Source organism: Prenolepis imparis, unplaced genomic scaffold (genome assembly GCF_030444845.1).
Source record: "Prenolepis imparis isolate NDT839.2.m4 unplaced genomic scaffold, iyPreImpa1.0 SCAF_8, whole genome shotgun sequence".
NCBI lineage: Eukaryota > Metazoa > Arthropoda > Insecta > Hymenoptera > Formicidae > Prenolepis > Prenolepis imparis.
The window spans coordinates 14,277,657-15,250,326 of NW_028141166.1; the positions used below are offsets into that span (position 1 = coordinate 14,277,657).

The 972,670-nt window shown below is 35.3% G+C and overlaps 60 protein-coding genes and 5 long non-coding RNA genes across 99 annotated transcripts; 24 read left to right on the forward strand and 41 right to left on the reverse strand.

Annotated features, from left to right (window-relative positions):
• The first annotated feature begins 1,031 nt into the window (after positions 1–1,031).
• LOC145939569 (sodium-coupled monocarboxylate transporter 1) lies at positions 1,032–33,983 on the forward strand. 2 transcript variants are annotated; one of them, XM_083043989.1, is made up of 6 exons: positions 1,032–1,547; positions 24,631–25,036; positions 25,647–25,821; positions 26,721–26,875; positions 27,310–27,450; positions 31,206–33,983. In XM_083043989.1, exons 2-6 carry the CDS (start codon positions 24,681–24,683, stop codon positions 32,365–32,367), a joined length of 1,989 nt encoding a protein of 662 aa, XP_082900115.1. In that variant the 5' UTR covers positions 1,032–1,547; positions 24,631–24,680; the 3' UTR covers positions 32,368–33,983. The 2 variants fall into 2 exon arrangements, with proteins under 2 accessions (XP_082900115.1, XP_082900116.1); XM_083043990.1 differs by lacking the exon at positions 1,032–1,547 and adding an exon at positions 23,657–24,429.
• A 1,485-nt stretch (positions 33,984–35,468) lies between these two features.
• On the forward strand, positions 35,469–57,940 carry Dip-b (Dipeptidase B). Of its 2 annotated transcripts, none has more exons than XM_083043991.1 (9): positions 35,469–35,578; positions 35,714–36,015; positions 42,137–42,418; positions 45,928–46,036; positions 53,402–53,549; positions 55,665–56,011; positions 56,409–56,687; positions 57,179–57,418; positions 57,501–57,940. In XM_083043991.1, exons 2-9 carry the CDS (start codon positions 35,999–36,001, stop codon positions 57,660–57,662), a joined length of 1,584 nt encoding a protein of 527 aa, XP_082900117.1. In that variant the 5' UTR covers positions 35,469–35,578; positions 35,714–35,998; the 3' UTR covers positions 57,663–57,940. The 2 variants fall into 2 exon arrangements, with proteins under 2 accessions (XP_082900117.1, XP_082900118.1); XM_083043992.1 differs by having other exon boundaries at positions 35,486–35,578; positions 35,734–36,015.
• Positions 57,941–58,019: 79 nt separating this feature from the next.
• On the forward strand, positions 58,020–59,122 carry LOC145939571 (uncharacterized). The gene is given in 2 exon segments (XM_083043993.1): positions 58,020–58,732; positions 58,734–59,122. Coding segments are annotated over 2 exon segments (594 nt in total). The 5' UTR covers positions 58,020–58,333; the 3' UTR covers positions 58,929–59,122.
• Positions 59,123–75,437: 16,315 nt separating this feature from the next.
• LOC145939572 (uncharacterized) lies at positions 75,438–123,148 on the forward strand. The gene is made up of 5 exons (XR_014425847.1): positions 75,438–76,315; positions 87,218–87,487; positions 87,617–87,909; positions 88,045–88,086; positions 122,992–123,148. It is a non-coding gene; the product is annotated as an uncharacterized LOC145939572 (long non-coding RNA).
• Positions 123,149–130,176: 7,028 nt separating this feature from the next.
• Positions 130,177–132,310, reverse strand: Osi20 (DUF1676 domain-containing protein Osi20). The gene is made up of 2 exons (XM_083043816.1): positions 131,597–132,310; positions 130,177–130,815 (listed from the first exon to the last, which is right to left on the reverse strand). The coding sequence occupies exons 1-2, from the start codon at positions 132,150–132,152 to the stop codon at positions 130,580–130,582; spliced, it is 792 nt and encodes a 263-aa protein (XP_082899942.1). The 5' UTR covers positions 132,153–132,310; the 3' UTR covers positions 130,177–130,579.
• A 2,084-nt stretch (positions 132,311–134,394) lies between these two features.
• On the reverse strand, positions 134,395–135,528 carry Osi19 (DUF1676 domain-containing protein Osi19). Its single transcript, XM_083043818.1, has 2 exons — positions 135,210–135,528; positions 134,395–135,028 (listed from the first exon to the last, which is right to left on the reverse strand). The coding sequence occupies exons 1-2, from the start codon at positions 135,405–135,407 to the stop codon at positions 134,480–134,482; spliced, it is 747 nt and encodes a 248-aa protein (XP_082899944.1). The 5' UTR covers positions 135,408–135,528; the 3' UTR covers positions 134,395–134,479.
• A 1,767-nt stretch (positions 135,529–137,295) lies between these two features.
• On the reverse strand, positions 137,296–138,693 carry Osi18 (DUF1676 domain-containing protein Osi18). The gene is made up of 3 exons (XM_083043817.1): positions 138,565–138,693; positions 138,049–138,413; positions 137,296–137,851 (listed from the first exon to the last, which is right to left on the reverse strand). Exons 1-3 carry the CDS (start codon positions 138,663–138,665, stop codon positions 137,568–137,570), a joined length of 750 nt encoding a protein of 249 aa, XP_082899943.1. The 5' UTR covers positions 138,666–138,693; the 3' UTR covers positions 137,296–137,567.
• Positions 138,694–140,256: 1,563 nt separating this feature from the next.
• Osi17 (DUF1676 domain-containing protein Osi17) lies at positions 140,257–144,114 on the reverse strand. Of its 3 annotated transcripts, none has more exons than XM_083044292.1 (5): positions 142,867–144,114; positions 142,439–142,671; positions 142,112–142,352; positions 141,640–142,036; positions 140,257–141,064 (listed from the first exon to the last, which is right to left on the reverse strand). In XM_083044292.1, exons 1-5 carry the CDS (start codon positions 143,510–143,512, stop codon positions 140,929–140,931), a joined length of 1,653 nt encoding a protein of 550 aa, XP_082900418.1. In that variant the 5' UTR covers positions 143,513–144,114; the 3' UTR covers positions 140,257–140,928. The 3 variants fall into 3 exon arrangements, with proteins under 3 accessions (XP_082900418.1, XP_082900417.1, XP_082900416.1); XM_083044291.1 differs by having other exon boundaries at positions 141,640–142,051; XM_083044290.1 differs by having other exon boundaries at positions 141,640–142,352.
• Positions 144,115–153,893: 9,779 nt separating this feature from the next.
• Positions 153,894–155,369, reverse strand: Osi16 (DUF1676 domain-containing protein Osi16). Its single transcript, XM_083043715.1, is given in 4 exon segments — positions 153,894–154,419; positions 154,625–155,138; positions 155,141–155,326; positions 155,328–155,369. Coding segments are annotated over 4 exon segments (1,125 nt in total). The 3' UTR covers positions 153,894–154,036.
• Positions 155,370–160,712: 5,343 nt separating this feature from the next.
• Positions 160,713–163,556, reverse strand: Osi15 (DUF1676 domain-containing protein Osi15). Its single transcript, XM_083044396.1, has 2 exons — positions 163,125–163,556; positions 160,713–161,149 (listed from the first exon to the last, which is right to left on the reverse strand). Exons 1-2 carry the CDS (start codon positions 163,495–163,497, stop codon positions 160,821–160,823), a joined length of 702 nt encoding a protein of 233 aa, XP_082900522.1. The 5' UTR covers positions 163,498–163,556; the 3' UTR covers positions 160,713–160,820.
• A 1,782-nt stretch (positions 163,557–165,338) lies between these two features.
• On the reverse strand, positions 165,339–167,658 carry Osi14 (DUF1676 domain-containing protein Osi14). Its single transcript, XM_083044019.1, has 3 exons — positions 167,359–167,658; positions 166,583–166,768; positions 165,339–165,918 (listed from the first exon to the last, which is right to left on the reverse strand). Exons 1-3 carry the CDS (start codon positions 167,573–167,575, stop codon positions 165,530–165,532), a joined length of 792 nt encoding a protein of 263 aa, XP_082900145.1. The 5' UTR covers positions 167,576–167,658; the 3' UTR covers positions 165,339–165,529.
• Positions 167,659–170,778: 3,120 nt separating this feature from the next.
• Osi13 (Protein) lies at positions 170,779–172,567 on the reverse strand. Its single transcript, XM_083043759.1, has 2 exons — positions 172,375–172,567; positions 170,779–171,095 (listed from the first exon to the last, which is right to left on the reverse strand). The coding sequence occupies exons 1-2, from the start codon at positions 172,565–172,567 to the stop codon at positions 170,779–170,781; spliced, it is 510 nt and encodes a 169-aa protein (XP_082899885.1).
• Positions 172,568–177,994: 5,427 nt separating this feature from the next.
• Positions 177,995–179,615, forward strand: LOC145939745 (uncharacterized). Its single transcript, XM_083044317.1, has 2 exons — positions 177,995–178,492; positions 179,069–179,615. The coding sequence occupies exons 1-2, from the start codon at positions 178,216–178,218 to the stop codon at positions 179,260–179,262; spliced, it is 471 nt and encodes a 156-aa protein (XP_082900443.1). The 5' UTR covers positions 177,995–178,215; the 3' UTR covers positions 179,263–179,615.
• Positions 179,616–180,776: 1,161 nt separating this feature from the next.
• Osi12 (DUF1676 domain-containing protein Osi12) lies at positions 180,777–181,562 on the reverse strand. The gene has a single exon (XM_083044273.1). The coding sequence runs from the start codon at positions 181,560–181,562 to the stop codon at positions 180,777–180,779; it is 786 nt and encodes a 261-aa protein (XP_082900399.1).
• Positions 181,563–186,020: 4,458 nt separating this feature from the next.
• Positions 186,021–188,137, forward strand: LOC145939319 (uncharacterized). Its single transcript, XM_083043550.1, has 3 exons — positions 186,021–186,303; positions 187,240–187,416; positions 187,983–188,137. Exons 1-3 carry the CDS (start codon positions 186,021–186,023, stop codon positions 188,135–188,137), a joined length of 615 nt encoding a protein of 204 aa, XP_082899676.1.
• A 1,064-nt stretch (positions 188,138–189,201) lies between these two features.
• On the reverse strand, positions 189,202–190,573 carry LOC145939333 (uncharacterized). Its single transcript, XM_083043577.1, has 3 exons — positions 190,207–190,573; positions 189,828–189,884; positions 189,202–189,434 (listed from the first exon to the last, which is right to left on the reverse strand). The coding sequence occupies exons 1-3, from the start codon at positions 190,571–190,573 to the stop codon at positions 189,202–189,204; spliced, it is 657 nt and encodes a 218-aa protein (XP_082899703.1).
• A 36,449-nt stretch (positions 190,574–227,022) lies between these two features.
• On the reverse strand, positions 227,023–228,769 carry LOC145939789 (uncharacterized). Its single transcript, XM_083044391.1, has 2 exons — positions 228,194–228,769; positions 227,023–227,610 (listed from the first exon to the last, which is right to left on the reverse strand). The coding sequence occupies exons 1-2, from the start codon at positions 228,675–228,677 to the stop codon at positions 227,186–227,188; spliced, it is 909 nt and encodes a 302-aa protein (XP_082900517.1). The 5' UTR covers positions 228,678–228,769; the 3' UTR covers positions 227,023–227,185.
• A 948-nt stretch (positions 228,770–229,717) lies between these two features.
• Osi9 (DUF1676 domain-containing protein Osi9) lies at positions 229,718–232,091 on the reverse strand. Its single transcript, XM_083044271.1, has 3 exons — positions 231,664–232,091; positions 230,953–231,125; positions 229,718–230,677 (listed from the first exon to the last, which is right to left on the reverse strand). The coding sequence occupies exons 1-3, from the start codon at positions 231,921–231,923 to the stop codon at positions 230,355–230,357; spliced, it is 756 nt and encodes a 251-aa protein (XP_082900397.1). The 5' UTR covers positions 231,924–232,091; the 3' UTR covers positions 229,718–230,354.
• A 5,223-nt stretch (positions 232,092–237,314) lies between these two features.
• On the reverse strand, positions 237,315–239,621 carry LOC145939624 (uncharacterized). Its single transcript, XM_083044075.1, has 3 exons — positions 239,236–239,621; positions 238,237–238,737; positions 237,315–237,897 (listed from the first exon to the last, which is right to left on the reverse strand). The coding sequence occupies exons 2-3, from the start codon at positions 238,718–238,720 to the stop codon at positions 237,608–237,610; spliced, it is 774 nt and encodes a 257-aa protein (XP_082900201.1). The 5' UTR covers positions 238,721–238,737; positions 239,236–239,621; the 3' UTR covers positions 237,315–237,607.
• Positions 239,622–242,614: 2,993 nt separating this feature from the next.
• Positions 242,615–246,252, reverse strand: LOC145939512 (uncharacterized). The gene is made up of 3 exons (XM_083043854.1): positions 245,856–246,252; positions 245,560–245,735; positions 242,615–243,518 (listed from the first exon to the last, which is right to left on the reverse strand). Exons 1-3 carry the CDS (start codon positions 246,122–246,124, stop codon positions 243,130–243,132), a joined length of 834 nt encoding a protein of 277 aa, XP_082899980.1. The 5' UTR covers positions 246,125–246,252; the 3' UTR covers positions 242,615–243,129.
• Positions 246,253–251,314: 5,062 nt separating this feature from the next.
• Positions 251,315–253,123, reverse strand: Osi6 (DUF1676 domain-containing protein Osi6). The gene is made up of 3 exons (XM_083043717.1): positions 252,667–253,123; positions 252,441–252,543; positions 251,315–252,255 (listed from the first exon to the last, which is right to left on the reverse strand). The coding sequence occupies exons 1-3, from the start codon at positions 252,997–252,999 to the stop codon at positions 251,873–251,875; spliced, it is 819 nt and encodes a 272-aa protein (XP_082899843.1). The 5' UTR covers positions 253,000–253,123; the 3' UTR covers positions 251,315–251,872.
• A 5,721-nt stretch (positions 253,124–258,844) lies between these two features.
• LOC145939795 (uncharacterized) lies at positions 258,845–260,767 on the reverse strand. Its single transcript, XM_083044397.1, has 3 exons — positions 260,317–260,767; positions 260,123–260,236; positions 258,845–259,637 (listed from the first exon to the last, which is right to left on the reverse strand). The coding sequence occupies exons 1-3, from the start codon at positions 260,762–260,764 to the stop codon at positions 259,372–259,374; spliced, it is 828 nt and encodes a 275-aa protein (XP_082900523.1). The 5' UTR covers positions 260,765–260,767; the 3' UTR covers positions 258,845–259,371.
• A 5,383-nt stretch (positions 260,768–266,150) lies between these two features.
• LOC145939640 (uncharacterized) lies at positions 266,151–268,209 on the reverse strand. The gene is made up of 3 exons (XM_083044092.1): positions 268,065–268,209; positions 267,146–267,656; positions 266,151–266,521 (listed from the first exon to the last, which is right to left on the reverse strand). The coding sequence occupies exons 2-3, from the start codon at positions 267,645–267,647 to the stop codon at positions 266,187–266,189; spliced, it is 837 nt and encodes a 278-aa protein (XP_082900218.1). The 5' UTR covers positions 267,648–267,656; positions 268,065–268,209; the 3' UTR covers positions 266,151–266,186.
• A 6,768-nt stretch (positions 268,210–274,977) lies between these two features.
• Positions 274,978–277,914, reverse strand: Osi2 (DUF1676 domain-containing protein Osi2). The gene is made up of 5 exons (XM_083044060.1): positions 277,836–277,914; positions 277,303–277,453; positions 276,499–276,802; positions 276,069–276,262; positions 274,978–275,378 (listed from the first exon to the last, which is right to left on the reverse strand). Exons 2-5 carry the CDS (start codon positions 277,427–277,429, stop codon positions 275,047–275,049), a joined length of 957 nt encoding a protein of 318 aa, XP_082900186.1. The 5' UTR covers positions 277,430–277,453; positions 277,836–277,914; the 3' UTR covers positions 274,978–275,046.
• A 1,544-nt stretch (positions 277,915–279,458) lies between these two features.
• Positions 279,459–286,674, reverse strand: Osi24 (Protein). Of its 2 annotated transcripts, none has more exons than XM_083043698.1 (5): positions 286,374–286,674; positions 284,504–285,226; positions 283,528–283,701; positions 282,701–282,996; positions 279,459–281,783 (listed from the first exon to the last, which is right to left on the reverse strand). In XM_083043698.1, exons 2-5 carry the CDS (start codon positions 285,129–285,131, stop codon positions 281,361–281,363), a joined length of 1,521 nt encoding a protein of 506 aa, XP_082899824.1. In that variant the 5' UTR covers positions 285,132–285,226; positions 286,374–286,674; the 3' UTR covers positions 279,459–281,360. The 2 variants fall into 2 exon arrangements, with proteins under 2 accessions (XP_082899824.1, XP_082899825.1); XM_083043699.1 differs by having other exon boundaries at positions 279,460–281,783; positions 283,528–283,647.
• Positions 286,675–290,927: 4,253 nt separating this feature from the next.
• LOC145939741 (uncharacterized) lies at positions 290,928–294,258 on the reverse strand. The gene is made up of 4 exons (XM_083044298.1): positions 293,484–294,258; positions 292,719–292,986; positions 291,869–292,135; positions 290,928–291,176 (listed from the first exon to the last, which is right to left on the reverse strand). The coding sequence occupies exons 1-4, from the start codon at positions 293,730–293,732 to the stop codon at positions 291,088–291,090; spliced, it is 873 nt and encodes a 290-aa protein (XP_082900424.1). The 5' UTR covers positions 293,733–294,258; the 3' UTR covers positions 290,928–291,087.
• Positions 294,259–304,138: 9,880 nt separating this feature from the next.
• Positions 304,139–307,318, forward strand: Sfxn1-3 (Sideroflexin-1-3). The gene is made up of 4 exons (XM_083044883.1): positions 304,139–304,595; positions 305,064–305,240; positions 305,613–306,001; positions 306,366–307,318. Exons 1-4 carry the CDS (start codon positions 304,408–304,410, stop codon positions 306,608–306,610), a joined length of 999 nt encoding a protein of 332 aa, XP_082901009.1. The 5' UTR covers positions 304,139–304,407; the 3' UTR covers positions 306,611–307,318.
• Positions 307,282–309,278, reverse strand: Mrpl2 (mitochondrial ribosomal protein L2). The gene is made up of 2 exons (XM_083044884.1): positions 309,019–309,278; positions 307,282–308,033 (listed from the first exon to the last, which is right to left on the reverse strand). The coding sequence occupies exons 1-2, from the start codon at positions 309,245–309,247 to the stop codon at positions 307,354–307,356; spliced, it is 909 nt and encodes a 302-aa protein (XP_082901010.1). The 5' UTR covers positions 309,248–309,278; the 3' UTR covers positions 307,282–307,353.
• Positions 309,279–336,030: 26,752 nt separating this feature from the next.
• On the forward strand, positions 336,031–344,904 carry LOC145940062 (uncharacterized). The gene is made up of 2 exons (XM_083044881.1): positions 336,031–337,453; positions 342,390–344,904. Exons 1-2 carry the CDS (start codon positions 336,577–336,579, stop codon positions 343,265–343,267), a joined length of 1,755 nt encoding a protein of 584 aa, XP_082901007.1. The 5' UTR covers positions 336,031–336,576; the 3' UTR covers positions 343,268–344,904.
• A 34,322-nt stretch (positions 344,905–379,226) lies between these two features.
• On the forward strand, positions 379,227–396,880 carry Hmx (H6 family homeobox). Its single transcript, XM_083044880.1, has 3 exons — positions 379,227–381,115; positions 390,757–391,091; positions 393,533–396,880. The coding sequence occupies exons 1-3, from the start codon at positions 380,520–380,522 to the stop codon at positions 394,378–394,380; spliced, it is 1,779 nt and encodes a 592-aa protein (XP_082901006.1). The 5' UTR covers positions 379,227–380,519; the 3' UTR covers positions 394,381–396,880.
• On the reverse strand, positions 390,874–416,588 carry Tpx-3 (thioredoxin peroxidase 3). Of its 2 annotated transcripts, XR_014425953.1 has the most exons (10): positions 416,456–416,588; positions 415,798–416,021; positions 415,252–415,716; positions 409,150–409,425; positions 408,735–409,039; positions 408,558–408,630; positions 408,205–408,461; positions 408,007–408,052; positions 403,992–404,313; positions 390,874–391,127 (listed from the first exon to the last, which is right to left on the reverse strand). XR_014425953.1 is itself a non-coding variant. In XM_083044885.1 (3 exons), the coding sequence occupies exons 1-3, from the start codon at positions 416,498–416,500 to the stop codon at positions 415,257–415,259; spliced, it is 729 nt and encodes a 242-aa protein (XP_082901011.1). In that variant the 5' UTR covers positions 416,501–416,588; the 3' UTR covers positions 414,897–415,256. The 2 variants fall into 2 exon arrangements, 1 of the variants encoding a protein (XP_082901011.1); XM_083044885.1 differs by lacking the exons at positions 390,874–391,127; positions 403,992–404,313; positions 408,007–408,052; ... (2 more) ...; positions 408,735–409,039; positions 409,150–409,425 and having other exon boundaries at positions 414,897–415,716.
• Positions 416,589–417,593: 1,005 nt separating this feature from the next.
• Positions 417,594–420,444, reverse strand: Nelf-a (Negative elongation factor A). The gene is made up of 6 exons (XM_083044248.1): positions 420,125–420,444; positions 419,101–419,533; positions 418,596–419,015; positions 418,318–418,511; positions 418,102–418,201; positions 417,594–418,019 (listed from the first exon to the last, which is right to left on the reverse strand). Exons 1-6 carry the CDS (start codon positions 420,386–420,388, stop codon positions 417,787–417,789), a joined length of 1,644 nt encoding a protein of 547 aa, XP_082900374.1. The 5' UTR covers positions 420,389–420,444; the 3' UTR covers positions 417,594–417,786.
• An 852-nt stretch (positions 420,445–421,296) lies between these two features.
• On the forward strand, positions 421,297–425,831 carry P53 (transcription factor p53). 2 transcript variants are annotated; one of them, XM_083043774.1, is made up of 4 exons: positions 421,297–421,527; positions 421,688–421,949; positions 422,678–422,759; positions 425,629–425,831. In XM_083043774.1, exons 1-4 carry the CDS (start codon positions 421,445–421,447, stop codon positions 425,634–425,636), a joined length of 435 nt encoding a protein of 144 aa, XP_082899900.1. In that variant the 5' UTR covers positions 421,297–421,444; the 3' UTR covers positions 425,637–425,831. The 2 variants fall into 2 exon arrangements, with proteins under 2 accessions (XP_082899900.1, XP_082899899.1); XM_083043773.1 differs by lacking the exon at positions 425,629–425,831 and having other exon boundaries at positions 422,678–423,833.
• On the reverse strand, positions 424,488–427,565 carry LOC145939454 (uncharacterized). The gene is made up of 4 exons (XM_083043772.1): positions 427,321–427,565; positions 426,889–427,105; positions 425,816–426,667; positions 424,488–424,994 (listed from the first exon to the last, which is right to left on the reverse strand). The coding sequence occupies exons 1-4, from the start codon at positions 427,563–427,565 to the stop codon at positions 424,740–424,742; spliced, it is 1,569 nt and encodes a 522-aa protein (XP_082899898.1). The 3' UTR covers positions 424,488–424,739.
• A 637-nt stretch (positions 427,566–428,202) lies between these two features.
• Positions 428,203–429,945, reverse strand: LOC145939457 (oxysterol-binding protein-related protein 11). The gene is made up of 2 exons (XM_083043775.1): positions 429,506–429,945; positions 428,203–429,388 (listed from the first exon to the last, which is right to left on the reverse strand). The coding sequence occupies exons 1-2, from the start codon at positions 429,735–429,737 to the stop codon at positions 429,036–429,038; spliced, it is 585 nt and encodes a 194-aa protein (XP_082899901.1). The 5' UTR covers positions 429,738–429,945; the 3' UTR covers positions 428,203–429,035.
• A 289-nt stretch (positions 429,946–430,234) lies between these two features.
• Vret (vreteno) lies at positions 430,235–438,235 on the reverse strand. 3 transcript variants are annotated; one of them, XM_083044025.1, is made up of 17 exons: positions 437,834–438,233; positions 437,226–437,315; positions 436,850–436,904; positions 436,351–436,643; positions 435,872–436,051; positions 435,648–435,780; positions 435,271–435,431; positions 434,745–434,980; positions 433,538–434,672; positions 432,995–433,205; positions 432,589–432,777; positions 432,199–432,313; positions 431,925–432,112; positions 431,585–431,819; positions 431,157–431,326; positions 430,843–431,083; positions 430,238–430,756 (listed from the first exon to the last, which is right to left on the reverse strand). In XM_083044025.1, exons 2-17 carry the CDS (start codon positions 437,267–437,269, stop codon positions 430,557–430,559), a joined length of 3,786 nt encoding a protein of 1,261 aa, XP_082900151.1. In that variant the 5' UTR covers positions 437,270–437,315; positions 437,834–438,233; the 3' UTR covers positions 430,238–430,556. The 3 variants fall into 3 exon arrangements, with proteins under 3 accessions (XP_082900150.1, XP_082900149.1, XP_082900151.1); XM_083044024.1 differs by having other exon boundaries at positions 430,235–430,756; positions 431,970–432,112; positions 433,538–434,980; positions 437,834–438,235; XM_083044023.1 differs by having other exon boundaries at positions 430,237–430,756; positions 433,538–434,980.
• Positions 438,236–438,942: 707 nt separating this feature from the next.
• Reptor (repressed by TOR) lies at positions 438,943–445,475 on the forward strand. 2 transcript variants are annotated; one of them, XM_083044351.1, is made up of 6 exons: positions 438,943–439,696; positions 440,155–440,843; positions 441,042–441,452; positions 441,664–442,155; positions 442,251–442,373; positions 442,468–445,475. In XM_083044351.1, exons 2-6 carry the CDS (start codon positions 440,222–440,224, stop codon positions 442,560–442,562), a joined length of 1,743 nt encoding a protein of 580 aa, XP_082900477.1. In that variant the 5' UTR covers positions 438,943–439,696; positions 440,155–440,221; the 3' UTR covers positions 442,563–445,475. The 2 variants fall into 2 exon arrangements, with proteins under 2 accessions (XP_082900477.1, XP_082900476.1); XM_083044350.1 differs by lacking the exon at positions 438,943–439,696 and having other exon boundaries at positions 440,007–440,843.
• Positions 445,476–445,676: 201 nt separating this feature from the next.
• LOC145939763 (uncharacterized) lies at positions 445,677–454,151 on the forward strand. The gene is made up of 11 exons (XM_083044345.1): positions 445,677–445,814; positions 445,872–446,282; positions 446,709–446,784; positions 446,943–447,343; positions 447,522–449,690; positions 449,966–450,277; positions 450,506–450,851; positions 450,930–451,096; positions 451,221–451,501; positions 451,587–451,695; positions 451,871–454,151. Exons 2-11 carry the CDS (start codon positions 446,089–446,091, stop codon positions 451,977–451,979), a joined length of 4,164 nt encoding a protein of 1,387 aa, XP_082900471.1. The 5' UTR covers positions 445,677–445,814; positions 445,872–446,088; the 3' UTR covers positions 451,980–454,151.
• On the reverse strand, positions 452,074–454,859 carry LOC145939768 (SET domain-containing protein SmydA-8). 2 transcript variants are annotated; one of them, XM_083044353.1, is made up of 7 exons: positions 454,383–454,859; positions 453,769–454,137; positions 453,565–453,699; positions 453,147–453,333; positions 452,927–453,022; positions 452,715–452,800; positions 452,074–452,622 (listed from the first exon to the last, which is right to left on the reverse strand). In XM_083044353.1, exons 1-7 carry the CDS (start codon positions 454,857–454,859, stop codon positions 452,563–452,565), a joined length of 1,410 nt encoding a protein of 469 aa, XP_082900479.1. In that variant the 3' UTR covers positions 452,074–452,562. The 2 variants fall into 2 exon arrangements, with proteins under 2 accessions (XP_082900479.1, XP_082900478.1); XM_083044352.1 differs by having other exon boundaries at positions 452,074–452,652.
• A 175-nt stretch (positions 454,860–455,034) lies between these two features.
• On the forward strand, positions 455,035–463,250 carry Eys (eyes shut). Its single transcript, XM_083044349.1, has 15 exons — positions 455,035–457,417; positions 457,807–457,955; positions 458,041–458,151; positions 458,236–458,343; positions 458,455–458,568; positions 458,817–459,636; positions 459,814–460,216; positions 460,358–460,668; positions 460,828–461,041; positions 461,168–461,319; positions 461,559–461,695; positions 461,816–462,061; positions 462,281–462,478; positions 462,719–462,947; positions 463,112–463,250. Exons 1-15 carry the CDS (start codon positions 457,329–457,331, stop codon positions 463,161–463,163), a joined length of 3,333 nt encoding a protein of 1,110 aa, XP_082900475.1. The 5' UTR covers positions 455,035–457,328; the 3' UTR covers positions 463,164–463,250.
• Positions 463,251–463,345: 95 nt separating this feature from the next.
• Positions 463,346–465,081, reverse strand: L(2)k14505 (ATP synthase mitochondrial F1 complex assembly factor 2 homolog l(2)k14505). Its single transcript, XM_083044354.1, has 6 exons — positions 464,923–465,081; positions 464,568–464,761; positions 464,072–464,182; positions 463,801–463,981; positions 463,608–463,723; positions 463,346–463,492 (listed from the first exon to the last, which is right to left on the reverse strand). Exons 1-6 carry the CDS (start codon positions 465,020–465,022, stop codon positions 463,346–463,348), a joined length of 849 nt encoding a protein of 282 aa, XP_082900480.1. The 5' UTR covers positions 465,023–465,081.
• Positions 465,082–465,753: 672 nt separating this feature from the next.
• LOC145939764 (rho GTPase-activating protein 20) lies at positions 465,754–690,726 on the reverse strand. 3 transcript variants are annotated; one of them, XM_083044346.1, is made up of 12 exons: positions 689,700–690,726; positions 648,130–648,319; positions 647,595–647,779; positions 632,651–632,696; positions 631,181–631,353; positions 474,482–474,664; positions 470,983–471,138; positions 470,559–470,776; positions 470,307–470,433; positions 469,234–469,898; positions 468,838–469,139; positions 465,754–468,585 (listed from the first exon to the last, which is right to left on the reverse strand). In XM_083044346.1, the coding sequence occupies exons 1-12, from the start codon at positions 689,889–689,891 to the stop codon at positions 467,351–467,353; spliced, it is 3,672 nt and encodes a 1,223-aa protein (XP_082900472.1). In that variant the 5' UTR covers positions 689,892–690,726; the 3' UTR covers positions 465,754–467,350. The 3 variants fall into 3 exon arrangements, with proteins under 3 accessions (XP_082900472.1, XP_082900473.1, XP_082900474.1); XM_083044347.1 differs by lacking the exons at positions 631,181–631,353; positions 632,651–632,696; positions 647,595–647,779; positions 648,130–648,319; positions 689,700–690,726 and adding an exon at positions 584,448–585,589; XM_083044348.1 differs by lacking the exons at positions 631,181–631,353; positions 632,651–632,696; positions 647,595–647,779; positions 648,130–648,319; positions 689,700–690,726 and adding an exon at positions 513,071–513,252.
• Positions 690,727–691,286: 560 nt separating this feature from the next.
• On the forward strand, positions 691,287–692,717 carry LOC145939770 (uncharacterized). Its single transcript, XR_014425894.1, has 3 exons — positions 691,287–691,375; positions 691,815–692,115; positions 692,281–692,717. It is a non-coding gene; the product is annotated as an uncharacterized LOC145939770 (long non-coding RNA).
• Positions 692,718–693,007: 290 nt separating this feature from the next.
• Positions 693,008–695,268, forward strand: LOC145940096 (uncharacterized). Its single transcript, XM_083044960.1, has 3 exons — positions 693,008–693,753; positions 693,844–694,379; positions 694,478–695,268. The coding sequence occupies exons 1-3, from the start codon at positions 693,469–693,471 to the stop codon at positions 694,842–694,844; spliced, it is 1,188 nt and encodes a 395-aa protein (XP_082901086.1). The 5' UTR covers positions 693,008–693,468; the 3' UTR covers positions 694,845–695,268.
• Positions 695,269–695,626: 358 nt separating this feature from the next.
• Positions 695,627–699,894, reverse strand: Coq9 (ubiquinone biosynthesis protein COQ9, mitochondrial). 2 transcript variants are annotated; one of them, XM_083044959.1, is made up of 5 exons: positions 699,706–699,894; positions 696,879–697,076; positions 696,259–696,602; positions 695,951–696,169; positions 695,627–695,802 (listed from the first exon to the last, which is right to left on the reverse strand). In XM_083044959.1, exons 1-5 carry the CDS (start codon positions 699,758–699,760, stop codon positions 695,767–695,769), a joined length of 852 nt encoding a protein of 283 aa, XP_082901085.1. In that variant the 5' UTR covers positions 699,761–699,894; the 3' UTR covers positions 695,627–695,766. The 2 variants fall into 2 exon arrangements, 1 of the variants encoding a protein (XP_082901085.1); XR_014425960.1 differs by lacking the exons at positions 695,627–695,802; positions 695,951–696,169; positions 696,259–696,602; positions 699,706–699,894 and adding an exon at positions 697,309–699,113 and having other exon boundaries at positions 696,940–697,076.
• LOC145940094 (G patch domain-containing protein 1 homolog) lies at positions 699,262–704,433 on the forward strand. Its single transcript, XM_083044958.1, has 5 exons — positions 699,262–699,394; positions 699,500–699,763; positions 700,471–700,640; positions 700,728–701,106; positions 701,299–704,433. Exons 3-5 carry the CDS (start codon positions 700,577–700,579, stop codon positions 703,679–703,681), a joined length of 2,826 nt encoding a protein of 941 aa, XP_082901084.1. The 5' UTR covers positions 699,262–699,394; positions 699,500–699,763; positions 700,471–700,576; the 3' UTR covers positions 703,682–704,433.
• A 124-nt stretch (positions 704,434–704,557) lies between these two features.
• LOC145940092 (uncharacterized) lies at positions 704,558–715,798 on the reverse strand. 2 transcript variants are annotated; one of them, XM_083044956.1, is made up of 29 exons: positions 715,441–715,798; positions 714,162–714,260; positions 713,999–714,085; positions 713,671–713,831; positions 713,459–713,550; positions 713,167–713,253; positions 712,444–712,609; positions 712,084–712,309; positions 710,785–710,938; positions 710,479–710,608; positions 710,161–710,391; positions 709,917–710,090; positions 709,572–709,732; positions 709,138–709,420; positions 708,908–709,022; positions 708,686–708,800; positions 708,478–708,600; positions 707,983–708,330; positions 707,602–707,772; positions 707,369–707,524; positions 707,180–707,287; positions 706,758–707,033; positions 706,269–706,323; positions 706,016–706,157; positions 705,820–705,931; positions 705,409–705,518; positions 705,149–705,290; positions 704,960–705,063; positions 704,558–704,863 (listed from the first exon to the last, which is right to left on the reverse strand). In XM_083044956.1, the coding sequence occupies exons 2-29, from the start codon at positions 714,257–714,259 to the stop codon at positions 704,794–704,796; spliced, it is 4,197 nt and encodes a 1,398-aa protein (XP_082901082.1). In that variant the 5' UTR covers position 714,260; positions 715,441–715,798; the 3' UTR covers positions 704,558–704,793. The 2 variants fall into 2 exon arrangements, with proteins under 2 accessions (XP_082901082.1, XP_082901083.1); XM_083044957.1 differs by lacking the exon at positions 713,167–713,253.
• Positions 715,799–716,509: 711 nt separating this feature from the next.
• Scpx (Sterol carrier protein X-related thiolase) lies at positions 716,510–720,352 on the reverse strand. Its single transcript, XM_083044743.1, has 3 exons — positions 719,601–720,352; positions 719,137–719,512; positions 716,510–719,037 (listed from the first exon to the last, which is right to left on the reverse strand). The coding sequence occupies exons 1-3, from the start codon at positions 720,028–720,030 to the stop codon at positions 718,221–718,223; spliced, it is 1,623 nt and encodes a 540-aa protein (XP_082900869.1). The 5' UTR covers positions 720,031–720,352; the 3' UTR covers positions 716,510–718,220.
• Positions 720,353–720,559: 207 nt separating this feature from the next.
• On the forward strand, positions 720,560–727,904 carry LOC145939999 (uncharacterized). Of its 2 annotated transcripts, none has more exons than XM_083044735.1 (8): positions 720,560–722,023; positions 722,244–722,836; positions 722,921–723,253; positions 723,362–723,430; positions 723,509–724,082; positions 724,162–724,432; positions 724,544–724,729; positions 725,085–727,904. In XM_083044735.1, exons 1-8 carry the CDS (start codon positions 721,867–721,869, stop codon positions 726,844–726,846), a joined length of 3,945 nt encoding a protein of 1,314 aa, XP_082900861.1. In that variant the 5' UTR covers positions 720,560–721,866; the 3' UTR covers positions 726,847–727,904. The 2 variants fall into 2 exon arrangements, with proteins under 2 accessions (XP_082900861.1, XP_082900862.1); XM_083044736.1 differs by having other exon boundaries at positions 724,183–724,432.
• A 3,788-nt stretch (positions 727,905–731,692) lies between these two features.
• Acxd (Adenylyl cyclase X D) lies at positions 731,693–748,088 on the reverse strand. 6 transcript variants are annotated; one of them, XM_083044737.1, is made up of 21 exons: positions 747,948–748,088; positions 744,265–744,920; positions 739,671–739,805; positions 739,112–739,332; positions 738,095–738,251; positions 737,840–737,989; positions 737,114–737,235; positions 736,792–737,039; positions 736,200–736,551; positions 735,602–735,880; positions 735,243–735,419; positions 734,978–735,158; positions 734,774–734,857; positions 734,522–734,608; positions 734,275–734,418; positions 734,090–734,185; positions 733,884–734,007; positions 733,512–733,721; positions 732,956–733,136; positions 732,648–732,783; positions 731,693–732,572 (listed from the first exon to the last, which is right to left on the reverse strand). In XM_083044737.1, the coding sequence occupies exons 2-21, from the start codon at positions 744,370–744,372 to the stop codon at positions 732,402–732,404; spliced, it is 3,363 nt and encodes a 1,120-aa protein (XP_082900863.1). In that variant the 5' UTR covers positions 744,373–744,920; positions 747,948–748,088; the 3' UTR covers positions 731,693–732,401. The 6 variants fall into 6 exon arrangements, with proteins under 6 accessions (XP_082900863.1, XP_082900864.1, XP_082900868.1 ...); XM_083044738.1 differs by lacking the exon at positions 747,948–748,088 and having other exon boundaries at positions 744,265–744,925; XM_083044742.1 differs by lacking the exons at positions 744,265–744,920; positions 747,948–748,088 and adding an exon at positions 742,461–742,479.
• A 2,102-nt stretch (positions 748,089–750,190) lies between these two features.
• LOC145939595 (importin-4) lies at positions 750,191–756,810 on the reverse strand. Of its 2 annotated transcripts, XM_083044030.1 has the most exons (15): positions 756,656–756,810; positions 756,216–756,302; positions 756,030–756,137; positions 755,522–755,674; positions 755,187–755,372; positions 754,814–755,111; positions 754,570–754,724; positions 753,790–754,387; positions 753,472–753,707; positions 753,196–753,395; positions 752,722–753,062; positions 752,472–752,644; positions 752,181–752,392; positions 751,525–751,835; positions 750,191–751,285 (listed from the first exon to the last, which is right to left on the reverse strand). In XM_083044030.1, the coding sequence occupies exons 1-15, from the start codon at positions 756,707–756,709 to the stop codon at positions 751,161–751,163; spliced, it is 3,237 nt and encodes a 1,078-aa protein (XP_082900156.1). In that variant the 5' UTR covers positions 756,710–756,810; the 3' UTR covers positions 750,191–751,160. The 2 variants fall into 2 exon arrangements, with proteins under 2 accessions (XP_082900156.1, XP_082900157.1); XM_083044031.1 differs by lacking the exons at positions 756,030–756,137; positions 756,216–756,302; positions 756,656–756,810 and having other exon boundaries at positions 755,187–755,368; positions 755,522–755,659.
• A 5,202-nt stretch (positions 756,811–762,012) lies between these two features.
• LOC145939630 (uncharacterized) lies at positions 762,013–768,125 on the reverse strand. Its single transcript, XM_083044085.1, has 2 exons — positions 766,449–768,125; positions 762,013–763,017 (listed from the first exon to the last, which is right to left on the reverse strand). The coding sequence occupies exons 1-2, from the start codon at positions 767,674–767,676 to the stop codon at positions 762,758–762,760; spliced, it is 1,488 nt and encodes a 495-aa protein (XP_082900211.1). The 5' UTR covers positions 767,677–768,125; the 3' UTR covers positions 762,013–762,757.
• LOC145939632 (uncharacterized) lies at positions 762,714–825,402 on the forward strand. The gene is made up of 3 exons (XR_014425855.1): positions 762,714–762,843; positions 797,207–797,246; positions 825,227–825,402. It is a non-coding gene; the product is annotated as an uncharacterized LOC145939632 (long non-coding RNA).
• Croc (forkhead box protein crocodile) lies at positions 812,131–819,578 on the reverse strand. Of its 2 annotated transcripts, none has more exons than XM_083044078.1 (2): positions 816,252–819,578; positions 812,131–814,693 (listed from the first exon to the last, which is right to left on the reverse strand). In XM_083044078.1, exons 1-2 carry the CDS (start codon positions 817,601–817,603, stop codon positions 814,627–814,629), a joined length of 1,419 nt encoding a protein of 472 aa, XP_082900204.1. In that variant the 5' UTR covers positions 817,604–819,578; the 3' UTR covers positions 812,131–814,626. The 2 variants fall into 2 exon arrangements, with proteins under 2 accessions (XP_082900204.1, XP_082900203.1); XM_083044077.1 differs by having other exon boundaries at positions 812,131–814,753.
• Positions 825,403–829,017: 3,615 nt separating the features above from the next.
• On the reverse strand, positions 829,018–842,563 carry LOC145939631 (uncharacterized). Its single transcript, XR_014425854.1, has 3 exons — positions 842,361–842,563; positions 841,740–842,231; positions 829,018–829,472 (listed from the first exon to the last, which is right to left on the reverse strand). It is a non-coding gene; the product is annotated as an uncharacterized LOC145939631 (long non-coding RNA).
• A 243-nt stretch (positions 842,564–842,806) lies between these two features.
• Positions 842,807–853,935, forward strand: Nsl1 (non-specific lethal 1). 8 transcript variants are annotated; one of them, XM_083043483.1, is made up of 13 exons: positions 843,893–844,845; positions 845,931–845,981; positions 846,637–846,963; positions 847,365–849,156; positions 850,231–850,733; positions 850,954–851,145; positions 851,266–851,497; positions 851,736–851,843; positions 851,964–852,039; positions 852,256–852,412; positions 852,681–852,904; positions 852,974–853,129; positions 853,624–853,935. In XM_083043483.1, the coding sequence occupies exons 4-13, from the start codon at positions 847,619–847,621 to the stop codon at positions 853,768–853,770; spliced, it is 3,333 nt and encodes a 1,110-aa protein (XP_082899609.1). In that variant the 5' UTR covers positions 843,893–844,845; positions 845,931–845,981; positions 846,637–846,963; positions 847,365–847,618; the 3' UTR covers positions 853,771–853,935. The 8 variants fall into 8 exon arrangements, 7 of the variants coding, with proteins under 7 accessions (XP_082899611.1, XP_082899606.1, XP_082899612.1 ...); XR_014425803.1 differs by lacking the exons at positions 843,893–844,845; positions 845,931–845,981 and adding an exon at positions 842,807–843,505 and having other exon boundaries at positions 852,974–853,279; positions 853,624–853,762; XM_083043485.1 differs by lacking the exons at positions 843,893–844,845; positions 845,931–845,981 and adding an exon at positions 842,808–843,505 and having other exon boundaries at positions 847,350–849,156.
• Positions 853,936–854,381: 446 nt separating this feature from the next.
• On the reverse strand, positions 854,382–858,693 carry LOC145939243 (DNA polymerase delta subunit 2). Of its 2 annotated transcripts, XM_083043487.1 has the most exons (8): positions 858,638–858,693; positions 858,237–858,284; positions 857,447–857,676; positions 857,010–857,311; positions 856,718–856,928; positions 856,415–856,649; positions 855,685–855,977; positions 854,383–855,465 (listed from the first exon to the last, which is right to left on the reverse strand). In XM_083043487.1, exons 3-8 carry the CDS (start codon positions 857,661–857,663, stop codon positions 855,344–855,346), a joined length of 1,380 nt encoding a protein of 459 aa, XP_082899613.1. In that variant the 5' UTR covers positions 857,664–857,676; positions 858,237–858,284; positions 858,638–858,693; the 3' UTR covers positions 854,383–855,343. The 2 variants fall into 2 exon arrangements, with proteins under 2 accessions (XP_082899614.1, XP_082899613.1); XM_083043488.1 differs by lacking the exons at positions 858,237–858,284; positions 858,638–858,693 and adding an exon at positions 858,082–858,199 and having other exon boundaries at positions 854,382–855,465.
• Positions 858,694–858,787: 94 nt separating this feature from the next.
• Positions 858,788–868,700, forward strand: LOC145939909 (transcription elongation regulator 1). 2 transcript variants are annotated; one of them, XM_083044543.1, is made up of 18 exons: positions 858,788–859,140; positions 859,681–859,942; positions 860,055–860,144; positions 860,418–860,609; positions 860,918–861,161; positions 861,328–861,546; positions 861,628–861,831; positions 862,012–862,285; positions 862,365–862,597; positions 862,679–862,839; positions 862,911–863,119; positions 863,205–863,355; positions 866,830–867,276; positions 867,390–867,599; positions 867,681–867,947; positions 868,043–868,120; positions 868,228–868,451; positions 868,554–868,700. In XM_083044543.1, exons 1-18 carry the CDS (start codon positions 858,980–858,982, stop codon positions 868,555–868,557), a joined length of 3,630 nt encoding a protein of 1,209 aa, XP_082900669.1. In that variant the 5' UTR covers positions 858,788–858,979; the 3' UTR covers positions 868,558–868,700. The 2 variants fall into 2 exon arrangements, with proteins under 2 accessions (XP_082900669.1, XP_082900670.1); XM_083044544.1 differs by having other exon boundaries at positions 859,693–859,942.
• Positions 868,701–869,499: 799 nt separating this feature from the next.
• LOC145939910 (uncharacterized) lies at positions 869,500–888,110 on the forward strand. Its single transcript, XM_083044545.1, has 12 exons — positions 869,500–869,646; positions 870,027–870,154; positions 870,852–871,152; positions 871,424–872,071; positions 882,346–882,822; positions 883,030–884,641; positions 884,809–885,127; positions 885,219–885,289; positions 885,491–885,684; positions 885,783–885,910; positions 885,982–886,161; positions 886,282–888,110. The coding sequence occupies exons 4-12, from the start codon at positions 871,969–871,971 to the stop codon at positions 886,450–886,452; spliced, it is 3,255 nt and encodes a 1,084-aa protein (XP_082900671.1). The 5' UTR covers positions 869,500–869,646; positions 870,027–870,154; positions 870,852–871,152; positions 871,424–871,968; the 3' UTR covers positions 886,453–888,110.
• LOC145939911 (protein SERAC1) lies at positions 878,534–891,261 on the reverse strand. 2 transcript variants are annotated; one of them, XM_083044546.1, is made up of 16 exons: positions 890,898–891,259; positions 890,680–890,807; positions 890,371–890,571; positions 890,112–890,239; positions 889,900–890,010; positions 889,513–889,651; positions 889,296–889,439; positions 888,961–889,218; positions 888,653–888,851; positions 888,373–888,534; positions 888,111–888,238; positions 887,839–887,991; positions 887,615–887,761; positions 887,409–887,475; positions 887,057–887,171; positions 881,096–881,816 (listed from the first exon to the last, which is right to left on the reverse strand). In XM_083044546.1, exons 1-15 carry the CDS (start codon positions 890,966–890,968, stop codon positions 887,057–887,059), a joined length of 2,151 nt encoding a protein of 716 aa, XP_082900672.1. In that variant the 5' UTR covers positions 890,969–891,259; the 3' UTR covers positions 881,096–881,816. The 2 variants fall into 2 exon arrangements, with proteins under 2 accessions (XP_082900674.1, XP_082900672.1); XM_083044548.1 differs by lacking the exon at positions 887,057–887,171 and having other exon boundaries at positions 878,534–881,816; positions 890,898–891,261.
• Positions 891,262–892,106: 845 nt separating this feature from the next.
• On the forward strand, positions 892,107–893,473 carry Rabx6 (RAS oncogene family member RabX6). Its single transcript, XM_083044552.1, has 3 exons — positions 892,107–892,286; positions 892,694–892,938; positions 893,022–893,473. Exons 1-3 carry the CDS (start codon positions 892,107–892,109, stop codon positions 893,218–893,220), a joined length of 624 nt encoding a protein of 207 aa, XP_082900678.1. The 3' UTR covers positions 893,221–893,473.
• Positions 892,201–896,252, reverse strand: Nfs1 (Nfs1 cysteine desulfurase). Of its 2 annotated transcripts, XM_083044551.1 has the most exons (11): positions 895,996–896,113; positions 895,832–895,911; positions 895,640–895,756; positions 895,419–895,556; positions 895,144–895,349; positions 894,944–895,065; positions 894,573–894,730; positions 894,224–894,495; positions 893,961–894,050; positions 893,569–893,676; positions 892,201–892,332 (listed from the first exon to the last, which is right to left on the reverse strand). In XM_083044551.1, the coding sequence occupies exons 1-10, from the start codon at positions 896,096–896,098 to the stop codon at positions 893,613–893,615; spliced, it is 1,350 nt and encodes a 449-aa protein (XP_082900677.1). In that variant the 5' UTR covers positions 896,099–896,113; the 3' UTR covers positions 892,201–892,332; positions 893,569–893,612. The 2 variants fall into 2 exon arrangements, with proteins under 2 accessions (XP_082900677.1, XP_082900676.1); XM_083044550.1 differs by lacking the exon at positions 892,201–892,332 and having other exon boundaries at positions 893,526–893,676; positions 895,996–896,252.
• Positions 896,253–896,919: 667 nt separating this feature from the next.
• LOC145939912 (uncharacterized) lies at positions 896,920–900,083 on the reverse strand. Its single transcript, XM_083044549.1, has 6 exons — positions 899,684–900,083; positions 899,427–899,596; positions 899,073–899,321; positions 898,844–899,004; positions 898,594–898,683; positions 896,920–898,384 (listed from the first exon to the last, which is right to left on the reverse strand). The coding sequence occupies exons 1-6, from the start codon at positions 899,806–899,808 to the stop codon at positions 897,308–897,310; spliced, it is 1,872 nt and encodes a 623-aa protein (XP_082900675.1). The 5' UTR covers positions 899,809–900,083; the 3' UTR covers positions 896,920–897,307.
• Positions 898,915–899,425, forward strand: LOC145939915 (uncharacterized). The gene is made up of 2 exons (XR_014425916.1): positions 898,915–899,039; positions 899,115–899,425. It is a non-coding gene; the product is annotated as an uncharacterized LOC145939915 (long non-coding RNA).
• Positions 900,084–912,781: 12,698 nt separating the features above from the next.
• On the forward strand, positions 912,782–942,565 carry LOC145939682 (uncharacterized). Its single transcript, XM_083044176.1, has 2 exons — positions 912,782–913,849; positions 939,151–942,565. The coding sequence occupies exon 2, from the start codon at positions 939,158–939,160 to the stop codon at positions 940,349–940,351; it is 1,194 nt and encodes a 397-aa protein (XP_082900302.1). The 5' UTR covers positions 912,782–913,849; positions 939,151–939,157; the 3' UTR covers positions 940,352–942,565.
• Positions 942,566–972,670: the final 30,105 nt, after the last annotated feature.

Sequence of the window (972,670 nt, forward strand, 5' to 3'; positions counted from 1 at the left end):
CAAATACAGGTCTGCTCAATAATTTTCCTCGAAAACAAAATTAAGCCTTCCTTAGGGGAGTAGCTAATTGGATAGTATGACAAGGGCGCTTACAGGCTTAGAAGCGCTGAGAGCAAATGAAATGAAATGGACTTGCTTGACATATGAGTTTCTAAAATTAGTAATTAATCAAAAATTAAAATGAGTTATTTTTAAGCAATGTGCTTAATCAACATACAAAAAAGCTTTGATTAAATTTTGTGTTAAAAATAAGAGTGGAATTTATTTTTAAAATCGCGGAACAAACAAAATTGGCTAAAGGCACTGCAACTTTTTGAACCAGCCCTGGATAGAATATATATATATATATATATATATATATATATATATATGTAGGTGTATGTGTGTGTATGCAACCTGCTTGAAGATGCGTTGGCCGATCTGACGCAAAAACTAAAGTTCCGTCATTCATTTCATAAACAAGTGAAACATAAAGAAGCAGTTATACGTGGCTAGGAGAAATTACTATTTTAATCCTACATATTTATAGTTTTTAATTTCATCACTGATAATTTACTGAATGAAAATTGTTTGTCGAACAATTTCTGTATAATTTTCGCTCTCTACTCGATGAATTATGAGAATATATTCACCTTAGAAATACAGATTGATTATTATACATATCATGCTTTTCACACGATTTTATCGCACTTGCGCGATAATTAATTTATATGTCAACAGTTGAATAAATTTCGTAAATTAAAACAGTGTTATAATACCTACTATAGTTATTATTATAGTACCTTAATAAAAATAGGTTATCGATCACTCTAAGATTGATCATTATAGATACATGGTCTGTAAAAATTACAACATGTGACCGATAAGTACCCCTTGATGCAATAGTTACTGAAAGCAAAATTATCTCCCTTTCTGTTATATAGAGATATTCTCCGATAATCGATATTGATAATCTGTCAATCAGCCTTTCTGCATCGTCGCGAATGACGAACGCGCGCTAGCATGATAGGCCACTGTTACTTTTTAAATGTAGTAGCTGTAGTGTGTGGACTTGCCAGTGTTACGTCGGCGGCTGACCACGTCGCATGGTCCGTAATTCACTCGGAATCCGATTCAAACGTCGTGCTGCGAAACGGAAACGAATGGAGCTCCTCGAATGCTGTGAATGAAATCGTGAACGTCGTATGGTGATTGACTGACGACCGTAGATTTTCTTCAACATCTTATCCTCCATCTCGATCGGGAAACTGATCGGATTCACTTATTCGGAAACGTGGAAACCCTTCGTAATTTCACGAAGGCCGACGGACAGACAGCCGCGAAGCTGACATCTGCGTATCGATATAAGTGCTGCTGAATCACCCGAAATATATCATCGTCGTGACAAAATAATAAAAACGTTGTACGAAATAATGCTTACGTAATAGCGGTATTATTATCAGACGGTGTGAAAGGAGCGCGTACCGGCCTTGACGGACTTAGCATACATTGTCCAGAATGTGGATAACGCGGATGTGCTGTTCGATATCACTGGACATGTGACACAGGTAATGCAGCATTTCGATAAATATAAAATGGATTTTTCTTATTCTTAATAAATGAAAAAAAATCTGTAACATCCCGCGTTATTATAAAAATTTTAAAGAAATTTATGTTAAAGCGAGGATTTAACGATTTAATCTAAATGAGTAACAAGTTACGAAATAGCATCTGAGTTTAAAAATATTTTGACGAGAAGTTTTCGCATAAAAAGATAAAACTTGTAATTTTACACTTGTGGAAAAATTTCAGTATTTCATTATAATATTAGACAGACATTTTTTTACGCTAGAGAACCTATTTATCTTATATATATAATAATGGAAATTGAATTTATTCCTTCTTCAAACCATTTCTGCCATCTTTTTCCAATTGGTTTATTGAACAAGTCTCACGGCAAGCTTCAATAGTGGTACTCAGCGCAATATAATAACTTTAGTAGTAGGATTTATAGTCTTTACAATATCCTTCACCTTTTCATGACAAAATAAGCAGGAAGAATATTCATTCACCTCTCTCCTTTTGATTCATAAATAAATGTTAGAAATAAAACATTGAAAATTATTTTATCTCTCGGTTAGCAAAATTTTAAATATTGGAGAGAATTTACTATCTTTCATAATTATAATTCTTCAGAATAATTAAGAATAATTTTATATTGTTACCTATACAATAATATATAATCAGATCATCCCACTTCTATTTCAGAGTATATTCGTCCTTACTTAATAAGGTTAGCAGATTAGTTCCTTACGCAACTGCTGTAAATAGTATTTAATGTGCTGCTATTATTTTGCAACAACTTTTTGCGCAAATCCGAGATCATGATGTCCGCATTCTAATAGCAACTAGATATATTATGCTAGCTTACTTTATAAAAAAATCACAAGTGACAACAGTTGACAATACATCTTGATCTGATAATTTTGAAATTATTTTTGCAAATAGAAAAGCATTTGATCGAAATATATTTTATATATTTCCAAATTTATTTAAAAATAAATTTTCTTATGTATCTTTATTTTATTTTTTTCCCGATAACTGATAGACATGCATAAGAATTGCAGTGTATTTATATATTCTAATATTCTGATTATTATGTCGATGCATTATATTTTATGTTATAATTCTGGCTGAACCAAAATGTATGAGTTTCATACATTATAATTGCAAATTCGTTCGATCGCTGGATATGAATTCATTCAAGGAAACGCTCGGATATTACCCATTAGCATCAGAAACGCGATCAGACTACGTCCATATTTGAAGACGCTGTGATTATTCATATCATGATCCTGCACTTTTCTCCGAGATATACCTGAGCAGCATCAAGACACTTCGTGCAACGTGTTCAATATATCTATTGATTTGAACTATGTTGGATAATGTATAAGAATTAATTAAATAAGAATTATATAAATCGCTGTAATATATAAAAACATCAGATCAGAATATCGAACGATCTTCTTCCTAAAACTATTTTCGTAAGTTTGATCGCATTATATCTCGAGGTCCTATTTTATATAAACATTACACATCATGCAATCAACTCCCAACATATACGGCAGCATGGTAGAACAAATACAAAAGTATTAACTAAAGATTATTCGTTGACGGAATGGTTTTATTCCTGCTGACGTAAATTTACGTATATAAACGTGTAATAATCATTAGGCAAATAGATAAAATCAAAGATTCGTTAAAAAGTAACGAGAACACGAGACAAAGTCAAACTTCGATAAATACGCCGACCTCGCCTCCAAGCAGTGATTCAGTCGCGGTTTACGTCATTTAAGGTAGATATGTTTTACTTGTTTTCGCGCTGCGAGATTGGTTCGCTAGATGATAAATATAGTCTCCCAGTCGCCAGAGCGAGGTCCAAATTCGAATAAAGACTTACGTGTGTTCTCGCACACAGCAAACTAGCTTTTAATAACCGCGTCTGCCTAGCTTTGTTTTTTTTTTTCTGGCCTCGACTGCATATGTTCGGGTTGAGGATAGGAGGAGAAGAGAGAAAGAAGGACAGCTGGTCTCTTCGCAAAACTTTCCACAATAATCTGGCGGAAAAAAGAAGCAGCATCCTGATGCTGTCAAAAAGTCCCTAATAGAAATCTGCACAAGGAGAGGGAGGGAAAGGGGGCTTGTAATATGACAGACGCGACCCGTGCCGCTCAGGTTTTTTGCTACAGCAACGGTTCCACCGCCGTCATCAGCAACTACTGCCACGAGCGACACGGAGAACAGTCCAGGTCGTGGCAGCTGGATTTGCATTGTAAAGTTTCCCGTCTCTCGCGCGTCCTACGTGCGCAATTTCGCTCAATTGCGCCGTCGCTGCTGCCAGCTCTTCGGAACGGGTAAAGCTAGTTACAAAAGCTCCTTCGCTTCTTCCCACCCTCGTCTTCCATCGTCTTCCGCGATCTGATAAAGGTTCATGCATTCCACTCCCAAAGGGCCTCTGCCCCGATTCAGAGGAACGCGCACGAGAATTTTGGTACCGTTACAACGGAGAAACGTAATGTCGACTTTAGTTACCGAAAAGACACTTCGGACACTTTATTTTCATTATAAATTCTCTGGTGAATTTCGAGCCCTAATTTCTCATCGGCGAAAATTTCATAAGATATCTTTCCTCATAATATCTTGATTTTCAACATTAACAATATTCTCTCTACCGCTCTTATCAAAAGTTGATTATAAAATTATAATGAAATTAAGATATAATTTAAAATTCGATAAAGGGATAAGATATACTTGTGAAAAAATTGACTATACATCGATAACAAAATCCATAGTTGAATCAACGATGCAACAATCTTGGAATACATTAACAGCCGTGATCAGTCACGAAAAATTTTACTTTATCTTGCACTAGAACGAAAGTTATTAAATGGACTCAATTTAAGTGATGAGATTTAAGGGAGCAACAAGATAAATCCAGATTAAAATCTTGCGTTAGAAACAACTTCCATGTTAATTAAATGTTTCCATTTAAATTATTAATCGATATATCAAGTAAGGGTGACGGTTACATCGTTCATTATTATTAATTTCATTTATCAATATTACAAGTAAGATAAATGGCTCAAAAGGTTTTTTATCGATCAGAGAATTAAAATTTATTAAGAATTTTGCTTCTACTGTGTCATATATATAAGAACAAATAAATGACATTCATTTGTTGTAACAGTTACGTATAACATGTGTTAACTTTTCCCTTCTTTCTTGAATTGCATCAACTAAAAAGTCCTACAGTTCAGTTGTCATATTATTGTTTATTGTTTTAAACTAATACGATAAAATATACTCTTTTGTGGACATTATATATAAAATATATTTAAAATATAATTCTTCTCAACTTAATTAATCTAATTAACTGAAGTAACGATTTGCATTTTTGTATTGCGCACTTGATAATAAAAAAATGACTTTAACTAATTCTTATCTTTTTACATAATACTTTTTACATAGTGTGTTTTTATACACATCTTTAATTAATATAAAATTCTCTTTAATTTAAATAAAAAAGAATTAATACAAATATATTAAAACATCATTTATCATTGTCTATCGTTAGTTTAAATAATAAAATCATTGATATATCGCTTTATCATGTTTAATTAAATAATATAAAAATAAATCAAAATCATTTTGTCTTTCTGAAATAAAAATTTGATAAATATAAATATAATAATGTCTATTAAATATAATATTGCAGTAGATAATTAACGAATAATTGTCCTACTGACGTATGCGATGACGTAATATATAAGTAGTATAATTGAGTAATGTTAAAATGTATACTTAAATAACAATATAAACTTCGTGGTAAATATTTTTATCTTACCAATTATTTCTTATGATCATCCAATTTTTGCAGAATTGTGAACGGATATACGAACAGGAAGAAGCAATGCGATTAGGTCAATTATCTCATGCCTGACGAAACACATATACATCGCACAATGTGACACAATGCGATATGCCAAAATACACGAATACGCGCATATATTTATAGCTAATTTGTGCAAATCGGTAATTAAAGGAAATTGTATTTATGTCGAATGCACAGAAAGGAATACCGCAACTACATTTGCATTGTGGAATTGCATCCCTGGTACCATGCAGCAGTAAATTGTACTATTATGCTCTCCGCAACAATTCGGATTATTAAAATTGTTGTTCGTTGTCCTGTTTTTATCCATTTCTCTTTTTATCTCTCTATCTCTCTTTCTCTCTTTCTTTCGTGTGAACCCTTTCTTACATTTAGTTAAGTAAGACTCGACTCCGTAATACAATAATGAAAACTATAAAATTTTTTGCAAAAGAATAATTTATCCATTTAATTAATTTTAAAAAAAAAAATATATATATCGATAAAATAACAAAAGAAATGAAAATTTCTTAAAACGTATAAATCATTATTCTTATTAATTCGATATTTGTAAAATCGTGCAATTTAAAAAATTCGCAAAAGAATATATTAATAAATTATAAAATTTAAAGTTTGTTCAATCTTCTGCAATTTCCTCCTTAATGATAAAGATGACGTTTTTTAATTCAAAATATTTGAAAATCTATAGAGTGACAGATCAAATTCAGGACTGATATGAATATAAAATATGAAAATAAAACAATATCGAAATAACTGATAACTAACACAAGATAATAAAAAGCTGTCAAAGCTTATTCACTTCTTTATTAATACTGTCATCTTATTCTTCGCATAGATTACAAAGAGTAGAGCTTTTTTGTATGGGCTAAAAAGGGCGTGGAGGTCCCGGCAAGTTGTTTTTGCGAGTTACTTCATTGATCGAAACGTGATGTTAGAAACTTTGTTAATTCCGAAACTTTACAATTAAACCACTGACAGACTGTCTTTGTGCAGTATTAGTGTGAAAAATATGCTAAAATGTGGCGTCGGACATCCTGACAATATCATTTGAATTGACAATCAAAAGACAAAGCGTATATAGATAGATTATAATAAATTTAGATTAATTTACAAGATAATTAAAGATAATTTTTTTTTATGCAGAAAGTGGCAAATAATCTGTTCATTTGTCACAAATATTTACAATTTTACTCAACATTACAAACGTGTAGCAAATATCTGACAAGTCTTACTGCATATCATGACATTACATATATAGAATCACATATATTTATGTATAATGGTATATTTCTCATACGTATACATACAATGAGATATTTGTATCGGCTTGACAAATATCTGTCGAGTATATTTGGAACTGTCATGATGGTCAGTTAACACGAACCCGGAGGCGAGTCAAGTGGACAAATTACTTGCTGCAAACTACCTGTCGTGTGCAAAACATCTGCCTGCCCAAAATTAACGACGGGACAAGTAGGGTTGCAAGTCAAACCAAATAGATAGGTCTTTATTTGCGCAGTGAATATAGAAAGGCCTCTTCTATTTTCGGACATATAATACATAAATTCTTCCGCCACGCCATATTTCAAATGTCAGTAGAAATCTGTCTCATTTGTTTTCTGTTTTTTGTTAATAAAAGTAAAAAAAATTTATGCGCCATGGTTAATATTTTGTATATCAAATATAAAACCAAAATAATTATAATTCAAAATTTAATAATCATATATAAATAAAAAAAAATTAATCTTTTTTCTAGATATATAATATTATTTTCATTTATCCAAATTTTCTTTAATATTAAATAAAAATTGTTTTTACAATTTTCTCTTGAATTTATGAATAAATCTAAATTAAAAAAGAACAATAATATGGAAATCTATGTGAATTCGTAATAGAGATAATGACGATTATCTCGCTGCTATGAAGGACATGCATAAATGTTTCCATTTCAGTATAGATTACAAAATGTTTCAATATCTATAGGAAAAGTCACGCGAATATATGAGATATTTCAAAGGGCATGCTCACGCGTAGAATCCATCAATGAGTTTGAATATTCTCTAACAGTATTTTTTTTTGGTCACGAAATCAATCTATGTGGACCGATGGAGCGTGCACGTCAGCGGACCAAAATGGCAATCGATTCTCAGAACGAAATGTAAATCGTCAGATACCCCGTCGAACAGAGAACACTCTTCGTGTCGGTTGAAAGTCTGGCACAATACTTCTCTCGTGTTCCGTTATTCAGCGATATACAATGTGTTCGCCATACGCTGCGCGAATACTATATACGACCGATTGACTTTCATGAACACGTCAATCAATGGTGTGTGACTCATGTAACATCGCGGCGCGGAAACTCACGCGGGATCACTGCAATAAAACTATCAACGGAAAATTGTGGTTATTGTATTTAATTGTATATTTTTCTGAGAAACCCAAGCATCAGTCGCGTTAATTAATAACCTGGCATATATTATCGGCGACATAAACAAGGAAAATAAATTTATATAACTCGGATTATAAATATTTTTGCGACAATTTATCCTCTTATCCTCGAACGATCTCTTTGCAAATATGTAATTTGGAAAAACCAGAGTTAACCTGATGATTCTTCGTGGAAATACGTACACATAAAGTGTTATAAAAACATCCGGTTTTTTATTTTAATTAATAATTATGCTTGTCAAAAAAACTAACTTATCTTGCTAATAAATGTCGTGCTGATTCGTTAGTTACGCGATTTATTTTTTATACGTATAATTTAAAATAATGAATGCGGTTATGTAAACTTATGTATCACACAAGATTACATATGTTGTAGATACATTATTACAATTAAAATAAATTTTAAAGTATATAAATAACATCTCGAAACTCTATACGGTATATCCCCCATTATAATTTGAGATTCTTAAATTGATATCGTATTTATAATAAATTATTTAATAACCATAATTATATAACAATTAAATATATGCATTACATACTTATATAATTATATTCACTAATTATTATTACATTTAATTTATTATTTATGCTTTTTTTAATTCTCGAAAATTATTTATTCATATCTATAATAATAGAAAAAAATTATTATTTAAAATATTTATATAATATTCCTTTTTTCTTTCATAATATGCATATAATTTGACAGAAAATGTGACGATAATCATTTCGTGGATAATGCAAATTAGAATATAAATGTTTCATAGTTAAGTCGAGAACTTATCTGTTCCGCTAAAAAATTGTTAATTTACGTTACAATGTCGCACGTGCGTTCAAAACCATTTGCTGTAAATTATCGAAACGCGTGTTTTAATGAAAGCATGTATAAAAATATACTAAACATTAAAACCTTGGATTTTTATCTTTTTTAGTTAAGTTTACATTCTTCTTTTGCAACTAAAAAGCTATTATACTTAACTTTTTAATCATACAAAATGTGACCCAATAAAGCCTCAGACTGAAATATTAAAAGCAAATATTATCAAAGAAATGACTATCCTCGAAAAAAAAGTAATAGAAGTACAAAAAGAAGTAATTATTAAAACAAGAATATTCTTGAAAAAAAAAAAAATGAAAAATATCCATTAGAGGCCTTTGAGATTAAAGAAACTCAAATCTGTCACCGCTAATATTAAAAAAAAATAAATAATGTATTATATAGAAACATGCAACCATATTTATGTTGGCATCGTGACAATCTTTGGCTATTTAAATTTATTTATACGGTAAGGAAAAACAAATATATGAAAGTATAGACTAGGATATAAAACTTATAGTCGATATAAGACTTATAGTCTCTACTTTCTAAGCATTAAAATCTCGTTCTCAAAAGGATTTATTTATGGATGCAAATTCGCATAAAATTATATAAATTTGCATAAATAAACACGTTTCTGTCATTGAATAAAATTTTGCATAACGAATACAACGAACGACTGAGAATCTTAAAGACCGGAACTACATCGACAGCAATTTATTTGACACCGCATCGTTCGTTTACAAATACTAAGAAAACTTACAGTGGAAAATTACGGTTGAAAAATTATGATGTAAACTATACAGAATACGCGATCGCAAGAATGAAATGAAGCCGGCACTAAATTGAAAGATTTATTATCTAGACGTATAAAAAAAAATGAATTTACACACACACACACACACACATACATTGTAAAATTTTTCATCTAGAAATCAAAACAGTATCTATCTTCTTAAAAACGCTTCTTGGAACACTTAAATAACTCAACGGGGATCAAATTAACATACTAATCGAAAGAGTAAAGCTTCAAGGACGACCCGTGCGGATTTTGAATAATCTCAGATCATGAGAGAAAAGGTCAAATGGACGGCTATTCGGTATAGTTAGGTTTCATAACGCGTCTCTTCTACTATATTACAAGGTAAATTATCTCAATTTAAGAAAAGTGGTATATGAGAGAGGAACGAGCTATATCATGATTACATCGCGACTTGCTAGGCCGTTGAAATCCCGATACGAGTCTCGCGAAAGAGTAAAATGACACATTGCACAGCGGTATATCTCATACGTTTTCTCATATCGACGTAATCATTGTTAGTGGCAGAAACGTATCACATCCGTAATTTCATTCTACTTCCTTATATATACGCTATATATTCCCTTTTACATTCGCAAATAGTGTGCGAGAAAAGAGAGCGGCCATTATATACGCTCCATTTTTATCAATCCAAGCGATTTACCACTGAAAGAACTATAATGTGGAAAAATGCCCGAAGCGAAATTTTCAACGATTTCAACGAGCCATACTGAAACTGCAACGACTGAGAACGCGATCGTTCTCTCTTTTTTATTTTTATTTTTTTTTTTAAATTAAACAACGTCGTCCTTTTCTAGATAGGTGAGATCTCGGAATTGTTACAATCCGGGATATCTACATCGAACCGGTGATTCGATCATGGATTACCAAGTTTAGCGGTAGTCTAGTCTAGTCAACTCTAGTCAAGTTGAGTTTATATTCGATGAAGTGCGGGGAAACTTGCTTTGCAAACCGGTTACTAATGCTAAATTTACTTGGCCAACTGTGCAAACTCGCTGCTGGAACATCAGCACGGTCCACCAATCCCATTCATTCGATAATTTTAGGAGATCCGTAATTAAACTAATATCTGTGTAAGTAGGCAAATATTCCAATTATCGATTAACACCAATTATTATCTATAAATGTATGTTATTTGTTCCTATATTATTTCTTATATAATTTTTGTTTATATATTCAACATTACAATAATAAAATAAAAATAAGTCGATTATTGCTATCTTCCCGTACGATGAAAAACGATAAAAAAGTCAATCACAACAATTAACGCCATATGCTATCTAAAAGCTAGAGCCAAAAAATTCATGATTATTTATAATATAATTTATAATATAATAAGTAGATTAAAAATAGGTATCGTAATGTGTAAAAACAAATATGTAAGAGGTAAATAAAAATTAATGAGACGAGCATCCATTTGTAACAAAAGTAATCAACAAGACATATCATAAATTTCATCTGATACATTGAAGTTGTATTTTATATTACAGCTCGTAACTTTAATTAATTAAAATTAACCAATTTAACTTTTGACTTATTTTTAAAAAATTTTTTAAAATTACACGTATACGAAAAATGTTCGTCTTAGGAATATATTACATAGATAAATATTTCACCTGACATTGTTCGTTAATATAGATATATTGCCTCCAAACTACTACTATTTATTTTGTTTATCGTTTTTCATTTTCCTGAAAGTTTCTTTATTTAATCATCATAAGCATATATCAATTTATTGACTCAAATATTATCAGTACCAACAGATATTATTCGTTGACAGGCATTTTCATTATCAAACTTGTTATCTAATTAGTCAAATATTCTTATTCATTATCCGATGCAATTCATCAAACATACGCATTATGTTAGAATGTAGAAGAGATTTCTAGAGAGAACTGTAATTTTCCACATTCAAATATTTACATTTCTAATAGGACGAAATAATGAAATTAAAAAACGGAGCATTATATGTCTACTAAGCAGATCAAACCATTACGAATCACTATAATATGATAAAGTATGCGTATAAACACATATAACAACTATGAACATCAAAAGGTAAAAAAGTAATCAAAAGTAATCTACATATTATAAATATTAATTCATATTACATTTTTTAGATGAATCGATCAAAGTGCATTTTCTGAGAAAAACGTATCGCACTGACTTATTAGCATTTTATCGTCATTTTTTTGTTATATCTTATTGTTAGTTTAAAATACTTTATTAATATAAACTTTATTAATTTACTTTAGTAATTTAAATTCCATTTGATAAAAGATATACATTTTAATACATAATATATGACATAATATTGAAATAAGAAAATCATTATTATCTAATTATCTAATATCGAATAGAAACAGCAATATTGAAAATTATGATAAAATTCTTTGTCAAACATATATAGTTGCCATAGCTTTCAGGGAGATTTCAATTAAATGCATCGGAGCAAAATTACGCTATTGAGTCATGCTAATTTATGTATGAGTCTATATATATATATATATATATATATATATATATATATATATATATATTTAGCAACTCATCAAAAATGTAACATGTGAAAATCGCGTTAGATATTCAAGAGCGGCGTTTAATATCGACTCGACCTATAAAGATTAGTCGCGTAATAATTACGAGTAACGATATATTAATATAGAGACATTCGTGTTGCCTTGGGGCGACGACTGATCATTATCGGCAACGAACGTGATGATACGCACGAGAGAACGCATCAAAAGCGCAATCATGACCAGCGGCCAGCCTTCCGATATTACGTTGTATAATCCACCAAGAACGAGAGAGCCGCGAATATTCTCAGTGAAGTGCAATGCACCGAGAGTACGCCAAGTTGTTGCGTCATTTCGATAATTACTATACGATGCCTCGTCGTCCTTCGCGAATTGTAAAATTAACACACGATAGAGCCTTCGATGTTTTGTAATCAAGACTGGACAATAAGAAGGATGTGACGCATCGAGTGATTATCGTTGACCTTTAAACAGGATCTAAGAATTAACGGTAATTTATAGTCTTTCAATTGAAGAGTTTGGTGCGCGTGAAATAAATATTTTGTGTATTTTAAGAGAATTTTAAAAAAATTTAATTAACATCCTTAATTATAATTTAATAAGCTTAAGTTTTTTTCTTAAAAGAAAGAATTGAGTTGACACAATTTTGTGTGCATGTATACACAAGTGTGTGCGCGCGCATTGAACCTTTTAATTAATACAATAAATTAATATTCTTTTTTGCATAATATAGATTAACGAATGAAATTATTACGTCACACACGTATATTTGTTTTGGAAAGTAAAAGCACACAGGAGAGATTTCAGAGAGAGAAACGTTTCGAGTTAAACACTTTCTGTTTATGAATTAGATATCGTTGAATGACGCCTTCGAAGTCGGCGCCGCGATTCATTATCAATCATGTGATTACAGAGAGAATTGCAACGTGAGCAGAATCACGAAACCACACCTGTTATACCGCTATTAGATGATATCGTGATATTCGTCATGCATAACGTTTCGAATCACGCTGCGACTTTACACGATGAAATAGCATCTTCATTGCAGACGCCGCGGAGATTTGCATACATCGATATGATAAACGCAGCCAAGAATCATTTGTTAATGAACGATTATCGCTGCGCACGTGACGTTCATCGTGACGATCACAATTTATGTTCAGTTTTTACATCATTATTATTGTTATATGTCGAACATGAACATTAACATACGATGTTTTTTTCAATACAACGAGCTAAGCTTCCGGGTATCATCTTTACGCGAATCATGTCTGCAGTTTGGCGTCGACGAGACCACAAAGAAGAACGTAACATAATTAACTAAATTGTGTGTCATGTTGTCAACCGCAAAAAGCCTATCTAATAGGTTCCATTACGAACAAATTGCGAATAATAGTTTGCGGAAAAAATATCAATTGAATAAAGAACATTGCAATTCTTATTTTTAGTGCCACGAATTTTTGTATTAATTTTAGCAATATTATATTAGGCACAGAAAGAAGAATATTTCATCATATTTTTATATATGATTTTCCTTTCCTACAAAAGACAAAAAGTAAAATCGATATTCGCATATATCGAAGTTTATTGTTGTCGCTTTTCCGCGATGCTCATTGGCATCTCGATTCGCGTTGTGCGTTATATTCGTAGCATCGAGATACTGTCATCGCGAGAGTCAGCAGTTTGACAGTTTGTTCAAAATAAAATTAAATAAAATATTATGTGTTTTAAATATGTTATAATACTTTAAACTCGATTAATATTTTTGACAGTTATCAGCTGATTTCTGTTAAAAAATATTAATCGCGGATAAAGTATTATAACATATTATTTACAATATATTATTATTTTAATATTTTTAACATATTATTATTTTAAAATTTAATTAGCAAATTAACGCTTTATTAATATTTTTTGGCAGAAATCAGCTGATTAAAGCGTTAATTTGCTAATTAAATTTTAAAATAATAATATGTTAAAATATATAAAAATAGTAATATGTTGTAACTAATGTTATAATATACCTTATCCGCGATTAATATTTTTTGACAGAAAACAGCTGATAACTGTCAGAAATATTAATCGCGTTTAAAGTATTATAACATATTATTTTATTTTATTTTATTTTGAACAAACTGTTAAACTACTAATCCTCGCGATGAAAGCCTCTCGATGCTACGAATATAACGCACAATGCGAAATCGAAACAGTCAATCAACATCGCGGAAAAGATGCAACAATACTTGCGAGAATCGACTTAACATGCCTTTTTTAGAAAGATATGTTATAATATTTTAAATTCGACTAATATTTTTGACAATTATCAGCTGATTTTTGTCAAAAAATATTAATCGCGGATAAGATATTATAAGATATTATATAATTATAAAACATATATTAATATTTTCATACATATTATATGTATACATCCCCATTACCGCTATATAAATGTTATAAAACAAACATTTCTCACTCACCAATACGTGCAATAGCTGAGTTGTAGTACAGCACCCATTGATCTGAAAACAAAATATTCAAATTATGTTATGTGTGTGTCGAATATCTCATAATGCAGTTTAAAAAAATGTTTTATTTTGCATACCTCACAGTTGCCCCGATGTCGCCCGATGCCTCCCCGGGCCTCCTCCTCCTCTCTTGGTCCATGGTAGCACTCACGACATTCACGAAAACACGAATAATTACGATTGCCCGATACTTTACCACGGCACTCCCGACACGCGAAACTTTACACGGCACTCCCGACACGACGCGTGTATCGCACCTGTAACAAATAAAATACATACATATTAGGATAATCTTATTATTTCGCATTATAACATACACAATATAAATATGTAAACTAGAATTAACGATAAATATATCCACGGATCGCAACACATTCGCGCGCGCGACAACAGATTAAGTTGGGTTATGTTGGCAAGAGATTTTGAATCGAATTTTTCGCGAAATATGCGTTTCGAACAATTACGCCTACATATTAACGTTAACATTATAATATGCGATTGATAAATATTACAATACAAAGGTTAGAAATCGTTTCTAACGATTATGCTTACTAATTAATCACAGCGGGAACGCAGCTTGAACTGCCTGATACTCGCGGCGTTTCGGTAATGGCCGAGAACAACAAACATCGGCAACTTCATTCTAATAGCGCGCGCGATACCAGCATATACATGACTTAATATTAATAATGAATTAAAACTCGAAGGAGATTCGTTCGAAAAGATATAAGCTTTAGAAAGAAAAAATATTAATCAAGAATAAGGTATTATAACATATTATTTACATCATATTACTATTTTATAACTTTTACCATATTATTATTTTAAAATTTAATTAGCAAATTATAACATACACAATATAAATATAAATATGTAAGCTAGAATATTTAATTAGTAAATTTTCGCTTTATTAATATTTTTTGACAGAAATCAGCTGATTAAAGCGTTAATTTGCTAATTAATTTTTAAAATAATACTATGTTATAAAAATTAAAATAATAATATGTTTTAAATAATATGTTATAATACTTTACTCGATTAATATTTTTTGACAGTTATCAGCTGATTTCTGTCAAAAAATATTAATCAAGAATAAGATATTATAATATATTATTTACAACATATTACTATTTTAATTTTTTAACATATTATTATTTTAAAATTTAATTAGCAAATTAACGCTTTAATCAGCTAATTTCTGTGAAAAAATATCAATCGAGTTTAAACAAACTTTATATATATATATATTTTTTTTTAAATATTATTTCTTTTAACGTAAAACCGAAGAATAGCGCGCGCGTAGCTCGCGTTTGTGTTGTTCTAGTATGAATAAAATATATGTTAACAATATGTGCTTTTTGACACGCAATCTTTTGATAAAAATACGATAATTTTACATAGAATCGTAGATTATCGTTTCATAAGTATCACACGAGATTGCATGTAAGTACATATTTATCAGTAACACTCAACAATCACGTTTTACTAATAATAAATATCACGTGAGAATATTTTATCTAAACGAAAATTAAATATATATTCTTATCTGCCATTACAAAAGTATGCGTGAATGGATGCATTGATGCACATTAGTGCGTCTAATTCAATTATTTTGTCTTAAAGAGATAAAAAATATCGAGATAAAAAATACATTTTTATTGAAAAAATAATTAATTAAATTAAAAAATAAGTAATTGATTAAATTGTTGCTCCACACAATACTATTGAAAAAATAGAATCTTTTTGTCGTACTATATATAAAAACACATTTTTCATTTCTTAAAACAAGAATCGGTGAGTCACAAGATAAATTTTATCGCTTTTCTAACTTGCAGCAACAATCAATTAGATTCTAAAATAAACAGTGATGATTATAAGAACGTAACAACGATTATCGGCATATATTTCCGTGAATTTAATGATCAAGGTACTATCGTAAAATACGTATTGCACATGTTGCAATTGGCAATTTACAGACATAATATTTTTAGAAATATTACTTTTCTCAGAAGAAAAGGATGATCTTCACATGTGATGCGATTATAAATCTAAATGTATTTTATTCTTCCAGGTAAAACAACCAAATTATACTATTACAAAAAAAATTACTTTGTGTAGTGGTATAATAAATTATATTACCAATAAACATGATATCATTATCAATGATTTCATATAGGGTAAAGGTGCCTATTATGAGATAGGTTCCCAATATGAGATAGCGTCTTAGTAAGGACCCCGTGCATTTGAAATGTGTGGTGCTTGCGTCGCTTACTTCCTCGGATAAACAGGTCCAATTGTGTATCAATGTGCGCCGGCCAGCGACAGCGAACAGGCGAGGACACGCTGATTTGTCGCGAAAGCAAAATCACAAATTTTTCCGCACTAGATTCAAGGTACGTTAAATTTTATAAAATTTGTTTTGAATGTTGTAAAATATTAATAAATTCGTCGCTAATGTAGTCTATTTTATGATACTAGTGCACATTATAGTGTTTTATAAGTAAAACAAAATGTTTTTTGTTGAATCTCGGTCAAATGGTAAGTTCTTAATAAGAGATACCGAAGGTCTCGTAATATGAGATTATTTTTCTTTTCTAAGGATAGTTTTTTGTTTGATTTAAGGTATAAGTACCTACCTTCATATTTTTTGACATTTTTATACAAGAGTTTATAAATATAAGTCTAATAAATAATATAATTAAACCTATATTTTTAAATTTTATTATTGGTTCTGAAGATATAACATAAAGTAAAAGGTTTAAAATTAAGACTGGTAATAATAAAAATATTTATTTTTATCCATATGTCTTTTATTTTTGGTGTTAATAAAAATGAAACTAAGTTTACCTAATATGAGACAGTATCTCATATTAGGATCAGCTAGTATCTCTTATTAGGAGACATTTTGGTTTTGATACAAAAACTGACTTACTTTAAACAAACCTATGTATATTAAAATTCGAACGAGATATAACTTATTGAAGTAGGATTACTAAAACTACATGAAATGACGATTAAAAACAGTATATAAATACTTTCCTAATTGCATATATTTTGGAAATAATTAAGAAAATGTAAATGGTATCTCATAATAGGCACCTTTACCCTATCTATTTAAGAAAAAAAAAAAGAGAAAGAGAGAATGAAAGTGAGTGGAGATCTTTTCGATGTGTGACACAAGAATTGACACAATGATAAAGGTGACAATTCGTTGGTTTGTATCTAACGAGTTTTAGTAGCAGAAAACTAAAACGATAGCACGAGCCACGTGACGAGACGCCGTAATCTCGAGCACGTTTGTGCTCGATAAGACGACTCTTCACTCTTTCGTGTACCATTGCCTCGTAAATAACAAGAAGCTAAAGTCGTTCCGCTAAATAATTTTATTTTATTGACGCGTCGCATTGGTTCGTCGCATTGATTATCTCAATTAGATTAAAACAACTTGTTCATTCTACTTAGAATTTCGTTAGAATATCAGCTTCTCACTTGTTAGACTTTTGTAATACATTGACTTTTATAATGTATTAGAATGTCGAAGAAAAAAACACCTACACACCCATTTTTTCTTTTTTTTTCCTCTCTCTTCATATAAGGTACGGAAAAATAAAAAAAAAAGAAAGAAAACGGAAAATATTGAATAATTATTTGAATAATTATTTTAAGAATAAAGAAATTTTTTTATATGATTATATTATATAATCAAAAACTGATAACTAACGCCAGTATAATTATGAGTATAACATTAGTTAATACACATTATAGTAATATTAAAAAAAAGAAACATTAAAGAGAAAGAGCCAAAGCATATATTACTATACTATAAAAAAATTAAATACAAGCTTTTACATTAATTGGATCATTGCAAACACAAATGCGAATCGATCGTAAATAGTGATACGATAAAAATTACTTCTCTAAACTCTGATAAGCTACGATTATTTGCAATAGCAGTTGAGAACAGCTGTACGATTTCAGAGAATATGTACGTAAATATAGCGATAAATCTGAAGGAAACGGAAATGAGAATATATATATGCGGAAGCGCAGTATGATTTAAATCCACAGAAGCCAAGTGAATTAGACTAATGGCGCTAGTTTTATATTCTTCTCTCTTTTCCTCTCTCTCTTTCTGTCTCTTCGCTCTTCCGTATTATAATAAACTCGATAAAATCAATAAAAGCTACGCTAGCGTAAAACGAATTTCCTTCGGAAGAACGGAGATGATGTAATATACGAAAAATTGCTCATTGCACATAACTTAGCGAACATTGCGTTAAAATGCCATTACAGATGTACCAACTATTGGCGGTGTAAGAAAAAATTCTTGGCACGCGCGCGCTTCGTGCTGTAGCTAATGTTCGTTGCAACGGTAACCGGATTTTCGGTTGTAAAGAATCCATTTCGTACTCGCCCCACGGATCCGGAACAACCGTGTAATCCGGACGTACAATCGGCGCAAGCAATTATCACCCATTCAATCCATCTCCGTACATATATTTTCTCAGCAATTAGAATGAGTAAATTTACAGAAGCTTTATAACCGAAGCGAAGCTCAATGAACGATCCGACCGACATTTCAAACTCGATCATTCTTTCTATCCTTTCTTCTCTCTTTTTTTCTATTTATTTTATATTCTTTAATACTACACTTCAAATTTGTCTGATTCTATCGTATGCACTGTACGTTTGAATTCTATCTCCTATAGTGGTATTAAAAATATAAAAAAAGAAAAAATTTAACGAAGATATCTTACAATTAGATTTGTTCACATTTATTCCATCTCCCCTATCTTTCTTTCTCTCTTTTCTATCTACGAAATCCGGCTATACTTTGAGACTTGAAACTACGGTTTATTTCATCAATTAATACCCATAGCTCTGGCAATAAATCCCACAATTTAAATGGTTTCATTGTAAAATGATAACGAATAGATTAAATTTGTGTAAACCGACCGAGTATTTACCGAATGGTTCTCGCGCTTTCGCACAGCCGGGTTGTAACACATTCATAAAAGTCCGTTGTAATTTATATTCTGATGTTGATAGCAATAATTCAGATAAACGATACATCCAATAGATGAATAAGTGCTACTTTGTGCTACAACAACGTTAACGCTATATAATATTACCTTGCTTCAAAATATAAAAATTAACGTGCTAATTAACGTGACAGCTCTGTGAAATTTCACCGAGAACAATAGCAACTAAAGAAAGTATGAAATCTATCCGGCATTCGTAATTAATTTTTTGAAAATTTTGTCTCTGTACGCTAGAATTGCTGCAAAATGAATTATGTCAAGATTTATTGCCGGCGTTTTCTTACAAGTAAACAAGCGTTTGGTTTTGCTGACAGTTCAAAATACATCTGGTCTGTGACAACAGTACGTTAAGCTGAGACTTGCCTTGAGTCCCAACACTTGCGTGATAAGTTGATGGAAAATTTGATGTCATTTGGAGTATTCATGATCACTGTTAAATTAAACTCGGTCAAGGTCATACATATTTGAGTTTGGAAATGTTAAATACTATATTATCGTGACATTTAAATTCTTAAATACAAGACTTAAAGGTGAATGTTAAATCTAAGATAGAGTTGGCCAATGATAAATCATCAAATGAGTTTATCAAAATCGACAAACAAAAAGGTCAGAAGTTTATCAAAGCTACGAAAAACCAACAAAATAAAGTGTAATGTAAAATATGTGTACTTAAAAATTATTTTGCCTCATTTTTTCGACAAATTTCTTTTTTTCATCTTCATCGATATTTTTCTTTAAATCACATATAAAGTACATATTTTAATATCAAGATTTTTTCTCTCTCTCTTTCTCTTTCTTTTTCTCCTTTCCTTTTTCGTTAAAAAACTTATATCGCTCGCTCTATTAGACAATATAAAGCGATAATTAAAATGATCTATTTTTCTTTACGCGACGTGATCATGAATGACATATATGAAAGCATATAAAGAGAGCAAAAGAATTTAAGTTTTATCATCAAAGCATTATGAACAACTGAAAGGCATTCCATGTTTTTGCATAGCATAACTTGATTTATAACATACGTGATTTATTATACTTTCCGTCGCGATGTGACGAGAAAATCATATTCTATCGTTGAACAATATAAAATCTGTAAGTATATGTAGTAAGTATATGTGCATATTGCACATTCGACGATGTTATTATGCAGCATTGATGCATCGTTCCTACGCGCATTTGCGAATAAATAATACGCGGAAAAAATAATATTTTACCGGCGCCAATACATGCCCTAACGTGTTTTATCGTTTGTCCTATCGATGGAATATTAAGTGGCAACGTAAATTTTATGTGAGAATCTTATTTCTTTTCGTAATTTATATGAAAGATGTCAAACGAGTTCCTTGTATGAGTCATAAAATAATTACAACGCCGGAAGCTATTCCACTTATGTTAGTTTCGACATTACGACATAACATTAACATAGATAAAGTCGAGTTTATTATTTTAAACCATTGATTTGTTGTCGACAATGTTGAAAAGGCTAACGTCATTAACACTCATTTATGTGTACGTAAAGCGCTTAATTTTAAAATCTCACATAAAAATCAATAAAAATTAAAATCTCATATATTAAAAGAATTAGTCAGTATCAATAATTGTTAAAAAATAATTATTAAATATTTTTTATAGTATTAAGGTTAAACGCACCGCGTTAAGTAACGTCGCTATTCGGAATAATAATCCAAGTTGCATCTCTCATGAACTGTGATCTGAAAGTCGTGAAATAATGGTACATCCCCGGAACTCGTTTCGCTCGAGTTGGCCATAATCTCGTCGGGTGCACCGTTTACAGAACATTTAGCTGCGATTTTCGCACTTGACTAACTTGCGATTCCTCCCTCGTGCACACGTGCTTTCGTACATTGGCGAGACACAAACATTTTTACTGTTTTTTTACTGCACGCCAAATGCGCCCTGTCGTTTTCATATCGATGACAACGATAAATGTCAAAAATAATTTTCGATTCCGTAAGAAACGCGAAAATTCAAAAGAAAAAAAAAGGGAATGAATGCCACAAAACCGGAAGTCAACGCGAGAAAGGAGATCAGACACGAAATGAAAATAGACGTCGGGTAAGAGCAGCAAAAGCGAGGTCTGCCAAGAGCGCGGACAAATATATGGAAGGAACTGTCACATTCCCGGAGAAAACCAGAGAGGGAAAACGAGCTAAAAGCGAAATGGGAAATGGAACCGGAGTAGAAGGGAAGCGAACGGTGAAGAAGAGAGCTTGAGAGAAAGAGAGAGTGAGAGGAGGAAGAATCGCATACCATTGTCTCCAAGTGCGATACAATGGATTCTCGGTTGTGTTAGCTCTACCAAGGCTGGTACCTCATTGGCCACTCGCGTTAACGCGTACACCATCCGGCCGAGTCCTCGTTGTCGTTTTGCACACCAAACGCATATCGCGTAAATGTGCATTGTGTACCCAGCATTGTTCCATGTTGAGCGGACCATGGCATTGCACGGGATAAGAAACGAGGTTGAATGGTGGAAAATGGAAAGTGGTATGGACGACTCCGCGGAGGAGTTATACTACGAAGGAGTGCCGAGCACAATTCGCTGCTTTCGCCGTCTTAATTTTGCGAATCTTTGTGGTAGCTCGAGAATGAGGGAAGAGCATTGTTCGTCGGGCAAGTTAAAGACGGTGGGACCATAAGACTTAATTGTGATTTCCATTTCCTAAGGATTTACATATAACACATCCATTTACGATTAGAATAACGGATAATTGCAAATCTATGGTACAAAAATAACTATCTGCCTAATAAATTAATTAATTAAACAATTATTTATAAAAATAAACATTTTACGATGGAGGAAAAACAAGTTCTTTTTGAGGTCAAGCTAACTGCTCAACCGTTTTAGTGTTAAGAGACCCAAGGTTTCAGAAATGATTAGATAGCGATGATGTACACGTTCACAGATCTGCAATGTAATTGCGTAATTGCTAACGTCTGAAGGAAATCGTAGCACCAGTGATTAAGCATTATAAAGTCCTTATGCATTATCTATATAAGAAGCTAATTAACATTTTTTTTTGTAAACAGTTTTATCACAATGTCGGGGAAATACCGCAGAATATTACCGTAGCGAATAAAAAGTATTACATATATCTCGTTTCTCTGCTGTCTGTATAGCACGTACCAGAAAGAATGTAGATTCGTCATGAAAAGCACTTACTATGTACAATCCAATTATGCTTTAAAAGAGTATCTTTTGTTCAAAGAAATTTTCAGATTAACCATTCTTCATAAAAATTATGAGATTTTATGGTTCCTCTGTAATAAGAGTTGAATCGATGTAATAAAAAGTTTAAAGCATATTAAAATAACCGTGCTTATAAACGATTATCTTAAAACTTTTCTTGTGAGATATATAATCGCAATTTTAAAAAACCTTTATCCTTTTTAAAAGTTTACGAATTACATGTTAGCATACCTATACAAATTGTTTACAATAATGAGTTTACAATAATGAATTTTATAAATTTTATTATAAATTATATATATATAAATTGAATAAATATCAATTTTTTCCTTTGCATCATTTGTATGTTTGTATCATTCGTATATCATTTCACAATATTTCATCGAACGAGAATAACAAATTCTCTTTCTTTCTCCAATTGACAAATGTGCCAACAGATATTTTGATATCTTTTTTTTAAAACCTTCGTATCACAATATAATAGTGTCATGATGTTATTATACACATACACATACATATACATATATATAAAATATATGTGTATAATAATATCGCATTATTTTTCCACTCGTATTTTAAAATGCGAAATTGTCCGAAACATTAATTTCATTCAGCTATTCAGTAAAAACGTACAATGACAAAATGCAAATTGTAAATAAGCTTCAACGCAATTAATTCAAATTGCATCAATAATTAAGTTTCGTAAAAAGGTTATGTAATTACTTATGTAAAAATTTCTTTCTCTCCGGTACACACAAAACAAGTCCAAAATATGTACAATAGAATCGTTTTACTAATTTAAATACATACTTGTTAAAATATTTTTTCGCAAATTAAGTTCATGTTGTGTGCAAACAATAGCTTTAATGGTTTTAATAGCTTTTGCGAAGCGTGAATGTACAGAGTGTATATTTTTTTAGAGATAAATATGTCTATGAAAAGATGCGAGAATTGACGTAAACTGTCATGTAAATTATATTAAAATTCGTAAACATCATTAGCAGCCTGTTACATAAATTCGTTCGACAATAGATCACTTATAAACAATTACGCTCTCTAGAGAATCAGATGACGTCCTCTCTCACGAGAGACTCAGGCGGGATATAAATTCAATGAAAGAAGCTGCTGGCACGACGCCGATAAACAATAGCGGCAGAAGATAAGACCACGTTCTTCCGGACTCCCACTCCTTTCGTCAACTTCACCATCCCACCAATGCTATTCCTTCGTATGTCTCTTTTCCGTGTGGAGCGATATCGTCACTCTTTCCTGCCAGGTCGTTAGCATAATAGCGTCAAGTACTTCACTTCGTTGGTAGTCAATACGTGCCGTCGCTCCGATCGCGTCACATTGATCGTATTTGAGTCATATTAGTGTCTCTCGTGAAATTGCGTAACGAGACTTAATACCATCGCACACACGGCCGCGAATATAAGGGTACGTTAGAGACGAGCGCCTCTTATTTTACCTCTCACCGAAACTTATCGTGGATATACATTCCACCTCCGTAGTGGAAGCGAGCATCTCTCTTCGTGGCACTTGTTCTTTCCAACTGGAACCGATCGGACAAGAAAGTCAGACAAGAATCGCGTTTAAAGGTAACATCGTCCGCGCGCGCCGACACTTCTCAATAGAAACAATCGTCGCGGTGGTGGTACTCGACAAGCACTCGAGAGTCTCTCAAAAGCCACTTCTCGCCCCTAGTAATCGAGAATCTCGTCTCGTATATCGAGCGACACGCTCTCCCGATACGAATCGCCGTTTAAACTCAGAGCAACCCTCGTAATCTCGGTACACAGACAAACCTCGATCACGGAAGGACGTTACAAAACGGCCGTGTGGATACGGAATGACGGCCCACGTCACATCGATGGTGGTGGATTATCTGGTTTTCATCGGGTTCATCGTGATTTCCTTCGTGATACCGCTATGGGGCAACTTCAGGACGAAGAAAAAGGAGACCAAGGCGAATTATGTGTTCGCCACCGGCAGCGTGTCGATGGGCGCGATGATGCTGTCAATCGCGCGGGGGACTCTTGGCGTCCGATCCTTCCTGGGTTATCCCTCGGAACTGTATTATCGAGGTAGCGCCATGTGGGAGACCCTGTATGGGATGTTGCTCGCCTACCCCATCGTCTGCTATATCTTTGTGCCTGTTTACTACAGTCTCGGTATCACGTCGGTCTACCAATATCTGGACATGAGGTAATTTCACGGTTCTTGTTTCTTCTCGAAAACATGACATGCGATATATCATTTCTCGAACTTTGTATGACAATAACTCGTTGCTTATACACGAATTATATATCAACATGACATGCAAAATAAACTGTGTGACAACCGGACCAAGTCGATAAATAATATACGAAATCAATTTAAAATGCTATATTGATATTCCGTCAATAACAATCGCGATAGATCAATCTTAAAGTTAAAAATCCAAAGAAAAAGAGAAAAAAATTATGAAAGTTTTTAATTAGCATATAGCGGTCAAGAATTTTAAATAAATAGATAAATTTATTTTAAATGAACACATTGCATCGTATATGTAGATGTGTTTACTCATCACGTGTAGCGGCAAAAAATAATGATATCATAGGATACGAAAACATAACAGAATTCTAAGAAAAAGAAAAAGTTGTTCCTATATGTGTTATAATGTGATTAGTACTTGGTAACGAACTTTGGATTTTAACAATTTTAGCTATGACGTAGAGAGAGAGTGAATCCTCATACATAACGGTCCGGTTAGCACGAAGGTAATTCTCCGAATCTTTCATCTTTTTAGTTTCTCTTAATTATGTAAATTTCTCAGGTTCAAGTCGAAACTAGTCAGATGTCTGGCGAGCTTCTCGTACATCATACGGAGCCTCTTAAATTTGGCAGTCACTGTGTTTACTCCTTGCGTCGCATTGAAAGCAGTAATAGGGCTTCCATATTGGGCCAGTATCGTAGGAATAACAAGTATTTCTGTGGCTTTCACAATCATGGTAAGAGCAATACGTGTATTATATTATATATCCGTTCGTTTCATAAATGTCAATATTACTCTCATTAAATAAATATTGAATACGAAATAATGCAAGTTGTTGAATATTTCGTTTAGAATCAAGTAATGAGCGCTTTTCATGCAAACTATATAGATTAAAATTACGAAGAATTCTCGATGCAATGCAATGCGCACAAAATATTTATGCGAAAATATTTTTTATATTCATCCATTATAATAACAAATAATTTCGTTTTTTAAGGCGTTAATTCGTCTAATTTACTATAGTAATGAGTTAATTTCATTAAGTGTAATTTTGTTAAGTAAAAATTTTCCTATTTGTAGCATACAATGGCATAAAAGCAAGAGAGAGAGAGAGAGAGAGAGAGAGAGAGAGAGAGAGAAAGATTTGTTCAAAATTAAAATTATATCAGTTTCAATCTCTGCGAAAAAATAACTTATAACGATTCGTAGAAGAGCAGTAGAATATTTTTGGAAAACCTGATATTTCAGGTTAAAAGTTAAAATTATAATTTAATTTTGGTAAATGTGTGAAATTACATTCCATTGGCAAATTACTTACTATATTTGTTCTATAGAAAATTGAATCAATTAAGCATGCAAATAGGACGTATTGAACGGCGAATAATGACGACAAACATGAAAAATAAGAAAAAAATAAGAAAAATAACTCTTAAATAATAAATATAACTCTTAAGCCTTTGAAATAATAAAGATATTTAAACATGTCTTTTTACAGAACAAATCATACAAAGCGTTAAAATTACTTTATCCAATAATTTTATCGATTATAAATTACTTAATCGATTACTCATCAATATCGTCTTATTTTATGATTCACGAGTATATACTGATATTTATATACGTTTATTTCTTTAGGGAGGTCTAAGAGCTGCCATTTTATCGGATGTTATACAAGGCTTGACGATGATCGGTGTATCCGTAGTAATCATCATACAGGGAACTATTTCCGTCCACGGGCCAGCTAATGTCTTAAATGTGACTGTCGAACGCGGGCGTTTGAATTTTTTTAAGTATGTCTACTGATAATAATTTGTCAAACACGCGTATATAATTTTCATTTCAATATAAATTTACCGATAATCATATGCGGAATTCTTGTTGCGCATTTTCGCATCTCATTTTTGAACTTTAGAATTATCAATTACGGTGAAAATATACAATTCCAACCAACTGTCAGTAAATTGAATAATGTTAAAATGTGATTTTATATTAAAATTCTTCACTACGCATTTCACAATCTAAAATTATTAAATTCCACAGCAGCGCAAAATTATTTCACGTGCTGTGCATTTTCTGCATCCTTGAAAAATTTTGTAGAGATAATAAAATGATCGCTCATTTTTTTAGATTACAAAATAATTTAGAGGTAATTTAATATTCCTAGATCTTACGATATATAAAAATGCGACACTCGTTTGATAATTCATTCATCTTTTTTTTTCAGCTTTGATATGGATCCTACTCTTCGAGTGACGACAGTATCAGCGACACTAGGTCAGCTCTTTATGAGTTTATCCATTTTCGGATGTCAACAGAATTTTGTCCAGAGGTATTGCAGTATGTCCAGCCAAAGAAAAGTTGTTCAGTAAGTAAACTTTTTATCTGAGCACACACACACAGAATTTCAAACAATTCCCCTAACCGTTCGTCTGTCGTGCAACGGCAAACGACTTGTATGAGACATTATGCATAACTCGAACGATCTAAAGGATAATGTGATTTATGCAAAGTGTTTCGTGAATTATCACTTTATACGTGCAAGATGTAAATGAAAATTACGAACACGAACGCGTACACGTAGTGCGTAAAGTAGTCAATAAAGGAAAAGTAGGGTCAATAATGATCCGTAATTGTACAAAATTGTACTTTAAAAATTGAGTCGTAAAGAATTTGATATAGTTGATAATACTAAATGGAAATTTTATATAAAAATTGGTACAAATTTCTATCATCCAACTGACAAAATTTCTATAGAGATATTACGATAAGTATTTCCCTATAAAATATACCTTATTTTATAATTAAACGCATGCCTATCCGATTATTATAGATAAACCATGAATCGCGCGTCGATAATGTTAATGCATTATGCATTTCTCTTAAATTATGCATTTCTTGATATCTAATAAAACAACGTGAGATTATTTGACAATTTTAAGTTTAAATTTTGCAAGAAAGAGTATATCAATACAAATATACAAATATATAATATGTATAACATTTTTCAAATATAAGATATAAGATATTCTATTTCTTCACAATCTTTTACAACAATAATAGTCTTTAATTAATTCCGAATTAATTTTTACACTAATTAATTTTTACTCGATCACATCAAAATTCTACAGAAAAAGTGTGTCCGGATATATATTTGCATACACAGTTTTCATTCTTTTGAAAAATAAGATTTTGTCTTAAGATCTGCACATGTATGTCAATTATAATTCGCTGATATTGTACACACATGTATTTACTCGTGACTTGTTGAAATTCTATCTGCAGTCGTGGGTTTGAGTTTGACTAATGATTCATAAATGAGAATCACGTGAATTATGATTCACATTAAATCATGTAAATAATTCTTATCTTAACGTAAAGATTTACAGATTAAAATGACGTTAACGAGAAAAAAAGCAAAAGTATAAGAGGAATAATCATGGAATGAATTTAGAATTTAGAATTATAAAAAACACATATTTTGTGACTAAAAAATTGTAGGAAATATATTACAATAAATACTAGTGTTGTACACATCTTACAGCCAATCTTTTTCTATATATTTTGGAAAATTTTTTGTAAAATTTTCATAAATCAATTTTCATTAATTAACTTTCCATTAACTTAATGACAATTGAATAAATGTAACCTATCATACACATGCTTTAGTCATTTTTGAAATTATAAAATTATAATATGAATGCATCATTTTAATAGCTATTTAAATAGCTATTTTAATAATTATTATTACTGTACTTGGTATTTTCTCGGTCTTAATGTACTTTCCACGTACCATATAATTTCAACACATTAAATTATCCTCTTGTGATATCAGAAAAATGAAGTATTAAAAATCAGAACAAATATAATATAATTACAAATATTATAGAAAACAGAAATTAGAGAGTAGCAAATCTAATTGATTTAATAAAGCGTGATTCTTGAAAATCTTTAGGAAAAGCTATATTAAGAAATATCAATTTTTTTGCCAAAAGATTTAAAAGCATGTTTCTTTGTGAAATGTCTTATCGCTTGAATGAGATACGCGAGCACATCTTCCATCGCAAAATTAAATTTAGAAATTTTCGCTCTTGTGTAAGTTATATTTAGTTTTAAAAAAAAACACCTATTTTATATTGACGAAACAATTTCATTTGTAATTTTTTACTATTTGAAATATTTATTCTCTCTGCAACGTATAAATGTCGTTTGCACAATTGAGGAGCACATATACATACGCATATGGAATTGTAACCGTGACGAAATTTTACGAAATATTGACACACATTGCAATTGTCATATATATGTAACAGTCAACGAAAAACCGAGCATTTTTCAGTCAGTTGTCCGGCGGTAATCAAAATCGTATAAAAACGCTCACATGTGTGCGACCACAAATTTATTGCGTTACCAAGTTGAAACATCACGTAGAACATACGCATCACGTTGGTTCGTAAAATTTTACTGCTCGCAAATGTATCGTCGGAGAAATTCAAGTAGATACTTTCGTAAGAAAAATAAAGTTACACATCTGACCTAGAGATATGCTCATGAAATAAAGTTACACATCTGACCTAGAGATATGCTCTCAGGATCTCAGCAGAAATGTATCGTTAGAATTTCTGTCAAAATTTCTTCATTGCTCGCAAATTCTTCTGTTACCGCGTATTATACTATAATATAATAAACTCCGAAATATAGTTTATAAAATTGTTCATATAAAAATAATCTTCATATACATATATGATAAATGCATAAAAATAATATAAATTTTCACTTCCATTTTTTGTATTAAATAATCTATCAAATACTGTAAATTCAATTTTAATACGTGATGACAGACTAATGATTTTACGAAAACGATTTCTCGCGACAAAAAGTTTTCGGAAGTGGTTCGGATCGAGCCGATTTAGCAAATTGTACCACATAATCAATGAAAGCCCCGTAGGGAGCCGAATGGCGCCGCGCCAAACTTTTAGTATAGTAGTCCTCGTCGTTCAGTAAGGTTTACAATATCAATTCAAACAAAGAGACAATGATATATGTTTCTAGAATGAGTTTGCGTCCCTACATGCACTCATATTGTTTGACATGACTGACAATGAGTAAATGTCTTGCAAAGAATGAGGAGAAAAGTAAAGTTATTCAAAATAATGAAAAATTAAAGCCGCTTAAAACATCTTACATTTCTTATTGTAATCTGTGTGCAAGATATACCTAGAGACATCACAAAATTATAATAAACGACTTCGTCGTTCTGGCTAATTAAAAATTTATGCTTTCACGAGGTTTATTCACACTAATATATATTAATGTCACGCATTTAACGTAAGCGGTTATACTCCATATTTTTTCAAATTTTCGCGACGAACGTTTAAATTAACATCGAGATGAATTAAAATAGTTTTTTTTATTTGTTCTGTTTGTGCATTAATGCGAATTATAGATATGTACGAAGATTCAAAAAGCTGTTTATTTCTTAGAACGTTTCTTCTTTTTTTTATGATATTTAAATATATTAAATATATTATATTTATATTATATATTTAATATATTTATAAATATATAAATATTTAAATATATTAAATATTTTTATCTTTTGTTTTTATTTCATATTTCTTTACTATCTTTTGTACTTTTCTTTTTAGTGTTCAACTTTTTTATATTCTTAAGTTGCAATGGCATTCCCTTCATTATCTTGAGAAAGTTTAAAAAATAATTAGAAAAATAAATATATAATTGTTATCTGTATATTGTCAAAGTTGTTTCCAAAATTATTTTCTTTTTTATCTTTCCTTATGTAATATACATCTTTCCCATGTACATACAAGAAATTGATGTTAAATTTTGTGTAGAATATGAAAGAGAGAGAGAGAGAAAACTTATTTAAAAAATAAAAAATCTTTCTTGCAAAATAAATGTACAAGCAAATAATAATTATATGTATAACATTGATTCTTTGAAAGAATTGTGTCATATATTTACGTAATTATAAAACATTTTCGTATTTATTACTCCCCGGATTTAACACTGTTATATAAATTTTTCTTAAATCGTTATATAAGGTTAATATTTCAAGTGATTTCCAATTTTTTCGTAATGAAAAAATATTTTTGTTTTCAGGACAATGATGGCCAACATGCCTATAATATTAATCTTGTTCTCGCTATCCTGGATCGTCGGAATGGTTATCTTCGCTAATTATGCCGACTGCGATCCACTCTCTCTGGGATATATAAATAAGATCGACGAAATCGTGCCGTTTTACGTTGAAGATAAATTCCTTAATCTACCCGGTATGCTCGGCCTGGTGATGGCAACTCTATTTAACAGCGCCTTGACTTTGGCGGTATCGAATCTTAATTCTCTCGCGACGGTGACATTCGAGGATTTTCTGAGCCACATACCGGCATTGAAAGATCTTAAGGATACGCAGCAGCTCAGCGCGATCAAAATCATCGGTGTTATTTATGGTCTGTTAATAATCGGTATTAGTTTCCTAGTAGCCATGCTATCAGGCGTAATAGAATCGTCTATGCTGATGACGTCGGCGACGTCCGGACCTCTTCTTGGCGTATTTCTCCTCGCCATGTTGGTACCTTGCGCCAATTGGAAAGGTGCCGCCGCTGGTATAATCTTCAGCCACATAACGACGTTGTGGATCACCTTCGGTCATCTCAATCTGGGTATCGTAAAGGAGATGCTGCCATTGTCGACGGAGAACTGCCACAACGAAACGTTCTCGTCGTGGATAACACAACCAATTAGTTTAGATTATTCCACACCAAACGTCTCCAGATGGACAAACATTCGTGAGAATATCACGCTGGCATCCGTCAACGAATCTGATAATTCGTCCAATCCTCTAAATGTTCTTTACAGGATCACGTACATGTATTACGCTCTTATCGGCAGCATATCGACAGTCGTCATCGGTATCCTCGTGAGCTTGATTACGGCCGATGCCGAATCAGACAAGTACGAGGAGCATTTGCTGCATCCTATGGCGCGGAAAATAGCGAGTCTATTTCCCGGGAAACAAAGACTTTATGCCACTAGCACCCGACTCGGGAATAAAAACGATGCCACGAACGCCACTGTTTCCTCAGTGGCATCCATCGCCGGCAGTACCGAGAAAGGAATGGAGAGAATCCCTTCCCTTCAAGGATTTGTGGATGACAAAGGCAAGTTGCAGCTAGACAACAACTACGTGGAAAAACTCAACGCGCTGAAGACTGTTTCTATCGACGTGACCAATGAGATTGGCAAACACACCAGATTATGATTCGATCCTAGTCGAGATGTTCCTCGTGTATTACTCGCAACAATATCGTCGAAAATTTTGACATATTTCAAGAATGACGGCATACCGTGATAAACTCTATGAACGAGAGAAATTGCATGTGTTAGTACCAAATTTTATTATTCCAACATAGTATATATTAGTGGTGGATTTGTGATACGTGCGCGTAGAACGTAATTACACGTAAGCAAAGTTTTCTTCCATTACAGCAGCTCGAGCTGCACTCACATTCAGCTCAAAATATCGCTCAAATGAAGGCAATTCAGAGGTGCAATTCGCTAGGAAAACTTCTAACTTGCCTGTGCCAATTAAAGTTAACTACGATACATGAGTGTGACGCGTATTTTGTAAACTGTATTTAGACATGAACGTGATTTACTGGCAAAAGATTGTCAAACACGCATATATTGAATAGAATTCGCCAACGAATGAATTCTCTACATCAAAGCGAAGAGAATTCGGAAGGAGAAAACGGTCGCAAAATCACGTTTAGTTAAGAATAATCGCAAATTAGTTCTATAACGACGTAAAATTAATGGTTTAGTTATCAATCGACAAGGCGAATCTTTTCGTCTGTATAGCTATGCGATATTTCAATCAAATAGGCGAAACATGTATCCTCATTATACTCCAATAAGAAGAATCAATTTTTTAATCTCTATTTACATTCCTAATTAATCTTAAGATATGTCTTTAAGGATATATCTTAAGAATAAAGATATAGATGTGCAAGATGCTCAAAAATACATGATATAATCTAAAAAAAGTTTTATAAGAAATATATATAAAATATATAAAAAAATTATTATTAAAAATATATTTAAAAAATAATAATTATAGAATAATATTAAAAATTCGAAATTATAGAATAATATTAAAAAATATGTTCTCGTGCGTATATTGTGTGATTCACTTTCGTATAGAATCATTCGATTTCTTCAATTAATATGTATTATTATTGTGTTTTGAAATGCTTAATATGTATACATGTGTACATATGTGTATATATATATATATATATATATATACATATATTGTGTGTGTGTGTGTGTGTGTGCGTGTGTGCGTGCGTGTATATATAATATACGTAATTGTTAGTATAGTAAATTGTACTCAATTACTGGAATTCGATGCTATGCAATATACATATATATTTTTTCGTATATATATATATATATATATTTTTTGTGGCTTTGATGAAATAATGATCAAAATATGTAAGAGTTCTTCTAGCAAAATATAGTATTTAAATCTTAAACGGATTTCTCGAATTTTACGCAATAATGTGTAAATAGTATTATATTTTAACACAAAAGATATATATCGAATACATATTATATATCGCGTTTTTTCGATCCTGTATATGTATTATACGTGTGCATTTTATTTTTAAATCATGTCGCGCATCAACTTTAATATTAAAATTTATTTTTATACTTTAGAAAATGTAAATTATTTTATAAATAAAAAATGTCTTAAAATATATATATACGTAATGAAGATAAAAATGTCAATCCAGCGACTGTGATCGTGATTTTATTTGTATCACATTGTGCGCTTATTATATTTATTGCTTCAATAATAAGTCATTATTTTTTATCTGTCTCGTAATTACTTGTCCTTTATACAATCTCTTCCTCATATAAATACTAATAAGTATTTTGGACATGATATACTTCCAATACTATATAAATTTACTTTGAATAAACGATAAATTTTAATCAGTAAATATTTAAAAGTGTTAACCTTATAGAATAAGATAATTTAATAGCGCTTTTGAAATGACTGTTAGCTATATATCTACGCAGTTTTATTTTCTATATTTATATCTTTCGATCATTTTCAATGTTTTTTCTATGTATATATTTTTTAGAAATTACTTTTATTATTATATATTTTTCATTTATTCTATATTTTATTTAAATATAATTTTTAGTTTCTTGTATTAATTTATTAATTTATTGTTATCATGTATCTCTTAAATTGTTTATATAAAGATAATTATTTAAAATTTATTTAGTATTATCCATAAATATAGTATAAATAAATCATGTATTTTTGTATAACGTAGTCTAAAGAATAGATAAGATATAATTATATACAATTCATCTCTCTCTGAAAAAGTGGAAAAAAGTGGAAGTAGCTAGACACAGGAAGCGCGCACATATATATAAAATGCAAACACATGCGCACACGCAAATAAGCGCAAAGAAGAGAGAAAATATTATTAGATATATTTCATTTTTTATTTATATTAAAATATTGCGGACATAGAAAATGCCGGGTTTATTTATACTATGCTTATAGTAATATTTATATATTAGGCAAATAGATATAAAACTAATAAAAATATTTAATTTTATCTTGAACAAATATATACTGAGACTATTGATGTTCAGTTCGCGTATGTCCACGTATCTTATTGTCAGAGATCACTCGATTTTTCCATTGTCCAATATCAAATATGCGATATCTAAACTGCAGATGTTGTTTTAAATGACGCCTACTCGCGAAATATAATCTACTCAGCACAAATAAGTATCATCTGTCTCATTCGATTATAATCTAATTAAATAATTATATAAATATGAGTAACCGTTGTTTTTCTTTTATTGTTGCTCCATTATTGTTATATATAAATACTAGTAAGTGTGTCTTGAACATAATATACCTACTTCCAATACTATATATAAATTTACTTTGAATAAACAAATTTTAATCAGTAAATATTTAAAAGTGTTAACCTTAGAATAGATAATTTAATCGCACAATATATAAACTGATCGTTGTGTTTGTGTGTATAACAAAAATTAGACGAATATAATAAATATTAAGAAAGAAAACGCTATAGAGATATATGTGTAGTCTACACATTTGATCATCGACCATCGACCATTGACCATCGACGCTATTTCTCTCTTCGGAACTGGAAATTCAAGGCCTCTGGGTTCGAGGTGCAGACTGCACAAACACTGGCAACGTTGCAGTGATTTAACGGTAGTAGTATCACTAGTGTACAGTGTACACCCTACTCTGACAAAATGACTCTGTAGTAGTGAAGTAGCAGAGCAAGGTCGGTTATATTTGAGAAAACACCGGCCGCTCTTTAGTACTACGCGCCTTCCCGAGCTAGCCACTCGCAAATCTCTTTGCACAAGAAATGATAATATCGTTGGCACGTAAAGCGATAACAGTACGAATTTCCGCTCTTATCTATACCTTTCTCTCTTTTTTTCTATTTATTTTTTTTCTCTCTCTCTTTCTTTCTTCATTAATTTTCATTTTTTCTTTTTTTTTAATTTCTCAATTATTTCCGCTGCTGTTACAGTAAACATCACCGGCTTTCAGGTTTGAAGCGTGCCGCGAGTACGGTTTCGATCCTGCGCTCTTCGCTTTTTCGAGGCGTTCGATCAAGCTACGAGAGCACTTCCATTTTGACAGTACGTCAGCAAGATCGCGTGGAACACGCGGAACAACTGCGTGCCTATTTCTGTTGGCTATACGGAAGACGTACTGTTCTCGTGTTAGGACGAGCGTGCAGAAGATAATACGTGTCTGTGCGGTATTTTACACGTGAAGTTCTCTTACGAATACAACGTGAGTGCAACGCATCATGGCGATGGAATTAAGGTAAATGCGCGGAGAATCCGCACACACGTGCTCCGATGTGTGCGGTAAACACTCTTCACAAAACGTTCCTCTCTTTTGTGCATTTTACCATAATCATTCATGAGGACCAGAACATCCACGTAGATGATTCGGATTCAATCATCTCAACCGTCCAAATCTTTTTCAATTAGTTTACACCGAACACTTGATATCAACTATTATATCCGTATTAAATCGTTTGATATTGGCACTATAAATGCCCGTGTATTAGAATGGTACTCGAGAACAGCGTCTATCAAACCAAGCTGATACCCGTATCAAGAGTTTCTACGGTGTAAACTAACAATAAGTCATATAATGATAACATAATAGGCAAAAATAGATGCATTATTTTATCACGCGTTCTCTGCAAGCTTGCACAATATGTACTTAATCAGAAGCATGTATTCTAATTTTGAGTATGTTTAACAAATCTCAATAGAAAAAAAATTAATGTATCTAACAAATGTCTATGTACAAACATTTTTAAAATATAATTTTAGTGGTAGAAAAATATAAAATTATAGATTCAAAATTTTTACATGTCTTTCTCCTCATTCCCCCCTTCAAAAAAAAAAGAAATCAAAGTTATACATCTCGGTGCTTTCGGTTTAGTTTGAAACCGTGAATAACCAATTTCATTTTTTGGTTTGTAATATTTATAAGTTGTCGTACATACTGAATAATATTTAAATATTAAAATGTTAAATATTAAAAAATCGTTGCACAAAGTGCGTTGTTAAAATTGCATATTATAATTACCGAGTAATTCGGAATTCCATTGCAAATTGTAAGTTCTCGGTGAACAGTAGGCAATTTATGTCGAAAATTCGACGTAAACATATTCGCTTGTGGATTCGCGCGAGCTCAAGAGAAATACGAGTTTCTCCAATCCAATGCCGGTTCTGTTACACGAGACAGTGGTGCCCAACTGTTTCGAAGCTGCAAAGTTCCCGGCATCATTAGCTCGCAACTTAAAACATGCCCCTGATTGATTGCACATTGTGCATGTTTGCAGAGAGCGCGTGATAGAAGTTGTTTCATTCATCAGAAGGAAACTGACATCGAACTCTAATATAATGTAGTTTCCGTGATATTATTTTTTTAATTTTCTCGCAAACTCTTGGCAGAATCACTTTAAAGCTTATCAAATAGATATCCGTTGTTTTGTAAATCATATTCGATATATTCCATAATGTAAGATATTGATAAAAAGCAATCTATAAAAGTTGCGTTATTGCAGATAATAATTTTACAAATCTAGAAAGAAAGAGAGAATATTTTTTCCCCTCTTTTCCTCTTTATAAACACATATTTAAATGTCTCAATTTATATATTAGAAATTTTGTTCAAGCAACACATTGATCAAATCTTATACTCGCGTTTCTATTTTAATTAAAAGAAATATTAGTTATTAATAAAATCAGTTATCAACTTAGCATATCAATATATTGCTACAATTTTTGTCAATATATATCTACATTACATCTAGATTATCAATATTTAAATATCTATTAAACACATATCTAGATTTACATCTTTAATTTGATAACACTGAGATAATTTGATAAAATTGAGACAAACAATACTTTTAATCCTATTAAAAATACTTTAATATTATATTTTATGAGATATGTATATATTATGGATCATAAAAACACACATATATGTCTTGTCGACTTCGAATCGATTTCATCGTGTGTAGCTCCGAAAGTTGGTTGTTCGGACATGATGCTACGCTGATTAACATGTAGTTAAACTGTAGTTAACCTGTTAAATACTTGTTAAACTTGTTATCCATCTCATTGAAATTAATTATTGTAGCAATATATATCAATACTATTAATGTTAGAGAATAGAAAGTACACTTCATCACTTGGCTGCAGTTTGTCAAAAAATATTTCGAAATATTTTGATTGTACGAAAACTGTAAAACGAATTTAAGAAGATTTCAGATAAGATGTTTAGAAATATATCAAAAATATATTTGGGTAAAAATTTCAAAGACAAAATATATGTTGTTAAAAGTAAAGCGCGCAAGCTCTTCTAAAATATCTTTTATATAAATAGACTAAAATATCTTTTTTATAAATAGACGAGAGAAGTAATTTTCTTTTTAATTACATTTCCAGTGTATAATGAATGAAAGCATTATGACAATTTAAATCTAGACTTCATTACAGAAAATTTATAAAAAGGAATCAGATGATTCCGATAGACAATTCAAAAGGATATGACAGAATTGTGTAAGCGCGATATCTCATTGTCAGTAACAAGAATGTCATCCGAATTCTTATGTATTTCAACGATAACAAGGGTGTTATTACGCGACGCTTTGCGCGAGACCGGTCATATTTTATACATCTTTAAGAACTCAGACTTATGACTTATACATATATATATATATATACAAGTGCAGAAATATAGGTAATAACATTGTGTCACGATAAAGGCTTGCGTTACATTATTCATCGAGATGTCTTGTGCCGCACGAAACAGCAGTCATAATTTCTAAAGATTGCTCGTGCACCTTTCCTTCTTCGCTCTTTAAAGCCATTGTCAGATTCGATGTGTGCCAGACATAGATATAGATAGCAGTAAATTATTAGCGCATCATGCATAAACCGCACGAAGCGATCCTGTGGAAACACCTGATGCAGCAATGGCCGTAGATCTACAAAGACTTCATTATCATCGCGTGATATATATACACGCGCCCTCGAGATCGCGCGGAAAGCATTATTGTCTGCTGGATTATGTTCGCGATCGATCGACGTTCGATTTATCACGGTCGCGCGCGCGATATCATGTGTACTCTTGAGATTTATTATCTTCCATAGAATTCAACGTTATTGTGCCCGAATTGTGACTAGTCAGCGTTGACTGGGTTGATTTCGCGAGAGGAAAAATCTGTTAACGCCCGCGTTAAAAGGAAATGTATAGGAGTATAGAGAAACTATCGTACGCGATTAAAACCAGATTTGCGTCAATTGCTAGCATTGAAAAAAAAGAAATAGTCGAGTTTGATATAGAATTTTCTAATTAAGTCGCACGTCTTCCGATTGCGATATTAAATCTCGCGTAAATCTAATCGCTGATTTCAATCAACAAAACACTTCACAATCATGAAAATCGTTAGAGATATATACCACAGCTCAGGATAAACATAAACATTACTGACATGACCGAGTCTAATTGATTGACCTTGCTAATTTTATATCAAATCGATATACAAGATTTTGAAGAACATTTTGAAAGCAGTTACAACTGACTGATTCTATACTATTCTGGGAATTACTCTCTACAAAATATACTTTTATTCATTTTTGCATTCAGCATATTTTCTACACATTTGTAATATTTTTTTCTGTTATATAAAAAGAATTGTTGTGGTATTACGATTATGTAGTCTTTTTATATAATTATATAATTATTTTGTATAGTTTATATATAATTATATAGAATATTAATTTAATTTAATTATATAGTATACCTATATAGTATGTTTTACATAGCTATATAATTTCTTGCACGAAATATGGACGCTTGCAATATTGACAAATCCTCATTTTTACACATGTATATATATATATACATACATTCATACATTATTCAAAAATATATTTACATAGACACACTAGTAATGAAACAACAGCATAAAACATATCATTTTTTATCGCATTGTATGGATATTATTTATGTAAATGCTATTTTAATATTTTGAACAGCAGTTTTCGAATATTTACTTTCTAGTAATTTAGCAATGACGACTGCTGTGTGATAAGCCATACTATATAGATACGTATTGTAAAGTTAAGATAATGCAAATATATTCCACGTAGAAGGTACCGCCGACGGTCTTATCTAATGGTTATGCGCTGCCCGACTGAGAAATATTCTGTTTTCCAAGACCCACATTTAACGATTCACTTTTAATTTAGCGCTAAAAGCTGAAGATAACTCCCGCTATTTATGAGTGTCGTTGACGATAAGGATGCCATATTTTTTATGAAATAATTATATAATTACAGTATGATATACACATGTATAAATTTATTTTCTAATAAAATATTGCGATATCTAAATGTAAAATCAAATAAAGTATAATTGGGAGCAACTTGAAAAATAATTAAATGTTTTTGCTTATGTTTAATTTAACACATTATTTTTTTATATACAATAATAAAGTAGAACAAAAACAAAATAAAAATGATAGTTTCTAGCCTTGAAATTATTGAAATTATTGAAATTATTGAAATTATTGAAATAAAAATGATAATTATAGCGCAAACAACATTTCGATTAATTTATATTTTTTAATCTAATTTTTTAACCAATTAAATATGTCTTATTTTTATTTAAATATTCGTCATTAAAATAAACTATAAAAAAATAAGTATTGATATGACTACTCGTGTCTTTTAAACATAATAAAGTTATTTTTCTGCGTTTTCTTGTAAAGTTCTGTTGTGTATTGCGTAAAAAAGAAATTCGAGGAAATCTTATCGTAAAAGAGAAAAGATTCTCCAAGTTGCTGATGCCAGAGCTATTGAAATCCTATTGTGCCATACTATACAGATGATAGTATCGATCGTTCGAAAATAACATAGTATAATCAGCAAAGATTATCTATACCTGCATGCATGAAACAAGTCATAATCGTTTCTTTAGTTATCGATTTGAGTTTATTGGTCAAATAATGATTTTACACAAAAATGAAATATTCAACGTCCGTCTAATACGAAATATATGCAAAAGAATCTCAGTTTTATCTTAAATTTAATGTACGCTTTTATTCACTAATTCGTTATAAAACATATGTTACGTTGCGTGTGACTTAATTTTTTTAAATAAGCGAATACACTGTCTATTTTCCTATTCGATTTTACTGCGAAATTAATGCAAAATTGCAATATGCAAAGAGCAAAGAGAGAGATGAACTTATACATAAATATTCCTACAGCAAGAATCAAACTCTATGCAAGTATTCGTTCCATAGATATATGTTGCAGGATATATCAAAATAAAAATATAGAAACTTTATGCTTTCCTCTGTTTGCGATTTATAGAAATTTTACAGATAATTTTGCTAAATGAAAAGTATGCAAAATATAAAAATAACGCTTGATTATTTAATCATTTTTTATATCAACAATTCAAAACATATTTCGTTTGTATTTTTTTATAAAAATTCAATATTTAAATCTTTAACAGAAAATGCGAACAAAAAAAATAGAATATTCTACAAGAATCTTTCGATCAAAATACCTGCGCTTCCATTAGACTCGCGCGTCTCCATAATAAAGACTCTGCGTGGTGTTGCCACCTGACGGCGAAACTCAACTTCATAGGCAAAATGAATCGAGCCTGGCGAGGCGCCTCGCCACATCTCTCTCTTTCTACCCTTTCCATTAGACTCGAGCGTCCCATGCATTCACCACGCTGCATGTCTCGCGTGAGACTGATCCCTACCACTGATCGCAATACTCTGCGCAGCGGTGTCGCTAACTGATGGCAAAATCTAACTTCACATCTAAGAATGAAGGCAAGCGTCGAGAGTGCCAAGTGCCGAGCTACAGACCACAGTATGTGGCCGAGCCCGGCGAAGACCACTTCGTCTGACTAGACCCAAAATCTCTTTCTTTTCTTTTTAAGAGAGTACCAAATGCTAGAATATATATATATATATATATATATATATATATAGTCTATACTCTTCGAGTGTACAATTTCAATTAGACATTTATTAAACAATAAAATTAAAGTATTTGAAGTATTTTTCATTTCATACAAACATATATTCATCATTATTCAAATCATATCAGTGCGCCGTCATTTTAGCAGATTTTAGCTTATAATGAATTATGATTATTAAATCAATATCATATCATTTTTTTCATATCATATCATCTTTTTTTTTTATATTTTTTAACAAGGATCTTTATTTGAATTTATTTGAATTCTGTTGTAATTATGTTAATTTGAATGGGTATATACGTAATGTTTTTGTTAATGAATTAATTATTTTGCTCTCGGATTTAATCGGATTTATCAATAATAATTAGCGGCGTGTCCAGATAACAAGCATAATGATTCATTTCAGATGGATGCCGTGTCAGCTGAAAGTTGAAACGAATTTGTGCAGCGGCGATTATGATGGCATTATTCTGGTGTCAGGAAATGCTCCTGGAACCGACGAGCCGGAACCCTTCAAAACCGTCCTTTACGCTGCTGCCCAGATCGATGCCGCACTGGGCGTGATCGGCGCGGTTTTGCCCATCAATTTGCTCGCAAAAAGGCTCATTTACAGTCCAACGGGTCCGCTTAACATGGATTATCACGATGTGCGGAGCTTCGCAGAGGCTGCCACGAAGGGAATAAAGCGGTAATTCCTTTGTGTGATCTCCCACACGCTTTTCTTTCTCTTTATTCTTCCTTTTTAATGCGATCAGTAACAAAAGCGTCGCAGTCGTAGGAAAGTACTTTATGTATATGTTATCGGCATATCGTTTCAAATATGGCTTCGTGATATATCAAATGGAAATAAGCAATAAACGGTGAGATTTTCTGAATATATATACAGAAAAAAAGAATATATAATGTCGTAGCAAAAATCATTATCATATTATTTTGCATATTTGAAATAAAAGTAATTAAATTTTGTTATCGTAAATAAAATTATTTGATATTAGAGAAAAAAATCTTATGTTATACTAAATTAATAATAAAATAGAAAATTTTTACATATATGTATATTTGGTAGAAATGTACTTTATTGTGAAGTATACTTTGTAGTAAATTTAATTTAATTTGTTGCAAAATAGTTTATTTATAATCAAATGCATTTTGTTTTTGCAGCGAAACAGTTAGCTTTGATTGGAATAAATATAATTTCGTTATTGTAGCGAAATAATATACATATATATAACAAAACTATTCTTTCAACAAGTAAAATTATTTATATTTTTAAAACAAATTTTTTTCGTATATAAAAATTGACAATATTGCTACGACAGCATAAAATATGTTATGCCAGAAAATAAAAGAAAATTCGTCGAGTTTCTCTATAAAGGAGTAATTCTTTTATTAATCACTTTTATTTAAAATATATGCAATAATAATGATTTTTTACTATGACATTAAACTCTTTTGTGTCTATATTCAGAAAGTCTCACAGTTTATTACTTATTTTTATATTCAATATATATTTTTACTTTATAAAAAATTCTATTATATAAACATTGACGATAAATGCAAGATTAAGCTTGGTGCTTGCATTTATTATTTATGCGAAGTATTGTGTTATTATGAATAACCTAAACTTCAGACTTTATAAGTCTCTAGCGGTTCTTGGTAATCGCCATTACCAGACTGGGAATTGCCTCTTAATTCAACGCTTTATATGCTGTCGGCGAATTAAATCGTGGTTACCGACGCCGCTGGATAAGTCCCGGTTATCTGTCGTTTCGTAGGAAGATGGTAATATTATACAAGCGACGGACAAAGGAAACGACAATATAATGACACGATGCTATTAAACTAATGCCGCGCAATATAGCAATAATGATTGTTTTTTATCTCGACGATTTCAACGAAATTTCTATCTCCATATCAATTTTTCGTGATATAGGCACGTTTTAATATTTATTGACTACAAAAAAATAGCCGCGTCAAGTTATTGAATATTTTTATTAAAGATCAATAAAATATACTCGTTGATTTTCGGTAAAATCTTGTAAGTGAAAATGTTATTGCTTTAATCAGTGAATTTTTTATTTACAGTGTAAGAGAGAGAATATTCTAACAATAATTTTTAATATCTGTGATATTTCTAATAAGCATTCTTCAGCTCAGAAACATTTTGCGAAATTCGCAGCAATATCGCAACGCGTAGATTCCAATGTTTTTCGCGTATATTTGAACTCAGCGAGCACGTGCAGGAAATGATGTTATATCTACGTTTTCGATCATTTACAGAGATCTGAAAAATGCCAAATTTTTTCCCCCGAATTCGTTTTAATTAATCGTAATCAATAGTAATTAATCAAAGGCCCTTGATTGCATGTTTACAATTTTGAACATCTTCGTACCCGCATACCGTTGCATTCGCGCATTCGAGTTTTCACTGTCACGATATGATGGTCTTGCAACGAAACGAGTCGCGAACTGACAGTGTTTTGTGTACTCGAATAGCTGCATAGAGGAAACGCAATGATGCGCGAACGAAATTCCGCGCGAGCCATATGCCTGTTCGTTCTCTGAAATTCGATTGAAAAATGAAATTCCCGTCTGTTTGCCGCAACTGCTTTTTTTCGCGCGAAACAGTAGCAACGTCAACGAGAGATTGGCGTGGAGAACGTTCCATTTTAGATGAGAAAAATCGGAGATCGTACCTCGTAATGCTTTGCAATGTTGAAATATATTTCGCTTTAGTAATAAAAAGTGTTCTATCTAGATCGATGAATGTATTGCATTCAACGCGGGTAATAAAAATGGCATTAGAAATATCTGATGATCGATAACGTTTAAAGTATATATAATTGATAATAATATAATATAAATAATAAAATTTGTATACATATATATGATTAAAAATAAATAAGAGAAAATGTATTTAAAAAATTATAAAAATAGATTCTATTAAAAGATTAATTCAATATATAAAGATTCGGCATCTATTTTTTTTCTATTACTACATATTTGAATCTAGTGCAATAGAATTTCTAATAGAGTGCATAAAGTAACTGTTCGAGTCTATATCATTATTTAAAAGTACAATTTGCTTGCTTTTTATGAGAGTTATTTTTCTCCCTCTTTGTGTGAGATGCTTATTAATATTCTACAGACGAAGACAGCCACGGTCTACGATTTGTATCGTCTGTATCTTAATTGTTACCAATGTTTCTTGCAAAATTGTTATCACACTCCGTTACACACCTGAGCAATAATGCGGTATTTGTAATCCTTTTGAAATCCCGGAATAATAATGACTCACGATTCTACGCGACATTAATATCAAACTCAGAAGTGCTCTGTTAAATCGAGAACAGAACGAGAGATTCGAGAACCGCTTTCGAGAAACGACAGTTTCTCGAAATTCTAAAGTACGAGCAACGCGCGCATCGAGAATATAACGAAGTTTAAATATGATAAAGCGATGCTTTAAAGATAGATTAATAGTTCGTGATACTCCGAAGCGAGAGATTCTCAATTACGCGGCTGCGTTTGTGTTACAAGCAGACAAGACGAAAATTGGACACGAAGTGAGCGAAAATGGCTATTCGTATCTCGAGGATACTCAATGAGAGAACCGCACCTTTCCCCAGAGAAAACCCATTTCTTTTTTCCCTTTTTGCATGGACGTTCGTTCCCCGGGTAGTTCCCACCCTCCCCTGCCGGTTTTATGATATCAATATTATTGCGTAGATCCACGATAGCCGCTGACGATCGCTGAACATTGACGATATATCCACATCATAATTACGGTCAGATTCCTCTCAAGTGTATGAATGCCTTTCAACCCCTAAATTCCGTCTCTAGGGTATCTCTCGATCCTTCACTGGATTCTTAGATTGGCATCCTTCCGTTTATCTGTCTGTCAGCAGAAAGAGGCTCTTGACCGTTTGATTCTTCCGTCGACATTCCCTTAATTCTTTTAATGAATGATAGATAGATCTATCGACTCATGACAAATAGAAAATAATTCTTATGTCACAGAGTTCCATCTTATATCCGTATAATAATAATAATTTTGGATTATTGAGTCAGATTAAAATTAATAACTTTAATTCAAATTCTATTTTTTTATATGATCAAATATTTTTATGATACGACGGTATAATTTATATTAATATCAGTTTGATTGGTTTCATAATTTTTTTTTGCATTTATCAGAACTTTGCAAGCTGGTGTGAAGCGTCCTTTATTAGTGCTGCTGCCGGATGACCGTTTTGAGAACGTTGAGCTGGTCACGCTTCTTGGCGCTCTCGAGGCTCTCTACGTGGTAAGTTCCATACCGCGAATTATTAATCATAATACTAACGCGTTGAAATAATATTATAACGAATAAATCATATCACATTTCAAGATCTTTTTATATCCATGAACTAATTCAAATAATTTCAATTTCGATAGATGGGATAAGATCACAATCGCACGCAAATGCGTGTAAAAATCTATGATAAAGTCGATAAATAAATTTAATTTTATTGAAACATTATTGCACCTAGAGAGATATATTTATACAAAAGATCATAATTATTTCATTTGATTTAATTTAGCTAAAAATAATAGCCACAGATTTCTACAAGAGTAGTTGAATAAATGGCAAAGCGTGAGTCGGAAAATTTCTAATTGTCATATATAAATTATTACAGAAAAGAGAATCAGATATGAAAAAAAGAGAAATCAGTAAATCACTGGTCAAAGTCGAGAGAATCGATAAGCGAATGTTACTCGATTGTGCCAATATATATCCGCTTAAGGCATTTCGCAGATAGTTGGTACAGTTGTGGTTACACAAGAGCCGTTTAAACCAATCAAACGGATACAGTACAGCTTTGTGCGCACTTACGTCGACGGAATAGGAAGCCTGTTGTAGTTGTATTTGGAAGGAATTCACCTCCGTGTTTTAGCCGAGTTTGGTGCGCTGTGGTCTGATTGGTTTTGAGGGGGAAGGGAAGAGTTGCTCACCATATTCTAACTCTACTAAATCCATCCACCTTGTCTCTATAAACTAAATTGCTGCTGTGATCTCAATCCATAACTAATGACGTAATTGCGCGGGCCGCGTGACGCAGTTCAACTAAATCCGCGATATTTTGCGGAAACGCGAATTAATTCTACCCCATTAATGTCCGATCATTCCAATAAGATCTTCGTTCGCAAATGGCCGCGTCATTATCCTGAACCTTTGCCCGGATATTCATTATTTAACGATTACGAGAAACCGGGATATATATCCCGCAGTAATTAGCAAACGTGCCGCAATAAGGATTAGTACAAGTATCCGTGCATCATAATCTGCGCATCGAACGCAATTATTACGATCGAACGAGCGTTCAATCTCCGGCTGATTAAGCGAATAGAGAATCACTCGGCGAATTCTCGATTGGAGGAATTCGAGCTCTCGATAGAGCTCATTTTTCTCGGATAAGAACGTATGTACGTGACGGCGACAAAGAGCCATCACGACAATACGCGCCAAACAACAACGGCGTCTACAGCACCGACCGAAAATAAGACTATAGACCCCTAGCCTCCGATCCTAAACGGGGTCTCGTTCAACGACATCTTGAATAAACGATCGCCCGATGATAGATACCGACGGCGAAGAGCGCGGTCAACACGGTCATCAAACAACACCTGCCACCGACAGCCATCGGGCGCAAGCTGTGCTTGATGGATAAGTGTGCGGCGTGTCTTACGGAGGATATCAGGTTGCCCAACTCGATTGCAAGCTCCATTTGTTCATTAACCTCAGCGCCGCCATGGTTAATTACAATCGGGCGATAGTATCCGCGTTATTATGCGAACTTCCAAGTCGGAAGTTATCCAGTACGGGTATATACGCGGCGCAATCGATTTGCGGATCCTATTAGTAATCGCTTTACCAGCGCGAGCCGTCCGATCGATCGCCTCGCATGCGTATGCTCGGTGACTGAGCATACTTAATTGGATACAACCATTGAAAGAGTCCTTCCATTGAAAACATTGCAAATGTCAAATGTCATACATGACGGCAAAGAGAAACTTTTTCTGCCAAATGCAGACAAATAGTCATTAATAATTAGAGAATTTTTATGTAATGCAGTTTTTTTGCAGCAAAAATATATTATTATTATCATATTAATCGTGTTTTTTACATTTGCAGTATTATTCCAAAAAATTATTTTCTTTTCGCGCCGTTGTAATTTTACGAAGTAGAATAATAGAATATTAGACTAACAGTGCAAGAAATAGTGTGTTGTTGACACTAGCAGATCCTGACGGCGATAATGGGGGGGGGAGGGGGGAGAAGGTTGCAAAATTATTTTATTTAATATTTTTGATTTCATGATTAGCTTTTATTCCAGGATCAATGACGTCGATAGCTCTTTAATGTTTGTTTTTCTTTATTTATATTTTTTAAACAAATTCAGCAAAACTGTTTCTTTTAATTTGCAGGGGGGGGGGTTAACCCCCCCCCCCCCCCAGGATCCGCCAGTGTATATATGTATATATATATTATATAGATATAAAGAATTTCTCGCCTAATTATTTTCATGCAACGAAATTATCTCATCATTTCGTCCTATGTCTGACTTAATCTACACTTAATTCCTTGAATGCGTAATGAGTATAATTTCCAGTGTATCTTATACATACATATTGTATATATTATATAGATATAAAGAATTTCGCCTAATTATTTCCGTGCAACGAAATTATCTTATTATTTCGTCCTATGTCTGACTTAATCTAAACTTAACTCCTTGAATGCGTAATGAGTATAATTTCCAGTGTATCTTATACATGCATATTGTATATATTATATATGTAGATATAAAGAATTTCGCCTAATTATTTTCGTGCAACGAAATTATCTCATTATTTCGTCCTATGTCTGACTTAATCTAAACTTAACTCCTTGAATGCGTAATAAGTATAATTTCCAGTGTATCTTATACATGCATATTGTATATATTATATATGTAGATATAAAGAATTTCGCCTAATTATTTTCGTGCAATGAAATTATCTCATTATTTCGTCCTATGTCTGACTTAATCTAAACTTAACTCCTTGAATGCGTAATGAGTATAATTTACAGTGTATCTTATACTTTTATATATATATATATATATATATATATAAAATATACAATATGTATGTATAAGATACACTGTAAATTATACTCATTACTCATTCAAGGAGTTAAGTTTAGATTAAGTCAGACATAGGACAAAATGATGAGATAATTTTGTTGTACAAAAATAATTAGGCAAAATTCTTTATATATATATAATATATACAATATGTATGTATAAGATACACTGTAAATTATACTCATTACGCATTCAAGGAGTTAAGTTTAGATTAAGTCAGACATAGGACGAAATGATGAGATAATTTCGTTGCACGAAAATAATTAGGCGAAATTCTTTATATCTATATAATATATATACAATATGTATGTATAAGATAGACTGTAAATTATACTCATTACGTATTCAAGGAATTAAGTTTAGATTAAGTCAGACATAGGACGAAATGATGAGATAATTTTGTTGTACGAAAATAATTAGGCGAAATTCTTTGTATCTATATAATATATATTATATAGATATAATATATATTATATATATTATATAGATATATAAAGAATTTCACCTAATTATTTTCGTGCAATGAAATTATCTCATCATTTCGTTCTATGTCTGACTTAATCAAACTTAACTCCTTGAATGCGTAATGAGTATAATTTACAGTCTATCTTATACTTATATACATACACTAGCGGATCCTGACGTCGATAGCTCTTTAATGTTTGTTTTTCTTTATTTATATTTTTTAACCAAATTCAGCAAAACTGTTTCTTTTAATTTGCAGGGGGGGGGTTAAACCCCCCCCCAGGATCCGCGAGTGTATATATGTATATATATATTATATAGATATAAAGAATTTCTCGCCTAATTATTTTCATGCAACGAAATTATCTCATCATTTCGTCCTATGTCTGACTTAATCTACACTTAATTCCTTGAATGCGTAATGAGTATAATTTCCAGTGTATCTTATACATACATATTGTATATATTATATAGATATAAAGAATTTCGCCTAATTATTTTCGTGCAACGAAATTATCTCATCATTTCGTCCTATGTCTGACTTAATCTAAACTTAACTCCTTGAATGCGTAATGAGTATAATTTACAGTGTATCTTATACTTTTATATATATATATTTTATATATATATTATATCTTCTTTATATCTATATAATATATAGGTACAATATGTATGTATAAGATACACTGTAAATTATACTCATTACGCATTCAAGGAATTAAGTTTAGATTAAGTCAGACATAGGATGAAATGATGAGATAATTTCATGCACGAAAATAATTAGGCGAAATTCTTTATATATATATATATATATATATATATATATAATATATACAATATGTACGTATAAGATACACTGGAAATTATACTCATTATGCATTCAAGGAGTGAAGTTTAGATTAAGTCAGACATACGACGAAATGAGATAATTTCGTTGCACAAAAATAATTAGGCGAAATTCTTTCTATCTATATAATATATACAATATGTATGTATAAGATACACTGTAAATTATACTCATTACACATTCAAGGAATTAAGTATAGATTAAGTCAGACATAGGACGAAATGATGAGATAATTTTGTTGTACGAAAATAATTAGGCGAAATTCTTTGTATCTATATAATATATATTATATAAATATAATATATATTATATAAATATAATATATATTATATATATATATATATATATATATATATTATATAGATACAAAGAATTTCACCTAATTATTTTCGTGCAATGAAATTATCTCATTATTTCGTCCTATGTCTGACTTAATCTATACTTAACTCCTTGAATGCCTAATGAGTATAATTTACAGTGTATCTTATACTTATATATATACACTAGCGGATCCTGACGTCGATAGCTCTTTAATGTTTGTTTTTCTTTATTTATATTTTTTAAACAAATTCAGCAAAACTGTTTCTTTTAATTTGCAGGGGGGGGGGTTAAACCCCCCCCCCCCAGGATCGGCCAGTGGTTGTTGATATACAAATTTTTGTTTTGAACGAACCACTCTTTCGTTCAAACTATAATTTCCAATGGCACGCAATACATGTATAAGTAAACGTTAATATAATATTGATTTATTCGACATAAAACACAAAAATAGCTATATATCAGAATAAAGGCAATATCTCTAGTCACCCCTTTTTGTCGAAGATCAAAGATAACGAAGGAGCGATATCTTTGAACGGATATAGAAACGGTAGTCGGAAAAGAAAGATCTTGCTTGTGATGTTTAGATTATACGAAACACAAGAAATCTTTTATTTTATATTATGAAAAAGACAAATCTTTTTTAAAATTACACGAGAGAGAGAGAGAGAGAGAGAGAGAGAGAGAGAGAGAGAGAGAGAGAAAAGAGAAAAAAATATAAATTTAATTTATTTTATATTTAGTCATTTAAATGTGATTATTTCTTATGTATAATTAAATATTAAAATTATTTATTATAAATATATATTTTATACTTTCATAAATATTATTATATTTATGTACAGTATTTTTAACTTTTCATTAATTCCTTAGATAGAATGTATGACATAGAAATTATATATAATAGTTAATTAAAATTGAAAATTATTAGAATTATTTTGACGCGTGCTGCAATGTGCTTTAAAAAAATATATAATCCATGTGCAATATGTCTACGTATATTTCTTGAAGTTAAACTAATTTAATTTATTGATAATTTGATATTACGTCAGTCAAATTTTGAATAAAACATTTTACATATTGATATTTAAATATTGAAGTTTGATGCGATATTTATTGTTTCGAGAAATAATGACAACAATAATGTGCCAATAGTATTATCAATATTATTGCGTGTGACACATATCACTAATTAATTGGACAAATCACACAAACGATAATCACAAAATTACCGGTAATTTAATTTAATACTGTGTATGTACACTTTATTTCTATCTTCGGCTTAAAACTCGTTTCATTGATATCGAATCGATCTATGACGCCTCTATACCGTATCCACTCTATTATCCAGAATCGATTTCTTCCTAGGCATTAGTTAACGCGCGGTAAGCCTTATCTATTCTCGTAACTCGTTGTCCGTATATAATGGGCATTCTTGTCTCCTAAGTTCAAGGACCAAAACTTTAAGTTCGGACCACCGAGAGAGGAGCAATCGGTCGGTGGAGGACGAGGTTTGTTTGTGGGCGGTGGCGGATAGTAGCAAGGGGTTAGAAGGACGCGGCGGAGGTAAGCCGAGTACTCTGCCCTATCAAGAGTAGCAAATGCTTGGCGTTCCTGAATCCTGGCGGCCGGTGAGGCGACCTAATTAGCGAAATACTCGGGCCTTCCTTCTCTCCCTCTCCCTTTCCCTCCCTGTCTCCGTCGCCTCAGCTTCCGACCGCTCTCTCAGCCCGCGGCACAGTTACGTTGTCGGTACCGAGCTCCTACGCTTCTTTCCTGATAGTTTCCTATCCTCTCTGTATGACCCCCTTGCCTCGCTCGTTCCTGCCATCCGACACAAATACGGGGCATCGTTTTCCAAATACCGAAAGCATCCTCGGAATTTCTGTGCCGCGTAATCGGAACATCGCGCCGCGCCGTCGCGAACGCTGCATGGATCTCTTTCTCTCTCTTTTTCTCTTACTCGTAGTTTTTTTATTTTTTTTTATTTTTTCGATTCTTTCCGCTTGCTCGCAAGCCGCACGAACGCGCGTCAGAGACAACGAAAAAGGTCGCGATAAAACGGCAAGCACGTGTCAGGTCGCGGATTCTTTTTATTGGAAAAAAATTTTGGAAATAATCGTGTAAAAAGAATTAGCCTGGTATATTCCGTTTTTTATTACGTGAAAAAATTATAGGAATATTCTCTTGAATTTTCGGAATTATTATTTGTGAATTATAATTTACATAAATAATTAAACTGCGATTTTTCCACAATAATATATCAACACAAACTACATTTTAAATGCATATTTAAAAATTTTTTAAAAGAAAAAATGTTATATACTTTAAAATGTTGAGTTTTTAAAGCAAAGACGGCTACTTAGATCTTTGCTATTATAGACGTAAAAATCGGCTAGAAAATCTTTCATTCGGTTTATACGTAAGTCCATAAGAGCTATAAGCTTTATTATCTACAAAGTGCTTATCCGATAAGAAGATTATCGTACTTAACGTTTCATGCAGACGAATAAACTTCTCTTTCTTTATTATACTCTATCCAAAAAGAATTAATTAATGTGATATACGCGAATTGCAAATATTTCAAAGTTAAGTCGTATTAATGCATATTAAAAAAACCGATAAACATTATGTAGAACATACTTGATACAAAACATCGCGAGCACGAATTTTCTGTAAACCCTTAAAACTCTTCTAGTAATTTTAATTAAAATTTCAATATAAAAAATTTCTATTATTATTTTTAAAAATGCAACCCTGTTATTTTGTTGTTTGCCGTATCGTTCTTATTCATATTCGTATTTGTATTTATTGTATTGTATTTGTATTGTTTTTGTATGATAATTTTCAACTCGCAATGATATTTTTATAGCCTCTGGAGGTGCGAGAGATATGTCCGGATCGGTGTTACAAAGCGTGTCAACTCGGAGTGTGGAGTCCGATTTGCCCTAAGAAGCTTCAGGGTATCGTGAAACTCGCCTCAGCGCTCGAGAGTGGCAGATACGTCGCAAGGGACATTGGTAAGTTCTATCCTGTTCTGTTCCAGACACATACGTACATATACATATATGTATACGCACACACAATTCGCACAGTACTTTATCGAGTGAGCGGAGCAGGTTTTCCTGTCCGTATGAAGGAAGAGAAGGTGCGCGGGTTTCCGTCGCGAGTTTCCGCTTCTCATGGAAGAAAATAAGCTTAGGAGAAGAAAATCGCCCGCGGCTTTTCACTTGTCCGAGAGAGGTCTTTTGGCTCCCGATTAATCGAGCACAGCCCACCGCTCCTCGTGTTCCGGTGCTTTAAGTTCAGTTGAAATAGCCCCCGGGAATTATTGAGTTTAAAGTTTAAGTAGCCGACGATTTGGAGAACTTAAATGTTCATTTTTAACGTCGTTACGCCCCATGAACAAGGAAAATAGAAAGCTCTCCTTTCCGACAGACAGTTAATAATAATTGACGTTTCTACGATTGCCTTAGCATTTCATAAATGTATCTTATGCGTAACATTTTTGCGGGAATCAAGCATATGTGGTTACCATGAATTTTCATACATATTTCTGTTCAGTTATGTTGAATACAGAACGTATATTCGCTCGCTCTTGCAGTGAAACTAGAAAAGTGGATAATACAATTTCGTAAAGTAAACTCTGATGACCCGACCGTTTCCCGCAGGCTCAGTCGAGTCTGAATCATTCGCATGTACCAGAGTGAAAAATAAATTATACGCGAAACGCGAATTTTTTAACGTTATTGGCGTGAGAGATCGTATAAAGACATTCGCAATTATTAATTTGAAACACATAATACGTCTTTTATACGACTTTATAAATCCGTTAATCTCAGTTAATTTTTCAACAACCTATTGACATTTGCAATTGCGAAATCTATAACAATATTTTCATTCATTATATTTTTCTATCAAAAAACGATAACAAAGGACAAATAATTAAATAACAGTCTTGTGATCTCAATTTGTCAAAGAGTAAAAATAATTATGATACAGCTGATGAGAAATATTGTGTTTTTGTCTGAAAATAATTGGATGGAATGCATTCCTTGTAGAAAGAAAAAGAATTCAATGTTCCATGTTTCAACCCGCATGTGTGTGTGAAACCAGCATATTATTTCGTGGAAGATCATAAATAGTTGAGAATTTTGACTTTATTTTCAATAGTTCTAGAGTTCTTAATAGTTTAAACAAATAGTTCTGGCGATTTGTTTAAACTATCAAGAACTCTAGAACTATTAAAAATAAAACCAGAATTCATTATTTATGAGTCCACAAAATAAAACGCTTCACACACCCCTATTACCTAGAGATGTTATAAAATAAAATTTCTCACTCACCGATACGTGCAATAACGGAGTTGTAGTACACAGCTCATTGATCTGAAAACAAAATATTCAAATTATGTATATATATACATATGTGTGTGTGTGTGTGTATGTGTACTTTTTTTATTTTGCATACCTCGCAGTTGTCCTGCTGTCGCCCGATGCCTCCCTGGGCCTCCTCCTCCTCTCTTGGTCCTTCGTAGCACTCACGACATTCGCGAAAATACGAATAATTATCGCCCGACACTTTACACGACACTCCCGACACGCGAAATTTTACACGGCACTCCCGACGCGCGACACTTTACACGGCACTCCCGACGCAACGCGTGAATCACACTGTGTATCGCAATGCTATCTGTAACAAATAAAATACATACATAATTAGAATAATTTTATTATTTCGCATTATAACATACACAATATAAATATTGTATAAGCTAGAATTAACGATAGATATATATATATTCACGGATCGCAACACATTCGTGCGCGCGAAAACAGATTATTAAATTCCCCAATTTGAACTAAAGAATCAATTAAATAAATATATTAAATATATTATATAAATATTCCCCTGTTTTCATCGAAATAAATTCTATAAAATAACAAAGTATAAGAGTAAGAAATACAAACAGAATGCTTCCTTTGCAATTATTTTGTCAAATTCAAATACTTTATTCCTTTAATATTCAACGATTATATCTTATTTGTATAATATTTATTCATTTTTTATTAAATTTATATCCATTCGTATTCTATTAATATTTAGCGGTATGTTTATCCCCCGTATTAAATTAGGAGGCGCAGATCCCGAAAGAATGGCACCTCCTCGAGTGGAAGAGTATCTGGCAGAGCTGTTTTGCGGCTCAAATGTCACGATGCAAGTGATATCCGATCAAGACACCCTGCTTCAGGAATATCCATTGTTCGCCTGTGTAAATCGCGCTGCCTCGGTGATACCGCGTCACGCTGGTAGAATTATATTTTTGACTTACGAGCCGCCCGCCTGCGTCTTGGAGACGATCATGCTCGTAGGAAAGGGTGTCACTTACGATACCGGTGGTGCCGACATCAAGTGCCAGGGTATCATGGCAGGCATGTCAAGGGACAAATGCGGTGCGGCCGCTTGCCTCGGATTCATGCAGGTGCCGCGTAATATATCATCAAGTTTGTCGTAATACATCACGCCGGAAACGATCGCGTTTCACTTCGCTTCTATTAATAATTAGGTTTTAATAAGTTCTCTACGCGAGAGTTGGAAGATCTTGAAATAATCATCGTTAATTCCTTACGGTAACGTAAAATGCATTAATAGTCTGGTTGCACGCTCTCCCTCCTTTTTCCTCTTTCATATACATATATCACTTGTCATTCTGATATAAAAAAGAATCAAAAATTTTAAGAATAATAATTTTTGACAAATTTAATTATTGGCAAAGTCGCGAGTTAAAATCAAATAATAATGCATGGAAATTTAATTGCGCAAAGATAATTTCATATGTGTACGTATCGAAAAAATATAATTCTTGTTCAATATTGTAGATAGTGAATTTATTGCAACCACCGACAGTGAAAGTCGTCGCCGCTTTGTGTGTGGTAAGAAATAGCGTAGGCGAGAACTGTTATGTCGCCGATGAAGTGATAACGGCAAAATCCGGCGCGAGGGTACGCGTGAACAACACAGACGCCGAGGGCAGGATGGCTATGGCCGATGCTCTGTATCATCTCAAAGAAATGGCCTTGTGTTCAGTGAACCCGCATCTCTTCACAATAGCCACGTTAACAGGCCACGCAATGTTATCTGCGGGCCCAGGATATTCCGTAAGTTGCATTCTCGCTCGTTACATACCTTTAACCGAATTTCAGTAAATGTTAAGATAACACGCGCAGCTGCTCGAATTCCTATCGGTCGGATGACGTATAATATAACCTGCCATGAAATAACGAAGAGAGCGAATAATCTCATTGTGCTACCATCGCGCGCAGTAATAACAAAGCTAGATGTTCGATGCGCGAAGTGGCGGGAATGTATACAGACGGTTACGTATTTGTTGATTCATTGAGGAAAGCTTAATTGGACAGGGTTATAAATGACCTGGATGCAGTGCGCAATTTACCCACGCCTAGCGTTATATCGAATCCCGGACATGATATCAAATGACGTGTGATATGAAAGCATATGACTTCCGGCATAAAAATTATGTTCGTTGTATACGTTAACCATAATTCATCGGTTACTTTATTATCTCTAAAAAAGACACATTCCCCATCTATATTTTCCATATAATTCATACATATATTTATTATTATAGATTGCGATGGATAACGCTGTGGCACGACTGTCTAGTAATGCGGAAAAGCTTCAAGCTTCCGGCGAAACTATGGGCGATCCGTTTGAAATATCACGAATACGTAGAGAGGATTTTTGCACCCATGAAGGATACGCGGAAGGTGACGACATTCGTCAAGCGCTGAGTCAGCCTAGTTCCAAAGTTCCGCGAGGTCATCAAGGACCGGCCGCCTTCCTAATTAAGGCGTCTGGATTAGACAAGGTATCGAATTTTTTTTTTGTTTTTTCAGATTTTAACGTCTTCCTAAATATTATAACATTTCTTAACAATTTATGACTTTTAGCACGGTATTGGATCAGAAAAGCCTCTAAAATACTGTCATCTGGACGTAGCCGGCAGTGCCGGTTGTCTACCCGATCAACCAACCGGTTGCCCGGTTTTAGCATTAGCTAAAGCATTTCTTTTTGACAAAAATGATACTGCTGCGGGCACTAAAAATCCATGATACATTAATACCAATTGCCTTACATATATATTATAATATTTCAAGTAATTAATATTTGAAAGCTTGCGCGTAAAGATCATTAACCGGAGCAAATAACGATTAATCATCTCCGTAAATCCTTGATTCTCAGAGCTTCCATGAGCTGTACAGCATGAGTTTAATATACAAGCGTAAACGATTATACTAACAATAAGATCATTTGCAGTATCAGATTTATCAATAAATATTACAAGTATGTATTTAAGATGATAAAATTTTAGAAGTGGCAATTTTTTCTTCTTTGATAGATAATAATAAAGACAAATTATATTTCGGGAACAGAGTAAAATTGAATATTAATCATTTAATAACTTCTATTTTTTAAAACTTTTCTAGTAATATCGCGGCACTAATGTGCGATTATTTGATAGGTAAAATTTTTTCTCACGCGTTAAAAATATTACATGTAAAATAAGCTGTTATTGCGATAAGTAAAAAATGCGTTTAAAAATATTTTCACATCTCCTGTAAAAATATTTGCATTACGTTATATCGCACCTATTAGTCAAAAACGCCCGTTATTCGCTTGATTCTCCCGAATTAAGTTCAATGAATCTTTTATAAGCGATCGATTTATCGCAGGTACCATGAGCAGGCATTAATGGTAGATTAAGAAGCTTTTCTCCATTACAATGACGTTTAAAGACTCATTTATCCACTTTTGCTCTCCATCTGCCTTTTCCTTTTTCGTAATTTTCTCTTTCTTTCTCTCCCTTTTCCTCTTTCTCTATGTCTCGTTTCCTTTTTCATCCATTTCGTATCGATTTCAGCACGGAGTTTGTAGTTGTACCCCCTTAAAGTACACGCACATCGATTTATACGGACATCTACATCAGCCTGATCTCATCCCGTACAGCGGCAATCCTGTCCTAGCCCTGTCCTATTGTTACCTGATCCAAGGAAAATGTCTGACGCTACGAAACGAGTTTCCCTACGAGATGCAGTACGTCTGCGAGCTCGACTGTAAACCTGTCTGCAAATCGTCTTGCTCGCCCTGCGAAGTTTCATGCGACCCCAGTGGAACGCCCGCCTTCTCCACCGATCGCCAGGATTCTCATTTGCCCGGTCGCGAAACCACCCTGTGAACCGCATCAAGCGCAATCGTATTCACCCGCCCAATCTGCATCGTTGTGTCAAATCTGTCAACCATATAATTCAGAAACGATGTATCACGGAGCGATAAGTCAATCAAATGTCCAAAAAAATGAATTGAACCCTCGCGCTTGACAATACGTCAAGTTATGAGATATTCGTGCGATATGAGAATTTACGAGGATCATTCCTGTGACCTGTGTAACGAATCGTTAATCCCACCATCCATTTTAATTTCAATTTTTACCGCTGTTTTATTCATTTTATAGAATTATGTTATTTCGATGTACAACGTACATTTGTGCGAATAAAATATATATTGCGCATAAAAGTCCTTTTTCACATTCTCTTTGCCAAAAATATTTTACTCAACTAGGATTAATTATATTTTTTTTTTCTGGAAAAACATTAAAATTATTTAAAAGTTGTATTGCAATTATCGAGCGAGAAAAATTTAGTATATCCAAGTATAATCACATCTGCTATCTATAGCCAGTAAATTTGCTGACGTACTAGATATCTAGTATATATGAAGTCAAGAAGATGTATCTACAGTTGGTACACCTGACAGTATTATTAAAGAATGGTTATTAAGATCATATATAATATTAAACTTACTAGCAGTCAGTACATCAATTTAACATTTTCAAATTTTTCAAATTTAACTAATTTTTATATATAAATGTATATTAATTCCTGGAGAAAAATGTGCTATAATCATAGTACTTTTAATTATCTATAATCATAGTACATTTAATAAACAATTAGTTTTCAAATTACAGCTACAGAATTATAAGTAGAGTTAAATTTGATATAATTTTCATGCGTTATAATAAATTTCATCCAATAGCAGTATCTATAAATCTATATTATACTATAGATTTATAATATATCGATGCAAACATAAAAAAATTTATTGCGCATCGAATAATGTTTCTTAGAAATATACTTATATGCATGTTTCGTTATTTTAAGACTTATAAGATTCTCCCTTCGTAAAAAAAACTATTAAACTCTAACATTTAAAAAAATATATACACGCCCAAGATAATTTTTCTCCACGTTAATTGTGGCATTTTTTTTTTTTAATTAATCACGCGTTATACAATTATGAAAATATCGCTAAGAAAATAAAAGAATATTTTTGAAAATTAATAAATTTATGTTTTTCAAATTAAACTATTTTTTTTTTTTTAATTCTATCACTATACATATACATTCATCAATAAATTAAACCGCATTCAACAATTACCGAGTATATTTTATAAGCTTGACGCGAGTAAGCGAATGCCGTGGAAGGGAAACTTAATTACGCTACGTCCTTTCTTAATTAAGAGAAAATGTTTGGCGTATCTCGTAGAGATTACTGCGAGCAAGGCAAACTTCCGTTTGCGTTACCATCGCGTTGGCTTTCTCACGATCAAAAGCCCGATCCAAAACACTATAATGCTGGCATCATTTTGCAAGAAGCTGATGTTATGCCAATTGAATGGATTGATAAAATATAAGTATTTATATAATCTTCATTATCTTGTTAATTAAAGTTTCATCAATCTAACATTACAAACTCAAATTTATATTAATAATTTACATATTAATGCAAAAATTGCCTAATCAAAAAGGTCTTTAAAAAATCGTTATCAGCTCTTGTGATTTATAAAAACACTATATAAGCTGTATCAATTTAACGCTATTATTCCGTAATGTTGCATCTAATGTATAAGTTTGCGATGGAAAAATCGGAATTGTTTTTATTATTTAGTGTTTTCATGTCATTGATTTCAAGTATTGATCATTTAGCAAGTATACACATAAAGATGAGTATATTCATCCGTAAGCAATGTCGAAAACGCGTACCCTCGAGACGAATTGCGGGGGCAGAAGGGAAGAGGGACAGCGCCCAGCTCACAGACAGTAAACATATAGTTGCAGGGGGAGACAGCATTATCAGTGACGCGAGTTGACATTGTTTGAAGAACTTGAAGGCAACGCGACTCGCCGGTTGCAAGGAACGACGTGAAGTTCGCAAGGAGGTAACACATTGGACGGGGGGAATGAAGGGCATAGAGGGGTGAAGGAAGAGAATGAGAGAGGAGGGGGCGGTAGGGGGCAGTGTGGCGGGTTCGACGGCCGGCTGGTGGCCCAGTGACCGGGACCGGTTCCCTCCGCGGTTCCTCCTTCCGCCTTCCTTGCAAACGCACAACTGCATCATCTCGACTCACCTCGCTTCGTCGTCTCTTCCCGCTTTCCCCCGTCTTTCATCCTCTCTTTTTCTCTCTTTTTCCCTCTTTCTCTCTTTCTCTCTTACTCTTTCTCCTCCGTCTGCCAACTCTCCGCTCACCTCTCTTCATGATCCGACCTGATGTGCGCCTTCGCGCGCTTGCTTCTCTCTCGTCTTCTTGTCCGACCAGTCGACCGACCGCTTCTTTATCTCTCTCTTTCTTCTCTCCTTGCCGTCATCCACCTCGTCTTCTCTCTTCTTTCGCACGAAAGCGTTGCCACACGCGCGAAACGGCCCACCGCCTTCTTCGTTCCCCGCTGCTTCACTCCACGACGTCGATACGATGTGATGCTCTTTTCTCGCTCGCACCCCATTCTGCAACTCGCGTTCTCTCAGCAGCAGTTATCTCTTTCCCTCTCTCTCCTTCACTCCTTCTCATCTCGCGAAGCGAGAGGTCATGCCGCGGATTCGCTTCTTCATTCTTCTTCCACTGCCGACGTCTTGTTCTTTCTTCCCTTTTTCTTCATATCTTGTAGTTCGTTCAGTGATCGAGCCGGCAATATTTACAAAAGGACACGTAACTATGTATCCCGTACGAACTACGTGGGCAGTCCGCGGGTGAGAAGGACGGGGTACTCGAAGATGACCAGATATAAACGCCGGCTCCGAATGGAAGCTGCGATATGTATCATATACGTCGCGACACCAAGACAAATTTTTAAATTCAGAATGGGCCTGGTCGGACACCTTAGTCAAGTTGAAAGGAAAAGTAGTTCTATGCAGAAGAAAGAGAAGGAGGGAGAGAGACAGGGAGAAAGAGCCGGAGGGAGCGACCGCGAGGGAAAGAGGAAGAGACGGTGAAAGAGAAGGGAGGGATGGGAGGAAAGGAAGTGAAAGTACCACGAGGCCTGTGTTACCAGCGCATCCGAGATTTCGTGCTACCGTCTTTCTTCCGTCTTTCTCGTCTCTTTCCTTTTCGCCTCCCTCCTCCCCCAACCCCTCTCATCTAAGCAACGTCGTCGCCGTCGCCTGCTTCTCTTCCCTGTTTGCGTTCACACCTACGGTTTACGAGGAGGGACTCTTTGCCGATAGTTTGTAGGTTCGCACGTAACGAGCACGCATCCGTATGCGCGTACGGAAGGACGCGCCGTGAAATGGAGATAACTGGCTGTTACGCTAGCGGAAGGAAAGTGGTTTTCCCAAGGGCGCATTGATCTCCACCTATGGGACTGCGCCTTTTTTTCCGAAACATAATTCAGATCGGTTTTCAGAGATTACTCGCACGCGGCGTTACATAACGATCTGCATTTCTTCCGCAATCGCGAAAGCGTATATCGCAAAGCAGATCATAAGAACGTCTGAAGATAATATAAAAAAAAGTCTATCTAAAGATAATATAAAAAAAATTTTAATATATTATGGATATTATTAAATTTTAATTAGATTTATGCATTAATTAAGTATCATATCTAAATTTATATCAAAAACGTAATCGTAATCCTGATAGAAATAAAAAATGTTCCATTTAACGCATCATATACATATAAATAGATAATTCATTTATAATACACGCAAGCATGAAAGCATTTGCACGTTAATTTTGTCAGAGAGATATATACGTCACCGCTTATTATTAATTGCGGTAGATAATACTACTGGCATATCGGTCGTCTTTTTGCCATCGATTAACCGTACCGATCGTGATCGTTCATTGCGCGTCTCTCGATCCCGTTCCTTTGGCCTGCTTCCTCGAATGAAAAAGGTAATCAACGACTACGAGCAACGCGGGTCCGTAAAGGAGGGCGCCCGTTAGAAGGAGGATGTCGAAAATCCGTTGGAAGCAGCCGGAGGACGAAGGACAAAGCCACGAAACGGAAGGTGAGGCCCGGGTGAGATGTAGGTGAGAGGGAGAGGCCGAAAAAGAAAGAAAATGGGCCGTGGTCATTCGCGCCAAACTATTCTTGGGCAACGTCGTAACGGTACATCCAATGAGACCCAACTCACGAATATACTTTGGGCATGAGGCCCTTGTCTCTGGACAACTCCATCCAGCGATTCGCCGAGGCTCACCTCTCCTCTCATATGGTGCGTCGGCTCATACTTCTTCCTCTCTCTTTCTCTCTCCCCCTTCGTAAAATCAACATATGGCGAATTGGGCTGCTTCTCAGGACAGTCACGAGACCTCTCAAACATTCCCGGGCCAAATGGAACGTGACGCGAATGGTACGCGTCTTCTGTCACGTATACATATATGTACATTGCGTTCGCGGAAATTTGCTTGCTGATAATTGAACGTCGCTATAGAGAAGTATATGTAAGCCGATAACGAGAATCGAGACGGGTGCCATTGATCTTGCACGAAGCTTTGATCGAAGTCTCGAATGAGTTGCTGTAGTTATTGACGCGGAAATTTATCAATGTTCCTTCAAAGTTTAAAAAAAAAAAAAAAAAAAACCAATTATACACACACCCAACAAATATTTGACATGTATGTTATTCCAACGATTATCGTTTCTCCGCTTGAAAAGAATCAGATTTTAAATGCATTCATAATTTACATAATATATTACCCGCCAAATAACGTTAAAAATCTCTAAATGTCTCTTTCAAATAAAAATACTACAACAGAAAAATTGACTTGTGTCTGACTTTCTTAAAACTATGTGCTATTGACCTTTACGCTTTAATGATTCGCCACAGGATTGCATGGGGCATCGGTTGTAAAATAAATAAAAATAAATTATTATGATTCAGTCCAGATACAATACAAATGATACAAATTGCGAGATTGTCTACGCCCATTTACATTATTTGCACTGTTAAACATCCATTTATACTATGTTTGCACGATATACGACAATGAATTATATATGTTAATAATGTTACGCAGCAAGTGATGGAAAAGCTGCTTTGATAAATCATAAAGCTTCGCCGGTAAATACATACAAAATATTATTTTATTATGGTTTGATCGATGATTACAAATATATAAGACTCATACTAAATTGTATACGTCACAGTTGCACGAAACGGATTCAGCATATGGCAGAATCTTCGTATGTGTGTGTGTGTGTGCATCAACTGGAAACGCACAGACGCGATATATCATCTTTCTCCGATTTATCCAGATAAAGTCATGCTCATCTGAATATCGAGAAAACCACATTATCTCATCGAAATGTTATATTATGGAGATAAAAATTTCTTAACGTACAATATATCAAATACGATAAAAATTACGCGATGAATTATATTATTAATTATTTTTGCAATGCAAGTTTATTGAATTCTAGATTTTATGCATTTTATATCGAAAAGACGACTATTTTCTCGAATTCTAAAGCGTCAGTATTAGACTCGTCGTCACTCTTTTTCTCGTGCGTCTTTTCAACGCAATGTAGATTTCAGAAAAACTTTTGCCGCCGTTTACTTACGCTTGTCTTGCCCTGTGATAAATGTTTGCTACCGATTTCTTTCGAGTTTTGGAATGACCTGACTTATCGCATAAATATATACGTTACACGAGAGGAGATATAAATCAAAAAGAGAAACGAGAAAGAGAAGAGAAGAAAAACAAACGATTAATTCATAAAAAAAATAAATAAGGCGGATGTAGCGTAATCTATTAGCCTCGGTTCAAGAGCCTCCGCATAAAACAAAGAATCATAATAATCTGCGAAACATTGTGAAATCGGTCTCGGGGTCGGAAATTAATTAATGAAAAGAAAGGGAAAATCCGCCCGGTCCTGACAATGAGAAAAATCGTGATTCGCGATGTTCGGAAAAAGCGAACATTATCAATCGGATCATCGAACTCGGGTCAAACGAATCGCAACGATGCGATTCTCTATCATCGTGCTAAACATATGGCGTTCTGTCACGGGCCAAAGCAGACAGATAAGCGATAAAACATCGCGGATCATCGCTATTCCGCAAATCGGCATTCTCAGAGAACAGTGGGAATTTCTCCGTAATCGTATAGAGAGGGGCTCCTTTGCATATATTTGCCAAATAAAAAAAAATTAATAGATAAATGTAGAAAAGTCACGCGGGAAACGAAGCTCTCTCGCGAATTCGCGTGCGCGAGAAAGGACAGGCTTTTCGCTCCGAGCACCTTAGCGTATATCGCGACGAGGAACTGAAGAACACGCTCTTCATCTCGTTTTCTCCCTTTCGGTGCCTCCTCGGTCCGTCTGCCTTCCACTGCGTTCCTATACTGTCCTCTCCTTCTCGCGCTTCTTCCCTCTCGCCATCCCCCCCTGCGCGTTTCGCTCTTCTGCTCGCTCTGTGCAAAGTAAGGGGAGCTGCCTTGGGTCGTTGGCCGCAACTTGCCGTGACCCAGTGCGAGCGCTAGGACATTGACTCTGCCATCGCCATCGCCATCCGCGATACCAACTTCCCCTCGTCTCTCTCACTCCTTCTCTTCTTCCTCCTGTCCCCGCCGACATACCACCACCTTCACCTCCCCCTCAACCCACCACTCGACCTCCCCCGCTCCCGTATCACCTACCGATTCCTCTATGCCTCGATCGGTTTACACCGACGACTCGCACCCTCTCCCCCTTTCTACAGTCATCTTCTTCCTCTTCTTCCATTTTCTTCTCGTCTCTTTCTCCTCTTCTGCTGCTCTTTTTGCCCTTTTTATTCATTCGCTTCCTTCTTTACTGTCCCATACCAGGACACCGCCACGATCGATTCGCACGATTCGCAGTCGAAAGAAGCGGGACGCCGATGGTAGCGTGGCACACCGGTTGCACCGGGCGACAATCACGTGTGCATCCGCATACAAGTTCCGCGTATATATACACCGGACCGCAGGACCGCGTCGAGCAGTCCCCCGTGTAAATTGGGCTCTATTTATGGCCGAAGGTTCGTCGACGGGGTCGATTCGCGGTTACGGTACTTGGACACGAGCAGGTGACGAAGACGTAAACTTCGTAGAAACCACGTGACGAGGATCATCGTTCCGATAAATTGATGTAAATTTCGACGATTATCCAATTTCAATTTTTATCAATGCGAATTTAATTTTTCCGAAAGCGATGCCATACGGAATTATTTTGTTTTTACAAGGCAGATGCTGGGACCAATAAGAAAAAATAATTTATTCTTAATAAAATTTTAATGAAATAATATTTAATTTGAAATAATATTTTTCAGTATGCAATATAAAGAATGAAATTGAATAAAACTCACGAGGAACCACTCGATTCGCAAGCTGCAAATATGCAACAAGTTATTTTACTTCTCGTAGCTCCATGAAAGAAGTTTCATTCGACACTCTAACTACCTTTAATTAGTTAAACGAGAATGGATAACAACCGCGCCGTAAAACGATTTCCAGTTGTTTCTCCCGTTCGGTTATGACGACGAAACGGTCGAAGTTTCGTCGGTGAAGCTTAACGTCGCTGAAATTTTCTCAAGGTGCTCGTGGCTCGACAATCCAGAAGTCGAAGCACGGGACGCGCGAGGAACGAGAGAGGTAGGAGCGGGCAAAGAGGAGGGATTGACCCCCGCAGTCGAGTACGACTTGCAGTCAGCTGACTCGGGCAATCTCTCAGCTGAGGCGGCATGTGTATGTGTGTATGCGTGTGTGTATCGAGGCCTTTCGTGAGATATTTATCAGACTCTGGCCTAACAGCGCGCTCGATCGCGATGACGCCTATACCAAAATATCCCTGTCATTGACCGGTAACTAATGCTCAAGCGACGAGTCCCTGACATTGGGCATTATCATAACCGGCAACCATCTAGTATGTTAAAGCATTAGATTATTACAGATTTAAGCGGTATAACTATAATCGTAAAAAGAACCGAATAAATATGTATTTGAAATTATCTTTTATAATGGACGCGTTTACAATTTAAAAATAGAAAATTAAAAATATAAATATATATTTTTTAAACGATAAAAAATGTACATTATAAAATTGTTGTTGATTTATTTATTCGTGCATATTCATTAGTAAGATTGTTCTTCAGTAATTATAACATCTTGAAATAAGATTATAAAACACAATTTTCTCTGTGAAAAAAATGCAGATTTGCATAATATAGTATTTCATAGTATATATAAAAGAAGATAAAATAAAATTTTTCCTATTGTAAGTAACACAGCAAATTAAATGCGCAATCGATTCACATCGCAACGATCTTTATCTGATCTCTACGTTCGATAAACGCGATAAAATTGTCGGCAAACATTTACAACAAAAGACAATAATCTCTATTCTCATTGCCTTCATCTTCATTCAGAGGGAGGTTCGAAGGCTCGTCTTCGAAACCTGATTTTCTCCGTTTCACTTTCACGGATGCGCAGTGAACGCAGGCCACGTCGAGCCAGCGCTAAACTTCCTCATCGGTGTGTCGGATGAAGGAAGACGAGAGGGAAGGTCGAGAAAGGGAAGAGAAACAAAGAGCGACACGACAAGAGAGCTGTTTTATTGCTTTTCATTGACAAGTATCCCTGCAAGAGTATTGATGTGAGAAAGGTAGGAAAAAAAGTGAGAACATAAAAATAAAGAAAGATGGTTTTTCTTATTTTTATCCTAAACGAGGAAAAAAGGACAGCAAAAAAAAAAGAGAAAGAAAGAGGCGGCTTCTCTCAATTTCTGCTTTTCAAACTAAATATATAGAGCTCAGAGCTTCTAACAATAAGAATGTAGCCGATCAGTATAATTTCCCGAACAAGTAGTAAATCACTTCAAACAATGTACGTATTTCTTTACGACGTGTCGAATATAATACTATGGAATTTTATGAATAAAATAAAAATGTTTCTATAAATAGATTTTTACATTCAATATATAATATATATTAAATATATAAAATTATTAAATATATTTTTTATATAGTATGTAAGGACTATAATTGATAATAATTAATTTCATCATATCGAAATTTAGTAATGAAATCTCCGGATGTAAGGATTTACGTAGACACCTAATCTGGCCTAATACGCGCGACCGCCTAGTTTAATTCATTCGAAGGAAATGGCTCGGTTGAATCGTACCAGGAAGCGAGGCATCCAATTAGGCACCCGCCAACAGGAAGCCCCCTACTTCCCGATCGTAAAATATATCCATCCCGATAAGCGGTTGGGTCCTGAGCCGGAGTGTCCTAATGAGATGCACGGAAAAGGTCTCTGCTTTCGCGTCACGTTTCTCCATCCCCGTGTAACAACGCGTGTTCTAACGCGATACTCGGCGATACTCGGCGATACTCCTGATATTGCCCTTTCTCCTTTCCCTTCCCTTTACCCCCCATATCGTTCTCGAGCAGAATCTAAATTGTGAATTCTCGACGATGGTATCCTCTGCTTATCGTCTTCTCTCGCTTCGGGGAGAGTTACGGAAGAAAACACCTATAAGTCTCGAGTCTCTCCTCTTCTCTCCCACGCCCAATATATATATTTTCGTCGAAATGCGGAGCGCGTGGACGACAAAAGTGCGATGAATCTCGGGGGCCGGCCTGATGCCACGCACGTTCCCTTCAGGGTCCGTTCCGCGGTCCACGTTCCATGGCGCACACCGTTATGCATTTTCGGTCGGAAAGGACGAAGAAAAAAAACACAAGGGTGAAATGGAGAGAAAGAAGCGTACGCGTCGCAAAAAATCGATGCATCCTGTGCTCTGACCCCTCGCGGTCCCTTTCGTGCGCAACGCGGTACCGTCCGGTCGAACGGTCGGTCGAGAGCGCCCCGTAAGCGCTCTATCCGATGGCTCGTTTCTTTTTTTTTTTTTTCTTTTTTTTAAGCGTCTCCTTTTTTTGCGCGTGCCATCGTGTGTGCGTTTCTGTCCCGCTCGCTCGCGTATTCGATTACGAGTGTCTCGTATTACGGCATCAGGCGCGTGCAACATTCGCGTCGCGACTGCCCTTCCGGACCGAGAGGATCGACAACTTCTTCGATGCTTTGCTAAAGCGTATCACGTTTCACACATCTTAATTCAGGAGATATCAATGCATATGATATGATGGATTTCATGTGAATCAAATTGTTGGTCACATATAAGATAATTCGTGTAGCTCTATGTGAAGAGCAAGATTAATGCAAAAAAAAGTCCACAATTCATAAAGTTCATTTTATAAATAAAATATATATATTTTATATATAAAATAAAATAATACTTTATATATAAAATAATTTTATAATAGGTATATATTTTATACATAAAATAAAAAAATTTATATTTTATATAAAATAAATATATTTTTTATATAAAATAAAATAATGATATTTCATTCTACAGTATAAGTAATCAATATACTATTTAAAAATTTCAACAATATAAATCACAATGAGAAAGACCATCGTTTTCAATTAAAACGAAGCGATGTAATCATGCTTTCTGAATCCCTTTAATTTCCTATGAATAATGTTGACGTCGCCTTCTGTGTATACTAATAAGCGGATGGTCATAAATTTTCGAGTATTTATTAGCTTTTTATTCCGGTAGCGATTATCGCGTGCGTTACAAATATGCAAAAAATTTCAGTTGCTCGATTCGATACATGTCCCTGATATACGATCTTTAATAATTTGTGTTAGCAATAATTTATGGAAATCGCGGTACATTTTCGACGTACGAGAGTAGAAGTCTATAGATACGCGTGTACACGCACATCGAGTGTCGAGATCTTTTACACGTCGGAAACGAGCCCGAGCATCGGTCGTCGTAAAAGACTTTTATGTGTTTGCGAACCGCCGAAAATAGCTACACAATCAGAACCGGTTTCGGTAGAATCTTTGCGATTTCCGTAGGACTCTCTACGCTTTGGCCACAAATGAGCCAACGTCCTGTCGTGTCATTATGTATATATATATATACATGTATGTACGGTACAATTAGACATCTGTAAGTCTTATCTTGATGGAATCGTTAATTTCTCATCTTACGTACAGATATAGTCTGTTAAGTTTGGATATTTATAATTTGAAAAATAACCCTTGTTTTTACGTAATACCTTTGATACGCGATTAAATTACATCACGAGACATTCGATTCGCCGAGAACCCTTTGAGCGGCACATGTATATAAAGTCTGTGTGCTTAATATGGGATTAATAAAATTCGATTGTGTAAGAGCGGTCAACTGACTCATTAAGTACCTCTTTCCAGAACGCATACTTGTAGAACGTAACGCATCTGCAGCAGTAAAACCCGCGCAGGGTTAACGACGTCGTTAAAACATGCGGCGGGTTTCGAGTAATCATTGCCTCTATTATCTCGCTTGCGACAGTGAACGTATATAATCTACATGTATTGAGATTTAAATATCACAGGCTTATCGCAAAATGTGAAAATTCTGTTGATAAATTAATGTTCTTTTAGTAAAATTAATTTTCAACTTTAATCCTGAATTTACTCTCGAAATAAAATTTGAAGACAAGCGATCCCTGAATCAAGAAGTCTTGAAATTTAAAATTATATTTCGTATTCTTCTTTAAATATTGTTAGCTTTCAAGATTAATTTATTTTTTAGAAATCCTATAAAAAATACTTGCTTAACAGTTGTACATTTTCGTGCGCTTATGAAAAAGTTTCATTAAAGGGAATAGGATAGATTAAGTTAATAACCATCGCTCTAGGCATAATAATTGTGTTATCACCTTGTCTACATGTATTGAGATTTAAATATCACAGGCTTATCGCAAAATGTTAAAATTCTGTTCATAAATAATGTTCTTTTAGTAAGATTAATTTTCAACTTTCATCCTAAAATTTTAATTTAATCAAGAAAAAAAATTTTAAGACAGAAAGATGTCTGAATGAAAAAGTCTTGAAATTTAAAATTATATTACTAATTCTTCTTTAAATATTGTTAGCTTTTAAGATTAATTTATAATTGAGAAAACCTATAAAAAATACTTGCTTAACAGTTGTACATTTTCGTGCGCTTATGAAAAAGATTCATTAAAGGGGATAGGTTAAGTTAATAACCATCGCTCTAGGCATAATAATTGTGTTATGATCTCGTCTACATGTATTGAGATTTAAATATTACAGGCTTATGGCAAAATGTGAAAATTCTGTTGATAAATTAATGTTCTTTTAGTAAAGGCAAAGGGACGTCTGAATCAAGAAGTCTTGAAATTTAAAATTATATTACGAATTCTTCTTTAAATATTGTTAGCTTTTAAGATTAATTTATCTTTAAGAAATCCTATAGAAAATACTAGCTTTATTTTCGTGCGCTTATGAAAAAGATTCATTAAAGGGGATAGGTTAAGTTAATAACCATCGCTCTAGGCATAATAATTGTGTTATGATCTCGTCTACATGTATTGAGATTTAAATATCACAGACTTATGGCAAAATGTGAAAATTCTGTTGATAAATTAATGTTCTTTTAGTAAAGGCAAAGGGACGACTGAATCAAGAAGTCTTGAAATTAAAAATTATATTACGAATTCTTCTTTAAATATTGTTAGCTTTTAAGATTAATTTATCTTTAAGAAATCCTATAGAAAATACTAGCTTCATTTTCGTGCGCTTATGAAAAAGATTCATTAAAGGGGATAGGTTATGTTAATAACCATCGCTCTAGGCATAATAATTGTGTTATGATCTCGTCTACATGTATTGAGATTTAAATATCACAGACTTATGGCAAAATGTGAAAATTCTGTTGATAAATTAATGTTCTTTTAGTAAAGGCAAAGGGACGACTGAATCAAGAAGTCTTGAAATTTAAAATTATATTACGAATTCTTCTTTAAATATTGTTAGCTTTTAAGATTAATTTATCTTTGAGAAATCCTATAAAAAATACTTGCTTAACAGTTGTACATTTTCGTGCGCTTATGAAAAAGATTCATTAAAGGGGATAGGTTAAGTTAATAACCATCGCTCTAGGCATAATAATTGTGTTATGATCTTGTCTACATGTATTGAGATTTAAATATCACAGACTTATGGCAAAATGTGAAAATTCTGTTGATAAATTAATGTTCTTTTAGTAAAGGCAAAGGGACGTCTGAATAATTTAAGTCTTGAAATTTAAAATTATATTACGAATTCTTCTTTAAATCAATAGTAAAAACAAGGGCAATGAGCCGCAGCAGGATTTTTGTGCCGTGTAATAATATTTATTAATTAATAGTAAGACGTTTCGGTCTATTTTAGACCATCTTCAGTGTACAAGTCTCTCTAGTTTATATTAATCGTAACATAATTGAAATTAAACGGAAATTATTTTAAATGTATGTCGTCGGTATAAAACATATATAAGGCATTAGAATGCGTCGAAAAACATCAAATGTTAGCTGTTCTTTATGTTCCATTGTCTCGACACTAAAACTGCATGGGTCGCGAGCATGCTGTAATAGCGGAATAAAATATGTTCAATAAAACGAATCAGTAAGTTCCCTCGGACGATACTCTGATTAATTGCAATATACAGGAAGCGCTGTTAAAATTACAGACCTGAGTTGAGCACATTCACGAGAAATCAGACTTATTTATATGATCCGCCCTAGTGTGGTCGTGACCATGACGTGTGTTGAACTATACTAATGTATGGTATCGCTTTCGGATCTCATTTATTTTGTGTTAGTATAGTTCAATACACGTCATGGTCACGACCACACTAGGGCAGATCATATAAATAAATCTGATTTCTCGTGAATGTGCTCAACTCAGGTCTGTAATTTTAACAGCGCTTCCTGTATATTGCAATTAATCAGAGTATCGTCCGAGGGAACTTACTGATTCGTTTTATTGAACATATTTTATTCCGCTATTACAGCATGCTCGCGACCCATGCAGTTTTACTGTCGAGACAATGGAACATAAAGAACAGCTAACATTTGATGTTTTTCGACGCATTCTAATGCCTTATATATGTTTTATACCGACGACATACATTTAAAATAATTTCCGTTTAATTTCAATTATGTTACGATTAATGTAAACTAGAGAGACTTGTACACTGAAGATGGTCTAAAATAGACCGAAACGTCTTACTATTAATTAATAAATATTATTACACGGCACAAAAATCCTGCTGCGGCCCTTGTTTTTACTATTGATTTAATTCGTTAGAGCCTTTTTACTCGTTATCTTCTTTAAATATTGTTAGCTTTTAAGATTAATTTATCTTTAAGAAATCCTATAGAAAATACTAGCTTCATTTTCGTGCGCTTATGAAAAAGATTCATTAAAGGGGATAGGTTAAGTTAATAACCATCGCTCTAGGCATAATAATTGTGTTATGATCTTGTCTACATGTATTGAGATTTAAATATCACAGGCTTATGGCAAAATGTGAAAATTCTGTTGATAAATTAATGGTTCTTTTAGTAAAGGCAAAGGGACGACTGAATCAAGAAGTCTTGAAATTTAAAATTATATTACGAATTCTTCTTTAAATATTGTTAGCTTTTAAGATTAATTTATAATTGAGAAAACCTATAAAAAACACTTGCTTAACAGTTGTACACTTTCGTGCGCTTATGAAAAAGATTCATTAAAGGGGATAGGTTAAGTTAATAACCATCGCTCTAGGCATAATAATTGTGTTATGATCTCGTCTATATGTATTGAGATTTAAATATCACAGACTTATGGCAAAATGTGAAAATTCTGTTGATAAATTAATGTTCTTTTAGTAAAGGCAAAGGGACGACTGAATCAAAAAGTCTTGAAATTAAAAATTATATTACGAATTCTTCTTTAAATATTGTTAGCTTTTAAGATTAATTTATCTTTAAGAAATCCTATAGAAAATACTAGCTTCATTTTCGTGCGCTTATGAAAAAGATTCATTAAAGGGGATAGGTTAAGTTAATAACCATCGTTCTAGGCATAATAATTGTGTTATGATCTCGTCTACATGTATTGAGATTTAAATATCACAGACTTATGGCAAAATGTGAAAATTCTGTTGATAAATTAATGTTCTTTTAGTAAAGGCAAAGGGACGTCTGAATCAAAGTCTTGAAATTTAAAATTATATTACGAATTCTTCTTTAAATATTGTTAGCTTTTAAGATTAATTTATCTTTGAGAAATCCTATAAAAAATACTTGCTTAACAGTTGTACATTTTCGTGCGCTTATGAAAAAGATTCATTAAAGGGGATAGGTTAAGTTAATAACCATCGCTCTAGGCATAATAATTGTGTTATGATCTTGTCTACATGTATTGAGATTTAAATATCACAGGCTTATGGCAAAATGTGAAAATTCTGTTGATAAATTAATGTTCTTTTAGTAAAGGCAAAGGGACGTCTGAATAATTTAAGTCTTGAAATTTAAAATTATATTACGAATTCTTCTTTAAATATTGTTAGCTTTTAAGATTAATTTATCTTTAAGAAATCCTATAGAAAATACTAGCTTTATTTTCGTGCGCTTATGAAAAAGATTCATTAAAGGGGATAGGTTAAGTTAATAACCATCGTTCTAGGCATAATAATTGTGTTATGATCTCGTCTACATGTATTGAGATTTAAATATCACAGACTTATGGCAAAATGTGAAAATTCTGTTGATAAATTAATGTTCTTTTAGTAAAGGCAAAGGGACGACTGAATCAAGAAGTCTTGAAATTTAAAATTATATTACGAATTCTTCTTTAAATATTGTTAGCTTTTAAGATTAATTTATAATTGAGAAAACCTATAAAAAATACTTGCTTAACAGTTGTACATTTTCGTGCGCTTATGAAAAAGATTCATTAAAGGGGATAGGTTAAGTTAATAACCATCGCTCTAGGCATAATAATTGTGTTATGATATAACGATTAAATCGCATGCAAATGTAGTAATCAATTACACTCACCGACCTGATGATTGACCATCGTTTTTCGCTGGCGACTGCATTGTTCTGGACCCTCATTCGAATGGATGCAAATCAATCGGTAGATGAGCAGTTGCAAGTGTCCATCAAATATTCACTAACACGATACAATAGTCCTTCACTTTGGTCTCTCTCAATGTCTCAATACTTATTGCAGCACAAATTTATCGCGATTTATGATAAATAACACCGCGACACACTGTGTTATACGACACCGCATTATACTTGTGCGACATCGATCCATGGATCGTCCTCTCCTCCCCCGCCTTCGCAGCCGGCGTCGTAAACTTTGCTGCGTAAGGTTAGGAACAAGACATATTTCGCCGACACGAACGAAAAACTCGAGCGGCTGAAAATTTCCCTCACATTTCGCGTCGTCTCGCGATATAAACTCGATCGCGAGACTTGAGAAACTATTACAACTCACGAAAGTCCGTTAATGTTCTCTATCATCCGCTTGAAGATGTTCCTACAATAGATACACTCGCACTTCACTTCAATGTTCATCGCGCATGATGACGCGCCCGACACGAGCGACTGTTTTTTGTAGCCGATGATTGTTTACTTTAGACACTCTCAATACTTACTGCAACGCAAATATATCGCGATTTACGCATTTATAATCAATAACTCCGCGCGACACATCGCGACCGCGATACCACGATACACTATGCGACAGCTGTTGATCGCTTTCTTCTCTCCCCTCTGCCCCCCCCCTCATGGTGACGTTTCTCCCACGTAAAGTTAGGCACGCGACGCATCTCGCCTTCTCGCCGACGCGGACCAAAAACTCGAGTGACTGACAATTTTCATCGCGTCGCGTCGTCTCGCGATATAAAAAACTAGCGATCGCGAGACTTAAGAAACTTATTATTGTACAACTCACGTAAGTCCGCCAATATTCTCCGTCATCCGCTTTAAGATGTTCTTAGATAGGCTGCGTATATACAATACATATACGGTTCACTTTAATGTTACTACTGCACATGACTACACGCGCGACATCAAGTGACTGTTTTTTGTAGCTTCGCGTAATTATCCTTCTGCAAAATAAAATAATATATATATTAAAGTATTGGAGAGAAAAAGAGTATAGAACGCATGTAGCTTTAAAAAGTAAATCTAACCTTCTGATTTATCAATCAAGCGCCGACTGATATTCGATTCGACATTTGCCGAGTTTGTTTTAAAAATGAAGAGGTAACACACGCATCAATTACGAATACACCGACGACGAGCTTCACGTTACTCGTTGTGTGCAACGTATGCGTCGTGTAACAAGTGTCGAGAATGTCGTAGGTCGTAGGTAAATTATAGTATAGTATATATATTGTGTTAATTAGTGCGCGTAATCGTAATCAACCGTGATCGAGCCTTATCCGTACGAATGATTGTCTGGAGCGGAATTGAAAACAGCTGACGAACAAGAGAAGTTGGTGACCTAACCTGTCTGCTCTGAATTTGATTGTTGGAGCGCAGTGAAGCAGCCTACAAGAAAGAGGTTAGTGACGAATCGTTCTCTCTCACTCTATTTCCCTGATTGATTGGAATTTAATTAGTATCATGTTATATGACTCTGTTCTCTCCTCTCTCTCTAATTATTAAATTTGATTGTTTGGAGCGCAATGAAGCGCTACAAGAAAGAGGTTAGTGACGAATCTTTCTCTCTCACTCTTTTTCCCTGATTGATTGGAATTTAATTAGTATCATGTTATATGACTCTGTTCTCTCCTCTGTTCTCTCCTCTCTCTCTAATTATTAAATTTGATTGTTTGGAGCGCAATAAAGCGCTACAAGAAAGAGGTTAGTGACGAATCTTTCTGTCTCACTCTTTTTCCCTGATTGATTGGAATTTAATTATCATGTTATATATGACTATGTTCTCTTCACTCTCTCTAATTATTTACTTGTGTTACTTGATGAATTTATTCATGTATCATAATGATGGCATTTTAATATTATATATTATTCTTACATTTTACTTCGAATAAAAACAATAGAAACAATTGGACGATATATTGCGCAAAATTGTGCTAATCTCTATTAAAATAATTTTAAATATAATATAAATCGTGTGCAAGAGAATTTTTTATAAGCTACTTATTCAATATTATATGTGTACAGAGAGAATTTTCTCTTAGAATTTACTCTGAAAATCATGGTAATCGTGGAACAATATGGTAAAGCAAGAATTTTATGAGAATTTCTTTGATTAATATTTATCACAATAAATATAATGATATAATATGTTTGATTAATTTTACTATGCAGTTTAGTAAAATTAATCAAACATATTTGATATTTTATTGAAATAGATATCATTATATTTATTGTGATAAATATTAATCAAAGAAATTCTCATAAAATTCTTGCTTTACCATATTGTCCCACGATTACCATGATTTTCAGGGTAAATCCTAAGAGAAAATTCTCTTACAATCAATGTACAATTTATTTTTCAAAGATTACATGCGATAATTTATATATTTGCATATCGTTGCACTTTATCATGTTTAACATAATGACTCCCGTAAGCAGAATTGTTCTGTATACTATGAAAGAATCGAATAACAAGTACGAGTACGAGAGAGTATAAAGAGACATTTTGTAAGAAAAAAATATGATAAAGAGAAAAAGCAAAGTCGCGATTGAGAATTTCCCGATACATTTTACTTCGAATAAAAACAAATTGGACGATATTGCGCAAAATTGTATTAATCTCCATTAAAATAATTTTAAACATAATATAAATTGTGTGCAAGAGAATTTTTTATAAGCTACTTATTCAATATTATATGTGTACAGAGAGAATTTTCTCTTAGAACTTATTCTGAAAATCATAGTAATCGTGGAACAATATGGTAAAGCAAGAATTTTATGAGAATTTCTTTGATTAATATTTATCACAATAAATATAATGATATAATATGTTTGATTAATTTTACTATGCAGTTTAGTAAAATTAATCAAACATATTTGATATTTTATTGAAATAGATATCATTATATTTATTGTGATAAATATTAATCAAAGAAATTCTCATAAAATTCTTGCTTTATCATATTGTCCCACGATTACCATGATTTTCAGGGTAAATCCTAAGAGAAAATTCTCTTACAATCAATGTACAATTTATTTTTCAAAGATTACATGCGATAATTTATATATTTGCATATCGTTGCACTTTATCATGTTTAACATAATGACTCCCATAAGCAAAATTGTTCTGTATACTATGAAAGAATCGAATAACAAGTACGAGTACGAGAGAGTATAAAGAGACATTTTGTAAGAAAAAAATATGATAAAGAGAAAAAGCAAAGTCGCGATTGAGAATTTCCCGATACATTTTACTTCGAATAAAAACAAATTGGACGATATTGCGCAAAATTGTATTAATCTCCATTAAAATAATTTTAAACATAATATAAATTGTGTGCAAGAGAATTTTTTATAAGCTACTTATTCAATATTATATGTGTACAGAGAGAATTTTCTCTTAGAACTTATTCTGAAAATCATAGTAATCGTGGAACAATATGGTAAAGCAAGAATTTCTTTGATTAATATTTATCACAATAAATATAATGATATAATATGTTTGATTAATTTTACTATGCAGTTTAGTAAAATTAATCAAACATATTTGATATTTTATTGAAATAGATATCATTATATTTATTGTGATAAATATTAATCAAAGAAATTCTCATAAAATTCTTGCTTTACCATATTGTCCCACGATTACCATGATTTTCAGGGTAAATCCTAAGAGAAAATTCTCTTACAATCAATGTACAATTTATTTTTCAAAGATTACATGCGATAATTTATATATTTGCATATCGTTGCACTTTATCATGTTTAACATAATGACTCCCATAAGCAAAATTGTTCTGTATACTATGAAAGAATCGAGTAAAGAGTATAAAGAGAAAACATTTCGTAAGAAAAAAATGTGGTATAGAGAAAAAGCAAAGTCGCGATTGAGAATTTCCTGTACGGTCACCGATAATTCGAAGAAGATAAATGGATATTCGTGATTGGCGGTTACGGTCAAGGATTTCTTGACGTCAATAGTATAACGGTCGTTAAAGTATTTAGGTCAAAAAGTCACTATTGCACGTTCGAGCGAGCGAGTGTTCGAGCTCGACACTTCCCGGCGTCTGATTTCGCGCGCTGACATACCGCCCTTCCACATACGCCTCGAGCGAGAACGTAAATTATCCCGCCACGATCTCATTAATATCTCGTTGTTGGTTGCTTTTCGCTGAACTCGCTAATTATTTGAATTGCAAATTCGTGACATCGAGAATGAAACATCATCCCGTTACTGGGGCATTAGGCTCCACGACTCGAAAATTATACATATATGCGAAATGAACAGGATATATGTTCGTGAAAAGAAAAATATCACTCTCTGTTTATGTCACTCTATAACTGACCGCGTATTATATTGCCTGGAAATGTAAATATTTAGCTAAATAATAGGGTAACATTATCGCTACAGCTCGTTGAATTCAATTAACCTTTATAGCCTGAGAGCTTAGCGTATACCGTATACCAGTCATACAAATGAATAGCACAATTATTTTTTGTACCTCTCTTTAGTTGTAAGATTCTTCCTTAGCATATGAATATATTTTAGTAGCACATCTTAAAAAAAAAGCATAATAATGTATTTATGAAATATTGAGCAATATGTATTGAATTTACAACCATACATTGTGATTATCTATTGTCCGGAACAATCAACAATATACAACGTATACAACAGATTAGAGATTTTCAAATTAGTATAGAAATCGCGTTTATTGTTTGCATAATGTCTTCTTTTAATGTACATATATGATGTTAAACATTTTTGAAAAGCTATCATCACACACTGTAAAAAAAAATGTAATTCATTACATAAAAAAAGTAAAATTACATAAATAATAAGTGTAATATGTTTACATTTTTATTATTTATCGTGTAATTTTACACTTATTATTTATGTAATTTTACATATTTTTATGTAATACATTATATTACATTTTTTTACAGTGTAGGCTATCATTACTATTACACAATCAAATATTAAATTTAAAATAAGTAATCAAATCATCGCGCATTTGTAAAGGAAAATGCTTATAATTTTATTTAATTATTCAATGATGATATAGAATGTAGGAATTATTATGGATAATCAACAGTAATATTCGAACAAAAGATATTTTACTCGAGTACGGAAGAACCTTCAAATCTTCGAGTCTTTTATTATGAAAAGATGAAATCAATTTTCCAGTATGACGTAAGATTGGAATATAATATCCTGTCTAACTACTTATATATACACAATTTATTGTAACCCCTCGACACGAATGGAATGCAATTTTTGTTAGTGACATTAATTTTGTAATTAGAAGTTTCCTCAACGTTTTCTCTAAATTAGCAGAAAATTTATGGAATTTGAGATTCGTAAGAATCTTTATATATTTTTTTATAAGAAAAATTTTTGCTCAAATTATTTTCTCATCTTTATTGCATTTCAATTATTATTATAATATATTCAAATAAGAAACAGTTCTTCGGGACAGTCTCTTCGGTTTCAATCTCCTCTCAATTTTTTTTCTTTTAGTACATTAAATTTGCATAAAAACAATAAACAATGCAAATAAACGACTATGTAAAAGAAATTGATTTTGTTCCTATAAATATAATTCTATTTATAGAAAAGAGAATGCGCACGTTCATGTGCCAAGGGTAAAGTAAATAAATTTGCATCGCGCTCGCGCTGCTGCTGCTGCCTTCCTCCATTGCAAGGGTCATCAGAACCGGCAGCCTTCTTCTTTTTTTCTCCTCTTTTTCTTCCTCTTCTTTCTTCTTCTTCTTCCAACCCTTGGTAGTCTTCGTGTCGTCACGGACGTTCGTGTCGGCCCGTAGCGCGCGAAGCGCAGGTTACATAATTATTCCGGCCGTGCCTCGTAAGCGTTTCTTGGCCAATGGGACTGTGGTTCTATGGGACAGTGTATGGTGTCCCCATAGAAGCCACGCCTCGTGACCCAGACTCCCACATAACTGTTCTCGAAACATCATCGGTAGTCGGAATGAATCGACACAACGCAAAAGGAAGAAAGTAGCATCGCGATAGTAAGGGAGAGGCAGGATAGAGAAAAAGATGCACCGTGTGGCGTCTCTACTTATATCGTGATTATGATGATAACGATACTAAATTGACGTATACGAATTCCATCATCATCGTACGGTATCAAAACGATATATTATTATCATAAATATCGGAATTTGCAATAATACACCGATACTGTAATGCAAACACAAGGAAGCTGGAATTTATACTATATACCTTATTAGACATTGCAACGGTAAATTGATATCGATATCGAACCAAGTACAAGTTACTATGCAAATCAGATTGTAGTTTTATGAGAGTTGCGGCAGAAACCTCTGTTTTTCTTGACCATTTACATCAGAGATGTATATCTATTTTGTAGTCAATAGTTATTTTTCTGCATTCTATTAAATCCTTTGTTTATATATGATGCAAATTTTTTTATATTATATTTTTTTCTAAGATTAATTCAAGTTGTTATAATATTATTTAATTAACTTACATTCTATAATTACGTGATTTGTTTATTTAATGATAATTATTTAAATATTTTGCTAATATTTAATCCACAAATTTAATGTATAATTCATAAGTATAAAAGTTGCAGAAATGAAAATCACATGTAATATTATAGACAAAAATATTTAATCATTATTTTAGTTTTATAATTTTATAATAAATTATTATATATTATGTCTTTGTAAAAATCTTGATGCACGATCGAAGATATATATGCTACAAATCTTGACAATAAGAAATATAATCCGGCCATCTATTTTTCGCTTGAAAAAGTGTTTCCTAAGTCATGCCAAGCATTTGAGTTCCATTGCCAAGTGGCCGATTTAATGGCACGAGGTGTGTCCATGGCAATTCAAGATTCGTGATATGCTGCCGCAATTCTGTTATCACTTCCTAAGCAACAGTTATTCCTATTGTTTGTTGTTTGGTGATACTTCTTCGACCGTGCACCTACGTGTGCAATAGAGATATCACCTTTCCGGGACAGCCGCGTCCTCTTTCTTCATTCGGCTATCGAATGATATCGCATCCGTGGGTAGCCGAAAAAATGAGAAAAATTACCGTGTAAATATAATTTTCTTTTTGCATTTTAAAAAGAAAAAAAATTAATCTTCTTATGAAAAAATTAATATGAATTATTTTGGCTATTATAATAATGACGTTTAAATATATTCTTTCTTTTACTCTAATATTAATTTAATATATTAACATGTTTAAAACATCATAAATATTCAGTGAAGAGTATTTTATCCTACCGATAATAAAAGGCACGTGGACGCCTCAGAAATGTCACAATCACGGACGAATCCTTCTGGCGCGCGCACGGCCATCCGTCAAATTAAGGGATGAAAAATTTATAAAGCCGGGAAGTTTCATCCTTCAACGTCCCATTTTCTGTCATCCACACGCGCCTTCCCTTTTCCCTTCTTCCTGTTCTCTTTGTCGCTCCTGGCTTCGCGCCGCCACGGGTCACTTCGCGTGGCTACTCAATGGAGAACGTATGGCCGGCCACTCGTGTCCAGAGGATTATCAAAGAATGCTCGGACACTGGCAGAACTTTTAGGGGGTTTTTAGTTCGCCGTCCTTTGAGCCCATTCACGACGTACTCGAGCGTGCCTACCGTAGCCTCCCGGCTCGCGCGATTCGCCCGCGGCTACATGACAGCTGGGAGAGGACATACGACGCGTCTAATTGCCAATTAAAAAGACATTTTTCGTCGCAGGCAAGCTGACCGCTTGAATGGACGGTCTCTCGTTTTCACTGTACTTTGACAACATACATCTGCATTTTGGTCAGCATAGAACCGTATTCGTAGAGTTAAATGTCCTGCTTTCATCGCGTTTGGTGTTTGCGGACCTCACTCGCTGCGGGTAGAAAAAGGATTGTGATGGAAAATTCAGAGAAAAATATACAGAAGAGATTTACTAGCATAAATCGAAATATAGTTTTACTATCGTAGATTAAAGAAAATAATTTTTTTTCACTTATGCATCGCTTTAATTTTCCTTTAATATGTAAAATAGCGATATTGTAAATCGTTAAATTAAATTATTAGTTGAAATATGCTTAATTATTACATATTTAATTAGTAAAATGGAGAGACGTGTAATGAGATAAAAATAGAATGGCGCTATACAGGGGGGAATCTCGACGTTGTCGTTGATCGAATATTACTCGTAATTATATTTTATCATGAGATACACAATCGAGAATCTTTCCACGCGATAGAATGGTCGACGTACGCGTTGCAAGCCACGTTGCATCGCGTGGGTCGTGAATTACGCGACAACTTCCGGATTCGATTCCAGTCGTCGATCTCGTGGATCAAATTCGACGGTTACCAGGAAGCGGATCGATTCGCTCCGGCGGAGATGCGTGCCGTCCTCGGCTCGAGTCGGCTCGATCGTCATCAGCGGGTCAGATAGGCGTGGATGGCGCGGCATATGGGCACAAAAGAAGCCGGAGCGGACTCTCTGCCCGAGAGAAGAATTTCTCTCTTCTCCACCCTCCTTCTCTATTCGCATCTTTTTTTTCTCATCACTTTTACCCGTCTCCTCCTACTCCCATTTTTTTCACCGGAAAACCAGTTCGAGACTAGATGCAATGCGAGATACGGGGCACCCGGAAGAAGGCCTCGCCGCTGTACAGGCTGCGGCCAAGAAGCCCGAAATTTCGTAAAAAGGGTTCGGGAAATAACAAAACGCGTGGGACCAGCTGCGCTCCTTTCCACTAGAAAGAAGACGGACCTGAGAAAGAAAGGGGTGAATGACGGACCGGCGAAAGGGGATACCTTTCGCTTTGGGAATACAAGAGAATCTTGCTCTCTCTTTTTCTTTCTTTTTTCCCGGATCGCTTCCCGATTCTCCTGTTTCTGTCAAGAGAATCGTGAGGATCCGGAGTCACGTGTCGCGTGCCATGGCACGCGAACGTCTGTAACTGCGACACGCTTCCCGTAGATGTTGTGCTTATGTCACGACGAACATCCTTGCGTATTGACAATCGATCGAATCGGTTAAAAAGAGAATTTTGGAACGGAAAACCTTACAGAGAGGATCGAGTTCTCTGATACTATATGCCCAACGGCGTCGCTTCTGCACTGCAAAGTCACGATTTACGCAGATTTACTTTTAATCTTTCCGAGTCTTCGCGTAAATCACTATTTATCGCGCCTTTCGCATAGAGCGACAACAAATCATTCGTCTTCTTACACAGATTGCAAAGTTATCAACCGTCTACCGCGTCGTAAATCTTTTCGACACACGCCGCTACGGTCCACCGGTGAAAACTCGTTTCCTCGTCCGTCAGCATTTTCGAATTAGCTGATGCGCGTAATTCCCGGGCGATAATTTTCTGGCGCACGCACGCGAACGGACCGCATCGGATAATTACGCGCACGACAGAATCTCACTGGTTAGACCTCATCGAGACGTCCAACGTCTCGTTTCCATCTGCATCTCCCGTGCGCTTAGAGCGAGCATGCGAACGTATGGTTCGTAATCGTTGTTCACGTGTCAAAGCAAAACATTCTACGTGAGCATGTGTATATCGTCATCTTTCGTCGAGGTCGAGATGCGAGAGAGATGCGCGAGTGACTGAGTTGATGCGACAAACATATTACATCATTCATAGAGGAACTTCGAGGGAACCATCTCTCCTAATAAAATTATTAAATAAAAAATAAAACAGAAAAGATAGGGAGAAGTATCTCTCATGAGAATATGTTAAGTACTTTTTTTAACGCCCGCTTAACATAGCTAATTAAACATCTTCACATGATTTATATGCGCGGAATATGGGTTAATTATCATGATTGCTTCGATGTTATATATACATGAACGCAAGAATGTTTCTCGCGTACGATTCGAGTTCGACTCTGTTCTCGCATTCGTTCGTGTGTTCGTTAGAACCCATTTGATGAAGCCTCGCATGCAGCACATTGCTGCGAAACGTGCATGCACGTCGTCGCGCGGCGAACGCGGAAGAGGAGAGGCCGCGATGCAAGTCGCTAGTCCCTTTCCAAGTAAGAGTGGGTTAAGGCCCAAGGTCCTGCTGTCGTCTCGAAGGCGATCCCCCGGATGCGAAGGATATACACGCTCGGGCTTGCACGTCCCGCGCCTCCGACCTACAGACTCGAGCCCCCGTGGGCACCTTCTACCTAACTGTACCTACATTCACGTTTGCAACGCGAACGAACGGACGTACACCGGACGCATACGATAAACCGCCACCAACAACTCTCTCTCTCTCTCTTTCTTTCTCTTTTAACCTTTCTCTCCTTCTCTCTCTTTCTTTCCTTCATTTCTCTCTTTTCCTTTTCCTTTCCCGTCCCTCTTTCTCTTTGAGTTGCGCATCTGCACACGCACGTTACCTATACCGCGACTGTTTGGTGATGCACACATATACGCCCATCAGCCATATAAAAGCCGTATATGCCGTGTGACGTATATACGTGAGAGCGCCTTTTATGTAGGTACCTACATGCGTAAAGGCCTGAACCGTGCCTTCGAGATATGGCCCGTTACTCCAGGGTGTCGCGCACTGGAGCCAGTTACCGTGTTACCGCAATTCAGGCCACAAAGTCAAAATACAGTTAGCCGTGGCCGCGTGCGAAGAGAACCGCTCGACTGCACGAAAAAATAAATCCGGCTACTTGTCTTCGTCGTCGTCATCGTCGTCGTTGATCGTTCTCTACTCGCTGTCGTGCACGAGCAACATCCGGCTGTAAACCTACTTGCATGCCGGAGATACATCCTCGTGTACGGGACGAGGATGGCTCGTCAAAACTGACCGGAGAGAGACCTGCAATCGCGACTCGAACGATCTCGCGACAAATAATCGGATGATCAAACGTACGGGATTTTCGACAATATACCGTTGCTTCGGTATATTACTCATGAGAAAATCTAGGTCTTGCCCGCAAGCTTTCTAGCACGCCTTTCGGTACTTCCTTCTTGAGAAGCGATTCTTAGGTCGAGGAGAATCTTTCTCGAGAAGTTGTTTCGAGCATCCGAATTTATCCGTTACATAAGTTACACCGTAATAGGTTGTATACGTTTGAGATGTGCATCATTTGATAGATTGAAATATATGCACCTTGCGCATTTATATACATATATATAAGAGTATTTTATTTATTAAAAATATTTAATATAAATATTATGAGAGGAAGAGAGAAAGCACGTGTTTTTACATCATATAAAATAACAAAGTATATTGACTTTCACATACATATGTAAAATAATTATTCTCATCAGTCTTACCAGTAATTTCATTACTGTTATTCAAATTATTATTTCTCATTAGGATGCAAAATGTTAATATTATAATATCTCTCGTTAGAGCACTTGTAGATATACATTAAAATAATAATACGCGATTCTGATGTTTCTTCTTCCTGCCTTTATCGCTCTCGTAACTAAGAAACTAGGTCGAGAAGTTCAATGTTTGCTTTGCAACCTTTAATAGAGCTATCAGTCTCAGCAGCCACGGATCTTGAGATCATAGATCAGTACCGTAAGTTAGAGTACGTTACCGCGAACAGTCGAGCTCGTTTCGCGTGATTCTACCATATAGTGCCGGTATTATACACACATAAATGCATTCGAAATGTATATATATATATTTAATATTCTCTGTAATAAACATACGAACAAACGAATCGTAACAGTAATTTTTATATTTATTTTTATATTTTTATATGTATTTTTATTCTATCTATCTAATCATGTATACCTAAACTGATACAAATCAAAGTAGATAATTAATCGACACGATTACCTTATATAGATTATTTGAAAGCTGCTTAATATCTGTTAATCATCTATTTCTTTAATTTAGACTAAAACAACACAAACGCGCGCTACGCGCCTGCTATTCCTCGATTTTATATAAAAAAGAATGATATTTTTATATAAAGTTTGTTTAAACTTGATTAATATTTTTTGACAGAAATCAGCTGATCAAAGCGTTAATTTGCTAATAAAATTTTCAAATAATAATATGTTATAAAAATTAAAATAATATGTTTTAAATAATATGTTACATTACATTAAATTCAATTAATAATTTTGACAGTTATCAGCTGATTTCTGTCAAAAAATATTATTTGCAGATAAGGCACTATAACATATTATTATTTTAAAATTAATTAGCAAATGAACGCTTTAATAAGTTGATTTCTGTCAAAAAATATTAATAAAGCGAAATTTGCTAATTAAATTTTTAAATAAAAGTAATATTTTATTTTATTTTATTTTATTTTATTTGTTACAGGTTGCATTGCTGATAAGCTGCGCGCGAGTTTGACTGCGAGATTTTCGAGTGTCGAACCGACGTTGATTCGTGGATTATAGTTTTCGCATCGTTCTCATTGCGCAATGTACGCGAAATACGCGTGCGATTCACGCGTCGCGTCGGGAGTGCCGTGTAAAGTGTCGGGCGATCGTAATTATTCGTGTTTTCGCGAGTCGCGAATGCTACCATGGACTAACAGAGGAGGAGGAGGCCCGGGGAGGCATCAGGCGACAGCGGGGCAACTATAAGGTATGCAAAATAAATATATAATAACATTTCTTTTAAGAAACATAATTTTTGTTATATTTGTTTAAGTATCTCTATATGTATATATATGTATATACATATATAAATTATATATTTTATTTGTTATTACAGGTAAGCTTTACATATAGGGGAGGAAGAAGAAGTCCGGGGAGGCATCAGACGACACTGGGGCAAGTTTGACTGCGAGATACTCGAGTGTCGAACGGACGTTGATTCGTGCGATTATTAGTTTTCGTATCGTTCTCATTGCGCAATGTACGCGAAATACGCGTGCGATTCACGCGTCGCGTCGGGAGTGCCGTGTAAAGTGTCGGGCGATCGTAATTATTCGCGAGTGCTACCATGGACCAAGAGAGGAGGAGGAGGCACGGGGAGGCATCGGGCGACAGCGGGGCAACTGTGAGGTATGCAAAAAAATTTTTTTTCTAAACTTTATTGAGATATTTGATCGTTTCCAGACTTTCAAAACACCCTATACACTCCCCCCCCCCACACACATACATGTATGTATATACATAATTTGAATATTTTGTTTTCAGAGCAATGTGCTGTGTACTACAACTCTGCTATTGCACGTATCGGTGAGTGAAAAATTGTTTATTTTCTAATATTTCTATAGCGATAATAGGGGTGTATGAAGCTGGCGTCACTTCGTGACTATAAAATGATTTTACATAGAAAAAAAGTTTAATATTTTTAAAAAATTTTGCATCTAATATCTCCGGTCTCTCGAAAAAAATATCTAATATATTTCTGGATTAAAAGAGAATATCCTATAAATCTGACAAAATAAAACATCCCATATATTTTTAGAACAAAGTTATTACAGTAAATGAAAAAAATGATGTCGTGCAATCTAAATAATTAAGCCCCGACACTCTCAATGCGCGAAGACAGTTGAGAAACGTCAAAGCGAGCATTCCTCGCTTCTTACTGTCTTGTCTTCTTCTCTACCGTGGAAAGTACACAAAAGCGTCTTCGGCGCCACAAAGAGCGCGAGATCCGAAGAAAGGAAGGAGGAGGGCGAGAACGGAAAGGTGCGGAAAGAGGTCTGCTGCAAGATTGCAACACACTACTCGATGCCGGGCCATCCACGTGGATCTTCGAATTTAACGAATACGAGCACGCGGTCTCGCGTGCCCTTTCCCTTCGCTCTTCACTTCATCGTTCTCGTCATCCTCTGCCGAAACCCTCCTTCCTTTCTTTCTTCCTCATTTTCTCACTCGCGGAGAACTCTGAAAACCGTTCACTCTGAGACGGTACTTTTTGTGATCGTAACGAGATGTTCTCCAAACGCGAATGGTCCCAACGTGGCATTCCAAGCGTTTCGTTCGAGACGGCGAGGAAACGGCGGAGAGCAACGCCCAATTCGCAACCTACGGGACACGCTAACCGCGTTAATATAGTCCTTAGGGAGTGGGCGTCCCGGACGACGTTCGCTATTCCTAGACCGGACAATTATTTTGCCGCTTCCGAATGAACTGCGCGAGAGGTTAATGACACTTGCGCGGCCTGTCGGAACATACGGCTGAATATCATTTTGTGGCCCCGCGGTAAAACCGCGAGTTTAACGAGAGTTCGAGTATCTACCGCTTCTCCCTTCCTCGAGGCTCTCGTCTTTTTGGGATCGTAATAAAACGATAGATCTTTTCCGCGCGATTTCTTCCCGCCCCGTTTCTTCCCGCCCCGTTTCTTCGGCCGAAATTCTCCCCGGTGAATCGGTCCGACATGCACCTGCATGCATCGAACTCATTGCTCGACGGCATCGCGATCGCTCGTTCATCGCGTGGTTCGCGGACGATAGAAGCCGGCTGGCTTTAGGAACGAGGAAGTGTCTCACACATATACATATACATACACATACATACACATACACACACATACACACACACATTTTCGCCCACGCGCGGTCGCACAACGTAAGCAGATGTTGCGCAACCGGTCAATACAATTCTTTCCGCGGTTGAAGTATAAATTCGTCGTCGGTGAATTCCGACTTGGTATTCTTCGTCTGTGACAGGAAGGAAGTGAAAACAAACGTCCCTGATGTCGAGTGATCTCACCGAGTGACATTCGATATATTGTACGTAACATACAAATAGCGATCTTGCATTTTTTATCTCATACAAAATTTATCTACTTTGTCAAATAATTTGCAATGAATTTATTTTTAGTAAAAATATCGAAGAGTTAGCAGTTTCTTTTTTTAGTTAAAAACAAGTTTTAAAAAACTTGTTTATTTTATTTTTTATGGAATATTAATTTAATGGCATCTTGAGATTTTAGCAGAAAGATATTTCGCGTTGAATGCATATTGAGAAAAAATTTCAGTTTAGAAAGAAATACATAATTTAGCCAACTAATGCATAATTTATCTCAAGATATCGTGAATGAAGATATATCGGAGAAATGGCGCGCAACTTTCATTTGCCCACAGGAAATTACAAATGTCACGACAGTCTTGTTGCGTTTTCTCTTCCGATAACATATACAGCCGCAAAGTATTGAGTATATTTGCGCACGTTATCTGCGCAAAAGAATTGCAAGAGAATTGCTGAAAAAGAAAGCCTTGTGAAAGTCGGGCGGCGTATCACGCTAAGTAATTGTTCTACTGACAGTTATATATAGAAGGGACTTTGTTTTCTTTCTTTCTTTTTTTCTTTTTGCAACCTTTTGTCGCCCGCATCTCGATCTTATGCTGGCGAGTGAGATACCTTGACACTGCACTAGTTTTTCTAAACCGAAAACGATTGCTTTCGTATCTCTGTTCAGTCCTTTTTGAAGTAACGCGTACGTTTAATTATAAAAGTCAATATACGTCTGAGGGAACGTAAAGAATAAATTCCTAAGCATAAGGATACAGCGGACCTTTTAACTTGGGTATATTCGCACCATGTGTGTGTTTCAAAAGTGACAGAAAAATACTATTTTCTTCTCTCATCGCATCTATTTGCCGTATTATTTAAATTACATCTTCCAAGCTTTTTGCCTGTAAGGCTCAAAGAGGCAGTTGTCCGGTAACTCTTGCATTCGACGTATCATTTCATGAGCCTAGTCGTTTCTGTTTCGTTACGTTTCCTAGGTCGAACCACAAACTTTCGTTTCTTTCACTCTCGCATAATCAGCATCTTTATTGCCCCGCGGATTGCAAACTACGTGACGACCCTCTTTCGCCGATGCTATGCACGCTTACGTATCCCATACCGCACGCGCACTCCTCGATCGAGATTCGACTCGCGTGTCGATCACGCGTTAGAGACGAACGTGTGCACCAATACATACATGAAAGTGATCCACGCGCTTCTATGCACGCGACTAAACATAGCAGTGAAAGCATACATGTTCGACTTATGCTGTTTAAGAACGTGTATAATGTTAAATGTCTATGTATTATATTTTTTTTTAAGGAGCATAAAGAATTTAAAATATTGAGAGAGAAGACATAAAATTTAGAGTTTGGAAAATTTGCTGAACCATATATAATACTTCGATGAAGTACATTTCTTACATTTTTCCATGGTCGTTTTTTATGATAAATTTGAGAGCATTACAACATTAAATATTCTACATATTTACAATTAAAAGCATATGAGAACTATAATTAATTTAACACAATTAAAATGTTAATATACTAATCTTTTTTTTCTTAACATAACAATATAAAAAGATATATCTCTAAAATATAGTTGTACATAGGTCCATATATAATTCTTCAGTTTTATTTTCTTTATTCCTTTCATCTCTATCTATCGAACTTTCGTAGATAAATTAACTCATTATTTTATTAATTACATTGGGTGATCGTTCCACCGATTTACGCGACTGGTAAGAGCAACCAACAAGATGAGCACGCGTACAGACGTGCAGGTGACTGATTTCACTTTCTCCGACGAGGAAGGTGGTTCTCTCTCTCTCTCTCTATTCATTTTTTTTTTTTGAACGGGGAAAGTAAGAGAGAACCGTGAGAGTGCACTAAAGGTGTTAAAAATGGCTCGAGCTCCGGATATGGTCAGAGTTTCTTTTATCATGACGCGCGATAACATGAATTTCTCCTTTCGTAAATGTCATTAGGCGCAGTTTGTTTGCGGAAATCTCTCTCCCTCTCCCCCCCCCCCTCTCTCTCTCTCTCTATTTTGTTTCTTTTTCACAACTTTAATAACTTAAAAAAATAATTTTAATAAATTAAAACATAATTATCTAAAATTGCATAGTTTTCTCTTTAATTAAAAATAATTTTGGAATACTCTTAAATTATTAATTAAATTTATATAGACATTATTTTATTATAAAAATTAATAATATTTCTAACCAAATACTGAATAAAAAATAATATAATTAATAATATTAATATTATTAATGCGTAATCAATTTATTCTTACACGTTCAAATATCTTATAGTAACGAGGAATTCTTAAAAGTACGATTTCTCTCGTGGGATTTCTATCTATGACTAATCGGATTACTTTTGTTTAGTGACCAATTACTTTCGTAAGCTTATATACGATGATTCAGAATCTATGAATAACCAGCTACTTAATCATATCTCGAAGAAAAAAAAAATGTTGATTGATTCGTTCCACAAAAGCATCAGAATCCCCTGCAGGCATGTTTTAATTTTCGATAGTACAATTATCTTCTGCTAAAACTTAATCTATTTAATTTGCTATCTTAACTTATTTTTGTGCGCATTATATATATTATATATATTCCAAATATATATACAATATATTAAATTTATTTGCATTCAAAAAATATGTATAATTAACTATTCAGAATCGTACAAAAAATTTATAATGAGATATTTTTGACAAAATTTCTCTCTATTTTCTCTATACAGATATACATAAGAAATAATCTTATCATCTAATGATTTGCGTACGATTCTACAGCCTCTCTCTCTCTCTCCTCTCGATCTCATAATATATTCTCTCGATAGATGTTCTCTCTTGATAGATAGGTCAAACATCCTAATCGCGAATAGTTCAATCCATTCAGAGGCTGAGTTCAATGATCTGTCGATTTTCGGTTGTACCTAAATGGTTTAAGAACTGTCGAAAAGATATGTGTATATGTATGTGTGCTTGTGCGTGCGAATTTGACATCTCATTGACCAACACTTCTTCCGCTCCTTCTATCTCTATTCGAGTATCGTTCTTTCTCTCGTTCTCTGCATCCCTTTTCTCTCTCCGTTTTCCTTCCGCTTTTTATCTCTCTTTCTTTCTCTCTTCCTCACTTGTGTTCCTCTCCTATCTCTCGGTGAACACGCCGAGAGGGTCAACGCACCTTTCTAGTGCAAACGAGCGAGTCGACCAACCTATCTATTCTGCCTACCTACCTACCTATCTACCTACTTATCGTCACTTATTCACCATCGCTCAAGGTGCTCGGATAGCACCTCGAATTGGTAAGCTTGTCTCTATGTGCTGCCGGATAGACACCACCCGCTTTAGATCAGGTAAGGTCTCGCGTGCCATGTCCTCCCCTTCCCCTCCTCGGGGAATACGTAGGCCTACGATAATTCGTACGAAGGAATGGTGTGGCGTACTGTCAGGTCAGTGATCTAGCTGGAATCGATCCGCAAGAAAACGGTAGGGGGAAAGCGGAGGGAGGGAATTCTCGAGCTATCATATATATATTGTATATGGGTGGTCTTTTTTCTACCTCTGAGATAAAAGAATTCATTATTATCAATCAATCCAATGGAATAGCTGTCAGTTATCATCGATTGAACATTATGAATTTCGGTATAGTTGGTTCATGCTGTTGGTTGAAGGATTTTTTGAATAAGATTAATCTCTATATTACTTTTTTTTTTAATCGATGAAAAGGACTCATAATTTGTTTTATGCTTTGTTTGTTGTGTTCGTGCCTAAAAACGATTGTGATTTCAGCCGAGATTCGCATGGGAACGTTGGAAATGAGTACTTGTATAAATTAGAATTGCACTATAAAACATTAAATTCATAGATTCATCTTCCGATAAAATTTCATTACAGATTTCAGTTTTCTTTTTATACACTCTATTGTAAAATGTTGTAAAATTTCTATTATTCATTTGATATACTTAGTACTTGATAGATATTAATATACATATTTTGTCAACTTTTTTTAGCCAATAATACATAATTTTGTAAAGCACGAGGCTTTATTAATATTATATATTATTGCTTATAAGATGAGGTATTGAGACATATATTTGCAATTTTATTTTGCAATTAATAATATATACAGTTGTAATTTTTACTAAAATAAAGTTATTAAAAAATAAAAGAAAATGGAGAGATCGCAATTGTACATATAGATATTATTTTATATATATATATATATATATATATATATATATATAGAAACTTATAAATAAAATTAAAAAATCTTACGCGATTTATTAATATTTTTCTTTTTATTCATATTTTTTCACGTGGTTCCTGTTTTAATTCTATTTAAAATCAAATTAGTTTACAAAATTGGTATCAAGAATTTTCTCCCAAAAGTAAACTGCGTATGTTATCAGAGAACGAAATTCGCGATCAAGATTCAGCATTCGCGAACGCGAGTCTTAGCTGCTCGTCTCGGGACAACAGGGTGAACGCCCGACCTAGAGGCTGCGCATTGCGTCGCGCTGAGAGCGGCTGCGAGTACTCTCGCAGGAGTTTTAACCGAGGCGGGAATGAAGCGGAGCAGAGCGTCGAGAAGGCGCGTCGCCGGTAATGCGAACCATGCGATACGTAAACACGCAACTGCTATAGGACATACCTTGGCGATGTCGCGACGTCCGGAAACGAAAGATTACGCATGATTTCACGCGTATACAAAAGAAGTAGATTTTATGAGAATCAGCGTAAAGAAGGTCAGATCTCTTTTAAGAATAGGGAATATCTCTCGAAATCCCACCCAGATCGTTCCTTTCGGCGGATTTGACCGAAATGAACCTTGAACTTTTACCTGCGATGACACATTCACGATTTACGATGCTAATGTTGTATACCATTGTACGGGATAATCTTTAGGAAATAATCGTCTAGTCGGACCATGTCAAACACAGCAAAGTCAAACTCGAGGCGGGAGAGACAGAGTGGTTAGGTCAGGGAGAGCTCGACGCAAAACTTTGCCACGCACATCGGCACAATCGCCTCGACAACTCGAGCGAACGTCTCTTTTCTTCCTCTCTCTTTTTCTCTCTCTCTCCGTCTCCAAGCTCTTCTCAATTGCTCGCTTGTACTCCGGTTCGTTCCTCATCTCTTTTCTGGTTCCTCTCTCCCTCTCTTCTCTCTTTATATATTCCCTGCCTTCTCCCTCTATATCCTCGGTTCTTCCTGTCCTCCCTCACCTTCGCACCTTTTCACCGTCACCCTCTTCGTGTCGTCTCTTCTTCCTCGTTTCCTCTCACTTCATCTCTCTTCTTTCATTTCTTAGCGTCCCTTACCTTCGATTCTTTGCCCTGTTTCTTTCGCATCCTCCTCTCATAATATCTTTCACTTTTACCAAACCGCCAATGGAGCAATCCGAAGCAGGACTTAACATGATAATGATATTACACGCGTCTGGATTTCTCCGTCCTTCGACGACCTAGGATTCATAGCAACGCTAGTGTGATTAAGATCGTCGTTTCTTAACTATGACAGTTGAGATGATTCTGTCGCTGCGCGTTGATAAGATGCCGCATTTTCTGATTAGGCTCATCAGGGACTGGTTTTCTTTATTAGAAAAAAATGACAGATATTACAAGCACGTGTTATTTTGAAATCACTCTCTCGTACTGGTAAACTGTAAATTAATTACCAATTTCTATTAATTTAAATTTTACTTTAACTGATGAAGAGATAATGAGTGAATAATTAAGCAATGTTGATGAAACCGGCAATAAATTATTTAAACTAATCAAATTAATTATTCCTTATTTTCATTGCAAATTTAGAAACATACTGTTATATTTATTACAAAGTTAAATTATCATAATTATTAAACATAAACTTTAATGAGCTGAAATCAGAACATTTTACTTAACTCATACGCGAACAAGATTAACGAAATATGCAGTATGTTATGATAGAGTTCGTTGAACTCTTAGCGATACGCAATGCAGAAAAAAACAATGCAGAAGTTAAAGATTTCGAAAAATAATTTGAATAATTTGAAAAGCAGTTAAAAATTGACTACTTGTAATTTTTTTTGTTCATGAAAATAGTTGCAAAGCTTTATTCAAAAAAATTCCAAAAAATTCAAAGCAGTTCTTCCGCGTCTCAGACCTTGAAATAGGTCGATAATCCGAAAAGTTATGAGTATAGTTACTGCGTTGAGAATCAACAGCAAGTTAATTAAAAGTTGATAAGACATAGAGAGCTGGCTAATGCGCGAGAATAGAAAAGAAAGAATATTTCAAACATTTGGTTACTATGCGCAAAAGGCCAGCTATATTTTACTAAGAACGATTTTAAAAAAATACTTCTAGCTAAATCATTAAGACTTCTTCTTCAGTAAGGTATCGATTGAATCGATTGAATTTAATACATTCAATTCATGGATGTTGCGTGGTTAGAAAAGAAGATCTACATCAAGACGGCATTTCGAAGTTGCTTGTTGCGCAAACCTCGATAGATACGTAGGTAGGATCGCATCTTGCATAATCGCCGTTATAGCATACAGAAGTATAAGACAGATGAAAAAAGGGGATCTAAATCATTGCAAGAATCGACTAAATCTTGCAATGATTTAGACCCCCTTTTCCGTAAATAATTATCCGTATTATAAATTTAAAATACAATAATTATTTTCAAGTATCTCTGTATGATGTTCGAGTAAATTTTGTATCAAAAAATTAAAAGATTAATAATATCAGATATTTTAGATATCATTACACATCTAATTACATATTTGATTATCTGAAATATTTAACGTGAAATCTACAGTTATAAACATAATCGTATGTATCGCTGCATCTTGAATAATTTTCACGTAAACATTATTTCGAGACGACGAAAGTCAATTTCGACAATCTATCGAAATGAAACATTGAAGCGCGTTCATTCGCAGCGCGTATATTGACGGTATGAGAAAGAACATGTTCTTAAGCTCCTCATTTATTAAATCCCAACGTATAATGTTAATTAATATTCGACCGCACGTTTCACATGCGGCCGATGCGAGAAACCAATGGAGGAAATGTACAAACGCTTCTGGATCTACATTTCCTCTCGAAAGTGGACTTAATGACGTCGCGGTGCAACGAAGAAGCGCACGCGGCCGGCAAATCGAACCTTGAGGATGATCAAGTAATTTATGATCGCTATATTGCCCTCTTACTCTCTTCCTTTCTCGATCTCCTTCTATCTGCCTCTTTCTCGCGGTGTCGCCTCTTCATCTCTCTTTCTCCCTTTCGTGCGTCTCGTGTATCTCTATCGCGTTCCGGCATAGCAGAAGGACGCGCTACCCCTCCAAACCAAGAGCGGGATGCTGCTGGTGGGATGAACATCAAGTAGCAACGAGTCATTCACCTTTTATCCCAGTAACACGAAGTCGTAGCCGCGAGCGACGACGGACGACAAACTATACAATCTGCACGAGCAGATACGCGCCGGCGTATCTATACGGTATCTATACGGATCAGGACCCGTGCCTTAATTTATATCGGCAGATCAGACGCGCGTTTTCTCTTATTCTATTAAAGTCGTCCCCCTTCATTCTAATGCAGCGTGCACGCGCGCGTCAACGAGTCAATGATTTTGCGACGCGCGAGCAATGATCGAGAGACCGGTTGATACGTATTAAATCAATGCCGCGGATGAACTTTTTCATCACTTTAGATTGCTTTTAGATTAAATTAAGTGCAAGCGTAGAAAAAGAACGCGTTGCCGATATCAGTGAAAAACAGAATTCTAATCTCTCACGCTTGTAAGATGTTGCGTTGCACTTTTGTGTTTTCATGCAAAATTCTCGTCGAGAAAATATCTCAGGGTATAATTTTGATTTTCTAAACAATTTTGTAACGCTAACAATTATATCTGGTAAATATATTTTTTAATTGCAATTATTTTGTTAATTCAGTACAATATTGGAATTATTTTTTTTAGCTTAACGATATTCTAGTACGCTGTAGAAAGTAAGTCAATATTTTAGTAACTATATAATAGAATTTATATTTTATTGCGCGCACATCCATAATCCACTAATGTGTTAAAATTTAATAATTACTTTTTAAGTAATTATCAATTCTGTTAATATAATTATTTTGCACGGACACCCACAAATTCACATTAACCCATCTAACAATAAGTTTTGCTTGAATAATATTTCAATAATGTTGGATATTTTTATAGTATTGTTATACTACTAAACTTTTAACTTACTCGAAATCGAATTCATATCATTAGAATATAATGGCAGAATGCAAACGACGAACAATGACGACGACCCAGCCTACCGGACAGTATCTCTGACACAAACGAGAAGACATATTGTAGTTGTTAGATCAATAGGGCTTAAGGAGAATAATATCTGTCTTAGATCGTGCTCTTAATCTGCTTGCGAATAATTTCAATGTGCAATAAAAGTCTTAACATTTGCAATTGTAGTGATTCACAAATCTGAACGAATTTTTTGTCGCACTATAATTTTATCGCGGCGATCGAAAAATCATGTTAACTTGATTGTAAGTATATACAAGAATTATTTATGAATACAAGTATGTGTAAAAAACAATTTAAAATTATTTTAAAAATTATTAAAAATATTAAAATATATTAAAATATTATTATTCAAACAATGAAAAACATAAAAAAATATTATATTGTATAAAATAAAATCATATTAAAGTAATTAAGTAAAAGTAACTAACATAAAATAAAAAATAAAAATATTATATGAATATACACAATTATATCTGCATATACGATCTTATTTGTCGCGCAGGATATTGATCCTGATGCAGAACTAATTGAAGATTGTTTATAAATTTGAATAAAGATTCAACTGATTAATATCAATTGAGTCATCACGCTTTTGAAGCTTACTAAAAAACCTATAAACTATTTCAAGAAACCGGTCCATTTTATTCAAGAATGAAAAAAGATAAATGCTTGCTGCGCAATCATGACGGGATATTTTTACCTGATTTTGAAATTTTTTCTATTTTAAGTCGAGTCTATGATAGTGCGTTGTCAATTAATAAGACTGAAATTTATTTTATACAATGATACTTTTTTGGATTGCATGTAAAAAAGAATCCTATTATAATGAAATTTTTATTATTGATTTTTTTATATTATAACGTTGTACATACATATATAGTTTAACTTTATCATCCTTAATTTTCATATATCTTGAATTTTATGACTTGAATCTTTTCTTATTTTAAAAAGCACGTGCTACTGTCTAAATTTGACAATTTTTTTCTTTTTTAATTATTTTCTCAGATTTCATTTATCGATTCTTGAATATCTAATATTTTTGGAGTATTCTACAAACTTAAACAGTACGATAAAAAAGACGATAATAAAGATAACATCTATCTAATGTAAGTTTTTTTATCGCAAAGAGTTTTAGGACTAACATAAGATGACTTGATATTTCTATATTAGAGAAATGATTTATATCGTTACTACTCTGTACCATGATTCATTACAGCATTATATAAATCTACTTACAAAATGATACTATTCAGAACTTTAAGCATGATCAACAATGCTGACATTAACAATTCTGTGTATAATTGTTACATAAATTTTAATTTCAAATACAACTTGCCTCGTGTGCTTTGCGTATAAAAAATCAATAACTAATATATGCAAGAGATATATTTCTGTCAAAAATAAAAGTTTTCTTTCTATGAAAAAATATATTTTTTGCTCAACAAAAGAATTTATTGGTCAATAAACTTACTTATTTCTAAGCGAAAAAATGGACAACGTATAAAAAATGGACATATATATTATACTATACATAAGTCATACAAATTGCATGAGAAAGTCATGTTGAAAATCATTAAGTTCATGGTATGCTGTAGTTTGCGCACATGGTTTCTAAAATGATAACTCCTCGATCGATTTCGCGTGAGGTCAATGAATCCATCCCACTACCTAACGCCATGCTAGAAATAGTATTAGAGGACGATGGAGATAGCAGTTCCGCCAACGCCTTCGATAATGGGGAACAGCTTTTGATATACACAACATCTTTAAATTTTTATGTTTTATAACATAAAATATTATATAACAAAATAATATATTTGCGAATAATATTGAGCTAAATTTTTTAGGCAGAAATTCAATAATTAAAGATTAAACATCATGTTAACGTCACTGTAACTCACAGACGGCTCTCGTAAGAGATCTTGTATCTGCGCTATGCATTCGGGTCGACCGACTGTAAAACACATGTTCCGTTTGTTCGAAACACGAAGGAATCTATCTCCCTTCCAATGCTTACACACGAATGACACGGGTCCAATTATTTTAATAGCCTCATATTCAACTAGATCATTGTAGACCATTGGTGACAAATTCAGACTCGTAAAAATTCCTTTGGGCCCTGCCTCCTTTCTTTCTCTCGAGAATTTGTTCCCTTTCTCCTTAATCCAGTGAATCTTAGTTTTCTACCTATCTAAGACGCTGTGCGAACCCGGGGGTTGGGCTTATGGACCAAACGATGAATTGGGGGAAATTTTCCAAAAGCTCGATCAAAGTGCCAATTGCCGCTGTAGCCGGCAGCAACGGCCAATCGGCGTTGCCCCTGGTTGGACAGGTGGGGGCCAGCCGAGACTTAAGCGAGGCCACTCGCCGTGGAGCTGTCAGAGCTCTGTGGGGCACGGTCACGCACACAGGAGCTGGTCCCTTCAGTTTTTCCGATAGTATTCACTTTATCGATCTATCGGCCCTTGCATCGTGCGAAATTCCTCGCGAGATACTCATCCATTCGTTTTCCGATCATTACTGGGACCGATCTCGCCTCGTGGCACATCGACGACCCTGCGCCGTTCGCGTACTGGCAAGTTACTCGGTGAAATTGTTCCGAAGATTTCCGATAATTCAAGGAGCTGTCCGCATTTCAGAAGCCGCTGCTTTAAGTGTCAGAAGTGTCTGCAACGCTCCGATAGCTTCCCGAAGGAGCCGAGTAAGAAGATATGGCTCGGCAGTTGGACCCCACTGGTCTTTATTGAAGACGTTTTTCTTCACTATCGAGCAACTACATACTTCCGCTTTCAGTGTTGCTGAAGATTATTATCGTCGACATGGCAGCAGGAGGATTGGACCCCACCGGTCTATACTGAAGTGCCGGCTACGTAACTGCGTTTCTTAAGAACTTATATTTCCGTATCTCTGAAGGTGTTTCATTGACTGACGATTTTAAATTGTGCACCATGGCTGGACTCGATCCGACCGGTCAGTATTAAGTAAGGAGGAAGATCGGGGAAGGATTTGCGGAAGAAACGAGGAAGTAGCGAAGATCTAAGAGATACCTCAAGGTCGCGACATGATTGCTATCAAGGGTCTCGATCCGACCGGGCAGTATTAAAATATTAAAACTTCCGGAACTCCGAAGCAAACATCCTTGAGATGGATCCGGTGATATCGATGATGGAAGAAGTAAGAGGAAGAGAGGAGATTTCATCCTCAAACCTGAGGAGACTGATATGGAGCATCCACATTCGTAAAGGACGACATCGGACGTTACTTATGTAAATGCGAAACGTCAACGAAAATGCCGAATCTGCCTACATACAGGGTAAGTTTTTAGCCTTGTCAATAATTAATTTAATAAGTAAATTATCGCGCGAAACAATTTTTATCAACTTTTAGTCGATAAATCTCTTTCTGTCGTAGCGGCATTATTTGAACTCTGCTTTAATTACATATAACAGCGTAGCTCGTCTATTCTCGCACGTGATTGCCACAGTTACGTAATCTATGGCAATGATTCGCTCGAGCTCGTGATCAGACCGCGACTACTCGCGAGCTTCTCTTTCGGCGGTCAACCCTCTCCCACCTCATCTTCCGCGCGAGTCTCGCTTCTTCTCACTCACGATTCTACCTTCTCTTCTTGCTTCTATCTTCAACGTAACCGTAGTCGCGCTGAGGTTGCAAAAGAATGGAGGAAGATCTCTTCAAAGATTCGCTGATCCACGTATAACCGATCCAAAAAGAGGAGAGAGGACGATTAAAAAAAGAAACACTAAGGAGAACGAGGCGAAAGATGGTACCGTCTTTAACGTTACGTTACATCATTTTATCGACACTTAACACCATGCTTGCGACTCATTGGTTATCACGATCCTACCAAGATCGATTAGATAGAAGGTCCGCGATAAAATCCCACGACTACCGGTTATCTAATTTTGACAGACATGTATAGTTTGACGTTAGAGAATATACGAGACGGTGATCTCGCGTAGATATACGTGCCTTATACTCCTCTCTATCCCGGTTTTTCTGTCGCGGTTACGAGCAGGTGCCCCTCTGAAAGTCAGTCTAGACCATTCACCTCGTCATTATCTCCGACACGTCCCCGAATATGTTCTAGCATGCAATTAGACGTGCTGCGGCATCTCACACTTTACTGATTGCGATCGCTTAACGACCAGATGTTTTCTTTATATATTGAGATAAATCCGATAACACATATTGTGTAACAAGAGACGTATCAATTTACTCTAGTATAAGTTGCGGGTAATAAATTTCCTAAAATCTCTATCCGTTTGCCGACGTCTAATAATAGTCTTATATACGATCTGTTTTATTCATTGAATATATATTTGCCGTAATAAATTTTTGTAATAAGACAGATTTTGCCGATAAATTTGCATGATTATGATATATAATCTTTCTGCCTCTCTTTCTCTCGTCCCTTCGTGTTTAATAATTACTCGCGCGCGGTATCTAATCAGATAATATCGCGCGTCGCGAATATCCGGTGCGTAGGCACGCGCGGCGCAAGTGACACGCTTCGTTCGCCAAATATAATCATATAGAGATACGCAAATCAGAGATCCCTCATCCACCCTCTTCGGGGGGGGGATTGAGAAAAATCGCTCTAGAAATCCACGCTCGACTTCGCGCTCTCGGCATTATCAGCTCGCGCGCGCGCCGCGTCGCTTTCGCAAAGTCACGAAATTAGTCTCGGTCCCATGGGAAAGACAAGACCCCGATATAGTGAGTATATAGCCGAGAAGGAGGCCCCGGCCCCGAGAGACTCCTCACATGGTCGAGTTCATTGACACCACCTGAGTTTTGGGCATTCACCGTCCCGCTCGCGCGCCCGCACCGTTGATCGTGCCCTCCTCGTCAGGAATAAGCGATCGTTCCTTCGCTCGTCCGTTCGCTCAGTCAAGTCCGCTCTCGGTCAGCCACCGTGCCTCTTCCTTCTCGACGAGGACGGTTTCGAGGGATCCCCTAGATTTCGCGGAAACGATCCACGATACCCTCGTCGTTCTCGCGAGTGAGCGAGCGATCGATCGATCCGATCGATCCCCGCGGGATTTCCGATCGCGTTAATTTTCGTGGAAGATAAAAATGAGACATCTCTTTCATAGAGTTCTCGAGCTGCAAACGGTGCCGGGAGCATTCCTCGAGAGTTTTCTTCTGCACGTTGGGTCGTGCGGCCCGCGCATACACGAATCTCTTCCGGGTGCATCCCAAACCGTTCGTTAGCTCTCGCGCGAGATGTACGCGAGAGAAGTGCGGCAATTTACCGTGATTACTCGACGAATATTTGTACATCGAGAGGTGGATCGCGACGTATTTCTAAAATTATTTCTGGAGTAACGTTACATATATGAATGAAATAATTTTTTACTCCAATTAAAACTATGAATTTTAATTTTATATAATTTTAGCATAAATCATACACAAAAAATCATATTAATATATAGCAAATAGGATGTTATTTCTATAAAGAAGAGAAGCGCGCGTCTTACTGTCAGATGCAGCTTGGTATCGGCACGAATGCTTTAAAGGCGCGCGCGAACTTGAGACAATCGGCGTTATACTCTCGTAGAACTTGTAGTATACAATAGCATTGCTCGCATCCCAAGAGGAAAAGAGAGGTAACTCCATTCCCTTACTTAATGCGACGTGCAACGAAGGCGCCGCGTCGCCGGTTGTAATTTCGAACCGCTTCCGTTTATCCGCCGCGTCGTAATGTTCGCCCCACGGTACGATCTTATTACCAGAATAATAGGCAAATAGAAATTGTGAAGATAGGATGTACAAATGCCGCTGTGTTGCTATTGCCGCTGCTGCGAACAGAAATACCGAGACGAGAGAAAGAGAGAGAGAGCAAAAGAGGAAGAATGAAAGGGGATAGAACGACAGGGGGGAGGATAAGGGGGAGGTGGGAGAAGAAGAGAGAGAGAGAGAGAGAGAGATCACGCGTGACCTAGGACAACATACCGCGCGACCTGCATGCCAATCGTCTCTCTCTTATTCTCGCACGTGCTCACACATTCTTTCATTTCTCTCTTACTCGAACGCGCGGTTTCTCTTCCCGTGTCGCGCACCGTCGTCGTTCTCTCCTTTCCCCTTCACGCCGTTCCCTTTCTCTCCCCCGGCCGTAATAGGCGTACCGAATCGAAACCCTTCGTTCCGCGATCGTGACGCATCGATGTCGTGGTTTTAGAAACGAGGCGCCGTTGATGCTATCGAACCCGAAGACGAGGCCCCGCGGATTTTGGCAGGCGGACAATACATCTGCGCGGCCGACGTGTCACGAATAACAATCGCGCTGCCGCATGTATTTGAATTTGGCGAACGTGGTCGGACACGCGAAGGTGGCACCCACGTACACGCGAGCTCGATGCTCTCAACGAAAAACTACGGACAGACTTTATTTGGTGAACGGCCAGGGTGAATCTCTTGCTCTTTTCTACCCTTTCCCAATATTAATTGATGTATTCCTTATATTTCCTTTTGAAAAGCCGCTTTCCATTAATTCTTCATCGAGCAATTGGAATTTAAGGCATTTTTTAAACTACATATATCGTTCAATTCATTATTTTTACGTTAATGAGACAAAGTAAAGCATATAGGCGTAAAATTATATATAAATTTAAAAAATTGTTCATATTTTTAATATTTCCTACAAGCTGCATATTTGCATGCAATTATTTTTTTCTAGCTATGACATTCCTTATCTTATATAATGTACGATGTCTGATTACAATCATTAATTCCTCGTTTGATGAACAATTAACTAGTGATTCTCTCCGGAACATTTCGGAGCGACACTTAGCCCGAGGACTGTCATCCCACATGTCTGACACGTGGTCGATGTCCGGTCCGGCAACGTTCATCATTATCATGTATGAAAAACGTCATTGTCACGGGCATATGATAGGCACTCGACGGCTGATATTATAAACTCGATAGCATAAACCGCCGCAATAATAGAATAGAGCTGACTCGATTACAATTAACGTCCGAACGGGATCGTTAAGTCACGATATTCTCGAACGAGCGCGCGTTATTACATCGATTTAGCAGAACATTTCTCAGGCTATATATACGCGCGGATAATATATAAAGATGCGTTTCTATATGACGCACACGCCGCGCTTAAGAGAAGAGATCGCGTAGCATTACAACGTCGGCTGCCCTCATCTCGCCTGTTTCCAACCCATCTCTCTCTATAGCGAGTATCCACGATCATTCTTCTCCTCCACCACTTCATTTTCCTCCTTCTTCTCCTCCATCTCTCCCCTTCCTCTCCCCCTTTATTTCCTACTCATCCGTTCTCTCTCAGTCTGTGGTCACCTCTTTTTTCGATGGTTCTCCTTTTTTTTCTTCCTCGTGTCCAGAAGATTCGGAGGTTCGTTCACCTCATATCTACTACTCTACGGACTTGTCTACTCCTATGGGAGCTGGGGAGTACAGCCGGAGTGGCCGTTTATAGTCGTATATAGCTAGAATAACACGCGATCGCACATATACACGTATACACGCATAGGCTGTCCTATCCAAGATCACGCTCGGTGAACCGCACCGGATTGGGGCCGAGATTTAATTCGACATTCCACGGATTCTCCTCAGTTTTCTTCGCAGTTCGCCGCGTCTGATCAATCCTCGAAAATTCTACGCGTTTCTTCGATCGTGTTCCCTCCTCGCGTTGGTCTCGTGCCTCGCGCACGATATTCAACCTTGCGCTATCGTAATCGCTGGCTGAGCCGATGCAACGATCGACGATCCGTGACAGAGATTGAGGAAAAATTGTATTACCAGCGTGACGCGCGACGACGTCGGATTTATCTCATAGACCCGAGCCTGTCGTTGGCCTGTTTGTCCTCTCCCCATCCTCGCATCGTCGATCTCTCTCGAGTATATTCGCGGCCATCCTCGTTCGGCTATTCACGCGATAAAGGAAATCTTCCCGTTCGATAACCGCCGATCTTTCTCGCGTGAGCGCAAAAAAAATTTTTTTCGAAAGGCCAATATCATCTGCATCTGCCGGAGCGATGCGACTCGCGAGCTTTAGAGCCCAAGGGTAAATGGGCCAGGGCCATCGTCGTGGCTCGTGCAACACGAAATTCCCTCGAAGCGTCCGAGAGTATCCTCTCGATAGCCGTTCCTACGAAAGAACGATATCACGATTATACTAAGCAGTCATCATCGGGCGGCATCTTAGGATGTGTTCGATGTGCATCGAAGGTCTGACCAGGCAAGCGGCATAATGCCAACCAGTGGCATTTACGGCGGTAAGACCACCTCTTTGCCTCGACTTCTTCTCTCTCTGCCTACATCTCCATCTCTCTTTCTCTTTCTCTCTTTTTTTTTATTATCTCTTTCTTTCATACACTCGCGCACCGTCTTTATCTTCGTCTCCTTCTATCTTTTTTTTCTCCTCCTCCTCTCTCTCTCTTTCTATCTCTTTCTCTTTAGCTTGTTCTCGCGGCGCACAGGTCTCGAGCACAGCAGCTTCTTTAGCGTTCCATTACCGGCGCTCTATGGAATGCATCGGTCTCTCGCAACACCTACGAAGTCCGCGGAATCGGCCTTAAACTCGTGGAGATAAACGGCGAAACGTCGCCGATGAAACTCTCACTTCGTTAGCCGACGCACGTGCGACCATTGACGCTTCAATCGTAGTCATTTTGATATTTTGGCAATCAAAAGATTGGTTGATTAGAATTTTTGAAATACAACCTAAACTCCCTTAAACTGAATCAATGCAAATGTCATTGATTAAAGTGATACAAGATTTCGCGAAAAATCAATGAATATTTCACTTATCTTCAGTGAAAACACTTTGCTTCTCCGTATTATGTCATAGTAGCAATAAGATTTAATTGAAAAATTAATAATAATAATCATACATATTTGCAAGGTGTAATTAAAAAAATTTTTTCTATTTATTTTGTGCTATTTTTGACAGAAGCAGCCATATATCCATATTTGGAACGAAACATGTATAACTAGTATTTAAATTCAAAATTATAGATAGATATTACATCTTTTTATTCTTAACTATTTTTTTGTTTATTTTTTTACTTATTTCTTCTTGCGAAACCACCAAAAAATGAACAAGACTCTTGGTCAAACTCAGATATTTCTTTAACAAAGTATGTAATATTACTGATTGAAACAGCCATTACTAATTGATTTTTTGTCAGTGAGATTTCATTGATTTTATGCTATATTTATAATTGAAATCATCAGTAACTATTCACTGCTTTTCAATGATACATTGATTGCATTTAAGAGAGAAGTATATTAATTTTTGTATAATAAATAAGCGATAAACTTGTTAAAGATAGATTGTGTGAGTAGTCCCTTTCAGAAATCTAACTAACGGAGTCACACATTTTATTATCTTATATTAAACAAACACAAGATTTAATATTATCATTAAACAAGTTAAATTGCGAGTATATATTTATTTTTAGCAGCATATTTATTAGACAATTACAAAGTTGCGATCGCTACTTGGTACCGTTTTAACATCCGTTAATTAGCGAATAATTTTTTGTTTGTTTGATAAATCGAGCATGATTTGCATCATTTGTATAAATAATTTTTTGCTTCATGTGACTTGAAATTAAAATAAATCTTCGGTTTTATTATGCATTGCTAACACTAAATTTAATCTATTTTTCTTCTCGCGATTAAAAATTTTCTCCGTAATATGCATACACTTGTAATATTTATTTTAAGTATTGAGAAAGATATTTCACCAATTAATATCTATAAAATTACCGATGACATATTATTATAAATGACCAAGGGTGTTAATGCTATACGAAAATGAGCAGTCATTGCGTACTTCCTCAACGATTACAGTAATCCTTGGTGCGATAATTGACATATGTATATCTATGGTCAATAACTGCTGCCCATGGATGAAAATGGGCCAATCACGACGATATCTCACGTGTGGGCATCCCAGCCAAGGCGGAATGTATAGAGGTCCCCTAAGCAATTGTATTCGTGTGCGTGGTATAGCATACCTAACCCGTAGTCTATGGTGGTACAAGTGCCGTCGGCGTTGGTGATGGTGAGCGGATCGCCTTGACGAGAAAATCACGTGGCCGCGGGAAATGACTCGTTATATAAACTAATGATTATCTCGGCATTACTCTCGCGCATTGCCAACTCGTCTAATCCGACGAGTCTGACACGGCCGTCTCGGCGATAGACGATGACGTACGTTTCACATCCGTGTCCTGAGTGTCGCATTTATCACGATCGCGCAAGGATAACGCGTCAGGAGATAAACGGATAACGGCCCCGTGGAAAGTCCACGCACCAATCATACTGCGATCCACGTAATAATGCTCATTCTCGTCTCGCGATTCCTTCCCGATCGGGAAACGCTACGTAGGAGCGACGATCAAGGATAAACTAAAGATATTATTGCGAGGTCTCGGCAGATTTATCGTCTACGAGAGGTGCTCAGTGTTTTCTAGCAAACATGATAAAATCACGCGGAGACATAGAATCGGCTTCGTGGATTGTCGGGGGGGTATAAACGCGCGTAAACCGATCGGCGTATCTGGAGCAGCGAAATGCAATCGGCGTGTCTAGGCCGCGGTGCGAGAAAATCCGTGTGGTTGGAACGTTCGCCGGTATCGGTGGGTGTAGTACGACGGGTAGAGGTAAAGCCATGAAAGTGGGTCAACGTCGAGCGGGCGAGTCGGAGAACCAAGTTCAGGGGCAAACTGCAGCACCATGCCCGGAGCCACGGGCTCCTCTGGTGCCTTAGGTTAAGTTATTTCTTTCTCTTTCTCTCTTTCCTTCTTTCCCTCGTGCACACGCATATATATATATATATATATATATATATACATATACACGGGCACCTACCTCGTGTACCTCGTGTACCTACCGACCGCGGTCTATCTCTTGCTCTCACCCCGGGAGGAGAGAGCGCAAAAGGAGAAAGAGAGAGTACGGTAGGCGGTCTAACGGACTGGTCTCCGTTCTCCAGACTCCGCTCTGGTCTGCCTAGTTTTATTTTTTCCGACAGAGAAAGCCTGGCCATTCGTTCCGTTCCTCTCTTGCCCGCCTTGGACCCTCCCTCGCACGCGTGCGCGTGTTAGTATATTATACTCGTAGAAGGAAGAAAGAGAATGATCTCTTATATACCTGCGCTTCCCCTTATTTTCTCTTTCTCCGCGTTAGCCGATCTTGGCCTAGGTCTTGCCGCCGACGCCGCTTTGAAAGTGCTTTCTCTTGAGTAAACTGACGTTTCATGACACATTTTCGGGTGAACTTGGCCCAGTAACGACCGAGCTGGAAAGCGTAAGTGAAACCCTTCGCTCTCGAATAACCGTTTGTAGCCTCGACGATGGTGCGACGTGTCTACTTTAGACAACTGACGTTCTCCTTCGAGCCGGAGGCAGACGGTGACTCGGTCGAAGTCTCAAGATATTTTTCTGAGACTTTCAGTAGGAAAGCAAGTAACTTGTGGAGGGAATCTTACTTGCGTGCTCTCTTACTTCAAATAACATATCATTTAAAAGGCAATTAGATCAAATTAATTAATTAAATTTTTCGAAAGAAGGAGCGCTTTATTAGTTTCATTAATTTCTATTATAATCTTTCCTTGAAATATTTCAAGAGTCCATGTATCGAGATATATTTTGCTCTTTCATTTGCACGCAAAACGCCTGATGACTTTCTTCAGGAAATCTATTCTTTCTCAGAAACCTGCGTAAATTATCCGAGATGCGAATAATACGAATTATTGATCGAAATTACATCGGATGTCACGTCTCCGCACGCAATTATGTTTCCTGGATCTGTCGAACGTAACTACAGCCGCGATATATCCGTATCGAGATTACTCATGACAGTTCTCGACTCTCCTCTCCCCCATTATTCGAATTCTCTTTCGCTCCTCTGCAGCAACGCGCGGTAAAAAAAAAAAAAGAAAAAAGGAACGAGCGAGTAAAGTGACCTCGGTGAAATCGTCACGAAGGCCGTTCCTTCGGCGCGCGCGTTATTCTCTCGCTGTACATAACTATTAGCCGGAGGATATATTATATCGATTAACGATAAAGCGCGTCTATATCCACCTATCGAACCTACACCGAGGCGTAGACAGGTAGGCCGATGGTGGGAAGGTGGTCGGCCTCAAGTAGGCAGGATATATAGGTAGCCAGCGCGGATCACTCGTTCATTTATACGTATACGCGTGTCTGTTTTACGTACAACACATGTGTGTATATGCGATGGTGCGTTCTCGCACTTCAATCCACTTATCAGGAGCGAGCTAAATCGCGTGCTGTTACACACGCTTTACCTCCGTTCGAGCACGTGCTATCAAACACGAATCCATATAGACGAGGTGAGCAGACACACGCGAGAATGAATGGGAAGCGCGAGTGATTCTCGAGATATTAGAGACGTCGTCGATGCAACCCTGAGGGATACGCGATCGGTCTGTCAGGGCGTGGTTTCCTATGCAGTTTTTGCCCGTTTAGAATGCACACCAGACGGCCTTCGCTGAGATCAGGATATCCCGTCGCTCGTTTCCCTTCCCCTCCGTGCACCCACTCGTGTCTTTTGCCGTCAGTTCTGTTACATTTCGAGTCTTTCCTACTTGTCTGTGACGTAAGCAAGATACTGTACTTCGTAATTTACCGCACGAATAACTGGTGTGTTTTGCATTAGCATCGACCGAATACATTGTGAATGATAAAAATCTAAAAATAGATACTCTGTTACTACGTTACACGGTTATTACAAGGATACTACGTAAATGCATGGGCGATGATAAGCGCGGATCGCACTGACATAATAGATGCTAAACGCGATGCTAGTGATGTTTTTATGTACGATATGTATACCGTGTAAATCTATTTTATTTCGTTATTAATGCGCTTTTGAATTAATGGATCTTAAATTAATCGTCTCTTATTTGCTTGTTTTAGGAATCGACCAGCAACGACATCACTGCCATTGAGTAGCTTCATCGTTTCTCGCTTCGATGACAAATCGAGCGAGGACGATGGAGTCTCCTCCACGAGAATGATAAGACCAGGGACCAATCGAAACTTTGCACTGCCATGGAAGTTCACCACCTAGTCGCTTTTTCTCTTCCTTCGTCTCGCTAATTCGTCTCTCGCGGTCTATACTCCTTGAGAACGAAATGCGGACATCCGGAAGAAATCGTTTTCGTTTCACGCGCGATGCGGTAACGCGACGAGATACTTCTCTTTTATTTTTAATTTTTTCTAATTTTTTTCTTTTCTTTTTTTTCTTTATTTTTTTATTTTTATGTCATGTGCATCGAGACATTATCACGCGGAAACGCGGATAACCGTGGCGGAGGAGAGCAACGCTTCGGACTCGATGTAACGTTGAAGGAACAGTCCCTTCATTCAATGCTACTTTTGTCATTGCTGCTCTCGCTCTATTATTAGCCACTGCTTATACTATCCGCCACCGATCGAGAGACATTTGCGCGCGCGAACATCGGCGTCATTACCGTTATCGCTACATTATCACCGCTGTCACGACTAATACGACCACCGTTACAGTATCTCTCCTCTGTTGCTTTTCAAGTGTCGATGATGCTTACTATCGAGTATCTCACACGGATCGAAGAAACAGTAGCTGATCATTTGGAAATACCCCGTTTCTTTACGTTTTCAACATAGCTCTTTTAATATTCCTGTTATATAAACTGCCAAGAATTATGCGATTGACGCGATTGACGCGGATTTTATACGAGACGTTAAATTATGTAAAATCAATCGAGATCAGTTTCGATTATACATTCAATGTAGTTTTTGTATATTCAACTACTTATATCGCATCGAGAATGAAGAGAAAAAATTCAACATAATGATTAACGTAAAAAATTAATTTGATAAATTTCGAAAAAAAAATTTTTTTTTCAGGATTTAGTTCTTTAAATACTTATTATTTTTTAGCGATCTAATTTAGACATAATTGACATTCATTGGTTGAATCACGAGAATTTCGTGATTCATTAGCTTTTTCTTGAATGTACTGCGGACTCGATATAATGCACGTAATATTAAAAATTAAGAACCTGTGACCAAGAAAATTGCCATTTTCAATAAATCAAGTGGACATTAAATATTGAATCAAATTAATAAACAAAGCTATAAAAACATTAATATATGTATGTTGAAAAACGGCTATTAAGAACGGTCGAGGCGTAAAAACAAAAACAAATATTTCTCTTTAAACCAATAGACAATATATATTGCTTCAAATTCTTCAATTAAATTTTTGAAGAATTTAAAGCAATAAAAGTATTGTCTATTGGTTCAAACAGAAATATTTGTTTTTGTTTTTGCACCTTGATCTGCCCCTGCTCTTAATAGTCGTTTTTCAATATACATATACATCAAATCATCGATTTTCTAATAGTCATCGGATAAAATAGATATATACTTTTTATAATTTTTTATAATTTTAATGCATTTTCATATTCTCAACATATTCTCTGTCAATAGAAATTAAAATCGTCTTTCATGGACGTCGAACTTGAAAATGGCAGTTCTTTTTTTCCGAAACACCGGCAGATATCTAGCGATTTTTCGGAAAGCGCTGTTTACACGGAAGATAGACGCATAGATTAACAAGAGAGTGAATTAAGATCCGACGAAACGTTCGCGCACTTGTGTGCTGCGCACGGCGATGCGCTCCGGGAGTACGCGTGAAATCCAGACACCTCTCCGTAATATTATCAGGAAGCGATCGCCGCGCATGTACATCGGTTGCGCATTGTTACACATAACTTCTTTCCATCCGCTGTGTTGTAATACGCGATCCGCGCGTTTCGAACTACGACGACCGCGTACTTTGCATTCCTCACATACATCGACTCGCTTGGTGCACGAGCTCATTGCAACTCGCTGTCACACACGAGCACACACACAAACTTACAAACATACACACATACACACATACCTACATACACACGAACCATACACGGACCGAAACGTTAACGTGCTCCACTGCGAGCTGGAGCGCGTGTTGTTCATCTACGTATATGTGTACGAGTTACCGTATTTTCTTAATTACCACATGATCGAATAGCACATAGGTAAACGTTCGTTCTGTCTTTATTCTTTACTTCTTATTATTACTTTAATTATTATTATCTTCTCTTTTCTACCAATCTTATTATTTTCATCATTATTATTGTATTATTATTATCATTTTATTATTCTCTTATTATTATTATTCTTTTGTTTTCTATTGTTAAGTGTTTCGGGACTCTTTCTCTCGCAGCTCTTGATCGTTACATCGAATTCCGTAATAGGGATAGTGAGCATAAAAAAGCGAAAATCATTGAGCGGGAGGAAGTAGTCGGAGATACGTCATTTTTTTTTATTAGCGAGTAAAGAGGTGAACGCGTGCACGGGGAAGGATGATATTTTTTTTTAGTACAAATATGCGTGTGCGAGAGACAAGCGGGACTGAAGGAGAAGCGAAGAAAGAGATATATGTATATAAGAGATATATATACACATACATATAATACAAATAAATATATATTTTTGTACCCTTTATTCCTCGACGGTTCGATAATCAGGAGAAACTCGCGTGAGCTCATCTCTACGTCATATATATCTCTCTCTCTTTCTCTCCTTGTCATGATCCTCATGACCTTTCTCTATTGGAACGCAACGATCCGTAGACCGATAAGAGTTCGTTACTTGAGGTCACGTTTGGAAAAGCGCGTCAATAATTTTCTATTGTTAAAATCGTGAATCGCCGCGATTGTCGCCGTACCCGTCTGAACGTTACCCCGACTAAGATCTAGGATGTTAGTCTCAGCTTTCTAATTCCGAAAAAGCTCTTAAATTAATTTTTCCTTCCGCTCCCGTGCGAGTCGTAGGTAAAGCGTAGCTGTTTGTTTTTCTTTTTTTTTGTAATAAAAATGGCAAGTGCAAAAAAAAAATAAAAAAAATATATAAAACTGCTGTTGAGCTATATCCTTTTTGTGTCCTGTCACCTTCTTTACTTTCGCTTTTTTTATATTAGCCTTCAAGAACGTAATATATGTAAATATTTCGCCATCCGTGAACGACTTTCTGTATAATTGAGTCATTTCTAAATGCTTTTTCTGCTCTCTTTCCTTTTGTCCTGCTGTTCCCTTGAGGTTTTTCCAAAAAGAGCGAGAAAGAGCCTCTTTTATTTTCTTGTTCTTTTATTTTCGATGTATGTATTACACCCAATAAAATGATCCTTTTCATCTTTGCACAGTTTGTATAGATAATGTAACAATGTGTGGCGCAAGCAGAGTTGTATCAGACATATTCCTCGCTCTTTCCACGCGATATAAGTATAGCAGAATCTTTTTCAAGATGCAGACTGTCTATCTATAGAAACGAAGATATTTCCATAGGTCAGGAACGTATTTACAGACTTATTCGAGTTACTCGTAATTATTAGTTACACAAAGTTAGATAAAAAGAGAGAGAGGAGAGAAAGACGACGATTAGCCTTAACCTTTAATAGAAAATTATAAGCTCTAAGATGATGCCTCGACTGTGATGGCGTTCTAGCATCTTGCAATTCATTGCTTCATCGTTCTTTTAATTACCACGACGATTATTAAGATTCTCGTGTGTCGCGGTTCAACCCTCTCTTCTCGAGGCAGCAACAGCTACGAGAAGCGCTGTCGCTGCGAGCACCAACATCCAACACCGGCACTAATCGCGAGATATCGAGAGGATCGGCGGCACGTGGCACGCACATCTCTTTTGTTTTTGCAGACCTCCAGGCGACTCGGCACTAGGTTACTGGATTCTCTTCTCAGGTTGCCTGCTCTTCCCCTTCTGCCTTCTTGTCCCCACCATTGCTATCCAATGCAGAACCGCTGGCTCTCTTCCCTTCGATTCCTCTCCCGCATGTGGACGTAGGCAATCTAAGGTATCCCAGATACGAGATGATGCAGTTTCGTCTGCATCAAGTCGACACGCGGTGTCGAGATATTGAGATTAATATACATCATGCGTTTTTGAGCTGCTTTTTTTACCTCTGTCTCTGTTAATTTTTTTTCTCGGCTGCGATGTGATCGAGAATTAATAACAAGAGTTAATAACGTGGAAATGAGCTTTTCTAATATTCGCATAACAAACTGAGACGTTCATATAATTACGTTTGCGTTCGCTAAAGAAGTGATTGACGTATACAGAACCTTTGATCTTGATTCGAATAACAAACTCTCGGAAGACTTCTGCTTCTGTTGCGGTCTTTTAACATTTAACATCAAAGTTGACCTAAACTTGAATTTTATTGAAATTATAAATACAGTTTCGTTATATAATTTTATTCTTGAAATTTAGTTTGCAGACATTCTTTCATTTTTAATCATTCATAATTGAAAATACGAAAACTAGCCGATTCTATCGACCCTCGGATTCTAAATTGGTCTAAAAAATTTCTTTTACTAAAATTAAGGCTGCAGAAGTTTTGGGATAATACACATATTTATCGTGTTAGACAATACTTGCATCCCGAAATATTGAACAACAGAGTGATAGGAAAACAGCGGACATAAAATTGCAATTGTTTGTAATATATTTTACAGCATTATTTAGAAGCAGATCTCTTCAAATAGCTAGTATAAAATTAGTCATAATCGTCGTACAGAATGCAGTAATGCACGATTGTTGAGCAGCCAAAGTCGAGGTCACTTGCAGTACTTTTTACAAAGAAACTATGATTACAGGATAATAAAGTTTTTTCTCAATCGCGATGAGAAACGATTACTTCGCTCAGATATATTTGTATTTTATTAATGGATCTCTCTATACACTGCATAATTGCATGTTTATGTAAATTGTTTTTATTGTAATCTTAAGCAGCAAGTATAAAATTTATCACAATTATATTCTAACTTATAAAAGTTTCTATAAAGTCTTAATGTACGTGCACTAACAATAAGCTAAGAAAATTAATAGTTAAGAATTTATTAATTTTATAGAAGAATTAAAGACAAATATATTCACAGATAAATCTCAATATATTATACGAGAGTTATTACAAATTCAATTAGTCACAGTATGTCTTGACCTTAAGTGAATCAATATCCTAGCTAGAATCGTTTTTTCGTTTGTGGTCATGCTGTGTTTCTATATAATTCACGTTCACGGTCATGCTCCATTTCTTTACACATATTTCACGTTCGGTCTCGTTTTTTCTCATGATATAATATATGATCTACTTTTAAGCCGCATCAGTTAAACTTGATTTTTTCATGATACCATTATAAGATCCCATAAAGAAAAAATCTTAGACGATCTCATGACCTCGAAAAACAGCGAGAAGTATCGTAAACGCATAAATTATTATAAAGAGAAAAAATATTCTAAAGCAACAAAATTTGCAAAATTATTAAATTACGGTTCAACCTTGTACATTTTTGAGCGACCATTGCGTCGCTCTCTTTTTTCTCAAAGAAAATTCTGCATGAACGAATAGTTTATAAGATAAATGAACTTTTTGTTCTAGTTGATTTGTTGCCTCACACACAGTGTCATTTATAGCTATAGTAATAAAGAAAGATATATGGGGAGCAACTACATAAAAATATATAAGTACCCAAACACTGATCAATCATTGTAAATTTCTATCTTTTGTAAATTTTTTAATTTTAGTTCTAGAGGATTAATCATATGAAGCTTACATATTAGATATATGATATTTATATAGAAAATAATGTAATCTCAGTTATAAAACATTAAGAATTTCATTAAAAAGATAGCTATAAATTGATCACTAAATTAATTTCAAAGAATTCAAAAGTTTTCAAAGTCGTCAAAACGAATACATTATAAAATTATCAGTATTATGGATAAGTTTGACCGCCGTTTTGAAATGCATGAAAATGGATTGCACGTTTGTCGAAGAAAAATAATTTATATAAATAAATTTCAATCTTTTTCAAAAAACTAATTTTACAACTTTTTAGAATATCGTAAAATTTGTAGCTTTTGCGAAAAGATTTTTTGAAATTTGTTCACTCCAGGAGATTAATTTGTCAAGACGAGAACAAAACAATAACCAATTGTCGCGCGCGCGCGCACACACACACACACACACATACGCAAGTATTTGTGGACAATGTGCTTGCATTGACGGCGGTCAAATACTTCCACAATATGATGATTTTATAGCATTTTCATTTTAACCTGAAAACTTTTGTGTTCCTTTGAATAGCGCATTGGGTGTTCCTTTCTTGCCTAGAACTTGCAGTTATTATAATGTCTATGTCTTCATTAGTATTATGCGCACAAACATTTTCATTCTTGTAAAATCTAGCATGACAATTTTATCTAGTTGTTTCAAGAAAAATTTAACAACATAGCACGTAACAACGAGCACGCGACTCACTTTTCCTAATTCTGTATAATACACTGATAAATGTATTATAGAAATGACGTTATTTGTATTATCTAAATAATAACATTAAACACATTTACAGAGCATTGTAAAATTCAAAAACCTAATGCAAAGCCTTTTCTACTTTAATCAAGACTTGAGGAACTGGAATCGAGATTCTTGTTGCCTAAATTAAAATTTTTCTTAAAGTAAGCATAAACAGGTATAACCCAAGAATGTTAATTAGAATCACTGGAAATTATTTTTTACATAATTGTACTAAACGCTCTAATGTCAACTTTACACTCTGTTCTCAAACGTAATATGAATAGATAGTCATAAAAAACATGATTTCCCAGACACATCGAAATACGAGTATCATCGAATACAATATAGTAAATTAGTTTCTCGTATATTAATTGTTTTTTGCATTTTTTTGTTCTTTATTAATGTCTTATTTGATGTTAACGTTATGCCGCAAGCGAGCAATCTTTGATTGAAACATATCAGTTCGTGTAATTGATATTATGGACTCGTTGAGAGAAACTGTTTCATTATGCATTTAGTAGATGTCTTTAAATTATTATTATTTATATATTTAAATTATTTATAAGTATAACAGAACTTATTGAAAATAATAGATTCTTTAATAGATAATTTTAAATAAAGATAATTTTACACCAAAGTTTAGAATGTAATTTAAATTTTAAAAGAGATTTTTAAAAATATGCATAATGACAAAAAACATTCTTTAAAAAATATTGCATATCTACAATTTGATATTATTGATAACTGTGGTATATCATAAGTATATTGCTATATCGAATCTCTTTGTATAGAAGAAGCGGTTCTCTCGTCATCGAAGACAACTGTGAGAACGATCGAGTCCTTGGAAACGATCCCCGTTTCCGAAACGCGGAAGCTGCGCGTAGATTACACGCGGAGACCACAGTTAGACGAGGGTTGTGAAGAGGTGGGAGAAAGAAAAAAACGGAACGCGCCGTCGTCGCTTAAGGGGCAGCTTGCCGACGAGCTGACCTAACGGGACTATCGTAACCGCCCCTCGCACCGTGGTAGAGGATTAAAAAACCGTGATGAAAAAGAAAAAAAAAAGATTCGGCGGTACCCTCAACCCTTCCGCATACCAGTTAATCGCGAGCCATTTGGAAAGCACCTTTCTCTGATCCAATTCCTGGCAACCTCTTTCTCTGCTTTCTCCGCTGGTCCACGCATCGCCCCTATCCCCAGATTCAAGGGGGGATCATCGATTTTTTTCAACTTCTTCCACCGCCGCCTCCTTACACAAACCGCTTCTTCCAGATCGCGGCCAGACCACTCGAGAAAGAGACTACTCTTCCTTCACCAGGTGCCTGAAATTTCGCCAGCTGTGTGCTCCTCGTCACTTCCTGCTCCAAGAATCAATCGTCTTGAAAATGTCTTAAACGCTGTGAAACTTTTTAGTTCTCTGCAGCGCTTCGCGTTGTCTAATCGATTTACTTTCATTCGATATAATTTAGATATACCTATAGAAATCAACAATCCATCATTAATAATGAAAGAATATAAAAACGTGGATATAATATATGGATATATGAAGTTTTTATAAAAAAAACGATTTTTATATAAATAAAAAATTTATGATTTGAATAATGAAACAGGATTAATTATATTTAACGCGACAACGAATATACTAAATTAGCGAAACGCAAACAAATAATGACAGCGTAATATTCTAAAGCGGTATATATGCGTCGATTACATTAATCCGAGGGTCTCAATCGACGCTCATGGCCACGAAGTTGCGAGATAGCTGACGTGAAGGATGTTGATCAATATTAAAACATCATCTTATGCGTCTCATCCAAATATGGCACGCGCCTTATGTTAATTCGTAATAATTACACGCGTGTGGTTAAAACCGGATTTCACAACTTGCACACTGTATTCATCAGTTTGATACATCAGTATTTTCTTTCGATTCGCATAAACGATGACATTATTTCACGAATGAAATATAAATAAAATTTTCATAATAAACACATCCTTATTTCTGAATATACATCTAAAGGAAATGAACACGTGTCGCTTGAAGAAGATTTATTCTCTCCGGTTTCTTCTATTACAATATATCACAATTATTAAATAGAGATGTTTATTATGGATTTATTGATGTCAAATTATTTTTATATGCAACACACAATTTTACGCTTTATGTGCAATTTATATTTAAATATTTTTTGAATAAAAATTTTATATTATCGCCATATCTTCAAATTGCTTTCTTCTGAAAATGCGGGATTAGAACGTATTTCATCTTTGATATATGATCTAAAATCTCTTCTAATTCCTTATTTTCTCTTTATTCACAATAAAACATTAATGTAACCGCAACTCATTTATCTTCCCTCGAACAACTAATGAGTGTCTTTCGTATCACTTTCGGTTTTAAGGAAGCCTCCTACCGCGTCCGAATGCAGGAATGTATAAAATCCGTGACGGCACCACGTAGGAATCCTCCTTTCGAATCCTCGAAGAGCGAGGACGACGAAGAAGGCTCAAAGGTTGCTGCTCGCATCTGCTGCCTCATAAGATGGCAATTCTATCACCGAATCAATTGATAGAAAGATAAAACTAATTGTTGCACGGATCTCTGTGTCTATCTTTCTCTCTCTTACGATATTCGCTCGTATTTTTATTCCCTCTCTTTCTCCACTGTCTAAACCGCAGATAATATGCGACGGATGCGCGCCGCGAGCGGGCTCACTGACCCTTGAAAATATGCGGATAAACGGAGGAATCCTCCAGTACCTCCTAAGCACCTCGACATTTCATGACGCACCGATGCACGAGCGCGATGCGCGTTTTAATCGTCAAGATACGAGCGATATTGTACAGTGATCTCATGCCGTTTAATATCCCTTACTAATTTGCGCGCGTCACAATTATAGAAAACGTGGCGAACAAAATAATCGGCCGTCCGAGTGCAACGTATTCTCGATCCCCATCATCTCGCAACGAGAGAGAACGATCTCAGATCTTCTTCCGGATCACAAATGAAGACGTCCGCGCGAGCGCCTTCTTTAAATAACAGTTCGCGATTTATTCGTCCGATTAATTTGCCCGACCAACTAGAGCGATGCATTCACGATGAAGATTCACTTACGATTCGTAATTTATCATCGGCGAACATGGGACCGGGGATCGACGCGCGTTCGTCAAAGTCGAGTTGAACTCGATGAACCGAGCCCATGGACTCCCGTATATTACCCTGGTGGTCCACGGAAGGAGGGAGGAGAGAATAAGAGATTACATGTAGCAAACACGAAGTCCATTGATCGGCCGGTGGCGCAAATACACGGTCATCCCTAATCGTGCGTATCGCCGCGTCTAGACATTCCCGATTAGCGGGAGGCATCGATGGTCATTCATTAATTCATTTCGGCGCCGATTCGTTCGCCCTTTGTGCGCTTGTTTGTTTAATGATATTTATAAACGAAATAATTCTTCTATGAAATTTGTACACACTACTTTAATTTTTCTTCTCCAGCGATTTTTATATTCTAGCTCTATGGTAATTAATTATTGGAAATAAATCAAACGATAAACATATTATAATTTCATTCGCAGATTTTTCGATCGCACCAATTTAATTACGTAAATCGAAGGTCATGATAGACCTTCGTGAAAAATTCCATCGACTCAATAACTCACGGCGCGTTCATTTGAAAGAAGGACCCGACAAAAGGCATAAGAGAATCGAATCTAGAGAAAGAATCGAGCAGCCTGCATCGCTGTTCTTTTTCGCGGCAAGGACGACGCCGACAAGGCGCTCCTTTTCACTGCGAGATAGAGTGCATTTAGGCGGTTTGCTCGTTTGCTCGTGTGCTAAGGTCGTTACTTATATCAAGGAGCAAGTAAATTTTGTGTCGACCGCTTTCGATACTAATCGCGCGCGGTCCTGATGAGGGAAGTCGTCCGAACAACAATGTACCGCTCATTTTGAATTCTCGCGCATCCATCGTCCATCTCCATTCAGATAGCGATCGTGACTTTGCTCGGGAAACCTTCGAGAAAATTGACACGCGTTTTCATCCCACCGTGCTATTTGTAAAAACACGAGAGAGCCTTTGGGGGAGAGAGATTGCACGCTCTTTATGACCAACCCTTCGGCCCAAAATTTATTGATGCACGAAGAGATGCATCGAAAGAGAATAGAATCGTTAGCGGCTGCCAAAATAAATAACTTAAATCGCTCTCGTCCACTTTTACCTGTCTCTTGAAAGATGTGCACCTTTCTTTCACAGATCCCACTATCCAGACACACTCGTCCTGTTTCAAGCTTTCTCTCTCTCTCTCTCTCTCTCTTCAGTTTGCTATCGGCGGTATTAGATCTAGCGGGCGAAATATTGGCCGTGAAGTCGACGGCCAATTTTGCTGCACCTGTTACGTGGCATGAAAGAAACACGTTCGAAAGTGTTTTTCTCTTAGAGAAAAATTCACTGTTGGACGCACGAAATGCCACGTCGTACCGGGATTAAATGTCGTTCTGTACTATGTAATTGCAATAATATTATCCGGAGAAACCGCATAATGTTTCTCTATACACACATATTATATCTACTTTGCTTTATTTGCAAGCTGACTTTCTAACGTTTCTTTTTACAATATAAAAATTATTTAAAATAAAATGTTATAAAACTTTAAAAGCGTTAATATCTGATATTTGATTATTTTGTTTTTTTAAGAGACATGAGATTCCACATTGTTGATAAAATATTATATATTAGTCCAATATTAGACACCTTAACTATTAAATAATAAAATTCAAAATCTAGATAATATAGGTTTAATGATAAAACCTTTCTCTCTATATAAGAAATAAAATATAATACAATCAAGTACACAAAAAATATCTGAATTTATAAATTCTTAAAAATGAATCTTTTAAATAAAATAAAGAAACACTTTTATATATATACGATTTATATAAAAGACTCTCTCTGAGTGTCTCTTGTTTTAATTATTTAAATAAAAGGAACAATAGAAACTACACCAACGTTATAATCGCGTGTGTGAGTAACTAAAAATGAATGAAATAAATGTACAAGTAATAAAAATGAATGAAATAAATAGATAACTCAATTGAGACATAAATCACGTATGCGCGATAAAAAAATCGATGACAGATAGACACTAGAACAACACAAGCGCGCACTTCTTCGGTTTTATGTTAAAAAAAATGATATAAAAAAATAATATAAAGTTTGTTTAAACTCGATTAAATTTTTTCACAGAAATTAGCTGATTAAAGCATTAATTTGCTAATTAAATTTTAAAATAATAATATGTTAAAAAATTAAAATAGTAATATGTTGTAAATAATATATTATAATATCTTATTCTCGATTAATATTTTTTGACAGAAATCAGCTGATAACTGTCAAAAATATTAATCGAGTTTCAAGTATCATAACATATTATTTAAAACATATTATTTTAATTTTTATAACATATTATTATTTTAAAAATTAATTTGCACAAATTAACGCTTTAATCAGCTGATTTCTGTCAAAAAATATTAATAAAGCGAAAATTTGCTAATTAAATATTTTAGCTTACATATTTATATTGTGTACGTTATAATGCGAAATAATAAGATTATTCTAATATGTGTATATATTTTATTTGTTACAGGTAGCATTGCGATACACAGTGCGATTTATGCGTCGTGTCGGGAGTGCAACTCCGCTATTGTACGTGTCGGTGAGTGAGAAATTGTTTATTTTATGACTAAAACTTTTTATAAAACGAAAGAATATGGTTTAAACTCTAGGAAAATTCTTCTATTTCTTTTCGAAAATCGAAGTTCTATATTTCTCACAATGCGAAATTATATTTAATTATGAAAAATATATAATGTATAATATAAGAATAAATATAAAAATGTGTATAAGAAAAAATACATAAAGAAATAAATATCGCTTGTAAATACATCGCAACGGAACGATAATTTATAATTCTCATACTTTATTCGATTAATATAGATTTAAATATGATATATATGATGAAAGTTCTAAAAAAATTCTAAAAAATTCTTCCTAAATGAAACAAAATACAAGAGTCAATATTCCTAATATATCATATATTTTGAAATAAAAATAGAAATTATAATTGTCACTAGAGTAAAGTAGAAAATATCTAGACAATGTTGCAGTCGATTACGATTTACTTGCTATGTCGAAGGTCATGTTAGATGTAACTGTTCCTGACTTATAGAACATTTCTGCGAAAGAATAACATTAAAAGGCGTCTATTAAGAAAAATTCGCGGCATTAATTCGCATATGTACTATTAAATGTCACATCACGCGATTAAATATTACCGTGTTGTACAAAAGAATAATATTATTTAAACTAGTTGTATAATTATGATAATTATAAAACCAGGCTTCTTTGATATGCAGCAGATACACGTGAAATTTACACGCCTAATTAAAATTCAATCAGTCACGCGCATTATAAACATATTTTCTATAAAAAACACATTGTTTAACGAACGAGCTAAACGAGCATGTACAAAATTGGAAAATTCACCGACAAACTACATAATGCTGCATACCTAATGCATTTGCCGAGTGTCGAGAGGCATCGAGTATCAATTTCGCGTTACATAATCAAGAGGAAAGAGAAGTGGGAGGCGCGAGAGAAAGAGAGAGACGAATATAATCGAAGTGCGGTCCCGTATACCCGAGCTAATCCACACAAACTTTCTTATTCCGCCCTGTAGTCTCGCTTCCGGTTGTGTAACAGGCGCCTACGCTGCACATTGCATCTATCGCGTGTGTGTATGTATCGTCCTCTTCTCTTCCGCACTCGACACCCTCGTTGCACGCTGTATATATACTTCTCACAAAAGATCGTCAGTTTTATATATATATACGAGCTTTTTTAATAGAAGCCATATAAAAAGGGAAACAGAGGGTATAGAAGGGGGAAAGAGAGAAAGAACCCACGCAGCTTGACGATGGTTCGACAAACGCAGGCAGTTTTTCAGTTGCTCGGCCCGACTGTCCATATACCAGAAACAGGGAATACGAATGCAGGAAGTAACATATCCTGTGAGAGTGATCGCTTAAGCGTCGTCTGCGATATGCAGACATGCTCGTCTAGATCAATCAGTTTGATCACCTGCATAACGTGTATGCGTCTCTTCCTAATGTTTTCAATCCTAGAACAATAGAACTCCCAAAGAAATCGGGAGAGAATTTAATTGTATAAATCTTGCAGAGGCTGCGCGCGAATACTTCATGCACAACGATGCATCGCGCAACGCGTATCGAAGTGAATGCCATCGTTAAGTATCTGCTGCGTTTCCCGCCGGTGTGGTTTTCTCGCGTGAGAAAAGCGCTCCCATAAATTGCAAATCGCCCGCGAAACTGGAGCGCGTTTCTTCTCTCTCGCTTCCTCTTCTCTCCTAATCTCCCTTTTTTTCAGCGGTGTAAAAAAATTTAGCAGCTGGAAAAATCAATCGTGCAAAAATCAGTCTTAATTGACGTAATCAGATCCCTCGCAAAACTATGCAATATGATTAGCCACGTTGTTATTCACAGATCTGCGTAATTCGGAATCGTAAATGAGTCGGGTATGAACCGAGAAAGATTGAGCGCGGTTCTGGCCGACCGTGAGAATGTGGTCACACAAAAGAATCTTGAGATCGCTTTCTTCGGAGAGTTTCGGGTCATAATAAGGGCGATTGCGCCGGGAACAGGATATTTTCTGGGAAGGGTTAAGGAAAATATGCCCTGCTGACAGGTATATAACGCATTTATCATGTACAAGTTTCAAGGCGGATAATCAATGGGCAAATTTATTTTATAGAAAAAAATAGAAAAAATTTATTTTATCGTACCTAAGAAGAAAGAAAGAATGTGCACGATATAAATTATTTATGTCAAATTAAATCAGTTATGACTTATTTCAATTAATTAATTAATTTTCTTTTCTTTACTTTATTATAAACTTAATTAATTTTATTTTTATATTAAATTGATTTTAATTATTTGAGTAAATAATTTGGCAAAAATATAATGCAACATATAGACAAGTATATGATTCGCAAGAAATGATTATCCGTTAATTAAGACCGATTTTTCTGGCTGCTTAATTTTTTCTACACTATATACACATACACACTACATACACACATTATCTAACGAGATGGAGAAAAATCGATTATGTTTTACGACACGGAAATGCAATCAAAGGTGTGTATTTGATAGAAAGTCGTAATCTAATGGTACCAATCTAATGGTACCAATCATTGCGCGTATGACTTGATCACTATGCGAGCAATTCTTTCTAATACGTAATCGTCGTATAGTTCGTATATGCGGGTACCCGGAAATACCATTCAACACCGTAGATCCATTCTATGCAATTATTAAAATAATATAAGTACTTTCAGCAACATTGTTAGCGTGTAATGGAAGGTTTCACATACAATCGTGCATGATCTTGTAGATGCGATAAACACACTTTCTAAAGAATATATGTGCCCTACTCGCCGCAGGATATTGGCGTGCGCGGAAGCAAATTACTTATGTAAAAAGGGATCGTAAGCAAAGTAGATGCGCATCCTGCTGTTTGAGTCTATAGATCTTTAAGCGTTTGCGAGCGAAGAGAAATCGCGCTTTTGATTAATCAGGCTGATACGAATTCTCTCCGCTTTCACTGATTGCTTTTACTTATTTTAAATGTGATACAACGATGACACGGCAAAAAATGCAGGACAGTTTTTTTCTTAAAAAAAAAATTAGGAAAGAAAAAAAATTCTCTGTACAATCGGCTATTATTTGTTTTACACATCCGTTCTAGTCTAAATTTAACGATTGTAAAATGAATAGTCGACAAATTTAAAGATAAAGAAAGAATTATCCCTTTTCTTATACTGTCCAAATATTTTTGACCTTTCAACAACTGCTCTAAATTCTTTCATTATATTACCTGTATTGCTTACAAAATATAAATTTTATTGTATACATTTTTTATTAGAGTGCAGTTTTTTCCTATTATACTGAAATAAGGAAAAAGTGAAAGGACATCGTTTTTGACGAAAAAAATGCTTAAAATGGGTGTTGTTAAAGACAGCCAAAAGAAACTTCTGTGTGAATAAAAAATATATTGATCGGATTAAATAATAGAGAATTGAAGTCTGCTTAAAACATAAAGATATATTTTGCAATACTGTGGAAAATAAATTATACATAATTAATTATGATAGTACGACAAAGATTATGTAAATACGCAACATGTTTGCTACTTTGAATATTCTAATTACTAATTAATTATTCAAAAAAAAAACCTATACCTTACAACCTTGTTAGATTAGCAGCATGAAATAATTTTTCTGTCTGTTATATCATGAAGATTTTTTTTTATAAAAATCGATTACGCGATATCATTTTTATCATGTTCAAAAAACCCAATAAACTTGAGATTATGCATAATTTAACAATTACATAAAATACAAATTATAACAGTATAATTCACATTTATAACATAATAATGTAACGTTTAATTAAAATTTTTAAGTTGTTTTTTTTACAAAGTACGCGTTAAATGATTTATAACAGGATTAAGTTATAACTATCGATAAAGAAGGTAGATCCATGGATCACTTGTGATTTCTTTAGATCTTAAGCGCCATCTCACACTGTTCTCTTCAGTTGTTCATAATATAACAGTACTATCAACTGAAGAACTTACAGTTTTAAACATAATTTTACAACAATAAATATATGTAATTCAATAAAATATCTATTGCAATAATCTATTCAATAAAATATCTATTGCAATTTAGTAATTCTTATCAGCACATATATTTATATCGTATTCATATCAGTTGATAACTGTCAAATATTAATCAAGTTTAGAGTATTATAACATATTTAAAACTTATTATTTTATTTTATTTTATTTTGGATTAATTATCAAACTGTTAACCCTCGCGACGACAACCTCTCGATGCTACGAATATAACGCACAATACGTATCAAGACAGTTTATCAGCATCGCGGAAAAGAGGCAATAATACTTGCGAGAATTGACTTAACATTTTAAAAAGCCTTTTTTAAAAAAAACTAGAACAACCCAAGCACGCGCTATTCTTCGATTTTGCATTAAATAAAATAATATTAAAAAAAAATAAAATATAAAGTTTATTTAACCTCGATTAATATTTTTTGACAAAACTCAGCTAATTAAATCGTTAATTTATGAATTAAATTTTAAAATAAAAACATCTTATAGAAATTAAAATAATAATGTTGTAAATAATGTTATAATACTTTAAACTCGATTAATATTTTTTGACAGAAATCAGCTGATAACTGTCAAAAATATTAATCGAGTTAAAAGAACTATAACATATTAAAGTAATATTTGTTACAAGTAAATTATATATATATATATATATAATTTACTTGTACAATTATTTGCTACAAATCAATTAACCACAATTAATTTATCGCAATAATGTATATAGTATCTAAGTATCTACATATAAGGAATCAAGAATAACTGGTTTTAATATGTTTATTACTAATAATAAATTTTAAATATTATGCCAATTAAGTACACAGAAATTATTTAATTGTATTCGGACACATCTCTTTCCTTTATTTAAGAGATAAGAAATTCTGACAGCCGCATCTGAAACACGTGAGAGGATGCGCGATCGCAAATTTTAAAGATTTTTGTCATTGTCATTGTCATTTGCGCATTGCTATGTCGATTTTTTGTGGGGTTATTGCCGGCCGTAAACCTATATCAATTCATTAAATCGCTCGATTTATGAATGAATGGCGCGACATCAATTGAGCCGGAGAATGGAATAGGTAGTAGTAGCGCGTACGCACAACTCATTCAGTCACATAGTCGCGATAACGCCGCGCGACCACGTGGTTGCGCGCGATGTCACAACTCACAACACCATATGACTGACAGTGAGCGTCGTCGTTTCGCGCGATTCGTATGGTGCTATATCGCGTGCCGCCGTTTGCAGATTATCGATACTTCGAAAAAGAAACGCAATGAGTTGAAACGGATCGCCAATGAAAGTCAAGAGTACAGCGCATTGATGACCTGTTTTATATTATTGTATAATGAAATATTCTAGATCTTATTTTGAAAAACTTCTTGTTTTTAGCACAAATAACAAAAATTTTGGGATTTTGATATTTTCGTGTTAGCTTTCTCGTTAATTATTTATCAAGATTGTATTTTTTTTTTTACTAGAACAACACAAACGCGCGCGCACAAAAAAATAGAATTTTCTATAAGAATCTTTCGATCAAAATATCTGTGCTTCGCGGTGGATGTTTACGGACGCGCGAATATAATGGAAGCGCAGATATTTTGAAATTTATCTGTATATTTTGAAAATTCACATCTCTTGTATATTTCGACAGTACATTGTTTGCAGAATATTTTAGTACCAAGCAGACGTCAGCGTACACATTCTTTTATTCAATATACATAATATAAAAATGCGCCACATAGGTTCCGCGGCGACATAGTGTCGCCTTTTAATATTTTAAGACGAGCCAAAAATTCATCTCTTGTATATTTTGACAGTACATTGTTTGCAGAATATTTTCGTACCACGCAGACACGAGCGTACAAATTCTTTTATTTAATATACGTAATATAAGAATGCGTCGCATAGGATTCGTGGCAACATAGGCCCATATTCCAGATTTTCTTTTATCGATAAAAGAAGATTCAGTATATGGGCCACAGTGTCGATATTAATATTTTAAGACGAGCCAAAAATCCATCGAAATATACGAGCAATGAATTTTTGGATAGTCTTTAAATATTAAAAATCGACACTGAGTCGCCGCGGACACTATGCAGCGCATGTTTATAATGTGGATATTAAATATAAGAAACTGTACGCTAGTGTCTGCTTGGTACCGAAATATTCTGCAAACAATGTACTATCTAAATATACACACGATAAATTTTTGGCTCGCCTTATAATATTAAAAATCGATACTTTGTTGCCGCGGACCCTATACTACGCACACATGAATTATGTATATTAAATAAAAGAATGTGTACGCTGGTGTTTGCTTGGTACCAAAATATTCTGCAAACAATGTACTATCTAAATATACACACGATAAATTTTTGGCTCGCCTTAAAATATTAAAAATCGATACTTTGTTGCCGCGGACCCTATACTACGCACACATGAATTATGTATATTAAATAAAAGAATTTGTACGCTGGTGTTTGCTTGGTACCAAAATATTCTGCAAACAATGTACTATCTAAATATACACACGATAAATTTTTGGCTCGCCTTAAAATATTAAAAATCGATACTTTGTTGCCGCGAACCTATACTGCGCACATATAAATTATGTATATTAAATAAAATAATTTGTAAGCTGGTCTCTTATAGATTAATTTAAAGTAATGAAAATAATTATTTTTTAATTATTTATGTTTAATCTTATATTATTTATCATATTTGTTTAGTATTTAAAGATATTAAAGAAATTTCACAGAAATATTAAAATTGAAAATATATAAATATATATATGTATATATACAAAGTTTTTAAATTTATTTTACAAGAGATTATTTTATTAACAATTACACATAAGTAATAATAAATAATCTTGTCACACACAAGAAAATGAAAAAAAGATTGCCGAAGAAATGATAATTTCGTGTTGTCTCGCAAATATATCCGGCGATATATTGAGGATTATCATAATCATCGCGAATATTTTTTCTTTCTTATGCATATAACAATAATAATAATTGCTAATTATCTTGTGGCGCATATACACTCAAAGAGAAACTGCAATTTTGTGAATAATTCTTTAAAAGAGTTTGATTTAATTTTTTCGCGTATTGCAAATATTGACAATGGACCAGAAGGAAAATATTTCAGATTCTTAAATTTTATTGAAAATTTACTTAGCGCAACTGATTTCTCGACGAATCAATCCGATATCGAGCTGAAGGGAGGTTTCGTTAAATCGACAAAATAATTCTATACGATTATAGCCGACGCAGAGTCGACAGTCTTTAAATGCATTATCTCAATAACAAAACTGACGTCTTGTCAGCATCGATCGCGATCTACTTCGTAATTATTTGGCGTTTCTTTGGTCGTGTCTTATTTGCCGACGTGATCGAGAATCCGTTCGAGGGCAATATCGGGCGATCGATGCGTCGCAACATCGAAGTCGGGTATTAGAACGATTTTAATAATTCGTTGAGCTGCTTGAAGAGGATGACGAAGGGGCACTTGCCGAGTTGTACGAACTCGAGCTGCCACCGGGTGAATAATAACTGTAAGCAAGATTTTGGGCTTCCACACCATTGGTCGGCATCCAAACACGGGAATACGGGCCGTTGCCGTCCCATGTATTGGCGGGATCGTAGCTCGACGTCGTCGAGGGTGGAGCACCATATGTTGATGCCGGTTCTACGGACATTCCTACGATCGGAAAAAAAATTCACTTTACATATTATATATATCGGGTGTTAAAAAAGTGGCGGATACGCTGTATAGGAATTCCTGAGGTTATTTGGAGACGATTTTTCCTCAACCAAAATGTCGAGAGAAGTCATCATTTTTTGCAAGCTTCCAATTTTTGCCATCATATATCTTGGTAACTAAGCCTTAAATTAAAATTCTATTAAATTAAAGTCGACTTGAAATTAATTGAAGAATGTAGTTTTGTTAATATTTTAATTCCACAATACTTAGTTTACGAAAAGCCCTTTATTTTCAATTACTTATAACTCGAAAATTATTGGTGCCTCGACATTTTCACTGAGGAAAAATCGTCTCCAAATAACCTCAGGAATTCACCTCTATACAGCGTATCCGCCACTTTTTTAACACCCTGTATATTGTATAGAAAGATAACAATACATATGTAAAATATTTTTGCATTTAACAGCTAAAATATGTATTCGTCTTTACAATTGAACAGAAATGGATTGGGATCATGGGGTTTTTCTTCAATATATTAAATATTGGAATTGTTCAAAAATTATTAAATATTTTTACGAGAAAACTAAACACGACTTTTATTAAATTAAATAGAGAAAGTGAAATTATTGCAAAAATTGTAGCGTGAAATAGTTGCTACTATTTGTAGCATACATAAATATAAAAAATTACACATTTATCTCGATATAAAGCATTAGAGATATTTTTAAAAATACACAATTATCTCGATATAAAGCATTAGTGATATAAGAGTACATACCCATCGGCATCATCATGCCGCCTTTCTTGAAAAGCTGAAAAGCGACAAATCCGATCACAATGAGAATAGCGAGCTTCGACAGGACAAGAGCTTTTAACGCCTTTATTCCAATAATGGCGACAAAAATGGGCATTAGAGCCTTCAACTTTAATTTCAGCAATAGCAAGAACGGTAGTAAAAGCTTTTTCTTCAAAAGTCCTCGAGCTTGACTGGTGGCTACGTCATTATTCTTGAATTCGACGTCAAGGTCGATCAAACTTCTGCTGGGTCTGTATTTTAAACTAGCATCGACAAGGGGTAAATCGACCCCATAATCGAAACTCTTCATGTACTTGACGGTTCTGGCAACAATCGCCTCGTCGACGGTTTCGAGCGATCTCGCTTCCGTGGTAGTTCCCAACTTGTCATCGAGATAACTTAAACATTGATGCTTCAGACAGGATATCCATGACTCCGCCTTTACACACTCATTCAAGGAGTTCGTTAACAAGTCTTGATTGGCCGCGCAACATCCAACCAACAGAACGATCGCGCCTATCGATGCTATCAATCGCATATCGGGATCCTTTTCCTTTCTTCGACGTTTTACAGAAAAAAAAATTTTTTCTCCTTTTCTATTTCTTGTAATTTCCACTCACCGTCCGCGTGTCAATAAAAAACGATCGATCGTCCACCCGTGCGAGCGACCGATGATCGAACTGCGACTGACAGAGGAGTGGCCTGCCCCTTTTATTTAATTTGTTCCCCTTGAAACTATGTTATGCGGCCACGCATGCCGGGAATCTATGATCGAAGGGAAATTATTCAAATTTTACTGGCATAGAGCGTCGTACCGTCACCCTCTCTGTCGAACCCCCTCGAACCTCCTCCTCGCGTCCATTCACTCAAGCACAGGTACGCACGCGTGTAAATACGTGTTGATTGTTGCACGACGCGTACGTCGTACACGATGGCATGCAGCGCATATGGGAAACGGAACTTGCGTCTCGCATCTCTTTTCGCCTGAGTTCTTACTTGGCTCGTCATAAACTGCCGTTCAGCGGCCTGTATGCCTTCTATGATTACGATTAACAGAATGAGTAACTGTCATTTCTATAACACTCTTGAAAACCGCAAGCACTGTATGGCAATTTAAAAGGATGCACATGCCTCTATATATTACGTTACGTATCTACATTGTTTTCTGATTACTATAATGATTTACGCGTTGCAATTATGGTGTTGCACATCTGGCATATAACGCCATAAATTACAACGTTTGTGAAAGAAATGAAATATGTGTAAATTTTATTATAATGTTAGGGAACTATAAAATCTTTTGTTTATGAAAAGATGGATCTAAGTTTATGTACTATTTTTATTTTCTTTCTTATAGAAATTTAGTCTAAATTTATAAATATATACGAAATTACATTATTTTATTTTTGTATGGCTGAATATAATATATATTCTTTCTTTAATGAAATGTTTACAATTTATTTTAATATTTTTTCTTTTTATATATTTGATTTTTATTTATCTGTTTCTTAAATGACAATATCTTATATATAATCTTAATAACAAATGTAGTATTGCGTTATTTGCTAAATATATTAAAAGTTAAGATTTTTCAATGAAGATAATAAATAATTAAAACAACTGTAAAAAAAACTTTAACTATTACATTTATTATATAATATAGTAAAAAATCTTTAGTTATAACTGTAAGTTAAATAGGATTGCAAATATGAAATTGAGATCTTATCCATTTTTATTTACATTTATATATATTAACTATCGTATTCTCCTTCTCTCTAAAATACTTACTGTTTTATCACATTTTCAGAGCTTAAATTTAATAATTTTTATAATTTTATTTTATAATTTGTATTTATAATTTATTAATACTTAGCCATGTGTGTAGCTTAAAATAACATTTTCTTATTTCCGTGGAAATTGCAAGTCACATATATGTTAAAACAGTGAAATGACTTTCAAAGTGGTGACTTCCAATTAACTTTCGTAAAAGACGAAAGTGATCACATTCGTATGTAGGTCTTCTATAAGTATCTTATGAGTCTTTCGCGATTGATTTGGATTGCAAAAAGCGTTCTTGTAGACTTAGAAAGAAATGCAAATTTAAGATAGTATCATAGGAAAGAAACAAGGTGTGCTACACAAATCTTAAACATACATATATGTATATTTAGAAGCTCTTACCTTTATTATCTCAGATCAGTTGCAATATAAATATATATTTTTTTATTTATATATAAAAATATATGTTTATTTATTTTTTATTTTTATGAATAAATAAAACATATACACACAAAATAACATAAATTATATGGAACTATTATTTAAAACTATAAGTTATATGCAACATTTTTCTGAAGAGTTGTCAAAGAAATTCATGTTTTATTAATAAAAAAGAGCACATTTTGTAGAATTTAAATATATCTTTTTTTATATAGATATGACTAAATTTTAATCTGTAATTTTATTTTAATTATTAAGATGTAATTTTTGAATATGGATAAAATGCATATTTTAAGATATATAATTTTTTACATATTTATTCTTTAATTTTCTATTTTTTTCGGATAAATTTTAATCTTGAATGACAAGTGACATCGAACAAGTTTTTAAATAAACCTAATACGAAAAGCATATATGCAATAATAATTGCAATAATAATTTATTAAATAGAGTAATTATTTTTTTCTTTTAAATAAATTTTATTACTAAATAGCAGTATTAAGGTAGGACTGGGAAAGCAGACATTTTTTAAATAAACATATTATAATATGTAAATGAAATGACTTGAAATAATAGTTTATTAAATAGACAGTACAAATAGGAAACTAAATATTTTACAAAAGCGTCATTAGGCCGATAGTAACATTAGGATTGTGCATGGGCGGAATATGCAAGATTCTGCGCAAACTGCGACGAAGAGGGTTGATCCTGATCTTGGAAAGACCTATATTGAGCTTGATACTCCCAAGGTCCATGAGCAATGGGCGCAGCATGGGAATCAGCAGCAATCTTTTTGCAAAGTTGGAAGATGGCCATACCGACGGACACGATAAAGCTGAAAAATGAGAGCTGCAAGGCATTCCAAGCCTTCAGGCCAAGTATACCGATGGCCAAGGGGATCAAAGTTATCGCCTTCAGAAGAACGAACACGAGAATAGGGATGATGACCTTCTTCAGCTTGGACCTGCGAGCCTCATCGACGGCACGGCCTTGGCCGAACTTGACGTCAAAGGTGAGCTGATCGTCCTCGATGTTGCGCGAGCTCACCTTCACTGTGGAGTCTAGCGGCAGTTTGAAGGTCACGTCGTGAGAGGTCAAGTAGGATTGTACAGTGTCGAGGAAAGAACCCTCGCTACGAGCGGATACCTCTTCTGCAGGGCGCGAGTTGCGTGTAATTTCCATCGTTTCGGACACCTGGATAAATCGAGACAGAAATGTGAAAATCAACGGATTTATTAAAGTAGAATATCTTATTAAAAATGGTAGCGGCAGTAAATCAATTTACAAAATTTTAATTTTGATAAACAGAATATAAAAGTGTGACGACCGCGAATTGTTTCGAAAAAGCGCTACCACCAACATCACTGATACCTACTTTGAAGTTATCCTTGCTGAAGATCTGGTCAAGCAGATTAAACACCTTGAATTTCATGCAAGCGATCTCGTCGTTCTTCTGCGAGCATTCGGATCTGGATCGATCGACTACGTCGTCCATGGCATTCTTCCAGTTCTCATTCTTGGCTGGTTGCGCGACGGCCAACGCGAATAGGGCGCACAGAACGAAGAACCTCATGGCGCTGGCGGTCAGTTTATATCCGTTTATGAAAACTTGTAAGGAAAGTTCTCGTTGTATACACGATTCGTGGATAATGTGTGAATAAGAACGATGGCGGCACGACGACTGATGGCAATGGGTTGGGCAGTACGGTATTTATACGAAGGCCTATCTCATCGAATCGTACAATGCACGTCGAAGAGTCGCGTAGCGGCCTTCTCGAACACTCCCCCACTTCCGTCCGGGTGTGGATTTTCTTTTCGTTCAGTATGGTCTTCGATTATTGAGGCCTCGCCATGGATCATGCCGCGACTACCTGATGAGGGAGGATAGACCGTGAGATCGCGCGACACGCTGCACGCGACGTCAAATCGGGGTAGCGCCAATATGTCATACTTTTGCCAATAGGTCGTACTTTTCGATCATGAAACGCGATGGAATCTATGATATTAATGAGCAGTAGTTTGCTTTCTATACGACGATATGAAAAGACCTACTTGCTGCGATAAAACGTTCGTGGAATATTTTTTGACGCATGGTCTGAAATTAAATTTTTTATAACGAACGCAACCGGATTTTATAATCGGATTTAGTTCGTCGTGACACAAAAACGAACAGAATTAAAAAGTCATTAAGAACATTAAGAGAGAAGAAACTAATCTATTAAAAATTTCGTGGCATACTATCAAGAATTGCATAAAATTAAAATTGTATCTATAATAAAGACAATTATCTATGAAATTCTTAATAAACTACTTCTTATTAAATTTTTAAAAAATAGGAAATTAATCAAATTATTCAATTACTTTCTATTTTGAATTGATAAGTGATAATTATGATAATTAATTCGTTGTCATAATCAATATTTACAACTTAGTAATAAATAACTAAATACCGACAATTGTACAACTTCAAAAAAAAAATTAAGTAAGAAAATTCAAGAACTATGTATGTATTTCATTTTAATTGTATTATATAATTCTATTTAGCAAGAGTAATCGGAAATCATACACGCACGTAAGAGTCCTTTATCCTTGACATCGAAGGCATCGTAACATTGGCATTGAATCGATCATTCATTCATACCACGATCATGACTTTCTCATTCCATTCTGTCTCTCTATGTTCTCTTTCCTTATGCCATTATCCTTTTTAGAGTTACTAATTTCACCCTGTCAGACCTTATTAAATTGTGACTCCCGATCGAAAAGGAAAATAGCACGACGGTACATCAGTGATGCACGTTGCGTGCGAGTTTCTCGCACGAAAATGCACATCGGAGACACTTTTGTCCTGCCCGACTTCTTCTCTATCGTAACAATAAAACAGCAACTAGAATTTTGGGTCGAGTTTGCATAAGCATTCAGGCCGTCTAGCCGACCAAATGTCGATCAATATCTTCCGTGCAATCAGTCAATTCCTTTTATGTGTTCTCAGTTTGCTTACTGTTGACAAGTCAAATTTATATGTGACAACAAGAATTTATTAAGCTACGAAACGAATGTTGTAAGTAATATATTGGGATATCTTATTTTCTCTTTAGAGATGTAGAGTAAATGAGAATACAAAATTATTTAATAGTACAGATCACATAAGCTAATAGACGTAATAGCTAATAGCTACGTAATACAATTTTTTTAGCGAAAGTTGAGCTTAACATTTTTATATTATAGAAATCTTTATACATGATCTTTTATTCTTTAATTTTTTATTTATATTTATATATAATCGCATATATTTTTATCTATTATAATTTTTGTTAATATTAACTTATTTTACATCGAGTTTATTGATAATTTATTCAAATATCTTACTGCATCTATTATGTGAAAATACAAGGTAGAGATAAAGAATTAACAAACGTATTATTTTCTTTATTTTAATGTATTTTTATAATCGTATTTTTTACTATTTTTTTTACAAAATGTATAATTTTTTAATATTAGAGCGATAGTATTCTTACAGCCGCATCTCCGAGAAAAAGAAGGTGAGTTACATTAAATCGGAGAAGATTATGATAAAAATAATCAATAAGATTCGATTGATAAAATAATTTATGAAAACTGAAAACTTTTATTATACATATTTAAGTAACGCAGACGTTACATACATACTAGTATAATCAATAAATATTAAATAAATCTATGCGGATGATGAAATGATGAATTTTGTTGATTTTTATTTTCTATAGGCTCTGTAAGGTCCGTGAGGTGCGGTGTCCCAGTGAGGTGGATGTTCGACAGGTGGATGACCGTAGTGAACAAGTTCGTAAGCGACTTTCGGTTTAGTCAACTTGAAGATTAACATCGCCCCGCTGAGGACCAACGATAGAAGACCCAGAGTTAGCGCTTTCCACGTCTTTAAGGCGATCAAAGCAAGACCAAGGGGTACCAAAGTGGTGGCTTTGAATTTGAGACCAAGTAAAAATGGTATCATCACCTTCTTGACGAAACCTGAACGACCTGCAAATGTATATAAAATTAATGTGCTTCTCAAGAAATATTAAATTCTAAAAGTATAATATTTTCACGATTATTTTTCTCTGTAAGCGAATTATATGTTAAATGAGAACCATAGATAAATATATATATATGTATTATCCATAATGTCGTATCCGTAATGACGTATCCATAACGTCTATTATTTATTGTTAAATTACCTTGTCCATTTGAAGAATCACTAAGAGGGACCGTAAGACTTTTTGGCATGCTGTCAGCTAAAGATCTAGGAACGATGTTCGATTCCGCTATTGTTTCCGGTAATTTAGCTTCAAGCTGATGGCTCGACAAGTACTCGTCCAATTTCTCGAGCATCAATGTTCGCAATTTCTTGGATGAATCAGTAGCATCATATTGCGAGGGATAGTAATCTTCCACACTATCTGCTACCACGGGATTCGCACTACGGGATTTAACTAACGCTAAATCCTCCGTAATTGCCAATCTGTCTTGTTTTACAGCATCAGTGAGGTAAGCCAACACCTTCGGTTTAACACAAGATAACATGGACTCGCTATCTGCGCATCTGCAATGTTTGAAATTTATATTTAATACGATACATTTAAATAATTCTGATCGTCGATTCAAATAATTTGTAAATTATGATAGTTTATACGGTGCAATTAATTCTAAATAATTAATAGATGCGAAAGTTATAATATATAACCATAACATACCTGTGATAAATTTTTTGCAAAACATCGACGGTGGTCTCTGTTTGTTGCGCACCAGTGAGGGTGGCTAGAACGGCTACTGACACAAAAGTTAAGAGCCTCATGGCGGTACCACCGATTGGTTAGAGGCTAAACACCGAATGCCAGTACGAACGAAGTCAACGGGGTTTTATAGGCGATGGCATTCGCGTACGGTTGATGAATTTTGATTAGAGACGTGTTGCCGGCTGGCCGAAAGAAAAGAAGAAAGCCTTATTATCTAGGGTGTCAATGGTTTCACAAACTATAAACGCCCTCTCGTCCCTCTGGAACGGTTTCGATTTCGACATCCATACCAAATATTATTTCCATTTTTGGAATATGTATACCACTTGGTAAATAATACTCAGATAAAGTATATTTTCATGAAAAAAAAAACTGTATTTACATAAAATAGGTAAATTTATTATTTTCTGGATATTTTCACAGCATGATATTCATTAATATGAGATACAAAATAATTATAAATTTATAAATAAATTTTAAATTCGAGATATCGAAATATTGAATCAGATCTTCATTTTTAGTCTTTAAAATTTTTGAACTCAAATGCAAATGTAATAATTAAACAAAAGAAGAATAAATATGTATTATCAACACTTTGATATCAAATTTGAAATAATTATATTTATATATTGTACGCGCGATTAAATTATTCTCTCTATTTAATAAAATGTAATTTTATTATGATACTGAAAATGTTATATATTTACTTTAATTCTCTCTTTATTATTTTTGCTTTAATTTTTAGCAATCTCTTATCAACCAACAAATAAAATAACGATATCACCATAGAATTAAATAGTGTGTGTGAATGTAATTATAATTCTTGAAACTAATATTATCCAAGATTAAAAAAGGAACTGATAATAAATTGAATAAAAATAACTGAAACAGACTGAAATAACACTGCGATTTACCTCTCATATATTTATTATTTTAAAGAGAAATTAATAATAATTAACATTAATATTCCTGAGAATATTCATGAAAGCACTTAAATTTTAGTAATTTATTTGATTTACCTAAAATTCTTTTAATATTAAAAATATAATGACAAGTGCAAATGTATATTCATTATAATTATAAGGATAATACACATAATAATATAAAAAAACATTGATTTAACATTTTATTGAACATAAATTACATATATGATTAGATTGTATAATTAATAAAAGTATTTATTTAATTTTTACATCATTATATATTTTTATATCTAAAAAGTTTATGATAAAGTTAAATAGAAAATAACAATTGTGTTGGGTATGGCACCCGAATATTTGATAATAATTAATTAGTTATCTCTCTAGCGGAATAAATAATTTTTATAAAATCATGCAACAGACACTATTTCCTAACTAATCTTTACATAACATCACATGCATATCTCTTTCTTGTAGAAAACACAACAGTTTTTTAAATTATTACAGAACATTATTTTAACATTTTTCTATGCGCCATTGTATATGTAATTATACAAAATGTGAAGCCACTATGATAATTATTTTTTTTTTTTTTTTTTTTTTACAAATGAACGGTAAAAATATTATACGTTACACATACTATATTGTATATACTATATTACACATACTATATTGTATATACAATATACTATATTGTATAAGAGAAAAATGTTCTTTTTCTTCAGCAAATATCTACTCTCAAAGCATAATCAAATTAATAGAATCCCTTATTTTTTGAAACACTACATTTTTAAATTACAACCAAAAGTTACTTAAAAATTATGAAGCATATTTAACCCATAAAATGCCACAAAATCCAATGTTGTATCAATCTTATTATATGATTATATAATAATGATATTATCCCTGGAGAGTGGATCTTGCTGACAACGTGTCAATAGATTTCAAAAACTTTGACACATCATCAGAAAATCCACTGATTATTAACTCTTCACTAAATTCGGTCGCTTAAATTTGAAAAATTAGCGCATAAATTATAATAAATATTACATTCAACGCGTGTCGATTAGCTTCTTAACTAAATTAATCGTTAAAACTTCTATGACGAGCGCATTTATCTGCGTAACAATTCCAACTTCATTTCTAATAGGAAAATCAGACATGAGTTCTCGCGCGCGCGTTTCATAAATTATATATTTATAAATTAATGCATGGCAGTACCGTCGGTCTATTTTTTTATACCGATATTATATTACGCAACTTTACAACATTGATCTATCTGATGCAGGTTCTACGAGCTTATTGAGCAAATATGTAGGTCTAACAGCATTTGCTAGATATAATGGATAACACCTGTCGTATTCTAATCGCATTAATACGAGCACGTTTATAAACGAAGCATTTATTCGGTATTGTTGCAAGGATATGTGTTGAGACAATCTCCACCATCTTGACCGTGTCTGGCTGCGTTTACGTATCTATAAAATCTTTCATTGTATATGCTCTCTGTTACGCTGTTCTTAAGTTCCTGTGGATCTCTGAAAATACATGTAATTGTTTTAATTAATTCAGCATTATCATAATAATAATAGTAATATTTTTGAAACATGTAAAAATTATGCATCTTAATTAACATGCATATTTTAAATCGTGTTTGACTCGAGTCACGTTACTTTTCTCGCTCATTACTGAAATAATTCGACGTAAGCACGTAAAAAAAAAACGCAACCTAAAAAAACGCTTAATTAAGAGAAAATTAATCTTCGAAAGGCTATAATATTTGTACGTAAGCCAGTTATCCAACAAACGTCCCGGATACAACAAGAACTTTCCGGTTTATCGCATAGCCGACTCGGTGAAAGCATCTTTTGTAGTTCACGCTTATTGTTAACGGAATGCGAAGCAAAACGCAATGCAAAACCAGATAAGCCTGAAGTACAACGCGCGAATTTACAAAAAGGAACGATGTAAAATGAAAAAAAAGAAAGAAGAGAGACGAGAAAGAGAGAGCCAAACATGACCCGATTAACATGATTCGGAGCACGCGAGCGATCTCCACCTTTCTCTTTGTGATTGCGCGGGGATTTAATCGATAAGCTACGTAGTTTCATACCTGGAAAGCTCGTTTGACACGAGATTACTGTGCGGCGAGTAGCTCTCCGGGTTCTTGTACATACTACAGACGAGCATCTCCCTGCACGTCTCTTCGTAGAATCTCAGTTGTCCGAAGATGTCGTCCAGCCGTGAGATTATCGGCCCGTAATACTCATCGTCCATTTCTTGCGAGATCAACGAGCTCTTGGCGGTTGCAACGGGTGTCAAGTGCCTCTGATGAGTCAATCGTACGTTTGGCGCGAACACGGTGTAAGGATTCTTCGCCGAAGTCTTCGTACCGGATACGAGATTTGCGGGATTTATCGAAAGTACAGCGGCGGTTGGCTGCGCCGCGGGTCGTCGATTGTATTTAATGTCGTTCAGATATCCGGAGTAGGCCAAGTTATGAGCGCCAGCTGTCATCGAATTATCTAAATAAGATGATGCAATCGGTTCTATGTTTGACATATATTGCGGCAATCCATACGAACCTGGATACGGGAGACCGGAAACTGGACTTGGAGCTGGTACCATGTGATTTAACTGCTGATTGGACTCTGCGTAGGGCTCGTCGTAAGGTTCGATGCCCCATTCTTTCAACTCTTCCATATCTTTCCGGTACTGAACATGAGGGTGGGTGTAATCGTAACCGTCGAAGTCATCGCGATGATGGTGGTTGTAAAAAGATGGAACAGGTACCGGAACCGGCACATGATGATGATGGTGCGCTATCTGAAAGAAAGATTGTCAATAAAATATATTGTACATTTAAAAAAATTGAGATGAGAGGTAGAAAGAGAAAAGAAACACGCGCATACCTGATGATGATGATGATGATACTTGGTGGCGTAAGACGCATAGTAGCTGGAGCAAAGCTTGAAAATGTGCGCGAACGCAGGAATGAAGAACAGCAACAATTTCAGGAAAAGTTTCTTCGCAGCGCCCACACCGAAGAGGAACGGAATGATAAACAGGAACTTCACTTTAATTAGCTTGATAATTAAGAGAAGCGCCAAAAAGCTGGTTAACAATTTATTCTGTACGAACTTTTCTGAAATGAAACAAAAAATATTATATTGCAAATTTTGCAATTTCAATTGCATTTTCTGTTTTTATAAAACAATTAATAAATAATATGAATAAATAATCAATAATATTTATTGTTTTTATAAACCAATAAATATTATTTTCTCAATATTCTCAATATTATAAATAGCACATGTGTTTATTAATTAAAGATGCTCACTGATTTTTTTAAAGAGGATTCGTCCTTCCTCCTGTCTAACTTCTTGATTTCCGAAATCTACTCTGAGAAGAGCTCCATTCTCGTCTATCTCGCGCGGGCTTATCTTTATAGTTGCGCCCTCGAAAAAGAACTGTGGAAGTTGAATTTGGTAATTTCGTGTCGATAAAAATTTCATTGTCTTCTGTCGTAAAGCGTTCGTGATTTCTTGGAGTGGTGATACCGGTTCATCCTTGAACTTCCGATTTTGCTCCTTTGCTCCTTCGGCCGTTTTTTGCTCGTAGTCGTTGGTATCGGCATCATCCACGAGATTCTCACGTACGTCATTGGGATTTTCCGTTTTAGGACACGTATCGTAAGTGACATTATTTCTCGTAAGTATGAGACCGTCGAAAACGGTGATGTTATCTCTCTCGATGAACGTATTGTCGAGATACGTGTACGCGTTCTTTTGTATGCAGGAAAACGTCACTCTCTTATCACAATCCTTGAAGAGTCCGTGCCAGAGTTCGTTTCCTGTCTCGTTGATGTTCAACGTATCGAGCTTCAGGACCTTCGCATATAATTTAAGTTTCTCGATACTGAACAGGCTCGAGTATGATAACGTTATCGAGAGACATAGCAGGAACAAGGTCGATCCCCAATGCATCTTCGATAGCACTTTTGAGAGATTAACTAACGTTTACAATTTAATTTATATATTTTATATTTGACTCGCTTTGTTTTACGTGTATATGACCAGAAATATGAGGTAGCGTACCGGAAGCACTGCACGCTCTGAATGTACACCACCGGCGGTACCACTGGCCAATTACTTATCTAGTAACTGAAACCGGCGCACTTTTCATTTTGCAAATGAGTCATCGTCACTTCGTCCATGTACACGTCCAATTCTTTGGTATCTACCCGTGGTCATCACATGCCCTTTCTACTTATTGGAGATCTCGCTCCTCAACGTCGACCCTCCCTCCTACTTCGTGGCCGAAAACCTGACCTTCTCCCACCCCTTATCGACAATCCTCTTCTCCGCGCGAGAGCCTCTTCGGCTTCTCCTTCGGCGCGACGTGCAATCGGCAGACTCTGCCGTTGCAATCACGTTGCATCGCAGACGTCGATCATCGCGTTACTAACGTGCTCGTGACTGTTGTCACATCTTTCGACCTGTCTCGTCTCTTTTTTACCTTTCTTTTTCTCTGTCTCACTCTCCTTCGTCGCAGACGCGCACCGTTCGATCTCTCGCTTTGCACTAACCACGGGCCTTTCCGTTCTCGCTTACAATTCACCTGAGCGTCAAGTATGTCAAACGCCCTCCTACTTCTTCTTCTTCGACGAGCTCCGTGGAAGGTCATTATCGTCTCCTCTCGGACTGCAACCGACCAGGTTTGCGGTTATACACGCGCGCGTTTAAGACCGTTGGGATCCTGGCCGAAAACCTGGTCAGATGCACAAATATGCACACAGCCAGTTGGCAGGACACGGGCTGCTACGATCGAGTATGGATGTCATGTCTATTCTTGTTTTTTTTTTTTTCAATGTTAAATTATTTCTAGAATATCTAATGACATTGAAATATATGACCAGTTCCGTGTGTATTTGTATTCTGTCATATTTTTAATCGAATGTGTAATATATATACTCGAATTTTACTAAAATTCACGAAATATGTACTTTTAACAAATGACTAGATACAATATGCTTGCATAGAGGTGAAACTTGAATAACTTTTGTTTAATTGTAGAAAGGCCTGCTTTATATTTTTATTACATCTTGCACAAGATTATATTCTCTGTAGAATATCTCATTAATTTTTCTACATCGCGATAAATACGCAAGATACAATTAAGCTCCAAATTACGTATATTATGCAGTGGCATGCAATGTCGCTTTTCATATAAAAAAAGTTAATTACGGTCGTTCACGAACTGTCGGTTGCAGTTCGTTTCTTCGAAAGATGATGATAGCAAGAAATTTCCTCGCAAGCATATAGTTGAATTGTCGTATGGTCGGCCATTTATACGGAATTATATGTACGTCTGCTACGTATTCCGGTGAAAATATAGTTCAACTTCCTTATCCATGTGCCGATATAATGAATAGGAATTTGTAACATTAAACTAGAATTAAAATATTATTATAGTTGTAAAAAATAAGATGTTAAAATGATTTAGATGTGCAATAACAATTAATGAAGCAAGATGAATTTAAATGCACATATCCAATGAAAATATGTAGGTAGACACATTTCATTTAGATATAAATATAAAATTATTTATTTGCGGTTATAAATAGATTAGTAAATATATTTTTTTAAATTGTAGTTTGCATGTAATCTATATGTATGTATGTCAAGTCAAAACGCAAAATAAGAAAGTATTTTTATCGAATTTTTGATAAAGAGATGTTCTTTAAGATTTTTTTCTCTGGCATATATTAGATACTATTTTTTTTTACATTAAAGCAATTAACAATAACAGCGGCTAAAAAATGTTTTTAAGATAAGATGATAGCGATAAATTGTCAGGTAATTAATATCTGTATTTAAATTAATAGTGGAATTTTTTAAAAATTTTATGTACGTGCTTATACATACATAATAGAAACACACGCTTACATACTTTCAGATCCGTGAAGATAGCGAGACATTCATGAATGAATAACTTTTTCCGCACGCGAATGCCACGCCATATGTATGTACGTACACTACGTTTTTTTATTGGTACGCTGAAACAACACTGTGTGTTGAAGCATAATAGTAAATTCCACATTTATGTATAAGTATATTATAATGAGCAATAAATAGTGTTGAAGCAAGTAGTGCTATATACAGGTAAACTCATTTATGATTCAACAATGTAATATACTTTTACTTTGTGAAATAACGTAATTCCTAAAGAAATGATGTTTTATAATCTTTGAAAGAAATATGAATTTACGATCTTTATCTATATACCATATATTAGGATATAAAATGAAAAATCCAAGCCAAGATAGATTATTTTTTACTGCTTTTTTAACTCGTCAATCGCGTTTCTCGAGGTTTTCACTAGGTAGATTTCTGGTGAAGGTGTTCTCATTATTTCAGCCAGCAACTACGATCCATTAAATCCATTAAATCCGTATTTAACCTCTACTTAAGTGACAGTTAGACATATCTTCTTCATCTTACTAATGATATTTTCGATAATTTTGATGCAATAATGTCAAAGATACTTGCATTATATATTACATCTATATAATGTATTTTTTATATAATATTTTTCCTAATTTTGCGAAAATAATTTTTTTTCGTGATAAAATTTTATTGAAAAATATTACAGTTCTTTCTCTTCTTGTATTATATTCCAAAATTTTAATATATTTTATATAGATCACACATAATTTTAATATAGGTCACATAATATTAACCTTTAATATTAAGTTTTTATTACCATATTTTTATTACGATGTTTTTTTGAATATAAATGGTTTTCCTCATATATAAACAAGTTTTAAAAGTAGGGCGTGGATCTGTCAAATCGATCGGAGTCCGAAAGCAGAGAGGTCGCATTAATAACGAAGAGCATTTCTGGGGGGATTATCTTGCAATATATGATCAAGTAGTTGATCGAGTGGGCCAAGCGAGTGGACCGGATGAATTCCATTGACCCACTAATGAAAGATGCTACAGAGTAGGTAGGTTGAGGCGCATGACCGGCTTACGCGTTCGCTGCCGAAAAGCCGATCGTATAAGCACACGCATAAGACGCATTCAAGGAAACAGGATTTCACGTTGAGAATTTCGTTCCGCCACGCGGAGATTTGTCTTGCCTCTCCGTTGACGAATGTAAAATATAACGTGCACGCGCGCACTCTTTTATTTTACCTCACTTCTTATTCTGAGCTCTCGATACCCATGGAGGAACAAGAGGTTCATTCAACATTTTAACGTAACCCAGTTACGTCTTGACCATCATATAATTCATCATATAATGATGCGGGCGACAAGAGGCTACTAACTATTTTTCCATCTCGTAAATAAATGCAACATTATTATACATATATATTAAAATTCGCACGCTTTTTTGGATTTAACTTTAAGTGAAAATATCAGTTTATAAAGTAATTAGTATATGTATGTGTAAGTTAATAAAAGAATATACAATACTAATTTTATTTTATTTATGATATGCTAAAGTTTCTCAGAAATGAGTGCATTAACCAATTAAGAAATTCATATTACAGGCATGAATAATTCGTTTTTAAGTATATCCTAATTTTTCCTTGAGGGTTATCATGTTATTATAATGCAAATCGTACCGTTGAAATATACATTTGATAGACTTAATTTGATGGACTTGCTTAGTAATTCTAGTAATGATTGCAAAGTATATTAGTGGTTTAACCAATCTCTCTTTTTTTGCTTAATTATTTCTTCACATATAATGATCTCGAAAAGAGGAAACAATCTGTGCCGGTCTGACTGTAACAGATTATTTGGGATATGTCAGTCACTCGTGGCAAGTGCGACTGTACATTAGAAAGTATTTCGGATGGTAGATAGTTAGAAATTGTCAGCGTCGTAAACCAGAAATGCAAACTTCAATAGCGATAAGAGCTTCAACGGAAAGTATTTGCGGTGCATCGAAACTGGTTTGTACGTGCACAAAGTGAACCAAGCAACTGGGACATGTCACGTATTGGATGAGCAATAAAATTTAAGCTTAACCTTATGGCCACTTTAAAAATTATGCATTGTATGGTAATCGAAACGATTCCATTGAAAATCATTCAATAATGAGAATATTAGAATATTAGAAAATGTATTTTTTTATTTTTAATACTTAAAATTTTTATTTCTCAATGGCATATGAATATTATTTGTCAAATTGTTTTTAAAGGTTGCTCTATTTATCAATACAAAAATCAGTTTAAAAATTTTAATTATAAATATTTTAGTTTATAATCTAAATTTATAATATACTCCCAATTTTAATTCTACATTAAATCTAAGTTTTATTTATAACAAAGATATTATAGCTTAGACTTAGATAAAATATATCATGAAAATTAACTGTCATCAAACCATCAAAGAATCAATCATAACTTTTCATCTTCTCATTTTTTGACAAAGAGTGATGACATTTACTCACCTACTTACCTATCTTCCTACACTTCTTCCTATGAATCAGGCAACATGCAAATACAATATTATGGCACCATCTCTGACGGAACAAATAGTATACTGCATTGCCTGATATTACGCAGCATAGACCGCCGTCCAATCTCGTTCGTTACGTCAACTGACAAAGTGAGGCGGTGAAATGGCTTTCGGCATTTGTGACAGATATTATATGTATATAAGAATAACTAAACGGAAACATCATATTAAATATGTGGATACACGGAGATAAATACTGGAAACAAACGACCATATTCTTGTAGCTGAGTTATTATTTGAGTTAATATTAGGAAGAGTAAATATAACGGAAAGTTACAATATCTTTTCTTTTTCTCTTAAGTAAATTCCATTAGAGCGTAGAAAAAATAAAAAATTATTTCTATGATTTTATTATTCCTTTTTATGACAAAATTATGCATATAAATTCTTATGTTTTTTCTTGTAATTCTTATAATTTTATTAATTGCATAAAAATCAATAATCATCGCCTAGATCTTTTAAATAGCTATTGATAGCTATCATGAGATGCAGTAACGTAGGAAAGTGAACCGACCGATCCTCAGACGCGACGCATTTACTTCCGGAACAGGAAACCCTTTTTTTGTCGAACGATACGAACACTTTCACCAATTTTCCCGATCGCGAAAGGGAACGGGATCCTGTTGATCAGTGGGCTATCTAACGGTAATCGACAAATGACCTCGTGGTTTAAGCAGGCGCTTCGTCACCAAAGCTAAAGGAGAGCATCCTTTGAGAAAATCAAATGCACGACCATAAAGGCACTCACTCGTGTCGCTGTCTAAGGAGACAGCTGAGGATAAATTCACCTGCCGTTATTTCTTTTCAAATCAGTTCACGTTGCTACCGAAAAGATTACGTGTCGAGAGTCTCAAGTAGATAGTCAATACACTAATGTAGGTCGATCACTGCGCGAGTAAAAAGTTTGGACGACTTAAGAATTTGGTCGTGTATAAAGTTCACCAAAGTGCAACCTGAGTTTATACTAGATAATTATATTAATTGAATGAAAATAATATCCATTATGTATATTTAAATAATAGTTAATTAATTACCTTTAAATAATATTTCATTAAATTTTTTATGGATTATTTAACAAAAATTTTATATATTTGTGAAAGATCTTTATTTTATTATTCTTCCGAACATTATATAATTTCTTTTCAAATTTTAGATTAGACAAATAAAGGTTAAATTTGAGGAATAATTAACAAAGCATTCTTTTTTAAATCTAACAAAATTCTCATTATCATTTTATAAAGAACAGATTTATTGGCTGAATAACAACTCAATAAATTCGATAATTCGTTGAATAGTGACAAAACGCTAACATTGGAAAGTCGATGTGAGAAATATCTCTTCAAATAAAAGATGACTACAAATAATTGCGGTCGATTTTAGCATGAAAAGTATACGTGTAATGCAGAAGAAATAAAAATTTACGGACCATGACGTAAGAAAAAAACCGTTATAGACCTCGAATATCATTTTATCTGTCTTTCTTTAAAATAATTTGTATATATATCTGCTAAATCGTGAATTTGATTGAATACACGAATTACCTTCGACACCTGGTGTCGATGTTTCTCACGCTCTTGGTGAAGGTTCTCAACCGGTATACCAAATGTATCAGATAAAATGGATTCCATACACTTCCGGCAACATTCAAGGTCGGTTACTTACTAGAAAGTAATGGAAAGAAGCTTGGAAGACTCTTCAGAAGATCGCGCTACTATCTTACAAACAAAATCGATAAACAACTTAAAAAATTGTTGAAACAAAAAGTTTATAACGATTATTATTAAACTAAAAATATATTATTAACGATATTTTCTTTTTTAAATATATCTATCTTTTAATTTTTAATTTGATTTTATTCAAAAACATTTCTTATAAAAAATGTGATCAATATATCAGTGAAATACATTTTTTATAATTGTATAACGATTGTAATATCTTTTATTTATAAACATGCATACAATAATTGTGCCATACAATTATAATTGATCTAAATTCCATGTAACATATTCTTAGAATGCGGCTCGATTTGCTGTAATTCAATTTTTACATTCGAATTTGACAATGGAATATTATTGGAATTTATTTTTTCAGCTGTAGCCTGCCATTCATCCATATATGTTATATCTGTTTTATGAGTAACATCAGGTTGATTTGTGCTTGTTATAGAATCAACATTTTTTCCGGTCACGTTAATGAGATTGATGGTAGATGGATTTCTGTTGAAGATGAAACTTTTTTCTTTTCCACTTACTGTTGTTTCCACCTTCGAATTATTTTTTACCGAATCAGCAGTTCTATTGATGCCTTCATATTCGTAGAAAGCCTTGTAATTTGCTACATTCCAATTAGAAGTCATGGAGTTTGAGCTTATTTCTGATGGTGATTTTTCATAGTCTTGATAGTCCGGATAATCGATACTCTCCGCGTTCGAGATAACTTCTCCTACATTCGGGGTGTGATTAGATCCATCATTTGTGGTCGTCTCCTCCTTAATCATTTTGTCGTAGGATAACATCATCGGTCGTTTGTGGAAGCTGCGACCCCATCCGCCTCCACCGCCTCCATAGCCGCCGCCTCCTCCTGAAGGGGGACCATAACTACTTGGTGGAGGTGCACCATAACTATCACTAGGTCCGCCGCCGCCACCACCACCACCCGAAGCTTTCGTAAGAAGTATTATTTCTTTGAGTTGTCCTGGAAAGTGTTACCAGATCAGAAACATAGGTGTTTTATGAAGATATTATTTAGTTTTGTTATTTATAGACTTTTTTGTTGAAAGATTGCTATTTTATATTAATTTTTTACATTGTTATGGACTATCAAAGTTTATGGTTATCAAAATTTTTTAATATAGCAATCAATGTAAATTAGTGCGAGCATTGAAAGATTATTCAGATTTCAATTAGATACAAAACATAGAAATATTTAAAAAAGATTCTTTCGATTTCAACAATTGGACACAAAACATAGAAATATTTCAGGAAGATTATTTAGATTTCAACAATTAGACACAAAACTTAGAAATAATTAAGGAAAATTATTTAGATTTCAATTAGACACAAAACGTAAAAATATTTAAGAAAGATTATTTAGAATTCAACAATTAAACACAAAACATAGAGATATTAAAATTTAAAAGGGAATAGTCGAACCTCCTCCACCACCTCCGCTCTGCCATGGGCCGCTGCCGCCGCCGCCTCCGCCCTTTCCAAATTTATTCATAAGCATCATCATGGAAAGCATCAGAGACATACCGCCCATCATCATACTTTTCATTGCTATCAATCCTATCATACCAAGTATTTAATATTATTTTATTATAACGAAATATTTCCATGTGTGTGTGTGTGGGGGGGGGGGGGTTAAAAATTATACAAAACAGAAATATAATATTTGAATAGTAAAAATATGTGTCCGGTGCAAAAAGAGATCATGGAAGAATATAAAAAAATAATATACCTATCAGCTTCATTTTAATCATCATTACCATGCCCATCATCATCATTTGGCATCCTTTGCCCTTACCACCTCCACCACCGCACTTGTCTCCGCCACCTTTCTTACCTCGTCCTGTAAGAAATTATACTTAACAATTTAACTGGTAAGAACAATAATTTCTCGAACAACGCACAAGTGTTCTAAAGATGTATTTAAAAATGTTTAAAGATTTCTAAGAGATATTTGAAGATTTAAGATTGTCCATTAAAAATTGCCATTTAAGATGTCTATATTGCGTGACTGCAATTTTGTTTTAATATCAAATCCTTTGCATTAGTTTCCTTCGCACTAACCTTCCACTACAGCAGTATCATCGTACATTACATTGATCTGATTTTTTTCACGCTTACTGTTCCATCTAGGCAACGTGATACGCAGAGTAAAGGAATTGAAAAAATCATCCAAACTGCGTTCGATGCTAATATCCGTATTATTCATCGCTCGACCATCAGATCTATGTATCGTTCTGATCTTCACCAATTTCATGTCTTGCCCGAGCAAAGTAATCTCATCGAGGCGAGTTATTGTTTCCAAGAAACGGACGAAACGTTTCTTGATGCAGCCGAGCGAAAATTCAATAACGCATTTGCCAATATCCTTTACGGGGAACTCCGGAAAATAATCGTCGTCCTTGTTTTTCATGGAATCATTTCTGGGCGCTGGAACTATCTTAACGTCGATCTTAAAACCATTCTTCTTGAGATTGAATATTCTACGTTCGACTGGCGTCTTGCGCAATCCCGTATCGAGGATGTAATCCTTGACGTTTCGGTTCTCATTCTTCTCGTACGCATTCGCATGGATCGCGCACGCAATCAGCAGACAGAGGACGAACATAGGTTCACGCACTTTTGCACCTTGAATAGTTAACGCTGGTCGATACCGATGACGATGATGAATGACGGAGATATAACTTTGGGGGGATTACACTGACTGACACTGACTGATCTCTGGATCATCGCAATCGTTTATATACAATGAAATTTATGTCATTCGCGGTATCCTCGCGAAGCTTTGTCACGATTGTCATTACAGCGAGAGACAAGTAGTCATCTAATAATATGATTGAAGAGACGAATCAAGAAAGAATCAAAATCATTCATCGGGTTTTAGCCACAATTAGATGGTACACGCAATAGTTAAAACAAACGTTTCCGGATACAGCATTACGAGCTATATTACGTTGACACGCTTATAAGAACATCTCAAAGATGAGACAGTTTGTGCCACTTACAAATTAATTACAGATTTAAAACTTATAATTTAAACTTATAATTTAAAAGATTTTCAATATCGAAATAAAAACAAGAATGACAACCAATAATTGATATACGTTTAATAATTGTCTGTTGACATATATCACTTAAGGGTGTTTGATTATCTTTTTTTTTTTATAATATATCAATACTTGGTATTTTCTTGTGTGAGATGTAATATTAAATTATTATTTGTTATCATGTTTAGAAAAATATTCCGTTTATTATTTGTCATATTCTATTAATGAATTAAAATTAACTCGTTGCTCTCTATGATTATATATACGATTATGATAATAATTATATTTTATTTCAGATACTTGGAGCACATCATGTATATGTGTATATGTGTATATATATGTGGATGTGTTATGTATGTATGTAATAATATATGTGATTATGCGCGCTTTGAGACTCGCAATACTTTATGATCTGGTGCAGGATTGTTAGCCTGATAGTTGTCTATGGTGAAGGTGCTGGCCTTATTACTTCTTAATTGGTCCGTACATTCACCTTCAGAGATATCTACGTTTAACCGTAGCAATTAAATTACTATAACAGTAAACATGTGCACTTTTCAGCGCGTGATGCGGTTATACGTTACGTTTACGCTGGCTAGTTAGAAAAGTTCAACGTAATTTTCTCATTTAAATTAACAAATTCCTGATGACTATCGCTAATCACTACGACAGGCACTCTTATTGCAGCGTATGTATTCCGCGATTCTTGATGATTGCTGCAATTAGTAACAATGACAACGCATTACATATGTGTCTTTACAAATGTTCTTTATTATTACAACTTTAACAGTAACAAAATAAATATTCAAAAATCATGTACATGATCTTGGGTAATCTGCGTGCACGACGCTTCCCCAATAGAAAATGCAACGGCGGCCGCAATAAATATACGTAGGTAACTATAAATAATAATAAGAATATGATAATTCATGAAGCGACAAATGAAGCCAGATGAGATCTTAGAGAGGCGGATAAGAAATGATAATGATGGCGAGACAGAGAAGAGAGAAGAGAGACGAAACGAGATAAGAAGACATAGAAGGATAGACATGAGGAGGAGACGCGATTGTGCGTTAGATGGTAAAAAGAAACAGCAAGGAAAAAAAGAAACTCAGTGAGGTAGAGATGTGCTAAAGATGGTTCTGTCGTGTACCGGCGAGTGCGGACGCTACTCGTCGGATTCATAGATCATTGAGTTGAGATTAATTCGGCAAGATTGATCTGCGATCGCGCGCGTTGCCGTATTTCAGCACGGCCTGTTGAACCGTATCGTGAACGGAATCGAGGGATCTTCCATATCCGGAATGTCCGAATCCTCCATGTCCTCCGTGATGCTCCTCCGTGCTATGCGTATGCGAGGTGCTGTACACCGGTTTGCTAACGATTTCGTACGTCGTCTTCTTGTCGCCGCCGCTAGACAAAGACTTGAGCCCGATGATGGCTGATAACATTAGCGCCATCAAACCGGTCATCAGGGCTTTTCCGGCGAGGAGCGCCAGCGCGCCGAATCCCATCGCGCCGAGAGTTCCCTTCATCATCATCAGACCGGCCATCAGACCGCCGTAATTTTTGTCCTTTTTACGTCCTGTGATAAAAATATAAAATAATAATTAATAATTAATCTTGAAACGTAAATAATCGAAATATAAAACACACTGATTCGAGCACATATTTTAATAAAATAAATTACCCGAGCTTAAACTGTTCGATTATCTAATAATTCTTATTTACTATTTTCTTGATAAATAATAAAAACTTAGATAAATAATAAAATTATAAAAAATTCTAACCTGTTTCAATATTTTCTTTGCCACCAAAGCCAAGTTGCGCGAGTGCATCTTCGTTAAAGCTCCTGGTAGCTTCAAAGGTTTTTGGATCGAAAAGCTTGATGGAGATTGAGTGGCTGTTAAGATAACTGCCGACCTTGTGAACCAAATAAGCATCCAGCCTCTTCTCAACGTCGTTCGGGAAGTCCCTCGCCAAATTGGCGACTACTTCCGATGCCGGAACATCGGTGGAACTGTTCTCCTTGATCACAGATACACCCGGCAAGATACCGATGTTCTCTTGCTCCGACAATTTATCCAGGAAAGACACCACGTCCAGCTTGAGGCATGTGGCACTGTATGACTTTCCGCAATCTTTGTTTAAATTAGACGCCAGATTTTCCGGCGCTTCTTCTATCATTTGCCTCGAGGTGCGTCTCTCGATCTCTGCGCTGACGCATCCCGAAAGACAAAGTACCAGAAGAAGGAGATGACAACGTGAAAATTCCTGCGTAATTCCTTTCATCGCGAATTTTTGGATGTTCCTTGAAGTTTGATTGGAGTAAGAAGAATTTGTGCAGAATTTTTTTTCCGCCCTAGGTCTACGGATCGCCAGCAGCGCGACGATATCCTTGAAGACGAAGGACCTTGAAGCTGACGGATGAAACGCGTTTCGTGCACTGGACATACCCTCGGATACTTGCAGTATATATAGAGCGAGTCAACAGGTAGTCCTTTTTCCTTTTTGCCTTTCGGTCGTTTCATACATTCTCCGTAGTTGAGAGTACGGCGACGGAACTCTCTTCTTTGTGGATGTTGAAGAGGAGGGCTTCTCGCAGCCGCCCAGCTACGGCGAGAGGGAGCGTCAAATAGAGCGGAGAATTCGAATCTGAGTCAAATTTACGTAAGAAAAAAACATTACCAATAAATGAGTACGATAAATGATGAATGAGAGCGAATGCTCATTTCCTCGATTCATTTATTTAATTGTATTATTGACAATATATTGATATGTATGTGCGATTAATTTTTTTTTAAATCATTTCTTATTATCTATTGATTAATGCTATAATCCGAGAATTTTTCTATATCTTTTTCATTTATAAATTTATAATTACTATATATAAATAACTATAAAATGACTTACAAATCTTAAAACTTTAAATCAAGCTTTTGCATAATTAAATATATTTTCTTCGTAATATATTATATTTATACATTTACATCAATACTATACACATATATACATATATATAATATACACGCACATATATATAAACTTTAATTTATAAAAATTTATAAGACTATAAAAAACGATATTAGATTAAGAAACGATTATAGAGATTTTTTTATCTATAATACTGTCACATAATATTATTTTATAAAATATAAGATTTTTCACTATAGAGAACATGTAGTATAAGAACATATAATATGATATAAAATATATAATATAAAATGTCTATATATTTGATCTAAATGATCTAGAAATTGTTCTTTCGTTATTATAAAAACATCATTTTAGAATAGAACAAAAGAATAAAACAAAAGAATAAAACAAAAGCTAATTTTTAATTAGAGATATAATAATATAATATAGGAATTTAATCAACTGAATTAATTATCCGAAACATACGTAAATTATTTGATTGTCGATCACTGGCACCATCGGCGCTCGATCGCCCAGAGCGCAAGGTCACTTTCGATTTCATGAATGAAACCAAGAGGCCAGCAAGAGACAAATTTTACAAAGTTTGCGAACCGGACGCAAGCAAGAATTGCAAATTGAAAAATTCGTCGATAAGTATATCGTGAAAATTATTATTGCGGCGAAACGAGACGAGAGTCCTACTTTAAATCAGTCCAGTTTAGCTAGCTCGTAGGAGATCCGATTTTCGCGCGCCACGCTCGAGCAACGGCGCTTCAGACGGATCTGCTGATGTGAAAGTACGCAGTCGATTTTCACGAACAACTCGACAGGATCTTATCGTGGTATGCACATACATAGGTATTTGTATGCGGTGCACTTCTTGATATGACGCGCTTGCATGCCATACGGCAGGTGTGTCGACTTAGAACGGACTAGCCTTTTTCTTGAGGCATCTATTTCGCCATTTATTGCTTCTTTTTTCATGCGGTGCCTTCCTTTCGTTAATAATCGCGCGATCTCGAATGCGTCACGCTGTTCCTGTTCTCGCCCAGCTATGCGCGACAGATCGAGCCAATAGTGGGCGTAAACATCGACGAGAGGGATAAATGGGAAAGAAATTTTTTGCATTTATCTCCATCGCTAATTAAATTGAAAATTTTGTAGCAAAGTTTAAATACTTTATATTTATCTTCTTTATATTATATCTATATTCTTCCAGTTTATTGTCACTTGAAAAGGATCACACCACATGGTCGAAACGTCGTGATTTTCAAATAAATACATTTCTTGCTAGTTTGGTCGACTAATTTTCTTACCTTATATTATTTCTTCGACTAGCGACTCAAAAGTATTTTAATTATTATATTTTATATTTATCTTTATCGCTAATTAAATCCAAAATTTTGTAAAGTAAAAGGAGATATCAAAAATATTTGACGTAGATTCGATTTACTCACGTTCGTTCATGCACTCATTCTGACATTGTAATTTTATTGTCTTTTTTTTTATTTTGTCAAGCTTTAACCAGAACTATCCGCAGTATAATCTATACTTCCTGGTTTTTAGAAGGTACCAAGGCATTAACTAAAACCGCAATATTGTGCTGTATTTGGGACATCCGGTAAAAAATAATGCCACTTAATCTCACGATTTACTATCAAACAGCCTGTGATAGATAAAGAAAGATAAAAAGAAGGAAAAAAAGTTAATACGTTTATATCTATTTAAATTTATTTTACAGGCATCACATATTTTTATAATTTAAAACGAATAAAACACATTAGAATAAATAATAAGCTCTCAAAATAAACTTTAAAATTTTTTTAATAAAAATAAAAAATCTTTTAAATCGAACTTTTATTATTGTGATAATAATATAAAATAAAATATGTAAAATCCATGACAAAGAATAAAATTTTTTCAATTATAGAGTATTTCAAAAATAATAGGCTATAGTATACATTTACAAGTGCGAATATAATGTTACAACGGGTGAATTCGTATGAAGATCATGATTGTGCGCTTCGCAATGCCGTAGTTACCCTATTTTCAGTCGAAATTGAGATAGGCGTTGTTTCAAGAAAGTCGCTCGCATTTACCTAACAATTTGCCACAATTCAGAAAACGTTCACGCAGAATCAGCGAAAAAAACAATATCATCATGTCAATAATATCTTTTTGACAGTTATAACAGCAAATCATATTCTTATATTATTGAAATAATAATAGATAATGTATTCGAAATTTGGAAAAAATATACATAGCGTGGAGAAATTGATTGTACTGGAAAATAAAAAATATTACCAAGATAAAAAAAAAAAAATTACCAAACGTCTAGAACGTTGTTTATCACATTATTAAAAAACGGTATTTGTAATTTATTTTTACAGACGATTTCTTCTAGGAAAGTAATCTTTGTCGGTCTTTATACTTTGACGTATACATATATGTACAAGCATATAAATTGCTGTTTTATTTTATAAATGATATGATAGTGCCATTATTCCCTGCCAGGAAAAATAAGATTGCAGTGGTTTAACGGGAAAATCTGATTCTTTTCTTTGAGTCTAAATATTTCTACATTTGTACAAAAAACGGGGCTGTTGTATTTATTTTCCTCTAAAATTCTTATAAATAAATCTTACAGTAATATGTTCTCTTCGCTTTTTCATTGATACATACAATTAGATAATGGATTTACATATGTAGTAAAAAGTATGCTGGATAAATAAATTTAAAAAGATTGTATGTCTACACAATCAGTTGTAAAATATGTCCAGCTGGTTACCTATAAAAGTTATACATATATAGAATATATATATCTATTTGTTATCCAAAATATCTTAATTTTCAAATTTAATTTTAGAGAATGCACAAATTTCTTTTAGAGAAATGTATAATATGAGCATATGCATGTAGTGCATATATGATTTATGCGTCAAGGTGTCAAACAAAAAGAAAAGAAGAAAGGTGAAATTACTGCTTCTGATATACTTGGTGCTGCCCGAGTGATTGCATAGACCTCGTTAATTCGAGAACGCACATCCGTTATGTACTAAAAATGCATCGCGTGTGTTTATACTTTTGCATTTTTCTCGCGGCGAAGTGAATGTTAAAAGCAACAAATTTCTTCTATACGGCGATTTGTAAGAGTAGAGTATCTAGCCATTGCGATTACGTTACAGTTTTCTCAATGAGTTACATTTCAAACCCGGTCGCTGTTGGCCCAATCGTGTCAAGGTGAGAAATAATTGATTGCCGCAATTATAGTCTTTAATATTAAGAAATTCGAATAATCTTTAGAAAAACTGAACTAAAATTCATAGAGATATCTAAATCTACTTTCTAATAAAAAACGATTGTTTCTGTCCAACTATATTTCGGTACTACAAAAATTTAATATATTAAAAATAATGCACGTATAAATTTTACAATATTTGTGATAATTTTTATAAAATAATAATAATATATTATGTATGATTATATTTCGAGCTGTATATCTGTGAAATATTTCTTTCAACTTTTTGTATTTCCGTAATAAATGCGTGAGCTAATATATTAATTTATCTATTTTATTTATTTAACACAAAAAACGCAAAAGTTAAATGTTATGAAATATTATTACATTAATGTCTGTTTTATCTGTGTATATTATATATATATATATATATATATATATATATATATAATACGTAAAAAAATATTATTTTTGAAAGTACATGTTCGTTGTTTAAAAAGTTTATGTTACATATATAATTTTTTATTATTTATATTTATAGAATTATATAATAATTAGAAAATCAATGAACAGTAATATTGTAAAAATGAAAAATACGTGTAAAGAAAGTTTTAGAAACTATACTTATATACAAAGTGCATTTACAAAAATTTGACACTTTCAGGCTTACGTAATGAAATGTTTGTAACTTAATATTATATAAAAGAAGAACAAGTTTATATAGAATAATATTTGTAAGTCTAATTACATAGATATTTTGTTGCATATTTTTATTATAATCAGACGTACATTAAAATTAGTTATCAATATCTCAAACAAATAATTTTGTTAATATTATTTAAATTCAATACTTTATTAAAATAAAGAATTTCTAAGTATATAGAATATATATATATATGAAGAATTTCCACGACTTCTCTCTTTTGTGACGTAAAAATATAAACTTGCGACGTCTTAGAAACAATAATGTACATTAAAAAAAAAATATGCCTTTCAGCATAAAAGTCGGAACCTGCGTTCTTCATCGTGTTCGCTGCTTCTCGACGGTGCTGTCCTCTCAAACAGCTCATATATACCCGTATTTGCCGTCCCACTCCTCTTGAACAACTCAACTAATCACAACCGATGCCGTTATTCCAGCTCCCACCAGGAAGGCCACGATCATACCTTGCCAGTGGAAGTGGAGAACCACGTGGAGGCAATGACCCACTGACCTTGATAAGAACGCAACATCGAGGGGGAACTCGGTGGACCAATCGTAGCTACGATCCGCTTTCCTACCTTGCTTGACACAGTGACCTCATTTCCTTCCTCTTCCTAGTTCCCCACCTTGATCCGGTCTTTCTCCACTATCTCTCCCACCCTCGCAACAGCATTCTATCTTCTCTCCGTCCGTAAACCTCCATCTAGGTCATTAGCCTTCTCGTCTGACCGACTGAATAACCTGCTTATGTCTATACATATATATTTATACATATATATCTTTTCTTCGATATTTATATATATAATTAATAATTATTTATTTAAAATTTTCTCATTACAAAAATAATCCCTTAATTATTGATCTCGTGGACGTTTAGGTCAAGTATTAGTAAGATATGACATACCTATCTAAGCTTAGTAATTTGCTAAAATGTTAATGTGACATTTTTGACAATTCGCCGATGTCACGATGATACGACGTCTTTGATAATTTAGCCGATAATACAATGATCAAGACAAAATTGTATAAAAAAGATGATTTATTTTATTTTACATACATAAAACAAGTATGTGCCAGAGACACGCAATAAATAAATAAATAAATGAACAAGTGGCAAGGACATTGCATTTTATGGAATATCATGATAAGGATATTGTTCGTCATTGTATTCCGGTGTCCAGCCTCTATAGGGTTGATTAATTTCTTGTTCCGACCTATGCCAGTGATCATGATGAATTTCATGCGGCCTTACACCATAGCTGACTCTTGACACAGACGGTGGTGTAATAAGGGCCTTCAAGGCTACCGCGCCGGAAAGAATCATCGACATAAGACCTGCGCCTATACCCTTAATGCTTACCAAAGCAATTACGGAGACTATGATGGGCAAAATAATTATTGCCTTTAAACCCAACACAAGCAAGAGTGGTATAACCAGCTTCTTCAATCTTGTACGAGCTGTAAGGAACATTTATCATGTATATATATTTTTGTGAATAAAATTATATTACTTATTAATTATATATTATTAATATTAATACATTATTAATACATTTTTAATGAATTACACAGTATAGTCATAGTGTATTTAATTTTTAAAAAGTATTTAATAATGATAAAAGGAAAACATGAAAAGAGAAAAAGGTTGATGTGTAAAATTATGGCAAATTATATTTAAAAAAAGCTCGTAATATTGACATATGTAAGATTTGTGTTAAATATAATAGAAATGTAGAGCACACACAATTAATACACAAATATTAATAATCATAGGATGTTTGAGTATGATCGAGGTGCATTTCTAAAATATTATAATTAACATTCATCATCCAATCTACTTTCTTCGACACGCGACACTCTCGTTCAAGGTCTTTCTTAGACATCTCACAGTAGCCGTCCCAGAAACCCGGAATCCCACCAAACCTACCAAACAGTAACCCACTTTGGTCCACTCCCACCTCCGGTATCTGTTTTCGCGGATATGATAGAAGTGGAACACATCGTTACAGCTTTCTATGTATGTATTTTCTCGTTTCGGTCCCTCTCATCTCTCTTTCTCAGCACAAATATCAATGAACCTTAATGATACATATCCAAATTTTTGAGTATTTTTAGAATTGCACGACATATATATTTCACGTATTGTGAATATGTGAGTGAAAGAATTTATAGAAAGTTTATAAATACGATAAAAAAGATGAAACTATGCTAGAGAGATAAGGAAAATGAGTGAATGGTATTTCGGCCGCGACCGAATCGAAAAGGAAGATGCTGCAAGTTACACTTTCCAACCAATGAATACCGAGATTCGTGGACTACTTAAACCCCATTGGTAAGACTTTAGAAAGGTGAGGCGCTATAAGTTTGCGCCCATGATGTCGAATGATGTATTCATACCAGATCGAGACGTTAGGCAACAACAAGAAACGTTTGTGTTAGATCCAAGGTCTAACATAAAATCTTTAATTTAATGCTATTACTAATAACTTAGTTGTATATAGAAATATATATTAATATATTAATATTGCGGGAACATCATATTTTATATAAGAGAAATGGAGCGTTAGATCAGATAAGTTAATCAAGTATAAAAGAGATAAATTATATATTAACTATATGATAAATAGAAAAATAAAAATAGAATGAGAAATATTATTTAACACAATTACAAAGATGTAATGTGGAACAATACAATGTTATTAAAGCACTAAATAAAATTAGATTTGTAGATTTAATTAAATTAATACATATTTATAATTATTATCATAAAAATGTATAAAATTAATAATTTTAAATATTTTAAAATATTTTGTGATACCTAAAAATACGTGTATATCTATTATATATATATATATATATATATATATATATATATATATATATATATTTTCTAGAAACACACACAAATATTACTTATTATAATAGTCTAGAATGAAAATCATATTATTCTTATTATAATAGTCTAGAATGAAAATCATATTATTCTTTCTTTTTCATTTTCTATATTATCATTTTTTTTATTTATGTTCAAACTTTTAACAATCTTTCTGACTTATCAGAAAATATATATTTTAAATTTATTAATATAATTTAAAAAATGAGATTTATAGTATATATATTAATAAATTTTTATTGATATTAAAGTTGTTGAATTTAAGTATTTTGGGTTACACCATCGAAACAAAATCACGTTTCTGAAATCGGTTCAATAATTCCGAAAGATAATATTCACGACATTATCGTATTTTCTCCGATTCTAATTATAATCATATTATACAAATTTACAAATTAAGAGATAAATACTCCAATTGCTTCTAATTTACAAATTGATAACATTTGCTCTATCCATTAAACATAAAATGATACTAATATTCAGGTTCGTTTTTTTTTTATGTTTAAGCATTAAAGTACTTTTCTCTAATGCATAATTTACCTTCGGACGCTCCGTTTGTTAGACTTCTAAGTTCTATGTCGATGTTCTTTTGGCCGAGGGCGCGTCCGAATAAACCGGCGGTTGAAGCATCATCAGGGAGATTAATATGTATTTTTCGAGTTTGTAGGAATTTCTCGATTCTGCTCACGAGCGGATCTGCACTCTGTTGTGACAAATTTCCGTCTTCCGGGACCTTCCTCAGGGTAACCATGTCACCATAAATGTCGATAGTGTCCTTTCTATTGAATTCGTCCATCGCCCTCGTGAGCTTTCCTTCTAAATGTTCCAAACTATTTCCATCTTCCTGGTTTGAATCAGTTACCACCAATGTCACGAGTTGCAGCGTCAGGAGAATGATTACTTTGGTCTTCATTATCGCGAAGTGCTATATAGCGCAACTTCGAAGATACGTTTTTGACTGTTTGCCCCCAGGACAATTTTTCTTTTATATGACTCGCGATCGATGGGTGGTGGGGCCATACTGAACCATTTGGCAAGCAACGTACAAGGGCAGCAGTGTCAAGAATTTTAATTCTGCCAACTCTCTGACGAACAAACATGAGCATGCATCGCACAAGAATCGCGTGACGTAGAGTACAAGTAAATTTTCCTTTTACTCGTGATCACTTTCGAACTATCGAATCTATGAGATTCTTCGTTTTTTTAGACTCAAACAAATTTTCCAGTTAAAAGTGGATTCTTCGTACGATCTATTTTTACTAGAAATATACATGCATATATTAATTTTTATCTTACGTTTTCTTTGCCACTATTTACAATTTTTATTAATTATATGTGCAAAATTAGCTATATGTAATTAAGAAAATGCATCTTTATAAAACTTATATAAATATGTGAAAACATACCTATGTATTTTAAATTGAAAAAAGTTTTTCTTCACGATGGCAAAAATTAAATATATAGAATCTAATTTTTTACTTAATTTGTTTGAGATAAATTAATCTTATTTTTATACAGGGTGTATTAGAACTGGCGGAAAAGTTTTTAATGACAGATTTCTGGTATCATTTGGAGACGATTTTTCCTCAGCGAAAATGTCGAGGCACTAATAATTTTCGAGTTATAAGCGGTTGAAAATAAAGGCTTTTTTGCAAACTAAGCCTTGTGGAAATCAAATATTAACAAAACCACATTCTTCAGTTAATTTCAGATAGAGTTTACTTTAATAGAATTTTAATTTAAGGTTTAGTTACAAAGATACATGATGGCAAAAATTGAGCATGCAAAAATGATGGCCTCTCTCGACATTTTCGCTGAGGAAAAATCATCTCCAAATGATACCAGGAATCTGTCATTAAAAACTTTTCTGCCAGTTCTGATACATCCTGTATAAATCAAAATATATATGGGCATCAAATTATAAAATTTAATTTTTGATTAAAGATCAAAATTTTGTAATTAAGAAATTAGATTTTATAAATATAATCACATTTTATCGCTCAATTATTCTTTTCATATTCTACGTTTTTGCATAAATTTATTAACAAAAATCTGTTTAGTTAAGCAATTTCTTGTTCAGAAATTTCACATTTATATATCTAGAATTTATTTGTTCTACATATGCATACAATAGTCTAGGATATATGTAATTGGCTTTGAGCAATGATTATCCTCAATGTTTATAATTACATACGTCATCATCGCTGCATTTCACGCACTTTCTGGTGAAAATTAGATTTCCGTGTCTCTTGGTGACACGGTATGGTATGTAAAACTTGTGTCCCGAATCATGCAGTCGGAAGTCACTCGAACAAGAGAAATGGAACGAGCGACAAAGGTGACAGCCGAAGAGAAAGAAAGAACAAGACAGGAGTGGGAGTGTAAATGACCTGTAGGTATGCCCATATCCAATTGGAATCGCATATGAGCTTGGGACGACTTCGATTGCACGGCGAATTGTCAACATTTCGCACTAGAAGAAACTAATCACGTACGACATTTTCTATGCATCGTACTGCGTCGAATACTTGCGACGATAATTTCTCTAAATTAAAATTTTAATTCTTATATGCATTCTAAAAAGGAGCGAACTTCTTGCGTTATGCGATAAATTTTTATGCCTACAGATAAAAAAGAGAAGCAGCATAATCTTATAAATATATATTATAAATATATATATTATAGATATCTTTTTATGAATAATTTATTTAGTATACAAACAATCTAATTATTTTAATATATACGATTGTTCAATAATTTATATTTTATATAATCGATAAATTACATTATGACATACATATAAATACTAATCTAGCAGTCGTAGGTGGGTCCAATGGCTTCGAGGAGATGTTTCGGCTCCGCGGGATATGGCTTTCGATAATTTCCAAATTTCTTCAAATTTCTCCATACCAGGTAACATCGAACTCTCGAGTAAAAAGTCTCGTTTAATCTGTGTCGTTGGCGACAGGTGCGTGAGCAGAATATGCCAAATTGTGGGCGTCGACCTTCGCGTCAGCAACGTCGAAGCTTCTGTATCCTTGGTGCTGTTGTAATCCTGCGGAACTAGCAGCGGGCCAGTTTCCTGGGGCGCCTGTGTCATACCAGAGAGGTGCTGGATTTTTGCCGAAGAAACTGCCTGCCACGTTGCTAGAAGAGCCACCAAAGAGCCTCTGGAATGCTATGATGCCGGCGACTAGCAGGGCAATTTTACCGAAGAACAAAGCTTTCAAAGCCAGCAGACCTAAACCGCCAAACAAAATCGGCAGCAACGCGAAGATCTTGAGACCCGCAGCAGCAACCAGCGGCAAAACCATTTTCTTGATCTTGCCACGTCCTAATTACGAGAAATTAATTATTATTTAATTATGAGATTTTATTTTATAGTCTAAATCTAAGAATACAATCAATGCAAAAAGATAGAATCAATTATTATTTCAATCATTGATTGTTATCATTAGTTCTTTAATATGCAACAAATACTTTAATATGCAACAAGATAAAATTTACAATAACTTATTGTAACTTATTAAGTATTTGCTAAATAAAGAAAGAGATATCACGAGTTTAATATTAGATTTCTTAGCATATTTACTGTTAAAATTTTTTAATGTCTAAAAAAGAGGACTTAAATTAATGAGACAAGTAATTATCAATACATGTTCGGAAGAAATTTAGAAATTAAAAAATTAAATACATTTAAAGAAAATACTATCAATCAGGATATTACACTTTAATTCAAAGCAACACAACACAATAATCTTTTCAAACATTTTCAAATACATTTGAGAAAGAAAGTGAATCTCACTCTTCCTCGAAGAGAACGAGTTTATACGAAACAGGTTTGACGCCGTACATATAGATATCACGAAGGTGAAAGGTATGTTTATTCGTTTATACTCATGACATCGCGAATCCGTGACGTTCATCGTCTAGACATAATTACGGAAACATGGACGGTTGCGTAATCGAGATATACTTGATGAAGACGAAGGACTTACCTTCAACCAGAGCGCGGGAGATCGATCCCTCGGGCATCCTAAATTTCAAACTATGACTCTTCAGAACAGAGACAGCTGAATCATACAGCATGCTGAAAAGTTTTATCGTCCTGTCGGAGCTATCGCGTGGTAGTTCATTCATGATCTCCATTTCGGATTTCTCTAAACTCTTGCCAGTGCGCTCCACTATAACAATCAAATTTTTTTATTGATAGAATGAATAATTATTAATTATCTATAAAAACTGCTATCTTCTCTACAGTATTTCACAAATAAAGTTCAACATATATTCATACTTAATACTGTACATGTGCAATACAGTTTCGCTTAATTTTATTTTTCGAATAATTTTTTGTGGTTGTACACTCTCTATATATTTTTTTATATCTTTTATATCCTATATTTATATTTTTTGATATCTAGTTATCTATATTTAGATTTATAAAGTTTTGTATATAAATTTATAATAATTTATATATGTATGTATTGTGTGATATTGAATTTGTTATATCATATTAATAATTTTACAGTGATAAAGTTAATGTTGTTCAAAATTAATGTTGTGCGACATTAACAGAATATGCATAACGTTATAATTTTAATTTTAAAAAGAGATCGAAATTAAATGTTCCTGAAAATGTACAACATTCTGCTTTTTTATCCAGTCATTCCTGCATTCTTTAAAATACCACATATCTAGTTTAGACATAAAAACTTAAAGAAAAAAATAAAATAAAATAAAATAAAATAAAAAATAAAAAAAAATAAAAACTTACTCGGTACATCTCGTACAAAAGTTACACCGTCGACGATCTCGATGTCGCTCGATCGAGCCGCCCTATCGAGAGCGCTGACCGTCTTGACGAAAATGCAGGTGACGAGTTCATTGTCGTGATCCAAACAATCCAGATTCTGGGACGACTGCACGGAAACGTTCGTAGGTCCAGCTACGACACACGCAGCGAGAACTACCAGTGCCAGTAATTTGTTCATCTTCTTTGTCTAGTCACACGTCGAGTCGTCGCGGAACGGAGTACCGAGAGGCAGCGGCCGGAGACACGAAGCAAACTCCCCGGAAAATTTTCGGAACAAAGTGTGACCTGGCCCTGCGTCGCCTCAATCTTTATAGGTGTGCACCATGTAGAGAATCCTCCTCGATATCCCCCACTCTTTGACCGACGACAACGCGTATGACGACGAGACGAACGACTCATCATTATAGATGTCGGCGGTGGCCACCTCCCCAGAAAACTTTCTTCGATAATTTTTTAAACAAACGCACGGCTACGACGAGAGACGTGTCACCGTTTGGGCGGACCTAGAAGTCGTTCCTTCTAACATCACTGGGAGACATCACGGTAACCACTCAGTATTTAGGTCAGGGGAGATAATATCCATTGGGGGATTTACAGAGATTTATTTTATATGGGGAAGGGGGACGAATTTATAAGGGGAGAATTTAAGTAAAAATTCAATAATATCTTGATTAATTGGAAAAAGCATAATTTGAAACTTAATTTTATAATTGCGCTTTTTATTTTAAAAGATGTAAAACTTTCTTCCCCTCTCCTCTTTTGAAATTATCGCATTAATAACACTTTGACAAACGACACTTTCTAATTTTTCTAATACATTCAACAGATTGTTTAGAGAACCGACAACAATAGAGGCGAAAGGTTTGCATACATTGTTCACCGTCATTCACGATTGCAGATATATGGTTTTCTTACAAATAGCGTGTGCGCGTGCATTTAGGTGACACTTAATGTCGACAATTCCTGGTAATAATTTATCTTGAAATTATAAATAAAATAAATACATATATTGCAGGATATTTAGCTTCACATTTTAATGAAAATATTTAAAATTATATTTAATAATCTGTTTGATTGTAATTATATTTAATAAACTGTTTGTAATATAATACAGTATTGATAATAAATCGATTTAATTAAAAAAATTTTTTTTAAAGCGACATATATAAAATTTCTTTTAGACATCAGTTTTGCCTCCTTTGTATTGTAGAACGGCTCGATGCATTCCCGTAGAACCACGTGCATCAAGCTGTTTACCTTGACCCAGACATACGGTCATCAGTAATATGTGAACTACAGATTACGTCTTCAACGGGTTTTCTGATATAATCCGAGTTAAAAAAATTTTTTACTCGTTGACTTTTTCGTCCACTCGTCATTATTATATTATGTCACTATTAAATATCGTAAAATATATAATTGAAATTCAAAGAAAGAAAGTAATCATATCCGAATTTTTTTAACTTAAATTGTTACATAAGTAAGCGACGCTTGTGACATACTTTCACTGTAAACAAAAAATTAATAATTGAGTCTCATGATGATCGCATACTTTCTTCTTCAAATTTGTCATCTATCGATTTCATTAAAATTTATGCTACAAATAAATATATGCCGAATTAACAGAAATTGGTGTCACATGACGAAACAATAATCCACAGTAAAGCCATCATCGACGTTGCTTTTCAAGTGGCAACCACTTAGAAAGGTAACAGATAACTTATTCGCAGGAGGTATTCCATTGTGCTCCACGTGAATCTTTTTAAATATTTAACAGGTATGAGGGATTTCGTCATCTTCGTATAACGGTATCTGACTTGGAAGGAGCGGAGACAATTTTGCGATTAATTTTCTGGGTTACAAGCACCGTCGGTGCCGCCGTTTACTTCCTCTACTAGAATAAATATGGTACTTTAGAGTAATTTATACGACGATCTCCAATTATAGCGAATTTGTGTAGACATTTTAAAAATATATTTTTTTTTTTAATAAAAATATTTTAGTAATTTTACTTATCCGCCGCATAATATTAACAAAGTTATAAATAAACATAATAATTAAAGACACATTTTTATTTTCGTAATCGTATTTAATTAATATAAACTGTTATCGATACATATATATAATTTTTTTTTAAAAATATTTTTCACATATTTTCCTTATTTATATTGCAAACATGATACGGAAAAGTTTGATTACACAATAGATAAAAATCTTTTAAGGGCGTTTTCAACTGCGTAGGGCTTAGAGAATTAAAGGTCGACAACCTACATCCGGGTCAGAAGAGAGTTCCAACCTTATCTTTATTTTTTCCCGTCTTATTCTTCACGTGAATGGAGCTGATGGTTCCTTTTCTCGCTTTCTCTTAATCCTTTGTCGTACAATTGTATATGTATTGTTTAATCTATATTTGAAGAATATAAGTCAAGAAGAACAATTATAGCGTTTATCATATACGATAATAAATAAATAAATATTTTTCTTATGTAATAGTTACAATTATTTATTTCTTTATAATTAATATAGTTTAATAATATTTGTACTTTAATTATATATATATATATATATATTAATTCACATACGTCATAATTATAGCGCTCAAGTTTATGTTGAAAGCAAGTTTATTTTTATAGTTGAATAATTTAACTTTGATGGTTGCACTAGGAAATGGACACGCTGCTTACAAACTAGTTCCTTACGGAGAATCATGGAACTTTCTCTCTTTCTTACATCATATGCTAGTGAAATGAGTCTCGGAATACATTCGGATAACTCATCTTAAAATTTTTCTACACAACTATCATATCAATACATAGTAAATGAATAAGTGCATTGCGTATTTATATATATTTCTGTTTTATTTCCATTGTCTTTTGCAACTTTCACAAATGTATGCCTTCGATTATCATATGTTGCAGTTAACGCAATTAGCACGGACAAGTAACACATTTCCGTCGTGAAATTCTCTTTCAGTGATGTCAATTCGAATGAAAGAGACTTTTACAACTTGATATATTCGATAACGTATATCGTATATTATGCTTTTTCTCAATTTTTCTGTATATTTACTTCTGTATGTTATTCTGTATATTATATTTACAATATCTGCTTTTTAATTTTGTTATACTAGGATACAAAAATAAATCAATAAAATAATGATTAAGTCTATTAAAAAAATACTATGTTAAGATTAGAAAGAAGAATAAATAAATCTTACTTTAATTTTCTATATAAAATTGATTTTTTCCAATTTTTTCCAATTTTAATTAAAATATCAAAGTGTAATTGATATTATCAAGTACGACAAATATTAATATAAAAATAAGAATGAGGAATCATAAAAAAAAAATGGAAAAAATTTTATACTGTTATTATTTTTTCTTACTTCTTTTTACGTCGGTCTTTGTAAATAACTCTATAAGGCTCAAACTCTTGTACATTATCAAAATCATATGTACCCTTTCGCCTGTACTTGTTTAGATCGTAAGATTCATGGACATGAGCGGATTCGTGGGCGGCTTTTTTCAATCCGACTATGGCTGCCAGTATCAAACTCATCAAACTCAGCACGACAGCTTTTCCACTTAAGATAGCCAATGTCTTCAATATCAGAGGCAGCAGAAGCGCTTTTATTAGTATAATTCCAATGATCAAAGGTATAAGATATCTAATCAGCCTCCTCGTTCCTCTTCTACCTACTGCAATTAATAAAACAATATTTAGTAAACAAAAATATGGATATAACAAAAAAACTGTATGTAAACGTATTATAATTTCTTTAAATTTTCATCTTTTATACTATATATAAAAAAGTACGTAAAATATAAATATATAAATATATAACAAATTTTAAGGAAAATATATTATATGTATGTATCATATGTCTTCCCCCTCGACGTATTATACTACTTGTATAGAACGTTCTATAATACGTTTCTATTAATATATATGTATATATATATAAAATATATTGCGTTGGTTTAAAATATAATGTTAAATATCATAAAAAAACCTCTTGTTTTTTTGCAAACATCGGGATATATATGACGAGCTTTATTGAAGTATACTTTTTCCTTATTAAGAACGATCATCATGGAAGTTAATAAAATGAAGTAGAGTAGAAAGAGAGTACTTATGTTTTTGTACCAGGAGCCTTCGCGCCGTAAATCAAAAAGCATCATATATAATGAACAGGTGCAATTACACGCTTCTTTAACGGCATTTGATTAATATGCGGTGTCTTATAATTTTTTTTCATACCAAATTATTCAGTTCTTTGATGATTAAATTTAAAATATCGCATTGTATTAGCCGTCTCGTTATCTCGCAGTATTTTTTATAAATATTTACTATAAAATTTATTGCAGAAAGCTCATTGTTGCTAATGCAAAAAATTGTATTTAATAATGTATATCGAAATGCAATTAATAATTTTGCAAACACACCACTTTGATACTAAACTGCATATGAAATAGTTATTTTAATTTTTCCATATGTTTTTTAAATCCCAAATTTTGTATTGTTTTAATCTTTTTTCTATCTAATATTAATACAGTTATTAAAAATAAAAAATTTGTAACAATGTATAATAGCTATAAACATAAGCTACAGATAAGTTACAAAGATAAGTTACAAAGTAATGTTTAAAATAATATATTTTGATTATATCAACTTAATATTTCTTTTAGATGCTTAATATGAAGAATATAAGTTAAAGTGTCAATTTTTGAGAATTAGGTAAAAGATATAAATTTTCACTTTTAAAAATAAGTATTAAACGCTGAAATTAACAATAATAATTATCAGTATATTAATAGTTGTTATTTTTTACAGAAAATTACTTCATTATTTTATCATCTGCTCATATGTACTGCTACATTATTTAGAGTAAAACAAAATCTGAGTATCAAGCTTCAAACATACACACATTTAAAAAAAAGATTATCCAACCACAAATATTTATTATTATCAATGTACCTTCTACACTACCATACAATTTCGAACCAGGAAAAAAGGCGTCAACGACATTTAGAAAGCTTTCACCAATCCAATCTAAAGCGTCTTTAGGATCATCGTTTCGTAGGATCTCTCGGTCCAGAGTGTTCATTGATTGTGATTCCTGCGCCGCGACGAAAATAGGTAGTAGAAGCAGCACGTACGACAGTAACATCTTTCTAGCATCTGGAGTTCTTTTCTTTCCTTTTTATTTTTTTTTGCAACACACCTTCACGTTTTATAAAAAAAACTGCGCGTATCTCACGATCCCAACCGACTTGTTGGCCAATAATATTTTAACTGACATTCATGCCAGACCGGGCCATTAGTTTATATATGTACTAGGACCGTGAAAAGCTCAGAGGAGGAGACGCTCATCTAACCTGGTACTGATGCGTAACGAAGGATCCAACGTCCACTCCCGTACTACCTGAGCTATAGTCTACCTCGATCATTGGATCGCTGTTTGTGTCGACCATTCAAGAAGGATCTTCCTTGGAATATTTCGACCGAAGTAAATGGATCGTTCTCCCCATCGAACGTCGTCATCGTCATTATTCTCTATTGTGAGAGTATATGGCATCTATTATCAATTGAATTTGTTTCACACTCGAATAGTTACAGCAAAGGAGACGTGCTTGCAGTCCTCGCAACTTACGGCTTGCTAAAAAGTAAACCAAAAGTAATGCAACTTACTCCATTTCATTTTGAATGCCTATAACACTGGGCAACAAGGATTTTTTGTCGGGCCAATAGCAACTGATTCTGATAGGTTTTTTTCCGTAGAATCTGAATCTGAAAACGAAAATAATGAATTGGCTCTAGTTTTTAAGCAAAACGGGTTTAAAGGTGCAAAAAAACGTGTTTTTGGTCATTTTTGAACACCTGTAGAAAAACAACGGGAGCTCGTAGAACCTTCTGCTTGGGATGAAATAAAAGCTTAAATCTTGCCCTTTTAGGCTACGGATCGAAATATTAAGTGCCACATAGTACGTGGTACGCGAGTAGCGCGTACTTCAAGTTAATGGCACCTAATATTTCGATTTGTATTTACAGTATATCACACATTCTAGTAGTTATAGTGAATATGAGGGGAACTTATTTTAACATCGCGTATAAGCATCGATTATTTATAAATACGATTTAATTTAGTTTGTATAAATATGAGTAGCGCGTAGTTCAAGTTAATGGCACTTAATATTTCGATTCGTAGCCTAAAAGGGCAAGATTTAAGCTTTTATTTCATCCCAAGCAGAAGGTTCTACGAGCTCCCGTTGTTTTTCTACAAGTGTTCAAAAATGACCAAAAACACATTTTTTTGTACCTTTAAACCCGTTTTGCTTAAAAACTAGAGCCAATTTAGTATTTTCAAGGCCAGATTCTTGTTCAGCGCAACCAAATTTAGTAAAAAATACTCATTCCTTAAAAACAAATTGAAATTGATCATATTTTGTTGACCAGTGTAATTGAAGGCAAGTAGTTAAATAACATCGATTATTGTGCTAGTAATCAATAGATGATCAATAAATAATGTTATGTTTATATACAAGAATTATATTGTCGTCTAAATCTTACTTTACGATCTATAATTTGCGACAAATATTAGAGGAAATAAAAATATATGTTAAGATATACATATATAGATATTATTATAGAATACATATAATTTTACGTATATAATTTTACGTATAATTTTATATACATATAAAATTATAAATAGATTTCTGTCTCAAGTCTTGTCGCGAATTACAATCATCTAAAGTAGGTTTTAACTACGTAGCTACAGGAAGTTAAAATAATGTAAAATAATTTAAAGATTTTAACAAATGATATTATTGATTGATAACATTATCTTTATTGCAATTTGTAAACTTAAGCATTAATTATTAATCACAAAAAACAGTTTGTTTTTTAAGAAGCACTCATTAATAAAACCGTAAAAACTGCGAAGATATCTATTTTCATATTCATTAATCAATTTATTATATGAGAAAAATGATACTTAAGCATGATAACTGACAATGAATGTAAATATACATATATAGAAATCTTCTCATATATGTTGCTAAATTATTTTATTGTAAATCTTTTATATAATAATATATTCTAATTAAATTGTATTATATTATTTAGATTTATTATTATCATCGATTATTTAGATCTATTATTATTATCAATTTATTAATAAATTAAAAATAATCAATATTTTTAAAAATATTATTGATCACATACATAAAAAATATCATTATTAATAAGCTGATTGACGAGAAGCTGATAAACTTATCTGCAATTTATATAAACATTTCTTTCCAGAAAATCAGAAAGAATCCAGAAAATAAGAAGCAAAAAAATTTACGAGAGCTACTATGTCGCTAATGACGGACTCATTCTTTGTGAGCATCTGCTATTTACCAAAATTAGAACCATGCCAGCAGTAAGAATAACAGTTTTAAGTTTAGCAAATAATATCCATTATGTTCATAAAAAAATTTACAGTAATTTTGCGATATTATTTACTAGCATAACACAATTCTTTTATTCACTATAAAATCAATTAACTTTTTTTATGTTTAAGATAATAACAATTACTTAATAACTGATTAAAAGTAATAAATAATTGATATATTCTCTAAAATTTTATAATTTCAGAAGTAGTTATAATAACAACACGAAAAAAAAATTAACTACCATAGCTAAATTTAGCTGTCTCTATATTGCAACCTGAAATTTAATTATTATGCCTAAATTTTAGCTATGATAACTAATATTTTTTAGCTTTAGTTTAACAGAGAATTCTATTAGCTATCATAGCTAAAATTTAGGCATGATAATTACATTTTATGTGTAATATAGGGACAGCTAAAATTTAGTTATGGTAGCTAATTTTTTTTCCGTGAATATATGTATTAGCATAATTATATTTTATTAATCACAAAATGTGTAATAATAATTATTATATAAATCTATATATCATAAATTCTCTAAAAAAATATAACGGCAATATGACAATGGCAATTTAATAGGCGTAATCAACAACGTATTCGTATTCTTTATTTCATCTTCCGGTGTCCCTTTTATTCGTCGCGACTAATGTCATTTGGAATTCAAGTTCGTGAAACAATCAAATTATGCCTTACTCTTTTTCCAAGAATTTAATACACCTAGGTGGCACATGAATAAAATTATGTGGGTTCCCGATTTCATACACGAGAGATTCTAATGCACTAGTATATGATTTGTCTTCAAATAACTAGTATGACAGTTTCAAGAACGATAAATGCATTGTAATTAATACAAATATGATTAAAATAATGTAAAAGTAGCACTGTGTGTATATCTCCGACAATTAATAGGAGTTATTCTTTATTAATAATGCGAATTAGAAATGTTGCAAAAAAAATTCTCCAAAAAAAAAAGACAATTTCGATACCAGCAGTAATCAGTGCGTGCAGATTCCCTACTATATTGTAAATATTTAGGCTTATTACTGGTGAAATTGACTGAACGCGATATCCGAGAATGAAGAAAGTCGCGGAGAGAGTATATACGTGATAATGACTGTTAAACATCAGTTTGAGTCGACGTGGAGCGTATGACTCGTGATTTTCAGAGCAGATAAGAAGGTGATAATTGCTGGAAAACGCTACGCCGCCAAGTTATTAATCACGCGATAAAATAGGAATATTTCACGCTGCGCAACACTACTATTTCATCTTATGCGCGAACATAACTCGAATGCTCCACCTAATTATACAAATTATACTTAATTATACAAAGTTGTTACATTGTTACCATTTTCTTGCAATTTGATATTCATGAAAGTCCATCTATCACTTACAATTACACTGCTGTGTAATTTGAATTAAATTTACGCGGAAATTTCGATATCGACTTGCTGCAGTTATAAACAAATTCAAATAATCGCATTGCTTTATCACTTGATGACGGATTTATAATTTTTATTTTATTTAAATCTTAATGTTGTATAATATTACAAAGCAACATTGTTAGACATTTTAAATTATGTCGTTCAGAAAGAAAATGGAAAATCAATTAAACTAATTAATCAATTAGTTAATCAATTTTCTTAATATGTCGATATATTGCAATTTTTTTGTACTACTTTGAAACATTGCAAATGGAAAGTGACTCGATGCACAAAATTTATAAATATTTTCGGACCCATATACCTAGATACGTAAACTGGTACATTAAACGCAACAAGAAGAGAATATGCTCAAGATTGCAAGGATCATTTAAAGCTGTTGTTGCTTATTAGCGACCTGCGTGTTTGTTGGACGTGATTTAAAAAATAGACCTCGTCAGAATTATAAACGATCGATCATTTGTAATCTCCGCATGTTAAACACGTAGAATTTTCTAGTTTCATATCCTGCAGAGATGAACAAAATGCTGCTTTATTGCTCGCTTTTACTTCAATATATAATATCCTAGTATGCACTGAAACGTGAACTACGTGCCTTAGTATTCAGATGGTTCGGATAAATATGTAGCAGAATATAGGTTGCAGTGCAGTCTACGATGCTCTGTGATAAGTGTAAGACGTTCTGACGAAACAAGCAATCGATGAGAGAGATTTAGAAAAGGTTTTTGTGGCGTAATGGAATTAAAAAGCGGGTGGAGTGAAGTGAAGCGAAATAATACAGTTTTTGCAAGGCCTATCGGATATGGTTTCGATCACAATTGCTTGAAATTAAATTAAACGAAGTACTGATTATTTTAAGTTAAAAACATAATTATTTATTTGTGAAAAATTATGACATTTTAACAAAATATAAATGTAATCTCTCAGCCTATTTCGAAATTATTTTATTGTATTTATATAAGCAACGTTAATTACTTGTTAAAATATTTTAAATTGTATTTTAAATTGTCCAATAATTAATTATATTAAAATTTAAGAATGTTCTAATTTATAAACGCAAGATTATATCAGTGTTTTATTAAAATCGAGAATTGTTTCTAATCAAAATGAATTAATTCTTCTCGAAATAGAAACACTCAGAAATAGAATCACGATAGTATCTAACGAAAGCCGCATTCGGCGCAAACGACGTGTTGTTATCATGTTCTACAAGGCTATTTTCGCCCCTGTAACGCACCCGGTTGCAGATATGCCTCAATTCCCTTTCTCTTGCGCGGCAGAAGCACCCGCAGAAATCTCCTTATCTATGACAGCCACCTCCATCGTGTACCGTTCTGCAGTATAGCCTGACATATATATCGGCACTGACAATTTGGATCATAGTGTTTACCACACGCGTATATATCGCTGGCTCACCGGTCGGAGCTCATTTTTCACGGACTGCCGATTTTCCCGGCAACTGAAGCGTGCCCGACGCGGCATCCACGGCGTCCGGTTGGTTTGTCGTCGAGGAATCAACGACGGATCGGTTAGTTCGCAGTTGTTCGTTGTACTGTTCATTCTATCATTCTACCCTGTACTTCGTACTTGGTGTGCCACCGCCTGCGTGTCTATCTATATATGTCAAAGTTGATTCGAAAATCTTATGCATGCATACGTATAGAATGCCCGTATAGAACGAGAAGAGACTACTAACAGAAGAGGTATGCTGTGACAAATCATAACGCTCATCTCTCGCGATTCATCGCATTATTGAACCAAAAAGAAGTGTTCGGATGATCGGAGAAAACAATCCTCGGATGCTGCCTAGTCTGGACAAACAGTGCGTGATGATGCCATGATGCTAAAATAAGATCTCCAAGGAGCGGGATCGTGGACGAAATCGCGAGTAGTCAGGATTTCCAGTCGTCGAGCCCGTTCTTCATGAATGAGGAAAGATGCTATCGAGAGTTAATCTGATGGTTGCGATTTTGCTGACCTTGACCTGTGTCAGCTGTACGATGGAATATTCGAAACCGCTGCAGGAGAAGCGACAGGAGGAAGAGGAGAGAGCTGTCACTTACGGCAGGAAGGTCCTCAGGTATACGGACAACAATGTCACGTCCGAAAGTCTTATTTCTCCAACTGGCAATCTCATCGCCAGAGACACGCTGTCCGAGATGCACGTCCAGGACGTCCATAGTGCGGAGCCCAGAAGCGGAGTCGAGGAACGAGGTAACTAAATCACAATCAGCGTCGTAAAACGTTTAACGGCAGAAACGCTTCTATCAAGCCGCTATAAAACGCAATAAACGACGCAATAAACGACGCAAAAAAATATACTAGCAAGCATTACGTTTGAATTGTGTCGTCTTTTGATGAAGCGTGATGAACAATACCGTTGTATAACGGTTTTTTGATATGATGCCTTCTATTACAACGATATGATATGTCTTTTATTAAACGTGATATAGCAAATGTTCGTATTTCGGTATATATTCTTCAGGATATATTCTTCCTTGCGCTAATAAGTGATATAAAACGACATTTACTATGACAAATTTTTTTATTTGATATATAAGTTCTAATTATTATAACGATATTGTGTAAAGAACTTTATTCAATAATCTTGTTAATAATCAATATTACATTTGCACACTTGATTATTTATGTAAACTTGTAATATACGTAAAATTATTATTTAATGCGGAATTTAATATTAAATAATAGTATTTAAGTATATATAATTCAATGTTTCTCTAATAAATTTAGATTGCGTGAGTATTCTCTAATAATATTGTTTGTGATAAGTTTTAGATCAAGCAAGACGTATTAGACGGAGAATGGACCGTACAATGATGGCGTTATTAATGGCATACAAACTCAAATTCGTTGCCCTGATACCAGCGATACTCGGTGGTCTGTTCCTTCTGAAAGGGACGACGCTTCTTGCTGGATTTTTCTTCGCTCTATTCGCCGCCGTTCTGGGATTGAAAGTACACTGACAACAAAGTCCGATATTTTTGGAGAATTTTTGGGAAGGGGTCAAGAAATGCATACATAAAGAAGTGAATGACATACGACTTTATTTCGTAATAATTTACAGTCAGGTAAAATTTACAGTCGTGTTATTAATCGATATTTTCTTTTGAGAAAGCAAATATTTAGCGCCTGTGTTCACAAAGTAACACTCAAGACCGAATTTATAATCGCTTCTCGGGGATCAAACGTATACATCTCGTATACATCTCGTAGAATGCGTCGCATCGTTAAGTGTGTACTTAAATAAATATATTATAAGCCAAAATTATTTTCCGACGTCCTAGAGACCGTAAGAGTGAAGCAACTACGCGAAACAATCTATTACGATCATTACGAAATATGTATGTTACGTCTCCTAATCCTAAAATGTTACATATATAAATATATATATATATAATTACGTTATTATATTATGTAATAAATATTGACAGAGGATTAAATTAGTACATTTTATTCGCTACATTTTAATATTCAAGTTTTAGTCATCGCACTTACTCTACTGAACACACGCTTTTAGTAACTTCGATATAAAGATATTCATGTAATTACTTGTCGCAAGCTACACATTCCAAAAAAAACTCTCTCTAAGGTTATTATTTTATAACTCCCTAAAATAAATACTTCCCTAAAATAAATACTTTGCCGCCTACACATGGTGGTACTATAAATAATAAATATAAATATCGTAGTAAGTGCTGAGAAACGACTGCAAATTCGGCTAATAAAATTCGGATAATATAATAACGATGAAGTCTATCATCTTTTTTGCTCGACTTCAAGACTGATCGCGTTCCGATTATATCAATACAAAAAAAAAAATTCTTGACCGACGCCGTTAAAAGCTCGCGTGCGTGAGAATTACTCTCTCACTATCATTTTGCTGGATTATTTGCCGAGGCAGTCGGTAGTGGAAATACAAACACCTGCCGTTTCAACTCCTTTTGCTTTATGTTTGCTCGACGCAGCTATTTATATTCCACCTGTGGTTTATGCATTTACAGAAGATTTTTCATATTATTCCATTGCACCAAATTATATCGTGACAGAACCGTTAATTTGAAAAGCGAAAAATTACGATATAATTATTATCATATCGACAATTGTCCGAAAAGCGATCAGACTTCTAAAATAAAGTTACACGAATGAGATAGTTCGCGCTGATTAAAATTTTCTTTTCTACTTTTAATATTTTTAAGATTTTCCAGCGTATTTTTCTTTACAATTTGTTACTTTGACATTACATGTCACATTACATTTTTACACTCTTTTTTTCCTCACAATATGCGGTTACGCCTGAATAAATGTAAAACGGATGAATTATGTATCATGCATATAAAATATATCTTCGCGAAAATAATTCTATTTCAATGTCTTAAACTGTCTCGAATATCGCGTATCATCTGCTCCTTTGAATACAGGCGTTGCTCTCTTTCCCAGATACCTGAAGATCTCCTCCTTTAGTTCAGCTGTTAATTGTTCAATGCTGCTGCCGCGCGCCTGCGTACGCTAAAGTCTGAGCGTACTTGCGATCTGCCTCCGTCATTAATGGAACGGGTGTGTTGTTTATGAGTCCCTTTAGACTCCTGTCCCAACCGCCGCCTCCTCCTTGCTGCCAGCCACCGTGATCGTGGCTCTGCTTTTGGCTCAGCAACTTCTTCAATCCGATAATCAACGACAGCACCAGGGCGATCTTGCTGATGATGAGCGCCTTGCCAGCTAGGAGGAAAAGTACGCCTATGGCGATGGGAACTAGCGCGGCGAGTTTCATCGCCATTCCCATCATCATCATGCCCATCATCTTCTTCATCTTCCCGCGACCCTCCTCGACGCTCCGTTTCAACTCGCCGGAGGTTGTCTTTGGTAAGCTGATCTGCACGTTGAAACTGTTAAATAGCGCGGCCACGCGTTCGAACAGAATGTCGTTGAGAATCTCGTCTGTGGCACCTCCGGTCCTGGCCAAGGTCTTCTCCAGATCAGAGACCGTGCTCTTCGAGCTATCATTCTCCACGGACGCGACTTTGATCAGCTCAAGATTGTCGCCGATCGGTAAGGTCTGTATACGACCGAGCCTCTCGAAGAAGGCGATCGCCTTCTTCTTCAAACACGGCGACACAGCCATATTGCGATGCTCGCACTCCTCGTAGACGCGATAAAGTGCACGGTATCCTCGCTCGAGGAATCCGCCGTCCTCGTCGGCTTGAATAGTTGCACTGCATACTAACAAGAGCAGCACGCACTTGGATAAATTCTTAATCGCCGACATCCTGGATGTCCCGAAACTCGCGGGCGCTCGACTGGGCAGATAAAAAAAGCTCGGAGAGACTAAATCACAGAGGCACCTCGTCGGGATCACACGAGACACGCGACTCGAAATTTCGCAGTGACTAGCCGGAGATACTACGAGAGGCTGCGCGCACCCACGTGCTGGATGATCCTCGACTAGAGAGAACTGGCGCCAGGACGAAGTCGTCGGACCGATATATACCAGTGAGGAGCCATCCACCTAGATGCCATCCTTCATGAAGGGGGTGAAGGTATCTCTCTCTCGTATAAACGAATGTATCGGTACATGTAACGACGCGACCTTACGTGTATGAGTGGATGATCCTCTTCTATCCTCTCCTCTTCGCGAGCTCTCGTCCTTTCATCTTCCTCTTACTCTTTCAGCACGCTAGACAGCTGCTATCTCGGCACGGGGACGGGGGATAAAAATTCTCATGATGTTAGTGCGCCAAGAGCATGTGACCCTTCCTGACACAGAGACCCACTCGCGCATCGAGATCGAGACATCGTTGTTGAATGGCCGCCACGCGATTCGTTCGTTAAATTTCGCCGTGGCTGCTACATGTATGTACACAAAAGATTAACTATGTATATGTGTTTCTCTCCCGCGCGACGTTTGTATGCAACCGCATCAAGATTCGTATCTCACGCGGGAGGAGATGCAGCATGTCGGGATGAGACCAGAGGGGAGCATCGTGGATTTCATTGGCAACGTACCTGGCACCGTGATCTCGCTGACCCCCGCATAATATGTAAGATGCTAGAAACTAGTTTTAGGTTGCGGACAACTCGTGACCTTCCTATCGTAGGTTTCCCTGCGCCGTGAAATGGGTGAAGAATTATCAACAAGGATGATCTACTTTCCCTGAATCTGTACAGCATTTCACATTATGCGGTATTTGTATTGTATAAACAACAACAATAATAAACCGATTACATATTTGTATTCATATTCCAAATGTTACGAATGGTTCCTCACCAATTGCATTTTCATCAGCTAACTCTCAATTATCACTCTGAACTTAGAGAAATAAATATATTGTACGAATAGATAAACACATATATTATTTTCGTCAAAGAGAAATATATTTTGTTCCAGATTTATTAACGATAAGATGAGATGAGCGTAAGCAGTAACACGCTCTATAATTATACAATTATCATACTATTATTACATTGCGTAACCGTAAATTTATGATTACACTACGTCTCACTTTTGGTCGAATTGCATTTTGATTACATATACTTTGCATGTATAATCGTCAGCATGTCTTACATAAATCAGCTCACCTTCATTTTCGGCGCAATAAATGAAAATTATTAATGCAAATAGAAATGCTATGAACTATATTACGAGTATATGGAAGCACGTCTTACGGCATGTAATTAGCTCATTTTCTCATTTGCTGCCAGTCTTAATGTAGATATGGACTCGTGTGTTGATCACGATTACATCAAGATGTTTACATTGGATGCTTTCATACAAATTTACGATTATTAGAAGATAAGTATAATTTTTAATCTATTAAGAAAATAAGATTTAAAAGTTTTACAAAAATTACTACATTATTATTATTATAAAATTACCTCAATATCTTTTATTATTATTAATCATCATAAACACAAACGCTTTATATTTTCTTCATTGATTTTGATTACATTAAGATATTATTCATTACATTAAATGGTTTCATACTGATTTATTAGAAGTTAAATATCATTTTTAATCAATTAAAAAAGTAAGATTTGGAAGTTTTACAAAAACTAATTTTTTTTTAAAACAATTATCTCAATATCTTTTATTAAAAATCATAATAGACACGAAAGATTTATATTTCTTCCCACAGGTCGATTGCATACAAAATCAATAAATGTAAATTACATACGAAAGATGAAAAATGCCTGTGCGCATCCGTCGAGTACAAAAATATACTGCTCGAAAAGATTAAAAATGTGTGTAAATTTGCAGCATAAGATCGTCGTACCCGGTGTATTCTATTTTCTTGTTGTATTACGCTTCGTTAGGAGCGTGAAGCTGAGCGCGCGATGCACTACCGACACACTCAATCGAGGTTAGCGCATCTCTAATGCGACAACAGCCAGCGATGCATCTTCCATGCTGTTACCTACTTTGCGATTATCCCATAGTCAGTACACCATAGGCCCGCACACAGACGGTGTTTAACTGTATTAAGGCCCGTGCCACATTCTCTGTGAGCGCGCAGTTATATTCTCACAAACGGCGCGAGAAATGAATTCCGCCGCAATTAGCCTACGCACGGTTGGGTCCCATTATTATTTCTAATTATCTGATTTACCGCTCAAATTTTAAGTCGCAAACCGCGTTGAACTTTCGATTGTTCACAAAAGTAGACAAGTAGGACATTTCGACTGAAATTTATTTTAATGACTTTTATCTTAATGACGGCGCGTCCATGATCCCGTTCGTTTCTCGGCGTCTAATTCGCGGAAGTTTGCCGAAAAAATACTTTCTTATAATCACTATTGTATTAACATAATATACTATATTTTTTTGAAAATTATTGAAGATTAAAATAAGCTTTATTTCATTGGATCTAATTTTACCAAACAAGAATATAAATATATAATCTAGTCAAGTACAAAAAAGACTCACGTAATAAAGATTTTATCTGTGCAGAAGCAGAAGCTATGACAGAACATAACTTAGAATAATAAAAGTGAGGCAATAGGTTATAGCGTCATGAGCGATTTTCTCGAGAGATATTTTAGACAAGAACAGGACGTTTCTGCCTGTTATTAGATTCAGGTCAACGATCAGCAACAGGTGGTTCTAGCGATTCACACGCGGAGGATTCTGACCTAGCTCATTACCAGATCATGCTTGTTCGCGAAAATCTACGTAAGTACGAATTAAGACTAAAATGAGGGAATTCATACCCCATACAATTCATAGCCTTGGAATTGGATTTAATTAAAGCGACACGCATATAACTGTAAAAAATTGTTCTAATGATCTCAGACATAATTACTTGACAGATATCACACAGAGCAAAAAAACAAAAAAGCAATACCAAAAAAATGAAATTTACGTAAAAAAAATTTTACAAACATATAAGTGAATCTATAAGATAGCAATGTCGAGAATGTTGAAAATTTATTTTAGAAAAACTGACAGCTTGAATTATATCTCGTATTAACACTGAAGCTATACGAAGAATTTCAGACGCTAGATACTAAAGTTCGGAAGTTGCATTCTTCATGTTAGGATGCGTGTAGCCAGTAACCTTTGGAGGCTGTAACCCTGCATATTCTGAGTAGTGAATCGAGGATGCTCGATTGGCCCAGTGGCATACAAAACACTCGTCGAAGAAAAAGATCATGCTTTTTAGACCTTATTCTCCACTTTCTGGCGCGCAAGAATTGTGGGAGCTGCAACAAGTGAAAAGCAAGCTTCTTCATTCACTTGGTGACAATCTACTTATCTGTTTAATTCAGCTCATGCGTGCGTTTAATATCAGTGAATAATAAAATCAAAGCAACTTTTTCATTACAATGTAATGATTTCTTCTGTCGCTTCCTGTTTGACGACATATAATTGAGAATAATGCATAAAAAAGAGGGATGGAAATCAAAATTACTTACTTACGATTTAAATATTATTGAAAAATCGCTGGCAAGTAACATCAGTATTGGACTCGACAGAATTGACTCTCATATTTTTTAATAACTAATATTAGATATCTTGAATCAACCAACTAACTTCTCCAAAACAATGGAGAAAATTGGCATGTAGAATGAATAAAGCACTAGTAACGATTTATAATTATAGATTTCATATTACTTTCTACTTTCTTTAATAACGTTTCTATTGACGGTCTATTTGATATAAGAATTAATTTACCTTTGTCGAGCATAGATTAGCTTCTAATATTTTATGTAAGCAGTGAATACAAACTGCAAATAGCTTGCATGGAAATAGGTACTTTAGCCAACATATTCGTTGATGCTTGTTATTCGATTTTGAAATGAATTTAAAATCTTTCATCTACTCAACATTCTCATTTGCTTATTTCTTTTTTTCTCTTTCTCTATTTGTCTCATTAAGCCTAATAAATTCGATCAAATGTTCAGAAGGCACAAACCAAGTCAAACTCTAATACATATATCACGAATCTCCACATATACATTATTCCATACTTTAGATATAGACACAATGCTGAAATTTATTCTTTCATCGCGCTTCATGCACTCCGTTTAACATTGTAATAATTGCGGTATGATGTATTGGATATGTACGCGGTCATCACATGCTTGTAGAAACATGCGGAATACCGGTTCTATAGCACCGGAATAATTTTACGCGCATGATGCATTTTACCATAGATGCATTCACGCTCTGTATGTCGTAACAACACTTTGCTCCGCCATTACTACTAATTGCTAGAGCCTATAAATGATGAAGATCTCCACAAACCGTCAGTTCTTGTCGAACATGCTTTGGCAGCTCTTTGGCTTTTTGATATTAGGCGGTTTCATCGCCATTTGTTCTTGCGAGCCCGTAAACAGAAAGCTTCTGCAGAAAGCTTCGGGGACAATCGAGTGTATCGACGATGAAAATAACACGTGTGGAACCAATGAGGCGGTTGAAACTTCCTCGTCCGATCGCAAAACTCAAATACGGACTAGCAGAGAACTTACATTTAGTCAAAATTTCCTAGATGACAATAACATAGCTGAAGGTAAGAGAGAAATTTGCTCTTATCTTTTAAATAAACTTGTAAATTTATGTACAACACAATTGGTAATTAAATTGATAATAAATTTTATACACAGAAGGAAAAGAAAAATATTATTGCAAAAAGAATTTCTAATTAGAATACATTGTACAAATATATTAAGTAGAAAAAAGGGAGAAACATTTCGAAGTAACATCTTTTTTCTTTGTACAAAATTATTGTAGAAAAAAAGATATAGATATGTGTGTGTATTTAATTTTATTTATTCACTGTGCACTGCACTATTTCAAAGACCTTGCACTTGATACATTCAGCTTCTAAAAATTATTAATTCAAAAAAAATTAAAGGTATAAATGATAATTTTTACTACTTTTGTCAATCAAGCATCGATAATTTTAAATCAAATCAATAACATTAAATAAAAGAATTAAATTGAGATTAACATATTAACAAGAATAGTAAATCATATGTTTGATAAATATATTTTTATTATTTTTTCAAAAAATAATACTATTTATCATAAATACTTATTTACAAATCTGTATTTATGTATATGTATGCGGAATGTTGGTTTATTATGTTGTTAATCTCAGTTTTGTCACAATATTACTAAAACAATTTAATAGCCTATAATTCTGTAGGGGGGTTAGAGGGTAATATGGGAATTAAAAATCTAGTATGGATTTATTCCCAAATAAAAGTCTTGGTGGTGTACCAAGCAAAATTCGTGTCCCGTGCACAGTTAATTTCAACGAAAAATTAATTTTCGTTGGAATCGACGCACCGACATCCGCGTATGGCTCGAATAGCCTTTCTATATTCTAATTTATATTTGATATATAGAGAGCCGTTATATTCTTAGTGTTCAATTTAATAGTGTTTAATTGCAATCTTGACGAAGATAATATGATTAATTGTCGCTTGATTTTTAATTTCAGTTTCTGCCCGGAAGAAAAATAAAAAAGACAACAGAGTATTATTATATTTCTTTGGAGCCATGAAAGCAGCATTGATTTACGGATTGTTAAATGGAGTTGCAGCTCTTGCAGGAAAAGCAGTATTGGTTGCCAAGATAGCTTTAGCAATTGCTATTGCTGCAATTCTGAAAAAGAATGGTACGTAGATATGGTACGTAAATTGAATTATAATTTGTAATCCTTTTTTCTAGGAGTTCGTTCTTACATTTATTTTATAAATACAAGTTTTTGTAATAAAAAATGTGCATACAAATATACACAATTTACTTTTATAACGATTTTCTAGCAAGTAATGATAATTATAATCAAAGTTTTGGAGAACGTATATGAGAAATATGAAAGAATATTAAAAATAAACATTACACAAAAGATGTGCAAATTTGTGAACTCATAAATCGATTCTTTTAAATAAAATTCTATTTTCTTCTATAATAATTATATTGAATAATCATTCTTATTTAGCATATATTTTTGACAAATAAGAATGATTATTCAATATAATTATTATTTAGCATATATTTTGCGAACTTTGCTGATTATATAAAAACTTGGAAACTTTTAAAATGTTTGTACTAATATATATAGATTGTAATAATATAGATATCATGATTTTATATATATATATATATATATATATATATATATATACAAAAAAATAGGCCATTAATTTAGTCATATGTTATATTTAATTGAACTTTTTTCAGATCATGAAAGTGTTTCTTATGAAGTAGTGAAACATCCACATATTAGCTCTATACAAACCCATAGCTCAAGCGTTGATTACGATCACCGTAATGATTACGGAGATGAACGTAGTGATTATGTCTATGAACATCGAAAGCGACGACGGGTTCATTGATGAAAATATATTTTATATATTTCATAACTGACAAAAATATTATATCAAATAAAGTAAATTATTTATTAAATTATTTACGCGAGACTATTTATAAAGCAAATTAATTATATATTTTAACATATTATACACTAAAAAAGTATTTGACATTAAAAAACAAAAGTTACCAAATTAAATGTATATTTAAATATATATTTGATGCATTTAGGAAATAATTATCTTGCAATAAGAAATTGTTCTGTACATCCAAAATTGTACACATCAATAGTTTATAAGTCTTTAAGAGTAAAAATATATAGATGTATTATAATAAAAAGAAATATGATATAATTATTCACAAATACTATTTAAATAAAAAATATTGTTTTATTATTCCTTTTTATGTATTTTGAATTTTTTAATGCAATGTACGTTAAATTTCCATAAAATTTAATAACTGTAAAATGTATTATTTTATATCTAATATTATATCTAATATTACTTAAATAATAACATTTTATTTTAAAATAATTTAAATATTTTATTTAAATATTTTAAAATAATTTTAAAATAATTAAAGTTATTAATTAAAATTAAATTAGAATAACAATAAATTATAAATTTAATATATAATATATAATATATAATAATTATAAATATATAATAATATATAATAATTAAAATATTTTTTATAATATATTATTTATATTTATTTTTAATAATATATAATAATTTACAAATATATGAACAAGAATATTACCCTTAATTTTACATTGTACTCTAATTAATACAGATTAATATTAATAGAATGTTGACAAAATATTAGATAAATAATAAAAAACACGTGTTTATCAATCAACGACATTACGTATTGTTTATTCTTCGTGAAATACGTTTGTGCCGAGTCAAAGTAGAATATAATATACATATGTGTGTATCAACTCTATTAAATACAAATACTATATAAATAATTAATAATTAATACTAATTTATATTTTTATACAATATTTTTTAAATACAAGGAAGACGTATTACATGCGGTGTCTATATCATTAAGTTTTGAGTTTGTGATATGTGTCGAACATAATTCAGGTTGGTGGAACAACTTCCATTGCTCTTTGCCAACCACCGTATCCACCGCCACCGCCACCGCCTCCATGATGTTCGGATGCTGTTGCATAGATTACTTCATGACCACCTCCGCTCGATACGAGCTTTTTCAAGCCAACTATCGCGCTTAAAACTAAGGCCATTTTCGCTGTTAGCAAAGCTGTACCGGCGAGGAAAGCTATTTTTCCATAAGCTAATTGCGCCATCATGCCTAAAAAATCATGTCAAATAATTAATGTTTCTACAAGACTGGAAAAGTTGATTTTGTTTTAATAATTTCAAAATTATATTGTAAGAATTATATTGCAAAAGTAATAAGAAATAAGAACTTTTAATTATTAAAGTGTTTATTTGTTTCAAATGTCAAGAGATAAAGAAAAAACAGATAAGATAAAAATCAATTTTGAAACTATCAGAAGAAGATATTTTTTACTCATTATATTTGTTCGACTTTGATCAGAAACAGATTAACAATATCGTTTAAAAATTTTATAAAATGAATTAAATTTTTCTCTCTTTATTATATTACTTTCTTATCAACTTTGATATCAGAGTTATTCCTTTTTTTTCTATGTATTTTAAATATTTTACGTGAAAAACTTACCTGCTAACACGGCACCTGCTATTAGTAGATATCCATTTTTATTCTTCTTCTTCCTGCCTAAAATATAAAATTTTATAATATTTATTTAAATTTTTATTTAAATATCCTGTTTATTTAATCTTGTCAATATATATTTTTTTTTTTTTTAATTTTCTGTCTATTGTATATTCATTACAACTCATTGCATCAGCGTGAAGCAATAATAATAAGATAACTTAAATTATGATACACACACACACACACACACACACACACACACACACACACACACATATATATATATATATATATATATATTGCAATAATTTAATTTGAAAAATTCAAAATTATTTAATATCACTTTATTACTAATAATTTTCGAATATGTAAGTATTGTTACCTTCAAAAGTATTGCCCGGTATTGTCAGCTTCACGCTTCTCGATGATATAAATTCGTAAAACTTGTCATCCAATTGCTCGTCAAGACTTAACTGTGTATCATTTTCAGATGTCATCGAGTTGTAATTTCTCGCAGTTGATGCATCTTTGGTGAGTGAAATGTAGTCGTTGATCTTATATACAGAGTTATCTTTGATCGCTGTGTCAAGGATCTCTAAGGCACGCCGTTTGAAGCAGTTGAAGATGTACTTCTCGTTCGTGCACCGTTCGAACAATTTTATATATTCACTTTTGGCGGTCACTAAATTAAAGAAAATCGCGAGATGAAGGAAACGTAAAATCCAAATTGTCGAACGTCGCTTTTCCATCCTCGTCGTCGATTTTTCTCTTCTAGGTGTCTTTCAGCTCTAACAGAATGACCATCGGTTTTTTTTCCGTTACGTCTTATCTTATTCTCTCTAACAGTCAGCTGGTCAGCTCAGTAAATCCCGACTACTTGAAGAATCTGGTTGCATTGTAACTTATATATCTACACCCCATTTAGTCTCTCTCCTACCAAACGCATTAAAATTCTTACTATACACGCCCGTACTTGATCCACGCGCTGTTTAACGCCACAACAACGGAAGAAGAGACCCTCTCAACCAAAACAATGTCGTACAGCCCCGTAAGTAAGTATCGCTTTGACCTGCTTGTCAAACGATCCTTAAAACTCCGCTGTGCTAACGTCATTAATAGTAATGTATCAGGATTACATTGGAATGCAGGTAAAACAAGCGATATTCTCTATCCGGGCGTAAGTGCAAAACCAAAGAAATGGTTGGAGATTATCCATTAATTTGCACGCACGAGTAACTTTGCTTACCGCGAAGTTATGTAGAATCATTTTTCCTTATTTCCGAAGTCAATTATTTGTTTTGATTACTGGCCAATTTTAATATTTCATGTAAAGTTTAATGTTTTCTATAAATAAAATAATTTAATAATTAATATTAATCTGTTTATTGCAATTTTATTGTAATAATAAATCTGTTTATTGTAATAAAAGCAACAAAATTTGATTGCTAAAGTTTTAATTATAAAGAGGCGATTGAATTAAATTTTAGTAATGGATTGTATAATAAAGCAAAATTACAACGATATTGACTATTAAAGATATTGTCGCATGTCATACAAATAAATAAGAATACGAACACACAACAATCATCTGTAATTCTAATTCATAAATATTTTCAAGAATTATTATTTGAATTGACTTTGTTGATTAATATATTGTGTTACACAACATATATTTCGACATAGAAAAAAAACAATTCACTATAAAAATATATTAATTTAGGTATTAAATACTAAGAATATAAAGGCTCGATATATATCAAATATAAATCGGTAATAGATAGGCTATTCGAGCCGTTTAGGTATTAAATAATTATTGAAATAAATAAATTAAAATTATTATATCAATGTAAGTCTTACATATATATTATACAACACGATAATTAATCAAGGCCAAGGAACTTAACGTAGCGCCTAAGATACTGTTAATTCGACACAGATTACACTCCGTGACGAGCTACATTCGAAAAGAAACTTGAGCAATTACAACAGTAATGGACTTGATTAGCGCTGTCCACTGTGTTCAATGCATTTAATTTCTCGCAATCTCTTCAAATGTGAGCTATTTATAGTAGCAGGCTATATTTCTACAGTTCTACATCATCTTGGTATATTCCAACATCGGCATCGATTATTATACGAGGCTAAGTATTCATTATCCACTTCACTCTCCACCATTCTAATGTCATAGTAGGAGTAATTATTAAAAAGAAAGCGTACGTACAAACGTAAGCTTTTGTCACGGTCTCTTTACCCAATAGTACTGTCTCAACAATAACATTCCTCCGTAAAGTATTATTCTTCCGTATAATCCACTTTTCCCACTTGTCAGAGAGAAGTTTGTATTTACCTACAATAACTACAGTTTTCATAAAAGGTTTCTTTATTAATATTATATATTTTTCAGAAATTATACATCTCGATTATACAAATAATTAAACAAACAGAAAACTTTTATAACGATTATTACAACATATGATGCATTCTCGCGCTTCAGATGTTATATTTAACAGCGGATGTTATATAAACATATGGGGATCGTACATGTATTCGCATGACCGTAAAGACACGGTATTTTTCTTTACGAGCAAATGCGTTTCCCGGATGTAACTATTACCGTTCCTGCGGATGGTGTGTAAGGTAAGAACGAAGGAGAAAAAGAGAATTGCTGATACAGTTAGACAACCGAAAGAAAGGACGATATAATAATGGACCGAGACTAATGGCATCACTAAGTGAAAACGTCAGGATCCCAGTGACAATCCTTGCTGGTAGACTGATACTTGAAATCGACAGTGAACTCGTAATAAAGATCATTGTAAATAAAAAATGATTGTGTAAGCGTTCTATTTAAATAACATAAATACATCTTTCTCACAATTTTTTTTTACTTTGGTACCAAGCAGAACATCAGCGTACAAATTTTTTTATTCAATATCTTTAAAATAAAAATTTGCCGCATAGAGTCAGCAGCAATAATTTCATGGTACCTAATATTTCAAAGCAAGCCAAAATTTTTTTATTTATATATTTTAATAGTATATTGACTGCAGAATATTTTGGTACTAAGCAGACATCAGCGTACACATTTCTTTATTCAATATCTTTATAATAAGAATTTGCCGCAAAGGGTTTGCAGCGATAATTTCATGGTACCTAATATTTTAAAGCATGCCAAAAATTTTTTATTTACATATTCTAATAGTATATTGTCTGCAGATTACTTTTGTACCAAAAATTTAACAGCCTACACACTTTTTAATTAATATACATAAATAAAAGTTTGGCCCCTACCGAGTCCGCAGCGATAATTTCATGGTACCTAATATTTTAAAGCAAGCCAAAAAATTTTTATTTACATATTTTAATAGTATATTGACTGGAGAATATTTTGGTACCAAGCAGACATCAGCGTACACATTTTTTTATTCAATATCTTTAAAATAAGAATTCGACGCAAAGAGTCCGCAGCGATAATTTCATTGTACCTAATATTTTAAAGCAAGCCAAAAATTTTTTATTTACATATTCTAATAGTATATTGTCTGCAGATTACTTTTGTATCAAAAATTTAACAGCCTACACACTTTTTAATTAATACTAGAACAACACACAAGTGCGCGCAATGCGCACACTATTCCTCGATTCCCCTTTCTAAAAAAGGCATGTTATTGACATTGTTGTCGTTTTTCCGCGATGCTGATTGGCTCTGTCGATTCGCATTGTGTGTTATATTCGTAGCATCGAAAGGCTGTCATCACGAGGGTTAGCAGTGACCAGTTTGACAGTTAGTCCAAAATAAAATAAAATAAAATAAAATAATAATATGTTTTAAATAATATGTTATAATACTTTAAACTTGATTAATATTTTTGACATTCGCGTTGTGTGTTATATTTGAAGCATGAAGAGGCTGTCATCGTGAGGGTTAGCAGTTAGCAGTTTGACAGTTAGTCCAAAATAAAATTAAATAAAATAATGACATGTTTTAAATAATAAGTTATAATACTTTAAATTTTGATTAATATTTTCGCGGACAAGAGGCAACAATACTTGCGAGAATCGACTTAATATGTCTTTTTTAGAAAAAGACTAGAATAACACAAGCGCGCGTTATGCCATTCCTCGATTTTATTAAAAAAAGTATGATGTATTTATATAAAGTTTGTTTAAACTTCATTAATATTTTTTTACAGAAATCAGATGATTAAAGCATTACATTGCCAATTAAATTTTAAAATAAAAATATGTTATAAAAATTAAAATAATATATAATTCCTTAAACACGATTAATATTTTTTGCCAGAAATCAGCTGATAGCTGTTATAAATATTAATCGAGTTTAAGGAATTATATATTACATTATTTAAAACATATTATTTTAAATGTTATAACATATTCTTATTTTAAAAATGAATTAGCAAATTAACGTTTTAATCAGCTGATTTCTGTAACAAAAATATTAATCGAGGATAAGATATTACAACATATTATTTACAATATATTGCTATTTTAATTTTTATAACATATTACTATTTTAAAATTTAATTACCTTACTATATTAATATTTTCTAATATATTTATTTAATTAAGAAGTAGTATATTTATTAAGTTAAGAATAGAAGTGAGACATGAATACAAATTTACAATTAAGGTTTCGTAGATATAATTTTTAAAACAAAATTTATTTTCGTAATTAGAGTCACAAATATAATTCGTCCGTCACTTTTCGATAATCTTGATATAATTCGAATTCCAAATGCGCAGTAGAAATGAGTTTCGACATATATTACCGCGATATATGCATGCAGTCACGCATAATTCGTAATAATGTGCAGACAATGTACTGTTAAAATGTATATAAGATTAATTTTTTGCACGTTTTGAAATATCGAAAATTAAAATTTTTAAGAGGCAAATCCCATACGGCGCAGATTTATATAACGTATATAATACCAAAAAGGTACGCTGGTATGGTTATGGTACAAAGATAATCTGCAAATAAGACACAATTGAAATATATATACGATGAATTTTTGGCTCGCCTTAAAATATTAGAAATCGATACTTTTTTACAGTTGACCCTATGCGACGCAATCTTATTCTATGTATATCAAGTTAAAACATTTGTACGCTGGTGTCTGTTTGGTACCAAATGATTCTGTAATCAATGTACTATTAAAATGTATAATCGATGAACTTTTGGCTCGTCTTAAAATATTAGAAATTCATACTTTTTTGACGCGGACCCTGTGCGACGCATAATTATTTTATGTTAATCGTATTAAAAAATTTGTACGCTGGTGTCTGCATGGTACCAAAAGATTCTGTAATCAATGTACTATTAAAATGTATAATCGATGAATTTTTGGCTCGTCTAAAAATATTGGAAATCGATACTTTTTACCGCTGACCCCATGCGACGCAACATTATTTTATGTATATAAAGTTAAAAAATTTGTACGCTGGTGTCTGTTTGGTACCAAATGATTCTGTAATCAATGTACTATTAAAATGTATAATCAATGAATTTTTGGCTCGTCTTAAAATATTAGAAATTGATATTTTTTTGACGCGGACCCTGTGCGACGAATCCTTATTTTATGTTTATCGTATTAAAAAATTTGTACGCTGGTGTTTGCATAGTACGAAAAAATTCTGTAATCAATGTACTATTAAAATGTATAATCGATGAATTTTTGGCTCGTCTTAAAATATTGGAAATCGATACTTTTTACCGCTGACCCTATGCGACGCAACCTTATTTTATGTATATCAAGTTAAAAAATTTGTACGCTGGTGTCTGTTTGGTACCAAATGATTCTATAATCAATGTACTATTAAAATGTATAATCGATGAATTTTTGGCTCGTCTTAAAATATTAGAAATCGATACTTTTTTACCGCTGACCCTATGCGACGCAACATTATTTTATGTATATCAAGTTAAAAAATTTGTACGCTGATGTCTGTTTGGTACCAAATGATTCTGTAATCAATGCGCTATTAAAATGTATAATCGATGAATTTTTGGCTCGTCTTAAAATATTGGAAATCGATACTTTTTACCGCTGACCCTTTGCGACGCAACTTTATTTTATGTATATCAAGTTAAAAAATTTGTACGCTGGTGTCTGTTTGGTACCAAATGATTCTATATACAATGTACTATTAAAATTTATAATCGATGAATTTTTGGCTCGTCTTAAAATATTAGAAATCGATACTTTTTTGACGCGGACCCTGTGCGACGCATCATTATTATATTTTTATCGTATTAAAAAATTTGTACGCTGGTGTCTGCATGGTACCCAAAGATTCTAAAATCAATGTACTATTAAAATGTATAATAGATGAATTTTTGGCTCGTCTTAAAATATTGGAAATCGATACTATTTACCGCTGACCCTATGCGACGCAACCTTATTTTATGTATATCAAGTTAAAAATTGGTACGCTGGTGTCTGTTTGGTACCAAATGATTCTATAATCAATGTACTATTAAAATGTATAATCGATGAATTTTTGGCTCGCCTTAAAATATTGGAAATCAATACTATTTACCGCTGACCCTATGCGACGCAACCTTATTTTATGTATATCAAGTTAAAAAATTTGTACGCTGGTGTCTGCATGGTACCCAAAGATTCTATAATCAATGTACTATTAAAATGTATAATCGATGAATTTTTGGCTCGTCATAAAATATTGGAAATCGATACTTTTTACCGCTGACCCTACGCGACGCAACATTATTTTATGTATATAAAGTTAAAAAATTTGTACGCTGGTGTCTGTTTGGTACCAAAAGATTCTGTAATCAATGTGCTATTAAAATGTATAATCGATGAATTTTTGGCTCGTCTTAAAATATTAGAAATCGATACTTTTTTACCGCTGACCCTACGCGACGCAACATTATTTTATATATATCAAGTTAAAAAATTTGTACGCTGGTGTCTGTTTGGTACCAAATGATTCTGTAATCAATTTGCTATTAAAATGTATAATCGATGAATTTTTGGCTCGTCTTAAAATATTAGAAATCGATACTTTTTTACCGCTGACCCTATGCGACGCATCCTTAATTTATGTATAGCAAATGAAAAAGTTTGTACGCTGTTGTCTGCTTGGTACCAAAAGATTCTGTAATCAATGTACTATTAAAATGTATAATCGATGAATTTTTGGCTCGTCTTAAAATATTAGAAATCGATACTTTTTTACCGCTGACCCTACGCGACGCAACATTATTTTATATATATCAAGTCAAAAAATTTGTACGCTGGTGTCTGTTTGGTACCAAATGATTCTGTAATCAATTTGCTATTAAAATGTATAATCGATGAATTTTTGGCTCGTCTTAAAATATTGGAAATCAATACTTTTTACCGCTGACCCTATGCGACGCAACCTTATTTTATGTATATCTAGTTAAAAAATTTGTACGCTGGTGTCTGCATGGTACCAAAAGATTCTGTAATCAATGTACTATTAAAATGTATAATCGATGAATTTTTGGCTCGTCTTAAAATATTGGAAATCGATACTTTTTACCGCTGACCCTATGCGACGCAACATTATTTTATGTATATCAAGTTAAAAAATTTGTACGCTGGTGTCTGTTTGGTACCGAATGATTCTGTAATCAATGTGCTATTAAAATGTATAATCGATGAATTTTTGGCTCTTCTTAAAATATTGGAAATTGATACTTTTTACCGCTGACCCTATGCGACGCAACCTTATTTTATGTATATCAAGTTAAAAAATTTGTACGCGGGTGTCTGTTTGGTACCAAATAATTCTGTAATCAATGTGCTATTAAAATGTATAATCGATGAATTTTTGGCTCGTCTTAAAATATTAGAAATCGATACTTTTTTGAAGCGGACCCTGTGCGACGCATCCTTATTTTATGTTTATCGTATTAAAAAATTTGTACGCTGGTGTCTGCATGGTACCAAAAGATTCTGTAATCAATGTACTATTAAAATGTATAATCGATGAATTTTTGGCTCGTCTTAAAATATTGGAAATCGATACTTTTTACCGCTGACCCTATGCGACGCAACATTATTTTATGTATATCAAGTTAAAAAATTTGTACGCTGGTGTCTGTTTGGTACCGAATGATTCTGTAATCAATGTGCTATTAAAATGTATAATCGATGAATTTTTGGCTCGTCTTAAAATATTAGAAATCGATACTTTTTTACCGCAGACCCTACGCGACGCAACATTATTTTATGTATATCAAGTTAAAAAATTTGTACGCTGGTGTCTGTTTGGTACCAAATTATTCTGTAATCAATTTGCTATTAAAATGTATAATCGATGAATTTTTGGCTCGTCTTAAAATATTAGAAATCGATACTTTTTTACCGCTGACCCTATGCGACGCATCCTTAATTTATGTATAGCAAATGAAAAAGTTTGTACGCTGGTGTCTGTTTGGTACCAAATGATTCTGTAATCAATGTGCTATTAAAATGTATAATCGATGAATTTTTGGCTCGTCTTAAAATATTAGAAATCGATACTTTTTTGACGCGGACCCTGTGCGACGCATACTTATTTTATGTTTATCGTATTAAAAAATTTGTACGCTGGTGTCTGCATGGTACCAAAAGATTCTGTAATCAATGTACTATTAAAATGTATAATCGATGAATTTTTGGCTCGTCTTAAAATATTGGAAATCGATACTTTTTACCGCTGATCCTATGCGACGCAACATTATTTTATGTTTATCGTATTAAAAAATTTGTACGCTGGTGTCTGCATGGTACGAAAATATTCTGTAATCAATGTACTATTAAAATGTATAATCGATGAATTTTTGGCTCGTCTTAAGATATTGGAAATCGATACTTTTTACCGCTGACCCTATGCGACGCAACCTTATTTTATGTATATCAAGTTAAAAAATTGGTACGCTGGTGTCTGTTTGGTACCAAAAGATTCTGTAACCAATGTGCTATTAAAATGTATAATCGATGAATTTTTGGCTCGTCTTAAAATATTGGAAATCGATACTTTTTACCGCTGACCCTATGCGACGCAACCTTATTTTATGTAAATGAAGTTAAAAAATTTGTACGCTGGTGTCTGTTTGGTACCAAATAATTCTGTAATCAATGTGCTATTAAAATGTATAATCGATGAATTTTTGGCTCGTCTTAAAATATTAGAAATCGATACTTTTTTGAAGCGGACCCTGTGCGACGCATCCTTATTTTATGTTTATCGTATTAAAAAATTTGTACGCTGGTGTCTGCATGGTACCAAAAGATTCTGTAATCAATGTACTATTAAAATGTATAATCGATGAATTTTTGGCTCGTCTTAAAATATTGGAAATCGATACTTTTTACCGCTGACCCTATGCGACGCAACATTATTTTATGTATATCAAGTTAAAAAATTTGTACGCTGGTGTCTGTTTGGTAACAAATGATTCTGTAATCAATGTGCTATTAAAATGTATAATCGATGAATTTTTGGCTCGTCTTAAAATATTAGAAATCGATACTTTTTTACCGCTGACCCTACGCGACGCAACATTATTTTATATATATCAAGTTAAAAAATTTGTACGCTGGTGTCTGTTTGGTACCAAATGATTCTGTAATCAATGTACTATTAAAATGTATAATCGATGAACTTTTGGCTCGTCTTAAAATATTAGAAATTGATACTTTTTTGACGCGGACCCTGTGCGACGCATAATTATTTTATGTTTATCGTATTAAAAAATTTGTACGCTGGTGTCTGCATGGTACCAAAAGATTCTGTAATCAATGTACTATTAAAATGTATAATCGATGAATTTTTGGCTCGTCTAAAAATATTGGAAATCGATACTTTCTACCGCTGACCCTATGCGACGCAACATTATTTTATGTATATAAAGTTAAAAAATTTGTACGCTGGTGTCTGTTTGGTACCAAATGATTCTGTAATCAATGTACTATTAAAATGTATAATCAATGAATTTTTGGCTCGTCTTAAAATATTAGAAATTGATATTTTTTTGACGCGGACCCTGTGCGACGCATCCTTATTTTATGTTTATCGTATTAAAAAATTTGTACGCTGGTGTTTGCATAGTACGAAAAAATTCTGTAATCAATGTACTATTAAAATGTATAATCGATGAATTTTTGGCTCGTCTTAAAATATTGGAAATCGATACTTTTTACCGCTGACCCTATGCGACGCAACCTTATTTTATGTATATCAAGTTAAAAAATTTGTACGCTGGTGTCTGTTTGGTACCAAATGATTCTATAATCAATGTACTATTAAAATGTATAATCGATGAATTTTTGGCTCGTCTTAAAATATTAGAAATCGATACTTTTTTACCGCTGACCCTATGCGACGTAACATTATTTTATGTATATCAAGTTAAAAAATTTGTACGCTGATGTCTGTTTGGTACCAAATGATTCTGTAATCAATGCGCTATTAAAATGTATAATCGATGAATTTTTGGCTCGTCTTAAAATATTGGAAATCGATACTTTTTACCGCTGACCTTATGCGACGCAACTTTATTTTATGTATATCAAGTTAAAAAATTTGTACGCTGGTGTCTGTTTGGTACCAAATGATTCTATATACAATGTACTATTAAAATGTATAATCGATGAATTTTTGGCTCGTCTTAAAATATTAGAAATCGATACTTTTTTGACGCGGACCCTGTGCGACGCATCATTATTATATTTTTATCGTATTAAAAAATTTGTACGCTGGTGTCTGCATGGTACCCAAAGATTCTAAAATCAATGTACTATTAAAATGTATAATAGATGAATTTTTGGCTCGTCTTAAAATATTGGAAATAGATACTATTTACCGCTGACCCTATGCGACGCAACCTTATTTTATGTATATCAAGTTAAAAATTGGTACGCTGGTGTCTGTTTGGTACCAAATGATTCTATAATCAATGTACTATTAAATGTATAATCGATGAATTTTTGGCTCGTCTTAAAATATTGGAAATCGATACTGTTTTACTGCTGACCCTATGCGACGCAACATTATTTTATGTATATCAAGTTAAAAAATTTGTACGCTGGTGTCTGTTTGGTACCAAATGATTCTATAATCAATGTACTATTAAAATGTATAATCGATGAATTTTTGGCTCGCCTTAAAATATTGGAAATCAATACTATTTACCGCTGACCCTATGCGACGCAACCTTATTTTATGTATATCAAGTTAAAAAATTTGTACGCTGGTGTCTGCATGGTACCCAAAGATTCTATAATCAATGTACTATTAAAATGTATAATCGATGAATTTTTGGCTCGTCTTAAAATATTGGAAATCGATACTTTTTACCGCTGACCCTACGCGACGCAACATTATTTTATGTATAAAAAGTTAAAAAATTTGTACGCTGGTGTCTGTTTGGTACCAAAAGATTCTGTAATCAATGTGCTATTAAAATGTATAATCGATGAATTTTTGGCTCGTCTTAAAATATTAGAAATCGATACTTTTTTACCGCTGACCCTACGCGACGCAACATTATTTTATATATATCAAGTTAAAAAATTTGTACGCTGGTGTCTGTTTGGTACCAAATGATTCTGTAATCAATTTGCTATTAAAATGTATAATCGATGAATTTTTGGCTCGTCTTAAAATATTAGAAATCGATACTTTTTTACCGCTGACCCTATGCGACGCATCCTTAATTTATGTATAGCAAATGAAAAAGTTTGTACGCTGTTGTCTGCTTGGTACCAAAAGATTCTGTAATCAATGTACTATTAAAATGTATAATCGATGAATTTTTGGCTCGTCTTAAAATATTAGAAATCGATACTTTTTTACCGCTGACCCTACGCGACGCAACATTATTTTATATATATCAAGTCAAAAAATTTGTACGCTGGTGTCTGTTTGGTACCAAATGATTCTGTAATCAATTTGCTATTAAAATGTATAATCGATGAATTTTTGGCTCGTCTTAAAATATTGGAAATCAATACTTTTTACCGCTGACCCTATGCGACGCAACCTTATTTTATGTATATCTAGTTAAAAAATTTGTACGCTGGTGTCTGCATGGTACCAAAAGATTCTGTAATCAATGTACTATTAAAATGTATAATCGATGAATTTTTGGCTCGTCTTAAAATATTGGAAATCGATACTTTTTACCGCTGACCCTATGCGACGCAACATTATTTTATGTATATCAAGTTAAAAAATTTGTACGCTGGTGTCTGTTTGGTACCGAATGATTCTGTAATCAATGTGCTATTAAAATGTATAATCGATGAATTTTTGGCTCTTCTTAAAATATTGGAAATTGATACTTTTTACCGCTGACCCTATGCGACGCAACCTTATTTTATGTATATCAAGTTAAAAAATTTGTACGCGGGTGTCTGTTTGGTACCAAATAATTCTGTAATCAATGTGCTATTAAAATGTATAATCGATGAATTTTTGGCTCGTCTTAAAATATTAGAAATCGATACTTTTTTACCGCTGACCCTACGCGACGCAACATTATTTTATGTATATCAAGTTAAAAAATTTGTACGCTGGTGTCTGTTTGGTACCAAATTATTCTGTAATCAATTTGCTATTAAAATGTATAATCGATGAATTTTTGGCTCGTCTTAAAATATTAGAAATTGATACTTTTTTGACGCGGACCCTGTGCGACGCATCCTTATTTTATGTTTATCGTATTAAAAAATTTGTACGCTGGTGTCTGCATGTTACGAAAAGATTCTGTAATCAATGTACTATTAAAATGTATAATCGATGAATTTTTGGCTCGTCTTAAAATATTGGAAATCGATACTTTTTACCGCTGATCCTATGCGACGCAACATTATTTTATGTTTATCGTATTAAAAAATTTGTACGCTGGTGTCTGCATGGTACGAAAATATTCTGTAATCAATGTACTATTAAAATGTATAATCGATGAATTTTTGGCTCGTCTTAAGATATTGGAAATCGATACTTTTTACCGCTGACCCTATGCGACGCAACCTTATTTTATGTATATCAAGTTAAAAAATTGGTACGCTGGTGTCTGTTTGGTACCAAAAGATTCTGTAACCAATGTGCTATTAAAATGTATAATCGATGAATTTTTGGCTCGTCTTAAAATATTGGAAATCGATACTTTTTACCGCTGACCCTATGCGACGCAACCTTATTTTATGTAAATGAAGTTAAAAAATTTGTACGCTGGTGTCTGTTTGGTACCAAATAATTCTGTAATCAATGTGCTATTAAAATGTATAATCGATGAATTTTTGGCTCGTCTTAAAATATTAGAAATCGATACTTTTTTACCGCTGACCCTACGCGACGCAACATTATTTTATATATATCAAGTTAAAAAATTTGTACGCTGGTGTCTGTTTGGTACCAAATGATTCTGTAATCAATGTGCTATTAAAATGTATAATCGATGAATTTTTGGCTCGTCTTAAAATATTGGAAATCGATACTTTTTACCGCTGACCCTATGCGACGCAACCTTATTTTATGTATATCAAGTTAAAAAATTGGTACGCTGGTGTCTGTTTGGTACCAAATGATTCTATAATCAATGTACTATTAAAATGTATAATCGATGAATTTTTGGCTCGTCTTAAAATATTAGAAATCGATACTTTTTTACCGCTGACCCTATGCGACGCATCCTTAATTTATGTATAGCAAATGAAAAAGTTTGTACGCTGGTGTCTGTTTGGTACCAAATGATTCTGTAATCAATGTGCTATTAAAATGTATAATCGATGAATTTTTGGCACGTCTTAAAATATTAGAAATCGAAACTTTTTACCGCTGACCCTATGCGACGCAACATTATTTTATGTATATCTGGTTAAAAAATTTGTACGCTGGTGTCTGTGTGGTACCAAATGATTCTGTAATCAATGTACTATTAAAATGTATAATCGATGAATTTTTGGCTCGTCTTAAAATATTGGAAATCGATACTTTTTACCGCTGACCCTATGCGACGCAACATTATTTTATGTTTATCGTATTAAAAAATTTGTACGCTGATGTCTGTTTGGTACCAAATGATTCTGTAATCAATGTGCTATTAAAATGTATAATCGATGAATTTTTGGCTCGTCTTAAAATATTGGAAATCGATACTTTTTACCGCTGACCCTATGCGACGCAACATTATTTTATGTTTATCGTATTAAAAAATTTGTACGCTGATGTCTGTTTGGTACCAAATGATTCTGTAATCAATGTGCTATTAAAATGTATAATCGATGAATTTTTGGCTCGTCTTAAAATATTAGAAATCGATACTTTTTTGAAGCGGACCCTGTGCGACGCATCCTTATTTTATGTTTATCGTATTAAAAAATTTGTACGCTGGTGTCTGCATGGTACCAAAAGATTCTGTAATCAATGTACTATTAAAATGTATAATCGATGAATTTTTGGCTCGTCTTAAAATATTGGAAATCGATACTTTTTACCGCTGACCCTATGCGACGCAACATTATTTTATGTTTATCGTATTAAAAAATTTGTACGCTGATGTCTGTTTGGTACCAAATGATTCTGTAATCAATGTGCTATTAAAATGTATAATCGATGAATTTTTGGCTCATCTTAAAATATTGGAAATCGATACTTTTTTACCGCTGACCCTATGCGACGCATCCTTAATTTATGTATAGCAAATGAAAAAGTTTGTACGCTGTTGTCTGCTTGGTACCAAAAGATTCTGTAATCAATGTACTATTAAAATGTATAATCGATGAATTTTTGGCTCGTCTTAAAATATTGGAAATCGATACTTTTTACCGCTGACACTATGCGACGCCACCTTATTTTATGTATATCGGGTTAAAAAATTTATACGCTGGTGTCTGTGTGGTACCAAATGATTCTGTAATCAATGTACTATTAAAATGTATAATCGATGAATTTTTGGCTCGTCTTAAAATATTGGAAATCGATACTTTTTACCGCTGACCCTATGCGACGCAACATTATTTTATGTTTATCGTATTAAAAAATTTGTACGCTGATGTCTGTTTGGTACCAAATGATTCTGTAATCAATGTGCTATTAAAATGTATAATCGATGAATTTTTGGCTCGTCTTAAAATATTGGAAATCGATACTTTTTTACCGCTGACCCTATGCGACGCATCCTTAATTTATGTATAGCAAATGAAAAAGTTTGTACGCTGTTGTCTGCTTGGTACCAAAAGATTCTGTAATCAATGTACTATTAAAATGTATAATCGATGAATTTTTGGCTCGTCTTAAAATATTGGAAATCGATACTTTTTACCGCTGACACTATGCGACGCCACCTTATTTTATGTATATCGGGTTAAAAAATTTGTACGCTGGTGTCTGTGTGGTACCAAATGATTCTGTAATCAATGTACTATTAAAATGTATAATCGATGAATTTTTGGCTCGTCTTAAAATATTGGAAATCGATACTTTTTACCGCTGACCCTATGCGACGCAACATTATTTTATGTTTATCGTATTAAAAAATTTGTACGCTGATGTCTGTTTGGTACCAAATGATTCTGTAATCAATGTGCTATTAAAATGTATAATCGATGAATTTTTGGCTCGTCTTAAAATATTGGAAATCGATACTTTTTTACCGCTGACCCTATGCGACGCATCCTTAATTTATGTATAGCAAATGAAAAAGTTTGTACGCTGTTGTCTGCTTGGTACCAAAAGATTCTGTAATCAATGTACTATTAAAATGTATAATCGATGAATTTTTGGCTCGTCTTAAAATATTGGAAATCGATACTTTTTACCGCTGACACTATGCGACGCCACCTTATTTTATGTATATCGGGTAAAAAATTTGTACGCTGGTGTCTGTGTGGTACCAAATGATTCTGTAATCAATGTACTATTAAAATGTATAATCGATGAATTTTTGGCTCGTCTTAAAATATTGGAAATCGATACTCTTTACCGCTGACCCTATGCGACGCAACATTATTTTATGTTTATCGTATTAAAAAATTTGTACGCTGGTGTCTGCATGGTACGAAAAGATTCTGTAATCAATGTACTATTAAAATGTATAATCGATGAATTTTTGGCTCGTCTTAAGATATTGGAAATCGATACTTTTTACCGCTGACCCTATGCGACGCAACCTTATTTTATGTATATCAAGTTAAAAAATTGGTACGCTGGTGTCTGTTTGGTACCAAAAGATTCTGTAATCAATGTGCTATTAAAATGTATAATCGATGAATTTTTGGCTCGTCTTAAAATATTGGAAATCGATACTTTTTACCGCTGACCCTATGCGACGCAACCTTATTTTATGTATATGAAGTTAAAAAATTTGTACGCTGGTGTCTGTTTGGTACCAAATAATTCTGTAATCAATGTGCTATTAAAATGTATAATCGATGAATTTTTGGCTCGTCTTAAAATATTAGAAATCGATACTTTTTTGAAGCGGACCCTGTGCGACGCATCCTTATTTTATGTTTATCGTATTAAAAAATTTGTACGCTGGTGTCTGCATGGTACCAAAAGATTCTGTAATCAATGTACTATTAAAATGTATAATCGATGAATTTTTGGCTCGTCTTAAAATATTGGAAATCGATACTTTTTACCGCTGACCCTATGCGACGCAACATTATTTTATGTATATCAAGTTAAAAAATTTGTACGCTGGTGTCTGTTTGGTACCAAATGATTCTGTAATCAATGTGCTATTAAAATGTATAATCGATGAATTTTTGGCTCGTCTTAAAATATTAGAAATCGATACTTTTTTACCGCTGACCCTACGCGACGCAACATTATTTTATATATATCAAGTTAAAAAATTTGTACGCTGGTGTCTGTTTGGTACCAAATGATTCTGTAATCAATGTGCTATTAAAATGTATAATCGATGAATTTTTGGCTCGTCTTAAAATATTGGAAATCGATACTTTTTACCGCTGACCCTATGCGACGCAACCTTATTTTATGTATATCAAGTTAAAAAATTGGTACGCTGGTGTCTGTTTGGTACCAAATGATTCTATAATCAATGTACTATTAAAATGTATAATCGATGAATTTTTGGCTCGTCTTAAAATATTAGAAATCGATACTTTTTTACCGCTGACCCTATGCGACGCATCCTTAATTTATGTATAGCAAATGAAAAAGTTTGTACGCTGGTGTCTGTTTGGTACCAAATGATTCTGTAATCAATGTGCTATTAAAATGTATAATCGATGAATTTTTGGCACGTCTTAAAATATTAGAAATCGAAACTTTTTACCGCTGACCCTATGCGACGCAACATTATTTTATGTTTATCGTATTAAAAAATTTGTACGCTGATGTCTGTTTGGTACCAAATGATTCTGTAATCAATGTGCTATTATAATGTATAATCGATGAATTTTTGGCTCGTCTTAAAATATTGGAAATCGATACTTTTTACCGCTGACCCTATGCGACGCAACCTTATTTTATGTATAGCAAATGAAAAAGTTTGTACGCTGTTGTCTGCTTGGTACCAAAAGATTCTGTAATCAATGTACTATTAAAATGTATAATCGATGAATTTTTGGCTCGTCTTAAAATATTGGAAATCGATACTTTTTACCGCTGACACTATGCGACGCCACCTTATTTTATGTATATCTGGTTAAAAAATTTGTACGCTGGTGTCTGTGTGGTACCAAATGATTCTGTAATCAATGTACTATTAAGATGTATAATCGATGAATTTTTGGCTCATCTTAAAATATTGGAAATCGATACTTTTTACCGCTGACCCTATGCGACGCAACATTATTTTATGTTTATCGTATTAAAAAATTTGTACGCTGATGTCTGTTTGGTACCAAATGATTCTGTAATCAATGTGCTATTAAAATGTATAATCGATGAATTTTTGGCTCGTCTTAAAATATTGGAAATCGATACTTTTTTACCGCTGACCCTATGCGACGCATCCTTAATTTATGTATAGCAAATGAAAAACTTTGTACGCTGTTGTCTGCTTGGTACCAAAAGATTCTGTAATCAATGTACTATTAAAATGTATAATCGATGAATTTTTGGCTCGTCTTAAAATATTGGAAATCGATACTTTTTACCGCTGACCCTATGCGACGCAACATTATTTTATGTTTATCGTATTAAAAAATTTGTACGCTGATGTCTGTTTGGTACCAAATGATTCTGTAATCAATGTGCTATTAAAATGTATAATCGATGAATTTTTGGCTCGTCTTAAAATATTAGAAATCGATACTTTTTTGAAGCGGACCCTGTGCGACGCATCCTTATTTTATGTTTATCGTATTAAAAAATTTGTACGCTGGTGTCTGCATGGTACCAAAAGATTCTGTAATCAATGTACTATTAAAATGTATAATCGATGAATTTTTGGCTCGTCTTAAAATATTGGAAATCGATACTTTTTACCGCTGACCCTATGCGACGCAACATTATTTTAGGTATATCAAGTTAAAAAATTTGTACGCTGGTGTCTGTTTGGTACCGAATGATTCTGTAATCAATGTGCTATTAAAATGTATAATCGATGAATTTTTGGCTCGTCTTAAAATATTAGAAATCGATACTTTTTTACCGCTGACCCTATGCGACGCAACCTTATTTTATATATATCAAGTTAAAAAATTTGTACGCTGGTGTCTGCTTGGTACCAAATGATTCCATAATCAATGTACTATTAAAATGTATAATCGATGAATTTTTGGCTCGTCTTAAAATATTGGAAATCGATACTTTTTACCGCTGACCCTATGCGACGCAACTTTATTTTATGTTTAACAAGTTAAAAAATTTGTACGCTGGCGTCTGTTTGTTACCAAATGATTCTGTAATCAATGTGCTATTAAAATGTATAATCGATGAATTTTTGGCTCGTCTTAAAATATTAGAAATCTATACTTTTTTACCGCTGACCCTACGCGACGCAACATTATTTTATATATATCAAGTTAAAAAATTTGTACGCTGGTGTCTGCTTGGTACCAAATGATTCTGTAATCAATGTGCTATTAAAATGTATAATCGATGAATTTTTGGCTCGTCTTAAAATATTGGAAATCGATACTTTTTACCGCTGACCCTATGCGACGCAACCTTATTTTATGTATATCAAGTTAAAAAAATGGTACGCTGGTGTCTGTTTGGTACCCAATGATTCTATAATCAATGTACTATTAAAATGTATAATCGATGAATTTTTGGCTCGTCTTAAAATATTAGAAATCGATACTTTTTTACCGCTGACCCTATGCGACGCATCCTTAATTTATGTATAGCAAATGAAAAAGTTTGTACGCTGTTGTCTGCTTGGTACCAAAAGATTCTGTAATCAATGTGCTATTAAAATGTATAATCGATGAATTTTTGGCTCGTCTTAAAATTTTAGAAATCGATACTTTTTTACCGCTGACCCTATGCGACGCAACCTTATTTTATGTATATCTAGTTAAAAAATTTGTACGCTGGTGTCTGCATGGTACCAAAAGATTCTGTAATCAATGTACTATTAAAATGTATAATCGATGAATTTTTGGCTCGTCTTAAAATATTGGAAATCGATACTTTTTACCGCTGACCCTATGCGACGCAACATTATTTTATGTTTATCGTATTAAAAAATTTGTACGCTGATGTCTGTTTGGTACCAAATGATTCTGTAATCAATGTGCTATTAAAATGTATAATCGATGAATTTTTGGCTCGTCTTAAAATATTGGAAATCGATACTTTTTTACCGCTGACCCTATGCGACGCATCCTTAATTTATGTATAGCAAATGAAAAAGTTTGTACGCTGTTGTCTGCTTGGTACCAAAAGATTCTGTAATCAATGTACTATTAAAATGTATAATCGATGAATTTTTGGCTCGTATTAAAATATTGGAAATCGATACTTTTTACCGCTGACCCTATGCGACGCAACATTATTTTATGTTTATCGTATTAAAAAATTTGTACGCTGATGTCTGTTTGGTACCAAATGATTCTGTAATCAATGTGCTATTAAAATGTATAATCGATGAATTTTTGGCTCGTCTTAAAATATTGGAAATCGATACTTTTTTACCGCTGACCCTATGCGACGCATCCTTAATTTATGTATAGCAAATGAAAAAGTTTGTACGCTGTTGTCTGCTTGGTACCAAAAGATTCTGTAATCAATGTACTATTAAAATGTATAATCGATGAATTTTTGGCTCGTCTTAAAATATTGGAAATCGATACTTTTTACCGCTGACACTATGCGACGCCACCTTATTTTATGTATATCGGGTTAAAAAATTTGTACGCTGGTGTCTGTGTGGTACCAAATGATTCTGTAATCAATGTACTATTAAAATGTATAATCGATGAATTTTTGGCTCGTCTTAAAATATTGGAAATCGATACTTTTTACCGCTGACCCTATGCGACGCAACATTATTTTATGTTTATCGTAATAAAAAATTTGTACGCTGATGTCTGTTTGGTACCAAATGATTCTGTAATCAATGTGCTATTAAAATGTATAATCGATGAATTTTTGGCTCGTCTTAAAATATTGGAAATCGATACTTTTTTACCGCTGACCCTATGCGACGCATCCTTAATTTATGTATAGCAAATGAAAAAGTTTGTACGCTGTTGTCTGCTTGGTACCAAAAGATTCTGTAATCAATGTACTATTAAAATGTATAATCGATGAATTTTTGGCTCGTCTTAAAATATTGGAAATCGATACTTTTTACCGCTGACCCTATGCGACGCAACATTATTTTATGTTTATCGTATTAAAAAATTTGTACGCTGATGTCTGTTTGGTACCAAATGATTCTGTAATCAATGTGCTATTAAAATGTATAATCGATGAATTTTTGGCTCGTCTTAAAATATTAGAAATCGATACTTTTTTGAAGCGGACCCTGTGCGACGCATCCTTATTTTATGTTTATCGTATTAAAAAATTTGTACGCTGGTGTCTGCATGGTACCAAAAGATTCTGTAATCAATGTACTATTAAAATGTATAATCGATGAATTTTTGGCTCGTCTTAAAATATTGGAAATCGATACTTTTTACCGCTGACCCTATGCGACGCAACATTATTTTAGGTATATCAAGTTAAAAAATTTGTACGCTGGTGTCTGTTTGGTACCGAATGATTCTGTAATCAATGTGCTATTAAAATGTATAATCGATGAATTTTTGGCTCGTCTTAAAATATTAGAAATCGATACTTTTTTACCGCTGACCCTATGCGACGCAACCTTATTTTATATATATCAAGTTAAAAAATTTGTACGCTGGTGTCTGCTTGGTACCAAATGATTCCATAATCAATGTACTATTAAAATGTATAATCGATGAATTTTTGGCTCGTCTTAAAATATTGGAAATCGATACTTTTTACCGCTGACCCTATGCGACGCAACTTTATTTTATGTTTAACAAGTTAAAAAATTTGTACGCTGGCGTCTGTTTGTTACCAAATGATTCTGTAATCAATGTGCTATTAAAATGTATAATCGATGAATTTTTGGCTCGTCTTAAAATATTAGAAATCTATACTTTTTTACCGCTGACCCTACGCGACGCAACATTATTTTATATATATCAAGTTAAAAAATTTGTACGCTGGTGTCTGCTTGGTACCAAATGATTCTGTAATCAATGTGCTATTAAAATGTATAATCGATGAATTTTTGGCTCGTCTTAAAATATTGGAAATCGATACTTTTTACCGCTGACCCTATGCGACGCAACCTTATTTTATGTATATCAAGTTAAAAAAATGGTACGCTGGTGTCTGTTTGGTACCAAATGATTCTATAATCAATGTACTATTAAAATGTATAATCGATGAATTTTTGGCTCGTCTTAAAATATTAGAAATCGATACTTTTTTACCGCTGACCCTATGCGACGCATCCTTAATTTATGTATAGCAAATGAAAAAGTTTGTACGCTGTTGTCTGCTTGGTACCAAAAGATTCTGTAATCAATGTGCTATTAAAATGTATAATCGATGAATTTTTGGCTCGTCTTAAAATTTTAGAAATCGATACTTTTTTACCGCTGACCCTATGCGACGCAACCTTATTTTATGTATATCTAGTTAAAAAATTTGTACGCTGGTGTCTGCATGGTACCAAAAGATTCTGTAATCAATGTACTATTAAAATGTATAATCGATGAATTTTTGGCTCGTCTTAAAATATTGGAAATCGATACTTTTTACCGCTGACCCTATGCGACGCAACATTATTTTATGTTTATCGTATTAAAAAATTTGTACGCTGATGTCTGTTTGGTACCAAATGATTCTGTAATCAATGTGCTATTAAAATGTATAATCGATGAATTTTTGGCTCGTCTTAAAATATTGGAAATCGATACTTTTTTACCGCTGACCCTATGCGACGCATCCTTAATTTATGTATAGCAAATGAAAAAGTTTGTACGCTGTTGTCTGCTTGGTACCAAAAGATTCTGTAATCAATGTACTATTAAAATGTATAATCGATGAATTTTTGGCTCGTCTTAAAATATTGGAAATCGATACTTTTTACCGCTGACCCTATGCGACGCAACATTATTTTATGTTTATCGTATTAAAAAATTTGTACGCTGATGTCTGTTTGGTACCAAATGATTCTGTAATCAATGTGCTATTAAAATGTATAATCGATGAATTTTTGGCTCGTCTTAAAATATTGGAAATCGATACTTTTTTACCGCTGACCCTATGCGACGCATCCTTAATTTATGTATAGCAAATGAAAAAGTTTGTACGCTGTTGTCTGCTTGGTACCAAAAGATTCTGTAATCAATGTACTATTAAAATGTATAATCGATGAATTTTTGGCTCGTCTTAAAATATTGGAAATCGATACTTTTTACCGCTGACACTATGCGACGCCACCTTATTTTATGTATATCGGGTTAAAAAATTTGTACGCTGGTGTCTGTGTGGTACCAAATGATTCTGTAATCAATGTACTATTAAAATGTATAATCGATGAATTTTTGGCTCGTCTTAAAATATTGGAAATCGATACTTTTTACCGCTGACCCTATGCGACGCAACATTATTTTATGTTTATCGTATTAAAAAATTTGTACGCTGATGTCTGTTTGGTACCAAATGATTCTGTAATCAATGTGCTATTATAATGTATATTCGATGAATTATTGGCTCGTCTTAAAATATTGGAAATCGATACTTTTTACCGCTGACCCTATGCGACGCAACCTTATTTTATGTATAGCAAATGAAAAAGTTTGTACGCTGTTGTCTGCTTGGTACCAAAAGATTCTGTAATCAATGTACTATTAAAATGTATAATCGATGAATTTTTGGCTCGTCTTAAAATATTGGAAATCGATACTTTTTACCGCTGACACTATGCGACGCCACCTTATTTTATGTATATCTGGTTAAAAAATTTGTACGCTGGTGTCTGTGTGGTACCAAATGATTCTGTAATCAATGTACTATTAAAATGTATAATCGATGAATTTTTGGCTCGTCTTAAAATATTGGAAATCGATACTTTTTACCGCTGACCCTATGCGACGCAACATTATTTTATGTTTATCGTATTAAAAAATTTGTACGCTGATGTCTGTTTGGTACCAAATGATTCTGTAATCAATGTGCTATTAAAATGTATAATCGATGAATTTTTGGCTCGTCTTAAAATATTGGAAATCGATACTTTTTTACCGCTGACCCTATGCGACGCATCCTTAATTTATGTATAGCAAATGAAAAAGTTTGTACGCTGTTGTCTGCTTGGTACCAAAAGATTCTGTAATCAATGTACTATTAAAATGTATAATCGATGAATTTTTGGCTCGTCTTAAAATATTGGAAATCGATACTTTTTACCGCTGACACTATGCGACGCCACCTTATTTTTTGTATATCGGGTTAAAAAATTTGTACGCTGGTGTCTGTGTGGTACCAAATGATTCTGTAATCAATGTACTATTAAAATGTATAATCGATGAATTTTTGGCTCGTCTTAAAATATTGGAAATCGATACTTTTTACCGCTGACCCTATGCGACGCAACATTATTTTATGTTTATCGTATTAAAAAATTTGTACGCTGATGTCTGTTTGGTACCAAATGATTCTGTAATCAATGTGCTATTAAAATGTATAATCGATGAATTTTTGGCTCGTCTTAAAATATTAGAAATCGATACTTTTTTGAAGCGGACCCTGTGCGACGCATCCTTATTTTATGTTTATCGTATTAAAAAATTTGTACGCTGGTGTCTGCATGGTACCAAAAGATTCTGTAATCAATGTACTATTAAAATGTATAATCGATGAATTTTTGGCTCGTCTTAAAATATTGGAAATCGATACTTTTTACCGCTGACCCTATGCGACGCAACATTATTTTATGTTTATCGTATTAAAAAATTTGTACGCTGATGTCTGTTTGGTACCAAATGATTCTGTAATCAATGTGCTATTAAAATGTATAATCGATGAATTTTTGGCTCATCTTAAAATATTGGAAATCGATACTTTTTTACCGCTGACCCTATGCGACGCATCCTTAATTTATGTATAGCAAATGAAAAAGTTTGTACGCTGTTGTCTGCTTGGTACCAAAAGATTCTGTAATCAATGTACTATTAAAATGTATAATCGATGAATTTTTGGCTCGTCTTAAAATATTGGAAATCGATACTTTTTACCGCTGACACTATGCGACGCCACCTTATTTTATGTATATCGGGTTAAAAAATTTATACGCTGGTGTCTGTGTGGTACCAAATGATTCTGTAATCAATGTACTATTAAAATGTATAATCGATGAATTTTTGGCTCGTCTTAAAATATTGGAAATCGATACTTTTTACCGCTGACCCTATGCGACGCAACATTATTTTATGTTTATCGTATTAAAAAATTTGTACGCTGATGTCTGTTTGGTACCAAATGATTCTGTAATCAATGTGCTATTAAAATGTATAATCGATGAATTTTTGGCTCGTCTTAAAATATTGGAAATCGATACTTTTTTACCGCTGACCCTATGCGACGCATCCTTAATTTATGTATAGCAAATGAAAAAGTTTGTACGCTGTTGTCTGCTTGGTACCAAAAGATTCTGTAATCAATGTACTATTAAAATGTATAATCGATGAATTTTTGGCTCGTCTTAAAATATTGGAAATCGATACTTTTTACCGCTGACACTATGCGACGCCACCTTATTTTATGTATATCGGGTTAAAAAATTTGTACGCTGGTGTCTGTGTGGTACCAAATGATTCTGTAATCAATGTACTATTAAAATGTATAATCGATGAATTTTTGGCTCGTCTTAAAATATTGGAAATCGATACTTTTTACCGCTGACCCTATGCGACGCAACATTATTTTATGTTTATCGTATTAAAAAATTTGTACGCTGATGTCTGTTTGGTACCAAATGATTCTGTAATCAATGTGCTATTAAAATGTATAATCGATGAATTTTTGGCTCGTCTTAAAATATTGGAAATCGATACTTTTTTACCGCTGACCCTATGCGACGCATCCTTAATTTATGTATAGCAAATGAAAAAGTTTGTACGCTGTTGTCTGCTTGGTACCAAAAGATTCTGTAATCAATGTACTATTAAAATGTATAATCGATGAATTTTTGGCTCGTCTTAAAATATTGGAAATCGATACTTTTTACCGCTGACACTATGCGACGCCACCTTATTTTATGTATATCGGGTAAAAAATTTGTACGCTGGTGTCTGTGTGGTACCAAATGATTCTGTAATCAATGTACTATTAAAATGTATAATCGATGAATTTTTGGCTCGTCTTAAAATATTGGAAATCGATACTCTTTACCGCTGACCCTATGCGACGCAACATTATTTTATGTTTATCGTATTAAAAAATTTGTACGCTGGTGTCTGCATGGTACGAAAAGATTCTGTAATCAATGTACTATTAAAATGTATAATCGATGAATTTTTGGCTCGTCTTAAGATATTGGAAATCGATACTTTTTACCGCTGACCCTATGCGACGCAACCTTATTTTATGTATATCAAGTTAAAAAATTGGTACGCTGGTGTCTGTTTGGTACCAAAAGATTCTGTAATCAATGTGCTATTAAAATGTATAATCGATGAATTTTTGGCTCGTCTTAAAATATTGGAAATCGATACTTTTTACCGCTGACCCTATGCGACGCAACCTTATTTTATGTATATGAAGTTAAAAAATTTGTACGCTGGTGTCTGTTTGGTACCAAATAATTCTGTAATCAATGTGCTATTAAAATGTATAATCGATGAATTTTTGGCTCGTCTTAAAATATTAGAAATCGATACTTTTTTGAAGCGGACCCTGTGCGACGCATCCTTATTTTATGTTTATCGTATTAAAAAATTTGTACGCTGGTGTCTGCATGGTACCAAAAGATTCTGTAATCAATGTACTATTAAAATGTATAATCGATGAATTTTTGGCTCGTCTTAAAATATTGGAAATCGATACTTTTTACCGCTGACCCTATGCGACGCAACATTATTTTATGTATATCAAGTTAAAAAATTTGTACGCTGGTGTCTGTTTGGTACCAAATGATTCTGTAATCAATGTGCTATTAAAATGTATAATCGATGAATTTTTGGCTCGTCTTAAAATATTAGAAATCGATACTTTTTTACCGCTGACCCTACGCGACGCAACATTATTTTATATATATCAAGTTAAAAAATTTGTACGCTGGTGTCTGTTTGGTACCAAATGATTCTGTAATCAATGTGCTATTAAAATGTATAATCGATGAATTTTTGGCTCGTCTTAAAATATTGGAAATCGATACTTTTTACCGCTGACCCTATGCGACGCAACCTTATTTTATGTATATCAAGTTAAAAAATTGGTACGCTGGTGTCTGTTTGGTACCAAATGATTCTATAATCAATGTACTATTAAAATGTATAATCGATGAATTTTTGGCTCGTCTTAAAATATTAGAAATCGATACTTTTTTACCGCTGACCCTATGCGACGCATCCTTAATTTATGTATAGCAAATGAAAAAGTTTGTACGCTGGTGTCTGTTTGGTACCAAATGATTCTGTAATCAATGTGCTATTAAAATGTATAATCGATGAATTTTTGGCACGTCTTAAAATATTAGAAATCGAAACTTTTTACCGCTGACCCTATGCGACGCAACATTATTTTATGTTTATCGTATTAAAAAATTTGTACGCTGATGTCTGTTTGGTACCAAATGATTCTGTAATCAATGTGCTATTATAATGTATAATCGATGAATTTTTGGCTCGTCTTAAAATATTGGAAATCGATACTTTTTACCGCTGACCCTATGCGACGCAACCTTATTTTATGTATAGCAAATGAAAAAGTTTGTACGCTGTTGTCTGCTTGGTACCAAAAGATTCTGTAATCAATGTACTATTAAAATGTATAATCGATGAATTTTTGGCTCGTCTTAAAATATTGGAAATCGATACTTTTTACCGCTGACACTATGCGACGCCACCTTATTTTATGTATATCTGGTTAAAAAATTTGTACGCTGGTGTCTGTGTGGTACCAAATGATTCTGTAATCAATGTACTATTAAGATGTATAATCGATGAATTTTTGGCTCGTCTTAAAATATTGGAAATCGATACTTTTTACCGCTGACCCTATGCGACGCAACATTATTTTATGTTTATCGTATTAAAAAATTTGTACGCTGATGTCTGTTTGGTACCAAATGATTCTGTAATCAATGTGCTATTAAAATGTATAATCGATGAATTTTTGGCTCGTCTTAAAATATTGGAAATCGATACTTTTTTACCGCTGACCCTATGCGACGCATCCTTAATTTATGTATAGCAAATGAAAAACTTTGTACGCTGTTGTCTGCTTGGTACCAAAAGATTCTGTAATCAATGTACTATTAAAATGTATAATCGATGAATTTTTGGCTCGTCTTAAAATATTGGAAATCGATACTTTTTACCGCTGACCCTATGCGACGCAACATTATTTTATGTTTATCGTATTAAAAAATTTGTACGCTGATGTCTGTTTGGTACCAAATGATTCTGTAATCAATGTGCTATTAAAATGTATAATCGATGAATTTTTGGCTCGTCTTAAAATATTAGAAATCGATACTTTTTTGAAGCGGACCCTGTGCGACGCATCCTTATTTTATGTTTATCGTATTAAAAAATTTGTACGCTGGTGTCTGCATGGTACCAAAAGATTCTGTAATCAATGTACTATTAAAATGTATAATCGATGAATTTTTGGCTCGTCTTAAAATATTGAAATCGATACTTTTTACCGCTGACCCTATGCGACGCAACATTATTTTAGGTATATCAAGTTAAAAAATTTGTACGCTGGTGTCTGTTTGGTACCGAATGATTCTGTAATCAATGTGCTATTAAAATGTATAATCGATGAATTTTTGGCTCGTCTTAAAATATTAGAAATCGATACTTTTTTACCGCTGACCCTATGCGACGCAACCTTATTTTATATATATCAAGTTAAAAAATTTGTACGCTGGTGTCTGCTTGGTACCAAATGATTCCATAATCAATGTACTATTAAAATGTATAATCGATGAATTTTTGGCTCGTCTTAAAATATTGGAAATCGATACTTTTTACCGCTGACCCTATGCGACGCAACATTATTTTATGTATATCAAGTTAAAAAATTTGTACGCTGGTGTCTGTTTGGTACCAAATGATTCTGTAATCAATGTGCTATTAAAATGTATAATCGATGAATTTTTGGCTCGTCTTAAAATATTGGAAATCGATACTTTTTACCGCTGACCCTATGCGACGCAACCTTATTTTATGTATATCAAGTTAAAAAATTGGTACGCTGGTGTCTGTTTGGTACCAAATGATTCTATAATCAATGTACTATTAAAATGTATAATCGATGAATTTTTGGCTCGTCTTAAAATATTAGAAATCGATACTTTTTTACCGCTGACCCTATGCGACGCATCCTTAATTTATGTATAGCAAATGAAAAAGTTTGTACGCTGGTGTCTGTTTGGTACCAAATGATTCTGTAATCAATGTGCTATTAAAATGTATAATCGATGAATTTTTGGCACGTCTTAAAATATTAGAAATCGAAACTTTTTACCGCTGACCCTATGCGACGCAACATTATTTTATGTTTATCGTATTAAAAAATTTGTACGCTGATGTCTGTTTGGTACCAAATGATTCTGTAATCAATGTGCTATTATAATGTATAATCGATGAATTTTTGGCTCGTCTTAAAATATTGGAAATCGATACTTTTTACCGCTGACCCTATGCGACGCAACCTTATTTTATGTATAGCAAATGAAAAAGTTTGTACGCTGTTGTCTGCTTGGTACCAAAAGATTCTGTAATCAATGTACTATTAAAATGTATAATCGATGAATTTTTGGCTCGTCTTAAAATATTGGAAATCGATACTTTTTACCGCTGACACTATGCGACGCCACCTTATTTTATGTATATCTGGTTAAAAAATTTGTACGCTGGTGTCTGTGTGGTACCAAATGATTCTGTAATCAATGTACTATTAAGATGTATAATCGATGAATTTTTGGCTCATCTTAAAATATTGGAAATCGATACTTTTTACCGCTGACCCTATGCGACGCAACATTATTTTATGTTTATCGTATTAAAAAATTTGTACGCTGATGTCTGTTTGGTACCAAATGATTCTGTAATCAATGTGCTATTAAAATGTATAATCGATGAATTTTTGGCTCGTCTTAAAATATTGGAAATCGATACTTTTTTACCGCTGACCCTATGCGACGCATCCTTAATTTATGTATAGCAAATGAAAAACTTTGTACGCTGTTGTCTGCTTGGTACCAAAAGATTCTGTAATCAATGTACTATTAAAATGTATAATCGATGAATTTTTGGCTCGTCTTAAAATATTGGAAATCGATACTTTTTACCGCTGACCCTATGCGACGCAACATTATTTTATGTTTATCGTATTAAAAAATTTGTACGCTGATGTCTGTTTGGTACCAAATGATTCTGTAATCAATGTGCTATTAAAATGTATAATCGATGAATTTTTGGCTCGTCTTAAAATATTAGAAATCGATACTTTTTTGAAGCGGACCCTGTGCGACGCATCCTTATTTTATGTTTATCGTATTAAAAAATTTGTACGCTGGTGTCTGCATGGTACCAAAAGATTCTGTAATCAATGTACTATTAAAATGTATAATCGATGAATTTTTGGCTCGTCTTAAAATATTGGAAATCGATACTTTTTACCGCTGACCCTATGCGACGCAACATTATTTTAGGTATATCAAGTTAAAAAATTTGTACGCTGGTGTCTGTTTGGTACCGAATGATTCTGTAATCAATGTGCTATTAAAATGTATAATCGATGAATTTTTGGCTCGTCTTAAAATATTAGAAATCGATACTTTTTTACCGCTGACCCTATGCGACGCAACCTTATTTTATATATATCAAGTTAAAAAATTTGTACGCTGGTGTCTGCTTGGTACCAAATGATTCCATAATCAATGTACTATTAAAATGTATAATCGATGAATTTTTGGCTCGTCTTAAAATATTGGAAATCGATACTTTTTACCGCTGACCCTATGCGACGCAACTTTATTTTATGTTTAACAAGTTAAAAAATTTGTACGCTGGCGTCTGTTTGTTACCAAATGATTCTGTAATCAATGTGCTATTAAAATGTATAATCGATGAATTTTTGGCTCGTCTTAAAATATTAGAAATCTATACTTTTTTACCGCTGACCCTACGCGACGCAACATTATTTTATATATATCAAGTTAAAAAATTTGTACGCTGGTGTCTGCTTGGTACCAAATGATTCTGTAATCAATGTGCTATTAAAATGTATAATCGATGAATTTTTGGCTCGTCTTAAAATATTGGAAATCGATACTTTTTACCGCTGACCCTATGCGACGCAACCTTATTTTATGTATATCAAGTTAAAAAAATGGTACGCTGGTGTCTGTTTGGTACCCAATGATTCTATAATCAATGTACTATTAAAATGTATAATCGATGAATTTTTGGCTCGTCTTAAAATATTAGAAATCGATACTTTTTTACCGCTGACCCTATGCGACGCATCCTTAATTTATGTATAGCAAATGAAAAAGTTTGTACGCTGTTGTCTGCTTGGTACCAAAAGATTCTGTAATCAATGTGCTATTAAAATGTATAATCGATGAATTTTTGGCTCGTCTTAAAATTTTAGAAATCGATACTTTTTTACCGCTGACCCTATGCGACGCAACCTTATTTTATGTATATCTAGTTAAAAAATTTGTACGCTGGTGTCTGCATGGTACCAAAAGATTCTGTAATCAATGTACTATTAAAATGTATAATCGATGAATTTTTGGCTCGTCTTAAAATATTGGAAATCGATACTTTTTACCGCTGACCCTATGCGACGCAACATTATTTTATGTTTATCGTATTAAAAAATTTGTACGCTGATGTCTGTTTGGTACCAAATGATTCTGTAATCAATGTGCTATTAAAATGTATAATCGATGAATTTTTGGCTCGTCTTAAAATATTGGAAATCGATACTTTTTTACCGCTGACCCTATGCGACGCATCCTTAATTTATGTATAGCAAATGAAAAAGTTTGTACGCTGTTGTCTGCTTGGTACCAAAAGATTCTGTAATCAATGTACTATTAAAATGTATAATCGATGAATTTTTGGCTCGTATTAAAATATTGGAAATCGATACTTTTTACCGCTGACCCTATGCGACGCAACATTATTTTATGTTTATCGTATTAAAAAATTTGTACGCTGATGTCTGTTTGGTACCAAATGATTCTGTAATCAATGTGCTATTAAAATGTATAATCGATGAATTTTTGGCTCGTCTTAAAATATTGGAAATCGATACTTTTTTACCGCTGACCCTATGCGACGCATCCTTAATTTATGTATAGCAAATGAAAAAGTTTGTACGCTGTTGTCTGCTTGGTACCAAAAGATTCTGTAATCAATGTACTATTAAAATGTATAATCGATGAATTTTTGGCTCGTCTTAAAATATTGGAAATCGATACTTTTTACCGCTGACACTATGCGACGCCACCTTATTTTATGTATATCGGGTTAAAAAATTTGTACGCTGGTGTCTGTGTGGTACCAAATGATTCTGTAATCAATGTACTATTAAAATGTATAATCGATGAATTTTTGGCTCGTCTTAAAATATTGGAAATCGATACTTTTTACCGCTGACCCTATGCGACGCAACATTATTTTATGTTTATCGTAATAAAAAATTTGTACGCTGATGTCTGTTTGGTACCAAATGATTCTGTAATCAATGTGCTATTAAAATGTATAATCGATGAATTTTTGGCTCGTCTTAAAATATTGGAAATCGATACTTTTTTACCGCTGACCCTATGCGACGCATCCTTAATTTATGTATAGCAAATGAAAAAGTTTGTACGCTGTTGTCTGCTTGGTACCAAAAGATTCTGTAATCAATGTACTATTAAAATGTATAATCGATGAATTTTTGGCTCGTCTTAAAATATTGGAAATCGATACTTTTTACCGCTGACCCTATGCGACGCAACATTATTTTATGTTTATCGTATTAAAAAATTTGTACGCTGATGTCTGTTTGGTACCAAATGATTCTGTAATCAATGTGCTATTAAAATGTATAATCGATGAATTTTTGGCTCGTCTTAAAATATTAGAAATCGATACTTTTTTGAAGCGGACCCTGTGCGACGCATCCTTATTTTATGTTTATCGTATTAAAAAATTTGTACGCTGGTGTCTGCATGGTACCAAAAGATTCTGTAATCAATGTACTATTAAAATGTATAATCGATGAATTTTTGGCTCGTCTTAAAATATTGGAAATCGATACTTTTTACCGCTGACCCTATGCGACGCAACATTATTTTAGGTATATCAAGTTAAAAAATTTGTACGCTGGTGTCTGTTTGGTACCGAATGATTCTGTAATCAATGTGCTATTAAAATGTATAATCGATGAATTTTTGGCTCGTCTTAAAATATTAGAAATCGATACTTTTTTACCGCTGACCCTATGCGACGCAACCTTATTTTATATATATCAAGTTAAAAAATTTGTACGCTGGTGTCTGCTTGGTACCAAATGATTCCATAATCAATGTACTATTAAAATGTATAATCGATGAATTTTTGGCTCGTCTTAAAATATTGGAAATCGATACTTTTTACCGCTGACCCTATGCGACGCAACTTTATTTTATGTTTAACAAGTTAAAAAATTTGTACGCTGGCGTCTGTTTGTTACCAAATGATTCTGTAATCAATGTGCTATTAAAATGTATAATCGATGAATTTTTGGCTCGTCTTAAAATATTAGAAATCTATACTTTTTTACCGCTGACCCTACGCGACGCAACATTATTTTATATATATCAAGTTAAAAAATTTGTACGCTGGTGTCTGCTTGGTACCAAATGATTCTGTAATCAATGTGCTATTAAAATGTATAATCGATGAATTTTTGGCTCGTCTTAAAATATTGGAAATCGATACTTTTTACCGCTGACCCTATGCGACGCAACCTTATTTTATGTATATCAAGTTAAAAAAATGGTACGCTGGTGTCTGTTTGGTACCAAATGATTCTATAATCAATGTACTATTAAAATGTATAATCGATGAATTTTTGGCTCGTCTTAAAATATTAGAAATCGATACTTTTTTACCGCTGACCCTATGCGACGCATCCTTAATTTATGTATAGCAAATGAAAAAGTTTGTACGCTGTTGTCTGCTTGGTACCAAAAGATTCTGTAATCAATGTGCTATTAAAATGTATAATCGATGAATTTTTGGCTCGTCTTAAAATTTTAGAAATCGATACTTTTTTACCGCTGACCCTATGCGACGCAACCTTATTTTATGTATATCTAGTTAAAAAATTTGTACGCTGGTGTCTGCATGGTACCAAAAGATTCTGTAATCAATGTACTATTAAAATGTATAATCGATGAATTTTTGGCTCGTCTTAAAATATTGGAAATCGATACTTTTTACCGCTGACCCTATGCGACGCAACATTATTTTATGTTTATCGTATTAAAAAATTTGTACGCTGATGTCTGTTTGGTACCAAATGATTCTGTAATCAATGTGCTATTAAAATGTATAATCGATGAATTTTTGGCTCGTCTTAAAATATTGGAAATCGATACTTTTTTACCGCTGACCCTATGCGACGCATCCTTAATTTATGTATAGCAAATGAAAAAGTTTGTACGCTGTTGTCTGCTTGGTACCAAAAGATTCTGTAATCAATGTACTATTAAAATGTATAATCGATGAATTTTTGGCTCGTCTTAAAATATTGGAAATCGATACTTTTTACCGCTGACCCTATGCGACGCAACATTATTTTATGTTTATCGTATTAAAAAATTTGTACGCTGATGTCTGTTTGGTACCAAATGATTCTGTAATCAATGTGCTATTAAAATGTATAATCGATGAATTTTTGGCTCGTCTTAAAATATTGGAAATCGATACTTTTTTACCGCTGACCCTATGCGACGCATCCTTAATTTATGTATAGCAAATGAAAAAGTTTGTACGCTGTTGTCTGCTTGGTACCAAAAGATTCTGTAATCAATGTACTATTAAAATGTATAATCGATGAATTTTTGGCTCGTCTTAAAATATTGGAAATCGATACTTTTTACCGCTGACACTATGCGACGCCACCTTATTTTATGTATATCGGGTTAAAAAATTTGTACGCTGGTGTCTGTGTGGTACCAAATGATTCTGTAATCAATGTACTATTAAAATGTATAATCGATGAATTTTTGGCTCGTCTTAAAATATTGGAAATCGATACTTTTTACCGCTGACCCTATGCGACGCAACATTATTTTATGTTTATCGTATTAAAAAATTTGTACGCTGATGTCTGTTTGGTACCAAATGATTCTGTAATCAATGTGCTATTAAAATGTATAATCGATGAATTTTTGGCTCGTCTTAAAATATTGGAAATCGATACTTTTTTACCGCTGACCCTATGCGACGCATCCTTAATTTATGTATAGCAAATGAAAAAGTTTGTACGCTGTTGTCTGCTTGGTACCAAAAGATTCTGTAATCAATGTACTATTAAAATGTATAATCGATGAATTTTTGGCTCGTCTTAAAATATTGGAAATCGATACTTTTTACCGCTGACACTATGCGACGCCACCTTATTTTATGTATATCGGGTTAAAAAATTTGTACGCTGGTGTCTGTGTGGTACCAAATGATTCTGTAATCAATGTACTATTAAAATGTATAATCGATGAATTTTTGGCTCGTCTTAAAATATTGGAAATCGATACTTTTTACCGCTGACCCTATGCGACGCAACATTATTTTATGTTTATCGTATTAAAAAATTTGTACGCTGATGTCTGTTTGGTACCAAATGATTCTATAATCAATGTACTATTAAAATGTATAATCGATGAATTTTTGGCTCGTCTTAAAATATTGGAAATCGATACTTTTTACCGCTGACCCTATGCGACGCAACCTTATTTTATGTTTAACAAGTTAAAAAATTTGTACGCTGGCGTCTGTTTGGTACCAAATGATTCTGTAATCAATGTGCTATTAAAATGTATAATCGATGAATTTTTGGCTCGTCTTAAAATATTAGAAATCGATACTTTTTTACCGCTGACCCTATGCGACGCATCCTTAATTTATGTATAGCAAATGAAAAAGTTTGTACGCTGGTGTCTGTTTGGTACCAAATGATTCTGTAATCAATGTGCTATTAAAATGTATAATCGATGAATTTTTGGCTCGTCTTAAAATATTAGAAATCGAAACTTTTTACCGCTGACCCTGTGCGACGCAACATTATTTTATGTTTATCGTATTAAAAAATTTGTACGCTGATGTCTGTTTGGTACCAAATGATTCTGTAATCAATGTGCTATTAAAATGTATAATCGATGAATTTTTGGCTCGTCTTAAAATATTAGAAATCGATACTTTTTTACCGCTGACCCTATGCGACGCAACATTATTTTATGTATATCAAGTTAAAAAATTTGTACGCTGGTGTCTGTTTGGTACCATATGATTCTGTAATCAATGTGCTATTAAAATATATAATCGATGAATTTTTGGCTCTTCTTAAAATATTAGAAATCGATACTTTTTTACCGCTGACCCTACGCGACGCAACATTATTTTATGTATATCAAGTTAAAAAATTTGTACGCTGGTGTCTGTTTGGTACCAAATGATTCTGTAATCAGTTTGCTATTAAAATGTATAATCGATGAATTTTTGGCTCGTCTTAAAATATTAGAAATCGATACTTTTTTACCGCTGACCCTATGCGACGCATCCTTAATTTATGTATAGCAAATGAAAAAGTTTGTACGCTGTTGTCTGCTTGGTACCAAAAGATTCTGTAATCAATGTACTATTAAAATGTATAATCGATGAATTTTTGGCTCCTCTTAAAATATTAGAAATTCATACTTTTTTGACGCGGACCCTGTGCGACGCATCCTTATTTTATGTTTATCGTATTAAAGAATTTGTACGCTGGTGTTTGCATGGTACCAAAAGATTCTGTAATCAATGTACTATTAAAATGTATAATCGATGAATTTTATATTATGCTCGTACTATGTAAATCTAAATTTAAGAGAAATAAAAGATGCTTTTTGATGTGCTTGAATCAGTTTTTATTAGGCACTATTTAATTATATAATTAATGCATATAATAAAATTTAGTAAATGTAATAGTATTTATTATAAAAATGTTCCAAAATTATTTAAATAAAAGTTATCATAATTTTTCGTTTTTTTATTGTTTAATATTGTTCAATCATTTTAAAAAATATTAGTTTTAAAACATTTAACTTTATATTCAATAAAATTATTAGTAATTTTTATTTACTCGCTTATAACATGTTGTGAATATTTAAATGGAAAGATGCTTAAATTAATCATATATATTGTCATAATATAAATTATGTTATAATAAGAAATTTAAATTCTCAATCTATTTCTACAAATACATTATAAAAGTTGATAGAACATTTCTTATATTTTAAAATAATTAAATGGGATATTAAAGACGATCTAAATCTGGAAAAGCTCTCTAATTATGATTTTTTTTAAATGTTGATACTTTATCCAAATTTGATTGTATCAGTACTTTTTAAAACACACAATTAATTAATTATTTTCAGTCCAAACGAAATTCTTTGCATTTTGTCTATTCTGACCCGAGTCATTGTTTCCTTCGTAAACATTGACGACTTCTCTAATTACATGATGATCATAAGGAGTATAGTCTTGTAGCGTTTTGTAAGGTCGTTGCGGATAATGATGCTCATAATGGGAGGAAACACCTGCCGGTATTCCATGTTCGTAAGCATGGAAGTCATTGAACGCGTTTGCCGGATAAGACGCTGGAGGTGTTCCGGAAAAGAGTGTATTCCATCCTAAAAGACCACTTATAAACAGCGCCACTTTCGTCAATAACAGGGCCTTCTTGGTCACAATCAGCAGGAAACCAAACATAAGCGGAATTAAAGATGCCAAATTGAATTTGAAACCCAAGAGAAATGGCAGTAATATGTGTCTGGTCAATTGTCTTCCTGAAATGATAGAAATTGTCCTTGAATTTACAACCAGTTATGCAGCCTTGGCCGTGCTGCCTACTGGAGGATGGTCTTGAAATCAGTTGGCAGACGTAATGTCTTATCCAAGACAAGAACCTGAGCGTATGGTTTGATTCTGTGCTAAGGTAACAAGAGAGATAATTCTGCATGTAACGAGCTACAATTTTTTAAAGCAAGCATTCTATTTTACGTAATCGTTCTTTTATTATAAAAGAATCTGTAATACTAATACGTAACTTTTTGATTACATTATTCATAGTTACTTTAGTATATCAGACTTACAAACATGAAAAATGTAGATGAAAAATATTGAAAGATTAAATTAAAAAAAAAATATTTATATTTTCAAAAATTTGCTACATTTGTCTCTATATATCTTACAAAAACTTTTAATATAAAGCAATGTATTTAGAACAAATTCTTTTCAAGTTAACAAACTTGAATCTTTTAATGTAGAATTTCGGAGCAATGTGAAAAAAGAATGGTCTGAAAAGAACTGAGCTGTTAAAATTATTTAAATTTATTTTAATTTAGTAATATATTTAATATTACAGTTTACCTGAACCGCTGCTCTGCCTGTCGTTATACGAAGCAGCTTTTTCGTTGAGAACAAATTCCAGCATTCCATCTCCGTTTAGCATTGGTCCGACGCGCATCTGTAATCCTGGGTATAAATTATCCAAATTCCACTTGATGTTTCGGCGTTCCATCAATCTGGCGGCTGCCTTCACGATATTTCCGAAATCTTTCGGATCGTAATCTAAATCCAAAAAATCTCTGCCATAGCCTTCCGCTCGATCTAATCGTACTTTTCCAAACTCCAAGGTATCTTTCTCGTGCCAGGATTGTAAAGCACTTAAAATACCACGATTTACGCATTCGAATGTGCCGTGTTCCTTCTTCGATAGACATATGCCGAAAGCTTCGTTGAAGCTATACGAATGTCCGTTCTCCAAAGTGATATGCTCCTTGGGCTCCATAATCACTGTAAAACTCGTTGACACGAGGATAAGCAGACATAGATAACGAAATTTGCTTTTCATCCTTGACCTACCGATCCCTCATATATAAAAGTATTATTCAGATTAAACAAGACATCAGGGAGAAAGTTGATAAAGAACTTGAAAATAAACTAAAAAAATTAAGCAGGTAGATAGAAGCTTTTGCACTGCAGTTATTCCGTTTCAAAATAACAGACACAAAATATCGTCGACACTATAAAATTTAAAAGCACCTAGAATGTTTCTCACATTTTTAAATTAGCATAACTCTTTACTTTTTTACTATTTTAGGATCAACCTTGTTTTTGTCGCACGGAGAAGACGTAAAGCAATGAAGTTCCCGTAAAATACTGTTCATTCTGTACCTGTGATCGCTCTCCTATATAGACGACAAGGGGGCGTTCACACAAGACAGAACAATTGGTTTCACTCTGAAGATTTTATAAGCAGCGAAAGTATACTCTTGGTTCGTATTTCGTGCACGCTTGGTCGATACACCGGATGCACCGAGGAGAGTAACTTCCGTCAGTCGAAGAATGGAGCGTCGAGAAGATCGTTATATCGTCAGATTGATGAGACAAGCTTGATGGCTGGGCAAGGAAAATTGAGAGAGCGTATGTAGCGCGAATATAATTATCGAATTTGTGTAGTGAATCTAGGGCACAAATGAAATCTAAAGATATCATTCAACATTTGGACAAGATATCGAATTAAGCATATTTTCGACGCAATATACATATGATCTCTGCTGAGATACAGACTGGAGATCTTAAATTTTATTTTAATTATTTTTTTAACTCTATTTTAAAATTATGTCTGCACATCGCTTATCTTTTTCGCTCTCTCTCCTCTCATTCTCTCTTACTCTCTCTCCTCTTTGTCTGATATTTTGTTCTAGATTTTTATATCATAAAAATACTGATGCTTAATTTATATATTTTTATTTTAATATTTTTATATTAAGATTTTATATTTTTTGAATAATCGTCTTATATATTATATAAAATTTATATATATATATTTTTTGTAATAGGGGATATTTGTTTGGAATGGAAGGTAAGGAAAAAATAAAGAAAAATCAATTTTTAATATTATACAAAAATTACAATTTATTTATAAATAACATGATAAGTTACATGATGATCGATATATAAATAATCATTGGATTAAATCTGGTGGTCCCGCGCGAGTACTGACTACGAGTTCGTTCCGCGTGCGATAGACGCGGATGACTCTGAAAGGATACCGCACGAGTGTATGATCGAGAGGGGGCGTGATTTCTGTCAGGTTCCACTATTTTAAGAATCATAAGATTCTCATAATCTCTGGATACCGTCTTTCGTCATGGTTGATAAAATGATGAGTTTCCATCGTAAAATCGTCGTAAGGTACGTCGAATACTTTCATCTATGGCGATCGATAGCATCTCTATCAATTGTCGGCTTTGACACTGTCGAGTCGTCGAGTCACGTACAGTTAAAAATCCGGTAATCGTCCTCGTTTAACAGTCGTAGTTTGCCTGTAAGTCCGCGTAGAATTGCGTTCGATCTGGTCGTTGTTGCATCAACAAGTGTCCGCGTTTGTCGAGCTGAGCTTGTCGAGCGGATCCCTGAGAAGTTGAGCCACGCCACCCTCAGGTGATCGCCAAGTTAAAGACGATCACTTTGGCGAAATGAAGGTAGAAAGTTAGAAGGAAGAGAAGTTGTACTTGACATTGGGCTATTCAGCGGGTTTGTACGCGTTATACGCGAGATCAGAGCCAGCTGCCGATCTCGCCCAACCGTGATGGTCGTGGTGCACCTCGTGTCCATAATCATGGACGGGATGAGAGACTACCTCGTAACTTTGGCTCTTGTAAGCGAGTAATTTCTGCAGGGCGATGATCAAGCTGATGACGAGGGCAATCTTGCCGATGATGAGAGCCTTAACAGCGATCAGAGCCAAAGCACCAAGGGCAATCGGAATAAGGGCAGCAGCCTTCAGTTTCAAAAGGAGAAGGATGGGCAACAGAGATTTAACAATCTTCTTCTTCTTTCCACGAGCTGAAACATGAACAACGTTCCGAAACATAAATCCTCCAATTTTTTTTAATAATTGCAATGTGCACGTTCAAATTTTCCCCATCTCGGATATTGAAATGTATCCCAGTGAATATATCTCAGTTTATCAAAAATATATATGATATGACGGAATTTTACGATTTAAAGTATAAAAATATTTTTATATATTTTATATATTTATATAGAATATCAGTTTAAATATATAATTAAAATATATAAATATATATATATTTTTTTTAAATTTAATTTAATTTTACCTTCATCGAAGGAGCGAGCAACGTCTTCCGGGAGGCTCAATTCGACAGTATGCGTAGATAAGAACTTGGCAGCTCTGTCGACGAGGGCCTGATCGATTGCAGCTTCTTTGGCTTCGGTCTCAGCTGGTAAGGTACTTTCAATGTCATTCAGAGACCTTGCATTGTCAGCCCGGCTGAAAAGAAAGAAAAGTGCGCATTTGCATAAGCGTATCCTCCGACGTTCATTAATCATTCGTACTATCTCCAACTTTCTATGCTAATTTTTTAATTGGACATTTAAATTTCTTTCAGAGTAAAGTAGCGTTACATCGTTCATTGATTAAAGTAATAAAGTGAGAATAAAGAGAATTAATACCCCCCAAACAGTTTCTCGTTTGAATGATAAATTTATGAATTATCTCTCATTGTAATTATACTTCAAGTGAATCAAAAAATCTGAAAATTATCAAATTTTATCGAAGGAATTAATTAATCCAAATCTAACCATACAATAATCTCTTTGTCTACGTTAATATACTATGTACAGATAATCTCATACACTTTGGCATAGTATAAAAAGTATAATGCGATACTTTAAATAGGATTTCACGCGTTCACCACACGAATCACCTCAATTTCACTCGGCGTCGACTTTATCGTCGTTTTTAATGCTCGATCACGGTGAAATGTAGCCGATCACTATCCCGAGCAAATCCTCGTCGTATCCCTTACCTGTTTTTAGCCTCCTCGGTCTGCACGATCTTGAATCCGTCGACGACTTCGATGTCGGCCGAGCGGACGACTCGGTCAACGTAGCGTAGGGCCTTCAGCTTGAGACACACCGCGACGTTGGATTCAGCGGAGCAAGAGGCATAAACGTCGAGGGCCTCTTCGAGGATCGACGGTGGCGGTGAGGCCGCCGCGTCCTGCGAAGCCGGTGCAGCGAGGGTGGATACCACGAAGAGTGCGCCGATTATTGCGAACTTGTACATCTTGACGTTGATTCTTTCAGAATTTCCCAACGACGAAAGAGAACCAAATTATTCCAACTCGTCGAGAAACTGATCTCTTCTTCACTTCCTCGCTCCTCGTCTCCCTTTTTCGTCTCTCGCACCTTAACGCTCGAACGAGTACGGCGATCGTATCGACACTGCCCGAAAGAATCACGATTGCTGCCTTTTATCCTCGTCGCGAAAGGGGCCCGCGTACGTTTTTGAAATTTTGATGGCCCCCACCGGGTGGCCCCCGCCGGGTTACAATCCATACGAGCTATTGGTTCTCCTTCAGGCGGTCATTCCGTTCGTGTCGTGTGCGTCTCTCGTTGACGCGCCTCCACACCACCGATCCTTCTCCTTCATCGGTTCTCTTTTCTTGTGTTTGTGTGTGCTTACTTACTTAGGTCGCTTGTGTACACAACGGGTGTGTTGGCTCCCGACAAACCCGCCCTGTGCGTATGCGTAGAACACACACACACATACAAACATGTGGTCGCGCGAGAACGCGAGAGGGAGAAAACGAGAAAGAAAGGAGAGAAAGAGAGAGCGAGAGAGAAAGAAAGAAAAAAACGAGAGAAAGATGATGTGTGCCTACGCACCACTGGCCTCTTCGGCCTCTCTGGGCGATCGGAGCAAGATCGGAGCACGATCGAATCGAGGGAGACGTTTCGACACGTGTCAAAGGCACCAAAAGTACCGATAGCAAACGGTAGAAGATGGGACATATCCCACTCATAAGTGTGCTTTGAAAATTCGGATCAAAGATGAAGATAGGAAGACGGATCTGGTACAATCCATGTGTTATCACACACATTTGATCTCGCAATTTTTATTGATTCAACGATTTCGCGCGCTATGTAAATAAATAATCGCGTGGAAATCTACGCGAAACTGCTCTCGTAAAAGGATTTAGATATATTATGTCTCCTTCTTACATGCTGAATATATCGGTGAAGATACAGCAGCTGCGACAGAAATTGCCTACTTGTCAGAACTTTCAAAGAGGGACACATGTGCAATGCTTATGCATTAAAGATGAATTATCTGCGGTAGCATATATTATTTGGCGTCTGTCCGGGTAATTCTTGAAATGACTTGTTCAATTGAGTCACTTGTCATAATTAGTTTCTAGGACAAGATGAGAGACCGTGCCTCGACATTTATTTTTATTATTGAATCGTGTTTCCCTCTTTCTCTCTTTCTCTTTTTCTGACATGATTATGCACTATAATGCATTGCGAGTTATAAGTAGTTTATCCTGGAAATCTTTAACTTGAAGTACACCTTAAAAAAATGTCGCGTCAACCAAGGATCTCATATCTGTATTGATAAACAGAAGCGACGCGTTTTATTTGGCCAAGCACTCGGGATAAGTTGGCTTATGATTTCGCTTTCAACAAGGTATATTACACCGGATACTTCTATACTACTATCACGTATAGACGATGCTTCGTTTATACGCCTCCACATAACTTTCTCAACGTGCTTATAATGTTATACGAGCCTGCGATGCTTTAAACGCTTACGCGATTCATTATTGATTTCATTACATGAAAAATCGCGACACTTCTGTCATTGCTCGACTGCTCATGAAACTTCCCTGGAGTCCTCGCGTTATCGGGGTCGCACATTATTTTAGTATAATTTTGAACCGCCATATATTCTCTAATAATACGTCCCGAATTCGACTAATAACAGTTACTTTTGGATTAAGTATCGCGTGACACTTTTTTCTTATCGATTCTTCGTTCCGCCTGTCCACCTCCAATTTTCTCATCGTTTTCTGTTCCATTCATTATATTAATTTTAAGAGCTAGAGACGTGAGTTAAGATCATCTTCTTTTTGTACGGCGCCGGTCGATACTAGTCAATGGTCTTTGAAATTAATGTATTCCAGTGGCTGTCGCGCGGAACGTTTAACGGTTTTTCACATGGAATGTGCGTGGACGCATCGCCGTGGTGTCCGATCATGTGTGTGAGTTGGGCCCAAGCCAGACTTCCTCCAGGAGGACGAGCCGCGCCTTGCCTCCGCGTCATCGTGACCCGAAGACTTCTCGCCTAGAAAAAGATGAAAAAATAAAACACATAGAGAAGACATACCGAAAAGTATTTTATTATACGCTCTGCCCGATGTATCCGTACGCGAGAAAAAAACGTGCGGCTGACTTTCTCCGCTTGTGCGGGCCCCCGAAGATGGTCAAACGAATCTCTGCACCTCGGTCCAGATTGCGTTCTCACGCGTCTTATTGAAGAATTTGCTAAAACGCACAACGGTATTTTAATACGCAACAAAGTATTCAAACGAATGGTATGTGACGTTAAAGCAATTTAATGAACACTAAACTTGAGACAAGTCTTAAAATTGTCTTGACATTTTTTTTAAAGATTTTTAAAACATTTTTAGACATTTTTGCTATCTGTGTGAATATAATTAAAAATATTGAGAGTTTTTCCTCTGTGTGTCTTAATATCTTAAATTTTAATATTCAATTCAATGTATATTTTTTTTTTATCACAAATTCTATCAAAAATGCAAATACAAAAATTTTAATTCGTGAATTATAGTAATATATAAAAAATAATGTAAACGTAAATTTGTGTGTCTGAAGATTTTGGAACTCTAAAGAATACTGTTGCTTTCCATTTCTCAATCATTTGCGATCTTCTTGCGACGTGATATTATATATATAAAATATACAGCGGATCTGAAGAAACTTTCACTTTGTTTCCACAATGATGTATTTTCTCAGCCTATCACGCATTTATTCTATCCGCGCGTCAGCAGATTCTATATTGCAGACGCGTCGGCGTTCTCAGTGTGCCTCACTTACGGGCAAGGAAACAGAAATCTGAAAGTTTTGCCGCACATTCCCCCTTCGCATATGTATTACATATATACAACGAATTGGTTCGTGTAAACGCCACAGCATCGCAAACTAGAGACGCTAATCCGGGGAGGTACATTGAGCCGGGTGGTAGCCATACGCGCTCTTGCTGATGGAACACTTTCCTCTCGTCGACGCCGGCGAGAGTGAACTCGTCCGAGGATCGAGGTCAGGTCAAGGCCCCCATGAAGTGAAGCCTTCGTACCTGAGAATTCTCGATCTCCTGCTCGTTCTGCTTCTCCCCTCGTTCTTTCTCCATCATCTCTTCACCTTTTATCTATGCATCGATCGCTTCGTTCATGCTTACGAAGCAATCGAATGATGAAAAAAGAAGGAGAACGATCTTGTTACGACTGACGAAACTCGTTTCTTTATATTCATCGATTATCTACATCATTAGAGCGTATCCTCTTTTTTTAGGTACAAAAAAATAAGTGAAACATTGATGCAGGTATATGATTTTGTGCAGCTATTATGTATAGTTATTATATATGTCGTTATGCGGGTTGGTAAAACCGTAATATCGATCTATTTTGCTTTTCTCTGTATCGTTGTAAGCAAGGAGTACAAGAGGAGTATGAGAAAAGAAAGAGAGAAAAGAAGTTTCGCGTCTTACGCACTGAAAGCACGCGTGAATGAACGAAACGAAAGTTCTCACCTTTCTTTCTGGCCTCTTGTTTTTTCGTCCACACACTCACGCGTGATTCTGTGGCTTTTTACCTAACAATTAGCTTCTCTCTGCACACGGCTCATTTAAGGAAGATGAGACGGGCCATTAATAAGAGCAATGAAGCTGCATGGATGAATGAAACCAGTCGTCGGAATGATACATTCGTCAGAATTCGCAAATAATAAGGAGCAAGTAGTTTAAATGGTTAATAATTACCACGTAATAATAATGAGCTAGATACCATAAATACGGGTATCGTCTACGCACCGTTCTAAATTGTTTACGCGCCACCGAAGAAAGTAGCGATATTAGTACTTTCACGTGAATAAATTTGTGCTTAATGTAAACTCAGTTAGTGCTAATTCCCGCGTGACGACCTACATATGAGGACACTCACGATCCGTTCTTCAGCCTATTTTACATTGCCGTACAATTACGACTGCAATTTCTATCACGGAATATCACGACACGAGTAATGAGATAAAGTGAAAATTGACGGTGAAATATACATATACTCTTGCTCCGAAAATGCGTCAACAGAATATCGAGATATCCGCCAATTTAATCACTTCGGGAAGATGAGGAAAAGAAGGCGAAGGATTCGGTATCTCGATTCATCGAGGTAACTTTCGGAACTTGAACGTAGAAGGGCCTTGCGCCGATGTATCAGAAAACGGTACCACCTGACCAGAAGAGATGCGTTCTTGAAGATCAACGAATTTTTGGATCTGGGTGCGACGGAGAGGATCGATTGGTGAGATCGAACGTAGGATGAGAGAGACAAAGAGAAAGAGAGGCATGGACCCGCGGGTACCAGGAAAGACGGGGGGAGGACCAGACATTGACTTTTTCTCCGGTACGGTAGAGAGTGTTAGGCGCACCTTGAAAAGGCTCAGCGCGGATGCTGACTGGCCCGATCGGTCTGCTCGGCCTGGTTTACTTCCCGAAGTGTGTGTCCACCGATTGGTCTCCGCGTGTACGTCCGTCCGTCCATCCTACGTACACGCAGAAACTCTCTCGCGCTCGCGCACGCTCGAATACGCATACGATCGTCGCGGATGGATCAAACAAGTGCGTAAGGTGCCCGCGCGAACACGTCAGATTTCATTCGTGCGTTTCTCGTATGTAGGTGATGTCGTTCCTTCTCTCTCTCTCTCTCTTTCTCTTGGTCCCTCTATGTATCTATACTGTCGCTCGCTGATGAGATCGATGGTCTCTCTCTCTCTCTCTCGTTATTTTTCTCGAAGAGATAACCGGACACTCGAAGACGTATGTCCATTCATGTCGTCTGCACCGGCACGTTAAATCGTAGTCCAAATAGACACGACTGGATCTCTATGTCTATATAAAAGCATTTCTCTGTCTCACATACTTGTCTCGCCTCTTTACCTCCGGTTTTCGCACACCCCTCCATCTTCCATCTCGCATCTCGTTGAGCCTTACTTTCGATCGAGTCCCGAATCAACGGGCCATCAGTCGGTCAGGCTCCAATTCTTTCGCACGCCTCATCCCCGCCGTCTTCTCTCGCATCCTTCTGCCGCTCTCTTTGTAGCTCTACGATTTTAGCGTATCGGTGACTTCCGTTAGTTTCACCCGAATTTTAAGCATCTCGCAACGAAAGATACGACGATGGAATTTCAGTGCTAAATTATACTCATACGCAATTAACACATGGCAAGCTATCGAAATAATTAACTATATGCATACGCACACGCGCCAAATGCAAATTTCATTCATAAAACGTAAGATTTATTAATGCGGAATAAGATAAGGAAATAATATCGAAATAATATGCGATCATTCAATAATTATAGTCTTAATTTATTTGCGTATTTATAAATATACATACATATTGTGTTCACACATGTGACGCGGTGAGCGTATCGCTACGCGTGCAACAATAAATACTGAGGATGATCCGTGTAGGAGCGTTCTCTCGTGTGTGCAATGATCATAAAGTGAACACAGCAGGAGAAGTGAGAAGAGATCGAATTATTCACAGGATGAAAATAAATAAGAGTTACGCGCGAAGAACAGAAAAGGAAATATTTCGCAAGGAGTTAGAGAGAGAGAGAGAAATGAGATTGAAGAGATGCCACGATGACATTCGTAAAATTTTTTCTTTCCTAAGTTGACGTTGGTTTGTACGCGGAGTAGGCCAGATCGTGTTCAGACCTTCCCCATCCGCTCGATCCTCCGTGTCCTCCGACTTGAACGACTTCGTGTCCGTGGTCGTGACCGCCTGACACAAGTTTCTTTAATCCGATGATAGCAGCAAGTACTAGCGCAAGTTTGCTCACTATCAGCGCTTTGCCAGCCAACAGTGCGAGAGCGCCTAGAGCTAAAGGTACTAATGTGCCGCCAATTAACAGAGGAATGGCGAGAAGACCACCCATTTTATTCTTCTTCTTGCGACCTAGAGAAGATAGAGTGATTATTTTAACTAAGAGTGTTTAATGAAATATAAAATAGCGAAATTTTATGATAGACAATTTATATTAAAAACTAAAATTTATATTTTAATCTATGTTAAATATTATTATTTATATTAATTATCATAATGAAAGAAGTTAAATTACAATTCTATTCAATATATGTGAATAGAGCAAGAATATAGAGCAAGAATATTTGATATAAATCAAAATAATTAAATTTCAAACAATTTATTAAACATCTAATTATTATTAATTCACATTTGTTAACATTATTAATGTTTATAAATAAAATGGTTTATTAATAATGCTGATCTTCTTACCTTCTTCTGAGAAGCTACGTTGAATTTCCTCCACGTTTGGCAATTTTAGCTTCAAGGTGTGACTTTGAAAGAATTTGATAATCCTATCGAAAATCATGTTATTAAGAGTATCGTCCTTGTCCTCTAACGATCGCGGTAAACTGGCTTCAATTTCCTGCAGAGATTTTTCTGGCTCGGACTCGTTGGCAGTTGATTCGTCGTGAACTAGAGTAACGCCATCGGCTACATTCAACTGCACATTCCGAGAGATCCTATCCATGGCCGATAAAAGCTTTAACTTGAGACAAGGACTCAATTCCGCGCCGGCACAATCTTTGTACACTTGATAGACGTAACGCAACTCTCCAAGTACGCCGATGCCACTTGACCTTGCGGTTTGTTGTTCGTTAATGGAATTGGATGTGGGATTAGTTTCGGCCGATCTCGCAGAGATCGCCGTCACTAATATAGCCAGACATACGTAATAATGTGCAAACCGTTTCATTTTTGTAAAATAAATATCTGTAAAAAATAATTAATTCGATAAAAAATATATTGAATAAAATCATTAACAATTTGATTCTACAATTCATTATCGTGCAAACGAAAGTATAACGCAATAATAGCGTAAATTAATTGATAAATTAATCAGTTAATAAATAGGCAAATGCTTAATTTTTTAATAAGCGCGAATAACGCGAAGAAGTTTTATCACAAATTATTAAAAAATTTATTTTAAACTTGAGAAACTTAAGAAAGATTTCATTTTTTTTTAAATTGCTCGAGTTGCTTATGCCACTTAATAATTTTTCAAAATATAACTTCTATCCAAGTATAATAATTCATAAAAAATTATGATACACTTCTTTATCATCTATTTACGAGCAACTTTAAAAAATATTCTTATATAAATTTTTTCATATATATATATTTTGATCACAAAACGCCTACAAAAATCCATCACTTAAGGCGACCACCGAAGATTCGAACTCAACGCAAGCCTCAATCAAGACACTGTACCTTCCACGCAACTTGATAATCAAACGTCTCGTCTTCTTCCTCGAGAAGGTCCTTGCACGCGACTGCCGGCTTCTGATTAATTTAACACGCTGCGTATTACCGCAAGATGCGTGTATAGCTGTGAGCACTCTAAGTAGACTGTACGTAACGGAAGCCCTGCCCTAGCTCTATATATCTGGCCAGCTATACCTCCGTACTAGGATATTTCCCCCACCTGGTTGGCGTCGGTGTACACCACTATTGCGACTATTTTCATACGGCATTGATTTGAGAGCGGTCGCTTTGCACCTAGACAACCACCCGAGGGACGAAAGTAGAGAGCAGAACTTACCTCCGCGGAACGCGTCATAATCACGGTACACTCCTCTCCTCCCGAGGATTTTATCTCCCACCAGCAGGCGCATCCGAGCGAGTTTTGCCACTCTTTGCACGGGCCTTTCGCGATAGAGCTGTCCTCGTCTTTCTATGCTAATGCTCATTCCTCATACGGATTTAATTCGACCGGTCTAACCGCATTTCGTCCGTATCGTGGTTCCGTTGCTCCTCTTTGCGCGTGAACGCGTAGGCCGACCACCTACGCATCGACCGACGCGGTTCGATGCTCCCATCGTTCGTTCGTTATTCAGCGGTTCTAATTTCTCGCCGGTTGTTCCGATTCGAATAAGATTGAAAATGAAAGGCGCGCCGGAAAACAATACGACGTTGGCGGAAACGCCTTGGGATTTTCACGAGCCAGAGAGCCACGCGAATCTGACGAAAAGTCTCGAAACGACACGTCGAATGTAGAAAGTACCAAGGATTGACCAACAGTTTACGGTTATTGATATATATTTGATAACAGGAAACGCAATAAAATATAAAGTGTGTTATTAGCACGAGCTTACACATACTCAGATTAGTCTATATTTATACGATATGATGTAAAATCGTTCATTCGTTAACTAGCGAGAGATTGCGAGCTGAGGATCCGTTGTTCCAGCTGTTACTTTCTAGGCTGCCTTAATTATTTACGTCAAATTTCGTGCGATTATATCGGAATACGTGATATTCAGAATAAATTTCGCATATGAGACCAGGCTTCTAAATATGGTTTCGGGACGTCAAAAAAATTCTTTTCGAATGTCAATCAAGATAGTTTAAAGTTACTGATACAGAATTATCATCATCACATATGTACGATTGGAGATATATAATTGCATTTCTCTCTTTCTCATTACTTATATCAAGCATTGGACACGCAGTTATACCGCTGGCATTAAATTTGTGATTCTTGAAACGTTTGCCTCAGCTATTATAATTAATGTGACAATGTACGTTCCACTTTTCTATGAAAGATCGAACAAACGTTTTCCTCTACTCGCCAACATAGTCATGTCATCGAAAAAGGAGAAACGATGAATCGGCAAATTAACGTATACCGTTACGCGCGTTAGGCACAATTTCTTTATCCAATTAATCATTTAATTCACCGATGCTTCTAATTCAATGATACTTCGTTCCTAGTATATCCCTTGTACCCTGGACTTTTCATCCTGTTCGATTCGATTATACGCGGACGTGGTTTTAACTGGGTCATACCAAGTGAAAACGCCGTTTGCGTGCAGGTACACTTAGACCATTTAACGAATTAAACGTGTTTCCAGGAGGAGAGAAACGAAACGGAGACTCTCACGCAAAGGAAAAAAAAAGCGAAATATCCTGTCGTCCTCTCATTCAGAGTTATCATTAAATCATAGTTTGCTTTATCATATATACTACCCCCTTCACCTTCGTTAAGGCCGCCTCGAGATTGCCGGTGCATGACGTTTTCATTGAGTTGCACGCGAATGTCCGAGAAAACATCGTGACCGGCTAACGGATGCAAAGGAAGGAGAGTCGGTCTTCTTCTCGCGGTCTTCTCGTCACACGTCTTCCCTCCTGCCTCTCTCCCCCTGTTCCCCCCTTTCCCCTTTTCCGCCCCGAGTGGATCCACACGACTGCGATGCTGCCGGAACTTACTTGCAGCATAATGTCGCGTTACCGATTTCTCGTACACGTACATGCCGTGAAAATGATCCCCCTCATGGAATGGCGAAAGCGACGGATCTCGCGAGATGGATCACCGCCATACGTCACGCGGCTAATAAACGTGTGCCTTGGAACTTCATCGTTTCCGGTTCGCGGAACCATCGGGCCTGAATTCCATTTTGTACGACCGGTGATTTTCTCGACGGCTCGATACGCGTGGCTACTCGGCCAATGAAACTATCGTTATTGTACCTCCTTTTTCTATTTTAAAAGCCGCTTCGATAGCAACGGAAGCCGCGGTATGCAGGTTACCAGTTGTATCTAGCTGCGCTTTCAGAGGGGAGAGCTAATCATTGGGTTAAAATGCATATTATCAAGTATTTAGATGGATTATGACATATTATCTCTCGCGAAAAAAATCTTATCCTGAATTTATACAAATGTTTTAGTTATTTGGTAAAATTAATAGTTAATTGTGTCAGTGACATTTGTGATGGATATTTTTCATTTGACATTAATACGATATGAATTAATATGATATTAGCCTGCTGTATAATTTTTAACGGTATTTCTATTTTTTTTATAAAAAACATGTAATTTTTTAAATTTTAAAGAGATTTTAAAAATTAAGTTGTATGTTAGTATTTAAATAAAATCCTGATTTTGAATATAAATCAAAATTTTCTCTCTTTTACATATACTTACCTAATATAATATAAAATAATAGATTTAATTTAAACTTAAAATATTAATTTCTCTTTGTTCCAGTTCTCGCACAAAGAAATTGCTTTGAAATTCTCTAAATATTTAATGATAATGATAATAAAAAGAAAGAGCAATGCGAGGAATGTGAAGAGAGCTCCACATAGAATATTTCCATATTTACCGTAAATCGTATAAATCACTCACCAATCTCGTATATATGTATCTCGTATGTATTATACACATAGTTCGCATTCCTGAGAAATAAAGCGGTCGTGCTGCGCGTTCATCCTCGACTAGTTTTCCTCATGAACTTTATTCTATTTCCATTACGTATCTATTTATGTATGGAAAATGCGGTGCATCGCTGCATCCGGTGCACGATCGCTGTTTCGAATTCAATAGAGCGTATTTCACAGTTCTTACGTTACGCTTTACGATTACGAGTGCAAGTGCAACGTTGTATAAATAAAAGTACTCGGTCACGGACGGCGGTCACTCTTACGAGAATCAAAGAAAACGTTGAAGTTCTCGTCGACAGAGACTGCAGGCATTGAAGTCTCTTTCATTGGGACAAGGCGGAGGCTGCAGGCATTGAAATCTCTTTCATTGGGACAAGACGGAGGCGTCTATTTGTCGTCTTTTTATTATAAAAGAAAAACAGGAGGTGTCACATAATGGAAGCACACAGTCAAACATCAAATAAATATTAATATAAGATGTAACGAATAAATAACGCGCGCGAGTTCGCGTAAATATACATACATAAAACAATGAGCATTTTCCAGAGGTACTGGTGACTGGCCGCTGGATCAATCGACCGGATAGAGTAAAGCAAGAGAAAGAAAAAAAAGGAGAGAATTTTAAAAAAATAGAAAATTACACGTAAACATAGGGAAAAAGGATAGAAAGATTCGGAGAGAAAGATTTCAAGCTGAATAAAATTTTACAGTTAAAATAGCGGAGATCGCAGGAGCTGCAGACAGGTATTGGTAATTTTTCTTCGAATAGATAGACTAGGTATTTTTTGTACATGACGGTAGCATAAGTAAGAGAGAGGAAGGAGATAATAAAGAAAATGAGAGAGAGTGAAGCGGACGCAAGTGGAACGAAAGGGAACATGGAATCGTTGCAAGAGAAATGCAAGAAACAAGATGGAGAAACTTTCTATGGTATGGATTAAGCTCATGCCTGGGGTTGGTGGGCGCGATAAGCGATTTCATGGGCATCCTGCGGCAAACTCCTGGCCCATCCGTGTCCGCTGCTGCCGTATCCACCGCCAGCACCACCATAGTCGCCACCACCGTAACCACCGCCACCATGGCCGCCGTCGTCGTGGCTGACCACGTGGCTACTGCTGTGATGCGGATGCGAGACCACTTCGTAGGTCACGTGCTTCTGACCGCTGAGGAGCTTCTTCAGCCCGATGATGGCCGAGATCACGAGAGCGATCTTGCCAATGAGCAGGGCCTTACCGGCTATCAGGGCGATCGCGCCAAGTGCTAGCGGCAATAAAGCGGCCGCTTTCAAGGCTATGGCCATCAACAGAGGTCCTAAGATCTTCTGCGCCTTTTCTGCAAAGTTTCAAACATTTATTTTTACATCAAAATCGGCAATGAACGCTCTTTATATTTTAAACAGCTTTTTCATAATATTTTTTTAAAATAGCTTTTTGACAGTTCTTTTTATAATCAAGATTTTTATTGCACACGTATATTTGTGTGATTTGAAATTGCATTTCGACTTTATCTTGCTTTAATTTCACGTTAATGAACATTTTTAAATGTGTGCTCAATATAAAAAAATAATTTCTTTATTTATGCTAATAGACTCTTTAATTATGATTTAATATTATGATTAATTATCATAAATATTAGGACGTTCGATTTAAGACGGTTGGTTTTGTGTGAAATAAAGCGTATATGTTCATATATTCATTTATCGCTAAATGTAGGATATGAATACGGGCCACGTAGGTTAATGCTATCATTATTCTCTCTTTACACTTCTGTGGAGAACGGGAATCTGACTACATCACGAGATGTAGTCAGAACATGTTTGAATATACGGTTTTGCTCCATGAAGCCCCTCAATTATCCTATTACGAGATGTACTATCAAGATATGTATTTTTTATCAAACAACGAATAAATTATAAATGATGTATAGTGATTTGTGTGAGCGAGAAATGCATACCCATTTCACGCACACTTCTTTTTAGGATTGTCTCTAATTATACATAATTTGATAAAGATACCAATTTAGAATTACAAGAAATCGTTGGCACAAATTGAGTTAGAAGACAATAACATCACGTCGTATGTAATATAGATAAATTAAAGATGATCTAAAAATCGATAAATTTGATATAATATAATATTGATAAAATTATTGTAAAAAATATTTCAAATTTTTTCTTAATTATAACATCATAATACAACAATTGTATCGAGATAAATTATGTGAGTTTGCATTTATAAATGATGTGATATATAATCTCCCGAATTAATTTGTATAAAATGTTAATTTTGCTTTATTTTCACGTGCCGGAATTAATCATCGAATAACAGTACGAGCAGCTCATGTAACTAACAACGCAGGTAAATCATTGTAAATTCGATAATAATAATGGTTCTCCGTAAATCACATCGCGCCAAATATGGTGATGCACAGTACTTTTAAAGTGGAATAACGCCGAAGGTCAAGGCGAAGTACCAGGATGGAAAGTATGTCAAAAATCTCGTTCGGTGGGATCTCTCTCTCTCTCTCTCGCTCTCTATCTCGGTCTTTCAATATCCCCGGTGCTTTCCTCCCGATCCTCTTCAATCGAGGAGGTTCAAGGAGAAGCGGAACCAGTTCTTCAGTGGGTCAACGTCTGCGACCGGTATTGACTTCCTCGTCATCATCGTCGCGTGTTCACACGACGACGATGGACGCCGAGAACTCTCGTACCGCAGCTGACGTTGGCCCGATAAACTCGTGTGATTACCTCTTTGGTATGCGAATAATTTAATCTTTTTCTTCTCTATTGTGTCTTTACATAACAATCTTTCTTAAAAGCAAAATGTACGTTAGTAACAGAGAGATTTATATAAAAAATTATTATTATTTATATATTTTAATACTTTAAATAATATTTAAATAATATTTTTAATTTTTATATTAATAAATTTTATATATATATGTATATATATACCTATATATAATATTATGTATATATATATATAATATTATTAATAATATAATTAAACAGAAATATGTATAAAATTATTAATTTTTTTTCTCATATTATAGAGCAGTCATGATGACCAAGATGATTTTGATATTCGCAAAAAGTGCAAGCGTTCTAAACAACATGATTATTCAATTGATTTACAACTTGATTAAGAATTACTCAATTATTGCGCTAGTCTCACTTTCAAAACGATCTTCTATTTAACAAGTGCGAGCAATCACTGTAACGAAAATCTTTCGCGAATAACAAAACATAATTAGAGACTAGAAATGCTACATCGTAACCGGTTCGATATCACATCCAAGCACATTTGTAAGTTGATATTCTTGCATCACTGTCTCAGAATGTATATAAATTTCAAATTATAATATGTATACTTACTCTTTTTTCCACGGCTCTCGACGGCGTTATCGCTGAAGTCCTCGAAGCTGCGCCCAGCAGACTCAATCGCTCCCAAAATGTCGCTGCCCTTGAGGTCAACTTTAACGGAGTGCGTCCTTAGGAACCTTCCAAGACGATCGAACAAGAGCGTATCGAAATCGCTGGATTCGATAGATCTGCCAAAAAACGTAAGCATAAGTATTTTCTAATAGTTATGAACGTAAGAGCTTCGAACGTTTAAGTTTTCTCCTAATCACGTAATTCTCGGAGTTCTTTCTCACAGAACGACAACCAACCTGGGCGCACCCTCGCCCTCGGCGCTGGACGTCTTGACGACGGTGATGCCCTCGGACAGGGTAATATCCTCCTTGTCGGCCAGAATCTTGTCGACGAAGGTGAATACTTTGTACTTGATGCAGTTGATGGACTCCTTTTTCAGACAGTCGGCATATATGTTCGTCATCAGGTCGTTCTCACTTCCGCTGACCTTGTCGCTGGTCGGCAATGCCAGGGTCGCGGTCAACGCCGCCAACAGCCACAGTAACGTCACGAAATGATTGGCCATGGTCACCGAGTGCGACTACACCGCGTTCTACGCGTCTCGTGCGAACGAAGCCGAGGATATTCTATAGTCGCGTGCCTCACGTGCGGTACGTTTTCTTGGCTCCTTCGTGCCCCAACAACGTGCAGCCGCGTTCGTACGTAGTCAGACACGCCAGGATGCGTCGATGCTGCCTCGTGTGTTACATCTAAAAGAGGTTGCTTTGCTTTTATACCGAAGTATCGCACGAGGGGAGCCTTCGAGGATTCGCGGGCCATCGGGGGTCCGCATTCGCATCATACGCTCTCTCACCTCCCTCCTTTTGCTGCTCCTCTTTCATCAGCCCCCACCCCTTTCTCTCTCTTGCTCTATCGAGTGTGTCGAGTACCGCAGGAGTTCCCCACGCTTCCTCCCCTTTCATCGACCTTTCCTCTCGTCAGCCCGTTTATTTTGGCAAGGTAAAAACTGCGGACCATGAAGGAGAAAAAAACAGAAGCTCGAGGAGAAGAAGAGGAAAGATATGAATATATAATACGAAAGAGAGTCTCACGATACATATATCCAGAATTCTTTAGACAGAATTAATATGAACTCTCGAATTCTCAGATTAATATGTATATTCTCATATTCTTCTCTTATCGCGTTTATCTTCTTCGTATTTCTCCGCCCTCTCTTCCTGCATCAACGTGTCCAGCATGTTCTCACGCTATGGACCTACTTTAAAACATATTAACTTGTGACAGAAGGCAGGGGAGCCCCTCCAATACAGTCCGAACCAGATTCGATGAGAGAAACTTACAACACGGTGGAAACCTATAGACATTCAGGACGCCAGAAAAAGTATACGTGGGTCCTATATGATTTGCTGCACCACTTCACCCGTCTATACCTGCCTATGATTACGAGAGTGTTGTACGACTCGAATGACCATCGCTCGTGCGGGAGTCCACGTATGTGTCGTGCATTGACGTTGATTCGAGACGGCTAATCAAGAAATTCTGGTCAACTGTGAGATTCCACGATGGTCATTTGCCGGTGTGCAATTCACGGAACGTGAATGTTTCTAGAGCTCATAAAGAGAATTACAACTATTCGATATTTCTCTTCATTTATTCAAATAATCGCAGAAGCGCCGCGGTCGCTCCAGATACTTTAGTTCAACGAGGTCGTACAGTTTCGACAGATACACGAAGCGCCGTTTATATTGATGATGAATCCGGCGGCGGATGCAATTACAACTTCCATTAGCAACGACTGGTGACTCATGTCTTGCTACTTCGGCTTGATTAATTCTTTGTATTAAAAGTGGCACAATGTAGCATGCGAAGAGTTTAGATGGTCAGTTACGGTAAAATTGCAATTTTTTCATTCCTTTAGGTACGTTATTTTTCTGATTACAATGAATTGTAGAAGTACAATGGAAATTATCTTGTCGCCTGATCGTTCAGTTTTATCTGGAAATTGCATTTTACGGCGATTATCTATCGTAACATGTAGAGATAAAACCACACACGTTTTCTACGAGAGTTCGTAGTGTATCAGCGACGATTAATTGTTGCAGGTGATATCTCTCTCGGTCCACCACCGAAAAATTCATCGACAGATGATGAAGACGAGATATTATCCCTGAAACGAGGTCACTCACCTATTTATAACTAGGTCGAGAGTTGGGCGATCGTTTTGGTCTCTCTCTCTCTCTCTCTCTCTCTCTCTCTCTTTTATATTATCTCCCTCTTCTTTATATCTGTCTCTCCTTCTCTTTTTCTTGCTCCTTTCCACAGTAACGACGTTCTCGATCCCGACTTCACTCGGGAAGAGATCAAGATCCCCCGGTACGCGAGAGCGAATGTCGCCTTGAGCGAAATCACACATCTGACGGTAACCCGGGTTCTTTAAAACTTCAAGCAAAATGAACAAGAAATTACACCTGCGCACTCTTAAACAAAAGCGAACGTCTCGCATAATTGAAAAAAATAAAAAATAAACGACGTATTTAGCCTCATATTTAGCATTGTAATTAATTCTAAAGATTACTGTCTAATTTAAAGCTTCATTTTTTTCTATTATAAAAATTATATAAATTGTAAACATGCATACAATGAAATAATTGATAGATCTATCTAAATATATTTAATATTTATCTCTTTCACAAGTAATACTGTCTTCATAAGCGAGCAATAATTCATTAGATACTTGTCAAATCTACAGGAATGACGGTAATATAAAATTAATTAATATATATCGGAATTAAAAGCAAAGCTTTAAATGGAACTGCATTAAAATTTATTAACATGTTTCTCATTTCTGAATTGGCGCACTAAACCGTCAAGAAAATTGTTGAAAGTGTTGGACCGCTTCCATAAAAGTTTCTTAGGAATCGTCAGAAAATGCCGCAGGGGAGACAGAAAGAGAGATCGCGATGCTGTTAAAGAGGATGTGGAGAACCAGGGAAACCGGACTCGAATGTCGCGATGCTCCTGTGATACCAATTAGTCAGCCGCGCCGGGAGCAATTAAGTACGAGAGCACCAATTAGATTTCATTGTAGCAGATATATCCATTCCGTACGACAATGTGACCCTGGCCGTGGAACGTTGAAAGTTATGGGAAAGATAACGGTTGCTCGGTGATTGTTTCGAAACTGCGGCACTCGGTTAAGTTCAAGGTATACCAGCTGGCATTTCAAACCAATCTGTAAGGTATTCGTGTATGTATGCACGTACTGTATGCACGTGCGATATCAAACGCCTTATAATGCATAGCCGGCATGTGCCATAACTCATCTCATCTATCAACTAGAAATGCATCTCATGAATGAAGTTTATCTCGGAGAATATTGCACGATTAGATGCGTAATGATGGAAGATTAGAAAGTAGATGAAGTGCGATGAATTCTCGCGAATTTTGAAACAAGTGCGACTTAACTTACTAAACAAACGGTATAAAAATAATATTTTTTAATAATTTTTTAAAAATATTTTTTAATAATTAAAAAAAATTTTTTTTTATTATTTTTAATATTATAAATAAATAAAGCACATTTGCGAAAATATAACTTGAAATTTTTATTTCCGCAGAGTTGCCGAAGGAAAATTATTTATTATATAGAAAATTGATTGTTATGCAAAATGGCACGAAGACCTCTTTGTGCCGATGCAATGATGCGACGATACGCGCGCCTAACAATGTTTTAGGAAGTCGACCCGTCACTAGGAAGTCTAGTAACCCAGTGACGCATGAGAAATTCTAAAAACTAATCATAACGTGAGAATCCCGTACCTAGATTTAGACGCGGGTAAAAGACGCGTTCGGCACGGAAATTTACGACTCTCTAATAATGAAACGACGGACAACTCGACACTGCAAACGCGGAGAAATTCCGCTTTTGTGAGCTCGAAGAATGGTTTTATTCATCCGCTTGTACATCCGTGATGATCAACAGTGCCAATTTTCACATTTAAAAAAATTTTTTTTATGTATAGTGTATTTTTTTATTTATTCTACATAGTGTATTTTTTTATTTATTCTGCATAGTGTATCTCTCAGAATCAAAAGGAAAACTATTTTCCTAGTTATAAAATGTTTCACAAATCTATGACAGTATAAAAAATAGAGGCAATTAAAATTGATTATTTAAAAGAAAAAAAATATTTTTGCAGCAAGGATCAACATTAAAAGTATCTCGTTATGCAAAAAAAAAGTCTAAATCTAAAAAAAAATATTTCTTATTGTAATGTGAAATGGAAAAGTTTATACAAAATAAATTGTAAAAATTAATTAAATAATAAAGAAAGGGAACTGTTTAAAATTTTTCTTAAGAATCAAAACATTCGTCATAATCTTCATAGTATTAATATTGTTATATTACATCGTGTGCTCGGCTTTACCGCAAACGAAAGTTATTCCTCTTCCTCTCGAAGCAATTTCGCATCTTTTTCTTCTTTTCGGGGCAATGTCATGATTATCGTTGTTACAGAGAAGCGAGTAACGGAGCGTAACAATTGACTTTTTGCACTGGCGCATCGTTTTTCTTTGCGAAGCTCTATCTCTATGCATTTATTTGCATCTCGTGCAAATAATTTGTTTTCCGGCGCCTTTTACATTTCTATTTCCACTTATATGCACATTTCATTAAATTATTCACAAATTATAATCATGCTGTCGGTCGAAGAAGGATAATAAAACAAAAATCATGGATTTTATATTTTATCCGACCTGTCAACTTGTCTCATTTTTTTTCTTGGTGTTCTAAAAAAATAGAACCGGTACACACATATATACTTACCTATTATCGAAATTAAAATTCCTTTTATTACATTCGGTGGAATTTTAGTACATTACGTGGAGAAGAAACTATCTTGCCTCAACCTCCATTTTAGCTATTTATTTTTCTTCTATGTGGGACTTAAGGGGATCTCGACATTTAGTGTATAGTAAGTCTATCTCCTTGACCCGATTAAGAGTGATATACGCGAATCGCGACCTCCTCTCGACCTCAGGCTTGAGGAAACAACTGACTACGACCGGATGCACCTGAGACATGCACTTTCCCCCGCAGCCGCATGAAGCGGCCGAGAGTCAGCCGACATTTCCATCTCGTCGGCTCGATTTCAAGCCGCCGCCGACCGGATGACTCGCGTCAAGAAGAGCACAACAACTCGCGATACATTAACGACTTCGAATTTATTCTATTTATGCAATGCGGCCGCCGCGAAGAGTTTCGCTCCTGGAAAAAAAAGGAAAAAAAATGTTTTGAATCTTCCTGGAAGATTGGAAAGTTGCGCCGTTACGATGATTTCTCTTTTTCGAAGCTTCTCGCTCGACTCATGAATGATTTGCGAATTCGACATCAAGAATGAAAACATATAGTGAATAATACGCGAGAAGCGCTCCTTTATTAAATTACTAACGGAATCAGTTATCAAATCATCCTGTATTAGGGATTGTAACTTTCACTGTTGATTAAATGAGAGAGAGTTCTCTCATTAGATTGATCACCAGGATTAATAGTTATCTTGTAGATATATTATATGTCATTTAACTTCGAAAATATATCGCTATATATGTATTAAGACATTTATTATAATCTGTGTGTTTGTGTGCATCAAAGTATGTTTATCACGTAAAATCAGCTGATATTTCACGATATGGGAAAAAATAGGGAAAGGATTTCAATAATTGACACATTAAAAACTTTTTTTTTATAAATAATATTAATGAACATGCATATTACGAAGCATACAGATTCGTAAGGATGTAACTGTCTTGCATATACATCGTATTGGACTAGATGTAACCATGATTCACCAACTGCGTCTCAAATTGAGTTCTGCTACAGAATCGTAATCAAGTCGAAGCTCGCGCTAAAGTTGCGATGGCAAAGTCATCATAATGTAACATGTATATCTCTCAACAAATAATATAAAGACATAATTCTTACAACTTTGCCGATCGAACGTATTGCAACGTAAGCTTCTCAGCTTAATTCGATTTTATACTTTATCCGCTCGATCTATTCGCAAACGCGTGTGCGAGCGAGAGATATTAATGTATAATTTTATGTACATTGCGGAAGGGCCAGACGCCCTATTTACTATTTAATGATATAAATAAGAATAAATATTTCCATAATATCGCGAACAATGAAGGATCGACGGTAAAGCTCAAGTCATTCGATTTTCATCGATATCTCATTCTTCCCGTCGTCCATTATTCGATGAAAAAAAAGAAGAGGAAGAAGAAAAGTTATAGAAGAAAACATCAGGGACCATCGTTAGTGATTGTGATATCCAGAGTACGCCTGGCTGTGCAAGTGAGCGTGAGGATCTTCCCAACCGGAAGAGCCGCCGTTGGACCATCCACTAGATACGGGAGGGGACCATCCACCACTGACGGGACCAGACCATCCGCCAGATGAAACGGGTCCGCTCCAGCCGCTATTGTATGCGGTAACATCGTGATAGCTGCCTTTCTTCGCCCAGAGAGCCTTCAAACCGATAAAGGCAGAAATGGCAAGAGAAATGAGGGACGCGAAGATCGCCTTTTTCGCGATGATAGAGATGGCAAAGTACGCGAGAGTCGCTAAAAGGCCGATCTTCAATTTCACGGCAATCAGAAGAGGTATAAGTGCCTTCAACCCTTTCTTTTTGCCTCGACCTAAAATGAGACAAGAGATTTATTTATTATCGTTAAATGATTTGTTGAAATAATTACGTAAGACATGTATAATAGCAAATTAATTTTATCATCGATACGCATTAATGAAGATTCGTGTGAAAATTTTATCAGCAATCGTATCTATCAATTATTTAAATATTTTTATTAAATAATTCTGACATTACCTTCGACAACATCGTCGACGGCCTGACGAATTTCTGGTGGCACAGACTCGCTGATGGCACGAGCCGAGTCACGGATTTTGTCGAAGGCGGGTGTAAGATTGATCTGAAAGAACAGAATTTAAATTTAACTACACCATATTTACGTTGATGTAATTATAAAATAATTGTCAAATTTTATTAATTATCGCAGACGTATTGTGTTTCATTATATATAACTCTTATTTACCCTGAGACTGCGACCAGTCAGGAACTGTCCAGCTTCATCGCCAATAAAGTTCTCGAGGGTGTTTTGTCTCTCCGTGATATCGTTAGCGGCGTCTATTTCTTGATCGTACACGAGTTCCTTACCGGATCTGGCACTCCTGTCATCGGAATTACTTTTCACAAGGCTCACTCCGTTCACAAGTTCAAGTTTATCCTTGGCGAAGAATTCCTTAGCGGTCCTGTACAGAGTTTTCTGCACGCAGGCTATGCTGTCTTGCTTGAGGCATTCGTCGATGCTCTGTCCAGTGATTAGGACGACGGACGCGATCGCCAAAATCAACAGTTTCTTCAACATCTCGATGACTCCGTGCGAAAAATTTCACGAAAAAAAAAATTAACACTAGATGTCACGGCGCAACGCGTTCGATAGATCTACGATGGATAGACCTCCCTTTTCCGAAAGCCGTTCCGTGCGTAGTGAAATTTCGTGTGGTCCATCGGACAATCTCTTTAGCTTATATTTGGCGGACCCCTCCTTTACACCGTCTCCACCGTTGTGACCGCCCCACTGCCTTTTTTTCTTTCCATTTGATGTGTGTGAACGCGTAAGCATTTGCGTGCGTCGCGCATCCGTTTAACCGGCACATCACCGATGTATAAATGTGTTGGTTCAATAGACGATAGGTGTACCTATGACGAGGTTCGACCACGCCGCCAACCGCGAGGCGACCTGCGACCTACCTACGGCAGAGCAAATAGAGGCCGGGTGTATAGGAGCTGCGAGGGACAACGCCTTGAACATCAGTAGTAAAAAGGCTTTCTTCCAACAATGTACTTCTTAAGCATACGGGAACAACTTTGCATTGTGACATGCATTACATATGCAATATCTTTCATCGAACACACTTTGAATATCCGGTCAAAAATGCGAGTACAACGCACAGAGTAATAAAATAGAAATACTTCTGGCTACCTCAAAGAAGCACTCTAATGCTACGCGGTTGGGTTGTAAAGGATAGAAAATAGCACGTATATTAAGTGTACGATATTTCTATTTTCGTATTTATGGTATGGAATGGCATGTGTCACTTAAATTTAGCACATTAACAGAACTTTATTTTTATAATATGAATTTTAATAACACTCTTATCGAATAAATTATATTTTAAAATTGCAACCGGTACGATCAGTTTTATATATTTTCAATAATACGCGTTTATCTCTTATTATAAAATAAAATAAATGATTTGCTCATGTGTTTCTTAAATCTTATGACATAATATACAGTATATATATGCATAATTGGTTTAATATATGAATACTCACATAAAAAAACCTATAAATTATTAAAGAGATAGACTTATCTTGGATCAAATTCGACGATATTTCCGCGTGTCCTGATTACTTTGCATACTTACGTATGCAAAATCGAAAAACGGATGGGACCCGAATTTCAAGAATGTGTTAAATCTCATGTAAATACACTCGCGAGAAATCGTCGTTTCAACGATTTTAAATTCCAGCCTTAATACTAACCGACTTTGAATACATGTCAACGTATATTTTTTCTCCATTTTGGTATTTATTATCATATTCAATGAAAGACAATAAAAGACTTGATGGGAAAAGATCGTTCAGCGTATCCATTTTAAGCGAATGTTTCTTCAACTGGATAGAAAGCGTAGATGAATTCATTTTAAAGAACCAGTTGCAAAGAACACGTGGCAATAATGCATTCACTATGGTTTCTACAAATAGCAATAAACTGTATTTAATTAACTCAGTGTTGCAGTCTTCGCATCATGTGTACGTAAAAAAAAAAAGAATAAGAACGATAGCGAACGAAATAGCCGTACATACATATTAAACGCGACCTCTGCGTCTGATTAGATCCTAAACTTTTACTACTGAAAACCTCATTCGGCAGGCAAATCGAGAATGCGTAGCTCGTATCGTAGCTACAAGCAAGTTGCAACGTAACGAGCGATAATTTAAGTAGCTCAAATTTAACTAGCTTCATCGTCAATTCGAGAGACGAGAATTGTCATTATACAGTTCAAGGGGAAAAGCCTCTTGAAATTATCGTACTCTCTCCTTGTAGGTGGATATATCCTTCGTAGCATGTCGATACGATGCGGATACGAGAGGCGCAATCCGGTATGAATGGAAGAAAACTGGTATAGATCACAAATTCAAACATCCCGGATCCAACCTTCATCGCGTCTCATCGCGGACACCACTTTCTACTCTGACCCTGCGACTCTCACGCGGACCACGCTGACGGATGACGTCTCTTGTCGTTTTCATTCCGTTCCTCCCAACCTACCGGGAAGGTGCAAAGCACGGACACGCAACAATCAAGCAAATCTTTTATATTCAGCGAGCATATACGTGTTGGGTTTAAATTTCAAGAAAGTGAAACCGCGTAGGTGGTCTGCGAGATATATAACAAAAATGTATACGTGTTTTATCTTATACACACATCGGGATGACTCATATTAAAATTAGAATTATAGACAGGTTTTTTTTTTATTTTGAGAGCATTATATCAGATGTTTTTTTACATATACATACTTTTCTTTTTATCCTATATTTTTTTCTATTTTTAAAAACTGTTAAAGATATGCGACTTAAAATCTTAAGATGTGAAACATTTTATATGCTTATAAAAAATATATTATAGCAAATGTAAGTAGGGAATCTAATTATAATTACACCTCTATAAAGAAAGATATAGATATGTGAAGATGTAAAGATGTAAATATGATTACAACTTTCCGTAAAACACTTTTCTAAGATTTGCTTTTTGTTCATTGTATATACACATTACGACCATTACTTTCCTTCATCATTTACATATTTGATAAAAAATGGGATTACTCGAGAAAAGAAAAAGTGAAAGAACTGCATACGCACTAAGCTTTATGTCCATTATTTGTTATTATTAAAAGTCACACGCGTTTCATCGTTAATTCACACGCATAATTATTACGGAGTAACGCAGAAGTGACTCTCGTCTTAAACTCGGTCGATGATTCCTCTCAGCTTAAGAAGGGATTCAATGAAAAGCAAGTTCAATAACACCATAGTTCCCATTCCCGAGTCAGTGCTCATTCATCTTTTCTCGGTCATTGGGTAGCGCAGAATCCTTTCGTCGATCCTTCACTCCCATCGGAAGAGCAAGCCTTAAAAAGTAAAACCAAAGTTTCTCCTTTACGCTCAACGATAGCAACGATCGTTAAGCCACGGATACGCCTATCGCGGTAAAATCACTATGCTTTGCACGTGGAGTGGCTACATCGTAGATCAAACGTATGATTTTGTTCAGTGAAACGCGAATTAAAAACAGATATTTCCCATTAAACGGATTACGCTAACTCTCGCTCTTGTCATATAGATTAATATTATTAACGCGTTACATAGATTAAAGCAATGTAGGATAACAAGCTAGAGAAGAGAGAAAAAACTTTTATTAAACTGTAGTTTTTCTTACAGACGTAGCATTTTATACATGTAAGATGTGTATGCATATATAAGACAGCTGTATTTATTCTATTTGGATAACTAATTTATTAAATAATTTATATTTAATAATTTATTCTATGTGATTTTTTATTTCTCTAAAAAATGTATAGTCTATCTATTCTCTCTCTATCAATTTTATTTTTATAATGAATAAATTAATATTCATATAATATTGAAATTATTATAGTTAATTATAGTAGAATAATTCTAAAATTATAGCTTCAATAACGTTTGAATATCGTCAATCTTAATTATATGTTAAAAATATTCGTCGACTTTCGAAGCTCACGGTATTTTTCCAGATAAATATGCTAATGGATTAAGATGTTCCCACAGTATGTAGAATTCGAACGGAAACAAAGCTGCTCAAAAAAGCGTATCCATTTAAGGCAAACGTTTATAAAAGTGCATCGATCCAACGATTATTTCTTGCCCTAAATCGCAAAGGACTACGTAGCGGTTTTCGATATTCTAGTCTTCAAACCCTTGTCAGAAACTAGTTTAATGTCAATCGATGGGCTGTGCTAGGAATTTCTGATGCAATGTTCGATTGATTCTACGATGCCCACAGGCCATCGACATGGCGTACGACCTGAAAAATCGACTGGTAGCCGGGCAACTCGAATTTGAATTTTAAATTTCCTTACGAGAGGTTTGTAATGAGCGTGGAATATAACGGGGCACTCTTCCGCGTCCAACTGGTTCTTCTCATCTATGGACCATAAACGTGATACGTATGTGCCAGAAAAGATGATATTAATCCTTACAATGCTAAACATACATTGTAACACAATATGCTATTTGTATAAATTATACATACATTTTATATTATTGATAAAGGAATCGCATTTATATTAATAATTAATGATATTATGATATTATAATATTATATATTAATAATAGCCAAAAGAGACTATAAATTATATTTCGTAAATATAACAATAATTAATAATCTATCAAAAAAGCACAGAACCGAAAGTATAACAAATGAGGCCCATTTATTCTTTGTACAGAGTGTCGTCAAAGTTATCAAACAGAACCAAAGGAAAAGAAATGAATCATTCTCTTGACTCTTTCATTAATCATCATGCTCAGAGCATCATGCTAATTACAATTCATCATTACTTCCATTGTTATTAGATATAATAAATTCGATAATTATTTCAATTATTTATGCGTGTAATACAGTACCTTCGATAAAAGTGGCATCATAGCGACGCGAAGGTAAAAAATAAAATGCTATGCGATAGAGACAATTACGTTTTTAGCAATAGAATATTTTGTAAAACGTTCGATTTGGATAATTTTACCAACGCGACGAGTTATAAAATCTCAATCGTATTTTACATAAACGGAGTTGCAGCAAGTCGCATGGCTAGGCTGCGCTAGCGACCGGCTTTGCTCGGGACTGCATCGCCGTCTGAGCTGCTTTCAATGCGGCTCTCCAGGTTTTATGATATTCGAAACGTAAAAAAGGAAACGATCGGTATGTATGCCAGTGGGTCTTATAGCCGGAGCTCTTTCCGTCCCCTTCTCTACGTGGAGAAAGAAGGAGCCAGGAGTTGCAGTGGGAGGAATTCAACGCGGAGAAGGCAGCCGGAGGAGATGCACAGTGAGAAAAGGAGGAACTGTTCCTCTTACATCTCTCGCTGTCTAGGCTGAGCCTTTTTCTCATCACACGATTCTCCTTTACTTCTTTCTTCTTTCTCGATGTCTTTTCTTCCATCAAGCTCATCGCAATCCAGCTCTGAACTGAAATTCACGTGCATGCGGGGAAAACGTCGCGGAAAAAATAGGTATCGATCTGAATCAGACGTATTTTCGCAATTCTTTTTTTTTGATCTTGACAAATTTTTCTCGTACAAATTGCTATATTTTAGAACACGAACAAATCTGGAGCTCGTAAAATATCTGAATAGATATATAAAACGCGTGATTTTTTTTAACATCAGCTGCGTATTATTAATAGGATTTTTTCGCAACATCCGTGATGTGTCTCTATATGTCATTAGGAGCTACATACTTAACTTTCGGCGTGCGCGCTCTCTGTCGCCGTCAATCCACTTAAGTGAGAACTACTATTAGCCTTACATCGTTGTAACAAGCGTTAGTTGGGTAAACGCGCATCCTCACGCAGGTGAATATGCAACATGCGACACGGCAGGTCGCTGGCACACTTTCCTCATTGGCTCGATTCGTTACCTCGTTCCTGCGATTTTCCAATGTTCCGTGTGCGAGCAAATGGGAAACATCGTGTCGACTCTTCGGGCTCGATCCAACGAACCATATCGTTTCATTCTTAAGCCTATTACTTTAAATGCCTTATTAATTTCTGGCAATAACGACACATTACGCAGAGGCTCGTCCGAAAATTATGCACTAAATGCTGCCTCCGTTTAAATCGATTTCGTGATTTATATCTTACGTCTTTGACCTATGTATTAAATTAAAATAACACTTCGTATGAGATAATATCATATGTAATAATATCATGTCATTAATATTATTATCGTGAGAAAAACATGAAATAATCGCAAACCTCGAAAATCGAGATGGTAATAAATGCAAACACGATATATTTCGTATATTTCAAACACGTATGCTTTTATTAACATGTGTCGCACACAACAATAAATACGTGTGTAAAAAAATAAATAAATAAAAAAATCCAACAACGTTACTTTGGTTTCTTCGGTACGTCTCTGTGCTATATTTCACTGAGAATTCCTGTCAAAGTGATAGACCAATAGAGATCGATTATCGCATTTCTCGCGAGCAAACATTTTGTTAAACATCACTTTCTAACCATAGCTGTCAATTAGTCTCTTCGTCATTGTCGTCTCGTCGATGTCAGTGTCACTAATCTCGTGTCACGTCGCGTCGTCGGTCAATTTCTAATATCTATTAACCCTCCTATCGCTATCGTTAACGTTTATACGTTTAGTTTTATAGTCAAGAAGATATAAAAGCCACGTTGAGAAAGGTGCACGTTGCACTAAATGAATGAGAAACGATAATGAAGAGATAATGAATATGATGTGATTGAAATGCAAATTACATGAACACACAATATCAATGCGCCTGTCAACGTGGTATATGTCTAGCCGTGTCTATCCGAATGAAGCTTTAATAGCGATAGGAGAGTTAAGAAGCTCGAAAATCAATTCAGTTTTGCGATTAAAGTGTTGCAATTGGCAAAGGTTCAAGATGTTCCCAAGTTAGCGTAAATATCGGCGTATCCTCTGTAAGGCAACAGCGTGGCGTCGTCGTCATCGATTGATCTCTTCTTGCGATGATGATGGCCAACATCTTGGGCGTAAACGACATGGTGACCATGTTCTTCGTGGCCACCCGCCAGTTTCTTCACGGCTATGATTAGTGACAACATCAAAGCCATGGCCGAAACCATCAACGCTTTCATGGCCAAAAGACCCAAAGCACCGAAGCCCATAGCGGCCATCATCTTACCTAAATAAATTAGGAACATATACCTTTTAGATTCATTGAAATTTAAATTACAATAGAACATATAAGATTATGTCGAAAACGTAACGATTGCATAACAATATGCATAATGATGATTATTAATGTGTTTTTAACAATGTGCTTAATTATGCGTTGGTCACATTAAATATAACTAAAAATTATTTCTTTTGAAAATATTTATTATTATTATTATTATTATTATTATTATTATTATTATTATAAATTCGTAAAAAAGCAATGTACATTTATATTAAATTTAATAAAAATATATAATGTATGTATAAAATAAAATATGATAATTAGATGCATATATCATCATTGCATCGCGCGCAATTTTTTAAGAAGATGTGCAAAATATTTATACAAAGTTAAACTTATTTAATACACAGACACATAAATGATATGTAACGATCGCTTTCGCATAACCATCTCTTTGCGTAATGCTAATCACATTCGTGAATGCTTACCCATCATAAGAGCCATTAACATGAGTCCGCCGCCGCCGCCTTTCTTATCACCTTTGCCGCCACCGAAACCACCACCGCCGCCGCCGCCGCCGCCGAAACCACCATCCTTCCTCGCTGCAAAATACAAATTTTCAGAAATCCTCGTGAAATTCTCACAACACGTTATTCATGTTGTTCTAACAAATTTTACCAACCTTCAAAATCGGAAGGCAAGCTCTCCTTCAACGCAGTCTCCATATTCGAGGGGAACAAGGACGGCAGCTTGACTCTGAGTTCTCTACCTTCCAGGAACTGAAGGAAGGGTCCAAGACTTCCGAAGCTCTTCAACACTCTGGCTTTCCGGACAGAGCCGGGTACCTCGACCAAGGATACGCCGTCGAACAGTTCGATGTTTCGTTCCTTCATGGTGTTCTCCAGTAACTGCTGTACGATCTTCCGAACGATTCGCACTCCGTGACAAGAGACCGACGCGTTCTTCGAATCGTCCGTCACGCACGACGTCGAGAATCCCGTCCACGCATCCTTGGCGGTTTCCGCAGTGGCGGCGTCGATAGTGTCGACGATCCACAACGCGCAAATCACCAATGTCAGACAGACGTGTAAACGCCGACGACCGATTCCCGGCATGCCTAACCGAAGCATGATTTGACGGTCCGGAAACGAGGGTCACGAAACGAAAATGTCTGGGCTCCGCCGTCGAAGACCACCGGGGTCCTATTCTTCCCTTCGTGTTTTTGGACGGAAAAAACCGTGAAGGGAATCCCGCGTATAAATAATACCGTGAAGCTGCGGAACCTACGGCGGAGGTTCGAATGCTGCAGTGTAAGAGCTTGTAATTCCCATTTATATAGATCTACTTGACGGTCGGTGATTGTACTAAGAAAAAAGCAAGGAGAGCAAGCATCGGGTACGGTGGCTGCCGTTCTCTGCTCTTGCTGTGCATTAGCCGGTAATTTTTCGTTCACCTAGACGTCGGTCTCTTCGACGATTCGTTTAATTCTTATTTCCGAAGCGTTTCAGAGCGTTACGGCGCGGTCGGCTTGCGAGAGCCAGGCTCTCCGCAATCATCATCGATACGGATGACGCCTTTTCACGTCTTTTCTCCCCTCCGTCGCTTGCCTCTGGCCTTCGGCCAGACGTAATTCTCACGAGTCTAGAGCGGGATGCTCTTTAATGCCATTCTAGATCACATACTATCAGCCTCCCGGATCATTCGATATCCATCGGCTCTCTTCCCTGGCTCCGGTTCGCCATCCTTTCTCTTCCTTCCGCGCTTTAGTGGAGCGGAAGAGAATCGTGCCGATTTCGAATCGTGATCGCGCACCATCCCCGCGTATACGCAAGGTGCGTCAAATAATAATACACGCGAGCATTCATGATACTCCGAAAAGCAACGTGGAATTTTGCGGGATCTACGTTGTCACGAACATGAGCAGCCGAGCAAATTATTGCCGATCTTTATTCCAATCGGTAGATCGTGTCAACGTACACGAGGACGACAAACGGACCGACCTCTTACGCGTTGGGGGATATAATGTGAGAGAAGTGCGAATATGTGTGGAAAAGGAAGGAGGCATGGTCTGGTGTGCGCGAAGAAAAGAATAAAGAGAGGCAGAAACGCCATTGTGGAAGAAAAAAGAAGAGATGACTTAATCCACAAATCTAGTTCATCTCTCTCATGCCTTTCTCTTCCGTTCCACTTCCCCTCGCTACTACTCGATACTGCGATATATACGTAGCAGAGGCTGGTAGGTATAACTACAGCCGATTCGAAATCATTCTTCCGTTCTTCGGGACAACTCGATCGCATGCGGACGATCGACTATATAAATCTGATCGTAGCTCGCGTAGCTCCAAAGGCCATTCGAGTTCTCATCGATTAGAACTAGTAGTCCTCAGCAGTCGCTCTATCGCATGTATACTTGCCAAGTCTGTATATACACATGCGGCATGTTATAGTTTTAATTGGTGCACACTATGCTCTGTTTATTTTAAAGCGCAAAAATTTACAACTATACGTTACGTATTTACATTGTATTTCGCTCCATTCATAAGAGATTGAGGTTTATTGCAAATTCATCGCCCGATAAACACTATCCGCATTAAAAACTTAAGAGGCCGTAACAAAGCCGTGTTACTGTGATACCCTCCATCGCATATTAAGAGATTTTTATATTTAAACGCGATCTCAATCCCGCTGCACATTTAGTGTTTAGTAAATACTTTTATTCGATTTATTACACTTAATTTTGTTTACGTTTGATAAAATGGCAATTGAATTAAAAAATTTGAAAACTCTTCCTTTTTTAAATAAATGTGATAAAATTCTAGATCATAGTGATAAAACATTTATAGATCAGATAAAAAATATTATCGATATTAATTGATGCAGTTGATTCAATTAAGAAAATTATATTTTGTAAAATTTTACCTCTTTAATAAATCAACATGAATTTAATATTATTTTTAAGATTATGAATTATAAAGCTATTTGTCATTTTAAAAGCAAAATTTATAAAATAAATTCTCATCGCAATAATCATGTAATAACAAATTTGTCACAATAAACCGATTTTCACCATTTTGTTCCGGTGTTAATTTCTCCAACGTGTAGGTAATTACGTTTCAAGTAAACAAGAATCCAGGTTACTGGCAATGATTGACCCACATATCAGAAATCAACGGTTAATTCCATATCCGTCATTTGCCTTCTTCTTTTTCCGATAACGATAGTTACCGAACATTAATTATTTAACTCACGACAGATAGTACTCGATTGGAATGTATATAAATAAAAAACAGTTAGTAATGATAGTAATTAAAAGAATAAATTTCGAAAACATATTTATTACCAAATACCAGAGCGGTATCCGTGTACGATCGAGGTTTCGGACACACCAAACTTTAATTTCTTTCTCCGCCACACATGTGTGCATGAACGCTTTTTGGAAATAAAATAAAGTAAAATAAAGAAATTGGGTCAAATCCGTATCCGCGATCCCCCCGTATGTTGAAAATCGAAAGTCGATTTCCTGAACGGTACAAGATGAACGATTTTCTCTTTCTGCCACACCGTGTCTCTTATCTCGCAGATATCTCCCTTCTGATCCTTACGAATCAGGATGGAGAAAGCGGACGTAGGAAAGGAGGCCGACTTGTTTGAATGAGAAATGTTTGGTGTATCACGTGGTCCAGACAATTTCCCTTGGATCCGGTAGACGCGCTCACCTCCTCTCCAAACAAAATTCCACGTTATTATTTTAATATATATATATATGTGTAAATTTAAAAATGAAATAGAAAAATAACATATAAAAATTAAACATTATATTGTATATACTATTAATCGCAGAAAAAAAATTTAAACGTACGACAACGTGTTATAAAAACTTGCAGTAATAATGACTTCAAAAGGTAGGCGCACATTATGCTATATACAATAAGCTGGTTAATATAATCACACGTCTGGTGTTAAAGTCCCGCTAAGATTCGTAAACCGTAACGTTGCGCTTGACATTTAATATTTTCAGTGATTTAATTGCCCAGAGAAATCTTTATGTAAGAATCTCACGTAACAAAAAATATGCTACTTTTCTTGTTAAACTGTGCACACACATACACACACAAAATAAGATTCAAATACTACACATTCAAATTGTAAGATAATTGATAAACGTATAAAATTAATTATTTACTAATCAAATTTTCTTTATCGGTCATTATATTTGTATAACTTTTATTAATTATTAATATCTTAATCACATCATTAAGTTAACAAGTTTTCTACACACTTGCAATTTTAGTTTACCGTTGCAAAACTACCGAAATGGATCGTCTGGATGTGAAATCGCGAAAACTTTTATTCTCGCGTCTATATGATGCTTTATCCTATCCGACCTACAAGCCGTCTTAAATAGACCACAACTAACGATCGTGACTAAAATGCTTACCGCACATATAGTAGTATCGTTCGCTGTTTATAGCTGTATTGTTCGTAAAATCTTATATTTAGTCAATGCGTAGTTGAGCGTATCCGTCTCTTACTCGAAAGTTGTTTCACCGGAAACATTGATTATTCGTGATTAAAAAGGAGGACAATCTCAAATTTAATGTCAAATATTAATTTTCATAATTTTAAAGATAGTAGAATTTATGGAATTGCAACGATAAATCACATCATTATTGCTACTATACTATGTGCATTAAAACTTAGCAGTTATGATCATATTTTGCTGTGACAAATAAAAAATGAAAGCGTATTATTTATAGGGTTGAACATGGAGATAAATGTGAATCACAGAAAGACGTCCTGAAAAAATTTATTAAAAAAGATAAATCTTATTAATTATTATAGATGCTTCAATGTCAAAATCTTGTTTCGCTAATTCTTTGAATACGATAAAAAATCTTATTTTCAATTTCTTTTTAAAAATATTTAAACATAATAATGTCATACAAAATTACCATATGCAACGAAGATTCAAAAATAAAATTATTTTATCTTCTTATAATATTTTTATAATAATAAATGTGATACACAAGTGCAATTCTATAAAAATAATAAATATATTTGTTTATATAAAAAATAATATAAAAAAATATTATATATATATATTATACATTTCGCAGTCTTGTTAATCAGACACAATAAATTAAATGTATATGATATAAAAATAAATAAAGCATAGTTATTCACGCGCTTAATATTGCTATCATTTTCATCATTTTGGCGTTATGTGCGTCTAAATTTTTTTTCTGTAAAGAACTATAATATCTACAAGATTGTATATACTCGTCCGTCCATTCCGTCAAAGCAGATCGCTACAAGACTCTCTGTTGAAGACATGTTCTATTTTAATTAATAATCTGCAAAGTGTAATCTTCAAATTATGAGATTTTTGTATAATTATATTTTATACAATATTACGGATTTACTAATTAGTTTACTATTTACTAATTATTTACTAATTATTTACTAATTATTTTTTATAAAAAATTTTAGAAACACACTTCACGAGAGATTTATCACAGTCTAAAATTGCGTAATCTTCAAAACAAATCCTTCAAAAATCCCATCAAAAAAGCTTAAACGATTTCTAAGCCTTTGGTTTCGTATTATTTAAAGTCGAATAACATTTAACATCAAAAGAGTGATTTGTTTAAAGAGTGATTGTTACTTTTAGTTTGAAAATATAAAATATCTAATCTCAAGAAATATTATCATACGAATGTGAATAAAAAATAAATAATTAAGAAATAATATAAAAGATTAAAGCGCACAATTGTTAGAAAAGACAAAGAGTAATATATATGTATATGTATGTGTGGTTGTGTACATATTCTCATGTTCATTTAACTTTACATTCAGTGCTAATTTATAAATCATCTGACGCTGAATATGATTTATCGAAAATTCTATTTAACAGTTGAGACAGTTAGTGCCAAATATGCAAACCAAAAGTAGGATAATCACATTTAATGTTTAATGCAAATGTAGATCTAAATTCTCGAGATATCACAGATTCAAGTACGGAGAGCGAGAAGAATATAACAGCGCTCGTGTTTAATCGGATGTCCTACTGACGAGAGTCTCGCAGTATCCGCGATTATCTATAAGTAGAGTCATGAAAGTAGGTAAAACTCTTGTAATGCGTATCCTTCCCACATCAGAGATGCTCTTGTCTACCATCTTAAGTATCCGTAATCCGAAATGTGACGTCCTGACGTCGCTGTCACCGTAAATATGTGCGTCGCTGTGTGTTATTGACGTAGTCATATGCGTCGTGCTGTTCGTCGTCCGGGAAATTCGAGCATGACAATAATAAAGGACCACGTCTGCTATTACTGTAGAGATAGAGTTAGAGGGTGCAACGAAACGATCGCGGAAAATGAGAGAGATGAAAAAGAGGAAAGAGAAGATTAAAAAACTAATAGTGCAAATAAATACTATAAGGGGTAAATTCTACGGGAAATTCTCAAGAATACGAATCCGAGGACGTCGCACTTCTCAATCGATCTCGAGCAATCCTTGGATCCTGGCTCCCTTCTGACAATTAGAAAGTATTCACTTTACGTGCGCCGAATAAGCCAGTTCGTGGGCGTCCGGCTGTCCGAAAGTCGGCGTTTTTTCATTGAAACTTCTTCCCCATCCGCTAGAATAGCTATCACCGTGACCATGCTCGTGATGAGGATGTGCCACCACCTCGTAGGTCACGTGTTTTCCTTGCGAGAAGAGTTTCTTCAGACCTATGATACCAGCTAGTAGAAGAGCGATCTTCGATAAAAGAAGAGCTTTGCCGACCAAAAGAGCGAGCGCTTTGAACGCGAGACCACCGATGAGGCCCATCTTCAAGACAGCCGCGGCAATCAACGGGCCCATGTTGTTTTTCTTTCCACGACCTGTACAAGGCGAAATAAAAATGTCATTGTCACTTTCGGCGGAGTTAACTAAGCAGTGGACGAAGAAGTGGCGCGACATGCATAATTGTACTTTCCACGCGGAAAGCAATAAAGTTCGGTGATAAGCAGATGAATGAGCGGATGAATGAACCAAAGGAGAAAGCTATTTGTTTATGCAGTCGATGACACAACTTTACGCGCGAACACAGCGAAAATTGAAACCAGTCTAAAACCTGACACGTCATTTAAATATATACAAGGTATACAAGGTGTTCGATGAATAGCATAATATTCTTTATTCAATACTGACATAATCTTTCCTTAACAAGAATGCCAAATCATTAATAATTTCTAAATAATTATAAAATAAAAGAAGTTTAGAAATTAAATTGAAAAAGTTTCTTTATCAATATGGATTTTGAATAAAATTTTACTTGAAAATTTGAAACATTTAGTTATGTCGAATTTTTAAAATCTATGAGGATATAAAAAAAATTAGTATGCATCAAATACGTTTACTGCAGCTTATTGAACACTTTGATTTTAATTATTGAACATCTTGATTTTTAAATCTGTGTATTCTATGAAAAAGTAATTCGTAAAAAAACTCGAAATTATAATTACCTTCTTGAATAGGTCTGTCAGAGCGCTCCATAGATAGGCCCAAATTTAACGAGCCAGTCTCATCCTCCGACGCGGACACAACAATATCATCCTCGGGTAAAATCCTCCATTTGATGCTTCTCGATTTGATGAAGGCGTAAAATTTATTCGCGACGAGATCGAGAAATTGACTCTCATCGTCCTTACTTCTACCGGCCTCGAACGTAATCACATCCTCCGACGTTTGGCTCGTCTTCCTGATCTCGATGTCGTCCGTGAGCTCGATCGAGGCCTTCTTCAGCAACTTGTTCATGTACGTCACCAACTTCAACATTACGCAACTGCTGATGTCGTTTTGGGAGCATTTCGAGTTGAGCTTACGAAGAAGTTCCTCTTCGTACTTAGCTCGATCCGTTAGCGTCACAGATTGCTGCTCAACGACGCTTATCTTTTCCTTATTCTCCATAGGATTTGCCAAACATACTCCCAGACAAAATAATGCCAATACTAGAGTTGTCTTCATGATGCTCTTCTGATAAAACATTGTGCAACATAAATTCATTTAAGCAAAGAGACAAAATATATTCTACGGATACATTTTGACATGTTTTTATACAGATTACAGTTCAACTATAAGCACAATTTAATATGCACAACAAAATAAAATATTTTATTTGTGTAAAATAAAATTTAATTATTTACAATAATTAAAATAATTATTATAAATAAATAATTATAATTTAATTATTAATTCATTTATTTTATAAATTGCAGAAAAGCATAATGATCGACGCACGACAAGATGCAATTGAAAAAAATAATCATACGTAAGGCAAGATGCAATTGTAGTTGCGCGTTCCTTCAAGCGGCGTATGAAGGAGCACGAATCGAGTTCAATATTCAGTGATCCACGAATAATGGAAATGATAAATTGACCCACCTGGACCCGAAGCCACGAAAAGCTACAGGGGCGCGAGGAGAGGGAAACGTAGTATGCGGCAAAAACTTGCGACCCTTCTGTCTCGATTAACTGGTCCGTACCCAGTAAAAGCCCTTCTGATGCACTATTCTCTCTTGTCAATCCCGATACGTAGATCGCGGAGTAGTACTAGGCTTCTGAACCCGCGTTTCGCCCCGACGACTTTATATACGTAGATCACCGGCTTATAGAGTAGACACCGAGGTGTACACGATGTTATTGCACGTCGACCCACCACCTTCCCGTGGGGAAGTATATAGGAGCCTCCTTGAGAGAGACGATGACGCGCGAATGTGGCGGGTGGCGACGGTCAGGGACGAGCGGTAGTGGTGCCCACTTTTGCCTTTGATACAGCTCTAGGAACGCGCGGTAGGCCCGACAGTGATGGTGGGATAGATCGTGCATGACTGCCTTGTATATACGCGCGATCTCGCTCGCGGAAGAGAGGATTGACCCCAGAATCCCATCGAAGGAAGTTAAGGCTGAATAGAGCGCTTTGCGCTGTCTTTTGCGCGCAAACTGGTTTTGCTCGTCGCGCAAATAAGTGGCTGGTGCAACACCAATATATATCTCCTCCCGTAAAAGGGGAAGAGAGGAGGAGAGCAGGAGAGAATCCATGCGTATCGTTCACCTGCGTGCACACACAAACTAGTTTCCTAGGGCGATACGCATCGTGCACGCGTCGTAAAACGCCGGTCGACGTAAGTAGCGGCTCATCGCGCTCACGTCCTTGTGTGGGTTCGAGAGACGTCGCATTGCATCGCATCGCGCGATTCATGAACACGCGAGCCGCTGTCGTTCTGATGGACCATTACCAACTTACCTGGCCGCGAGAACCGTGTCACGGATGTAGAGCACGCATGCCATCCATCCCCGGCACCTTATACGTGCGACTCTTGTTTGTGGCGGCACATTAATCGCGGCTCCTAAGCCCGCTCTTTTCACGAGTCTCTATACGCACTCGTGCGGACTTTTAGGGTAGAGAGACCAGACTTGATCATATAGGCTCGCGGCGGAAAGCCGATGTCGGGAAAGCGCTAAAATAAATGAGTTATTGTAAGGAAATTACTCGGAAATTACTGGAGCAGACTTGAGTGTCTGGCGAAATGCGCTTTAAATTGTCTCGGTCGATTTAATTAATTTTTGCGAAAACCGTGGCAAAAGCGTTAATAAGAGCGCGCCAGATGCGGTTGTCACGCCGAATTAACATACTTCAGTGGCGGCTGTTGATGACTGGATATACGTTTGTTCTAGAATTACTGGAGGATTCGAGGAGAAACTCTCATGTCCATCGGTTATTTTCGCGATATTTATATTAAGTATAGATAATATACTATATCTAATCGCATATTATACGCGGATTGCTCGAACGATCAGATCCTTATTGAGGCCTGAATACTATCGTATGTGTTTACTCGCCATTCATTACTATACATTCACAAATCTATCTACGTCACTTTTGATTGTAAAACAAAATCAAAGCGCGCGCATAGAAAGCGCATCGCAAAAAAGTCTCGAAGAAAGTAAAAAGAGACAAAGAGTCTCTTGAATGAGGCAAAAATATCGTCGACTGTGATTTATCACAGTTGCATGTCATATATGTTTGTAGTGGCATGCTAATTTCTGCTTAAACATCGTTCAGTGACAACTTCCAACGAGCAAGTGCCATTAATGTTTTATCGAATTTCTCTGTTTTATAGTGCTCGTTATTATCTAATTCACAATAAAAAAGATATATTACACGTACATATTGAAAGGGGGTACAACAAAAATATATTAAAGAAAATAATAATATAATCTATATACAAAAAATTTATGACTTTATTTACAAATTTAATTATTCTTGCGATGCAATTATTCTTTAATGCTTACTGATAATCTTGCTAAATAATCTCATTATTCTGACGATTATCAAAGTCGAACACACGATAGCGTTTAATTAAAGCTTAAACTTAATACACGTACATGCAAGAGAAATAGCTAAGTTGTTAGATTGAAAATGATTTCTCGTCAGACCTGTCTAGTAAAATCATCTTTCCGCAAAAAGCCGGTATAAAGAATATGATGCAACATTAATGATTGACTGATTTATGTCTACTATATAATGACTAACAGGTGATTTTATCTAATTAATTATAAATAACTCCACAGATTTGTATTTGCATAAAACATTCGTTGTAGTAATAAATGAATCATCAAGTTTCAACAGACTGACAGCACAAGCAATATACATATTCTGCTATCAAATCTGTCTTAATTTCAAAATGATTTAATATTTACATATAATATTAAATTTCGGAATAATCTCCACACACAATTTTCCTCATTGGCCTAGATTTACATCATATTTACTATAACTACAAAAAATATAATTACAAAATGGTACAAGAAAAAAATCAGAAATGAAAATTCAAGTGGCTATTTTCCTCTAAAGCGTCTTCGTGGAATAAATTTATGAAAAATACGTAGATTAAAGAAGATCACTTGAACAATTATAATACATTTACATTCATAGTCTAATGTACCTCTCAAATACATTGGATGCTTAACCGATGGATAATGAGGCGTGGGCGAAATCGAAGAAAATACACCATATCCGCCTCTCTCGTTCTTGAATCTAGAGCCCGGTTTCTCGTAAGAGCGACTTTCGCGGTGAATAGATAGGTAGATAGGTACAGAGGTTAACGTCACGACCTAGCCGCGAAAGCTCGCCCATATACACCGATCTTTCTCCACGCGAATCACACCATTACAAGGCGCTCGCGAGAAAGAGCGCGTTTTGGTGCACCGTTACGTCGAATTCCAGACAGGCATTTCGGAATTCGAATAAACGCTCTGCTCGTCGGAATAAAGTAACTATGATATAATATGCAAATGCATTTTATCTTCATTGGCCAAATCATTCAATATTGCTTTATAAAACTGTCATTTAAAACTGCTTATTTATTTTTAAATTCAAAACGCATATAATTTGTAAAAAATTTTAAATAATATATATTAAAAACACATAAATATATTGCAACAAGAATTTATAATAGATAATCTAGTACCTATATAGAATCTTGTAGAATATAGAGCTCACTGTGCAAATGTCTCAGAATTGTTTTCATTAATTTGCGTCCATAGCTTTTTAGCTAGCTGGATCCCACATTCATAATAAGGGATACTAACTTACTTAAAACCGTTGTGTGACGGAAAAAGATAAAGATAATACGATTTTAATTGAAAGACAGCATAGCGTTAACGATAGAATATATCATCACTATTATTTAGTGCGTATAACAGTACAATCGCATTATTTAATACACGAAACTGGAGTTGCATGTGTATATGTATATAAAATATATATTGTAAATATACACGTGTGTGTACATATAATACATATAATATTATATACATATATGTATGCATGTATATATGTGATATACATACATATATACATTTTTTTTATATATATGTAATATGTATATGTGTATATAAAACACGTAGTTAGAGCGAGTTTTGTAAAAGACAGAATCGGCAAAATATATAAAAAGAATATGTACTAGGAAAATTTCCAAGTTCATCGTTCGCAATTGGCTTCCGGCAATTTAATAGAAAGTATAGAAAAGCCGAAAAGTCGAACAGTTCATTTTTATGTAGACATCGCTTTCGCTGCGTTCGTAATTAGGATAAGCATCAGTGTTCTTAGTAATTTGAGATATAATATACTTACGCGCGTATCTTTAAGAAAATGTATGTAATTATAAGCGCACTAGTTTTCACATGCTATTGCGTTTTCTCTACATCAAAAGGATCAAATAATCGCATTGTTGTATTTCGTCATAGTTCGTATTTCCTTTCACTTTTCCGATCATCATTAAAAGGATTAATTATTTTTATAAAACATAAATTTTCTTATTTTGAAATACCGCACTTGTTAAATTCAAAAATTATATGAATATCATAAAAATATTTTTTAATATAGTATCATAGTAAAATAATATTCTCTTTTGCTTATCAACGACATCAAACTATTACGTAATTTAATTATTTTTATTGATATATTGCAATATCTTTTTTATATAAAAATAATAATAAATCTAGATAAAATATCACAGTGTATACATTGCCATCTTTGTATGCAATTATAAAAATCAATTCTTAACCACAGCGTGGAGGATTAGGACCAATGTGCATTTCTATCGATTTGCTTTCCGTATATCGTCGCGGGAGACGACAGTTTCCGGTCTTCTCGACAAAGGAGGCCACTTGGTCAGCGGGTCCGTTCTATCCGATTCCCTGGATCGCGAGTGAGAATCGTATCAGACCGGTTCGCGTATAAGCTAGTTCCCCATACTGCATCTGAAAGAGAACCGGTAGAATATCGCAGAATTTTTACGCGATTTAATGTGCGTTCGACAATAACCAAAACATCTCCGAGAGATGCATGAGAGATGCCGTATTTTTAAATAATAATATAGAAAAACAGTAAATTTACATTCCTTATAATATTATTATTATTACATATTAAATTGTGCACAAGAGGTATCGAGCGCGGGCGAAGCATCTCTCAAGTGAGTATTTATATATTAGTTATTTGATTTGCTTATTATATAAACAATATAAATAAGAAAAAACTATTTTTATATAAAAAAAAGTTTTGTAAAAGTTCCATTAAAAAAAAATTGTTTTATAGTTTATAAAATAAGTTTATTATATATCTGCTTATTATTGTATGCATCAAATAGAACATGTAATAATTTTTTTAAGTTTTAATTATTTTGGGCGCTGCTCTAATTTGAATTTTATATTTGTATGTTACAGATCAACTGGCTTTAATAATATCAACTTTGCTGCTACGCATTGGTCGATGACACTTTTATTTTATTTTGAGGTAACGGATTTATAGAGACTGTAGATGTAGATTATAGATATAGATCCGTTGCTTTAAAATGGATGAGCTAAAAAAATTAAATGGAATAACTTTTAATAGATTAAGTCGATTTAACAAATTAAATTTGAATGATTTTTAATAGCTTCTTTCAATATACAAGTATTGCATAAGAAAATTAGAGTATAAATTTTTAAAAAACTAAAAAAAAGCATTTCTTTTATTTATAAAATTTAACTTAATTTATATTTAATAAAAAACGTGTTAATAATAATTTGATTAATTGCAATAACTTATTCTTATAACGCGCGCCGATTCTATTCCAATTTTTTATAGCTCCTCTATGTTCGTCTATGTTCACAGAATCAAAAACTGTTATCAGAAAATTAATGTAAAGCTTTTGCTTTATTATCAAGCCGAATTATTCATTTATTGAATTACCTACATGTATAATGTAGGTAATTCAATATGTAAATGTAATAAATCACATAAACATTTATTCTATTATTAATATAATAAAATTAAAATTATTTTATTAATTTATATCGTTAAAATAATATAAATATTATATTTATATTATTATATATAAAATTAATATAAATTAATTTTATTTTATTATAAATTATATTTTATATTATTATAAAAATTTTTATCAATCAATTTTAGCTGGTAATCTGGTTCTTTATATATATATATATATATATATATATATATATATTGTGTGTGTGTGTGTATATATATATATAAATTAAAATAAATATCTAACAAACAATCGTAAAGGAACGCAAAACATTTATACTTACGTATCGATGATGATAACTAACCAGTTATAAGAGTTTCTCTTCTTTCTCGATTTCTAATAGAGACTAAATTTAATTAGATGAATACGACCACAGAATCAACAAAAAATAGATTTAATACTGGCCTGAAAAATCGAAGCTACGCAAAATAGTACCAATACTGATCAGAAAGATCAGTGTAACAGATGTAACAAAAGATATTTAAAGACTCCTAAAGCATAATTTTTTTCAAAAATTCTTAAATTATAATTTTTCGTATTTTTCATTTTATCTACGTGCAGTGGCAGGTCATTGAAAATTTTGCTGTATTCATAAATTGCAATTATGACACACTTCCCAATCTCAATGATCGCGAACAGACTTTCGAAATCTCGATGATCGCGACTTCCTGCTCGTTTAGCCAACAAGAAAAGTTGTTAGAAAATTAAGAAAGCAAATAGGGTTATTCAGAAGAATATTAAGAGAAAGCTAGAAACTGTAAACTTATAAAATAAAATATAAAATTAAAATATTTAAATTTATTTTTAGGAAAATTAAAGAAATTAAAAATTAAAATTAAAATTTAATTAAATTTAATTTAAAAAATTATTTTTAGGAGAAATAAAATTTAATTTGAAAAATTTAATTTAAATGTATAAAAATTATGAAAAATTAAAATTAAAATTTTGGAAATTATGAAAAATTAAAACTAAAATTAAAACTAAAATTATTTTTAGGAGAAATAAACTTAAATTTGTTTTTAGGGAAATTAAAAAATTAATAAAGCTTACAAACATAACAAATTAATTTTTCATCAACAATCTATAAGCATGTCAAAGTGACGGATATTAAAATAAATTTTCATTTTTCGAAAAAAATAAAATTATGACAGTTGCTCACAACGAAAGATTCAATTAACATCATGCAAAAGAAGCAGCAATAAACTTCGAGACTTTCAAAAGAATTTTGATACATTTGAGTATCGATTTAATATGTCTTTCTTAAAAATAGATCATTATTTTTTATTGGCAAAGACATATCTAAACTTGCACATTCACGCTTTAACTATATATACAACATATTTGATTCCATTCAAATACATATACAATATATATACGTAATAAAAATATAAAAAGTATGCTTATATAATAAGTAACTTAAATATGATAATGATCTTGAAGACATGATTAAAATCAACATCACATTTATAAATACTTTTTATATAACTGTATAAAATTTCTTGTAATTTGATTATTATGCTTTTCCATAATGTAATAAACAAATCAATTATTTATGATTTGTAATGCGGATATCCACGATATGCCAAATCCTGACCATAAGATTCTGCATTTCCATAATGGTCATGATAATCGATATCTGGATGTGCTCCGTAATGAGGATGACCAATGCCGTTTTTGGTATAAACTGGCGGGTAATAACTTTGGTATGGTTTGTAAAGTTTAAAGAAACCTATTAAACCGGGTATGGCGATTGCCAGGAATCCAAGGAACTTTTTGAACGAAGCTAATCCCAAAATCAATGGCAAGAAGAGTAGTATCTTTAATTTGAAAAGCTTCAAAATAAGCAAAACCGGTATTAAAAGTTTTCTGAATTGATGACGAGCTGAAACAAATATAAAATTCATCTTAATTAGTAATAAACTTGCATTAGAAATTATTTAGTTAGATTTAGTAAAACTAATTTAATATAATTAATTTTTCGAAAAAAATTCTGTCAAACTTTAAATAAAAACCATTTTTTAATACTTTCTAAAAATATGACTTTTTAAACAATAAAATATTGTATTACAATAATTTATAATTTTATTATTTAAGAGAATGTTCAAAGATAATAAGAATCCTTTATTTGATTATAAAATTATATATATATATATATATATATATATATATATTTAATTTTATAATTTTTCAACTAATTTTTTAAATATACATAAAAAAGAACACTATTCACATTAATTTAGTATAATAAAAAGAGAAAAAATTAATTAATTATGGTACACATTAGCATTTATTTGTAGCATATATATATATAGATATACCATAAGTATGTAATTAAAAATATCTAATTAAAAAGACTTGCATAATAACAAAATATATACAGTAATAATTTTCCTTTAGATATACTTTCTAACGAATCAAATTATACGAAAATAAAAATGTACTTACAAATATATTGCATAAACGTGTAATATATTTCTAATTTTTTAATCTTGTTTTAATATGGACTCTATAATTAAAAATGTTTAAAAAGCTTTCCTTTGTGTTATAATATGTATTTTAAATAAATACTTACAAAACAGTGTATCTTTCTTATTCTCAAGTGTATCGATCTCATCAGCAATTTCATCTAGAAATCTTGGTTCATATGAACCATTGCGGCCGATCTCCGTATCAGGTATAGTCAATTCGAAGGACATGGTCTTAACAAATCTTTCCGCTTTCCTTTTCATAAAGTTAACCATTTGATCCCATTCTGTTTCACCGGATCTGTGAAAAATATTTTATTTTTAATGAAAAATCTCGGTGTCTATATTTGTTCAAATAATTCAAGTAATATTCCGATGTAATCAAAATATTTAAGAAAATTATTTGCATAGTTTTTAATTGCATAAACCTATTTATATACCTACATACAATATGTACAATTATATATATATATATATTTTTTTTCCTTATCTCTCTCTCATTTACATTTCTCTACATTTATGAAAATAATAACATACCTAGGTTCGTTAGAATATTCGTACGGCTGACGCAATACTTCCGTTACTACTCGATCAGACATTCGTTTAACTTGGACATTATCACTTAAAGAATATTCTGCGTGATCGAAAAAGTTCGAAAAATAATTTAACGCTTGAGATTTGAAACATTCAGCTAAATCACCGGTTAAACAACGTTCATTGACTTTTGCCAAGTATGGATCAACATTACGTCCAGTTCCAAAACCGATATAATGGAATAGATCTTCTACATGTTGAGCAGGATTAAATCCTCTCTGTTCCGATGAAGTTTCTTCGAGATTTTCTAAAATTATAAACATATATTATTTAATAAAACTTTATTTTATAATTTTTTTATTATTTAAAATATTAAATGTCGCAATCTCGAATTGAATAATTAATTTAAAATAAATTAAATAAATTATAATCTTTTTATGACTTATTAATATTATAAAAATATGCAGCGTTTTATTTATTTGAATTACGTGATGTATAAAAAATGCTTACTTATAAAAACATCATTTGTATTGAACACATTATATGTAATTCTTAAATTATGTATAATCTTTTTATTAATTTTTAATAATTACATATATAATTCTTATGTAATTTTTAAGTATTATATATATCTATACATTTTTGATTGTGCATATAAAAATACATGTTTTTATAAGTAGATACATGTATTTAATTTCTCTATAACTAGATATATGTAACTTTGTTAAAAGAATTATTAAATAAAATAAAAGAATCACTAAGTAAACTTTATTTACACGCGCGCATATAAATTTGAAAATATCATACCTTGTTTTTTTTCTTGTTGTTCAGAAACGCCATCTTGAAATGTAATTTTGCTGGCAGACTGAGAGCATACCAACAAAGACAATCCTAAAAGAACTCCTAGAATTACCAACAATCGCTGCAGTTGCATTCTCTGCTCTTCTAATTATTTAACCTGTAATTCAATGCGTCTTTATCAGTTTGTTTTCAAAATATATACATTAAAAAATATATAATATCAGCATAATATCAATGTAATGATCAATATCTAATATTAATCATAGAATATTTACTTATCTGAAAAGTAACATATAAACTATATTAAACTACTAATTTTGTCATTTTTAAATTATTTTGTATTCTTTATTATTTTTCTAATAATAATGGTATTTAATTTTAATTTTATAATAAAACGAATATTAAAATACTTTAAACGTTCACATATAAAACAATCAATTATATTATCACTAAACACGAAATATAGTAACGATCACATACAATTCACACATATTTGTTTCTTTTAATAGAAAAGATTTAAATACGATTAAATTTCTCACCAAACTACCAAATAATCGACACTCGTTACGCGACATTCTTATCAAGAAAACATGCTCGTGGTGATCCTCGAACAGCACTCGAACGTCTGCGAGATCGACTGTTGGCAGTCGACGTGCTGGTTCACCAAGTGCCGTTAGATTAACGCACCAATCAGAGTTAAAGAATAAGAAGAGAGCCCGGTTCTCGATTGTAAATTCTGATCACGCGCGCATTCCACTTGAATAATAATAGTAATGTATACCTTATAATCATTTTTGTGATTTGTAAAATTGCAAATTAAATTTTTATTTTATAAAACTGTGAGAGACTGAAATGATATCAGTGTATTTCTTTTACATAAACCACACAAGACACAAGATGAGTAGACCAAGAGTTTATAAATGAATAATAAATGAGTGAATCAAATATTGAATAAAATACAAATTGATGACATAAATTAGAAAAAGCTGTGTAAATGAACAAAACAAATTAAAGAAAAATGTTTAATTATAAAATATAAGAAAATTTATTCGAAACGTATAGACTAAAAAAAGTATGTACAACTTACCTTTCTGTAACAAGTAGAGCGTAAATTTTATTTGAATTAGAGTACTGAGCGTTCTAAATAATTAATAAACTGTGAGCGTCAATACGTACTAGACACAGTCTTGTCCAAATGCTATGTGATGCCTTTACCCACGTATCATCTTTATATTTACATAAAACGGACCACCTTATTCTCCGAGAAGGGGAAGGATCCGCAAGTCGTTCCCAGAACGTCGGACAGGAACCATTTACAAAAATCGAAAGTGAAAGTGGTGCCCGGAATTAGAACCGGAACCAGGTAGTTTTAAAGAACAGAGACGGAAAGTACGTCACTGTAAGAGAGAGGAAGTCAACGTACTTTCATCTCCAGTTTACAACTATTATACTAACGTGCGTCATCGCCATATCAGGAAGTGTCATTCTTTTCTTATAATTCATCGCAACTCTTTCTTCTCTCATCTCATAATATGATTTTCACACCATAAATCTCTCACTTTGCTATACATATAATTTAACATTTATTATTTTTGTGATATGCCGCTTATTTGAGATGTTGTGCAATTTCATCTATTACAAAATATTTCATTAATTAATACATATATTGCTTTTATGAAACTAGCATATTAGAATTCATTATTTCTGATTGCTTATGAATCACAATAGCTGTTTTATTCGAGTAACATCTTAATTTAAAAAAACATTATTTTTAATACTTTTGTTTGAGTAATCTTTATGTTTCATCAATGGCGAAAAAACAACATATTGAGCGCATTCTTTAAAAAAGCTAAAATACAATATTTCCAAGATGATAGTCTTTCAATATTAAAATTGCATAATTGCATAATTGCAAATTTCAATATTAATTCAATATTAAAATATCAATATTAAAATATTATTGCAAAACCAATATTTTTCGTTCTTCTTCAATTAAAGCTGTCAAATTACAATATATAGATTTTTGCTCAACAACAAATTCTGATTGATATGAAATAACACATAACGCATATCGTAATAACTAATAAATATTATGGAAAAGAGATAATAATAAATTTCAATATTTTCACAAACAATGAACAATCAACTTTATACATCTTTTTTAACAGTAAAATTATTACAATTTGCATATTTAATAAAACAAAAAAATTCCTCTTGTTCTTACTGCTTGATATTTTAAACAGGATTTTAATTATAATAATAAATTTTAATATATAAACATGATTATATTGAAAATTGTAACGCATTGCGCAGTCTTATTACTTGACTGACACCAAACCTCTTTTTTGACGTACTTTATGTATTAATTTATTATACATATATAATCATATTTTATGAAAAAATAATGGTATAATATCGCGCAGTTTTTTGATAACATTAGATTACTCTAAATACATATGTGCGCTCTGTGCAACATATATGTATCTCGCTCGAATTGCATAAACTCCATACTTACGTCATACAAATAAATAATATCCAAAATCACTATCATTCATCGCAAAATTAAATCTCGTGTTTATTCGATATAGTAGTCAATAAATAAATAAAATTAAATATTATTTTAACGTTACGCGTGTTATATCTACACATTTGGGTTAATAATTTATTTACGTTATTCTTAATTATTTCTTCATTTTATGCAAATAACGTCTTAACAAAATATATATATTATACATAGTTCTTTTTTAGAGATTCAAGAATTTTATGCAAGATAAATTCATTGAAAATGAAAATAAATCTGTAATCCGAGTATCAATTCTCTGAAGAAATTCTTCTGTGAAAAAAGATACATTTCTCTCTAACTATATTCTCATATATTAAAAGTATAATCAGATAATACTTCAATTATCACGTTGCTTTATTACATGAGAAGTAGATTAACCCCTCTCGTAATCTAAAGCCAAACGTTACATAAATCGAAGTGCTCTCTCATTGTATCAACACAGTTTCCACTTTTAAAAATGCTTAGAAAATAATACTAATGTTAATTATTAATCGTTCACAATTATGCATGACCGGCTTTCTTATAGATACATATGTATATAGGACATCTTTTATTTAATGCGCTTTCTTTCACCGGATTTACGATAATTACTATTGTTTACTAAGCAATCTGTTGTATCCGTTATTAAACGTGTTTTAAAAACAGAATTTACAAATTAACATACAATAAGAAAGCAATATAGCAATAGGTAAAATAACAATTTCAGAAAAATTTTAACAAATTTTTATGCTAACGATTTATATAATATCTTAATCATTTCATCATTTTCTTCATTTTAATTATCATTGATTGAAGATAATCATTAATCATTAAAAGTTCTCAATCTTTAAAGATTTACGTGCGTCAGTTAATACCGATATCGAAAATCAAGCAAATACTTTGTACAAATAACATTTAGGAAACTGTGTATATACGATACATCAAGAGTTTGATTAGTTACAGAAATAAAAGATTTTAATAGTGTTGGATTAAGACTGCCTCAAGAGCCCCAAGCGCAAATCGATTTCAAGCCTTTTTATTATATCTAACAATAAAGACTTATCAAAATCTAAAACCCCGAGGAAGTTTTATAGAACGTTAAATACTACTCTTAATGTCTAAAATTAGTAAAATCAAAAATTAGTAAAATTAAATTAATAAAATTAGTAAAATTTCTTTGGAATGAAAATCGTATCTTTGCGTCTTGAGGCTTCGGATGAGTGCTTCGTTTATGTGTGATAATCCGTTACTAAGAAAAAGAATATTTATCAATTTTACATACGTACAAAATCTACGTACGAATTAAGAGCAGATGCTAAAGCAGCAGACGCTACATTTTTTAACAACTACTAGCTACTACTACTAGCTACTAGCAACTACTACTTTAGCAAGTACTAGTAAAATTTGATCAAAATTATGTAGGCGTCTGTTCTCTAAGTTGCTCCAAGTTCGGAGACGCATCTTCTTCCTTCATCGCATTCGTAATTGATAGCAACGATAACAGACAAAAATATATGTTTTCTTAAATCTTTCTGGCCTGAACGAGCTTGTTGATGTCCTGATACGTCGCCAGCATCGCTTGATTTTGCTTCGGAGTCTGATCCTCACGACCGTACGCGCAACCGGCGTAGATCTCTTCGCACTTGACGCCATCCTGGCCGTCCTTGGCGGCCTTCATGTACCTGAAGAAGCGCAGGACGTCGGGATTGTCGCTGCTGGGTTTCCTCAGCTCGTTCAACTCCCTGGACAGCTGGGCAGAGACCAGATTCGAATACGGTGCGTAACGCGCGGGACTTCGATACATCGCGCACACCGCATACTCCCTGCAGCTTTCCGTGTTGTGGCCGAGACGAGAGAACACGGCATCAAGCCGCGACAACAGAGGTGAGTAGAACGGATCGTAATTCGTCAGGAGCAAAGAGCTCGTCGGAATCTCGTGGAAGACCTGCCACCGTTAATTAATGCGCGGTCATTGTGTGGTCATTTAATGGCCCCCGTATCTATTACAAGCAACGGCTAGGCGCCACACTTGTCGAACGAGTTGAAATGAAGTCAGTAAGGAAGTGGGTCGCGAGAATCTCAATAGGCGAGAGTGTCAAAAGTGGAGGGCATATAGCATCGCGCTAATCGTTGATAATACGAAGAAGGTGGTCGAATAGAAGAAAAAAAAGACAAATGTATTGTTACGGCATACTTACCTAGTTCATTGTGCAAACATCGAACAAGAGCGTGAATGACTGATAATGCAATAGCAAATCATAATGTATTTGTATAAATCAAAATGTATTTTTTTCTATTGATTGGAATTTTTTAATAAGAGTTAAATTCTATCAAATATTAATTACAAAATCCTGATATTTATTTGTCCTTCATTTAAATTTCTGTATTATGCTTAAATATAGAATAATAAAAATATAGAAATAAAAAGAAGAAATAAAGACCAAGCTCGCGTATAAAGCAAAGCAATAGATATGATATAGTAGGCCAATAAATCGAGCAAGTTATAGGATGTTGATTTAAAATTAATATAATGTTCAATAAAAACTTTTTATTAAAAAGTGACTAAATGTTTTTTAATAAACGCTTTTTAATAAAGAGTTTTTATTGAACATTACATTAATTTTAAACTAACATCCTACAACTTGCTCGATTTATTCGCCTACTATCATATCATAGAAATATAGAATTAAATAATGAAGAATATATAATAAATATAAATGAAGAAAGAGATGCATTATTGTTATCAGAGGGAACTGCAATAGCATGCATTATTTATTCTGACAATATCTAAAATAGTGAGATTTGCAAGAGACAGAAAGAGAGAAAGAGAATAATTGCAAATTGCATATTCAAAAAGCTCACCTTAAAGTCCTGTTTTTTAGAAAGTCCGTGTGAGGCCACATGTCGCGTATAATAACGATCCGAAAGCGCATTTGCGTGAGATATTTTTGTGTCGACGTATGCATAGCGAGATGCAATATCCGGAGTTTTCTGCGTTTGCATCATGCTCTCGTCGTACATGGCGGATGCTGGTAACGTTCCTACGGGTTGTCGGGTCAGATAGTCATCGTTATACAGGTCGGTGTTATCCTTAAACTCGAAATTTTCTTCGGGTGGTACGGGCGCGGTATGCGAGGATTGCGCAAAGGAGGAAACACCTGTAATTTGAGCATAACACACATTTGTATAATACACTTAATTAATGATAAACACTTTCTAAATTAATATTAATATATGTTACTATGCGAATTCCATAGAGCAACATTCCTTAAAAAGAAAAGATAGAAAAACCGTTCTCTCTGAATAAGAAAGAGACAGATTTCATACCGTACATTATCTCGCTTTTGACCTTCTAACATTAACTTTTCTGGTCTAACAATTTTTAAATTAATAAATTCTACTGAGACAATTCAATTAAAATGAATACAAGAATAAACTATTGTATATGTTATAGATTTATATCTCTTTTCAAAATTTTAAAATTGCCAGAATCTATTAATTTTTCAATATTTTATAATCTCGTACGTAGATTTTGATGTTACTTGAGTTAGACTTACTGCATCTTGCAGGGACTTATAGCATATTTGAAATTAATGAAAGATAGCTATGATTGTCAATTATTACTAATTATTTCGAAATATCTATACCCTCTTACAATTTAATTTAAATTGAACGTACAAAATACGTACCTTTTCCAACAATATTACCAAGACTGCCGATGATACTCGGTAGGAAGAGGGCGAGTAACACGCTCTTAATTATCTGTACGCCGAAGAACAGGGGTAGCAATAGCTTCTTGAGACCGAACGCTAGAAAACCAAGTCCGAATCCTGTTAAAAAGGTACTCTTTCCCTGAAACATGGCTGAAAGCAAAAGTACCAGCTCGTTAAAGCCCTGCGGTTAGCCCTGAAAGCCATGCTGCGCAATCAGCATCATTTCATATTCTACCTCTGCAACTCCGCTGCTGAAACAACACTCTACGTGTGGATAAAAATATCCCCACGTTAATTATAATTAATTTCACCGCTCGCACAATGTTATACGCCTTGTTTTTTCCTCATACCCATTTTATCGTTGGTTTAGTTCGCGTTTCTGCCAATTAGCATTGACCCAGCCTTAATTTAGCTCCAAAAAAGCCAATTCATAAAATTAAAGCTCTCTGACACCCTGATTTTGTTTATGTTAAATTATGTCTACGAGCGTACTAGATTCGTCATCTGTCAAATAATTAAGAAAAAAATTAATTGATGAATTCATCCCCGAAAACTCTATATAGGCAGTAATCTTGAGAAAAAAAGAATTTATTTAAAAAAAAAAAAGAGCATGTATCTTGAGAATAAAATTGAAAGGTGGAAACTAAAGAAGATTCTGAGTTTACATATTTTATATGTAAAATTCTCATAAATCTAATAAATCTCATAAATCATTTAATTACTCTCACTTTGCACCAATTACATATTATGCAATTGCTTCGCGGCGAGCGCTACATGCGTAACATGCGGATAAAGATTAACGATAATGATTATGATTAATGATTACGTATGGCCCGGCTTGATGCAAGCGCCTCGCGATGCAATTTTAAAAAATCCACCTTTCGTGTCGGCAAAAGTAACGGCACTAGTACACACGCGACAAAAACCAGTAGCAAGCAACATAGAAACTCACAACCGAAGAACGTCCTGGCTGTCCTAGCAAGGCCCGTATCCTTGTTCAGTCGTATCTTCATGACGTGCGTCCTGGCGTAGCGATGAACCTTATCCAGAAGATTCGAATCCGAATCGTTGTTGTTCCTCTGGTCATTATACGTGACATTTGCTTCAGGATTTCTTATTATTTGCACGGATTCCGTTACGTTGTACGTGTCAACTCTTGACAATTGATCGAAAAAATCCCAGAAGTCTTTTCGGATGCAGGAGACCATGAGTTTCCCTCTGCATTTCGTGGAGTTCGATAGAGCCTGGCTGGTCGTTGAATTAATTACAATTGGATTAGCTGTGACATTAGCCATTCTCGACGGTTCAATCTGATAATCCATTTTGTCATCCGTATGAAACTCTATGTCAAATTTGGTTGGTTTCCCGGACATTTTGTGAGGATGATCGTACGAGAATTCATCAGTTTTGTTTTCAGATTCGTGAGAGAGTGGCACCACGTTCTCCTTAACAGTGTCGTCATCGCGACGCACGATCTCGTTCAAGGACGCAACCTCCGCGTGGACTCCCGTGATAGAGCGAAGGCATGCAACAGCCAGGATCACAATCGAAATTAACGTGGGTGCTCTCCCTCTTGCCATTGTCCGATCTATGAGAAAGGCCCCAAGTGTTTGACTAGTAGCTAGCTGTGATTCCTACGGAAAAAGAACTGCATCTCGACCTGCAACTTCGTTTCCTGAAATGAAATAAATATGAATCGGAATAAATAAGAGAATTGAAAATTTTGGGAATCAAGTACTATACAAAAAACACAAATGCAAAGCTAAATTTTTAATTGAGAAATCGGCAAAAAAAATCAGAAAAGTACAATAGATGAAAAAATAAGCTAAACATATATAAACATATGTCGAATTTTATATTGATTTTTCTATTTAAAAAATACATTCTTTTATCATTTTTCTTTTCTTTTGAAAACTACTCTATTTAATAATTAAATTAAATAAAAGTTATCTAGAAATTAAAGAGCTACTATTCTATTCATCTAAGACTTCAACTGTATTTTTTTCGTCTCTCAATTAATAAATACGTAACGGTATCATATGTACAAAATATAAGAAATATTATTATTAAAATGATTAAGTGAACCAGTTTATAATAATAGCGTAGTTCTGTCTATATATGTGGCAAAACTCGGTTATGCTAGATCACTCTTGCATATCCTTTCTTTTCCAAACGGTCAGCTGGTCCTCTCATCCATGTGAGTGAACTGTATGCAAAGATCCTGCTGAACACGTGTAGATTAACAAATAATTAAACTTTATTTTTAACAATCTGTTTATGTTTGTATAAATCATCATATATTTATATACATATTTATATATCATATATAGTTATGAATTAATATTATAGTTATTGTTATAACCACTATATATAGAGAACATTCAAAGTATTCTTTAATATGCATTCTATATTAATAATATAAATTTTTATATATATATTAATAGAATTGATTGAAGAAAGCTAAATCAAATAAGAACAATTTTCAATCTTATTGTTTTTAAATTTTGCTAAGATAATGTAACTGATATATCTACATGAAATGTAAATAATATAATACTATAAAAGCTCAAAATATATTAATATACTCCAAGTTGCAATTTATTTTTTAAAGATATAAACATGCATATACGTATGTGACTAATAAATTAATCAGCGTATGGCCCTTTTTATCAATCTATTTTAAATATAATCTCACACAAACCAGTTCTATTTTTTATTACACGCGTGTATATATTACAGATAATTTTATTCATCAATCAAATGTAATGATCCATGGAAAATTGTTAACCAATAACTCTTGTCGCGGATTGCCCTATACTCACTTTCACGGTGTATCGCAGACATCAACACCCTACTCGCATCTAGATTAAGAACGATCAGCGTTAATCTCAACAATCGAGTGACTTCTTTCACGATCGAGAAGTAGCCGGTTGATGGAGCGCGCTTGAATGATCAAGCGACCAGAAAGTCGGAATCGTGTACGACGTCCAATGCTGTACTGGCAGCCGGTCTCCGTAGGATCGGCTCGACTGACCCGATCTGGGTTACCCGGCCATCCGTCTCTTCGTCCCTCTATCCATTCCTTTCCACCTTTCTTGCTGACCACGTTCGTTCATTCGTCCATTTGTTCCCGCCATCGATTTAGAATCTACCCTTCTTGCTCTTTCCTAAGAAGATTCGTAGATACGATCGCTAACTTAGAGGGGAATCCTTCCCCATTCAGAACCGATCGATCGAATTCGTCGCGGGTTTAGCTACTGAAATCGCCTATTCCGTATGAGCAATTTCACTCGACAGTATTTTGGCGAACGTTCAGATCAGTCAATGAGCTTCACATCGCTCAATGAGAGATTGTTTCCCGCGATAATCGTTGTAAGATCTAGCAGATCTATAGCAATGGATCTTAATTTGCCTGAGAAAGATAGAAAGAAAGAGAAAATGAGAGAGAGAAAGAGAGAAAGAGAAAAGGAAAGATAACAGTAAAAGCAGGGAATAATAGGAAACAATCAAAAAGAATTCAAATGAATCTACCAGGATTCTGAAACTCACGTTTGGTCCATACTTCCCTTTGAAAAGACCTCTGGCCATGGAATTACTTTTTCGTTTTCTAAGATCTGGCCCTCTTTTTTCTAACGGTTATTTATATTCTAAAAAAATGTTCTTAAAATGAGAGTGTGCACATCCCAAAGACTTCTATTTTTATTCCTGTTATATTAATTTCTTTCATAACGGTAAACATTTAGTTAGCCTGGTTAATTAAATATATACTCTTATATATCTATTTGTACGCCATGTGAATAAGTGATTTATCATATTCGTATCATTTCTAATGTACTTGTTTATGACATTAATATATTTAATGTAAGACACTAATCGAGACACTATATTATCTTTGAAAGTCATGGTATTTCATAATTGAATACGAATAATATTTGTTAACGGAAGCGTAAAAAACGGGAATGTAAAAAAAGTAACGAGTTTTTTGATAACGAGTGTTTTTGTATGATCTACTTTTTATATGGAAAGTATATTCGGTTATGACGTCAGCGGGGATCACTCGTTCAAATTGAATCAAATTAGTGACGAGTTCAATCACGGTTGCATACTTTTACGAGCGATTTCTCTCTTATATTGTGTTTCTCGAGAACTTGCCGATATATCGGAGGTGAATACCTTCATGACATTTTCATGGAATAGCATCTGAGTTAGTCTCCGAAAAACTGGTTTAGGATTCATCGATCATCGACAGGTCGGTCATCCTTTCTTTCGTGGTGGATCTAACAACTGATTCTATTACTATATAGTAAATCCCATTCACACTTGACATCCCGGAATATAAGACCAATAATTCAAGATACTATTTGCAAATGGACATTTAATGTTAGAAGAAACCCGTTATAATGCCAAAAGAACTTACATAAGAATATCGTCGAATACTATTGACGCTTTCAAACAGAAACAGATTCTCGAGAGCTTCGCAAAAAGGCCAACAGAATTTACATCATAAATCGCGAAGTGCAAAAATATAGGATATATAAGTTTTATAAAAATAATATTTTTTTATGAAAACTGAGATACACATGATAGTAACGAGTCTTTTCTTATAATTTAAATGCAGACTTTATAAAAACATTTTAAGTTACAACAAAATAATTCTATAATGGGTAAATTTTTCTTAATTCCTAAGTTTCGTATATAATTATTATTCTTGATAGTAATATATTGTTTCATCGGTTCTATCTTATTTTTAACAATTTATAACTCGGCACTGTAAGTTAAAATCCCTACTCTGATTTCATTGCACAAAAATGTATTCCTTATAAAAACAGGGTCAAACCGGTATGTTCTTCTTTTGGTTCAAGTTTCACGTTCAAACCAGTGCGACACACCTATGGAATCGTTCGCTTATTTCACGAAAAACATAAATCATATAACATTTAGTTTCCTGGTATTTAATATTCTTACTATTCCTTTTGCAGATTCTTTTTGAGCTATTTTTTATATATTTTACTTATATTTACATTTAGCTTATCATGCATTCAAATTAAAAAGAAACATTAAGTAAAAAAAAGGCACGTTATCTTTAAACGCAAATATTTAATGAATAAAATAAGTAACATGAATCTTTCTACATTCTTATATTAACACATAAAATACGTCATACAAATATATTACAATTTTCGATCGATCGATATGTAACCATCTCAACACAAAGCAGAGCGTGAAATTCGTAAGTACAATATTATAGTATACATTTCTGAGGAAAAATAAGGAAAACACATTAATTTATTCTACAATTTTATTTTTCTCATATCTACAATCACAAAAGAAAAATATGAAACACGCAATTTGCTATCAAAAAAGATTGCCAAAAATATAGAAAAAAAAATAAATTTATGAGAGAATTAAAATACAAGACCGATCATCGACTAATATAGCATTCTTTTACTTACTCTGATTTTATTGAAATCTATTCACACAAAAAAACGCAATATCGTATTGGACTAATATCAATAAAAAATTAAATTTATAAAATTTAAATTAAATATCCATACACAAAACGTGTCAGATTCGTCGATCTTGCGATATTTTTTTTACATAGACAAGCAGAGAATCGGAACCTGAAAGCGCATTCGTATTTTCATACATTATGAAACGGTGTTAAGAGTTCACGTTTCATCTGAATATTCTTTCCCGGAGAGTCGTTCATTTACCACGACATAATCCTCTATTCGATTTCAAAAACGATTTCCTTTAAAAAAAAAAAAAAAAGATAGGCAGATCCATTCAAGCTGAACCTTCAATTAAATCGTTCAGGCCGACACGCCTTTCCTTTCCGTGAACTCCACTTACGACATCCTGAGGAACATCTCCGGTATTTAACGCATACCATTCAGGATCATCCGTCTACGTCATACGCGCATATATGAATCGTGCATATATATGAATTGTTCAATATACGGGCGATACATTCGACGTACATACGGATGCGTAAGTCGAGCGCCGTGACATGGACGATGGTCCGTTACGTTAATGCGACTTTTTCGCTCGCATATAACGTAAGAACGTAACGGTCGAGTTGCTGCGGGCGAGTGCACGTCGCGTATCGATCGGGTATCCGTAGCGATGCGCAATGTGTCGCTTCCGAATCGCGTTTCCTACCGCGTTTCACGAAGCTTGTGAACATCATTAACAATCTGTCGCTCGTGAAGCAGCAAGTTCACAAGTTCTCACATTTTTTTCATCGTCTTATAATAGGCCTTTATAACAGGCTTTATAACAGGCTCATAAATCTCTTCTTACAATTGAAAATAATGATAAATTCTAAAATCGAAAAGAGAAAATTATTTTTTTATAAAACACAAAGATCGGTCTCAGTCTGAGTGATTTTGAGGATGCGTGCTGGAAGATTTGATAAGAAAATAATAATGCAAAATTATAATCCTATCACTGAGCGGTGGGTGAAGGAGATGGCGTGAATCGAGAAAAGGAAAGGGTGAGAGCGCAAAAAATACATATCGTATATAACGTCATCAAAAGGCTAAAATCTGTGTCGACGACAGATACGACTGGCTTCTCGCCGTGCATCGTTCGCGAGTCGATAACGGTCTTCGATCAAACCGGGCACGGGTCATACACGCGTGTATATACATACACACGCTGATCGAAGTATATACGCACAGCAAGGCACGCACGAATCAGCTTGTGTGTTTAAGCCAGAAACCGGGCGTTCTTCCAAATCTGTCAGTAGGTCAGTCAGAGGAGCCATCGTACTCGAATATCCAGGCGACGCGTGACCTTGACCACGAATCATTCCTCTGTCTTTCATCTAAGTGCCTGGCGACCTATCGATCCTCATCTTGAAAAATCCTGCTTCCGTGTAGAAACACGCGTGTGGGACAAGCATGTCAAACGCAACGTTTCGTGTCAGGGGTCAACAGACACTTTGCACTTTGTAAATAATTACATATTGGCGCAAACCGTTGCTAATTTTTATAATTTAAGAGAGACAGGCGTTTTATCTCTCTATTTTATGTCTCTCTTTATCTCTCCTCTTTCACGCGTCCCCTATTAATGTGGGGTTTAAAGAAAAGACGGATGTGTCGTTAACACCGTGTCCTTTCTCAAAGTCAGCAAAGTCTCAAAGACTGGAAATATATCAATATGTGCCTCACAAATAACGGTAAGCTATGTGAAAGTCATTTCGCGAGTGTGTGATCTTCGGCTAGGATAGGCGACAAACGAACGGAGCCGAGATAAACATTGGCGACGTTAATTGGAATTCATTCACATACCAATTCACCCTGATCACCGCACAGACAATTTTACAGAAGATTACGCAATTATAGTGATTGGACAGATTAAAAAAAAATCAATCTAATCACACATTCGCACTATTTATTAAGGTATTAACAATCTCGCGTGTCTCAATATAATATCGATTCTTTCACTTCGCGAGCCATACTTCGGAAGATTATCCAAAATAAAGAATTATACGAATTTTTCGCTAGTGATCGGTGATAGTTTGCAACATTTTCACCCGTAAGGATTGCGAAATAACTGGTAATTCGTATAACCCAATTGGTAATCGTTTCTGTGCCAATTAACGTCGTCTTGTCCATATCCTGCAAAGAGAATGTTAGAATGCGTATTAAAAACTTATAGTACTTACTCTAAATAAATAGAGAGCTTTTCCTAACAATTTCGCGTGTAAAAGAAATTCAATGGCTAATACTGACATCGAGCATTTGTGCTGCGCTTTCTGAAGATTAGAAAAAAAATATGATATATATCTAATCGTGTCAAATGTACAGTTATCGGAACAAACTTCTCTAACAGATGTCATATCTATTTACAATATTGTTGCTATCGACTGACATTAAATAAATTGACGTTTCATATATATATATATATATATATATATATATATATATATATATATATTGTCTATGAAGCTACATTAGCGAACTTCTTGCACCATATGAACGATGCTGATCTTAACTTAGCCTACATAATAATTATGCAAAGCTACCATGCTGTACTAGTTGCTCTTGTTCGATAAAGAAATTTATTTCATATTAGCACATATGACTTAACAATATAAATCAAATGCATGGCGTATTATTATAAAAGGAATTCCAAATGCAATAACAATTTTTGTATAAATTGATGAAATAATAATTATAATATTTAAAAACAAAATTGAAATTCTATTATTTTTCGTACATTTTTTGTTTGGCCTGTTAAAAAATTTACCAAATAAAAAACACTTGCTTCGTATGTTTCAGGAAAAAATAAGTCTTTAAAATATTCTTACCCGTTGGATAATCACTTGATTCCACTGCAGTGGACCATAATTGAACAGGCTGCTGTTGAGGTTGAGGTTGAGATTGACTTTGTATTTTGCAAACTTTTAAATGCGCCAATATCGATGACAAAAGTATCGATCCAAATACGAGAATCTTTTTGATAAAGTGAACTCCTAAAATAATTGGTAATAGCAATAATTTTAATTTTATTAAATTTAATATTATAAGAATTGGAAAGATTATGGATTTCTTTTTCTTGAAAATTCGCCAATCACCTGAAAAATAAATAATTTATTAATTTTTGATCTTTCGAATACTATTACTACAGAACTATTGACATCAACTAAATATCGTTGCCGTTATAAGAAGTACAAGGTAGTAAACGTTGTCATTTTACCGTCGCATTCATCGCTTTTTTCAAATATACATTGAAGAACATTGTAACAGATTGCATAGTTTCTGCAGTGATAATACTTGTTTCGTGTAACGTTACCCGTTATCCGAAACAAAATGTAATAGAAGCTACGATTATGCTGTCGGATATTACAAATTTTAATGTCCCGTTGTATAGAATAGTGAGTACACTTTTTCTTTATTATTGCCAAGATATCAATATATTATCATAAAGACTGACAACTTCCAGAATCTCAAGAATAAAAAATATAAGTAATAATTATAGTATGATATATGTACATTTATCTAGTGCAGCTCATTATATATTTATAATCTAAATAAAAATATATTTTTATTAGATTATAAAAGCAAAAATAAGAACGTGCAGGAAAACACAATATTTTTATATATATTCTTACTGATATGAATATTTTATCATTCGATAGATCTGCTATCAAATCTTACCCTCCACTTCTTTCTTATCTTTCATCTGTGTGAGTTCATCTTCGTCCACTAACATCAAACTTGACGAAAAGCTTCTGGTAACTGCTGAATTGTCTATCGTATATACAATGGCACGTTTTGTCAATAAATCCTCTACGCTATCTCTAATAAAGTTCAGGGTTTCCGTTATGCCGCTCTTAAATGCTCGAGAACGTGGTAAATAGGGCAAAAATGATTGCTTGTGTATCGATGGTATCCTTATTATTCGAAACGATCCGTAATTAAATTCCTAAATTATATTTTTTCAGTTAGTTATAATTTTATAAATCATGAGTATATTTAATTTATAATATGTTTTATTATAATATTATATATATATATATGTATATATATATATATATATAATTTATAATAATAAATTGTATATCTATATATAATTGTTACTAATTATTATCTGATTTATATTGACCATTAATTTTTTTAATCAATATTTTATAAATTTTGTCATAATTTTGTTATTAAAATCATATTATGTATTTAATATATATAGCTAGATTCGAATTATATACTATATAACTATATAAATAAAAGTTAAATTAAATAAAATGTTAATAATTTTATTATTTTATTATAAAAGCAAAAATATATAAAATAATAGATTTATTTTAAACTGTTACTTACATTTGTTATACAATTAGCACTAGTAAGTCATTAATTTATGATTTTTTTAAATTAATTAATTTAATTAAACATTATTTACAGATATCGTTTGTCGCAAATACTTACTTTTTCTTTAACTATTGTATTCAACCACCTCACAACTTTGTATTTCCCACAAGTTGTAAAATCTTTGTGCAAACTGCATTCCATTTGACATTTTTGAACAAAAAGATTCGTTGTATTATCAAACGTTAACGAATGAGTCCGCCGTGAACAAATAATCAACAGAATTAATATCCAACACGATATTTGGCCCACTCTTGAAAATCCAGTTTTGCAAGACCACTCAATAACTTTGAAATTTCTGCACTTCATAATTTAAATAAACAATATTAATCTTGCACTATTAATTTTAATTCGTTTAAATTAACTGATATATATCTCATTGCGCAGAGGATGACAATCAGTTGACCTGTGCTGAACTTTCGTAGTCATTATTGAAAAAAAAGAAAAGAATACTGTAATTAATTGAACGAAATTATAAGTAACGTTATACAAAGTGTAAATAAACAAATTAACGCCACGAGACCGCGCACTATTATCACAGCACCGTGACGTACATTGCGGATAGACGAGATTAGATGCACTGCTTACTGACAGTGGTGAGAAGGTGTCCTGACCATTTATACGGCGTGCATTTAGGTCGGTGGGGGTAACGGTCCATGGCTTAGATAATACTGTACAGAGAGATTGCTGCACTCTATGCGATGCGACGTCTTGGTAGACACGTAAAGGATTCCCTGACGGTCGGCTGATTGCAGAATTTTCATGTAATGATAGTGAAACAAGCTCAGAATTCGTGACATTAGATATAATGACCGAAAAATGAGGGAAAAGTACCGGAAAAATTATTTCGAATAACATCTTACGAGAGAGAAGAGAACTCACTTCTTGATAGATTTATTAATATCCTTTGCTAATCATTATACGCATTTTTATATACGCACAGAAAATAAAAAGACACATTTATTTATTAAACTATAGAAAATTAGTCTATATAAAAAAAATGTAAAACTACTTTAAAAGTCCCAAGCTGAGTTCTTTTCTTGACCGATTTTCTTAACCGAAAGATCCTGGAAAGAATATAAATGTAATTTTATTTTTTATTAAACAATTAATTTTAACGGTACACCATACAATCGCTGCGTGATGAAGTTGTCAACCTAGCGACTTCCAGACAATCAAGATTTCTCACAAAGATTCTTACTTGAAGCAACAGCGGTGAACCGCACTGTAATTATTAAACGCTATATATTCCATTTTCATTCTGTAATACATGATTAGTAAGTAGATCCTATAATCGTACGTATATTTAGAGTGGGAAACGGCAAACGCACGTGCCGTAATAACAATGTCCTTCATTTATCCGTTTCACAGATCCAGGAAAGGTTCTCCTCCGTGACATTCTCTCCCATACAATGGTAAACGAACATCGACAAGTGGGAGCGTTATATTTTCCAAGGTACCCACCCGCAACGACCCTCAATTTTTTTATCGCGCATAATCACAGGTAACGTTATAATTCGTAAATTATCTCTGCCTAAAGCGGAAAGTAAACGCTACAAAATTAGGCTCGTAATTTGAAATATTTTCGTACCAAAAACTCTGACCCATATAATTTGTCTTAATGAATCTCGGAAGTTCATTTCTCTCTAGCAAAAAAATAATTGTAGTTTTCCGGTTCTTTTTCTGAATATCTTATTATTGAATATTTTATTATTCTCATAAATTTAAACTCAGAAATGTAATTTAAAATAGCCAGACATCGTGTAAAATCTAAGTTTTATTAACTTCTTTAATTAAATATTGATTTGAGATTTAATTGCGACAAATTTAATGTATGTTAAATATTAAGCAGTCAAGTTAAAAAATTATGTCTAAATATGTTCACTGTAAAAAAATCGTTCCTAAATCATCTAAAAAATCTAAAAACTGAAGTTACCTATACGCGACTTTAGAACATATTTAAACTAAAAGCGTTATATAATAGTCAGTAGTAAAACCAGTAGTGGTAAAAAATAAATAAAAGGATAAGAGGATGAGAGGCCATTGATCGACCTATTAACGCCGTTGCAGTCTTCAAGTGTAAAATCAGAATATATACATATTTGCTACGCAGCCTCTTTTCTGTAACCGGTTTATAACCTTCGTACGACAGTTGTGCGCCTTACTTTGGTTTCGAATCGTTTATTTGCCATTCGAGTGCAATTTTTACACACCACTCTCTTCCTTCACGGTCAATATCTGGTTTTCTTTGTATGCGCTTGACTTAAAGATATTGTAAGTAAGCTATCGTTGAAGAGTTACCGTAAACAAATAATTAAATAAATAGACTCGAATAATAAAGATCTAGCAGTATAACTTATCAAATCTAAATATCTATATTATCCTATATAATTTTACGATTTTTAACCCCCATTACATATATAGGGGTACATCCTATAATTTTATTTTTATATATCTTATTTTATATTTTATTTATGATGCATTTCTAGTAACTGCTTTTCATTTAAAATTTATCTAATGGTCAGATAATTGATTAATCACATTTACATGCATAAATCTGTAGCACTGTAAATCTTATAGCATCTTATTTACATAAAATTATCATATAGAAAAATACTCAAAAAAGAAAAATTATTTTATTCAAGATATAGAACCTGAAAAAAACCGCATCAAAAATGTGATCTGTAACGACTAATTTTTTTTTCTATTCATATAATTACTGATGTTTTAGCAATGTTTTGATGTGATTCTTTTAAAAGATTCATCGAGTCGCAAAAGAAACGCGATTTGTTATTAAAGCCATCGAATCCAGACAATATTTTCGCGGAACACAACCCGGAAGAGACGACCGTCTTACTCCACTGGCCTGGAAATACAGATCTATCACATCTCCATAGGCAACGCATCATCACCCAAAAGAACGTTTTCCCGTGATAAGTTATATCTATAGGGTTGTGTGATAATAAGGTACGAATAATAAACGTGTTGCACCGGAAGCATGACGAGCGCGTTCCAGCGCGCGCGAGCTTTCACTCGCGGCTACGAGCGCGACAAAAAAAGGATACGCGTTGTAGGCGACGTCATTAATCGATTTCTGAGCATCGTGAGGATCATGAAGTAAAGAAGAAGACGCGCGATGACGAGTCGGGTGGGATATTGACGAAGCACGCGCCGCTCGTCACGTAACCTGCTTATCCCTTTGTCCGGCTGACCCAGTACGGATCGACAGGATATGAAATGGTAATCTCGAATAATCGATTGCAACTGATTGCGCCGATCTCGACATTCTAGTTTGTTACACATTCCTGATTGGAAAATAAGTTCGCGAGATAGGCGCAAGAAATTATCTGCGGAAAGATCATTATCCTCCTTAAACTTTTATTGAACATCATTAGTCATTACAGATTTCAAAGCTTACAATCAAAGAGTCTACTGATTGAAAATGTATCAAAGTGTACGCACACAAGTGCAGAATGTAAATTTGAGTCGTTTATTTTGAAGAGATTAATTATTTTATAATTTATATTAATATTGAGATTAATCTTATATCGAAGAAGTGTGACAGAAAAAAAGAAATAAATGTACATATATTTGTAATATATAATTATTATATATATACAATTCTTTTGTTATGTACCTTGTTATATTAGCATATTAATATTAGATTGTAATCCTCTGAAAATAATTACATCATTCATCAACTTTATTAACAATTAAGAATTGGTATTTATGTCTTCCATAAAATGGAAATAGAAATTTGAGAAGCTTGTAAACATCGCGATATCTTGTGTACTTACATCTCATAAAATATCTTATTTATCTTGTTCAAGAGAACCGATGCATTTAATTTCTTTATTTGCAAATAGAGATTTTGTGTTGTTGGACATAGACATTTACTTATTTTAATGTTATCAGAAAATTAATTCGATAATTATAATATTCAAGATCCGTTATAAACCATGAGTAAATAAACACATGAAACTTTGTAACTATCAAGTCTTGAAATCCACGCATGCACAATGTTAGATGCAGTTTATTTTACACCGCGTTAAAAGGCGGAACTAATCGATAACACCCTGGAGCCGCGAGATTTATTTTAGTTACTTACAATTAGTTACGCTTATTTTATGCCATCTACGGCCTATTTCATGAAGAGTCCAGCTTACACTTAAACGATGACAGACGGATATCGCATGACATGGGAATGACATTACCATATTTATATATCCTCTGGAATAAAATGTATTGCATCAAATATCGTCTGAAAAATATTAAACAATGTAAAAAAAACCGCAAAACCACATAAAAATTGCATTAAAGCAAAATAATTTGTTTATCATTTCATATTATAACAGAATTTTCATATTATAACATTTTTTTTCTTTTTTAGAAAAAATTATTTTTGAATTGAATTATATATGTATAGTAAAAATTTCGTATTTTTTAAATCATTTTTTTATCATCAATTATATTTCAGATATAATTAACACTTATAATAAGTCACACGTATATCATCAATGAATATTACTGATTAAAACATTCAATGAATATTACTAATTAACATTCAGCAATTAGCATGAATTAAAGACCTATTTAGCGTCAATCACGCTATTCGATTCACTAGAGAAATGACTCAGAATCGGTCCGAAAGAGAACCTCGATTAAGGCCTTTGACTGTCACCATTGCGGGATCATAAATCATAGATTGTCTCGCAGCAATTGCATACATATTATGAACAGAAGATGCATGACTTTTTCTTTTTCTTTTTTTCTTTAATATCGAGAATGCAATTTTATGCAAGTAGTAAAAATCACAACAATATAATGAAATTACAAAGTAGAACAATATGTTAGAATGTAAAGATGAATATTTTTCATTTTTTATATTTTTGATATTTAATCTATTGGGCATTTCTAGCAAAACTGCGTTTGTAATCGATCACTTTCGAGGAGGCTGCTGTAACATCGTATCAATTTGTATATATGTGTACACACACTCACACGCACACACATATGTATGTATATATATTATGTGTATATATATATATATATATAATATATATATAACTGCATGTAAATGTATTTATTTTCTCATATATGTTGTTATTTAACACGTTTTGCGAAATCTTAATCACAATTGCAAAATGCAAGAATTGCACTCAAGTAGAGAACTTAATTTATAATAAAATTAAGCCTTATATAATTTCTAAAAATATTTTACGCTTATAATCTGAAAAGAAAACTCTCTTTATCATAAATCATGTCAACTGCTACATTTATCAATCATCAAAGTTTTATGAATCTAATTGTAAAAATAGAGTACATGCATCGATACTTTCCATTTGCGGGATAATCAAGTGCCGTTCCATGACTACCATTATATAAGAAATCAATTAATCGCTCAAGAAATTTTTATTTCAAAACACAATCTTGTATGAAACAGATAATTTTAAAGAACATAATATTCACAATAAAATAATCAGATTCAGCGAAGATTTATTGTTGAATTTTCGTATATATAGAAAAATATAGAGTGTAAATATTAATTTCTTAGTATCTAGGCAAGAGTTAGATTCTTATTTAAGCAGATATTGAAGCGAATCAATAATGGTAGCAAAAAGAATTGAGATCATTCACTTTTTAACATTTATTGTCGATAATGGCGCGCCTGTTCTGACGGAAAATATGTCACTGTTGGAAAAAAAAAACTTCTTCTAAATGCGCGAATGCATATAATCGCAACTACTGAAAAACTCATCCTCGCAAAAATGTGCGAAATATGTATCATATATTCACGGAACTAAAACCGTATGTGTAACATACAAGAACTGTTCATGCGCAAAGAGAAATAATTACTGTAATCATTTCTTCGAGAGAGAGTATAAAAGATATCGAGTATTATATTCTATTCTTCGGTAAATAAAACATAATATTATATCTACTTTAATTACTGATAGAATTGCGTGTTGATATGAATACTTATTTAGAAAGGGAAGGAAGAATATTACATATCTCGTACTTTCTGTCTGAAGAATATTACATATCTCGTACTTTCTATCTCTTATCGTTTCAAGATCATAAATCATTGAATGGACAGCGAACCGCTGTCAACGATCATAAAGATAACCGTGCAATGAATAATATAATTAGATGCAATAATAGACAAGATAATACGAGAAGTCAAACACAACATTGATGTTAATAATTTAAATACATACATAAAATAATAAAGTAAAATAAGAGTAAATAATGAAAAAAGATATGAAAAGATGACATATAGAAGTACATTTATCATACTAATATATTCAATGTATAAATAATTGATATTTAGAGACATATACTATCGACATAATATCGAATCATTTTCTAATAACTTATCAAAAGTTAAATTCAAAAGCTAAAATTTATTTATGCGTTCAAAAATTTTAACCGTAAATTATCATGACTTTGATTTCAAGTAATTTAGATATAATATGCCGGAAATATATATCCTTATGAGTATTTTAATGCAAGATTATATCTTCAATAGTGTATGCATGTAGAAAAACATGTTACGCATGAGATGAAATTCTTGCCTAAAGCTGAAGCGAATGCAACACACACACATGCATATATATATTGCAACATAGTGAGTATATTTCTACATAGTTTATTACAATCTCCATATAGTCATTCTATCTTCGTATCTTTCGTTTTCGGTCTCACCTTTATGTTAGATTGCTAGCAAGTAAGTAGGCTAGTGGAGTGCATCTCTGCTATTATCATTGTAGTATTAAATGTGGTACATAGAAAAAATAAACATCATTGGAAAGGTTGTGTCTAAAAACAATTTTACAAAACAATTTACTCAATGCACCAGCTAAATACTGGCTGCTTCGTATAATTACCACCTAAGTAAAAGCTACCATTTTAATATACGAACACTACTTCCTTCTTTCAAAGCAAGTAATCTTTCTAAATTTCCTTGAAAATGTAAATATAATTTTTGCTAAAATAAGCTATATATATATATATATATATATATATATATATTATTCTGCGATCGATTAAGTATCAATAAAATAAAAATATTAAATATTATATGTATTTTTTCAAGAAAAAATGTCATAATTTACATGAGACATTAATAAATATCAATGTATGATAATTGTTTGGTTTTAACTAATTTCGAGTGAATTTTTTCTATTTTATTTTATATTCCAAGTATATGCATTGACAGACAACTGTTTTATAATGTCTGTGAAACGCGTGTCAATCTTTTTATAACATTTATATTCTTATATAGAACACTTGTAAAATATTGATGCACACATCGTCCCGCATTCCACTCTAGTGAAAAGGCACGCATACTTTGAATTAATTAGAGTCCTACGGGCATTGGATCGTGTTTCCATTCTGAGAAAATTAGTGAACTCTTAGTCTCTCTCTTCTAGTTTGGAATGTCGGTCAGACATACTTGCAATAACATGACACATTTTGATCTTTCTTAATAGATATATATATTATATATATATATATATATATATATATATATAAATTGCGTTATAAAATAACTAATAGTTTAAATATATAAATGACAAAATTTTTATATTTTAAATACAAATAAATTTTGTCAAAAGATTTTTTAACATTTCGACTAAAAATCGCAAATTGATTGCGGTTACCGCGTTTAATTAGTGTTGATATAATTATACGAAACAATCTACTTCACTTTACTGATCGATTCGATAAAACATGAAACATCGCAATTATGCATGACCTACTTTTTTAAAATAAAAATTACTTTTTTAATTACAAGAGATGCTGCTAATAAAATATTAAAAATTGTTATTAATATATTATAAATTATATGTATATAAATTAAACTAAAAAATACATAGCATTGTTAATTAAAATTGTTGACTTTGTTTCATAGATATTATTTCCGCATGCAAATAATTTTATTACACTGTGAACTAAAATATAGTTATCAAACAATAGTGAAATTATATGATTAAACTAAAGATAAGATTACAGTTAGAGCAATAAACCTAAATTGTATCATTAAAATCAAGTCAAGTAGTATGGTACTTGACAAAGCGATTTAGAAAGTTTGGTGAACGCGATCGGGCATTTATTAGAATATATGTATATGGAGGCGCCAAAAAATATGTCGATCAGCTAATAATAAAAATTACATGATTTAGGTCGTTTCAGCGATTGACATAGTACCCTTGCTAATAAGAGAAAAGTCGTAATTAACGTACCAATTGGCAAATTTGCATGACAATAGTTGGAAACAATTTCATATAATCTACAAGGTTACAACCATTGTATATCTAACTCTCTTATGTTTTATTCATTTGAGTTACATTTGACATTTGACATAGAATCTTTTCCTTCTTATTCTCTATAATATAAAATCATAGTTTCTTGATCGCGGTGTTACATATTATACATATTATATATAACAATGTTTAATTTTCTAAGTTGCAATAGAAATATTTATTATATAAATGTTATTTATATAATTGCAATGAAAAAAGTATAGAAATAAAATAAAATATTATATTAGTATTGTACCTCTAAAATAAAGCTTTTATTATATCTCTTGACACATTTTTTATTATATCTTTGACACATTTTTTAAATTTTAATAGGCTTATATAAGCATATAGCATAATAGTAAAAATATTGATTTATTTTAAGAATTCTTTCTAATACAATTATGCAATTAATATAACACAAAGCAAAACTGATTAACATATTACATTTCATTCGATATTCAATAGATCACTATCTGCTAATTGAAGCATTATCTCTAAATCATTAAAACCAATATTGATGCACTGGTCTAATATATAAAATAATTTAGAAAAATAAAAAATTATTTATATTACTAATTCTTCATAATTATAAATAATTATACATTATACATACACATAAGGCATATAATAAGCTATTAAGCATTCTTGTTATCGATAGATTCAATTTGGAGAAAGTAACATTAATAATCTCGTAATACAAGAAATATTCATATGCTCGAGTATAAATGCAATTATTATATTATTCTAAGAAACGTTTATGGTAATAAAGAGTTTCTTCATTACCACGATCGCGATTAGTTAACAAGATTACTTAGCGATGTTATCACTTTGAAAGCGAGTTTCTTGTCCCAGAAAACTCTTTTGAGAGAATCAAATCTGCAATTTGAAAATTCAAATATAAAAAGTCATATGGTGATAACAATGCTCATCATTTGTTACAATACTCATAAATCATAAGATGTATTTTAAAAAAAATAATATTATATTATCGTTTTATTTTATCGATATTACATAATAAGATTATGAATAATATAAACAAGTTTATCTGGATTCGCGCATGTAGGAAAGGATATTTATAACAAGTGAAAAAATAAACTTGTGATTAAATATTTATATATATATATCAACTTTTAAACTTTTGTATTTAAAAATCTGAAAATGTTACATGAAACATACGTTGAGATGGTTGAATAATAATTAGACACTTTTGGCCATAAACTAGAACTAAAAATGCAAATGCAATTATAAATCTATTATTATTTCTCTGTTTGTAATACTATAGCATACCATTCAATAATGAATTCATAAATTAAATTAATAAATTAAGAACATGTAAAGTTTATAATTTCATATCTTGATTTTTAATTACGTTTTCCTTTTCGATTAATATTAAATTTAGATTATCACTTCCTTGAAAACGTATTATTAAAATAATAATACCCTAGGAGAAGAATGTCTGGAAAAAACAGATTACAAATCAAAAAGTGGTCAATTTTTACTGATTTTAAATTTACTGAACACATTAACTGTGTCTAACGACTAGGTACAAAATTCTATTAAGATAAAATTCTATTTAAATGGCTAGCTACTAATCAGTACGTAATTTAATTTTTTAATATATGGTGCTGTTAAAAAACATTTTCTAGACAAAAAGTAGTCAGAAATTAGTAAGGTCAAACGAATCGGTAAGTGATAAGTAGTATCAGTAAAGGATGCCTAGTCAAAACTCAGAATATATATTCTAGTTATTATATTTTCTGACCAATAAGCAATCAAGAATTAGACAAGATAAACTGATTAGTACATGATAGCTAATCTAATATGTTCAGCCAAAATTTACAATACTCTAGTTATTATTTCCTGATTAAAAATTAGCCAGGAACTAATCACATGAAACTAATATGATAACTGACCTTTTAATCGTTCTTCCATCTTGAATTAATATTATACTCGTACGTTTAGATTATCGTTTTGTTTAAAAATGCAATATCATAATAATGATATTGTAATGCTAATAAAATGACAAAATTAATAAAAAGAATTCTTTTAAGATTAATTTAAATTTGTTTTAGTTTGCTATTCTTCTTTATGATATTACATTAAATTTTTTAATGACCTATCATGTGTATCGCACATATCTCTTTCTTCTATAAAATTCATACTTTAACTTTAAATCAACAATCTCTTGAAATAATATACGTTCACAAATATATTCTTACCAATTTTGAGAATTTTTTTTTTAATTAAAATCCTGAGAAACATGTAAATTTCTTCGTGTACCACCATCTCGTGGAAAATCCATCAAACGCAGATACGTGGGTGGTTCTGCGCGCGCAGAACAGTCTTATCGATGAGTGTTGAACGCGGCAAGAGGCAAAGAGACATAGCTGATGGATCGAACAAGGGGAGTGAAGGGAAGAAACGAAATCCAGCATGTAGAAGAGAGAGGAGAGCCAGAGCGGCTGGACTTGGACTCTGGAGCGAGTCAGTCGGCTGAAAGCCTGTAGGCTGGATGAACAACCTGTTTCGTAGATAGAACGGCGTATGCCGTCTCCCTGGAGGTTGCTGGACTCTCAGCAGGTGCAAAGAAAGGGTGACGATTCTCTGACATCGTTGCGAGAGTGAGGTGGGGAGAAGGTGAATCTCCAGGTGGGAAAGAGAGGCAGCGGTTAAAAGAGATGTCGGAAAAAAAGGAGATAGTCGCGCAGGATAACGCGCCGGATGGGATAGATATCGAAAGACCCTACTGGGATCAGAGCACATATCAAGGAAGGGCATTGCACTTTCTGACGGTGACAAATCCGCTCAATGTCTTCGCTTCGAACCAGAGACTCGAGCACGCGCGTGATGTCGTCACGAAATACAGGTAGTCGTGCTCTAATTAGTTTTTTCTCCTTCTCTCTGTTTTGGAATGCGCGTAATCAGCAGACTGCCGTCATATGTCACACTTTACACGTGTGTAAAGCATGTGTTTGTGATATTATGTATTATGTAATGTTATAATGTCATTCTCTCTTTATGTTTTAAATTAGACTATCGATTACTTTACTAATTTGTGTAAATGTTTAAAGAAGAATCACAATAAATAATTGTTCAAGACAAGTTATCTATTTCCATTACTTCATGTTTTTATTTAAGTGTTTCTTTTTCTTATAAATTCTATTTTTTTCTATTTTTAATAAATATACGTTTTATTTAAAAATTTCCTTTTCTTATAAATTCTATTTTTTTTTCTTCCTATTATTTTTATGAATATCGCTTTCTCCGTTCTTTAATCGTTATATAATGTTATATAAATGTGAAATAATAATTCGCTTTAACTTTATCGTCACAGACAGGGTGAAAGCTTGAAAAAACAAGGAGTCAGCGTGAATGAATTATGGAATTGCAAATATCTTTACGACAGCGCTTACCATCCTGATACTGGGGAAAAAATGCTATTAATTGGGCGCATGAGCGCCCAAGTGCCCATGAATATGATGATAACAGGCTGTATGATGACGTTTTATAAGTATGTACTCAGAATTGTCGACACACATAAAATTATGATAAGAGCATCTGATACTTCGACCTTTAGTACTTTTTTTTTAACAAAATATCAAAACTGCAATCTTTAGCAATAGTAATGTACAGTAATTTTTCGATCCTGTATCCATCGATTTTTATATTTTTTGCAACAAAAATGATTGAATAAAGAGCTCCCGATAATTTCAAATACGATTACTTCACGAGATGAGCAACACAAAGTCCACAATCAAAACGTTCAAGAGACTGGAAAATTAGAATTATTACTTAGCGATTAAAAGATCGTTCGTTTAGATACCTTTACGATACTTATTAGCAGCCTATATTGTTGTTGAAAGAACGTTTACAATTCTCGTAGGTCAACGCCAGCTGTAATTTTCTGGCAATGGATCAACCAGTCGTTCAATGCTGTAGTTAATTACACGAACCGCAGTGGTTCGAGTCCGATTCCAACAGAAACGTTAGCACAAAGTTACGTCGGCGCTACGGGAGGCGCCGTGATAACAGCGTTGACCTTAAACCGTCTCGCTCAACGTGGACCACCGTTGGCAGGCCGGCTGGTACCATTAGCGGCGGTCGCGGCCGCTAATTGCGTCAACATCCCTCTGATGAGGATTACCGAACTCCAAAATGGTATCGAACTGCAAACCGAGGACGGCACAAAAGTCGGCAACAGCAAACGTGCGGCGAGAGAGGCAATTACGTCTGTAACGTTATCGCGAATTCTTATGGCCTCTCCGAGCATGGGTAAGTTTTGCTGCGTTTGCTTCATTAATCAGTCTACTTATTAACTATTTTTCACTCAATCTGGACTATTTTGATAAGCTTGCTCGAATTCTTTGTTTGTAAACTAAGATTAACATTATCATCAATTAACATTTGTTAACTTTGCAATTCTTATAATTTTTTTTTTTTTTTGGTATTTTTATATGATATATTACGTAAGCAAAAATTATTTACGAATAGTTATATTTATTATCACATACAATTATTTATATAAATCTAAATTTTTATGAATAGATTTTATTTTCTTCAAAGTAATCAACGAAATCGTTAAAAATGTCGTTTGTGTAAATTTACAGATGCAAAACATATTACTTGATTGTTGCAGTATTGGCGCCAATAGTAATGAATTACTTAGATCGAAGACAATTGTTGCGTAAGGCGAAATGGGCTGCCGGACCAATTCAAGTTCTAATCTGCGGAGTGTGTCTCACTTTCGCGACGCCACTCTGTTGCGCTCTTTTTGCACAACGCGTCTCTATCTCGGTAAATCGATTGGAATCCGACGTGCAAAAACAAATACATTCGCACGATTCCGGTCTGGAAACTGTTTACTACAATAAAGGTCTTTAAATAATATGGGGCAGGATCCCCCACGCGATACTCGGATACTTTCGAGTGTTATTGATTCAAGAACGCGATCTACTTGAAACCCAGGTATACACGAGACATTCCCAAACACAACATTCGAAAGCACAAATGCGCTATTATTATCAATGACTTTCAACGATTATGAAAACAGTTCGTTGTTGCTTATAACTTATATGTCCGTAAATAATCGATGTTCAACGATGATAATATGAAAATTTGCAGGGAGATACTATCGTATCAGAGTGTCTATTTAAATCTTTTAAAAAATTCTCTGATTTCCCAGACATTTTTATTCAAATTTTTACGTAACATTAATTTTTTTACATACATAAATTTAATATAAAATTTTAAGTTTTTAAATGTTTTTAGCTTATATACAATCATAAAGAAAGAATTACATGAAAATTCTCTGGATTTCGGAGATAAAATCTTTTTTTAATATTTTTTAAAGCAAAAAATTGTCCTGACAATTCTTTTCAGATTTTTATAGACACTCTATCTACGATTCGTAAATGAATTCTCTTAGCTGTATACGTCCAAACAAAGACATACATATCTTTCCTTCCATTTCTGTATACATACAATGAATCTTTTAAAGTACAAGAGATCCAGACTTAAGTGAGAAAGGGTAACGAAGACAATAAAATAAACAATTTAGTGTTCTGAATAAATTTTAATTGTGTATTTTAATCTGCAATTGTGAGTTGCTAATGTATGTGTGTAGCTTAAGCATTGTGTTGGCAATTAAAAACAAGGATTTCCGGAGGTGATTTGGTAGATATATTGATAAGTTTTGTTTTAGGAGGCCGTCTAATTTTGCGACCGAATCTACCTGTTTTACGTTGCCACAATCCACTCCTCGGTCGATTTCCCAATTCGCGATTTTTTTGCGCGCTGCCAACCGGTGTACTACTATGTTCGATATTCGATAATCGTCCGACCGTAGCCATACACGTCTCGGGCAAACTAAAAGTTTTTTTCTTAGGCATTTGTATTACCACACGATCCCCTTCTCGCCTTAATACTGTTGCAACGGAGCCAGCAGCGTGTATCAGGTACCCACCCAGTCCCGGATATTTCTCTATGCAATTAACCTGAGTCCCTATGGGTAAAGCACCGAGGGGATAGGCATCTCCATCCGAGGGCCTTACAGGATTACGCGGTATTCCTTGATGAGTACGTATTATGTCGCCCGGTTTCATGTTTTGCGTAGCTAAAATATATTTCAGTTCGCGCCCGGTACCGACCAACGCGACGAAACTCGTTCTACAACCGTCCTTGAAGACCTCTAGGACCTTTTCTTCCTTTGGCGGTTCATTAAGATCCTTAGGTCCATCCCTGATCCATTTGATCCAGTGATATTTGTGCTTTATACCACCCCCGATTCCCTTGACCACTACTCTACCTGTTTTAATAATATAAAGAAATCTATTTTCTTTATTTATAATTATATCTCGTTTCTTAAAAAGGTAGATGCTTTAACGCAAAATTTGCAATTTGCAAAAAATTTTTATAAAGGAAATATTGATCGCAAGCAAAATATTTGTTGTCTGACCTCGAATGCTAAAGATCAATTTTAATTAAAAATTTATTTTTTAAATATATTTTAATTATATATATTCGAAATATTATTATTATAAAAAAATACTCTGCATATGAAGTTGATATTATTAATAATGTATTTCTCTCTGTCTCGCTAATAATATAAACACGTATATTTCATAATATATCAGAGTATGCATCTCTGCAATATGCTAAATTAATTTTTACATTATATAATGAGATCGATAATTGTCATATGTACAAAAATCGATATTAAGAGAAGCCGATGTGTAAGTTAGCTATATTATCTTCCAGCAATTCTTCGTCAACAGAGGTCAGACTTACTTCTCATATGCTATTATCACAGCGATGCCAGAGACGAGTAGACCGAGCGTTTGCCTTATTTAAGGAGTGGGGATATACGTGCATGTGTGGAAAAAAACACACTCTCGTTCGAACGAGACAATACACTCGAACGCATGTAGCGTGAAAGAGACGCACGAACCACAAAGTCTTTTTCTATGTGCACCTTTACCTCCACTCCTTAAGGGCTTGAGCAGAATAGCTGACTTATAAGATTTGAGACAAAAGACAGTATTGTGCGTTACATAAGACAAAAACTTAAGGGCATAAAACATTGTCTTAAAGTTGTAAGTCAGCCATTCTGCTCAGGCCCTAACACTCGGTCTAGATCTATATTATGTCTATGGCTATATATTACTTTACAATGCATACATTCATACATTGATTTGTCTTATTCATTAATTTATGAATAATAAGAAACTCAAATATATCAATTTAAGATCTAAAAGAATGTAATGCTGCAGCAATGGCATTATTTCACGTACCTGTAACAGGATCTCTGCCTCCTAAATTTGTAACCTGCAAAGGCTCAACTGTGTATTTATCCTTGAAATGGACAGTTCGTCGAAAAGCTTTGCCATGACCAATTTCTGGTAACTTCACGAGTTTCCATCTGTATCTTCTTGGTACTTGAGAGAACGCCGAAATCGTCGAACCAATAAAATTAGATATTTGTTGGCCGAAAACACGACATGCCAACATGGTGGTAGACATCTTGAATTAAAGGGCACTGCATTGAAGCTGACTTTTCATGAAAAGTAAAATGCAGCAGCAATTTAGTAATTTCTAGTAATTTCTAGATACAATTTGGTGATTTCTTTGATTTAGCGCAAAAATCACTAAATTATAACTAGAAATTACTAAATTGCTGCTCGCTGCTGCTGCATTTCACTGCCCATGAAAAGTCAGCTTAATATAAATGATGCCATCTCCGAACACTGCCTAAATTTTAACGAAACTTACTTTATCGATAGAAAGTAAGAAAACTTACTTAATAAAATGGCTGAAGCAGGCTGAAGCATTAATTTATAACGCATAAATATATTTTTAAGAATTTTTAAAAGTTCAAAAAATTATAATATTTAATTTTCATAAACTTAGACAAATTAAAAATATATATCTTTACAATATCGTTGAATATACATATATCTTCATCTGAATTTTTACTGAGAAAAAAAGATAAATGTTAATTTTACAAACTACACAATTTATTTTTTAAATTTATCTTGAATCTTCTTGAGTTGATTTATTTTGAAAAGAGTTAGCATATCTTAAAAAAATGTTCAAAAATCTTCATACAAAACAAATAAACGAGAAAACGATCTATCGGAGATTTATGCATATTTTTTAAGCTCGTTATATTGTTTTTCTAACAAATCGATTCAACAACGCTCTCTCTATATAGTTATATATTAAAATTACACGATTTAATTTCATCAGAATTTGTCGCGTCTCACGTCAAACTACGCAAAGTCGCGTGATCAAGAATGTATCTCATTGCGGCACTCGTCATAATGAGGATAAAGTTTAGTCGCGGCGCATAAATGCGACGCGCCAATTAGCCGACGTTCCTTAAGATCTCGGCGCGTAAATCCCGCGAAGTGATAACGAATAAACGCTCGAATAACGGTACCGCGTTAATATCCCGCTCGTGGAAAATGCGCGCAGCGTCCCGCATAGAGAGGAGAAGCGAGCGAACATATAGCGTGGAGGGGAATGGCTTAATTGGTCCAGGGTAATTATTTTATTAAGTGAGAAGATGGCGGATGGAATGCTAAGAGAGAGCACGCTGGTGCGGTCTGCCGACTAGGGGCGCCGACGGAAACGTCGCGACAGGGATAGACAGAAAGAGGGGTAGCAGCGAAGGGACGACAGGGGTGAGAAGAGAAATAAGGGGGACAGACAGGGGTGACTCTCTGTGTGGAGAACGTTTAAATACCTACGTATCCACGGACGACTGTACTTCGAAACGGCGTACAGCTTTCTGTATAGGTGAACGCGGCCGCAAACTTTCGGTCGTGTATGTACGGTGTCTCTCACGTGCACGTGCAATTCTCACCGTCACGCACGTTCATGCGCCTGTCTCCCCCGATTTCCCTCCCGTTCTTCCTGTCTTGCCGCGAGAGAGAAAGGCGGCGGCGAGAGAAGAACAGGCACGAGATAAAGGAAGATGCTGTACGCTTTTGCGCGCGCGTTCAGCGTCTCCGCGTTGGTCGTGAAGGAGGAGAACATCTATTACCCGGTACATAGACCAGGGAAGGGGGATGGAGGAGATGGAGGTCGGAATCGTCCAGGGAGGGGTGCGGGCAAGAGTAGTCGAGCGGCAAATTGTCCGCCATCTTACCCACCTTATACCTTATCTCACACTCTCGCCCTAGTAACCACCCTTATCCACCCCTTCCTCCGCCACGCTTTTCTCCAACCAGACCCTCTCACCCTACGCCATCCACTTCCCCCCGTTACCCCCCGTTACCTAGCCCACCTCTTCATCGTCCTCCATCCTCCCCTTGGTGCCGCTCTCACTCTCTCCTCCCGTCCGCCCTTTCTCTCGGCAGCCACCGCCTCGAAAGCTTTAGATTACCTACCCCTTATAAGCGCTCGTGTTGCCCATTTATTACCACGACTCCCGCGACTACCACGACCGAAAGACCAACCGCCCCCGCTTTCACCCTCCCCCCAACGCTCTCTTTCATCCTTCGTTTTCCACCCTTCATCCCTATTTCCTCCCTGCTACCACCTTCGACGTGTACCGGCCGCCTTACCTTCGTTTCTTCGTTCTCTGTTCTCAAGCACCACCGCGATCCTTATTAACGCTTTAACGCTATCATTACATAACTACGCGTGCCCGCTTCTCGACTCGAATAACACGATTAGTTGAGTTTACAGAGAATTACTCGCCACTATATATTATCCGTCTGGATTTAATCTCTAGATTTAGATGATCGAAAGTTCGAAAACAATTGGCTAATAATCGCTCATACATTATTCACTTATTATTATTATCTGTAATTATGAAATTAATGATTAAAAAAATAATCCTTCTCTCTTTCTCTCTCTCAGATTTTTTCTTTCATTTTCCACCGTTTATTTCCGCGCTTTTGTTCTCCTATAAATGCCTAGCACCCGACATTTCCTTTGTTATTTACCTTTACTCTCGACAAAGAGAAAGAGAGGGAGAGAGTCTCGAGTATCTCACACGGTCCTTATTACCTTTAACGTTACCATTACATATCCAAGCTCGCGGTTTACGACGAGAGACTCGAATAACACGATTAAGCGAGTTTACGGCGAATTACGTATACTACGTCTATCCGAAGCTCACTACCGCTTCTATCTATTTAGAGGTGAGAACAATTTTCTTTAGAATGCGAAAACCACACCAAGTGGTTAACTACATCGAGAAGTTACGCACATATTATGCGTTTCTTGTTAATGATTCTAATTCCTCCTGAAAATTACAGTTCCCATCTCTTTCCACATTTAAGCATTAAATATCGTCGGATTTTCTGAATTTTGCCTATAATATATGAAAATCGCATACGATGTAAACAGATGAAATAGAACAACGTAATGAGAATTAGATGGCTACATTTAACACTAAATGTGCGTTGAAAATTCAAATGTGTTTAAATTTCTGGCGCAGCTGGAAAACTCGTATTTATTTATTTACGCGTATTTATTTTTCAACCGTGGGATAATTAGCTCGTATATGCTTGCAGCATCACCATAGTTCGCATCATGAGTAACACACTCACACGTGCTATTTTAAATTAAAATATTAAACTATATACATTTTGAAGGATTAAAAATAGCGAGAACTAAATTATAACGCGATATATATTTTGTGTAGAATTGTACGAAAAAAATTAATTTTTTATATAAATATTAATGAGATAAAATTTGGAATTATGCTAAAAACATATCATGCTCAAATTGTTACATTTAAATAATATGCGAAACTACGGCATTTTTAAGTACGACGCGACTTGTCCCTCTCTCCGCAATAAATGTCACGCAAGTTATCTTATATTGATCGTAAGCAAGGGATATTTAACGCGTACGGCTGGGTGATTTTCACGCGTGATTTTCGACCGTTGAAAAATAACCCTGATATTAGACACGCGAGGAAAGTTCGAGGAGGCGAGAAAAAGCCCGAAGGAAAAAAAGAAGCGAGAATGGCGGTCTCGGTCGATGAAACGTTTCCGCAGGGACGAGTTGGAATGAGCCGCGCGCGGAAAGCTGGGGAGGAGCAATGAGAGAAGGAGAAAGCGAGAACGAACGGAAAAAAGTGGACTCGCGCGCAACCACGAGAAAGATAAAGAGAAAAGTGATAAAAAACAGACAGAGAGAAAGAGAAAGAGAAAAAGAGAGACATACAGTGGTGCGACGCGGGGGATGGCATTTCGCATTGTAAAGTTTTCCAGGCAACCGCAATGAGAGAGGAAGAGAGCGATGGAGAACGACAGGAAGGACGACAGAAAAGACGACACGGATGCACGGACGAAAGACGAAAAGGGGGAAGAAGCGGGAGAAAGAGAGAAAGAGAGAGGAAAACGGTTTCGGTTGACAGGGTGGTCGCTTCGGCTCTGTGTTCTCGTTCGTTTCCTCTCAATTCGTCGGCTAGCGGCAGCGGAAAAAGATCTCTACACATGAAGAACGGGAGTGCGAGAGAATGAAGTCGCGCAGGATGATGCGAGAGAGCGACGGAGGGAGAGCAAGAGAGATTCGCGTAACGAGAAGGGAGGTGAAACAGGAGAGAACTGCAAAGCATTACGCAGGATGGCACGACTGTGGGGATGCTGCGCGAGAGAAATAGAGAAGAAGAGGGAAAAGGAGAGACGGATAAAACGATAGAGAGAGAGAGAAAGAGAGAAAACGGAGGCAGCCACTCCGGCAGGATGACGGGGCTGTTACGAAGAGGTGAGGAGTCAGGAGGATACGACCGAAGGAGGGTGCAAATAATAACAATAATCATATTTCCCGGCAACATGGCCGCTGAAAGAGGGTGGCCGCCTGGTGTACGCGTAGGAGGGAAGCGAGATGAAGAGCGAGAGAGAAGAAGGGAGGAAGCCGGGCGCAGGCAGGGAGGGTTATCATAATATTACAAACCACCGCCGCAGGGACGTATCTATACAATCCCTCACCCTCGCTCGCGTTCCAGCCCTCCCCGTGCTCATCTCCCTCTTGCCTGCATCCCCCTCGCGGAGATTCACGTACACGGTACCTAAGTTACCCCGCGCGCAATTCGTACGAACGGTCGCATCCGGCAATTGTCGCGTTATATACCTACCTCAACCCCTCGCATCCCTCTCACCCTCTTCCGTCTCTTCGTCGTCGCCGCTACCACCGCCTCCTCCTGCACCCTCCTGCCGTTCTCCCTTTCCTCGTCGTTCTCCATCCGCGATCCTACCGTTAGTGGCTCTTCCACGTCCTTCTCTCTGTCACGCTCTATCTCGGTGGGGTCTCCGCTGTTCTCCGTGGATACGATCCCGTAGAAAATGTACACCCGCATCCGCGACACGATCTGGCTTTAGTTTCCACGCCCAATGGCAGTCGCCGTTCGACGTGGATTCTCGCTTGACGAGGCTCATTCGCAGCCCCTATTACACCACCCTTCCTCCCGGCCGCGGTGACCTCCTCTCTCGCGCCTCCTCCCTCTCATCTCATCTTCGACGACGACAAACGGGCCGTACGTTCGGAAAAAATAATTACCTATAAATTCTATGCCGGCGAGGTCGACGCTTCCGCGCCTCTCTCCTCTTTCTTCTTCTTTTTTTTTTATTTATTTATTTTTTGCGCGTTTGCTCTCGCGCGCACGCAGCGCATTGTTCACCATTGATATAACACCCCAGACGCGAAACGACGAACTTTCCTCCCCGACGATTGTCTTCGGCCACGGCACCGTTAACGGTCCAGTTTTTTTTTTTTTTTTTTTTTACGAGCCACGAATATGTCGAAACGCCTCGAATGCTCGTCGTTATACCGCCGCGTTTTTCAGGCACCGAGAGTATTTGTCCGGCGCTCGAGCTCGCTTTTGTTTTAATTGTACGGCGCGCGGTCGAATCGCGGAAAAAAATCCCACTGGAAATGCCTGCGCGCCCGGCAAACGACCGGGAATATCAAAACTACGGATAACTCGATGGAATTTTAATGTCGCTTCGCCCGAGCTTACGTGGGAGCTGCGCGCGTGGGAAAAAAACCGCGTATTTGTAATCCCGATTTTATTAAGACATTACGAAATGATTTATTTTGATACGATTAATTTTCACGTGAATTAGCGAAGCAAATTGCGAATAACGATCTGCTACCGATGGGATTATCAATGTGGCGTAGATTATTATATTACGGTGCGATTATGAGAGAACGTCTATCTGTTTCGATGCTGGTACAAGTTCTTAATCGCAGAGACCAACGCTCCATTAATCTATCGCATTGAAATATAAAGACCGAATTTATATATTTAATTCTGAATTTTTCCTGTAATTTTATGTTTCTGTTAATATACATGCAGATTGAAATAATTTATGAAATATGATTAATCAAGTAAATATTATAAGAAAAATCGCTTTTGTTAAACGGTGACAAAGACTCCAGTATAATATTTCCATTAAATATTAAACTGCATTTTTCTTAAAAAAAAATAATTAGTATCAACAATACTGATTTTTCAGCTTCCATTCGGGAAACTATTAATATCCTATCAATGAATCGCACCCCTTTATGACACCCCTCGCTGTCTTTTCCGGTCGAAATGGGAAACCGACGCGGTTTTTTAAATAAATAGCGACGGGGACAAAGAAACTGTCGAAACGCGCACCGGAGACAGCGTGTCTGCGGAAAAGAGCCGCTCGACTTAATTTCATCCAGATGTTCGGGCATCTTTGAACGGTTCGTTGACTTTTCTGCGGCAGCGTCCCGGCATCACCCCTTTTAATGGCTTCCCGGGATGTCCTTGCCTTGACAAACTTGGCGCTATATCGGGTACACACGCGCGAACACAATTCCGGCATGTAAATGGGGGGTAAACTTGGAGGAATTATTTTGTTCATTGCGCGAGCGCGCGAAAACCGGGGGTCTCTGTCATATATAAGTACACATAGTAATTTTACTCGTTCGCGGGACTGCACGCCCTCGATCCGCGTGTACTCATTCAGGAATAATTATGTCATTTACCGCGAGCGCGCGCATAGTGAGCCGCGCCGCTGCGATTCCGACTAGTTGCGGAAGTTATGAGCCTCACGTGTGGTAATATCATTGCAATTATGAAACTCGGCGTTTCAAATTTGCGGTAGTAATGCTCTATTTATGATGCGACGCGCGCGCGATGCGGTGTGCAGGGATCGACAAATTAACGAAAACACCCTCGAATAGCAGGAAAATTCAAGCGGAAATCGAGTTGCGTCGAGTGTCGTTTATAGTGCTTAGATTCTTATATATTATTAAATTGTGACATGTAACTTGTATTATGTATTTATATTGATTAACATGTGCGTGTCTTTTTAATAGTAATTGCGAACAAAAGTATATTATAATCAGAAAATTAATAATCAAATATTAAAAATATTACAAACGCTTCATATTTATTAATCGTTGGAAAAAAAATCTGTAGGCCAAGAATAAAAGGAATCGTATAAAAATCATTTACAGAAGATTTATGATATACAAAATCAATGTAAAGAATATGATAGAAAATAAATATTATAATAAATGTTATTTAGTACGTCAAAGTTTTCTAAAATTGTTATTTTTTAATCTTTTATCTCTTTTCAAAATAACATCTCCAATCGTCCAATGTATTGTACATGGCATAATTCCTTCTTAATATCGAAGGATTTTACTCGCGCACTGTAACTCATTACAGTGCATTCAATCTGAAGCCACTTAACTTTCGCATCGCTAAGGAGATTAACGGCATTACGTTAAGGCACCTCTCTCTTTCTTTCTCACTGCCTCTTCTTCAATTTCTCTGCTTCTCCCTCGTAGAACTGGAGATTAGTAGGTGCATACGGAAAATTGCTAAAAGCTACCCGGCAGTATCCCAGCGCTGAGGATGACAAAGAAGAGAGGAAAAGAGAGCGAGTCGTATATAGATCCTGAAGTGGCACCGCGAGCACGTTGGTCTGATGGGTAGTCGGGGGTAGGTCGAGACCGAGGATCGGCCCCCGGGTAAGAGCGACGGAGTCGTGGGTGGCGGCGGCACGAGCGGGGAGGAAAGGAAGCACTTAAAGAATTATCTGAACTCGCAGGAGGGATGGGATTCCTCGCCAGCACGTGCAATCGTTCCCAGGCCAACACCTAATACCTACTAATACCGTGCCGTGTATCTATCTACCCTTTTACCGCTCTGACGCGAGTCCTACGAGGCCAGGACTACGGAAAGAGTAAGTAGGGTCGTGTTTATAAGTGGATACCTACGTAGTGGCTGGCTGCGGACGCGACCCCGACGACCGAAAGGTTGATCGGATCCTCGAATCTGGACCGCCGGAAAAAAGAAAGGAAGACGTCACGTACGGATCTACAATTCGTCAAACTAGCTAGGATATATTGCCATCTAATTATCTTCTTATCCGTCATCGCATTAAGTAAAGAATGGTAATAAGCATAGCTTAAGGTTCGTGTACTTTTCAAGTAGAGCAGTGTTTTGATATTAAGAAATATATATGCCGTGTACAATACATTGAACTCGAGATGTTATCTTGAAAAGAAATATAAGATCCACAAATAATTTTTGAAATTCTTGATGTACTAAATAATATTTATTATATACATATATATAACAAATAAATATCTTGAGCAAAAATTGTATATTTGCAACATTTTGCTTTCTAGTTTAATAAAAGAGAATCAATATTGTAATGCAAAATTAAAACAAAAAATATCATTTACAAAATTCTTATAAATTTTATTTTAAAAATTTCGAACTTGATCTTATCCATCTCTTTTGTGCTATAATAAAATGCTGTATTAATAATGACTGTGGATTGACAAACTAGAATAGTATATTGTAGTTTAATGATGCAAACAAACATCTGTAGTTCTCGGAGCATTAACAGATTCTGTCGATCTAAAATTCCGATCTATGTCAATCCGGATTTCTTCGTATGAGAGATGTATGGTGAGGCAAGCACAGCTCGCTGATTCGTAAAAAATATTTATCCATGTTTGTCTTTGATAACTAATATCGCAAATTTAAAATAAATCAAAGCAGAAAAAATTTGCACAATGTTTGATTAATGTATCTTGAAATTTAAAAAAATATGTAGAATGAAAAATATGCCTCTACAATATGTAATAATTTATGAAAAAAATACATGATAAAAAGTTACTCATATGATATAGTTAATCTTCAACATAAAAAAACAACACAATATGAGATAATGATTCAAAAATATCTGCGTGGATTTTTTTCTTTCCAAGTATTTTATTTTTATCTATATGCTTACAGGGGTTGTCTAATTTCCTGCTATGTGATGCATATGAGTGTCGTTCCTTAAAAAAAGAAAAAAAAAGAAAAAAATAGGAACATCGAAACAGATAGATCGTGGTTAAGATGAAAAGCTTCTACGAATTGAAGAATACTCGTCTTTCTCGCATTCATATCCCAAAGCAGATTGTGAGGCTAATCTGCTTCTTCGAGATTCTCCCGACTATTCCGGTTAATTATTCCTTCCTCGAAATAATATTTCTAGACTAAGATGTTTTTTATTCTTTCATGTATTATTAGAATTTGGATGCTAAATAAAAATTCATGAACAATATGTAAAGCCTAATCTTCTAATTAGAAAGAGTCCAATAAATTAACTTTTAATTTTGATTGCAATATTTAAAATAGAATAGTAACATGTATGTATGTATGTGTGTCAATGTTTTCTTTGACAAAATTCATATAAGAAAAAGATGAATAAAGTCCTTTTTTACACTTATTTCTCTTCATCAAAAGTGAAAAAAAGATAACTTTTATCGTCGTTTCGCCCAATCAGACTCATACTTATGTGTACATATCTCTTGAAAAAAGGTCAAAACGTCGAAAGAGGGACTGTCCACGGGTCACTTCACTCTACGAACGAAAGACGAGCCCTCTTTTCTCCACAGGAGACTGCGAGTCTGGTTCGATCGTTCTTCTCGTGTCGCCGGACGCTTAATTGCTTGCCTTTTTCATGGTGTGCTCCTCGATGGTCCTTCGCGTTGCGCCTAGATTTCGTGGGGTTTTTCGGCATACTCATCATGAGACATGCGAGAGGCAGAAAAGGACGAGGAGGGACGAGAGGGTCTTGCGAGTGCCACACGTGTTGCCAACGCATTCCCCGACAAATTGACTTCAGACCTCGACGCGCTCCACGGCCGAGCACCCGTCGTCTCTCCTTCTACCTTCTGCGTGAAAACGATCCTCTCCTCTTCTCTCCTCCACACACACTCTCTCTCCATCTCATTCTCTCTCTACCAGAGACACGATCCACCGTCAGGCGATGCTCAACGTACGACGACTCCTTTATTATTAGCCGCGGCGAAGCTAGTTAACCGAGTTAGTTAAGTGAGAATTATTATTTAGCTGCCACCCTCGACCCCTGACGTCCCCAGCCGACATCATCGTGTCACCATCTCAATTTCTCTCTCTCTCTTACATATGCACACACACATACACAGGCTCTGATTCGCTTATACTCATCTCTCTTGTTCTCCCGAGCTGAATAGAAGACGACCGAATCTCGGAGCGCTCGTCGACTCCGATATGTCGCGCGTCATTCCCGTCGTCGTCGCCTCATCCTCTTGCGCGCTCTCTTATTTGTCCAGGAGGACCGAGGTGTCGAGCACTTTACGATTTCCGACTACTTTTCCATGTCGTTTCGTTTCTTTCGCGCACCGCGAAGCGTTCGGTATACATCTTGCCCCTCCGCTCGCGCGAAAAGCAAAACAAACGAGAAGTAGGTCCTGATGGTCCCATCGATGACATCTCATATAAATATCAAATTCTATGTATGTGTACCTATTATTATACAAAACGTTTCCTAATAACAATTTTATAGCAAACGTCTTGAGCATACATCATTCTCTAAAGATAATTCTTAGCAAAGACTGAAATGCATTGAAGAAAATTTAAAGAAATATAATTTTTTTTAAATTTTTTGTAATATTAATATAGCTGTAATAATAATGTAATTTAAATATTTTAATAATTAAGTTTACGAGTAAATAGATTCTAGATTTTAGATTTTATTTTTCGTAAAAATATTTAGATCTTATCTCGTAAAGAAAAAAAAAACATGATAATACGTATATTTTCACGATGTATCTGTGTAGGTGATTAAATCAAGTAAAACTCCACGTACATCGGACGAATCGAGCTCCTTCGCTATCCAATAGGAAGATCCGCCGAATCCTGAACGGTCACGGTTCATCGAGGATCGTCCGCCACTTTAGGAATCTACTCTGGATATCTAAGTCGACTCCAGGGAATCCAGGAGGACTATACGCTCTTTGGAATCGCGGATAAGGGAACGAAGGGACACGACGGCGAGGAGAAAGAAGAGGGAATCGAGGCGGAAGCAGTCGGATACTCTTATCTGTCTACGGTACGTCGTAACGATTACTCGAGATTGGTCCTGGTCTATGTATGTATATATATTGTATATAGTATATAGTATATATATATATATATATATATATATATATATATATATAAGTATCGCGGAGAACACGACAGAGGGTTCGCCATCCTCGAGTCCTGGGGTCAGGGCACGTTACTAGGTCGGTGGAATTTTGTTTCCGCTAGAGTTGCTCCCCGACGAGAGTCACCGAATGGAACCATCTCTTAATTAGCTCTTAAGCGAAAGGTAATTCGTGCTTGGGTATAAGCCCAAGTGCAAACTTCTCGCTACGCTATTTTAAACGTTTACGCAAACTTTGAATCCTGGCCGCATCTCAATGAGAATATCACGAGCGAAGAAGAGACACCGTGCGCTCTCTCTCTCTCTCTCTTTCTCTTTTACTTCTGTTTGGAAGCGCAATCTCAAAATAACTACTTCTCGAACAATATTAACGGCAAGCAGACACTGCGCTGTGAAAGGAAAATTATAGCGTATAGCTATAATTAATAATCAATTGAACCAAATTGAACGGGAAAAATGAAAGAGAGGATCAATCATATTGAAGAGAAAATAAATCATTATACAATACTACAACGATGAAGTAATCTCTCTCTCTCTCATTTCACATTATAAAATATCGCAAAAAATCTAATCTCTTTATATCAGCTGTTATAATTAAATATTAAAAAAATAAAAAGAAATTTAAAACTAATAAAAATTATTGTAAAAAGATGATTTTTTTAACTCGTAGCTATTCGCAAGTAAGCAATTTACGCTACAGAATTTTCGCGAATTAAGCTTCGCGGCTCGAAGTGGATAACCTCTCGCCCTACTCGCGCAGCCGATTAATTAAGCGCGACACGATTCACGGCGGAGCCAATTTACGCAATTGCCACTTTTTGGAGCGCGGCGCGGTGCATCGAGGTGTGCGACGTGTTGTCTGTAATTTGATCCGTCGACAATACGGGGGCGAGCTATTTCGCCCCGTCACCCGTCACCCGGCCCGGAACTATCGCAAAATACTCGATTGCAATTTAAATGACGCGTACGCTTATAATTAACTGAACGCGACAGATATAGGTAGAAAGAGAGAGAGATTCATCGGCTGAACGCCGGCACGTTTCGCCTGTATATATAAATTAGCAGGAGAGAGAGCGAGCGAATAGCTAATTCACGTGGGTTACCGCTTCCTAGTTTAGGGTACAGACAAGCACACGCTGGGCGTCTTCAGTGTCGAAATCCCGCGGAGAAGCACGAGGACGAGACGATTCGTGCTCGTGGTTGGGAGCCGGCGAACACAAGGAGCCGGCGCGGAGAGAGAAATGTAGCAGAGACAACCGGATGGCGGCGGTGGCGGCGGTGGCAGGAGGTGGGAATAGGGATTCCATTATTTAACCGAGGTAGTTTAGGCGAGTATTAGGGGGTTGAGTTTATGACACCCCTCGGCTGTCCGGATTGCCTATTAATACGATATGAGCCCCGCGCTCTACGGCCTCCGCGCGCGCCATCGCGTTTCCCGGCCACGAGCTTATGTATTGCTCGATTTTTGAGCAGGTTTTTTTTTCAGGCATGTTATGTTTTTTCAAAGTATACGCGTACACGCAAAGTACACGCTTTTCGTATAAATCGCGAGAGAATTCATATATAGCTTCGCGCGCGTCAAACCGGGGCGGTGGGTGCCGGCTACGAAATCCTTGATGTTATTACCCGCGATTTCGCTTGAATATTGCCTCCTCGTCCCCCTTCATTATTCCGTATGCCGTAGAACAAAGCCTCGGCTCTCGATTAACCCGGCCTTTTGTGGTGAGTTTTAAACTTGCATCGAACCGCTGAATATCGCGCGCTATTATCCGCTGTAATCTCGTGGCTTGGCGATTACAGTGGTCTTGTGTATAGTACTCTATTACGTTATCACATCTTTATGTAGAATAAAAAATTCGATAGGTTATTTATAGAGGTGATTAAAGTGGCCTTTCTTTTTTACATTGCAAAACTAAAAAAATTACTTAGTAGAATTGGTCTTAGAAAATAGTAAGAAGGAGTTTATGGTAACAAACAACGTCAAAAATTAATCTGTGTATTCTGATAAAAAATTACGATCCTCTTAAATTTGTATCAAAAATATAAAATTGTAAGAATTTTAAAATAAATTTTATTTACAGACTAGAATAAAGAGGGATGCGTTGCATAATAAAATGCGTGCCAAGTTTAAAGGTAACTCTAACATTGCATTAACGAGAGACCATGTCGACGCCTGGCTTATACGTTTCGGCCAACGTATTCCCCCGTGTTATTTCAAGCAGAACAGTAGTCGGGACTGTCGACTGACTGCGACCACTTGCCACGAGACTCGAGCTCCAGCCTGCGCGCGTACACTCCCTTCGGCGGGTCGCTCGTCGATGGTTTTCTAATTTGGCGAGCAAACACACTCGCTTTATGGCGGGTATCGGTAGCGAATAGGTCGGCTGGGCGCAATCCGCAGCGGTCCCGCGACGGGGACCAGGTCGGGGCGTTCAAAGTATGTATATAAGTAGCGGCAAACGATCATCCTTTCCCTCGCCCACCCCCTCGTTGATTTACACACATTACACCGGACGCGTTACGGGAACCCCGCGTACCCCAGGGCACGTGCGCGTACATACGCGCGTAAACGATCGCAGTTATCCTTCGTGTGCGCGTGTATATGTGTGTACCGCTCTCCTTTCTCTCCCTTTGCCCTTTCGGGAGTTGCGCGCCCTACGCCGCCCGGGTTGCCGCGCTGCAACGGTAACCACGAATGACGGTAGCCTCTGTTGGCGCCGCGTTGGATCTCCTCGTCGGTGTGCGTCCTCGCGCGTGTGTCGAGCCACCCCCCCCGCTGTACGCCGGCTAACAGAAGGCAGATCTCTCCCGGGAGACTCGACGCTTGTTTGCGCTGCTTATCATCAGTTCCCATTAATATTAAACCGCATTCAGCGAACGAAGCCCGTTACCACCCCGACAACCCCACGGCGGCCGCCCGATGTGTACATAGGTATAGAGGCGCGCGGGCGAGCCGCATACCGGGTGTCCCGGGGTTTCCTTGCGCCTGTGGATCCCTGTCATCAACGTGGAATCGAGGTTCCCTTAACAAGAACATGATTGGATGCCAACGAAGCGTCTCTTTAGTAACGTCTCAACACACCTTGTCCATTTTTAAATACTTTTGTAATTAATCCTAAAATTTTGTTGAAGTAAAGCTTGCTCGAAATTAGGGGAAAATCTTATCAACATCGGTGAACGAATATTTTTGTTAAAGGACAAATTTACTCCCTACTGCGAGGTTCAGATTTATATATCAAAGAAAGTGCAGGCAGCTTAGGTACCCTGTATATGTGCATATATAAGAGGCCTTTCTCGTACACCACACTTGCTCCTATATACATTCAGTCACAAACACATACGCATTCGCACACGCTTTTCGTATACACACACAGCAGTTACTCGAGCGTGAGACCACCATGAGTTTCAGTGTGCAAAACCCCCCGTACACATACGTACGTATACGTATACGCAAATCGGCGTTTTACGCAGACACGGTCGATTGTGTTGCGCGGGATGCGTACTGAGGCATGCGAAATATACAGATGTGTGTGCGTTTATATCTATATATATACGTTTGTATGTACGTATGTTACATAGTACGATCCCCGAACTGTATGCGTGCCGCCCCGTTTGGGTGTTCACCGTCGGCACTGTGAATTTGCGGGGGAGGGTGCTCAATTTTCACCCTTTGTTTAATCGCCGGCTACGGAGTCGACTACATTAATTTAATACCCACGCGTGCGCGCCGGTTCGCTCGATTCTAAAAGGGGGAGATTTTAGAGAGATTGGCATCTTACGTCTATTGAACGTGAGCGATACGTGCGGAGGAACAAGCGAGAATATAAATACCTGATACTCTTTTATAAGAGGACTTCTTTCATGTGACACCTGCTCGGATCGAAAGTCTCTCTGATTAACCAGCCTGCAAATGAGAAAGCACCTGATTAACGCATAATTAGAACAAAGATGAGCTAAGGGGTTACGGTGAAATAAATATTACTATTTCAATATGCAGTTCAATCATTGAAGTATTTACAAATTTCTTTTCTCACAGGTACAGGAATGCATGCATTATGCGACATATGTGAAATTAATATTAATACTTGAGCGGCAAAAGTTTTAAAAAATGTTTACAATTTTATATTTACATTTCCCAAATGGATATTTCCATTCATTACAAGATTAAATAAAAACACAATTATTATGTCGTTGTTTTCAAGATTCATATTTTTTTCCAAATAAATACACATATAAAATAATTATATATATTTTTTATAGAAAATTTGCACGTTATTTGGTATACGTCCGTTTTAAAAACAAATGCTTGTTTCATTTGAATCGTATAAAATTTTTAAAAATCATAAAATATAAATGTTTAAAGAGTATATATTTGTCATAAATATATAATATATAGTATATATTAAAAGTATTTATCATAAATTTTAAGAGTGTTGAAAAGCATCAAAATAATTTTCAAATCAAAACGATTTCTTAGAAATATAAACCGCAATCTTAAACTGGCATTAAGCTCAGAATCTATTTCAAAATCTATGCGATTTGGTGCAGAATGACGCGACTGTTAATAACGCGATGTATCCTACGCGGAATATCCTACTTTTTTTCGTTACGGGGGAAAATCGAGTCGATTGCGTTTAAAATAAGACTAGTCATCTGCGCTCGGAGACCTCTAACCGGGTGCGCGTAATAGAAGAGCCTGGGAGGGTAAAACGTCTCGCTCGTCAGCAACAGCGGGACTGCGATCGCTTAGAGAGAGGCCAAAGGACGATTCAATTAGAATCAACCAGAGCAATCCTGTACCTGAACCAGTCCCATTGACCAGTCCTCTCGACCCACACTACTGCGCCCGATCAATCTTGTCGGAATCTCTCTTCCTCCGATTAAAGCATGTCCCAAAGTTTGTTTCTACGCGTATCCTCGAAAAGGCCGGTCCCGCAGAATACGGCATGTTCAATAAATTTTATTGAACGAAATTTTTAACGTCCGCGAAAATTACCACCGCGGTCTGCGTCCCCAATAATTACATGGCAATAACGGGAAATTGACCATCCACGGCCATAATGGCAGATAAAAAGCGCGACGTACGCAGACACCGTTCTTTTGTACGATAATAATGCTCGTCGACGTAAATTTTTCAACGGTATTTATATATTCATTCTCGCGAACAATTTGTACTCTTTCGTTCATTGCTCATTACTTGAATATTTTATAGACGGTTTATATTTTATACCGGCAAACACGTTTTGAAACGCGCAGTCATACTGATTAGAAAGTCAATACGGGGATTGTTTTACACATTATCCGCGTTATTGTGCTTTCATTATTTTTATTTTCTCGTATACATGGCTTTTCACTCTCATTGCGTCAAATTCTAATGGATGGATTTTCTAACGTGTGCTTGATTGAGATTGATCTCTTTACAAGTGCTTTCGTCTAGATGTCAATTAACTTTATATATAATCTTAATTAATCTTACTTAATTAGTCAAATCTTTCTCCCTTTATATTTTCGAAAACTTAATCTTTACACCTGATTTATAGAGTTCTACATTTGAGTGTCGTATTATCTTTACTTGAGAAAATCACTTTTATATCACTTGATCTCGCGCATAGAGAAAAATCTTACTCAAGAATGTTGCTCGGAACGTCACAAATATGTAGAAGCGGGTTTGAACTCTCAGGGGACATTTCTAAGTGTGATCCGTCAAAACGATAATAATATCCGCATATAGATTCCCGTAAAGAGGGTGCTCGGGAGAATGAGCGGAACAGGCAATTTCTGCTCGATCGGTTTCAGGGATGATCGTTCGCCTCCTTACTGGCCGCATCTCAACGCGTACAGACGGGGTGACATCTCATTAGGGAGACAAATTGCTTCACCTCTCGACTCTATGCGCGCTCTCCCCTCGCTTGCCCTTTCCCCACCATCTATATCGCGCGTGTGAGCAGTCTCTATAGAGATAGACGTCAACTGCAGCCCCTTCGTCTCTCTCCTCCGCTTCTTCATCGCGGTTGCACGTGTTCGTGGCGCGCGCCTTTGGCATATGCGTAACACGCGTAAACGCAAAGACGCAATTTGTGCGCGGCCGCAATCATCGTGATCGTCGTCGTCGTCGACGACGACGACGACACAAAGTCCTTTATACTATATCCAGATCACTATAACCGCCTAATATCGTCCAACGGTTGAGAAGCGACAGAACGAAGAGAGAGAGAAAGAAAAAAAAAAGACGGAAACGCAGTGATTGAACGAAAAAAGGATTAGAGCAAGAGAGCGAACAAACATCGAAAGGAAGGGGAGGAAGAGAAAGAGGATGTGGAGGGATAGAGAGAGGGTTGACAGGCGGACCGAGGGAGAAACGCCTGCGGCTGGTAGTCGCCGCCGGCGTGGAAATGTATTAGGGCTCGCATAGCTAAACTAATTGGTTAAATCTGTTGGGCCGCATAACTGGGAGGCTAATTGGGTGATTTCCTGACAAATTATATCCACCCCGACGACTACGCCTACTCGGTAGCGGGACCGTTTGTCACTTGACACTTTGAAGAGGCGAACGTCCAAGAAGCGCGAGAAAAAGGGGAGGACGCTGGCCGGGGGAAGGAAGAGAGAGAGAGAGAGAATAAAAGAGCGTTTGGGTTCCGAGACAGCGAAATAGAGAAAGATCTCTCTTGGCCGAGGGTATCTTGTGCCAGAAACGTCCGAGTTTATTCGCGCCGAGCAGAACCGACGCGGACTTATAGACTCGTTCGTTTACATTGCGCGCCGCGTCTTCTCCTCGTCTTCCTCGTCAAGACACGTCGCAACGAACGATCATATGAGTCGTGAGTGAACGCCCCGAAAAGATCCAGCCAGGGACAGATCTACACGAAAATTGATCGAGCTTCTGATTGCTCCATTATTATTTTCGCGAAATAATCTTGCGTAAAAAAAAACATATTTCAATTTTATAAAATTGCATATTGCATAAAATACAAACCCTATGATTTTTATTTCTGATGTCTTTAATATTCGCAAAAATTATTTGTCAAATTTTTTACCTTTTATCGAATTTTATAAACTATTATCAAATAAGATCTCCTTGTATCCTTATAATTCTCTTTGCAAGTTTCTTCGCAAAAAGATTAGCTTCTGCTCCAAAACTCAGCATCCGTCCCTGAATGCAACGAGTCATCTGTGTACGATCTCCCGGCCCCTCTATTCCTCTTCATCTCGCGACGTCGCGATGGAGGAAGAAAATTATTTTTACTAACGAGCCGCGATGAGACACGGCCGTAAGTTTCGCGCGAAACTGCGACCAACCGCGCCGTTTAATACACGCGCGGTCTTTAAGAATTCAAACGCCGAGCCATTCTCCGTTTCTCCGAGGCGGGAAGATGCGAACGAAATCGCGAGCGAATCGAAAATTATGAGGTACGAGATATGTCGCTTTGAGCGAACAAGAGTAGCTCCAGCAAAGACTCTTTCCGCGACGGCCAACGAAACTGCGCGACGCGACGGGATTTTTCCGACGAGTTGGCGGAGCGCCGTAAATGTGGGATAACGAAATCTTATTTTTCGGTCCATTTCAAGTGGGCCGTGCTCTAACAGAGGTTTAATCGCCCGGAGAGTTAAGACTGGAAATTTTAAAAAGCATGACCTATGACAGAGCTAATTTATTTTTCTACGGCAGATGTACGGAAAAGCAAACTTATCGAGAAAAGTGTCAAATGGAAAGTGTGCTTTCTTATTACCCTTATAGATTTAGCGTATAAAAGATTTTTTCGTTTCTTCTCTAGAGCATAATCTATCTTGACTTATATAAAGACGTATGTAAAGTTACTCTCAATAGAACAAAATAGTATAGCCAGATTACTCAAATGTTCAAAAGAGCATTAATAAAATATTCATAAATAAATTATAAAATATATTTGACACATCTTATACTCTTAACTCTTCAATGCCACTCGTTTTAGGAATCAGAATGATTATGTATACTACGCATAATTGACTTGTATCATTTAGCATCTTAATTTTCAATGTCAATTTTCTAAGAATATTCAACGATTATTCATATACATACATGTCAGAAGACTGGAAAGAGTTAACGCATTCCGGGATTCTCGCCAAAGTGTTAAGAGCATCATTATTTAGCTGCTGCAAAGATGTGGCGAATGTGAAGTATGAATTAGCATTATATACGTGTCTATTGAGCGTAACTCCTCTCTTCAACGAATTTCGCAATAGTTTCAACTATTAGTCGTCTATCTGTTGCCATAACGAGATGCCCCGCCCGACGTGTATTTCACAAGTCGAGCTTAGCCACTTTGTAGCGTTTCCGCCAGAAAGACACGTCTCTGGCACGATGTGCAACGTTTGGCAAAGCCGTATACATTTCACGTGCGAGTTCTTCGCGCAAGCCGCACACGATGTCGTTAAGTATGCGGACAACCGTGAATTTCAGTACTGCACTCGCATCTGTTATTAGACGTGTCATTAATCGCAAATTAAACTGCAAGTTATTCGCTCTCGTTAGACATCGCGGAGTTATTATACGAAACAACTTTTGTCTTACATATATATGCATACATACATTATATAGCAAGAGAGATAAATTAAATTATATCTTATGACACGATAAGTTAGACAGAAAATATGATGAAATTTGCAAATCTAGAATACACCATTAATTAAACAGAAAAATCGAATATTTCCTTCACGAAAAGATAAATTATTTTTTAAAAGCTTACCATTTAAAATTATGTCGAATCTAATGTAATGATTTAACAGTTTAAAAATTAGTCTGAAACGTCAAAAGTGTGTATGCTGACGACAAGCTAATTCTACAGTCAAACTTGTCTATTATATATTTATGAAAAAAATAGATGATTGTTCGATCAATTTGTCGTATAGCCTAGATTTCACGGTTGCCATTAAACGTGCCATTAGTCCTGAATTAAAGTCGCTCATCTCACGACATTACGGCATCGCGCATCTGCGTATTATAGGCGTTATGAGACACCAGCCGTGAAAGGCACGCGTGTACGCGCGTGCTAGAAATCTCTACGTAGGTGGTTCCATACGCGGGATACATATATACATGTCCCATCCAAGTGGATCAGATCGCAGTTAGGGAACGCAAAGGAGGGAATCTTTTAATTTGACGCACCATAAAGCACGCCTAGCCGGTTTCCATGGGATCCCCAGTGTTCGGCGATGGTGTGACAGTTGGTACCTACATTGTATATGATATCGCGCAGAGTCCCCATGGGAGGTCACGGTTGACACCATGGCGTGTCGTATCGCTGCAATAATAACGCGTAAGCGATACCCAGACTGCGATCCCCAAACCTAATGCGACATAATATATATATATGTATGTATTCGCGCCCCCTTTTACTCTTTTCGTGCGTCTGTATATAATACATATATATATATATATATATATATATATGTATATGGTTTAATGATGTGTATATGGTATATATGGCGAATTGGTTCAAGAAACCATATATAAAAAAGAATGCCTGATATATCTAAAAAATATTATATACATATATGCTCTTTTGTATATATATCGTGTATCGGAGCTCGATATAATCACCTCCTTTGGGCCCTATTCGCTCTTTCACACGCGACTCATCCCCGACATATTTCCACAGTTGTTTGGAAATTGTCCTTCCTCTCGACATTGGATTATCCGGAAAGAAACCCCTATTATCTTCATTATATATCGCGATATTAACGAAATAATTTCTTCGCTTTTCATCTATGCGACCCGATTCGTATAACAAAGACTTTTCTGACTGTATTTATATCGGGAGAACTCTCGTATTTTTTTTTTTTTAATATATGAACCGTACAATAAATACGATGGTTTGGTAACAACGCTGAGCAAACATCTTTTGTAGGCCGCGAATCGAATACATCGAATCGAATATATAATGCGATAATTTTTTTCCGAGCACGGCACGCATAATATATTTTTTTCCCATTGTACGTACAATTCGCAGGCGTTTGTTTCCATCACATGCCATGTAGAATGTAATGTACATTTAACATTTCCGCGCGCGAATAACACACAGCTTCCGCGTAAAAGTGCGAAATACACTCATTCGCACATTCGCCCCCTTTCCCCCGCCCCCCGGTGCGCTAACGTCGTTCGAAATATTCGACGTTTAAACACGAGAGAAATTGCACTTAATAATTTACATTAATCGATGCTCAATAGCCTATAGGAAATGCTAATTGCGGGCGGGTAATCGCTAACAATTAACGTTCACGCGATTACACAGTCGACGTCATTGTGTTGCTCCTATGCGTATATACTCGGCGGCGGCGCCAGGAGGAAAACTATAACTGTAAATGAGAGAATATATGCTCGCGCGAATAAATAAAAATACGCGTCGCGTAATGTGCGATACTTTCCCGAATCACGTAAATCGTAAAGGCGTATCTACGACTTTCTGGAAAAACCGCAAATTTATAGAAATAGACAGCAGCACGCCGGTTTTATCGTTGATCTTTCTACTGATCTCTCCCATCTGTCCTTTAATTTTAATGAGAATTTCTGCAATGAATTTCATCAGACAAAATTTGAAGAAAAACAACTTTTCACTGTTCAATATATTAAATGTTTTAATAATAAAAAATTTCAAGTTGATATTTAAAAACACTACAATCGACTTAAACGCAAGTGAAAAGTGACAATTTAATTATATAGGTACATTTAATTATGAAATTAAGTCTTAATAAACTTTTCAATTTCGACAGCTTATAATTAAAAATTGATATTTTAATAAAGTCGGCAATAATTATAAGATTGTCAAAATACTTGTCGTCACGAAATTAAATATTTGCGGGGCATCCCATATGTGTTCTCATTTAAATCCATTTAATGCCGCTAGGAGCTCGTTAGTGGCGCGGTTTCGCTGGGATGCTGTGCTTTTCACGATGAAATATAGATCGTAAGCGATAACGCGGCAATGCCAATTGCCGTCATAATTAGCGTTATTACTGCGAGATAGAGACATTAAGATTTTCTGAAATAGAGCTGTCACTGGATATAGTTAAACCGTTGTCGCTAACGTTACTAAAGTATAATGGCCATATATCATTCTGTTCTTCATAAACCTAATTTCCGCTCGTGTCACGCGTAATTTCCTCTACTTTTTTAGAAGCTCCCCGATCTCTAATTAGGGGTAAACGATCAATCATTCGGTCGCGAAGTAAATTAGAGGAGAAGTTCCTTAATGAGATGTGTATCATAAATTATTTTTCTATATGCTCAACTATTTATTGAATCAACTTTCGTGATATAATCGCGTTTTATTTTTTTATTACTTTTTTCATTTTAATAGTAATATATATATAAGAAACTTCTTAAACTTTTTCATATTCTTCAATATTAAATAAAACTTGGAGAATTTGATCACAAAATCAAGAAATCGCATCTTCGCGATATTATTAGCTTTTATATTTTTAGCTTTTAAAATTTTTGCAGTTTTAATTTAAAAATTATATTCATATCATTTTGACAATTATATATAATCGCAGCGAATGATACATCTCATTAGGCAGTTATTTTAATCTCTTATAAGACATATAATTTAACAATAATTTACAAGCGTTTTATTAATAATTGCAAGTAAAAATTTCCAAGACATTTTGAAATCTATAGCGTTAATATCTGCCATTGATACTCAAATTGGTCGGAGTATCTACCTCGTTAAATGTCGCGACTAAACGCGGCACTAAGAAGTGTTCCAGTCATGCGTCTCGGGGTTAAGGAAAGGGCGTGCTGTCCGCATTGATTTACGCGGAGGAGGATAGTAAGCGAGAGAACGAGAGGAGAGCCGCGTGGTCGCGCCGGGGATCGCTGCGAAAGACGAAGGGGGAGGAAAGGGAGGACGAGGGATGAGGGAGGAAAGACCAGGAGGACCACACCGTAGAATCCGAAGCCACGTGATCGGAATAGTCGATTCGGCCCTTCGGAGGAACCTTTCCTCCCGCATCCGTGCCGCGGATCCGACTCCCACCCCCGACGTACACCGACCGATTCTCCCTCCTGCCTTCTCTCTCCCTCTTCCATCGTCATTCGTCGTCGCCACCCACGCCCGGTCGCGTGGATACGTGGTCGAACCGCCGCGAGGACACCGTATAATTATCGGATGGCAGGTAACTCGAACGCTCTCGCTCGGTTTTAATTGGCCAATTATCGTGGCGCGAATAGATGGTGCCGCCGGTCCAGATAGGCGTGAAACTTTTGGGGTGGCCTGCTCACCGAGCGACACAACGCGACTTTCTGTGACGAATATCTCTTGGCAGTAGGGTGCCGACGTGCGCGCGGATCAGGGAGAAAGATAGAGAGACAAAGAGGGAGGGAGGGAGGGAGGCCATGCATGGGCATCGAGAAGAGAAGATCGAGGGGCTCGCGTGTCGATGTGTGCATGCTACAACGTACCCGTACGTGTGTATCCGTGTATCGGACGGGATAGAATCGGGATCAAAATCGGGAGCACGAACGGGCGCAAATTGGTCACGGCTGGTCTGTCCGATCTCCCCCTGCGCCCCCACCTTCGATGGATCCAACCCCCGGCCCCTTCCTTCCGTCTCTCATCCCCCGCTCGCCCGCTCGATCGCTCTATCAAACCCCCTCTCGTCGTCGCGCTCCACGTCTATCTCGCCAACTAGCTTAACCTCCCGACTCGCGTACCGTTTCGGAACTATTAGGGACCCCCCGCCTAAACCGACATCACTTTGGCAGGTAGAGTAATCCACCGGCACGAAGCTCACCTGCGCCATATAATGACACCGGAGAAACGCTTTCCGATGCTCGATGATCAACAATGGGATCTTCATTGAGGACGCTTAATCAATACGCGAGATTCACCCGTGGTGGTTTTCTATGTTACGTTTATCGCCTCGGACATAGAGACGCGTTTCGAGAGTACCTGGTGCGCGTTACATTAGCATCCTGAATTATTAATTAAGTTTCGGCGTACTACAAATCGAGTGGCAAACAGTGCATACGGAATGCACCGCAAATGACCTCGATTCATCGTACGTGATGCCAGCCAAGTATATTAATTTTTTATCTTCCACGGTAATTAAAATATTGATTTGCAGTTAATGTTCGCGCAGAACTAAAGTGCATCGAGTTCTTGTTAAAAAAGTTTCCCATTTCATTTCTTTATGAAAAATTATTCATTATAAAAATTAAGAAGCAATTTCTCTAATTAGCGTTAATTGCGGCAAATGTCTTGTCCGATGAAAATTTCGAGACATAACTTAGAGAGAAAAGACAAATAACGAACAAAGAGTTAATGATTGACCGACGTCGACTAAATCGGCCCTAAGTGACATGAGTAAAACCATGCTCATTTGTTCGCGGATAATTGACATTAAGTTTAAAATGACGTTTCCAAGAACGAGCACCGTGAAGGCGATATTTTTGTAGACGGGGGGGGAAGCTGTGAATTATTACGTTCGTCCATTCACGTGACAAGATGGAATGAGAAGCGCATACTTCTACGATTACCTTCTCCCGACTCGAGAGTGCAAAAGATGTTCCAAAATTGGCCCGAGCTTTTCAAGCTGCAAATTTGATTTGAAGTCATTGGTAAATTCTCGATTCAAAAATTATGAGTTAATTAGCTTGGATGAATTAATGCTTAAATTTGAACAGTAATTTTTTTTTAATTTTGCTTTAACACAATCCTCACTTTTGAGAATAACTTTTTCTCGAAATATTTCTAATATTAAAATATTGTGAGAAAGAAACGTTAATTTTTTTTTTTTTTTCTTGCAAAAGAAATTACTTCAAACCTAGTATCTCAAGAATACGTAAATGAGAAAAGAGTAATAGCTGTTCTGAAACACCCGTATGTGCACAGGACAAGCTGCGGTGCATTATATAATATACGCGGCTAACAAAACGGTTGGACTTGATGAATAAAAGGTCTATTATCGCATTAACTACGGCGCCCGCGATAATTAGTTTTCGCGAAACACGATAACACACTGCGATACCTTCTCGTGCGGCTCAGCTACCGCGCCGTTACCTCGCTCGAGCGCTAACCAAATAATGAGGTGGTACAATTGAGGATTAGTCGAGCCACGCTTAATCCAATTTGTCATCTAATGCGATCATCGTTACGGTTATAATTTCACAGAACGAAGTATTTCGCGTCTGTGCAAGTAAGTTCGCGCGCACGCAACATGTATTAATTCCTCATCATCTAGAAAACTATTTTGAACTTGATCTCATTTTTATTAATTATTCCAATAAAGTTTAGCCACATGCACTGGACGCGCTTACTGGAAGCTTAGTATATCATGTCAATCGGTCATTTAATCTCTAAATACAGCACCGGAACAATACGCAACGACAATCAAAATGGTCAAAACATTCCACCGTCATCACAATCTTTTGGCAAAAAGCGTATGTATCTTTCCAATATCTCGCCAATTTCCTGGAAAGAATCGATCACTGCTACACAATAGCGGTATCAGTTTCGCCAAACAATTGGTCCCGAGCTAAATCGATGATGATCGGAAAATCGGCGGGGAAACGTTGCGAGAAAATATGAAGAGGAAAGAGAAAGAGAGAGAGAGAGAGAGAGGGATGTCAGAGTCAAACTAGGAGAACCGAAGATTACGAGAATAATGGAGAAACTCATGTTGTTTATAAAGAGCGAGAGAGAGAGAGGACGGAAAAGAGGAAGAGAGAGAGAGAGAGAGATCAGTATTGCAGACGCATCAGCCGGTTACGTTCGATTGGCTGGCAGGGCGGTAGGCCAGCAATTACCTAAATGGTCGGGTAAACAATATCCGTGCGCCGAGTTAAGAGCGGAGCAGCAATATCAGAGCACCAGCATCAGCTCTCGTATCAGTCTGTCCGACCGTCCGTCGGTCGGTCGGTCGTCCGGTCGTTTGGCCGTTGTGTTGGTTCTGATTTGATCGCCAGTACCATCACCACCTCACTCCCGGTTCGCAAGAGAGAGAAAATACTTATGTGTGTGTGTATATATATATATACGCGCCTGTGTCGTGTATACCCATCACGATTATACCTCTCCATCCTCTATATACAGGGAGAGAGATCGCTATACACAAACACCCGTTGAAGAGGCCGCGATGCGCCGCCCTCACCGCCGACACCACCACCGACGATCATCGCCAAACCCACCGAGCGTTTTGCGATCGCGTATATACATGCGTCGAGCATGCAATTCCTCCACACGCGTTTTCCTTCCTTCCTACCTTGGAAACGAGCGCGACGAACGATATATCGCGCGGACGCGGACACGGAGGGAGAGATGTATTTCCTTCGTCGTCGTCGTCGTCGTCGCCGCTCGCTCTCTCTGTGGTGGTTAAATCAAAGACAACCACTTTAGCCGGTCCGATCGCGGAAAAGGGCGGGGAGTCGAAGGGGGGCCGGGGGAAGATAGCGGAGGGGTACGGAGCGGAAGTCGGCGTACTCGCGTGTACATATCCGAGTATCTGGCGAAAGCTCCGCACGCGGCACGTCCGCGTGTTCGTGCCTCGTCCATTCAGGCCGCGGCACCCTTGTGTACGTTAACCGTCTCGGGGGTGTGTGCGTGCGTGCGTGTATATATATATATATATATATACATGCGTACACATTTGCACGCGCGCGGCGATGCGCGCGGAACCAACACAGAGACGCGGTTCTCTCGCGATGCGGTTACGAAGCGTGTTTAAAGCACGTGTGTGCGCGCAACCCCCGATGGAGAGAGTCATCCGGTACGCCCATTGGTGGCTGAAGGCAGCTTCGAGCGGGGGTTAACCACGCCTAGCCGAGGCGGAACAAACCCCCTCGCTTTTGCCGTTCCACTCGGACTCACGGTGCCACCGCTCTCTTCCTCGGCGCGCTAATAATACGCCGATATACCACCAATTCTGCCACCATGGCTCTACGCGAGACTCCCGAGAGTAGCTGCCACGGTACGCGCGCCGCGACGGGTGACCAAAGACATTGCTAATCGCGCGCCCATGCCGCGAAGGATAATTCTAAATCCATTGTTCGACGCGAGGCCTCGACGGGGAGTTCGATCTTAGTCGTGAGAAAAATGCGGGTGCGAGTCCGATCGCATAGGTTTCGATAATTCGTTGATCGTTTCGTTATTCCGACGTAGTGTCAACATCGAGCGTGTCACGTCAAAACAGTGGCGATTCGAGAAAGGAAGGTGTAACGCGTATGATGGATCTGCATTGACATGAAACACCGACTACGGTCGGCTTGACAAAGCTCACTCGGTAGCCTTCGATCGGAAATAATATACAAGAGGATCGTGAAAACAATCGCCACAACTTCCGCGAGTGAGGATGAAGAGACTCGAGATCAGGTAAAGGAAGAGATCACCCTCTTACTAGCGGGTAATGTGGAGAATGCAGGAAGGCAGGACCGTGTCGCCTCTAGGACCGGTCGTCCTGTCGCGGGAAGAGGCCGACATGCGTGCGAGTCTATCACTGCCGCCGCAGCAGAGGAAGCCCGTGCTACTCGTACATACCGGCGAGTCCTTCCCGAGGTACGACGGCATGCGACAGCAACCGCAATCACCGCCGAGCTCACCGATCCTGCGATCCGTCATCGCCGTCGACAAGGATCAGTACCATGAGCTAGATCAAGGTAGGGAGAAGAGGCCGAACGATACCGAGGAGATGGAAGAACAGGAGGACGAAGAAGAAGACGATGCCGAGGACGAGCGAAACACGCCGGCCGGAAGAAACGTCATCGTGGACGACGAGGACGACGAGGAGCAGGATGACGAGGAGGAGGAAGAGGACGACCATCGATCCGAGAGACATCGAAACGGAAGCTACGACGAAGACGGCGACGTCGAGGTCGACGTGTGTCGGGAAGCCGTCGACGAGAGCAACCCTAGCAGCCCGGTGGATCTCACGGCGCCCTCGTCGAGAGGCGTCGCATCCGAGCAGTTTGTACATCCGTTCGCCAATCGCGGGGTGCATCCTTTCACTTGTGTGCAAAGTAGTGGGCCCGCCGGCCACGGAACGTCAGTGTATATATCCGGACACAGCGCTACCGGCTCGGCCGTCATGACGGCGCGCACCACCACCGGCACGTCGACAGGTAGCATCACCACGACCGCTACCAGCACGGTGCAGACCAACAACAAGCGGTGCCTCGCATTCTCCGTCGAGAATATCCTCGACCCGAACAAGTTTACCGGTGGCCGCGTCGTCCATAATCGCGTGCATCATCGCCGACACCGACGCGCCGGCAGCGTCCACGAAGGTGAATAAACAAATTCTCTCTCTCTCTCGTCTTTCACGCGGCTAATTGACGTTCTCACGATTAGAGAGATCAAACGCGTGGCCGATCTGTCGCATGGCCAAACGTCGCGATTATCTCGGCAAATGAACTAAGAATAACGCGTGACGTTTTATATAAACGGCGCACATTCCAGTCAGGATTTAATTGGTTGAACTAGAAAGAGAGCCGCGGACTCGAAATCGTTCCTTCGGTCTAAAAAATTCATCTCTTTGAATTTGAGTAGAAAAATTATTGCGAGATTATATATATTACGTACAGAGAGAACTGCCACGAGTATTTATATTTTTGCAAAATAAAAATATAAATTTGTATATATTTTTGTTATTTTGTTTTTTAAATAATTAAGAATTCTCTATTAATATAAGAAGTCTACTTATATAAATATATAGCTCCTTATCTTTCTCATTATAATCGACATGATCGCGAAAATTTATTACTTACACATAATATAGAAAAATAATTAAAAATATAAATATAGAGATAAAATTATATATAAAAGATATAAATTTTTATATTATTATTATTAAAAGAAATTTTGTTTATCCGAGCTCATTATACTTTCGATGTAATCGCGAATTAATCTTTGAAATTTAAGACAAATTTTTACAATACCTGACATTGAAGAGTGTTATCCATTTAGTTGTTTACAGCTGAGGAAAAGTCGATATATATTTCTCCCGCTGCTGTCTTCTTTAAAGTTCCATCGCTATATCTCGAGCGATATTTTTTCACGTCCGGCGTTCGTCCGACCGCATCTTAGTTCCCTTCATGCTTCGCTAGTCCTCTCTCTCTTCTTCCTCGTTCTAATTTTAGACGCTAGAAGGAGGACTTCTTCTCCGACGATCGTGCAATTTTGGGAACTGTCGGGCTATTTGTGTGTACGACGATACACGAGGATTCCTGCAAAAGACAACGAGGAATATTTTAACCACAACATGAGAATGAAACTCTTCCAACATCTCATTAACGTCATTTTGAATAATGCTAATACAATTACGAAATGATACGCACGAGCTATGGGATTGCGCGATGCATTCATTTGCGTATGAGAAAATTAAGTACTTATAATAGCTATAAAAGTAAATGCTATTTTTTTTTTTAAAGATATTATGTCAAAATTTATTTTTAGAAAATATTTTTAAATTTTATGTCATTAATATAGGAGAACGAATGTAAAATAATATTTTGCGAAGAATTCATATTTTGGAAAAAATGCACATTATGCCACAACTTTATCCTAGAAAATCACAGCAATCGATTAGCAAATCTTGGATTATACACATCTTTATACTTCATTCACATTTGCTTGCTGGATATATCAATCGCTTATGTCACCAAAGAGAAATAGAATAGTCCATCGTAAGAAATCATATACATTGAATTGCCGATATATATTAACAATTAAATCAATTCAAATATTCGATGTTACGAAGCAATTTTTTCATCTTTTTGAACGTACTTTCAAAACGATAACGATGAAGAAAATTTATCGGTGGTGAATTGCACGAGTTCGGTGACCGTTTGGTGATCGCGGAGGATCCCAATTTCACAGCTGACTTTCGAATTTAATGGAGTCTGGCGGACAGACGCGGGAGAAGTGGTCCTGCAGACCGATAAGGGACAGAAGAAGCATCCCGAAGAAGGGGTGAAGCGAGGCAGAAGCGGACGGTACGACGACGGTACAGGGGAAGGCGGGCAGGGGAAGCGACCAGGCGGCGGCCTGTCGGAGCGTGACAAATTGCTCCGCTAATCTGCGTTAACCAGTCCTTGAACCCCGTCATCGTCGTCCCTTTATCCCGGTACGGGACACCGAGTGCTTGCGAAATCAGCGGATGGTCCAGAGGCCGCCGGTCCTTTTCATCGGTGCAGGCCGAGGACATTTTTACCGTCGATCGTGAGGAACGAGCCGAGAAAAGGGAGAGAAGGGTGAGAAAGAGAGAGAGAAGGACGCAAGCTCGATGGATCGATCGCAGCCGTCGAAATCGAGATTACACGATTGTCGGCTCATCCATCTTACCAGGATGGTCGCCGCTTCCCATTAAAAGTGCATCAGGCCCGAGCCAATCCGTTTCGACTGCCGCCACCGGGATCACCCTACCCCCCTTTCCACCCCCGCCAGTTCGGATCCGTCGACGGAATAATATCGTCGGTTGTTATGATAATCGCGCAGCATCGCGCCGTATCGCACCGCATCGCGCCAAGCCGCCCAGAAAATTGGCTCTTCTGCATCACAATGACTTCTCTCTCTCCCTTCCTCCCCCCCTCATTCTCTGTCTGTCTGTCTGTCTATCTGTCTCTCTCTCTCTCTTTTTTCCTCGCTGTCGCAGTACCCACGAAAGTCACCCCACCGAGTGTTGCGTTCATGATTCGAAATCCAGGATCTTCCGCTAGATTTCGGCGAAATTTATAATTATCTTACATACGCCTCGGAAAACCTCGAGATATCGCAACTGCTACAGTTTCATTATCGAGAATGAAAAAATCTTTGTTCGACTATAACGAATTGTATGAGCGGGATTAATTCTCTGCTTCTTAATAATTTTAATTTTAATTGATAACTATTACTAATCTTGTGCGAGCATTTTATTTTGCACTTCACGCGCTTATTTTATGTTCCTATTATTGTATATATCGTTAGCTATAATTATATCCGTACAGTTCAAGTGTCAGCTTGAGGGGATTATAAATACTATCATTAAGAATTTCCGCTGAGATAAATCGCGAACTCGCGATTTATCGCCGTAAGGAATCCAGGAACGGTTAGGGACTTTGTTTATTGCGTATTTCCCGATTGTGTACCACTTGTCGTTAAACACTGTCATTGTGTTTAATGAGGAAAACCAAAACGAGATAAGTATTCCCGTGTCTGCTGCTTTGTCGCAGCACACTGCGATCGACTTTCCCCCCTGTGTACTCTTAACGTATCCCTCAGGGATACTCGACATATATCCCCGATCGCTTCTCTCGCACATAACCCGCCTGATCGCGGTTAATGAAGAAGATCTAAACGATATGAATGATCCTCCCGTCGCTATAAAAACGCAATGACAGAAACGCGATCTGGCAGTCGTTAATTTTCTGATGAGCTCAATTAATTTCACAGCTGTCATGCTAGGCGACGAAATAACATTGATAATGCTTCTCTTGAAAAAAGTGAGTCGATTAGTCTTTTGATAAACTTCAATTTGAGATTAAATATTTTGCAATTATAATAATACTTTTATATCAAAAATAATTTTGTAATAATTTCCATCTCTCATTTTTTAAATATACAAATATAATAATTTTTTAATTATATTTAAGTTACTTATATGGGCTTTCTCTTTCTCTCTCAGAGAAAAATTTAAACAATTGAAATTCTATATCTCACGTTGTGTAAAATATAAAATGTAAAATATATATTGACATTAAGAACAAAAGAGAAGAAGAAGAGAGAGAGAAAGAGAGAGACTTTACTTGGTAAAGTAACATTATTCAATACATCTGACTTCATTAAAGACTGCGACTGACGCAATCCTCTCTAAAGCGCTCGGATGAACGGCGATGAAGCGGGAAGAAGGAGGAACAATATAAATTACGCAATTCAATTAAACGCAATCAATCGGCATCGGCCAGGTATATCTCGATGCGGAGACCGCGGCGTTATATGAGAACGTATAGAAGAAGGCCAAACTGGGGGGAATGGGAAGGAGATAGAGAGATGGGAAAGGTAGCCGTTTGGCGGCCTGTACGACGGGGCAAGAACGATCGCGCGTTAACGAGATACAAATCCCATTACGGCGTAAACCTTCTCGATCCGTCGCCCCCTACGGACTTCCAACCCCCAAGCACTATGCTAGGCTGCAGGCTATGGGCCACGAGCCACGCCAATTCGGATAAAGTCCCACTGTCTCCCTCTCGCTTTCTCTATCTTGCCTGCTCCCTTTCCTCCCCCTTCAACCCCTTCTTTCTCTCTCACTCTTACTGCCTTCGGCGTCGACATATACGATCCTTGTCGCTTTTCGTCTATTCCGTCCTATATCTCTCTCTTTTTCTCTCTTCCTCCCTCTGGGTCTCTCTGGTTTTATTCGGCAAGCTATCCCCACTCGCGGTATCCCAGGGGCACCCCAACCCCCACGGACGAGAGCCAGGGAATATCTGTCCCCGGGACATCTGCGTGCTGATTGAATCTCCAATCTCCTCTCTCATTGAGCGAACGATTGGCCGTTCTTTCTCTCTTTCTCGGTCCCCGGTTCTCTCTGTCCCTCTCTGATTCACACCAGGATCGTTTCGTTCGCAGACACGATCGGTGGTGCGATCGCTCGATCGGCCGTTATGCAACTAGGCTCTCTCACGAGACGCGAGAAGCGATATCTCCTCGCGGTAAATCGTCTCCATCAAACGAAAATTTAGCTACATGTAGTTTGACAAATGAGTCATTAAACACGCGAATCTTAAACTCATTACTTAGCAATTAACATTTTTGGTCCGCATAATTAAAACATATTCGACAATACAATTATATAAAATTCTATTTATTAATAGAAGCTGTGAAAATATATCATGTGCTTTATTATCGTAATTTCTTCTTATAGCTACAGCCATTTGACGAGTTTGTGTGTAAAATCGATCTTTCGATTTTATCATATATTATAAATTAAATTCTAGAAAAATATATATAAATTAAAGAAATGATTCCCCGTGTGTATTATAAATGATATAAATATCCAGTAAATCTTAAAGTATACGATGAACGTTAAAATCGGCTCCGCGATGAGAAACGCGACATCCAAGCCGCAATTTTGTCCCTCGTATAATCAATCCGCGTCACCCGACACTGCGATCCCGTATCACCGCCTCTCCCTTTTGGTGGTTTTACCTTCCATCACAAAAGTGATCCCGTGATTATTATTTTCAGACGGCGACTCGCGGGGCGAATTCGCCTGCGGCAGCGGGCAAGAAGATGAGGAAGGTACACCTGACACCGTCATGGAAGAGATGGAGGAAGACATCGAGGAGGAGGACGAAGACGAGGACATTGAGATGCAGGTGGTGGATCAGGACTCCGAGAGCGTCGGACGGGAGAACGCGACCAGTGGTGGTACCAATACAACCACGACAAACTGCAAGAAGCGGCAATCCTCGTCGTCGTCCACGTCGTCGAGCGGCGTCCAGGTACAAAATTGTCAAAATCAGAATCAAAACAGTCAAAACGGCACCGGTGGCGGCGGGGGCGGCGGCGGAGGTAGCAGTAACGTCGGCGGTAAACCGAGAAGAGCGCGAACGGCCTTCACGTACGAGCAGCTGGTCAGGCTGGAGAACAAGTTCAAGACTACGAGATACCTGTCCGTGTGCGAGCGGTTGAATCTGGCGCTCGAGCTGCAGCTGACCGAGACCCAGGTGAAGATCTGGTTCCAGAATCGGCGGACCAAGTGGAAGAAACAGAACCCGGGCCTGGACGTCAACAGTCCCACGGTGCCTACGACGCCGCCGCATCCGTCGCCGTACGCGCCCGCCTTCCTCTTCGCCGCGCATCCGCATCAGCACCCGTTGCCGCACTCGCACACGCACCCGCACCCGCACGCCCACATACACCACCCGCCGGTGCCGCCGCCGCCACCCGGTTACTACCATCCGGCGGCCCCACCTTACCCGCCGACCGGACCGACCTTCTTCGGCCATCATCTGTCAGCGACTTCTGCTGCGACTGCGTCGGGACCGCCGACCTCTACGCCTTCCTCTACCGGTCTGACCCTCACGTCTCATCCGCATCCGCACACGCACCCGCACGCGTAGCGAACTCGCGGGCGACGATAGCTTGCGTCAGCGTCCTCGCCTTCGTAGTCCACGGCAAGGAAACGGCGGATTCGTGTGAGTACTTCCGGCCGCGGCGAAGAAAAGTACTTGGGAAGGAAGAAGGGTAGATTCCCGTGCGTTTTTACAACTTATCGACACTATCATTTGACTCCCCAGTTTCTTGTTCCTCGGAAATCGCAATTGTCTTTTTTTAATTAATAAGAAGTGTCATCGTTCCTATGCGTGATGCAACGAAACAATGGTCGGTTTAAAAATAACATAAGTCCATAATTTTTTGCAAATTGTGATGACTGATTGGATATGTTAATCATTAAATGCATAAATTTAGTGTGCACGCGAAAACAAGACAGAAAAATACGCTTATTTAGATTTTATATTCCTCTGGAAAACAATATTCATATAAAAACAAATTCGGAGAAATAACGTAGCGTTTATTATTACTTAAATAATTTTTAATTCAGGGGCTTGTGTTATTTTTCAGACACAAACAATATACTATGATAAACGCACTACGAAATATCGTGAACTAGCAATTTTTGTTCGATGTTTAAAAATGATGTTGAAAATTAATTAAGTATCGAATCGGATGATGGGTGTAATGTTTTCGTTTGTCGGATCGGCAGCGCGATGTTATATTTTGCCTTCCCGTTGCGCACGTGAAACGACTCGATAGCATAATCGGTTTACGTAGGGTGACGTTCAAAAAACGAGCGCGTATCATTCCGGCAGGATATATTGGCCAAACATTTAAATTCCGTGCGTATTTTTCTCTCAACGTCGATCTTCAGACAATAGCGAAGAAGGGAAGACGTTTTTAAAACAAACACGCACTTGACTCATCTGATAGATAACTCGGCACTTGACGTAAAGCGGAATTGTATTATAATAGAATAGAAGGGGTACATGCAGAGTTTCATTAAAAAGTTTCGATTGCTCCTCTAATTTGCGCTTTTGCTCCTCGTCGCGAGCTTTGAACGCGTCGTAAAAAAGATTGAACAGAGTCATAAACTATCGTAATACCTAGCCCGAAACCGGCGAGAAACGGTCCTTCGCCCAATAAAACGAGAATCTCGGTACTTTTCTCCATGTAAAAAGTGACACGAACACCCCGAGTCCTTGTCGTTTTCTCACCTTTGTAACATATTCCGTTCGTCGCCGCGTTTAAGCGACGGCGGAAACTCGTCTTAAAGGGAAGTAGATTTTATCAGAAAACACGCTCTTAGCAAGTAAGACGTATGTATGCGTCAGGATGGATGATGCGCGAGAATGCGTTGCGAGAAATTGTGGTGAAAAATTAGCGAGTAATGTTTCGTGTGCTGATCGCGCAAAAACGATGAGGCACACCCGGAACGTAGCGATCGTTCCTGTGTAAAATAAAAAATCATACGTTACGCTCGTAAAAAAAAAAACACCTCCATCCAGTGTATATAGATACAATTAATCCCCGCTACACGCACACGTGCGACAAGAATAAAGATCGATTTTGCTTACCACACTCGAACCCGTCGTGTTGACGATACAACAATATCTCGTATTGTCCCCCTTTCAGCGTTTGGTCGCGAGACAATTCGCTGCCAGGTGACATTACAAATTTCATTCCATCGGCTGTCTAATACTGTAATACCGTTACGAGAAGTATTATTTAGGTATTGAAACCGGTGCAATGATGTGAGTTTAATTTTGCTGTGTAAATACAAAAAATATACTTTACACGACACAGTTCTTACTTTCTAATCTTTCATTGCATTTCACACACAAAGAAAGCAAATGCAAAAATATATTTTATTTTCGTATATTTATATATATATATAGAATCAAAAATTAATCTCATCTCCGATTTCAGTTTCAAATATTTCCGACTTCAATGATACATTCATCAGTATATATATATCGAATCAAAATCGATCTCTCTATCAGTCGCACAATTTTTCATTTTGCAATAATTTTAATTCTTACAATTTTTTTTTAACTCAACGGGAAAAAAACCATAAGTTCAATCAAGTTCAACGCTGAAAGCCAATTGCCCCGTGTAACTCAGAAAATCTCGGAATCGGTGTCGTAATTGCTTTCTTTCCTACCTTCCCCTCAGCTCACGACGAGCTTACGTTTTTTCTTTATCAGGCTTTAATGAGCGGCGATCGCTCGTCTGTCGCCCTCGATAGTACGGCCCGTCTGATTTCGGGCACGAGAGAAAAATGACTGTCGTTTTTACGAGAAGATAAGGGGGAAAGGTCCACGAAGAAAAGAGAGCAAGAAGACGCGCTAAGTGAACTGAGCCATTAGACGGCAGCTCTGCGTTACCCGCTCTCTCTTTGAGAGACGCAGCCTTCGCAAAACCAGCACCTACAGTCTTCCACGCGTAATTCCGACCGCATAGTGCCGCCTTGTTCCCGACTTCCAAAGGCAGCCACGTTCAATTGATGGAAAATTGCTCGCGCCTTGCTTTGATGCTCAAATTAGAAACTATCCGGCACAAGCTGCGCGACACGCGTCGTCGGTCATCTGACCACGCATCTATGCGTGCCTTAATTATGAATTGAAGGTAAAAGTAACTCTTCACATTAACGGAACAAACGGCTTCTGAACTTGTTAAATGCTGTTTAAATGCTGAAGCTAATCGCTCGCCCGACCAAAGGATGACTGGGACAAGTCTTTTTACAGAAATAGTTTCTCGTCTCTCATTATAATCAAGAAGGTAAGTACGTGATCAAAAACATACATGTGCTCTTCATCATTGATGATCATTAAAAATTAAAAAAAAACATCTCGCGTTCGCTGATTATAAATAACGCTTGGTAATAAAAGCAACTATTCGTTCACACAAAAAAAATACTATTACAAGAAACGTTAACTGCTTAACAATAAAAGATAAGTCTTATCCAGAGGAACAAAAAGAAACTTGCTTGTTCTTTCGTTCCTCTTATCTTGACTCTTCTGACGGACCTTTCGTTGAAAACGACGGTGTTACCGAAGCCAGGAGTCAGGAGAAAGTTAAATCGACGCGAACGGGAATACGAAAGGAGAGCTATGAGAGAAAAAGGATCCGTGGGGAGAGAAGATGATCCGAGGGCGCTCGAAAAGGTAGGAGTGGCTGTCGGTCGGTCGCCGGACGATTCTCTCGAATTAATTCTTAGGGGTGGATTTGGGAAAGGGGCCGCTACCGCCGCCGCCGCCTCTGAGGGGTGTGAGTAGAACGAGTGGACCGTGAAATAACCAACCCCCGCGCGACACTCGCAACCCCCCACGTTTCGAGCATCGACAGTGGCGTAACTTCGTTATAAGCTTCTGCGTGCTGTTGCGAGAGAGATTCTTTTTCCGAGAAAACTCTCTCTTTCTCTCACTCTCCTTTCTTCCCCTTCTTCCTCGCCTACGCGGTCGCAGGTGACGTAAGAAGCGTTTAATTAATTATAAACACCGCGCTCGTTACGTCGCCGAGCGTTATGGCTTCTAAATAGCTACGTCTGGCAAATTTATTTCCACCGCTTGTACGTCGTCGCGAAAATTATCTTAATCGGTCCTAATCTAGCTATTAATTAACTCCGCTCTATGTTCAGTTTACAGAGATCTCTTAATTGTTGCTGCACAATTATTTTGAAATACTTGTAGAATGTCGCGCAGATAATCGCGCAGTCATATCTCGTACAACAGTGTTAACATCTGTATCAACTTGCATTTGCTATTTCGTGATTTTCTTGATACATTGATATTTTTCGCATAATATAAAATATTCCAAAATATTTTTCATACGTATAATAACGTGATATTTTTCTTATCAAAAATAATAACTTAAATATAAATTTAAAAATTTTGTTAAAAATAATTTGAAAAAAAATATGATAAAATGTTGTTATTCATATTTTCACATTTTATAAAATATTCTACAAAGAATATATTTTTAAAAATTACAGTAGTAAGTTAATTTACAAAATATTAGAATTCGATAAGTCGCACAAAATTATCGCGTCGCGTCGTAAAGAAATAACTTTGGTCCGAGCTGAGTAGTACGAACATTGACGGGTCAGACAGAGCTATACGCGCTATGTTCTCGGGTTCGTGTAGGGATTACCCGTTTGAGGTCATGACGCCGCACGCACCGAGAGCAGCAAGGCACGCCACTGCAGTCACTCCGTTCCGGTTAAGCGTGTAATAGTTCAATAGCTGTCGCAGCCGTGTCTGCGAATACGCCGAGACACACTACTGCCGTTTCCCGCGCCCCGTATAAGCACGTATTTATGTGAGCGTTTAATCGCGCATTACGCTCTGCGGATTTCTCTATACATCTCGTTTCCCCCTTGTCATCGTCAAAGCGAGGAATATCATCGCGCGAGATTAATTCCGATTTTTTTAGACGTCGGATTACGCTAACTGACACTCGCATAACATCGACAAATATTCAAGAGTATTTTCAATTTCAGCCGAATCTTAATTAGGTTTTCTCTCGTATTTTATCACATTTCTATTTCAATAATTCTTGATTTTAATAGCTCGTATTTTTATGTCATAAGAAATGTCAAGTTTGACGGCTATGTTTATATTTCATATATATTCTCTATATAATATAAAAATTTTTAATGTCCATATTTTTCACATAAAGTCCTGAAAATGCGAAATAATCCTTTTTCAAGGAAAATTGTTACAATCTTAAAATTGTTGCAATAATTTTTATATAATATTTATACACGCATCTAGCAAAGACACACACACACTTAAGATCACCCTCCCTCTCAATTTTCACGCGGCGTTCATGCACTTTAGCTTAACCGGGAGATAAAAGCCGCTTCTTACCGGAACGCCTCGATACGTCTCCTTCCACCAAGTATCCATAGTTAAATCGGATAGCGGGTCTCGTAAACGAACAAAAGCCTCGGCGGATCGATCGATCGGCCGTGAGCCGTTATCTTTCACGTCCGCGCTTCTCTCTTTCCTTGTTCAGTCTCTGTCAACTCTGTTTTCTGCCATCGCCACGTCGGAACGTCTCGATTGTTCTAGGTATTACGGTTACAATGTATGTATGCGCGCCAGGGGAGACCGACGATTATGAGCTCACCAACTCGCTTTTTCGCGCGCCGTTAGTTTCCCTCGATCGATGGATGTATCAATTCGCGATTCGATTTCGTCACGGTTAAATAGAGCACTATATTAAATAGAGCGTAGAGTTAAACAAAATTTAAACCTTATTTATAAAAAAAAATTTAATTGATACTGATAAATAAAATAATGTAAAAAAAATATCATAAATAAAAAAATTTTTGCTAAAGAAAAATCGGCTTTAAAGTTCTCAAAAAGAAAAAAAAGTATACATTAAAAAAAATATATATATATAACAAAATCGCGATATCTTGTATTTTCACGACAGCTATTGCTTTATTTAGGAAATTAATATTTGATACGAGAAGGAAAACTCTCTAAACATTCGGTCCTAAATCATCCAAGTTTGCACAAGAAATATTGGACTGACGACTCAATTGTATTTCTAGCTTATTTTAATTATTCTTTGTATTAATTATGCAATATCAATTAGCGCACGTCATTACTTGATTTTTTCCCTTCATTATGTTCACTGTATCTATAATATTGATACGTAAAGGAAAAAAGGAAGAGTCGCTACCTAAAATTGCTCGATCAGCTGTCAACATTACGAACGTTTCTAACGAGGGTCCAAGTCAATCCAATCCAACGAATAAAATACAATAAGTAATTATGATAATTAACGCGTACAAGTGCACATATATTAGTCGGCTTTATTTGGCCGAGAGTAGACGAGCGAGAATTGCGCGCATACTCTCGTCAGCACGTACGACGCCGATGCGTACGTGTATAGGTGCAGGCAGGAACGGAATTCGGTTCGACCTCAACAGTGCAAACAGAGGCATTGATTTCACCGCTTTCAAACACCCCCTAGCAAAGCGTCAGTCGCTCGGGGTGGTCCCTGCACGCATACATATGTGTCTGTGTCTGTGTATGCGTGTGTATGTGTGTGCATGAAAGACCTGCGCGTTCAGACGAACCTGCGGATGGCTGTGTGGACGAGAAGAACGACAAGGATAGCGACGAGGACGACGACGATGACGACGACGTCGACGACATCCAGCGTTCCTTGTCGACGATGCGGCCCTAATAATAATGCTAATTGAAATCAGCACTGCCACGAAAATCGCTAGCGCAACCCTCCGAGAGCTTCCACGCTCGAGTGGATTGCGCTCCAAATCGGATAGCGACCTTCGCGCGTCTCCACGAGCGATTAAATTTCAACGATTCCGCACGACGATTTAAAATATAAAATTATGTTTTCTCACTGTTTAATAATCGCGTCACGTTGCCGGATATATTCAATGCCGCTCATTTAAATTCGTAAAATGTATTAAATCTATAAATAAATAGATGCTTGGACAATTTGATCAAAATATGCGATTTAAATAAATGTGTAGATAAAGAAAAATTCTTATACATATATTTAACATAAGTCTAAAAAAAAATAGATGAAGTTTCTCACTTTTGCATTAAAAAATTAATTAATGCATACTTTAAGTCTTTAGATGGTTTTTTAATAAGTAAAAAAGAATTCTAGAAAGAATATTTATTAAAACTAATAATTCTTTAATATTCTTATTTCAGCTGATTTTAAGCCGATACTAAATATACTAAATAATGTTTCTCATGCAAAACGGACATCGTTAAAACTTAAATAAGCATGATCGATTATTGAATCTTACTACATCTATCTTATTCATCAGAATCGAATTTTAATCACATTATATATGCTGTACAACTAAAACATTGTCTTCTACTTCATACACGACCCGACAACGATTAATTGAGCGTCAATGATAATCTCGCATTTCGTAATGACCTACCCTTAACAGCGGAGGGGTAAACCAGCTTAGCATAGTCTCGAATATGCATCCCCGAGAGAGAAACATCGTCGACGATCTCGACGAAGCTCACGAAGCCCGTAGAACAATGGCGTGGATCGTACGATCGGTCAACCTCCTTTTCCTCCTCCGTACGCCAAGAAGAGAGCAGTCACAGGGTGGCAGCAACCCGGCCGTACCAGAGAGCGGGTTCGGGACATAGGATAGGTGGGTGGCACGCGGCGGAGAGTAGAACGGTGTCGGCAGGGGGATGGCATAGAACGAAGGAGGGCACGAAGGGGTGTAGGAAGGGGGGAAGAGAGAGGAAGAGAGACTCGCGCGGGGCGGAAGGGCGACGAAGCGAACGTTTAATAAAAGATGCGCAGAGATAGCGCCATTACCCCGGCCTGCATTATTTACCGGTGCGAGGCAACTCTCTGGCCGCGTTCCGCCGCAGTCGCCGCGTTATACGTAGGTGTGTTGCGTGCGCGTATATTGCGCACACGCGCTCCTATGTATATATGTATGTACGCGTATACACGTGCGGGCAACACTTTCGTGTGTAACCGCATCTTCTAACCCACCTACAGAGTCGAGCCTCTCGTCGTCTTGGACGGAGAACCGGATGAATCTTCGACCCTCCCTCTTTCTCTCTCTGCGCGAGAGAACGCGCGCCAAACAATAAGATCCTAAGACGCTCGCACTCTCGAGATCCGTGGATACTTTTGTCGCGATCGAGCTTTGGGAACTGAGCCCTCTGCGCGCGAGTAAATCTTTATCCACCAAGGCATACTTTAGATAAGGTACACTCGCAGACAAAAGAGCGCGGGACGCACCCTTACTTTATGGAAATAAGCTCTTTCTTTTTACTTTTTACTTAAATAACATGTGACTCTACTGACGTTTTGGAAAGCTAAACCCATTTTGCATTTTAGAGCTCTTAATCCTAGATGATTCAATATCTACGTTAGATTATTCACGTTTGTTTTTAAACAATATTAAAATCACATTAGAAACAATAGAATCACAGTTTAATTGCTAAAACATTTTTCCATATTTAAAAGTCTCTCTTATAATTTTCTTTTAATTATAAAAGAGAAGAACTTTAAATTAGATGATATTTTTACTTTCTTTCTGAATTTTTACTTTCTTTCATGCATAATATGGGAGCTATTTTAAATAAAAATCACTCTGTAAATATCTTATCGCTACACACGATTGAGAAACCTTTTACTGGTTGTGTGTTGTAAGAATAGATTCAGACATCGCTGCTGAATTCGTCGGGCGCAGTCGAAGAAAGTCCGTCTCCTTGCTCTGTAAAGTTCTCTCCTCTCTTTGACCGCCCTATGTGCTCTACGAGCGGGAACCGTCGTAACGAGGAACATTACTCCGGGGGATGGAAAACACCGTTAATTACCTCCCGCAGGGCCGTTCGTTATCCGCTGGACCTTCCCCCGGTCGGTGGTGTGCGGTTCGCCCAAATTGCCTTCTCACTTCCTGGGCGAAGATCGGCGCGATTACGCTCAGACCGGGGCGTTGTTTCTCCTCTTGTACTTCGTTTGTTATTTCGCACTGACGAGAGACAGGAAAGAGGAAGGAGAAAAGGTCAATAGGAAGAGGAGGACGTGGACAATAACATAAGAGAAAGAGAGAAATATTAAGGGGAGAACTTCAGAACGATAGAAATGGATATAGGTATGCTCGAAAGAGACCGAGAGGAGTCGAAATTTCGAGCCAGTAGAAAGATAGGGGAGGCGCTGGCTGGAAGAAGAGATCTGAAAATACGGGACAAAAGAGAGACGAGAGTCGCAAGAAAGGAACGAGTGGAGGAGAAGATACAGTCGCGTCGAGGGATAACGAAAGAGACAGTTTCTCCCTCGGTGACGAAAGACGAGAGGGGTGAAGAGAAAACTCGAGGAGAGGTGGAAAGCCGAAAGGCGAACTTGACATTTATATCGGGGATTCTCGGCTTTGCACCAAAAAGAACCCTTTCCAGAGGAGGATTGCGCGCACGCGACCGCGAACGAAGAGGGTGGTTGTGTCGACCGAGAGTGTACATAAACTTTTCCAAATTCTTCATTCGACAGTCTGAAACCCCCTTTCCCTCTTTCTTGGTTCAACTCGAAAATTTATGTTCAGACATCTCGTTCTCGAAGAACTTTCAATCAAACACCATACTAATTATATTGTTAATTATATTGTAACGTCATGTAATAATCCATTATCTATTTATGTAAGTTTAAAAAGCAATATTTTTTATTTTGTTTCATTACTATTTTCTCACAGTATCAATTAACATTTTAAATTTTATCTATTATTATAATTTTAATTTTAATTATATATATCTGTCTTATTAAACAACTATAAAAGAAAGATTAAATAAAATTCAAAATAAAATTAATTAACATTAACAAAACAACCATATTTCCTTACAAAATATCATCCAAAATGAATTATTTGTCATCTACTACATCTGAGCTTAGAATATTTTATTCTTTAGTCTGATAAATATATTTTTTATTAATGTATAAATTTAGTAATTGCATTTTAATAAATGGAATATGCAATTAATAATTTCAAAATTAGCAATTTCGAAATAAATAATATTTTATGATATTTAATATCGTGAAATTAAATTGAGATGTTTTATATAATATTAATTTAATATAATATTAAACCAATCGTTTAAAATAGCATCTATTTATACAATAAAACCAAAAATCGATAAATGCATCAAGCTAAAGATTTAAGTAGATACTGCTACTTATCGTATGATAATTTCTGTACAGGCTTTCTGTATTACTAGATAGCTCGATCGAGCAAAAACAATTTAGTAATTATCGCAAGTAGTATCGGTCTATGATAGACGAGACAGAAAATATATTTAGTTACAGATGGTTACACCGTTGAAGAAAACAATATTCGCAGTAAGCGGTAATTTTGCTCTCAAATTTACTGTGTAAAGTAAAATAACTTTACTTCATAACGGTAAAGCAAACTTTCAGAGTTACCAATTGTAGACATTCACTCTCCGAAGCGTAATGCTATGGTTGGTGCTGCCTCTACTGCAAGGGTATCATCCCTTACACTCTATTCACCCCCTAGGATATCTCCAATATATTCCATTAGTCGACAACTAAACTCGAATGGTAATGAAAATGTGCAATTATTTTTATAATTAATTGTTATAATATAGTACATGTCGTTATCGTTTCTCTAAATATTGCACAAAAGATTTTAATCTCTATTAATTATGCGTTTTCAATATTTATCTCATTGCCAATATTAATAATAAAACTTGATATAAAGTAACTCTTAAAATTGTATTAAAAATTATTTGTTTAATGAAAAATTACGCAAATAATACATACGTCTAAATATGTATTAAACATTTTTAATATGGAATATATAGAGCTTATCTTAAATGTGCACAAAAAAATTGTACACATTCTATAAATATTTTTTAACTTCTTTTCATTAACTGAGAATAAAAATCACTCGCGTACCAAAAAATTGTTAAAAAATATGACATCTATACAATCTATTGCTGTAAGAACAAAATACAAAATAGATTTTCGTTAATTAAATATCATTTTTAGCAGCTTTAATATTTTTAACTAGCATAGAGATAAAAATGAAACTGAACTTTAAGTTATATATATATATATATATATATATATATATATATATATATATATATATATGAATCCTGTTCATCTTTTTGTGCCATGTAGAATGTAGAACATATGTCATGTTCTCTCTCTCTCAATTCTGTTATTTAAACATTTTTATCACTAATTTAACATTATTCAAGAAATCATATGCCTTGAAGAAAATTGTGAAATCTATATTTTAATTCATTATTTTTTTTTTCATTAAAACATTTTACCTTTAATTTTTGAAGTTTTTAAAACTCTCAGAATATTTTTAACAATAGCGAATAATTGGCTTCGATATTATTACACCGTCCATTATGCAAAAGTTTAACATCTGTTACGTTAGGAGTCTTGAAAACGGTTATCTTTCACGATCAAAGAACAGCGGAGAGTTTCATAGGCGTAAGGGCTCAATAGCGCGAAAAATCGCGAATGAAGTAGCAAACGCATTTGCCGCGTCTCTCCTAATGAGGTCGTTTAGCACGGCTTCTCGCGAGTCTCTGGAGATCCGCGTTAATGAATCGGAGCTGAAATTGGTGCAACGTGGCGCTAATAGTGCATCACGGTAAAGCGCATTGTGCATTGTGGTTTCGATATTTGAACGTGCAATTAGCTGTTGTATCGATGACAAATTGATACAACGTACGAGAAAAGAGAAAACAATCTTTATCGCGTTCTTTCAATATCAGTTAATATAAAAAAAAGGATGTAACGTGCGTATTACTCCGATAAATATTGACACAAACTGTAATTTCCGATGTTTCCCCAAGAGTTTTAATTCGGGCGTTTCAAACACCGAAATATATTACTATCTTTATTCACTTATATCTACAATTACAAAAGCAATTTATAAAAAGTTTTTTTTTTTATTTATTGCATCCTACGTGTCAATTGCATCTTCGCAAAAAAATTATATTACATTAATTGCCGATTATTCAGAGAATCGTTTTTTGTCTGCTAAAAATTAAAAGTTATTGGAAAAGTTTTGTAACTGCAATGTTCATTTTTATCTTCATTCAATTTTTAATTTAGCAAGAAGAATATTATAGAATTACCATTAAAAGGGAGAAAGAGAGAGAAAAATATATCATTCGTCTTCATCCGAATAGAATATTTATGAATTATTATGAATATAACCAACGGGACGTCAGCAAGGATAATCCGACAACTATTTCCTACCGGGAATTCAATGTAAATGCTGATGTGCGCAAAGAGGGGGAGGAAGGGTCGCGTTATTTCGAAGTTCGATAAGAAGACTCAACGGTGGCGAGCGTGATCCCCGGCAAGATGGCGGGGACCCGGCGAAATTCATAAGAATCCCGGTAAGCCAGGGGATACACCCACGGAGCAGTAGACGAAACCTCGTCGCGCGACGATTTCTCCCTTCGTCTCCTTCCAACCGCCGCTATCCAACCAACCCTCTCCCCTACCATCCACCGAGCGGTAACGGGAATAGGAGTCCTTCTGAAGAGCGTATCTGTCGCGGGAGCCATATCGGCGGTAAACCGACAGATTGGAGCTTGCCGCCTTAATGCGCGCGTGGTGGGGGAGAGGGAGGGTGGAGGTTCGGGGTGGGTGACAGGGCAAACAAATTTATAGGTCTCTTATCCGAAAGATACACGGGATTATCCCTCGGGTCGCGCGCGCCGCGCAGGTCGCGAGGGACAGAAAAAGAGACGGAGTGAGAAAGAAGAGGAGGGGGAGGCGACTCTCGAGAGGCAGAGCTCGAAAAATCGTAAAAACTTTATATAACTCGGCTGAAGGAAGATATTCAGAGCACCTGGACGATGGGGAAAAGAAAGTGCGAGGCAGGGTGGAAATAGCAGAGAAAAGTATCGGCGAGGGGGGTTAACGTCGGCAAGATTCAATGAAGGGTGGTAAAACGCGGCCGCCCGAAAGAGGGAAGCGGAAGGAAGGAGCACAGTCTCGAAGGAGGCACGAGTGAGGGGGAGGTTTTGTGCATGGGCGATGGCGAAGCGTTTCAGCAACTACGAGGAAGGAAAAATCGAGAGGCATCCGTTGTGCAAGAAGAACATCCTGTAGAGAGAGAAGAAGGGAGAAGATAAATCTGCAAGCGAAAGAGGGAAAAGAGAAGAGAGCGAGAAGAGCGTCAAGAAAAGAGGTGGGTGGGAGGAAGAGGGAACACCAGCTCGAAAAGCGCGAGAAGGATGTAAACAAGGAGGCAGAATGGTGAAGGAAGATGCTGAAGAGAAGGACAAGGGCACAGGCGAGGGTCGATTCATTCTAATTCGGTTGTGAAGGCTACAGCTTGTCCAACAGCTCGGCGGTATCTGTGGGGTGGCTTCTGGGTTGCTAGTGTCGCTGCCAATGTGACTGCGAACCGCGTTCCTCCGCCTTCTCGTTGTCCTCTTTTTCTGCTCCACCTCCTTCTCCTCTCTGCGTAGATCAGTCCGGCTGATCCGACACTGTGATTTTACCTCCTCCGAGGAAAAGGACATTTTTCAAGCGGCTTCTCTTGGACACACGTTGTCAGGGCGACAAGTATAGAGTCTGCATAGGATGGGTGTGTAAACTCACGACGAAGATGACGCGATGAACCGTTGTTTTCAGCTTTATCAAGCTGACAGACTAACAACGAAATATTCGTATAAGCAAATTATTTCACACGTGTGGGTGTACGTGAAACTATTTTGCATTTTTTATTATCCATAGATGTCTTAGAGAGAAGCATGTATTTAAATTTTTTAATCAATCGTCTATTTTCAGTTTAAAAAAACTTCAATATAAATTGAATCTTTTAAGTAAAATATTAATGTCACTAAAATTATTCCAAATTTGTGCATCTTTAATAAAATTACATATTATCACATATGTACTTCTCTAAATGATTTATCTCAGATTTTCAAGATAATCATACGTAATGTAATATTCACAAGATTGAAAACTAATCCAATCGATTGCGATGAAATGTCGACACAAGTAGAGACAGCATGGAAATCATCATTATTGCAATTCCATATCAAGTTGCACAGAGACGTATAATATTTTTATCATCGCAATTTTCTCGACATCTCTTTATCTTCGCATCAATTTTTTTGCGTTTTCCTCTCCCGAAGATTTTCATGCCGAATGTGTAAACGAATATATGTTATCTCTTATTCTTCCAGCGACTTCTCGTTCCGCACGAAACCATAGCAGGCGAAATTTCACAGCGACGAAATCCACTGCGGTGACAAGTAGCGCCATAAATAGGCCCGATACGACGGATACGTCGCATTCTCGTTCGTTCTGCCACGCCACCTCGATACCTTCTCGTACTTTATTTCGATCCCGTTTCTCTCGGAGGAAGATCCGGAGCCATCAATGAGTAGATTCTACCATCCCCGTGCATGCTCGAATCAGGCAGTTGTATCGATGTAGTAGAAAAATAAAACGCGTTTCCTCATAGATTTTCCCGAATGCATTTCACAAACAAGATTTTGTCTTTACTGTTATCAATTTAACAATTCATGATTTTATTCTTCTCTTTCTTTCTTCTTCTCTCTCAAAAATTATTTGACATCTTATTGTTTCTCTGTATATAATCTTCTATTTCTATATTTATTCCAATATTAAAAATTAAAAGAATGTAAGAAACGTTCAAGAAATTGTACTTATAATAAGATATAATAAGATATGGTCGAAATTTTTTGTGCATTAATATAGGAAATGTAGAGAATTGTTCATCGTCTAAAGCTATATTCGCTTTTAAAAAATTTAAAGGTGATCATAGTTATTTTCAATGACAATTGTTTATAGTAAATTATATCTTATGCACGATTTATATATATATATATATATATATATATATATATATGTAAGTCAAATTATAATATAACGATTGTATAATCGACCTATATATTCATTCGTCAAATGGTTTGATGATACAATTCTCGAATGGTATTTTTTTTCCGTGAAATACTGTATGGCGATTTTATTATCGACGATTGGTTTCAGGCGTTAAACTGGCCAACGTCCAACAATTATTGTACAGCATTGCGTAGTGAAAAATCTCACACCAGTTACACGATAGACCGGCAATGCCATGCGTGTCCAAACACAAGATATATTTTATGCTTTTTATTATTGTTCGGCTTCTCATCGGTCGCTTATTTATTCATTTTACTAATTACTATATATTTCTATAAAATATTGGTTAAAGATACAAACCGAATTTTAATCACTCGAATGAAAAATCGGTATAAATTAAACGATTCACAAATACAATATACGTAATAACTAATTTAATATAACGAGTAAAAAACTAAATAAAATTTCGCACTATATAGTGCAAATATTCTGAAATACAGCATAACATGTCGACATTTAAAGTATTAAAACATAACATAAATTGCAGTTGTACGGAACAGTTTTAGAGTATAATAAAAAATGTATTTCGAAAATTTTGTAATTTAGCTGAGTAACTCTCTTACACTTTTGACCTGTATTGCAATATCATGTATTGAATAATCATACTGCTTTTACAATGGTTAAAAATAAATCTCGCTCTATAAATTCCCATTTCAAAGAAATGTTTTTATCGCATCCTACTCGCGCGCATATTATATAATAATCATATAAATTTAGCAGTGCTATATATATGCGCAATAATTAATAAATGTTATATTAAAAAAAAATCTCAGAATGATTTATCTTCCCGCCCGAGTTCGCGAGTAAGTTTCTACGCGCACAAATCAAGACATTCGGAACATTTACAAGTTAATTGATGATAAATGCCTTCGTCCCTCGCTCCCTTTGTCCCCGGCGAGAATCTATCCTAGCACCGGCGCTCTCTGCTATACCTATCAAAGCGATACATTTCTAGCGTTCGCCGGTCGATCGGGGCGCGAGTTCCCGCTTCCATTCTCGCCTCGCCGACGTTAACGACGACATGTGGGCTCACCGAAGCAAAACCACCGAAGAGTGCCGCGGGTGTCGTAGGTACGACAGCGTCCATCCATCTATCCCGCACGGCCGCGACCTATTCGGGAGAGCAAAGCCCGGGCGCGCGCACAATATCCCTTCTGGGACATCTTTCGCCCTTTTAATGGCCCGGCCCACCGAGAAGGGTGGATTCGCTGGAAGAAGAGATCTCTCTCGCGTCATCCGACCCCGACTGATTCGTCGCCGATCATCATCGACCGGTGATGCCTTCGCGCTGACATCTCATCGATCTTATCGATCATACCGACAAAACGATGCCCCTTTCACCCTCTTTCCCATATCCACCCCCCGGGACGTGTTTTGATTTTTTCGTGAATGAGTTGTCAAAATCGGAGCTCTTCGTGCAACGCGATGTGACGCGCCGAAATTAAAGAGCTCTTGCTCTCGCTCGCTTGTTTCACCTGCGCGATTGGTTTCGTGGCAATCATCGTATGGGATATATGGCGGGATCGATGCACCGGCGATTGCATTCTCTCGCAGTTGTAACGATATTACGCTCGATTTTAACCACTCGCGCACCCCGGAGTATGTATGTTCGCCCGAACATGTCGCATGTTTGCGACTCGCCGCAACTCGGGATTTGAGTTACAGCGAAATGATACACGGCGAGTTATAAAAGGGATTTTTTAATTCGGCTAAATCGCTATATCATCTTTGGTATTTGTGGGATTACTTAAATACACATTGCTTGCATTTCTATATATACAGGGTGTATGAGACCAGCCGTCCACCCCTTTTATTTTGGAAACGGCTCAAAATTATGAAAAATCGCGAAATACGTGTTTGATTATTTCGAGGGACTACTCTTTTAAGGGGGTTTCGATGGTTGTCCCCTCAAGAGAGTGCCCCAGGGAGACCCCAACTCAAAAATTTTAAATGGAATCACCCATATTGTAGTATATCGTTTGAAAGGGCATAGAAAAAGAAAATTTTTAGCGCAAACCGGAGGTTGATGCGTTGACCTGTTTAGAAGTTATTTAGAATTAAAGTTCAAAATAGGTCAATTTCAAAAAATTATTACTACCATTTGGAAAACCTTTAAAAAACGTTTGAGGTGTGAACGTGTTCGTCTCTTTAAGTCCTTTCCATAAAAAAATTCAGATTTGACCTTGATGTTTTTTCAATTCAAAAAAGAAATACAACTTGTTAAAGTCATGTCTTACTTAGATTTCTTTTTCAAATTGAAAAAAACCTTCAAGATCAAATCTGAATTTTTTATGGAAAGGACTTAAAAAGACGAATACATTTACACCTCAAACGTTTTTTTAGGATTTTCCAAATAGCAGTAATGATTTTTTTAAATTGACCTATTTTGAACTTTAATTCTAAATAACTTCTCAACGTATCAACCTCCGGTTTGCGCCAAAAATTTTCTTTTTCTATGCCCTTTCAAACGATATACTACAATATGGGTAATTCCATTTAAAATTTTTGAGTTGGGCTCCCCCTGGGGCACCTTCTTGGGGGGACAACTATCAAAACCCCCTTAAAAAGTAGCTTCTCGAAATAATCAAACACGTATTTCGCGATTTCTCATAATTTTGAGCCGTTTTTAAAATAAAAGGGATGGACGGGTGGTCTGATACACCCTGTATATATATATATATATATATATATATATCGCTCTTGACTGGAAATGATTGAATACCTCCACACTCACATCACAATTTCCATATCACTAATATTAATTAAAAATTGCGGAATGGTAAAAGGATATGTAATTGATGAAGAAAATACTCAGTGATTAAAATTATCGTTCTCTCGTGTTAAATTAAGATAAATTAAAATTAACGATCGCTGATAAAACCGATCTTAACTCTCATTAACGCGAGCGAGGAAAACAATCATCCAGAAATAAAAGATTTTCTGTTGTTACACCGATTTAAAAAATTCACAAAAAAAAACCAACTTCTACCACTTACAATGTATTCGCGATACACCGCCTCTTCGAAGAATCTTTAGTAAAAACATTCAGACAACGGTCAGACGAATATATCCGATCTGCAGTGGTGAAAGTCTGCAGGAAAATATACGCGCACGTTCCTCTCGAGAGTGCAAAAGGTTAAATTAACATTCGCGCGAGAGGCGAATGGATTCGGATCTTGTTTGTTGTTTCGAGAGGTAGACAGTTAAATTACCGTGGAAAGTCAACAAACCTATTAGACGAGATCGTCCGGCAAATTTTATGATAACGCCGCTAGTGGCTTACAAATTATCGGTTAAGTGATACTAACTGCAGCCCTCCCCGCGCGATAATGCGCGCGAGATCTGCTCTACAGATGTTTCATAATGACGTTAAATGTTTCAAGAGCTTACAGGATTTCGCTTCAATATCGTTTAAGCCGTCCTGCCCGTATTAAAGTGCAGTTTACCGCAGCAGTCTACTATGTATGTAGAGAGGTCAGTTTCACGCTAAAGCGAACTGCGTTCGCGCACACCATCGTACTTCTCTAATAGTCACCACGTATGTATATAACTTTAGAGGCAGCCCCGTGTTTTGTGCACTCTTGGCGGAATAAAGCAATGTTTTAGCATTCGATAAATGGCGTAAATTTTAACGTTCGTCTTTTTCGATGCGGAGAATATTCCAGAGGAAAACGTGCGTACGTTTGGTTCTCGAAACAGCCATTTGACTCAAAAATGCCAAAAATTGCCTCGAGAGGGGATAGAACTCGCAGCCAACGTTCACCAGCCACGAGGACTGGAGGACGCGAAATAAAACAACGTCGATGCGAAACGAGCCGCGTCTCTCGTCGACGAATTGCAAACGCGGAAACGCGAACCGAGAACCATATTTGCGGAACGTCGAGATATTTTACCGGTGGTCTCCACCGAATTATAAAAAAATTCATTTTACGAGCGCGCGAGTATGAAACAGAGTTAATTTAACGCGATTCCGCCCGACCGTTGTAAAAATTAATGCGGAATTCGAGGTTGTCCGTTATTACCTCGATTTATATGTAACGATATACGCATAATCCGGGGATAATATTAGCGTTGATAAAATTACCGTCTTCTCGTAAAAACGAGAATGGATACACCCGAGTACGGAGACACTATCTTGTTTTATATGTACATGTACATTTTATAGTATATGTACATTCATCCTGCCGAGGTGTAACACACAATGAGCTCTTTGAAAGGTCACAGAGTTTCTAATATCAATTACAAATAGTGAGAAGGGGAAAGAAACATTGAGAGGGGAAGAGAGAGATGATATAGGAATAGTGTGTTATGCATAAACGTAAACACAGTTATTGCCAAATTGACAATCAGGATGTTGTTGTTGCGTGTACAGAGGATAACGCGCTTATAATATAAAATATATCCGACATAAATAAATCTTTCCATTAAATGCATAAAAACATTTCGCTACCGTCTTCTTCGGATAATCGGCTTATAACCACTCGATGCTATTAGAGCTCTCTTCGGTTGCCTATTATATATACTTTTTTTTCCTTCATCATTGTATTCCGCCGCGGTAAAAGAATAACAATTGCTTCGACGTATATATTTCGCGTAGAGAATAGGTATATTATTGATAAAATCGCGCTTTTGTAATTAAATTTATATAATTTTAACGGATTAAGCGGAATATTTTTCTTCGGCTTAATTTTATAAATAAATTGTATATTAATATAATTTTACTTTGGGGGAGATTTTTTCATAATTTTTACTTTCAATTTATTATAGAAAAATTATTAAATATATTTGATCAAATTTTGTATTAAAAAATTAAGAAACATCAACGTAAGAAAATAACGTGTGAAAATAACATCGTAACAATAGCGAAATCTGTGCTCGATATTCGAGAAATTGGATAGGGAAAATTAAACTAGCCGCATCTCTTCCGCCCTAATTAAGAAAACTTTCATCTTCCCCGACGACCATTAGACCCCGGCGCACGCAAACGATCAAAGTCACGATTTTCAGAAAACGTGTCGTCGCGAGCGGATCTGCAAGATACAGACAATAAGCTCTATCGCGAAGCAAGCGTAATTCATTCATTCGTTAGCAAAAGGATTGTTCCGCCATTGGCATACCCGCCGGCGGTGGCAGTTCCTATCGAGGCGATCACGGGATGGTTTACGGGAATGGTTGAGAGCAATCTCTCTCTCTCGAGCGACGTACAAAGTAACGAACGAGGACGAAAATAGCTCGCGCAAGAGTAGGTACGTGTGTGTCTCTCTGATCTCCTGTCTCTACGTCCTTCAATTTCCCTTTCCTCGCGCCTTTCTCTTTCTCTCCCGCGTGTCTCGTGATGCGGAAACGCGGAAGGCGATGAGGAGAGAAGACGAGTGCTGCCGGCCCGGGGCGGTGGTCGTTTCCCGGGCAAGTAGCCGGAGTGGATGGATAACTTGGCCATTGTAACGAAGCGATGGCCTCCAGCAAGAGTAAATGATTGCCGGGGAAGCGGATACGAAGCGCTCGCGAAGGCTGGTCTTTGTTGTTTAGAATAACCGAAGGGTTCCTTGACGGGGCCCATCGAAACCATCCCTCCAACCACCCTCCCGCACCTCTTCCCCTCTTTCCCTCCAGCCCGATTCTAGGTCCGATCGTCCTTCCTCTCCCTGTTCCCGCACCTTTCCGCACCCTTTCCACGTGCCCACCCTCCGTCATCATCGTTCAGCTCTTCGCTCTCTCGCGAGCCCCCTCGCTTTCCGACTGTTATCGGTAATTAGAGGTACGCTCGTGGCCACGCGACCATTTTCGCTCGGTCGAGGGTGTCCGCTCCCGGGTAAAATGCGCGCACATCCCCGGGACACCGCCAGTAAGGTCGCTAATTCGTTCGCAACCCTCGATACAAATATTTATATACATCGGTAATCGTATAGCAGACGTGCAGAAAAACTTTTCTCGCTTAAAACAGATTGCACTAATATCTATTCAATTTTTGAATGCAATATCTTTTTCAAGAGAGCTATCTGTTAATTTGAAAAACGCACACATATATATAATGCTTTTTATAAAAGAGAAACACGATGTGTTAATACCTTTTTCAAAAGTATTCAATTTTTTAATGGAAATTTAAATCTATACTAGTATGATTGTCACCTACTTTAAATATATAATCCAATTATATAATCCAATTTTATATTATTGAAAAAGAACAAATCGCTTTCGACAGGAATAACAAATTATCTTTTCTAATAGAAAAAAAAATCGATTAAACAGAATATTAGTTTGAGCTCTAGAAAATTTTAAGATGCGATTTTCCTCTGTGTTTGTAATATGTACTTGAAATCCAGCAGCATTAAAAGTTTGACGCCCGAGGCGGCTGCATCATCGTTTCTCCCCTAGCTATGAGCCTGATTAGGATCAATTAACATCTGCACGCGGCAAGTTTCTGTGCAATAAAAGATTAACATCACCTTTTAATAAAAAAAATGAAATTAGGCTAAATGAAGAGAGAGACATAATCACTTAATCCTTTAACTTTGACAATACATCTCGTAAAATATATTCTTGTTTTTCACACGTATACTTTACTCCTTTCACACACACAATTTTCAATATTACATTTATATATCTTATCAAACTCTACACCCCATCGCTATAATATTTTCTTAAATTTTATCATAATTTTTTTTATATACATTTTTTATTTACTTATACTTTAAAAAAAAATTTTTATATTTTTGTTAAGATTATTGTCGTTAATTGCGTCAGAAATAAAAGACACAACCCACGGTATCTTTCTGTCAGATACTTTTAATTAACTAAGTGCGACGAATATCCGTTCCATCGCGAGAACTATTTCGCGCGTGCAAAAAATAGAAAGAGAGAGAGGGAGAGAGAGGGAGATACGCTCTCTCGTTCGACGGTCCAATATTCAGATATATCACAATCGCGTATTGAACATACCGAGAACAATATACTCGTCGCTACGCCGCATCGCACATACATATATACGCGCTCACGCATAATCACAGTAGAGAATTTCCACGTTTCATTGTAACGCTCGTCTACCCGCTGCGTTTTTCTGGCCGCATACGCCGCGCTCGATGAGTTATGTTATCTCTATTATCAGAGCAGAGTACCTGGCGCAAAGGCCAGATATACCTTCAGCCGCATTCGTCGGTCTTTGATCAGAATCTATTAAAAGGATCAGTTGCTCCATTGTGGGCCGCGTTCCCGCATCGATATTACCTTTTCCCCACTATATACGCTCTCTACCCGAAATATATCAGAGTCTCTGCCCCTGTTACGAATAATATCTCGCGCGAGAGAGAGAAAGATGCGCGTTCATTCGCCGCGATACACGACGGCCAATCTCTGTAATAGATCTTGGAAAAAGTTTTCATTCACATGGTCCATCGTTGTTAGCTTAACGATACACTGCCGATACGTATCCTTTTTGTATGGCAATATTCGGCGAAGAGGAATAATCCATGCGAGCAAATACTCAGCTTTTAACATATATACACACAGATATGTATATGTATACATATATCTCTCGCCGACCTTACTAATTAGAAACAAAAAATATTGCTCCGGACTCGTTTACCGCATCGTAAACTTCGCCATCGCGATGGATACGGGGATATTTCACCCTTGAGCGTAATTACGTTGCGATAGCAAAGTTTATGAGAATGCATTTATTCATAGGTTGGGGGATGAACGAGTAATATCGGTCATACATTGGTAAGGAGATGGAAGTGCAAATTTCATATCATACAACGTTGTTTTTTAAACCAGAGAGAGTGTATTCTTTAGCCGCGGAATTTCCCCTAGTAGGTAGATATTATTTCTAAAATTCTCTGTTGGCGAAAATAAATCTTAATTTCTGACATCGAACATTGGTTCAAATGTCCTTCTGATTAGAAAAGAAATGCTTTAAAAACAAATTTAAGATAAATTAGAGCAATTAAAATTATCTTTTACGTAAGAAAAAATGATTCAAGATGTATTTCACCAAAGACTTTTTCTTCTTCGTTTAGTACAATATATTTAAATATACTTAATGTTGCTTAAGTATATGTTCGACTGTAAATTCACGTCGATTCATTTAAACTATACACCTCGATGCGTTCAATCGTGTAGTTTCGTGACATTTTCTTTAAAAAAGACAACTTCGCCGAAGGTGACGAGAAATTGCAACCCGTAGACGAACAGCTAACCAAGCCTCGGCGCCGGTGGCAACCTCGGTACGCTTGTGCATATTTATCAAGCGTGCGGCCACGCGATATCAAACAAGATGCGTACTCGGGGGCAAAAGGTAAGCGAAGACGACGATGACGACGGCGACGGATAACGGCGTGCGGTGTCGGGCGTATCCGCCAGCGAGAGAACAAGCCCGCCCCCGGTCGCCTCGGATACATATCCTCCCCCGTTTATGTAAAAGCCGCGCGTACGGGTAACCCGCGGCTTAATAAAAGGACGGGGGAAACAGGGGGTGGATATGGAGGGAGAGTGAAGGGGGTGGAAAGCGAGAGACGGTGGTGGGCGACGAGAGGAGGTGTAGAGATGCGAACGTGCGGACGGAAATGCGGATCGCGCGACGGATGCTGCGAGGGAGGAAGGGAGGAAAGCGTGCAGAGAGAGAATGTGGTGTGCAAGAATCGAAACTCGGGGACTTTGAGTTCCAGTCGATAAAGCTATTAGCATTTAGACGAGCTGTCGTCGTTGTCGTCGTCGCCGTCGCCGTTGTCGCCGTCGCTTTTTCCCTCTCTTTCTCTCTCTGGCTCATTCTTTTTTCTCTCACCTTTGCCACATCCCCTTTCTCTCTCTTCCTCTCGACCTCCCACCCCCTCTCCATCCCTTTTTCCCATCCAGGCCATCCTCTTTTTCCCCCGCATCCTCTTTGCCACCCGCCACGAACGGCAGCTTTGCTGAAATACATACCAATGTATCTCCATCCCCCGCGTACTCTGCACCTCCGTCATCCTCCAACTTCCTCATCTCTCTCCCTCCCTCTGTCACCATCCCCTGTCTCTCTTATCCCTGCCCTTCTACCGCGATTCCTCTTGCGCACCACCCCACGAATATACACACGCATGCGAGCGCGAGCTTCAGCGGTGCACACGCTGAACGCAGAGCGCATCGTGACTCCACCACTTCTATTGCCGACAGACCGAGCGGGCAAATAGTAGAAAAGGAGAGAGATGGCCAGACGACGCGGTGAAAACATAGAGAGAAAGAGAGAGAAAGGGAGAGAAAGTTGCCGATATTGGAAAAGAGAACGCTTACGAGGGTGGACGCAACCACCTCTACCATTACTATTCTTTCCATCCCATAGAAAGGTGTACTCCTCGATACGTGGTGCGTTACGTCCGTTTACGAATCGCGCGTATAAGCGCGAAAGCGCGTATAGAATGGCACGTTAATAGCGGTGGTCTAAAGAGACTATCTACATGCTATCTCCATGTAATCTATTTAAAAATGTAACAGTAGCGATTTTGTGCATCGCTCCAACAACTCTGAGGACACAGAATGATCTTAAATAATTGGGAAGATCCTTTTATAAAAATAAAAGAAAATTTCTCCATACAAACTTCGTATTATAAGCTAAATAGTTTCGCTTACAAATTTAATCTTCTATTCTCTAATGAGTGACATATTCGAGCTCTAATCGAGAATTTATTTTATATAAATATTAAACTACAGACTACATTGTCAACATATTTAACTCGTAATTCACATGAAAGAAATTTAAATTTGTAATTTTTATGACTCCAAAATTGCCGACGACATTTATGTCGAAAAATCTGTAAGTGAAGAAGATCATTATTGTATGCGACAGGATATACACGTAGTTACCGCGAGTTATAGGGCGCGGGCGCACCGTCACAAACACGTATACGGCGAAACGTTTACGTGTAAGCTAGCGGGTCCATCTCCACCAAAGAGATACCTATTAAAGGCATCTCTCCCGCAAGCACTGCCGTTGCCGTGGTAACCGTGGCTCGGCCACACACGTGTGCACACGTGCGCGTCTCCTCGCACGTGTGTATTTCACGTATACAGGCGCGCTTACCGGCAGAAACCGCGCACTCCCTTCGTCGAATCGCGAATGCGCGCTCGTGTACGCGATCTCACACGTCGAGAAAGAGGAATAGAGTAGGTGGAGGAGCGAGGATGAGGACGACGACGACGACAACGACAACGACGACGAGGACGATGAGGCACACGTATACGTCTACGCTACTGCTGTACCATGCGGTGTTTCACCGACGAGGGGTGAAACAACCCTCTAATAGCCGGGGCGGCGCCTATAGCCAACCCTAATAGCCCTATCTCACCCTCGCCTCTCGCTGCGTCTCGCCTCAACTATGAGCAGCTTATCTCCTCTCTCTATCCCTTTCGTCTGTTTTCTCTTCCTCTCGCGCGAAACCGAGATCCCTTTCTCTCTTCTTCTCTCTATCTCTCTCTCTCTCGCTTTTCCTCGGTTTCGACATCTCTCAGCCGTTCTCTTGATCTCACCCCCTACCCCTTCTCTCACTCGCTCTATTTCTATCTTTCTTCTCGACTACCATCCAGGCTGACTTGTCTCGCACTCTATCTACTTTCGCTATCTCCCTTTGTCCCTATTCTCTTCTTTCTCGCTCTACTCCCACCCCCTCTTGCCGCTATCTTTTTCTCCGTTCATCCCTTTCGCTCCCTTTCCCTCCCGTTCACCCCTCGCGCCTTCCCGCCCCTCGATCCGCGCCACCCGGTGTTTGTTTATTTGATGCCTTTTCACTCTCTATTAGTCTCCCGCGCTCCTACATTTTCTGATTAGCCGGATGTCGCGCGTATACAAGCTTTACCTACCTACCTACCGCGCCCGTCCGATTCCGCGCGCCGGCTTTTCTTTGAACCGGAGGCAACGAGAACCACCCGATCGATCGTGCCATCCCACACCTTCCTCTCGTCCCTCGGACCTCATCCCTTCTCACCTCCTCGCCCCGTTTCCTCCCCGCTGCCACAATCCCGCCGTTCCCTGCACCACTCTCTTCGAGCGTGCGTGCGGACCCTGCCGCGTGTTTGTGTTCGTGCGTGTTTAACGATTCGAGTTTTCGTTTCCGCGATGAACGCTCTTTCACTGACGGTCAACCGCGCCGCGCGCTCCACAGAGAGGAAATAAGAGAATGGCCTCCTCTCTCGCGTGCCGTAAAAACGACGATTTTCGCCGAATTTCTTTATTTCCAACCACCATCGTTCGCTTGCCAACGCGATTTTTTTGCCATTTTCGAAGAAATCGTGTCAATTTGCCGCTACTGTTAATACAAATTTTTCCGATTCCAAATAGTACAAGAGATATTTTTTCTATATATGCAATATATTTTTATATTTGTGTAATTTTTTATATTATATATCTTTCAATTTTAAAATCCCTCTTTTTATATCCAATCGTCAAATTTTTTTGCTGTATCAAATTTTGTTGCATTACTTGAGTTACCAACATTTTATTACATATTTCAATATACATAGTTTCATATATCACATTTAAGATTTACCATCAAATTTGAGAAGAGAGAGAGGGTATCTAGAACTGCAACACAATGCACACGATTTTTGTCTGTAACAACGCGGAAAGTAATAATATATGAAAATGCTAAGATCCATTACACAGGTTCGGTTCGCAGTTCTGGAGTTAAACGCGGAGAATAGTAAAGCTCCTCGCGCTCTTTTCCAAATGTCGTCATCGAGAGAAACGAAACGTGGTGCATCACGATATTACTTTCCCAACGCGCTCGTAGCATTTTTCGAAATTAAATGGAAAACATCATTGAGCCGGCGTGTGGCTGGCGAGAAACAGAAAAAGAGAGAGAAAGAGAGGATCGATCGCGCGTAGGCGTCGAGACAGCGAGACTCGACGCGGATGAGAGGTGCCTCTTGCACCTCTTTCTCGTCAGTTTTTTCACGTGCGGTTTCATTTAGCCAGCCGACAATATCGTGCGGAGACCGAATCGCACCGCAGAATATCTCTTTCCTCCCATTCTTCCCTCCCGATTTTCCATTTTACCCTCTTAAAACGTACGCATATACCACGAAATCTTTCTGTCTTTTCTCCTCTTTCAGAGATCCTCGTCTTTGTTCGACTTTTTTATTTCTTTCGCACGTATAATCATCGCGAGCGCAAGGCTCACCATCTAGGTCCCCAAAAGAGATCACTTCCCCCGGTCCCTATCCAGCTATCTCTTCCTTTTGTTCCCTGTTTCTTGCGAGGTTCGACAAAAACGTGACAAAACGCGAATCCGACGTACGTCGATGAGAGAGAGAATTCGGGATGCTATTGCTTGTAAGCTCGATCTTCCGCGTCTCCGTTGCACGCAAAGTCGAAACTGCGACTTTGCATGGTCTCTCGTTGGCCCTGGTCTCTCGACAGAATTTTTTGGGTTTCCTTCACAGAGTTACCAGGGTACTCGGAATCCGAAACGCAAAAGGGAGGAGAGAAGAGAGCGGATGAAAGCGGGGTAAACGAAATATTCGCGCGGGGAAAATACGCCGGGTGAACGGAAAACCGCGAGAGAAGAATGGTAACCAAATTAACCGTGCATAATTCACGAGATACATTTAGCGGAGTGTAACATTAATGGCGATGGAAAGCGATAAAAATTATACGCCAAGCATCGCGCTTCCCTTTGCGACGAATGGATTCGAAATATACAGTGCATTATTTAGGGATATGATTAAAAAAACGTCCGATCGAATGCTTTCTATCAAACCCAAGTCATATATTTATATGGACGAATAATTGCGCACTACCAATCTGTCAGAAATCTCATCTACCGATTTTATTATTTCAATCGGAATTGATTTTTACTTGGTAAAAATATCATTGATTTGATAAATATTAATTATTTAGGAACTATAAGCTATTGAAAAAAAAAAGCTCACGCAAATCTTACGAGTTAATTTTTAAAAAATACAATCAAATCTGAGTGTATTTTATTTTAACAGAATTTTAATTAAAAACTTTTTTACAAAGACAAAAGCTAAAAAAATAAAATTCTGTTTGGAAAAGAAGCTTATAGTTTGGTATTTTTGATATATATAGAGATAAAAACATATATTTCTTTCATATAATATCGTACTAGTATCTTGTTAAGAAATCATACGATATCATCCAATGAAGTTTATATTTCAAAAGAGCAGTAAATTATGCAAATAAATTTTATATATAAAAAGTAATGAATGTGTCGTGAGATACCATATTTTACGATATATTTTAACTCGAGAAGAGAGTTAAAAATTTACTCATACGTAATATAATGCGATATACGCTCCTATATAGTTTATTGTTTAATTAATCATGCATTAAAATAAATGCGTACGTGTATTTTTAATTGTGCGCTTAATAATTCGATATCCGTCCGCATTTTACTCGTATTTACGAAAGTCATTATGGAATATTTTGTATTTTGCAGAAATAATGACGTATTAATTTTTCCATACAACTATTCGCATATCATTAAACATTAAATACATAATTAAAGTTGTGGATAATGTTTTATTAATATGCGAAAATAGCAATCGGCACAAATTTTTAATGCAAACTTTTATCAATCTCTTTTTAATTAAATAATTAAATCTCAACAATATAATTTTTATATTTCATGTTAAAGATATTTTATTAGCAATTCAAATAATAAAAATTTAAAAATTAATTTTAATTAAAGTTCGAGGATTATTAATTGATCGAACTTAGTAATCTCAAATAGAGATACAGTTCCGAGAAATTAAAAATTTGATTTTCGTGCTTGGCTCTATTGGCCAAATTTAAGAATCACATTTAGTTAATAAAAATTTAAGTTAAATAGTTGAAAATAATGTCAAATCTATATTAATTTTATTATTTATCTCCATAATAATTGGAAAATATGATCGTGTAGAAAATTATTATGTTATTGCAGTAACAAACGGTAAGTAATAAACGGATTATACATATTTTTTCAAGAGCATAAAATAACTATTACATATGATTTATTACGTGAATAGTATTTAAGGATAAATGTTAAATCTCTAATTATCTTTTTTTTTTATTTTAAAGGATTTTATTCTACGAATGAATGAGCGAGATGATTTCAGAAACGCCTTAACACTTCGTATTTCCTGCTCTGGGCAGAAAACCACACGGAGGCTATTCACGAAAGTTGCCTAATTTGACCGCTACGATTGTCCTTAGGGGATATACCCACCCTCGTCCATTAACACAACCCCCACTATACTTCACCTCAAAGTGTAGATCGTAGCCCTTCTCTGTTAGTCGAAACGTGAAAACGCCATTATTAAGCGCAATATCGCGTTATCTCCCGCCGCGATATTGTCATATGTGCGCAACTTATTCCCAACGACATCTCTTTTTACTGAAAGAGAGAAGTAACTTTTGTGATATCATCTATGCAAATGTATGAAAAGTTTAGCGTCAAAGCTTATACGTAAGCCACGTTGCAAAATAAAAGGTGAAATTTAAACGACGAGGCAACGAGGAAAAAAGAGGAAAAGTTTTCATTATTCTAATAATTTGACATATTTACAAAATTGCACTAAAAAAGCGCGTAGGCAACAACACGACAGAGAATATACTTTTATAACGGATAATTTTAATTAATAACATTATAAAAACATAATAAGGGTGGTAATTTTAATAATCTCGCAATTTATTTATCTTTGAGCGATTTTAACGTTTCGATTGTCTTAAGAAATGTCGCAATTATTGTAAAAGTGAAACATTTTTTCATATTTCAAAAAGAAGCATGTTCCTTTAACTTATTACAATTACAAATTCTCGGATATTTTTATTCGGATTTTATGCCGAGATAAAATTAAGAATTTATACGAAGAAAGATACAACACAAATCAAACTCGTGCGTTAATTTTAATATCTTTACTCATTACTTTTGATCGCATAGACATTTCATACCGTGGAAAGCATTTTGCGGCTTGGGGGCCCCTTGAAAATAAAGTTTACTTGAAAACAAACCCCGGTACAGCTCCTTTTAATTCGCGTTTACTGTGAACGGCGTCACGTAATTAGTCGCCCGTTCCCCAAGCTTAATGTAAGGTATTAAAGCCAGCACCGGAGTCAGCCAGCATGCCCACCTTTTCTCCTTGACGCCTCGTCCTACGACTTTCAGACTCCTCGTTTATCCTTTCCATCGCCATTGTGTCCTTCTCCTTTTTCCCTCTATCTCCTTCCTGCCTTTTAAACTGTAGCTGTCGTTAATCGCTCGTTATCTGTAAGTATATCGCGCGCGTATTCCGCTCCTTACACAATACTCTGCTCCCTCCCCCCTTCCTCCCTAGCATAAATAATTCAATTTTCTCATCCCCCTCACGACGAAAGTGATTTCGCTTCATCGTTACAAATTCGCGATATCAATGATGCTTTTGAAATGAGAAGCAACTGATAAATATGTGAATAACAACTATATGCTATCGACTAAAATATCCTAAAATAAATCTCATGTCGTGTAAATAATTTAATGATATTATTTGGCTAAAGATAAATTAATTATATGTACCAATGTAATGCATCACTTGGGACCATCTGCTTACAGAGATCACAATATATCGAATGTTTTAGACATGATACACTTTTTTTCGACTAGAAATCTTTTGATGAAATTTTAACAAAAATATCAGAACACTGCAACAGCTTTATGTGATTGAAATTGAAAAAATGTTTCACAAGAGAGAAGAGAAAAAAAGAGAAAGAGAATTAAATTTCAGATGTGAAAATAAATAACAAAATCTTATTTCTCGTTTAATTGTAAGTAAACTTAATATAAGAGATTTTTTGCAAATATTATTTACAAAAATATTCACTATTAAATAAAATAAAAACTTTCCAGACAAAGCTGTCATTGAATCGAATTTACGCTAAAAAAAAAGACTGAGATTAATACTAGCAAAAAATCTATAGTCGAGAAGAGAGGTATATGATATTCGGGACATCTTGTACCTATAATCTCTTTATATATAATAACGTGTGGGGAAAAGCACGGTCTAATTACTTCGCAAAATAAATTCTCGTGGCAGGATGAAAGAAATCCCGAACGATAACACAAATCGGGCGTGCTAAAGTGCGGAGGCTGCGATCATTGTTGCGGTGCACGGTAACAGTATAAATTTCACAGCAGGTCGACGGCTCCCGATTTGCCGACAACTGGTCGAGAGAGAACAGGATAGAGATAGGGAGGAAGAAAGAGAAAGAAAAGGGCACGAGACATAGGGAAAGCGGGACGAAGAAAACGAAGCGACAATATAAGGGGAAAGAGAGGGAAACGTCGAGTGGTTCGAGAAAAAAAAAAAGAAAAATACCGAACGCTTCGCAGTTACCGAAGGGAGATAACGAGAGAGAGAGAGAGAGAGAGAGACCATGAAGATACACAGAGAATCGAAGAGAGAGAAAGAGAGAGAGAGAAAGAGAGAGAGAGAAAAAGAAAGAAAGAGGGAAGGAGAGAGACGCAGAAAAGGTGCAGACGGAAGAAAAGTGAAAGGAGGGTAGTCTCTCTAACCAGTAGCAAGACTGGTCGCAATTCTACGTCGGGGCTCGCGCGGCTCGCGAGAGAGTAGTTCGGTCAGAAGTATAATGGGGACCCCCCGCGGTAGCTTACCTGCATCATCGACTAATCACATCGGATAATAGGGAACAAAGGCGCCCCTGTGAAAAGTGAAGCATACCCACCACTTACTTCCTCTCTTTCACCCCCTGTCCCTCAACCCCGCCACGCTTCGCCCTGTCACTCTCTCTTTCTCTCTCGCCATCGGATCTCGGCGTCCCGGGAGAGAAAAAAGAAAAAGAGAGATGGGACGAAGACAGCACCCCCTCCCCCTCTCGCGAGAGAAGAAAGGAGAGAGGATATAATCCTCTTACGCACCAAGCACAAAGTAAAATACAGGCGGCACTCGACCGTGGACCGTCCCTAGTATTACGCATCGGCACGAATGAGGAAGAGGAGAGAGAGATAAAAAAAAAAAGGAAACGAGAAAGACGAAACGTAGAAGTGAGGAAGGTGGAACGAAGAAGGGGGCTTCTCTATATAGGGGATGCATGCAGCAGGAGAGGTGCCGACGAGAAATCGGCGCGCCAGGAAACCTCCGGTCGCATTATGCACACAGCCTCTACACCCGCCCGTCCGCGAAATCTCTTAAGCGGCTGCCAATTTGAGCCGAATCTCGAAACTTCAATCACCAGCACCAACTCCCGAACACCCTCTGTCCCCAACCCTCCTCCCCTAGAAACCGCTTCTGAAATATGAGCTGCTCTTTGAGAAAGCTCTCGATATAACCTCGTTATAGCGACTCGTCGTTGCCTCGTCTTTTTATTCCATAGTCAATTCTCTATTTTTATATATATATATATATATATATATATATATATATATGTGTGTATATATTTAGCACTTTGTTGATGGCCGTCTTCTATTTGATATTAAATGGAAACATCCTCGTTATTCGAGAAAATAAGATACCTCGGATTCAAAAGACCGCATTTATATAATTAAATGAATGCCGCGAAGATTTAACTCTAATCTTATGTTAATTAACACAATACACTTTTCTCTATTTTTTAAATATAAATATTTAAAATATATAAATAATTAAAAATATAGTAAAATCTATATAACATCTTTAAAAAATCTTTTACTTTTAGCTTTTAACAGCATTTTCATGAAAATAAAATCTTAAGTGCTCAGCTCTCTTACACACCAAGAATGTCTAAATATTAATTTTAAACGCATAGAAGCAATTTTTATCAGTATAATTCTGAATCGTGTGCACTTGGTCGAAAAGAAAAACTATGCGAATTCACGCAGAATACGCGTATATAACGATATGCGTGATAATAGGATTTCGCTATTCGCAACGATTGCGACTCTATCGGCTACACGCATATTCCAAAACATTCGGGCGCCTCTGCATTTTCGATGCATTGAACAAGAGTCCGATTCTACAAAGCGCCAGTGCACTTTGGCCAGACGGTCTAATACTCTTCCTATAATGCATTTTTCTATTTCCGATAGGCTATTCGACTATTCGAGACGATACTAAAGATTACTTTGCTGCCCACGACTAAAATAAAAATTAAAAATACACAAACACGGCATACTGCTCACTTTTTGTTAATAGCCATATACTTTTTGCTAATGCAAAACCATAATGCAATGATTTTTATTCAAGATATTATATATAAAAAATTTATAAAGTTTTATATATATAAGTGTACAATTTTTTCAAGATACGAATATTATCGTTAAGCATTTATTTGGGATGATATTAATATCGTACTATATAATACGATCATTTTATATATTCGGTATAATTTATTTTTATGAATATATATAGAATTATAAAAAAATTATTACATCATTCTTATATACACACATACATATACGCGAAAGCGTATTGTAATCAATTAATTGTATTAAATTACTTTCGAATTATTTTACTTTTTTTATTTCGTTGATTGATCACACGCTGATAAGTTTCATAAAATATATATTTCATAAAATATATATATATATTGCGTGTAGTATTAAAATCTGTAAGTAATAATGATAAACACGTATATGCGGTGTACGCGATGTTTTTAAAAAAATTGCCATTACATGGAATCGTATCGTGACTTGAACGCGGTCGCAACTTGTACAGCACTATTCAAACGCATTAAAGGTTATTTAACCGAATCATGATCGTATTGTGAATGGAATATGACCATCCGTCATAACGTGAATCGAGTGTGCGCATAGAAATATATACCAATTTACGCGAAGCCCTACACACACACAGCGATATATACATTTACATCAAATTCTATTAGATATAACGTAAATGATCATACAATATCGACACGAAAATCGTACTTTATATTAATGTGTTAATATTTAATTTTTTTAATGAATTCACGAGAGACGTTTACCAACAATTTTCGTGAATTGCTTGTGCCAGTATATATTCACGTTAATATTAATATAAACTATTTTGAAAAATTAGTGTGTAAAAATATAAAATAACATAAATATTATAAAAATATTTTATTATTGTATACGGAGAATTTTTCAGTTTATCAAACACACTGTCTTTTTAAGATGCATGCATATTAATAGAGGAAAACGTACTGTATAAAGGTACAAGAAAAAGGAGTGCGCAGAGAACCACTCTATGCAGTTTATCGCATTTTGCAAAACAACGAGGCATCATCGCTGATGATCATTTTTTTATTTTCTCCCAGAGATATATGTGTAACAATTTTTTCCCCTCTTCCATCTTCTTGCCCGCAGGCAGAGACCAACTATTGGCTATTCGAACCTCGGACCGCGGTCAGGTTGCCGCTTTGCGGCTTTCCGTGCGAATCCCGCGAGAGCGCGGTCGCTTTCTCGCCGAGCGTTTTCCGCGCGAGGTGTGGCTATCTCTCGTGGCGTGCGTGCCGCTCGTTTGCATATCCGCCCGACTTGGAACGCTACCGCCGTTAACAGCGCTCTGCCTCTTTGCGCTTTTACAACGGTACATCTTGTTTATGCTCCACGTATTAATTATCTCCGGCCGCGGAGGAAAGGGGTAGTTTTTTTCAGACGCGGTTTTTATCGGCGGCATCGAACCGGTTGAACTTAAATGAGATTAAATAACGTTTCCTCTCTAATTAGCTTCGCGAATTGTAGAAGGAAGTTGATAAAATGGATTTAAGAGGTGTAACGCTACGACGTGATTGCGCGAGGAAAATATATCCTGTTTGAGAATTATCGCTTCTTGAAAAAAAATTGAAGTGTATTTGCGTTTTAATTATCTCCAACGTTCTGAGTTTTACTAATTGTCAAAAATATAGAGATTGATTTTTGGGGCAGATATCGATCTCTTCTTTAATGAGAAAGTTTTCAGAAAGACCTAATTATAATATTACAAGTTATTTTATATCAAAGATATATTTCTCCAATATACGTAAAATATCATAAAGAATATAAAAAATACATAAGTAAAGAAATTGATAAAAGACAGAAAAAGTATTTTTAATCCAAATTTATTTCGATATAACAACGATTATATCTTTAGTTTAGCTTCTCAAAGCAATATACTTTATTGGCAAATTATTATAATCATTATAATAATTGCGCGTCTTCAGATATTCAACATTATTTCGAATAACATATGATCAAACCAACGAAAGTAATAAATATTTAACGCGATTTTCACAAGCGGAATATGGTGACCGTGAATACCTGTTATTATTTCACAGATAGAGCTCGAGAGAGAGAGTCCGAGGAAGCATCCTCCAATCGATAAACCTGACGCGTAGCCCGCTAGGAAAGCAAGCGAGGAGAGGACGATTTCGCGTATCTCGCGGCCCGAATCGCCCGCGTGGTCCACTCTTAGTTTACATCGCCTTGACGCTTATTTAAGCCCCCGCGCGAATACTCTCAATCTACCTGGACGACATACATGCATCTTCCGGCACGTATGTGTTTAATGTCCCTGCACACGCGAATGCATCGCGCTGATACACCGATGCGCATAATGCATGTAGGTACATAACGAAAAGGCACAAAGGAGGGAGAAATAGAGATTCTCAGAAAGTGAGAGAGAAAGAGGGAGAGAGAAAGAGGGAGAGAGAACGAGCGAGGAGGATGAAGAGAGCCGGTAGATTAGGTGGGTATATCGTGCGGTTGTGGACGAGAACGTTGATATACGTATATAGGTACACCAACGACGGCTACCATCGCGCGCCACGAGTAGGAAGAGACCCGACGAGGCGAGCTAGAAAGGCGGCAAGGAGAAGGGTTGGCGGAAAGCGGGAGGGCGGAAGGGTAGGCTATAAAGGCTAATTGGTTAAAAGCTCACCACTGGCTGCAGGCTTAAATCAAGATCTTGGAGTGTTATAATGGATAAGTAACACGGCGTGGCACGGCCACCGCCACCGGGTTGTGTGTTACCCCCACGTACTACCTCTTTCTCTCTCTCTCTCCCCGTCGTCTCGCGTATAACCACCCCGTCGCCGTGGGTTCGCGTTTCGAGCGCGAAACGTCGAGGGCGAGTATCTTCCGAGTTAAGGACGGCGCGACCGACGCGATTGGTCCGCGGCGAGAGTTACCCCGGCGGGTAGTCGTGTGCGGCGCGAGTCATCGATCGCATCTCTGTCCTATGAGAAGTCCGCAAAACCAACCCCTGGCAAGCTGTAGGCTCCGCCCTGCCACCTACCTACCTAGCTACCTACCTATCTACCCCAACCGCACCGACACCCCTTCCGACAACTTGCAGCTTAGCCGTCCTCCGCGTCCCCTCGCTCTCGTCATCCCCCTCTGCCTTCTTCACCCCGGCGTACCCCCGCGCAAGCCAGCGTGTTTCCTTCGTTCCGTCTCCCTCTGACACCCTCTAATTTATCCACTCGCCCCGTTTCAGCGAACGAACGCTCATCCCCTCCCCTCCCTTCCTCTCGCTCGCACCCCACAGTCTAGCTATCGCGCGGCGCGCAATAACTACCCCGTGACTCTCGAAGCGTGACTCCGAAGCGCTCTTTCCTCTCTGTCTTACTCCCCGCCGCCGTCGCCGCTGTTCTCCCTCGCACTCTACCCCGTGTTCCTCCTACCCTCTCGTACAAACGAACACGCGAGTGTGTGTGAGTGTGTGTGTGTGTGTATATGTGCGAGAACGAGCCTCTCCTCATCCGTGTGACCTGCGGTTTCTCCGGCGTTTTCCTACCCTTAATAGCGCGAGCACACAGTGCGCCCATCCGCCGCGGCTCGTCACTCCGCGCCGCGAAGCGTATCGCAGGACACGAGGGTGCCCGCGCACTGCTCTCTTTCTAGCGCGGTTCGAACGCTGTCAGCGCGCGCCGACGCTCTAAACGTTACGTCGCGCGAGCCGAATTCCGACGCGAACGCGTCGTCGTGTCGCGCGTCGCTCGCCCGCGGATACCAGCGACTTTCTTCTACCACGCGAACTGAACGCCGTCCGAACGTATCCGACGTATACAAGCTCCTTCCGCTATTTCTCGACTTGGTCACGTCGTCGTCGTCGTTTCGGACCGACCGAATGGAGAACGGATGTGTCGCGACGATGACTCTCCCCGCGATGACGGGCCGATACAACGCCGCCGGTATGTGACAAGTGCCCGGCGAAAGTGGTAGTGACTCAAGGAAAGTGACGGCACCGATAGTGTATACCTTGGCCTCGGTGTTACACGCGCGAGAAACGCTTTGCGTGCCGCGGGTGAACGAAAGAGAACGGAAGGCGCAAAGGAGAGGAGAAGTTACGTATCAGGCTGGAGCCCGATAGGAGTGGTGGTGAAGAAGGAGAGAGCAAAAGAGAGAGAGAGAGAGAGGGTGGTGAAGATAGAGAGGAGGGGGTGTGATAGGTGGCGGAAGGACGATAGGGAGAGAGGACGAAGGGTGGGCCCTCCAAGTGTCTTGTCTCCTATCATCCTGTCGTCCAGGGTATCGCTTACGAATGTCGCGCGATCGAGCGATCCGTCTGCGATCCACGACGACGCGCGAGAACGTCCTGGCGACGGCCGCGCATCATCGACTACTAACGAGCGGCAGCCTCGTCATCTGAGCCACGATCAACGCGCTGTACGTACCTGTGTGTGTGTGCGTGTGTGTGTGTGTCGTCCTGATATGCGATCATCCGAGGGGGACAGCCGGGTCGCGTCGCGCGAGACGACGGATTCCGCTTAACCGTCGGCTGGTCGAGAAACGAGTATCGAGAAGTCGCGTAAACTGCGAGAACGACGTAGCGCGGCTACGAGCGGCAACCAAGTTGTTGGTTCGAACAATCGTACTATCGGGCTAGCTGGGCTAGCCCGCGGAAGAACTGCCGCAGCAGGAGATCCCCCCGAGTGGACAGATAGCACGCAGGATGTCCGGCGAGACAGAGATCGAAGTGTCGGTCGTTTCGGAGGAGGATCTAGAACTGGAAGGCTCCAGGAGCAGTTCCACGCCGGCGGAACTGCTGCTGCAGGAGAAGAACGGCAAGTCCGGTTGCGGCCTAAGCAATCATCACCACTCGTTTAGCTTCGATTCGGTCAGCAAGCCGGCACTCAGGCCCGCCTGCAATCCGCAGTACACGTCCTTTAGTATCTCCAGTATCCTCGGCAGACCGGAATCGCCGCCCGTCGATTCGACAACGTCCACGGGTTCCGGGGAGAGACAGTCGTCGGACGTCGACAGGACCTCGCCGTTGCCGCAAACGAACTCGCAGAGGATCCCGCCGTCCTGCGGCAGCCCCGGCAGGGTCTTGTCTTCGCCAACGTCTCTCAGGCTGTCCGGCGGCCAGCGCGGGATCCCCGCGACCGGTCACCCCGGCTTGGAGCCCAGGGTCAATTCCGCGGGTATCGGTATCGGATGTGCTACCAGTGCTACTAGTCCGGCCACGACCTTCTCGCCGCCCGGCGACGCTTCCGCCAATCCGCTGCTGGGACACCAAGCGTCGGCAGACCTCGCGATGCTATCAAGGTACGTGGCCTTGGACTCGATTTTCTATCTTTGTGAGTTCTCTTAGCGACAGCGTCAGTTCGTGTAACCGGTACGAGTTAATCTCGTCGCGCTAGCCACTCTTTTCATACATTAAGAAATCACATAAATGATATGTATCTCTGCTCTGGCTCTTTCAAGATTTGATAAGATGAATAGATCCATAGATAAACAAAAATTTTCAAATAATAAAGCCTCACTATCGTAAAATAAAAATTTCACATAAAAAACCTTTCTTAGGATTTCATTATTCAATTAATACGTTTTATTCACGTCGTTGCCTTACATCGAATTTCGTGAAAAATATCTTGCACAAATAGCTTTTTGTTACTTCAATGCATCGCGAACAAACGAAAACGATAGATAATGATATCGATATTATTATTAACGCGCGTGATTATATTTTCAAATATTGCTATAATTTCTGTAGATTATTAAACGTCAGCTCGAGTTGACGTTTAATAATCTACAGAAATGAGTGCAATCGCACTCAACTTCTATTATTCACAAATCTATAAGTTGGTCATCGCATAGATCTACTAGACATTATGTAACGTGTCTACGAAAGTATAAAGAACTGACACAATATAAATGCTGGCTCTACATTATTTACACATGACAAGAAAAGATTCTTAAACTGAATACAAGGGTTAGCCGATGCGTCAATGAATTTTACATGTCTCGTTTTGAAAAGTAAGATACGTAGCCACAGTATATAGAACCTAACTGATGTCATGCACTTTCACTCGAGAATGTAGCTTCTTTCAAAGTCTATTTTCCATAACAAAAAAAAAGATTGCATATTATTATCTCTCTCTTTCGCTTTAATTTTTAACATCGCTTAACTTGACATTTCTATCTCATTTAAATTGCCGAAGCAAAGTGCATTTCAAATGAGTCAAATAATAAACTCCTTTTTTCTATATTTGCGATCTTCTTAATTCTTTCCGATCCTTTTTAATTTTTAATCAATTACTGAAACACGAGAGAACCTATCTCGAAAACTCTATCGAAACGATCAGCTGTTCTTTCTATTATTTTGACTTCACATGTCTAATGCGAGGAAGGTCTACAAAATCTGTGACATTTCTAACAATAAGTAAGTAAGTGTGATATAATCACGCGATACAATCTCTCGACAAGGAAACCGTGAAAGTGAAGCTTCGCGTTTCTAAATTAAGTCTTAAAAACGATTAGTTGTATAGAAGCTTTATTCCTGGCGTTTTATTTCTACGGAAAACAAGCGTCGCGTATTACGAAAAAAATGAAACGGCATGCATAACAACGATTTTATAATAATGCTTTTTACCAACACTGGCGAGAGCACTTTGCGTCGCAAACACGTGTATCGCGCGCGCGTCGTTTATTTAGTGTATACAACGTACACAATACCTTTATATTAAACTCAGTTGATGCGGCAATGTGACCTTCGATTTTATTGGTTGATGGCGTCGAAATAACTGGCCGAAATTCGAACCTTTATACTGATTGGCGATCGTCATTCATTTCCCGTAGAACGATATGTCTGTCAGCGTCGAGTAAAATACGTAGAGCCAACGTCGATATTAGTTTATTATTTATAACGTGCAGCTTTCGCGCAAAACGTCTCTTTAAGAGGCTTTTTTTTAATAAAATAAAAATAAAAAAGAAAGAAATGCGTATTTCTGCATAATTCAATAATTAAACGCCATCGTTTAAAGGTTAATTCAATGGTCATCGCTATTTAATATTAATGCAAAAGTGTCGGCAAATGGAGTTGCTAATACTTACTAATGATTAATTAATTCGTAACAACGTCGTTATTCATATTCGCCGCTCGCGTAATTGGCAGAATTGTTGAATAAATTAAGACCGCACCCTCTCTCCCAGGCAATTAGAAACTCTGCCACGCGCTAATGTTTTAACGATAAAAATACGCATTCGCGAAACTTTGACACCCGAGAGATTCGACAATACCATTGCGACGGATTAATATCCGTTGCTTTACTAACGCTGTTGGCATAATTTTACACGCACACATGTACTGCAAATGCATAGACTGCATCTCTCTCTCTCTCTCTCTCTCTCTCTCTCTCTCTCCCTCTCTCTCTCTCTCTCGCATTAAGAATGCGCAAATTGCATTAACTGAATTATATCGAGCAATACTGCAACACTCGAAGAAATTTTAATTCTTGCGATATGTGTAACGTTATAATCGTTCTATTTCCGAAATAAATTGAAGAAGATATATCTATGTATGCTGTTTAGAAATTATCATTCTCTCTCTTTCAGTTTTGATTAATTTAAACTTGATTTTCTTTAATTATATAAAGCTATTTAATAAATACGCTAGTTAATTAGAAATAAAATTTCTTTTTTAAATGATTCCGTATCATTCTTGTCTTAAGAAGAACATTATTAAAGCTTGATTGCTTACAATTAGTTGCTTAAGAAGTTCAAAAATTAAAAATTATTGAGTAGCGATTAGTGATCCTTATTTTTTCAAAAGAAAGGAAATTTAACTTTCTAAATTCGTTGAAGAAGCCTGAAATATTTTGACTCGGTTGATGCGGTCGACATCCTGTTACCACGGCAATATCCGCGCACGTCAACCTGGATTACGGGTAGGAAGGAATATATATGGGGAACAGTTTTTCGCGCGAGCCGTTTGGAGACCAAAGATTTTCATAGGCGTGATCTCACTTCAGATCAAGATACACGACATATATTGGGGGGTGGCGAGACGTTAAGGGACAGCGGCAACGAGCGAGCGCGTGCGGTGAGGATTATATTATGTGGGAATGGACCGGCAAGAAGGGGTCCGTAATGGGCCTATTAGGCTGTCTCATTTAATAACAACCGTAGCAACAACCCACCCTCTTACATTACTTACGTTACTTAGGAGGGCCCCCGCGCCTGCTATCGGATATATCTACGAGGAATCCGAGCGCGGCACTGCGCGCCGCAAAGAGGCGGCAAGGGAGACTCGAGGGTTCGAGATGATTTTATCAGATTTACACCCCCTCCCGATTGACGGCCTGTCTTCTCCCCTTTCTCTCTCTCTCTCTCTCTCTCTCTCTTTCCCTCCACCCTCACCCTCGTCATCCCTTTCTCCACGGCCATGCTTGGTTACCGCCGCGACGGTGCTACGTTATTGCTTGTTTTCCACCCGTTTACCATTTGATTAAGTTCCACTCGTATGCACCGTTGGGGCACACTTCAGTCAACGAGAAAAGCTTCGTCGAATGGAACCCTTCGCGCAAACAAACTTACCGCGACTGATAAATGGTAACCATAAACAGATTTTCGCCAGAGGCGTATATAGCTAATTTTATTTTTATCGGAAAATGAGATTCTGCCACTCGCACCGGATTATAAACAGCATCTTTATGGTCAACGAAATTCTTCCTCGCAAAATTATTCACGAGAGTCTAAACATATTTGTCTTCATCACAGGTCTATAAAAATTTATAAATTATAAACTTTCAAGTATTAATTTTTTAACAAAATTAGTTGTAAAAGGGATGCTTATTATACATGGACGATGTAGTGCCTCGAGAAATATAATCGATTTCTTTCTTTTTTCCGATAACAGCGCCGAGAAAAGCGCATCGAGTCACTCGCAAATGCAACTTAACGTAAAATGAATATCGTGATCAACACGGATTTTCATTTCCGCGATTGCATAACAAAGAGCAAAAGAGGCGCGTTTCGCCTGTAACAACCGCGCCACACCATAAAATTACAAATTTTATATATATATTATATATACATATTCCATTCGGATCCATTTGCGCGTTTAAATACAATTCGACAAAAATTCGCTCAGCGGCATAGAATTACGCAATAATTGCGCGTTCACGCTGACAATATATACGCCTGTATATGTATGCGTTTCGAGCACATTTCGCAAGCACGCTAATTAACATTGCCAGCTACTGCCAACACAAAATTCCCTGTAATTCCCGTCGCGCGACCGAAACACGCGCGTCGAGATACCGATAGGAGATATCCCCCGCAAGAGAGGGAGGAGTAAAAAATCAATTAGGCATCGAGTGCATAATGGATGCGGATGAAACACCGTGCGCTGGTATAGTCCAAGGTTAAGGAGCCTAAGATTCCCTCGAGAAACGGGCACCTATCCCGCGGCCCATTTAGCCGAAAAGCCAGCAGCCCTTACGTCTCTCTCTTCCGGGAGGAAGCGCGCAAGTTCTAAACCCGATTTATTATTAAATCACCGCTCTACGCCAGCCTCTGAGATTCTCGCTCGCCAAGGTCGTGGAGAGAGGAATGAGGCGCCATGCGATCTCGGCAGCCTCCATCCTTCTACTTATGACTGATCAAATAATAATATTTCTCCGCAGGAATAAGTACGCACGCAAAGATTTACGCGCAGGAGAGAGATACGCCCGATATATACATATATATATATGTGCGCGCTTTATGAAATCGTAACAATCGCATCTCCGAGAATCTCCTTAAAGTGCGACTTGAGCCGGAAAAATGTGCTCCTCGTTGCTCGAGAGTTGATACGTATATAAATGATGTACTGAATACATATTTTATTAGAGATGCACATTTAGAGATTCCATCGCGACCCCGAGCTGATTCAAAAAAATTGTAAAAATTAAAAAGATTCGAGCTCTCTTTCGTATTTTAATGGAAATACCATATTAAGATTTCTGGAAAATTATTGAATTATTGAGAGAATCATATACTGAATTATACATTTTTAAAAATTTTAATAATTGTTCGCGTCTTATCGCGTTTTCAATTCCTACGCTTTCGGATTCGTTCATTTCGTTTCACAAGAGCCATTGATTCTCGGAGTATCGCGAAAATATTTTTTGCTCGTCGAGATTTTGCGAGAGCTTATATTCAGAAACGTTACCGCGGGCGCGATGGAGCGCCGAGAACGAAAGGATCCGTCTGATAATCCGCGACAGAGACTGCCTCGTTAATTACAGTGCTGATGAATGATTCGTTAATTAGGGTGGAATCGCGCTACAAGTTTCAAAGGAAGATACGATAAAGCCTATTGTGTATGATCGCCTATTCGCGAGCGATATGGATGTTTCGACGTTGGGAACAAATGCGGGATATGAGCGACGACGGCGGTCGTATGGACCGCGGATCGTAATTGCAGCGAGATACAATTCCCTCCGTTTCATCCGACACTGATTCGTCCACGCAAAATGGTTTCTCGATTAAAAAATTGTACAAGAAGACGCGACTAATGTATGATACGAGTCGAAATATAATTTCGTGTATATAATTTCGTGCCGGTTTATTCGATATATAAATCGGTTATCAACATAATTTGCATCATTATGATAACTAACGTTATTTCTCTGTGTAAACAATTTTTTGACAAAGAGAATTTGCATTAGCAGATAATTCTGCGATGATAAAGTTTTCTCTAGAATATGTATCAGATTAAAATAGTCTCTGACGTAAAGATGAAAGTAAATTCTCTGTTTCTTCTATTGCAAGTTAGAACGTAATGAAGCCAAATAGCAGATTTAGTCGAACGGCTTTGAAAGCCAATAAATAGTTGTTGGATCATCTCGATGGCGCTTCATAAGACACTGTGTAACGATAGATTGTGTCATATAACACAACATGCAATTATTAAAGAATAAAAGAAAGAAAATAATCAGATTAAAAATGAATACATAAATAAAATATAGTGATTCATAAACTATCATTTATCTAGTTCTTTTCTCTCTTTTTTTTTCTTTTTATTTTTTTCTCTTTATTTTTTCTCTTTATTTTTTTCTCTTTATTTGTTTCTCGTTAATATCCTAATAATCTACTTTTTCTGCCATTTCTTTGCTTTTATTCCTTTTCCTCCAAGGCATAGAGTGATGATTGCATGTTGAGCATACAGATTGCAAACCGCTTTGGGCGCACTTTCGCTAGTGAACGCGCGCGATCGACTTCTCTTTCTTCGCTACGCTCTTAACTACCCCTAGTGTAACGATACACGACGAAACGTATCGTGTTACGGGCGATCGTTAACGGCATAAAGAGTTTATATTTGAGAATGGCACTTACTCACTGAACGCAAGCAGAAACAGAATAATAATCAATACAAGCAAGCGGTATAACGCGTTATTTGAAGACACGGAGGGAAAACTTTAACGGAAATTTTCAATGAAAGCACATTGCGTATCAAAAATATACATAAATTTAAAAAAAATTAAGTGCCAATACTAAATTGTTAAAAAATTTCTTTAACATCGTGTTACATCAAGTTATAAATTAATTATATGTATCAAATTATAATATATATTTCTTTTTTCTCTTGATATACATATCTTTAAAATAAATTTTCCTCAGCAAAACATTTTAAAAATAAATATTTTAATTGTTAAATTTTAGAAAATAAAATTGGTTTCAAAGTCGTATAAAAAGTAGTATAAACAAATGAAAAATATATTCTTTAATTAATTCAAGTAACTTTTACTTTCATAGAAAGTAGTCTTTGTAGTTTTGTTACTAAAGTATTATATCTAACAAAAAAGATTTAAAAAATATGATATTTATAAAAAGGTTATTCTTATTTCTCTTTTGAGATTTCCCTCCAACTTGCAAATGGCAAAATCATTGTCATTAAATTTATTCAAGTAGAAAAAATTTACTAAAAGAGATTATTACAAAGCTAAGAGATTATATAAGGGAGAAATTAACATTATCAGCTAGGAATTAAACGCGCGAATGCAATCGTTACGAGATCATTGGCGAGAGAAGAGGAATAGAAATCAGAAGTGAGACGCGTGAGTCAAGTGCATGCTCGATGACCTGAATCGAGAGAGCTCATTCGAGAGAGGTATCGTTGAAGAGTACCTTAAGTACCTACATACGGAAAAAGAACTCGTAAACCGACCAGCCGCCGAGTGCTTCTGGCCGTCCAGAATGTAAGTCCTGTGAAATTAGACAGTAAAAGGTGGAGGATCTCTCCGCCGAGAGAGATCCGAGTGTTTGGTGTTTATACCTGCTCCTTCAGGGAAGGGTCCCTGAATGCTTACAAACAGGCGGTTGTCAGATTTCCTTTATCTTTTACGCGGCATTTGTGTGCCCCAGATCGTCGTCTCTCCTCTCCCGTTAGCCATGCGAAGCCCTCTCGAGGACCTCGATATCTCGTTCCGATGCCGAGGAAATCGGGAAGGGAATAAGAGGTGCGCCGAAGATCGCGTGTCGCTGAGGAATTCTCTTAGGGAGGGTCTCTCAATTCTTTCTCTACTTCGGTCCCAAGCAGTTATCGTAGTGTTGTTGTCATTGTATCGTATCTATCGCCCGGAATGACACCCTCATCTCAATGATAAACAATCGATGTGTGTTGAGCCTTATTGAAGAGGCATCAACTCATATACAAGCATATATGCATTGCTGATTCTTTAATACAAAGAAATAATTTCTTGAAAGAGAGATCAACTTATCGAATATAAAGAAAAATGCATTTTATTAACCTTATCTCTTAATAAAAAATAAACTGTCCGCAAATGCATTTGTATTGTAAATTTAATTGGCTCAAGAGTCTTTCGAGATAATAAAAAAATACGCTACAATATCTAAGAAAAGCAATAATACTATTTTTGGAATCTTTTTATATAAAAAAAGTTTTCGGATAACAAACCATAAGATTTTTTAATAATGCAACATTAAGTTGCAGATGTCATTAATATCATTTTATAAAAGTTAAGAAAAAATATTGCATCGTTTCAAGATAAGTGAAGAATAAATAAATCGCTGAGTAGACTCCAAAATCAATTTAATCAATGGCGAATAATTAAACTGGCACCGCTGTATTAGAATATTAAAGCAAACAAATTATTTAACCTATCTATTAGTGCAGGGACAGGACTTACATTGTTGGCTAAGCGACACTAGGTGCAAAGTGCTCACTAACAATGTCGTATACACTTTCGCAAGACGAGCACGTATCGAAACGAGATCAGATCGCTCGTCGCAGACAGACTGCCGGGGAAGCGAGGAAGGAATACGGGGAAGTACTAGGGCTTCCGAAGCCTCCTCGGCCCACATGCCCAACCAGCCGGCCCTGCCGGTTGCGATCCTCTGCCTGCCTACCTATATTTCTATCCGAATCGTCGCCGCAAATCGGTGTTACTCGCATTAAGTTTCTACGACGCGTACAGCTGCAACAATGGCGCTTAGCCGCGATCGGAAGTAACGATCGGGGAAAAACCAGAGTGTTCTTGTTGAGCGACCAAATCGTTAAGAGCCAGAGAACAACTGACCGTAAAGACCCAGTGACGGATTTGTCGACAAATGATCTAGGGAAACCCTGACTAGGCCAGGTCACGAATTTCACGAAACGTTTCAAACTTTATATTTGGTTATCGTGTCATATTATCGAGATGGAATGTATATTTTTCAAGACTAGTATGTGGAAATTGCTCATATAATTATCAAAGAATCATTTTAATTAAGATTTCCCCCCCGAATAAGGTATCTCTTTACTAGATTCGCTACTGGAAGGGCCCGTGATGCAGGTATAATACCCTTCGGTCAGGGCGACGATCTCTTCGAGAGCTTCTTGCTCTAAGCGGATTTTTGCTCTTAATAGCCAGTCGAGCGTTTATCCGTAGCACGTCTAGCTATTGTTGCGGCGCAAACACCGTATCCAAATATTCCGACAGTAGAGAATTTTGCTTTCTCCCGAGCGGTTGAGTAAATCCGAAGTAGTAATGGCCGTCGGCTACGAACGACGGTACTTATATACGTATATAACGAACGCGTATTCAAATTATCCCAATTTTGACAGACAGAGATTCTCTTCATATTTATAACGATAATTGTGTTCGTGTTTGTTCGGAAATAAATTTTCCGAAATTCGTGTATTCGATGTTCATGGCAATCAATTATTATTGTATATGATCACATGTTAAACGATCATATAAAGCTTAAAGTTCACGGACTTTGCGAGTTATCTAATATCAATTTACTCTTGTCATTTAATTACTTAACATTACTCTTGACGTAATGACACGTTATTCTCCGCGTTCGTGTCATGTTAAAATATAAATAATCTAATATAATAATGTAAATTTTATATTATATTAAATTAAACGTGACATTTAATTTTAAGTCTCTGCAATCGGTGATTACATTATAATCACAAAAAACTATCTGTAGACTGTGTATTTCAAAAATCCCGATCTAAATGTTAATAATCGATTTATTTCTGACTCAAAGAATTTCTAATATTCAACATTACGTTATTTCAATAGCAAAAAACTCTTTAAATTAAAATTCTGAGAAAATAAAGTCTTCTTGCATATTTAAACGAATAAGAATGTTTGTTTTGACATTTCGATATTCTTGACTTAATTCAAGAAATGCATTTAAAGACAAAGATCCTTAACTTTCAATTGTTTGTAGCGTCAAAGCTACGTATCAACATCTTAAACTAAACATCTCTTATTAGAGACAAAATCATTTCTCGGATTATCTCTATCCGAATAAGACAATTGACAATTAAACAAAATCACTCTTTATATTTTAAACCTTCACCTACCTTTACGAAGAAACTCGGCGTCCTGTTGACTCTTTCAGTCGCTGATAGATCTCTACGCTGTACCGTGTAGCAGTAAAACATCACATGCGTCATCTTGTCGTAGATTGATAGCGAGCCGATATCCGGTCGGCATCGGCGGCCTGTTCTATCCGTCGACGCTGCAGCATCTCCATCAGCACCAGCAACAGCAGCATCAGCATCATTCGCGGCTGGCTGCCGCGGCGTCGTCCGCTCTCAGCAACGCTGTGCAGGTCGCCGGCCAGTCACCGGACATTGTCGACGCCGACGGTATCCGCGGCGTCCTGCTCGGCGGTGCCAGCTGGCCGTTTCCGTGGAGGCCGACGCACAGCCTGCAAACGCTCGAGCATCCCTCACCGAGCGACGTGGTCGGCACCCTCAGCCGCGTTAGCCCCGCGTCCGCGTCTTTCCCGCAGCGAGGTAAGTTCAAGGTCCTTCTTATCCATCCCTTCGTACCTGTAAGCAGATCGAGACGACTTATTTAGGATAATCCAGAAGAAAGTACAATTCGAAAGATGTTAACATTGTTTCGCGCAAAATGTGGTGCTCCAAAGCATCAATGTGTGTATTATGAAACATATCTCTTCGCTCGAATCTCTTTGAGCGAAAGATATAAGCGATTAAGGGAAAGATATAAAAATATGAAAGAGAATTAAACTCTTGGTCTAACAATAAGTCTCTGTATAATCGGTGGTACTATTATAATCATTAAAAAAAAAACTATCTGCAAAAAATATTGAATATTAAATATTAAATGATATATTAAAAATTATATTTAATATTTTCTATGCATAAAATGTCTTTTAAATAAATTAATTATCGCATTTAAAAGAGGGATTAAAACATGCCCACGACTTGAAGTTTTCAAGATTATGTACCACAATTTATGGAGACGCGAAATCGCAAAGAGAAGATGAAAAGAAATAAAAGAAACGAGAGTTGAAGCGAGACCTCTCATAGATATACAGATCTATATTGTCTATATATGTTATAGAGACGTGCGCGCGTATATCTATCTGTATCTCTTCGCGTATACAAATACACGTAAGGCTTCCACGGCTTCCACCACGACAAACCAATGTCGATCGCCTTACCCACCAATCGTTTTGCTTCTGCCACCTTGCCTAAGTACTTAGATAGTTACTATCCGCATCTACAAATACATCTACGATGGTTTATTGAATTCTTTCTACTTGATAGCGCGTTTCCACATTATAACGTTAAATTCTTTAACGGTACAATGATAGTAATAATAATTGTGTGATTACTGTCGTGTATTATTTTTATCTTGAGATTCCTTAAAAATTACTAAATATCTAATTTCTTCAAAATAAATAGATTAATCTAAATATAAAATATAAAAATATAGGAAAATAGAAAAATTACTTCAAAATATATGTATCAAAGAAATCATGAGATTTTCTTAACGGATATTGTTTCAATAGTAATAGTAATGATGTTCACTCAACGAATAAGAAAAACTGGAAAACGTATTTTTAAAAATACGTTTTCCAGTTTCGCTCGATTATATATTTCTCCTAACAAATATCAAATTATTGATTATAAAAAAGAATCGTATCTAGTTTCGTTTCAGCCGACTTTTTTATCTACGCTACACAACGATTATTTGTGGAGAAAAAGAATCAAATCCATCCATATGCATTAATGACATTACACCACTAATAGAATAGAAAAATGATCATTTATCTCCGATCGCAATTTATTGCAAGTGTCGTTATATTTTATATTATTGTTACCGAAAATATATATTCCATTGACAGGATTATTACAATGTTTCAGAAAAATTTAATTACCGAGTAATTTCTGTGGCAGAAATTATCTGAGAAAGATTAAATTATTCGATTAATATTGTAAAATATTGCACGCCAATTTTAAAAAACATATGTATAAAAAAAAATATTTATAGAAGAAATGAATAAAATTGTTGTACATTCCTTTCGTCATATACTTTAAGAGGAGTCGCGACGGCGGTATTTTATACCCAAATATGCGTACGTCACACAAATAATGTGGTTGGACGATGTATATTCGTTTACATACGCAATTTAATACAGAGCAATTATGTCAAAATGGATTGATAGAATATTAATTAGCGTTCTATTAATTGATTAAATATTCAATACGGATAGAGAAATTATATAATGGCGATTTATCGGAGCGCGCGTGAGAGAATTTGTAAATCCAAGGCGCTCTCGCCGAATTGATTGATGCGGATGCATTTAAAAAGAAGGGCGATTAACGTGTTTACTTTTCTCTCGTTAACTATGATTTGATTATATACAATCAATACATGTATAATGTATGCCTTGCATATATTCAACTACTAAATATCTCATTATATGATACAACACAATTAAATATAATCCTTGCACTATTAATCAGACTATTAATCGGGCTGGTTTCGCTATTTCGTTAAGAACAATCCTAGTTAAAAAATATAAAAAAAAATTTTTATAAACAAAAGGGCATTTGTTTTAGAATATAACTGGTACAAAAAAATTTAACAGAAAAAACGTTACTCAATAAGTAACGATCTATTTCGGATAAAGTGTTTGATTGCAACTAAAAATATATTTAGATATATCGAAAAAGAGGAGAAATAATTATAAATATAATTTTCGATAAAATTAGACGAAAAATCAAAATAAATCGGAATTTCTGAAAGAAAATCCGTGTTTATCGATAAGCGTTCGATGCAATTTATTAATAGTTGAGCGAGAGATGGTTCTAGTAAGGACATGTGCACGCGAAATGCGAGATTAATACGCGCGAGACGCATTTTAAAAAAATAGGGAAAACAGTGATGGAATTTAAGATGCGTATATTTTTTTTATGCGCAGACGAGCTCGACGACGACAACGGCGACGATCGTCTGCACCGTGCGAGGAGTCCGTCGAGTGGCGACGAGGTTCACGACGACCTCGGTGAAGGGGACGATTGTGCGGACGCCGACGGCGAGGGCGAATCCACCTCGACGAGCCTTCACGGTACTTCGGCCGGCGGTGGTGGCGGTGGTGGTGGAGGTGGTGGCAATAATAACAATAATAGCAATCAGAACAACGTGCAAGTCGGCATGGACAGTCGCGAATCGAACAGCATAAAGCGCAAGAAGAAGACCAGGACGGTATTCTCCAGGTCGCAAGTGTTCCAATTGGAGAGCACGTTCGACATGAAACGCTACCTCTCGTCGTCGGAGCGAGCGGGCCTCGCCGCCTCGCTCAGGCTCACCGAGACCCAGGTGAAGATCTGGTTCCAAAATCGACGGAACAAGTGGAAGCGGCAGCTGGCCGCCGAGCTGGAGGCCGCGAATATGGCTCACGCCACTCAGAGGCTGGTGAGGGTGCCGATTCTGTATCACGACGCGTCAGCTGGCACCGCCACATCCGCCGGCGTCTCTGTATCGGTGTCGGCACCTGGACCACCATGTCCACCGGCGCCGTCGATCGGCGTCACCTCCGCCTTGTCGCATTCAGTCGGCGTCGGCGTGGGCGTCGGCGTCGGCACCTCCTGCGCGCCCACCACGGCGCAGCCCATCTTCTACTCCCATCACCATCAGCACCACCATCATCATCCGGCGGCGGCCCACGTACAGGCGCACAGTCTCCTGTCCCACCAGGTGCACCCTCAACCGCCACCCCCACCCCCGCCGCCGCCCAACGGCCAACCACCACGGACGTCCTCGCAATAACACCGTCCGACGACTTACGAGGGTAGCGTGCGTCTGCTGAGGGAGACGACGACGCTGAACGACGCGACGACGACGCTTTCTTGCCTGGGTCGCGCCATCAGGCTGATCGACGTAGACGAGTAGAAATGCAATCGTACGGGCCTCGCGATCGTCCCGCGACATCGCGGATCACACGGCGCAGCTGTCCCCTCGGCGGTAATCGAGAGCGACGGAACTCGAATGCTTTTCTAGTGCGGACTATTGGACGACTAATTGGCGTGAATAAATGTGAGTATAAGCGGGAAATGTAGAGTTTTTTGTATCGATTAGGTAAAATTAAATTATAGACAATCTAATGTTAAAATTGCATTCTCTATTTTGGGATAAAAGAAAAGAAAAACTTGATGATGATTTTATTCTCTTATTCCTGCAGCGCATCTCACGGTAAATAAAACATAATTTTGTCGGAATATAAACGCTGCAAGTTGAAACTCTACATTTTCTAAGCATAAGCTTATACTCACATATCTCTATTCATATTCTTTATCTTCTATTGTTACTTAGGAAAATATATAATCTTTTGCAAATTATTCAATAAAATTATTTTTGGTGCTTGATAAAGAGGCTTTAAGTCGCAAAACACAATATTATTTGTCTTGAAAAAAATAATAAAAAATGTACAAAATTGATAATACATTCCATTTTGATAATTATAATGTTTAATTAAGATTATTGGATAATATTTCGTTTTGTAAATAATTAAATTTTCTTTCGCCTGGCTCCAGAAAAACAAGACATTTCAAGACTTATGCCTTTTTCATATCAAGCGCCAGAGATATTATGCTAGTCCGCGCAATTATGCAGAGAATTGAACTGTGATTATAATGATTTTTTTTTAACTCCCTTCCTCGAACCACGGGCGACGAAAGTTGGCCGCGATCTCGTATGGTTTCTCTTCCGGTCTTTTATCGCCGATGTAATAATACCGCGCCGTATAAGTTGTCGCTTCCAGTTCGTTTGTGTACCTATGTCCTGTGCAGCACGGGATGCAAAATTTCACGACGATATACCGCGATCGGAAAGACGGGAATTAGATTTCACTTGCATTCGATTTCACTTGAATATATTTGGAATCTCTGTAGATAGAATAATAATTAGATCGCGATAGAGCGACTTGTGCCAGTACGCGTTGTGAGAGAAACAATTCGCGCGGATGCGAGGATGAAATTTTCGAACCGTCCCGCGCGCGATGATTGTACGACACTCGATATTTTAATTGTTGTCGAATCGTGCTCGTTTCTCTAATCGTTTCCCCCCTCCCCCCTCTGTAAATAGTCTTTGCGCAAAATGTATAATTCGCGTTTAATTGTAATTTTGAGCGCCGAGGGAGACCGAGCTACGAGAGCCCGTAATCGGGAGCTGCATTAATGTAATCCAGGAATTAGAATGTCGGTGCAACTTCGGTGAGTTCGATTTTCGATACGAAGGAAATATCAAGTAAAAAATGTTTGCGCGTTTCCATTGTCGCGCGTATATGTATAAACATGGGAGATTGTTTTCGCGTGTCTACAGAAATTTGAACTCGCTGAAATTACATTGGTTCCAATACCTGATGTATAAAACGGGATTCGCTGTGGTTGTAAAATTGGACATACGGACACATATTCACGTACACGCAAAACACACACACACATACATATAGACACACACACATGTTAAGACACAGGCAGGGTTCCTACGATATATTCCACATGTTGTGATAAGTATCTAAACGAATAATTTTATTAAACAGAACGGTAGAGCTACGAAATACCGCCTCTCTCACATTGTATATCACCTATCTATAGACGTCAATTAAGATGAAGGTTCGCCATACCGTGTTTTATACGGATATTTGTGATCCGGGATCTTAAATTATTGTACAGCCGATCGTTTCGTAATCGCTAAATAATGATCGTTGAACCATAACAATACACGTCATTCGTATTTCCTCTTCTCAGGATCAATATCGAGCTAGTCGCGATCTCGTTTGCGAAGTAATACTTTTCGTAAATTCGACATTTGCCTATAGGATCGACGAACAGGATCGAATAAAAAAAATACGAATATCGCTTAAATTGCACTTTTGCTGTGACGCTCGCAAAAGGATAATAATGAAATAATGGTATACGCGCCGATGGGGCGTTCACACAAAAATCCCGAGTCCAAATTAATCCCGAGTTAAAATTAATTGTGTTGCGCGCGGCTTTATAAGGGGTCGTGTCGTAACTAAACAAATTGACACAGAGCAAAATTACAACGTTCCGTTTTCAAAATAAAATCGACCGGCGATTCATTGATGGAGTCGCGAGCGTATCAAAAAGTGCATCGGTTAATCAAACCTATTGATCCATATTTGCATTGCTATCTATGCTGTCTGAATACGATCACGTAATATGGATAAACTCGTGAAACAAAAAAAAATTACTGAAAAAGGACTTTTACATTATATCGTGGAATTGCTAAACTTTTCACAGATAAATGTGAGGAGGAAAAATATAGTATAATCAATTCTCCCGAAATTTAAAATTAAAAATCTTTAAATCTTTTCTATCAGAATTTATATGAAACAATGATGTACTTCAAAGTTCTAATTATTCAATTCCTATAGAAGAATATGACGGTCATTAATTTATAATCAACTTGTAAAATGTCTTTTCTTTAAGCAGTCAGCAAAATTATAAATAATAATTATATTTGAGGAAAAATTTTAAACAACGCATAAATTAATTCCTATGAATTCGATTAATCGTATTTAAAAAAATTAATTTTAGAATTTTTATTATTAGTTAGAAATGCAATAATCAAAAATTAATATAACAACAAGATCTCGATGCATCTCGTAAAAGAATATGCATGGCACAGATTTCTGATGAATATATATTACTTGAATATTTATTATCCAATATCCAATTCTCTCGCAACACATAAGCGTTTCACGCATATAATACCTATTAATTTTATTCTTTTTGCCTTTTTATCACAAATAATGACAGATCTTTATTACAGACTTTTCTCGCGTACAGTGATTGTATATATTCAGAAATTTCGATATTGCAAAAAATTTGGATATCAGAAGAATGCAGACATATGTATTTGTTGGATATCTGTGACTTATGATTGCATAATCAAAAATGTAGCATAATAATTACGCGTGTGTATGTGCGATTTTTCACGCGCTCCACTCTTGGCAAGAGTGGAGCATCAAGCGTTCCAGAGCGCGACATCGCGCATTTGACGCACGCATTCACGCTCGTCGAAACGACGAAGCTGGCAACGCGACCACGAGGGAGGACCGACGACAATGCATCTGCATCGCCTACATTCCGCATCCGTTGCACATCCATATGATGCGGTGACAGCGTATCCGAGTAAGTACGCGCGCGTAAGTACGTGCACTTCAATCAACGCTCTCGCGCCATCGCATCTTCGTGTGTCTCTTTGCTGATGGCCTCTGATCTCTCTGATCTACCTTTATGAACCTTTCTCTCTCTCTCTCTTTTTCGCTCTATCTTTCTCTGTTCATCTCTGCCTTTTTGTATCTCGCACAATAACATTTACAGCTTTACCGACTTCTTGTAAATTTCCCGCTCGCAACACCCGCACGCAGTAATCCTTCATGGACCAGAGGGAATTGTTAGTATCGAGGATATTATCTAGCGTCTCGCGTTTACGTATCTGTTTCCGCATACGCGATTGTTTTACACGTGAGCTCTATACAATTGCGTTTACGTTGTACATACAATCACAGGAGATGAATATTTGGGAGATAAATTCATTGATATATCTCTTGGATATTGAATGATTAAATATACATATTGCGTGACATCTAGATATCCAATAAATATCCTAGATATTATAAAATATGTTGTACCCATAGAAATGTATTTATAGTATGCATTAAAAATGATAAATTCTCCCTAAAACAATAAAATATACAATTTTATTAAAAATTAATTTCTTTTTTATAAAAATTTTATTTTGATATACATATAATACTGTTTTTAGATGCAAGTAAAAGAAAATGTTATTATATCTTTATTATTTTTATACGTAAACAAAATATTTTATTTCCATATAAAAATCTATGATAATCTATTATATTAACTTGAAAAAGAGCAACGAAAATTCCTTTAAGTAACGAGATTTTCAAAGTTTGTTACATCGTGTAAGTCCGATCCATTTCCAAGAGTGCGTCAAATCTAATGGCTGCGCACGAAGACGACCGTACACAAAAATATATTTCGTCAGGGAGACTATCCGCAAACATTTTCGCAAGACCTTTTGTTGTTCGTAAAACGGAGAGCCGATAGCGAAAAACTATACTCACGCATCGTGTTGTAAAAACAAAAAAAGGGAAACAAACGTCTCGTTATAGAAACATATCGAAACTGCCTACATATACAGAGAGAAGGATATATGTATAAAATTCGGAGATCAATTATTATTTAATTTTTCAAAGTGCTCAGCATTAATTATGAAATTAGTAAGTAATTTTTACCACATTCAATCAGCAATATTGTTCAATAATTTATGAGCAGCGCGACTCATTTTTCAAATTAAATTAATCTAAAATGTTATGCCTGCAAAGCTATTACAGAGCATTTTTAATAACTGATATGAATTTTCATGTGTAAAATTGTAATATTAGAAATAAAATTAATATAAAAATAATATAAGCCAAAGAAAAGATAATGAAATAATAATAATGGATCGTTATCAATCTATCAAAAATATATTAAAATAAAATAATTGCTTAACAAGTATGTTGATAGATTTTATATATCTATATTATATATAAATAAGCAAGATAAAAGCAAATTAAAAAAATTAGAATATTAAAACACAAATCGAAATACTATTGATAGAAAAAAATAACAATTGTAACTTGTACATTTAAAAACAACTTGAAATAATTTAACAACGATTTAAAATGCAGAAAAAATGCTCCGATCTTTCTCAATTTATCTAAAGCTTATTATCTAAAGCTGCATTTTTGAAACGTGGCGTGTGTGCACCGATTAGCTTGACCCTCGTCGTATTACTCCCTTTTGAAGAGAAATTTTCCGGTTTTTAAAAGCATATCGAAATCGTGTTTGTCGAGGATCGAAAGTTTACCAGCTCATTGTCACCGGCAATCCGGAGTCGAGTTGCAGCCCTCTCGCGCCATCACGCCTTCCCTCTTCTATTTTCCTATCGTATCGCGTCCCAAAGTAATTTAACACGTAAGGGGATGACAACGGACTCAAAACTCGCGTCCTTTTAAGAGCCCGTAAGTGACGATCATATTACATTACTGAATTTACAAAATTTGCCGGAACCGATGAGTTTTTTCTTTTTTTTTCTATTCTTATATCGCGATTACCTCTGATTAATAGCAATAATAAAAACTTTTTTATAGAGATGAAATATATTACAGCATTACCATTCCAGATTTATTTTTATGATAATAATTGATATCAAAGTCTCTTTCAAATATAGACAGCTTTTTCATCTTAAAATCTGACAAAAATAAAGATATGTAAAACGTTGAAATTATTTCCAATTTATAATTTCAAAGAAATTAACTTTAATGAATTATACCTATGTCTAAAAGTCATTAAAATCGGTGAAAAATAATTCCTACGTCTCTTTATGTAAATCACCGATATTACAGAACCCTTACACTATCCTAAAGATGTCCATCTTCATGTCTAACTTGAATTACCCCAATGAGAGATGCGGATTGATAAGAAATTAATTGTCGCGCCTACCGCAGAGAGAGAAGGTCGTTTAATTTGCTCGCAACCTCGTCGATCGGCTAATCGAGTTAATTACCGTGAAGGGGGATAACGCGGCGATGACTTTGCGACAACAGCTGTAGCGACACGAAACAACGCGAATGACCACCGCAGATGACGTCTCTCGGAGCGAGAGGGTGAGCGTACGGTCGATTTATCGCGGCCCATTATCGCCCCCTGCGATCGTTCCGTGACCGTTATTACCCGTCCGTAAAGAAGACTCGAGGCCGGATAATTACTCTAATGGAATAATTTTTTGGAAAAATCTATCGTTGATGCCGCGGGTGTGCACGACAAAACGCACGGCAGCGCAAGCCACACCCCGAAGAACCGGCGTTCGCGATCCGGAGCTCGTTAACCGCACGCACGCACACACACGATCTTCCGTAAAAGGAAACGATAAACGTAGAAATGAATGAATAAATGCATCGAGCTCTCGATTAACATCGCATTACTAATCCCCGGAGAACGCGACGAAATTGCAGTCGAGAGATCTCGATAAGATATGTTTTGTTTCCTTACTATTGTATTTTATCATTATTTTTGAAGATTTGCAATTATTTTGATAGCTTCTTTTAAATATTTTTATATATGACAAAATTCTTCTATATTGGATATTTCAATTATATTAATTTATTATATATACATAAAAATATATAATATCTTTATGTATATATATAGTAACAGAGAGTATCATTCTGATAAGAAATTTGACAAAAATTATGTGTTTTGAGAAAATCGCAATTTGTTTTCACTGTTTCTACAGATCGTAAAATTTACGACGGTAATTTTTTTAGAGTAACATTTTTATACGCGTGCAGTAACAGAAGAACCAATGTCAAAGTACGTTTTGTACTCCATTGGGACTTCCTCCGAGGGTTATATTAATATTTATGATACTCCATAAAAATGTATTCATGTTGGAAAAGAAACTTTTGTCCGTGTATCCCTAATCGTCCCTCGCGATCTTATGTTTAACTTTTTTCACGGCATTCTTTATGCCAAATGTGTAATGTTTTGGCATTATATCTAACTTCTTGGAAACTTCAATATCTCATTAGAGATGCTAGAAATATTCCCCTTGTTTGTACGAGTTCAAATTGCGCTGCAAATATACAATGTGTAAAATACGAATGCACATCTCAATGCGGAGAAAAAAAATCAGCATATCTTTAAAAAATTATTGTACCGCTAACATCGATCGTTATCTTCACGTGTTCTAATTTCTAGCATCAAGTTAAACATACGCGTGGTTTTCAACGTCCACGTTCGGGGTTGAAGTAGTTCTCGAAGCGGACGATAGAATTCGTCTCGGGGTAGCGAATACGAGGTCTGACGCGGCGACAAAGAAAAGGGAGAAAGGGAGAGGAAGAGGGAAAGAGAGAGAAAGAGAGTCAATGGGTATAAGCACTAAGCACGTAACTATAAAAGGAGCCGGGGGTTGCGAATCGTCGCTAGATTAAAAAGAGGCTCCCTTTTTCGCTTGCTCTTTTATGCCGGTGCGCGCCGCGCCCTACACGCGCGGTTCGGTCTCCTCCTCGCCTATACAACATAACGTTAACGTTACGCTTGCATGTGTGCATATATATATATATATATATATATATATATATATATACGCATGTGTATAGGTAGGCAGTAGTACATACGAAGTATTCGTACATTCACGCGCATTCGATATCTCGCGACCGTCCGTCCGCTGGAAAAGCAATTCGATCTGGCAGCGCCAGGGTGGGATACGGCCACCCTCCTCTCTCTTGCCCCTTTTTATCTCTCTCCAGCCTGCTCAAGCGTCGGATTTCCCGATGCTGAATTCGACTTCGCCCACTCTTGCGCTTATCGGAAATGCAAATTGCGGCAAACGCAAGCGTGACTACTGATTCTCGTCGGTTATATCGTCAAAGACACCACTATACGTATCTTGAACGCGACTTAATTACGTAAATCGTATTAAAGCTAAAGATATTCTCTTAATCTGGACACATCCATTCATGATAATTAATAATTTACTTATTTCTATCTCTCTACTTATGCGTGACATGCATCTTGCACGATTTCGCAGTAAAATTTACTTTAAATAGATCTTTACAATAAACAATTTTCTTCAAACCTAGCTATTTTGTGTCATTTGCATCGCAGATTCCGGTAAAAAAAATTGTTAGTATAAATAAAAGTATTAATTGATTTAATGACTTAATATTTAAAAATAAAATATTAAATTATTTTAATTATATATTTTAAATTTTAAACGTTTAATTATTTTTACGAGATATGTTTAACTCATAAAAAACAGTAATTATTCCAAAACGTAAATTAATTCCAAGTTTAATCTATTCAATACACGTAAGTACTCGTATTTTTTTTTTGCGTGCACATGCAAATTACATTTAAATGTACTAATCCTGTATCATAGCACAAATACTTGAAAAACAGTAATTATCAAGCTAAATGCCTAACATCGTAACAAGCACAATACCTGCACATAATACCTGCAACGCACAATGCTTGTCTATCCGCTTCTATTGCATACGCAAGGCCTATAATGCTCATATTACAATAATTAAGTACTATGACTGATCATATTACCATTCACGATACAGAATACAAGGATAAAAATGAATAATCGGGCTGAATAACAAAATCAGCTGTTCGAATAAATTTTGTAATCCATAGAATTTTTAAATTAAACATGTTTAATTATTTTTACGAGATATATTACGAGTCGCTGATTATCTTCTTAAATGAGTATCATGTTATAAAAAATGTTTGCTAATACGTAATTAAAAACATTTTTTTGTTAATTTATAACTAAAATTTTCTGATGGATTATTTTTTCCTACAGAAAAAAAATAGGTTCAATCAGATTAAAAGAATGCAAAAAAATTATCTCGAAATAATTACTGTTGTATTCAGCCCGATTTTCACTTCATCTTTGTATCATCTCATTATGCTTGCCAAGCTTGAATCACATTATGATCGTTTAATTCTCGATTTCGGACATCTTTATCTCGAAAACGAGAGAGATATCCAGGGAAAGAATGAGAAAGAAAGTGTCTGTACACTCGCGGATACAGGCCCATCGGTAAATGGATGGATGAATCTGGGCGAAAAAGGGTGCCTTTGAGCTGCCGAGTCCGTTGCTGCCAGATTAATTAACGAAGCACTCGCCCGGGGACCGGAGGAGGATCAGGCAGCAACTCCGTTATCAGGGTGGAGAGCTAATAGACAGATACCCCTGCCTACTTATCTATCAGTCTACCTCTCGATCAACCGCCTTCTCATCGAATGGCGAATATCGTTTCCATTCGCGTCAATCATTAACTAATCGCTCATATTACGACAATTATCTCAATTCACAAACTATGCTTTTTTTTATTTAAATATTATTCTCTCGTTTTCCGCAATAAAAATTTACTCCGCGCTATTAATATAAACTTTAAAAAATGTGTTCTGCTAAATATTTAAGAAAATAGAATTAATATGCATATATGATAAGTATGAAAAAATAGTTTGTTAATTTTTGCCATCCAAATAATTAAATAGTTCATAAAAGCCGAATTAATAAGTTTTATTTTTTTTTTTTTATTTCTCCTCTTTCAGCACTAAATGTTATAAACTTATGATTAAAAAATAATTATGCGTTTGTCATAAGTTTTGTAAGATAACAAAGAATAAGGGGTCTAAATGGGTCGCGAGCACACACAATTTTACACATATGTATCTCAAACTGAGAGTCCATTTTTCTCATTAATATTTCAATTATTTTATAACAACTTTTCTGCGCATATATTCTGACAGCAATGATTCACTTACCTCTGAATGCTGCGAATTTAAAACTCTCGCGGGGTCAGATGGGGTCCCGTAGCGCCGAGGAAGAGTTTAAATATAATCGCCACGTCGGAATCGTCGGCCGTTTGTTTCGCGTTACAGATCCGCCAAAGATCTCGAAGCGTCCATCTAAGTAATTACTGAAGCTTAGGAGCGTCGTCGGGGTTGGGACCAGCCCGATGATGATTAAATGTGAGAGATAAGATACAACCGCTCCACCTCTACCGCGCGCGTGCGGTACTTTCTTTCGTGTTAAACCGAGTCCCTTAATTGAAGTAGCAGTCTTTTGAATATTCTGAACGACTATCTGAAACATAAGTATAACACAGAGCGGTCAATGATGATTCTCGAACACGCATTTATTTAAAACATAACTATTTTAATTTTTAAAACATATTATTTTAAAATTTAATTAGCAAATTAATGCTTTTTAAAAAAATAAAAATTATTAATAAAGCGTTAATTTGCTAATTAAATAATAATCATTTTAAAATAATAATATGTTAAAAATATTAAAATAGTAATATGTTTTAAAATAGTAATATATTCAAATAATATATTTTTTATAATACTTCAAACTTGATTAAAATTTTTGACAGTTATCAGCTGATTTCTGTAAAAAAATATTAATAAAACGAAAATTTGATAATTAAATTTTGAAATAATAATATGTTGTAAGAAATAAAATAGTAATATGTTGTAAATTATATGTTATAATACCTTATATACGATTAATATTTTCTGACAGAAATCAGCTGATAACTGTTAAAAATATTAATCGAGTTTAAGGAACTATAACATATTATTTAACACATATTATTATTTTATTTAATTTTATTTTGAACAAACTGTCAAACTGCTAATCCTCGCGATGACAGCTCCTCGATGCTACGAATATAACACACAACGCGAATCTTGACAGCCAATGAGCATCGCGGAAAAACGACAACAATAAACTTTGATATATGCGAGTATCGATTTTACATATCTTTTTTAGAAAAGGACTTTTTTAGAAAAAGAAAGGATTCAGCCTTTTTGTTGCGCAATTACTCTGCCATGAGCATAAAATAATAAATACGAGTCAAAAATAACACGCACTTTATATATCGTAATTTTATTATGCGCAAAGTGAGAATGTAGATAGATTAAGTAGTACGAGTCAACAATTTCTCACTACGGTTAGCCTTTTCGTCGCGTAATCACTTAATTAATTAGATAAAATCATTAATGCCAATCAAAAACAATAAAAATTTATACGCACTTTATATAATATATCGTAAATTTATTATGCGCAAAGTAAGAATTTAGATAGATTAAGTAGTACGAGTCAACAATTTCTTAGTATATTCAGTCTTTTCGTCGCGCAATTACTTAATTATTAACATAAAATCATTAATGCCAATCAAAAACAATAAAAAATTATACGAACTTTATAAATCGTAATTTTATTATGCGCAAAGTAAGAATTTAGATAGATTAAGTAGTACGAGTCAACAATTCTCACTACGTTTAGCCTTTTCGTCGCGCAATTATTTAATCATTAACATAAAATCATAAATGCGAGTTAAAAACAATAAAAAATAACACGCACTTTATATATCGTAATTTTATTATGCGTAAAGTAAGAATTTAGATAGATTAAGTAGTACGAGTCAACAATTCTCACTACGTTTAGCCTTTTCGTCGCGCAATTATTTAATCATTAACATAAAATCATAAATGCGAGTTAAAAACAATAAAAAATAACACGCACTTTATATATCGTAATTTTATTATGCGTAAAGTAAGAATTTAGATAGATTAAGTAGTACGAGTCAACAATTCTCACTACGTTTAGCCTTTTCGTCGCGCAATTATTTAATCATTAACATAAAATCATAAATGCGAGTTAAAAACAATAAAAAATAACACGCACTTTATATATCGTAATTTTATTATGCGCAAAGTAAGAATTTAGATAGATTAAGTAGTACGAGTCAACAATTTCGCACTACGTTTAGCCTTTTAGTCGCGCAATCATTTAATCATTAACATAAAATCATTTATTTACAACATTATTATTTTAATTTCTATAACATAATTTTATTTTAAAATGTAATTAGCAAATTAACGCTTTAAACTGCTAATTTCTGTCATAAAATATTAATAAAGCCTTAATTTGCTAACTAAATTTTAAAATAATAATAGGTTATAAAATTTAAAATAGTAATATATTGTAAATAATATGTTATAATGTTATAATGCCTTATCTGCAATTAATATTTTTTGACAGAAATCAGCTAAATAAAGAGTTAATTTGCTAATTAATTTTTTAAATAATATGCTATAAAATAATATGTAACAGCTGATAACTGTCAAATAAAATCAAATAAAAATAATATGATATAAAAATTAAAATAATAATGTTTTAAATGATATGTAATAATAATCCTTTAAACTCTCAATTTAAATTTTTAACAGTTGATTTCTGTTAAAAAATATTAATCGCAAATAAGGCATTATAACTTATTATTTACAACATATTACTATTTTACATTTTATAACATATTATTATTTTAAAATTTAATTAGCAAATTAATGGTTCATTAATATTTTTTGACAGAAATTAGATGATTAAAGCGTTAAATTGCTAATTATTTTTTAAAATATAAATATGTTATAAAAATTAAAATAATATGTTTTAAATAATATGTCATAATTCTTTAAACTCGATTAATATTCTTGACAGTTATCAGCTGATTTCTGTCAAAAAATATTAATCGCAGATAAGGCATTATAACATATTATTTACAACATATTACTATTTTACATTTTATAACATATTATTTTCATATTTAATTAGCAAATTAACTCTTTATATTTTTTATATTAACACTTAATTATTTTTGATAGAAATCAGCTGATTAAAGCATTAATTTGCTAATTAAATATTAAAATAATATATTATAAAATGTAAAATAGTTATTATTAAAAACATATTATTATTTTAATTTTTATAACATATTCTTATTTTAAAAATTATTTTAATTTTTATATCATATTATTTTTATTTGATATTATTTGACAGTTATCAGCTGTTTATATTATTTTATAGCATATTATTTAAAAAATTAATTAGTAAATTAACTCTTTATTTAGCTGATTTCTGTCAAAAAATATTAATCGCAGATAAGGCATTATAACATTATAACATATTATTTGCAATATATTATACTATTTTAAATTTTATAATCTATTATTATTTTAAAATTTAGTTAGCAAATTAAGGCTTTATTAATATTTTTTGATAGAAATCAGCTGATTAAAACTAAAAAATTTGCTAATTAATTTTTAAATTAAGAATAATTATAAAAATTAAAATAATAATATGTTTTAAATAATATGTTATAATTCCTTAAACTCGATTAATATATTTTACAGTTATCAGTTGATTTCTGTCAAAAAATATTATTCGAACTTAAAGTATTATAACATATTATTTACAACATATTACTATTTTAATATTTTTAAGATATTATTATTTTAAAATTTAATTAACACACAAATTAACGCTTTATTAATATTGTTTACAAAAATCAGCTGATTAAAGTGTTAATTTGCTAATTAAATTTTAAAATAATAATATATAAAGAATATTAAAATAGAAATATGTTGTAAATAATATATTATAATACCTTATCTCTACGATTAATATTTTTTGACAGAAATCAGCTGATAACTATCGAAAATATTAATCGAGTTTAAAGTATTATAACATATTATTTAAAACATATTATTTTATTTTATTTTATTTTGAATGAACTGTCAAACTACTAACTCTCGCAATGACAGCCTCTCGACTCTCGACTCTACGAATATAACGCGCAATAATGCGAATCGAGACAGTTAATAAGCATCGCGGAAAAGATGCAACAATACTTGAATGAACTTAATATGCCTTTTTTAGAAAGGGATGTTATAATACTTTCAACTCGATCGAAATAAACAATTTCTCACTCACCGATACGTGCAATAGCGGAGTTGTAGTACACAGCACACACATTGATCTGAAAACAAAATATTCAAATTATGTATATACATATGTGTGTGGAGGAGGAGGGGGGGATGTATGTGTGTGTACAGGGTGTTTTGAAAGTTTGGAAACAATCGAATATCTCAATGTAGTTTTAAAAAAAATGTTTTTAGGTAATTTGCATACCTCACAGTTGCTCCGTTGTCGCCCGATGCCTCCTCGGGCCTCCTCCTTCTCTCATGGTAGCACTCACGACACTCGCGAAAACACGAATAATTACGATCGCCCGATACTTTACACGGCACTCCCGACGCGACGCGTGAGACACACGCGTATTTCGCGTACATTGCACTTGCAATGAGAAAAAACGATGCGAAAACTATAAACGCACGAATCAACGTCCGTTCGACACTCGAGAATCTCGCGCGCAGCTTATCAGCAACCTGTAACAAATAAAATATACATATATATAGAGAGATACTTAAACAAAAATTATATGTTTCTCAAAAGAAATGTTATTATATAATTATTTTGCTTACCTTACAATTGCCCCAGTGTCGCCCGATGCCTCCCCAGGCCTCCTTCTCCTCTTCTCTTATTACTAATGCTTACCTGTAACAACAAATAAAATACATATATATATAAAGATACTTAAACAAATATACCAAAAATTATGTATTTCTTAAAAGAAATATTATATATTCATTTTGCAATACCTTACAGTTGCCCCGCTGTCGCCTGATGCCCCCCCGGGCCTCCTCCTCCTCTCTTGGTCCATGGTAGCACACACGACTCTCGCGAAAACACGAATAATTACGACACTTTACACGGCATTCCCGACGCGCCGCGTGAATCGCACGTGTATTTCGCGAACATTGCGCAATGAGAAATTACGATGCGAAAACTCTAATCGCACGAATCAACGTCCGTTCGACACTCGAAAATCTCGCAGTCAAACTTGCCCCAGTGTCGTCTGATGCCTTCCCGGGCTTCCTCTTCCTCTCCTATATGTAAATCTTACCTGTAATAACAAATAAAATATATACATATATGCATATAGAGATACTTAAACAAATATAACAAAAATTATGTTTCTTAAAAGAAATGTTATTATATATTTATTTTGCATACCTTATAGTTGCCCCGCTGTCGCCCGATGCCTCCCCGGGCCTCCTCCTCCTCTCTTGGTCCATGGTAGCACTCGCGACACTCGCAAAAACACGAATAATTACGATCGCCCGACACTTTACACGGCACTCCCGACGCGACGCGTGAGACACACGCGTATTTCGCGTACATTGCGCAATGAGAAGTAACAATGCGAAAACTACAATCGCACGAATCAACGTCCGTTCGACACTCGAAAATCTCGCAGTCAAACTCGACGCAGTTTGTCAGCAATGCTACCTGTAACAAATAAGATAAAATAAAATAAAATATTATTATTTTAATTTTTATAACATATTACTATTTTAAAATTTAATTAGCAAATTTTCGTTTTATTAATATTTTTTGACAGAAATCAGATTAAAGCGTTAATTTGTGCTAATTAATTTTTAAAATAATATGTTATAAAAATTAAAACAATATGTTTTAAATAATATGTCATAATTCTTTAAACTCGATTAATATATTTGACAGTTATCAGCTGATTTCTGTCAAAAAATATTAATCGCAGATAAGGCATTATAACATATTATTTACAACATATTTTAATTTTTGACCTACTATTATTTTAAAATTTAATTAGTAAATTTTCGCTTTATTAATATTTTTTGACAGAAATCAATTGATTAAAGCGTTAAAATTTGCTAATTTTTTAAATAATAATATGTTATAAAAATTAAAATATGTCATAATTCTTTAAACTCGATTAATATATTTGACAGTTATCAGCTGATTTCTGTCAAAAAATATTAATGAAGTTTAAAGAAATTTTATATAAAAATATTCTTTTTTATATCAAATCGAAGAAGCGCATGCTTGTGTTGTTTTAGTATATATTTAATTAATATATTATGTAAGATATACACGTTTATAAAAAGTGTCAAAAAACATATATCAAAAATACAAAAGCAAATGTGGAAAAGTTGGGGCAGCCTGTATATAATATATTTCTTCAATACTCAAATTTTAATTCTCCAAAGAACTGACGTACGCAAATGCACGTCCTTTCTTTGCGCTAATAGACTCGTCTACTCTCTTGCGCTTTCGCTTTCTAAAGCACAACGTTGACCCCGGCGTTCTGGGGATAATCGACTGAAAATAACCCCAAGAGACGAGCACCGGGACCCCCCCTGGATCCCTGATAGAGTCGTCTTTCAATACAGCCTGGTGCATCTGTTCCTTTTGAAGAGGACGAATGACTCCGACAATTAGAGAAGCAGCAGCAGCAGAAATCCTATCGAGACCGCGCGCTGCACGACCTGCGTCTTATTTCTCGCTTACAATGATCGGGATCGCCGAGATTACGCGATCGTACATCTGCAGGGATATTATCCGAGAATGTAATAGAGATCGCATCAATCTCAGTTAACCCTGAGGAGCACGAGCAAGTGAATAGAGTAAGCGCAATAGAGAGCCATAAATCTCTAAAAAAAAATAGATAAATAAAACAAATATGAAATATTTTGTAAGGAATATTTTATAAAAGAAATTAAATTTTATAAATTATTTCGAAATGTGATTATAAATATATTCGAAATATAAAATATTTCGAATATATTTATAATCACATTTCGAAATAATTTATAAATTCAAAATAAAAAAAGCTCTTCAAAATTTTAATAAACGTCATACAGTAAGCGAGAAATAAGTTAAACGATACTTCAAATAATATCAGAGATGAACTCCTATTTGACTCTCATTATAATACAGTTAATGGTTAACGTTAATGTACAATAAACAGTACACTAAGATAATTTTCTCTCAGAATTTATCCTGAAAATCATGGTAATCGTGGGATAATATGATATGGAAAAAATTTTATGAGAATTTCTCTGATTAATATTTATCACAATAAAAATAATATTTATCACAATAAAATATAAAACATGTTTAATTAATTTTACTAAACTGCATAGTAAAATTAATCCAATATGTTTTATATTTTATTGTGATAGATATTATTATTTTTATTGTGATAAATATTAATCAGAGAAATTCTCATAAAATTTTTTTCATATCATATTATCCCACGATTACCATGATTTTCAAGGTAAATTTTAAGAGAAAATTCTCTGTGTAAGATATAATTGACTTTTGTGCCTATAGAATTTCTTACAATTAAAGCATTTGCATAACACAATGGCGTGTCGGGAATATCTTTTCATCAAATTGATGAGCAACCAGCGCGGTGCCGTGTATTATATATACACAAGGTGATAGATTGTCGGGGACAGTCACGCTAGGGGTTTGTTCGTTTAATACTCATCTCCGACTATATATTCAACACAAACACGATGCAGGAGTGACTGCTTGTTTGTATTCAAATTACATATAAGAGCTAGTAAATGTATTTTTTCTTTCTTATCTTTTCAAACCGTTTCAAGTAAGTAAGTCTCTTAAATAGAGTGTGAATATAAAATGAGATAAATAAAAATGTTTACTTTGTCATAAATTAAATTTGCTTGTTTCACGCAAATTATTCTAAGTACATATTTTACATTTTTTTCTACAATGCAAATTCGAAAAATATATACATAGGTGTTACACGCGTTTAAGAATAAATCGAACGTAAAATCGTAGGACTGTAAAGCTGCACAAATTATCCTGAAAAAAATAACAAGTACTTTATCACTACCTATGTATCATGAGGGTTGGCTCGACTAAAAGACGCCTTACAAAAACGAAATGCCCGGCTTTAAATCCCAGCTGATTGCAAGTTGCTGAGCAGCGTTGTGATTACTAAAGCGCAGTCTGTGCGATTAGCGGTGGTTCGCGGTTGAACGAAAGTGCTAAACGACCAATAAGGAAGTAATAGCAATACACAAAAAGACAAAGAGAGAAAAAGAGAGAAAGAGAAAGGGGGGGAGGAGGAAAAGAGAAGCAAAACCCCGGCGGTGGACCGGCGAAGGGGTGGCTCCGCGCGCAATTACGGATTTTGAGTGACAGATGCTCGCCCAGTCGGCAGTCGGAAGATTAAAACAAGTAATCAAAGTCCCGGTAGCCACCCCGGGATGGATATGGATGGATGCACGCCTCCGACCCCCTCGCCCTTTCCCCGTTTCCCCCTGCTGTCATCCCGTGCATCCTCTTCTGATCCCCCCCCCTTCCCTACCCTTCCGTTTTCCCTTCCTTTCGTCGTGTCTTCTCGCTTCAAAACCCTCGTACCCCACGAGTTTTGCTCCTCCTTTACTCATCTTACTCCCTCCTGGAAGTAGCAAACCACCAAGAGGGTAAGCCCCGCTACTATAATATCCACCTATAGCCGTCATCAAGGCGCGCCTTGAATGCTCCTTTAAGAAAATGTTCCTTTCGCGAGCAGTCGCGTAGGAAGATTATTAGGCGTCTTGAAGAGACGGGTGAGAGAAGGAAGGGGACTGGATATGAGTTATATTCAAACGACGCGAACTCTCTATCCTGCTTAAAGCGCTAAAGATGTGCCCTATGCGTCAATAATAAAGATTCTTTGAAGGCAAAAGATCAATCATGAGAATCATTATCACTATAATGACAATTTACCATGTCTCGAATTTTGTCATAAATTTAACAGAGAACTCTGAAAATAATATATGTATATACAGGCTTTATCAGCAGTTAATCATTATTGAATATTAATCTAATCTAAATATTATGAGAATATCAATTTGTTGTGCGAAGTCTTAAGAGATCGTCGGATTTAAATAAATCTTCACCGTTGTGATTACAATTTTTGATAAAATAAAAATTAAAGAGCACTTGCCAAGATCGTAGGGGCGCAGGCACAATTAGGACCCGAAACCTTACTGTTACACGCTCGACTGTCCCACAATAGAAGGACCGTAAACCGAGGGCGGTGGACAAGAAATCCCTCGATTAGACTTTGCAATATAATACCGATATAATCTGACCACTTAATCGGCAAAATATAATAGTGAATCGGACAATTATGGTCGCAATTTCTCTTATCCCGTGGCTGTACAGAGTACAAAGCGAATTATTTCGGAAAACTACGGATAATATTGCCCTTGATTCGAAATGTATTTTCAATGTATATTGATATAAATATTAATGAAATCTATAAATCGAAAAGTTAACGGACCAATTTGCTTTCTACAAAACAAGCAAGTAATAAAAACAAAAAATTACACTCACACGCTTCTACGTTACTTCCCTATATCTCTGTCAAGAGATTGATATCGCTTTTATATGAAAATACATTTTCAAAAATGAAAGACAAATATGTACGCGCGAAAGTATAAAAAGAAATTCCATTTTCCATTTTACCCAAGGTAACCCCTGCATCTCTGTTTCAGCGGTAATTTCTCTTCCTCCTATTTTACGCTTTGCGACGATAATGAAGCCGCGTCGCTGCGACATACAACTTGTCGGCACACGGCGGTACCGCGAGACGCGAACACGCTACACGGTGACGCGAATGTGATTAGTCTCGAGATTTCCATGCTCACGCGGGGGTGGCGTACCAGGATTGGATTTGGCGCGGGCGCAAGGGATGGAGGATGAGCCGTTTATCTCAGGCGTCGCTTTTCAGCAGTTTTTCTCCCTCTCGCGATCTCCCGTTGTGCGATGCGCCCCGACTCTCTTTGCTTCCCGAGGCTCTCGTCTCTGGTTACTTCATCCCTTCCTCCCGGGGCGTTCCTTTCCGAGCCGCCGTGGTGCCTCGAGACGCGTGTATATCCTCTCTTCTTCTCGCGAAATAATAAGCTCGCTCTACTAAATTTATCATGAGCAGGTTTTAGAAGCGGCAGTCTGTGCCAACAACGCACCTGCCAGCTTACCTGCCTACTGACATTGTAACAGCTTTTAATTCCGTCATTTACCTTTCGCGCTGCGTTCTAATTATCTTATGGCATCCACGCATATACATCTCGCTCTCGTATTGCAATGTAATTTTAGCAACTACATATGCTAATTGATCGTATTCTACGCTATCATATTTTTACGTGAATTGAACAACCATCGCTGAGAAATAATTTATATAAAAATTAATACAAATGTTTAGTGAACATTTTATATTATAAAAATAAAATTATTTATATAAATTTAGTATATATAAATAAAGTAAATGTAGTATGTATTCTCTTCATGCAAGATTGAAACTGCAGGATGCCATATGATATTTTCAAATATACTTTATCTATTATCTGTGTCAATATGTATGTGGACACACATATATAAAAATTAAGTTATAAATTGGAATATTATATTTTGTAGTCTTGATTACAAAAAAATAATTTAACATTATGTTGAAATTTATAAGTTGTCTATATATCATGAAATTGAAGATTTAATCTATAAAATCTATACAGTTTTAAAGTGTATATACACACAAACACATTTCAGCATAATTTAAGCTTATTTCTTTTACTATCACAATCACACAAAGTATAATATTCCAATTATAACTCAAAATCTTTGTACTAAGTAAAAAAAATGAATTTATTATAATTCTAATAAAATTTAAATAAAATCATTTTCAGGTATAGAGAATTTTGTCTCGATTTACAATTTCGTTTAAAATGATTGTATGATAATTCTCCAAATAGATCAAATTGTTGTTAATCTAAATAAAGAATGTAAATGACGGTCTTCTAACAATAAGAATGTATATACAATTTACGCATTTATCAATTGTAATCACAAACGGGAAAAAGATCCGACGTAAATATTACAGAATCCACAAAAAATTAAATTAAATATATTAATTAACTAATTCAAGAGAATTGCTCTTTTTTTTTGCACTCGACATCTATTCTTTAAGTTACTGAATTACTGGAGCACAATTTCTCTTCTAGACTCTTAAGTCCTTATTCACACATAAGTTCACACAAAATGTATATGAAAGGAGCATATAGATATGGTATTAGATTGTTTTGATATATGTTTTTGGATTTTGTTCGTTGTATATAAGTAATTAAAATATTAATCTATTATACAGTTCATCATATATTAATAGATCATCATATATTAATAGATTATATTAAATTCAATATCATATAAATTTAATATAATCTATTATATTGTACAATGCCGAACCTTTAAAAAAAGAATTAAGAAATCATTAAATGTTACCTAAATTAATTAACTGACTCGAAGTACTCTTTGCTGTCTTTTGGATTTGGTTTGATAGTTTTGGAATCTGGTTGCCAATTTGCAGGACACACTTCTCCATGCTTCTCAACAAATTGGAAAGCTTTGATCAATCTCAATGTCTCCTCGACGCTCCTACCAACCGGAAGATCATTGATGCTAAATTGCCGAAGAATTCCCTCTTTATCTATGACGAAGAGACCTCTAAGCGCAATTCCAGCGTCTTGTAACAGAACGTTGTATTTACTTGATGTTTCTTTGTTAAAATCACTTAAAAGAGGATAACCCAAGTCTCCTCCAAGGCCACCTTGTTTTCTTGGAGTATTAATCCATGCCAAATGGCTAAAATGCGAATCTGTCGATACTCCAATTACTTGTGTATTTAACGCTTCAAATTCTGAGACTCTTTCACTAAATGCAATAATTTCCGTTGGACAAACAAATGTGCTGCAAATAAGATACAAAAAGATTACATGTTGTAGAAATATTATGGAAACAATAAATAGCAATTTAAACTGAATTACTTACAAGTCTAACGGATAGAAAAAGAGGACAACATATTTCCCCTTATAGTCGCTCAATTTAATTTCCTTAAAGTCGCCTTTAACTACTGCGGTACCAGAAAATTCTGGCGCAGGTCTCTGAATTTGTGGCCAATTGCTTAACAACTTTGAACTCACTGTGAAATTACGAATAGATTCTCTCATCAAGGAGTTATTTGTTTTTGCCAATGACCCAGTTGCAGCGACAAGCTGTAAATATATTAAAAAGACAAATATTAATCATATTAAAAAGACAAATATTAATCATATTAAAAAGACAAGAATTATAATTAAGTCCGCTTTAGACGATTCGCGATCAAATTCAATTCTATTTATAATTTTATGTTTTGCACATTCTAATGAATGTATACGTGTATATACTCTGATGTATATTTGATATATGTGTACATTTTTTTATTTCTTCAAATATTTCTTCTATTATATGACACATACAATTATAAATAAAGAATTCTGTCTTGAATATTGTTATGAATCAACACTTAGAACACCTAGAACGGACTTTGCACTTATATCGAGACATATTGCTTGTATTATAACCATATTTCCATGCAATGAATCGACAAAATGCATAAATATATATTAAATCAAAACTAATAGAATATATAATGGATTTAAACGTTTACCAATTTTCTGCCTTGTAAATACAGTGGTGCAAGTGATCGAAACATTGTAAAAACAGAAAATATAAAGTTTGTAAGATAACTATTTGTAGAACTTGTAGATTCGAAGAGAAATCTTGTATTGTAAATATGATCAGTTTAGCCAACCTTATCCTTTTCCTTTAGCGCGCGCATTGCGCAATCGATAGTTCCGCGTGAAGTAAAAAGGTTATGAAATATTTTGAGATATAAGAATATAAAGAAATTCCACAAATACATATATTATATCCATTAATATGTTAAATGTTAATATTCAAATATACGAAATATTTACGATTGTGAACATAGAATTAGAAGATTAGATAGGCAAAAGTTGGCAACACTTATTTAAGTAAAATAGAAATAACGTTTAAATTTAAAAATTTGGAAAACTAGAAAAACACAAGCGCGCGCTACGCGCTTCCTCGATTTTATATCAAAAAGAATGATATTTTTTTATAAAGTTAATATGTTTTAAATAAAATATGTTATAATTCCTTAAACTCTCTCGATTAATATTTTTGATAGAAATCAGCTGATATAACTATCAAAAATATTAATCAAGTTTAAAGAATTATGACATATTATTTAAAACATATTATTTTAAAAATTAATTAGCAAATTAACTCTTTAATCAGCTGATTTCTGTCAAAAAATATTAATAAGATGTTAATTTGTTAAAATTTAATTAACAATTTACACATTAATATTTTTTGACAGAATCAGCTGATTAAAAAGTTAATTTGCTAATTTTTAAAATAATGTTATGTTTTTTTATGCGCGTGTGTATACACATAATATATAATTAATATAATTATTATATATAATCAATATAATTATTATAATTAATTAATAAATATATATAATTAAGAATTATATATATATATATATATATATATAATTTTCAATTATATTAATTAATAAAAATAATTTATATATATATATATATATAAATATCTGCATCATAAATCTAACATATCATAAACGCCTTAAAAATTTTATTCAAGTGAAAGTAAGGAAAATTTTGAATAATTTTTGTTTAACTAATAAATGGGATATTTCAAAGTAAAAATTTAGGATATAAAAGAATGAAGGAATTTATGCCGTTTATGATATAGAGATAAAACAAATACAATCAAAAATTTTAATAACAATTTCGTGTTAGAATACCTTATGAAACATCAGCTCTTTAATTCAGCAACGTCTTTTAAGAAGACGAATGATCACAATGTGCGTTATTCAATAAACAATATCTTTATATAGCGCACAAAACAATATCTTTATAGCTCTCATATATCTTATATTTTGAACAAGTTTTAATTGGAAGCCGTGGCGGTCGCACTCGGTGTAGGAGTGGACGCTGCTGTGGATTCCTCCGTTACAATACGTCGATTTTTTTTTATCCTTTTCCATTCACCATTGGTATAATTCATTTGGAAGTGCGTTTCAACTAACATCGGAACGGTTGTTCCGTCTGATTGTGTCACTTCTTCTATATTTTCTGATAACATCACCGTAACTATGTTGCCCAATTTTGGACAAGGATTATCTAGAAATAAAATCAATAGTATTATTAGCATAATTTGTAAAAAAAAGATATATAGAATCTATACAGAAAAAAATAGACATACCTCTAGACCCGGCCATAAAACCTAAAATGAGAGCCTTTTCTGGACGCGTTACTTTGTTTGCAGTTCTGAACATTTCTTGTGCTTCCAGCATTTGCTCTCTCTGTAATTTAGTAATAAAAAAATCTCATTATTTCAAACAATATCAATAATTTAAACAATATATAGCTAAATAAAAAACACAAACTTAAGATTAAACAATGAAATTTACAAACTTACCGTAAGGGACAGATTTTTTCTCGTGTTAGCTGCCGCATTAGGTTGGGCAGTAGTCTGTATACGTATCTGCGTGACAGTTTGGGCTGGTCTAACTGTTTGCACAGCGACAGGTGTGCTTTCCACAGGTGCTGCTATCACGGATGAAACTACTGGTAATACAGTTGTGGATGTTGTAGAAGTAGTTAATGTGGTAGCTGTATAACATAAAATGCTCTATAAAAATCCAAACTAGCATAACAAACTAGCATAATCTCCAAAAATTGTGATGTTGGTCTTACGTGTTTGTGGTGCAGTCGTAACTGAAATGCTGCTTGGCGTACTAGGCGCTACATAGGATTGCGCTGTAACCACCGCTGGTGCAACCGGTGTAGCGGGTGGATTTATCGAGGCTAGTCCTTGCGCGTATTCCGGAGTCGCTGGAGTTTCCGCCACTGACGTGACCACTGAAGCCGCCGCCGCCGCAGCGGCCGCTTGCGCTTCCGCGACCTTCTTCTGCTGCTCTTCCAACTCCAGCATCCTCTTCCTCTTTTTCGCTTGTGCATATCCGAGAGGCTGCTCATTTATGTCGAGTAACTTGATACCACCATCTTTTCGAATTCTACTACTAATCGATGTTCTGTTGGACATAGAAGTACTCGTAAGTGAAGGAGATCGAAAACCACTCGTTGGCACTCTGCTTGGGATCCCTTTCAAAGGTGCTGAAAAAATTGAATACAATCATGTACATATACTGCAACGATATCGAACAACAATATAATATGCATGTATAACTTTAACACTTACTGGTATCAGTCATTTTTCTTGGCATTCCTCTGCTTCTTACTGGTACAGTGGGAGCTGTACTCTTTTTGAGGTTATTAGCAGCATCGGTGCTTTTTTGAACCAATTCTGCTCTCAAGGCTGCACTTTTGGGTTTTCGCTTGAGAGTGAAATGTTTGACCGGCGTAGGTTGTTGACCTACCACCGAGATCAATGCAGTCTTGTTAAGATAATGACATTCTAAGGGAAGCATAGCAGGATCATTTTGTTTCTTCAAAAGTTTCCGAAGGTCATTGACCAATTCGCCAAAGATAGGTCTATGTTCATCTAGATCAGTGATATCTGTGTTCAAAGAACCGGTTGATGGAAAAGTTTTCATCGCTTCGGATAACATTGATACCCATAGCTCACTGTCCAAAGACGCAACCTCAATAATTTCCTCCAGCTCCACACGCCACTGTTCGCCGCAAACATACAAACAATAACAATTTTAATAAAAGATTTTACACAGGAGAAGTAAAATAGAATCTTCGTTTGTTCATTATAAGTGACAGAAATGTTCAGAGAAATCAAATTACGTTACATATTTCATACAGCAATTACATTATTTATTCGACTTATCGAATTAAAGAACGATAGTTTATTGTAAATATTAACCTTACATAGATACTCTCTGTATGTACTAAATGTCCCAAAAACATCGTACCATTAAAAACAATCAAACAGATAGCGGGTAAATAATAAGGGCCGGTTTCACCATCTCCGATTAACTCAATCGACCGATTAAACTAAATCTTTGTCTCTTTTCAGCTACGTTCTTAAAAAGAGACAAAGATATAGTTTAATCGGCCGATTGAGTTAATCAGAGATGGTGAAACCGGCCCTAAACGAAATTTGAAAACTTGGTTGCATCATTAATTTTTCTGAATCTTATTGTTAGAAAGGAGTTTCCTTCGAGAGAGCGATATTTTTCGATAAAGAGAGAGAGAGAGAAGGAGAGGAAGAGAGACAGATAGAAAATATCAGATGAGAACAAACGCGCGCTTACCTCTTCCACATTGCGTCTGGGTATGTGGAAGAACGACAGGAGCAATTTGAGCTTGACTTGCGTTTGTAGGTCGGGAAAACAATCCTTGATGTTCCGCAGTACCTCGGCATTGAGCTGCGAGCAGATCGAGCTGCCGGTCCAGCTATCGTTTGATGTACCGAGCTTGTTATGTAGCCACAACGACGTATCACTATCCCTCACATTCGCCATATTGGAGTCGTTTACCTCCAGCGGGGGCCGTACCTCGTCGTGGGGTCGCCACATTCGGTTCCCGCCACAATACACGCGTATGCGCAAGAAATTATATCGAGCATGTATGTGTGTGTGTGTGTGTGTGTGTGTGTGTGTGTGTGTGTGTGTGTGTGTGTGTGTGTGTGTGTGTGTGTGTGTGTTTCGATATATGAACTGTAAATATTTTTAAAAAATCATTCATATGTACATGTTCATTTATATTAATTTTTAATTAGGCGTTCTGTTAATTGAAACAGAATATAACATCGCGCAAAATTGCAATCTCTACATAGTATTTATCGTATTGAACCGTACATATATATATATATAATATATATATACATCTTGATATACACTCTTCTTCTTCTTCTTTTATGGCTGCGCTTGAGTTTTAATTACTCATACACCACACATTAATTGACTGAAATGAATATTATACGGCTTTTGTGGTGAATTACTTGACCCGGTCTCAAAAATAAGCTTCACAAAGAAGACTGCGTAAAAAACATAATCTTGATACTCCAGAATATACCATAGAAATCTTTATGCTTTCCAAATTTTTGTTACGAAAGAATATCAAATTTTACTGTTTACACTTACATTGGAAACAATTTCGCTCCACGTAAAGTAGTTACAAATAATTGGTTTCGTTGAATCCTTTGATTCTTCAGTCGAGACAAAAAGAGCAAGAATTTGTTGTCCGATGTGGTCAAACGGTCAAACGTTTCGAAATAAATTAGCATAAAATAAATGCATATAGATTGCCAATGGACCGTGTATTCATAATTAACAAAATTGAGAGAAATATTCTTGTATGTCATTGGATATTACAAAATTTTGGAAAATTGATTGACCAATCAGAGGAAAGAAATATTTGCACCTTCCATCCCGATTGGTCGATCAAATATTTCACAGAGTTCATCCTCAAGTGAAATGAATCTTCTTGGGTTGTTGCGAACCTCGACAATACGAAACAAAGGATTTTAGTAGACGTTTCTAGATCTTCGAGTTGATACTTCGATTGTTTTTCAAATAGGAGGGAGAGGGGTTGAGGGATCTATTTACAAAATAAACATTTAAAGAAATAACATGATTAACGCAAATGTTATGTCAGACTCTCAAGAGTCTGCATTGATGGATGACGAAACATATAAGGTTATAGAGCAGCAATTGTAAGTATAATTTTTTTATTAAAATTTTTATTAAAATTATTTATCGGCTTTCGGCTATTGTGTATCATATTATCATAATCTTTCTCGATTTCATATTCGCGAACGTATTTTTAAAAGAGTACTATAATCTTAAATTTTTTTGTTCTCTTTGTTCTTGAAGTGGAGGTACCCTGCCCCTAGAAAGTATAAACGAGGAACTGCTTGCTGTCCCGGAAGAGAAGATTGAGACATACAATAAGGTTTTGCAATATACTGCACTACAACCTATAGAAAACATCAAAACATTAAAAGAAGAAGAGGACGAAGACATATATTATCCAGCACCAGAACTGTTCTCTACAATGCTCACTGACGAAGTTTTCACTGGACAATTGAATTTCCATTGCAGTTTAGGAACTGGTGGTTCTGGTCAGGATTGGTTGGTAAGTACTTTTGTATCTTTTGTATTATGTACAAACACATTAAATTATATACATTTGTCTCATAAAATTGTTATATAATTTGAGTGGAAAGATTTAATATTTAAATATTTTATATTAATTTTATATTAATTTTTTAATATTTAAATTTATATATTTCGTGAGTTAGACCAAAATCCATTAGGAAATAACATATACCTACTTGCAGATAAATTCTGCCTCTTGATGATAAATTGATTGATTAATTTTTAATCCTGGTTATATAATTTTTATATGGAATATTTCATGACCTATGAATATCCAAACTGCTTCTTGAGTATCATTTTACAACACTCTTGAAACTGTGAGAGGATATTGAAAGTAAGATATTTTGTTTGGAGATTTATGTTCTTTAGTATCTAGATTAATTGAATTATAAATTTGCTTAAACTTGATCATAATAATCAAACTTGTACAAAAAATTGATACACTATGCATTTATAATAAAATTGTATGTAAGTAGATTTTATTATATGCAAGTTTAAGAACTTTTTGTGTAGTAGACAGATTAATTATAAATGTGTTGAGTATGCATGATAACATTATTCTTAACAATAATATTTTATATTTGATATTTTGTAAACTAAAATTTTTATAATTTTTTTGCGTAATATATCTAATTTTTTATAGAGACTTTATAATAGTAACTATAAAATAACTATTTATATTGGTTATTTTTTTTTTGCATATAGTACTCTGAGACACTGGACAAAGTCTTTATCAAGATGGAGAAAGTTTTACCTATGCGGTTTACATGGGAACCACAAATGTCAGGTTTGTTCTTGCGCACTTCGATGGTTTTTATGTTGGAGCAATATAGAAGCGAGCCAGTAAAAAGATGCCACAATCATATGGCACCAACCAATTCCATTAATCAGAATATGGATCCACAAAGGATTAAACATGTGGTTCATTGTGTTAATCATGCTTCAACCATTTATCAGGAAAGAAATGAACATCTTTCTATCTTAACACCGCTTTGCACACCTGAGGCTGGGTCACAATACATGCCAGTATCTTTCAAGTTTCTTTGCAAAAATAGTTGTGCATCTGGCTTGAATCGTAGACCAACAGAGCTAGTGTTTACTTTAGAAAATCATGAAGGGAGAGTGTTAGGTCGTCGCAAATTATTAATTAGAGTCTGTAGTTGTCCCAAACGAGATAAAGTAAAAGAGGAGGAGGATCATTTATCACCAATGCCTTCTAAACGAAAGCATTGTAATGTACTACCGCCTAATAAAAAAATACCATCATCGTGCGATACACACGTTTATAAAGTCGATTTAAATATTGTTGGTAAAGAAAATTATTATACAGTTCTTAAGTTAGCGTTTGATATTATGGCCGGTCAAGCGGCGAGAACTGGTCAACATGAATTCTTTACACCATATATGGATGAGATAATGCGCAAAATGCCATATAATTAAAATTGCTATGTTTTTTTTTGTTTTATGGTATTTTTACATTTCGTAGAAAAAGATGTTTTATTGTTATAAGTTTTAAATTCATTTTTCTTTGTGTTTCATTTCTCATTTTATGTTTTAAAAATAATATCTACATTTGATTATGATTATGTGTGATTTTAGCTTATGATTGTGTGATTTTATCATATAATTGACAAATTGATATTCATGAAATATCATCAAAACTATTAATTTTTAAACAGCAGAAATTAAATAATGTATTATTGATGATAATTTTTCTTTGCAAGAGTTAATAACAGTTTAAATTTAAGGCTCCTGGCTCCTTGCCAACCATGTCGAAATCGTGACGTCAGAGGCGAGAAAACACACGCTAAAATTTCTTAGATGCCATTTCGAAATAAAAATATATTTCGATGAAACAGCACTTGAGATGGCTTTATCTTAAAAAATCCCGAAAACTATCCTTTTCCCTTTATAATCAATCAACAGCTGTAAAATATAATATTATGAAGCCCAGTCCGTCTGGTCTTTGCACATGCGCAGTCATTCCGCATGTCAAAGTCTGATATCTCGATCATTTTACAGATGTTGATTGATTATAAAGGGAAAAGGATAGTTTTCGGAGTTTTTTAAGAGTGTGCTAAAGCCATCTGAAGTGCTGTTTAATCGAAATATCTTTTCATTAAAAAATGACATCTAAGAATTTTCAGCGTGTGCTTTCTCACCTCTGACGTCACAATCCAATATGGCCGCGGTGAGCACCCAGGAGCCTTAACAAAAAAAAAACATTCTTGTGAGATAAAAGTGTATTAAACATTGTTATGGAGAGTATCAAAAATGCAAATATATATCATGAATATCAATGATTTTAATTAAGTCATTATTGCATGTTAAATATCATATCTGCAATATTGATGTTTTATTTTTCGATATATTACTCTTAATGCTCATGTGTTTATCTAAGACAATTTTACACTACACTTTAATAAGTGTAATTATTAGTGCATACATATATGATTTTAAGTTAATTATGCCATTATTGCATGTTAAATATCATATATATAATATTGATGTTTTCTTCTTCGATGTATTACTCCTAATGTGCTTATGTAAGACAATTTGACATTACACTATAATAAGTGTAATTTTAAAAGCTACTTATATTTTATTCAAAAAATATACCATTACGATGTGTTCTTCACTTGTTAAACTGGCACATCAATAAGAAATAAACGATTTTATTATCTTTTTCCAAAATTTTTGAAATATTCATTTTAATATTAATTGCTAATGGAGATAAATATGATCAAGAACACATGCTTTATTCTTTTCATACATATAATCTATCATGAACTCGATGCTCTAATATTTGTATATTAACAGTCTTCAACAATAATGCAGTTGGCAATGGTGCGATATGTTGTGAGGATAATGTTAAAGGATCCTCGAGGCTTGCGACGTGTCTTCGTAATTGCACCTCTGTACCATCATCACCCCAAGCGTGTAATGTCCATTCCCAAGTGGTGTTTATTGCGCATCCTACCATCTTAACAGGATATGTCATCCATGCTGTTTCTTCTCTGCACTACAAATCATAAAAAAATTATTATTTTTATATTAGTTGCACACATGGAGGTAGGAAAGATCTCCTATTTATATTTCCTACGTCCATGGTTGCACATAAACATTCTTATTGCATGCATTCTCCCTTATATCGACAACCATATAACAGTTTTCTGCAAAAGAAAATAGAACAGAAATTTTCAGAACAAGAAGATTTAATATATATAATATAAACAGTTTTTATTGAATTCTATTAGACTTTCTAAAAATATCACGGTATAATCAAAAATGATTAATCATCTTGAACGCAAAAAATTAATAATATTATATCATATATTCTATCATATATAATATTATATCATATCTCTTTTATATAACAAAATATTTGAATGTAAAAATATATCTCTTATGAAATTATTATTTTTGTCAAGTGAGAATGCATATATATAATCAGATTTCTTGGCTCATGTTCGATACGGTCTCTATTTTTTTTTTATTTCGCTTTTGCATACAATTTATTGTTAAATAAACGCGTACGAATATTTCAAAGAAAAGTTTTTCAGATAAATATTTAATTATTTATCTGATAAACAAAAAAACTAATATTATTTTTTACAATTCAAGAAACTAATAAATATCATTTTTTACACCAACAGGAACGTGAATCTGATTGTGAGTGGAATAATATGATCTTCGAAATTGTTTCTATCGTTTCCTATCGCCTTCTTTAAACAGAACATTTGATCACAAAGACTTAATGCAAAGAATCAAAATACTGTTCACACACAAACGCAGAGAGAAATTACTTGCTACATTGAAAGCAGAAGTATTACAAAAGTATACCTGAAAGAAGAATATATTACTTCCATGATGAAGTATATAAAAAGCATCGTGTCCAAAAGGAAGCGGCAGCGGGATCCTTGCACTTCCTGAATAGAAATGAATCTGCGGTAGCGCGTGTGTCCTGATGTGCTCCAGCAGCGAGTCGGCCGTCACTAGTTCTTTGCAAGATTGCAAAAGGGGACATGTCAATTGTACACAAGACATAGAATCTGTGGAGCCGCCCCAAATTGGCGTCTGTGGCAAACTCAACGACTGTCGACTGTCGGTGTTCGTTGTTGATAATTCCGCAATTCGGGAAGACGAATCATTGATGCGAACTTCGCTGTTCCTCGATAACTCGCCGGTACTGGCTGATTTAGTGCGATCGTTCAAGGACAATCGTAAGCTATTGGAGTCTGTCGTTTCATTGGAACTCGCCGTTGCTCCTTCCGAAATTTCAGATACTCTGGTAAGATTATCCGCGGAGACAGCTTTTTCCCTGCTTCCGAGTAACAATCTGGCCAACAAGAATTGCCTCGGTTTCAACATAGTACAATTATTTTTCGAGCGGCTTAGGCTCGGAGTTTCTCGCTTTTTACTATTTTTACCGAACAATTGCTCGCGTAAGTTACAATGCTCGGATGCGATAGATGTCTTGTTTAACGTCTCGTCATTATTCACGTTAAAAGCGTCGCGAAGCACTGTGTGCAATTTATCTGCAAGGAGACATCGGCCTTGGCCCAAACGGACTCTGCAAATCGGACAACGAGTCGTCTTCGGTCTGCAAATAACGCACAGGATGTGACCGTGGACACATTGCGAAACTGGAGGCGCAGCACTCTCCAAGCAAATTGGGCATTCTAAGGCACGAACCTAAAAAAGAAAAAAAAAGGGTGAATATTTGTTGTTTCGTGATTTAAATAATTGAAGTTTATTATCCTTTAATGAAAGAAAGAAGACCACATTTTTGTATAACTGTTTAGAACCTAACATTGGATTAATCTTCTAGACTAATAATTAATTGCAATATTAATCTAACAGATGAGTAATCTACAAATGAGAAAGAAAAATGGGGAAAAGTGAATAATATATACCGTTCCTGATAAGGCGTTTGCAAGATTTCTGGCCACATCCGGAAGTGGACCCTTCAAGGCTAATCCAATATCATGTTCCTCTTTTTGATGCGAGTATCGCCAGATGGAAAAATTTACATCCTGTACACCTTCCTCGCTACGAATTAAAGTAGCGATATCTTTGACTTTTAGTCCTAATAAATCGATGTCGTCAACGGCCAATAGACAATCGCCGGTTCTGATAAAATAGATAAAACATAGCAAATAAATTTGAAATTGAGCATATGAATCACAAATTATTTATACAATTTCTCAATATCAAATTTAATATTTACTATGTAATTATAAATTATATATAGTTTGGCCTTTCATTATTGTCAATGATATATCCAAATTCTTAAAGCAATTAATTATTTTTATCCTAATAGTTTTTAAAAAACAGATAAAACTCACCTCAATCCTGCTGAATCGGCGAGACTATTCTTTTCGACGTAACCGATCCACGGATAGGGATCCCATTTCGATTTGGTCAGATGGAATCCGCAAGATTTCCCATGCACGTCCGATGCTGCATTTATTTTTCGCATTTTAAGAACCATCCTTCCTGGTGGAAAAAAATCCGCATCTTCAGGCAGAGATGTTACGATCTTCACGCCTGCAGCTTCTGCCAAAACTTCAGGATAAGAGATGCGCGACATGCTCCAGAATTATTATCTGCACGGGCAGAAAATTACATTCTTTCTACAATATAAATTTTGTTTTAACAATCAATATTTTGAAATTCTTCTTAGCATACACAAGTCGCAAATTTAATACTAAAAAGATGTTAACTTTATCGCTCGATACGCGTAATGTATTAATTCACTTTGATTTTCAAAGTACCTTGAGCAAGATCGACTACTTTGGAACTGATCACGTCTGATCTCTCAACGAGAGTAAAGTCACTCGTTCACCTTCACCTATTTACACGCTCTTGACATTGGATCTTACATCATATACCATGATGTTGAATGCGCGCGTACTATTTTTCTCTTTTACTTTAATATTTTTTTTTTAATAAAATATTTTCAACGAAAACGATCAATTTCTTTATAGCTATTATATTATATTTATATAATGGTAGTTCTTTTATAATAATATACGAAGAAAGGAAAAAATTGAATAAGATTTTAATTAAACAAATTTTTTATTTCATAATAGAAAAAATTATATACTAATTTAGATAGAATTATATTTAAAAGAGAGCAGTTGCTTTTTTAAATATATCTTTTTAAGAAATAATTTTTAAAATTTATACATATTTTTTAAATAAATGTGATAATATATCTTATATCATATACATTTGACTTTCATCTCACTCTTGATATCCTCTATAACAAATCAAGTGTTATTAAAGTAAAGGAGAAAAGAATATGTTATAATTATTTTGCAGAATAAAATTAAATACGCGCGTACATGTGCTTTGTACAAAAATTCTTAACAGATTTATTATATTTTAGAACGATCTACTCTTAAATAATATCTTACATTTTTATTTGTACATTTTTAACTTGGAAGAACATACACCAAGATTGTCATTGACTGGACTGGATTCAAGCAATATAATTTTTGAATGCATTAATAAAAAAAAATATATAAAAACAAATTAAATCATATATAATAAAATTATAGGAAATAAAAAAATATATGTATATATATATTATGAGATGTGTGTGTGATATAATATATATACTAATATATAATCTTTTAAAGTCTACTATATTACAATTTAATAGAATAAATTAAAAATAACTTTAATACTTTCATACTTGTTAAATCGAATTGGTGTAACAGTTATTAATATGTAGCATTTTTCTCTATAAGATGTAAAAACATGTAAATCAGTTTTTTGTACAAATTGAATTAACTATTAATTACTAAAAATTATTTATAATATTGATATAATGATGATCATGAGATATTAATATTGCTTCTAATAAATTATGTAGGAAAAAAGTTGGCCATCAATATAATCATCAATGAGTAAATAATAGTAGTAAATCAGAATTTAAAATAAAATATATATGAACTTTGTAATGGGAAGATAATCTATCATGTATGTGTATTTCCATAGGTATAAAAAATTCTAATATTAATAAGTAAGCATAAAAAAATATATGATTAATTTGTTACTGGTATAATATATTCAGACATTGGCTCAGTGTATGCAAGGTAGTATGTGCCATAGCTTTGAGAACCAAGAGATCTGAATCTAGATGCAAATCCGAGTTCTCGATGGATTGTGCTAGAGCAAGATTATATTTCTCCACTTTTCTCAATTGCTCCTGACAGTTGGCGAAAGCGTCCAGCACTTCTAGCTTAACGACAGGATTCCTGCTCGAATTCCCAGAATGTTCTCGAGGTGGTAACGGAGGATGACTGCTGGCTATAGCCCTGGTATACATCTCTGTAACTGCTCGCAGCTTATCCACCCATTCCTGACGTGCTCTGGCATCGGTGGCTCGTAGTTTAATCATGTCACCTAGATAAGGACAGATATTTAATCGGAAATTTAAAGCTAAAATCTTCATGTCAACACATCTATCTTCGTGCAAAATTATATGAAAAACAACAATAGCGATAAATATTGGATATTTACCCGTAGCAGAATTGACAGTGAACGTGTTTGAATCCTCATCGCTGGGGGCTATTACAGCACCTGCTAAATATATCGAACACCGTGGCCTTTGATTCTTCTCAGATTCGCTGAGGAAGTAATGCAGTTCACCGGTCTCGGGACTCAGGATGAACCAACGATACTGCCAGCCCTTCATAGCATTCGTGTACTTGTGCAGTAGACCTTCATAGGGGTGCCTTGTTTGTGCGTTCATCGTTTCGCTTTCGTTGCTTTTATTTCTTGGAAGCCTCTATTCTGCAAACAGTGGGGTTTCTTCGGGAGATATGTCATCTGAACTGACGCGATCGCATTCAAGTGACACATTCACGAAGGTTAGGATAGAATTGCTGTAAGATAGGTTGGAAGAAATCGCGACATAATAAAGCTTTATCCAGACGGATTTACGTATCTATCTAAAGAAATCAATCGATTAAGCATCTAATATCAACTATATATATATATATATATATATATATATATATATATATATGCAGCCATATATTATCCTTGCAGATATATCATCATCAATTACTTTGTATAGTCTTTTTTTTTCTTATGTAAATCTTAATAATTAAATCCTAATAAGAAATTGAGAATATGTATAAAATATTACAGATAAAAGCAGGTCGTTAATAAAGAGAATATTGTAGAAAATATTATGAAAATTGTTTATTAATAAATTGCAAAATTCTTATTACTTAACTAGATAGCTCTACAGCTAAAAATACTGAGATAATTTTAATAAAAACAAAATACCATATTAAATGTAACATGATTAAATGTAGTACCAGGAAAATAAAACAATTTTTTGTTTAAAAACACAAAACACATCATGATAAACTGAAAATATAAAATAAAAATAGAGTAGCATATAATATGTAACATCAGTGTATATGAATGTGTCCAAAGTTTAAAATAGATAAGAAATGTCAATGGAATTGGATCAATATTACGATTTAAAATAAAAAAATAAAATCTTAATTCTCGCACAAGATGATATAGTCCTTACTAATGAAGGTAAAAATTAAAACTTTTATGAAGGCGGTATAAGACCTTCTTCTCTTAACTTATTTTTGATATCGACCAATTCTATATTATATTCTCCACATTCCTGAGAAATGACTTCCATAATTTTAATTTTCACAATCGATTCCTTATTTTTTGGTATTAACTCTGCTAGTCTTTGTTTTATAGCAGGTGAATAATTGCTTGCATTGTCGACAGGCGCCAAATCTGTAATAAATGATACATAAGAGTTTGAATAGTGGAAAAATTATATTATCTTTATTTAATATTTACTGATAATAATTAATACTCACTGACAACTGTACACATATTTGCCATTGCCGCGGGTTTGAGAAAGTCCTTAGGCATTAATCTCATATCCTTATGTTCCACTGACTCCATGTTACCATAATCAATGTAGAGAACTTCAGCTGTGGTATGTGATTTTTTTGGATCAAGGCATACTGCACGATACCACATATCCTGATATAGTGCTAAACACAATTCGAGTTTTCTAGGTATATAATATTCCGTTTTCTCGCAGTATTCTGTTATCTGCAACAAAATAAAATATTGTGTATTGTACAAAATACAAAAACGTCAAATATTTTTTAACGCAATTATTTACCAATTTGGGCATCACTTCATTAATATGCGCATACAGGTCGAAATCATAAGGACTCATAGAGTATTTCGTGCCACCTTCTTCCTGTACATGTAGCACCAGTGCATTTACTGTATCACCCACATGTCCTAAACTAGCGACTTCTATATTGTCTATCGTATAGCAAGTGTTATCTATATTTTTAAAAAAAAATTAATTTATAATTCTTATTTCGTAAAACAAGCAAATTTTTAAGTTTTATAGTTACATAAAAATCGTGTATGTATTTTTCTCGACCAATTTTGTTAAATAGTATTTTGCATAATGGAATTAAGAAAACCATATTGAAAGATAGTATTAGATAATAAAATGATATATTGAAGATCTTCATATAATTTTGAATTAAAAAAATGTTACTTTCTAGGCATGCCTCATAATTTATGATTAATTACCATCATGGTCGTCCCGCTTCCAAGTTGGTATCAATAACTTGTTTATCTCATCGTTGATACTTTGTCCTGTAGACATTGTCAAATAAACTCCGTTTTTGAGTGGATCACCCTCATATACACAAGTCAGGGGTACTTCCTCACCTACTAATTTGCGTAGGAAAAGGTCTACTTCTGCGTTCGAGGAAATATCGGAAGGAACACCTTTCAAACTTATCCTTGCCGAACAACTTCGTTGCTATAAAGAAATGTATACACAAAAAAAAATTAATCGATATATCCAACGAAATCACGACTCCTCTATCGCATGAATGTATCACAGTAATAAAAGAATGTCACTAACTAATGCCAAGTTTTCCGGTAAAACTTTAAGTTCTTCTATGTTAACCTTGTCAACGTTTCCAAAATCGGTGTACACAACTTGAGCTTTATCATCCTTCGTTCTTACAACCATTGCACGATAACTATTCCCATCAGAGTATGGCGCGATAACTGACTGCTTATTACTTGGAAACTCGTTTAGACGCGGTGCTGCGATATGAACAAAACAACTTGTCAACATAAAACATTTACATAATTATCATCATCCCATCATGTTATTTAATTAGTTATTTTACCCGTTCGTGCACATTGTGCAACACGTTGTATAATATTGTTATAATATTCTATTGCCTCTTCATCCAGAGAACGCACAAACACTTCATAATGACTTCGATAAGAGGTAATACATATCTAAAATAATAAAAATATAAGTAAAAATGATGGAATCAACTTCAATTTACTTGTATGGTATGCATAAACTAGAGTTGGGTAAGCAAACAGATTTCATCTCTCATTGTTCAAATATACATCTTTTTATTTCCGTGTACATAATAGAAATCTACATGATATTAGTTATTAAACAATTTATATTTCCTTTGATGTGTCTGTTTACTTTTACCATCCTACTACAACCTTTAAAGATTAATTATTTAAAAATTAAACATATTTTAAGTACAAAATCAAACCTTAGATCCACTCTTTATTTCGGAAAGTGCAGGAATTGGCGGCTTTGAGTTATCTGGTATAATAGATTTCCAGGATTTCACCACAGCTTGACATACAAATTTGGAATCTTTAGTTAAGTAGACTGTAAGGTTTTCTTGCTTGCGGCTTTGTTCATTCAAGACTACTGTGAGTTCATATATTTCTCCCATCTTGAAACAACATTTAATGATAAAAATTAAACTTTGACAACACAATAAAGTATACAATCTATTTTACAATTATAATATTCTTTAGAATTCTTTCTTAATTTTTTTATAATTTTTAGAAATTTAGCGTAATTTTTTTTCAAACAATCATAATCTATTCAAAACAAATTTCAGAATATTTTAACATGTATTATGATATATAAAGTACTTGAAGACTTACTTCCAATTTGTACGGATGGTTTACTTCGCATATTACTCCAAAAGCACAGACGTCTAGGAACATTTTAGGACATGGTACAATTTTGTCTACTGTCAAAATTCTAGCTTCATCTATTGCAACAATACGTAAATCGGATGATGTCGAAGATTGTATGTATCCTCTGCACCAGCTATCTTTCCCTTCACCGCAAATTAACTCGTTTACTCGTGATCTAAAAATATAAATTTCTGTTTATTCCAACTATCTATGCTTACGTAATATTTAAATATAATATATAATAAGTGTATTTAGAGATTTTTAATATTATTATAGCTTTAATATTAATTAATATAGAATATTTCAATATAGATTTATTCTCTAAGAATATAAAGGCTCGATATATATCAAATATAAATCGGTAATAGATAGGCTATTCGAGCCGTACGCGGATGCCGTGCACAAAAATTAATTTTCGTTGGAATCGATGCACCGACATCCGCGTACGGCTTGAATAGCCTATCTATTACCGATTTATATTTGATAGATTTATTTACATATGCTTACTTGTAATGAGCAGATTCTCGTGTTTTCATACATTCATCTTGCAAGTTTTTGTAAAGCATCTCTAATTGAGTCGTATAAGCGTATTGACACAAAGTTGCACTATATTTATTCTTTTGTGTAGATTCATAAACTTGAATGAAGCCCACAAGATCTTTGGGACCTACTTTCTGAGTCAACGAATTAAGCACAATATCTAAAATACTAGGTATCTCAATTGTGGAAGCCTCTATACTTTCATTTGATACTTTTGAATTTTCTTGTCGCACAAATTTTTCTTCCGCATTATTCATATTTGAAGAACTTTCCATATGTGGAGATAAATTTTTCGATTGTTCTTTTATATCTACTATTATCGTTCTGTCAGCATCTATGGACAACATTCTAACAAAGATTTTCTCGCCACATTTGAGATTCTTGTACTTTTCACTTGCAGCTGATGACAAGCGAATTTTTCTAGCAAAATTAGGAACTTCAATCAAATCTTTTGTTATATCTCTAATCTGGGCATCATTTGGTAATATTTCATCATTACCATAATCAATGAAATGAACCTTTACAGGATTCAAGGCTATTACCATAGCTCTTTGCCAAAGATTTTTGTAAAGTACAGCATAAATATTACCAACAATCGGCTGCACGTTACGTGACCTTTTTGCAACAACTTGTAACGGTATCATTAAATTTAAGCGCGTATCTGAATCATTTTTTTTATATATCCAATATTCATCATTGCTCAACGGTATTACAATTTCTACTTCTATGAATCCTCTTTCTGATAAATATGTATCATTCGATGCGTTACTTCCTTGTCTATTAGCATTTTCTCTGTCGCAAGCAGTAGATTTTCTGTTATTCTGCGATTCGTTTCTTTGGTAAGATGGACTTCTATCACTATTGTAATTTCTATCTTTTAAATTGCTATTATTATCGAATCTTTCTTGGTTCTTAGGACTAGTCTTCTTTATAGCACCATTTTGATGACGACTTTGATTTTTGTTCGTGAAATTAGACGTCGAAGAATCTTCATCATTTCTTCTTGACTTCTCAGTATCCTCTTTAGTATTATTATATCTGTATGACTGATTTTGTTCAGAAAAATCTTTGGTATTCGTCGGATTTAATACTGGTTGATCTGCTGTTTTAATGCAAGATATATTAGTATTATTATCATGTTGAATAGACAAATGTCTATCCTTATTATTAGTACCATTATCAGTAGAACAGTTTATATCCGCATTACTCATATGCATATTAATATTTGCATTTATACTGTTTGAATTCTCTGCTTGCATCGCATTAGATGCATTAGGTCGCCGTAATTTTACCTCATTAGATGCAATTGTTTTACTTGTTACATTTAACTTTGATGGCATCTTTATTTGGTTTTCATCTTTGCTAATTTGCAACAATGACACATCATTAACTGTTTCTTCCACTAATCTTCTGTAAAGAAAAAATCGTTTGCTATATAAGTAAAAAATTTGTAATACTACTAGAATGTAATGGACAAATGCAATATATTATGGCTAGTTTATATTATTTGATAATTGATATCACTGATAATAAAACAAAGACCTCATCCAAGTAATATTTTTGTTTCAGAATAAAAAGTTTATATAAATAATATGAGCAAGAATATATTTGCAGCTAAATATATAATTTTTAATTGTTACATGTCACAATTTGCTACATGTTAAACTTGTTTATTAATTAATGTATATAAATATAATTACGGTATGCACTCGACTTTATGTCGTGGCCAATCATTTCTTTGACAGGCTATGCTACAATAGTGTGTATTACATCTTTCACAATGTTTGGTTGTTTTAGTAGAACAGATAAAACACTTTTGTATTTCATTTTTAAGTTTGTCTTCTCCATATTCATATAATCCCTGTATAAAATAAAAAATATAATTAACTCTGTATTTCTATAAGACAAATTATAGCAATTAAATCACTAAGTATTAGAGCAATAAATAATGAACAATATTGTTTTAAATTATATAGCAAACGATTTTTTTTCAGTAATATGTTAATATATTTATAAAAATAATGTTTTAGATTTTTATATAGTTTTATGTATCTTCTTGTATGTAATTGCAACATACATTATGCCGTTTTTCATGTATTTTATTAATGTATTCTTCAATGTTAGGATTCGGCTCTGGAAATTCATATAGCGTATAACCACGTCCAAGTGCTACGTGTCTCCGTCCATCTGGTGTGACAGTTACCACACCTCTGAAATAAGATGTAAAATACAATAACTATATAAAATACAATAAATATATAATCGTTATATTGTATTTGTTTAATTAAAATATATAATAACCTTGACCATAATCTATTTGTATTCACAGATTCCTCCTCCATTTCATAAACATTAGATTCTTGTGAAGGCAAAGAAGCTGTTGAAGATTCATTCTCTGGACCCGTATCTGATATTGGGCTTTGTCGTGAAAGATATTTATTTATTTTGGCTAGTATTTGGCCACGACCCACACTCTTTTGACTACAATTATATATATATTATTATTATATATCATACTTTTGCATTAAAAATATAAAACAAAAATTGTTTGTCATATAGTTATATTAAAAATTGTATTCTAAATTTATATATTTTTTAGTCTCTTTTAACTTTAAATGCCTACATCTTAAATATTTCTACAATATTATAATCTATTTATATACATTTAAAAAATCAATACATGTAAGATATATAATATTATGATTTAAAAACTTCGAATTATAATTGTTTTGTAATAACATCTCAATAATAACTAATATAAAATATATAATTGAAAGTACTGTTTCATATCATTGCTAGCAGACACAGGTGGTTCTGCAATAGCATCTATTGTTTTTGGTTTTCCTTCAGAAGCTTCTGATATATTCTGATATATTGATTCCTCTTCCTTTATAACAGATCTTTCTTTCGCAAGTGCAACTTTTAAATATAATGGTTTTTTATCATTGAGTTCACGTATAGCATGTTCAGCTTCACGATATGATTTATATGTAATATAAGCCCATTTGGCGTTATGAGGATAGAACATTCCAGTAATTACACCATATTGATTAAAAACTTCTCTAATAGCAACCTTAAATGTTATAGCAATTTATATTATTGAATAATAAGATATCTCACAATCAGTCATATATAATGTATAAGTGGCAATATGTAATTAATTAAAAATTTTAAATAATTCTGAAAATCAAATCAATAAAAAGATATATATATATATATATATATGTATACAAAACTTTTCAATAATTACAATTTATAATTAAGATTAGTAAAATATACCTCGTTTAATTCTGGTGGCAATTTATTCACATATATTGTATACTCTGTCTCCTTCCTGTAAAAAGTGATATTTGTAAAAATTAATACAAAGTAAAATATGAATATAATATATATTTAATATACTATGCAAATGTTATATCAAAGTTACTATACACTATAAAAAGTACATAAATGTGACAAAAATCATATATAAAATTACATATGAAGCAAATTTAACATAATTTAATGTTACAAGATTTTTATAGTTGCACATAAATTGTATAAAAGAACCATATTTTTCATAAATATCTATAAAATAAAATTAAAAAAAAATTCTTTGCTTTACAACATAAAAATCTCAACAAGCAACATTTATTAAAAATTACTTTGTTCTCACCTATCAAAGCTCGGTTCAGCATCGGCAAAATATGGCATAGTCATATCGTCTGTTTTTTTTCTCTCGTATGAATGCAAAACCTTGTCTCACCTTTAAAAAAATCAAAATCATACCAAAGAAATTAGTTTTCTTTGTTTATTCAAAACGATACTGAACGATACCGGCGAGGGAGCAACACGTGGCCGCACGCATAAACACCAAAGGACATTAGTTGATTCGCGGAACGAAATTTTAGATAAGTACCATATCGTAGCACAGAAGAATGTAAACACACGAGGGGAAAAGAGCACATAATTCGTATAATTATATTCGTATAATTATATTTATGAAAGAGATGAAAGAAAGCGAAAAGTAATAATTTGTTTATCTTGGCTGCACTTTTCGCGCTTGAAATAAAGTAAATATATTTTAATTGTAAGCAGAAAAAATATAGACAAAGAAAATCCAATGAATCTGATACCTAACGGATTCTCTGTCTCTCTTTTTGCATCAGTATGTATCGAAATATATACTTTTTTTCATATTCTTTGTTAACTTTTCAGATTCTTTACTTATTCGTAAAATATATCGAGCGTAGTTTAACATAATATATTATCGTGAAAACTTACCTGTTCCCTGACGAATAAAATAATGTATTTTTGATCCTTCAGATGCTCTACAGATTTACTAGATCACTACGAACAAAGAACATTCTTCTGCCGCCGAAAGAACGATAAGAATGCGATGAACAAAGCTCAACGTTTCATGTTTCATGCACTTTTTTCTTCTCCTTCTGCGACCTGCTGTTCGTCTTTTTCAGGATAGCGCCACTCTGCTCCTGTACCTCTGTCTGTCTCTTTCCCTCTCAACTTTGATTTTCTTTATTTAAAATACAATGGCTCGAAAATAAGACATAAAAAGAAAATACATATGGAAAAAATCACAGAAATTATGTAAAAATGATGAAAGTTTATTCTCGTTCGGCTCGGAATGCGATTTTTTGTTCCATTCCTTTCAAATAGACTCCGCTATATATCTGTCTTTTTTCTTATTCTTCGTTTTTAAAGGCTCATTCAGACAGGACGCGTCAAGCGTCAAGCAGCGAGCAGCAACCATTCAACAACCAATAAGCGAGGTAATATTAGCAATGGCGTAAAAAATATTGCCTCGCTTATTGGTTGCTGCTCGCTGCTTGACGCTTGACGCGTCCTGTCTGAATGAGCCTTTACAGGGTGAAAGCCATATACTTGTGATTGGTGGATAAGATGCACCACGAATTTGATGGTACCCCCCCTTATCACAAATCCTCCTCATTACAGAATAAGCTTTTGTCTATTTATTTTATATATCTAAGGGCCGGTTTCACCATCTCTGATTAACTCAATCGGTCGATTAAACTATATCCTTGTCTCTTTTTAAGAACGTAGCTGAGACAAAGATATAGTTTAATCGGTCGATTGAGTTAATCGGAGATGGTGAAACCGGCTCTAATACAATTGGTATGCATTCACGTCTTTTTACATAAATTGTCAAATAATTATAAAAACGAAAGAAATAAAATTCGCAGTCTTTTCCCCATACGTGCATAAAATATCTACAGCACGACAATCTATATACAGAATAATTCATGGTACAATCGACCAATAGCATACGAAAATCCATTCGTCACTTTGTCCATTTGAAAACAGTCGTGCCAACTGAATAGAAGAAAAAATACCACTAGAAAGATTAACAAAATAGAAAAGAAAGAAAAAAATGCTAATCTAAAAAAGAAGACACGAAGATGTTCCATATGTTGTGTAAAGGTAAATAATTCGATAGAATCTCGAGTCTCATTTGCAAGTACGCGTCTGATGCAAGAAGAAGAAGAAGAAGAAGAAGAGGAGAAAACTTTCGCCATGGATCACGCGTGACATTTCATAAGAGGACCGATCGTCAGGTGATCGTGTCCTTGGGATCGGACGAGTCCTCGGCGAGGACTTTTACCCGCGCGAAAGTATGCGTGTGTACGAGAGGCAATAATATTAGAATGAAAATTCTCGCCAAGTTACGTCGGGCGTAAAAAAAAAGTGCGGGCCGCGCACAGCGGAATACCGGCCTACGATTGGCCGACGTAATTTCGCGACGATGTGTCATGTGACCCTTTCCTCTATTTATGCAAACATCACCGATCACTTGGCCTCGCAGTCTCGTGGCAAAACAATAACAAACAACACACGTCGTAGCTACTCGCATTTCTCGCGAATTTCTCCAACCCGTTCGCGCGATTGTTTCGTCATCCAAAGCCTCTGCGCCTGGGGCAGGCGCGATCGGTCCTAGAGTCCGGATCTACGCGGACCTCGTCCGGGAAAAGAGAGTCGGACTAGGCTGGAAAAAGTGAAATCCAATCTGGGCTACTCGTCGCTATGTTGTCAGCCGCGGAAATGGCCCGCTAACGAGAATCGTGATGCGTGCGTGCTGTGAACGCGCGTGGACCAATATGTGATTTCGAGGTGCGTGTGTTGCTGTTCGCTGCTATTTTTCCCCATTTTCAGATCAGCTCCGTTGGAATTTTGTTGCAAAAAGCAGAGAGCGAGCGAGAGAGAAAGAATAGAAGGAGAGAGAGAGAGAGAGAGAAAGAGAAAGAGAAAGAGAAAGAGAATTGTTCTCCAACTCTTCCTTCGTGCATCGCTAGGTTGCAGGATCGATCGAGTTCACGGACGAGTCAAAATCGAAGTGGGCCGCGTACATTTTTTCTCATTGTTCTTCAAGTTCTATTTTATTCGTCATTTTTCGAGCTTGCTGCTAAATCCAGCTGCTAAGGAATTTTAAGAACAATTTGTTATAGTCGCGTGCACATGCATATTTTCTCTCGACACATATCAACATTAAAAGTAGGATAGGTCGAGAGCCTTGATGATTTCTCTTATTTAGAGGTAATTTTTTTATGCACCAACTTGTGGATTTTTAGAGGATATACGTAGCAAGAAGCTCGCAGCGTTCATCCCCCACGTTTCTCGTCAAAGCACGTGTTGCTAATGGACGATTCTAACAAGTACAGCGACTTTTCTCTAGCCAACACGATGGACAACGCAGTGAAGCAGGAACCTGTCCAGGAGATGAACTCGGCGTCAGCATCTGTCCCGATACCCGGAGGACACAGGGGGACTACGCGAGGAGCGTACGATCAGTTCTCTCCGTCACCCTTGGCTTTCTCCTCTGGATGGGATATGAGGAGCGAACAAATGGAATATCCCTTTAAAATGGATCCGGATCAGCTGGACATCTCGCTTAAGATGGACGAGGATGATATATTCCAAGTAGACAAGGCTGAACTAATCCAGGGCCCGACTCTTGCCGAGTTAAACGCCAATGATGAGACCCTAGAGTTGGAAGATTTAAATTTCGATGATCTATTGTTGCCCGAAGAAAGGGCAACACAGCCGATGAAAATAGAGACTGCACCTTCATTGTCCGGCTCTCTATTTAGTAGTGGAATAGGATTCGCATCTAGTAGTTTTCCTCAATCTGGATTAACTTATCGAAGCTGTCCTACATATACAAATACATATGCTTTTAATAGAAATTCAACTATCACAGATAATGCAGAAGCTGTCAGTCCTACTGCATTTGCTAGTCCAGGCACTAGCAACATTGCAGGTATGCACACATCAATATAGTTTAGAAATAATAAAATAATATTAAATAAAAAATAAATAAATGATTAAATATATAAAAATAATCAGATTTTTTAATAATAATAGTAGTATAAAACATTTGTAATTGGTTTGTATATATAATCTATGATTTATTATTTTTGATAATAAAAATGAAAATGTGGTATTGTAATTCATACAGGTAGTTCCACAGCGAGTTCATCAACTTCACCACATCCTCCAGGACGACTTCTTGGATCATCTACTTTACATGAACTACTTCTGAGAAGAGGTGAAAATTCACTTAATAATCCAGTATCCAGTCAACCGGATAATATCTCTACAGTAGGTGGTAAACCTAAAGTTTCGAGACTCTCTATGTCTGCACCAACACAGGCAATGGGGCATCTAGATCAGATCTGGGCTCATAGAGAACCACGTCAACATCTGTTAAGTACTAGTAGTTTGGTAGAGGCAGAATCGACAAGTAGTCTGAGTACTGGAGGTGCACTGAGTCCAGATCCACTCTGTATTGATCCTCTTAGCCACGATGAAGGCTATGAAGACAGTGATGAAGATAGCGATCATGATGATGACTACAGTAGTGATAATGGTATTTATATATTATTATATTATACATAATAATAATATACAAAATATATAATAGTATAATTAATATTAAATATAATTTATTACAATATTATTTTAGGATCTCTTATAGAGGTTAATTTATTTTATATTTTTATAAAATTAAGTAAAATCTTAAATTAATTATAAATTAAGTAAAATTACAAAATATAACTAAATTACCGTTTATTTACTAGATACAGGTGGAAGTGATGGTGAAGACCAGAGTAACAACAGAATAGGAACAGGAACTACAGAATTGGGGAAAGAAAACAGACATAAGAAAGAAAGATTCTTCTGGCAATATAATGTTCAAGCAAAGGGACCAAAAGGACAACGATTGATCGCTCGAGCGCGCTTAGAAGACCCGCATGTTCTGAACGAAGCAACCGATCCAGTATTTAGTCCTCAGTGCGCTCTCAGAGGAATCAAACATAGCGGAAAAGCACGAAAAGGAGATGGAAACGATCTTACGCCGAATCCTCGTAAACTTCATAGTATTGGACGAGAATTAAACAATCTCAATCGTATTATAAATGATATGACACCTGTTTCGGAATTACCTTTCCCAGCAAGACCAAAGACACGTAAAGAAAAGAATAAATTAGCTTCGCGAGCATGTCGCTTGAAGAAAAAGGCTCAACATGAAGCTAATAAGATAAAGTTGCATGGACTCGAACAAGAACACAGTTGAGTATATGTCGAAATAGAAAAAAAATTTTTTTTTTATAAGATTATGTCAAATGTATAGCAGATTAAAAAACTAAAATAATTTCTTTTACAGGACGTCTTATACAAGGTATATCGCAAGCTAAATATACGCTTGCTAAAAAATTAGCTGAATCCAATCCTGAGAATCAAGAAGAGCTTACTCGACAAATGGAGAAATATTACAAAGTGGCTACCAGTGAGTAATATCTTAATGTTATTTTTTTTTTAAACATGTATAATAAACATAAATTATCAGTATTATTCTCATACGCGAATTTACTGTGTTACAGAAATGCGAATAGCAAATTATTCGACAGATTTTGTGAACAAGATATTGGAAAATATTAGAGCTGGTATACCTGATGGTGGCATCGATAACTTTTAATATAGAAAATTGTTCTCTTATAAATCTTGTGTCTACATATGTATATAATATTAGAAAAATTAGAATATGCTATATATATATATATATATATATATATATATATATATATATATATATATAGAATAACGCTTTCTGTCTAAACTTTATTGCTATTTCAAAAAATAGATTTATAGTCGATGCATAATTAACAGATTCCATATATATAAGTATTGTTTCAGAAAATATTTATCAATGTGATTGAGAAACGAAACCTTGATATATTGGTTTAACTTCTAAAAATTTATAAATCATGAATGTTTTTTTTTATGAAACTATATTTTTGCACATATATATTGTTAAACTGTACATACTATTTCTCGTGCTGTAGCTTCAGTATCGTATGTTTTTATATAAGAACACAAAATATTTTTTTTTTTTTACAATTATATATCTTTTCCCTTCTTGAGAAAATACGATTATATATCCTGATAAAAGTGCAAAGAAAAAAGTGCCGAATGTCACTTAAAAATTCTGATAGACCATTAGATATCATCAATGTCCATTATCGCTAAGTGTTGCAAATATTGTGGCTTTAATTTTAATTCTTAACTTGGTGTAAATGCATCAGCAAAGCGTTTTGCCCCATTTACGAACAATTACGAAAATAACAAATAAGATTAATAATTATATATATATATATATTTTATATATGTGTATATAATTAAATCTTATAATTTACATATGTTAAATTCAATCATATTAATTGCTAAGTTGTTGCCGAATTCAGAATACAATTCCGATGATTCTCATCGCACTCTGAATATAGTCAATTGTTGAGCAATTATTAATGATCAAGGTTTCGAAATTATTGTGGTTGTGTATAATGCAACAATAAGATAAAAATTGACATTGATGATTTTTTTTTAATATTCTGACAATGATGTAGTTTTAAACGTAATAGTAACAGATCAAGAATGTGCATATATAAGCACTTAGGAACGAGCTTTGAATTATATAGTTGTTTGCTGTTTGCTGACTCGATCTACCTCAGAACGAAACACTATACCTACATGTATGTATGTGTGTGTGTGTGTGTGTATATAGATATATATATATATATATTCAATATATGTATATAATATATATATGGGTTTAAGATGAAAGAACGATTTATGGAAAGATAGTAATCGTGGCGTGACGATATATTGTTGCTTTATGATTTTAGAAGAGAGGATGGATGTAGTGCTGATATATATATATATATACACACATCCCCTTTGTTCTCAATGTTATAACGATTGTACGCCGCGATTAATATTACAATTCTATTTTGCTAATTACTAATATACATACATATATTTTAAATATACGCAAGCTGTTAATCCATATTATATTCGTACTAATATTTTTTTAATCGATTTTTGTATGTAAAGTTGCGCAAATTATAGTGTTTATGAAAAAGTGTGGATATATAGTCATGTGATTATATACAGATATAAATACAGATGTTGTATAATCCTTATCAAATCGTTATGCAGTCTAATTTATTGTTATGCGAGTTACCGTAAGAGTTTTATTTGCTGTATGTTTAATGTCGGCAAGAGTTTAGTGTAAAACCAATGTAGCACGAAACGTCATTCCGAGATATCATCGTAGTCACAAAAAGTATGCAAGAATTGCGTGTAATAAAAATCTTTTTTCAGGGTGTGCAATATACGTTCTCGTACGAAATGTCATTTTGTTATTCAACGCGATTTCTTTTTTTTTTTTATGATAATGTACTTGCGTATGTTGTGTTTGTGCACTCGATGCTTTGATTGCGGTTGCATCAATGAATCGCTATGTTGATAGAATAGACGTGCAGTTTGTTTTTGTTATTAAGGATCGTTGATGTGAAATGTAAAATTGCATTTGGCGTGTAAACGTATTCCGGCATTAATCATGTTAATCGAGTTACTACGGCAAACGATCCGACGATAAATTTCATCAGAATGTAAAGGCAAAGTTGAATTGTCATTTTTATTCTAATAAAAAAACCATGTGGACAGCAAAAGCGAACTTTTCAATTAATAATTATTCATTAACATGTATAAGAAATAAAATTAATTCTGAGTCAAGCCTTTTCTTTTCGCGAGCTTCTATAAAAATAAGATGATACGGCACTGTTTATATCCATCATTAGTCATCCATCGGTCATCCGATCAGTCACGGTCATTAGACCTAACATGGTTTTTTCATTAAATCATCCGATTTCCACATATTTTCCACTGCGGATGCGTAAGAGTGCGATATATGTCATGCGTATGCTATATATGCCGAGGATTTTTCTTACTGTATGTGTGAATTACAAAAAAAGGAAGATACTGCGATTATAAATCAATGAAAATCAATGCAAGTAAAATAAACATGCAATAAAAAAACAAAGTGTATCAGAAATAAGTAGTTAAACTTTATAAACATATTCCATTGTCAAATTTGGCCATGTATTTCTGAGAAACATCCTCTGTATATAAATAAAATATATCCGATCGCGATCAGAAAACTATATTTTCTATATGATAAAATTATTAATGAGTAATACATATATATATATATATATATATATATATATATATATATATATGTATATCGCGATGATAGATCATCTCGAAACGCAATTGGACGCGATAAAGTATCGGACGAAATATATGTATTTTGTGACTCGTATAAATTATTATTATATAATTGTAAAAATTAATAACTCAATAATCATTTTATCATGAGAAATTATAGTTTTCTCATATCGATCACGATTGCGTGTAGAAATGCATTTTTCGCATAATATATTCATTTAATCGAAGTGACATAAATACAAATGAAAAATTAAGATTTCGTAACAATCTTTAAGGACAATAATTATTTCTTTATTTAATTTTAATTAGATGAGTCACAAATATATGTATATTATTCCGTCCAATGTTTTGTCCAATTAATTCGGATTAAAAATGTGTTTTTCGAGGATCTATCATCGCGATATATATACATAGTTACAAATAAATTGTAAAAGTTAATAACTCATTAGTGATTTTGTCGTAGAAAATAATTTCCATAGGTATATCGTTCGCGATTTTGAATAGAAAAAATGGAGGTCTCGTCGCATTGCGAATGCTCGTAAATACGCCTGAATTAAAACTTCTTCGCAATATATACTTTCCTAATGCATACTTCTTTGTACAACATGTTTTGCTATTAACTCAGGCGAGAGATGACACGGAGAACAAAGTCTGCGAAGAGGTATGTATTAGGAGAGTATATACGGCGAAGAGGTTTTAATTCAGGCCTATTTTGTAGGTACATTACAGCTAGAAAACTACATTATCGACCATAAATACGTGCGGTCCTGGCAGCGGCTGACAGAGATGGTTTACCCAACCTATTCCGCAATCCGCGTCGAGGTTGAGATCATCGCAACGTATGACGATTGACGATTCCGCACGGCACGTGAACACCTGCATGCTCGCAGTTATGTGCTTCCATTGTGAAAATACAAGTGCTTTATGGTGATAATATGTCAAAACCAAACATAAGGAAGATAACGGCTGACCCTACGAAATGTAATACAGACTCTTCTCGACGGCCGAGTGTGTTTGAGAGGTTGGGCACCAAACCAGCGATCGCCGCCACCACCACCGCTCAGAATACAACGGATTATTGCAGAAATTGGGCCCTCAACGGCAGTTGTTCCTACGGCAAGAATTGCAAGTGAGTGCTTATTTATTTTGCCAATATTTTTTGCCGACAAAAATATCTTCTCCACAACATGTATATATATATATGTATATCTTCGCGATTAATCAATTAGGAGATTCTACATTTGTATACAAAAGAGTGCTCAAATTGCATTTATTTAAGGCACGTAGACTAATAATGAAGAATAAAGAGAAATTCTTATAATATATGACTAATTACAACTCATTCTTGGAAGAGAAATTAGAGTAAAAAAAAATAAATTTAAATTCACTTAAATATTCCAAACAAATGTGTTTAATAATCAAACTGGTTTGCTCTTTTTATATCAGTAATTTATACTGAGACTGAATCAGATCTATTTTATAAAGTATTAGCGAAACTGAGACTTATTGTAGAGTATTAAGCTATATAAATTTTCTGTTTCTCTTTTTTAATTAGATACGCAAATACACATACATTGATAAGTCCATCCAAACGTGCTAAGAAAGATAATGCGATCGCAAGCACATCTGGGGTAAGTACATTATATTTTTATATTTATAATAATAATTTTATGTGATACGTGGCATTTTCAAAAACATGTAAAATACAATAGAATTAATCAGAGTTGAAATAAATAATTGACTGGTTGTAAGCTAAGGGTTTTTAATTTTAATTTTCTCAATATTATAGCTCATTGAAGATCCTTTCAAACGGCTTACGTCAAAAATCGTGAAAAAAGCGTCACACAGTCCAGATTTGAATATAGAAGAGTGGAATCAAACGGATCTCGAGTACGAGGACGAGAAGGTGTTGGAGAGACGGCGGCAATTGTTACAACGAGAACTGGAATTACAAATGAAGAAGGATAAAGAAGTACATGGCAAGGATAAAGTGAGACAGAAAAAAAAGGCTATGAGCTCCTCCTCTAGTTCACGCACTTCCAGTACATCTAGTAGTAGTAGCAGCTCCAGCAGCGAAGACTCATCTTCCACATCAACGTCAGATTTACGAAAGAAAGTCAAGAAGATCAAAACAAAGAGACATCATAGCGCTTCCACTGATTACGACGAAGATAAAGAGAAAAAAAGAAAGTGAGTATATATGTCTTTTAATACTTGTAATATTCTCAATATTTTAATACATAATATAAATCATTTAAAAAATTATTTAAATAAACTATTATATTATTTCAACAATAGAGTTATATAAAAACATGTTACCTTATTGTGTATAATCCATTAATCAAATTTGTTTTTATAAACTTTACAGATTGAAGCTTAAGAGGCTGGGAGCGAAAAACGACAAAGCCGTCAGCAAGAAGAAACGTAAGCTCGAGAGCAATTCCACGAAAAAAGATCTTACCACGAGATCAGTCAAGAAGCATGCTTCGTTATCCGCATCAAGAAAACATCCTAGCTTATTGCGCGCTAGATCACCTGCTGCAATACAACAAGGATCTACGAGTGGGATTACATCTACATCAGCCGTAGTATTGGGCTCGTCGGTTTCCGCGGCGCATCACGCGTCATCGTCTGGGAAAATACGGGAGAGAAACAGAAGCGAATCGCCGAAAGCGATGAAGGGCAACAGAGAAATTGACAAGGAAGACGGCAGGCATTACAAGAAAGTGCGTGACGTAGAGGAGTGTTTGTCCAAGGATACATCCAAATGCAAGCCGTTTGATAAGATCAAGGAACAACAGGATAAGGAGAAGAGTCGCGCGAGCGACGAGAAGATCAAGTCGGATGACCGGTTGAGATCCAAGTGCAAGGACAAGGACGTGCGTTCGCGTACACCACCGCCTCCTCTATCATCATCGGAACGATCGACAAAGCATCAGCACATCAAGGAAAGCACGTCCTCGAAGACACGACGTAGTCGAACGCCTGATAAAACACCGTCAAGAGCGAGGCGTGATCTCACCCCGGTGAAAAATCCGGAGAAACGAGCCAGCTCGTCGAGTCGCGCGAGAGACACGGAGAAGAAGGAGCGCGACTCGCACAAGAGGGACAAGAGCAAAGAGCGGGAGGACGCGAAAAAGAGCGAGCAGACCTCGAGTAATAAGGCGAAGCAGACGAGTCAGGACGAGAACTATCGCAGGAGTAACCCGAGCAAGGACAATTTCGACGAAAAGACCTACGGTGGCGACAAGACGCGACAGAAGAGTCGCGAACGTCAGCGCGAAAAGGACATGAGAGATGAGCGTCACTCCAGGTTGACTCGCGATCAACGTCAGGAACCTCCGCGCGACAAGGATAAGGATGAATCTCAGGAACGTTGCCGTAACGAGAGGCAGCGAGAGCGAGATCGCGAGAGGGAACGCGAACGCGACCGGGACAGGGATCGCGATCGAGAACGAGAGCGCGAGCGTGATCGCGAACGGGAGAGAGATCGAGAGACCCGAGAACGCGGGGATCGCGATCGAGATAGAGACAGAGAAAAATCTATGAAGTCGCGAGAGAGGGACGTATCCGCAGTGGTCTCGTCCACGACGTTAAATCTTCCCGCGGATAAGAGTTCGCGTTACAGCAGCAGCAGCAGACTCAAGGAACGACCCTTGAGCAAGGACGTGTCGTTCGAGAAGAACAGCGGCGTTCGCGAGCGAAGCAGAAGCGAACGCGAGCGGGAGAGATCCGAGACGAAGGCTCTCGCCGAGCGGGACCGGAATTCGACGCAATTGCGTCTGGATGCGAGGTACGAGAGAGGTGGCGCTGTCGAGAAGGACGCATCGTCCTTGAGTCGCGGCAAGTCGAACGTGAATTCACCGCGGGATCGCATGGATCGTTTCCGAGAGACGTCCTTGGATCGTGCGCCCTTACACGACAAGGGCGGGCATACTGTGACATCGTCGAGCATCCAGTCGACGGCGCCGTTACCGCTGGTGTCTACGACCTCATCTTCGGCGATCGCGATATCCGCTCCACCATCGTCCCGGGATCATCTGATGGACATGGACAGTCACTATGATAGGGATAGGCACGGCAGAAGATTCGGCATGAGATACGAAAGGGAACACAACAGCAGGAAGGATCAAGCGCGAATCGAGCCGAATCGTCTTCCGAACAAGATCGATCGGATAGCGGATCGTCGGGACATGACTAGTCCAAGACGCGCCGTGGAAGTGGACAGGAATTTCGGTAGGAATTACGGCAGAATGCCGGAGCATTGGGACGAGCAGGAAGAGTCGACTCTTCACGGGATGGAATATCGCGATCACGCTCATATTCACGATGATGGGAGGAAAACCATCGAGGGTAGACGGTACGACAGTCCCTTCGAGGAGAGACGCGTCGCTCGTGAAGAGAGATCCAAGGAGTCGAGATACATGATCCAGACTACAGAGCGAACGTCCTTCGATGATCACCGTCATCATCACCATCATCATCGACATCCTCTCTATACTGGCGATAAACTGAGAAATAGTGGAGCTGGAATTAGGTAATTGTAATATCAGAAGAGTGTTACACTTATCCTTTTATCGTTCTTGCATCAAAGAATATTGATATTAAATTACTTTTCTATATGTAGCCTTTTACTATAGCATTGAAGCAAAAATTGCAAATTGATCAATGATGTGTCAAAGAATTTTAGAAGTTCTCATTTTTTTAATGTTAATTTTACGTAATTTATATATATAAAGAAATTTTTAAAAATAGATATATATGTATAGCTAAGTATATATTATTCATTCTTCTCTCTTTTTTGTCAATTAGGGATGAGACTGTTTCAAACGACGATTGGGAAGGACATCATCGCGACGTGGAACACGGTCGAGATCGGAGTTATCCAACGGCAGAATGGGAGGAGAGAGAGTGGCGCACGAGAACATTATGGGAAGGCAGAGACAGTCTTCCTCGTTCGGAGATACACGATGACGAGTGGAACCCTTCCCGATATGACAGTTCAGTGGCTGACTGGAAGTCCAACGATGCGCGGAAGTGGGATAATCAGAACGTGCATGTTCGATCGCATTACAGGAACGAACGCTCGAAAGACTTGGAAGTCGGAGAATCTACGCAACATAAGTAAGCATGTAACATAGTCTCTCGTATACAAGAGAAGATTAAAGTATAAAATATTAGATAGATAGATTAAAATAATTATTATATTATAGATAGATTAAAATATTATATACATATATATATATATATTTATATATATATATATATATATATAATGGAGAATATTATGTATACATATACATACATACATACATATATCATAATATTCTCCATTAATCCAATTTTTTTTAGCAAAAGACGATCATATAATCCACCGGAAACGAGAGAGGAGCCAACGATTCAGACTTCTGCTAAACAGGCTGCTATTTATGGCAGCATGAAAGAAGAACCTATCAACAAAAAACTGATGGAACTTGCCGAAGGCAAATTGTGTACAACTACTACGAGGGAAAAATCCACGGACAGTTTCCAAAAGAAAAATTCACAAAAGGATAAGCCGGAAATCAAGGAACCCGTCACGACGGAACCGAAACGTCCCATAGCCGACGATTCTTTGCAAACTCTTCACACTGAGAGCGATTTGAGTGATATTAGCGACGATCCTGATGATATATTGAATATGGAGGAAGATACTACGGTATGCGTTGTATATTTTTGTATTTTTATTTTTTGTGCTGCAAAAAAATGCTTACGAATTTACGTAATATTTCGACAGGATATGGAAAATAATAAAACGCGGACAAACAAGAAAGTATCGGATGCTGCACATCGCGACGCACAATCAACCGCACAGGAGCCGGCTCAGTTATCTCCGAAAGAACCTGTAGAAGAAACTATTTTCAGTTCAAAATCTAAGGATAACGCCGATACAGTGTCATTGAAGTAAGATTGGATAATTATAAAATACTATAATCAGAATAAAAATGTTTTCTATTATAAAAATTATTTTCAATTTTATATAAAAAATTTTATATAATTATATAATTTTATATTCTTGTGTTAATAGGAACATAGAGGACGAAAATATGGAAACTATGGACTTTGAAGAAATTTCTGATGGCGAGTTGGAAGAAGATATCAAAACGAGCGGCAAAGGACTGGGCGATGCTTTAGGTGTCGATTGGGAATCTCTCGTGAAAGAAACGCAAGCGAGGAGAATCGTCTCGTCGAATCAAGATTCTACGGAGAATCGATGGCAGTGTAAAGCTATATTCTATAGAATCGGTATATCTAAGAAGTATATGAGCGAAGATTTCGTAAAATATCTACGAAAAAAATATGAGAATGGTGAGTATTTTTTGATATAACTTTGCTAAAGTCAGAAATGAGTTGGCGAAACATTTTTCAAATCTTCTTTTTATGAATCGTAAAGAATTCTTGCTTGCTGATATCGCGCTGATGCACACGGCGCTCGCGCGAAATCGATTGCTGCAGGATTTGGATAATGGTGCAATGCCCACTGTAGATGATTTTTTGTACAGGTGAATATTAAGTCGTATTAAATTTGCTAATTATGCTAATTAAGAACATACACAAATAGTGAAATTTTTTGCGCATTTTTTAAATGAAAATTAAAATAATTTGTAGAAAATTTTCTGTCATATATATATATTTTGTAATACTCTTGTGCTTATAATGTAATGAATTTTATTACAGAAATAACAATGCGAGTTATGACGAAGATGTGGATTACGATCTGGAAACACTAAAGTCAAGTGCTGCGTTGTATGAGGAAGCAAAATGCTTATTACAGCAAGTAGTATGAAAAAGTGATATCAAATTTACGTATAAAATAACTACTAATTTTTTTTTGTATTGATTGTACAAGATATATATGTACACTGCCTTGTGTGAATGTGTGTGTGTGTGTGTGTGTGTGTGTGTGTGTGTGTGTGTCTGCGTGTGTGAAGGGATCTATTTCACGCTATAACAGATCGTATCATAACTTTTAATTGACATGAAACTATGACTTAATTATCGGTTGAACATAATTTTTGCCTGAACATTTGCATCTTTGATGAAAGTCTCAATGAGTATTCGCATATTTTAAACGTAAATGTTTCAACTTTAATCTCTATCAAATACGTACTTTTGACTAGAATATAATAATCGCTTACACTTTTTTATCGTAATAACTATATTTGTATATATTTACAACCCTTTCTTGTCATAAGCTGTATGTCGCGTGCAAAAAAGTACGAAAACAGATGGTTAGATTGTAAAAATCGTAATATACATAGCAATATATGATGCATTATTTACTTCAAATATGCTCGTACACACATGTATATCCATCCTAGACATCGAATAGTTCAATAAATACAACTTCAGAACGATGTCTTTTCGCGTTAATCACTTTTACAAATACAGGCTGCGCCGACATCGTTTTGCAATATATCCATTGCCTGCTGTAATAAGCATTTATTATCCTCGTTATCCTAAAAAAATGATTTAAGACGATAATTGAGACATGTATAAACGAGAATTATATTTCTCATACCTTTATGCGTGGATATGATTGTTCTTCCGAAATCTTGCGCTTAGACAATTCAAGATTCGTACGATATAGTTCGTATAAAACAAGGCCTAGAAAATATATTACGAGAATATTAAAAATTATCTTTTTTTATTTCTTGAATGAAGCTATGAAATAATATAATTTGGAGAAAAATTTTTATTAATTTATACAAAAGAAAAGAGTGATTATGTTACCTTTTTTAATAGAATCTCCAGAGCCTAAAATATCCAAAGTATAAAGTATGTCGTTACAATACATTTTCTTGATTCTAAGTTCTGCATCCGTAAGATCTGCAATAACACAAATTACGTTTCGCTTAAATTATGTGTGTGATGTATAATATAAAAGTAATAGTTTGTAAAATATTCCGCGTGCGATGTCGGAATAAGCTAGAAAATATAACACACATCTTACTTTTCCATTTAAGATCCGGCACTCTGCCAAAGTAAGAGATTATACGATACTTGACATGTAACATAATGTAATTAGTGGCAGGAATCAATTTTGATAATATCGCTTCTATAAATTTGAGAATCTCTCGTGGAGTCTTGTACATTGCGTCAAAAACAAGCGCATTCAATGCCGAATGAATGCATTCAATCTGTAACAAGACAGGCTATCAAAGCAAGATGACTTTAATTAATTAGATAATTATATAAATACTGTAATCATATAAATATACGAACATACTATTAATACGCAAATAAATAACTTCTCGAAATCAATAATTGCAGAGAAGATATTTATTCTGAAAGAGTAGTTAAAAAGTAGAGAATAATTATTTATATCACGTGCAAAAATATAAAGCATTATTTCAACTTCTAGATATCACCTGTCTACGATTCACGCAGATCTGACACTTGTCGCAGATCCAGGGAGATTCAAGACTAAGAGGATTGCGTGGTAGCAAATGACCTGGACAATCATCCTTCGCGCAGAAAAGCGCTCCGAGTTGGGACCCGAATTCCTGAGGAAAGAAAAGGAACATCCCACGTAAGTTTGTCGTTTGCGACGAACTTTTTCTTTATCTACGTACCGAGGGATCGGAGCATCTACTGCAGTCGCAGGAGAAGTGTTTGGTGGCTCTCAGGAACTGTCTCCTGCTTGACGTATCCCACAGCAAGTCGGTGTAGGACATGGTGAGCTCTTTGCCAGCAGCGATCGGCATCGCTGCGCTCACGTAGAGTCGTTGCTGATCATCGAAGTGGTGCCTGGTGTTCGGCACGCAGCAATGATTCTGCATCGAACTTATGGAATAAAGACCGCGTAGACTCGTGGTGCATTCCTCGTTTTTCGCGACCACGACTTCGAAGGAATTTGTGTTGAAGATCTCGCAAATGTGTCTCATAAGTTCCATTTGCTCCTCGCTTGGAAGGTTGCTCACGCTTCTTTTGAGCAGATCGATCTTAAAGTTCACGGTATTTTATATAGACATATTTTTTATTTAATATATATTATTATACTGCATATTTTTTTCGTTCTTCTATATAAGTCTATCTAATATCGCTCAAAAGAATATTGTTCACATATAACTAAAATGATATAATTGCATAATAAATTTTAGCAAAATAATTTTTATAGAAAAAATTACATTAATTATAGGAAAAACTTATGGAATATCTACAAAAGAAAAGTAAATCGAATCAATACCTCGTGATTACGAGTAAGATTCGAATGGCACTCGAAGGCGTACAAGAGTTTGCGCTGCTCCTTCGACAACGTAAGACCGCGTATGGGTACCACTGCAAGCAGAAGATCCTTGGACCAGGTGGAACCGCAGGTCGGCATCCACTCTCTGAGTAATCGACACTCCTGAGAGTGCGACATCGAGTTCTCGCATTCCGTCGAACAGATCGGCAAACCGCAACCATGATCGCAGGGAAACAGAGGGCAATTGTTCTTGTAACAGACGACGCACATCGGCAGGTATTTGCTGTAACACCGCGGTCCTATTAACAGCGGGACATCCGTGAAGATCAGTTCGCCGACTCGAATGTCTCGTGTGGCGAACATTCCGCGACCTTTCGAAGGAGAGCGCTTGATGGTCCACGACTTGGGTTCATCTCGCGCAAAATTATTCTCTCGTAGATGAGACTCGAGCAATTCCATCGTCTCACGCGGTTCCATCTGTCACGAATTACAAATGCACTTTTGTATAATTTTCCCTTTCGATAGACTGCCTCTCCATGCTTTAATCATCCCCTTTTATACCGAACATTTAAAACGCGTTTTATATAGGCACCGAGCCAGTTTCGTAATAACTTCGGAGATTTTGTTTTTGTCTCTCTGCAAAATTTTCTCCACGGCACAAATAACAAATCTTACATTATTTGAAGCAGAGGTTCTCTACTCAAACTGTAATTTTCGATGAAATCTATTTATAATCGGTATATAGAGTGATTCGTGCTAGATTTTTTATAATCGTGTGAGATTTACAAGTTTAACAAACTCTTGGAAAGACTAAGGAAAAAACTATGAATTTGATGGCAAAGTTGTTGGAGAGGGATGTTATTATTATAACATGCAGATATTTATATACGTCGTTTGTCAGACGTGACATATTATAAGCCGCGATGCCAGAAGAGAGTTTCGGCTTTCGTAACAAATGCGGAGCTTGTAAAATGAAGGAATTAATTAGCATCGAAATTATATCGCGAAATCGAAAGACCGCAAAATACGCTCGTGATTAAAGACACGCGAATGACACTGCTCTACTTTCGCGTTTCTTGTTATAAATCTTAGCTTAAAATAGAATTATGACTTGGCAGCACATCGTCACCGAAAAGTAGCTAACTGACCTACCTGTTTACTGTTTGCACATTTTGCGAAACGTCAACAGATCGTAAATAAAATATATAACATTGATAACTCAAAGAAAACACAGGCGGTTTCTCTGATGAATCATATGAAATAAATTGCGTATTTTTAATTATGTTATTAATTAAATACTTATGTCAGTTAAACTCTTCTTCGTTAAACAAATCATTATATTCAGCTAGAATAAAAATGTTCCGCTCGTGTATCGATTTAAAGCTTGCTATAAGAGCGTAATATTGGTCTATAACTTTCTTTACTCGCCTGACTAAAAGTGCTCGCCATAATTTATTCTGTTCATTATAATTCATGAGGAAATACATTCCGCAAGCATTTGCAATAATAAAAAAAAACAAAATTGCTGCCGAAAAAATAGTAATATCAATTAAGGAAATTTATTGGTATTTAAACTCTTCAATTTACAAGCTGCGTTCTACGATCCTGCAAGCTAAGTAAGAGATCTGAGAAATACATCATGTATTTCAGCATCGACTTTTATTTAATAGTAAAATTAGAAGTTTTTTTTCTTATTAATATCGACAACTCTGTTTCACGCAAGCGTATCCGGCACGTATAACGACTATTTGTATGGTCGCGTGTTGCTAAGACTACGGTCGAATTGTCGTCGTCGACGGGATATCGTGAGCGGCATCGTCAAGAACAACGTGCCTACAACATATACACGATCTATGCCAAGCTAAAGCGATATATGAGGCATATCGTACTGTGTACAAATCGTCGAAAGTGCCGTGTTCCACGACGCGTCCTCCCTTTTTTTTTTCTTGCCCACCGTGAACACAGAAATGGGAAGGTAATGAAAAAAGAGCGATTCCCCAAAGAGCGATTCCTTCCGTTCGACGAGTCCTTTTCGTTGTTTTTTTAAAATCCTTTCAGGAATTACCGTACGGTATTCTCATCATATCGATCAATTGTGCAATTGACTCTCTTTAGCGTTTTACACCTGATATAATGCCGAAAAATTCGCGAGAAAGGTCACGTTTGGCTCAGTGATGACGTGACTCGCGCGAAGCTATATATTATTGCTCTAATTTAATTAAGTCTATTTTATATCGTTGAAAATTACACTAATCTTCAAAATCTAATTCTTTTGTTCAAACGTATATATTTTATATATTTATATTTTTATACATATATATTTTTTATTTTGAACACATATATAACACATATTTAAAAATTTTTTAATATATTTACATTTGATTTATTCTATCTATTAAGATTACAATTTTTTTTAAATAGTAATTTTTAATTTTTGTGATTTTTGTATTATTCTTCTCATTAATTACATACCCTATCTCGCGTACAGATTTTCTTCTGACTAATGAATTTAATGAAAATGTAAATAATATTGTTGATTATAAATATGATTGATACCTGAAATGTCATGAAATCATATGTTGAGTCTGCAAGATTATTTTATTATTCAATATGAGACGTGAATAGATTGCTATATCCTATATCCTATATTATTAGTTAAATCGTGTGGCGGCTTTATGTAAATTTTCCAATCGTGTGCACGTTATACGATATGTATAGCGATACATATACATAAAATACACACACGTATATAAACATATACATATGCGCACGTGCATACATATCACACCTACACATCACAAACTAATCGACATATGTATATATCATGCTGTAATCATGCTGTAAAGGTATGTAAGGCTACTTTATAGATTGGCTTATAAGTGGAGTTATTGCCTGCCATCCGCGAGGACCACCACGTGTCAAAGTATTCTTATTCTGATAGTATTGATGATGACTACGATAACAGTGTTTGCACTAGAATCGAATTGTAGCGAGGATCCTTGCATGTATGGGATCTGTTTGGACAATGAGAACAGGTACATACACACTTGCGCTTGCTAAGCACGCATCTTGATAATTTCATAAGAGTTTATAATTTAGTTTGATATCAAATACAGATACAGTCACACGGATATAAGTAAAGATAAATATAATATAATATATGTATAATTTGTTTGTAATATTTTAGATATATCTTACATGAAAAATATAATAGACAATAAGTTATTATAGAATATAATTAAAATTCAATTTTCTCAACTTAAATATTTTTTATTAAGATTTTAAAGAGAAATATATATCTGAAATGAAAGCGTATAAAGATTTAACTGTTATTATAATATCACTAATTAATTTAAAAAATGCAAATGAATGAAATATAGTGTCTTAATTATTTCTGTTTTGTAAATTTTTATGGACGATGCAGCACCTATTCTTGTTATTGCATCGACGGTTATACGGGGATTAATTGCGAGATTAATTGGGACGAATGCTGGTCGGATCCTTGTCTCAATGGTGGCACGTGCTACGACGGCGTTGCTGCATATAATTGCACTTGCGTCGATGGTTTTGTAGGTAATACGTCTTCCTTCACTTATTCGCCTATAAAATATAAGAAAGTTAATAAGAATATAAATGATATGTTTTAAATAACAATTAGGTGTGAATTGCGAGCAAAGATATAGCGAATGTTCGAATCATCCGTGCCTAAACAATGGCACCTGCATCGATTACGATGGCATCACTTGTCAGTGTCCGGAGGGATATTCAGGTTCGACATATTATGACAAATTTATCTGATATTTATCAGATCAATGTGGAAATTTTTCTATATTGTTATTTTGTTATCTTCTAGGAGATTATTGCGAGATAGACGTTTCTGTTTGCAACGAAACAATATGCAAAAATTCTGGCGAATGCGTCGAAGGACCCGGAATGTCATTCTATTGCCGTTGTCGCGAAGGTATCTTGTGTAAAATTATTATACATATATAAAGAATATTTTGGTTTTTTAAACATATTTTATCTTGATGGTATCTTCTTCTTTCTATGCGCGACTTTATGATCTGAAAAGGATGGACCGGTACTTTTTGCGACGTGGACATCGATGAGTGTTTGAAGTCACCATGCAGAAACGGTGGTCTCTGTATCAACGTTCCAGCTTCCTATACTTGCGCTTGTTTATTTGGTGAGCGGTTCACAGATCGCAGATATTCTATTCAGAAAAAGAAAAAAATTAATGAAGTCAAAGTTTCATTCATAAAATTAAAATCTTATCAAGATCTTACTATTTTGTTAATAATTAAAAAAAAGCACATATTCTTTATCTCTATATATTTTTATTTTCTAGTTCGAATTAATAATTAATAATAAATTATATTTTCGCGTAAGTTACACTGATTATTATTATACATTATATATCTATTTTTATAACAGGTTTCACCGGCAAGGATTGCGACAGGGCAATTGTACCATGTGATGAAAATCCTTGCCAAAACGGAGCAGTTTGTCTGCTGGAGGATGATCATCCAGTTTGTTACTGCGTGCCTGATTATCACGGCGCACTATGCGAATTAAAGTACGACGATTGCGAGTCAAAATTTGCACAGTGCGACAACGGTGGTACTTGCATCGATGGTATCAACAGCTTCACTTGTTCCTGTCTACCGAATTACAGTGGTCCTATGTGCGAGTATAGTTTTCCTTCGACAACTATTGCTATGGAAGTAGAGGATACGTCCGAGCAGGGAACAAGTTCGATTAAAACTACAACTGCCATTGTTTCACCTAGAGGATCAACTTCAATAGCGGATACGTCTGTGTCTTCATCATCAACGTCCGAGTTTGCAACGTATTCAACGTCTTCGAGAACAACTAGTTCGCTTTACACGAAGAGCTATACGATTATGGAGAAGACGACCATGACCTCGGAATACGAGGACGGAGCTTCTCCTAGTGTTAGCAGCGAGAGTGATATCTTTCTTACTGAAATTCCATCAACGGGTTTCACGACGACTAGTAAAGACACGACTCGAGATGATGTCGTGACATCGGAGGTCGCAACAATGTCATCCGCTGCTACCGAAGATTTCTCCCACGTAACTGAAGCAGAAGGTGTTGAAGCTTATTCTCCAACCGGAAGATCGATTCATGACGGTAAAGTTACCAAGGGTGTTGATCAGACAACATATTCGCCGGCTTCCGAAACAGTGGATGAAGACCTAACGCGTGTAACGGAGTACATGACGACTTTTAGGTAAATGGAGAAATAGTGTAATACTTGTTTAGATATTTGTTAGATTGATAACTTTTATTTATTATAATAAATTAATATGTATCTTGTTTTAATCTCTCATAAGAATATTTGATCTCTTTTTAATATAACTCTTTTTATAATAATTTTATAATAACGCTAGACTCCATCTCCATTTAGTCATCGACCAACAATGATAGATACGGATGAAGGTCGGATCGACGAAAAGACTACAGTAACGAGCGCTGTCATGGATCACGGTACCGATGCAACACTCCCCGTCAATACGACATTCCGATACACGACGGAATCGTTACAGAACAGAAGCTACGATGTCGGAACTACGGTCATGGAATCACCTGGAACTGTTTTACCTTTAACTACCTCGTCGACATTGCCATCAGTATTATCTTCGACTATGAGATTCGAGACTCCTACAGTATCTTCCCCGTTAACGTCCACCAGCGTATCTTCATTAAGTCACACTACTAGCATCGAAACCAGCACCACAGAAATTGGTGCTTGTCGTGGGAATCAATGTTCCACAAGTACTACCACGTTAACTTCGCGTAATGTTACCGAGGTAAGCAGTTGTAGCAATCATTAATAAACTTAATAATCATTAAAAACTTAATTATAGATTTTGAAAAAAATTTTTTTTTTATAAAAAGATGAAACTTCCGAATTACGATTTTAACACATCTATATTATAATTATTATTCAGTATGCTGACGGCTGCAAGACAGATTCGACCATTACGCAAGCGGCCTTTAATGGCAAATCTTTCGTCAGACAGCGCGTGGAAGTAATTATCTCTGATAATAAGAGTGCAACGCTCCGAATTTTTGTTAAACTTAAAACAGTATTTAAGAATGGAATAATATTGCACGTTTATTTCGACAACGAGAGATATTCTTTAGTGTACTTGGAACTTGGATCATTAAAGTTTCAATTTTCTTGCGGTCTGGAAACTATGTTACTCGGTGAAATCGATGCCATTATCGATAATGGATTCGAAGTGGGCATTGATATGAGGTAAGCTACTCGCAAATTATAGATAATGATTCTATTAATTTTAAATATAAATTATATTGAATCATTAAAAAATGTATTAGTTTATAAATATCGATTTTTTTACATCTAAAGTTTTTATATAGAAATTATATATAAAAATGAATTTTTTTTATCTTCTAGCTTTCAATATGTTGCCAATGATGAAATGGAGAAATGTTTTGCCAAATTGCTAGTCAACGGCACTATGGCCGTAACCGGCGAACAAATACTGCCACAACGAGGAAAATTGGTTCCAAAATATGCTAATTTATACATAGGAGGCATTCCATTAACGTTCTCGCATTATTTCCCTCACGTAGCTATGGGATTTATTGGTTGCATGGATTCCCTGAAAGTAAAATATTTTATTCAGAGTTAAATTCAATAAATTAAATTTGTGTTTTGTCGCAGAAACTTTGTTACTTTTTATACTGGATTGATTACACAGAGTTATCTATAAATAATAAAATTTATATTGCAGGTGAATGGTATTTCGCGACATTTTATTCACGACTCTACAGAAACGTTCCAGATTGAAGAATGCACGTCGTTCTTGTGCTTGTCAAATCCTTGTCAAAATTTCGGAGCGTGTGAAGAAAACGAGGGTCGAATTCGCTGTAAATGTATAGCTGGGTAAGTATTCATTATCTAATAATTAAAGAAATCAACAATTTTTTTGTTTCTCTAATATATACTATAATATTCAATATCTTTATGTATGTCTAATAAAAAGAAATGAGACATAAGAAAAAGAATAAAACAAAATTCTGATTCTTAATTTTTAACTTCCGAATCTTAGCTTTGATCTATACATGAATATTCGCAATAAGTTTTTAAAAGTACAATGATAAGCACCAAATTATTATTTACAGATACACCGGGCCTTTGTGCGAACATTCGGCGTGCAACGACAATCCTTGTTCGATGGGTGCGACGTGTGTAAGTTCGCCAGGAACTGGTTTCATTTGCGTTTGTCCGCTCGGCAGCCACGGGCTTTTTTGCGAAGAAGGTAAATTATACGAATAATAAACTAACGAAATGCTTATAATAAATATTCTATAGAACGGCGATGCAATAAAAAAAAAGATTGCAGTATCAAGTTATATAGGATACATTTGTTCTCTTCCAGATGCTATCCTAGTGCGGCCAGCCTTCTCGGTCCTCGTTCCTGGTTTCGCGTCGTACATCGCCTACGGCGTATCGACTTCGATAAAAGACACAATGGAGCTGAAGCTGCGACTCATCCCGCGCACATTCGATCAAATCTCCCTGATAGCCTACCTAGGACAGAGAGGATCGCGCCGCGATGTTTCGGATCACCTCTCAATAACATTCGTGCGCGGCTATATTATGCTCACGTGGGATTTGGGCTCCGGTGAGTCATGAATTCGTAAATTCCTATCTCCCACATATTCGAAGCTATCCATATTTTAAATATATGTACCTACATATAATAAATTTCATAAGTATAGATTGATTATAAAATATTTTTTTCTTAGAAAAATATACTGAAGAAATCAGTTACAATAAAATATTAGAGGTTCTGATATAGTTATCGCTTGAATTACATACTTGCGTTCTAATCTTTCAATAGGAGTACGAAGAATCTTCACCAGCGATTCGTTGAGCTCGCTAACCGTGGCAGGATCGGCTGGCAAAAGTAAAATGTATACTCTCAGGATTGGAAGGAGAGGCAAGGAAGCATGGCTTGCAGTAGAAGGTCTCAGCAACGTGACCGGTCAGGTGGTAGGATCGATGACACAACTTGACGTATCACCCGTTCTCTATATTGGTACGTTGTTGCGGAAAAGAGCAACTTGACATTTGGCATCGTGTCAGCAGAATTTCATCTTTCTCATCGTATATTTTATGTTACACATTATTATTAAATTTTCATCATTTATATCTGATATTGAAACGTTAAACGTAATCTTGACATCTAAGACAAGTAAAAGTCAAAATGAAGATGACATTTAGTGTTTTAAATGTGGCTAAATAGATAAAAATAAACAGAAAAGATACTTCTTCGTAGGTGGGTACAAGTCGAAAAACTTCGAGACGTTGCCGCATGATCTACCTCTCCACACCGGCTTTTCCGGATGTATATTCGATGTAGAATTGCGCACAGATACTTCAATTCTTCCGTTGACCGGCTCCAGTCCTGCCACCGGCCGCGGCGTGGGCGAATGCAATCGCAACGAATGCATTCGCCATTCGTGCAAGAACGGTGCGGTATGCTTGCATCATGGAGCATCGTATAGGTAATATACAAGAAATCAGTAATTCTATCTTTACGCGAAAAAAAAAGGAAGATTTAAAACATTCTATATAAAAACCATGTTATATGTTATGTAATATTTTATATATGTAATATTATATAACATATGTTATATAATATTTTATATATGTAATTGTTGATTTTCAGTTGTATTTGTACAAAAGAGTGGGTCGGACCTGATTGTTCTATTCCTATGTGATTCATCGTCATAGAAGTAATCCTTTGTGGATGCGTATAAAAGATTCCTCTCAGCTCTTATTATTTAGCACCAAGGAAGTAATCAATTGGTATCGATGTTACAATGTTATATTGCAGCAAACACGTTGTTCTTACAAATTTTATATCTATTGACGTAGCGATTCTTTAATAATCGAAATAGAATTAGCTTACATTAGGGGTGTCGTTTTTGAGTCGCGAAGTGGCGGAATGAGAGTTTAAGTATACAAATAACATTGCCGCCGATAGACGCGCTTGTAAATCATGTTTGCTGTACTCGTGATACCATTCCACATTACCCCAGTGAGAGATCTGTGCAAATATATAAGGATAACATATAACAAAAACATGCAATCATGATAAATAATAGAAGCGATTTCTATTGACATTTTTATCATAAATAAAATCAAAGTGTTCTTATCTATACCTGATATTCTTCTTCTAGTTGTGAAAGATTTACAGCTTCTGAGACGTTAATTATTCTTGCAACTGTCGCAAGGGTCAGGATAACTGACTTCAATCCGTCCACTGCATACACAAGACCTATATGCATAAATAATAATTAATATATAGATAAAAAAAGATACTCTCAGATTTCTTCATAAAATTACATCACATACCATAAATACTATTAAAATTATAGGACAATAAATGCTTCGTTAAAGCAGCTTTGGTTTCCACAGATACAGTAGGTGCTTCTATACTCTGAGTTCTTACAATATCCACATCGTAATGCTCACAAAACCAACGAAATATAGGCTCCCACTTTTCAACTTGTAACTGATATAATTCATCCACCTCCTAAAAAAAAATCACAAGTCATTATAATGGAAATGTCACATTGTGACATGGGAAAAAAGCATAAGATTTATACAACATACACTTTCTTACATTTGAATAAAATAAAATTGTATCTATTTCTAAACAGTTCACTATATGATTGACCAGATCTATCTTGGTATAATTATGTGGGTTGTCCAATACAGTATTGCACAAGGATGTCTGAAAATACATTAACATATGTAACATATTTAGAGTATGAATAAAATGTGAATAGATTGAATTAGCAGTGCATAAAGCGTTTGTGACTTGACAAACAAAGTTTTATATCATATATATATATATATATACACATATTAAATGCAGTTATGTAAATAACACAATGTTTTCATTTAGATTTAAAATTTTTTCAACATATATATTCTTTAAATCAATTGCACTTTTATTATTTTTTGGAATATTTTCTTTTCCACAAAATGTGTTCACAAAATCTTTTATCACGTTTACATTAGATGCTAAATACGAAATAACAATGCAAGCCAAAATGATTGAACAATAAATTAAACAGTTAAATTAATTTCTTACGCATATCGTACTGATTTCGTACCAAATGCATACTTCCTCTGTCGATGGTCTCCTTCTGTGCATCCCATTCAGCAGCCACTGCTAAAGCCAGGGGTTTACTGCTTACTTCGAATATCCTACCCTGGGGTGTTTTCAGCTTCCTTTGATCCAACGTAATCTCAAACTTGTCGCCACTTGAAAGTATATTTGTTCTTCTATAAAATCGTTTCGCCGTAGCTACAAGTATCAAATTATTTTACACACCCATGTAGTATGATTGATACTCAATCAATTTTATCATGTTTATTAAATTACATTTGTATGACAGCATAAAAACATAAAAAATCTAACCTATACAATAAGGTATTCTAAGTAAAATATCATAATATGATGATTACCCATATTTCTTACTACCGAGGAAGCTGGCACGAATTTATTGCATCTAAAGTAATATATTGTATTAATTAGTTTGTTCAATATTTGCGGCATATTGTTCATTATTACTATGAAGCATTCAAATACAGAAGTAGATCAAAACATTACATATATCGACGAAAAATCTCGTACGGTCGGTAAAAAAGGAATCTAGAAGCAGTAAATATTGAGTTTTTTAAAACCTCTTCGCACAATATGGTCTCCTAATGTATACTTCTTTGCCACATATGTTTTGCTATTAACTCAGGCGAGAGATGACGCGGAGAACATACTCTACGAAGAAGTGTGCATTAGGAGAGTATATATGGCGAAGAGGTTTTAATTCAGGCCTATTTTCTTGCTTCAGACCATATACATATATGTATAGTGAACCGTAGACTAGTGTATAGATACACATATATAGCGATGATAAATCTTGAAACGCGTTTTTCGCATATTATATTCATTTAATTAAGTAAGAATTAAAGTGATATAAATCCAAATTAACAATTAATTAAGGTTTCGTAGCGATCTTTAAGAACAATAGTTATTTCTTTAATTAGTCACAAATATATTTTGTCCGATACTCTTCGATGATTTAAATCTAGTACATAAAAATGTGATATATATTAACATATCATTACTCATTTCTTCCAGTAATTACTGTATCGATTCTCAGATATTTAATAAAGTAGAGAACATTTTTTGACACTAAATTTTTTTTATAAAATTGATTAAATATAATCCTCTTGAAAAAAATTACTTCTGAATAATGAAAGGAAAGGGGTTGTGTATTGAAAAAATTCGTAAGTGTATAAAATACGAAATATATATATATATTTGCTTTTTTTTATAGCATAACATATATAATTTAGATAAGTATACATACCTCACATGGATGTTATACATTATATCATAAGTTTAACGATATAAAAGAAAGATGACAGTTTTACAATTTAATATATACAAAAAACAAGAAGGCTGATCATGTAATAACACTTCAAAGTTTCTTGTAGTATTCTATATCCGCTAAGAACATAATCGCACTATACACGCACGCAGTGGCTTATATTTGCAAATCATATTATGATTGTCAAAAACGAAATATTGTTATTGTCGTTATTATTATTATTATTATTGCTTATGGAGAAGAGTCGTTTTTGCTCGAAATAAGCGAAATAATAGATTTTGTGAACACATGTGTGGAAAAGAACGTCTCAAAAGCTGATAATTCCATTAAAATAAGATTTTGTTAAAATACAGCTACGAACACATTACTTATAGAGCCGGTTTAAAAAAAAAAGAGAAAGAGAAATAGAGATAGAGCGCCGAAAAAGACGACTCTCGTAAATTTAAAGTTAGCTTCAAATTGATACCAGTTACACGAGTAAAACATTTAACAAATCTCTTTATAAATTTATTTTCTCGAGTTCTCACACGAAATTTATATCATTGTAACTGGTCCTCTAACATTTTATATAAACTTAAAATATATAACACGTCACATCGATAATATCGATAGAAAGTACATTTCGATTTGGAGAATACATCTGTTAAAATCCATTTACAAGAATAAAAGATTCTCCGCTAGTTAAGACGTTATAAAACATTATTACAGAAAATATTACATTTCTCGACTGTTGTATCTATTAATGTACTATTAATAGGCAACATCAGATTGTATTTCCACAAAACTTCCTCGATGCGTTTGCAGACAATCTTTTTACTGATATTTTTACAAGGATTATTTACGTAAGAAAAAAGAATTACTCATAATATCGTCTTGGCGCTAACATTGTCCGTTAATCTATTGCTTAGTTAGCTACCTAAATACGCAAATATTAAGTCTATTAATAGTATAAACTAACGCTCGTGGAAGCACCCTGAATCACTGAATAATAGGCCCGGATCCTCGATTTGACGCATTTAGCCTTGAATATGATCATTTAAACTAAAATAATTTTTTTGTCTGTTTATACAAAAAAATGATGTTAAAATAGAAATGAAATGAAAATCGAATAAAGATATTTGGTGCTGAAAGTGCGACGAGAATAGGGCCAAAATCTATTGTCGGCGGTCACAAGTAGACAGCGAATTCCACTTTACTGTCTCACGTATAGAATTTATTTCATTCGTCTCGTTATTTCTAAGTTTGATCGAAGGAGGACGAAGTTAAGTACTCGTCGCTCTTATAGAAAAATCGCGATGACGCGCTGTCAAACGCCACGGTTTCTTCATTGTTCTCGGTACTACGCATGTATGTGTTTCGGTTTTGGACTAGGTTCAGTCGTCGTAGAGCGAGTCCACGACTTAGACATTATACATGTTGAGTGATAAATGATAATGGAAAGGGGAGAGGGGGGGATCTTCGATGACGATCGCGAGGTAACACAGATCTGTCGTTTTCTGTACTCAAACGTAACTCTCATCGTCAACGACGGATCTACCGAATCCTAGATGCCTCGTGGTGATCGGGGCGCGAGGTTGCGGCGGCGGTCGATAGGGAGGTGGCGGCGGCAGAGACCTGGATCTACCGGCCGCTTTGTGCCTGTCCTCGAGGTTCATGTGCACCGGCGGCAAATGCCTGAGCCTCGGCGGCAAAGGCGGCGGTGTATCCGGCCACGACGTCCTTTCCTCCTGTTCGTCTTCACTGAGGTTGTCGATCATCACACCCTTGTACGAGTCGTTCGTTTCCGCGGTTACGTAAACCTCGCTCGATCGACTTCTGTCCTCGCAATAATTAATTTTGCCGTCCGACTCGCCGTTCGATTCTTTATTGTTGTGGTATTTCAGCGCTTTCATGTACATCGCCTTCACCCTCACGTAGTCGTCGTACAGTTCGCAATCACGGACTTGTCGACGACGTTCTTTCTCCATCATCGGTGATTCCAAACTTACGTACTGGACCTCGGAGGACTTGACTTTCTTAAACTCGCTGAAGCGCTCTTTCTTCTTGATTAATTCGTAGCGATCGTTGTCCGACCGGAGCGTATCGTTGCCATTTGTCAGATCCTGCTCCGAGTCGTGAATCGATATTAGTTCGGCGTTTCGAATATCCTGCTGCGAGCTCTTACTGTCATAATCTTCCGACAATATATCGTAGGTTACGTTCAACTGCCTCCGATAAGTCTTGCAATTTTCTACGTTCTCCTTTATCGCATCCTGTCTGAGGTATTCCCCGTCGTACATATCTTTATCACCGAATCTCTCTTTTCGGTGCTCATGCTCGTCCAGCTTGTTCGTTCTAGGTGTTCTTTTAAGTTGTGCCCGTAGCCAGTCCTGCCGCTGAAAATTGGACGATTGGGGTGGATTGGAGTAACACGCGTTAGCCTTTTCCTCTCGAAAGTTATGTTCCGCGCTATTCGTGACGTTATGGTTGCTGGACGCGTAGCCGTTGAGTCTCTCTTCCCATCCACATCTGTACACCGGAACGTAGGATTTACCATTGGACTTCTCCTCCTTCACAAGAGGTTTATCGTAATTATTGGATGATGGAGCGTTCGGAGCAGAGTCTTCAGAGCCTACAGGCGACTCCGGAATAAACAACTGGCAGTCTGATAAGGTTAAGCCTGAGTCTCTTGATAGGGACATGGGGTCCCTACGCGGTGCCTCCGTCAGATCTAGACTATCCAAGGATATTCCACCTGCTACACCATAAAAAAAATTTGTTAATAATACGAAGATATTTATTAGAATCCATTTTAATTAAATATATAAAAGTATAAATTTATATATATATATATAAAAGTATTAAATATATAAATATATAAAAAAATATATATAATTTAATATATAATTCGATTAATTCAATATAAAGTATTTGTAATATTCCAGCACATTTTAATGTTCTCTAATAATATAATATTCTGACGTTGTAATAATGATGTTATAATACTTACAATGAAGGCTATCGGTGCTTTCCTCGGCTCCGCTATCGCTACGTGTGTCTTCTCCGAGTAGTTGCGTGACGCCGGCACCGAATAAATCCTCGCAATGACGAATCAGCATTTCGGTGATTGTCGGAATCGCTCTGCTCTGATTCACTGACGGATTCGATGACCAAAGTAAACTCGGACCACAACAGACGCCAAGATTGCTGGCGCACATGAGATTACGTTTCGATCGTCTCGCCACATGATGTAGCACGCAGATTAAATGCGAGAGCAACGTATAGTTCGCCTTCGGGAGCCTGTCTAGAATGCTGCAAATTTTTTTATAGTTAGTTTTACTTTTCTATTTTTCAAAAAAATCGATATATTTAAATAAATTTTATTATAATAGCTTTATTATAATACCTTTTAATAGTTTGAACGGGACTCGGCGTGTCCAAACTGTCCATCCAGAGAGGAAACAGATGAGATGTCAAGAGAGGATCTGGTAGAGATCTTAAAAACTCCTTCAACAAAGCAGCTACAGCTATGATCGGCGCGTCTTCCAGACAGTTGAGATCTCCCGTGGATTCGATTTGATCTCGCAATTCTCGGACAATTCGAACGTTCGCGGACTTGCGGAATATTCCTTGCGTGAACGGGCCCTTCGCGAACAGCTGCTGCAGCATCACCAGAACGGGCTTGGGCAAGCCGTTTTCATCCAGCCGTGACAAATTTACGCCAAAGAGACTGGGATTCAACGACAGCGAGCGCCGTAACAGACCGGTTATTTTTGACCGGTTGTTCTTCTTCGCGGGCGTCTTCATCACGGGTCTGAGAATAAAATGACACAGATCGACGCCGCTGTTGTTGATGTGTTCCAGATCGAAACCCTCGTCCGCCGACAGCATGTGTCGTAGACGCGACATCTTCACGGCGAATGGTCGCTCATGTCCTATCAACGGATACGGCGTCTCATCCGGGAACGTTCGGGCCCACAACTGGAAGGGTCCTTGAAGATCCCACAACGGCACCGCCATGTTCACGCAAGTCTGCGCCGTCATCTCGGAGCCGACCATGATCGTCTTACACTGTAAAATGCAAAATAGTACGTACGTATGTATTCTTTTCTCGCCGACAGAGAGAAAGGTTATAAAGAGATGAATAATATGGCATATTATGGCCCGTAAAGCTTGTTTACCGCACGATAGACATGGTTTATCTAACGGAAATTCATTTGCGACCCTAGCGGCTTATATCTATACAATGTCAATGAATTATGAACGGTGACTGAAGCGATGCCGGTACCTACAATGCGTGGCCTGATAGTGGATAGTCGGCGACGGTGACTCAAACTCGACTCTGATGTCCGCGATAATAAAAGACAAAACTCTCTCGGAGAAAAATAGAGGTCGAACACAATTCATTCCCGCGGATTCGAGCTATGAAGCAAAGAACGGACCGCGCGAAGGCGAGTCTGAAAAGGCAGGCGTACTTACATATTCGCTGTTCGTGTCGTTGTCGTGATATACAATTTGAATATTTGTATGCGGCGGCTCCTTCATACTCTCCTCCCGCACGAGATCATTTAGACGTCCCCACCAAAGATCTCGCGCCGCAGCGGTCCTATAAATATAAATACAATCGTGATAAAACGATTGTCTGTATGTTCCAATTACTCGATGTCTTAATCTGTCACATTTGAATTATTGCGCACAGTTTTAGAAAGTAAAATGCAAGTGTTTGCTCACATAAAAGTAGCCACGACGTTTGTGGTAGGCCAGCCGAGAACGAAGCTAGTTTCCGCGGATTTGCTGGTTTCCGCCACGTCCTCTATGTGACCCGATGTGAGCCAGAGCTCGCTCATCCTCACGGTCTGCTTCAACTTGAAGTTTCCACCACTGCGTGCTTTCGCGATCAGTAGGAGATCGGTGAAGAGGAAGAGATGCCTCTCCTGCGACTGCATGCTCTAAAATTTAAAATAAATTTTAAGATTTATATCTTTTGACATTGAGAAAAATCTCTTTCTCGATATAAAAAGGACATTGTTTAAATTTGTTGAAGATTTTAATAAAAGAATTTTATTATTTTATTTTAATAATTTTTTGAAAAATTCACGAAAATCGATATCTTTTAATATATAAGTAATGAGAAGAGAAAATCTTTTTCACATACCGTGGTAAATTGGACCGGTGTTTCCAAGAGAAAAGTTCTAGTCGGCGATTTTGAAGTTGGAGAACCGTCCGGAGAATCCATAGATTTCTGAGAAAGTCCTCTCGTTAATCTAGCTGGAGTACCACTATTCCTCTTACGTAACATATTCTTCATTTTCTGAAAACAAAATAACAGAATTAGAAAAAATTTTCCATGATTAATAACATGATTAGCTACTTTCGGAAAAAATTGCAAAACTGCAAAATAATGTATTGATATTTAAATACATATTTTATCGTGAGAAAAAGAGATATATAATATAAAGGAAAATATAAAGGAAAATAGAAGACAGTCAAGAATGACTCGACTGGAGAATTTCGCTTAGACTAATTTTGCTGTCACATTTAATCGCGTCATGTATGTACATATGCCACACGTGCAGGGGATTAACAGTACGCCTAAAAAATGTCACTACCAAATTTGGTAGGCAAGCGGTGATTCTCTCTTTCTTTCTCGAATATGTGTTAAAGACGAGAGGACGAGTGCTCTTACGGTGGATAGAGCAAGCTGATTAACATATGCCGGCTTATTAAATTTTCTAACGTGTGTCTCAACATCCTCTATTCTTCGTTCAACTCTTTTCGATTACGAAATCATTTCTGGTGATCCCGCCGGCGATCACCCACCTTCTCTCATTGTATTGCGTTATTAAACGCGTCAAACCTGGACCAGACACACCGTGTCCTAACACATCCAATCCGTCAGATGGATTATCCGCTATTATTTATGGCATTTGGAAAGTGCATCGTCCAAGAGTTTTAAAAGTTTCGAGAGCGATACCAATATTTTAAACGAGAATAAAAATGCCTAGATACGATTGCGTGAATATAAAAATGCGTAAATACAATAAATAATTTTATACGGTAAATAATATTATTTTTACTGTACTAGAACAACACAAGCGCGCGTCATTCCATGATTTTATATAAAAAAGAATGATATTTTTATATAAAGTTTGTTTAAACTTGATTAATATTTTTTGACAGAAATCAGCTGATAACTGTCAAAAAATATTAATCGAGTTTAAAGTACCATAATATATTATTATTTAAAAATTTAATTAGCAAATTGTCGCTTTAATCAGCTGATTCTTTTAATAATAAAAGAATGCGCCGCATAGGGTCCGCGGCTACAAAGTATCGATATTTAATATTTAAAGACGAGCCAAAAATTCATCTCTTGTATATTTCGACAGTACATTGTTTGCAGAATATTTTGGTACCATGCAAACACCAGCATTCAAATTCTTTCATTTAATATACATAATATTAAGATGCGCCGCATAGTGTGTGCAGCGACCCAGTGTCGATATTTAATATTTAAAGGCTAGCCAAAAATTCATCGCTTGTATATTTCGATGGATTCTTGGCTCGTCTTAAAATATTATATGTCGACACTATGGCCCATATACTGGATCTTCTTTTATCGATAAAAGAAGAAGAAGATCTAGAATATATGGGCCTATGTTGCTTCGAACCCTATGCGACGCATTATTATATTATGTATATTAAATAAAAGAATTTGTACGCTCGAATCTGTGTTTGGTATAAAAGTATTCTGCATACAATATACTATTAAAAAAAAACAAGCGATTAATTTTTCGCTCTGTTTAAAATATTAAAAATCGATACTTTATAGCCGCGGACCCATTAAAACTCAAACTTATATTATTTGTATTAAACGAAATAATTTGTACGCTCGAATCTGTTTGGTATAAAAGTAATTTGCATATAATGTACTATTAAAAAGAACGTGCGATAAAATATTCTGCAAACAATTTACTGTCGAAATATACAAGAGGAATTTTTGGCTCGTCTTAAAATATTAAATATCGATACTTTGTAGCCGCGAACCCTATGCGGCGCATTCTTATATTATGTATATATATAATAAAAAAATCAGCTGATTAAAGCGTCAAATTGCTAATTAAATTTTTAAATAACATGTTTATTATTTTTTTTTAGAAATATCGTTCTTTTTAATATAAAACTGAAGAATGATGCGTAGCGCGCGCTTGTGTTGTTCTAGTATGTTTTAAATAATGTTACAATTCTTTAAACTCGATTAATATTTTTGACAGTTATCAGCTGACTTCTGCCAAAAAATATTAATCGCAGATAAAGCATTGTAACATATTATTTCCATATGTTACTATTTTACATTTTATAACATATTATTATTTTAAAATTTAATTATCAAATTAACGCTTTGTTAGTATTTTTTGATAAAAATCAGCTGATAAAGCGTTAATTTGCTAATTAATTTTTTAAATAATATGTTTTAAATAATATGTTATATTTCTTTAAACTTGATTAAAATTTTGGACAGTTATCAAAAAACATCTCTCTAATCCTACGATATCAACATATACAAGTAAAAAAATATTTCACGTATTCAGATAAGTAGAAAAAAAAAATTCATTTATTGATCAAAGTAAATCATCAGTTATTAATCAAATAATAAAATATTTTTTTTTTTCCCCCTATAAGAATCTTTTTATTTTTTTACAGTAAGTACTAACTTTTGTTGTGTCCCGTTATTATACGAAAAGAGCACGATGCGCTTTCTACATAATAATATAAATATCATCCTATTGTCGATCCAACCGGGGCTTCCAGCCTCTCTCGCGGTGACACAGTTTCTACGCTGCTTCTATTTTTTCGCATATGCATCAGAAAGCGAGCACTCTATTGAACGATCCGGGTGTCAATTTCACCGTTCGTAGCAGCCGGTTGAGTGAGAATAGCAGGGAGAAATTATCGGTATACTTGTGTATCCGGATGATATATACGCTAACAAACGTGGGAAGGAAGTGCGTACATACGCATTCTAACTGCCACGTTAGCGACACGCGAGACGATGCACTTTCCACGGACGCAGAAAAACTAGATGCATCTAAACGACCGTGAGAAAGGTTGAATCGCGACGTTATTGTGCCTAATACCGTTTGTTAGCAGTCCCTGTGTTGTTCATACATTTTCTACGAAGGAGAGTGGAATGTCTTGTAAATTATAGACCTCGTAGAGAGATGATAATTTTTATCATTATCGCGATTTGTGAAGAAACTTTGAATCGTCTTTTTTCGATAAATATTAAAAATTAGAATTTATGACATTTATATATTTGCGAATAAATTTTATATAGATATAAATAATATAAAATTTTCACGGAATATATGTCTCATTCAGACGATTGCTTTTGTTACATGAACTTGTAATTAAATAATTTTTTCTTCTTCTTCACAATTAAATAACATGTGGCTTAAATTCGAAAATTATTAAAACTGGATCTTGGCGACTCCTTTCAATTGATAAAAATAAAAATTTTATCACACAAACTTATTTGTGAATTTTGTATAGAAATATGCAATAATGATTGTTGCGTGATTAATGCGATCAAAATTAGGACAGATAACGAAAAAAATAAAAATTTTAGATTAATAAAAAAAATTATTTCATACCATAGTGACGACATCTCGCTCGTGCAACCGCAAATTATCGCCGGGGAACAGTTCCTGGATACGATGAAGATCACCTTCTAATTGACCACGGTGTAAAACTGTGCCACTGTCGATGCATTCGTTATCTATCAAACTCCTCGCTTCCTGTCCCAAGTACCTCTCGTAGTCGGCAAGCCTCTGCACCTGCGCAAATAAAATATGCATTTAGTAAAATTCATGATATTATAGACGAAAACGTGAACAAGAAAAAGTCGATGCGTTACATATCGATCTCTCTTGGGAAATCTGTTTACAGTGTAATGAAATACAAGGGGAAGAATCGGCCGTCTTTCCGCGATTACATCGTCGGCTTTTGCATAACTCTTCGATAATTTTCGATAAACCGCGCTTGAGACGAAGCATTTCCAAAGGCATTACGAAAGCAGGAAAAGGAAGAGTCGCGGCGAAGTCACGCGACTTTTCTTAATATCGATTTTACGCTAGACAGAGCATGCAATATATTTCAATGTGATCGCCGTCGAACACGGAAATAAAAAACGAAAAGTCAAGACCGGATCGAGCACGATTTCGGAAATGCATTCGAGCGCGGTAATCGTCATTCATATGCGTTATATAAATTGTCATTTGATGTACATACGATTGTATTCGTGTCTAGCCGATGATTGTATCTAGAACTTGATTCGTATCGCAACATATCTAATTGTTGCAATGTATACAGCTTTAGCAGATTTATACAACTCGTATAGCAATATAGTATATACATACATTTATTATATCAAACACTGTTGAATAAGAATAAAAATTAAAAGAGATATTTTCCAATATTTTAGTAATCGATATTTTAGTGCGATTCTGTTTACGTGATATTTTTTATTTGCTTTAATTTAAGAAGAATCAAAAAAATATTTTAAAAAAGTATATAAGTTTTAATATTTCTGACGTGAAAAAGTTTATATAAAGATATACAAAATAATATAATTTGTCGCGTATTTCTTTCAGAGAGAGCGTTTCTCCTGCAATAACTTAGATAATTCCCGGCATCATTGATCTCGACAATCAATCATATATGTATATGTATGTATGTATGTATGTATATTGATCTACAAAAAGAACTGTCGCTGTTATGCGGATTATTAATTTCATAAGATCGTTATTACTGCAAATATCTCTTGTACGTGGACAAATCCTGTAATTTTAATAACCAATCGCCGTGCATTCTGATATGACATTAGGTCTGTCAAAATTCGTCGGTGACACTCGATTATCCTGATTGATGGTCGCTCGCTATGAATGGTCGATTCGTTTCTTATAATTATCATAACGTGGCAGGTAGTTACTGCGCGCTCAAAGAAATGTGCACGAGTAGGCGGTCGTTGATGGCTCTTAAACATGTTCTGAATTAATTCGCAGTTACCGCAAAACATCGCCGCTGGCGAAATTCGAACGCGATCGCCACCACCGCCGTCTCTTGTAAAATCACGAGATGACGAGGATGCGCAGTTATATCCGCGATATTTTGCCTCGGTATATTATGAGCTATTTCAGTATATTAATTTAAGCAACTTGTGACGAAATCACATTTAGCACTAGAACGCGAAATTGGAGAAAGTTTCAGAGAAACCGTTTAAAAACAGATTATAGAAGAGAGTTTGAAAGACAAATTTGGGGTCGATAATTTTTTGACATATTAATCCAGATTAATGAAATTTCTAATATTAATAAGAAAATCGCGCGCTTTACTTTGCAGGCAATAAAAGGTTGAAAAAGATGATTGTCTTGATCTTCTCGAGAGAGAAATAGAATTTACCGAGTGTGTACGCCTCTTTTAAGGACACATATACTTAAAGTACTCGTACATGCATTATGAACACTCTTAGGCGTGATTTTATGATAAAACGCCACTACTACATTATTTATTATCGTCGCGGCGTTTTCTCTTTCACGTGTAATTTTCATAGTTCGACGTTTGGGTATGAGGTAGTTGTTATCGACGTTTTCTCTCGTGCATAACCGTGTGTAAATTCGCGAATGGAGAATTTTTGCGTATTTTTTCTCGCCTCTCTCGTTTCCTTTCGTTTCTTTTCCCATCGGCATTGTTTCGAATCCCGCCATACGTATACTTTTACACGCCGACACCGTTTCCCCTTTTCGCACACTTTCACCACATGTCGCGTCGAGATTATGTTGCTAGCGGAACATAGGCTCGGCATAGCTCTAGGCACACCGTAATCGATCATAAATGATCATAGACACCGATACATTTCGATCGAATTTTATAAGAAACTTGAATTAACTTACTTTTGAGAGAATTTATATCACTACTTTAATCGTTCAAAAAATTATCGAAATAAATCATTGTGCGTGATCACTTTTAACTATTCAAATTGCAGGAATCGTAAATTCTTTGTATAAGGAGAAATTCTATGAGAATTTTTTGAGGGGAAGAAGTGACTTCCACGAAAGGATCTTTATTAATGCCACAGGCGACGAGAGTCGAGATTCCGTTGCGCATATTAAAAGGCCGCACAAAAACATTGTATCACAAAATTACTCGAGACAAGGATATAGAAATGTAAGGAAGCCGAAACAGATGGGGAGGATAACTCATTCGTTCCGGAAGCCACGTAATTTCGGCGAATGCGATTCTGCCGGAAGCACGGATAAATTTTTTCTAATATCAGATGCTCCTCCTTCAAATTCAATGCTATCAATATTTACGAATATCAATATTTAGATAATTAAGCTAAAGAATGCGTTTTTTTCCATTCACTTTTATTATCGATTATTATAGGTTAATACTAAATATTCCGATTTTTTTTTCTCAAGAACTTATCTTATTTCGAAATATATAAATAGACATAAATAAATCTGAATGCCATTAAAATTATCTATTCAAAAAACAATGTAGAATACGATAACGCAATGCATTTTTTTTCACATGTAATCATATTAGCTATTGTTTAAAGTACTTTCTCTACTTGACCAAACAAATAAATGATCTCAGAGATATTCAACCTTTACGCACGTATTGAACTTTGAAAAAGCTTTCTATTTGAAAAATGCGTACGACTCGGATGTACATCCAAAGAGAAAGAAAGGTAAGAAGATTTCGTACGATGAGAATCTTTTTGCGTGAGAAGAAAGGAAATATTTACCATTCACGAATTAAGAGAACGTTACACACATCATACGTATCTCTATATATACATATACAGTTCTTTCAGAGTCTCCAAACTGCTATGATCAATTATATCATACTTCTTATTGAATCTCTTCCTCCTTTTTTTCCAAGCTCTCAAAGTCTTCTCATCTTTATGTATCATAGATCCGTCGATTTCTGCCTCTCCTCTCGACAGCAAACACGAAATATTAATTCGTCACGACTTATTATGCCGGCTCGCGGTCGATGGATCTGTCCGGCCGAGTGTATAATCGTTTCTCCGCCAACGATCAATCATTTAATCAGTCATCGAAGGAACGAGAAAGAGAGAAAGAGAGAGAGAGAGAGAGAGAGCGAGAAAGCGTATACCGAATGCGTTATATAATGACGAAGAGGATCTGAGGATACGCGACCGGCTGTCCGTCCTTTTTGCTCGCTTTATATGCGCGATGTCAATGAATGTGCACGCTCCATCGGACGATTTGAATATCGTCGCGGCGCGTATATCCGATTCTATAAATTGTGGCTGGTCATACCTGTATCCGCCTTTTTTTTTTACACATACAGGTATATACCTAAAAAATATATGTATACCGTTAACACTGACCTCGCGAGAGAAACGACTACCTCGGGCGCGTTATTTACCTCAGCAACGAGTATATGCTATATCTCACGTGTCTGGAATATCGCGCGAAATCTTTCAGAGCTTCCTCGCAGGATTCCCTTGACGCGTTATGCACGTGCAACGGTAAATGACGGAACAAAATTCCACTGTGACAGAAGCACGCTATTCTTCCGAACTTGAGAGCTACCACACGTGGAACGCACGTGGTGGAAACGGGAGAATGGTGACCTCACGTGGTCCTTAAGACCTTTGCACAATGCCAGGTAACAGACAATAGTTTTGTTCTTTTTAGCTGAACTAGCTGCGCTAGTTCAGAGTTTATCTTTGTTACTCCACATTAAAAGAAAAAAGATAAACTCTGAACTAGTACAGCCAGTTCAGCTAAAAAGAACAGACCTAATAGGAACAAGAAATAGAAAATATCCGCCAATAGAAAGGAAAATAGATATTATTCCCTATTGGAATATATCTATATCCCTATATGATAGATATTTTCTAATTCCTATTCCCCTATGGCCTGTTGCCTGGCATTGTGCAAGAGCCTTAAGGTTTCTATGTGTGATGAGTGGCAGAAATTTTGGGAAAAAATTTCAAGGAGACGTATTATACGAAAACTGCATCTTAAATGCGAATATTTTAAAACTTTAACCAATTTTTACAGCGGAAATTAAATTAATTTATTAATTAAATTAAATTAATTTCGAGATTCGAATCTCTAGTACACAAAATTTATTAAGACTTACAAATTTTTAATAAATTAAATTTAAAATACAGAAAATGATAGTATTTACATTCATTTATATTTAATTTGTACTAACAGTCTTTTAAAAAGAAATTTTTTATGGCGATAACTTAATTCGTATAGTTGAAGCCATAGAAAAATGCAGCATTTAAAAAAATAATTGTTATCTGATTTTAAGATTAAAATAAAGTCGTTGATGTATCTTAATGTAAAATCAGTATTTAAAGTCAAATGAGTCATTTTTACATTCAAAATGCTGTATTTTTTATATGGCTTTGATTACGAACTAAATTACTATTACTACAAACCGCAAACGAAATGCTATAACTTAGTTTATTAAAAGTAAGGTTCACATAGAGGTTGACGCAAGACTTGCAGAGCATGTGGAATTCAACTTTTCCATCGGCATCTCGCTATTACGAGAGCATGTGCATTGCCACGCCGATATAGGGTGTCCCGTAAAAATTTTTTAACGAAACATTATCTTATTCCATCGATTTGCAGTCTATTCTTTCGTAACGAAAATCGTATCCAAAGTTTGATTAGCAGAGCAATACCCGAAACCAAGAGAGTATTAAAGAACAACCGTAAAGAAATCGAAGGAGTAAATATGAAGTTTTTTTTTTTAAGAGCCACGTTTATTAGACATAATTCAGAAATGTTGATAAATAGGTGTCAGATTAAACGCTGCGCCGGGAAAAATAGACTCGTGCTGGTCACGAGACACCCTGTATATGTATATACGCAGGACAAATTGCTGCGGCGTGATGCAACGTCGAGAACACCTGTCTCGACGTTACAAAACCCGCTTCCTGGGGCAGCGTTTCACGCACGTACATGAACAGCGTGCCTAGACGTGGAGCCACGAGCAAAGGTTCGCCGCTCCGTGGATCGGAATATTGATACGCTCGTCCTGGGAGAAATTGATATATCGGTGCATGCAAATGAACCGAGGCTGAAATGAAGCGCGAGGTAGAAAAATCGATGAGCCGATGTCGAGAGGAAGCTCGCTGCCGCATAGGTATGCTCGGAAATTTCAGATTTTGGATACCTGATGTTTTTTTTTTTTTTTTTTTCTTTTTAACAAGAGTCTCGACTCTGGATTTATATGAATATAAATAGTCTGTTAGAAATATTAGATAACATTGCATCGTAATAAGTTCCAAGGAGATTAGTATATACATATCATGAAAGAATATATGCACGTAATACACAGAATTAATATCTCATTCTTTTTGTTGGAAAATTATGAAGTCAGATATACCGGTTAGAAAAATCACGTTTCGGAATTTTTTAATTGTTCAGTAGATATACGAATATTTTTAGGTTTTCACAAGTATTATTTTTTTGCAATACTTTCAGATATTTCAATTAGAAAAAGTTTACAAATAATATTCTAATTCAACTCGCTAAGCCTCGGATATTTAATTGCAAATTCAACAAGTTTCTAAACTATTTTAAATTTTTGGCTCGTCTTAAAATATTAGAAATCGATACTTTTTTGACGCGGACCCTGTGCGACGCATCCTTATTTTTTGTTTATCGTATTAAAAAATTTGTACGCTGGTGTCTGTTTGGTACCAAAAGATTCTGTAATCAATGTACTATTAAAATGTATAATCGATGAAATTTTGGCTCGTCTTTATATATTAGAAATCGATACTTTTTTACCGCTGACCCTATGCGACGCAACATTATTTTAAGTATATCAAGTTAAAAAATTTGTACGCTGGTGTCTGTTTGGTACCAAAAGATTCTGTAATCAATGTACTATTAAAATGTATAATCGATGAATTTTTGGCTCGTCTTAAAATATTAGAAATTGATACTTTTTTACCGCTGACCCTGTGCGACGCATACTTATTTTATGTTTATCGTATTAAAAAATTTGTACGCTGGTGTCTGCATGGTACCAAAAGATTCTGTAATCAATGTACTATTAAAGTGTACACTCGATGAATTTTTGGCTCGTCTTAAAATATTAGAAATCGATACTTTTTTGACGCGGACCCTGTGCGACGCATACTTATTTTATGTTTATCGTATTAAAAAATTTGTACGCTGGTGTCTGTTTGGTACCAAATGATTCTGTAATCAATGTACTATTAAAATGTATAATCGATGAATTTTTGGCTCGTCTTTAAATATTAGAAATCGATACTTTTTTACCGCTGATCCCATGCGACGCATCCTTAATTTATGTATAGCAAATGAAAAAGTTTGTACGCAGTTGTCTGCTTGGTACCAAATGATTCTGTAATAAATGTACTATTAAAATGTATAATCGATGAATTTTTGGCTCGTCTTAAAATATTAGAAATTGATACTTTTTTACCGCTGACCCTATGCGACGCAACATTATTTTATGTTTATCGTATTAAAAAATTTGTACGCTGGTGTCTGCATGGTACCAAAAGATTCTGTAATCAATGTACTATTAAAATGTATAATCGATGAAATTTTGGCTCGTCTTAAAATATTGGAAATCGATACTTTTTACCGCTGACCCTATGCGACGCAACATTATTTTATGTATATCAAGTTAAAAAATTTGTACGCTGGTGTCTGTTTGGTACCAAAAGATTCTGTAATCAATGTACTATTAAAATGTATAATCGATGAATTTTTGGCTCGTCTTAAAATATTAGAAATTGATACTTTTTTGACGCGGACCCTGTGCGACGCATCCTTAATTTATGTTTATCGTATTAAAAAATTTGTACGCTGGTGTCTGTTTGGTACCAAAAGATTCTGTACTCAATGTACTATTAAAATGTATAATCGATGAATTTTTGGCTCGTCTTAAAATATTAGAAATCGATACCTTTTTGACGCGGACCCTGTGCGACGAATCCTTATTTTTTGTTTATCGTATTAACAAATTTGTACGCTGGTGTCTGTTTGGTACCAAAAGATTCTGTAATCAATGTACTATTAAAATGTATAATCGATGAAATTTTGGCTCGTCTTTGTATATTAGAAATCGATACTTTTTTACCGCTGACCCTATGCGACGCAACATTATTTTAAGTATATCAAGTTAAAAAATTTGTACGCTGGTGTCTGTTTGGTACCAAAAGATTCTATAATCAATGTACTATTAAAATGTATAATCGATGAATTTTTGGCTCGTCTTAAAATATTGGAAATCGATACTTTTTACCGCGGACCCTGTGCGACGCATACTTATTTTATGTTTATCGTATTAAAAAATTTGTACGCTGGTGTCTGTTTGGTACCAAAAGATTCTGTAATCAATGTACTATTAAAATGTATAATCGATGAATTTTTGGCTCGTCTTTAAATATTAGAAAACGATACTTTTTTACCGCTGACCCCATGCGACGCAACCTTAATTTATGTATATCAAGTTAAAAAATTTGTACGCTGGTGTATGTTTGGTACCAAATGATTCTGTAATTAATGTACTATAAAAATGTATAATCGATGAATTTTTGGCTCGTCTTTAAATATTAGAAAACGATACTTTTTTACCGCTGACCCCATGCGACGCAACCTTAATTTATGTATATCAAGTTAAAAAATTTGTACGCTGGTGTCTGTTTGGTACCAAAAGATTCTGTAATCAATGTACTATTAAAATGTATAATCGATGAATTTTTGGCTAGTCTTAAAATATTAGAAATCGATACTTTTTTGACGCGGACCCTGTGCGACGCATCCTTATTTTATGTTTATCGTATTAAAAAATTTGTACGCTGGTGTCTGTTTGGTACCAAAAGATTCTGTAATCAATGTACTATTAAAATGTATAATCGATGAAATTTTGGCTCGTCTTTATATATTAGAAATCGATACTTTTTTACCGCTGACCCTATGCGACGCAACATTATTTTAAGTATATCAAGTTAAAAAATTTGTACGCTGGTGTCTGTTTGGTACCAAATGATTCTGTAATCAATGTACTATTAAAATGTATAATCGATGAATTTTTGGCTCGTCTTTAAATATTAGAAATCGATACTTTTTTACCGCTGATCCCATGCGACGCATCCTTAATTTATGTATAGCAAATGAAAAAGTTTGTACGCAGTTGTCTGCTTGGTACCAAATGATTCTGTATAAATGTACTATTAAAATGTATAATCGATGAATTTTTGGCTCGTCTTTAAATATTAGAAATCGATACTTTTTTACCGCTGATCCCATGCGACGCATCCTTAATTTATGTATAGCAAATGAAAAAGTTTGTACGCAGTTGTCTGCTTGGTACCAAATGATTCTGTAATAAATGTACTATTAAAATGTATAATCGATGAATTTTTGGCTCGTCTTAAAATATTGGAAATCGATACTTTTTACCGCGGACCCTGTGCGACGCATACTTATTTTATGTTTATCGTATTAAAAAATTTGTACGCTGGTGTCTGTTTGGTACCAAATGATTCTGTAATCAATGTACTATTAAAATGTATAATCGATGAATTTTTGGCTCGTCTTTAAATATTAGAAAACGATACTTTTTTACCGCTGACCCCATGCGACGCAACCTTAATTTATGTATATCAAGTTAAAAAATTTGTACGCTGGTGTATGTTTGGTACCAAATGATTCTGTAATTAATGTACTATTAAAATGTATACTCGATGAATTTTTGGCTCGTCTTTAAATATTAGAAAACGATACTTTTTTACCGCTGACCCCATGCGACGCAACCTTAATTTATGTATATCAAGTTAAAAAATTTGTACGCTGGTGTCTGTTTGGTACCAAAAGATTCTGTAATCAATGTACTATTAAAATGTATAATCGATGAATTTTTGGCTCGTCTTAAAATATTAGAAATCGATACTTTTTTGACGCGGACCCTGTGCGACGCATCCTTATTTTATGTTTATCGTATTAAAAAATTTGTACGCTGGTGTCTGTTTGGTACCAAAAGATTCTGTAATCAATGTACTATTAAAATGTATAATCGATGAATTTTTGGCTCGTCTTTAAATATTAGAAAACGATACTTTTTTACCGCTGACCCCATGCGACGCAACCTTAATTTATGTATATCAAGTTAAAAAATTTGTACGCTGGTGTCTGTTTGGTACCAAAAGATTCTGTAATCAATGTACTATTAAAATGTATAATCGATGAATTTTTGGCTCGTCTTAAAATATTAGAAATCGATACTTTTTTGACGCGGACCCTGTGCGACGCATCCTTATTTTATGTTTATCGTATTAAAAAATTTGTACGCTGGTGTCTGTTTGGTACCAAAAGATTCTGTAATCAATGTACTATTAAAATGTATAATCGATGAAATTTTGGCTCGTCTTTATATATTAGAAATCGATACTTTTTTACCGCTGACCCTATGCGACACAACATTATTTTAAGTATATCAAGTTAAAAAATTTGTACGCTGGTGTCTGTTTGGTACCAAAAGATTCTATAATCAATGTACTATTAAAATGTATAATCGATGAATTTTTGGCTCGTCTTAAAATATTAGAAATTGATACTTTTTTACCGCTGACCCTATGCGACGCAACATTATTTTATGTTTATCGTATTAAAAAATTTGTACGCTGGTGTCTGCATGGTACCAAAAGATTCTGTAATCAATGTACTATTAAAATGTATAATCGATGAATTTTTGGCTCGTCTTTAAAAATTAGAAATCGATACTTTTTTACCGCTGATCCCATGCGACGCATCCTTAATTTATGTATAGCAAATGAAAAAGTTTGTACGCAGTTGTCTGCTTGGTACCAAATGATTCTGTAATAAATGTACTATTAAAATGTATAATCGATGAATTTTTGGCTCGTCTTAAAATATTAGAAATTGATACTTTTTTACCGCTGACCCTATGCGACGCAACATTATTTTATGTTTATCGTATTAAAAAATTTGTACGCTGGTGTCTGCATGGTACCAAACGATTCTGTAATCAATGTACTATTAAAATGTATAATCGATGAATTTTTGGCTCGTCTTAAAATATTAGAAATCGATACTTTTTTGACGCGGACCCTGTGCGACGCATCCTTATTTTATGTTTATCGTATTAAAAAATTTGTACGCTGGTGTCTGCATGGTACCAAAAGATTCTGTAATCAATGTACTATTAAAATGTATAATCGATGAAATTTTGGCTCGTCTTAAAATATTGGAAATCGATACTTTTTACCGCTGACCCTATGCGACGCAACATTATTTTATGTATATCAAGTTAAAAAATTTGTACGCTGGTGTCTGTTTGGTACCAAAAGATTCTGTAATCAATGTACTATTAAAATGTATAATCGATGAATTTTTGGCTCGTCTTAAAATATTAGAAATTGATACTTGTTTGACGCGGACCCTGTGCGACGCATCCTTAATTTATGTTTATCGTATTAAAAAATTTGTACGCTGGTGTCTGTTTGGTACCAAAAGATTCTGTACTCAATGTACTATTAAAATGTATAATCGATGAATTTTTGGCTCGTCTTAAAATATTAGAAATCGATACTTTTTTGACGCGGACCCTGTGCGACGCATCCTTATTTTTTGTTTATCGTATTAAAAAATTTGTACGCTGGTGTCTGTTTGGTACCAAAAGATTCTGTAATCAATGTACTATTAAAATGTATAATCGATGAAATTTTGGCTCGTCTTTATATATTAGAAATCGATACTTTTTTACCACTGACCCTATGCGACGCAACATTATTTTAAGTATATCAAGTTAAAAAATTTGTACGCTGGTGTCTGTTTGGTACCAAAAGATTCTGTAATCAATGTACTATTAAAATGTATAATCGATGAATTTTTGGCTCGTCTTAAAATATTAGAAATTGATACTTTTTTACCGCTGACCCTGTGCGACGCATACTTATTTTATGTTTATCGTATTAAAAAATTTGTACGCTGGTGTCTGCATGGTACCAAAAGATTCTGTAATCAATGTACTATTAAAGTGTATACTCGATGAATTTTTGGCTCGTCTTAAAATATTAGAAATCGATACTTTTTTGACGCGGACCCTGTGCGACGCATCCTTATTTTTTGTTTATCGTATTAAAAAATTTGTACGCTGGTGTCTGTTTGGTACCAAAAGATTCTGTACTCAATGTACTATTAAAATGTATAATCGATGAATTTTTGGCTCGTCTTAAAATATTAGAAATCGATACTTTTTTGACGCGGACCCTGTGCGACGCATCCTTATTTTTTGTTTATCGTATTAACAAATTTGTACGCTGGTGTCTGTTTGGTACCAAAAGATTCTGTAATCAATGTACTATTAAAATGTATAATCGATGAAATTTTGGCTCGTCTTTATATATTAGAAATCGATACTTTTTTACCGCTGACCCTATGCGACGCAACATTATTTTAAGTATATCAAGTTAAAAAATTTGTACGCTGGTGTCTGTTTGGTACCAAATGATTCTGTAATCAATGTACTATTAAAATGTATAATCGATGAATTTTTGGCTCGTCTTTAAATATTAGAAATCGATACTTTTTTACCGCTGATCCCATGCGACGCATCCTTAATTTATGTATAGCAAATGAAAAAGTTTGTACGCAGTTGTCTGCTTGGTACCAAATGATTCTGTAATAAATGTACTATTAAAATGTATAATCGATGAATTTTTGGCTCGTCTTTAAATATTAGAAATCGATACTTTTTTACCGCTGATCCCATGCGACGCATCCTTAATTTATGTATAGCAAATGAAAAAGTTTGTACGCAGTTGTCTGCTTGGTACCAAATGATTCTGTAATAAATGTACTATTAAAATGTATAATCGATGAATTTTTGGCTCGTCTTAAAATATTGGAAATCGATACTTTTTACCGCGGACCCTGTGCGACGCATACTTATTTTATGTTTATCGTATTAAAAAATTTGTACGCTGGTGTCTGTTTGGTACCAAATGATTCTGTAATCAATGTACTATTAAAATGTATAATCGATGAATTTTTGGCTCGTCTTTAAATATTAGAAAACGATACTTTTTTACCGCTGACCCCATGCGACGCAACCTTAATTTATGTATATCAAGTTAAAAAATTTGTACGCTGGTGTATGTTTGGTACCAAATGATTCTGTAATTAATGTACTATTAAAATGTATAATCGATGAATTTTTGGCTCGTCTTTAAATATTAGAAAACGATACTTTTTTACCGCTGACCCCATGCGACGCAACCTTAATTTCTGTATATCAAGTTAAAAAATTTGTACGCTGGTGTCTGTTTGGTACCAAAAGATTCTGTAATCAATGTACTATTAAAATGTATAATCGATGAATTTTTGGCTCGTCTTAAAATATTAGAAATCGATACTTTTTTGACGCGGACCCTGTGCGACGCATCCTTATTTTATGTTTATCGTATTAAAAAATTTGTACGCTGGTGTCTGTTTGGTACCAAAAGATTCTGTAATCAATGTACTATTAAAATGTATTATCGATGAAATTTTGGCTCGTCTTTAAATATTAGAAATCGATACTTTTTTGACGCGGACCCTGTGCGACGCATCCTTATTTTTTGTTTATCGTATTAAAAAATTTGTACGCTGGTGTCTGTTTGGTACCAAAAGATTCTGTAATCAATGTACTATTAAAATGTATAATCGAAGAAATTTTGGCTCGTCTTTATATATTAGAAATCGATACTTTTTTACCGCTGACCCTATGCGACGCAACATTATTTTAAGTATATCAAGTTAAAAAATTTGTACGCTGGTGTCTGCATGGTACCAAAAGATTCTGTAATCAATGTACTATTAAAATGTATAATCGATGAATTTTTGGCTCGTCTTTAAAAATTAGAAATCGATACTTTTTTACCGCTGATCCCATGCGACGCATCCTTAATTTATGTATAGCAAATGAAAAAGTTTGTACGCAGTTGTCTGCTTGGTACCAAATGATTCTGTAATAAATGTACTATTAAAATGTATAATCGATGAATTTTTGGCTCGTCTTAAAATATTAGAAATTGATACTTTTTTACCGCTGACCCTATGCGACGCAACATTATTTTATGTTTATCGTATTAAAAAATTTGTACGCTGGTGTCTGCATGGTACCAAACGATTCTGTAATCAATGTACTATTAAAATGTATAATCGATGAATTTTTGGCTCGTCTTAAAATATTAGAAATCGATACTTTTTTGACGCGGACCCTGTGCGACGCATCCTTATTTTATGTTTATCGTATTAAAAAATTTGTACGCTGGTGTCTGCATGGTACCAAAAGATTCTGTAATCAATGTACTATTAAAATGTATAATCGATGAAATTTTGGCTCGTCTTAAAATATTGGAAATCGATACTTTTTACCGCTGACCCTATGCGACGCAACATTATTTTATGTATATCAAGTTAAAAAATTTGTACGCTGGTGTCTGTTTGGTACCAAAAGATTCTGTAATCAATGTACTATTAAAATGTATAATCGATGAATTTTTGGCTCGTCTTAAAATATTAGAAATTGATACTTGTTTGACGCGGACCCTGTGCGACGCATCCTTAATTTATGTTTATCGTATTAAAAAATTTGTACGCTGGTGTCTGTTTGGTACCAAAAGATTCTGTACTCAATGTACAATTAAAATGTATAATCGATGAATTTTTGGCTCGTCTTAAAATATTAGAAATCGATACTTTTTTGACGCGGACCCTGTGCGACGCATCCTTATTTTTTGTTTATCGTATTAACAAATTTGTACGCTGGTGTCTGTTTGGTACCAAAAGATTCTGTAATCAATGTACTATTAAAATGTATAATCGATGAAATTTTGGCTCGTCTTTATATATTAGAAATCGATACTTTTTTACCGCTGACCCTATGCGACGCAACATTATTTTAAGTATATCAAGTTAAAAAATTTGTACGCTGGTGTCTGTTTGGTACCAAATGATTCTGTAATCAATGTACTATTAAAATGTATAATCGATGAATTTTTGGCTCGTCTTTAAATATTAGAAATCGATACTTTTTTACCGCTGATCCCATGCGACGCATCCTTAATTTATGTATAGCAAATGAAAAAGTTTGTACGCAGTTGTCTGCTTGGTACCAAATGATTCTGTAATAAATGTACTATTAAAATGTATAATCGATGAATTTTTGGCTCGTCTTAAAATATTAGAAATTGATACTTTTTTACCGCTGACCCTATGCGACGCAACATTATTTTATGTTTATCGTATTAAAAAATTTGTACGCTGGTGTCTGCATGGTACCAAAAGATTCTGTAATCAATGTACTATTAAAATGTATAATCGATGAAATTTTGGCTCGTCTTAAAATATTGGAAATCGATACTTTTTACCGCGGACCCTGTGCGACGCATACTTATTTTATGTTTATCGTATTAAAAAATTTGTACGCTGGTGTCTGTTTGGTACCAAATGATTCTGTAATCAATGTACTATTAAAATGTATAATCGATGAATTTTTGGCTCGTCTTTAAATATTAGAAAACGATACTTTTTTACCGCTGACCCCATGCGACGCAACCTTAATTTATGTATATCAAGTTAAAAAATTTGTACGCTGGTGTATGTTTGGTACCAAATGATTCTGTAATTAATGTACTATTAAAATGTATAATCGATGAATTTTTGGCTCGTCTTAAAATATTGGAAATCGATACTTTTTACCGCGGACCCTGTGCGACGCATACTTATTTTATGTTTATCGTATTAAAAAATTTGTACGCTGGTGTCTGTTTGGTACCAAATGATTCTGTAATCAATGTACTATTAAAATGTATAATCGATGAATTTTTGGCTCGTCTTTAAATATTAGAAAACGATACTTTTTTACCGCTGACCCCATGCGACGCAACCTTAATTTATGTATATCAAGTTAAAAAATTTGTACGCTGGTGTATGTTTGGTACCAAATGATTCTGTAATTAATGTACTATTAAAATGTATAATCGATGAATTTTTGGCTCGTCTTTAAATATTAGAAAACGATACTTTTTTACCGCTGACCCCATGCGACGCAACCTTAATTTATGTATATCAAGTTAAAAAATTTGTACGCTGGTGTCTGTTTGGTACCAAAAGATTCTGTAATCAATGTACTATTAAAATGTATAATCGATGAATTTTTGGCTCGTCTTAAAATATTAGAAATCGATACTTTTTTGACGCGGACCCTGTGCGACGCATCCTTATTTTATGTTTATCGTATTAAAAAATTTGTACGCTGGTGTCTGTTTGGTACCAAAAGATTCTGTAATCAATGTACTATTAAAATGTATTATCGATGAAATTTTGGCTCGTCTTTAAATATTAGAAATCGATACTTTTTTGACGCGGACCCTGTGCGACGCATCCTTATTTTTTGTTTATCGTATTAAAAAATTTGTACGCTGGTGTCTGTTTGGTACCAAAAGATTCTGTAATCAATGTACTATTAAAATGTATAATCGAAGAAATTTTGGCTCGTCTTTATATATTAGAAATCGATACTTTTTTACCGCTGACCCTATGCGACGCAACATTATTTTAAGTATATCAAGTTAAAAAATTTGTACGCTGGTGTCTGTTTGGTACCAAAAGATTCTATAATCAATGTACTATTAAAATGTATAATCGATGAATTTTTGGCTCGTCTTAAAATATTAGAAATTGATACTTTTTTACCGCTGACCCTATGCGACGCAACATTATTTTATGTTTATCGTATTAAAAAATTTGTACGCTGGTGTCTGCATGGTACCAAAAGATTCTGTAATCAATGTACTATTAAAATGTATAATCGATGAATTTTTGGCTCGTCTTTAAAAATTAGAAATCGATACTTTTTTACCGCTGATCCCATGCGACGCATCCTTAATTTATGTATAGCAAATGAAAAAGTTTGTACGCAGTTGTCTGCTTGGTACCAAATGATTCTGTAATAAATGTACTATTAAAATGTATAATCGATGAATTTTTGGCTCGTCTTAAAATATTAGAAATTGATACTTTTTTACCGCTGACCCTATGCGACGCAACATTATTTTATGTTTATCGTATTAAAAAATTTGTACGCTGGTGTCTGCATGGTACCAAACGATTCTGTAATCAATGTACTATTAAAATGTATAATCGATGAATTTTTGGCTCGTCTTAAAATATTAGAAATTGATACTTGTTTGACGCGGACCCTGTGCGACGCATCCTTAATTTATGTTTATCGTATTAAAAAATTTGTACGCTGGTGTCTGTTTGGTACCAAAAGATTCTGTACTCAATGTACAATTAAAATGTATAATCGATGAATTTTTGGCTCGTCTTAAAATATTAGAAATCGATACTTTTTTGACGCGGACCCTGTGCGACGCATCCTTATTTTTTGTTTATCGTATTAACAAATTTGTACGCTGGTGTCTGTTTGGTACCAAAAGATTCTGTAATCAATGTACTATTAAAATGTATAATCGATGAAATTTTGGCTCGTCTTTATATATTAGAAATCGATACTTTTTTACCGCTGACCCTATGCGACGCAACATTATTTTAAGTATATCAAGTTAAAAAATTTGTACGCTGGTGTCTGTTTGGTACCAAATGATTCTGTAATCAATGTACTATTAAAATGTATAATCGATGAATTTTTGGCTCGTCTTTAAATATTAGAAATCGATACTTTTTTACCGCTGATCCCATGCGACGCATCCTTAATTTATGTATAGCAAATGAAAAAGTTTGTACGCAGTTGTCTGCTTGGTACCAAATGATTCTGTAATAAATGTACTATTAAAATGTATAATCGATGAATTTTTGGCTCGTCTTTAAATATTAGAAATCGATACTTTTTTACCGCTGATCCCATGCGACGCATCCTTAATTTATGTATAGCAAATGAAAAAGTTTGTACGCAGTTGTCTGCTTGGTACCAAATGATTCTGTAATAAATGTACTATTAAAATGTATAATCGATGAATTTTTGGCTCGTCTTAAAATATTGGAAATCGATACTTTTTACCGCGGACCCTGTGCGACGCATACTTATTTTATGTTTATCGTATTAAAAAATTTGTACGCTGGTGTCTGTTTGGTACCAAATGATTCTGTAATCAATGTACTATTAAAATGTATAATCGATGAATTTTTGGCTCGTCTTAAAATATTAGAAATCGATACTTTTTTGACGCGGACCCTGTGCGACGCATCCTTATTTTTTGTTTATCGTATTAAAAAATTTGTACGCTGGTGTCTGTTTGGTACCAAAAGATTCTGTAATCAATGTACTATTAAAATGTATAATCGATGAAATTTTGGCTCGTCTTTATATATTAGAAATCGATACTTTTTTACCACTGACCCTATGCGACGCAACATTATTTTAAGTATATCAAGTTAAAAAATTTGTACGCTGGTGTCTGTTTGGTACCAAAAGATTCTGTAATCAATGTACTATTAAAATGTATAATCGATGAATTTTTGGCTCGTCTTAAAATATTAGAAATTGATACTTTTTTACCGCTGACCCTGTGCGACGCATACTTATTTTATGTTTATCGTATTAAAAAATTTGTACGCTGGTGTCTGCATGGTACCAAAAGATTCTGTAATCAATGTACTATTAAAGTGTATACTCGATGAATTTTTGGCTCGTCTTAAAATATTAGAAATCGATACTTTTTTGACGCGGACCCTGTGCGACGCATACTTATTTTATGTTTATCGTATTAAAAAATTTGTACGCTGGTGTCTGTTTGGTACCAAATGATTCTGTAATCAATGTACTATTAAAATGTATAATCGATGAATTTTTGGCTCGTCTTTAAATATTAGAAATCGATACTTTTTTACCGCTGATCCCATGCGACGCATCCTTAATTTATGTATAGCAAATGAAAAAGTTTGTACGCAGTTGTCTGCTTGGTACCAAATGATTCTGTAATAAATGTACTATTAAAATGTATAATCGATGAATTTTTGGCTCGTCTTAAAATATTAGAAATTGATACTTTTTTACCGCTGACCCTATGCGACGCAACATTATTTTATGTTTATCGTATTAAAAAATTTGTACGCTGGTGTCTGCATGGTACCAAAAGATTCTGTAATCAATGTACTATTAAAATGTATAATCGATGAAATTTTGGCTCGTCTTAAAATATTGGAAATCGATACTTTTTACCGCTGACCCTATGCGACGCAACATTATTTTATGTATATCAAGTTAAAAAATTTGTACGCTGGTGTCTGTTTGGTACCAAAAGATTCTGTAATCAATGTACTATTAAAATGTATAATCGATGAATTTTTGGCTCGTCTTAAAATATTAGAAATTGATACTTTTTTGACGCGGACCCTGTGCGACGCATCCTTAATTTATGTTTATCGTATTAAAAAATTTGTACGCTGGTGTCTGCATGGTACCAAAAGATTCTGTAATCAATGTACTATTAAAATGTATAATCGATGAATTTTTGGCTCGTCTTTAAAAATTAGAAATCGATACTTTTTTACCGCTGATCCCATGCGACGCATCCTTAATTTATGTATAGCAAATGAAAAAGTTTGTACGCAGTTGTCTGCTTGGTACCAAATGATTCTGTAATAAATGTACTATTAAAATGTATAATCGATGAATTTTTGGCTCGTCTTAAAATATTAGAAATTGATACTTTTTTACCGCTGACCCTATGCGACGCAACATTATTTTATGTTTATCGTATTAAAAAATTTGTACGCTGGTGTCTGCATGGTACCAAACGATTCTGTAATCAATGTACTATTAAAATGTATAATCGATGAATTTTTGGCTCGTCTTAAAATATTAGAAATCGATACTTTTTTGACGCGGACCCTGTGCGACGCATCCTTATTTTATGTTTATCGTATTAAAAAATTTGTACGCTGGTGTCTGCATGGTACCAAAAGATTCTGTAATCAATGTACTATTAAAATGTATAATCGATGAAATTTTGGCTCGTCTTAAAATATTGGAAATCGATACTTTTTACCGCTGACCCTATGCGACGCAACATTATTTTATGTATATCAAGTTAAAAAATTTGTACGCTGGTGTCTGTTTGGTACCAAAAGATTCTGTAATCAATGTACTATTAAAATGTATAATCGATGAATTTTTGGCTCGTCTTAAAATATTAGAAATTGATACTTGTTTGACGCGGACCCTGTGCGACGCATCCTTAATTTATGTTTATCGTATTAAAAAATTTGTACGCTGGTGTCTGTTTGGTACCAAAAGATTCTGTACTCAATGTACAATTAAAATGTATAATCGATGAATTTTTGGCTCGTCTTAAAATATTAGAAATCGATACTTTTTTGACGCGGATCCTGTGCGACGCATCCTTATTTTTTGTTTATCGTATTAACAAATTTGTACGCTGGTGTCTGTTTGGTACCAAAAGATTCTGTAATCAATGTACTATTAAAATGTATAATCGATGAAATTTTGGCTCGTCTTTATATATTAGAAATCGATACTTTTTTACCGCTGACCCTATGCGACGCAACATTATTTTAAGTATATCAAGTTAAAAAATTTGTACGCTGGTGTCTGTTTGGTACCAAATGATTCTGTAATCAATGTACTATTAAAATGTATAATCGATGAATTTTTGGCTCGTCTTTAAATATTAGAAATCGATACTTTTTTACCGCTGATCCCATGCGACGCATCCTTAATTTATGTATAGCAAATGAAAAAGTTTGTACGCAGTTGTCTGCTTGGTACCAAATGATTCTGTAATAAATGTACTATTAAAATGTATAATCGATGAATTTTTGGCTCGTCTTTAAATATTAGAAATCGATACTTTTTTACCGCTGATCCCATGCGACGCATCCTTAATTTATGTATAGCAAATGAAAAAGTTTGTACGCAGTTGTCTGCTTGGTACCAAATGATTCTGTAATAAATGTACTATTAAAATGTATAATCGATGAATTTTTGGCTCGTCTTAAAATATTGGAAATCGATACTTTTTACCGCGGACCCTGTGCGACGCATACTTATTTTATGTTTATCGTATTAAAAAATTTGTACGCTGGTGTCTGTTTGGTACCAAATGATTCTGTAATCAATGTACTATTAAAATGTATAATCGATGAATTTTTGGCTCGTCTTAAAATATTAGAAATCGATACTTTTTTGACGCGGACCCTGTGCGACGCATCCTTATTTTTTGTTTATCGTATTAAAAAATTTGTACGCTGGTGTCTGTTTGGTACCAAAAGATTCTGTAATCAATGTACTATTAAAATGTATAATCGATGAAATTTTGGCTCGTCTTTATATATTAGAAATCGATACTTTTTTACCACTGACCCTATGCGACGCAACATTATTTTAAGTATATCAAGTTAAAAAATTTGTACGCTGGTGTCTGTTTGGTACCAAAAGATTCTGTAATCAATGTACTATTAAAATGTATAATCGATGAATTTTTGGCTCGTCTTAAAATATTAGAAATTGATACTTTTTTACCGCTGACCCTGTGCGACGCATACTTATTTTATGTTTATCGTATTAAAAAATTTGTACGCTGGTGTCTGCATGGTACCAAAAGATTCTGTAATCAATGTACTATTAAAGTGTATACTCGATGAATTTTTGGCTCGTCTTAAAATATTAGAAATCGATACTTTTTTGACGCGGACCCTGTGCGACGCATACTTATTTTATGTTTATCGTATTAAAAAATTTGTACGCTGGTGTCTGTTTGGTACCAAATGATTCTGTAATCAATGTACTATTAAAATGTATAATCGATGAATTTTTGGCTCGTCTTTAAATATTAGAAATCGATACTTTTTTACCGCTGATCCCATGCGACGCATCCTTAATTTATGTATAGCAAATGAAAAAGTTTGTACGCAGTTGTCTGCTTGGTACCAAATGATTCTGTAATAAATGTACTATTAAAATGTATAATCGATGAATTTTTGGCTCGTCTTAAAATATTAGAAATTGATACTTTTTTACCGCTGACCCTATGCGACGCAACATTATTTTATGTTTATCGTATTAAAAAATTTGTACGCTGGTGTCTGCATGGTACCAAAAGATTCTGTAATCAATGTACTATTAAAATGTATAATCGATGAAATTTTGGCTCGTCTTAAAATATTGGAAATCGATACTTTTTACCGCTGACCCTATGCGACGCAACATTATTTTATGTATATCAAGTTAAAAAATTTGTACGCTGGTGTCTGTTTGGTACCAAAAGATTCTGTAATCAATGTACTATTAAAATGTATAATCGATGAATTTTTGGCTCGTCTTAAAATATTAGAAATTGATACTTTTTTGACGCGGACCCTGTGCGACGCATCCTTAATTTATGTTTATCGTATTAAAAAATTTGTACGCTGGTGTCTGTTTGGTACCAAAAGATTCTGTACTCAATGTACTATTAAAATGTATAATCGATGAATTTTTGGCTCGTCTTAAAATATTAGAAATCGATACTTTTTTGACGCGGACCCTGTGCGACGCATCCTTATTTTTTGTTTATCGTATTAACAAATTTGTACGCTGGTGTCTGTTTGGTACCAAAAGATTCTGTAATCAATGTACTATTAAAATGTATAATCGATGAAATTTTGGCTCGTCTTTATATATTAGAAATCGATACTTTTTTACCGCTGACCCTATGCGACGCAACATTATTTTAAGTATATCAAGTTAAAAAATTTGTACGCTGGTGTCTGTTTGGTACCAAATGATTCTGTAATCAATGTACTATTAAAATGTATAATCGATGAATTTTTGGCTCGTCTTTAAATATTAGAAATCGATACTTTTTTACCGCTGATCCCATGCGACGCATCCTTAATTTATGTATAGCAAATGAAAAAGTTTGTACGCAGTTGTCTGCTTGGTACCAAATGATTCTGTAATAAATGTACTATTAAAATGTATAATCGATGAATTTTTGGCTCGTCTTTAAATATTAGAAATCGATACTTTTTTACCGCTGATCCCATGCGACGCATCCTTAATTTATGTATAGCAAATGAAAAAGTTTGTACGCAGTTGTCTGCTTGGTACCAAATGATTCTGTAATAAATGTACTATTAAAATGTATAATCGATGAATTTTTGGCTCGTCTTAAAATATTGGAAATCGATACTTTTTACCGCGGACCCTGTGCGACGCATACTTATTTTATGTTTATCGTATTAAAAAATTTGTACGCTGGTGTCTGTTTGGTACCAAATGATTCTGTAATCAATGTACTATTAAAATGTATAATCGATGAATTTTTGGCTCGTCTTTAAATATTAGAAAACGATACTTTTTTACCGCTGACCCCATGCGACGCAACCTTAATTTATGTATATCAAGTTAAAAAATTTGTACGCTGGTGTATGTTTGGTACCAAATGATTCTGTAATTAATGTACTATTAAAATGTATAATCGATGAATTTTTGGCTCGTCTTTAAATATTAGAAAACGATACTTTTTTACCGCTGACCCCATGCGACGCAACCTTAATTTATGTATATCAAGTTAAAAAATTTGTACGCTGGTGTCTGTTTGGTACCAAAAGATTCTGTAATCAATGTACTATTAAAATGTATAATCGATGAATTTTTGGCTCGTCTTAAAATATTAGAAATCGATACTTTTTTGACGCGGACCCTGTGCGACGCATCCTTATTTTATGTTTATCGTATTAAAAAATTTGTACGCTGGTGTCTGTTTGGTACCAAAAGATTCTGTAATCAATGTACTATTAAAATGTATTATCGATGAAATTTTGGCTCGTCTTTAAATATTAGAAATCGATACTTTTTTGACGCGGACCCTGTGCGACGCATCCTTATTTTTTGTTTATCGTATTAAAAAATTTGTACGCTGGTGTCTGTTTGGTACCAAAAGATTCTGTAATCAATGTACTATTAAAATGTATAATCGATGAAATTTTGGCTCGTCTTTATATATTAGAAATCGATACTTTTTTACCGCTGACCCTATGCGACGCAACATTATTTTAAGTATATCAAGTTAAAAAATTTGTACGCTGGTGTCTGTTTGGTACCAAAAGATTCTATAATCAATGTACTATTAAAATGTATAATCGATGAATTTTTGGCTCGTCTTAAAATATTAGAAATTGATACTTTTTTACCGCTGACCCTATGCGACGCAACATTATTTTATGTTTATCGTATTAAAAAATTTGTACGCTGGTGTCTGCATGGTACCAAAAGATTCTGTAATCAATGTACTATTAAAATGTATAATCGATGAATTTTTGGCTCGTCTTTAAAAATTAGAAATCGATACTTTTTTACCGCTGATCCCATGCGACGCATCCTTAATTTATGTATAGCAAATGAAAAAGTTTGTACGCAGTTGTCTGCTTGGTACCAAATGATTCTGTAATAAATGTACTATTAAAATGTATAATCGATGAATTTTTGGCTCGTCTTAAAATATTAGAAATTGATACTTTTTTACCGCTGACCCTATGCGACGCAACATTATTTTATGTTTATCGTATTAAAAAATTTGTACGCTGGTGTCTGCATGGTACCAAACGATTCTGTAATCAATGTACTATTAAAATGTATAATCGATGAATTTTTGGCTCGTCTTAAAATATTAGAAATCGATACTTTTTTGACGCGGACCCTGTGCGACGCATCCTTATTTTATGTTTATCGTATTAAAAAATTTGTACGCTGGTGTCTGCATGGTACCAAAAGATTCTGTAATCAATGTACTATTAAAATGTATAATCGATGAAATTTTGGCTCGTCTTAAAATATTGGAAATCGATACTTTTTACCGCTGACCCTATGCGACGCAACATTATTTTATGTATATCAAGTTAAAAAATTTGTACGCTGGTGTCTGTTTGGTACCAAAAGATTCTGTAATCAATGTACTATTAAAATGTATAATCGATGAATTTTTGGCTCGTCTTAAAATATTAGAAATTGATACTTTTTTGACGCGGACCCTGTGCGACGCATCCTTAATTTATGTTTATCGTTTTAAAAAATTTGTACGCTGGTGTCTGTTTGGTACCAAAAGATTCTGTAATCAATGTACTATTAAAATGTATTATCGATGAAATTTTGGCTCGTCTTTAAATATTAGAAATCGATACTTTTTTGACGCGGACCCTGTGCGACGCATCCTTATTTTTTGTTTATCGTATTAAAAAATTTGTACGCTGGTGTCTGTTTGGTACCAAAAGATTCTGTAATCAATGTACTATTAAAATGTATAATCGATGAAATTTTGGCTCGTCTTTATATATTAGAAATCGATACTTTTTTACCGCTGACCCTATGCGACGCAACATTATTTTAAGTATATCAAGTTAAAAAATTTGTACGCTGGTGTCTGTTTGGTACCAAAAGATTCTGTAATCAATGTACTATTAAAATGTATAATCGATGAATTTTTGGCTCGTCTTAAAATATTGGAAATCGATACTTTTTACCGCGGACCCTGTGCGACGCATACTTATTTTATGTTTATCGTATTAAAAAATTTGTACGCTGGTGTCTGTTTGGTACCAAAAGATTCTGTAATCAATGTACTATTAAAATGTATAATCGATGAATTTTTGGCTCGTCTTTAAATATTAGAAAACGATACTTTTTTACCGCTGAACCCATGCGAAAGTAGCTAATTTCTATGAAAAAATATTAATAAATACTTTCGTCTATAAAATCATATCTCGACGTTATGATTATCTCTATTCACAAAAGATTCTTATAGATAATTCTATTTTGTTCGCACTTCTGTTTTAGATTTAAATACTGAATTTTTATGTATTGCATAATTAATTAATATATATTTTTCTATGCCTTGATTGCAATACATGCCTGAGAATATGTCAATTAATTATGCAATGCATAAATATTTATTATTTATATCTTTAACAGAGAATTTAAAAAAATAGAATTTTCTACAAGAATCTTTCGATCAAAATATCTGCATTTCTATTAGATTCGTGCGTCTGTACATACACACACATCCCTCGCGCTGCACGTTTCGCGCGAAACTGACCGCAAGACTCTGTGCAGCGGTATCGCCAAACACAGCCTATACGTCTACCACGCTGCGCGCCTCGCGCGAGACTGACGATCAGTCTCGCAATCACATCGAGAATCAGTCTCGCGCGAGATGCGCAGCGTGGAGGATGTGTAGGGTGTCGGGTGCGCTTGGCGATACCGCTGCTCAGAGTCTTGCGGTCAGTCTCGCGCGAGACTGCAATGTGTTGGATGTGTGTGTACAGACGCATGAATCTGATAGAAGCATAGATATTTTGTTCGAAAGATTCTTGTATATAATTCTATTTTTTTGGTTTTCTGTTAAAGATTTAAGTAATGAATATTTATGCATTGCATAATTAATTCACATATTTTTATGCATGCATTGCAATCAATACATAAAGAAGTATATATTAATTAATTATGCAATGCATAAAAATTCAGTATTTAAATCTAAAACAAGTGCGAACAAAAAAAAATAGAATTTTCTGTAAGACTGTTTTGATAATCGAGATAATCACAACGTCGAGACTAATTACGATTTTATGGACGAGAAGATTTATTAATATTTTTTTATAGAAATTAGCTACTTTAAACTCGGTTATTATTTTTGACAGTTACCAGCTGATTTCTGTCAAAAAGTATTAATCGAGGATAAAGTATTATCAACATTACTACTTTAATTTTTATAACGTATTATTACTCTGAAATTTAATTAGCAAATGAATGCTTTAGTAATATTTTTTGACAGAAATCAGCTGATTTAAGCGCCAATTTGTTAATTAAGTTTTTAAATAATATATTTTAAAAATTAAAATAATAATTTGTTTAAAATAATATGTTATGGTATTTTAAACTCGATTAATATTTTTTGACAGTTATCAGTTGATTCTGTCAAAAAAATATTATTATTTTAATAATTATTTTTTAAAATATGAAATCAAAGAATGGCGCGCGCTTGTGTTGTTCTAGTCATGTCTAAATTTTAGCTATGATAGTTAATATTTTTTAGCTATAGAATTCTCCGTTAAACTAATAGTTAAAAAATATTAGTTACCATAGCTAAAATTTAGACATGATAACTAAATTTCAGGTTGCAATATAGGGACAGCTAAAATTTAGCTATGATAGCTAATTTTTTTCCATGTTTAGTTATAAATTATTAAAAAAATAAAATATAATTTTTGTTGACTTTTACGAGTCTCGTGGCATGTATGTATACGTTTCATTCGTAGTCAATCAGCATCGCGAACGAAGAGAGAAGAACGCGGTATGCGCAATAGCGAAACAGATTACGAAACGGACATTCACAGTATTCCGCGATCGATGATAATTCCACGTCTTGTCGTCTGCCCACATTCGCTTTTCGCCGTCTTCGCGTATCATTAGAAAAATTCCCTCCCTTCACGAATCCTATACGGAGCTTCCTTGATGAGGCTGAATGCCGATCGGCTATCGTTTCATCCCGCTGCTTATTGCCCGGAATTATCTCCGTAAATTGCCACGATTCGGCGTAATTGTACGCGCCGTAGGAGGGATATATCTCTCTTTTTATTTAGATTAGCGAACTTTCCTTTTTCGTGCCGTTGATGTCAATACGCGACGACAGCTGCGATGGCATTATCGGCAAACATGACAGTGATAAATTGGCTTTCTTTGCGCGATCATTGACAGTCGAAACGACTTCTCGTGCTCGTTGCCGAAAGGCGGAAGGCTTCATTATGCTAGAAGAAAGTAGCGTAAAGATAATAGCCGTGCCTTTGCAATTTTCGCGTCATTGTGACAGTTGTTATATAGGTAATATAATGCCGTGAGATTATTATCGATTCGAAATGCAAATAATCCATCTTGCTCTTGAAAGACAATTACTTGCTATATACAGGCTGCCCTTTTCCCTTCGCTGAAATTTTTATGAAAGATTTTTTGGGGAAGATAGAAGTAGATTTTTTCTGGCGGAAAATGACAGTTGATTAAAAAAAGTAAACAGGAAATTATTAATATTGAAAATTAAATGATTCTCGATTATATATTAAGATCTGTATAATAAAAAGATAATAAAATGCAATTTTATGTTAATTTACGCAAAGCATTTGTTAGAATATTTTTTAAAAATAATTTTGTCTGCACTTGTGTTATGTCGTTTCTATTTCTATCACTCGATACACGATATTTGAGAAATCCTCGAAGGATATGTGCATCGTGCGATACGATGGAAATATTCGAAGTAGCGGCTTTTTAGTGTCGAGCCTTGGCTTAGATTCCAGACTTGTCGCGTGCACAAACTTGTGTTCAGTGACGTAGAACGAAAAAGAGACTTGGACTCTACACGATCTCCTTAGTTCATAATATATTCCGATGACGAGATTCGCATACCTGCGCTAACTTGTATGACGGACACGAATAATTTCGCATTCGCGTGTTTAATGAGATACATGGAAATACCTTTACAATATTTTAGATAAAATTTCATAAATAAGAGTTTCTTATATGCATATAAACGATATCGCAAAATTGAACACTCCTATTGCAGATTTTTAATCTTTTTTTGAACATCCAGTTTGATCTAAACAATATAATTTACATTTTATATGTATTATAATTTATTATCATTTATTTTTCACGATTAGTTTTCTTTAATTATTGCCAATTTAATATAAACCTAAAGAACTCATGATACTTCAATGATGAAGTAAAAAGATATTCTTTAATTAACGTTCTATATTGAGACGTTTCTATTGGAACAATCTATATTGTTGTTTGTAAACATTGGATAAACAATTTTCAGAATTTCTATACTTAAACTTCGTGCCTTACGCGAGTATCGTGCAAAGAAAAAGCTGAACAAAATTAATGTTAAGTTCTATATTCGTTCGCTCGATTGCATACGTACAAATAGCACGTACGAATTATAATTCCAACTTATTCAGGTTATTCAAGCAAGCATTGTGAAATCGTTCTCTCTAAATCGCGCGAGGCAACGTTGCAGACAGGTATCTGCAAAGAGATTCGTCTCCGTAATCGGAATTCCGTCATCTAGGTGAGCGGAATTGCGATTTCTCGATCGTATACCTCTGTTGAGAATTGCTAAGAAACGCCGCTAAATATCAGAGATAGATGCGTAAGACCGGTCAACCGCAAAAGGCGGTTAGGCCATTTGTTTCTTTCAATAGTTTCGGAATGCATTGAGGTTTCGACAGCCTGTGCAGTTGAGCGGTCATTACGGCTGCTCGATTATGTATACGATGCGTACAAAGAAGTGAAATCTGAATAAAAGAATATTCAACAATTTACCGTTAGCATTTTACGAGATTGTAAAAGCAGGATTTAATTTTAGCGATCTGCAAGTTATTCTCATTACATTTAAAGAATATATCGAAAAAAATGATTGAAAATGATAAGATCTATAAGACATTTAATATTCTTTCGAGAGGAAATAGATGACAAAATAAAATTAATGATTATATACGGAATAAATAAGTCTCTTTTCTGACATTCAATATTTTTTTAACAAGTGAAAAATTGAATTGTGAATTATATAATTATGCGAATCTTTTATATACATCTTTTATATATCAAATTTTTTTCTGACAATTTCTTTTAATGACATTAAAGTAGCTGCTAAAGTAGTTGCTAAAGATCATCTTTGTCGAGAGGATTAACGAGACGAGAGAAGGATATAGGAACGCGCGGAGAAGCCGAGAGGAATCAACGTCGATGAAAGGAAGGAATTTGGTGAATGGGAGTGCCGTGCGACTCGTTTTTCCACTACAATGGCGCACATATGCGGCAATCACGCATATACGAGAGAACGAGAATTCCTGAGATCGTGGCCGATAGGCCAATCACGTTTCCAAGGTAATCGAAGGAGATGCATGCCGCGAGGATGCGGCGTTGGCAACTTCGCGTGATTTCGAAATCATTCAACCACGAAGAATTTAGACTTTTTAGTTGAAAAAATATCTAAGAAGTTGTTGCATGTCTGTCCGTATATCAAATTAAATTTTTATCCATATACGTACATTCACATAACAATCTACACATATCTCTCTTTATACTCTTTATAATCTTTTATTTATAGTATTTTTATTTTATTATTTTATTTGTATTTTATTTTTGGATAGCTTGTATGTAGTATTTGATATAAATACAATTTAAATAATTTTTTTTAATTACCGATATATTGAATTTTTGCGAAAACGTATATTTATGCATTTTCTTTTTTCTATCGAGTATTAAAAAAAAAAATTATTTATGTCTTGGGACATCTTTAAATATTTTGCGCACATCGAGATAAATCATTCCCATCGATCGTTGTCTAAAATTGATTTAGAATGGAATTAAGCATGCATCGCAGCCTCGTCATCGTATGCGTTATTGGGCGGATACACGCGGAGCGGAGGCGACAAACTTCTCCGACGACAAAACGATATCGTCGAATGCATAATGAGACTTGATGTCATTGTCCGGAAAGGTACAAGCCTCCCCGATGGGAAGCCAAATATGCCACCCACGGATTTTGATCGCGCACGACAGTTTTTCTCCCTTTGGTGCGTCTTGCTACCTCTGAATTATCATTTTTGTCGAACAATATACATACGATACATAAGAAAAATAATACTTGCTATACGGCTTAAGAATATCCAACGATATTTGTGTCAGTAATCATCAAATTCTTTCGAAATAAATATATGCAATTCACAATGAAATAATATCTTTAAAAAAAATTTTTTTATAAATCCAAATCATATATTCATGGAATGATAGTGAAGCAATACCATAACCAAGTTTATATAAAATGTAAAAATTTTTTTAATATTCCATTTATGCAGAATTATTTCTTCGTTTGGTCACATTTTGACGATTGGCTCATAACAATCATCATTTTCGAAAGATACGTTCGTGAAAGACGAAACCGAGATATCACACATAAACAGTATCTTTAATCGCCCATATACAGTCGAATGCGTAGCTTCGACTTTTTACGACGACGCCCAAGTCTGACTCTTTCTTCCGAGGACCAAAGAATCTCGCAATTAGCACAATCCAGCGAAGAGAAAAATTCGAGACGGAGAAAAAAAGAGGCTTTGGTTCGTAACAAAATTCGAAGTTATCCGGCGCGGATTCGCGATATGGGGAACAAACGCGGGGAGAAGAGAAGAGTGGATGTCCTTGAAACATGGTAGTTAGCCACACCATCAGCGAGAACGAAACATTACCTATCTCATCGAAGGTGAGGATGCGTACATGCATTTCCATCGATCGCGAACACGAAAAGAAATCGCGGTTGAATCAAATTCTTCATATGCATAATATATTAATCTTTTCTATGTATGTTTTTTTCCAAAAATTAAAACAGAATTACAAAATCTTCAAAATTTCTTTTTCTAAAGTTTCAATCCAAACATATATTTAGGATCTTCAAAATGTCTCATTAAAGTTTCAAGAATTTTTATTTCCGAGACGTTCAACATTTTTCGACACTACACAGAGAGAATTTTCTCTTAGAATTTACCCTGAAAATCATGATAATCGTGGGACAATATGATATGGAAAGAATTTAAAAAATATGATTGATTAATTTTACTTTTAGTAAATTTTATTATACTCTTTTAGTAAAATTAATCAAACATATTTTATATTTTATTGTGATAAATACTAATCAGAGAAATTCTCATAAAATTCTTTCCATACCATGTTGTCTCACGATTACCATGATTTTCAGGGTAAATTCCAAGAGAAAATTCTCTCTGTATACGAATCTATGAAATTTTCGATTTTATTTTTCTGCAAGTTATAAAATTAAATCGATTTTAAATATAGTTGAAGGGTATAGAAGTGTACGAAGAAAAAAAGAAAAATGAAAAGTAATTCAAAGGTCCCTCGGTACACCCACGGGCGAGGACACGCAATTACGGCGCAACATACGATTTAATTCGTCGTCGTTTTGCTCGGGATTGTTCGCGCGTGCAGGACCAAGTGGCCGAAAACTGGTTAGCGCGTCGGCCGGAGATGCTTTCGAGTCGAGGGGACCGGAATGCTGGAACTGGACCATGAACATTTAAAGGCTGCATACATCGGCGCGCCGAAAACACTTTATGCAAATCTTTTATGCGAGCGAACTGCGCCCGATATTGCGCTATATCGCGGCGATCATATTTCGGCCAAAATATCGCCGACCGTGCCACTTCAATTCTATGTTTATACTACTTGCGCGCAATTAAATGTCTCGCTTCGCGCGAGTCATCCCCTTTGTATTTCGCTCATAACTGCGCGATTGACGTTTAAAATATAAATTTCGCAACAAAATCTCTACTTTTTTTTGTAATGCCAATGAAATTTTAATACAGCATGAAGATTCTTTCGATAAATTTAATAAATTGTAATTTTTTCTTTCGACATATACAACTTTTCGATAAGTTTTCACGAAACGATGCGCCAGCTTCATGCCTCGTTACTTATTCGAATTTCTCTTTTGGTATCGGTTTGACACTTTGCAAAATTTTTTAGCCACTTACAAGTCGCGTATCCTGTGTAACATGTAACTATAAGGATAACCGAGGAAATTTACTCTCCCTCTTTTCCGCATCTTTCTTGTTCCTCGAGAGCAACAGAGCTCTCCTGATTCCTCAGCAAGGACTTTGAAGATCGCCAAGAGCCTTACCAGGAAACGCGTACGAGGATACCGAGAGAAGACAGCTCTTTTCCTTCTCTATCTTTTTGCTCTTGTCCCAGTGTTCTTCATACAAGCTTATCTCTCTCTATACTCTTATTTCTTCTTCTCTTCTTCCGTCTCGCGATTTTCTTCCCCTCCCTTCTTTGTCCTATCCCGCGTCTCCGGGAATGATTCCTCATTCGTCACGAACAGGTGCGGTTCTTGATATAAACGAAACGTGACTTCTTCGATTGCGGCTTTACGCGGAAATTAGCGTAGGCAAATAGAATCGCCGCGCTGCCGCCAGAGGAGTCGCGTGATACGCGATGCGCTTCTTAATCGCGTGCGTATCGAATCTAAGCGGCGAAATTACGACGGAGCGATAGCGTGTCGCCTCTCTCTCGAGGAGATGTGCCGCTCTCCCTTAGGCGCAAAATCATTCATCATTCTCGCTACCGCATGCGGAAACAATTTTCAGGATATGCAGGAAGGCACAACCATACATGTCCATACTTATTTCGTTCGCTCGCGCGAGGCTATTCTGTCTACCCCGATTATATATGTATGTGCAATAGCTTCCTCTCGGAAACACAATTATTCTATAAAATTTAATATCAAGTCGCGTACAATATCTTATGGTGAAAGCAATTCATGTTTTTTTTTTTAATTTACCTAAATCACAAAGTTCTTTACACAAATTCCTTCCCATTTTCCTTTATTATTTTGTTACTTATTAGCGCATATTTTTTCTTTGATTTATTCATTGAAAGTTTATTGATTTTCGCCATGCCTCGTTACACATCTACGAGCTTCATTTTCATTTGAGCCTGAATTGCCAATTATCACATTATATATTCCCGTAACAGTTCCGCTCGCAAACGCGCCGGTATATACTTAACGCAGCATTTCTTTCTCGCATGCTCATATTGACGAATAATACTCGAGCGAACCTTTATCGTGGATTATCGCGTTAAAGCGCGTTTTATGTGCACGACGACGCTGCCGGGTTTATATGTTCGCGCTCATAAACGCGCGATACAATCGCTGCTGAAAGCAACTGGCGCCTTTAACGAGCGTGCTTTTCACGTCCTTAAGAAGGGTCCTATGTAAAGCTTACGAAGGGTCGTGACAACGACCTTGCCGACGTCTGGCTACGCGGGACAGTCCTTAGTCATCGTTTAGGAATGCCGGTTGACGTATATTACGAATTTTCTATCATGTAAAAACAAATGAAAAAATTAATGCTCTTGCATTTTCAAACAATTTCCAAGTCATCGTTCTCTTAGAAAATTTTCTCTATTACATTTGCCATTGACATTTATTTCGTAATCGATTATTTTTTTTCTATAAGCACTTCATGGATACTACAGTATATAAAATCATCAGTTCTGACGAATGTCATATAATAAGTACGATGTAAATCACATGTCAAAGTCCGGCTTGAGAAATATATTTTTAATGGCATATGATGTATTTAATCTATTTTTATGCAGACTTTAATTATAAAGAATTAAATAAAAATTTTAATTTAAAACTCTAATCGCGCAATAAACGTATTCGAATGTCTCGGAAAAAATCACCGAGAGTTTTTTAAATCTATTCCAGATTGACTGATAGATTTCCGGAAGATAATCCAAAGATAGCCCGAGACTGGTATGGCTAGTAAACGATATGCTGAGGAGTATTGCGTTGCAGGTTAATGCACTACACAGTTTTCAAAATAACTTTACATATTATGACATACGCGGTTTTTGCCAACCTTCCCCCTTGTAGCCTGCACGGGATCCCCTCTATGTCATCCCTTCGCAGAATCGAGAATATTGTCGGACATTCGCAGACTGTCTTTTGACCAAGCGCCAAATCGCCCACTTTATATTTACGCACCGACATACGAGAATGCGCATAGGGCGATTCTATAAACGTAACATGCGCTCCTTAAATGCATCCGGTATAAATAAACGTCTCAAGATAAGAATCGGATGCACTTAGATCTGAGAATTCGGATGAAATTATAAATAGAAAGATTAAAAATATTGTTAAAGAATACTTTCAATGCTTTTGACAGTTTTCTATTCGAGTTATTCAATTATTTAATTATCCAGAATAATTAAATGGCGAAAGTGCAAAATCTTAAACACATATGAAACACTTACAAGAAAATTTACTTTAATATAAATTGTGTTATAACAATAAAAAGGATAAAAATAAGGATATGAATAAGGAATTCTTTTGTATTCTTTTCATATCGCTTTCTTAAAAATAGCAAATGTTTTATAAATATATATACACATATATATATATATATATATATATATATATATATATATATCTGTGTATATTTACTGCAATAAAAAAATGCATCAGCATCAATTAGCATTGAATTATTCCTATATTATTTATACATCGGTTACTGATATCTTGCGAACGCGAATTATAGAAATACCATGTAGAAGGGTTACGTGTCATAGGCGTAACCGATACGAGTCATTTGTCAGGATAGTATACAAATGCATTTCGCATTTCGCTTTTCGCTCGTGCCGCCGTCGTTCTTTGAAGTGCTTGACCAACTTCCGCGTCATAAACGTCATGCGAAGACTACCGACTAAATTTACTGCACATTCCGAAGAAAATTTCCACGTTGGGCGAGTTCGCGCACACGAGCTGCTACTACTTGACTTGAGGTACATCTAATAAACTCTTCTATAGCAAAGGATTCTCCGCAATCCTTTCTTAGTAATATACCATATGAAAAACAGAATGTCAAAAAGCAATATGAAAGACGCTTTAATCCGAGAGAAATTGTCGAGAGAATATTACAAGACACAAATTTTAGGATACCTTTATACGAATTTTAGTATTACATTATTTTTATTTTCTTTATTTTTTAAATATATTATTATTAATAGATTTAGTTATATTATTATAATTATTACATGTAACGCTCAAAATGTTATAATAATAACCGCAAATTTTTGCAATTAAAAAGACTAAATTAAATGAAGAGTAAGTTATATATAAATTAAAATTAATTGCTCACTTATCCACGTGGTTTATTTATTTTTATTTTAATTTGATGTAATAACAAAAATAATAAATTGACAAAATTTTAAATTGTTCACCTTATGACTGTTCCACCATCGCATAATGTCTCTTTGAACCTCTTCGTTTTGTCTTTGCTGTTTCTCTTCATGGCACTTACACAACATTCCTCGCAAAAACACGTTAATAATTATGATCGCACGCGTACTAATCGTCAGAATACAACGCGGTACTTTACATAGCATTCCCCATGTTAACCGCGCACTTTATTTCATATTCCGATGAAAACACACGAGGGAGAAGGAGAAAATCATGATTATGAAGCTACAATCTGCTCGGTATTGAAAAATCGCGTGATCGAATTCGCGCAATGCTATCTCTGTTAACGAATAATAATATCGCAGGTAATATTTTATGATAATAATGTTATTATCTCTCATTAAAATACAAATAAATATATATAAAAATTAAAATTAAAAATAGATATCCGCAGAATATTATTCACGAATATGTCGACTCGCGCGAGATTTCGATTTTTAAAAAATCACATAAAATACGCGTTTCAAGATTACATATCTCGACGATACAAGCACCGAATTTATGGCACGTGATACAAAGACCGCGATACTACCCGAATCAATGGCTAGTTAAGACACGAAAATGAATTGCACGTGAACTGATAATCTCTAATTGTTCGTTTGACATCTCTGATACTATACTACGACACAAGACGACTGCACATGTGTTTACAATAGCACGCTATATAGAAAGACCAGTGAAAAACGAAAGCCAAATACAGAATATGAATATCAATTTGTTGCCATCGCAAATTATTTGACGTATATATACACAAAATAAATACGGAATATTATAGTTTCTTGTGAAAATCAAAAGATATTATTACATGCTTTAATACAAAAATGAATGAAGTACATTTAAATCGGCGAAAAATACAAAACGCGATATAATAATTTGTATTTCGTTAAAAAAACAATTATATATATATTGGTATTAAAAATATCGTAATAAAATAATAAGTTGCAATTTCTATCTTCTGCCGTTTCGATTCCTTTTCGCTCGAAATATTTGCTTTAATAAATAATCGATGTTTTGATATGCGCTTATAAGTTATCGGGAGTTAATCGCGCGGAAATTAAAAATAAAATTACTGTAAAATGCGTGAGTTTATTATTCATTAGCAATAAACATAGCATTGTATGTATGTTGAATCGGCCGTGCGATTTTCCAGTGCGGAGCGAATCATAACTTCGTGATAATAACTAGATAATCGTGGTGTTCGCGTTCTCTCATTGCCATATAAAATAAAGTGCACGATTAACGTCAGGAATGCTATATAAAGTGTCGCGCGATCGTCGTATTCTAGTGATTAGCACGCGCGCAATCGTAATTAACTGTGTTTTCGCGAGTGAGTGCCATAAAGAGCAGCAACATGCAAATAAGAGAGGAGGTTTAAAGGAAACGACTGAAAATTTTATAATTTATAATTTTATTAATTTGTTATCGAATATTTATAAGAATATTTTTTAATTATTTTTATTATGTATTACTTACAATTTTCTCGATTACTCCAAGTAACAGTCCGGATAAACCAATCATATTTGAATTTAACAGCAAAGTCCGGATAAAGTTCTTTTTTTTTTTTAGTTTGACATAGACTCTCCGAGTGAGATGTGCCACGAAGACATCGAGCACGAAGTCACGCCAAAATAGAAGCGGGGCAAACGAAACGCGACGACGCCGACGAAGAAACAGAAGGAAATAAACGAAGAGTCGCATTAGTATAATATAACCGGTGCGAAGAAAGAAAGAAACAAGAACTTGTGGAGTGAAAGAAGTGCAAAATGAGAAAAACACTATCGTTATATCCGTTCGAGATGAACGAAAGAGCCTCCACGGTGAACGAAAACTAACTAAGCAGGTAAATAGGTTTACCGATCTATTTATGCCAGGGATGAGATAATTGTTGCTAAGGAAAAAGATTATCTTAAAAATTTGAATTTAACTTTCACTGTCAGAGATAGTAAACGATGAGATATCTGTATTTATCACTCACTTTAAAAATAGGAAATATGGAGCGGTCAAAATATTTTCGTGACTAAAAAGAAAATTATTTCCGCATGCATCTTATTTAAAAACAATTACGTGAAACAATTATTAAAATATATATTATTATTATTTAAAAACCAATCTATAACACAAATATAAAAAATAATTAAAAAATTATTAAATCTTCCAATTTAATATTAATATGTCTATTCAACACAAAACATAGACTTTCTAAGCGTTTGAATTTAATTATTTATTTATTTATAGGAGCAATCTGCCTATATAATGTAAGAAGCAAATTGCAAAAATTTCTCAATTTACTATTAACGTTTAATAATAACTGAAAATTTGTTACGATAGCATAGAGTATGTTGAATCAGCAAATTATTTTCTTTTTAATAAATTCACATAATACTATGATAAGATATATAGCTATAAATTGTTACGGAAATGTAAATTGATGTTCCATTGATGTGTTCCATGTGCACTAAACACTTTATCGTTTATAGAGAACATGATACACGTTATCCAGTAAGATTTTAAGATTAGCAACGCGATTCTTGGCTTCTCGAGAATTGAGGATATAGAAGCTCGAAAGATAGAGGTTCGCGGAATGAATGCAACGATGAGCTTGCGAGCCAGGAATTTTTAAAGTTCGATAAACGAGATAAAGTTTGATAAATGAGATGTCATGAGACGATAATGAAGAAGTTCACGGTGAAAAAGTCCAATCATATTAAAATATATATAATGATAAGGTGAATTACTATGAACACGCGATTCATGATCGCAAGGTGCAATATCGAACTTGATTTTCTTTCTAGCTTGCGAAATATTCGAAAATTTCTAATCAGAAAAATGATAAAAAGAAAAAGCATGCATTTAGACAAGAACAAGAACGAATTATCTCTAAACACAGAAATTCTTTCGTTTATTAGGCTTTACAGTAGACAATCATGAATTGTCCTCGACAGATTTTGGAAATCCTCTTAAAGACTGACTAGACATTACAATTTCATCTAACTGTAAAAAGCTTCGAATACCTTAGAATCGTAAAAATCTTTTAAATTAAATTATGTATATATACATATATGAAGCAAAAAATTCTCAAGTTTCTTCTCTGTAAAGAATACAATAATTTTTCAAATCTTATTATATTATGTATAAAAAGTCCACTATCCCCCATATATGAAAGGGAATCGATTCTCTCTAGACCATAAGATTGACTTGCAAAACGGGCAATAATCATAAAATAGTGACAGACTACGTTGACTACGATCGACATCGATCAAGCATCGCTTTCCTCGAAGTCGATGCGATGGCATGGAACACTCACCAGCTGCTCCAGCTCCAGCTTGCGCACATCGTAATATCCCTTGTAATACTTGAACCACATCTCTCACTGATCACTGCGCGCCTGGATGAGCATACGCATCGCGTATTACGTTCAAAAGGATGATAACCCTGGAGGGTTACTCTTTCTTTCTTTTTTCCCTTCCTCTCTCTCTCTCTCTCTCTCTCTGTCTCTCAAAGTCTTGCGAATAAATCGTTACTGTATAGCATCGAACGCGGTGGTACTTGGTACTCCGTTCCCCGGCGCTCTATGGAGAGCGAACTGCTAACTTCCGTGGCTTTCGCGATGCGATGAACGTCGCGCGTTACATCGCGGCCGATCCGATGAAAGAGTTCACTGTTCTGCTCGGCGATCCGCGTCCGTATCGAAGACGAAGATAAATATACGGAACGCGAGACGCGGATGGCGCGAGATGAACGGAGAGAAAGAAAGTGAAAGAGGAGAGGAGAGTGCGCTAGAGAGACAGGGAAGAGACCGGGCGTGTGGTACGATGCACTCGAGGACCTTTGAGAGACTGTACGCCTCGGCGCGACCAAGAGGCCAAGTATAGACGAGTATGCATGTCGTGTAGGTGCGCATTAATGTGTGCGCGTGCGAGTTTTCATGTCGTATATGTGAGTATGCGTGCGAGCTCACAGGCCACTAGACTTAATTAGCCATCTCATCGTCTAAGACCCACCTCCCTTCGTTTTTTCTTCCTAGCCACGTGCGATTTCGCGCCGCGGAGCGAGAACCGCCGGAGTTCTCTTTGTATATCGTGCGAGTCGAGAGTATCTTAAAAAAGCGCGATGAAACGCGCCAAAGAAACGACTTTCCAGACTTGTCACTTGGGAAATGGATCCCTTATGTGCATGCCTCTGCTTTACGAAGGATGCAATATGCGATGTGTGTGCGCTCATCGCGATATCTCTTAGGAAATATTCTGGAATTCCTGGGATAAAAGTATCATCTGTTTGAAACATATATGAAAACGTCACGTTGAATTTAAGAAATTGATTAAATTAATTTGCCAACATGTATTAATAATCTATAAAAAGTACACTGATAAATATGAAGACGAAACTTATTCGCTGATATAATCATCAATCTAGATAATTTCTTTATATTTTACGATGTTGCACTTGCACATTAAATAGCGATGCAATTGAAGATAAAAAGTGCTACATGAAAATGTAATAAATAATTCTGAAATAATGAAAATATAAAAGAATCAAATGTAAACGTACAAAAGAATATGAAATGATGCAAGTACATTAACGTTTCATAAGCCTAAGAAAAATTTAGTATGCATCGAATGACTTCATGGACACGCCAATAAAAATAGCACAGTCCTATTAGCACTATTAGCTTATCTATGTAAGCTAGATAGATAATCGAACTGTGTGTCGGTAAATACATACAGTGACGATGCTTTGTTAATCAACTTCTAGCGAGTGACACGAATGAACTTCAGCTATACAAGGCTATACGGAATCGTGTCGAGGTGAACGACATTCCAAGGCGATTTTACGAAACTGTGAGCTAAAAAATTTTTATGCACCGTGCTCATCGTAAAAACTGACAACGTTTCAGTCATGTCGCACCAAGATATATGATAGAGATAATCCTGTGGCATACAGGAGCAAGCGGTTCGGGAAGTTATATAATATGCATCGATGTTAATTTGCTATCCATATATAAGTATATATAACATCAAATGTAAATCTGATAATCTTATTCTTGAAAATATTACAGCTACATTATATGATGTATACATTACATATATGATAAAAAAGATAAATATTCATATTATTAAATAAATTTCGAATCATTCGCGCATATTCTAATTCTGTATATTTAATTTTTAAAATAGTCTCACATGTATGTATACGAACAAGTTTGATACGTCATTGACACGTGCTGATTTCATTGACACAAGTTTCTTGACAAAAAAAAATAACCTGGAATACATATTCGCATTGCTATTGTTATTGGTATAAACAAGGGCCTTTAATTTTTATCGGTGGAATTTTTTTCCACGAAGAGTTATATAAATAGCATGTTATAAACACTCTCGCGCGAATAAAAGTGCAACCCAATGCAACGAACGATAACCTTTGTCATTTCTTCGAGCAATATCGCTTTGCATGATTACTGAAGTATATATAAATAAAAAGAAATTCACTGATTTATTTCTGACTCACTTTTGTTGACTCACTATTAAAAATGAAATGTAGGAATTGTGGATGATGACGATCATAAAAAAGCAAGATATATATACAATTAAAGAATTTCTGCATTTTAAATAATAATATAAATAAGACACGATATGTGGAAAGCTTTCTATAATTTAAATAATTTAAATTAAATTACCAGAATATATTTATGGAACGAATTCTTTGGACAGAATTTTAAATGAGATATAAGACGCGCGTCGGGAGATACGCAAATAAATAAAACGAGAAGAATCTTGCTTCGCGGCCGTCATAAATGTGAAGTCAAGTTCATTGTCACGTACGAGTATGGAAGAGCCAGCTCCTCTCTCTCTCTCTCCTTCACGTCGCTTCTCGCTCAATCGGAATCAAATCGTCCGCATCCACCGACGATTCATTCATTTACCCCTCGTCTTGAAATTTATGAACGAATAGTCGCTACGCCATTAATCATCGCGCTCGCATTCGCGTTCGTTTATTCCAAAAAAGCCGCGCGCGTATTTCTACGGTCGTGCGTATTGATTTATGGGCCGTTCTCGTATCACTTTTAGAACTTGTTTGTCCTTTTCTACGCCGCGGTGTAGAGAGAGATTCCGCGATTGCATCCGTGCAATTATAGGACGCGGACTCGGTACGTTTCAGCACAGGCCGCATGAATATACTCGCGTTCCTCTCTCTTGACGCCCGAATCAATTTCAATGGTCCTCTTAATCGACCGTGTGGTCTCCGCATTCGCGAGGCACGCCCTCGTTAATCACTGCCGCTCTTAATTTAACAACGAGATCTATACGTGCTCGAAACATGTAAATTGATTTCTTCCATAAGGGCACGCTGGGAGAAGCGCAAGTATCAAGCTCGCGAGTGCAGAAACGATACCATCGACGAATCACGTTCTCCAATTTATTCCGAGAATCATTTTACGCTTAATATATTCAAAATCAACGATATGCATATTATTATCTCGTAATCCGCAAGTAGAGAAAAAAATTGATATATTTTAAAAATATTATTATACGTTACTCTGTCTTTATAGAGTATATCGTATTCTGTTATAATGATAATGTTAGAAAACTGGTCTCTGCTACAAGAATATTTTCATTTGAGTAAATACTATTTTATATGATCAATTATTGCACGAATATGCGCTCTGCTCGTCTAACACTTACAATTAATCTATGCGCGAATCGATTTAAAGTTAATTGCCTATTCGCGATGTAACTGCGCGCGATCGTCGCGCTCTCATTAATCAATAAATCTGGTTCTAAACGAAAAATCGGTAGATTCGTTTTATGTAAAAAAAAACGTGCTTATAATTAGACAAATACAGTTTCGTGTCTAACATCGCTCTCGTCGCGATCAGGCATTTTCTGATTTACGAGCAAGACGCTCTCGCGTGCAGTTTTAAGATTGTATCTATTTTTTTCTTTCAATGTTTTGCATCGCATTTGTGTGCAATCGCGATTGCCTCGTGCAAATATATACATATATATATATATATATATATATATATATATATATATATATATATACGCGCCCCGGCTTAAACAGCCGTATAGCAGCGATGATTGCGCGACGCCACGAATCATTCTGAATCAATGGCGAATATCTATATAGCGTTTTATAACTCGTCGCGAAATTTATGAAACCTGTTCTCATTAATCGATATTACGCTCCGATTGAAGAAATGTTACGCTCGCAAACAGATGCTCGCGACTGCACACGCGGTTGTAATTAACCGTGGCAAATTGCGAATTTACGACACGCATTCAAACACACTTTATGAATAGTCATCGCGAATTATTTTAATTACTCGATGCATCGTGCTAAGTCAACGTTTAAGCAACTCCTTAAGTGTTGTTCTTGTTCATTTCGCTCTTCTCTCTTTATATATATATTAAAATTAAATTTATAGAATCTTCCCCCCTTTCTTTCAAGAAATAAGTAGATACGTATTCCTATAATTATCGTATAATGTTTCTCCCTCTCTGTACACACAGTAGCAAATTAATGATACTATATTTACCGATGCGTTATCAATCGCTCCAACGCCCATCAACGGCCATCTTTTTCTTCAGCCTCATTCTAAGCGCGGACTATATCGACCATTGAAATCGCACTGACAACAAATCATCTCGAATCAATCCCCTCCTCGAGGAGCGATTTCATTATCCCCGAGTATTGATACCGTCTCTAGCGCGAAACGCAGCGTGCTCTCATTAATCAACAGCGGCTTATAAGCTAGCCGGATCGCGGGCGCGGGACTCCATATTCTTCGTTCAAAAGAAGCGTTGCGCTCGCATAATTGCCCGGCTCGAGTGCAGGCCGACACGGCATAATTTCGATTTCCATACGGGTGTGGTACGACGACGACGAGGACGATGAAAGAAGCGCGTCCTTGCGAGAGAGAGAGAGAGAGAGAGAGGAGAGAGGATTATCCCGCACGTCCGGCGATTCCTGATTTATGAGCCGAGCGCGCAGTTTTCAAAACTTATCTATCTCTCCCCCTTCTATCCTCTTTCCTTCATGGCTCTTCTTCTCTCGTATATACGTACGCAATTATTGCACCGAGGGACCCCTTTCTATCTCTCTCGCTCTCTGCGTGTTCAATTGCATCTTTCAACAGGCCGCGCGCATCCAAATGGCTCTCCCCCTAACTTCACTTTTCCCCGTCGTCTTTTTACCCGCAGTCAGAATGAGCCGGACTCAAGCTAGTTTCCCTTTATCGTTCTTCTAACATCGCTTGATACCAGGCTCAATACCCGTATAACAACAACGATTAGAGCAGTGACTTGCAAACTGACTAATAATATTTCAGTGAATCTTTATGTATGTAAAAAAATGTGCTGCGATATTAATTATTCCAATAAATCAAAACTATACAGATTATTTTTGCGTGTTAAATATCCAAATGATGAAAATTGCCTATTTACTGGATATTATGGAATATATTAGTTAATTAGGTTTATGTATATAAATCTTCATTATATATTATTATCATTTTAATTAATATATAATCTTGAATCGTAATATAAACTTGAAACTTGAAATTGTCCGATGCACGTGTAAGTGTATATGTATTTGTATATTATTATTTATCTTGCATCGCACACAGAAAATCGATGTATAACGAGAAATGTGCACGTACGTTGATGTTCGCCGATGTTCTCCAAGGAGCAGGAGCAATAAATCATTTAATTCCAAATAATGTTACAGAGATGTAACGAAGCGTGTGTGTGCAATACATACGATTAGCAATGCAAATCAGACTCGGATTTGTCGGGGGGGGGGGGGGGGATTTAATTAATATGAATGGTATAAAATGCGTCGCGACGCGCGCTGCTGGAAGCAACGGAATGACGTGGCATTGCTGCAACAGCCGCGCGTGCAGAAGAACCTGCTCCGAGGCGAGCGAGATCGAGGAGAGCGAACACGTTTGCAAAATTAATGGGACGCAAGAAGAGGCAACGAAGTCAATAGCATCGTTTAGAAAATAACCCCGGATAGGCGCACGATCGATCGTCAAGTGTATCAATTCCTGCGCGATATCAAAGAAATCGGATAATAGTCGATATCTTCCTATCCGCGTCACTTCGACCGATGCCTATTGCGTGAAACCGTCTCTCTCTCGTTGCGTAATGTGTATATAAGATCGCCTCTAGTCTTAAAATATCGATACGAACGAGATCTCGCGAAGATGTTGGAATGCGGCGCAATGCAGCATTCCCTAAAATATTCGAATCGGAATTAAAAGTCTCTCACAAAGTCGATTTAATGTGAGTTTATTCATCTCAGTTTGATTAATGCTGAACAATCTGCGAGTCTAAAAACTGGTTTCACTTATTCAAGATCAATAATTTTAATGAAAATTTTATCATTTTATAATATTTTAAGATAAGAAGTAGCATTAAATTAGTCGATCTGTTGGTAAAACAAGTCTTCGTGATCAAATAAAATGCAATTCTTTTTAATTGCCTGTCATTAGTAATATATGTAATTCAGCGATTAATCAAGAGATATAATGCACTTTCAAAGTGTGTAAAAATTATGAGATTAATTTCTCTTAATTAAATAGCAATTATATTGATATTAATTATTATAATCTCTTCAAGTTTTATAATATATAAAATAATTTTCTATATTATAATATTTTTTTCAATTCTATAAGTAATAATGCGAACCATTGAATAATAATTATTTTAGTTTAACTATTGCTTCAATGCTCAACTTGCACAAATTATTTTAAACTTTATCACGGCGTGATAATCAAAGAGAGAAAAATAAAAGGGCGATCTCGCGAATGGAGCAATTCGCTCTAGGAATCGTTTCAACGACGATCAATTTGCGATCACTCTCGATCGACTTCTTTTCTTAACTTCTATGTAATGCTCCATTAAAGCATGTGAGGTAACCGAGGGTAAGTGCGAGTGCCCGTTGATGCAACGGAACGCTTTGCAAAACGCTTTCGCGATCGAGACGAATACCGCAAAGTGCGTTCTCCTTCTCGTTTTCGATCGACGCGCGTTCTGCGATCGACCACGCTCGCGGTCGGAGACTAAATCGCAAATCGATGACTAGTCGAAACAGTTTGGATATATCCCCCCCGGCTGTGCTGTGTTTCTCATTTCCCCTTTCTTCGGCACTTCGATTTCGATTCGTTAAGCAGAGAGCCGCGTGAATGCATGACGATGCGACTCCGTCTGCATCTTCGTACCTCGAGATGAATCACGGGTCAATAAACTGCGAGAGCATTCGCCACAATATAGTTACGGATCGATTCTCGCGAATAGCTGACTTGACAAATAAATGCAAGATATTTTTTTTTGCTTACGTCAATTGTCAATCTTTCCCGGACGTAACGAATTTGCTTTTCACTGATAAAGTGAGGCAAGATCTTATTTGTATTATGTTCTCGGAATGTATAAGAGTTCTATATAGCGGAAAGATAACTTTTGAAAACGGAATTGATTATTTCTTGCATAACTGCGTGCAATTGCGAGCACGCTAAGTTTAGCTCAATTTTCCAGACACTAGCGATGTTACAAACATATCTTTCTGAATCTTTAATGAGTAAGTTTCTTTAAAAAATCGCATGAACATCTCTATAATAAGTAGAAAATTAAAGCTTAGCAGAATCAGTCTACGCCAAATGAAAGTCAAACGTTTTAACGCATTGATGAATTGTATATTTAAAAATCTATTTTTAGAATCTACAGTTAAAAAATGTAAATTTAGAAAAACAGGAAATGCTTATAATTCTTCGAAGAACTTTTACAAATCAAGAGCAATAATAATGTAAAAGACTTATAATTTACGAGAACATTTATGAATAAAACAAATGTAAAGGATATTTTTAAAATAAATAAATATTATTTATAGAAATGCGCGACGAACAACATGTTTTTCTCTTGAGAGTTTATCCTCTCTTTAACTGTTATTAATATGTCTGTATAAATTTTTATTTTTTTACTCACCACCATACGATCGTAATTAATAAAAGACCAAGAGACATACAGCAACAACTTACCTGTAACAATAAAAAAGAACTCACATTATTTATAATTCGATTGTTAATTAGCGAAATAAATATCTAATTTGGCTGTCTGCGTACAGAATTATTATCAAAATTTTTCGTAAAATCTGTCTTTAAGGTAAATAAGTGTGCGTAAAATTTAACGAGTTTCATGTGTTACTTAACATCGTAAAAGGACTAGCAAAATGCCGAGGCATCCTTTGTCTATCGTAAAACCAACAGCTGTGAAAAGAGAAGAATTCTGCACAATGGATCTTTAAAAGGATATTACTTCGTTCGATATCTAGACGCACGATTTCATGAATTTTTCTTGAGCGGTAAGATAAAAATCAGATATCATGCTATTATCACATCTTAAATTCTTTGTCGTATTATATTATAAGTAATAACACTACTACAATCGTACCATCTAATTTTTAAAAATGTTTAATTTAATTTTTCGAGACTTTTTCTCACATTCTGTTCTATTTTATTATTTTATTCGTTGGTATATTTATATAATTCTTTTGGATTATAAAAATTACTATAACTTTTAAACCGCCTGCGTTTATTTTATAATTTTTTGACAACAGTATTATTTGACATAATAAAACGAGTCCGATATGTTTGCGATTTTTCTTACAAACTTTACCATGCTGATACGAGTGATCATTTGCGTCGTGATTACATCTTTTGCATGCAAAACCAAATCTACGTACTAATACACCCATATAAAATTTCTCGAAAACTTCAAGATTCCTAAGGCTCTTGTAAGAGTACTTTAAAGTTGTCAGGATTGTTTAAATTCTTGAAATATCTCCGAGACTTCCTCGCTTTCAGCAGATCCGAGACTTTCGTCATATGTACGAAATGATCCGAAGCGCTCGTTAACTAGTCACTACTTCGTGGCCGACTCGATATATAGACGACCCCGCGCATCCTTTCGTTAAACGTTTACCCGCGCGAAAATCACTTCGCGGCGCGTGTAACACACGTCGGGGATTTCAATAAATAAGACCCGTAGGCATTCCCCGGTCCGACGTCGGCTGTAAAGAGCCGATAAGATCGGTAGCTAAATAATCACCTTGACTGTTACGGTCCTGATGCACATTTTCATGACGCGCGTGTGAGTAACACGCACGCACATGCACGTGTGTACGCATACGTACAAAACGAAGGGCGAGGAAGAGGAAGGGTTAACGAAAAATCGCGGTTTATATACGCTCTATGGCATCGGTTGAGATTTATCTGCCACTTATCGCGACGTACGCCAGAATCACACTGACTTTTTAGATGCCTGACTGTGCTTGCGACATCTAAAGAGGCGAGAGCTCGAGAAGGGATGAGCTCTTACTACTCGATTGGACCTTTCAAGACTTTTCTCGCCTCAGCCCTTCGTGGGTTCTCATCTCTAACCTCGACACATCGTATTTCCATCTTATTCATCCGATTGGAATTTTGGAAACACACATTATCGTGATCAAAAGTTATTTCTCGAAATTTTTAAGTTGCTCGCAAAATTTATTCGTGCATATTAACGTAACATTATATAAGTCAATAATTATGTATAATATTTCATATGTACAATATTTTAATTATAATAGATTTAATATTTTAATATTCTTATATTATTATATATTTCTATACTTTTCTCTCCAAGCGCATAATATTACAAGCACAATATACAGCAATGTAATATATATAATATATAATGAATAATGTGAGAAAACTGTGTATATGTAAATGATGTGAATCATAAATTTTACAAGCCGAAACAAATATAAATTAGTCGCCCATCAGCTGTGTCGATTTAAAGGCTATTCCGTATTTAATACATCGCGATGCTGGAGTAAATATTTGCTGGACTCGTGTGGGCAAACAGACCCAAATCACAGTGGTCGGTTTGTTCTTGAGTGCCCTTTCACGGTTCTCAATCACAACGGTTGGTGAATTCGCTCGCGGGCGCGATGTAGCCGCTCGCAAAATCCGTATTGCCCGTTTTTGTTGCATTCCGCGAGCGCATAACGGAACGTAACACCGCGCCAATCGACAGATCACCGTTAAAGCTTAAAGTACATACAATATACGTTTACGTATGCGCATGGCGTAATTAGCGATGTCTTTAATCGGGTCAGTTACACACGTCGTACGCGAACGCAATGGAATATGTGCAACGTAGCGTTACGCCAAAATGAAATTTACTGACGCAGAAATTATTTCACTTGATCGCGAATCACAATAAAAATAAATGACGGAATAATTTTGACACAATTTCTACACAATCGCGGCGATTAATAGAAATTTCTGCTTTAATTGTATACCAAATATATCTTCTCCTAGATTGTATAAATTCAGATTATGCAAAACATTGTATTTATATACCTATGTGATTAATAGTTTTTTGTATAATTATATTTAAAAACTTTCAATTATTATTTAAAAGAAATAAATTCTGTACTCTTTAAATTATGATTTGTAATAACAGTAATAAATCCTCAACTTCACAACTTTAAAATGCTTTATTTAAAAATCGACGAGAGAACCTCTGGAGAGCTGCTACTTTATATATGTAACCACCAAAGGTGAGTATCATACAAGTAGTAAAAATCGACAATTTTCCATCACTCTACTCACATGTGTGGAGTGTTTAAACAGTTGTTACTGACAGTCATTTATTTCACGTGGCTATTATCGATTTCTAAATGTGAATTAATTATCTCTCGACTTCCGCATATGCTCTTTATTTTATGCACTGCACAGTGAATCGTTTCATTCATATTATTTTTCTTATTTCTTAAATACTAGCATTGTTAAAATTATTGCTTATCATAGACTTAAGTGTTTAGACATACAATAGCATAGCTATACATACGTCATAGCTAACGAAGATCGTTAAGCGTAAAATGATAATGAATAAGTAAAATAGAAATAAAAATCGAAATAAAAAAATAGAAATAAAATAGAATATATAAACTCATTGATAAAAGTTGCATATGATAATTATTACGTCGTGTGAGTCAAATAATCTTTTTGTACTCGATAGATGCATCGCACGCCAGTCGGTTTATTAAAAAAATTAGAAAAACATTAACGAAATTGTCATTGCGTGAATTCCATTTTCAACAAAGATTAAATTTCTTTTCCATATGAAGGGCCCGGATTCTCGTGGCAGGACCGTCGAGTTCTCGGTTTCTATGGTCTAAAACCAACTCATGCGTGAAGGAGGAGCATAAAGTATACAACGGATTTTACGACAATTTTTATAGGCTCTTCTGGTGACATCAAGAGCGCGCATTTTGTTCTGCCTCTTCGACTCCCGTATATCCATAAGATACGTCTTGTAACGTTATTTCGGATAACGATAGAAAGAAAAAAAGAAAGAGAGAAAGGGAGGCGTCCCAGTTCGACAGAATGGAGTTTAAAAGCTTTTCTCTATCCTACCTTTTTTTCCCCTGTCTCAAGCTCGTAAAATGCAATACCATCGATTTATATCTGCGGCCGTGTTACCACCGAATTCTCGGAGCAACATCAATTCGATAGCGGAGAAGTCGTTTGTAAAGCGAGATGAAAACGTTCACATTTTAATAGCCGCGTTATAAATTCTTATACATGTTAAAAACGTTCTGCATTTGGCTTCTGTACTTTTAAACATATATAGAAATGAGTTACTTTGACATTTCACTACAAAGAAAATATCGCAAGAAACATGTCAAATTACAATTATGTATTAAAAATAATTTTATTTATTAGTTCCATATATCTTTTCTGCAAAAAATGCGCGTCACGAATTATCTATTTTATTTATGATTTATTTTTAGTTTAGGTTTAGGTTTAGGTTATTTCTCATCCTAATAGCATAATGTGTGCGAGTTTGATTTGTCAGTACTTTTTTTATACTTATTTTCTACGCGCACCGCTTTGAATAATAAATCAAAAGAAAACGTCGAATGTTACACACAAACTGCTTATGTGATCCCAGTCACGTCATCCCAAGCTTTAATACTCTACCCGAAAAAGAAATCCCTCTCGAGGCTCGATCTTCAGCTTGGAAATACGAGACATCGCAGTGAACCAGTCCATCGAACCCAATTCATCGTCGTACCAGTTTAGATCTCGATGGCAGCAACAAGCACTGATACTTTTAATCCCTCCTGGACCAAAGCGACCAGGCCGGACGAGCGATCGTCTTTCATTTCAAGATGATTTCTCTCGCGCTGTCATATGATTTGGAAAAAGATTGCGTTCGCGGGAAACTCGGATTTTATTCTCGTCACGAGAGCTACATTTGAGGAATCTGATCGATATAGAAACGCGGAAAAAAAAGACTAAACAAAACCCCGAGGATACGTTATTTCGATGACAGATCTGGCATCGATTCTTGTCAAAATTTTTTGTGGTAAATTTAAAAATCTTTTTTTTTAATATAAGAATAAAAGGCGGCAGATTACTACAAAGATAATTTGTAATTCTTCATTATTCAGAACAACATAAACAACATAATTAAATTACTGCTGACAAAAATTTACGTCATATTATAATATTGCAATATACGATTACTTTCTAAAAATATATCGTATATATAATGCAATTAGGAATGTAATTATGTAGCATATAATTTCTTTGTGCTGCGATAATTATCTACATGTAAATTAGGATCCGCGAGATAATTTGTTTAGATACCAAATAAAAAGATGCTCGTAATGTTAATATAGGGCCACTGTTGCATTCTCGCCGCCCATTTAAAGAGCGCGCGAGCAAAAAAGCGCGACAAGCGATAACGCATATCTCTCGCACACATATGCATACAAACGCATACAAGGAGAGTTTGCAATAGTTTAAATTCATTACTGCACGCCCGTCCCAAGTGGATTTCAGGCGGGGGGTGGCAAGAGGGGGACACGGAGAGGTATCCTATTATCACGGCACGTTATCGTTAAGCAAATTTATGATCCGAGCTTATAATCGTCCGGCTCCATCCGTGCGTCGATTTATCACCTTTAAGTCCGTAATTACAGCTCGATTGTTTCTCTCCCGGACACCCCTTTACCCTTCAATCGGGATGTCTAGCCTCATCTACGGCAACGAAGCCGCGTCGTGCCTTGCTGCAGCGCGATTATGCATCAGTTACAATGCAATAAAGGGAGAATGATGTGTACAAGAAATTTCGTTACTTTTTCCAAATGTTTCGACGATACTTCTCGTAATATTAATATCGCTTATATACGATACCTATATATAACAATTTTGCGATAATAAAATACAAATACTATTTTATTATAAAAATATTTATTTTTCCCGATTTAGCGACTTTCGGAGCAATATTTTTCTCGTTTATATTTCTTTAGGGGGGTCAGGGGGGATAATTGGAATTAAAAATCTCGAGTCGAGATTATTCCGGAAAAAGTCTTGGCAGTATACCAAGTAAAATTCGTGCCCCGTGCACAAGTATTTAATTCCAACGATATTTAATATTTCGTTGGAATCAACGCACCGAAATCCGCGTACCGCTCTTAAATGCCAGTTTAATTCTTAAATTTATATTTAAAAATATTTAGTTTTATAAAAGTATATTTTAAATTATGATATCCCTCGAGAAAAGAAATCATTAACATTGAAATGAATTTAAGCGGTGGCACGCATACTAATATTACGCCAAGGGATGGATGCCTTAAGCGGAGTAACGGATGGAGAGAAAGAAAAATGAGGCACAACGTTGCATAATGCGGGTGCAACGGCTGTGATAGATAAGCTATGCGGCATGGGTTAATTCGTGGATTCATCATGGAGGATCTGGCGGACAAGGTCCGCCACACCACGCCCGACTATGGTAGAGAGGATCATCGACGCAGGCACCCGAGGCGAGCCTCTCTCGTGCCGTGCCTCTAATCTTAATTATTGCGTGAGCCTTGAGCCGTCACGAATACCTCTATACCAAAGTCGTGTATACTACATCTCTTGAACTAATTTTCGTCAATATATTACCTTAGAACGATAATAACATATTCCGAAAGATCTTTATGAGAGAGAGAATATTTCTACATTATATCTGAAATATTCTATATAATTATGTCTATAAATATATACACTAATGTTCAAAAATTATACATATACATGTGCATTTTTATACACATTGTATGTAAAAATGTCTAAAAATACATAAAATAGACGGTGACCCTTTCATTATATTATTTTATAATTTCCTAGAACGTTTGTTAATGACGTATCTCAAGGACTATGCAAAGGGGAATGAGAAAAAAAGCAAAATTATAAATGAATAAGAATAGGCGTATAAGAAGCAATTTATATCACTCACTACGGTAAATTATGTTACTGCAATACTCTTGAATTAAAGTTCGTTGAATCCGTACATTAAATTGATAAAGTCGCGAAGAAGTAAGATACATACAGACGGTATGGGCATTTCGCAACGTATCCGAGGGAGAACGCACCATTCCCTCCCGAGGCAAAGCTGCAAGAGAGAATGGCTTTATTCTTAATTATTGTCTGAGCCTTGAGCCGTCACGACGATACATATGTATGCATCTGATTACCGCACTCTAGCATCCACTCGTGGCACATTATGATAATATAATTCAAAAAGGTAAACGACATGAAACATTTCGTATGGGTGAAAGAATTATTTATCCATTCATAATCGCGAGACTCACAATCTCTCGTCTCAGAACATATGTATATAGTAAAATATCTTAAATAAAATTTTATACGCGGAGCTTTGATGTTTTATTAACACACACTTTATTTATACTAATATTGAATAGTTTCTTATATCATTTTACATGTAAATTAAGAATACTCTACATTATTTCAATTTACGATCAAAATCTATATTAAAGTCTGTATAAATTTCGTATATCTCTATTCCGAATATGGAAAAATTACCATATTACTACGTCAAAAAAGTTGCACCTCGAATGTGAAAGACCGGATAAGATAGACGCCGAAAGCGTTTATCGTAATTTCCTTAATGCTTATTCGGAGATTTCCGAGCTCGTCACGTAACATGTAAACGAGCTGCGACTCATTCCTGTATCAAGCGAGCGAGCGAGCGTGATCTTTAAAAGGAGGATCATCGAAGGAGACACCCGAGGCGCAAGCTATCTCGTGCTGCAGCAGCAGCGAACCGTCTCCGTATACTCTTAATTATTATCCTCGAGCCCTCACGAAAGCACACGCGCGCCAGCGTGCACCCGACATTTAAATATAAATTTGCAACATAGAGTTTCGCCGCAGCCTCGCCACTATAGCCGTAATATCGTCGCGATAGTGCTCTTATTTGCACAAGTGCTCCATAAATGAGGAGAATAATTTTGCGATGTCAACACTATACTACTACTATAAGGCCCGAGCTCTTGCCAACTTTGCGGCATACTTTCGTATCGTGAAATTATTGATATCGCTTAGAAATAATCATCGCGATGTTCGACTTTAAATATACGAGCTTCTTCAAAAGGTGCGAAGAGATCGGTATAAAGAATAAAATAGAATAATAATTATATATATCAATCTGATTTCAATTAAATATTTTCATAAATGTAAGTTATATATGAAGAATTATAGATTGCTGTGGTATGTTTTATTTTATTATTATATTATATTGTTAAAATAAAAATCTGCCTAAAAGGAAAGTATCGCGTCATGCAAATGCAATTCTCGACGATATGCGGTAGCACAATTTTAGTTTGACGTCTCGATAGCTGGAACAGTTACAGCAGTATGTCGGGTAACTGACACAGCCACGAGCACATAAAGACTCGTTTTGTATGACTCCGTCGTCGTGTGAGTGCGTCTGCGCTTTCAATAGAGCGCACTGTGTTCCGATTCTCTTTCGGAATGCAGAAATCACTCTGACCCGCACACACTTGTTACGACGAAGAACTCATACCTATATAAATAAATACACGTGGCTTTTTTTTTTTTTTTTTTAAAGATCGTATCAAGATCCTTCACCCTCAACTGTAACAAGCACGTAGGCATGTGAGATCGAATCAGTATTTACATACAAGCAAGCAATTTTTAAATTAATTTATCCCGCGTTATCTCAATTTTACATGCATTTTTTATTCATCTTATTATGATTAATGAAAGGAAGAAAAATTCAGAAAACTTTTCTCTAATCTGCTAACATAAATTTGCCTACTCGTCAAGATAAAAGTAACGATCTGTCATTTTAACAAAAGTGAGATATAAGAAGTAGTAATTGAAATGCTTTTGTATTTCAACTATTTTTCTGGTAGAATCATGACGGGAGAGAAATAGAGGAAACTGTCTTCATTCTTTTACTCTGTCCGATCAATCACGAGCTTGATAGCTCTTCTAATCCGATCGGTCACTTTTCGATTTTAAAGCGTGCTTCCGTCTCCACGGTTGTTTCGCACGAGCGATTGAACGTTTTGCTCCCTCTCGCTTCGCTCGCAAAACACGAGCGAGCGCCTCTTTTCGCCCTTTTCTCCCGCGGCGAGATTTTCTCGTTACATGCCGGGCAAAAAACGATAACGTCTCTTGGAAACCTGTCTGTGACAGGTATCCATTGACGTACTAATATCACGCCGCTAATACAATGCTAGCGGAGCCGCTGAGCCGCGTCATGACGCGGCAATTATATGCATCCTATGCAGTTTTGCGAATGTATTAAATTAATAGAGACCGGCCGAATGCCGTTAGCCGGCATACTTTTGTTATGCTAAATTGTTAATCGTACGCGTCTACGCTTCGCGGTTTGTTAGACAACGCAATTAAGTAAACGCATTCAAGCTAGCCGGAATATTAGAAAATACCACGCTCGCCCGTTTTTATTATGATATCGTTAATTTAATGTAACAAAAGTTTCCGAAACAGAGAGAAATTAACTGCCTGAAACGTCTGAAAACATAATAGAGAAATAAATTAACAAAAATTAACTCTTCTTGTGAAATAGACAAATAAACGCTATAATTAGAAATTTGTCAGCGCGATATCGATATAATTAAAAAAAGTATATTTTCCTGTTGACGTCTAATAATAGTATAAAGAATAACAAATTTTTATACGTTCTACGAATAATGCTATAATTGATGTATATCTATTATGCATTAATGTCCGCAGTATATAAGTCGAATATTACATAATACGCAATGAAATATTTTCAAATCTCAATTAACTGATTATATAATAACGAGGGCAGTGCTGTGTGTATATTGAAAATTGAAAGAAGATTTGACACGGTAGGTCACGAATAATAGCAACAATTGGTTAAACTAGTTCTGCCGTGATGACAAACACGTTATATAACTTATTGAGTTAATTCGTAACGTTACATCACGAATGCGTCTCGCAACGAGATGGCCTAGTATAAATTGCGTGATTTTCTTATTGGCGACGGGGATGATTAACCTGTTTCACGAGTGCAGAAACTGGTTGTCGTAATCTTCAGTATGTTACAGATAGAAATATCTGGAAGTATAATTTCGAAATGTGTACGTATATTCCTCGATTTCCTCTTTCGACTGATTTCAAAATGAGTATAACAAAACTGATAACAAATTGGATAGATAATGTTATGCAGATAATAAATTATTCTAGAAATTTTAAAAATATAACACAATTTACTATCTAAAATCTAAATAAATCCGACCTGTGTATTATAAATATTTAATTTTTTATTTCAATCTCTGTTTCATTACTCGCGTTAAGTCACTGAAAGCAAAATAATGATATTGAATAATGATACAAAATTATTCTCTCTTTCTCTCCGCCGCTGAAACTGAAGTAAATATGGCACGCAAGAACGAGTTAGAAATCGCGAGTTAAAACGTTGAAATATGGAGCCCATATCTTCATGTTTCGCAGTTCTGCTAAGCTGCAAGCCTGGACAGGTAGCAGTGAGAGAGGAAGAAAAATGGTAAAAGTACTCGGCGCTGTCAAATAATTCTTCGCCGTTGATCGTTCCTCGCGCATCCTTACCGCGTGTGTACTTGTATAACGCGCTTTTGCTATACTCCGCCGCTTGTGTGCAATTTTGCCGTTACACCGCCCGTAGTACCGTTTCGCGAGAGCATCGCCCAGAATCGCGTAATTCGCAAGAAATTTACAAGAATATTACATCCTCGCGAAAAAATAAAATGCAAAGAATCGCAACAACATCGTAGAACATGGACGTAAATTTGTGTTATATTAAAACTCTAGATTCGATTTCTACCTTGTGGAATTTTTAAATATATCTATCCGGAAGTATATATATAATTTTTTTTTTTTTTTTAAGAAAAAATACGCGCAAATAAAATGACATCGTTATTAATTCTAGTTAATGTATTTTTTGTGGTACTGATATACTCTTGATTATAAAATGCGATTCGATTTGATCTTATGCGTCATAAATAATGCTGTAATCGAAAAAGTTAACTAGGAAGCGATAATGGTTGAAGTTCGTTTTACGATGAAACATTATTCAAGTGTTTAGCAATAGCAATTAATTAATCGGTATGGTATATGTATACGAGCCTGTTGGTGTTTTTATTAAGCTCGAAATCGTGTGCAGAACGGAATAAACACCAGAAAGACTGGCGTTTATAATCGATAGAAAACGAGCTCCACGCTACATAACATGTAATCGCCCTTGTATCGCGTTCAACGGTAATCGTAGTAATAGCAAATAAATTGTTACGATCGGTGATTACGTTGTCAATTGTCTAAATCTGATTCAAGATACGTGTGTGGATGCATGTGTACGTAATTTTATACTCGTAATCAATTAAATATTAATTCAATTTAACATTGAAAATTTTATATGTATTGATAACTTTAATAAAATTTTATGTAAATAAAGGGGGAAAAAATATTACGCAGCGTTCGCGACACATGCAAGTATAAAACGTGTTTCAACTTATTGAAATTCATTGGCATCGTTAGTGCATGAATTATGCATATGCACTTTTCTTCTCTCTACTCTCTCTACTTCAGTAAATCGATTCGCAGCTGAGAACCGCGACTCATTTCGCCTTTATTCACACATTTCCATCTTCGAGAGAGACTTTTCGCTCGTTGGTGAAGATTGGTTGGTCTCTTCCGAGTTCTCCATCTCTCCCCGTTTCTTCGTTCGGCCTGTTCTGAACGGCTTTCAGTTCTGCTGCATCGAGACCACGGCTTCTTTCTTCTACCGTCTCTTCGAATTCCTCCCATCCCTCCTCATCATTTCATCCTTCGGCAAATCTTCTCTTCCGCCTTCTTCTCTGCGCGTTGTCTCGCTCAACTTTGTTACTTCTTACATGCGCGGTGATACGGCACACGATCGCAAACTTCTTCCTGATCTCTTCGTATATATGTATATAATCTTTGTCGGTTCTTTTTTAAATTCTTGCGGCTTGGTATTAAGAGTTACACAAGGGAAAAGAGACGCGTGATTTGCGCATCGATTCGGAATGACTCGCGGAATTATACAGGGGGCGATATTTGGGTTGCGCTTCTTACTGCATTCAAAAGAATATGGTTTCGTGTAATTCTGCGAGTCATAATTCTTATATAACACAATGTTCGGTATAAACAACGTAATAGAATATCATTTGAAAAATTAGTACATCTCATTTATATTAATTTCCACTTTTATTTCTCTTCGGATTTATTTATTAACTGATATTGTATTGGCATAAAATAAATATATAACAAGAGAAAGAGAGAGAGAGAGAGAGAGAAAATATTAATTTTTTAAGCATCTTAAAATTATAATGCAACGAAGTGTGACTGGAGTTATTAAGTTTCTTCGATACGCGCATTATTATCACCGTTATAATTCCTAACGCATATATTATCTGCTTTCTCGGTATATTCTTATGCAAGCGTATCAGAAACTCGAAACGCAGCGATATCAGTCTTATCGAAAGAACTTTGAATCAAAGCGGGTGCTTAAAGTAGGTGGTCGAAGATAACGAAAGGAAAACCGGTGTAAAGTTGCCGAAATGGAAAAACTGAGAAGGCTTCGTGCTCGTTTGACAGACCACCCCGAGCATCTCCGTCATTATACCGAGAAGCGAACTATCGCTTCGTGTCACTCGACACTCGTTTGCACTTGATCTTCGAAGAAGACACCTATTGTCTCGGGTCACGAATGTTTGACAAATCCTCGCAGGGCAAATTAAGCCAAACAAAGCTTATATAACGGCGTTTTTATCTCCGATCACGTCCGAATAGAAAAAAACCGATGCGACTAAGGTCATGGAATTCTATGGAATTTTAATTTTCAAAAGCGAGTTAATATATTACAATAGCAAATCTCGTTGGATGTTTTCATAAATATAAAATTTAAGAATGTTCTTTTTTTAAAATTTGGTTAATAAAGTTTCTTCTTGTAAGTTGATAAGAATAAGTTCAATTGCGTCACTAAACTTTATCTTGCGATTTTCCTCTCGACCTCTAATCGCTCTAATACATGTATAGGATAATGACGACGAAACACAAATTGCCTCGGCGAAATGCGCACGCGACGAGATGATTTCCAGCTGCGCACGATAGAAAATTTACAATCCAATTATTCACTTACGCTTTCCGAAGAACGTGCGCACGCATAAATCGAACGCAGAACCTCCTGTACGTGACTGACCGACCGGTCCGATGGTTTCCCGATGGGATAACGACGGTGCGTAACCAATGTTGGAAGAATCCCGACGCACACGGAGAAGGATGCGCTTGCTGAGAAAATCAGTGCGGTTCCGGTTGCAACGATCGGCAAGTGCAAGTGCACGCCGCGCGTTTTCTACAGGAAGGAAGAAGAGAAAAGAATCCAGCCTCTCTTTCTCTCGTCCTTCCGGCAATCGTAAAATCCCTCCCGACCGAGTGCTTTATCCGCGTGGTCTCGCGAAAAATTTCATAAAATAGCACGCTCTTTCGCATCGCTACTCTGCTTCCAGCAACCTGAGATGCAAACGCGACTCGATCGCGACGAGAGCAATTCTCTGGGAATCGATCCAACTCGAACCCAGAATTAGTTGGGCGATTCTACGAAATCTAAGATTGTAAATCCGGTGGCTTTAGCAAATCAGTATTAATTTATGAATTTCATTCTCAACCAAGTATATACAAACAAACATTAATATAATTGTACAAGCAAAACCACATATGTGTAACATAAACATAATTCAATCACTCTGATTATTTTCATTCTAAAAAAAACTGTGTCTAAATTATTTATAAGTCAATTAATTTAATGAGCTGATTGAAAATAGAATTTGAATAAGAACAGATTTAAAATAAAAATATTTTGATTTTATTTACTGTTTCATTATGTTATTCATTGATTGACTGATTAAGCATATTTTTCGAAATTATTTAAATTATCTCTAATAATTAAAGGCTATATAAAATTTTAAGACTCTAGCAGTATTTTACGACAACATAACATACTTTCTGTTATAGTTTTTGGTTCCGCAACGAAATTACCTCAATTACCAGTCCAACCTAGTTAGCCAATTCTCGTATATACATCCAACTTTATCTCGGAAAAAAGAAAATAAAGAGAAATCACATCGACTCGCCGCTAACAACGGCGAACAAATGTCGGCAAAATGCCATTGTTACCATTTGTTCTCGTGCTCCGGAAAAAGAGAAGTTTCGTATATAAAATACACAAGCAGAAGAGAGAAGTGCCTACATCTTGCGTACCTATCTTCGAGACTTACGAATTAAGTAGCAAAATACGTAGCAAGAGATACATTAAATGCAAATAAAATAAATTCGCGAACGAGTTCGCTGCTGCGAGCAAGACGGAAAAAGGCGTAACCTCTTTCTCTCGCACGGATGTGATCTCAAATTCTTTCGTAAAATGCATCCATGCATGCGGCACGCCCGGCAGAGAATGTAAAATGCATCCATTCATACGCCACACCCATCTGAACTTATCATATTCTATTTTTATCATAAACTAAGTTCGCAATATAGAAAATAAATATTTAGAGTGTTGTTTGTAGTAATAATAATTTTGTTCACTGTTGTAAATAAAAAACTTATCAATTCTAAACATATTTCAAATCTGCTTACATAATTGCTTTTTCAGAATTAAAATAAAATTAAAAAATTAAAATAAAAAAAATACACAGCAAGAAATAAGATATAGAAAGAAAAAGTAATTTGATTCATTAGCTCAAAACTAATCCAAGTAAGAATGACAAGAAAGATGACTAGAAGTCTAAATAATTGTTTTAAATATTGTTATTTTTTGGTTTTAATTATAAACGAAATTATTTTTAATACAAACGAAATACTGTTATTTTTATATTGAAAACTATCAAAAATAGAGTGTGTAAGTTCATGTAACGTTCATATTCGCGCTGCTCTTCCTAATAACTCAAATTTCGATGCTCCGCTATACAGGTCTTACAACTCGTCGTTGTACGCAAAGAAATAAAGCTTTATTGATATGTGCATATTCTCTTTTGGTATGTTACTTGTTGCTCTCGTGTATGCAGCACGTGTTGTTACGACAGAGAGAGAAAGAGAAAGAGAGATCCATTGCTGCAGGGTCTCGACCTCGTGAAGATACAGGAGAAACGGTACAAAAGAATTGTAAAGCTCGCGCGGCGCTAACGATTACCATGTACAAGATTCTTTACGCTCGTATTCATTTAAGTGGCAAAAAAAACTTTATGTTCATTCAGAGGCTTTAAACGTTTCTTGAAAATTCTCTGCCAAAAATATTTTTTTTACAATTTAATTTGTGTAAAATATTTTAAAAATTAAAAACATTAAGACTAAAAAAATTTTTTTTTAGTAATTACTGTAATCTACGATTATGCCTTTTAATCAACGTTTTTTCTAATTGTGTAAATTCAGGTAAATGAGCATTCATTGTTTTTGGGGTGTGTGAAGTTGGCACCCCTATGTCATGCTATCATAGTTCTGTTAAGAGTTCTGAGTTATTTAGAACCATAGGAAGAGTTCTTGATAATTTTTAGAAACAGTTCCGGTCATTACGATAACGAAAATCAGTTTCAAAAAATAGGGCTGCCAACTTCACATTTTCTTACACATCGAGTTCCAATAGTTTTGAGCAGAGTTTTAAGGTTCTTTTAAATAGTTGTATAATTCCTGATTATTTTTTGAAAGAATTCTGCAATTTTTAGATAAAAAAACGTATCTTCGATATTGAAAGTATGTTTTTCTATCTCTATAAAAATAGCAAAACTCTCAAAAAATAATCAGCAACTATGTAACTATTAAACAATTTAAATTTACTCACCTCACGGTTGCTCCTTTGTTGCCCGATGTCTCCCCGGGCCTCCTTCTCGTACAAGTTTCGAAACACCTGCACTCGCGTTATTTTTTTTCGTTCGCAACGTGCGGCGACGCGAAAATGGAGCTTCGGTTTTATTCGCGCGCGAGTCTCGCGTTTTACCGAAACGCGTCGAAGATTGTGATAGCTAAAATCCGGCGCGTCGCGAATAAAAAAAAATAACGCGAGTGCAAGTGTTTCGAAACTTGTACGAGAAGGAGGCCCGGGGAGGCATCGGGCAACGAAGGAGCAACCGTGAGGTGAGTAAATTTAAATTGTTTAATAGTTACATAGTTGCTGATTATTTTTTGAGAGTTTTGCAATTTTTATAGAGATAAAAAAACGTACTTTCAATATCGAAGATACGTTTTTTTATCTAAAAATTGCAGAATTCTTTCAAAAAATAATAAGGAATTATTTAACTATTTAAAAGAACCTTAAAACTCTGCTGAAAACTATTGCAACTCGATGTGTAAAAAAATGTGAAGTTGGCACCCCTATTTTTTGAAACTGATTTTCGTTAGCGTAATAACCGCAACTGTTTCTAAAAATTATCAAGAACTCTTCTTATGGTTCTAAATAACTCAGAACTCTTAACAGAACTATGATAGCATAACATAGGGGTTCCAATTTCACACACTCTTGTTTTTGAAATTGAATCTCTCGATCGCTAATTATATATGCAATCGTACATATATTAATTTAAATAGTTAATATAAAAATTATTATCATACACACACACAGTCATGCCAATTATGAATTTTACTAACGCGATCATGAAATAACATGAATAATCTGAATTTCTTTCATTCCTGAGAATATTCTCGATTATTTTCCTGACACCGATATGTCGTTCGCGGAATTTATGCGATACTGTACACTTAATTAATCCTTACTATATTTATTTAATTTATTCGGGTGCAATCGATAGAAACGTCGGAGCTATGAAGTGGGCAGTCTCGATGAGTTATGATTAAATCTCGCGGTAATGGACCAGTCATTACGTCTCATTATCATTAACGATAATTATGTGCTCTACCATATATGTGTGTGTGCGTATGCGTATGTATTTCATAAAAGAATAAATTGTGATAAAAGGATCGCACGTGAAAATTAAATGTCCGGCTATCATCACGCGCTGTCACGAATGCGATCTACGTCATACATATCCCTAAGACGCATGCCGATACATCGTCTTCGGGGATCTTTCAGGATCATCCAGGAGCGTGCAACGGTCAGGATGCGTTCGCATAAGCTTGTAATAGCGTGCGTACCACGGCGTATACAGGGTGTCCTAAATATCGAAATCTTTTTTTCCACAAATTCTTCAATCAATCTATAATTGATTTTTCGCAAAGAAACCTTTATAACTTTTTAAAATAAAATTTTAAATATTGTAATGCAACTGTCTAAAGTAAAATTTGCTATATATTAAATATATAAAAAATGAGAGATTCTGTTGTTTAAATAACTTAACTCTAAATTTTAATCTATATAAAATCTATAGATGTTTTAATAATGTCACTATATTTAAATATCTTTGGAATCAAATATCGACAGGATTAAAATTATGATGAAGTCAAGTTCAGACAACTAAATAAAAAAATTCTATCTCGCTGATTCATCGATTTTTATTAAAATCGAGAAAGAAAATCGAGTCGGAATTGTTTAAAGAATTTATAGAACTAAACACCCTATACGTGAGAGTGCATCAATGTGCAGCTGCGCACGAGAAGTTTCACGTGTTCGTGTGCGTATATGAATATGTACACGCGTGAGTGTGCGTGTCGGGCGTGTATGGAGTGAGGTGGGGTACTGACCGCACATTCCACGAGAGAGGTGACCGCCTCGTCTCTGCAAGAACCTAATATATACTACATAGATATCGGTTTAGCCGACGTCTACCGAGGCGCGGTACGTGTGCATATTAGAATTTCCTGCAAAAAAATAGTATCGGCTTGCTCTTATGTGCTCTTATTAGGAAATTATGTCTTTTTTTTATCTATGCCTTTGGTCGGGTTTTGGTTCCTGCGGTTTCGAGAAAATCATTGTTCGTACTGGCGAAAGTATCGACGATGAAAAATGCGGAATAAAAGATAGCAGTAAGAATTATAATTTAAATCATCAGTGTACGCGCGTGTAATTAAATTATATATGAATTACATCAGCAGATAAATATATGACACAGTAATAAATCAATTTTCACTGGTGTAAAGAGATATAAGATGTACTATTTATATGTAGAGAAAAAAAATCGTCTTAATCGAGAATCATTTATGTGCATTAAGGTTGATTTAAACCTATTTAGTACCACCACTTTGGAACAAATTTCACGCTCGTTGATATTAACAAGCCGGATAATTTCGCATGCAATTCCGTGCCCCGACCGTGACTCGCGAAATCAGATAGATGTGCATGCGAATTGCATTGGGAAGAGGATACACGAAGCTTAGCTTAAAGACTGAGAAAGAGAGAGAGAGAGTTTAAGAAAATTTCGATTAATCCCGAGGGCGAGAAAAATCCTAGTGGCGAGAACGGATGGATCGTTGCGCGAAAAGAAGGCGAGTCATTTCGAGAATGGTTGCTTTTATCGCAACCGACGTCGTGTTCGCCCATAAGGGGCCATTAAACGATTACAAAGCGCGAGCGTGTGTGGATGACCGCGCGCGGCGCGGCTTTAAGCACCCAAGAGAGAAAGAGAGACTCATCACACGCGTGCACGAGCCGTGTATATGTGTATATTATAATGCGATATAATATGTATCCCGCGCAATGAGAATCAACGCGTGTACCACACGCCTTCCTCCATTGATTACAACGTCCGCGACGCTATAACGGCGGCTATACAGGCCGAGCTGCAAAGTGTTCCGAGTTACCGAGGGAAACCCCATCACGCGATCGCGCATGGATGTATTATTACGGCGAAGCTATATTCGCGCAGAGAGAAAATCTTCTCTCCTCCACACCCCTTCCCGACGAAATACTTAGTCGTATAATCGAGTTTTTGCGCGCTTTTTCGCGACTCGCGATGCTCCTTTTAATGGGATTAATACCAGAGAGGATGATTCGCCGCGCCACGTCGGCGCGGTTCGCGTCGGTCGATCAATCGCGCGGAAAACGCGTGCATCTCTCGCGCGTCTCTCGATAATGATACCCGGCAACGGATGAGATAGGAAGCGCTACCCTCTTCCGTTATAATTCTCGATAAGATCGATGGATTAAGTCCCGCGCGGAATCGATCTAAAATTTAAATGCTGCCGTATATCTATCGCTCGCGGAAGAGCCATCAAGAGTTGATAGCAGTCGGGAGTAAATACGACAATCTGCAAACGTTTTATTATATACGTTCCCAGAGAGTCTGACATTTTCATATTCGTTCCACAAGTCCTAATGTAAGATGTTGTAATTTTATACTCAATTTTCAGTACTCTAAAATATATTTTTCTGTTATTCTTCTTGCTTAAGAAATGCATTGATTAATTGTAAAATAAAATACGTAGAATAAAACGTATACATATAAGAAGTCTTTTGTGCCGATAAATAATCGAATTAAGGACGATATCGACGTAATGGAATTTAGCTGGAGAGAATAAGCTTTCGCTCTGCAGATACGATAGTGATTGAGCATTAGGTGCAATTACTTTGTATCGCGAAGCTTATTAAATTAAGAACGGGGGAGGAAGGAAGGGATGTTGGATCGATCTAGGAACCGAAGGAGCGCATAAAGGAAAATTAAAGCCGGCGCTCTCTAATCGATAATTCGATCGCGTCTTCGCGCACCATTATATACATACACGCGCGTAGCCGATATCGGCGTGAAAACACCGGTATACCAGACCGTATACGCTGGTAGCACCGGTGTCCGAACACGTGGTAGAGATATATACACACGTATACGTGCCGCGAGTAACGTAAAGCGAGCCAGAGTCCACCCACATTCTAACCTACATACGTATCCCATGTACCGTTCAAATAAGGTACGTCCGTCCTGTACTTATCTCGCTACATATATACAGACGCGTATAAACGTGTACTTGACTTTTCCCTTTCGCTTGTTTGTTATTCTTGAGATATACGTATAGAAGAAACGTTTATCTTTCGGCTGTTAAGAGAGAAAAAGATAAGGCTGAAGAAAATATAATCAGAACTCACGCATATATTCATCGACTTTGATATAATATAAAGTCTAAATATAAGATCAAAATGTAAAGTCTAAATATAAGATCTAAAAGAAAATATAAAGGCGAATTGTAAAATTAAGATTCAATAAAATTAATTTAAAATCTGTGGAATTGATGATCTATCGTCTATCGAACCACGAATTTTTGAACTTGCTCTGACGAGGATCTTTGGAATTAAAAATATTTAAAATCGAGAGCTTATAAAATCAATAATCTAAGGAAGAGAAAACAATAAACAAAATAAGATTTATAAAAGTAAGGCACAATATAAAAAAATGTTGCTGCATTTGTGAAAATAGACCGAAATTCTTGGATAATCAAAGATCGCCTTTAAAATATATGCAAGATAACAGAGGAGAAAAAACGACGAAAGTGCATTTATTTTTGGCGCGACAAGATTTGGATTAAGATAGAGAGGAAAGCAGAAGAAAGAAAAAGAAGCCTGGCTGTAGAGGTTCGCCCACACAATGCACTAGCGGAACATTGTGAATTATGTGATGGTAGATCCGAGAAAAAAACCGAGACGACGAGATAAGAGAGCTATCACTGGTCAAACGCATGATTATACGCAGCGATTTTATTAACAACTGACCTCGATATCCACAGACGGTATTTCTGTACCATAACATTATGCACAAGTACTTGAAGAAGTTGGAGCAACCATGCAGGCGCGGCCATTTCGTATAGATTAAGTTTCAGGAGCAATAAAAGTAAAATATAATACAAAGTAAGTTGATTGAAAAGGGCAAGAACATAGGATACAAAAAAGGAACGACGAGATATTGATAATATCAATCATCTTGAAAAGTTGAACTTGCCGAGATCGAGGTTTTAAAGGGGTGGCCAAGGGCAAGAAATGCTTCTTAATATATAAAATAATATGTTAGTACGATGAGAGTGACATCGAATAAACGCTATAAAAAATATAAAGCTCTCTCTTTCAGATTTTCAATCAAGAATCATTTTTTATATGACAGTTCACCAAAGAATCAAAAAACGCGAATAAATCAATAACTAAGAAAAGAACTTTCTCCATCTCTAATATACAAAATTTACTTTTAAAAACGGTGAGATTCTTCTTCTTAACATAACATAAAATTTAAAATATTACTTTATAAAAAAATAAAAATTTAGGAAACAATTAAAAATATACGCAAGATGTTTCTCGATTAAAAAATTCAGATGCTTTCACACGATGATTGCGTGCGTCGTGCGTGTATATGTGGGCGTGTGCATACTAAGATTCCTCCTAGCATCTTAAACAAAGCATGTCTTCTCGAACCCGCTTTGCCGCTCGCGTGATTTTACGCTACTTCGGTTAACTTTTATACGCGTTCGTCTTCGAAATAAGTAATAATTTCCGACGGTCGGTCGGGTGTATAATCGTACCAACTCTGAAGAGGAACGTGTAGAGTTATTTCTCGTGGATATCGGCAATAATTGGTAACGGTACGAGAGGTGGGCAGGTGAAGAAAAATGAGGGTTCGATAGACAGATTGAGAGAGAGAAAGATACGGTTTTCTTTGAAACGATGGAAATTTGAGAGTCCTTCCTCCCAAGGATACTGAGAAGTTTGAAATATAACGCGTATCAATCCAACATATTAAAAATATTAATTGATACTATTAATTGGTAAAAATAAAATATCTTTTAGAAGTGCAAAAGATCACGCATCAGATAGTTCGATACATCTGAAATTTTATACCAAGTTTCTATCCTTCGTTTTAAATTTCAGAAATCTGTTGTTTCACTTTTTATTTGTTTAGCGTTTTAAAAATGAGTTATAAGAAATTTACTTTTCGTTTCCTTTTCATAATCCGAGTTAAGAGATGTTAAATACCGTTGAACGTGAGGCTTTCTCAAATCTCGAAAATCAGTTTAGCACCTCGAAATATACTGAAATATACATGAAAGAGTAGGCAGAAAAGCAACGAGATTTTAATGACTAAAGAGAACCGCGAGGTATAACCGACACGCGTCTCATTAGCATCGTTCAACAGTTTTACATTATCCGGAAGACGCGTTAATGCCGAAAAAAAAAACGTGGTCCGACAATCCGGAGAAGAAAGTTCCTCGAGCGAAAATAATTCGCGTTTACTCCGGTTACACCTGCGGTGCGCCTACTTTCGACAACGTCCGAAATGCTCCTCTCTCGTTCCGCAAATTTATCCCTGTGCGACTGTGACTTTGCCTTTCACGCGACAAGCTCGTAAGAGGAAGCGAGATAAGGTGAGGCTGATGTAGAGAGAAATAGAGAAGAAAGAGAAGAGAGGAGGACGACGGCGAGGAGAATCAAACAGTTGACTCTCCGAGCCGTAATAAACTTTCTCTCCCCGAGGAGAGACTCTCGTCGTCTCTTGCCATTGTCGACCAATTGAAATAAACGACGCGACGAGGACGAATATATACGACGCCGCTGTAACGAGACTCACCGTGCGCTTCCTGGTGCCTCGTGACTTAACGAACACGGTAAACGATAGGAATGCGGACGAACCGTATGATCGTCGTTTCTCGCGGATTATCCGTTAAAGCCGACCGCGTGTTAGAACCGCGTTAAGCTCAGCAGTTCGTAATACAATAACTCGTCGCTTTACCTATGCCAACTCTTCGTAGACCTATGTCGATTCGAATTTGACACAATATTTCATATAACTAAATCTCTAAATATATTTTCTTGAATTAAACATTGAAAATATAACTATTACGTAAAGCATATGCTGAAGAAAACTCATACGTTAACTGATATTTAAATGATATATGTATAACATCTGTTCATTTTTTTATTATTGATAAAATTTTAAATGGCAAATCAAAATTCCCCATTATCTTGAAATTATATAATATAATAAAGAACTATATTTTATTTTAATCCTGCTTGTGTGCATATTCTCTAGAGAGTAATATAATATATTTCATTAATTTCTAAAAATAATTTTTCCTAAATACAGATTCTAAAAATAATTTTGTTTTATCAAGATTCCAATGCTTAACGGTAAATTGTTCGCGATAGCCGGCTAAATGATTCCTGTTATCAGGCTGACACACATGGATGATGGAGAAGCTATAAGAAGCAACTACTAGACACTGCCCACCTTCTTCTACTTTCCACGGATGTAGTTAGACTATAACTGGGCTATACCTATAACCGCGGCGACGGAAACCTTGGGAAGGTCGCCCCTGTCCTGGTTCGTTGTCCACATTGCTCGAATCGCTGGCTAATAGGGCGATTGTAACCGTGCGCGCTGCCCGGTGGTTTCTCTCCTGAGAAATGAGAGATTCCTGACCACAAAAGCGCCTACGGGGATGACGGGGATACCGACGCGGGCCGAAGGGATAGAAAATGACCTTCCCTCCCCTCTCTTCTCGTCATCGGTAATTACCGAGACCGAGAGAGCGTGGCTTAACGATGGACGAGCTCTTGCTCCGAACGGCGGCCCCAGCATTCTGGTATTCGAGTACCGCGCCCACGAAACTGGCGATGAAAAAGTTCCGCGAGATTACGAGCCGCGACGACTGATCATAGATCTCGCGGCGGGAATAAGTCGCGAATAGCTCTCTTTTCCTCCCGCGGATCGCGGCCGATCGTTTGCGGTGAAACTTGCTAATCGAATTTTCAAGCGAAATCTCTCTCGACCGCGTGACTCGACCGGATCGAGCGATTGCCTGCCTCTCCTTCTCGCCCGATGCGTCCGCGCTTTTGCTCTGCGATTATCCTACAAGAATGGATGTTGATTTATGAAACGTACTTAATTGCATCGCGCATGATTTAACACGAACCTAAAGTATAATTCGATGAATAGTTGCGATAATTGGATTGCTGATGTGTGAAGCGATCTAAAAGTAGTTTTAAAAGTCTTCTAAAATAGTTCGATCAACATGCGTGTTAATTTAAATTTTAAAACTTTTTAAATTAAAAGAAGTAATGCAGTATTACTTATTAAAATGTTAGAAATATTTATAAACGAAAAGAAAAAAATAAACACATTAAAATTTTCTCAACGTAATTTTTTTATTAAATTAGGTTGACAATGAAAATAATTTTAAAAAAAATAAAATTTTGAGATATTTATCCTAGATTAGTATATAAATTCTTTTAGTTTTTTCTACAAAAATATTTTGTATAACATAATACAAAAAAGGTTTACTGTATACTTTGACTCAAGTTCTGAAGATCTTGTGTCTAAATATTGTATATGTTACTGCATCAAATATCAGAATAATGAGAAATGATGATAAAATCGAAAAGAAGCCCTTGCCTTCATTCACGAAACAGCATGCTACATCAGTTTCGCTCGATTAGTCACGGATTTAGTAGAACAATGGCTCGAGGAAGAGGAAGCTCGCGTTACGGGTTTCACGGTAGCCGGCTTTCGACCGACCGGCTACGAAGTCGATATTAGCGCCGGCAAAGAAACGTTCGTTAAGAGGGATCGACGATCCGCCGGATGTTATTCCAGGCAGGAAAGCAAGAATCGTTTCGATTAGACGATCGCAGAAAAAGCGATGGCGTTTCACGAAACCACCCTTCCGCCAATCTTTTAAAAGACAATTCTATGGCAATCTCTATATAATTTCTCTTTATATTTATATAATATATATATTTCTCTTTATATTTATATTTCACGCTCAAATAAAAATCAAAAATTTCAAATATAAAATAGCATCGATATCTTATTATTATTATAATAATAAAAGAAACTAAAATAGGATCAATTTTCACGATTTTCACACCATACCGTCGCGACATCAAAGGCATTGATACTCTATTAAATTTAAATATGAGCATGTCGTGTATAGTACTCGTTGAATCTCGAATACAGTTATCGAGTGACCTCATTATTCGCAGAATGCACGACTAATAGATGCCACCGTAGAGAATCCATTAAGGGGGTTAATAAAGCGGTCAATCTCGAGTGAACCACAAGCACGTCGCTCGTTTCTTCCGTTGTGCATAATTATACGTATATACAGCGGATTCTCCTCTATCACGCTCGATTGGTTCGGCGGATTGACTTTTTTCGGGTGCTGTTCTAACCGGTGTGGCGCGACGAATCGTCGCTATACGGCGATTTTCGGTGACCGCGAACACATCCGCTCGATAAAAGTTCCATTAATTCATGTGGGTCAATTCGATTAACTCGCGTAGGACGTTCAGCCGAATAGCTCACGTTTTTTCTCAACGCGAACGATCCTCACAAGATTAGTTAATGGATCAACTCTCGACGAATCGGCACAGAAAAAAATAGAGATGATTAACACGCTTGACATAACGAATGATCAACATTTCTTCTTTATTTCAAATGTATTCATTCAAATTGTGCTAATGTTGTTAAATATAAAATCAACTTTTAATCGATAATAAAAGTAATGTCTTTTAATGTAATTATTAACAGTTTGAAAATCATACTTTTAACAAATAAAATATTAAATTTTAATTTTTTATACGAGTGTCAAAATGTCGATCCTCAATTTTTGTATAATATATCTTGCAAAAATCAAGCATTTTCTCTGGCACTATTTTTAGGTATACTTAGCAGTAAAAGGATTAAAATATTCTTCTTGTCCAAAAATCCTTTAAAAATATTTTCCTTCGAAATCCTATCAAAATATGATGCGTCAGCACGTGACAGTACAAAATGTGACAAAAGGCAAATTCGTGAAATTGTCGAGAGAATCAGGCCACCATTTAGAAATTTATTTTCGACAGACTTGATTAGAAAAGACGTCGGTAGAAATTAAAAAATTTTTTATACCCATCAGATCATCGGCTTGCTCATTGATGATACTACCGTATAATAGCAACAGCTATAGGATTCTCTCTTTCTTTCGTGAATGTTCTCTCTACCTTTCTCTCTCTTATTCTTACATTGTGTATACGGCATTCGACACGGTCGACAGACGGGCGACTGCCACGTACGCAGCGCGCTATGCAAGAACATAATCTCGACGACGGTAATATTGTGCATCTTAGTTTATCGCGCGAATAACGGTAGGGCGCAATCTTTGCGTCATGCACTCTGAGAATACAGATACGTTTATGTTGCGTCTTGCGTCGATATATTACGATGGTATCGATGTCATTATACACGTGAATGCATTGGAGATTTCTTCGGGAATTAAAATAAATAATTTTTCGGCTAGAGAAACAGACCAAAAGATTTAAAGAAAATATCTCTTTCTCTCTTTCTCTTCTATTGTATAATTTCAATAGAAAAATTTTTCTTTCCAAAAAAAATTGCTATTGAAAAATTATAATTATAAAGTAGGTTTTGAAGCGCCTAAAAGTCAAGTTTGATTAGAGTTCCTGTATGGAATCTATATGAGTATTAGATAAATGTCACTTTTATCTATTCACCGTTAAGATGACAGATAGTGGTGGAATAAATAGCGGAAGAATAATTGGCACCTACATGTGCTTTCTGTCGCGAACCAAATTACGACGTGTAAGTTAGATGTCACTTGTCAAAGACTCGTCGAGTTTCTAACTGTACTTATCAGATCGCGTGCAGATTATGGAACTAACGCCGTTCTATTATTCGTAATATGAGAGAAAAAATATCGTGAATGTCGCTAATTAGTTAATTAATGTATGTCAAACGGCGCGCGTCAAACTCCGATTTCTAATTCGTGGAATTGAAAGTAATTAAAAAAAATTCGAAAATTAATGTCTACAAAAATTTTCTTAAGCATTATAAAATTCAAACACACTGAATACTTTGAAGACTCTTCTTTAATTTTCAATTTGCATATATGTATATCCAGAATTGTTAACACACAAAAGTTTAATGAAAAATTAATCTATATATATATAATAATGTATATAGAATTTTAACATAAAACTTACGTAATTTCTCACTAAGTTTTCATACGATAGGTAGCAAGACCAATTCCAGTAAAAAGCTACGCTCTACAAAATCTGCATCCGCCGTCGCTGTTCTTTATGCGACTAATGTAATAAACAAGCGACGGTCATTAAACGTATACCTAAGGCACATCTGTGCGGACAACGTTACGACAAGAATTATATACACATTATCCGGCGATTCGCAAGATATATTTATCCTAATCTCGGAGTTTAAATCCCCAGAATCGTGTTTCTGGGTCGACCAGAACTTTAAAACTGCCGATTATGTGTAGTCTCGATGTTTACGGCACGCGTGTAACAAGGTGCAATTTTGCTTCTTTCCGAAAGAAATCGACGCGATTTAACAGGATGTTCTTGCTCTTTCGGATCGTTTCTAACAATCGCGGTTCCACGTGCGCTGCGAGGAGGCATGTGTCGATGCACGTGAGTGCATCGTATGTAGGAAGAAATACGTATAAGAACGACGGGCAGGCAGGTAGGTAGATAGTGACCTTGACCCAGCCAATCAGGCATCCCCGAGAGAGGCTGACCTAACTGCTAGCACACATTCTTCGGATCTATACCGCGCCGCTCCGCTCCTCCTTCACGATCTGCCACGACCTTCAATAGTGACTCGACCTATGACCCGATAGTCACGACGACGATAGAACGATTCTGATCGAGTGAAACCGCGACAATTTCTAAGCATTTACTATGATTTTGTACGAACACTCGTGATTTGTATTTAGAAAGTATGTAGTCTCTGACAATTGAAAAGAGCTGTTAAAAAACTTTCGATATTCGAAATTTTTGATTATATATTCGATTCTTGTCTAATATTATTCTTTAAGCGTTCATTTATTCATGTGTAAAATTATATAATTGTTATATGAAAATTGATTAAAGTTTTTGTTCGTCTATTAAATATCCATAATGTACATTATTCCACAAAAACTAAAAAAAAAATATTAATTCTAAAAATAAATAAATTTTATAAATGAATAATAATAAACGCATAAAACTTCAAGTTTAGATTTTGAGGTCCAGATTTCAAGTGTTCTGTATAATTTCTTTATTAACTACAATGAATCTTCGATCGAGCACCATTAATACTTGATCTATAAACGTGATTTCGCCTATTCATCGTGCGAGACTTCGTCACGCGCGGTAAATGTTCGAAGAGGAGGAGAGAAGGGAGTTGATCTCGATAGGTCGAGTAGAACGAATCTTTGGTAATTCGATCTGTTCTACCAGAACAGTATATTAGGGCCGCTTCGATGACGTTTTCGATATATCGCACAGGTGCGGTGTGCCATCTCAAATTCATCAAAGCCGCATTATTAAGGAGGGAGCTTGTGTCTCCATGAATAGGTCCATAATGTTCTCTGCATAAGAGCGTAAAGGAAGTGCCATAATCGCGGACTGAAGAGGGACGATCAACCGCGCGCGGTCGTCATTAAGAAGAGATTACGTACCGCGAGCATCGAAGTAATCCTTTATCGCAGAGATTCCCTCTCCCCGGAACGAGAATCTACTGTCATTCATTCAGACATAATCCTGCGCGTTATATTTAAATGCCAAGGTAAAACGAAAGGGAACACGAAACTCCGACATTTTTTCAAAGCTAAATATTTACGAATAAAAACATATCACGTAATCACACCTAACACGATTACAAAAAAAATATATTCATGTTCCTATTTTTTTATGATATTAATGTTTTCCTTATTTAAGATTTTTTTTATAAATTTTTCCGACATTGCAATTATGTGTACTAAACTATAATTCAAAAGTATGTGCTTGTTCGCAGTTTAATAATTTTATATAATTCGTTGATAAATTAAACTGTACTTACAGAGGATGTAAACCAGTTTGTATCAAGAGAACACTTACCTGAAACACAAAAAGGATAACGGTAAATTAGCTTGAGTCGTCGTGATGATAATATGTGGATACTAAAATTCCACGATGTAATATATATTCTCGCATTTAGAAAATAATATACGTTTCAATAAATTTATCAAATTTCTGAAGCAACAGAAATTTAATAAATCTATATTTTTCTACAACGATTTAAATTTTACTTAATTATACTTTAATATTATTTTCAGTTAACTAATTTCGGTGCTGATTCTCTCAAACGTAAATTTTACATTTATAATCCTTGAAAAGATAACATCCGTGCAAATTTTTTGTGTGCACTTGGCATATTTGCAAAACTCGGGGACGAAAAATATTTTCAGTCTATCAAGGTTTCGCTATTTAGAAACGCTCGAGGTGCTTCAAAAGCGCTGTTTGATTTAGCTGGAACCGAAGGGAAAACACGTAAAGATGTTTTTCCAGACTTCGCGACGGAAAACAAATCCCCATGTTTGCGCACGTGAGAAAACGCGAGCGGCGTTAATCGCCCATAATATTTCCCATAAGCATACAGTGTTGAATTCGAAGGCGCCCCTCTCGTACCTCCCATAACTACACAAAACTACCTACTATCATCTTATCTGTCCGTCTAGACGAATGGTCGTAAAACTGCAATGATTTTAAAATTCCACGTATTCTTAACAAAGTCTACAATCTTAGAACGCTGTTTTCAATCATTTAGAAGATTTAGGCCGGTATTCATAGTCCGTTCTTATTTCAAGACCGTCTTAAGTAATGTCTTAAGATGCAAATACGGCTCTGTGATTGGTTAATCACATCTTAAGATTGTACTTAAGACATTCTTAAATATAAGAACAGACTATGAATACCGGCCTTAATGACAGATAAAAGGTTTACAATCTAAATTACACTTCTTAATTTTCAATAAATTTTTGCGATAAGCATTACATCTTGTGATCACAATTGAATTGTTCAACAAGATTAGAAGAAATGTAATACGTTAAAATTATTAGAATAGAATATATGTATATTTCGTTTTATTTAAAAAGGTTTAATATTCACATTTACATAATATATATAATTTTAAACTTATTAGATATGAATAAATATAAATAAAAATTTTTCTAAATAAAACAATAAATATATTCTATAATAATATAACACTGTTGCGATATTACAAGAACCTATTATATTAAAATCAAAGATCGTTAAAGACAGAGAGATCTAATAAAAAAATAAAAAATCCAAAACGAGCCTATATGCATCTATCGATCATTTGAGAGCGCGAGAGAGTCGCTTCCTGACCAAGAGAATCGCATGCCATGGGACTTGGTCAGCATTGAGAAATGCAGACAAGATTCGCACAACGAAAGTAACAAAAGGAAAAGATAAACAGCGATGCCGGAGGGAGATGGTCCAAGAGAAATCCTCGGAAAGAACGAGCCACGAATTAGAAGAAAAAACAAAGACGGGGATAGGTAGTTGGAGAGGCTACCCTCTCGTTAGAGCGAATGCTCGATGAAACGAAAGGGACAATAAAGTGTTGCAAATCTCGCGCGTAACGACAAGCTTGACAAACCATTCTCAAGAAGATGAGATTAAAGTCGAGAAGCGAATAAATGTTAATGGGTGATAAAAAAAAGTGAATTTAAAATGGTTACATGTACTCTGAATAAATCTATAGTACAATAACTTTTTGCCAACACAAAAAATTAATTTCTTTAATCTTGTTACATTGAATTAATATAAAAAAAAATCAAGAGCTACTGTTTCTGCAGACGCCAAAATTACTTATATGCAAAAAATTAAAATAATTAATTGATCTTTTTGATTTGTATTATTATATATGTTTTGATTTATATTATTGTCGCAATTATTTTTCAAGATGTATATATAAATATGATCCGCTATGTCGAGCAGCGAGAATAGAAAGTAAAAAAATTTCGCACTTCCTGTAATTTGAATAGTCCTTATACACAACCATAAAAATTTTATTACTAGTTGTAGACATGCGAATTAAAGGGGATCGCCAGTTGAATGACATACTTTTCGTAGAACGAAAAATGTTATTTTCGTATCGGGACTTCGGGATTCTTTTGTTGCACTAAGAATGCAAAAAAGGATGCATCTGTTAGTGCACCTGGCTTTCAAACTGTGGTCTTACCTGAAGTCTTACTTTAAGGCAGTCCGAAAGACTACGTAAAAACGTCGAAATTTTACGTAAAGAATATATTTTCTGAATTTACGACGTTATAATTAATCAATTATTATAAAACCGATATAATATAATAAAGATTTATAACGCATGCATCAATTTGCAGATTAATCACAAAAATTACTGAATTAAAATAAAAATAAGAAATAAAATAATTAATTAAAATCTAATTAATTTAAATAAATCATAAAGCTAATCCACTTTCTTCTTTATATCAATACTTTCGCAAAGATATTAATATAATTTTTACACTTTAATTACATATTTTTTAACCTATGCTTAAAAGGCATAGTCATCATCAACTCAAAAAATATTAAAAATGTTAATTACTGCAAAGTAACGTTACGTTCGAAATCAAAATTATATGCTTCTCTTATCAATTTTCGCGATAATGATGTCCTGCTGCTACGTTTAAGTGCTGTTATTGTAGAAAAGGCCGTTACAACACAATCATGGAGTGTCGATGAAATATGTCGACAATAAAGAACGATCATCTGTGTTGATTTGTTACCAGTGATCAATCGATTTCTACATGTTCGCAGCATAAATTTTTACGCGCAGCAATGTAAAGCAGGCCAATCGTCGATCGTTAATTGTGCCGTTCAGATTATGCTAAATTTAAATTATGCTAAAATTTAAATTATGCTAAATTTCTTTTGCCACGCGCCGCGAAATATATATATAAAGTGGCCTACCGAAAACGAAACAGACATGTTTTTAGGGTGAAATTTTTAGGCTGAAATTAATCCCTTTTTTGGAGTTGAAATTAGGTGAACGAAAATAGCCAATTAATAAGTCCCCCTTGACAACAAAGTTGACCTGTCCGAGCCTTTTTTGACCAAATAGTTAAATGTCAAAAAATATGTCTGTTACGTTTTCGGTGGGCCAGTCTGTATACATATATGCACGTGTGCTTTCAAAGAAAAAAGTCTTGAAACGAAACATTCTTTCGCTTATATCGAGCGTAAAAATTTATTACGTTGCTTCTTATCGCGCGATTACAAGAGAGAAGTGAAGTCGTGATAACGCAGAAAATGGAACTTGCAACAGAACTTCTGAAGTAGAGAGGATATTTATGTTGCGCAATTATATAGCGCATTTTAATAAAATTTCTGTATCGAACCCATTTACGAGAGGATGGTTTCAGGGACTAGCAGGACGCAGAGAGAAAAGGAGGAAGAAAAGGAAGAAAATGGAAAAGAAGTAACCGCGGTCGTTTCATGCGAAATGGCGATTCCACTCGACCGGAATCACCCTTAATTTGCGCATCGGGAGAACCGAAGAAGGAGAGCAGAAAAGATAGAGAAAGAGAGAAGAGAGCGAACGGATAGAAAGAGAGAAATGCATTCGCGTTAGTATTATACCGTAGACAAATGCACCTGCATTCCGTCCTACTGCATCTCGTCCAATTATCTGCCGCGCTCTTATAACGACCGAGATAAAATCCGCCGAGAAGAATTTTATATAATATATATATAATATATATAAATGTGTATATATTACGGTAAAAAATTATTTTACTTTTAATCATACAATATTTATACGTAAGCAAAAGATGGGGGAGGGGGCAGAAGAGAGAAGATTCTGGAATGTCTTGCGATTCTCGCGACAAGAACCACGCGATTCGACGATTTTTCATAATGCATTCATCGATTTGTCAACGACGAGATTGTCGGAATGTTTATTCACTTGGCGATGGCAGATAATAAAAGCGAGAGAGCAATGCATCGATCGATCGATCAATTAACACACGAGAATATAATTGCGTACTTGTTTACACGAAAGTTTTCAAGGTAAAAAGATTACTAGAAGTTAGACGAACAAAAAGCAGCAAGAAGTTACATTAAAAATAGCAGTCGCGTAATTTCAGATACGAGTATCTTTTTCTTTCCTCATATTTCATAATCACCGACACTATATTCTCCTTCCTGTCTCATCATCTTGCGCTAAAAAAAAACTACCTATAACGATGACTTTTGCTTTTAACCTTTCCGCTTCCAGGTAAGAATTATGCGATTAAGCTGCAGGCAACATTAGTGCAGTGAATTTAAGTGTATTATCTTTTCATTACGCTTAAAACGTGTGTATTCATATTTTATATAATGCCACATGCATATAATGTTACCGAAACACAATATTAATAAATAATCTAGAGTATATCTAAAAATAATATAGATAGAAAAATAAATAAATACAAAATAAAATTGTTTAAAAGTTATTCCTCCTATACTATTCAAAAAATAAATTAAATATACAAATTTTGTAAGTATTTCATTTATTCATTTTAATGCTAAAATTTAATTTTAATTTCCGGCATGTCGACGTATCGTGAAATTTACGAGTTTAGAACCGGTATTGGAAGAGAACTCGAATAAGTAATAAATAAGAAGGTATGCATGAAGCCAGCGTATCAGTTTATGCAAATTCCTAAATTATTAAAAATTATTCTGGCTTTACTTTCAATAATTCTACAGATCTCGATTTTACAAGCATACAGATTTTTCATTTCGGTATACTTGTATAACAACATTTGCTGTTTTATTTTTATAATTAGTATGTTTTGCATAGAATCGTATCAGTTTGGCAATCTCCTGAGGCAATGTCTTTGATTTAATAGCCAAAACTATTTGTATACTTAAATTGTCAAAAATTGTAATATATATACAGGGTTTCTATAAAGTCTGTTGTCACCCTTATATTTCGCAAACGGCTCAAAATTATGAAAAATCGCGAAATACGCACCCCTTGAGGGGACGTCCCTTCCAACTTTCTTAAAAGAGCAGCCCCTCGAAACGTTCGTACAGGTCTGACGACAGACTTTATAGAACCCTGTATTATTAAAAATAATGATAAAATTCTCAATGATTAATGAGTTCCCGCAGAATGTGATACATCGGTTTCACACACTTATAAGGACGGATATTTAAATTCGCGCCTAGCAGGATTTGTCGGGCGGAGTCGTCGCGCGGAATCTCGACGCATCCCCGAGAGCGTCTCGTTACGACCGCATCGCGAAGAAGCGCTTCTCGTTCCTGTTCCGAACCAGTCCGGCAGTTCGCGGCGATGTGCGTACCGATCGTTCTCGGCGTGCACGGGGAACGAACTCTCTCGCGCGCGATGACGAGCGCGAGCGAGTCTCTCCTCTCCTCTCCAAGTTTGCGAGACCAGTTCGAGTTGAGATCGCAGAGAGGTAGAGGCGAAAGAAAGAAAGAGAGAGAGTGAGGAAGAAGGACGAAGAGAGGCGAAGTATAGCGACTGAAAAATCCCCTACATAATTATTCGCAGCGAAGGCCGTCCTGTGCGTTACGCGATGTGCGTGTGCGTGCGTGCGTGAGCTAAATGCGTGTCTGCTGAACACATGCGTCTCCTCTATCCTGGTGAGAGCAAGAGAGAAAGGAAAAAAGAGAGAGAAAGAGAGAGACAAGCGAGAGGAAGAGAAGAGTAAGGAAATGAGAGAGACGAAAGAAAGGAGGAGGAACTGGTGAGAACCTTGTACATGTACGTGTGTGTGTTCCCGATATACTGGTCTTTGCGAAATGCCGCGAGATTCCAGTGTCCCGCGATCTCGATTTTCGCTAGTCGATCCGCCGAGAGCAACATCAGGCGTATCGTTACGTATCTTAAGTTAAATCGCACCCAAGTCGATGCGATTTAGCGTTTAACCATTTAAATTAACTGTCGTGCGAATCAACTCGAGCATGACGTAAAATGATAACGTTTAAATATTACAGTGCTTGCGTAATTTATAGCGATCGATAGCGTTAAGAGGAACGCTAAGAAAAGTTTGATTATATTTTCGAGATTAAAGTCAGTAAATTGTCAGTAATTTTGAATAATATAAACATATAAAAATGTGCTATGCGCGTTGTTACATAATTACGCGTTTCTATCATCTCGATATAGATTTCATAAAAAATTATAGAGAATCTAATTTTTAAGTAACCCACGAAAAATTTGATTCCAAAGTTATTAAACAGTCTCTAAGATTGATTTTCTAAATATTTTATATATAATATATAAAATATTTTATATATTATACAATAAAGGAACTATAGCAAGGAAACTGCGAGTCACAAACACGAACAAAGCCGTAATAATTCGAGAACTAATCACATCTAGTAGTCTGACTGTGCAAATGTGACTGGACGTATCGCATGATTCATCGATTTATCGTGCCGCACAATTTGAAAAGTTCAATGAATAAGTGTATATGTCGATGCATTACATGTTACATCTAATTGCGACATGATGCGCGCAACCGTCGGCATTGATGCAGAACAAACATCATGTAATAGGCTTCATATAATATCGTCACGATATTAGATAATTATTCTTAAGTTACTTATCAAGCTACACTTTAGTTTTTATAGTATCGTTTATGAACAGTATATTTGTAATATTTTTCTAAGGAACAAAATGTCAAATAATGATTAATGATAATACGTTAAACATCTTCAAATATTCGCGGCTAAATATAATTTTTTTTTATTCATCACTTGCGCAAAATTTTTTAATTTTTTCTGCAATTTTTTTCCAGAATTTTTTTACGGTAATAATATCGACGAACGTTTCGATTTGACGAGAAAATGAGGGGAATTTTCGTCATCCCTTCATCGTTCGTACAAGTTACAGTTCAGTCACGAAAAGGGGAGATCGGCAACGGGTATAGGTAGGTCGTGAGACCAAGTGTATAGAGATTCTTGACGACAGTGGGAGTCCGAGGAGAGCCAAGGTTACCGAGAGCTGAGGTTTCTCCACATATACGCAAACTTGCATTCACGGATGCAGGGTCTCTCGCTTTTGCCGACGAGAATCTGCGTGTGTGCTCGCTCACGCGTTGTTCACATCGTCACACAGGTATACAGGTATACAGATATATATAGATATATATACAGAAGAGTCCGGTGCACTCAAACCGAAGGAGAGGCACGGTCATTCAGAGAACCAGCGGGCAGGACAGGCGAAGAAAAAGTCTTATCCTGAATGGTGCTAGGACGGATATAACGCGAGAACTGGAAATAGACGGAGGAAAGAAGAGGCGCGGAGGAAGTGAGAGAGAGAGAGAGCGAGATATATTGTGAAGAGCAGGGCGGTAGAAGAAATTTATCGTGATCCGATGTCGAGGATAGAACGTAGTACCGGCTTGTCCTGTTCGACAATTCTGGCAGAGAGAGAAAGAGAGAGAAAATAGAGTCGGAGACCAGAGTCCCTTCGAGTTCCCGGGTCCGTGCAAGAGACAGGAATGTATATATTCCGCATGCTCAATCGCAGAGGGGGATAATTTGTAGCATTGTAATTGCAATTCATCGATCTTTTAACGATTTCCGCGGCAAACGGCGAGAACTGGAAAGCGCGTGTTTCATAGAGAAGGACAATCGTAACCTACGTGTTGTACCTATAAATCCTCTGCTATAGGGCGCGTAGGTAGATCATGTGAGCAACGATGTTGTCTCTATGAGGCCGCGTCGTGTACTTTCACGGAACGCTCACGGCGCAGCTCTCGCACGAGAGATCGATGACGGATCGATTTACATATAGGCACGTCTAGGACGGGTATTCAGCATCTGATAAGGTCGGGTAAGTGGACTTGTGAAATATCGCCCGCGCGGTAAAAATCGCGCCTTTTCCATTCGGCGAGTGCTACCGAGGAGAGGCGTTAAACGTTCACGTTCGATCGGATCTTAAGCCTTTAAGGCGCGTTGCAATAAAAAACGTATCAATTTTTTAAGAACTCGCTCTGATCATTTAATCATCCGACTTGTTGCGTGAGATGTCAGGTCACTTACATACCGTATATCATATCATGAAAATTAAATTAATTAGAAAAATCGAGATTTTTGTATTTTGTTACAAGAAAGGATTCTGTTTATAATATTTATAAATGTGAAATATATATATATATATCTGCGTTTCGGAATATTAATTTTTCACATTTATATATATGTATACTATAAATTATATTAATATTATCGTAGATCTGTAAAATATCGTGATATCGTAGGTGGAGCAATCTCGATCAGCATCGTAACTAGTAAAATAAATAACGGAAGTCGTACTGTATCGCGTAACATGTAACTTGTGTAATATATGATAATTGAAATATGCGCGTAATTCTATCTTGAATATCTTAATATTCATTTCTCAATGCGCTCCTAGCCGCGATCTAGGAACGCTTGCATCTTACTACGATGAAAAACAAGATTATCGAATAATATCTTGACTAAGCCATTCTTAACATTGCTCGATCCGTTATTGGATACAAATAATTGACTGTTACACGCCTGATATGGACTAAGCATATACGATACATTCTTAGAGACAGAACAAGGAAAGATAAATTTTCTTCAAAAAAACATAATAATCACTTAAAAAATTCTGGAATAAAAAATATGGATTAAATATTGCTAAAGTTAATATTTTCCTGTTCATTGAATTGAATTAATACCGAGATATCTTAACACGCTATTAAGTTTGCATCTTTTTCCATCAAATCTTCATCGTTCCTGTGCGGCTGTCAAACCTTTCGTTAAAGATTAATTCTATCAGCATTTAATGGGGTGAGTTTTTTAAATTCTTGACCATAATATCAAGCGATCGGTAAAGCAATCACTCGTGCACGCGCGTTATGTTGTGTCGTGCACCTGCACAACTGTCGGACAGCTGGGCGCGATGGGATCACATAGCATATAACGGTGTCGCAGACTAGAAGAAACGAGAAAGGAAGAGAAAGAAAGAAAGAAAGAAAGAGAAATAGAAAGCCTTATAGGAGAGTGTACAAGGATCGATGCAACACAACAGGTAGAGAAATAGAGGCGTTCCAGCGAGTGCTGCGATCTTTATGACCGATGTTCCGTGTCTTTCATTTAACATTAAATGCGATCGTCTGACTCTCAGCCTTATTAGCCTGGCAAGCATTTTACTAAACGATCGGGAATTAATTATTTAGAAGAACAGTGTTAGAGAAAGCTTTAATTACAGATTAAACTTTAATAAATAATAGATTTAAAAAATGATCTGTTTAAAATAAATTCTGTAAAATAAACCATACATATAATTACTTTAAATTACTTTATTACTGTCCATTATATACTTTTGGAGATTTGATTTAAAAATGTGTCGACTAAAAATTTCACGTTGTAATAATTTATTTGTAAAATGCTGATTTCATGTAATTATCAAGATGGCAAATGGCGTGTATCTCGAGCACGAGAAACAATTACGTATCGTTAACGCAGCAGACAAACAGCAAATCGAGCAAAACGCAGAGAGCTGTGCGTAATCTGGATATAAATTATTGCATCGCGTGTCCTTACCGCACGTAATCCTCGCTCTCCTCCCGTGTCTCGTTTCATTCGCGTCCGTCTGTCTATCATTCATCCTTTGTTGCTTATTTTGTACCGCGGAGCATTTAACGCACCGGAAGGTCTTTATTCATGAGTCAAGATATTCTTCGTGACGAAGCGACGCATTAGTCACGCTTCCACGAGAGGTAGAAAACACGAAATAATTCGCGTTTAATGTTAAACGACGTTAAGCGTCCGATAACATCGACGACGACATTCCTATGTACAGAATTATTTGTCTCTCATGTTGATTCCAATTAATTCCTATTTTCATTCGAAATTATTGTGGTCTCACTTTATAGTTGCAAAAAGAAAAAATATTGTTAATATACCTATATATATATATATATATAGGTATATTAACAATATTTTTTCTTTTTGCAACTATAAAGTGAGACCACAAAATTTATTTTTGTAATAAACAAATTCCGTGTAAAATAATCAGTTATATATATATATATATAACTGATTATTTTACACGGAATTTGTTTATTACAAAAATAAATTTTGTTCGAATTTTAAGAAAGCAATCGAAAAACTATAGTTGTTAAGAGTTTTTAATTGATTATATCACATCATTGCCTATAATTTCATTCCTCTATAAGTGACTGTAAGTTTTTCTCGAAATACGATTTAACGAGTTTTACAACTGCAATCTTCGTATAAGAATTAGCTATATCTATTCATCAGAGGAATTTATTGCAAAAGCAATTATGATTAAAAGTTGTATCACTATAGATATAGAGCGATAAAAAATACTAATAACATATGTGCACGCAATGTATATTTCAGAGTGCATCATGTATCGCGAGCGCATGTAGACAATACAAAAAAGGAAAGAAAACGAAGGACGGAGAGAGAAAGCACACTACCGTCAAGAATGCAACAGGTGTATCGTCTTCTACCGTATGTGGGGGTGTGTACCGGTTGTGTGGGAAGGGGTGGTTCCGCGAGTGCGGGAGCGTGAACAACGCAAAGTGCGTGTGAGCGGAGGTCGCGCATCCGGAAAATCATAAATAAGATATAATTATATTTCTCGCAAAAGATGCGAAAAGAGAGAGGAAATAAAGCTAAACTTTAGAAAATTATATAAAGCGATCCGTTAAAATAGTATAGAAAAAAAAGGGATAGTATATATTTTAAATTGAAGAAGATTGACCTTAAGATTAATTAGTTTTAATTAAGATTAATTCATTAGTTTTTTGCACCAAAGTTTACGATTTATGACATATTTTTACAAATAACCCAGACAGACAAATCATGATGAGAAAATTATTTCTTAATCTTTTATAAAGCACTACGAATGAAGAAAGTTAATTTAATTATGTTAGATGCAATGATATATTGCAATAAATACAGAATGACATTACTTATTTTTGTAAAGTGCTCTGGACCACAAAAAATTAGAATTGCGTTACTCAAGTATATATATAATATAAAAGTCAAGTTAGTCAAGTTTATAAATGATAATAAGATACAATATATAAGATAGTATGCTTGATAGAGATTTAGCTATATCCAACAATCGCACGAATATCCTTTCGCTTGAATATTAATATGAATCGCTGTCGGGATACCCTTGGAAAAGGAATGCAAGGTCGTAAAAACTTAACAGTTCCATGATGATATTAATTTAAATCGGCATCGATGGTATCAATTTAAGAAACCAGATTTCGATAACAAAGATGCAAAATTGTTTCAGAGGCAAACATTTTTGTCAATCAAAAATACAAATCTCACATCATTATACTGAATATTATCACACCTTTATGCTTGTCATAAAATGAATTTCCCTAATGAATAATTTAATCATATAATAGAAAAAAATTTCAATCTATGCAATTAAAATTGTCGATATTATTCTTAGTTCGCGTGGAGGAAATAATGTGTGATATATAGATGGCCCGACCAATGCATGTATGTATGTACAATACGAATGTACGGCATGTAACTGTACGTTATGTAAATAGCACGCAGCGTTTTACACGTAGACGTGGGTGTATCAAGATTTCCGTGGGGTCTCGCGTTACTGACCGCGACGCGATCAAATGAGAGAGAAGGAGAAAGAAAGAAAGAGAGACGTCAGTAATTTCAGTCTTTTTTGCGGATTATTACGTCCGCAATGCGAGAGCCTCGAGATCCGCGATGCTCGCTGTCGCCCCGGAAATTAACGCGACTCTCTCGAAAATATCTCAAGCCGGGCTTCCTCTCGCAATTTCGAGTATTGCCGCGAGCACGTGATTCGCGTTCCACGAAATGTATGTAATGATGAGATAAACGATTAAATAAATCGCAAGGTAACATGCCAGGTACTTGTATACGAGATAGTCGGACACGCATATAGAGGTAAATTCCTGGCAGAGATTAAAATAACCCGCCAATGAATAATATTTTCCATAGTACGAGAAGAAAAATCTTCATTCTTGTTAAGTAAATTATTATAAAATGACACGATATTTATCTACATAATTAATTAATGTAATTAATAATCTTAATAATATATCAAAATATAAAAATTTTTAACTAATAAAATATTTGTTTCTCGAGAAAAAACTACAAAACCTCTATTTATTTTATATAATAAATTGCATATGTAAATTATAATATATTTATATATAAAGATATCATTTTTGTCTATATTTTTATTTTATTAATGTCACTTAATTATTGTAGAGTAATCTCTTCTTTTTTAATATCATTTAACATATTGTCAAGATATGATGCTATCTTACTGTTAGTATAACTGAATCAACTGCAAATAAATAATTGTAAGAATATACTAAAATCTTAATATATCTACTTTATATAAGTTTTAATATTTTGAGGAAATTGTGACCAAATCTATTCTTTCTAGAAGCTGTTTCTTCTCAAATCGGATGCAATGTCAAAATAGTGCTATCATTGTCACAAAGTTCGTACGATTATAAAGGTGGGCAACCGCGAGAGAGAGAGAGAGAGAGAAAGAGAGAACACACATAACGAAAGACATGTGTAAAGGCCCATCCTACCATAATCGGCGCAGACGAGTTATACGGCCTGGTTGTCTGTATCTGGAGCGGAAACCGCAGAAAAACGTCCGCTGGAAATCGCACGCGCGTATAATCTTGTATAATCTCGTCTCTTTTCGATATATACTTTTATGGGGGGGAAAAAAAATCTATATCTGTACAAAATAACTCGTATCTGCCGTGTGTTTCAACGGCATGTTAATTTCTTATCAGTTTGCTTAGGATGATACGAGTTAAAATAAACAAATTCATTTCCGCGAGTAAGTGCTTACGCGAAATATTTCTGTGAAAATATGAAAAGACCGTATAAATGAGTTTGTAGTTCAAAAGAATCTTCAAATATATTTTTTTTATTAATATTAAATTTCTCTATTCGACTAGCACTCAAACGGACACATTATCGCGCGAAACCTCAGAAGATCGCCGCGATCAATGACCGGTTCGTCTCTGCGATGATCGTGCACGATGTCCGAAGTTCAACCCGACCGACGATGACGAAATAATTGACCGTCCGCTCACGTTGGTAATAGGGTTCGGGAAGGGCGAGTAAGCGGTTGACTAATTAACGAGAGAGAAGCGAATACGTGCGCGGACTCCTTTCGGCTATGCGAGCGCGGCAAGAAAATGCACACAAACGAGTGTACAACATCTGCTTGCCGTTCGTTCGACGTCGTGACCTGAGCGCGAAATTTGCGACTTGGTGAAGAAACGAAATCCGCGAAAAATCGCCGATCGACGGGCGCCCTAAGCTAACGGTACTCTCTGACGCGAGCCTCCAAATATTTCTTCGGCCGAGAGTCCTCTTGGCGGCTCGTTACCGGTATGCGAGTTCTCTCGTTCGGTCGTCGAATTTAACGCGACTCCCGCATGCACGACGACGATCTCAAGAATGTTCTTTATAAAGCACGGCTGAATTTGGCGAATCATTTGGCGGAGAAATGCTGCTTAAAACTGATGTATGTGTGTAAGATAAATTTGTATACCTTAGTTTTTTAAATTCGCTCATAATTAATTATATGTAAATTAATTAAAATAATACCGTTTCTATAAATTGCTTTTCTCAGCACCAAGATTATACTTATTAAAAAAAATATTTTTTAATCGTTTATAAATTTATATAGATTTTTAAATAATGCTGTACGTTTTTCAAGAATTATTTAGAAATTATTACGTAATGTCAAGTATCCATATATGTCTATTTTGATATGGCACGAATTTACTAATTAGGAAACGAGAAAACACTCTTAATAGCGGATCTGTACTAATAAAATGTTATAATTCATCTTCTTCGAATTTGTTATTCTATCCGAAAAGTACTTAAGTGACTCACATCGTGAACTCAGAGTGCCATAAAAGCTGTACAACGGTATCGAGCGTTTCTAAAAGTACATTTGCGTATTTGCAAATAAAAAAAAAAGTGTGTCCCGACGATCGGGGACATCGGAAGCGAAAGGGTTAAATACGGAATAAATACGAAGCGAATGCACGTACGTCGAGCAAACAGAAGCGCGAGCGGGAAGACGCGTCTTCGAACTCGCCATGTCACGTCGCGGCCGCAAATCTTTTCCTTTTCTCTTTTTACGGCGAGTTCGTGTACGCCTTACCGGACGCATGCTGTACGAGAGACAATGAAGTTTTGATCAACATTGTACGTCCACTCCACGCGATCTCGCATAGAAATCGATAAACGTCGCGTACGTTAGTCACGTATCTAACCGGAGCGCTAGACTCTTTTGGAGTTAAGAAATCGCTGCGATTTCCAGCTCGATCTAGATCTCGAAATCAATAATCGTTCTATCTTTCTCTTTTTTTTTTTTTTTTTTTTTTCGTCGCTATTTCTCATCAACAGATTAGAGAGACGAAGCACTTCGAATATCTTTAAATCGACGAAAAAGAGTTATTATACAATTCAAAGCTCAAGTGATTTGTGTTAAAAACGAGATGTTTCAAACATCAATTCGTTACTGCAACCTCGATGCCTGGCTAAATAAATCTATGAGCATAAATTTCAAAATTTTGGGATTTAATTCAGGGCCACCGCACAGAAGTTGGGTCACGATAAATCAATTAATTACGAAATAGATTTTAGGCTCTTTAATTAATATATCTTTAGATATAGGATTATATCCAAACTATATATATGAGAATATAAATATTTTAAAATGATTTATGCTAAGCTAAAGTTTTACATTATATGATAAAAACTGAAACTGATAGATTTATAATAGCATTTTCGAAATAAATACTTCACTCGTCATTAATCTATCTAAAAATTATTTTACTTTATACGAAAATGTAAAAAAAAAGATTTATATTTTCATTTAAAAAAATGATAGTGTCTCGTCAATTTATAAATAATATTATATAACTATTATATAATTATTATATTGAACATATACATATGAGTTAGAATATCAACCAACGATATATGGTAAAAGGTTAAAAATTAACCGAATTATGTACTATGCGAAATCGTTTCACATGAGAGTTACCGATAACTCCCCATTGTAATTCTCGCACAATGGGCACCTTTTCGACCGTGTCGGTGCGAACGTCGAGATGTATCACGGCGAGTGAAAGTGGCTCGCCGATGGATTTCATCAGTCACTCGTTTTATTTCGCTGTCAACGCACTTAATTACTTCGAGTTAAAAAATCTTTTTAATGACCTTTCCGTCGCAGTTGTTCAAACATATTTTACGGATGCACAACGAGTATTCGCTTTAAGCATTTTCAAATACCTCTCGCAAATACTGGAAGAATCATAAAAGATTTGTCTTATTATCTTTGCCATTAAGGTAAGGCAATTATTTCCAAGTATCACATTCGTGAGACAATGCTGTCAGATTATCATATATTTTCATTTAAACACTATATATGTGTGTCTATGTGTGTGTTACTTGCGTGTATCTCTATTTATACAACAATACGTTTTACCAACAAAAGCGTAACTATGTAATTATCTATCTACATTGGAAAAGATGGTGCGAGTTGGAATTTCCTCCAGTCGCTCCAGTGGACTAATTAATCAGCATCCGCGACTTAGAGGGTTGAAAAACACTCGGCAATTTTCTCAAACTCTCGCGCGATGGGCGAATATTCATAAAACGGCGCTATACGTCGTCGAGCTCGGCGCGTTTCCAAGTGTGGAAGTTTTCCCACAGTTCCGGTGTACACACAATGCCGAAAGGACGTACGCGCACATCCTGTTGGATGCCTTCTTCCGGTCCCTCTCCCCCCTCACTTCCTCTCACTCTTTCCTGGTCTCTCACCTTTGCTTCCCTTTTGTTGGGACCTTCGCTCTACCAACGAAATAATCTCCTTGCCCGTTCTAGTTCGTAAATTTCGAAGAATCATGCTCTGTCGAGGAAGACACATTACCGTCTTGCAGACGCGAAATCGAAAGTGATCCAAAAGATTAAATGGAACGAGTCTTCGCCAACTTAACCACGGATGAAACTTAATTTTTCTAATGCTAACTTTTTATAATCCCAAAAATATAAGAATTTATTATGAGCTTATAAAAATCTGAGCTTATTAAAATTTATATAAGAATTTATACGAGCTCTTTTAATAATAGAGAATGCAGCTATTAAAAGAATGACAACTTAGCACTTCCATCACCAAAATATTTCAATCTTTTCTTTAAATATTATAAAGAAAGAGTATATCACGTATTTCGTGACACAAAAAATTATATCATCATCAAAACGATTACTCAAAATATAGTCCTTAATTTGTGCAATTAATTTTTAAATTTGCTGTAATTTTTGAAACCTATGTTATTTAAAGTTAAAATATAATATAGCTCGATGTAAAAACGTATTTACATCCGGCACACAGTTAAAGCCAACGATAGCACGTTACAATGGCATGCGACAGATATAATTCCGTTTCGTAACGGACTTACATCAGCAGGAACGTGACGATTCGTGCACGTTTCTCGCTTTCGAGTGAGAATCGGCGCCAACAATCACAATTTCCAATGAAAAATATGACACGTTAACAACACGTGGACAATGAGTGTAACGTCTTAATGGAAAAACGAGAGACTCGTTTGTAGCAGTGACGCCTTATTTGTCTTTTTCTCGACAGAATTTCAAGGGAGAAAGAAAGAAAGAAAGAAAAGGGAAAAGATCCCGTGAAATTGACTACGCTACGAGGTACATAGCTTGGAATTACGTCTCGTCAACGTACTCCTCGTACAATGGACCCCCATTTTTAACGTCCTTCGACCCACCTTGTCATGTCACGCCTTATATACAACAGGCGACAGCTGGTGCGGGTATATTCTGTTTGTAAAGATGGAAAAACGTACGCGTAGTATAGGCGAGATATACATATGTGAATAAATCTCATATAGGTATCTCTCAAGACACAAAAAATTAAATTTGATTTTTAGTTTACATTTACATCTAATGTATTTCCATTTCACATCAACTAGATGTTGGTAAAACTATTGTAACTCTCTAATACGAAATTCTTTACATCGCTCTCTTCGTATGACATAAATTGGAGCTGCATTTCGTGCGCTTGTGCGCTTTCTGAAATTTGTTGATTGCTGTGAGAAAAATAAATACAGAGTCGTGAGTCGTACAGGTGCACACGTCGACGTCCGAAGGGAAAAGAGAAGAGAATCGGCAAAGTCAGAGTTGCGCCGCGCCGTGAAATTCTCGTCCAAGGACAAGGCGTTTCCGAGACCGCCGATCAAGAAACGTTTAATGGGTCACGCAGCGAGTCTCGGGTTAGTTTCGTGCACATGGCGTGCTATGCCGATATATGACTATTTCTTACAGTCTCTGTCTTACAAAAGTACGTCGTTTAAAATAACGTGGAATCAGCGAAGATCCGTATTTTCGACACAAGGGAGAATCAAAAAATTGTAAAATTAATTTAATTAACTAATTAATTAAATTTAATTAAATCAAATATAATCTTTCGTATTCTTTAGCATTATATTACTTTCAACGTTGCAAATATTAATATAAATTATATACGTAAATAAACCAGTATCAGTTTTTCTTAACAAACAATTGTATATAATATATAAATATATAATATATAAAATTACACATATTGATCAAACAAATCTGTATTAAAAACAAATACAGAAAATGTGCAGATTTTATTGCAGAAATAAAAATAATCCCAATAATATCCGTGGAACACGATTTTTGCGACAATCTATACATTCTTTGTAAATTGTAAAAAAAAAACGTTTAAATTAGTAAGCTAGTCGATGAGGAAATTTCTCAAAAATCCTCGTTTGCTCCCTTCTCTCTCCTTCTCTTCCTAGCATCCTTTCCAAAACTTTTATATTTCTCCATATGACGCGAGCTTCACCCTGATGGGGAGTTGAATGAGGGTCGAAGGTCCTCTGGATCTCCCGAAGAGGAGCATAAATCATATTCCCATGTGAAAAAGCAGTCGAGATGAGGACAAAAAAAGAGGCGGGCTAAGGAAGAGAGGGAGCTGGGGAGAAGAAGATGGAAATACGCGTCGTTCGTGCGTGTAAGATTCATCGCGATCGCGTCGCCAAGCGAAGAAAGAGACTGCTAGGAGAGAAAGCAACCCCCTCGAGCACCATTCACGTAAATACCGGTATCGAACGTTACTTAAATGTATATATACTATATAGCTATACACTGCTCGCGCGCACGAGGAGCTCAGCCTCTTTCTCGGAGCATCCCAACGGACATTCTTTCCGGTCGCTATCCCCCTCGCTTGCTTGCTTGCTGTGATCTGCTCGACTTGATTCGGCATTGTCATGCAAATTCTGCGCGGATTCAAGCCGCGCGAGATTTCTCTAATGCGACATGCTCTGCGATCGCACGTGTGCACGTGTACGAGGATCTACGACACTTCGTTCTTTATCTTCCTTTCCTTGGTGTCGATTAAATTAATCTCGAATTATGTCGATCACTTTTGCGAGGACACCGACATCTGAGCAGTATCATTGCGTCGCCACAAAAATTATGCAATTTTACACTTTTTAGGTAAAAATGAGATAAAGTAATATATAAAAAAAGAGCAGCAATAAACAATATATAACATTATTAGTGTTTTTAGAATATCGATTTTAAGTACTGCAAGTTTTATCTTGTATAAACAGAACACACAAACGAAATGTAAAAAAGAAAAAGCAATGGTAAATAATAATAATTTTAGTAATTATTTAAACATAAATTGATACAAAATTGATGAAAATTGAATAAATCCTTTTAACTCTCTTTATCTACTTATCAATATTAAAACAATGTTAAAATCATTGCACAATTGCGGACTGCAAAATCCCCAATGTAATGCTCCTAAATTTTTTTCCTTTTTAGAAAGTGTATCTTTTTATGTCCTCTGAAAGAACGAGCGAGTGCAGAACACCCATATTTTCGACGCAATTAATAATTCTTGGTAGTGCATTCACTCCGTAATCTCATATGCAGCTCTATAATCGGAACGTCACATGTCGCGCGACGCACGTACACATCGGCCCAGCTTAATATTTGAATACGCATGTAGGTTTGTGACCCGGTCGAATCAACGGCATATCGGCGCGGCCATAATCAGACGACATTGTGCGACCGTAGATTATGGGGTAGAGAGAGAACTGCGCGAGCGAGACTCGGTTTGTGCCAGCTACACGAATGTATAAGTAATCGACTTAAAAGACGACGACCTCGTTCCCCCTGCGATGTAAAAAACATATTTTCGACTTGGCTTCGCACTGTTTTCGTGAGCGGCCACGAATCTGTTGGCCAAAAATCTAAATCGCGCGATAAGGAAAAATCATTGGAAAATAAATGAAAAATTCCTCGAGGAGTTATTTATAGACGTTCATGCATACAAATATTAATACGAGGCGAGTACTTGAAAAGAGCTATTCAGTAGCAAAAGGACAGAATTAATCGGATATTAAAATGAATTATGGCACCGGTTTGAACACACTCTGCGATACTATTTACGAGACTCGATCATAAATAAAAATAGAATAAATAAAATCACAAATAAAACTGAAATTTATGAAATTATATATATTCTGCAAACTTTTAATATTTAAATTTAAGTATCTCCGAAAAATTAAAGAGTAGCAAATTGTCGAACGAAAATTTTCGCAAAATAAAATCTACTTGCAAGAAACAAGATTCGTGAACCTAAACAAATATACGCGTAAAAATGTTTAGATTTTTAATTTAGTTTGTAAATTCAAAGTAGCAGTTGTAAATTCAGTTTGTAAATATTTATTTGTCGTATGGAAAAAATTATTTCAAATTGATCCGTAAAATCCGTGGAAAGGAAATAAAGAACTTCCTGAAATAGCCCGCAGAAATTTTACTCACGCGAGTTCTGTATTATATGCACGAGCCACAATATGTAAGTACAAGCGGGAGGAACGTGATCGTGCATACTGACCGCGACAGACATGTCGGAGATATATCTGGCGGCGATATTGCGCCGGGACTACCCGCGGCGCATCGTTCGCGCGATCGATGGATCATCGATCGGTGCACGGGAGGAGTCAGCGGGTGGGTGATGCACCGCGCTATGCAACAACGTTCGACGCGTGCAAATGCACGCGCGCACGTCCCACGTACGTACCCCGACAACGAGGATTGTCGGATGCGCGAGAGATGGGCGCGTGTCCGATGTAATAAAGGCGATAATGGTCATTATTATCGGCGGGTTACGTCCTTAGAAACTACCAATCGTTTTGCAGGATAGACGCACGATCTCAAAGAACGAAATATTGATTCAAAAAATCTTGATTAGTGTATCGTTTTTATATTTTACGCCTGTTACAAACAGAATTTGTATACGATTGTACGTGCCAATTTTTTATAAATGTTTATATTCTCTTTTAAATATTCAATTTAAATTCGGAAAAAAATACACAGAGATTTCTCTCTTAGAATTTACCCTGAAAATCAGGGTAATCGTGGGACAATATGGTATATGAAAAGAATTTTATGAGAATTTCTCTGAATAATATTTATCACAATAAAAATAATAATATCTATTACAATAAAATATAAAATATGTTTAATCAATTTTACTATGCAGTTTAGTAAAATTAATCAAATATGTTTTATATTTTATTGTGATAGATATTATTTTTATTGTGATAAATATTAATCAGAGAAATTCTCATAAAATTCTTTTCATATACCATATTATCCCATAATTATCATGATTTTCAGGGTAAATTCTAAGAGAAAATTCTCTCGCAGTGTACTTCTATTCTATTATAAATATGATTATAATAAAATTTAAATTAAAAAGAAAATTATTTCAACACAAACAATAAAAAATACATTGGTTATCGTAAAGTAGACTTCTATCTAAACATTGTGCATCGGAAATATTCAATTATCGTTGTAGCTAGACACTGCAGTTCCGTGATGTACGAACGAGCAATCCAGCTTACTAAACGAAGACCGACAATACTTAAAACATGAGCGTTCTTCTCTACCGCGACGAAGAGGAACGCGAAGAGGAAGAATAACTCTCGATCCCGTAGGTGTTTGCAAACAATGGCAAGGAATCATCCTCGGACGATTTCGACATATGCTTGGAACGACGCACGCTTGTAATATGACGCGCGCAGGGTGTGCCTCAAATGAGCGTACTTATCCGACAGGCGGCAGGGAAGGAAGCGGAGGCATTTTAACCGCGATTGAACAGACACGGCAACCTATACGAGAAAAGCGTGTCTAATTTTTCGTGTGAGAACGCGCTATCTTATATCTCACAATACATGTACCGACGTTCGTTGAAAAAAAAATTATTTTAAAAGAAAATAATAATAATATATACACCATTCGGTAACATTTCAAGAGCAAAAAAAATGCAATATAAATGTATATTATAGCAATTGTATAAGCATCTGTGTAGTGTATCTGTGGTGTATAATTAAAGAGAAATGTTAATAAAATTATTAGAACCGAGAACAGCTAAAGCAGCTAATTAGGCTCAATATTAAAATGGTAAAAGAGCACCTGTATATTTCTATTAATAACTCGGGGAATGGATCCTGAGATCGGATGTTTAATAGATATGACAATCAGACGTTTTTTGTGCCTCATCGATTAGCATCTGTGAAATTAAGTGTGTCGTTCAGCGTGATCGAAGATGTCGATTCGGCATTGAAATTAGAGACGAGAGAGAGAAAGAGAGCGAGAGTACAAGATCGACGCTAATACGATTCTTAAGCAACCGCACGAGATCGAGATATCGATCGGTTTTATCGGCAGACTCGTTCGCTCGCGGCTCTCACCCTGCAACACAGACACGTTCACTCTCACGCGCAGGCCAGAAAACCAATGGCATTCATTGCGTAACGAGGCACTTACCGCAAATCAAACTAATAGCCAATAAAACACTCGCTCTAAAATCGCATCGAGAGGCGCGCCTGGATTCATCCGGAATTCCTGCTCGGACATCGTGTTATTAACGTTTAAGTAGCGGCATGAGTTAGGTATTCGCGATGCTATTTATTTCACAGTAGTGCCATTAGTGATATGAACGATATATATATTGAGAGAAATTTCTACGCAAAGCGAACAGGACTTAAAATACGAAATGCTGCAAAGCGCCTAACTGTACCGAAATATATATATGGGAATATTATTTATGTATGCAATGCATTGTATTAAAGTCATAATTTTGTCACATATGCGAGATATTTTGCACTCTGATAAATTATACATATTTCTTATTATAAATTATTTATACATTCGCAATAATACTTATTACGTCTGTGTTTACATTCTACGCTCGCGACACGTTTAAAAGTAAAAGGCGAACGCGAATGGTGAAATGTGCAATGCATTCCGAGGTTAACGACCTCTATTTTAAACTGCAATGTCAGCCGTATAATTCGAAAGATTTATTCGCTAACTGTGCATGAAAGTATCCGCGGCTCATTATACGCGCGCGGAGACGGATAATTAAATATTGAAAATGAATGAACCGGTAAACGCAGCACGCCACATTGGAGAAGCACATCTCTACAAACGCGCGTGTGCGCCGGTTCTCACACATCGAAATGCATATTAGTAAGCAGATCGAAATCACATAATAGAAAGAGAGGAAGAGAGAAAGAGAGGAAGAGAGAGAGAGAAAGGAAGAGAAAAGGGAGAAAAAAAAACAACGCGAACCGCTATTTTTACGTTTCCTAGTAAGGTATAACAATGCCTCCTCGTATCGCGATTAGTTAACGAACGAGATATCGGTCTTCCATCGGATTTGCGGCTTGTTACCGCAAACACGTTTCGCTCCTCTCGTGCATTTCAATCTCAAGACTTTCTTCCATACGTACACGTACTCTGTATATTAACTCGAGATTTTATCCCAGAAATTTTTAAAACTGAGAATTACAGACAAGATTGATTAATAAACGAAAGGAAATACTTTTTACGCTATATCATTAATCAAACGTCGCAATGTTAATTGAACTATCAGCTGCTTGAGATGCCAGTATAAATTTAAAAACCACCACGTACGATTTGCCCGATCGCAAAACGATTAAGAAATCCTTACGTTCATAATCCACATTTAAATATAAAAAGAAAAAAAATTGAAATTTATTCCCAGCAGAGTTATATTAATCGACAATCAATGTATTAAATTAAGTAATAATTATGGTTAGATGCGCACATTATTCGAATCGACATACATCGACGTACTGATTAATTATCGTCAAGGTTGAGAAGAGAGAAAAAAAGTAAATCATCGATCCGAAACATTTATTCGGGACGGCCGGTGAAACGTTATCAATTAAGATCGTGTTTTACGAGAGAATCACGTACGCGACCGACTCTGACTGATCCGAGAGAATCTGACGATCGGGACGTATATAATTGTTAATTATCTCGACGATTGTTACGCGGCTCGAGACGAACCGGCAATTTCGCATTGACACGCTCGACACGCAAGGTGCGTGTATACACGCTGTCGATGCGAAATGTTGAACGGCGAATCCTTTGCGCCTTTTACTCTCGATGCATTCATTCCGAAGGCACTCGCAGAAAGAATGCTTAACACGCGATATCGAAAGAATATATAATTGAACTTGTTACTATTATCCTAATACATAAAAATAAAGTATCAAAAATTTGCGTACGACATTCACGCGTTGCACTATTTGTGTTAAAAAATTCTAGAATTTCCTATAAGATGGATTGTAAATATTTTTTTTTTTTAAATTATCCAATTACATTTTATATAATTTTATAATTTTCTAAGACGGGCAAGGAAGAGATAAGGTGTCGCGTGTCGTCTCGAGAGAAAGATGCGCGGATACGCTAGAAGATAATGGTGTCATCGAGATTTCTCTCGAGTCACTAGGCCACCTTATTTTCATCTACTTTTCCCTGTCAGTAATCATTTAGCCCGAACCTCGCATTTTCTCGGAGGATATCGAAGATCTTTGATATCGCCAGAATAAAACAAACGAAAGAGAAAGAGAAAAGAAACATGCGATAACTCAATGTCGACATCGTCAATTCCTCGTTCATTGCATTACACTGACGACGACAATTTGATAAACTCGTTTTTACTTTAAAAAAAAATGAACGGTTCATTATGTTACGAAATGTAATCATCGTTTGATGCTGACAATTCATCCGCTAATTAATGGAAGATTAATTAAAAACATCAACATGTCGACGTATACATTATTTCTGTCCCTTTACAGTTACCTTTACAGTTAGAAGTAGCATGTTCGTTGACTAGTCGTAATTATTAAAACCGCGAATAATTAACATACATGATTAACGAATATTCGTTAAGGCACACGTCGCAATTTCAGAACGCAATCGACGACGATCTTTATGATATGATGTTAACATTTCTAGTTTGTCTTATCATGCAGCTGTACGTAATTCTCGAACATAATGTTTGCATTTAGATTTGATTATGATAGAGGAATGAAATATGGAGCCGAGATAATAACGCGTTGTCTTTAAAGAAACATGCATAGTGCATTATTATTATTATCACTATTAATATACGAAATCATTTTGCAAATTTTATATTATTTTTATTTTTTGCACTAGCTTTCAGACAATTGGAAAGTAAGATATATATATACGAGACGATATCTTTCAAGACGTAATCTTTTATCGTAAAAAAAAGACAATTCTTTATCTAAACTTATACACGCGTGTGCGTGCTTATGACGTGAATCACAGTTACGAAGTTAATCCAGTTTCAACACATGCGAGCCAGGCTATTGCATGCTTATTCAATCCACGCATCGGTAACGCATCCGTAACTCGATCTGTGCACCGCGATCGATCTCCTTATCTCTCCTTGCCCTCCCCTTTCCTTCCCTCTCTGTCGATTGCACACCTATTACGCATTATAAAACGCATCGAAGAAAATGCGGCCCGATTACGACGCGCCGAGTTTCGCACGAAAGCTGTGGGAGTTTCGCGGAATTGAATTATGAGAGAAGAGCCCCGTAAGAGAAAAGAGATCGTATCTCTATCTTCTCCATATAACGAAAGAATGAAGCCCCGATGATATTGCATCTCCTAACGGAGCGTGCATCGCGCTAGCGAGAGATGAGGCACATTATCGTCGAATTGTTTCGCGTCAATAGAGTTTCCGCGTACAGTTTTCTCGGAGATACTGTTATATGTATACCGTGCGTCTATTACGAAAAACGTTCGCCTCTCGTCGCGGAAGAGAATGGATCTCTATCGCCCATGAAATGCGATTTCATTCATCAATGAAAAAATTATTACGTCACACATGTAAAAAATTCACAATCACTCTCTTTCGAAGAAAATAATTTTATATCATAACATAATCAAAATTAATTGTATTCGTTTAAAAGTTTTCGTACATTTAGAAAAAAATTTTACAAATATTTGTTATCACTATGATAAAATTAAATAAAACAAGAAAACGTAGAAGATTTTTATTTAATAAGCCTTTCATTTAACATCGCGGTTTATTATTGTTCCATATTCCCGTCAAAAACATACGTGAATACGAAGGATATAGCGTGACCGACAAATAAAAGTAAATATTTTAATGAGACTTAATTTGGGTCTTGGACGAGGCTTTAATTACACCAAAGTCACTCGACTCGGTAAACTGGATTAAACGGGCAAAAGTACGAGCTAAATGAGCGCGAACGAGGCAAAAAGCTTCATGTTAAATGATGCTTGAACCTTCCGAAAGGTCAAGTGACTAAAAGTCTAGAGAATCTCGTTTGGATAAAAAAAAAAAAAAAAATAGACGTGTGCTGTGTGTTAGCTTATTTAAACGTCCTACATATGAGCGTAATTGGGACACAAGCATTATCTGACGGATCTAAAACAAAGAGATGCATAATTTGTACATCAAACGAATGGCCTTTAAAAGTTAAAAGAAGGGGAACAATTTATATATTAATTTTTTATCTATCTTATAACTTAATTTTTTTTTATTTCTTAATAATTTAACTTTTGCTATCTTTGTCTAAAATTTTGCAATACGAGATTTACTTCGAACTACGTTTATATCAGAAATAAAGTGCTGATTTTCTCTAATTCTCCGAATCAGTTTCTCTTTGATCAAACAAAACGGCCTCCCTACAAGAGAAATCGAAGTGTTCATTTAAACAGTAAGGATAGGTGGTGACGGGAAGATTACGAAATCACGAACATGGCTATCTTGAAAAAAAAAATACGATGTTTGCCCCAAAGAAGTTTCTCTCACGCTTCTCGATAAAGTCTTCTCGCTTTAACAGGTGTGCGAGATGCAAGGTGCATCGAACGTAACCGAAACGAGAAAGTTCCATTATTAATGAATATAGAGGAGATACCTTGCGGCTAATATAGAAAGTTTGCGCGGTATCGATTTCTTGACCTTACAATTATCTGCTACAACGGTGTGTATTAAAACAAATTAAAAATCAAATTTACACGAGATTTAAATAAAAGTATACATAGAGCAAAATCATTATATTTAACCTTCTTGCTTGAGATGCGTTAAATTGCAATTATCGACAAAGAGGAAATGCGCTATATAGAGAGGAAATATTGCGTCCAGATAATTTTTATATAAATCAAGATAGCAATATTTTAAATATTCAATATTCCAAAAAATCTACAACATAAAATTTTACTTGCAAAAAGTTGACACATAAAGGAATTTTAACGAACAAGATCATGCAACACGCGAATCTCAAATATTAGCGTCGAAAGGAATTGTGAAGTTGCAGAATAAGAATTCTCTTTCTCTATCTCTCTCACCGCGAATTTAATTATCACAATTAACATGATCAAGACAGCGTAAGTCAGAATTTTCTCAACAGAGTTAACAGCTAGCCTTGAGGTAGGAAGTCAGACAAAATAGTAACGAAAAGTATACATATACATATATATTTTCTTCAGCGGAATATAATTCTTTAAACCTTACGACCTTGTCATTCGCATTTACGCTGAATAGATTTAAAAAAATCAATGCAATTAAGCATTGTCGAACGCAAAAGCGATCGAACTGCAAATTACTCGATCAATTTGACACGCTCGAGCGAACAGGTGCGTCCAGATAAGTCGTGTACACATTACGATAAGACTACGTGAATAAATGTCGTTCTGAATCGTATATCTATGACTCATGCGATTGGCACACGGCATATTGCATCGCGCATAGTAATGCAGAAATATTTGTTATCTGCGTAAGCATTAATCGCTCTAGACGATGCGGATATTAGAAATGAATGTCAGAACTGCTCGTTGGCTCTCGCATATATTTCTTAGCGTTCTTTTATCGTAGTATTGTAAAAAAATAGCCTCTATAATTTAATAATAAAAAAAGCTTTTGTGGAGATATTATACTTTTATCTATAAATTTGTCGAATTTTTTTTTAGATTTCTGCATCATTTTTACATGGTGAAAATTGAATTCTCTGCGTAAAACTAACATTTTCGAATGCTAAAAATTTTAGACATTAAATTCTAAATACAAAATTTTTTTCAATATTTAATTATTTTTAATTCACAATCTAAATATTCTAAATAATCTACATAAGTGATTATTGCGATGTGTGTGCGTAATTTCATTGATAAAATCCGAGTGTAATATGAATCACATATTACGATAAAATTGTGCTCCGTCGCGATATGTTTGTGTCACAAGAATGCGAGTTACACAATTATAAGTAATTATCTTTAGATTATTCTGATAGTCGATTGTAAACAATATATATCTACATACATAGACAATTGCATCGCATTCTGAAGGCGGACGCAATTAAAAGTAAACAAGCGACTTGAGAACCAAGTCGTACAATAATATCGGGCTGCAAATGCATCCCATGTGTGTCCAGATATATACTCTAAAATTATCCCATGAGATATATCGCGAATTGATCTGGTACTAAAGCGCGACGCTAATTGCAATTGTCGAGCAGTTTTGAGTGCCGCAATAACTAAGGATTGCGATCGAGTCGAGCCGAAACTTCCTGTTAACGCCGATTTATCGTCCCTTTCCTCCACATGCAATTCTATTGTCTTATTTTCCTCCTCCTCTCCGTTCTCGCGCCCGATTCGTGTTCTCTCGCCGTGTTCGGAGTTGTCTAGCATATTCTAGGAAGGATCAAGGACGTGCGCGAAGAATTCGCCGAACAAAGAGTTTAAAGAATGTCATGGCTAAAACGCTTTATGATAGATCGGTTTAGGATCTGCATACGGGACGCGAGAAATAAGATTTGATTCGCTGCTATTGTACACTTTAAATCGAACGAAGAAGATAAGCGTCTCGGAATTTTGACAGTTTCTATTCCTACGAAAAAACATTCAAAAAAAATCGCGGATCTCTGAATATTTTTAATTTTAGTTAAGTTAGTCGTTTTCGACGATAAATTTTAAATTTAAAGAATAAGAGTAAAAATATAATATAAACGTAGAAAAGTATAAATGATAATTGGCACATCTTTTCTTTTATCTTAAATACAATTTTTAGTAGTTCTACTTTTAATAATTTTAAAAATATATATATTTGTCTCGACACAATCTACTTGTCGTTCTGTTGAATTAAAAAATTATCATGTTTTTTTTTCTTTTTTTTTGCAAGCAGCGCGAATCGTTTCCTCCGAAATCTCGACGCGTCGCGAATGTCAAGGATAGCGAGCATCATAACTCCCTCGTTCCAAGGATTCAAAAGGGATCGTGAAAAAAAGCGACGAAAGCCTTTTGCGCATAGGACACGTCTCGTAAAGAATAAGAGCTTATATGCGGCAGACACCCCTGCCGTGATTTTCATATTCACAATTAGCATTTTTTTTCTGCCCTGTCCGTTCTTCTTTCAGTCGCGATGAACAATAGCTGGGAAGAGAGGAGGAGGAACTGACATATCTACGGGCACACGAATCGCCGAAATCCCGCGTGCGGATCTGTTCCACCGCGAAGATTCTCCGTTTTGACGTTAAATTATTACAATGAGCTATACAGACCTGTCTACCTGCCCCTCTCGTTAATGTGTGTGTGTGTGTGTGTGTGTGTGTGTGTGTGTGTGTGTGTGTGTGTGTGTGAGAATATATTATACTTTGAATCAAACCGTTCGCTAAGACTTCCAAAAACTTCCGCATTATGAAATATAAATTATTTAAAAATCGTAAAACATCATGGTCGATTAAATTAAATTTTATATTTTACATTAAAACTGCAAAATAAGATTTCAGAAATAAAATAAACTTAGATTGATACAAATTCTGTATCAAACTGATAAAAATAAAAATATATTTTTAAATAAACGACAATATAATTAGATTTCAAATATCAAGCAGAAAATGCAAAATGCCATGTCTCGTATATATGCGAAAAAAAAAACTGATGTAACGAATCGCATGAGAAGAATGAAACTGGCAGTTCATGATAGAGCGAGACTCTCACGACACAGAAAAGCGGAACGTTCTTCTTTAACGGATTCTTGGTAATCTCCGTGGTCGAATCTTCGAACGGGCGCGGGCAGTTTTTTTTTTTTACTACCATATTGGAGATGATGTCTCATATGATCGCGATCGGTGTCAGATCCACGTTCCTTAGGAACGTGGCCATAGAAACTGGACAAGCGTGGTTTGATTCAGAGTCTCGGAATGTCCGCAGACAGTTTGTAGGAAGCTTGCGAGCCAACGGAGCTCCCTTATAAGGTTGCTTTCCGACGGATATGGATTTTTTACTCCTCTATCGTAGTTCGCGTCCGCGAAACAAGACTAATCCCTCATGTACATAATGCGCATAGTAGAGAGATTTTATCCTTTCAGATATGCATCCTAGTTTCCGCATAATTTTAACTAATTTGTCCAAATGGAGGAGCACGGTATACGGTATAGTGTAAACAGATGGTTACGTTAATAAAAACTTTAATTCACACGTATATATTTATAATTTAATAATTTAAATAAATATAAACAACAAGAATATACATATATAAAAATATATATACAAGAATATAGATTGTGATCTTCAAAAATAAAAGACAAGAATTTTTCAATCTTGTCTTTTATAATAGTATTCCGATGCAAAAGCTGGTATAAGAATTTACGGTGGAGAATCTCGTTTTAGATGGATCGACCAAATAAAAAAAAATGATACAGATCGTCGAATAAATAAAAAGGAAAACAAAAAGGTAGCGATATTCGCCGGGCGATGTCCAGCGTTCAAGATTCGGCTACCGTGCTCCATCATTTGCGATCGTTGATCTTATCAAGGTAGAAACAAGGCAGCACGAGGCAACGCGCCGGGACTTCCTCGTGTCTCTCGCGCACGCTGCATCGCGATTTAACTAGCTGCACACCGACAGATTTCTATCTCGTATGCAGTTGCAAGCCTTGGACATAACGTTCTCTCGTCTCCCCCTCTCTCTTTCTCTTTCTAACTCTCTCGACTTATCCAAGAAGGGCGGATCGTTAATGGTGATTTTACACGAGGTAGCGAGATGAATCAAGTGGCAAGTTAGTCGTTACATCTTCTTTCACGTTTTCAAAAGTGATGCAATCTTTTTTAAGTATTTTTTAAATATTAAAACAAATATTGTTCGCGCTCTTACATAGATATAGATTGATGATAAAAAAAAGCCGAATATTATACATATAAAAGTAATATAAAAGTTCAATCTTTTCTGTTTATATGTTTCTTTTATATTCTTTATTCTTTAATTTTTTTTTATTGCTGAAGTTTCACATATTTTGTTTGTATATTTAATGCAATTAAAATCTGTTAAAAAATTATATATATTGCAATAATGCAATTAGAGCTACAATTAGCTATAACGGTACGTAAAAGAATACTGTTAATGGGAATATCGATAATGACCCGATTCAAACGGCGAATGCTTCATTACTCGCTCTTTATGAGAGTGAAATTGAGGTTAAATGGAACATTAATGTGATGGAGAAAAAACAAGTGTTATGCCCGAAAGTAGAAGACGTTTCTATTCACTTTTTTCAATACCCAATTTATTTAATTATTTCTCTGCACTTGATTCGATAAACAAGTATTTATGTCTTCCACAAGTACGTACAGTCACAAACATGTCATGTAAATTTCGGCAAAATCGTCCGCCAATTTTGAACAAATAAATTTACACAAATAAATGGCTTGCAAATAACGCACGTCCACTTGATTAGCCTCCCTATTAGCATCGCGTAAATCCGCCATAAAGGGCGAAGATTCGCCCCGACGACAGTGCTAACGCACTCGTCCAACACCCTGTTCCTTTTTTACGTTCGCGAGAAATTAATGGCGCCTCGCATGTATCCTTCCACAGGGAGAAAAAGGGAGACTCGCGAGGGAGGAGGATGTAACGAGGAAGGGGATCCGATGGAGTTGGTGATGGAGATTCGTAAATACACGCCAAGGTAGGGCAAAGGGGCAGTATCGTCGTTAAGAGTCGTTCGAATTACGAACATTTGGCAAAGTCCGCTTTTAGTGGTGGCCTTAATGCCCCCTTCGGCCGCGTATATGTACGCACAAAGGCACTTCTTGGTGGGTCGTCGTTCAAATACCGAGGTCGTTAAAGAGCCACGCAATCTCGTCGAATTACGAATTGCATCGCTCGCCGGCGCAGCTCGACGACGACACTTAATGACCCCTGAGAAGCCGCTATGCAAGTTTGTGCATGGTCACGAGTGCATCGTGGCACCCGGGCATTGTACCGGGGCGCAAAAAGTACGACGGACGTGATTTTCAAGCGAGGAGGAGCGATGTGTGCGATACGCTTCGAATTTTAAACTCGATTCTTGAATAAGAAATTTCTCTCTTTTACTCGTATATGCGTGACCCAACTTTTTAGACTCAACTAGAAAGCTTTATGTTACAAATCAATTTTTGTTATGATGCATTGATTATATTCATATAATAATGTTTTGAAAGGTTTAACATTAAACTTTAAGCCGCAAGAAAATACATTTTTTCTCTTAATTCTTTATCCAATGGATTAACGAAAAAAAACTGCAACTGTTCGGTAATGTCTCATTTAATAATCGAGATTGGTTTCTGAGATAAATTATTGCTGGGAGAAAATTACCACACAGATTATATTTTGCTACTATGAATATTTGAATAAAATTCTCTGGGATCTAATGGGTTAATGACAGCGATCCGCGTTTCACTTCCACGGCTTTGATAACTGGTCGTCAGTCGGATATCCAGTTTCTATAGCCTGACCATATGTGTACGCGTGTGTATGTGTGTGTGTTTGGGACGACGTAACGTGATTTCGCGTTCGTCGGGGAAGGCGCGGGCCGACTGTACACGCGCAATTTACACGAATTACGGACGCGTTTGGCGATTCGCGTCATATTACGGCTTGGTGAAAGCCGGTGATTTTACGGTGCGGTGGGTATTCGACGTTCGAGGCTTTGATCGCGAGCAAGGTTAGGAGGTAAAGGGTAGCAGTAACGTATCTGTGCGCTGCGTCGTGAAAGTCGACGAAGATAAAACGTGCGCCGCAGTGGGGAGACAGAACCACACGATTTTGTATCGCGCCGCGTAAATCGATTATCGAGCAAATTGCACTTCTCTCTAGTATATATTCGTCGAATAGAGAAAGCTTACCCGGGGTATCGGATGACGGATTTTCGGTCGTGATATTTACCCTTTCATTTAGCTAGCTAAAAAGAATAAGCGTTAAATTTTAAGTCGCGAAATAATGGAGCAGCACAAAAGTCAGTCCATGTTAGAAGAAAGTTATTCGACGGTTTGATATGTTGAGATTTCATAAATTAAATAAAAATATCTTTAATATAAAAATATTACAAACATACAGAAACAAGCATGCTAAGTATATCTACACTAAGAGAATTTTCTCTTAGAATTTACCCTGAAAATCATGGTAATCGTGAGACAATATGGTATGGGAGGAATTTTATGAAAATTTCTCTGATTAATATTTATCACAATCAAAATAATATGTATCTATCACAATAAAATATAAAACATGTCTGATTAATATTTTACTAAACTGCATAGTTGAATTAATCAAACATATTTTATATTATACCATGATTTTCAGGGTAAAGTCTAAGAGAAAATTCTCCCTGTGTACTTTTCTTACTTTTTATAAAAAGATTTTAAACTTAAAACTTTTACTTTTAGATATTCAATTGAATATATAAAAATTCTCTTGCATATATTATTGAATATTATTTTTAGATAAACGTGTAATAATATATATTCCCACTTTTTATAAAAAGATTCAAACTTAAAACTTTTACTTTTAGATATTCTAAATAAATTATATAGATACAAATTCTTTTAGATATATTGTATTAAATACTCTTATATAAATGCAATTGCATGTATTTAATGCCTATTCTCGTATGTGCAATAAAATGCGCTGTCAAGTTAGCGCAGCAGTGCAGATAACATAAATTAAAAATACACAATCGGACGTATGTATCCTACGTAATAAATGCGTGAAGATCGACGTGCTTCAGCGAGTGCTGGCAAGTATCAACATTTTGCTCGACGACCTCGTCCGATAGTAAACAATCGCAGGTGCCGAAGAAACGCGGCCAACTCTTTTTTTACTCGTATCCGTTCCGTTTACGCACCGATGCAAACACACGCGAAAGATATCAGTCGTTTATTCCGGTAAGTAGCGTAAATCATATTTTATAAATATTGTACGAATAAATGTTTTAACGGATCTCTTTGTATATTTATCTTCAAAGTTGTTCTAAACACATTCTATTTTTAAACAACACATCTCCTAGTCGAAATATCAAATAATTCTATATTTATGAAATACTTTTAAAGAACGGAAATATTAATGTATACATTAGATCACCGTGATGCAAATATAATTTCTGCGCATTTAATTTTTTTTCTCCAAATTATAATATCTAAAATATGCCGGCGTTCTGCTTTTGTTACTTAAAAAAAAAATCTGCTCACGCATTGCATACTGTTCTTTTTCAGTAGTTTTCAAAAATCGACCTGTGCTACTTTCAAGGTAAAAGATTCGTGGAACGTGTTATTTCCGAGGTAAACGATTCAGAAGTAACGTATATACGTAGGACACACAAAAAGAAAAAAAAAATACCGCAATGCCGCGCTACATAACCACGTATGCGAGTTACGTGAAACTCGCCAACTATGTACGCGATGTAAAAACCGACACATTACGTTACGGAGCAATTATATAATCAGGTTGCGATACGCACAAAATCGTAACTCGTCTAAACTCGTTTAATTAAAGGTGGAGAAAATAGCCAAACTGAACGATAAATGAGACGCCTAATTGCAACAGAATATTCTAAAATGTATAATGTGTGAAGTCTGAGAAAACGAGATTATTTGTTCTCAAAAAATGATTGTGTATTCTCTTCTTTGTTTCTATATTATTATTCTCAATTTTAACAGACAAGTGAAAAAAAAAAACTTGAGCAATAGTATATCACAAATATAATTAATCATTTATTAAAATTTTTACAAATGTATAAGTTCAAAAGAATTATAAATTTATTATATTTTTCCAACAAAGATATTGTTTAATCTCTCTTATTAAAGTGATTTTATCATTTACTGATTTCAAATAAGAATAAGATTTTAACCATTACTAATTATTATGAATTGTAAACTCTAATTTCCATTTTCCATTTATTTCTTCTAATCATGACATTATCCAGAAAAAAACTTTGTATACTTTAGTAATATCAACAAGAAGGCAAATATTTACAAAGCACAAGTTTTTATGTATTCGCGCGAAACTATCGCTTTTTATCCTCAAATTATTCCGTATAGAATATGATCAGTCACGAATGCTTGGTATCTACTCTATCAGAACAGTAAAAAAGATTGCCCAATCTATAAATTCGTATAATAATCGACGCGTAAGATATTTCCAGTCATTTTACAGTCATGCGTCACGATCCGATTCCAAACACTTTCGATAGCTGCGCAAGCTAAAGATCGTTAATATGAAACAGATCGTTGCTTTAAGTGAAATCGATTCATGTTACGGACATATAAACTTACAATTATTAGATATCAAGTGAGATTATATTAATTATATATATGAAAGTGCTTATAGCATTGATTACAAATTTAATTCGCCAATTACGCTTAAAAGAAAGATATCATTAATAAAATTTATTTAAGAAAAAATCAAGTTTTATTTCTCTCTCTACCTTTCTCTCTCACACGTGCAGAAAAATATTATATATTAATCTTAAAATAAATTATGATTATATATTATATATACGTAAGATATATATTTAAGACGGATACTCGTAAAATGCGAGTCGAATCCGTGACAATCTGATTATTCTCAGATCAGAGAGGACAAATTAGCAACATATAACCCTGGTCAGATAAAATATCAGTTATTTCGATGGTGCGAAAAAGTATGGGAATTGATCTCTTGCCTCGAAATTTCACATCGTCGAAATTATGCGAATATATTGGCGCTTCGAGAGACGCTATATAAGGGGCTCTCACCTCTTTCATGCCGTCGAGTCTGCCGAGGCTCTTGGTGCCCCGCAGTGGCGGAAAGGCGACGTCGTGCCAACCACCGCCGCCGTTGCACATCTGCAAGTGGTCCGACTGCGAAGAGTGGAGTCCACGGGCCCGACTCTTGCTCTTGCGCTTATCCAGCAGATGCTTGGCCCTGGACTTCCTGACAGGAACGGCGGAATCGTCCTCCGGGTCGCTCTGCACTTCCCATCGCGACGGCGACTTGAAGCGCCGTCGCGGACTCGTAGGCGAGGTCACCGGCGAGGTGAACCTCTGCACGAGGGTGCCGAACATGGTCATCATTAATCGGCCTCGATTCGCCGCGCCGCGAACACCACGAGCGTGCGAGTTTACAGCAAGGCTATACGCTATACGCGCGCCCTAATCGTCACGCATCGCCGGCATTCGTGGCCGACGTCACGTCGGCGTCGCGAATGGCCGACTTCACTCACTTACTGTCTCACTTGAATATCGTGCGAAACGCTTAGCCACAAGTGGTTTCGGGGAGAACACTTGAAACGGTTGCGCACGAAATATCGACGTTACACTCCGGAGAATCGAGAAACGTTTACAAAAATGTCGCGAAAATGGCAAGTTCCTCGCGGGGAGAAGGAACGGAAGGGGATCGATTCCGATCGCGCACTATAGAATCGAACGCGACTTGCGGTACGTGCGCCAAAGGACGCGCCGCGCCGTCTCGATCGGTGCCCGAAGATGCACCCGAAGAGCGGTAGCGAACAGCAAACGCGGCCTCCTCCTTCTCCTTCTGTGCTCGTCGACTCGGCTCGAAAGTCGGTGGCGGGCACACAGGTATTTGCCTTCGGGCGCCGTACAACCGCAGCTCTCTCGCAAACACCACACTCTGAAGTTATGCACGTACAGTCCTTCACGACGTTCCGTGCCGTTCCGTTTCTGCGTCGCGCTTCCGGAACCGGACGGTTAACCTACGAGCTAAACACGAATCGTCTTCCAACTCTTTTTCGCGTGCCGTTATAGACCCGAGAAGTCACGCGAACATGTCGACCCACGATGTACGATAACGCGATAGGTCGGGCACCGAACGCGAACGCGACGGTTGAACGCCGAAGGACCGATCGTCGCGAATACGTGTAACTTCGAAACTGGTCGCGCGGAGACTGCCAGCGCCGAGAGACCGGTTGGCCTCGCTCGTGCGCGAAGCCGCCCGAGCGCGCCCGAGTTCGCCCGAGTTCGCACGAAGGCGCACGATCCGAGAGCCCGACGATGGACCGAGAGCGAGCGCGATTCATGCGCCGGTTACCATAGCGATCGGGACTGATGACTCTTCTCCCTCGGGCCTCAACACACACGTATCACATATCGTTCATTGCTCGTCCGTCTCGCGAAAGGGATATGTGCACGTGTATTTTTTTATATGTTGTTTTTGGTCGTAGTATTTTTTTCTTATATATGACAAAATCGAACGCGGTAAATTTGAATATCGGAAATAGAGAGAACAAAAGGCAAAGAATCGCTCTTTTCAAGCATTTTGAGATAAATTCCCATATATAAATATATAATATTTATTTTAACATTAGAATATAATACAAGCACGCGCCATTCCTCAATTTTATATAAAAAAGAACGATTAAAGTTTGTTTAAACTTGATTAACATTTTTTGACAGAAATCAGCTAATTAAAACGTTAATTTGCTAATTAAATTTTAAAATAAAAATGTTACAAAAATTAAAATAATAATGTTATAAATAATGTTATAATACTTTAAACTGGAATATTTTTTGACAGAAATCAGCTGATAACTGTCAAAAATATTAATCAAGTTTAAGGAATTATAACATATTATTTAAAACATATTTTAATTTTTATAATATATTCTTAATTTAAAAATTAATTAGCCAATTAGCCAATTAGTTATCTGCTGATTTCTGTCAAAAATATTAATAAGGTGTTAATTTATTAATTGAATTTTAAAATAAAAATGTTATAATAATTAAAATAATATGTTTTAAATAATATGTTATAATTCCTTAAACTCGATCAATATTTTTGACAGTTATCAGCTGATTTCTGTCAAAAAATATTAATCGCAGATAAGGCATTATAACATATTATTTATAATATATATTACTATTTTAATATTTTTAACGTATTTACAACATATTACTATTTTAAATTTTATAATCTATTATTATTTTAAAATTTAATTAGCAAATTAACGCTTTATTAATATTTTTTGACATACATCAGCTGATTAAAGCGTTAATTTTTTGATTAAATTTTAAAATATTATGTTAAAAAATTAAAATCATATATTTTAAATAAAATGTTATAGTACCTACTTTAAACTTGATTAATATTTTTTGACAATTATCAGCTGATTTCTGTATCATTCTTTTTAACATAAAATCGAGGAATGGCGCGCGCTTGTGTTGTTCTAATCCCTTTCGAAAAAAAAGTATATTAAATCAATTCTCGCAAGTATTATTTTCTCTTTTTCGCAATGTTGATTAGCTGCCTCGATTTGCGTTGTGCGTTATATTCATAGCATCGAGAAGCTGTCATCGCGAGGGTTAGCAGTTTGACAGTTCGTCCAAAATTAAATAAAATAATAATATGTTTTAATACTTTAAATTCGATTAATATTTTTGACAGTTATCAGCTGATATCTGTCAAAAAATATTAATCGCGGACAAAGTATATTATAAGTATATATTATAATATATTATATTATTTACTTTACAACATATTATTATAATTAAAATAATAATATTTTGTAAGTAATATAATATGTTATACTTAATTTTTTTACTTTATCCGCTATTAATATTTTTTTGACAGAAATCAACAGATAACTGTCAAAAATATTAATCGAGTTTAAAGTATTATAACATATTATTTAAAACATTATATTATTTTATTTTATTTTATTTTGGACACACTGTCAAACTGCTAATCCTCGCGATGATAGCTGCTCGATGCTAATATGAATATAACGCACAACGCAAATTGAGACAGTCAATCAGTATTACGAAAAAGCGACAACATGTCAATAACATGCCTTTTTAGAAAGGGATATGATTTGTATGTGTGTATGAAAAAGAAAGAGAGAGATGTAATGAATATTAAATATAATATTAAATATAAATTAAATATAAATGTTGAAATATAAATTTTATCCAGCTTTATCAGTTTTATAGAAGAGTTGCGCTATCAATGAATTATTATAAATAATAGTAGATTAATATATAAATGTTTAACTTTTATAAAAAATATGGATTACACGTGTTACAATATACATTCGTATAATACATATATAGTTTATTAAAAATGTGGTAAAAATGGTCATAACTTTTGAAACATACGATCGCTGAAACATGCCCTATCATAACGGTCACGATCATGAAATAAAACTTGATACAGACTCTCAAGATTCCGGAATAAATTCCGGTTTCTAGGCGTCGACCAATTAATAGTACGGTTACTGGTTTGGTTGCTTCGCGGTTAATAATCTTACGTATGTCGAAGAAGGTAAATGAGGGTTAATCGTGCGGAGCCTGAGATAATAACTAATAATAATAGATTTTCTGATTTATCAAGTCATTTATGTTAATTCAAATGGCAGTCGTAGAAGCGGAAAACCCTTTTAAAGCGTTAACAAGAATAAGTAGGTGTAGGTGTACACTGAGAGAATTTTCTCTTAGAATTTACCCTGAAAATCATGATAATCGTGGGATAATATGGTATAGAAAGAATTTTATGAGAATTTCACTGATTTATATTTTTATCACAACAAAAATAATATTTATCACAATAAAATATAAAACATGTGATTTGATTAATTTGACTAAACTGCATAGTAAAATTAATCAAACATTTTATATTTTATTATAATAGATATTTTTATTTTTATTGTGATAAATATTAATTAGAAAAATTCTTTCCATACCATATTATCCCACGATTACCATGATTTTCAGGGTAAATTCTAAGAGAAAATTCTCTCTATGTAGTTTAACATATTGCAAGTGGATATCACAAATCTTTCGCATTGTCACATGGCGCAAAAGATTATTCGCTTGATGTACTTTCAATTAATTAGAGAATTAGAGCATACGAAAAATTTGATTTTCTTTGAAATCGACATCTTTGAATATCGTAATCAAAGAAAAGAGTTTATATTTTTTATTTTCTTTTATGCAAAGAAAATAAAAAAACCTCAACTGTGTATATAAATATTTTCCAATTTTCAGAATTAATCAATACTTGTAGTATTAAAAAAATCACAAAATTGTCAGAGCTGTAAAAAAATCGTGTGCGAAACTTTCTTTCGGAATAAAATCGCGCTGCAAACAACAATTTGCGTATATAACAATTTACTCCCGCTGGCATCTTCGCCAAGGCTTCCCGAGGTAATTAACGATCATCGATCCACGCGCCAATTCGCCCTTTCATCCTCAAGGACATCGGAGGTGGAGCAGGGCGTGAATCTGCGATGCCGCGAGTTTCTTATTACTCGAACGATATCATTAGAGTGGGAACTCGTCAAAACTTCAATTATTCCCGTGGCTATATACGGCGAAACGAGGGCCTTGATTAATCGTACGCGAGAGAGGCCCCGGTGTGTCGTGATTATTAAGCGAACACGTAATTAGCGCGAATCACCTGATACACGCATAGTATCTCTTCCCTCCCCTTTCTTTTCTCGGAGACAGTGCTTATGAGAAACTGTATTACGCGTTGGGAAGAATAAATAATTGTGACCAGCTATGATTCTCTCTCTCATCCCGCTGCTTATTCAAACATATAATATATTTCTCGTTCGCTTTCGTTCAAACATATTTTCCCTCATCCTTCATCCTCAGCTTACTTCCTCTTACTTGATTGCGATTAAGATAGTCGGCACGTAGAGCCGGAAAACTTTATGTAATTATGCAACACTCGCGGCACGTATATCTAAGACAACCATGTATAACGATGAGTTACATGTAGCCTTATTGACGTTCGCGAGAGATAATACATGTCCTATGCGATGTCCATTTTACACGTGCTGGCGCACGTGTAATGTAAAACTACTTTGTCGCGTGTCTGTGAAGTTGGCACGACATTTTATGAATTTAACAAAAATAGTAAGAGTTCTTATAGCACTTTTCATAGTTCTACAGTTCCTGATAAAAATTAAAAAGAGTTCCGCATTCTTTATATTAAAAAATCAAAATTGAAAAAATGTCGTGCTAACTTCGCGAATCTAGCACGAAACCTTCCCTCTAAAGTACTAAAACGCGTTGAATAATATCATTTTTGGAAAGAGTTCCCGATAGTTCTACGCAAGATTAGCATATATATGCAATTTCAAATCGATATTCATCAATTAACGATTTTTAATCGATTTTTAATATCCACGTTTAGATGTCGTGCTAACTTCGCCAATCTAGCACGACACCCTCCCCTCTAAAGTACTAAAACGCATTGAATAATATCATTTTCGGGAAGAGTTCCCGATAGTTCTGCACAAGTTCAGCATATATATGCAATTTCAGATCAATATTCATCAATTAATAATTTTTAATCGATTTTTAATATCTACGTCCAGCACGACATTTAGTGAAAATGTGTCGTGCTGATGATTTTCCGTAGTTTTAACGGTAGTTCTCTACAATTCTATAAGAGTTCTATACTTTAGAAACATGTTTTCATAAAGTTCCGACTGTTTACTATTTTTTAAACAATTTTTCACAATTACGTCCAGCACGACACTTAGTGAAAATATGTCGTGCTGATGATTTTCCGTAGTTTTAACAGTAGTTCTCTACAGTTCTATAACAGTTCTATACTTTAGAAACATTTTTTCATATAGAACTGTTTACTATTTTTTAAACAATTTTTCATAATTACGTTCAGCACGACACTTAACAAACATTTTCACTAAGTGTCGTGCTGAACGTAATTGTAAAAAGTTGTTTAAAAAATAGTAAACAGTCGGAACTTTTTGAAAAAATGTTTCTAAAGTATAGAACTCTTATAGAACTGTAGAGAATTACCATTAAAACTGTGGAAAATCATCAGCACGACACATTTTCACTAAGTGTCGTGCTGGACGTAGATATTAAAAATCGATTAAAAATTATTAATTGATGAATATCGATCTGAAATTGCATATATATGCTGAACTTGTGCAGAACTATCGGGAACTCTTCCCGAAAATGATATTATTCAACGCGTTTTAGTACTTTAGAGGGGAGGGTGTCGTGCTAGATTGGCGAAGTTAGCACGACATCTAAATGTGGATATTAAAACTCGATTAAAAATCGTTAATTGATGAATATCGATCTGAAATTGTATATATATGCTAATCTTGCGTAGAACTATCGGGAACTCTTTCCAAAAATGATATTATTCAACGCGTTTTAGTACTTTGGAGGGAAGGTGTCGTGCTAGATTCGCGAAGTTAGCACATTTTTTCAATTTTGATTTTTTAATATAAAAAATGCGGAACTCTTTTTAATTTTTATCAGGAACTGTAGAACTATGAAAAGTGCTATAAGAACTCTTACTGTTTTTTTTTAATTCGTAAAATGTCGTGCCAACTTCACAGACATCACGAACGCGAGGAGCAGATTACAAAAGTGATGAAAAAAGTAGTAGAGGAGGCGCTGCTGCAAGGGCGAATTGCAGCACACTCCCTCTCTTTCTCTCTGCCCGGCCAAACAATATGTTGTCTTTAAAAAAAATCGTCAAGTGGCGTTTTTCCGAAGACAACATATTGTTTACCCGGCTTGAAAACATCATATATCTTTATTGTAGACTAAAAAGAAGCTTCATGTTAATTTTGAAGTAAATCGGAGGTGATGACATTAATATAGAAATTTACCTTTCGAGTATATAAAAGCATTTACGATTCCAAAAATAATGATTTTCGCAGAGATTATCACTGTCGTCCAAATCTATCAAACATAAGTCGCAATAAAAACAATATACCTGTTCTAAATTTCCTGTGAAATAAAATCTCGCTTCCGCTAATTGCTTCTTAGGATAATATTTCGTTCGAGACTATGATACAAAACTTTGAAGATGAGCTTGATAAAAGCGATATTTTTAGGATGTTTACTATACGGAATGCAGTAACGTAACAATGTTAATATAACAATACTAAGGTCTCAAATGCTTTCATATTTCGTTTGTTTTTCGTAATTTGTAACATAAAAAAAATTCTGAGTAATTTATTCATTTGTTTTACTGTATATCAATATCTGCAGAATAAGAATTAATGTATAAAAATGTTTAAAATTTTATGCAAAAAAAGAGTAAAATTTCCCACAAAACATCAATGTACGACGCTGTATTAGTCTGCTGCATTATAGTAAATTCCTTCGCTTCTATTTGTTTTTCATTTCAGAATATACATATAAATTTCGGATATATATACATGAAGAAGAATATCTGCTGAAGTTTTGTCACAAAGCGACAAAATGTTTATGTTTCTTAATAGATGAATTTCGAGATTGCACATATTGAGTTATTTCTATAATTGCTTAATTGTTTAAATACTTTTTTGTCCGCATAATTAAAAAAATTAATGCGCAAGTATGATATAATGTGAACTACTTCTATATAATGCGATTAAATTTTCAATTAAGAATATCATATTTCACTTTTATTTTTTATCTTGTTTCTAAAATCAACTTTTTGTTAACTAACTGTGTGCGATCAAGCTATCGATAACAATTTCATATTGACATAGAAATTGATCGAATAATCATAATTTATAAAACATTCGTAATATAAAATCGTAAAAGTATGAATTAAAATAATGAATTGTATGTTCAATAGTTTCAATAGTTTAGTGACGAAAAATCGACAATACTCTTTTTTCGCTCCGAGATTGAGCAATTATGTTTATAAATTTAATATTATAAAAAAGAGTAACATTTTGGAGAGATGATTTAGTAAAAGATTTGATACATTAAAAGATGTGTATACATTTATTTCCTACACTCGTAGAAAATGCTCGAAACTACACCGACGATATATTGTGCATAAGTATACATGTACGAAAGAAATATGTACGAGTATTAAAAGATAAAAATCTCCGCGATAAGAAACTCGATGACAGCTCGACATGTAATTTCAAATTTCGAGATGCGATGTGCGACACTTAAAACCATTGAAAATTGTGAAAAAAGTAGTCGGCATATCTAGTTTCAGTTTTTTGTTTACCTATTGAAGAACCGAGGCCGAGCGTGCCATATAAGGAATAAGAGATAAGCTAAGCGCGAGAGAGACGGAAGAAAGGGAATAGAGAAAGAAAAAGTCGCTCGACGCTCGAGGCTCGAGTCCGCGTGGACTCGAATGAAAAAGAACGAGACACGGCGAGGAACGAAAAAGGATGCTAGAGGAAAATTCGAAACGCCAATAAGACGCGAGGTTCCGCCAATAAAACGAGATGTTTTGCGAGTGAAATAAATTTCGATTTTTCTATTGGATTGAGAATCGAACGACTTTGGATTATTGGTCATCGCTCGATGACTCCGCGCGGATTATTTAGGTCGCGATTCCGCGTGTATTATTTAGGATTTAAGTCGGAATATTCCGTCGATAAATCGTGAGATGCACGTGCCATGCGGATCACAATACATCTCCCAAACCACGATTTTTCAATTAAACTATTGATTATGATTATTGGCAAGCGATAATTTCTCAGATTTCATAAGCTTCATACATTACGATTATCAATACTTTGGCGCATATATTTTTCTATAATCAATAAATAATGATATAAATAATTCGACTCACCTTTCGCCGGCAGCAGTTTTCCTGTAGGAAACCAACCTCTGCGTCGAGAACTGTCCTCGTAGAAGCTCAGCTTCGACGACAACACTTTACACTCGCGTTACTTTATTTCGTTGGCGACGAGCGGCGACGCCCGGGTTTCAACTATCACAATCTTCGACGCGTTTCGATAAAACGCGAGAAACGCGAGAGCTTATTCGCGCACCACCGATGCTCCATTTTCTCGTCGCCGCTGTTTTCAAGGCCAACTTCTCGGAGGGCCTTATCGAACGACGATGGCGACTTCCTCGCGACGCACTCAAGAGTCGCCGATATTCCCGAATTTGCGCTATATTTTATATATACAATACTTGCGAACGCAATATAGAATGCTGCCTTCTACTGCACTTTTGAATTGTTCGTTATTAACGGTCGCGCGCTCCTCGCCGGGCCACGAAACGACGAGTATTAATTAGTGTCTTTACACCGTTAATTATCGTATAAATCCGATCGCGTCGCGTGTACCAACATCACGATCTCGATTGCGCACGCGAAATTGATCCCGTCGGCCGAGAATATCGCGTAACGGTTCGTTTATTACTGCTGGTCAGTGCCAGTTACGGAACGTGCCACACGTCGCGACAAAATGGCCGAGTTGGAATGGAAGGGGGATCGGCCGAGTACGTGCGAGCTCGGCGACCCCCACCACTCCAACTTGGCGATATTGTGGCGACGTGTTGCGCGTTTCGTAACTGCCACAGACTGGCACGAATAAACGTACGCGAGATTTATACGATAATTAACGACGTAAAGACACTAATTAATACGCGTACTTTCGTGGACCGGCGATGAGCGTGCGACCGTTGATCACGAACAATGCGGAAATGCATTAGAGGGCGTGCAGCATTCTAGATTGTGTTCGGAAATATATTCACCAAAATGCAGCATTTAACCGACCAATCAGAGACCGAGGATCTCTTTGTCCTGATTGATCAATCGAGCTCTCACTCTAGGTGAATATATTTCCGAACACAATCTAGAATGCCGACTCCTAGCGCACTTTTGAACTGTACATGATCAATGGTCGCGCGTTTCATCGCCGGGCCACGAAAGTACGAGTATTAATTAGTGCCTTCACGCCGTTAATTATCGTATAAATCCGAACGCGTCGGGTGTACCGACATCGCGACCACGATTGCACACGCGAAATTAATCTCGTCGGCCGGGTGTCTCGCGTAACGGTTCGTTTATTACTGACGCCGGTCGGTGCCAGTTCCGGGACGCGCAACCGCGCAACACGTCGCGAGAGGTGGCCAAGTTGTAGTGGAGGGGGTCGCCCGGGCCGCGACCCTCCCCCCACCCCTCCTCTTCCAGACTTCAACCTTGGCGTATTGCGCGTCCCGAAATTGCTACTAATAAACGAACACGTTACGCGAGATTTCCGGTCGACGAGATCAATTTCGCGCGTGCGATCGCGATCACGATACACGCGACGCGATCGGATTTATACGATAATTAACGTAAAGACACTAATTAATACCTGTACTTTCGTGGACCGGCGATGAGCGTGCGACCGTTGATCACAAACAATGAGGAAATGCATTAGAGGGCAGCATTCTAGATTGTGTTCGGAAATATATTCACAAAGAGTGAAGAGCTCGATTGACCAATCAGGACAAAGAGATCCTCGGTCTCTGATTGGTCGGTCAAATGCTGCATTTTGGCGAATAAATTTCCGAACACAATCTAGAATGCTGCCGCCCTCTAATGCATTTCCGCATTGTTTGTGATAAACGGTCGCGCGCTAATTGCCGGGCCACGAAAGTACGAGTATTAATTAGTGTCTTTACGCCGTTAATTATCGTACTCGATCGCGTCGCGTGTATCGACACCGTGATCGCGACCGCATTGATCCGCGCGAAATTGATCTCGTCGGCCGGAAATCTAATTTTAATTCGCTAATTCAGGAATATCGGCGACTTCTGAGTGCGTCGCGGGAAGGTCGCCATCTTCTCGTTCGATAAGGCCCTGCGATGAGTTGGCCTTGAAAAAAGCGGCGATGCGAAAATGGAGCATCGGTCGTGCGCGAATAAGCTCTCGCGTTTCTCGCGTTTTGCCGAAACGCGTCGAAGATTGTGATAGTTGAAACCCGGGCGTCGCTGCTCGTCGCCAACGAAATAAAGTAACGCGAGTGTAAAGTGTCTCGAAGCTGAGCTTCTACGAGGACAGTTCCCCCCGACGCAGAGGTTGGTTTCCTACAGCAAAAATGCTGCCGGCGAAATGTTAGTCGAATTATTTATATCATTATTTATTGATTATAGAAAAATATATGCGCCAAAGTATTGATAATCGTTATATATGAAGCTTATTATGAAATCTGTTTATACTTCTTTCACTCTTGCGATCGCAATAACTGAATATTTCACTAGCGAATTTTGGAATCGCTATGCAATCGAGAAAATATATAATGAGTCTTATTTTCATATATATATATATATATATATATATATATATATATATATATATATATATATACTTATTTTCCCTAGACAATATATATTTTCACCCAAATTCAATTTCAACATTAAAATAAAAAATAATTTAATACTCCTCGATACGACACGCAACAGAAAAGTTGTAGTACACAATATTTGATTTGTATAATAACAAATATACCAACACACATTAAAAGAGTTTTCAAAATAATGAATACTGCAAAAAATAATTTTTGCGTTCAACTACATTTTTTATTTATTCTTAAAAAACAGATATTTTATAAAAAATTTACGAAATAAGATATATTTCTTTCAAATATAAATTATTTTTTATTGTAATATATATGTATTATATGTATCTGTGAAGTTGGCACGACATTTTACGAATTAAAAAAAAATAGTAAGAGTTCTTATAGCACTTTTCATAGTTCTACAGTTCCTGATAAAAATTAAAAAGAGTTCCGCATTTTTTATATTAAAAAATCAAAATTGAAAAAATGTGCTAACTTCGCGAATCTAGCACGACACCTTCCCTCTAAAGTACTAAAACGCGTTGAATAATATCATTTTTGGAAAGAGTTCCCGATAGTTCTACGCAAGATTAGCATATATATGCAATTTCAGATCGATATTCATCAATTAACAATTTTTAATCGATTTTTAATATCTACGTCCAGCACGACATTTAGTGAAAATGTGTCGTGCTGATGATTTTCCGTAGTTTTAATGGTAGTTCTCTACAATTCTATAAAAGTTCTATACTTTAGAAACATTTTTTCAAAGAGTTCCGACTGTTTACTATTTTTAAACAATTTTTCGTAATTACGTTCAGCACGACACTTAGTGAAAATGTGTCGTGCTGATAATTTTCCACAATTTTAACGGTAGTTCTCTACAGTTCTATAAGAGTTCTATACTTTAGAAACATTTTTTCAAAGAGTTCCGACTGTTTACTATTTTTTAAACAATTTTTTACAATTACGTTCAGCACGACACTTAGTGAAAATGTTTGTTAAGTGTCGTGCTGAACGTAATTATGAAAAATTGTTTAAGAAATAGTAAACAGTCGGAACTCTATGAAAAAATGTTTCTAAAGTATAGAACTGTTATAGAACTGTAGAGAACTATCGTTAAAACTACGGAAAATCATCAGCACGACACATTTTCACTAAATGTCGTGCTGGACGTAGATATTAAAAATCGATTAAAAATTATTAATTGATGAATATCGATCTGAAATTGCATATATATGCTGAACTTGTGCAGAACTATCGGGAACTCTTCCCGAAAATGATATTATTCAACGCGTTTTAGAGGGGAGGGTGTCGTGCTAGATTGGCGAAGTTAGCACGACATTTTTTCAATTTTGATTTTTTAATATGAAAAATGCGGAACTCTTTTTAATTTTTATCAGGAACTGTAGAACTATGAAAAGTGCTATAAGAACTCTTACTATTTTTTTTTAATTCGTAAAATGTCGTGCCAACTTCACAGACACCTTTGTCACCTCTAGTGAATCATACAGCACGCACACAACATCATTTTTAAGTGTAAGATGTATACAATACATGTGTGTTAATCTTTTCTATTGAATATATAGCGAATGAATCGCACGCAATATAATTACGTGAGATGATTGGTAATATTCCGACGTATGTATTTGCGACTCGTATTAGCGAAGCATCGAGGAATGTATCCTCGAGAATTGTCTGTAATGGTATGCTACAACAATCGTAAGCCGAGAAGCTACAAAAGTATCGTTACTTGTTTCTAAGAAAATGACAAATATATGAGTTGAACTTGAATTACATATTTCTCGCACGTGATTTTGTATACCAAAAATTATTATAATAAACAATATTTCGATGTGTCACACAGTATTGACAGAAATTATGTACAAAAAAAATTGACACTATAATTTTTTAACCTGCTATCTATGAAATAGAAGTATCTTTCATAACAGTGGATTAGAAAAGAATTCTGCAAAAATTCGTTATGGCTTGAAGAAATATAATTCACGATATGTTATATCTCGGTGTCTTCTTGACAGATAGCACGCTTGCCTCGTGCGAGACTTAAATTTCAAACTCGCGACAGGTGCAAGAGCGGAATAAATTTCAACTATCGCGGAATCGCGTCACTCTTCGCGTTCCAGCCATATTTTTTCCCACGTTTTTGTCGCTTTAGGCAACGCTCGGCGATTCGCGTTCGCGATTACGACGAAATTCTTCACGACCGCTGCGAAATTTATCTTTCATAACGATGTAACGGGGAATAAATAAATAACTACAAAATGTGTTCTCTTCTCCCCCTACCCTATCTTTTCTGTTCCTGATTACTTGCCGCGCCATTACGATTATTGTCGATTATCAAGACGATTTTTCTTTTTTTTTTTTCGAATAATATTTTGCGGTGGTCCAGAGGTCACGGATGACCATCTTCGGAATTTTCTGCTCAAGTCGCGCGGACCAAGATACGCTCGCGCGATAAATAATAGTTATCGCGAAATCACGACGCAAGGCGGCTTGCGCGATGCCTTTTTAATTTCCTTGGCGCGACACAATTTACACCTGTTCTCGGATATGTATTGCGAAGAAGAAGCGTCTGCGAGATATTCTCTGAAAAGCGATGAATCTTCGCGCGGCTGCTCGTAAAGTTATGCTATTTATCTGAGAAAATAATCTGTAAATATCCTCTGCATATTTTTTAGCCACTTTCAATATAAAGTAAGCAAAGCGAGATTATTTTTTTATTCCTCAAATTTTTTGATTACCTCAAAAGTTTAATTAAGCATGTGTAATTTAATTACATATGCGTCTAGAAATTTTATATTTAAAATATGATTAATAAGGCTATTATCTCAATGATTAATAAGTTTCAAATTTTAAGTATATTTGACTTTTTTATCATCTTTTTAATGAACGTGTAATAAGGCATTACTCATCCATTATTTGTCCTATATAATGAAACGTAAACACTCCTTAAATGGATGATAACCATGTAGTTTCCTGTAATATGTACTCGCCATTATTTTCCGCTTTTGTATTATTGTACTTGAAAGACAAAAGTGCGCGACACCGACAGCTCCTTCTTGCTTCCTGCACGAATCACTATTATTTCTCTTTTGTCTATTATACTAGGCGAATAATGATTCACCGTTGCACGGAAATACGAGATTCGTGTACAAATATACAGAAAAAATAATAGAAGAAGTTGAATTCTGAAATCTTAATTACGATGACACTACGCGTCTTGTCAGTAACATAATTGCGATGACAGAAAAAGATTATTTATACATTTACCGACATGTGAATATATATTTATTAAGTTATCTAATCACATGTTTTCTTCTCTCAGTAGTATTTATACTTTATGCTAATAATTAATATTTCTAAATATTCTTATTGATAAAGAAAAGTAGAAGTATATAAGTGAGTATGTAAACGTGCTTTTGTCTATAAAGAATGATGAAAAGGAATGCACTCTCAGCATAGCACCGAGCTAGTTACTGTTCGCGGATATTTATATCCAAGGATGCTAAAATATTCAGTTTTCTATTGCGGCCGACGATGCCGGCGTCTATTTACCGAGGCGAGACTGCTAATGTAACGTCCGGAATCCTGTATCGCCGGCCTTGGGGAAGATTAGATCTGCACGGTAGCACAGTCGAAACATTCGCATATACGCGTTGGCAGCAACGCGAGAACGGAGACAGCGTGACAGGCTCGTGGACGATGAACGTCGAGACGTATCTCGACGATACGAGGAGCCCATTCACGAACCTTCCGAACGGAAACGTTCCCGCCGATGGCTAATTAACTCTCAATGTTCGCGTCACGAAACACGCGTTGATTTAAATTAAAGTGATAAGTAAACAAATTTATATACTTGTTAATCTCGATATCTGTACGCACATCGTTTTACAGAGTTTTTCTATGAGTTTCCCAACGACGTAGAGAGCTGAAATATGAAATACCCGTAGAAAGGAAACACCGTTCCAAGAGATAAAAAATGAAGAATTGCCTGTCGCGCGTATAAAGAGACAGATAGAAGGAAATGTAGTAAAATGCAGTGTACAAAATGACACACTCGGATCTTTGCCGAGGAGAATATTTATATTTTAAAGATGAAAAAAAATGTTTTATACGTCTGGCACATCATGTATAAAAAAATCTTCATATTTACTCTATCTGTGTATTCTCTGTCTATACGATAATAACGAAGACAAATAACGAGGATTTCTTTACAATATCAATATTTTTAGAAAGAAAAAAATCAGACTTTCTGGTCTCAACCTTCTCCGTAGGTTCCGAGAGTTTTTTGTTTTTTCCCATCTGATTCTAATATCACATTGTGTCTCGGCTTTGAGAAACGTGCGAGAGAAACCTCTCTCTCTTTCCTTCTTCCATGACAGGGCTCGGAGGCCCGCCTCGGAAGCGATTCGCACGTATTCCCATCCGATCGCGACGCGTTCTCTTCCGTTTCGCTCCGCATCGCGTTCGGATCTAAGCGGCGCGTTTTAGCGCGATGGGAAAGTGCCCGGAGGCTGAAACTCGACGGTGCTGGAGCCGAAGAAGTGTGCCGCACACCTCGACGCGGTCACCGATTTTCTCGCTGCGAAACGTACCCGTGTACAGTGTATGCACACAGTTCTACGGTAACAGGCGCGTGAACCTGTGGTCGGTGTGCATGTGCATAAAATGCGCGAGCATACATACGCGCGTACACACACACACACACACACGTATTCAGGCGAAACGTGTTGCGTGCCGATTATACTGTCAGTCGGTGTGAGAAATATTATCCTTTGATCTCCGAGCTCCGAGAGTGCGCGCGCGCGCGTTCCGCAGTTTCACTCCGGCAGGAAATTAACGACCGCGGCAAACTCGCCGCGCTTTCAATACGATCTGTCGAGATTATCAGTCATATAAAAGGCCGAGCTCCCGCCGAGAGACGGAAGTAAAGCGAAGGAAGTACCCGAGGACCGCGATTTCTCCTGATGCGTCGCGTTCGAACGGCGCGATACACATTATCGCCGAGGTCGCATAAATAAGCACAATTACGTTAATCGATGAACTATCTAATAAAGAATACAAGCACTAGAAAATTCTCTAAGCTACAGCATTCATTCGTCGTCGCAAACCTGCGAGCGATATACAAATAGAGAGAGATATTATTAATCTACAATTTTCTGATTTGTGTTACACATCACCGATAAATAATTTTAGAACAGATTAATACACTTGTATATTAGATTGCCGCATTATTCTATCCACATTATTATTTATATGTGTATAGAGAATACTAGAAAATTCTCCAAGTTGAAATATTCGTCCACAAACGTGCTTGAGTGAGAGAGAGAGAGAGAGAGAGAGTTGGAACGACCTATAAAGTTCAGATAATGCAGCTATAGAGTGACAATTTAAAAAAGGGAAGAGAGAAAGAAGTTAAATTTACAGCATCTGTGTGCACATAGCGTAACGTGTTCAACGGTCCTACTCGAATCGTCATGTCTAACAAGGTACATGATCGAGAGTTAAGGCCGCGAACGAAATCGTTTCTTCGTGAAAGTCGCGGTGCCCCGGCCCGGGAACTGTCCGGGAAATGCCCGGTTTCGATCGAACGACGATACATAATGATCTTGGCTTGCTCGAGAGTCAGAGCGATCTAATAATTCGCGCCGATACCCCCCGTGTCTCGTCGGTGCCCATCGCTTGCGTAAAACGGGTTAATGGAGAGGTCAATGATGGAGAGAGAAGATATTAATAAACGACTCGACAATGGGTGTGGAATGCTAGCTCGCGAGGCTTCGTTTTGCAATCCGGGGGATCGCGGCCGCCGACTCAATTTAACCTGCCCAAGTGCCGATTCATTATCTCCGTCAATTTCTCTCCTTACGTACACTTTCGTCTGATTGATAACGAACAATCTCATCGTGCGCCTTACCCTGTCTTTTCTAACTACGATATTAATTGCTGTTTTCGCGGCATGAGACACAAACTCCTCCTTTTGCGAGTATTTTATTCTACGATGTTTCTCGGAATTAATTTATAATAATCGACATTCTTTATGAAAATTTTTACCTATGATCTTGATTCCCGTGAAAATCGTGATCTAAAAATTAATCGCGATAATAAAGTTGTTATTCTCATAAGAGATTCTCGTTCTTGCAACCTTGAGCTTTTACGCAACATTTGACCTACAATTATTTTCTGGTTTGTTATGCATAACCGATAAATAATTGTAGAACAGCTTAATGCGTTTGCATTGCCGCATTATTATTCTATCCACATGGTTATTTATACAATTCAACGCAAAGATGAAGATAAGTACATACTCCATCTTTATAATCTACCTGCTATCTCTCGATTTACTAGTACATATAAGACAAATCGATTCTCTTGGTAAGATTTGACCTCGCACAATATATTTACGTGTGTTCGAATACAGCGATTGTCTTCTATCTTTGGTACCGTTGGATTTTACGAATTGAAGGAATAATTAAAGGAATAATCCTTGATTAATCACGTAGAAGATAAAATTGCTTAGATAGTAATTATCAGTGACATTTTTATCTTAAATAAAAAAAATTTTTATTAGTCTAATTGCTTTTAATTTTTTTTACTTATATAATCAAATCTAAGAAATCACCCATCTCTTCACGTCATTAGATAACATAAAATAATTTAACATTTGCACGTGTGTAATCTGTGCAATGTAGCTATCGTCCGCACATATACATAGACAGCGATAAATATTTCAATTATTACATTCATCGTTCGCAAACGAACGCACGTTCCTCCCACATATAGATTATAACTGATTAGATTCCAATCTCTGTTGCAGGATGTGTCGTTCAATAAATTCTTTATGGGAGAAAAATCCAGCGATCACGCCGCGATCTTCTTCATTCTCATCGCGCTGCCGTCCTCGAAGTCAATAGGGTTATTCGGTAAATTATTGTGTTGTACGATATCTCGTTGTGAAAATCTAACAAAGCGCAGACGCGCGCCGCGGAAACGCAACATCTCTATCTCCGCGTACCGACGTTAATTCCTTTTGCGATATTTTTTCACGCGCCCGGCCGTGTTAATTACGAGGCCGCGTAGTATTTCGATCGATAGAAGCTCGTGCGCACATTGAGAATATAAAGAGAGATAAAATCTTAATTTCCGCAGCAACACACGAAGCCGTGAAATCGCGCTTTGGCTAATTTTCCGCGCGAGGATGAAGTTTAGCCTTTCCTCTCTTCCTCCTCTTTCTTTCTTTCTCTCTCTTGTAATAAACCTTGACCTTACGCATTGCGTTTCCGCGTTCAAAGCAATATATTTCTCCTTTTTGATACCGTCGAATGTTCACATCACTATAAAAATAAATTTAAATATATTTAAACAATTTTCCTTATAGAGAATGTAATTTATATTAATTGCATAAAATTTTACGAGAATTCCTTTAATTTATTCCTTCAATTATAAATAATAGATATTTGTCCTTTAATTTAATATTTTGATCGTTCTTTTTTTTTACACATACAAATGTCAAAAAAATTATTTAACTGTAAAATTATTAAATTTTGATGTACAGTAAATTTTTAATTTTATTTCTTTTTTATTATATGTAAAGATATTTTTTACGTATTTTTTTCATTATTATTCTTTGGCGATATAAAGAGTAATACACAGAGAGAATTTTCTCTTAGAATTTACCCTGAAAATCATGGTAATCATGATTATGGTGGGACAATATAGTATGGAAAGAATTTTATGAGAATTTCTCTGATTAATATTTGTCACAATAAAAAATAATATCTATCACAATAAAATATAAAATATGTTTGATTAATTTTACTAAAAGTAAAATTAATCAAACATATTTTTAAAATTCTTTTCATACCATATTGTCCTACAATTACCATGATTTTCAGGGTAAATTCTACAAGAAAATTCTCTCTGTGTTTATATGGAGAACGCGCGGATCTTTAATTAATTCAGACATACTTTTGCAATAAAGTAACCGCAAGATGAGCAAACTTCACATTTTCTTCGCTCAATGAAGAAGAAAAACATGCCCCGAACAAAGGTCCCAGCGGGCCTGATTCTTCCTTTCTTTTCCTCGCGAATCTCGAGGGGTCGTGGCTCTTAACGGTCCGCGGCATATTGCATCGGTAGGTTTGCCATGTATATTTACTGTGTGAGGATTCAAATGGACATTAAAGCCCATGGTTTTGCGTGCACGCGCGGGCATCCGCATGCCACCGAACGGACAGGGAGTGAGCAGCGCGACAATGGGGCATAACGCGCGGGGTAACGAGCGCGAGTTATGTCACGTCATAATTTGCAATTTAGATTTCATTATCGTCCGATAATGCGTCGATGTGCCACGACGGTCGCATCGCTTACCATGTGCACGTATCGATAATCTGCGTTCGATAAAGTATCAATAATGAGAGAATTTTCCTGTCATCCCACCCTACGAATATATAGTCGCTGACAAGTAACGCAGAATCTTTTTTAGAATCTTCAAGTGCAGAACGTGTATCCAAGAAGTTTTCACATTTTTCAAAGCACTAAACATGAACCTCGCAATGCATTTGTCATTGTAATGTACATTTGACAGGTAGCAGGTCGGATGAATAAATAAGCAAACTGACTCTCTAAGTTATTCAAGGCTAGTAATTAAACGAGATTCTCGAATGGAAAAATTCTTCTTTGTTGCGCATCCCGCGGCGAGCGGCAAGCCGGATTCGTATAAATCAGTTGAGGATGAAAAGATTAACGCGTTCGAAACGATGGGAGGCGGTACGACAAGACAACATCTTCCGCAGATTTCAGATTACTCTCCGCGGCGAAATGGCGCCTCAAATGAAACCGACCGATGGGTGCGCAAAAGTGTGCTAACGACGTGTAAATCTCCTTCGAGCGTGCATTTCCGCATTGCGTGCGAGTCTTTAAAGCGCGGAAAAAGGCGCGACGTACGAAGCGCAGGCTCCGAGTAACGATCGCAGTTAACGGTACTGCAAATTGGTGTAGTAAAGGACCTGCGAAGGTCCTTTAAGGGGAATGTTCGTACGGTTGTTGGCGTAACTAAAGCAACGCCTCGGTCCGGAATCGGACGGGATGACGTATCTCTCGTTCATCGATGAAAAAAATCGTGACGCGACCGCAGAATCTCGATATAATCAGCTCTCTCTCCCTAATATTTTTGGTATACTATACTTTTAATAAAATTTATTTAAATTCATGTCAGATTTTACTGCAATATTCTATTTTGTTTGAATTACAAATTTAACAACAGAGAACCAAAAGCTAATTGCAAGATACAAGCGAAGGAACCACAGCTCGTTTAACTCGCGTCTTCTTACGTCGCCTTTCTAATCTCTCGCGTCATTATCTTCTTGCCAAGATCACACCGTACAAACACGGCTCTTTAAATATGAAATTATGCAACAGGAAATATTTACTGATTGTTTCATAAGAATCTTGTCACCGTTCTAACATCTAAATCTTGCGTAATATACTCATTGTCAGTGCAATTTTCTAATAGATGGAGAAAAAGTAATGTGCCACACACATTATTCTAAAATATTACTTTTCGATTTATATTTTACAGGAGATATTTGCAATTCATAAGCTATGTGTTTAAAAAAACTCAATATTTCACGCAACTCATCCTATTTCAAAATTTGAATTATTTTAACACACTTTGTTTTTGAACCGTGTATCTTTTTTTTTTTTAAACATGATCATATTTGTGTTTCTGCTGTGAGTGATTAAAATTCACGCTACTAAACTATACGCGGAACGCTGTCAGAGATATTCCTTAATGCTGCGACATAAAGAACACTAATTTGTAGGCTTGTTTGGCTAAACTTGATTTGAATATTTGGAGGGATGCGCTAAATCTTCGCAGCGACGTACCTCCAAATTTGGATGGTAAATCGAAGAATGTCTTTCTCGGTGTAATGTCCTGCCGAGGATTTCTCCTGCTGGCTAGCACTATACGCGAGGTTCTTTCGGTCTGACTCACGTACCGGTCATTCGAGCCTCTCTTCTTCCACATTCCCATTTCGTCCCTCAAAGACGAACAAGATTCGTCGTCTTTTGGACGCATATAAGCGAAAGGATATCCCGGAGAATCAGATCCTTTGTGACACATACTTTTCTCCCGCCCTTACATTCAATCTTATCAACTTTGAGATCTTATTATCAATTGCGTTAGTATTAAAATATACTATAAAAAATATTCTCATTCCCTTCTCTTATTATTTAAACAGATTTTTTATTAAAAAAGCACGTATTTCCATATTTTTTTCGTATTATTTTTTTCTCTTAAAAAAAAAAAAATATTTTCTTTTCTCTCATTTTCGCTTAAATATTTCAATAGGATGCCGCGATATCTCACGAAAAAATCTCTTACGATTAATTTCACTGACACCGGCTATCTTTAATCTTACAATTTAGTTCTAATTTTAATATTAGAAAGTTAAATATAATCATCGGAGTTAATCATCCGAGATTAAAATTATAATTGACATCCGGCGGAAATAGTTATTAACGGCACACAATTAAAACGAAAGTCTACACTTAAGAATTAATTATATTTATACAACGTAGAAAATCACGTGCAACGAGAAGAATCATTAATAACGCAGGACTAAACAAAGACAAACTTGGATATAAATTATTTTTATCCGATGAAGAAATCAAAGCACACATAAAGAATCCTCGTCATACCTATTTAATCCTTGTGTTCCCGTGCATAATGTCGCGGAAGTGTCTTTTCCTAAAATAGGAATAGACATCGTACGGTTTGCTGCCTTTTAACGCATTTATCTTGCACCTAGGCGATATTTATTGCACGAGCTTACGCGCGTCGTCGTTATCCTTATCGAGCACTCCTTAGATAGGAATTCAATCTTGGTTACGGCGGCGGCGGTGGCGAAAGAGCAAATAACCGCGCATATATAAATGTAAACGACGCGCACCAACGCCATAATCCGCGTGCGTCACACGCGCCTATGCGCGAAGCGTGAAACCGCGTCGGCACGCATTCGCTTAAAAGGGCTCGAAGGTGCGACGCAAACCCGCTTACGTATTTTCCTGTAACGTCACGGCAACGTAGATTTCGCGCGTATTTTATCACGCGTGTCTTCCTCGCGAGTCAGGTGAACGCTCGGCTGCGCGCTCGCAGGATGACACTTTTGCGCGAAGGTCAGCTAGACGGCCTTACTAAGGTCGCGCGTAGCGAATTCGGTACGTGACTCGTTCCTTTTCATTCTCGCGAGAATCCCAACAGATGTTCGTAACAAATTTCTTGTCATCAAAGTAGATAATAAGTAATTAAGTAATACGATTTCAAATTACGGCTAATAATGGCACTCTTCTTTGATCGATTTGTAGTTGATATTTCTAAGTTATTTTAGATTTTATAAACTTTCTTATTTTTTTTTCTATGACAATGTTAAATGAAATATTACTGACAATGAGCTTGAAACTCATTAGTATGATATTCTGACCAATTTATATCAATTTAATTTTTCTCTAATGAGAATATAAAAATGCACAGACAATTTTTGAGATATAAATGAGGAACTTTGTATTCAATAAGTATAATTTTTTTCAAACAGATTTGCTTATGTAATGTAGCTGTTATTAAAAAGAATTTTGTGATTTGTTACGGACACTTTATAACAATACTAAATATGCAGGTAATAATAAAATCGCGCATGTATAAGGGGAGACCCCCCTTCAAATTTGCATAGTAATTTCAAAGTTTCACATTCACTTTCTTGTTTGCATTTTGTTCGCGTACTATTACACCTATGTAATTATTCTCGCCTATATCTCTACCTAGCATCGGCAACTCGTGACGACAGCACATGTGTAACATACCTTGCATATCGTATTTTTTTTCTTATCCCGTCCCCCGTAAGTAAGCTCATAGATGTAGTAACATCACAGTGTTAATAACTTCCTAACAGTAATCACACGTTTCACCGCTTCTGTTACTTATCCGGTATTAGTACGACGAGGTGTATTAGAACTTTCACGTCGGGCGTCGTTTATCGTTCCGTCGTGAGAGCGAGAAAGAGAGAGAGAGAGATCGTGACAATGTATAATAAACGGCCCATCTGATTTTAGCCGCCTTCGCGAGAGAGGCGGAAGGGATTTTCGTCGCGATTCGAGACAATTGCTCGGATCATTTTCTCTATTACCGTAGTCAGTGCAGTATATACGATCGCACTCTCGGCGTCGCTCTCAGCCCACTTTCGACGAGGGGGCTACGACCTTAAAGGAAGTAAAAGCCCATTTAAAGACTGCACGAATTTTTGTGACCCACTGTATACAGGCTGCCGCCGTGGAACGGCCACCTTGGCCGTCGGCTAGCTTTCCATCGGTGAAAGCTCTCGCACAGGCTTTGTGAAACCAAGACGACTACACACGACATACGCGTACACTTGTGTGCGTTATTACGTATACGTACATACGAGGGTATAGTACCGAGAGAGACCGAGCGGACCTTCCTCAATATGTGCTCGATGATCGCGCGCTGTCTACATACATAGGTATATACATCGATGAAAAATTAACGCCGCGCGATTTATCGACCGACAACATTGTATTAAAGTGCATTTCTCATCGATCCATAGCCGGCCATTATAAGAAAAGTATACTGTTATACGTCGATATCGTCCGCCGGACCGGTTGCTCTTATTTACTTACGCGCATCGATAAATCTCTACAGGGTGTTCGGCAATGGATGTACTCTCTCTCGACAAAGACCTGATGATATTCTCTCCTTATTTATTGACTAAAATATCGAGGTACGAAAATATCTTCCGTATATACGCGCCGATTAGAAAAAGAGGCTCTTGGCTTTCCAGGATATAAATAAATAGAATGCTCTTTAATTAATTTCAGACGAGTTTTAACGGAATCTTGATTTACGGTATAGCCAGTTATATAAATATACTTGAGAGTCATGAAAAAAATATGGCACCTAATTAAATACTGGTGGAGAAGAGATTATTTTAATTTTCGACGAGAGAGAAATATATCGGATATGCGCTGACGAAACTTGAGCATCCTCATTACACGCGAACACCCTGTACACCGTGGCGCGGTTATCCAAAGCGCGTTATCGCGACTTTTCTCTTTTCTTCTGTATGACTTATACGCGATATGAAATTTATACGCGATCTGAATTGCAAATACGCACGCCGTGAGACCATCATCAACGGCCGCCTCCCCTATGATGTTCTGGAAAAGTCGTAAAACGGAAGGAGGGAGGAGGGAGAGAACACGCCTCGTTTTACAGCGTGCCTTCGTTCTTTCGCGATCTTCGTCGATAAAGGAGAAACTGGAAGGGAAATCTCATTAAGCGGTATGCCCGTAAACGATAACGGCGCCGTTAATGGTTCATCGACGATAATTAACGGCCTAGATCGACGGCGATCCTCTTTTTACCGCCAACAATGCTCCTTTCGCGCCGAGCCTTGACGGGATTTCAATGCCATTCATACTTCTCATATCCGTTCTTCGTTAATCGCGGGCAACGATGAACGAAGAAGAGACCACGGGGGGATGTGCATGCGTGATCGGTGAACAATTTACGCGAGACCTCAATTTTCGCATAATTAGAATCTTAATCGTTCCTTTCCTTGAATATTGGAAGCACTTTGCTTGTCACGGTTATTTGAATACATTTAGGCGAAAAGTGTGTGCTCGTAATCACAAATAAAGACACGTTACGCACTGATGTATACGCTGTACTTTGTAATATATTTCAACGAATATTCCCGCTTGTTAATATATGCCAATATATACGAAATGACAGATTGAAAATGCAAAACGCGTTTAGGCGCCACGCGCGAGTGCCATATTTTTCGTATTTACATATAGTGTTCACTCTTTTACAGAGTGCCATTATGCTAATGAATTCTGTATTTTACTTTCTTTCGTTAACTATTTCTCATTTTTTATTCCTATATTTATAATTGCAACATATCTATGACAGAGAGTATCAGGATTTTCTGAAATTAATTATCGCTTTTTCTCAACTCGCATCACTTTGCATTTCCTGTTCATATATCGAACGATCTTGTTTTTAACGTACCATTTATACGATAATATATCGCGGTATCTACTAACTGTCGTTTATATACCTAGTGTAAAGCGTCCATGGCACCGCTGGCAGATGATCAAAGCAAACAGACGATAAGCAGACAAGACGACGAGAACGAGAGAGCCAGATAAGAGGAAGATGGGAACGTGTGTGTACATACTTGAAAGGTAAGTCTTCTCCCTTACCACGGGGTGAGCAAGCGCCCGCTTCGAGTATAGAGTGATCACGCGACGCGTATAGCGTGAGATTTTCTGATATTTTTAATAACAATCGCGCGATCCTATCTACGAGACGAGCGAGATTCGAAAGAAATTGCGGTAACGGAGTTGGGTCGGGTACCGCTAGGAACAGTCGATGCCAATCTGGCAAATCTGCCGAGATGCGGTCAGCGCGGAAATCGTGGTTACGAGAGTAAGAGAGAGAGAGACGCCTGTATTGATTATTATTATTATAGAGTCGACGCTTTCACGTCTCCGTTGAAATAAATCTGTTTGGTCAGATATTCTTCGGAGTGTCGCGCGAGTGAAATCGATTATCATAATGAACAATTTTATGCGTTGGCAAACATATGCGCGCGTCATTTGCATCTAGAGTGTCGTGTTGTTTCCTCGTATTCGCCATTACGTCGTTCCGTTCCGTTCGTTCGTTTTTTTTTTTTTTTTGTTGAAAATTACAAGATTAGACAATCCCTGTTGAGGGAGAAAAACAGGATTCTAATAAAGTACATGATTTATCGCATGTCCAATAAAATTTTGTCCGGTCGACCCCGAGTGACCTATTCGATTCGTTTGAAGAACGTTTCAACATATTTGTATATGGTTATGAGGCATTCTACCAGGCCAGTTCGTTAGAGCTCTCGGATTAATGAGCGACCTGTTGAGGATAACCGGCTGTATAAAAAAATAGGTCGAGTTATATACGAAAACCTACGCGAAAGAAAACGATTGTCACGGAATTCAATATAAATGTAAGAGAAAAAATAAAGAGATAAAGAGAAAAATTAGATGACATATGTCATTGTGAAAAAATTGAATAAATATTAGAAATTTTTTTCAATAATTAATTTACTTTATCGTTACTTACTCTGTCAATATTTAATTTAATTTTTCATTAATTTAGATATCGCAAAAAATACACGTGATAATATCATATTACATAAGTATAAAAAGTATTACTATAATAATTAATTGAATAAAAAAAATTGATAACTACATACTAGAAGACAAATTATAAATTTTTATAATCAAAAAATTCCACATTTTTTTCTCTACAAGTTTATAAAATTCAGGGAAACTTACATGTACGTGCTTTGTTTTCTTTCGCATAAAATTAGTATGGCTCTCGATACTTATTTTATCGGCTTCGCGTTTTATGCATTCTCATCATGACATGCACCGTAACGCGGAGTTCGCCTCAACGCAGTATGATGTTTTGATGACTGTTTCAGTCGGCGTTTATAGGGCGCGCATTGAATTAGCCCCAACGGAGGAATAATTAAAAAAATCGCGCCGAGATTTCACTACGATGGTATCTCTCTTCCTCCTCATTCGTTCTCATCTCCTTTTCGACCCGTGGAATGCGTATGCGAGCGTTCGTAATGCCTAGTACGGTTATCTAGCACATTCATAGCGTGAATTACGTGATTAATCTCACTTATGAGGTATTTTTGCCGACGCCCCCAGTTAGGCGCTCCCTCGTAATCATACGCGCGCGAAGAATTGTGGTCTGAAAAATGACGGCTTCGTTTATTTCTAACGAGCCATTTATCTTCGCGACGACGCCTTTGCCATACTCTTTTTGCCGTACGCTTTCTATTTAATTACACGTTGTGTTTTCTATTTGATATGCTTTATACGCATCGCGAGAGAAAAAGTTGAAACCGCGGCGACTGTCCACTACTTGCGTTTCCACACGCCTATGCGTACCCTATATGCGTGTATGCGCTTCAAAGTACGCTCGGTTATATGACTGTATTTACGCGGCCACGTGCGTAACGTTTATAGCAGCGCATACCATAAAAGCGATTATGCTCGGCCGTCGTAAATGCCATGGCGAAACGATTTCTCTCTCTCTCTCTCTCTTTCCACAAGCGTTACAAGAGCCCAGAGGATCCAGGAAATTGGATTAAGCCTTAAATGCATCCTTACGCACCGCGCCCCTTGTACCCTTGCGTCCGCGGAAGATAACAGTCGCGCTTATCGTCCATTTGCCTTCTAACGTTATACTTCTAAGTTTGCTCAGAGAGATACATACTGCACATATGCAGTTACATTCTGTAAAAGGAAATAATCTAACGACGTCAATAAAGGTTCCTAGAGAGCGGTACAAAATTACCGACCTCCTAACTATATAAACGACACAACTGTAATGCGTTAAGATGCAACGGCATAGAATGCGAATGATGGTAATAATTTTCCCGAGAATGATGAATAGATTTTCTTCGAGTAAGAGCCTCGCAGAAAGAAGGGAACAAAGACGCGCTACATTGTTTTATTTGTTTTTGTCACTCATAAATATATACTTCTTCGTATCTTTTTTTATTCTCGCTTTAATCTTGTAGATTACTCGTTTGATTTTTATCTCTGATCTAACGCGAACCGCGATTTATTTGACGGCTATATCTCGACTTTTCCGCGGTCGCTGAGTCAAAAACACGAAGCAACGAAGATCTCGATCGACCCTGACATCCGGCCATCGAGAAGAATGCAATCGAAGGTCTCCGGCGCCGATAAGGATCGACTCGATCGACCCAGGCTAATCATTGAAATATCGGAACGTCTGAAGAGGTTCCACGTCGATTCTTAGCAACGTCATAACTTTCACGCGGTCGATTATTAATTTCGCGCCATCGCGATCCTGACAAGCCCACAATCGGCAATTAGCCCGGAAGCCTGTGGTGCGTGGACGACATTGAAAGATTAATTTAATCAAGTTCGCAAGAATGTACGAGCATTAATTGAAGCCACAATTAATTTCTTTTCATTTACAGCAACATAAAAGTAATTTTTGTATGAAAGTTTTTTCTTTCGTACCTTGATAGATAAAATATACATTTCTCATTATAAAGAAGATTAATTTTAACCATTAAATATTAAGTAATAGCTTCTCTAAGTCCATAACCAATAATTGTAACGATAAGGTTTTTTTCGCAATTTAATCACTCTTGGATTAAATTACAAAACGGTAATAATAAATTTTGCGTCGCGTGAGCCAAAGTTTATCGCAACACTTTAATAATATGCATCTTTAATAATGACCGGCCGCACATATATCCGCAAAAGAGAGAAATTTAAAAGAAATCACGGAATGTGTTAGAGAGGTGAGGTAGTTTATAAAGTGATGTTCCTCTGTTACGTAAAATATATGCAAATACTTCCATGAAATACGCGTTTGCCCGACGACTTCCGCGTATCGGTTAAGGATACAGTTTACCTTGAGTATCCTCGTAGAATTTCTCACATACATGGCGTATTTCGTAATTATTCTAAGGCGAGAACTACCCCGTACGATACATGCCGGAAGGAATATGGGAAACGGAGAGTTTTCATCGCGGTTGATTATGCTCGCTCATTATATAAAATTGCCGAAGAATTACATCGGTTCGTTTGAAAGTTTTAATGTCGAGAATTTATCGGCTATTCTTTAAACAGTATATGTAATAATCGTTTCCATTCGCGATCGTTATCGGAATTAGAAAGTATTAACTGTAATCGAAAAACGCCGACAATCAAACTTAGGAAATATTGACAATGTTTTAGATTGTAATAATTACGAAGAGAAAATTTGACTAACTGTTATAAAATGGCATTAATAATTTTAGATGGATTTTTACGTTCGTGCACAGACCATCTTATAATTGTAATTATTATTATTAAAAATCAAAGGCTTATAAAATTTCATAGAAATTATAAAAATTAAAAATTAATCTGACAGTTAACAAAAGAATGTTAGTTCAAATAAATACAATAATTACATCTAATATCTCGAATAAAAGTAATACGCAATCTTTCATATTCCGAGACATTTATCTTTCGATTTGATATCGTTAATATTAATTCGTTTCGAATACTAGTGAAATTTCGTAACATCGTCGCGTGTATCAGCGTACAACCTTTTCTCGCATGTTCGATCGCGATGCTCGGTCAAAGAAAAAAAATTGGAAATTAACGGTGGCAATAAAGTTTTTTCGTCAAACTTCATCGATCGAAAGACTCGACCCGGTCTCTCACGACCGGATACGAGCAACACGGTGGCGCAACCGCTCTCGGAAGGTATTTATCGAGGAGGCAATGCGAGGCGCGCAAGAGAATTCGCTGTTGCAACGGATCGATATCTCGATTCTCTCTGGACCGCGCGCGGATCAAACGACTTGGCCGCAGAGTTTAACGCCCTGCATGTAGGCTACTTTGCAGTTTCGCCGTGCACGGTGAAAGTGCACGCAGGCGTGTGCGTGCACGCATATATTTGAAGATCGGTCAGGCAGGTCGTTTCGCTCCATTCACCTCACGCGCCTCGCCGTGTCCTCACGCTCGTCTGTCCGCTTGCGCACACGGCTCGCATTGACATCAAGACAGAAAAATATTTCCCTTTGTAGGAAAAACAAGGAAAATACGACGAAAAAGAGTCTTCAGGAGATTTACATAACATTGGAAGAACGAGGACTAAAAAATCGCGGCTAGTTTATGTCATTTCCGAAGAATAGTGTAAACAGTTTATTAATTCTAAAAAATGTTAAGTATTTATGATATTAATCTTAGGAATAATTGTTCAATAGTGAACAGAATTGAATGCAGAAACATTACAACTTTAGCATTACAACTCGCAAAGAAATTAAATATTAATTTGCTAAAAAAATTCTATGATTGTCGATTTATTTCAGCGTAAAAAAGTTGTAAGAAAATCTCTTTCTTAAATAAAACTCAGCTATAGTATATAATATATATTTTATGTAATAAAAATAATGTAATATTATTTCAGTCGAAGTCTAAATTATGTATATATATTTTTTCTATATTTTTCACTTTCTCTCAGATTATATTGGCTTGATTTAGGTTACGTGCGCTTTCTCGCATTTTACAAACTGGTTCCAGCAGTCTAAAGAGACACGATCATAAGGTGCTATTAAATCTGATAAACCGTAACAAAATTTGGTTTTCCAGAGAAAGTTCAAAGGCCTTGAAGCCTCACTTCGGCGGTTTCGAGCAGGGCTCGTCGCGAGAGCGTCGCCTTTTCTCAATAATTCAGCGCGTGCCTGGAGTTACGAGGAGCGCGATGTATTATTCATGGAGGGTTCGCGCCGTCCTTTTGTAATTACACTAGCCTGAACGCGGTGCATAGGTGTCTCGATTTTTGATTAGAAATTCGATTCAATCGCGCGCGCGACGGACGAAATAGTATCCGCATCTAACATGTACATGCGAAGCAATAAAATATTGTGCGATAATAACAAATTGCTGCCACCGGAGCTATAGTTACTCCCTTTCTCTCTCTCTGTCCCTCTCTCTTTCCGTCTTTCTCCCGCCAGCTAGTAGGATTAATTAACGATAATTGCGGAGCTCACGAGCGTGAAGGTATTGCGTCGCTTGATTGAACGATTTATTGTTGATCGATTTTATTTAATCGAACGTTCAGTTACTTTCCGTTATTACACGGCGAAAGTTATCTCGAAACTTAAAGACGATTATTCGCATTCGCTACTTATCGGGCGATTTAACTTCAGATAAATTTTCACTTCTTTTTTATGCTCTTACGTCGGTTATGCCTGATCTAACAACGCGAAATTATTGATCTCGAAACAATTAAATTTCACAAAATTCTCGTATTTTTTAAAAACCAATAAGGCAAAAAGAAATTGAAAAAAATTAAAAGGTAGTCGTTTTACATTTTGCTTTTTTTTAGCAATATAAATTTTATTATTCATTATAGAAAATATAAAATATTTGATAGATAAAATATATATTAAACTTTTAGTATCATTTTTACAGGCAACATCCGATTAATTAATATAAAATTGCGCGTTCGTTCCCTCAAAGAATACGAAAGATATGACTTTTCACGAGCGCAAAGGATTGCACAGAAGTTGAATAGAGGCACGAACGTATCATTTTAACCTGATACATATATTGCAATAATTATTCATTCAATGTCCGCGCAGCGACACTTCTCGTTTCTTTTGCTATTCATCGGGGTATGGAATTGCCGATTATCTCTGATACAATTCGAAAAGGAAGCGAGTCGATTTCATAGCTATAGGGCGTAAACGACGGCGTCTCCCATTCTGTAAACGCGAAGTCTCACGCACGAGATATGAAAATGCGCGCACCCGTAGGCGAGGATTCTGCAGTTTCCCCATGTTGCCTTTCGGCCGATGTCCACATGGAGCATCTGTCTCCCTCCCGTCATTAAATTCACCTTTCGCAGCCGTCCTCTCTCGATAATAACTGACTTTCATTTCCTCCCCCGCAGGCGATTTGCGCAACGCGGGGCGAGTATGTTTTTTAAGCGGATAATCAACGGTAATGATTGAAATGTCGGAAAGTAGCGGCACTCTGTGTGTCTCTCAAGCGTTATTGCGCATCCGGATGCTCGCCAAGTAAATTCGCTTCCGGCATGAATCGACAAATTCATCTGTGTGTAACTCTTTGTAAAAAAAACGCCGCTTATATATTAATTCATTACTTCTGCTGAGACTTGAATAACGAAATAAGGTACTAGTTAAATAGACATTGATATTATATTCTATCGATCTATAAAAAGAGAGAATACATAGAAACATAAATATTACTTTCCCGAGAAGAAAGTTTGTATCTGTATATGCCTCAGCAGTCAGCACATTAATATATAAATATGCGTTAATAACTTTCCTTAATCTCAGTCTCTTTAATATTCCAAATATAATAAACATCGTATCATAAATGTATAACTTCTTGTATTAAATTGTATAAGAAAGCTTGGATTTTAGATATATAAATGAGAGGAAAATTAATTAAATAAATCTTAAATTCAGGTAAAAAAAAATCTCGTTGCATTCAAGATATTTTGCATCTTGATGGAAAGCAATCGTGCGAATTGCTCTCTCTTTCTCTTAGAAATCAAACGTTTAATATCAAAACACTGTCATCGGATGCCTTTCCAAAAACTCTCTCCTTGATCGCGCTTCTCTCGAAAGAGAAGAATCCCCTGACATAGACTCAAGATCGATTTATTATTCCAGAAGGTGCTCCGAGACCGCAGTCCCGTGCTTGCGATGCACGCAATGCATGCGTGACATCCGGCCCTTCCCTTTCCGTATATTCACACGCATCTTACATTAGAATTTTATTGTACTAAGGATATACCCCGCGGGACAAATGTCTAACGCGTTTCCTAGCGAATTAATTTCATAACATTACATAACATTCTCCGTTATGCTCCACATGTTATTTTGACATTAACGTGCTATTTTTTTCTTTGTTTTAGTATGCGACTAATATAGGGATTTGAAAAGGAACGATGCACATAATAAGATCTACCATATTTTTGCCGATTCTCATCACACAAGAATTTTGATAATTTTGTGGAAACTTATATTTATAAAATATAAGTTCCCACAAAATTGCCAAAATTCTTCTTCTGTGATAAAAATCGGCTGAAATGTATGAAATAAAATATGTATGAAATAAAATATGTAAGTCACCCTTTTTTTAAGAATATATAATAAAATTATCCAATAATATATAATAATGTAATATAATGTATTAATCAATCTCATTACATTATAATCGCTCCTCATCAGCAACTGTAAATACGGCTTTGTACACACTATGTGATACTGGCTCGAATATCATAATTTTTAAGCACGGGAACTATAATCAATAACACCGTCGGCATAAATTATCACCTTCGATGCTGCGAGCAATTCTTTCGTATATGTACAAAACGAAATATACGTCGCTTTACGTCTTTACACCGTAATTAATATGTACAAATCGCGGATAAAAGGATACTTCGCATAAATTCCAGGAATGATTATCACGATTTATACTTCTACGAAATTCCGGCGTACAATCTTTTTTTTTCTCTTTCTCTTTTTCTCTCTTGGGATGCATTAGGTCGTATACTTGAGAAAGGGTACGTATTTATATTCAAGAAAGGCGGCGGGAGCGTATAGGTCGATTCGCGCTCGTGCAAACGCGGCTTTACAAGTGTTACTTACGACGTGCCGCGAGATGTTATGAGCATGTATATAGAAGGAAGCCATTAAAGGGGCCCTCTCTTGATGGTGCACGTGCCCGACGATAGTGTGTACGGTGCTTTATGACGCTAACGCCTTAACGACGCCGGCCACGGTTATACTCTAGCTGCATATTAAATATTAAACGATATCGGTGGCTCTCTTGCCAACAAGCCGCACATAGTATAATCGAGCCCGCGAGAAAGAAGCTGCCGACTCGCGGCAACTGCTATAGTGAGTTCGGATCATTGGAATTTTCATCCCCTAAGCGTAATAGAATCTTCGCCATAATATGCTCAATGAGAGCTGAACCGATTAATTCTTCCAACATAATTGTCAGTGATTGTTTTTAATTTTTTACTTCTCGTAATTTTATATCTCTCATTCGAATCTCAAGGCACTGTTTCGCGATCATGATTTTGATATTTAAATAACATTCATATAAACGTTTTCACTTTGTCATTCTTAGAAGGAAATTACATGATTAATGCTCCTATAATTTATATTGCAAATAATAGTAACGAAATTATTAAGTATTAATAATATTATAAAATATTTAAACTGCTTTCTAATTGCATAATTACAATTGTATATATAATTGATAAAACATGACGCACATTAAGAAAAATCAATCGTCTAATTTTCTTAAAAAATTCAAAAATTCAAGAAAATAAAAACTTCAAATCTTTTACAATTAAAAAAATTTTCTTAATGTCGAAAAATCTATATATTAAAATATTAAATAGCACTTGAAATAAATCGTTATTTAAATTATATCATGTTGACTCGAGTTTCACATGACAGGGCAGCATATTGATGTTAAATTGCTGCTGTAATAATTTTTCACTGCATAAACGTTATTTATTTTCCGTGGCTACCGCGGCTTTTATATGCGCGTACTACAAATAAAAATAGCCAGATTTGATTAAGAGCCACGAGATTTCCGCAATGTGTAAAACGCGGTTGTACTTTATGGCTGAGAGCGTAATCAATCTGTCTGTCAGAATGCCATCGAGACGCGATATTCTATCGGACCGTTCGGTGTTTCACGACTTTTCGCCGAGGCATTAAATCTCGACGTGTGGTATATCAAATTGAACACATAATAAAAAATCATCCGGACCGTCGATAGCTCGATTTCACTGCGCGCGGTTCATGCCAAATTAACCGGTTAGAGCGGAAACGCTGCTGGCGAACAGGAAATAAAAGTCGAAAGCAAGTACGATGAATCCGATATCTTGTGTATAAACCCACTCGTGCATAATTAATTCTGATGACGAAATTAATAGTAGCGAAAATTCACATATATGTAGAGTAAAGATTGGAAATTTCTTTCTGGTTATTTATAATAAAGAAATGCCTAGTATCTCTAGATGAAACAAATATAAATAAAAATATTCGAGACAAAATACAAAGATATACAGATGCAACTCGTTTACGAATCTACGCACGAGTTTAGATATTTGAAAATTTATCTAGCTGTACAAAAAGATATCAAGATATTTTACGTCACTGATCGCTAATGGAGATCATTTTCGCGTGTCTAACGGTCCAGAAAATCCTCTAACTACCCCGACCAGTTTTTCAAATCCTACGCTTTAATGGAGAGTCGCAGGCGCACGCGTCGGTGGACTTGTGAGTTTCTCCGATTAGCGCATCGCCGTGGCTAATTAACGGTGAAGCGTTTCTGCTGCGCGCCCGAGGATGATCTAACTATCTAACTAGTTCACGAGACTGCTTCGTAAATTGTACCGCGCGCGGTCCCGTGTTTTCGTTCAGGCAAACGAACGGCGAACGGCACCGCGTAATTTCCATTTATTACGTACAGCGTCTTGTTCGATAAACTCGAGCGAGCGCGTGCAAATAAAACGATATCCGAGGAGCGTAAACAGCGCGTTGGCTGCGCAGGAATCATTTTTGCGCGACGCTAATGGGGGGACAAATAATGAGCATTCGCGATTGGCGGGGAGCACGCGTGCACATATATTTCATCGTGGAATATCGGCCTGTCCTTGCATCGCGGTGCTCGATGTCCAATAAATAAGCGATTGGTAGAGACAGTGTGTTAGACGTAGCAAATACTTTCGAATTCGATCTCTTAAGATTTGATGCGCGAACAGGGAAAGTTCAATCTTCAATCTGCGAGAATTGCTCTCGATGATTAATTTATTCGCGTATATCTTATCTAATCTTTATTTATAACAAAGTATTTAATTAAAATGTCCTCAAGTAATTTTTAATTCTATCTGTTTAATATAAAAATAAGGCTCAAATTAATTTATTAATTGAAAAAGCAATCGTCGATTGTCCGCGCAAAATTATTATTCCGCGACAAGGACTCGAATTCTCGTTTTAATATTCATTCCTGGTATGATGATTACTGATCATAATATTGATAAATGGGGTTCATTAAAATTCAATTAAAAATTTTATATAATTGATATGACGAATTCTAACGTAAATATATTGCGATATTCTTTCTAATATTACACCGTTAAATAACATGATAAATGTATAGTAATATTTGAAATATTATTAGAAAGAATATTGTAATATATTTACGTTAGAATTTGTATATCAATTATATAAAATTTTTTAATTTTAATGTTTATTGTGATATTTAATAATTAATATACATTTCTTCCTTTCCCCTACGCGTATCACTTGCTTTTAGCAGATTCGGTTTATTAAATGCACGAAAAAAGTATATAGATTTAAAGTTCTCAAAAATAGATCTTTCATCAGTCATTCTTAATTAAGAATTTAAACTTAAAATATAATCTTATATAATTCCAATATTTTTACGATTATTCTCATGTTAAAAATATACATGTTCAGTAATTAGTAGCATTGTAAGAAGCTGCAATCGCCTTTATATAAAATTTTTACGAAATTTTACGAAATAAATTTGTTCTTTTCGACACACTTGCAGTGTTTTTTAATTGTATATTTATCAAAAAATATAGAACTCTTATGAGAATGCGCATATTGTGTCATCTGTGTTGAAAGGTCCTGTTTATGCTATTATAACTAGAAAGCGTACTGCAAAGGCACAGCTTACGAAGGCACGGGAGTTATATTACGGTATATATATCGAAAAGTCCATTATTTCGCGGCAGGCGGATCGCACAGGTGCTTTTTTTCGCGGCTGTTTGTCGATTAGTGAACGTTGTCAGCGTAAACGTATGGACCTCGGCGGAGTAAATAGACGGTGGAAGATAAATGATCGCGGCGGCGAGGCGAAGTTAAATTGCATAAGAGCGTGATTAGCCTCGATTCCAGGTTGGTGAACGCCACGTCCGGTCGGGCGCGATCGGCGTAATAAAATATAAGCGACCGAAAAAATAAAAGATCCACAAGGTCCCCGCGATCCTATTGTTCGCTATAGCGGTGTCCTTATTCGCCGTCGTTCCTGGGGCGGTGCACCTCGTGTGATCCTGCCCGCTATACACAAAGGAGTCTCAAAGTATCTCGGCAACGTTATGCTTCGAACCGTCGAATTAGTAATAATTACTCGTCATCCACGTGGCAAAATGACAGTTAAATACGCGGCTTTCTCTTTCCCTTTTGGGCCCCCATCACGTCACAGGTGTCATGCAATAAATTAACATCGCGACGATAATTGTCAGTCTCGTTCGTTTTACTTTCGTTGTACCGGCAAGTAACGCTGAACAATTTCCACGAAAACATTCATTATTCGATCTCAAAATATTCGCCGATAAATTTTCATCGTGTCGCTGCTAAGTGTATCTTCGCGATTAAGTTCGACCAATCAAAACGGAGAAAACTTACTTAACTTACTTAACTCACTAATCGAATTTTGTCACTAATGATTAACGTGTATGCTGTCCAAACTAAATATTATATCTAAGATTTCTGATAGTTTATTAGTTGCATTTAAAATATTATATTTGTATTTGGAAAGAATACAACCCGAAAATTAACGTTTTTAATTTTTTAAAATTTTATTTTCTATTATAGAAACTGATCGAGAATTCCGCACATCTATCTCCATTAAATGATAATGGGTAAATATATTTTTGTTAGTTGTATGCTTTGAATTTATATGCTTATAAGTTGCTTATAATTTTATATTTTTATCGTTTTATGTGCTTTTTAAATTTATAGATATATAACTATAATGTGTGCAAAATATGTGCTCAAACAATATAAAAGATATCTATTATAATAAATGTACACATTATTATCATATATAGTCAAGAAAGTAATACAAATGAAAATTCAATTTTAATGACTATTAAAGAGCGACTAAAGTTTTTCAACATATACGACGTCTTTATGTATACGTTAGAGAGAGAGAGAGAGAGAGAGAGAGAGAGAGAGAGAGAGAAGCAAACATTTTATTTCATGTTTATATAAATCTGCGTAAAATTATTTTTTTCTCAAATATAATAAATGGGTAATCAAATAAATCATGCCTTCGGTGCAAGACATTACACGACGATTTGCTCGGCTCGGCAAGTGTTTTAGCAGGATCATAACGCGAATTTATGAATTTAGCATAGATACGTTCTGTCGGACGCAATTTGCGATTACGAAAATTTCCGTATCGCGCGTAAATAACTTATACGGTACATAGATAACGAATTTGATCTTCCGTTTCATTTACGCAGCTTTATTTATTATAATAGGAAATAGTTCCCGCGCGCACGCGGGGACATAGACGATTATTAGTCGAGCAGCCATGTAATTATGCGTGTATTAAAATTTATGAGGGACATCAGCTAGAAGATCGAGCGTTATCGTCAACATTTATCGAGAATTCATCTCATCCGAACCGAGGCTGAAATATTACACATCGAACGCTTAAATGCATCGGGGGAATACGATTTAACGACTTTGAATTATCAAAGGCGCATCGAGAGCGATCGTGTAATACACATCTTTTTATCGCCGGTAAAAATCTTTATTTCACTAGATATTTTACACTATGCGAATATGCCGGCGTTCTATTTGCGGCTGGTATATTGATATAAAACTGGCGTACACAGGATATATAAATAACATGAGCGCGACGCTTCTCAAGCATCTAATGAATAATAAATCGTGCTTCGTTCTGCTTCGTTTTTCCGGGGGACAATCGGTTTTGCAACGCGTGACAAAACGCACAGAGGGGGAATTTTATTAACATCGTTCCATTAAACACGCAATTACACGCGGGTGTATGAAAATTACTCAGATAGGAGGAGCCCGAGTATATAAAAAGACCGGCGTAATTATCGGCGATCATGTATCGGAAGAATGCAATGAGCAATGGGCTTGATTCGAGCGACCGAGCACCGCAAATAAGGACACTGGAATGCAAGCGCGCGATGTAATAATCGACATTTAACTACCACCTGCGCTACTATTATTTCCATAATTTGCGCGGTCAAGTCGCGGAGCGATTGTTCGTAACCTGTTCTTCCAGTTTGCATACCTAAGCCTAAACACACGCGCGTTCGGACGTTAAAATTAATTAACTGTGAGAATATTGTTAACACACGCCTTATGCATCATCAGCTTCTTTCCGAGTGACAATAGCTCGTTACGTATGTGACGGCGCATTTTTCGTGCCACTTTTCCGCGAATGCACCATCACGAGCTTCTGCGCGGAAAATCGGGTGATTATCATTATTACCGGACCGGCTGTCCGGGATAAGCGCTTGGTACTAATTACAGGGGTCTCAATAATTATTTTGTTATTCCTCGACATAGTCGTAGAGCGATCCCTTTTATGGTAATCGTTAGTATTAAACAACTCGTGTCTCAAAATGCACCCTCCGAGAAAGTGTCGAGAATACTCGCGCGCTCCTCATTACAGCTATCAGCTTAGCTTTATTATTATTGCAAATTAATACTTTAGCATAATTAGAAAATTACAGAGTAGTCTTTAACAATGTCTTATAACATTTTCGCGACGTTCTTCTTCCTTTCTATATTCGATAAAAAAAAGTTAAAAACATGAAATATATTTTTTTATATAACACATATTTTTTAAATGTAATATTTTATATATTATATTATCTATTCTGTCGTTTTTAATTTGATTAAACTTATAAAAAAATTAATATAATATAATAATTTTTTAATCAATCAATTATATAATTTACGTAATATTTTTCATTGTTCGAACAAGAATAAATCTTAAATTATGCAAATTTCTTGCGAATGTACACATCGATTCCGTTGACTCGTTAAGGATAAGAATCTCGAGACAAAAATTTCCTCATCCTCTCTCGTAAATTTATTTTTATTTTCGATATCAAAAAAAGAAGTAATCCAATGATCTTAACACGCGATAAGATTTTACGCGAGGATGCGGATCGATTAAGCCGCGTTCAGGTTGCAACCACTCGCGCGACCGCGAACTATGACTAATAGCTTTCGTTGCGTTATTTATGGCGAAGCGGCGATTACTTCCTATACGCCGGCATGATCGAGAAACGTCCGCGGCTTTCGCGATCGATCGATCGTGGCGAAACGACTTCTTTCCAGTCTTCAGCACCTGAGGAGGTCGTCCATCATCACCTTCGTGATGATAGAAGTCAATAGGTTAATAGACGTGTCACTAGACCCCACAAGTGGTGCATTTGTCTTGCATTTCGCGTTAATGTATAAGGGCTTGTTTTGATCCCCGCAAATTGTTAGTATCACAAAATTTAAGTGTCTTATTTTTAATTAAAAATTGTATAATGTGAAAGAGCAATTTAAAAAATTCAAAAAAGCGATTTAATCTTTTTAAAAATTTTTACATTAAACTTGGTTCAAATTTCATCGAAATTTTAATTTACTTCAGATTAATTATTTAATTCGATTATTCTGACTCATCAAATTTCTTTAAAGAGCGGATTAAAATTAATATCAAATATAAATTCTTATATTGAAATTTAATTTTACAAATTTTTCAATCAAAACATCAATCTTGAAATGATCTCTTCATTAGAATTCTAAAATTTATATTGTTGCATCTTCACAATAAATATTCGACTAGAGATAATATCGAGAATTTTTACAGCCAATTAAAAGTCAATTTAAAAGTATAATATACGAACAATATCCAGACAGAAATTGCCTGTGCGACAAATTTATATGCAAAATCACTTCACAAAGTAACTTCACAAATTGAATATATGTAACAAGCCCTTGACACGTTATTCCTCGGGGGACGCGATTAATCGCCGCGTTCCTCCAGGTCGCTGAGAGTCAGCAGCTTTTACAGCAACGACGTTGGACCACATCGCGCATCGCGTTGCGAGCTTAACTGGTTTATAAGATCCTCGACGATCAAGGCTAGACACGATCGCGAATCGAGCGCGAGATAGTAAACGTATCAGAAAACGAGAGAGGACATCGAGAAGAAGAGAAGACTTTGAAATAAACTACATCGTGTGGATCTTCTCTTCGGCTCGCTTCTTCTTCTTTCGTTTAAATCTTTTGTTCATCGTTGGGTGCGAGAGATTCACAATTCCTCGAATTCGAAAAACTGGTTCCGCGACTCTTCGCGATTCCACGAATAAAGCATAGATTGATGAAGTGACAAACCTTTGTTGCCGCTTCATCATTTGTTACGGATCAAATTGATGAAGATTAATTGGCGAGGATTGATTGTTTTCATGCATACGAACCGTAATGTGCTATAGAAGTAGTTATGATTGATAACTCGAATTGATATCTCGATTATCCATTTGATAGCAATCCAAAGTTTTAATTTAATTAAAAAGAAATATATATACATATATACACTATATCGCACGCGTATTCTCTCACATAAAAACAATCATATATTAATATAGTATTTTGTAATTGTAAAAAAAAATTATACTTCTTATTTCTCATTTTACAAGAATAAAGACTTGTAATAATGCAATTAAAAAGCCACAAGAATTTCTTATATACACGTTATGCTTTTATATCGCGATATACTTTAATCAGATTACTTGTCTGTGCGCAATTGAATAACGATTTTCCCATGAGACAGTATACATTATAAATTGCCACGTTTATTTTGCGATCTGCCAAACGGCTTCCTCAAGCGGGCGGACGAGATTGCATTTTAATTAGTTGCAAATACGAACAGTGGCGTATTCATTCGCGTTAATGCAGCTTCGTGTAATCGCAGCGGTTGCGAATTGCTGCGACAAACCAGATTTCTTCATGGTTAACTAGCAGATCGTACCGGCCGGTTTTCACTGTTGACATTATCACTATCGCGCTAACTGCGTCTCTCTTTTCACGAGAGCCTAAGTAGATATACATATGCATCTATTACATTATTGGGACTTATCGGATGTCAAATCGTCTTATCGATGACCGAGCGAATCGCCGCGATCCGAGACTCTCTTTCTCTTATAAGAAAATGTTGCCTACGCTATGTCAAATAGACGATTTTGTGTGCGTATCCTTCTCATGTATCTGCCAATTATACATTCGTGAAATTAATTAATAAAACGATCACATCGCTGTCTTATTGTCAATGTGAAATGGATATCAAGCCCTTATTTCTTTGCTTATTTTCAGTCTCGTTCTCAGCGTAGCACGCCGGTGTAAAAAGATGATGTTAATGATAATTAGTCGCTACAAGAAGAGATTTCTTTGAAATTCAATTTTACGTATTCATTTTACCTACGTGTTTTATACATATATAATACGTGACTGTGATATATTTCATGGTTATTCTATACGAACTCTGATAGAAGAGACTTAAGTCTCGGAATAATTTCTAATTAATTAGAATTAGAGAATATTACAGTAGAATAGCAGTATCAAGAATTTGTTTATCGAAAGTTCATATTTCAGCAAATAAATTTTTTTTGTCTTGATAGATTCTTTTGGAACTTTTTCGTTAATTTTGCGAATATATAAGAATTGATTTCTAGTGTAAAGATTATTTTTAGATTAGATCGAGTCTATATTATGCGCGGGAACAAATTATTAATTCTATAAAGTCTTTTATTTTCCAAACTATATTACTGAAATCTTTCCGTATAGATATTTTCTTATAAATAATTTCACACATTTTAAACGAAAAATAAAAAATATTTTCAGAATTATACTCTTGCACTGCAATGATAGACATATATTCGTAATAATTTGCATTTTAGCGTATTCGTTATTGCGCACGAGCCACGATTTAACTGCAAGGAAAGGGCAAAGTTCGACCTGTCGACTTACGTCAGATTGCCGTGGCCCGATGATCATCGATGACGACGCGAGGTCATTCATCATCCCCGTGACACGATGCACAGAATCACGGCCTGTTACGTACAAGCGAATATATTGCGCGAACGAAGGAAACCGTTACCGCTGCTTGGCACATTCAACCTTCGGATTTACTCGCAAACTTCTCGATACATAGTTTACGGTTAACTGCAATTTACATATGACTTCGTATCTCGCGCGACGAAATTAACGTTCATTTAAATTTCCGACGTCTTAAAATTTCGACTCGGATAAATCTCGGGAATTAATTGCAACGTTGGCTAATGATAAACTTTCACTTACGCATGTGACTCTTTAGATAAAAATATAAATTAAACACTCACCGATACAATGTGCAATGATGGAATTGTAGTTATTCTATAAAATACAAAAATATATCCAAATTTTATATAAAGCAACTTATAAAAAAAATATATAAATAATACTGCTTAAAGTTTAAAATTTTATATATATAAGAAAAAAATTAAATTTTTATTTATCTTTCTCTTTTATATTTTTTACATAAGCTGACACCTTAAACATTTTTTGGAAACTATGTAACTTTTTTGGTTAAATTATAATTTCAAGGAGCGAATAAAATATTAAATTTTACTCACACAATAATTTTCTAAATTAATAATTATATTGGATATTGCTTTATACAATTTGGATATATTTATATTTTACAGATCAACATTGTGTATTACAACTCCGTTGTTGCGTATCACATCGGTGAATGAATTGAATTATTTTTTATCTTACAATTAATCTATAGAGGTGAGAAGTAATGAGGATTCGCTCAAATATTATATTATATCAAATAAATGTAATAAACAACATATTTTTGTAAGAAGTTGATAATGACTCAATAGATGCATTGAGAATTGAATAAAGATCGATAAATTCATCAATATATCAGTATTAATAATAACAAATACTAATGAATAACGATAGTAGAAAATATCTCTATTAATTGATTAATTTAAATACAACGTAACACGATATTTCTAAGACGAAGAAACATTATTTGATGCTAAAAAATTGTTTTTAATTCTCAAGTTAAAAGAATCGTTAATTTAGAAAATTCAAAGAAAAGAAAATAAAAAAATTAATTTGAACTTTAAAACACTCGGAGAGAATATTCTTAATGGTACTGCTTTCACAAAATTATCTCACCTTTACTTCCCTTCGGCAAGACATATATTATTGTGATAGGACGAGTACCGTAAATCACTCGTCGTTCTGCGACTCGCTACGATATAAGAGAAACAATGACTGGTTCTGGCGGAGCCACATATATATATATATATATATTGCATACAGATGCGTGCCAAATGTTGCATAGCTATACATAGCTGGATATAATGTATGCAGTTGTGCTACTTTTAAGCGACATTTAAGTTTATCTTTGCCTTTAGGAAAATGTCTCTCATATATAATAAAAATAACGTTTACAAAGATAGAAGACATTAAATACTCTTCATTATACACACGAAAATACATTATTCCTTCTTTTTAAGAAATAAAAATCAAGATATATATATATATCAGAAAAAAATTATGTACTTCCATTAAATCGAATTATTAATTTAACTTTCAAATTTTTGAAAGTTTATAATAAGATATGACAATATCTTGGGGGGACAAGCAAAAATTTATGCTATTAACATATTATTTATCATCATGCAATAAGAAATTATCACGTAGAATCATATTGTAGACGTTAGTGGGTCACAAAAAGGAAAATATTTTTCTTTGCCAGAAAGCATTCCAAACACATACGTGATTTATGTATTACATAGCAGATAGCTGTAATAAGCCGCAACGTTATTTCGCGCGTAGGTGCTCGGGAGATCAAGATCAGCGTTTCATAACGACGTACCGCAATTTCTCATGTACGCTTGCCGCTATTTCTTGGGCTCGCGACGATATAAGTAAATAATGTATCAAAACGCGCGGGTATAAACCTCACATACGTATATGTACCTGTGCCACAAACGGGTACCGCAAACCGTTGCGAACACCCACGTGTAACAGGGCATCTCGTAATCTACTGGACGGTCGGCGTAGGCAGGGATACTAGTAGCCTGCTGCGTCGCGGTTACAGGTGCAGAATTAGTCAGGTGAAATTTCATAGTTGACGCATTCCGAGGGTAAATCTGATAACGCGTAACGTTTCAGTAAACCGCGCTCTAAAACGTTTCTCTCGCTTAAAACCACGATCGCGCCTCGAAAATGCCTCGAATTACAAAATACGCGAATTATATATACAGAAGGCGCATCGCGCGCCTCGAAACTCGTTTGCAGAAACGCGTTTCGCGAAATCAATTTGCTCGAGCGAGAGAGCAAGCAGAGATAATTGCGAGCCGCGGTATATATGTTGTATTATCAATAATTGCGAAACTTCATTACGAAGGTAATTAAAAGCCCTGCTGGCGGGATAAGGGCAGTGCTTGTGCAGTTTCTGGATTTCAAATTTAGATAACTATATGCCCAATAGCGAAACCCTATTTGCGGACACTTATCAACGTCGAGCACGCATTAGATGCGCGCAGATTTTTACCCTCCTCTTCTATCTTTCCCTCCCGCGCATATCTTTGCGTGGCTTACAAGCTCCGAGTGTATATTTCAAAGGGTGTTACAGCAGTCATCGCGCGATTCCATCGCGCGTTCCGCGCCTCCGATCATTACATCCGTTATAAGCTGTCACATAGCTCATCTAACATACGCGTTGCGTTCTTCGATAAGCGAGAAGAATTTCTTTTTATTTTACAATCAATCGTCTATGTTGGTAGAATTAACTCAAATCGCGCGCTTTCGATCGGCTTCGAGGCATCTAGATGAATAGACAGTGCGTTTACTTCTTCGTATAATCGTGTATATGTATATAGAATATTTTTTTTCTAGCAGATCAACCGGTTTCGATATATCTTTGACTAACTTTAAATCGATCCTTGCATTCGTCATACCTGATATCTTTGTTTGCAAAAAAATAATTGTTTTGTGAATCAATCGATAATAATTAATCGAGGGAGATTCATCCGCGTTCGTTGCGAGGATAAAGGTTTGAATCGAAAGGTTAAGCGAAGATGTTCCTCTCGCGTATCGTTGCGTCAACGGCGAGATAAGACTTTCACTGGAGAATCAAATGGATGCAGGAGCGAGAAAACGAAACACGCGGTAGCTTTTACTCACGAGTAAAGAGCTACTCGATCGCACTCTGAACAATTCGACCGGTTCGTAAAATTCGGTCGGGTGTAATTTAAGAAGAGTCTCCCCCCCTCCAAGAGATGGAGAGAGAAGTCCGGTATTCCGGCGCGTTTAAAAGACTCGCGGAACGAATTAACGTAATTAAGCTTAATGACAACGCGATTAATTAGGGAATGTATTTTCCCTTGAGAGAGGAAGAATTCCACTTTTCTCTTTTTCTTTCTCTCGGGATTCATTTCACTATTCTTAATCGATCCCCCCCGATCTTTACGCATATTTTCTGTGGCGCATACCTTAATCGCGCGACAGTCGAGAGATTGAAACTATCGAAAGCGATGCGCGCAATGGCGCAATTGATATTTATAAAGCCAAATTTTTGCTTCAAGCATTGCTCTTAGGCGTATATTACAACACGTTTGGTATCGATCAAAAGTCAAGTTGAACACTACAAACTCATATAACATCCGAGTTTAAATCTTACTTTATAAATGCAAACCAAACGTTGAATAATATGATTTCCAAAAAGATCTCAATTTATATTTAAAAAAGGATCGACATTGAAAGTCGTATCTGCGAAGGTTGCCGCAATATTTCAGTAACACGATGATCTTATGTTCTCATTTATCAATGTTTCTTTTTTATCAATGGCAATTAATTCGAGGATCGTCGGACATTATAATTTTGTCAACACCAAAATGTTGTATCGGTAATTTAGTTATTAATGACTCACCGGTAGGAGAAGTAAGGACGAGGGCGAGTGTCTCGCGGCCGCCTGTCTAAGATTGAGAAAGTGCAGCAGAGGGTCCTCGGTCGCTCTCAGCTCGTCCAGGGTTCTCCTAGCCTCGCTGTATCTCTCCAAGTATTCCCAGTAAGAGTTCCAAAACGAACCGGGAAATAAGTCACCTGTTGACGGCGTACATCGTCGTAATTAAAATTTGTCCGTGTCCGCGTAAAAAGCACAGAGAATTCCATTATTAAATTATACGAGATTATCTTTCCCCGGTCATAAAATAATTGCGCTTGTCGTATTATATACCGCGGTAGGTTTTATGCTCTCCTCAAGTAATTAATGGCACCGTTCTACACACGCGTGAACACGAACTTCGTATGTAGTAAACGCAAGTATTAGAAAATAAAATAGAATGCTGAATCGTCGCGTGTAATGCGATAAAATGTGACGAAAGGGAAATTAATATGGAACTGGAATTATTAACACGCGCTTCTCTATTTCGCTCCGCTCCTCATCCGCGAGAATACCTTTCCTGTGTTTTTTCTCGCACCGGAAAATGATTTATCTTTTAGATTTAACATTTTTGTACCCCGCGCATTCTGTCTCCCGCGTCGTGAAATACGGACTGAACCGTGTAATTCGCGGATTCAACGCGAATTGCATTGCGAATTTACGGTAGTTCGAGCCCTCTCCTCCTCTGCCTCCCTGTCGCGCTAGGAATTGACATCTCAAAAGAACCGCGTGTAAAAAGCGTGTGATAGTGAATTACGAACGAAAGAAAAGCTGCGCACGGTATCGTGTTCTCGAGATAACGCCGCGAACGCTGATATAACGCGAATAAATTTCCCGCAGTGCATGCACGTACGTACGGTCGTGGTGCCGATTTACGATCGACATCGTCGCAGTCCCGTACGATAAAAGACCGGCGATCTTATTAATGTAAATTCGAAATGGCCAGTGATAGTCATTTCACGGTAATAGCGGCATCGCGAGATGAAAAGTGCATAGCGGCGAGAGCTCCAGATACAGCGTCGGGAACGAGTCCGATTCGCAAATGCATAAAGCATATGGCAAATCTCGATCGATCGGAAGAAACTGCTTAATTAGCGTGTCTTTTTAAGCACGGCGTAATCGAGTCTGGCGATCGCTCCCACCGTTTATCACGTACGTTTTATCAGAAAATGTGAAAAAAAAAAATAATAAAAGAGAAAACGCGCGCGAAAGGACGAGATGTGCGCAAGATTATCGGAGGAGAGAGAAGGCACGGTTGCCTTGATAAGAGTTCCACTTTACCAGTTTCCTAAGATATGCAGAGAACCGAAGACCACTTGCTTCGACCACTCTCTCGTGGGGCATAATAAACTCGTTAAGATCGCTTGGCATCGTAATCGATAATCGCGCGCACACATAGTTATCAAATTCCCATATATATATAATATATATACATACATATATACATAGTGTACTCACTCGGTTTGAAGGAACCGCCGTCCCAATTCTCAAGTGTGCCACGGATCTGAAAGGAAACAAAAGGATGCACGTTAGAATTAGCTTTTAAAATACAATGATCAACAATACGGGGAGAGAAAAGATTAAGCATGAGAATCATGTATTGTATAATGTACGAGAAAAGTGACTTGAATTCAAGGCGATATAATCGTCGTTTTCTTCCGATTTTATTATTATTATTATTATTTTCAATCTGTCATTTCCACTGCTTATCATTTTATCTCACGTTACTGTAAGAGTATTGTACTTTTGCGCGCTTGTATCGACAATTCAATAACTACCATTGTTACTATGATTATTTATAAGAATACGCGAAATGTTAACCTTGCATAATTAATCATATATGCGAAAGATCAATTAATTAAATATATTAATGAGACCTGCTACAAATATAATTTTAATCTCAATTAACATATTTTATTCACGTAATATTTTTGTCGAGAAGATAAAGAATATAAAAAATATTTTAATGTTACACTTAATAAAATGAGTTTTTATCATGCATCCCTTTTTATATTGCATCAAAAATAATTTTTGATTAACTCTCCATCTCACGTTTTATTAACGAGCTCGATAAGCTTCGTAATGATTAGGAACGAAAATAGTTATCCCGCTGATATCGCGCTCTTCAAGCATTCTGACCGATCATCAAGTACATTTGTAGCCCGATGACAAGGTCAAAGAACTTTAAACGAGGCCAGAGCATGTCCTCGAGAGAAGCGCATATTTATCCACTGACTACTATGACGCAGCATTATATCCAATCAGGACATCGTCCAACGAACGAGATTCGATATGAATGAGCTCGGTATAATCCTTAAGTTCTCCTCTATCCACAAAAGCTTCCTCGATAACGTTTACAGTAGGCAGCGAAGCCGGTAATGTAAATTTCACGCGGTCCGCATTCGCACATAAGTCGTTCCTTAACAATAATCATCTTACGATATACAATTGTAGAGACAAAGGGAGACTTGATTCGGGACGATCTTTCGATGCCGCGGATGCGTGACTTGGACGATAATGAAATGGAAATAAACCGGTCCGCGCGCGGAAAGAATGGCGCGATACATCTGGCACGTAGTAATTAATTTCGCCGTAATAAACGTGCCGCGCTTCATGAAATTGTATTACACGGTTTTGGAGCAAGAAGCGCCGCGCGCGCACGCGGAGAATGAATTCGTAGTTTTGTCCAAGGCGTGTATATACATATATGCATGTGGATATACGCAAAAGAGAGTGATGGACGGGATGCAGCGCTCTCAAGGTCCTTTGACGGCAAGGTCTTCCAGGCCACGCAGGCGAATGGAAATTATCGACGAGAGTCAATCAGCTTGCCTCCGAGCTACGAATACATATCTATCGGAGATACCGTGTAATCACAATAAAACTGCAGCCGCTGCTGCTGCGAGCCGCGTACAAGAGAGAGAGCTCAATTCCTAACAACCAATTTGTTCCGGTTTAATTGCTACGTCTTATGTGTGCTATCGCAGAAAAGCAGAGCTCTCCTGGCTTTAACGTAGCGGCCAGGCAACAATTATCGCGATAAATTGTACGCCGATCTCCCGAGTGCACTTCAAAATTTCAAAGGATCGGAGAGCTGCGCCGCATTCTCGGTCGCATACAATGCAGACTGAGAATAAAAGTAGAGAAAATATGAGAAAGACGAGAGAGTGTCTCTCATCGCTGAAAATACCTCAGGTTTATTGATGACTTTCGATTCTCTATCAAATAAACTCGTGTATTTTTATCTTAAAATGCATAAAACGCGGGGGCCTTGCGATAATAAATAATAAATTAATTTATAATAAATAATAAATAATAAATAATAAATTAATTTTACTTTAATTTGAAATTATTGCATAAACTTCAAATATAAAAGGATGTAACGATGCAAAGTTACTTCGTGTACGCGCGTGATAAATTAATCATTAGATTAATTAAAAGATAAATTGAACGTCGGATTAGAAAACATCGAAATTGACTTAGCTACGATAGGTCGACGACCTATTCTTATCCGAACCTGGGATTAGAAGAACGACATGTTGAACGACGACATGTTGAACCCTTCTATCCAACATATAACAAGCGATAAGGCACGTCGGATAAAGTAATTTCTAAAGAGAAAATCTTTCTTTTAAAAAAATTCGATTTTTTTTCAGATGTATAATTTTAAAATTAAAATTCTCGTTAAAATTCTCCAGTAATTTTTTGTCTAGTTTGTAATAATTAATAATTTTATCATCATATACGTACATCGATCATACGCTTGATATGTTTAGATCATTTTTATATATGTAATATATATGTTATGTAATTGTAAATTTTTTTCAATCCTGAATAATGGCTTTATATAGTGGCTACTTATATATTTATGTAAAAAATAATTTAAAAAATCTTATAAATTGTCTACAAATATAAGAGAAAATTGCAATTATATATTTACATTGCCTGAATGATGCATCAATAGAATGAGACTCGATAGAGTACATTAAAATGTTTATTATAGGAAAGCTTTCAGTGAGCGAGAGATGTCGCATTCTATGCAACGAATTCTTATCGTGCCGTCTCGACCGTGAATATCACACGTTACGTATCGATAAGTCACTCGACTCGGAGCCAAGAGATTGAGAGAGAAAAAGAGATGATACCCGGCGTGAAATGAAAAAGCCGACACATGTGTAGAAGCAACGTTACGTGCGTTGCATCGTCACGTCGTTCCCGGTCGTCACGATGCGATGCGTCGGCGTGTCGATGCGTTTCTTATTGTCAGATACGTATCTATGTTAAACGCGCACGCACTATGTGCCTCCATGCATTTATGCATCACATTATACGTACTGACTACGAGGATGGGTACAGGGTGTTCTATTCGTTTTCGAGGCTGTCGAGAGCAGAGGAAGTATCTGTCTCCAACGACCAAATAAATTTTATATATATATTGTACGGGAATCATCTTTCGCTTTCATCGCGGTCACACGAATATACATAGAGAGAATTTTCTCTTATTTAATTTACCCTGAAAATCATGGTAATCGTGGGACAATATGGTATGGAACGAATTTTAAAAATATATTTGAGTAATACCATACTTTTAGTAAATTTTACTATACTTTAAATAAAATTAATCAACATATTTTATATTTTATTATGATAGATATCATTATTTTTTATTGTGATAAATATTAATCAGAGAAATTCTCATAAAATTCTTTCCTTACCATATTGTCCCACGATTACCATGATTTTCAGGATAAATTTTAAAAAAATTTCTTTTTGTGTATAAAACAGAAAAATAATTGATAAAATAATTAAGATTAGACAGGACCGTATTACGTGCAATCGCAACGATTTTAAAAATTAAATTAAATACAAAATATATAAATACATTATAGGAGCATCTAATGATTAGACATCAAGTTAATTGACTGTGAAATATACATATATATTATTATATTAATTAAAAAATTATATGTAATTAATTCGCGATATTTTATATATACAATAAATTGAATAAACTCCTGATGAAAAACTTGTTCACATGTGTGATTTCGCTACGCGATTAATTCGGCCGCGAGATATGCATGGAATATCACAATAATCCGCAACTTGTAACGATGAAATGTCAAACAGATTTGAAAGTCGATTTTTCTCTTCGACCTCTTGAAAAATAAAAACGACAATTTAACGATATGTTTGTGTGTGATGTAAACTGACTTTAAAAAATTTAAGTACCTCACGAAATGTAGATCGTGAAGAAGCATGGCACACCTTGTACGATGAGCAAGCAAAGGCGATACAGTCGCAACGTCTCGCGGGCTCTAACTATCCTCTGATGGACGTTCGATTATCGATAATCTCGGTCAGCATGGATATTACAACGGACTGAACGGACGTCGCGGCCAATTTTTCGCTCGTGCTGCCTCACTCCGGTCGCGCGAATACGCAGATGCATTCCTCGGAGGCGGTTTTAATTATACATCGCACGTGCATACGCGTCCCTTCGGCCCTACTGCCCATCTAGGACGACGACGACGACGACGACGACGACGACGAACGGAGGGCGTGTCCAAAAAAAGCAGGTCGAATATTCCACGCGTTATTAGGTGTCTACTCTATGCGCGTAGGCGTTTATCCCATTATTATTTTATAGTCGCCGAGATGGTCATTCGATTCGTTTTTTTTCTATCCTCTCTCTTCTTTTTTCCCGCGAGATTGACGTACGATAAACGAGATCGGATGACGTACTTGTCTGTACATCGATCTATGTCAACTAAATATTCTTTCGCGTTTTATTTACGTTAATTGCGTTTTTCGCCCCGATGCCACCGGAGTAAATTAATTAAATACCATATAAGTCGTCACAAAACGACAACTCCTTCCCGACCGTTTTTATGACATGATGATGAAGAGTAACGCGTAATTGGGTCAATTCGATCATTTTTAATTGTCGCTGCCTGCCGATAGAATAAGTTGTCGATTCCTCCCACTCCTCTCTCCCTACACGTGTTATTATAATATTAAATGTCCCAATCAAATGTGGTCATTGGCCGAACAATACGACATCGTAATTTCATGGTATCAAGTTTATCAAGACATTTAATACGAATATAAATATAACTAAAAATTATTAAGATAGAGGAAAAGTCAGAATACTTGATAATCTTTCCACAATTGTCATAAAAATGTATATTTGTTAATAATTCTACAATATAACTACTAATTTTATCATTATGATAACTCGATATTATTTATTAGTGTTGCGAAAGACAAACGCACTCGATTTCTCGCACCGCATTTCTCATCGCACGTGGCCCGTCAATTCTCTCGAATTCATGACCCAGACTGCGGCAGACTCACGCGCGACCGGATGTGCGCCTTCTTAAACCGCTCCACTGCCGAATTAAACAACGACTCTGACAATGAGCGACATTCGATGCCGTTCGCCGTACCGGAGAAAGTAGATTCGCGTATCTCGTATATAAAAAAAAAAAAAAAAATAAAAAAAAAAGAAAGAAACTGTATCTTCCTTCCTTTCTCTCTCCGACCGTCAGTCGCGTCGCCCGTCCCTTTCTGCACGACCGATCGGCTGCTTTTACTTGCGCTTTAATAATGTTGTAAGGCCGCCTCGCTCGATCTCCCGATCGAGGAGTCGCCCTTCTCCGCCCGGCGGAGTCTGTCGGGAAGAACGAGCCGCGATGCGGAAAGCAACGGGAGAAAACGCGAACGATGATGCGCGCGTGACGTACGTACCCGGAATGCAACACGACATGGGCGGCGGAAATAATGTAGCATCAGAGTACACGCGGCACTTCTTGAATTCGCTATGCAAGAGGCAAAGCCACTCGTAGAGAATAAATTAGAATCATAAAATGAGTAACAGAGGTGAATTGAGAGAAGCGTATTCTCTCTACATTCTTTCGTGTTATTTTTTTTCAATAACTTTGCAATTATTCTCAACAATTGTCTAATTTTTTTAGTCTTATAAAACAATAGTAATAAATAATCTGATTTAACTTAATTTTAATTTTCTTTTAAACTTTGCGGATTCTTTTCTTCTTTTCCTCGAAAGTTATTTCTCAAAATGACAACTTATATACAGGAATAATAGATAGAATGTTAAAAATTATATTGTCGAGATTGCTCGCGTAAAATCCATTTTTGTATTTTTGTCACCTTTTGGAAACATCATTTCGCCGCCAATGTGAATGCGAATTCTGCAAAGGATTATCGCGAGCGCAATGTTCGAGCACGTACAATGGAAACATGGGCGTGTGCAAACCGATGCCATCCATATTGCCAGAGATTATTAAACGCATTGGGCTACTTTGTAGCGGCCATATGAGTTTTTTATCGAACTCGTATATCGAGAAATCCCTGCGTATGGCAAAACGTCTGGAAATGAAAATGCAAGATCCATAAAACGGATATATTAGAGAAACAGATCTATACGTAAAACTCTCACAATAATTTATGAGAATAATGATACGTCAATATATTATAATATACAGAAACATCGATACGGAGAAATTTCTGAGAAAGCAAAGATTTATAGATTCAAGGAAGATCTTTTTTATCGCCGTATTTCGTTTAATAAAATTTTTAGTCTCGAATTTACGATTCGGATATACGAATTTTTGCATAATGGAGTTCTATTGTATCCCATAGGGCGACCGTAAATCTTTTTGATGCGGATTTATAAAATCTATTCTTTAGACATATAGAAAGAATGCTAGAGTGTCGCGTCCGGAGAAGAGTCAGTGGTGGTCTTGTCGTAGGGCGCTGCAATATGTCATGAGAGTAATCTTTAGTGAGGTTGTCGACTTGGTTCAGATCGAAGGAGGAGAGAGACTTGCACCTCTCTTTTTCTCCTCCGTCTTCTCTCGCACACACGAAATACGTGAGCGTCTGTATACCACGAAACGCACTTTCTCCTGTCTCGGATTAAAGCACGCCGCGCCGGTGAGAACGTTTGATCGCAATTTCCTAGGGCGTTCGTCGAGAGATCGCGAATTTGATTAATGCGCGCAGAATCGACCAGACATATTCTGTCTGCTCGATCAGCATTCAGTCAGCGTTTGAATTTCGCTAATGTAGGGCCTCGAGCGTAAAAAATAGATCAGTAAAGAAAATCAGTCTACATTTAGATTATTATTAGATAAATGATATTCTTAAACCGTGTCATTAATAAAACTGGCATTTAAAAATAAACGCAGAGAAAAAGAGAAAGAGAGAGAGAGAGAGAGAGTAGGGGGAGGGGAGATAGAATAAGAATATATAAATTAATTCTATATAATTAAATATCTTTAAAATAAAATTTTGTTAAAATTTAGAACAGCGACAGAGAGCTTTCTATCCCTATGATCTCACTGACGAGTGCAGGAGAAATCAAGATTACGTGTAAAGTTGCATCATCCCGCGCATGCATATGTTCAGGCGATTAGTCGCGCGCGCGTGGCGAGTAATCTCTCGCCTTATAAATTATTCGACCACGTAGGGCCATTACGTAGTGCCGTGCCTCTCATGAGAATTCTAATTCCTCTCGTGATCTTTGCGCGGTAAGAGAGCTTTAAAGCTACGAAAGTAGCTTTCGTTCGCTTCGAACGGAACGTGCAATGTGTGAAAGAGCAAGTGTCTATATTGGACTAACTGTAACTTACTCGCTGTGGAATATCGCCAACGCGGCTCTTTGTATCTTCATGAAACGCGATTCAGTCCGTACTGTGCAAACTGTGCTTCGCTTTGCGATCCTAGAATGCTAAGATTGCAACGAAATACTCATTATATGATTTGAAGAAAATTTCGCGAATAATCCTCTCTCGAGATATTAGAATCTTGATGAAATATGTATTTTGTTATCAATATAATATTCAAAAATTTCGTTGTATAATTTACTCGTTTATGTAACTGCTAAGAATTATATCTGACAGTCAATTAAATAACTTAACTTTATGTAAGAGAATCCGTGAAAAAATAATTTCCTACTTTTCTTCTCTTCGAACCCGACTAATAGTTTCTAAGAAGAATGAAGAATATAAAATAACTCATTTTTCATCCTCCAAGGTTTTGCGCTATATAAAAAAATTAAAAAGAAATTTTAGCGACTCGGCAGAAATGATAAGAATGGTCCCATTAGCAATCGGACATGGACAAGTCGTCGAATAAGGGACATTTATCATTTTTTCGATATTGTCGCCGAGTATTCTCCGTTAGCTCTCCAACCTCATCCTCGGTGATGAAGGCGCGTTAAAAATAAATGTCGTCGCTAAAAGGCGCGGCTCCAAGGTGCGATTAAGCCCTCTCTACCGGAGCGACAAATTTTTTTTTATATTTCTTGTCCGAGGTTCTTTTTCTTTCTCCGGTTATACTCCCCTAGTCGTTTCCTTATATTCCCGCACTAAAAGCTCACGCAGACCCATATCATGATACACATAATCTAACGATGGAATTTCTTTGTCGGCGCAAAGACCAACAGAATGAACGGAGCTAAAGGGCCGCGTTATTAAATTTTCTACCTTCTTTGACGCGACTGACGTGATGTATACTCCCGCATGGATGATCTTTACAAGCTTGCAACTCACGAGAAACCGAGAAATTAATAGTAAGGAGATCATTGTATATTCATATTAAGCGTTCGTAATTTCCACGGTGCGGTACAACTTGACAGCATCTTTACGATCTGTCTGGCTAACCAACGCGTGCCGTTGCCAATAAATAAAGAGACGACGGTCTGTTAGAACGTGCTTCTTCCAATCTACGTTAATTATTAGCAATTGTATCATTAACCTCGTATTGGCGAGGCACGACAAAAATGACAGCGAGAATGATAAACGAGAATATCATCGGAGAATTTCTTTCTATTACTGTTTAATACGCATTAATTTATGTTTATTAATTTATTATATGCATAAATTTATATTTATTTTTACATGATGTAAATCTATATTTTTGATAAAATATTTTTAATACATACTGTTCATAAAATAGGAAATAATTATGATAAAGATCGGAAAAAAGAAAGAGATATGTGAATATAATTTTTTAAATATTTAAAAATATGAAATAATGTATTTTGCAAAATATACAAAAATTTCGTAAAAGTTGTCGAGTTTAGAGCTAAAGAGATTGTTGTCAAGAGTCTGTCACTCTGAGCAAATAGAAATTGAATTCCACGAAATATCTACTTCACCTTTTCCCTTTTAGCTATGCGAGACCCTTGACGATGAAATCGAAACCATTCCCGGACGATCCGGTATCCCTGTCCACTTTCCCGATGAACGCCAACGATGACGATCATCCACTTTCTTAAAGCATGTCCGATCCTTTTTTCCTCTCGCGTCCTCTCTCGCGCAGCCATATAGTTGCTCCACTTTCCACTTCGCCATATTCTCTTTTTTTTTTATCACAAACGGAAACGCGCAAAAAAAACGGAACCGGTTGCAATAAGTGTCGCCTTAATGCGAATAAAATTGCGCCTGTTTATAACTCACAGTCTACTCAATTTCTCGAAATCGAAAATGAGTATTGCGCGTATTCCGGCGATTATTATAGGTACTTTATAATTTTACGAGATAAACACCACTATCAAATATCACTTCTCATAAATATCAATTTGATTGGAGCACATATGATACTTTTTGCTTTTACAATCTTCCATTATAATTTCATGAATTGAAATATTCGAGTTATGCTGAGAAAATAATGATAGAGACTGAGAGAACAATGAGAGAGAGAAGACAAGTTACTTCCAATGATCTTAAAATTTATATTGACGCAAACGTATGTGTGCCAAATTTCAATGATGGAATAAATGCTTAGATCGATAAAGATTTCACCGATCTTCAACAAATACCGAGGACTACGTGCTCTAATTAAGATCTAAAATACGATAAAGTCCACGAACGAGTCGAAATAAATTCGGTCATTCAACGTGACGGCGTTGACAAGAAATATACCCGTTAATTCATTCGTACTCGAAAAAACAAAAGTGAGTTGATTCCCTACCGTGAAAGAAACGGAGTGCTCTCAAACAAATCGGTGGATCAAGATTCAGGTGAGATTGATCAGCAGATTGGAACGCTCGAGCCTCGCCTTCGTGTACGATTCCCGAAACACGCGAATCTGTCGACCGGGACGACTCTCACCGCAATCTTCTGACAACGGGCCGTAAAAAGAGCGATCCGCACAAAACGCGTCATCGCGCTCGGCGCAAAACCCGCCGGTTTCAGGTGCAGCTTTCACATTCTCGCGCGTCCCGACACCGACGAGAAGGCATTGCCCTACAGGTGCGATGCTCGTCCACCTTCAACCGACCCGACTGACGCGACGATGTAACGCGCGAATTTTTCGTCCGTTCGTCGAATTATTTTCCTGAACTTTTATGTTCGGTTTCACCAGCTTTCCACGACGAGGCATGCGCCATCAGTTAAGTTTTTAACGATTCTTACACGCAATTTGTTTCGTCAAATAATAGTCATTAATCATGCGCATCTTAAATCATTAACCATCTTCTTAAAACATTTAAAGAATTTTTTTTCAACAAATTGATAAAGAGAAAAAGAGAGATTTAATATTATCTCATTCCGAGGAAGAAAATTAACTTGTACAATTTGAAAAAGCTATTTTTATCTGCCAGCATCATACACAGTTTGAAAATTTGTGTTTTCTTGTTAAAAACGGTCCCCGTTAAAATTTTTGTGTTAAATATTTAACACATTCATGTGTTAATTTAACATATTGCGGTTATGTTAATTGGACTCAAATGTTAAATTATTAAAACAACTAAAAAAAAGTGTAAAAATAACACAATGTATATCTATTTTTAATTTTACACAATAAATATGTTCCGTATTATTAGTGACAAGATTTATCTGTTAAAATTTACAGGGAAAAAATGTTAATTTTACTTTATAATATAAGTGGGGGTGATAAAATGTAAAATTAACAAATTTTTTAGTTAATTTTTACATTAAAACTATGTTAATTTTACACAAAATTTATTTTAAGTTTATTTGAAGTTTGCATTTATTTTATGTTAAAATATTAACACAATATTCGTGTCACCATTTAACATATCCGTATTATGTTAAATTAACACAAAAATTTCTGTGGACCGTTTGGGACAGATGATATTTGTTAAATTTAACACAAATTTTTCAACTGTGTAAGAGAGAAATAACTGATTAAAAATAAGCTTATATCATCATTAAGCATCCACGTTGTTATCGAGATCTCGATTTTAAAGTTCAAAGGGTTAATACGAAAATTGTAATAATAGTACTGATGTGGTACTAACTCAGGCTCAATAGATTATCGACTCATGTATGTTCGGATATGCGATGTGAGCAGATAGAACGTGCGAAACGCGGCACAACGCGGAACGCGCACGGCAATCGCCGCAATTAATCTCCACCCAACCACATAATTTCCTGAAATAACGATTCCCAGGCGAATTAATTACCGCCGCCGCGGTAAATAAGGTAATCACCCCGCGTGCGATGACAAAAATACAGGGACGACGCAGCAGGGCGTTGGTCTCTTCCTCGCGGTCGCGTCGCATTCTCGCGCAAATGCAGCAATGCATCGCAGGTGCAATCGCGTACAGAAGCCGCCGCGTGCTTCTCTCCGTTGCATCACCGCGGACGACCGCGACTATCGTCGTCACGTGTTGCAAAAACATAATTTACGACGATGCAACACGAGACGAAAAGTGCCACATTGAATCTTTCTTTCTGCCTTTCTTCAAAATTCTAAACTCGTCAGTCAAAATAATAAGAATGCTGGACACGACGAAAGAAGCCCACTCATTTCGAAGTTTCTTTGACAAAGTGCTAACGAAGAGAAATTTTAAACCACTCTAATTAAGATTCCCTTTGGCAAATCATCTCTTTTAAGCCTCGCAAGTTGTTTCTATTTGTCGAGAAAAATCGTTTTAATTTTTTTTATTGAGATATCTCTTTTAACACTACAGTAATAAATATTATTGAACAAATTTGCATATTTATAGAAAAGTTAATTTTATCGAGATATATATAACTTAATAAAAATTTGCATCAATTTTTTAATAAAATATGTTCAATAAATAGGAAGATTATTTTAGATAAAAGTAATTATTTTCTTTCTGATTATATACAATGAATATGTATATAAACGCCGCAAGAAAAATTTACAAAACAATTTCGAAAAATTCTACATCGAAAGTTTATCTCGATATATAGTATCACGAAAGATCGAGGAAGCAACATGGGAAGAACGTTGTCTCGTCAACAGTTCCACCTTCTCGAAGAATTCTCTTGAAACCGCTGAAGAGATAAATAAAGCAGAGAGCGCGCTCTTCTGTTATTTCCGTAGAGAGGAAAAAAGAATGAAGGAAGAGAGAGAGAAAGAGGAGAAGATGTTAAGAGATGGAGAGACGTCTCCAGGTGCGCGATTGCTTCTAATTGCCCCCTCGATGGTTCCGTGGTGCCTCCAAAGTGAAATTACAGCAGCGTATAGGAGGAGGAGGCGCAATGGACGGAGTCGAATAAAAAGAGCGTGCGACGTGTACACGACCAAGATGTGGAAGATCGGTCGTGATACTCGCCTCCTCCTCGAGAACGACGAGAACGATCCCGAGAGCGTTTTCACTAATTAACCCTGCGGTCCGCCACGCCGCAACGCGCGCTTTTGTATCGCCCCGAGAAACCCGCATCACCTTTATGGCGCTAAAATTCGGTAAACGTTTCTGCGGTAAATCTTCACGCGGAATACAAGGCACGGCTTGTGTACTTCCTTCAGAGAGATAAACCAGTTTCGCCCGTACGGGACTGGCGTTCTTCTCCGAAGTTCAATCGAGTTATGGTATCGCTTTATTACACAAGCATCGCAGTGTCATGGTTATTCGCCGATTGGATAATGTCATAAATTGTTGGATATATTACTGCTTTGCTTTGATTTAAAAAAAAGAAACTTTGTGCTGAATTTGACTGGTTTAACATAAAGTATAATAATTTTAAATGTAAAAATTTCTTTCTCCGAAAATAATTTTCTTTTTCTCTCCCTCAGTCTCTATATAAATTAAAAAATAAATATTTCTTACAAAACAAAGCGGCAAATTGTATTATTCCGTTTCATTCATATTCGTACTAATCAGAATACACGTTAATCTGAAAGTATTAATAAAGATTTATCTTTAATGTTTGCAACTACGGATTTTTTTATTATTGTTGTTACGCGATTATTTTTATTATTATTAATATTTACGACTCAATTCTATATAACTTGGAGAAATTGTTGATTACGAAGCCTATAGAGGAGTTCCGCAAAAGTCGCATCTGCGGCGGAGATGTGTCTTAATCATGATGTTCGCGTCGAAAAAAAAGTTGGCCAGTCACGTTGCGAACAAAGGTCGAGTGTAATATTGCCCATCGCGCAGGGATTTTTTTCTCGAAATTATCATCTTCGCGAATTACGGCTGCCGGCAACGACGAATAATAACCGATAATCATTGAATGCGCTTATTAAAATAAAATAAAATGTAAATCGTACCGCATCGGAGAAGGTCTACGGTCGCCGCTCCGCTTAAAACGTCACTCCGGTCAGTGGGGATAAAAAGGAAATATAAACGTAAGAGAGATCATAAGTCGCTACAATTAATATCCAACGGGCCGCAATAACCTCTCTCTCGATACAGGATCCCCGAACATGAACAGGATTTACCGCGAGAAGAGAGAGGGAGCGAACGAAAGGGCTAGAGGGAAAAGAGGGAAAGGGGAGAGAATGGCAAAGCGAGAATACGAGAGCCCGATTTTTGCGACGTTTTTGCCGCACGGCAACTTTGTTATTGATGATCGCGCGATGTTGAGTGCACAGAATAAAGAAGGTGGGCGTTTCCACCCTCGGTTATTTCGCCTCGCGAATCCCGCGCAACGATCTCCGCGCCGCGAACATTTTTCACTTTACGAGGCTGTTGCTTGCGAGGCGCAGCCTCAGAGGTAGTATAACGTCGCCGCGATTCGAAGCCCGTACCGCCGCTCGTCGTCTTGTAAAAGTCAATATTTATGAGGGTGCTAACCACCGTCATCGCTCATCCTGACTCGTTAACCGGCTCTTCGCCCCCTTTCCTTCCCACCCCCGCGCGGCTTTGTGTTTACATCCGAAGGACAGACATCCTCTCTTTATTGTCAGCCCTAAAGAAAACATGTCCACACGTGGCTGGATTCTGCTGCCGTTGCTGCTGCTGAATGCGACTTGGTACATGCCGTGCCAGAGATCGCAGCATTTGCTTATATCAGCGCATTCGTATCCAGCCACTATTATATTTTCTGACGTGTTTTCCAAAAACACTCCAATGTTTTAGAATAATTAATAATATCTTAATAACATTGTATTTACAATTAATTTTTTAATCCGCGCATTGCAACTTTAAATAAATGACAAATATTAATATTATCTAATTTAACTTAATTAACAGTTTCTATTAATGATCACGTTTGCTAAAAAAAATATGATAAATACAATTATGAATCCATACAGCGAGATCGTTCTGTTCTGTTATTTAAAGACAAATGATCCAAAGTATAATTTAAATAGATATACTATTATTTTAATTATGTTAAACTATGTACTTGTTATCTCTCCTCTATAATTTATATTTCAATTATAATTATAATACCATATTTCTCGGTATTTTTATTTTAAATAGGACAATTAGATTGTATCCGTTTTTCTCGTTGCTATATACAGATTCGCGCACTTTCTCTCGATTGTGGTTTCGATATTGAGATCTCAGATAATAAGATATTATCAATGAGATATTATATTATTCTCGTTTTATTTTACGTGAAACTGTTGCTTTATCAAAATTTCAATTTAATAAAAAGTTTAATTACTAAAGTATTTAATATTAAAGTATATAAAAAATCGACTTTGACAAATGAAAAAAAAAGAAGAGGCAAATCATAGAAAGAAGTTAATCTGTATTAATCGACCAAAATGATGGCAGTTATGAGATTACTTTCGATTATTCATTATTTATTACCTTATATTTCTCTCTTTTGAAAAAGTTACAGTAGCTCGCGCTACTATAATTATGACGGACAGAGAGCAAGACGAACTGTTTTACATAAAAGCAACAGGTGTGAATCAACAGGTGTAAAGCAACAGGTGTGTAAAGTCGGATTGCGTGTCGCCATCTTTCATTGAGTTGCTCAACGTGCCTTTCGCTTAGAGAGCCCGTCGATAAGACCGTATATTCAGTAACGTATAGAATCATAGAGAAGATGCCGCATTTATATTTATTTTTTATATTCTTTCAGAATATATTTTATGATTTAATTTTCGTATCAAAGCTCTTATGACTTTGTATAACCTGAACCTTGAATTCAATATATCGAATTTGTGATGTAGCACAATTGTGTTATTGACTTACTCTTTGGCAGTGTTCCGCGCTGACCCGTGATAGATCTGCAAGGGGTTGAAAGATAACGTCGTGAAATTCAGGATAACTTCGTGCCAACGGACGTGCGTACAATTCTTTGGCGCTGCACAATGTTTCGTGATATTCTTCTTCCGCATGTAACAGCTTTTCCGTGGCTCTGTACCTGCGATCTGTATCTGTCAAGCAAAACCATTTCCATATGTTCCGATAAGGCTTTAATCGATTACTTTCTTCTTGCATTAAAAAAAATTAATTTTTGTCGTATATAAAAAGATGTTAAAAGATACTATGTAAAAAAAGAATAAAAAGATTTCAATAGAAATATAAAATAAAATTTTGTCTCTTAGCTTCCAAAAATTACAAAAATTATAATTCATATAAATTTCACATTATAAATGATGATTTTCTTTTAAGTCTTCGGTTCATTTGATTTAATAAAACTTATATATATCTTTTGTTCTATACATATAATCAAAATAAAAATATAAAATTTTTATAAAATACAAAAACAAAAATGATTAATTACCTCCAATCGCATCGTACTGTCGGGCGAAGTCCTCGATAAGTAACACTTCGCCGTGTAAAAGGGCTACATCGGCTGCGGGATCGACCTCGGCCCTCGAGCCTGCAAGCAGCAATCGAGGTCTGCATACTCGATATTTCAGAAGTATCGGAGCGACCACGGAAGAAACAGCTCCGGGCGATGAGGCTGATAACTGCAACAATAAAAATAGAATAAAATTTATAAAACTCATAAACAAAAATTTGCGTATTATTTATGTATATTATATATAAAAGCTATTATATTACGAGCTCTTGCAATGAAATGAATCTTAAAAATATATTCTAATAATTATGAATTAAACTTCGAAAATGTTGGAGAGGCATTTAAAAAATGTTGATATAATTAGATTGCTTCCCTGAATGAGAGAATGAGATCTTGATATGTTTCAAAAGTTTTAAACTTATTTCACTGTTAGCACATTTTACATATTAAATATTAAACAATTTTGAGTTCAAAAAATATACATGTAGATAGTATATAATAATACTTTATCAAATAATTTTAAATAATATTAAATAATCATCATTTGTTAAATTTTTAATTATTAGAATAATGAGAAAAATAAACGGATTAATGAAGCATTAATCCTCGCCATAGAAATCAGTCAAAATAATAAAAGTGTATTCTGTTAAATGCATCAAGAAACTTGCTGTAGAATCTATTTAGTGGAACTTTCTTTATACGGAGAAGACTGGTTCATTCAACAGAGAGTTCGGAATGTTCTAATTATGCGACTGGACGGGAGAACGATCGCCTTATAAAAAGCGTCGGATGTCAGGACGGACATCGCATAACTTTGCACAGTAGCCTCGACTGGCTAATCCCCGAAATCTTGGTCGCTATGGTAAAGAACGCGAAGACAGCGCATAATTAAAGCGCGCGGTATTTACGGTCCGCGCGACAAGGTGCGAGCAGCGGCGCGAAGGGGGATCAGATATATGTTGAGGGTCCAGAAATCTACATCAGGCAAAAGATCGTACGTCGACCTTTCGGTGGCCCCTCGTGATTCGACTCGTATACAAATGCTCATTGCATCGCATATAAATATGTATAATACGGTAATTGTACGATCGTAATTCGCGCGAATTCTTCAGAAATTCCGGCATTTGTGAAAGGCGCGGTGGAAGTACAGTTGTTTTCTTACATATCTGCAGTAAACCCGCAATTTAATGGACTGAGGATGAGGAAGTTGTCAGTCAAAATTGATTGCCCATTAAAGTGCAAACAAACTCTTTCTTACGTATCTTTAAATGTACATACATTTTACATTATTCAAATAGATAATCATTTTGCTTTAATCATATTGTATGTATATAGGTGTATCTTCGATTAAAATAAAAAAAATGCGAAGTTTATCTTTGCAGAATTATCGCTTTGCTCAAATCAATAATTTTTTATAATTTAAAGAATACTTAAAAAAATATTGTGTATAAAATAATGATAAAAACCATAAAAGATATATTTCTAGAAAAATGTTCAGAGAAAGAAAATTCATGAAATTTCTTTAGCATTGAAAAAAATGTTTCTCAAAAATTATCATTGATTGAAAATTAATTTATGCAAAATATTAATTACAGTATATTTTTGTTATTTCTTAGGCTTTTACTTTACAATGCTATTTAGAGCTATTTATAGATTGGATATCTTCGAAATTTATGTTGTCAGGTATCTGTGATAGCAGATAAATTTTCAATCCTAATGTATAGATTTTACGAGATTATAAAATGATTATAAGCAATGTAAGTGACATTAGAAATCTAAGGATTTAATACATTGTAGTATTCTTATATAATGAGCCATGGTAATCTTTTCCGTTCTCGTAATTAAATGAGCGGAGGTCTTAATCGACACGACAAAAAACAGAAATGTAATCGCACGATATTTGTGTGTGTTGCCCATTGCCCAGTTTACAATCTCACAGACAACCTTATGCCATCGATTGATGATTATTTATCCGTCGCTGCCCCAACACGACAGACCCCAGACAATGCAATTGAATCGTACTTTATATCAATACAGAGTATATCGTTTGCCGACAAGTTTCTAATCGTCATTGTTCAGACTGGATACACAAAAGTTTTTCTTATACATTCATATAATCGTCGGCTCGTGCCATGAATGGAGAGGAGGGAAAAGGGAAGAAGATGATATGTTACGATCGAATGAATCCCAAGATCAATGATACGATCATTACGATATGGAATCCAGCAGTAAGAATAAGGCTTACATTTAAATATACCGTTTATCCGAGATCATTTTCCCCTCTTTTAATATAACACAGCCGATTCAGGTATTTGGAACTTTTCTCCGATTTGATAGGAATGTACGGAGATAGACACACATTCTTTCAATTCAATTCAATTAAGTACAGATGAATATAATAACGCGAAACGAATCGCCATTAAAAAAAACCGTATTAATTAGCATTGTCAAGCTGCCGTTGTAACGGACTTGAGCGTAATTTTCTAATTCTCCTAATTCTCGTACATATATATTTTCAGGGCTCAACCGTCAACATGTTCGACGCACTAAGAATATCACGTAGGTTTATATAATTATGTTGGAAGAAAAGAAATAATTGTACACGTTATTAGTATCTATTAATTATATTATGTCATAAAATCATTCTCTAATTATTATTACTATAGAAATCTATTATCGTATAACAGCACGGTTCTTTTTACTTCTTGACAAAAATTATTAGCCAATCTTAATTATAAAAAAAATATGTATTTTCATGAATTATGCTTCAAGAATAACAATAACAAATTTCATAAACTTCATTAAGAAAACAATTTATGCAAAATAAAAAAACCCGCTGTTAAAATTATTGTTTGCTAATTCTGAGACATACTGTATATAATCGTTAGTCATTAATGAGATTCTCGCTGACAAAAGTGTCAGTCATCCGTGACCCCAACAGCATTGGACTCGTTAAAACGATATAATGACGATGAATCATAGTAGTTATATGATTTCGCATTTGCAAAAAAATTTAAGTATGCATTTTCTTATATGACTAAACATATTTATCCACTTATCTCTGATTTGCAATCCATTCAGTTTAATTGCATAACATATACTTGATATTTTATCCCACTATTGATATGCGTGAATTTCAACATATTCTTCGACTATATTTTTATCTCATTCATATTACGTGACACATACAATATCTATGCGCGTAATTATGTTCTAACTATTAATGTTCTTTTGCTGCTATCTAAAAAATAATATTTCAATATTTTTATGCAACTTTTTTAATTTTTTTACTTTCGACGCGAAATTTTCTTTTAGCTATATAAGTATCTTCAATTTTTTATTCTGATAGTATAAAAATGCATTCACTTCAGGATTACCTAAATCATATTGATAAGCGGTTTCGCGAATGTGCGATAATTGCGAGACGATTCGTCTTTCTCGCTGTTCACATAATTCAGATCATTAAGCTCGTACACGCATTTTTCACGCGATGTGATTTAACGCGAGAGCGAGAACACGTCGTGGTGCGCAAAGATTGCCGAATTTGCGGGTATAATACACATCGTCGAAAAGATTCATGGCAGGCTCTCGAGGAGTAATGCCCAGTATGTGAGATTCACCGATGTTGCATTTATGCGAAGAATGCGTTATCCCTCCCCTTAGCGAGCACACGTATGCGTGTGTAGATACTCTCAATTGGAGAGAGAAAGAGGGACTCGCACGCCCACTCTCGCTTTTAATAAAGCCAAACCGGAATCGTAAAGCTGAATCTAAATTGCATAATTATACCGGTCTATTATGTCTCTCTCTCTCTTTCACTATAAATATCTTACACTCTTTCCCCTCTTTTTCTCTCTCCTTTTTTCGCTCCTTTTTTTATTCAGCAGCATTTTCTTGAACCCTTTCCTATTTTTCCTTTGACTTCTATTCGATTCCTTTTCTGTCGCGAATAAATATCAAAAGAATAATGACATGTATTGCAAACCGATTAGCGCAAGTGCCCGCATTTTTTAAGATCTCAAATATTGCGGTAATTGACTAAAAATTAATAAAGATAAATAATAATCTTTGCATGAAAGTAATCAAAATCTCGGAATAAAATTTAACAGTAATATCAAGCAAAATGTAAAAAAAAAAAAAAAATACATATATATTCGAAATGTATTTTTTCGTAAATATATTTTACTCAATACTATTAAACAAACAACTTCCTAATAATCGTGATTAAATTATCTCGTTACAAGCATGTGCGCTCCGTTTAAAGATCAAGTTATAACAAAATGGAATAAAAGCGCGATGATCGATCAACATTAACGATCCACGCACTTTCACCAGTTTTTAAAATTGAATCTGGAATTCAACAAGATTACTGTTATCTTCTTGGTAAAAAGATTCAATCCAAGCAGCTGAGAAAGAAAGAGAAAGAAGTAACTTAACGATGAAAACGAACGATGCGGCTCATTTGGCCTTCCGGTTGGCCGGAAATGACTCTCTTTGAGAGAGATTAATCTCTCAGAATTTATTTCTTCCCGGCATGAAAGACATCGTCTCTCCCAATTATTCAGTCCAGTGATTTCGCTTGCACGAAACAGAGACTTGTATTCTTCCCAGACGATATTTCGCAAGGCTCTTATCGAAAAGATTTGTAAGATTCGCGTTTCACGGCAGGATATGTTTGAAACAAAACTATATTGTTACAGCGCGTCAAACTTATCTATCCGCAAATCCGTCGCCGCTATTCAAAGTATCGCTTCCCATTGTTCAATCACCCCGGTCGATGTCGTTGCACTTTTTTCCATTATGCGCCATGGCGATCGATACATCATATACACGATGTACGAGCGTAAATCACATATATAGGTATATATGGCACAGGATAATCAACTATAGTCGCAACGTAACAATCGTACTGGCACGCGCGCTGACATCCGCGAAATATTTCTACGACTATATGTCTACACGCTATGTATGCAAATCGATCAAGTAGACTCATTTATTGTTTCCTTGCTCGCGTGACAGATGATGGATTTCCATCGGCTGTGTTAAATAGGCAAATACGTATACGTGTGTACATGTGTAAGTGCCTAGTTCGAAACGAAATGTGCATGCACAGGCATCCTGTCCCTCCCAGCCTCATTACGAGACAATGAGCGTCGTTACATCGATCACAGGCCAGGGCATTCTGCCGAGGCGGAAGAGAGCGGACTTGTATTTTGCGTGTAGTGCGAGCAGTAGTGGATTTAGAACATCCAACGTGTTTAGGTTTTACAATACTTATATTGCTAAAATAACCTTTTTAATTATTATTGTTCGCGATAATAATAAAAAATAAAATACGTTTAATTTTCTTTAGCATAATGTGAAATATAATGTGCGTGACTGTTAATCAATTAAATCACAGAAAAGCAATATTTGTTGTCTATTTACAAGTATTTGCTAAATTAAAAATAAAAAACAGATAATTCTTAAAATAAGCCTGTCAATGATTAAGATCTTAATATTGGCGAATACACCACTGAAATCGAGAGAAGAAGTCGAGCGATTAATTTACTAGCAGATGGACTGCGGAAAATTCACTTCGAGAAACCACTAATCCTCTTGTACAATCAGGATGTATGCAGACGTTGCAAAAGATCGAAATCTCTGTGATATACATTTTCTATGTATTGTATATACACGCATGTAAAATTTCCTCATAACGGAGAATTGATACACAGACATAAGAGAATAAACTAAATAATATGCTACACGGTAGAACTCCATTTGTCAAAACGTCAAGATGATTCGTCTAACGGGAAAATTCATATAATACGGGTATCACGCCGTTTATTGCGATTAGGGGGAGTAAGCTTTGAATAATTGAACAATTAAAGATTCAGAAAATTATAGAGTCGCTTACGAGTTCGATAAATTGTATATTAAAAAATTTGCAAAATTAAATGGTGTGCTAAAATAGAATAACTTTATATATTTAAAAAATCTATGGAATTATTATATAAAGCACTTCTCTATACACATATGGATAAATAAATATATATTATAAAACTCTAAAGAACTTTGAGACAGGGGAAATTTTCTCTTGTGCTCCCTTGAAGTTTTATCGCTATTGCTATAAATGTACTTTATATTATTAGTAATATATCATATTTTATGCCCTCTCGCACAAATAGATTAAAAAAACTGCATTCGATATTTATATTATACGTGCTTAGATATTTATTATATATTACTAGTCTCCTGCTGTTTGCACAAATTGCTTAAGCATTATTACTCGTTACTAGAGTCAAATTTGTCACTTTAGTAAATCACATCTCTGATGTCATTACTCATTCAGCCACGCCGGAGGAGAATTAGAATAGAATGACCGCGGTAGATGATTACTCGACTCGAGCGTGTGTCTGCCATTATTTCATAAATATTGTTTGATTGATGGAGTTCACTTTTCTCCAAGATATTTCACTATATAGTATGTTGTTATCTTTGTCATATAATGCGACACTTATTTTATGAGACTTTAAACAGAGGCTCTCAACCGCGATTTTAGAAATTATTGCAATTAGACTTATATTTAAAATATCTTCAAATACATATTAAAATATTGCATAGAAATATAATAAATATAATAAAATTTATATTTTGCTAAAAAAAAAAAATGTTTTAACGTTTTATAAAATATATAATTTATAAATTCTGCACTTGAAAAAAATAATTGCGATCTGTATACCTGTGTACAATGTAAATAAATTGTAATAAAATTGTAGTAATATGAAAAATTATAAATAATATAAATTTAATGATATTAATTAACATATCATTGCTTGTTAATTTATTATTTATGAAATAAATATGCGGAATTGCGAATGCGCCAAAACATAATTGATAACCGATGAATTTTAGCGGTTTGAGAGCCGTAATTGTCATATAACTCACAGGCAACGAAGGCCATTCTCGGTAACTATATATAGCTCCATTCTTTCTCTTTATCTTCTCTTCTCAGAGGTGGCATGGACCTGCAGTGTAAGCGTGCACATGTGTTATACGTCTATATAAACTGTAAGTCACTTCAAAATATCGCCACACCACCTATGTAACATGTAATATTACGAAAATTCTATTTTAAGTTATTCTATTTTAAGCAATTCTAATGAGATAAAACATCTTTACAATTTCATGCTCTGATAACACTCATAATTTGGGATAGAGCCACGTTTTATATTTAGCAAAGTTATGTATATACAATATAAAAAAGTGGAATACAAATCGAATATTAATATTTTTTCAATGTAAAAAAAAATAAAAATTTGTTGTTTATTAGGCATAATTAGAATAGTTAAATATTAAAACAATTTTCCGAATAAACAAAATCGAGATAGCATACACAATAAATAAAATTAATTAAAAATTAATTGAATCAAATAATTAAAACTAATGAATTTTATAATTCTTTTCTTATAAATCAAACTTTATTAAACCGATTTTATCTTGAATAAAAAGAAGTATCTTTAAAAACGGCAACAAACATGTCGCGCTGCATCTCCCAGCGCGTTTGAAACTACCATCAATCTATTTAAGAGAGCAGCAAAAAGTTCACGATGGTGTACGTGTATATATGTGTATATGTGCAGGTTCCAGGCCTCGCCCATGCTAGAGTGACCGAACAATCGATTCGCCGAACTGCACACCTTTCGCTTAAGAATCGAAACGAATCGCGACTGACCACTACGACGACAAACAAACACAACTATCTGCGTAGACGGTGGCGAGAGATCTCTTTTGGCCAGAGCAATCACGTGCGCGACTGATTCGTGAGAACGAGCGTGAATGAAAAATCGTCATTCAGCGCGCGCAACCGATTCAATCGTGCAAGTTGCATTAAACATTCACGATCCTGAAAAGTGTCGTTCGTATTGAGATTGTTTTACGAGAGAATTTCCACGAACATGAGTTCTGCGTTTCAAATGGCGAGCGTGATCGGTGATTGAAAATTCGATAAATCCAAAAATCAAGCTAAGATAAACGTGAAACAAATATGATATTATATATTTAAATATCTTACAACTTATATTATATATTTAAATAACTTAAATATACTTGATTTTTAGATTTATCAAATTTTCGACACACACATTCACATCTATAAAATCTTTTTTATTTTCAAATATAAATTCTTTGAATGAGATAGAGATTTATTAGGAAAGATATATCAAGTGACATTTTGTATGCATATATGTTTAAAGATTTATACATGATAAGATTTAAGGATTTATGAAATGAAATATTATGCAAAATCAAGATTTATAAGAATTTATAAATCAAGATATATCCATCAGAATAAAATCAAGATTTTATCTATATCAATGCGCACCTATGATATTCCTATTTAGAATTAAGAATCCTGGTTCTTTGAATCGTTGTGACTTTATAATTTAGAAAAATAAAAAATATGCTAAAAATTTATAAAATAAAAAATTTAACAGATTTTTCTTAAAAGAAGAAAAATGTTCTAATATTAAGAGAATCTTTCAATTTATTAAAAATTAAAGACTCTTTGAGAAATATTTATAATTTAAATAAGATTCATTAACATATTATATATTAAATATCTATTTGATTAATTATTTTATTTTTTTAACAGATGTTTTCTTCAACGTTCACAAAATAAAATATATTCGTGATAAAAGTAAAATATTTCTACAGTCACACAACGATATCTTGGTTGTGTGTGTATATGTTTCATTATTTTCTCATTTAAAATATATACAATACGTGTCACGTTATTATAGGTCCAGAACATTATCAGAACTATAATAATTCGAATGAGTTTCTCCCGTACTACAAATCTCACTAGTTAATATGCGGAAACCTTACTCTACGCGATAATAATAAAGCAATTTTTATTCTTCTGGGTAGAAAGCTGTGACCTGCAAAATGAGTGACAGGAAGCGCGGATTCAGCGGAATTTCCGCTAGTTAAGTTTCGAGGCTAAAGCTCTTAATGACACTGTTTACGCTTTATGTGATCTAGTCGTAGACGCAGGGACGTAGGAAGCTTTCACGTTGTGAATAATACGTAGGCCATTAAAGTATAAAGTGAAATTATAAGGAAAATGCGTTGAAAGAGAAAAAGAAATATATACTCTTATATACAATTTAGATCGCACAAGTATCTTGAAATTATAAAAGTATATAATAATATGCATATACTAAAAATTGTTTGCAGATCGAAGTTAATAACAGTTCCTGCTAATTTTATCATTAAAAGTTTAAATTATGATAAATCTAATATAAACAAAGATTTACACTTTAATCTGCTTAATGAATCATTTCTAAGTACACACTTTGACCTCATTCCTAAAGACATACACGGCCCTACAGGCAATTCTCTCCCCTCCCCCCACCCTTCTAGATTATCATGCTGTCTTCCTGCGCTAATGGCAATCGCGAGATTAACTGCGTGAACAACACTTAGTTGCGAAGGCGGTGATTATCTTCATGACGATGATTTCAATGTAGCCCAGTTTGGCAAGGAGTTCCGTTCACGGATCGTCCATGGCCACATGATTCATAAGAGACACAGATAATCGAGAGAAACATTTTATTCTATTCTTTCTTTTATTTGTCTCTACTAAAACAACACAAGCGAACAATATTTTTAAAAAAATAATATAAAGTTTGTTTGAACTCGCTTAATATTTTTTGACAGAAATCAGCTGATTAAAATGTTAATTTGCTAATTAAATTTTAAAATAGTATGTTATAAAAATTAAAATAGTAATATGTTGTAAATAATATGTTATCACACTTTATCCTCGATTAATATTTTTTGACAGAAATCAGCTGATAACTGTTCAAAAAAAATTTTTATCAAGTTTTAAGTATTATAACATTTAAAATATATTATTTTAATTTCTATGACATTATTATTTTAAAATTTAATTAGCAAATTAACGCTTTAATAAGCTGATTTCTGATAAAAATTATGATTAATCATAAGATTTATCAATGAACAAATATTCTTATCGTGCAAATAAACACGTGACGATATATGCATTTGATTTATCTATAAATTCGGATTATTGAAAGGTATATGGTGAATTGTGTGTATTATTAATTCCGTGAACTCCACGTGAATATGTTACAGTAATTTCTATACAGAAAAATATGTTCCGCATAATGATTCCACCACATAATACTCAGGGATTCAATATATGAAAAATACGTTGTTTATTATAAAAAAAATACGAAATTTTTCACAAAAGTTAAAATCTATCTAGCACATTATACTGGGGTCATTTACCGCGTTATACGAATTAATGTTATAAAAGTACTGCGCTGTACTGGAGATTTATTATCAACATCTTGACGGCACACGGTGTGATGTTTCCTGGTCCACGAGAGAAACGCGTATTGCGAAATACTACTCATTCTCGATTTATCCGAAATGGAGTGTTGTTTGATTGCTTTAGCGGATCATGACGCGTTGTGGTCTTACACTTAAACGCCATTGTCCATGCTGATGATGCACTTTCGACACTCGTGTATATCTTCCGCGGTTATGTAGCCGAGAACAGACGCATACGGCACGGCGCATGCACGGCGTGTCTAAATTTGCCTGACCCAATGGCCAGGGGGCCACTGATCTCTATGGACGAAAGCGAATTTCCTGGAAACGTCATTTCGATGCGCGTAACCGCGCGTTGCGTTACGTCGCGAATGCTCGTACGCGATTGAAAATAGATATTCCACACAGCCGGTAGCTTACAAAGATCTCATCCTGGCATACGGAAATATGACGAGTTCTATTTAAGGGTCATGGTATAATATAGGAAAAGCTGAGAATAATTTTAATTTCCAAGTTTTTTAAATCTAATTTATCTTGTTTTTATTAAAAATTACTAATTTTATTAGTAATTAAGTTAGTCTCTTAAAAATTAGATTTCATAAGAAAGCTAAAATTACATTTGATGTCTCAAGTCTCAATTGTATTCACATATTGCTACAATCATTTCTACTTATAGATAAATAAAAAAAATCCACCCACTTTTCTATAAAACATCATTATGATGAAATACTACACAATGAGCGAACACAATGATAATATTGCATAAGGAAGCATCGAAGAAGAAAATCTTCGATTGGAAACGTTCCAGGAAAAAATCTAAAATATTTTTATAAAATCTAATTTTTAAAAGTATCTTTCTTTCTTAATTATGCAGGTTAAAAAAAGTATCAGAAAAATGATCGTAGAAATATACACACATATCGTAAATAATAACGGGGGTATGATTTATGTAGATGAATTAAGAGACGATTAGTTCTAATAAATTGCATAAATTGTCCAGAGAATAACAGTAAAAAAAAAAAAAAGACACGCCTACTGCTCCTCTCTCCAGGTCACTAGAACGATCCTCTCTGTGAGCGAAAAAGGCGAGACGAATGCGCTGGCAGCGGCAAGGACGATTCGCGTGGATGGTTTCACGTGCATGCGTGGTGCCGATTTAACGGTCGCGGGTTTTGCCAACGCAGAAAAGAGGAAGGATTTCCCGCGCGATAACGGACTAGTTGATTTTTCACGTCGGCCTATGCATCGAACCCGGGTAAAACTCTATTACAATCGCGATAACGGGAACGATATACGAGCGGTTTGACCTTACGAATCACCTCATATAAGGTATTAACCTTACGCGTTAATACACTGCTTTAATCGTGAAGGCTGCACGAAGGAGGAGCGGCAGAAATACTCGATATATTTATCGAGTGTGTAATATAATCGCGAGGTAAACTGCTAATCAGAGCTCTGCGTATACATTAATTTTATAAAACAATTTTGGGTAAACAACTTTATATTTGGAAAATTATCGTTACTTTTAATTTTCTTAATTTAGATTTACAACTTTACATTAACGATTTATTAAGTTATCAACAATCAAAGATCAAAGAAAAAAATTATTTATTATATATTATAATAAATAATTATAATTAAATATTATTGAAGTCTAATTATATAATAGTCTCTCGATTGCGTTTTTGCAACTTGATTCGTACGATCTAGTTTCTTATTTCGCGTAAGAATCTCTTAGTTCTTATCTTATGTAATCCTTACATAATGTTGCATATCTCGGATAAAGTTGTTAGAGAAAATCGATTAAGAATGTAATGACACTGGCAGTGGAAAATTGGACAAATGCGCGACGACGTCTTCCGTCTAGTCTAGAATTGAGATATTATTATTTCGTAATAGCTCACGCAGCTGCAATGCAGAAGAGACGCCGGGTATCCTCTTGAAGTCGCAATAAATTTCTATCTGCTTTCTAGACAGCAGCGTGAAGCGGCTATTTAATGTCATGCATAAGTGCGTTGCAGCTGCTGGAGCTGTTTCGCAGGGTCAACGCCCTGCGATTTCTCGACGATAACGCGAAAAAAAAAGCATCGAACGTTTATTATTACGCGTACGCGTACATTTCACGGTTATTATCGCGCTAGATCTCGTCATTGAGAACGCGAGGAATCTCCAAACGAGCCCGAGGTCAGTGCTTCGGCATTGAGACGATAAAGTCGGCCGTGAAGTGGAAATTAAGAAGGATCGTAACGGTAGATATTTTGCGCCGATAAAATCAAGCCAGAACTTATCGCACGGCCTTGTCTTCTTTTCCAGATACTTTCTTTACGACCGAAAGAACTGACTGTCTCTCGTTCGCAAATGCTCGCACAGCTGGGACGATCCCCGCGAGGTAAGAATCAGTCAGCGCCGTACAAATATTTGCCAATCGGGAATGGGTAAGCGTGAAAAAAGTTTCGATGAGTTTTACAGAGAGTTTAAACAAGCCAACGTTAGAGCGAAAGATTGACGTCGCGTGCATGGAATTTGGGAGCTCGTTAAAGACACGCGAACGTTTATGCACGCGTTTATAAAGAATAAGGTATATGAAGGGCACATCCGTTCTGCCTTCGTTTATATTCTATTTCGTCATCAATGCCGAGAGAAATAATTGGCAAACTCCTTGCAGAGAAACATATTATTATCTTGAACGGACAAGAATCGACTGAGAGCAAAATATTCAGGTTTATTTCGATACTCGTGTGTGTCTCTTCTTTAGGCCCCTACTATAAATGACTTTATAAATTATAAATGACTTTATAAATTATAAATGACTTTATAAATTATAAATGACTTTATAAATTATAAATGACTTCAGAATATATTTTAATCATAAATCATGAAATTTCAATTAACAATTAGATAATTTGAGTCTAATCTTTAAAAAAATTTTAGATTCAAGATTTTAGATTAGAATTTCTCAATATTTTCATATCACATACACAAATATAAAATTAAAATTAATAAAATTTATTATAATAAATTCCAAGAATTCCTTGAATTTTAATATATTCTGTAAACACTTTCACGCTACATAAACATAATTGAATATAACGTAATGTAACGTTTAACGTTCATCTTTGATATTATAATAAGCTCTTAGTACAGGAACGCGATATGATCGCGACGCGAATGCATAGGAAGAAAGAGAAAGCCTATCGAGCTTATCGAGTCTACACGAGCGTAAAATGAAAAGTACAGGAATTTATACGAGGCAGACGCGATGAATTACACATAATATCGCGACTTATTAAATGTCATTGTTCCTACACACGAAACATACGATTTGCTATGTACACTTCCCGCTTTAATTTTCCATTAAAAAAAAGATATATAAAAATATATGTATTTTTTACGCAAGCAGTGATGAAATCTGTTACGCATGCGCGAGTAATTAATCCACTGACACGGACTGTCAGTGAAAGCCAACTTTATTTGTTTCATGATTTAATGAAAAAAGGGGAAGCTCGTATGTGAAAGTGACATTGTATCCGCATTTCTGTGTCTCGATGCAGCAGCGAGCTCAGAGGAGCTGCATTCTGCGACGAGACGCAATGACAAAGTGCATATAAATCGATGCGAAAAGTCCGTTTTGTGGACGTTGATTTTAATTACTCACCAACACACAAATTTCCCCCCGTGTGTCGCGGACAAAGAATTCTCGAAAATTCTTTCGTAAGTAAATGCATACGTATCTCGCACGCGTCTTTATAATTGTCGTCGATGTCTGTAATTAATTATCCGTGTCGCGATCTGCGACGCTCGTTTCGCGACGTTGGTTTAATTGATGGGCACTCATTAAAATTTTGCCGATGACTAATCTCTCCGACGACACTCTCTTTCGTAATAGATGCGAAGATATGCGTGCGCGTATGCTCCGAAAATGGTGTTGGAATGCCGATTCGCGAAGCACGCCTATATAAACTCGATGCTGGCGAAGCATTCGATAGGATTCTTTCGGCATCGAGACTCGGTCATCACGTTTTATTAACGAACGCGATTCCTCTCCTCGCATAGTTATTCGTTGAATTTCCCGCCGCTTCGGACGCCGGATTTAATTTTTGCGCACGACCGAGTCATCTCTTTTTAAGAAAGGGGAAAAAAAAAAAGAATCGAGAGAAAGGTAAATTAATATCACGAGACTAAAAATAGAAAAAAATCTACGGGAACGACGAAATTTACGAGCTATTTGCCGAATGGTCGCGAAATGCTAAATGCTTCCACGAAAACTTCAACGCGTCGCATTTCAAGTCATTCGATATTTTACTGAATGATCGTACTTTGCAGTCTTGCTAAACAGGCTCGTTGTGTTTACAGCAAATAAAACATGAGATGTAGACGCAACGAGTTTACATATAGCGAGAGACCTTTTGAGAGCGCGATATTTGGCAATTTCGTCTCCACTTTTGCAGTTCATATTTTCATTATTTCAATTTTGCTGGTATTACAAACGTTCCGCTGCGCAGAATACGAAATACGAGAGATAATTGAAAGAGAATGTTGCATTACAGTAGCATTTTGATGGTCGCGGAGAAATAATTAAAGTCCATATTCCAGCGGGCACACGCTAGAATATTTATAGAAGGAAAGTAGCGGATTAGAGAGCACAATTTTGCAATTACACAATAATTGGTCTAACGAGCAATATAATTATGCGAGTCAAATGGATATGTGCTTAACAGTTATATCGGCACTTTCAAACGTTTCGTGAGAGGCACGAATCGCTTTCAATCTCCATTTTATACGCGATTATACCAGAAAAGATTCAGTATTAAAATAAATATTGCATGAATTATTTACGCTGCTTATCTACTACGCTATCGATGGAACTCGACGATAAAGTTAATGACATTGCAAACACCACAAATTCTTTTTTTTTTCAGAATCATTTTACTTCGGAATTAACGGCGCGAGTAATTAATGATTTCTTGACAGATGCGATAAGTACGAAACACTAGGCAATTAGTAAGACATAAATTATAATAATTTACGTGTAGAATAACATTTTCGTTGTATAAATAATTTTTCCTTGTAAACTTATTGCCAATGTTTTGATTCACATACAATGAGGATTAGACTTTAAAAGGAAATATAATTTTTCTAATAAAAATTTTCTTTTAAAATTTACTGTTTACCTATATTAAATTGTTTTATAATAATAATCAATATACACATTTTACAATTACAAACATTTTGCAATTCTATCTTATTAAATAGATTCATAGATTATTAAACTAAATTTTTATGAATATCATGAAAATAAAGAAACTTTCAAGTTTAATTTAAATTTTTCTCGCCGTTAAATCGAGCATTAAAATTGTATGTGTCTATTGCAGCGATGGAAAGACGAATATGCAGCTACATGCATAAGCAGAGTAACATTATACATAACGAACATAAAGCGAATATAGAGCGAACCCGATACGGCGAATGAACTGGTGGGATACGCAGAGGTGAATTAGGATACCGAAGAATACCGTTACGATAATGGTGAAAGTAGAGACACCCGCCTGCTGAACTTCACTGTGCGTCAGCACGCGGCTTGCAGATTAACATAATTATCGCAATTGCGCGTGAAGATGTCTCGCGATTATTTTACCCAGAAAAAGTCATTGTTTCGACTCGCTCTCTATAAAATATTCATTTAAATTTACGATGTTGAATTTTCAGCAAAAAAATTTATAAATCATTAAATGGAAAGATCAATAAAATCTTAAATCTAAAAATAAAATTTCAAATATTTTCGAATTTGATTAGAATGTTTTTAAATATTTTTATAAATCTAGATAAGAAATCTAAATAATCTAGAACGCGATTAACATAGATCAATTATGATGTATATAAAAATAGTTTGAAATACGTAGTTCATATTTAGATAGAAGGTTGCAATATGCACACATATAACATTGTGACGCCTCTCGTTATTCGCATTTTTCGTATAAATTTCGTATTCTTCTGAGAATACGAAACTTCTCTCGCCGATCTCACGAATCGATTTTCCGAACGCAATCACGCGCGTGTATCACCGCGCGCAATTGAATCGAAGAAAAAGGCACAATTAACATGAGACTTTGGCTCGGTTTGCTTCGTCAATGTCTCATCCACCTACTTTTTCCAACAATCGAACTATAGAGTCCCAAAAGCGATCGTGCGAGAATCTGAAATCGATGTCGACGCCCTCGCGAAATCGAATGATTGCAAGAATATGAATGTCGTTAATTCTTGGAAGTTTTCGAGTGATGTCATCGACGAAGATGATCAAAACCTATGTAGGCGAATGTGCCAGCGAATGTACGAATTAATGCTAGGCCGAGAGAAATTGCTATCTAGAAATTATTATCAAGTAATGAATTATATTTTTTTGGAATAAATATAAAAAAGGTTCATTAAATTCCAAAGGAATTATTAAGTAATGTATATATTATATTAAAATATTATATAATTATATTAATATAGGAAATATTTTTTTTTTATTTAATCGGCTCTCAATATTAATAAATAATAAATAAATAAATGTGATCTGATGTTATAGATGTCGGCCAATAGAGCCAAGCGCGAAAATTAATTTCTAATTTTTCGGAACAGTATCTCTTGGTTTGAGATCACTGAGTTCCATTTGATTAATTATCAATTAACCTCGTACTTACAATGGAAAAATAGGCGAGAAAAATATAGGTCCTTGATAATTGATAATTAATCAAATGGAACTCAGTGATCTCAAACCAAGAGATACTGTTCCGAAAAATTAGAAATTAATTTTCGCGCTTGGCTCTATTGGCCGACATCTATAACATCAGATCACATTTATTTATTTATTATATATTAATATAATTATATTAAAAGGGTAATGATGTTTGTTCGATAGGCGGAAATCATGAAAGGAATTTTATACTCGATATGTTTAATAATTCGTCGATGAATCGCACAATAATCAAGAAATAAAATTCGAAATATCTCACAATCAGTAAAAACAACAGAGTATGTGACTTACAATTAGACATGGCGTAATTCCTGCTGGACACCTATTTTTCCCGTTAAAACGGTTAAATTTGCGCTAGAATTTTTTTCACCTAGCTTGACAAAATCTAAGATTCTTAAGAGATGGAACTACCGTATGTTTCAACATTATTTCATTCAAGAAATTATGAATGTGACGGTGACAAGCGTGACGACAAAAATATAAGAAACGTCTCGTTCTACATTTTCGTTCATAAATTTAATATTTTTATATTGTTACGAATAGATACGTGTATCCGCGAAAAAAATCACGTGGTTCATAAAATACCCCACACATACATCAAAGAAGAAAAAAAAACGGTAATAAAAGATAATCTGCAATAATGAGAAAGAGATAACAAAAATTTCCCTAGGTCTTTTCTGAAAGCAAGCTGAAGTAATTGATTTTTAATTTCAATCCTAGCATATTTCTCAAAGTGTGTCGTAATCATCTGCATAGAATATCCAACGATTAATTGTTTGAAACACATTAATCGTATCACGCAAGAGTTCAGAATCGTAATCAGTATAATCTAACACAAGAGAGCCGATTCCATAAATAATAAAATTGCAAAAAATATGGATACAAGGGGAATGCGGATCTGTAACAATAAAAACAACGGATTTGATATAAATAAAATAGCATACCGAGTTCGCGATCGACCGAGATAATTGAACGTTTCTCTAACGGTGTTGTGCTAGCAGATTTACGCACCACCCAGCCAATCGTCAGCCAACCTGTCAACTATCTCTATCGGGATAAACTCTCTATCTCGCAGCATCTTTTATCAATTTATCATTCGTGCAGTTGCGTATTATTAATCATATGCGCTTTAAAGAAATCCAAGTGTATATTTCCTGTTTTTACTTATATATATATCTCTCACTATCATTTCAATTAATAAATAAAAATCTGTCTATAAAAGATATATTATAAAACGCAGTGAGAGATAAACAATGCAAAATATTATTTATTATTATATTTATAACGATTATAATTTGATGAAAATTGATCATAGTGCATAATTATGAAAATGCATACTGTGATTTTTATTTGAGCCGATCTTACGCAATATGGTTTGAAAATCGCACAACATAAATAGAGAACAAGTGATCTCGCGCTCATCCGCCATGTGCGAAATGCAGTTACAGTTGCAATCTCTCGACAGCATGGTGCGAGCAATGCTTATACAGATATAAGGAAAGAGGAAACCCATCGCGAGACTCATCATTCATCGGCGATGTAGGCACGTGGTAAGCGAGGCGTGGTGGACATTGCAGTTTCCGCGAGAATAATTTTGATCGGTCAGCGCGCAAGAGCGGGGAAGGAATCGCATTTCTAGAATCGGTGTATCGGCTCCATCTACGTGAGCACGTGCTTGCGCCAGAGTACCGTATCCGCGACGGCGTGATAAATCTCGCGAGCGGTTTTCGTAACGATGAAGCGCGCCTGCTGTCACGCCGTTAGTCATCCTATTATGCTCCTCTGCACGCCGCGGTGAAAGGAGATATTCGCGGAGAGAATCTAGCATGATACGCGAATCCTCAAGATGTATATATGCTCGTAAGTGAATAAGTGAGTGATCACGGAACAAGAGTGATGGAAAAAAAGAACGAAATTTATTTTTTTTTTCCTCTTCATATAGCGATATTTTTACTCGTGAGAATTTTCATAGGTCTCTAACATAAGTCAAATGATATATGTTCAATTTTTTTTAGTTATTACATATTACATAAGACTCTCATTGTCGAATATTTCTTTGCCTGTTTAAATGTAATAGAAAAAAATCTTTTTTACACAAATTTAAAATAGCTTGTAGCATTTGAAATGAAGTTTTTTATATTTTCGATACTTTATATCCTCCCATTATCATAAAAATTATAGATTGATGAAGACCTGTTTTAAATGGGTCAGAAATTTGTCTTTGACACTGCGCCATAAATCCAAAACGTATACGAATCTTTCGATGAAGCGATTTCTCCTTAATCGATTTCGATTGAAATCCGCGTGATCGATGCATGTGTCTGGAAGTTCGCGAACTTTCGGGAAACGCAATTAATTCGACGGGAGAATTAACCGCATTCTGATCGAGCGCGCCCCTCGAGTCTCTCCTCCCCGATATTTTTTTTCGACCGTCCTTGATTGTACACGAGAGAGCCGCTCCCGGACATACGGATAATTACACAGTCGAGTTTTCGTAAATATCGATAATCGATACCGCCAGACGCTCTCGCACACGTAGACATTATTCGACATACCGCACGATTATATGGCATTACCGTATCACTTTTTCCCGTTTGTGCACGTATGAAGCAAAGATACGGAGAGCTAATCAAATGCCCGTATATCAATTACTCACGCGGCTCGAATCGCAATCGATTGTAGATCGATAACAAAGGTTATCCGCGCCATCAATCTCACTGTTATTATGTTATTATTATATACTCCGATCTGACTTGCATCGCGAACGGGAAGATAATGCAACGCGCGGGTGTGCTTTTATATCCCCCCGGATGAACAACTGCATAGCCGCGCTAAACTATCACGATCTTTTTACCGTTCTCATTAGAGAAAGTAAATCAGCTCGAGTTAATTCGCGGATATTTAACCTCTGCGAGTGGAAGTCGAGAGAGATTCGACAAGCTTATAATCGAGTACATATTAATGAGCGATATAATATATTAATGATCCGTGATATTAATTTTCACCGCGCTGATCTAATCGATATAGGAGCGGCTTCTCGATGACACACGCGCCTGATTGAAAATTCTGCGCCGCGTTCTAATTTCATTTACGATCCACAAGGTCGGAAGACTTAAACATCTCGGAGATATAGATAATTATGCATACCACGGAAGCTACTCGTAAGCAATCATATTAAGTATAGACAGTGTGCTATATAGAAAACGACGAGTTATATTATATAATATCCGTTCTTTTAAAAATAGCTTCATTAAAGACGGTGTATTTTTAGCTATAAAAAGGAAATCACGATAAGATTCACTAGAAACAAATTATATATATCCATCTATTTTGATGACTATATATGATACGCAAAATTTGTAATAATAAAATTTTCGCATAAAGATAAATTTTTTAAAATAATTTCCATATACTTATATATAAATTTAAAAAAACTAGTTTTTATAATTAATTCTTAAATGTCAAAATAGTGGTAAATTATTAAATCTTGTTATTTAGAAATATAAATGCAATCTAAATTATTCTTTTCTCGATCGTGATCGATTATGATATTAAAATGTGCGCGAAATTTTTATTAACGGGTTAGTAACCGACTCCGAGAGCTGAGTGAGACAAATGGTATTTTACTTATCGTATTTCACTGGGCGTCGCTAACAATTTACAAATGAGTCACTTAATCACTCGGCCGGCGTCATATATGTAACCGCACTCGTTCTCTCACGGCACGCAACATTGTACTTCCTCGTGTCGTATTTCGCGAACGTGCGTATTAGGGGAAATAAAAAATATATGGCTAAAGAAAACGAGGGTAAAGAGAAAACGGGGATAGAATCGTGACGAATCTCTGTCTGACGCCTTTCCATGACTTGTGAAGCTTTTTGACCGCCTTTCAATTATATATGATCAATTAATTTCCCAGAGAGAGAAAAAGAAAAGAGAAAAAAAAGAGATCTGTTATTTCTGTACATATGAATAATCATAGAGAGAGTGCTGCTATATCTACATGCATTCTCAGCCGCGAAGTTAATAAAGCAGCAAAGTTAATTATCGGTAATTGCGCACTTTTAATGGCTCTGGCAACGAGAATTTATGATTTCGACGGAATAATTTTGATTCTCTCGACGCGAAAGGAAAAATGAATCACCGTGGTAGTGGTCTGATGTCACAATTTTATCTCGCGAAACATAAGTTTGATCTTATTCGCGATTGAATTAATATATACAAGTCAATACAGTAAATTTCGCGGCAATAAATTATCGGCAAGGTTGATTAAAACGTTCACGGAGCACATTACTTCGAACTTCGCCAAGGAACGTAGCAAGTCGTTGATTCTAAACAATGCAACAAGCATTTGCATAAAAATGTAAGCGGCGGATGCTACCAAAAGATGACATCGCACGTACGTAGTAATAAAATAGTATTAATGGAATGCCGGTAATTTCCGCGAAAAAACTTGCGCAAAATGTAAGTAAAGATTTAATGTGAAAGCAGAATTCTAATCGTGTGAGAGTAGGAAAATATTATAAGAGCTGGAAGAGTTAAAAAACATACACACACACACACGCATTATATGCCGCAGAAAGATTGTTAAAGTTATGGTTGCATAACACTTTAACTTCGTTTGATTTGCGGTATTCAAATAATGCTGCTAGAAGAAGATATGGCAGATTGAACGTGACTTCCGCACTTCACAATATATTGTATGGACACGATGGATTTTGGGAAAGCAACAGACAAGTGCAAATGAAGAGACACCATGAATATATTACTTTCTCTCGCGCAAATAACCTCCGCTTTTACGTGGCTATGAATTCTGCACGTGGACACGCAGCAGTTGGCGCAACCCGGCTCGTGAAATTTGCATTAGAATATCCACGGTAGCGTATTTAGCCGCCGCGTAGATACGCCGTGTGTGAGTGAAGCGGTAGTTGCGCAACGCGCCTTAAATTCGCAGAAACGCACGAGTAAGACGGCGTAACGATGATGTTCGTTTAAGTTACGGTCGATTAGGCTACGGATCTTTTTTTGCCGCGAGCGGAAAGGACGGCGGACGACAGCGGCGCAGCGGCACGACACAATGGTAAGTAGATTTGCATAAAAATACCTGCAACCGCTGCATAATGCGCAGCCGAGCGGCATACCTCGAAGGACCTTGACGAGGTGAGACCTTCTTCACGTCAACAGCTGTGCTACGCGCGAGAGTGTATGCGTGCCTACGCGCTTTTACGATCGCGTCGCCTTCTCTGGTTGCACGGGGGTATCCAAAAATGGAAAACGCAACTTAAAGAGTCGATAGATCGAGAAACGTTATGTAGATTCAACGATAACAATCTCCAAGAGATTTCCTCTATATATATTTTTCATTCGCAATTATGATTTATTATTAAGACTAAAGAAAACATAAGTTTCACACACAAGAAGAGCGGAAGAGATCGAAAAATTTATCCAATTGTGGAAATGTTTCAATTAAGAAAAATCAGATTAATAGATTCAATAATATTCGAGAAATTAAAAAAAATGTTTATTTTTAAAAAATTAATAAAATAAAAAGCTGAATGTATAAAAATACGTCTAAGAAATAATAATACAATTAAAAACAAATTATTTCGCTTCAAATTCAAAGATTATAATTTTTGAAAAAATTTTGATTTATCTTTATATAATATATTTATTATGTTTTTTTACATAAATAGAAATTGAAATATAAAATTGTGTGAAACAAACGAGATGGATAATTTTTTCCACGAAAATAGAGAAAAATTTCTTAAAATGAAACCTATATAAAGAATGATATATTCTATTCAATTCAGTAAAGCCTGAAATGATTAGATTAAATGATTAGATGTTAGAGAGAAATTTCGATGATACACACACGTTCCTTTGACAAGGTGCATTGTAAAGATAAGCAACACACACGAAGTACATGGAAACATTATTGAAAACGAGACTGTCTCGATCGACAGGCCGAGATAAACGAAAGGATTACGATCTTCAGCAGATTACATTGATTACACGTGTTCCTTTCACAAGGATTTATTGTGCGAAGTATAAGTGGCACAACGGAATAATAATAAAACTTCCCATGAGAGAGAGACCGACCGTGTGTTGCGCGCATCATACGCATCCTTGTACTTTTTCTCAAAGACACGCCAGGCATTCGCGACAGGCAGCACGTGATTCAATGATCGAGACCCCGTCGCCGCTCGCAAGGAATATCACGTATCTTACATCCTGTTGCGCTCACATCCTAGGAGTCAATATGTCACGAATCATTCAACGATTGCGTAAGGGAGTTAAGTAATCGCGAATTAAGACGTAATTCTGTAAAATATCGGACCTAGCTTGAATCTATCAAAATAAAAAAAAAAGTTAGTCGTCGCCCTAATTAAACTCTTGATATAAAAGACTCGGAAATTCGGTAGGCAACAGCAGATATTAGCAAGATATTACTCTCGAGTATTATAGAAAAATTACTTTTTTTTTTTTTTTTAATGTAAACACTCGTGTTTCGCCAAAGCATGTAACCTTTTTCTTGCTTTTTCATTTTCGCCACAATGTTATCCGATCTTCTCTCGCCATTTTGAAATCAGCACGTACGTGCGCGAAAGAGCGAGGTGCAAGGCGTCGAAAATAGCTGCTCGACGGTCTACCGCAAAACCACAGGGAAAAGCTAACCGACGAGACTCCCCTCTCGGACTTCTCTAACGATCGGCGCGTACACGTTGTCGGTCGATATTCCAGTATTCCAATACCGGTGGCAGTGTACCAGTATACCAATCAACTCGTCCTTGACGTGCCACGACGACGCACACGTTAAGTCGTCTCTCAACATGGGGAGAGATTGACGACCGCCTCGACAAATGGGTGCTGACCGCGTTCCTAAGTGTCTCTCCTGGGTGTTCTTCGCTCGCACACGACGGATAGAGATCAATGTATAAAATCGGAAAATGCAACCGACGATTGTCCAGAGAGATTGATCCTTGAACGCTCGCTCACAAAAGATTATACGCGATCAAGTATAACTATTTATCGCGCGCTCCGCGATTGCCTTGAAAAATAAATTAGACGTGCGACGCGTAAAATTATCAGGCATCTACCGTAAACGTGGAAAAGTAATTTTCAGATTTCAATGACGAAATAACTTTTGATGAGTTAACTCCAAAATCGATAACTTTATGTTCTCTGTTATAGTATATCATTACAGTCTTTATATACTCATCAAAAAAATTATCGCAACACGTAATTAATATCAAAATTTAGCATAAATTCAAATAAGCGTATCTCCGCGAAAAATTGTTGTATTTCAAAAATTTTTTTTTTGTTTTAAAGGGTAAAGTCTCTACTTTAAGGAACTTTCGTTCGATTTTGATTTTATTCTCTCCCCCTTTCTCCAACCCTTTAAAAGGAGGGACGTGTTTTTTTTTCAAAAAATTGCATAGTTTGACGAGTTCTACGGAGTGTACTAAATTTTTTTCGCAAATACCATTATAACTATCGTAAAATATGGACTTTTCTCTACAAATTTAAAAAAAAATTGAATACCGTATGATTTTTTTTCGCGAAGTTACAGCATATCAAAGTTACCTATGCATTTTTGCCTATGTATTCAATTACCGCCAACATTAGCATTATCCGATGGGCACTACGGGGAAGTTGCTGGTCGGATTTTGCCCATCGCGCGCGCGTGTGTGTGTGTGTGTTGGGGCAGGGATATATGTTCGTATTTAAAATTGTGTATTTCTGCCTCGTCTTCGGATGACCTTTTATGGGAAGATGGCTGCATGATTTTGAAAGACTACCAACCAAGTTCCAGCAATTGGAAGCAGCCCTACATCGAATATGTTTCGAAATTCTGCAAGCCACAATTAGAGCCTGCATTAATATGCGTGAGCGCCTGCAAGAGGTCATCCGAAGACGAGGCAGAAATATACAATTTTAAATATGAACACATATATCCCTGCCCCAACACACACACACACACACATACACCCGATGGGCAAAATCCGACCAGCAACCTCCCCGTAGTGCCCATCGGGTAATGCTAATGTTGGCGGTAATTAAATATATAGGCAAAAATGCATTGGTAACTTTGATATACTGTAACTTCGCGAAAAAAAATCGTACGGAATTAAATTTTTTTTTTAATTTGTAGAGAAAAGTCCATATTTTACGATAGTTATGATGATATTTGCGAAAACAATTTACACTCCGTAGAACACGTCAAACTATGCAATTTTTTGAAAAAAAAACACGTTTCTCCTTTTAAAGGGATGGAGAAAGGGGGAGAGAATAAAATCAAAATCGAACGAAAGTTCCTTAAAGTAGAGACTTTACCCTTTAAAACAAAAAAAAATTTTTGAAATACGACAATTTTTCGCGGAGATACGCTTATTTAAATTTATGCTAAATTTTGATATTAATTACGTGTTGCGATAATTTTTTTGACGAGTGTATTTTAAATAATTATTTGTACTTTATATTATCTGATAAATTGTTATCGTTGATCCACACACGTATCGTTAATTTTGTGCCTTAATCAAAATTAATATTTCTTATTCAGTTAACGTTGCGAATGGTACAATCGTGCAATCATCATGAAATAAATTATGACACGTCGTTCGCATCTTGTATTCACTATGTGATGCGCATTGTAAAGAGAAAAATCTGTGCTATTAAGGCTAGTTCGTTAAATTATCGCTTGGAAGTCAGGTCGCGAAATATATTATAGTACTTTCCCGCGTTTATATGCTATACGACCGATGGAAAATTGCTTTTAATTGCGCTTGCGCATATACAAAAGCAAGTAAAATACGATCGCGATAATTCATAGTCGGTATCATCGCATACGAGGAAGTGAAGTACGAAAGTGAATGAAAGACGATCATCGCGTATAGTTATTCTAATAAGATACGCATAATCGTGCGTTGAAGATAATATATCAGCTGAATAGCTTACATATATCGCGATTTCTTCAGAAAGTTATTCCGAAGGAAGAACTTCTATTGTAGCAGTTTAAATAGTTCCTTGAATATATCTATATGTGTCAAGGTATGTGTGTTAAAATGCATATCATTGTTAGCCAATGAGTTACGGTTAAAAGTTAAAACTCGATTTATCTTCGAATTGATATCTGTCGTTTGCATTTTGCTATGAATATTTATTGGAAATAAAAAATATAGGTATGTGAAAATTTATTAGAAAGCAATTATGGCATTGATAAATCTTTAAATATCGAAGAATTTCTATTTAAAAATTTAGAGACGAGATGGAATGCAAAAGAATTTTCATAGATCATAAAATCCAACAAATTCGAGTAGTTACATGTTAATTCGAAAAAATCGAAGAACTTTCGGATCTGAAAATTAAATCCAAGAATTCGTATTAAAGTTAAGAATTCGAGAGGTCAAGGTAGTTTCGAACTTTAAGAAATTTATATATATAAAGTAGATGTTAAATCGTAGGATTAAAATTCCAAAGATTCGACTCCAATGAATGTAAGAGATCTTTCCTGTATGTCTTATAAAATCATTTAAATAATGATACTCTTATTTTGCAATGATATCAAAATTTGATGTACATCACATAATAGATAATACTTATATTTTTCTGCATTTCTTTCTCGAGAAAAATAAAATCTCGAAAAATCGAAATATATCCTACTCGGTATCCTATGTATGCTTTTGTCATTCAACATGATGATGCATAATTATCAATTGAGACTATTTAAAAAAAAATAGTATCTTTTTATCTGTACTTAACATTTTCTACAGAGTTCGCGTGATTTCAAGATCGTAAACACATTAAACGCGAAGAATCTGCGACGATGCGTTCATCTGTGTCTCTCACGTAGTCTCGGCAATCTCACGGCGAAATCTACCGCGCCGTCGCGCGTGTCGGTGCATGAATAATACGTAGTAGTGTAGACGCGATGTCATTATCTCCATTGATATTTCTGCCCGGCGAAAGCGAGTTCATCTAAGATTACGGCGGGGATTACGAATGAGGTTAAATCCGCGACTAGGTATCATCGGTAATCGTAACCAACGTGTGTTGCGTGTGCGTAACCATCTACGTATCGGGTGTCGTACGTCAAAGAAACACGCAAATATCATAAAATTCGCCATAAATTATATTGCTCGATTAACTGTAATTCTTACATTATGACACTGTCATATTTCAAATATTATTAATAAATATATCCGCCTTCTATTTACGATCATCATAGATTGAAAAGATTCGAAAGCGCAATATTCGGAATGTCTCGAGATCTTTTTCGATTATTTTTGTGAATAAAATGATTATTATACGTTAATCGCAGTTGCACATATTGTTTGATGATTGTACGAGTATCTTAGTACTTTTTGAATAAAAATAATGCACAAAGTGAAATAATATGTACGGCACGAAGCACCTTATATAACGATGCATATATAGATATAATGTCATTACGACATTATTAATATTTTTTCCATAATGGAGATGATTTTCCAAAGATTACACCGGCGGGTCGTGAGAGAACCTTGAACTCTCTCTCTTTCTATCTCTCTTCGTTGTATTTCAACCGTCTATCATACGATATGTATATACGTCGATTGCGAAATCACGAATGCACTAGGAGTGCAGAATGCGGTACGCGGAATACTTTCTCGAAGTAGAGATAAAGAACTTGGAGAATAAAGTATCGACATCGACATCGACCACTGCTCCCTAGGATAAAGCAAAAAGAAAACATAGCCCGATCGCGGATGTGTCGCGCGGAGAGAGTTTAGAGATGCGCCTTTAAGATTTAACTCTTTCTTTCTTTTTCTATCGATAGATCGCGGAACAGAAAACTATATACGTGTCTCGACGGTATTGCGACATTGCTAATACATCGTGAGTGCAGAATGCAACCGTAGATGCACTGCTAAACTATTATAGTAGAAATAAATATGCGAGAAGAGCATCTACCTCCCTCGAACAGAAGTTTCAGAATTTTTAGCGCAATGCAGAATTAAATTGTGTATTGGAATAACGAGGCATAAATGACATATAAATAACAAATTTAAGACGGTGATATCTTTGCCATAAATGAAAAATTCAATGTATATTTAAATGAAATATGAATACGATAAAAATATATAATATCGCAAATTTTTATAAAATAAATCAAACATGCTCGATGCATGTGTGTGATGTACAAGATATCCATTGCATATAATTAGACGCGATCAATTAATTCAAAATTAATTGCAATTCTCATGGATTTAAATTATTTACACAGAGAATATGCATCAATAACAAAAGACTTGCTTCAGATAAAGATTTTCAAAGTCGGCTTTCATTATGCAGTGCAGAAAGCAAACATGTAACGCATGCAGATCACTGATTGTAAGTATTGTGCTACATTATTCTACTAGAATGCTCATAGAATAATAAGAGAAACAGAAAAGAGCTTGGAATTTACGACTCTATCTCGAGATAACGCTTAGAGATATAATCAACACTATAGTGATTGTAACAAACAATAATAAATAGATGCAATTATGAGAATTGAAGTCTTCGCTAATTATATTTCGTTACGTATCTGACCTAAAGATCAACGCGCCTTTAAATTACAAACTTGTTATTTATTTTTGCATTGAATAATATCTTGCTGATATATAAACTCATTGTTTTATTCTAAAAATAAAAAAAAATATCGTTATATATTGTAGACACTTAATAATCGTGCGCGAAGCAGAATATATATTTTTACTGTTAATTATAAATTTAAAAAAATGTTATTTTACATCTGAACATATAGCATCGAGAATAATTAAAGAAGATATATCGTAGAAGATTTCTTCAGAATCTCTTTAATCATTTTAACAATACAATAGGTATTGTGAAGAATGTATGATTTCGACAACATCGATCGGCGAAAAATACTCAGGCACAAGGAATTTCCGAGAAGCTCTCGCGACAGGAAAAAGCGCGCGTATATACAATCGCGAATCGATAGTTGGTATTGCAAAATCGCTAATGCACGACGACGAATACGCCGACGAATACGCACAAACGGCGAGTTATATTCTCTTTTGTGTATATATCAAACGACATTCTCTGCAGCGAGAGACAATGCAACGATGCGCCGTGGCGGTTGTCTCATGTATGTATCGCTTGCATTTTCTCGCATAACGTTTGACCACCGTGTCGTGTTTAAACGCTTTCAGCGAACAACACGCGCTCTTAACGACACCTCAAGGCTCCTTTCCCCGTTCTTTTTTTACTACCTCGCGGCTATTATTTTTCCGATGTAATTCCACATGTACGTTTCATTAACCATCCCCCGCTCAGGGAAACGCGCGGTTTCTTTTCTTGACGTTTTTATTCGCAGCTATTAAATTTTTTTCTCTCAACGAGGGCGCGAAGGAGATACGTTAGGCTTTCTCACGGCAAATTAAAAAATATAATGTATGAGAAGACTGCGAAAGCTGATTAAAAATAACATTTTTCAATGCGCTTCTCGGTCGTTGAACTCGACAGGGAAAAGAGTTTCGTTACAAACATTCGCGTGCGCTACGCAGCGGAAATTTATCGAATTCCATTACGCGAAGTAATACGTACGTTTTTAAATCTTTACGATTAAAGATAACACGAACGTAATTCAGTGTAATGCGTCATATGCGTATATGTGGCGATTATGCACGTGGATATTAATTATTTTTCTACAAACAACACACGCATAGAATGTTTCTTAACAGTATATATTATTCGTATTACAATAATTTTTATGATTATTTATGAATGAAAAGTATTCTGGCGAAAGATGTAATGGACAAGGCTTAACAAGATTTTTCTCCCCGCTAATTCCAAACTGACGGTGAAAATTTCTAACGATCGAGCATTACGTTCAGTTAGCGAAATCCGCGAATGGAAGTAAACGAGAAAGATAAATAATTCGCCGGATAAATCGAATACTTTGCCGATCCGTCGCTGGAATCTAAGGAATCCCAACGCAGAGTCAGATAGTCTAGCGTGCGCGATTCTATTTTACAATAAATATTTCAGTACACCTGGTGTTTTCTCAATTATTTAAGTCATCGAGTATGGTTACGCAATATGCATAGTTAACCGCGATCTTATATACGGTTCTCGCGAATTTTTCCTCGTTTGACGTTTGACGTTTGATGTCGACTTTTTTTGTTCGACATACTTCTCGACACGATCTTATTAAATTTTTTTTACGACAGAGAAACTGTTATGTCATCAAAATTTTTTTAATTGCGCAAAGCAACATAAAACTATTATTCGAAAATTTTATAGGACAGTTAAAATGTTAAACGCGATAATAAAAAATTCATGTACAAAAAATTGTTTTCTTAGAAAATTTTGCAAAATTTCAAATTATAACATACTGTTCTTATGAATAATTCGATAATTGTCAGAGTGCACGCAGACAGCATACAACTCTAAACACGTATAAATAATAAATTTACAATCGAAAAGTCTTACGACGGAATTTGTGACGCATGTGCGCCACATGGAGCGTGAAAGCGTACGAATTGCCATGTGTAAAGCCGCGTATATGTGCACGAGATTATAGTAGCTTATCTGCATGGGCGTAAAAGTCTGCTAGGAACATATAGTTCTGATAAATTCTTATTTTTATATTCACAAACGCACACTCTCAGGAAAAAGTTAACCGCGATTCAGTAAAAATAATTTTTGGCAAAGTTGATATTTATTTGGCATTTTCAATTTATGAAATATTGAAATATAGAGAAATGTATATATAAAATGTGTATATATTAAAAATGTGTATAGTGCAGCTCGCGTAATCGTGACATAAATAAGTCAAAGATATACATTCCATCTATATACTGCGCAACATGAATATTACGCATAAGCTAAATGTCATCTCGTGTTATTGGTTAAAATTGATTTATATGATGTGTTAAATCAGCAACATTTTCACGCTGATTGGCGTGTCGTAAATTTAACTAGAATATATATATATGTATTTACGTTGATTTTGATGTTAAGTAAACTCAGAAATAAGCTAAAATATAAAAAGAGACAGAGAAATTTACGTTTGCGCGAGTTTTTTTTTCTTTTTTAATCATTTTATTTTTATCATATTTATATCTCGTATAGCTACTGGATGATAATAACATACAGTTGTAAAAAAGAAGTTTAATCTGTGAAAAAAAGATGAAAAAGTGAATAAAGATTTATTTCTCTCAAGAATACCGTTTTCAATTTGTCGTCGCATTTGTCAAAGGAAGGCAAAAAGTGTATTACACCCGCTTGTGTGATTTACGACGAATGAACTTACTAATAATGATACACTCTGTATAAATTGCAAAAAAAAATCTTTTTTTATCAAGAAGAATGATCACTTTATGACGAAAGACACGATATATCCCGCGTACGAAGTATTTTTTCAAATTGACAAGTAATTATAATAAATCTGCAACATTCTTTTTTTAAAAAAAAGTTCGAAGATAATTCAATTGTTTTTATGTTCCTCTAAAAAAATGCTCAACTAAATATATTATAATTGATATGTGCGCTTAATTTGTTTTATACGAAACTTATTCAATTATTTATAAAATATCTTTTATCATAAATAAATCAATAAAACTTCAAAAAAATGATGCTATTTAATTTGTATATGAAATTAATAAGAATATATAAGAGAGAGGGATATATATATGTATATATGTATAGGTGTATATTATTCTTTGCGAAGATGAGAGATCTAGAGATCAAAGCCTTGGCACGTCCAACAAATTTTTCTCTTATGTTCGCGGACTGTAATAGAAGATCCGTAAGATCGATCTCGCTTTTTTGCGAGTTCTCGTTATCATATTACATAAGAGCCGAGAGCGTCTCGTCAATGTTACTCTACTCTACTCCTCCTTTGCGCGAACAACCGCCACATTGAATGACCGATCGCTGGGACGACGAGCGACAATTAATCGTGTAAGATGGAAAACGAACGCACGCTGGAATGCGCATGATGTGCGTAACATCGGCAATCAGGGTCGTGATTGCGCTACACGGGAATCAAATTAGCATTGGTCGCTCGCCATTAGATCCACGAAGAACGGAAAGGTATATACAGAGAACGATAGGCGTATTTGCCGTCGAATCCAACGCGCGGCTTTTACGTAACGCTTTATCCTTGCCTCTCTCGTAGATCTCTCCTCTCGTACAGTGCAGTATGCGCGACGACGAATGCAACGTATCTTCGGAAACGTAACTTTCCAGGGGTACGATAAGAAAAACGTTCGTGCAAACAGGCCATAAACAGTACGTAACTTCTATCCCCAGAAAATACAGTGCTATCTTTACCCGTTTTTACGAGTTGCTTCAGAATTCATTCATAAATATTGCTTAGTTTTAAGTTTTGTAAGAAATAACGACATGTATCTACATTTTTCACTAATTTCTATCTAAATATAAAAATTCTGATCATTCTGTATTTAATTACATTTATGTATAGAAATAATTTATGCACTGGATATTCAATTATCGAATCATGAACATTGAAATCATTGAAGAATAAAAATACTATTTTTAACTTTTGTTTATAATTTGTGATATTTTAATTGTTTCTCTGTGTAAAGATTAGATGGTTACATCAGGAATTGAAAGATAGTTTCAATGATCCATCAACAGATTGATTCGACGATTAACAGCATATGCTTCTAAACCTCAATCATCGAATTAAACCTGTCGCGCTCGATGAATAAGCGTGTACAAGATACCATGTATGCACGTGCTTCTGTATATCGAGTATCGCGTACATGGCGCGTGTTGTGCACATAAACTATACGTCGAAGCATATGTTTGCCGCTTTCGAGTGCTATTCTCATGGAGAGATAAAAGTCTTCGCGCACGCAAATGCGGAAAGGCTTCGAGAATCAATCGCTCCATTGTTTATGCCGATTGGAAATAGATGAATAGGAAGTGATTTATATAATGGATATTATTTCAGCATGATTTATTGCTCTTGATGAGAGTCTGTCTGGAGCTCGATATACAATTTGCGCCGAGAAATATCAAGATAGAAAGGTGCGGCAAATATTTTTAGAACGTTAAATCTAATGTCATTAACTTAAAAAAAAGTTGTAAAAATATCATTATAAACGTATACTTTCAAATAATTTAAAATGCGATATTTCTATATATTATGTCAATAATTTAGAAAATTGCTTATACAATATTAATTTTAATAATAATTTACAAAATTTACGACTCTAACGATTAAACAAAAATATGAATTGTGAATAAAAAAAAAAAGAAAGAAAAAATATCTAAACAAAAAAACAAAAAAAAAATGCGATGCAAAACTTCGAATTCATAAAAAGTAGCGGTAATTTTATTAGATTCGTTATCGCTCGTCACCTTTTCCAAACATGACATAACTCTACGCGGTGAAAGCTTCAGAACCGTGAATCATTTCCTGAAAATTCTGTTTCACGTTTTCTTTCAGTTTAGTGACAACACCTACATACATGTACGCATACATATGCACATGCAATGTGCTGCTTTTTTTTCTAATCGCGATCTAATTCTCCTGTTAGAACTGCTCGGAATTATGATTGCCTGGGAGCCCATTAAAAATCGTAACAGCCAGATTATTAACTACAAAGATATTGTGAAATGTGAGAAAAATTGTTTTGTAAGATTCGAAAAGAGTACGCGCATGTTCGGCGAAATCAGAATTTATCGGAGGTCATTATCTGCCGCGTTCGCACTCCGAACCACTTACGAGCGACATTTCTCGAATCGCCGCCGCGTGCGGCTTAATTACAGGACATTATCAGCACGCGCGGCACGCACAAACGAATGCGGTGCATAAACGGTCGAAAGATTGGGCAAGAGGGGGAAGAGTCGACAAAAAACTTTACAATGAATTATCGAATCATTTTACAGCCTGCGTTATCTGTGCGCGCGTCTCCTAATAATGGGACGATTTTCTGGAAAAAATATCCAAACAGAATCGCCTTTGTTAACCCTCATAATTAGCGGCTACCGATATCTTTAAAAAACATGCACAATAAAATTCGACTAGCGACTCATATTAAAGCCTGCACAATCGCTGAATTTCGGCAGGTAATGAGCAGTGTCCTCGAGTGTCCTTGTACAATGTCATCTTCCAAAAAAGTTAGCGTCCCAAGCATTATGACGCTAGTTATAACATTTTCGGCAAACATAGGAAAGATACTATTTATTACAGAGAAGAGTTCCGTGCTAATTAGATAGATTTTTAAACATAGCTAAGGCAAGTTAGTGTTGTTGCTTCAGGCTGTTTTAATAACATTTTTCCAAGCATTTTTCTAAAAGATTATATATAATATATCTCATTTTTTTAAAAGTATTTCCTAACTAAATTATTATAAATTTATTTTATAAAATTAATTATACTGCAACTATTAATTTTTAAATAAATATTAAAATATTTAGTTAAAAATAGATAATCTCCAATAAATTGATGAACGATGAATGAATTAAAAGACATTTACAAATATACAATTAAATTTTTTTAAATAAAATTTTTTAAATCATTTTTTTACTTGATTATATCTTATTCTTTGTATATTAAAGTCAACATTAATGACTGTGAATGAGTTGTTCCAAGAAGTCCAATATTAACATCATCGCCAACTCAACATTGCCCGAGCAGTATTCTTTGTCTCAACATTGACTCAGCCGGCAATGAGATATTGTCAGTCTCTAGGTATACACAAGATCCGCAGAGATGCATGCGTGCGTGTACGTGGTAATTGATAGGTGCGTGACGAGCCGAGACTCGATCAAGTACAGGTAAACATAACAGGTATAACGGCGCGGCCTAATCATCAACCGCGATAAAACGCGGATAGAAATCTAATTCGAGCATCGCTTTCTCCTATTCATTACGAATTATCCCGTTCATATTAGATCGAACAATCGCATAATTTACATATGAAGTGAACAACCTTTAAATTTCATTTTGCATGCGTCATCCGGATATGCACATACAATTGCTAGTTCAATGTTAAGCTATGAGCAATTGCTATGAATAAATAAATGGATTAAATGTTTAAGTACTATATAAATGCAATATAAATGTCTGACAAATTTAATTAAATATTTTAGAAAAAGATATACATATAAAATTTAAAAATATGTATATATGGATGCATACATATATGTATGTATATGAAACTTTATATATAACGTTTGTTAATTGTATGTGCATATCCGGATGACACATGCAAAATGAAATTTAAACAAGGTTGTTCACTTTATAAATCATTATACATATTATTATACAAAGAATAAAATGTAATCAAGTAATTTTAATTAAGAAAATTTTATTTTAAAAGATTATATTTGTAAATTTCTTTTGATTCATTCATATATTTTATAAAAGATGTTCTTTATAAGCAGTAATTCAGTCACATCTTTAACGCGATAACATAGACATTGGGCGTTGTTTTTTTGACAGTTCTATTTAAAATAGAATAAAATGTATGTGAAAAATATACGTGATCAATTCGAGTAAGTAACTTCTCCAGGATCGCTACGTTGGACATAATTTACTTGTCAGCGTAAATGAAATCATAATAGCATATTAGACGCGGATCGTGTGAAAATAGTTGTACCGTTTCCTGTTCGCGCACACGTGTGCCGGCTAATAAACAGGTGCGTAATGAGTAAGAATCGAACTTGTCGGATAACCGGCATAACTACACTACGAATCTTCGAACTAATCGCGGCATCGTAAACGCCGCTATCACATTAAAAGCGTCACTTTCTCCGTTCTATTAAATAAGACCAGCCTTTTTAACCTTTTCTAACTGTTAAGAAGGATGCTGCTGCGTAACCGAGATATATTCAATTTCCTGTCTAAGAACACCTATAAATCATTAAGATGAACCGCATATATCTTTTTAATTCCGCCTAATTCGAGATATTAGAATTTTATTATTAGAATATAATGTAAATGAATTATATAAATACTATAAGCAAAAATTTGTTTACTTGAATTTTTTTTCGCATAATACGTTGCAGTTTCTCGATTGATTGATTCGTGAGATTGATTATTGTATATACCAAAAATATAAATTGCGAATTAAAAGTTAAAACGCACGAATTGTAATTAATTAGTTTTAATAAAAAATTAAAATTTAAGATTATACGTATGTACAATCAAGATTATTGTACTCGTTATTAGAATAATTTGATAATTTGATAACAATTTGGAAGATGTTTTATTAACGAATAAAAATTTTGCCAACTGATGATAGTTATTTTGGATCAGATTACATCGGAAGAGATCTCATCATTACGAAATGATCAAGAAGCGATGATCGATACCGTATGCTGCTTCTCTCGAGAGTCGAAAGTGAATTTTTGCATTCGCCGCGCCGTTCGACGAGTCAGCGACCTTTAAATACACCTCACACATGTCGATCAGCCGAAAAAATAAAGTTTATTTGCGAAAACTATACGGTATCCCTCTACTATAATATTTATGGCCAATATAAAAGTACACTTTACATTGCATTAAAGAGTATCCGCATCTGTGTGTAGGCTTTTATTAAATTTGTAGAGACTTTAAAGAACGTTTTGCAAAAATTAACAAAAATTTATAAAAAATACAAATGTGTATTTTATCTGCAAAAAAATTATGAGAAAAATTAATTAAATAATTAATAATATTTATTAATTTAAATAAAAATGTTAATATTAAAATTAATTTAAATGAAAATTTAAAAATTTATAAGAAAAGAAAAAAAGAGGAATCGTATATAAAATGTGTATATTTCAAATGCATATATTTTAAAATATGGGTCTTTTTATTTTTACCTAAAGCACATTCTGTGCACAAGATATGTTTTGTTACATGTGTGTGCGACATTTATGTGATGTATAATTCGTCGATAATAGCTTTTCCGTCATCAGAACAGCATGACGTAACCGTGCAACTAATTGAGTGACTGCGGAAATAACAAATGCCCTTGCATTTTATACGCCAATATATTTCAAGATACTTCGAATACCTTCGCAGATAGCCGCAGAGATTAGACGAAGATTTACAGCCGCGCTTTAACGCTCTAACCATCAAGCAGACGCGAGATTTTGTCTCGAACGATATTCTAGTCACTATTTTGCGCAGCAAAATACTAGTATTTCATATCGAAACGTGAATTTAATTTTACAGATGAAAAAACTACAAATAATCATTACCTATATCACTTTCGATTCTATTACACAAAAAAGTAAAGACTCTAATATATTTTATATATATTTCTGTAAAAAAAATTTAATATATTAAAAATTATCAATATACATATATTATATATATTTTAAAAATCTAAGATATTTCTCTAAATTTTCTAATAGCAAGTAATAAAATTTGTATTTCTATTAAGCATGTCTATTATACGCCTAGGTAAAATATCTCTTCGATAAAGAATGAAAAATAAATTGAATCAATTAATTAGTCACATATTTCGAAACAAAACAATCTTTACAATACTTGAGCTGATAAGAGCAATAGCGAGAAATCATAACAAATTATTTCCTGCGTGCAGCTCGTAAGTAGATATATAAACATAGACATTATCGGATATAATTAGGACGTAAATCACAAATACCACTTATCACGCGATCGTCTAAAGATCTTGCTGAAAACTCATCAGCAACGGTACGTGTTCGCGTATTAGCAATAATATTAGCGATTATCGTTTCGTGTCACATACAGACGCTGTTTGTGGGGAACCTTCTTAAACCCTCCGCGGTTGCATATCGGTATTTAACTGACCGCGGACTTTTATTCTTTTGTGTCGGTGCGTACCGCATCATACAATTATATGTACGTTTATAGTTACGGGTGGATTGCAAAACGGCATTCTACTTCAAGTACCCGTATAGCTGATACCGTTAACTCTCTTCAATTGATAATTTTTATTACAATTTTATTTCGTTATTATCATTATTATTTGTTATATGTAAAATTATTGCGTTAAAGATGTGATTAAATTACTATTTATAAAAAGCATCTTGTATAAAGTATTATAATCTCTGAAACTCATTTATTTTACAAGTTTGGAATATATTTTTTAAAAAATTAATATATGTCATCACTCTGCTTCAATTATTTCATTTAAGCTTACAAAATATGTCGTTCAATTGCTCTTAAAAAACTTTCAAATAATCTATAACTCCTAAAACATCATCAGATCAGATTTTTCTTTAAAGAATAAAGAAAATAGAACAGAGTTAAAAATTCGCGTGACGGAGCTTCGTTTAATCATCAGCGCTTTGCGAGAAAAGAAAAGTTGTTATTCGCGAGTGCCAATAATCCGGCACGTGCGCATCAATAATGCATTTACATGCGTCGTAAAATCGAATTGGTTTACATTATTCGCTGCTCGACCCACGCTAAATCGTCGACCTAGTTTCGAGATCCGAGAACGAGACAGACACGTCGCGAATCGCAACGGGAAAAGGAAAAAAAAAAAAAAAAAGATAGGTCGTTCTCCACTTTTCGCGCAATAGAAAGCACCAGTCATCGATCACGCTTTCTTTCTTACGACCGATTACGTGTAAAAAGGCGTCGAGGTTCAATGAACCACGTGTACGCGGATGCGACTCCGCCGCGCTTCTTTCCCGAGAGATCGAGCATGTATCCGGCACTTCATTGTGATTGCGGCGGAAATGCGCGAGAGAAGCAACGTATTGGGAGACTGGAGATTTATTTCCCTTCTTGATGATGGTTAGATAAAAGGCTTCTCTCGCGAGAACCGCGCAAAAGATCAAGTATGAAAACGATGTTAAGAGCATTAATATACGTACACAGGGTGTTCAGCGTACAATCCGCACGATTTTTTAAACGTTTGCGACAGTTTAAAAACAATTTATATAGCGAAAATCTGTTTTACGCAAGCTATCACACTCAATAAAAAATTTAAAAAAAATTTTTTTAATAAAAATATCAGTCACTTTGAATTTTTTAAATATAATCATCATATTTTTTATACATAAATCGATTCCTCAAAAAAATATGATGGTTCCATTTAGAAAATTTAGGGTGACATTAATTTTTTTTACATTTTTTATTGCATGTGATAGCTTGTGTAAAACAGATAAATTTTCACAGTATAAACATTTTTTAATCTGTCGGAAAAGTCTCAAAAATCATGCGGACCGTTACGCTGAACAACCGTATAGTATTATCTTTTTATTCGTCGATATGTAAAATAATTCTCTAAAATTCATTTAAAATAATAATAAGATTATTCTTCGCGCTTATAATCTCTTTTTTTATGAAACTTTTTTTTATAAATATATAACTAACTGTGTAATTTTTTATATCTCTTTGTCCAGAATTCTTTGCAAAAAAACTCTAAGTAATTACTATAATATATTATCAAAGTTTTGAAAACGAGATTCATCATAAAAGTGCGATAAATTGGAAGCGATATCGCGCAAGACAATAACGAGACATGCAGAATTTTCTGCATTAAATATCGAAAGTAACACCTCTTACTCCCGTAATGCTACATAAATGTGTAAGCATTTATATTCGACGTATATAATATGCCAGTACATTAATCGCCGAAGTCTATAGCGCATTCGATTTCTACCTTGGAATTCGGTGCAAATTCCAAGCCGATGCAGCTTCCTGACTCAAAATGCTCATATTTCTTTGCAATGTCAACGGTGATCAAGTGTAAAGTTATAAGAACAATACTCTTCCGATCGATTCTACTTATAATTATATCGGAAGCACTTTCACAATTCATAGCAATTATAGTACATAAATATATTCAATCAATACATATACATAATCGCTACTCTGAATATTAAATCTTATAGTAGATTATCATTGTAATCTTCTTTAATAATTCTTTATATTCTATGCTATTTATTTTAATAATAGTAATAAATAATAATAAATATCAACTCTATCTAAATGTGTTAATCTAATACTTGATCTATATCATATTTTTACATTGTATTGTTATATTTCTTTCGTCTGATATATTTTTTATTGTGAAAAAATATTTTAATCACTGCAGCTAACTCTAACTAAATCAAGATATCAAATTTGTTTTTATTTTGCATATCGATTATTGCCATTTTTATTGCTAAATAAAGTTATTGAAAGCTAATTTATTTAAACATTTAGAATAATTTAAAGTTGCGATTCATCTTTTCTAATTTTTAAACACAAAAGTAAGTAAAATTTCATGTAGAAATGAAAAAAATTCGTACAATGTTTGATAGTTTTGAATATATTAAAATAATTTATTAAATCTATATAAATTCTATACATTTATTAAATATATATAAATATTTTTTTTAATTCTCTAAATATTTACAATATACAAAATATTAAATAGGATATTAAATATATATGTATATATATTTATATTTAATATATTTAATATTCTGTATATTGTGTAAATATTTAATGAATTTTAGAAAATATTTATGTAGATTTAATAAATGTATAGAATTTATATATAGATTTAATAAATTCTTTTAATTCTTTTAATATATTCAAAACTTTATCAAATATTATACAAATTTATTTTATCTCTGCATAAAATTTTACATTTGTGCTGTGTTTAAAAATTAGAAGAGATAAATCGTATTAAATTATTCTAAATGTGTAAATGAATTACAACTTTCAATAACTTTATCTATCAGTTATAAAAATAGTAATAATAATCGGTATGCAAAATAAAAATACCGATATCTTGATTGAGTTAGCTACAGTGATTGAAATATATTTTCATAATAAAAAATATATTAGACGAAAGAAATACAACAATACAATGTAAACATATGATATATAGATCAAGTATCAGAATAACGTTTAGATAGAGTAGATATTTATTATTATTTATTAATAATATTAAAATGAAAATCGTCCCAATAGTAGCAAAAATATATACATAAAATGTTTAAAACTTATTTTCAGAGATATTTTAAAAATGTTAAAATAATTGGTTAAGTCCCTTTTTATTCATTAAAGAAACGTTTATTTTAACATTAATGTAATATAAATATTAATTTAACGTTTATTAAATATTTAATATTTTATTACTAAAATATTAATAAAATATTAAATATTTAATAATTTAAATGTTAAATTAATATTTATATTACATTAACGTTGAAGTAAACGTTTTTTTTAATGAATATATAAAAAGGGGACTTAACCAATTATTTTAACATTTTTTAAATATCTTTAAAACATTTTTTATAATTGCATATATATATATAAATAATATATAAAAATAATTGTATATAATACATATTGTAATACATATTAATATTTAATTGTATATATTAAAAAAATTTGTTTACAATTGTTATATATATATAATTTATTCCTATACAAATCTTTCGGCCACGAATAAGATTTAACATTCAGAGAGAATAATGAATGAGGCAATAAATGCACGTTTATAAATCAACGAAGCATTTTACTCACCGTGAGCTGCGTCTTGTCAGGTGCAATCGCCGTAATCTCGACCGGTCTCGGTTCGGGTTGGTTCGCCCTACTGAGAATTGCAGCCGGCATTTTCGCGACGAGGGACAGCCTCCTGGTGAGCCGCCTGCCCAATTCCGCTCGCCGGCGAACCCTAATGCGGGGTCCGGTGCCCTTGTAGCTCCCGAATTCCATTCTCGATCACAGACGAGAACAAATCCTTTTCTTCCTATCGACGGTTCTCCTTCATGGCGACACATACACACACGTACACAGACACGTATAGACCCTGGTGTCCGAGCTCGTCCGTCGTGGTTATCGCGTGATTATTCGAGCAAACGCCGTATCCTCGCGAAGATACATCTCGAAATGCCGAATACACGAGATATGTCTGTACAAAGCGTCAAAATCCGCAAAGTCTTACAACCGCCATTTGTAGCTAGGTACTTGCTGATTTGAAAATGGACTCCCACAAGTGCACTCGCGGAAAGATCACCGATCCAACGACATTCGCGACCACGAATGTATGACTCGCGACTCCCCGCGAATCGGGAGTGTCGTCCGAATAATATAATCGCCGCGACGTCACGACATTACCGCGCACAACCGAAGATCGAACCGGGCACACCGGGCGAAGTAAAAAAACCGACTGGTGGATGCTGAACGTGAGCGCGCCAGTTTAGGAGGGGAGGGGACGAAGACGCGCGAAGGGAGTCGATGACGCGGGGCCGCGTGTACCTACGTTCATGCACCTGCTATGTTCTCTCTCTCTCTTCATGCTTCACTTTCTCTCTCTCTCTCTCTGTCTGTCTGTCTCTTCGCCCCGAGGATGGAAAAATCAGAGGCGCCGGCTGATTCTATTGTTATATCTCGGCTCTTGTTCGTTTGATCCGCTCGCTCGCTTCGGTCTGCCTGACGCGCTTCGACTGAAATTGAATCGCGGCAACCTCCTACCACACGCGGCCGGTCCGCGCCGGCCACCACTAACTAACCATCGTCGCCGCCACACCACCTCCGCGTTCACGTCGCTCCCGTCTCCCCATGCCACTCCCGACTCCCGGTGTGCGAGAAGCCGCGCACCGCGTTGGTAAACAAAACGCATCCCCGTACGAAAGGATGCTGACTAGACTCGTGCGCGACGAACGAGACGTTCCGCGCGTGACGTAACAGGTTCGCGCACGATCTCGGTCAGGCTGTCAAACCTCGAAATTAATCGCCGCGTAATAATACGTAATGAATCGCATGTAACGCGACAGATGTCGCGATCTCCGGGGAAACGGTTGACTGAAATGAAAATTTTGCCTTTTAATTTACACTTTACAGAGTAATATATTCATGTCTACATGTATGAACACACGCGTGAAATTTTTATTTTATCGAGATGTTGCTTTTTTTCTCGCCCGGAAACGAATCGTTTCCTCTAATTAAAGATTAAGGTTGAAAGTTTCACGGCAGATGTACTCACTTTTTTTAATCGCACTTTTTACTGAATTTTGCTCCTTTTCCTGCAAAAGAGGCATCATGTTTCATTTATTTCATCTCTCGAATGTAATTGAAACGAATCAAATTTCTATTTAAGATGAGGAACGTACCTGGGAGTCTCGATATTGCCGTGTGAATCATAAATTACGTGTCGATTGATTCCGCTGCACTTTTACCGTTTCACCGCCATTTGAATAGTAAGTGAAGTGTGAAGTACATCGCGCAATGTTCATAGACATAGAAAGTATATAGACTGCGCGCATACCTATCAATCATAAAGCCCGTATCACATATGAAAGAATCACGCATGAAAGAAAGAGTGCAAATTAAAAATTGAAATTTGATTAAAGAATAATATTAAAATGTTATAATCTTTAATTATAGAAAAGAAAGCCGCAATATTTCACAAGTCTTATCTCTTTTTAATTAGAGTAAAATCATTTTCATCATAATATAAAGTGCGTTTCGCTTGGCGCTATTTTAGCTTCGAAGATTATTCGCCCTGATTGGTCCATCGAGTATTTCGGAGCCAAAAGCTCTCTTTCTCTTTCTAATTTCGGCGCAACGCTTGATCGATACGCGCAGTCTATATTTATTATTATGTTTATGACGACATCCGGTGTTTCTCTCTTGAAGCGAAAGTCAATTGTTTCCGCAAGGTGCGAGAACTCTCGAACAAGCGTAATTTAAAACCGCGGATAGGAAATCGCGGTACGCGATCGATGATTGATTTATATCTGTGGATGACAGCGTCGTTGACAGAAGCATCCCGACGACATCGCGATGGTCCTTCCTCGCCTATAAATAACGAAGACCTATTAGAAAGCGCATTTCTACGCCGATCGTGTCGAGCAGTTGCATAACATTGGCATGTTACCTCTGAGCCTGGACATCCATGTCCAAGTTCGTAAACATTTTCAAATGCAACATATACAGGGTGTGTAAAAACCGGCTCATTTTTTTATGATAAATTTAAACGATTCTAATTATTTCAAAAATCCGTCCATCGAAGCTTTTTATGACGGTATTATTGCTGACGCTTCAATCTTGTAACAGCAGCAAAAGCCTTTTTATAATTTTTTTTTACCATTTAATTTTTCAGGTCTACATTCAGGTTACGAGACTTGTAGGACATTTTAAGTAATATTATCTGAATTATTAATATGATCGAAATATATTTCAAATCTCTCGACTACAAATAGATTTGATAAAATATGTACGTTAATAAGAACGGCTCACAAGTAAGTAGCGCAAATATTATTGAGCTCTAATATGAAAATATTATTTTCTGAAAATTATACGATATAACGTCATTATGAAAGAAATTAATATAAAGATGATCAGAGCATTAAATTATCAGATCGTTAGTTAGAATAATTAAGATGGATTTGGAAATATACTAATTCTTTATGACGTACGTATAATGATATAACTCATTATAATTTTCACGCACTCTTTTTAACGTCATAAAAATATTTCATAAAACTCAAAGGGGAAAGAAATGTGTCTGTTAAAGCTCTATATCAAATTAAAAATCTACAGTCCATTAATTCAAAGCAAATGACTGATTTTCTTTTATATGTATATTTGCATCATTTATTTGTAAAAAATGTAATTCAATGTTGCTTTGTTAAACATTGCTAAAAAATAATTGATGAAATTAAATACAAATAATATATATAAAAATTTTTATAAAAGAATTGAGATAAATACATTTAAGAATCTATAATAATAATCTTGCACATTTTAATTATTAAAGTTAGGCAAATTATAAATCTATTTTCTTTTTCTTTTTTAAATTTCTCTTATTTTAGTATTATTATAAGCTTCCTTTGTTACAATTACTTGAATACTATTGCTCTTTAGTTTATTATAAAAGGCTTTTATTCTTTTTTTAATGTCGTTATAATAAACATTTCTATCAGTTTCAAAGTTTTTATCCTTGTCAGTCTTAATTCGAAAAGTTCATCCCTCAGCAACTTCATCTAGCACGTTGCGTCTCGATTAAAGATTAAAGCTGATGCACTCTATTGGACGCTCCGAGTACTAGTGATATTAACAAAAAGGGCGACATCTTCCGATCTTCCATTAGTGTCTGCCTGATAAATTTTTAATAATATGCACTGTGATTTTTTGAGATAATCCCGGGAACACGAAAGTACCGTTGTATTTAAACGGTTGTATAAACGGGCTAGGAAAAATAGATGGCATGTGCAAGGTGTTGCGGCGAAATCGACAGGTGTATTAATAATAATAATTTACTGGGAGAGTTTGCATACCACGCTCAAATATGATAAATCCGAACGCCGATTCGGAATCGGTCGTAAATACCGCTGCAGAACGATTAGGCGCGCGACAAAAGTCGAGGCATGGAACAAACGGGAGATTCGCGGCCTTTATTTGGCGACGCGAGAATAATTCGCGACAAGATTGCAAGAGGAACGACTCAGCGAACGACACCAAGGACATGGAGCATAGGTTAAAAAATCCTTCGAGTAGCAAGGTGTCGTTCGATTTTTTCACGAATATCAAGAAACACTTGCAAATCAAAAATCTATGCAAATCCAAGCACAAAGTAAGCATATAAAATCTTTTTTTTATACATATTCGTCTTTTTACAATACAGTACCATACTAAAATAATTTTTTCATTTTTTTCTTTTCAGAGCAAAGAGACAGATGTGGTAAGCCCTTCTGCAAATCAGAACAACATTATATCTGTCATCGAACCTTTTAATTCTTGCCAAGAGCAAGAACTTTCAAATAGCGAGCAAGAGATCACGTCAATCAGACAACCATTGCATAAAAGTAGATTGGGCGATGTACTTGAAAATTTCTACCATAGTACTGAAGAAAATGTAGATAATATTAATACACAATGTTATGATGCAGCTGGCATGAATCTTCTTATAGTTCCTACCAGGCAACGAGATGAATTGACACATGACATTGCAACCGTTTATGCAACACCCAGTTGTTCTGATACTGTAATGGCAGTTCCTAGTGCAATAGCAAAAGTTCCTCGTAATATGAATGAAACATTAAGCAATGAGCATAAAGTTAAAGCAAATCTCGCAAACGAATTGCTCAATTTAAGTAAATATGGATGGTATTGGGGTCCTATATCAGGAGATGAAGCTGATGTCAAGCTCATATCTGAACCAGATGGTGCATTCTTGGTTCGAGACTCGTCAGATGACAGGTATATGCATACATATATTAGATAATTTAATTTGGTAATGTTTTATACTAAATTTAAATATGATATATAATTGAAATTTTAAATATGATTATTTGCAGGTACGTTTTAACGCTTAGTTTTAAATCATCTGGGAAGATGCTGCACGCACGTATGGAACACAGTGGCGGTCTATTTTCTCTGTGCAATCAATGTACAGAAAGTGAAGGCTTTACTTCGGTGGCTGCTTTGATAAATCACTCCATGAATTTCAGCCAATCTTCTGTCATTTGTTATTCGAGGCCGAAATATCCGGGATATCCATCATTTCCAGTTAGATTAACAAAACCAGTTAGCAGGTTCACACAAGTAAGAAGTTTACAATATCTTTGTCGTTTTGTTATTCGCCAGAATACTAGATTAGATAACATACACAAGTTGCCTTTGCCAAAAACTATCAAAGGATATATTCAAGAAGCACACTATTGATATCTAACAGACAGAAAGATAAATATCAAAAAGAGATTAATAAAATAGAATTATTTTTATTAAAAAAAAATTCTAAACATGTTAATTAAAAAAACAGAATGATATAGAATGAAACAAATTTTTATAATAAATTGGCAAGGTGCATAATGACCTTTAAACGTGTGTGTGTATACACACACACACACATATGTATACATACACATACATATGAGAAATTTTTGTTATCTATATCTAATATATATTATATTGTATTAAAAATGCTTTTCCTCAGTTGATATTTTTATTCATTGAAAAATGTGTGAAGATATATAATTTATAAGTAGTTGAATAATAATAATTTATAAATAGTCGAAAAAATGAATATTACATTTATATTTTTCAACAAAGTTTTGCATATATTATCAGATTTTTATTGAATCGAAAAAGAATTTTTTTGTATGGTTATATAATCAATGTTGTACAATCAATTTGCAGTTATTATGATGAGTTCATAAATTACTATAAGTAAAATTTGTCTTCCCGATATTTCTCGTAATGACAGAACTATCGAGAATGTGAAATCAATAATGCTGGACGATTATACTTAATTATGACAATACTGCAGGGTAAATGAAAATGTTTTTTAATCTATTGTTAAAAGATTGGTAGCTCTACATAATCAACGATTTATATCTTTATATCTTGCATGCAAATAATTTAGATTTAGATAGACTATATATTTTATTGTACAGATTTCGTTAAAATATATTACAATGTAAAATAAATTATAGTTATACAGCTGCTAGATAATATTCTTCATATTCATTTTTTCACCAGGTATGCGAGACCAGGTATTTAAATAGCGAAAAACTTCTTTTAATTTTACTAAGAAATATTTTAATTGTAAATATCTACACTTCTTTTTTAAATCTTTCTCTAACTTCTATCTATTCCAACTCAATCCGAGTATATTGCGCGCCTAGAACAGAAAAGTATATTATATATGAAGGATCTATATCGAGGACTGTTCAATTTCAACTACAAATTTTTTAATGTTTTAGGAATAAATTCTTTAAATTCTAACTTTTAATGTAATTATAGAAAATAAATACAGGAAATACATTTACCGTTACGAAAACTGCAGTCGCCGTCTCTGTGGCAGAACTTAAAGTTTCATCCGGCTTAGCAGTACTCGAAAGCATCGCGTGTACGTGTAAAGCGTCTTTTATTCGTGTTTCTAAGAATAGCCAAGTCTCTTTATGGTCTTCACTAATATCTTTCAGCATGTACAACTCAGTGGCCTTGTAAATGGTTGCCAATATCATTCTTCTAGTGTACCAGTGCATCTAACCAAAGCAATGTGCCGTGTTTAAACAGCACATCTGAACAATATTTTATTTGTCTTAACAGATTAAATATTAGTGATACGACTTACATCGACGGACCTGTCGCCGGCATAGTAGCAGATATCATCGACCAAAGTTAATAAATTTGCTAAAGAAGTTGGTACATTCGGTGGTAGAGTCATAATAGCCAATGCCTGTGGCCAGGTCTTTTTATAGGGAATCACCATTCTCAAGCGTGTCTCCACAGCATCTCGAACTTGCTGCTCCGGCGTCTTCTGTGGACTCGAAGGATCCGCTTCAATAGCTAATGTTTCTTTTTCTAGCATCTGATTTAATTCGCGATTGCATAGAGAATAAAAGTACAGGACTAAAGCCGCACCACCATTTGGAAAAAGTCCGTGTATTACACCTGGATATCCTATAGACTCAGCACCTTTAACACCATAATTTCCAATTATTATTTTATTTCATTTTTATGTTAAAACGATACACACATCAATAACGGCAAAACATTAATATTATACGAACTTATTATTATTGAATATAAAATATGAAATACGTTTCTAACATATCTTTTAGAAATTTTTATTTTTCAACAATTATTTCAAGTATTTTCCGTATAAAAAGCTTTAATCTAATTTACTAATCAAGATTGTAAGTTTGCTAGTTTTTCAAAATAGCACATGAAGAAAATCATGGATCGAATTACCAGCAGTGATAGCCTGTTTGCTCCATCCCATATCAGAAACAAATTTCAGAGAGGCGCCAAGTATTTTTGTTTTAATATTTTTCTCATATTCCTCATCACTTTCCTCGTGAGTAGACTGTTGTGATTCTGTCTTCCTATTACTATCATTTTCAGATTGATCGACCAGCAAAGTTCTCGAAGTCCATAAACGTCTGAAACCTAATAAAATCAACATATTTTTTATCTTTAAAATCATCTTTAAAATTATTAAATCTTATATATATGTTTTATATTATATGGCATATAAATGTTTATTTCAATTATATAACATATATTAAGACATTAATCAATGAAACATGTGTATTAAAAAAAAATATTTTATTAAATCTTAGATAATTTATACAACTTTATGATAGTAAAAAATTTATGTTTAATTATACATAACACGTACCAATAAAATTAATAGTATACAATTATTAATTATGACAATCTTGTGGTTTCAAACTTTTATTCAGCTAGCGTATTCAATGGGAATTCTTTGTCAGCATCTATACATTCATTAACCCGGATAAGAATACTTTCCATTACATCTAGACCATTTATCGCTTGATGACAGAAGGAAATTTTTTCTGGAAGTGGCATCACCGGTAATTGTTCACCGCCGACAGTCAACGTAACTTCCGCGTGAGCTTTCTTCATCTCGTTATAATCGTGTATTTCATTATAATTATTTTTTTGTTGCTCTAAATCTTTTATCTTTACTTCCCAATGCGTTTTACACAAATGTATTCCCTCTCTCAATGGATTCAAATAATTATTTTTTAGCATATCTATTATATTCCAAATACCCGTCTCATTGTACTTATCTTTGATAAACAAGAATCTCAACAGGTTCAGTGTAGTAATAACTTCATCCGATATCTCTACTAAATCTGATGAACTTCCATGTGACAAATTACAAATCTTTTTCAATACCAAATGTAGATTCTTTCCAAGGAACTGAGAATTTCGTGGAGTCGAGTTAAGACAATCGATGATAGAAGATTTAAGTATACTAATGATCAAGCTCAGTAAACCAGAATGATCGCTAATTTCGTACAAATACAAGATAACAGAATATCTAGCTTCTATATTGAATATCTCGATATACTTTTGAAAAATGTCTAACGCCTTCTTTCGTTCCGTGTCACTATTACAGTAAATCATTACTTTAATAATTGATTTAAATAAGTCTAAATATATTTGTAGTTCCAACACTTTAGAATCTACAGACCGAGATGAGACGCGCTTTATAACAGTTTCCATAAAAATTAATCCATTTGAGATTACAATGTCTTCCTCTTTGCAAAGCAAAACTTCAAAAAAATATGTGCACATTTCAAAGATATAATAAGGACTATAAATTTGTGGTACATTTTTCCAATAATCTTTTTTAGTAATTATGTAGAAATAAAAATTAGCATAGGCCAAATCTGATATGTTATCACTTGATTCAAAAAGCATACTACGTTTATAACTTTCAGTGTATAAATGGCCTTCTTGTATCTTATTGCAGATGAAATTTCTACGACGTTTACTAACAATATTCAAGAAATATAATATATCTCCAGTTAGATAAAAGGACAGTGTTACTATTTCTTCTGTGAATTCTTCACATATCTCTTCTTCAGCAATGTTTTTGTTCCAGTAGTAGGATGGCTTTTCGCACAAAGAAATAAGGAAGCTCAAAAGATAATCCCCAAACAGCGATCCTTCCTCGAGTTTAGAGTTGAGCTTCACTGCCTCTTGCACCAATGGTTCCAAAAATGAGATGATTCCTTTATATACATTCACAATTCTATTGCTATCAACATCGTGCAACGCTGCTAAATCCTCAATGTATGACTTGATGGTATTGATGCACCACTCGATGGCTTTGCTCTTGTCCTGCATTTTCATCATACATATACCTAGTGGTTCCATGATGGCACAGAATTTGATATCATTCAGACATTCTATCTGTTCTAGGAACTCCAGTACAGTTTCCATTGGATTATATCTCTCCGCTATGACGTTTAACACACTCTTGCAGCATCCAAATAGTTCTTCCTCGGATTGCGAGTAAGATTCCGTGAGATAAGTAGCGGTGAGAGACACAATCTCACTTACAGCATCCTCGATCACTTCATTGCTCTCCGTTGTGAAAAGTTCCAGAGCTTCCTTATGCTTATGATCCTTCAAGAAATCGGTAAACCGTTTGACGAATATTTGCGACATTTTTCCGATTATGAAATAGATTTTTTAAGACTTAGATGACCCACGTGCAAATGTTGTGTAAAAATTGTTCTTCAAAAAAATACTTTTCTCTATATATATATTTATGTATTGTTTTCTTCTTTCAAAGATTAACTATGCTTCTGCTTCTCGACGATTAAATAGTAGCGAAGACCACGTGTGTTCCTCTCTTCATCTTCCGGACACTCTGGAAACTGGACACGACAAAATACCGCGTGGCTTGCAAAACTGCTTTTGGGAGGTTATAAATTACCTACATCGAGGTATGTACATATTCTCATTTCTCATACCACTGATGCAAGAGAAAGAGAGGGAGAGCTTCGCGGTTGCTGTCTTTTTATTTTCCACATAAAAGAATATCTTTTCAGCAGAATTGAACGACGCGACGAGATCGGCGAGCGATTGTGATAGCGGTCGACAGTGAAAATTCATTCGTAAAAAGAAAATAAATAAATACAAAGGAAGAGGAAGAGTGAAATAAGCAGGAAATCGATAGCGGATCAGCTGACAACGGGATAAAACTGTTTCAACAAACACCTACGAGCGAGTTGCTAGAATTCGGCATTCGGCTTACCATCGGCTATTGGGAATCTGCTTCGTGTCGAACGAAAAGAATTAAGCATCGCCATAACGTTAGTTGAATTAGATATTACAGATGTTACTAATTACTGTATATTTAAATGAACTATGTGCGTTCATATTATTATTGTTCCTGTAGCGCATTCGAATTTCGCGTAGTGCTTTCACGCTCCACGTGCCATATACTAACCTTGCCAGTTTTTGAGATGCGCTATAAAGGTGAAATAGAGAGGTTATATGTCGCATAAATATGGGCGAGTCTTATTAATTCATTGATTGTTCAATCGCGTGATGCGCAAATGTTGCAAATGCAACTCTTTGTTCGATTTGCGCATGCGATTTATAAATTTATAAATTAAAAAACTTTATATGTACATATTAGAACAGCTGGGAATAAGGATGACGCACAAAATGACAAACAAAAACTTGTATAAGCGTGTGCATAAGAAATTGGATTGGTTTATTTTCTTATGCATACATTTACGGATCAATTCATTTTCTTATGTATGTTTATGCGCTATGCAAATTTATGTGTTAAGCGCAAAATGATTGTTGGAAATATTTTTAAAAGTTAAAAAACAGAGATGAAAATCTAATGGCTCGTTCTCTCGCACTCTTTCGTGTATAGCGCATCGTTGATTGGTTGTCGCTTATTATCATGACGAATGAATGCAGACTACGTTCACTGTCGAAAACGGTCTGCTAAATTTTTGTACACTTGTGATGTGAATTGAATTATTTCTCTTTTCTAACCTCTCAGATGCGCCTCGGCAAGACTTTACGAGTAGTTTGTGCGTGATTTTATTGGAATGATTAATTATAATAGAAAAATATATATATATTCCGAAAATTAGACTTGTTTTAAAATGAGTGACTCGGAGGAGGAAAATTACACGACGTTCGGTGTCGCTCTCGATCCCTTGGACGAAGGTTCGTATATGAAATGTAAATTAATCATGTAAGTTTATATTGTCTACTCAATTTTTTTATTATATCGAAGCTCTTTAATTTTTCCAGAGAATATCCCACGAAAAAAGCCCGTTACAATCGAAGATCAATACGCTTGCGATGCCCAAGGTAGACGCAGATTTCATGGAGCGTTTACGGGTGGTTTTTCAGCGGGATACTTTAATACGGTCGGCACTCGCGATGGCTGGAGACCTCAGCAGTTTAAGTCTTCGAGGAGTAGTAAGGCAGGGAGCGTTATTCAGCGACCGGAAGACTTTATGGATGAAGATGACACGAGTCTCTTTGGAATTGCTCCTAAAGGAATTCAAACTACTAGTGATTATGCCGATCATGGACAGAAGGGAAAGAAAAGAGAGAGGATAAACCAAGACAATAATGGACCCATTCCTGGTGCTCCTGTCTTAAAGGAACTTTTAAAACCTGTCAAGTTAGTATTTGCAAAAACTAATAATGAGGCAATTTTATTTCTGCTATTACTAAGTAATTATTTGTAATTTTCAATTGACGGAGAATTAGCAGTGCACTGATTATTTACTAATATATTTAATTTTTATTTATGTATATTTATAATTTAGAGATACAAAGCTATATTAATCTTTGGTATTGCTTATAATTGCAGAGAAACAGTGGGTATTGTTCTGCTCAAGAAGATGGGCTGGAAACCTGGTCAGGGTGTAGGCTCCAGACTCACAAAGAGAGAAAAGCAAAAGATGAAGCAACGTAATGAAAAATTAAAATTAGTACAGGAAAATCCTGATATCGCAGGAAGCAATTCAGAGGATTCGGATGATAATTTTACTAATATTACTTTTGCGCCTGATGATTATGAGCTATTCAGATGCAAACCGAAGGACAATTATTTTGGCATCGGTTATTCTGGTCTAGATAGGCGGAAAATCCTCTCTGGTCATATCAATTTATTTGATAGTCCAGCGTTTTGTATTCAAGATAAAAACAAGAAACTGTCGATTCATGGCCAAGCGTTCGGAGTTGGTGCGTTCGAAGCCGACGACGAAGATATATACGAAAGAGAAGATATGTCGCGTTACGATTTTGCCCTAGACCCCGAGCATAAGAAGAAAACAAAATGGTTACAGGATGCTCCGTCTAGCTCGCAAATCGATTGCTTGGACGGTTTCGTCCCTGCGAAGGAGAGATTAGCGAACAAGAAGCTCTTCAAACCATCGGAATTGCCGAAGAATTTCGTACCAGTGCATGCTGTTAGGAAAAGTAGATTTTATCCTCCGATTGCAGTCTCGGTGGAAACTGCTAAACGCAGAGAGCCATTAAATGCCGTAGATAGGGCGCGGATTTTAGAAGATCCCGATGAACGTTCAAAAAAGCCGCCATCCGTCGCCTCGAATATTATTTCGAAAACCTTGAATTTACATGGTAAACAGCAAACGGAAGAAAGAAGAAAATTGGAGAATCAACAGACAACAACGGGCAACTCGTGGCTAGACAAATTAAATGTCCAAAACTTTGTCAAAGGTGATGTTGTCGGTCGTGCACAAGATGACACAGGTAGCTTGAAAACATTAGAAGATTTCAAAGAATCTGCTTCTGCATCCAGCACGGAACCGTCAACGGAACATGATTCTTCAAGTAAGAGCGAAAAAAGTACAAAGTTGTTTTCGTCCGATCTAGACAAACAGAGACGATTCGAGCAATATCTTATTTTTCTTAAAAACAATGAGATGAATAAATTCGAGACTATTCAACCACTTTCCATGACCGACTGGGAGAGAGAACAAGAACGTACGGAATTCGAGCAGGCGGCGAAGTTGGAGCAATCAAATAATTATATGGCGGATAAGTTTATACATAGCATTGATCATACGATGGACAAAACAGATCCGGAGAAGGATGTGAAGGAAGCAGTGAGACTGAAGATGTTCGGCAAACTGACGCGAGAGCGAAGCGAATGGAAGCCCACAAGTATCGTTTGCAAGAGATTCAATATTCCCGAACCGAAAGTCGGCTGCGCTTTGGTTGCAACAGATCGAAAAACAGCGAAATTCTCTGTTTTTGATTCCTTAGATTGGTGTAGTTCATCCAAGTTCACGAAAGCTACAGAGCAACAGAGAACACAAGTGGAGGAAGTTCCTCGACTGTCAAGGAAAACGGAAGAGAATGCAAAGGAAGTGACTTCCGATACGGATAATATTCCATCGAATGATTATCAATCTTCAGAGCCCGTTTCCGAGAAGTTTAGAATCTTCGAGGCTTCCTACGAGAAGGTTTTCGGCAAGGGTATTCAAAATATTCTTCCCACAACGCCGGAAAATGCTAAACAAGATGTGAGCGACAATTTAAAAGATAAAACAATTCAAGAAATAGAAAATAAGCAAGAAATCGATACCGGATCGGTAGCTACAGTTAAAGATCAGTCAAATGAGAAGAAGGACCTCTTCAAGGCAATTTTCCTTAGCAGCAGCGAGGATTCCGAAGACAGCGAGTCGGAAGAGAACGTTGACAACGAGACGGTCAAGTCGATCTTAATCGGGAAAGATCTGAAGGAGATAAACACCCAGCGAAATACGTCGCCGCCGCGGGGTATCTTCGCAAAATTGGATCTTGATAACTTGGTGACGCATCCGAAACGTGTTAATGATGAAAGTGCAGCTTCTAAGACTCCGGAAAGTAGTTTATCACAGACTGATGAAATGCGAAACAATCTCGCGGATTGTAATGATGTAAAAAACGATGATGCGGAAGTCGCGATATCGCCAGATATGTATGGTCCGATTCTGCCACAAAGGTTGTTAAAACAAGAGAGTACCGCGACAACAGAGGCCGATAGCGCGAATCAATCTCTAAGACCAGTATTTCGCAGTGTCGTGGTGTCAAAGACTGCAGAGAATTCGATAGTCGGCGGAAAGTGGGTAGAGCGAGATAAGGTGAAAAAAGTAAAGAAAGAAAAGAAAAAGCACAAGCATAAAGAGCATAAGAGCCCCAAGCGTAAGAAAAAATCTAAAAAAGAGAAACGTTCGAAACATTAATATCTGTTAATTTTTATCCCTCGGTAATTCCAAGCTCCATAATGTAAAACGATTTATGTGTTAAATATTTGTGCAGTAACACAATTGTACATAATGTACATGATGTTCTAGAACTTTACGCTTTATTAAAATTATATTATTTTATAGTGGCATTTCATTAAATGTACTTATTTTTCTATATATACAGTACACACATCTATAATATAGACTGAGAATATATAATCTATAATATCTAATTTTTTTTTAGTTCTATAGATATTTGAATAAATAATTATTTAGATATTTGATTCATATATCTCATATGAGTAAGATTTAAAGGCATTAAAATCTTGAAGTGTCGAAGATAACAAAGATTTTACTATATGTTTACTGTATATATTTACTGTATTTGTATAAATGAATATACTTTGTTCTTAAATGCTGCTTGCGCGAGATACGATGTTAACTGTTCGTTTTGATAAGATAAAGACTGGTAGTGAAAATTTAACTTTCTGGTGCAAATAGTTTTAAAATAAATTAATGACTCCTGTGTGTGTGAATACAGTAACTTTATATATATTATATTTTTTTAATGATTACGTATTACACGTATAAGAATATGTACATATGTTTTAATTCACTTATGATGATGCACGAATTGCATTTGGTTTGTATTTTTTTCTGTGTGAAAAAATTACATAAAGTGAATGAATTAAATAGAGACTACTTATATTTGATATCAAGACGACACAGATGACATCGTGATTGATTTAAGGATTAAATTAATCGATTGTGCATTAGATATACAAGAATACACGTATATATATATATATATATTTTTTTTTTTTTTTTTTTTTTTTTTTTTTTTTCAAAATCTAAACATAGACTTCTTACATATGCTATCTGATATTCATCGTATTTAAATACATGCCCTAAACATATATAATTTCATGCACATACCTGATGTCAACTGTACTCTTTCTGAGTACATAGTACCTAAATACAAATTTGAGCAGTCTGCCTTTTTATTATATTGTCGAATGTAATGTTGTGTTTTCAGGGAACAATAATCGTGAGTGTTTAATTAAAGTATCAAGTTCTTTAATAAGATCGCACACATACATACGGGATTATTAATCTGATGTCATGGAATTCCTAGAAGCAGGTCTGTTGGAATTACCGGATCTAGTTTTTGTCTCTACACTGAAAGAACATCGCACCATGATTATATTCATTAATGGTGAGTTTGTATAATTTTTACATATTTTATCAAATACTATTTCTTTTCTTTTTACATACCTACTACTTCTTGAACCTCTTTTAAACATGGCTGTTAATTTCTTCTTTAAATTCTTTTTTCCCATCTTACTGCTTTCATTGAGGCTGGTTTCAGAACCAGATGTCTGTCAAGTATTCGATTATTTTAATAAATATATATAATGCTTTATTCGAATAAAAATAGTTTCGAGTATTTAAATCTCTTCTTGCCTGAAGCGAATAGTCGGTCATGTGCGGGTCATCTACACTGGACGATTTAGTTAACTTGTGTGTTAATTTTCGTATTATCCCTTTACCATATTTTTTGTCTCGATCTAACATTTCGCTCTTTGTCGATCCCCCGGAAAGACGACTAAACGTAACAATATTAAATTTTTATTTAAAGAATATTTGCTATTTTATCAATTTTATAAGCATGAGTCGAAAAATGTGTAATATAATAATAATTATATATGTAATATATTCAATACCTGTCTACACTGGAATCTCTTTGTAAACTAGCTCCGCGAGACTCAATTTCCGATCCCTCCAACGATTGCATACTTGACAAATTGCTATCATTGCCCCAAATAGCTAGAGACTAAATTTTTTGAATGCAAAAATGAGTTATTATAATCAAGAATATAAAGAAATAATAATTTCAGAAATATATTAGCATATATCGAATTGTAATTTTGTCGAGAATTTTGCTTATACAGAAATTTATTTAGACATAAAATTCTATTTAGAACATCGAAATTTTGCTCAGTATAATTATAAAAAATTAGACAACTAACACACAGAGATATAAAAATTATATTTGTATGCAACGCATTTATTTCATAAAAAAGAATTATTATATATTTCATGAAAGATTTTTCTGGACTATGAAAGAGCCTCACCTCTTGACGACCAGATGTTGTTTGTTCCAAGGAGAGACTCTTTCTCTTTAAACGTGGTTTAGTGCGATTCAGTACCACTCCTTTTCCTGGATCGCTCTCTACTGACGTTGATCTATAAATCATAACGATATAATATTTTTTTCGTATAATCAATAATTGACAAGAGAAATCTGATATAAACCATTATGAAACTTACCTCTTTCCCATTTTTTTCAATCGCGTTGCATTCGCTTCATCTGTCATTCTCTTCGATTCTTTAAGTTCCTTCGCTACATCCATTAATTTTTTAATAGTATATTCTAATTTCTCTGTTCTTTCTCCTAATATTGAAGCTCCAACTGCAAACATGTACATATGATTTAAAATAATGAACAATGATATGTTCTTTATTTTACATATTATTTTAAACATTAAAACTCAAGCAAATTATTTATATTATTGATGAATACCTTTTATGTCGCTTTTCGTTTCTAACATTGGTGACGACTCTCTTGATTTTGGTCCCTGAAAAATGTGATAGGCTTTTAAGGCATTTATAATTTTAGATATTTGTATTGATTACAATACATTACTACACAGAGAATTTTCTCTTACCCTAAAAATTCTGGTAATCGTGAGACAATATGGCATGGAAAGAATTTTATGAGAATTTCTCTGATTAATATTTATCACAATAAAAATAATATCTATCACAATAAAATATAAAACATGTTTGATTAATTTTACTAAACTGCATAGCAAATTAATCAAACATATTTTATATTTTATTGTGATAGATATTATTATTTTTATTGTGATAAATATTAATCAGAGAGATTCTCAAAAAAAAATTCTTTCGATATCATATTGGCTGGCCCATGTTTATCATGATTTTCAGGGTAAATTCTAAGAGAAAATTCTCTCCGTGTATAAATTATACGAATGTTTATATTTTATACCTTTAATCGTCTCGGCGGAGTTGGTGTGTATGTATCGGGCGTTCCATTCTCTGTTATAGTATTTAATTCAGGAAACAATTGTAGCAAATCCTGAACTTGTTGCATAAGAATATTGATGTTGCGTAACTCGGTTTGCTCCAATTTGCATTTGTTCCACATCACTTCTTTGAGTTCGTGCCTCTCCTTTTCGTGCCGTTCTTTCTCACGTCTCATCTTCTCATTGCTCGTTCTTAATTTCGCATGCGCGTCCCTTAATTCAAGTAGATCGCATTGCAGCTAAAATTGCACATCATTGCAATCACGATTAAGAAAGTAAGAATTATTTTTTTTCTTCATTTTTTAATAATTATATACTTAAAAAAATATACTCGCGTACGCACGAAAGTGCTTAAGTCAGTGTTAATATGTTATATAAACTATACCTCTAATAATTTTTTCTTTTTTTCTTCCTTTTCTTCGTCGAATACTTTCTTTAATTGATCTTGTCTTCTTTTATTTTCAAGCCTCTCTTTACTGCGTTCTCTCTCTATCTGTAAATTAGCATGCGTAGAATTGTAAAAAAATCTATTGACTGTGTTATCTTACATATGCATTAAATTGCTAATCATTACTTCAAACAACGTTTGTCGCAAATCTCGCGCTAGCGTTGCCGTTTCCTGTAGCAATCTTTGATGTTCTTCTCTCTCTTTTTGCCAAGCTAATTCCATTCGCACTTTTAATCCTGGAATTTTCGAACGTCCGCTTGTAAGCAATCGCTCCTCCTCCAACTGCAATTGCAAGAAATAAATACGAATATAAATAGATTTACAAATATTTTATGTGCATCTATTTAATTTTTAATTACTTCATTAATTCGGGATTGCAATTCTGAGACTTTAACGTGACTAGCAGATTTTTCTGAAACCAATTCGGCCTTTAGCCTGGAAGCTTCTAGTCTTGTTTCAGAAAGTTCATCTTCCATGCAACTTATTTGTTTTTCTAACACTAACACATTAGCTCTTGATGATTCTTCATCCTTAAAAAAACAGAGAAATATGAATACACATATAATAATATATATAATATTTTATAAATTTAATAATTAAATCCATAACATTGTTGATATTATGTTAATATAGAAAAATAATTTTACGCGAAAAGAATTGTCAATATAAAAAAATTTTAACTCACTTTAACACAAGGCATAAGAGTATCGTGATGTTAAATTGCATCATTAGTCACTTACCTCGTCCGACTTTCCAGAGGATGCATTTGATAGTCTGCCTCTCGCGGACTTTAATTCTCCTATAGTTTTTTGCGCACCTTCCAACATATGTTTGTAAGTGTCACGTTCGCGTTTGTATCGTGATAATTGATTCTGAATTGCCTGTATTTCATCGTTGATCGCCGTAATCCTGTGCTCGTAGCGCATTTTGCATTGTGCCAAGTCTGCCTTCTTGGCTTTCTCTGTATTTGTCAAGGCATTCTTTAATTTTTGGATTTCGGATTCCAATGCCGTAGTATCGGGTGTTAATACTTGATGAATTTTTGATACTGCTTCGTAATCTTTCAATTTTGTAGATAAATCGTCATTCTACAAATTAGAATAATAAAAAATTATATTTTAAAATAATTATAAAAAAAGAACCAATATATATATAAAGCAAAAAGATATGTAGATATGCGGAATGAGGTTTCATATATTTTCGAAATAACGAAAGATTAGATAATATGTACTTACCATTTTTTTTATATCTTCCAATCGTTCTAATAAAGTAGCATTTTCTTTCTTTAATGTATTAATTTCATCATTTAATTCTGCCACAATAAGTTTATTCGGTAATTGATTCTCACGGATTTGACTCTAAAATTATGAACCAAAGAAATGATATTTTCGAAAGAGATTTTTAGTAATGTACAATAACAAGTTAATAATAAAACTTATATACCTCAAGAGCAGATTTCTCTAATCGCCATTCGTTTTCTTTCGTTTTCATCGAGTTACGCAATTCATCAAGTTCTGTTCGAATATTTTTTAAATCTGTTTTATGCTCCGAACATTTGCTATAATAAAACGTAAGATTAAATGAAGAAAGTTACACGAAGCATTTAATATTGTTGACAGTGAATTCTTACTCCTCACACAGTTAGTGTCGAATTTTGCTGTTTACCTATTCAAAGATTCATTTTCTTTTTCAAGTTGTAGTTTTGAGTTCATAAGCTCTTGATATTTATTAGTGAGAGTCTCTTGATCTCGTTGTTGCTTTTTAATATCATTCTCGAGATCTGGAAATTTTATTACATTATCTCCATGCGATAAATATAGAGAACCAATTTAGAAGTAAAAAAATATAAATAATGCAGAATAAAATATTTAATATAATATTTTTTGATACTGTACTCAAAATTTTCTCATTGTAAGTCTCTTTCATCTCATTCATACGCTTTGTGTTTTGTCCAGCTTTTTCTAAGGAAGCTATTTTTTTCTTCAGTGTCGCTATTTCGTTTTCTTTCGCATCTTTTTCATTGTTAAGTTGTGATGTTAATTTTTCACTCTCCTGTTTAAGCGCCGCAATCTCTGCATTTAGATCCGCGGTTTTTGTTGATGCGATAGATTTTGAATTCTCTAATTCCTTTTTCAAACGTTTCACCTCAGCATCAAGTTTAGTTTTTGTCTGTTCCACCTATTTTTATTGAAAAAAATAAAACATGAATTGGCGACGTGTATATATACATATAGGAGGATATATTTTATATATAGGAAAATAATTAAAAATTTAATACACTATAAAAATATTAGATATATGCTAAAATAAAGTAAAAAAATTTACTTACAGATGTTATGGATTGCGACATTTTCGATTCTCTTTCGGTGTACGATAACAAATCATCTTGTAATCGTTTACACTTTTCTTGCTCTTGTGATAGTTTTTCTTTTAATTCATTTATTATTTCTTCCATTTTCGCAGTATTTTTTTCCGACGACTTAGCAGTTTCTATATTTAAAAAAATCGTATTATGTATATACAATTTATATTCATATATATGTATATGTATATACGTAAACATACGTAAATATACATATATATATAGTATATAAATAAATATTCATATAATGCATAAAAATAAATATTCAATATTTATTGAAGAATTAAATTAAAAATATAATTTAAGCTTTACCGAAATCTTTTTTTAGTTGTACAACCTCGTTATAGATTTTTAATTTCTCGGTTGATAGCGACAAGAGTTTCGTTTTCAACTTTTCTTTTTCTCCCGAAAGTGCCAGTTTCTCTTTATCCCATGCTTTTCTTTCAGTTTCCCGTAAAGTGACTGCTTCGTCTAACTTTTTTTTCACTGTAATAAAATTTAGAAAAATTAGACACGTTTAATCATCCTATATACAATTTTTAATTGATAGCTCTACCATTTTGTAACTCCACATTTTTAGTATCTTCTACTTTTACATTTGATTGAACTTTTTTCTTTTCTTTTTCACTGGCCAATTCTTTCACAGTAGACTCGAGTTTTTCTTTAACTAGTTCATGTTCCTTTAGAAGTTTATCGTACTTTAAATTATTATTATCTTTCGGTTTCACATCCGATACATCCACATTATGTCCATTTTTAATGTTGGAGAAGATATTCAGCATGTCTTCTAAAGTGTTAATAATCGTTTGAAATATTAATATGAAATGTTTTTAATTTTAGCGAAATTTATATAAAAGTACAATAACCAACAAACCTATTTCCTTCTCCATTTCGTCAATCATCTTTTTAAGTTGCATCTTTGTTGTGGAATCTGTTGTCTTCTTTTGCGTTCTCTCCTGGAATGCGTTACTTACTTTTTGCAGAATTTCTTCTGTTTTCTTCATCTAAGATAAATAGAAAGATTTTACATATAATATTAATTTATAGTCAAAAATTCTAGTGAATATAATTATATATAGAACACAAGAAATTTGATATATATCATATGTTATTCTTTGAATATATATATCTACTTAATAGAACAATATATTTCTTTAGTTTTTTTTTATATTATATTTACCTCTTCATATTTCTTCTCTAAAGCGGCTCGTTCGGTTTCTAATTCTTCGGATTTGCGTTCTACTTTTCTCAATTTGAATGACAATATTCGGCAATTTTTATTTGACTGCTCCAAATTTTTTCGCAAACGGGTATGTTCATCTGCTTGTTCGTCCCTTATGTGTGAAAATTATATTTGTATAAACAACATATATTGTACTGCGATGTGTGTAGTAACCATTGGAATTTTATTGCATCTAAATATCTCTGTTCCTTATAAACGCGCATAAAATGTTATATATATAAAAAAATGTTATACAAAATTTATATAATGAAAAGAAAAGTATGACATTTTCACACAGAGCTTTGTATTTAAAACTTTTAAAAAATCTTGTATAATTTTAATGTAATTCTCTCATTATCTTTTCGTGCAGACTTTTTTTGAGTTGTTTGTAAAAAAAATGTGATCCCACGAAAAATAAAAAGCAATAAAAAATTTATGAATTTTATATAAGCTCGATTACCAAACAGGGATACCCCCAGGGTTCCGTATTTGACGAAAAACGAAGGTGTCATCATGTTAGGAGTTAGGATCACATACGTCGCAAATCTGTCCAAATCGTCGTCCTGCAACAATTCATATAGCTCATTTTGCAAAAGATTTTGATCCTTTCGTTCGAAGCACATCTCATTGTCTCTCGACATATATTTCAAATTTTTACATGAAACAGTTCAATTTTATGTGTGATATTGTATTGTCCCGTGTATAAAAATATTGAGTAAAGATTTTTTACATTAAAAAAGAATCTTTTTGCAAAAAGATGTACAATAATAATCTTTATCAAAAGGAACAGAGATACCGATAATATCTTGACATATAAGAAACATATAATAATCATATAAGAAACAATGTTAAAGAATGTCAGTTAACAAAATCATTCACTTTACAGAAATAATAGCGAGTCGTACTTCATAGTTAGTAGTAGGTTCGAGTAAGACACTGTCAACATATTATTAGTCACGATTAAAACTCTTGTAATATTAAAGATTGCTGTTGTTATAGACATAGACGATAATTTTAAAACAAAATTAAAGCAATAATATTTTTATTAAATTTATTTATCTTACACAGATATAAAACAACATATAATATATCTTTTTGATAAAATAATATATAAATATGTAATAATGTTATGTGTAAAATAATATAGATTATAAATCACTTTGAAAAGTATAAAACAAATAGCATGCATAATACTTCACAAAACGGAATATCTAATGGTATCTTTACTATCTTTTATAGCGTAAGGGAATATAGTACCTAAAATTATCTTGCAACTCATAAATCTCTTCTTCTAATTGTCTAATTTCTTTTTTCATATCCTCGTTTTCGTCCATTAAATTTTCACAAAGGCTTTCCGCCGCCTTAAGTTTCGAACGTAATTCGTCGTGCATTTTGTCCCTTTCACCTCTGTACGGTCTATTGATCGTTTCTTTCTCCAAACTTTTCATCTTTGTCAATAATACATTTTTCTCTTGCGTAAGTACTAAAACACGAATATGATGTATAATTAAATTTAAAAAAAATTCAGGCGATGAGTGAAATAAAGGATACCATTCTTAATATAGAGAAAAAAAATATTTAACGCATTTTCTACAAAATTGAGAAACTAACTAATACCTTCATTTTTCTTATGTAGTTTCGCCACTTCGCTCATCGATGTTTTGTTCGACATCGTCTCCATAGTCGCCAATCGACGTAGCAATATCTCGCTCTTTTCTTTCTCCGCCTTCTCGCATCTCGCTCTCATATCATTTAATTGGGCCTTCAATTTCTCTATCTCATTCTGCGAGGGGTAAGCATCATCACTAATTAATCATTAATTATTTACGTATTTAATTATATTTAATCCTCTCGATTCTGATTTTTATAAATATAATCCATATGTATCATATAAATATAACGGCGGACTTTTATTAAAGTTATTCAACATTTTTATAAACGCATTCTTGTATATGCACAAAATTCTTTTCTATCATATAAACGAATCAGATTTAAGAGAAGATTAAAAATATATTTAATACAGATATATTATTATTCGTATGTACAGATTTCGAAATCTTTTTTTAAACTTATTTTATATTATATACAGAAACGGAATTTTACGATTGTAACAGAGAGTTAATATCTGAACAAAAGTTAATTAACATTTAAATAAACTAGTGCATTTAGTAAAAGTTTTTGATGGTATCGCAGGTGCTTCATAAATTACAACATTATGAAGTTGATGTACAGAAAAATGCATACAATGATATACGATAGACGACATATATTATAATTATTATTAATCGCAAGATAATTCGTGTATGTACACCAAAGTAACGAGAGCAATGATTGTCTTACCTTCTCGGGTTCCTCCCCTTTTACCGTGACATTATCCAGGCCATCCTCAATCGCCTGTTTTGGCGGTGCTGGCCGTGATTTCCTTACCTAAAGTAGTGTGATAAATGAGAGCGCAAAATGGAATTTCTTTTATATTTGCTCACTTTTATCATTGAATGTTGCTATACTATCGTCTGCTGTACAATTAAGCCAATAGGCACCTTCATATAAAAAATAAGTTTACAAGCGTGCGTGTGTTTTATTGCGACAAAAAGCATTCCATGCACTAGTGGTTTAAGTAACGAAGAGATACCTGAATTATAAATTCTACATCGTTCTCCGAAGTGCCTCCGTTGGTGTTACTTATTACATTTTTTATTTGAAGCTTTGCCGGTTTTCTAACGTCTGTGACAATAGAGTTTGAATTAACATAAGTCAAAAATTTGATATTAATTATTAATTTTCTAACATTAATTTAATATATATTAATTTAATATATATATATCAACATTTCACTTTTATTACTTTCTAATTTGGAAGCATTTTGTGTATCCTTATCTATGGCAGAAAGATCCATTAAGGATGTCCATCCGGTTGATGCTGCCGATTGCGAATTGTTATTCTTGGTTTCATCTTTCGCTAAATTCGTAGCGGAAGACCACCAAGTTTTTTTGCTCTCAGGGCCACTTGAACATTTATTCGCGATAAGAATTAACACATAATCATAAATATACAATTTAATATACAATTTAAAATATATAATTATAAGATATTCAAATTTCGAGAAACACGCTGACAAATGCGCGTTATGTAACAATAAGCACTTTGTTCAATCTATGACGACAGAACCTACCGAGTCGATGAATCGAAAGAAAGACTAGGAGAAGAAGACGTGATGTCTCCGAGACTGTTTCTTCTCCCGCCATGCTCTTTATAGTCCCTGAAGATCAATACGAACATATAATTTGAGATACGCGTTTTTTATTATTTTAACTTCCTCTTTCGAAAACAATTACCTGAAACACCGTTTGCAACGCGTTGGCCACCGTACTTGTGGATGAAAACCCAAAGGGCAAAGAGAATCGCCTTTCTTAGACGAATACATAGAATGCATTCTGTGTATAAATGTTTTTCCTTAATTATACATTCTTATTTGCACTTAAAATTAAATGAATATATATTTATATTTTCGAATGAAAAAGAAAAAAAATGCAAGTAAAAAGAAGCAAGCGCAAGTAAAAAGAATGTTTAATTATTTCTAATAATTATTCTAAGAGAAATATTATTTATATTAGTCTTAAAGTTTCCTTGATACAGATATATCTTGTTTGTCTTTAATATTATTTAAATATGAAAAGATATATAAAAAAGTATTTTTAAAAATTTATATAAAAGTATGAAATAATGTTTTTTTATTTTCTCAAAATATTTTTATCGGTAAAATATTTTTTTATACGCGTGTATGCATATTTATTTCTTAATTGCATTACGTGATAAGTTCATTTTAATAACATTGTTTACGTAGATCGTAGATGCAAAGAAGAGCGAAAAGAAAAAAAAAACGCAGCGCATGAGAGGAAAATTTAAGTACGATAATTTAAATCGAGATGCATAATAATCGCGAGATATATTTTTGTCAGAAATGAAAAAAACAAATATTTTTAATAGATTTGTCGATATGGATCGTTTTTTAATTCTTTCTTATTAGTTTGTGTTTATATAAAAACTTATGTCTAAAGTTATTAATGAATTAAAAAAAAGAACACAAAGCTTTAGAATTACGCGTGTTTTTGTTGATGCTTATTAATGTAAGAATAAGAATTAAAAAATGTACATAATGCAAAGATCAATTTTTCATCTATAACATCTAAAAAGATCTAAAGTTATTAAATTCATTATTTTCATTTAATAAATTATAATTTTGAAAAATATAATATTATTGTCGAGAAGTTAAAAAAAATGCTAATATGGAAAATTGCACGATCAAAAGGATTTTGACCAATGAAATCTTTGACAGAAAAACGAACTGTATCATCATCTTCATATTTTTTACAATGCATACACATGCAGTAAGAATGGCACTTGGAGAACCGTGTATACCGGCAGTTTATTTATAAAATGTCAATGCCATGTTTTTCCTCTTTATTCAATCTCTTGTCTACATAAAGTAGTAATCGAAAAAAATATGGAAAACATGTTACGAAGAAGACATTGCATCGTACGATCGTAATCTATCGACAATCTATATATCTCTTACGCAATCCATTGCATCGATTGTACAATGCTGCTACTTACTGGATTGGTACCGATATTAATCCACGAACACAGTGGACTCGACGTGAATGAAAATGATCCTAAATTATGCCGATTAATCGATCAGAAATGGGAGTTCGTCGTTAGAGTTTCTTCCATCCTGAATGAACACGGTAATCGCCTAGTCTTCGCGTAATCGGGCAACACTCGCATCGTTTAAAATAGTTTCTCGCAATCTCGTTTTTCTTGAGAAAGTGAAAGTTCGTCTCTACTCGCGGATCTTATGCATTTTTCCTTTTTTTTTACGCGCCGCGTAAGATTCCTATATCACGTACATCACTAATAGCACTGACACAGCTCCGCTATTACGGGGTTTGTCCGTAGCCGAACTAACTGTGTGCGGGTATATTTTGGACTTATGCCAAGATGTATATTTATCTCTAGCTATAAATATAAGGAAGCAGCGAAATACATTTAAAACTATATGCGCGTGTGTTGTATGTATATACGTTTATATACGCACGCGTATCTGCGAAACGAAATTTTCCCTATTTAATTTTTCGCCTTAATTGCACAAGCAATAGCAACACGTCGCGAATGAGCTTTGAGATCAGCAAAGTTTGAATTTTTGTTATTATATAAGTGTATATTTTTGCAATGCACATATATTTCAATATAATACATACACGTATATAAGGTTCTTTTTTTAAGATTTTATATCTCAATTCCGGATTAATTCTATGCATTACTACAAGTATCTGTATTGATAAACTTATCATAATGACAGTTTTCGATAATAGATATTCGATTGTGCCTTATTATTTTAATATTTGTCTATCTTAATCTTTGCGCAGGAACTTTAATAAATATTTTCATATATAAAATCAAAAGAATTTTTGACATTAAGGAAAGAAAAATAGTATTGCAATTATTCCATCAATAATTATGATAAATAAATAACTATATTGACATAAACTGTACTAAAGATTATTATTTAAAATTAAAATGAACAAAATTTACAATAAAAAATATAACGAAAAAATATATAAAAGATAGAAAAACATCACTAAAAACCATTTATATTTTTGTCAACTTTTATTAATTCACCACTTTAAAACTTCATCGATCACATCGTACAAAAAAGTATAAACATAATATTTATAATACATCAATATATTTATTATAACATCTTATGATAAAAGTAATTAGTGTATCGAATGTATAACATTTTAATATTTCGTATATTTCATTTATCCCCTAACCATTTTAATACAACAAAAATCTATTGCACATTATTGAAAATTAATTTTTGCCAGAAAAAATAGCTCGAAGACTTTAATAAAAGATTTTTATTCGCGCTTGACTTTATTTTCATAGATATAGTACATTGGAGAAATGTAAAACTAAATTTCTCCTTATAATATTTGTTAAGCTCACATCTGTTTTTTTATTCATTTTTTATGTAAAGATATATTACCTTTACCTATAAAATATAATGTTCCATACTCTATATAGTTTTATTAATAAGAAATTCGGAGCAATTATGGAATGTTGCATAAAACATCAAATTTCTCCAATAAAATTTGACACAAATAACTATTTTAACATAAATTGTTAATTATAAAAAGATATTTAATTTTTACATACATCGAATTATTAAAAAAATAATTATATGTCTTTTTTATTATTGTTTTTATATTGAGATATCTTTTCCGTTTTAAAATTTATTTTGAATTATACATATCTTTTATACGTTATTAAAAATAAAAGTGTACCTTGCTATAAAAAGCTCTACAAATTTGCAAAACATGTATAATTAGTTAATCTAACTCTTTGTTTAATAGAAGCAAATGAAGTAGAATTTCACATATATATGAGAAATTTTACTTTTCACAAAATTTTTCAAAAAATTATCTTATTTAGAATAACAAATAATAAGCACAAATCTAATTCATTTATATTACTTGATGATTTCATTTATATTACTTGATTTATATTACTTGACATTTATATAACTCTGCTCATGATGACAGAGCATATAATTGCTTGAAATAAAAAAAGAAATGACAATGCAATTATATTAACACAACACAAAGTATAAAAAGTAATTTATACAATCAATAATGCACAAATGTTCATATTAGCTAATCGGTACCTAGATACAAAGTCTCTGTTATAATTTATCTCATTCAAAAAGTATATAAGTTATTTTCTCTCTCTTTCTCTTTCTTATTTATCTATATATAATCTTTATATATGCAAAAAGTTAATTTGTGTTTGAGCAATTCTCAATAATTTATTACAAATTCATACGATTGCACAATACTATATTATTATCTTGATTTTATATGTGCCCATGTGTCGCAAGATATATCTTAAAAATGTATTACGAGATAAAAATATTGAATTGAAGAGAGAACTTTTGTATATGTATATGTCTTGAGTTTTACATTCCAGAAATTATATATTTGTATATTATATTGAGACTATTACATGCATTGATCATGTGCACGAGCATGTAATGTGAAATAATTTTATTATCAATATACATCATAAAAATAACTTTCCGCATCTATCAATATGTACAAAATTTGATTGTCTTTATCATCTGTTTATTCCGATTAAAGCTTTATCGGGAATTCTGGTCTCTCATATAATAACATTCCATGTGATTATGTATTAAGAATATAAAACTTGATAAAACCTGTCAATTTTGACAACTAAACAAGGAAGGAAAGATAAAACGCGCGAGAAAAAGATATGCTTCGTGTTTCACGATTATGCGCGCGCTACTTTATAGCAAATTTTGCACTTTGTATATCTTACAATCTTGAACGAAGCAATTCAATTTTCTTAGCGGCACGTCTTTGCAGATCAGGCAATTTCATAGCGAGTCCCATGTTTCCTTGAATCTTGACTTTTCCTTGGAAGAAGGCCTTTTGCGGATTCAATTTTCCAGAGATAAAATCGACGATGTCGGTATCGCTAATCGTAAATATGACGTCGGGTTTGGTTTTGCCATTATACTCGACTTTCCCTTTGCCTGTTTTTGCGTCCACAATCCAATATCCTTCAGCACCGCCGGGGCCATTTATAACTTTAAATCCGTAAATGCCGCGCACTTTGTCGATCAGACCTTCCTCGTCCTCTTCCATCGCGATCGCTAGCGTGTTGAACAGCACATTTGCTTTGAATGTGTCCGGATTGGCGGCGACATTCACATGCTTCCTGATCACCGCCTGTTTCGGGAAACCTAAGCGATAAAGAGCTACGACAACCGCACCTCCCAAACCTATGTTATGTTGCAGCGTCAATTTCGCGCCCGGCACCTGCCTTTTGCCAGCCATGCCCCGAAGTTGCCAGCAAAGCTCGGAACATTGAGCTAATCCTGTGGCACCCAGTGGATGCCCCTTCGAGATTAAACCGCCGCTAGGATTCACGACGTATTTGCCGCCGTAGGTGTTGTTTCCAGAGTCTACCAGCTTGCCGCCGTGACCAGGGGGACACAGTCCCAAAGCTTCGTAAGTAATTAATTCGTTTACGGAGAAGCAATCGTGTAGTTCTACCACATCCACGTCGCTCGGTTTGTAGCTAGTCGATGTGAAGACTTTCTCGGCTGCGTTTCTCGTCATGTCATATCTGCAAAGTATATTATAATAGCAAATTAATAGATTGTCGATTGTTTTCATTAAAAAGTATAATATTTAGTATATTTAATATAGTTTCTATTTTTTGTACCCGACAATATTCATGCACGATCGATTGGAAAATGTTGTAGCTTGGTCGGTGGACATTTCCATAGCCACAATTTCAACAGCTTGCGATTCTAAGCGATGCTTTCTAACAAACTCCTCGTTAGCTAGAATGACAGCCGCTGCACCATCAGAGGTAGGACAACACTGGAGCTTTGTCAGCGGTCCAAATATTTTTGGAGAATTCATTATCTGCTCGAAGGTGTACTTTTCTTGAAATTGTGAATAGGGATTGTTTGTAGAGTGCAGATGATTTTTATACGCAATCTTTGCAAAGTGTTCTGGCTTTGTGCCATATTTCTTCATATGCTCAATTCCAGCATTACCAAACATTTGAGCAGTAATGGGTCCCTCAGAAATACCTACGATCAAACAATGAAATACATAAATCATCATACACAAGTCACAAGTATTATTCTGCTCTATATTTTAGAAGCCTATATAATTTACCTGCGATATCTGCCATGAGCTCGACGTGTTTATCCATGGGATTTGTACGATCTGAATATTTTGACATCAGTGAGCCACGCTCCATCTTCTCAAATCCAAGCGCCAGGACACAATCGGCATTGCCGCTTTCGACAATCTGTTTGCCGAGATAGAGAGCGGTGGAGCCGGTGGAGCAATTGTTGTTGACATTATAAATGGGACATCCGGTTAGCCCGACCTCGTAGATGGCCCTCTGACCGCAAGTGGAATCGCCGTAGACGTATCCAACGCAAACAGCCCCGATACTTCTGTAAGGTACTTGTGCGTCCTGTAGAGCTTTGCTCACAGCCTCCTTCGCCATTTCCGGATAATCAAAGTCCTCTCTTTTGCCAGGTTTCTCGAATTTCGTCATTCCGACGCCGATCACGTATACCTTCGGTTTATGAACCATCTTGACTATTTCTTCCGATCCACGAACACGAAGAGTACGAAGGATACAGGGAATTTCTAGAGCAAAGATGCGACTTGTTGCTTTTTTCGCGTCTCAGAGTCGCAGAGAAATCGCTAAATTGCGAAAAAGCGGAGAAATAAAGAAGAAAAAAAAATGACGACGCAAGCACGACGTAGCTGCTGCAGAACTGGCGGAGATTTGCCGATCGACGAGTCGACGAGGTGAACACACACTGTTTTGTTGGACTTTAATCTTGTACTATATTATGATAAAAAATCCGCGATATTACAATGACGTTGCTATTTCCAGCTGGTTCCCGGTTAGGCAATAAGTGACAGCAATCGCAGTCCCTCTTCTTCTTCTTCTCATCTATATGGCTGGTTAGGCTTCCTAGGGAATTTGCCTATACGCCAATAAACGTTGAAAGACCCTATTAGGTCTGTTTTTAAATGATTATTGCTGTCTGTTGAGTAAAGTTATACAAGGATTTATATATTTTCAGATTATTGGAGAAAACCAGGTTATGAATGTCCAAGTCGACTCCAGGTAAAATACGTTTAATGGAAGAGATGAGATTTCCGGAATGATCTGAAAATTTTGGACAGTGAAAGAACGTATGATTTAAATCTTGTGAGGGATGACCACATTCACATGCCGGGGCAGAAATTATATTTTTTTCCCATAAATGTTCATTAGTACATGTATGAAATGTTCTCATTCGTGTCAGTCCCTCTTCGGAGCGCGAGCTACGCTCAAATGACAGACCTAGAGCGAACACCTTCGAGAAAAATACTTGTACCAGTACGAAGCGCTACTATATGCCGATCCAATCACAGATCACAGCCGGAATCTCTGACCTTTAATATATATATAAGCCGAAGAGAATAGTTATCAATCGTTTTTTTCATTATTATTTATTTTATTTTATTTTCATTATTATTTTCATATTTTGAACAGATTTTGAAATATACAATTTTAAATAGAGCGAGTATATATCTTTAAGATACAAGCAAATATAGATTTTCTATTTCATCCACTTCTGTTTAGCTGCGCTTTAAAAAATAAAAAAAATTATATATAAAAAAAAGAAAAAAATAGAATAAAAAAAATTATAAAAAATATACATGCATATATGGTACGATGCAACGGCGTAAGCATTCGAGATGCCTACGTCACTGGAAGTCTGCCGCGCCGGCCATTGCGCGGTCGTGTTCTCGTGTTTTGGCCGAGCGAAAAGATGGCGGACTCTTGTTTTCAAGATCGCTCGCGCACTCGGCACGTCGGAACGCGACTGGTACAATTCTGAAGAGGGATCTCGCGCGAAAGTTGACATGTTGAACGGGCGACAATCGCACCCGCGGTAGAGCGTCGTTGTGACAATCCGCGTGCGCGATTACCCGGGGCCGTCGTCGTCGTCGCCTCGTTTCAGCGTCCTCGTCTCTCTCTCTCTCTCTCTCTTTCGGAGAAGCTTGCACGCGTTTCGAATTGTGCAGGTTCGGTGCTGTCAAATCATTTTATTTGACGTCCCGCTTAAAGATCGCGGGATCGGAAGCGAGGATGTCGTCGAATCGGTGAAGTGGTGAATCGCGCGCCATCGTTTCTCTGTGACTCCCCCCCCCCTCTCCCCCTCCTTCTCTAACTGTGTGCTGTGTGTTTACCGCTCGCCTGCTACGGAGCGCGATTTGGTTAGGTTTGCCGAGTGAGAATTGTTCTCGTACGTTTTTCTATGATATCGGGACGTCGTCGTGCGTGTTTCTCGCGGTGGTTGACGTTTACAATGTGACGCGCTGTCGACTTTGTTGTGTGAACTGATGATCATCGGGTAACACTTGGACGATGGCGAACAGCGATTTCGACGTGGAGCTCTTCGAGCGGAAGCTCCATACACTGAAGGACTCTCAGGAATCTATACAAGCGCTGTCTTCGTGGTGTCTGGAGAGAAGACAGCATCACAAGAAGATCGTCGCCACGTGGTTGCAAGTTTTGAAAAAAGGTAAACTCAAATATGCTTTTAATCGCTCACTCTTATGTATGTCTTTTTGATAAGAGTTTTTGATAAAGGTGAATTTCTTGTTAATGTTTACATCAGATGATTTGTCAAATGCCAAGTTGTCTATGTCAGATCAAATAATTCTTATCGTTTTTGATAAATTTTCATTTTGAGATGTGTAATTTATAAATATATAACAAATTCTGTCCTTTGTGTGTAACAGTGAAAGTCGAACATCGGCTCACATTGTTCTATCTGGCGAATGATGTTATTCAATACTCCAAACGGAAGAATTTTGAATTTGTGGAATCATGGGGCACCACTTTGCAACGTGCAACAACTATGGTTCGTGATGAGAAAGTAAAACATCGTATACTAAGAATCTTCAAAATCTGGGATCAGCGACAAGTCTACGACGAAGAGTTTCTCACCGATTTGTCCGGCTTAATTTCGGCGGCGCCAAAAAAGAAATTGGAAACCCAGCCGAGTTCGCAATCAGATGAGTTTCAGGCGGCTTTGCTCATCTCTACAATGAGATCTTGCTCGACTCTGGAACAAGCTACTGATGCCAGACTCCGTGACTTAAGGGAAAATAACATAGATATAGAATCTGTGGAAGAGTTACGTGCGTCGTTAAAGGACAGAAGTCATATGGAAGATGCGGAGAAGGAAATAGATTTAGTCGTAAAAAATTTCGAAAATTATGTTCGATCATTAGAGGCAGAGATCAGGGAAAGGACACAAGTGATTGAGTTATTGGAGCAAGCGGATCAGTTTTACGAAACCCAACGTGGGGAGGTTAAAATAGTGACAAATGTAAATGTTAGATTTTATAAAAAAAATTTAAATATTAATCTGTTGTTATACGTATACAAGTATATATTTTTTATTCCTGAATAGGCGTACCGGAATTTTGGCAGTCGTGTGAAAAATTTGAAGAAAAAGTTGGACGAACTTCTACCGACGTTTGTTTCGCCGATACCGTCGCCGGACGTGAATGCACCCTCGCCGAGTCCCGACAGCGATATAGAACTTCCAGGAGATGAAATTCAGGCAACGAATAATCAATTGGGAATAATTGATGTAGCACCGCCATCTCTGTATGGTTCATATTCTCACGAGTATGAGCCTGTACCTGTACCTGCACCTGACATGGTACAAGGCAACGAGTCGGCGGACTTTACCAATAATTTTCCCTCTTTTATAGGAGGAAACATGGATTTTGGTAATATGGTGAGATGAAGCAATAGTCTGTAGATATATTATTTTATGCAACGCAGAAAGTTTAATGACTTTGTACCGTTATAAACAGATTGTATATTATTTCTTTGCTTTCTTTAGAGAAATTTGTTCAGTGAAAGATCCGCGACACCTCCTGGGAGGTCTCAATCGTATAATGAATCTTTGGAGGTAATTATTTATTGTATAATATATTTACAAGATTATATTAAAAAAGTACATATTTTTTAACTTTTATTTTATGTTTAGGCAAAACCAATAGAAGTGATTAATATGAGACCGTCAAAAAATGAAACCACCAATGCTGATTTCAATATATCTAGTTTCTTAAAAACGGTTCTTCCGACTTCTGACGGAACTCCAGATACGAGTCGAATACCAGGTTTAGGCCTAGACGTTTCTGAGAATCGAGTAGAATCGCCACAACGCACCAAGTATAGAAACTCACCTACATTAGGACAACTTCGAACAGGCGAAATAACGCCTGTGATTTCAAGAATGATGGGTAGTCAGGGTGCGCCACCTCTTGGTGCTGGTTTAAATAATTGTCAAATGAGTCACAGTACTCCATTGGCGGTTCGCAATCTATCTGCTGAATCGCACACACCCTCTCCGTATTCCAGTCAAAACAGTCAGAGTAATATAGCTGGTCCCTTCGATGGTTCCGCTAATTCTAGTGCAGTTAATCCTTTACCGCCTCCACCCTTACCACCACCCATTTTCCTCGATGATGAGAATTGTTACAACAAATTACCACCAAAATTTCCTACGTGGACACCGCCGAACGAAAGCATCAAGGAGTCAGCCAAATGGGAAGAAAAAGGTAGATAGACAATGCTTTATGAATTTCATAATTGTTGATTTTGCCATTATTGCATGATAATACATGCTGTTTGATGTAGCGAATTTCGCTATATGTTCAGGAAAAAACAGCATGAATCCCACGTGGCCCGGCGAATGCGACGATAAAAAGAGTTCGTGGATGGACCGCGACGGAGAGAGATGGGACTCCAATAATGATTCCACGTGGCGGGGCAGGACGAAGAACGAGATATTATCCGAGACACCCGAATCACCGCCCATGTATGAGAAAGCTGGCTTCGCCGAGCCGGTGGAATACAACGAGCCGCAACCACAAGAATCTCTTAATACTACAGGAGATGTGGATCACAGGTAATGTATAATTAATTTCTTATATTGTTTTATTTTTTGTAATTGATGTATTATTCATATATTTTTTTTTTATTATTAGAATCACTATATATATTTGTATTATTTGTACAGAGTGATTCCAATTCCAATGACTGTCGAAAATCAGCTACCGTATCGCTTGATGAAAGCGGCAGACGTAGATCATCGTAATTTGATTAGTTTGACGGGTAGTCCAGCCAATCATAATAGTCTCGGTGATTCATTGCTACCTTTGCCCAATAACAACAGTTTATGGTCCACAAGTGATCAAGATTATCGGTGAGTTTCGTTATTCTTTCTCTTCGTATAATCTTTATAGTTGTATATAAACATTTACATTTCTTGTATAATTTATATTTCTTTTCTGTCTCTCTTGTATTGTCTTTATATAAAATTAATATAATTAATTATATATTACTTATATTAATTTTATATAAAGATAATTATACAATTAATAAATTATAATAAATAATTATACAATTAATTAATATTTACAATTATATATACAATTATATATATATATAATATATATAATTAATTAATATAATTTAATTAATATATTAATTAATTAAATTATATAATTGTCTTTATATAAAAATCTTTATATAAGTCTTATATAATTTATATAATTTAGGCGACGCATGCAACCCGGTGATATTGTCGAGAGCGTTGATATGGAGATGTCGGATGACGAGACTGACAGCAAGCCAAAAGGTAGAGTTCTGGTTGACTTAAGATCGCAAGATCGTGACATGCGTGTCGGCATGCCACCATCAACCGCATCTCGTCTTGACTTGGATATGCGAATCTCTCTTCCTGCCGGACAAATACCAGGTTCTCGTGGTGGTCAGCTCGTACAAGATGTGCACTTGATGCATTCAGGACCGCCGCCGTTGTCGCAACAATTTCAACACCAAGGTCAAGGCGGTTTTCGGCAAGAGCAATCGGAATTCTCTCATCGTAATCAGTCGGGAGATTTTCATCGGAATCAATCGAATTTTCACCAAAACAGACTACCGCCGCCAAACTTTTTGCCGAATCAACAGGACTTTCATCCGAACCAGCAAGAGTTTCATCAACATCATCAGTCGCAGCAAGATTTTCATCAGTCGCAGGATTTTGAGTATCGCGATCGAGAACACACTATTCGGCCCAAACAGGATTTTTTGACCGAATCATCGGGACGCAGCAGATACTCGCAATCAACGGATCAGCGCGATGGTTCGTCCTTCCATAGAAACGAACGGAACAATCGCAGCAACAACGGCGGACGTGGATTTCCGAGGAATCGCCGCGATCGATACTCGGATGATCATAATATGAAGCAACGCAGTCTGGCGAATAGTCGTAAGTCAAGGTCGCAGGATCAGCAGCATCAGCAATCGTCGCCAGACACCTTGTCTAATAGTCGACCATTGATACTGCAACCACCCGACACCGTCGTAATCCTCGACGAGGAAGGCATGCCAATTGGTATGCCGGATTTCGATCAGGACAACAATATAACGTTCAACATAGCGGATGCTCAGGTCGAGTCGGAACGTGATTCCAACAATTGTCAGAGCTCCTCGATACCACAGGCACGACGGACATCGCACGACGCGCCGAGTTCTCACGAATCTGAGCGTAATCAACAGCAAGGTTACCAATTAGGGCCCGATCATGAGCAGCAGGCACTATCCTCGATCAAGTCGGACGATCAGCCATCATCATCGATGAATCAAGTGACGGTTATTCCAATAACATCTGACAGTGCCAGCGATGATCCGCAACAACAAAATCAGTATGTTCCTATTTCAGACTACGAAGAGCATGTAGAGTCGTCCGAACACTCCGAAGCTGCGGAGAAGACAAGTGCGATCGACAAGTGCGAGTCGATCGATCAGGGACAGGAAGTGAATTTCACGGAAAACGAGCAGTTGGACGAGTTGATGAGCACAACCACATCGGGTAATGAACTAAAAAGACCGTCAACGAACGGTAGTTTTGACGAACAGAGCCACGATGAAAGAAATTCCAACAAAAAAAGGACTCTTTTGCCGAACGGTCCGCAAACATTGGGTGGCAGTGAGTCATCGGGACCAAACGGTCCCTCGCCGCATGTTGGCACATCGACGACGGACCCGCATTCCACCATGATGTACGAATATGACGGACCGAACTTTCGGCCGCGCATTGGCACGCCTTTCCCGCCTTGGCGAGGTGGACCACTACCTCCACCTTCCAGAGGAAGTAGAGGATTTAGAGGCGGACCACTGCCACGGGCCCCGTGGATGGACAGAGGGCCGCGCGGACCTGCGGCCGGTAATTTTTCACCGAGAGGACTGAAACGCGGAGGTGGGCAATTTCGCGGCGGCGGTGGCTTCAGAGGCCGGGGACGAGGCAGTAATTGGTAGATAAACGCAAAATTCGAAAGACTCGACAACGGCTATCAGTCGTCGTCGTCGTAATTTGACCGAAATAATTACAAAGTGCGTTTTGCACCCTGTAAATAAGCGAACCGTTGTGTTTTGACATACACATACATATACACGCGCATACATACATATATATACATACATACATGAGAATACACACGATTGGATCCAGATGGAAATCTTCTAATGAAGATTCTTTACATCCTTCTGTGTGCGATTGATTCGCCTATATAAATATATAAATAAAAAAACCTATATATAATATACATACATATATAGCTATACGCATATACATATTACATGTTTCGTTAAGATCTTACAGATATTATCGAAGCGGCTTGAGTTCACGCACGTACATATATGTACATGCTTTAAAGAATCGAATAATGATTAAGAATACGTATGATGAATCAGGCCGCTCGTGGTCGCTCCGATAATGACTACCGATAATCACCACCACCACCCTCATAAATTTTTATGTAAAGAGAGTTTGTGTTGTTGATGTATGTTAGAGAAGGTAATGATAACTCTGTCAAATGAGAATGTAAACTCGAATGCGAAGAGAATCGTATTTTGGCGAATTAGCGAGCGAGATTGAGCACTGGAAATCGCAAATAACGATATTTAATTTGATAGTTGATTGGTAGCAACGATTGAAACTGGTGTAATTTTGCTGAATTCAAATTTCTATCTGTATACTAATAAGGCAACAAAAAAAAAATTCTATGTTTATTATATACCGGGAATTGAGGTCATCAAAATTATATCAGTTCCAATTTTTGTATTTTTTTTTTTTTTTTTTTTTTTTTTGACTCAATCGTAATTTATTCTTCACGGATCTTCTATTATTTTCCTTCCTCATTCACTTTTGAATACACGATCATCTGTTTTCCTATCTTCAATCCTGTGTGTGACTACGTTCTTCTGTTTGAGCTTTTGAGGTTCATTATAAATAGAAGAGAAAAAGGAAAATGCAAAAAATATAGGCGTGTTAATGAACCATCTAAAGTGTATTAATAAAATGCAGTGTTCACGTTCTGGTCCGTTTCGTACATTTTCCCTATTGTTGTTTCTCGAATATACATGTAGATGAATGTTTCTTAGTAAATTGTTCTCATAAAGAAACGGCAATAAATAATAATTAAGTTGCAGAGAATCAATCTGAAACGTCGTGTTTTTAATTCGTTCTTTATATTGTGAGAACTACAGAAACACATAGAATCGTCTCGTGTATAAGATATTAATTCGAGAAAGAAAGAAAGAGATAGGCTATCGATATAAGGTGCTCTTGTGTAATTGTTAATATTTTTCTGTAGTTGTGACCGGAAATAGAAATGTAAAGCGTATATAAAGGGTTTATCGGAACGATATGCTTGTTTCATTAGCCGTGCACAAAATCGTTTATTTGTTCTTTGCAATTATTTGCCTATTTAGGTATATTATATCACGTGTCTTTTTAGCAAACATGGACACGATGAATTATTAGTCACGCGGATTTCAGTTTTTTATTTAGAAATTCTACGAAAATTGATTAATTTTAATTTTTATCGCATTAATCAACATATTAATTTTTCTTCAATGTTTGCCAATTAATTGATTCTACGTTATGTTCCATTCGGAAGCAAGCGAATCGTTGCGATATATATACGATATAGACCGATAGTGAATGCGCATAGGAAACAAGTGTAGTAAAGGCAAAAAAAAAAAGAAAAAAGAAAATCGTGGAATTCTGATTGTTTAATAAAAAAATACCGAGGACCTTTTTCCAACACTTCTCAAATTCATCGATACGAAACCGTATTCTCGTTTTCGATGCATTTTCTTTTCGAGCGTCGTTTTATCAATGCACGTAAGTCGTCCGCGCGACTCATAAATGTATTATTATTATGATTATTGCGATAACGCATAAAATGCACTCGACATATATATTATTACCATATCTTTTTTTTTTCTTTTACAAAGATCGCGATCGTGACACACGCGAGTGATACATGTATTGTTTGTGTATTCTTATTTCTTATTTGCTTCCGCGATTAAGAAGATTCAATCTCATCTGATTTATTGATCCGTTTTGTTGCTCGTCAACCTTTTCATTTTTTTTCAATACCGCGATGATGGCAATTAAGCTAGAGCACTGTTTATCGACGAGCGAACAAAATAATATTATTTAAAAAAAATCACTGTGTATCATTAACAAATAATAGTTCTTCATGAAGATCGAGCAGGATGAGCGAGGGGAAATATATAGAGTACGCGTGGAATACGGTCCAGTGCGATTTAATAAACGGGGTGGTGTATTCAAATAGGAAAATATTTTCGAAAATTTTGCGATATTGTATACTATTGATCTCTCAATCGCATAAAAAATTTCTCACACGTTTATATTGAGATTTATGATACATAGGCTGTTTCAGAGACATGTAAAATCAGTATAATAGAACTTTATCTTTATACATATCAAGAATATTATATATATATATTTTTTTTCTTGATATACTATATATATTCTTGAGATACGTACAGATACATAGTACACGCATTTCCGGAGAAAAAGATAAATTTAATAAATATTTTTTTCTTAAATGTCACTTGTAAAATTTAGTAAATAACAGGCTTTAATTTTTCATTCTATCGAATATCTATTTATTATATATTGTACAATTAGCTAAAGCTGTAGAGATGCAGCTGATTTGTGTATATACTTAATAATTAATAATAAATTTTTAATTAATAATTTAATATATATTATATATAATTTAATATATTTTAATTAACAATTATAAATAAGTAAAAAATAATATTCTCTCTGTTATTGACTTAAGTTTATTAATATAAATAAAAGATTTTTCTATATTGTCTAGCTGAACAACTTAACATTCGCTAACAATTATAATAAAATAGTATCGAATAAATTGTTTTAATAAATAGGGTCATTCTAAGATGTATATTTTAGTAGAATTTTAACAGAATTTTATTTTATCAGTAATTATTATCCAACTTGTTTTAAAAAAAGTATATTTCTAAATTATAGAAAATTTATTAATAAAAATAAAATATTAATATAAATAAAAATTACAAAAAATTAATTTGCAATTGAGTTAATTTTTCATGAAAATAAATTAAAGTTTACTTGAAAAATTCATTGAAAATTCTAAATCTATTAAGTTCTTCAAACAAGAATCCGCTTTTAATCTTTTTACAATACTATTACACTGATACACATTACATTTGAGACAGCCTGTTGTGCATATGCTGCATTTATTTTCTAAAAATTACATTTTGATTTGAAGTTTTGATAGCGAAATCATTCTTCGTTATTGAGATCATATGATTTACGTAAAATATTCTAGCTAGAAGTGTCTTTTTAATTAAAATTAATTTTAATCTTGTATTTTTTATGCAATGTAACATATCTTATGCTTCGAGATGTATGACAAAATCACGAGTGTTTCTGCAATCTCATTTAATTAATCGAACATTGAATCAAGAGATGAGAAAATAGAGAAATAGAAAAAAATAAAAATGGCAGAGAGCGAGAGAGAGAGGGAAAGAATGAGAGAAGAGAGGGTTGGTGGAGGGGACAGAATAATCGATCCGAAGCTCTATTAATAAGCGAGGCTCTATTATCTCAATGAATTATCTTGTACATTAATGTTTAATTATTTAATTCTAGACGAATGTTAATGAATTTTATATCTTGATATAAAATGAATATGCATACTGTGTATGCGATACGTTTTGTACATTGCCTTATTAAAGAGATTGACCTTTATTATAATAATTACGTTGAGGCAGTAATCATTTATTATCCTAATTATAATTTCACATATATAAATAATATATTGATATACTAAGCAGATATGTTGTATGTTAATTATTCGTTAGAATAATGTTGATTTAAATTTTTATATGAAATTATAATTAGAGAATTTATGATTCGTGAGGTATAAATAAAAGTGCGAAGCGAATATACGGTAATAAATATTTTATTCAAATCGTTAGATATAATCACATTTTAGTCAATTATTTTTATAATATTTAAAATATATATATACAAAAGATATTTACAAATAAACAAACGATCGCTTCACCGTTACTGCATTTGATATAAAAATAAATGCGTTATTCTTCCTCGCAATCTCGGCTTTATATTTTGCGACACGCAATCGCAATTGTAAAATAAGAGTCTCATTGTCAATACTCATTGTCAGAAAAATAGAGAAACACAAGGAAAAGTGAGATGTCAGATGTGCGTTAAAGTTTTGTGATACACACATTTGCTAATTAATGCGTAACTTGAAATTTATTTAAAATTCGCTTGTTTTCAAAAGAAAAAACGAAAACATTTCTTTTTGTTATGTAATTTATGATCGCGACGTACCGTCATCTTATATGGTCGATATAGAGAGATGTATTTTAAAAGGCAGATGTTAAATTATTTTGCGACTATCATTTTGCTTTTGAGCCAACAGATAGAAAGTTAATGAATACAATTTATCAGTATCACTCTTCTCCACATACATAAAATATAATCTAGAAATATCCAGTGAAAGATATATTGTTGCATGTGAGAAGCGAGATCCAATATATTGCGATTAATAATTATTGTATAAAGTAACACGATGCAGAAAAAATACCGTATACATCTTTTGGACGCTGTACAATATAATTTTTTTGTATATTGTAAAAACATTGTTATTACGTACAATATATATATAGATCTCTTTCATCTTTTGATTAGCAGTATGACACGGCGACAAGTGTGACCGGCGGGAAATAATCATCATTATCGCGATATATCTCGAGAGTACAACCTATATAAATCATTTGAGGTATATTCTCTTACGTTATTTTACTATCACGCGTTATCTCTTTCTCGCGCATTTCATTCTTTGGTCTCTCACACTTTCTTTGGTTTTTTTCCGGCTTTGCTCGTTCAAACATTACAGAGTGTAACTCGTAAGTCGCTTCTTATGTGTGTTCAAACAATGCCGTCATTTTCACCTTTGTATCGACTATCTTTATTTACACTGTGAATATCAATAATGTATGACGTTAAAAATTTGTACATGAATATATCTTTATATCTTTATATATATATATATATATATATATATATATATATATATATATATATAATTTTATAGAGTGATTTATTTATTACGCTTTATCTCATTTACTGTGACAATGAATATTTTTTCTTAAAGGTAGAATAATATATTTGATATATTAAATGTGATTAGAGATATGAGACTAGAGATTCATTTTAAAACGATGTGAAGATTTTCATTGTTACTCATGTTTTTCTCGTGTCACAATTAATTTCTAACACATACGTTACAGAAATTCTTTTTATGTAATTGTTGCCATTGAAATCGTTCTAGTCATTTATAAACAAATATCACATGTAACAGTATAACAATAGAGAACGATTGTTCGATTACACCCTGTATGTTTTTTAGACAATTTGTCGATCGGGAGATATATGTAGCTTTTGATCGTTAAAGTTAATCTGAATCATCATTTGTCATTTGTCATAAACTAGTGCTCTCTTCTTCTCCAAAATCCGCTTTTTCCAACATTCCCTTTTCATCGACACCTACAAAGTACGTTGTGACTTCTCCTTTCGGTTTGACATACGTTTCACCTCGTAGATGACATTTAACACCCTGCTGTTCCAAGACGGCAGCCGTATCCACTGTCACCTGACGAATTGAAATGCAAATCACAATCTGTTTCATACAAATTTATCGTCTTGTGAATAGTAATAAAAATTCTACTTGTATTTTTCCAGGTAATCCGGTGGTGTCCATTCTAGATGCCATATTTACGGCGTCGCCCCAAATATCGTACAAGGGTTTTTGAGCTCCCACGACACCGGCTGTGACTTCTCCGTGAGAAATTCCGATCCTCAATCTGAAAGATCACGTGAGTGAGATTTTATTATATATTATTAATAATTCCTTAGAAAATAAAAGTCGCCGTTTAAACTTTATACAACATTATCATCATATCTTAATTAATTCATCACAATTCTTTATAATTATTTTGCTCATCGCTTTTTATGTGCCCGTTTACAATTACTTACTTGTAAGGTTTCGATGTGGTAAAAGATCTCGCGATCATTTTATCGAGCACGGACATCATTTGTACAGCGAATTGCGCCATCACCTTGACCACATTGTCATTAGAATCCTCCTCGCTTTCGGTGCTATGCATCGAATTGCGTCGATTAGCTTCCAATCCACAAGCTGCCATATATGTTGTTCCTGAATAGAAACGATATAATGCAGAAGAATTTTGTATTTTCTTTTCTTTACATTTTTTTATAATATAATTTATAAAATTTACTAAAGTATATTTTCAGAATTGTACATCAAATCATCTATTCATATATAGATCAATTTATATTTATATGATTATATTTGCCTATTAATCTATCTTTTAAATAAGTTTTAATTTCGAGTTTCAAATAATAATCAATAAGATTTAAATACAAAACACTTATATTAAGTATACATTTTATGGCAACGCTCCTAATTGACATAGTAATGAAAATGTCAAGGTTGTGGTTTAGAATCTGGCTCGTAAATATTAATCTATTCACTATTTTTCAAAGAATGAATTATTCATAAAACACTCACCGGCGACCTTTATTTTCTCTATGCGACACACAAAGCAGGGTTCAAAGAGTAACTTGTCGAATTCGCAGATAATCTCGTTCAGATCGATGAGAATGTTACTCTCGTCGATTGACAATCCTGTCAGAGAGGCGAACATTACAGCAACGTTGCTGTGAGCCTCGTGATAAGGTTCATTCTCCTCACTTCGATTCATGTTCAAATAAAACTCCGCTAGAAAGCGAGTGACGGGATAATTAGTCTCGGGTAATAATTATTCCGCATATTAAGTATTATTGTTACACGTTATTTTTATCACTACATATGTTAATCAATAATATCGCTCGGATATTCGAGAGAAACGTATTAAATAATTGTTGCAAAAAATAAGCGTACCAACGTGTTCCGGCAAAATGTTACGGAGTAGAAGCTTATTAGCATTCCTCGTATGAAACGCTTCATCCTGTTCCTTTGTTAGCTGACGTTTCCATTGATAATCCAGCCTGCTCAGGTACTCTGCCTAAACGAAGACGTTCAAAAGTTAAATCATTAACGAATAACGGCGAGAAGATTTCATGAAAATGCAATTTTGGTAGACTCACTTGACGATCGATAAGATGTAAGGAAAACGTGAGAAACACCACGGTTAATATATGCGCTAATTTCGGTTCCAAATGTGGATTCCATGTGTCGCTAGACTGAAGAATGTAAATAAAATACATTTTATATCGTACTAAGAAAAAATAAGACTGCTTTCTTTTAGAAAAAATAAATGCATAACACCTACATGAAATATATTAGATCGGTGCACCCAAACGTTCCACGCGTAAAAGGCTACCACGCAGATACCTATTATGAATTTTAAAGCATAGTGAACCCTTAGGAAGAGAAAACTCGTGAGGATAGCCAACGAGCAGGTTTCCGTCATTTGCTGCAAAAGAGGAACCGTTGATAGTAACTTCGAAATCGTTGAGATAAGAAAAAGTTTCACGTAAATGAAATTCTGCACCTGTGTACCTACTAAATAATCTTACCCAAGGTGTAACCATGCATTCTAAATTGGAAGCGCCAATCTCCCACTCGTTAGATGTTATGTTATTGTTCACGTTTTTACATTCGAACTGAAAAGAATTTTAATATATTTTTCGCGTTACGAAAAAAAAGCTTTCTATTTCTAGTTTACAACTAAAAAGTAATTACTTTAACGCAGAGAAGGAAATTAAATTCGTAAAGCATGCGGATAAAATAATCGAAAAATAAAATAAATAATTGGAGAAAATTCTTACAATTATGTCAAACATCGCGCATGCCGCCAACATTATCGTGATCACCAGGTACAAGATTGTTCTCAAAAGGGCGCTCCATACAACCTGCGTCAAATTAGAATAAACAGAAAAAAATGATTTTATTAAACAGTAAAGATATACATATGAATAATAAAGATAAGTGCAAGAGGTAATAAGTATTAAATAATAGTAAATTATATTCACCTTTACGCTTGTTTGGTAAAAGAAGTACAGCAATTTGTTCCGTGGATGCGGAACGTGTCCTTCGTGTTCGTCGTGCGGGTCCTTACAACGATTCCATACAAAATGCATCCACGTGAGAGGTATTAAAATGATCAAGAACATCATCGCCGATGAGTAACTGACAATTGTACTTAGATACCATCTGAAAGTTTAGTGAAACTTTCGTAGTTATTAAATTGACATTGATGGTTTACAATTATCAGACTGATATTTGTGATATATGTACTGAGAAAGCATAAGCGAGGATGTGAAATATATGAGCCCCATGAAGAATAGCACGAAAAATGAGCAGCCTATGTAGAACTTGAAGAGAGGATCCGGTTCACGCAAAAATGGAATTTCCCAACTCCATTGCCGAAATGTCAGAAAAAGAGGATTTATGTGCTTCCAGTTGCTCCATTGTCTAGAAAAATTGAAAAATTTAATCGTTAATAAGTATTGCTTTAATTTACTATATGCTATTTTTATTTTTTAAAGATAATTTTGCCTAAAAGAATTTTTTCGAGAATCAGACATCTTTCAAACATGGAAGAAGATCTCTAACAGATGTTTCTCTATTAAAATATAAAATTGTGGAAAGCTTACTCCCATTTGTTGAGAGGCATCTGATTAATAGCGTTCTCCATCTCGGCATCTGCCGCTTTCAACATTAGATGATAATCTCGTAAACACGAATCCATGAAATGCGTTCTCCGCCTGTAAGTGCTCGCGAAAACGTCCGCCTGATTGTTCGTCAATTTCGTTCTGGAAGTGTTGCTGACAATGGTGTTGGAGCGCCCATTGTAGAACTTGATGTAATGTTTGTTAGGTGTAGGATATGACAGAATCGGCGAGCCCGAATTAATGACCTTCAAACTGTTCTCGCTGTTCTGCAACAAAGTTCGCCTGTCAACGATGCGAAACTCAATGGGAATTTACTCGACCAAAGGACAGTCTGAAAAATCAGTGGCGTAGGAGTATTCACTCAATATTAGACGCTTGATTTTCTATTACATGCAAGATGAAGCGTTCAAATTAATAATAAAGAGAGATAAAACAGAATGTATAATTGATCTGCGAATTTTCGAAGGCACAACTTCATCTTTAAGATCTTTAAACTAACGAATTGTAAATGAATTGATTGACTTAAAACGATGTTATAGATACGAGTTATGATTTTCCTACGCCACCGGAAGACACGCACCGCGTCGGTATCGGCGTTTCCGGCAAGGACGGCGTGATGAGGTAGCTGCGTATTCCGTATTTTCGCAGAACCTCGTCGTCCAGTCTTTCGACGGGGACGCAATTGTAATCGCTCACGTTAACGAGATCCAATGTTTGCTGAGTCACATGGACCTTGCCAGGCTTTCCAGTTTGCTCCATCTTGTTCGCTATCACTACGTCGCGCGACCAAACGTCGTACTGCCACTTGTTCGTGCCCAGGATTCCGGATATTATGTTGCCTGAATGTACTCCGATCCTCATGTTCACGTCGACACCGCTCTCGCGATAGACTCGTGCTCTCACCTCGTTGATGATTTTTATCATATCGAGGCCTGCGCATCATTTTACAAAATAATATTTAATCAAAGAAAATTTCTCTTTCTCTTCGTTTTTATAAAAATACCTTTACCCTTGATCCCCCGATTATTACATATCATAATTTTGTAAAATATATTGTAATAATTAATTTGCATTTGTATTTTAGGAACATCTTCGAAATATCCATTCGACAAAAAAAAAGCTTCATTTCATATCATCTGTTGCGAGATGATGCATTATGGACCGTTATTTACCGAGATCAACGCAGCTTTTGGCGTGCTGGGAATTCGGCGTGGGTACACCGCTCACGCAGTAGTAACAGTCGCCCAAAAATTTGATTCTCAACACATTGTGCCTCTCCGATGCCTCGTCGAAGCTGCCGAACAGATCGTTCAGAGTCTCCACGAGTTTTCGTATCGGCAACGTTACGGTAAGTCCAGAGAAATTCACTACGTCCGCGTACAAGATGCTCACATTGTCGTGCGTCTCTACGCACAGATCGCTGAAAAGAAAATGATTAATTTAACGAATAATCGCTTGGAATGAAATATATTTATTAGTGGAGAAAAAAAATACCTGTGTCTGCCTTTTGGTGGAGGGCTTTTCTTGTGCTCCTCTATGAATTTGAAAATATCCCTAAAGTCTTTTTTTATTTTCGCCACTATATGTTGCGGCAATATACTCCGCGTCAATTGTTCCTGTAAATGTTGATGATCATCTTGAGTTTTAGATACAAATCCTCGATTTCTTAAACTATCAAATCTCCACAATTTCGAGGAATTCTCGCAATTTTAATTTTTTTTAATCACACATTAGATTGAACTTTTGATTCCTTTTGGTTCATCATATTTTCGTAATTTTTAATTTTGCAAATTTAGAAATTTTTGGTGTTCTTTGTATTCTTCATAGACATAAAAATATCAAAGTAAAGCATAGTGTCCACAGAGTTAAAATGCGAAAGGCAAGAGGAATTCACCACAATGTGTTTCTAACAGCCGCGAGCTTACGTGCCTAGCATCACAAATTTGTTTCTTACATTCTCCGTACGAAACATGTTTAGATTTTTGACGCGTGTTTTTTATTAAATACCGTTTCAATTAAAGTTAAGAATTTTTTTAGATTTTTTCTTTTAAAGAAAAAAAATTTGTTCTCGTTATGAAAAAAATCGAAATTAATGTTTTCATTTTAGCTTTAATACATTAGTTTTATCAATCAAACTTATTAAAAAAATGCAAAATATTTTTTAACTTGACAAACATGATAAATCTATTGCACCGATTCAATTGATTAGTCTAGACCTACTTCTTGGTCCTTTTCATAGTTGAGTCGAAGTGTCGATTCGACACACTTCCGGCGATCTAGGAAGGAGCGTCTGATAACGACCTCGTTCATGAATCTGAAGTAAAGTCCCAGAGCGTTTATGCACACGAAGTATATCGCGTCGGCGATAATCTGTAGTTGAGAAAAAGGAAAAAAGTAGGATTCTGTTCTTAGTTACACGTCTATCTCGCGTCAATCTCGCGGCTTACGTCAGACTGTTCTCGGTAGAGGGTTTACCTTGGTAATGTGATCGGACGTGTTGCTGTAAGTGATTAACGACAGGGTCATCAGGTAACACATGGTGGCGGTGAGGCCGAGCACAAAAGCATGTGAATTCTTCGTGATCGGCAGAAATACGTAACAAGCGAGTAGCGCGTGAGTCGCGTATGCCGGTCTAAAAATGAAATATATATATATATATATATAGATATATATGTTACATATGTATTGTATATAGCAGTACGGTAGCGAATTCGCAGATCTGTGCTTATTAATGGAAATTGAAAGAGCTAAAATGTAATCGCGCTGTTGCGCGAAGAGATCTCGAGCTTTAAGAAAGATTGGCAGAAACTATAGAAAATGCCCGTATATGTATCAAGGATATTTTAAATTTTTACACAAATATTTTTTTTTGTCGTTGAAAAACCTGCTACATGTCTTACGTTGACAAATAATATTTTACTAATAGCCAATTATATACTTTGCGTTAAATCGCGCTTTTCCAGAAATTTTCTTACGTTTTTAATACATCTTTAGATTTTTAAAATATAAAAAAAAATGTGACACGACTATTGAGAGACAATATGTTTGACTATCCATATGTAAAATTATCATAAACAAGTTATTCGCGTTATACAATCGTCGCTTCTTAATTTTCTAATTCATTGACGTCTCATAATTACGTAAAGTAAAGAATACGTTGCGTAATTGATAGTCACATCATGACGCGCGACACTTTATTATAAAAATACTTCGTTTACGTTGGTTTAATTGTTATTATTATGCGCTCGATAAAGATGATATCAACCGTTCTTTTCTGGCAATATGTTACGAGGATAAAAAGATACATCTATTTTTATCAGTAATTAATATTTACACGCTTTTAGACAGACGGTTATCACGGAATAATTGTGATAAACTGTTCGTTAAAGAAGTATAACTATCACTAGGAAGTCTCAGTCGAAAGTCTATGATGATAATAATCAGAGACCTTGCATAATTATTCATTCGATTCGCGAGTTGAGTTATCAGTACCTTATCGGCGGGATACCTTCGGCATAGGCAAAGGTATAATACAGAGGAATAGCCAGATCAGCGGCGACCAAGAGCACAACGATCAGCCAAGAAAGCATGATCGGCAAATAGGTGTTTTTGGCGATGATTTTTGATTTAAATGACAGGGCGATCATAGGACAGAGCAAAGAGCCTACGATACAATAGACTACAATGTCCGGCAGGCATTCCTTTATGCTGACCTAAACACAAAGACAATTATCTTTTTAAGCACAAACATCTTTCTCAATCATGTTATTATTATAAATTCTCAATATTCATGCTCAGATACTCGTAATTTTTTTAAAACTTATGCAAATTGCATAAATAACATTAATAATTATTATAATCAAGGATTAAAAATACAAGGATCTTAACATTTGGAGATTTCTTCGTCTCTAAATAACAGGTATCGTAATATATTCAATGAAGAGGATTATCTATTCAAAAGTCTGATTTTTCTGAATACCTGTGTTATTTAGAGACTAATATACATATATAAAATAATTGCCATTATATTTTAATTAAATGTTGATCTTACCATTGTGATCAGAGTCAAGCAATATGTGAGTCCAAGCAGCAGTTGCAGCAAAATGAATATTGAGAGATAACCATATTGTAATCGCCTTTGATAGATCGTGTATAGCTTTTCTAGGCTCTTGTACTTAAATTGTTTCTGAAAGTGAAAGTTTGTGTGAGACCGTAATCAATTCGCCATTGAATCGGCGAATTATAGATAATCGCGATGTTCCAGATACTCGCGCGTGAGACACGGAAAAGTGCTTATTGCGGCAAAATTATACAATCGTTAATCTTGTCGATATTACAATGATTTAATGAAAAGATGAAGAGACGTGTACGATTAGCAAAATTTTATTTTTCAAAGAAACTTTTAGAGAGAGATCACTTGTTGATTTTAACGTGTGATGTAATCCATGTGTCTTTACACCTATGTATTCTTTAATTTTTAATTGTGAATTTTTTAACTTCTAATAGATTAAAAAAAGAAGCCCTTGTTTAAAAAACACTAATCATCAAATTTTTACAGTATTAATTTATCATATGTGATGTATGATAATTTATTTTCTAATTTAATGCAAAAAAATAAAAAAGTACACACATTCATTAACAATCGATTCGATAAACACTATCTTTGCTCTTCAAAAGTTGAGTTATAAATTTATCGGAGCATATGCACTATATTATTTCATAACGAGTTATCAGTCAATGAAGATTATAAGAATGGATAACATTGCCAGTGTGTGAAACACAGCATTGCAACTCATTTATGCGAGCATGGGTTTCGGTACAAAGGAAGTGAATATAAATATTCGTCCAAGAATTATTTTTTTTGTATTCCGTCAATGATAGATTTTTATTATACATTTTGTTTCGTGGTCTATGAAGCAATGATTACGTCAGGATTCCACTTTAGTGAATGACTACATGTATCAGAGCAAAGATGTTTTTTTATATCGAAACAAGAATCTATTTTCATATCAGAATATCATTGTTTTAATTAATGTAAGGCTACATTTTTAGATATAGAAGAATACATCGGATTACATCATAGCTTTTATATCACACTTCGAGTGCCGACAGATTTCCGTATCAAAACATTTACACACAATATCCACAAATGAATTATAGTATATAAATAAATTATGCAGATAGAAAATACTCTCTCTCATAGTGTATAAAAATCTCTCGTCTTTTCGTCTTATTCTCTTCGGTATCCAGAACGTCCTCTGTTCAAATACATTTGATTAATTTTGTTCTTAGAATATTACATACAAAAATGAAGATGGATTTAACAGTCGATTAATCAGCTGAGCATAAATTGAAGGTGAATTAACGATGTGCTCATTCACTTTCTTCACTTTTTATCTCACGTTTTCACAACGCGCATCATAAATTGACATTCGAAACGCGAAGATTTCCAACTTGCAACCCTTTACACACATATCGCGAGAAGGTTGCGAATCACGGCTGTGTCTTTCCCAGCATTTCCACCTGTACGACGGTCACCAATGATCTGATAATCGCATGTGCATGGCGCGTGGCGCGTATAAATTATACAGCCAAGCTCGTAAAAATGATAAACCGCATCGGGCGCAGCCGCGCAGTCCCAGCTTCTCTTATTGTTAGCATGCACTATGGAATGCACCGAAAGCTCCCACTGGAGTTGCGCGTCTCGAGCTATTGAAGTGCCGGGATTACGGCCGGGATTAATTCCTATGCTGCGTATATGCGCATAGCAAGACGCATCTGCTAAATCCCTCTCTGTGTAATACACTTGTTTATTTATTTTTTCAATAAGTTTGATTCATTGAAATTTTTGGAGCACACGTAATTTTAATAATTTAAACAAAAGAATTGACTATATTTTATCTTAATTATCTCAATAAAAATTTCTTTTATTTTTGTAGATTTATTTTATAATAAACTTGGATGCAAAAGAGAGTTAAAGTATCTTGCCTCCTGAAATATTGACAATTATTGCTTTTGCAACAACACAATTAAGAATATTTAAAAATTAAATGAGATCGAATCGAACAATGATGATCGAATATCGAGTATTGAATGTGAAATATTGAATGAAATTGCTAACGAAGTACGCGATTTCTGGAAAATATTCTATATCTATATTTATTGAGATATTTTTATAAGACAACTGAAGAATGTCACATCGAGTAACGATGATAAAAGAACAATTAATTATGCTCTATAAACCTAAACAAAACGACACAATATGTCACATTAAAAATTTATACACATAAAATTTTTTCATCATATCTTTGTCTCGTCAGAACTTATCAAATTGCTTTTTAATCGTACAAAGTTTGAGCTTGTTCGAAACGTTTAACTATCTTTTTCTCTGATAAATTTGAAAACAAAAATCTTGAAAAGTTTCTTACTTATTCCTTGCAATATATATCTCGTAATAAAAAATAAAATAAATTTCATTATTTCAACAAAGTATTAAACTCAGAATTTTAGAGAGGTATCTGCATACATCGTAATAAAATTTTCTCTCCACAATTTTTATGTAATTATTTTACGAAATTTTGTCGCGATCAATCAAGAGCACTAAGATGATGTGTCGTTATCCTGGTGATCATTGGTATTCGGATAATGCGTATGCAAAACGTACTATCGGAACGTAGGTTCACGAAAGAGAAACACGTCTCTTGCTTGCCGATACTCACGCGTCACTAGCCGAAATTTACACCATGATTCGAACCAAAGTATGACCTGTCGCGATACGACCACACCCGCCGAAAAATTACGTCCGTCTAAAATGCAATTAGGCAAGGTGCCTTAAAAGCACCTCCACTTGCAGCCGGCAGCAGCAGCAGCTGGGGGTAAACGTGCTTCCGTACTTTCGTCTCGCGCGTGCGTTTTGTCCGCTCGTTGCTGTTCGCTGCTTGGCGAATCTCGTTTTCTCTCTCTCTCTCTCTCTCTTGTCTCGCTGAATATTGATCTTCAATCTCGAATTCGCACAGTAGGTCTCCTTTCGTTTTTTCTGTCCTTCTCTCATTCCTTTTTATTCGTTCTATACATCTTAGTTTCTGTCATCCCTTATCTCTTCGAAATATTTGGATTATGACAATAGAATTGATTCACAAGTGACTGTCATATTGAACAATAATAATAGATAAAATACGAAAGTATTTCCTAGTAGATGCATCTAACAATAAGTGAAAAAATTTAAAAAAAATTGCGTTAGACATGTTTTTTATTAATCGATACCCTCGTGAACCCTATCGAGCATTGATTTACTGGTACGACTATAGATGATCGAATCGAAATGAATCAGATCAAACAATGGCAAAATTTTCTCTCCAGTTTTTAGACTAATGCAATTTCGTGGAAAAAATCTTCTACGATTCGGAATGATCCACTATGATTCGAACAATATGATTTTCGAAACGATCTTAAGATGGTTCGTAACAAATTTAAAAAAATAAAGGATTAAGTATTCTAATAAAGATAGATATTTGTCAAAATAGAAATAAGATATTGTTTTACGTTTTTTAAAAACTTTTTGCGTTGATAGCAAAATGAAGAGAGAAATGTGTAAAAATTTCGGCTACTTGACAGTGACAAATTTGTGACAAATAACCTGCATGTCAGCGTTGAATGCATTAGAACGAAGGACAGCACGTCGCCGATTGAATCGCTTTTTCTAAAATAAACTTTATCGGATGTTGCTGCTGATACGCGCGGTGATAACACAGTAAATAACTTGAAATCACGCATGATGCAGGAGGGAGTAGGCTGTAGCTGATTTTTTTACGTAAAAATGAGAAAAAAGGCGATAGAAGAACTCCTTTCGGCTCTACATTAATCTCTTTGAGTTTGCGCGAACATCACATGAAATATCCTTCGTTCATTCAGATAAATCGATTGCACGGCTCTCGATAAGCTGCATTTTCGAAGAATTCTTTTTTTTCTATCTTTCTCTCTCTCTCTTGCTCTACTTAACTAATCATTCTTTTCTGATAATAACTTTGCGCAAAATATTTTCCTATAATCTTATTTTATTCGCGAACTGTCAGGCGAATTAATTTTCTCGATCGAAACTATTGTTTTGTGCAATAGTAATTCGTTGATGTTATGAAATGCGAAAGATTGAATTCAATATTGAATGCTGCGAAAATATTATATATATTTTCAGTTAATATAAAAGACAGAATTTTGATAGTTCGGGCTTTCAATATTTCAAAATTGAAATATATTTTTTGCAAAGAATATATCGTATTTGCACATTTCAGAAAGTCTTACAATATTTTTTTTATAGCCTTGAAAAAAATTCCTAGTTAAGTATTCTAGATATTTTTTTGAAAAATCTAAATAGTAAATTGATTTAAAAAGTTTTAAAGTGCAAAATGCATTCGCAAAGCTCCAGTTTAAAGTTGTAGTTTCTATTTAAGACGTTGATTTTTATCTATTTAAGATGCTTTTGATACTGTATCGTTGTATATATATAAAAGCGTAATAATATAATATAATTTGAATTGTAAGGAATAAAAGAATAAAAAATTGAAGTATCTATCCTCGATACTTAAGTTCGAATGTGTGTGCTTTTTAAACATTCACCAGTAAGAACAGATAATTAATCGTTCACTTACCCTCAAGCTGGACCACGTCCACTCGTCGAAGCTGTTAGGGGAGACGATCCGGATGTCGTCGTTTTGCAGAGAGCTCAGTGACGCTCGGGTCACCAATTCCACGTCCATCTTCGTCCCACTGGGATGTTACGGGCCGATCTCAAATCATCTCTCGATGACAATAATTATAATACGATGACAATGGCGATGAAGGCGACGGCGAACTCGCGGCTGTTGTACTCATCGCGGCGGCAGATCCGCGAGAAGACTGATCGCATGAATCGCAATCGAAAAGTGAATCACCCCGTGTATTACCTGCGTCGGTTCTCCGTGATGGTCGCGCCAAGTCAAACCGAGGCTTTATCGTGATAAGGGAAATGGGCCACTTGAAACACTTCCCCTGACTTGACTATCTCGTGTTTCTTTCTTTTTCTCTTTCCCTCTCTCTTTATCTTTCTGTCTCCCTTTCGTTTCAATCAACTATAATGCACACTCCTGGCTTTTTTACGCCTGCAAACTGCCTGGTGCACAGCATGGCATCGATTGTGGATGATAAAGCGATGAGACAAATAGAGAAGATCGAGGTCTGTTTCTTCGTCGTCAGGAAAGTTGAGATTCTCGTGATAGGTAAATGGAATATATTTCTGAATACTTTTTCGAAGAATTTACACGGACATCTGAAAGAACAGTATTAACAATGCCTCGATAATAACATAGTTAGAAACATCCGCTCGCCGATGACAGAAGAAGTTTGTATTTCTCGTTGAAATCATCGCAGAATTCCTTCTGCGTCGAGAAATATTAATTTTAGCTATCTATCTACCAATATGCATATTCTATAATTATCTTTTTTTTCTAAACAAATGAATGAATAGATAAGAATCTGCAGCTACTATTAAAAACTCATAGCTTCTTGGGGAATTGTGTTAAATTGAATAGAGTATGCGCGATATCAAGCAACAATATTCTCAAATATTTTTTTTTTCTATTTGAATATAGTATTTTCAAGATTATTCTGTCACGTAATGGAATCTCGCTGCATTTAAAACTAAGTTCGTTCCTTTCCCTCATCCTTCAAAAATAGAATTGTTAAATATTTTATTTTATACTTCATATATTGCTCCGATAACATAATCATCGATTTCGGGAAAAAACCTAAGCAAAGATATTGCTTTGGAGAAGAATATACGTTTAAAGTTTCTGTGTTATGCAAACAATTCTTGAAGATAATTACACATTTACATGTTAACTGTGTTATACTTTAAAATATATTTATTTTTATTCTATCATGTGAATATATGAGTCGTTAGCTCGAAAAAACGATTTAGACCGACTTGAGTTTTTGAACAAAAATTTGCATTAAATATTCAACTGTGTGATTCGAATTATTAAACATTATGCTATTCAGCTTTTACATTTTTTAATATACACGTTCCTATTTTGCTGAGTAGCAAAATGTTTTACAACTTGGAATCATATAGTTGAATCTTCAGTTTTTTTGTGCAAAAACTTAAGTCGACTTAAAGTCGTTTTTCGAGCGAACGACTCATATGCAGATACAATTTTAGCTTTAATTAATAGAAATGTAATTATGCTTCCAAATATTGTGTCTAACAGGATATAAGCATTTAAAATACGCTTTTCTTTAAACAGCATTTTTGCTTATACATCCTTTTTCCATCAGGCATCGTTTGAATTGAATTATCGCGAAGGCGCTCGATAGGAACTCTTTTGCATCTATTTTTATGATTCTTGGATGGCTTTTTTTGCTCGCCTTTATAAAAGCTTCGAGAGATAGCCGAAATTGATGGAAAAATTAGGTAGATATTTTTGTCCGCCGATAACGCACGGCTCTTGCAGAATTACGAAGCACTTTATCCGGTCGGGGACACTATTAGAGATTAAAATAAATTGCGTGCAATGTTTACACACAATCTCTTCTACCTAGAATATTTCGTGAAATACTCTCTTTTGCTTATTACGTAATTTACATAAAATTATTTTTTCATTTAATTATTTTTTAACACAACTTTTAAGGATTTTTTAAATTGAGGATTATTTTAATAGAAAATTTTACAAGGATTTCAAAATGTGAATTATTTGTAATAATTGACTGATATCGTGTGTGACGAGAGATGTCATATCTAATAAAATCTCAGATTATTTTTTAAATGCATCTTTGCCACTTAATCTCATGTATTAGATATTAATCATATTACATAATTTTATTACGTAATTTGATTATGATAATGCGATAAGAGGCGCGCTTCTGATGTAGCTTACAGTTAGTAAATCGTAGACGAATGGGAGAAGTGAAATCTTACAAAGGAGTTGAGGAAATATTTTCATTTCTAATTATGCCACACTGCGGTGGAACATTTTTCGCTGGTCACCACGAACCTTCTCATTGTCTGTGTGACGGCACTTTCTCTGGCGCATTCACGCTCGGTGCATCTTTTACTACTGGCGTTCCAGCGTAACATATCTTCAAAATAATCACATGATAGCTCATATCGAAAACGATTTACGGTCACCTATGCGTGAACCGTGATTGCCAAGATTGATAAATAAAAATAATAGAGTCTTAGATATTAATTTAGCTAGCACTTCTCGAAGTTTGATAGCTTCTACAGAAAAGATAGGATGTGTAAAGATGTTTATAGTAATATAACAAAAAGCGAATGTGTGATTTTGACAAAAGTCAGAAAGATCGACTGCTAAGCACAATAAAGAGATAGATCTTGGCTAGTTTTTGGAATGTGATATGATATTCAATTTGATGTTAATAGCAGTGTGTAATACTGTTTGGCTTATGTAATAGTACGTGTATATATGTAATCTTTTTTAACGATCACGCTTTAGACGTCAGCGACTGTAACTTTCCAATTCTGTTAATTACATCCTGTCGTTTTTACTTCTTCCGGATCAGCCAAATCGAGTGGAATTTAATGAGTTAAACGATTAGCGAACGATTAATGTCTGTTCGAAAAAGGACACGTTTCATGGGTCGTTTCGTCTGCGGCGAAACGGTGAGAATAAATATTAAAATTATCGATCGGTTATCGTGATGAATGATTCAATCGAAAAGAATTCCAAGTTACATGTCGACCGTCTACGAGCGTCTTATTTATTGATTTATTTTGATTGTGAAAGGCTTACTGAATTAATCACCGAATACACTCATTAGTGTCACGTACATGATAGATGCTTAAAGCACTTGATAGATGAATATTAATTTTGTTGAAGGAATTACAATTATTTTCTGAGATGCGCGAATAAAATGCATTTGTACAGTCAATTAAAGATTGACAGTTTATATCTTCGATTGACAGTAAAAGGATTGAATTAAAAAGCATTTCATAAAATAATTGTAACTTGCTGCTAGTCAACAAAATTAATATACATCTATCAAATGATACACACATACATATATACATATGCTGAAAATAAAATGCTGAGAATTGAAAAATTATGATAAATGATGAGTTATTTTGATATTTTTGTTAAAGAAAAATTAATTTTTAATTTGAACTCATTAATAAGATTATTAAAAATCGCAGATTGTCCTGCATATCTCGCTTAGTGAAACTGCCATATTCTAAGTAATTAATTTTTAATTTATCATCGTAAATGATCAATAAATTGATTTCCCGTTCACCATCGACGATCACGTTGACGAGCTTCGCTTTTCTCAATATACCTACCTAGTCATCGGCCTTTCCTCCAGTTCAGGGTGAAAAGTGTCAGCCAGTTAACGATTTCCGATTTGCCGATATATATACGACGATTCTTCCAACATGTTGCACGTTATTCGGAGACGCGTACGGAAACTCGTCGACGTGTTTCTCGCAATAAACTACTTTCGTCCAACAAGGAGAGACCACTTTCCACCGCCGATATCGCCGTAGCAAACTCGGCAGGTGCGACGATGAGCGGGTCGTACACCTACGGTTCCTTTTCGATTCGAGTCATGGTGGAGGCCCCAAGGTCATCCCGTACCGGCATCGCGTCTCGGCACGCACACAACAATATTGCACTCTCTATCGAGGTCTCAATGACACTTTTTTACGACTTCCGCCGCGCCGTCTCGTTCGAAGGAAGGTCGAAAGGTCGTTGCGCGCGGAAATCATCCGTCCGCGATCGCGATCGTTCAGAGAGAGCTATTGTGCAATAATCGCGTGATCTTGGAAACAGAGCAATTGATCGCTTTTACATTTTTACAATGCTAACTTATTTTAAGCATTATATACATAATAATTGTGATACGAAGAATTGAATCAATTTTTTTCTAATTTATAAAAATCCCACAAAATGCTAAAATGAACCGATGACATATTTATCAATCATAGATTATAGATTTATTAAAATAATCATAACGCAATGATTACATTATAATTTGTTTTAATCAAATGTCGAGAAAAAAAGGGACACATATAATAGTGTCTTGCATTATATAAATTAAAAATTAAAAAAAATGTTTATACTGAACATCGATCATTATATAGATCCTTGAAGAAAGTATTTAAAATATTCAAAATATAATTCTGTCAAATAATATGAACGTTCGAAGAAGCAATCTCTCAACTGCTTTAAGCAGGTATTACAAATGGAAACTCCGTAAATGTTTGCAAGATCTTTATCTTGTGTGTGAAGAATAAGATATTGGGCGTTAATTTTTATTCATGTGTAAAATGCCATACTTGATCGAACGATAGATTCCTGATAGAGATCTGTGCAAACTCGTCATGTAGGAATGTTAATATAATGATCGTCAAACAAAATCGTTGTCGAGTACTACGTGAAGTTTTTACACGTCGGATGTTAATTGTCACAGCTGTGTAATTTTTCGTAGGGAGAAACTAGACTGACCTCGATTATTCGGTGTTAATGAGTTAACAGTATTAAGGGGTCTGATAATATCATTGATTTCGTAGACGTACAAACACGACAATTATAATTATAATAATATATAATCAGAGATTATGCCTTTTGACATAAAAGAACTACACATACACGCACATACACACGCACCTTTTTTAGAACATCCTGCATACGATTCTTGACTTAGTAATGAGTTAAATTCGTAATCATATATTTATATGCAGGTGACTCAGTAAAATCTTATTTAATTAAATATTAAATATTTGTCACTGATATTCGATGTTCTTTATCGAATGTAAAAAACGCGAAAAAAATTCATCTGCTGTCAATTTACTACTTTTTAGAGGATCTACGAGAGCAAATCGCGACCACTATTGCAATCTAAGTACGTTAGATGCAATGTAGATGTAAGAAACAAAAAATCACAGCACATAAACGCACGACATTCAGCTGCCTTTATTAGCAGCTTATCGTAAGTTGTAACAATTTTCGCGACACGTCACAAAAAAGCGCAAACCGTATCGTTCGACTCGAGCGAACATGCTCGAAAAGTTGTGGCCAGTATTTAATGAGAGACCTTTAAGAAGTCTGCGCGTGCGATTAGCCGTAAAGTTATTATCTACTTGCCTTTTGATAAAACGATGATAAATATCCCAACGACAACATGCTCGATATATTAATTGTACCGTCATACAAGAATCCTGGTGTCCATTAGGAATTTTATCTCTCACGCATTGCACTCGAATGCATCGATTATACAGAAAGAGAAGGTTGTCTGTAAAATATTAAAATATTAAATTTATTTTCATAAAGCTATTAACAGTGGAAATAAATAAATAAATTTATTTCTTTATTTAAATAATAAATGATTTTTTTATTATTTAAATAAAGAAATCTCTCTTAATTTACTTATTTAGAAAATGCTATTAATTAATGAAAAAGTTAATTTTAATAAATCATTTAACCACGGTTTATTTTCAGAATTAATATCGCTTAGATTTACTATCTTAAAATACATTTTAAGAATATAAGCGCGTGAAAAAATTTATAGCATTTATGAAAAGCATATGATACAAGGTTTTTATTCACATAGTCACATAGTACACATTTATTTTCAATGTCTACATGTGATTACACTATATATTTTTGGTTACAAAGATATGACGCACACGAGATTGATAATTCGTCCATTAGCATCAATGCCTACATTTTGTTCAAGTGCATATCTCCATTCAACTTTCAACTGAAGATAAAGAGCTTTATTCATATTCTCATAAACGATCTTACACTTTTATGAATATTAACCGACTTTTTATTTATATTATCGAAAAATAAAAAATAAGTTTAAATTTTATATACATACATATGTATATACATAGTGTGCTGTGTAATATATATATATATTATATATAGATTTTTTTCTATATATAGTTTCGATAATGATCAAAGATTCAATCAATCTAACGTCAGAGGAATCATAAGATTTTTATGATGTGTAAATTCAAATTCAGATATTTTAGAATTTTCGAAAAGAATTTCCAACTTCTTTCGTATTACTATGCATATACAAGTTTCTATTCTATTTATTCATAATCTGAACTATTTTGATGTAAAAAGAAAAAAATTAAATACATACTTAAAAAAGATAGTATAGATTATTCATTACTGAATCACAAAACGGGTTAAAATGTTTTATATAAAACTATAAAAATTCTTTATTTAAACGAAATAAAAACAATGAATAAACAAAAGAATAAAAAAGAAAAAATATATATTTATCTATAAAATGAATAAAAACATATATTATTAAATTATTATTTATTATTATTGAATCAATTTCAATTATTTATTCTCGATTCGTATTTTATTATCATTACTTCGCCATAGAATCCGAATTGCAAAGAAAAAACGCCGATAGAATATCTGAAAAGAATCACTGCAAATCTTATACTTGAATTTTATCGATATCTTATATTTAAATTCCGATACTTTAAACTAACTAACACAATCTTAAATTGCAAAATTAACTGTTTAAATTAAGAAAACATGCACTGAATTTTCGCGACAACTTCTGGAGGCAATTCGCTGAAAACTGCATTCCAATCATTTACAAAATCTCGTTGAGCAGATTTGATGAATTCCATGATGAGATTTCGTGCTTCTGTAAAGAAATATTATAATTCAGTAAAAATCAACAATTTGCTGGTCATATCTTTACAAAATTCCTATAAATTGAAACTAAACTAAAAGATACTCGATGTTCGATAAACAAATAAGCAAATTTTTAAAAATTACATGAAAAAAGGTGCATTATTTTCATATTACATTTTATGATCTATTTAGAGATAGACATTTTTTTAAAATAGCCTTAAAATGCTTATTATTTTTGTATAAACTCACCATCATCCATAGCCTTGTCTTCGTGTAATATGACAACTGCAACTTTCAACAATGTACGGATATGAGATTGTAGAACAGCAAGTCCGGCTTGATACAATATAAGAATACTTCTGAATACAGCTTTATGCTCCTGAAAGTCTGCTTTCAAAGGTAACTGTTGAACAAAAACTGGAAATACTTGCTCGAGCGGTAAATTTGAATAATTTGTGATAATAAGTCGTGCAATCGCTCCGACAACATTATCACGTGCGGCTGCATCCATCTCTTTTGCAATGGCACACGACAGTGATGTTAAAATTTGGGGATAATGTCTGTACAATTGTTGAGGAATAATAGCAAAATTGTACTCTTGTAATTAGTTCCACAAAAATATGCTATATAATAATTATAAAAATTTTTGTTCGTATTTTATTCTATGTGTATGAGATGAAATTGTGTATAGAATAATATTTTATATGTTTTTGAGTTGTTTTTGAGATTTTTAATTATAGAAAAAAATAAAAAAAGTTTAATAACTTTTTTATGATACTTTTTATCGATTTTAAAATATTATCGCTAGAACTTTCAATACAATGAAATATTATTAAATAATTTTCAAATTTAAAAAGATATAATAATATCCCCAATTACTATTAAATATTAGCTGAAAAGGATACGGATAAACTGTTTCCTTTCCGTAAAAAATTAGTTCACCAATTCCGAAGAAGCTATTACTACGAACTTCACCGCAAGGATCTTGAGCTCCAACTTGTAGAAGAGTTGGAAGTAATTGTTCAACAAACATAGCCGTCATATGCTTAAGTCCTGGAAAACATTCCGCGATTGTACCAACAGCGAAAGATCTCTGTGCCTCGGAATTGTCCGATTTCTGAAAACATTTAGCTCAGCTAAAACATCGAAATCGTGAATTTTCGAAAAAATATAGGCAGAGAAATCGGCAATAATACCAGTCTTTTTAAAAGAAGAGGCAACGCAGTCTGAAAGTAGAGCGCAAAGTCTTCTGGTGAAATCACTTTTCCTAAACTAGACAATGTAGTTCCCGCACATTCTGCTAATAATTCGTCTTGTTCCGCTTCAATATCAGCTTCAACTTCCTCTTCGTCTTGACATGCTGTTTTGCCTGCGATAAAAATTGCGATTCAAGATTGTACGCGCTAATTTATTGAAATATCGAATATAAATATAGATCGTAAATACCTGTTAGCACATCAATTACGCAATTTACTATAGCTTCTTTATGACCTATACCAAAGACAACATCTGATTTGACTTCTCTTAAAAGTTTCAGATATGCCTCTAAACCGCAAATGGCGACCGACCTTTCTTCATCCAATCTTATCAATTCCGACAATTTCGGGATAAACATAGACAGAGCCTTCAATAATGCTTTTTTACCTTCGTCAGTATTAATTTTCGCGAAATTAATGCAAAATTGTAACAAAGCCTCTATACTCGCTTTACGTATGTCTTCCTGAGGGTAATTGATCAACTTAAAAATCTCCTCAAAACATCTTTCGAGATACGGTGTAAACGCCTCTCTGTAAAATGTAATAATATTTTCATTAATTATAATTAATAATATAATTAATATAATATTCTAATTAATTATAATTAAAATATAATTAATTATTTAATTACTTGACTAAGGCATCTGAAAACTGAAAGACTTACTCTGTGTATTCGGCGATTTCCTTCAAGGCTATAACGCTTTCTTCTTTCTCTTCCATATAAGAATTTTCGACACTGTAACCTTGGACATCGTCGTCATCTTCTTCGTTATCGGTGTGATCAATGTTTTCCTCTTGTTCATTCTCAGTTTCGCTGAGATCATCATAAACTGTAAGCGCATTAGCCTCATCCTTGTAGTGCATCTGCAACGACAATATTAATTACATTGTATAATTTATCGTAATATTTTCTTGAATATCATGATCGCGCGATATTCACCAAAATTCCGTCTGAACTCCTTATACTCATTATCATATATTCGACAAGTTCGGGTAAGATTACAGCCATGTCTTTCTTCACTACTGTGCTAATAGCGGCGAACAATCCATAAAGAGATTTCCGTGTGTCTGGTTCCTCCGTTTTTCTTAGCAATTTTATTCCAAGATCGAGGAAGGTAGCCGCTAATGGCATAATATTCTTTTCGCCTATTGACCTAGCAATTACTCCGAGAGTATCTAAACGGAGATACATATAAATATAATTTTATCGAATTTTATCGAGTAATTAATTAAATAATTCATCAACTTCGTTACTAACCAATTGCTTGAACTTTGAGATACGTGTTTTCAACAGTCGGTTCCGCGGCAAGGTAATCATTGATAATTTTGACGATTGTTTCAAAATATGGTAGCATATGCTCTTTGCTGGCACACGCGGCGGCGCCTATAGCACTTAGAGTGAATTCTTTCACATTCGGCGATGTATCCGCGTTCAAGATATTGAGTAACCTTTCCATGAGTTTGGGTAAATATGGCAGAATGCTCTCGTGCAAATTCTCGCAGAACATCTCAAGAGCGTAAAACATACGGCCAACCGCATGCGGTTCCTTTTTCTCTTGTTTAATGTACAAACAGACTTGGTTTAAGTATTCGAACAATACGGGTAACAATTCAGACGAGTATTGCGAAATCTCCGGTTGTAAGTGTTCGGAAAATTGTCCTAAGGCGTAAAGCGCGGCGTTACGCACTATCGGTGAAGAATCGGTGATTCCTTGACAAATACATCGCAGGAAGAATTCAAGATAGTTTGAACGAATATACTCGGCGCAACCTTCCGATATTACAGCTATCGCTACATACGATGCCTTTTTCATGTATATATCTGTGCTTTGAAATCCAGGTTCGATATGTCGCAACTGTAAAATTAATATCTCTTTAAAATAAATATCCGATCAATATTAATAGAATAGAATTGCATGATATTAAAATATAATTTTACGAATTATAATTATATTTCCAAAAAGCTATGTGATAATTTTATTTATATTTTCAAAGAAATTAAAAAACACTTATCATACATATATATTAATAAACTTACCAAATGTGGAAGTAATTTTTCTGGCGGCAGGTGCAACGAGAGCAAGTCTAAGGTTTGAGTACTACTCGTTAAAAGAGTATTTTCACTTTCTGTATTATTATAATCATCGTCACTATCGTTATCTGGCTGAGTCAACATAACTACAAATAACATATCTGCAAATAGAAATAAGTATTAAGTAATTAAACGTGTCCTTACTAATGTGTGTTAAATAAGAATTAACTCAAATATTAAGATCACTTACCCACGATAGGTTCTACCAATTTATGCTTTACAAGAGCCTTTTTCTTTATTCTCGCTAGCCAGCCAATAAAATTAATTGCCCTAACTTTTATGAGAGAGTCTAGAGATTTATTAGCGATGATTGCAAGGCACATGTTGACAAGAGATTTGACATGAGGCGTTATCACAGCAATTACATTCTCACACAATTCGTCCAGCAACTCAAAGCTTTGACCGGCCATGTCTTCATGATGTGCTTCAGTTAGAGCCTGAATTGTGGCCATTATACGAGGCATCAGATTAACATAAATGTGTATCATCTAAAATTGAAAATATATTCTTCAACATTTTGCAATATTGAGATTTAAAATAAAAACTTATCGCATAATACTAACAGTTTCATCATGTTTAACTAGAGGAATAAGATGTCGCAACGTGTTCAAAGTGTAAACAGCAGCTGGCTGTCCTAAATTATCAAGAAGACTCAATGTCTGAGCAAGAACCATCACCAAAGATCTAGCGTGTGTATTGTAGGCATCTGGCGCAATTTCTGTCATAATTGATAAAGTATAAAGGCCTAACTAGAAAAAAATTTTTAATATCATAAAATGATTGACACAAGCTCTTTAAATAATAAACTAAAATAGTATAAACTTTTAATACCATATACTTTCTTTCATATCATATATTTTATATTATTTTATATAAAATGAGAATTGATATTACTTACCTCTTTACTTTCTATGATATCATTTGTGACTAATTGTTGTACATAATATATAACTTCTGGCCAACTATTTCTAGACAATTCATGCTTAACAATAACACCTATTAACTGAGCTATATTAGTTCTAACAGACTTCATTGATTCATTCTTTAAAGCCTGAAAAAAAATAACAAATATATTATGAAAGAATTAATTAAAATAATTATATAATTAGAGAAATGTTAAATTATATGATTTTGAATTTCCTTGTCTTTAATATCTATTTTCTAATATATAAAAGTCATAAGAAAAAATTTAATTACTTGTATTCAATTACTTGTAATTCATATTGTATTGCCTCTTTTTATTGTAAGGAAGCACAATACAACTTTATGTAATAATTTAAGAAACATGTATACTTAGAAATTACAGAAACATTTTAAAATAATCTTATTGATAATATAAAAATTTGTGATTTAAAGTTGAGAGAGAGAGAGAGAGATACAAAATATATATTATATTAATTTCTTACCTCTAAAATCATTTTCTTAATTTCGGTACGTATAGGTTCAGATAATTTTATCCAGTTCTTTCCTTTAGTATAACGTCTTCTGAGTATAAGAGCTGCATACTGTCTTATCTAAACAATCATTTTTTATCACATGTCCATCGAAAATAAAGAATATACGAAAATCAATTTAATTCTGTTACAACAAACCTCTGGATTCGGTGAGGTCGCTAGAAGTTGGCACAAAACTGTTATATTGTCTGGATTCTGAAGAGCCTTCTTAAGTTCCACAGTTGCCTGAAATTAAATACAGAATATTATTTTGAGTTGTAAAAGCAACAAATAATTATTATTATAAGCCACTTTGATGTCTATAATTGCACATAGACACACAACAAATAATAATAATCACAATACACTAAACGATGAAATATACAAATGCATAGAAGTTACGTTACGAATAGTCACAATCAGAATGAGAAGAGAATTTTATACATACATTCGCTAGAGTAGATACAAACGAATTAGATAATCTTGAAATAAATTCAAGTTCTGTTTGAGCAATTCAAAATTTGGAAAGAAACACGTGTTTTCAATGTTATAACATGCAATCGATTTGACAAATTTTCAGCGAGTAAGAATATACGAACCTCTTGTATCGTAGCATTGTCACACTTGAGCAGATTCACCAGTATTTGCTCCATTTTTTTATTTTAGAAAAATTCACTCGATAGTACACGCGGACGAAGAGTAACCCGTTCTCGTCCACCGCCATCCAAACCGATATGGACCTTCGGACATTATGGTTAAAAGACCTGTTTGTGACGTCAGTGGCAGCATTTTAGATCGTGTTCGAAAATATAGCGAGCTAGGGTGAAGCGCTCGATCGACCAATCGGGACAAAGAGATCCTCGGTCTCCGATTGGTCGGTCCAATTCTCAACTTTGACGGCCGCTTTCCGAACACAATCCAGGATCCTGCCATCTTGTGCATTCGAAGTTGGCGATCACGTTCGCGCGCCGGTCCACAAAACTACGAGTGCGAGGTAATTATTGTATTAACGTCGTTAATTATTGCATAAATCGGATCGACCTCGTCTACCGACATCGTGATCGCGATCGCGCGCGCGAGATTCACCTCGCCGATCGCGAATCTCGCTCAACGTTTCTTCTTCCGAAAGTGCGTGCCGTTACAACCTCGAGCCGACTCAAGTTCGCGCGTTTACCCACGCGAAAATCTCCGTCCCTTTGACAAAGAGCCAGAAGAATACATCGTACATATTATCGAAATACGCGACGATCGCGAGTGTCTAAACGCGGTGTTCGGAAAACGCGATATCTTGTTTCACGAAGCGCCAGACACTCTTTTTTTCTCCCAACAGCGACAATATTTTCGCAGCGTCGTCGAAATACGCGCTCGACGATAAATATAATCGGCGAAGCTCGTGCGCGATTTCTTCGCCCTCGAATATTGACAACGAGTGAAATATAAAATACAGCGTGAAGTGTAGTGCCCGATTCCTGAGTATCGGCGACTCCTGAGTGCGTCGTGAAGGAGGCGCCGCATCACATCGTCGTTCGATGAGGCCTTCCGATAAGTAGTGGGCCTTGAGAAAAGCGGCGACGCGAAAATGGAGCATCGGTCGTGCGCGGATAAGCTCTCGCGTTTCTCGCGTTTTACCGAACCGCGTCGAAGATTGTGATGGTTAAAACCCGGGCGTCGCCGCTCGTCGCGAATGAAATAAAGTTACGCGAGTGCAAGTGTTTCGAAGCTTGTACGAGGAGGAGGCCCGGGGTGGCATCGGGCAACGGCGGAGCAACCACGCGGTAAGCAGATTATAATTTAAACGAATTTATATCATATTATATATAAATATATATAAATGAATTATATATATATATATATATATACAGAGATAATCTGGTATGGAAAGAATTTTATGAGAATTTTTCTGATTAATATTTATCACAATAAACATAATAATATCTATCACAATAAAATATAAAACATGTTTTATATTTTATTGTGATTGATATTATTATTTTTATTGTAATAAATATTAATCAGAGAAATTTTCATATTCTATGTATGATTTATATGTATTATTATCAACAATCAACAATGTCAATGCTTTTCGATTCTCTATCCTGCTTCTAAATAAGATTTATCCATGAAAACGTCTTCAAATTAAGTCGATGCTTTCTCTGATTAGATTAGAAAGCGAGATTTCATTTTACCTACTGATAATAAAAACTTATCCTTTCTTTTATAATTTGGCGAACACAGCACAATTTTTTTTATTACATGTATAATATATAACCTTTATAAAAAATATCATTTGTATAACTTATCGAAATGTTTGATATTAATGATTGTTTTGAACAGATAATAACTGATGCTAATGAAGTTAATAAATTGTTGCTGTTTTATTAATTGAGTTAATAAAATTTCGAGCAGATAACATAATTACGGCGATATATATGTATAAAATGTACGTATTATTTTATGGATTAGTTTCTGATTTTAGTAGCTGCAGCTAACAATTTTTTGAACGTGTCTGCACAAATAAAAATTTCAAAGTGTTACACATTTCTATAATTAAATAAGTAAATTTGTGTGCAATGAAAAATGTATTCTGTATCGATTTTGTAGCACGTAGCTATATCATATATTAATATTATAAAGTAATTCTATATTTTAATTTTTTATATACCGTTCAAACATAAATCCGTAATTATATATTTATTCGGATATATAAATCAACATATGCATTTTATTTTAAATCAAACGCCGATTTTGGTTTATTGTTTATATAATATCGTAGTAATCGTTTGTCTCTCTGGATGACAATATATATATTTTTCCCTTTCTTATCTAGACGTCTGCGTAGCATAAATCGGTCTGTTCGTTCTGGTCTAATCTTTCCGCATCGTGGACTAGTTTATTATTTTAGAGCGAACCCCTTCCTACAGAATCCTATTCTCCGTTATATTCCTCGTCCGCTTCTCGTCTTTCTTTCTCTCCCTCTCCCTCTCTTTTTCTCTCTCTTTACTGCTTTTGCTCACATACGCTTGAATCAAGATTTTTTGATCAATACTATTTTAAAAATTTACTTTTTTACGCTCTATGACGATGCACGCATATATAAACGTATAAAATGCATATGTGTAAGTCGATCATCATATATTATAACTAAAGTAACTAAGATACGATAAAAGACATATTAGGATTATCTTTTATTACTTGAGATTGAAACATTTTTGTTCATATCAGACTTGCGTTGAACATGTGTGTGTGTGTGTGTGTGTGTGTGTGTGTGTGTGTGTGTGTGTGTGTGTGTGTGTATGCAATACTTAGGATATCTCCATATATTCTCTTCAACAAGAAGCTTGACACGAGTGTTAGCACTTGAATCATAAGAGAGTAAATCTTGAAAGACTTACCTTTTTCTTAATCTTCTTGCACTTTTTATTATTTTTATTATCATTTATTTAATTCGATATTCGATATGAATATAGAAATTTTCTTTAACATATAAAAGTTTTTTGTTACGTCAATGAGGTGCTGTTACAGAATGTCATTCTATCTGAAATTTTTTAAAAATAAAGTAGAAAAGTATAAATATAACTGAATTTATTATTACTACAATTTATATTACTAGAAACGTACAAATTATTATTAAAGATATTGAGGTAATATACAATTATAGACTTATATATTTTGTATCATTCTACCTAAAAATTTTTTTAATATTAAATTAAATAAAGAAGAATATATGTATATATATTTTTTTTTAATTTTTATCAAAATTCAGTCTTTATAATGTAAAAGAAAAACTACTTTAAATTATTTTTTTCATTTTCCATATATTTAATATTTAATTTGACATTTAATAGATATTCAAGATATAATAATTCTTGTGATTTTAAATAAAATTAATTGATTAAATTAAAGAAAAAAAACAAAATTTTGAACGTTCATTATTGTGTATTTAATACATATTTTTAAGTTTTCGCAAACATATTAATCAAAATTGCTATTTTTGACTGAAAAGAATTAAAGTATTTCTTACTTGGCGCACGCTTATCTTCCACCCCGACGAAACTAACATCTCGATAATACGAACACCAAAACAGCCTGAAGGCTGTCAGCAACATCGTTGAGTGACTCTTCTTGCACCTCGTGTATGCATTCGTCGTCGGCTTAATGTACATTCCGCTTGTGACGTTTGTCGAAGAAGAATTCTTCCGTGCTATTTTATTCTCTCAATAGTTAAAAAATTTTCGATGAAATTCGGTCACAAGGTTACTCTTCTTAAAAAAAAAACAAAAAAATATATTGAAGTTCTACCAATTTAATATAAACTCAAGTTTAAATAGGTTTTCTCGCTTTGCAAATATGATAAGGTTTTTTACGAGAGAAACAGATATATATATATATATCTATTTGAAAATGTCAATATTTTTTCAAATTAAAGAAAAGGACACATGAAATTAAAAATATAAACTCTTCTTTTTTTGTAAAGAGAGATAGTTACAAAATACCATGATTTGTCTTTTTTTATTTATTATTTCATTAAACATCACACGCAGACAATATTAAATGACTCATAAATTATCCAGAACATATTTATAAATTAAAATAGTATTGTCTCAGATTAAAAATATATATTTACATTATTACAAATGAAAACGAGATACTCATCACTTTCATTATTTATTATATTTATGTATGATTGTTTTTTTAGAAGTAAAAGAGTAAAAAAATTTAATATAAATTGTAAATAAGTAATGTATAATTTTACAAGTGACACGTATCGACTCTATCGTCACTCTATCACGTAATTGCAAGGAATTAATTTATCATTTTGCATTTATATGAAATTCCTCAATTATAGGAAGTCAAGAGAAGTCGTAAAATAGATGTTCCAATCTCGTTTTATCAGAAAATTTACATTGTAGGAATCTTCCTTTCAACCTGTTTCCTCCAACCGCGCGATAACGTTCTAAGATCAGCGGGATGTCAGCACTATTTCGGGAGCTGACAGGATAGATTGTCGAGTCGCGTTTCTGCAAGAAGGGGAAGCGTCTCCTTATGCTATATCGTGGTCGCGATTTTTCCAAAGAATGACAAAGCCAGTATTTGAACACGTGACGAGACGCGAGAAGATACGGTTGTCTCGATGGTGTTGCTCAAATAAGGATCATCAACCAAAAAAGCCGAAAAAGAAGCCGTCATTTTTATGGCGGGCAAACATGTTTCCAACAACGTGTGGCGTGCAGTGTTTTTAACTGCAGCATGTTGCTCTCTGTCGCTTACGATGCATCCTGTTCGTTTACAAAAATATATTTCAACGTCATATTATTTTTTGAATCCGATGTGTGAATTTAAAATATTAATTTTTGCAGCTTTTGTACGAACTCAATGTTTGTTTTGTAACATAAATATCTTTACCACATTTGCAATATTTATCTATCTCAATTTTAAAATACTAATGGAAACTTTATTTGTTATTCTAAGATAGTTAAAATTTTTTTGGAATTATGAAAAAATAAAGAAGTTCGTGTAAAACTTTAAAGACTGCGTCATCGAGTTTATCGCCATATATACGATGACGATATGTCTCCAAACTGTCTGATGACCAGCATATGTGCTGGGGAATTTGTCAGTTGGGGCGAAATAAATCTGGAAGGGATCTTACGCGGTATCAAACAAAACTTATCGCTACCGCAAAACCGTTGTGACGTAAATGGTTCGTGTAGAATTATTGTTTCAATGGTATATAATTGTATCATCCGGTATAGATCACATTGCATCATGCGGCATCAAAACGGTATTAATATCTTGGATGTAAAATTTAACAGAATTTAAAACTTTATTTTTTTTATTAAAGCTTCATGCTCCATAAAGAGTTACATCATTTAACAAATATACTGATTTAAATTATTGGGATAGAAAATCGTGCGCGACAAAGAAATCAACAAAGAATTTTCTTAGCAAACATTTTTAATTTTACAGACTTTGTTTCTCCGCTCTAAATTTAAATTAATTACATCGATTTGATGGATCATAAATATAAATAGGATAGGGTCGAGAGGCATCAACATTTTTTTTTTTTAAGCGGACGTATCTCTCGATGCGTATTGCTATGCACGCTTGAGCCACGATCGGTCGTATGATCATTTTTTTACGTAACTATATTTTACATTTTTACTTACATCACTTATATTTACGCCCGCAACTTGAGAATTGTTATCCCTTTTTAATAATACTAATTTATGAATTATTAATTTAAATTCAATGAAATACGAGATCTTCTTGAACTGTCAATATTTTCAAATTTTAAATAAAGCAAATCAATGTTAAAATTTTTATAATCCTAGCTTATATCGAAATTATATTTTTATCTATCGATATGAAAATATGTTGTAACATATGTTTTTTGAAGAAATTATAAAAATATTCAAAAACACTTGAAGAGATCTGGTTCGAATCAGACTGGCCCCAGATTTTCGTTCATCCGCATTATTTAACAAAACTATTTTTTTGTAAATTTAGTTTGTAATTCTGTGTATGTTTCCAGATAATATCGGAATGCAAATGAAAGATATAATTTAAGATTTGCTATAATTTAACATTTATGTTTGCTGTAAAAGTATGAAGCACTTTAACATTTACAGTTTAAAATATGGAACTTTTGATGCAAAAATAATCTTACGAAGTTATATCCTTTGTTTTTCAGGGAAACGTCTTCACATGCTGTACTTGATCGGATCGTAGTACATCGTCGCAGGCGGTGGTGTCGACGTGTGATGGATATTCGTCGAAACTGCACCAGGTATGTTGGATATACTTAAACCGCCGATATTGCTTAGATTTAATGAACCCAGCGAGCTCAAGGAGCTCAAGGTTACCGATCCTCCAGGATGCGCAAAGTAAGATGGTTTTCGGTCAATGATGCCACCGCCAGAACTATTTGAACTCGAGCTCGAACTGCACTGCATTTTTATGCCTGAAATAAAAAAAATTTCATAAATTATTAATTATTTCAAAACTGCATTTTTTACAAGAGTATTTCGCAAAATATTTAAGAAATTTCTTTAATTCTTTCTTAATGAAAATATTATTAATTATTCTTTTATATATTTTTGCACAATTTTTGATATAACATATACATACTTAAAAAAATAAGCATATATCTCACATTCTAAATTAAAATCACGAAGAATTAAGATTACGTTAAAAATGCGCACAGAGATCATTATATCTTTGATCAATGATTCGAGAACAGCTTATTAGCTATGACTATATCAAACTTAATTTTGATATATACTTCCATTTTTTTCTATCGTTTTTCACATGAAAGATGTGCAAATATTTGACTCCGATTTTCAATTATTTTATATAATATATGCGGAAATTTCATTCCAATTTTATTATTTAAGATCGCACGCGATGGAATGAAAGATCTCACGATAGAGATTGGTACTTGGGTTAGGCTCCATAAATCTAAAGCTCCGGCAGCTCTCAAGTAGCTTCTTCTCAAGCAGCCACTTCACTCGTGTCTCGATTTTGTTCTGTTTTTTTTTTTCCCTTTCTCTCTTACATCCTTACATTAATTTTTGCGTCTCATATTCATATGCGAATTACGGATTTATTCATCTGTTTTCAAAACTTTCGGCAAGGCTATCGTTTCAAATATTTATCGTGTGTCAAGTGTCAAGCAAATATTGCTCGAATCTTTTCGTAATACTTCGTTATTTTAACTCGCAAAGTTTTCCGTAACGTAAGACTTTAAAATTACATTGCGTCGTTTCGATTTGAAGATCAGCCAGTTTTCTCGATTCGGAAGCGCGACGTCGCGAGTGGCACCGCGACGTTTTGGAACGACTTCGTGGGTGGTCCGATGGCGCTCCTGTCAATCAAAATCCCTCTTGTAGGTCCAAATGCTCTCCGTGTTCGATCGTGTGTGTATGTATGTGTGTGTGCTTGCGCCATTTCTTCTTCTTTTTTTTTCTCTTCGAACGCGCGCGAACGCGAAGATGCTGGCTTTCAAGGAGCACACAAGCTCCTGACCGGAATACCGGCACAACAGGCCATAGTTCGGAGTAAAGAGATCGCGTTCCAGAAATATACGTAGAGCGTGGCGTGTAAGAAGAGTAAAAAGACGAGCCTACCGTGGCGTCTGCATGGATCGATCTCGTTTACACTCCACTGACTGACGGAAGACGAACAAGAAGAAGAAATCTGCGATGGGGAGAAAGCGTGGGTGGCGGCGTTTATCTCCTGTCGATCCGCGTTGTATCGAGATACAGGAGGAAGAGATTTATCCTCCTTAATCGAGATTAGACTGTTCGCAAATCGAGATATTTGTAGAAACGAAAAATTCGCCCCGATGAATATTTCAATATTTATTTTTTGCGCAAATTTGATACGTTGTATGAGATACTAAATTATATATAGCATTTAATTAATTGTCAATATAAAATATATTTAGAATTTTCTAAAATATATGAAATATTAAAATCTTGATTTCAAGATTGTAAAAAATTTGAATGATTTATTTAACTCATTTTGAGAGAAATAACTATCTTTTTTTCTATTAAAGTATAATATACGTTATACAATTTTGTTTAACCACACAGCTTTATTTAGAGATTTAAATATCAAAGTTTAAGATTAAATCGAGAAGAGTTACGAGCAATGAAGAGTTTAAGTGAACAATTTGTGGATCGATATGCTTTCGGTAAAGTTAACGCCGTAAATATTACGATGCTTCATTCTCTGTAGGGTTAAGGCCGAATTAAATCATCTCGTTTATGCTTCCGATAAATATTTATGCGATAAACGATTCGAGCACGCACTTGTTAGCACGCGACTACGTCTGAGAGGCGAAAAACTGCATTTTACATGCGTCTCGCTCAATCTCGAAAGTAAATAACGATTATTTTTATGTAGAATGAGATCATCCAATTATCAAATTATTGCAGAATCACATTTTAATGTTACACTGAAATAACGCATTGATGTTTCAAATTTAAGAAAACATACGTATCTATAAAATATATCTGTGCTATAGTTTGCAAAAAAGATATTGCAGATAATTTGCAAATAAGTGCATAGATGATTGCAAATAAGTATTGCAGATCAAATTTGGTATAATATTTTTTACTCGCATCGAAACTATCGACTGTTTCGTTATCGTTATAAAGCATAGTGTTAACGAGCATTTTATTATCGCGTTGTCAGATGTAGTGCAGGCTAAATTAATCTTATGAGAAAAGGAAACGCCTTGACGCCTCCGTCTTACGGTGAGTTACACGTGTTAAGTTACAAGTTATGAGTTCGAAAAGCGTTGCATGGGTGTGACAGGGATGTCATCTTGGTTAATTCTTTCTGTCAACTACGATGATTTAAATTTTAAATCGTCATAGTTGCTTTGCATCTATCCATCCGTATTCTCTTTGGCGATATTAATCTTTTTATACCATTACATCTACAGACACAATTTTGAATTAGATAATAAAGGGGGGATTAAATCGAACGAGAATTATATCTTTTTAAAAAATTACTTCTTTTTTTCTATGCACAAGTACTTTGAGAATCAAGCTTTGACTTGTGTTTTTAATTTTTTTTATTGTTATAAAGAATGGAAGGAATTCGAAAGAAAGTCGCGCCGTGGTTTCACTTTGCAGGACACGGCGCCTGAAAGATCGTAAACTGTCTCCAATTTTCCAGATGGCCCCTAAATGACGTCGCGAGTCGTCAACGTCGACCTCGCGATGCAAAGTGAGCTCGAAGGTCGTAAGCGCGATATCTCGTTGCATTTGTCGTGTTCTGTGATATCGTATTTTTTGTCAAGCTCGTAGTTCAAGCTTTTTAACAAGAATGCTATAAATCGGTTTCTAACTAAAATCGCATTGTCTCCCTCTCCACCCGTGCATTATATTTAATTATCACATATACATAAATCTCTTTTTCATTTGACATTTCTAGACTGTATTTAATTCTTTTTTTTTTAATTGTATTAGTTTCATTATTTATTCATTATGTAATTTCCACTCGTTTTTTATTGTATTTTATTGTATTTATATATATCGCTAAAGTTTTAAAGATGACTTTTTAAAATGTGAGATTTTATAATATCACCACTAAACAGAAACATTGAAAAATTAAATAAAAGGGCTATTGAAAAATTAATAATATAATTAAGAATAATATAATGCATTTCTTGTCATAAAAAAGATATTCTGAAAATTATTCGAGCTTATTACAATTTGCGACAAATTATCATATTTAAAATAACATAGCTTTTTAGCACGTTATTTGATATATATTTAATAATATAATTTAAAAATATATATATATTTTTTCGGGGGGAAAGAAAAAAATATATAATAATATATTTTCGGGAGGGATATAGAAAAAAGTATTTCTACTCACTGTGATCCGCAGGAGTCTGACATCCGCTATGCGGCGAACTAACATTAGCTATAGGACTGCTGTTACCACCCGGTTGTTCCTGCATAGATTGCATAGTGACGCCGGTAGTATTGTTGACCCCCGTGAGGCCATAACCGACATAATAATCCTGTCCGGGTGCTTGAGTGATGGGCGTCGAGCACTTTGAGTAGTTACTCATCATCGTCTCGTCCTTATAATCGGTTGTGTGATGCTGCTGATGGTGATCTTTCATCGTTGGGAAACCGTCGGTCGGCGGCCGATAGGCCGTCAGCTGATCCTGACTCCTGGTGCCGAAACCAGGCTCGCTCTTGAACGTCACCAGCTCGCCGTTCCTATACACCGACGGCGCCGGTTCACTCCCGGTCTTGTACGTGACCTCGGTGGTCTTGTAGGTCACTTCGGCTATCGGTGGTGCCGATTTGTACGTCGTTGATGCGTCCGGATATACCCAATCGGCGGAGACCGCCGCACTCGGCGCGTACATGGCGTATTCCTGATAATTCTGATATTGATTTTGATAACCGTTGGCGTAATCGATGCCGCCAGGACCAGCGGCCAGATTGTCGTACGGGCCAGGCGTCTGCATGCCGACGGGACCGGCGCCCGAGTAGAATTGCGGATATTGCGGTTTTAGAGCTTGACACTTGCGTCGAAAGCCGCGCGGCCGTCGGCGAAAACTACCCTCTTCGAACATGTACTCGGTAGACGGGTCGATGGTCCAATAATGACCTTTGCCGGGTCTACCCAGGCCTTTGGGCAGCTTGATGAAGCACTCGTTTAGGCTTAGATTGTGACGCACCGAGTTCTTCCAACCCTGATAAGCCCCCCGGAAGAACGGGAAACGTTGCTGTAGAAACGAGTAGATCTCCGACAGGGTCAGCCTCTTACCCGGACTCGACTGAATAGCCATCACAATTAACGCGATGTATGAATACGGTGGTTTCTCTTGGCGGCGAGCGCCGGGTTTTCTGGGTATCTCGTTGCTTGTCGGGTTGCACATCAATGGCTCCAGATTTGTCTCGTGAGGCAGACTACTCGCACTCATCGGCAGCAGCGCCGATCGCGCGGTCATCGTCGAATTCGGGTGCACGACAACTGTTTGCTCGTGCTGACGCAGACCGGAATCGGACTCGTTCTTCATGGTTAATCGTACACTCTCGGCACCGACGTCCCGCGGCATCGACGGCACGATCACGCTCTGGTCCATCGAGTCTCGGTTCTTTTTAACGATCGGCGATCGTCAAAGTTCAGGCTTGACGAACATATCTTAGCGAGCGATATTTTCGGACCGATATATCGAATAAATGCACTGTAATTCACGACGATTCGCACAGAGGTATCACGAAGGTTGCACGAAACGAGGCAATTATTTATCGTACGGTTAATCTTACGCGAAAATTGAAATCGAAGCGTGATTAGGACTTCATAATTTTTCTTTCACGGAGCAACGAACTTGCGCGAGACCTTCACCGCCACCAATAAACGCGACGCCGAAGTTGCGGATATTTACACAATCGGATGTAAATTGTTTGCGCGATTCCGCCGCGGAGGGGTCAATTATTTAGACTCGTTTCTCAACGGCTTACGAAGTCGCTGTGAGATGCGCCGCTAAGTGTTTTCGGATGACTGCTCGGTTCGCCCGCTCGACACGAGAGCGGAATCTCGCCCGCGGATGACGTTGATCGCAGCGTGACAGCGTCGAGACGATAATCCCTCTCGTAGGCGTGACGATGAAGACGAGAACACGAGACTCGGATTGGTCGCATGCTGATATTTCGGATGAAAGCCGAATGCTGCGACCAATGGCGTCTCGAACTGCTTTCGCATCATCGCGACTCCAAAGTCTTCTTCGTCGTCGCAGGATTATGGGGAAGTGGATTGCGTAATGGCGTTATTTGGATTCATTCGTCGGTGCACAGAGATAATTCTCTTAGAATTTACCCTGAAAATCATGGTAATCGTGGGACAATATGGTATGGAAAGAATTTTATCTGTAAAAATAATATCTATCACAATAAAATATAAAATATCTTTGATTAATTTTACTAAACTATAGTAAAGTTAAATGATAGATATTATTATTTTTATTGTGATAAATATTAATCAGAGAAATTCTCATAAAATTCTTTCCATACCATATTGTCCCATGATTACCATGATTTTCAGGATAAATTCGAAGAGAAAATTCTCTCAAGTGTCGTGTATGCCATCATATAGCTCATTGCGTTCTGTATAAAAAGCCTGCAATCTTATCGTTGGTGTTGTAAGAGGGAGATAGGATAACTCATTTATTGAAGCAAGTCTCGGGTACTGAAGGAGAGTTTTCGAGATCCTCTCCGATTTTGCTAAAACTTTACAATATTGTATCTTTGTGCATAAAACAGGAATCTGTAAATTAAAATGTCGCTCTCTTCTTTTGTTGTGTTGTATAATTAAAATTTTAAATATTATATATGTTTAATTGAAGGGGGGGGGGGACTGGCAAGTTAAGAGCCACGCGCGGTAATTAAAGCGCAAAAATATATGTATGTTTTTGTCTTTATTTAGTGTGAACGTTTCGGTCCATGTATCGGACCATCTTCAGCATCTGCTGGTACAAAAAATTATTTTGACAGATTACAAATATGGATCATTAAACAATCGAGACAAATAAAACAGTCTCCTTTTTTTCCAATAAAGAGTCATACGTGGAATTTGAATATGCACGTTGCGAGTAAATATTTCAGAAGAGAAGGAAAAACGGTGAGCCTTCCCCCGGTTCCAATCGTAGGAATAAACTCCTCGAATTGTATGCGGATGACCGTCATTGTGTTATGTACTCCTATCGACGAGTATCAGTTTATTGAAACGTTAAAAATTAAAATTTAAAATTGAAAGAAGCGTGGGAGACTCACTTTCTTCCTCTGATAGTGCATGTTGTAACGAGCACCGGCATATCGCAACTGTCAAACAGATTGACTAAATTTCTAGCGGGGTCATGTTGTTAGACAAACACAAACGAACCTTATGTGTCAATAACAATTCGCAAACACGACTAAATTAGATTAAATTTTCGACAAGTTATTTATTATTGAAAGATAAGAATGATGTAAACTTTCTGTATCGCACTGACGGTTTAAACTATTAATTTGTCTTTTTATTAAAATCATCTCTGACATCAAACGTTTACTATAGATATGTTCCTCGTCTAAGACCTCTAATTTTAAATTTTAATTTTTAACGTTTCAATAAACTGATACTCGTCGATAGGAGTACATAACACAATGACGGTCATTCGCATACAATTCGAGGAGTTTATTCCTACGATTGGAACCGGGGGAAGGCTCACCATTTTTCCTTCTCTTCTGAAATATTTACTCGCAACGTGCATATTCAAATTCCACGTATGTATGACTCTTTATTGGAAAAAAAGGAGACTGTTTTATTTGTCTCGATTGTTTAATGATCCATATTTGTAATCTGTCAAAATAATTTTTTGTACCAGCAGATGCTGAAGATGGTCCGATACATGGACCGAAACGTTCACACTAAATAAAGACAAAAACATACATATATTTTTGCGCTTTAATTACCGCGCGTGGCTCTTAACTTGCCAGTTCCCCCCTTCAATTAAATTTAATACAGAGAGCCTTTTCAATTTTTATTATATATGTATTTTCAAAGTACATGCGTGGACGCAGAGAGTTCGGATTACCCCCTTTACGGGAGGGTTCCACTTCCGGAAGATATACTCCAACCCAAATTTTAATCTTTAATCAGAAATAGGTTTGGCTTAGATTATATCTTCTGAAAGTGGAGTTTCCTCGTAGAAAGGGCGGAACCCACTGTGTAACTTTATTCCTACTTGAGAGCGACAATTTTAATTTTAAATAGATTCGCGTATTACGCACAAAATACATAATATTGTGGAGTTTCAGTAAAATCGGAGAGGACGGAGCTCTTTTTTAGTACTACCCAAAAAGTGGAAAGTATATAAGTGGAAAGTAAATACCAAAGTAGATAATTAAAAAAAATATATTTCTAAGAACCCACGAAAAATGTGACTTATGAATATTTAAAAAATTCAGATATTTAAAAGATATCTAAAGGATATCTCGAAAATTTAAAATATTTTTAAATGTTTATATTGGCCTATGAAGTTCGATCTTTTCTAGTTGTATATAATTATAAGATGTGCGGGCACAAAATGTGTGTGTGTGCTTTTGCATTGGTAAATACTGATAGAAATAAAAAATGCATGAATATATTGACATTTCGATGAGATGACAATTGGGCAAAAATTTTTTCGAATTAATTTTATAGAAGTGCAGAAAGAACAGATTTTCAAAGCAGTCTGTAAAGCACGAAATTGTATGATAAATTGTAAAATTGTATGATAAATGTTATTGCAAGATTTTTTATTAGAATTTTACTATCTCTTTATTTATACTTTTTTTTTTAATTCTATTTTTTTGCACTTAAGAATGATTAAAATATCACAATTATTTTTATTTGAAAGAAATAAATAATTTTCTCAACTATTCTCAATATAAAATAGTTATATAAAATATAAAATAATTTTTGCATATGTCTATATAAATGCTCAAAAAATGTTGAACATTTAAAACAGCGTTAAAACTTTAAGACACTCTCCTATAAAATTATGTTTTCGATCTTATATATTTATACATATATATCTTATCTTATATACTTTTTCTCGGAAATCACTTGCTCAATTGTTATAATTTTTTATATTTTATTTAGAAATAAGTAAATTGTGATTTGATTGTTCGGTTTTAAAAAAATTATAATTTTATCAAAATTTTTTACGTAACGTACACACATACAAAGACAAACATACACATACACAAAGTCGATAAAAAGATGATTTTTTTCAAATCATAATAAGAATTCAGAAAGAGCTTACTTAGCAAAATACATTGATTAAAGTATAGTCAAATATATCAAAAAGAAAAAAAAATTATTCCTTATTCGTATATTAAATCAGTTTTGAGAAAAAGGAGTAGAAAAATAAGTGGTTTTTTCATATGATTTTACAATTGTACTCTACTTCTCTTAAAAGATATTACGATTTTGATAAGAAAAAAATCTGGAAATCTAAATCAATGAATCAATCTAATCTAATCTAATCTAATTAATGAATCAAAATAGGCGAAAAGTGGATATTGTAGAATATATTGATTCTGGGATGTTGCATATGTATTTATCATTATATTAATATTGGCTTTTATCGAATATACGCTAATAATTATATATAATTTATGTTACTAGAACAACACAAGCGCGCGCCATTCTTCTATTTTATGTTAAAAAAATGATTTTAAAAAAAAAATAATATAAAGTTTGTTTAAACTCAATTAATATTTTTTCACAGAAATTAGCTGATTAAAGCGTTAATTTGCTAATTAAATTTTAAAATAATAATATGTTAAATTAAAATAGTAATATGTTGTAAATAATATATGTTATAATATCTTATTCTCGATTAATATTTTTTGACAGAAATCAGCTGATAATTGTCAAAAATATTAATCGAGTTTAAAGTATTATAACATATTATTTAAAACATATTATTTTAATTTTTATAACATTATTATTTTAAAAATTAATTAGCAAATTAACGTTTTAATCAGCTGATTTCTGTCAAAAAATATTAATAAAGCAAAACACATTGCTAATTAAATTTTAAAATAATAATATGTTATAAAAATTAAAATAGTAATATGCTGTAAATAATATATTATATCTTATTTTTGATTAATATTTTTTGACAAAAATCAGCTGATAATTGTCAAAAATATTAATCCAATTTAAAATATTATAACATTCCCTTTCTAAACAAGGCATGTTAAGTCGATTCTCGCAAGTATTGCATCTTTTCCGCGATGCTGATTGACTATCTCGATTCGCATTGTACGTTATATTCGTAGCATCGAGAGGCTGTCATCGCGAGAGTTAATAGTTTAACAGTTTGTTTAAAATAAAATAAAATAAAATAATATGTTGTAAATAATATGTTATAATACTTTATCCGCGATTAATATTTTTTGACAGAAATCAGCTGATAATTGTCAAAAATATTAATCGAGTTTAAAATATTATAATATATTATTTAAAACATATTATTTTATTTAATTTTATTTTGAACAAACTGTCAAACTGTTAACCCTCGCGATGACAGCCTTTCGATGCTACGAATATAATGCATAAGACGAATCGAGACAGCCAGTCAGCATCGCGGAAAAGAGGCAATAATATTTGTGAGAATCGACCTAATATGCCTTTTTTTAGAAAGAGATTAATAAATGTTAAATCATCTATATTCGTAAGTGAAAATTTCCACAAAATTCATGACAATATAAGCGATATTAAAGCAGCTGATATTCTTTATACAAGCAACTCGTACTTAGTTTACTTAAAAATTACAAGTGAGTATCGCTTCGAAAGATTTTGCTATCTGTGTACGCTGAGTAATGTATCCGTCTTCGGAGCTGCGATGCACAGCTGCGGATGCAGACGATGAAGAAGATGGAGAAAAGCAATTGGTCCATCTCTTAACCAACGGGATGCTGCTCGTTTGCTCCGCCCGTTTATAGAACCGCCTTATGTTATTTCCTCAAGGCAAAGCCACGTCGTAAAATGCAATTTTTTTTAGCAAAGCACACTTTTTTTGAAGAGTTGAACGATTTCGCTACTTCTGTCTTTTATGCATAATTTTTTAAACTTTCGGTTAAAAATATTATTATCATTATTAAGAAAATATTCTTTAATTCAATTTGGAAGTCAGATTTTTTAAATCAAAAATATTGGTAGAATAATAATTTGTAAATTAAATTTGAAGAGGGTTTCGGAAAAAATTAAATTAATTTTTTATGCATGTGTGCAGCATGCATGAAATGAGATTTTTTAATTTGCGATATTCTTAATAATAAGTTTAATTTTGATAAAAATTTATTATTTTTATCTGAAATAAATGAATTAATCGTAAATTAATTAAGATTGTAAATTAATTAATTCACGTTAGCATAAGATTTGACTAAAGACTAAAAATTGTTTAATTTTTCTTTCCACATTCTTAATTTAACAGATTTTTTATATGGATATATCTTTTTAATTTTTTATATAATTATTTGAATATATTCGATCTCTCTAAAAATTCGATCTATTCAAGTTTTTTTGAGATTATATTTTTAATCTTAAAGAATAGAAGGATATTTATCTAAAATATCTAAAAAATTTTAAACTTTAAAGAATTGGAAATTTTATTATATTGAATTGTTATTTAAAGAGACACATTTTCCTACATAATAGATATTATATAATTGAATGCATATGCAATATTTTGGGGGGTGTTTGATACAATTTATTAATAACAATATATTTTTATAAAATATGTTATATCAAATTAATACGTTAAGAAATACATTTACCAACACATATTTAAGATCTACATCTGATAAACATCTATGGACAATCATAAATAGATCACTAACATACTTTTTCTTTATTTGAAACATTGAATAATGAATTATTATATTGTCTTTCCGATTTGATTCTGATGTAATTTATTAATTATATAATTTTCAACGTACTCTGTGACTTTTCAAAGTGATTTCCTGGCGTTCTTATTGCTGCACATAAAGATCTTCGTATGCCTTTTAACGATACTTGTCAGGCAATCATCACTCGATACCAAAAAGCTGATCTTAGTGATCGAAGCTTCTATCGGGAAGAAATGTTTATTCGGCTTCACACGTGACCGAGTGTCGAATGACCAGCATGATAGAAAGAAAGAGTTCATGCCTTATCATGGTGCCCCGTTCCACGTGCTTAAGTTTATTGCGATCCTTGAGAGACTGGTCTTGAAAGGATGGCACTCTCTCTCTTTCGAGAGGTCGTAAAAAGAAATTTTGCTCGTAAATTACAAGAGTTCATTCTGAGATCCTATTGAAAAAAGCAGTACATCCGTTGAAAAAAAAAACGCAAATGCTAATTAATTTTAAAATGTATCTTTAGGTAAAGTAATTTCTATAGGATTTGTTTGCAATTATGTATAATTATATATAATGTAACAATTACATGCATAAGCTTCAGGAATCGCGTACAGATCTACGAAAAGTGGACAAATAATAATTTTAATTTTGTAGAATACTTTAATAACAAAATTTTATACGTTTAGATATTTTTTAAAAATCTTGTTTTCCTGCTTTTTTTATATTTAATCTCAATAACATTGGGTTTAAAAAGAGTATTATATGTAAATTCCATATTTTGGAAAAAAAATTCAAAGAATCAGAAAATTTTCTTCAACTTTTTAAATGATTTTTTAATTAATCAAATTTTTTTGAATACTTGTATCTGAGCACGCAATTATTTACTTTATCCGTACAAAAAATTAGTTTTTGATTTAGAAAATTTTATCTAATTAATTTATAATTGTGAAAAAAATCAACGGTTTCTATTGTTTGGTTTCATCAATAATAGATATTAATTTTTAGAAAAAGTTGCGCAGTTTTCTTTTTTCTTATATCACTGATTGAAAGAGATAGGAAATTAATGGATCTATTTTGTCACTAATTTATTCGTTAAATTAGACATTAGAAAAATTAGACATTAGAAAAATGGTGACTAAGGATGTTAGGCCACGCGGTGGATGTTGTAGACCACGAATTCTCAGGAGGAGTTTATTTGCCTTGGAGCAAACGAGCCGACGAAAGAGGAGCAACGTGGCCATCTTGTCTCTGTCTTCATACTTCCTCTCTGCGCCAGTTCTTCTCGCGATCTACGTCATCTATCTGTTTATTTGACTCATTTATTCTAATTAGGATACTAAATACTGACGCCGCATGTAAATTTTTTCGAATCCAAAAGCTGCAAAAAACAAAATTGTTTTTTTTTTCAATATGAGACGAATACTCGGTAAATTGTCTCTCTCAAAAAATTAAGTAATATTGTTATATGGCAAAAATTTAATTCCTTGTTTTAATATAAAAAAGTGAGAAAAATATATAAAAAATACAAAAAATTCGTGCTATATAATTGTAGATTATTACATTATTATTATTATTTAAATATCTTTAAGTGAACATTCGTTAGAATCAGTAAAGCTTACGCTGTAACGGGATTCGTGTCTTAAGGGTTGAAAGTCAAGTGCTTTGGTCCTTGTAATGATTGCTCCTCTCTTCCTTCTGGCTCCTTCAAACCGAAGGCAACCCTCGTCGTAGATAGTACTGCCTGTTTACCGTTTTACTACTTTCGAGCCCTCCCGTGACATTTTCTGCGACAGCTTCAAGTGCTTCTACTTGAGGGAAAGTAATTAGCTTCTGCCATAAAAACCAGAGAAAAGTGGGAAGATGCGTGCCGCATCTCGGGTGGCAATGAAATATTTGTATTGCAGACTATCGACTCTAATATTATTATTATAGAAAACATCGATGTAAATTATCACACGTATTCATTTATTTATTTATTAAATAACATAATAAACAAAATAATAGCAAAACCGTGAAATATTTATATTATCGGTATTTTATCCAAATCTTGATAAGCGATATAAGTAATTAAATAATCGGGCGATTTCATTGCGAGGGTCGTGGATGTTTTATTTAAGATAGAAGCGTTTTACGAAAGAAAAACCGGGACCACCCCAGAAAAACCTGTGTCGGTTGCACATGTGTTCGTAGGAAAACCGCAGAGCGGAACCAGAGATTATGGCCGGGCGTCTTCCGCACGTTTATACGTATATGGCAGAGGGCGGTCTTTTTAATTACTTCAGCTGCGTTTTTGAAAGCGATCATAAAACGTGATTTCCTTGCCTGGCAAATTTTTAACACGGAAGATGTGAAAAGAAAAATTAAAAGAAATAATTAAATTTATAAAAGAAATAACTCTTCTCGACGAATATATTAACGCGTTTTAAGATTTCCTGGTTCTATGTTGTTTTTCTCAAAAAATTATCGATTTTCGAGTGTCATATAATTTTATATTATAAAGGTCGAATATTTTTTGATACTTCTATCATATATCTATTCTGTTATTTTGAAAGTATGTTGGGTACTAAAAAACAATAAATAATACTGAAACAAACTGATACAACAACAAACAGTGTAGCGTATTAGTGACGGTTCCGAGCAAAATTTTGGAAGGCGTGCGGTAAGACGAAACCGTTAACAGGTGCATTTGTGAATGACTAAAACGTACTCGAAAAGCCGACACGCGGGCTACACGCGTATCGGATGCGCGCTAAAAGACGAGGAGAGGGTTCATAAGGCGGCGGCGCAGCGGCCACGATCGACGGCGACGGTATAAAATTACGGTATCGTGTAAACAGAGAATCTCGTCGGCACGTCTGATGGCGGCTTGGGTGGCCGTCGGTTTCGAAGCTTCACGTGTTCTTCGCAAGCGCGGAGGCTGCTGCTGTTGCAGACGTCGTTGCGACGAGCGGGAGATCCGTGCGAGCGAACGAGCGAGTTTCTCTCTCCGCGACAATAGCTCCGACAAACGATCGGCCAAAACAGTTGTATTTATAGTGCCCGGTTGCCTTTCTCGACTTCGTTTCGGAAATCACATATTGCCGCGACTAATAAAATCATTCTTCGCATTTTCGCGAAATCACGATCAGCTGATCTACCTTCGCTCGCTCGTTTAGAATTCGTAAGCTTACGTATATGTAATTTTCGGGATTTCTATATCGCAGAATAGGATCGCTAAGAATAAAGATTCAGAAATATCATATCTGTGCATTTCCATGTAACGCATGTTCGTTCATTTATAATTCATTAAGTCCATAAATCTACGGCTCGACAATTCACAAATTATGATTTATATTGCCACATACATATATACAAGATACACATCAAGATACATATAAAATTCCGCAAATTTATGACTAAATAATTCCATATAGACTATATCTGTGAATTAGTAAATTGATAAATTTACATAAAATTAATTTATATTTAGCAATAATAATTTTTTATTATTTTTTTCACTATCTGTTTACCTTGAAAGTTAAAAAAAGTTAAAGGTTATTTAACTATAAGAAAATTATAAATTCTTTTAAAAATTATTTATAATTTAACCGAAAATTAATTATTAATTAAGTATTAAGTATTGTTAAATATAACTAGAAAACTGCTCACTAGAAAAATTGCTCCGTATATTTGTGTAATACAAATATACGAATAAATATATTAATAAAATTATAATTATTTAATTTCATTTTCTATAGAACTAAAAAATTCTATAGAAAAGAAATGAATCGTATTTCTAATCAAAATCACTATCGAGTAATAAAAGCTCGCTAAGATGTTGCTAGGGTATTAAGATACGATTATTTACGGTGTAACATCGCGATTTTCGACAGAAATTCGCGCATATAGAAGAAGAACCCTGCGCTTTCCGAAATAACCAGCATGGCCGGATAAACGTGTCTTATTTTGAGAGCTAGTCTTCCCTCCTTTCCGATCTCGGTGTTCCACCATCGAGCCGCGATCTTACGCAAAAGAAACATTATCCAGATACGTCGAGGATGGACCGCAGAATTCGAGAGAAATTACTGCGCTCAAGGAAAATGGAACAGGCGCATTGTGAAAATTTCAGAATGCAAAATATAATTTTTTAGAAATTACTGTGTGGAAAGAAAACTTTTTTGTATTAATTCTTAATTAGTATTTATAGTTTAAAAATTAGGTTAACGTAATAATTACTATGCTCAATAAAGATCTAGATTGTGACTTTAATAAACGTGATATAATTAATATTAAAAATTAAACGTATAAATTAATTTCTATTTTATGCAAGATTATCATGCATACAGAAAATAATTTTTTTTTAAATTTATAAAATATCTGCATTGGAGTTGATCCCCATTTATATCATAAAAATGTAAGATGCACAATTGATAATTGATTTATGTTATTGAGATTTAATTATATACATATATTAACTTTTAATTATCACAATTAAATTCTCATTTAGAAAGAAGAGAAAAACTTGAATGCAACCTTAGAAAATAAATTGCTTTCGATATCTCCTCCCTCATACATTGCATAAGGAAAACAAGGCGATAATACATCTTTGATATTTATTATCTTTACGAAGTGATTTATGGAATTAAACTGTATTTAACGATGCCCTAAAAACGCGTCGAGATTTTTCACTATTCGTGGCTGCACCCCCGTAGAGCTCGGCTGTTTACGCAACGTGTGTGTACCCCACTTAATCTCGTGTTTTACTGTTTAGATCTTGACTACCGTAGGGGGTTGTTCCGACACGACCTCTCCGACGTTCCATTTCGTCTTCATGCTTTTTCCTGTGGTATCTCTTTTTTTTCTTTCATCGATTTAAGCAGGTCCTCTCGCGGATGTATTCAAGGCAAAAGATAAGAAAGATTTTGTATGGGATAAAATATCTCTTTTTTATATGAAATATTACACAAAAAATATAATATTGCAATATAAATTATTTATAATGTGTTATATATAAACTCTCTTTTATTTTATATATATAACACATTATAAATAACTTATATATTACAATATCATATACAAATTGTTTTTTAAAAAAATTATTTCATGTATTCGTGAAAAGTTAATGTCAAACATTATGCATGATTATATATTTATTATAAGCTATGAAGATACCATGTATAGCAATGATAATTAATTGTTTCAATCGTACAATTACAAATGTGAGGTGAAAAATTATATTGCATCTTTTCTCATGCACAGTCAAATGGACTTAGCATTACAGCTGCGGCCATCTTGCTGCCTCGAAATTTAACAGCCTCGTTAAACATTAACGACCGTTTGTTAGAAGGTTCGAGCTACCGGAATAGCACGCGGGAATACAACATTGACGTTGATTCGCAATCTAGTTTTCCGCAACCTAGCGTCCCAATACTCATTCGTACCCAGTAGATGCGATTAATTCATTTACGTTTACTAGAAGTGTTTTTGTTAGTCAAAAATTTATTATTAAATTTAGATAGAAATTTTTAGCTGAAATTAAAACTGCTTAATAAAATAATCGATTGAACTGTTGATCGATTTTAATGAATCTCGCGCTTGTCTATGAAATTAATTACAACTAGTTTCCGCATATTAGAACGCATCTTCCAGGAATCTTTCGCAATGAACCGGAAGATATAAATCTTAACTCTTTCGCCCACCTTCAAACGGTCACCGCGAGTCGAAGATCTTAAGACTGATTTTCTTGCATGAGACATGCCTCAGTCTCACGTAACATACGGACAATTCTTTTCCGTCAACGCAGTGTTTACAGGACAGAGTATCGTTACGAGCAATCAGACGTGAACCATCTGTCTGAGATCAGTATAAGGAGTGAGAGGTCCATACCAAAAAAAGTATCTCTCCTTGTCTTACATTGTACTCGTATTTGCTCGACACTTTGTATAAGTTTTCAATTATTCCTATTCTTCTTATACATTAAATATTGATAAGAAAGCGGCGAAAACGTATATAGGAGTATCGAAAATAACACAAAGAGACACCGAATCGTACCGAACAGATATCAATATAAAACAAAAGGAGCGAAAAGAGTAAGAAGAGATACTTTTTTGTTATTGTATTATCGACATTTTACATGTGGTCATTTAATTAATGTATATCTTGATATGAATTAATTATAAATTTTTCTATTTTATTAATCTGTTCTATTTAAATTCTTTGAAAAATATAAAATAATTTCCCATTAGAGTCTACTTAGATTTATAATATTGAAGAAGAAAGTTTTATTATATATTTGTATTTCAGTAAAGCTTAATTTATATTTAAAACTCTTATTCGAGACTTTTCTATATTTAATGCATAAATCGAAATCTAACATGTCTATTTAAAAAATCAAATTTAATTAGTGAAATAAATGAAAAAACTAATGAGAATTACTGAAAAATAGATCGTATATATAAAATCTTGATAATATAGATATTTAGAAATAAAAAAATTGACATTATATCTTTAAACTTCAGATCAATCTTGATGTTTTTTTAAAAATTATATTATTTCATTAATAAAATATAAATAAATGATAGAAAATCGTGATATTATAAAAATTATTAAAAAATGTATTTTAAAAGAATAAATGCCATGATCCCAGTTTTGGAGAGAGAAATGCTGAGTATTTTCTATTTTACTGTACATCGATATCGTACAACATAAAACGATGTGATGCTGCAGTCGAAAGAGAAGCAGAAGAAGCTGCTTTGAGCTACAGCCAATGAAGCAGCTTCTTTTCCAGTCGATAATATTGTCTGCTGTAGCTTACAGTGCATTTCACACATCTCACATTATCGGTGTACAGCAGACTTTAGTAGCTTTTCAAATATATCGTACGAGGTCTCTAAGGAATTCATTTATTACCTTACGAGATATCAAAAATTGAATCAAGAAAACAAAAATTTTTGAACTATATAATTTTTAGATATATAAAAAATATTTTTCTTTTACATCTAGATTTTTTTGTTTACTATTCCATATAAATTTTTATTTTTATTTAAATATTTGTTTAATTTAAATCTTTAAATGTGTGATTAAACCCTTGTTCTTTCAAATTTAAATTCTACAATTGTCAAATTTATGCATCTTGGTATGCAATTTTTAATTTTTTAAGTTGCATCAATCTTTGTATTCTAAAATGTTCTAAGTCTTTAATTCTTATTTTTGGCAGCCATTTTGTATTCTCTCTTCAGAGAGAAAACTTGAATCTATTAATTCTTATATCTTCGTATCTCTAGATATTTTCTGAGACTTGATAACTCTCCTCGATGTTTGACTTTTTAAATGGTAGAGCTTTCAAAAAAATTCTTAAACGATCCATTAGAAATCATCGAAAGTGATATACACTGCACCCCATAGTTTGAATCCTTAAACGCTTTATGCCAGACTAAATAAAAACACTGTGCACCGAGCTCTCCCTGTCCCGGCAACGACCTGCTCTTGCCGACAGATTTCGTATATTTTCTGAATCAATATTGAATCTTCCACGTGACCTTGGTATAACAGGTAGCACGCTTAGTTGCAACGTATCCTTTCGGGTTCATTTTCTTTTCGCCGCCTCTCGATATCCGGATTTCGCCCCGTTTGCACTTTTATGGCTTTTTATGGCTATCTTATTTCCGATTATTAACAACGAACAACATTCTTTTTTCCCCACTGATGACATGTAAATGTAATTCGCACATATAAATAGATTCGCGTTTAAATAACATAAACCGATGATAATATTCTCTCAGTCAGTATCGTCTTATCAATAGCTCGATTAAGATTTTGTCTTCTTAAACAATTGTATGTTATTCTGTAATAATTTCGTTTGCAATTTCGCGACTACTTTCCACATTCATAATTCTACTATTCTGAAACTTTATTTTATAATATAGTATTGGATTAAGGTTTTCCAAATTATGTTAAAAAAATTGCAACAATGATAATCTTATGCTCGTGTGTGCATAATATTTACTTTATTTTTTCGAATTAACTAGTAGTATAACCACACATATAGCGTGTCATATCTAGCTTAATTTAACATCAATTTTTTTTACTTCTAAGAAATGTCAATTTCACAAAAAAATTAAAGCTTTTCTCTTCTTTCCCACACTTTTAAATAAGTTTTTAGAACGATATACATTAATTAATGACTTTTATAAGACAATTATAATTATCATTTTATATGACAATTATAAAGAAAAGATACTATTGTGGAATTATAATAGATTGAAAAGAAAATCTATACTTATATTTGTAAATTAGCAGTTGTAACATATATTTTACAAACACATTGTATAATCTGTATCTGTGTATCTTGAAATCGCGTAATGGTAAAAGTATCATAAGATTTTTTTATACTGCACATTTATTTCGGCAAAGCAGATTGCCGTCATGAAAAACAATTATCTTAGTTTAAAAGATGAATCTTCTCACCTTTGTTTGTCAATAACTTGTTTTATCTTATAGCAACTTATGCAGGATAAAAAAAAGAAGGTTTTGAATTATACATTTCATCTTTATTATATTTATATATATCGAGCTATACTATTTAATATTTTCGTCCGATTGTAGGAATTTTGCAATTCTAAGGATATATAAAATTTGTATCTTATTTTTTTGTGTATATTCTATTTATATACGTTTTCTCTTTACAAATCGTTAAACAAATTGTTAGCGATAAATTGCAGGAAAATAGTGACTATATATACAAGATTCGGAGACACGCGCGCGGAAACTGTTCTCGATCACAAAGAAAAATAATTCTCGAGACGCGTGTAACGATTATTTGTTTGATTGATAACGACACATGTGCAGCTGCAGAATAACCGTAGAATTCATTGTGGCGAAGGTCAAAATCAGGTCGAAGTCCGATCATAATTTCAAGAGAAATGCATATGCAGGCCAGGAGAACTTTCGCAAATATTTTTCTCCGACGTTGCACTAAATTTGACAATTAAAGCTCCGCGATATGTCAATGACTCCGCTTCATTATCTCAACCTTGATGAGCGATCCTGGTTAACGAACCCCGATCGACAAGTAAATACATCAAACCAAATGACACGATCGGAAGTTTTGATAAGCAGTCTTTCGTATAGAAATAATGACATACTTAAATAATGTCCTCGTTTAAGCAATAACTGTGTAAAATATTGCTACGACAAAAATGTTTTAGACACTGTGCAGATTTCGGTCAAATATGCGAAAATCTAAGTAAAAATTAGGATATTAATTATCTATATTCATCAAATAAATAGTCACTAATTTATTTTCACTAGCTACAATCAGCTTTCATCAGCTTCTCGTATGTTTTAGTTTTATTGGTTTTGTCGTTAAATCGTCGATACGATCTCTGAAAATATCGTGGAAGATTCTGACTCGCTCGTAAAATCTCAAAGACACTTCTATAACCAGCGACAATTCTCAATCGTCGACTTGAGAACATTTTTTCAAGTGGTTAAAGTACTCGCTCGAATAAGGTGATCGCGTCAACAAAAATCATTCTAAAAAAACCGCACTAGAAAAATGAAGCAATTCTATTAACACACAATCAATAAAATCGGGAACGAATTCCATTAGTTTAAATTATTCGATATCACTCGCCTTTCTGAATTCCAATGCATACGATGTTTTTACAATTTTTTTCCATTATTCAAAAAATTTTTATTTAAAAAAATATATTGTTATGTTTTTTAAAATTGTATAGATTTATATAACAAGTTTTAAATTTAGAAATTTGTTGTTGTATGTGTGTGTATTTAATTTTTGATCTCTATATAATATAATTACATATTCTTTCTGATATACTTTTTGTTAAAATCTAAATTATTAAATAATTTTACGAACTTTTAAATATTGTGATTGTTGAATTTTTGCATGTGTTTGATGTGTTCATTTTTTTGAATCTTTAGAAATGCTAGCCAACATTTCTATTTTTTCTCAGATTCTAGATTTTTTCAATTCTTTGACGTTTGGATTTTCAGTCTTCAAATCTTTAGTAAACTTAGAAAAGCGAGATGCCTCACACACACACACACACACACATGTGATTAAACATAGTACGCAAACTTTGTATAAAAACATTGCGATAAAAATACAACTCTTTTTCGGACCTTTAATATCTTTAAATAAATTTCTTTAAGTTTATTATATGTAAAAGTTTCAATAGCATCGGGTGAATATAATTTAAATCAAATCGAAATACGAGATTAGATTGAGAGCCAAGAGTTTGCTTCGTCGCTTCCCACGTGCTCGAGGAAGAGGAAGCGCGTCCGTCGTAGGAACTCGCGTTAAGAAGAAGCGAAAAAGCGGCGGAAGGCCGAAGCAACATCAAAGGAAAGCGACAACGGATATGCGTAAACTGTAGGCAGCGCGCGAATACCGAAAAACCGACAGAGCGCCGGAGGAAACTAACCGAGGCGCGCGTTCTCGGGAAAGCTCATCAAAGAACCGCGGACGGATAAATGTAACCGGGCCGTTTAGCGCGAATCCCTCGCTAATTTTAATTACCAGCTGATTTACGTCTCGATATGTTCTTTCCTCGCTCGCGCGCACGGGTTAACGCGTTTTCTTTTTTTTTTTTCCCTCTCGTTCTCTCTTTTCCCTCTCCTCGCGATGTTCCGGTTTAACACTTCTTCTCCTTCTTCTTTATTCTTTTCTTCGTTTTCTTCGCAGCACGTGGGCGGAAGATGCGTTAGGAATTCGTCTCTCCTTTCTCCCTTCCTCCCTCATTCTTTCTCTCTTCTGTTAACACGTTTGTGATTATCCACGAGGAGGGAATGATAAATTCACCGAAGACGAGCGGATACGGATTAGCGTGATTTGTCGTTGGTGGATAGCGAGCGAGGGTTTGTCGTCTTGATGTCTTGTTATTACTTATCGTCATTTATACAGGACGAATAATTTGAAAAAAATACAACGAATATAAGAATGCAATTAGATGCAATAAAAATGCGTATTTTTCAGTTTTTTTATATGTATATAAAAAAGTTGAAAGATGTGGAAAGATATATGGATAGATAGATATTAAATCATGAATGGAAACATAAGAGACACATACATAAAATGAAATTACTTGGAAAGAGAGAAGGAACGAATGTCTATCGTACCATTATCATCTCACGATGAGATGCGAACTTGGAAGATTCTCGCTTCGTGATCGATCGATGCGCGAACATGTCTCACTTCTGTTCGCACAGGAAGTGGAAGAGATACGTCTATACTTTTTTTCGACAACTGCTCAAGAGAGTATATATCCATCTATTCACCTACCAACCTACCTATCCATCTACCTATCTACCTACCTACCCAGCAACCTACCTACCTACGCAGAGACGGAACCTACCTACGTAAGCGTCGGACGCAATATTCAGTTTGGTTTGATGCTACAGTCCGTCACCCCGTGGAGCTGTTTTCACACAAAACAAAGAAACCCATCTCGTCGTCCGTCGTCGTCGTCGATATTTCCTCCTTTCCCGCTCGCTCGCGCGCAGGCGATCCCACCCTTTTCCTTTCCACCTTCCTTCGATCGCAGCCTCGGTTAAGCTCCGCGAGGAAGTACAGGGGTGAGTGGGAGGGTGCTGGTCGGGAGATGGTGAGAAAGGCCGTTTTCAAGATGGCCACTACCTCGTAATCGGCACACCCGCAAGTGCATTAATCTAATAAGCTTAAACTCTAACAAAATCCTACTTTACTCTTTAATAGAAAATATGTGCTATATTTATGTGGAATTTTGTACATGTGTGCGTGTTATACGCAATGCGATAATAATATCCGCAAGCAACTTCAGTTAATTATTTCAGAAAGAGATAACAATACTGCTAAAATATAAATTTTTTAAGCATCAATTTTTTTGTTTAGCAATCGATATAACGTTTGCGTAAATCGAGAAGAAGCGTTTCGATGCGCATTTCTCTTGGAGAAAAGGGTTGAGCTATTCCTACCAATGAATACAAAATCTAGCTGGAGTTCATTGCGAAGTTATATCGATTGCTGGAAGAAAAAGATGATTTTCTGACGCCGACGCAACGCAAGTTCTGGCAGACAGCGTGGCACCGAAAGTCTCTGTCTCTTCTTGTTTTTTTCTTCTCGGGCGTGGCAATAAGGAAGTGGACCCGCTGCTTAAGAAAACACAAAGCCGCCAATATCGGGTAGGCCCTACCGCGTGCCTGAGAAAACACGAAACGTTTTCGGAATCCTGCGGAGGATTCACGATGTTGCTGTCATTGCCCGAATTATTTATATTAATCGCGAAGGAGAATCGAAGAATCGGAATTATTCTCCGAATATTTAATTATATGTGGTATAATCCGTGATTTTTCAATGAAACGTGTGTCTTTTATCGCAATATTGAATTATTTTCATCTTAATTATAATTATTTTTCGATTTTGTACAACATTCTATATTATACTATATTGTTATTATTTTTTCTATTTCTAAAAAATTAAAATATAGGAAAACATTTTATGTGACTAGCATGCGCTTTTTGTGTCGAGAAAATAAAAAGATATGCCTCTTAGTACCAGACAGCGTGGCACCGGCACCGGTGGTCAGAAAAATTATACCGACACGTCGGTGATGGGCGGTGACCGACTAATTAACGATTTGACGAAAGCTGGCAACAATTAACACGAAACTCGCTTCCTCTCGGAAACTTTTAAAACAGGGGTACGCGGGATAGCTTTCGAGAGGATATCCTGCGTTCACAAACGAAAGAGCATGCGCTCGTGGCATTAACATATTAAGAGAAAGAGAATCTTGCTATATTTCTAATTTCGAAATATACCTTAATATTTCAAGAATTATTAAAAGCGTTGTTTAATTTTATTATTTAGATAGATTTATATGGTATCTGATTTTACGCGAACTTTATTAGTCCGTAAAATAAATTCATAAATTATATAAATTATCATATCGGATAAAACGATGAGTTTCATACGATCGAAGGTCGACTGCATATCAAATAATTCATCGCGCGCTATCGATCTTACGCTCATAATATGCGGTACCCGTTATTCCTCGCACTCGTTAATCAGCGGCGACCTGTCTCGAATTAACGACTCGTCGTCGCGCGAATGACGCGCGACGGAAGAGTTTCGTCCGCCGACTCGAATATTGTGTATCTTTCGAAGAAAGGCCATAATGGGCCTTAATGGAGCTGACTGTCAGCGTGGGGTTCCTTTTCGTGGCGGTGGCAGTGGTAACTGGACAATGGCCGCTCCGGTAGCCATGCCGTGTGCGTCTTACCTGTGTCTGTGTGTATATATTTATGTGTGTTTAGGTATGTGTGTGTGTATATATGTATGCATGGACGTTACTCGACAGAATTCCATATGTTTTTCCACATGGCAGTCCGATATCGGAAGACGAATTAAAGAATATTAATCTTTCGTACGTTAATATATTTATACATAAAATTGATAATAATTATGCATATATCTTGAAATCTTGAATGTTGATGATATAAGCATAACTATTGTTTCAAGAAATTATATTAGCTTTTTTTTTATTGAAGAAATAATAGATATCACATTCACACACGAGTGAAATGCAATAACCTCTGTGCATCGATTTTACTCGATGCAGTTATATGACGACCTCGTTAACAGAAAGCTTCGAGTATTTGCGCCTTTCAAGTAACGCCTACGCGATTATTATGCTTGAACCGAGAAGCAGTTCGAAGCCATGATCACGAGAGCATTATGGCTGCCAATCTCTATTTGAAACCTTTATATGGAATAGAACTCTCTCCGCGCGTGAAAAATATTTTATTAGAAGAAATACAGAAGTCGAATTAATTTGTATTATAATGTAAACTCGAAAAATTCAATTGCTAAATTTTTCCATTACAATGAAGCTACTTCAACTCATATCTCAAATAAAATTTTTATCTTATGATTGATAGTGCGCCAATTATACGCCAATTAATATCATTTCTTTAAAACAATCGAAATAATCTTATAGAAAAATAAAAATGAATTATAATTTAGAATTTAAAGATTTGAAGATTTTTTTTGAATCTGAGGTTCTTCCTCAATTAAATTGAATGCATCAATGTGACAATATTACCATGGTATTTAAATTTCCAAGAAATTGCCGATAGTGCCATTAAAATTACGTTATACTACTTATGTAAAGAAATAGAAAAAGCCGACTTTTTTATCTTTGTGACAAAATTATTGAGGGTTTTCTCTTTTTTCCTCTTTCTGTTTCTAAAAGTTATTTGAAGAAAGTTCATCTCATTAGCGATCTATAGAACCATTGGTTGCCTGGTCGATGACATGCTCCCTGTGGTTTTCAGTATTGGGGACGTCTTTGTGGTTTTTCTTTGATATTCGACATTGCAAACGGCTAGTCCCTGAAGCATATCTCGCTGATCGTTCTTGGTCGTTTCTTCTATTCGCATCCCGCCCATCGCGTCGTCGAAGTCAAACCATTATTTGAATTTGATGTTTTGACACGATAGCATCTTCAACGGTTAATCCTTTAAACGGTCATACCACGGGTGGTCGCCATGAGTCACCTTGTTCCGCAAGCATCCCTTGTAGCACCTCTCTTTAATCCGGATGGGCAATTCGGCACGGAGCGCTTAATGTGATCGGGGCGACCGGAAACTGCCCAGATTAGTATATGCGAAAGATTAGGGTTTAGTTGTACCGATGTCGATTAGCACTAATCCCGACGACAGCCTTGCTCGCTCTATAATCTGAAAAAAGAAAAGAAATAATCACAGTTGAAATTAATTATCATCATAGTGTATAATCTGAGTTCAAAACTCGTGTGGAAATGGATCTCATTTATATCTTTCTTTCTTTTTTTTTAAATTTTAAAGTAATGTTATTTTTGAAAGAATTATTTTTAATAAGCCTGAAGAAAAGTTTTTTTTTATACAATTTTAAAATGAATATAGTGAAAATGTTGGATAATAGTGAAATATTATAAATGTAGAGTATATATGTAACGAGATTTATTTTAGAAAAAGGAAGGAAAAACAAATAAATTTTTTTCTATAAAATAAAAGCATTTGATATGCAAGCATTTGTCTATTTTCAATAGAATATAAAAATGAAAGTTTTATAATCTTGATTGATTGAAAAATACATCTGCATTAAAAAAAAACAATTGAGTGCATTATCTCCTGTGAAATAATGTTCTCTTAAGTTCTCTTAATGTTCTCTTAAAATTTCTATTTTTTGTCTGAATTTGAGGCGCACACAATGCTATCTTTATATAACAAAAATGTGTTCTTGTGAGCACATTCATAAAGATATAAAAGCGTGTGCATGTTGGAAAACGAGCCTATAACCCGATATCTGAATACAGAACCGTCTGTCAAAGTCGAGAAACGTGGAAAGCTGCGAAGTATCGGGTTAGAATCGTAAAAGATGTGCTTTCTAATCTCAAAATCTTTTGAGAGACGTTGTGTGTATAGGACCCGCTTCGTTACTTGTGTATACATATTATAAATATATATATTTACATACACACACATATATTGCATATCTCGATCTATCAGTTACATATATTCAAACATTTACATTATTCATCTAATAATAACTTGAATACAAGTTACAAAATTTAATATCTTCTATCTCAATAACTCTGGAGAATTGCACAGTAATTTAATAATTAAAAATTTTTTTTTAATTAAGATTACACACAAAAAATTATTAGAGAATTAAATACACTGTTTAAAATATTTATAATTTCATATTATGTTTGTTTATATTAATAATATATTAAATTTATTATATTTTTAATATATATTCTTCATTTCGCGCACATAAGTTTGAAAAATATCTAATCGCTTTTATTGCAATGATTAAAAATATTCTATGAGGTAGTAACTTATTCAAGAATGATTTTAAAACATTAAAAAAAATGAATGTATTAGTTGAATAGGATACTTACCACTATCTTGCCATCTGAACGAGAAAATGTGACCGCAGTTTGAAAATTCCGCGACATTGATATTATTTATCTATTGTGACATTTGTCGGCATGGCTCTCGTTTCAATCATTGCCACTTAACAAAAAAACGTTGGTAAATCTGCGCGAGAGAAAGAGATGATTTATCGATATCCTTAAAGAAAGAGAAAGAGAACCCCTACAGAGTCCGAGGACCCGTGGTGGACACGACCTTTGTCTTTACTTCGCGGCATCCGTTTCCGGTCCTTATCTTACGTTACACATGTAACCTCCCTCGTTCTACTCGACCCATTGTTGGCCACATGTGTCTTGTCTCGAGAAGTTTGCTTATGTTGGCCCATCTAACACAGCAAAGCTATGTGCCCAGATCCGAGTGTAAACTCAAACGTCGAATCCGCGTTATCACCGTAGATGATTCTATCTAATTGTTGACGACCAATGATTCGAGTGGTCTCTGAGTGCGGTCAATTTTGAAGAGAGAACGGCTTTCTGACTTGCACTTAGCAAATTATGAGACTATTTTGTCAGTGTGTGCGAATACTAATTAATTTAATACACTTAAAGAAATTTTAAAAGAGTCTAGTTTATATAATGAAAATATAATACGAAGAGAATCTTTTTTTTTTCAGAAAATAAGAAATATTACAAAATTATAAATTATATTAGAATTTTTTTTAAGCTTGCAATTTTAAATTTGTCGTTTAAGTTTATTATTTAAAATACAAAAGTACGTGTGATTCTTGATTTATAAGTCTATCAGCAATTTCATAGGTTGACATACCTGCAGTTATCCAGGATTATTCCTTGATTCTCGTTTTGCGCGTGTAAGGGAATTTATACGAATTTCCGCTTTGCTACGAGCGTAAGCAAGGACGAGTGCCGTCCGCTCCGTTGATTCGGAATCGACGGGATCGCATCGAATCTCGTAGAAATCTCGTTTTCTCGTCGGCGGTGACAAGATGATCGTATAATGTCTCACAGATATTGCGTGCTTTCTCACAACTGTAGATACTCTATGTTTTAATATTAATTATTGATAGATTAAAATGAGCCCCCCCCCCTTCCCCCAGAAAAAGAGATATATTTCTCTCTCAATTATTCTTAAATTTAATAAACATTAATTCTAATTAATGATTTATTATTATATTTAAAAAAATAATTTGCTGAATATTTTTGGTTTTAAAACATTAGTTTGCACAATAAATTCGTTAATAAATGCATCGAGATTTATCCGAAGTATGCACATATCGATAAACACGCTATATCAGAATTCTTCAATTGTGAAGATGCGTCTAGTTTTACTCCGAGGAAAAGATAGTGAAAAGCTGAGGATAAGAGGGGCAGCGACGAGAAAAAGAGAAAGAGCGCGACCACCCCGTGTTGACTTTGGCTCGCAGCCTCCAATTTCGACGGCGACGGCACGGATGGAAATATCGGCCGCTAAAATAAATCGACGATAAAAACCGCGATCTAACGACACGCTTGCTTGTCGGAATGCTCAATCGACGAGTCCTTTTTCCCTGCCGAAGATAACAATAATGTCGCCCGACGAACGATTGTGTCCCGCATGTGTTAAAAGCGGCTCGTCTGAAACTAATATTTATGTGTTAATCTCAGATTTATTTTCACACTTAATTGCAAAATTTGATTTTCGATTTTATTAGTTAGAATTTAAAAAAAAATATCTATGGAAAATTTAATTTTGTCATAAATTAGAAAGATAGTTTGTGTTATTATCTTAGAATAAAAAAATACCATTTCAAAAATTATACGTAGAATAATCGCAAATATTTGTGTTCCAAGCTTTTAAATAATCAACACAATACCAAAAAGAACAAGAATGAAGAGAATTTTCTCTATCATGCAATTATATACAGCGCGTCTTGAAAAACTTCCGGTAAATTCCTTTCGTCTATGAATTCCTTTACGTCTATGAATGAATATCTTCTTTCCTTAACGAATTAGAGGAACCGACAAATGAGGACAATTCTGCGCATAATATGACGAAACCGCATAATTAGGATGAGCCTTTGACCCTCGGTCAAAAAATACAAACTGTTGGTTACATTATATTTTGGGTATCGCACACGTGTATCTCGTCGCTTTCTCTCTCTCTCTCTCTCTCTCTCTCATGACAGTCATCGTGACAATCTCGCAAAGGACGACAAATCGAAAAAATATCACGCGGTTCGCCGCTACAAGCGACAAATTCGCACGCTCTGTTGTATTTTTCTTTTTTTTTTCTAAATCAATAAATATTTTTTACACTAATAAATCCGCTCGCGGACGCGCACAATGCTACTCTCGTAAGCCGGCCGCATTGAATCCGCGACGTAAACGTCATGTATATATCCGGACTGTGATAGCGACGAGAGAGGAGAGAAGATGTGTCGTACAGCAGCCGGAGCGACCGCGGAAAAAGGACATCGAGGGACTCGCGAGGAAACGTGGGAAAGCTGGCCGGACGAGGGACGAGCGAGATGCTCGTGACCATTCACCTGTCAACTGTCTTCCTCCACGCCGCGTCCCGTCACCGATGGCGATGTTGCTGCTCCGCTGCTGCCTCTTTTTCTTCTTTTTTTTTTCTTCTTCTTCTTCCTCGTGCTTCTCTTCTCTTCCTCCACGGTGGCACATCGGCAATGCCATCGGTTGGCTCACGTAGTCGCGCCCAGCCTACCAAAACATCCTCGACGATCCTCCATTTGACTCGCCATTCAGCGCCGGTGAAACAGCTTAATATAATCCTATTTAAGGAGAGATGGCCATTGTAACTCGTGATGGAACCGATGGAACGTGACCGAAATTATTTACTCGTTTATTAGAACCTGCTGCGATCGGCGATTCGATTCGGGGCGGGATTAGAATTCGCATTTGTGTTGCACGCGACGACGCGAGTTCGGCGATCTCTTCAGCTTAATCTCAGGATTATAAGGATGTGTATAAGCAATATCCTTTAATTTTCAACTACGTTCCGATAATCATATAATGAGATAATCGGATTACTTAAAATTCACAAATATTTAAAATTCTTTTTTTTCGCAAATGATTAACAATTTATTTTATAAACTTTATATATTTTTTTTTTACTTTTTTAGAATATAAAAGTACGTAAAAAATATACACATTTGCTCTCCTTAAAATGATTTGACATACATGTGTTAAAAATAAAAAGCTATATTCTGAGAAGTGCGTTTCTTCTGGACTGTATATAAAACTTGCTTAAGAAAACTTAATTCTGTTGCATTTTATGTAAATTTAAAGAGTCAGCTGTTTAGAATCTGTATAAAAACTTTGGAAATTACGTCTGTAACAGTTGATAGCGAAAATACGTGATGACAATTCCGAATAAACAATTCAGCAACGTGCTCGTAAAAATGTCTTTGGAATGCCGCGTACGTGTACAGTCTTTGAGAGAGAGCCTCGAGTACGAGAGGTTGCGAGGGCGAAGGTGAGGAAAATCCTGTCAACGGCGGCCGGGTCTTCCGGAAGAAGAACGGCTTTTTTACGTGACACCAGACGCCCGCACTCACGCCCTATCAGACTTGTCAACGACTTGACCGATGGATCGTCGTCGGATTTCAAGAATCCGACGACGATTCATCGACATGCCTGGATCATGCTCCCGCATACACGATCGAGTGATCGATCGAGAATCTCCGTGACGATACTCCTTCGCGATCGAAGACGACTAAAGTCGTCTCTTGTGCTCTCGCTTAACTCTTTTGTAGTCTATACTAAAGCGTAGTCACGTCGGTGATACACTGAACGTAAAATTACCATATTCACTCTTCCATTGTATGCCGAATTGATTTGTTAAAGAGATGAAATTATGTCATTGTTCAAGTTGGTGAAAGTTTATAAATCTAGATTGAATTATATAAAGAAAACTTGGAGTATCGAATAATTTTGTTAACCTTTAGGTCTCTCTTCTGTCATACTTTCGTATGCGCGAGTCTGAAATAGAATAAAGTGCGACAGCAAAAAAATGTAGTATAACGGGCCACATCGCGCAACGGTTCGAGAGGATCCTCTCGCTCGCGTCCGAGAACGTCGATCGTTAACGTCCATCGAGACCCTCCGCGTCTCCTCGTAAGGTCGCATTGTTTACGGGCGACCGGGGCCCGTGTCGCTCCTTGGAATGATATCGCATAAATAGCCGTGCCAGTCGACGTCCAGTCATCGTCTCTCCGGTTACCGCGCGCCTTCCATTGTTGCGCCCTTCTCGGTGCGCAGGAATCCCGCAGGATGTGTCACTGCTTGTGACGCAGCAACCTGCGCGCAGAGAGCAGCAGGTCGAAAGTAGTGACGATGGCGGCGGTTTTTATTGTGCCTTCGAAAAAATGACCACACGAATTTTTTTCTCTCGATTCCATTGAGTCTGCCTGGAGGGCTTCGAGGAAGCTTTCTCGCTCGCATGCCCCAAGAGCCAGGCAGAGCCCGGGACCTGAGGCCCGCACACCGAACCGAACCGGCTTTGCGCCGTTTCATTCATAATGCCGGCCTCAACGCAGACCCCGGGCCTCGAGTGGAGGACTCGAGCGCGAAGTGGACCGGATGGTATTTCACTTCTTGACAGCCGTCGCTCCTCCTCGTTCGTTCGTTCGAATTACGAGTATACCGAAGGGGCAGGCATTTTGCTTACTGTATAAATAGTCACCGCGATATATAGATGATCCGTGCGCGCAAGCACTGCCGACTGCGAGAAAAGGAGGTCTGATAATGGTGCGAGTCGACGTGTTGGTATTAACGTTCTTCTGTCGACGTCATAGAATATAGTAGATCAGTTAATAATAAGGCTGAATGTCTTTTCTATCTTCCTATAGAAAAAAATGGAAAACTTGTGATATTTTATTTCCCCCTTTTCTTTTTTTTTTTTAATACTTATTATTACTATTAATATGATAATTAGAGACGCTCTCAAAGTCATATATTTGTATTTTTTAATTCATTTTCTAATTTAATTAAAGCGCGACAAAATTACATACATGGAATATAATAGTACGAGTTAATCCTCTTTGTCACAATTACGTGTACAAGTATCTGTTATATAATTCAATGTTGAATCTCATTCAACCTTGCGATGCGGAAAGATTAATGGTCACAGTAACAAAATGTCATCAAGTCATGATTTTCGCAAACCTATTCCGTAAAATCATTTATCTTCTTTTCATTTCGACAAGAATACTGATCGAATGCTACGTTACGATGATAAAAGAGTTCACTATTATTATTCATCGGAATAGCAAAAAGAGACATTGTAATCTTTCTCTTAAGAAAAGACAAATATTTTTCTAAAAAACACTTATTACTCAATCAATTACATAATGGCCATCGGTATTTAATATAGGCACAAACACACACACACACACACATTTATTTTCTAGTATTTATTCTCTTTTTAGAAAAAGAGAAGTCGTTTTTCTTAGATCAAATTGTCAGAAAAATGCTATTATTCTTCTTTGCTAATATTATCGAGATAAATTGCACATTACATGATAAAAAATTATATTTAATATCATGATATTTATAATTATAATTGCGTGTCTTGAATTTCGATGACAGACGATCACGTCGGTAGCACATATCCCGAAGAAGTCAGGCTGTCTACCGCGAGAACAGGAATTTCGGAACGTGGAATTTCACCCTACCCCGTTAAATATTTGCTTTTTCGCGAGGCACTCGAAGCGCTTTGACGCCTCACCGCGGCTTCGAGAATGTCACGATGATTTTTCACTTCAGCCACGTGGGTGACTTTGAGAGCGTCTCGATGACTTTCATCCGCGGCCACGTGGATGATGCGCGCATCCGATCTTTTACGGTGGTTCTTGAAATTTATTATTTATACATTTATGTGAAGCGATGCAAGCTACTGATACCCGCTTGTGCATCGAAATACAATTCAGAGAGTTTCATGGATCGCCTTAGGAGAGCCAATTATAAGCGAGGTGTTGAATATATTATATCCGTAAAATAGTTTCGCTTTTGTATTGTAAGAAGTGGATATATTAGACTTTTATATATATATTTTGTATATATATATTTTGGATATGAACTTTTGCAAAGTTATAGTAATTAATGTGTTAAAAGATTCGCAAGTAAGATAAATCCAAATGATTGAATTCGCCAAAAATAGATAAGAAGTCCGAAGGAATCCAAGTTCGAAGTTCGAAGTCACGAAGCGTAAAAAAGTCGCGTGGATAATTCAGAGGGATTATTACACATTTGTAACCTAATTTCCGGGCACATGTCGTTAAATTCGTTACTGGCGCAGTCTCGTCTTTATTTTTATTCCCATTTTGCGAGCTAACTAGTAGACGGCTTGGCACCACGCACGCACGATGCCATCATCGTGCGAACGTGACACACCCGAGTATTATTCTTCCGGCTGGCTCATCGATCGTTGGTCCATTTGCGCTGATTTATCGTTGATTTATTGCCTATTTGCTCTCGCATTGCTCGGCAGTGAACTGCAGAAATGCGACAAACGACTGATTTACGATCGATGATTGCTACGAAGGTCTTCGTTAAAAAATAAATAAAGAAGAGAAAATTGTGATGCAAGTCTAAGAAAGAAAAAACAATCTAAAATCAATAAATATAATTATTTTTAAAATAACTAGAACAACCCAAGCGCGCGCTACGCGCGCACCATTCTTCGGTTTTGTATTTAAAAATATGATATTAAAAAAAATAATATAAAATTTATTTAAACTCGATTAATATCTTTTTACAGAAATCATTGATTAAAGCATTAGTTAATTTACTAATTAAATTTAAAAATAAAAATATGTTATAGAAATTAAAATAGTAACAATTTTGTTGTAAATAATATGTAATACCTTATTTTCGATTAATATTTTTTGACAGAAATCAGCTGATTTAAGCGTTAATTTATTTAACTTTAATTTTTGCTATTTAACTTTTAAAATAATAATAAAGCGAAAATTTGCTAATTAAATGTAAAAATAATGTTATAAAAATTTAAATAGTAATATGTTGTAAATAAAATATATTATATAATACCTTATTTTTGATTAATATTTTTTGACTGAAATCAGCTGATAACTGTCAAAAATATTAATCGAGTTTAAAGTATTACAACATATTATTTAAAACATATTATTATTTTAAAAATTAATTAGCAAATTAATGCTTTAATCAGCTGATTTCTGTCAAAAAATATTAATAAAGCGAAAATTTGCTAATTAAATATTCTAGCTTACATATTTATATTTATATTGTGTATGTTTATGAGATATTCGACACACATATATGTATATACATAATTTGAATATTTCGTTTTCAGATCAATATGTGTGCTGTGTACTACAACTTCGCACGTATCGGTGAGTGAGAAATTGTTTATGTATAACATTTCTATAGCGGTAATGGGTGTAATATTATAACATCACTTTCTAAAAAAGGCATGTTAATTGTAAGTCGATTCTCGCAAATATTGTTGCATCTTTTCCGCGATGCTGATTGACTGTTTCGATTTGCATTGTGCGTTATACTCGTAGCATCGAGAAGGTCATCGCGAGGATTAGTAATTTAACAGTTTAATTTAACAGCTTGTTCAAAATTAAATTAAATAAACTAATGTTTAAAATTTTAAATAATATGTTATAATACTTTAAACTCGATTAATATTTTTCACAGTTATCAGCTGATTTCTGTCAAAAAATATTAATAAAGCGTTAATTTGCTAATTAAATTTAAAAATAATAATATGTTAAAAATATTAAAATAGTAATACCTATGTTGTAAATAATATGTTACAATATTTTATCCGCGATTAATATTTTTTGACAGAAATCAGCTGATAACTGTCAAAAATATTAATCGAGTTTAAAGTATTATAACATATTATTTAAAACTAATATTATTATTTTATTTAATTTTATTTTGAACGAACTGTCAAACTGCTAACCTTCGCGATGACAGCCTCTCGATGCTACAAATATAACGCACAACGCAAATCTTGACAGCCAATGTGCATCGAGAAAAAGCGACAACAATAAACTTCGATATATGCGAGTATCGACTTAATTATCAATTTTTTTTAAATAATAGTATTTTAATATAACTGAATATTATATGCTATTGTATTTGATCCTTATCTCTCTCTTCATTAAAAAATATTATGTCGTAAATTATATATTGAAATTTTTTGTTAAAAAATTTTATATGCTAAGAAAATTATCTTCTTTCCAAAAATATAAAATAATAATTTTAAAGACCATAATTTACGTACAGTAATAAAATTTAATTAAAAATCTTATATCTATATTAATAAATCGTTCTACAAGAAGGTTGAAATATAATGCATTCGCTTTTCGTCGATTCTACGACATCCTGTATAACGAAGTTATTTGCCATCGCGAGGGTCGAAAGGGTTAATTGCTCTACAAGGTTTGGCTTCGGGCTTAGCGGTGGGTGTTCTTCTCTACGGCTTTTCGAGTAGAGCGGGAGAGTGTCGGGTAGTTTTGCTATCAAACGGCTGAACGCCTCCCAAGACGAATGTCCCGTGTCACCCTTGATTTTTCGTCTCTTCGTCGTCGACGACGCGCCTTCTTCTTCCCGCTACGCGCACACGCTCCTTCTGCCGCTCTCGTATAGAAACGCGCAGCTTTCATGCCCCATTACCGCCGCTTTGAAACACGCCACGGTGGACCAATGAGCTTTTTTATTGCTCTATTATTGGCAGCGCGGTTCACCGAGCCTGCCTGCTCGGCGTGCCTCGCAAAAGGTACCTCGGCGATTTCACAAAAAGCTGCCGACTGTTCTTTTAGCGTTGCCGCTAACTTGGCCGGCTGCAACCAAGTAGCTTCCTCTCCAAGAAGTTATCTCTCAATTTGAAGGCTCCTCGCTCTAAGTTTTCGCGAGCCCCTCGTTAATGTCGCGTTTTTGCTTTTGAAGAATATTGGCTGCAAGTTACAAAGACTCGGATAATTAAAAGAAAGATACATATATCGCAAGGTTTATTTTGATATTAGTATTGCTCTTGATAAGATTATTAATATTTTTTCTTTTTATATATTAAAACATGATTACGCATGATTACGCGGATTAATCAATCACATGTCTAATTGATTGAAATGCAATCTGGAATATTCTTGCATTCACGGAAATCGCGATATCGTAATCCTTTCAGAGAGAAGCTTACGATCGTTGAATTACGAATGTTTGACACTTTATTTATTGACCCGCCAACTAACTTTTCCAGAGAACATCCACGATTAGATCGCTCTGCAACGGTCTAACATAAGTCAATCCTCTTAATCTCAAATCTTGACATACAAACGTGAGTTAATTGAAATAAACATAATAATAAAGATATACACACAACAATAAAATAAAAGATAATACACTGAAAGAATTTTCTCTTAGAATTTACCCTGAAAATCATATGGTAATCGTAGGACAATATGGTATGGTAAGAATTTTATGAGAATTTTTCTAATTAATATTTATCACACACAATAAAAATAATAATATCTATTACAATATAATATAAAATATGTTTGTGATTTATTTTACTATGCAGTTTAGTAAAATTAATCAAATGTGTTTTATATTTTATTGTGATAAATATTAACCATAGAAATTCTCATAAAATTCTTTCCTTATCATCCCACGATTACCATGATTTTCAGGGTAAATTCTAAGAGAAAATTCTCTCTGTGTATAAATTTGTAAAATCGGCTTCTTATCACAATGCACTCAATGATTTTGCACTGAATAATCATATTAATATTCTATTTCACAACAGTAGATGTCATTATTAGAATATTAAGTCAAAATTTCATCCAGAGTCAAATTAACAACAGAGACAAATGAGACATTAAATCTATTGTAATGATCTGTAATACAAGTTTGTCCAGAGCGTTGCTTTACCGAACGTAATTTTCCGCTGCGAACAGTTGACGGATCTGTCATAAATGCGTTCCTAATATACTGCAACGTCCATCACAGGCAACAGGCTAAGTCAACATGGCTTACTGTCATCATTAACAAGACATTATCGCACCTTCTAAATCGGAAAATGCTAGTACAGTCTCTCGAATGCTCTTGAAGTACAATAATGGACAACTTAATTACTGCATTTGTTAGAAGCTTATATACGAAGATTGCCATTATTAACTCTTCTCTAATTACTACAAGATTTTTTCTTGTCGCGCTGATAGGTAAATACTTGCGTACTTTTTTTTTAAACATTAAATAATACGATAACAAAATTTCAAACGAAATTATCAGCAAATTGAATCATAAAATTGAATATTAATTATACCAGAATTATACTGCCAGAAGTTCGATTCCATTATTTTTTGCGGCGTGAGATTGTTATTAACTGTTAAAAATTATTCGTTGCTTAATTGTTCGATTAAAATTCTGTTAAAGAAAGAAAAAATTAATATTATTATCAAGGCATAAGAGAGTTAAAAAAAATACTTTTTGGATTTTAATAATTGCTTAACGAAAGTTATTTTCTATCAAGGATTTCTACTGTGTTCATTGAACGATATTAGTTTGTGTGCACGTATGCTAAGGATAAAAGGGATGGATGTTATAAAGAGAACGAAGGTTTTTATATCGCACCCAAAGCTTCCTACGCTTCTTTCGGGCTTAAAGTGTACACGTCGGACAAGAGAGAGGAAGTACTTTTTATTTTACCTCCACGTCCTACGCGTATATTTAACTTAGCATTCCTACTTCAACACCTCCTGCGTATTATCTACGTCGAGGATGCCTGGCACCTTGCTGATCTTTCATATTTCATACAAGTATTACAGTTTTAATATGCAGTAACGTATGTGTAATATGTATAAAAGTAAGTTTTTTTATAACGAATTTCAATTGATATTTTAATAACTCGTAATAACATTTTCTTGTGGTCAAAAGAATTCTATGTAATCCTTTATAAAAAACATATTTTAATTATTGCATACTATTATACTCAAAATTACGCAAAATTACACAATAAATTATATTATTATTGCTTCTAACGCAATAATTAACTAAATATTAAATATCATATACACAAGAGAAAAGAGAAGAGAGAGAAAGTGTCCAATATCTCACGCATTGCGTATAGAACCGCCGATTCGCAAAGTGTCAAAGATTCCACACGCAGCAGATATATTCACTGTTACGTACTGAGAATATTCTGTCAATCGTCGGCGGAGCTCGTTAGCAGCATCCGTCAGTCGCGGACACGTCTCGGCGCCCTGGCTTCTCGAAATAATCGCATAGAGTAGACCTCGTTTTTTTGCCTCTTTCTCTTTTCCATGACACAGGTAGAGAAGCGAAGGATCCTACATATCTTTAATTATCTCTATCGAGCTCTATTGAGTCTCATATTTTTGACGATAATTAATTTATTGCCTTTGAAGTTTATATTATTGATCATAATAATGAATCTATATATAAAAGGTTTTTCGTATAAAAATTAAAGTTAAACTTATTATTTATAAAGATCTTTGAGATAGATGCAATTCGATTTCGAGATCTCTCATTTAGTATACGATCGAAAGATCAATAAAATTGTTTTGTAGGTGTTTTTTTATTATCTTATGCTTGATAATTAATGATTTTTTGAAAAACAAAAGCTTTAGATCGGATAGCATAATTTTCATTTTAATCATGAATAATATATAAAATATATTTTAATTACAATTTGATAATTATATTGTTTTTATTTATTTATTGTTTTATAATTGTAATGGTGTGTATATCTTTATGCAATTAAATGATATTACGATATACACACATGTGCATATATATATATATTAATTTAACAATTTTATAGTGATTAGATATACGACATTACATAACGCGTTATGCAACCGAAGATCGTCACTGCAACGTCATTCGGGCGAACAAAAAAATAATTCAACAATTGTATTCTGAAGGGTGTTGCGATTTTACTTCCGTGCATGGATCTGCATGCGAAATATCGAGACGTGAAACGAGTCATTCGAGTAAAATGCACGAATAAATAAGTAAGATCTGCACGGGACGATCGCGATCGCGTGGTAGTTGGTTCGTCCGTATGGTTTTGCAGGTGGTTTTGCGATGAGGACACGGGCGAACCGGCGGCCGACGTTGTTTTCAGAACAAACCGGCGAGCTTATACTCATAACAGGAAAAATATTAAATCACCGTCCGCCGTCGGCCCCCTCGAAGCTCTCGTCACCCTTTCCGCGCAATGATCGAGCGATCCTTAATCTCGCTAACTCCTTTCCGCCGTTTTCGAACGATCGCGCGCGATTACGCGACGATTAGTTACGCAGATTATTATGTGAGTTGCTGAAATAACTGACTAGGAATATCATTTTCATCCTTTGGCCCCGTAATCTTATTTTTCATATCGCGAAAGCCGAAAAGATATAGGATTCTACTCCATCTTTTAACGATCGTTAAAGGGACGCGATTTAATTCGCAATAATATATAAAAAGAGGATTTTATTATAGAAGAATATGCGCTGTGTGTATATGTGAATAACGACGAACGATAGAAATAGAAAATGATTCATCCAGTTCTTACATCTAGTAATTAGATCTTACTATTTCGCGATTCTACCACATGTGTTAATACTTATAATCCGTTATACACGAAACACGCGTGTACTGCCTCAGAGTTTGTTGGACGTTTGCCACTTTTAAAACGAATAATGATTTATGATGAAATACAAGCCCTCCACGCGAGTAATAATTCACCTTCCTTCCCGCAATGTAATCTCTCGCTATAAAATATCGTCGATGTTAAAGGATTAATTTATACCTCCAATTTCAACGTTTTTAGCGACGCGTAGAGAAAAAAAAATGCCGCAACAAAATTTTAATTTTTTTATGATATCGCAATACAAGAAGATTCACAAAAACACGAGTTCGATACCCCAGAGAAAAACTTACTCGCCCGAGAACTCTATTTTGGGCTCGCGGCAAGTAGTAAACAATTCCGCGGATACCGCTCGTCCCTTTTGTTCTCTCTAAGTCTCTCTCTCTTTTTTCTTCTTTCTCTCTTGCTCTCTACGTTGCTCCATTCACAGGCGAGTGCGTTTGCCGCCACCCGTACAATATGTGTATCAGGCAGAGGCCCCAAATAGCATTAAGTCATTGCTGTTGCCCGGTCGTGCGCGCTCTATCTCTCCTGCTGTCGCCTGAGATCGTCGATCGCATTGTTGTGTATGTGTAAGGGCACCCCCGTATACACGTATTTTATATTCTCATAGGCCCGAGAGATTCACTAGACCACAAGAACACAATGGCGATCATTGTTTTTTAATTCAGTCGGGACGAGAGAGGATGCTTCCTCCCCCTTTCTCCTCCATCCCTCTCTCATTGCACGCCACTTTTAGCCATCGGACCAAGTTTTGCACCGCAATCGTTACTTCGATCCACTTTCGGTCGTCTCGCAATCGGAACGCACTTTTATCACAAATTATCTTTCGAATGCTTCTCTCTTTTGTACGCAAAAGAGAGACAGGGATTTACAAATGTTTAATAAACTATTCTTTTGTAGCGTGTTTTAAATCAAAATTCCAATAGTGGCACATGCGTATGTATTGCGCCAGAAATATTGAAATTTTTACAATGAAAAATATATAAATGGTGACACGTATAAATATTCTTATAAATTCATACAACGGCGTTTCCATCTGTTGACAACACACATATTAGAACTGATAGAAAAGAAAGATCTCAGATCTCCGAAAATGATCAACGGGTCGAAGGGAAGGGGAAGGGGAGGGAATGTATTTGTGTGGATACGTTCACGGATTTCACGGTAAATCGAGCGCTTTTAACGACGGGTACGTACTGTTACGCAACGCTATTGTGCGCGAATGCCTCCTGCGGTGTCACGGTAGAATGCCGGCCGTCATGGGGCGTATCTTGCCAAATGGAATTACAACGGGGACCATAATGGCTCAATCGACCCGTCGTTGATGCGGCTTAGCCAAGGAAGAGGACGCCAGCGTACTCGGCGCACACACGGTAGATTGAGAGAGAGAACACGGGGACGAAAATATACGCCCTGTATATTCTCTGTCCATTAAGGCGATACACGGTAAAATAGATTGCACCTACATCATCCACGAGAAAGCATTCTGAAAAAGCGCATAATACGTTTCGTATCTTTTAAGGATATCTCTTGCGCAAACCTTACTACGGCCTATAATCCGTTCCACGATTTCTTGTAATACGGTTAGTCGTATACATATGTATACTGTGGATGTACTTTTTGACAGAAGAGATCATCCGATGTGGAAAAATCATTTTTATTTCTTCAATCATAAATCGCCCCTTTAGCGAAATAAAATTATTACATTATACTTGTCTCCAACTCATTCGAAACAAATGATAGAAATTTTTGAGATTCTGAATTTCTTTGATTTTTCCATTCACACAATGTTTTTTTTGGAACTTTAGAACTTTAGATTTACTCTGTAGATATTTTCTGTCCGGAATATAAAATGTTCAGTTTAGCTTCGAATTTTTAATGCTCCTCGCACTCTCATAACTTTTTAAACTTGTTTTTCGAACACATCGAAGACACGGAGAGACACACCGGTATCGTTTCGAGGAACTCGCGAGCAATAACGACGCCTCGTTAACATGTTGGAGAACACATCGAGGAACGAGGAAACGGAGGAGTGTCCCGCGAATAAGTCGATTCCGAGAATAAGCGAGCTTTCGTTCGGAGATTTAACGGCGTCAGAAATTTCGGGTGTCAGGATTCCGTGGGACGGACGGACGCACGCACGCACAACAGTGTAAACAACAGCCACGGTGTCGGTCGACGCGCAGCACGGGGGTTGAACACCCTAAAATTAGCCCCGCGGGAGCGGGGGACACGACCGCGTGTACGCGACCCGGGGCCCGCACCCACACGCGTGGAGAGCGTGAAAAAATGCTTACATTATCATCCGTAATTTCGTAAACACCCGACCGATCTTGGTCCGACGACCTGCGACGACGGGCGACGCGTCTGTTGCTGATGGTCGTTGCGGGTGGCCCTCGAGTAATCGACACTCTCTTCTCTTTCTCGTTGCTGCTTCCGTCGCTGCGCGACTTTTCGTCCATTGCGCCTTCATTCATATTATAGGACAACGATAAAAATTCGTTGCAGATAAATGAATACGTTTATATATTTTAGAAGAATATTTTTTGTGTTGTATATTTAACTGTATATTAGTCAATCGGGTAATCTGAATTAAGCTAATTAAGCAGCTCGTTTCAAAGAATAAAATTTATAGTCAAAGAGAAATCTGATAAGTATATCTAATAGAAAAATGAGAAAAAATTAATCAATTTCGAAAAAGTCATTATTAGACTATCTCTATAATATTTTAATTATGACATTTGTCACATCTGTGCGATCGAAAAATTAGAAATGAATAACCATTTTTAAAAAAATCTAAGTATATACAACGTTCTGGAATATTTCAACAATATTCATTAATAAAATTACATAAAATATATTTTCGATAGAGTGTATATACGTTGTATTGTTAATAGAATAACTGCATCCTCTTAATATGAACAAGAAACTAAAATAATTATTTTTTCGATATAGATGTGATAAATTAATATAATATAATATATTATATATTAATAGTATTATTCTTAATCACGTACATCTGCTTTTACATCGAATAATTTATTACTCCTATTTAATCTTGATAAATTGGTTTTATGCTTTGGAATTTACTCGAAATAATATGTAAATGAGGGAAAATTGCTCGGATATATACAAAGCGTCGCGTTGCATCACTCGGATATAAAGTATTCACGAGCGTGTTATAATTCGGCGTAGCTGAATCGCGCAGCGATCGAGTGATCGCACCGTGTTCGCACTGTGGTTAATTAATTGCCTATTTCAAATTCGAATTACGTGTCGCCTGCGCCTGTGTCGCGGGACAGCCGCGGGCACATTATAGAATGGGAAGTGCATTCGACGCTTCCGACACCGGCACGATCTCTATTCGCCATCGCGCTATCGATAGATAGACGTGTCAATTAAATACGAAATTATCGGGTAAAACGGCTTCGATGGTTGGCCATAAACAAGGCCCGCCCCATTTAGCATTTAATATCATAATAATGCATTTTTCAGCCTCGCGACCCAATGTTTACTTTATATAATATCGCGTTAAAACGTGCGATTAAGCAAAGGCCACGCGTGTCTCTCCCTCGAAATTGTATCTACATCCGAATTATCCGCGATATTAATTCGATATTCTCTTCAGCGTTTCCTCTCTCTCTCTCTCTCTCTCTCTCTCTCTCCGAGGTGTCTCTGTTTAACAAAAACTCTTCAACGAAAACACGACGCCGCGAGGCGTTCCCTATTTTTCTTTCCGCGTATACTCTCGATTATATTTCTACGAAGCCCCCGTCTGCGAGATAGCCCGTTACGTTTTTTTTTCCCCGCTATTTCCCGCGCGCGTTGCTGTTGCAACGAACGATATACACACGTTGCACGGATGTGCAGCTCGCGATTACGTGATGCGGCAAGAAACTTGTGCGCGACAACGTCCGGAAAAATAAGCGATGAATTAGCAGAGCAAACACGGAGCCCGTTGTTTTTACCCCTCCGCGCGTATATCCGGCTTTGCAAAAGGAGTCAACAAAGACAGAGAGGACATAACTGTCGATGGATAACAAAATATGAGATATCGTTTGAGTATTATCGAGATAGAGAATTGACATTTTGTAATATAATAATATAGTATATACAGAGGTTTGTCAATACATTTTAAGGGATTTCAAATAAAATTCGCGGAGATTTATTTGTTAAACAACACTAAAAAGAAATCTGGTGCAGGTAAATGCAAATCAAATTAACTTGACTCGAATACACATGTCGATCAGTTTTATTCGTCTTTACTGAATGTAATTTCACAAATTTAAAAAAAAAATTCTAAAGCCAAATTAAAATATCTTTGTCTCATTATAATCATGTGTGTGTGATAATTTTATACGAAATTAATAAATTTACTAATAGTAGAAATAGCAAATTTATTAATATGATCCTCAATTCTCGATTTAAGTCGCAGTACTCACTGTTGCAACTCTTGCATCGGTCCATTCTGGATGCTGAATTCGTCCATTCTTCCTTCCGCGACCCCCTTCTTCCGTATATAATAGTTCTCTCCGGTTCTATCAATTTTTATCTGAGAGAGACTGTGTGCGTCGGTTGATTTTTCCTGTGTACCGGCACGCGAATCAATTTCCATTGGTCCATCGCTTTCCAGAACTCATCTCTGTCACCCTCCGGTCTACATCCCTTGTTCGTCTCCTTTTTTCCCCTTTGTCTCTCTTCCTCTCTCCCTCTCACCCTTGCTCGCACTTTTTTTCTCCATCTACCTCTCTTTTCTTGCACATTTATTTGTCTTTCTCCCTCACTCGTATCTCCACCAATTGTTCTTTCTCGCCGTTGATTTCCGCGAAAGGGATGGAAGCGGAGTGAAAAAGGACGCGGATCGCCGCTGTGCGTACGTACGTACGTACGTACGTACGAGGGTGTGTGTATCGTGGTTAGGTCACGGCTCTCTCTACCAGCGCGTGCGATTCCGCGTTTTGCCGCGGGTCTCTGGGAAACCGCGCACCTGCCATCCTTCCGCTGAAACGGGCAGACGACGGCGGAGCAGCGCAGTTTCGCCTCTCACCCTGCGCTGCCCTTCGCCCTTTACCCGCCAGCAGCCATGCGGGCTTCTTCATCTCTGCCGCCTCTTTCTCCTCCAACGATAGCGTTCTCCCGCTGCGCTCCCTGCTGGTATTAATTAATTACGACATAACGAAATACATCTGTTAAATTCCGAATTACGAGCTGATACGATGAGCCTGCAGCTATATTACTTTTTTTGCTATCAATCGTTATATATTTTATCGTTGTGGTCCATTTTAACAATTGAAAGGTTCGATATACTTTTTATTTGTAGTGAAATAGTGTATTCTGAGATTGATTAATTCATACCCTATTCATTATATGAAATTGATTGATATGAAATTGATTGTAAATACGATCACCACTTACATATATTATAAGAGCATTTTAATTTTTTAAATTTTGCAATTACAAACGCTAACGAATTTTTTCCATCTTTCGATTTAGATGGATATATGAAAATATTGAAACAATTTTTACGAGTTTTATGAGGCTTTACAAATATTCACTTCTTCCTGCTTTCAGCACGTTCGAGTTTCTAATCTCTCTTTTTTAACTTTAGACGGTCTTTGTCTGCATTGTTGGATTTTTGTATTCTCCGTGAATCTTCTTAGGCTGTTTCTTTCCTTAGTGTATTTAAAATTTCCTTTCAAATTATCTTTTTCTTAGAAAACTGTCTACATTCCTTTGAATATTCAAAATCTGTCTGTGCCTCAAATATTTCTAAAATTTGATCTTTTGTTGATACGTTATAGTCTATAACAAAAAATTATTCTTATGTAACGTATCTTACTACATTCTCCATACCTATCTATGCTCACGTTATTCTTCCGAGATAAACTAATCGAGCGATCGCTGCTGGACTTTCCCACATATAGCGTGGCTTTGGTTTACGATCTCGCGTAAGAAGGGAGCACCGCGAGCAAGAAGAGCGGAAAGAAAAAGACATCGGCGTTTCTACACGCGGGCGCATAAGACAAAGAGAGGGAACGCGCCGCCTCACCGCCCTACGTCAGTTGCGTAGAGCAAAATGTTTGTTTAAGTAAGGCCCGGAGCCAAACTCTTTTTACTTGTCTTTTCCTCGCTCGAAATTGATGATTGCGCGCACCGCTAATATGGCCACAACGGTTACGCGCAAGGCGGAGGGCAAGGAGAAAGAAAAAGAAAAGGAAGAAAAAGACGCGATGACGCGCGCTAGGCAGAAGCACGCTAAGCACGGAGATTTTATAATCCCGAAATAATCGAGAGAGACCACCGAGAGACCGTCGAGTTTCTCGAATTTAATACAATTCTGAAATTTCGCTTCAGCTCGAGGCGCGAAAATCTCTTGTTGCCAGCAAATATCTCGCACGTTCCATTCTTTTAGGCCGATATTCATAGTCCGATCTTATATTTAAGATCATCTTAAGTCCTGGTCAGAGGTTGATTTAAGATCCCATTCAACCAATCAAATGGCTGCGTAGCATCTCAAGCTCGGACTTGACGATCTTAAATATAAGATCGGACTATGAATACCGGCCATAGACTATTTTTTTAAACAAAAGAAAGAATGTTTCATAAATCGATTCAATGTATGTTGATGTAAATAAAATTTCGAAAGATTATATCCTTTCACGAGTGCAATTAAAAAGTGACTGAGAAATATATTCCAAACTATTCTCTTTCATGCGTGTTTACGATGCACGTGGTTGACCTAAACGCTCAAACATTTTTTGTAAAAAGAATATTTTCCTGACAGAACATATCCTTTTCGCTAGCACCATGTGTTTCACATTTTAATCCTTTGGCGCTTAATTGAGATCGGTGTTTTTATCGCAATTCCGAAAGAGTGAAAAAATTGCACTTATCATTATGGCTGATACTTTTAATGTCACAGCATTTTGAGTCATTTTTCATAAGTCCATTAAGCACGATACTTTTCTTAAATATTTAAAAAAATTAATATATTTTATTTATTAAATATTAAACTTTGTTCTATTTCTCTATATTACAATATTTATTTTGTCACGCGGAAAATTATATCACGCGAGTAACCTCGGATGGATACCGTAAAATGTTTACCGTGGAGATAAAGAACGAGAGGGGCTGCTGCATTGACTTTCTCACCCTCGAATCGCGGTTCTTAACATCGCAGCTCGGGTGGTTGAATTTGTGTGTTTGCGTGGATTATTGAAAAGTCAATAATGGCATTTACGCGCAGTGCAAATAGTTCTTTCGATATACTTGGTTTTCGCTTCACTGACACTAATTTACGTGATCGATGTAAATGCAGCAAACACACACATACAATTAATATGTATTTTTAAATATCTATTTACCTCTGATATACGATTGGAAATAAAATATATATATGAATTACCCACGAAATAATTGTAAGAAAATAATTAATTATATTTCAGTCTTCAGAGAGACAAAGAAAGACTAACATACGTAAAATGTACAAATCAAATATACAATGACTCATAAAAATGTTTAAACATCTATTTCGTATATCTAAAATAATAAATTGAGAATAAAATTGCTTAAATAAATTTGTATTAAATAATTTATATATATATATATATATATATATATATATATATATATATATCATCAATCTTTAAAATATGAATTAAATAATACAATGGCTCATGAAAATATTTTGTAAATCAGTGTAGGTATATTAAATTAGATATTAATTAACAAACTACGTTATTAATCACAATAAAACATTTTCCATGTCATTATATAGTTGAACGAATATTCATATAAGTTTTGCAAAAACAGTTATGGATAACGTTACGGAAAACCGGTCGATTTAAAATGACGTTTTGCAAAAGGCTCGACATCGTCTTCCGCCCCAGGGCCGAACTTAACCCCATCTGTCGAAACACGTGCTCTGAATAAAGCGAGGAGGGTTTAAGAACAAGGGTTTCGGACGAACCCGTCAATCTGTTCGCCAAAAGATAGAGTGTCTATATTAGCCTACATGCTGCCACGTCAGTCCCAAAATCCGTCTCGAACAAGCGTCACTCTATTTTGTTCCTTCTACTTAGGGATATGCAAAGTTTTATCCCGGAAATATTCAGTTCTTTCTGAATTTTTGAAGTCGCTTTTTATATATGCTCAGGCAAGACCGTTATACTTTTAGACTCGAAAAATCCTAAATCCTTTGGATCCTGCTCTTAGAATGTGCACGTGATTGTCAAACTATGTCCATTATCTGTAATCTTCGGACGATGGCTTTTAAATCGTTTGACTGTTTTAATACCTTAAATTTTCATACCTTCGAGTTTTCGTTTGATTATTTATTTTAAAAAATTTTCCAAATATACGATTCTCTTTAAAATTCTAAAAATTGTACAGTCTTTAACCATCGCTAAATCATCTTAGCCTCTTAGCATCTTAAGAATCGAATATATAAATTTTTTTATAACAGTGTTATTTTATGCCTTTTTTTCCAACTACTATCTTGGATGTCTGCGTTAAAATAAGCGGTTTCGATATTTCGGTATCTATGATTTGTGCTATCTTTCGATATCGCCACAATACGCCTTTGCTGTCGACGGAATAACGATTCTTGGATCGCAACTAAAATTAATCGTGGGCTGATGCAGATCGGGAACATGCGGGTGTCAAAAGCAGGCGGATGTGCTACGTATTAGATCCGTGCAACCATCATAAATCCCGCGAAAAGACGGAATGCCGATTTGGTTTGGTTGGATGTTGGAGCAATATAAACGTTTCCGCTTCTCGCGTGTTACGAGACGCGACATTAATCTATCGAGAATTCCGCGAAATTCGCAGCAAGCTCTACCATTTCATCGCCAACAATTTTGCTTGGGTTTTACGCGGAAATGTCTGCTACTAATTTGTCATGAAGAATGTAGAATTAATGTGAGAAATTAATTATGTAGAATTATTTTAGCACATATATAGTAGAACACTGCGGATAAATATTTTTTTTAAATATAAAAAAAAATTTTTTGCAAAAGAAAATATTTTAGAAGCTTTAAATTTGAAGCTTTAACGTTACATGAATAACATTTTCTTGGAACAAGTAAAATTCTTCATCTTGCACTAATTTTGTTCTGTCCCTGTTATATTGTCGTACTATTTTATTTATAACGATTGGAATTTTACCAGTATATGTGAAATTAATTTTTCTCTCTCTCTTTTCACATTTTCTTCCATTTCCCAAAACGCGAATTCAAATTGTGTCAAATAATAAACACAAATATAAAACGATAAACGCGCGATGCACTCTCGAACAAATTTACGACGATGGTCGCCGATGCAACAATTAAACGTCGAGTTATTTTTACGCATACTTAGCTTATTTTCACAGCGCGGTCATCAATATTTCCACCGGTATAGTTTTACCGATAAGTACAAATATAAAAACATATTTCGCGTCCAAACACGATGTCATGCGATGGCAAGCAATAAACATCCAGCGTTTTCACTAATAATACTTTTGCAAGTGCATGCCTCGTAAATAAAACGATACACACGATGCAAGCGGCTTTTGTGATGGGTTTTGAAAGAGAGACAAAACATTATTCGAGATTTTTGCGTTTATTTCGTAAGTGTGTTCGCATTCGCATGACGTACTCATTCCTACGTGTACTGGTACGTATAATAGTATAATAATAATGTTAATATCAATAGACGCGCGTTTTGCATATACCTATATATGTATATACATACACACATATAATATGTATATATAACATATATGATATGTATATAATATGTATATGTGTGTGTGTGTATATATATATGTATATATATGTATGCATGTATGTATAGATCTGTCTATTTATACATATATAATGTTTCAATCTATATATACAATCTATTTCTATCTATATGTATATTCGATGCTCGTAATAATGTACACGCAGAAATCTGACCGCCTATATAATTATCAATCGATTCGAGCATTAAAAGCTAATTATTATTCACATGATTCGTATTTAGTGTACGCGCGATTAATAAATATATATATTATATGTATATATTATCTCAGCTCTTTCTCGTCGAATACCGCACGAATCTCCGGCACCAAGGAAGGTCATCACATGATTAAATGCACAAGGACGAGGTGCAATCTCTTACGAAGAAAGTACAATATCCCACTAATCGCTAAAGCTATTATTCTTTTTACAATTCTTTTCATCACCTCCACCGTCGTGTTCGAACACTTTAAACACTCCTCTAGAGGCGAAGACTAAAGCTGAATAAATTTTCATCATCGACATCGAAAACACAAGATCACGATTAATTTTTCTCACAGTATACTATATACATTATTATTATTTTTGCTATTTCTTGCACCCCCGGGATGTTACCGAAACGCTTCGAATCATGTCGATTATCGCGTTTCTCGATTTATCGATTAAAATATATATCGCGTATAAATTTTAATCTATATTTAAATACAGAACAATACACACGAATGTGTTTTGTCATAAGACAATTTTAAATAAATGTTCCTGTTTGTGTACAAAAACGATTGCGAGAGAATCATATCGCTATTAAGCATTATATTATGAGAGAGACATAAATTCTCTCGGAACTTCCGTTGTTCCGTGATATTAAAAATTAAAATATTAGATCATCTCTACTTACGATAAAATAATCTGGCGATATACCCGTTTGTTACCCGAATTGCTTGTAACTCGCTTATTCGTTATGTATTCGACATGACGTCGCAATTAAATGCGATAATTCTGGAAACACTCGTTGCGGAATAATCACGGCTAAAAAAGCGGACATTTCGGGATCGGGAAATACTCGATGCAAAACGCGCCGCGCAAAGCAAACAATGACTTTTTTAACCCGTTCCAAGAGTATCCAGGCGGAAGGAAACAAAAAAACGTGAGCAAATCATGCAGTCATATTTTTGAAATATCGGGATAGTGTTCGATCGTAATGCGAATTCCGTGAAAAATCGCGCACTCGACAGAAAAATCCGAACCGCACCGATCCGGGCCGATGACTTTGATTCGTCCTTATCGCCTATACATACCTATCGGAAGCAGACAATTGGCAAACAGAGACGCGCCGATATTTTCACGCGCGTTTCGCGCGATTTACAGCGGTTTGCACAGATGCGCGCGAAGACGCAGCGATGGCCGAAAAAATTCGTCAGATAGGTAGGTCAGTGACGGGTCTCGCGATGTTTACGCAGGTGAGAACGATTAAGTTAAAATTCGCGGTTTATTTCCTCTTCCCGGACGTTCACTCGCGTCCCATTCATTAAATACAGACTACTGAGTGAGTGAAATAAGGAAAATCGACTCGCGTACGACTACCGAATTTACGATGCTGTTGATTAAAAACGATGAATCAGCTCTTACTGTGTTAGAAAGAGAAGAGAAATTTTACCCATTAAAATTTATGGTCCTTTTTATACATGCATCTTTTATATCTTTATTATTCTGAGAGCTATGGATTTTAATTATTCGGTTTTTAGATTACAAAGTTCTTTAGATCGGAATATTATTAAATTTTCTGGGAAATTGTCTATTAGAGATCTTTTTCTAGTGTTTCGTTATACTCTCGAAAATAATATTTTAATTAATATTTCTAATAATATTTCTAATATTTCTAAATAATTATAAAAAAACAAGAAGATTGTTGCAATATTATGCAACGATGTAGAAAAATGAGAAAAGCAATATTGCAAATACTTGTCTCTCCGACGTATCTTTCCACCAAGAAATCTCGATAGCAGTTTTAGCTTATAATCACTGTTCGTCACACAAAACTATCCTCAACGATATTCATTCACGATTCATTACGCTTAATCGTCACATTAGCTAATTGCCTACATGTTACCGACAACAATTTTCCGAGTACGAAGATACGATTCGATACGGGCAGGAAACTAGAGTTACGTCATTTTTTTTACCAGATTTCTCTCTGCGACACTTGTTCTAGTTCCATTCCTTGGCAAGTTCGTCTGTTGAGGGGATCCATTCTTGTTTCACGTAAACCAAGCCCGGATCGTAATGATCGCCGTGGTGCTCTTCAAGATCCCGTTGATGGGACCTTGAATTCCGATAGTCTCAGTACTTATGTAACGTTATCGGTAGATTACCGCTGGTGTTAACAGCGTTACAGTCTTGATAATATCTGTGGTACAGCGGAGGAGACGGTGCCGCGCCCGTCGAAAGCGGTGTCGGCGGGCTGGACCTGCGGCAGATTAAATTATATCCTATTATTTACTAAGCTCAAAGAAGATATACGCGATTAATCTTATTAATTATCTACAATTTAATTAAGAAATTGATATTTTTTTCGACAAATATAATATATGTGGTTTTCAGTTTAAATAATCTATATTAATTTTTAGAGTAATGTAAGAAATTTTGTTATCTACGAATTCTAGATCTATGTGAGAGGCTTCATAAATTAATAATTAAACTGATGCCAATCAATATGCTGCTAAAACGCGAAATTTTCTCAAGCAACAAGTTTTGCATGCAATAAAGTTCGATAATCTATATCAATTTTTAATTTAGTAAAATACGTAATGCTATATAAAAGTGCTGTTATAAAAATTTTGTACAAAAATTAAATTAATTTTGATTTTTATGTATGAGTTATTAAATATTGGATAAGATTAAAAATTTTTTATATAGGAAACAGTGTATCTATGTAACTAGTAGAGTAACTATAGTGGTAAATATAAGTGTTAAAATTATATCGAAATAATTTTTTTCAAGTAGAGTGGTGCAATGTAAAACTTGTCAAACTTTCATACAAAAACCTCTATTAACACGTATATGCTAAACTTTCGCCAATTTATTTACGATTTATTTACGATTTATTTACAACGGAGAAATTGCTTATAGGAGAAAATTATTCTTGGAAGTTGCACTATACATCTGAATATAAATCATATTACCATTTCAATTAATTATAAGCTTTCGGCCTCCTCTTAGAATTTCTTATAATTTTATACTTCTAATTCTCATTCAGGAAAGATAATATTATATGATAATAAAATTATATAATTATATAGTATGAATAAATATACAACAAATATATATTAAGTTAATATATAAAACAAGTCAATATTCCTAAAATCAATTAATACATAATAAATTTATAATAAAAAATAAATTATTTAAATTATTCCGTTATACAAATTTCTAGCGTTCCACTGTCTTTTTTGTCGATAATGACTAATGACATTAATGACAAATTAACAATGTGCAATGCGTGCATGGCAAAAGATGTCATAATTTATATATATTTCTATATTTACGTAAACAATATATTTTTTTTATTGACGAAAGATTTAGTGGATTTTAATTTTTAACATTTGATATCTTTAAAAAGCTTCGTTATTTTAAGATAAATTTTAACTAATATCAATTTATAACTATATATTGTATTAATATATTATTTACTATAAGCTCAAAATGAAAATACATATTGAATTAAAATTTAATATATGATATTATATTGTTTGATGTCTTATAAAGAAACAACATTTATAATCATTTATTAAATGATGTATATATTATGTCAGAATGTAAACTAATGTATATTATTTGATAATTTTCATAAAAAACAAACTTTGCAATTTATCAAACAAGCATTTCATGTGAAATAGAATCTCGGGATCATCTCGTTCTCTCAAACAACAATGATCAAAGAACTTTTAATTTATCATCTGTCGTACCTGTAAAGCTGACAGCTCGGGGACTGGGTGTCCTGGTAGATCGCTGTATCGGGACTGGCGGTGTCCTGATACCACTGCGAGTGTCCCACGGCGTTGGTCGCGTGGTTTCTCGAGTTGTACTCGGCGTGGTCCATGATGGCGTATCCGGCGGCCGCCGGCGCACAGTACGGCGTGTACATGCCGGGCGGAGAAGCGTTGCCCCGGGAAACCGTGCTGGTGTGTCCGTAGCCCGTGGTGGCCATCATCGCCGCTACCGCGGCGGTCGTGGTGGTCGTGGTGGTGCATGCGGATGACAAGTCTCTGCTACCGCTACCCATGGACTCCCTGCTGCTCATGATGGAGTGAGGATGTTGAAGACCGTGCGGATGATGCGAGTGATGCTGGTTGTCGCGCGCCATCAGACCGCCGCTGTTCTCTCGCGTGGTCATCAGCGCGTCCACGCTGAAGCTGGTCGGGTCCAGGCCGGCCATAGACACGTCCTGAATCGGTTCCTGATGCACTTGATGCGGCTGGTGCACCTGGTGACCTAGGGCGGTCTGGATGACGCTCTGTCCGGGCGCCGCAACGGCCGTCGTCGTCTTGGTATCCTGTATCGGGCTGTGCAAGCCGTATTTGCTCGCCTGGACTGCCGCCGCCATGCAATGATTGCCGGCGTGCTCGTTTATCGGCTCTCGCTTAGGTTTGCACAGACTGGTGCTGGTCTCCAGAGCGCCGAGCTTCTTCGTCGGCGTGTCCGGCGGTGGCAACGTGACCTGGTTTCCGCCGGACTTGGTATCCTCCTGTACCCGTTTCTCCGGAACTAGACCCTGCCGCTTGAGCGCTTCCTCTTTCTCCTTGAGCGCGTCCTTCTTCTTGAAGCGTCTGCGACGTCTCAAGTAAGAACCGTTGTCGAACATGTTGTAGCTGTCGGGATCGAGAGACCAGTAACTCCCCTTTCCGGGTTTCTTGTCATCGCGCGGCACCTTGATGAAGCACTCGTTCAGACTGAGATTGTGCCGTATGGAGTTTTGCCAGCCCTGCTTGTTCTCGCGATAGTACGGAAATCGTTCCATGATAAACTGATAGATACCGTTCAGCGTGATCTTCTTGTCGGCCGCGTTCTGTATAGCCATCGCGATCAACGCGATGTAAGAGTACGGTGGTTTCACCATATCCTTGCCAGCGTGATGGATATGCTGTTGGCCGATACCCGTCACGGGATACCCGGCCGTCGCGTAACCGCTGTAACGGCTGTATTGTTCATAGTAAGCCGGAGCGGCGCCCACTCCCGGATATGACGGCGTACCCATGCCCACCGGCACCGCCGTCGCGTGCCGATAATATGCATTTTGCTCGCCAAAGAGCGTGTGCATCTTCTCTTTCCTAAGGTCAACGATAATCGCGGAAAATGTCTTGAAAGAAATCTTTTTCTGACTAGACGAAGAGAAGCTGTCTTATGTGCTCGCTATTTTTTCTTTACTACTATCGAGAGATAATTATACGATGCACATGTTTTTTTGAACGATTGTGGAAAGATATCTCCGAATAGAACGGTTAATTATTACTTGTGGACGTCGGATAGTTTCTTCATTGATTAATCTGCTCGTTTATGTTAGAGAGACTGATGCTTATCGATATTGCTTTTCTCTCGTCTGAAATTATTTTCTTTTACAATCGTAAACTCTTATTCGCCGAGAGAATGAATTGGTTTTTTTACTAACTTGATCCTTCGGATGCGTTGGATCTTACTAATCTTTCGCAGTATTATTTTTAATCAATAATTAACTTCCTTCTTAAGAATCGGATGTGTTGCATTCGCAAGCGCAAAAAAATTTCACGCGCACGTATCCGTCACTTTGAGCACTTTGAGCACGCGCACTCGTCGTCACTGCATTGCCTCGATCCAAGGGCGATCATACTACTATTGGAGGCAGATCGATATAGTAATTCCTATGTGCAATCACGCTCAGCTGATGCCCCGCCGAAAAGCACGGCGTTGTCGCGGTTCATGGAATCCGCGGCGCGCCCCGCGCGGGTGCTGCTGCTCCGTCGTAGTATTTTGTTGACCGGGAATCTTCCCAGACACACGAAAGACGGACGGTAGGTGTACGCGAGATGCCGCGATGTAGGTAGGAGAGGCGAAGATGCATTCAGTTGATCGGCGCGACTCGGTGCCGCTAACGCGAGACGCACGCTAACCCCGTTAGTAACCCGCGTGTGCACGCCGCGGTATTATGATACACAACAGGCCGGAGTTTACTCAACCCCGAGTAAAAACACACTGGGGAGCTCGGCGTCGCGCGCGGTCCGGAGTGCTCCGAGTTGCCCGAGGACGGCTGCGCGCTGTTCGTGCCGCTTTCAAAAAATCACGAGGTTTCCGCTCGTCGACCGATGCTATTGGCCGCACGGCCGCTCACGGCTCCGCCTTTAACATGGTACCAATCCGAATGTTAAACGGAGAACGCTTTGATGTACGTCCGCCCCGGTCACGACCTTGCCAATGATTGCATCCCAGTCGCACACGCAGTCACGCCCTCGACAAACTCGCGCAGGGTTCGAAGAGGGCTTGGTGAGAGAGATCCCGAATCGCACGCCGCGACGCGGAATTTTTCCGCGACCCCGGATCGGCCGTCGGATACTTTTCGCGGATACCAAGCGGAACAACGAGCTCGAGGATTAAGGTGGTGATCTCTCGGTGGAACCTTGCCCGGAGGAAGCGGAAGCGAGTGATAGTTGCATGCGCGCGGTGTCTCAGCTCCGGGGATCGAGCAAGTGTCGAGGATGTTTAGGGTGACAGTGACAAGAGAACGAATCGTCTCAGACGACCGTGTGATTCAGATTTTACGGCCGCACATTTCTAGAGAAACTAGTATAGAGTGCTAGTATAGACCGGCTTATCTGTATACCCTCGGTATATCTTTGATTACCTACCAATTTCCGGATATTCCGAAATTCGTGGGGATCGAAAAATAATCATATATATTCAGGTGGTCTATCTAACATCGCAGGTGATCATCTAAAAATATCCGGACACTCAAATATCGACAGCACTATTTATAAAATGATATGCGATAAAGGTTTCAGGTTTATCTCTTAACTTTCGTTTACTTTCGTATTCTTACGCTTTTTTTAAATATTAGTCATAAGATGAAATCAGAACAATAAATTCGGAGCAAATATTGGCGTTATTTAAAGTGATTGTGAAATATTTCTATCTTTGTGTGTTATATGCCGCAATTTTTCCTGCTTGCAGTTTTACGGAAGTGTTTCTTAAATATTTTGAAAAATATTAAATCTCAGATATAATGTCCTATATTTTCATATATTCTTGTTAAGGCTCCTGGCTCCTTGTCGACCATGTCGAAATCGTGACGTCAGAGGCGAGAAAACACACGCTAAAATTTCTTAGATGCCATTTCGAAATAAAAATATATTTCGATGAAACAGCACTTCAGATGGCTTTAGCACACTCTTAAAAAACCCCGAAAACTATCCTTTCCCCTTTATAATCAATCAACAGCTGTAAAATGTAATATTATGAAGCCCAGTCCGTCTGGTCTTTGCACATACGCAGTCATTCCGCATGTCAAAGTCTGATATCTCGATCATTTTACAGCCTGTTGATTGATTATAAAGGGAAAAGGATAGTTTTCGGGGTTTTTAAGAGTGTGCTAAAGCCATCTAAAGTGCTGTTTAATCGAAATATCTTTTCATTAAAAAATGGCATCTAAGAATTTTCAGCGTGTGCTTTCTCGCTTCTGACGTCACAATCCAATATGGCCGCGGTGAGCACCCAGGAGCCTTATCAATGCCGATTTTATCTAAATACCCTTGGAATCTTTTAGTTAATTAATTAATTTACTTTTATTTGTGTACGGGCCAAATTTTAATACATTAGTGAAATTAAATAAGCGATTAAGAGATACGATATAATCAATCCTATTTCTATTTAAAATTTTATTGAAAGTTTCTTTTCTAACAGCACATGATAATAAACATATAGTAAGAAATTATTTGATTCTAGATTCTAAGTAAAAAAAAAAATTGCATGCCATATGTACAGCACATAATCTATTTTTAAATTAAAATATAATTTTATTAATAATACACATTTTTTTTATTTTACCGAAGATTTTATGTCAATTGTTCTCCAACCGGATTATCAAATAATTAATTCACTGATAGTTTGATTTCTTTTTTTCGCAGTTATCAATCACTTATGTGCGTATATTCATTTATCTGGAATAATGTTCGTCGATATCATATATCACATATGATTTGCAAATTTATGCAACCAAGAAACTTACGAGAAATGTCACACGATAACGTCATGTGGAGATAGACGGAAAAGAGGTTGCCCCGCGTTCTTATAGCACACGACACTTTCAATTTAGCGTCTGTTTTTCCAAGGGTTCGACTCCCGCCTTGCGAAAACACTCGACAGGACACGTCGCCACCCTGCTATTCCTCGCTACCGAGTTGCTGCCTCCGAAACCGTTGAATCGCGCTATCCAGGTTCTCAAAATATCTTCGATCATCCCGACGCACTACATTTTTCGCCATTTAAATTGATCTAACGCGTACACGCCGCGTGATTGAAATCAAGTTTTCTAGGAGCTGAGGATAAATTTACGCGATGTTGCAAGAAGCAGATCGAACGACTTAACGTGCTTAATTCTCCGTTTTCGCTTTCAAGCTATGTATAATTTTAACAATGTATCAATAGTAAGAGAATGACACAAGAACACACATAGAAATTCACAATAAAATAAATGCGACAGGTATAAATTATATGATGTGATAGATGATTAGCTGGAGATGGATATAAATATAGATAGAAACAGAGAGAGAAAGAAAGAGAAAGAGAGACACAGAGAATATTCATACTTTATCAGAGTTCAATAAGTTACAGTCATATTACAATTTGCGAAAGGACACATAGATTACGGTCTTTTCGATCCCTAGCGTATTTTCTCGAGTCGCGCACTGTCAAATTGATCATTACCCCCTACCAGACGACCAGGCGGTTAATTTTCATTTAAATGGAACGACAAGTGAACGCTGTAGACGGTCCAGCACCACGAGCTCTTTCTCTCGCCTCGGGCTAACTGTCGTAAAACCGAGATGCAAAACGCTCTCTGAAAGTTCTGGCGAAAGTTTAATTGTCTTTTGCTTGCGTTCTATCGCTTAGGTTCTATCCTCGCTCCTCGCATCACCGGAACGACGTGCTTTCACAATGCAATCTATAATCTGCCCGATAAGTAAGAAAGAAAAATTCATCGTCTCTCATAATACAATATATATTCAAAACATAACTGCAATGTATACTAGACTATGTTCCTTTCTTTTCGCATAATATTTAACTAGAAATTTCTTCATCTTCTCGCACGATATTTTTTGTGCTAACGAGATATGTAACTTTGATGAAAATAAAGAGAATAATCCGTTAATATCCATAAAAGTTCAAATATTTCAGATCGACTTCGTTCATTCTTCCCTAATTTATTTTTTATGTTAAATGTAAAATAATTCTAAAATTAAAATAAATCACAAATTCTTCTTCAAATAAAATTATATAATAAATCTTTTATTAAGAAATATTGAGAAAATAATATTTAGTTAAAAAGTGATATTATAGGAATAATATTATTATGTAATATTATATGTACAAAGAAAGAAGTATAGAATAAAGATATCAAGATCATCGTTTGTATTGATTGACTTTTTTATCAATGAATCGGTCGCAGAATATTATAGATTCATAGAATCTGTGTGAATATTCAATTCATCATTTTATTCAATCATAACTGTGTGTAAGTAATCATTCGAGGAGCAAAATGTGTTTGCAATATTCGCAAGGACCGGATTTATCTAGTCCAAGTTAAACTTAATAAGATCGCATCATGAAGCGAAGTTTGTTCGTAATCGGGATCAGCGCCGATTCGACGTAGGGCGTACACGGGCGATTTGCATATTTGTTATCGCCTCGGGGACGAAATCGATTAAACGGGCGGAACTAAAATTAATTATTGAAATAATTATCGGCTTCCAACCGTCATACCATCACACCATCAAAGCTAGATTGACATTTAAAAATATCATTAAATTTATTAATATTATATACGCGCTATTTTTCCATGCTCCTATAGCTTTAAACATTTTCTAGAAAAAAATAATTGTGTAAGATGTGTGTATATAATTAAATAAAATTTATTAAATTTTTAAATCCTAAAGAATTTAGAAAGAGGTGTTCTTAATCTGTAAAACTGCTTGTCGCGGTGGATATAATTTCTTGATGTTTTATTACTATTATTATAGTAATGATTTTTATATAATTATTTTTTAAATCTTATGTTCTCTGACATTTTAAATAATAACACATATGAAAAATATATAGAAAATTGTTTGGTCTCTCTCATCTCTCTCCACCAAAACCATCCCAAAATAAAAACCCCCTAACGCATAAAATGAAACATATTTAAACTATAATAATAAAATAACCAACGTCGACGAAACGAAATAATAGTAAAATACCAATCAAAAACATACAATTTACAAAAAGGACCTATTATTGGCGCTTTCTTTATTTAAATGTTTTGTAAATGCCATTTGTGTCATTTAACTTAAAGTATCCCGAGATTTTTAAAGAATGACGTTTTATATTTTGACTCGTACTGCCGCTGCAAATATTTTCCTTGAAGTGCACCGCAGATGTGTTTGGAAAATTTCGAAACTTTTCAAAATAAACGATGCCTCTTGACCTATCCCATATGATCGGATTCTGGACAAGATGAACATCCGTAACCCTCTAAACTTCTTTCTCATCTAGAAACAATAAACTTCTTATTTCGGTATGACGTCGTCGTATCAGCCATCCCAATTGGTTGCAATTTTTGCGAAAGAAAGTATATTATTATGACGCGCGAGATATTAATAGCGTGTCGAGTAACGTTATCGGTATTTTTGCGCAAATAATTCGCGTCTGCGAATTGTACGGTGTTTTATTTTGTCTTGCATGTTTTTTATTTGCCGTATCCCTATCGTTGCTCAAAAGCTCTTTTCCCTTTAAAGTTTTCGCAACCGCGTTAATTATTTTTATGACTTTCCGCATAACTTTATGACATTTGATTTTAGTTCTAATTTTCATAAACATTTAACAGGATCAATTCTTTTTATTATTGTTACATTTGTATCCTAGAGTGTGCAATATACCCTACAACAAATATGACAAAAAACTAATGAAATTCTACACTTTTCTCAGGCTAATCCTTCAATACTCCCATGCGTGTTGGAAATATATCTTTTTCTTAAGAAACCGCGATCTTCCGTAAGATTTTCGAATAGTTTCGATTTAATTTCGAAATAAAATTTCTCTAAAATTTCTCTAAATTTGCTGTACAATAAATTATATCGTCTTTCGAATACACTTATCCTCGTTCACGCGATTCCCTCTGAAGAAGCGCATCGTGCGATCCGATTAACTCGAGAAGAACACTCATACGTTTTGGATTCCGTATGTTTCTCGTCTCGGTGATGTTTACATAGCGCGGTGAAATTTAATTCTCGGGACCTTCGAACCCACACGAACCCGAATGTAAACCAATACTCGTGCTCATTCTGGCGATATCCGACGGTGGAAAATAGCGCCGTCGTGGACCGTAGAGGAAGATGCTGCGCCGCTCCGAGAACCGTTTCCGCTTTAATTTCCAGAAAGAACCGATCCGCGACGAAAATCCACTCGACGGATTAGCGTGTCCAAAGGGAACACAGACTATTAGCTTCTCTGATCGTTACAATTCGTTGCGTCTTCTCGCGGGAGAGCAATTTTCCGATATTTTCCGTGTTCTTCAATTCCATCAGACTCGCATTATCGACTTTATTAAAATTCGCGTAAAAAGTAGATTTATGCTTTATAAACCTTGTAAAGTGGTGCGCGCGATTATTGAGTGATACGTAAGTCGAATTTTGTAAACGCAACTTATTTGCCGCGGCTTTTACCAGCACCGCATCTTTCGCGTGTTTTGCGATTTCCGCGGCCTCCCTCTTTCGCTTGTTTATTCATGCCGCATCGCTGAATTTCTGCACACCGTGTCCTGCGATGCAATTCGTCGGTTTACGCTTCGCGAATTTCCGCACGCCCCGCGATGCGATCGCGCATAAAGATAACAAACATCGACGTTGCAGCGTCTGCTGTTTCTCAAATCCGTTCTAAAAGAAAAGTTAATCCGCGATCGCGGCGCACAACCGATTTTGTTTTCCCGTCTTTGCAACACATTTTCATGTATATAATTAGCTTGCAATCTACAATTGAATTGATAATTGCAAAGACAGAATTTTTCCCCGATACGGTGGGTATTCGTGATTGTAGATCGGGGAAAGAGAATTCTATCGCCGATGGATTTCTCTCTATCGCGGCTTTCGCGGTTTGAAAATGGAGAAAATTTCGCCGTTAAAAAGCGGGGAAACCTGCGCGACTGTCGATAGGATTGAGTTGACGACGACGAGGGAAGCGAGCCGTGAAGAGGAGCGGAATCGAGAGAGGCGGAATTCGAGCGAACAATGCATACCGGGTGGCAATTTCACGCGACAAGTCCCGCCATCAGCATATCAATGGGCCCGGCCCGGGCGGGATTATCTGGATGTGCCACCGCGCGCAGTGATATCCTGCGGTTGGCTCCGACAGATAGGGTTGCGCAGTTTCGCCTCTCTCGCATACGTATAATACGGTAAATCAATCCGCGGCGCGCATCCAAAGAACGAACGACCGTATGCACACGTGCGGGATTAAATAGACACATTATGGAGACTCCGACGGTCTATTATTTTCTCCCGACGATATCGATTCTCCACCAGTTTTGTCATATCACATGCCGACGATATTGATCGAGCCGATGTTACGTTTCGCGACAAGTCTCGTACATTTCCGTATACGTAATTAATTAAATCAATATATCTTTTTACCTTTTCTCTAATCTATTCATTTTTTTCTGTTTCAGGTTGGTCTTGTAGAAAAATAGTAGATTCGGCAGATTGATCTTATGAAAATGATTCGTTCGAAAAATCAGGTAAGTACAAATCTATATGGATTTTCTATTATTCGATTTATAAAGTGATAAATTCGCGGAAATTAATATATCCAAGTATATATACATTTTAAGATTAAACAGATTCAGACTCGATAAATCCACGTTTCCTCGTATCATATCATTATATGTGTATATTAACAATAAATAGCAGTTCATTATTTTTCTTAAATAATTGGAAATCTTTGACGTGCATAATATTTTTTAAATTATTAATTATGTTAACTTATATAGCCTAAATATTATATATATCATTATTTCTAACTTGAAAGTTAAGTAAGAGAGTAATTAGGAAAATGTTATCTTAGAGACTGGCAGTTGTCGCGTTTTTCCGTTTCCTTATTCGCGGCATATTACTGCGTTAATGAGGTATTATACATCGAAAATGGTGATAGTATTATTGGGCTGTCCTACATTCTTAAAGTTACATTGCGTGCTCTCTCTACGATAGACGAAATGTCACTAATATTTTGATTCGAGCTTATTGTTAGTTACGTTACAACGCGACCGACTCGTTCAGGACGAAAACAAACCAAGGCGCACAATCCAACCCCCTCTTCACTCGACGAGCGACCACAAGTCGTTTATTTTTCTTGAAAACGTATCAGCCGCATTTCCTTCCTCATTGTCTGGCTTAAAGAAATAAATCTACCGACGCGGCGCGTCGGTTCAAATCTCATTTCCTCTGTAGCAAAAGATCTGCGCGCTTTACTACAACTTCCGATTGCCATCAATGTGTCCCATCTTGCACGAATTTCAGTACGAATTAATCGCCTTGGCTTCGTAGAGAACTAATAATGAAAATTATTCATCCTCTTAGTCAATCACAAGATTCGTAATTGCTGCATTCTTTACGCAAGAAAATTTATTTAAACCTTTATGCATTTTGTTGCACGAAATGATTGCACGATTTGTTTTTAAGATTTACGTTATGCCATAAATATTCGAGATATAATAATATACGTTTAAAATAAATATATACGTGACGTGAAACTGCAGTTTGCGAAAATGTAATTCATCATAAAGGGGGCGCACAGAATATAGTCTTTCCAAACGCAAGTTTATGCACAAGTACTATCACAGATGGGCTACATGTAACGCGTTCCGGACTTCCGTTATGGTTGACATCGCGGGGTCGAAAAGTGGTAGGCAGGGTCGGCGGTGGAGCAGCGAAGATAATAGTCATAGAGAGAGTAGTAAACGGCGGAGAGAAGCACCGGTTCTCTCTCTTCCCCCTTTCCCTTCCCCCCTCTCTCTCTCTCGTGGGCGGCGTAACGCGGCTAATTCCGACTGTTTGGTTAGCAAGCATTTAAGGTTTGTCTTGGCTGTTGCTTCGTGTCTTTTAGACAGCCGATCTGTGTTCCGACCAAATGAAACGGAAGCTAAACGGCGATGTGACGAGGTGACGAGCTGACGAGATAACTCGGTCGCGTGCATCCGCGTTCAGGCGATTAGCGTGGCCACGCACGACGAAAGATCTCTCTGACCGATAGAATGCGAAGTGTGATCCGTTTGATTGTGAAATATTACAATTAGCAGGATAGTGATTTTAAAGGAGGAAGAGAAAAAGAGCATCTGGATCTACTCGCTGCTCTCTCCCTCTCTCTTTTTTTTTACACCTAACGCTATTTGGCCGAGCCATCAGATCTGGATGCAGGAGATTTGTCGTTTGTTCATCAAGTTTCTATTCGATGGAATTTTACATGAAAATAACATTCTTTTATGTATATTATTTTAGAAACGACCGCGCGAACGATTAATATTAAAAATCTGCAGTGATATATTTTTTTAAGCAGTCAGAATTTAAATAGTAAATAAATAGTGTAAAATATATCTCGTATACAATGAATTCATCCGCGTTCTGGACGATGGTGCGAAAAACGTAGTGGCGCGTAAACAAGTAAAAGTTAACAAAACAATCCATACGTTGTCATTCGCGTCATGTGTTAAAATGTTTCGAGAGCAGCTTGAGCCTGCGAAATGACCATTCGCGTATTATTGTAGTTGCAGCTAAACGCGCGTAAAAAATTGTTTGTATCGCAAATTAGGTAGGAAATAATTGTACGATATATTCTGTTGAAATACATCACCGCGTTGAATCTCTCCGTCTATTCGATTCGACGACGCGTAATTTTACTATTTATCATCAACACATGTCTGTGTTTTTTACTGTCCATTTTTTGTCCATCGACACGTTTTTTCATGTAATGATTGTTGCTAAAGATTTTTTTAACATGCATTTCGCAATTCGAAATTGTTCTCTTAATTCATGCAATATTTGTGCATTATTATTTCGAGGAATAATTCGGTTCGCGAGAATATCAATTTTTGTTTGATTTTTTAGTAATATATTGAAAGAGCAAAATATATCCCAGAGAGAATTTAAGACGTCAATTGTCTCGTAGGAATCTCGGAGAGAACACGAAAGTCCGAATAATATTTCGAGAACAAAAATCCGAGGGAAATTCACGCACCGAGCTAACTTAAAATCTAAAAATCGCGAGACGCGGCTGTTTCGGGGGAATCAAAACACAATCGTCCATTAACCGATAAATCGGCGAGAGAGATCCCGATAAAACTCGCGCAATAACTCGATAACTCATCGCGGATGAATGTGAACGACGTCGCGCCGTCGGAGACGATGTCGAGACGTCGCGACGCGTTCGCGTGCGCGCGGGCACGCACGCATTTTACGGGGCGCATTTACGGGGAGGGTGCGACGCGACGGCGGTCGTCAGCGGGACCAGGAAAAGCCGGAGGGAGGAACGTGCTCTTGTGTGCCGGCGGTGTGTTTGTTCAGCCGCAACTTCTCTAAATCTTTTGTACGAAGAACGCGCGGCGGCAAACTCGCGTGCACACGCGGCTACATGCGTTTCAGAGTAGCAGCTCTACCTCGTGCATGTGATCGCTCAGGTACGTTTTCTGATCGACGTCGGAATAATCGAGACATTTCTGGGATAATTTCATACGGTATCTCTTTTTTTTTTGCATAAATCGAAAATGATAATAATTATTAATTACCGAAACGTCACTTAATTTTTATTTTTTCAAAAATGCATCTATCTTTTGTAAAGATAAGATGTTGCAACATGTGTATACATAATATATCTTATGTAAAAAATTGAAGACGAAAGAGGTCTAAAAATTAAAATTATTGCAAATTACAAAATGCAACTATCGATCGCGCGAAAATTATTTCGACTGAAAAAAGGGATTAATCGAAGATCAATCTAGCTCGGCGGTAGCGATAGTAGTTCGACAGTAATTCGATGTAGAAATAAGCTTTCAACCTGCAGAGGTAGGCCGCGTCGGATAATGGCGTCGAGCTGAAAATGCGACGTGCGGAAACGATGCCTGTTGTTGTTTTATGGGAAGAGGAGAGGAAGAGGGTAACACGGAGAGCGGACGCTCACGTTAAACCGATTTGCACATCGGATGCACTCCCGATTCCTCGAACAGCGGGCAATTTCACAAGCTGGATCCCGTTTGTTCATTCTTTTGTTTCATGTAGCAATATTATTTCTCCTATTTAGTTTATCGCCCTCTTTCGAAAGTATATTTATGGCAACGATTAATCTATATGAGCCTATTACGATCTTTAAATGTATATAATCAAGTAACTATTTATTTATAACTATTCATGGATTTCGAATGAGGATGAAACGTCATGTATCAATAATGCTATAATAATTTCGTCTTTGCGACGTGATAAATGTCTAAAATTTTTATAAAAAATCTAAAAATTTTTAAGAAATTTTTTAAATGCCGAAGCTAAGGATTATCGTCATTAATCGGCCTCTCAAATTATTCAATGATCGAACTATTTTATTGCGAACGGCATACCGTCTCTAATGCGAACGGAAAGCTGGAAGAAATCCATCTTCCAAGGGTTTCACGCTGATGACGAGATGCAGCTTGCATCTCCGACGAAAGACAAGTCCCGTCGGTCGTCGACCAGTAAATCTCATTCATGTTCATTCGTTACGTACTTACATACATCATGGTGGTCGCTCGTGCGATGAAAAAGAAGTCGAAAACCTTCGAAACGTCGTTCTGTCAGACCTCCAGATCGGATAATGGAGCGAAAAAACATAGGCTGTTGAATGTACGATGTGACATTGAAGTTTCTAAATGCTCGATGCGATGTTTAACAATTAATCTGAAAAAAGAAAGAAAATTCATTACATTTTACGCGCAAGTATAGTAGAAAAAAAAATCTCAAGTTAACAAATTTCCTATCGCTAGATCGCTTTTGTTCATTTTTAATTCACTCTTCCAATTCTACTTTGATAGAAAATTAATTTCTCCGACGTTATTAATCGCTATCGCGCTCTGTCAGCGAAAAATTCTTGTAATGATATAATATTGCAGAAATTAAAAATATTCATACGTTTCATTTGAACGAATGAAAAGTCGCACATGAAACGCGATGGGAGAGAAGACTCGAGAAAGGCTTCATTCTCGTCGACGACGGAATAACAAAGCGCACCGAGAGAGAGAGAAAGAGAGACGTCGTAACGATTTTAATAAATTTGGCGCTGGGTAAGCTGCAACAACAGGGCGTATGAATTAAGGAGGGCCGAAACAGCGCTTGGATAAACATCTCGAATTAGGCGCCGAATTCTTTTCCATGCGTCCGACGCACGCAGCGATGACTTCTTTACGAGTTCGGCATGCACGCCGCAATCGCGCGCACGCGGTTAATTTAGCCACAAATTTTCGGTAATTGACGAGCTATTTTACAGTCGGGGGATTTCGGCCGGCAGTTTGGGATTACGCGATGTTCTCGTGATCTCGGTTTTTATCGTTAAAATGAATTGTCTTAGCGACATGTTGATGTATTAGAGAATATAAAATCTGTAAAATAAAAAAAGAGAGCCAGATAGAAAATGTTTGTTGAGCAAATTTTTTTAGTAAAAAATAATAAGATTAATTCTCTTATATATTTATATTTATAAGTTTAGAAATTAATTATCTTATCAAAAAATATGTCGTACATATATATTACGTCTTGTTTTATTAAACACTGTTTTTTTAAATAGCAATAATTAAGTAAAATAATTGTGTGTTGCTACTTATTCATTAAAGACCGCAGTTATTAACAAGTTTATAAAAAATATGCATTTTTAGCGCTGGCTAAGTAAAAATATCTAAAGATATATTTCTTTCGGGTATAACCAAAAGGGATTATCTCCGTATTAAAGATGGAAGAACGAGGGCAGACCACCGTGATCGAAGTTTGTGAAAATACGCGTCATGCGTATCTTCTAACCGTAAAAATGTTTCCAAATAGTTCTCGGGTTCGAGGTCGAATCAGCTCGCGGAATCGTCAATCCGGTCATAATATGAAATCTTCGACAGGAATGCAGCTCTTGTCCGACGAATGGGACATAGAATTCTCGCTCTATCGCCGCATTATGTTCGAATTTAAGACGAGAAGGAAGAGGGTTTCCCCGATCGTCTCGATCGTTTCGACAAAGGATCATCCTTCCGATATGCACCTGTTTCGCGTTGTGGGCTTACGCCACGCGTAGAAGGAATAAAGCTCCTTGAATGCGTGCAGCATCGTCAACAAAGATTCACGTCAATAAGAGACGTGCGGTGGATTATCGCGTTTCGAATTGGGCGATCCGTGTTGAAGGCAGAACGTATTAATTCGTTGCACAATTAAGCTCGGCATTAAAAGAATTTAATTGACCAGAAATTATCCACACTACAGTATACTGACTTTAAATATTTCACGTATTTTTATATCTTTTTAAAATTTAATTCTTAAAATTAACATATCTTTGATCTTGATCTCTTTTCAGATAAACAACGCAGAAATAATATATAAAATAAATTGTATATATAATCTCAACGTTTATATATATATATATTTTTTTTTTCACAAGGTGCATAAAAAAATAAAAAAATTTGTCATGAATTCTGTGATTCCCTAGCGTTTCTTGGCACAACGGGGTGCTCTCTTCTTTTCGGGGTTGGCAGGTGTACTGCGCGTATCTCGAGAATATTATCTCTGTCAACCATTCGTGTGTTTATCCGCATACATATTTGACGAACTCGTTCCTTCCTGGGATCCGGGAGCAAGGATACGCCTTGAAGAGAAGTACCCGATCTCGCCGGTTCGAGTGAGATAATATTTAGGCGATTGCGCGTTGCCTAAATGTCCATTGCGTTTGCTACCTGCCCTCTTGCCTGCCTACCTGCCTATATCTACACTTCGCACTGACGGTGTCAACTTTTGTCTCATAAGTTAGGTCAGGGTCATTATTAACCTATTAAAGGTTTTGTAGCACCATGTTTGATGTCACAAAAATGTGTCCTGACTAGGCCAGACCTTTCTCAATATCTTGCAGATGTCACCTTAAAAGTGTCACTTGACGCAAAAGGAGAATGAGAATATGTATTATTATTGCTATAATAATTACCCACATTTTTCTTTAATAACGTACAATTTGTTCGAAAAATTTTGATAAGCTAAAAGACTTATTTAAAGATTATTAGGTTGATTATATATATAATCCTTTCGCTTTTATATGTGTCTACTATATTTTATCATATTTTATACACCTTTTATATAATAAATCTTGCTTATTATGGACGTTTTAAATCTTGCGCGTGTTTTTCTTAGACAACATATTGATTACGAGGAAATAAAATTCTATTCGTACCCTAAAGGATTAATCAAAGGAGGAAATCGGGCGAGAGGGGAACGGCGGGGAAGGTAGGAAGTGAGCGAAAGGATACGGTAGTGCGAAAAATAATTTCCTGCTGCTGATACGTAGTGTATCAAGAACGGGGAGAAAAGTTCGGTCTCCCTCTCCGGGAGATATCAAAATATTATTCGAGGCTTGCCCGCCGGTACCTTCGGATTCTCCTCGCGCCATATAGAAGCCGCACGGGATCCAAAGTGGTCAGTTATTGCTCTTAGCCTCGACATACGAGCACCTCGCGTATCTCTCACACGACATACGGTATCTTATAATCTTCGTAGCAGTCATGAGAAAATACGGAACCCATGGATACTGGGTTGTTCTTTTCTGTCATCAATTAATATTGTCATTAGTTGCCAATATATACGCGCAATTTTTTAAATAAAAATTAATTATATCATATCAAACTTAAATGATTCTTAAATGAGAAATCTTGTTTTTTTTTTATTTTAAAAATAGTACCCTCTTTAACAAACAATTATATATACTTATCTGATTTTTATCTAATATTAACATTGAAGGCGATTTTTATTAGGCATATTTATTCGACATTTATGAAGCAGATCGCAAGCAAAATTTTTGAAAGACAGATTTTTGACATATTCGCGAACATTTCCGTAGGAAATATTTGCCATTCTCTGAGATGAACTGTCGACTGGACTTTCAGCCGCACATCAACGACAATCAAAATGATAACTCTCTCGTCTATTCGTACGGTTTTCCCTCGTCGTGCGTCTATGGAAAATCCAAAAAGCAATAATTGCGACGAAAGACGGGGAATGTTTTCTTTTGCGAGCGGGCGGATGGGCGAAATTCACAGGGGAAGGGGGAGAGACACGCTCTTGGATATCTATATAGATGGAGAGAGGAGAGAAAGCGAAAGAGAGAGAGAGAGAGTGGAAAGAAAGAAGACAGAGAGAAGGGAATTCGTGCTGGAATAACATTGGGTGACTGTGGTATTGTCAACCCCTGTCGCGCGTTGCTCTCGTGCTCCTCTTATTTCTTTCCCCGACTGCCTTTCTCTCTCTTCCACCCACCCTCTTCACGGCCGCCCACCCTTGCCTTCATCGCCCTTCCGTTCCCTGCCCTTTTGTCTCTCTCTTTCTCTCTCCCTCTTCTCTCTCTCTCTTTCTCTAAGGTCTACCTATCCTAGCCACGGCTTAGTTAGACGCTGAAATATAGGAGAGCAGTCAGAGAATAGACGGGAGTCGGGAGGGATGAAACAACACCCCGTTCCCACCGTTCTACCCCTCCCGACTCTATTTCTCCCTCCTCTTCTGGTATACTCTTTCACCATCTCTCTTTCTGTCTCTCTCTCTTGCTCTTCCTCGCTCCTTCTCCTTTATCCATTCCCTAAACGCGGCCAATAAAAACAACACTCGACGAGGCGAGGGGCTATACGGGGGTTGCGGCGAATTATAAAAATAACACTGCCAACCGATCGAACAATCGCTGGATCTCTCGCGAGCGGTTGATGCTGACGTCGTCGTTGATGCTGACGTCGACGACGTTTTGTCATTTGGAGCTGTGAAAAGTTCGAAACCACCTCGCACTTTTCTCCTTCTTTTCCCCCTCCTGTTTTCTCTTTTTCTCGTTCACCATCCAGATTTCTCTCGGAGCCACGGTTGTACAGATAGAAGCGACAGTGTATGGTAGCACGTACACTTAATTGGAAGCTGTGCAGACGTCCTTATTTTTCTTTAAATTGCGCGTCGACCGTGTTTTTCTTTTGCGAGTATTCACTTATATAAACCACGTTTCGGATAACTCTTCCGATAACCGCTTTCGTTTTTGCTCTACGTGTTACCGAGCTGATCGGAATTAAAACCTCCTGCCCCATTAACGTAGAATAATTTAATCTCATTTTTCACTTGTTATAGGAATTTATCGCAGACGTTTTACAAGTTTTAAATTATCATTAGCGTGGTAAAACATATCTAGACGTTATCTATTAATAATGACTTAATAAAAATTTTAAGTAAAATTTTACTTGTCGAAGGCTGCCCATTATTCAACTTATTTTATTGAAATATTAATTTCTGACTCCTACTCGGTTTTAAAAATGTTAAACGCACAATTTACATACATAAATAATAATAGATTTTCTAATTTTATTTTTATTCGTTAATTTTTTCATTTTAATTTATACTTGCGAGGAAATATCGAATTTCTTAGAAAAGTATACAGAGTAGAATCAACGTAATCGAACAGATGAGCAAATCCTCGAATAACATCATAATATTCGCGAAAGGTGACGTGAAATGAAATGACGTGTCGACGCTTGTTCCGCAACCGCTCGTAACTGTCCCATTACGGGGTCATCGCGGTATATCTCATCTTATGTCTCTCCTTTTCTTTCTATTATTATTATTTTTTTTTTTTTTTTCGTCTTTATTCTCTCCTCTCTTTCCTTCTCGCTCTTCTCTCTCATAACGCGCGCGAGTATGTATGCGAACGCCTAGACCGGCATGGCAAAGCAGTCAAAGAGAGATAAAATCTATAAATATGTGGGAGGCGCACGCGACCCATTCCAGTGTTTGTTCAACCAGGAATAACCTCCGCGTTTCTTCATCGCGCGCGGAACCCCGAAGAAGAGACTCTGGTTTTGTGGCTTGACGCAGGCCTAATCCCAGGGGATGATACTTTATTAACTATTATCTCCGGTCAGTTCAAACTTTCGACAATTTAGTTTACGCATCGCATGACTTTTTCGGCAAAAATCAAGATGAGTTCATACATTTGTTTAATGCGAATGGGAAATAATGCATCGTTCTCTTCTACGATGATGATTCCACGAATGACACGAATATTTGAGAAGACTAGTTTCTGATTGCTAAAAATTGAGTAATATATAAATAGATTGTGTTCAATCTTCGTAAAAATCGACGATATTATATACACATTTTCTGAGATATTAGTATTGTAGATTAAAAAATCATATGATATAAAATAAAGAAAAAAGAAATAGAAAAATAATAATCTCGAAACACATTGCATTATATTTGGTATTTCAGGAAATATCTGTAATTTTGTTTTCATTATACAATAGTATAATCGAAGAACAGAATTTTAACACGAATTTATCTAAAGATTAAGTGATGTAAAGATTCACACATCCAGATATTTGCAAATTTTCCCCTTTATAAATCCCTCATGAAATTAGAAATTTGCTGATCGGAAAATATGATTTAAAAACTTTCGCGCGAATTCACACATATAAAGCCGTGAAGTAAAGACTTTCTTAATTTAATAGCATCAGTGAAATGAAAAGAGAAGTTCCCCCCTTCTTTGTAGAAAGACTCGATTACAATTAGATAGTTAAATGTAACTGACGTTCGTCATCTGGAATTCTGACTATTTGTCGACGATGGCAGAAAACGTGGACCCCCGGAGAAAGTTAGCCAGACGGTAACCACGAGCGCGTTAGTTAGCAGTAAGCGCATCTCATCAATCTTCCTCGAACGTCGGCGTTGTACCGCGGATCCAAAATACTCGCGACACGTGTATCCATTAAAATAGTGTGATGGCACCGCGGAAGTACCTACATCACCCGTTTTGTCGAGAAAGTTTAGAAGAAAGCTTAAAAAAATTAATAGAATCTTAGTAACCTTTCATCTTATTATAATATCTTATTCAGCCTGCGAAAATCTTGGAACTTGAAGAACTTTCTACAAATTTATGTGACTTTTATGTTAATATTAATCACATATTCTCCTATTTATAATATATATTAGATAATACTGAATGCAATTTTGGTAATCTCATAAAAGTTTCCTGGCATAATAAGCATTTATATATAATTATATATATGTATAATTACAACAAAATAATCTGATTTGATAAACAGTAAAATAATCTGATTTATGCACATAATTAAACATTGAAACAGATCTGACAACAAATATGAATCGTTTAATATTATACATTTTGAATCCGACATTCGAAATTACCAATATATATATTTTTTAAAATGATGTCTTGATTTCTTATTATTATATATCAAAATGTTACTAATTCAAAATAAAGATTCTTAACAAGGCTGTATCGAGAGGACGATTTAATTCTTTAGCTCTATTCGATAACATACTTTTCCTTATTTATTCACTTTTAAGTAGAAGACTATTAATACTGCAACAACATTTGATATGAAATCTTTAGATTATCGATAATTATTCAAGAAAAATGTATATCTTCTGAAATATATTGCTTAGAATTTTAGAAAAGTTATATATTGACGTTAATAAAAGAGTTAATATATAAAAAGAGTGACGTATTATTAAACTATGTGTGCGGTAAATGGACGGAAACCCGTGTCTGGTTCCTCGCGCGAATCCTCCGGAAATAAGAGACGTGTCCCGAGGAAGGTTCCCAGTTTGACAGGACGAGTACACCGGATACGGGGTGCGCGAAAAGGGGTTTGACAGGCCGCCGCAAGATCCGCCATTCTCGACACCTGGCAACAGCCAATCGTAGGATAAAACGGAGCGAGGAGCTTCTGGTCCTCAAATGCCACACCCTTCATTGTTACCACATATCGACCGTGGGGCCGCAGCAGCAGCCGCAGCTACGGCGTCGGTGCTAAGTACTCGCGCACTTGCGACGCGCATGTGTGACTCGCGCACAGACGACACATTCGCGCTCGCCCCGCGGAATCGAATTAAGCAAAAGGGAATATACTCTGTATAGCAGACGGGTGCGGGGGAAAATTTATTTTCGTATTTTCCGCGCCGTGTTTTTATGCGCCTCTCGGCGACCAGAGAGAGAGCCGATCGTAGAAAGCGCAATTGTTGCAAATGTAACGTTTCGCTCGTGCTCCCGCAGTTTTGACGTTTGTCGCACGTGATTCGATGATAATTCTCATTTCATCTATATAGCTTAATATTTAAATTAAAAACTTAATTATTGTTGAATTTCCATCACCCATTTTTCTCTTCTATATGTACTGCTAATTAACGTTCACCATAAGAAGTCTATTAACTTGATAAAATATACAATATCGCACTTAGTCAAATCTCAAAGTAAATAACATTTGCAAAGCTGATGTTCGCGTTAGAAACAGACAAACTGTTTACAGTAGCCGAGATATCAAAGTAGAGAGAATGCAGATTTGATCAGTTTGGATTATCGCGAATGGAATCGATACTTTCGCGCGGTGCAATTTAAGCGGACGCGTTTTCAGAAACGCGCGTACGCGATCCTGAAAATTAGGCGTCGCTCTTCCGGATTGGAAGGAGGCTTCTTTGTGCCTGAAATACACCCCGGGATCCCCGAACGAGTGGCATCTGTAATAACAAGGACCGTTCTTACGGTCTCTCCCGCCTCGTGTACGTGGCGAATACTCTCGTGGACGTGGCGCGACGATGGGCTTCGAGAGTTCGATTAGCCGGACCATCGACGAGTGTGTATGTTAACGGAAGCATTATTGCTGAAATCTAGCTCTTCACGTTTTCTCGTATAAAGTTTCCAGTATGTCTAATCGAACAATTTGACAACAACGATTCTACATCACTCATATATAAATAATAAATAGATTTAAAACATTTTGTATAGAAATTCGATATACATACATGTTTATATAATTATTCTATTTTTTTATAAATAAAAATAAAATATATTAATAAATATATTAATTGTTAATATAATACTAAAACAACACAAGCTACGCGCGCGCCATTCCTCGATTTTATATAAAAAAGAATGATATAAAGTTTGTTTAAACTTGATTAATATTTTTTGACAGAAATCAGCTGATAACTGTCAAAAAATATTAATCGAGTTTAAAGCACTATAACATATTAAAGTAATATGTAAATAATATATTATAATGCTTTATCTGCGATTAATATTTTTTGACAGAAATCAGCTGATAACTGTCAAAAATATTAATCGAGTTTAAGAAATTATAACATATTATTTATCAGCTGATTTCTGTATCATTCTTTTTAACATAAAATCGAGGAATGGCGCGTGCTTGTATTGTTCTAGTCCCTTTTTAAAAAAAAGCATGTTTTAAGTCGATTTTCGCAAGTATTGCTGCTTCTTTTTCGCGATGTTGATTACGCTGTTTCGAATTGCGTTGTGCGTTACATTCATAGCATCGAGAGGTTGTTATCGCGAGGGTTAGCAGTTTATAAGTATCTATTATAACATATTAAATTATTTACAACATATTATTATAATTAAAATAATATTTTGTAAGTAATATAATATGTTATAATACTTTATCCGCGATTAATATTTTTTGACAGAAATCAGCTGATAACAGTCAAAATTATTAATCGAATTTAAAGTATTGAAACATATTATTTAAAACACATTATTATTTTATAAATATAAATAAATAAAATAAAAAAAAAGAAATAAATTAAAAAAAAACATTATTATTTTATTTTATTTTGGACACACTGTCGAACTGCTAACCCTCGCGATGACAGCCTCTCGATGCTATGAATATAATGTACAACGCAAATCGAGGCTAATCAACATCGTGATAAAGAGGCAATAATACTTGCGAGAATCGACTGCCTTTTTTAGAAAGGGATAAATATCATATGATAAATTATAATTAATCAAGAATTATTATCAAGATTTCATATTGGAAGCGAATTTAGAAATATCCAGGATTTAAATTTTTACATAATTACATTAGCCACCGTAGCCGCAATTGTCACAATTCATATAATTACGTTAAAATAACGGCAGAGTGTATGTACATAGCCTTTCTAAACCCGTCTATTGACTATACGAATATCTGAAATAATATTTTTGCTGCTCCGGAAAGCGAGTACTCTCTTCCTCTTTTTTTTTCCTCCTCGCTCCTGCGTCCGCTGGGGACAAACGTGAAGAGGAAGCTCGCGGCGAGGACATCATCAGTCGTCGACACCGGGTATCCCCGAGAGTCTTCGACACACGACGGGGTTGAATCTCGAATTAGTATTAACGCCGCGACTCTTTCGTTCGCTTTTACTAAAGCAAACATTCGCGGCAAAAACCGAGCGTCGATGCGACGACAGTTCTCACTTAAATAGTCACTATGACGGTATACTCTTATAGGTAGATTTTTAAGCCGCGCACATCTCCGAAATCCTTTTATATTTTTTCTTAAGTTTTCACGCGATTATAATTACACCCTCTAATATATTTTCTCCTATATTTTTATAGCGCGCGTAATCTTTTTAAGCTTTTACCGCGTAAATTATTTTATTCCCTCTCTATCGCTTTTCAACTCTCATTAATATCCAAAAATAACGAAAAGCCACCGTGAGATGCAAAAATAGGATAATTATACGACAGTCGGAAGGGATAAAGACGTGTCGCTTTCTCTCTTCGCCTCTCTTTTCTTACCGATATCGATGCTGACGCCGGCGCCAAGACGACTCTTGTTCTCAGGGACTAATCTACGGGAGATCTTCATCGCGCGACGGCAAACAAACGGAATCGAACAATTTGTTTTCGTACGGCGGCTAAGTAGCGGCCACTATCTGGCGCGCGCGTCTTTAAATGGGAAGAACAAGGAGAGAGTCAATGGAAAAGAGGAGTAAAGGAGAGAATATATAGAAATATAAGTGGTACGAAAACTGGCAAGATATACACACGGGAAGAAGAATGAGGAGGAGAGGGGACGACGACGAGGACGACGATGACGAGGACAGAGACAGAGAGAGGGAGAGAGAGAGAGAGAGAGAGGGATAGGGAAAAGCAGCGGCACACGGAGACGAGGCGACAAAATCAATTATTTTGTTAAACAACAAGCCATGTTATGTTAGGTTTGCCAAAATAACCAAAACAACGCCGTTCGTATACGTCGCGCGCGCGTTTCGTGATACGCCACGGTTCATTCATCCGCGCCCAACCATTCCCATTCATCCTTTCGCCACGAGAAATTATCGCGATAATCGGCCGCAAAGCGGTTTTTCCGCTCCCCGCGGAACAGGTGGAATCGCGCTCGCGAGATCCCGTCTCTCTATATAGATATTATTCATTATTATTGTTATACGCATTATTATCGTTTATACGCGCGCAATATGGGTTTATATGCATTATTGGAGTTGCCGGAGAGATGCGCCGTGCGCTGTCAGCGCAACGTAATATCGCAGAGAGTTAATTAATTTTCAATTCCGATATCCTCAGGCTAGAGAGAGAGAGAGAGAGAGAGAAAGAGATGTTTGCCACGCGATATATCCGACTTTTTCAATGCATAGAATCGAATGCGTTATTTTTTATATTTTATGTGAAGGGGAAATATATTTCGTTTATATAACGATGCAAAAAAAATTTAACGTCAATATCATAAATTTTGCGCCGACAGTCAATTATCTTTTTCGCAAATATTTTTCTTTTAACAATAAGCTAGGCAATTTAAGTCGAAATAAGGAAATATCGGAATTATTATTTTCTAAAAGAATTTCCAATCATATATATCACTTCATTTATCTGATGAGACATAATGAGAATTAATTGGCGCAGTAATTAACTATAATTACGCAAGATCATTGTAAAACGAGACTGAAAATCTGTTTAGTTGCTTGTGAATTTATAAAAATAATACATATATGTGACAATTAAGTATTTTGTTTAAAATCCTCTTTAAAAAATCTGCTCTTCTGAAAACCCTCTAAACAGTACACTGGAGTTGACGTACAACTTTGGATTATAGAAAGAGAGGGGTGAAATTTCGCGGATGCAAGGTGCATCGCGATGAGGGGGGAAGGGCGGGAGGGGGGAGGGAGGAAAGTTTCGCGGTATCATGAGCTATGCACTCTTCAAAAAGTATGAACGAACGAGCGAAGAAGCGATCCATTAGGTAGGAAGCCCCGGCTGACACGCCCTGACGCTATCAAAACACGCCTTAAAACTTATATTCCAGCGCTGGCGCGACGGTGGTAGTAGGAAAGCCGCGTACGTGAGATAAAATAACAGAGTGTAGTTAACAGGCTTGGGTAAAAATATTCACGCTAGCTTCCATATCTCCCTCTCGCGCACCCGCCCTTCATCCCGCGCCTCCCTCTCAATTTAACCGCGTCTACGTCTCTCTTTCTCTCCCTTTCTCTTTCTCTATCTCTCTCTCTTTCTGTCATTCTTGCTTATTCTTGCGCGTTTTTTGGTCTCGTATTCCGAAAATTCGCAAACGTCCGTATCATTCGCGCGATGGCATCGATTAATCGATACGTTCGTAAAAACAGAGCCTGCATTTGTGTTTGCGCGTCCTCACAAAGTAATTTTAATTTACTTTCCAACGCGCGTTGATTATAATTACGAAAAACGTTTGTAGTTGTATAAGTTTTACGATCATTGTTAAAAATTGGATAAAATGTATTTAAGAATCTCGTGTGTTTTTCTTTTTCTTGCAATTAATAATTAGTAATTAAAATTTTATTTAAAAGTCTAAATTTTGTATATGATAACTGAGATAAAACGTGTCGTCTTTAATTTAATTTAATAATTCGAAATATATTTCCGGTAAAAAGAAATTGTATTATATAATAATTTAATCGCGAAAATGGCAAAATTTATAATGCGATATAAAATTAATGTAACTCATAATCATATACTATATAATTGATGAATCAAAATTGAATTATTACTTAGCGATTGTGTTTCAAATATAAAAGAGAGAAATGGGAAAAGAAACAGAAGAGTGAGAGAGAGAGAGAGAGAGTTTCGAGGTAAATATTATATACAGAAAAATGTAAAGTCATATGATCACGGACCTGACATCAGTTTGACAGGAGTTTGGCATCTTCACACGAATGATACATTATAGTTCTTCTGACAAAGTAGAAATAAAAAAAAGATTGATATTTCTCACGTTTACACAATGTTTACACAATCACATATCTTGCACTTCCTTCGATATATACACGTACGTCTTCATCTTTAAATGAAACTTGTGCTGTCATCTACGGCTAATATCAAAAGTAAATCGGTCGATAATCACGAAAACGTATGTACCGACAGCTGCAAATCTTAATATCGTCACGTCGGTAAATTGATCGAGTTAAATGCACTTTGCACGACATCGTACGGTGACACTCTGTAAATCGCGATATCCGTGTAAATTAATCAGAAAATACCATATATCTGATGCAAGAATCAGACGACAGATGCAATACGCGTAGACGTATATATGCAGCATCGAATCACTGAACTTCCGGAAGAATCGCAAGGTGTATTCCATCGATTCCGTTCCACGTTGCATCGTTCTACAAAATAACCAAGAAAAAGCCGAGCATTAGAGTGTGAGTATGATCGATTATTAATCGATTAATACAGTAATTATCGACGCAAAGCTTTCTCTCTACAAACATATGGAATATTACGTCTTGAAATACCTGTCGTATGCACTTATCGCCTGTTTGAACGAAAGTTTTCGACGCCCACGTTGCGACGCGCGGCGCGTTACCATATTTGGCGAACGGAAGTACCGTAAAATCGACATCCGTCAATAATCGTCGAGGGCCGGGACGCGATTTAAGAGTACGCGATATGAATCTCGAAATCCGAATTACGCGCGAAAGTACAGAGAGACCGTCGAGAGAAAACGCGGAGAAGAAACGGACGCGGCAAAAGTCTGGCTTCTTGAATATGGCGGCTACTTGGATGGCGCGCAGCGCGAACCAATCGCTTGGCGGCGCGCATGCGCGGACGAGAGGCGCGCGTTCGCGCCGTCGCCGCCGCGCGGCGGGTTTGCGATATGGACTTTAGCTCCGACGTTACAGCGCGGCAAACGAATCCGATTGGACAGCGTGGCCACGAAGGCCACATCCGGCCGCGACCGCCGCAGTATTGGTCGATCGCGCGCGACGACGGCATCAGCAACGAGCAGCGGTGGCAGTCAGCAGCAGTGTATAATAGTAGCAGCGAAGTTGGTCGAATTTCCTATATATATTATTGATAAATAGCTCGCGTCGTTGCTTTCGCGTGACTTTCCGGGGAACGGCTAGAACGAACGGCCGACGTATCGTGCGTGCGGATGTGCATTCGTGCCTCGTCGTCGGCGAGAGAGAGGCGTTTTCGCGCAGGATCGGTCGAGCGTGCTCTCCTCGCGAGGAAGAAGAAATAGTGCGGTTGTGTTCCGTGAACGAGAGCGACTACACATACGACGTACCGTGACGACAGTTACGTGAGAGGAGAGAGAAGGAGGAAGAAAGAGATAGACGAAGGGAGACAGAGTGAGATAGAGAGAGAGAGTGAGAGACGGAGGGAGAGAACGCGCGCGCGTCGCTTCGCAAACGGAGATCGGTGGTGGACGAGAGCAGCCGAGCGCGGACGACGGGATTATCGTACGTTGGGTGTGACGGGACGTGTCGCGGTTCAGCGTGGACGATCCGGACTCGTGCGCGAATCGCCCGGATAGTGTTGTGCGTCCGCGGGGTCCTGCCCCCCTTCCCCGAAGGGCACAGGCCCAGGCAGAGCGTTCCTCGCGAGAGCCTGCGGCGCTATCCCACGAGAGCATGTCGAGCCCGGCCACGAAGAGGTGAGAGCGAGCGAGATAGAGATAGGGAGGGAGCGTGCGAGCGAGCGAGAGAGCGCGAGCGTGGCAGAGGAGAGTGAGAGAGAGAGAGAGAGAGAGAGAGAGAGAAAAAGAAAGAGAGAGTGAGACGGACAGAGACGGCGCGAGCGAGCGAGCGAGCAAGAAAGGAAGGAGAGTGTGCGTTGTAACCCGTGGATCTCCGAGGGAAGCGACTACCTCTCTTCGAGGCTGTTTTTTGCTCCGCCATTGTACGTCGCGAGAAACGGAACGACCGAACATCGTCGCGGTTGCTGGCGGCAGGCAAATATTCTCCTTTTTATTTCCGCGTAAGAATCGGGCGTGTTTTCACAACGGGCGTCTTCGCGTTGCATCGACGATCACGACGATCACGACGACGACGACGACGACGACGACGACGACGAAGAGGTGGTGGAGGAGGAGGAGGAGAAGCAGCAGGAGGTGGAGGAGGAGGAGGACGATGACGACGACGATATCGTCGTCGCGGACTCTCGTATCGTAACCCGTAGTTCGTGTCGCGTCGTTGCATGCTTGTCCCCGCGTTCCTCAGTGTGTTTGCGGGGTGTGTTGTTCCTCGAGGCGGCGAGGTGTCGCGCGCTCGATACTCGCCGCCGTTGAACGGAGTGCGGGAGTGGTGCGCGAGAATAGTGGTCGATTCCTGGTAGAGGAGCAGTGCGCGTCCCTCCTCCTCGTTGTCTTCGTCTTCGTCGTCTTCGTCGTCGTCGTTCGTGCACCTGGCGCGAGAAATTTCCGACGTGTCGCGTGTTCGTTCTTAAATATCATATATATCCGGAAAGAGAGAGAGAGAGAGATCGAAATTGTGATCACGAATATATTATTTCCTTTTCCCGGCATTTTCGACCGCACACAGGTCCTTGATCTTTCTTTTTGTAGGCGATTGCTATTATCTCATTACTGATAGCATAGTATTGATATTAATAGAGTAGATTAACGAGCCGGTTCTCTCTCTTTTTCTCTCTCGTATCGCGTGTACGTGGAACTTGGCTCTGTGTTCGAAATCCGTGCGGCGCGTTATGCAACAGACGCCGCGCGCGCGGTTCTTCTCGTGATCTCGCGGCTCTCTTCGTTATCGCCGTCTGTTTTTATTAATCGTGCATTATCCGCCGTCATCATCATCATCATCATCAACTTCATCATCATCATCATCATCGTCGTCGTCGTCGTCGTCGTCGTCGTCGTCGTAGTCGTAGTCGTAGTCGTAGTCGACGCCGCTGCCGCGAGCGTATCACGTGGTGATGCGTCAGACCGTGTGCCGCTGCTTTAATTTGCTTTGTGTGTAATCGCACACTAGCACGCGTTCTTATGTAGGTATATCGTTTGCGCCGCGCGTAATTATGACACGACCGGAAAGCGCGTGTATCCCTGCAGTGGAGGAGAGAATTCGCACCCTCGGGACTCCTATATACGCCCTTTTCTTTATCTCTCTTTCTCGTACATCATCCTCTCGTTTTTGCTACCTCGGCGACCCCCTTTTCCGTCCCCCATCTCATCCTCTCCTTCGTGTTCCCTATTTGTGCGCGACCGGCGAAATATCCTCTCTCTCCGGACTTTTTTTCGGCACGCTTCTCTATCCGGTTCTCTCCCGGTTTGTGGTTTTTTCCGCTAAAGATGCCGTCTCTCTCTTTGTCGTCCTCCGTTAACAATACGCATGATTGGCCCCGCCGCGGAGAAATATCGGCCTGCTTCCGGCGCGATTGCATACGCCGCAGTTTATGTTACGATTTTTTTCGCCACCATTTACTGTAATACATGATTTATAGTTCCCCCCCTCCCCCCCTTTAAAGCGAGGTCTCGGTGGATATTTTAATCTCGTTGGATTTTTGAAGAGAAAGCGATATTTGATTTTTTCAAACAAGATGTCATTAACTCTAATTAGCTTGCGTGATAACAGCTCCACGTCATCGTGACGTTTCGATAAGAAGGGCGTTTGAAAGGGCAAGAAAAGAAATTCGATACATTATTATAGATCAGCTGATTCTCGCGATGCGGTTTCTGAAAAAAAATTTTGTAAAAATTTATAAGTGCATTTCGGATTTTTTAAATACCTTTTAGCGTATTGATTGAAAGTTCGTTGTTGTGTCATCGCGAATAATCGTGAATTATTTGTACATATTGGGTGTATCGAAGAGTGTATCTTCTGCAATTGTTCTCGATACATCTCCTCTGCCGATTTTATTTTATTTCTCAATAGAATCGCGAAGGTTTCGCGTGTTTACACGATTACCACGATCCGATTACGTTTATTGCGCAATATTATTTACCCTGAAATAGCTAGTAAACATTGTAACTATAGTAACGCAATATACACTTGACTATACTGAAATACATTTTGCAAGTTTGAATGTTATATGTATAGTATTACTTAATTAAAATTATTTTAAATGTAAAGCTGTAAGAAATGAAAGAAGTGCACAGTTTTGCAGCATATTAACAAAGATAGGTAATTTTCAACAATTTGCCCTACAATAAAATTTGTTATTTTAAAATATATTTCGAATGATACGCAATAGATATTAAAAAGAATATCAAATGTATCGCATATTTAAAGATATATATATAGAAGCTTAGGAACTTCTTGATTAGAGCGATACATACAAGATTAGTGATAAGATAAAATTAAACTAAAAATTAAATTTTAATATTGTAAATATACTGAACGAAAGACATGACTTATTTATTGTAAAGAGATAAAAAGAGGGACAATATATTTAATATTTAATTTGTATTGTATTATTCAATTTTTGCTATATATAGCTTAAGAGAGATATAAGTATTTTTTATAGTTTTCCAAAAAGTTATGCAAATTTTTCAAAACAGCAAAATTAGGAAAACAAAATTAAATTATTTTAAAAACAAAAAATATACAGAAAAAGAGGGAAAAACAAGTGTAATCGCATGAAAAACGAAAGTTGCAATATCTTTTGTATACATTGAATCTGTACTAATACTCAGATGCGAGTACTTGACTGTAAAATACTTTCTAGAAATTAAGCTGATTATAATTTGCAACTTTCGTTATAAAAGCGTGCATCTTTTGTGAATGCGAGCAGGACATTTGTAAGAATTAAGCATTACCTATTCTTTTTTGTTTTCAGGACGCAGAAGAAAAGCGATACACGGAACGTGGTGTACCAGATAACTCTGATCTCGACGGAAATATTTTAATAACATCGCTGTTGTTTACGTCATCGCGTTGTCCGAGCGGTGAGAGATTACTGTTGCGAATTATTATTGTTATTACAAAGTTCGACTCTGGAAAATAATCATCCTGAAAACTGAGCAACGCCATCGCAACGATTGCAAGCCGAATCAACGTTGGTGTGATATCGGAATGTTTTCGTTTATATATTGCAAGAGAACACGTTGAAATATATTTAAACGAGACGTCAAGTATGCTACGCTTCTTCAAACGTGGAAACGAAGTGAGTTTACATTCATGTTTATGACTACGCAATTTCGTACCGATTCTTTAGAACGAACTCTACTTGTTAGCTTATATTTATACTTTCAATATTGCTCCTCGGTTGCACTTATCTATGTAGCTTTAAAAATGTTATGTAATTTTGCGTAACGCGTAACGATAAACGTAAAGATAACCCCGTTTTTTAGCATGCGATGATTAAAGGGCTTGGTAACTATTAAGTTTTTTTTACTTATGTTATGTTATTTGTATATCGAGAATAATTGTATTTTTATCTGAATTTACGTCTCATTTTTTTCTTTTTTTTTTTTGTTTTCTCAATTGTATAGTAACAATCCTTAGTTTTTAATTTTTCGAAATAAATGAATACAAAGCATGATGTAATAGTTTGATTTTTTGCAGGAGAGCAGTATCGTCTTGTGATAAACAATGGGAGTAAATGATCGATAACATGAGAGAAACTGTGGAAACGACGTAATTACCGTGGCCATAGGGATGGCAGGCTAGTAAATCAACACTGTATATTAAAATAAAGCGGAAACACAGCGAGGAAGAGACAAAGAAAAAGAAGAGACAAGTCGAATAGTCAAGCTAGGGTGGTGGACAGAGGTGGTAAGGGAGGCAGGACAGAGAGCCAGCCGTGTAGTAATGGATGAATGGGAGTGAGCGCGGTGCACGGGGAGCGCAGGAGTGGCGGGCGCGCTGTGGCACGTTGTGGCACGTCGTGGGAGCCTCTGGATGTGGAGGCCGCGGCACTGGCAGCGTCAGTGGCAGTGATGGCCCCTGCTCTGACGGAAGGCGGTCCTCAAAAGCCTGAAAACTTGCTCCCTACCCTACCAGCAGCCGCCAGCGGCTTTCTGTCCGCCGAGCAGGCCACGCAGGTGTGCCAGAACCGTGAGATCTTGACCAAGTTTGTGGTGCCGGCGAACGTGCAACCGTCGAAGATCGACGAGCAGTGCTTGCGCGGTATCTCGAAGGACCTCATACGCGATGTCATTAATTCCAAGTACGCTAACGACCTCGACTCGCTATCCGCGTTCGCGAACGCGTCCGACTTGATCGGATCGAGAAACGGTGCGGCAGCGTGTCTGCAACAGCAGGCGGAACAGAAGGACTTTGAGCGGCCGATTACGCTGCCGGACGCCGGTCACGCCGTAGGGAAGGTGATCGACATTATAATGAGCGACCCATCTATGGGTGATCAAACGAACAACATGGGTTTCTTGAAATCGAGCGTGGACTTGCCCCTAGCGGCTACCGAGACTGAAACGGGAGACAATAAGAATTTGGACGTCGATCAGATCATGGCCTTTGGCACCGATATCACCGCCGAGCAATGCAACATAGGGAACATAGGGAACGTCGCTGATATCGCCCACAATGTGGAGGATATCTTGCAGGTCATCAGTTCGATAGAAGGTGCGGAGAGTGCCGCGAATATTTCCACCGGTGGCGGCGAGCCGGTGCAGAGCGCTGTCGATGGCGTGGAGATGTTTGCCATGCCCGAGGAGGGATTCGCGTCCTTCGAGCGGGATTTACTTAACGGCGTGGATGTGATGAGTCTCTGCAATGAGAATATGAATATAGCAGTGGACACGGTGGACCAACAAAGGTCTAACAGTTTGAAATTACAACAAGACATTGTGGCGCAGAAGCAATTCGAAAGCGAGAGACGATGCGCCTTTTTATTGAGAAGACTGAGAAAACTTCAAGGGAGAATTGTGGGCAGACACGTGGCGGAGGAGAATACCGGCGTCCTCGAGTTGGCCCATCACGGCGTAAAGAAATATCTTCTGCAAGAATTGGTCAATATCGGTTCGAAATCCAATGCGAGAAACTTTCCTGAGATTAGCAGTAGTTTGCATTCGTTCTTACAGAAAATTGAGAAAATGTGCGTCGCCCAGAGTAACAGTGTGAATCGTCAGAGAGTGTGTTGTCGATATTTTGGTGGAGGGTCGCGTGATAACGCGAACGGCGGTACGTCCGGCAATAATGGCAATCGTCAACCGGTATTCGGTACCCTTCAGGTTAAACTAAACGGTGAAGAAGTGGAAAGTGTGTCCGGAGCTTTGTCCACACAGTTGCACATTGTGGAATCTAACTTAGATTCGGATTGTACAGCGTCCAGTAGTGGTGGAGAAAGTTGTGACGAAATGCAAACATTTAACAATCCTCATCAACAGAATCTACCCATGTAAGTAAACCTGTAACAAAGAATTTAATATTAGTACTAATCTTTTACTTTGCCTTTATTAGATGTATGCAATTTATCGATTATTTTTTCACCTTGTTAAAAATGTATATTTTGAATATGAAATAGAATTGATTAAGAAGAAAAAGGATATATATGATGGACGTTTTATATATATTTAATTTGAACGTGATAAAAGTATTTAAAATATCCTCGAAAAAATATTTGGAGATATACATTTTTAAAAATATTTAAGTGTTATGAATAATTATAACAAGCTCTCTAAAATCAAATCCACAATTTTATATTATTGTCAAAATCATTATTCTTTGTGTTATAAATAATTAAATTGATAGCATTTAAACAAAATTTTTAAAAATTTTACAGCATAAATTTACTTCTTCCAAAAATCTGGCTTAATTTGAACAATTTAATTTGTAACAATTTAATTTTTAACTACTGCAGCAAAAAAATTAAAAAAAATTGTATTTATACTTTTAATTCTTAATTCGTTAGTCTTTAAATTTTCGATATTTTACAACTCAAGAATTATTTATGCCTCGATATAAAAGCAAACTGTGCAAAAGTTTTCTTAATTCAGCTTCTAATATAAAGTTTGGGAAACCTTTGAGTGTTTGCACAATAAGTAGTATATATTATTACAATTGGAGAAAACGGACCGAATATATGTTTTGCGGCTCGGTTCTGCATTCTTTTTTTTTGCTTATTTATTTACAAAATATGTTGCATTGAAAATATGTTCACAATTTGTTTGATGTTTAGTATTCAGATTTGATTTAACGTTGCATCTCATATTTTTATGTATGTGTAATTGCAATAGTACTGTATATTATGTTTGAATTTAATGATTCTGTAAGATGAAAGAAGAAAAACGGGCAATAAGGTTGAAATAATTAATTTAATTTGCTGGATTTACGCTTTTTAAGGTCTTTCCTAGTATTCCATATAGTCTGTACTTGAATATATGTATAATAGACTACACTGATGATTTGTTACACAACGTATAATTTTTTTGCAAATGAGTAGGCCAATCGTATTGTTACATTATTTGCACAGATCCAAAAGAGCAGCATGGAGATATGCACAGGATCGTGCAGGTGTAGCATCACGGTGGACCTGGCTGCAGGCACAAATATCAGATTTAGAGTACAGAATTAGACAGCATAACGATCTGCAACGGCAGATCAGGGCCACGAAGGGCCTGGTCGTTCTCGAAAATGCGGAAACTATTAACGGATACAGTGGCGCTCTACCAGGTTCTACCGGACGATACAATTCACCCGAGGGTGAATTACCAGCTAGTAGAACGCGTCCATTTGTATGGAGTTATTATAGAAAGCGAAAGCTTTTACAAGTGGATAGGCTACACGAAGTTTCAAAGCGTGCAGCTAAAGCGTCAACAGTGAGATGCAATTGTGATCAGGTGTTGCCTGCGTGTGCTTTATGTACAGGAAGGCTAGATCCAATGCAGCCGCAAGAACCAATTGAACAACTTTCTGTACAGGAACGTGTAGCACTTGTTGATCCTAGTTATCATCCGGTATTGTCATTCCCTGATGGTACGTTATACATGTATATGTATTCCCTCATTAATATATATTTAATAATATAAAAATTCCTCTGGTCAAATTACAGTAATTTAGTAAAGTTTCATCTTATATACATAACTGGTCTGTTTTTCCTATAATTCAATTTTTAAATGTCTAAATAAAAATTGTTTCTGTCAAGTAGTAACGAAAAACTTTGCGGCTTTATATTACATATGTCTGTTTATTGTAGAAATTGTACATGGAACCCATTTAGAAGCTATTATGAAATCAGTGGAGTGGCAGCAGAAAATGTTGAGAGGCAATTTACGAGTTACCCGTGTGAAAGATAAAGATAGCAATGAAAGAAGAAATAAGAAACTTCCTAACAGAACAAAATATACCGCGCGGTTGAAGAAATCATCCTCGACTATTCTTACAGCAAGTACATATCACAAAATGTCATTTTGTACATTCTTTTTCATTCTTGTCTAGTGAAAGAATGAATCGCTTTATCAAGCTGTTGTTTCTTCGCGATGTGAAATAACGTATTTCTCATACATAGGGATCAAGAGAAAAATGTTGAAAAATGGTAAAAGAAATAGACTCGACCATTCGGAGAAAAGCGTGCCTGGATTAAACAAGAAAAAAATATCAAAATTGTCAACTGAGGATGATGACGACATTAGCGCGCTTTCAAGTTCCAGTAAACACTCATCCCCAGTGCCTTCTCCATTGCAACATGTTACTGCCTCTTCGGAGAAAAATACTGTTAAAGAAAAAAGTTCCAATCCACAGTAAGCGATAAATAATATTTTCGCACCAATCTATGTTTTCGTTAACAAAATTGCTATATTAATTTCTCATATGCTATAAAATTCCTATACTTTATAAAGCAATTGAAAATATAAAATGAAGCACGACTTATTTTCTATTTATAAAATCATCAATTAGTGTGTGCATGCATTGTACATGTATATTATTATTACAATATTTCGAAAAAAATAACATTTCACAACAACTCTAATATTTCAGGCGTCTACGACAAAACTCATACGATATTGACAATATAGTCATCCCCTACAGTGTCGCTGCTTCAACGAGGCCTGAAAAATTACAATACAAGGAGATTTTAACACCAAAGTAAGATATTTATAATTTATCGAGTTGTTGCTCCGATTTTCAAACAAGCTCATCTTTTATTTATTAACTTAATTATATATATTGTATCATATTAATGATACCTTTCTCATATTGTTAAAGGTGGAGACTGTGCGATGAGCCTTCGAAAATGGATGTGAAAAATGGTGTAATGCACAGTCCTGATCCGGACAGTGATGTAAGTGAACATCTAGAGTTAACACTAAGAATATAAAGGCTCGATATATATCAAATATAAATCGGGAATAGATAGGCTATTCGAGCCGTACGCGGATGTCGGTGCGTCGATTCCATCTAGAGTTAATATGCTATAAAAAGCTATTCAGTAAAATCCGATAACGTGATATTTTCTTTCGTAATTGTTGTGTTAACGATCGTGTATTGATTTTATTAGATCGAAGACATGTCGGACGAAACAATCGCCCTGAGACACGAGCGTAGCGAACGCGAGGAATATAAACGTTTCATGACATACCTTAGTATGCCTCATCAAACGCGAATTCGCCCCAATCGTCGTATCGACAGAGCAGACAGCGGTGCGAACACGCCAGGTATGTCATCTTGGTTTAATCGTGATATTTAACCACTAAACGGCGATTATAAACAACTATAAGATTTACTATTATTTTAATATAACTTTTAGATTATTTAATTTTATTATTTTAATATTATTTAATTATTTTATTATTATTTTATTTAAACTTATTAGTTTAATATTATTTAATATTTTTTTAAATGTTGAAATAACAAAGTTTTTAATATCGGACTAATTAAAATTATATTCTCTCGCTAAAGAAAGTAAGTTTTTTGTTGTTTTAGATCCTATGTCACCGCACGCGAGTAGTGACTTTGGTGGAGACGTGGTATCTCCATTCACGTCTCCACCTGCCACTCCGTCTCAAGTGCAGGACACAGAGCAGCCATCGGGTTTAGATTCGCACCGACCGTCTGCTTTACAAAACTCTCTTCGACGTCGTACCATGCCCGCTTTAAGACTGGGGAAGGACGATGCCGCGGCCGCATTTACCGAAGATGAAAACGAGGTAAACGCTTAATAAACGATATGTATATTGTGTTTAAATAAATATTAACACAAACGTAATATTTTATAGCTCAAAATTTTCTTCGTACAGATTTTACCATACGATCCAAGAGTATTCCCGTTATCCGAAGAAGTTTATGACAAAATGTTGGAAGTGATGCCGGATGGACACTGGCAAGCTTCATCGACGTCTCTATGTTCCCGTGACGAAGACAAGGTTGATGATGTACGTACATTGTACTTGTACTGATATATACTTTCGCATTAAGTATCTAAGTCTGAGAAATTTAAATTATATAAAATGTATGTGCTATAGTACTGACTATTAATATACACTTTGAGCCAAGTTTCATGGCTCCTCTCGAGGCTATTTCCGGTAAGCAAGTGCCACTTGACGCTTCCTATATTTTTATAACGTAATTTTCTAATTTTATTTTTCGTGTATTTCTCACACACAGACACACGTAAACGCAGAATTAGCAAATTTTTACACGACAAAAATATCGCGTTAAATTAACACAATTCTAAATATATATATATATATATATATATTTTCCATGTATTTATAGAATCTTTTGTACGATTCTCTAGTTTTGCTCTTTGGTTCGCAGCTACCGTATGAGAGCTTGCAACTTTAAATAGAGTTTTGCAAAGTGACCAATTGTGAATGTTGGTGATTCTAGTAACGGTATGTAACCATTCACATTTCTACGTTTCTAGGATGGGGAAATGGATTCTCCCGAATCGGATTCGACCGAATCGGCTTGTTGTGACCTAGACGGTGAGGATCCCAATGATCCCGAGTGGACAGTAGCTGACGATAGGGATACTGAAAAGGAGAGAATACGTCCGACGGCTAAGAGATAGGATATAAACCTCTTAATAAGTACAGTATGTCTACGTCGTCGTTACTATATGCAGAAGCTACCTGTCAATTGTTATATATACCTGTCGGTCATGTAACATTGCACCTTAAGTTAATGGTATTACGAATCTGTAAAGTGTATTATAAATATAAATTTTATAACTTCATTCTGCTTAAATTAATGGAAAGAACCTTAATTAATTATATTATTGCTCTTTTTTTAAGTATTGCTATTTTGGCCAAAGCATTAGAACTGTACGAGCGTCATAGTATATTTAGGATATATATTTGCATTACTGATCTTTTCCCCTTCTCTGTTATATAAATACATAGTACGTAGTAATAATTCTCTGAAAGAAGTGGAATCTCATGACAGTGGTTGAGCGATACAAAACTGTATTTGTTACAATCACGGCTCTTCACTTTAAATAAAAGTGCCAATTGAAATGTTCTGTAGCACCGTGTACCTTCCAATACAGCGTGCTTTTTCTATTTTGTAAGAAAAAAATACACCAATTTGTGTGACATTCTACGAAAAAATGTTAATATACTACAGATGCTCTTAAATGTATATAAATTACGATTTTATCATTATGTGAAAACTTGTATTTAAATCCTTGTATATTTTGCCCATTATTATATGACTCTTGCACCATAATTTCGCAAATGTCGTAATTTATGTAACAGTCAAAATCAGTTTAAGAGTATGAATTTTTTTTATTTTTTTTTTTTTTTTTTTTTTTTTTTTAGTATTAAGAATTTCGTTTTATTTTTCATATATGACCAAGTTGTGTCTTAAGATATTACTGGTACATCGTACAGGTAAGAGAGGACAATGCTATAAAAATTAAAATTATAAAAAAGAAGTATAAATTTATGTATCATACAAGATATTCTTGACATAGTGTGTGAGAATTTAAGGTATATAGAACAAGTATGCGCTAATATTAAAAATGTATTATCAGTTAATTACCGATGCTCTGTATTTTGACTGTTATGTTCTTATCATTGGCATAATTTATAAAATATAAATTCACTTGTTAATTTAAGTTCATACTGAAAAGCTTGTGTCACTGTGATTTCGCGATTTTCTAATAGTCTGTGATACTACATGTATTTTCTTTCGTATTAAAAGTTTTATAACCAGGCAAATGTCTACGAATTCTTAAAAATCGCATGTGTTTCAATTTTGTATATCACTTTTACGAGATGCAAATAAAAATAGGTGACAACAAAAATTGTTCTTTTTCATTATATGACATACAAATGCAATTGGATTCATTTATGTATATCTATGTATTTATATGCACACATACTTTTAATGATAATTTTTTTATAATTGTAATCAAACATGGATCAAAACATTTGATAATCTACTGCAAAGATATAGAATGTGATTGCGTGTGTATTATATATATTTATCAATATTATAAAATATAAAATTGTTTTTATCTTGTTTAATAGATTTTAAAAATACGATGAGAGTACAAAAATATGATTTGAGAACGATTTAGTAACAAAAATGTCACATATTAATTATTTTTATCTATTCAAACGAATTTATAAAAGTTTTGGTCAGGTACTTGTACCAAAATAAATGGTTTCAGTATCCAAAGTTTCTATGTCCACCGTAACTGCAAGATTTGTAGTAGAAAACTTTGGAATACAAATTAGTCTGACCACCTGATTTTCTTCACCTATAAATATTAAATGTACTTTTTTTTAAATCCTTTAACAAAATATATATTAGAAATATTAGCAATATCAATATATGCATAATATTGTAGTGTTAAAAATGAAGAAATCTATTGTGCATTTTAACAAATGCATTTAAAAATGTTAATGTCCCTTATAACTTATAACTAAAGCATAAATATATAACTTTATCAAATTTTACTTTATGATGTAATATTTACCTTTCCATAATTTCGTTTCCACTTTATCTGTGTTGCCCACAAAGTATATATCTGGACAATAATTGATGATGAATGGATCTTTTACAGAGTAAGGATTTACCGGTAATGTGTCTGGAGCAGTCGGACACATATGTCTCCAAAGCAACATTCTTTCCAGCCAATCTAAAGGAGAAATATCTGTCGCACCAGTTGCTTTCATGATATCCTCAATAGGTTGACCACTGCTACCCATTATTACACGTTCGGCGACTTTAGCGATCCACGGATTAGTCGCACCTTTGAAACTTTCAAATCTAGAAAACACATTATTTCAATCAAGGTTTTATTTGCACACAGATTAAATTTCGATTATAATTCAGAATAAAAGCTCTTTTATGAATAAAATTTGATATAGAAAATTAAATTTATTTTTATATATCTCCTTTTTTAGCACACTCCATGTTATTTTTAAACACCACTTAAATTTCATCTAATTGTTACTTTATAAAAATTAAATTTGAAACAATTGATTAAGTGTAAAATTTAAATATATTAAGACTGCATAATTAACTGTGTAATTAAATATAAGTTAGCATTAACAATTAACATAGTTTTTTAAATCATATTTTTTGCTACACAAAAGAAATCCATTTTTTCAATTTTAACTTTAAAAATATAATCTTATCTCTTGTCCATTAAAGTCAAATATAATTTATATTATAAACAATTGGTAAATATATTTGCACAATACCTAGATGTTAATGGTAGTATACATGGATGCAGTGGACTCTGAGGCAGCATTGCATTGACAGGATCATGCTGACCTGGCATTAAGGTGATGCAACAACATGTTGCTATTTCGGCAAGAAATGCGTCTAGGAGTGTCGTTGCTACAGCGACTTCTTTTGCTATTGCGGCGTCTTGTGCCTTCCCTTCAGCATGTCCCATTAAAGTATTTGTCTTGGTAACAGTCTTGACAGAATTACCTGACAATAGTAAAATGTGAAGATAAAATTGTTTTACAATTAGAAAGAATATAAGAATGAATATATACCAGCAATAATAACTTGAATGACACAAGTGGCATTTTCTTGCGCTACTGTATTTCCTGCCATACCGCATATCCATTCTGTTAAAAGACTTAATGACAAACTCTTTGAATTATTTGCCAAGTCGAGCCCAGATAAAAATAGCAGTTTTCCTTTGGACTTTAGTGGTGCCAATGAACTTTTAGGCACACAACCAGGAAAGCACCATTCCTTGATCTGAATAAGACATAAAAAGATAAGTTTGCATGTATTATACAAAATATATGTATACAAGAGATTTTAAAAGTTTACACTTACCATAAAAGTGCCATCTTTTTCTTTATGCCCTAATATAGCACATACGACACCTGTAACATAATTCTTCAGATCCGCATCTTCCATTACTAATTTGATGCGTAGCATTTCATCTTCCAAGAAAAGTTGATCCTTTTCTGAGCAATAATTTGATCTTGGCTCAGATAATGCGAGTTGATGATCCTCGCTTAATTCGTATAATATTGATGGCTTCCACTTTTGATGTTTATAGAGCGTACCAATTATTACACATTTTTGTCCTTCAAAATCTTCTAATTCCGCCAACTTTAATATTTGAATTTTTCCTGAGAACAAGAGAAATTGTCTTTTATTTTTTAATCCACAGTCATCATAGTAGAATACTTGTATAAAGATTTTATATATTATTTCTATAGAAGTAAAATATATTATTGTGCAAAACTGCATTACACAAAGCTTACCCCATTTTGCAATAACTCGTGGTATCAATACTTCTCTCAATTCTGCCAATCTTACTGAATATATGTGACAAAATTGCTTAGAGAAATCGATTAATTTATCGTTAAAATCAGTAGTCAAGTCTTCATATTGTACTTGCTGTCTTTCAAATTTTTGGGGCTTTTCGTTTCCTGGGCTTGAAAGTAGATTTCCGCCAGATTCATTGGAAATTGGTGCCATTATTAATAATATTCTATAAAATAAAAATGTAGCGACAAAAATATTTAAGTATTTAAACCATACATAAGCCATGCATTGATAGATATTACTTTATTTTAATACAATAATGTACTCTCAATAAATTTACATTATTGTCTGTGCTTATATATTAAATGTGTAATATATTAAAAATATTTATTTAAAAAATAAGGATAGTAGATTGAAAAATGAAATTGATTGATATATCTATCATTGTTTTTATATACTATTGTGTATTATTATAGAAACGCAAATAGTGCTCAGAAACTGTTTTTTACCGGAATCTATATACTGATTACATTAGCTTATCATTCAATCGTTTTATATCTTTTACAATTATTTCATTTTGCAAATATTAATATTAATTATTCGGTTGCAAATATAACATTTTGATTCTAACCTTCTGTCCTTATTTTATCTCCTCCTCTTTGTTTGTTATATCAGAGATGTTAAAAACCTTTACACCCTTTTACTTTCTTAACATTGAAATTGATGATTTATATTATTTTTTCTTATCTCTAATACTTATTTAATATTTAATATCGACATACTTACATACTATTACATGCTACATCAACGTTCTTTCTTTTCGCGCCTTTTTTACTGTAGTAAATTGGTAGCACTTTATAGAACGCATTCCGTTTATAGGTGCCTTTTCATGCTGACGCTCGACGCTCATTTTTAGCGTCAAAAGACGTCACGTGACCAAAAATAAAGATACCAATTCGTCAATTTTGGTCACGTGACGTCTTTTGACGCTAAAAATGAGCGTCGAGCGTCAGCATGAAAAGGCACCTTAACGCTACGAAAACTTCAAAGCATCCGATTGATTCTCGAGGGCAAAGAAATCCGCAGCTTTTTTCGTCCCGAACAATCGATCGAATGATTTAAAACTTTTGTAACGTCAAACAAAGCGCAGCTGTAAATATTCATCAATATAATTCTCTATACACAACTCGTTCGAAATCGCTGAAAATCAGGACGCGGGACGAGACCTCGGGATGCGGCCCGTTTGACGTTTCGGAGCCTCCCCGAACGCTGTCAAGCGATCGAAGCGCCGCGCATGCGCGTCGCGAAGGGGAATTGTCGCGTCGCGCAGTTGGCAGCAGTATGTTTACAGCTCGCATCGCGTAAAATAGTAATAATTTGTTTGCGGCGCGTTTTTTCTGCCAGCCAGCGAGAGAGACGACGAGTGTGATAAGCGCGGCGTGTGATATCCATATCCAGCTGAATGGGCGTGTGAAACCGAGGTGTTTCGCGACTCTGTATTTCTCGAAATTCCCCTTCGTTGCGCCACGATGGACGTGAGCAGCGAGCAGCCGGCCGCGATCGCGGCCGAGCCCGTCGTCTCTAGCAACGAGCAGGAGCACAATGACGAGGCAATGGAGGAGACGGAGGAGTACAGTTACGAGGGGGACGATTACAGGCATTTCATGCCGCGTGGCCGTGGCGGTTTTCGGTGCGTATGGCATCATCGGGTTTATTCGTAGTCACCAGGCTCGGGGCGGAGATTTGTATGTTCTCTTTTACCCCCCCCCCCTTCCCCGCCTCGCCCCTGGTCCCTTTCCTCCCGCTGTCGCCATCCCTCTCATCATGCGCTCCCTTCACGCTTCTCTCCCCCTCGATGTCTTCCCACCGTAATGTTTCTGCTCGATTTTAAAGACTGATCGTAATATATATGTATCTCTTATTAAATATCACGTTCTTTAATGAAGGTTCCGATAATGCGGATTTTATTTTTAGTTTAATTTGCCTGTGGTGAAATTTGTTATTATTTATGTCGATTTGTTTACAAGAGATATTATTACAGTATCTTGTAGAAACATTATGAGGAATGTAGTAGTATTCGAAGTGAGCAGATCAGATTCGTATATTGTTGAATGGAGCTTTTTCAAAGAAAAATTCGGAATATACGAGAAATATGTCTGATCTCCCTTCCTCTCTGTGGCACGATATAACGATAAGATATCCTAGTCACAACATATAAAAATAATTTAAGGGGTCGTGGCAGAGGTGGGTTTGATTTCCCTATGAGGGGCGGTGGGCCTCCAAGGTTTCGGGGAAGAGGATTTGGACCACGTGGACCAATGTTTCGTGGAGCAAACAATGGATTTCCCTTTGAGGGTCCACCTAGGCCAAATTGTCCACCTGGCCCAGCAGGACCAAGGTTTCGAGGACCGCCACCGTTTGATCCTAGTTGGGGACCTATGGGACCGCCAAATCTCATGGGGCCTCCTAACTTGATGGGACCTCCAGGAATGGTATGTTTTATTTAATTTCTCGATAATAATGAGTTGATTTTGGGTGTATTTTAAGATCAAACTTATAAGTTATATAATATAATGATTTTTAAAAGTAATTATTTTGATTTAGCCACCACCACACATGATGAATGGACCTATTGGTACAGGACCTGGTCCATATGGGCCACCTCCTGGAATGGGACCACCTAATATGAATAGCGTAAGTTATATGCAACAAAAATAATTTTTAAATACTTGTAAGTTATTCTTATTAATATTCGCAAGCTATTTTTATTATTCTCAAAGTACAAATGTTTTTTGCAATGTATTTTGTAAAGTATACATTTTTTTATGTAGATTTACTTACTTATTCTTGTAACTTTAAAGCACATGCACTCTTGCAAAAATAAAGTTAAATAAAAGAAATAGATATTTAACATCAAAATATTTAAGCAAAGTTTAAGAATGTGTTTTTGAATAAAATACATTTTAGATTCCAGGACAGCAACAGCCACCTCAACAATCACAGCAGCAAGCAAACATTCCAGGTCTAGATCTCAATGGGGAAGTGTGGGTAGAGACAAAAGCGGCTGACGGCAAGTCGTATTACTACAATATTCGTACGAGAGATACTACATGGACTAAACCAGAGGGACCAAATGTGAAGGTCATGGTGCAAGATCAGGTAAATACATATTTATAAGAGGTAAGGTTTTTTTCAATCAAAGTTTTCTTCATCAAAGAATTGTTTGATCAACAACAAAATTGTAAGCTTACCTATTCAATAGTCAAAATATTTAAAGATATGTACATAAATATATGGCCCACATATAAAAAAAAAACATCCTATTAAAATATAATCAATATTTATACATCAAAAATGTGTGAATATTAGAAAGTAAAATTTTATTTTTTATTTTCTTATATAAGATTTAATGTTGAATAAATTTAATTTAGCCTAATTTAAAAAATATATATATCATGATTTTGCAGTTGGAACAGTTAGTACATGGTGCGTCGAAACAAGCGACAGCACGTTCTACCACACCTACTTCATCAAGTAGTACACCAACTCAGATTAGTGAAAACAGACTTTCTCAAGGCGAACAATCGTCTTCTAGTAATGCAGATGCAATCAATCAGTTAAGTACAGCACCTCCCGGTACTGGACCACCTCCTACATTGAACGATACATCAGATGTCAGTAATCAAGCATCTGAAACAAATCAATCTAACGGTAATTAATAAGTCTCGTAAAAGATTAATATTATTTAATTTTTAAAACAGCAATTTTTAAAGCAGTTCTTGATGTTGTTTATATTTATCTTTCTGCAAAATAAAATCATATTTAGAAAATAAATCAAGATATTTTAATTAAACAATTTTTTAAAATTATTTATTAGGCACAGCATCCGCGACGGTTACTAACACGCCACCAATAAATACACCGACTGTAACCACGAATATGATGCAGCCGCCGCCAAATATGATGCCTATGCAACATAGAATGCCAAATCAGTTTGGCGGTCCGATTGCCACGCAGTTCGGAGCAGCACCTTTTGGAATGCCACCGCCAGGTTTCCAACCCTTTGGCGGTTACGGACCACCACAAACGAATTGGGGTAAGAAGAAGAATATATAATGACAAGTATTATGTAAAGAGAAAAAATATTGTTATAATTTAAAGTGACGCGATCTTTCAGGTATGCCACAAATGCCCCATGGTGTAATGACGCCTCAAGTAACTACTGAAGATCCTGCTATACTTGCGCAGCTTGATTCTGAATTGGTTGCAGCTGCTATGGTTTGGACTGAGCATCGTGCACCTGATGGCAGATTGTATTATTACAACAGTAAAGCAGGAGAGTCAGTATGGGAAAAGCCACAACCCTTAAAGGATTTGGAAAGTATGTGTAATTTTTTTATTAATCTGTATATTCAGTAAATATATATGTTTATAAGTGGATTATTGCAATCAGCAAGGACATAATATTTGCAGTAACTCTTTTGTATAAAAAATTTTCATAATATAATTTGACATAATAATAAATTTTGTAACACTTAAATTTTGATGTATATCCGAACAGATGCAAAATTGGCATTACGGCAGAAAAATGAGGAACCAATTACTGTTCCTACAAGTACTGTTGTTACAACCACTACTGTTATCAATAACAGTGCCGTGCCCGAGCCTCCTAATAAGCAAGAGAAGCCGCAAGAGAACGCGCATGAAACCAAAGATAGTACAAAAGACGCGGATAGCGCTAAGCCTAAGAAGGAGGAAAACGTCGCGAAGGAACCCGCAAAACCTCAAGACAAGTCTAGACCTATTTCTAGTACACCAGTGCCTGGAACTCCATGGTATATTCAGCTTTATATTTATTTCATATTTATATATATTCATATAAAACAGAAAATAAAACATCTATATTGTGTGAAGGTGCGTTGTTTGGACGGGAGACGGACGGGTATTTTTCTACAATCCTTCTTCGCGAATATCAGTCTGGGAAAGGCCAGACGATCTTATTGGCCGTCAGGATGTGGACAAGATGATATCAAATCCACCAGATGCGATCGGTGTCACGAAACCAGCACGTCAATCGGATACTAGTGAAAGCAGTGATGACGATCAACCTACACCAGCTAAAAAAATGAAGCACGACGATACCAAAAGTATAATAATTGCTCAAAAATAAACATAACGCACACAATTGCTGTGATTTTTTAAATATAAATTTTATATTACTTTTTTAGGTACACCTATAAAAGAAGAAGAGGAGAAGGAAGAGAAGAAGACCATCGACATCGGTAAGGAAGCTGCGATCGAGGCCGAGGTGAGAGCAGCAAGGGAGAGAGCGATAGTTCCGTTGGAGACCAGGATCAAATCATTCAGAGATATGCTTGCAGAGAAAGATGTAAATTATTATATATCACTATTCATATTGTAATACGTTATACCGTGTAACTACATCTATTCTGTTTCTAGGTATCTGCATTCAGTACTTGGGAAAAGGAACTTCACAAAATAGTATTTGATCCACGTTACTTACTTCTAACATCGAAGGAAAGGAAGCAGGTCTTTGAAAAGTATGTGAAGGAGAGAGCGGAAGAAGAAAGGAGGGAGAAGAGGAATAAAATGAAAGAACGAAAAGAACAATTTCAGAAGCTTTTGGAAGAGGCTGGACTTCATGGAAAGTACGTATGTAGGGAAACGTATTTTATTTTGATATTTTCTTGCATAAAAAATAAATTTTATCTTATAAATTTTTCTGTTTTATAGATCGTCATTTAGTGATTTTGCTCAAAAACACGGAAGGGATGAACGATTTAAGAATGTAGAAAAGATGCGTGAACGAGAAAGCCTTTTCAACGAATATCTCCTGGAAGTGCGAAAGAAGGAGAAAGAGGAAAAAACAGCCAAACGAGAACAGGTATTTTTATTTTATTAACATCACTAAATGCGCGCATTGTATGGCAATGCAAAATATATTTTTCAGGACATTATAATTAATTTATTAAAACTTTCAACATTTGATATGATAAGATAAATATTCTAGCGACATATTCCTTCCTAAGATTCCGTCAAAATATGTGTATATTTAACAAGTCTAAAAAAAAGGATTTAGGTACATTTTATAATTTCTCACAAATAATTTTATAAACTGTAATAATATAAAGAGATTATCTTATAATTATGCTTCAAACAATTTTAGTGCAAGCTTTTATTATTAGAGCTTTTATTTCTATAATTTTGTATTAGATTTCAGATAGTTTTATGTATATACTAATTTTCATACATATCGTTCATGTGATCTTAAAGGCTCAAGAATATTTGTTCTGCTCTAATATATTATGTAATTATTAAAGTTATCTTATTGAATGAGTTATAATTTTATATGAACATATATATTTACTAAAGTGTACCTAAATTCTTTATATTTTAAGCACAGCATCATCACTGCATTTCCTAATTTTAAATCCTGCCCAATAAACCCTTCTCCTTCCATTCCAGGCCGATGTCGTTTATTTAATTGCTCCATAAATGCTTCTCGATGAATACTTTGAAGCAGCGTGTAAATGTAGTATATACTACATTTGCGATAAGTTGTGTATGGGTTAAATATATATTTATTCAGTATCTGCTTCTATGTTTAAAAATAATTATATTATTTTGATTAATTAAATCCAAGAATTTTACTTCCCCTTAATCAAGCGAAGCTTTGCAATGCGCGATGGTCTAAAAATCAAATTAAGAATACACACAAAGCGTTTTTAACTTTAGATAGGAGAGGATATATTTGATAATGTTTAATGAAGTTTATGTTTACAGCGATAATTGATTAATTTCTTTCAGGTTTCATAGGTATGTTATTATTTTGTTCCACTTGTAAGATAATACAAATACCTAAAATTATAACGGCTGAAGAACACATATACCAGGAGATATATATTTCTCTAATAATAATTCTCTACTCCAGTAGATTTGCTCGATAGAAATCGAAAAGTTTTTGTAGCTCTAAGATGGGAGATGTAGAGAATAAAATCTTAGTATGTCACGGTTCCTTTATATACTTATGTGTTCTGAACTCTCCACTTCAGTCAGGAGGCAGGCAGGACAGGTTCCGTATGTGGAGTGGCTTGGTACTGAAGCTGGTTGGTGGCATGGATGATGTCATCTACCATTCCCACCTACACTGCGGGTCACTGTTGGCACACCCTCGCGCGCCGCATTCTTTACTCCAAAGCAGAGTCATGAGAATGAACGAACTCGGTATTTGTATATTACTCGTAATCCTCGTTTCTTCAAAAGATTAACTTTTCCCCAGAGTCAAAACCAATTTGAGAAATTTCACGTAACTTCATCATTTAATATGGAAAATAAAAAAAAGGGCGCACGCCCGAGGTAGCATTAGTATCTTCCACAGAGAACAGTTTCTCAGAGCTTACTCCGATTTGTAAAATGTTTCTATTCTCTAATGCTACCACAGAATTTATATTAGAAAATGTATGGACATAAAAACAAATTCACATTAATGCAAGAAATTATATTGTGTATATATTATTTATTTTATTTTTTAAGTGATAGTTTCTCATATAGCATTACTTCTCGTTTGCATATTAATATTGTATATTAAATAAAAAGTTATTTCATATAATATAGATTATTAGACTAAACATGCATTCATAAAAAGAAATGCACATTTTTATGTTGAAATCATATTTTTCTATTGTTCTTATGTCAATACATGAATACAAAATTTTATGTCTAAAAATATGTTTGAACTTTTATAGCTTTAAAAAACATATATATATTATTAAGTCAATTTTAAGATTCTCTCAAAGATTCTTGTTGACAGCGATATACAAAAAGAAATTATAGTTTTATTACATATATCTTAGAGGATTGCAATAAGTTGTAGTATAAAATTATAATGTAAAAGTACAAATTTGGCAAAATGAGTATGCATTTCTATCAAATATTTGGTTTATACTCTTTTGAGGATCTTGACCATTTTTGTTCTAAAAGTAATACACGTGGATATTTATAATTTTAATCGCATAAAGAAATAAGTTTAAACAGTTATGGCACAAATTTTTCAGTGCCTTTTGAAATTCTTTATAAGATCAGGATCCGAGTAATGAATGTTATGGCAATCTGAAGACGAAAATGTGCCAACGTCTGAGCTATAATCATTTTTTGATTATTATTTGTTGAATAATATTATATAAACTTATTTTTAAAGAACAAAAGATTATAGCTATTGCACAAAATATTTCGTTTTGGTCGTTTACAAATTACGCAATGGGGATCGGAAAGAAAGTTATATTATGGAATAATTTTTGGGTTTACGTTGCATAGATCAAACAATTTACAAATCTGTTATATTTAATTTTGCTCGATTATATAATATTTTCAATATTATGATTTATAAGTATCGGCTTAGGAGGGAGAAGTGTACTTTATTTTAATAAGATAACGTCTTTTAGTAAAACACGTCGTTTAGTAAATCTTCAATAAAAGAATATATAATTATTTTTATAAAAAAAAACATACAATTTAAGAAAAAAATTGCGTTACAATTTTTGTAAACGATGCGACGTATTATATGAAACGTACGTTAAAATAAAATTATGGGTTCTTCGAAAGATATTTTAGAGTATAGCAAATAGGAGAAAAAAAAATTAGATGGAAACTCGTTTCGTAATTTGGACGGCTGCGAGCTTCTAATGTTTTCGAAGTTAATAACATAATAATAATGTACTAACCACATTTTTTCGTTTCAGCAAGGACGGCAGTCAAACATTTACTTACCTTATACATCTAGTCATCATTAAATACGAGTATATCATGCAAATATAATAGACACAGTTTTTCTTAAAAATTAAAATTAAATTAATTTTGAATTATTTGAAAAATATGAACATAGAATTAATACTATATATTTAATGATGACTGATTGTACATAATACATGATAATCATTTTTACAGGAATAATAAGTCAATAATTTTTTTCAGCCACAATGAACCAGCTTAGTACATTAAAATAAAAAAAAAAAATTCGACAAAAAATAGAGCCCTTAACGTTGTGATACTTCCTGATACAAATGAACATGAATTTCTTCTCTACCCCTAACGAAATATAGTTTGAAAACCAATTAAAAAAAAGGTTTGCAAGTTGAAATAGTTTGATCCACATTACAAATCATTATATTATAAATATTTATAAAAGTGATTGTAATGTGGCTGAACGTGTAATAATTGGTTGGAAATACTATTAAAGCGTGCATGATATAAGAGAGCCAAGAAAAATCTGATTTTAAAACCAAAAAAATTGTATAATAGTACATAAGCAAGCAGTAATTATTTTTCAGCGATGAAAACTCTTATGTTAAATGCGTTTCAGGTGAAAAAGGAATTCTTTGCGATGCTACGTGAGCACAAAGACATCGACAGGCATTCGCATTGGAGCGATTGTAAGAAAAAATTGGAATCGGATTGGCGATACAGAGTCGTAGAGTCGGCGAGCACGCGGGAAGATTGGTTTAGAGATTATGTTCGCATACTGAAGGATGAGCGGAAAAAGGAGAAGGAGAAAGACAAAGATCATCGACACAGAGAAAAAGATCACAAGACGGAGAAGAAGGATAGAGACCGTAAGGATTCGGACAAAGGTAAAGAGACGAAGTCTAATAAAGACAGAACTGACAAAGATAATACAAAGGAAAAGAAACAACGAAAGAGCGAAGCGCCTTTGGAGGAAAATGGAAAGGAGAAGAAGGAGACAGTGGTAGAGAAAGAGAGCGGGGAAATTGAAGAAAGTGACGACAAAAATGTAAAAAAGGAGAACGATGTAAGAACAATTAACAATATTACCTTTTCTTTTATATTTTTAATTTTTTTGCATTTTCAATATTTTCGCCATTTTTTCATCTTTTTGTAAAATAAGCTTTTTTCTTGATTCAGAAGGAAGAGGGAGATGACCATTCCGATTCAGAAGAGGATCGTGAGAAACAAAAAAGAGAACGTGAACGACGGGCAGAAGCCAGTCTTCGAGAAAGAGAACGAGAAGTGCAAAGGACCCTTGCTACGCATCTTCGTGATAGGGATAAAGAGAGGCAGCATCATCGTCACACAGAGGCGGTTCAACATTTTAGTGCTCTTCTCGCTGACTTGGTATTATTTTTAATCGCATAATGTTTTTGATAAGAGTCATTGATATTTCTGATTGTAATATTGAATATTTACCTAAATTAGGTAAGAAACGGTGATCTGGCATGGAGAGAAGCAAAACGGCAACTTAGAAAGGATCATAGATGGGAGCTTGCTGAAAGTTTAGATCGTGAGGAGAAAGAACGACTGTTTAACGAACACATCGAGCAATTAGGCCGCAAAAAACGTGACAAATTTCGAGAGTTGCTCGACGAGGTAGGCGCATCGACTGAATTAACAGCATCTTGGAAGGACATTAAAAAATTGTTAAAGGATGATCCTAGATATTTGAAATTTTCTTCCAGTGATCGGGTATGTAATAATTATCAATATAACTGTGAAAAGTAAAAATATTGATTCATTATTACTTATTACTCCTATACGCATACATTTTTTACTTTTTTTAGAAATGCGAGAAAGAGTTTAAGGAATATATTAAGGACAAACTTGTTGCTGCCAAAGCCGATTTTAGAGAACTTTTACAGGTGCGTTTAGTTTAAAAAATATATACATATATATATATATATATATATATATATATATATATATAATATTTTGATATAGTTTGTGCTAAAAAAAGTGTGATTTTCAGGAAACAAAATTAATCACTGATAAAACGTACAAAAAAGTTCAAGAAAATAGCTCGCATCTAGCAGAAATCGAGGAAATTCTGAGAAAGGATCGAAGATTTCTCGTACTTGAAGCTGCCGCTACCGAACGGACTCGATTATTAATGGGTTATCTAGAAGAGTTAGCACGCAGAGGTCCTCCGCCACCTCCCACTGCTTCGGAGCCATCGAGAAGACCAACTACAAAGTAAATATTAATATATAAGAAGAAAGATGCAAAATCTTACATTTTGTCTTGATAGATAAAGTGTAAATGGTTCCCCGATCTAAATATTTATCTTTGTTTCAGTTGAAGAATGGTCTACATCGAAATATGATGTTACAGTAACACAAAAATGAATGAATTTATAGGTGTAGTTAAATTGAACTTTACACAAGATTTTATTGCCTGTATAGGATTCAATAAAATTAATGAATGCCAATTCTACAATTAAAACTGTATTGCATTGTGAGATACTATAATGTAAGCACATATATATTATTGTTGAACAATATTAAATAAGACTTCACTGAAAATGAATGTCAGTGATACTATGTAACATAATTATTTTACATAACAATGCAATGAGTGGATTCTCTATATACTCGTCTAACATCTTATGTTTAAATTGACACAAGTTCAAGCATTACACAAAAAATTGAGAACATTGGATAAAAGAAACGCACTGATTTTCTAATAAAAAAAAATAACAGTTATTGTAAAATTATTAAAAAATATTACTATTTTATCATTATACAAATTATTGTGTCATTCCAGCAATCCTATGATTTTCTCGATTATCCTTCAATTTTAAAATTGCCATAAAATCTAATATAACCATATAAGATGTTTAATGCATTGTTCTTTTTTTTTAATATTGTAAAGATGAATATTAATAAAATATAATTTATAGTTTGTAATTCATAACTAAGGACAAAGAGAATCAGTGAGTCAAATTTTATTCTGTTCTTTTGAATGATAGTTCAATCAGTCGATAGTAAGGATTTTATTCTAATTTATTCAATTTAAAAACTTGTATTATACAATACTGTTTTCTTTTTTAAATATACTTGTGTGGTTTGCTAATATTTTTAGGAAAATTTACTAATATTTAAAATTTCTTGTAGGAAATAACATATTGACCATGAGATGATAAACTTCGTCCATCTTAGTTCTTGCAATGTATTCTAGATGTAGAGACTGAAGTGATCAAATGCTTCTGATATACAAGTGTTTTCTGACGAGCACAATAACTCAGTGATTTTAATGGTGGATTGAATGTTAGATTGTAATATCGAAGAATTCAATATGTGCTGGATATATATAAAATAGCGATTTCAATGATAGAAGTTATATGATCATTGGTATTTCAATCACATGAAATTAATGGAAAATAATTGAAGTAAGAATAATACATATTTTTTTACAATTGAATAATGACATTTTATCTTAATAAATAAATATATCTTTCCTGTGGAAACATATATAGTTCTGTTGGAATATATTATTCATTAAGAAGTCATTAACAAAGAGAATTATATTTATATCTCTAATATATTTAGATAACAAAATATATATTATACTGAAATTTTTAATTGAGTGTTTTTTAAAATAATGTTTTAAATAGGTTATTAATTTTTATATCATATCATATGTTTTTTTTTTGTTAATCTCAATTACATATATATTAGATATATTCAATTACATATGTTTTATATCTATATATAAAAATTTGTAAATAATGCAAGATTTTGATACATTAACGAAAATTTATTGGAACAGCTATATCAATAAGGACGTCGCTGTAAGAGAGTGCCATGCAAATACTTATATATCTTCATCCTCGCTATACCGTTACGATACACAACGGCGCATTGCACTTCCTGCTACTTCGGTAAGAATATAAATTGGTAAGTAAACAGCTGGTGGAGACTCCGAAACTAGCGAGCGTTACGTCAGTATATGTACGAAACAATCGAGAGCACAATCTCACTCTGAAATTCTCACGGAAAGCTTACGAAATTTGAACATCCAGCTTACATCTTCGCGGAGATTATTAGAGCACTCCTCATCTTTTTATTGTCGAAAACAAATTTTCTTTCTAAGATATTTATATAAAATATTAATTAAAAAGTAACGTCGCACATTCTTTATGTAAAAACAATTTCTGTTTTTTTTTTTAACATTTGTTGATTAAAAATTTCTTCAATTTCTTTATAGATACTGTCTTTCTTTGTAGTAAAAGACAAAGAACATTATTTTTATTTCTAATAATATTTTAAATACAAATTCAGATATATGTACAAAAATAGATATTAAAAAACCAGATATTAAATTTGTACAAAATACAAAATAAGTATATAGATGAGGATCTTAAAAATAATTTTTGTTACACTTAATATCTATATGCCTTTTATTATTCAATTTATATTTATATATCCAGAGCTTTTTCGATTTATTATTTTAACATTTTAAATCTCGAATAATTATGTATAATTAATAAAACGATAAGATACGAAATTATAAAGCTAAACGATATAATATCTTAGGAAAATTCCAGGAATAATCTTTTACAAATTTGTAACAAAAATGAAAATACTATTTCAGATCTTGAGATGCGTTATCGAGCATATATTGTCAATGAAATATCGGCGTGATCATCGATCGAATTACATCATGTGACATCGTTTTCCCCAACCTTGCGACCTCATCCTTTTCTTTTTGCGTCTCATCCGGGTATCAATCTATATTCGATGTTATGGGCGGACCGGTAAAGGTCACCGGCGACCAGTATGGGTTAACGAACGGGTAGGATAACAGGATGGACTTGGGAGAGCAAATTTTTGCGAAGGCCTGCCTGGAGGTCGAGGAAGTGTGAGAGACCCTGAAATCCGATTCTTGGGCATAGGTGAGTCCCATCTCTTGCCATTCTATATAGTAATATAATCGATATGTAGATTATTGTAGAAGAGCAGCTTCTTTATTATTATTAATAAAATCTATGTATCAGATTTTTGTTATAAGAATCTTCTTTAACGTATTATAAAACCTTCATTTTTATCTTAAAGTATATGTTATTGATATACATATATATATGCTCGTTGAACATGTTATTTTTAAATAATTGAAAACACTTCAGGTACTCTAAAAATATTTCATGTATTATTACTGTGAAATAGGATGCAAGATTTGCGTGATTCTCGTGAGGACGTTGCCGACGAGAACCGCAGCTATTGTCATCGGGATCCCTTTCTCATCAGCTCCTCCCTGTCCCCGGTCATCATTTTCACGAGCGCCAAAACGCACGGGCGGCTGGTAAGATCCGTCGATCGCAAGAGAAGAGATGGAGGAGGAAAGATCCATGGCATAGCGATCGTCGTGGAAGGGACGGTGGATCCTGGCGGCCTCGACGTGCCAGCTCCGCCTCGAGTGAAAGTGGGAGATTTTGCTTTCTATCCGTTCGCACGTTCGCCAGTGACAAACGTGCCTTGATCGCGGACGAACGCACCACGTATTTCGCAGCGATGGTACTTGTCGCGCGGAATTAACACGGCAAGGTTGACAGTTCGCGTCTACTGAAGCTGCGATCCGCGGACGCGACGCCGCGTCGAATGGAGGACCGATCGGTCGATCGCGCGATGAGCTGAGGACCCCGGCCAAGGACCTCCGGTGCGTGCGACTTCATCGGGAACAACATCGGCGGTGACCTAAAGCCAGGGGAGACATGTCGAGGAACCGAGATGAAGGAGGAGCGGCTTCGCGCGGCCAGGTCCTACTCCTACGCCTGCTGCTGGCCTGCGCGCTCATCGTCGTCAGTCGCCAAGAGGGTGAGTTCATCAGATTGATATTCCGCGTTTTTCTCGAGGGAGTTTAGCGGTGATTTAAACACGACAATGCTTAAAACACCGCTTTGTTGCTTTGCGTTTCGCTTGTCAGAGCGCGCTGACATTAACGATGCTCTCTTCTCGCGAGCCTTTCATGAGTACGCTTCTTGGTGAATGTGAAAGATATTACTCGGGGAGGATATAAGAATGATGGGCCTGACGATAGAATCGCCAGATGTTTCGAGCCTTTGCTTTGAAAAATTGAATATTTGTATTTCTCGCGCGTTAATCATTGGATTAAGAATTTTTTTTATAAACCTTCGTAACTCGAATATTTTTAGAAAAGTATGATAAGCTATCTAAATTCATGGATTTGTTTTTATCGCGAATCCATTTGTTAATTAATTTATTAATAAGTGGCAGATCTTTAAATTCGAGAATATATGTGAATGTCTTCACACTTGTTGATCTAAATATCTAGCGTTATAAACTAGCGTGGTACATTCAAAAAGATCCATATATAGATTTAAAAATTATATCAGAGTATTAATTTCTAAATTATATCAGGAATAAACGGAATTAAAAATGGAATATCTTAAAATTCGCTTTACGGCAGATGCTACTTACGTATTGCTCACTTATGCAAGTATCCTACTTTCTACCTCATTATACTTTAATGATGGATTCTTAAGACAGTTTGGCGCTGACTTTTTTCAATGAACATATAAATAGAAGGCATTGTTTACCGCATTCAATATTACATAAAAATTCTGTTATAAAATAGAGACTGCTTGAAATTAATTGAGAAATATGTTTTTGAAAAATAGATGTACTTATTTATTTCAGTATAAAGCTTAGTTTATCTTCGCTAGCAATTTCCTTATTCTCAATCGTTAATTACTTAACAACTCTGTTCGAACATTATCGTTAATAAGACAAACTCGACTCCACATTAGCCAAAGAAACTCGATCATTAGGAAACGATGCGGGATAGAATCGAGAGAACCGAGTAATCTCTTGTTGCGAAATACGCCTTATTGGAGCAGCCTTATTTGTTTCTCCGATCATTATTGTCTGCGCGTTAACGCGACCGTAACTATACTAGCACTCGAAAAGATATTCTCATTTGCAACCGCGGAATACATGAAACGAAACATAGTTCGCGTAAATAATGGTCGGTGGTCACGAACGGACCCTGATATTTGCCCGCGTGTAATTCTAAAAGTAGCAGCGCGATACGCAATACAATAGAATTGCGATACAGTTGCCAATAGCGGTGGTCCAGGTCGGGCCTTATTGTATAGGGGCCTAATGGACACAGAGGCGAGTTGTCGTGTTGTCCGTGTATATCGCATTCTCTCTCGATTTGTTAATACCGAGTAGCGTACAATCCTTCGCAATCTTTTGCCTTTGTTCACCATTGTTATGCTGATCGTCGACGCACGCGAACATCGCAAATGTATGATTGTTAAAACAATTGTACCACGTTATGCATGGATATGTAAGGAATACATCATTATAAACGCATTCTGAAATGAATGTGAATATGCGGTGCTATTATATTTTAAGGAATCGCGAATCTTCTTGCAATTTGTAGGTTTATAGTTATATAGATTAACTCGGAGCATCTCATTTTTTACAACAATTGATGCAAATCAAACTGATTAGTCTTTCATGGAAATTACCATATGTCATATAACTTGTCTTAGGTATTTCAAGATTAGATAGAGATGTTTTCTAGATTCAAACTAAAAATATTTTTCTAATATTGATGCATATATAATTTATCACAACACATTAAAAAGAATTAAAATATATGTAGCTTCTTATTAATAATGCCATGCACTGCCAATAGAAATATTTGATATCTCTTTATTGCTGAAAGGAAGTGACGTAAAAAAGATATAGCTATATCCGACGAAATCGAATAAATCATTATTTTTTATAAAATTGAATCAGTAGCATTGAGGAATAGCCGCAACGAAATATCAATCCGCGTGAAAGTTTCTCGCAATCGCACGTGACTCCAATGAAATCTCGCGCGCGCGAGGCTCCTCGGAAAGGTCGAAACAACTCTTTTGCCCGCTCGAAGACTCGCACGAAAATTCCAATACTTATGGTAGAAAGTGAAACAGTCGTGTCCTCCTAATCTCCGCTGTTATTCGAACCTGCGATCCCAAAAATAGTCCCTACGTCATGCGGTCCTAAACGTTGTCCGGCAAAGTGTCTCGATCTTTTTTCTCGCGTCTTTATTTATCTCGAATGCATTTCAAGCATTAAATGTTGTAGAGGAATTTGGACGACGTTAAGAGCCCTGCATTGGCAGCAACGAACGACCTTCCACGCGTTTAGATCGTTTTAACGAGTTAGCTCGTAAAACGACAGGTAGATACGTGGACCTCGAGGAATTTGCGCGATTCGAGAGTTGGATGAACCATCGGTTTATGATATAAAAATGCCAAACGCATCCCGAGCGTTGATCTTTCATGAGAGAAAGAGATTTCTTCACTTCGCGAAATCAATATCGCAAGTAATATTTCATAAAGTACGTGCTGTTGCCTTTTCATGGCTATATGGAGAAGTAATTCGCACATATCTCGAGATGCCAAGTGCATATATAAAATATGCAGCCAATGTACATTGTAAGGAGAGGCTCGTAATAAAAATTGAACATGAAAAGGAATAAAATGAAACATGTTAACTATAAATATAAATCACGATAAAATAAACTGCGTAGCGACTCGATCATTAAATAGTTCCATGATAAATATAATCTGAAAAAACAATAGTAAATTTTGTAAGAAAGAAAAGAGAGAAAAAGATATATATACAGAGATATTTTTTAGATGAAAAGCTATATAGTGTATACGCGGTAAAAGTAAATGCTAAATCTGTCACGATACATACGTTTGCGAAATAATTCAAGACACACGATTTGTATCAGACGTAAATCCATAGTCGATCTATTTCGAAAGAAATATCCTCCGCGCTTTCCATTTCACGCGCACTATATATTTTTTTTTCTTTCGTTTTCGTCGTTTCTCGTGCATGCGACACGGAACAGTGATCAAGGAATTCGGAGCATCGACGTTGAGTTGAGAAATATTACATGCACTCACAATCAGAACGCAAATGACCTTCCCCGCGCGACTCGTTTCCAAGAGGAGTGACGCCTTTTCTCAATGCAATCTGATTCACGATGCCCATCTGCTCTTATGATCCTCCACGGATGGTAGTCATCAGAAACACCTCGCAACATCGCGAGCGAAATTGCGAGATTGGGAAAGTCTAACACATCATTCAGAGGCCAAGAATGTATTAGCTTGTGCTCCCCCCCCCCTGAAGGAAACGATTGCTAAACAACAATGTACATTATATAGTTAGAATCCTCTGCATTCGTATTCGTGTGGCGTAAAATACCACGAATTATATATATTATCGAAGTAATTACAGTTAAAAGAATTATATTTTCATAAGAACTTAGAATTTATTTTTTTTGTCTAGAATTACACATAGCACAGCTAATGATTTATTTCTTTTAAATTTGAAATTTTATATTAAATATTTGATAATATTTAATAGGCTAAGATTTAGATAATAGAGATTTATTAACAGATAGCCTGTGGTTATTTTTCTACGTTGTCATATTTCAAGCTTTTTTTGAAGGATCAAACTTGTAACATAAAAAAATTGTTGGTATAGCAGTATCAAAATTACGTATTATATGAAAATGCAGATTCTTTTTTACCGGAAACAGTAGTGATTTTAGATTAAAACGTTGATTATATATTTCTATTTCTATTTATTTAATCGCAATATATAAGTGCACGTCATTGTAAACTTAATCTTTTTTTCTAAGATTATATGTTAACATATAGTTTCGCGGAAATGAAACCGCGAATTTGAGAAAGTGTAATAATACATGCGTAGCGAATTTCTCTACGTAATAGCAACGATTCGACCTTTCCTCGAGAATAGTGGCAGCTTTTGAAGAGATCTTCATTTTAGAGAAAGTTCATAAAATCACATAAATAACTAGGAAAAAATCTAGGAGAAATACTATCTATTATCTACTTACTGCTCGTCTATACTGCTCTCTATAACTAAATATTTACTACCTGTTTACTCGTTACACTCTATTTCACTTCGCTGCAATGCTTTTCTTTCATTTATAAATTTTTTAGATTGCATTAACGAGTACGAATGTAGATGTATAATACACTTTCTTATGTGTGTGTACAATATTATTTCTCTTTGAATACTGTATTGCTAATTTGTGCAATAACTGCCGCACAAACTTTTGTAATTGTTAACAGAATAATTACCTAATATTTCATTAATATGAGATGAGGCAAATGATGCAATGTTAATTAATGAAACATTTATTTATTATTTGATTATATCTCGAATGCAAATTTTGTTGCATCTTCTCTGCATTAATTTTACGCGTATTTTTTTATATAAGAAAAATGATAAATACATTCACCAAAAAATGAGAAAAAAATAATAAAAATATTTTCTTAGAGACTACATATTTTTCATTCGATTTTTTAATGACATTTCGATTTAAAGAGCTTAATATTTCTTTCTCTCTCTTTCTCTTACATAATAAAAGATTTTATCATACATGTTATTCACATCAAGCACTATACGAGCTATAATCATCGATCAAATCAGTCGCTAAAAACATGTTTTTCATTCAAGCAACGAAATACTTTTCGCCGCGAGTTAGAAAGTACATACCCTTTCGTGCGTGCACCTCGTGCAAGTGTTTTGTATGACACACACGTGTTACCGTATTTGGGTCCCGTTTTCACTAGGATTGTGGAGCAAGTCGGTACATAGGCAAAACGTTCATCTCTCCTATATACAACACGTAACTATTCGCGCTCGCGTGCGTCTCGAGCGAGTTAGATAAAAGATACTTCACGGTACAATAAACGTAAAAATCAAAGCTTTCAAAGTATTGCTGTAATACTCACATTCATTATTATTCATTTCCTCACCTCGTTTTCTAGCGACGCGAGAAATGGAGCGAGTTTTCTCGACGAGAGGCGCGTGATAGCGTTAGCACGTTAGCAAGGTACGTGACCTCGCGCAAATGTCAGTGACAAAGTTTAAGCGGATCTGGGGTTCCCTTTATGTATCAGTGGGAAGTATCTGTGATTTCACAGTTGTGCAATGGCCCCTTTTTCTGAGAACGAGTTTTACACACGGGACTTTGCGTGTTAATATAACTGAAGTAATCAAAGCGTCCCCCACAACGATAAGAATCATTCAGCGTTCGGCTATGGGATATATGGAACGTGCGAAATCGTTCTTTTATCTCATTATGTTATTTAACTGATATTGCTTTTTGTCAGGTTTTTTTCAAGGACATTTTTAATGCTTTAATGAACTATGAAACTTTCCATTAGCGGAGATAGATATTTTATATATTAAATTATAGAGTGGACTTTACTTTCTCATATCGATGAGGAATTAAACTTTAGAAGATTCATAAAAGTGAAAGTTATTCAATTTATTTTATTAAGATACGTGTACGGATACTTTTTTTCCATACTTTTTACATGTGATGATTGAGCAATATATCGAAAGAAAAAGACTTTAGTAGAAAGTGTTTATAATAAGATTAATAAGGATTATATGGAGATTATTTTTTTCTCTTTTTACTTTCTACGTCAAAATAGGATATTAAAATATATGCATGTACTGTATGTTTAAATTCAATATAGAATAAATTTTATCGTGAAATATTTACGATCGTACTTAAGAAGTTAACATACAAGCAACCGTGAGCTCGAATCGAAGGACGATCGAAAGGAGAACGGCTGCAATTTCGTTGCCTAAGCTTCTCATGCCTTTTCCGCGCGTTACACTTCGATCGAACAAGCACTTCCTTACCCTGTCCCGATCGTGAAAGTAAAACGTTCTGTACGGGAAGTATCCGCTAAACTGACCATGTAAGAGTTTTCGAATTACGCCAACGATACATATTTAATGTTCGACGTTGAATAAAAAAAGCTTGCGCGCGTCGGATCAGCCTGGCAAAAGGAAAGGATCCGCTTGAATAACCGTGCTATAATACACTACGAATTTTACGTTCTCTCTTTATATATATCCGCGGGATTAAAATTAAATCTCGTAAACATGCGCTAAAAAATCAGACCCCGTGTCTTTTACGGTCTGCTCACAATGCGTGGAATTGCGCGAGACATTTTGAGAAGTTAGCGAAGTTACATAAGATATGCATAATAATCTCGTAATATTCTCATAGTATTATCTCTATTCGTTATCGTCATCACTCATCAGAAAATTAAATTTATTTCAAAATGTCCTGCTCTGTTGCGTATTTTTTTCGATATTTATATTACGAAAAAAAGCTTAATAATTTTTAAATTGTAATACTGATGTATTATTCGGACATATTTAGCAATTTGATAGAGAGATATATATTTTATTAAGAGATATGACGATAATTTAATATTGATATTAATGTTAAGAATGTTATTGAAGAAGATAAAAAAATTAATTATTAAATTTTCATTCAAAAAAATAAAACTTTTAATAAACTTCAACAAATATTTCTATTCTTAGAGACAGTTTCTTAGACGGTATATCTTTTTCACGCAAAATGCATCGCACGAACGTTTATAGTCGCGCTCCGTTTAGCCGCTGAAAGTAAGTTGAACAAGGATCTTTACCGCGGAGTCATTAATCCCATTCCCGAGTAATGCGAACTGATTATCTATTACTGCGATTTCATTATTCGCACGTATCACCCGTAATGGCGATAATATCTGCTGTTGAGTATAAAATATAGCCGGCCTCGAGTCTCTCGAAGAGCTCAGTTCGCAAGAGCTGATCCTGGTCGTTGTCGTAAAGACGTGTGTAAATATCGCTTACACGATGTCTCGATGTAAAAAAAAATTTATTTCTCAAAGGATACGACCAATAATTAAAGTACATATACACGATCAAATTGGCGAATGAGTTATTGCGCGAACAGCTGATTGGAAAGAATAAAGCGCGGTTTAATCTACACTCACTTGTTACTTGGTTACTTATTGTTTTTATTATATTTACGCAAAAATTTCGCAGCGTTGTTCGGATCGATTCGATAGCAATCATCGATGCACGATTGTCAATTAATCGCGTGCGCGAGGTGGCAATCATCGCCGCACGATATGTAATTGGCATTTTACGGAGGTGGATTTTTCTTCGACCAAGGCATCTTCACGTCGTGACCTTAAAGCCCACGATGCAATGAAAGAATAAGGCATTAAGAATAGACAACAAAACTAGGACACTTGCAGTCTTTGCAACTAAAGAAGTAGAACAAAATTTACATTTTTTTAATATTTCATATTACGGAAATTATCATTTTATTCACGTTTGAAATTATTATTCTATATTTCATAGTCAGATCTGATGGATTATTACAATTATTATCTTTGTATTAACGTTGCATTTTATTTCTATATCTCATATTCTTAATTTTCATTTCATTGTCGACTTATAGTTCCGATGGACACGAAATTACTAATCCAATTTAATGAATTAATAAATAGTCCAAGTTTAAATCTTTTAATCATTCGCTTTTCCATGTGGGAACATCATCTCTTGCTGCTATTATTTTATTATATATATCGATAACGCTATATTCCCTTCTTTATATACTCGATTCTTTCATTAATATACCTTAAGCAGAGCCCCAGGTCGTGCGTGTCGGTTTCACGGCGATGTATCAACGAAGCGAGAGGCGAGAGATGCTTTAAACACCTTGTAAGATGAACGCTGCGAGAGAGTAGCGCCGCATCGTACCCCGCCTTAATTTATACCCGTTCCATGCCGATCTATTAATCCCGGCCGATTGTAAAAGCTTAGTGAACGCGATCGCGGCCGGTCGACGGCGTAATTATAATTATCCTGGCTATTTGCAGCCGCATAACTCACGCATGCTCCAGGACGAGGCGCGTTAAAAACCGCGGCGCGATCGTTCCGCGGACGACGCTCGTAGATCATTCCGGTGGTTGTTGGATCTTTTTTACAAAACGCATCATTGCCGTGATTAATGCATATACATATATACGAGTGCGATAAAACGGAGGCATTGCTTTATAACACGTTTTTCAATTTTATTGTAGATTATACGGTGGCTGTTTGCGAGAGAAAGCCGCGGGCGAGTAGTAGAAATCGCGTAATTTTCTCTACGAGTTTTAAAATAAGAGGAAATAGAAATTTGCTAAGAGAGCGTCGATAGCGAGTTTCTTTGCGCACACAATTAGCACGAAGAAAATTATTCCTGTTCCTTAATTTTTACTTTGTAAATCGTTTTCTTCTTTTTTTTACCTGCAGATCAACGTTATGTTACCGCGCTGTTTATCGAATAATTAATTAATTTTAATAGCGTTTAATTGATCAAGGTTTTCAAGACTTTTTTGATCAACCTTATCAAGGTTTTCCAACAAATCAAGTACGCTGGAAATAAATTTCCAGCGAAATCGTGCATTGAAGAAATACGGCGACATACGGTCGAGCGAGATGTTAATCTCCCGTAGTCGAGAGAGAGAGAGTAGCATATATAATCCCGCCTTAATTTATATTCGCGTTGAGATTTCGAGGTCTCGTCGTTGATCTGATCGCCGTTCACGCCTACGGAACTATTCTAGTTACGACACTGAAATACAAGTACGACATAACGGCGAACATTACCGCGTGGACAACAAAAGAGACTTTAGGATTAAATTGCATATCTCGAGGCTGCTCGTAGAATCTCAGATAGACAAAGAGAGAGAAAGAGAGAGTGATTTTATCTCAACCGCTGCGCAAAGGTCTATAATCGATTAGAAATTATGTAATGATGGCGGAAAACAGTTGTAATAATAGAAAAAGCGAACGGAAAAAGTGAAACAAAGTTTTATGTTATTCATTTAATTTGCTGCTTCAAAAGCGTAAGTTTATGTTAAAATAAAATTTTCTCTGACATTTTATGAAAAAAAAAGGAAATGTATCTTGAAAAAGAAATTTTAATTACGTTTTATATCCTTTCTTTATAATTATATCCATCACAGTAATTATAAATTTATCATATAACATATTAATTTTATTTGCAATAGAAATATAATTTCTTGCTCTTTTCTGGCTTTTTTAACATCAATAAAAATTATATTATTTAAATCCATAAAATATTAATTGCGAATTATATAAATAAGTAAGAAATATTAAAATAATATTACAAAAGAAAGAAAAAGAAAGAGAGAGGCTCTTTTGATCAGGATATAATTATAAATATATCATTGTCTTCCTTTAATTATTTTCGTAAACAAATATATTATGCAATTTTCCTCGTTTTCCTTTCTCTCACACGCCGCAAATTGATGTGTATCTCACGTGGCTTTATTATAGTGCACATAACATCGCAGGTACTCGTTACGGTATTCTTCGTTGCTCTCTATCTCATCTAGGCGTATCCAAGAGCTGCCTCCTCCGACTCGTTCACCACAGTTATATTCATCCCGGAGATTATTATCCGATTTATATTGCGCAAACCCCGCTAATAAATTATGCCCGCGCGACTCGTTTAAATGCACGGTACTGCGGCGAAATGCACGATACTTCGCCTTTCACCTTGCTACGATAATGCACTCTGTTCTGATGCATTGTGTTCGGATGGGATAACTGCCGTCGTATCGTAGCTTGTACCTTGGACCACAATTATACGGAAACGACCATCGAAAATCGGCCACTGAAAAACGACAAAATTTCCCGCGATTAATGAAGAGCGAGAATAAGTCGCAGCGCTATGCAGCTCATAACATTTTTATCGCTAAGAAAATTATGCAATTGCGTGAGCTGGAAGAATAAAATTATATATAAGAACATATAATTAAATATACAATAAAATTTTTATCTATTATGAGTAAGATTTATAGATTCGCAAATATAAATGCTGGGGGAACAACACTGCCTGAATAAATTACGCAATTAACTTAAAATTAAGCCATAAGTAACATTGCGTAAATAAATATCTGAGAGAAAAAGAAATTAAAATTAATCTCATTTTTTTTCGGATATATTTACGGAGCCACAGAAGACGAAAGCGTGTCTACATTAAAAATATATCAATTATAAAAATATATCAGATATTTTAAATCTGCAAAAAATATCTTGTTCAAAAAATATTACAATAGAATGGAAAAAATATATATGTAAAAATTTATATATTTCTTGATAATGTTATTCGTGATTTACTCGAATTTATTGTTGATTTTCAGAAACGGTTCGATCCTGGGATAAACTCTCACAGTTGATACCAACAAATTCGGTCTATGAGAAGCAAGACCGAAATGCATCGCCGTCCAGTAATGAGGCCAGCGATGCATCGTTGGTGCATTCGCTGGACGAGAACAATGTAATGGATGCGTCGAAATCGAAGGGGAAAGAGGATCATCACGTGGAGGAGCAGGAGGAGAAGGAACCTAAACTAACATACGACACCGAAGAATACGAAGATGATAAGCACGAGGAGGAAGAGGTCGAGGAGGAGAAAAGAGATTCCTCTGATATCAACAATAGTACAACCAAGAAAGAGAGATCTCCGGCGGAAACCAGCAGCGTGTCGAATACTGAGGCGAGGGACAATTCCAGAGATGAAGATTACCTCGAAGATCCCCCGATGAATCAGTACGACAATACATATTATTATTACGATGAATACGAAAATGGAAATAATTCTCGATACGACTCCACAGGTGAGTTTAAGTAACTAAAAGAAGGAAAAAGAAAGAAAAATTGATTAGTTCTCTTATAGATATTAAAAGAAAAAAATTCCGATAATCTTTTCTTGCCGTGGACAAATTTGACATCTTTTAAATTGAGATATTTATAATTTTACTATAGATGTAAATCTCTTTAAAGCGTAATATATAACATTATCTCTATTTGTTCATTCTCTTTAGACGGAGAAAACCTCGATTATCCGGACGCGGAATCCGAAGAAGACATCACGCCGGAGAATTCGCCAGAATCAGCATTGGAGGAAGAAGACGAAGATGTCTCGTATGAATCATCTACCAACTCATCATCGATCCAGAAAGAAGTCGATGATACGATATCGCCGATAGATGATGCGGAACAAGGCTCGTCCATGGAAGGCAGTGATAAAACGTTCGCCGTTCTCGACGCGTCCGAAGAGGAGGCTGACGAAAGCGTCTCCGTCGAGCCGGGTCGTTCCATCCTGATAGGCGGTGCCGTGGTATCCGTGGTGACCACAAAAAGTGTGGTGAACGGCACGATATCGGTGCCGACGACGGCTTCACCGACCACCACGGAACAGGTTGCGCCGCCGCCGTCGTCTTCGTGGGCCGAAACGACGGAGCAATACCCGGAAATAATCACTACAGAGGACTCTTCGAGGATTCTCGCCTCCGTGCAGACCAGCCGCAGCATATCGGGTGCGCGTTTCTTGCCGTTTCCGGTGATAGATCGCGTGGAACAGGTAGAGGCGCACGGCGGATCCCTCGAGAGCAAAAAGACGTCTCAGCCTTCGTCCGAGTCTACGGAGAGCATCATCGACAAACTCGATTGGGCACAGTCCAGGCTGTCGAGTGATCTCCTACCGGCCGCTATACTCGGTACCGGTGGTTTCCGGAACGCCGGCAATACTTTGCAATTGGACGTGCTGGCCGAGAGGGATCGCACGACGACTCGCAGGAGTTTTACCACTACAATCAAAACGCCGGTCATCAGCAAGTTCGTACCTCGACGTTACAATGATAGAAGATTAGACCACGCCGGCACCATCAGCACGGCGAAGCCGCGATTTGAGACCACGGTCGACAATCTAGAAGGTTTGCTACCTCGGAATTACTTATCGAGAGGAACTACGCCGAGCACGGGGCTTTCCAAGATCAATTTCAGATGGCCTTCCTCGAAACCGGCAACGTCCACGGAAGTAACAGAGACGAAGGCAACGTCGACCACACCACGAACAAAACCTAAAACCAGTATTGTCGTTCAAGATATTAGCGCATTCTTGCCACCAGGATACAAATTGAAAAAAGAAGACACAGCTGTTACAGAAAGTTCACTTTTAAGTGACATTCTCGTCAAATCCAAGGTCGACATTTCATCTCTGTTACCACCTGACTACGATAAGAAGATCGAGGAAGAATCCAAGTCGAAAGGTACCACAATAACGACAACGACTACATCGACAACAGCGAAGAGTACAGACGTTTCCCCCGTAAAGATCGCCTCTTCTATTCAAGATCTCTTCGCATCTTCCAAAGTCGATATCTCTGCCTTGCTACCTAAGGATTATGAACAAAAGAAAAAGGATCTTGTTTCACACAGCGAAACCGGCGATGCAAATAGCGAACAGAATGCAACGGTCACAGAACGAACCGATGCCGAGTCGCCTACTACGAAGAAAGTCGGCAGCTTGAAGATCGTGTTTCCTAGCAGACCAGGCGGTCGCAAGCCTATTCACAAAATAACTACTCCGCATACACCACGTGGAGACGGTCCTGGTGCAGCGACGCCAAAAATACAGAAAGGATGGCCGACAAGGTAAATCGATATTTTATAATATCTCTGCTCATTGCAAGCTGTAATTTCACTCACATTCTATAACTCTTGACAAGAAGTCACATTAAAAACCATAAAATAACACAATATAAATGCATATAAGGTATCAATATCTAATCATTAAATCATATAATCATTGTCAATTTCAGAGCTACTACGGAGTTCACCGGATGGCCAACTCCGTCCACCACGCCAATCTCCATCGAGAAGTTGTTGGAAGCTGCGCGCACAGCTACGGTAGCGTCGGTGAATATGTCGCTTATTCCCAGTACAAACGAGATCTCAAGCACATCGTCGACGTCGACGACGACGACGACGACACCGAGACCGACCACTCCCGGTATATGCGACGATGAATGCGAGGTCGCTGGCACGATACGCATCATCGGAAACGCGACGTGGGTGCCGGAATTGTTCGATCGGAACACTCGTGAGTGGCAGGAACTTGCGAATCAGGTGGAACGAGAGGTATCTTTTATAAATAAGCTTCCTATTACTCTCATAAAATCATGCTCGCTGCTAATCATTTTAAATTTATTAAATCATATTTTATTTTCAGATGGACTTTATATTCTCAAAATCCAGCGTTTTAATGAACTGGTATAAAAATATAAGGATCGACTCCTTCAGGTAATTAAGATTGATGTAATTTAAAGCAGTGATGCTGAAATAAATTAAATATGATTAGAATAAATTTAATATGCAGATAACACTTTGAATGTGCAATAGAATTTTCATATTAAAACTTTTTGGCAAATTGTATTTTGAACATCATTGCTACAAATTAATCAGTATCTTATGAGAATAAAAAGATATAATGATCGTTTTCAGTCAAGGCAGCATCCTGGTAGACTACTTTATCGAACTAGCCAATTTAGAGCAAAAAGTAAATACACAGGAGCTGAAAGTGATTTTCCACGATTCGCTTAGAACATATAATGCCAATCGGTGGAATGAAACAAGTACGAAGAGTGCGTTAAGGATGGGAATGTTTACTATCGATCCTAGATACACCGATTTCGTAGGTACGCGTAAAGTTTTTTTTAATATTTAAATATAAATATTAATTTTAAATATTTTTAAATAATTTTTGTTTCCTGAATGTATATGCATTATTTCTCAGTGATACCTAAGGTGATTACACCACAGCATATCGACAAGGACGATAAGTTAATACCTCAGTGGGCCATCGCGGTGATAGTAATAGGCGTCGGAGGTTTACTATTCATTATCGTGTTTGGCGTATCTGTGGTAAGTTGGTTAAAATTATTTGAAATTTTTGTATAGTTGGAAATAAAACTAATAAACGAAATTATTTTCAGCTCGTCAATAGACAAAACAGAGCCAAGTTAAAACCGACCATGTCCACTATTTATGATGAAGAGATAGTTAAACACACGTCTAATCACAGATCGAGTGATTATTCGAAACCGGTACATACGATATGGACCGATCCCGACGTCTCTTGGAACGATAAGTCTTTCGAGTCGACTTCTAATAAGGTAAATATGTGCATAGACATGTTGTGAATTAATTTAACCGCGCGTGATATATTTATATAAATATAATTTATTTATAATTTAAAATTATTTTTATATTTATACCGAACCTGTTGTTTTCAGGTTCTGGTCGATAAATCTTTCCAGGACAACAAAAAGTATAATCTATACGATAGTTGGCGATCGGAATGGAACGGTTATTATTATAATCCTTCGCATAGCAGCAAGTATGGTTACGACAGTACTACGAATTTATCGAGCCGTCATTATCCCGATTATGACACAAACTTCTAAACTTGACGGTAATAAAAATTACAATTTTTTCTACCAATACAGATTTCATTTAATTTATTCGGCGTCTCGGATAAGCAGTTACGAGATCCTGGAATATATATATATATATTCTGTTTTTCCAATAATGTGCATATCGCAATATTTTGATACGAGATCCAACACTACACTTTTGCATTTTAAATATATGAATTTGTGATTTTGTATTCTCATACATATATTAATACTTTGTGTTCACACATTACTTCGCGAAAATTGTCATCGAGAATTCATTGTTGTATTTTATCTTTTATTCACTTTAATATGAATTTATTTATTCTAGTCAGAATAATAAATAATCGATAATATTTCTATAATTGATCGCACTCCATCCAGCGATATGTGACGCCAATTTATTTTACCGCAATGTATTTAAAATTGCGAGTACGAAAAAAAAGAATTAGCCAACAGGAAAGTAGGAATTATATTGACAATGATTTTATGATAAATGATGAGATATTGAGACCAAGTTATGTTGTACAAATTTTTTTGTACAATTACTCATACATATATTATCTTCACATATTCAAATTTATAAAAAAAATATATAAAACTTATATATACACACCTAAAATAATTTATCCAGCGAAAATAAGTTCCCAATTGACGAGATAGTCGTTTTTTCCTGATGATTAACATGATGTTTGAGCACGCTCAAAAGTTTTTGGTACAAGAATGATTGCCTATTCGCAAAAAAAAATATGAAATACCGTGAGTTTATTTATTATTCTTCCTTTTATGTTGTAATTGATTTCATTAAAAGAATGTAACCACATATTTGATAGATATACAGTTTCGAAACATCATTGGCAGTTTAATAAAAACAGTGTGCGTGCTCTGCATCTTCTATTTTTTAAATACAATTTAAGGGGACTTTCTTTTAATTCTACCAATGATGTCTTTAAACCGTGCTGAATTACCTGCTAGCTGGTTTGCATATTGATAAATGATCCTGTGGAATCTCGAAGAATTCCCCTATGCCAGGATCTGGAAAGACATGTAATATGTATGTATAATATAGCATATTATCTTGTGATGATAAGATTAGATTTATCGCCATTAAATAATATTAAAATTTAATCGTATGTAAATATAAAAAATCTAATACATTATCTTAATGCATTACCTGCTGAATTAAGGCTGACGAATTGAAAGGGAAATTTTAGTGTGGTTACAAGCGTAGGTTTGGTCTCTGCGAAACTCACAATCTCTATGTGATATTTCTTCAACATTTCTAGGAATTCCTCGTGTAATCTCAACAATTGTGGCGATTCTGAAACGTTAGAATAATAAATTAGTTATTTATTAATTAGAGAACTAAGTGGATCTCTCTATCAAACGAGAGATTACCTTCGCGCAATTCTTGAACCTCGACTGTTGGCCATACCAACATTTGCGTCATTTGCTTTAGAGCTGCCACATGAGAACCTCGATGAGGAGTACCGTAAAATAGGATAGCTTTGGTATTCTTACAAATACCGTGTTTGTCTCCAGTTTTCCACTCTATAAGTAATACATAATAATGACTTGTAATAGTATTACAATAATAATAGCAATATAATAATAGATTTTCTTGATATATACATTAAAACATATAACAAATATATGCAAATTTAATTTACCTTCTACAAGCATCTTTTTAACCAATAATCCACCCATTGAATGAGCAACCCATATAAGTGGCCGCTGTCCCACATTTGCCATTGTTAATTTGGCAACAAATTCTTCGCTCCTCTCTTGAATTGTGTTCCTAACCAAATGTGATGTATCAAATATTAATTATCGATATATATTCAAACCTATATTTATATATTTAAAAAAAAAATTGAAATAAATATTCCGATGGCAATAATGAGAAATGTATTATATATGTAAAACACTCACTTCTTATTTTCTATTGGACAGAAAGGAGTCCACATAGACAAACTCGTACCATAATTAATACCAATGAGTCGTAAAGACGGTATGTCTATAGGTAACCAGTCTTTGGGCCAACATAGTGATTTAGACGTAGATTGGCAATCATTTTTCATGCAGGCATCATCTCTAAAAATATCATATATGAAAATTCATCATTACTTAAAGACATGGCATTTATGAAAATTATTTACAAGAACATTTTTCATTTGTATCATCCTATATATATAAATTTGTAAAAATTTACCCTTTGCAAAAGTAAGGTCCGTGTGCACAAATATTTGTGTTTTGCGGACAATCATCCAATACAACTTCAAAATCCTGGCCTAGTTTTCTCCATTCACGTAAGTGCAAATCACGGGCTAAGTCTTTAAAAAATTCCTGAGGACGATCATCGTCAATCATAGTAGATAAATAATCCGTAGTTTGAATTAATGTATTGGCATCTACAATTAAATGTGTAAATTGTGTGTAATTGAAAGATATAGATTCTCTATTACAACACATAAAATAAAATTTGAAAAATTATATGATGATACATGGATACTGACGAACCTGTAACTCCAAGTGCAGAAATATCTACATCGCGTTGTCTCCAGGTAACGAAGACTCCACCTAGCAATCCATGCAGAAATACAACATCCATTTTTGTGGCTGCATGAATTCTGTGCAGGGGATGAAGAAGATAAACACGTTGCGGATATTTCGCTCCCTCGTTTCCATCCGTATCCAAGTTCGCTAATGCACCGATCGCCTGTGCTGACAGACGAATATCGTCGCTGCGGGACCAACGTGACAATGTGCCGATCCATCCTTATCAAAGGCAATTTACGTCATGTATCAGCAACGCAATGATACAGATCGTAGAAAGATGGGCGAGTCTATCTTACCGGATTCATAAATACTGTTTAAATACTCGGAATGAAGAGATATATTGGATAATATTTTCGCCAGTAATATGCAAATTTCAATGTCATCGCTGTAAATTTTCTGTATCGCCATTAATATTGGCAAAGCTCCAGCATTGACCAAGTCTAAAATTTAAAAGCCAAATAAGATATATAGAATAAACAATATGTGAAATTATTGCATAATATTTTTACTCACGTTTACTATACTGTTCCACAGAGGAATGGTGGCAGATTGCTTGAACACAATTTTTAAGCAATTCGTCATCCCAGACAATTGTTGAGTCCGTTGAAAGGCCTACGCTTGTCAAATCATGATCAAACCACTCTACAAGATACTGTACATCAAATTGAATACATAATTATGCATGGATGATATTACTAAGTTATAATTGAACTGTAATATTGCATATGTTAGACAAAGGTCATTTTTACTCAATTATAATTTAATAACTAATTTTTGTAAATATTTATAATTTCAAAGATAATACTATGCAATTACACATACATATTTTTTTAAATTTATTGTCTTTTATTATCGTATTATAATTAATACTTTGTTTAATATATATATTCATGTACTTACTCGATTTGAGTCTTTGAATTTTTTACTAAGGAACTGTGTAAGACAGAGATGTGCATTATCACATAAAGTATTCAAATGTAACAGCAGTGAATGTATTTGTCCTAATATATCCTGCAAAAACAATTTTACTTATCATTAATATAATCGTCAAATAACATATATATGTATCTCTTATAAAATATTTAAAAGTTTTAAATAAATGTGTTACATACATGTAAGTTATGTTGTACATGATAATACGGTGGTTGCAGAAAGAATTGTAGATTGACATTTGACATTCTTGCAAGGGCTACTGCTGTTCTAGCATCCAACATCTGTGCCAAATGACGATATTGCCAATCTAAAAGTTATAAATATTACACACACATACACACAAATCTTTAATATCTATGTACGACAAGTTATTCTTGCTCCATTAAAAAAAACTATAATTAATCATCAAGGCATCAAATATATAATTAATAAATTTACCTTTCAAGTGTGATAGAGAACCAAGAGTGGTCACAGCTTTGAATCGTTCAGTTTTATCCCCATGTTGCGCCTTGTACAATAATTTATATGCAATTTTATGATTTTTTATCTTCCACCAGTTTGCGAATCTATCACTAAGAGTCTGCGGTTTCTCCAATCCAGACTCATGTAAGTCCTCGTCCTTTTTAAACATAAACACATCTAAAAACAGAAAATCCAGAAAATTAAGTAATATTCATATACTGTTACACACACACACACACACACACACACACAATTATCAGAAATATAATCATATTGCAAAATTACCTTTAAATCGAGGATCATCGATATAAATGTACTGTGCGTGCGTTTGTTCCAAGTTTAGAACATTTGTGTTGACAGTAGACCGAACAATCTGTGATACTTGTCGCAGTTGATATAGGAACCAGCAACTTCTGTATAACACAAACAATTTTTCTGTAGTAATGCGCACATATTCTCTAACACAGTTTTGATTTTCATCTCGATAAATATTTTTAACTTACCCCAGTATCACAACGCAAGTACCACTTGTTTTCAAATAATAAACGTAGTTTCTTAAAATTTGTATTCGCATTGTATACGACAGGGCATAAACTCTTGACGGCTCTCTTAACAAAACTGACAAGACAAAACGGAAGCGAATTCCGTCGTAATATAATCGGTTTACATATTTTATGCATACCCTTTGATACTTTGAAATGTCAACCTATCATCTACGCGCGAAGAGCAACGATTGACGTTAGGTTGATTACGTTCAGAAAACAGAATCATTAACTTTTGAGAAAACGTGATAGAACTATAGTTAGTAAATCTAAAAATATGCACCAATCATACAAAAACAACTCAACAGTTGCATAAGCGTTTTATCTTCTAAATACGACTATTGTTAATACGAAGTCAATCAAAACATGTTTACGAAATATATCTAATGTTTTTCCTTTTAAAAAAAAATAAAATTAACAAAACAGTGTCTCTCAAATTAAAAAATAAGAAATGGGAGACTGTAAAGAGGTGCGTTCCGTTTCACACATTGCGCGCATTTTCTATAGTAAACGTAACGTGTACTATAGGTAAATGCGCGCATATGCGTGAACGGAACGTACCCTATAACTCTGTGCAAGGGCGCGAAATTTTGAAAGAGAGAGATTTATATTTAGAGAAATATAACACGAGCTAATATCAAACATACATACATAATTCATTTTTCATTATTTATAAGTCATAAATAGATGATTATTTATGTTTCCAAAAATATAATATGCTATTTGTATTTTCAATCGCAATCATTCTTTTGCCTCATTTTTAAGGGGATATTATTATATATACAATGAAAAATTGATATATATCTTTAAAGAAACGATCATTAAAAATCACTCTTTGGACTCAATATTAAATCATAAAAAAATACTACATATTCTAATAAAAAGATCAACTTCGTACACCTGTGCTATTTTTTATATTTCTCCTGGTACACCCTATAGAATGCGTAGGTTTCATTGACCGCCGTATTGTCACGACTGACAGGTCAAGGAGGGATGGACAGGGATGAATCATCCGTCTAATAATAATTGTCGCATTTGAGAAATTTACGTTGTGTCACATCGAGGCGCGATTTCTCGTTGATTAATTTTGCTAAATGAGAGACGTGCACGTGCACGATGATGCACCGTCATTAGTGATCGCAGCCGGTGCCGCGCGACGTCGTCGACGACATGGCGACTGTCAAAGTAACGGAGCAGAAGGTTATACTATGCGGTGAATACGGTGTGGGCAAGACGTCTATATTCCGGCGCTTTGCTAACAATACGTTCGTTGCCAGTAGCGATCGTAAGTCGACCCTGGGCCTCGACAATATCGATAAGGAGTACGTTGTTGAAGACAGACGAATACGTGTGAGTGCTCGATGTTGCCTCCGCCAGTTGCTTTTCATTTCGTCAACTGCAAAACAAGGAATGTATCAGGCAATTGCCGTGGAAAAAAAAAATTGTTTTCTTATCGATCGTGTCCTAGATATGAATTGTACCATATAGAATTTATTTTTATATTATCTTTTCTATTCTGCTAAATCAAGCATGAATTATGTACAATAAACTATGCACAACAAATTAAAATAATACATATTTCAATATTTTGTGTATGGTTTTTAAATGTTACATATATATATGTACATTAATAGATAATTATTTATATATAGTAAAAAGGTATATATATATATATATATTCAAGTAGTATAATACATTATGTATATTCCTGAAATTAGTCCAATGAATAATTTTGACTTTGTTTTTTATTTCTTTAGCTACAATTATGGGACACTGGTGGTATGGAAAGAGTTGCATCCGTTACCTCAAGTTACTATAAGTTTGCAGAGGCTGCTATTCTGGTGTTTGCCCTGGATAACTCAACGTCGTTTCATTTATTATCCCAACACTTGCTCGACATAGTTACATATGCAGAAAATGCAAAGATATTCCTTTGTGGGAACAAAAGTGACTTGGAGAGCATCGCGCCGCAAGTCACAGATGCAGAGATGGAACAATTTTGGTAATGATTGTTAATAGTTTTCTTTTGCAATTAGGTTAAATTAATTTTTTATATGAATTGTGAGAAAGATGAATCTTTTCCAGTGAACAATGTCATAATCTGATTTCGGGAATATACAAAACATCGTGTAAGACTGGTGAAGGAATAAATGAAATGTTTGAGGATATAGCGCAACATCTGGTGGAAGCTAATCGATCGCGAATGGAACTTCACGAAATGGACAAGGATCGATTTAAAATTTCCTATATCGACGAAGCAGCTGACCCGTCATGTTTGTGTTAATCTGTGATCACAAACACATGTGTAATTCTTTGAGAACTTTAAAAGCTCAATGTGAATTATAACATTATAAGGGAAATCTTTTATATCAAACATCTATCACATTGCAACTTTTCTATGAGGAAAGGTCGCAAAAAGAGAGGATAGGAAGAATGTATGTATATAAGTGATGTACGTATATAAATGACGTATCGCGATCACAGATCGAGTCTAACATACATGACGGTGAAGACTTTCGAATAAAAAATTTATTATACGTTGTGAGAAATTATACCTCTTGCTCGACTAGGCTTGATCTATTAATGTAATTTACGATCGATATTATTATATATATTTAATCAACATACATACTACGTATACTTAAGGTCGTAAAGATTACACGCGATAATGAGGCACTAGTGCTGAGTCCAGTTGATAGTTTTCAAGTCGATACCATCTTCCATCATCTCCCACAATGGGCTGCAAAAGAACAAGCGAATGAAGATTAGAATTTCGGCACTTATTCTTGACGTTACGTCGTCACGCATAATTAATGCATATGTAGAGATAGAAATAATCACACGATCTCATGAAACGTCCAACGATAAAGTTGTTCCCTCCATAAAACGAGATTACAACGTTTCAAATTGTTAAAGTCGAAGTAACTCATAATATAAGTCTAAAGTATAGATCCTTCATCACATCTCACACTTGATAAAAAAAAAAAAATAAATAATTTATATGATAATTAATAGACGTGTTACCTCATGCCCCGAAGTCGCTTCACTTGGTTTATCGTATTGTCTGCGGTGAAATTTATTTCTTCGAATGTTGTAAATCGTCCGATGCCAAACCTGGTTCACAAAGTTACATTCATAGATTATAAAGTTATTAATTTATCTTATTATTTAATTTATCGCAGAATTATCTTATTAAAGCATATTATTATAGTTATTATAATTAGTATTATAATTCTGCTAATTAGCAAAGTTCCTTCATTTTGAAATGTATATAATATGCATTTTACCTAATACTGGAATGAGCTAGATCTTCCGAAGCACCAATCGCTCTCAGCACATAACTGGGCTCCAAACTTGCGCTGGTGCAAGCCGAACCGCTGCTAAGCGCTACATCCTTCAGAGCCATTAATAATGATTCACCTTCGACACACGCAAACGATAGATTCACGCAGCCGGGATACCAAGCCACAGGATCGCCGTTTCGCACAACATGCGGCAAGTTCGACATTAACTTCTCAATGAGGTGACTCGACAGCATGTTGATGTATTTGTGATCGTACTGAAAATTACACATACGGTATAGACTTTAATTTCTTAAAAAGGAATCGTATGAAATAAACTTTTTGTTTTACTTACGGCCATTTCGGCTTGCGATACCTCACAAGCAGCACCCAGTCCTACAGCTAAAGGTGTAGGCACAGTGCCACTTCTCATTCCCCTTTCTTGTCCACCCCCGCTTTGCAATGGTTCCACACGTACTCGTGGCCTTCTTCTAACATATAAGGCTCCAATCCCTTAATAAGTAATTAATAAGTAATTAATAAAATGAATGCATATAAGATGTAACTTTTTTATCACAAATAAAAACTATATTTTTCATAAATAGTTCACTATTAAAAGTCAATATACAGATAAAAACAATTATATACGTTTAATACATCCTGATATTTGCAAAAAAGTTATATCTCTCTTTTTATAATAATAAATTACAGTAATAGTAAAATTACCTTTTGGACCATACAATTTATGACCACTAATAGACATTAGATCAACATTCATAGCATTAACATCGATTGGTAGTTTGCCAACAGCTTGCGCAGCATCTGTATGGAAAAAAACTTTCTTCTTTCTATAACATTAAGAAAAACGAGTGAAATTAAAAGAAATTTGTAATAGAATAATCATAATTTAAAGTCTTAACACTCACCTACAAATGGCGCCAATTTCTTCAATAGGCTGTTTAACACCAATTTCATTATTTACCATCATTACAGAAACGAGCGATGTAGATGGTTTAATGGCTGCTTCTAATTCGTTGAGATCAATAAGACCATTTGAATTAACAGAAATGTACGTTACATCGAATCCTTCTGCTTCCAAGGCTCTACACGAATCCAATACACATTTGTGCTCCTAGGTAAGTTCAACAAATTCATTATATTTATTAAAATAGGACTTATTATAAAGATGCAACTTTCTTACTGTCTGAGTCGTCACAACATGATTTTTCCTCGATTTGTAGAACCTTGCTACACCTTTTATAGCTATATTATTACATTCTGTCGCACCAGATGTAAATATCACTTCCTTCTTATCTGCTCCTATGAGATCTGCAACTTGCTGTTAAAAAGAAAGTACACAAATAATTTTTTATAGACTATACAATCATAAACTACAAAAATCAATTTTGCAAGGCAACCAACTTGGCGAGCATGCTCAACTGCTGCTTCCGACTCCCAACCATACATGTGAGTTCTGGAATGTGGATTTCCATGGTACACTGTCAGATACGGCATCATTTTATCCAACACCCGAGGGTCCTGCGTAATAGTTCGATGTCTTAATTTTTTATACGCATATAGATTGCATCATATGACATCATGCTTTGAACTTACCAGCGGGGTAGTAGCTTGAGCATCTAAATAAAGGGATCTACCTTCTGTTGGACCCTTTTTATATTCATCCGTAATAGGAGCTGTAATGTATAAATAATCACTATTAAATATTACACTTGACATATTTATATTGCATTAATTTTGGTAATAATGCCCCAACTTACATTCATACTCGGCGACGTCTGACAAGTGCTGACTGCACGTGTGCAAACAACGATCTTTCACGCGATTCAGCGTGAATATCAAACACCTCGTCGATCGAAACATTTTAATAGTTATCTGAAATTATTCTCATCAGAAATCATGCATTCCACGAACTCATATGTTCTAACCTAACGTTCTAACCAGCACCGTGTCTTGTGACTTGTGCCACACTATTAACAATGGTGAACACGAACACAAGCAAGCAAAAAAGAATGACTATATAGTGGAATACATATATATGTACATACAAATGCATACACACATGCATATATATATTGCATTACTATGTAGTTTACAATTCCTTCATTTTCCCCTATAATTGCAAAAAAATATATGCACATTATCATTAAAAAAATCATAATCAATGAAAAATTTTATAATCATGAAAAAATTAATTATTAATTTATTTCCACATATAATAAATTTGATTTATTTTAATATATATAATTACCAATTTTATATTGTATTTTAATACTTTAAAATATGTAGAAGTAAACTAAATGGACTTGATAAAAATAATCAATATAAAATAAGTCATATTTAATATATCTACACAACTTCCTTTCTCTTTGGTAAATATATTTTCATACATATATATAGTGTAAAAGTAAAAAATATCTTTGATCACACACATTAAACAAAAAATAGACATTTTAATTGTTCTTAAAAAGTCTTATTTTTCCACTTGCAATATAATTGTTTGCTTTATCATAAGCTACAGAAAAATACTGACTTGATAAGATTTCAAAAGTAATCAATGTCTCTATCACATGACACACGTGGATACATTTAATACATTTGATAAATCAGTATTATTATCTTTTGAAGTTATTATTAAAAACAAGTAAGATTTAGATATACGCGATTTTCTCCTGATATTATTCAGAAATTATATTTTAAATAATCTTCATAAATATAAAATATATACTTAATATGTACCATATAATCAAATTCACATCTTAAATTATAATAATACTCATATTATAATTACATAATATTTTGTGTATTGCAACTTATTCATTATTATTCACATATAGTAATTATATTAATTGTAATAAATTTCGAAATATCACTGCAATATATGTAGCTTTCAAATGCAACAGAGAGAATTATATGCCATGGAAATTTCTAACTTCAGTAACATTCTCCTTATTAAAAAAAAAAAAATAAAAAATAAAATATACAAATATATAAGATCCTTAGATATATGATGATCTTCTTACATATAACTGTACGTTAATGCAATTTTTTCGAGTATACTATTACACAGATTTAACGATCCTTAGAAAGATTTAAGGAATCTCCCATGTCGGCCGATTGCGACGGTTGTTGCTTCTTATGCAACATCGTCATGTCCAACATGCCTCCAAAGTCAGGTTTAACACTCGATATTGTCAGATCTTCCGTTCCTTGATGTTCGCCAGGTCTGCCGATTTTCGCGGAGTCGACCTGCGCTTCCAATTTCTTACGATCGCTCGTATAATCCTCGGCGCTCGCCGAGAAACTTCTGCAAGCTGCCTCCGAGCCGGCAGTTTTGAAGGGCGACGAAATCGCGTCGACGGTGACGAAGTCGCTCGCTTTGCGTTCGTTACATTCCATGTCCTTCGCCGGCGAGATCTTGCCGAGGGGACTGAACAGATTCGCGATATTACGCATATACGTGGACGGCGAGGGCGACGAGGTTCGCGTAAAGTCCGCGATGGAGAAGCCAGATAGCTTCGCCAGATCGGCGGTGGAGAAGTTGGCCAGCTTCGTCAGATCCGAAAACTTGGTAATCTGCTGCGTGATATCCGCCAAGGGAAAATCAGAGTTTGCTGTTGTTCGGCTCTTGATGCCGTCGACGGCTAGAGGATTTGACAGCTTCGAGAAGTCTGCTGGCGCGAAATCGTAATCGCACTTGGCATTTTTCACCGATACCGTCAGCTCGCCCGATTGGAAACTCGGGATTATCTCCGATGGCGATATGTGTTTGGAGCTTACGATGGAATTGCCGTCTTTTATCTGCGTGATGGACGCGGCATCGTTAGGACCTATACTGTCTTTTTTAATGCCATCACGAGAGGTCGACGGCTGCAACACGAACGGCTTGGATGTAGGAGTGATTATGGCACCTCCGTCGGGTTTGAAGTTGACCGGGGCGAGGAAAACAGCCGCGTTACTAGCTGTGAGACCCACACCTGGCGGAACGGGTGGTCCAAGTGATTCCGAGGAAGGTACCAAGGGAAATTTCATGGTTAAGAAGTCGGGCGTATTGCCGTCTTCGGAGCCTGGGCAAATCATCTCCCTGATCACGTCCCAGTATGAGCCGTTTGATCTATTTCGACCAGGCAATTTCGATGCTAGAGAACACTATTAATATTAGAGATTATTAGCATAATATTTAATAAGTTTTATTAAGTTAATTTAATATTACAATATATTTTTATACATTATATTATTATTAATAATATATTATAATATATATTAATATATATTATAATATAAATTATTATATTATTAATATATATTAATATATATTTATATAATATAATTTTTAATGATTGTTAATGATTACTCACTCGTAAACGTTCGAGGTATGTTGTATTGTTGTTAAAAATGGCAGTAAAATCGATGCCACCTTCGCTCTTATAATATTCTATACATCTTCTCTACAAAAGTAAATGATAACAGTGAGAATCATGATAATAAATAAAATCTTTTTTATGTAAATCTAATTATCTTTAAATTTCACATCTTACTTAACTGAATTTTAATTTATATACAGTAGTAATATTGAAATATGTGAATTATTCATTAAGGAATACTTACAATCTCTTCCAAAGTATCTTGAGAGAGAAAATGTTCCTGTGATAATGTGTAACTGAGAAGCATTGGTCGAGGATACTCGTGAGGTCTATTTTCAGGTGGTGGCAGAGACCAAAAGACGTTAAAATTTGACTCATAGCAATTGCCATCCATATTATAAGGAGCTATAAATTAAAAATGGATAATTATAAAGTATACTGTATGTGCAAAAGAAAGTTTTTAATATACTCACAGCATATCAATCCTACACACGGTATATATCCATTATCACTAGGTCCCTTCATTTTGATCTGATAATCCAATTGAGAATCCACGTCTCTTAATGAAGGTGATGCATGAGAACGTGGATGAGAATGATACCATCCTACCAGTGTGACACGTTTCCATTCCATGGCTCTTGCAATTTCAGCTTCCACAGCTGCTGCAGCCGACTTCTCCTTGCCAGAGTATCGGCATGGAAATGCACATGTTATAGAAAGATCTACAACGAAATACAATGACTCAATCAATCAATATTCTAATTGTATATAAAATACAATAATTATGTACTTCATATATAATTAAATGCAGTAATTATGAAATGTACTGTGTGAATTGATATCCCAGTGTCCACCCAGATAGCCGCAAATTTCCTTGTCTGTTAAATGACAATGTAAATCCACTAATAAAGCTGCAGTAGTCGTAATAGTCACCAGGAAAGGCTGTATTTTTCCAAGTGTACTAAATGATGTCAATTCTACCATTGTACTCATATCCCTGCAAAGTAAGAAATGTATTATAATTTTCATGAATGAAGATATATATAATCAAAGAAAACAAATATATGTTTCTCTATAAGCTTACATAGCATGACTTCGTATCCCTAGATTAGCATGTTTCACTGGAACTCGTATTATCTGTATCGGAGGACTGGTTTGAATTTTTTCGCTACTCTCCTCTACAGTTTCTGTCAGTGTCATTTCCATCATCTCAATACTTTTAAGGAGTAAAGAGAGAAGAGGGATGCGGCTTTTTAACAAAATTTAAAAAATTCACATATATTCTCTTTTACTTTCTTTGTATGTTTGTCATGTCGGAAAGTTTTCACTTTTAAAATATATATTTTATTTCTGTTGCTTCTTCAAAAACTGTGATTGCAGTATCTTTCATACAATCAATGTGAAATATATAAAAAAAGTTTCTTTTACAACAAATTAGATAAGTACATGTATATGCATTGCACGATAGCGTTGCTACCTAACTTAACCTTACCTAATTTGACAGTATATGAGTATGTTCGAAAACCTACTGATAGAAGTAACTTTTAATTAACCAATCAGAACAAAAGGAGAACAGATCTGATTGGCCAATTAGAAGCTACTTTGAAGAGGGAGAGGCTCACTTGTACACTTGCGCACAGTACAATTGCACACGTTGCAATTGCACACCGTGCTATTAGAAACATAAAGTTGCGCACAGTTCTTTTGCGCACCGTACTGCTAGGCACCCCTACCGGCGGGGTGGGTGCGGGAGGGGGGGGGAAGGCCCCCCTTGCACCCCCACGTGTATGTGTGTGTGTGAATAGAGTGTGTCGCGCATTTTCGTGTCCAATTGCACGGTGTGCAAACGAACGGTGCGCAAAAGAACTGTGGGCAAAACAACTGTGCGCAACTTTATGTGTCTAATAGCACGGTGTGCAATTGCAACGTGTGCAATTGTACTGTGCGCAAATGAAGGCTTCTCCTTTGAAGAAATCCATGGGTAGGATTTCCGAACGCACCCTATATGTAGAAGTCAAGGATCGATCAGGATCGATATTTTCAATGATCGATTAATCGCGGAAGATTGATAATTTCTAATTAGACAGTTGGCATTACTGGCGACATTCCGCGTAAACATCGCGTCGCGCGGATCGTAGCTTCGTTTAATTATAATTGTCGCGTGCTGTTCTCTCAAATATGTGTCGCATATAATTAACAAAAGCGTATAAAATACATAGGTACGTACGATTAAAAGCGGAAGTGCCAAAGTATGAAAAGTCACGTACGATTAATGTCGGGAATTCTGCACAAAGTATCGCGCGATTGAAATCGCAAGTGCCGTATAGAGTCGCGTCTGTCGCCTACGATTAACGTATTTACGTCGGGAGTGTCGTTCAAATTGTCGTGCGATTATTTTATTTTGCTAATTAATGCACGAGCGTGATCGTATTTTCGCGAGCGTTTTGCTGTGTAAGACGCGATAACCTGCAAACGAAAGAAGATGAGGAGGAAGAGGAGGCCCGGGGAGGCATCGGGCAACGGCCGAGCAAAACCTTGTCGTAAGTAGATTATAACTATTTCGTTTACTATTTAATACTTGTGAAATTATAACAATTACTCGTTTATCTCCGCGATAACGATTCATATTTTACAGAATGTAATCCATAGGATGGATATTTTATTTTCGATATATTTTACTTTTAATAATTTTTAATAAAATAAATTATATAAAGTTCTCATAATAATACACATAATTTTTTATATAAAAATTATATTTTATCATATTTCATATATATTTGGACCTGATTTGTTCGACGAAATATAATTTATATATAATTTATTCGATTAATAAACTATATCTTTGTCTCTTTTTAAGAACGTAGCTGAAAAGAGACAAAGATATATAGTTTAATCGGTCGATTGAGTTAATCGGAGATGGTGAAACCGGCCCTATAATCTCTATAATTATTTTTACAGGTGGCATCATTGCGGCGACTTGCCGCGTATTTTATCAGTTGGTATCATTGCGGCGACTTGCCGCGTATTTTGTCAGTTGGCATCATTGCGGCGACATCCCGCGTAAATTTCGTGCTTCGCGCCGCGCGGATCGTAGCTTCGTCTAATTACAATTGTCGCGTGCTGTTCTCTCAAATATGCGTCGCGTACAATTAACAAACGCGCATAAAATACGCGAAGGATTAAAATCGGGAGCGCCGTATGAAAAGTCACGTACGAACGTCGAGAGTTCCGTACAAAATATCGCGCAATTAGAATCAGAAGTGTCGTATAGAGTCGCGTGCGATTAACATCGGGAGTGTCGTTCAAAGCGCGATTATTTTATTTTGTTGATTAATCCGCGTGCGTTGTCGTAATTAATCGTGTTTTCGCGAGCGCGTGTTGTGTAATTATGAAGACGCTATATAGAGTAGGAATAAAAGAGGAGGAGGCCCGGGGAGGCATCGGGCAACGGCGGAACGACCTTGTCGTAAAAGTAAGGTCATAACTTATTTCGTTTATTATATATTACCTGTAAAAGTATAATAATTATCTCGCCGCGATAACGATTCATTATTTTGCATAAATGTATAGTGTAATGCATAGGATGGATTTTGAATATTTTACTTTTCAAAACTTTTAATAACTTTTAATAATTTTTCATAAATAAATTATAATAAAATTCTCGTAATACACACAATTTTTTGTATGAAAATTCATCATTTTTTAATCATATTTTATATATATTTAAATCTAATTATTCGACGAAATATAATTTATATAATTTATTCGATTAATCGCGAAAGACTATAATCTCTATAATTATTTTTATAGGTGCGGCATCACTGCAGCAACATTTCGCGTAAATTTCGTGCGTCGCGCTGTGCAAATTTTAGCTACGTATAATTATAATTGTCGCGTGCTGTTCTCTTAAATATGCATTGTGTATAATTAACAAAAATGCATAAAATACGCGTACGATTAAAATCGGGAGTGCCGTATGAAAAGTCGCGTACGCTTAACGTCGGAAGTGTCGTTCAAAGTGTCGTGCGATTATTTTATTTTGCTGATTAATATGCACGCATGATTTTATTATCGCGATCGTGTGCTGTGTAAGTGCCAAAAAGACGCTACAAGTACGTACAAAAGAGGAGGAAGAGAAGGCCCGGAGGCATCGAGCATCGGCGGAGCAACCATGTGGTAAGCAAATTATAATTAAAACAAATTTATATTAAATTTATTATTTAAATTTTGAAATTAAAATATAGTTTAAAATAGGTTAATATTAAGAATAAATTTGGAATAAAATTAAAAAAGAAAATAAATTGAAAAAAAAATAAATATGAATATTTAAAATAATTTAATTTACAGAAAAACAAAAAAAAAATTATTGCATTAAACTTTATTAGAATTAGATAATTAATATATAATAAAAAATTTTATATTATATATATTTATTATATATATTATATTTATATTTAATTTTAATATTGTTTATATACAATTTATAATTATTTAGCTTACTTTTTAAAAATTAAATTTTATTATATTTTCTATAAAAGATCTAAAAAAAGAATTAAAAAGTTTAATAATTTTTATGACGCAATTTTATTAAATATATTTTACGGTACGAATAAAAGTTTTGCGCATTATTGACTTTTTCAAATATTAATTATTTTGAAAACTATTTTGTATATATATAATTTGGGTTTTTTTATATGTTATAGATTAACGCTTTGTACTATAGAGCTCCGCTGCTTCGCATCGTGTCGGTGAGTGTATTGCATGTATACATATATAATATTTTCTGTATATGTAGATTAATCATAAAAAAAAACTTCATCAAGAAAAAAGAAGCTGCAATGGATAGACAGATAATAGACAGTTTTCCCGTACCGACGAAGATATGATTAAAAACGGCTAATTTTAATAAACACGCGAGCATTTTTACTTTTAAATAACTATTGTACCTTTCAAAAATTTGCATATCTACATATACTAATATGCAATAATGATAAAACTTTAGATATCTTTGAAAAGTTATATTTATATTCATTCGTGTGTCTCTCATCGGTGCTTTAAGCGAAAGAATAATCTTAATAGTTTTTAAATAAAATATAAAAAGAGAGAGAAAAAATATATATATTATATATAATAACTGCAATCTGCATTTTTAAACATAATATTAAATTTGGATATTTATATATATAATAATTATTAAATAATGCTAGACTCCGAGTTTATGATTATTTTCATTTATGATTACATATTCGAAACGTTATTTCTGTTGCATACAAAATTTGTTCATCTATGCTTAAAAATTGAGATTCCGAATGTTTAATACATATTATAACTATAACCGATTTAATTTCTCCATACCTATATTTAAAACGCGTTTAAATTTATATGAATTTTAACTGACCGGTTGCTGTGCTATTTAAATCTACTGTCTATTATTATATATATATATATTAACATCGAAGGTAAGTCAGAATATGATATTAATCTTGAATATATTCTCAGAATTATTATCATATATGTTATAACATAAGTATTATTTTTGGATTAAATATTTGAGATTTTATGAGATATAAAGTTAAACCTTTACAAACCATTAAAATTTATTTATAAGGATTCGATTTTTTATATTCGATTCGATATATAATCATATAACAAGATAAGAGTTATAATATCAATTTTCCTATCTTCTAAAAAAATAATTATTATTATAATCTTATTTATAATTTTATTTAAATAACGTGCAAAAAAGAGAGATAATATATTCAAGAATACAATAAAAGAATTAACTTTTATTTTGAAAGACATTTTTTGTGTCTGAAATTATTATTTATTTAAAATAAATATATATGTGCAACCATTCATCTGAAATATTTAATATTGAAAATCATGCAATAAATCTTTCATTTAATTGTAAGATATATTGAATACATTACGACTTTTTCAGTACAGATGTTATTTAAAGAAATGCATTCTTAACTTTGTCTATAAGTTTAAAAGTGATATTGAAATTTATAATAAATTTTAAGTTCTATACATATATGTGTTCTATGTGGCTTTTTTTATAAACATACTTCAACGACAGAGATATTATAAAAATTAGAGACACATTTTTAAATATATTTGTAATATTCTTTGCGCAAAATACGTATGTGTAACAAATGTAAAATCGATATGCTTTTTCAAAAATTCAATAGTTTGTTCATACTGATACTCATAATGATATTGCTGGGACTACAAAGTCCTTTCATGTATGTTTCAATTATCGTTATGTAAATTGACTCTGTTTTGTGATGTGTGCTCAGCACAGGATGAGCATGAACGCGTCGAAGCCTTCGGGCAGCTCTGCTTGCTACACGCATCCAAAATTGCGATCATATAAAGTTGCTAGAGAGAAACGGAAGAGGTGGGGGGTCGCCCAATTTCTAATAAAAAAAAGAGAGAATGTCTACAGTTTACATATTCTCAATAGATAAGCATTTAAAGTTCTTTCTATATACTTAAAAGATATTTATTAATTTTTTAGAGTAGGATGATTATATCACATACCCGAATTATAATCCGAATTAATTCATACCCGAATATATCCGAATTAATTCGAGATATTCTAACAATAAATCGAAAAACTCTATTCTCTGAGTTTTATATTCTATCCAAAAAAATAAAATGTTTGTATATTGTAGCTATGAAATGATTAAATTGATAAAATGATTAGAATAAATCATTTGCGAGAAGAATCAAGTATCAGTCAGAAGAGTTAAATAATGCTTCAGAATAATTAAAATATTATTATATATTATATATAATTATTCTACACATATTCTATATATTATATATAATTATTCTACACATATTCTATATATTATATATAATTATTCTATATATTTAATTATTCTCAAGCATTATTTAACTTTTTAATCTGACTGATACTTGATTCTTCTCGTAAATGATTTGTTCCAATTATTTCATCAATTTAATCATTTCATAGCTACAATATACAAACATTTTATTTTTTTGGCTAGAATATAAAAATTTGACGCAATGGCTATTTACCAATTAGATAATATCGTATTTATAATTAAATTGAAAAATAAGAATTAATGTTTGATAATGCTAATATATATAATAATACTTTATTATATATTACATAAATATTATAATTATTATATAATTACATATAATAATTATAATTATATATAATTATATAATAATTATAATAATTATATAATATATAATAAAATATTATTATATATTAGCATTATCAAACATTAATTATTTATCTTATATTTCAATTTAATTATAAATACGATATTATCTAATTGGAAAATAGCCATTGCGTCAAATTTTTATATTCTATCAAAAAAAATAAAATGTTTGTATATTGTAGCTAATATGAAATGATTAAATTGATGAAATAATTAGAACAAATCATTCGCGAGAAGAATCAAGTATCAGTCAGGTCAAAGAATTAAATAATGCTTGAATAATAAAAATATTATTATATATTATATAATGTAATTATATAGTAATTATAATATAATTATATATGTATAATTATATAATAATTATAATAATTATATAATATATAATAAAATATTATTATATATTAGCATTATCAAACATTAATTATTTATCTTATATTTGAATTTAATTATAAATATTTTTGATATTTATAATTAAATTAAATTATATTATTATATTTAAATATAATTAAATTGATATCATCTAATCGGAAAATAGCCATTGCGTCAAACTTACAAATTCATAAAATATGTAAGTCTGAAGTATCAACGGAAAAGAATTTATTCAGAAGCAAGTATATCAACAATTAGATAAAGAGATTTATAGGTAGATTTATAGAAGATTATTAGGGATTTCTGAGGTATAATGAGACGTGTTCGACTGTATGAATATAGTTCCAGTGCTATTGTAGACATCACATGGGCAAACTGTTTAGGCGGATTATGGCGACAAGCTCTTTGTCACATCTGTCATATACGAAGCGTTATATTCCATTTCTATGCTATATTTCGATATCCAGAATTCGTTTCCTTTTGCCTACATCGATGAGAGTCGTCACATAATCCAAAAATAGGATTAATTTTGATGTGATGGCCAATATACATCGTGTAAGCAGAAACTTACGAGTCCTCACATTCAGTCAGGCTTGCTGTTTCTATTCTTTTCGATTTAATTCTATTTTGATCTGCAAATATGAATTATTTGGTCTTATTCGAGAGAGAGAGAGAGAGAGAGAGAGAGAGACCTATTTATAATAATAACTGTTTAACAATATTTATATACAAGTGTATGTGAGAAATATAATACTCAGGAAATTGTTTCTACATTACGTTACATATATTAATCAGCCATCATTTTTTATCAAATGTTTTTGACATCTTATATGATTGGCTGCTAATCTTGTCTAACATAAAGCGTAAATTTTGTTGAGAGAAGACATGAACAAAATGACAGTTTGATTATTAAAATATTTCGTTTATTGTAAGAGAGATAACAGGTTTATCTTGTACTCATTGTCAAAGTATAAAGACAACACATATATTACAATTAGAATCATTGATAGCGATTCTCTCTGGATGCTGTGCGCAATTAAGAAGCGTAGTACAACGCGTTTTCTTCCATTTTCATCCGATGTAGAAGAGACGGGAGCATCGGGGGTGCAATTCATATTTGTTGCTGCAGTCAGGAGCGGAGAGAATTGCACCTTTAATCAAGATTTCTACCAATTTGCGAGCGCCGACGGCGCGAAGACAAAGCCTATTGTTGCCGTAACTGGTCGGAGCTTCAAGTGTTCCAACGCAACGGTGAGAGCCTGATGCGCGTGTATACCGGGTGTACTGACACTGAGAGACCGATAAATCCACGGTTCCTGTCTCATATGGTTTATTAAATGATTAAATTCTTTCGTTGATCGACTAAAAGTCGTTAGATAACATACACAATCCGTCAGATTATGCGATGAGATTATGTGTGATTGAATCTTTTCAGATTTATCATTCAAATTTCTTGTTTTTCAATATCACGCGAAAAAAGTCAGTCTACATTTTACGAAATCTGAATCTTCTGCAATTTCTAATTGATCTAAAAGAATTGTATTGTGTAATTAACTTATAATTAACTTACCAATTATATCATAATTATTATCTACAATTTAATTAATATTAAAAATTAAAAGTAAAAGGTAAAAGCCAAAGTATGATGCAGGCACAAAAGATATAAAGTACTAAAATTTTGCAATTAATAAAGTTTCAAGATATATACAGGAAAAGATATTTAATTTTTAATATATCTCTGATAAAATTTGGAAATTATTTTTCTCAATTTTTATTTTTATATTATTTGATTTCATGATGCATAAAATTATATATTTTTTTTTGCTAAACGTATAACCAACACAATCTATAATATGAATAGCTGTTTACGGATTACACTGTATACGCATGTCTTCACTGTCGGACCGGGACAGGAGAAGAGGATGAGGATTTCGTAGTGAAGACTGACGCTCAGGAACCGTCGTGCTAGTCGCTTCGCATCCCAGAAGCCTCTATCTCACCGTTCGCTTCCGGCTAAGCCCGCTGCTGTCGCATCCCAGGCAACTTGAGGCTACTCATAGTTCTGTTTGTGTTTGCTAATTGTGAATTGTCTACTTCTTGCCGGTGGCTTGCGTGCATGCGGCGCAAGTGAGACAGATTTTACATCTCGCATTTGCGAACAGCGGAGACAATATATATGTAAGAGAAAGATAGAAGGAAGGGAAAGGGGGAAGAGAAACAGAGAGGGAAATAGAAGGATGCGAAATACAAGTCGTACGAGGCGAAGTGAGCTTCCGGCTGGAAGCACATCGCCTACGAAATGCTCGGACCGAGGAAAAGCCACCCCCTCGGGCCAACAGCCGGGCTGACTCCTTCATCCCCATACCTAACCTTACGGCCACCACCGACTACTCCGCACCACCGCTTTTGTGTCGTAGATACTCGAGTTTACCTCACTAGTCGGCGGTTCTTGCACGAGCACCATTCGCTAAGAGGCACCCGCAAGCGAGAAGATACCAATTTTTAGCCGCCTTTCGTATCTCGATCGTACATTGAGTAATTCAAGGATTTTTACCGTACGTTTAATCAGTCGTAGGGATATTTTTCAACATATGCAATAAATTTTACTCTATTCTTTAATATCACAAGTCAAGTGTCAATGTAATTACAATAAAAAAAAGATAAAAATACAGACGAGGGAAGATAATAAATAAGAGAGAGATTTTTCAGACATAAATAATAATTTATGTTGAAGGTAGATAATTATATTTTCATGTTAAAAATAAAGTACTCTTTTGTGGTCCATTGAAAAGTTTTAAGTGTGCTCTTAACTTAATCATCGCGCGCAACGAACAACGCTTTAATGAAACATCGGTACTGGCCGTCGGATCGTTTCAGTTCGCGTTAATGAGACAATTTTCAATGTCGCCCCCACGAAATAAAACGGTGCCGCGGTGCTCGCGCTATTGTGAGGAAAATGCGCGCGGCGCACCCTCCGTCGGATGCTGTTGGCCGGGCGGACCGCTCGAAATATCACCCCGTCTCTCCAGAGACAGGGGACATATTGTTCGGTTCAGTAATTCCTCGCGTTATTTCCCGTGTGTTTGCTTTTTATCATTGTAAACTGATATATTGTCCTGGGTAATTCTCCCCCTCGCGCGACGGAGAAACTTACGGACGCGGCAGAGAGAGGGATGCGGACGCGCGAGCGATGAAGGGGTCGTAATCGCTCGGACTAGCGGTGCGGAGTTTCACTTCGTGAAGTGATGGAAACGAGATTACACTCGGCCATAACGTTGGGCTGCCTTCTTTATTTTTAAACGCGGTCGCGCTCCACGATGAAAGCTTGTTTTAACGCTTATCCGCGCGGAACTATGTACGTATGTACGTACATACGTGTCCGGAAATGAATTTGATAGAGTGACAGCGCGCAATTGTCATAGAGTTCTGTTTTTCATTTCAATCTCGTATTTTTGATCCGTGTTAGTTCGAGTTGACGTCGGAAAAAATTTCACGATTCCTATATCATGGAGAAAAATTTTTCTAACAGTGTGATGCGAAATGCAACGCCAAGTAATTTGATTAGCGAGCGAATTTGATGTCAAGTAAAATTAAAGTAGAAAATAATAGAAAATGATAAATTGACGATATATAAATCGTCTGCAACACTTTCTTCATATAAGACATATGCAAATTCAATAAACATTAATACAATATAATAATTTACGATCTAGCACATAAAGGAATATAATATAGATTTGGAATTATCAGTTTATAAAAACATCTTATTAGATATATAATAAATAGACGTAAAAATACGTTCCACATTTTTACACATTTAATGGAAAGATAATTACTACAATTTATTTCTTTTATTTTAAATAAAAATTTCGATACTTTAAATTAAATTAAAATAAAGTTTAAATAAAAGAATATATAAATTCTTTTTACTTTTATATCGTTTAAAAGTTAGCGATAACAATTTTTCCTTGGCTGATTGTTGGTCCATCATTATTGAGATATTGTATTGACATGTATGTACTTCGCGTCAATGTTTGAGCTTGAATTCTCTCGAGTGTCGCGTAAGTGCTTGCGTGCGACACTGTGATGTACACGTTCGTCATATGGCGTGACACGTGCGCCAAACGCTAAACTCGTCGTACTGCAAACAACGAATTAAGTCTCACCGGCCGTCTCTCGCTTCAGACCCGAATCAAATTCTCTGTTAGTTTGAGACTTGTCAATAAAACGTTGCTGGTGCGACCAGATCGATCTAGTTAATGATGAATGAGTGTTTCTGTTAAGTATTAAATACGAAAATATATGAATGTTCTCTTCACGTAAAATTTAGCAGAACAAACATATCTTTTTTTAAAAAAATAAGATTATACATTTAATATAGATAATAATAGATTCGATTAATTTCAAGCATAAAATGAGCAATAGTAATTTTATTTAAACGCGAATTATAGATGTCATATATTACATAAACAAGGCGGTACTATTGTGTATAACGTTGGAAAGATCGTAAAGTAATCATTCGGCGTCGTCTTCAAGTCCATTTAGAGGGTACAATTGAAGCTCCCAGATATACACAACGATAAAGACGTACCTACCGGTGGAACGTAATTTGTGTTCCTCTTCAGTTAATTACGCGCGGGAGGTATTGATATCGATGCGATGGAAGGGGTGAGACGAGGCGAAGCGATGTTTAAAGGGCAACGGTGTAATCCGAAGAAAGAGGCGTCGAGGCGCATCGCGGCGTCGTTGAGTAAAATGGGTGGTTATACCGAGATGTAGTAGTAGTAGTATAGAGAGAGAGAAAGAGAAAGGAGGGAGGGTGAGAGGGAGAAAAAGAGAGACAGAGAGATAGAGAGAGAGAGAGAGAGAGAGATGCGGTTGTGTGTCACACCGGGGGTTGCCGTCTTAGTGAAAGCTGGCATGATCTAGCACGGAAGATCGGGAGAGAAAAGAGGGTGTCTATCTGTCTTTATCAGCCGAGCAGGCAGGTAGAGTCGTGTCGAACCGTCGTGCCACTCCTGCTTCCCCCGCTTACCCCCCTTTCTCCTTTCATCGCTTATATACCTCATCCCTCTCGCCGAGAGCTACGCCAACGGCGAGAACACCCGATTGGCGTTTCTCTCTCGAACGAGGGAGGACATCACGCACCCCTATTGGCTCCCAGCGAATCCATACTCGGTATTCATTCGTCACCCCATTCGTCGACCCCTCGCGGGGCCGAAATCCCGCGTGTTCCCCCCTTTACCCCGCGTATTCTCTCTCGTCTACGTCCTCCTCTTCGACACCCCTTGTGAGCGACCGATGCGACTCACCCCTCTCTCACGAAGCGCCTTCACAATGCATTTCACCGCCGGCGCTTTCACCTTTCGCGCCGGATATTTCTAAATAAATACTTTTTTAATAAGCGTTGGCTGCGCGAACGGCAAGTAAGCGCCGTAACTGCAGCGCCATTTTTCACCCCCGTGTTTTTGTGCCCCGGGAGAAAATTGGATTTCCACGGCCAGTCGTTGGAGTGCCAGTCACTTTTCTCATTCCGATATATATATATATATTTGCTGTATCTAACTGGGGTACCACAATTTCTTACTAACATTGACAAATGATTGATGCAGAGAGATTATCACCTTCCTCTCTCCAAGTAAAATAAAAATTTTATACAAAATGAAAAATATATAATATGTGTACAAAGTTAGTTATAAAATCTGAAAGTTACTGCGAGCACACATTTTCTTTTTAAATTTTCTTCTAGTTAAAAAGAAATAAAATTTCATTATTATGTAGATGCAAGTCTTGTGCAATAGTATAATATATCTATATAATCTATATATAAAAAATAATTACACATAAGTTTATATAATATTCAGAAATGAAAAGTTCAGAAAAATATTCAAATAGAAGACAATTTTAAACTTAATGCGCATAGGTATTTGTTAAGATTATATGAAATATGATATTTTTTATCAGAGATATAAAAAATTGTTTTAAATTTAACGTCTTATGATTAGAAACTCATCAATTTAAACAAATTAGGCCGCGCTTCTCCTTCTGAATGAGGATCGAAGAATTATTTATTGAGATTAAAATTTGATGTATAAACGGTAATTTTTCAAGAAAAAAAAGACAATTTATCCTACTGGCATTTAAAAAAATGAAAGAGTGGCATTTAAAATCAAGACATCTTACAAGTCCCAATGAGCGGCGGTGCATGGGAGAGAGCATCGCCGATATCTGGCTTCCGGAGCGGCATGGATCGGTGGTTGGCCGACGTGGCGGTGAACGAATTAGGCTAAGAAGGAGTCGACGCCTCGGCTCCGAAAGGAGATCGATGCAAAGTGTCGAAAGCGAGGAGAGCGAACCTTCGCCTGTACTTTTGACGTCGCCAGTCGCACCTCGCCCTTTCTGTCGCGAGCTCGAGCGACTCGCGCGGCAGACAGAAACGGAATAGCCGCGCCGTGACATCCTGGTGGATAAAAGCAGGAAAGAGAGAGAGTGAGAGAGAGAGAGAGAGAGAGAGAGAGAGAGAGAGAGAGAGAGAGAGAGAGAGAGAGAGAGAGAGAGAGAGAGAGAGAGAGAGAGAGAAAGAGAGAAACGCTCGTCGAGAAACGTGGGGATGAAGAATTTTACGGGGTGACACGGGTCGAGCAACGAGAAACAGGCCATGGATGTCGGCTCCGCCTATCGTACCGCCCACGCCGGTGGTGGTTGTTGCTAACCTTCCCCTTCGCCCTTCACCCTTCATGACGCAGCTGGAACCTTCTCGCGGCTTGCCAGCAGGCAGCGCACACACGTCATCCTCACCAGCGGTGAACGGCGCCTTCAACCGTCGCCCCGGGGTCGCCGTCGCGATCCATTCACGATCCATTCATCGGAAATCATCGGACTCATTGATTTTGGACATTAGGAGTTTTCCCGGAAGTGATCCAAGTTGTGTATCGGGTTGTGTGACGTCGGCTGGAGCCGTGGAATCGTGGACCGCGCTTCAAGATTAAAGACTCTCTGCTGTGAAACTTATCGAATTGAATGGAAATACGAAGGAGAATAGCGGAGGAAAAATTTTGGTGTACATGAAGGATGATTGATTTCAATGATAATAATGTTTAAACAATATTTTTTTCTTTGAGACAGATCGAATGATTCTTCGTGCTCGCGAAATTCCAAATCATAATTGATCAAATGCAAAGAGATTCCAGATTTATATCTGGATGATTACGAGTAAATTAAAAATGAAACGGAGAAACCAGATAAGGGGATGGGACGTTATTGGTGATCATAAAAATGGAATGTGAATTGATTAGAGGACTGGAACCAAGAATCTTGATGATGCCGACGGACAATCAGGATATTGTAAAGTTGACTATTGATGTGTCAACCATCAAGTCTCGGAGACTCTATTTTTGTGATGAGGACGAGAGTTTCTTGAATTTAGTGTCGTCGACTTGTGTCGCGATGTGTGTAGCTTGAAATTCTTCGCGACAAATTTGTACAATTGCCGAGGACGGTATGAAGAACGTGTACTGTGACTGATGGGAAAGAATTTTACGCGAAACTTGAATTATATTCAATGTTGGATGTTCGAAAACTAATCGGAAGTCGGTGAAAGTGTTCGGGCTGGTAGAAAGAAAGTCGTGTTGTGTGAGCTGTGCTGCTGGGTTCGATTAGACGGTGAAATTCCCATAATTTCTGTAAGTATAAACAATTAAGAAAAAGCAACATTTTTTATTAATTTAAGAATTGTTAATAAATTGAACAATAATCAATATTTTTTTAACATTGTATTTATATTTTAATCTCATATTTCTTTTACGTTATATTCATGTTCTCCAAGTTGTAATTGTTTCTGAAGTATAGTAATATAGCAGTTTGTATGATATAGATAAATGTAATACAGATAAATTTACGAAATATTAATTTCTACGAATTTTAAAGACAGATTAGAAGTTACTTATATTTTATTTATATTTAAATTTATAATATATACATATATACATATATAATAAGATTAATAATTAAAATAATATAAAACTTATAGTATATAAAGTATATAAAATAATCGTCTTTTTCAATCTGTATTATCGATCATTTATGACATTGATTTTTATTTTATTTGACAAGTAAAACATACAAATTTCCGTAGAAATATTAATATGGACCCAAAAATATATTATCTATTATTGTTACTGTTGTTGTCATAAAGATGTATTGATGACAAAGAATAATATTAATATAACATATATCTTCGTATAACAAATATTTTCAATAACAAAATGATAGCTCGTCTGCGATAGAGAGCGTAACGCAGTCGCGTACGCATATTCAAAATTTAGTTCATCAATCGAAGGGTAGATTATGAGATCAAAGGTTCAGTGTAATTAGCCATGATTCATGGAAGGATAAAACGAAGATATATACCGCTTTTCTGCATCCAAAGAGTATTAAATAGATTAATTTTTTCCCGTGTGAGCACCCGTTCTATGTGATTGGGTTTTCAAATAACATTCCTTGCGTTAATTGTTGATTACATTATTTTCTGATAAAATTGAACAGATTGTTTATTCTCCAATTTTAATTATTGCTTCAAATTTAGCAAGAAATATTAAGACCTCACAGCAGAAAGAGAAAACGCAAATCTTTATAAAACAAATTATATTGCAGATATATAATATAGAAATTGGTAGTCTACGATACTCGAATTATTTATCTTCATTAATGCAGCTTTTATAAATTGACAATATTTATACTATTGTGTAATAGAGATTTAATACATCTTATCGCCTAAATTCTTAATATCTTATCGCTTTGCCACTTTATTATTTTTATCGCCCATACAATGACCGATCTTCATTAGACTCGAATTTATCTCGCAACGAGCATCTTCTACATCCAGAAGAAGATGTCGGTGCAAATAACGTGATTAACCGACGACCGCATCGTCCATCTGCGCTCTGTACAAACACAGCAATCTACCTCTTTCCATCTCCTCCTCCTGTAACTATTCAGATATATACCTACGCGATGTATCGCGTATTATAGCGATAAAAACATTTAGCATTCGAGAGCGCCTCGACAATCGTCACGAAGGGGAGCGTAACAATTCGCGTATCCAAAACAGCGTACACGATGTAAACAAACGTCGAAGCAGTAACGGTGCGTGAGTGCCACTGGAAATTAACGAACAATTAGTTCGCCTCGTCCATGTTTTATAAATACCTTGCGTTCTCTCTCTTTCTTTCTTTTTTGTACCACCGACGGCTATTATTTTCGAGGATTCGTTTGCCTGCTCGCGCCTATACTTACGTGCTACCTAGCTAAAAGTACCCTACGTTCGAGCGTGTGTCCGAAGTATCCGAGTATTCGAGCGAGTACTTAGGGCTTTCGAGCACCGCACGGCCAGGAGAGGGATCTTGTAGTGTTTCGTTGCCCTTAAAAGCGCGCGGGGTGAGATGCGGCGGGTGAGGGTATATAGGCAAGGCAGCTTTTCGCGTTGCAGCCTCTTCAAATCTCGTGCAAACACTCGGTGCGGAGCTGCACGTTCGCCTCGGTACGGCGATTAATATCCCAATAAGGCCTCGTTCACCAAGCTCACTCAACCGCGCGCGGCTTCGTTGTTTATTCATTGTATCGTTAGAATACTCTCTCCCGTGGGATAAGTCGTCTAGATGGCTACTGCGCCACCGCCATCCTGATTTCGTAGATTCCTTGGATCGAGAATTAGAATAATTAGAAAGGTTGAGGTTGATAAAGGTTGCATAACGCTGTCGAAAAGATGATGCAAGACGATAATATTAATAAATATAGAAAAATGAAAAGATATCGTGAAGATATGTAGTAATCGACGATCTCTATCAAAACTTTGAAGACGTAGTGAGAGAAAGGGAATTTTGTAATACTTTAAATTGAAATTTTAAGATGTTAAAAAGATTTAAACATTGAAATCAAGATTCTGGATCTTTGAAATTTTCAAGTCCTGAAACCTTGAAATCTTTGAAACATAAAATGTTTAAAAATTTTAATCAGTTATTAGTCTCACTGAAATGGATACTTTTTTATTATTGTCAATAGACAATTGATTAATCATAGTTAAATAAGAATAATTATCCTTCTTCCTTTACTTCATTTACATGAGCATTGGTGCTAAGTTTCTTATTTTAAATATAATAGCAATGTGTCAAATAAGTTTCATTAAATGGTTGTACATACTATAGTTGATACAGTTTTGATATCGCGCGATTTCGACGATGAAGTTTTTGGATGGAATCTTCGCGAGTACATGCCAAAATTTGTCATTTAATATTACGAGCGCAGCTGACGAATCTACAGCGGCTGAATAGCGAAGTTTAAGAGTGCGCGATTAGCATATTTATCGAGCGTCCTGCATCATTCCGTTCGCCGGTGTTAAAACGAGGCGACACACCGTGGCATTAATTGATCAGCCGACGCTGAGATACGACCGGCCTGGCCGAAAAACTTGATATCATTTTACTGGTCAATCCGCCCAATTATGCTCGCCTGTGTCCATCTTTATTTTACGCGAGTTTTATTGCGAACTAAGTGGAGCGAAATTTCGCGCTCGGAGAAGATCGCTTAATTAGTCGAGTATTCGAGTATTCGGATGTTAAACTCGCGAGATCGACAGCAATTTCTAAGAAACTGAGTGATGTAAAATGAAGTAACTTTTGCAAAGAATAAATTTATTTGTCATAATTAGAAAATATATATATATATTTTTTCTAATTATAACACAAATAGATTTATTATATAAATATATAGTATACAGTACCGGCCAAAATTATATCACCTTTTGATTTTTTCAGCATAACTTGTTTAGTGCACGGATCTCTATCAAATCATAACATGTTTTGAAGGTTGGTATAACATTGAATTATAATTCAATATATGTTATACCGTCCTTCAAAATATGTTGTGATTCGTGTAGAGATCCGTGCACTTTAAAACAAGTTATGCTGAAAAAATCAAAAGGTGATATAATTTTGGCCGGTACTGTATATATTTATATTTTGAGAGATTTTTAAAATTTTGGAGATTGCTATTGTGCAGCGGGATGGGCTTTATAATGTTATAACAATCGAAGAATAATATAATGCTGAAATTCAATCATAGATTGTACAGATATCGTTAAGCTGCAAGTAAAATTTTATTTAATCCACCCCCACGCAACTGACAGACGACGGAAGAGAGCGCGAGAACGTCCTCGAATTCAATGGAACCGCCGCGACTTCCTTTCTCGCTTTATTTTCCCCGTCGTGGAGTCTCGGGCATTATTACGCTACTTGATTTCGCATCGAGCCAGCTGTCTCCGATTATTCGCTATAGAAATTTCGGGGATTCCGGTTCAAAGGGAGACCCCGGTATCCTCCGCTAATATTTGAGGAGAGGCCCCGCGCAGTCTTGGGTCTTACCGGACGTCGCGAACGGGCTTTCTCATTGTACAATTATCCTCGGGCCTTTTTCTCGACGAATAGACACAACTTTTCGGTTATGTAAGTGCAACGGGTATGTAACTGCCATACGCAGTCAATAAAAAAATTTTTATCACGGGTTTTAAAATAGATATTTATCATTTATTATGAAACTGATTGTAATGTGCTCTAAAGAATATTTTTAAAATATGCTATTTATATGCGTGTACGGATAAAATAATTTCTAAGGATATAATGCTATTAAACATTTTGAAATAATGATAAATAAAGGCTGAAATTTATTTAGAGCGAGAGAAGCTTAAATCTTATAATTCAAAAAATTGACAATTATGTCGAATAAAAATCTGTTCTTTGCTTTCCTTAAGATTAAATCTGTCTTTTTCTTAAGAAGCTTTAAGGCTTTTTCAATATTTGACAGCGAATACTATTGCGTTAATATACCGTTTCCGATTTTGCGAAATTGATGAATTAACGTGCTTCGATTAAAGATATCGTCAATTTGGGGAACTCGTTCTCCGATGGCGGCGACGCCACCCCTCGCGAAATACCTTTTTATCGAGTGATCCCATGAGAAACGATGCGAAGCGATGAAGCTCGGGGGAGATCACGCGAACCGGAAGAGTAACTGAAGTATAAACCAAAGTATTCTGAGTATTCGTGGTCGTTCGAGGGACGGAAATTGTTGTCCGCGGAGTTCGAGGCATGCGATTTAAGTTTTTTGCAAGTCTTTTACACCTTTCCACCATATACCCCAATTTTTCTTCGTTAATATTTTGTCTCGCGTCAAGAATTACAGCTAATGATTAGCTCATAAAACGTTCTCGGTGCCATGATTTTTCTCGCAATTGTGTTGCGTATTCTTTATTTGTTTGAAATCGATGTAAAGTACAAATTTTTACCTTTAGATGCCATGCAGTAATATATATTGTATCTCGTATATATAATGCATTGTATTATACATATAATGCATCTTATAATTTTCTTAATTTTTCGTACTTTCTCGTAATTTCCTGTTCTTTTGTAAACTTCTTACTCGATATTATAATGTACATAATATTCGATGTTATCGCGATAGAACGTGTTTATTCCGTACATCTTCAAATTTTTCCGCGATAGAGGAAAATTGCGGTTGGTGCCCGTAATGCTGTAAATACAGTGGATGTGTGAAACGTGAAAAACGTGAAACTTGAAGTTCGTGCTGTTTCAAGCTATCCGTGACTTAGAAACCACCACCCCATTATCACCCCGCTCTCGCCTTTCCTCTCGACCCGCGTGAAGCTCGTCGTCTCGGGCCAAGGATCAGTGAGATGGTTAGCAAGATAGCACTTTGCAGCGCTACAAACGCTCGCTCGCGGCCGGCGGGTGGCTGTCGGTTGTACAATGATCGCATGTGTAGGTGAGATACACGTACGAGGGTGTGCCTGTGTGGGATATGGTGTGTGCGTGACGCGCGGTGTCGAGGATGGGGCCGAAGGTGGTTGGTATCTTGTTGGAGGGCGAGAAATACGAGCTGGCAGCCGAGGCTCCTCCAACAGCTTGCGTGCACGCGCGATCGAATCGAGAGGAAGCGAGTGTGAGACGGAGAGACGGAAAACGGGCGCGAACGAGTAGGACAAGGTAAACGCGCACGGGGTCGTTTCGCCTGTTCGCAACCCCCTTTTCGCTGTGCTCTTTAAAAAATTAGCTTCTTCTCCGCGCCGGAACGTTCCCGCCGACGCTGCGTTATCGTGCAGTTCAGGATTGGCCTTAGGAAACAAGCGAGAGAGTAGTCTTTTCGGGGCCAACATGCAGCTAACGATGATTAGCGTTTTAAATTATTTATTTATATGACTTGACAAAAGTGCCGTTCATCTTCTTAATAATAAATGATGCAAATTAAACCAAAAAGAATAGCATTTTTTAAATTAATGTTGAGGCAACGAATAATTTGGATAATCAAGGATAAGATTATTTTGGCAAATTTAAATGCAAAATTATAAATAAATTACAGATGCTTAAAGATATCTTCAGAGAATTTTGGATAAACGTATTTTTTGGATAGAAATTTGATATTTTACTTTGTATTATTATCTACACAGATTTTCAAAATCTATTTTGCAAAATTTTTTCCATGTTCAATAACAACAAATCTACTTGAGGAACATTATGCCTAATTCTGTTAATTTATATTCTTTTGAATTATACGTATCATTGAATTATACGTGATATTTTATTAAAATATTATAATATTTATATTATAATATTTTCATTTAATATAGATCTGGAACACTATAGAAAAGCTGTTCTAACACGGTGCAATACGGGGTTGCGTAGAGGAGAGGAAGTGGTACATTAATTCCGAGTTACCCCTCGAATATCCTTCCACCCCCGTACGTGTGCGCAACACTAAGACTACTCAAGAGCGGCAGTTAGCCCGCGGTGTTCAGGACGGCTGGTAATTTGTACGGAGATATACGATAGACAATAACACCAGTAAGGGGCAGCAGCGCACCGACTAATTTGTTTATCATAAGTTTATCTTGATTTATCGTCGCACCCTCACCTGTGCCTTTCGTAATACCAATCGCGAGTTTTGTTTGTCTCTCTCTTTCTCTATCTCTCGAGTTACGGTGAATAAATTTTCTCTCACATTTCTTTTTCTTTTACTTCTCTGAAACCTGCTATACACCATAATTACAAGGTATTGTCCTTTTTCATGTGATTCGCATAAATATTTTTATTCGGTTTTTTCGAAGGAAAATTCGTATACTAAAATATAATCATGGTATAACTATATTGCGGATTGTTCGACCAATCGAATTTCGAGCAATATCTGGACAATTGATAATTCGTACAATGTTTCAAATGGAATGTTGAAAAATTCATTGTGAAGTGAATTTAATTCGGTTCGTATGAAAGGCTCGTACGCATATTACAGGAAAACCGCTCGCATGTCCGGCAAGAATCAATCCGGTTATGTGTGTGTCCTCTCTTTCTGTATATATATTTATATAAAATAATATATAATTAATTAAACGGTCGATTTTATTGATCTATAAAGAGCGTGAATGTACATTACGTATCTGATGTGCGGCAAACGTAATTCTATCGAAATATGCAAGTAAATCTGTTGTAAATTATATAATTTGTAATATGTTAATAATTGAAAAAACAATTGCAAAGAGCGAAATAGAAATTCACGATAAGACTGCAAGTATGTTGGTTGTTGTATGAACTTTTATTTTTATGGAACATACATGTATTTTTTAAAAAGTTTTATGATCACTAAGTTTTAACGAAGCTCATCATTGTCGCAGTTTGCGAAAATTATGAGCATTATCAACAAAGATGAATGATATGCAACGAGCACTCGTATCACCTGCTTCATGTTATATATTCTTATTTTGAGAACTAAATTTTGAAAAGCACTGTGTAAAATTTAATGAAATAATTTATAATTTCTAGTTATTCTTAAAAAAATCATTGTTTGTTATTTTATATTTTTCATAATTAAGATATGATATAAAATAACAGCAATACAATCAAGGTGATATAAAAAAAGATGTTTGCGCGTTTCTATTTGGTTTGTGATGAATATGTTGTATAAAATTACTCATTAATAATTATCAGTTTTTTATTAATAAAGATTAATAAAGATTTAATTAAAATAAAAAATAAAATAAATAATATATAAACGCGCGAAGTAAACGTTAGAAAATATGAAACTTAGTCGCTTGTTCGCGCGTATTAACGAAGCGAGAATGGTAAAGGTGTACCGGAGGAGTGTCCAGTCACGCTATGGAAATTATGACGTATTACACGATTGCCTTTTCAACGTTGCACGCAGCCTGCTCATGCCGTGACTAATAAGTAGACACATAACGCAATTTAACGCGCATTAAGACGGTCTAGGACACGATACTGAAAAGAATTTGAACGATGTGATTCGGAAATAGCCATTCACTCGAAACATGACGTGAATTATCTTACCTAGTGGTTTGTTCACAAATTCAAATGAAATTTTGATTGTAAAATCAGATAAATCATGGAATTATCTCTTGAAATGGAATTTAATGTACAGAGTTCTTTTTAATCCACAAATTATTTATCTCTATAAATGAAATATTATTAATAATGATAGATTTTTTGTGATTTTTAGAAAACACAAACTATGATATTTAAAATTCTACAGTTTTCTATATAAAACATGGAGAATACAAATAGTTTTGTACTTTTCAAAATGTATAGAAAAATATATATTCACTTTTCTTTATATTTTATAAAATTATATCTTATAAAATTATGCGCTCATAAATCTTCCAAAAAAGATTAATATTCCTTGTGTAATTATATATTATTCCCCGTCCGCATCATTGAAAGTAATGAATTTTACAAACGTTTCTTTTTATCGCTCATTATTTCATTTCTTTATGAGAGTAATATTTCAAGGATATCAACGCAGTCGCATCTTTTTGCTGCATCGTATAAAAAAAAAAATTGCACTCGCGCAAATTAAATAAGCTTGTTCATAATTAAGCGATAGGTCGTGACGGTAGTGTATACGTATCGTGTAATAAATAATTATAGATATATGTATATACGCGTGATATATACATGTAATAACTCTGTCCTCGTTAGGCGTGCTCATTACGCATTTAGATAGGATCGTAATGCGACGGGGAGATGAAAATATAATTATCCGCTGGGGTTTCATATTGCGGGGGATCGATCGCACGAGATACGCGAACTACGAGCCAGGTCATCTTCTTATGGACTTATGAACTTGTGAAAAATTAAAGTGGCAAATTGGCGACACGTTTCGCATGAGCGTGCGCGCTGCATACACCGCGTGTATATATATGCATCGCCGAACATTCGTGTACGAGTCGTCGGTGTTAGTGTGCGTTAATTCGAAGCGGTCAGTTAATTAAAGTAATCGAGATAGTACGGGGCACTCGGTAATTAGTAGTTGCGGCTAACGTGATAATGCGATCTCGGATCGGATGCGATCACCCCTCCAGCATGGCGAGACTTTACACGATATTTCGAGTAGAAAGATAGGAAACGAGGAAACTCAAGCAAGGTCGCATTTTATTCTCGTGCGTGAGATTTTCGCGAAACGTCAGAGCAGTTCTCTAAAATTTATCAGTTGCAAATAACATTTAATTCGCGCAGCACAGAGGTATAATAATCTGTTGATTGAAAAGAATATTGTGCAAAATTCCATTCGGGTAATTCCATGACATACTTAATTTTGAAAATTTTAAAGATTAAATTTATTTCCCTTTTATTTTTAGTGATGTTTGCTTATATTAATACGAGTTATTTCGCATGTCGAGTGATTATTCTAATAAGTTGTTATTTCAATTATTTTTATGACCACGCATCCTTTGACGATAAATTTACAGATCTTTCAAATATTAACTTTCAAGTATTAGCGGTGCAACTATTAGATATATTCTTATTTATTTGTGCAATTAAACATTGCAATTCAACGAATAAAATTTTCAAGTAAATTCGAATACAGTAACATTTTGATTTTGAGACAATCTGCTCTCATCAAGATGCTATTAATCATATTCATTATCTTATTATCAGAAGCTCATTGTCACCACCTAGCTGACGGTAATGGCTTAGCTAGCTACTGATAATCTATTCGATAACTGGCGCGAGCAAGATGCGTGGACGACGATTAACATACATTATCATAAAATATACATTTCCCCATCCCGGAATAATTTGTACACCTTATTGTTGCTAATACACGATTACTTTCCGGCGGGTAATGCGTTCTAAGCTTGCGGGAGTGGGGTGTTGTGCGAGCATACCGTAGAACGAAACCGAGGTGCACGGGCACACCGGAAGTTCATGCTTATTCACTGAGCACCGAAAGGGCGACCGGGTATAATTTGCGTATAAATTAAGCGGAATGAATCAACGGCAGGCGATTAATCGCAATGGCTCACCCGCGATAATAACAATGCCCGTTCGCTTGTTTATGAGCGCTAAACGAATACATTACGTTTTTCATTATCCGGCCACGTGGACACAATATCTAGCATTTCCACCTTTTTTTTCGTGATGCCTGGTCTCCCCTGGTACAAACGTCTTCTCCTCCTTGATACGCCTTGGTGTACAACCGTGATAATTATAGTTTAGCATACGTACTGTGAAAGCAATTTTGTAAAGAAATTGAAGATCAAGAGTATGCTAAGGAGAATGTATAATTGGATTAGGCAGATTCAAGCGGTAATTATAACGATCTTGATAAAGCTGGTAAATTATGGTGTATATAATTATCTTTATTTTTTATGTGTATGCACAAGAAAATAGAGATGCTTGAAGTAGAGAAGTGAGAAAAAAATACTCATCAAGTTTTCTCTTTTAAATAGAGTAACATTGAATATATACAAAGCTTTTCTACTAATTATTATAATTGGCATTGCCATTTTATCAATTAAGACAATTTATATTAATTGTATGAAAAATTATTTCATAATTTTGAAAATTTTACTATCTTAAATGAATTATCTATAGAAAATTGTCAAACTTGTCATTACAAAATTTATCGTGTAATATCGATAAACTATTAATTAGCCCTTAATCCATCCGTAAAATCCCATAAATAAGTTTCAAGTTGTATAATATGTAATATAGTTCACGTGCCGCGTGAGGACGATATTGATGGAAACCGTGAGAAGTGGTACCGTTTATGAAAACGCGATTCCCATATTTTAACGTTGGTTGGAGTAGCATGTACCACGAAGGGGGAAAGAGAATGGAGCGATGCGAGGGTAGGCGGATTGCACGAAGTAAACAGGCCGTGAAATTACCTTTTAAATATTAGATTATGATTAAATGTGTACCTACCTTCGAGGCACTAAATGTTCAGCATTACCCTACGTACAGTTCATAAAGCCGATGGGGGTGGTTTATGGCGGATGAGACTCGAACCACCCTTCTATGGGCTATATCGAGATATCAATCAGCTCTTGGCATCAGATAAGATTGGCTGCTCAGGAAGTGAGTGCTTTTCAAAACTGGATGAGGTTTCTCGTGTCAGTCACTGAGATTTTTACGTACAAATGGCAAGATAAGCGTTGCGTATCTAAAAATGATAATATTGTACGAGAATTCTGTTCTTCCTTTTTCTCTTGAAATCTAGAAATTAAAAAATTCTCACATTTAATGAGAATTATAATATTGTCTGTATGATATAAAAATAATTTTTTATAAAAAAGATGCATATTTCTCTTTCTTTCTTTTTAACACGAGAAAAATATTATTTTTACATTCGTTCAAGTATAAAACTTAATCATATACCGTTTGAAACATTATGTTAAATAAAAAGATGAGAAAAAATGTATTGCGATGAATAGCAAGTGTAACTTTTAAATAGAGGGAATGCAGACAACTTTATTAATTTATTTGCTCTTATCGCGACACTTCCTGCCCTATCCGCGATAGTTATCACTTATTCGCGCATCATTCCGGCAGCTGTCATGACGCGTTAAGAATTCGTCCTGCGTTCAACTTTAAGCTCGTTACATCGCCCATAAACATCCGTGTAACTGCAGTGCAACAGTGACACGTTCGCGCGTTCGATAATCTTTCTCGCCGTTACATACAGGCTCTCGACATACCGTATACGCTTAAATTGCGACAACAATGTTCAATGCTTTGTGTTGGCACCTAATTGGGTATCGTTAACGCGCACCGGGTATCATAAACGCTCGTAGTGGCACCTTCGGCAATAAATTTTCCCTATACTCCCCCGTTAAAGAAGTTAAAGACCCGACCAACACGTGGACGCGCGATCGGGCCCAGGCCGTAAAGGCCGCGTGATGGGCAGGTGTTTATATCCGGTCTCTCGCGACCGGTGCGGTGGGCCGCCGTTCCGTTCCGTTCCGCGTCCGTCCGCCCGCGTACGCATACGATATGCATACATATGCATAAAAAAGAAACGCGTAATGGTCAGCGCGGGCATTGTACGCCCCCGCCGCGACTCGCAATTCGTCGAAAACTCTCCGGCGGCGTAAGCATATGCATTGCTCACTTAACAAGATTGATATAACGAGATATACGCGCGCGAATGCTCGTGTATGCGTATATGCGTGTACGCGAGTGCGTGCGAGCGTCCGGCCCGGCCGGTGCGTGTGCATCCGCAATTACGCGCGACGGAGGATACGTAACAGATAATTAATGCAAACGAGGGGTCGGCCCGGAAAATTTCGGACCGGCATCAGGACCTGTCGGAAAGGTGCGAAGCGGAATGTTACGGCTTGGAAAAATATTTATGACATCGGCCGCGCCGATGCATTTCCATGTACGCCGCAGAACGTAAATTAGACTATATATCCTGAGATAATTTAGAGATTAGGATTATTGGAATCTATAAAGAGTTTGTTTACGAGGTGGTCAGGCACAGGAGAGTGAAATAAGCTCGTGATTTGTAATCTCTTCTTTAGATCTTAAATTTAAACCGAGCCTTACAAATTCTTGATTTAAAGCCAGGTTCTCTCTTGTTTTTCTTCTTTCTTTTTTTCTATTTTTGAATCCTTTATTTAAGATTCAGTATTTTATACGATACTCTTTATACAATAACAGCATTTTATATACATTAAAGTATTTGCCACTGTTTAACTAAATAATCTTTAAAATTACTTGCTTATTATCTTATTATCTTTTCTTGTGTCATTACAAGCGCTCATTCCATAATTCTAAAATAACATAAATTATATGCTAATATTTTTTCAGAGCTTTAGTATAAAAACTATAAAATCAACACCTTATAATTAAGTTTTAGCAAAGTAAAGATTCTAAAATAGAAATCTTTTTTAATCTGCTGTCAACGGGAGCATCGGCTAAGAAATTTTGTGCGTTGTGGGTGTATATATGCGCTGGTTTAGAAAAGCTTCCAATATTTACCGTTAACGGTTGAAGATTTTGTCTATATAACTCGGCATAGAATTTACGTTCTCGCAGCACTCAATAACTGTTGTTGTCCCCGTATTGGCCGACAAGTAGCTGCTGCCGCCCAAAATCCGCATCCCGCCATTCCGTTTGAGGGCAACGAGAAGTTTGAAATCTCCGGGGAGAGTTTGCCGACTAAAACCAACCCCTGCCGGCTGCTCGAGGGGCCGCGCCACAATACAAGCAATAACACGTACCGACCTCATCGCCCTTCCGCCCCCTCTCGTCCCGGCAATCTCACTGTCGTCCCGTGCACGCACCCTCTCTTACCTTAATCGACGAAGGATGATTTGGTCTTAAATAAACTTCTCACCTCCGCCGACGTAGACCACATCCCCTTCTTCGACCCTCCGCCATTTATCACATAAATTGTCGAGTGGTCACTTTGATTATAGGCTTACCCTGTCGCCGCTCCTTGGATTCCCCTTCTGAAATCACAATTGAATTTGATGACGGTTAGAGGAAAAAGAGCTATACGATTTTCGAATCTTGTTTGTTGCGTGAGATCAAGGGTATTAAAATTAATATAAAAGACAAGCGAGACATATTTTTTCTCGAAATCACAAACAACGTTTACAACGGACAAACACTCTTAGAATAATTTAATAAGAGCTTCTTGACTTACAAGACTTCGACTAAACAGTCGCTAACGCTGGCGAATGAAACCGGATGCCCCTGCATCGATAAAAGAATAACAATAACTTTCGAGATTCCGAGACACGCCTTTGCGTGAACTTCGAGACTGCAAGGACTGCTAGGACGGACAAAAGAGTACCGATCGAAGGAGATGGAGTTGCAGCGCGAGACGAGACGGTATTATTCCGTCGAGACGAACGGAAATGCGCATGGAACATGTACACCGACATCCGGCCACGTGTCTCCCCGTGAGACGGACCAATGGAAGCTGCGATACCGTAGGAGAGACCAATCTGGCGCGAGGATCCAAGAGAAGATGCGGACGGTCTCGACGCGGCACGCGCCACGACGACCAGGAATTATTCAAATAGAATTCACAAAACGAGCCAGCTGCCTTCGCCTCAACACGGATCCGAATTGAGGGGAACGACCAAGGAGCCATACGCTGTACATAAGGCCTTTTTATGTCGCCCGCCGGCTCGTCCCCGCCCTCTATTTGCCCGACAATTTGACACCGATTTACAGCCTTGTTCGAGTCAAATTGCTGGCAAGCCCGAAAAATACCACGACCGAATAATAGAGACGTTGAAATTTGGTGATTCGCGAAAAAAATTCTACTTGTTAATTATTTAAAAACATGCTCTACTGATAGACTAATGAATATGTAGAATTATAAAGTTATCGATCCTCGAATGTCTTGCTACTGTAGTTTGAAACAAGCAAATGGATAAAAAAATATTTCTGTTAAAAAATGTTTTCCAATTTCGTCAAAGATTTATATTTGATTTTTCCTGCGACATATTTCTCAAATCATTTCCCCGGAATTTTTTCGGTGTTTGGCAAGTCGACGGCGTAGCCTGAGGAGTTAAATTGTGACATTTAACGTGTAATATCCTATATAATCTTGTATGAAAAGCGCCGTGCACACTGGTTCGTGATAGAATAAAGCCGTCGTGGCAGGAGGGGTGATTTCTCAGAGGCGGTTAGGAGAACGGTTAAAGGCATTGAGCCGTCCAAGCCACTCGCGAGAGAGTTTCGAGCTTCTGAGACCGACGGCAGAAACCCCGGGGGTTTGGGGGTGGCAGATGGCAGCCATCGGACCAGTTCTTTCCGGTACTTCGTCTCGTTGAAATCGCCCGGGTACTTATTTCAAAAAAGAGTGAGGAATTAAGTATCGAGGGACATCGGAGTGTCATCGCGACGATGATTAATGTCTCTCGTTAAAGAACATTTCGGAAATGATTGAACTCCTTCAATGAAATAAAGAATGCCCTAGAAAAGAATCAAGAAGTTTGTGACGTGAATTTGTTCAAGATTATTTTTGTAATTTCTTTCTTTCCCTCTTTCTTGTATTAAAGTTTTACTTCAAATACTTTTTATACAAATTATTACATTTGTAATATTTTTTCATAATAATTTAACACACATAAAAAATTTTAATTAAAATATTATAAATGTATCTAATTATATATGTTTATATAAGAAGGAGAGTTAGTAATTCTAAATATTATTTTGAAAGTTTTCTTATTAATTAATTTTTTAACAAAAATTAAAATTAATGCGAAGAAATTAGGTACAAATATTTTTATTTATATAGTAAAATCTTATCAGATTTCCAGATATATAATAATTTTTTATGTATTAAATTATGTGTATATATATAAATTTTTCTTATGTTAGTTCTCTGAAGAGAGAGGAAGAGAGGAAATAGCCTATATGAAAAAGTAATTTATTGTATTTTCTCTCGAAATAACTTCTTAATATTACCTATGTTCACTGTGGTCGTAAAAAAGAAAATCAATTCTTTATTTTATATATACGTGGCATATACACTACACAAGATTTAGCGATGTCAATTCGTGGAACTGTTTCGTGTTTCCAAGATTACACAATATCGCATGCGACAGTGGATATTTGGCGTGGATCTAAATAGCCGCACGCAAATATCGTCACGGCTATTGCTTCCTTATCAGATATCAGTTATGTGCTCGATTTGGGGTGCGTGCAGCCTATTACGTCGGTGATCCATTGATAAGCACGTCAAATCCGCCAGTAACACACTCCTCGGCAACTAAGCCGCGCTATTGAGGGTTCCCGCGACTACTCGAATCGATCATCGAACACCTTCCGAGATTGAAGTATCCTCGAATCAACCTATCTTACGACGCGTCTCGACAACTCGGCTTTTATTCTTTCGTCTGTCATGAAATAAAAAATCACGAGTTCATTGCCTTGAACTCTCGTATTTTATTCGACTGCGTAAGTAAAAAGCTTACGATAAAAACGTTTTTATTTACAATTCATAAAAAATTAAAAACAATATCAAATTTTCTAAATGAAAAAGAATCTAGCATTGTGCAAATTAATTTCGCGAATTACAAGAAAATCTAATCTAATAATATTTAAAATCTATATTTTAATTGTAATATCACTTCGTGATGTTGCTAAAAATAATAGTTAAGGAAAAAATTTGAATAAAATTGCTTATGTATTTAAGTCTGTTTGTGTAAAAGTATTTATTAAGATATCTCGTTGATGAAGAAATTTACATGATAGCGTATCTTTTAATATCAATTCAATCATTTGGAACAATACCATCCAATCAAACTTACTGTACAACAGCTCGAAGTTGCTGAAGGTGCTGTTTGTTCCTCTCAATATATCGTCTCCCGATGGCAGCCGGCACGCGCCACTCAAGGAGATCTCTATTCATCTTACCATGATTCTCGAAGACGCGTATAAGTATATCGTACGAGGCAAATGGCACGCGAGACTTCCGGCACCGGTCCCCGGCTCACCTTTGCAACGTCGTCTACTCCGTATACTCCGGGTATCGGGTTTATGGTCCATTCTTCCTTCGAGAATCGAGATCGCGATTGAATGGCGAGAGCGGAAGTGGCATACGCCCCCGTGCATTTGTGTACGTTCGCGTTGCGCCACGTAAAACCCCTTTTTTGTCGCTCATTGTCTCATCCGGTTTGGAGATGGCTAAAAACGCGACGAGAAAACGCTGCAAGGAATATTGCACGAATATGTGCGAATATGACGAGCCGGTCGCTCAAAATTTATTTAAATAGTAATATTTATTTCGCAGAATGATAAATGACATATTATTCATAAGATGTTATTACGTAAATGTTTCACACTATAATTAAATATTTTCCAAGCCGCATTTGTATTAGAGATTTCTATTCCGCATAATAGGTCTTTTTAAACCTTGTTGTTTATTCGCGATATACGGAAATTTTCAATTCAGGTCTCGTTTGCGGGTCCCTCGGCAAAAGCGTACGTGACGAAAGCGAGCATGCATGTAGGGTGGTCTGAATGGGCCGCGAAGTGACAATGGTGAGGCAATTGTTTCCCTGACTTCTATCCCACTCATTATTCAGCGCGACTATTATGATCGTCAGCGACCGATCGTCATTATGGAGGTCGATGGTTTCAAGTTACCCAACCATTGTCAAGAGAGAACACGCACTATGCCGAAAATACGAAACGAACGCAGCATCGGTGATCGGCACGTGTACGTACGGTTGAAACGATTCCCGTCAGAATTTACGTTCGATTTATCTCCGTTCGAGTGCGCGGGAAGGTGGATTACCAGCTCAATTAGTCGCTCCGTGGTCTTGTGTCACGTTTACGATTATGATGTTGAATTTACGATACTACGGCCATTCAGTCAAAAAGTTTAACATTCAATGATAGCATTCACGAGCGCAAGGTTCGAATTTGCATGCGAATGTACACGGTTATTTAGGATCTTGATGTTATCGAGTGGAAAAATTATGATGCTATATAAATGAAGCCTTATGCAAAAAATGATAATGTCGCGTTTGAACCGTCGTTGAATTAAAAGTCGACGTGGCTGCATTTGCACGGTTTCGATATGCGATACGCGCAATTGTGTATATAGTACAATTGTTTTGTTGTTGACACAAATTACGCACCGCGTATTCAATTCTTCGTGAAAACGGAGACGAGTTTTACGGCGCGTTTATGAAGGCAGCCGGTCGCGCAAGGGGTTGAAGTTGGAAAAAGAAAAACGGGAAGAAAGAATGAGTGATAACGAGGTGCCTCCGGTGCTCCAACGGGGGTTGCAACAGTCATCGGGTGGGAGAGACCACTAACCCCCCGTAGACTGCGCAGCTGTGAACCCCCCGCCAACTCCTCTCTTGGCCACGACTCGACGACGACATGTCGAACACCAGTGAATTCCGGGCGTACGTATCGAGCCCAGCGGGACCCGTTGCCATTTTGCAAAGCTGCTCGCATTCATTCGGGCACGCACGTGGGCACCAATTTTTTTTCGACCCTTAACGTTTGCTCATATGTGCGGCTCTAACGATTCGTGCGACTGAAATCTCACTTCTGAATCGTTTATTTCGCTTCGATATGCGAGACTTAAAATTTTCACATTCGTGTTTCTCATTAATAATCATAAGAACATTTTAATAATTTTACGTAAAATGATTATATCGCATTTCTTGATTTTTCTTCACCGTTTGAACATTCTCTTTTGATGAAATTTTTCATTAAACTGTTTTTTTAGGACAATGCAAACATTTGATGATTTAAGAGAAATAATCTTAATCTTAAGCAGCTTTTATGAACTTCAAAGAATTCCGGAAAAAATCTAAATATATAAAATATAATATATTCTGATAGAGATATATATATTCCTGATTCAATTATTCGAGATTAAAAGTTCCATTTAATCGCAGTATAAAAGAATTGTTTCATTGAGGAGATCGATATACCTACCTATTTGTTCAAAAAAATAATTTTTAAAGAATAATTTCAATTAATATATTTTGGATGACAAGATTTTTTAATTATTTGATAATATATATTTTTTGCGAATATTCTGCATCTTTATTCTTGTAATTAAATTTTCTTATATTTTTCGAAGTAATAAAATTGCGGATTGTAAGTTGTGCATTCAACGACGCGTCCTCGATTCCGCTGGTCGGATGTCAAAGTCCAACTTGGTAAACCTACCGGGAACTTTCTTAAAATTAAGCAATTCCCCCGAATGATTCGGGAGAGACTGCCGGGACGCAATGTAAACGGCATATAACCGAACGACTTAATCCGGAATACCGTCGGAATACACCAATCCCCTGATTCGTCGACTCGCAATTTATTCCTCCATACCCCTCGCCGCTGCGTCGCCGCTCTCCAATTAACTTTAAATCACCCTCCTCTGCGGACTCTCCTCATAACGTGAAACTTCGAAATTCAGTCCTAGTTCGTCTCGATTTACGTAAAGACATTATTGCGATGTACTCACGCTTGCATTAATATGTGCTTTAAAAGTTTTATCGAAAGTTAATTTCTTGTTTTCTTACTTTTATTATCGTGCATTATTTATAAAACGTAATATTTAAAAGATTTTGAAGATAATTTGAGAAGTTCCTGAGTTTTAATTTATACTACACTTATATTATAAATATGGGCTGATTATTATTAATGAAGGATCATCAATGTGAGGAGGCAAATGTTGACATTACAATAGCCTTCTATAATCTGATTAGAATAAATTTTTTAGCATATTTTAAATTGATCAAAATTATTATGTAGGTATAATATTTTTCATAAATATAAGCTTTTATAAATTTTTTATAAATATTAAAGTACTATTTTCTTATCTAATTAAATTTTACAAAATTCACTATGATATCGCGATTATCATACGCGATCTTTGAAGATGCGCGTAAAAGTGCGACCCTATAGACGATTAAGCTGACTAATTTCGAAACGGCTTACGTCTCGTCAACTGAATGAAATACGGAGGGCGGGTTTGTGGCCGAGTTATGGGACAGAGGACAGACCAAGGGTGCGTGCATTGTGCTTCCTGTCATCCTCAGCCAAGCCTTCGTTGCCCCAAATGCTAATTATATGTCAACCGTTCACGCGCCGTATCACGAAAGGTTGACTGTCGGAGATGGAACAATGAGAGAGAATTTGTTAATAGACCTGATTCAGAACGAAGACAATTTCAAGAATTTTCGATACCTTGTGAAGAGAAATATCTTCTTTTTCTGACTACAAGAAAATTATGAATATTTTTCATGATTTTCTGTAACATACAATATAATATGATTCTACGTTACAAGCTATTACCAAAATTGTTACGAAATTGATTATGCTACTTGTATTGCAACCTTTAGGATAAATGTAAATTAAAATAGGTATGTATCTCTTCTCTTTTTGCCTTTTAACTGAAATTTATAATTGATTAATGCGAGTTGAATATGCGATACAATTATTATTAGAAAAAAATGGACTGTGTATATATATACACTGCACTAGTGCATAAAATATGTCATATTTTCAAAAATTGTGAGTTAAAATGAAACAAACAAAAACAATACTTCGAAACAAGGATCGCAATTCATAGAAAAGGTCGGGTAAGGAATTTTGTGGCGCACCTTATTCCCTTATCGCCACTTAACGGTGAAGAGTGATGGGCGTCTGAGTTCATGAGCAGGTATACTCACAGAAGGCCGCGGTGATTGATGCACCTTGTACACGCGAAATCGCTATCCGCCCACTTTCACCCTCTTATTCCAGAATGTTCATACAAGGAATTCACTGATTCGAATCACAGCGCCTACTGTTTCGGAACCAACTAGGTGCATGTCTTTGCGAGGTTGCGAAAAGCCATCAATTAAAATTTTAGTTAAATTTTTCTTTTAAAAACATATTGATGAAGTTACAATTTTTAAAAATACATTATGAGAGTTATATAAATTATAAATTATATATAATTTTTTGAAAACAATAGAATGTAAAAGAGTATATCAAAACTAAATTAACAAAAATTCTGATTTGATTTTTTAATTTGATTTTTTAAATATAAATTTACAATTATCTTTATTAAAAAATAATCACAAACATTCTTTGTTCTATTATTATAATATTTTCTTATACATCACACTCCTAAAATTTTAAATTAATGCAAGAAAGAAGCGTGTGCAAATAGAAAGAACAATTCAATAATAAGAGCGATACCGCTCTTTTATCCTTACTGCATTAATCACAAAAGATCTAAAGAAACTCGAAGAAAGATAACTGACGATTCTCAGACAGTCGCATTTGCAAGTCGGGAGACGAACCTAAAAAGTATTTTACTGTAAAGGCAAGGGTGGAACGTCGTCCAGTTGAGTATAATATCTTAATTGTTTCTTTGATTATGATAGGAAGTAAATAAAAGAACGAAATCTTGATGGTCGAAAGAGATCGAAGGGTAGAGAAAGAGAGATAATTAGCAGACTGACAACGAGACGAACAAATTTGCAAAGCCATTTCAAGTTCCTTCGAGTCTCTTCAACTTTCTTTAAGTCCGTAGCTATCCGCTCATCGTTCGTTAATAGTTTACTGGAGGTGATTGGATTCTTCGGATCGTTTGTAACCACATCGGTAAACTTTGTACATTTAGCGCCCGCGATTTAATCCCTACCAGTAGATAGATCGCTCGCTCGCAAAGGGGTTGCCGCGTTATTGAGCCAGTCACGAAAGCTGGCTCTTATTGTTAGCTTCGCGTAGTCCGCGCGTCTTTTATACAAAACTTGCAACGCTTGTTATGAACATTTCGTTCCTCGATGTTAAGTTTATTTCGCAGTTTATTTCTCTACCATAAATTATCTAAAAATATACCACTTCTAGAAAAAGAAGATTGTGATATATAATTTTTAAAATTATTTTTCATGTAAAAATATAATTGCTAACAACGAAATATTATTATGTCTCTTTTCTGTTATATATATACATGTTTTTTAATTGCCAGAGCATTTTAATGTTTGATATATTTAATTTTATCCCCCTCTTTGGCCCTCTATCTGGGTGATTGTATGATTATTCGGTCAGTATGTTTTTTTTATCGCACAAAGAGAGAACAATTCGCGAAAATACATCAGGCTCCGAAAGGAGCAAATGGCCGCGTCGACGATCGCGTGGGACACATTGTCGATAGGGTCGAGTGGCATTAAGAAAACAAAATGGTCTCTGGCTGCGTGTCGGCCATACTTCGGCTGGGATTGATATAAATTGGTAGAATTGCCGGGTGCCACGGGTCCCGGTAGCGGGGAACGATACTGATTGCCACGGCCGCTCGTTAAGTACTGTAACAATACTAGCCCCCACCACGATGCGATTCGCCACCCCTCGCTTCTTGCACCCTCGGGCGACCGATGATAGCCTCCACCAATCTGTTCTCGTTCATCCCCTCCGTTGGTAGCGGTTCACTCTGCTATCCCTGTCGACTAAAGTGAAACGAGAAGAGGATAGTGGGAAGGAGATACAGATTGATGCGATACCGAAGAGAAGGACGAAAGTATAGCTTCAGGTAGCGTGCGAGAAGGGAGGGAGTGAGAGTATAGGGGGCAGAAAGATAGTAAAAGAGATGGAGAGGGAGAAGCGTGAGAATGGAAAGGAGGATGAGTGAGGCAGGGTGAAGACAGCAGAGGGAGAAGCGTGTGAATGAGGAGAGTGTGAGAAGAGAACCAAAGATAATGTTGGAGACGAGTAACAGAGAAGGCGATGAGCGCGAAGGGAGATGAAGCAGAAGAGAAAATGTATGGTACGTGAGAGGAGGAAAAAAAAATAATAGGATAGAAGAGTAAGAGGGATTGACGAGAGGAAGAGAATAGGCAGAGGGTAGCGCGTACGAGAAGTAGAAAATAAATAAAGACATACAGAATTGAAGAAAAAAGGATAATAGAGGATGGAAGAGGCACGAGAATGATAGAGTTTTGCACGTTTAACAAAAAACAAGAATTATATATGAAGAAAACTGAATAAGAAAGAAAAAAATGCGAAAGTAAAAAAAATGAGAATATATATCGTAGTAAGGCAAGAAGAGCACAAGAAATAAAAGAGAAGACTAAATGAGGAAAAAGATGAAGAGCTATTAGTTAAGGCAGATAAAGCGATTAGCTAATTGTAAGGGATAAAAGTCCATTTTACAATAATGTCGATCATCTCATCATTAATCTTTTTATCTCTTAATGGTTGGAATCATTAAAGAGGGTTACCAAAGACGAAAATTGATAAATGATGGAAATTAAAAGTCAAGACAAATAAATTTACTTTTTTTGTCATTTGAATTGCTGGTCTTTATTTGCTGGCTTTTATTAGCTCACTTCTTATTTGAATTTTTATAATAAAAATGTTAAAAAATGTCAAATTTTTAAGGTATATGAAATTTATTTTAGAAAATATAACAAAATGTTGATTAATTGATCAATTATTCCAAAAATAAAAAACGAAATTAATTACAAATATTAATATGCAATTTGCAACATCAATAATACATCACAGTTTAATAAAACAAAAGCAGCACGAAAGGAACGAAGAGAAAAACGGAGTCACAAAGACGCAAAGTGACGCGAGAGATGACGGCTGCTTCAGGCTTACCTTGGAAGAGCTCCAAGAAGAGTCTTGATACATAATCGCGCCCTTTTGTCGACGGTACACTTCGGTCGACGGTTGCGTCCTTCCATGGCGCTGGAAGCTGGCGTCGCGACGACGTCGGTGCTCTTCTATAGACGGCAAGGGCGGGTTTCGAAACTACGAGGCAAGACCGTTTTCCCTGCTCGAATCTCGCTTCTCACACCGGGGGTAGCTTTTCCTACCAGGCTGCGCCGGTTATTAGGGCTGCCTTCGACTGAGGGACAATTGAGAGGTACCCGACGATGGGCGGGACTTACGAAGGGCCACTGCGTTCCATCCACTAAGTTCATTCTTTTGAGCTTTTCGGAAAAATTTCCGGCGGAGTATACAAAAGCGAGGAGAGAGTTGGAGCGTAAATTTGCCGCATTATAATGTGGGACCTGGGACGAGAAAGAAATTTATGGATCATTAGAATGAATTGATTTCATAAGAAATTATATAATCTAAATTTATTAGAAATATAATTTTAATTTATTTTCTTTTTTAAATTTATTAAAACATTTTTATGAGATTTGATAAGGATTTAAGCGTATACGTACATTTTCTATTTGTATATACGAATAATAACAATTGCAAACTTATGTAGGCAAACAAAAATTAATGTTTTAGGGTAAAATAAAATAAACTAAAAACCATAATAATTTTATAGAAAGATAGTTAAAAGATACTTATAATTCAATAAAAATTTTGGATATTCTAATTTATTAAAATAGATAGAAAGATTTTTATTCTAAAAATAAAGAAAAATAAAAAAGCAAAATAAAAAATTTATTAATAAAATATAATAAAAGAGCTTTCGATTAACATTATTTAGAAAAGAAATATATAAATATAATTTTTCATTCTTCAGCAGCAAAATGTTAAAGTTTGGCGAATGAATTTCTAGCATTTCTACTTGTTCCAATCAGACTCGTCCTATCGTAAATCTTGAATCAAGATCCGACGACTGTCGCGCCGGGAGTATTTCGTGGGATAGCCAACGAAATCCCATCCAATTCCAGCCGTCATTCCAAGTCCAAACATAACGCCATTCCACGGAGCAAACATTTCTACTTTTCGACGTGCAAACCTTTCGCGATACCTCCGGGAAAGCTTGCTCTTCTACTGTGCTGACCATTTCGCGTCTCATTCAGTTCTGTCATTCATTCCCTGCTCCCATATTGCATATGCTTAATGGGTGCTCAGTGCTCACATATACAGCTGTATTCATCTGCATTCAAATATCTATATCTTATTAAATATTCATTTTGACAGTAAGACGCGTGAAAGATACATCTTATCGTTAAGCATTGACAATATAATATTAACAACATATATATTAACTGTGTTACAAATAGCAAATGTGTCATATAAAAAGTTTCGTAAAAAGTTGATTGTATCATCATCTTTTATTTAGACTATAGTTTTTTTAATCATGAGAGAAACTTGAAAAAAGATAAAATTACTGAATAACACAAAACTCATATATATTATTCAAAAATTATTTTTTAAAAATATGTCAAAAATTATGCCTTCAACATTTTCGATTAAAATCATTAAAGAGACAATGTTTACGAGTAGAAAATAATGTGGAAAACATTGGAATCGTTTAGAAAACAGTAAATCGTCACATTTTCTTGTTGAAAGCCGACGTTTACTTATCCTCCTTGTTTTATACCCGGCGTTCTTCTCTTTCTGTGAATACGAGGTCCAATTGAGTGGATATAATAGCGGTACCACATGTTTCACTCGGATTTACTGACATGAGGGTTTCGATGTGTGCTAAAACACTAACGTGGGGGCTGCGAAGGGAGAATTGCCAGAACTGGCGGCCCTCGAAGTCATCAAATTGATCGCCATGATTTGGATATTCCCCCTTTGAACGATTAGTAAAGCCCAGTGCACATTAAATGTGCTGTCAACGAATAATAAACGTTTTAACATTTTTATCTCGTGAATAATTTTTTATTATATATTTTTAAATTTTATACATAATTTACTTTCTTATATTACTTTAAATTAAAAAATTAAATTTTGAAAAAACAAATTAAATTTACATATTTAGACTAATAATTAGAAAGCATTTATATGTATATATGGATATATTATGGACTATGTTTTTCAGTAAGTATTCTCTTGTAAATATTTTTTATTTTGAGAATTAAGGAAATGTGTGAAATACGTAAAAAGAAATTATTGAATTTAATTCAAACAAAAAGAGAGAGATAATACATAAACATAATTAAATTTATTTATTTATTGTAGCATATTCATACGAGTAAGTAAAAAATATTTTCATTAATTTCATTATTATTATATTTTAATTATGACTAATTTTGTATTTCTAAACAAAGAATACTTTTCTTGCACAAAATATTCACGGGGCGTTAAAATCCCGACAGAAATCAGTAGGCGGTGTTAAGCATAGGGAGTGTTCTTCCCAACCCCTCTATGCGATTCACCCTCGACCATGAAAATCCCGACGCCCCGGGAAATACCGTCTGTAGTCAGTATTTTCATTGCAGGCCTACCATGCAACCATTCGCGACGGGCAGCACAATGGCGACCGAGACACCGACGAGCCTGCCGCCCGAGAGGGTGACCTCCCCGACGCCCTGCCGTAATCTCACCTTCTCTATCGCGAAGATTATGGAGCCGGACAAGCGACTGACCGAACAAAACGCTAATCAGGTTCCAACGCCAACGGTACCAGCAACGACAACAACGACAATTTTGCAACAACCACCGAGCATCACTTCCCCGTCATACTCGGCGCATCTGAAATCGGCGTTCGAGAAGTACGTACCGGCTCTAAGGCATCAGGATCTGCTGCAGCATTACCCCGTATTATCCAAATACTATCCGCTGTACTATCCTAGTCCCTTATTGAGGGCCTTTCCGGGTCCACCCGCTTCAACCCCGTCTGTCACGCAGAGCTCGCCACCTCCAACGACCATCCAGGAGGCATCCTCGAGACTCAGTCTCGCCAACATTTCGCCGGAGAATCAGCGCAAGAAGAGTCCGGCGCCACGCGGTGAGCTCGGCACCGTGAACAAACAGAAGACCTTCACCTGTCCGGAATGCGGCAAGGTGTTCAACGCGCATTACAACCTTACGCGACATATGCCGGTGCATACGGGCGCCCGGCCGTTCGTCTGCAAGATCTGCGGCAAAGGTTTCCGGCAAGCGAGCACTCTCTGCCGGCATAAGATCATCCACACCGCCGAGAAGCCGCACAAGTGCGTGACCTGCGGAAAGGCTTTCAATCGTAGCTCGACCCTGAACACCCACACGCGAATACACGCCAATTTTAAGCCGTTTATCTGCGAATTCTGCGGCAAGGGATTTCACCAGAAGGGCAACTACAAGAATCACAAGTTGACGCACAGCGGCGAGAAAGCGTACAAGTGCAGCATCTGCAACAAAGCATTCCACCAGATTTATAATCTCACTTTCCATATGCACACGCATAACGACAAGAAACCGTTTTCCTGCAAGATCTGCGGCAAGGGCTTCTGCAGGAACTTCGACTTGAAGAAGCACATGCGGAAGCTGCACGACGCAGGCTCGCCAGTGCTCAGCGGATTGGACGCCTCGGGCCAGAGTCATAACCAGCAGTCGGGGTACTCGTCAGTCTACCACGGTCCGGAACACTCCATTGTCAATCCATTCATACTTCCCCCGCCTGGATCTACAAGTTACCATTCTCTCAGTAAGATGTTGTGACAGAGCGAAAACATGCATTATTCTAGGAAGACACAGTATCCGCTCATTCTCGGCTCACCCTGCTATTCGGCTGACATGGGCCAATTAGCGCAAACCTCGAAGTGAAGGGCAAAGGAAACGCCAAAGAATACGCGTCCGATATCTCTTGCTTGGACAAAATATATCCCGCTTTTGTCATAACGATGAATCGGAAAATACATTCACGACATATTTAGCTGAAAATGTATACAATATTAAAAACGTGATCAAGAGCCGATAAAATCTCTTGTAAGTGCAACAGAAGTTTTAATATAACAAGAAATAATATTGACGGTTTGTTCGATAAAATCTGACAGTTGATTATTCATCTGCATGATTACAAAATTGAAATTAAAGTTAAATTGAAAGCGAAATAACGAATGATTCAAATGAAATTATCGCTCGATTTTCTTACCTTTATATATCGAGATAACGGTATTTCCGGTAGTTCTCTATTTTTATAACGTAACTGACACGTTAATTAAATTTTATCAAATTTATTCTTTTAAATTTATATATATAAAAATATTGTAACAAAATTGATTTTTTCACATTTTTATAATATCTCACCGGTAAAAATTCTTGACTAAATTTACGTTACATTTTATTAGCGCGTCCATAGAATATACTGTAAATAGAAATATAATTGTCAAACTTTCAACTGGATTGTACGCGTTATAACAGTCTGGGCAATACTTCAATATGTAATTTTGCGGGATATTTACCAGACGATGTATTGGATAGTGCAAATAATTCGTAGCGTGAACAAAATCAATCACATAATTCCATAAACCAACAGAACGCAGTTGCCCTATTAGTCCCTTCGTCAATTGGAAAGGGTTTTAATGATCGATTTTGGGCATCGATGGCTGCATCAATGGACTCCTGCGGGCTTATTACACTTTATATGTAAATATTTGTAAATATATATATGTGCAAAGTAAATACATTAACGCGTAAACGATGGACGAGAGATATTAGTAAAGTGATTTGTAATTAGGGCTGTCTCAACACAGAGACTGACGGAGAGAGAGAGAGTATGATGAAATCGTCCAAAAGAGTTATCAAAAATTCGTCCAGATCTCATGCAGTGTTTATCCGAGTTCCCTTATCAATTGCTCTGTTGCGTGATGGAAACAAAAATTTAGAATAAATATGCGTTTGTCTGACGAGGATTTTGAAAATCGAAATTTGTATTTATTGTGAAGATTAAATCAATATTCTTTTATATATCTATTCATTTTCAATGTAATACTCACATGTTGCAAAATTGATATTTCCATGTTTTTTTTTCTCCGTAATCGTAAACTTTTGTAACATAAATATAATATGAAATAATTCAATCTTCTTAAAAAGTACTACTGAGTAACTTGGATAAATCAACAAATTTATATTTCAAAATCTCCGAAACAAACTGCGCTTTTTCTCGTCATTGTTATTTTTATTAAGAAATATTGTATATTAAAAAAAATTTTATTTTATTGAGATAGGATCGATATATAATCGAACACGAAAGTTAAGGAGATTCTTTTGTATCGCGAAATAGATAAAAGAATCTAGAATTATGTGAACATACGGAGCGCGATTTTACACATTGATCGCATATCTATATCTACTTTTAGGCAAATGTATAAATCGGTGTGATAGTAGCTTTTAAGCGAATATAGATAGCAAATAAAATGTTGGTCACTATTATTATTATTATTGTAATTATTAGAGCTAAATCATGATCATTGTGGCTAATGTGACTACGATCATTAAGAGCTTTGCAATAGAATCAAGAATTTTTGTTTATAAAAAGATTATTATTATTATATAACTCATATATCCATCTATGCATTTTTATTTACGTCTCGTATAACTGAAAAAAGGCAAACTAAATGCTATTTTCTCTCTTTATGCAGTAAAATAATTATTCCGAAACACACCGCGTTATGAAACAAAATTAATTATACAACGAGGAAAGTTTGTTCTATTGTGTGTTGAAAATTTGTTTTAACGAAGCGGGTCGTAACGGACTTTTGTCTGTGCATGTATTGTGCGAGCTAGATAAGCGGCAGATAATCGCGGTGAATTAATCAAGCGTAATTAAAAACAAAAAGTTATATATGTAGATAATCGGTAGAGTAGATGAAAATGCATATGTATGTGTCCCTGTTGTAAATATGAATCAATCCGATGCAATAAATTCATCGATACCAGTGGATCATCATTTATTTTTCTCAACTTATTTTAAGTATTTTTTAATATGCGTCATTAGTCAGATTTACTACTAACTACTAATCTGTGTGTATATGTAACACACATAGTAGTTTTCTTTAATGCAAATAGCGAAGATATAATTTCGAAAAATTATTAAATAATATATACGAGGGTGGTCCGATAAGTACTTAGCCTCACCGCCCGATGGTGCCAGTATCACAAGAGAGATTTACTATCGTGTAGTACATTCTCGTAGACGGCTACTGTCAAAATTTCAACCGAATCGGACTCGTAGTTTTGTTTTGACCGCGTGTGGGAGCGAGCGTGTCCACGGATTTTAGAAAAATGGAAAAAGAGCAATATCGGTCGGTGATTCGATTCTTGTTTTTGGAAGGGAAATCGCGCAGCGAAATCAAAGAGCGCTTATCCAAGCGCTCTTTGATTTCGCTGCGCGATTTCCCTTCCAAAAACAAGAATCGAATCACCGACCGATATTGCTCTTTTTCCATTTTTCTAAAATCCGTGGACACGCTCGCTCCCACACGCGGTCAAAACAAAACTACGAGTCCGATTCGGTTGAAATTTTGACAGTAGCCGTCTACGAGAATGTACTACACGATAGTAAATCTCTCTTGTGATACTGGCACCATCGGGCGGTGAGGCTAAGTACTTATCGGACCGCCCTCGTATAATTAAATGTAATTTTCTCTTAGTATCGATACCATTTTTATCGAGATTTTTTCGTTGCTTTTGCATGCACAACGAACTTATAATTTATAGTAATATTAAATACTAATGTAATTAATATTTTTAAAATATCTAATAATATATACTTTCTGCAAGTTTTAAATATATAAAAATGTGTTACGCGCGCGTCGAATAGTAGATATTTATTATTAAATATGTTGATGTTAATTAAGAACTTTTTAGTCTTCCGACTAATTTAAATCCGAGAATTGTGGTATTCAATAATTTCGAATGAGAGTAATCATAATGAAATTTCATTAATTTAACTTGCGGTTAATTATTTCGATACGTGTATCCGTTACGTGTAAGAAGCGGAAATATCATGAGCCTCATATAATCACGTATCCATTAAAAAGTGGAAAAGAAGTTTAATTCCCAACGCGTAATATACATAACAAGAGCGTACATGTGCTAATCTCTCAGGCACATCATTCGAGCGATCCCTAATCTAACTGCAGCCGAGCGCGCAAGAGCTACCCCTTAAGTACATTATTCACCTTGATATCCCATCTTCTACAATCGCGAAAGAGAAGGATCGACGATATCGATATCGGAGGCGAGTCGGTCGATCGGCAGAGAATGTTAAAAGAGGAGAAATAAAGAGAATGCATCACCATTAGAGATGATGCGATCCGTTCATGTGAAATAGAGAGGAAAAGAGAGAGAAAGAGAGACAGCGCAATTTAAAATGGGATAGAGACGAAAGTATAGCATCCAAGAGGAAGATAGTAGCTGCGTGAAAGAGTCGGAGGCCGATCAGGGGTAGCTGGTTAAGGGGGTCGGAGGGACAGAGAAAGAGAGAGAGAGAGAGAGTAACGTGCTTCCGTCCTGATGTTTGCGCGAGATATCGCGCCGGTCCTCTGATGTATCTGCAGAATCTGTCCTTCATCCATCCATTAAATCCGAGCTCATCCGAACCATCAGGGCCACCCTGTCTCTTATCAGACACGGTCGGTCGTTACGGGATCGACGGGCTCTCTATAGGGCGTCGTTCGGGTTACGTGTCAATGAGGAATGTGGCGATGTTTGCGATGTAACACGGATGCCCGTCATTGAAATGTACTTTCGTGGTCGATACGCGACGCATCATATCTCAGTAATGCATCTAGACTTGATGATATGATATTGGATACGCGCCGTTCTGGTCGCGTCACTGATTCTGAAGAATCGTGTCATCAAAAGAACTAGCTTGCAAAGATATTTAATGTTGAAATATTGCAAGAAGGGGTAAATACAATTTTTCCTCTTCCTCTTTCTTTAATTAAATTTTTATTTATTTATATTCTCGTATATTATACCAAGAATTTTATAACGGATTTTATATTTATTTCTAATTTTATCACGATACTGAATTCACAGAACAAGTAAATAGCATTTTTTCTTGGCACGACGGCAGGAAGTCTCGGTTGTACTCAAAAAAAGTATAAAAGAGTCCCGGTAGCGCAGCGGGATTTGTATACAAACAAGTATTTAGTGGCATTTAATAGGAATTATCCGCACTGCAGAGGCACAATTACCACCTTCCAGGGATTATTAACACCTGGAACCGATGTCGTGCTGGTTCTTGAGTTGCCGGCTTCTTGCTTCTATTACGAGCTCCCTGAACCACGAATATATTTTCCTTGTCGAAGGATAGATTGCAAAGTAACCGTGTCGGTCGCCTTTTAAGTTGGCTCGCTCTACCGCGATTCCGGTTCTGGAATTTCGCTCTACGAAGGAAGGAACCGCCCAGCCAAAATTAGCGTACCATGAAATCGCTAAAAATCATCGTTCACGACATTTAAGAAGCACTCGAGCTAGAGATTCTTGCGCTGTTTAAAGAAATATTGTTTAGAAAGAAAATAAATCATATTAAATTTTAATGAAAAACTTTGTTATTTATCGGACATTAATAAGAGTGTTATTAATAATTTGTAAAATATTAACATAATCTTAATTTAAAAAAATATTTAAAAAATTACTTTTTTATTTTTTTTTTATTAAAAAACTATAAAGAACAATGTATAATATTAACTGGAAGTATAAGATAAAAAAATTATGCAGAGCAATATAAAATGAATAATCGTTGATGAAATCGACTATCTTTTCTGCCGCATTTATTACAATTTATTTTTTAACGTATCATTATTAGAAAATGTATCGCAACATTTTTGATTCACAGGATGTATAATTAAATCTATAAATAAATTTAAATAAGATATATCTATATAGAGATATTCTACAGTTTTCTCTTGTAGGGGGTTAAAGTCCGTGTACGATGCATCACAGAGCATTGAAATAAATTCAATGATTGCCATCATTTCCGTAAATCCCGCCATAGATCTCCTCTCAATAAATCTGATCTCGAGTGGAGCGCGCCCGAAATGTATATCGAGTGAATTTTTGCGCGTATCAGTGCAGTCGAGCGAACATTTGCGTGAATCCTGCAGTGGAGCGAACGATCCTCGGTGATCCGTGATACAATGACAATACGGAGGCCGCCATAATGCCGGCATCCGCATCGACACGCCGCCGTTGGCTCTATGGAGGGATGAAGAGAGTAATGAAGAGGTGTCGAACCGTATCCCATAAACCCCCATCGCCGAACCAAGCGAACCAAGGGTCTCGCTCGCATAATAACTTACAGTCCGCTCATCAGTTACGGGTTTTAACCAATTATAAGGATATTAACGGGGGTGGCACGGTCGCGAATCAGCCCCCGGGGGCAGGAGGCCGCCGCATTTACGAGCGATCCGATATCACGCCGGGGGGATTTAGAGCCTCCTGCTGCGATCATTTTGCGTGTCACCGTGTGTTTGTTTCGATGATCGCGTATCAATGCGCCGTTGTTCAACGAGAAGCGTTTCAATGAATTAATTTCATGATTGTTTAAATCTTTCATGTATCATGTTTTTGTACAAGTACGTTTACATCACAACAGGCTACCCCAGATTAAACGTTATATCTCGGAAACTAGATACGCACATGCAAAGGGAAAATGATTTCGAATGTATGACTATAATTTTTTTTTTTTAAGTAAAAATTTATTTTTAAAAATATTCAGTTTAGAAAGATTCATGTTTCTTTTTTTCATCTTTTACTTTATTATTTTTATATTTTTGATTTCTATTTTATTCATTTTTAAAGTTGAAGTATTTATTGTATTAAATAACTATTGTGTGTATTTTATAATTAACAATTTTGATGTAGAATGCTTTAATACAAGCGTATAACATGCGTGCCTACCGTAATTTTGTAGTAATTGTGTCTCTATCGACTTTTCTAGCTGTAGTATCGCGCACGATCGACACCTAATTACGTAGTATCAGGTGTCACTGGGGCATCGCCTAGCCTAATCCCGCCCTTCTCGATTATTATACCTCGGTCGAGCGTTTATCCACGGTTCGACGCCTCGGTGAAACGCGACGGGGACGACGAGTCACTCGATTCAGCCCGAATCATTCGACTAAGCGGGAGGAATATAAAGAGGGCGGTCGAGCATTCAATCGCGTATCCGTTTCACGGAGACATACCATTTTCTTTTGTTACCCCCGTGAGAAGAGAGCTTGAACCCTTCTCGCGCGTTTTGCGACGTAATAAAGCGCACCGCGTGCCTATCTTATTGCGTCGAGCATAATGCTGGAAAAAATTTGTTAAATAGAAGATGTACTTGAATCTGCCTGTCGCATGATTTCCATAGCGATCCGTTTGCAAATATCACACCGATTATTTTTGATTATTAATTAAAAATTATCTATTTCGACAAATATTTAGCGTCAATAGTGACAATATCTGTTTCGTTAACTCTCTGACAATCTTGAAATCTCAATAATTTTGCAGTTGTGAATTATTGAACAAGTTTCAAAATAACAATAAAGCGGACACGACATTAAAAAGAATATACGTTTAATAGCGGTGGTTCAGTTGAGATTGAAGAAACTATTCAGCATCTCTCGATACACATCGTATTAACGAAAACGCGGAGGAGGACGATGGTATAACGACATACTTGTACGAGAAAGCGGCGTAGATTCCTATAATCACATAGTTTATTGTGTTGCAGGGGGATGTTACGGACGGCAAATTGAACGACGCGATACGACGATGGAAGTTCAAAGTTCGTCGCGGCAAAATCGCGAGGAAAGTGGTCGAGCGCGAATCCCCGCATGCGGATCTAACAAGGGGGTGGTTGGCGGCGACGCGACGCAATGTATTATAATGATGTCCCTCTTGGGAACACGATGACATTTCTCATCCCTATGCGGATCTCTCGGTACTTACGCGCACGGTGCCATCGATTCGCTCGACCTCTTGGCTCTCGATATAAAAATCGCACGCCTCGACGAGCCACCTTCCTCATTATCGCCCAGACTCTTACAAAAGTCGAATGGGGACGCGACTCAGTCAGCGCGAACTCTCGCTGTGTAGAAGATTTCGAAATCTCAATGTGTATTCTACATTCTTGTTGTTATCTTATTGTTCGATGACGTTACATATTGCATAACGTTTTCTACTACATTGTATCATATTTTTCCATTGTTATTATCGTTCAAAGTGGTTACGTGTTTGCGTATTGAAAATAATACCTTGCACTTTACATCGAATGAATATAAAATGAAATGCATTTATATATATATATATATATATATATACATATATATATATATATATATATATATATATATATATGTATGTATATGTATGTATATGGTGTGTCAATTTTAATACTATATGCAGTGACAGTTATATTATGTATTGATATATTTATAAATAATAATAATATTGTTATATGTATACGGATATTATATATAACTCTAATAAAAATGTAAAGAATAAGTTTTTTAGGTTGAACGATAAAAAGAAGTTATAAAATTGTAAATCAGCTAATCAAATATTTTACATCCTGTAAGTAAACTTTAGAAATAATAATTAGTGCAGTAATGTAAAAAGAGAATAATCGTTTCTATTATATTTTAACATATAAACTTTTCAAAATTTTGTTTAATAGTTTCTTGTAAAACATTTTAAATAAAAATATACATACCTCATGAAAGTATAACCAGGATTTGAGATTTGGGTCAGGGACTAGAAAAAAAAAAACGAGTGCGAAATTGCTAAGGGCGCACGCATGAAGTCACGCGCGTGTCCTCGAAAGGGCGTAGACGAGTCAGAGGAAGAGGGTTGCCATCGCGCCGGAAGGCCGCTGAAGGTGCCCGAGACGCATTTCCGAATCTGTTTAATCTTGGTACGCGGCGCGTAAGTGAAAGCTATCTCCGTGAATACGAAATCAAACAAAGCGACAAACAAACGCCTTTTCTGTCGCCGTCATCTCGAGAGAGGAGCCGAAGTTGACCGGGCTGGCGTGAGATTTAGCACTTTGATGTGTGCGGCTCGACACCAAATGCATGTCACACTCGGAGTGTTTATGAGGCAAATCTTTTACCCCTCTCGCCTTCTAAAGCCTGGCTCGCTTCGTCTTTCCGCCTCTTCTTTCTCTCTCCTTTACACGCCCTGTACTGACACTTCCTCGCTCGTGCGTATCTTCTTTGACACTCCGCTCCGCTCTTCTGATCGCTGTGAATGCGCGCGCCTCCATCCCTTTTTTATTCCACTTTCGTAAGATAATTAACTAACTACCTCTTTGCGCGTCGACCAACCACCGACGACGGCTAAGGTCGTCGAACTGGAAATAGCGCGTTAAGTGACATTAGGAAAGGCAATGCAATTGGCGGAAAAGCAAAGGGAGGAGTAATTAATAATCAACATCAGCCAGGAATATAATTGCAAAGAAAAACAATTTCATTTTTGGAATAAAGTAAATATAATATTTACAAAAACTTCTTGTAGAGCATTCAAATCCAATATATGTATAACATATGTGCACACAATTAATGAGAAACATATAAATACTTTGATGCACATTATACTAATGATACTTTTACAAAATGTAGTTAAGAAAAACATAACTTATTTAATTTTCGCTTTCTATAATGTTTAAGAATATAATAAGCAAATCATCCGAAAATGTTTTTTATAAAAAAAAATATTTGAAACAACAATTATACTATCATTTATATATGATATCTGATATTAATTTATATATTGATACATACTATCAGTTATAATTTAGTTTCTTATCACATATATGTACATTTTTTCCACAAATACAAGAAAATTTTTTTAGCATCTGGTTCAAACATTTTTTTATGCGATATAATAACAAGTCAGTGCAAAGAGATTTAAAGGTTTAAAGATCAGCACTTGTAACATCGTTGTAAAACGTAGATTACAGAGAACGATTAATCATTGGTACTGTTAAACTGGCTCCCCAGACGATATATTCATTTATTGTTTATTCGAGTGCGAATGTGTACGGGTCACGTTTACGCGACGAATTTTATTAGATCACATTGACAAGCGTTACATCATCCATACGATGCGATATCCGTCTGTTGAGTATTCGGCGAACGAACCTGTATCGTCTAGAAGCGGCTTTAATGCGAAAAGCGGCTTGGTGCAACAGATTATGTCGAAACTGCGAGCGAGATTGCGCGCGGATACGTGAAGCGTATTAAAAACTCACCCACGTCGCGGTTCTCCGTTATCTCGCGAAATATAATACGTTCCTGCAAATTTTCCGAATTGCGAATGAGATGCGACGCGTGGGCGAAAATTTCTGTCCGGCGAACAATTTTATTTTTCGAACAACTCCGCGGATTACAGGTAACTTTGTTCCGCGATTCGATTGTATATATTTCGGCACGGAAATTGCGTACTTACGCGCCCTGGTTCTTTCATCGCTCGCGTGTGTTTTTTTCCCCCCGCGCCGATGACGAGAGAAGGAGACGACGGGGGATGAATGGCGAACGAATGTGTTTCGGAAACTTGTTTCGACAGTGGCGATAATAAGGGCCCATTGAGCCCGGTATGAGCACTATTGTGTCCGCCTGGGTATATCTGCCCTTCCGCCCCGCGATCCCGTCTGAACATCCCTGAAGATTCTCAATGGAGCGAGTGGAAACTCGTGAAACGGACGAGCGTGCGAGTGGACGCGCTTTCTTTAGAGACCGTCGTTTTAAACGTGCGAGTCGCCGCGCCTGTGATCGCCTTTATCCTATTCTCATCCTCATTTATGTATGTGCCAACGTCGCACGTAATGATTACACTCACGATATTTGTTGCAAATATGTGTAAGGTCGAGATACACGAGATAAGCTGATTACATGTTTAATATATATATCTTAAAATTAATTTTATCTTTTAAAAAATCAATTCTGTCATGTATTATTTAAGTCTCAGATGCGATCGCAATTTTATCCTGATGAGGATTTCTAACAGAAGAATTTGATGATATACATGTAAATTCTATATTCTGTAAGTTCTTCATTACTTAAACTTTTTTAGCTTTTTATCAATAATTATATTTGATATTATCGTTAGGCAATTATATGTACATGTATATAAAGAGCAGAAAACTACTGCGACTGAGCAGTCAAGCTTAAGATCATCTTGTCCAACCCTATCCTGTAATCCATCTCAGTAAAGGGATATCTCAGAACAGGAGCCTATTTTTGAATACACTGTCGCTTTTCCCGATCGCAAGGTTTACATCAATTAGAGGAAGCAGGTATTGACCGGTAGCCCAGATTCCAAGGTATCAATGCTGAAAACCTATTGTGGGAGAAGTCTATGTTCGGTACGTACAAGCATGACGGAATCGAGGCGATCAGTAATCCGCATGTCGATTTTGATGGTAAAGGAAGCCGACAGCAGCCTCGTCGAAGACTTTAACATCAGGCCGAGATTAAAGGACCCGCGCCAGTAACAACATGGATCGGCATGAAACAACAATGGAGGCGGTAGCCGATGACCAATAAATTGAACTACGGCTCATTTCACTAATTCCCGTAATAATCTAATAGATTAACGATTATCTGTTTAGTGCGGCTCGTTTACGTCCGCTCTGTGCCCCCCGGGGGATGGTTCATTCAAAAATTATGAATGAACTTTTTCGGACTTTTTCTCGGGACGGAGAGAGAAACACCTCGTGTGAAAAGACCAGCTCTACAAGAATTTCTGCGTGCGTTTAAGATGAGAACCGGAAATGTGTATGGAAATTAATTCGTAGTAAGAAAATATATATATTTCTTCTCATTATAATTTTTTGATTTGTAAATATTATAATTTTATTATATATAGTATTGTGTTCTCTATTAATATTAATATTGACAATATAAATTGCAATTGCAATTACTAATTAAATATGAGAAAATAAACTTTAATATATGATAAAAAAATTTATTTATATCAATAACATAGTTATAACATAAGACACAATTTTAGTAAAGTTTCTTTATTTTCTTGACATATCGTTAATCTTTATCAGTGATTAGAAAGATCAGTTTAAAGTGTCAAATGTGATTAGAATTGAAAATTTCTATTTACTTCGGCAATGCAAATTCGATAGTAGTTTGAGTAAAAGTGAACGAAGCGCGGATCTTTTTATTACGTTGACTAGCAGCACTAAATTTGGGGTGCAATTTAATTTAATGGGGGCAAACGGAGGTGGTTGAAGGGGGATCAAGAAGATTGAAGGGGGTGAAACGAGCAAAGACCACTGATCGGTATTTAGTGGCTCCTGCGTGTGACATGTACGAGCTAACAACCGTTCCATCGCATTTTGAATGAGCCGGGAATATGAAAAAAAAATTTTTTTAACATTGTAGACGTCAATCAGTATGTAGACGACTACTTACAACTCTTTTGAATAGCATAATAACACCGAGCGGAATCATTAGCGTAATATACATGTGTATATAATAAAAGTATTAAATGTTTCTGATATTACATATAATTATTATAAAAAAACTTACAGTTTCTTTTTATAAATAAGAATAAGAATATAATTAAGAAGTTGTATATTACACATATGTGATACTAATTTAATATTATGCATATAAAATAAAAACAACGTCAAATAGTGATATTAATTAGGCAATATTAAAAAAGACTTTGATTGAAAATAATTCATATTATATTGAAATATTCAAGTTAGATTTTTTTCATTTAATTTAATGTTACAGAAATATTAAAATACAATAGCTGTGTTCTGTCCCAGTCCTAATGGTAGCAATCCAAGCCACAACCCCCGGTTTCGAAAAACGCGAGACAAAGGTGCGTCGCGTAGAATCGCGCGTCAATCGTTGATGCACGAGGCAGAAAATAAAGACAAGTGCAAGTGCGCCGCACGGTGCACAGAGCATCGTGAACGGCTGTACGCGGGGGTACATTGCATGCGACAAAGGGGGATTTTCGCGGGGAGTGGAATGGACACACGGACAGGAATGCGTTCCTGAATGCGGGAGACGCACTGCCTGTGCGTGTGCGTGACGTGGGTGGAGAGGTTAACACGTGCGCGCGAGGGATTTCTGTGTCGCCGTGAAACGCTTAGCGAGATTGCAGTCGACAATACGACAATACAACGTGCGTGACACGCCCGGCGCGGTTTTCGCAGAAAGGGAGGGCAGGAAGGACGCGAAGGGGACTATGCGACGGGGGGGAGGAAGGAGGAGGGGGATACAGCGACGACGAAGGGGTGGATTTCGAGCAGACACTGAAATCTCGCCAATTCTAGAGGGGTGGCTCGCCACACCCCAGCTTTCATCCCATGCGGACTCGACTCTATCGCGGTCCGCGATTCTCACCCTTGTTTACCGCGGCGACACACAACCCTCTCCCCCCTTCCTTCCGCCAAGAACGAACGAACGATAGTCCTTCGTAATGGAAACGCGCTGGATCATCGACTAATCTGTACGATCAGCTAATCTGTGCAAAAGAATTTTATATCGGTGGTCTAATGAATCCGATCGGTGTTCAAGCGCATTTATTTGTGCGATATTTTTAACGTATTTACCAAAGTTAAGTAAAATGATATATCTCTTTTATTAATTTACCAAATTGCATTACATTATTGAATACAGTGAACGCTATTTGATAAATTGGACATTAATATGCAATATATATAATCAAATATCGTTTTAATGTTTAATTTAATGCTTAAGATAGATTATAATTTAATTATTTTTGATATAATATTAATAGATTTTTATTGTAACATTTTTGTAAAAAGTTAAGATTGTTTTTAAAATAATGATATGTTATTAATTATAAAAAGGTGCATCTATTTTTTAAAAAAATTTTACACTGTATATTCCTATAGATAAATGATATTCGCGTAATGTTTACGTTTGTACATGTAATCCATCTTTTAATTTTTGCGGTCTAAATTAAAATATTTTCCATTCTTCAAAAGCAGTATTAAACTCACATCAAATGAATAAAATTATTCACACATTATTAATTCTTTCAATATTCGAGCTGTCAAATTACACGACTTTCAATGACAAATAGTAATCGACGAGTGGTCGACTGTTTTTTTTAAGAATGGATAATATAGATTAATCTACATACACACATACATATTTATACATGTGTAAAACTCGACATATGGAGAGAAGAAGGGGGTTGTGTAAACAATTTTTTGTAATATATTTTTAGGAAGATTATATTATGGAAACGACTACCACGATTATACATATACAAACACACACATATACACACACACGTCTATATCGCGCATGTATGTACATATGTTGAAAAGATATAAAACGGGCTGAGCATAATACAGACCCGATCTCGAAGCAAAGTGGCAAGCTGCTAGTACAAAAAGCTGCTCCAATGTATATCAAATGGTATTCGCGGGACCATCCTCGCCCCTCGGCGTGATGCGTTGTATTTTCGCTCCGTGTGTACCCACCCATATGTATCTAGCTTATAAAATAGCGTACAATGCTGGCATTATAATGCCCGGAAAGTGCACAAGTGCACGGGCTCTTGAGTTTGTACCGAAGATTTCGTATCTGTATCTCTTTGTGCGCATCCGCGAGGGCTCAAATGGCCAGTCAATGGCAAAAGGGACCGCACGATTTGTCACGCTATATGTTTGCAGTGCACTACATGCATCATATAATGTACAGAATGGAGCGGAAATCATATCATTACAGAAAAACAAATCATTTCTCATGCGAAACTAACAATAAGTAAAAAATACCGAATACTTTTGCTTCTGGCTTCTGGAAAAGATTGGTTTTAAAGACTTGCTTATATTATTCTTGGAGTTTTCAAACTTGATTCTATTTAATCGTAAAATATCTTTTATATGTAAATAATTGGTCTAAATATTATATTTTGTATGAATTTTATTATTATGTATGAAAGGGCTTTTTCAAAGACTATCTTTCTCTTATCGATTATTCTTTACACGTGATATAGTAATATCAGGGAGTACAGACGTGATGCGCGGACGGAAATTATGGCTTGGTTATATTTTTCATAGGATGGGCGACGTTTTTGATGGAGAAGCATGACCCACTTCTTTGCTATTACAAATCAATATTACGTCGTCTCGAGGGCGCCCGGCTATACGTCAAAGCGAGATCAAACTTTTTCAATCTCGATTAATTCCGCCGCTGCGGTATTGCCGTGACAGGGGCGATTGTCCGTTGTTAAAGAGTGCGGAAAACTGCGGTTGAGTGACACGAACGCTTGAAATTTAAAAAAAGAGCCCTATGAAAATAAATAGAACGGGGGTGCGCGCGGTGACAGGCAGCGGCGCTTCATAAATGCCGCGCCGCGAGGTAATTTCTCTTTGTCACGCTCAGCTCGATAACGCGAGATGACTCTCAAAAACGCAATTCGAAAAATCGCATTGCCATTATAATAAACTTCGATATGTCATATCCTATTCAGCGTAAACCGGAGTTTCCTAACAAACGTGAAATTAAAACATACCGGTGCGCTATACTGAATAAAATGGAATATAAAAAATATTTTACAAACAATTTATTATGAGTTAATCAGAAAATATTTCATATTATAATCATTTATTCAATATTGTTGTAATTAATTCTTACATAACAATAAGCTATATTTTTATACAAAAAATTGTTCCAACACTAAAAGGCAAAAGGCAGTAATGGCGGACTAATGATGAATGCAGTATAAAATTGAAAGAAATCAAAACTGTATAAGATACGCGATATGACGTTGATCGTGATGTAATGTTTGTATACAATTTTCACTCGAAATTTTAATCTAAAAGAAACCAGAAAAAATCCAGTAGCTCCACGCCAATGGGACGTGGAACGTCCTATAAATGGTTAAGCTGGGCTTAGTCGATGCTCGAGCAGCATACACAGGGGTAAAGGTTACAGACTGTCGATTCTGTGCGGTTCCCGGATACGTGTAATACACGCACGATACACGTGTATCCGTGCGGAAACGGCGCGGCTCGCCGAAATCTCGGCGTAAGAGAAGTCCGGCCTTGCGTTCCCTGTTAGAGTGTAATGCCCGCAGGAGCACCGAGGGGGAAGCGAATCCTCACGGCAGCGGGATTCTCTCAATGACGATGACAAGGGCCGACAGCCTTTCCAAACACGCAGTTGTAAACGTCTGCTCTCGTTTCATGCCAGACGTGAACCGCGTCGCCCTAAGGGCTTTACTATCTATATTGGCAGCACGACTACCGTTCGCGCTACCGAGTTAATACGGCGGTAACTCCTGGTTATTACGACGCGAAAGAAACGCACTACTGTATCGGATAGACTTGCGTGAGAAGCTAGCGATTTGAGGCAGTTTTGTGTTAGCTAATGCTTGGCTGGCATTACGGTATCTTTTCGCGTATGACTAAAACAATAAGAGCAGGATATTTTCAATTTTTTTAAACAATAATAAGTTATATAGATACATAATATTTATATTTTTATTTTTGTAATTAAAAATATTTTTCATCAAGTTATTTTAATATAAATTATTCGCTAAATGCTAAAATAAATTACAGTATTATTAATATTGATATAATTTGTAGCTTTTTTCAAGTCTTAATGAGATATGTTGAATAAACATGAAATATGAGAATAAAAAACTCGTGTTTAGCATTTAACTTTTGTTCTGTTTTTATATTTATGTAACAATAAATAAAGTTCATGTACGTACATACATCAAGTTATAATAGCATAACTATATTTTTTTAAGTTATGCACGTACAATTTTATGTGAAATATTTCCTTCGAAAAGATTGCTTACACTTTTTGCGATAATTTATACTAAAATTATTTTGTTATGTTATGATATGTATATATTAAACCCGATTTTGTAAATGGATTTTACACGATTTCTAATCGTATAGATCTGAAACATTTGGTTCATTGTATCGAGCAATTCTTTGAAAAAAAATAGAAGCAGTCAGCTGACAATACACTATTCTTTACTTTATATATATTTTGTGAAAATTTTACGCAATAACGAAAATTACACACAAGTTATCTCATCTGAAAAATTTTTTTAAAGAGACAATTCTTGTGATAATTTAAAACTTTATATATACTGGTGATATCTCTATAAAAAAAAATATATATATATATAATAAGTTGTCATTAAATCGATTATTATTAGAATAAGAAGTTAAAAATTAATATAGCAGTGCCATTATTAAATTTTTTTAACAAGAAAAACCATACTAAAATTATTTAAAGATATATTAACATATCTAAGCAAATTTTTTTGTAATAAGAAATGTTTATATTTTTATTGTAAAAATAGTAGATAAAATTTAAATTTCGTTAAATTTTTTACATTTTATTTAATGTTACATTATATTTAGAGATTTCAATAACATGTATTTTTGACAATCTTAAAGTTCAGATTCTTATTTGAGTGTTAGTATATCTTAAAGTTCAAATTCTAATTTGTGTGTTAGTATATTTTCCGATCTCTCGTTTTCAATACTCCACTTTGCGGTCTTCCCTCCGAATGATGTTATACATGTTCAGCTAATTCTTTCCACCACCCTCTCTTCTAATCTGTTTGGACTAGTTCAGTGGTTCGAATCGCTAATACTTTTGCTTGTCCAAGTTTGCTTTCGCCCAACCCTTTGAGACTCCATTTCCAAAAGAAGCAACTTCGAAATGACAACAACAACAACAACACAAGAAGATTTTATTGGCCGCTATGAGGCTTACGCTATGTAGCTATGGAAGCTTACCTTCCTAATGCTGGTAATATTGTGGCTTTAACCGGTATTAAAAGCAAATGTACTTACATTCTATTATTCGATTTCGTTTCTATGTCGCCGATCATCGCGGTATTAATGCATGAAAGAACCCTGTGACCCCGTTTAGGTTTCCAAAGATCGGATTATCAGAAAATGCATACATATGTATACTTTGAAATTGTTTTGTAATTTTTTATATAAAAAGTATTCATTTGTTGTAGCCAGTTATAGATTGATTTTCGCGATCTCTATGTATTAAAAAAAAAATTGTGCGGTATTTTTGAAAATCAAACATTGCGTGACATGAAACTTTATATAGTGGCAAAAACATTTTGAGTTTTTGCGGTTACCTTTAATGTAGACATATGCCAATGTTTGCCTTCAGGCATGCATGTTTTACGCCCGTCTGGTTACTTTGCTCAGTTGGACCCTTCTTTTTATTCAGATGACCACGGATTGAGGACCCTCCCCGTGCGAACGAAATTGTGTATAATGAAACGAACAGTTATTTGTATACCATTTTAAACATAAATTATTTACTGTAATTGAGTTTTCCATGATATACATAATCATTTTTTCTTACTTAATAGATTTATGCGCGCATGAAATTTTAAGTATAATTTTTTTATATATTAATAATTGATATATTTTTATATATTTTTAGAATGTATATTGTTAGAATGTGTATTAGCCAATCTATGGATTTTATAAAATTGCAAAAATGTTTTCAGAATTTAAGTGTTCGTTCAGTAGCAGCTACGTAAATCTATATTTATTTTAGCGTTAATTTCAAATTGATAGCACTTGCAGTCATGATTGGCATGCGGAACTTCTGATATATTCTATTGTCTTGAAGTGGTATATGAAGTGCATGTAAGATATGTGAGAATATAGTTTAGCGATAGTTCATCAGACAGCCGAGAGATACGTGTGCGAATTGGCAAGTTCAGTTGAATTACGTTGAGAGTCGAATTTTCTTGTTAGTGATAGTGGCGATCCGCTCACAAACGCAGTAGTTTAAAATTTTCACTTTTATAATGCTACATCTACACGTAAATACAGAACCGAATTTTGGATATTTGTCTTACATATATCTTATACATATATTACACGCGATGTTTAACTAATACATAACATATTAGATTTATTAGATGAATTTTCTTATAAAAATTCCTTATTGATTATTTGCTCTTCAGATTACCCGTTTAATTAGTAACTTCCAGTTTGCATAAAATGTTTGTGAAATATTTTACTTTAGCAAAGTAATTATACTTGTAGCAAAAAAAAAAAGGATTATATATATTATTGTAAATTTGATTAATTTACGATTTAAGAATTTATATAAGACAATATTTTGCATAAGATTGCGAATAATATGAATAAAATTACCATGTGATCAAGAGCTGTTTGCATACATCGCTAGATTTCAATAAGAGAAGGTGTGAATAGACTGTTCCTGGTAATGAGGAATCTACTGGCTAAGCAACCAAGTATCCACTAGCTCATCTATCTAACCAACCCGCGGTTCGTTCCCCCATATCTATCCGTTTCTACTCATTCGCACCCTCTTTCGACACCATCAGTACCGTTAACCATCTTGCACGCCTCCGGCTTCGTCACGTCCCAGCTTCCCTTTTAACCTCTGTCACCCCGCTGCATTCGCTTGTTAAAAGTAAAGAAACAAGTTGTAAAAAAATAAAGATATTTTCGCAAAAGCTACGCGAAAGAATTACAAATCAAAATTTTTTTTTGTTGAAGCGCAGATGTTGACTAAAGTTATTAATGTCTTTGTTATTAGTTTTTTTAAAATCCTATTTTAAATTAATTATTAATTATAAATAATATTTATCTCTAAAAACTTAGTAAACATTATGTTTATGCTAAGATCATTTTTAGACAATTGCAATTATAATAATTGAGAAATAAATTGTAAAATAAATTAAGAAATCTTTAAGATTATGCGTACAAGATAAAGGATAAAGATGTTATATTTCAGATTGACAGATGCGAATATTTGTAAAATATCTTTTATATAATTTACATGTAAGAAAAAATATTATGTTAAAAAATCTACAGTAGCTTTTTACGAATTTATAAAACAAATTTCAAGAAAAGGCCAAAAATTTATTAATATTTAAATATTGTATAAATTTTACTCCACATTATTAATCCTTTAATGTTTATGAAATTTCTCGCGTTTCTCGATAACGATACGACAAAGAAACAAATACCGCGACACGCCGCCGTATCGTTGCTTTCGCACCTAGATTTTGAGTGGTCGATACGTTTCAGTTAACTCCGGAAGCTCGACGAATAGTTGTGAAGGAAACTGTGAGAGAACTGAAGAGTACGAAAAGCCAGGATAGAAGAGGTGAGGAGAAGGATGGGCGAAGCCGAGGGGGATGAAATTGACGAGGCGACGAGCGATACGGATAGAGGAACGAGTACTCGCGAGCGCGGAAGCGCGCAAAGGAATCCTTTTGGTAGAAAGAGCGTAGACGGGATCGCAGTTGAAAGGATTCTGCGGATTAAGACGCGATAACGAGCTCCGTTCACTCTCGAAAAGCCATCCTTAAGAGGATCACGGCACGATGCCGCGTCGATTCCGCAGTGATTGGCTGATTATCCGCCAAAGTAATACGCCGGTTTATTGTTTCCCCGGTCTGACACTTCAGCCCTCGGAGATAAGAGAGATCCTCTCCACTCCGTTGACACCGCGGCAGTGAGAGAGATGAAAGTCGTGGCGAGGAATAAACGCGCGAGGTATTAAACGCGCTAACAATTAGACCTGTCGGTGTTAAAATGAGGTAATGGTACAAAGAATCCTGTATATTTTTACAATATATTATAAGCGCTGCTTAACACTGATGCGGATTAATCGCCGTCTTTTGTCATTATCTTGAATTTAGAAATACGATTCGAGATAATCTCTGATTTTTAATACTCTTATATACTGATAAAGTATCGTTGAATAAATGTTTATATATGCTTGCACTTAAGAAATATATTATCAAATATTTTGTAGTTATTTATGATTATTGCGTGCAAAAAGAGTAAATTGACAAATTTATTAGCTAGACATATTGCATCTACATATTTATATATGCATAGTATTTGTATCTTTTTTTTATTATATGTATAATTAGACAAGATTGATAACATAATTGATCTCTTTCTATATAGCAATTTTTTATTATTGTTATATAAAGGATATAATAAAGTATGTATTAGAAATATGATTTAAGCAATACTCGATGAAAATTGGTAGTTCGTAATAGCGATGGAAAAGGACACTCCGATCGTGAGACAATGGCCTTCAGTTCTCTCGGAGGGAGACCTTCATATCCACGTCACATCACCTATTATTGCGTTAACAGCTAATCATCTACGATCCCTTGTTCCATCGCGTTATGGGATTCCGGGAGGGTGAAACCCAGACGGTGAACCCGGAAAAATAAAGGCAATTTCATATATTCGCAACTTCCGGATGGCGAATCGCGAGTCTCTCAACAGAGCTGGATTAAAATTTCTCATGTGTGGCAGTAAGCTATACAACAAAGCTCTCTCAGAGAAATTGCGGAAAACATTTACATATGAACTCGTGCCCGAGAATCTCTCTACTACGATAGTAGGTATATATATCCGGCCGGTGTCCAAAGACGCGCGGGGACGATTTCGCGGAGGGATGGAGGGATTAGAATGGGGTCGGAAGAGAGAGAAAGAGAGACAGGTTGTTATACCTAAACAAATCACGAGATTGTTTGCAGTGGCATCGTTTCACGCATGAGGCCGTCGCCGAGGCCGTTCTTTATTCCTTTCTCGAGAGAGCCGATGCCACTTGAGCGAGCTCGAGTGTAGACGAATGCGAGGAGGGCTGCTCTCTCGGTCGCGCCGGTCACCCCCGCGGCGCGGACGGCTTTGATCTGCGCCGGAACTAACCCCGCTGTTATTTTATCCACTTCGATGATGCTCCACAGACTACGGCACTCCGTACTGCACGCCGTTCAGTCATCGCGGGTAAAGGAATGATGCCCACGCAATTGTTTTGTTTTTCGGTCTCTCCGCTCGGCCACTCGACGAAAAGGAGTCGAGTTTTTCCTCCTTCTTCCTGGCTTATATTTGCCAAAGCGAACGCGATCTCGTTAAAGAGTCCGTCAGTCTGGGATTCGCGAGTATATCGACACTCGGATTAATCGAGGGTACCGAATAGTTCACCAGAAAATACGAATAGACTCTCTATTCACATTAAAATAACTCTTGCTTTGAAAGTTATGTAAATGTAACGCATATATATTATATATATATATTTTTTTTAATTTATCATGGCAAAATATTCTATAGTAGTTTCTTAATATGTTTCTTTCTTCGCGCTCTTTATGCTTATTACTGCATATATATGTTTAATTACAGGTGTAATTACCAGGATACTCGTGAACGATTAAATTATTGATTGCCTCATAGTTAGCACATGATATTCATAAATTCAGATATAGTTTTATGCAGTTTAACAACGTCTGGTCTAGACGTGAATATAATTGTAACTGTTGTGAATCTCATTGTTTTTTAAATTGTGATCAATTGTTTTAAAAATAGCGAAAGACTCTCTTTAATCTGTGCTTTTTTAATGTCTGGTTATTATATAACCACATCTAATTAATATATATAATAATTAAATAAGTAATGCATGTCATTGATAAAAAGGGAGTTTGATAAAATAATAAATGGATATACTATGATATTAAATTCTATATAACATTTATAATTTAATCAAAAATTATTTCCATAACATAAATAAAGTAAAAGTAAGTGCATAGTGATTTAAAAAAAAAATTTTGATGTTTACCTAATTTTTAGGTAAAGTTGCATTATTTTTAAAAATGCATACACTTAAATTGGAATGCAGATATCTCTGACTTTCACCTACAGGCCATGCCGATGCTCTCACGTAATCGCACCTGATGCTGGCTTAAAGGACGACAATTAGATGATGTAATACTTGTGATGGTAACTTCGACTACAGATTCTCCATATTCATGAGAGATCAACGCGCGTTTAGACAGGGGATACGCCGGTGAGTTGATCAAAGGCCTGCTCGAACTATGATGAGGCCTCGACTATGATGCCGAAGTCCTCACAGCCCCTGCGCGAACCTCTCGCTCTTTATTACTCAAACAACTCACCGGGGCATCCGAAGTTCAACTGTACTTTTCAAATAATGACCCCGTCATATTGTATACCTTTGCATTTTTGTATTAACAACTCGGCGCTTTCTTTTAATGTTTCGAGATCGACGATGGCTACAGGACGAGGGTAGAGAGAAGCGAGGCTTTCAAGGGGCGATAGAAGGAGACAAGATATGACAATCACGGCGAGATTTTATTGGAATGGTCTAATGGTTGATTGCGAATCGGCATATTATCGTACAAAGACTATGTCGCGATTTAAATTCTTCTTTGCATAATTATGGTGAAAACTTACGTGCCATTTTTTGAGAACAATCTTAAGGAGGTTTACTGTTTACTGTGAAATATCTGTGTGTGTAGATAAATAATATAATTTTTATATAAATTTTTAAGATATAAAAAATGTATATTTAATATGTAAATTTAAAACTAGATTTCTAGAATTAAAAGTAGTAAAATTTTGCAATTATATAGATTTATGTTTTATCTATCTTTATCTACGAACATGTCAAATAATCGATTATATTATAATATATTGTAATAATAATAGTGCAAAAAATGCAATACATATATACATATACACATACATACATGAAGAAGATAATAAATGTTAAAATAATTAATAAAATTGAAATCTATTTTTCTAAGTTTTTACTTTGTCAAGTTTCCACTAATTTTCTATAATTGCATACATAAATTTCTACACTTTGCAAAAACTGCATTATTGCGCAGTATCAGCAAAAGTATTTGATGAATTTAATGAATTTTGCATCCACAGTATTCACGAATTATAAACAAATCGCAAATACGCGCCTAGTCTGACGCTAATATGTAACAATAAACAAAAGAGAAAGAATGCGAATGAGAAACGGGTCTATTTACATATTTAAAAAAGCTACTGCGCGAAAGAAAGAAGAAGGCAAGAGGTGCAGAGGATTGAATACATAAGATACATAAAGAGCTTTAATTTGTGTGATACTTACTGCATCTTTCTAAAGATAAAGGTATTCTCTCGATGTTGATAGAAGAAAGTAAATTTTATCGCATTCTCAGACATGAAAGAATGAGCAGGATGGTAAAAATCTGACTTTGTCAAAGGGCCAACTTTATAATCTTTATATATATCTTTATATTTATAATCTTTTATGTCCATGTTTGTAGACAATGAGTGAGAGCAGGAAATGTGTTCGCGAGGAAGGAAATCAGTAAGTTATCGTTGCCTACTGACTTTCTGATTTATCTGTTTTTTTTTTCTCAAGACATAATTAAATAATATTGCGTCGCGTCAAAAATTAAATCATATCGCAAAACTATATGAAAGTATGCATATGGATGTGGAAAAATTTAATATAGCATTATTAAGTAATGGTTAATAATATCACCATACATAAATAATTCTGAATAACAAACTACGCTTTAGAAAACTTTTCTTTAAAAAAAGTTAAGAAGTTAAACTTTATATTATGATAAAATTTTTATTTCTGCGTGAAACAGGAAGTTGTCATGTCCATATCGTGCATTATTCACGAAAAATACCCTCGTTATGGGTCATACGTTACTTTCCCGCGTTTTCGTAAAGGTACGTAACAAAGGCGAACATCGGCTACAGGTAGCCCCAGACATGTAATCGCCTTAGCAGATATTTCTGAATGCCGCGTTCGAAGGCCCCGCGAAAGTCCCATCCACCCCATAATGGGGGTATCCGGCACACGGTAATGATAATCCCATAATGCGCGGATATATTTGAAATTGGTCGGGTACACAAGTCTCGAATATCTTTCGCTCTGTGCGCATCGAAATCATACTTCTATTGAATTTATCCACGAATCTCATATGGCCGAGAGAGATGTGGGTATGCTGGTCAGGATATATTGCGTATAAATGTAGAGACCTAGTCTGGTATTTGAGGCACAATAATTCGCTAGATTCAATGCAATTGACGTATACATCTTCTTTCTAGTCGTGTTCAATCGAGCGGTATGAAGAATCTCTGAGTTTTCGAATATGACAACAATATACGATAACCGAGTGCATCTACACACATATACTATACGAAAAAGAAGAAATAGAAAAGCTATTTTTATTTAAAAAATAGAAGACAATATTATTGTGCATATTATAAGACGGATGTAAAAAAAAAACTTATTTCTTCAATTAATAATCATCTTTTTTCATCATTTCAGTTTAACTTAAACAATATGCTACTCTATTATATTTTTTCCTGAAAATTAAAACTGAAATTTAAATAAGAAAAAAACATTGTCGACAAAAATTATCGGAATAAAAGTCAGTAGAATAGACACATTATAACGTGACAATTTAATATATGTGAAAGATGAAAATAAAATAAAATTAAAACTTTATTGTAGTCTTCATCTTCTTCTGCTGCCATCTACGATCGATGCGAACGATGACAAGGAGAGTGTAAATATTGATTGTAATAAAATTTATTGATAAAAACGTGGATTTGGAAATGTAAATGAGATTTGAATTTTAACCATTTGTATTAAAATATGATTATTTAATGATGTAACAAATATTTCCAAAGATTTTAGACTTATGCGAAGAACATTTAATGAATATGCTCGATAGGCAACAGATTATTTAGCTAATAATATTATCTATACACACATTAAATTATTAAAAATAATATAAAAATTGTTAAGATATTATAAAAATATGTAATTTGCTAAATTTTACTGTGTAAAAATTCTAGCAAACATTTTTTTAGCTCGTATATTCTTAATTCAATAATGATGGGTAAGTTTGTCGGCTATTTCATCGAAAATTTCGACGCATGATATTTAATTTATACTGCTTTTTTGAGAGTGTCGACAAGGAATCAACTGATAGCAAGCAGTACTGGAACTCGGTAATACTGAAATTATATGATATCTCTCTTTTAGTCAGACTCTTTGATCTGTCCGACAGGGGTGACCCTACCCTGGTAACTACGTTATTGCCAGCATAGCTCTTATTAAAGTATTCAAATCTCCTCATTCGGCAAATGCGATTGCCTTCGTTAAGATAGAGATACTATCAAGGAGGTAACATTTTTATTATAATTATTATAGTTAAATATAAATTATTTTAATTATAAAAGAAAGAAAATGTACAACATATGATATATAACACTGGTCAACAAAAAAAAACTTTTGTTAGTTGCCAAGGATGTTTGAACGAATTTAGGATATTTTGGAGATGCTGAATTAAAAAATGACAACAGTTTTGTTAAACTGGCTCTAGTTTTTGAGATAATGGATATTTAAATTATGATTTTATCCCATACGATCTGTAGCTGCTAACATATGCAACAGGGCTATCTTCGAAACCAGCAGCAGATAAAATTAAATTTATAAGAGCAGAGAGTAATAAAAATGCTAATCCAAGTGTATGTTATTAAAACAGCGTTGAACATGATATTTTGTTGTTTTCTTTTCGCTATTTTGCTGTTTTAATAGTAATTAATATTTTACTGAGTTTGTTAAAAACTTGATATAAGTTTTGTGTTTCTTTTCTATCGACATATTCTTTGAAGGCACTCTGCCAATCGTCCTTTCGAGTAATTAAAAGCAAGTAAATGAAAGGATGTAATTAAAAAGGAAGTTTTGTAACTAATATCACAGAAATGAAATCAACCATTTGGTGAGGATGCATGAAATGAGATGTACAAACGTGGGAAGTTAGAAAGATAATTTCAACTCAGCAATCTTTTGTGAAATTTTTCGAAATTAAACAATTTAATTTTCGACATAATTTTCCAGAATATGAGAAAAGACTATATTTAACGTGTAAAAAAACATAGATCATACTTTTGAAAGCGTTACACACATATGTATATAAAATAATTAGTAACATAGTGAATATGAGAAATTAAACAAATTCTTTATATAAATCGAGAACAATTTCTTTTTTAAAGATAAAGAATAATTATTACTTACTGTAGTTTATTGCACTTAATAATATTAAATATTTAATAACAAAGTTTAGAAAAATTTTACGTTTAAGTGAATTCTATCTGAAATTAAACGAAGAATAAGGTTTTGTTTTTTTATATACTTATTTAGATTTATTTTTTCACAAAAAGAAAAAATCATTATTCTTAATCACATCAAAAATAAAAAATGATTTGTAATTTTTGTTGAAATAAATTTTATTTCTAATTGAATACAAAATCCATTGTAACAATTTTATTAGATTAATTTTGCAAGACTATGTACATATAATAACTATTGTAATTAAGTTGATATGGATTATTCTCAGATTAAAATAGATAGTAAGTAGAATTATAAACATTATCTGACGCGTTTTCGCTGCTTTTATAATAAAGATTAGCGCAATGTTTATTATGACTTATTTTTTATTTATTATTACTACATTTAAATTTTTCAAATAAGCAAATAAATAATGCATACTTACTCTACTCTAATAAATTATTCTACGCTGGTTTGCAGCCAAAAATTATTTTAAACCAGACAAGGTTTTAGATTTTTAGATTTTAGATTTTTGGATACTGAAAACGATGTTGCAAGCCAATTTTCACGTCTGTGAAAAACTAATTCACTGTGCTAAACTAATTCAATTTTTTTTGTAAAGATCTTAATTTTAGTATCAAAGGGTTAATTATATGTTGTGATATTAAAAGTAAAAGACTTACAAATAATAAAATTGATTAGTTTAACTTTCAAAAAGTTTATATCTACATGTATTACTTTCTGTAAAATTGTATTAAATAAATATATTGGAAACAATTAATATGGTAATAATAATATTAATATTTTGAAAACAATTTGTATATTTATATTATGCTAAAAAGTTAATAATAGAACTTATCAGGGCGAAATGAGAACCTTTGAAGTGACAAGCGTCATATCTCATTATAAGTAGAAACAAATACGCAACGCAAGTATCAGATGGTTCGCGCTTAAGATTGATTAATTACTCAGATATTCAAATATAAATAGATTTTGCACTTACGCCTTAACAAGTTAGAGTCAAGTAAAGACAAAATACAACTGTTAACTAATACATAAAATACTGATTTTCGGCATTCGAGATTTACTAGATATTGCATGAGATATAATAAAAGATAACGTTATCTTATGACATATCTTAATAGCATTAATATAATGATAAAATTGATCTTACGGGCGACAATATGATTGATATCGAAAAGTGTTATCGCTACGTGAGAATTAACAGGTGCGATTCCGTTGATCCGCTCACAAATGACTTTACTTCTAATAGATATAATCGATTTTTTATAATTTGCAACGCGCAAGATATTATCAACGCTTTATATATCTCCCTCGGCAGCTCACGATACTTTCTCTTCTTCTTCTTTTTTTTTTTTTTGTATTATATTTATAATATTTGTATTATCTCGCTATTTTCCTGTAAAAATTATAATTAACAATTATATTTCAACTGCTTAAATTAATGTAAAATATTTATAATAGTATCGGAAGCGAAGTAACAATAATAACAGATATCTCGTTAAATTCAAGAAAGTATATTTCAACACACTTTATAAAAAATAGCATTTGTATAACAGAATAATTTAAATAATTTTGTTTTTATTTTAGTGAATTTTTATTTAGTTTTTATTTTAATATAACATTGTAAAATTTTATATAATTAAAAAAAGATATCATTTTTTGTGAGATCTAAATTTTCTTCCTTATTTGAAAAAGAAGTTTAAATATGTATTATTAATCATCTTATATAATATAATATGTATATATAAGCAAACAAGCGAATAATAATGGCATATAATATTTATATTTTGAAAACATCATGCTTTAAACATAATTAAAAATACTCTTGTATACATATATATTTAATGAAAACATATATATAATTTTTTCTTTGAATTACTCCGTTGCGTTATCGTTTTGTAAAGTATATAATTTTGGCGAGCTCTATAGGAAAAACACGTATAATCTTTTATATTCAGATAAATATGAAAATTCGTAATTTCGAGAGACGGCGGTCAGTTAATACACGAGAGCGTCAAAAGATCTGCAAAGGTATTCGAGAAGGCTGATCCTTTGAATGCTTTCTCGAGTTAGGCCAGCTGATTATATCCTCGGTCGCGTCGATTTAATCCGTCTCCGTTTCATTTGCATCTTGCGCTGGGCGCACATAAAGCGTACGTGATCACGATAAAAGTCAGTGTCATTAACGCGACGCCGTTAACACGTCCCAGAAGACATCCGATAATGCCCAGTACGTGTCGCATTAGTCTTATTAATGCAACGCAAGTCGTGTGAGTGAACCATCGCGCACTTATCAGTCATGTGTCGCATACAAAAATCTCACTCGGGACATCCCGCATTTTTTGCACTCACTTAAGATTCCCTCGACTAGCATGAACTCAATCTTATGACTAGAGACCCCAACATCGATCTCTCGGTTCGTATAGGATCTCGTTGCTGATCCCCCGCGCACCGTCCGCATTAATCGCGCGCGTCATCGGCATATATTACGAGGAAAAATTTGTCCACTCGTATAGTTTCTGTCTTATAGGCAATCGTCGTTCGTCGCTCAAGATAGTCAGTTTACAAAAGCGCTATTTGCGTACGCATTTGCACCGTTAACTTATGTAAGTCTTTATTATCTTTATTTTTAGTTTAGATTTAAGTCAATTGTTCTTTTGCTGTGTTTTGATTGTGTGATGAATGTGCATGTAATTTTGCATAAGACATTTATTGATGATACTTGTAATAAAATAAAGGAGAGGGGGAGTTTAGTAACAAATTGCAAGACTTTCAACAATCCAAAGAAAGCGTATAAATTGTGTAAGACTTTTATTTTATACTACAATATTTATCGAATTTATATAGATCTGTTCTTACAATTTCATTTAGTTTATCTTTTCAAACGGAAATATGTGAATATATTTATAAAAATTTACAATTTTATTTTGCAAAAAACACTGTCTTTTTTAAATTGATATTTCAAAGTGATTTACGTCCAAGAATGTGGAAACATTCTTAAGAAATAATGGTTTTTGGACAAATAAGTTTGAGATTTTATTGTAGGTAGTTTTGAGAAGAAAGTAAATATGAAAAGGCATACTTGAAACTGGGATACATATACCGAGCAGATAAATCGTGGACAATGTTGCAGCTTTGCTATTTATTTATTTTTCAGCAAACACACAGAAAAAATTAATTTATTTTATTGTGAACTTTAATTTTTCTTACTAAATTATAGTTATGGAGCAATAGCAGAGAATGCACTGCACTATATTTAAACTTAATCTTTTAGTTTTTAGAGAAAACAAATCATTAAGCGAGTTTTCTATTAATTTGCGTATTTTAGGGATTATTTTAATGAAAACTATCACATATATACTTTTATTATTTTATTTTTATTATATGTTTTCTGCTTTGAAAAAATGTTTCTTTTCACAAATTTTGATATTTTATATTAAGAGAAAAGAAGAGATTTCGAGTTTCAATTTTATATATGTATGTATATCATTGATATTATTTATATTCCGAATGTGTGTATTTTTTATACATATATACATATAATGTATACACAAAACGTACACATTTTGTAATTTGTTAAATTTTGTAATTTGTTTAGATTTACACACAATGCACGAATGTACAATATAAAATGTTCTTACATTTCAACATTTTATTCGTGTAACTGATACAATTTTTTTTTATTTTTGTCTAAAAAAAAAACACAAAGAAATCTTCGCTAACTTTAACTATTATTTTCGGTAATGGCAAACAGAGGACGGATTAATTATATGAGTGTGTTGTGTATATATACCATTCAATTTTAAAGCTTGCCGTAAAAGTATATATATTTAATATCAAATTCTTTAAATTGTGGGGAAAATTAAGAAGAAATTAGTAATTAAGGTAGAAACAACAAGTTGGAACAAGTGGATCGAAGAAGCAATAGATTCGCTCTCGTAACCTCGTTCGGTAAACTGCCTATTTTCTGCTTTCCGCGCACACGGATTGATTTTGGTGCCTCTCTTTTTTAGCATTTAAACCATTCAATTTTAAAGCTTGCTTTAAAAGTCAACCCATTTTCTTAGAGTAGCTATAGAGTTTAAGATTGTTTGAGATAAATTCAGGTATAATTATCTGAGGCTTATCAATTATAAGCGGATTATATCATCCATAAATAGATTTTGCACATCAAAGTTTGTAGGAAAATGCCACGATATTTTAGTTAGTTTATATTACAAAGGACAAATTTCATTGAGATCTAGTTGCTAATTGATAAATAAATTAAATGATAAGTAAATTCTTTGCGAGATCGCTTTTGATAAGAATTAAGTATAATCATATAAAATTTATCGAGCCGCGATTATCGTAATTATTTGATTTTTTGCTTACTTAATTAATTAATTATTTGATTGCTTAATTGATTATTTAATAAGTTGCATAAATATCAAATTTATCTATAGGTAGTATCTATATTTTAAATTAAATTTGAAATTGGATAAATTGATCATTTAGTTAAGACGCGTCAAAAACAATCGTTATTTGCATTATTAAAGCTTAATTAATATTACAGTATTTATATCGTAATATTGCTATGTGGTGGAATTTTAATAATAATATGTATTTAATATTCTTCTGGCCGCTTGAGTAAATATGATATACGATATTTCATGTTCATTTTTTAAATGCCATCGATAATATTAATTAAAATTCTAAAAAAAGAACAAATTAGAAACGTTCAAAAAGATAAAAATAATAGATTATAGAATTAAATTAATTTGTCAAGCTTCAGTTTAATGTTAGGAACTAAAATATGCAAAATAATGCGCTGTATTAAAAATACTACATTATTTGGTTCACACTTGATTGCAAGCCTACAAAATTTTTCTCAATTATAACGATCAGCTATGATATATTATATGCCGTTAACGTACAACACTTTCAAGAATATTTTGTCAAATCGTACCAACCTCTGTTGAGCTATGTAAATGCACCACTACATTTCCATAATAGAATATGTTGCGACTATGTTGAGTTTGTTCATGCAATAGCACTTTGCTCACACAAGTACATGTAAGTAAATTTCTAACTAAGAAGGATTTTCATTAAAATTTTATTTAAATGTAAACCTTAAACTTAAATTTAATTTATAAATTTTAAAAAATTAATCACATGACATACATACATAACATACAAGAACATACATAAAAAATCTGATTCCTCAAAAGGACAATAAATGTGTCGCATTTGGAATCAGCTCACATTCAGACCTGATACCTTATCACGTAGGACTCTTCACGTTTCTATTTGAGCACAACCTGACACTGTAAATATTTTTATATGTTATGGGGATACGGTCGTTAATTTTTATAACATCATAATATGTGTCATAAGAATTGTAGTAGAGAGAGAATTGTCCAAGTAAAATACAATATAACAGGAAAAAAGATACATTAAGGAAAGATATAGACTTTCCTAGTCACGTCATGTTAAATAAGTGTGAATCAGCTTTCACGACGTACTTTCCCTACATAACATTAGTATATATGTTGATCAGTTGCGATAATTTTATCATACAAATATTTTAAGCATAGACGTTGCTTCCACGTAGATTGCGTAATACATATATGTATATCAGTTCCAAGTATTTGAATCGATAACATTTCATCGAACTTATAAATTGATAACGATGCATCGCGCGTGCGTACTTATAATGAATACAAATATATATATATATATATATATATATATATATATTTGTATTCATTATAAGTACGCACGCGCGATGCATCGTTATCAATTTATAAGTTCGATGAAATGTTATCGATTCAAATACTTGGAACTGATATATATATATATATATATATATATATATATATATATATATAGAGCTATATATGTTATTTTAATTAAAATAATAATATAATGATTATAATAAATTAAATTAATATTTCCACATAAATACATACATTTATAATGAGAGAGATAAAACAATTCAATTTTTTAATAAGTAAAATAAAAGATAAGAAATGTAAAGTTTTTCTAAAAAAATTTACATTTATTTCATGTCAGCAATAAGTACTCTGCGTTGATACCACTGCTT

Excerpts from the sequence above, each read along its gene's own strand:
- LOC145939454 (XM_083043772.1), bottom strand. The coding sequence starts at position 427,565 with ATGTCGCGCATCTCTTATCCTGAAGTTTTGGCAGAAGCTGCAGGCGTG. Across the intron at positions 427,106-427,320 it reads GCCGATTCAGCAGGATTGAG|AACCGGCGATTGTCTATTGG; the intron begins GTGAGTTTTATC and ends CTATTTTATCAG. Across the intron at positions 426,668-426,888 it reads CAAACGCCTTATCAGGAACG|GTTCGTGCCTTAGAATGCCC; the intron begins GTATATATTATT and ends TTTCTTTTTTAG.
- LOC145939910 (XM_083044545.1), top strand. The coding sequence starts at position 871,969 with ATGTCGAGGAACCGAGATGAAGGAGGAGCGGCTTCGCGCGGCCAGGTC. Across the intron at positions 872,072-882,345 it reads CGTCGTCAGTCGCCAAGAGG|AAACGGTTCGATCCTGGGAT; the intron begins GTGAGTTCATCA and ends GTTGATTTTCAG. Across the intron at positions 885,685-885,782 it reads TAGATACACCGATTTCGTAG|TGATACCTAAGGTGATTACA; the intron begins GTACGCGTAAAG and ends ATTATTTCTCAG.
- LOC145939624 (XM_083044075.1), bottom strand. The coding sequence starts at position 238,720 with ATGAAACGGTTTGCACATTATTACGTATGTCTGGCTATATTAGTGACG. Across the intron at positions 237,898-238,236 it reads ACGTAGCTTCTCAGAAGAAG|GTCGCAAGAAGAAGAATAAA; the intron begins GTAAGAAGATCA and ends TATCTTCTCTAG.
- Coq9 (XM_083044959.1), bottom strand. The coding sequence starts at position 699,760 with ATGGCGATGCTTAATTCTTTTCGTTCGACACGAAGCAGATTCCCAATA. Across the intron at positions 696,603-696,878 it reads CAAACAGGCTATCACTGCTG|GTGCTGAGTCTATAGGATAT; the intron begins GTAATTCGATCC and ends ATGGTGTTAAAG. Across the intron at positions 695,803-695,950 it reads CGACTGCAGTTTTCGTAACG|GCGCGCAATATACTCGGATT; the intron begins GTAAATGTATTT and ends TTTCTGTTCTAG.
- Osi2 (XM_083044060.1), bottom strand. The coding sequence starts at position 277,429 with ATGCAACTGCAGCGATTGTTGGTAATTCTAGGAGTTCTTTTAGGATTG. Across the intron at positions 276,803-277,302 it reads ACAACAAGAAAAAAAACAAG|AAAATCTCGAAGAAACTTCA; the intron begins GTATGATATTTT and ends TTATAATTTTAG. Across the intron at positions 276,263-276,498 it reads GAATATTCTAACGAACCTAG|ATCCGGTGAAACAGAATGGG; the intron begins GTATGTTATTAT and ends TATTTTTCACAG.
- Hmx (XM_083044880.1), top strand. The coding sequence starts at position 380,520 with ATGTCCGGCGAGACAGAGATCGAAGTGTCGGTCGTTTCGGAGGAGGAT. Across the intron at positions 381,116-390,756 it reads GACCTCGCGATGCTATCAAG|ATTGATAGCGAGCCGATATC; the intron begins GTACGTGGCCTT and ends ATCTTGTCGTAG. Across the intron at positions 391,092-393,532 it reads CGCGTCTTTCCCGCAGCGAG|ACGAGCTCGACGACGACAAC; the intron begins GTAAGTTCAAGG and ends TTTTATGCGCAG.
- Osi24 (XM_083043698.1), bottom strand. The coding sequence starts at position 285,131 with ATGGCAAGAGGGAGAGCACCCACGTTAATTTCGATTGTGATCCTGGCT. Across the intron at positions 282,997-283,527 it reads TGGTAATATTGTTGGAAAAG|GTGTTTCCTCCTTTGCGCAA; the intron begins GTACGTATTTTG and ends CTCAAATTACAG. Across the intron at positions 281,784-282,700 it reads CTAAAAAACAGGACTTTAAG|GTCTTCCACGAGATTCCGAC; the intron begins GTGAGCTTTTTG and ends TAACGGTGGCAG.
- LOC145939763 (XM_083044345.1), top strand. The coding sequence starts at position 446,089 with ATGTCAAAACCAAACATAAGGAAGATAACGGCTGACCCTACGAAATGT. Across the intron at positions 446,283-446,708 it reads TCCTACGGCAAGAATTGCAA|ATACGCAAATACACATACAT; the intron begins GTGAGTGCTTAT and ends TTTTTTAATTAG. Across the intron at positions 446,785-446,942 it reads CGATCGCAAGCACATCTGGG|CTCATTGAAGATCCTTTCAA; the intron begins GTAAGTACATTA and ends TCAATATTATAG.
- LOC145939595 (XM_083044030.1), bottom strand. The coding sequence starts at position 756,709 with ATGGAGCAAATACTGGTGAATCTGCTCAAGTGTGACAATGCTACGATA. Across the intron at positions 753,708-753,789 it reads TCTCAAAGTTCAAGCAATTG|ATACTCTCGGAGTAATTGCT; the intron begins GTTAGTAACGAA and ends ATCTCCGTTTAG. Across the intron at positions 753,063-753,195 it reads GAAATCGCCGAATACACAGA|AGAGGCGTTTACACCGTATC; the intron begins GTAAGTCTTTCA and ends TACATTTTACAG.
- Osi15 (XM_083044396.1), bottom strand. The coding sequence starts at position 163,497 with ATGAAGACCAAAGTAATCATTCTCCTGACGCTGCAACTCGTGACATTG. Across the intron at positions 161,150-163,124 it reads AACAAACGGAGCGTCCGAAG|CTCGTACAAGATTGAAGAAG; the intron begins GTAAATTATGCA and ends TGTTCCTTACAG.
- LOC145939640 (XM_083044092.1), bottom strand. The coding sequence starts at position 267,647 with ATGAAGACAACTCTAGTATTGGCATTATTTTGTCTGGGAGTATGTTTG. Across the intron at positions 266,522-267,145 it reads TGACAGACCTATTCAAGAAG|GTCGTGGAAAGAAAAACAAC; the intron begins GTAATTATAATT and ends CGCCTTGTACAG.
- Sfxn1-3 (XM_083044883.1), top strand. The coding sequence starts at position 304,408 with ATGTCGGAAAAAAAGGAGATAGTCGCGCAGGATAACGCGCCGGATGGG. Across the intron at positions 304,596-305,063 it reads GATGTCGTCACGAAATACAG|ACAGGGTGAAAGCTTGAAAA; the intron begins GTAGTCGTGCTC and ends TTATCGTCACAG. Across the intron at positions 306,002-306,365 it reads TATGGCCTCTCCGAGCATGG|TATTGGCGCCAATAGTAATG; the intron begins GTAAGTTTTGCT and ends TGATTGTTGCAG.
- Osi19 (XM_083043818.1), bottom strand. The coding sequence starts at position 135,407 with ATGAGGTTCTTCGTTCTGTGCGCCCTATTCGCGTTGGCCGTCGCGCAA. Across the intron at positions 135,029-135,209 it reads TCAGCAAGGATAACTTCAAA|GTGTCCGAAACGATGGAAAT; the intron begins GTAGGTATCAGT and ends CGATTTATCCAG.
- LOC145939745 (XM_083044317.1), top strand. The coding sequence starts at position 178,216 with ATGCTATCGAGAGTTAATCTGATGGTTGCGATTTTGCTGACCTTGACC. Across the intron at positions 178,493-179,068 it reads AAGCGGAGTCGAGGAACGAG|TTTTAGATCAAGCAAGACGT; the intron begins GTAACTAAATCA and ends GTTTGTGATAAG.
- LOC145939789 (XM_083044391.1), bottom strand. The coding sequence starts at position 228,677 with ATGAAAAGCAAATTTCGTTATCTATGTCTGCTTATCCTCGTGTCAACG. Across the intron at positions 227,611-228,193 it reads CAGGCAGAGCAGCGGTTCAG|GAAGACAATTGACCAGACAC; the intron begins GTAAACTGTAAT and ends CTATCATTTCAG.
- LOC145939999 (XM_083044735.1), top strand. The coding sequence starts at position 721,867 with ATGGCGAACAGCGATTTCGACGTGGAGCTCTTCGAGCGGAAGCTCCAT. Across the intron at positions 722,024-722,243 it reads GTTGCAAGTTTTGAAAAAAG|TGAAAGTCGAACATCGGCTC; the intron begins GTAAACTCAAAT and ends TGTGTGTAACAG. Across the intron at positions 724,083-724,161 it reads AGCCAAATGGGAAGAAAAAG|CGAATTTCGCTATATGTTCA; the intron begins GTAGATAGACAA and ends TGTTTGATGTAG.
- LOC145939909 (XM_083044543.1), top strand. The coding sequence starts at position 858,980 with ATGGACGTGAGCAGCGAGCAGCCGGCCGCGATCGCGGCCGAGCCCGTC. Across the intron at positions 861,832-862,011 it reads ACCCTTAAAGGATTTGGAAA|ATGCAAAATTGGCATTACGG; the intron begins GTATGTGTAATT and ends ATATCCGAACAG. Across the intron at positions 862,286-862,364 it reads CCAGTGCCTGGAACTCCATG|GTGCGTTGTTTGGACGGGAG; the intron begins GTATATTCAGCT and ends TATTGTGTGAAG.
- Nfs1 (XM_083044551.1), bottom strand. The coding sequence starts at position 896,098 with ATGTTTCGATCGACGAGGTGTTTGATATTCACGCTGAATCGCGTGAAA. Across the intron at positions 895,757-895,831 it reads CTCAAGCTACTACCCCGCTG|GACCCTCGGGTGTTGGATAA; the intron begins GTAAGTTCAAAG and ends ACTATTACGCAG. Across the intron at positions 895,350-895,418 it reads ATGTTGTGACGACTCAGACA|GAGCACAAATGTGTATTGGA; the intron begins GTAAGAAAGTTG and ends GAACTTACCTAG.
- Osi9 (XM_083044271.1), bottom strand. The coding sequence starts at position 231,923 with ATGTACAAGTTCGCAATAATCGGCGCACTCTTCGTGGTATCCACCCTC. Across the intron at positions 231,126-231,663 it reads ACCGAGGAGGCTAAAAACAG|CCGGGCTGACAATGCAAGGT; the intron begins GTAAGGGATACG and ends CTTTCTTTTCAG. Across the intron at positions 230,678-230,952 it reads TGCTCGCTCCTTCGATGAAG|CTCGTGGAAAGAAGAAGAAG; the intron begins GTAAAATTAAAT and ends TTCATGTTTCAG.
- LOC145940096 (XM_083044960.1), top strand. The coding sequence starts at position 693,469 with ATGATAAATCCGAACGCCGATTCGGAATCGGTCGTAAATACCGCTGCA. Across the intron at positions 693,754-693,843 it reads TATGCAAATCCAAGCACAAA|AGCAAAGAGACAGATGTGGT; the intron begins GTAAGCATATAA and ends TTTTCTTTTCAG. Across the intron at positions 694,380-694,477 it reads CGAGACTCGTCAGATGACAG|GTACGTTTTAACGCTTAGTT; the intron begins GTATATGCATAC and ends GATTATTTGCAG.
- Nelf-a (XM_083044248.1), bottom strand. The coding sequence starts at position 420,388 with ATGTGGCGACCCCACGACGAGGTACGGCCCCCGCTGGAGGTAAACGAC. Across the intron at positions 419,016-419,100 it reads AAGAAAAATGACTGATACCA|CACCTTTGAAAGGGATCCCA; the intron begins GTAAGTGTTAAA and ends CAATTTTTTCAG. Across the intron at positions 418,202-418,317 it reads GAAAAAATCTGTCCCTTACG|AGAGAGCAAATGCTGGAAGC; the intron begins GTAAGTTTGTAA and ends ACTAAATTACAG.
- LOC145939243 (XM_083043488.1), bottom strand. The coding sequence starts at position 857,663 with ATGGCACCAATTTCCAATGAATCTGGCGGAAATCTACTTTCAAGCCCA. Across the intron at positions 856,929-857,009 it reads AAAAAGATGGCACTTTTATG|ATCAAGGAATGGTGCTTTCC; the intron begins GTAAGTGTAAAC and ends TGTCTTATTCAG. Across the intron at positions 855,466-855,684 it reads GGAAACGAAATTATGGAAAG|GTGAAGAAAATCAGGTGGTC; the intron begins GTAAATATTACA and ends TAATATTTATAG.
- Croc (XM_083044077.1), bottom strand. The coding sequence starts at position 817,603 with ATGCACACGCTCTTTGGCGAGCAAAATGCATATTATCGGCACGCGACG. Across the intron at positions 814,754-816,251 it reads CCGAGCTGTCAGCTTTACAG|GTCCAGCCCGCCGACACCGC; the intron begins GTACGACAGATG and ends AATCTGCCGCAG.
- Vret (XM_083044023.1), bottom strand. The coding sequence starts at position 437,269 with ATGACTATGCCATATTTTGCCGATGCTGAACCGAGCTTTGATAG. Across the intron at positions 436,905-437,225 it reads GCTGAACCGAGCTTTGATAG|GAAGGAGACAGAGTATACAA; the intron begins GTGAGAACAAAG and ends CACTTTTTACAG. Across the intron at positions 432,113-432,198 it reads TGCACAATGTGCACGAACGG|CACCGCGTCTAAACGAGTTT; the intron begins GTAAAATAACTA and ends TTCATATCGCAG.
- LOC145939319 (XM_083043550.1), top strand. The coding sequence starts at position 186,021 with ATGAAGATCTCCACAAACCGTCAGTTCTTGTCGAACATGCTTTGGCAG. Across the intron at positions 186,304-187,239 it reads TGACAATAACATAGCTGAAG|TTTCTGCCCGGAAGAAAAAT; the intron begins GTAAGAGAGAAA and ends TTTTAATTTCAG. Across the intron at positions 187,417-187,982 it reads TGCAATTCTGAAAAAGAATG|ATCATGAAAGTGTTTCTTAT; the intron begins GTACGTAGATAT and ends AACTTTTTTCAG.
- Scpx (XM_083044743.1), bottom strand. The coding sequence starts at position 720,030 with ATGGTTCATAAACCGAAGGTATACGTGATCGGCGTCGGAATGACGAAA. Across the intron at positions 719,513-719,600 it reads GCTCATGGCAGATATCGCAG|GTATTTCTGAGGGACCCATT; the intron begins GTAAATTATATA and ends GTTTGATCGTAG. Across the intron at positions 719,038-719,136 it reads TCGTGCATGAATATTGTCGG|ATATGACATGACGAGAAACG; the intron begins GTACAAAAAATA and ends TATACTTTGCAG.
- Reptor (XM_083044351.1), top strand. The coding sequence starts at position 440,222 with ATGGACGATTCTAACAAGTACAGCGACTTTTCTCTAGCCAACACGATG. Across the intron at positions 441,453-441,663 it reads TGACTACAGTAGTGATAATG|ATACAGGTGGAAGTGATGGT; the intron begins GTATTTATATAT and ends TTTATTTACTAG. Across the intron at positions 442,374-442,467 it reads ATATTACAAAGTGGCTACCA|AAATGCGAATAGCAAATTAT; the intron begins GTGAGTAATATC and ends ACTGTGTTACAG.
- LOC145939911 (XM_083044546.1), bottom strand. The coding sequence starts at position 890,968 with ATGCGAATACAAATTTTAAGAAACTACGTTTATTATTTGAAAACAAGT. Across the intron at positions 890,808-890,897 it reads ACTTGCGTTGTGATACTGGG|AAGTTGCTGGTTCCTATATC; the intron begins GTAAGTTAAAAA and ends TGTGTTATACAG. Across the intron at positions 889,219-889,295 it reads AAACAGTATTTATGAATCCG|GATGGATCGGCACATTGTCA; the intron begins GTAAGATAGACT and ends GCCTTTGATAAG.
- Dip-b (XM_083043991.1), top strand. Across the intron at positions 53,550-55,664 it reads ATACGTCGCAAGGGACATTG|GAGGCGCAGATCCCGAAAGA; the intron begins GTAAGTTCTATC and ends GTATTAAATTAG. Across the intron at positions 56,688-57,178 it reads CTGCGGGCCCAGGATATTCC|ATTGCGATGGATAACGCTGT; the intron begins GTAAGTTGCATT and ends TTATTATTATAG.
- Osi12 (XM_083044273.1), bottom strand. The coding sequence starts at position 181,562 with ATGTCGGCGATTAAGAATTTATCCAAGTGCGTGCTGCTCTTGTTAGTA.
- Osi14 (XM_083044019.1), bottom strand. The coding sequence starts at position 167,575 with ATGAACAAATTACTGGCACTGGTAGTTCTCGCTGCGTGTGTCGTAGCT. Across the intron at positions 166,769-167,358 it reads TTTTGTACGAGATGTACCGA|TGGAGCGCACTGGCAAGAGT; the intron begins GTAAGTTTTTAT and ends TGATTGTTATAG. Across the intron at positions 165,919-166,582 it reads CTCCCGCGCTCTGGTTGAAG|GACGTGGCAAGATCAAGAAA; the intron begins GTAAGTCCTTCG and ends TCTCGTAATTAG.
- P53 (XM_083043773.1), top strand. The coding sequence starts at position 421,445 with ATGATTAACGCAAATGTTATGTCAGACTCTCAAGAGTCTGCATTGATG. Across the intron at positions 421,528-421,687 it reads AAGGTTATAGAGCAGCAATT|TGGAGGTACCCTGCCCCTAG; the intron begins GTAAGTATAATT and ends TTGTTCTTGAAG. Across the intron at positions 421,950-422,677 it reads GTTCTGGTCAGGATTGGTTG|TACTCTGAGACACTGGACAA; the intron begins GTAAGTACTTTT and ends TTTTGCATATAG.
- Osi18 (XM_083043817.1), bottom strand. The coding sequence starts at position 138,665 with ATGAGGCTCTTAACTTTTGTGTCAGTAGCCGTTCTAGCCACCCTCACT. Across the intron at positions 138,414-138,564 it reads TTGCAAAAAATTTATCACAG|ATGCGCAGATAGCGAGTCCA; the intron begins GTATGTTATGGT and ends CAAACATTGCAG. Across the intron at positions 137,852-138,048 it reads TGATTCTTCAAATGGACAAG|GTCGTTCAGGTTTCGTCAAG; the intron begins GTAATTTAACAA and ends ATACATTTGCAG.
- LOC145939333 (XM_083043577.1), bottom strand. The coding sequence starts at position 190,573 with ATGGAAAAGCGACGTTCGACAATTTGGATTTTACGTTTCCTTCATCTC. Across the intron at positions 189,885-190,206 it reads ACCGGGCAATACTTTTGAAG|GCAGGAAGAAGAAGAATAAA; the intron begins GTAACAATACTT and ends TTTATATTTTAG. Across the intron at positions 189,435-189,827 it reads AGCAGGTGCCGTGTTAGCAG|GCATGATGGCGCAATTAGCT; the intron begins GTAAGTTTTTCA and ends ATGATTTTTTAG.
- Osi20 (XM_083043816.1), bottom strand. The coding sequence starts at position 132,152 with ATGCGATTGATAGCATCGATAGGCGCGATCGTTCTGTTGGTTGGATGT. Across the intron at positions 130,816-131,596 it reads CGGCATGATGATGCCGATGG|GAATGTCCGTAGAACCGGCA; the intron begins GTATGTACTCTT and ends TTCCGATCGTAG.
- LOC145939457 (XM_083043775.1), bottom strand. The coding sequence starts at position 429,737 with ATGAACGCACAAACAAGGCACCCCTATGAAGGTCTACTGCACAAGTAC. Across the intron at positions 429,389-429,505 it reads CACTGTCAATTCTGCTACGG|GTGACATGATTAAACTACGA; the intron begins GTAAATATCCAA and ends GTCCTTATCTAG.
- LOC145939569 (XM_083043989.1), top strand. The coding sequence starts at position 24,681 with ATGACGGCCCACGTCACATCGATGGTGGTGGATTATCTGGTTTTCATC. Across the intron at positions 25,037-25,646 it reads TACCAATATCTGGACATGAG|GTTCAAGTCGAAACTAGTCA; the intron begins GTAATTTCACGG and ends TAAATTTCTCAG. Across the intron at positions 27,451-31,205 it reads AGCCAAAGAAAAGTTGTTCA|GACAATGATGGCCAACATGC; the intron begins GTAAGTAAACTT and ends TTTTGTTTTCAG.
- LOC145939768 (XM_083044352.1), bottom strand. The coding sequence starts at position 454,859 with ATGGAACCGCGTGAGACGATGGAATTGCTCGAGTCTCATCTACGAGAG. Across the intron at positions 453,334-453,564 it reads TCTGCGTGAATCGTAGACAG|ATTGAATGCATTCATTCGGC; the intron begins GTGATATCTAGA and ends GTCTTGTTACAG. Across the intron at positions 452,801-452,926 it reads TGGAGATTCTATTAAAAAAG|GCCTTGTTTTATACGAACTA; the intron begins GTAACATAATCA and ends TATATTTTCTAG.
- Osi17 (XM_083044290.1), bottom strand. The coding sequence starts at position 143,512 with ATGCATTGGGGATCGACCTTGTTCCTGCTATGTCTCTCGATAACGTTA. Across the intron at positions 142,672-142,866 it reads AATCCTCTTTAAAAAAATCA|AAAAGTTCGTACAGAATAAA; the intron begins GTGAGCATCTTT and ends GTTTCATTTCAG. Across the intron at positions 142,353-142,438 it reads ATCATCATCATCATCATCAG|ATAGCGCACCATCATCATCA; the intron begins GTATGCGCGTGT and ends TCTTTCTTTCAG.
- Eys (XM_083044349.1), top strand. The coding sequence starts at position 457,329 with ATGATGACTACGATAACAGTGTTTGCACTAGAATCGAATTGTAGCGAG. Across the intron at positions 459,637-459,813 it reads GAGTACATGACGACTTTTAG|TCATCGACCAACAATGATAG; the intron begins GTAAATGGAGAA and ends ATCTCCATTTAG. Across the intron at positions 460,669-460,827 it reads GAAGTGGGCATTGATATGAG|CTTTCAATATGTTGCCAATG; the intron begins GTAAGCTACTCG and ends TTTATCTTCTAG.
- LOC145939512 (XM_083043854.1), bottom strand. The coding sequence starts at position 246,124 with ATGGCCAATCATTTCGTGACGTTACTGTGGCTGTTGGCGGCGTTGACC. Across the intron at positions 245,736-245,855 it reads GAGGGCGAGGGTGCGCCCAG|ATCTATCGAATCCAGCGATT; the intron begins GTTGGTTGTCGT and ends GTTTTTTGGCAG. Across the intron at positions 243,519-245,559 it reads CGAGAGCCGTGGAAAAAAGA|AAAAGGCGCAGAAGATCTTA; the intron begins GTAAGTATACAT and ends GAAACTTTGCAG.
- Osi6 (XM_083043717.1), bottom strand. The coding sequence starts at position 252,999 with ATGTTGAAGAAACTGTTGATTTTGGCGATCGCGTCCGTCGTCCTAATC. Across the intron at positions 252,544-252,666 it reads TGACTGGTCGCAGTCTCAGG|ATCAATCTTACACCCGCCTT; the intron begins GTAAATAAGAGT and ends CTGTTCTTTCAG. Across the intron at positions 252,256-252,440 it reads CGTCGACGATGTTGTCGAAG|GTCGAGGCAAAAAGAAAGGG; the intron begins GTAATGTCAGAA and ends GTCTCATTTTAG.
- LOC145940092 (XM_083044956.1), bottom strand. The coding sequence starts at position 714,259 with ATGCATTCTATGTATTCGTCTAAGAAAGGCGATTCTCTTTGCCCTTTG. Across the intron at positions 714,086-714,161 it reads CGTTGCAAACGGTGTTTCAG|GGACTATAAAGAGCATGGCG; the intron begins GTAATTGTTTTC and ends ATTGATCTTCAG. Across the intron at positions 707,034-707,179 it reads AAAAGAAAAAATTATTAGAG|CTGCAATGCGATCTACTTGA; the intron begins GTATAGTTTATA and ends GTGCAATTTTAG.
- LOC145940094 (XM_083044958.1), top strand. The coding sequence starts at position 700,577 with ATGAGTGACTCGGAGGAGGAAAATTACACGACGTTCGGTGTCGCTCTC. Across the intron at positions 700,641-700,727 it reads TCTCGATCCCTTGGACGAAG|AGAATATCCCACGAAAAAAG; the intron begins GTTCGTATATGA and ends TAATTTTTCCAG. Across the intron at positions 701,107-701,298 it reads GAACTTTTAAAACCTGTCAA|AGAAACAGTGGGTATTGTTC; the intron begins GTTAGTATTTGC and ends TTATAATTGCAG.
- LOC145939912 (XM_083044549.1), bottom strand. The coding sequence starts at position 899,808 with ATGATGGAAATGACACTGACAGAAACTGTAGAGGAGAGTAGCGAAAAA. Across the intron at positions 899,005-899,072 it reads GTGTGTAGGATTGATATGCT|CTCCTTATAATATGGATGGC; the intron begins GTGAGTATATTA and ends TTTAATTTATAG. Across the intron at positions 898,684-898,843 it reads AAGATACTTTGGAAGAGATT|AGAAGATGTATAGAATATTA; the intron begins GTAAGTATTCCT and ends TTACTTTTGTAG.
- LOC145939795 (XM_083044397.1), bottom strand. The coding sequence starts at position 260,764 with ATGCTTCGGTTAGGCATGCCGGGAATCGGTCGTCGGCGTTTACACGTC. Across the intron at positions 260,237-260,316 it reads CTTGCCTTCCGATTTTGAAG|CGAGGAAGGATGGTGGTTTC; the intron begins GTTGGTAAAATT and ends TGTATTTTGCAG. Across the intron at positions 259,638-260,122 it reads GTTAATGGCTCTTATGATGG|GTAAGATGATGGCCGCTATG; the intron begins GTAAGCATTCAC and ends TAATTTATTTAG.
- Tpx-3 (XM_083044885.1), bottom strand. The coding sequence starts at position 416,500 with ATGTTTCGATCACTTGCACCACTGTATTTACAAGGCAGAAAATTG. Across the intron at positions 416,022-416,455 it reads ATTTACAAGGCAGAAAATTG|CTTGTCGCTGCAACTGGGTC; the intron begins GTAAACGTTTAA and ends ATATATTTACAG. Across the intron at positions 415,717-415,797 it reads TTTTTCTATCCGTTAGACTT|CACATTTGTTTGTCCAACGG; the intron begins GTAAGTAATTCA and ends TCTTATTTGCAG.
- Rabx6 (XM_083044552.1), top strand. The coding sequence starts at position 892,107 with ATGGCGACTGTCAAAGTAACGGAGCAGAAGGTTATACTATGCGGTGAA. Across the intron at positions 892,287-892,693 it reads TTGAAGACAGACGAATACGT|CTACAATTATGGGACACTGG; the intron begins GTGAGTGCTCGA and ends TTATTTCTTTAG. Across the intron at positions 892,939-893,021 it reads GCAGAGATGGAACAATTTTG|TGAACAATGTCATAATCTGA; the intron begins GTAATGATTGTT and ends AATCTTTTCCAG.
- LOC145939741 (XM_083044298.1), bottom strand. The coding sequence starts at position 293,732 with ATGAAGTGCAGAAATTTCAAAGTTATTGAGTGGTCTTGCAAAACTGGA. Across the intron at positions 292,136-292,718 it reads AGATAAGAAAGAAGTGGAGG|GTGATTGGCGAATTTTCAAG; the intron begins GTAAGATTTGAT and ends TTTATTTTTCAG. Across the intron at positions 291,177-291,868 it reads ATCAAGTGATTATCCAACGG|GATATGGACAAGACGACGTT; the intron begins GTAAGAATATTT and ends TTCTCTTTGCAG.
- LOC145939630 (XM_083044085.1), bottom strand. The coding sequence starts at position 767,676 with ATGGACCAGAGCGTGATCGTGCCGTCGATGCCGCGGGACGTCGGTGCC. Across the intron at positions 763,018-766,448 it reads TCAGACTCCTGCGGATCACA|GCATAAAAATGCAGTGCAGT; the intron begins GTGAGTAGAAAT and ends TTTTTATTTCAG.
- Osi13 (XM_083043759.1), bottom strand. The coding sequence starts at position 172,567 with ATGTTACTGTCGTACGTGCTGCTTCTACTACCTATTTTCGTCGCGGCG. Across the intron at positions 171,096-172,374 it reads ATTGTATGGTAGTGTAGAAG|TAGGTAGAAGAGGAACGAGG; the intron begins GTACATTGATAA and ends TATTAATTGCAG.
- Acxd (XM_083044737.1), bottom strand. The coding sequence starts at position 744,372 with ATGGACGTGGAATTGGTGACCCGAGCGTCACTGAGCTCTCTGCAAAAC. Across the intron at positions 735,420-735,601 it reads ATGCCTCTCAACAAATGGGA|ACAATGGAGCAACTGGAAGC; the intron begins GTAAGCTTTCCA and ends CAATTTTTCTAG. Across the intron at positions 734,008-734,089 it reads TACATCTTATCGATCGTCAA|GCAGAGTACCTGAGCAGGCT; the intron begins GTGAGTCTACCA and ends GTCTTCGTTTAG.
- LOC145939682 (XM_083044176.1), top strand. The coding sequence starts at position 939,158 with ATGCAACCATTCGCGACGGGCAGCACAATGGCGACCGAGACACCGACG.
- Mrpl2 (XM_083044884.1), bottom strand. The coding sequence starts at position 309,247 with ATGTCTACCACCATGTTGGCATGTCGTGTTTTCGGCCAACAAATATCT. Across the intron at positions 308,034-309,018 it reads AGGCAGAGATCCTGTTACAG|GTAGAGTAGTGGTCAAGGGA; the intron begins GTACGTGAAATA and ends TTATTAAAACAG.
- LOC145940062 (XM_083044881.1), top strand. The coding sequence starts at position 336,577 with ATGTGGAGAATGCAGGAAGGCAGGACCGTGTCGCCTCTAGGACCGGTC. Across the intron at positions 337,454-342,389 it reads CGCCGGCAGCGTCCACGAAG|ACGGCGACTCGCGGGGCGAA; the intron begins GTGAATAAACAA and ends TATTATTTTCAG.
- Nsl1 (XM_083043485.1), top strand. The coding sequence starts at position 847,619 with ATGGGAGTGAGCGCGGTGCACGGGGAGCGCAGGAGTGGCGGGCGCGCT. Across the intron at positions 849,157-850,230 it reads CATCAACAGAATCTACCCAT|ATCCAAAAGAGCAGCATGGA; the intron begins GTAAGTAAACCT and ends TTATTTGCACAG. Across the intron at positions 852,413-852,680 it reads CAGCGGTGCGAACACGCCAG|ATCCTATGTCACCGCACGCG; the intron begins GTATGTCATCTT and ends TTGTTGTTTTAG.
- LOC145939764 (XM_083044346.1), bottom strand. The coding sequence starts at position 689,891 with ATGGAATTCGGGAGCTACAAGGGCACCGGACCCCGCATTAGGGTTCGC. Across the intron at positions 474,665-631,180 it reads CGTCCTTACTTCTCCTACCG|GTGCAGAGGCTTGCCGACTA; the intron begins GTGAGTCATTAA and ends TTATTTGCGCAG. Across the intron at positions 470,434-470,558 it reads AACGTCGTGGCTACTTTTAT|GACCGCTGCGGCGCGAGATC; the intron begins GTGAGCAAACAC and ends TTATATTTATAG.